Source organism: Notamacropus eugenii, chromosome 2 (assembly GCF_028372415.1).
Source record: "Notamacropus eugenii isolate mMacEug1 chromosome 2, mMacEug1.pri_v2, whole genome shotgun sequence".
Classification (NCBI taxonomy): Eukaryota; Metazoa; Chordata; class Mammalia; order Diprotodontia; family Macropodidae; genus Notamacropus; species Notamacropus eugenii.
This window is the reverse complement of record NC_092873.1, coordinates 188,390,157-189,440,166: the sequence shown is the minus strand read 5'-3', so window position 1 is coordinate 189,440,166 and position 1,050,010 is coordinate 188,390,157. Positions and strand designations below refer to the sequence as shown.

The following is a 1,050,010-nucleotide window of genomic DNA, read 5'->3' as shown; positions in this document are numbered from 1 at the left end:
TAAATTTACACATCTCACTTTCCTCTGAGCCACTTTAATTCTTCTTTGCTCATAGAGCACCCCAACTTCTTCGATGAGGACATGCCATGCTGGGTGGTCCTATGTCAGCATTTCCCATGTCGCACAATCAATTCCAAAGTTTTTAAAAGAGACCTTGAGAGTGTCTTTATATCACTTTTTCTGATCACCATGTGAGCACTTGCCTTGTGTGAGGTCTACATAAAAGTCTTTTAGGCAAGAATGTATTCAGAAGAGGGACCCTATCTTTAAATAAGTATAAAGTCTAAGCTTTATATTTCCCACAGTGTTAATGAATGAATGAATGAAAAAAAATTACTTCCTTTGTAACCCGTTGTGTTTTATTTTATGCATTTAAAAACATTGTTTTGAGAAGGGCTTCATCAGACTTCGATGACACACACAAAAAAGTGAAAAAAACCTAAGTTAGAGCCTCAAAGATAGTAGCATGGTGACATTCCATGTTATTTCTCCCATCTCAAATCATAATTGTAATACAGATTTACAACTTTGCTACAGCTTGCTGCGAAAAACCAGGAGAGGTTTCCTGGTGCACCAAAAAATGGAGGATGGGTAATGGATAATGCTCCTATGATTCGAGAGTTCTGGGCAGCCATAAGCCATAAAGGAATTCTTCCTGATGTCATTGTCATATTAGATGATGCAGAAAGTCAAGGTTGGTAAATATTCATCATTTCAGTGTGAAATAAAATTCCCCATTGCACATTACTGCTGTGTGATAATGGTTTTTGACATTCATTTTTAAAATTTAATTATTTTTGTTACATTTTAAGTTCTAAACTGTCTTCCTCCCTCCCTGCCCTGCACTACAGAAGGCCAGCATTTTACATAGATATATAGATATGTATGTGTGTATACATATTTACATACATATATATTTATATATATCACACTATGCATACTTCTATTACTTCTGTTTATCAGTTCTTTCTCTGTAAGTGGATAGCACTTTTTTTAATTATGGGTCCTTTGGAATTCTCAGATCATTGTCTTGATCAGAGTAGCTAAGGCTTTCACAGTTGATCATTATTATAATATGCTCTTACTGTGTATAGTGTTTTCATGGTTCTACTCACTTTTACTTTGTATCAATTCATATTAGTCTTCCCGGGTTTTTCTGAAACCATCCAGCTCATCATTTCTTATAGCACAATAGTATTCCATTACAGTCATATGCTACAACCTGTTTGGCCATTCCGCAATTGATAGATGTCCCCTCAATTTCCAATTCATTGCTACCACAAAGAAAGCTGCTATAAATATTTTAGAACGTATAAGTTCTTTTCCTTTTTCCCTGATCACCTTGGGAAATAAACCTTGGGTCAAAGAGTATACACAGTTTTATAACTCTTTGGACATATTTCCAGATTGCTCTCCAAAATGGCTAGATCAATTTACAGTTCCACCAACAGTGTATTTGTTGTTTTTGTCGAGTAGTTTTTCAGTCATGTCTGACTCTTCATGAACCCATTTGGGGTTTTCTTGGGAAAGATACTAGAATGGTTTGCCATTTCCCTCTCCAGCTCATTTTACAGATGAGGAAACTAAGGCTAACAGGGTTAAGTGACTTGCCCAGGATCACACAACTAGCAAATGTCTGAGGCCAGATTTGAACTCAAGTCTTCCTGACTCCAGGCCTGGTACTTTATCAGCTGTACCACCTAGCTTCCCAAGAGTGTATTAGTCTCTCAGATTTTCCATATCCCCTCTAACATTTCTCATTTTCCCTTTTATCATTTTAATCAATCTGATAGGTATAAGATGATATCTCAAAATTGTTTTCATTTGTTTTTCTCTAATCAATAATGATTTAGAACATTTTTTAATGTAACTTTGATTTCTTCTTCTGAAAACAGCCTGCTCATATCCTTTGACCATTTATCGATTGGGGAATGACTCATATTCTTATAAATTTGACAGAGTTTTCTATATACTTGACATCTTTATCTGAAAAACTATCCACAAATTTTTTCCCCAATTTTCTGATTTCTCTCTAACATTGGCTACCTTGGTTTTATCTGTACAAAACCTTTTTAATTTAATGTAATCAAAATTATCCATTTTACAGCTAAAAATACTCTCTCTCTCTCTCTTGTTTAGTTAAATTTTTCTTCTTACCCATGAGTCTGATAAGAAGTATATTCCATGTTCTTCTAATTTACTTATGATATCTCTCTTTATATCTAGGTCATGTATCCATTTTGACCTTATTTTGGTAAATGGTGTAAGATTTTGTTCTGTACCTTGTTTCTGCCAGATTGCTTTCTAGTTTTCCCAACAGTCTTTACCAAAGGGTGAATTATTATTCCTACAACTTAAATCTTTACATTTGTCAAACATGAGGCTACTATAATCATTTACTACTGTGTATCATATGTCTACTTCCTTCCACTGATCCATCTTTCTATTTTTTAGCCAGTTCAAGATAGTTTTGATAATTACCATTTTATAATACAGTTTAAGATCTGATAGTGCTAAACCTTTTTCCTTTAAATTTTTTTTCATTAATTCCTTTGGTATTGTTGACCATTTGTTCTTCCATATGATTTTATTAGTTTTTCAAGCTCAATAAATATTTTTGGTTATTTAATTGGGATAGTATAGAATAAGTAGATAGAATTGTCATTTTTATTATATTTTATTATATTGGCTAGACATTCATTTTTTCCAAAGTTGGTCCCTCTCAGCCCTCCCTCACCCACTGAGAAGTCAAGTAATATGATATCATGTGAAGTCATGCCAAACATATTTCCATATTAGCCATGTAAGGGTGAGTAACGCAAGAAAAATACAGAAAAATACAGAAAAAGGTACACTTCCGTCAGTTCTCAGAGTTTATCATTTCAAAATCTCTCTGGAGGTGGATAGCATTTTTCATCATGGGTCTTTTGGAATTGTCTTAGATCATTGTCTTGATCAGAATAGTTAAGTCTTTCACATTTGATCATCTTACAACATTGCTGTTACTGTATACAGTGTTATACTGGTTCTGCTCACTTTGCTTTGTAGCAGTTCATATAAGTCTTCCCAGGTTTTTTGGAAACCATTCTGCTCATCATTTCTTATAGCACATTAGTATTCCATCACAATTATATGCTACAACTTGTTTAGCCATTCCCCAGTTGATGGGCATCCCTCATTTCCAATTCTTTACTACCGCAAAGAGATGGTATAACTGTTTTTGTACAAATGGGTCCTTTTCCCTCTTCTCTGATCTCTTGGATACAGACCTAGTAGTGGTATTGCTGGGTCAAAGAGCATGCACAGTTTTATCACCCTTTGGGCATGATGTTTTTTGGTAAAAAAAAAAAAAAAAGTTGGAAGTGAGTTTCATTACCTAAGTAGTCCCTGTAATTACATCTGGGCCATCCATTAAATAATCTCTTCTTCTCAACTAGGAAGCATGTAAAAGAGCATTTCTAGGTGGGTGAGAAATGACCTAATACTAGTGCCTGCTGTAACATCTGAATGAGCAACATAATGCCCAAGACAGAATCTATATGGTGTTGTCCCTTTTTTAGTCCAAGAAGGAAGACCCTTTAAAATATGAGCAAAGCAAATGTGTTCTCTTTGTAATGTAACTATCAGTTTTGAGTGCAACATATTTAAAGAAAATTTTCCAGAAGAAAAAAAAAATCTTTTAAAAATGCCTTCCATCTCTAAGTCTAGAATTCCATGTTTTTCATAGAAATATAGTACTTCAGTTGCAATAATAAAATATAGATCCTTTTCATAATAACATTTGTAACTGTTATAATAAAGAGATTATAGGTTTCCAGGTGTAAAACTTTTACTTCCAATTTTTAAACTATAAACCAGTATTTTAATAATTATAAAAACAATGTAAATTATTTTTTAAAATTGTATTACAGGAAGATATTTACTACGTAGGCTGTTTTTAGAGAACAAATCTGAACTGGTTGCTAAAATAATGGCAAGAAAAGAGGAAGAAGCAGAAGAAATTAGGGCACTTGAACAATCTCAAAGGTAAACTCTTGGTACTATCCATAATAAACCTATTTTTAATATTAAGAAAGATACTGAATAAACATTTAATGCTATTTGGTTGATGTTGCTAATTCCTGTTGGTGAGATTTTTATAATACAAAATAACTATGCACTAGTTAGCACTAGTACTAATCTTAATTAATTTTTTTTAAAAAATTAACTTTTCCAAATATTTTCCACATCTTTAAGGCAGAAATTATGGCCATACTATCAGTTAGCATCACAGTTATATCTTTCACTCAAGAACCAGCCCACAAGAGGCTCTTGATAGGAGGAATAGTAAGTGGGTTTGTTTGTTTTGGTTTTTTGTTTTGGTTTTTGTTTTTTTTTTTACTAATTTAGCTATCCCTAAAATAACATTGTAAACTAAAGTTTATAGACTAGAAAGACATAAAGTAGAGAGCATCCACATACCTAAGTTTATGTGCATGTACACATATGTCTTCTGGTGGTTCAGCTTACCATGGAGGTGACCCTAGGTTCTCAAAGCTATGCCAGCAAACTGAATACTATGATATGTCCTATCAAACTTAACTTTGGCTTCTAGTATTATTATGAGTTACCCAGACGGTGAAGGTCTGATGATTACTTATGGGCTATTTGTCTAACAGCCCAAAATATGTTTCTCTTTGGGCTAGCATCCAAGTCCCAGCCATTGAGGTTGTACCATGATGTTGGATGCCTAAAAGAATCTCAGAAGTGAAAAAGGAAATGATTACCCATATATAGGAAGGGAGAAGGACTTCCTTCCCTTACAACCTAAATTTTTTTTTCATTTGGGGACAGATGTTACACAGACCATAGGATGATGTTATATGAGCCTAGAGAACTCGAAAAAGAAAATGAGACTTTTTAGAGAGGAAAGGGGACATTAACAGTAACAAAAATAAAAACAATTACATTGTAGGATTATGTATATACTTATATCTGTATATATGTATATGTATATACGTATATACGTATATCTATATCTATCTATGTGTATATATTCTATATCTAACTCTGTGTGTGTGTGTGTGTGTGTGTGTGTGTGTGTAATTCATTGGCTCAACAGACAGTATTTCTGGTTCTAGGAGACATCAGAAAATTAATATCTTAGCCCATGATATAATCAGTCAGTTTCTGGTTCCTCTTGCTAAAGAGGAGGAAAATTCTGTCTGAACTCTAATAATATGAGTGGATGTTAAGATCAGAGGGTTCCTTCTACCCCTATAAGGAATATTCAACATGTTAGCAAGATAGAATGGGTCATTCTAGGTACTCTCTACCTCTCATTCCTCTGCATTCACCTTCCACTCTTATCATGCTAAAACAGGTACAGTGATGTTCAGGAGTATGCTGGTAAATGCTCTTCTTCTCCAAAAAAAAAAAAGTATACCTAACACTTTTAAGTTTAATTTGTATTATTAATATTTTTCCATCATTTTTGTAAGGCTAGACAATCAATAAAATAATAAATGAAGCCTTAATCTGTAACCTATGCAAATTTCCAAGTTGTACACACTCACAATGAAAATTTAACAATCATCTCTCAAGAGTTAGTTTGAATTGGCTCTGTCCCACCACCCCTGACTGTGATGCACAAATGAAGAGCCTCTCCCAGGTTGGAGGATGTATGTAAGGTGAATTTTAGTGTAAGTAAGGTGGGTTTTAGTGTGTGTAAAGTGAATTTTTGTTATAATTTCTCAGTTCCGTTTCCCAGGATCCATAGTTATAACAATCAATAGTTCCCAAGTACTAGATATGAGTTCCCACAGTTATGGTTCGAAATATCTCCACCATGCTTGCACATAGTTATATAATGGTAAGTAATATAAACATCCACTACAGCTGCACATGAGATACAGGAATGGGGTGATGTAAATTTGTGAGGCTATTACCGGCAATATGCCTTCTTTGTCTGTTGGCCTATAAAACAGGTGGCCACTAGATAGTAAATGGGGAACCCTTAGGGTTGAATGTACAAATGGTGTGTGTGCCTCAACTGGCCCCTATTGAGGCTTGGAGGGATCCTTAGAGTTGAGTGCACAAGCTAGAATGCTGTGTGTGCCTTAATCAGCCCCATCAAGGCTTGGGGGCAATCTGTGTTTGCCTCAACTGGCCCCCATTGAGACTTGAGAGGATTCTGGGGAAGCACAAGTTGTGTCTGTCTCGACTGACCCCGTGGAGACATAGGGGTAGTTGCCCCCCCTTCTCACTGGCCCCTGTGAGAAGGATGATTAGGGAATGCTGTAGGAGTTGTGCCCCCATTGTCAGCAATCCTCTTCTGAGAGAACTAGACTAAAATAAAGTAAGATTATTAACCCCTTCTTAGTGTCTTTCCTGTCTGACCAAAGCAAGAGTGAATCTGTGCTACAGCCCTCAAGTGTGCTGCGTTTATCTGTCTTACAGGAGAAAAGAAGATAGGTGGGGGAAACTGTCTCTCTCAACCCCTATGCCAGGCTTTGAGCTCAGGGCCTACTTTAGATCTCTTCTCTCTCTTTACTCCACAAGAATCTTTCCCTCATTCTGCAGGCAGAATCTGCCCAGCCTCAGCTGTACCCCTACTCCACAAATGCTGTCATATCCCTCTACATCTGAACACATTATAGAATCATCAGTTTGGGGGAACTCTCCCATTCTGTAAACATTGTTCAAGCTCCAATTCAGAAACTTCTTTAGAGCTTAAAGTGATAATATTCCTTTCAATAGAACAGGAAACCATTATAGGACATTATTAAACACTGAAGTTTAAATAATCTTGGGTACCGACTACATAAAAGAGTCAAAAGGAAAGAAAGAGATAGCAAGCATTATTTTTTTTAAAGCTCTCTAATTCTGCACAAGTTTGAAGTCAGGAAATTGCAAAGATATTCATTTTGGAAAATTCTCGTTTCAGAAAAACAGATGAACTAACAGTTAAATTTGAAGATGATAGTAAGAAAAAAGAGGCCGAGAAAACTGAAGGCAAGTATAATTCTTCAGTATAGTATGATTTTGTATTATGTCACTTCATATAATTCAAAAGAATTAAAGAAATCTGTGGTTGGTGTCAACCTTTATGGCTCAAACTGCATGCACCTGGTACCTAAAGACACTTCATAGACTGTATCCAGGTAGGTGTGAATCCTGGCTCTTCCACTTAGCAGCTGTGTGATTCTGGACAGATCTCTTCAGTCTCTCTGATCTTGGATTGCCTTATTAATAAAATGGGGCTGATAATACTTGTGCTTCCCACCTTAGGAAACTGCTTGTAGGTAAGGAAATAATGTGTATAAGGCATCTTGTAGATCATAAAAGTTCTATACAAATGTAAGCTATGATTCTTTTCTCAATATAGATAGTAGAACCTTTGGGGTAAGATAGAGTAAACAAATTTGATTAGATCACAAACTAAAGTGAGAGTGAGAACAAGCTGTACTCTTCCAGAACTATCCAAAGATTTAAAAGGCCTTCTTTGCTATCACTCGTTATGGTATCCCTAAGCCAGGTGCTTTAAAAACAATAATATTAACTAGAATTTTTCTAGCACCCACTATGTTCCAGGAACTATACTAAGTACAAATATTATCCCATTTGATCCTCACAATCCCTAGAAGGAAGTTGCTAGTAGGATCCCTGTTTTACAGTTGAAGAAACTGGGATTGACAGAAAGGAATTGCACCATATGACCCCTAAGGTCCTTTCCAGTTCTAAATCTATTATCTTATGGATTTTTTGTTTGTCTTTTTTCTTTTTTTGAGACTAGACCTTCCTATTTTGCCTAGGCTGGAAGTAAAGTGACTACTCACAGTACCAACATTACTGCTAATGGGCGAAGAAGCCTTGACCTGCTCCAATCACCTCTCCTTAGGCAGCCTAGATAACAGACTTCTTTCGAACACTGGGAACTTAGAACTCCTGACCTCAACTCAGCCTCCCCAGTAGCAGGAATTACAAGCATGGGCCACCATCCCAGCCAGATCTTATGACCATAGATGTTAGAATCAGTTTTCAATCACCTGACAGCAAATTAGCTACCAAATTTCACAGCAAATCCTTTCCTCTGTTTCCTTTAATTCAAAGGGAGCCTGCCACACAAGCTGGGAGGTAAATTTAAGATCCCCTTCCAATGCTGAGCCACTAGCCAAGTCAAGTCCTTTTAGACAGAAATACTTTATTACCTTCTTTCCACTAAGAAAGTGTGAGCCAAGTGGGTGGCAAGTTCAAGTGGAGGGAATAATAGTATGCAGTTTAGCTTGGATTGGTGCTTTGCAGTAGTCTGAAACGAAATATTGCCCATCTTTAGACTGAGGTTAGGAGAATAGAGCAGACAGGATAAGGAAACTAGCCACCTCCCAAAAGAAAACAGTTCAGTACTCTCCAGGGCCAACTCACAATTCCACAGCTTAAGGACTAAAAAGGAGACATTCATCCTCTCTCAGCTACTTAGTGGACCAGTAACTTCAGACAAGTCACTGAAATTTTCTGGGTATCTATTTCCTTATCCTTAAAATAAAAGGTCAGATTAAATGAACTCTATTGGTCCTTCCAGCTCTAAAATCTATGAACTCATGAACACTGTCTGTACGCATTAACCTCTGTCACTGTCATTTCTTTGATAATGAAAAGCTGCAACAAAGGAGACACTTTATAACAAAACATTTAGCAAAATAATAAATAAAAACAAGTATCTAAAATGTGTATCATATGATCTTAGATAACTGGGTTTTCTGCTACCAGTCAGAACACCGTGTAACAGCAAATGCTTAACAGAGCAAATACTTGCCATGTATTTTGTTCTTTGGAATTGTACACAATAATGTTTCTTTGTGTGTGTGTGTGTGTGTGTGTGTGTGTGTGTGTGTGTGTGCGTGCGTGTATGTACACATACATATATATTTCATTCTCTGAAACTTACTGAAATTTATCGAAATTTATCTAGGAAGGAAATCAACGGGAAAATCCATCAGGTGGTGTTTTCTGAAGTTTCATGTTTGAGGACAGGTAGAGATTGTACTACATGGCCATTAGTGGCAGCTGGTGGTACAGTGGATAGAGCATTGGGCCTGGAGTCAGGGAGGCCTGAATTCACATTTGGCCTCAGACTTACCAACTGTGTGACTGTGGGCGTGTCATTTAACCTTTGTCTGTCTCAAGTTTCCTTATCTGTAAAAGGAGAATAAATACTTTCCTCTCAGGGTTGTTGTAAGGATCAAGTGAGGTAATATTTATAAAGTCCCTGGCACATAGTAGGTGATTAGTAAATGCTTGTTCCCTTAGCCTTCCCTTCCTCACTCAGAAGTCTCATTCCTGTCCTAGCTTCTGTGACTCTGTGATTTAAAGAGGAGACCTCAGACCTAATTTCTACATACCTTACTGCAATTTCTCATGCTTTTATTTTGCAAAAGGAGCATATCCAAAATAAATTTTATTTTATTTAATTATTTTAACATATTTTTCATCCAGCAGTATTTCCTGCCCTCAAGTTCACTTCACATTCTAAAAGAAGGGGGTGGAGAAAAATATGTATGTGTATGTATATGGACATATATATGTATAGGTATACTTATATATACCCGATATACATATATGCTGATTTGTTTTTCTTCTAATGTTACCTTGTATCTACTGTGTGTATATTTAAATGTATACACATATATACATGTGAACACACACACATAGTAGATACAAGATAACCCTGGAAGAAAGGGTACACCAGCATCTAGGATAAGCAGGGAAAGCCTCCTGTTGAAAATGGTTCTTGACCCAAGTCTTAAAGGAAAACAGGTCTTCCAATAGGTAGAGGTTAAGAGGGAAAGAATTCCAGGCATGGGGGTCAGCCAGTACAAAAGTAGAGAGATGGACATGAAGCAATATCTGTGAGGCAAACAAGTAGACCCCTATGGCTAAACTTCAGAGAACAGGAGAGAGAGTAATATTTAAGGAAACCAGACATGTAGGAAGAGGCCAAAGTGTGAAGGGCTTTAAATGCCTAACAGAGGAGTTTCTCTGTGGTCCTAGAACGGCAAGGGAGCCACTCATTTATATGGTCAGATCTGTGCTTTAGGAAAATTACTTTGGTGGCTATATAGAGGATGCCTTGCAGTGAGGAAAGCCCCAAGTCAGAAGTCTGTTGCAATAATCCATTCAAGCAAGGGGTAATGAGAACTTGAACTAGGATGGTGGATATGAGTGAGAGAAGGGGATGGTTTGGGGAGTGTTGTGCAACACACTGTGTGTGTATGTGTGTGTGTATGTGTGTGTGTGTGTGCGCGTGGCACGCACATACTCATGTACATTTGGCCTGGACCTGTGGTTTCTCCTGTACAGAGAACTCCCAGTATGGAAACTTAATATTTTGTGACATAGCCCAAGATCTTCGTTTTAAATCACAAAATCCCAGAGCTGGTTTACCCTAATGCACACCATCCCTTGCTCCAGGACTTATAGTATCAGAAAGCAGTCGATGGCACTAAGTGAAATGACTTGTCCAGGGACTCAGAGCTGTGCATTAAAAGCAGAACATGAATGTGGTCATATTGAATCTAAGGGTGCCTCCTTATCACTTCTGCCATGCTTTCTTGAAATCTACATATAAATAAGATGAAAATGAAAATGCTAAGAAAAATGACAAACTCCAGAACCCTTTCCCCTAAATTCTGAAGTGGATTAGTTTGAACAAGGCACAGAAGATACTCAAATATAACCCTCTTTCCTCCTTTTTTTTCCCTAAATAATCTTGAACCAGGACCTACACCAGAAACTGAAGCTGCTACGGAGGAGCCTGAAGCAGAAGTAGAAGCTGAGGTGACCGAGGAGCCCGAGGCCACCCTGGAATCTGAGCTCCCAGGACTAGAAGGAGAGGAATCTGAAGTTACTGCGGACCCGGAGGCTGAGACCGAGGCCGAGGCCGAGTTAGGTTAGATTGTATTTCATATTGTTTCGTTACCTTTACCAAACTTTTTAGCCCCTTTCCATTTCGAGTCTCTTAAACCAGATTTACTGTTGGCCCTAGGGCAGTGGGCCCGTAATGCCCACGAATAACCACACACAGCCAGACTGGCTTTCCTCAGAGTCCTTGGGAAGAGCATTTTTTCCAGCGTCGACCTGGATATCCAGGAGGTGACAAGCTCCTGCCAGTAGAAACAGATATCCTCCCCCAAGGAAGCCCAAGCTAGGAAGGGGAGGGAGATGGGGAACACAGCCAAAAGAGAATCAGTTTTTAAGAAATCAGTAAGATGAAATCCTATTCTTTTTGCTTCATTTGGTTGGTTCCCTTTCGGTGACCACTACAGGTTTAGAGAAAAGAGATCCTAGAGGTTAGTGGTCAGTCTGGCTGCTTGTATCTCTAGCAGTGGTCTAGCAATGACAACACCTTGCTTGCTTTTCTTTCTTTTCAGTGGCTGAGCAGGTTAGAATAGTGGGCCTGCCTGGCATCTAATGATGCCTGTAATTCAGGCCTCACTAAGAAACACCTGGAATTACATTTCTGGATGTTGAAATACTGGCATGACCTCAATGACTAAGGGGTAGGGAGGCTTCATGGACATCATCACCATCATGAAAGCTAGGATTGATACAGTGTTTTAAGGTTGGCAAAATCATCTCATTTTATCCTCACACCAACCCTGGGACGCAGTTCTATTATTATGCCTGTTTTACCTGGAATCAGGAAATTATTATTGTTGTTTAGTCCTTTCAGTTATGTCTGATTCCTCATGACCCTATTCTGGGTTTTCTTGGCAAAGATACTAGAGTGATTTGCCCTTTCCTTCTCTGACTCTTTTTACAGATAAGGAAACTGAAGCAAACAGGGTTAAATAACTTACCCAGGGTCACACAACTATTAAGTGCCTGAGGCCAGATTTGAACTCAGAAAGATGAATCTTCCTCATTCCAAGCCCATTTCTCTATCTAGCACAACCTAGTGGTCTTATTAGAGCATAACTGTATGTAATCTCATAAGTTTGCATGGGAAAAGTTTAGCAAGTTTCTTTTTTTCTTGTGATATCTGAAAAAGTCTCTGCTCTTCCACTAACAGCTTCTGTCATCTCATTCTCAGGAAATTTATTAGAATCCAAGCTGTGCAGACTGAGATAACTATCCCCTCCTGATATCACTGACCATCTATCATCTTTAGGCTGACAATAAGAAGTAGCCCATGACTGACTTCTCCCAGACAGTAGGTAGCTACATCAAAGGAAGGTCACTGAAGGAGCTGAAAATGTGCCAATGTCAAGTTGTCTCAAAAACCGGTCATTAGGGGGCAGCTAGGGGGTGCAGTGGATCCTGGAATCAGGAGGACTTGAGTTCAAATGCGGCCTCCAACACTTGCTACTGACCCTGGGCAAGGCACTTAACCCCAATTGCCTCAAAAATAATAATAATGAATGCCAGAAAGACTATTCATGATCTCGTGTGTGTGTGTGTGTGTGTGTGTGTGTGTGTGTGTGTGTGTGTAATTAACACTAATATTTTCAAGAACATCTCAGGAGCAGTATTGAGAACAAATGGGAGGTCAGAGCTTTTTCTCAATGTCACCAAAAACAATTCAGCCCCTAACTATATCACTGCTAATGACCCATACTGTGATCTTCCCACGGATATTGATACTTTTATTGGCTTGAAGAAGGCTGGTTCAGAAATATGCATATCATCTGGAAGCAACTTCCAAGGGAACCTTTGTAGGATTTGCACTTCCTATACTTATTACTCATCCAAGATCAAGCTGGCTATAACTCATCCCCTGAAATTACTCACATCCTTCCATAAATATCCCCAAAATATACATGAGTTATGTGTTGGGTTTGGCTTCCACCTTTTATTAGCATAAAGCTAATGCTTGCCACAGTTATTCACTTGGAAGGCATTTGCTGCTAATATCCGGAATAAGCAAAAGAGCCTTTCCCACCATTGGAATTAGCCCCACAGACCTGGAACAGAACATAACATTGCCTCATATGTACAGTACTATGATCTTAAGAGACTCAGTGAGGTCTTGGCTGCGATCCTTGCCAATCCTCTCTGTTCTTGGGTTGTAATAATAGTGCTTTGAACCTACTGGCACATAGTAGTGCTAAATAAACGCTTATTAACTAACTGATTTGCAATATCACATTGCTGACTCATTGACCTTGAATTGTACTTTAAAAAAAAGTCCTGCTATTTCGCCACATCTGCTTCATCCTGTATTTGTGAAGCTGATTTTTGAACCCCACATTTGGAACTTTACATATGTCTTTCTTATATTTCATTCCATTAGATTCAGCCCATCATTCTGTGTTAAGTATATGTTTTGGTTCCAGACTCTGTCTTCCAATATGTTGGATATCTCTCAGTTTCCTCATCTGTAAAATGATCTAGAGAAGGAAATGACAAACCACTCCACAACCTTTACCAAGAAAACCCCAAGTGGGGTCATGAATAGTCAGACATGACTGAAAAACAACTGAACAAAATAAATTTGACAAGCATATCTTCTAAGGTTTCATCAAATCCACTGATAAAAATCTATTGAACACTACAGGCCAAGGAGAAATCATAAGGACTCTTCATTACAGATTTCTGTTCAAGTTCATATGGCCTATTGATGATTATTCTTTGGGGCTATTTACTCAATGCATTACTGAGTATGGTACATCATGTAACCATATAGTACATACATGTAGCCATACAGTCATCCAACATCTCTTCCTGTCTCCTTGTCAATAAGAATAGTATGGGAGATTTGACTAACATTTAATTGAAATTTAAGTCTATGACATCTATGGAATCCCCTGGCTTACTAATCTGGTTACCTTGTCAAAAAAGAAAATAAGGTTACCCCGACATGACTTGTACTTAAAGAAGCCACATTGGCTTTTAGTGATTTTTGCTTTCTTTGTCTAAATCTTCACAAACAATTCCTATAATAATATGTTTTAGTATTCTGTCAAAAATCAAAGGCAAGATCACTGATCTATAGTTTGCAGACTCTATTGTCATCCCTAAAAGCACTTAGCAGTGATCACTGCCAGTTCTTATGGTGCCCTTGAATGGAGTTTGTCCATGTTCAGTGATTTGAACTCATCAAGGGTATGATTTGTCTTTCCTTGTACATCCCTAGCATTTAGCTCAGTGCCTGGCACGTACATAGTAAGCAATTAATAAATGCCTGTTGTTATTGCTGCCTGGACACTTTGTACTCATCCAGCATTACCTGACTGAGCCAAAAAAACTATGAAGTTTCTTTCCCTTCAGAATACTTAATCAGAGAGTCTTAGGGACGAGGAAGATATCAGACCAGGGACAGTGTGGCTTAGGTGGCCTCCCTGCTCTGGAATTAGACGGGATGAATCACCTAAACCAAGAACACAGGCCAAACCTAGAAGACAAGCTTTGCCATAGACAGTTGTCTAAGCTTCCCCTTCAGAGTGATATTTTCTCCATGTAGAGCTATGTTTTGGGCCTACAGGACGTGAGGACCGCAGTTATCAATTCCTTTCTGCAATGGAGGTTGGAAGTCTGGGAGGAAGGAAGGGTGAAAGAGGAGATGGTAGGGTGGAAAGTGGAAAGTGTTGGTTTGTACTTGATCCAAGGCATACACAGCTCCAGTACATTTATTGGTTCAGCTCTCGAAGATTTCACCATGACCAGCAGAGGTCAGCAGAGGCCTCAATCTGGGCGGCAAAGAAGTACCTGCAAGTTCTAGAGAGCACACAGTCCACAAGCAAGCTACAGACTGATGGGTTCCACCAAACAGGACAGTGAAGGAAATAAAGAAATAGGTCATCATGTTGGTCGAGAGAGCATAGCCAGGACACAAGACATAATTTAAGAGTGGAGGAACTAAGTATAGAGTCAACAAAGCTGAGTAAGAATGATGAGATTATGATGGAAAATGCTATCCACATCTAGAGAAAGAATTAGAGTCTGAATGTAGATCAAAGCATACGATTTGCTCTCTGTCTTTTTTGTTTTGTTTCTTCTTTCTCATGGTTCATTCCATTATAATTCTTCTTTGCAACATGACTGATGTGAAAGTATGTTTAATGTGAATGTGGATGTACAGTCTATATCAGATTGCATGCTGTTTGGGGGAGAGGAAAGGGGAGTAAAAGGGAGAAAATTTGGAACTCAAAAGCTTTTGGAACTGAATGTTGTAAACTAAAAATAAATAAATTTTAAAAGAAAAAGAATGATGAAATTACAGAGCAGAAGACCGAGTACGGGGCATAGAAAAACATCCTGCTACAAAGATGGAGAACCTATATCTAGGTAATAGTCACATCTTTTCTTAAGCACATGCAGCCAGCCAAACCTTTAGGGAACTTGAACTTACCCTTTCTTGTACATTTTATTTGGGTCTGATTTTTCTTCAACTAGTTATGCATAAAACATCTGTGCAAACTGATCGTGGGAATTTTAAGAAAGTAGATTTTAACTGATGCCATCAATTTTTCAACTCAACTTGAATAACTAAATGAAGGGAAAAAGAGGCCATTACCATAAGACTAACTATGGAAATAAATTTAATAAAAATTGGTTCTTTCTTGGTTCCTAGAACAAGAAATTTTTTACTAGGAATACCAGAGGGGCAAAATCATAGCAATCTCATTTCACAGGCTTCTTGGGAGGATCAATTGAAAAAATATAATTTGCAAACCCATAAAGCATCATATTAACATTGGCTACCATCATCATCATCATTATTATTACACCACAACATTTGTGCAAAAGTCATTGTCATACCAATCATAGGAACATCTGTTTCCCTAAACTAAAATGAACTCACATACCCAGAATCTGAATGCAATTAAGTGGGGGACTAACTATGCTCTGAGAAATTACAGATACATTCTGTTGTTTAAAATATTGTTTCTTTTTGTCCCTATAAATGTATCAATACTTTTCCCATCAAGCTTTCACTGATTTTTCCATTCAAAAGTGCTCTCACCTTGAATTCATACAACATTTTTTTTCAGTTCAATAGACTTTCAAGTATCTATTATGTGTGAAACACTGTACTAGATGGGGGGGAGTCATAAAAAATGTCTAATATAGCCCTTGCCTTCAAAGAGATTATATTCTAGTCAGCAAGCATTTATGCATTACTAACACCTACTGTGTGCTATGTAGGGTACAGTATAGAGTGCTAGGCCTGGAGTCAAGAAGACAGGAGTTCAAATCTGGCTTCAGATACTTATTACTGTGTGACCCTGGGCAAGTCACTTCGCCCTGTTTGCCTCAGTTTCCTCATCTGTAAAATGAGCTGGAGAAGGAACTGGCAAACCACTCCAGTATCTTTGCCAAGAAAACCCCAAATGGGGTCATGAAAAGTTGGACATGACTAAAAATGACTGAGGAACAGAAAAACAGCACTATGCTAGGCCTTGTTCTCTTTTTGTATTTAGGTAGTGTGCTTCATTTGCTGCTCTGTAAAATTCCTGTGTCCTTTTTTAAACAGGCTAAGAAATTGTCATCAAGTTGACACCACTCTCTGCAGCAATTTGAATGTAGGCTCTTTCTAGGAGTTTTAAAATGAGAAAAGACTCAGATTATTCCTTCCATCCATTACACTTCCTGTGCTTAGCAGCAAAAAAAAAAAATCTCCCCAAATGAGGGATTATGTGGTAAACCAGCATCTGCTGGAGAGAGGGGAAGAGGTAAAAACCTAGGCACAAGACTGTGATCAATAAGATTTATTATAAAAGGCATCCTTCAATTGATAAATGGCCTTAGGCCAGGAACAGGCAGTATTCAGAGGCAGAAATCCAAACTGCCCCTGGAGGCAATGCGTGGAGCTAGGAGAGACCCTAACACAATCATTCCTCCTGAACTGGGGTAGGGAGAGGGGAGCAGCAGCCAGGTAGTCATGCTGCACCTTTCAGTAATAAATGGTTATGAAACAATTCATTAAGATTACTGTTATTATTGAAATACAAATATAATACAAAGCATTAACAAATAGTTTTCTTTTTTTTTAATAGCTACTTCTTCTGTTTTAAAAGAACCATCACCCTTGACAGAACAGGAAGAGGTTTCGGGAGAGACTGATCCACTAAAAGGTTAGATCAAAGGTCACACTGTAGTTCTTTCTCCTTTTTTTCTTACAAAGAAGCATAGTACATCCTAAATTGTTATCTGTCTTTTAGTTTATTTCTCTAATACCACATGATGTATAATTTTTTCTAACCACCTCCTCTACACACACACACACACACACACACACACACACACACACACACACACATGTTTTGAAATAAATTGTGGATTTCAGTTCCATCAAAATGTTTTATTTTTTTGTCCCTCCCCCCCATTTTGTTAACTGAAAAATGATAATGATATTTCAATTTTTTTAAACCATATTCATATAGAGAAGAGTAAGTTATGAATATGGGCATGAGTCCTGCAGGAAATCATACCTGGGAGTGAGCCATTGTGGTACGACACCAAACCTATTGTACCACACTGCATAGCGTTCCATGATTCTTATTGTTTTCTGCTAGCAAACCTTAAGACTTGGCTTTACCAGGACCTCCATTGCAGATTTCTTGTTATATCCTTCTTTGTTGAAGTCCTAATTTCTGCCACATAGCTTTGTCTACAGGAGAGAACACAGGCCTTGCCAACCCTTATCTTTTGTCTTGCTTCCTGGAAACAACACACATAACCTGATGTCGTCATCATCATCTTTGTCTTTTGTGGCTATAGTGGTAGTTGGAAGAAGGGGATGAGGTTGAAAACAACAGACAAAAGAGAAACTCCTAAGTCGTAGCAGTTAATCATTCTGATATGAAAAAATTACAGAAACTGGGCATTGTTCATTCTTGTTTTCCTTTATCTCAGTCAACCCTTATTTTCTGATCCCTGCCTTGGAGTCAACTTATTCCATCCTATCTGCACTGGAAGCAGTATCGAATTCTGGATTTCTCACTGGTGAAGATTTGGTTTGGAAAGCCTGCTAGGTGTCTCTGTCCTTTAAGAAAAGCAGTTATTTCTGTTCTGGATAGACACCCTGAGGGGTCTTTCCCTCCCAGATTGATTCTTTTGAGAAGGCAAACTAGACCATTTTTTTGCCTCAATTCTTACCTATCCTTTAATCAATGAATGGATATTGCCTCAGACAAACTGAGACCTGGGAAAGACCTTAGCTTAAAAAGGTCTTGGTCTCCCACTGCATCCAGGGCCAGTCTTCCTGACCTGTGTCTTACCACTGGACTCTGAATGACTTTGCAGGAGAGAGTGAGGTTGATGCCTCAGGCACAGTCCTACTTCCCTTCAATCCAATTCACTCGCAAGTCAAGACATCCTCTTCTGATGTCACTGGTCCTCTTTGAGAATGAAAGATGAACGATGACAATCATTTTACTAACTCCTGATTAGGCGCCTCAGCCAAATCTGTTCCAAACAAAGCCTTTCCTACTTTTCCAATCTTCTCTCACTTTCCTCTCCTCCGTACACTTTATGATCTAGCGACATTAGCCTACTCACTGTTCCTAAATGACAATACCCTATCTCTTGTCTCTCTAGTTTTGCAAAGAAAAATATAGTAGCCTGGAATGTTCTCCATCCTTACACCTGCTTCTTAACTTTCCTAGTTCCTTTCAAGACTCAGTTCAACCTATACCTCCTAAAAAAACTGTTAATACCTTCACTCTGAAATGACCTTCCATAAACTCTGTTTATAGCTTATCTGTAAATAGTTACATGTTGTCATCCTTTTTAGAATGTGTTCTTCTTGAACAAGGTTTTTTGTGGAGGTTTTTCTCTTTGCATACTGATTGCTTAGCACAATCTTTATTGGCTGACTCACTGCCCAATTTCTCTAGCTTCCCTTGAACAACATCAGGCGTATAACAGACATACTACTATTGCCTCCTTCACCATAGGCCTACTGGCAATGGGTGTATGGAAATCTTTTCCTTGTCCCCAATAAAGATCTGTGGTTATCTGACTTTTGAAGATTTCTCTTCAGAATTTTATCCTTCCTGAAGTTCTATATGCTACCACCTTGAGAGTCCCAGATCTTATCTAAAGGGAAACTTTCTGCAGTCTCTGCTGTAGCAAGCTGGGGAATAGGGACATGATGGGGACCACCAGTTCTTCTCGTCTTCCCAAAGTATTTTCCTCCATCAGCCTGAAGTGAGGTTAGCCTCTTCCATCTTCTTTCTCAAAGCTGGAAGCCAGAAGTGACTTGAAACTTTAAAAAAGTATCAAAGAAGACTGAAGAAGACTGGGGCTCTCTTACCACCCCCATTCCATCCCTCATGCAGGGCAAGAAATTCATCTCTACCAGTGAGGAAAGAATCCCCACATCAATGGGTTTTCAGACTGGGATTATAACAATTACACTGCCCAGTTAATTGGCAAGCATTTATTTATCTCTTAATCTGTTCCAGACATGTACTAAGCCCTGGAGATACAAAGAAAGGCAAAAACAGTGCCTACCCTCAAGGAGCTCACTTTCTAATTGGGGGAAAGTTGACACATAAATAAATAGGTCCATAAAAAGATATACACAGATTAAATGAAAGAGAAACTTGTGAGGGGAAGGCACTAGCAGCAGAATGGATTGGGAAAGAAGGTGGGATTTGGGCTGAGTCTTGAAGAAAACCTAGGAAATGTAATGGTAGAGGTGAGGAGGCAGGGCATTCAGTGCCTGGGGTCCAGACAGGAGATGAAATTGAAAGCAGACTATCAATACTGGATCATGTCATATGTGTAGACTTGAGCTGTTATCATTTAAATAATTCTATTAAAGTGGCAAAAAAAAAATTTTGTCTTTTTTTTCACTCAGGAATATTGCCTGAATTTTCAGACGATAGTTACCCTGAAATCCCAGAAATGGAGCCAATGAAAGAACTTCTTAGAACTTTCACCAATAATTGGAAAACCTTAGAGGTGTTGATTGCTGACTTACCCTTGGTTCAGATGTTAATCGTGGAGATCGCTGATAAAACTCCAGAGGATTTACTTCAGCAAGTAGCTGAGGCTATGGATAGTAAGTATTGTAATGTTGCTTAAATATCTGTATTTATATTGCAGAAAAAACAATATATGTCCAATGAAACTTTAAGAATGTTTTTAAGATTCACATTTTCCACAAATATTTGTCATTAGCCTTTTTTATCTACAGGGCTCTCTGTTAGATATTAGGAGTGGTCAAACTTTCAATCAGATAAGTCTTCTCCCATGGACCCTACAGTCTATTAAGGGGATAGTTCAGTTCAATTCAATAAACATTTATTAAGGGCTTACTATATGCCAGGCCCTGTGCTAAGTACTAGGGAGGCAAAAGAGGCAAAAGACAGTCCCTGCCCTTAACAAGTTTATAAGCAAATGGGATGGGGGGAGATAGCATGCACACAAATATATACAAAATAAGCAAGATACGGGATAAATACAAAATAACTAACAGAGGGAGGATACCGAAATTAAGGGGAAGGCAGTGGGATTTTAGCTGGGACTTAAAGGAGGCCAGGGAGGTCTCGAATTGGAATGGAAGAAGGAGAGCATTGTGAGCATGGGGGACAGCCAGAGAGAATGCCAGAGTCAAGAGGAGTGCCTCGTTCATGGAACAGCCAGGAGACCAGTGTTGCTGGATTGGAGAGTACATATTGAGGACTAAGGTATGAGAAGTCTCCAAAGGTAGGAGAGGGCTAGGTTATGAAAGGTTTCAGAACAAACAGAGATAACTAGGTGACACAATTGGTAGAGAGATTGCCTAGAATCAGGAAGACTTGAACCTCAGATATTACCCGGCTGTGTGCCCCTGAACAAGTCATTCAACCTGTGCCTGACTCAGTTTCCTCATCTATAAAACAGGGATAACAATAGCACCTACCTCTCCCGGTTGTTGTGAGGATAAAATGACATACATACATATTACATATGTGTGCTAAAAGAAAAGCTCTTATGTTTGAGAAGATTAAATGGCAATTGTTTCTTCATATTTCTAGGACCCTTCAGATATATTGGATGGGAAATGGCTTTGGAAGATTATGATGAAGAAGCAGATGACTTTCAAGCTGAGGCAGAAGCTGAGGAAGAGGTAGAAGAAGATGAACCAGAAGAAGATGAAGAAGATGTAAGAATAATTTTTTAATTACTAATTTTCCTTTGAGATTCCTTCTGGATTCACTTGGCTAAGGGTGGATTTTGAAATCTGAGAATTGCCCAGTATCACTTACATGGAAGATCTCATTCCTTGAAACAAAATGTCAAAGTAGCTAATTCAATATAGATACAGATGCAGATCACTTTGGCAACCATGTGGAAGGACTAGAGTGGGGAGAGACTGGAAGCCATTTCAGTTCACTAGGCAAGAGGACATGAAGGTCTGAGCTAAGTCGACTGTGTGAATAGAGAGAAGGAGTCAGAGGAGAGAAATGTTGTAAAGGCAGAAATGGCAAGACTTGACAACTATTTAGATATATGAGGTGAGAGCCAGAGAGTCATTGGGTATAATGGTGAGGCAACAAACTAGCCTGGGAGACTAGAAGGATGGAGATACTTTCAGAAATAGAAGTTTAAAAAAGAAGAGAACTTTGGCGAGAAAGATAATGAGCTTTGTGCATGGAAACAATCAGCAAAGTATCCGGAAAGACAGTTTTAGATTGATTGTAAAGGAAAACTTCCTAATGATCATAGCTACCCCCAAAGTGGAACGGACTCCTAAGGAGAGAATGAAAGTTTTCTCTTTACTGGAGGTTTTCAAGTGAATGATCACTTGCTGGTATGGGGCCTGGTACAGAGTTAGGCGCATTGTTGTTTAGTCAGATTAGTTATATCTGACTCTGTCCCCCTCCCCCCCACTTTGAGATTTTCTTGGCAAAGTGGAGTGGTTTGCCATTTCCTTTTCCAGCTCATTTTACCGATGACGAAAATAAGGCAAACAGAAGTTAAGTGACTTGCTCAGGGTCACACAGCTAATAAGTGTCTGAGGCCAGATTTGAACTCTTGATTCTAGGACCAGCATTCTATACACTGCTCCACCTAGCTGCCCCGAGAGTTGGCATTTAATGCTTGTTCATTGATTACTTTGTACTGCCTGGATTGCATTTCTTCCTCTCCTCCCCTCATAGAATCCCTCTCTTCCTTCAAGACTCAGCTCAAAAACCTTAATGAATCCTTTCCTAATCCATTTGATTGGTGGTGCCCTTTATCCCTAAATACCTTGTACTGGTTTGTGTTTATTCTCTTTTTATTTATTCTGTGTATAGATCTTGTTTTCTCCCCCATTTGAATAAAAGCCCCTTGATAGCAGGGATTGTTTTATTATTCAGATTTATATCCCCAGCCCTAGCACAGTACCTAGTATGTTGAATGATTGATTGAAGTAGAACAAGGTCTGATTCCTCTTGGACATGATGGCCCTTCAGACACTTGAAGGTGGCCATTGTGTTCCCATCATCAATAAGTCTTTTCCCCTCCATGCTAAACAACCTCAGTCCCTTCTATCGATCTCAGAATGGCATGTTCTCCAGTCACCTCTCAATTCTAGTTGAACCTTTCATTGTTGCTTTTGTGTGGGGTGGGTGTCAGGAGGTAGGGGTACAAAAGGGGCTGCCGACATGTTCTCTGGCTACTTCCAGTGACACTTGGGCTCTCCCCTTTTTTTCTTTTTAGGATGAAGACAGAATTAAAGAGAAACGGAGACATTTGGGAGACTCAAAGAACTTTTGTCCAGTGGCTCTCAAGGAGAACTTTATGCTATTTCCAGGTCCTCCAGAGGATGGAGCTAAGTATCGAGAAAAGGTTTACTATTTTTCAAGTATTGAAGCAAGAGAGAAGTTTTTGGAGACCTCTGAAGACTTTGTCGCTCATGAAGAACCATTAAAGGTAAAACAATAGTAATGACAGCAATAAATGACAGGATTTATCTAGTGTGTGAAGGTTTGGGAAGCACTTTACACACGTTAACTCATTTGCTCCTCAAAACAACCCAGTCAGGTGGTAGTTATTGGTATTCCCTTTTTTACCAAGAGGAAACTTAGACAAAGGGAGGTTAAGTGACTTGACCAGGGTCACACAAAGAATAAGTGCCTGAGATAGGATTCACACTTAGGTGTTCCTGACTCCAAGTCCCACATTCTATCCACTCTATCACCTTAAAGTTTGCAAATCACTTTACAAGTATTCGCTTCTTTTGTTCACATAACAACCCTGGCCAGTAGGTGCAAATTTTTATTCCCCCTTTACAGATGAGGAAACTGAGGCAGGAATAGGTTAAATAATTTGCTCAGGATCTACAGCTAGTGTCAGAGGCATAAGTTAAACCTGTCTTCTGACTCCAATCCCTTCATTCTACCCACTGTCCCCTGCTGCCTGTCTCTCTCTCTCTCTCTCTCTCTCTCTCTCTCTCTCTCTCTCTCTCTCTCTCTCTCTCTCTCTCTCTCTCTCTCCCTCTCTCCCTCTTCCTCTCCCTCTCTCCCTCTCTCTTTCCCTCTCTCTCTCTCTCCCTCTCTCTCTTTCTCTCTTTCCCTCTCTCTCTTTCTCTCTTTCCCTCTCTCCCCCTCTCTGTACTCTCTCTGTGTGTATGTCAGTCTGTCTCTATGTGTCTCTCTCTATCTCTCTTTCTCTGTGCCCCAATCTGTGTCTCTAGTATGTGTGTGTCTCTATCTCTGTGTTCTCTTCTCTGCCTGTCTCTGTCTTTGTGTGTTTGTGTGTCTCTCTATCTCTCTCTGTATCTCTTTCTCCTAAGAGAGCATCACCAGACTTGTGACTTTACTAATATAAGGAACTCCTAAGTGAATAAACTGCCTGTACCAATGGAAGTTGTCACCTTTTCTATAACTTCTAGTCTGAGAGTTGCCTCTAGAGCATGAGAAATTAAAGGACTAGCCCTGGCTCACTCAATCTGTATATCAGACATTGGTCTTCTATCCCGTATACTAGGCTGCCTACATGTCTATACTACTCAGTCTTATCTAAGTCAGAGGCTTAAATAAACTGCTTTAATTACAAAAAGAACTCTTGACAGCAGGGGTTCTCAATGGATTAGAGTGGCAGTAACCACGTTTTCAAACAAAACTTCAGTGGCCCCTTGCAGTGGAGTATTTTTAAATGATTTAATGCCTTTGACAAATGGTGTCAAATAATATAAACCTGGTTTTTAAAATAATTTTACTTTAGGTTCATTTCATAGTAAAATGAACAACATTGCAAAAACTCCTACTTAGTAAGAAGGACCATATGAACTGTTTGCTCTCAATGTGTTTTATAACTGGGAACAATATTGGTTGGGACAGCTCTCCTGGTAAGATGTTTCACAGCAATTTTCATCTCCCTGTGTAATCCACATCACATGTGGGCTTAAAAAATTCAAGAATTTTGTTTTGTGTTTGGTTGACAAATCTCCACATAATGCTTCTAAAATCATGGAAATAAAATTTCAAGCGTGGTTATTAGGTTGTCTTCTGCCATTACAATTTTTTTTTTGAAGAACTCTTTGGATTGCTTCCTGAGGGCTCAGGTTTCTCCAGAACAGTTTGGTAAATGTTATCATAGATTGTTACATCTATAATGAATTGACCATTTTAATATCTTCTCTCAAGGAATGAGATCTTCCACTCGTGTGATATTGGCAGATAACCGAAATTTACCATCCTGTTTTGTTTTCGGAATTTTTTTATATTTTAAAGAAAAATCTCTCTGAAATGTCTAACATCCCTGCCTTCTTAAACAGCATACTAACCACAATTTAATCTTTTTCTTCTGACTTTAGATGACCATTATGAGCATTAATCATTGCATTGTATCATTCTCTGGTAATGCTTTTTACCTTACACTTAACTGGATTCTTAGTCCTCTTCTTTCATAATTTTTCAGTCCACAACCCCTGCTGGGAGCTACGCATTCTTCTTCATGTATCTGAAGGTTTTTAAATTACTGTCTTATTTACTGGCTTCATATGGATGAGGACCTCAGGACTTAATAGTGATTCTAAATCTCTCTTGAAGAAGTACATAAATTTCTGTCAGCTAGTTTTCCCACCATTCAGGGGTCATTGGGTTTCTCCATTCTTCTGGGTTCAAGGCTATATTTCAAGTGTTTTAAATTTCTGGAAATTATGGGATGCTTAGGCCCCAGCCCTAAGATCCTGTCTCTGGAAGCCTTCCAATTTCTTAGTAAGCACCTGTCCTGTGAGAATATTTTCTCTTGTTGCAGAACACATTCTCTTATCAGCACAGAGATAGGGGTGCCTGGCCCAAGGATTTTTGTCCCTGGCTGGTCCAAGGACTCTTCCTCCCACAAGATCCCCAAGGTCAATGCCTCTGACAACTCCCTCAAAGTCTGGTATGCTCCCTACACTTACCCAAGCATAGCTCTCAAAAACACCTGGACCCTTAGATTACCTAATTAGTTCCCTGGCATTCCTTTGCCATGCCCCTCTTCTTTATAAACCCCAGCACCATCCTCAGTCTCTTGCAGGTTCCCATAAGGACCCATGCCCCGTTTTTGCTAAAAGGTTACAATGCCACTTGATTAAGAGAAGGTTTGAATATGGGAATTCATTCCAGGCAACTCTACCTTGACATTCTCAATCCCAGCAACCTAAAATCTCCTCAGAAATATATTTTCTTTGCAAGTATGCCTTATTTCTGAAGCATTTAAAATGTGATCCCATAGTTAATCCAAATAATGTTTGGTGATGAAAAACCCAGTCCTAGAAAAATTCTTGCTATGTCCCATGTTGAAGGAATTCAAGGTTTTTCCTTAAAGCTAACAACTGGTCACACAATAGTTTCATCCTATTTCATTTTGTTTTGTTTTGTTTTTTCAGTGGAGATGGCAAAGAGCTGGTCACCATTTCCTGTGTTTCTTCACGCACTTGAGAATCACTACTGAATTGCTACTCATTTTTCCTAGCCCTTCTCTCCCTCTGTTTCTTCCTTCCTTCCTTTTTTCCTTCATCCCTTCCACAAAAATTTATTGAGTGCCTTTTATCCACAAAGCCTTTGGCTACATACGGTGGGGCTTACAAAGGTGAATAAAAAAATTTCCTGTCTTTAAGAATAATACAGTCCAGTAGGAGAAGTGAGGCAATACATAGCTTATTTTAAGACCAGACACAATGTGTCATGTAACATCAGAGACATGCAAATGCCATGAAAGTTCAGAGGGAAAAGAAATCCCCAAGGTGGCATGTGATATTTGGCCTTGAAGGCTGGATAAGGATTAGACAGGTGGAACTCAAGTAAAAGGGCATTCTTTGAGAAGGGGAAAGTATGAGAAAAGATGCAGAAATAGGAAAGCACACATTATTTGGAGAATGGTAAAAGGTCCCCTGGGTTCTTCAGTCAAACTGAGCTCAATGCCAGTCATCTTTTCTCGTGTATTTTAATTTTTAACATTTTAATTATCTTTACAGTGTTTCTATATACCCATCCTATGTCCTTAACTTATGTCCCTCTTAAAACACAGAAGCTCAGAGCATTATTATCAGCGCCCAATAAATATGAAACAAGAGAACAATTTGTGAAGGAATGTTAATAGAAACATATTATATTTCAAACTTATTTTAATGTTCTTTTTTCCCCAACCCTTTCCTCTTCATCCCTTGCCAGGCTCCTCCACTGAGAGTATGCCTTTTAGGTCCTCATGGAGCTGGCAAGACTGTCTGTGGTCGATGGTTAGCTGAAAAATTTGGCATATTTCACATTCAATTTGAAGAATTTCTGCAGGAAAAAATCATGCTCAAGACTCAGAGGAGAGTTGGACCTGAATATGATGATGAAATTGAGGAAGAAGCAACTGAAAGACAAGAACTAGAAGAAATTGCAGCTCAGGCTAATATTACCCTTGAGAGTGAAAAAAACAAACCGGTATTATAATGCCTAAAGTTTAGAGATAACCTACAAATCTATGATTTTCAAATAACTGTGTTTCCTTGATTTACGTAGAGTGAAAAAAGCACATTAAGTATTTTGTAATAACTTTCCATACAACCAAAAATACAGAAAAATGTTCACCACCAGTCCATTGTCCCCTGCCATTATCTGAGGTAGACACACTGTTCCGAACACTGGATGTTAAATACTGATGTGAACATAATTACAGTAAAAGTTAGCATAATTTATCCTAACCAGTATGGTATTATTTCCCTGCTTTTGTCAGGGAGTGGGAGGGAGGCAATATTATTTCAGCCTTTGTGTCCATAGACTATAAGATCTCTGAGTAATGATATTCTATTAAGCCTTACATAACCTATTTCTGCATGTAGTCAATTGCCATTACAAGATCATTTTTTCAAAACTATGAGCAATATTATTTTAAATTGCCTGTTTTCTATTGGTCCCTGGCAAATAACTATCTATAAAATTTATAATTTCAGTTGGAAAGACAAATTTACATAGACCTCACACTGAAACCTAGGAAGTAGTTAAATCTTAACAGATAAAATTTTAGTGGGCACATAGATGTATAAAGTGATTGAATCATGAGATGAATTATACCAGCCATTTGTGTATAGCATAGAGGTGCAGCTTTGTAACTATTAGTTGTAGTATGTTGTAGATCTTAACCATATTGAATATTGGCACAAAGTGAGCCAAACTTTTCAACATTTTCATAAGCCCCAGTATGACAGTAGTTTGAGAGAAATAGGAACCTTCTTAATCATTTGTGTACTCTTCATTAATGTGTGTTTATTGATATTTTTCTCCTGTTTGTCTGAGTTGGGTTTCAGGGTAAAGAGATAGTGTTCACTGATGAGGAAGAAGCTATTAAAGCAAACCTCGTAGACAATGAAACATTACCACCAGAAATTCTGGATCTCTATCTTTCTGAATGGTTTCTTAAAGAACCAATACGGTAATTTTGACTTTTAATAGTATCTTTTTGCATGTTTTCATTTTATTACTGGGACAGGTAGGTGCTTCCAGTGTTGGGCCTGCAGTCAGGAAGACTCATCTTCATGAATTCAAATCCAGCCATAGACCGTTACTAGCTATGTGACCCTGGGCAAGTCACTTAACCCTGATGGCCTCAATTTCCTCATCTATAAAATGGCAAACCACTCTAGTATCTTTGCAAAGAAAACTGTAAATGAGGTCATGAAGAGTCAGGCACAACTGAAAAATCAAGCAACAATGCTAATTTTAAAAATGGGAAACAGACAACCTTGCTTCACTCCATTGGTTACTGGTAAAGCTCAAGAGCATCATTCATTATCCAGGACCCAGGCAAGCATACCATCACGAAACTGACGTACAATACTTATGAACTTCTCTGAGCAACCACATTTTGCTCTGATTTTCCACAAACCCTCACAACTGACAGTATCAAAGGCCTTGACCAGATTTAAACTGGGTCTTTCTGACTCCAGTAATGTATCCACTGTGCCCACCTAACAGCCTCATCAACACTGTTAATTCTTGCTACATTTATTTTGATGGATTGTTTATCCACCTGTAGACATCTCTCCAGATTTCTTACATGGTTTCTTTATCCTTTTCCAAAGCAGTCAGCAATTTAGCTGATTTGATTGCTTTATAACTTTTTCTTGTACTAATGATCTACTTTGCATTGCTTATTTCTTTGTTTTAATTGATTTGTATCTCCTTGTAAGGCTTTTTTTAGCCATTTTTCTCTTTAGTAATTGTATTGGTTGTTGTTATGAAGATCCTAGCTCTCTTCAATATTCTTATTCTAATATCTTAGATCAGTTTACAGTTTGGCTTCCACAATTTCACCCTTTAAAAGAAAGGTAATAAAAATAATAAACTATAAAAATAAAACTAGATGAAACAAAAGCAGAAATATGTTTTAAAGGATTAAATAAAAGAACCTTGAAAAGTTTTAAAAAGTATTTTTGTGTATATGTTTATATAAAATTGTTATCTTCGTTGTTTATATTTTTTACTTATAAAAGTAATTTCATTTAAAAAGTTGAAAATATTTTAAAATTAATAAAGCAAATTATGGATTTTCTCTTCTAGCTCCACAGGCTTTATCCTAGATGGATTCCCACGAAATGTAGATGAGGTACAATTTCTAGGTGATCGTGGATTTTGCCCAGATATTGTTATTGGTCTCGTAGTTGAAGAACAAGAAATTATAGATCGCCAACTTGCTGAAGCTCTTGCAAAGTGGAAAAATAAACAGGAAAAAAAGGCTGCAAGAACTAAAATGATTAAAGACATGAGGATAAAAATTAGGGTATGTATATCTTGAGAGAAAAATTCAGTAAAATTTTCAAGGGAATAAATTGAAAATAGTAAGGGCAGTGAATTTTTTTTTAACCTTCTTTGTATCCTTATCATTTAGCACAGTGCCTGACCCACAATTAAGTGCTTCATGAATGTTTTTCCAATTGATTGAATTGTTTTCGTCATACTTTTTTTTAATGTAACCTCAGCATATTGCATAGTAAGGAGATGGATTCTTTTATTTGAGAAACAGTAAGGAGACCAGTATCACTGGATTGAAGAATAGTTAGAGGGGGTTGTTGTTTTTTCTTCGTTTCAAGTCATTTCAGTTGTGTCTGACCCTTCATGAGTATTTTTGTGTTTTGGGGTTTTCTTGGCAAGGATACTGGAGTGGTTTGCCATTTCCTTCTCTAGCTGATTTTACACATGAGGTAACAGGGTGAAGTGACTTTCCTAGGGTCACACAACTAGTAAGTGTCTGAGGTTGGATTTGAACTCACAGAGAGAAGTCTTCCTGACTCCAGGCCCAGCACTCTATCCATTGTATCACCTATAAGGGGAGTAAGGTATAAAAAGACTGGAAAGACAGGAAAAGACCAAGTTTTGAAGTGCTTTAAAGGCCAAATTGAGGATTTTATATTTGATCCTGGAGTTTAAAGGGAATCACTTGAGTTTATTGAATAGAAGAGGGGATGTGGTCAAACCTGTGCCTTAGGAAAATCACTCTGATATCTGAGTAGAGGATCAACTGGAGTGGGAAGAGACTTGAGACAGGGAGATGAATGAGAAGAATTTTGAAACAGTTCAGGAGAGAGATGAGGGTTTATACTCAAGTGGTGGCAGTGTCACATAAGTGAGAAACGTTGCAAACGTAGAGTCAACGTGACTTGAGGACAGATTGTGTAAGGAGGCAGTGAGAGAGTAAGGAGTCCAGGATGACCCCTACGTTGTGAGCCTAAGTGAGTGGGAAGATGGTAACACCCTAGAGAGTAATATGGAAGTAAGGAAGAGGGGAGGTATGAGTTGTAGGGGCAGGAGGAGGGAAAGAAGATAATGAGCTTAGTTAGGGGCATTTTGAGTTTAAGTTGTCTATAGGACATCCAGTTCAAGGTAAATACTGAACACCAACTCCAGACCCATTCTTTTGCTTCATACTTGTAGAGATTGTAGTGAATCTGGAATGGGGGAAAGGAAAGGGAAACAAAATCTTCCAGAAGCTGGTTTGTGATACTTTTCAAATCCTCTCTTTTTCATTCTCATTGTCAAAGCACTAATCCAAGTTCTAATTGCCTTATTCTCAAATTACTGTAATAGGTTACTTACTAATCACTCTCCTATTTTCAGGTCCCTCCCTACTCTAGTCCACGTTGTTCTTTGTAAACCAGCACTTTTGATCATTTTCCTCTCCTGTTCAGAAATCTTCAATGGTGCATTACTGTTTGATTTTCAAGGCCCTGCATGTACCATCTCGGCCCTACATGCTTTATCTCCCATTTCTCCCTCAAATGAATTCTCTACTCAAAACTGTTCTTCTCTTGCATAAGGACTTTCTCACCATTATGCATTTATTCATACCATTCCTCACCACTGTTTGCACAGTGTGGAATATCTTCCCCATTTCTTTCTTCCTATACATATCCTATGTAACTATCAAAACCAACTCACTTTCCACCTCCTTAAACACCCTACCCGTTCTTATAGGTCCTCAAGTGCAGTCCTTTGACCTAATCCAAACTTCACAAAACAAATCCCCTTAATAAAAAGATTTGTTCTGTAAAACTTGGACTCAATCAAAAGGCCACACCCAAAGAACTAGAAGGCCACATGTGGCCTCAGGGCCACAGGGTCCCCACCCCTGTGCCCAAACTGATCCCATCATGCCCCTGAACTTCCTGCCTATACTATTCATTTGATTATTAACCATATGCTGAGGAGCTCTCTCTTCTGTTACTATCTTGTTAGTTAAATCTTACAATGTTAGTGTTTCATATATTTATATCTTCTCTGTAATTATACTGTAAGAACTTTAAATACAGCAAACAGATCAGATAGCTCTTACTCCACAGTGCCTTGAACTTTGAGGTTTGATTATGACTTAGTAAGAATTATTTTTTAATAATCATATCAGAACTTAGCAAAGAATTTGAAATAAAGTAGGAGCCCATTGATGGCAGAATGACTGAATAAACTGTGGTATATGAATATAATTAAATGTTATTATGTGGTAAGAATTTATGAATATGAAGAATTCATGGAACTATGGAAAGATTTGTGGGTTTTGATACAGAGTGAAGTAGAGCCTGAAAAACAGTGTATGCATGTTTGTGTACATGTATACACACATAGATGTGTACGAACATACGTATATATTAAAGATAATATCATAAATGAGAAGAATAACAGAAGGATCCAAAACTCTTGAGTTATTGTTATGACCAGTCTTGGTCCTCAAGCACAGATGAAATATCTGGGTAGGGAAATATGGGAACAGAATAATACATATGTTGTCAGACATGGTCACAGTATTGCCTGCTTTTGCTTAGCTTTTTTTTAATAAGGCAAGGATCAATTCTCTGAGCAAGGACAAGGTATCTGAAAATTACTGTGATATAAAAATAAAAAGCATCAGTAAAAAAAAATTTTTAAAACATGCAAGAACTTTTATACCTAAATGAATTATGTACCGTGGCAAATCACCATTTGAGAGTGGATTTTCAGAAACAACAAATAGTTATTCAAAGATAAGTCTAATGAATAAGATGATGTTCAAGGTGAATAATTTGGTGTGTGATTTAGGTAACCACAGACTAGAGTTAACTACAAAGGAATGTGACTGATTTTCTTTTGTGACTCACAAACTGACCCCAAGGGCAATTCTCAGAGAGGAATCCAAAAGTGTTCTAAGCAACAAACATTCCAAAGGTGCTCTAAGTGTTACTGGAACAAGTCCACAATTTCCCAAGCTGCTTAATTTTGAAGGACAACACCCGTTTGAATGTGGGAGTTCTCATATGTGTATTTTTTCAATATCTCATTCTAGAGTCGTGTTGTGTATTTCACAAAATCATAGCATTTCAGAGTTAGAAGAGACTTCAATGACCAGCCCATATTTCAACAAGAATCTCCTCTACGTCTCCAATAAATGGTCATTCAGCCTTTGCTTGAAGACCTCCAATGCGGAAGGAGCCCACCACCTACCAAAAAATCCATTCAACTTTGAGATAACTCTTGATTATTAGAAACTTTTTCCTTATGTCAAGCCTAAATCTCCTTTGTGTGACTTCTAATTCATTGATTGATTGATAGATTTTGTCAAATGAAAAGAGAAAAATTGGAAAAGAGACTCAGCTGAATAAAATAAATGTATAGTCTTATGCATAGGTATATTATAGGTATATTTGGCATGTGTATATTTGTATATGCAGTAGCACTTATTCAATTATGAAAATACAAGAGGATCCTCAAGAAATAAACCTATATTAAATACTAAGTTTTAAAAGATGCATGCACATTTAGAAACTCCACAAAGGCTCCTGGTGTCTCTCAAACTGACTGAACATACTTGATTAATTTGAGTTAGTCAGAACCCCAGGGAGGTTCAGAAACCATTTGCTTCCTTGGACTCAATCTAGACTTGAGTAGATCTGAGTCCATCCTCTAATACTGGTCTGATGTCCTAGGTGAGAACTACTCCAATGTCCAAGGAGGTGAGACAATGGGGTCCCTAACCCCAAAGAGGCTGATTGGTATTCATGTCAAGTTTTAGGATATAACAAATGATCAATTGCCTTTCATTTTGTCCATGTTATCATGAAAAATGAAGGATTATCTAAGCATTCAATGAGACACACCATTTTATCATACCATGGCTGGCCATGGGATACCTGTACAAAACATATCTACTTTTTCACATACAACTGGTACATTTTTAGACTTTCAGAGTGCTTGCCTGTTGTAGCTAGCACTACAGCACTGTTCTTCAAAACTTTCCATCCAATAATCTTTAAGGATTCCCCCATTCCTCCTTCTTCTGTATCACCATTCTCTCACAAAAAAAAAAAAAAAAAAAAAAAAACAACCAAAGGTCCAAAGTGGCTTTTCTGTGAAGGAAAAGAATAAGAATAGGTGGGCCATATTTCTGGGCAGAAAAAGCAGAGCCAAAGTTTCAGTCACCAGGAGAGGAAGAGGATAGAAACAGAGCTACCCCACTGCTTTGAAATTTCCCAAATATATTTGAAACTCTTCCAAGATTTCTAGTGGGTTAGAATTCTCAGTTTTAAAAATATTGAGCTGTATTCATAAATAGAAAGTAATTTTTAATCAATCTTTTTTCTTTATAAAATTAAAGCTGTTCCTTCTTTTACAGAATTTCTTTGTCCCTTAGAAAGTTAAAACTATTCTTTCTTTTACAGGAGGATCAGATTGCTAAAAGAAGGGCTGAACTTATAGCAGAGAGAGAAAAAAGAAAAAAACCAGAGGTAAGAAAATAACTAGAAACTTTAAATGGAGTATAACCCACAATGCTACCAGAAGTCAATTTTTAAGTATTTGTCTGTTGGATTTTAGTTTTGCTTTCAGCTGATATTTCCAGTTGAAGTCACAGAAAGGTCTGTACAAAGTTGATTTTTGTCTACTTATCCAAATGCTTGCCACATCAAACGTGTCACATTAGCTAAATGTATGTCACCTCAAAAATTAAGTGCTTGTAAAATTTCCCTCCAAAAAACATAAAAGACTTAAACTGGTAAATGGCATTACTAAATCAATATACTAAACCACTGGAACCCAATGATACCTGAAAACTTGATAAGATTCTGTTGTTTAGTCTCATCCCTGGTGCTTAGCACAATGCCTCACAATGTTTGTTGACTGACTATATCCCATAGAATGCATGTCTTGTAAACCTGATGTTTTAATGCTCAAATTTTCCCACATATAAGCAGAGTAAGAATGAGTCCCCAAAGTGATATGTACTCTACTCAAGTATTCAAACCTCAAAATAAACATAATCAACATATTTTGTTGTTGAGTCCTTTCAGTCTTATCTGACTTTTTATGACCCCTTTTTTGCAGGTTTTCTTGGCAAAGATATTACAGTGGTTTGCCATTTCCTTCTCCGACTCATTTTACAAATGAAGAAATTGAGGCCAACAGGTTTAAGTGACTTGCCCAGGGTCACAGAGTTACTAAGTATCTGAGGCCAGATTTGAACTCAGGAAGATGAATCTTCCTATTTCCCAGCACAGCCACTCTATCAACCATGCCATCTAGCTTCCAGCAGCAGCCTTCAGGACCCATCAAAGAAGATCTCCTCCATGAAACCTTTTCTGACTATTCTAAACCACAAGGAGCACTCTTTTCTGAAGTCTATAGTATTTATATCACTCCATTCAAACACAATTGTATTCATTCACTTATTCAGTCAGCAAACATTTACTTCTTTTCTTGTTCTGTTCTCTAGTTGTTTCTTGTACTTGAAAATTATCTCCCTTAATAAACAATACGGGCAGGTAGGTGGCACAGTGCATCAGGCCTGGAGTCAGGAAGACCTGAGTTCAAATTCAGCTCTAGACGCTGACTAGCTGTGTGACCCTGGTCAAATCACTTAGCCCTGTTTACCTCAGTTCCCTCATCTGTAAAATGAACTGGAGAAAGACATGGCAAACTACTCCAGTACCTTTGCCAAGCAAACCCCAAATGGGGTCTTGAAGACTCAGATGTAACTGAAAGGACGGAATAGCAACAAATAAATGATATCCTCCTTGAAGGGATAGCTACCTCTCCTGTTTGTTTTGTACCCCATCCCCAGCCCAGGGCTAAGTACAAAGTAAGTGCTTAACACCACGAGTAGAATTGGATTAAATACTGTTACTAAAAATCCCTAAAGCCACTTTGCATTCTTTTAGCATTGGGAATAAATAAGATTTCACTTGTTTAGCTCTTTACTTCTGGATTTTTTTTTTGTAGTGAGAGTTGTTGAACTTTTGTGAGTCAGATTAAGCGGGGTCTGACTGTATCACAAATCATTTTGTGGCATGCATGTCCCAACAAAAATTGAGCGCTTATCACAGAAATTACTTAAAATGATCAATGATGACAAAACAATATACTAAACCAAGTTTAAATTCCCCTCTTCAGTCAAGCAAGGATGAAGATGATCTAAGTGAAGAAGAGGATGAGGAGGAAGAAGAAGATAACATTGATGCTATACTGGAAGAAGAGTTTCCCAAAGACGAGGAAGAAATGAGTGAGGAAGAGGAAGAACAAGAAGAAGAGGCTATTGAGAGAATAAAAACTGAAATGGGAGAGAAGTTTGAAACAGATACAAATAACCTGCAAATGATACAGGTTTTTCTTTTGCCTTTTCTTCTTTTTTCTTTCTTTTCCTTCGTGGTTTACCTTGATTTTTAGGAATACAGTAGTATTTAAGAATGAATCAAAATGGCAAATAATTTTAGGTCAGCTGCATTTTCATCCTTCAAAGATTTATGTTTTAAGCTGTCATTGTTTACTGATTCCAATACTTCAGATGCTTCAAGGGATTCATGATTTCACCAGGGTGGACGCACTCTCCCTGATACAAATTGCAACTTATGTATAGTTTAGGATATCTGTAAGTGGTGGATGAAAAAATAATTATCTGTTGGGTCAAACCTCTGGGGAGGCATCTCTCCAAATTTAGGCAGGCTGGTCTTCAGGAGATAGATACACAAAGGAAGTAACGTGACATAAGTCTGGAAAGGTACGCCAGAGCCAGATTGTAAAGGGCTTGAAATGTCAAGCAGAGAAATTTGTATTTTGTGCTAGATGTAATAACAGAGACCTGCTGAAGGTTCTTTAGAAGAGGAGTGATGTGATCAGTCCTGTGCTTTCAGAAAATTATTTTGGCAACTGTGGAGAAATGGATTAGACAGTAGAAATGCTGAAACACACCAACTAATTAGGAGTCTGTTGCAGTAGTCTGAGTGATGAAAAGGGCCTGAACTAGAGTGATTCATGCCTTGTAAGTGGAAAAAAGGGAAAAGCCCTCCAAAATCTTGCTCCTACTATCCTCCTAGGCATATTTTACTTTGAAATCCATCATGTGTTCTGTGTTCCAGCCAAACTGGTATACTAGTTTTCTAAACTTGATATTTCTACACCTACCTAGTGACATCCCTCGTTCTCTTCAAAGCTTACTCCGGGCGCCATATCCTGTCTTGGCTTCCCAGTCACTTGCACATGGTAGGCATTTTACAAATATTGCTGAACGGATTTGAAGAAAGAAGTATGCGTACCAAAGACGTTTGCCAAAGTCATAGATTCCAAACAGAAGGCAAATTCTCTAGAGATGGGAAGGTCTTCCAGATGTTCCTGTTTGTGAATAGCACTGTATTGATTGCATCAATCTTAGAGTACCCCAAGACCTCTTTAATAAAATTAAATGATTTAATTAATTAAATTTGATGAAATCCAAAGATATTACCCTCACAATCAAACAGAAAAAATGAAGTGGACAAAAAGTGCATGTTATCCAAATTATGAAATACATGAATCAGTGTATGAATATATGTATGTGTGCATGCATATATGTATGCATGGTTATATACATGGGCATGTATGTGGATATGTGTATACATGGGTATATGTATGCACATGTAGATATATATGTGGGTATATATATGGATATGTATGTATATGTGAGTATACATGGGTATATGTGTGTACATGTATATATATAGGGTGTATCTAGGTATATATGAGTATGTGTATATATATGTGTATATGTATATGTGTGCATATATGTGTATATGTGTATGTTTATGAGTATGTAAGGGTGGCCCATTTGTTTTTTTCATACATATTTCTTGGACAGGTACCAGAAATAGACAATGGGCTAGGCTCAGAATTTAATTGGATGAAGAACATAGGCTAAATGACAGAATTATAAAATCTCAGAATTGGAAGGGGGCTCATAGACACCCAGTCCAATGCAAACATGAACAAGTCTCTTCTATAATATGTCTAACAAATGTCAACCCAGGCTTTGTTTTAATACCTCCAGGGAAAGGAAAGTTACACTGAAAAGACAATCCATTCAACTTTTGAATAGCTCTGATTCTTCTTTTTTCCCTTTGTCAATTATCTTTTACTTGATATAAATACCTGATATAAGCACTTAACAAATGTTTATTGGCTGACTACAATTCATTTTATGCATTTAAAAACATTTTTCTGAGAAGATATTCATAGGTTTCAGTCTGCTAAAGAGGTCTATGACCAGAAAAAAAAATTAAGAACCCCTAACTTTAAGGGATGTGGTTCAATTCACATGCACACTTATTTCCTCCAAATCCTATATAAATGAGACACCATTCTACTTCTATTTGGAGGAAAGAAAATGGTCTCTATGCTACTTTCAAATCCAACCTTTGAAATTTAACCTGTTTGAACCTCAGATTCCTCATCTATAAACGGAAGTTATTGGACTCCATGGTCTCTGAAGCCCTTTCCATCTGTAGATCACTGAGAAAATTTTAAAAGTATTATGTTAATGTCAGTATCATCTCTAAAGGACAAATATTTATTAAAATGAGCTGAGAATGTTGACTACCTCACTAAAAAGTGCTGAAATTATTAAGTGCATATGTAAAGAAGGCTAATCAGAAAGGGAATTTTCCTATCACACAGGTAACAGGTTTCCTGTGATATATGGAAGAATGTATATGTGTTCTTGAAGAAGTGTTTTAAAGTGAATGTTTTTATTACCAACTCAATTTTCCCCTTGACTGTGCCCCCCACCACATCCCCCAGTGAAAAATAGTAGGTATGAGAAGATAGTTTAGAAGCACAGAGGTTAGGATGATAACAGTAGCTGGCATTTATATCGTATTTTCAGGATTGCAAGTTGCTTTTTCCATTATATCTACTGTCACAGATAAAGAGAAGGAAGGGAATAATGTCAAAGACTCATTCACTGTCTTCTCCAAAACCCTGTACCTCATTAAAAACATGATCATTCTAGCGAAGGGTTATCTTTACCTTCTTATCACAAGCAGTACTCTCTCTATTAACTGTGAGGTTGGCTGTAATTGCTATACAATGGAAGAAATTTTTGTTAAGAAAGGGAAATTATATTTGACCTTCTTAAGTAGGTATTACTTTTTTGTCTCTACACAACACACCTTCAAAGTAAATGACCATGGTGCACAATTGTATAATGTTTCATTTTTAAAATAACATTATTGCTTAAGAAATATACAAAAATAGAGCTCTTTGGAAGATAGTAACAAGATAGTCCCTCACTTTAGAACATTGAGGTCTGTTTTTTCATGTTTTCATTTTAGGAGGATTTTGAAAAACTATTGATTCCATTTATTAACGTTCTGGGAGGACGGAAGCTTCATATTGTACGTTATCTGTTGCATAAGAGACTGAAGCCTCTGGTGGAAAATCGTGAAAGTATCTTTGAGAAATGTTATTCAATATCACTACCACTTGCTAAGAAAATGCTTAGTCTCACCTACAAATATCCAAGCTCCTTTGGTCAGTGGGACCCTGTAAAGGTAATTTCACCAAATACGTTTGGGGGCCATAAGTGTTGCCTTGCTTAGTATATCAGAAATAAATATGATCATAAATAATGGAGAGGTAACATTACTTAGTGGCAATGAGTTGTAATTTTATTTGAAGCTTAATTTTGTATATTTGGCTTATAAATTGGTTTAAGACAGTTAAGTACAGACATGTTTTGAACAATTGCAACATCTTCCAAATAAATATCTCCCTTCTCACGGTGACCATTTTGAAGAATGACTTTCACATGGGGATCTAAATCTACATCTAGAGAGAGCTGGTCTTAGAGTCAGAAAGATGAGCTCAGGTTCTGCTTCTCATACGTACTGCCTGGGGGCCAGGGGCCTGTTACTTTCTAAGAAAAAAAGTTGCAGAGCAGGAACCAACTGCATTTTTAAAGGGTGTGCCCTCACTGGGAACTTCCCATACCAGGGAAATCATAAATTTGGCTTGTTTTTAAAAGTCAACATTGTATTCTGGGGAGACAGTAAATGAATAATTCCAATGATCATAAAATTCTTCAGCATTTCTAGTAAGGTTATTGTTTCACTTATTTTAAAGCATATTCTCAAGCCCTCCCAAAATTGTCCAGGGAAGTAAAACCAACAAACTTGGCATGGTAATGCAAAATTGTTGCTGCCCTGACCCAAGTTTAATTGCCATCTAAAGGACAAAGCTCTAGGTGTAGGGCAGAACTGAAAGCTGTCATGTGCTAGAGAAGATCACAAATCTGAGAGAAGACTGGTCAGGGCTCAAAGAAGCAGGTTATAAAAAGAGAATCCAAACTGAGAACAAGACTTGGGAGAGTGGAAAGTCCCTGGAGATCCAGACACTCCTATCTACAGGCACAATTCTCTTTGCTCTCAGCTTTGCCCAAGACAGCTTCTCTACTACCATCTAGAATGCTCACCCTTTTGATTAACCCAACATGGCTTTGGCAGGCTCATCTGATGTCTCACTGATTTGGAGAGTTAGAGAGATTTAAACCAAATAAGGGATGCCTCCCCCACTTAGAACAGATGTAATACAGAAAACCAAGTGTATTAACCCAATTTGGAAAGCCTCACAAGCAACAAAAATTTTGACTAGCCCTTCCCATCTTTATCAGCATCCATAATGATCATATGCTGATAGTAAGATGAGATCTGACTAGATAATAATGAACTTTAATTTTAAAATATATATATATATGTATAATTTAGGAAACCACATGAATATCATTCTTCAAAATAATCACTTGGGGAAGGGAGATATTTATTCCAAAGATGTTGCCATTGTTTTTGGAACCGTCTTAAGCCAACTTGTAGGGCAAACACTACAAAAATCAGCTTCAGATATAATTACAACTCATGTTTTTACTGAAAAATCTATTCTGTAGGCTGATAATAATAACAGTAATTATAGCTAGCATTTAGATCAAGCTAAATGCTATACATATCTCATTTGAGACTCACAACAAGCCTGGGAAGTAGGAGTTATTATTATCCTTATTTTACAGATGAGGAAACTGAGACTGGGTGAGGCTAAGTGACTTGTGGCTATTGGGACCACAGAGTCACACAACTAGTAAGTATCTAAGGTGGGATTTGAACTCAAATCCTCCTAAATCCAAGTCCACTACCACCTATAGTTACATCACCCATAAAACTCACCAGACTTTTCTTTGAATGAATGGGTAATTTCTGATCATCAGCACCATGTTCAAAGAATGAAAATCTGCCACCATCAAAAATATTCAAAAGAATATTCTTTCTTCACTACCACCTCAGAAAATCCCTCTCTTCCTTTAAGATACTGCTCAAGTATTATCTTTTTCCCCCAAACCTTTACCCTCCCTTCCTAATTATCATGTATTTAACTACCCTGTCCTTTATTCTGCATATGTTAGAAGTCCCTAACCTGCCCACCCCCAGTCCTTTGGCAGAGAGCTTATTATACAGGTTCATTATTTTTTCCTTTAAAGTCCAGGGCATTTGATCTCATCAGTTCACCTTTTGTCCTTTGTGTATTTCTCTTTCTTCCCTGCATAGTAAGCACTCACAAAAATAAGTAATAAAATAATACTAATAACAATAAACATCAGCTATCTTTAATAAAAATAATAAAAGTCAACTTATCTTTATCCAGAGATAAAACCCATTGTAAAAATTTAGACTTCAAATAAATGAGGTTTAAAGAAAACAGGAACCTCAATGGGTAAGCAACATCATTTACCAGACAGCGATGAGGAGGGAGGAAAAGGAAAGAAAGTGGAGAACAGATATATTTAAAAGGTTCCAGTAGCCACAAAGCCAGCACATTCAGACAAACTTCCAGTTCTGCCCAGGGAAGTGACTGACACCTTAAGTGAATCAGAAAGCCAGCTAAGATTCTAACTTGGTAGCAACAACCTTCACTTGCAATCATCTCATCCCATTCAGCTGAAGGTCCAACACAACCCTTCTCCTCTCCTCTGAGTTTTGAGTTTCCAGTGTTACTTCTTAAGATCATTCCAACTAGTAAAAACTATACTTTGTGGTAACTCATGCTGCTGCTCCAGGTGTACATAGTCTGTATACATTTATAAATGCACACTTGTCTCCCCCAATTTAATGCTTCATTCTTTGCCCTTGCATCCCTAGCATCTATAACAGATCCTGCCATTTAATAAATAGCTTGTCATTTAATATATCCCTAAGTTTGAAGGTAATCCCAAGAGAAGACTTCCAAAAGGTTTTAAGCATTGACAATATCATTGGAACGCAATTTATAGCTTCCCTTGCTTTGCAGAGGACAGTATTTATTTGGCTATTTATTCCTACTTGGATAATACTTAAACTGGAAAAGTTAGAAAATGTTAAGAAAGAGGGAATCGAAGCCCAAGGAAATGGGTAATTTAGCTCACATTGGGACATAGGTAATTAGAACAAGAAGGGACCACGTACAACATGTACTCCAACCCTTTCTTTTTACAGATAAGACTCTAGACATTAACTTACTTGCTCAAAGTCAATCAGTAGTCACTAAGATTAGAAGTCATGTCTTTCTGACTCTATATTCAGGACTCTTTCCAAACAAGCATTCCTAGCTGAATTTTATAGTTATGGAAACTGAGGCACCCAGAGTGGTGAAGTGAATTTCTGAAAGTTGCTTAGATAATAGATGACAAAGAAGAGATATAAATCTAAGTTTCCTGACTCCAAACCAAGACCCTTTCCATTGTAGCATGGCGGTGATAGTCTTATTCATGCTCACTGGGGCCAATATTTTCCTTCCCAAAGCCGACCTTCTAAGTCAATCAATCCTTCCCTGACCAACTCTGGACTTCATTCATTAGCACCAGTGATATCTTTCTTTCTGCCTATCTAGATGCATTGGATAGAGTGCTGGACATGGAGTTGGGAAGACATGAGTTCAAATCCAACTTCAAACATTTACTAGCTGTGTCACCCTGGGAAATTCACCTAATGTCTCTAAGCCTCAGTTTCCAATTGTAAAATAGGGATAATAATAATACCTAACTCTCAGGGTTGTTATGAGAATCAAATGAGATAAGATGTGTACAGAGATTAGCACAGTGCTTGGCCCTTAGATGGCAGATTATAAATGCCTTCCTTCCTGACTGTGGGTGTTTGTCTGTATATCCTTCCCTGCCCTAAAACTTCCCTGCCTTGGACTGGTACTTGGGAGATATAAGGATATAGTAGGAGATTAACTAGCTGCTTTCAATGATTTCAAGTCTCCAGACAGAGTCAAAGTACATCCCAGGGTACTGAATATATTTGAAGAGGTAATTACAAAACCATCATCAGTGATCTTTGAGAAGTCATGGAAACAGGAAAGGTGCTGGATGACTGAGATGAATAAATTACTCAATTTTCAAAATGGGAAAAATGATGGAGTTGGAAAACTAAATATAAAGAGCATGCCATTAATATGTTCTCAACAAATTCTAGAATGGATTATTAAACATGGTCTAGGAGCACTTAGAATATGAAGGTATCATCATTAAGAGTCAGCTTGGGTTCCCTACAAAAACATGTACTTTAGTGGTAAGGAACAATGAGACATGACTGGTGTTTACCTTAAACTGGACCATTACTCCTGCTAAGTTAGAGTGAACAAGCCTGAAGTGATCTAGGTAATCTCTATTTCTTGAAGATAGTACAGCCTCTATGGTCCAGCATCCATGGGTTGCTTGCCATGTTTTTGTGCTTTAATGGCAAACTTTCCATCTGAAAAGGACAGCTCATTGTGTCCCCCAGATGTGTATTAAAGGTCATAGGATTTGGGATTGGAAGAATACCATCTCATTCCACCCTTTCATTTTGCAGATGAGGAAGTGTAGCTCAGTGATGTTATGTAATTTTCAGGTTGCAGATAGCAGATAGAAATTCAGGTCTTCTGACTCCAAATCCAGGGATATTCTTTCCATTATACCATAATGATATGTATTATATAGCCATGCCCATGTTGACAAGAAGCCTAGAACTTCTGACACACAAAACATCAAAAAAAATTAGTCTTAACAATCCATGTACCTTAGGCTTAGCCATTGCTGTTTATCTAATACAACCTTCCAAGACTTTTCCCTTTCAATCAAAGCTGTGTCTATGGCAGAGGTGAGAGACTTTATCAACACTAGAGAAAATCTTTCATAATATCCTTGCAGATAAGATGGAGAAATGTACGCTAAATGATAGTATGGTTAGGCGGACTTAGTATTGATTATCAATCATACCTAAAGAATCTTAATTGGGGGCGGAGCCAAGATGGTGGAGTAGAAAGACGCACATACACGTAGCTCTGAACCCACAACCCATAGAACGGCTACAGGGAAGTAACTCACAGCGAATTCTGCACCCAGAGGCCATGGAACATTGAAGCGAGGGAGATTTCTGTTCCGGGGAGACCTGCAAACCTCTCGCGGGGGGTCCTTCGCACTGCGGACCAGGCTCCGGGACTGGGAGCCGAGTGCAGCCCTACCGCGGTCGCGGCACCGAGAGGAAAAGATCCAAGCGGGCTTCAGGGATGGGATCTCCAGCGGCCACGTGGGTCCCTCCACCCACAGAGGGACCTGCAAACCTCTAGCAAAAGGTCCGTTGCGCTGCAGACGCGGAGCCCAGCCCAGACCTGCCGCGGCTTCGGCACCGAGAGGTACAGATCCGAGCAGGCTTCAGGGACGGGATCTCCAGTGGCCACACAAGTCCCTCCACCCACAGGTGACAGGGGTTGGTGAGAGAGTCTCTTTGGCGGGTCGAGAGGAGAGTGGGGTGCTCCCATAACTCAGGGTCCCCCCGGGAGGTAGAAGCTGAGAGGCAGCTGCAGACCAGGGCTCCCCAAGCAGGCAGGAGCCTGGATCCATTGTGGAAGGTCTCTGCATAAACCCCCTGAGGGAACTGAGCCTGAGAGGCTGCCCTGCCCCGACCTGACCATCTGAACTTAATCTCACACTGAATAGCAGCCCTGCTCCCCCCCAAAAGCCCTAAGGCTGGAAGCAGCATTTGAATCTCAGACCCCAAGCGCTGTCTGGGAGGATCAGGAGGCGAGGTGGGTGTGAGGAGAATATTCAGAGGTCAAGTCACTGGCTGGGAAAATGCCCAGAAAAGGGAAAATAAATAAGACTATAGAAGGTTACTTTCTTGGTGAACAGGCATTTCCTCCCTTCCTTTCTGATGAGGAAGAACAATGCTTACCATCAGGCAAAGACACAGAAATCAAGGATTCTGTGTCCCAGCCCACCCAATGGGCTCAGGCCATGGAAGAGCTCAAAAAGAATTTTGAAAATCAAGTTAGAGAGGTAGAGGAAAAGCTGGGAAGAGAAATGAGAGACATGAAGTCAAAGCATGAACAGCAGATCAGCTCCCTGCTAAAGGAGACCCAAAAAAATGTTGAAGAAAATAACACCTTGAAAACTAGCCTAACTCAATTGGCAAAAGAGGTTCAAAAAGCCAATGAGGAGAAGAATGCTTTCAAAAGCAGAATTAGCCAAGTGGAAAAGGAGATTCAAAAGCTCACTGAAGAAAATAGTTCTTTCAAAATTAGAATGGCACAGATGAAGGCTAAGGACTTTATGAGAAAGCAAGAAATCACAGAACAAAACCAAAAGAATGAAAAAATGGAAGATAATGTGAAATATCTCATTGGAAAAACAACTGACCTGGAAAATAGATCCAGGAGAGACAATTTAAAAATTATGGGACTACCTGAAAGCCATGATCAAAAGAAGAGCCTAGACATCATCTTTCATGAAATTATCAAGGAAAACTGCCCTGAGATTCTAGAACCAGAGGGCAAAATAAATATTCAAGGAATCCACAGAACACCGCCTGAAAGAGATCCAAAAAGAGAAACTCCTAGGAACATTGTGGCCAAATTCCAGAGTTCCCAGGTCAAGGAGAAAATATTGCAAGCAGCTAGAAAGAAACAATTCAAGTATTGTGGAAATACAATCAGGATAACACAAGATCTAGCAGCCTCTACATTAAGGGATCGAAGGGCATGGAATAGAATATTCCAGAAGTCAAAGGAACTAGGACTAAAACCAAGAATCACCTACCCAGCAAAACTGAGCATAATACTTCAGGGGCAAAATTGGTCTTTCAATGAAATAGAGGACTTTCAAGCATTCTTGATGAAAAGACCAGAGCTGAAAAGAAAATTTGACTTTCAAACACAAGAATGAAGAGAACCAGGAAAAGGTGAACAGTAAAGAGAAGTCATAAGGGACTTACTAAAGTTGAACTGTTTACATTCCTACATGGAAAGACAATATTTGTAACTCTCGAAACTTTTCAGTATCTGGGTACTGGGTGGGATTACACACACACACATGCACACACGCACACACACACAGAGACAGAGTGCACAGAGTGAATTGAAGAGGATGGGATCATATCTTAAAAAAAATGAAATCAAGCAGTGAGAGAGAAATATATTGGGAGGAGAAAGGGAGAAATTGAATGGGGCAAATTATCTCTCATAAAAGAGGCAAGCAAAAGACTCATTAGTGGAGGGATAAAGAGGGGAGGTGAGAGAAAAACATGAAGTCTACTCTCATCACATTCCACTAAAGGAAAGAATAAAATGCACACTCATTTTGGTATGAAAACCTATCTTACAATACAGGAAAGTGGGGGATAAGGGGATAAGCAGGGTGGGGGGGATGATAGAAGGGAGAGCATGGGGAGGAGGGTGCAATTTGAGGTCGACACTCATGGGGAGGGATAGGATCAAAAGAGAATAGAAGTAATGGGGGACAGGATAGGATGGAGGGAAATATAGTTAGTCTTATACAACACAAGTATTATGGAAGTCATTTGCAAAACTACACAGATTTGGCCTATATTGAATTGCTTGCCTTCCTAAAGGAAGGGGTGGAGAGGGAGGGAGGTAAAGAAGTTGGAACTCAAAGTGTTAGGATCAACTGTCAAGTAATGTTCTTGCCACTAGGAAACAAGAAATATAGGTAAAAGGGTATAGGAAGCTATCTGGCCCTACAGGACAAAAGAGAAGACGGAGACAAGGGCAGAGAGGGATGATAGAAGAGAGAGCAGATTGGTCATAGGGGCAATTAGAATGCTTGATATTTGGGGGGGGGAGGGGAGAAAAGGGGAGAAAATTTGTAACCCAAAATTTTGTGAAAATGAATGTTAAAAGTTAAATAAATAAATTTAATTAAAAAAAAAAAGAAAATTAATGGATTGATATAAATCTGAAGATAAGCTTCTAGTCACTAGCCATAGAGCTCTCTGCTTGTTCCTAACCTAATCAATATTTTTATCAGACACTTAGTGGAAGACATAGAAGGGAGTGACTCAGGAGAAGAAACAGGAGGTTGGTGGTGGGGATGACCCCTACAAGGTTAGGAAAATCCCCCTTTAAAATGGCTATTTCCCATTCTTTGAACTTTCCTGTCAAAAGAATATGATTCAGCTCCTGCTTTTTGTTGTTGTTATTTCAGTTGTCCAACTCTCTAGGACCCCATCTGGGGTTTCTTGACACATACTGGAGAGGTTTGCCATATCCTTCTCCAGCTCATCTTACAGATGAGGAAACTGAGGCAAACACGGTTAAGTGACTTGCCCAGGGTCACATGCCTAGTAAGTATCTGAGGCTGGATTTGAACTCAAGTTCTCCTGACTTCAGGGCCAGTACTTTATCCACTGTGTCACCTAGCTGCCAGTCAGCTCCTATACCAGAGTGTTAAGTACTGGTGTTTAGATAGAGGTTGTACCTCAAGAATAATGACAGTTGTGTTGTCCATAGTACCAACTGCCTCCTTTCTACCACTTTGCTATTTCTGTTGTGGGAGGAAAACAGTTTATATTGTTGCCCATTTCATGGATTACCATGACCAAAAGTGTTCATTTTCTGATCATGAGGCTCTCTAGTCATCAGATGACAAATACAGTCTTATCATCAGTACTAAATCTGAAGCCTTTCCAATATGGTAGTACTCCATGGAATTCATGTGTTGTTGACATAGGCTTCCGGGACACAGACTGTCATCATGAGGAGCAGAGTAGTGTTTCATTGAAGGACTAGTAATATGTATAAATGACCTTGGTGGCAGAAGAGACCATCTGAACCATAAGCAATATGAAGAGAACTGAAGTTGTTGATTTTAAATTTCATGAAAATTAATAATTAAAAAACAAAAGACATATTGACTACATGCATATGCAAAGCCATCTAAAGTTGCTATAAAACTCTTTGAAAAGAAGCATTTTGAAAATAACAATTTTTTTTCAGGCAGCAAGGTGGCATGAAACTCCAGGCTTGGGGTCAGGAAGACTTCAGTTCACATCTAACCTCCAACACTTACTAGCTGTGTGACCCTGGGCAAGTCATTTAACTGTGATTTGCCTTAGTTTCCCCATCTGTAAAATGAGGATAATAAAAACACCTACCTCCTAGGGTTATTCTGAGGATCAAATGAGAAAATATTGTAAAGCACTTAGCACAGTGCCTAGCACATAGTTAGCACTACATCAATGTTAACTAATTGTTATTATTAAGTTACAGATTCCAAATTAATGAGAATAAAGATACGTTAGAAATAACTGAAGAAATAATTTTATGTTTCAGCTATATGAAGGAGATGCTATCAAACCTATAGTGAATGAAAATAATCCAACCTATCCTGTGATCCATCGACAGTATATTTATTTTTTATCCAACAAAGTAAATAGAGATAAATTTATGAAGAACCCAATCAAATATATCCGTCAGCCCAAACCAAAACCTGCTGTGCCTATTAGGATTGCAATTGTTGGGCCTCCAAAATCAGGGAAAACTACAGGTGAGTCTGTTTATTTCTTCATTTTCTTAAGCAAAGGAGAAGTGCCTGAAGACTGTGATTATGTATTTATCTTACAAATTTAATGGGAATAATCATGAACTAACAGCTTTTGATTAACCTAAGAACATAAACTCCTTGGAGAAGAACTACATACTTTGCTGTTGGGAAACCTAGAAACTCATTTGGTAGAAACAGGTTTTCTTCCCCATCATCATAAACTCTAATGAGAACATGTCACATGGAACATGATGATATTGATAAACACAGAATAGCTTGTGACAAAATACAGCACTCATCAGTGCTAAAAACCATATAAAGCATTGTCATAGAAGAGCTACATTTTATTTTAATAAAAATTGCACATCTAAAATAAAAGATTAGCATTCATTATTTGCAATGAGGAAATGCTAAGAGCTCTCCCAATAGATGTAGAAATAAATCAAAGATGTTCATATTTCTCTCTGTATGTATGTATGCATGCATGCATGTATATGTACACATATGTGTATATGCATGCATATGTGTATACATTAAAAACTAAGGCTATAACCATTTACAAAGAGACAAAACTATCCCTATTTGAGAATTACATGGTGGTTTACTTATAAAACCCTAGACAATCAGCAAAGAAACTAATTGAAACAATAACTTTAGTAAGAGAGAAATACAAAATAAAACCATAAAAATCATCACCATTTCTGTCTCGCAATAACAAATATAGGAGGGAAAAAAATAAAGGGAAATCTCATTCAAAATGGCTTTAAAATTACTAAAATACCTGAGAGTCAACCTATTAAGAAACACTCAAGTACAATTTTTTAAAAATTCTTTCAAGAAAAAAAGAATACCTTAAATACTTGAAGCGATCATTGCTCTTAGTTGGAGACTACACTATAATAAATAGTATCAGATGTAGTTCTATGCTAATCAATCTACAAAGGAAGCACTTTTTTTGGTCATTTTAAGGAGGGGGAAAGGAAATAGGGAGGAAGATGGGGGAGGGGAGACAGGAGGAGAGAGAGAGAGGAGAAAGGAGAGAGGGAGAGAGAGAAGGTGGGGAGAGAGAGAGGGAGAGAAGGATGGTAGGCTGGTTTGGGAATCAAGACTTAGGACTTAGATTCAAATCCTGCCTTACACATATTAGCTATTTGACCATGGATAAAGTCACTCAACTTTTCAGTACCCGAGGCAACTATCTAAGACTACAAGGGATAAGACCAGTTACTGACTTCATTGATGAAGAGAGAAAGCCTTCCCCAGCCCCTCGTAATTCCAGTACTTTCCCTCTAAATTTTTTCCAGTTTTCCTGTACATAACTTGCTTCTTATGTATTTGTTTGCATGCTGTCTCCCCATTACACTATAAGTTCTTAGAGGTCAAGGGCTGTCTTTTGCCGTCTTTCGTATCCCCAGCACTTAGCACAGTGTCTGGCACATAGTAGACCCATAATAAATGCTTATTGAATGAATGAGTTTACATACTAAGAGTCCCGTTTAGGGATTAAAGTCACATATCCAGCCTTCACGTCCCCCCCCACCCTCCCCCCATACACACCAAAATCCAAAGGCTAAATAACTTTAATATCATAAAGTTCACAAACTGGAAAGGACTTTAGTTATCTAGTTCAATCACCTTATCACTTCATCACACAGATAGGAAATAAAGTTCTCAAGAAGGAATGTGATTTGCCCAAGGTCACCCAGTTAGCAAGTAGCAGAATTAGGATCTGAAGCCAAATATTCCAGTATTCTTTGCACTATAATATGCACTTCTAAGATATGTTTGTGTAAATGATAATGATAATAATAAAGATCAACAGACATGACTTCCTCTGCCTGAATTCAACATACAGTTGGACCCCAACTGCCTGACCATAGTTACAGAGAGGGAAGCATGACATCTGGATTCTCAAAGTCAGAGGGCTCCTTAGCGGCTTCCTTGAGTCCTCATCTGGCCAAACACTCTTACAAAAACTAAGCCCTAAAGTAAAACCTCAGCCCCAGAGACTTTATACACTCTTTAGAGCCAGAGGGCATCACATCCCTTGAGAACCAGTGCCTCATTAACAAAAGGTATGGACCTTCTTAAAAATTTTCCCAGGCCTGACAATGGATAGGAAAGATTCTCCTTAGTCATATTCAAATTGAGGCATTATACTTCTTGATTATACTAAAACAAAAACAGCAAAAGAGTCCTATTTTACTTGCCATTACACTTACATGAACAAATGAAGAATGAAATGAGTAGAACCAGAAGAAAAATGTACCCAGTAATAGCAATATTGTGTTATGATCAACTGTGAACGACTTAGCTCTTCTCAGCAATACAAGGATCCAGGACAGTTCTGTGGGATTCATGATGAAAAATGCTATCCATTTCCAAAGAAAGAACTGATGGAGTCTGAATACATATCAAAGTGTACTCTTTTTACTCCTTTTTTCTGGGTTTCTTTGGTCTATGTTTTCTTTCATAACATGACTAATATGTAAAAATGTTTTGCATAATTATACCTGTATAATCTATATCAAATTGCTTACCATCTCAGGGAGGGAAGAGAGGAAGGAGGGAAGGAGAGAATTTGGAACTCAGAATTTTTAAATAACAAATGTTAGTTGTTTTTGCATGCAATTGAGAAAAAATAAAATATTATTTAAAAAAATAAAGAGAAAAGAAGAAAATGTTTAATGTTATTTATGCTTTGCAGTTGCCAAAAAATTTGCACAGGAGTATGGCTTACAGCGTTTGTCAGTAGGAGATGCCATGCGTATGATACTGAACAACAATCCAGAAACAGAATTGGCACTTATGTTAAACTGGCATCTTCATAAAGGATTAACAGCACCTGATGAGCTGGCTATCCAGGCTTTAGAAATTGCTCTGATGGATACTGTGTGCAATACTGCAGGGTAGGCTTCCTAATATTAACATATATAATATTTAAAATGTTGAAAATACATCATGAGAATTTTTACAAGATGGATTGTATTAGATTTTGTATTATATTGTGCTATATTTTGATGAAAGTTGAATCTCCGTTTTTTTTGTTGTGTTTGTCCTTCATTTTTGGAGAGGACCATGACATCAGGGAGACGATGACATGACTTTCAGTTGACTTTGAGTTGAGTGAGGGACACAAAGTCACCAGCCTCACTTTCTCCTCGAGAGCCATCTGGGTCCACTGGCCAGATATTCATCAGGACAGCTAGAGATGGCTCAGGATACAATGGGTCACCCTGGCCCTTTTAGGCTAAGGCCTTTTCAGGTTCTCACTTTGAGTGAGGTAAAGCCCATTCTTTAATAGGAGGCCTCTTTAAGAAGTGAGTCAAGGCAGTAATTAAGGCTGTGGAGAGGTCCAGGAAGAAGACTGAGAAGGAGCTATTAAACTTGGTAATTAAGAGATCATAGACAATCTTGGAGAAATTAGTTTCATTTGAAAGATGTTTGAAAGCCAGAATGCAGATAGTTAAGAATTGAGCTAGAGATGAAGGGAAAAAGGACTGTGGAGATCATGGTGAGGATAAAGGACAGGGTTATGAAGCCTTCATTTTTTTTTTTTTAATAATACTTTCTTTCCCCTGATAACATGTAAATATGATTTTAACATTCATTTTTTAAAAAATTTTGAGTTCCAAATTTTCTCTCTCCCTCCCTTACCTCCCCCCACTCATCCTACTCCTTGCCTCCCTGAGACAGTAAACAACTTGACATAGGTTATACATTTTCAATTACACAAAACATACTACTATATTGGTCATGTTGTGAAGGAAGACACAGATGATGCAAAGGGGAAAAAACAGAAAAAAATGCAGAAAATTTAAAATAGTATGCTTTAATTTACATTCAGATTGATTAACTTACATTCAATATGATCAAATAAAGGAATTTTATAGTTTCTGAACTATGAGTGGAAAAAAAGAAGCGAGTCAAGGATGGCCACTTTAATCAAAAGAAAAAATCATCTTAGGATGGTCCCCCCCTTGGGAGGGGACCAAGATGACACATTTAAAAGGAAAAAAAAAGAAGTTAAGAAGCCCTGGACTGAATCTACATGAGAAAATATAGTAAAAGCTACTGTTATTTGCCCCAAGACATATTCCTTTTCTAACAGACATCTATGGGATAATGAGACATGTAAGGGAAATCCATGAACAGCAGCACTTCAGCAGTGTATCTTAGGTGGAGCAATAGAAACTAATGAAAAGGGGAAAAAAACTACATAATTGGGGGAGGGATATGCTGCTTATGTTTGATGTGTTTTAGGACATGTCCACAATTAAGCCATTTATTTATTTTATTTGCTTAAATGAAGTTGTATTAGTACTTGGTATCTCTTTTCCTCACATAAAAGAAAATATATTAATGATAGATAAGAATAAAACATGGGAAGATTTACTTAGCTAAGTTCCTCTTTAATAGGGTTATAATTGATGGATTTCCTGTCACAAGACATCAAGTGAACCTCCTGGAATCGAGAAGTATCATTCCTGTGATAATTTTTGAGTTACAAGTCCCTACAAAGGAGATTTTTAAACGATCATTACTAGAAAATCAAAACAGTGAAAGGTAAGATGGTCAATAACTTTTTTTAAAGACTGGACCTCCCTATCTTACCCTATCTGCACTTGTAATTGAAGTGGCTACTCATGAACCTGTTTCCACGTGGATAAGCATTACTCCTGGGGGCTCACCAATGCCCAACAATGCAGACACCTGATGGGTCTGGTGCCCTGCAGTTCAGAACTCCAGAGTGCAAGAGATCCACCAGCCTGAGAGCAAGAATTACAGATATGCACTATCATGTGTGACTGCTCAATGAAATCTAGTGAAAAACCGAAAATAGTATTCATAAAGTTTTGTTTTTAGCTCTACAAATATATCAATTGATAATTTTGTGCAAATTCGTATAATAATAATAGCTTTTACTGCTTTAAAGTTTGCAAAGCACTTTACAAATATGATCTCATTTGATCTTCTCAGTAACCCTGAGAGGTAGGGGCTATTGTTACCCCATTTCACAGATGGGGAAACTGAGGCAGACGAGTTTAAGTGACATACCCAGAGTCACACAACTAGTAAATATGTGAAACTGTATTTGAACTCAGGGTTTCCTGACTCTAAGTCCAGCACTCTATTCTCTGTGTTATCTAGCAGCCTCCTAGCGATATAATTGTCATAAATATGAAATTTGTCACCTCTCTCAATGAAAGGGTAAGTCAACAACAGTAGAGCTTTGAGTGTGATAATGGAATAATATAAATACATACTCATAACTAGTGTTTATATTGCACTTTAAGATTTGTGAAATGCTTTACACATATTTTCTTATTTAATCCTCACAAGGACTCTGGGAGGTTGGTGCTATTATTTTCTTTATAGATCAAGGAAACTGAGGCTGTGAAATGTCTTTAAAATGAGAAGGAATGATCCCAACCACTTGTATTCACCCAAATTAAAATGCAGTAGAATTAAAGATGAAAGCTGAAGAAAAATAGTTGCCTGTAAGAGTTGAGTTAGGGGATTAAAAACATATTCTTTGCACCTGCCATGCATTATTTATTAAATAACACTGCATAATCTCATGAAAATATTTCATCCAAAATTGCCTCCCAAAACGTGTGACTTTAGCTATTTAAAAATATTCATCTTCTGCACACATCAGATAAAACCAAACAAATATTTGCTTTGGATGATGATAATACTTAATAGAAATATTCCATGCTGGGGGTGGCTAGAATTGGCCAGTGAGATCCTGGTCTTTGTGAGCATTCCCACTGTGCTTTACCTGACCCATTCCTATATGGTTCAGGCTGGCTTCCCATCTCAGGGAATAAAGGTCTCCTGAGTTTGATGATTTGATGACAATGGAGGTTTGTCCAACTCACATTCATAACCGATGAATCAGGTGCCCTAGAGCAAATATAGCAACACATGAGTTACAAGTTACAGCTCCTCTGGGTTCTAAGGGCACCCCTGAGGGGATTGGGAAGCTGCTGTCTAATATAGGGTCAAGACCCTGTTCTCAATGCCTACCACTCCAGTATCACTTAATCAAGTAACTTCATTAGCTCTTACAAGGGATATTTACTGAGGCGTGGCAAGAACATAAGTTACAAAGCATTCCCTAGCCCCCTCAATACCTGAAGACACATTTTTTATGACATCTGAGTCCTGGGTTCAAATTTGACTTCAGACACTTAATAGCTGAGTGACCCTGGGCAAGTCACTTAACCCTGTCTACCTCAATTTCCTTCTGTAAAATGAGCTGGAGAAGGAAATGGCAACCATGCCAGTATCCTTGCCAAGAAAATCCTAAATAGGATTATGAAGAGTCAAATGTGACTTAAATAACTCAACAATAGAAATTAAGAAAACCGTGTTTTGTGGAAGATGGCATAGTGTCCTTGATTGTTATCCTTCATTCCTGAAGAGGTTCAAAGTGACATCATTGTGTTAGAGTTAAGTTACAGTGTGTTCCACTGTGGCTGATCAGACCAATACAAGCTCAGAATATTCTACCACAGTTCAGGCACAGTCCATGTGAACATTTGGGGTGGATTCTCTAAATTTGCTTGTCTCTGAGCTTCTTCTGAGCTACCTCAGTTCTGTTTTGCTCAGGGAGTACAGCACCTCCTTTGATGAGGACACACTATGCTGGCAGGTCCTGTGCTAGTATCTCCCATGTCATGCAATTCCAAAGTTCTTAAGAGAAACCTTAAGAGTGTCCTTGTATCACTTTTTCTGACCACCATGTGAGCATTTGCCCTGTGTGAGTTCTCCATAAAATAGTGTTTTAAGCAAGCATACGTTTGGCATTTGAACAACGTGGCCAGCCCATCTGAGTTGTGTTCTCTGCAGTAGAGTTTGAATGCTTGGAAGTTTAGTTTGAGAAAGAACCTCAGTGTCTGGTACCTTATCCTGCTATGTGATCTTCAGAATCTTCCTAAGACAATTCAAGTAGCAGAGTCTTAAAGATGCAGTACATGGCAGCTAAAGGCTCAAGAAGTATTATATTTACTTGGCTGTTAAATTAAATTTACAAGGTTTTGAAATAGAAGACAAGCATAGATTATGCTTTCTTCTCTTCAAAACAATTGGTTCATGAAATGAAATGAAAGAGGGAGTAGAATGACTAAATCTAAAATATAGGTTGCTTTTATTTGATCACTAACTGTTAAAATGTATACTTTTTGGAATATATTTTTATGATAAAAATAGAAGAAAAGTCTAATAGGTGGCAAACACTCCTGATAGAAAATATATTTCTAAAGTATTTGAAAACATGCTGCAAAATAAGGAATTTAAATTACAGAATAGTATACTAACATTAAAATCAAGTTCATTTACACAATTGTCTTCCTCAAACTTCTTTTCAGGAAAATATATGCAACAACGCTTTTTTCTCTTTCTTTCTTATCATTCTTTAGTTTACCTTATCCACTACATAACAGCTCACAGATTTTGTCTATCAAGAATTCATGTCTAAACAAGCATAGAGCTGTTATTAAGGAATTCTATGAGGAAGAACATCAGAACTGGTGTGTAATTGATGGATTTCACAGCAGATGGTGGGTGTGGAATGAAGTGCTTGAGAATGTTCAGATGATGAATAAAAGGATCCAGCTGTATTTGGAAAGGATAAGAGCAGGTAAAAAAACCAATGTTGCTGTTAAACTAAATTTCTGCTTCTTACATGTATGTTTTACATATTTATTCCAAGAATGTTAACAAGTCTTTTAAATATATAGCATATTTTAAGCCATGTTGAATTCATAGGCTGTATCTATAATCAATCATACAAAAAGAACTTTACTAAGTCTTAACTGTGTACTTAGCACTTTGTAAAATCTAAAGTACAATATTGTATATTGACAGGATGATTAGCATTGAGAGTCAAGAATTTAAATATTTGTATTATCTGACCCTGAATCCAAACTTCACAGAACAAATCCCCTTAATAAAAGGATCCAACTCTCTGTGACCCCATTTTGGGATTTTCTTGGTAAAAATACTGGAGTGATTTGCCATTTCCTTCACCAGCTCATTTTACAGGTGAGGAAACTAAGGCCAGATTTGAACTCATGAAGATCAGTCTTTCCTAATTCCAAACCCGGTGCTTTATCCACTGGATCACCTAGCTTCCCCTCTTTTCCATTAGTCTAGTTTTTGATGAAGAAATAATCCTTCTCTTACCTGAGTCCATCTCTTTACCCTTTCCTTTCCTTTGTTGTTCCTTTTTTCCCCCGATGATTTCACTGCTATCGTCTTCTTCTCTCTCTTTCTATATCTCTCTTCTCTAGCTCCAGCTCTGGCTCTGTCACATGCAGGGACACACAGACAGACAAACAGACAGACAGACACACACACACACACACACACACACTCCTTTAATTTCCCTCTATCTGCTGACTCCTCTGCTGCCTACAGATGTGCCTGTTTTTCCAATTCTTAAAAATTTTCCCTAGACCCTATCAAATGTCATTTCATGTCACCTTATTTTCCTCCTCCCTTTTTCAGCCAAATTCCTAGAAAAAGCTTCTACATTTATCTCTTCACTTCCTCTCCCCTCACTCATTTGTCAGCCCTTTGTAATCTGGCTTCTGACATCACCCAACTGAAAGTGCTTTCTCTACAGTTACCATGGTTCTCATAATCGCCAAATCTGATGGACTTTTTCTTTATCTTCATCCTTCTTGATCTCTCTGCAGCCTTAGACTGTGAAGCACTTTTTCCTCCAAGAGGTTCTTTCTTATCTGATTGTCACTAGCCTCTTCTGAGTCTCCCACCTATCTGAGTACTTCTTTTTAATTTCCTTTGCCAGATCATCATCCATATCGCATCTTCTGACTGTGGGGGTTCCCCAAAGCTCTATTCTCTCCATCTTCTTTTCTCTCTCAACACTCTCTTACTTGTTTTATCTCTCCACCTACCCTAGTTTTAATTATAATAGTAGATTGATGATTCACAGATCTATACATTTATCCCTATTCATTCTGATTTCCAATCCTGTCGCCATCATTTGGGCGTTTCCAACTACCTCAAATTCAGCATGTCTAAAATAGAACTCATTACGTTTCCTCCCAAACCCAAGTCTCTTCTGAATTTCACTATTTCTGTCAAGATATCACCATCCTTCTAATCTCCCAGATTAACTTCCTTAGTGATATTATTGATTTCTCAATATTTGCCTTACCCCACATACCCAGATCATCAACCCTAAATCTTGTCATTTCAACCTTCAAGCTTATCCATCCACTTCTCTCCATTCATGGAAGTCACCAGCCTAGTTCAGGCTCTTATCAGATCTTGCCCAGACCCTTATAATAGCCAAGCCTCCCTCTAGCCCTTACCCTCTCCATTCTATCATTCACAAAGCTGTCAAAGTAACTTTCCTTATTGTCTGTGTCTCTTCCCCACTGAATAAATCTCCATCAACTCTTTACAACTTCTAGGATTAAATGTAAATTTCCTTGCTTAGCTTTTAAAAGAAGGTGGTTTTGAATAAGGGAAAATTCAAGGCAGGGAGGTCATTTGCAATAGTATGGGGTGAGAGAAGGGTAAAGGTGGCTTGATCTAGGGTATGACTGTGTGAGTGGTGAGGGGAAGGGATAGATGCAAGAGAAATTATGGAGATAGAGACAACAAAAATTGGAAATTGACCAAATATGTGAGATAAGGGAGAGTGAAAATCAAAGATGATACTAAGGTTGTAAACCCTGAAGATTGAAAGGATGGTGGCATCCATAGGGAAGTTCAACAGATTGAGTTTGAGATGGCTATTTCTACATGCATTTGGAAATATCCACCAGGCAGTTGGTGATGCAGAAAAGACTAGAACTGGGTATGTAACTCTGGGAATCCTCTGCACAGAGATAATTGAATTCATGGGAACCGATGAGATCACCAATCACAATAGTATAGAAGAAAAGAAGAGGGCTTAGGACAGACCTTTGGGGGATATCTATGGTTAGTGGGAGTGAACTGGTTGATGACCAATAAAGGTAACTGCAGAACAATCAGACGGGTAAGAGAAAAACCAGTATAGAGTATTGTCACAAAAACCTAGAGAAGAAGGAGTATCCAGAAGAAGAAAGGGATCAATAATGGGAAAGGCTGAAGAGAAGTAAAGAAGGACAAAGTTTGAGAAAGGATTTGGCATTTGACAAATCATTGGTAACTGTGGAAAGAGCAGTCTAAGTTGAGTGATGACTTCAGAAACCAGAGTTCAAAGGGTTGAGATGTGAGAGGGAGGGAAAGTAGTGGCAGTAAGTATAAACAGCTTTTTCTAAGATGTTGACTAAGAAATGTAGGAGAGACACAGGAAGATATTTTGAAGCTTTGGCTGGATCTAGCTAGGTCTTCTTAAGAATTGGGGAGGCTTAGGCAGGTTTAGGCAGCAAGGAAGGAAAAAGGAGTAGGGAGAGATTAGGGAGGAGAGCAATTAGGAGAAATGCATCAATTCTGGAGTCCGAGGGTCTGGGTTAAAATCCTGCCTCTGATGCTTACTACCTGTGTGATCTTAGGCAGTTCACTTCCCATCCTTGAGCCCCAGTTTTCTCACCTTTAAAGTAAAGGAATTAGACTAGATGACCTCTGAGAGACCTCCCAGGTCTTCTAAATCTATTCTCCTGAATGAATGTTGATACCTGGGGTACCCTGAGTTTCTCTGGAAATGGAACTTTAAAAAGGCTAAGCCAAGGATTGAGGACCTGGGTAGGAAGTCCTTTAGTCTAGGACAGAAGTTGGAACCCCAGCCAAGAAGGGTTTATGTTGTATAACTAGAGTACAGAGAAAGAAAATCAGGAAGGGTTGGGAAACAATTTGCAATCAGGGCAGAGGTCCAACTCAATGTAGAAGCCATCTAATATATACTGAAAGCACGTAGTAAACATGCCCGCATGTGCAAACACACACACACACACACACACACACACACACACACACACACACACACACACACACCCCTTTGGGAAGAGGAGATGCCTCATTCAGGACAGAAATACAGCTGCACCTCATGTAAAACCCAAGCTGTCAACTTTAAGTATGACAATAACTAGAAGGTACAATGTAGATTCCATGAAGGTAGAAGAAATATTGCACTTAGAGAACCTATATGTATATAACAAATTCTCCAGCTGTGTTACAAGCTTAGTTGTAACTTCCTAAAGAATAGCACAAAACCTTACTAATGACTAAACTTGAATATTGCTTTGATGGCCCTTGCTCAAGCAGTGTGAACTATTCATGGTTGTATATTTGCCACAGATTGTTGTCATTGTATTCAGTTGTGAAAATTGTGCTCAACTTTTTCAAATGGGCATTTCAGAGGTGCCCTCCCATATGTCAAAGGCACGAAACATTATATTCTTCCTCCAGAGTATCTAACATTGTCATAAAACTACACTGAAAATATCAAAAACTAAAGCTTGTTTAAAACTTATAGGTAACTAAAAATTCTCCAGGGAACATCTGGAAATATTACTAAAAGGATGAACCTAAGCATTCCTATCTATGAAATGGCAGTGTCAGAAATTAATAAGATAGCTGAAGGATAGGGTTTTGAAAAATTTTTGCTGACTTACGTTTTTCGCAACGAATAATTATGCAACTGAGTAATAGCTAATTAGTAGGAATGTTTCTGCATATTTTCATCATTGGCAATATCATCAACATAAAGAAACAGACTTGTACTTAAATATAACTATTTCAATATGGCTCCCCCAAACACAAATATAACAGAACCTATTGAGTAGATTTTAGCACTAAGCCCCCAAAACATGTCATAAAGTGCTTCTGCTCTAATTCTGAATATGCTAGTGTTTTTAACATGTGAAAAAAAAATTATACAGTGTAAAAAAACCACTTTAATTCATTAACAACAGGGAAAGCTGCAAGCATTAACAAGCTATGCATCACTCCCCAAGAGCTGCTTTCTCGACTGGGAGAATTTGGACAGTATTGCCCTGTCAGTCTGGCAGAAAAGGGTGAATTGGTTGACTGCTCCGTTACCAGCTCCCTAGAATTTTCAGCTGAATTCAGAGGACACTATTATAAAATGGCTTCTAAAGTGGAACTTGATGTAAGTATACGCCAAACTCAAGATTTTGACTTGTGTTTTCCTGTTGTATACATGCTTGGTTTGTTTTTGGTTTTGGTCTTAGGGTATTTGGGATTCTTTTAAATGCCTGCTTCATTTCTGGTTTAACAGAACTCAGTTGTGAGGATTTGAGGCTAAATTAGTTCATCATTCCCAGTCAGTCATCTGATACCAAATGGCTCAGTGAAAAAAATAAAAAACCTAGACATTCCAAGTGGGCTCAAGCTCCAGCTCTGCTTCTTAATTACTAGCTTGGACAAGTCACAGCTCCCCTGAACATCAGCTTCCTCATTTGTAAGATGAGAACAATAATGCTTACATTACTTACCTAAAAAGACTATTGTAAACAGAATACTTTGCAAACTGGAAAGCACTATATAAACACGAAAATACCATTATTTTTTTTAATTGACAGCCCAAAAGACATACATTGTAATCTGAAAGGTAATCCAGTATGCCTGAGCTCATTTTTTTTTACATATAAAGTGAATATATAGATATATGTGAATTCTCATGAAGTGGGCTTTATCTTTGTCTTGTTAGTCAGTCATCACTCATTTAAGTGCTTATCAAGTGCTTATTACAGATAATAAGCATTTGTTAAACATCTACTGTGTGCCAGGCTCTGTGCTAAGTCCTGGATCTTGCCTGTTTAAGCGGCAGTCACAGAGTAGGAAAATTGGAAGAGTACCCCCTTCTACTCCCCCATTTTAAAGATGAGGGAACAATAGCTCAGAGAAATTAAATTACTAGCAAAATAAATGAATCACAGCAGAGCCATAATCCAGAACCATGTTCTAGGCTCCAAATCCAGTGTAGTTTCTGCTATTCCATGGAGCCACCTCATTTAATAGGGGAAATAGGCAAAGAAAGATTAAGCTAGGATTAATTAAAGTAGATGCTTCTCAAAGGAAGGCTAATCGAGGTTATTAATTAATTAATTAATTAATTGAGGTTAAATGAATTGCTTGTAGCTTTGGGAAAATTAATTCCTATTGGAAACTAAGAGCAGTAACAAAAGAATCTCAAAGAGATGTTTAACTTATTTGGTCTTTGTTATAAATACTTTCATATCACTGAATTCTTTTACTACAGAAATTCCTGGAAAACCCAGAAATATATGTGGCTCCATTAGCACCTAATCCTCTCCCATCTCCAGAGCTATTACCCAAAAAGCTGACAGTAGCAGAAGTAAAGAACCAGTTCCCTAAAAGTGCAGAACTTCAGGGATATTGTCCAGTCACTTACCTGGATGGGAAACAGAGGTAAAACTATGAATTGTCCTGGCTACTAAATGATATGTTCCCTTAACACAAAAGAATTCTATATAATAATAAACAGCCTTAAGCTATTGATCAAAAATTATTTTTTTAATTAAATTTAATTTTTTTCTGTCATCAAAAGTCAAGGTTTTCTTCTTATTATCTCCTCCCTTTAGAAAAAAAGGAAAGCAACCCCCTGTCACAAACCTGTATATCATGTCCACAAAAATATATGTGTATATGTTTATATATGTACGTGTGTATGTTTATATGTGTATGTATATATGTATGTGTGTATGTACATATGTGTGTATGTGTGTGTATCTTCACTTTGAGTCTGTCGTGTTTCTGTCAGGAGGTGGGGATCATTTTTCATCATGAGTCCTCTGGAGTTATAGTATTGGTCAGAGACATAAAGTATTTCAAAGTTGTTTGTCTTTTCAGTAGTGTTGTTATTGCATAAATTGTTCTCCTGGTTCTGTTTACTTCACTCTGCATCAGTTCATATACGTCTCCCTAGGCTTCTCTAAAACCATCCCTTTTGGCATATCTTATAGCACAATAGTATTTCATCATATTCATACAACCATGACTTTTTCATCTGTTCCCCAGCAAAAAAAAAAAAAATTCTAATTCACTATTTAGGGGAAAAATGTTTCGTTTCCAACCTATAAAGTTACATGGGTAATAAAATAAGACTGGCTGTACCCTAAAGAAATCAAAGAAAGGAAGAAGACCCATGTAGATAAAAATATTTAGAGCAGCTGTTTTTGTCATGGCAAAGTACTAGAAAATAAAAGGGTTGGCATCAATTGGGGAAGGGCTGAACACTTATTTTATATGAATATAGTTAAACATTACTGCTTCATAAGAAATGATGAAAAGGATGGATTCAGAGTAATTTGAAAAGACTTGAAAGAACTGATAGAGAGTGAAGTAAACAGAAATAGAACAATTTATGCAATCAAAACATTATAAAGACAAACAAGTTTGAAAGACTACATAATGACTAAATTGATTAACTGTGATTAATTCAATGACCAACCACTCTTCCAAAGGACTCGTAATAAAGAATGCTAAACACCATCTGATAAAGAGGTGATGGATTGAAAATGCATAATGAGACACAGTGTTTTTATATGGTCAGTGTAGGAATTTGTTTTGGTTGACTATGTATATTTCTTATAAGAATTTTTTTTTCATTGAGGGCGAGGGAAGATGTAGAGAGAAAATAAAGGCTTGTTTATTGAAAGATAACTATGTATATGTTATACATATATTCACTCAGGTGAATGAATATATCTCTCTTATATATACTTTTTCAGATTATTTGATGGAACTTTGAACACCTGTAAATATATGTGTGTGTGACACACACATATCTTTTTTTTTAAATTTATTTATTTATTTAACTTTTAACATTCATTTTCACAGAATTTTGGGGCTCCAAATTTTCTCCCCCCTTGTCCCCTCCCCCCACCCCAAAACACTGAGGATTCCAATTGCCTCCATCACCACTCCGCTCTCTCCTCCATCATTCCTCTCTGCCCTTGTCTCCATCCTCTCCTCTGTCCTGTTGGGCCAAATAACTTCGTATACCCCTTTACCTGTATTTCTTATTTCCTAGCGGCAAGAACAATACTCGATAGTTATTCCTAAAATTTTGAGTTCCAACTTCTTTTCCTCCCTCCCTCCCCACCCCCTCCCTTTGGAAGGTAAGCAATTCAATATAGGCCAAATCTGTGTAGTTTTGCAAATGACTTCCATAATAGTCGTGTTGTATAAGACTAATTATATTTCCCTCCATCCTATCCTGCCTCCAATTACTTCTATTCTCTCTTTTGATCCTGTCCCTCCTCGTGAGTGTCGACCTCAGATTGCACCCTCCTCCCCATGCCCTCCCTTCCATTGTGCCCCCCACCCTGTTTATCCCCTTATCCCCCACTTTCCTGTATTGTAAGATAGGTTTTCATACCAAAATGAGTGGACACACACATATCTTATAAATAAAATATCTTAAAATAAGTTCAGGTCAAAGCTCCCAAATCTCCCCTGAAGAGATTGGGCCCATGAATAGTCTCTGTGCTTCCAGTCTAGGAGAAATAGGGAGACCTAGTCTTTAAAAAATATTACTTTCCAACTAAAATTTTAAAATAAAATAATACACCCATTTAAATACAATGAATTAGGCAACAAAGTGGCACAATGGATGAAGCACCCGTCCGCTGGTCAGATATTGCAGTGAATTTAAATCTGGACTCAAACGCTTATTGTGAGATCCTAGGCAAGTCACTTAACCCCATTTGCCTCAGTTTCTCATCTGCAAAATGAGCTGGAGCAGGACATGACAAGCCACTCCATGCTCTTTGCCAAGAAAACCCCATATGGGGTCATGAAGAGTGAGACACAACAGAAACAAGTCAACATTATACTCAGAGTCATTCTTTTCTACCTCTCAGATATGAAGCCCTAATTCCTGGAAACATTGAATATGCTTTAGAATATCGTGAGCGTATATACTTTTGTGAGAGTGAAGACAAACTGCAGAAATTTTTGAGGTAAGCTGCTGCATTCTTCACTTTTGTGCTTTGCTTTTTTATCTGTGTGTTTATATGTGTGGGTAGACCTATAGACAGACATATGTATGTAGAACATGATTATGTAGACGAGAGAGGGAGAGAGAAGTTACGTATGCAACTGACCTTGAACACTTTATAATTGCAGGTTACCAGAGAAATACTGGGATCAGAGACTTCCAAACAAACTTCCTCCAATTAAGGAGCCAATATCACTTACCAGCCTTCCTTTGCCTGGATACCTGGAACAGGTATATTGTAATTTCTTGCTTTGTTCTGTTTATGTAGAAAGGAATCGGGGCAATAGAAACCTGCAGGTTTCCATTTACTTTTCTTTAAACATCATTTTTCATTCAGTGGGTCATTCAGTTTATTTAATGGATCAATAAACTCATTGCTTTGGGTCCTCCTCCCACTATTGTTGGATGATGTTAGTAGAATGAGCATTGAATTTGGAACTGGATGCTTTAGGTTTGAATCCCAGTTCTTTAACTTCCTGTGTGACTTTAGAAAAGTCCCTTTATCTCTCGGAGCCTCAGCTTACTGCTATGTAAAAAATGAGGGGTTGGAGTGGATTAGCGGTTTATCTTTTTTTTTTTTTTTGCATCATGCATCCCTTTGGCTATTTAGTGAAACCTCTTTCTCAGAGTAATATTTTTAAATGCATTAAATAAAATACGTAGTATTACAAAGGAAATCAATTATATTAAAGTACAGTTGTAAAAATATCTTAAAATAACCAGTTCACAGACCCCAAGTTAAGTCTCTATAGACTAGACAATTTCTAAGGTCCTTCCAGTTTCTTGATCCTTGAGCTTACATTCATTCCCACCATAAAACAAATAAATTAAAATTTGAAACTTAATTCTGAAATGCCTTTTATTTTTGTCACTGAAATCTTAATCCTTGGAAAGCATTAAGTGCTCTGTATAAAGGCTAAAGTTTATCTTTTATTTTATTTTATTTTTTTTGCAAGGCCATTGGAGGTAAGTGACTTTCCCCGGGTCACACAGCTAGTAAACATCAAGTGTTTGAGGTCACATTTGAACTCAGGTCCTCCTGACTCCAGGGCCGGTGCTTTATCCATATCCTTTGTTTCATCAAAGTATTATAATTGTGGCAAACTAACAAGACTTTGGTAAGAGTAGAATTCAAATTACCTCCTGAAAGATACCTAGAGGAGGTAAAGTTTAGTGGGATAAGAAGAATCTGTATAGTCTAAAACCCCACTGACCCTTCTCCATAACAATCTAGAAAATGCACCAGACCAGACTGACTTGGAAAGACAAAAAAAAAAAAAAAAAAAGCCACAGTGAGTCATTTTTCCAGTCACTGGCAGCTTAAGGAGACAGCAAGGCCTATAAACACGAGAGACAGAGTCTAGCCAGAAGCAGTCCAGAGCATTCCAGTAATCAAGGACTGAAAGAGGACCAAGATAGGGCACCAAGGCAAGATGCACCAGGGCAGAAAGAGATGCCAGGGTATTCCTGAACTAGCACTGAGTGCAGGGAAGGGTACAGCCTAACAATTCTGGCTTCCAGTTTCTGGACCACAGTTCCAAGTCACATTTCTAAGGCAGAGAGGACAGTTTCAAGCACAGGCCCCAGTTGTGTACTGAGGAAGGAAAAAGTTCCAGAGAGAAAAGCTGTGTCTCTCATCCCAGGACCAGATCAGAAACTCAGTCTAGCCTTGAACCCCACATATAAGCTTGCAGGAATCCCAGACCAAAGAAGAGCTGGGAGTTCAGTCATTCTGAACCTGCAGAGCCTCCCAGTGGACTACAATGACTGAGTCCAGTCACAATGTACTAAAACTCCCAGCCAAGCTGACAGACCCAAAATGAGGTCAGGAACTTGACGCCCTCAGGATGATGAAAAAACCTCACCCTGGATCACACTTCTTTTAGAAGCACTGAAAGTTTTCAGGCCTCCCAGCCTGAGTTGTGAAAGCAGCAGAAGTCCATAAAAAGACAGAAGCTCAGGTCAGACATCCCCCCAAAAGGGCACAGAGCCCAGCACTTATCTAAAGTCAAAAGGAAGAAGTAGGTCAGAAGAATAGGCAAACAAAAAATCCTACCATAAAATTCATTTTTTTTTCTATTTTCAGTTCCCAGTTCTCTCCTCCCATCACCCATCTGTTGAGAAGACAAGAAAAATAAAATCCATTACAAATATGCATAGTCATGCAAAATAAATTTTCCTCTTATCAATGATCATAAAAAGGAAGGAAAAAAGGGAGGGAGGGAGGAAGGAAGGAAGGAAGGAAGGAAGGAAGGAAGGAAGGAAGGAAAAAACAAAGGAGGAGAGGAAGGAAAGAAAGAAAGAAAAGGGAAGGCAGGAAGAAGGAGAAATGTTTCCACCTGCACTTGAATCCATTAGCTCTCTGTCTGGATGTAGATAACATGTTTCATTATGAGTTCTTGGGAATCTGGTGTGTGATTGTGTTGATCTGAGTCACTTAGTCTTTCCAGGTTGATCATCTTTACAATATTGCTATTAATATATAAATTGTTCTCCTGGTATTGCTCACTTCGCTTTGCCATCTTCCCAGATGCTTCTGAAACGATCCCCTTCATCCCCTTAAACTACAGTAGTATTCTGTCACATTCACATACTGTCATTTGTTCAGACATTCCCCAATGAGTGGGCATCCCCTCCATTTCCAACTCTTTGCTACCACAGAAAGAGCTGCTATAAATATTTTTGTCCATGAGGCCTTTCCCTCTTTCTTTGCTCTCTATAGAGGTATAGTCCCAGTAGCCATTATCTCTGGGCTAAAGGGAATGTACAGTTTGATAGCTTTTGGGGCATAGTTCCAAATTGCTTTCTGGAATGGTTGGACCAATTCATAGTTTCACCGACAATTCATTAAAGTACCTCTTCTGCCTCCAGCATTTGTCATTTGTCATTTTTATTCATCTTAGCCAAAGACTTAATTACTGATCAATACACTGACTAAACACAATTCCTAGGGACTTTTTCTTTATTCTTACTTCCTTTCTCTTTCTTTCTTCTTTTCTTCCTTTTTTCTTTCTCTCTAGCTTTCCTTTTTGGAACATGGGTAATAGGGATAATTTTTTTGCAAATCTACACATCTTTGTAATGGATCTTGTTTTATTTGACTTCTCAGTAGGGAGAGAAGCAGGGGGAGGATAAAGAGAATTCAGAATTGAAAATAAAATAAAATTGAGTTTTAAAAAAATAAAAATAAAAGTTGCAAAAAAGCTGCCTTTCTTCAGTCTTAGAAGTTCCTAAAGGGCAGTTCCCTCCACCAATGAAAATGCAGATTAAAAATAAAAATGCTTACATAAGGATAATGACTTGATCTGTGATTTCATTGATATGGGGAACTCCCAGATGAGGAAGCCTCCTCTACCAATATAAGCAGACACATTCTCTGCAATTTATAGTGTTAAAGAATTGACTAGAGCACTCAGAGGTTAAATGACTTACCCAAGGTTTGGATCAGTATATATTAGAGGGGAGACTTGAATTGAGACTTTCCTGCTCTACAGCCAGCTCTCCATCACCTATACCAGGCCAACACTTAATTAAACATATTTTATGTTTCTATCACAATGGCTTATTAATCTTCCTAATAATGACTCCTACGCTCTGCAAATGCTATTTGATGTAATAGAGAACAGGCGTTTTTTTTCTCATTTAACCATAAAGATAATAAAGAAACTATCTTCAACTACTGAACAATATAGCCATCTCTTCTTCCTCTCTACAGGGTGCAGCAACTTCTCTAATTAAAGCCATGAATGAAGTAGGCTGCTTAAAGCCTAAATTTCCCTTCCAGAGTGTAAAAAGATCTGCCTTACTCTACATAGCATTTCATCTAAAAGGTAAGTATTTATGTTAGAGACCTCAAAATAAAATAAATTACCTACTGCCATTGTGTAGTAGGGTTTCTAAGATTCTCAGAAACATAAAATTTCAGAAATGGCCTCAGGGGTTATCTAGTCCAGCTTCTCCTGGAAAAAGCATTTCGTCCCCCATTCCAACCCCATAGCATCCCCAATAAGCAGTAGTCTAGGCTCCACTTGCACATGCCCCAAGAAGAGGAACTCCCTGCCTCCTGCAGCAGCCCATGCCTCCTGGGAATCATTAGGAAGTTCTCTAAACCTAAATTTGCCTTTTTGCCATTTCCACCCATTGCTCCTAATTCTGGTCCCTCTGGGGTCAAACAGATTAAAACTCATCTCTCTTCTACTTAATTGACCTTCATATTTATTAAGGCAGCCATCATGGCTATAAAACTAGTAAGGTGGAAATCGGAATAGGAACCTGGATCTTCTGATTTGAGGTCCATGGACTTTTCCACCACACCAATTACATTTTGATGTATCTGAGACAACAAGGCAGCCCAGCCAATAGAACACTGGGCCTGGGGTGAGGAAGACCTGAGTTCAATTTCGACCTTAGATACTTACTAGTTATATAACCCAGGCAACTCACTTAACCTCTGTTTGCCTTAGTTTCCTCAGCTGTAAAGGATAATAATAGTACCTCCTTCACGGGGGTGTTGTGAAGATCAAATGAGATAATCCTTAGAAAAAGTGCTTAACATGATACCAGGCACATAGTAGACAGTATAGAAATGCTTATTCTCTCCCCTTTCCCTTGCCTCTCCTTCAACTTTTATATTAAATCCATAACCAAATCTTATTAATTCTACTTCTGAGTTCGTAGTCCACTAAAATCCCCGGATCTTTTTTAGACAAAGTGCCATCTAACCATGTTTCCCCTGTCTTGTACTTATAAAGTTGGTTTCTCAAATCGAAGCATAAGACATTATGTTTATCCCCATTAAATATCATCTTAGCATGTTCAGATCAGTGTTCTAATCTAGCCTGTCAATAGCATTTTGGATTCTGAGCCTATCATTAAATTAAAGCCACTTACTCCAGCAATTGGAATAAGGGCTGAGTTCAAGGTAGATTATTTTCTACCATCCATTTCAATTCCTTCATTTATAAATTCCTCCAAATGAGTAATTATGTGGCAACCCTATGTCCACATAGGGAGGGGGAAAGGAAACCTACACACCAGACCTACTACACAAAAGAGATTTATTAAAGGAACTTCTTTATAACCAGCTTGAGATAGAAGTGGAATGTTATAAGCCTCTAAATCTACATCCAAATTGAGGCAATGGTATGACAGTTTCCCAGACTGGGGTGGTATGGCAGCTTCAAAAATGGTTTCCCAACTACCCTACACATTTTGTGTGTTGTAGATGAGTCTTCCTTTTCAGGGGGTCCAGCACAGTGATTGGTAGAAAATAAATTGTTTTCTTCTACCTCCAGCTCTATGCTTTGTGGCCTTTGAGCATAGTCCCTGGTTGGAGGAGGAGGAACATATAATATTGGAATGTTTCCTGATTTACCCAAGGTTAGCAAATAATGGGAACTTAGAGGATCTTATCTATGATATAAGGTGCTATTTAGTCCATCAGAGCTCAAAGGGAGCCTTTATGAAATTATAATTGGGAAGAGATGGGGAGATCTCTGCTGTTTTTAGGGGTAAATACAACAAATAAGAAAAAACCAATACAAGATACAAGCCAGTTAAGGGGCATCAGTCTTCCCTGTGAGTTCAGCCTGTGGCTGTATTTGAATTGTTCTTATAGACTGGAATTTTTCTTATGAATGCAAGCTCTTATTCCATAGGAGACAGGGAATAAATTGTCAATACTAACAAGAAACTAACAAGGAAGAAAGGCCTCATTTATCAATATAGTTATATTTAAATGTACGTATGTATTTAAGTAATTCTCTAGCAAGCAATATTGATTGATTTATGTTCCTGAGAGTGAGAAGAATGGCACTTAGAGCTGCAAAATTCTGAGAAGCAAAACCATATACACAATAAGAAGGGGGGAATGGTACCATAGAGACTGAACATTGTGGAAAGCATTGCAGCCGCTAAAGTTTTGTCAATTCTACCATAGTCATTCATAGTATTACCTTTCCCTCCTCCCTTGGTACCATCAGCAGATATGATAAGGATGTCGTCTCTGTCTGCTCTTGTAGGTGACTTTCTATGAAGAATTTTAGTTCAAGAAATTCTGTCTATATTTCCTCTGTACCTTTTTAAGTCTGCTCTCCTAAAACTTAGATTGCATATTAGACTGTGTCCAGCTTTCTTTTCCTTCTCCATCAAAATTCTAAGAAGGGGAAAGAATCACTTCCCCTCAAGGTTTGTATCATTTCCTTCTCAGCAACCACTTCTTCTCCTATTTGGTGAGAATCAGATCCAGAATAGAATTTCCCCTTGTCGGTTCCTCCAACTTTTGAAGGATGAAATTATCATGAAGGCAACTTAAAAAGTGACTAGCTGTTCCTCTTTAGAGACTTTCTGGAAGTCTCAGCATCAATTCTTCCTAAGTTGTAATATCTCCCTATATGGTATCTAACTTGGTGTATCCACTAAGATATACACAGTTTTCTCCTTCCCCTGTCCTTCTTAATCTAAAGCAATTTTAGTTTGATTTGCAAAACGCCAAATAAATATATTCTTAATGGTATTTGGTGGGTCTACTCTATCCCCAGCTACTGCTTAGCCATGTTTTAAGCTGTGGTTCAAATATCTAAATCCTATTTTTCAATATCATATTATTAACCAGATGTTTACCCACCAAGTCACCTTCCCTCTTCTCCCTCCCTTGTCTTCAGTGGGCAGCAGTGATAAAGATAACACCAAACCCTTCCCCGCCATTGTCTTCAATTTCTTACATTGCATCAACTCAGTGGTGCTTTCTGGGTTCTTTCTGCCAGTATCAACTGTTGCCATTTGAATCATCAAAAGTAGGCATCCTTTTTGACAGGTTTGGGAAGGTTATTTATTATGCCTTGAATACATGCCCTGGCAAGACAAACTTCTTTGCCATTATTATCAGGTTGGCAGATAGCTCTCTCAGCTCCTCTTAACAGAGAGAACTGTCTAATTTTGGTTTGTTTTTGTTTTGGGGAAGAGTTGTTATAGAGGCATCATGTTTAGGGTGGAGGGAGTAATAAGCAGGTATATAAAAACTACTATGTGTCAGGCACCGGGCTGTGCATTTTTACAAATATCTCATTTGATCCTTATAACAACCCTATGAGGTAGGTGCTATTGCTATTCCTATTTTACAGTTGAGGAAGCTGAGACAAACCGAAGTTAAAGAACTTGCCTAAGGTTACATACTAATAAGTATCTGAAGTCATAATTGAACTCAGGTCTGCCTGACTTGAGGCTCAGAGCTTTTTCCACTATGCCAATAACTGCCTGTATGGAGCACATCAACCTCTTCTGATGGACCAGAAAGAGCAAAGTATGGTACAGAAGAAGAACCATTGGTTAGAAGTCAGGGGAGATCTGAATTAGAATTCTGCCTCTGATACTTATATTTGTTCTTGTAGAATCATTGACAAGTCACTTTAATTCTCTGTTTCTCTATTTCCCTATCTAAAACATAGAGATGATAATATAACAAGACCTGATTCACAAGGTATTGTGAATCAAACAAATGAGATAATGTGCATAATGTTTCTGCAAACTTTGAAGCACTAAATAAATAATACCAATAATTGTTATTATAATAAATCACTATCACTGGTATTGCTGAGTTTTTTAATCTAATATTAAAAACTATATACATTCAACTCTCAATTTTTTTATGCAAATGGGGCAGAGGAAAGGCTCACCAGTACTTTAATAATCTAAAACAGTAGATAGTCTTATTGTTTATATTTGCAATGAATTATGTAGCTACATGTCTCAAACACAAAGTTCTCTTTTCTCTTCAGTAACTTGCATCATCAGCTTCACAGAAGACATTTATGGTTTCTGTTTACTTCCACAGCATTTAATCCTAAAGGTTCTGAATACTCACGGAAAAAATACAAGAAGAAGCTGGAGCAGTTTGTAGAAAGATGTGAACTCATCCCTTACTTAGGTTCTAAGATGACCAGAAAATACAAGGAACCTCAATTTAGAGCTATTGACTTTGACCATAAATTACAGACCTTTATCTCTCTTAAAGATGTGAATCCAGTCACTGGTTAATTTTGTTTGACTATTCACAATGATATATGGTTACATAAAACTTCTGTGGGAAAATCACCAGAATCTGGGATAAGAAAAGAAGATCAAATGCTACCACAATCTCTGTTCACTATTTTTCAAGTTACCTTCTGGATGGCATGACAGAGTATTCAGAAACAGCACCTGTCGGGTGCTGCCATCCATCAGGAAGTAATATCTTACTAAGCATAGGATTTCAAATCAAAGGAAATATCTCTTTTGGGCTGAGATTTGGTGTTTTAACAAAAGAATAGTCATATAATAATATTATTTGCCAAAACATGCTTTAGAATGCTATTAAAAGTAACCATGTTTCTTTGCTTTGTTAGTTTTTGTTTTTTAAAATAGGTTAACCAAGAAATTGAATAGCCTTTTTGATCATTAGAGAAAGATACTCATCAAATATATTGGGCAGCTATAAGCAAAAAGAATATAGATATAAGTGAAATAGGAGTGTTGGATGTATTCTCGATCTATGTGATTGTTTTGTAAGCAGAATGAACATAATGTTACCTTAAATCTTTCCCTACCTACATGTGAATAAATATGGGGTGTTTTATTACAATATAACTGACTGCCTATTTTTTATTTCTGATATATATTTTAATTTATTTGTCTTCAGTTTTCAACAATCACTTCCATAAGTTTTAAATTTTCTCCCTGAGACGGCATGCAATCTTATAAGGGTTCTACACATACATTTTTATTAAGCACATTTTCACATTAGTCATGTTGCATAGAAGAATTAAAACAAATGGGAGAAACCGTGAGAAAAACTAAGCCAAAACAAAACTTAACACAAGAGAAAAGAGTCTGCTTCATTCTGTGTTCTGATTCCATAGTTCTTTCTCTGGACGTGTATGGTATTTTACATCAAGAGTCCTGTGGGAATGTTTTAGGTCCTTGCATTGCTGTGAAGGGCTAAGTCTATCTGATTTTATTTTTATTTTTATTTAAAATTTATTTTTTATTTATTTTTTATTTTTTAAAGTATATTTTATGCAATTTAATTGACACAGAGATAGCAGCCTGTTTTAAAAACTGATGTAATTTGAAGAGGAAAGCATTTGTTCTTCATTCATATGACTAAAGCAGGAAAAAATATGAAACCTGAAGAAATTAGGTTGGAGTTAAAAAAATATCAGACTACAGATACTGGCTGTAAGACCCAAGGCAAAATATTTCATGTATCTAGGACTCAGTTCCTTCATTTGTAAGGTGAGGGAAGTGGACCAAATTATCTTAAGGTCTCTTCTATCTCTGTGGTTCTAATAATTTTAATAGCAATTAGAGACCTGTTGCCAAAGTTAGACAAGGAACCCACAAGTTGGCCAACAGTTTTTCAAGAGGGTGATAACAGAACTGGCTGACTTCTAAATTCTGCATGCATCCCAAACTTAACTCTTTCCCTAATATCCAAAGGTACCAGAAACTCCTAATACCTGCCATTTGTCTTTAGCACATTACAAAGTCCAAATTGCAACCTCTAGTATTCCTTAGGTGGTTAGAAATATCAAATGTGACAAGGACAGTCTTATACATGGGATGATTAGGAAAATTACCAACTTATCTTCAGTAATCAGTAACTCTAATCTAGTAACCTCCAGCAAAGCAATTGATTAAACAATAAGCATTTATTAAAGACCTACCATGTGCCCACTGGCTGACATGACCAATGATCCCAGCACAACAGCTAGGACTCACTACAAAATATCCATTCATATCACCTCCCACCCTTCTGAATGGGAACTGGATCCAGGCACAACAATCCAAAGCTCTTCCCACTGCATAGAGACTTAGCACCATGCCCCTCCTCAGCAACACAGAGAGTCCTGCCCACCCATCAGAATGCCAGCAATTTACCACTTTGGCCACCTAAGCATGAAGTGGGAACCCAATAACCCTCTTTCCCCCTCCCTAGACAAACAGTGCCCACTTGGGAAAACCAACAACCTTTTGACAATTAACTTTGAATACACGCACATTCCTGTAGCAACTTGGACTTCTAGCCCTGATCAAACTGAAAGGACATATGTATTCCCCCTGGTCACTCAGTACTGAGCAGGTACAAAAATCATCAGCAACTGCCCTTTTTGAATTGGCATTGGCTTTATTTTTATGCCCAGTCTGGCAGCCCTGGGAATTTAGGCTGGTACCCCAGAGCTCTGGGATAGGACCTGTGCCTAGAGATTGGCCTTCCAAGGTGATGAACAGTTGCATGCCCCAGACTATGTATTAAACAAGAAGCAATTTGAGAAGCATGCAGCAGCTATGTGACTTAATCTCCAGGGTAGAATAGTGTCTCAGTTCCAGCATTCAGAATAGCAGAATAGCCAAATGAGGAATGCCAGACCAAAGGGGAACCTGTAGTTCTGTCACTCTGAACCAGGACATCTTTCCAAATGGATGATAGTGACCAAATCCAGCAGCAGTCTGCATAAGGCTAAATGGAACAAACCCACAGACTTGCTGCTCAGACCCAAACCCAGGGCAGAAACTTGTAGGATAAGTAGGGTTGTCTTGGCCCAGGATCAGAAGACTTTGGGAACACTGTAAGTTTGCAAATCCTCAAGAATGAACTGTCCCTAAGTTCCTAGAAAAACTCAATACTTGATACCTTTAGAAAGCATTAGTAAGACCATTCCCAACAGAAGTGCTCAGAGCCAAGTTCTAATATAAAGGCCAAAGTCAGGAAGTAGGCTGGAAGAATGAATAAATAAAAAAGATTTCCACCATAATATGCTATTAATGGTGACAGTACTGCACAAGACACAAACTCAGAAGAGAATAATCTTAAAATATCTGTAAGTAAAACCTTGAAGACTAGTACAATTTGGGTACAAGTTGTAGAATTCCAGGATGAGATAAAGCAAGAGTTTAAAAGAAGGCTTAAATTTTTAAAAAAATAGATGAAAGCACTGGAGGAAAAATTGGAAAAGAAATTATAGCTGTGCAAGCAAATTGGAAAGGGAATTAATAGCATGATACAAGAGGTGCAAAAGTTGTCCCAATCAACAATAGCTCTAAAAATTAGAATGCAACAAAAGAAGCTAATGATTCCCTAAGGTGTAATGGTAAGGGAATTTGAAGATCTTCCCTACCCCTTAATAGGCCCATGTGACCTGCTTTGAGCTCTAGGCTAGCCCACAGCTTGAGTCACATGAAATCGATGGAGGGAAGAGCTTACCACACTAGTGGAGAAGGAAGAGAGAGTGAGGTGGAGCTGGGAGAGAGCAAGCAGAGCAGAGCAGCTAGTGTGAGTGAGAAAAGGAATGATTTTGCTTAAGGGAGTTCGTTTGTGGGGATGGCCATGCTCCCTGCACTGATAATGTGTATAGATTTCTTGATGGATTTGGCTTTCTAGTATCTGAATAAATATTTTAGTTTCATCTTTGAGGAAGAGAGTTTATATCTTTGCAAATTTACCCTGGAAATACACATGCATATCCATAGCAGCTGCTGTGGATATCACATTGGTGCTATATAAAGTACCAAGAATTAAAAAAAAGTAAAAAGATTGCAAAAAAATCAAGGAAAATGTAAGGTAGCAAAAACACCGGACTTAGAAAACAGATTGAGGAGACAACAACAGGAAAACAAAGAAAGGAGAAGGGCTAATAAGAAAGAGCGAGTATAGATTAAAGGAAGGCTTGGTTCTAAGCAAAACAGACTCTTAAGGATGTACAAAAATTCTTTTACTATAAGTGACAAAACTTGAAATTGAGGGGTTGCCCATCAATTGAGGAATAGCTGAACAAGTTATGACATATATGATGGAATGCTATCATGCTGGAAGAAGTGATGGGAGTGGGGTGGGCTCAGAGCCAAGGTGGCAGAGAAAAAGCAGGGACTTGCCTGGGCTTTCCCAAATTTACCTCCAAATACCTTTAAATAATGTTTCAATACAAATTCTGGAGTAGCAGAACCCCTAGAAGGAGAGGATGAAGAATTTTACAGCCCAAGACAACTTAGACAGTTGTCAGGAAAGGTTTTATCCTACCAGTGTGAGAGTGGAATGCAGTCTAGTACAAGTCATGCCAGAGCAGATTCAGCCCCAGCAAACCAGATGCAGCCTTGGGTGTGACAAAGTCAGTAGCAGCAGAGACTGCTTCCAAAACTCTCAGGCCACAGATGGTAAGGAGGTTGGACAAATGGTCAGAAGGAGATTATAGGAGTCCCTTTGCTGGCACTAGGAGCGGGACTCTGCTGCGCTACCTATACTTGGATCTGGGTCTCACTCCCTGGTCTCAGTTCCAAGGCAAGGAGGAGTACTAGCACACCAGAGCTTGTGGCTTCAGGAGCCTAGTCACAGTTCTAGGGCAGAAAAAAATGCTTGTGATCACTCACAGACCAAAGCAGAGGCCAGAAGAGAAGTAAACACACCTTTCCTTAGATCATACTACGTTGGAAGAACTGAAAACTTAAAGATCCCTAGAATTATTTCTGAAAACAGCTACACAAAAACCTAAAGTTTGGAAAAGTGAACCATGCACCCCAGAAGCAGAGCCCCACTTTGACAAAGAGTTAAAAGTCAAGAAATAGGCTGGGGGGAAAAATGAGCAAACAACTGAAAAAAATTCTGACTATAGAAAGTTACTATGGTGACAAGACAGATCAAAACTCACACCCAGAAAAAGACCACCAAGTCAAAACTACTATATACAAAGCCTCGATGAATTAGCCTCAAGCCATGAAAAAGCTCAAAGAGGATTTTAAAAATCAAGTAAGAGAGGTAGAGGAAAAATTGAGAAGAGAAATGAGAGTGATATAAAAAAATCACACACAATAAAAAGAATCAACAGCTTGGTAAAGGAAACACATACACACACACACACACACACACACACACACACACAATACTGAAGAAAATAACACCCTAAAAAACAGACTGGTCTAAATGGTAAAAGAGTTACAAAAAGCCTATGAGGAAAAGAATGCCTGGAAAATCAGAATTGGCCAAATGGAGAAGGATATTAAAAAATTCACTGAAGAGAACTCTTCAAAAAGTAGAATTGGCCAAATGGAAAAGGAGGTACAAAAGCTTATTGAAGAAAATAATTCCTTAAAAGTTAGAATTGGACAAGTAGAAGCTAATGATTTTATGAAACATCAAGAAACAATCAAACAAAATAAAAAAGATGAAAAAATAGAAGAAAATGTGAAATATCTCAATGGAAAAACAACTAAAAAGAGACCCAGGAGAGATAATTTAAGAATTATTGGGCTACCTGAAAGTCATGATAAAAAAAAGAACCTAGAAATCACCTTTCAAGAAATTATCAAGGAAAACAGCCCTGATATTCCAGAACCAGAAGGTAAAATCGAAATTGAAAGAATTCACAGATCACCTTCTGAAAGAAATCCCAAAATGAAAACTCCCAGATATATTATAGCCAAATTCCAGAGCTCCCAGGTCAAAGAGAAAATATTGTAAGCCACCAGAAAGAAGCAATTCAAATATCATGAAGCCACAGTCAGAATAGTGCAAGATTTAGCAATTTCTACCTTAAATAATCTGATTACTTAGGGCTTAGAATATGATATTCTAGAAGGCAAAAGAGCTAGGATCACAACCAAGAATCACCTATCCAGCAAATTCAGGGTGGGGGTTAGAGGAGACATTTAATGAAACAGAGGACTTTTAAGCATTCTTGATGAAAAAGATCAGAGCTGAATAGAAAATTTTACTTTCAAATACAAAACTCAAGAGAAGCATAAAAAGGTAAACAGGAAAGAGAAATCATAAGGGTTTCAGTAAAGTTAAACTGTGTACATTCCTACATGGAAAAATGATACTTGTAATTCCTAAAAACTTTCTCATTATTAGGACATTTAAAAAGTATATACATAGACAAAGACCAAGAGTATAGGTTGAATATGATGGAATGATTTAAAAAAATAAAAATATTAAGGAATGAGAAAGAGGAATGCACTGGGAGAAGGGGAAAGGGAGAGGTAAAATGAGTCAAATTATCTCACATAAAAAAAGAAGAGTGGAAGAACTTTTACAGGGGAAGGGAAGATGGAGTAGTAAGTCATCAGAATTGGCTCAAAGGGAGAATAACACACACTCAGTTGGGTATAGAAATCTATCTTACCCTACAGGAAAGTAGGAGAGGAAGGGGAAAAGAGAAGGGGGGGGGGGGGGGTGTTAGAAGGTGGGGTGGATTGAAGTAGGTAAAAGACAGAAGCAAAACACTTCAGAATGGGCAGGGTGAAAGGATAGAGAAAGAAGGATAAAGGGAGGAGAGGATAGGATGAAGTGAAATACACAATTAGAAAATCATAACTGTGAAAAAAATTTTACAGCAAGTCTCTCTGATAAAGACCTCATTTCTTAAATATACAGAGAATTGAGTCAAATTTATAAAAATAAGAGCCATTCCTCAATTGCTACGTGATCAAAGAATATGAACTGGTAGTTTTCAGACAGAATAATCAAAACTATCTATAATCGTAGAAAATATGCTCTAAATCTTAACTATTGTTTAAAGAAATACAAATTAAAATAACTCTGAGCTACCACCTCACATCCATCAGACTGACTAATATGAAAAGGAGAATGACAAATGTTGGAGGGGATGTGGGAAAATTGAGACACTAACGCACTGTTGGTAAAGTTGTATATTGATTCAACCATTCTGTAGAGCAATTTGGAACTATGCTCAAAGGGCTATAAAACCATGCACACCCTTTGACCAAGCAATACCACCAAGAAAATTCCAAAGGACTTATGATGAAAAATATCATCCATCTCCAGAGAAAGAACTGAAGTCTGAATGTAGATTAAAGCATACTTTTCCCTTACTTTATTTTTTCTTGTTTTTTCTATTTTCTTTCACAAGATTAATATATAAATATGTTTTGCATGACTACACAGTATGATCTATATCAAATTACTTGCCTTCACAATGGGGAGGGGACTGTAGGAAGGGTGAGAATTTGGAACTCAAAATTTTTAAAAATGAATGTTAAAAATTGTTTTTACATGTAATTGTGGAAAAATAAAATATTAAATCATTTTTAAAGTGATAAAGGGGTTAATTTTAGAGAAATCTGGGAAGACATCTATGAACCGATGCAGAATTAAAATAAGCAGAACCAGGAGAACAACTTATACAGTAACAAAGAATATTGTAAAGAAAAACTTGGAAAGATTTAGGAACTCTGATCAGCATAATGATTCCAGAAGGTTCATGATTATGCTACCTACCTCATGATATGAAAATACAGAGTGAAGGCTGAGACAGTTGTTTGTTTTGTTTTGTTTCTTAACATGGTCAATGATGGAATTTGTTTTGCTTGAGTGTACATGCTTGTAATGGTTTTATTTTCCTTTCTTTCTCAGTTGGAGATAAGGGAAAGTAGGAAGGAGAAAAGATTGATTTTTGCTGATTAAAAAAATTAATTTGAAAATAGAAGCATGGTATCGATGACTAACAAATTTTTAATATTTTCTGCTCTACAATGGACAGATATCTAAAATATTGTGCTCCTTCTGAACGCCATATTTTAGGAAGGAACTCAAGGGGAAAAGTTTCCTACCTTAGTAGAATTTGTCCCACAGTTACAGGAATTAGAGAATTGCTAGGTTGAAGGCAAGGACCACACTACTGACAGCTCTATCAAAGTATCCTTTAGCATGTATCTATCTTATGTGAGTCTGTCACTTTCAAGACTTGCTAAATTTAGTCACCCTTCCTGGGGTGATGGGTGCCCCCTAGAGGCAAGATCCTCTAATTTAATAGATGAGCAAAATTATGAGCAAAGGGAGGGGGAGGAAAACTGGGAAAAGAGTTGTTCTTTCTGTCCCTTTCCATTCATTTTGATCTGTGATGATTGATCAAAGTATTTTAAATATATTGTGTCATCTGCGTTACAAATATATGTTATGGTTAGAATGAGCTTTCAAAAAATTATTCTAAATTGGTTCATTTTATTTTACATAAGATTTCTATATATTTACTTAAATACATATATAGATATATAAATTTATATATAAAATATTTTTACATTTTATATAATTTATCTGGATAGAGTAATAAGTAAGTTCTTGTAAGTAGATCCATCCACAGTATGTTTCACTACCTTTTGTGAAGGCTTTTTCCTTCAGTTTTCCTATGCTAGGGAAGGGCTCTCCCAGGTCACGGAGACTAATTAACTAATAGAACCCCTGTGGGGGGTTAAGTACTTTGAGCACTTTGGTAGAAAGGTTCTCTACAAACAAAAAGTTGTTGATGTCATTCTTTTTCTCCTTAAATCCATCCAAAGGAGTCTGCTGTGGAAAGAACACTGGTCTTGGGATAAGAAAGAGCTGACTTATTTACTGTGCGTGCAGCAACAAATCACTGAACTTCTCTGTATCTCGGCTGTCTCGACTGTGAGATGATCTGAGTGGCAATCGCAAAGTACTAGATCGGAAGGGAGGGAAGGAGAGGAAGGGGAGGGGGGAATGAGCACTTTATAGCGCTTACTTTGTGCCAAGCACTGTGCTAAGCATTAGGCGTCACGTTAGAATGGTAAAATAGGAGAAACTCTCAAGAAATTCCCATCCTAACGGGGGAGACGATACATATCAAAGTTTCAGGTGCAAGTCAGATGGAAAGCATGCCATGGTCCCTGGATGCGGCGGCAAAACAGATGCCATTTCAGCGGATAAACCCCCTCAGTTTCTGATGCTGAACCATTTGACAGTGCCACGACTTTCCGGGGCAAGAACTTTCCTTTCCGGCTCTTCAGTAACGGTGTCTACACCACCCAGAGGTGCAGTGGCCAGGATGCTCCAGAATTATCGCTCCTCAGGATGACAGCTGAGAGCCGGCAGTAAGGCTGTTTCCAGGGCTTGGGGGTACAGGGTCCTGGGCTGAGAGGAGACAAGGTCAGCGTGGAGATGGTGGGTGGTCGGACACATGCTGCCCCCCGTTCCTCCTTCGGGATATCCCGCTGACTCGGCTACCCTGGCTTGCCTGCCAGGCGCTTAATACACGTATGCTGAATTGAACTGAAACTGAATGAGCTGTGTGTGGTACGTGGGTTCGAGTCCAGTCGGGGCGACCCGAGTCAAGCCACTTAAACTCGCCATGCTTAGGAGGGTCACAGAGATGCCCACCTGCTTGCACAGGCAGAGGGAGTTTCCTCACCTGCAAATATATTAGTGAAGTCACAGGTCTAGTCCCACAACACCTCCAAGTCGACGATGACCTCTAAGAACCCCCGTCACTGCACAGCGACCACACGACACTCAACGCGCTCACCTAGGCCTGCCAGAGTAAACACGCCCAGCAGGGAGTTCACTAGGCTCTCTGCGCAGGCGCCCTGGCAGCCCAGAGCGAGCTCCCGACGCCGGCCCCACCCCTCTCGGAGCGGGAGCCGAGCCTAAGAAACTTGGGCCTTTTTCCGTGGGGGTGGGACACGTGCTCGCGCTGAGGGCGTCATGACGTAGCACGCTCGCTCGAGGGGAGGGGGAGCGCCGCTACTTCCGGAGTTGTGAAGCCGGGACGCTGGTTGTCTGACCGGCTGAAACGGGCAGCTGCTGGGGAGGTGGAGAGCTTGAGGCTGGGGGTGTCCCCGAGTCGGGGTCTGCCCCGACTGCCCTTTGGCCGGGGTCCCTGCCGCGGGGCGGGGAGGGGCGGGCTGCGGCCGGACTAGCCTTCCCCGCCTCACTCTCGGGGAGGCCACGGCCCCCACCCCGGCCTCGGGCCTCGTCCGGGTGATCCGCGGGAGCCCCGCTGCCCCAGCCAAGGTAACCTGCTCACCCCGGCCGCCTCCGCCTCCTCCTCCTCCGTCCCCTTCGGGCCCTGAGTTCCCGCCGCCCCTCCCGGCGACCGGCACCTGCGCCCGGGGCTCGGGAGCTGTCAGCGGGGCCCGGCGCGGTGACGTCAGCCTGACCCCCTCTTTCTTCCCCCTCCCCCATTTTTCTGAGTCTTGTCATTAATGAAAATCCTGGGTTGTCTGTATAAAGTACCAGGCGCCACCGTCAGGTAGTACTCAGATACATTCCTGGGGTCATTATAAAGCCAGAGTTGCGCGGGACGTAAGAGGGCCGTCTCGTTTTATTTAACAAGGAACAAAACGGAGGCCGAGAGAGATTAAGTGCCGCCCCCCCCCCCCCCCAAGCACTGAGGCAGCTTGGCACCCCAGACTTCCGGCTGCTGGGCCCGGCTCTTACCGCTCTGCCAACTCTAAAATTAAGGAATAGTGCTGTTTAACGTACCTGAGGTCCGTGAACTTCACATTTTAATAGCTGCGTTCCGCTAGCATGGGCTTTCTTTGTATTTTATTTTATGCATTTAACAACTATTCTGAGATATCGAGGTAACGTGCAAACTAAGGGAATCCTATAGCACATCACATTGCCAAAAGAGTCCATGATGCCAAAAGACGGTTAAGAACCCTTGTACTAGATGTTCTTTAGAGCGATCCCCAGCTCTTTATATCATGCTTCACAATTTAGCTGTGTAAAAAGAAAGACCTGAATTCAGATTCTGCCTCTGAAGGCTTTGTAACCTTGAGCAAATTGCTTAATGCTCCAGGCAACTCCTAAAAGATCCTAAAGATGTATCTGCTTTGGTAGAGGAAATGCCCCTTCTAGAGGTCTCTAGAGTGAAGAGATCATAGGTCGAGTGAAACTAAACATCCCAATTTTTTTTTTACACATTTGTTTCTGAAGTGAAATTGTGTACCTTTTGAGCTCCTTATCCATGCCCTAGCCGACTGTTATTCTACAAAGAGAATGATTGTCATGCTTTTAATAGGGAACTGAAAAACCAGTTGTATGATCCTTACTCCAGTGATTGATAGAACTAGAAGAGATCTTATTCACCCCTGTGATTTAAGGAAACTGAAGCACAAGGATTAACTTATTTACCCAAAGTCACCTAGCTGAGTTAATGGCAGAGCCAGGACTAGAACAGGACACTACCCTCTGACTTTTGGTGTTCTTTACAAATAGATGTTTTAAAATGAAATATTAATGCTTTTTAAAAATGTTTAGTCTTGCATCTTGCATAAAATGTTTAGTTTGCAAAGCACTTTCCTCACAACAACCCTCTGAGGTAGGTAATTTGTTATCCCTATTTTACGCAAGAAGAAACTAAGATTAAAAGGTTGTGATTGGTCAGTAACTGTGTTGCTAGATAAGAATCTGCAAAAATCCTGATTTCGAATCCAGTTTTCCATCCACTCTGCTATAAACTACCTCTCCTGAGTTAAAGAGTACTGAGTTTAGAGCCAGGATCACCTGGGATCAGATACTACTAATAACTTTTAAAAAATAATCCTGAACTAATCACTTCTGTGTCCTTATGGCAATATCCTTGGATTTACCATTCAGTGATGTAATTCATTATAACATTTAGGAGTTAGGGAGCCTCTTTAGAAACATCAAATTCGTTTCCCTTCCATAGGAATCCAAATCGTTAGGGTAGTAATATAAGGTTGGAGACTTGGTGTCTGTCACCAAATGTCAAGGTTTCTTTGAGAAAAATTGTATTGGTTATTCATGAGGACCTCTGAGTTTTTGCATTCTTTCTGTGGGGTAAAATTGAAGTCTGTCCTGTTTTCATTTTGCTTTGTTACATTGAACTGTTGCACAGGAATGGAAGCCCCTTTTACCTATATCGGTAAAGACTTACAGTTATATTCTGAGGTTCCCAAAAGAAACACAAGATTGGGGGCGACTGAGCCAGAGATTTCTGAGAGGTCTCAGGGCAAAACTTGGTCTGTGCATTAATGGAGGAAGTTTTCACCCTAGGAATTCCTTAGGATGACAAAATAACAGGTTTGCCTGTTCACATAGTTTTGCTTCCTATTGTATAGAGAAATATGATCATTTCGTTTTTACCTTTCTGGTAAATTTACCAAAGCCTATGTTTTATTTTTAAAGTGTTTTTTCCTTCTATAGGTTTAGACGCTTTTGGCTTGGAACAAAAATGGCAGAAGAAATTCCAGTGTCTTCTGAGAAGCTCATTGTACATTCAGAGGCTCACAGTGGTACCATTTTGGCTAATTTTGAGGAACAAAGGAAAAGAGGTTTTCTCTGTGATATCACTCTAATAGTGGAAAACGTACAATTCCGGGCCCACAAAGCTTTACTTGCTGCCAGTAGTGAGTATTTCTCAATGATGTTTGCAGAAGAAGGGGACATAAGCCAGTCAATTTATATGCTGGAAGGTATGTTAGCAGACACATTTGGTATACTGCTGGAATTCATCTATACAGGTTATCTTCATGCCAGTGAAAAAAGTACAGAACAAATATTGGCTACTGCTCAATTTTTAAAAGTGTATGACTTAGTAAATGCTTACGCTGACTATCAAAGCAATCATAGCTCAACAAATCCAAGCTCTTTGGCTACTGGTGGAGCTCCAGTAGTTGTTATTTCTAATAAGAAAAATGACGATCCTCCAAAGCGGAAACGAGGGAGACCAAGGAAAGTCAAAAATTTGCAAGCAGTAAAACCAGAAATGACTTCACTTGAAGAAATCCAGCTCAGAGAAAATAATTCTGTTCAAAATAAACAAAACTCTATGACAAAAACAGTAGAAGGAAGCAATAGTGTAACAAATGAGCAGATCCCAGTAAGAGAAGTGGAGGAATCTGAGCATGCCTGTGGGTCAGGTGCTGTGGAAATTCCAGCAGAAGAAGATGAAAACTGTGATCCTAAGTCCCAGGATGTACCAGGCAGCCAGAGTCGCTACAGCAAGCGCAGAATTCAGAGATCTGTTAAACTTAGAGATTATAAACTTGTTGGGGATGAAGATGATCAATATTCAGCCAAGAGAGTATCTGGAAGAAGAAAACGCCCTGGTTCTGAAGCTCGCTGTAAAGAGTGTGGCAAGGTGTTTAAGTACAATCACTTTTTAGCAATCCATCAGAGAAGTCATACAGGTATAATGCTTTCTTGGTATGTTGAAGTTTTTTGTTTAATTCCTAATACCTGCATTTGACTGATTAGTTGAGAATGTTAGAAACTTTGTTTTTTGCCAAAGCCAACTCCTTTGTCTTGAAGGCTACTTCTGGGACCATGTTGTATCAACTATCTTGTCTCATACCTTTGGTGTCCCTGATACCTTCCCTTATGTAGGCATGTGTCTACATGCTTAGTTCTCTGTATCCTAAAAGATTTATCCTTTGATCTTTAGTAGGATATAAGCTTCTTGAGGGCATAATACCTTACATGTGCTAGACACTTAATAAATTTTTTGTTGAATTTTGTTGTTTCATCCTTCCAACCATTCAAGCTACCACCATCTATCTCTTCCCTTTCACTACTAAGCTTTAGAAAAAAGTTTTCTTTTACTGCTTCTACCACATTACCACCCACCCCATTCCTCAGTCCCTATTTTGTGTAAAGTGTTCTGACAAAAATAATCAGTGAGCCCCAATAAACACTTCTTAGACCCCACCCTTCTCGACCTTTCTACACGGTTTTAATCCTATTAATCACCTTACCCCTGATAGTTTTTTTCCCTTATTCTGTCATGGGGTTTAGTTCCTTCTTAGTCTATATTACTGGTCCCTTGTCTTTTTTCTGTTTCCAAGTGTGGGCTTCTCTGAAGGCTATATACTAAGCCTTCATCTCTGTTGAGGTTGAGAAAGATGGATATAAGAGAACAACCAACCAAAAAGGTGTTATCTCCCTCAACAGTTTTATCAATTTCAGTTATCACTTAGGATCAAAGTAGGATAGGACTTTTGCAATCCAGGGACTTGTAACTGCATCTTTTAATGAACCCTGTTCCCTTCTGACAGCATAATTGATTCCTGCATTGATCAGTTACAAAATCTTTCAAAATTGTTTTCCTTTATGTTACTGTCATCATTAGGAAAAGTGGTTTCTGGTTCTACTCTGCTGTGCATTTGTTCCTCTTGCCCATTCATATGTGCAAGCCTACTGTATTACTAGCTGTTTTCCCATCCTACTTTTTCCTCTCACTGTTCATCATTTCATAACATAACAGCTCCAAATTGAATAATCTTTCCACTACAATGCTGCCTCTCCATCAGAATTGCCAGAAACCAAATGCCCCCCACCCTTTCTTTGACAGTTGCTGTTCTTGTCCTTCAGGGCCCCTCATACCTTCCCAGAGCCCTCAGCTACAAGGGGTCTCTCCTTCCTTCTGTTTCTCTCAATGCTGTTTGACATCTCTTGGCCCCTTCAATCTTTTATATTTGGTATACTTGTGTTTTATCAGCCTTCTAGACTAAGCTCCTTGAGGCTTGGTCTGGGTTTTTTTTTCTTTTTTTGTGTTTTCTTTTTTTCCCCATTTTTGTATTCCCATTGTTTAACAGGATGTCGTGTGCCTGGTGGATACTTAAATACATACTTGGATTTAATTTTTTTATGTTCTTCTATTTTTGGACTTGCTCTAGGGGAACGACCTTTCAAATGTAATGAGTGTGGAAAAGGTTTTGCCCAGAAGCACTCATTGCAAGTTCACACAAGGATGCACACAGGAGAACGGCCATATACCTGTACTGTTTGCAGTAAGGCTTTAACTACAAAACATTCTCTACTGGAGCACATGAGCCTACACACAGGTAACTAACTATACTGAGGATAAATCAAACTGATACCAAAAAATCATCCATTTCTTTAGTTAGGATTAAAACTCCCTGGATTCTCCAACCCCAAGCTTTACCATAATGTTTTGCTGTCTTTTGAAGATGTAATAGTGTCTTTTAGATTGTTTCCCCACTGCCCCCAAAAAGGTTTTCCGTTTTAAGCCTCCATAAATTCTGCCTGACCTTGAGCATGATGGTGTAAATTGAGAGAATCACTTTCCCTATTAGATGAAACGGGCTTTCCCCAGTGGTGAGATTGTATATTTTCCTTTCCCTTCCTGAATTTTATTGCATAGACAAAGTAAATTTTCCTTTTTGTAACTTCCCTCCCTCTTCCCCCACCTCTCCCCTCCCACCCCTACCCAGGACAGAAGTCTTTCACCTGTGATCAGTGTGGAAAGTATTTCAGCCAGAAAAGACAGCTGAAGAGTCATTACCGAGTCCATACAGGTACAAGAATTTTGGGGGAAATCTGGATTGGTGAAATGAGGAAAAAATAACACAGTTCTGGTATCTAAAACAGAATTAAGTAAATTATAAAATAGAGTTGGTATTTGTTTCCAAAGAAATCTGAGTTAACTCCTATAATATTAGGATTCTGTACTGTAGTATGTTATGCTGTTCCTTTTCTACATTTTTAACCCCTTTCAGCTTTAAGGGGTACCATAAACTTGCTCACTACTTAGGACTTCATTGACTTGCCATAGCTTGTGTCTTTTATTAGTTCATCAAAACATATTATCTGGATCATAGGGTGGGGGCAGACAAATAGGAACTTCCAGAGGAATCCCCTGTAGCTCTTAGCCCCTGTTGTTTCTGTCCTTGATTTATTTGTTTCTTATTTCCCACTTGCATTCATCTGCCAACAGCAGAGAAAGCAAAGGGTTGCTTGAGAATGGTAAGGTCATTGGCCTTGGCCCCTCGCAGGTTTCAGAGAGGAAAGGTGGAAGTTCATTTAAGGCAGAGTAAGAGTAAAGGGCAGCTCAGCTTGGAATATTAGTGGATTGCTATTTAATTGAAATAAAGTATGAAGATAAATAGAAATTATTCCAGAAGTAATCGATGAAAACATTGTCTTGTTAAAGTATTATATTAAAGTGGTTATTTTGCAGGGAAGTGCTTTAACACAGATCACTGAAGAAATGCAGGGGAAACATACATGCACTGACACTTTTTTTATTATTGCGACAAGGCCATTCGTTACCGGAATGTAACCACTGTCATCGCAAATTCATGGATGTATCTCAGTTAAAGAAACATCTGAGAACGCACACAGGTAACGTGAACATAGATTTTGTTGGAATAGATGATCAGCCTTGCTTAGTGGATAGGGTGCTGGACTTGGAGTCGAGAAGACTTAGGTTCAGATCTCTCCTCTGATGTAGTCTGACTGGGGCAAACCACTTCATCTTGTTAGTCCCCAGTTTCTCTATCCCCTAAAATAGGCATAATACCTATACACCTATACTACCTAACTTACAGGGTTCAAACATCTAGCCTTGACAAACTGCCAAAATTCTGGCAACATATATGTAGAAAAGGGTGGAATTCTTGTTTGTTTTAATATAATTTTTTTGTAAAATTAGTAGTTCTCTAAGAATATATTTATTTTAATCATTTTATTGAATAGTTTGTTTTAATATACATATTGAGTTTAGACTGCTTTCTTTATGGATTTGTGATTTCACCTGTTTGGGTACTCTAATACTAACAGATTATAACTCCCTTCATCCAGAAAAGTGACTCTTAGTAAGTAGATGACCCTTATTTCCTGCAGTCAAAAAAAATTCATCACCTCATGGCCAGCCTTCTAGTAGATGAGCATGTTTAAATCTAATTAAGCTGGTTCTTTAGGCAGCTAGATATGTTCAAAGACTCGTGTTCAGCGTCTTTTCAGCACCATAAGACCTGCCAGAACTTGTTCTCAGCTCTACAGCCTTTCATAGGCCCATGGTCAAGTTACCTCAACACCTGGATGAGGTGTTAAAAATAGGACTTTAATGGAGGCCTGAAGGCCACAAGATAGTACTAATCATAGCCAAGTCATTGTCCTATGTAGAGTACTTTCCACATTTGACATAGTTACCAAGGTATTTGGGAGAGAAGAGGGAAAATACAGTTGACTATCAAAGTTAGCTTAGGCAGTAAGAATCGCTCAAATAATTTTTCCCCCTAGAAACAACACTTCTTGTTACTCAATAGTTGAGCCCTACCACCTCCAGGAAAGTCAGCTTTGGGCAGCGAAAATGATAAAGGAAACTCAAAACCTTTTATGTTAAGGTAAGCAAAGTAAAAGTGTTGGGCTTCATAACTTTTGGGGCAGGGTAACTCTGTGATGTATTGATACCAGATTTCTAATAGAAAATGTTCTCAATTTGGGATATTGCTCATTTCTAATAATGAATTTTTGTAGTTAGCTTAAATCTGAAAGGTTTTTATTGTTGGACTGATCTTTTAAAAAAAACCAATAGATTTTGGATCTTAATTTGATCCCTAGTCCTGTTGAACCTTTGAAAATGCCTCATGTCCCCATCCTTTCTGTATTCCTACTGCTGCAACTGTAGTACAGACGTATCTCCTCTGAAACTTGTACTATCACAGTAGCCTTCTGTCTTGAATTCTGCTTACAGCCTTTTACTCTCTGGTCCACACCGCATACTGATGTCATATTGATCTTCCTAAGACACTGGGTCTTTTTGTTTGTTTTGGGAGGGGGGGGGGGGGTGTCGGGAGGTGGGGGTATGGTAGGGTATGGAATGGTAAGGACTAAGGGAGCACTGGTCTTTGCTAGATCTTAATTCTAGCTCAAAACACTTACATGACTGTGAAAGTCAGCTCACTGAATCCCCTTCAGTTTCATCATCTTTAAATTGATGAGTTTAGACCAAATGATCTCAAAGCTCCCTTCTAATTCTTATATTTTATAAACTGTGTCACCTGAGGCACACCCAATCCATCCTCTCTGTCTCCTTTTATTAATCTATAAAATAGGGAGAGGTAATCGCAGAATTGTGAATTAAGTGAAAATTTAGTGCTATATAAATGTCATTTGTTATGTCACTCCCTTGCTTAAAAAAATAAAAATAAACTGCCAGTGGTTCCCCATTCCTTATAGGATAAAGTCCAGAGTTAGCATAGAATTCTCAGAATCTGAGTTGGAAGTGATCTCAAGAGTTGTCTACTATAACTAAGACCTGAACAAGAATTTCCTATACAGCCTACTTAATGAGTGACTGTTTATATAAAGCCTAAACTTGTCTCTGCACCTTTAACCCATGAATCCTAGTTTTCCCTTCTAAGTCCATGCCATCTTTCTTCCATGTGACGGACCTTCAAATATTATTTGAGATAATAATCTATAGGATCACAGATCTGAGAAAACTACCCCAAAGTTCATATCTATGTACTAATTTCATCTTTATAATTAGACTTAAATCTCTCCATCCACCTTTATTTCATTATATTCTTTATCTGAAAACTAACTCATCTTTCTGCCTAAAATCTCCTGTCTCCCAAGCTTCCTTATTTCTATCACAGACACCACTATCACTCCAATGTCTCAGGTTCATTATCTTGGCATTTTCTTGGACACTTCACTCTCCCTCCCTCCACATATCCAATCAATTGTGAAATGTTTCCATTTCTACTTTCATAATATCTCTTAAATACAACTCTTTCTCTCCTCATGCATCTACTACCTTACTTCAGGCCCTTATCTATTCTCACCTATATTATTACAGCTGTCTCCTAACTGATCCTTCCACTTCAAGCCTTTCCCTACTCTGGTTTATTCTATATATACTGCTCCCAAAATAATTTTTCTTAAGAATAGATCTGCTCATGTGATTTCCCTATTCACCAAGTTCCAATGGCTTCCTTTCATCTCAGATAAAATATAAATTCCTGTTTAGCTTATAAAGCTTTACACAACTTGGCCCTAACCTATCTTTCCAGCCTCATTAGACATTCATCATCCTCCCACACTGCAATCCAGCCCAACTGGCTTTCTCACTTCTCATAACACTCCATCTCCATGCCTTTGCACTGGCTGCTCTGTCTATAAAATGCACTCTCTCCATATTTCCACCTCATAGAGTCTTTTTCTTCCTTTAAGACATAGCTCAGGCAGCAACTTCTGCATGAAGTCTTTCCTGATTTCTGCTTCCTACCACCTTCCCTCCCAGGCTGCCTTTTGTTTAATTATTTAGTATCTATTTTTATTTATTAACTTTATATTTGTGGTGTACATATTTTTTGTATAACTATTCTCTTCCATTGAAAATATATGCTTATTTTGAGTAAAGATTGTGTTTCATGCTTGATACTAGTATCCCCAGTGCTTAGTACAGTGAGTGGCACATTATAGGCTTTTAATAAACATATGCTGATTGATTGTCACAAACACACCTCCTCCCCCCATGATTCTTCATGTTCCCTTTTACTGTCCTCTAGACCTCATGCTTATTCCCAATGTCAAGTTTTTCTTCTTATTCAAATCCTATTTTCAGTTCACTTTGATTTTTCTTCCTTGAATTCCTATAGTATCTATTTTCTACACCACACATTTTGATTTTGTCATACACTGTCTTGTATTAATACTTAGCTGTTTCATGTGTATGCATCTTCTCTTTCCAACAGAAATGTAGGCTGAAGACCAGAGATCTGGGTTCATTCACAACTCCTCAGCACCCAGTACATATGCACAAAGTAGCTGCCCAGAAATTGCTTGTTAAGTTAATTCACACATCAGTAAATTCAGGACAATATCATTATTGCCCTATTCTCTGAAACAAACTTGTTTAGTGCATTCTGTGTGTAATAGTGTAGGGAAATCCTTCATGAATTTACATGAAAATAGAAGAATTTGGTTTTCATATTTCTCTTTTCTCTTCTCTCTTCCTCATAAGCACCATCTAAAGGACATTTCCCACTACATGACTCAGATGAATGCCATTAGCTGTCAGCCACTGAAGAGAAAAAAAATCAGCTAGTTTTCTTATATTGTGAACATTTTTCCTCTTCTAGTTCCATTGTGTAATAGAAGATTTTCTTCTCACATATTTGTATCCAGATTGACTTGACTAAATAAAGTACATTTAGGAAAGAAGAATATATCTCAAAAACTGAATAGAATTTTTAAATACTTAAAACCATGCCCTGCAAACCATATGAATGGACTAGGGAAAGAGGATGATTGCTTTCTTTATTTAAGAAACTGAGAAAGAATTCAGTCTCATGATCTGCTTGAGGGCCTAGGGAGAAGGAGACTAAAAATCGTGGGTAGCCCCATCTGACATTCAGTTCTGGTCCTTGTGAAACTGAACAGTGAAGGGGGCAGGACCCTAGCATGAACCAAGGGAGTAATGAATTGATATTGTAGATTTCATTGGGAAGAGCCTCCTTTGCCCAGACTACACGGGAAGATGTTTAGCCTGAACCTTCACAGAAATGTATTTTTTTTTATATATAATATTCGTTTATTTTTAGCCTTTTTAGGTTTTTTTAAATTTTGAGTTCCAAATTCTTTTCCGCGCCCATTCAGAAGACAGGCAGTATGATATCAACTATACATGTGAAACCATGTAAAACCACAGAAATGCATTAAGAAGAAAGATTAGCCAGCTGTCCCTGCTTTTCACTTTGACTGAAATTATGTTTAATGTATGTTGTGTTAAGTATTTTATCCCAAATATTTTATTTGCAGCTACTTAAATTTTGTAATTCTATGGATATTTAAGGAAACATCAAAATTGTTTCCTTAAGATCAAAATTCTTAAAGGACAGGAAAAGTCATTGTTTATTGCAGTGTATGAACTGGTATTAATAATGCCTACTAGAGTATAAACTCTGAGAGTGTATATGGTATGTGCTATTTATTATCCCCTTTCCCCTATTCCACCCCCAAGTACCTAGTGCAGTTTTTTGTACACTGTATATACTTGATATATAATTAAATGATTTTCCTCACCCTGGTGATACCATTCGTGTCTATAAAAATTTAGGTTTTGGTTTTGGTCAATGATAACAGTCAATAACTTACTTGATCTCTTATGCCACTAGCAAGATTAAGTAATATTCTGTATGACACTGATAGTTTGTTTTCTCCCCAGTTTTTGTGGCTTTCAGTTGTTTGTTTTTTAAGTAGATTGGGGAGGGGGGAAAGAGGAAAAGAATTTGCAGCTCAATTTTTTAAAAATCAATATTATTAAATTAGCTTTGGTAATTACCAAATTAGCTTGGTAAAACCAATCTATTTTTCTTTCTTCTAAAAGAAATTTGCTTGCTACATTTTGTTTTATGTACCTTAATTTTCCCATTCCTGCCCCCCTTCCTCCCAATCATCACTTTTTAACACAAAATTTTTTAAAAAGAAAGAGGAAAAAGAATATTCTGCAAAACTGATCAATAAATACATTGAAAAATTATGTTACATACAGTGTTCCACACCTGTGTGCCCTACTCCCATTAAATAAGGGAGTAAGAGGAGGTATCTTAACACAGCTCTTCTTTGAAGCCAAACTTGTGCTTTGAAATTCTGCAGCATCAATGTTTTATTATTTTATGGCAGTGATTCTTTCATTTACATTGCTTTATACAATATATGTCTTGTATATTGCTTTCTTGGTTCTGCTTATTTCACTTTGCATCAATTAGCATAAGTCTTTGCTGCTCTGTAGTCATCAGATTCATAATTTTTTACAACATCGTAATATTCCATTACATTCATATATCAAAATGTGTTTAGCCATTTCCGAGTTTTGATGGGCATGTACTTTGTTTCCATTTCTTTGCTAACACAAAGCATGATACTATGAAAATTTTGATGTCTATATGAAGCCTTTCTTTTTAATAACCAGGGTTTTTTTCCTAAGTCATTTATGTTTTTAGGTTTATTGGTCATTGGATGATTGAGTTCCATTATTTCTGATTCTCCCTTATCTAGTCTGTTCCTGATTACCAAAGATGATAAAAGATGAAAATAGCCCACATTGGAGGGGATGTGGAAAGACAAAAACACTAATGCAGTGTTGGTAGAACTGCAAACTGCTCTAGCCATTCTGCAAGGCAATTTGGAATTATACAAATTAAGTGACTAAAATGTCAGTATCAGAGCTACTTGTAGGCCTGAAGGAGGTCAGTGAATCAAAGAAAGACCTCATACTCACCAGAATGTTTACAGCAAGCATTACTTTTTTGTAATAACAATTCAGAACAGAGTAGATGCACATGAGTTTGGTAATAGCTAAACAAGTTATGATATGTGAATGTTATAGAATATTACTACATGGTCACAATATAGAGAAACATGGGAAGACATGAATGGATACCAAGTAAAAGTAAGCAGAACCATGAAAGTGTTATGGAGAGTGATGACAGTAACAAAACACAGCAACAAAACAATTGAACTGAACCGAATTGAACACTGAACATGATGAAACTTTAATGACCAAGTTTGGCACCAAAGGGGAGAAATAATAAGGTACTTTCTTTCCCTACTCCTACCTTATTTGTGCAAGTGGAGGACTGAATGAAGGCTACATATAACGTCAGACTCTTTCAATGTGATAGTTTACTGAACTGCTTTTTTTTTTTTTCTCTTTTTTCTTTGTTATAAAGGATGGCTCTCTGGGAGGGGGGAGGAGAAGGATATACATTGGGAAATATAGGTGATAAAAAACCAAACTATATGAAAATTTGTTTTAAAAAATAAAATATTATGGGGGGGAAAATACATTGCCAATATTAACAAAGCTCATATGAAATAGGATTAACTTTTTGTCTTCCAAAACAGAAGAAATAACAAATGGCACTTTTGATAATACAAGTGGGTAAATATTTCCAGAGTTTGTTGAAGTGTTAGACATGAGATTGTGGATTTCAGATTATCGCTTCTTAGATTTCAATGCCTTCACATCGTCAATGCTATGGTCATTAACAAAAGCACCCTGACAAGGAGGGGAAATATTTTTCCTGCTTGTAATTAAGTGTGAGGAGAGAGATCTGAAAATAGAGGAATCAGATATACTATACAGTTTTAAGCTATTAAACTTAACTACAGTAAGACTTTTGGGACACTATATTTTCATGAGTTGTGTACATATTAGTCTTCAATTAATAGTTTCATAGATAGGAATCATATCTCTGTGTTCTGATTGTCTTGTATCCTCCATAGCACCTACAGTACTTAATGACTATTTTTAATGAATGCTTGTTGAAGCTTGTTTGCCTTCTGCAAAATATTTTTATTTTTGATAATAGAGTTGCTTGGGCTGTAAGTGTATTTCACAGTATTTCTCTCCTTTTTCTTAAAGGTGAAAAACCATTTACTTGTGAAATCTGTGGCAAGTCTTTCACGGCAAAAAGTTCTCTTCAGACACACATCAGAATACATCGGTATGGTTTTTTGGATATTATCATATATAGAAGCTTTCTTGTGAAAATATTACTCCAATAGGCTTATTCATCAGGCATTTTAATATCATATTCTGTTTTTTCAATAATGAAATCCTAAATTTTGTTTGCAGAAATACTTCCAATTAATTCAGAACTTAAACCTACAATAAAAAAATTAAGGGTGCATGGAATATTTTTATTCATTCAAATTAGTCTTAGACTGGATCACTGTCATTTTTTTGAATATACACATTTGGGGATTTCTCAAATGCTGTTTTTTTATAGTAACATTAATCATATTCATACAGTTGTATTGACACATGGATCTTCTCTATGAATTAAGGATGTGATGATGCATTTCCTACAATCTTGACATTTCAGCAGCAAGGAGATAATCTCATCCAACATACTTAGTTTTTGAGAAATGAGGAGCCTTGAGAGAAGTTAAGAGAATTGTCCAAGGTCACACAGTGTCAAAACCAAGATTCGAACCTGTGTCTCCTGCCTTTTAGTCATGTACTGTTGGGGTTACAGCATGTTGCTACCCAAAAAATTCAAACTCAGTTATGAGAAACATTTTTTAAAATGTAAATTTCATGTTGCTTTTTTTTTTTTTTTTTTTTTTTTTTACAGAGGAGAAAAACCATATTCTTGTGGCATATGTGGGAAATCCTTCTCTGATTCCAGTGCTAAGAGGAGACACTGTATATTACATACAGGCAAAAAGCCTTTTTCCTGCCCTGAGTGTAATTTGCAGTTTGCACGCTTAGACAACTTGAAGGCTCACTTAAAAATCCATAGTAAAGAAAAACCCTTTCCAGAAGCTTCTAATGCTCCCAGCAGCAGCAACTCAGAGGAAGTTAGGAATATTCTTCATCTCCAGCAGTATCAACTTTCCACCGCTGGAGAGCAAGAAATCCAACTCCTAGTAACAGACTCAGTCCATAACATTAATTTCATGCCTAGTCATAGTCAAGGAATCAGCATTGTCACAGCGGAGGGCACCCAGAACATGGCAGCTGATCAAGCTGCTGACCTTACAGTGCTCACTCAGCAGCCGGAACACCTGCAGGGTTTGATTCTTTCAGCTCAGCATGACCAAACGGAGCACATCCAGAGTCTCAATATGATGGACAGCCAGATAGAAACCTCACCGACTGAGCAAGTGCATATAATCACCCTGTCCAAGGAAACCCTGGAGCATCTTCATGCTCACTGAGAACTAACTGAGGAGCTTAGAAGTGGCTCCTTCATGCTCAGCTCAGCACATGCAGCAAACCCAGGGATCAAGCTTGACAGGCCAAGAGACACTGTGGCCTAGCCCACACAGCTTAATGAACAGTTCAACAAAAGTGTAATTCTATGAGAGTTACATTTTCTGATGTTTGTCCATAAGGTGATGATGCTGTGATAATGACATTTGAAGTCAGGTTTTTGAATATTGATTGGTTACTTCTGATATACAGTTATTTTCATCCTTTCAGATGCTAGTAAACTAATATTTATGATGCTACATTGAAAGCTGTAAAGTGGCTTGAACTTGGCTGATTTGAACTTATTATGTGACTTGAACTGACCTGTTTGGTAATATTGGTGGACAACTTTCACTTTTATTCCATCTCTTAGGTCTTGGTTTTTCACTCAGGTGCTCTGTTATAATGAAGGCAATGACTTTTATGTAGGAGTTGAAATTTACACCCTTGTGCTATATTTCCAGTCTTCAGGATGACAGTTCTGCTTAAGTGTATTTTGAGTCTTTGATGAACTGCAAAAGTCAGTCATGTGTTAGTTTAAATTTGACATGTTTGTTGGTTTTGCTTCCTTGTTACTGATGAATACAGAATTTCCACTAAAAGCTAAAAAAAATTCTGTGTATGCCAAACCTTCGTAATATGTTAAGGAGTACATTCTTTGATCCTCTGACACCAAAGAATTAGTAACAATCTTGTACTTGAATTATTTCATGATTCTGTAAGTCTACTACATTGTACTTGAGAAGTAAGAATATGTAGTAAACCATTTATTCAGAATCCAACAATCAGAAAACTGAAAGAACATATGTATTAAGTACAGAGGGAACATATTCTGAACTTTACTTACGTGAGAAAAGCAAATGTACTTTACAGATGGGATGCATTTCTTAAAAGTAATATTCAGAGAATGCCATGGGATGAGTGCAGATTTCAGCCTAATATTTTTCATCTTCATTACTCTATAATGATACTTGATATTCTTGAAGGGTCTTCCAAATCATTGGAAAGGTGATATTAAATCCAATGTATGTTGCTATATTCTAATTGTCTGAAATCTAGTTTAGACTAAAGGAAAATTCACACAAAAGTTAGACATAATTTTTTTTAATGGTTTTTAATGATTCAGAGAGCAGATTTCCTTTCTTTGGACCCCTACTAAGCCTTACAGAATTAGTAATCACTTTGTACTTTTAATGAGTCATCATAGAAATATTAAATTATGTTGAGTCTAATTTTTAGTGCTGTGTATTTTGGCTATACTCTTCTGTTGGATTAAGTAAGGGTTCTTGAGAAAATCCAAGGACATAATTTGGTTTTTTTTTGATTCATAAAATTGTGGGACAGGAGAACCAGACACTAAAATATGGGGCATATAGTTCATTCAAGGTGGCTTTTTCATTACTTTCTAGTTTTTAAGTATCCTTGATTTCTAGCCTTCAAATATGTGTTTTGCACATTGAAGTAATAGTGTTCTTCAGGGTTGTTGAAGAATCACAGCTCCTTTTTGCATATTTGATGTGCTGTATTTTTATTATATGGAATTCAATTTCCAAAGTGATCTATTTTACATACAATAATAAGAACAACATTATATAAATTCTAACTAGGCCAAAGGCATAAACTGAAGTTTTATTAACAGAGTTGTAGCCAAAGTAGTATTTTGTGTTCTTCCCTATATAGCTTAACCTTGTGAATAAATATGAAATACTTAACTCATAAACATTTTCAAGCCTTCATTTTCTCCAGAAGTTCTATAAGTAGTAAAATCAGAATTTTGTTTACAACTTCATCTGGCATACTTACTTCTTGTGGGAAAATGAGAAAGTGGTGGTAATTTATAAATCTAGTTTCACAAACTTTATGAAAATGAGAGTCCTTTGTCCTATGTGTAGAAAAGGTATCTTCATTTATTTTTTTGCCTGGAAAACAAGATTTGGGAGGAGACACGCTAGCCATCTTCACAGTTTTAAACCTAAGACCAGTGAGTGGAAGTGCAACAGGTGGAACAATTCTAGCTGTTAAAAATTCTCTGAAAGTGAAATGAACTGAGATAGTGAGTTCCCCACCTAGGGGAGTCTTTTAACTTGAGGCCACAAAACTTTTGTCAGATAGTTGTTGAGCTTTCTGAATGGGTTCATCCCAAATGCCTTCTCATGTTAAAATCTGATGATCATTTGTAATTATGAGACCAGTTACTGTAGGGTAAGAAAGAACCTAATCTTTCTAACCCTGGCTTGCTTTCCTTTTTCCCCTAGACATATTCTATCACTTTTAAATGAAAACCCTTAATGTAGGCATGCCCCCCCTCAAAAAAAAAAGATGAAGTGACCCATCCAGAAGAAGGAAGTGACAACTGATGCAAAATTTCCAATTGTAGGCATGGTAAATTTGATGAAATTTGAGAGGGTGCTGTATACCTCATGGTATAGATTATATAGTATTTCACAGAGACAACTTCAGCCCAAAATTCATTTAGAAATAAGTCTTGAATTTGTGATGAAGTGTATGGTAACAACTTTTTAAAGTATTCTTGAATGTAAATGGTACAAAGGAGCCTTCTTGGGGAGGAGAAGGTCTTAATTTTTTTGTACTTAAGGTACATGGTTGAATCAGTGTGATGTTGCCTTTTGAGAGGAAGTCTACTGGTTTTTATCATTTATAAACTTAGACGAAAATATCTTGAAGTAAAGTGTTAATCATGGAAAGACAAGCTTCTTTAAAAATGACTTAGAAAGGCTTTTGCCTACAAAAAGCCTTTAAGTTCTTCCATTTCTGTTTCCACAGTTATGTTTTTCCAAATGAATCTGGTAAAAAAAAAAAAATCATAGAATTTCAAAGCTAGGTAGAGGACCTTAATATCTAGTCCAGGAGTGGGGAACCTGTAACCTTGAGGGCACATGTGGCCTTCTAGGTCTTTGGGTGCTGCCTTTTGACTAAGACCCAAGTTTTACAGAAACAATGAATGGATGGATCTAGTACATCCTCGTTTTTTGGACAGATAAAGAAACAGAATCCCAAAGAGTTTAAGTGACCTACCTGAAGTCACCTAGAGTTCCTGGCAGAACTGGACCTAGAATCCAGGTCTGTATTCACCACTAAGCTCCGTGGCTTTTGCAAAAGTGAATTAGAAGTGTCTGAAGCCAAGTTATGTGAAACTTTGAGCTATTTTTGGATTTGTAGCTTATTTCTTTCGTTGCATTTTTTTTGTGAAGTAAAAGGTTCTTTCCCTTTTTTATAAAATATAGCTAATAGAAGAAATTTCATTTTCTCTAGGCATTATTTGCCTCAGATGTAAGCATTACCACATAGCCATGTCTGAAAATAAGTACAGTTAGTTGGCCAAAATCTAAATTTGGCAGTATTTTTGTCCATGCTTCTGAATAGGCAATAGGTTGGACATGGGGGCAGCTGGGCACAGGATGCCTCCAATCCTGTTAAAATCAATCAAGTGTTTGAGCACCTAATTAGCACCAGATATTGTTAAGACACTGGGCATACAAGTACAAATGATCCCTGGCCTCAAGGAGCTCTTTTCCTAATGTTGTGCAAAGAGGTCATTGGACTTCAAATGAGAAGACTGAGGCATGGCTCCAACTTACTAGTCAGGTGACCTGGGACAGGGCCTGTTTCAGCTTTTTATTTGTATCATTGGTGTTCAGAACATAGTGTTTATTAAAAACTTGATTGAGGAGCCTTTCTACCTCAGTTTACTCCTTTGGAAAGTGGAGATAATTCAGTACTTCAAGATTTTTGTGTGTAAAGTCCTTGGGAAACTAAAACACAATACTTAAGTGTGAATGGTAGTAGCATTATATGTAAGCTATATTATAAATTAGCTCAGCTTTTATGGACTGACCTTACAGGCAGAAAGAAACCATACCACACTCTACAGGAAAATGCATTCCAAATTACAAAGAGCCTAACTTACAAACTTGGAATACCATCTGTTTGTAGACATTTTGAGGATGGACCTTATAGTCAGGAAGACTCATATGCCCAAGTTCAAATCTGACCTCAGACACCTACTAGCTGTGTGACTCTGGAGAGGTCACTTCACCCCATTTTCCTCAGTCTTCACATCTGTAAAATGAGCTGGAGAAGGAAATGGCAAACTCCAGTATCTTTACCAAGAAAACTCCAAATGGGGTCATGAAGAGTTGGACATAACTGAAAAATGACTGAACACAAATGCTGTCTTAATAGCATTCATAAAGTATTTTCAATTATTTATTTCTGACCTCACCTGAAATGCAAAGTAGTTTTTAATTGCTTAGAAATATTTATTATGCCTTCACAGGATTTTAGTTTTGCCTGTTTTCCTTATCAATGACTAGTCTATAAGATAGCTGAGGAAAATTGCTCATTTTAGTTCCCTTTCACAGATTGAGGTTCTTTTTGCTAATTCTGTATTTAAAAATAAAAATCACTAAGTTTTTTTTATCTGATCACATAGGCAGTTTGTATATAGCTGAAGTTATGTTGCCTCTGTTTATTTATTCCCCCAGTCACAGTGCTAGCAGCATGGAAGCACCTTCACAAACCAGGACTGAGTTAAATAACTCTTTTTTTGTACTGGTAGCATAAAAGAATCCACTCTGAATTCCTTTACTTCCATTTTGGATCCATGGATTCATTATCAAGAAGTGATTCAACTCTGTTTTCAGGGAAGAGTGCTCCATATCAAAAAGGCACCTGTACAAATGATATTTTACTGCATTGTCATGTATGAAAGGTAAGTTTTCCAGAAACTAATCTTGAAAGAGGAAGAGAACCCGTTAGAGGAAAGATACCCAAGAAATGAGAGCCCTAAATTTAATTTGTGATTGATAAATAGAAGAACTCACCAGAAGTGAAACTAAAAAGTTATCTGAAATGTACATAGACCTGTATGCTGATTTCAGTGAACAAAGAGAGGTCATGGGACAGGAACGGCTTTGAGAGAGAGATGGACAGAGAAAGGGTTATTGACTCTCTTCCTGATGGCCCCAGATGTTTAACTTTGGCTGTGGTTGGCATAGGGAAGTATGATATTTCCAGAAGCACCAAAACATGGTGCTTAAATGTGCAAGATACCACATAGACTGTATTTTATTACTTTTATAAATATATTTCTGGTATACAGTGGACAGGCAGCACCCACATTTGATGAAAATTAAGTAGATGTTTACAAATACTAAATGTGCTCATTTTGATTCCTTGCTTGAAAGAGAAATAGATGCCTTTGATTCTTAGATGTGTGAACAACAAGCAGAAAGAAGAGTCATGGAAAGAGTGCTAGATTTGGAGTTAGAGGATCTGAGTTTAGATCTTGGCTCTTGTCACTTAACTACAATACTTGCATGACCTTGACAAGTCATTCTCTCTGGACCTAATTTTTTTTTCCTTTTTTATTTTAACTTGAATATTTACTAAGAAAATAGAGCAAGAATAGGAAGGAGTTCAGACCATTCCCTCCAGCACCCAGGGCCACAGTACTATACCACTTTGGTCTGTAGGGAAAATGAGTTCAAACTTAATGTAGTTTCTGCCGTGCATTTGCTCAACCAAGTTCACTTCTGAATTTAAAATATGCAGTTGGTAAGTTTCTCCTCTTAGTAGAACTAGACATCATAACTTCAGGTGAGTTGGACTGAGTCTTGGTGGTTTCTTGGGACTGCGTTGGTGGGCCAGGCATGGCCGGCCACAAACTCTGGCCTCAACTTTAGTGCTTGGAGATCTAGTGGCTCTCAGTCTTTTGAAGTCCACAGGTCAGTCTATTCCATCTGTAATGCAAATTCATAGGCAATGTGGACCTGAGTGAGAATAGGCCTCTGACATTGGTAGAACCTCTCAGCAGCAACAGGGTCACTCACTAGCAGCCTCATGCCAGCTCTAGCTACCCAGCTGTGAAAGAGAGAGCTAGAGGCTTTCTCTCTCCCTCCTCCCCAGCAATTGTCCCATTCTGGATATGAGGAAAGAAAAAAGGGCTGGTTCTTATTTTCCTCTATAAAATGAAAGGATTGAGCTTGGATGACCCTAAAGGTTCTTTCTGGGGACCTATAGTTCTTTCTGTTAAAAAAAAAAAGTTTTATTGTTTTCAATTAGCATTTACTTTCCCTCCCACTTTCCCATCTCCCATTCAAAAAAGGAAAAAGGGAAAAATATTATGACATACATGTTAGTCAAAACAAATTCCCACATTGGCTATGTCCAAACAAAAATTTCATTTTGTATCCAGTCCATCACCTCTATTAAGATGGTGGTAGCATGCTTCTTCATCAGTTCTCTGCCATCATGGTTGGTCATTGCATTGATCAGAATTCTAAAGTCTTTTATAGACATCTATCTTTAGAAAGTTAACATTTAAAATTTTCTGGATCTTTTTACTTCATTTTGCATCACTTCATACAACTCTTTCCAGGTTTCTCTGAAACCTTCCCTTTCTTCAATTCTTATGATACACTAGTATTCCATTACATTTAAATACTACATTTTATTCAGCTATTGATGGGCACCCAGGGGACCTAAATCTATGATTGGGTATCACACATATTTCCCTGCAGTGTCACATACCAGAAAATGAAACGCACACCCTTAAATGGAGAATAATTTTTTTGAGGATAATTTCTTTTTGTATAACTCTGAAAGAGAACTTAATTTTTATCCTCATGTACAAAATGAGGGATTAGACCAGATAGTCTCTAAGGTTCCATCCAGTTTTAGATTTTTGAACTGAAAGTGCTTTGCAGACTTTTAAGGTCCTGTGTGGGTACCAGTTATACACATTTGTTAAATTAGCTACTTTGGAGATCTTTTACAAATTGGAATATGTAAAACAATGGCTATCATTTATATTGTACCTTAATTGTAAAGTACTGTGCATATGATCTCATTTGATCCTAACAAAACCTCTGTGAAGTAGGTACTGTTACTATTCTCATTTTACAGATGATGAAACTTGCTGAGGGTCACAGCTAGTATCTTGAAAGAGGATTTGAACTCAGGTCTTCCTGACTCCCACACTGTGTCCACTGTGCCACCTGGCACAGGTAGGCAGCCAGCGGCTCTGTGGCTGAAGGACAGAACCAGGAGTCAGGAAGACTTGAGTTCAAATTTGGATGTGTGACCCTGGGAAAGTCACTACCTCCATCTGCATGCTTCCTCCTCTGTGAAATGGTGACAATAATAGCACTTACCATGCAAGGTTGTTGTGAGGATCAAATGAGACAATATTCGCAAAGCACTTACACAGTGCCCAGCACATAGTAGGTGCTATAAAAATACCTATTCCCTCCCCTCCCTCAGATGTGGCTGCCTCAATTTATTCTATCACTCAATCAACAAGCATTTATTAAATCATCTACTATGTGCCAGGAACTAGAGAGAGAAAGACAAAAGCAAGACAAAGCTCCAGGAGCTCCTAGGAAGCTTTCAACGCATTCACCAATTAATATAGTATATATAAAAATAAATATCAGGTGATGTGTGGAGTCACAACTGCGTGGATGTAGTTCTGGAGCTGAACCTCAAAGAGAGCTTAGGGCTCTGGCTCCAAGAGGGAGAGCATTCCAGGCCTGGGGGTATGGCCTGTGCAAAAGGCAGCACAGGGAGATGGGATGTCATGGACAGGAAAGAGCCAATGGGCTAGTTTGGCTAGAGAAGCCTTGAGGGTGTGAGGGGGAATTTAGCATGCAATCAACCTAGAAAGATGGGTTGGAGTCAGACCCACAAAGGTTTGAAATGCCAAATAGAAGACAACTTGGTTTGGTTCGGTTCTCATTTTGTTTTACTGGTCCACAAGGCAGGAAACATGGGGACAACTTGCACATGGTCAAACTGAGTCATGAGCCAAAAACTCTTGTGTTGTTATTTACTTGCCTGCTACCACTGAATAATCAGTTCTGGAAGAGAGATGAGGTGGATAAGACAAAATGGCCAATAAGCCATTCTTAAGATGAGACTTTGGACTTTGTTTTTAAACTGCATTTATATGGGTGTGTCTAACAATCTGGGAATTAATTTCAAACTAAGTTATGAAACTATGAAGGACTAGCTTAGGAGCCAGGAAAGCTGTCCAGTTGTTCCCCACTTGGTCCCCTGCTTAACTCCTCCTTTAATCCCCTCCAGACTGGTAATGGGGTTTTTCCACTCCCTCCCCTCCTCCCCATTCCCTGCTCCCTTCCTTTCCAGACTAAATTAAGCAAAGCTGCCTTCACTTGGCAGAGCAAAGAGTGTGTGCTTTGTGAGAGTCACAAAGCAAGGAACTCCCACGGAGCCCTGGCTCTGAAAGTGTGAGTCATGGTCCCCTGGCCTTGTGATATACATATTTATCATATGACAGTGTCCACACTTAGATAAAGATACAAGAGATTTTATGACCCCAAATGTCAGAATGGAAAGAGCATCAAACTGTGTAGTCAGGAAACCTAAATTTCAGTTCTAGCCCTGCCTTATACTTTAAATAAGATATTGAGCCTTTCTGGGTTTCAGTTTTCCCATCTATAAAATAAAGAGACAGGACTAGATCATTTTTCTCTCAGAAGTAACATCCAAGACTCCAAAACCAAACTCCACCTGACATTCAAAGGTGTTTACTCTGACATCCACCCTACTTGTAAAGATCAGTGTCACTGGTAGATCACTTTAAGGTTTACAAAGCACTTCACATTTGTTATCTTACTTGATTTTCATGATATTACACATGGTAGCATTCTAATTTTACTAACAAGGAAACAAACTCAGGTTGTTAACTTGCCCAAGCTCTATTGGCAAAGGTGGGACTCCATCTTCAAACTCCAAATTGGAGTCTTTTTTCTGTTATTCCCCTGAGGTGGGTGTTTTCTTAAAGCTCACCTTCCATGAAGCAGTGAAGAGAAACTTACTCATTATCTCCCAGAAAGCAGACCCAACTAGGGAACAGCTGTGCCCAAGGCTTCAGGGGATGATTGTCCTTCTTGGCTGAGCCTACCTATAAGGATACAAGAGACCATGAGGAGGCCATACACAGGCTGGGCTAGGGATGGAAAGCTGCCCAAATATCCTGGTAGGAAAAGCCCCCATAATGGTTCAGAGAGAGGAATTGTAATAACTTGCATTTTGCTTTTTTGTGCTTTTTCCTATGAGGTATATAGAGCCATTATTATCACCTTATCATATTATTATCATCTTAAAGGTGATGAAACTGGGATTCAGCTTGGTACTTGTTCAGTTCATACTAAACTTAGTTCATACTAAGATTAAGAGCTAGGGTTGGCAGACACCCAGTGTGCGGCACGCAGATGCCCAGTGTGCCACGTGTGTAACAGGCTTCAGGGCGCCATCAGCAGCAGTTCTCAGATTGCTCAACTCACAAATGCCACAGATAGCTTCAAAGGTCAGTGGGAGGGCCCCTTCACTCAGGAGAGGGGAGCCCAGTCGGGACCTACTGCAGCAGGCACTACAGTAGCAGCTGCCATTTTTGGAGTCCTCCACCCAGAGCCCCTGGGGGAATTGAAGGGCTGATCCAGTCTTACCCCTGAGAGGCAGCCCTGGGAGATCTCTGCCTAAAGCCTCTGGGGAATTGAGCCACTGATCTGATTCTCAGCCCTAAGCTCCACCCAGAGGTGAGGAGGAACACTGATGGTAGAGCAGATTCTGGGCAGAAAAGTTTTTGGTTGCTCTCAGACCAGTGTGCAGGCCAGGAGAGAAGTAAACTCTTCTCCCTTGATTGTGCCACCTTAGAGGAACTGAGAACTTACAGGTCCTTAGAGTATACCCTCCTCTTGACAAAGGACTCAAAAGTCAAGTAACTGGCTGGGAAAATGCCAAAAAAAGGGAGAAAAAATAAGACTATAGAAGGTTACTTTCTTGGTGAACAGGTATTTTCTTCCATCCTTTTGGATGAGGAAGAACAAAGCATAACATCAGAGGAAGTCAAGGCTTCTGCATCCAAAACCTACAAAATAAATATGCAATGGTCTCAGGCCATGGAAGAGCTCAAAAAGGATTTTGAAAATCAAGTAAAAGAGGTATAGGAAAAATTGGGAAGAGAAATGAGAGCAATGCAGGAAAATCATGAAAAGCAAGTCATCAGCTTGCTAAAGGAGACCCAAAAAGATGCTGAAGAAAATAACACCTTTAAAAATTGGCTAACTCAATTGACAAAAGAGGTCCAAAAAGCCAAGGAGGAGAAGAATGCTTTAAAAAGTAGAATTAGCCAAATGGAAAAGGAGGTTCAAAAGCTCACTGAAGAAAATAGTTCTTTAAAAATTAGAATGGAACAGACGGAAGCTAATGACTTTATGAGAAACCAAGAAATTACAAAACAAAACCAAAAGAATGAAAAAATAGAAGATAATGTGAAAAATATCACTGAAAAAAACAACTGACCTGGAAAATAAATCCAGGAAAGGCAATTTAAAAATTATAGGACTACCTGAAAGCCATGATCAAAAAAAGAGCCTAGACATCATCTTTCATGAAATTATCAAGGAAAACTGCCCTGATATTCTAGAACCAGAGGGCAAAATAAATATTGAAAGAATCCACAGATCACCTCCTGAAAGAGATCCGAAAAGAGAAACTCCTAGGAATATTATAATCAAATTCCAGAGTTCCCAGGTCAAGGAGAAAATATTGTAAGCAGCCAGAAAGAAACAGTTTGAGTATTGTGGAAACACAATCAGGATAACACAGGATATGGTAGCTTCTATATTAAGGGATTGAAGGGCTTGGAATATGATTTTCCAGAAGTCAAAGGAACTGGGATTAAAACCAAGAATCACCTACCCAAAACTGAGTATAATACTTCAGGGGAAAAAATGGTCATTCAATGATATAGGGGCTTTTCAAGCATTCTTGATGAAGACAAGAACTGAATAGAAAAATCTAACTTTCAAACGCAAGAATCAAGAGAAGCATGAAAAGGTAAACAGGGAAGAGAAAATATAAAGGACTTTCTAAAGTTGAACTGTTTACATTCCTATATGGAAAGACAATATTTGTAACTCTTGTGACTTTTCTCAGTATTTGAGTAGTTGGAGGGATTATACACACAGACATACACACACACACACACATATAGACAGAGAGCACAGAGTGAGTTAAATAAGAAGAGGTGACACCAAAAAAAAAAACAAAAACTGAGGGGTGAGAGAGGCATATAGTGGGAGGAGAAAGGGAGAAATAGAATGGGGCAAATTATCATAAAGGAGGCAAGAAAAAGCTTTTTTCTGTGGAGAAGAAAAGGGAGGAGGTAAGAGGGAAAAAGGGAAGCTTACTCTCTTCACATTCCACTTAAGGAGGGAATGGCATGCTCACTCAGTTTGGTATGAAAAGCTGTCTTGCACTACAGAAGGGTAGGGGAGAAGGGGACAAGTGGGGAAGGGGGATGATAGAAGGGAAGGCAAATGGGAGGAAGGAGTAACTAGAAGTAAAGACTTTTGGGGAGGGATAAGGTCAAAAGAATAGGATAAATGGGGGGCAGGATAAGATGGAGGGAAATACAGTTAGTCTTACACAACATGACTATTATGGAAGTCTTTTTCAAGACTACACAGATACAGCCCATATTGAATTGCTTGCCTTCTCAGTGGGGATGGGTGAGGAGGGAGGAAGTGAGAGAAGTGGGAATTCAAAGTATTAGGAATGGATGTTGAGAACTGTTTTTGAGTACAACTGGGAAATACGAAATACAGGTAATAGGATATAGAAATCTATCTTGCCCTACAAGACAAAAGAGAAGAAGGAGAAAAGGGAAGGGAGGAGTGTGATAGAAGGGGGGGTAGACTGGGGGAAGGGGTAATCAATGCAGTTATGGGGTGGTTGGAGGGGAGAGATAGGGAGAAAATTTGGAACTCAAAATTTTGTGGAAATGAATGTTGAAGACTAAAAATAAATAAAATAAAAAAATAAAAATGACACTGCTCCAGTCACAATGAAAAGAAAGAGCTAGGGTTAAGACTAAGTTGTTAGTTTAAAACTGCACTGAGATCTTTGGGACACCTAGGGTTTTGTTGCTGTTTTAGTTTTGTTTGGGGGGGATTTTTTGGTATCCTAGTGTGGAAAAGCCTAAGTTCAAATAGCATTTCAAAGGCTTCTTAGTTGTATGACCATGGACAAGTAAGTCACTGAAACTTGGTTTCCTCATCTTCAGAAATGTAATACTTGGACTTATCTCAACACGGTTGTTTGTAAGGAAAGAAAAATGTGAGTTGGTAACAACCTCTCTTCAGCTGAAGGGAACCCTTGAGGGTGGGGTGGGGTGGGAAGGAAGCCGGAGGCCAGGCTGGGACGTCGGGGTCCCCTCCTCCACTCCTTTCCTCCCACTGTCCTTCAGTCATCAGGAGCAACACATTAATATTTGCCCTTCCTACATCACGGGATTTGTGGCGTGGAAAGTTTCTAAGCTAGAAGTAAATGAGAGCTATTCCCTCCGGAGATCCCAGCTCAAAGCCAGCCTCTGCCTTCCCCGCCTTCGGGAGCAGCCACCCCTGCCCGTGCCCTCGCCCACCCCACCCAGCCCCGGCGGCAGCTCGCGTGGAGTGGGGGCGGACCCCGAGCTGGGCCAGCCCCGGCCCTTGTAAGTCCGGAGAAGTTTCGTGCAGGGATAATAAAGGCCATCGCTTCAGGGAGCCACTCCCTGGGCCAGCACCCAGACGGGAGCCCCAGCCCCACACAGCCCTCGGACCGGCTCGGGGCTCGCTGGCTTCCCGGAGCTGCTTCCTCCCTGCTTCCTCCGCCTTTCCCTGCCCTCGGAGCCCCACCTCCCCAACCCCGCCCCGACTCTGGGGCCCCAGCCCCAGCCCCAGCCCCGGCCCCGGCCACAGCCCCGGCCCCAGCAGGAAGCGGCTCCTGCGTCCGGCCCCTCCATCCCGGCTCCAGCTCCAGCGTGGCTCGGCTCGGGTAAGTGCGCCGGCGGTGCCGGACGTGCGCCCGCCCCCGGCCCTCCGCATCTCATCCCTGAGATGACCAAGGGCCCCCAGAGAGGGAGGAGGGCCAGGGGCTCTCGGTACGTGCCCAGCACCGCAGCTGCAACCCCTGGGCAGCTCTGCCTCTGGAGAGGTCCTTGAGTCACCGAGCCCCGGCCGGGGCTGCACGGCTTTGCAGAAACGTACCAGAGCTGTGACCCCAGTGGAAAGGGAGCGTCTGGGGTCTAAGAGGAAACAGGAGTGGGGTGCTTTCTTCAAGAGGGTTGAAGGGGTTCACTTGGCCCATGTCCCCCTCTTTGTTAGGACTCTGTCTGACTACTCTCTCTGAGTTTAGCCTCGTCTCCCCCCAAGCCCACCTATGGCTGGCCACCTTGGAGAGTTCTTGGTGTTTTATACCTCCGTACCTACCTGTATCCGTCCTTCGGCCTCCTTTCTCTCCACCCTCACAGCGACCTTTGGCCTTCCTAGTGACAGCTGGTGAGCCCAGGTGTGCGGAGGCTGGCGTACTTTACCTCCTTCTGCCTACTGCTGGCATTGCTACTGCCCACCCGCTGGGAACACAATTCCCAAGACAGAGAGGAGTAGGTTCCAGAGTTCTTGCACTTGGACTTCCTTCTCCGCCAATTCCCTCAACTACTGGAAGGAATTTGATGCCCCCTAGATAGGATCCGGGACTGTCAGAGCTTGAAGGAACCTAAGAGATCATTTAGTCCAAACTCCTTACAGATGAGGAAATTTATGTCCAAAGAGTCTGATTGGTGGTGCAGCCTGGAAAGAATTGAGGTCTCAGCCCAGTTCTGTTACTGTCTTCTGTCCCCAGCCTTGGCCCAACTAACCTTCCCTCCCTGGAAGCTTTCTCCTTCCCAAGCTACCCGTGGTGGAGAAATAAAGGGAGGTCTTGTGCTGGTGAGATTCCAGAGGTAGGGGTTCAGTGGAGTGCCAGAATGGAGGAGAGGGAGATTGATTTGAAAGGACAGAAGACTTCTATCCCTGCCCTCCTCCAGGGGCCCTCAGCAGAGCCTCAGACTAACAGGAGGGAAGTATGGTGACCACAGTATGTCAGAAAACAGACCCAGGCCTGCGGATAATACTCAGTCACCAACTCAGTCTTCACTTCCTCTGGGCTGCTAGATTTGTGAGGTGGTTTTGGGGGTTGTAGGTGGAGCCTGATGCAGGGAAGTACCAACTACAGAGGCAGTTTAGAACTGGTAGTCTACTGCCCAGCATAGTGCTGGGGTATCTGTGATGCTGTGACGTCTGAGTGCTCTGGAGGTGGGATAAATATGCATAACCTGTAAAGTCGTAATGCGTGGGAATTTGGGGTCCCACTCCTTGGCCTTCATCCCTCTTTTTTCTGCTGTTTTCTCTGCTCTACATGCTTTTACTATCCTCAGAAATGTAAACTGATTTTCCTGAGTCCCCTTATAGAGAAGAACTGAGAGCTCTTACCCCTTAGAATCTACACACATATTTAGGATTGATTGTATTTGTCAGGTCCTTGGGAATCCTTGAGATGGAGTTCTGATCTTGAGGCCTTAGTTGGGGAGTGGGTGTGAAACACAAGCAATGTCTTTTGAGCCTAGGGATGAGTAGTCCCCACTGTACCCAGGACTGCTGATTTTTCATTTCCAAATTTGGCATCCCACTTAGAATCACAGGAAGCTGAGCTCTGTTTCTAGAGATCTGTAAAGTTGTGAGAGGAGGAGAAAGGGAACTGATGATATTGATTGGCTCCATGGGGCCAATCAGGGCTAGGATCAGTCCTCTGTCCCCTCTCCTCTCATTTGGTTTCTCCCCTCCTCCAGAAGAGTGTGTGTGTGTATGTCTCTCTCTCTCTCTCTCTCTCTTTCTCTCTCTCTCTCTCTCTCTCTCTTTCTCTCTCACCAGTTGTTCCCCCTTCCCCTAGGGCCCCTGTTGGCTGACCCCATGGCAGCCGCTGCTTCCCAGAATCCTGCCCATGGACTCTTTGAGAACTTTCTGCAGGCACAGCTGTGCAAGGATGTGCTCAGCAGTTTCCAAGACCTCTGCATGTGTCTGGGCCTGGAGCCTGGTGGGAGGCTGTCCTTCTATCACAAGCTCAAGGCTGAGCTCAACTACTGGAATGCCAAGAGCCTGTGGGCAAAGCTGGATAAGCGGGCCTCCCATCCTGTTTATGAGCAGGGGAAGGCCTGTGCCAACACCAAGGTGGGCAGGTGGGGATAGGGTGGTGGTGGGGCCTGGATCAGGACATGGAAGCTGGGAGATCCACCAAGTTGGGGGAGGAAAGGTGTGGGGTCAGGGAGCAGAAAGTCAGGGTGAGCTCCTGTCCTCACAGTGTTCCCCTCTTCTCCTTCCCCCCGCTTCCTGGTAGTGCCTGGTGGTAGGAGCAGGGCCCTGTGGACTTCGAACAGCTGTGGAACTGGCCCTGCTGGGTGCCCGAGTGGTGCTGGTAGAGAAGCGCACCAAATTCTCCCGCCACAATGTACTCCACCTCTGGCCCTTTACTATCCAGGACCTTCGGGGGCTTGGTGCCAAGAAGTTCTATGGGCGCTTCTGCACAGGCACCCTGGACCACATCAGTGAGTAAGGAGGGCGGAGGACAACATGGGGTCCCTAGTGATGGGGTTGAGGTTTGGAGGTAGCCATGGCTCCTCCCTGGTTGGCACTATAGGGACTGCGCAGGAGGGAGGGCTTCTGCCCACTCCACCCCTCCAGCCCCCTCAATTCAATTTATTTCTACTTTAAAAGCACTTATTGTATACTCCACCCCCTTCCTTTTGTTTTCCAGGTATTCGGCAGCTTCAGCTGCTTCTCCTGAAGGTGGCGTTACTGCTGGGGGTGGAGATTCATTGGGGGGTCACCTTCACAGGCCTCCTGCCCCCATCTCACAAGGGTAAGTACTTCTCTGAACTGTCCTTTTCCCACCCAGGCAGTGGATACCTTGGCCGTGCTCTCAGAGGAGGAAGGGCTCAATCCTGTCTTCTCCCTCTTTTGTTCTCAGCTTTCACTCCCATCCCTTATTTTCTGTCATCTCTCCTCCTCCTGTCCCCCTCAGGGATTGGCTGGAGAGCGCAGCTGCAGCCCAGTCCCCCTGACCAACTGGCCCTGTATGAATTTGATGTTCTCATCTCTGCTGCTGGCAGTAAATTCGTCCCTGAAGGTGAGTAACTCCCTTACCCCAAGTATCTCTTTGGCCAGCCCTTCCCAAGCTCCCAAGCACCTGATTCTGATCTTCACACACGTACCCCACCCCCGACTTTACAGGGTCACTCCATAGGACAGTAGTGAGTAGAGCACCAGCCCTGGAGTCAGGAAGAACTGAGTTCAAGTCTGGCCTCAGATACTTACTAGCTGTGAAACCCTGGGCGAGTGATTTAACCCTGTTTGCCTTGGTTTCCTCATGTGTAATACGAACTGGAGAAGGAAATGGCAAACCACTCCAGTATCTTTGCCAAATTTGCCTCATTTTACCAAATGAGGTCATGAAGAGTCAGATACAACTTAAAAAAAATGACTAAACAGTGACAGCAGGGTCATGCCTATTCATTTTCCTTTGCCCCCATCTCTTCCCATATCTCCACCAATCCCCAGGTTTCTCAGTTAGAGAAATGAGAGGCAAACTGGCCATTGGCATCACGGCCAACTTTGTGAATGGACGGACGGTGGCTGAAACTCAGGTGCCTGAGATCAGTGGTGTGGCTAGAATCTACAATCAGAGCTTCTTCCAGAACCTGTTCAAGGCCACAGGTCAGGGCGCCTTTCATCCATATCTGTGTGTTGCCCAACCCTTCCCTACCCCTCTCGCTCCCAAGTTCTAGCCCATAGCACATGGCCACAAGTGTGGAGTATGAGTGTCTTTATGTTCATGCATATATATGCGCGTGTGTGCTCGTTTTTCTCTGCCTCCCTGGGGACTAGCAATGGTCATTAATTCAGGTAACACAACAGATAGAGCCATAAGCCTGGAATCAGGAAGTCCTGAGTTCTAATCCTGTTTCAGACACATACTAGCTGTGTGACCCTGGGCAGAAGTCTCAGAGTCAGTTTTCTTATCCACAAAATTCAGCATACTAATAGCACTTTCTTCATAGGGGTGTTATGAGAATCAAAGGACACAAAGCATGTAAAACATTTTGCAAACTTCGGTGCTCTAAAAACCCTGACCTATTCTGAAGCCCTTATTGTGGGCCCAGCATAACATCTCTGCTCTTCTGGGACTTACAGTCTAGCTGTTGTGACTAATCTCTCCCCATCTAGTATCTGGTCCCTCTCCCTTTACTGATCTCTCCCTGTCTAGCCACTGAGATAAAACCAAGACATATACCAGATTAATGTTTTTTAAACAAGATAACAGTGTGCAACCTTTTTCAAAATCTGTTTTCCTTTAATTCCATCTGGTTATGAGTTGAGGAAAGATCTGAAGATAGGAAGCCTCAATCCTGAGACTCCCACCACTCAGAAATTGTACTGTTTCCTCCTCTTCTTCCTCCTCATCCACCACAGGCATTGACCTGGAAAACATCGTTTACTACAAGGATGACACCCACTACTTCGTGATGACTGCCAAGAGGCAGAGTCTACTTCGGCTGGGAGTACTTCGTCAGGTAGGAGCCTAAGTGGGAAGAGGGCCTTGGATGTGGTACAGGGGCAGAGGTGGGGAGTGGTTGAGGGATGGAGCTGGGTGTAGGGGCATGCGTGCATGCTGGGATGTTGACACACATGGACTTTTGTTGATACACAAGACTTTTTCTTGTCTTTCCCCACCAAACCCATCAATTCCCCAGGCTTCAAACATTTATTTCAAAACACTTTTTCTTTTAACAATAGCTAGTATTTAGATAATGCTTTAAGGTTCTCAAAGCACTTTACAAATATCTTATTTGGTCCTCACAACAACCTTTTACAATCAATCAGTATTTATTAAGCACCTGCTATATCTTGCTAAGTGAAAAAAGAAAAGAAAGACAGTCTCTGCCTGAAAGGAGCTTCCAATCTACTGGGAAAGACAAAGGAAGCTGCAAAGCTGTGGTGGGGATGGGGTTGGGGGGCAGAGGAAGGAGAGGGAATGGTGGAGAAATCCATGAGAGAAGTTCCACAGTAGTGCAGCCAGATGAGGAACAAGGAGATACGTGAGCTTAAATGGAGGTTTGGAGTTCATGGTGTGAAGGACTAGCGGGGAGTGATGGGGTGCAGCACCAACAATGAGGAGGTTATCTCAATAATGAACTTGCAGGTGGGGCAGGGTGAAAGGGGTGAGAAAAGTTCCAAAGGGCAGCCAGGTGAGAAATGAGGATAACTGAGGTAGACCTGGGCAGCCAGGTGGCCCAGTGAGCACTTAACATTTAGCAAGACTCATCTTCCTGAATTCAAATCCCTGCCTCAAACTCTTGCCAGCTGCTTGACCTTGGGCAAGTCACTTAACCCTGTTTGCCTCAGTTTCTTCAATTGTCTGGAGAAGGAAATGGAAAACCACTCCACTGTCTTTGCCAAAAAACTCCAAAATGCGGTCATGAGAAGTTGGACATGACTGAAACAACTGAAAACATCAACAATAGAGGGAGACAGAGATTAAGTGACTTGTCCAGGGTGTACTCAGGCCTTCCTGACCTCAGTTCCAGCACTGTGACCAGTGTGCTACTCAATTATCTGGTTGTTTTTTTTTATTATGAATTTAATCATCAATAAAAAACATTCTATTATTCCAGAAAGTGCAAAAATAGCTTGTGTACAAAATCATGAACTTTTTAAGTATATTTTTTAAAGTACTTATTAAACTTAATAAGGTATTTGAAAAGTTGTCTTCTGTGTTTAGGTCCCCTTATGAGATTCTCTTAGTTTCTTCTGTGTCTTTGTTTCCTGTTTTACTGATGAGCTTTTCTTTCTTTTTTTTGGTCACCTACTTTTTCTTCATGTATAGAAGCCTCTCCCCTCCCCGAAGTAAATAAAGTAGGCAAAAAACATTGCCCAGCTCTAAAAATGGGTGTATCGTATCTCTCTGGCAGGTCACTAGGGGGCACAGAGTGGATAGAGCACTGGGCCTGGACCTGAATTCAAAGTCTACCTCAGACACTTACTAGCTGTGTGACCCTGGGCAAGTCATCTAGCCTCTGTCTCAGTATCCTCATCTTTAAATGGGGATAATAATAGCCTCTATCTCCCAGGATTGTTGTGAGGATCAAATGAAATAATATTTAGAAAGGGCTTAGTGCAACGTCTGGCACATAGTAACTGCTATATAAATCTTAGCTGTTATTTGTAAAACACTTAGCATAATGTCTGTCCTATAGTAGGCACTTCAAAAATTCATGTTCTATTCTCTGCCCCTACTCTTTCCACTCTTATTTCTTTACCCAAAACAGAAGACATGCTTCATTTAGTAACAGCTGGCATTTATATAGCTCTTGAACCAAAAAGTTTCTGAGGCAGGGTTCAAACTCAGGTCTTCTTAACTCTAAGTCTGCATAGCTGCCTCTGATGGGACAGTGTTCAGCAATCTTTCACGGTGGTTTCCTACCCCACTTCCATGACAAATGCCCATGCATGATTTTTAGCAGGTCACAGTGGTGGTACCTTTGAGGTCCTGAGGTTGGACAGCAAATGTGCAGGAGGCAGGGGTTGCCCCCAGCACAGCAGCTGATGTCATGGAAAGATCCTGAGACTGGTAGACAGACGAGTGGGTTCAGATCCCTGCTTCGCCTCTCCAGTGGCATGATCTCAGAGCTCCCTTCAAGGCTCTGGACCCTAATTCATTTCCATCTGTGCCGAATGAGTAGATCGGCCAAGGTAACTTGGAGGAGTCCTCCCAACTCTAACTTTCTTACTACTTTTCTGGGTCTTTGATTCTGTCCTCGGTGACCTCCAGGACTTTGCAAATACAGAGCAGCTGCTAGGCCATGACAACATAGTACCAGAGGCCCTGCACCGCTTTGCCCGTGCTGCTGCTGACTTTGCCACCCATGGCAAGCTTGGCAATCTGGAGTTTGCCTGTGATGCCCGTGGCCGACCCGACGTGGCTGCCTTCGACTTCACAAGCATGACAAGGGCAGAGAGTGCTGCACGGGTGCAAGAGAAACACGGGGCTCGAATATTGCTGGAGCTGGTGGGCGACTGCCTGGTAGAGGTGAGGGGGAAGTGGGAAGGCTGCCTGGGGGAGGTAAGGGGGAAGTGGAAGGACTGCCTGGTGATTATAAGATAGGGAAGAAGAAAGGGAGAGAGAAGGTTCTCTCTGGTTCTTATGATTTTTAACTCTTTGAACATGGATCTGAGCAGATGGAGGCAATGTGAAGGAATGAAAGCCCCCTTACCCACTCTGTGCTTTGTTATTTCTTGTTACTTTAATGTTCTTCCAGCCCTTTTGGCCCTTGGGCACTGGTGTGGCCCGTGGTTTCTTAGCAGCCTTTGACGCAGCCTGGACAGTGAAGCTGTGGGCAAGAGGTACTCAGCCCCTGGATGTCCTGGCAGAGAGGTGAGCATGGGGCCAAGTGGGAGAGGAGGAGGTGGAGAGGAGATGGAAGACTGATGAAGGAACAGAGATTTAGAGGAGGGGCACTGGGGATGGAGTTTTCTGAATGGAGACTGGTAGGGAGGGAACAGTGGTGATGGGCTCTCCATGATGATGGAAACTCATCAACCTTCTTCATACTCATCATTCTGCTGCTTACCATCCCCTCAACCATTCCCCGACTCCTTTCTTACCCCCCAGGGAGAGCTTGTACCAGCTCTTATCACAGACCTCCCCTGAGAACATGCATCGCAATATAGCCCAGTATACCCTAGACCCAGCTTCTCGATATCCCAACTTGAACCTCCGCTCTGTGACTCCTCAACAGGTCAGTCATCTTCCTCCCCTTCCTATCACCTGCCCCTTTGGTCTCCCAGTACAGATGAAGTAGAGTTCATGATGGGCTGAGCTGTGGACAGAAAGAGATTTAGGTTGACCTGGGTTGCTGGGGGAAGGAGGATCATTTAAATAGACTAAAATTAGCAGAGTCTAATTCTAGGTACGAGATCTTTATGACATAGGGGGCAAGGAATTGGAGCGGAAGAAGAATGACAAGACTGATTCTCCAATGCACCTTACCCCTGGTGAGTGCACCCTGACCTCTCTTATCTATGTCTAATGCCAAGTACTTTGCCCCCAGCTCGACCCCTGTGTGATCCACCCCTATCTTGAAGAATAGTGAGTGGCCCTACAAGACATTGTAGCTCAGATACCATTCCTTGCCCTGCCCCTCTTAAGAAACTACCCCTCCCCATTCTCCAAAAGAAAATATATATATTTATATATATTGCATATATATGTCTATATAAATTTTAAAAATTAAAAAAAAACACAATGAAAAAAATCCCTTTCCTTCTTCAGGCCACATTCCCTCATTCCTTTTCTTTCTGCATCCTGATGCCCTATGTGCCCAACCAAGTCAGCAGTTGCCCCTGATAAGAGCCTGAGTTAAGTTTTCCCTGCCCCTGGCATCTTAGAGAGTCCAGATGGCAAAGGCAGTTCAGAGGGATGGAGATTCTTGCCCTCCTGATACCCTGGTTCTTCTTGTGATGTCAGGAAAGTAGGTCCTTAGCCTGTCTCAGGGAAGAGCTCACACTGACCCATTAAGCAGTGCTTGTCACTGCTAATAATGCTGTTGAGAAGAGACTGTGTAGTGGAATAAAAATACCAGTGAATTTGGAGTCAAAGACCTGATTTTAAATCTAATCTGGGCTATTTTATTAAAATGTGTGAAAATGATGATGATGATAACAAGAGCTAGCATTTTTATGGCGCTTTAGAGTTTGCAAGTCAATGTACATTATCTTGTGTTGATCCTGATAGCAACCCAGTGAAATAGGTGCTGTTATTATCCCCACCTTACAGATGAGGAACTCAGGCTTGGAGGCATTAAGGGTCTTAATGCAGGGTCACCCAGCTAGTAAGTGTCTGAGGACTCAGGTCCTCCCATCTCCAAGGTCAGCGATCTCTCTACCATAGCAGCTGGCTGCCTAGGTATGACTATGAGCATCACTTACCTACTTGGTGCCTCATTTTTGTCATCTGCAAACTGGGAAACAATACCTCATGTAAGAGAACATTTGTAAAACAAAGTGCTGCACAAACATGACTGATTGTGGTGATGTTAGGTGTCCTTTGCACATCTGCTGCCTGCCCTATGCTCAGAGCAATGCCAATGGTTCCTGGTGGTAGGACCCTGTAGAGCCTTGTTGGGTGTGATTTCTATGAGCACCGATGACCTTCCCTCTTCCTTCCAGAACCGGTGGGCACCCAAGAGGAGCTGCTTCTCTGGTGCCAGAAGCAGACAGCTGGGTACCCAGGTGTTCAGGTCACGGACTTCTCATCCTCCTGGACCGACGGCCGGGCACTTTGTGCTTTGGTGCACCGGCTCCGACCCAATCTGCTGTGAGTGACAGGATGAGGGCTGGTTATGGGGGGATAGGATGTAGAGAGGAATTGGTGGGAGTTGCTGTGAACCCCTGGGGAAGGGGGTGGTAGTGATCTTGTTTGATAATTGAGATCCCTCCCACTTAGGTCCCTTTGTGCCCCCTGCTCTATTCTGTTTAATTCTGCCTGGCTCTGATATCCCTAACTCATTTGAGGGCTGCCGGTGGGGGGACCAGACTTCCTCTGCTAACCTCACCCTCCTGTCTTCTCTTCTGTGGACACTCCCCTCCCCCAGCTCCACAGCTGATTGCCTTTCCATATTTCCTTCCCTCTTCCTCCTTTCATTCCCTGGCACCTTGATGACTCCATTCCCTCCCTTTCTGGTTTTTCTTTTTCTCTTGTCCCTAGTGACTTCTCAACCCTGCAAGGGGCTGGAGCTCTGGAGACCACAGCCTTGGCAGTAAAGCTGGCTGAACAAGAGTTGGGCATTGCCCCGGTGATCCCTCCCCAGGTGCTGGTGGCTGGGACTGATCCACTGGGCCTCACTGCCTACCTCACCCACTTCTACAGTGCCTTCGGAAAGACTCCTCATAGCCCAGGTACCTCTGCAGGGCCTGTGGTCATGGCAGTGACCCCACTGAACCTCCATTTGCACATCTGTAAAATGGGGATCATTTGGTAAACCTTAAGTTGCCATTCACATATGAGCTAGTATCACCAACCTCTAAGGCCCTAACTAGTGCTTTCACAGGAACCTGGTAGAACTGATGATGAGGATGATGATGAGGATGATAGCAGTCAGCATTTATATAGGGCGTTAAGGTTTACTTCTGTTATTTCATTGGATCCTCACAACCACCCTGAGAAGTAGATGCTATTATTATCTCTCTTTAATTATCTACTATTATTTACTTTATTAACTGAGGCAGACAGAGGTGAAGCAGGGTCGCACAGCTAGAACCTGTCTGAGATCACAACTGAACTCAAGTCTTCCAGACTTTGAGCCTGCTGCCTTAACCTCTGCACCACCTCGCCACTCTTGTAAAGAAACTGTTAAAATAAAAATGTTGTTGTTGTTCAATCATGTTCAACTCTTTGTGACCCCATTAAGGGTTTTCTTGGCAAGGATACTAGAGTGGTTTGCCATTTACTTCTCTAGCTTATTTTACAGATGAGGAAACTGAGGCAGGCAGGGTTAAGTGAGTTGCCCAAGGTCACACAGCTAATAAGGGTCTGAGGCTGGATTTGAACTTAGGAAGATGAGTCTTCCTGACTTCAGGCCTGGCATTCTCTATCCACTGTGCCCCCTAACTGCCCTTGTGAAGACATGCTTTATTTTAAATGTTTCTAAAGAAACGCTTCCTAGTGACCCTAGAAAGGAGAGTCACAGCACAATGTTAGGAGTGAGTCCTTCTCCAGACTTTTTTAGGGACCAAGGTGAACAGTCCAGACAGTGTGTAGGTTCTCTGTGTGGGTGACCAAAGTGTCTGTCTTCCTTCTCAGATCTTGTCAGCCCCCTGTCTACTGGGACTGCCAGCGCTGTCCTGTTCCTGAGCAAACTGCAGAGGAAGCTGCAGAGGACCCATTCCCAGGTTGGGATTATGGTCTTTGCGATGCTGGGGTAGGGCAGAGTTGAAAAGGGTTGAAGCCCCATACAGTTGCTCTCTACCCCTAGCTCCTAACAAAGGTTCTCTGTGATAGGGAACATCAGTGAGGATAGTTGAAGTGGTTAGAACCTTACAGATCAGGACAACCAAACCCCTCCTTTTGTAAATCAGAACCTGAGGCAGAGAAGAAAAATGACCTGTCCAAGATTGCATGTTTTGGTAGGGGTATTTAGGACAGTGGGGAAGGTAAAGGGACACAAGACACTGGGAATGGAGGAAAGGTAAAGACCAGTCCTAAGTAGGTTGTGAATTTTTCCAGGAGAATGGACAAGACAGCGGTGGCAAGAAGCCTCGTCTAGAGGTAAGTGCTGGCCTAGGACGGTGAGCACCCTCCTCCCCTTTTTCCTCTTTCTTTTTTTTAACTTTATCCTTTCTGTTCACTGTCCCCTCACTCTTCTCATGCCCAGTTCACTCTCCCTTTCACCCCCTAATGTCTGAATGGTCTTTTAGGCTGAGTCCAAGATGCCAAGTCCCATTGAACCCACCCTGGAGCAGCCAGTAACTCCACTGAATCCTCTGCCAGCAGACCAGGAAGTGAGCACTGAAGCTTCTGGACAGGGTTGGAAAGATAAGGAACATCTGTGGTGGCCCACAGTGAATAATGTATGATGTACAGACCTAGTAGGGACAGCCCACCTAGGTGGCTCAGTGGATAGAGTGCTGGGCCTGGGGTCAGGAAGATGTATCTTCCTGAGTACAAATTTGGCCTCACACACTTACTATGGACCTGTGGCAAGTCACTTAACCCTATTTTGTCTCAGTTTCATCACCTGTAAAATGAGCTGAAGATGGAAATGACAAACTATTCCAGTGTCTTAGCCAAGAAAAACCCAAATGAGTTTTCAAAGAGTCAGACATGACTGAACAACAGTAGACACAATGGCTTATGTCACTGGGGCAGATAAGAACCTGAAGCAGGTGTGGGATGGGGGCTGGGAATGAAGAGTCAGAGGAAAGGTGGGGAAAGAACAAGCCTCTAGTTGCTAGGAGAGTCTCTGGGCCAGGTCTGAATCCATACTGCTTTGTCTTCTCTTTGTTCTTATTGCACCTTTGGGAGGTAGGCAGAGGCCGGTGACTTGTGTTCATTATGTGGGGAGCGTCTCTACATCCTGGAGCGAATCTGTGCTGATGGCCGCTTCTTCCACCGAAGCTGCTTCCATTGCCACAGCTGTGAGGCCCCACTGTGGCCAGAAGGCTACCGGCAGCACCCTGGGGATGGTAAGGGCATTGCTGGGGAGATGAAGGAATTGGGGCAGCAGGCCAGGATTCTCTGTTTATTATTTGGAGAAACTGTGGTTCAGAAAGTGGGCATTTCCCAGTTAGGAGCTAAGTCAACACTGTTTCCATCTCATTTTTTTCTCAATACCATCTCTCCACTTCATCCCAAGTTTGGAGGCCTGTAGGTCCCTGACTCCATGGGAATGGTGGGAAACTGGACTGATAGATCCAGACTTCTGTCAGGTCACACCCCATGCCCTTTCTCATCCTCAGGCCATTTCTATTGCCTCCTACACTTCCCTCAGTCTGTCAGCATAAATGTCTGTGATGGAACCCCTGAAGATCAGGTAAGAGTGGCAGGTGCCTCAGGGCAGGGGATGGTTTTGACTGAATGGACGAATGTTTATTTCTTCTCCCAATATATTTTTATTTCGTTAAATATTTCCCAATTACATGTAATAAAAATTTTAACATTCATTTTTTAACGTTTTGAGTTCCTAATTCTTTTCCTCCCACCTCTGCCCCCTCCTTCAGAGGGCAATTTTGTATCAATTATACATTCGAAGTCATGCAAAACATTTCCATATTAACCATGTTACAAAAGAAAACAGATTAGAAAACCCCTGGAAAATTAAGTTAAAAAGTATGTTTCAGCCTTCATTCAGAATTTATCAGTTCTCTGTCTGGAGATGATAGCATTTTGATGAACTTTTTTAAGTGGTGAATATATGACATTTCCAGTAGATTGTCTATCCTAGGGTCTCTGGGATTAATGTTGAGCATCAGGTTAATACCTGAAAAGAGTGAGAGGTGGGTCTTAAGTCAACAGCTACACATCTTGGTTCTTCCAGGAACTCCCCGGCAATAATGAAGAAAAAGAGGCCACAGCAGTGTCCCCCAGGACACCCACAGCTCCTGAGGTGATAGAAGGTCCTCTCAAGCAGCCTTCAAGAAAACTGATCAGACTCTCTAGCCCTGAACGCCGATCGCTATCATCACTTAACCTCCAGCCAGATGATGAGATAGAGGGACCCCCCAAACCTCCCCGAAGTTGTTCTGCTTTGGCCCACCAGGCCCTAGAGGGCAGCTTTACAGGCTGGGGAGTGCCTGACCAGAGGCTGCCACAAACTTTGCTTTCTCCTTCGCCAGGTACCTGGCTAGCCACAGTGGGGCAGGGCTGGAATTCCTACAAGGGGAAGCTGTAAGGTGGGGTTAAAATGAAGTCCCAAGCCCTATCTGCTCTCTCCCGTAGAGCTCCTGAAATTAGTTGCTTCAAGTGTGGAGGAGGAAGATGAGGGTCTGTCTTCTAGTGAGGAAGAGGAAGAAGGAGAGGAAGAAGACCTGGTTTTAACCTCTGATGTAGAACAGGTGAGTGGAGAACAATTATGGGAGTAAAAAAGTGCCTACCCTTGTGCTAATAGGAATGAGACTGACCATCATTGTAGGGACTTGCATATTGGTATCTTCTTTGCAGTTTTGAGTCCTAGAAAGTTAGTGGGGAACAACGAAGTTAGGTAACATGTTTGGGGTCATATCAGTACATGCCAGAAGCAGGACTTGAACCCAGGTCTTTCTGATTTCGAGGCTAGCTATCCTCTAGTCCTAGGGCCTCTGTGACATATTATGGGTCTATAACAAAAGAATGAGGCATGGTTTCACCCTTCAAGGAGCTGACAATCTCAGTGGAGATAGAATATCTTCTTATTCCTTTCCACCCTCAGATTTCCCTACCAAGCCCCAATGCAAAAGTTTTCCCTCTTCCTCTTACCAAGGTCCAGTCTGGATCTTATACCCTCACCATCCCAAACACCATCCTCCTTTTCCCTTAGCCCCTTTTAAGAACCCATTCACTAGGGATATCTAGCATAGATCCCAGGCCTACCCCTGGCTCCATTCCTGACCTGCTTGGCCCTTTCACAGACCCTATTGAACTTTGCCAAGAATTCGGGCACCATGGAGAAGTACCCAACATGGCGGCGGACGTTGCTGCGCAGAGCCAAAGAAGAAGAGATGAAAAGATTCTGCAAGGCCCAGGTGAGACCTACATGGGACAAAGGAGAGTAATGGGGACACAGGGTCCTGAAAGAAATGAGGGAGGGGCAGGAACAAGAATAGAACCAGTTTCTACCCCATTCCTTGGGGCTTAGCCTGGCCTTCCTGTCTCTTTCACATCAGGCTATTCAGCGGCGTCTTGATGAGATCGAAGCTGCACTTCGAGAATTGGAGGAAGAGGGCAAGAGACTGGAGTTAGCTTTGAGGAGCCAGAGCTGTGAGTGGAGGCCAGGGGAGGGGAGAGGGTCCAAGGAGGATTTACTGCATCTTCTGCCTGCCTCTTTCAGGCATGTCCTGTCTCCAGATGAGTCAATGCCCCTCACAGCCCAGTCTATTTCTCCTGAGATAATCATTTGTTATTTCCCACTGTTCTTCATGTCTTCTAACCTCATCTCCCAATCCATAACACAGGCTCCCCAAAACAGGAGAAACTATGGATGGAAAAAATACTCAAACTCATTCAAAAGAAGAACAGTTTGGTGGCAGAAGAAGCTGACCTCATGATCACGTAAGCGCAAACACTGGTGGGCTCTGGGGCTCTGGCTCTGTCCTAGACAATATGTGCATCTGTAGTTCTTTCTCCTCCTCTCTCTCAACCTCCATAGAGTCAAGGAGCTGGGACTGGAAGAGAAGCAGTGGCAGCTGGACCAGGAGCTAAGAAGCTACATGGACAGGGAAGGTGAGGAATGGGCAGGGAGGAGTTCCGTCAAGGGCTTCTTTCTGGTGGATGAAGGAGCCCTAACCATGAGGGTGGCAGTGATTCACGTCAGCCTCCTGTAATATCTCCTCCACCTCCTTCAGAGACCCTGAAGACAGCCAAGGAGAAGCAGGCTGAAGAACAAATGTTGAAACAACTGCTGGATGTGGTGAAACAGAGAGACGCCCTGATCCGCTTCCGTGAAGAGTGTAGGCTTAGTGAGCTGGGACAGGGGGCTGGGGACCAAGGCTGAGTGGGGTCCCTGACGCTGCCTTCACTGCCAAACTTCTCTAAGGTGCCACCTGGGCTCCTGCATACAGCTTAGCTGTGCCCCAGCTCTGGATTCCATGGCACTGGCCATGTTCAAGTGGGCCCCGCAGAGGATGTCCACCCAATGTTAACAATAAAAAAAGTCCATCGAACACAGGATTCAGCCTGGCTGGCTCTGCCTGGGGTAGGACATGGGCTTATAGAAAGAGCCTCCCATTTTACCCTCCTCCCACATCCAGTAAAAAGGGAGAGCCAGAAGTGCAGATAATAACTCTTTATTGTTTTATTTTGATTCTGACTGTATGGAGGTACGTAGAAGAGAAGAGGTGGAGCTGACCTCCACGGATTCAGGGTGAACCTCTTTGGCCATTTCCATGGCCAGCTCTATCTCTGCCTGGGCTTCATACAAGGCCTTACTTTCATGGAGAGATGTGAGATACAGCCCACCCGACCCTAGAAGCACTATTGCTCCCAGAATCATGAAGAGGGCCTCAGCCACCCAGGGTATTTCCTCAAATAACATAGACCCCACTCCCAGAAACAACAGGAGCAGCCCCAGGCTAAATAGGTGACCAGTAGAGTAAACCCACTGGCGGGCTCCAGCCAGGCCCAGCCCCATCTCTGTCCAAGCCTCATGCAGCACACCCATCAATGATGCCTGTGTTTCTGCATCTGAAATAAAGTGGACATCAGTCAAAGATACAAGGAGGGAGAGGGAGAGAGAGAAATCTTTGGTCTAGAGATGTGTCACAGTGGGAATGAACAACCCCAAAGGGACCAAGAGTGACTCACCACGTGTCGGCTCACGATTCTGCTCAGTGAGAACAGGCCTTATAGACAGTGTGGCCATTAGTGCCTCATGATCAGAAAGGGGAATGCTTCGACCAGTTGTGTCACCAGAGGCATTGCCTGTGGTGGTTGTGAGGGTTTCACAAGTGATGCGGAACCCAGAAATAGCCTAGAAAAGTAACAGCCAGAGATAAACCACTCAAAGTCCCCCAACAAATCCATTCACTTGTAGGTTAGTGTCCTTCAGACTCAAGGTAACAGACAAAAAAGAGAACACAGGGTGGTGAGAGATGTTGGGGGGATGGGCCAAAGAGAGGCCTGACCTTGAAGAGGATGTAGTCAATGCGAACTCCTCTGGGGAAACGCTCCATCTCACGAGGGTTGACGAAACAGTTGTTGGGCACCATGGTGCTGCCATCCTCACACCCCTAAAGTAAGAATGTGTTCAGTGCTTATGAACTAGAGGGCGCAGCTGACTCAGGATGGGGAGGAACGAGGAGTACACAGGATATAGCAAGGTGTGGCCAGAAAAAGGATTTGGAATCAAGAGGAAAATGAACATCACAACAAAAGACTTACCTGGAAGTCTTGGGTCTCAAGGTAACAATCTTCCAGGCCTATCCACTCCCTTATGAGACGGTAACCTATGTCTCCTGGGTGTGAATTGAGATCCCCACACAACAGAACCACATCGGCTTTTCTGGAAGTATGGCTAGGAGAACCGGAGCATGGTGAGAAGTAGGAACTTCTCTCCTCTGTAGCTCAGAGCCCCCCAAACATGCTTCAGCCTTCTCAGGTTCTAGACTCGGACACATGGGTGGGAGCTTAATAGGGTCAATAATGAGCACTCCCTGGGACTCCCCATCCCCCCAACTCAGGGTACAGGCAAGCCCATGAGCCCAACCCCCTCTATGCTCCACCCCTGCTTCCCCTATCCTGCTCAGTCCAAGTACCACAGCTCACACACTGGATGAACTGAGCCAGTTCCCAGGCCTGGGCCACACGATGGGCAAGGTAGTAGTCATGTTCTCGATTGTACTCAGCGTGGAGCTGAGGGCCAGAGAGAGAAAGAGAGAGAGAGACAGACAGACCATGTCGAGCTACTCTATGTCCTCTTGGGAGGGAGGGAAATACAGAAAAATAAGTAGCTAGAACCCTTCTCCCTACAAGTTTTCCAAGAAAACCTGTGGGATTCTTTCCTCCCCAGGAGGTTCTGCCACTGAACCTACTACATAGAACCGGAAAAGCATCTGAGAAACAGCATTTTATCTCATTGTTGGCCTTGCCTTGCCCCGCTGCTCTGGGGTTGTTACTCACATGAGTCACATAGACATTGACCAGTATCCCACAGATCTCCAGCACCAGCATGCCAACAGCTTTGCCACAGAACCAGTCTCCATGATGTATCTGGAGGGAGGAGGTGCATAAGAGGGGAATCTGAAATGCAGTATTGTTCCCTCCCCTGCACTCAGCTTCATCTCAGAACCAGTCTCATTTCCCCCAAAATGACACAAGCAGGGGATTAGGATTAGATCTCAAACCTGGAGTCCACACATAGATTTGATAAAGCCTGTCCCTATGATTTCAGGGTTCCTTCTCTGGGGCTCCTTACTGTAGAGATAATTTAATCTCATTTTATAAGGTAGAGAACTAAGGGTGAAAGATCACACAGGGCAGTAAAGGAAGAGTCCACATTTGAACCCAGGCCTTATAACTGAGTCTCCAACCAGTACCCCCTCTCTCAGAACAGGCTGCTTTTACTCCTCATTAAACTTTCCTGTGAGGTCCCCTGGATCCCTGAGTAAAGTGTTCCTTCCTTTTACTGATACTGCCCATAATTACTTCTTCCTAGTGGCATTTTCAAATGATACACCTGTGCTCTCTGGACCAAAGATATTGATCCATTCTTCCAATCCCAAATTCACTGGAAGACAACACTCTCCACAGTTAGATGTAATCAAATAACTAGCTAATCAACTTTTATCCCTCCTACTAAGGGACAAACAAGAAAACACAAAATTGTAAGAACAGTTCCCATCATTAAAAAATTGGGATAATTAAATCCAGGACATAGATTCACCTTTCCCTCCTCTCCCTGCCCCCACCAAGTTGATAGCCTGTTCTTTATATCCCACTATCCCCTGCAGGGGGGAGCAAAATATGGGGTGGGAGTAATATAAGGGGCTTGCCCAAGCCCACACAAACTATCTTAGCCACCCTCCAAGAATCAAATTTGGGAAGAGTGGGAGGGAAAGGCAAAGGGGCTTGCTTACCTTGTAGGGATAGCCATTGAGGCTGTAGGTATGCTGGAAGATTTCCTGGATTGGGTGTTTGGAGAAGACACAGAGGCCACTACCGATGAATCCGCTGAAAGCCACATCCTGCTCAGTGACCAGGGAGAAGGGGCCCCACTCCCATTCCCAACCCTTTCTCCCTCTTGTGCTAGAATATTGTGCCCATCACAACCCCTGGACAAAACTCAAGGCCATGATTGTGTGGGGGTGGTGATAAGACAGCAAAGAGGAGCCACAGCAGGGAACACTCTTCTTTTGTTCCTTTCCCTCTACCTCCTCCCACACCAAATTGTGAGGATGGGAAAAAAGGGGGCAGGAGGGATACCATGAACTCAGGAGATCCCTGGGGGTTTCTTACCTTCGGAAATAGTGGGCCCAAGTGTAGTTGGGCAGCAATTTCTGTCTCAGTGATTCAAAGTCCCGTTCACTCCACACCTGAGGATGACAGGATGGTGGTGGCCCCTAGCATAGAGCAGTTTTCCCCAGACCCTCAGCTTCCCTGACCCCTTCCCTTCAAGCACCTCACACTCACCTCCTGCAACAGGGCGAGGTCAAAGTTTTTCTGGTTCAATAAGTCCCCCAGATGCTGCACCCTGACCTGCCGATGCTTGCTTATGTAGGGAATAGCCCTGGGAAAGATAAGAAAGTGGTTGTGAATAGGGGGGAGGGTGCCTGGAGATGGTGGCTTTTAGACTTCTTCTGCTGTGAAGTGGCCCATTTTCCCAAAAATGACACATGCCAAGAGCAAGCAGTGTATTAGGATTAGATCTCAGACTTGGAGTCTATGGATAGATTTCAGAGTCTCTGAACTTGGATGTGAGAAAAAAAATCACATCTTTATTTTCACTAACCTATAACTGAAATTTGGCTATTTCCTTCAATTATTTAACACTATAGATGGACCAGAATTTAAGAATATCTCCAAAGGATCAAGCTGTTTCAATTGCTCTAGCACAATTCTCTATCCACAGGGCAAAGAAAATAGAGACAGTAGGTTGAAAATGTTTTTATTTCAAAGTAAAATGACAACTTATTGTATTAATCGATGTGCCTGGTCCTTCTAGTGTTAACAATATGATTCTGAGAAGAGATCCCTAAGATTCACCTGGCTATCCAAGAGGTCCAGTAGGTAGTAAAGATCAAATGAATCATGTCTAACAGGCTCTGCAAGCGTTAAATCGCTACACCGGCTGCAGTTATGACCAAAGCTAAGTGTCCCTGCTCGAGATCCTCGCCCAGGTATGAGGGAAGGGGGGAGGGAGGGTGTGTGGAGACAGGACGTCATCCTTGAAAGACATTGCCCCACCTCCAACCACCCGCACAGGTTTTTGCACTGCGCAGAGACAAAGGACATTCACCAGTCAAGTGCCACCCCCGTTTTGCCCCCTCCCTTATCTCACCACCACCCCCCATCCAGGTTTCTGCACCACGAAGACACAAGGAATATTGTCAAGCTTTTCTCAAGCCCTCACCCCCGTCTAACTCCCCCACCCCAATTTAGGGTTCGATACCACAAAGAAACTATACATCTGTCCAGAATACATCTACAAGCTCTCCTCTGTGGCCCTCCTCATTCGGGACTTTGCACCGAGCCAAGACAAAGGGCATACATCCTACCAGGTCTTCCTACGTACCCCACCCCACTGCAGACAAAGGATTTACTTCTGTCAGGTGCTCCTTCCCCCTCTCCTCCCGGGCTTGGCACCGCAGAAACGAAGGCTATACATCTGTCAGTTCCACCCCCCCCCTCCCACACACACATGCCCTCCTCATCCAGGATTTCCACGGAGACAAAGGCTCTACATCTATCAGGTCTTTCTGCGCACCCCCCTTCCATCCAGGCTTTTCGAAGTGACAAAGGATTTACAACCGTCGTGTCTTCCTAGGCACCCCGCAGAGTCAAAGGACATACATCTGTCGGGTCCTCCGATGCCCGCCCCACCCCAGCCCCCTTCCAGGCTTTTGCATCCCGCGTTGTCAAAGGATTTCCCTCGGTCGGGTGCCCCCCCCAGCCAGGCTTTTCCACCCCGTGAAGGGACCAGGGCCGTCTGCCTGCCCATCCCCGGCCCCTCACCAGCAGTTGAGGCTGAAGACCTTGAGGCGCACGGCGGAGCCGGTGACGGGCTCCATGGTTAGCCGACCTGCGCTGCCTCGATCCCCCCGGAGCTCCCTTAGGACGGCGGCTTCGTGCAAGGATCCTGCCAAGCCTGCGGAGGAGGAGGGCGGGAGTAGCACACAGGTGGCCCCCGCCCCCGCCCCCCCAAGGACCGAGGCGCTCCCTCCACAGCCTGATCTCCCCCGAGGAGTGACCTCGGGCAGCTTCTAGACGAGACGCTGCGCGCTGCGAAGGGGGATGGGGCCGAGGGGGATGGGGCCGAGGGGGATGGGGCCGAGGGGGACGGGGCCGAGGGGGACGGGACCGAGGGGGACGGGGCCGAGGGGGACGGGGCGGAGGGCCGGGCCGAACCCCTTCCAGCTGGAGCCCTCGCAGCCTCTTCCTTCCGCGCTGCACCGCACCCGGAGCCTGGTCGGGGCCGCGCCGAGCTGCCGCAGACTTGGGGGGGGGGGGCGTGGAGGAGACGTCGGCGCGCGCGCAGGGGGCGCCCCCAGCCCAGCCCCCGAGAGGGAGGAACCGAGAGCGCGCGCCCCGGGCTCCCCCCGCCCCCACTCCGCTCTTGCGCTCCCCGAACTCTCCTTCCCCCCGGGGGCCCTCGCGCGCTGCCGCCTCGGCCCCGCCCCCTCGCCTGCCCTCGTTACCTAGGCAACCGTCTACGGAACCTTCGCTCCCCAGCTGCCCGAGGCCACGAGTGCGAGTCGCGGCCGGGTGAGGAAACCGATCGGCGGTCAGGCCGGAAGGGAGACCGGCTGAGCAAAATAGGAAGCTGGCGGTGTGAATAAACGCCCCTTGGGGACCTTCCTAAATGTCATGTGAGGGCGCGTGGGCGGGTCGCCTCGGACCGCCGAGGGCTGGCATGGAGGCGGCTGAGAAGAGCTCACAATCCGCCCCCCCGCGGCCGCCGCCGTTGCCATGGGGACGGCCCTCTGTTTGGTGTCTCGGCCCGGAGAGCGAGCGGCCGGCTCCGGGCCTTGGGGAGGCGGGCGGGCAGGCGCGAGAGGGTCATGGAGAGGCGGCCCCCCCGCCAGCCCTCGGCCCCTCACCCCTGCCCCAGTTTGAAGAGTCCGCCAGAGGTGCTGCTCCAGCTGAAGGTGGTGGGGCTGTTCAAGGGTATCCCGTTCCAGGTGGCGAAGTGCACAGCGGAGGTAAAAGAGCCGAGGTTCCGAGGGGGGCACCTGTGGAGGGGGGCGGGGCGAGGGGCAGAGCCCCCGCGAGCCGAACCCCGACTCTAGATCTGTCAGGCGAGGAGCGAGCCCCAGGGAGCGTCCTTCCCCCGTTTTACACTGGCGAGATAACGCCACTCGGGACGTGGGTCGTGACTGTCCTTTTTAGGGTCAAGATTAATGCCGGAGGTACAAGTGTTACTAGAGGGCCACCTGGGCACCTTGCTGCCCCGGGATGATCAGGGGCCGGGCGTGGGCCGAGCGCTTTATCCGTGTGACCCCCCTGGAAGCTCGCACCGACCCCTGTGAAGCGTGGGAATGCTTGCTGTGAAGGTCAGACGTTGTCGTGTTGTAGAGGAGCACAACAGGGTTCTCACCTCCTGGTCCCGGTGGGTTTGGGCTTGAGGTCATGACCCTGTATCTACTTTGAAGCCGAAACTGAAGTACTTGGGCCCCGGGATGAGAAGAGGGAGGGTTGATGTTGGGAAAGAGGGACGGCTGAAGATGACATGCATACATAGTGTCATGGACACGAGGAACATGAACTTGGACAGACAGTGTGAGACAGGAGAGGACAGAAGGGTCCGCCTGCTCTGGTCCTTTGGGTCAAGAAGACTCTGACACAGATGACCTACATTCTTTATATGTTGTTGGCACATAGTTGCTTGCATTAGATGGGGAGCTGCTTGAAGGCAGGCACCGGTTTGGGGTGTCTAAGTTTCCCCGGGACTTAGCTTAGTACCTGCTACACATGGGTGCTTAATAAAAAGGTAGTTGACTTGACTGAAGTCCCTTTCAGTTTTAACACTATGGTGATATTATGAACTTCTCACTGGACACCCGTAGAAAATGCCAACTTTAAGATTTTTTCTTCCCTCACTGCCTCCTGGAGGAGGATTTGGGGAAAGGGTGGCAGCCGGGATTTGAAATCCAAAAGGTAACAGATTTTCTGGGGCCTGTGGGATGATTTTCTGGCTCTTTAACCTTCTTCCTTGGGTTCAGAATGTCCTTAGTGAAGAACAGGAAGGAGCCACTGTGCCAAGCAAACACCCGGGGGCTTTGGTCAGCTTTGGAAGCAGTGACCTGCTAGTTCCTGTCTTGTTAAGAATCATAAAATAAAGTTTGAGTAGCTCAGAAGTGTGCTGGTAGATGTTTAATAGTTCTCCCCCCTCCCACAAAAAAGGTTATATGCACAACACAAGTAAAAGTTTAACCTGAATTATTGACATTTTCTCCATCATTTTCCTAAGTCTGGACAGTCAACAACAATAAATCAAGTCCAGATTTGCAGCTTTTGAGGTGTAAAAATGTCCACCCTGCAAGTTTTATGATCGGCTCCCCAGCTAGTCTGAGCAGGCTCCTGCTCTTTGGAAGTACAGCTTCCAGGAGGCAAGAGGTCAATCGATACACATTTAGTAAGTACTTTCTAGGTGCCAGGCAATGTGCTAATAATGGAGGGGATACAAAAAGAGACAAAAGACCGTTCCTGCCTTCCACAAGCTTAAAATCTGAAGAGAGACGACATACAAACAAACATAGAGAAAGCAAACTATGGACAGGATAAATGAGAGATAATTAACACAAGGAAGGCACTGGAATTAAGGGATTGTGGGGAAGGCTCCCTGAAGGGCTTGGGATTTTATTTGAGATTTAATGGAAGCCAGGGAAGTCAGTACTTGAAGTGGAGGATGGAGTGTTCCAGGCATGGGAGAGAGTGCCAGGATCAGAAAAATGAAACATGTCGAATAGTAAGTGATGGGCAGTGTGATATTCTGGAGAATCTTTTATTTGGAGTCAAAAGATCCAAGTTCTAATCTTACCCCTGCTACTGCTACTTTGTGTGACCATGGGCAAGTCACTTAACTTCTGTGGTAGGAGGAGAGTAGAACTCAAAAGTTCTCCTTTCTAGCCAAATCTAGCTGTAGTGATCCCTAGTATCTTTTTCAGCCCTAAATAATCATTCATTTTATAGATAAAGAAGCAGAACTGGAATTACAAACCCCCTCTCTTCCCACTCCCACTATTGGCAGTCCTTTCCTCTTTCCTCTAGTTAAAAGGAAGGGCTATTAAGATTCAAAAAAGATGGAGGTTAGGAGTGGGAGTGGTAGAAGATTTGGCTTGATTTTAAACCAGGCCCATTTTCCAAAAAAAGATGAAAAAGAAATGTTTAAGGTAAAATATTCATATAGAGATACTTAGCTTTATGCCCCCAAAATAATTTCTAAAAACTGTGATTTTAGGGAACAATTTTATATGAAGTCTCTAGCAATCACTGCCTCTGAATCAAGACATTAACATTTTAGCAAACAAAAAAAAACCAGCTAAAATAAGCTGCTTTTGAGACAAAGCACATTTTCATTCATGAGAGCAGAAGAAAATAAAGTGAAAGACAATTAAGAAACAGACCTCTCTCGGATCCAGGATTCAGAGGCAAAATGTAAGTAAAGATAGTACTGTCCTAAATCTGAATAGATTACAACACACTTAAGATTTGGTATTAGAAAGATGTTTGACATAGGACAGAATACAAAGCAGGCTGAGGATTCTCTCAGATCTTTAAACCCTAATCACCCAGCATCATAAAGGAAACATTTTAATTAACCTGTGGCACCTTCAGAGGGTTGCTATAGGAACCCAATTGGTTTTGACCTTTGAGTGCTTTATAATGCTGTGCATCATATGTTGTGTTATATTACAGTCTCAGGCTTCTCTTACTTCTTTCTTGTTTCAAATTCCTCTGTGTTCTGTGGTGCATGGAGAGGAGTGGGAAGTACTTGTCTGGAAACAGACCAAATCCAGAAGCAGACATGAAAGGTGGTTGTAGTCTGGCAAAGTTGCTGTCTTCAGACATTTGTGAAAAAAAAAATGAAACCTCAAAAGGAGCAGTAAACTGTATCAAATTGCATTAAATAGATGTTCAGTTCAAATATGTATTAAGCACCTGTGTGCAGAGCACGGTTCCAGGTAGGACACTTATGGTGGACCGCACCCTAAAGGTACATAAAGAAAGGCAAGAACGGTTCCTACCGTCAGAGAGATCCTAATCTAATGGGGCAGACGAGATGGAAATAAGTATGAGGCAAATACTCATAGGCTGGAGATAATGTCAGAGGGAAGTCACTAGCAGCAAGAGGAAAGGGAAATTCCAAGGGGTGGGATTTGAGATGAGTCTTAAAGGCAGGAAAAATGGTGCACATTGCTAATAATTAGGGAAATGCAAATTAAAGCAACTCTGGGCTTCTACATCATAGCCGTTATGTTGGCTGGGATGACAAAAAAAGAGTGACAAATGATGGAGGGACTTCAGGATAACAGGGTCGTTGGTATTGGTGGAGCTGTGAATTGGTCCAGGTGTTCTGGAAAGCATTTTGCCATTGAGGTTACAAAGCTATGCTTTCCTTGATACCTGGAACTAGGCCTACCTATACCTCAAAGAGCGGGAAAGGGCACATATAACAGCTAGCATTTACATAAGGTTTTAAGTTTGCAAGCCGCTTCATGCTTATGGTATTATTTGGTCCTCATAACAATTCTATAAGGTATTATCCCCATTTTACAGATGAGAAAACTGAGGCTCACAGAGTTTAAATGACTTGTCTGTGATTACAAAACTAGCATCTGAGGGAGGTTTTGAACAGATTTTTCTGACTCCAAGTCTATCATTCCATCCACTATACCATCTTAAGTGCCTTTGTACCGAATTTATAGTTTTTTTTTTCATGTAGTGGAAGATAAGGGATGTCCATCAGTTGTAGAGCAAATTTATGGTTGATGAATGTTATTGAATACTACTGTGATGTAAGAAATGTCAAAAGAGACAGTTTCAGAGAAACTTGGGAAATTTTTCTGAAGTGATATAGAGTGAAGGAGCAAAGAAGCGAGAGAACAATTTATGCAATAACATCAAAAAGACAAGTTACTTTGAAAGACTTTATATCTTATTAGTGCAGTGGGACAGTGACAAAGCCTGTGACCCACCCTACTGATAGGTGAGGGACTCAGCATATAGAATGAGACAAACATTTTTTAACATGGCCATGTTTTGAGTGAGATGGAATGTAACTCCAAGAGATAGAATTTATAGACCAGAATGGTTTAAGATATTTCCTATATTATTGTGTATCACAGTTATAAATATATTAGAGATATGTGAAAGCCAAGGCACAGTCATTATGAAGGGAGTATTCTTGAATATGTGAGTAAGGTGGATCAAGGAAGGGTATCACAGAGGAGAAGCCATCCTAAAAGGACTTTGAGGATTATAATTCACCTGGTAAAGAGGGCTGTGGGAAGACATTACTGCCACAGGAATCAGCATGAGCATGAGCATTTATGTGGAAAATATAGGGTATATTCAGGGTACAGTTAGGCTACAGTGTAGAGTACATTGGAGGGAAGTAGTATCACTTTAGGCCAGCTGTGACTAATAGGAAGATGCTGAATATTTTTTGAGTAGAATTTCATGATCAGATAAATGTGTAAGCTGCATTAGCCTGATGTGGTTATAAAGGATAGGTGGAGGAACACAGTGGCAGGGAGAATATAGGTAATGAGATCCTAGAGTTATAAATTTAGAGCTCTAAGCACCTTAGGCCATCTAGTCCAACCCTGTTCTTTATAGTCAGGGAAACTGAGTCCCTAGATTGAGAAATTTAGCTAAGATCGGAAGGGTAATAAATGAAAGTCCTCTGATTCTCTTTCCACTGTAGAAAATTGCCTCTCTTTTGAGGCCTATGCTGGTCCTGAGCTGTTATTGCTTTCCCCTCAAAGTTAACTCAAATTTGCATATTTTCTGCACATTTTGGATATGCTTATTTATGTACATATCGCCCCAGATAGAATGGGTGCTTTTTCAGGAAATGGACTGTTTCATGTTTGTCTTTCCTAGCACAGTGCCTGGCACATAGTAGATGCTTCATAAATGCACACTGATTATTAGGAGGCTGTTTTAATAATCCAAATGGGTAAGAGCCCAAACAATAGTGGTAGCAGTGAGAATAGAGGGGCTTAGATGCAGTATCTTATGCAATGGTTATCATTAAGTCTTGATAAGTGATTGAAGGTAGAGGAGAGGGTGGAGCCAAAGAGGCCATTTAAATTTTGGAAATGGGAGAATGGATGCCTCAGGTAGAGGTAGTGAACACAAAGGGAGGAGCAACAGGTTTAGAGAGAAATTCAGTACAATAAACATTAAGGTTTTCTTCCATGCTGTCTGTGCAAGTGAGGGAGAAGCAGATAGTTGGACTCAAGGTAGGATGACCTTGGTCCTACTCCCACCACCCAATCCAGCTGGGTGACCCTGGACAAGTCATTTAACCACTTAGTGCCCCAGGCCTCTATTTTGCCTGAATATTGCAGAGTATTTGTCAGGCTGCAGTGGTAGAGGAAATGTGTTCATTAGAAGTTCTCCGCAGTAATGAAATCACAGTTCTAGGATCCCTGCCTTTCAAAAAAAATGTTCAAGATATTGGAAGTATGACAAAAAGAAAAGTCACTGCTCTCAAGGTACTTACATTCTACTGGGGTAGACGAAGGAACAGCATAGTATGGAGACAGAATCAACAAGATTTTGTCAACCATTTGAATATGAGGTATGAGGGAGAGGTAAGGATCAAAAATGACCAAAGTTATGAGGTTGGCTGACTCGGGAGGATGCTAATGCCCTCAACAAATGTGGAGGTTTCAAAGAAAGGTGATTTAGGGAGAAAAGTGATATCACCATTTTGGATGTTATCTAGGTGGAAATGTCCAGCAGGCAGTTGGTGATTAACTCTTGGTTTTCAGGAGAGAGATTAAAGCTGGACATACAAATTTATGATTCATCTTTGTGGAGGTAATTGAACCCATAAGAACTGTTGAGATCACCAAGAAAAGACCACGAGATTTAGCAATGAAGAGATTATAGGTTGGCCATTTTAAGATCTTGGACTCAGTCCTCAGACCTGGACCAGCGTTAGGCCAGTAGTGTTATCACTCTGACCCCACAGCAGGAACTCAGATCTCAGATGCAGAAAAATAGAAATATTAAACATATCCCTTGCTGACCAAAGTGCAGTAAAAATTCTATTCAATAAAGAGCCATTGAAGAGAGTATTAAACATCAACTGAAGATTAAACAACTTAATCTCAAAAAATTGGTGGATCAAAGAACAAATAATAGAAACAGTAGATAATTTCATTAAAAATAATAACAATAAAACAACATACTGACATTTTTGCAATGTAACCAAAGCTAGAGGAAATTTTACATCTCAAAACACTTTCATTAATAAAAGAGAGAAAATGCATTGGGTATGTAACTATAAAAAAACAGAAAGTCACCAAATTTTTTAAAATTCCGAATAGCCAATCATTAAGTATTTATTAATCAACTACTAGTGCCAGGCACTGTGGTAAGTGCTAGGTATACATCAAAAAGTAAAAGACAATTCTTTCTCTCAAGGAGCTTATGATCTAAATAGAAAATCCTTAAAATCAAAGAAGAATCTTTTAGTAATCTAACAGAATTGAAAGGAAATAAAACCAAGCACTGCTTAAAAAAAACACTACTAGCTAATTTAATTTTTAAAAAGGAAAACCAAATTACCATCATCAGAAATGGAAAAGAATTTATTAAAAATGAAATCAAGAATATTATTAAAAACTATGTTGCTCAATTATAAGTCCCAAGAACTTAAGTGAAATGGATGAATATTTACAAAAATATTAACTATCCAGATTAATGGAACAAGAAATAGAGCATTTAAACAATTTTGTCTCAGAAAAAAATTGAATAAGCCATAAATGAATTCTCAAAACACAAAATCCAGAAAAAGTTGGATTTACATATATATTCTATCAAATATTCAAAGAACAACTCTTTTACACAAATTACAAAAGTAGTAAAGAAAAGATCCTACCAAATTCTAAGATAAAACATTTTATACCTAAACTAGGATAAATGAAAACAGAAATAAAACTATAGATTAATATCCCTAATGAACATTGACACAAAAATTTTAAATAAAATATTAGCCAGGAGGCCACAGTGGTTTAACACAAAGATTATACATGACGGCCAAGTTAAATTTGTACTAAGAATGCAGGGTTGTTTCAGTTTGAGGACAACTATAAACATAATTGGACAGCAAGGTGGTGCAGCGGATAGAGTGCCAGGTCTGGAGTCAGGAAGACCTGAGTTCTCATGTGGCCTCAGACACTTATTGGCTGTGTAACCCTGGGCAAGTCACTTGACCCTGTTTGCCTTGTTTCTTCATCTGTCAAATGAGCTGGAGAAGGAAGTGGGAAACCACTTCAATTTCTTTGCCAAGAAAACTTCAAAAGGCATCACAAAGAGGACTGGAAACAGCCACAATAAACATAATTAACCGTGTTAATAACCATAGCAAATATGTGATTATATCAATAGATATAGAAAAAGGCTTTGACCAAATACAACACCCGTTTTTGTTAAAAACAAAAAACAAACAAAATATAGAAATAAATAGGCCTTCCTTAATATGATAAATGGTATACATCTAAAACCAAGAACTAGCATATGTAACGGCGATAAACTAGTGTCTTTTCCACAGTAACAGTAGGGATAAAGGGAAGATGTCATTGTCACCATCACTGTATTATGATATAGAAAATCTAGCAATAGCAATAACAAGAAAAAGAAGTCAAAGAAATAAGCACAGGCAAAAAAGAAATAAAAATCAATTTTTGCCAATTCTGTGACTGTATACTTAGAAAACCCAAGAGACTCAACCTAGTTGTTGGCCTTCGCTTTTGAATCCAAGCTTGGAATGCTCTACCACAGGTCAGGCACAAACAGGCCATGTGAACATTTGAGGTGGATTCTCTAAATGTGTGCAACTCGAATTTCTTTTGAGCTACCTCAGTTCTGCTTTGCTCATAGAGCACAGCACCTTCTCTGATGTGGCCATGTCATGCTTGGCAGTCCTGTGTCTCCCGTGTCACACAATCGATTCCATAGTTGTTAAGAGAGACCTTGAGAGTGTCTTTGTATTGATTTTTGTGACCATCATATGAGTGCTTGCCCTGTTTGGAACAATTGAAACATTTACTCCAACAAATCCACTTAAATCATCACCAGTTCTGTATATCACCTACAAAACCCAGCAAGAAAAGATAGAGAAATTCCATTATTCTATTAAAATAACTATAAGAGGTAAAAATACATTTGTCATAGAGAACAAAAGGTCATTATATTGTAAGACTCTTGAGAACAAGGACCATCTTTTGCCTCTTTTTTTTATCCCCAGTACCTGGCACATACTAGGAGTATAATACATTGTGATGAATTGATTCAAGGGAAATAATGAAAAAAATGTGAAAGGGGCCTAGCAGTACCATATCTCAAACTGTATAGTAGTAGTAATCATAAAAACGGTTTGGTACAAATTTTAAAAGTAGAGAAGTTGATCAGTGGAATAGATTCTGTACATAATGTACAGAAATCAATAAACTTAGTAGCTTAGTGTTTAGTAAACCCAAAGGTCACAGCTAACAGGTTGAAAACTCACTATTTTACAAAAACTATTCAGAAAAAATGAACTGTAGATTAGCAGAAATTAAATTTATGTAAATATCTTTTACCATACACCAAGATGTTCCAAATAGATACATGCCTTATTGAAAGTTAAGTTCATTCAGTAACCTTGTCACTTGTCAAGTAACTTGTCAAGCAGTGTTGGGGGAGGCTGTGGTGGGGAAGGCGACCCCAAGTCTGCAGCTTTTTGCATTACCTGCTCTTTGCCACCCTGGGTGGGGGCACTGAGATGCCAGGGAACCTCTTACTGAGGGAATTGTCTTTATTTGATTATTAAAGTTACTGACAAAAGCTGATCCCCCACGTTGAAACCACCTCTGATCGCCAGTGATCAGCCCATCAAGGGCTTGCTACCTTGATGTATTTATAATAAACTACTTTTCATTCTCTTTGTCCTGAGTTTTGTCTCCTTAAAGAATAAAAGGCCAGTTAATTACCTAGACACAGAAATTTGCATCATAAACAAATGAGAGGAATGAGGAAGAAATTATCTTTCATATCTATGAATAGAGGAGGAGTTCATGACCAAACAAAAGATAAAGAGAATCATAGGTTTGAATATATACAACATAAAATATTTTTGCACAAATAGATCCAACGCATGTGAGAAGGGTAATAGCAAAGTGGAGAAAACATCTTGCTGTAAGTTTCTCTGATAAAGGTTTCATTTCCAAGATATCTAAGGAACTGATTGAAATTTATAAGAATAAGAGCCATTCCCCTCTTTATTATATCAAAGCCTTTTCTCAGGGAAAGAAATCAGGGTGTTTGTAGCCATATGGAAAAAAATGGACTAAATCACTAACTAGAGAAATGCTAATTAAAGCAGTTCTGAGGTTCTGTCTCATCCCCAATAGACTGGCAAAGTTGATAAAAAGAAAAATGACAAATGTCATGGGAGAAACTGAAAAAAGGAATGCTGATGCACTGTTAGTGGAGCGATTTTAGAAAGCAACTTGGAATTAAGCCTCAAAAGTTACCAACTACTTATATATCCTTTTATACAGCAGTGCCACTATGGGTCTTATACCCCAGAGTGATCAGAGAAAAAGTAAAAAATCCTACAGATAAAACGATTTATTGCAACTCTTTTTGCAGTGACAAAGAACTGAAAACTACCAATCAGTTGGGCAATAGCTAAACAAAATAGTATATGAATGTGAGAGATACTATTGTGCTATAAATAGTGTAGACAGAGAGGTTTAAAGAAAACTTGGAAGACTCCTAGGATCCCCGGTGAAATGAACAGAGAACAATTAATACCTTATATATAGTCAACATTATAAAAATAAAGCACTTTGAAAAACTCAAGACTTCTGTTTAACAAAATGATCAGCCATTATTCCAAAGGACAGATAAGGAATGCTGCCTATCTCCAGATAGAGGCAGAAGAATTTGTAGAATCAGTCACACATTTTTTGCCATGACCAATATGGGTATTTGGTTTACTTAACTCTGCATATTTCTTACAATGGTTTTTGTTTTGTCTTACTTTTCCTGTGGTGGGGAGGTGAGGTTGGGGAGAGGAAAAAAATAAATGCTTGATAATGGGGGGAGGAGCCAGAAGGAGCTCAGAAATGCACAATCCAATTAAATAATCCAAGATTAAATGTGAAAAACAGCCTCTTATTCCTCTTTCCAGCTAGTTTATTAAATTAATAGACACTCCCACATTCAGACACTTTCAGCTCAGAATCAAGGCTCACTAGCTTGGCCACATGCCATCCCACTTATCTCACTTTTTCTGTCTCCTGTATATAACAAATCCTCTCTTCATTCATTCCAAGTTCCCACAAGACACGCCAACTCACAAACTACTAAGCATTCAACACAAAAGCTAGCTTTCTGTTCAGACATTACACCCTCCCACCCTGCATGCCTTCATTACACCCAAGGCACTTTTCTAATATTCAAAAGCAACCAATACTGGCCTCATTGCTACTTCCTGACACTCTTGAATGACTCCAAGAGATAGCAAGTAATCGGCTTTGTGGCCATAAGCCTCTGGCGCACAGCAACTCCTTTGCTATTTGGCCCCAAATCATATGCAGTATCTGATCTCTGCCACTGAGCTATGCCTCAGACTGAAGGTCTGAGTTTAAGAAGGGAGTCGATGTTGGCAGCTTCTCGCTTGCTCCTTGTTGGCCCTGGCTCATGTCCCCATCTAGGGTTCCCTCTGGGAACATCAGAGTCTAGGTCTCTCCAACGAAAGAAAAAGCGTTGGAGGTCAGGTATCCCAACATCAAATAAGACAGGTTTTATTTAACCTGAAAAAGCACACATTACCACAGAAGGAATTCATATCTAAAGCACATAAATGAGTAATCTTCCCTTACTATTCATGTGGGCTTCTGTCTTCCTTAGGGACCTGGAAGAATTCCCTTCTGATGCTACCAATTCTCTACATCTTTATATTTGCTAGAGAACCAAGCAACCCACCCCCTCCAGGTCTCCCTAATTTCTTCTGTAGCTCTTTTTAAAGGCCAACCCCAGAAGTTTATTTAACTCAAATGAATGAAGTAGCACAAGAGCCATCAATCATCATAAGTGGTGTGCTGTAAGTTGGGGCAAATTGGATACAAGAAAAGGCAAGGGATTTGTACAATATCTAGGAGATATCAGCGGTATTAGAATAAGACTTTATGGAGCCATAATAACTTTCCACTTTGGTAATCAATTGACTCAAAACTAAATGGGTAACTGAAACTCAGGACAATACCTTCAACTTCCCAGAATCCTCTTTCCTTTATCAATAAGGTGGTAATAATATCTGTGATACCTAATGGTGGTTGTGATGATCAGATGGAATGGTGTATGTAAAGGGCTCTGTAAGCTTTAAGGTAAATATATGTATCATTTTTAATATTGCTATTCTTCAGTTACTTAAAGGGCCTGTTAGTGTAGGTACTTCCTGCTTTATAACTTAGCTGGTCATCTTAGAGGATGGGTATGTCCAAAAATAATTTATTACCCTTACCACTGAGTGGGATAGGTTTAGTGAAGACTTCTCAGATTGTAATTCTTCTCCCAGGGGTGAGGTAAGACCTAGAGGCTCAAGGTTACAATATTTTTAGAATAGAATAGTTCCATATAAGGATATAAAACTGTGTAGTGTATTAGGGTCTCAATGATTGGATAAAACTTACATAATTCCTTGATGTCTTCATTTCAGAAGGGATTAGTTAGATTTCGTGTCTAGAATGTAAGATCATATTCTCAGCTAATGAGGATAATGGTCAGTGGGGGAGGAGGGACTTGCGTTAGGGTCTATATAAATCACTGCCTTTTCTTTGTCTTTGTCTTTCCTACTCCAGGTGAACTGGTATAGGATTGTCCCGATTCTCAAGAATCTAGTAAATAAACTTTCTCTCATCACTTTGAGAGGCCTCTGAGTAATTAATTTAAGTAGGGACCTGAGCCATTCCACACACCACCAACTTGGTGATGAGCCTCTAGGAACTTACCTATATTCATCCTCAAACAGTAGACATATTAGGCCTTTGTGCTTTTAAGACTTTCTAGCCAAAATTTGCCCTTTGCCACCATAGCCTTTGAAAATCCAGGGTCACCTCTGCACTACAATGAGTCGTGGGATTAGGCCTTTAATGGAGTGCTATAGAGGGATATTTTTATATTATGCATTTGAGAGCCATTTGAATAGAAGTGGTTGTTGAAGTCATGGGAATGAATGCATTTATTAGGGATACAAAAAAAGTAGGAAGAGAGGAGGACCCAGTCAGAAGTTTGGGGAATAGTCACATGAAAAGTTTGTGAAGATGAGGGAAAAACAGAGGAGAGTATGGAGGAATAAGAGGGAAACCAGCAGAGTACAACAATTCTGAAATGAAAAGTGAGAGAGTATCTGTTTAGTAGCAGTGTAGCCATTTTCTAGAGTACTCATTGGCAGTATCTGATAATGCTGAGAAGTCAAAGATGCTGGTAGATTTAGTGTTTAAGGGGGACCATATTTGGTAGATTCAGTTGGATTGAAGTTACTTACTTACAAAGTGGTAACATTGGACTTAGACGACTTTTTAAAGATGGGCAGCGCTGTGTGCGGGTAAGAATGTTACATTTGAAATCTTCAGGATGTGAGTTCGAATTCCAGCTTTGTCATTGAATGGCTATCTAATCCTGAGCAAGTCATGGAACTTCCCAGTCCCTGAGTTGAGAATGGGAAACCAACCAACAGAGAAGACCAACTCATTCACTCCCATGACATCAGGCTAGTGTAATAGTCCAGGTCTGCATCCTGACATTGTCAGAGGAGAGGAGGGGGCATATACAGAAATGTTATGAAAGTAAAATCTGTAGGACTTGACAGCACACTGGATATGGGAAGTGAGAATGAGAAGTCAGGATGACACCTAGGTTGTGGCCCTGGGTGACCTGGAGGATAGTGATATACATGACAATAATAGGGAAATTTGGAGGAGAGGATGGGAGGAAAGATAACGAGTTCAGTTTTGAACATGCTGGACACCCTATGGTTCTTATAAGTGATAAAAGGGAGAAGAGAGATGGATATTTGTAAGCAGATGGGGAGAAGCCAGTGGAGAGGGATTATGGTTCTGCATGTAGTAAAAGGTTGTGTTCATTCAGTTTGGGGTCCCCCCACCCTGACTTTTTTGTTGTTTTCTCAAAGTAAGACTTTTCAGAGCAGCTTGGTGGTGTAGTGCTTAGAGCACCATCCCTGTAGTCAGGAGGACCTGAGTTCAAATGTGACCTCAGACACTTGACACTTACTAGCTGTGTGACCTTGGGCAAGTCACTTATCCCCATTGCTTCTCCTTCCCCTCAATAAAAAATCACAGTAGGACTTTTCTAAAGTTGTTGGACATTGAAGAGGACACTAACTGAAAAGAAGCAATAGCTTTCTTGGCTTCACTATAGTGTTGATTTTTCATATTTTTAAGTTTTCTCCAGGGTATGAAAAACTATTTCCTTGAATTTCATCAGCTTGTACCTCCATTTGTAACAGAAATTAAGATCTGAAAAAAATAAATTCATTTAACAAATGTGTAGTTATCGTCTAAATAAACTAATTTTAATGTCATTCTCTCTTCCCCTTAAGTTGTAAGCTCCTTAAAATCAGGCACTGATTTATTTTAACTTTGTATTTCTAGGGGCTAACATAGTGCCTTAGACATATTACATGCTTCAAAAATGTTTGTTGAATTGACCTATATATATTTATAAGAAGACCAAGTTGCAAATAATAAATTGATGTGTTCCTTAGAATAGCTAAAGTAATTAACATATTTCAATTTCCATCCCCTCCCTTCCAACTAGTATAAAATATAGGTGGAATAATTTTATCTTAAGAGCAAAGTCACTGAAAAAAATATTTCTTTCATTTTAAAATCTAGTGTCTGAAGAGGACTCATCCAAACAAATTTAAAGATCCTATAATGGTTCCTCTTCATGAATTTGCATGGCAAGAATTTCTCCAAGAGAAAAAAAGGGTACTTTTTAAACTTTTTTTCAACAATGAAGTTTTACCTTGATTATTTCTATTTAGAGTTGACTGAAGTCTGAAAGGGTAGCCCTTTTTATACTTGCATGTTATTTGTTAATTCATATACTTTTCAAGTTATTTCCATCAGGTTTATGTGAAGAAGTAAAGTATTTGTAGGCCTTTGTTCTGGGGAGAGCCTGATAAAGGTAAGACTTGACGGCTTTGTGTTTTGTATAGTACTTCTCGACACAGTTATGGAATGTCAGTGTTAACTGGTGATGACGATTATAATTGTTTGCAGTAATAATCATACTGCTTTGATAGGAATTATAGTTAACTTGTTCATTTGTCACTGTCTTTTGTACTCAGAGAGGACCGATATGACCTCATTGTGTTGGGGTCAAGATATAGAGTGTCCTACTGTGGTCAATCAGACCAATACAAGCTTGGAATAACACAGGGAGGGCACAATAGTCCATATGAACATTTGAGATGGTTTCTTTTGAGCTACTGCTAATCTGTTTTGCTCATAGGGAATTTTGGTAGAATCAGGGGTGGGGAACCTGTGGCCTTGAGGCCACATGTGTCCCTCCAGGTCCTCCAGGGAGACCCTTTGACTGAATTGAAACTTCACAGAGCAAATCCTCTTAACAAATGGATTTGTTCTGTAAAACTTGGACTCAGTCAAAAGACCTCACCCAAGGACCTAGAAGACCACATGTGACCTTGAGGCTGCAAGTTCCCCACCCCTGGACTATTGATTATGAGACATGGGAGACACTGGCACAGGACTGTCCAGCACAGTGTGCCCACGTCAAAGAAGTCAAAGTAGTCACTAGCTCCTCTTTGAACACTATCTGGATGTGTGTGGGCTAAGAAGGCCTGGTTCTGGTCTACAGCTTCCATTCAGTCTTAATGCACTCATAAGAATCTCTATAGCCCTTAATTCCATAGTATTTAAGGATGTTAACTGTGCCAGACCCTTGAAATGTTTAATAAATATGGTAGCAAGCCTCCTATGAGTGAGAGTTTACAGTAGTAATCATACTGCTGAGTGAGAAAGGGATTTGGCTAGTATACTACCACAAAGATGAGCTTTCATTTACAGAGGCCTTACCACTGACCCCAACATGTGAGATTTGTCTATTTTATCAGTCAAGCATTTATTAAGTGCCTACTATGTGTAAAACACTGTGCCAAATACAGGAGATATGGTGACAAAAATTAGGCAGTCTCTCCTTTCACAGAATGTCCATTCCATCAGAGGACACAGTTTGCATGACACATACAAGCATTTCCAAAAGAAGTACAAGGTGATTTTAGGCAGGAAGTTGAAGGGAGAGAAGAGAGAAGTACAAGCAGCTGGGGTCATGGGGAGGGGGAATGGGACTGGGAAAGATCTCCTGTAGAAGGTGATTCTTAAGGAGAGTCTTCAAGGAGACTAGAGATTCTAAAAGGTTGAAGAGAGGAAAGAGCACTTCCCTGGCCTGGAATCACCTGGGGAAAAGCATGGAGGAAAAATGGACTCCTTTTTCAAGACTCCCTGACTAGCAAGTACTCTGCACTGGTTACTTTTGGGAGTCACTAGTTTATATCTCGGCTTTCATCATGCCCTTTGTTTTCCATGCTCATGTTCCCTTGCCCCTAGCAGGAGGGAAGCAAAGCACGATTAGGGCACACAAAGTCAGCCTATGCATCTTTCCTCTGTTGCAGGGTTGTAGTGAGGATCCACTTAAACAATATTTATAAAAAGAGCCTAGCACACTGCCTGACACCTAGTAGGCACTCTATAAACGGTTATTCCCTTCCCTTCTCCCACTGGCTTTCCTTCCTGGAAGAACGGGGCCTCATAGAGCCCAAGACCACACAGAGAAAATCCATTCCTCCATGTCTGGTACCTCTTTGCAGCAAGTCTCACTAGCTCCTTTGTTCTCTTTCTCTTCAGTCAGCAAGCATTTATTAGGTGCTTAACTATGTGCCAAAGTGGCTCAGAGGATGGAGTAATAGGCTTGGAGTTCAAATCTGACCTCAGATTGCACTAACTGTGCAAACCTGAGCAAGTCACTTCACTGTTTGCCTTAGTTTCCTCATCTGTAAAATAAGCTAGAGAAGGAAATGGCAAACCACTCCAGTATCTCTGCCAAGAAAACCCCAAATGGGGTCAGGTGAGTTGGACAAGACTGAAACAACTGAACAACAGCAAAAGGTCTGACCATATCACCCCACTTCAGAAAACCCCTATTACCTCTGGGATCAAATAGAAAATCCTCTGTTTGTATTTAAAAACCCTTCATAAGGTGGCCCCTTCCTACCTTTCCAGTCTTCGCCCCTCTATTTCATACCCAGTGATCCAGTGACACCAGGCTCTTTGCTGTTCCACAAACAAGGCTCTTGACTAAGAGTGTTTTTCCTGGCTGGTCCCAGTGCCTGGAACACTCTCCCTCATCTCCACCTTCTGATTTCCAAGTCCAGTTAAAGTTGCATCTTCCACACGAAGCCTTTCTCATTTTCCTTAACCTTAGCGCCTCCCCTGTCAACAGGCAATCATAATGTCGTAAGACATATAAAAACCAGGTTTACTACGAGACAAATGAACATGTATGTGGAACCCAGTGAGTTCACAGTCCTTATAGTGACTTCATTTTGTTCTCATAATAATAAGATGAATAAAATGTAAATAGTTAATATAACAAGAATATTATGCTTGCCTAGATATGCCACTCAAACTTCAGTCTTACACAGCATTACAGAAGGTAATAAAAAGGTCTAGCTATGCTTTAAAATCTTCAGTCCTATCAGGCAAAACTCTTGACAGGGTTTTTCAAAACTACTGCAAGATTAATGGAAGCATATTAAAAACCTCCTTTGTATTTTACCTGAAAATATTAATACTTTTTGTCTGTTCTAAAAACCCTTTCCAGAAGTGGCTCCCTTCTTCCTCTCCTTAGAAAGATAAATATGTCCAGGACAAAAAAAAAAAGAAAGACCTTTCTTATAGAAATAGGTGTTAAGGGTAGAAACTAAACTTTGAAAAAAGAATGTCTGTAGTCTGGTTAAAACCCTAGTCTTCCACTATCCCCCAAAAGGGATTGGGCTATGACTCATCATTTTCCATTAAGAAAAGTCTCTTTCTGAAGTGGCCCTGCAGTCGTTGAGGGGAGCAGACAAAGAAGGAACTGAGTAGTTACCATTCTAGAATGTTAATCCCAAACTGCATTTTAACATAGGGACCTTTTCTTTACTCAAGATTCCTATAAAGTTACCTCAGTTCTTGAAGCAGAGAGAAATGTACAAGGGCATGAATGGGCTATGCCATTTTGGACATTCCCCTAAGCTAGAAATGGCTCTGATTTAGGATTATACAAAATAAAATTGTTTCTGGTAAATGTACCTAAAATGGTCCAGCATATTAAATATTTTTTCTTCACCAGAGCAAAATTTCAAAACATGAAAAAACAAAAGATTTTGTGGATAAGGACTAAATTAAATCAGCCTTCAGCTAATCATAGATTCTAGTTAAAGGATCTAATAGGAATTTTTCAAACTTGAATATTTTTTATTTTTCTTTTCCATTATAGGAACTCAAGGGTGAAACATGGAGATATCCTTCCACAGTGATGTGTTTTGTTAATGATCAGCTTTTGGGCAATGAGGGCTGTCTGCAGAAATGGGCTTATAAGAAATGGGGTTATAAAGATTTTAAACCCATACCACTTTATGAAGCTCTTACTTCGGATTATGTGGCTGAGTATCTGAAAAATTCCAAGGCAGGTTACACTTATTTTTTTTTAAAGAGAATAATGGAATCCTGGATCATTGATATTAATTCATTATTAATGCAGAAATATTTATTGAATGCCTGCTATATGTACATTAACTCTACTAGGTGCACAGTGCTTCTTCAATTGTGGGTTGAGAGTGAAAAAAGTTTAAGAAGCTCTGAAGTAGAGAGTGGAGAAGGACACATTGTTTATATAGCCTCTGCCCTTGAAAAGCTTAAAACTGAGTTGTAAAATAGCTAGGTCATAGATTTAGAAGGAAATTTCAAGATCATCTAATTCAACTTCCCTCCCCTCATTTTGCAGATGAGGAAACTGAGGCAGAAAGAGGTTGCTGACTTTTCCATTAGGCCTGGAGTCAAAAAGATCTGAATTCAAATTTGACTTCAGACACTTACTCACTATGTAACCATGAGCCAGTCTCTTACCTCTGTTTGCCTCAGTTTCTTCCTCTGTAAAATGGGGATAAATAATAGCACCTACCTCCCAGGATTATTGTGAGGATCAAATGAGACAATAATCATAAAGCATTTAGCACAGTGTCTGGCATATGTTAAGTACTATATAAAGGTTAGCTATTATTGTCATTATTAATATTTTTTTTCCAAAGTCACTTTGGCTGACACCACACTGCCTCATCTAGTCTTTCAAAATTGGAGTGTCAAGCTACTGGCTCCAGTTCTTCTGCCTTGTTAGAGGGTGAGTCAGATAAACCAAGGGGTCAGATTAGGCCTATGGACCATTCTAATATGCATTACTTTAAGTAAATTGCTTTCCTCCTAACATTTATCTGAGGTCAAAAGCACTGAGAGAATGGATGATTTATAAAGGCCCTTAATACATATTTATTACATAAGTGACTGTAATTTCTCTGATCACTCTGGGCTATAAGACTCATATTGGCATTGCTATATCTAAGAATATAAGTAGTTGGTAACTTTTGAGGCATATTTCCAAGTTGCTTTCTAAAATCGCTCCACTCACAGTGCAACAAATGCCTTTTTTCACAGTTTCCAATTCGGTTTTTTAAGGTGTTACTGTCTTCAGTATTTTTTTGTGTCTCCTTTACCAAGCTGTTTACTCTTTTTTCATAATTTTCTTGAATCAATGTCATTTTCTTTTCCCAAACTTTCCTCCACTTTTAAAATTGATTTATAAAAGCCTTTTTGAACGTGTCCAGGAGTTCTTTTTGTGCCTGAGACCAATTCATATTCTTCTTTGAGACTGGATATAGCATTTTTGATCTTGTTCTCTTCTTCTAGTTTGTGTTTGGATCTTTACCAGTCACCATTAGTAACTTTCTATGATCAGGATCTTTTTTTTTTGTTTTTTTTTTCTCATTTTTCCAGCCCATTTCTTGACTTTTAGCTTTATGTCAAAGTTGGGCTTTGTTCCTAGGGTGGAGGGGGAACTATCCCAACTTAAGTGTTTTTTGAAGCTGTTTTCAGAGCTAGCTCTGGAGATCTGCAAACTTTTAGCTCTTCCAAGGTGGTATGATCTAAGGAGAGGTGTGTTTTCTACTTTCCTGGCCTGTGCTCTAGTCTGTGAGTGAACACAAGTACTCTTTCCTGCCCTAGAACTGTGACTAGGGTCCCCATTCCCCTGTAACCACAAGCTGTAATGTGCTAGTCCTTCTCTTCACCCTAGGACAGTGACACAGATCCAAGTATAGGTAATAGAACAGAGTCCTGCCCCTGGTGCCAACAAAGGGACCCCTTTCATCTCCTTCAGACCAGTTGTCTGACTCTGTTTCTGTTTGTGGGCTGAGAGTCCCAGAAGCAGCCCCGACAGCCACTGATTCAGTCGCCCCAAGGCCTGCTTCTGGTTTCCTATGGTGTGGCCAGTATTGGCAAAGCCTGCACTGAAATGCACTCCATTCTCCCCCTGGTGTGACAGTCCTTTCCTTCTAAGTTGTCCTTGGTCTGAAAAATTGTTTCACTCTGTCTTTCTGTGGGTTCTGCCACTGCAGAATTTGTTTTGAAGCATGATTAAAAGTTGTTTGGAGGGGAATTTGGAAGAGTTCAGATGAACCTCTGCCTTTTCTCTGCTATCTTGACTCTACTCCTCCAGTTTCAGGGGTTGCGGGAAACTTTCATCATCTTTTTAGAAATCAAAGATGGGCAGCTAGGTGATGCAGTAAGTTGAGCAAGCCCTGGAAGCGGGACAATCTGAGCCTCAGACACTATGTGACCTTGAGCAAGTAACTTAACCCCAATTGCCTTGTATTCCCCCCTCTAAAGAAAAAAAAAGTCAAGGGTGGACTCCAAGAAGGGGGTGGAGTCAGCAGCTTTGCCTTCTGGCAACACTCAGAGCCTCTAGATTTCTTTTCCTGAAGGCATGGATAACCTCCCAGGGTTTGTGGCCCAATGCACAATCTAAATATGTTGCATCTGAGACTCTCCAGAGTACAGACCAAGATTGCCCTTGTTATATTCTATATGACGGAACAGGCTGCTTACTGGGCTGCTTCCACCTCATGGGAAATAGACCCCTGTTGGATGATGTGGAAGGGTTTATATCAGAACTTTATGAACCTCACCCTCTTTGATCTGAAATTGTCCTTGGCCAGATTCACTAGCTCAGGCAGGAGCAAAAGATTGCCATAGATTATAGCAGCTCCTTTCAAGGCTGAAAATATGATTTCTTCTAGAATATCCCAGCTCCAGTGTAGCTTCTTAGATGGTTTAGCTCATATTGATCTAGCAGGTGATATGCTTGAATCAAATCCTGCTTTTAATCTTGTCCAAAGCTATAGCTGTTCCTCTAACATTTTCTAGGTCTGCTTGCTCTAGTATATTTCTTTATGGACTAACAGCCCCTGTCACCCTGGCTCTAAATACTACCCTGGACAGAACCCGTCCATGAATTAGCCTACCCACTACTCTGGGTGAGGGAACTCTATGGAATCTCAGAATTTTACTAAGTAGGCACCTTGGTGGCTGCCTAATTCAACCCATACCCAAGAAGAAATTCCTCACTATACCAAATCCAACAGTTGGACATCCACCTTCCACAAAGAGACCTCCAATGGTATAGCTGATTCTACTTTTGGATAACTCTAATTGTTAAGATGTTTTTCCTTCTATCAGGCTTAAATTTACCTTCTTACAACTTTTACCCATTGATCCTGATTCAGTTCTCTGGGGCCAAATGGAAACAAATCTCATTAATTCTTTTTCCACATGACAGCCCTTTAAATTACTCCCTCCTCACAGTTTCCACTGGTCAGAACTACTATGTGAAGATCATAGAAACTGTTTCTGTAGGAGTTTCTGAAATAGAACCAGCAGAAAAAAAGGTTCATCCAGCTCTCTACATCCCCTACCAGGGCACTTATTCTGTTTAAGAAAAGTGAGGAGGGATAGGTATGTCATCATCATGTAAACCTGAATGCCATTACCATCTGGGACTGGTTTCCTGTATTGTTAATAAACAACCTACTGAACCAACTGTCGTGGAAGGTGGGATTCACTTAATTGGACCCCTAAGGGTCATACAATCTGATGTAGAAATGAGGAGACAAATGGAAGATGGCCTTCAAAGTATATGTCATCTGGCCTAGTCAGGAGACCTGCCTTCAAATTCTAGACCTCCCATTATTAGCTGTGTGACCCTGCATAGGACACTTGATCCATTTGAACCTTTCCCTTTCAACTCTAACATTCTGCCATTTCATTTTGCCTTTCAGTTTATGTAATTATGACCTTTGGTTTATGTAATTTTGCTCCATAATTTTTAAGATTCAAAAACTGGATATATTTAGATTTCCTAATAGATCAAGTAAGAGTACATATATCAGTGTTTTTTAAATATATTCTCAGTTAGTCTTTGGCCCCTATTAAGCATGCTGTCCTGATCTGGACATCCCCTAGTACTTATGTCAACACTGGTCGTTTGTACAGTTGTAGAAATGCCTATTCAAGGAGAAGATGAATTTTTTGAAATACATAATTGGTTAGCAAATAAACATGGATCCATATAAAGTGAAGGCCCTACTAGAGTGAGTCCCCCATCACAGCAAGAGTTTTACAAAAGTTCCTTGGCTTTGTAGAGCACAGTTATAGCATCCCTCAGTGTCCTCCAGGATGCTGGACCTAGAAGATACAATTTTTAATCTTGATATCTGGTTTATTTTAGTATTCATCTTGATCTTTTTGAACCCATGGGAACCAATGCATCCAGTATGCCATGGGAGCTCTTCTTACAGTTTATACTGACCCATGCCATACCCCTGTATATAGAGTCAATCCTCAATTCTGGGGTAAGGGGGGGAGAGGTACAACATTTCTGAAAAATGTGCATAAGTTGAAAAGAAGAATATTGATATTTTGAGCCCATGGGAAATAGGGGTTTAGGTTGCCACAATCATCAAAAACTGTAATCTTTCTTTAGGGATTGCTTAAAATACACTTTTCTACATACAATTCTTCAATAACAAAACATTAATTCTAATAATATGCACTTTTCTTGACACAGTAGCCATGAAATAACCCATAAAATGAAGGAAAGAAGAAAGGTAAAATGGGATAGGGAGGGGCAAGGGCAGTGATATCAGAAGAACCCTGAGGTAAAAAAGAGAAAAGGACAACTTGCCATCTCTAATCTCCTTTTTGGCTCCTGTGGTTGAAGTGTTGCAGGGTCAGGCTACACTTCTCCATGCCGTCCTTACTGGGGCACTCACCCCACTGCATGGGCACTGGTTTACCTTCTTGAGAGGGTAAGGGTGACCATCATCTCATTTACCTTCTAACTTAGCTGCCTTTCCATTTTTTCAATTCCCTCATGGTCACTTGAGAGGTTATTTTAACACTTTCTGGAGCAGATTCACAGACACTTTTGCAAATATTTTCCCCTCCTTTTTTGCATTTATAAACTGTCCGCTTCTCATTTTTTCCTCTGCTGCCCATAGGCACAGATGTACTTGGTTGCCAATATGAAAGTGAAAATGAAGTTACTAAGAAAATCACATTAATGATAAACACACAAGTATTGAGCATTGACTGTATTTCTCTTAATTCAGTTGAATAAACAATGTTTCTCCTATGTACCAGGCACTCCTAGGGAACCAAAGACAAAAATTCAAACACTCTGCCCTCAAAAAGCTTACATTCTTCCCAAAGTACTAGCATTGGGATAGTCACTGGGCCTGGAAGGAGCAAGACCCAAGTTCAAACTGGGCCTCCACCACCTACTGTGACCACCCTGGGCAAGTCATTTCTCCTTTGTTTGCCTCAGTTTCCATATCTGTAAAATGAGAATAATAAAAACACCTACCTCCCAAGGTTATTGCAGGTAGCAAATGAGCTAATCACTGTAAGGTGTTTAGCACAGTGCTTGGCACATAGTAAGCACTATATAAAAATTAGCTGTTATTATAATTAAAATAGCCCTTTTCCTCAAGTAGCTTATTCTTATGATGACACATCAAGTATGAGGCAATAGTAATTACCTGGTTGAAAATGATCAAAATGGAACTGGCTAGCAGATGAAAGGACAGGATCAAAGAAATGTTTTGAAAACATCAACATGGAGGTAACAGGCAAAGCTATGAATACAGAAAAGTTCATCTAGATAAAAAGGGTCAGTGGTTAGGCCTTGAAAATGTACCCATTTTATGGTAGGAGTAGAAAGAAGACTGGTGAAGGAAGAAGTTTCTTCTCTATCTATGGTGAAAGAGTAAAAAAAAAAAGCTGCATAGTGTCCTGTCCTGAAGGCCACTGGGAGATTAATTAACAGGATTGAAGGCAGCATATAATCAAGGAGAATGAATACAAAGCTAACCTTGGGAGAACACCAACCTTCGACCACAGCAGCTGGGAGTACTACAACCTCTCCCCATTCTGTACCCATGCAAATGGTTTGGACTGTGCTCAGTTCTAGGGGGACCCTGCCTCTAATGAGCAGACTTCCATGTGGTCCAGTAGAACTGAGAATAGTGATTCTGAGCATGGGTCATGGGATGCTCCTCAGTACACAAAGAAAACAATTATAATATGTTCAGAGATATTCCTCTGAAAGTATAGGGATAAAGGAAAAAATAAGATAAAGACAGGTCAGGGGTTAGGATGGGGCAAAAGGGCTTGAGATTCCTCACAAACAGAATGGGGAGGGGAGAGTACCTATGCAGGATTCAAAGTGGAGAACAGACCAATGAACCGGGTTAGAATTGTAGAAACCAGGAGAGTGGTAAGGCCCGGTCTGGGCTAACATAAACAACATAATCTCCAGTGTCAGGCAGGGAGGTCTTTTTTCAAAGGAGTTTCTGTGGCAAATGCTTCCTCATACCAGGATGGTCAAAGCTTTTCAGGAAGCCCTGGTCTTTAGCAGAGAGCATTTCATGCCAGCTGATCCTGTTTAGACTAGACTCCAAGAAAACTCATTGTGAAGAAATTTATCATCCTTTGAGTTTTCATCAACCTGGTACTTAACACCTCATTAGAACCCTCAGGATCCCCTGCCCTCTGATTGGAGATCCAAGCAAAGAACTTCCAGAGCCTCCACTTAAATAGCTCCCAAGCCAGCCATCTCTTCATTCTCCACCATTTCCTTTGAATTGGACTTTATAATGCCTCAACTTCATTTTGTATGTTTTCCTGTTAGATTATAAGCTCCTTGAGGGCAGGAGCTGTCTTCCCCAACCTCCCATATTCATATCCCCAGCATCTGACAAGGCACTCTCACATAGTAGGCATTTAATAAATGTCAATTAACTGACTGCCTGAGACCCACTCTACCATACCTGAAGGATAGATTCCTGGCCTCCTCCATTCTTCTTTACCTGTTCTTCACTAAACCTAATCTCTTCTCTACTTTTGATTCCATACCCCTGATGTAAGATCAGAACCTTGCTTCCAGCATCTCCCCTCAGTGTTTTTGTGCTCTTCCATGCATTTTTAATCATTTCTTAATAACTCCTTCCCATTTTAAATATTGTTTCCATCACATTCACTTCCTCATTATTCATATTTTCCTTGGACTCTTAGTTTTTGGCTTCCATCTCCCTTCCGCATCCTTTCCCCCTCCACCCCAATCTACTGTCTTAAAGGTCAGCAGCAGTTGTTTGACTCATTCCTCTCTGGCATCTCTCACCCACTGCGTCGTGGGCCATTGCCAGTCATCTTGACTTATGCCTTGCCACTGCACTTAAATGACTGTGGGAAAGAGAGTGAGGAGGCTGACCTCTTTGCTCAGCTCTGTCTCACTTAAATCTAATTCGTGAGCAAGTCAAGACATCACCCTCCTGATGTCATTGAACCTCTTCAAAAAGAGGGATGAATATCCAATCAAGTCCTGTTGACACAAGTTCACCTGGCCAAGATCCTAGTATATAGGCCCTCATTACCATGAGCAGCATGCAAGCCTCCACCCTTCCCTGCCACTACCAGGTTCATCTTCCTTATGCACTGATTTTGGGACACGTAACTTCCTCTGCTCAAAAATCCCTACACCAGTCAAACTAGACTACTTTTAATCTCCCACATACTGCAATTTCCTGGATCTAAGCCCTTTGCTCAGGCTTGTTCCCTGTGCCTGAAGTGTCCTTTTCCTCATTTTGTTGATTGACTTCCCACCTATTCTTCAAAACTCAACTCAAAAGTCACTGTTTCCCTGAAACTCTTTCTGAGTCTCTAGCAGATTACAACCTCTCCTATCTCACTATCTTGTAATCTCATGTTTTAGTTTTCTGTGTCTTAATCCCTTGCCATTTTATTTGCACCATCAAGTTAGGAACTGCATTTTGCACAAAATTTTCTATCTCATTCCAACCCTGTGCTCTGCATATAGTAGATGCTTAATGTTTATTAAAATGGTCTGAGGATTAAGCTCTTTTAGATAGTGTATTTTTATTATCCTACTCAAGAATCTTCACAGTGGGGATGTGGGAGGGAACAGTGCTATATCCTCTAAGAAGTTAGAAATCTCATTTCATGGTAGGATTTGAGCATCTATAATAGGGTGCTGTATTTGCACAGGGCCTTGACCTCCATAAAAACTAATGACCCTAGACAACTCTCTGTTTTCTAGTTTTTCCAGTCTTTATTGCTCATGTCTCAGTGAGACTTTATAATACCCTATCTACCTTCTTTTGAACTACAGTGTCCACTGTAAATTAGGAAAAACAAAATGTCCCAGGGAAAATAGATAGATGAAGATTGTTAAATCATTAACCTGAAGTAAATGTTCTTAACTTTTTGTGTGTCATGAATTCCCTTAGTAGTCTAATGAAGCTTCCTCTATGGATCCTTTATCAGAATGTTTTTAAAAGCATTAAATAAAATATATAGAATTACCAAGAAAACTGTTGAAATGCAGTTATCAAAATATTTTACAAAACAAGTCCATAGACTCCTGGTTATGAACTCTCATCTATAAGTTTTAAGAAGCTAACTCATTCATATTTCTTCCAATTCATTCATAAAAGACAAAAGACAAAAAGATAAAAATTAATCGATCCTTGCCTTAAAGAATTTATATTTAAGTAGGTGTTTTTCTGACAGCTGTGTCCTGAGTTGGTTTCCTTTTCTGAGAAAATTCAATTATCCTTCAAACTATGTAGTTAACACATATGAAGATGAATAAAATTTGTAAATATAGATGTACATATGCACATATATAGAGTTATAATCAGTGATGCACAGGGAGGTTAAATGATTTGCTCCAGGTCATTTATTTAATTAATAAATTGATTATATAAAGAAAACCCATTTCTCTTTCCTATTCTGTTTACTCCATAATGTTTTCTCTTGAGTGATATCATTACTCTTAAGTTTTATAATTAAAGATTTCTATAAATTCATTTAATCATAATTTGTATTCATATAATTTTCTTTGAAGGCTTTGGGATACTAACAATTAGTATTTTATTTCTAAAAATAAAAATGCATGCCATAAAAATAGTCATTTTCAAACAATTTATGTTTTACTTCATTTTGTGCTAATCAAGGGCAAATAAAGTTATTTTGAAAAATAATGATAACTGATTTGAAATGAATTTGAAATTTAGTAGAACATAAACACCTTGGGGATAGGGCGTGTACTTTATTTTTGGTTTTATATGCTGTATAGAATACTTGGTTCGTTATAAGTCTTTTAAAAATTCTTGTTGATTGAAATGTTCTTTCTTAGGGTCTTTCCTTAATTTAAAAAAAACCCTAAAACTATAGTATTCTTCTGTTTTTGGATGCCCTTCCAAGGGTTCAGACAATTTCCCTCAAATGTGTATGGTCAGCATAAGGGGCAAAAGAAGGTGTCAAATCTAGGTCAAGATGAAGGCAACATATTTAAAGCAATGCTGCCTCAAGAAATGTTTTTGGTTAGAGTATAACCCAATCTTCAGCATCAGGCTGAATTTCCCTTCCAGATAAGTTCAGGATTTATGTTATTTTGTTTGGTCATTATTGTGATTGCCTTATTTGACTTTGATCTTTTTTTTTCTTTATTTCCTAAATTAATAGCGTCCTATGGTCTTCTTGGAAATTACAGTAAATAAACGGCCCATTGGAAGATTGGTATTTGAGGTAAGAGATAATTTTTAAATTACCCTCCACCCTCAAAAATCTGAAATTTGAGAATTTAATTTTGCAAATTATCTTTTCTGTTTTTTAGCTCTATGCTGACCTTTGCCCCAAAACTTGTCACAATTTTCAGACTTTATGCACGGGGAAAGCAGGTTTTTCTCGAAGTGGTTTAAAATTGCATTACAAAAATACCATTTTTCATAGATTAGTAAAAAATGGTTGGCTACAAGGAGGAGGTAAGTTGTCCTTAAATAAAGTTAAGTTGTAAGTTCAAATATTATTATCCAAAATATTATTTTTTGAATTATGTAAAATTAACATTTGAATTGTGTGGTAAAGCATTTTTAAAATTAGTAATGAAAGGGGTTTTCCTTTTTTTGGATTCTTTATTTATCAGTGGGAAACATGTCAAAAGTATACACCAACTCTCTAGGAGAGTGCCTCAGGGACCTGTCCTTGATCCCATGCTGTTCCATGTCTTTATTAATGATTAGGGTGAAAGCATAAATGGCATGCTTAACAAATTTGCAGATGATACAAATCTAACAGACAACATGTTAGATGACAGGATCACAAAAAAAATGTCTTGATAGGTTAATCAGTGGACCAAATCTAATAAAATCTGGAAGAAAAAAATGTAAAATCCTACACATGGGCTTAAAAAAACCCAGCTTTCCAAGTACAAGCCACCATATATGACTACATGAAATGTGACAGTCCATCAAGTACTCAAAGAGGGCTATCACGTTCCCCCTGAATCTTCTTTTCAAGGTTAAACTCCCCCAATTCTTGTAAGGCATGTTCTTGAGGTCCTTCATCACGCTGGTTCCCTTCCTTTGGGTTTTCTCCAGTTGCTGATGTCTGTCCTAAAATGTGCTCTCCACAGATAAACACAATTTTTCAGATGTAGTCTGAGGAAGGCAGAGTACAGCAAGATCACCTCCCTTGTCTGGGGGGATATGATGCCCAACTGATGTAATGTATGATTGTGTTAAGCTTGCTTTCTATTCAACTAAAACCAACACATTTTTGTCACTCACATTTCATGTAGTCCTATATGGTGGCCTGTACTTGGGAAGCTGGTTTTTTTTAAGCCCAAGTGTAGGATTTTACATTTTTTTTCTTTCAGATTTTATTTTATTAGATTTGGTCCACTGTCAAGAATTTATATTCTACTTCTGCCCACTTTACAGCATTATGGAGGAAATGAGACAGTATGGTATTGTAGAGGGAACCCTGGACTTGGATTCAATAGACCCCAGTTTATATTCTAGCACTGCCATTTATTAAGAGATGGGGGTAAAGACATCTCAATTATCTGAATCTCAATTTCCTTACCTGTTAAATGAAGGGCTTGTACCAAATAACATCCCAATCCGTAACATGATAGTCTATGATTCTGTGAAATTACTTTTAAGTGACTTGCCCAGGGTCATACAGCTAGTAAATATCAGAAGTGAAATTTGAACTCAGGTTCTTCTGACTCCAGTGCCAAGTGCTCTATCACGTACTAGTGCAGGCAACTCTCTAAAACTTATAGCTACTGACTCTGCAGGTTGCAGGGCAGATACTGATCTGCATTTGTAAGAGGGCATTTCATCACTGGGAGTTCGCTGTACTAATGAAATCACAAATCTGGTTCAAGAAAGAAATGATAGTGTAATTGATTATTTTAACCTAAGTGCAGTAATTTACCTGGATTCTATTCAATTTCTTATTAGATTCAGGCCTTCATTTAAGTCATTCAGAAGTTTCTTTTTCTCTCGCTCTTGTTACCCTACATATGTAGCTATTTCTCCCTGTTTTGTTTCAGTCTGGAATTTGATAAGCCTACCAGTTATTTCTTACTTTGTAACTGATTCAGTGTTACATAGATACTTACTAGTCATATGACCCTGGGAAAATCACCTACTCTCTGTTTGTCTTAGTTTCTTCATCCTTAAAATGGGGATAATAATAGGATCTAACTCCTAGGGTGTGGTGAGTATCAAATAAGATAATAATCATAAAGTATTTGTAAATAATTTGTACAATATTTGCACAATGCCTGGCATATAATAGGCATTATATAAATGTTAGCAATGATAATGTTGTTATTGTCACAGCCAGAATCCAATTTACAACACACTTCTCATCTGTCATTATTATATTTTGATCTATATAGTGTACATTCATTTTCTGTATCCTAATCTTTTATTTGAGTTTTTATTCTGTATCTTACTCTGTTGTTTGAAAAGAAGCACAATGATAAAAGTGACATAGTGACTCAAGTTTTGGGCTTGGAGTCAAGAAAACCTGGATTCATTGCCAGAGAGTTTAAAATTAGTTGTGTGATCCTTGATGACTTCTCCATGACCTAGCCAAATCCCTAGGACTTAGCTAGTAAGTCACAGATTACCTTGGTGGAGGGAGCTGACATCCCTGCCTGTCAAGCCACACATCCAAGTCAATTGCAGGCTCTTATCATTTACACCTCCATAGGAACTTGTGCATCTACCTCCTTGCCACACCACCCTACTACAGGGCCTTGAAATCACTCCCCTGATCTTTTGAAACAGTTCCCTGATTGGTCTCCCTTCTCCATCTATCTTCCATCCAATTTATCCTCCATACAGCTGTCAAAGTGACAGTATTAAAACATGTTATTCTCATGCTCAGTAAAATCCATGGTGCTCTCCTACTTCTAGGACCAAATACAAACTCCTCTGTCACTGAAAACCCTTTGCAACTCGGCTTCAACCTGCCTTTCCAGGTTTGTTACCCACTCATCCCCTTCAGTCATGACAGTCCAACCATATTGGCCTTTTTAATGTTCATCATACACAATCTTCCACCTCCTAGCTCAGTGTCCTTGCAAACTCTGATTCCCATGCTTACAATGTATCCTCACCTCCAAGTCTTTGGATCCATGCTTTCCTTCAGAATAAATGCCACCTCCTACATGCCTTTCCCAATTCTCTTCTAGCTTCCAGCACCTCCCCTCCTTCCCACCAAAAAAAAAAGTCACCTTGGATTTACTTTGTAAATACTTTTTGTTCTCTTATAAGAGTACATATTGTTTCCACTGATAAAATGTAGGCACAAAATTTGTTTTATTTTTGTCTTTGCATTCTCAGTATTTAGCAAAATGCCTGCTGGAGAGTAGGCATTTAAGAACTGTGATTGACTGATATTCATATAATCTTTATCATTTCCATAATTCAGATATCAACATGGGAAAAGGAGATGGTGGTGAGTCAATTTATGGACCAGTATTTGAAGGTATGTAATGTTTCTTTAAAGCATTACCAGTGTGCTTATCAACCTATATCACCTATTATATTGAAGTTTTGATATTAGCAAAAGTAAATATCAGAAACAATTAGGCCTAAGCCAAACTCATAACCAACAAATGGATGCTATTTTTCTAAAGTCTCTTTATTTTGTATGTAAAAAGAGTCTGTTGTTAGTTGTGTCCAACTCTTGGTGATCTTATTTGGGGTTTCCTTGGCATAGATACTGGAGTGGTATTTACGACTTCCTTCTTCAGTTCATTTTACAGGTAAGGAAACTGAGGTAAACAGAGTTAAGTGATTTGCCCAGGGTCACACAGCTAGCAAGTCTGAGGCTGGATTTGAACTCAGGAAAATGAGTTCTGACCTCAGGCCCAGCACTTTAGGAAATGCCAATTAGTTTTAGTATTTTACATTTTATCAGCAGTTTGTAATTGACCACAGTGGGGTACTTGAGTCCTATATGCTTATATTATAGACCATATACAGAAACTGGTGTATTTTAAATGAATTCATTTGAGACACTTATTAAGTTGGAACGAGAGGAAGTGTGTTGTAGTGGATGGAGAACAGGCCTTAAAGCCCAAAGGACCTGGGTTCAAGTCTTGCCTCTGACATATTAGTTATGTGACTATTTCTAACATATCATTTCTTACAACACAAGAGTATTCCATTACATTTATATGCCGCAGCTTGTTCAGCCATTCCCCAATTGATGGTCATCCCCTCAATTTCTAATATTTCTCTACCTCAAAAAGAGCTACTATAAATATTTTGTACGTGTAAGACCTTTCCCCTTTTTTAGCATCTTAATGTCTAACATTTATTTTATTAAAACAGCAAATCTAAAATCGTTTTTATGATATTTGCCTAGCAGCAGATTTTTTCTTAGCTAGTATAAACAATGTTGTTTTTCAACATGGTAACCAAAACCTTAAAAAGACATGGATATTTCAGATTTAGGTTAGATTACTGATTAGTTTACCCTTATTGATTTGCTAAATATAAATTTATGTTATCACTACTTTAAAAATATTGATATATTTAATCTTTATTATGAGGCAGCTAGTTAGTCCAGTGTCTAGAGTGCAAGGCCTGAAATCAGGAAGACTGATCTTTCCAAATTCAAATCCAGACTCAGACCATTACTATCTGTTTAACTCTCTTAACTCTATTTGCCTCAGTTTCCTCATATGTCAAAAGAGATGAAGAAGGAAATGGTAAACCACTCCAGTATCTTTGCCAAGAAAACCCCAAATGGGGACACAGAACGTCAGACATGACTAAACTAATCTTTATCAAAATGTTTTCTGAACTGGAAACTCAGAGGGATCTGCTAATTTTAGGAGTAGACCCAAAGAATAAAAATAAAGACATTTTTAAAATATTGAAAAGAAAGTTCAAAGAATTGGAAAATTACAAAGTAACTTATGGTAGATCTAGGCCTGGAGAGTTCAGTCTTAATCTGTGGATATTTTAGTGAATATTCTGTGAATTATTAGATCATGTAAAAATATCAGATAACTAATAACAGGGAACAGTATCTGGGAATTGATTTAATAATACCCTTCTGAGAAGTAGTAGGTTAAGGAAATAAAAGTTATGCTTTACATATAGTCATTGCTCAGTTAATGTTTTTTCATTCATGTATTATTAATTTTATGTAACCACATGGAGAAAATTATATAGGAATATCCAAACTGTCTAATTACAATTTTTGTCACCAGATATTCATGGCATTTTGGTTCAGTCAGTCTGCACATGTCTCAGATAAGCATGCAAAGCTCATCAAAATACAGGGATTAAGGAGGGACCTTATGAAAATGAAAAAGTAATTTTTCATCATGTAAAATGAAGGTTTCTGACTGAAGCCAAAAAGGTTACATTTTTTACATAGAGTTGTTGTATGTTAGAAATAGCACCAGTTTTAACCAAAGAGTAATAACTAGCATGGTAAAGTAGCAAATGCTGGCAGAAAGTTATGAATCATAAAAATGTAATAATAAGGTTTTGAATTTCTACCATAGCTTATAAATGTCGAAGTTTCTTTCACTTTTCCCTTTTATTACTTACCCTGAATATAAAATGGAATTATCATTATTGTGCTGATTTATTCCAGTACTTGAATATTCATATTCTACATCTTTACCACAGATTATTTAGCAGATTGAACAATCCAAAGACAATAACACTAAAAAATAGTCATAAGATAGAATTTAGGGAACAATTACCAGAGAATTAACTGTATATTTATTTATAGAAGGGGCTGTCCCTTGAAGCATGCATGGGGATAGGCTGTTTTAAAAAGAAATCATATCTCATGTAGTGTCATTACTAATCCCCTTTCTTGGCATAGTCTGATTACCAAGTATGCTCCATGAAATGTCCCTATAGCATATTATATTGTTATGTAACTTGGGGCTCCTTAGGTTATCTAATCATAGTACCAGAGAAGCAGAAAATTCCTTATTAGACCTGCTTGGTCATTAAGGAATGAAGCCTATGTAGAATGCTCTCATTCTTCATCTCCTCCAACTTCCTTCAAGTCCCAATTAAAATTCCATCTTCAGATCCCAGCAGGAAGCTTCCCAGCCTCTCTTAATGCTAGTGCCTTCCCTCTTTTGATTAATTCCTTTGTATCCTGTATATAGTTTGTTTGTATATATGTGTTTGCGTGTTGTCTCCTCAGTTAGATTGTGAGTTCCTTGAGGACAGGGATAGTCTTTTGCTCTTTTTGTATCCCTAGTGCTTAGCACAGTGTCTGGCACACTGTAAGTGTTTAGAAAATGTTAATTGACTCTTGTTGAAGTATCTCTGCTCCCTGAGTGCAAGTTGTAGTAGGGCTACAAATCAGTGTCATAGCTCTCTAGATGAAGTCTAGGTAACAGACAGAGGAAAGAATTCACTCTTACCCCTCAATGGGCACCTCCTTCTGATTTTGCCATCTATGCCCATGCCACCACTGGGTAACCTGTGTCCTAATGTTGTTGGAAAACTTACTATGTTTCAACTCAATTCAATCAACCTTTATGAATGTTTTTCAAGAAAATAATTGTGAACTATAAAACTGGGTCTTATCTGATCTGTGTCTCCCTCCACCTACTATTTAGCCCAGCACTCTACTATTGGCATTTATTTATAGAATGAATGGAAGAAGGCAGGAAGAACTTCCCACTTCTTGAGAAGTGTAGCTTCTTAGTGTAGACATTTTTGAGGGTGGCTTGCTAGGTTGCGCAATGGATAGAGTATCAGACCTGAATTCAGGAAGACATTTTCTGGAGTTCAAATCTGGCCTCAGACACTGTGTCCCCTGGTCAAGTTACTTTACCCTGTTTGCTTCTGTTTCCTTTTCTGTAAAATGAGCTGGAGAAAGAGATGGCAAACCACTCCAGTGTCTTTGCCAAGAAAACCCAACATGGGGTCAGAGTCAGACAGACTGAACAACTGTGGCCAGGATATCTCCACCCTTGCAGAGTGAGGTGTTGCTGAGGGCCAGGTACCTTCTGCCATGTTATGCCAGTTGAAACCCTGTCTGTCTTATTCCCAGCAATAAGAGGAACAGTTGGCACTGAACCACAAAGGGAGGTTGGACCTCCTAGTCCCTTGAATATACCTCCCGTCATATGATAAGTCATTCATAGAATTTGGAGCTAGGAGAGCCCCTGGAGGTTTTCTAGCTCTATAGCATATTAATTGACTTTTCCCACAGGTAACAGACAGTAAGATAGGGTTGAATAGAGGTGCTTGGTACATGCTTATTGATTGACTTAACATAGGAACTTTTTGATCAGAGTTCTTTAATTCTGCATAATAAAGGATACTTATCTTTAAATTTCAAATAATCATAAATTTGAATTAGTGGTAGGTGGTAGGGACAGTCTAGACCTGGAATTTCTTTAGTATAGGAAACTTCCCAGTGAGGAAACTCCCTCTACTGATGCAGGTTGGCAACTTCTCTACAAATTTATAGTTTTAGAAGGTTGCCCAGGTTAAGTAAGTGACTTACCCAGGGTCAGACACACAGCCATTATGTGTCAAGAGGCTTTGCTGAACCCATCCATGTCTTTCAGCTTCAGGGTCAGCTCTCTATCCAGTGTACTATTTTCATGTAGCATGGAGGCTTTATGGGAAAACTAGTAGGTTGATACACTTGGTGAAGCTGTGATTGGTCTAATCCTCCTGGAAGACAATTGAGAATCATTCCTAAAAGCCACTGTGATGTATTGCCCTCTCTTACATGTGCTTATTATATTGTTCTTCATACTAACATGAAAGATATTGGAAAGGGAAGTAGAATAAGTAGGAGATAAAAAAACATAATATATCCTTCTTTGCTCTCAAGAGACATTTATTTTATCTGAGAAATGTATCCATATACATCTATGGCAAATAAAATATACAGAATAATATAAAATCAGTACAAGAGAGCTTAGGGAGCAACGACACCAGCAATTGGGGAGATCAGAAGAGCTTCCCATAGAAGAAAAAGGAAGGGGTTCTTAGAGGCAGAGGGCAAAGGTCAGGCCCAAAGAACAGCCAGGGCAAAGCTAAAGAAAGAACAGCAAGAATGCCAGTTTGGTCAGACCATAGAACCAAGAAGGGAATTAGAATGAGGCAGGAAAGGTAGGTTGGGGCCATTGTATGAAGGACTATAAAAGCCAAGCAGGAGTTTACATTTTCTTCTGGATGCATTAGGAAGTTTATTGTGTAGGGAAGAGAAATGATCAGATCAGCACTTAAGGAAAATCACTTCAGCAGCTTAGTAATGGGTGTATTGGAATGGGGAAAGACTTGGGCCAGGAAGACCAAAAAGAAAGCTGTTGAAATAGTCCAAGTGAGAGAAGATAAGGTCCTCAGTCAAGATGATGACTATAGGAATAGTAAGAAAGGGATGGATGCAAAAGATTTTGTGGAAATAGATGGCAGATTTGGCAACTGATTGGTTATGTGAGGTAAGGGACAGTAAGGCGTCAGAGACTGTAGTCTGAGGTTGTGAAACTCGAAAGTTGGAAGCATGGTGGTATCCTCAGTAGAAATTGTGAAGTATGAAAGAGGAGTGGGTCTTAGGAGAAAGATTATGAGTTCTGTTTTAGAAATGTTGCGTTGGAGATGTCTGTGAGACATTTAGTTTTAAATGTCCAGTAGGCAGTTAATGTAACAGGCCTAGAACTCAGATGAGTCTGGAGCTGATTATATAGGTAAGAGAGCTTCTATATAAAGACCATAATTAAACCCATGATAGCTGATAAAGTCACCTAATGAGAGGACCCAGAAGAGAGCTTTAGGGCATACCCCCAGTTAAGTTGTGATGGGGATGAGTCTACAGAATAGATTGAAAAGGAGCAGTCGGGTAGAAAAAGAATGAGAAGATAGTATCAGAGAAGAGAGGGTGGTCAACACTGTTAAGAAGTATGAGGACTAAGAAAAGGCCATTAGAATGGCAATTACAAAATCGTTGGTAAGGGAAGGAGAAATAAATTTTTGTTCATTGAAAATAATTATTTTTAAAAAAGAGATCATCAATAACTTTGGAGAGAGCAGTTTCTGATGGTGATGCCTGAAGCCGGATTACAAAGGGTTAAGAAGTGAATGAGCAGAGGAAGTGGAACCAGTGGTTGTAGATAACGTTTTCTAAGATTTTGAGAAAGGGAACAATAGCTTGAGGAGATGGTAGGATCAAATGGGGTATTTTTTAAGGGTAGGAACAATTTGGGTGCATGTTTTAAGCATCTGAAAGTGATAGGAAGATAATAGTAAGATAGTAAGACAAAAGATGATGGAAGTAGATAGGGAGGGACTGGAGATTAAAGAGAAAAAGCATGATTGCTCAATTTCAAGTGGATCCTCTTGCCCTGCAGAACATTGGGTTGTACAAATACTGAGGAATTGGGAGGTGGGGGGAATGAGGAAAGGGTGCTCAGTTCCCACCTGAAGACTTCCCTTTGAAAAGCTCTCAGCAGAGTCTGAGGAATCATAGCAGTGGCTATTAACCCAGTGTACTCAGAGCAGCAGTGAACTCACTATGCATCCTCAAAACTACTGTCTAGGATCAATGACTTTTTGTGTTCAGTCAGTAAAGAAAAGACATAGCTATAGCCAGTCTCCCTGCCTGCCTTGTTGCATTACTCCGTGGACATACGGAGGACACAATTATCAGTCTTCCTGGGGTCAGCCAGTATTGTATAAACATTAGTTGCACTCCATTTGTGGATCTAATACTGTATGATAGTCAGCTTCTAATATGGATGAAAAGAAAGAGTGAGAGATTCTTCCTCACACAGTATTTTTTGTGTTCCCTGTGGCTATGTCCAGTATAAAATTCTACCCAACCTATTTATATCTTTTAGAAATTAATTGATTTTCCTTTTAAATACAATTAAGGAATAGAAAGAAAAATATCATAGGCAGCAAAATTATGAGAAAAGTTTAAATGTTATAATGATTTTTCTTAAACAGAATTGAAGAAAATGATCTTACTGCCTAAGAGCAGTGACAGATACCACTTTTAGATGCTAATATTTACTTTTGGCAGATCTCCATTCACTGCAGTGTTCTGTGAAGTGAATGGAATGTTTTTATATTCTACTGAAATGTCTAGAAATTAACAGTTACGGAAAACCATTTAAACTAAAATGTCATCTTGCAACTCAGATAAAAAAACTTCCAGTAAGAACCCAATGGTCTTTAGTTCTCAAGTCAACATTTAAAAACTACTTTAGTTATAACTGTTAGAGGCAGTTGGTGGCACAGTGAATTGAGGAGCACCTGAATTCAAATCCAACCTCAGATACATACTGACTGTGTGACCCTGGGCAAGTCATTTAACTTCTGTTTGCCTCAGTTTCCTCAAGTGAGGATAATAATAACCCCTACCTCCCAGAGGTGTTGTGAGGTTCAAATGAGATGACAATTGTAATATGCCTGCTCTGTGTTGTCATATCAATGTTCATTCTGTTCCTCCTCCCATCCTTTAAAAAGTTCATTTACTTCATTTTTAGCATAAACTTTAACACATTTAATTAAAACCTTACTGATAATTTCCACAAAGAATTTTAGAGAACTCAATGTTAAATTTGCATTGAACATCAGCTCAATTAACTATGTGGCCTAGTAAATGTGGAATGATAAACACTTTCACATACAGTGATAACTAAATAAGAAAGACATGCCTTTTATTTGTTTTGTACGAGATGCATCATCTAATAGTGGGATAGGGAGCCAGCCTCAAAGTCAGAAAGACTGACCTGTGCATATGATTCCTGGGTAGGTCATTTAACATCTCATTGCTTTAGACCACCTTTCCAAAACTATTACTTGCAGAGAATGTGCCGCCCTGCATTGCTAGAGGATGGTTCTTCCCTGAAGGGTTCCCTATACCAATGAAATCACAAGTCAGGTCCCAGTTCCCTCTCCCCATATTTTGTATGTACTTGATGTATATTTTATCTCCCCCAAAACAGCCTTCTAACTGTAGGTCTTATACTGGAAATAAAGTATTATTTTCATCCATTTAGCTTGTCCTGTGTGGATTACAAGGTGATTTCTTCTGGTGTCTCTTAAATAAACATGAAATTAATTGAAAAGGCTCGGAGTATCCTTTACCTAGGTATGCCATGGACAGTATGGAACTGAAAGCCCCTCTTTGTGTCTCCCAAGAGATATTTCAGTCTAGACTCAGAGTTATAGAAACCACTGAAGCGTAATGAAATAAAAATCAGCACATATCTATCTGGAGTCTAGAGACAAACCCATTATAAAGATATATACAACAAGTAAACAACGTTTAAAAAAACAACAGCAAAAGATGCCCGAGGAGGGCCATTGCCTGTTTGCCAGTCAAAGAGAGAAAGCAGAGAGGGGAGAAATTCCCCAGGGCCCAGTAGCAGCAAGCCAGGGAAACCACAAAATTCTGTCTCGGAAGATCACTTCTTAAGCAGGTTAGTGAGCTAAGCAAGGTTTTATCTTCTCATAATCATATTCAGGTTAGGGTAGCAGTATCCTTCCCTTGAAATCAGTTGGCACATTCACAGAGCCCTACTTCCCATGACCCTTCTGACCTCCCCCCCACTCCTTCTAGCTAAGGAAACCACTTCCCATTTTCACCCTTGCTAATAAGAGGCTACAGAACTTACACTTGCATTTGTATTAGTGAGTATTAAGTATATCTTCTGTGATGTGCTCATGGCAAAAAATACTGCTACTGTGAGCAAAAGAAGCTTGAAATCCACCACTCTGTAATGTCCTGGAGTTTGGTACAATTAGTACAATATCTGTCATTATTGCAATCTATAAGAACTATCTTTTCTATTTGGACCTTGCACAACATATCCTCCATTACAGAGGTAAACACCATTGTTGAGCATATGCTTCTTTACTGTTCTACCTGGTTTAATAATTTTAGGAGACTTAAAATTATCTCTGTAGTTACATTTATCAAGGAATCTCTTAGGGGCTTAACAAAGGCATAAGAGATTCTGTGTTAAAGGTGATTAATTGTGCTTGGAGTGACTGAGTCAAGTGCTCTTTTTGTAATGAGCAAAGTAAGTTTTTTGTAACAAATGAAATTTTTGTAAATCAACAAAATAATTGGGGTGGGATGTTCTCTATCAGTACTTCTCTGTTAATTTTGTGATTACAAAGATGTGATCTGCTAAGGATAATTGATTTTAAAAGCCTCCCTGTTTTCTCCTCATATTTTCATTGGATATTCTTACTTGACAAGTAACAATCATACTCCAAATAATCTCTGACTGAATACAATATAATAAGTAAAGTTTCATTACCAATGACAAACTAATTGGAAAGGGGAAAAAATAAATGTCTACTTGCACTTAAAATTTCTCTGTGATTACAGAATATAATGGTGATTTTTGAAAATGCAGTAAAAACCCTCCTTAAATACTTTTCCTGAGTTACTTTTCATTAACATAATACTTGACAACAACCAAGAAATCTGATATCTTTAGAATGTTATTTCCTTCATTTTTGTTATTTTGTTTCAAAAGTGAGTTTCATCTACTTTACATTTATCACATTAGGATTATCTTTTGAAATCTTCGTTTTATACTTTAAAATTAAATGTGGAAAACCACAGTTATTCTTGACCCAAATATTTTTGTTTTCATCCATTTTTATTTAAAGTAAGCATTTTTATTTCTAATTGCATTTTTAATTGCAGTTTTTAATCTTCCCCTTTTCTAGAGTCTGACTGGCATTTTGTGTATTATTTCTGCCTAGGTCATATCTTCACTTCCCATCTACCCATTTATGACCTTTGCCTCCTCTATTATGTCTGCATTCTCTGCCAGCCTCAGTCTTTTGACAAGAGGCATCCCATATCAGACTGTCTGACTTACTTGCACAGTGGCAATTACCAAGAACATGTTATTACACACAGAAGTATGATGGACACCAGACGTTACTCTACACTTATTTTAACCCACACACCGGAAACATGAGATCTTAGCATGACCATGAGGTTATGATCTTAAAAAAAAAAAAGCCCTAAAAAAATAAGTACTAAAGCATCCTCAGCTAAAGTTCTACTCTACTGCCTCACTGTGGTTTGGAGTTCTTAAAGATAAATCAATGTAGTGCTAGGGTCTGTCAGGCCTCCTAAAGTTTGAAAAGGTTTGAATATGGGTCCAGGAACAGCTAGACTCAGAGACTAACTTAGCTAAGTTCCAAGAGGCTCAGCCCAGAGACTGGCCAGCAAGTTACTGTTAATGTTATTATTAATTTTCCCATTGTTACTTTCTGAAGATTATTGTAATCAATGAAGGAAGTGCCCAAACCAAAAAATTAGTTGATTTGTTGCCATAAATGCTCAGGATCAAAACCACATTCTTAGAAGAATGACTTGTTGGACAGTCCCTAAAAGGTTTTTGGGGTTTTGTTCTAACTGTATGGAAGGATAGTCTGATTTGAAAAAAGCACATATGAATTATGAAACATTCTCCAAGGAAATGAAGTTGTATTTCTTTAAACTACATACAAAAATATTGCCGACAGTAATAAGGGAAGAGAGGAACGAACTATATAAATCTTAGCTTAGCTTGTAAATACTTTCATAGATAAGAATTCTATTTAATCAGCAGGCTGACTGGTTGAATTTAAATAGTGCCACTAAAATGATGGTGGGAAAATGAAGTTTGTTGACCTTCATTCTTAAGTAGCTTAAGCTTTTCTCTTTTCACTATTAACTTGATGATCAAACTTATCGTATTTACCTCTAATACTTGGGTTAACTTCACCTTACATTAGAAATAGTAGAGTCCATATTAATGAGATTTCACATCTATTTTTCTTAGAGGCTATTTGGAAAATGGAAAGTTATATGAATCAAAAGTTAAAAATTTGGCGAGATACTCATAAACGCTTACAAATGAGAATATATACAGTGTTCTTTTTGTTTATTATATGTTACTACCATTTAAGACAATAGAGAATTAATTTTAAAGCAGCATTTATATGACCTACTGATTTTTCCTAGATGAAAACTTTGCAGTGCCACATGATAAAAGAGGGGTTCTTGGCATGGCCAACCAGGGACGGCACACCAATGGCTCACAATTCTATATCACACTACAGAAAGCTCCATATCTGGATCGAAAATATGTGGCTTTTGGGTATGTATAACAGGTTTGTCTATTTACAATTTTAAAATGTAAAGCAAAGGCTTAAAAAGTCAGTGATAACCTGTAAGGTAGATAAAACTGACATTTGCAAAAAAGAAATAAAAAACAAATTTCTAAAGGTATCAGGTTAGAACCATTGGAACCATTTGAGCACTGTATGTGTCTGTGTATCTAAGGCACATTTTAATCTGCCACTGTGAGTAATCCACTCTAAATTACTCTGAAATGCTCTGTAATATCTGTTGTTTAGATTAGAATTACTAAATGCAAAACTTTGTGAAGATAAAGACTTTAGAGTGAAGTCATACTTTTTTCTTTTCAATAGTATTTTATTTTTTTCCAATTACATGTTAAGATAATTTTTAACACTGATTTTTTAAAATAAAATTTTGAGTTCCAAATTTTTGTCTTGCCTCCTCCCTAAAATGGAAAGCAATTTGATATAGGTTGTACATGTGCAATCGTGTAAAACATATTTCCATATTAATCATGTTGTGAAAGAAGAAACAGACCAAAAGGAAAAAAAGTACAAAAAAAAATAAAGTGAAAATAGTTTGCTTTGATCTGCATTCAGACTCCCCAGTTCTTTCTCTGGAAGTGGATAACATTTTCCATCACAAGTCTTTTGGAACTGTGTTGGATCATTGTGTTGCTGAGAAGAGCTAATCTATCATCACTGATCATCACACAGTGCTGTTACTGTGTACCATGGTCCCCTGGTTCTTCTCAGTGGAGTCATTCTTATCGCAGTTCATTAACTTTAATAAAAAGATCGCACTATTTAGGTTACCAGTGATGATAAAAATTGAACTATCTGAAATAACAATTATAGGAAATTCAGTAACGACATACTTATAGGCACTTAGATCTAAAACAGATTTTTAATATATTTTACAGCATTCTGCAGGGTTTTATAAATATATGTATATAGCATACACATACCTTACACATAGTAAAATTTGTCTTGTTCTACCCTTACCCACTTCAGTGCCCTTGCCTTTCTTAGGTGTTACTCCTTCCATAAACCCTCCCCTGATTGCCTCAACCCATAGGGAGATCTTTGTCTGAATTATCATGGCACTTTTCCACCTCCCTATGTAACTTTCAGATTCTAAATTCATGTCATACTTATTTATGTGTATCTTATTTTCTTCCCTGGTTAAATTATCAACCATCTGAGAGGGAAGTTATGATCTTTCTCTTTTTTTGCCTACTTCCTACAATATCTTGAACTTTCTTCTTTCTCCTCAGATTTCAAGCAATGTATTGCTTAGGCTTACCCAAAGATTCAGGTTCTGAAATCCTCAGTATGTTAATTAAACTTTGTTGAGCTTAACAAAATTACTACTGAGGATTTGGCAAAGACCCTGCAATACTTTCTGGACCTCTGGGCTGACACCGTTGATATCTCTAATTCTAATCCCAAAAGCTGATTTGGGTTCAGCAAGTCCATGATAGGTGCCATGTTTTCACACCAGTCTTTTCCGTCAGACTTCACTAATGGACATCTATCCCTTATGGAAGGTGGGCTTTAGCTCCTTCACGGATCACCTTCTATATTTTCTGAAGTTTTTTTTTTTTTAGTAGTCACTTTCTTTACGTGCTTGGCCGTTGGTTCTGCAGAGGCCTTTCATCTTTTCAGAAGGGATTGTGGAGCAGCTGGCAGCTTCCTCGTCCACATCAGCGGTGATTGCAGCCTGAAAAGCACCTTTTAGCTTAATGAATTACTGGGTGTCGGTTATATCTCTGACCTTACCTGCTCTTTAGATATTCCAGATCTTTGAGAATGCATGTCCAGATTGGCCTGTGTGCCCAAACAGCTGTATTAATTAATGCTTTATTATTTTATTTAATTATTAATTAATACTAATACATTCACACTAATAAGCTTCCTAACCTTTTTATGCAAAACTAGCCCTTTTACTTGCCTACTAGTTTCTGGTGTGGTTGGCAAAGCTGGAATCCAGAAGTTGGCAAAATGTTGTGTTTCTATTGTCTTTCAATAGATGCGACCTGCGTAAGCAGCATGCCATGATACAGGTCAGGCAAGGGAAGGGAAGGGAGGGAATAAACCTTTCCATAGTGTCTACTGTGTGCCAGGTACTGTGCTAAGTGCTTTTAGTGAATATCTCATTTAATCCTCATGACAACTCTGGGAGGTAGGTGTGGTTATTATCCTCATTTTACAGTTGAGGAAACTGAGGCAAACAGAGTCACTTGCCCAGTGTCCCATGGCTAATAAGTGTTTGAGGCTATATCTGAACTCAGGTCTTCTTAACTCCAGGTCCAGTGCTCTATCCAATGAGCCAGCAGCTACCTCTTAGGAAAGATCAATGGATGATGAGATGATGGAGGTGTATATGCTCTCTCATTTCATTTACAAAGTAGTACAGTCATGGGGTGGTGGTCTTTCTTCTCTCCTTGTCCCATTCTTAGTCACTGATGTAACTCAGCCTTTAACAGGAACCTCAGAGGGAAAGGGATAGGAGAAAATAAGCAGCCAGTCAGTATTTCCATAGGACAGCAGATTACCTAGCACAATTCACTTTTAGGTTTTGTCTTTATAGCCTAAGCCAGGGGTTTGTTCTGTAAAATTTGAATTCAGTCAAAAGGCCACACTTAAGGACCTAGAAAGCTACATGTGGCCCCATGGCCACAGGTTCCCCACCCCTGGCCTAAGATATTCTAAAAATTTGGCTCTGTTGATCCAGGCAACCTTCATAAATGATGGTCTTTGGCATACTTGGGGATGTGTGAAATCTTTGCAATGGAGAAACTTCAAGTCATTCCCCAAAGATCCCCCAACTCTTTTGAGGTTGAAAGCCAGGCAAATAAGCATCACTTTGATCTTAGAGCTGTGTGACTAATGCTCCCTGGGTTTGGTTTGAGGAATTAGTCTCAGCTATATTGAACTTCAGGCCCACATCATCGATTGCCTGCTAGACACCTCCATTTGGATGTCTCACAGACAAACCAAATTCAACAAGTCCAAAACAGAATTCATTATCCTTTCCTTCAAGTCAATCCTTCTTTCTAAATTCCCTATTCTTACTGAGGGTACTACCATCCTCTTCTGTTCTCTCTTCATATTCTTTCTTGATAACTTCATCAGTTCCCTTGGGTTTAATTATCATTTCTATGCAGATGATTCCCAAATCAATATAGCTAACTTCAGTCTCTTCCCCTGAGTCCCAATTCACAACTGCCTATTGCATATTTCAAACCAGATGTGTCCCAGAGGAACCTCAAATTCATCATGTCAAAAGCAAAATTCATTATCTTTTCTCCAAAATCCACCCATTTGTCAAATTTCCTTTTCCACCCCCCCATTCTTCCAGTTTTCTAGATTCATAACCTTGGTATTATCTTCTACTTCTCTTTCTCCATCTCATGTGGCCTGACATTTTTTTTTTAATTTTGAATTCAACACCAAATAAAACGAGAATTCCCATATACAAAACAGACCAGATAATGTGGATTGTATATATACTGTGAATCTTTATTGCATATACCTTGCTTTCTTTTAAGCATATGATAAATTCAGTGCATTAAATGCCAAACTGCCCTGTTAATCAGTTTCCTTCTAAACTTCCTTCTCCTCCTAATTATGCATTTTAAATACTTCAGTGACCCTGTACACACACACACACACACACACACACACACACACACACACACACACACACATTATTGCTTGCCCCCAAGTTTGTTTTTTTTTTTAAGGAAAGACAAAACCTCTTTTTAAAAAACAAAAACAAAAACAAATTCATGTAATTAAGCAAAACAAACCCCCACGCTGGCCACTTCCAAAAAGGTTTTTCTCATTCTACAAAGTGAGACCATTCCTTGGGTTAAGAGAGTACTCCACATATCAAATCAGCTGCCAGATCTTTCCATCTCTCACATCTAACCTTTTCTCTATTCACATTAGCCACCACCTTAGAACAGTCCCTAAAATCCTCTTGTCAAGACTGTTTTAATGACTTCTAACTAGCCTTCATTTGTATCCTGCTCCTCACTATCCCATTTGGAGTTTTCTTGGCAGAGATACTGAAATGGTTTGCCATTTCTTTCTCAAGCTTATTTTACAGATGAGGGAACTGAGGCAGACAGGGTTAAATACCTTGCCCAGGGTCTCACAGCTAGTAAGTGTCCGAGACCCCATTTGAACTCGGGACGATGAGTTTTCCTGACTCCAAGCCTGGCACTCTATATACTGTACCACCTATCTGTCCACATAGGGGAAGGCCTGTAGTTGGTGTGGTGGATAAACTACCAGCCCCTGAAGTCAGGAGGAACTGAGTTCAAATGTGGCCTCAGACACTCACTAGCTGCATGACCCTGGGCAAGTCACTTAACATTGTTTACCTCAGTTTCCTCATCTGTAAAATGAGCTGGAGAAGAAAAGACAAACCACTCCAGTATCTTTGCCATGAAAACCCCAAAAGGGTTTTCGAACACAAGAATCGAACACAACTGAAAATGACTCAACTATAACCAGTCTTCATACCTCATGTTTCTCCCCACTCCAATTCATCTTTACAAAGTGATTTCCCTTAAACAGTAATCTGACTATGTCATTCCTCTAGTCGTTAAGCTCCGGTGGCTCCCTTCTATCTCCAGAATAAAATAGAAAGGTCTCTTTATGTAAAGCCCCAACCCATCTTTCCAGCTTTTGTGTTTCTGCACACTGTCACCTGCCGAGCGGGCCTTGGCCTTATCTCTGTTCTCACCTACTGCCTTTGCTTCTCCCTCGTGCTTGGAATGTACTCTCTCCCTCTGCATCCCTGGCTTCACATACTCCCTCTTTTCCACCAAAATGAAGCAAGACACCCACTTAATCCTTCTTGTATTCATTTTGCATCTATTCATTATTTACCCACATAGGAATGTATTGTATCTCAAGAAAGAATGTCGGCTCCCTGAGAGTAGAGATTGTTTCATTTTTTTTGTATTTGTATCTGCAGTGCCTAACGCGGGCCTGGCACATAGAAGGCCATGGCATATAGGTGTTCACTGATTGATGGCTCTATCCTCATCACCCAGGGTAGAGACACCCTTACCAAGTTTTGTCAGACCCTACAACATCTGCCACATTCAGCCCCTTCTCTCCACTTACATAATCACTACCTTGGTTTAGGGCTTCATTAACTCTCACTGGACTATTGCAATAACCTCCTAATAAATGGTTCTTGCTTTCCATTTTCTCCTCTCACCAATGCATTCTGCGCACAGTTGCAAATTTGATATAGGATTGCAGATTTACAGCTGGGAGAGGCCTTAATGGTTATCAAATCCCCTTGATTTTACAGATGAGGAAACTAACTTAGCAATGTCACTGCTAGGTTTATTTCCAAAGATGATTAGGGTAAAAGGAAAAGAAACTATATGTTCTAAAATGTTTATAGCAGCTCGCTTTGTGGTGGCAAAGAACTGGAAGCTGCAGGGTTGCTCATCAATTGGAGAATGGCTGAACAAGTTGTGGTATAGGATTGTGACAGAATACTATTGTGCTATAAGAAAGGATGAGCTCAGTGATCTTAGAAAAACATAGAAAGACTTGCACAAAATAATGAGGAGTGAAATGAGCAGAGCCAAAAGAACACTATACAATAACGGCGATATCATTTTAAGACTGACTTTGAGCGAATAAGTCATTTTGACTTATAAATACCCAGGTTAGCTATAAAGAGTATATAAAGATGGTATCTGCATCCAGAGAAAGAACTAATAAATATTAGTGTATATAGAATAACTTCACACTCACACACACACACACACATTTGGGTCTAATGATCGCCATCTCTTAGGTGGAGGAGAAGAAAAGAAAGAAATTTACATGATAACTTTATTATGTATTTAAAAGGAATAGGAAGTTGTACATAGTAGATCTGCAGTTTCATGTGCAGTCATCTTATTTATTATACTGTTATGAAAATGCTTGTTTTATTCCATATATTAAAAATAAAATAAACAAAACAAAACACACACACACACACAACCTTAGGCAGATTAAGTGACTTGCCCATAGTCACACAGGTATGCATGAGAGGTGTGATTTAGACCCTGGTTTTTCTGGCTCCCAAGTTCAGTAAGGTATTCACTATACTCATTCTGTATCTCATAGTACTCAAGCATAGTTAAGATTTTGTCACTCCTCTGCTCAGTAACTTTGCATAGTTCCTTCTTGCTACAAGCTCCTCATTTAAAAATCCCTTCATAGTCCAGTTCCAGCCTACCTTTCCCAGTTAATTTCATACTATTCCCGCTCAAACTAGGGATGATCCATAGACAGATCTTAAAGAAAATCCAGGGTCTGTATTGACAGGGCACTCATCTGCACATTTTCTCATGAGTCTCTGCAGTCTGAGTGTAGTAACAAATGTCTGGGAACCCATTCTCATGTGTATTCTTAGATGGATGACCCTTACTTGTTCTGTCCCTCTCTTCTGTTCTCTTCCCATTTTTTCCCTCCTCCAACTAGGTCTAATATCCATTTTCAACCCTATCTTCTGCTTAAAGAAAAACTTTTATTTATTGGTAAAGACGTAAGCAAAAACTACTCAAGAAATTAAACTTGTATATTTAGCTGATTAAAATATAAATTATCTCAAAATCAAAAACAACTAACCAAACTAAAAAAGGTCCCTTGGTACAACATTCTGTGTCTCTTCTCCTTGTTTTTGTATCAGCTCTGTCTTATCCCTAGAATTCTTTTTTCCTACCTTCTACCTCTTGGGCTCCCAAGCTTCCTTTAAGATTTGCTGTAGTGCCAGCTCTTATACCAGATCTATCCCTTTTAATGCACCACTCTGCACTAGAGAAATTGCTTTTTGTGTTAATTTTGTATACATTTTAAATTTACTTACCTTTGTACATGTTATATCCACTCAAGAGAACATAAACTCCCTAAGAATCAGCCTGTGTTTCTAGCAGTACCTGGCACATGGTGCAAGTACAATGCTAATTGAATCGAACCTAATTAAGTTGAATGGCACAGTAAAGGACCATAAGAGTAAATGAATGGTGACGTTTTGTGGTTTAACTGATTTTTACCATTTTTTTTCTCTACAGGCAACTGATTGAAGGAACAAGAGTTCTTCAAATATTGGAAGTGGTAGATACAGTGAATGAAAGACCAGTGTATGCTTGTAGAATTATCGACTGTGGTAATTTTCGCTGATAACATAAAGACTGACATTTACTATTACTTTTCTTATTATCCTTTGCTAGATTTCAATAAATGATTTTGGAAAAATAAATGAAACTGGGAGCCCAATTTATTTTGTAATCTCAAAATATTCACCCTAAGTAAGGCATTCTGTCATTTGTGTTCATGTTAAGTTTACCTTTATTAAACCTAACTATAATAGGAACATGGCAGTACACAACCATAGGGAAGAAAAGCATTCAGTAAATTGCATCTTTGGTTCTAGGGGAGAGTCTTTGAGTGTTTGCTTATACTTAGAATTAACTCAATTAAAAGGAAGTCTCTAAGCTATCCCTAAAAAGTATGTTATTTATAAAAACTGGTATTTTGTAGTGGTCTCTATAAAAGACAGGTACTCCTGGTATAATTCATCAATGGCAAAAATAACCCCAAAAAACAACTTATCACTGGTGAATGTACCTGACTTTAAACATAGTTTTGTTATTATGAATGGACTAATGAATTCACCCAGATAAAAGGATACTTGAAGCTAATTATTCAGCAGTTTTAATACAATAGCCAGTTACCTCCACTATATCTCATATTCCTTAGTACCATCCCCAATTTTGACTTTTCTTTCTGTATAGAACCTTTAACTGTTGGTTATTAGGAGTGAAAAACAGTTCATATGACCATTGAGAAACACCAGAGTAAAATTTTGGTCTAGTAATGATTTTTCTATGTAATTTGGAGAAATTAGTTTTTTAAAACACAAAATCTTGAATCTAAAGTGTACTTGCCAAAGAATATGTTTTATTGATAGGAAAAATATTCTTATGAGCCCAAGATAACCTCAAATAAAAAGGTCCTATAATTTCCCTAGACCCCCTCCAAATATTTCAGTGTTATTTTCTGGAAAAAAAAAACTGAATATAGAAAAGGATTCTAATGATTTATAAATAATTTCAAGTTTCTCAAATTCTAATTAATATTTTAGTTATTATATTGGGGGCAGGAAAGGAAGAGACTTTTCCCTCGATCATAATGTTATATTGTATACTCCTTTCTGCTGGCTTCCTAGGATAAGTTAGAAGGCTAGAAGGTCTCTAGAGCTAGACAGGATCACAGAGGTTATATAGTCCACCACCCCCATTTTACAGATGAGGAAAATAAGCTGCAAGGAGGCTAAGATCAGAGTTCTCTGACTCAAGGGCAGGTGAGTGCTCTTTCCATTGTACATACATGCTATGTTAATGAAGACTTGTGGCAGCTTAACCGTCACTGAGTTTTTGAGAGGTTATGATAATTCTCAACTAAATGTTTAAAATGCCAGATCAATTTCCCCCTCCATTCTTCAGATTTTACTGCCACCAAGTACAAACTACTTTGTGGCAATGACTGAGCAGTCAGGCAAACGAATGAAAGTTGCGTCCCTTTAGATTCAAAGATTTCTTAACTAAGGTTTTGTAGTCTTTTAACTTCTAAACAACAGGCTATCCTTAACATGTAATGGAATTAAATCACATTTTAACCACCAGGGGGCAATGATGCCCCAATCTGATAATATTCCACATAAGAACCAGGGACCAGGAAGTTCCTTGTGAAATAGAAGTTATGTGCTCCCCCAGAGGGAGCTCTCAGAAAGTGCCAGTCTTTATGATACCCATATCTACCACAGTGCTGAATCCCCTGGTACTGATAACCCCTTCCTTCCAATTTTCCCTCTTTCTGAATGGTGGCACTTGTCTCCACTTACTCCAAGGTAATAGTTCCCAATGTTTTCTCTGTGCCATGAACCCCTTTCAACAATAACAAAAATGTGTTGTGAATCCCAGAGTAATTTAAGGTACCGTTCATAATATTCTTTTAGATTTATACATTAATTTCTTACAATAACTACAACGATAATTTTTGTACACCCAGTTACTCCCAATTGTTGCAGAAGCATCCTATGATGCTTCAGATATGCGTTTGCTGTTTGTCACAGAGAAAAAATATATTTGCAAAGTAGTTAGGCAATTATTTACTGAAGGTGCTGTTAAAGAATTGTTAGCTTGACTCTTGGACCATCATTGTTAACCTCCAAAGGGGTCAAGAACATGAAATGGGAAACACTGCAACAAGGACTCGTTGCCATTGCAGTTTTATCCAATCAGAATAATTCTCAATCCCATCAAAATTTCTAACTCTAAATGCACTCCCTGAATCTGCTGAATTTCACTGAACCTGAATTTCACTGAATCAAGTGATTACACTTGAACAGGGTATAATGAAATCAACCACACAAGAAGCAGAATTACATGCTGCTGAAAATAGTTTTCATTCATAGGCAAAAAAATAAACAAAAGAAACAAAATCTATATAATATCTCCTCTGGGATATTCTGTCCAATTTAGAACTTATGAATTTGCAAATTGGTTCCCCAGCAGGGTGACTATCTCAAAGTTCTACGTGTAATCCCTTGGGTTGATACTTCTAAAACTACACAGTTCATGAATTGATCTCTTTACCACTAATAATTGGCCAGTGCACACAATTAGCTCTTTTTTTTTTTTTTTAGCAAAGGCATTTACTAAATGTTTTAGTAAAATAGGAATTTCTACAACATTCCCTCCATAATCCTGTGGTGTACTCTCTCATAACTACACATAGCATCATGAAAAGAGTGGGCATAGAACAGTGGTAATAAGGCAAAAATATAGTATGTGTGTATGACAAAAGCACCCTACAGCTCTTACTGCAGAGCCTAGAAATCCTTTCTTTCTTCATAGGGTCTTCCCACAGCTTTCCTTAGGTCCAGCGTCTTGACTGTGCAGGCTGCTTCACGGGGTTCCAGAGTCTTGCTCCTCTCCATGGCACAACTCTTGATTGGCAGAGCTAGAGACAACTGGCTCTCTTCTCTGCTTCCAAGTTCCCAGGGTCAGCTTTCTCAAAGCTGCTTACTTCCTCAACTGACTAGCTTCTCTGCATCTTTCTAAACTGTGTATTTTCTCCCTCAGTTGTTCCTTGAACTCTCTCAAACTGACAAATTCTCTAACATCTGGATGATGTGTCTACTTTCTGACAAGTGGATGTTAGATTCTATAACTGATGGGGAAGTAAGAGGAGAAGAAAATTCCATTCTGCAAAAATCTCACTCCACAACCATTCCCAGCCTTTACCTCCATGAAAGCTTACAGGGGGGTGTGGTTAATTCTTGTTTAACCAATCAGTTTCCTTCTCACTCAATCAGAAAAGTGCTCACACCTTGTAAAGGGATAATTAGGAAAGGGAGCGATTTTACAGTTAGTTGGACACCTCTTGTTAAAACCTCATCAGTTGTTTCTAAATCCTGTGACTACATTAGTGGAGGGGAGGGGAGGGATGATTATATTATGTCTGTCTATCACTTTTTTGAATAAGCCTTTATTAAGCAACTAATATGTGTCAGACACTGTGCAAAGTGCTTTACATATATCTCATTTGATCCTCATAAAAACCCTGGGATGTAAGTGCTGTTATCATCATTACCTCTATTTTACAGTTGCAGCAACTGAGATTGTGACTTGCGTAGGGTTACACAGCCATGGTCGCAGGCCAGATTTTGCCCTAGGTCTTCTAAACTGTGGACCTAGCATTCTATCCACGGCACCACCCAGCTGCTCTTCCACTATCCTGGGAGGAAACAAAGGTGTTCATGTAGAACAGTTCCCAAATGCTGTACCTCTCCCAGCCTCCTTTGTACCTGTGTCCTTGAAAACTCACAGCTTCACCAATGCATTTCTATCATTTCTGAGGTTTCAGCTGCCCTCTAGCTCTTTCCTCAGCATCTTCCTTTTGTGTGCACCCCCAGCCTCAGAGACTTTATGAACCAGCATCAGCCAAGGTGGGGAGCCTACCTGTCAAATGGTTAATGTTTGCCTGTTAGAGCAAATGTAGAATATTTATGTGAATAAATGATCTCTCCACTTCTGAGACATCATGCCTCAGGAACCAGCCTAGAATGACTACAATCCCGGTGGTCACCACCCTACCAGAAAAGTATCATCTATGGACATTAACTAAGACCTCCTTCGTCTCCACCCCCCTCCCCCACCATGGTGCTTAGTATGCATATCCTTGTAGAGTGGAAAGTTTCCTAGAGGTGGAGTCAAAGCACTTGGGCTCAAATCCCAGCTTTGCCCCACGAGAACTATGAGACCTTGGAGAAGTCTTTTCAGCTCTCTGACCCTCAGTTTCCCCATCTGTAAAAGGCTATTAACCACTTTACAAAATTCAAGGCTCAAATGAATTAATCTATGTAAAGTTCTCTGTGAAGCACTTTGTAAGCTGTAAACCACTATAGAAATGGGACCTATGCTGGAAATGAGACCTCGGATTAGCTATTTTTGCATTCTTTTTTGTTTCTCTCAGTTAATTCCTCCCTACTTCAGTATTTCAAGGATCTATGATTCGGATAGTGTCAGGGTCCCACTCCTGATTCAGATTATAATCCCTAGTCTTTGAGAGTTATTGTAGCTGAGTCAAATAAACAAGGGTTTAGTAAGCACCTGCTACTCAAGAGGCACTATCCTAAGCCTCAGGGATAAAAAGAAAGGCAAAAGATTGCTTCTCAACACAACCTGTGCCTATCTTTCCTACTGCTGCCTCTCAAAAAATGAGTAGCATTCTATCATGGGAAATCCTTCTGTAGAATTGGCCTATATTTCTGTTATACATTTTAGGCATACATAGCACAATAGCAGTAAAACAAAAAGCTTAAAATTTTTAGAAATTAAAGCATTTTTTTAATTGGAGAATCATGATTGGGGTATTTGTGTCAATTTGAAATTGGCTGACTGGATAGCCAAGAAATTTCAATCATGGGTGAAAATGTCAGGGCAGAGGGAATCAGGAAACACAGAAGCATGAATAAAAATAAAATTAAAAAGGGTTGAGGGTTTTGGGGTTTTTTTGTCTTTTTTAAACTGATAACCTTAGAATTCAGCCAAGGCAGATTGTTTTGTAATGTTGAAAGTTGGGTCCTTCAGGAAGATTTCTGGGTGTGGAGGTAGAAGAAATAGAAACTAATTTGTAGCATGAGAAACTGAAAAAGAGAAGCATGATCAAACTTAAGTCCCCAGAGGGTACAGCCCCCCCCCCCCCCAGAGGAAGGTGGGAAGACAAACACAGAAACATCTAGAATAACTGATGAATCCACTGGTATAATAACTGAGCACCAAAAAATTCTTACCAGCCCACTTGGGCATCTTTGTCTGATTTAATAATTCTTTGTTTATCCTGCTTGATAAATTTCTGAAGGCCCCCAATTCCCCTTCTTTACTATTACATATAAAGCAGAGAGATAGCATGGCTCGCGGAGGGCTGAACCAGCAATCAGGAAGATTCATGCCCAAGACTCATTTCTGATACAAGCCACCTCTGGGTTAACAGGTAAGTCACTTTACAGTGCCCCCAAGCAGCTTTTTAAGATTAGAAGTTATTGCATGTTACACATAATATTATGTATTATATAGATTAGTAGGGTAAATTTGCCCATCTACATTTTCAGCAGCCAGATAACATTGATTAAGCACCTACTGTATACCAGGCACTGTTCTAAGGGATGGAGATACAAAGAAAGGTAAAAAACGGTCCCTGTTCTCAAGGTGCTTGTAGTCTAATAGGGGAGACTGTGAAAACAACTAGATACAACAAAATAAATATAGCTATCATGAGAATGTGCGATCCATGCTATATAAACAAAATATATGATAATCTATTATATGATGTATAGATGAGAGAGAGAGAGAGAGAATTGAGGATAGTCTCATAGAGAAGGCACTAAGATAAAGCAAGGTCTTCCTTGCAGAAGGTGAGACTTTGGCTAACACTTGAAGGAAGCCAGGGAAACTAGAAGGTAGAAATGAAGAGGAAGGGGAGATGAGGGAGAAAAATGTTACAGATATGGGGGACAGCCAATGAAAATGCTCAGAGATAGGAAATGACAGAGGGTTACACGAGAGGAATAGCAAAGAGGCCACTGACGGTAAGCACTGGAGGGGGCTGTGGGGCAGAGAGTAAGGTACAAGATTAGAAAATTAAGGGGTCAGGTTATAAAGGGCAGATGGCACTGGGTGTGGAGTTGGAGCAGACCACAGAGCCTGCCAGGAGGCAAGTAAGCAGTGTGGCTAAGACTTCTGATGATGTGGTGGATTTGGACAAAGCAGTGGGTGTGAAGTTAGAGCAGAAGAAGGGCAGGGAGGGAGGGAGGGAAGAAAGAAGGAAGGAAGGAGGAAGGGAGAGAAGGGAGGGAGATGAAGGAGGAAGAGAAGGAAGGGAGGTAGTTGTGAATTACTCATAGTCACACAGGGAGTATCCGAGGTTAAGTTCTAATCCATGTCTCTCTTTTCTCCCAACATCCCTGTAAGATAGGTCTGGTACTAGCTCAGCTGAAGAAACAAGACTCAGAGAAGTTATAAGTTACCTGTGGTCATATGCCTACTAATAGAACGTAAGCAACTTGAGAGCAAAGACTTTTATTTTTGCCTTTGCTTCTTGCTGCCTAGCACAGTGCCTCGAATGCAGTAAGAACTTACTAAGTATTTTTTGATTGATTGTTGATTAATAATAAATAGTTGAGCCAAATTTGAAATCCACATATTCTGACTCCAAGTCTGGTGTTCTCTCCATCATGCCAAGCTGTGTCTCAATAAGGAGCACCACCTTATTTAAGGCTAACTAGTAAACATTATAGACAAGAACTGGATGCTTATAAGGAGGAAGAAAGATTTCTTTTTCCTTCAAGAGGAGAAAATGATACCCTCTTTATGTGGAAAAAGACTGTCACTAAGGTTCATGCAAAGACACATCTGCTGTGAATATAAGTAAGGTCTCTTTTTCCACAGCTTGCTGCAAATGGAGAAAGCACAGGCACCAGAAGGGACAAGTTTCACAACCTTAGGCCGTAACTAGGGGTGTGTTAGAGACAGCTCAAACCAGTTCCTAAGAGCTGATGATTAAAAATTTTAGGGTGAACATTTATGCCACAGAAATCAGGAAATTCTGATTGTCTAGATTTGGGAAAGTGATGGAGACACTAAAAAAATGCTGCAAGTTAAAGAAATGCAAATTAAAAGAATTCTGAGATACCACCTCACACCTCTCAGATTGCCTAACATGATAGAAAAAGAGATGCTCCAACTCCACTGGCATCCTTAGGTTAATAATCTTCCTAACTTGGCCCCTTCTTAGATCAAGAGATGCTAGAGGGGATGTGGAAAGATAGATACATTAATGCACTGTTCAGGGCAGTTAGGTGGCTCAGTGGATAGAGTAGTGGGCCTGAAGTCAGGAAGACTCATATTCTTGAGTTCAAATATGGCCTTAGATAACTTACTAGCTGTGTGACCCTAAGCAAGTCACTTAACCCTGTTTATCCCTGTTTCCTCATCTGTAAAATAAGTTGGAGAAGGAAATGGCAAAGCACTCCAATATATTTGCCAAGAAAACCCAAAATCATCCAGATCATAAAGAGTCAGATATGACTAAAAATTACTCAACAATAATGCACTGTTGGTGGAATTCTGAACTGGCCCAACCATTCTGGAGAAAAATTTGGAACTATGCCCAAAGGGCTATAAAACTGTGGATATCCTTTGACTCAGCAATACCACTTACTAGGTCTGTATCCCCAAGTGATCATAGAAAAGGGAAAAGAACCTACAGAAACAAAAAAATTTATAGCAGATGTTTTTGTGGAGGTAAAGAAATGGAAATTTAGTGGATGCCCATCAATTAGAGAGTGGCTGAACAAGCTGTGGTATATGATTGTGATGGAATTCAATTGAACTATAAGAAATGATGAGCAGGATAGTTTTAGAAAAACCTAGAAAGACTTACATGAACTGATGCAAAGTTAAGTGAGAAGAACCAGAAGAACATTGTACACGTTGATGGCAATATTGTAACTTTGAAAGATTTAGCTATTCTGATCAAGACAGGGATTTAAGATAATTCCAGAGGACACATGATGAAAAATGCTATCTCCAGAGAGAGAACTAATACCACAAGTGCACTTTTCTTACTTTATTTTTCTTGGAGTGTGTGTGTGTGTGTGTGTGTGTGTGTGTGTGTGTGTTCTTTTCCAACATGACTAACATGGTTAATATGTTTTGCATGACTTCATATATATATATATATAATAGATATATTGTTTGCCTTCTCAAGGGATGGAGGAGAGGAGGGTGAGAAAGAATTTGGAACTCAAAATTTAAAAAAGAAGATTAAAAGTGTTTTAAATTTAATTGGGAAATATTTGATGAAATAAGTAAAATATATTTTAAAAAAGAATGATGAAGAAAATGTTAATACCTACAAGTGTGCTCTACTGTGTTTTTTCCCCTGAAGAACTGGTTGTTAAACATTTACCAGCAACCCCAGCCCTAACCATAGCTTCCCTGGAAATTGTGTGCTCTAATTAAAAGCAAAGAAACTAAGGAAAAAGTCTTCTGAGTGATAAGTAGGTACAACCAACTGCTTTAGTCACTGAAAATAAACTTAATTTCTTTGGAACATCAAAAATCACTTTAAATGAATTTGTTTTGAACTATAGTCCTTGGTCTAGTTTCAGAAAGATATAATTTTGTTTCTGAAGATATTAAATGACCAGACATTGTCTACAACAAGCCAGTGCTAAGGACAACCTGAAGACCAAAGGGAAATATGTAGTTTAGAAACCTCAAAGAAAAAAGAAAGAATAAATACCAATCCTATGCTGCTACTCTGGCATGAATTGCAGTACGCATCTTTTACTCTCCGCTCATAGCTGTATGATCAAACTGTAAGCTACTGGTACTTTCTTCAACTTTTTTAAGGTGGTATTATATAATTGTTTAGACTGTCCATGAGAGGGAGGGAAGGAGTGACCTTCATCCTGGCCATATGACACTAGAGCAGAGAGGACATTAACTAATGATTGAACCTGCCTCTCAGGGCCCCTAAATGCCTTTTTTGCTTAGTTTTCTGTCTCAAGTTTATGATCAAACAGCAGTCTTGAAAAGGATGTATCCACTCTTGGAAACAATGCTTTGAGTCTGAAAGGTCAGAGCTCTTGGGTTCCTCAGTTGATGATGGCTGCACTGTGGAAGGTGTCTCTTAAATCTATTACAGTCTTTCTTGGATGAAAAAAAATTGACCACACACAGGAGGATGAGCTCAAGCACTAGCCTGGCTTGTCAGGATGCAGGGACCTGGAATAAATGATTTAGACAGCGGCAATGCTGAGGAGAAATGTAGAATACTATTTCTGCAGTACTGGAAACAGCATCCTCCTGGAAGAGTATACTATTACTCCGAGACAATAGTTACATTACTTTGTTTGGTTAATTTTTTTGATCAGTGCATGTTTGTGGGTTTTGTGTGTGTTGAGAAAATTAATATCTGCCCTATTCCTGAAAAAAAAATAAGAGGTAGGTTACCACCTCCTGGAAATAATTGCCCCTTATTGACAGTCATGATCATCAATCTAGAAAGGACATCAGAAATAATCTAGTCCCAGCCTTTCCATGTTACAGATGAAGAAACTGAGATGCAATATGGCTAAGTGAATTGTCCAAAATCCCATAGGCAATAAGAATAAAAAAAAGGATTTGAGCTGAGGCCCTCTGACTCTACCAGTCAGTGTTCTTTGCACCAAATCCCACTGCCTCTGAGATAGGTTAGAAAATTGGAGTTAGTGGGGCTAAGAAGAATGGAGCTAGTGGATAAACTAATACACGTGGTAAGTCCAGGAGGACATGAAAGCAAGGCTTTCTTGCTCCTGTGAACAAAAGGTAAGAAGGAGGCTAACATTGCACTTAAAATGACAGACCTGTTTGGGCAAGATGGTTCCAAATAGATGTATACAAATTCCAGATTTTAAAGGTCTCATCTAGAAACTGAGAACAAACTGATGCTTTAAGATGTGAGATACTTTACTTGTTATTTAAGAGACCTGTTATGTTATATTCTAAACTGTTTCCAACAGATGTCAGCTAGATATTTAAGGGATAGTCTCTTATATCAGCAGTCAGATTCTTGATGTCTGTTTTTATTAGCATGTACACTCCTTTTAAGGGTGATCATCCATGGAGTGTTTCCCAAAACACTGCTGTTGGCATTCCATTTTCTTTTTCTAGGAAATGTTTAGTAGAATTCTCTTGCTAAGTAGTCCAAAATATTTCTGAAATTGATTTTTAAGTCATTTTGTATACATTTCAATTTTCATTTATTTAATGGAGCCTAGGATATTACTTGGCATTACCAAGATTCCATTTTGTTCCAGTAAATTCTGAAGTGATTAAATTCTGCCCAACCAATAAACCTAGCAGATTCTTTCCCCATTCTCCAAATGATACATAGCACTGTCCCCAATGAGGTAATAAATTCTGATGAATGCAAATAAATTCTAATCAGTGAAATTAAATTGAAATATGTTTGCTATAATGGTAAAAACCTGAGCAAACACATATTGATTTATTCAAAATGCAGAAAATTCAAAGAAATTGTGATCCTCTAGTCTCTTACATACCTATTATTCTTTAAGGAAATATACTCAAAGTAAAACTGTTTAACTGGCAGTCTAATTTCTTTCTGATCCTTTTCACTAAAAAGTAATGTCATGTATGTATATATCTTTCTACTTGGCTGAAAATTTACAAATAAAAAAGTTGGGTTTTTTTTCCTCATCTTCTGCTTAAGTTCTACAAATCGTAGTATGGCAGTTACCCAGGGTTTTAGAAAGCTTTTCTGGCTCAGTCCAAACTCAGGCAGATTCCTATGAGTCTGAGTTGTTGGCCAACTCTAAGAAAGTCCCTCACAATAGTCACTCCCATCTCCCTCCTGCCTGTCTTTGTCCTCACCCCTTCAGTGGACCTTCTAAAACTTGTGTTCAGGTGGTAAACAAATTATCCTTCTTATTTGTAAGGATTTCAGCAGCCTCCCACCTCTACTAAATGAAAGAAACACCAGGTCCAGGCTCCAGGCTCACTCCTCCAATGGGTGATCCTGCTCAGTTCAGATAAGAACCCTACACAAAACCACTGTGCCTTTACTGGTTGGTGGTACCAGTCTTTGATGACCTGAGCTGTTTCCATCCTTCCTGACCATCCTTCTTATTGTATGTCTCCTAAATAAAGATGATTTGCTTTAACTTTCAGCTGAATCCTATCTCAGCCATGTTCTGTCTGAAGGTGCTCTGACTTTCCTTGGAATATGAAACCACAGACTTCATTAAGACAATAATAAACCTGTATCTTCCCCCCCAATTATTTGTTTATATTTTGTATTTACTTATGTGGGTACATGTTATTTTCTCCAATAGAATGTAAGTTCATTGATGCCAGGGAGTCTTTCATTTTTGTCTTCACAGATTCTGGCTCATATTTGTTGAATTTAATTAAATTGAATATGACCAAGGCGTATTTCCAGCTGAATATTGAAAGGGCTTGAGAATGAATGGGTCTGGTCTTAGATTATATATGGATACATCCCAGGACCAGTGAAGGGTTGGAGATGAAAATTTTGGTTCCCTAAACTCACGGATCTTCTACAAAGGCCTAAAAGAGCTATAAAAACCTGGTGGCAAAAAAGAACCCACAACTATACTACCTGCATCCACTTAGGCAAGTCATTTAAATTTTCTAGGCCTCACTTTCTTTATCTGCAAAATGAGGCATAGACTAGAAAAGTTCTCAAACTTATTTGGTCTCAGGACCTCTTTATACTCTTAAAAATTATTTAGAACCATATCCCTCCAAGATATTTTGTTTATGTGGGTTATATCTACTGATACTTACCATATTAAAGATAAAAATGTCTGGGTATTATTATGAAAATAGTTTTAAACTCACAGATCCCTCTGAAAGGGTCTTAGGGATACCCAGAAGACCCTGAACTACTTTCAGAACCACTGGACTTGAATGATCTCTGAGGTACTCTCCAGCTCTAAATCTTAAGACTCTCATCGTCATCATACTAGTAGCAATCGCAGTCATAGCTGTAGTAATCAGAGTAACAGTAATAATAATAGCATTTATATAGTGTTTAAGGTTTACAAAGAATTTTATAGATATCATTTTGTACTCATGACAATCTTGTGAGGTAGGTGATATTGTTGAAGATGTTAGGGGGTGCTGACATGGTTTAGGGATGCTGGGACCCTAGGAATGCCAAGGCAGAGTTGCCTGGAATGAATTCACACCCTCAAGTCTTCTCTTAGTCAAGTGGGAAGATTTATTGTAACGTCAATGGAAGCGGCAAAGGTTCTTAGGGAAACTGCAATCTTCATTTAGGGATGTTGCTGGGGTTTATATGGTAAAGGACAAGGGAAAGGAATGCCAAGGATGTTAATTAGGTAATCTAGGGGTCCCGGTGTCTTTGGAAGCTATGGATCGGAAAATGCAGGGAGTCTGCAGAGAAAACGTTGTTGATGCCAGACATTGAAGGAGTTGTCAGAAGTATGGACCTTGGGGATCTGGCTTGAGGGAGAGTTCTTGGGCCAGCCAGGGACAAAAATCCTTGGCCCAGGCATCTCTTTGTTCTGGTGGGAGAATGTATTCTGCAGCAAGAGAAATCTTTCTCACAGGGCTCGGGCCTATTGAGAAACTGGAAGGCTTCCAGAAACTTGATTTTAGTGCTAGGGCTCAAGCACCCTGTCATTATGATCATTTTGCCAATGAGGAAACTGAGGTAGACAAAGGTGAAGTGACTTGTCCAGGTCTTTTTGACTCCAGGTCCAGGTCTCCATCTACTGTACCACCCAGCGGCCTATTAGATTCCATGACTCCGGATCATCCCCCTTTTATATCACTCAAATCCTGACTCAGAAATTAACTAGCTGTGTGACCTGAAGCAGACCAGTCACTTAACCTCCGTCTGCCTCACTTTCCTCATGTATAAAATGAAGAGCATAATGGCGTCCACTTCCCAGGGTTATTGTGAGGATCAAATAAAAGTGTTTGGACAGCACTTTGTAAAAAAAATTAAATCATTATATAAATGCTATTATTACTATCATTATTATCATTTATTGCTTCTTTTAAGCTCCAACAGAAGCAGACTAGAGACCAGATTCCTCACCATCACACCAAACAACAGTTGCCCACAGTTAGAGAAGTCTTGACACTCTTGTATTAGCTGCCAAAAGGACAATCATTGATTGCTGAGTGCTGCACCAAGGCAGACTTCCCCTTCTAGCTGTCTGCCTTAGTAGATACAAATGACAGATAACAGATCTGATATTCAGTCTTATTGACCATGGTTGCTTTGTGCAAAAAAAGCAAATTTACCTCTTTTTATGGTAAGTATATCTAATACACTATACCTTATTGTCAGGGTTGGCATAGGTCTGGGCAAGGAGGAGACTGGGGACAAATGTAAGAAGGGATGGGAGTAGCGGAAACAAAAGATACATTTAAAAAATTTTTATCATGAACTTTAAGATCAACAAACTTGAACATTTCAACACATAGAAAAGGGGAAAGGGGGATTGTATATGAAACTTTGAACCATAAGAGTTTTTTAAATAGTAATAGTGAGCACTTATATAACACTTTCAGGTTTATAAAGCATTTTACATATATTATCTCATTTGATCCTCAAATCAGTGCTCTGGGGTTTGAAAATAGGTTTTCCTGACTACAAGGCCACTAACTGCTCTGTTCACTATGCTACCTAGTGTTAAATTTAAAACAATAATATTGAAACTGTCCTACTTGTCTATGTCCTCTCCTGATTTTCCTCCTGCTCCCTTCTGCATTTTAAAAATTTTTAATGATATTCTTTCCTTTTTTGATATCACTATCACTATCCACATACTTCTCCCCAAAACCCTAGCTTGTAATAAATAAACTTAGTTATGGGAAACAAAGGCTCCATTACCAAAGTCTGAAAAAGCAACTTTATGCATCTGCGGTCCAAGACTTCTTTATCAAGGGTTGGAAATGTTTCAGTGTTCTGAGGTCAGTCATTTCATGGATCAGAGTTCTGAAGTCTTTCACAGTTATTTTCCTTTACATTACTCTCTAAATTTTTCTGAATCTGTTCCTTTGGTCCTTTCTTGTGGCACAATAATATTTCAATAGATTCATAATCCATAATTTATTCATTTTTAAATTTCCCAACTACTTTGTTTCCTGTCCTTTGTTACAATAGAAAGTAATGCTGGAAACTTTTTTTTTTGTACATAGGGATCCTTTTCCTTTGTAAAAGATAAGGATTTTTTGAGCAGAATGTTCCAGAAGTTTTCAGGGATAAGTTTCTGAGCATCACTTTCACTGATTTGAGATCTATTGAAATATTATTGTGCCACAAGAAAGGACCAACAGAGCAGATTCAGAGATCTGAGGGAACGTTATAGTAGAAAGAAAAAAAACTAACCTTGTTCAAGAATATTTTGGTCAAGTCAGCCTTTCTGTAAGTAAAGTCTGAATGCAAAATATAAACATTGAAGAAAAAAAGGCAAGACCTTCCCTTCACGCAGAGGTTGAGGACTATGGATTTAACATATTGCTAATATGCCAACTACAGTTAATGTAATGGTTAGTTTTATTGAACTGCTGGGATTCTCAGCTCTTCCTTTTGTGGCAGCACAGGAGACAGGATACATTCAGAAATTAAGTGAAAAGGAAGAGAGCAAGCATTTATTTTATTTTTAAATTTTATTTACTTATTTCCAAATTTATTAATTTTTTTTCACTTTTCAACAATGATATCTATAAGTTCCAAATTTTCTCCTTCTCCCTCCTTCCCCAAGATGGAATGCAATCTTACATGGGTTCTAAACATGCATTCCTACTAAACACATTTTCACATTAGTCATGTTGCATGGAAGAATTAAAACTAATGGGAGAAACCATGAGGAAAAACAAAATATAATGAAGGAGAAAATAGTCTGCTTCATTTTGCTTTCCAACTCCGTGGTTCTTTATCTAGATGTGGATGGCATTTTATATCATGAGTCCTTTGGAAATGCTTTAGGTCCTTGCATTGCTGTGAAGGGCTAAGTCTATCAGAAACAGTTCTCACATACTGTTGCTGTTACTGTGTATAATATTTTTCAGACTCTACTCACTTCATTCAGCATCAGTTCATATAAGTCTTTCCAGGTTTTTCTGAAGTCCACCTGTTCATCATTTCTTGTAGAACAATAGTATTCCATTACATTCATATACCACAACCTGTTCAGCTATTCCCCAGTTGATGGACATTCCTTCAATTTCCAACTGCTATAAATATTTTTGTACATGTGAGTCATTTCTCATTTTTATGATCTCTTTAGGATACAGCCCTAGAAGGGGTATTGCTGGGTCAAAGAGTATGCACATTATTGTAGCCCTTTGGGCATAGTTCCAAATTACTCTCCAGAATGATTGGGTCAGCTCACAGCTCCACCAGAAATGAATTAGTGTTCCAACTCTCCCACATCTTCAACATTTATCATTTTGCTGTTTTGTCATGTTAGTCAATCTGATAGGTATGGTGTGGTATCTTGAAATTTTGATTTGCCTCTCTCTAACCAATAGTGATTTAGAGCATTTTTTTTCATATGACTGTAGAGAGCTTTAATTTTTTCCTCTGAAAACTGCCTGCTCATATCCTTTGACCACTTATCAATTGGGGAATGACTTGTATTCTTGTAAATTTGGTTCAGCTCTCTCCATATTTTAGAAATGAGGCCTTTATCACAGACACTAGTTGTAAAAATTCTTTCCCAAGAGTTTTCTGCTTCCCTCTTAATCTTGGTTGCATTGGGTTTGTTTGTGCAAAAACTTTTCAATTTGATGTAATCAAAGCTATCTATTTTGCATTATTAAATGTTCTCTATCTCTTGTTGGGTCATAAATTCCTCCATTCTCCATAAATATGACAAATAAACTATTTCTTGCTCCCCTAGTTTGTTTATAGTAACAGCCTTTATCCCTACCTACATCATGTACCCATTTGGACTTTATTCTGGTATACAGTGTCAGGCATTGGTCTATGTCCAGTTTCCACCACACTATTTTCCAATTTTCCCAGCAGTTTTTGGCAAACAGTGAGTTCTTATCCCAGAAGCTGGGGTTCTTATTCCAGAAGTTGGGGTTTATCAAATAGTAGACTGCTATACTATTGACTACTGTTGTCTTGTGTACCTAACCTATTCCATTGATCTACCCCCCCAAGTGGTTTTGATGATTGCTGCTGCTTTATAATACAATTTAAGATCTGGTATGGCTAGGCCACTTTTCCTAGAGTTTCTTTTCATTAATTCCCTTGATATTCTGGATCTTTTGTTCTTCCAGATGCATTTTGATATCATTTTTCTAGCTTTATAAAAAAAATTTTTGGTATTTTTATTGGTATGGCACTGAGTCAGTAAATTAATTTAGGCAGAATTGTCATTTTTATTATATTAGTTCAGCTTAGCCATGAGTCACTGATGTTTTTCCAGTTACTTAGATCTGACTTTATATGTGTTAAAAGTGTGTTGTAATGGTGTTCATATAGTCCCTGAGTTTGTTTTGGCAGGTAGACTCCCAGATATTTTATAGTGTCTACAGTAACTTTATATGGGATTTCTCTATCTCTTGCTACTGGGCTTTGTTAGTAACATACAGAAATTCAGATGATTTATGTGGGTATATTTTGTATCCTGCAACTTTGCTAAAGTTGTTTATTATTTCAAGTAGTTTTTTACCTGATTCTCTAAGTATATCATCATATCATCTGCAAAGAGTGATAACTTAGCTTTTTCTTTGCCTATTCCTATTTCCTCTATTTGCCTATTCCTTCTATTTCTTTTTCTTCTCTTATTGCTAAAGCTAACATTTCTAGTACCATATTGAATAACAGTGGTGATAATGGACATCCTTGTTTCATCCCTGATCTTATTGGAAATGCATCTAGCTCATCCCCATTACATATAATACTTGTTGATGGTTTTAGGTAGATACTACTTATTATTTTAAGGAAGGCTTCATTTATTTCTATGCTCTCCAGTGTTTTCAATAGGAATGGGTGTTATATTTTGTCACAAGCTTTTTCTGCATCTGTTGAGATAATCATAAGATTTCTGTTAGTTTTGTTGTTGATGTGATCAATCATGCTGATAGTTTTCCTAATATTGAACCAGTCTGGCATTCCTGGTATAAGTCCTACCCGATCAACATATGTTATTCTTGTGTTATGTTGCTGTAATCTTTTTGCTAATATCTCACTTAAAATTTTCACATCAATATTCATTAGGGAAATTGGTCTGTAATTTTCTTTTTCTGTTTTGACTCTCCTGGTTTAGGTATCAGCACCATATTTGTTTCATAAAAAGAATTCAGTAGAACTCCTTCTTTACCAATTTGCCCAAATAGTTTATATAGTATTGGATTAAATGTTCTTTAAATATTTGATAGAATTCACTTGTAAATCCATCTGGCCCTGGAATCTTTTTCCTAGGGAGTTCACTGATGGCTTGTTCAATTTTTTTTTCTGAGATGGGGTTATTTAAGTATTTTACTTCCTCTTCTGTTAATCTGAGCAATTTATATTTTTATAAATATTCATCTATTTCACTAAGATTGTCAAATTTATGGGCATACAGTTGGGCAAAATAAAAAAAATGTTTTAATTTCCTCTTCATTGGAAATGAATTCACCCTTTTCATTTTTGATACTGGTAATTTAGTTTTCTTCTTTCTTTTTTTAAATCAAATTATCCAAATGTTTATCAATTTTATTGTTTTTTTCATAAAACCAGCTCTTAGTTTTATTTATTAGTTCAATAGGTTTCTTAATTTCAATTTTATTAATCTCTCCTTTGGTTTTCAGTATTTCTAATTTGGTATTTACTTGAGGATTTTCAATTTGTTCTTTTTCTAGCTTTTTCAGTTGCATGACCAATTCATTGATCTCTTCTTTCTCTATTTTATTCATGTAGGGAATAACCATTTATATAAGACCTATGTGCCAGGCACTTTATTATGTATTATACAAACATTACCTCATTTGATAAGAAATGAACGTGAGGCAGCTAGTTGGCACAGTGTGGAAAGACTGCTAGATTTATAGTTAAGAATAACTGAGTTCACCTCCTCCCTCAGACATTTACTACAGTGTTTGACCCTGAGCAGATCATTTAACTTCTCTCAGCCTCAGTTTCCTCATCTGTAAAATGGGGATAAAAATAGCATCTTCCTTGCAGAATTGTGAGGCCCAAATGTGATGACATGTACAAAGAACTTTGCAAGTTTTAAAGACATGCATAAACGCCATTTTAACAATAGTAATAATAATTAAAACAACAAATGGTGTCAGTAAAAAGAAAACAAAATTTTAAAACAACAAAATGCAAAGCCTGATTACCTGAATGAATATGCCAAGTATAACACACATTTCACACACATTTCTCTCAGCTGTGAAGAATCTATATAATTAATAAGAATATGTTTCTTATCAGAAATGGTTTTTTTATTAAAAAATGAAAGAAGGGCCACAAGGTAAAAAACAAAGGTGAAGAATACTTTGAAAAGTCAGAAGAAATACAGAATTATGACAGGAAGCTGAAAGGTAGAAGAATGGGACAAAGAAAAGAGGGAAGAAAGGACACCAAATACTAGAAGCTAAGCCACAAATATACATCCCTTCAGGGCATCTTTACCTAGGGGTCCATGAACTTAGAAAAAATACTTTCATAACTGTTTCATTATAATCTTATTACCTTTGTAATCCTATATATTTTATTCTCGGCATAAAAACATGATTCTGAGGAGGGATTCATAGGCTTTACCAGACTTGTCAAAGGGGTCTATGATGTTAAAAAAAAAAAAAAAGTCCAGAACCCTTGACTCTCTGAATAAGAAGAATCAGTTGCTTGTCCTTCAAGGAATTATGTCATGATCCACAGGTGCTGTCAGGTGACTAGAGGTCAAAGGAAGAAGAACAGACTAGTAGTGGGTGGTTGGTGATGCCCTGTAATGGGTATTGAGGTAGCAGTTAATTGATGTAGAGTTTTTGATGTCTTCCCAGGGCATTTATGAAGGTTGTAACAAAGGACTCTCCAGATCAATTGGAATCTTACAATTACTTTATACTTAGGAAGGGGAGGGTGGGCAAGAAAAGGGAAGGTATATATATATACAGTGTGTGTGTGTGTTTTTATATATATGAAAGAAAAGGGAAGGTATATATGTGTGTGTGTATGCGCATGTGTATACACACGTGCACACACACACACATTAACTGTCAACCTGAAAGTTTGGTCAAAGTGGCAAACAGGCTAAGGGATAATGTAAATTCATATTGTTTATTCCCTTAAAGCTAGCAGATGCATGATCATGGAGCCAAAAGGAAATTTCTGATTATCTGATACAAGAATGACCAGGTTTAAATCTGTTTTAGGACAATCCCAACTCAGGGTCTCTATGTCTCTCAAATTTATGATCTCCATATATGATCAACCATTTTATGAGAAAGGAATTTTCTTAATTGAATAAATTGTAAATACAATAAGATAAGAGAGCTGACAAAGTGTCATTTGAAATTATGACCTAGGATATCTGTGTTTTCTTTATCATTAACAAGCCATAACATAGTATATGTCCATAAAATATTAAGATATGGAAAAAGTCCCATTATTCAAGATAGTGTCTCAGGATAAGAGTCTCGTAAAGAATGCTAAGTCAACCCCATTTGGCTTTGTTGACATAAAACGAGGTATTCTCTGAATTTACTCAGAGAACAAAGAAGCTGTTATGTTCAGGTTCTTCTTCTGGTTGATAAATTCAGACTCTTGCCCTTATTGAGGTTATTAAATTGATATTAAATGATTACTAATACATGTATATGTACATATATATACATACATACAAACATATACACACATATACATATGTATGTTAGAGAACCATTGTATACATTAAGAAGCTAGTCTTGTAAGAAATTTTTGCACTGAGGGATTATCAAAGAGAGTACTGGGGTGAAGATCTTACAGAAACAGAAATGACAATATTATCAAATTATGCTTTAGGCCCTAAGAGCAGAAAGAGGAAACAGAGGAGAATCTGGGAAATAGACGACCAGCCTGGGATGGTGTAATAGAATATTAATAATAAGGGGATAATAAATGCAATAATAAAAGGGGATTTCAATTCATTTGAATTCAGACATCTAACAGAAGCAGAGCAGAAAATAATTTCTCAACTTGCTGATTAATTTCATCCTTTAAAACTGTGGAGGAAAAAAAAAACACTTGTTATTATAATGTGCCATTTGATTCGCTGCAGACTAAACAGCAAAACCTAACTGAGCTGTTCCCCACTCCGGTTCTGCTGTAGACTAGGTAACAAAACCTGGATTAACTACCTATAGATAGATACAGCATTTATTAAGTGTTTCCTATGTACCAGGTACTGTACTAGGCACTAGGAATCTGGAGACAGAAAGAAAAGCTAGCAAGATGGGCCTGCCTCAAGGAGCTGAGATTCTAATGGGGAAAGAAACAAATGAAGGGAAGATGGAAGGGGGCAGGGAGCAGTATCCCACATGGCTTGGAGATAGCTGGCAAAATGTTAGGAAGCCCTGAATCTGATCTGAAGAAGTCCAGAGTTGACCAGGATGATTCCAAGACAGCTCAAGAAAGCCAAAGTAGTGAATGAGCTGAGGCAGACTAGGAATGCTAAGAAGGACAAAAACGGGGTGTATGGAAGTCATGTTTCTAAGGCAGAATTACTGCTGCTGTTGTTTTTACCTATAGAGAACAAGGAGGATTAAAAATCACTAGGGTTACTGTTTAGGATGAATAGGATGATGACAACTAAAGGTGAAGACTTAGTCAGTCAATGATCAACAAGTCTTTATTAAGTGCATACCATGTGCCCAGTGCTGTGCTGATTGCTGGGGAGACAAAGAAAGCCCAAAAACCAGTCCCTGTTTTCAGGAAGCTTACAATCTACCGAGGAGACAGCATGCAAACAACTATATACTAATAAGATATACATGTGTGTATATATACATACATATATAAAGTTAAATTGGAGATAATCCCAAAAGGAAGGCATTAGCATCAAGAGGGATTTGGTAAAGTCTTCTTGCGGAAGGCGTGACCTTAGCTGGGACCAGAAGGAAGCCAAGAAAGCTGAAGGATAGAGACAAAGAGAGAGAGTTGCAGGCATGGGGGAGAGCAGATGAAAATGACCAGTCAGGGGATGGAGTGCCAATGTCAGTAGATCACAAAGTACATGGAGAGGAGTAAGGTGTAAGAAGACTGGAAAGACAGGAAGGGGTAAAGTAATGAAGGGCTTTAAAAACCAAAGAGAAGGCAGCTGGGTGGTACAGTCGACACAGCATCAGCCCTGGAATCAGGAGGACCTCAGTTCAAATCAGGCCTCAGATACTAGCTGTGTGACCCTGGGTAAGCTACTTAACCCCGATTGTCTTATACACCCCCACCAAAAAAAGCCAAATAGAGGATTTTATATTTGGTATTGGAGGTGACCCTGGAGTTTATTGAATAGAGGAGGGGGTGACCTGCATTTTAGGCAGATCAGTTTGGCAACTGAGAGTGGTGGGACTGGGATGGAGAGAAACTTGAGGCAGGTAGACCTGATGGGGTGGTGGGACCTGAATCTCAAAAGCCCCCAGATCATGTCTCTGGAAGCAATCCAGAATCCCACTTTGCCACTTGGCTAGAAGATGGTTTGAGTGTATGAATTCATTCCAGGCAACGCTTCCCTGTATCCTGACATTTGTGGGGTCCTAGCACCCCTAAACTGTGCCACCACCCCTAAACTGCATCAGACCCACCAGCAGGCCATGGCAATAGTCTTGGTATGAGGTGAGCACCTGTATCAGGGTGATGGCACCCGTCAGAAAGGGGTATATATAAGTGATGTTTCTGAGGTAGAATGAAAAGTTCTTGGCCACATTAACTCTTATTTTGTCTCTGTTTTTTCTTCCTGGGAGAATAATCTCTGGACTGAATGGAGCAGAACAAAAATGCCTGATCTGGTGTTGAAACGCCTAGATCTTGAGGTTTAGTGGAACATGAGTCAGTAGTGTCATGTGGTAGGCAAAAAAGTTAATGTGGTCTTGGGCTGAATTAAGAAGAGCATGGCTTCCAGGAACAGGAAGAGGGCAGTCCCACTGTGCTCTGGCTTTGATGGACCTCATCAGTGGTATTGTATTCATTCTGGCTGTCAAGGTTTAAGAACGACACTGATAAACTGGAGGATGTCCAGAGTGGTGAAAGGGCCTAGAATTCATGACAAAACAAGATTGGTTGAAAGAATTGTACATGTTGAACCCAGAGAAAAGAAGGCTCTAGGCAGAAATGAGAAATACCTTCAAGTATCTGAAGGGGCTCCTACATGGAGATTTATTAGGTTTGGTCCCAGAGGGCAGAACCAGAAACAATGGTTGGGAGATATACAGAAACAACATTTTTTTTTCTTTCCAAGGCAATTGGGGTTAAGTGACTCACCCAGGGTCACACAGCTAGTAAATGTCAAGTGTCTGAGGCTCGATTTTAACTCAGGTCCTCCTGATTCCAGGGCTAGTGCACTATCAACTGTGCCACCTAGCTGCCCCTAAAGAGGCAACTTAGTCTTGATATCAGCACGACTTCCCCACAATTAAAACTGTCTAAAAGTTGTCTCCAGAGATAATGTGTCCCCCTTCCTTGGGAGCCATTGAGCAGAGACTGGACCACTGCTTGTTGGGTCTATCCTTTGGTGTACGAGTTAGAATAAAAGGCTGCTAAAGGTCCTTCCAACTCACAAACTCTGTGATTCTGTGACTGCAAGAAGAAAATTAGGAAGAGTAATGATAATAATAACTGATGTTTGGCTAGCACTTTAAGGGATACAAAGCACTACACACACGTCCTCGGGAGATACTTAAAAAACAACCTTAAAAGCTATAGTTATTATTATCCTATTTTTATAGATGAGCAAACTGAGGCCAAGAGAGGCTAAATGATTTGCCTAGGGTCATATATCTAATAAATATCTAAGACAGAATTCAAATCCTGAGCTGTATCCATTGTGTCACTTTCTCTAACAGTACAATAAGAAAGACCAAGCTGTCCTCCCCAGGTCAGACACAATAGCTGGATCATTATTAGCCATCTCTGATAGGTCATCAGGAGATGAGTGCTGCAGAACTGGAGCAAATGTTACAAGCCTGGAACAAATGTTTCCTTTGTCCAAAAAAAAAGGGGGAGTGGAGTGGCTTCTGCAATTAATAGGCTGGGGAGCCTGACTTCACCATCCCATCAAGATCTCAACAAGAACAGGTTGGACCAGACATTCTTCTGTATTATTGGTGGAGCTGGAAAGCGATTTGGAGTTATAATTTTTAAAAAATTTTTTTAAATGTCCATACTATTTGACTCAGTGAGTCCAATGACACTCATATACTCTAGGAAGGTCAAAGACTGAAAGAAAGGTGCCATATACATCAAAAAATTGATAGCAGTATTTTTTGTGGTAATAAAGTGCCAGAAAAAAAAACTAGAAAAAAACAAAAGTAGGTAGAAAACAAATGGTGATAGATGAATTTAATGGAATATTGCTACAATCAATCAATAAGCATTTAACATACACCCACTGTGTGGGTTGGGTGCTGGAAAGGATATGAAGAATTCAGAGAAGAATGGAAAGAGTCATGTGGTTGAGTTATGATAACAGAACTAGGAAAACAATTTGCACAATGCCTACGACAATGTAGGGGCAGCTAGGTGGTGCAGTGGATAGAGCACCAGTGCAGGAGTCAGGAGGACCTGAGTTCAAATCTCACCTCAGACACTTGACACTCACTAGCTGTGTGACCTTGGGTGAGTCACTTAACCCCAATTGCCTCATCCTTGGTCATATCCAGTTATCGTGATGAATACCTGGTCACTGGATTCAGATGGCTCTGGAGGAGAAGTGAGGCTGGTGACCTGCACAGCCCTCCCTCACTCAAAACAAAGTCAAGTGCAAGTCATGTCATCATTTCTCTGATGGCATGATCTTCTTCGGCAATGAAGGATGAACACACACACAACAATGTAAATGGAAAGGACGGCTACAACCCCCAGAAACCAACTGAACAAGGTGTAAGTATAATGACTGAGGTTGACCTTGGAAAAGAAAAGAGGAAATTCATTGCTTATCTTCTTTGCAAAAATAGGGAACTGTGGGTATGGGTTATCGCATACTGCCAGACATGATAAGGGGTTTATATTTTTCTAATTGGCAATTGAAAGCTAATCAAGATCTTTGGACCTAATGTGAAAATGTGTTTAATAGGAACGTATGTGTAGAGCCCATATCGGATTGCATGACATCTTGGGAGGGAGGGGTGAGAAAATGTAAAACTTATGGAAGTGAATGTTAAAAACTGAAAATAAACAAATTAAATATTTAAATAAAAAAATATCTTTGGACAGGGGAATGCTACGTTCAGATAGGATGACATGAAGGCATGTACTTAAGGAGTACATAGGCAGTATATGAAGGATAGAATAGAGGGGGTAAAACTGGAGGAAGGGAAATCAGTTAAGAAGCTACAACAATAGTCTAGGTATAACAAGTGATAAGGGCAAGAACTAAGGGTGCTGGCTATTGGGTGGAAAGAATGGGATAAACATGACGTGTTGTGAAGGTAGAATCAATAAGATATGGCAATTACCTGAATTGTCAATAAGGGAGGAGTAAGATGAGATCTAGGGAGGGGATAGTCCTAGGGAATGATCAATTGTACAAATTCCTATAGGAAAGGAGAGGGGATAGGGTCAAGGATACATGTGGAAGAATTAGCCTTGGCAAGGAAAAGGGTTACTTTATTCTCTGAGACTGAAGGGAGAGAATGAATGAATATGTGGAGAAGTTTTGAAATGTACCAGGGAATTAGGTAGCCTCTCAGTAAAGTAGGAGGTGAGAGCATCTGTTGAGGTGGGGAGCAGGCAGGGAAGGCAGAATCAAAGTTGAAGGAAAGAAAAGATGTGTAATGGATGTAATGTTAAGTGTGATAGGGAGGCAATTTTTTTTAAAATTACTGTGCGAGTCAAATCTCTGTTGAAATTAGGTCATGTGTCTGTAGTGGATCCAATCTCATTGGTTTCAGAACTCTCTCTACTAGCATTAAGCATTTCAGAAACAAGAGTGAAGAAGGTGAGAGGTAGAGATTGGGGGAAGGAATGACTTAAAGTTGAGGATTAGCAGGGTGTAAAGGGGACATTACAGCAAAAGTTTCAAACACAGAAAGCAACGCTTTGTTATTTGTACATAGAGAGAGAGATAAAACCAGAACAGGGATGATGCAGTGAAAGAACAGGGAGGGATAAGGAGGAGAAATCATAATGAAAAGAACAGGCTCTCACTCAAATTGGGAGAGGTGGAAGGACAGAGAATTTTGATGAGAGGTGGGAATTTCAGAGTTCAGAATCTTATAAATGGAACAGTTTGGGGGAATGATGAGGTCTTGTATAGTGGTAGAGAAGAAGATGAGGTTCTGGGAGCTGAAGGGATTAATTAAGTAAGTAGAAAACAACAAACTAGTGTATGCATTCCCTTAAATACAAGTGGAGTCAATCAAAGATCAGTATAGTGAACATCAATTAAGGCAAAGGATAAAGTGGGAGTGAGGAAGACCTGAGTTTGTATCCTACCTGTATCAGAGTACTCTCCAGTGTTGTGGCACATGGCAAGTCCTTTAAATTTCTATGTTTCACTTTTGTTATCTGTAAATGGGGGGGGGGGGGGCGTTATAAAGATCAAATGAGTTAACATGAAAACTGCTTTACACATTTTAAAATTAGCTGTGATTGCTTTTGGTTTCTGGAGCAAGACATAATTGGCCAGATGATTGTTCAGTGTAGGCTAGAGACTCTTCATATAAACTGAGGGGATGACATTATTAAGCTGTTGCTTCATAGAAGAATTTGGTGTGTCTACACTCAATAAATCTGATTTGGTTATAGCAATACCATTATAATGACAATAGCATTTAGGAGATCTATTCAAGGCACCACACTAGGCACTGGGGATACAAAAACAAAAATGGACCAGTTCCTGGTTTCAAGGAGCTCAGGTTCTACAGGTAGAGGGGAAGGGATAGAATGTTTACACTGATAAGGAATAAGATAATTTGAGAAAGGAGCACTGACAACTGAGGGATCAAGAAAGAATTCCTGAATTGGAAATTGAAGGGATGTTCTCAATTGAGGAATGACTAAACAAGCTGTGGTATATGATTGTAATGGAATATTATTGTGATTTAAGAAATGACGAGCAGGATGATTTCAGAAAAACCTTGGAAAGACTTATATGAATTGATGCTGAGTGAAGTGAGAAGAACCAGAATATTGTACACAGTAATAGCAATATTGTTCGATGAACAACTGTGAATGACAGCTATTCTCAGCAACACAATGATCCAAGACTATCCCAAAGAACTAGTGATGAAGCACACAATCTGCCTCCAGAGAAAGAACTGATATTGTTTGAATACAGACTGAAGCATGTTATTTTTCACCTTCTTTCTTTCATTCCTTTTTTATTTGAGACTTCTTGTACAAAATGACTAATATGGAAATGTTTTACATGATTGTGCATGTATAACCTATATCTGCTTACTGTCTCAGGGAGTAGGGAAGGGAGAGAAGGACAAAGGGATAGAATTCAGAACTCAAAACTTAAAAAACGTTAAAATTGTTTTAACACATAATTGGGGGAATATATATTTACATATGTATACAAAATTGAAAGAAAGAATTCTTCTAGAAGGTGATGACTAAGCAAAGTCTTGAAGGAAGTTCAGGATTTTAACAGGAAGAAATGACAAAGTTATTTGAGGCATGGATGACAATTTGTTTAAAGACACAGAGGTGGGAGAAGGAATGCCAAGTTCAGGAAATAGCAAGAAAACCAATTCATCTGGAATTTAAGCATGTCAGAAAGGGAGTAATATGGAATCTTTGAAAGGGCAGACTAGTACCAATTTGTGAATGACTTTAAAAAGTAAGATGTAAGTGGAAAAGCAAGTTTGTATATTAGGCAACATCTAGTCCCTCAAGATTCTCGGGCAGACAATTGATGTGCTTTAGGAAATAAGTGATTTGAGAAAATGATTTTGATAATGATGGGTTGGAGAGGAGAGAAACTGGAAGGAGGGAGACCATCAGAGAGAGAACTGTGTGAATTTCCTGATAAGAGATTACAATCTTTTCCAATAGAGATAATGTAGTTGGCTGCAATTCCAGGGGGCAAATTAGATTCTTTGCAATTCCCTCTATATTTACAGAAGTTGGTTTAAAACACACAAGCAACAAAATCAAAAGCTTTTTTCTATAGCAATTCTTTCATTCGTGTTCCACAGAAAAACTGAGGATGTAAAAAAATATACTTTAATGTTACTGAGTGAAATAGATGGATTAATTGTTAAAGATTCATAGAAGGAAAAGCTACTAATGTTACAGTTATTATCATTACTGAAGAATCTGCCTGTACTGTCCAAACCACTGGCATGACTGTGGCTTCAACCACTGCTAAAATAGAAACTGGTACCACTGGAGCAAAGAGAAGAAAGGTAGGAACCCAAATGACTTGGCAATGTGTAGGAGTCCCAACTCTAGCAACAATAAGTAAGATTTACCCTGTACTGGAAGGTTAGGAGATTACAGTAAATTAGCTCCTGAACCTAAATGTGGGTCCTTTTAAGACCACTAGATGTCTCTTTCTGGGTATAATAATCCATGTTCTCTTCCTTCCCAGAATTAAGGCCACATTGGAGGCTGTAGTGATCTAAATTTACTGAGGTCAACTGAGGCAATTCTCTGAGCAAGATAATATTTATTGACAGAGCATTCTGCCTGCCAATAAATGGCTCACTGGATTCCCTTCATTTATGCCAAAGATCTTGGGTAAAAGGACAGTTCCCCTTATATAGGTTTTGGGGAAGAAAGAACAAAGAATGGAACTGGGTAGATGCCATAATGGGATTGAGGGCAACATGGCTGGTTATAGAACTGAGGTACAGGGAAGAACATGATTAGTTGGAAGTTTGGTAATGTGAGTTAGCAACAACCCCCCTTTCTTTTCTCATGAGACTAAGAAGTGTTCATTATTCAAGTGTAGATGTAAGATCTAGAGGTAACAGATCAGACCTTTTTGGGCAGCAAATCAGACATCCTTGAAGGATAGCTTGGTGGTGTAAAGACAATAGTTTTGACTCCCTTGTGTTCACACATAACCTCCAAGGTCAGCTAAATTCCTTGAGACAGGAATAGATCAGTGATTAGCAGGAGAGCTGGATTTTAAAACTCAACCTATTACAGATCAGCTACATTCTGAACCAAATTCAGAAGCAGAGAACCATGACTTGAGCAATTACAGGACAAAAGCAATTCATTGTAAATAGGATCAATAAGGAAGTGATACAGAATCAATTCAGTCTTCTCAAGGCTTAGAAAACAAATGTGTATAGTGGTTGGATGGCTAAATATTCTTTAACAGTAGTGGCATCAAGTCTTGCAGAAAGGAACCAAAATGGAAATGGTGCTTTTTTTTTTTAATTTAGCATTTCATTTGCCCCCATTTACATGTAAAAAATAATTTTTAACACTTGTGTTTTAAAACTTTGAGTTTCAAATTCTCTCCCTTACTGTCTCCCCCCCCCATTGAAAAGGCAAGCAATTTGATATGTTATACATGTGTAGTCATGCAAAACATGTCCATAATAGTCATGTTGTGAAAGAAAACGCAGACCAAAAAAAAACCCTCAAGCAAAATAAATTAAAAATATGCTTTAATCTGTATTCAGACTCCATCAGTTCTTTCTCTGGGGATGGACAGCATTTTCATCATAAATCTCTTGGAGTTGTCCTGGATCATTGTAAGTCATTCACAGCTGATCATCTTACAATATTACTGTTACTCTGTACACAGTACATTTCACTTTGCATCCGCTCATGTAAGTCTTTCCAGGTTTTTCTGAGAGCATCCTTCTTATCATTTCTTATAGCACATTAGTATTCCATCAGAATCATGTTATAATTTGTTCAGCCATTCCCCAATTGATGGGTATCCCCTCAATTTCCAACTCTTTGCCACCAGAAAAGAGCCACAAGAAGTATTTTTGTACATATAGTTCCTTTCCCTTTGTGTTTTTTATCTCTTTTGGGATACAGACTTAATAGTGGTATTGCTAGGTCAAAGGGTATGCATGGTTTTATATTCCTTTGGGCATAGTTCCAAATTGCTCTACAAAATGGTTGAATCAGTTCATAACTTCATCAACAATGCACTAATGTCCCACTCACGTTGCCTTCAATATTTGTCATTTTTTCCTTTTCTGTCCTCTTAGCCAATCTAATATGTATGAAGCAGTACCTCAGAATTGTTTTAATTTGCATTTCTTCAATCAATAATGAGTTAGAGCATTTTTTCATATGGATATAGATAGCTTTGATTACTTCATCTGAAAACTGTTCATATCTTTTGATCATTTATGAGTTGGGGAATGGCTTCATTTTTATAAATTTCACTCAGTTCTCTATATGTTTGAGAAATGAGGCCTTTATCAGAGAAATCTGCTTCAAAATTTTTTCAGTTACTATTACTAACTGTATTTCCCTCCATCCTATCCCTTCCATTTATTCTATTCTCTCTCTCCTTTTACCCTATCCCTCCTCAAAAGTGTTTTGCTTCTAACTACTCCCTCCTCAAATCTGCCCTCCCTTCTATCACCCCACCTCTTTTCTTATCCCCTTCTACTTTCCTATAGGATAAGATAGATTTCTAAACCCAATTGAACATGTTAGTCCCTCTTTGGGCCAATTCTGATAAGAGGAAGTTCATGCACTACTGCCCACCTCCCCATCTTCACCTCTGCAGTAAAAGCTTTTTCTTGCCTCTTATGTGACATAATTTACCACATTCTACTTCTACTTTTCTCTTTCTCCCCTTAATTTTATTTTTTAGATACCATCCTTCATATTCAACTCACACCTGTGCCCTCTCTATGTGTGTGTGTGTGTGTGTGTGTGTGTGTGTGTGTATACTCCTCCTAACTGCCCTAATAATGAAAAAGTTCTTGTGAGTTACAAGTATCATCATTCCAAGTAGGAATATAAATGGTTTAACCTTGTTAAGCCCCTTATGATTTCCCTTTCCTGTTTACATTTTTATGGTTATCTTGAATCTTGTATTTGAAAGTCACATTTTTCTACTCAGCTCTGGTCTTTTCATCAAGATTGCTTGAAAGTCTTCTATTTCATTGAATGTCCATTCCCCCCCACCCCCCACCTCCCCAAGGATTACATTCAGTTTTGCTGACTAGGTAATTCTTGGTTGTAATCCTAGCTCCTTTGCCCTCTGGAATATGATATTCCAAACCCTCAGATCTTTTAATGCAGAAGCTGCTATATCAATTTTCTTTTCGGATGCTTGCAATATTTTCTCCTTGACCTGGGAGCTTTGGAATTTGGCCATAATATGCCTGGGAGTTTTCATTTTGACATCTGCCTAAAAATGGGGTTCTTGAGTGACTTTTGGACTTGCTGGCTATACAATCAAAGATTTGCATCCCAAATTAGAAAACTTAGTTGTCTTTAAAAAATTCCATGGAACTAGTACATCCTTTATTAGGTGGGTTTATGATGTAACCACTTCAATGAAGAAGCTTGCGTTAAGTGTTTTCTGTGTCAAGCACTATTCTAAGATAAGAAAATACAAATAGAAAATGGAGACGATATCTAGTCTCAAGGAATTCATATTCTAATTGACACAATAGGTAAAAGAAAATTCAGATCCAGGGACCTTTGATCTCACCTTCAAGTAGTCTAGAAAAAGGAAATTCTTCTAAAACTGAGTACAATTATGATACAGTCATCAGTGTGGTTCTTTGTCTCCCCTGAGGAGAGATCATGAACTCTGATTGTCTCTGATCATTTCTGTATAAATTGCAGTAGCCTTCCCTCAAGAAATGGGCTGTCTAAATTCCAAATGACTCATGATGAAAAATGCTATCCATAACCAGAGAAAGAACCAATGGAGTCTGAATGTAGATTGAAGCATATTAGTTTTCATTTTTTTTCATGCTTATTTTTCTTTAGGTTTGTTTCTTCTTTCACAACATGATTAATATGGAAATGTTTTACATAACTGCACATATATAAAATTATATGAAATTGTCTTAGGGAGGGGGAAAGTAAGGGAGGAAGAACATTTGGAACTCAATTTTTAAAAAATGAATGTTAAAAATTGTCTTTACATTTAATTGGAAGAAAATAAATTATTATAAAAAAAAGAAATGGACTGTTTGGTAATATGTGACGTAGTTCAGGGGCTACAAAAGGTTTTAGTTACTAGTTAGAAGTGGGACAAAGGACACCAGCTTCACAAGCTCTACGTGGCCCCCTTTTTATTTCTTCCATTTTTTCTACTGATTTTCACGGTAACCAGAAACATTCTATGGAGGTGGAAAGCATCTCCTCAGTGAAGCTCCATCTAGCTTCTTTGCAGGTTTGCTAAGTGGAGTACCTGTTATTTATTCAATAAACATTTATTAAGCACCTACTATGTGCCAGGCAGTATGACTTAAAAGGAACCCAGGCTCCTGTTCCAGAATATATAATGGGAACAAGTATGCTAATTTGGAATGAGCAACTTCATCTTATTTTAAGCCTCCATTTTGTGATTACGTACTTATTGTGTAGACTTTTGGGTTTATTTCTTCCATAATATGATAAGCTCTTGATTGATAGCATTTGGCAATGACTTGCATGTCCCCCAAATCTGGTAAACAATTACTAATGATATTTTCCCAAACACCAAAAAATATGGCAAACAACTGATAAAAAACGTTGATAGAATTAAAGTTTTGATAGTTTTCTTTATTAGCTTAGGCAACTGATCATCAATTAAAAGTTAGACAGAACTTGTACCATTAGTCAGAACCAGTGGTCTCAGTCATCAGTCTGTTGCTCCTGGGTTAGGACTAAGACAGACTCCTGAACTCTCTAAACTTGGAAATTTGAGTATCCCATGTTCTCTTAAGAGCTTACTGATTGACAGAGACACACTGTCATCTTGGATGGAGACATACGATCACTAGCTGGGCAGAAATGGAACCTTCATGTGAGCACTGGTATGAAACACACTAACCAGGAACTTTAAGAAAACAGGTAAGTGGGTTTTTCCTAAAGGGGTTGATGTTTATATTGTTGAAGAGTCAATAAAATTTGATTGCATGGATTGATGATTACAAGTCTTAGAGTACTGTCAACCCTAATAAGCAAATGTAATAGTAAATTGATTTTACACCTGCACTGTTTATTGAAGAATATAATAGGAGCTAAAAGAAATTCCATCCAGATGATAACTCAGTTAAGACTTTAGCCTGAGGGACCAAGCGAAGTAACAGAAGAAAAGAAATTCAAAGGATAGAATTTAAAATGACTAAGAATCATACTTGGATGCAGCTAGCTGGACCTTCATCACAAAAGAACTCAAGGCAGCTCTAAGGTCTTTCCTGGGGGAAAGAAACTGTTCAGTTGCTTAGGATGCCCAACAAAGAAGGAGTATTGTAAAGAGAAGAGCAAGGGACTTTGGCTCCATGGAGAAAATAGCCACCTAATGACATTAGCAAAAGATATTGGTGCTTCTTCAGCATTGGAGGTGTGAGTTGCCTTGACTATGTGTGTGATCTAGCCATATGTATTCTTCTTCACAGATATTCCCTGGATGCCTATGCCTTCACTAGCATGTTTTCTGATCATATGTTCCCAGCATGTATCCGTTCCTCCCACTGATGGTTTGACAATCTATGGAAAAGTGTTCCCTCCAGTGAATAAGAGAAAGTATTTCTTGTCATTTATTTTGGTAATGCTATTTGATTAAATATCCTTTACTTTGAACTAATATTATCCCTACTTTACAGTTGAGGAAACTGAGGTTAAGTGACTTGTCCAAGATCCCACAGTTAGTAAGCATCTTAGGCTAGATTTCAATTTAGGCTTTCCTCACTCCAGGCCCAAGCACACTATCTACTAGTCCACCCAGCTGTCCCTAGCTAAAGGTTAGTACACTAGTGAGGGCTGAAGGACTATAGTTTTGATTAAATACTGACCCACAAAGTGCTTTAAACCTGAGATAGTGCTTGGGGGACTTTTGTAAGTGGGGAGCTCATAGCGTTATAGTAGCAACAAGCTCAACTCAAGTTTTCACTTTTTGTGGAACATCCCCTGACTACCTACCTAAATTCAAAGTTATCTCCCTTGTCTCTGAAGCCCAATCCTAAGACCAACCATTTGCCACATACCATCAGTTTACAATGAGAGTTTCCCTCTCAAGAGTATCTGTCATACTCCCAAGTAAACTATGCTTCTTGCAGTTAGAAGCCAGTTTTGGCTAAGCTTTTCTAATTTTTAGGATGTCTCAAAAGTTTTAGCACAATTTTAAGCTTTTCTAACTTAAAATTCAAGCTTAATTTTAATAGCCTTAGGTTATTAAAGCTCAAAACCACAGTAAGACTTTTGGAATACCTTGTATTCCATTTATTGGAGGGTGTAAATCCAACAATTATGGTGATTTTAAGTTTCTACTATGTATTATAGATATGACAGTGAATATTTAAGTGCTAATAGTAGAAAGACCAGAGTGAGAACTGCGCTTTTAAAGTTCAGTTAACATAGGGTCCCTGTTTTCAAGGGGTTTACAGTCCAGGAGAGACATAACACCCCAGCACAGACAGCTATACTATACAGTATGACATGATAAACACATTAGAGAGTGACAAAACAAAGTGCTATTCACATTCTCAAAAGTAAGGTCTACCTGAGAAGACACTGACTCATTATTCTGTCAGATAAAGTAATAGCATTGAGGTAACAGAAACTACAGAACAAAATTGAGTACTATTTTATTTCCTTTTCTTATTGGTCTGTGATCGTATGATCCATTTGGCAATAAGTCATCCATGCAACAAACATTCATGAAATCTGTAATGCAGTCTAGTTCCATGTTGATTAAAAAAAAAAAGACAAGAAGACTTTTTTTTTCCTGGTTATGTTTTGATTAGCAGTAACATAAAATAGACAAATGAAGACAGCAATTTAAAAGGTTTAAAATATTTATATCTTCTGTTTTTGTCACTTTCATTTCTGATCTTCATATTCCTCTTCCCTCTCTTCCTCAGCAAGTAATCTCTTATAACAAAGACTTTTTTTTAAGGGGGAGAAAAAGTAGTTCAGCAAAATTAAGCACCTTATCAATATTCCAAATTCCATACCCCTAAACCCCTACCTCTGCAAAGGGAGAGAAGTGCATTTTTTCTTTTCTTCTCCAAGGAAAAGCTTGATCGTTCTAATCACACAGCTCTTAGTTTCATACTTTCATTCTTATATTTACACGGTAGTCACATAAATTGCTTTCTTGATTCTGCTCACTTCACGCTTATAAGTTCACATATCCTCCTGAATTTTCTGAATTCATTCCTGTATCTAGCATGGTATGTTGCCCAGGACATGCACTTAATAAATGAATTCAGACTTGATTAGATGTTGGGTCATATGAGGGACAAGGGGTAAGAGGTCAAATTTATGAATGATCCTGCTCAGTTAAATTTGGAGGAATATAGTTGATGAGCAGCTAGATATGTTTTTACTGTTGAGATGGGGGGTGGAGACTGCATCTACTTGCCGATGATAGGATGATATTCATCCTTTCCATGTTCTGGTTCAGTAAGCCTTTCTTAAATGCCAGTTTATAAGAATCTCATTCTATACCAAACCTGTACTTGAACCAACCTGAGTCAATCTTGACCCACAATAGGCAAGTGATGGACATTCAGTAGCAATAACTATGACTATCAATACCACTAACAAAAGTGTTTCTAATTTCTCTCATGGAAGTGAATAAAAATTCAGGTGGGCACCAGAGAAACGATGATATAATCTGGATGAAACTGAATGCAACTGAAAAGAATTAAAATTCATGGCATTGGAGAACAGTACATTTAGATAATACATTACAAATAGAGCTTATCAAGTGGGACCCAGAAATAATATCGTGTTATTATAAATAGGAAAACAAACTACTGAATATCTAAGTTGTGATAATATTTTCAGGTAATCAATTTTAGAAACAAAACATATCTGATGGACATTGAGACATCAAATATACATATGCTGAAGACTATATTTCATGCAATAAGTCAGCCAACTAACATTGCCAGGCATCGTGCTAAGTGCTAGGGATACAAAAAAAAGGTGGGGGGGAAGGTAGCTGTCCTTAAGTAGCTCACAATCTAATGAGGGAAGACAACATACTAAAAAGGAGCTGAAAAGATGGGAGAGGAAGGAGTGAGAGTATTCAGAATCATGAAGTCCTGCAGCTGATCGGGAAATTATGAAATGGCTGCCCTGGGCACCCTTCTTAAATAGAGGACCTAGGAAGAGCTCTCCAGATGTCTACACTGCACCTTCTCCCATCAGAGAGTAGGGGAGACCCATGGGCAGGAGGTACTAAAGAGGTATAAGAATCTGATTGGACAGACTCTTTCAGCAAGATGAGTTTCTGGAAATAGTGATGAAGTCAAGGAGAGCAGACAAGAGGGAGATGTTGGGCGATTAAAAGGAAGGAGGGATTAAAAGGAAAAACAAAAATGAAAAGCAAAGAATAAGAAGACAGTTGCTTTTGACCTGTTGAATTGGAGATGACTAGAGAACATCCAGTTGGAAATGTACAATATATATTTAGTGATATGAGACTAGGGCTGAAGACACTGAAGTTGAATACACAGATCTAGAAACAGTCTAAAAAAGATGGTAACTAAACCTATGGGAGCTGGTGAGGTACCTTAACATTTAAAGGGAAGAGGGCCTAGGGGAGAGACTTGGGGTACAGCACAATTAGTGAACATGACATGGATGATGACTCAGCAAAGAAGAGTGAGGAGTAGTCAGACAGGTAGGAAGGGAACCAGAGTGTCACAAAAATGCAGAAAAGAGAGTATTCAAGATGAAAAAGTGATGAACAACATCAAATGCTACATAAAAGTAAAGGAGGATAATGAAAGATCATAAATTAGGAGATCACTGGTAATTTTGGAAAAAGCAATTTCAGTTAAACGATGAGGTTAGAAAACAAACTGCATTGTTACGAGAGGAATGAGAACAAAGTAGTGGCATCAAATTTAGATGGCTTTGTCACTGAATTTGAGTTTAAAAAAAAGATTTAGAGTGATAGCAGAGAAAGCAAGACCTGGAGATGGTTTTGGTTTTTTCTTTTTAAGGATGAGGAGACTGTTTGTAGGCAATAGGAGACAAGGAGAGACTGAAGACATCTTCAGTGGCCAAATAGGCTCCATTTGCAGATGACTGATAGGAAATCTGTTAACTGCAGCCAAGTATAAAAGATATTGGAAAAAAGCATTTAGAGTTTGGGGATAAATGGTTGATTCTAACTTCTCTTTGGAGGTAGATGCAACAACCTTTAGAAAGCAAGATGGAGCCACTACTAGTGTAACTTCAGTGCTTTTGTGTCTGTACATTAACCTATAATTTAAAAATTACAACATCATTAATGGAACAAGTACAACTGGTCTGGTCCAGTTGTTGGACCATGACATCCTTACCAGTGAACTTCAGCTGTTTTGGGAAACAGCGGTTACGTAAGGTTCATTATTCAGTCACAGAATCTCAGAGTTCCAAGCCTTAGAGGGACATGTGCAATTGTTCCAACTCTGAAATCCTGTGAAATGTAGTCTAATTTATATTTAAGGAGGAATCCTTTCTACATATCGTACCAGACAGATAAATCATGCCTCTGCTTGAAGACCCGTCTCTCTCTTCTAGTCAGTATTTCTATCAAACTTAGACGAAGACACAAATGTCTTGATTATCAAATTTCTGAAATACCTGAAGCTGGGATACTGATACACTGGATGGTAGAATTAGCATCCAAAAAGACTGGGAGAAGCTGGTGGGTTAAATCTAATATGAGAGGCAGGCAGGCAGTAGGTACATTGGAAAAAGAATATGATTTAGAGTCAAAGTCACTTCAGTCCCATTTGGTTTCATCTTCCTCATTTGTCATTTGAGGATGTTGGCCCGGATGACCTTTCAGGTTCCCTCCAGTTCTAAACCTACGTTCCTAATAGCAATAAAGCTCTACCCTGGAATCTTAACAAATGCACTGCAGAAGTGAGGCGGAAGACAACACAGGCATTCTGGCGGACTTTGGGCTGGACTGGGGTGAATTACCAGTGGTATGGAGAAGCCAAAACCTGAATAGTGTTAGGTTGTGTTTGTGAAGACTAGAGTGATGTGGGGTCCAGGAGGGAAGTGACTTCCTTCTGCCACGATCAAAGCCAACGTGGGTTGTGGTAGCCAAACGCAGGAAGGAAATAGGAAGATTCATTAAAATTGTACGAATATCCATGTAAGTTGTATGTTAACATGGGTACGGTTTCCTTAAAAGCACGGGCAATAAAATTAAGAAGCTAAACTATACTTTTTAAAAGCAGATAAATGAAAGCCAATAATAAGAATTCCAAACTCCAGTAGGAGACTTCTGGAATGTAGGGGCTATAATTCTTGAATACACCAACCAGGAGTGCTGTAAATGGATCAGAACTCAGCCCAAACCGTCCGCCACAAGGCGGTGAGTTTACAACAAACAAGCCGCCCCTTGGCGGTACCGGCTCCTAGAACCCGGCTCTGCTCGACCTCAGGCTCCAAGTCAGGCGGACCGATCCCTTTCAGTGTACAGGTGCAGAAGTGGGGGACTGGGCAGGTCCCGTGGCCAACCATCTCCCATTTCCCACGTGACTCCGCGGCTCCTCTCTCACCTGAGCCTCCGCCCGCAGATCTAGGATAGCGCGATTTGTTTACAGGGCAGTGCTGGGGGGGTCGGGGGGGGGGGGGGCTTTGCCGGAGGGAGGGGTGACGACGCTCAGGTCAAGTCCAGAAGCACTCGTTAAGATACGTGGCACAGGGACGAGGGCTGGCTTTGGAGACCGGGGAGGCCCGAGTTCAAATTAAGTCAGCCCAAAGAAAAGTAAAAAGCGCCTATTACGTGCCAGGAACTAAGAGTTGGGGACGCAACAAGCCCCCTCCTTTAAGAAGCTCGCCCCCCAGGGTGTTTCCTGGAGCACCCTGCACAAGGGAGGGGAGGGGGGGTGAGGGCGCGCCTCGCCAGCCCGGCCTGAACCTGGCGCTGCAGCCGCTCGGCCTGGTGGGGCGCGGTGCGAAGGAGGCCGGCGGGCGGGGGCGCAGGGCACCCGCTTTCTATTTTGGGCTCGGCCTGACTCACACGGTCGGACCAGCCGGCCCCGCGGCGGGCCCTTCCCCCCAGCTGCGTGACTCAGTTTTCCCGCCCGAGGCGAGGGCCCGGGAGGAGATGCTCCGTTCGGCTCTATCGCGGTCCCCGAGCGGCTGGGGGCGTCCGCAGTTAGTCACCAGCTCCACGGCCGCCCCGTGCACGACAAAGTTGGTTCAACTTCGCAGGAGGCGGGGCCTCGAGCGGCCAGGGGGCGGGTCCGAACTGGGAGGGCAAGAACCCCAGAGGTCACGTGGGCTGGCGACACTAGTGCTCAGGTGGGCAGCAGAGGGCCGGACGTGCTCCTCCTTTCCGGGAGGAGGCGTGGCCGCCACGGGGCGAACGTGGAGGGCTGGGGGACTCCGAGGCACGGACTCCCGGCAGTCTCGCTCGCCCCCCGCCAGCTAGCTCCAGCGCGCGCCCGGCCCAGGCTTCCTCTCTCTGGCCCCGCCCCTCCCGGTTCTGGTTGGTCGCCTCACGCCCCGCCCCTCCTCGCGCCGAGGCCGCCCCCACGGCTCCTCACGTGACCCCGGCGTGAGCCAGCGGGAAGTGGAGTCTCGGAGGCGGTGCCGCAGGGGTACGGAGCTTCTTCCGCAGCGGCAGTCCGTGGCTAGAGCACAGCGCCATGAACGGGATGCGGGATCCCTCCCGGCCGCTCTTCTGGGCCGCCGCCGCCTGCCTGGCCGCGCTATGCGTGCTGAGCGCGGCTGAAACCGTAACGCTTGCGGCCAACTTCCACGAGATCTCGGCGGTGCCGCCCACGGTGCTGCCCACCTCCAAGCCTACGCCGGAGCCCTCTCCCAACACCACGGCGGAGCCCTTTCCCAACACCACGGCGCAGCCCTCTACCAAGCCCACGTCGGAACCGCCTCCCAAGCCCACGGCCAAGCCCTCCCCGACTTCGGCACCAGGTGGGGGCGGGGCGGCGGCGGTTTCTCCTGGCGCGCGGGGTCGCGTGCGCTTGTGTGGTCCGCGGTGGGGGGCAGAGAGGGGGAAGGGGGACTAACTCTTCCGGCAACATGGCGGATGGTCCCGGGGCGTGAAAGTCCTGCCAGCTGGGTTTCGGTGACCAGGACATTAAGGGGAGGGGGGGAACGAGCCTGTGAAATATGTATTCGTGGCCTAGGCAGATTGGGCGCCGTGACCCGTTCCTCCCTCCCCATCCAAAGAAAAATCTAACTTTGTCCCGATGGAAACACTAGCCCTGGAGGCCCGGAGGGAGCCGACGTGGCTCCCCCCGGGCCGGCGGGCAGCGCGCCTGTGCCCTGTCCTGGGGGCCCGAGCCCCTTCCCCCACCTCCATTATCTCTCCCCGCCCCAGCCGATCACAGGTGAAGTACTAAGGAAGTCCCTGGTGAACCCGACTTGTCACTACCGTAGATGTGGACTGGGGCGACCCAGCCCCCCGGAAGTGCGATCGGATCCAATAATCGGGGCTACCCCCCCCGGGCGTGGTGGGGCTGTGACCTCAGGGGCTCGGAAACACCCCCAGCTTTTGTTCTGATTCCTGGTGTAGGTGAGGAGACGCCCCCGAGGGAGACGTTTGCAGCTATGGGAGCGGGGAGGTATTTTAAGGGTTCGGTCTAAAGGTGGCTTGGCATTCCCGGCGCACGGCCGCGTTGGAGAAATGCGGCCTGACTGATCCTGAGGAAAGGGCACGGAAAGGTTGGCTACAGTTAGCGTCGAGTGCTGACCCAAGTCCTGGCCCCCGGATTCTAAGTGCACCTGGTGGTGGCCCCGCCGCCCTTGGCTTTCACCGGGTTCTCTGGATTTGCATAGGCAGGAAACGGACGAGCCAAACCCTTAAAATGAGAAAAATGCCAGAAGGCGGTGTGGTCTTCGGGGTGGCTTGTAATTGTTCAGTGATCAATGCTAAAAGTTTAGAAGCACCCAAGTTCATTACCTTCAAAGATGTGAAGTAATGCACGTAACTTGAATATGCCGAGCTTGAGTTCAGTTTCCATTTCTAGAAGCCACTGCTTACTCTGACTAGATGATGTATTCATGACCATAACCGTTCTTATTTCCCCCACTTTTTTCACTTCCTAGCATAGAAACAATGTGCTAAGGCACGGAGCCATCTAAAAGTAGTTAATCCCTAAATATCCGAATCAGAAAGAAGCTTAGAGATAATTCATTTCTGCTCTCTCATCTTAGAGGGAGGCAAGTTGAAACTGAGATGAAATCATTTGCCCAAAGTCACACAACTGTTAAGTAGCAGTTTTGGAATGTGAAGTCTTGTGACTGCAAATCTAGTACCGTGGTAGAATGTTAACTGGACAAAGTGGTGGAAGAATTCTTAATTTGCTATCAGGTGAAATAATAATTCCCAGGCTGACTTAAGAACCTTGATGTTATTATACTCAAAATTTTTAGTGTATTTGTCTTGTTAATAATTTTCCTTAAATTTAAAGTGTGAATGACTTTGAGAATAAAGTAAACTAAGAAAAAGTGCCAAAGATATTCATGAAATCCTCTCTGGGTATTAAAATACTTATTTTTTCATTCCTTTGAAAACTTTAAAGAATACTACCAGGGAAGAAGTGGTACATTGCAATTGAAAGGACACTGGATTTGGCATCAGATGACATATTTCAGACATTTCCGTAAAATTTTATATTACAAACATAAGAACTGTAGTGTGCAGCACCCTTGTCTACATTTATTATAAATAGTCCAAAATTTATCGTCCTATTGTGATGGACGTGGAAACAGCAGGATCTAGGCAACATGGTGAAGTAGCTTAAATTTTTCTTGGTTCCTGTCTCCCATGAAATGCCCAAAGCAGTAAGATTTCTGTTCCAAATAAATCGGTGAAGTAGGTACAGCACCAGTCCTGAAGACCTGAGTTCAAATCTGGCCTCAGAGACTTAACAGCTGTGTGACCCAGTACAAGTAACTTAACCCTGTTTGCTTCAGTTTCCTTACCTCTAAAATGAGCTGGAGAAGAAAATGGCAAACCACTCCAGTTTCTTTGCCAAGAAAACCGCAAGTGGGGTCAGAAAGAGTGGGACTGGGACAGAATTGAAAAAGGACTCATTAAGAACCTTAGTTGAATGCCACTTCCTACCTGAGGCCTTAAGTTACTTGTTTCTGGGCCTCAGTTTCTTCATCTGTAAAATGACAGAGTAGGACTAAGTGATTTCTAAGACATGTATTTGCTCTAAATCTATGACTTTTATTAATACCCTCTTGGAAGGGAGAAACATCAATGATAACAACATTTAAACAGCTGTGTTTTATTATTTTGAGCTGTTACAGGATAGGTGGTAATGTTTACTTTTTTAGTTTTCTAAGTAAATATGCCACCTACAGAGATCCATTTCTGTTTGAGTTTGACGGAATTGTTTTTGTTAACATATGAATTGCTCCTCTGATCTAGTGGAAGGAATTCCCATACTGGGAATTCCATATACAGCTGAAATTGTGTCTTGGTCAAAAGTTAAAGTCATGGTAATAGAATCACATATTTAGGGCTGGAGTCGGGCTCAAAGGCCATTGAGTCCAATTGTCTCTTTTATCTTGTGTTTGTCCTTTGTTGTCAAAGAAGACCATGCCATCAGAGAAATGATGACATGAGTTGCATTTGACTTTATTTTGAGTGAGGGAGGGCTGTGCAGGTCATCAGCCTCACTTTTCCTCCAGAGCCATCTGAGTCCAGTGACCAGATATTCATCAGGTTGACTGGAGATGACCCAGGATGCACTGGGAGACCTTGAGCCCTTTAGGCCAAGGTCTTTGCAGGTACTCACTTAGGGTGAGGCAACGCCCATTCATTAAATAGGGCATGGTTTTCTTCACCCAGAAGGACAAATACACGTGCCTCTTTTATAAAACAGGAACAGAGGTCCAGAGAGAAAGGCCTTGCCCAGGGTCATAGAATTAGTAAACATCTAAGGGAAATTTGAACCTAGGCCTTCCTGACTCCTAAGTCTGGTACCACCAATTAAGCTACCATGATACCATTATTTGCCCAAGACTGTGTTTTCTAGGAATATCTACATTCCACTTGTGGCTTTAAACATTTAACTCTTAATTAATTTTTTCATTTGCTTAGGCAGTGTAATTAAACCATGCATTTGACTTTGACAAACAAGTTATTGATCAAAGGGCCCCCTCCCCCAATAGACTTATCTGTTTTCTAATCTCAAAGGCCTCTGAAACAGGTGAGTCATTAATAAGAAATGAGTCCAGAGTCTTATCCAAGGTCATTTTCAGGATGGTTATTTGGCTTACCCTGTAAAAACGTAAATTACTATTAAAAATTATTGGTCTAACCTTAATCTTTTGAAGTTTTAAAATAATGTATTCATGCCCCAACTCTATAGCAGAGGTGTTAAACACCAAACTGCTATTTAGCCAAATTAAAATGTAATTTGGAAATATTTAATAAAATAAAACATAACGTTAACATATGTTTTTCTAAATTAGTATGTGTAGGGAGAGCTATTTATATGTTTGGTTTAATGGGCCTTATTTCTATTTGACTTTCTTCAGTCTATAGGATAAAACAGAAAGCAGATAACCATGAGCATGGTTTTCTGTCATGAAATGCCTAGAGATGCGTCATAATAACCCTGGGATTTTATGAATCTATTTGAAAATGGTTCCTTTTGGGACAAAAAGATGACTTTATATTGAAAATATTCTAAAATAATATAAATAAAACTTCCAGTCCTTTGCTTTTTTATAGAAGGATCTTATATTTTTAGAGATGACTTGACGAAATCCATTTGACTTCTGTTAAAAATAGTTACAATAAGCTACCTAACCTCATATTACTTATCTTTTGATTTCCCTTCCAGTAGATTCTTGCTATTACAGAATTTTTAGCACCAAGTAAAATGACTTCTTTTGCCTGTCACATGTTTTGGAAAGATAAGCAGAACTAAGTGTACATTAAGAATACAAATTGAGTTGTTGATTTAAACATTTTATTTCAGAAAGCTGTGCTGTACACACTAATTGCAGTTCCTGCGTTGAGAGCAAAAATGGCACGTGCTTTTGGACAGTTTGTCATGGTAAGAATCCCAGCTTATGTCAAATAAACAATATTGTAACAAATATACTGAATACATATCCCACTGAAAGAACATTACTGATAATCAAAAACGAAGTCAGTGTAAAGAGATCACTCTACAGAGTGTTGTTAAATTTTTTTGTGTTGTGGACTCAAATAGTAAAGCCTCTGGATCCTTTAAAATACATAAAATTACAAAGGAAACCATTTATACTGAAATTCAGTTATCAGAATGTTTAAAAAGCAAGTTCATGGGATTAAGACCCTCTTGCTCTAGAGTGTTCTATTTCTTTGGAGACATTGTGTTCCTTTATAGTACCACGTTTGAGGTTTGAAGGATTAACTTCAACTTTCTTTGTTTCTATTTCATGAATTATTCCATTTTAGATAGTCTGTAGGCAAGAGAAATTTTAGTAGAATTAAGGAAATGCTTCTTAACCGTTAGGATTATAAAATTACTAAAATGGGTCTCAGAGAAAAGTTGTGGGGTACATAAAACATTAGAACTGAAAGGAGCATTAAAGGGAAGGAACATTTAGTTATTGATGAGGAAGCAGAGATCCAGAAAGGTGTGAAGTCCTTCCAAATAGCTGTCTTTATAGATAAACAGCTAGGCTATCCAAGGAAGATTAGCATATCTGTAGATTGAGAGCTGGTAGTATCATTTCTGAAGGGCCTTTTAGCTTTCTGATTCCTTAGGGGATAAGATTAGGAAAGTTGAGACCGTCAACTTTTTTCTTCCCTTCTGTGGATTAGGAATTAGAGTTTTAAACCAATGGACAAGTGAGAGAAAACTCAGTAATTAAGTGAAGATTCTGTTAACTTTTAGTTAGCTTCTAAAAGTGAAAAGAAAGCTGCCTTCTGTACTATGTATTAGCTAACTAAATGAAATATAATACTCTCTAAGTACTGCACTTGGTATATAGTGTTGTGTTTAAGATAGAGATGCAACACTTTTTTTTTTTAAGATCTGATTTGGCATAAAATAGGCATGGAGGGTAGTGATTGATTACTAAATGATATAGTTTCTTTGAAGATAGGATTGGGAGTGATATGGCTTCTTTGGCTAGAAATTTATCCACGACTATTTTCTTTTTTATGGTTCCTCTCATTCATTCTGATTCTTCTATACAACATTACTAATGTGAAAATATGTTTAGCATGTGGTTGTTGTGTTTATCCTTTGTTTCCGAAGAAGACAATGACACCAGAGAAATGATAACATGACTTAGGCTTTACTGGCTAGATGTTTAATAGGAATGTATGTGTAAAGCCTATATTGAATTGCATGCCATTTTGGGGAGCAGGGAGGGGGAGAAAATTTAAAACTTATGAAAGTGAATATTGAAAACTAAAAGTAAATTAACTTGCTTTTAAAAAAAAATTTATTTGTTGTTCCTCCAAGACAACATCAAAAGATTATAGTGATGGGGGCTACTGTGCTGATATATAGGATTTAATGTTTCTGATGCTCAGTTCTTAGAAGATACTGGTCCCTTTTTCTCTTTGCCTTGGCCATTATTCATATCTTTTCGCCAGGCATCTGTTTTGTGCAATCATTCTGTTGGATATAACAACATAGAGGCTATGTCTTGGTTTCAGAGTATTTTTTTCAACTTGTTTTTCTTCAGGAGGTAGTAGCTACTGTTCAGAACGTGCAGCAACTCCTAACTGTACTGTTATTAACAACTCCAGCAACTGTTTAGGTAAGTAACTGATTATAACTAAAACTGGTTTTAGTTTGTTAATTGCTGTTGAGAAATAGCAACTGGGGACAGGTGAGTGGGGCTAAGGCCATTACCTCAAATGAAGGCAAGGTTTTTCAAAACCAAACTGATTTTTCTGAATCATCTAGATTGGGACTCAATCCTTTGTCTAGATTATGAATTTAAATTTTGATATGTTACCCTTAGACAGGTCATTTGACTTCAGAATCTGTGTGATATGGAGAATTATCCTACCCAAGAGACATTGTGGAGCAATGGATAGGGTTAGCTTTGGAATCAAGACTTGGGCTCAAATCCTACTTCTGATATGTACTAGCTGTGTGCGATCAAGAGCAATTCACTTAAAGTTTTCAGTGTTTTATACAACTCTAAAAGAATTTAAGTTGTGTATGAATTGCTAATATGCATTAATCCAGGGAACTTTGGTATCGAATACCTTTACTGTAGTGAATTCATAAGTCTGGACCAAGAAGAGAAATCTCTTCTACATATCCCACAAGGTAGTGTGAGGATCAGATGATTTCATGTACTATAAATCACTTTGTAGCTGTAAAGCACTCTGGAAATGAGTTGTATCCTTGTTTTATTGTGAAGTGGCACAGCAAAGTTTCAATAGGTTTTTACTGCCACTTTGATTTCTTAGTAGAACCTCCTATATTCTCTCATTTTGAAACTACTGTAATCTATGATCTCATTTTTATGTAATGGGTTTATAAAATTGCGTTAAAAGGGAATAACTTGTCCTATAGAGCCAGACTAAAGTAATGAGGCAGGCAAATATAACCTTCCTTTTTCACTGAAATTGTTTGCCAACCCTTACAAGTAGACTAAAAGGCCAGGTGCTTATGGAATGAGCAGCCTTGGATAACTATTTTCAGATATTCAGTTATGGCAGTTTTTATTTAGTCCTTAAAACTAAGGGATCTATTAATTTAGATCTTAATATTTTAAATAACTTTTGATATCATTTTGTTGTTGTATGTTTCTGCTTTTGTTTTCAGTGGAACCTACTACCAGTCCATCTCCATCTAATTCTTCTACAGGTAATTTAAGATAACTAGTATGGAGTTTCAAAGTTTTGTCATAACTTTCTTAGGGTAATTTTCTGGCATTTGAATATCTGAGAAATTCTAGATAATGTAAAGAAAAGATTGCTTAGTCATACCTCAACACTTGCAAGTGTCTATGATGTCATTGGTATGGATTATCCTTTCTCCAGTGCACATTACAACCCCTTAGACATTGTACATGAATTACTGTAGCTGACATATTATTAACTGGTGATGAGCTGCAGTGAATTTACCTAGGCTCCTCCACTGTTATTTTTAATAGATGTAGGAACTGTTACGCACTGTGCTCTGCAAGCACAGCCTTTAAGAAATCCAGTTGCACCTGCACTGAACAGTGAGGCATCATAGAGTTGAATGGAAGTAATAATTTGTGTTGGGCACAAGATAATATGCTTCTCAGAGGATAGGAACTATCACTTTTTAATCTTTGATAGCACAGTTAATTGTTATATAGTAGGCATTTAATAAGTGCTTTTTAAAATATATGGTCCTTGCAACATGCTGTATAATATTCTAGCTAAGTTTGGAATGGCTCATTTCTACTTTGCCACAGGGTCATAAATTATTTGGTCACAGACTCTCTTGAAGACATTTCGTGAACTGTAGAGTATCTTTACATCATTGGAGAGAGGAACCACACAGTAAGATCTTGAGTCCTTGAAGTATCTGTGTAGACAAATTTTTGGAAAAAATTTAGTCACTCTCTTGTAACATTTCAGTCTTCCAGCTTCTTAATTACTGGAAAGTCAGAATAAAATGACTTGGTTGTTACAGTTTAATAACTAGAAAATGGAGACTAGGTTTCAGTTTTAAAACCATATGGCTGAGAGGGGAACGAACCCTTCTCCCAAGCAGCAGTGAACTTATGGCTGTGCTATCTAGTACTTCTACCTACCTGAGACTATTCAGGGAACATTTGAGCCAGTTATACTAAGAAGGAATTTATTGTATTAGATGGGGAGGGTATTAGTTAATTTTGAAGAAAGTGTAGTTAGGAAACGTTTGCTATTCAGTATATGATAAAAAACATTGAGGTGGTCTCTAGTCCCTCTGAGCCTTGTCACTGATGTTAGTCACATTTCTCTTAGTCTTTAGTAAGAATATGAGAAACTAAGGGAGAAGAGTAAAAAAGCAATATAAAAAGGAGGATGGAGAGAGAGAGGGAATATGGTCATGTTTTTGAATGATGCTTTGTTTGAAGGATTAAGAAATTCATTACTTTTCTCAAAATGAATCAAAATAAAATTCATTTGCAGGAGTCATCCCTGCCATGCTGTGCTTGAGTACTAGGAACAAACTTAGTGATATTTTTCTCCAAATATTAGCAACTAAAAGCAAAATTAATTGTAGTAGGTGTGGATTAAGTTATTTGATAGTACTATAGTGATTTTTTATTTTTAAAAGTCATTATGGATGTGGTACAAATTTGTAAGTTGCACCATTTATGGATATTAAGAAAACATCTTAACAAGCAATAACAACAAAAAAACAAATATGAAAGGTTAGTTCTAAATACACTTCTTTCAGTGGGTGAACTTTAGAGCAGATTTAGCAAAACCATATTTTAAATAATAAATGGTTATTGATTTGAATGAAACTGTTGTTTGTGGTCTTGTCCAAATCAAATGATCATGGCTTGTTAAAATCCTAAGCAACCTGAGATGGAGAAACCAAGTACTGTAGTTCCAAGTTTGCATATGTCTATCACTTAAACTATTTTCATAAAAGTATCAAGTTCCACTGTTAGAATTCTATACTTGTAGAGAGAGGAGGAGAGATAAGGCAAAACAAATAACCAGGGAGGAAGGTTAATTTTGTCAGAACACTGTATTTTCTTAGCCTTTTCATATGCTCAAGATAATTTAACAGAGTTAAATTATTTAAGGGACCTCCATGGGTAGGAAACGTGACACGGGTAAAGATTCTGGGGAGGAGTTCGAGAAACACATATCAAGAAGGAAGGAGTGACCAACACAGTCAAAAGCTGCAGCAACATGGCACTATTCATCAATATTACCTTGTATTTTTTTCTTGGGTGGTTACATCTCCAATTAGATTGTTGGGTCCTGGAGTCCAGAGGCTGTCTCTTTGTATCCTTGAAAGATGACATAATCTTTCTGTATATAGGAGGCAACAAATATTTCTTAACAGTGATGTGGATTGCCAGTTATATTTAATAATCCTTCTGCGTAGCATCCTTTGACCTTGTTCTTTGTCTTTGTTGTAACCTCCAGCCCTTCTACCCCTCATTTCTTTCCAAAGCCATCACTCCTGCACTGGCTACACTCTCCTCCTTTCCCTATATTGACCCCTTGATTTTAATTCTGCCCTGTTCTCATCTTCTGTCAAGTTCTTGCCCCTTCATATTATTACTAGTTCTTGGGGTCTTGGATTACTCTGGTCATCTGCCTTCACTCCTGTTCATGTGCTGCTGAAGAAAAATAAAACCATGCTGACTGGGTCCAATATAAATTTACATAATAAAACTGGGCCTTCACTGTGGTAAGAAAATCTTTTTACATCTCCCTCATTGATTTGACTATGCCATTTACCACATCTCCTTTTCATACTTTTTTATCCCTCACTAATCATGGCCTTCCCCTACCCTCTCAGTTGAGAACCTTGCTTCATGTATTGCTAAAAAAAAAAAAAAAAATTGAGGCCACTTAAACCTCTCTTTTCTCACTTCCTCACCTCATTGCTACTTTACCACTATCTCAAATGAAGAGTTGGCCATTCTCCTTGCCAAGGCAAATCTTCCTGCAGGCACAAATGATAGCAGTCCCTGCCATCTTCTCCAACATTGTTTCCTCTGTTATCTCTACATTTTCACGTAACTTCAGTTTGTCCCTGTTTGTTAGCTGTCTCCCTAAGGGCCTACAGATATGTCCATGTGTTCCTGATCCTCAGAAATCCCTCAGTTGATCTGTCCATCCCTGCTGGCTATCGTCTTAGGTCTCTCCAACCTTTTGTGACTAAACTTCTCAAGAAGGCTGTCCGGACTAGCTGCCTCCACTTCCTTTTCTCCCAGTCTCTTCTTAACTCTCTGTAGTCTGGCTTCTGCCCTCATTCAAATGAGACTGCTCTCTCTAAAACCAGTGATCTCTTCCTTGCCAAATCTAATAACCTTATCTGTAGTCTCTTTCTTGACATTGCTGCAGCTTTTGACTGTGTTGGTCACTCTTTCCTTCTTGATATGTGTTTCTTGAACTCCTCTCCAGATTTTCATGATAGCATTCTCTCCCTGTTCTCTTTGTATCTAATCCTTCTCAGACTCCTTTGGTGAATCTTTACCCGTGTCATGCTTCCTACCCATGGAGGTCCCTTGAAGTTCTGTCTTGGGACCCTCTTCTCTCTCTCTAATCTTGTTTCATTTAGTAATCTCATCACCTTCCATGGGTTTAGCCATCATTTCTGTTTAGGTGATTCTCAGGTCTAATTTGTCTAGTCCTAATTTCTCTTCTGCCCTTCAATCTTATGTCACCAACTGCCTTTTGGCATTAAACTCAATATGTCCAAAACTGAATTCATTATCTTTCTCCCCAAACCCTCCCCTCTTTAGTTTCCTCTTATAGTTAAGGGTACCACCATCCTCCTAGTCACCCACACTTGCAAACTGTGTGTAATCCTCAACTCACTTCCCATATCCATTTGGGTACCAAGGCCTGTTGATTCTACTTTCACACTATCTTGTGTAAATGCCTCTTTTCCTCTAATATTGTCACCACTTCAGTGCAGGCCTTTATCTCCTCATGCCTAGATTATTGAAATAGCCTTCTGGTTAGTCACACTACTTCACATCTCTCCCCACTCTTGTCCATCCTCAATTCATCTATCAAGTTGATCCTTATAAAAAAGTCAGTTTTGACACTCCCCCTCTTCCCATTCAGCAAAATCCATTGGCACCCTATACCTTCCAGAATCAAATAGAAAATCCTCTTTTTGTGTAATAAAGCCCTTAGCAACCTGACCCTGTCCTACAGTTCCAGTCTTCTTATACTTTATTTTCTTCTTGATATGCTCTGCAATCCAGTGATGCTGGTCTTGCTATTCTGGCATATGAAATTCTGTCTCTTGATTGTGTTTTCACTAGCTGCCTCCCCCTCCCCCCATGCCTGGAACTCTTTCCCTTCTCATCTCTGTTTTCTGGCTTCCTTCAAGTCTAATCTGAAGTCTTAACCATCTGCAAGAAGCCTTTTTATCCGTATTCTGTCATGTTCCTTCCTGTATGAAATTATCACCAGTTTGTCCTGGATAGATCTTGTTTGTACATAGTTGTTTGCATGTTGTATCCTCCTTTAGACTGTGATCTCCTCAAGAACAGGGCCTGGCTTCGGCCTTTCTTTATATCCGTTAGCATAGTGCGTGGCACAGAGTAACCTCATGATAAATGTTTGTTGACTTGACTTGACCATCAAATGATAGTTGAACACCAGCTACTAAACTCAAAAGTCACCATCCACCATAGAATCCTAATAATGCAAAATTCTAGATGTTACATACAAGATAAATGTGAATATACAAACAAAAACAAATACTGACATCATACCGTAATGAAGTAAGATTTGATAGAGGAGGCTGGAATGCTAGTGTTGTCTTTAGTTCTCTACAGAGAGGAAATTTAAATACTGATTATTGCTCTCTGGCCAGAATTTAACAACTAAGCTCTCAATACATGAATACAAGAATTATTTCTCAATTCTTAGCATTTGAGCCAAGGTTGGGTGGTTTTGTGATATTTGGGGGCAGTTAATTTTATGTTTTTTTTTTTCTTTGATCCAGCCAAACCTTCTACAGTCCCAACCGTCCCAGCTGTTACCTCAGTTGTCACATCAGGTAAATTAATTCATTGTTTAAAATGTAAGAATGAGATATGATGAATGACTTTTCCCAAATGTATCTTGGTATGATTGTGAATTGAGAGTCACCTTCCAAATTTTAGGACCAGAGTGAGAGCACTATTAAAAATTTTAATGTAATAGGTTTTGCTACAGAGTTTTGTCTTGTTTTCTAATGTTTAGTCAAAATTGTCAGGCTACACAGTTGAAATAATGAATAATTAAATTGAATCTTTCCCAGAATCATAGTATCATGATAATCCCTTGAATAGAATTTAATAGTTAATGTCTAATTGTGGTAACTTAAAAGTTTCAGTGAGTATTTTTATTTCTGCTCTCATTCTGACCTTTAAAAACTCATTCAGGAATATTTTTTTCTTTCTTAACTGAGATGGTGGGCATTGAGATTAAAAGAAAAAGTGATTATTTTCTTTTTTCTCCATGAGTCAAACTGCAGCACATTAAGGCTGCTACAAAGCCTTTTGTTACTATATAATATTCCCTCTGGGAAACTTTAAAAATATTTGAGGGACATACTTTTACATTCCTAACTAGGTAAGGGCTTTAATCAGATTCTTTATGGCCCCATAGTTTCTTTATTAGACTTTACTTCTGTCTTCACCAAAATTGAATGAAAAGTCATCTTCACCAGAAGGACTTTGAGTATCATGCCATCATTTTAAAATCTAGGTGCTATAATAAAGCAATTACTATTTTTGCCATAGTTTAAAAATTGAAAAAATTGTTTTTAAGATAAAATTTAAATAAAGCAATCTTTGATGTAAGAGCAGCAGTCATAGTGACTGAGGATGGGATCTCTTTTATATGTGGCCTTGTTTTCCAGGTAAAAGTTCTAAGTCTCTGAAAAGGACCTCAAATTACATATTTAAAAACTTTGTTTCATTACTGCTCTCTAGATGTCACCAAATTTTTTGGCAGACCAAGGGTGACAGGTCTTTTGGGTAACGAGGAGTAAAACCTACGAGCACCTAAATTTTATTATCGCATAATATCAGATGTAAATAGAATTTAACAATACTTAAGTTAACATTAGCTACAAACTCTTCCCAAAATTCTAATTCATGAAATAATTGACAATACATTTTAATTCATTTATCTGATAACCCAGTAAAATTTAGTATCATTGAGCCAAATCAATGTAGATATGATTATTTTTTCCTTAGTAACTTAGCTAGTATTTCCTGTCCTTGAATTTTTCCAAGACCTTAGAGTAGCATTTGGTTCCTACTACTATGACATGTAAGTGTTTATTTAATAAATGCTTTTTGAATGAATAAGAAGCAATTAAGATCTAACCTAGTTGCAGAAAAAGTTTTATGAAGCTTCCAGAAGGTCCTCATTTATGTGTAATTTTAATAACCTAAGAAATCTCATTATTTTCTTAAATAAAATATGGTGACACCTGAAAAATCTCTCAGATTAGAAGAAGGTTGAATCATAGAACTTATTTTCTCAGTGTACATATCGTTTTACTTCAGCTACCAGAAAGTTGACCTGATGTGAAATGCTTACAAAGAAGGAGATAGAAGAATTTTTCAGATGGATTTTAATTTTTAGTATCATGTTAATTTGACAGGTTTCTTGAATTAGGCTGCTTTGGGGAGGGAGGTTGAACTAGCTGACTTGATCTGCTGAGGTATCTGTCAGTGCCATAATTCTGTAACGTATTTGGTTAAAAACAAATCATACGATGTTGTAGAGAAAGTTGTGTGATGAAAGACTCAAAATGTCTGACACTTTCCATTAAAGCTATTTATTTCTTTTCTGTCTTATCTAACAGGTACACCAAACGCTACTGTGATTCCCACCCCTTCTACAAGAAAATCTACTTTTGATGCAGCAAGTTTCATTGGAGGAATCGTTCTAGTGCTGAGTGTGCAGGCTGTAGTTTTCTTTCTCTTTAAATTTTGCAAGTCCAAAGAACGAAACTACCATACTCTTTAAGACACAGCATTATAACATGGACTAGTAGTTTATTTGTGTAGTTTATTGAAACCAAAATATTACCTTTTGAGATGTCCTACATGGAAGACAGTGTTTCAAAATCTTTAAATCTCCAAAGGATGCATATAGGATATTTTGGAGCATCTTCGTTGAAGAAAAAGCAGTTCAATCACTTGTACTCAACCAGAATACTTAAAATATTCTGCATGAATCCTTGTGGCTAGCTGTCTTTTATTTTAAATGGCTGCTGCTGTGGGATTTTTTTCCTCTTACCATGACATGCCTAATATAGTTTTTTTGTTTTCTTTCTTTTTTTTTTTTTAATTTGGTGGACTCACTGTCTTGAGCTGACAGTTTCATAACTGCCAGAAGTTTAAATTTAGTAATTTTAAAGCCTGAAAGCTGCATTATTCCCATTTTCACTCAGGATGTAAATTCATAGATTAAATTGTGAGAAGAATGTGCCAAATGATCAGTTGATGAATTTTTGACTATTGGTCCAAAAGTGGAGTTAATTTGTGAGAAAACAATATTCTTACTATATATCCTTGAAGTGGAATTTAGTGCTTGACAAACCTGTATTTTTTTTCTACATTAGAAATATGATGCCATACAGGAAGTTACATTCCAGATTTAATGCAAAGGGTACAAACCAAAATATGTAGCAGGTTATTGTCCATTCTTTAAAAGCACCTTATCATTGGAAAAACAAAGAACAGTGCCTTAAAGACAAGACAAAAACAAGATAAACTGTAACTTTAAATGTTTATGGGACTTGTCATTTTTCATTAAGAAAGGTTACATGGGCTTAACTTTCTGATCAGCAGTAATGTGCACTCAAATTTGGTAGAAACTCAGCAACATACTATTATGTAATTTAAAAGTCTCAGCTACTTAATTTTGAAACTAAAGTATGTTAAAGGAGGTTGAAAGCATTCATAAATTAAATTCTTCAATATTTTTGTGTGTATGTGCTAAAATATTTTTTATGAGATTTTATTTTTAAAGGTACAGGATAATTTTAGGGAAAATACTAGGCATACCTTTACATTTATTTTCTAAAAGTTCTTTGTATGTAGCTGCTGTACCTTTTAAGCATTCCAATTAAGCTTTCATAGAAATTTTTAATTTGCTTTTATAAGGCAAAGAGGAAACGAGTACTAGTTTGAGAATCATTCACAAGTTCATTCCTTATTAAAGAGACAATCAGAGTTTTCAGACAGCAGATATGACCAGTGAAGTTTCAGGAAGTGACAGGTTTTTTTTGTGTGTGTGTTAGGGCAGATTCTTATGTGTCTTAGGATTTTTTCATGGTGATTCCCCTTAAGATGATTTTTTAGAATCCCTGTACCTGAGGGAATACATATGCTTTGGAATACATCTTTCATCAGATACTAGTTTTTCCAGTCTCAGAACAAATAAGTGTTTTTAATAAAGGTTTTCCTTACAGTCTTTTTTCTCCATCGATACTCAATTGGATTTAGCCAACAAGAGGCTTAAAATAGGTTTTATTGTTTCTTGTCTAGTTCATTTTTCATACTTGTCTTTTGGTCCTTGGTGGCTTGTTTCTAGCACTACCTGCAGCAGCAGATGGCATTGCATTGATTTATTTTTTTGGTGGGGGTAGAACAACTGAAAAAACCCTTGCTCCGATTAATTGAATTACATTAAAGTTTTCTAAAATGAAGTTTTACTGTTTTCTGTGTTACTTGCTGGTACAGATAAGTTTGTTTTACTTGCACATTTGTATGCCTAACTTTATCAAGTGCCTTAATTGTTTGAAATCTCTGGCTTCAAAGTTTTTTTTAAAGGTTAGGATGGTTTACCTGACTGAATTGTGGTTTTGTCGTCATGCGTGGAAACAAGTATTTTGGGATAATCTGGGTTTGGGGGTCCGTAAGTGTCAGAATTTTATGTAAGTGCTGTAAGACTTGATAAGAAAATGTGATTCAATTCCATGTTTACACTGGAGAAGGGAGTAAAAACTAGCAGGAACCATCAGTACTTGTTATTTCTAAAACCTCTTAATATTCTTGCCTAAACATTTTGGCTTTGCCACGTAATTTATCACCGCAAAATGTAGCAGCTTAATAAAACTAGCTTGGTTTGAAGGACTTGAACTCTTATTCTGGTTACTGCTTTGATTAGTAAGAAACCATGCAAAAATTAGTTTACAGAATAGCTTAGTACAGCGCTTTGCCTTTCTAAACCCATTTCCCTCTCCATTTAATGGTTCGATATTCTCTTGAGTCATCAAAACTTTGTAATTTTTTTAATTTATAAGATATTCAGTGACCTTTTCAGACTTTGGTTTTGTTCCTAAAGCCAATTCAAATGTTTTCTTTCCTATCAGACCTTGTACTTTAACATTTTGTTTGTTGCATAGGCAGATTGCTGTATTTTGCATTTCAGTTTCATGTTTTTGGTGAAGACAATGCTAAATCAATCTGTAATCATGACCAGACTGACTTATAATAAATTCACATGTTGAATTAATTGGCTTTTATGATTTGATTGTAGAATTAAAAGCAGGCAGAATGGAATGACAAGAAGAGTGCTAGATGTGGAGTCGGAAAGACGTGGGTTCAGATATGTTTGATTTTACCTAATTTGTTTGAGGCTCAGGTTGCTTTTCAGTTATAGACAAAACTCTTAAGAGTTCAAGTGCCAATGAAATCACAGGTCTTTGACATGGTATTTAGTACTGTGTGACTTTCATTTTTGGCTTTTAGATGAGTTGCACATCTCAACTTACAACTATTTTTCACTAATACTAAAACCCTCCTATTGATTTTCTAAACAAGGCTAGTGAAATATTCTCTGGGAAACTAGCTCTGCAATTAGAGGGTCACAATATAAGGATTTCCAAGAATTTTGCTTTTTGGGCATACAAATGTATTTCAGATTAAATGGAACAGCTACCTTTACTAGGCTTATTTCACTTGTGAGGGTAAGATTTAAAAGTGAAATTGGGCTTCCATTTCAGAAAATTGTTTTGGATATAAAATCACCAGGACATACTAATCCTTGGTATAACTTGAACATCTGAAATTTAATAGTTTTTCTCCCCCTTTTGGAGGAAACTAAACTACTAATTTTATGTAAGCCAATTTTCTGTTTAAAAAAATGAAAATGGTCCAACTTTAGTCAAAGAACTCTGAGGGGAAAAAAGAAACTAACTTTGGTTAAGGATCTCCTATTTAAGAAAAGAGACTGTATGCCTGAAATTTTTGGACAAGGATTCGTTTACTTTTGAAATACTGAATTTCAGTTTCCTACTGAGCTTGATTATGGCCAGTTTTCCTAATACTGTACATATCTGTTCTTATATCCCTAAAGAAATGAGATTCTCAAAAAGCATTGCATTCAGAAGATGATTTTGTAGATGAGATGGCTTCAGTATAGGTTTATTGGGGGAGGAAGACATTTTTGGAATGCCATACCTACAAAAGTCACAAGTGCCAGTGGTAGGCTTGTACTGTCCCAGTCTTTGGAAATGAAAGATAAGCCAAGGAGATGGCAAATGTAGTAAATGCTTTGTATCAAATATTTGCAATCGACAGTAGATCAAGAGCTATATACGCTTACCAGGTTGGTATTTTCACCTTTCGTTTAGATTCTGCTGTCTTTTTCATTTCTAGACATTTTCAAATGCCCTAATTAAAGTTCCCAAAATTCAGGGGACAAGTAATATTTTCTTCAAGGTTCAAGTTTACCATCCCAGTAGTCTCTGCACTGTGATCATATTGCTTATATGTTCATAAACATTGTTCCTATGGAACTCATTGCTGCTTGTAATGTATCTTTTGATTGATAGCGGCTTTTAGCAGCTCTGTTAATGGCAGTTGATAGACTGGGTATACCTGTTTGTAGTTTTACCAGGTTACTAGGGAAGAAGTAACTCCACCATATCTTAAATTCTGGTGCCACATACTATTTTGTCTGGTTGTAGGCGGCAGTAATTTAAATAATTTGCTATTTTATAGCAATGGTTCCAACAACACCACCAGACACAGTTGAAGAGTAGTGTTTTACAGCCGTTTTTATTCAATAACTTTGAAGCAGGGGAGTAGTTAGTTCCTCTTAGAAAAACTTGAAGAGTAGCTGTGACTACCAATGTGTAGGCCTGCGCAGGAATGTGGGTTGCTGAGCAGTAGGAATTCGAAACACTGCTTGCTGAACATTATCAGTAACGTTGGGTAAGCAAGAATCTCTTCTTCTGCATTTAGTAGGTACCTATAAATGTTAACTAGGTATTAGTATTTTTCTTGAGGAAGACCATTTTGAAGCTAGCATTATTACAAGCATTGCTAAGAAGTCCAAATTTCAGTTCCTCTGTGGGCCACTTAATTTGGCTTTGGTTTTTAGCTTCAATTATAAATGCATTCACACTGGTCACAATGCTCAGGCAAAGAATGAATGAGAAAGAAAGAGAATCAGGCAATGAACTAATGTACTAAAATAAGCACAACTGCTGGAGAAACTAGTGCCATTTTTGTTATATTTTGAAGACCATGGCAAGAGAAATAGACTATTCTGTTAATGCATTATCTATAATAAATTTTTACTCCTGCTACTCAATCTGCTTTTGAGACATTAGTTGTGTGATGAAATCTATTGCCTCAAAAAAACCCATTCATATTGTATTCCAAAATTGAATATTTTAAGTTGTTAGTTATATTAGCAGAGTTAACAGGTGACTTGTTCCACATTTTAAAAAGACCTTTTTCCCATTTGAGTTAATGTAGCTTTTAAATATTTTCAAAAATCATTTGTACATCATAATAACCAGAAATTCACCAACTCAGACATAATTTGGTTATTTCCTTGCCTTGTGCCCAAACGTAAAGAAATGAGGTTGAATAGGATTTTTTAAAAAGGGGCAAAACAATTCAGCAAAACTTATATGCCTACTATTTGTCTAGGTGCAGGGACAAAGACAAATAACAGAGTTGCTGTCAGGTATCTATTGAATGTCAGGTAGTGCTAAGCACCGAGGATACAAAGAAGATAGCCTCTCCTCTAAAGGAATTCAGTTGCATCAGGGAGATAGCATGAAAACAACTAATGTACAAGCAAGATAGGTTTACCTAAGACAATATGGAGATAACCTCAGAGGGAAGAAGCATTAAGGGGAATACAGAAAAGATGGGAAATTTTCGCTGGGACCTCATGGAAGTCAGGAGGTAGAGATGAGGCGGAACATTCTAGGCATGGGTGAGGGGAGGCCCGTAGGGGTAGAGACAGCCAATGAAAATGGCTCTGATTTGAGAAATGGGAGTGTTGTGTGCCAGGAACAAGGCCAATGGCAATCAGTGGATTGCAGAGTTCATGGAGGACTAAGGTGTAAGAAGACTGGAAAGGTAGAGCAGGGTCAGAGCTCTGAAAGACAAACAGGATTTTCTTAAGGAGATGTAGGGGGACAAGGTCAGACTTGCACATTAGGAGATGAAATTTGATGACTGAGTGAAGATTAGACTGGAGTGGGGAAGAGAAGAGACTTGAGGCAGAGAGACCAACCAGAGGACATGATCCAGGCAAGAGGTGGTGAGGGACTACATATAATAAGGGCAGTGTCAAAGGAGAGAAGGGGGGCATACATAAAAGATGGTGCGGCAGTAGAATTTACAGGCTGTTGCAACTGATTGGCCATGAGTGAGTTAAGGATCTCACCCAGCCTGATAGTAGTACTTCTGACAGTAAATGAAAAGTAAGGAAGAGAGAAGGATTTGGGGAGAAAGATAATTCACTTTTGATTATACTGAGTTTGAAGTGACTATTGGACATCCAGTTCAAGATATCCAATAAGCAGTCAGAAATGTGCAACTGGATGTTGGAAGAGAGGTTAGGGCTGGATTAATGGATCTGAGAATTATTTGCATAGAGGTGATTACTGAATCCATGAGAGCTTTGTGGGCTCACCAAAGGAAGTAGTATGGAGGTCCTTATAGAACTAGGAGAATATACAACATGCTCGCAAATAAGTAGAACATATGGAAAAGTAAAGAGGGAGAGAACTGCAATAGGATGGATCAGGGAGAACTTCATGGAGAAGGTAATACCTGAGCTGTGGAGATGGGGGCTTAATTCCAGGCATCAGGGACACTATGTGAATGCATATAACTGTCAAGGCTGAATAAAAGTAATTCAGTTTGACTGCAATTTAGAATTCCTCAAGCAGAGTGGTATGAAAAAAGACTGAGAATGTAGAGTTTTGAGCAGAGAAATGACATTGTTAGACATTAACATGTAATGACATTAATCTGTGCTTTAGGTTATTTTGTCAGAAGCAGTTGTAGGATGACTTGGAGAGGGAAGCAGAAATATCAAGAGTTTAATAATCCAAGATGAGTGACGAAGGCCTGAACTAGCAAGGTGGCAGCACAAATAGGCAAAGGTTACTTTTGGAAAGGTTCAGACATGTACACAGTAAGAGCAACATTGTGCGATGCTCACTTATGATAGACTTAGCTCTTCTCAGCAATTCAATGATCCAAGACAATTCCAAAAGACTCGTGATGGAAAATGATCTCCACCTTGAGAGAAAGAACTATGGAGTCTGAACATAGCTTGAAGCACACTCTTCTCTTTTTGTTGTTGGTGGGGGTTTTTTCTTTCTTGTGGCTTTTCCCTTTTGTTCCAATTCTTTCAAAACATGATAAATGTGAAAATATGTTTAACATGATTATACCTCTATCAGATTGCTTGCTGTCTCGGAGAGGGAGGAGGAAAGGGAGGGAGGGAGAAAAATCTGGAATCCAAAAATCTTAAAAAATGAATCTGAAAACTTTCTTTACATGGAATTGGAAAAAATAAAATACTATTAAGTACCAAAAAAGGTTCAAACAGAGAATGTGGGCAGTAGTCCCTTAGGTCTCTAGCTAGATCCACTAATATGCAGGCCCATTGCCTAATTTGTTTAGCTTGGCCCTAAGCCTATGGACATACAGGTAATTTCATTATTATGCAAATTTTGTTGACATTAAGTTAAAGAGTGAGTTGAAAAACAATTCATACTGCTTTTATTTTTTTTATTTTCTTTCTATACATTTCCAGGTTCATTACTTACAGTCCTTGGCCTTTGAATCCTTTTTATTTCACTGCTTTTAGGATCAAACTTTAAAAGATATTGCTGAGAGTATCTGCAATCTGGAGTGGACACAGAACTTCGAGTATAGTTAGCCCACGATGTAAGACCTGCAATGTTTAACATGACACAGATTATGAATTGACCTCAGGCTCATATGCATTTATTGGTTTCATACATAGTACATTAATTCATCCGGGTTGGGGTAGGGGATCTTTCCCTTTCCTCCTCCTCATTTTATAGATTAACTAGAGGTTTTAACTTGCCTTGGGGTTCTCCATCAGTCATTAGAATTTACTGATTGCTGGGGATGCAGAATAAAAATGAAACCATCTCTGAACTCAAGGGGTGAAGGTCAACATGCAGAATATATATACAAGGTAGTTGTGAGAGAAAGGAAGTTAGCAGCAGTGGAAATCAGGGAATACTTTCATGTGAAAGGTGCTTGTGCTCATTCTTGAAGGATGAAAGAGATGCTAAAAGGTGTAGGTAAAGGAGGGGGGTGCATTCCATGAATGGGAAATGGGATGTTATGTGAGAGGAGTAGCAAGGAGACCCATTTGTCTAGAGAGTAGAGTGTTGGAAACTAATGTGCAACAGAGGTGTCAAATGTACATGGCCCACAGACAACACTCCCCAGTGTAGCCTGAACCAGATAAAAATGCAGTTAGTAAGTACTAAACAAAATAATTTTAAAAAACAGTAAAGCATACGTGTTAATTTTCAGTTTCCTAAGTCAAAGGCAGCTCACAAGGATCCTTAGGTATATATAGTATTAGTGGCTCCTATTTTTTTTTTTTTGTTGTTGTTGTGTTCATCCTTTGTTTTTTTTTTTTTTTATTAATTTTTTTATTTTTTTAATGTTTAACAATCACTGCCATACAATTGCGATTTTATCCCTCCCCACCCACCCCCCACTACCTCCCTCCCTCCCCACGACTGCATACAATTCTGTATAGATTCTACATATACTTTCCTATTGAGTATATTTTCACTATAGTCATGCTATGTAGTCAGACTAAGATAAATGAAAGAATCCGTATAACAAATCAGAACATGATACACAAACAGATACACATACACAAACATGATCTGCTACATTATGTGAGTGACTTCCATATTTCTCTCTCTGAGTGTGGAAGGCATTTTGCCTTGAGGTCCACCATTGGGATTTTTTTTTTTTTTCAGAAGTTCTTGTGTTATTACAAAAATCTAAGTCTACCAGAAAAAACTCTCACACACTGTGGTTGTTGCTGTCTACCTATTTTTTTTTTTTTAAGTTTTGACACCATAGATGTAGAGGATGTCTCAAAAAGCTTTAATAGTTTTTAGTGTTTAAGTTTTAATAGCTTAAAAGTGCACTAGGACTTTTGGCACACCTTGAATAATGAGGCTGCAAAGGTGTGCTGGGGTCAGATTATGAAGAGCTTTAAATAGCAGAAGAGTTTAAATTTAATCCTGGAAGCACTAGGAAGCCACTGGAGTGTATTGGGTGAGGGAGGGAGGTAACATGGTCAAACCTGTATGTAAGAAAAATCATTTGGAAAGCTGGAAGTGGGGAGAGTCCTGAGACAAGGAGACCATATGGGAGGCTATTGCAGTAACTCAGGTGAAAGATGAGGGTCTGCACTAAGGTGGTGGCTATGTGTTAGAGAAATGAGGACCAATTGTGAGACACAGAGGTAAAAATCTGGCAACTGATTGGATATGTGGGGTAAGGGAGAGTGAGGTCCTGAGGACTATGAACTATGGTTGTGAACCTGGACAACTAGAGTAACAGTGGTGCTCCAAAATAATGAAGTATGGAAGAGGGATGAGTTTAGGGGAAAGGAGAACAAGTAGATACCAAACTGGTTCCTCCAGTTCGAAACGTCCAATAGGCAGTTGGCGATGCATAAGTGGAGGTCAAGAGAGAATAGAGTTGATAGTGAAACTCAGCTTAGCTACAAAACTGGGCACCTTTTACCAATGCTTTAAAGCTGTGGGAGCAAATAAAATCAGAATAATAGTCCTTAATGTTCTTCCTTTGTAACTGTCAGGAACTCAGTAAGATACCAGCACATCCCCTTCATGTCTCCCCACTCCCAGTGCCCCTGAAATTTTCAGTGGCTCTCAGCGTCTCTAGGGTAAAATACAAAATCTCATCCTGACATTTAAAGCCCCACAAAGTTTGGCTTCTACTTGACTTTCCAGGCTTATTTCATATTAATGCCCTCCTCATCTTTCCCTGATAGAATCCTTAGTTTTCTTCAATGTACAGCTCTGGTACTGATGAGGGCTGGAAGGGAGATTCAGGTGGAGGTGAAACCCTTCCAAAGACCTGAGTAACAGGGCAGGTTGTTTGGAATGAATTTGCAGGCTCAAGTATTCTTGAGGTCAAGGTAAAGATTTATTACACTTTTCAGCGGGCAAGAGTTCTTAGGGAACCTGCAACCTTAGAGGGGTACAGGTAAAGTTTATATAGGATATTCTATAGTAAAACGTGCCAAATATGCTAACCAGGTGATTCAGGGCGAGATTAGGGAGTGGTTAAGGAGTGGTTAGTTCTTAAAGGAACATGCACTTTTACTATCTTCTGTTCAGGTATTTTACCCAGAGTTCATCAGGAAATAGCAGGGGGGACCCCTGGGCTTTGTGAAGTTGTGGTTTTAGGCCTGAAACATCACTAAGTCAACTAGTGGTCAGGACTAACCAAGGAACACCAGGTTGCTCTCATCAGTGTCTTGTTAGACAAGATAAATGTAAGGGAGTATACGTATGTCTAAGTCTAGGATACATATGATTGGTCAGTGAGTAGTAAATGTCGTTATGACCCGGTGCACAGCCAGCTCAGCCAGTACGTAGCTGGTTCAGACTAATACGTTCTATAGGTGCAGCTGGCTACTGTATCAGGAAGAGAGATAAGTTGCTGCTGGGGCAGGCTGTCCTTGGGCTGGGGAGAAACTGCCTGGGATAGTGTTTTGAGGCTAGGGAGAAATGTGATTTTTAGAGAGAAATGTCATTTTAGAATTGGGGCCCAAGCACATGCACCTAAGCACTCCATCAGTACCATTTTTCTCAAGAGGCCTTTCTCAATTCCTGCCCCACAATAATTAGCAGTTTCTCCCTTTTGAAATTACTTTGTTTTTACTTATTCATATCTTATATACTCTCTGTACAATGTACACCCCTTGAGAGCCATGATTATTTTGTTTCTGTCTTTGTATCTCCAATACCTAGTGTACGATAGGTTCTTAATAATAATAATTGCTCAACTGAATCCATGTTTTGCTTATTGGGCCAGAGTATGGACCAGCTGGGAACCTTCTGTCAGCCATACCTGTGACTAGTTCTGGAACAAACACCTGCAATGCTTACTTTTCTTTTTGATTATGTGACTCTTTTGAATATATAATGCCAAGAATGGAATAATCCAAAGTGATGACTTCTATAGGGCAGTACCTTTGGCTACTTATCACTTAGCTGGGGAAAAAAGGAAAAAAAGCAAGTCCTTCCCTCAAGTACTGACTACATTCTATGGTGGTAAGGGAGTGATTTCCAATTTTGGAAAAAAAAAAGTCCTGACTTCTATCACAGCTTATACACCTAAACCCTCAAGACCAGGGATTTTTAAAGTTTTTTTGTGTGTGTCATGAACTCTTGTGGAATCTGGTAAAACCCATTGTCAGAATAATTTTTAAAATGCTTAAAATACATAGGAATACAAAAGAAATGAATTACACTGAAATATAGTTATCAAAATATATAACAAAAATATAGTTATAGTTATAGTTTGAAGTTCAAGGATCCCAGGTTTAGAATCCTTCAGAATACAAACCCATTCTGTCTTCCCCTACCATAACCTACTTTTTTTGTTATAAAAGATATTTACGCTGTGTTCATATCTATAATTCTATTTACGCTGTGTTCATATCTATAATTCTTTTCTAACTACTTAAAAATTTCGTAAACAAGGCTCATAATCCACTTTTCTCATGATGAGACGTTAATTAACTTTTGTGCCATTAAATAGTCTAGGTCATGCGAATTGACAGAAAACAGCACTAAGAGCAATGGTTGGTAAGAAAAAAGATGACAAACAGGCAGGTGTTAGGGAAAGGAAAGTCTGAGAAGGCAGTCGTGCTCAGCCAGCCAGTAACAATCCTTTTCTGTCTTGACTGTCAGCAGTGATGGTAATTCCTGGAGGGGGAGAGTAGGTACAAAGGGACTGGGGACTTGGTACAGAATTTGACCTGAATGCACCATGGAAAAGGTACTGAGACAAATTAGGAAGGAACAAACAGCTTTTTACTACTTTCAGGAAGAAGTAAAAGTGAAGGTGCTATAGAGTAGGTATTTAACAAGTGTTTGGATTCAAATGAAAATAACCACATACTATTTCTAACTCATTTTTATCCCTCACAATTGTTTTAGAGATAATTTTATTCTGATTCCTCAGCAGTATTCTCTTGAAAGGCAACATAAGTGTCAAAATTCATCTGGAAGAACAAAAGGTCCAGAATAGCAAGGGGACTAATGAAAAGAAATGCTAGGGAAGTGCTATCAGATCTCAAATTGTATTATAAAGCAGCAATTATCAAACTACTTGGTACTGGCTAAGAAACAGAAGGTGGAAAAGAGGAATAGGCGAGGTACTCAAGACACAGTAGAAAATGAATATAGCAATCTACTGTTTGATAAACCCAAGGACTCCAGCTTCTGGGATAAGAACTCATTGTTCAACAAAAATTGCTGGGAAAACTGGATAAAAGTGTGGCAGAAACTAGTCATAGACCAATGCCTGACACCATATGCAAGAATAAAATCCAAATGGGTACACGATCTAGGTATAAAGATTGATATTATGGACAAATTGGTGGAGCAAGGAATAGTGTATTTATCAGATTTATGGAGAAGGGAAGAATTTTTGAGTAAAGAAGAGATAGAAAACATTATGAAGTGCAAGATGGATAATTTTGATTACATTAAACTGAAAAGTTTTTGCACAAACCCAGTGCAACCAAAATTCAGAGGGATGTAGAAAACTAGGAAAGAATTTTTATAGCTAATGTCAATGATAAAGGCCTCATTTCTAGAATATATAGAGAACTGAGTCAAATGTACAAAACTACAAGTCATTCTCCAACTGATAAATGGTCAAAGGATATGAACAGGCAGTTTTCAGAGGAAGAAATTAAAGATATCTATAGTCATATGAAAAAATGCTCTAAATCACTTTTGATTAGAGAGATGCAAATCAAAACCACTCTGAGGTACCACATCACACCTATCAGATTGGCAAACATGACAGAACAGGAAGATGATAAATGATGGCAAAGATGTGGGAGAGTTGGAACACTAATTCATTGTTGGTGGAGGTGTGAGCTGATCCAGCCATTCTGGAGAGCAATTTGGAACTATGCCCAAAGGGCTACAAAAATGTGCATACCCTTTGACCCAGCAATACTTCTAGGACTGTATCCCCAAGAGATCATAAAAATGGGAAAGGGTCCCACATGTACAAAAATATTTCTAGCAGCACTCTTTGTGGTGGCCAAAAACTGGAAATCAAGGGGATGCCTGTCAACTGGGGAATGGCTGAATAAATTATGGTATATGAATGTAATGGAATACTATTGTGCTATTAGAAATGATGAACTGGAAGACTTCAGAGAGGCCTGGAAAGACTTACATGATCTGATGCTGAGTGAAAGGAGCAGAACCAGGAGAACTTGGTGCACGGCAGCGACCACAGCGTGCGAGAGTTTTTTCTGGTAGACCTGGAACTTCATTGCAATGCATAGACTAAAAAAAATTCCCAATGCTCTTCTAAGGCAAAATGCCTTCTACATCCAGAGAAAGAATGGTGGAATTCAATAGCAGAATGTAGCAGATCATTTGTGTGTGTGTGTGTGTGTGTGTGTGTGTGTGTGTGTGTTGCGTTTTTGTTTGTTAGACGATTTCTCCCACTCATTTGAATTCTTCAACACAGCATGACTATAGTGAAAATGTATTTAATAGGAATGTATGTGTAGAACCTATACAAAATTGTATGCCATCTTGGGGAGGGAAGAAGAAGGTAGTGGGGGCAGGGGGGAGGGAAAAATAATAACCTAAGTTATATGATAGTGATTGTAGAACACTGAAAATAAATAAAATTAACTAATTAAAAAAAAAAGGCAACATAATGGTTCTGCTGTCTGCTCCCTCCCAGTCTATGAAGACCAATGGCACATTCTCCTAAAGAGATATAAATGTTTCAGTATTTTTCTAAGTACACCTAGCAGATCAAAAGGCTATTACTACCGCAGACATTCAGATAGACACTTAAACACAAACCCATGGTCTCCAACCAGCTTTTTTCTCAAACACCCTCAAAGCCTCAATGCAAAATTACTACATGGTTGAATTTCTTTCATTTCCTAAGTTCTAGTGGAAATAAAGATCATAGGAGGAGAGAATACAATTTCCTATTTTCCCTCTGCCCCTTTATCTCTTCACTGAGTGATTCCAGGGTATGTAAACTTGTCCTTGCATCTTAAAATCACACTTGTCAGGCCTGCATATGTTTTAAGAAGTAGAGGAAATGTACACAGATAAAGCACTAAATACATATTTATATAAAATACAGAAGTAAAACTGAACCTGAGCTTTCTCTTTTGAGGGGGGCATAGTGGTCTGTGTCTTATTTCATACATGTAGAGAAACTGTTGGTGGGGGGATTCCTCTTACCAACACAGATCGTCAATGGTTCTACAATTTAGTCTTGTGAGTTACCTCTGGCACTAAGAAGGTAAAGCCCATGTGTCAAAGGCTGGACCTGGACTCAGGTCTACCTAATACCATGGCCAGCTCTCTAGCCACTTAGACCATGACACTTCACCAATGTTCTGTTTTTATCTTTAAAATAAGCATATGCTTATTACATTTATGTAGAATGTTTATAGTCACAGAATATTGGTGCTTAGAATAATAATAGAATACTGTTAATAATTAAGATTTTATAAGAATCCTTTCGATTTTACAGATGAGGTAAATGAGGGCCAGAGAGGTCATAAAATCATAGAATTAAGAAGAGACTTTTATAGATTTTCTAGTACACTCATTCCACTTCATTTTATGAATGAAGTAACAGGACCTGAGTGACCAAATTCCTGGACCACCAGGCAGTGTTCAGTCCAATACGCATTCCCTAGCAGTATTACTAACATATTTGCCTACTTTTTTGATAATCCCTAAAAGTGCTATAACTGCCATTTTGGTTACTGTTTTGACATGGCTGGCATATCACCTCCATGAACCTCATTTTCTCCATCTGTAAAATAAGAGGATTTTTTTTTCAGATATTCTCTGAAGTACCTTACAGTTCTAGATCTATAATTCTATGGTCTCAAATTCAAAAACCTTAATAGATTTGGAAACCAACCTGCCATTAATCAGGTTGATTTAGTCCCTTAGTAGAGCTAGATATTAATTTCATTTACAACTTTCTAAGGATAAAAATTTTATTTTACAGAACCAAATCTTTAAAAATTAATATAATAATACGTAAAATTTCATAGAATAAAATTTTATATAAACCTAAGTAAGGGAACCTAAATAAACAAAAAAAAAGCCAAGTGTGACTGCATAATGAGAAAGCCTTGTATTGAATGTTCCTGCTCAGATGGTTAACTTACTTTAAAATCCCAAAGTCAGGTTTTTCTGGTAGGAAAAAATGCTGTTTCTTACCTCCCAGTGAATTTATTTGGATTGATGCACTTTGTATATCATAAAGCTGATTCTGCAGTTCGTCCACTCGCTGGAATGCATCCAACTTTAAACTTCGTTCTTGGGCAAGTTGGCTTCTTATCTGATCAGAGATAAATCACATATATATGTTTTATGGGAAATAGTGTTCACAGGAATACATGTTTTTTCACTTGCAGTTCTCATTTAGCTAGTAAGCAAGTGTTCATGAAAATTCTTTTGGGGCTGGAATCCACACACGCCTTTCAGTGGGTAAGTTCCTGGGGACATGAAGAGCCTTTCTGAAACAGAGGAAGAATGGAACGTCCTTACAATGCAGTGGTTGGGATGGGTATGCCACAGTTGGAGCGTATACAATAGAATGGATAAAACCACCAGTATCTGCTAATTTCTGTGGTTGCCATTGGCTTTCTATGTGACTGCAGAGAAGATAGGTTTGGGAATTTTTTTAGTGGTACCTCAAAAATGCTTGAACTAGTCGAGACAGTGTTTAAACACCACAATGTTTAGTGATTTCTGTTATATTCTTGGCACCGTAGTAGGTACCCTGTAGCTGGGGACCCAACTTGCCCAATCACAGTCATAGGATTGAAAAGTTCATGACAAGTTAGTGGCCTTTCTCTGGAATAAGTGGAGAACTAGGTCACCTAAAGGATATCTACCAGTGGTTGCTGCTAGCTTCTTCATTTATTCCAAGGACTCTGATATAAGGTTCTCATGTTATTCCCTTTCCTATTTAGCTCCATTAAATAAACAATTCTGATACCAATGGATGTAGTAATGAAGGTGAGAAACAAGTGAAAAGTTAATGAAAATAAGTAATACTTGTCCTTGCAAAGAATGATTGACATTTTCCCTATACCTAATTCTAAGGTCTAGGTATAATTTTACATTCATTATGATGAACTTGACACATCTCTTGAAGACATTTGTCCAGAAGAACAAGGAAGCTCTTTTGTTCAACAACGTAACATTCTACAAGTTTTCAGTTAATATGTAAAGTCAAAGAAAATTATGGTCCAAGACTCTGCACTCTGCTGCAGTAGTAACAACACCATCCTTCCCCGTCCTTTTAACCTCATCTATCTTTTACTTGGTGTAAATCACAGCATTGCCTTTAACGCCCCAAAGTCTCTGTACCTTGTATGGAGCTGCTGTTAAGGGTAAGTCTCCCTGACATAGTAGGAGTTCAGGACTGGGAAGAGATCATCACCTTACTATCTACCAGAATGACCAACCAAGCTGGCTTCTTTTTCACCCACTTTCAAAGCCTTTTTGATATCATTGTTGGTATCAACAATTCCTATGACTGCTCCCATTTTTGTGAGGCACTATTTGAAATGGCTTATTGTTATTTTTAATTTCTGGTTTGATCCTACCTTTTGTCATTTCTGGCCAATGACAGGCTGAGTAGCACTAATTAAATATAGTTGTACCCAACAGGGAGGCATCCTGTGGATATAGTGGCCATAGTGTTTGATGTGTGTGTATGTGTGTGTGTGTGTGTGTGTGTGTGTGTGTGTTTTAATCACGACTCAATGGATTCTGTTGCCAAAATTTATCTGAAAAGATTATTTCTAGATTAGGGTTCGCAACAAGGTCTAGGGGTCAATTAATTTATTTCCTACTATAGCTTTTTTTTTTTTTTTTATATGTTTGTATGTTTTATCTTTTTTTTTTTTTTTTATTTAGCTTTTAACATTCATTTTCACAAAATTTTGGGTTACAAATTTTTCCCCTTTTCTCCCCTCCCCCCCCAAACGCCAAGCATTCTAATTGCCCCTATGACCAATCTGCTCTCTCTTCTATCATCCCTCTCTGCCCTTGTCTCTGTCTTCTCTTTTGTCCTGTAGGGCCAGATAGCTTTCTATACCCCTTTACCTGTATTTCTTATTTCCTAGTGGTAAGAACATTACAGTTGATCCTAACACTTTGAGTTCCAACTTCTTTAGCTCCCTCCCTCTCCACCCCTTCCCTTTGGAAGGCAAGCAATTCAATATAGGCCAAATCTGTGTAGTTTTGCAAATGACTTCCATAATAGTTGTGTTGTATAGGACTAACTATATTTCCCTCCATCCTATCCTGTCCCCCATTACTTCTATTCTCTTTTGATCCTATCCCTCCCCATGAGTGTTGACCTCAAATTGCACTCTCCTCCCCATGCCCTCCCTTCTATCATCCCCCCCCACTCTGCTTATCCCCTTATCCTCCACTTTCCTGTATTGTAAGATAGGTTTTCATACCAAAATGAGTAGGCATTTTATTCTTTCCTTTCTACTATAGCTTTTTTATGTAACCCATTCATAGGCTGAAAGAACCACCGGTTGGTGTTATCTTTTTCCACCTGGATTCTTACTTAGACTTTCACGAAGGCAGAATAACTTGCTCCATCTTTGTTTCTGCCCTCCTTAAGACTTCACTGAGAATCCACCTGCCTATACAGAAATAAAGACACTGCTAATACTTACAATCATGATTTCATTTAGGTACATGCAATAAGGTGAATTGTGTATTTGTCGATATGCTAAATGTTCTTCCATTATCACAAACTATATCATGGGCAAGGTTTGCAGTTAAGCCCAGGAGTAATTCAGTTCAACAAACATTAAGTCACTGACAGATTAGGGGAATTGCCCAGGGTCATACTGTTAGTATTCATAAGAATTTGAATTTTTGTCCATTTTGCCATGCTTATACATTTAATAAATGATCATTGAGTGAATTAATGTAATGTTTGTATGTATTGTAATTTATGCCTGTATTAGGAAAGTAGGTTTGAAAGGTGGGAATTCTTATTAAAAATTTCTGTTTTGCCTGCACTTACTGAGAAATGTTTATCTATTTCATTGTCTAAATAATTTGTCAATATAAACTAGAGAAATCTTTGAAGTTGTCATCACTAGTTTGCCCTCCCTCCTAGGATTCTCACCTCATAGGTATTTCACCTATTAACAAAGACTTTGAGGATCTAGTTCTCAGGCTTTATTATTAATATTATTATTAATGTTTACTGTTATAATATCTTACTTTTCATAAAGCAAATAAGAAAATTCTATTTTTCTTCCTAATATGATTTTTATCAGTGATATATTGTCTTCTATTTTGGTATACCTCTTTTTTAAGCCTTTTTCTTCCTAACTGTTCATTATTTTATTCCTAAAATTGATAATCTTTAATTTTACTTCTATATCTTGATACAGAAATATCTTAATTATTTCTTATCTTTAGCAATATTTTCTTTCTGATCATCTTTATGGGTGCTCTAAAATCACAGCTACTAATTTAATTTTATTGTTCTGTTCCTTTTATGACCCCTCACTTTTTATTTTCTTGTCAGTTCTTTGGTCTCCCTATAGATTCTCCATAAATTGATACCCATGGTCTTCTGTCATATCCTACTGGTCCTAATTTTGCTACCAATTAGCAGCATGATCTTGGACAAATCACTTGAATTCCCCATGCTTGTTTAATTATCTAGTCCAATCCCTTCATTTCTCATGATCAATGATCCTTCCAGATCCCAAAATTGTAAGATCTGTGAGCTTTATATATTTTGTACATCCCAATTCTCTGCTCCCCACTTGTGGCCTTTTCTTTCATTTTTGCCTCTGTATTTCCTATACTCTTATGGGATTTCCCAAACTACTTACTCTGATTCAGCAAGAATCAGAGGATCTGGGTTCATATCTGGGTTCAATTTCTTCAACTGTAGAACCAAATGGATTGAACTAGATGGTTCTCTTAGCCCTAGACCCATGATCAAAAGCTCCCGTGAAATCTTTTTTTAATCATTAAATGTGTCAAGGAACAAAAGAGGATTATGAGAAAAGTCAAAAGAGCAAAGAGAAACATTCTTGATAATGCACCTTAAAGCCCTTTTAGGTGGTCATCTCCTCTGATCTGAGGTTACCTGTTGGATTTCTTTCTTAATTTTCTTTTGCTGGAGTTGGCCCATCTTAGAAGATCTTTCAGCTTCCTCAGTGAGAAGACAGAGCTTTTGTTCTTTCTTCTCTACGTCCTCCAAGAGTTTCTCCATGCTGGATGTTTTTATGACATCCAACTGTTGCCTATTTAGAGTTTCATGGATCATTTTGTATTCAAATTCTTTCAACAACTGTTTCTAAATCAGGGAAATAGAAAGCATGATTGAAAATGGCTGTAAAACAAAGTAACCTTTGCCAACTCTGCAGAAAACCTAGAGCTGGTATATTCCTGCACTTGCTAGTTGGCAGCTGAACAAGGTTACACTGTGGGACCCAAAATTCAAGGTGTTCATTGAAGGAATTTTATCTCTCGGCTTCACAGGATCATAGATCTCCAGTTCACAAATTGTACCTTTCTGTGGTCTTGTCATTTCATTCAGTCATCATCAGGAGGGCAACACAATTATTAATTTTGTTACTCAATAATATAGGCTCTGAATAAGCATTTGATGAAAAACAAAATGAAAATTATGTCACAGCAAACACTTGTTCAGTTGTTTCAGTTGTGTCTGACTCTCTGGGACCCCATTTGGGGTTTTCTTAGCAAAGATACTAGACTAGAGTGATTTGTCATTTCCTTTTCCAGCTCATTTTACAGATGAGAGAACTGAAGGAAACAGGGTTAAATTACTTGGCCAGGAAGTCATTACATCTAGGAAGCATCTGAGACCAGCTTTAAATTTAAAAAGATGAATCTTCCTGATTTCAGGTCCAGCATTCTCTCCACTGCACCACTTAGCTGCCCACCAATCAAACACTACAATAGCAAATATGTAGTATTTAATAAAGTCTAGTCTACCTTTAAAATTCCAGAACTCTATAATGATATCATATGCTTCCATTTTCCATAATCAACAAGCTTTTATTAGGCATTGTGATAGGTATGGGGGATAAAAAGACAAACAAAACAGTCCTTATCCACAGGAAACTTGCATTCTATAGGAGATAACAAGTATACATGTAAGTGCAAAACAAATAGGTACAATGTAACTAGAAGGTAATTTTCAGGGGGGAACAGCTAGGTGTATGAGGAATAACCTCATGCAGCCTTTGAGCTGAACTTCAGCGCAAACTTGGGATCCTAAAAGCAGAGGAGAACAGGGTGTCCAGAGCATGTGTGAGGTTTTGAGAAGTATGCAGGTATGGGATATGTGCAAAAATACAGAAATGGGAAGTAGAATGTCTGTATGAAGAATACAAGAAAGGCTGCTTTGGCTGACCTGAAGAATGCATAAAATGAATAAGAAACTCAATCACAGACAACACGAAGAAGGCAGCATTTTATGGAAATCCTTAGCAGCAGGATAGCATGAAAGACTGGGAGTGTTAATCTTGGCTCTGCTTCTAAGTCTCCCGAATAACTCTGTGTAAGTCAGGTTTTTGCTGTTACGATAAGAATGAAAATCTATCTCTGCAAAATTTCGTGACTGGCAATGCTAAGTACTATGTAGTCAACTCAATTTCCATAGTTAAAGGGATATCCAAAATGTCAGACACAAAAACGATATGTTTTTCTACTGACATTTTAAATATAGTATGCCTAGTGTACCAGGAGGTTGTTGTGTGGTGGTGGTTGTTTGTTTGTTTTATCCTTTATTAGCTCCTATTTATATATTGCCCTTTATGGATTACAAAGTGTTTTCCTCACAATGACGCTGTGAGGTCAGTCTGGTAAGTTATGGTATCATCATTTGACATAGAAGGAAACTGGGACTCAAAGGTCAAGTGACTTGCCCAGAGTCACACAGTTAGTACATGTCAGAGCAAGGATTTAATTATAAATCTCCTGACTTCAAGGGCATCATTCTTTCCATTATTCTACTGTCACTTGAAAGAAAATGTTGAACTCCTTATCTTGTCCCACTCATTGCTTCATGTCCAGGATGGATAGAATCACTTCTCAGATGGAATGCCCAAAATTAATCTACTTTCTTTTACTTCTTGATTATTATTCCTTCCCTGGGCCTTTTTTTTTTTCTTTTTTGTGGGAGGTAGAAGAGAAGGGAAATCCCTGTATGTTATTTCTTTTTGGCCAAATAGTTGAAATAAGGGACAAGTGCCTCACATCCATAATCCCTCTCAGTCAGAAGTAGAAAAGGAAAGAGATGAAGGAATGAGAGTACCTAAGTATTCATCCTCCTTCAGGCTATTTCTCTAATGCTAAATACTGTCTGTCATTGGTCATGTTGTTATAGAACCTTATGGCACTGATTTGGTATGATGCTTTGTGGATAAATCGTAAGTATTCTAAAATGTCAGAATCAGAAGATATCTTAAGAAGTCATTTAATCCAGCCCCAGGCAGAGGCCCAGGGAGGGGGAAGTGACCAAGTCCCAGGTACCTGCTTGTCAAGCTGCTTCTCCATCTTCAAATTCTCTGATTGAGATTTGGCCAGAACCTTCCTTAAAGCCAGTAATTGTTGTTGCAGTAAAATACTCTTGTGTTCAGCCATTATCTTTATTCTCAAATATTTCTTTTTACTTTGGGTAGCTTCCTATGAATCATTAAATAGAAATTTCACTTCAGTATTTTTATATTTCACAAGTTACATAATCTTTTTTTCTTTGTGGGTCTGTAGAAATGACTCATGTATCTAGTTCTCAGTATTTACTCTCAGAACATGTTTCCAGAGAGTGTAAATAATGAGGCAGATAAAAGATCAATGAGAAATGGGTCAAAATAGTAACTGGAAATGATCCCCAAGTCACTATCAATTTTTGTTTGAAATTCAATATCCTTTAGAACACTCTGTTGTTGTCGTTGTAATTTAACGTTCTTCATAAAAGGATGCAGGTAAAACCACTTGAGAAGACATGCATGTGTTGACAGCTTTTTGGACAAATAACCTGCTAAACCACTGCTAAAATCTCTCCATGAATTTCTTCTTTCCTGATCATTTCCATTCAGCCTCTTCACACTCTGATCTCAAACCCTCCCATCTTTTTTTCCTATCATTTCCTGTCTATTGCTCCTTTCCCATTTCTCCAAAGACAATGGCCCTGAGTAGGTTTTGCATCTTCCTTCCATCCATGATTTGAGGCCAGGAAATCACTCCTGCACTCATCAGACTTTCTTCAACAAGACTACTACTAATTTCTACCGAAAAAAAGCCTTGCCTACACTTAGTTGGTAGCATGATACCTATGGCAGTTGTGAACCAAAAAGGCAATTCATCTGTCCTCTGCTGTCATTTTTTTTTAAGCTTTCTGTCTCAGGCTTGCTCACCTTCTCTGCATTTCTTAGCTGTCTCTGGAGCTGCTCTTGCTGTACAGTTAGTTTCCAGTGGCTTATGGTCTTCACCTTGCATACCAGCTCCTCCAGTCGGCTATTTTCCTCCTGTAAGGCCTGAAGCTCCTCCTGCAAATGAAGGGACAAGATCTCTATTTACTTTCAGGAAAAGTCAGGACTTTTAACTTTTAGTAGCAGACACAGACTTTCCCCAAGAGGACAGTCACAGTCATGCATTCAAGACAGAAGGCTGAGTAAATAGCGAATGCCAGGCTTTTGGAGGGAACACAGGGGAAAGGAACCCAAGTGAGACAAACTGAGGGAGCTGCAGAGACAAACAATGGGATGAAATATTCAGATCCTTGCATTAATGAAATCACTTACTTTGGCTAAGTTTTCTTTTAATCCATTAGCAACTTTGCTGAAGCCAATTTTTTTCTTCAAATCAATCATACTGTCAACTCCTTCTCTTCTCACTTCACTGATGAGATCACACACTTTCCGACTCATTTTAAGCTGATGCTCATCCAATTTCTCCTGCCGAGCAGAGAGTAGTTAATAATGTGTTGCAGTTGGAGATTGGGGGGGATGGGATATGTATCTGGCCTTCTCTAGACTGAACTTTAAATGATGATTTCAGCCAAAAGGGATAAATCATAAGGCGTTTCGTATTGCTGTGCATGAGCTAGAGAGCTTGGACCTTTGAAATTTATCAGATTTAGACTGAAAATTGGCAAGTACCTTAAAGACCATCTAATCAAATCCCTGCATTTTGCAGAACAGAGAACCCAGAATCAAAAGTGCCTGAAGTTCCAGAGAGATTAAGTGACAGAGTCAGGATTCAAGTCCCCTAATACTGGATCCAGGGCACTTTTCACTGAACCATTGCAATTTCCCTTTGGCAAAACGTGCCTTCCTGGTTCAGAGGAATCAGTTGAGAAGGCCACTTATGACTACTGAAGGCTGCCTGGTATTTTGAGTCTGCAAGACTGGCAATTTCGCTTTGCACATAGGCTATGTTCACATGCTGAAGTCTGACTCATTCAAAAGCGCTTCTGTGTCCAACTGTGCCAGACTAGACCAAGAGGCAACATACTGAATATTTACAGTGGCCCCCTTAGCAATCAGATAGCAAAAAAAGACACTACTTCATAGAAGATTGGTGGTGTAAACAACATTTTAAAACAACAAAAAATTTAGGGTTTTTTTTTGGTGTTTATATCCCCAATGCCTGGCCCCAAAAGTAGGTGCTTAATAAATATTTATTGATCTAAATAAAGAAAGGGACATAAAAGAAAGCCTTACCAACTACAATGGACCTCAGCAGAATATAAGCTCCTCAAGCGCAAGGACTGTTTCCATTTTGTCTTTATATCCCCAGCCCCTAATTACAGTGCTTAACAAATAGGTTTAGGGGATAGTGTGTTATTAGACCTAAAATTCTATTAATTTAGAACGTCTCACTGTAGATAATTCATCTGAGCACTGAACACCTGGATCAACACAAGGAAACCACTCAAAAATTGTTATTTAGGATCTAAGATATACCTACTTTGATGTGTAAACAGGTTGCAAATAAGGCTCGTACTAAGGCTTCATATTCCTCTTGGACTTCTTTCCTTATCTTTTCCTTGAGGTTGAGACTCTCATCTTCTAGATCCGTGAGTCTGGCTCTGAGAGCAGTGATTTCCAAGATTATATCTTGCACCAGCCCAGCTACCTAGCACAGGACATTTCAAGAAAGGATGATGGCTTAGAAATGCCCAACAGCAGTAACCAAATAGTTTACATAGAGTTGTTTTGTGAACCACAGAAACCAGAGACCTGAGACTAAATGGCCTAATGAAAATCATCTTTTGAACCTTGAATGAACAGGGAGAATTTCCAAGGAGAATTGCGTAAGATGCCAGATAGAGCTAAGATTACATCTACAGGAGACCAAAATAACCAATCAGTTTAGAGATTTTTTTTTTTACTGTTGTATAAACAGTAGCTATGATTTTGTCTTTATTTTTTAGTGTGTGCATCTCTAAACTGTTTTTCAATTCCTCAGGTCAAATATACACTAACCTATGTTGTTAGGAAGCCTGCTATCGATGACCTCCAATGAATGTCATTTGCAAAAGCAAAATATGACCTGCTATGAGGATTTCTCCAAATTTTCTAAGTTACCAAATGCTACTGCATCATTTTCTAGTGGTCACTTGGGAGTCTAATAGTCCAAGGTGGCACAACTCTGCTCAAAAATACCTATTACAGGCCAACCCAGAGAGAAGAGAGATGGAATTGAATGGCATCTAACCAACCTGGTGAATATTTTCTTCAGGTGGACTTTGAGCTGTTCTTACTGCATTTAGTTCCTGGAAACCAAACAACAGTAAACAAGTAAAACATCAGGGCAAGAATGTAAGGGTTGGAAGGGGCCTCAAAGGTCACTGAGTTCAACCATCTGTACGATGAAAAAGTTATAAAATATTGGGTTTGGTCTTAAAAAGTAGTACTTACATAGTGCTTAAGGTTTGAAACGCACCATACAAATAATATCTCATTTTATTTTTTACAATAACCCTGGGAAGTAGGCACTATCTTTGTCCCTGTTCTACAGATGAAGAAACTGAGGCAAGCCCAGATTGAATGACTTGCCCAGGGTCACATAAACAGTACCAGAGGCTGGATTTGAACTAAGGTCTTCTTGACTCCAAGTCCAGGGCTCTATCCACTGTAGTTGCTTCAAGATTTTTCAAAGGCCTCTTCTACCTTCAGATCTATGAGCCTATGAACCTAACCTGAGACCCAGAGAAAGAAAATCAAATAACCAAGACTATACAAGTAGTTAGCAGCAGAGCTAAGACTAGAACTTGTGTCTCCTAACTCCCAAGTTTATTATTATACCAAATAGGTACTTCCCTGTTTTACCAACTACAATGGACCTCAGCAGAATAGAAGCTCCTCTAGGGCAGGGACTGTTTCCATTTTGTCTTTATATCCCCAGTCCCTAATTACAGTGCTTAACAGATAGTGAGCACTTCATAAATGCTCATTGATTGAATTGAAACAAGCAAAGAGGTAACTTTTTCATTCATTCTGGTTGGTTTAAAAAGCCACCAATTCACCCTGCTGACTCCAAGACTCTGCACGATGGCCCTGAAGACTTCAGTCTGTACTTTTTGCCTATTTGGTGTCTAGCATTGCCCAGCAAGGTAGATCATTTTCAATTGTTCTCTCTAGTGGAGGGGAATTATCATGATAATGCAGTGTAGAAGCCATTCCAAAAGTCATTCATGTTTGGCTTTTGTGTGAATCATTTGAACTTTTTTTCTGTTATAGATTCACTTTCCTAATTATTTCTTTTTTTTGAGGGAATATTAAAATTTTACCGGCATTCTCTTGTGAAGCTGTTTGGAACAGATTTGTGTTTGAAATAAAGTGAGCTTTCCTGGAATCCCCCCATTATATGGCAGTCTCATTTAGAAGAGGGCAACTAGGTTTTGAAGTGGATTGAGCACTGGGTTTCAGTTAGGAAGACTCATCTTTCATGAGTTCAAATCCGGGCTCAGATATGTACTAATTGTATAACCCTGGGCAAATCACTTATGTCTGTTTGCCTCAGTTTCCTCATCTGTAAAATAAGCTGGAGAAGGAAATGGTAAACCTTTCCAGTATCTTTGCTAAGAAAGGCTCAAAATAGGGTCAAAGAGAGTTGAACATGACTGAAAAACAACTGAAAAAAAAAAAAGATTTTCAGAGCATAAACTCTGAGAGCAGAGTAATACCAACATTCATAGGATCTTAGCTCTGGATCTGGGAGGGACCTAAGAGGTGATCACAGGTATTAAGGAGTTCAACTGGGACTTCAGCCCAGAACTTGTAGCCCAAATCCAAAACATGGGCATTTATCTGAAGTGCTCAGTACTTCCTGAGGTGGGGCGGGGATACCAATTCTACCTCTTTACATCTGCTATTGTCGCAAGCCATTACTTTCTTCTCACACCCTGTACATTTTTCCATGAGCCTACTCCAAGTTACCCCAATATTAATGGTATGCAGTATTGACTGTGCAGCTTACAGCCCCAGGATTTAAAGAAAACAGATCCGCTAAAAAGCAGTATGGAAATGGGATTCAGCACCAGTCATTTCACTGCAGAAAAGCCATTCAGCTATCTTGGCTTTTGCAAGCTACTATGTGGTACCCTTCTCCAAGCTTCTTTCCAAGACATGGCCCTTCTACCCCCAAGAATATACTTGTTCCTTCTGGTAGAGCATCTGATTGGCATGCTGCAACAAATTTTCATAAAACACAGAATAGGTCTCAAAGTTGCTGCGTTCTCTGGCCATCACATCACAACCCAGAGAAAGGAGACACTTCTCTAAGTGGTCTTTCTTAAAAGTTATCTGTAAAAGAAAGAGATGATAATTAGCATCTATGAACCTAATTCTCAAAAATCTCATCACTGCAGAATATGGCTGATGATACTTACTCTTGGGGCTGCTTCTCATGTTTCCCCTCTAGAAGCTTCTAGACTCAGGTCTGGCCTACCAAGCTTCCCCCCTGCCCTCCAATGCCTACTTTCCCCTTCACTCTCTTTCTCTGTGAGATCTGCAGTGCCTCTGAAAAAGACATTAACGCATAGAGAGAGGGCCAATACTTCAAAAGCGGCTTTAGCTCTTGCCCTGAAGAAAAATGGGAACCACAGTTGGAAAATGGGTCTGAGCTGCCTTGAGCTAGGCTTATTAATGTCTTTTGAATAAACATTTATTAAGGCTTACTATATGTCACACATTTTGCTAAGCTCTTGGAAATCCAAAAGGAAGCAGAAGAGAGTCCCTGCCCTCAAGGAGCTCACAGCCTAATAGGCATATTTATAAGGCCCACCTCTAACTTTTAAAATGTCCTGGGATGGCTGGTAATCTATTTAGCCACAGTTATCTAAGCCAAATACAATATCACTGTCAGTAGCAGCAACAGCTGCTGCTACTATTGTTACTTCTGCCACTCCTGCTACTACTACTACCACCATCACCACCACCACCACCACCACCACCACCACCACTACTACTACTACTACTACTGCTACTACTACTACTACTATTACTACTACTACTACAGAATGTGGTATGATGCAGGCCTCTTTATATTACCCCTAGCAATACAGTCACATAGAATCTTGAGTGGGAAAGTGCATTTCACTTTTTCCTTAAAAATAATCTTTCATTTGGGTCTAAGAATGGAGAGTTGATGAGGGCTGTCTAAGAGTCAGCCATGTCACAGATATTCTATGCATGCATACACAGACTTCTGAGGCTACAGCTTTATTGTTAACCCATTTCTTAAATATAGTCTGCTGGGAATTACCTCTCCATTCTTTAACTTGTCTTCCTTTTCATGCTAGGCCTGCTTTTGTCTTTCATACAACACTGGTTGTATAAGAGGGCAATTTTCTCTCTCACCGATACTTCCTCTCAACTGGATTTACCAACTTCCAGGCAAATATATTTCTACTATCCTCTCCAAGGCATACTTCTTTGTCTGCTAAATACCAAGATCCTTGTATAGTGTGTCCCCTCCCCAAATCTTAGAGCAGTTTTGAGTTTCTTAAAACCACTCTAAGACTTTTGGGGACATCCCATGTTTGAAACTCTAGCCTAGTAATTAAAATTCCATCCTGACATGATCTTCTTAGCCAGAAGTTACTCTCTAAATCTGCCTGAATCCCTTTCCTTCATTTTGCAGCAGTGATGAAAACACTACCTGTGGCCACAAGGTCTTTGGTTTTGCCCGAGACTTAATACATGCAGGTATTATTATTCCCATTTTACAAATGAGAAACTGAGGCTGAGAGAATAAGTGTGGGGTTAGTTACAAAAGCTTGATCAAATCTGAAACTGGACAACATATACCATCAATTTTTACCCATTTTCGAAAGGGTCCCACATGTACAAAAATATTTATAGCAGCACTCTATGTAGTTGCCAAAAACTGGAAGTCAAGGGGATGTCTATCAATTGGGGAATGGCTGAATAAATTATGGTATATGAATGTAATGGAGTACTATTGTGCAATAAGAAATGATGAACAAGAAGACTTCAGAGAGGCCTGGAAGGACTTATATGACCTGATGCTGAGTGAAAGGAGCAGAACCAGGAGAACTTTATGCACAGCAACAACCACAGTGTGTGAGAGTTCTTTCTGGTAGACTTAGATTTTTGTAATAACACAAGAACTTCTTACCAAAAAAAAAAAAAAATCCCAATGGAGGATCTCAAGGCAAAATGCCTGCCACACTCAGAGAGAGAAATATGGAAGTCACTCACATATTGTAGCAGATCATGTTTGTGTATGTGTATGTGTTTGTGTATCATGTTCTGATTTGTTATACGATTTCTTTCATTTATCTTAGTCTGACTACATAGCATGACTATAGTGAAAATATACTCAATAGGAAAGTATATGTAGAATCTATACAGAATTGTATGCAGTCGTGGGGAGGGAGGGGGGTAGTGGGGAGTAGGTGGGGAGGGATAAAATCGCAATTGTATGGCAGTGATTGTTAAACATTACAAAATAAAAATATAAAAAAAAAATTTTTTTACCCATTTTCTTTTGTTAGAAATGGAATATTTAAAACGGAAAAACAAACAAAACTCCCCCGAATGAGGGCCCTTGGATTGTTTTGATACAGACCAATCTCATTATTAATACCGTCATTCTAGGATAAAGCATAATGCTAATTCACATATAGAACTGGAGAAGTGGGGAGGTCACTGTATTTAAAAAGGTTGAACAGAATCTGCTTAAGTGAATACATACCTCCAGCTCACCATCTTGGTAACTTTCCATTAACCTCTGCACAAAATTTTCAACTATTTGTGGCCTTACAATGGACACGTTTTCTTTCATAACTTGGTGTTTCCAAAGCTCTAAGGAGGAAAAATACAACCGCCCCCCCCAAAAAGAAACTCACCATCATTGTCAATAAAAATGAAACAAAGCATTTCTCTGTTAAATAGTAACAATACAGGCACTATCTTCTCAAAGGCAGTAAATGCAGAACACAATGACAAGGTGATTTAGCCTTCCATCTCCCACGTATATCTTGGATATTTTAGGCACTTAAATGTTTGTTGAAATGAACTGGATTTTTTTTTGGGGGGGGGGGAAGATTGGCTTTTAGGAAATAGGCCTTTTGGAAAAATTGGTCAGATGGAAAAGGAGATGCAAAAGTTAACTGAAGAAAACAATACGATGAAGATTAGAATTGGGCAAGTAGAAACTAATGACTCAATGAGGCAACAAGAATCAGTCAAACAAAATCTAAAGAATGAAAAGATAGAAGAAAATGTAAAATATTTAATTGGAAAAACAACTGACCTGGAAAATAGATCCAGGAGAGAAAATTTAAGAATTATTGGCCTGCCAGAAACCCATGATGAAGAAAAGAGTCTGGACAATATCTTCCAGGAAATCATCAAGGAAAACTGCCCAGAAGTACTAGACCCAGAGGGCAAAATAGTCATCGAAAGAATCCACCGTTCTTCTCCTGAAAGGGATCCCAAACTCAAAACCCCAAGAAATATCGTTGCCAAATTCCAGAGCTATCAAGTGAAGGAGAAAATACTACAAGCAGCCAGAAAGAAACAATTCAAATATCAAGGACATACAGTCAGGATCACACAGGACCTTGCAGCTTCTACATTAAAAGATCGAAAGAATTGGAACCCAATATTCCGTAAGGCAAAGGAGTTGGGACTTCATCCAAGGATCAACTACCCAGCAAAGTTCAGCATAACATTTCAGGCAAGGAGAAAGTCATTCAACGAAATAAGGGATTTCCAGAGCTTCCTGACCAAAACACCAGAACTCAATAGACAATTTGATCTTCAAATGCAGGTCTCCAGAGAATCATAAAAAGGTAAACAGAGGGGAAAAAACAAAAACAAAAACTTGCTACTCAATTAGGGCAAACTGTTTACCTCCCTATAAGGGAAGATGATGCCTGTTAATCTTGAGAACTGTGCAGCTATTATGATAAAAGGGATATACGTAGAGGGAACGGGTATAAAGTAAATGATGTCATGTCAAAAATATGATTTAAGTATGAGAAGGGAATGTAATAGGAGGTGTGAAAAGGGGGAAGCAGAAAATGGCAAATTACATCACAGGAAGAAGTACAAAATTATAGTAGAGGGAAGGAGGGGAGGGAGATGAGCATTGCTTGAGAGGTACTCTCATCTGATTTGTTTAAAGGAGGGAGCAATAATCTTAAGTAGATAATCCTAACTAGCTCTATAGGGAGTAGGAGGGGAAGGGGGAAGAAAGGGGAGGGTGGCTAAAAGGGAAGGAAGAAGCAATAAGAGTAAAGGGGAGTAAAAGGGAGGGGGGCTAAAAGAAGGAGGGGAAGGCTGCAGGAGGACGGGGAGAAAAGGAAATAGGCCTTTTATTCCAGCGAAAAATTAGTACCCCCTGGTTCAAAATATGGCTATTGTGAATCATATATATATACTTTTAACTACTTCAGAAGTGAAAGATAATCTGTCCTCATTGTGACAATGGATAGAGTGTTGGACCTGGAAGCTCTGAGTGCAGATTCTGTTTCTGAGACTTAATGTGTGACCAACAAGCACTTAACCTCTCTCCTAAGTTATAGACAGGTTTCAATCTGAGATGTGAAAGTTTCCACGCTGAAGAAACTGCAGATTCTTGATGCACTTATAGATTTGTCCATACACATCTACACTTCTTTGAAACATTATATTGAACCACATAGTTTAGACTGAAATGGGCAACTCTTATTCTTACTCATGGTATCATCTTGGAGACCAAGAGTAAAGAGGTCAAATAATTGAATTTATACAAGAAGGATGGTAAAGAGAATACAAAAGATAAAGTAGGTCATGACCAGTATCTAAGAGTTAGTGACTTTTATCAGTGTAGGATCTTTCTATGCTGACAGAAATGACAATCCTTTTGCATGTAAGTAGAGAGTCTTCATGAGTTTCTGTGGTTAAAACATCTCCCAGTCCTTTGTTGATGAAGCTTTTTTAGCTTGTTGAGGCTAATCCTTAGAGAAGACATTTCATACTTAAAAACTTTCAGCTTGACAAGCCAACTCTGCCAAGCTTAAATTCTACTAACAAAGCTTTAAAGAATTCATGGTCACCTCCTTTTAAGACAGGGTTATGGAACAGGACATTCGTGGAGGAATAGATGATTTTCTAGTTAAAAAGTATACGTTTTATGCTGTCTGAGAAATTCCCCTGAGAAGCAGGGGAATATTTGTATGAAATAATGCAGAGTAAAATAAGAAAACTCATGAAAAAATGTACACAATGAATATAATAAAGTGGAAAGAATATTAAAACAAATTACTCCGAATAATTGTTTTTAAACAGTTTCACTGATCTCTTCTGTGTTAATATTGTTTACATTTCTCCCAGTATCCTTTCTCCAGTCATCTCGCGTAACAAAAGAATTATTTTTAAAGAAAAGCAAAAACAGGAGGAAACCAGCAAAACACACCAATTAGCATTTAGCACAGTGTCTGACATGTAATGGGCTCTTAATAAATGTTTGTGGATTGCCTGACGCCGAAAAAGTCTGCAACTATATGCCGTGTTCCACTTCCTCATGTACTTTCCATCTTTACAAAGGAGTGTGGGGAGGAGGGTGAGTGCCTTCTCTATTTTCTCTTTGGGGTCAAGCTTGTTTTCTAACTCTGAGTGATTGTAACGTCTAATCTTGGCCTCAGAGAACAGGAGGCAGCACCTCCTTCTTTTTGGGTGAGGAATGCTGCACAAGATCAGACATGGTTACTCTGTTAGCTGGGTTGGCTTAACTGTGCTCTTTGTTACATGGGGTATATCATTTGGATGCAAAAGGGTGTCCAGAAAGGACTGCGAGATAGAAGCAAAGATAGCTGTAAAACTTACTTTAAAAGAATTGTGGGTTTTTATTGACAGCCTTTAGACCTTTGTCATGATATACCAATTACTGGGGCTGACTTTCTTTCTCTAGGTCCCAGGGAAGGCCTTGTGAAGGGTCAGTCAATAAACAGGGTTTTATTAAGGATTCACTATCCCAGGCACTGGTATAGGGGCTGGCAGGGGATGAAAAGACAAAAGCAAAACTGTCATATCCTTAAGGACGTTATGTATCAATGGGGGAGACAGAACATATGCATGGCAGTATATAAAGAACACATATAAAGTGGAGACACAGTGGCACTTGGGCTGAGTCTTAAAGTAAACTAGAGATCCCAAGAGGTAGGGAGTGCATGCTAGGCAAGGGGTTCTGCCAGTGCAAAGATAAGGAGATGGGAGATAGAATATTGGATCAAATGAGATGTTACTGTGAAGTGTTCAGTGCAGTGCCTGGTACCTCGGAAATGCTTAATAAATGTTTATTACTTTCTCCCTGTATGTAGGGAATAGCAAATAAAATAGTTTGGCTGAATTGTAGAATTCGTGGAGAGGAATAATGAAAAATAATAAAGCTGGAAAAGCAGAAAGGAGCCAGGTTTTTTAAATCTTTTAATAATAATAATTATATAACACCTACTATGTGCCAGACACCATGCTAAGTGCTTTACAATTATTACATCATTTAATTCTTGCAATAGCCCTGAGAGGTGGGTGTTGTTAGTATCCCCATTTTACAGAGAAGGAAACTGAGGCTAAGTGACTTGCACAGGGTTAGATAGCTAATGAATATCTGAGACTGGATTTGAACTTAACTTGAATTAGGTTGACTCTAGACCCAGTGCTTTTATTACCTCCGCTACCTAGCTGCCTAATGGAGGAGGAAGGCTGGAGGGAAGGAATTGTGCCTCTTACCTGTCAGGCACTGACATGATATGATTACATTTGATCCTCACAACAACTCCTCAAGGTAGGTGCTATTTTTATTCCCATTTTATAGCTGAGGAAACTGAAGCAAATGGAGGTTTTGACTGACCCAGAGTCACACAGTGAACACTGGCCTTACCAGATCCCAAGGAAACGCTAGGATTTACTGAGTAGGGTACTGCCATGATCAGACCTGAGTTTTATGAAAATCACTTTGGCAGTTTTGTGAAGGATGCATTGAGTTTGAAGAGATCAATTAGAAGGCTATCACAATACTCCAGGTTAAAGGGGATGAGGGCTTCCACCAGGGTGATGGTCATAAGTAGAGTGAAGGGGACAGATGCAAGAAGGGTTGGGAGGTAGAAACAATGAGATTTGGCAAGACAACAACAATACAAGTACTAGGATTGACATAGTGCTTTAAGGTTTACAAAGCACTTTACAAATACCTTCTCATTGCACCCTCAGCTACCCTAGGAAGTAGGTGTTATCCCCATTTTACAGATAAGAAAACTGAGGTAACTGGTAGGTAAGTAACTTGTCCAAGTTCACACAGCTAGTAAGTGTCTGAGGATGGATCTGAACTGATGTCTTCCTGACTCTGGATCCAGCACTGTATCCACTACACCACTCTGCTTCCTAGTAAGTAGAATTTTCAGGGTGAGGGAGAGTGAGGAGTTGAGGGTGACTCCTGGGTTGCACATGTGGTTGACTGGAAGGATGATGGTATCCTCACCAGAAAGTTTGGAAGAGGTATAGGTTTTAGGGGTGAGCAGAAGATGATGAGGTTGAGGTGCCTATAGGACATCCAGTTGGAAATGTCTAAGGGGCAGTTGGTAATGTGAGACTGAAGCTCAGGAGAGAAAGAAAAGGAGGGTTTTAAGCATAGTTCTAGGAGTTATCCACATAGAGATGATAAGTGAACACAAAGGAGATGATGTAGTCACCAAAAGTATGTAGAGAGAAGACTTAGGGATTAACCCATTGAGGAGGTATAACAAGTATAACGATGACCCAGCAAAGGAGATGAGGAATCTTAAAAACAGGTGATCAGAGAGCTATAAGAGAGCAGTGTCATAAAAACCCAGTGAGGAAAGAGAATCAAGGTGGAGAAGGCGGTCAACATAAACTTTGCACGCATCTAGAAGGACGAAGATTGAGGAAAGGTGACTAAATCTAGCAATGAAGGTATCACCAGTTAACAGTACCAGTTGAATCATGAGGTTGCAACCAGAGGGTTTAGAAGAGAATAAGAGGACAGAAGAGCTGCCTGTGAGCAGCTAGGTGGTACAAATGGATAGAGGACTGGACTTAGAATCAGGAAGACATCTTCATGAGTTCAAATCCAGTCTCAGACATTTACTAGCTGTATGACCCTGGGCAAGTCACTTAACCCTATTTGCCTTAGTTTCCTCATCTGGAAAATGAGCTGGAAAAGGAAATGGCAAACCACTCTAGTGTCTTTGCCAAGAAAACCCCATGAAGAGTAGGACATGACTGAACAGCGGCAACAGAAGTGGAAGCATCAAGTGTAGACAGCTTTTTCAAGGGGATTATCTAAGAAAGCGAGGAGAGAAAAAGGATGATCACTAGAGGGAATAGTAGGATTAAGTTTTTTTTTAAGCAGGGGGAGACTTGCCCATGTTTATAGGCTTCCTTTCAGTCCCAAGAAAACCCAACCTTCTACAACCTACCACCTCTTCTTCCTAGTGCCTTCTCTCTGTTCATTGTTCTCTATTCATCCTGTATATAGACCGCTTCGTATATATTTGTTTGCATGTTGTCTCCCCATTAGACCAGAAGCTCCTTAAAGGTAGTGACCATCTTTTGCCTCTTTTTTGTATTCCAGTGTTTAGCACAGTACCTGGCATATAACAGGCATTTAATAAATGTTTATTGACTGACTAAGTGACTGACATAGATAGAAAGAGACTGAAAATTATGAATTGAGAAATTCTCCAAGGGTCACAATCATTAGCAGAAGTTAATTCTCCTCCCTTACCCATTCTAACCCCCTTCTTTTCCTGATCGGGGAAAGGAGGAAATCAGGGGATCTTCTATGCAGGAGAAGTAGGCCATAGGCATCAGTGTTTTTGATTTGGAATGACATTTTATAAGATTACATATTCATATATTTTCCAGCAGTGGTTTCACACCCCCCCACCCCCCACCCCCCGCCAGTGGAGAAAGTAGAGCCATCACTTCAGTATAATCTCCTGCCCAACATGGGAAAAACAAGGTATAGTATTCATTAGGTGAACATGCTCTCTGTTCACATAGTGTCAGATAACAAAGCAAAACAAAAACCCAGTGTCTGCACATTATGGTACCTCCCAGTGAAATCCCTTGTTTTTTGTAAACACTTGTCTGCAGCCCTTCAATTCAATCCCATTCGATAAATCAACTCAACAAAGAATTATTGAACACGTGCTACATAAAGACACTGAGTTTCTAAACCAATGGTTAATCTTTACTCTGTGTGTATGTGTTGTTTCCTGATATTTGGATGATTTTCAGTCTTAGACAATACAGCTTTTGAAAGTGGCCAAACTTCTCCATTAAGGAGCTGAGTGCCTTAAACGGGATACATTTTCAGATAGGCTAATGGATACAGAGAGAAGCCTGGCGAGTGAGCAGATCTGCCTACCAGCCACATCTGTTGTCAGTAAGTTATGCTGAATAGAGCCTGGCTGGGGTCCAGCCTAGGTTGACTGTTTAGGGTTTGGCTCTGGGCAAGGTTGGAGGGGATGCAATTGAATGTAGCCCCAGGACTATTTCCCAATATGATGCTCTCTCATCATGACGTAAAGTTCAAAAATCTATCAGCAACTGGAATCAGGGGCCAAAGGGTGGGGTGTTGATCCAACAAAAGCAATTCCTGGCAAAATAGGACTAGTTGTCTGTGTCTCATTATCAGTGTGTGTGGTCATTATTTTTTTGAGATGAAGTATCCATTTTTGGCAGAAGGGGTGACAGACACACTGGTGGGTTGTAGTTGGACTGAGTTTTGCTTCTCCTTCTCTCTGGTTTCTGTGTCTTTCTGTTTTCTGTCAACTGTATGCTTGGAACAGCTTTCTGACTTCCTGAATACAAAACCACCTCTTATCTCTTTTGAAAATGACCCAGGCCCTACCCTCTTCAGGAAGCTTGCTTTGGTTGCTAGCTGACACTTTCCTTCTCTCTCTGCTCTAGCAGTTACATGGCCCAGATCAAGCCAGAATTAAAAACTAAAGAACAAATAAAATTGAACTAAAGTTAATTCTTTAGCTGCTAATCCATGATGACAATGATGATGATGATGATAATTTTGTACTACTGAAAGGCTGAAACAATTTAATTCCTTCTTAATATGTAGTAAAACATGGCCTGGTGCCTAGAATTATTGATCAGAAGTTAACTCTATAGAATAATAGAAGATAAATTCCCATACTACAAATGTAGACTTCAAAAACATTCTTGAGAACTCAGTCAAAAAACTGTACTGGAACCAGAGCATTTTCATAGACTGAGCTGTTGCCCACAGTCATCCAGATATAATATGGAGGACATTATTAATATTGATACTTTACTAAAGCACCTGTTTCAAACGCCTTTATGGATTTTGGAACAAATTGTTCTTATCGGCCCATTCTGTGGGGAGAAGTCTTCACATGCTTCAGACAGACATCCCAAGGGTTTGTGGCCCATTGAGTAACATCAACCTGGTTTAACCTGTCTGCTGAGATGGTTTGCTGAGGTGTGGCCACTCGGCAGCTTCTTTGAGCCACAGAGTTGAGTGCCAGGTGGATGCCAAAGGTGGATGGACAGCCCTGAAAAGGACTTAGCAAGCCCTCATACAAGAGGTGCTAGTCCTCCTTGAGCAGCTCTACATCATTCAGAATAATGAAATTACAGGTTTAGTCTCTCTACCCCCATTTTTTGTGTTTAATTATAAATGTATCTGTTATCTCCCCTGTTAGAATGTTAGTTCCATGAGGATAAAGACAGTGTCATCCTTTGTCTTGATTTCCCCTGTGCCTACCACAGTGCCTGGTACGTATGAAGACACTTGACTACAAAATGCTTATTGACTGAGGTAACAGGTGCTGTAGATGTTGAAGGGGTAAGAGTAACAAGATTTGGTAACTGGTTGAAAATGAGTAATGAGGGAGAGGAAAGAGTGAAAGCTGCAGATAAGAGAGACTTGGTGAATGGTGGGATATGGGAAGACTCAGGGAACGGGTGGTATTACAGGCAGAAAGAGTTATGTCAGAGGAGCAAATGTAGCTCAGTTTCAGACATGTTGAATTTGAGGTGCTGATGGGACCTCAGTGTAGGTGTATACATGGAGCATGGGGACTGGAAATAATAGAGTTGAGAGTTATTTGTATAGAGTTGGCAACTGAAACCATTGGAGCAAATGATGGAGGGAAGAGAATTAAGGGAGATGAATGATAATAACTAATAATAATAACTCATATTTACTGGTTAGGTAGAAAAATATGACCTATTGTTTTCACTGGCAGAGAGAATTCCCAAATGAGGGAGCTTCCTTTACCAATGTAGATTGGCACCTTCTGTGTTACATATGCAGAAATAATACATATAAAATATAATGTGTGTCAGTAATGTATGTAAAATACTTTGTAATTTTTGCAATCTCAAAGTGTTGCCTAGAGCATGAAAGGGTTGAGTGACTTGCCCAGTACCATGCAGTCAGTATATGTCAGAGAGGGACTCAAACCCAGGTCTCCCTGACCTCAAGGCCTAACTCATGCTGCCACTAAACTATTATTTACAGAGTGCTTTATCGTTTGCAAAACATTTTACATCTCCTTTAATCCTCACAACAACCCTGTGAGGTAGGTGCTATTATTATTACAGAGGAGAAAGCTGAGGCTGACAGAAGGTGACTGGTTCAAGATCCCACAGCTAGTAAGTATCTGAGGCAGGCTTTGAACTCAGATTCCAATTTCAGGGTTCTATATACTATGCTCCCAAGGGACATTCACATCAAAGAGTCAGGAAAAGAAGCTATCAGGGGAAACAGAGAAGAAACGATTAGAGAAACAGAAGAAGAACCCAGGAGAGTGTAATGTCTTTGAAGCTAAGGTAGGAAAGGATATTTTCAGAGGGATGTGTTATCTGTATTCATTAGTGTCAAAACTTCAGAGAGGTCACAGAGGATCAGGTCCAAACAAAAGGTTTAGTCATCAGAACCTCTGAGGTAGCAGTTTTAGTAAAACATTGAATCCAGAAGCTAGATTTTGCAAGGATGGACGTTTTGAGACAAATGTAGCAGAGGATCTAGAGTCAGAGGGATTTCAGCATTTCAGTGGGAAAGGCCCCTGGGGGCCATCCAGGCTGACCTGTACCTGAACAAGAATCACCTCTATGCTCTCCCTTACAAGTGGTTACCCAGCCTTAGTATGAAGACCTTTAGTGGGGACTAGGGGGCTGAAGGGTGGGCAATGCAAGGGTTTGGGTGGCCTGTCAGCTCATGATGAGTCAGCAGATGATGCAGAGGCCCAACACAGCAACGCTCTCAGAGCTTGTATAGAAAGAGGTGAAAATTCCACATGGGGAGAGGCGATTGTTCCCTTATGCTCTGCCCAGATCACGCCACATCTAGAGCAATGTGTTTAGTTCTAGGCACATCTTAGCACAGACATTGACAAGGGTCCAAAGGGAGGGAGGACCAGAGAAAAAGCAGGACCAGGAGAACAATGTACACAATGGCAGCTCTATCACAGTGCAAATGAAAACAACATTGATCCGAGTAGCTGAACTAAGATTGAAAAGGGAAAAGAGAAAAGGAAAGAGGCTGTGATTTTGTTAGAATAGGGAACTCTCAGGTGAGGAAGCTCCCTCTACCTATGCAGGCTGGCCAGTTATGGTCTTAGAAAGTTGTCTTGAGTGCACAAAGGTAGGGGGACTTGCCCATGATCCTACAGCCAGGGTGTCAGTGGAGGGATTTGAACAGTCTTCCTAGCTTTGAGGCTGGATCTCTAACCACTATATAATAGAGATTCATACAAGCTTGTTCAGTTGAAACACAACAATAACCAATCTCTAGTGAAGGGGAACCAACCACCTCCCAGCAGTAACTCATTTTGCTTTGGGCCCTCTTTGAAAATGAAAGACAAACAAGTCCATTTACTCCTACATAGCTCTAAATTTTTTATTTTTTTTTTAAACATTAACCCTAAGTAGTTCTCTGCAACTTAAAACTACTGCTTCTATTCCTGCCTCCTGAACAGAGCAAGCAAAAAAAAAATCATAATGTGTCAATCAGGAGAGAGAGAAAAGATGTATTATTGACATATATTTTGAGTATCTACAGAATTATGGAAAATCTGTTACTGATTCAGCCTTCCAACTTTGTGAAAGAGAAGCCAGGCAATATAATCACCCTTGCCATCATCATGATCATCATTAATAAGGATTCTACTTTCATTTTCATCTTTGGTTCTGCTTTATTTTTTGGAACCAGAATCTGTACCAATCACAGATGAACACCCTGAGAAAAATGGTCCCAGTCTCTAGCGGCATAGTGGAGAGACTACAGGACTGAGAAGGGAAGGGAATAAGTGCCCACTATGTGCCAGGTGCTGTGCCAAGTGCTTTACCAATTTTATCTCATGTGATCTTGGAATAAAGAAGACTTGGGTTCCAATACTGCCTCAGATATTTACAAGCTATATGGTCCTGGCTGAATCACTTAATCTCTCTGGGCCTTAGTTACTTTCTCTGCAAAGTGGGGACATTAACACTTATTGGCTCACAGGACTGTTGTGAGAATCAAATGATATAATATAGGTAAAGTATTTTGTAAATTTGGAAGAGCTTTATAAATGTCTACTACAATTACTGCTGCTTTTATTATTTCCTTTAAAAATTCATGAAAAGATAAGCAGTCTCACAAAAGGCACGATCTATGATTATTTAGAAAAGGTGCATCTACAGAGTTCTTGGGCTATCTTCCAAGGCTTCCTCTGGGAAGAGGCAAATCTGCCACCAGCAGCTAATTGCTTTGTCACTTCTTTAATATCCTGTAATGTGAACTCACCCTTACACAACTCTCCAGTGACACTGGAAGCTCAGCCTTTCACTTGAGGGCTTAGAAGAAAGCCCTGGTTACTGAGCTCAGATTCTATGAAAGCTGATCAAACAACAGTGCAGGAAGGGTGAGACCAGTGGTGATTAATTAATCCTAATTAGATCCTATTAATCTTTTAAAAAGCGAAGCTATAATATTTTTTACCCTTCAAAGAGTACAATTAACCTGAAAGGTGGTGGATTATTTTTTTCCAATGAATTATTGTGGGATTGTGGATTCAGGGCTGGTAGGAGTCCCCTAGAGAATATCTGGTCCAATTTTCTCACTGTGTAGATGGGGAATTTGAAGCCCAGAGAGGTGGATCTATGAAATGACAAAATGAACCTTCAAATTTAGGTCTTCTGTCTTCCCATCTAGTACGCATTCTATTATGACAGGAAACCTCTGAAGAATGTCATAGTTCAGTTCTACTCAGGAAAGGAAAATAAGAGTTTTTATACACATATATATGTATTACATATGAATACACATGTGTATATATGGCTTCAGAGATGTATATATAAACATATCTATATGTATACATATTTAAACATATGTGTATAGTTTAAATCTTGCAAAGTATGTATATACCTACTTTACATATACCATTTCATATGAGTCTCACAACTCTGTGAGCTAGGTGTTGTAGATATTATTATCCCCATTATACAGATGATGAAACTGAAGCTCATAGAGATATACATACATAAACAATATCTACATCTACCTATCTAGTTGTTGTTGTTTGTGGTTCAGTCATTCAGACATATCAGACTCCTCATGACCCCATAGACCATAGCATGTCAAACCCTTCTGTCCTCCACTATTTCTCCAAGTCTGTCCATGCTCATTTTCATTGCTTCCATGACACTCTCTGTCCATCTTATTCTCTGCCATCTCCTTCTCCTTTTGCCTTCAATCTTTCCCAACATCAGGATCCTTTTCAATGAGTCCCATCTTCTCATTAGGTAACCAAAGTATTTAAGCGTCAGCTTCAGCATCTGACCTTCCAATGAACAATATGAATTAAATATATACTCACACAAATACACACACATATAAAATACACATAAATTACACATACGTAAATATACACATATACATTACACACATAAATAATATATATTACATATACACAAACACACACATATATATATATATGTATACCCCAAACAAAACATTTGATGTGAATAGAAAGATATTCCTTCTCCATATTAGTCAATAAATACCAGCACTAGAAAATCAGTTGCTTTCATTGCATTTCGGTGGTATCAGCCCCATGTCAGTGGGAAGACTTCTGTCCGATGAAAGGGAAGGACAAGTGGTAGAGGTTACTCGGCATGGAGTATGCATGTATTTATACATACATATATGTATATACACACATGTACTCCTGTACATATATGTGTATAAATGTGTGTTAAAGTCCTACCCAGATACTTATCATATATACCTATACCATACATGGCACACATATATTGCATATATAAATAGGTATATGTTATACATAACACACACACATTATATATACATACATCTGGCTTCTATTTGCCTTTAATTTGTTTATAGACATTTATGTAATACACACTTATGTCAGTTTCTCATATGTCTTGAATAAGGCTAAGAGTTATTGCCCAATAGATATGGGCAAGAGTCACAGATATGAACAGTTTTCAAAAGAAAAAGAATTACAGACTTTTGGCAACCATAAGGAAGAGTGTTCCAAATCATTCATGTATTACAGTGGAAAAGTTCTGGCCTTGAAGCCATAGGGTTTGGATTCTAATCTTGGTTCTGTTGCCTACTAGCTGTGTGGCCTTGAGGTCACTTAAGGTCCTTGGTTTCAGCTTGCCCATATATAAAATGAGAGGATGATATCAGATGACCTTTATGATCCCTTGTAGTTGTAAAACTATGATTCTAAAAAAAGCAACACAAATTAAAAGAACAAGCTCACATCCCTCAAACTAACAAATATGGCAGGAATAGGGAACATGTAGATGAGGAAACTCTCTCCACCCATTAAGGATGGTGCCTCTTCTGCAACTTAAGAGTCTTAGAGAGTTGTCTAGAGTACTAAGAGATTAAGTCACATGCACAAATCACACAGGCAGTACATGTCACAGACAAGATTTGATACCTAGACTACCTGGCTTTAAGGACAGCTTTCTCTCCCTCATGCCAACTTTGCCTCTATCATGTAAAGATAAGTGATGAAAATAATCAATGTTGGAGGCATTACGGGAAGACAGATACACTAATACATTGTTGGTGGACCTGTAAATTGGTTTATTCCCTCTGAGAATAATTTGGAATTATTAATCAGAAATAAATTAGAAAATTAAATCCTTTGATCTAGCATTTCTGCTCAGGGCACATACTCCCAGGCAGTCAAGACATAAAGAAAGACCTTATATATATACCAAAATATTCACAGCAATACTTTATGTGGTAAAAACAAAACAGAGCAGAAAACAAAATGGGCACCCATGAACTGAAGAATGACTGAACAAATTATGGTATGTGAATGGAATGGAATGGAATATTACGGAATTTACAGAAGTTTGGGAAGACTTGTATGAAGCAATACTGCGAATTCAGATGTCCCTTACCTGTAGGGAGCACACAGTCTTCTGTTGCCTTTTCTGATAGAACTAAGGCTATTTCCTTCTTAACTTTTCTTAGCACCTCATGGATCATATGACTTTCAAAATTTTCCAGAAGTTTTTGAAGCTAGAATAAACAGAATTTGAGAGTCAGTCTACATTTTGGGCATATATTTTAGGCCCTCAAAGTACTATTTCCCCTCTCCTGTTACATTTTCTTCTTATCCTCTTGTAAAAGAGGGGTGGGGCTTAAGGCTTCTTATAGCAGACAACAATAGACTCTTGGGCAATAAATACTGAGGTCTAAAGCAAGTAATGGTTTACTGAAAAAAAAAGGAGAGGTGAATGCAGTATGGAGTATTTATAACTTGGGACTATTTCCTTTGGGATCTTAATACAGATAGAAATGTCTGCGCCATTATCCTACAAATAGATCCTGAAGATCTATGCAGATCCTGTCCTATAACATAGATTCTGAAGAAGGATGAGAAATGGACCGAACATTTTCATGATGATTTAAAAATCAATAAGTGGTAATTATAAACTGGGCCGACCATCTCCCCCACAGGGTCAGAGTGAGCAAAGGGAGGGTGTTGTTAGCCTGTGCAGGAACAGACATGGGCTTGGGCTTCGTGAACTTCTAGTTTTCCATGCAGACTTCCTTGGCCTGAAAATTCCCCTCTGGGTTTTAGTTTCCTCAATTTGGTCTCTATCCCTGGACCAGCACTCCTAAGAAACCCTGGTTTCTGACCTCCTTTTTTCCAGCCTCCATTTTACCCTCACTTTGGCTCTTGATTCAAACTCTGTCTTTCCCCAAGAAGGTATTTCCCCCTCAGGTTGGAGGGGACTGTCCTATTTATCAGCACTTACCAGTCCCTTGCCAGGATATACCACCAATAAAAGTAGTGAGGGCCTTACCATCTTTTATTTTCAAAGGTTCAAATTGCTCTTTTATAGTGCTACACATGCCTTATAAAGGAAGTGTTGCTTAGGAGACAAACAATAATATCAGGCTTCACAGGTGCAAGTTATCATTTCAGCTATTGCTAGGCAACCCTGCCTAAAGCCAATGAACGGCCAGATGCTTGGCTTTGCTTACCTGTCAAATAGGGACAGCAAGGCTTGTCCCTCTGGAACAGGGCTGAGGCAGGAAATTACCTAAGGAAGCAAGTTCTGTCTGCTACAGATATGATATTCTCGGGATGGATATATAAACAGTGTGGGACTGTGAGAATATATCAAGACTGTGACAGAACAATTCTAAAACACAACTTTCATTTTTTTCCCTCTCCTGATTTTTGTTTTTACTCTAAGGGGAGGTGGTGAAGGTATTTACATTCTGGCTTTTATATGGAAGGCAGAATCTTCCACTGTTTTTTTTTTGGGGGGGTGGATATTTCTTTATCGCTTTTGGGACGGAAATTGATGTAGCAAGTTTAATTTAAAACTTTAGACTTCCAAAATGGGATAAATTCAAGAGCTGTTATTTGCTTTTTCGAAAGGAAAGCTATAGACTGATTTTAAATAGACAGTTTTCCTAGGACATTAAAATGATTCAGTTTACAGAAATTTGGTTTATACACATTTAATGTACAAAGTGAGCACATTTATCTGAATGTTGAAATACTAAAGACACAAAGTATTTTTTAAAAAAAATTTAAAAAGATAACCTGGCGGGTTTTGATTTCAACTTCTGAAGCTCCTTTGGGAGGGACTATAGACCAACAACTTAGTACAAGTCCTTCAAATTCATCTTCTTTACCCATCTGCCTGGCTATTGTTTTCATGGTAGGATAAAGAATATTAGCTCTGGAAATGGAAAGAGACAGAAATAAACAAACATCTGATCTTTCTCACTAAATTTTCTCGAATATTATTTTCTTTTACAGGTCAAGAGCTTTGGAGAGGTTGTCATCTGTATCTAGTAAAATATAATATCCTTGAGGGAAGGGACTGTTCTCATTTTTTACTTTGTCCTTGCCCTTGCCCCTAGCCTTTAATGATCTTCCACAAATAGTAGACACTTCATAAGTTCTTGATCAATAAATTGAATTTCATTCTCAGAGGGAGGACTTACCACAATGAAATCATCGATCCATTCATGTATTTAGGTGTTTTCTTTTCCTACTCTGAGATTTCCCTTCCTTGTAGATACCCCAACAACACATTCCTATGGTTGTTTCTTTCTCCACTAAAGCCCCACTCTTACTTCACCAGTATTTTGTGACATTTCCCCTGAGAGGAAATTTCAGTCTTTCACTCATTATAATATTGACAGAAGAATTCAGACTTGGTTTGTTTTCTTTTTTTCCCTTCCGATTTTACCACAGGAGAAAAGAATCAAAACAGAATCAACAGTAGAATATTCTGTCTACCCACCTGTCCAGGTTCAGAAATGTCCTTTCCTGTGGGGTCAGTGACAAAGAATGGATTCTTAAAAATGATCATTGTAGGGATAGCATTCTCACTGGCATTACCATTGTACTGATAACATTCTCACAGTATGGCTTTCTTTTCAGCTATTCCTGCCAGGCCCAAAGAGACACGGTCTTGAACAACACTGATTCCATCCTTATGTATATACTATGATAGCCAGTAAACCCAGAGGAAAAAAAGGCAGCTTTTGGGGGAGAAGTAGAAGCAGGAGGAGGAGGAGGAGAGCTGCCAACTGCAAGTCATGTCATCATCTTGATGTCATGGTCCTCTTTGAGAATGAAGGATAAACACAACCCGTGAGTGAGTAGCAGCTCTCCTCCTCCACCCCACCCCCCATTCCCCCAGGGGAAGTTACACACCATGGCCAAAAGCTGCCTTTTTTCCTCTGGGTTTACTGGCTACATTTCTTGCTCAAAGACCAAGCCTTAAACCCAATTCACTCTGGAGTTCATAGACAGGACAACAAGTCTCCATTCACTTAGCACAGGGTAAATGTAATAACTAAATAGTAATTGTTTCTCTTTTACCCAGGAACCCTGAGGGTCTTTTCCTCCCAGTTTGATTTTTTTTTTTTTAATTAAATGGGCCATCCCTTGAGCAACTACTTAAAGAAGCCTATTCATTGAATGGGTGTCTCTCACTCAAAGTGAGAATGCTACAAGACCTTAGCCAGAAAGGGCCAGGGTCCCACAAAGCATCCTGGGCCATTTCCACTTGTCCTGATGGATATCAGGCCACAGGATCCAGATGGCTCAGGAGAAGAAAGTGAGGCTGGTGACCCTGCACAGCCCTCCCTCACTCAATTCAAAGTCAACTGCAAGTCATGTCATCATCTTGATGTCATGGTCTCTTCAAGAACGAAGGACAAACACAACAACAACAATATACTAGGATTGAAATGCACAGAATACATAATCTTCATTATTATCCTGGAAGTATATGGAAGGGGATGGGGGAAATGAAGAGGATCCCCCACAGGGAAGGAAATGAGCAGTTTCCAAGCTCTTCTCTATGCCCACTGATTCTCTATGAAAAGCAGGTGGGTGGAAGGTTCTATATTGAGATTCCCCAGTAACTAAAGACAAAGATTTATCTTCATGAATTCAAATACAGCCTCAGTCACTTACTAGCTGTGTGACTCTGGGGAAGTCACTTAACCCTGTTTGCCTCAGTTCCTTATCTGTAAAATGAACTGGAGAAGAAGATGGCAAACCACTCCAGTATCTTTGCCAAGAAAACCCCAAAAAGGGATCACAAAGAGTGGGGCATGACTGAAACAGCCCAATAGCAGTAACTAAAAAGTCCTGGGACAGATCATTGTAAGATATGTGCATTACTGACCAATAATTACTTATTCAAATCCTTACCATTCCATTCAACTCAAGTCAAGAAACATTTTTAAAGCACTTATGAACAAGGTGTTATACTGGGCACTGGAGATACCAAGACCAGAATTAAATAAGCCCTGCCTTCAAAGAGTTTAAATTTCACTTAGGAATGCAACATGTGTACACACATCAGTAAATAGAAGATAATTTCAGAAAGAAGGGAGGGCTAAGGACTTGGGGGAAGGGGAAAAGGAAGGGAAAGAGTAAGAAAGGCACCTGACGTGAGCTTGGAAGGAAACAAGTCCCAAGAGGCAGAGGTGAAGGGTAAGTGCTTTCCAGGCACAGAAGAATGACCTGTGCAAAAACTAGGAGAGAAGAGATGGAATGTTGGGGTTGGAGAACAGTTAGTTGGTCATTTTGTGTGGAATGAACAGTCTACAAAAAGAATAAGTCTGAAATAAGGTGAATAAAATAATAAATATTAATTTAATTTTAAATAAATTAAAATAATAAAATAATAAACTAAAACAATAAAGGTGAGAGAGAGAGATTGTGGAGGGTTTTAAATGCCAGAATGAGGAATTTGCATTTTATTCCAGGGGCAATAAGAAGCCAATGAAGATTTTTGAGCAGAACATTGATGCAATCACATGGGTATTGTAGGAATATTAATTTGACTGCTTATGAAGAAGAAATTGGGGAGGATATAGTCTGGAAGCATAGAGGTCAATTAGGAAGCTATTGTTGAGGCAAAAAGTGATGAATCTAACTAGAAGAATGTGTGGGCAGAGAGAAAGGGATAGATGTGAGCCATGTCCTGGAAGTGCAAACAAGGCTTGACAACTTATTGGACTGGGGGTGGGGTGGAAGTAAGGAAATAGAAGATTTAAGGGTGATTCCAAGGGTATGAAACTGGTTAACTACAAAGATGGCAGTTCCCTCAACAGAGACAGGGAAGCTTGGAGGGGGGGTATGGGGGAGGGGAAAGTTAATGAATCTGGTTTTTGGGCGTGTTGAGTTTGAGATGCGCTTGGGGACATGCTGTTTGTACAACTCAGCATTTTCATGATAAAGCCCTGATTGTAGAGAGAAGTTGTATAATAACTTCCACTGAATTCAGAGAGAGGTTGTGATTACCGGACAGTACAATAAGTCAATTCTAGCCTAGCAAACAAAAGACAGAGAGAGTCCTGGTGGTCACAAAGAGAGGAGTATTTGTGAGTCTTCCCCAACCCACTGATTTTAACCCAAATATTGTTCTATCAGAAAAACTCACCCATAGAGCTCCAAAAACTGCTTATACAGAGCAACTGTGTTGACGTCTGCCACCCTCAGTTTGAGTCGGCCCCATCGCTCCTTGAGCACTTCAAGCTGCTTCCAAATAATGAGAAAAGATCTCAGGAAAGAATAGGCTGTCAGTGGATCCCTCTGCTTCTCAAGAGTTCTGAAGGTCTTCCCGAGGCCGCATGATGATGGACTTTCATGTAATTCAGCCATTTTTTTCACTTTGGACTGAAATTATAATATAGGAAGGAAAGTCAGTCAATAAAGACTTATTAAATGCCTGCTCTGCGCCAGGCACCATGCTAAGCTCTTTATCAATATTATCTTATTTGATTCTCACAACAACCCTACATAGCAGGTGCTAATATTGTCTTTGTTTTAGAGATAAGAAAATTGAAGCAGACAAGATATAGTGACTTGCCCAGGATCGCACAGCTAGTAAATATCTGAGGATGGAGGTGAAGTCAGATCTTCCTGAATACAGGCCCAGCGACTGTACCACCTAGCTAACTATGCCATAATAGTAATATATATTATATTACATAGTAATAGAATAGAAATATAACAGAATATATTATATATTCTCTCTATACATATATAGTAATATAATAAACATAGAATAAGCAAATAAATAAATGGAATATTACTACATAATAATAATAGTAATAGCTGAGACTTGTTTGTCCTTCGTTTTTGGAAGAAGACCCAGCGATGTCTTGACTGGCATGCAAACTGGATTTAAATCACCAGCCTCACACTCTCTTCCAGAGTCATCAGAGTTCAGCTGCAAGACCAAAGTCAGGAAGACTAGAGATGGCCCAACATGCTACTATACAAGTACACAGATAGTTATAATGGGAGATAAATGTTCCATTAAAAAGTATAAACATTGCAGTGTGGAATCAGAGAAAGGAAAGATTACTTCTAGCTTGTGGTGGAAGAGGAAAATCAGGAGGGTTTTTGAGCTGGCTTTCATATGTACACCATGATATTCTTTGGTGCCTGGATGAGCAGGCACCAAATACTAATACCAGTACTAATGGGATGTGGTTTATATTTGTATTTTGGAGATAAAACCATCTTTTCTGCTCTATATGCTTTTTTATGGACACTTGTAAAAACGATGAGTTCAGTCTCTAACCCATTTGGTTAATATATGTGTTTCTGTTTGCTTGTTTACAGGACAAAGTGCTGTCTATTTTTTTTTTTTTGCTTTAATAATATTTTATTCCCCCCAAATATGTTAAAACAATTTTTAACATTTATTTTTCTTAAGTTTTGAGTTCCAAATTCTATCCCTTCAAATATCTATCCTCTTCCCTGTCAGAGATGATAAGCAATCTGATATAGGTTATATATGTTTTTTTTTCTCTTAGGAGAGGCACCATGCTGAAGGGGAAAGAATACTGGATTGGGAGTCAGAGAACATAGGTTCTACTACTTAGTAATTTTTTTTTGCCACTTAATAATTATGTGACCTTAGGAAAGTCTCTTGTAGGGGTTGGATAAAATGATCTCTGGATTCTCCTCCCTCTCTAGATCTAAGATCCTCCCAGGCAATGTACATTTAAATTATCTTACTTGAGCCTTTGAAAAGGTCAGAACTTCAGTTTAGCCTCTAACGTTAAGGAAAACAAAACACAAATGACCAAACCCCTCAGGGCAACGGGGGGGGGGGGGGTCGTAATTATGACCCAAGGCATCAATCTCCAGCAAGCCTGAGTTGGAGTACAATGCAAAGATCTTAGATATTCTTTCTAGCTCCTCTATTTCTCAGTATCCCTGGAAAAAAAAAGCAGAAGAGGACATATGAGACTGAGCCAAAACTAAAGTGAGGTGACTGGCCCTTTGCCCCAGGGCACCAAATCTTGGAGGGTATTGACAGCATTTGTGCACTTCATAAGTAAATCTGCAATTGCATGTGATAATGTTTAATATAAAATTTTGGAATAATCTCTTTGTTCTCTCTGAAGCAAACTCAGAGAATGCCTCTTCCTATGTCAGCAAAAGCCAGCCAAAGCTGACTCTGCACTCCTTGGGAGATCTTTAACCTATGACATATCTTGAATAATGGGACTTTCCTTTGTATCTTATTATCTATAGACACATACTATGTTATGGCATATTAATGGTAAAGAAAAAATAGGCATCCTGGGTTTCTATTGAACATTGTTTGCCCTTTCCTGTGTCAGTTACCTGTTTGGGGCAGGAAGCCTGCCACTTACTAGTGATGGGATTTCCTTCCTTCCTTACCACCTGAGACATATGTTTACCCAGCTTGGAATCTCAACATTTGACTGACATTGCTTTGTTAATTGTCTTGTCTTACTGAATTTATGATTTGCTTAATTAGGAGAGTTTCCTTCTCATGGCAAAATGTACTTAAGACAGATGTTTTCTGTACTAGGGAGTCAGAGTCACCTCTGACTCCATAGCGCTATGTAACTGTTTTCTTTATGGGGAACTGATCAATTAATTAATTAAATCATAAAATGTATGCATTCAGCCTGTTGCCTTTTCTCTAATTAAGTTTTCAGGTCAACACATGTAAAACTACAATTGTTAAAGTAAATTATGGTTTGGAATAAAAAAAAAAAAACTACTGAGCAATAAATTCAAATTAAGCGAAGTTACCTCTCCAGCAGAAACATCACTTTCCATGACTTTTTTTGGAAAAATACAAGAAGCAGGAGGCAGGATAAAGGAAGGGAGAAACCAAGGACAGGGCAGGGGTAAGGGAAATTAAATATCAGAGGCTTTCGATAGAAACAGGGTAGAGCTGCTGGTGGACCGGTTTATAGGACATGCTACACCTAGTAGCTCTGGCAAAATATCTCATTCTTGTGTTATGTGTTTTAGGTAATATATCTTTTTAATTATGAACTTAACAAACATGGTTAATAAGGGTTGTAAATAGATCAGGTAATATTTCTTGGCAAGGAAACCTTGCTGTTGAGATAGGAAAGCAGCAAGATGGAGACCTTGCCTTGGCATTTACACTGAAAGTGGTCCTGTCAGCCAATCGATAAATAGTATAGTCCCTGTCCTCCAGGAGCTTATAATCTACTAGGGATGGGGCACTTAACAAAAGTTTATGAAGCATTTCCTACATGCAAGGGCTAGGGGCATGCAAAGATTTTTTTTTTAATAGTACTGTCTTGTCTTCAAGAAGCTTACATTCTACAAGGAAATCTTCATGGATGTTACTGTGTTGGCCAAGAAATGAACACAGGTCTCTCTTATTCTGTCAAACCCAATGTTCTCCACATAGGTAGCAGTCAATATTTATTTGTTGCCTGTAGGATTGTAGAGACACTCAGAAGGTCCCCAGCATTATCTTTGAGTTGAGGTCTTGACGAGGTACAAGCCCAAGCCAAGGCCTTTTTGGGAGAGCTTTTGTCCCATTTGTCTAAAGGGCCCCTGGAAAGTCTGGCCTTGGAGGGGGCGGGGTGCTCCTTGGATTCCCCTTCCATCTCTCTCAGCCTGGATACTCCCTATCTGATCATCATTTAGCATTCTCTTCCTTCGATCCTAGCATCCTTTTGATACTCCCGACTACTTAGCACTCTCTAGTAGTCCAAATTGCCCAGTCTGGTTTGTGGATTGTCTGGAGTACCAGCCACTCCCATCAGGATCTTCCCTGGGGTTGAACATCCCTAAGACCCCGAGACTGCCTGGCAACACCTGGATGCTTCCCTGAGTCTTTTTCTGTATTTCAGGTCCATCTTGCCTCTACAAAGGCACTCAGATTCAGTCCAACTCAGACCCTGTCTAGCTGGGATTCTATCTGATCTGCTTGTGAATACAAGCGTTACAAATGCTTAGGCTCCTTAAGAGTCAACCCTCTATGGTGAATCTTTAATAAACTTTGTTTTTCTTTGGCTTTATGAAGGCTTGTGTCGAATTCATTCAAGCAGGATCTAGACTGTCAGTATTTTGGAGTCCCCAACACCCCAAACCTCATCAGTCTGGAGGTCTTTGGGCTAAATTGGATTCCTGACTGTAAGGTGGTAGGGAGAGGTGGGAGAGGAAGAGTTCCTGTATCCCAGGACCGTTGGTGGATGCTTTTACTAAGCACAGCTTATGGGCCATGACAAACATTCCTCTGAATGTCCTGACACCAAAGACTTATATAAAGGCAAGATATTTAACTAAAAGAGGTGGCTCAGAGGGAAGTGGCAATAGTAGCATTACCCTGTAATTTAATATTCCTGAAGAGCAGTGAAGGACATAGGCAGAGAGAAAGACAGAAACAGAACTAGAGTGGCATGATGGGTACTTTGTCTGAAGGCACCAAAACTTGGACAGCACTGACAACACTTAACTCCTTTAGCAGAAAGAAAAATCAGGCTTATTATCTATTTAGCAAGAATAATTAATTAAGCCAGGAAGCTCCCTCTCCTCAGCAGCTGAATACCAGGTGAATTGCTCTCTAGCCTGGCTCTAACTTGCTCCCTTCCCGAGGAAGGACTGTGAAGGACAGCTCTCTGCGAGGGTAGGGTAAGAGGCCCTCTCTCTGCAGTGTCCTGTGGGAGAGACCCTGTAGTCTCTTCTTGAAACATGAGCTCCTCTCTCACCCCATCCTCCAGAATCTTTCATCTCTAGGTCCCAAACTTCCTCCTTATCTCTGGCATCAGAATTACTAGTTATGACTCTAAGAGAAATAAGGAAGTTAACCACGTAAATTCAATGCACTAGTAGCAGAAGATAGGATAGAAGTTAGATCTTAATCTTTGTCTGTAATATCAAATCCAACATGTGTGAAACACAAGACAAAAGAAATAAAATTGAGGGGTTTTGTTTGTTTTGTTTAGGTTTTCAATTTTTTTTATTGATTTCATTCAATACTTCCCAATTGCATGTAAAAATTATTTTTTCCTTTAAAAATTTTTATTAAATATTTTCTTTTGTGTAGTTTTAATGAGCAGTGTAATGGCCAGAGCACAGGACTTGGAGGCAGGAAAACCTCTGGGTTCAAGTACCACATCAGACACTTAGGAATTCTGTGACCCTGGGAAAATCATGTAACCCCTGTATGTCTCAGTTTCCTCCTCAGTGAAATGAGGGGATTGGATTTCAAAGAACTTTTCAGCTCTAAATCTATCACTGGGATCCCCGTGACCTTTCATAATCCTTGTTCATTTAAAAAAAAAATCCAAGTCCCTGACTCTGAGACCTTTTAAGCAAGAGCTAACCCAGGCACAGTGGGGAGAGACCAAGGTGCTGTGGTGGATCAGGCATCCTATGAATTAGCCCAGGGGGACCTAATTACATGAGAATAGGACCACATGCTGGGAGTACCTGCTTGGTTTTCTCTGGTGAGGTGTATAATCCTCGGGGATCTTCCATCATCCTGTCATAGCTACTCAGGAGCACATCCTCCATCAGAAACTGCACGGACACCAGCTCCCCATGGGCCACTTTTCGGTCTTGATCATTCAGTCCACACAGGCATAACTAAAGATAGATAGCCCTAAGAATTAGTGTGCTACAGTGGAAAAAGCATTGGCTTTTTGAGTCAAAGCAACCATGTTAAAGTCTCACTTCTGATACTTACTACCTGGATGACCACATTCTAAGCTTAAGATTCTGCAGATGTTAAACGGTGGGGACTGGACTAGCTGCCCTCTAAAGTACTTTCCAGGTCTATAATGTCAGCTAGCTTGGTGGTATGCAGTGAAGAGAGTGCTGGGACTGCAATCAGGAAGAGCTGAGTTCGAATCCTACCTCAGACACTAGCTACGTGACCCTGGGCAAGTCACTTAACCTTATTTGCCTCAGTTTCTTCATCTGTGAAATGAGGATAATAATAGCATCTACCTCCCAGGATTACTGTGAGGATCAAATGAGGTAACAATTCTAAAGTGCTTAGCACAGCGCCTGCCTAGCACACAGGAAGTCCTGTGTAAATGTTATTGTTGTCATGATCACATATTAGGACCTATTATACCACTTATTATACAGATTCAGATAAAATCTGAAGCCAAATCATGCTCTCCAACCCACCCATCAACATGCTACATGTAAACATGACTGGTATGGAAGTGTCTTTCCTATGACTATACATACATGCATAATCTATATCGAACTGCTTGCTCTCAGGGAGGAGGAAGGGAAGGGCGGGGGAGAGAGAGAATTTAGAACTCAAAATTTTAACAAATGCTAAACATCTTCCATATAATTAGAAAAAAGGATTTTTAGATATTATTTTTAAAAGTGCTGCATGTGGTAGGAACCTCACCTTATGTAGCTGAGACTCTAATTGCAGGCAATATGGCAGGGTTACACTGTGTTGCTTGTGTCAAGAGGTGTTGAGTTTGGGGAGATCTTTGGGTCAGTCATATTTATATTTTTTGCACATCATGCAATTTCTCAGTTGGGTTGCCTTGCCCATCTTAATGCCCTGATCACAGGCTGGAGCTTGAGTCTTCTGACATATTGAACAATGCTTTGGTTGTTTTAACAAGATAAAAAAACTGCTGTTCCCATAAAAAGCATGAGACGTCCAGTGCCAGAGATGACCTTGTGAAAAAGATCACTGTGCTCACCCAATCGTAGCCAGTTCATGACCCAAAAGATAGAATAAATCAAGAGACTCTTGGTGAAGCCTTCCTCACTGTTCAGGGGTCTCCTGTAGATTTCAGCATCCTCTCTGAATTCTCATGAGAGGAAGGGTGGCCATGGTACATGGAGCAGTGGGCTAGAAGTTAAGAAGATTCCCCTATCAGATGCTTCCTGGCTGTGTGTGACTTGGTCAAGTCAGAGTCTTAACTCCTCTGAGCCTCAGTTTTCTCACCTACACAATGAGGGGGATGGATGGATTCAATGGCCTGAAAAATCCCTTCTAGCTCTCAATCTATGACTCTATGATCATATCTATTTTGACACTTCCCCCTAAGCAAAGGCATTTCAAGTCTCTTTTTACTCTTAAACCGAAAACTACTCCAAGGGATATGTGTCCTTTGCAGCTGCTACTACTACAGCCACCCCCACCTCTTCTCCTGGACAGACAGAGAGAACTGGATCACAGTATCTGAGAAATGCAAACACACAAACCATAATTTTGCCAAACAGTGTGCAAAGCATAACAGAACAGGAACAAAGAAGAAATAAGACATGAGACTACTGGTTGACTGGCAAAATTGCTTGAAAACTCCTTCATGAACCCTGAGAGGAGAATTTTCTCAATAGAAATACTTCAAAAATAATGTCTGTGTGGGGAGTCATGTTTGATAGAGTTGCTAACTTTTAAATGTACAGTAGTAGTTAAACCAAACAAACAACAAATCAACAAAATACTCGGGGAGAAAAAACTTAAATTTTCACAGAAGGACAATTTTCAGCCTATTTGAGTGCTTTTAAAGAACTTTTAAAAACCCTACTCTAATAACTGCTGTGCTGCTTTCTCTGTGAAATGACATTCAAGCTATGTGAAGAATTCTAAAGCTGGCTGTCAGAGAAAATCCAGATAAGTCTGAGGCAAGACAGATAGATATCAATGGGAGTGCAGTTCCCATCTATGTTGAACAAACTTGACACTTTGTTTTTATAGAGACTAAAGCTTTGTCGTCAAACATGTGACTTATGGGTGATTCATACTCCATCAGGGACACAGGACCACATCTATGAACCTGACCAAAAGACTTGTCTGGGATGCTGCAGTGATAATCTTGGAGTCCTCACCATGACCTACCTGCATATTATATTCTAGGGGGTCTGGGCTGCTGAGGATAACTGGAAATGGTCCTCCATCTGCTAGGAATACCCTCCAAGGAAACAGCACGAATGCCTAAAAGAACCAAATTCAAAACCTAATGACATAGTTCTGTAACAATAAATCCACACTATGTACATGAATGAATACGCTTGTGTACTCTACATTGATAAGCATATGTTGGGAAATCTAAATATTTTGTGGAGAATTTAGTAGAGATGGGTGTGGTGAAAAGAGGGAGAGACAGAAGGGGTAAAGATAGAAGGAAGAGAGGGGGAGTGAAGGGAGGAAAGGGGGGGGAAGGAGGAGAGAGAAAGGGTAATGAAAAGGGAGAAGAAAAAGGGAAAAGAAGAGGGATGAAAAAAGGGAGAGGAAAGAAGAGGGGAAGACAGGGAGAAGAGAAGGAGAGAGAAGAGGGAAAGGAGGGAGGAAGAGAAGAGAGGTAGGAGGTGGGGAGAATCTCACCATAGTGAAAGTTAGGTAACAACTTTGAAGGTTTCTTACATACATGGAAAGAAAATTCAAAAAAATTTTAAAAAGTTACAGTGTTGTCACTTCATTTGCCCACTTTCTGTAATGAGTGGTAAATGCCCTTTATAAGTGTGCCTCACTCACCTGGTGGCTCTGTGGATCAAGAGGCTGAGGGAGGTAGAGTTGTGAAGCAAACACAGATTTTACAAGATTGTTGCTCATTGGTTGTAACCCATGGAACGTGGAATCTGTGACAGTTTGGTAGGCAGAAATGTTTCCAGCAAGCAGAAATGTTCCTCTATCAAAATATGGACATAATTTGTGAAAATCAATAACTTATAATTTTCCATAGTTCTCAAAAATTCTTCCAAGTCACATTTTAAAGTGATTTCCTATAAGCTACTGTTTTATGGCTTTCTTCTCCTTTTTAGGCTAAGCTCCTTGAGGCCATCTACAATTGGTGCCTACAGTGTTTCTCCTCTCACTCATTTTTAAAACCCTCTGCAATTTGATTTCCATTCTTATTCAAATGGAAATACTGCAAATTTACCAATAGCCTATTAATTGTCAAATCTAAAGGACTTTTCTCAATCCTCATTCTTTTTGACCTCTCTGTAGCCTTTGACAGGTTGATCACCCTTTTTTTTCTCCCAAGTTCTTCTCTGTAGGTTTTCGAAAAGTTGCGCTTTCCTGGCTCTTTTGCCCACTTGATGATTCCTTCTCATTCCCCTTTGCAGAATCTTCCTCTGTGGCAATGCATTAACTGCAGGTGTCTAACAAGACTCTTTCTTGGGGCCTTCTTTTCTTGTCTCTCTACTGTCTTACTTGGTGATCTCATCAGCTCCCAAAGGTTCAATTATTTCTATGCAGATGATTCCCAGATCTATTTATCAAGTCCTAATCTCTCTCCTGAGATTCAGTCTCAAATTACCAATTGCCTTTTAGACCTCTCAAACTGGATCTCACAGGCATCTCAAACTCAAAATAACCAAAACAGAGCTCTTTATCTTCCCTCTCAAGATCTCCCCTCTTCTAAGTTTCTCTGTAACTGTTGAGGACACCATCATCTTCCCAGTTACCTGACCTCAACCTCTTTTTTCATCTTTAACTCATCAATCTTTCATCTTTTATATCCAATTTGTTGCAAAGTCTTGTCCTTTCTACCTTCACAACATCTCTCATATATGACCCCTTTTCTCCACTCACATAGCTACCACCTTGGTGCCACATCACTTCACCTTATTAGCCTGGTCTATTGCAGTAACCTTCTGGTCTCCCTACATCTCTCTCCAGCCCAACCATTCTCCATTCAGCTACCATAATGATCTTGATAAAGTGCAGGCCTGACTGATGGGGATGGGATTCACGCTGGACCCCTAAAAGGAAAAGACCATGTTTTTGGGACTTGGATCCCAAAGCCCCTGAATCCAGATCTCTGGCATTTCCCTGAGGCACCTGGCTCATCCCACTATAATTCTTTAAACTGTCCTTTCATTGTGGCCCTCATTGTCTGCACCTAGCCCCACCCTAGGCCACTTCTTAATGCTATTCAGATCTTCCCACAATCTTCCTGTATATAAAAGGGTACATTTTACCACCATTAAATTGTTCAGATTCTTAAAATTCTGCCTGCTTCTATTGGAGACATAATAAACATTGTCTTTAAAAGAAAACTTGAGAGGTCTAATTCTTTCAAGGCAGACCTGTGCCCTTTTCCCTTGCATTTTGGGGCTCCTAGAACCCATAGGTCATACCATGACCATGTCACCCCCTATACAATAAACTCTAGTGTCCTATCACCTCTAGGAACACATATAAAATCCTATTTTTTTTTAAAGTCCTTCAGAACCTAACCCTTTCCTGCCTTTTCAGTCTTCTTACACTGGACTCCCCTCCAACAACACTGTCCATCTTGCTTCTCATACAACAATCCATCTTCCAGTTCTATGCCTTTTCATTGGTTGCCTCCCATGCCTGGAATGTAATTCCTCCTCAACTCTACCTCTTGGTTTCTCTGGCTCTCTTCAAGTTTGAGCTCAAATTCCATATCCTCTAGGAAACCTTTCCCAGTTCCCCTGTCCCCTCCTTCCTGCTTTCCCTAGTCTCTCTTGGTCTTTCTTCTAAGACTACTTTCCACTTTCATTGTACATATCCTGTATGTACAATTTTTATTGCATGTTGTCTACCCTTTAGAAGTAAGCTCCTTGAGGTCAAGGACCATGTTTTCTGTCTTTGTATCCCCAGTTCTTAGCACATTGCCTGGCAAATAGTAAGTCCTTATAAATGCTTGTTGACTGATTGAACAAATAAGGGGGAAAAAACCTCTCTGAGTTCCTTTTCCAATGATATTACTCAGGTCTTCAAGCTGGGGGCTGAATGATAGCCTGCTGGGAATTCTGAAGAAAGTATTTTCTGTTACAGGAATGGAGGAGTAGCTAGATAAATTTTAGAGCCAACTCAAGTAGTCTATTGAATCTTTGAGTTCTTGATTGAACATGCATTTAGATGTATTATTTCCCAAGAGAGGCACTGTGGTGTAACAGATAGAGATCTGACCTTTGAACCAGGAAAGTCTGGATTTACCTCATGCTTCAGACATTGTTGTGTGACCCTAGCCACTCCACCTAAGTCCCTTCTAGGCAAACTCTAAGACTATAAGGTGGAGAAACAGTGCTGACTTGCATAGGTAGAGGGAGTCTCCTCATCTGGGAGTTCCCTATAATCAATGAAATTACAGGTCCAGGCTCTATTCCCTATCCTATTATTTACTATTCTGTACCACAGTAAAGACTCAGGGCTGGAGGAACCCAGAGGGTATTTGGGTCCAATCACCAATAGGTGATCCAAGTTATACAAGAGGCAATAAAAATTAGCTGACTGGTTCTGCCCTGGTGACCTCATTCACATTTATGACCTATTTTTCTGCCTTTTTTCACACTATTCCCAATGCCTCCTTTTTACAGATGAAGGTGTGATCTCTGATAGTCATATATTCATCCAATCCAAGTCTGTCATTTTACAGATGACAAAGCTGATGTTCTAAAAAGATAGGTGGTTTGTTCAGGGGTTAAATATGTAGTTAAGAGTATGAGTCAAAATTTGAACTCAGGACTCCTGATTTCAAACCCAGAGCTCTTTCCATTATACAACCTTTCTTTTCAATATACCTCTCCCTCTCTCAGCTTAAAAGCATCCTGATGGTAATGTTTTGTCTTATAGTTCTCTCCATATTTCCTCTCCTGCCTGGCACAATTTCTTGCATAAAGGAGATAGTTAATAAATTTTTTAAAATGAATTACTTAATGAAACCAAAGTCTGTGCATCGAATGTATTGTAGTTGAATGTACTCAATTTGGAATTAGGGGTCCTGAGTTTAAATCTATCTGGGTGAACAAAGAGCTAACATCAAAATTAGTAAAAAGCAAAAAAGGAAGAATAATAATAATAAAGAAAATACCTTAAAAATAATGAAAAATGATTACATTAAACTGAAAAGTTTTTGCACAACCAAACCCAATGCAATTAGGAGGGAAGTTGAAAGTTGGGAAAGAATTTTTGCAACCAGTGTCTCTGATAAAGGCCTCATTTCTAAATATATAAAGAATTGAGTCAAATGTACAAGAATACAAGCCATTTCCCAACTGATAAATGGTCAAAGGATATGAACAGGCAGTTTTCAGAGGAAGGAATTAAAGACATCTATAGTCATATGAAAAAATGTTCTAAATCACTATTGATTAGAGAGATGAAAATCAAAACAACTCTGAGATACCACATCACACCAATCAGACTGGCAAACATGACAGAACAGGAAGATGATAAATGTTAGAGAAGATATGGGAGAGTTGAAACACTAATTCATTGTTGGTGGAACTGTGAGCTGATCCAACCATTTCAGAGAGCAATTTGGAATTATGCCTAAAGCGCTCCAAAAATATGCATACCCTTTGACCCAGCAATAGCACTTCTGGGACTGTATCCCCAAGAGATCAAAAAAAATGGGAAAGGGTCTCACATGTACAAAAATATTTATAGCAGAACTCTTTGTGGTGGTCAAAAATTGGAAATCAAGGGGATGTCCATCAATTGGGGATTGGCTGAATAAATTATGTTATATGAATGTAATGGATTATTATTGCGCTATAAAAAATGATGAACTGGAAGACTTCAGAGAGACCTGGAAAGACTTATATGATCTGACACTGAGCAAAAGGAGCAGAACCAGGAGAACTTTGGACACAGCAACAGCCACAGTGTGCGAGGATTTTTTCTGGTAGACTTAGAACTTCATTGCAACACAAAGACTTAAAAAATTCCCAATGGTCTTTTAAGGCAAAATGCCTTTCACATCCAGAGAAAGAATGATGGAATTCAATTGCAGAATGTAGCAGATCATTTTCTTTTGTATTATGTTTTGGTTTGTTATATGATTTCTCCCATTCATTTTAATTCTTCTATACAACATGACTATGGTGAAAATGTATTTAATAGGAATGTATGTGTAGAATCTATATAAAATTGTATGCCGTCTTGGGGAGGGAGGCAGGAGGGAGGGAAAAAAAATCTATGTTATATAGTAGTGATTGTAGAGCACTGAAAATAAATAAAAGAAAAAATAATCAAAAATTATAAAAGTGAAACAATTCAACTATGAACTATATAAACAATCAATCAGTTATTTAGGGTGTGGTTACTATGTGTTGGGTACTGTGCTAAGCAACAGAAATACAAAGACAAAAATGAAATAGTATCTGCCCTCAAGGAGTTTACCTTCTTCTAAAAATATTTATTTTATAAGCACTTCTTATCTCTCCTCACTGCCAGCCTACTGAAAAATGTTTAAAAAAAGGAAAACTATCATAATAAATAATTCCCACGTTGGTCCTGATGTCTCATTGTGCATCACCTCTGCATAAACCCATCACCTCTGTGGTAAAATGTAAGTGGTAGGTATCTCTTTAGACCTCTGGACTCATGGTTAATTATTGCATTGATCATAGTTCTAAAGTCTTTCAAAATTGTTTTTTTCTATAGTGTTGTCATTGTATAAATGCTTATCCTAGTTCTGTTCTTTTTTACCCTCCATCAGTTCATAGAGGACTTTTTAGTTTTCTCTGAAATTATTTAATCATTTCTTAAGGTACATTAATATTCCATTATATTGATACGCCACAATTTATTCATTCATTCCCTACCAGGTGAGTCCTCAATTAGGTTCCAATATGGGGCTACTTCAAAAAGAGCTGCTCTTTTTGTATTTACAGATCTTCTTCCTCTTTTCTAAGGAACTAATCATATAACCAAAAATTGGAACTGGATACCAAAAATGACACTGACACCAATTATAATAATTTATACAAAATTTAACCTATGCAAATTAATTACCAAAACATGGAGACCAAAAGACCCCAGAAAAGACTTTAAAAACATATGACTTACTTGCCAGAGAAAAATGCCTAGGAAAGGCAATTCTAGGTTAGAAAATACACTTGTTTGTAAAATCTTATGAAGAAGGATGATGGATAATTATGAACAGTTTTATCTCACAATGCAGACAGAAGTAATGAAAGGTAAAACCAGTTTAAAGAAAACTTGGCATGACATTTAACTTAGTGAAGATGCCACTCATTTATACATGTAAATCATTCAAAATTTCTTGGAAGAAATAACAGAGAGAACCTGTTCAATAACTCTCTTCCTTCAGGGGCTTCCATTTTGGGGATGGGTCCAGGCTACCCATGCTTTATTCTCTTCCTAGACATGTTTCTTATTCTCCAGATGCCTTCTCACACTGAAACCTTCCTCCATGCCTGGGGTTTCCTCACCCTAGAACACTACCATACTGGTCCCCTTCTCCCATTGCTGAGTTCCTTCCAGGGCCTCCATTTCGAGAACAGGTCTGAGCTGGTCATGCTTCATTCTCCTTCTCAGCTATGCTTCTGACTCTTAGGACTTCTCCACCATATCCCTGCACAGGAAACCAGTGCCTGATTTAGGATAAAAAGAGAATCTCACATTTGGGAGAGGCCTCCAATGTCATCCAGTCTAACCTTCTATTCATGGCAAGATTCTCTTTTATAGGGCCAAATACATAGTCTTGGAAAAATCTCTCCAGGTAGACGTCAAACCATCAACACTTGCTAGCTGTAATTGATCTATAAACACACCTAATAATACAGCGTGGTGGGTAGTGATGGGTTTGAAATCAGGAAGACCTGAGTTCAAATCATGCCTCAGATCTTACTAACTGTATATGTCACAACTTTTCTTCAGAAAAGAAGACTGTTCACCTGTAAAGTGAGAGTAATAATATCACTTACCTCACAAAATTGTGAAGGTCAAAATGAGATAATGTACATAAAGGATTTTGTCATCCTTAACACATTATACAAATGTGAGCTATTATTGTTATTATTACTTCAACGGCTATGTGATTTAACCAGTGTGGGTACTGCCTCCAATGTCTATCATACTCTTTATGGGGGCCATCTCCAGTCATTCTGATTTGTATCTTGCCACTGCACCCAAATGGCTCCAGAGGAGAAAGTGAGGCTGGTGACTTTGCACAACTCTCCCTCACTTAAATTCAATTTCCTTGTAAGTCATGGCATCACCTTCCTGATGTCATGGTCCTCTTCGAGAACAAAGGACAAACAACAATCATGCCCTTTCTAGGCTTTTCATCCCATACCAATCTTGTCCATTGTCCTGTAAATCCTGCAGGTCCATCCCACATTCATGGATCCCTTTGTTGTTTGGTAAAACCGATGGACTCGTTCTCAGAATACGGGTTATAGATCCACAAAATAAAATGCATAGGATTACAGAGAAAACCAATAATACTGAATTACAGTTATCAAATAGTTTATTTTCTTAAGAAATCCACAGACTTCAGATTAAGAACCCCTGTTCTAGATCTTTTGACTTTATGTGGCTACCAGTAGAGCAAACAGAACATCCAAATTATCCTTCCATCTTGCTATATGTCCAGTCCACCTCCTATTATGGTCACACATCTCTCTGATAGACTTTATGATGATTCTGCTGTTGAACTGATTTTTGGTAATATATCACAACTTAATCACAATGATCATGAACTTCCCTATGGCCCTTAGGGAGACCTGCACTTTTAACTGGTTAGAGAGTGTGGTGTTCCATTCTTGTCTTTGTTTTACGGAGAAACCTGGGCGTCACTAAAAGTACTACATCATTTCACAAAAGCAAGTTAACTTGCTCTCTTACTCTCTGATTCTGGATGTTGTATGGTGTCCATCTACTGGATCTGTTCAAGTTTTATGTACTGATAGACCAAGCGCTATAGGTTGTTAAGCGCTGTAAGTTATCCGCTCAATTGTATATCATCATCTTCACAATAAGACAGTCTTTATTCATTTCATTTACATCACATTTTTTCTTCTGTGTTCATAATTAGGTCAAACTCTTTTAGGGATTCTTATTCAGGAGACTCTGCAATGTCCCATGGCTTGATGAAATCAGTACAGTTTTATTTACAAACAGGAACGTTTGTATAAGGCATCTTTCTGACATCTGGATTTTGCATTGTGCATCTTTTATGACAATGGTGAACACCTCTGATGTGCCTACCTATCCTTGCTATGTGCCTTGCTTGATATTAGCAATCAGAAGGTCATTAAGCAAAATGATCTCTGTTATCTTGCCTGCCAAAACCCAATCAACTTCATAATTTTAAATTGTTCAATAAACATTTATTAAGCATCTGCTATGTGCCAGGTGCTATGCTAAGCACTGGGAATACAAAAGGAGGCAAAAGTCAGTCCCTGCACCTAAGGAGCTAACAATCGAATTGGGGAGATAACATGAAAACTTGTTTCTGTACAGGGCATGATCATCCTTCCATTCACACGGGTCCACAACCTCAGAGTCATCCCCAACTCTTTCCTCTGCCTTGTCCCACATATTCAAATAAGATGCCAAGTTGTGTCAATTCTCTCGAGGACTATTTCACCCTCTGGATCAAGGACTTCTGGGCAATTTTCCTTGACGATGTCTTGGAAGATATTGTCCAGGCTCTTTTATTCATCATGGCTTTCTGGTAGATCAATAATTCTTAGATTTTCTCTCCTGGATCTATTTGCCAGGTCAGTTGTTTTTCCAATTAGATATTTTACATTTTCTTCTATCTTTTCATTCTTTAGATTCTGTTTGACTGATTCTTCATATCTCATAGAGTCATTAGCTTCTATTTGCCCAATTCTAATTTTTATCAAATTGTTTTCTTAAGTTACCTTTTGCATCTCCTTTTCTATCTGTCCAATTATTCCTTTTAAGGAATTATTTTCTCCAGTTATTTTTTTTATTTCCCTTTCCATTTGTCCAGTTTTCCCAGTTAGGTTTTTTGCTTCCTTTTCCATTTGTCCAATTTTCCTTTTTAAGGAGCTGTTCTAGTGAATTCTTTTTTCATATTTTTAAAATCATTGGCCAGTTTTTCTTCCATTTCTCTAATTTGGCTTTTAAAATCCTTCTTCAGCTCTTCCAAGAGTGCTCTTTGTGCTTGTGACCAGTTCATATTCCCTTCTGAAGTTTCAGATAGGAGTACAGTCTCCATACAGACTTCTTTGGTATTCGTGTTTTGGCCCTTGTTCTCATAGAAAGATTCTCTGGTCTTTTCTTTTCCGCTTTGCTTCTTACTCATGATGATTACTCTTTTCCTGGCTTTTTTTTTTTTAGAACCTTTTTTTTTTTTAATAGATGGGCAGTTGAAATGGCCAGGGCACATCAAGAGTCCTGTGGGAGGCCAGTGGTGGGTAGAGGGGGCCAGAGGTTTACTTAGAACTGTCTAAGCACCAGCCAGGCCCTTAACAGGTACTGGTGGATCCTAAATGGGCAGAGGTCCCCCCATGCCCATCCCAGCTCCCAGCCTGGCGAGATGTCTGTAATGCCCTAAAGCCCAAGAGAGTGGAGTTGGTTGGACCCATAAAGCTGGGAGGGGCCAGGATTGGGGCCTTTGATGCTGAGGGGGCTGGGAGGAGGGTGTCCAGTCATTCGAAGCCTCTGGTTCAGGAGGTCTCTTCGCTTATTCTTCTGGAGGTGAATCGTGCCTGCCTTGGCTGCTCTCCGCATCACATGGGCTGCTGTGACCAGGGCTCATCCACTCAGGTCAATCATCAGGTTGTCCATGGAAGCCTGGTGCCTCAGGAACATGGGGTGGATCAGGCAATGGTACAGGATCTGGGAACCATTGCAGACTACTGGAAGCATGCACCATAGCAAGAAGGCACACTTCCCTGCATAATTGAAGGGGAACCAGAAAAGGAAGATGTCAGAGAAAAACTCAGCCAGGCCAAACATGCTGTATACCACCTAGTAGGTTAGCTAGATGGTATCATCATTTTTGTTGGGATTTTCAATGGCCTTGATAGAGGCATATGCTGGGTAGATGAATCTGATGAGATTGTAGATTAGGGAAGCCTCACAGCCAAATATGAGACAGAGGGCTAGAAAAGCAATGAAACTTGTAGTCAGATAGTACTTTTTGACACTGGAGACCTCCTCCACCTTGCCCAGGGCATTCGTGACAATGTTTTTCTGCTCCAGAAACCTCTGGAAGCACTGCTTCAAGATACCCATGGCTCCTGGGACCAAGGGGGAAGAGAAGAGATGGAGGATGACTGGACCCAGGTCTGAGGGGTGACCTCCAGGGCTTCCCTGCTGCTCTGCAGTGGTGCTGGTGGCATCTCCCTCTCCAGGCTCCCAGGACCTCCACTCCTCTGGTCCCTTGGTTGCTCCCCTCCTTCTCCTGGCTTTTAAAATAGATCACTGCTTCTAGGGCACAAGGGGCTCTGTCCCACAGTTCTTGTGCCTTGAACTTCAGGCTTTGTGTGTTGTGGCCTCTGATTCTTTCAGCTAGAAGCTAAAATGCTGCAGCTAACTTGGTACTGAGCTGGCTGGTGTGAGAAAGCAGAGACCAGGTTTCTGGATTTCACTGAGTTGTCCTGGAGCTAGCTGTGTTAAGTGTGGGGGAAGGGTGGTCTGGCTACAGCAGGTCTCCTCTGCTGAGCTAGAGCATAGGCAAGCTCAGCTGTTGGTGATCCCATCTGCGCTAGTGTCTTCCCAATTCCCCTGGGGTACTGAGGCACACCTGGGGTCTTGGTATTGGTGGTTGTGGGCTCCACCCTGCTGAGGCTCAGGATCTCCTCCCAGTTTGCTGAGGTGGGGCTGTCTGGGACAGCTCCAGTCTTGCACTGGTCCCCTTCAGCCACAGCAAGAGGAATCCTCCTTAGCTATTTTCCTAGCCTCACATGCTAAGAAACTGTTTGCCCCTTCAACTGATCCCACTGTTCCAGGATTTTTCTGGGGAAATATTTTATGGGTCTTCAAAGGTCAACAAGGGGAGGGGGAGGGGAAGAGCATTTACCAATCACTCTGTCATCTTGGCTCCCGGAAGTTCAAGTAGGTGATTTACACACATTTAATCTGCAGGCTGATAGTCTCAGGAGCTGCCATTGCAGATACCTAGGGCTTCACAATTCTCACTTGCCCAGTTCTGCTGGACTCCCATCCTGGACAGATATGCCTGAGATTCAGCAGTGCAGCCACTGCCTCAGACCGCCCAGGGCCTCCTACTCAGCCCTGCTGCAGTGGGGACATGCTGGTACAGCCTGTGCATTGTGCGCTGTGTACTCCTTCAGCCCTGCATAGTGGATTCTTCCCGTCGACCTTCCAGTCTATCCTGGGCTATGAATATGCCACAGTCTATCTCCTATTGGATTCTGCCACTCCAAAATCCTGTCAGATTTTCTTTTTAAAGTTATCTGAAGGAGTTTGTCTAAGACCTTAGGTGAGTAGTTGCTCTCCCTCTGCCATCTTGGCTCTGCCCCCTGGGGTTTCTGTGCCAATTCTCTCTCCACAATTTTTCTTGTATCCATCCCTTTCTCACTTCTCACAGTGACCACTCTAGTTTAGAGACCTTTGTCACCTCAAGGCTAGACTACTACTTGCCCCTGGTCTCTCCCCTCTTCAATCTATGATGATATTCCTAAAGAACAGGTCTGGCCATGTCACTCTTTTGTTGTGTACAGGGAAGGAGAAGTAAGTCAATACAGCTAGAACATAGTATATCTGGGGGAGGATAATGTTCAATAAACTTGGAAAGATGGTCTTGATATGTCTGTAGATTGTTCTCATGAAGATTTAATAGAGATAGCAAAGTAGACATATGACTACTGTTATTCTCTCAATCATCTTCCTCCCTTTTTTTTTTTTTTGTAATAAAGTCCATGAATCTCTTCCAAGTATTTAGTATCTTCTCCTCTTTCAGATATATTGGAAATTCAACACTTAATACCCTCAGAACTGGATTGCCTCTAGGACTTTTCCCTCTTTATACTTGATCTATTCCACTTGCTCCTCTAGTCATTATTTCTTTAATGTCTCATGTAATAGATAAAGGACCATGGTGTTAGAGCCCAAATGAGGTGGCTCCATGTATATTTCTAGAAAAAAACAGCTTACTATTGAAATATTTATAGATCTCAGTTTTTGTCTGTTTTCTGTTTTCCTTCCAGATCATCAGCACATGCCATTCCAGCTCCAAACCTATGATCCTTAGTTTCTTTAGATCTCCTGACAAACTCTCTGTAAATTTGTTTTTCCCTTCCCTTCCTACTTTTCTCTAAGGTGACCCTGTTCATAATCTTCTAATCTCTTCCTGCAAATAATTTATGAGTTTATATTCTAAATTATTGTTGCCCTTGATGTCATATCTCTCTCTTTAGCCAGGAGGTCAAGCCTCAGGTTAGCTGAGGTAAGTCCTAGGCTCTTTTCAAAGGACTTTGGATTTCAGTCTGAGGGACCTCATTGGCCATCTAGTCCGAGCTGTACCCAAAAAAGAATGTACCTTGTACCACATGCTAAACCAATAGCTTTTAAGGCATTGCTTGAAGACCTCCAATAAGGAAGGGTGAACCCACTACTTCCCAAAGCAATCCATTCTACTCTTCATTAGATCTAGTTGGTAAGATGCTTTCTTCTTAGGTAAGAGGCATAAAAAGTGATGATACTGCCCAAACATGGACTCTGTGTGGAGGCAGCAGATCAAGCCTCTTTGTAACTTTTATCTATTGTTCTTCACTTTGTCCCTTCTTAAGCCAAGAAGAACAAGTATGCTACTGGTCTCACAGGACAACATTTCTAGTACTTGAAGAGAGCAATAATCTGTTTCCTGTCCCTCCTCCCTCCACTGCCTACTATTGTCTGTTCTCCAAGATAAACATCCCTAGTTACTTCAACGAGGGCATGAACTCAAGACCCTTTACCATCTTGGTTGCTCTCCTCTGGGCATCTCTCTCCAATTTAACATTTTTACTAAAATGTGGCTCTGGAAACTAAATTTAATACTTTTTGGTCTTACAAGGGCAGAGCTCAATAGCAGGATGATAGACTTCTTCCTAGACACTATACCTCTCTCAATACAGCCTACAATTGCATTAGCTTTCTTAGCTGCCATATCACACTAGTGTCTCATGTTGAGATTCGCAACCAAAACCTCCAGATCATTTTCTTTAAAAAGTTGTATTACCATATTTTGGTTTAATATCACCTGTGCTTCCTAATGTATTTCTCCAACACAACCTCCAGCCTCACCCCCACTCTCCCACACCTAGGAGCCATCCCTTACAATAAAAAATTTTTAAAAAGGGAAAAAAGTTCACCAAAGCTAACCAACACATCAAAAAAGTCTGCAGTGTTCTATACCTATAGTACTGTAAATGTGCAAAGAAGCAAAGGAAGGTACCTTCTCATGTCTTTTTTTTTTTTTTGGAAGGCGTGACCAATCTTGGTCATAATAATTTCACAGCAAATTTCCATTTGCATTACTGAAGCCATTATGAATATTATTTTCCTTACTTTATTTTGCTGTTTTACTTCAATTCACATAATGTCTTTCCACATATCATTTTCATCATTTTTTTATAGCACAGTAATATTCCTTTACATTTATGTACCACAATATGCTCAGTCATTTGCAATTATGGGCAACTATCTATTCCAAGTTTTCTGTTATCTTTAAAATTATTAGGCATGTTATCTATGTATATTTTAATGTCATTGATGAAATACATTATGCAGAATAAAGCAAAGCTCAGATCCTTGGGATATTCCATCAGAGATGCTTTTCAAAGTTGATATTGAACCAATAATGTTTATTCTTTGGGTCTGGTCATTTAACCAGTTCTGAAACCAGCAAATTGTTCCATAATCTAGTCCACAATTCTCTATCTGACTAGCACGTGATGTTATCAAATCTTCTATTAAAAGTTAGGTAAATTATTTCTACTTTCTAAAAAGTCTGCAGTGTTCTGCACCTATAGTTCCCCATCCCTGCAAAGAAGCAAGGACAGGAACCTTCTTACAGGTCTTTCTTGAGATCAGTCTTGGTTAAAATAATTTCACAGCACTCAGTTCCCATTGTTTGGGCAATTCTCTAATTTGCCAGTTTAGTAAGTCTTCAAAAAAGGAAATAAGGTTAGATTTACATGAAATAACAATAATAACAACATTTATAAAGCATTTACTATGTACCAGGCATTGTGCTAAGACAAGTGATTTATAATTATTATCTCATTTGTTCCTCACAAAAACCCTGTTGAGGTAGGTGCTATTATTATCCCCATTTAAGAGATGAGGGAACTGAGATAAACAGAGGTTAAGTGACTTGCCCAGTGTCACACAGCTAGTATCTAAGACCATATTTTGCACTCTATCCATTACACCATCTAGTGCCTTCCCTTTGTCAATTATCTCCAATTTATTCTGTGTATATTTTGTTTGTATGTAGTTGTTGGCATATTGTCTCATCCATTAGACTTAAGAGTAGGATCTATCTTATGCCTTTCTTCATTTCTCCTCATCTCTCCATATACACAGTGTTTAGTACATAGTAGGTACTTAATAAACATTATTTGATTGACTTATTTGACAAAGTCATATTGGTTCTCTGTGTTCATGACTTTAGTCTCTTTATGAAAATATGTTTTACTTTGGTTAAACTTACCTAGGGAGTAGTCAGAGTCAATGCTGATAGTTAGTTTTTTGTCCATTTCCACCCTTTTGTGTCAATAGCTTGTTTAAACAGGTTTTACAGTCAATCTTACCTTAAAGACTATTCTTATATCAGGAAACACTATCTCCATGGTGTTCCCTCAGTCTACCCACTTAGTAATATATGACTAATATGGCTTTTTCTTAGTGGACAAAGGCTGGCACCTAGTGATGCTAACTTCTCTTCTAAATACTTACAAACTACACTTGCAATCTGTTCAACAATTTTTACACAGGGATTGGTATCAAGTTTACTGATCTATAGCTTTCAGAATCCCATTTTTCTCACTTCTCAAAAATCAGGATAATGTTTTCTCATCTTCAGTTTTCTGTCATCTTCCCTGTCTTCCATGATTTCTGAGGATTGTTGACAGTAGCTCTAAGATTACATTGGCAAGTTTCTTCATAATTTGAGATGTAAATCACCTAGACTTAGAGGCTTGTGTTCCATTCATTCAAAGCCCCTTGGTACAATCATTGTCTTCTCACCTATTTTGGGCTGTCATATCTCCTCTATGTTGTTTGCAGTCCAATAGTTTCAGAAGTAGAGCTGCTTTGGCAAAATTTATCCCTGAAGCATTCTTTCTATCTCAGTGAAAAAACTAGAGACATACAAATGACATTTTTTGACAGATTATTTTTGATGGGAAGACCTCTCTCCTTGGTTTGTTCCTTCAGCCTCATTTCTGCTAACTTTTCCAGTCCCTCTACCCTACTTCTTATCTATTTCTTCTTATCTTTTGTCTTCACATCATGGGTCTTCTTCACCTTGGACTTATTCCATACCATGAAATGTTCTCCCTGTCCTGGCACTTTTAGGCATAAGCCTTAAGCTCACACTAACCCACTGAAAACACATGTCCTGACTATTTCCCTATGCCAGCATAATCTTCATATTATGTTGAGCTCAGAATACCACTGAGGAAGATTCAAATTAAATTCTAAGTCTGAATCCTGAGTGTTATTCAAATCATATGCAAATTACAAAATCAAAGGCTTAGATAATAATAATAGCTAATAATTCCACAGTACTTACTATGTGTCAAGCACTGTGCTCAGCACTTGAAAATTATTTTCTCATTTGATCCTCACAACAACTTTGGAGGGAGGTGCTATTATTATCTCTATTTTGCAGATGAGGAAATTGAGGCAAAAGGAGGCCAAGTGACTTGCCCAGGTTCACACAGTACATGGGTGAGCTGTGATGTGAGCTTTGGTCTTGCTGACTCCATGCTCAGTGTTCTATCTGCTGTGCCACCTAGCTGTTCTAGATGATTTATTTTAATGAAAAGCACAAATAATAGGTTACTTATAACAAATGTTGTTTGTTTGGTGCTTGAAAGTTTGCAAAGCGCTTTACGTAGATTATCTTATTTAAGCCTCAAAATAGCCCTGTAAAATAGGCACTACAGGTATTCTCATTCTCATCCTCATCTTATCATTATCCTAATTACATTGAACCCTGAAATACTGCAAAGCTTCCTAAGTGAAATCCAGGGCAATGTGAAAGAGATTGGCCTTGTTAGACAGACTGGGAAAAGTGAATAAAAATTTCATATCACTCATGTAACTAAGACAGAAAGACAGACACACACACATATACAGAACACAGACATACACACTAAAGCACAGAGTGCCATAACTTCTATGGATGCCTGGTTTTGTGGCTTTTGTTTTATTTTATTTTTACTTAATCGTATTTTATTAGAATTAGAAATTGGACTTTTGAAAGTGCTAAACAATTTAACTTCACAAGGTCCTCTGCTTCATCATAGTGTGGAGTCCTTGAAAGCCATGACCATAAGACATAAGATTTAACAGTTTTTATTTGTTGACACAGCTTAAGAGTTCAGTCCCAGAGATGGATGGAGTCTGCTGTCCAAGAACTAAACAAGCTAAGTTATTAAATAAATAAATCTCATTACCAGGAGATGATGAATTATTTTGGCCATGGCAAAACCCATAGTAATCCATGAAACAAAGGAAAAAAACCAGCCCTGTACAGTCCTGCCCTTCAGTGATAGTAGTTGAATGGTGGAAAGGTGGGCAGATAATAATAAGAATCACAGTTTTTAGACTATCTACAAATATTAACTCAGCCACTATTGTTCTAAAGGTAAGATCTGTGTACAATGATCAGTGAATTGATATAGCCTAGGAAGAACTGAGCTACATCTGTATGAACATTCTGGCAATGAACAAAACTGCTGGATAAAAGAAAGTTGTAGTTAAAGTTTTCCTTGGGGAGATGAACAAGAGTTGGCAGAGTTAGTTTCATTATGCGGGTGCCCAAAGGCAACAAGGAACATCATTTTATGGGACATTTGGTCATTTTGTCTTTCAGCACTTGTGATGAGCTGAAGCTGAGGAAGCATGGCAAAGGTTAGCTGCAGTTCAGATGCCTGTATATGTGGCAGAGGGAGAAGAGCTAGAAAAATATTATGAAGGACGTGATGAGATCCTCCAAACCAAGACAACATATCCCTTGCAAAGGTTGGTACCAGGGAGGATAGTAAAAAGTTGGAATACACACATGGGGATAAGAAATTTAAAAGGCCAGTCAGGCTGAAAGTCTCATGAGTATATGTTATTAATATATTATACATATGTTTGTATGTATACATATATACATATACTCACATACATATATATTTGATTTTTTATTATCAATTTAATCATCAACAATGAACCTCTCAGCATATAAATATGAATAAACAAGGTCCTTGGAAGAAACAATGAACTTCCTGTTACACAGTTTTTGATTTCTTTTTCGTCTTAAGTCTTTAGTTTAGGAGATATAAAATAAGCTCTGTAGCTATGAAGACCTGAATTCAAAACCTGTCTCTGATGTAGACTGCCTGTACCGCTCAGTAACTTTTGTAGTTTCCCTCCCAGCCTAAGGTCTTTCTTTTCCTTGCCTCATTAAAGGGGCTCTGCCCTGCCTATTCAATGAATGGGCATTACCTCACCCTAAGTGAGTACCTACATAGACCTTGGGGGGCCAAGGGTCTCCCAGTGCATCCTGGGTCATCTCCAGTCATTCTGAGGAATATCAGGTCACTGGATTCAGATGGCTCTAGAGGAGAATTCAGGCTTGTGACCTTGCACAGCCCTCCCTCACTCAAAACAAAGTCAAGTGCAAGTCATGTCATCATTTCTCTGATGGCATGGTCTTCTTCGGCAACGAAGGACAAACACAACTGTGTGCTAGACAGTTCTGTCAGCTGAAGATGTTAATTGGTATTTCCTTATCTGGAAGTTCCCTATATTTCTGAAATCATAGGTGCACTTCCTATCCCATATTAAATTTAACACAGTAGTAACAAAATTGTAGTCTTCATGTCCCTTTCCAAACTTTTCATTTTTGTATGTGTATTTTTAAAGTTTATTGATGTTCTTTTCTTTCTTTTTTTGCATTTCTATCACTACCTATTAACTCCTCTCCAATAAAATAGAAATCTTCTCTAATAACAAATAGCATGTTGCATTCTTTCCCCTAGACCTGTGATATCATAGGTGTAGGGAGCCCCTGATAAGGAAATCCTACCAATTTAGATGGGTATCTTCTTTGTAATTTGTGAATAGTTGCATGGGGGGACCAAAGACTTACATGACTTATCTATCAAAGCCAGTAAGTGTCAGAAGTGGGACTTAGACCCACATCTTCTGGACTCCAAGGCCAGCTTTTATCTATCCACGAGGCCACACTGACAACATCACAATATAATCAGGTAAAACACATATTGTCTATGTTTGAAACTTTATGTTTCATTCTGCACACTTCATCCATTGCTTCTCTGCCAAGAGGTAGCCATGGATATATTCTTCTTAAACAGAGCCAGAAGATGACATGACAAGCACCAAACATTACCAAAAAATTTTAACGGGGAAAAAAATGCCTGATTATGTGGAAATAATTTTAGAATTAGCTGTCTCTGTGCATTCAAACCATCAACTAATTAGAACAAGGGCGAAGATGAACAAGTTTGAAGGAAAGATAAACATGAGTAGAAAACACTGTAATATAATAACCTTCAATCTGACCTATTCAAACAAACCATGAATCACAAAAATAAGAAATGGGGGAGGGGAAGAAAAAGATACTTACTGAGTTTAATTTTTATCATTTCTTGCATAAGTTTAATCAACTTAAAAACATCATCTCAGTCAGGAGGTCTGGGCAGAAGAGCCCCCAAACTAGTTATCTTTTCATCAAGCAGAAAGATGTGCCAGTCAAGGGCAACATGGGTTTAGAATACAAACTCATTTATAAAATTCTATTGAGGAGGATGATGGGAGATTATGAACAACACTGCCTTGAAAATATGGAAAAGTGGCAGAGGTGATAGCAATTCTGTTGAATCTGTTCAGAATGTGTTTAGAAAAGGGAAGAGATTAACCGGGAGTGTAAGGGCCAACCATGGGATGGACTGAGTACTGCATTGAGTTTTGTTTTGCCCTTTGAAGCCTCATAGGAAAAAAACAAAACTTGGTTATCTTGCCTTGAAATGCTCACAATACTTCAAGGTATAATAAAAACAACACAAATAATAGTGATAATAATTTATCAAATAAAATATACATTTCTTTGAGGGCAGGAGCTGTTTAATTTTTAATCTTTATATCTTCAACACCTACTACAGTAACTGGCGCATAACAAATGCCTAATACACATTTGTTGATTATGATACATGATTCTGCTTGATTATAATGTTCATAAGCAAGCCAAAAAACATGAAGATAAGTGCAGCTTACATGCTAACATCCATTGCAGAGGAGAAAGTAAATAAATCATCTGAGGTATTTTGACAAGGTTCTCTAAACTAAGTCAGTATACATCCTGACATTCAGTGATTGCAATGCAAAAATAGATACCCGGGAAAATGACAAAAATGATCCCGACAACATGAAATTCAGGATGAAAAAAAAAAAGAGCTCAAAAACTCATAACTACTCAGAAGCCTCACCTCTGTACACCATGAAAGATTTCTTCAAGAAGGAAGTTAGAAAGTGTTGAAAGCATTGGACGTGGTGAGAACTTAACATGAGAGAAAAAAAAGGAAACTGACTCTTAGACAGGAAATCACTGATTACAAGCACAGCTGCCATTTCAGAATCAGCTATTTGTGTGTAGCTGGATTATTGATTGGCTAGAGCAAAGGTCAATGTACATACTGAATTAGCAGAAAGGACAAAGATGAGAAGCAGACACTGGATGCAGTCCTAGGAGCTCAAACCCAACCTGTTTAAACAATCTGTCAACTCCAAAACGTGGGAAATAGACAAAAGTTAAAAAAAATTTAATTTTATCAGTGTTCCTTAGGGAAGTCACAAAACAGCCACCTCATTGAGAAAGTCAAGCAACTGCTTTTTCTAGCAAAGGCTCAATCTTGTCAATCAGAGAGACACACAAGAACCAAAACCAGGTTAGACTATAAGCTCATGTACAAAACATCATGGAACAAGAGGGTAGAAAAAATAAAAGCGATATAGCTTTACAAAACAGTGAATAGTGGGTTAGTTGAAAAAAAAATGTCTGTGAGATTCAGGGAAGCCTGATTATCCTGAGAGCACTTTTAGACGAAACCAGGAGTAGACAGCCTTGAAATAAATCAATGGTACAGGAATCTTTATAGTGATGTTTGTTTCAGTCATGATTAGTGGAACCACCCTACCATCTCTGTAGCTAATATACTTTGTGGGGAAGTGTAATTGGTACTTAAGAGGAAATGGAAAAGAGCACAGATACACAGAATGGGATGTGACACAGTAACAAAGACTTCAGAGACTGATTTCTAGAGATATCTCAGAAGGGGTGAAGATTGCTAAAGAATTAAATAAATCGAAGGCACCATTTGATTCAGCAAAACAAAACGGATCTACTAAGGTTCTTCTTAAACAAGGTGTTATTCATATATATGCATGTAAATATTTATATGTACATACATGTGTGTATATGTACATACATGAACATACAGATATAATACAAACACACACACATATATGTGGGTTCTAATGATTTGGTAGGTTATTCTTTCCAGTTAAATATATTTCCATTTTAAGAGAAGGCTTTAACCAAAATAAGTGGCTTAGATAGTAGAAATTTTGGACTCAATTACTAAATTAGGCAAGATTTTTGGGGGGGGGCAATAGAAGCAAATATGGAAATAACTTTGTTTCCTCATTGGCGGATTATTGATATCAAAAGGGGGACATAAGATTCACCTAAGCTGTTCTTGGTCTACACAAAGTCTAAGCAAAAGAAGATGATGGTGATGTAATCCAAATATTCCTGTGCACAGATGATACTGTCCTAATTATGTTGAACTTTGAAAGACTGCAAAGCTTCCTAAATGAAATTCAGAGCAATGTGAAAGAAATCATCCATTCTAGACAGACTGGAAAAAATGGATAAAAAGTCCCTATCAACCATTCCACTAGATGGTCAGAGCACATACACACTAACGCAAGAGTACCATGATGTCTGTGGATACCTGGTTTGAGGTTTTTATTAATTTTAATATTTTAAAATTAGAAGTTGGGTTTTTGTGTGTATTTATACATATGTTATATACATATATAAGCACATACACAGCGGTGTACTGATAAATGTTTAATAAACTAGTTCTCTCCACCACAAAATGTATGTAGGACACAATTTTAAGTTTAATCTGCATTGCTAACTTCTTCATCACTTTCTTAAATCTAGGAGATTAAAAACGTGATAAATCAGGCCCCAACTAGTAGTACTTACCAGTTCCTGACATTTAAATGCTCACGCTGAAAATGTAACAGCTCTCAAAATCCATTTTGATCTGGTTCTAGCATATCCTTATATGTCTTTGAAAGATACTACATGAAAAAAAATAAGATTTGGAATCTTCAAGGGTGATTTATATTTCCTGGTTCTTTATTTTTCCTTCTGAGTTTTTCTGGTGAGCAAGGACTGTGCTAATTAGGATGATAAAACAGGGAAGTTTGTCCTCTTGCTGCCATTCCTGCCTACTCCCACCTTTTAGGGACCCCTTCTTCTAATTTTGGGATATCCTGCCCCTTCCTTTAGGGGCCCAGTGCATTCCTGTTGTCTCATGGCTGCCCAATTTCCTACTTTGATGCCATAATTTTCCTTTGGTCTTCCTTTTCTGGAATAGAACTCTGTGTTTCTGGCTGTACTAACTTCTACTCCTTTATCAGAATTTATCAGTCCTGTATCCTGTACACACAGGGCCTTTGTTATCTGTTTTCAAAAATAATAGTAAGTATAGCACACTAGGAACACACAGGATTTCGAGTCAGATGACCTAGTCTTGCCACTTAACTACGTGTGTGACCTTGGGCAAATCACATTATCTCACTGGGTCTCATTTTCCATTAACTGTAGAATAAAAGGGTTGTACTAGAAAAAACTTGAAGTTTCCTTCCAATTTATGATCTTATCCTATTTGGATATGCCATATTGCTAATGACTACGAATGGGTTCTAATGATTTGGTAGGTTACCCTTTCCAGTTAAATCCATTTCCATTTTAAAAGGGGGCTTCAACAAAATGAGTAACTTGGATAGTGGTAGATATTTGGGAAACACAGTCTTGCACAGCTTCTAAAATCCCTAATCCCCTTACTGGGGCCAGTCCTGGATTAGCGCACACATTTCCTAGATGTGACCCTGGATAAGTCATTTAACTTATTTAAACATTTACACTAAAAGGATTTATTCTGTGAAGTTTGGAGTCAGTCCAAAGGCCAAACTTGAAGACCTAGAGGGTCACATGTGGCCTCGAGGCCACAGGTTCCCCACCCTTGATTCTGCACACAGGAGTTATTTAATAAATGTTTGTTAAGTGAAATGAATTGGACTGGAGCCCAGGAATAATAAATCCTCTGAAAATGCTGAAGACCCAAAAGGATGAGCAGGAAAGAGCCAAAGCCAACGAAACTTCAATTCAACATGTGTTTATTAAGCATTGCTCTGTGAGAAGCCTTGTGCTAAGAGTTAGAAGATACAAGGATGAATAAGACCCAGCCTCTGCCTGCAAGCTTTACTGTACAGAATTAAGAATCATGGTATCCTATATTTAGAGCTGGTGGGGACCTTAAAGGCCATGGAGCCCAACTCCCTCATTTTTTTCAGATAAGGAAACTGAAACCCAGAGAAATTCAGTGACTTTCCTAAGGTCACACAGCTAAGTGAAATAGCTGGTAAGAAGTCTTGGATTCATGTCTCCCTGACTCCAGGTCTAGCACTCTATGCTGAAAAGAAGATTGAGGCAGAATTTTTTTTTAAATATTGAATAGTTATACAACATTCATTATTATAAAATTTAGTAGTAGTTATATGGATAAATGTAGGTCTGGCCTTACTTAAAAGGTGATAGATAGAATTTCAGTGGGGCCAAGGAGAGGGAAGTATCAGGAAATACTTCATGGCCAGATTGTAGAATCTGAAATTCCAGGCATAAGAGTTTGTGTAATATCGTACATGCAACAGGGAGCTATTGAATGTTTTTAAGCAGGGAGGGTGGCATGACTGCATTTTTGTTTCAGTAAGTTTATTCAGGTTGTATGAAAGACAGATGGCAGAAAGAAGAGACTGGAGGTGGGGGGTGGGGTGGAATGGGGAGGGAGAAGATGGTGCAGTCAGGAAACAATTACCAAGGCCAAGTTTTTAATATCTCTGCTCTAGTCCAAGCTCTTCCTTTTACCAATGAGACAAATGGGGCTCAGAGAGGCATGTAGGATCACAGAATTGGAAAGTATCAGAAGCAAGACCTGAAGTCAGGTCTTCCTAACTCAAGGTCTAGTATTCTAGCCACTAACTGGGCTGCCTCATCATTTCTATTAATATTGGCACCATCAACAAAAATAAAGAAATGGGGGAAGGAGGATACAATAAAGTCAGTTTGGGATGTGATGATTTTGAGATGGTAATGGGACAGGTGAGATGGTGTACAGTGAAGACTTCACCTACATCCTGATTTTTCCTAAGGCTTTACTCAGGTTGGATAGAAGGATAGTCAGCTCAGAAAGATTTCACTAGCAATATTCAAATGAGAGTAAACTATGGGATAAGCAAACATTAATCCTGAGGTTCTGAAGAAGACCCTATGTCTGGACATTGCTTGGCCCATAAGAGGGGAACCAGGTGTAGAACTTCTGCACATTCATGTTCACCTGATCACCCTTTCAATCACAGATCCAGGCTATGAAAACAGTCATTGTGTGTGTCTATGTGTGTGTATTTAGGAGTGGGGTAGAGGTGGGGAAGGATGTTGGTAGAAGGAAGGGAAAAGTCATAGGTGGCAAATTGTTGGTGCCACAGTAGTCACAGCACTGGACCTGGAGTCATGAAGACCTGAGTTCAAATCCCACTTTAGACATATATTAATTGTGTGACCTTGCGCAAGTCATTTACCCTTTTACCTCAATTTCTTCAACTGTAAAATTAGGATAATAACTGCACCTACCTCCTAGGGTTGTTACGAAGATAAAATGATATGATATGTACAGTATGATCTATATAAAGGCTAGCTATTATTATGATTATAATTTATTATTATAATGATCCCTTTTCTGTCTGGAAGCACCTGAGCCAAATCTTAGGGAGATGCTTACAAAGGCAAAATGACCGTTGAGTGTCTACTAGTCCAACCCTCTCCCCTCATTAGGAAAATGAGACCCAAGGAGGTCAACTGACTTGTCCAACGTTTCAAAGGAAGCAAGTGGCAGAGATCCGCTGCCCCCAGGGCTCTTTCCACTGTACTCTAGTGCTACCCTTCTCATCCTGAACCACTTGATAAAATGACTTTTTTTCAAAGACTTTTGTCAATTAAAGGGATGCCAATTATCAACTTAAAAAAAAACTGTTTTCTGTCTTGTTTATATTTTAAGTTCACAGGACTGACCTTTGCCAAGAATGAAAATGTTATAAAAACAACAATTAAATACAACCCAACCCGTCATTCTCGCTGTGGGACCCTGGGTTGACACACTTCTCAGCTGAAGTTAAGAGCACTTCATTCACAGAGCTTGCCCTGGATGGGCATACATGCTGTGGTTAATCAAAGTGAAACAAGATTATTCCAGCAATCTGAGGATAAGAAGAAATCCCCCCAAGCCCCCACCCCCAATCTTTCTCACTCATATTCTGGTTGAAGCTGAAACTCAGTGAGTTGTAATTTAAGTAAAATTTTCTCTTTAAGGCTATGATTACACTAGTCAAATACAATATTCATGAAGTTGTAAGCAAATTGTTTGATTTGTTTGGTGCCTACATAGGCAAAAGTCTCTCTGATTTACATTAAGAAAAAAACTGAACAGCACATTCAGCTGTTTTTGGAAGTACTACTCTCCTTTTTGAAAGTGGAAAAGAAAAAGTAAGAGAAAGGTGAAAGAGGGATTTATCAGAAATTCATGATCTTCACAAGTAGGACACATATCAGAGGTGGCATTTGAAAACAGGAAGCATAACCCACTCCCAGGCTTCTCTTATGTAGTTCCTTCATCTGATTCACAAAGAGCATTTCAAATCCCTTCACCATCTAGCTGTAGCCAACAAGTCAACAGCAATTATTAAGAGCTGACCATAGGCCAGACACTTTGCCAAGCACTGGAGATAGAACCACAAGCGAAAAAACAGAAGCTCATATTCTAATGGTAGAAGGACCAGAAAAGGGGTGGGCATAGAGACATCTGTGCCAAAATCAAAACGAAGCATGGTTGATCTAGGCCCTTCCTCAACATGGAGGCTCCAGGAAGAACTTACCAATAAGAAAAAGGGGCTTCAGAGATGGACAGAGAAGGCAGCTGAAATCACTTCTGTTGCATTAAATAAAGGAAGAATAATTCTTATCATAGGAGAAGAGGAGAAATCAGGGATAGTTCTTGTAAGAGAAAGTATATGGCAGAGGGAATTTTGGGTCAATCTGCTTTAAACACATCTACTTTAAAGTCACACTTTCCCAATCCTGTCAGGAGGGGTCCTTCCTGGATGATCACCCAACAAGACTTTTCCAGAAGCAGAATTCAGCAGAACAGCATTTGCAGTGCTTACCGGATAAGATGTCTCATAGCTGTGTCAAACTGTAGAAACATAACTTCTCTTCGGAGCATTAGTGACTGGGCCACTTGGTTAGGATCCTGGGGGTTCTGCAGGCTGTCAATCATTCTCTGCACATCTCTAAGTTCAGCCCCTGGAGAGTCCACAACACACAAGCATGACTCTCATGTAACTAGTGCTTCATGAACACCTAGAACTTCATGGTTTAAGAACCTCTCTCCCCTCCACCCCCATTCTTCAAAGCCACATTAGGATATATAAGTCCTGGCCTGGCCATTTTACAGAAGAGGGAAAAACAGCTCAGGGAGGTGAGATAACCTGCCTTAGGTCATGGAGCTTATAAACAGAAGGGTCAAGGACTACATTCCAGATCTTCTAACTCTGAAATCTGGGGGCTCTTTGATGAATGCTACTTACTATCTGTGGGCTGACTCAGGTTGCTATAACCTTGCCCCAATGCCTAGTACTAATTTCTCACCAGTCATTTTTTTTCCTCTCAACTGCCTCTCTCCTATTCCTAATTCCAAACTATTTTAGAAACAAACAAACAAAAATTCCCCAAACTTGCATTAATCCCATTTTGTTCCAGGCCAGCAAAACTGTGTATTCTAGAAGCCATAGCCTAATTTCTCTTTTCCTTCCTTCCGCCGCCTGTAAGATAGAAACTTGCTTCCTTCTATGCTACAACAGGAACAGGTTGCAGAGAGAAAATTATAACTGGAGGATTTATGAGACTCTAGCCTTGTACCTGGAGGGGGAAAAGAAAACTAAGGAACTGGTGGTTACAGGCCTCCTTTCTTAAAGCCTCAGGGGACTTTTAATTTATCATCACTCTTGTGTCCTCGGCTTTCTCAGGGTGAGGCCAATAAGAAAATCGAGATCAGAAGCAGCCTTAAGAGTTAGCACTCACTTTTCAGTCCCAGGCCATCCAAATTTTCTGATCCATCCTCTAGGGCCAAAGAAGAAAGACAGGCCCAGGCAAGCAAAGTTCAAAAGAGTATCTCAAAATTGAAAAGCAAAACCATCCTTGCCTCTCTTTCTGGATGACAGCCTGACCATAATAAGGAGCTATTGCAAAAGAGAACCAATTTGTCTACTCTCATCCTGGAGAAATGGCAGGAATAAGCAAGTTTCTGCCAGTAAATTTTGTAAGACCCTTCAGTTAGTTTCCAGATGATAAAGGAGGAAGTGTGATACAATGGAAAGATTACTGACTCGGGGAAGTAGAGAAGCTAAGTGCCAATTCCACATCTAATGCTCATTTTCTCAAGTGACCTTGAGAAAGTCACTTACCTCCCTGGGGAATTTCCTCAGCTGTAAAATGAGGGAGCTGGACTAGGAGACTTCTATGAAGACACTTAGGAGTCTTTCAAGTCTATAAAAGGCCTTGGGAATATGAAAGGTATAGAATAGCCTAACGCAAAGGTTCTTGAGTCTTAAGTCTATGGGAGGTCCATGGATAGATTTCATGAAGTCAAGGAATTCAGACGGGGATATATATATATATATATACAGAGAGAGAGAGAGAGAGAGTCAATCCTCTTTTGCGATTTCAAACATTTGCATGTTTTTATTAGTAACCTCATTTTCACTTTCGTGTTGGCAACTGAACATATTCATGGCTACGTGTAGTAGAGAAAAAAATGAGAGGTACTATAAAAGCCAATTTGTGAAGTCACCTATTAGGTGCTTCACTGGTCTTGTTCATCCTCTGTTGTAAAGAGCTCCCTGTGTATTCATTGCACATTTCATTGTTTGCCTTTAAAACTCAAGTTTTGTTTTGCAATTATGCCCCCAAAGCACAGTCCCAGTCCTTTGGGATCTAAGGTGATGTCAATACCTCACTAGTCTGGGCTTCAGACAGCAGTGACTTAAAGTCCCAGCGACCTCTCCCTTAGTTTTTAGAGGGCAGCTAAGGTAGAGAAGTTTACAGCAGTATAGTATACAGTACAATGCCTTCACACTGCCATCTGACACAGTGGAAAATAAGATTCAGTTTAGAAAATGTTTTAGTTTTAGGAATTTTATTTGCAGAATTCATGTGTTATGAAAAATGAATATTGTCTGAAATCAGTTTTTTTTTTAATTGAGATGTGAGCAGAAAAGGTCACAGAATTCCAGGGAATTGTTAGTGAGAAAAAATGTTTTGCATGTTACCAGTTTTATTTTGTATATTGTATTAGGGAATGTGCCTATAATCAAAATTCATGTTTTGTTATAAAAAATTGCAGGCATGAAAGTATCTTTCAGCAATCTCTAGCAAAAAATTGCAGTTTTTGGTGCTCACAAGAACCTAATCCTCTATTTCTCATAGGTTCAAAACATAAACATTTGCATTTTTGACTTTTGTGCCATTTTCTAGGAATGTTACTTCTGTGAAAGTGGAGGATTGAATATGTATATATCTAAATCTCTAAAATTTAGCATTTTCTTCAGTTTTGAATTAAAAAAACATTATTCTGAGAAAGGGTCCATAGGCTTTACCAGATGTTACCATGGTACAAAACAGAGTTTGGACCTCTTGCCCCAATATCAATTTGATATCTTCATTAAGACAGCTCATTCACCCTGACTATGTTGGAGGAAGAAATGAAGGGAGCAAGTTGTGTTTGTGTCTTTTTTGGGCAATGGCGGGGAGGGAGGGCCAGAAGATGCGCAGAGAGTGTAAAAACTGTGGAAGAAGAAAATGGGGAAGAAATGTATTTGAGTGCTCAGGACAGCGTTGGAGTAATGCTGGGAGAATGCTCTACATTTTCATCAGCTAGTTAAAAGAGAGATTAAAGTCTTCTTAACCTTGTTTCTTGGGAGAGGAAAAGGATTTTGGAAACCAGTTATCACAAGGAGGTCCACAATGCCCTATCCTTCAATGATGGTCCATTCTTTCCTGGGCATCATCCTGGCTTCTATCCTGGGCTTCCTGAAGTCATGACCATATTGTCTCTGCTTTCGGAGGACCAGCACAAATAGGAAGCATGCCAAAACCTGGGTGGTCAACACCAGGATATCTCTTCTTTTGTTCCGTCCTTCCTTTTGGCATAGGTACCCAACATGAATGTAATATTCCATCAGGGCACCATCTTGATTCCAGCTAAATCAGCAGCCAAAACTTAATTTTTTTCCTTACCATTGCAAAATAAGCATTGTTTTCCAAGAGACTCAAAATAATTTGACCACATTCTTACCTTTTCATGACTCTATGATCTCACTAGCTCTTAAGAGATATTTCTACCAAAAGGGGAGTGATATTTGATATACAGGAATGGGGGTGGGAGAAGATGGAAATCCTTTTCATCAAGCAGCTCCATATAAGAAAGCATCTTTACATAGAAAGCCAACACACTCTATGCTTCATTTGTCTTCCAGTGTTCCAAAATCATAAGCATGATGTGTTAGCAGTTTAGGTTTTAATAGCCTCCTGGTTTCTTTAAATGGATATCACATTGCACATGTATAACCTATATCAGATTGGTCACCGTATCAAGATGGGGGGAAGGAAGGGAGGGAGAGAGGGATAGAATTTGGAACTGAAAACTTTGAAAAAAATGTTTAAAATTGTTTTAACATGTAAACAGGGAGAAATAAAATACTATAATTTTTAAAAAAAAATAATAAATGGATATCACATATACACTCTCCTTCCAGAACCCAATTCCATCTTGAGTTGCACCTGGACTTCAAATAAAGCTGTTGACTTAGAGGAAGAGAGAGAATATGGAAGAAGGTTTGTCATTGTAATGTTAATAGAATAGGAAGATCTTCCCTGCCCACTAATAGGCCTAACACATGGAGCCTGTGATCACATGGAGCCTGGGTCACATGAAGCTCCAACTGGGAGGGGCTTGCCCAAGAAGGGGAGAGAGAGAGAGAGAGAGAGAGAGAGAGAGAGAGAGAGAGAGAGAGAGAGAGAGCATGAGCAGAGAGTGAGAGGAGTCAGAGTACAGAGAGAAAAGCAAGCTATGAGTGAGTGGAAGGAGGAATTTGTCTAAGGGAACTTGTTTTTGTGGGGAGGCCTGACAGAAAGAAGGTTTAAGATGTTGGTGCTCCCTGGGTTTGTGATAAGTACCCTGTTAAATCTTACCTCCTGGTATTCTAATGATGTCCTAAATAAATATTTTGGTTTTGCCTTTAAGGAAGAAAGTTATTTATATTTTGTGAATTTACCCTGGAAATACACATACATATTCATAACGGCTGCTATGGGTATCTCATTGGCGTTACAGTTAAGTCTTCTGAGAACTGCTTTGAATTCAACATCAAGCATTTATTAAATGCCAGCTCTGTGCCAGGCACTGTGGAGATACAAAGACAGAAGCAAGAGTTCCATCCCTCAAATAGCTTAATGGATAAGTAAATACAAGGTAATTTAAGGAGGGAGGAAACACCAACAATCAAGGATTGGAGTGGAGGGCAGAGAGTCAAGAAAGACTTCACCAGAGGACAAGGAGCGGTTTCATTTTTTGTCTTTACATCCCCAACCACTAGCCCAAGACCTGGCTAGTCAGATGCTTAGTAAATGCTTGTTGACTGAATGTTTCAAAGCAGTTTTGAAAGAAGATAATGAATTCTGAGAATTCTGAGATGACTTCATGGATGTATGACAGAGAATGCCAAGTTAGCTTTCCAATCTGACTGAAATATAGAACATATAAAGAGGAATAATGTGAAATGAGGCTGGGTAAGGTGATTTGTGACCCAATGACGGAGTTTCTTGAACGCCAGGTTGAAGAATTTGTACACTTTGGTAAAGTAAGTGGGATCTCCGAACTGTAATACTATTGAAGAACACACATTTTTAAAATGTCATTAATTGTGATTATAATAATAACTAATATTTGTGTAGCACTTCATCAGTGACAGAGTACTTTCATCTACATTTTCTAATTTGGTCCTCACAACACCTCTATGAAAAAGGCATATGTTTTATATATAAACTCATTTTACCAATGAGAAAATTGAGGTTTAGGGAGATTAAGTGACTTGCCCATAGTCATTTAAATTGTCAGTAGTAAAGCCTAGTCTGAGATTCAGATATCATAACTCCAAATCCAAGTATTCCTTGTTATGCTGAATTGTACACTATTGGGAAGATAGAAAATTTAATTTCTTTGATTTCAAATAGCTCTAAAGTTGATTCGTAGATTTATATATGGGTTAACATTGCTACTTTCCCATCTTAAGGAATAAAAGGTATTTTATAATCTTGATATGTAATATTTCCTTCCTCCTATATCAGTGTAGAAGTGGAGTCAACATCTTTTTTATTCGATTATCTTGCAATTTGGCATTTTGGGTTCCATTCATTTGCTATCTATTTTCAGGAAAGCTAAGCACACAAAGTTACATCCCTCTTTCTGGGATATAGATTTCTGAGCACCTCTGATAGTAAAGGCATGTACTTCTTCCTCTTTTTTTTTTCTTTTTTTGTGGAGGCAATCGAGATTAAGTGACGTGCTAAGGGTCACACAGCCAGTGTCTGAGGCAGGATTTGAACTCAGGGCCTCCTGACTTCAGGGCCCGTGCTCTATCCACTGCACCACCCATCCCAAGGCATGTACTTCTAATTGCGAATCCAGGAAAACCTGGGCCTTCTGTATCAGAATAGTTTCTAGTTTTTAAAAGTAAATTTTAATTTTGTTTTCATATCACTTACATTTCCCACTTTATTCCTCCTTTCACTCTCTCTTAGAATTTCTAATTATGAGCATACAATGTAGAAGAAATACATTAACTTATTGACATTCAAGCTCCCCCAAAACTCATACCCCTGTATACTTCCATATAAATCCTCCACTCCAGCCAAACTAGGCTACTCATCATTCCCTGAACTTTGCTCATGCTTCTCCTTCCTCTCTACTTATCTCAGTTCTTTCTGTCTTCCAAGGCCTTACTGAGAGACTCTGAGGTCTAGAAAGCTGGACAGTAAAGAGCTAAACAAGGAAGCCAAGAAAGTTTCACACCTGCCTATAGCTGTTAACTATTCTTTAGACTTTAAAAGACCTTCAAGGTGTTTTCTTGACTGGTGATCACTGGCTAGTAGGGTATTACTAGATGTCTTCCCTAGGTCTTTGTGATGGGGTGTGTCAAGGATGTAGTAGAGAACATATGGATAGTTAGAAGTGTGGTCAGAGTGACTAGGTTCATGCAGTGAGAATTGGCAGGGAGGCACTGAGGTGCAGTGGAAAGACAACTTGACTCTATTCAGAGGATCTAATTTCAAAAGCCTTTTTCTGATACTTTCCTCTTATGTGGCCTGGGGCAAGTCTAACTTCCCTGGGTCTCAGTTCCCTCATCTGTAAAATGAGGGAACTGGACTAAGTGGCTTTTATGCAGGGGTGTATTAGAGCCACAAACTGGCTTGCAAGTCTGTGGCTAAATTTTAATTATGTGCTCAATGTATTGTTTTATTGATTGTCTAGAGTCCCTTAAGAAACTGTTAATTATGCAGATTGAACTTGAAAGTGTGTCATGTTTACTTTTTTTTTTTTCCAGAGGGACAGTTGCTAAATATTTACTGTCTTTTACCTCTTTCTTTAAGGTCTCAGTAAAATCTAAATTAAGTTTGGTTGTGGAAAGTTTGTACTTGAGTACTGCTGTGAACTCACTGGGCTGGTTTTATCTTTTGAGTGGATCTTGATTTATATAAGTGTAAAGTATATGACTACTAAAACTGATTGGAGGCTGTCATACATATGGGCTCTGAACTCCTCTGAGAGAACTTGATGTCCTCAATGCAGGGATAGCAGTACATGGGTGATAATGATGAGACAGCCTTAATGTAGGCTCTTCTTGAATGATACAATTCTAAGCCCCTAGGAGTCCTTCTATAGGGAAAGAGAGTCAACAAATTGAGTTTGAAGAGTGAGAGCACTTAGTATATGTGAATAGGCCTGAAATATCAGCTCAGGTTTCATGATTCAGTGGAAAGATCACAGTGGCTCTGGAGTTGAAGGATCTTACTTCAAATATCATCTTGGACATTTACTACCTATGTGACTGAATAAATTAACTTTCCTGTGCTTGAATTTTCTGATCTGTAAAATGTAAGGATGAGACTAGATGACCTCTAAGGTAAGCTGGGGTCCAGAAACTTGTTTTGAAAAGCATTTTGATAGCTGTACTTGAATATAATTGATTTTCTTTGTAATCCTATGTATTTTATTGTACGCATCTAAGAATATTCTGAGAAGGTGGCCCATGGGCTTCGCCAGACTACCAAAAAGGTTCATGACACATAAAAGGTTAAGAACCCCTGGTTTGGATCCATGATATTGCTTCCTTGATGAGCCTTTCCCTCACCATCCTAAGCCCACCATGATCTCTCCATCTCCCAAATTTCTACAGTATTTACTATCTATACAGTTATTTGACTCTTAGCATAGACTATATCTTGTTACATATTTGTCCTGTGCAGTCCCACCCCATTCATATACCCCCAGAGAAAGTGAGGATGAAAGACACACCTGGTTCCCTCCTCACTCAGATTTTTTTCTAGATTTCCACTATTAATCTTCTGTAGTGAGCCTGGACCTGCCTCCAAGACTCTTCCCTTAAATTACCTGCAGTATTACTAGTGGTGTTCCTACTGGCCTTAGCCCATCACTTGAGGTAGACAAGCACAGTAGTCAGTACATACGTACCTTTTTTTTTTTTATCAATCTCTGAGATATTTGAAGTCATACATATTATATTTTTATTTTCAGAAACAGTTTGGTATCATAGGAAGAGCATAGGAAGGGCACTGATAATGTCAGAGTATATCCTACTCTGGGTTTCACAGTGTGGTTCTGTTGGAAAACATGACTCAGAGGGTCTAGGTTCAATTCTTGATTTTCCATTTATTATTTGTGTGACCTTAGGTAAATTACTAAACCTTTTTGAGTGTCAGTGGCAAAGAGTAAGTAATATGAGTGATGTGGGACTGAACAGGACAAATATGCAACAAGATAACCAAAAACCCAAGATAACAAACAGTCGTCAGAATATAAAATTAATAATGGGGAAAAGATATAAAAGCGCACTGAATTTTGGGCTTTTTTTCGTGTTGCAACACAGGAGTATAAGTAGTTTTTTAAAGTTTTTGCCTCTCTACTGATTCTGTTCTGTCTCCTCAATTTACAAAGTTTCCTGGTGTTCCCAATGCCTCCTGCAGACTACAAGGCATCTTCTCCTCCTCCACGTATACTCATGCTCTTGCCTCTCCCCCACATCTGTACTCCCATTTATGACTCCCTACAATGCTAAGTTAGCAGAATACAAGAACTGTATTCTGCAGCCAACTCAGAGTTCTTCCATAAATACAGATTTCATCAATCTTTAGCCAAAGGGGAATAGAAAAAAAAATACATTTAAATTGATCATTGCCTCAATTTAAACACTCCCTTATTTCCTCTAAGCCACCCTGCCTCTCCAACTCCAATTTTATTTCTTTTAAATCCCTGGCTGCTATATAGTAAAAAACTAATTTGGACAACCATCAAGTCAATGTATCCACATAAGAAGGACAGTTAGCAGGGATGGTAGGATCTAGTGAGGGTCTTTTTCTCTTTGGGGTTCTGGGAGAATTGAGGATTTGGGGGCATGTGTGTAAGCAGTAAGGACAGAAACAGTAGATAATTAAGTGAGAACAAATCTGGCTATTTTCCAGAAACTATAAAATGAGGAAACCGAGGCCTGTGGGGGTTGAGTGACTTATTCAAGGTCACAGAGAGCATCAGAAGCAGAGATTGAACCCTGTACCTCTAACTCCAGAGGGAGAATTCTTAGAATGCTACAAAGGTAAGAAGACACAGAACTATTTAATGAATGTTGTTGAACTGAATTTAGTTTGTAAACGATTCCTTTATGAAGCTAGAAGGCAGCCCGTTCTGTGGCCATCACCATGCCTGTAAAAAAAGTAACAATTTTCTCTCTGGTTCCTCCAACGATTAAGAACTTAGGTTACTATTTTCAAAATATTTAAAATAATGAGAGACAGTGCAATGTGGCAGAGAGAGAGCTGATCACTGAGTCAGGAAGACCTGAGTGCAAGTCCTACTGCTGATGTGTACTTGTTTTGTGACTCTAAGCAAGTTAAGTAACCTCCTAGCATTCCCTACAAATTTTCTCTAATGTTCTAATTTGCAGAAAAGGTGCTAAGCTGCCCTGCTAGAAAGAATTTCCTCATCAGAAGCTCCATATACTGTTGAAATCACAAGCATGCTTAACAAACAAAATTAAAGATGATATGTTTACCACTTACCGATGCCTTCAATTCCTCCCCAGTCAGCTTTTGGAGGTTTGGGACTTAGAGGAAAATTGAAACGTTCCTTGCCACTTCCAAGTTTAGCAAAGCTGAAGAGATAGGCGACTATGTCATGCAGGGGTGCTATAATCCTCAGAGTGAGCTTCAGGGCTCTAAAGGCTTCCTACGAGTAAGACCAATACATGGAGAAACATTTTAGGAAGGCTTCGTATCATCTGCAAAAACCTAAACAATTGTGTATGACTAAGAGCAATTGCACACTCCCTAAAAACATTCAGTTAAATATTGATCACAGTATGTATTGGGCAATATCCTCAGGAGAAAACGACTGTCCAATTAATAAAGTAGGATTCTGGATCATTGGAAAAGAAAGTGGACTGGTTATGTGGAGATAGCCCACAGGCCACCTTGGTATCCATACTTAGAGGGAGGCCTCTGAAAAGTTTTGGGTATCCTCAAAGAGGATCCACAGGAGTATTCAGACAAGGGTCCTACAGGAGAATATGCAGAAGGTCTAAACAGGACAGGCAGTCATGGATGGGTTAGTGATCTGTAGCAAGGTGGATAGAGTATGGGATCTGGAATCAGGAAGATCTGAGCTCAAGAAGTACCCTTCAGACACCTACTAACTGCTGGACCTTAAGGAAGTCACTTACCCTCTGTCTACTTCAGTTTTCTCTTCTGTAAAATGGGGATAATACTAGTCCCTACCTAGTAAGGCAATAGTTGTAAAGCACTTACACTATAGCGTCTGACATATAATAAGCACTACATAAACGTCATCATCATCACTTGGAGATAGTATACGCATCGATAAAATCACTGATGGTCAATAAAATCATGGATCTGTCATTTGAAGGTAAGCTCCTTGAGAGCTGGGATGGTTTCACTCTTTGTAATTCTATCTGTAGCACCTTACTAAAATGCTTATTGACTGACTGATACATCAGAGCCTCAGTGCTCTCTTTAGGGTGTCTACTGTCAAGGCTACACATTTGTTGGTTTTTAAGTAAGATGATCTGCCTCAGTTAAGACCACTGTTAGCCATGAGTGTGCTTGAGGTTCCACATGTGTGTTTGAATTTTACACAATTAATATTTCTAGACTTGCACAGGGGTCTGATATACAGACCCAGTAGGGTCAAGGCATAAACTAATTTAGTTTTAAGTATTTCTATATGTATTTACATAACAAATAAACACTAAATATTAGTTTAATGTTAATATTTAAGTGAAGAAAAAGTGAACAAAAAGAACTAATTATAGCACTGTAACAGATGATATTATTGTGTTTCCAATAAACACAATTAAGTCAAATAGACTTCACTCAGAGAAGGGGAAAAGAATATTCTGAAGTCAGCATTTAGAGAAGTACATATTTAACTAAATGGATATCATGTGACAAAAGTTTCTAGTGGGTACAAGGCACCAAGGCACCAGGGACACAAAAACAGCTGTGACACAGATATAATTCTCAAGAAGTTTACAATCTAATGAAGGAGGAAAACATTCATGCAAGTAATTGCGATATGGGAGTGTAATAAGGTACAAAGGAGAGGTCCAGGCAAAGTGACGTGGTAGAAATCAGTTCAAATGGAAGATGGGAGTGAGGTGGTTTCATGGAGAAGACAATGCCTTGGAGAAAGGGAAGAACTTCAGTCCATGGCATTGGTTGGAGGGAGTCCATTCCAGGAATGGAAGACCTTGTGAGCAAAAGTACAAAGAGGAGAGAGTGGAGAATGAGAACAATGAATATTTCTGGCTGATAGGCAGGATAGTGTGAAAAAAAGCCAGAAAGGAGACTCGAACCAGATTGTGGAACATGGCTTTGAATAAGGATAAGGAAAGAAGAGAAGAGAATAAACATTTACATAGCACCTACTATGTACCAGGGACTTTATAAATATTATCTCATCCAATCCTCAAAACAACCATGTGAGCAAGGTGCTCTTATCACCCCCATTTTACAGATGAAGAAACTGAAGCAAATAGCAGCCAAGTGACTTGCCCAGCTAGTAAAGGTCTAAGACTGGATTCAAACTCAGGTCTTCCTGAGTTCAGGTTCAGTGCTCCATTCACTGTACTACCAGCTGCTTCTACTTTATTCTACAGGCAATGGGGAGCCAGTGAACATTGTGGCTTGGATGGCTTTATTTTTCACAAAAGCAGAGTAGTTACATTAAGAAAATTAATTAGATATCTGTGGTAAGGATGAACTGGATAGGAGAGAGATGAGAGGCTGGGAGGTTATTAAAATAATCCAAGTAACAGGCAATAAGGATCTGAAGTTAGAGAGTAGGAGAAGAAAGGGGAAGTCAAATGGGAAAGACACTGTGATAGATGTGGTATCTGACTGGATGTGGGGTACAAGGGAGGACATGCCACAGAGGGTTCTAAGATATTGATCCTGTGTAATTGGGAGAATAGTGATTAATCAATGGAAATTGGGAAGTATGGGGAAAGGTAGGAGAGGAGGGAAGATCAACCAACAAATATTTGTCAGGCACCTACTAAGTATTAGGTACTGTGCTAGATGCTAGGAATACTGATACAATCAAAATATAATGATTTCTGCTCTCAAAGACCTTACATTCTAACAGAGGGAACAAGTACATATATAAGCATATGCAGAATAAACATAAAGAGAATAAATACAAAGTAATGAAATACAAGATAGCCTGGGAGGGAGAACATTAGCACTTGGGGGGGGGGGGGGCAAAGAAAGGTTTCATAACGATAATTAGTTTAGTGTTGCACATTATGAGTTGGAGATGCTGGCCTATCTATGATCCAGCACCGGGTAGTACTTCTATATCTGCATCCATCCTTTTATGGACATCCAATGACAGTTTCTCAAAGACACAGATCAACTTTGCCAAAGTAATATGCAACTGAGCTATGTATGTAGCCTCAGCTCTATGTATCCTCTGGGACTCAAGGGTGGAGCTGGGATTTTCTTTTCTTTTTTTTAAAAAACGATTTGGTAGGAAACCAAGGATTACTCAAGAATGTTGGCAGCCTAAAGAAAGAACATTAATGTCTTGGAAAGAGCAAAAGAAACAAAAAAATAATAATGAGGCATGAGAACTATAATAAAGCGAACACATAATATTTGTGAGAAAATGCCAGTTAATTAGGGGAAAGATGTCATTGGGCATCCATGGTGCTTGTGGTAAATCAGAACTTGACAGAACTGAAGAACGTGGTCTTCTTTTATAGTACAGGTACACTGACTAGTGAGATGAAAATTGTTTTCCTCACAATCTTTTAGAAAATACAAACCTTTTCTGGCAAAGTTTTGAACATGATCAGCACCTCCAAGTGATGGGGTATGAACCATAAATTGAGGAAGGTTCTTCCATCAGGAGACAGTAAGCACCGTGGCCGGAGCTGAAAACTCCTGTAACATTAGAGAGAAATCTCAGCTCTCAAAGCATAGACTATTTAAACAGTAAAAGTGCCTTATAATTGTACAATGATGAGCACAACTAACTCCTTTATAGTCCATTAAGTTCTACAAAATGTTTTCCTTCTAACACTTTTGTAAGGCAGATATTAAAAATTATTCAATAGAAAAAGCACTAAATTTGGTCACAGAGTACTTACTTACTAGGCCCCAATATATTGACTTTACTAGGCCTCAAAGTTTCTTTTCACTATATCTATTTTTACTACTGTACTATAATTTTCACTTTTGCTTTTTTGGATTTGGCTCCACCTCTTAATTTTAAAACAGTATAAATCTTTGTTTTACTTGTATTTCTTGTATACAGCAAATTGTTGGCTTTTGCTTTCTAATCCATTCTGCTGTCCTTTCTTGTTTCATGAGTGTGTTCACTTCATTAAGACTCATGGTTCTGATTATCAAGTTCATTTTTACCCTCTATCAAATATAGTCACAATATTTTTTCTTTAGAAAAGGCACACTATATATCTTTATTTTAAGTTTCCTGGAAAAATCCAGGCTAAGTCTCTTCCACAGATTTTTCTTCCTCTTCCAGCCCAGAAACGAATCATTAGGTCTTCCTCCCCACCCATCTGTTGTTTTTTTAAAAAATCAGCCCTCCATAGTTCCATCAACTTTTGGCCCTTTTTAAAAACTATTCAAACAGGTTGACCTTTTTCTTCAGTGTCTTTTGCATGCTGTGTTTGCATTTTAAAGTCTCTAACTCTTAATGATCATTCTTCTACTATGTTTGCTGCATTTCTTGATGTTTTAGTCACACCTCTCACTTAACCATGTAGTTGCCTTTCCCTTAAGCTCCAGAGTAAGAGATAAGGTCTCCACTGGCCATATTCTCACATCCCCCAACTGCTAATTGGTGGAAGATCCATTTAGAGAAATAGCTACAGCAATGTTCGGAATAGGACAAGGCCTGAATGAAGCACACAAATCTTTCAGCCTTTAGTAAAAGAGGCCATACAGAGGTGCTTCTCATTCCAGTGGATTCAAGGCTATCTCCCAGAGAACCAATTCATGAAGCTTGTACATTTGTATGAAATGTTGAGCCCCACTTATCTTAGCATTTACTAAGTGAGCATGATAGCCAGAAGAAACAGTGTGAGCCTCTCTAGCCCTCAGTTTCCTCATCTAAAGGGTGGGGGTGGACTTGATTATTTTTAAGATCAGATTAAGCGCTAACAGTGTATGGCTCTAAGAAAAGTCCAGGTTGTAAAATAGAAGAGTGGCCACTCAGTATTTGGGCAGCATAGGGGAAGTGGGAATGGGCTAATAGGAAGGATATTACAAGAATTGAAGGAGACTGTGGGCTAAAAGAAAAGGGTGGAGGCTGATGTTATGCAGACATGATCTTACAGTTAAGCATCATAACTGGGAAGAACCATGAAAAAATATGTAAACAGTTGACCCCAGAAACTAGAGGTCCTGTTCCAAAGGGGCTACTGGAAACAATATGGATGAAATGCTTATGTTACTAACAAAGAATAAATAATTAATAATAGGACTTATGGCTACTCATCAACAGGAAGTCCCAAACACCAACCAATTATGTTTCCCCTTTGTTCAAAACCATGAGACTGGAAACAGAGTAACTTCTACTCTACCATTATTTTGCTGACTTTAGGACTTGGGACTTTGACTTTAGGCAGGCAAGCTCTGCCATTGTGAGAATGAGGAAGGGAGTGGGGGCTTTGTTTCTTTCTCTAACAGTCCCAGAACTGGGAAGGCCAAAGGCAGGATTATGTTCTTAGAGGAAGCCATGAAAGGGGAGTGCAATGTAAGCAAATAGATGCACTATAGTAGTATGAGTTATGACTATTGTTGTTACCAGAAGTTGAAGGGGTACATTGCTTACAACAGATAAAGAGGATTTCCCAGGAATTGGAGTAAATCAAGTTTTTTCCATTTTAAAAAAGCAAGCCCAATATTTTAACTGAGAGGCAGCATGGTTTAGTGCAGGGGTGGGGAACCTGTGACCTTGAGGCCACCGGTGACCATCTAGGTTCTCAAGTGTAGCCCTTTGACAGAATCTTCAGGTTTGGATTCCATCAAAGGGCTGTATTTGAGGACGTAGAAAGCGACAGGTGACCTCAAGTTCGCAGGTTCCCCACCCCTAGTTTAGTGGCTAGAGAGAGACAGCTTTGGGGGGAAGAAGACCTAGGTTCATGCCCTACCTCTTTTCATGCACTGACTGGGTGATCTAAGGCAAGTGTCTTGACTTTTCAATGCCCTGGGCAACTTTCTTAGATTGCAAGTTACAGAGAATGTGCCCCTCTCTATTGGTGGAGGGAGCTGCTTCAAGAGGTGTTCCCCAAATCAAAGAAATCACAGACAGAATTCTATCCCTATCTGAATTATCTCATTAGCTGAGGGATGAGAGATGGCAATGCTGAACATGATCCTAAAAGAGAGGATCACAGAGTTAGAGGTAGAAGGGACCTCAGAGGCCATCTAGTCCCTCATTTTATAGATGAGGAAACTGAGGCACAGAGGCTAAGTGATTCACCCAAAGGTAGTAAGTGGTATAGCTAGGCTGTCAATCTAGGACCTCAGATTCCAGATGCAGGATTCTTTCTACTACCCCATGCTGTCTTAAATAATAATTATTCAAAATGATGATACTATTCAAAATAATTTTTAAAATGCTTGTAGTAGATTATTATCATTAGAAGTGGAATTAGTTAAATGAAGTAAGCCAAACCAGGAAAATAATATACACAATGACTGCAGTGATATAAATGGAAACAAGAAGAACAAAACATCCAAAATGAATGATATAAAATTATAAAGATGAAGGTCGACTCCAAAGTGATAGGAGGAGGTACTTCTACCCCCTTCCTCACAGAGGTGTGGCCTATAGGTAGAGTAGACTACATACATTGTCAGATTTTTTCCAATATATTGATTGGTTTTGCAGAGCTGTTTCTTCCCTCTCTTTTTATTTTCATTCTTTATGTAACATACTTGGCCTTCTGATACTCTCCCCTTCCCAGTCTCCCTTAAAGAAGAGAACCCTGGGGATAAGTGTGAAACATAACATACATGGCCATTAGGCAGTAAGCAGTAAAAAAGTGTTACATTTAATAAAAGGCAGCTAGATGGAAGCCCTAGGTTTGAATATAGAGATACTCACTAGCTATGTGAACCCTGGTCAAGTCACTCAACCTTTGTCTGACTCATTTTCCTTATCTGTAAAATGGGGATAATAATAGCACCTACCATCCAGGGGGCTTGAAAGGATAAAATGAGATATTTGTAAAGCGTTGTACAAGTCTTTAAAGCTCTTTATATCGTTGTTGTTATATTCCTTTCTGGGAACTGTGGAAGTCATGGATATATTGGGAAGTGTAGGAGTTATAAAAAAAATCAATATAGATGTATTCTTAGGTGAAATGTATAAGCCTCTAACATTCAAACATCTTCTCCTCTCTCCCCCACACAAGGAAATGCATTGAAACAGGCTTGCTCCAAATATCAGAACATTTACTACTATTCATCCTCCTCTCCTCATCACCTAGGAGGAAAGAGAATTCTATCAGTAAGCCTCTTCTTATATTAGATATCACTGTATCGCTAAAGAGAGAAAGTTTGGCAAGAGGGAGAGAACAACATGGGATGGGCCTCCAGTGGAAGAAACTGTACCAGGGCCCTCCTACATTTATGGCTACCCTGGGAAGCAAACAAGTTTATCCAGAAGTCATATTGCTATATCCAGAAGTTTCTTTATTTAGCAGAAGTAAGAGATACTGGGAAACCCTGTAACATTTACTTCTCTTTTATTTTCAATGTCTGAAGAAAAGCTCTTGGTGGCACAGGCTGGGTCAGCGTGCTGGTGCATACCACCAGCAATGACCACATGCCACACTGATAGCTAGCTTTGTACTGGTTTACTCATTCATTAATACATCAATGGTGTTATTAATAATACCATTGATTATTAGTAGTCAATATAAGATTTAATGATACCATTAATAATTAATATATTATTAATAATTATATGTATGACTATCAATCAAATGCCAACCAATTATGGTTCCTCTTTGTTCAAAACCAGGAGAGCCCTGGAAATAGAACAACTTCTGCCCCGCCACCATTTTGCTGGAAGTTTCATCAGGTAATTTTCAACTCTGACATTCCAGGGAGTTTCAGTTTGATGAGGTTCTCTTCTTAGCTGTCACAGAGTTCCTCTATTCCTGTCCTGTAGCAGACCTAAGCTGGTTTTCTCTAGTCTTGTTCTCAGACTCACGCTGAAGTCGTTGTTTGCTGGGTTCAACTGTAACATGGATAGAGCCCAAGAGAAATAAACTGAATGTCCAAAAAAGCGGAAATATATCCCTTTGGAAGAACAAATGTCTGAGTACAGACAGGCTACAGGATGAGAGAATGACATCTGTGCTCCACTTGCTTTTCTAAACAGTGGATAGAATAAGCTTCTGGCTAATGTCAGGATTGAGGAGCACCAATGCTCCCTGTACAGAGGATATATTTTCAAGTGGTACCATTTGCTTTTTGGCCAATTTAGTTTCCATCTTTTTTTTCCCCCAACCTTGCTCTTGATTTCTGTCTATTCTGGAAGGTCTGGCTATAATGCCTGCTGCCCAGTCCCCAGCAGCCAAGGTCTTTGGAGCAGATGTCAGAATTTACTAAATATTCATAACTCTGGGGGAACCCAAGAGAGCAATCGAGGCTCGGCAGAGACACCCATGCAGCTGCTATTTGGAACAAGTCATATGACTGTTAGGTTCCTGGAGCTGCTTCTGGGGGAGCCCCACAGAATACAAGGATCTAATGGAGGAAGTGGAAACAGGAAGGGGCCTCCTGCCAGAGACAAGGGAAGAATTTTAGTCCTTATCCCACTCCATTCCACATGAGCTACAATCCCAGGAATAACCAGGAATCACAGAATGAGGGCACTTTGAGGGCTGTGGAAGATATCAGTTTCACATGTCAACCTTTAAAAGATAAGAATAATTCACAACTCCTTGGTGTCACAAATGGCTGACAGCCAATGATACCCAAAGGCCAATACCCTATAATAGATAGATAATTCCTTGCAGACTGTGTTATTTAGGATCCTAGGCTCTCCGTGGAAAAAAAAAAAGTTTTCTTTCTGGTTTTGTGGGGCAGGGAGGGGGGAGGGGGACCTACCCTCAAACACCTTTGAACCCACTTGGTAGAACAGGCAGTAAGACAAATACTCCCCATATCGATACTCTTGCTTTCCCTTTGGTGATAGGCAAATAGCTTATCTGAGTAACTATGTAGTCAACACTCCACATTCTATTCTGTCCAATTATTTGAAGGAAACAAAGTATCAACAGCATAGGTCTGCTAATAATAATGATGATAAGAATGCCATTTCTATCTGAACCCCATTAAGAAGATGAGAACAAGATAATAATATTAATAATAATAACACTATTGCCAAATGATTTTCCTTAAGTATACATCTGATCATGTCACTCCCCTATTCAATCAACTTCAGTGGCTCCCTCTTGCCTCTAGGGTTAAGTATAAACCCCTCTGTTTTGCTTTTAAGCCCTTAGCAGTCTGCACCCAAGTTATATTTCCAGCCTCACTGAGCATTACTCCCCCCTCCCACACTCTCTGATTTAGCCAGTCTGGTCTCCTCTGTGTTCCTCACACAAGACGCTCCATCTTCTATCCCCTTGCCTTTGCTCTGGTCGTCTCCCATGCCTAGAATACATTCAGCTCTCCTTCCTAGAATCCCTCTCTCCCTTCAAGATTCAGCTCAAGCACCATCTTCTACAAGAAGCCTTTCCTGATTTCTCCAACTGCTAGTACATTCCATCTCAAATTATCCTGCATTTATCCTTTACATACTTATATATGGATTGGTATCTTTCCCATTAGAGTGTAAGCTTCTCATGTGTAAGGTTTGTTTCATTTCATTCATTTTTGTTGTATCCCCTGTCCCATAGAGCTGGGCACATAAGAAACACAAGATAAGAAACATTAGAAGAGTCAAGCAAATTTTTGTGTTAATGAGCCTGGTCCTTCCAGTATTAATAAATTTGTGTTGATAATGTGGAAGCAAAATGAGGTACATATCATTCCTATTGTCCTATCTGCTGCTAGAGTTGTACTGAAGATGCTTTCGGTGAACCTACAGAGGATAAGCTTAAATCTCAAATTTTTTTTTTTAGGGTAATTACTTTATGATCTTATTTTCTTAAACTTTTTTTTCAATTAAAAAGCATTTATTTTTCTCCCTTCTACTTTCTTTCCCAGTTAAAAACAAAAGCCAAAACTCTTCTAACAAATATGTATGTAGTCACACAAAATAAATTTCCATAATGACCATTGTTAAAAAATGTATTTGTCATTCTTCTTCTGAGGTCCATCACTTCTCCATCAGGAAGTCAGTAGCATTCTTCCTCATAGGTCTCTGGTCACACTGATCACAGCTAAGTCTTCTGACATTGTCTTTATAACACTGTCATCATTGTATAAATTGTTCTCCCAGTTGTGCTCACTTCCTTTTGCATCAATTCATACAAATCTTTCCTGTTTTCTCTGAAACTGTCTCTTTCGTTGTTTTTTTATGGTACAATAGTATTTCCTCACATTCATGTTACCATAATTTGTTCAGTTAACTTACAATCAGCCCTATCTCGGTACTTCTGTTCAACTACAAAAAACGAGTTCCTGTATTCCCCTGTGCAATAGGCTGGAGAATATAATAATAGCAGGATAGTGACTTGTCCTAGGATGATTTTCTATCTGAATAATGAGATAACAACAATAATAATGAAATATTATGAGTGAGATAAATAATAAAGTTATAAATTATAATAATAAAATAATAAAAATAATAATGGAAAGCAAACAAAATTATGTGTGAATGAGATGAAACACACGTCATCTCCTTTTGCTGTTTGCTACTGCTCTTCCTGGAAGCTGCTTTCAGTGAATCTTCTGCAGACAGAGTTCATATGATTCCAGCTCCTCCAGCTGTTCTCATTCTGGACTTTTTTGCCTCCTCCACCAAGCCCCTCCGCCTCACTCCTTCACCCCCAATTTCTTTCCCATATTGTTTTTCTCTATTGGAGTATAAGCTCTTTTAGGGCAGGCGTTGTCTTTGTTTCTCACATTTATATCCCTAGTCCTTAGCACTGAGCCTGGCACATAGCAGGCACTTAATGTTTATCGACTGACTGACTGACATCCCTTCAAGGCTCTTATTTACTCACAAAAAGAAATCATTTTACCTACCTCTCCAGAGAGTTCAACCAACATCAAACATAAAGGAACAACTGTAGGACGTCAGCCTAATATTTCTAAATATTCTGTTGCATAGAAAATGAGAATGAGGAAAACAATGATAATCATGATTCACAGTAGAGGGTTCAGTAGGTGGGGAACTCCTGGGAGGGAAACTCCCTCTACTGTAGAATAGTCCTGTAGAATTGTCTGAGTTATACAAATGTTGTTCTTATTCAGTCATTCAGTCGAGTCCGATTCTTGGTGACCCTATTTGGGGTTTTCTAGACAAAGATACTGAAGAAGTTTGCATTTCCTTCTTCAGCTCATTATACAGAAGAGGAAATGGAGGCCAACAGGGTTAAGTGACTTGCCCAAGGTCACATAGCTAATAAGTGCCTGGCTAGACTTGAGTTCCGGTCTTCCTGACTCTGGGCCCTGTGGTCTACCCACTGCACCACCTGGTTGCCTTCAGGGTATGGTATAGAGGTGAAATGATTTGCGGTGATCACCCAGCCATAATGTACCTAAGGTGGGACTCGAACCCAAGTCTTTCTAATTCCAGGGCTGGCACTCTATCCTTTCTACTACATTACTGCTTGAGTCATAATTCACCTTTATACAGCACTTTAAGGTTTACACAGTGCCTTCCTCACATCAGCTCTGTGAGGCAAAAGGAAGAAGTAGTATTATCCCCATGTTATACATATCTGAGGCTCACACAACTGATGACTGCTGGGAACAAATCCGGGTCTCTTGACCCAATGCTCTTGCTCTAACTGTGCCAGGCTGCTGTTACACCCGTAACTCTCCACCCACTTCAATGAATTATAGGAGGTTCAAATCTGAAAGGTCTAGGACAGGGGTGGGGAACCTGCGTGGCCTCCTAGGTCCTCAGGTGTGGTCTTTGGACTGAGTCTAAGTTTTACAGAACAAAGACTTTTATTAAAGGGATTTGTTCTGTGAAGTTTGGATTCAGTCAAAGGCCTGTGCTTCAGGCCTTTGGGGACCTAGAGGGTCACGTGTGTTCTTGATGCTGCAGATTCCCCCACACTTGCTCTAGGAAGGTGGAAAGAGCAACATCTACTAGTTTCAAGACCAAAGATTGGAAATCTTGCTCTGTCACAGGTTTGCTATGTGGCCTGAACAAGTAATTTATACCCATTGTGACTCATTTTTTTGCCCATCAGAAAATGGGAACAATAATGATAATAATAGTAATAGTCAGCATTTTCTATAGCATTCTAAGATTTGTGAAGCATTTTACAAATAAATCTCCTTTGACCCTCATACCAACCATGGGAGGTAGGTGCTACTATTATCCTCATTTTATAGATGAAGAAATTGGGGCACAAGGTAGTTAAGTGACTTGCCCAGGATCACACAGTATGTGTCTAAGGCCAGATTTGAACATGGGTCTTCCTGACTCCAAGTTCCACACTATGTGCTCTGCCATTTAGCAATGGATAATACCTGCCCTTGCATACAGCTCAGGATATGCATAAGGAACTCTTTAGAAAACATGGAACTACTAGTCATCTAAGGACTACTTTAGATTACCAGAATGTTCAATTTTTTTTTCCTTTGGTCCAATCACACTTAGCCCCGGGCGGACAAGACCAGCAGGGGCTGAACCCATGGCTTCCTCACTCTCAGGCCAACTCTCAATTCATTGTAACATGATGCCTCTCAGGATAGTCATTACTATTTCTAAATACTAATTCCCTTCTACGCCTCCCCCCACCCTTTTTATTCTATCTTGTGGAAGGAAAATTGGGTGACCAGTGGTCAGCCACATCAACTGTATCTGCATCCCACAGGAATCAAATGAGAGAACGTCTACACAGTGCTCAGAGAAGCTTAAAGTGCTGTGTAAATGTTGGCTATTGTTTTTAGTATTGAATGGTAGATGGGCACATTTGACTTGCTGGCTTTAATAATACTGTCCATTGTAGAAGATCTCTTGGCTCACCAGAGGGAAAAGGAAACTGCCTACATTAGAAAAGCAACAAAACTGCCCACAGAAGAAGAAAGCCTTCAGGGCTTGGAACTAAAGAGATACTTTTCCCTTTAAAGCTCTGCCTTTTAGTGGTCCTTCTCCACCAACCACCAAGCAAACAACCAGCAGTTGTGTCTTAAGCCACCAACCGGGGATCAATACTGGACCCAGATGGGGAGGGAAAATCCCTGGCGATCTGATTCTGCAGAGATTCAAAATATATTCTAACTGGAGTCTTACTACCATGGTGAATGGGTCCAGGAAGGAGGATTTTCTGGACAAACTCCAATATGCATCCCATGCTTAAAGACAGAGAAAGTGGGCTGGAAAGAAAGTACCCACCGGCAGTTAGCCTGGACACCTTCCTTGGAGCCCTTCTCTCTCATTCTTTCTTGTGGCTGCCCAATCATGAAGAAAGTATTTCTGATAGTAGGGAAGTCCTCCAACAGGGCTTTCAGGCTGTGGCAGTAAGCAATGATCTGCCCCCGGAGAGAGTATTGGGACATACGATGATTCAGCCTGAGGAGAAAGTTCAAAAGAATAGAATCTGTCTGCTATGAGGGTCAGGGATGCAGAAGAGCTAGAAGGGACCTTAGGAATTGAGTTAAATGTAAATTCCTAAATTTTAGAGTACCTCCAGAAGTGTGATGGAGTTCTAGAAAGAGTTAATTATTAAATTTTCAGTGTGAACATTTATACCTCAGAAACTGGCAAATGCTACAAATTAGGACTTGATTTAAATGTTTTGTTTATTGTCTAGACTTAAGAAGTGATGGAGAAATTGTTAACAATATAGATTAAACTTCAAAGTATCTAAATTGTACATTTTTTTTTGAGAGATGGTTGTTAAAACATTTATCAGAGTATTAATTCCTGCTTGTATCTAACTGAGATCAGTTGCAAGGACAGCACAGGACTCACTGGGGTATTATGTGCTGACCTATCAAATTTCAAACATGGCACTTACTTCTGACAGTATTCTACAATCACTTCTCGCTTGACTTTCCCAATTTCATCCTGTGATAAAAGAAAGTATTTCCTTTATTAGATGGTCAACCGTACTTGTCACCTGCAACTGCCAGTATTCATACACAGACTTAAAAATCTGTCAAGAATGCTGAATTCCTCTTTCCCAAGGCAATGACTGATGCTCCAGGCACTATGCAAAGCAGAAGGATAAACTAGCAAGACAGCACCTGCCCTCAGAGAGGTTTCTTTCTAATGAAGGAACCCAACAAATGAAGACGAAATAGGGTTGAGGGGAGGCAGAATGTGTAAGGCAACATGGCTTGGAAATAGCCAGGAAGTGACATGGGAGCTTGGTAAAGGGCAGGAGTAGGTGGAGTAGAGTAGGTAGAGTCCAGGTAATTCCAGTGGGAGAGGGTTAGACATGGATAGAGATAGTTATACATGTAGATAGACATAGATCAGAGGTTCCCAAACTTATTTGGAGTAAAAAAAATTACTCAGCACCTCCCCCCATCTTCTTTCTGTAACTCTTTAATGATTTTTTAAAAAAATTTGTGTCATTTCAAAAACATGTGAAATATATTTTTAAATGATGCATCTTGAATGTAATGATTTATTGTAAATTTGTGAGATTTTCCCTGCATTAAAATTTTGATCATGCCATATTGCATTATGTAACAATATAGTATCATACTGTAAACAAGTTATCACATGCACATATTGCTGTTGATGCATGCTGAACTTCCCGACAATGCACATCACACTAGCCTGCCAACAACTGTTTGTTAAGGAGACTTGACCACTGATAGGTTATAACTTTCATTTTGTGTGTTTATTTGGAAAATAATGTAATCACTAGGACTTTAAATCCGTTGTTACACAACAGATGAAACATGTATTACTGAAATTTTCTTTTCTTCTTTCCTTATGCTTCCACTGCCCCATATTTTTATTCAACACCCTCTCAGTTGCACCCATGGCTAATACCACTCTTCTGCATCATTCCAACACCCTCCCAGGGGTGGTATCACCCACTTTAGGAATGTAATGACAGTATCTCCTAGTGGCTAGATAGCTGACCCTGAAGCTGGGAAGGCTTGGGTTCAAGGCTAGTCTCTGGCACATACACTTGACACTCACTAGCTGTGTGACCTTGGGCAAGTCACTTAACCCCAATTGCCTCATCCTGGGTCATCTCCAGTCAGCCTGATGAATACCTCGTCACTGGATTCAGATGGCTCTGGAGGAGAAGTGAGGCTGGTGACCTGCATAGCCCTCCCTCACTCAAAACAAAGTCAAGTGTAAGCCAAGTCATCATTTCTCTGATGGCATGGTCTTCTTCGGCAACAAAGGACAAACATACATACACACAGTTGTATGCTGGGTGGCCATAAGGTTTGCAATAAAGACATATACTCACTAGGTAATCCCAGGCAAGTCATTTAACCTTTCAGTGAAGGTCTCAGGCAGCTCTCTGAAGACTCTAAATAGCAAAGTAGGTGCTCATCTACATTGGTACGGGGAGCTTCCTCATTGGGAGCTCCTTACACCAATGAAGGTACAGGTTTTATACACACATATACACACATATGTATGTATAAGAACATATACATAGTGCATATTCATATACACACCTGTATTATTGCATGTCTTTGTGTTTATGTATACATGTGCATGTATATGCATACATTCATATCATATATGTATGTGTGTCTGTGTGTATTCTTCTCCAAAATAAAATGTTCGGTTATTTCTTGTTGGTAAATTAATGTAGATTTCAGTAATTTCCATGTTTTTGTGGCAGTTTTGGAGGGCTGGAAATGATTTCATCTGCGTGGGGGAGTCCCAGTTTGGAAATTCTCTCCAAGATTGTAGATCAAAAATCATTGGACACTTATGTTCCTAGAGAATTGTTTGAAGGACTGAAAAATTAAAGTGACTTGTCCATAGTCATGCAGCTAGTATGTGTCAGAGGGAGGGTTTGAAATCAGTTCTTTCTTGTTCCAAGGCTGTTCCTCTATCTCTTAGGCCATCCTGGCTATTCCACAGTACAATGTGAAAAATAAAGCTAAGAACAAAGTAAGCATCTTAATTATATGGATCACAGAATGTCAGTGCTAAACAGACCTATAACATACACAAAAATGTAGCTCAGCATCCTATCACACTGCCAAAGAGGAAATTACAGAAAAGTATTAAGTGGCCTAAATACTCCAGACCCCCTTCATTTTGCAGATGAAGAAATGGAAGCTCAGAGAGTATAAAGACTACTTAATATCAAACAATTAATGGCAGATTCAGGATTAGAAGTCTGCTTTCCTGACTTCCAGTGAAATGATTATTTTATCAAGGTATGCCATTTTCCTTTTCTTTGCAAGCCATAACATTTAATATTGTTGTTGTTCAGTTGTTTCAGTCACGTTCGACTCTCGGTGACCCCATTTGGGGGTTTTCTTGGCAAAGAGACTGGAGCAGTTTGCCATTTCCTTTTCTAGGTCTGAGGCGAAAAGGGTTAAGTGACTTATCCAGGGTCATATAGCTAGTAAGTGTCTGAGGCTGGATTTGAGTTCATGAAGATAAGTCTTCTTGATTCTAAGTCCAGTGCTCTATTCACTGGGCCACCTACCTGCCCCTATAACATTTATAGGAGTGATCAATATAAAGTCTCTTTAAGCATTTTGTAAAATAGTTTTCTGTAATTGTTGGTAATCAAATCAAATCAAATCAAATTCTTACAATATCCAATATCCTATCTCCTGCTTTAACTTGAATTTATTAGGCATTGTTCAGATTAGATTATTAGATTCATTTCTATGAATATAGATTTTAAATAATTTTGAAATTAAAATTATTTTGATGTTTTTCATTTTACATCACAGTAATTTCCAGATATATTCCCTTCCCCCAGTAAGCCTTCCTTTGTAATTGAAACCAATGAAAACAGGACCCACATTTGGCAGTGCCTGCAACATTCTGCATGTTTAATTCCCCATCACTCCTAAGGAAGGTGGGAGGTGTCTGCCTTCATCTCTTTTCCAAGACTACCGTGGCCATTAGAATTACATAGTATTCACCTCTGGTTTAGTTTATTTGCTTCGTGTTCTTTTTATCAACGTTATTTTAGTCATTTTGTATATTGCTTTCCTCATTCAGCCTACTTTACTCTGCATCAGTTCATGTAAGTTTGCCCATGTCAGTTTCTCTCTAGCCTTCAGACATCTTTTTTTTTAATGGTGTAACAATGTTCTACTTCACTGAGATGCAATTTGTTCATGCTCTCCACATGTTATTAATTTTTGAAGCTCAGTTCTTCCTGTTAAATAGACTTGTAAGAAGCTATATTTCCAGTAATGAGTTCATTAAGTAAACTAACATCATCTGCAAACTGGCTGATAATCTATGAAGCATTATAAATGTTAGGCATCGGTGTCTTCAGGATGAAAGGTGGTAGTTCCGTGGATACAGGGCTAGGCCTAGAGTCAGGAAGATATGAGTTCAATTCTAGCCTCAGATACTTGCTAGCTGTGTCATCCTGTGTTAGTCACATAACCTCTTTCAGCCTCAGTTTCCTCAATTGTAAAATGGGGATAATAATAGCACCTACCTCCCAGGGTTCTTATGAGGCTGAAGTGAGACAATATTTGTAATTAAAAATCCTTAGTAGCCACAGCAGGCACTATATAAATGTTTATTTCCTTACATTCCCAAGAAACAAACCCTCTTTTTATTGTTAAAAGCCCCAAACAAATAAAAGTCCCCCTCCTTTCACTGCAAACTCACAGACTTCTTCACACTCTCGCCTATGATGTCCTTCCTTTGGAGAAAGGTATTCAGCATCATGTCACGTAGTCCCAGCTTTTCCAGTTGAATAGACACAAAAGCTTCTGGAGTCCTATCAAATGAAAGGAAACCTCTGAGCTCTGTGTAGAAAGTAACTGGATACCAGTCAAAAAGCAAATTAGAAACCACTCCAGGAACATGGTAACACCCAGAAACTGGTAATGGGCCAGTCCACAAACAGGTGCTTCTTTCTCCCTGGCTCTGTACTTGCTTCAAGGTCGCTTTGCTTTTTTCAGCATTATCATTCTTTTTTTTAAAAAAACTCCAGAAAGTCCTAGGATCACAGATTTAGACCCAGAATGGATATTTGAGTTCACCTAGTCCGACCCCACCATTTTACAGATGAAGGAGACACATAGGACCACAGGTTTGGAGCTGAAGGTCCCTTAGAAGCCCTGTACTCCAACCCTTTCATCTGTTTTTGAAGCTTAGGGGGTGCCCTAAACTGATTTGACTTCCCAGGACCAGACACGTTGGGCCCAAAGCCCCTGCTCAATTTGGGGCAGTAGGTGGGGAGATGTGTGCAGATGTGTGCCAGGTCCCTAACCTCTTATGATAGGATCATAGGGTCAGAGATCTAGAGCCATTTAGCCCAAACTCCTAATTTTACACATAAGAAAACTGAGGTGCAAGAGGGTTAAATGACTCACTCATGGTTATATAGGTAGTATATAACCGAAGTGGGATTTGAGCAGAAGTCCTTTTACTCCTCCCCCTCATCACTTTTTTCTCCTCCTGTTCCTGCTCCTTCCTGAAGCTCACATACCCTGAACACCCTCCATCTCTCTGTCCCAGAGGGACTTCACTCCAGCCCTCAGAAAATATGGCACAGGCTCATGGATTCTACCCTAGCACCCAAGGTGTTGGGGGAAGGTGGCTCTCATCCCCAGCCAGACCAGTCTTCTTTTCTTTTCTTTTCTTTTTTTTCCCCCAGAACACTGGTCTTCCTACTGTACAATGCTGGCTTCCAGAGAAAATGTTTTTCATTTAATTAAAAGGACTGATAAGGAACATTTTCCATAATTGTGATGTTAATACCTTTTAGGAAGCTGGGCTCCTGGAGAAGGATGGATGAATGAACCTGAACCTTTGAGGGCTGTGGCCAAGGATGTGCTTTCTCTGTCCTTTCCAGTGCTGGCACTTCCATGGGTTGAATCTGCCCCATCATGGCTCCTCAAATAACTTCTTTCCTAGAATATTATAAGGACTAGATTTCATTAGATAGGCTTGTGGGGCTTGGGACCATTAGTCTGTAAAAAAAAAAAAATACAGTTATATCTGCCCTCAAACACCTATTAACATAACTCAGGCAGTGCTTGGTCATGCTACCAAAAATGAGATTAAGACACAAACACTACCCACCCAGCCCCTGAGCTACACAAAGAAGGGAATGGAGGAAATAAGGAAATAAGTTTTTTCCCTGGTAAAGTATGGCTGCACAAAGGTCTCTTTGAGAGACTCAAACATGGTGAATCACTCAGTAAATACTGTTAACTGACTTAGCCATTGTCCAAGAATTGGAAAATATCCTTCATGCATAAGGTGCAAGCAAATGAAAGCAGGCTACACCTGTCCACCATCATGTGCAAGGTAAAATAATGATGATGATAAGAAGAAGAAGGAGGAGGAGGAGGAAGAGGAGACCAGATAACTTTTATATAGAGCTTTATGATTTGTCAAAGCCCTTTACAAATGTTACCTTGATTGATCCTCACAATCACCCCCATTTTCCAGATCAGGAGACCGAGGCTAAGGGAGATGAAGTGATTTACCCACAGCCACACAAATAGTAAGTGTCTAAAGCTGAGTAAAGTGCAATATAGAAAACAACACCTCAACGTTATACACTGAATTGTGGGCTGAAAAGTGCTGAATACAGTCTTTACATTTTTCTAAACTATTGTCAAACAGAGAGGGAACATTGCAGAGTGAAGCCGGAGCTGGAGTTAGAGTCAGGAGAAGATGGGTTCAGATCCTTCCTCTGAAGCTTACCAATTGTGTGACTATGGGGAAATCAGGTAACCTCTCTGTGCTAACTAACTCTAAGATTGTAAATTGCAGATGGCTTGCAATCCTTGATTATGGACATATTTTCTAAAAGGCAAAGTTATCATTTTGAAAGAAAGAAGTGAAATAAGGAATTTAATATTGGTTTAGCAAGTAGAAGGTCTGTGTTCTGTTCCTGGATTGAACATTTATCAGATCATGGAATCAAAGATTTAGAGCTGGAATGAGTAATTGAGGTCATCTGAGTGCAGTTCTCTCCTTTGGCAGATAACAAAACCGGGGCCTAGAGAGATTAAATGACTTGTCTAGGATCCCAAGGTTAATAAATATCTGAGGTGATTCTTTAAAACTACAAAACTGGGAAAGTCTCTCCATGTCTCTGTTTCTGTCTGTCCATCTCTTCCCTCCTCCCCGGGGTCTCATTCACCCAAATCATGGCACCATGCACTAAACTAAGTGAGGAAGGGTCACTTTCCCTTTCCTCTTAGGTCCTGTGATCCTGAGAAATGACCATGGCATTTTGGCTCATTTCATCTGTCCTTTTCCAGTTGTAAGTGTAGAAAATAGAGTCTTGGACCCAGGAGCTCAAGCCATGGCAACCCTGGAGCCCAGGACTCCAGGCTAGATGTTGCAACCAGCCCATGAGGAAAGCTCAAAGAAAGCCACAAGCCTAGAAGGACTTTGGATTTGGGATCTGGTGGAATTAATGCTATATTATAACTAGACTCCACTGTGAACCAAATCCCCTGCCACAGGGACCAAAGAGGGTAAAGAGAGGCTGTGCTTTTAAGGTGGTGCAGGGAATTTTTTTTGTTTGATCTTGCTATCTCTTTGAGACAAATATTCCTTTGTAAAAGGTTATCTGAATGGTAAGAGTTTACATGGAACCAGGGTGAGCCCCTACAAATTAAGGGAACACAATTGGTAGGATTTTGAACCAATGGCAGAGACTAGACTCTACCCCTTTCAACCCCCTAAAAGTATGGGAGAACTCTGGGAGAGGAATGAAATGTAACACACCTGGCCTTCAGGCAGTGGGGGTCCAGGGTAGTCAGTTACACTTATACTATTCACTTTGGTGAGGAAACCCCTTTCCAAATCTCAAAGATCTCTATGTAAAGGAAAGTGCTCCTTCTCATTCTTCACAAAAAGGAAAAGAAAAATTAGTCTGATAGTAAAGGATTGAGTAGGAACTCATGCCAAGAAAACCCAGAGTAAAGGAAAGAAGGTAACCTAAGAGGGAAAATCCTGTTACTGGTTCCCAAACTTATTTCTTCCAAAGACCCTTTGGGCATTTCAATATAATGAAACAAAAAATGCCCTGAAACATAAGATTAGGTCCCCCGAAGAAACTCAGGCAGTGGGCCTTAAAAACAAATTTCCATGCCTAATTCCTTGTTTAGCATTCAAGGTCAACTGTGCTAAAAACAGTTCACCCCCTCTGGGCTGGGGGTGAGCCTGGAGGCTCTTACTGTATAAACAAGGAGTCTATATTCTTTTATTCAAATGAGATGGAAAGAAGCCAAAGAGAAAGGGTGGTGTTGACCAAGGTAGGAGGGATGATTTCTTAGTTAATGAGCTGAACAGAATCCCTGACAGTCTGATGTGTTTCAGTCTATTTGCAAGAATGATTTAAGGAAATCATTTTTATTTTTTTATACCTAGGGTTTAATCCCTTGACATAGGCTTCAGGCAAAGACCCCTTCTTCTTTATGTCCCTTCCAAACCTGCTTATGTCCTTTCCTCTCTCTACAGCATTCCCTTCACTCCACCTTGCTACCAGTAACTCTTGTGTAAGCTATGGTAGGAAAGGTTGGCACTGACCAATCAGGTTACTGTCCTGTGAGGGATCTGACTTCCTTATCACAGTGACCTTACCTTCCTTTGCTTACTAGATAATTCTTTTACAATTCATTCAAGTCTGTCTACATTCTTCTTCAGTGAACTTGCATGAGTTAGAAGTAATAATAGTTTTTGCTTTTCAAGTTTTATGGGCCAGTAGGAAAATTCATCTCCTCAGGCCTAGGTTAATCCTCACATTTTCTTGTGCATTGCTGACATCTGACCAGTCTCCTAAAGTGACCTATAGAAAATAAATCAATAACCAACCCATTAAAGGAGAGATAGAGAAAAAAGAAAAGCAAGAGACATACTAATAATATAGTAAGGGATGTGGTCATAGATTCATGCTTTCTAATAGAGAAAAACCCTGCCACAAATAGCCAAACTCCCCAGATGCAATGATTAGTGACAGCACAGCAGTTCTCTGGCTGACCTGTCTGTCCATGGGGCAGATTGACTGTGGGCTGTGGCAGAACGCGGCCTGCTGGACAGTGACCATCAGAGCATTTTTCTGAGCAGTCTGGCATGCAAGAGTCACTTGCATGTTTTCCACTCCCAAATGGAACAAGAGCTAAAGGAAGAAAGTATGAGAAACACTGGGAAGTTGTTCTCCAATCAAAAAAGAAAAGGTAGGATGATGTATGCCATCTGTTCACTGTGTGAGAAACATTCCCTGACCTTTGGAAATCGTGCTGACCCAGGCCTCCAGCCCCAGGGCTGTATTTAGAGCAAACGGTCTCTCAGGCAGCCTTGAGCACTGATTTCAGTTCATGGCAGTCACCCAGGTCTAATTTTTCCCAAAAGCTGCAAATTTGACTCAGGTTCCTTTGAGGATACTAGACAAATTCTGAAAGATTTATATCCAGAAATAGACTGCCATGCAGAATAAAGCAACCCAGATCATGTTAATGTTTAATCCCTTCTTCCTCCTCCCACTGTCCCCAACAAAAAGCCAAGAAATCTCCTCTGAGGAGCCAGAGAGAAATGAAAACCAGTAAGTTTCTTGTATTCAATTCAATGTAACAAACACTTATTAAGCACCTACTATATGCCAGGCTTAGTAGGAGGTGCTGGGGATGCAGAGAATGAAAATGAAAATCAGAACCTGCTGTCAAAGAGCTTCCATTCTACTGTAAAATTTAATAAACTCTGTTAAAAGTCTCCCAAAGTAAGTGCATTTTTAAAAAGGCAGTTAAAAAAAAGGTATTTGGAAACATATGCCGTATTTGTAATGCCCAACAGGAATTCTTGCCATAGTTATTACAATATGTATGGGAGAAAATTATTCCAAGCTACAAGAAATAAAAAAAACGGTACATAATTACACTTACTGAACTTTTGGGAGCTGTGATTACAAGAGGGAATTAAAATTCTGAGGCTAAAATAATATGAGTCGGATCATGGACAATATGCAAAAGGCTGCTTAGTTTACTCTGATTTCCTTTGGGTGAAAAAAAACCACAACAGTTTACCTGACAAATGCTTTCCTTTTTGTGAAAACTGAATTTTCCAATATGATTATCATCCACCTCAGAGATGGCCAACTGAAGTGTAGAGGGAGCATATCTACAAGAAAAAAAATGTAAACCAATCCCATTGATCTGACATGTCATTAATGGAAAATATATATACATAAGTCAGTCTAACAGGCAGAATAAATGTCTTGACGCCTCTATCTGGAGAACAGTATCATTATCTTTATTTATATATTTATTAGATTTATTACTTATGCTTTTCCCCAAAAGTCTTTAGAGAATTAAAATATATCATATTAGTCCAAATATATGTCATTCCTGAATGTATGTTGGTGTGTTCAATTGTTCGGTCCTGTCCAACTGTTTGTGACCCTGTGGACCATAGCATCCATTGAGTCATCTAGCTGCCTTCAATATATGCTGTTTTGTTTTGTTTAAAATAGAGGTGGGGACTTTTGTTAGCCACTATTTGTAATTCATATTTCCTGGCCTCCACTGCAGCACTTGATGCTTCCACTCCAGGAAAATCCTATCCAAATTAATTGTAGAATTAATAATAATAATAGCTAATATTTATTTATTTATTTGGCTGAAGGTTAAAGAAAATTCCTACACATACATGATCTCATTTTATCCTCATGATAACCCTGTGATGTAGGAGCTTGGTTTTATATCAAGAACTGAGGGACATACTTTGAGAAAGTCTTATTTTGCTAAGGCTTCTCTCTATCTAATGCAGGGTTTTTTAACCTAGTGTTCATGAACCCATGGGATCTGTGAACTTAAAAAGAAAAAAAATCAGCTTAATTTTCATTAGCCTTTGTTTTCCTTTGTAATCCTATGTGTTTTAATTTTATGAATTTAAAAACTTTATTTTGAGGAGGAGTCTGTAGGCTTCACTAGAATGCCAAAGGGAGCCATGATGGAAGAAAGGTTAAGAATCCCTGGTTCTGGGGGATGGAGCCAAGATGGAGGAGTAGAAAGACGTACATACACTAGCTCTTCCCCCACAGCCCATAAAATACCTGTAAAGAAAGACGCTCAACAAATTCTAGAGCAGCAGAAGCCACAGAACAACGGAGTTGAGAAAATTTCCAGCCGAAGGTGACCCGAAAGGCTGACAGGAAAGGTCTGTTGCACCAGATGTGGAGCTGAGCCCAATCCAGCCTTGGCCAAGGCATGGCTCTGGGAGGAGGACCTGAGCAGACCTCAGGGGTGGAATCCCCAGCCACAGTAGCAGAGGTTTGCAGATCCCTCAACCCACAGGTGCCAAAGGTCAGTGAGAGGTTTTTTTCAGATGGCCAAGAAGGGAGGTCTTCCCATAGCTCCAGCCTCAGGTGGTAGCAGAGGCCAAACTGGGCAGCAGCCCGCATCTATCATTGGATGGTAAAACCCCTGGGGGAACTGAACAGTTGATCCTTACCTCAGCCCCTGTGTGGCAGCCCTGCTCCCACCTAATGCTCCTGGCAGAATTGAACAACTGATCTTTATCCCACACTGAATGGCGGCCCTGTCCCCCCTGAAAGCCCCTGGGGGAATTGAGCAGCTTACATGAATCTCATCTCCACCCCCCCCCACCCCTCCACCCACCCCCCCCCCCACCCCCCACCCCCCCCGTGCTGGCTTGAGGGAACTGGAGGCCAGGTGGTTGTGGAGAGAAAACTCTACTACTCATAGATTCTGGGCACAAGAGTTTCTGGTTGCTCCCAGACCAGTATACATGCTTGATTGTGCCACCTTGGAGGAACTGAGATCTTACAGATTCCCAGAGTATACTCTACTCTTGACAAAGAACCCAAAAGTCAAGTAACTGGTTGAGAAAATGCCCAAAAAAAAGGGGAAAAATAAGACTATAGAAGGTTACTTTCTTGGTGAACAGATATCTTCTCCCATCCTTTCAGATAAGGAAGAACAATGTTTACCATCAGGGGAAGACATAAAAGTCAAGGTTTCTGCATCCCAAACATCCAAAATAAATATTCAATAGGCTCAGGCCATGGAAGAGCTCAAAAAGGATTTTGAAAATCAAGTAAGAGAGGTGAAGGAAAAATTGGGAAGAGAAATGAGAGTGATGCAAGAAAATCATGAAAAGCGAGTCAACAACTTGCTAAAGGAGACTCAAAAAATGCTGAAGAAAATAACACCTTTAAAAACAGGCAAAAGAGGTTCAAAAAACCAATGAGGAGAAGAATGCTTTCAAAAGCAGAATCAGCCAAATAGAAAAGGAGGTTCAAAAGCTCACTGAAGAAAATAGTTCTTTAAAAATTATAATGGAACAGATGGAGGCTAATGACTTTATAAGAAACCAAGAAATCACAAAATAAAACCAAAAGAATGAAAAAATAGAAGATAGTGTAAAATGTCTCATTGGAAAAACAACTGACCTGAAAAATAGATCCAGGGGAGACAATTTAAAAATTATGGGACTACCCGAAAGCCATAATCAAAAAAAGAGCCTAGACATCATCTTTCATGAAATTATCAAGGAAAACTGCCCTGACATTCTAGAACCAGGAGGCAAAATAAGTATTCAAGGAATCCACTGATCACCTCCTGAAAGAGATCTAAAAAGAGAAACTCGTAGGAATATTGTGGCCAAATTCCAGAGTTCCCAGGTCAAGGAGAAAATATTGCAAGCAGATAGAAAGAAACAATTCAAGTATTGTGGAAATACAATCAGGATAACACAAGATCTAGCAGCTTCTACGTTAAGGGATTGAAGGGTGTGGAATATGATATTCCAGAAGTCAAAGGAACTAGGACTAAAACCAAAAATCACCTACCCAGAAAAACTGAGTATAATACTTCAGCAGGAAAAAATGGTCTTTCAATGAAATAGAGGACTTTCAAGCATTCTTGATGAAAAGACCAGAGCTGAAAAGAAAATTTGACTTTCAAACACAAGAATCAAGAGAAGCATGAAAAGGTAAACAGCAAAGAGAAGTCATAAGGGACTTACTAAAGTTGAACTGTTTACATTCCTACATGTAAAGACAATATTTGTAACTCTTGAAACTTTTTTCAGTATCTGGGTAATTGGTGGGCTTATACACACATAGAAACACATGCATACACACATATATATATAGAGAGAGACACAGCACAGGGTGAGTTGAATAAGAAGGGATCATATCTAAAAAATGAAATTAAGGGGTGAGAGAGGAATATATTGGGAGGAGAAAGGGAGAAATGGAGTGGGGCAAATTATCTCTCATAAAAGAGGCAAGAAAAAAACTTTTCAATGGAGGGAAAAAGGGGGGAGATGAGAGAGGGAAAATGGGAAGCTTACTCTCATCACATTTGACTCAAGGAAGGAATAAAATGCACACTCATTTTGGTATGAAAACCTATCTCACACTATAGGAAAGTGGGGGAGAAGGGAATAAGCAGAGCGCGGGGGATGATGGAAGGGAGAGCAATAGGAAGAGGGAGCAATTAGAAGTCAACACTCTTGGGGAGGGACAAGATCAAAAGAGAAAATAGAAGAAATGGGGGGCAGGATAGGATGGAGGGAAATATAGTTAGTTTTATACATGACTATTATGGAAGTCATTTGCAAAACTACACATATATAGCCTATATTGAATTGCTTGCCTTCCCAGTGGGGATGGTTGGGAAGGAAGGAAGGAGGAGAAGTTGGAACTCAAAGTTTCAGGAACAGCTGTTGAGTATTGTTCTTGCATACAACTGGGAAACAAGAAATACAGGGTAATGGGGTATAGAACTTTATCTTGCCCTACAGGACAAAAGAGAAGAAGGGGATAAGGGAAGGGAAGGATGTTAGAAGGGAGGGCAGATTGGTGGTAGGGGTAATTAGAATGTTCCGCACTTTGGGGTCGGGGGAGGAGAGAGATGGGGAGAAAATTTGGAAATCAAAATTTTGTGGAAATGAATGTTGAAAACTTAAAATAGATAAATTTAAAAAAATTAAAAAGGACAAAAAAAGAAAAAAAAAGAATTCCTGGTTCTATAAATCCCAGGTGTGATAGCTGTGAAACAGGTGACATGTACTCCTGTCATATTCCTACAGTATCTTCCACTTTTTCTGTTACCTTCATTCCACCATCTCCAGTATGTACTTAGCTGACCCTTCAGTGCTGAAAATAAATGAAATCTTATCCCTTCTCCCAGACACAATCTTTCTCTGCCCCCTACCAGCTTGAACTGGGATCCAGGTTCTCTGGGGACTCTAAGCAATGAGTACCAACTTTCTCCAGCATCCAGAAATATTAAACACCCTCTACTACTATCCCATTTTGAAGAGAGAAAACATTTTGACCCCAAAACTTCAGTAAGCTTTTCAAAGATGAAGTAAAAATAGATCACCTTTACTTCTCTTATCCATTCTTTCCTTTCACTTTGCTTTTGCAAAAGTTTCATTCATATGCAAAACTTGGGAACTTTACTTCTCCTTGGGAGAAGTGCAAACTTAATAAGTAAGTTTTAGTTGACTTACTCTCTTATCTACTTTTCCATTCTATGACAGTAAGTTCTATGGAGACATGTAGCAATTATCTATATGAAATGGAGGTCTGGGATATACTCAGGGTGTCTCTGAAAGCATCTCTAAATGTGAAGAGGGGGAGAAACCTACTTGTGGGAGATTTGTGTTGACATGGAATGGAAGCGTTTTGAAAAGATTGTAGAACATGCACTGACATTCTATAACTGGTACCCATATACTTAGCATGGGTTAGGTGAAGCTTCTTTCAATTGGCTAAGTAGCCAGAACTACAAGTGTCTTCAGAAAGACCTGAGTCAGCCTCATCTCATTGCCTAAATCTCTGGTCTCAGGTAGTGTATCTCTTTCACTGAGAAACTATGCCATCAGGGCCCTTCCCAATGAGGCCAATGTGGGGCCCTGAGAAATGGGCCATGGTCACTGGCTTCTCAGTTCTGTTCTTTTCTACTCTAGGTGAAAGCATTAAAGCCTCAAGTTTTATGAGTCTAGAAATGTCACGGGAGTGAAAATCTGAGCTTCCAGGTGTCTGGGTTATGGATCAGTTCAACATCAGTGCCAAGAGGAGGAAGGAGTGATGTATGGGACCTAGCCAAAGGGGGCCTGAGATGAAGACTCATCTGGCACTCATGTTGTAGGTGGATGTGAACTTGGTGGGTTCAATGTAATGTAAGAACTAAGCCAAGGTAGAGACTCAGGTTCTCAAGAGACTGAGGTACTGGAGTGGGTGTGTGTGTGGGGGACTTTTATAGATTATATATTGCTATAAATATCTCTTTCTAAAAACTGATTGATCTTAAATAGCTAAATAAAACTGGAGTGCTAGTCACTGGCACTTAGTAATGGTGGGAACACAGCTGGTAGGGTCTCTAGATGATGGCAGTAGAAAAAAAACAACCCTCAAATCCTCAGGATACTCCTGGCACCCTGAGGGCAGATGTATCCTGTCTGTCTCTGAGACAGTGGCCCAGAACATACTTGCTACATATCTATAAGTGGGAAGCAGAGCATTAACCTTGGGACAAAGTTCAAACTCTTGGGAAAGGGGAGCTCTTTATTGCTTGCTCCATTCAGATTTTATCAAAGTCATATTTTCAGGTAAAGTATGGTCCATGGCCTGCAGTTCAGTGCTTTAAAATAATATTGATTTCAATGTAATGTAGCCAAATGACCAAATGTCATTTAAATCTACAAATTCCCTTACTGTAATACAGGACTTCCCAACATGACATCACAATCTACCAGGTGATCTGTACTGACTTGCTATATGGGACAGTGGACAGAAGATAAGATCTGGAGTCCAAGGATCTGGATCCAAATCCCCATTCTGACACTTGCTTACTCTCTGATGCCTTGGGCAAATCACCCATACACTGTGGACTTGGATGTAGATGAATTCTGAGTTCTCTTATGATTCTAAATCTATGATCCTTTGATCCATACCTTTGATTTATCCTGCAAGATCCTGTTTTCTTCTCTCTTCTTTCTCTCTTGCTGAGTCTCTCCCCACCCCGCCCATCCCTCATTCTCATGGCAGTAACAAAACTTCAGGGGAAGCAAATCGATAATTTATCAGAAAACCAATTCTAACACTTTACAAAGCCATTATTCCTAGGTTATTATTATTCCTAGGAAGAGTAAGACATATGTGGGTGAAGCAATCTGGTCAAGGTAAATAGTGAATCCAGAACAGATTCAAGTAAAGGGCTCAGGTTTTCTTATTGATGGGTTGAATGCTTTCCATTATATCATAATGATGAATCAGGTTTACTTTCATGTCCCCAAAATCTCTAGGCAAATTTCTAAGATGCTAAGTTGCAGAAAAAGTGCTAACTAGCATTGATAGAGGGAGTTCCCTATATTAATGAAAGTTCCTAGAGCCCACTTCTCTTGGCATCTGGACCAAGTTGAATTTGGGGGAATCCTCAGAATAATTCAATTCTATGGCTGGTATTCTGATCCATCCAGCTATAGCCAGTACAGCTGAATTTGACTTGTTTCTAGCTATCATCTAAGAGTATCTGAGTCAATTCATATGTAAGCAACAAGGTCTTAATAAACATTTTTACATAAAGCACACTACCTCATACTTTTTGTTGTTTTTTTGTATAAAGGTTTATTTTGCATTTTATACATAAAACTCCGAAATCTGCAGCAGGACTCTCAGCAGCTATTCAGAAGTCCACAGAAAGCATGTCCATCTTAACAACTAGGTCCTAGCTACAAGGGATCCACACAAGCATGGGCCAGAATGGAAGGAGGTGATAGGGCATAATGGGAGGAATACATTTCAGTCCTTTCTCTAAACAACAGAACATTCTAAGTCATTGAAAAGCTGTGCAAATGGGACTCTAAACAAATCCTGCTTCAAAGGTAGGACCTTTATAAATAAGTTTAGGTTTTGAGTTTTTTTTTCTTTTGGGTGGGGTTTGCCTGCAAGCCCCATTTAGCAGACAAAGGTAGGTAACACAGTGTACAGCGTACAGGAACTAGAGTCAGGAAGACTCATCTTCCTTAGTTTAAATCTGACCTCAGACATTTACTAATTGTGTTAACCTGGGCAAGTCACTTAACCCTGTTTGCCTCAATTTCCTCATCTCTAAAATGAACTAAAGAAGGAAATGGCAAACCACTCCAGCATCTTTGCCAAGAGAACCCCAAATGGGGTCAAAAAGAGTTGGATATGGCTGAAACAACTGAACAACAACAGCTCATGGCTATCTTTTCTGCATCCCCAAAGTATCAGTCCCCAGTCTCACATATACAAGCTCACAACACATCAACAGGGGGGAGAAGGTGGAGGGGGGTTCCAGTGGCAGGGGTATTTAGAAATTTGTGAAGACAATATATGCATCTTGATCCCTTTCTCTCTTGCTCTGGTTTTTCCCACAGTCTGGGTCTTCTTAGGTCTGGTCCTGACTACCTCTGCTGTGGCCACTTCCGCTCACTACCATAACCTCAGATGAGCTCTCATCCCAGTGTATCTCCTCCTTCTGGCTCCCAGCACTTTTCCTCTCCTCCAACCAGTACGTGGGCCCATGACATCTGTGGAAAGCAAGGCCTTATCCTCTTCCAATCAATGCCTGCTCTCAAGTGATCCCAAACTGGATTAAAATGTATTTGCGAAATATTTAACAAAATAAGTAAAAATACAACAAAATACAGATCATGCTAATATGTGCTTTTCCAAGTCAGTATGCACCCACAGGGATCCCTATATATGATTTAATGGCCCCATTTCTATTTGAGTTAGATACCACTGATGAGGTCACATAGGCAGTTGCTCAAATGCCCTGTGATTATTCACTGGCTAACCCTGGCTTAGCACCTGGGGCATTACAAATAAAAGAATAACATTTGGTGGGTTCAAGTAGGGGTTACTACCTGGACAAGCATTTATTCAATATAGTTCCACTCTCTGGGTTCAGACTGTGGTCACTAAACTGAAAATGATGGAGAGAGACAGAGAGAGACAGTCTCTGTTCAACCTATATTTCCATATAAAGTCTTGTATAAAAATCTACTACAGAAGCCAGTTTCTCCCTGATACAAATGCCCATCTTTTCAATAATAGCACTATTGTAGTTTTGTGATTACCATAGTCTCTGAAGAATTAAAGTTGAGGGTCAACCAAAAGGCAATGGAGAAGCGCATTAGTAGGTGTGAGTAAGCCTCGACATTATAGAATTACACAAGAAAAATGGCACAAAGTATTTTATCAGAGACATTTATGACTGGAAAAGAACGTGGACCAGTCATGTATTAAGAACCAGGGATAAACAATGAATAGTCCATGTGCTCCCCTGGGATCTACGAAATGTTAAGAGAGCTAAAAGTAGGTCCCTAGCATGTGGGGTGGACCCCTTGAAGTGTGTGATTCATGGGAAGATATGGACAACAGTTACACAGGATGGAAGGACACAGACACGTTGAGATCTGCATTATTGAAGGGAATACCCACATCAATGAGATCATAGGTCCCTCAATGTCTCAAAGCAAATGATGGAAGCTATCAGTTTATAGATATTTATAGATATAGATATTTACAGATAATTGCTAGGCATGTGTGTTGTTTTTACCAAAAATCCAATAGATAAAAGATCCAAACTTATAAAACAGCTCACTTAGAGGTCATTTCCTATCATAAAGTATTCCTTATTTTGAAAAAAGATGAAATATGGAGTTCCTTTAATAGCCAGTACCTCTGTGACATTTCAAATGATATTTGAAAATTCAGGGCACCTAACTTCAAGAAACCATCTATTGCATAAAGTATAAAAAATCTAAATTGCTTCCTCTGCAAATTCTTACCCTTTCTAGAGGACGAGTGTCTAGGAAGACTCAGATTTGCTTCGGGATAGCTGCCAACAGGTAAACTAGTCTATTTTGTTGGGGGAGGGGAAGGACCAACAAATGAGATGTACTCATTGCCCTGCTTCTGCATTCTACACTGTTAAAACTTGGAGATTTCCTTGCAGGCTGGTCTTCGCTCTTGTTCTGTTTCATGCTTTCTTCTTGGGCAGCACTGACAGCTCTCTTCTTGTTTGCCTCCTTTTAAAGTCAAAATCAGCCGTGCTTCCTGTACTTGACACTCGCTACTATGCATTGTTCATTTGTTCCTTGATCATTAATAACTTTGTCTAATGGCATAATTAGAAAGTCTGAGCCCTACACCAAAAATTTCTGAGTCTGCCCCTTCAATTCCCACTGTATCTCTTCCATCTTTGCCTTCTTTCTGGGTCAACTCCCTCATGGAAACTCTGTTTTGGTTTTTTTTTCCTTCGGCCAACCCCATCACTTGGCTGGCCTGTACAATTCTGGCTAGACCATACCTACTTTCTTTTGAACTATGACTGCCAAGACCAAGCTTAAGGAGCTTTGGGTAGAATTTCATGTCTTGAGGAGTACAGAACAAGGCCCTCGAGAGCCTTGTCTTACTGACTTCCGTGCTCCGTCCAACTTAAGCCTTACAGCTCATTACCGTGGAAGTCACCTCGAGGCTCCCCGCCACGTATCCTTAGCTCACCCCAAACATTTTGCCACTTCCTTCTCAACATTTTGTTAACTCCTTTGGTTGTCACAGCTATTTCTTCATCCTATCCTACCTCTTTGCCTTAGCTCTTTTATTTCATAGTTACTATGATGGTAATTAATAGAGGACAAGACAGCTGTCAAATTTTTAAAGGGCAGTCATGTGGAAGAGGGATTGCTTTTGTTCTGTAGGAGTCCAAGACAAATGTTTAGACTGTCAGGAAAAACTTCCTCCCAATTAGTGCCTTCCAAAAGTAGACTGGGCAGCCTCAGAAGGCAGCAAGCTCCCTCCCCTTCATTGGCTGAATGACTGCTTGTGAAGTGTGTTATAGTGAGCATTTCTCTCACATATGGCTCAGAGTTGATTGTTGATGAAGTCCACTCCAGCTCTCAAATTCTGTAAATCAGTGTGTTTTATTCTCATTTAAAATTTGTGATGATATATTTCTTATCAGCTATCCCTCGCTCGTTCATTTCTTTTCTCCTAAATTTCAAAATATCAAAGTCTAGATAGGTAACAAAAAAATAATAGCTAATATTTCCATAATGCCTGCTACATGTCAGGCACTGTGCTAAATGATTCACAAACATCATCTCCTCTGAACCTCACAACAACCCTGGGAAATAAATGCTATCATTCATCCAATTTTAGAGCTGAGGAAACGCAGGCAGAGATGAAGTTACTTGTATCAGGCATTTGATCTGAATTCAGATTTTCCTGACTGCAGACCCAGCACTCTAAAGATTGTTTAGCAACATGATTCGATTTGGTTATAAATTATGTTAGAATTTTTTTTTTCTGCTCATGAGATTATTTAGTAGGGGAGCAGAGTATGAGTTATGGTCACATTTCCTCTGCTTTGGTTCCACCCCAAGTAACACAGATAATACATGCTGACTTACCTGTCCACTCGACTATTATCTTCCAGCAGAGCTGTAACGAACACTGGAGGTGGCTGGTCTGCCTTCTCCTTAGGTGAAGCGAATTCAAAGTAGACTGGCCTCAAGTACAAATGGAACTCATCAAAACCCATCTCTTGGGTAAATATCTTATAAAGCCTAAAATTAAAAAAAAATACCACTCCATCTTCTAGTATTTTATTTCTGAATGTCTATTTGTTCTAGACCTAAGAGACATAAAACCAAAATAAGTCAACAAAAATTTGTTTCTTCACAAGGAAAAAAAAGGAGGTGCTGAAAAAAAAATCCCAAGGGCTGAATATGCATGTCAGTAAAAATCAAAGGCAGGAATAAAGCACTAAAGGACTGTGAAGTGAATGAGATGCAAAGATCCCAGCTCCCCTACATGACTGTGGGATGGAGATTTCAGTGGTATAGAGAATTTCTTCCTCCCCCTACCAATGTACATTGGTACCTTCTTGGCCAGTTAGAGCCTTAGACAGATGCTTGGGGCCCTGAGAGGACACATGACATTCCCCCAGGTTCACATGCCAATATATGTGTCAAAGGCAGGTCTTAGACAAAGGTCCTCCTGACCAGAGTCACCTCTCTATCCACTAGGTCATGCTGCCTCTCCCTATATCACTTAATCATTGTGATAAGAGGTGTTGGCATTTTGAAATGTTTGTGTTAGGGAACTATTAGACAAGTTTTCTATCATTTATCACTATTTAAATCATATATAATAGGCTGTGCCCAGCAATGAGAATGGAAATTGTATATTTCAGGAACCTGGACCATTCCTGTATTAATAAACCACTTACATAGTACCAGAGATGGGAAAAACCTGAAATGATTATCAGGTGTTCCCTTTATCACAATTTGCTTCTACTTTTGGCTTTAGCCCTAACTCTTCCTTCCCAGGTGTAGCCAGTAGGAGAACCAGAAGGGAGCCAAAGGGAGAACCATGTATCAAGAAGGAAGGGGTCACCAAGAATGTCAAGTGCTGCAGAGAAGGCAAAGGGACTAAGAACTAAGTAAAGTTCCCTGAACAATACTAAGAAGTTGCTGGTGACTTTGGGGAGAGAGTAGCTTCAGTTGGAAATCAGATTACAAGGGGCTGAAGAATAAGTGGGTAGTCATGTTGGGCTCAATAATAGGTACTCAATAAATTTATTGATTAATCCTCCCAGATGGAAACCATCTTTCCTTGCTCTGATTTGAGAGGGCACTTTGTATTTGTCTTATGCACTTAGTGTATTCTGTTTTTCATTATGGTAATTACGTAATTTTGCACAGTTGTAGATAAGTTAACATGTATCTGCTAGATTGTAAGGCTCATTAGTGCAGACACGGTGTCTTGATGATTTTTATATCATCCGCAGTGCCTGTCATGAGCATATGCCTTTGAGCATAATGGATGATTATTAAAGGGTTGACGGATGAGTGAATGAAACACACAAAATCTACATAATGAGCAAGGATATCTAATCTCCCTAATTTTTTAAAAAAGATCTTTTTTCAATGTTCCAAGTTGCTAATAATAAAGAAAATTAAAACAAATCTGAGGTTTCACTTTATGGCCATCAAACTGGCAAAAGTAATAAAAAGATGGGAAAAAGTTAATTTTAGAGATCTATGGGAAAACAAAAATGCTAACATGTTACTGGTATATTTGATAATTGGCCCAACTATTCTAGATTTTTGTGATAAATTTGTGAGAATGATAGCCTCTGACCCAGCAATCCCCTTAGGAAACATCTACCCCACTTCTTCCTGTACCTCATTCCTCCCAAAATTCTTTCTTGTTCCTACTGTCAGTCCTTCCATCCCCTCAGTACTCTCCCAGAACACCACTCCTGCTTTGGCTTTACTTTTCTCCCTTCCCAATCTTGACCCTATAATTCATAGGATCATAGATCTAAAGCTGAAAGGGAACTCAGAGGTCATCTGGTCCAAATCTTTCACTTTACAGATGAGAAAATTGAGGCCCAGTCTATGTCAGAGGCAAGATTCAAACCACCCTGACTCCACAATTGGTGCTCTTTTTACTCTGTTAGAGCAATTCAATTACATACTATTTTTTATATTTGAAATCTTTTGCCCTCTTGTCCTAATATCCACTCTCATTACTTGCTAAGCTCAACTCTGGTTTGCCCCTATCATCTGCTTCCATTCCTACTTGTGGAATACCCAAAGATGCTGGAGGAAGTCTCTGTGCTAAGTGGGTTCGTTACAAATTTATGTTCTCTAATCTCAGCTGGGCCCTCCATGCAGCAAAGGAATCTTTTTACGTTCCCCTGACTTTCTACTGTTCCTTTCACAGAATGTTCCAAGTCTTCTTGCATTACCTTCCATACTACCATTTTCCCTCCTCTTTTTTCAACAGAGAACTTCTCCTCATGCTTTCCTAGAAATAGAGCATCTTCTCCTCTATTTTACATTGCAAAGCTCCTTGACATAATACTCCATCCTCTTTTTATTTGCTTCAGTCTCTAATGAAGAGGTGACCTTTTCTCATTGTCAAGTACTTTTGCCCTCGATTGCTTTCCTTTCCTTTCCTTCTTATCTCCTCTGGGCTCTTGTTCCCCACCATAAACCAGAAAGAACGTCTCAAACACACAAAATATCCATAGCTGAATTCTTTGTAGCAAAAAAAATTTGGGAGCATCTATCATCCCCACTGTCTCACTAATTTTCAATCTCTCCCTCTCTACTGATTGCTTCCCTATTACCTACAAACATGTCTTTTCTATCATCAGAAACCCTTCACCCGATCCACTCATCACCACCACCCACTGTTCCAAATCTCTCCTCCATTTCATAGCTCAAGTCCTTAAAAAAGCCTTCTACAATTGGCGCTTCCATTTCCTTTCTTTCCATTTCTATTCTCAGTTCTCTGCGGTCTGGCTTCTGACCTCTTCATTAAACCAAAGCAGCTCTCTCCAAAGTGACCTCTTTGCTGTTCTTGTCACAACACACTCCATCTCCCAACTCTGCCTAGAACTCTCTCCCTCCTCATTTCAGATGCTTGGCCTTTGTGATTTTTTTCAAGTCTCAGCTCAAATTCTACTGTCTATAAGAATCTTTTCTCAGCCCCCCCCTTAATATTTGTACCTTCTTTCTGTGATTATCTCCAAAGTATCATATAAATGAATAAATATACATGTAAATACTGACATTTACATATATGGTCTGATACATATACACATATATATTTATATGTGTGTATAAATTTACTATTTGCATATTGTAGATATATAAATAGATAAAACTATATAGTGTGTGTCTGTACATATATATGTATAAATAAGATATACCTACCTTGTTTGTATACAGCATAACGTACATATATACAAACTATTAAACATGTACAAGACATATATATATCTGATTATATATGTGTGTTTCGTATGCACATACATAATATATATCTTGTTTGTATATATGCATAATGTTTGTACATTATGTGTATATATAAAATACACATATAACTAATATATTGTACATATACACACATACATATATATTTCTACATCGTTCGTACATCGTTGTTTACATGTTGTCTCCCCCATTAACCTGTGAAATCCTTGAGAGCAGGGACTGGTTTTTGTTTTGTTTTGTTCTTTTCTTTATATCCTCAGAACTTAGCACAGTGCCTGGTATATAAAAGGTTCTTAGTAAAATACTTTCTGACTTGAACAGAACAGGTGCCCATTGATTGAGGAAAGGCTGAATGTAATAGGTCTCTCTAAGAAATGATGAATATGAAAAATTTGAAAAAATATGGTAAGATGCAAACAGATGCAAAGTGAAGAAAGACTAGCCAAGAAAATAACATGCACATTAACAACACTAAAAGACAGCCAGACTCAGATTAATTGCCATGACTAATCTTGAACTTGGAGGACAGATGATGAAACACTTTTCTCCTCTATGAAGGGAAGCTGGAGGCTTCAGATGAGGAATGTTGCATATACTACCATCTGAGGCCTGGCTGTTGTTTTGCGTTTGCTTAACTATTTTTTTGTTACACAAGAGGGTTGAATGGAGAAGCCAAAATTTTGGGAAGTGACTGTCGCATCAACAAAGCTTAAAAAATAAAAAGAAAATAAAACAATTCTTTCTTCTGGCTGCCTCTCACATAGTCCTAGTGTGAAGCTTCCCCTATTCTTGGAGGACAGATAGGCCACTATACTTACCAGGCTAAGTGTGCACTTTCCACACTTATTTCTATCAGTCGATAGCGGAGAGTCAAGAGTTCCAAAAGTCTAGAGAAGGTCTCCAGAAGAAAAGCTTGGGAATCTCGGCTTTGTTTCTTTCCTTCTCCTGCTGCAGACTCTAGAACCAACATACCTATCTCAATCACAAGAAAAGGATCTCCCATCACTGTATCTGAAAATAACTGTGAAGGGAAAGTGTTTTTAAAAACGTAAGTAATAAAAAAATGAAATTAAAAAAAAGTTTTTGATAGTAAATGTGCTATAAAAATAATCACCTAACATTTTTCTAATACTTTATTGGTTATAAAGCATTTTAACTTCCATTTAATTTCACTAGGTTTTCACAACAACAAAGTATCGTTGCCCTCATTTTACAGATGAGGAAATAGGCTCAGAGAGGATAAGTGACTTGCTCATGGTTACATATCTCTGGAGGCTTGATTCAAGGTCTTCTGGCTTCTAGTTCAGGGCTTTTCCAATTATACTATTAAAGGCTCTGAGAAATAAAAACGGAGAAAAGAGTGTAGGAGCTACAAAAATAAATTTTGTAGGAATATGTTTCTGATATTTTCAAAGGTTCAAGGAAATTTAGCCTTTTAGTGACTGGAAATAATCCTCAGAGCCATAATTAGGACAAGGCAAACTTGGGGTGTGTCCCAGGGCATCAAAATCTAGAGGACACAGATAGTTCTTACAATCCTTCAGCGGCATAGATACAGGTGAACTCAATTTAATTAACAAAAGTACTTAGTTAAAGCAGTCAGGTACCAGATGGTGATGCTTCTTTTTCCTGGTGACTGAACCCTGGGAGGACTCCTTCCCTCCTCCCCTGCTGGGGACATTCCCAGATATACTCTTGAGGTGCCATGGGGCATCCCAGGACCTCTCACCACCTCATCTGTCTTAAAAGACACATTTGATTCGAGTACATTTTGTGAAGCTTTCCATGTCACAGAACTGCTACTTGTGGCTTTGCTTCTACTCAAGGCTTATACTGGGCAAAGCTGTGCAACAGGCCAGATTTCCATTTGGAGTCCCAGTTCTCAAAATCTTCTCTATTCTTCTGAGAATCTATTCTAGGAGACTCACCACCTGTGTGCTGTACTACATGCTTGCCCCATCTAAGTACTGTAACTTCCTTATTTTTCCCAGAAGACCACTTAAGTGTATCTAGCACGATACTTGGCAAAAATAGGCACTTAATAAATGTTGATTGATTATTGTATCTCATCTGTCCATTCTAGGTGGGAGTACCTTTTAAGCTCTGCAAAATAGACATTAAATAATCAGTGTTTATGGGATAAGTTCTCAGGACATTTTGACAGGAGTCTATTAGAAATAATCATTCTCTTCTTCCTTTTTCTACACCTCCCCCCCTTCCCTTGCTGTCTAACCCAGGGGAATAATTCTTATGATTAAAAACTTCAGGCCATTTAGGAAGGGAGAACAGTATTGTGACCAATCAGTAGGAGAGATAATTTGGGGGCAGGCAAGTCCCCCTAATCACACTCAGTAGAAATGTAGCTTCATTGCCTACAGGTTAATCACAGTATTTTCAAACTAGGCATTAAAAATTTATTTTGGGGCAGCGAGATGGTACAGTGAGTAGAGTACCAGCCCTGGAGTCAGGAGGACCTGTATTCAAATATGACCTCAGATACTTGATACACTAACTTTGTGACCTTGGGCAAGTCACTTAACCCCAATTGCCTTGCCCCCTCAAAAAAAAAATTGATTTCAAGCACCTTACTAAAACTAGGTAAATTTCCAAGTCATATCTCACTGCCTTTAACTAAGAAAAATAAAACAACAAATAAAGTAAACACTAGGAGTCCCTTGAGTAGAAAAAAGTATCATTTTTAATTTCAGTCATCAAGAAATATCATAAATCAGAACACAAACTTCTATGCATATATCTAAATATTAACCATTTTATTCAAATCTTGCCTGTGTCCTCTTTGATGACTGGAAGAAATAATCGCAGATAAGGAGAGCACAGTCTAAGATTTTATCATTTCTGTTTTGGATAGGCAAAAGGAAACAATTACAGGAGAGCAAGAGCTCTGAAGCAGTGAGGATCTCATTACTAAGATAATCAGTCATACCACGGATTCCACTTCTGAGGTCAACCTACATCTTTCTGAAGCTGAGCACCGTAGAGAGACTCAGGCTTTCTCACAGACTGCCATGTGTCCAGAGCCAGCTGGAGCACCCGTTTCTCCAGAATGGTGATGCCATGAGCTGTGTGGGGCCTGTAGATGTGGCAAAACTCCTGAAAGAGGTGCTGTAGGGCCGTAGGGATGAGGGAGGCCAGGCCGAGGGAAGGATGGAACTCCAACAGGTAAATGCTTTTTAAAGCTGGGCTTGAAGAAGAAGGCAGATTAATAACAACCCTGGCACACAATTAAGCAACGTACTCACCAAAGAATTTTCATTTCTTGAAAAATAGTCTGGGTTTGCCACTTGAAGCCCCCCTTTGCTAATAGAATCCCGGTAAATAATGTGTTTTTCATTTTGTAGTGAATACTAAGAAGCAGAAAGAATGCACTATAATAACACCCAGAAAGCATGGTCGAGCTAAACAGGAATGGTGTTGCGGCACGTGGAAACCCTCAGTAAATTTCGGTTGACTGATGGAGATATAGTACAAGCTGCGGAATTAACTGCAGTCCTATAAAAACCAGAATCATCTGCATAAAGACAGAGCGGTTGAAAAGAAAAGCAAGAGCACTGTTGGTAATAGTAAATACAACTAGGGAAATAATTTTCCAGACTTGCAGTTATTTAGATTCATCTAAGCCTTTATGGCCTTTTTCAAAGACTAATGGACAAAATTATTTCGTCAAACCCCTAGATAACTGCTGAAATTTTAGAGGCATCTGCTTTAGAGGCAGCTAGGTGATGCAGTGGATAGTAGACGTGGAATCAGAAGACCTGAGTTCAAAAACTGTGTCACTATCCTCCCTATCTCTACACAGAGCTCAAGGACATATATCCTTTTCCCCTTGAAGTCATTAGTCATAAGGCTATTGAGATTGTCTATTGCTAACCTATAGGTGAGGGAGGTAGGTAGATTTGTCCTTTGTGCAACCAAGGGCCCCTCAAAGAGTGTTGCCTGCCCCCAAATTATCTCTTCAACAGATAATTGCAGTTTGGGGCTCACTTATACTCTTAAAAACTAGATTTTTAATCGCTGCTGAGTGCCTTAGACCCAAAAAGAGCATCTCACCAACCAAATGGCATTTGCTCCTCTTTCTAGGCTTAAGGTCCATGGCAAGATCCTTTCTGATAGTCATTTCCTAAAAAAAAAACAGATTCATGCCATGACCAGCTTCTCTCAAAGCTGTTGCCTCAGGCTGGTTGCAGTGAAGGAATCTTTTTATTAGAGATATCTGTGGCATGAAAAATGCAGGCTGCAGTACCTCCTGGACACCTACAGGTGTCCTACCCCCTGGCCTGGGAGGAAATAGAAGAGGAGAACATGGCTGCAGGAATGTGGCTCCAAGTCCCCTATTGGGTGTGTCCTTTCTCCCTGCCTCCAGGAGAGGGGAATGAATAGGAAAGATCAAGCTAAAGAGGATAACACAGAGGGTAACTTGGTTACCTCGTTCTTTGAACGATTCCAGGGAATGCAATTATGTGTCAAAGTGGCAAAACAGAGGGAAATTGGTTTCCTGCCACAGTGAGCTCAAGGAACTCATGGTGTCTGAAATTTGCTGTGGGCAAAGAAGCTGGGTTTTAAAAAGCTATTTTCAGCACGTCCAGCTCTTAATGCGACAATGCCATCTGACACTGGAGAGGCCCATGATTCAACTTCGTAGGTCAGTAGGAGGTGGTGGAGGGTTGGGGGTGGGGACCTGCCCAGAGGCCAGGCAGTGAGGTACACTGCCCCTAAGAAAAGTCTCTAAGTTTCTGGGAAATTACTTGATTAGATGAAATATTGGTTTCTCCTCTTCTCCATAATCCTTGGAAGATCCTGTTGACTTTAAACTCTGACTTACCTATTGTTTCAGCCCCTTCTAGTCTCTCCGGTAATGCAATGAAGGAATGAATGAATGAATGAATGAATGAATGAATGGATGAATGGATGAATGGATGGATGGATGAATGAAAAAGCATTTATTAAGTGATTCCAATGTGCCAAGAATTATGCTAAATCCTGGAGACGTAGCAAACACAGCTTTTTTTGGATAGTGTCTTTCTCTCTTCCCCTGAATACAGCCTCATTTTATTCACCTTTTCCCAAATTGCAGGCTTACATAGGTCCTGCTTCATGCCACAATATGACAGACAGAACCTTGAAAGCAATTCAATTCAACCAGCATTTATTAAGTATTTTCTGTGTGCAAAGACAAAAACAAAACAAGAAGTTCTGTCCTCAAGAAGGCTCCATTTTATTGGGGAGAAGCAATGTATATGTAGCTAATAAATAAAACTACATGTAAATAAATACTGTGCTAAGTAATTTTGGAGAAGTAATGTGTGTGCAGATAAATAAATAAATACTATGTACAAATTGGAAATCACTGCAATTGATGGGACTCAGTAAAAGCCTTTTGCAGATAGACCCTTGAGCAGAACCAAAAGGGTGGCTAACAAGTTCTAAGAGATGGAGGTGAGAAGGAGAGCATTCCAGGTATGGGGGACCATCAATGCAAACACATAGATGCAGAAGATAGAATGTCATGCGTAAGGAACAATCAGCAGGTCAGTTTTTTTGGAATACAGAAAGGTAGACTCCTGGAACTAGATCGTAAAGGGTTTCAAATACCCGATACTGGTGCTTATTTTTGATCCTAGAGGCAATAGGAAGCCACTGGAGCATCTTCAGCAGGGAAGCAACATAGTCAAACCTATCAAAGCCACTTTGTTTTTTAAATAGAACTTCTTAGGAGACTTTAGTCTTCTAGACTCAATGGCATAAATTAAAATTCTAGACCTGCCCCTAAAAAAGTTCAGAGAGAAGGATCTTACTCATTGTTAGTTTTCAAATAAACTAGAATTTGGACAACTGCCCAAAGGGAGCAGGGAGCACTTTCTATAGCTCTTTGGTTGAATTTGTACAAAAATTACAAAATTTTAGGACAGGAAGGGATCTTACAATCCACTTTTACTGATAGGGAAACTAAAGGCTGGAAAGGTTGTCATTACTCAAAGTCACACAGAGATGGGACTCTGGTCAGGTCTTCTGAGTCCTAGTTCAGTGCTCTGTACATGACAGTGTCCCCATAATTTAGGTCAGGTTGGAAAGTATGTCTGTGGTTCAGTTTTTCAGAAGAATTAATTAAATTTATTCCCCTCCCTTGCCCCACCCCCAATCATAAACTCACCAGCTATTGTTAATAGAGATAGGTTGTTTGCAAATTATGTTTGGAGGAAGTCCAAATTCATTGATACTTCCTTTGTTACCACCTCGCCATATTCTTTGGACATATTCCCGTTGTGACTCTATCTAGAAATAAAAACATAATTTTAAAATTAGAAGGAAACAAAAACCTGTCCCACAAACACTGCGCACATAATTTGGTATAAGGATGACAGCGTGCCCTTTGTCTCAGTTCTGCAGTTGGCAAATTTTACATAGATAGATCTCTGAGGATCTGCTCCCACTGGGACTGTGCTGATTCTCAGCCAAGAAAAAACAAGAGTTGCAAATTGAAATCAATTTCAAGAAGCAAAGGAAGAAAATTCCTTCTTTCATATACATGACTAGATGGAAAAGAGTTTCCTATCAAGCTTGTCAAGATAGAGCTATGCTAATCTATGCTAATTCTATAATCTGCCACTGGTTGAGTAATGTTCTCCTGTTCACTCCACGTAGCCACAGATTGTGCCCTGATTAATGTAGAAAGACATGGAAATTTAAAATATGCTGTCCCCAAGTCACAGAAATGACTGATGATGATGATGATGATGATGATTATGGTGAAGACAGCAGCTTGTATGTATGCAGTGACTTAAGATTTGTAAAGTACTTCCCATATGGAATCTCAGAATGAATCCAACTCCCCTGACTGAAAGAGTTCCGATACAATATTCTCAAAAAGCAGTCCTTATACTTTGGCTTGAAGACCATAAAAGTGGTCTCTTTGAGATCTCTGTTGGGCAAATACAATCATCTCAATCCTCTCTCTTCTTAACCTCTTATCTGTAGCTGATATTCCTGATTTGTTTAGCCTTTCTTGGTTCCCTTGACATTGAATTTCTCACTACAGAGTTGTCTGTTGTGAAGCTCTAAAGTGACCATGTATATTCCATCATTATCTTTCATTCACAGTAGGTTTATTTTTATATGGTCTCTTTCCTTACAACAACCCCAGGATGCAGGTGCTATTGTCCTCATACTATAGTTAAATGACTTGTCCATAGCCACATAGGGCAAGATTTGAACCTTGGTTTATCCTGACTCCAAGTCTACAACTCTGTCCACTGAACCTCTCATATACACAGTTGTAGTATAATTTTGCAATCCACATTTTGAAGTGAGTTAGCTTTATTCTTTCCAATGTTACTAATTCCATAAGCTCTGTAGTCTGAATGAAAATGTGAAGGGGCTTACTCTTTGCTTTAAGCATGTGCCAATAAATATACTGAAATTACCCACATTTGAATGAATAAATAAAGATTTATCAAGCTCTTATTATGTGCAAAGATCTGTGTTAAAGTGCTGGGGATACAAATAGAAGAGACAGCACCTGCTGACATTCTAATGGGAAAGGATGACATATATGGAACATTTGGTTTTAAATCCACAGTGCTGCTTGAATTTTTATTATTATTGTTGTTAATTGGCACACTTAGGATTTCATCACTGCTACCAGTGCATATCAGGACTTGCTCTGATTCTCAGAGAATCAGTCAACAGGCAATGACTAATACTGCTTGCCGGATACCATGCTAGGTACATGGAATATAAACATAATAAATGACACAATCCCTACTTGTGAGGAGCCTACATTCTAGTGCTGGAAATGAAGACATACATACATATGTGCAGAACAAACAGAAAGAGAATATATACAAAGTAGTAATACAGAAAGTAGCTTGAGAGGGAGGGTACTAGCAGGGGAGGACATCAGGAATGGCTTCACAAAGAAGGTGGTGATTAAGCTGTATCTTGAGGGAAGGGAGGAATTTTGTGAGGCTGAGGTGAAGAAGCAGAGCATTCCAGGCATGGAGGACTGCAAGGTGCAAAGGCACTAAGATGAGAGGAGTGTTAAATGTGAGGAATTGGGACAGTTTGGCTAGATCAAAGAGGAAGAAGAAAATAATGTTCAATGACGCTGGAAGAGTAGGCTGGGGCAGAGTTGTGAAGGTCTTTCAAAGCTAAACAGAAGAGTCTATGTTTGATTCTAGGGCCAATATGAAGCCTCTGGAGTTTATTAAGTAAGGGACTGATATGATCAGACCAGCTCTTAATGAATATCACTTTGGTAGCAGTGTGTACTAAAGTGAGTAGGTGGGGGAAGGGCAGGAAATGAGTCAGGAAAATCAATTAGAAACTTGTAATAATCTAGGAGAGAGGGAGAAGAGCACTTGGTAGATGTGTGAGTAGAGAAAGGTTTGGATTCAAGAGAGATGCTGTGGAAACAGAAATATCAAGATTTGGCAACTGATTGAATATGTAGGAAGAAAGTGAGGAGTTGAGGATAACACCAAGGTTACAAACCGGGGAGATTTGGAAGAGTGGTGGTATCTTCAATAGACACAGGAAAGCTTGAGAAGAATGACGAATTTTAAGCAAAAGATGATGAGTTCTGTTTTGGACTTGTTGAATTTGAGAGGCCTCCAGATATTCAATTTGAAATCTCCACTACACAATTGGTGATAGGGGATTGAAGCCTCAGAGAGATCCTAGGGTAGATACACAGATCTAGAAATTGTCAGGACAGAGGTGATAATCAAACCCATAAAAGCTGATCAAGTCACAAAGAGAAAGAATATAAACAGAGAAGAGGAGAAGGCCTAGGAGAGAGCCTTGAAAACCATCTATAGTTAGGGGAAAATTGCCTGGGCACTAAGAGGTTAAGTAACTTGCCAGAGTAGGTGTCTGAGGGGCTACTTGAACCCAGGTCTTCCTGACTCCAAGGTCAGCTTTCTATCCACTAAGCCATGATGCTTTTAAGCTTTACAAATAACCACGAAGAATAAGGATAGGGGATTCTCTCTCCTTCTGAGAAATAGATCTAGAGTCATCAATGAGCAGAAAATTCCATTTCCAAAGCCGACTTTCCCTCTTCCTCTGTGTAATGTTTATTAAACTCTACTCACATGTCTGTTGAATATGTCCCTCACCAGCTGCAGATGAAGCCTCAGGCTGATGCACTCATCCCTGTACGTCTTACAGAAATAAGGGTGGCTAAAATCGAATCGGGGGCGGCGGTGCATGATGTCCGTCATCACTTGTGCCAGGGCAGTTCTCTCTTCCTGGTCAAAGACATGTTGATAAGCTTCAAAGTAACTGTCAAGAAGCTGGAAAGAGAAAGTCTTTATTGTGCAGTTGCCCCATGCAGCAGGACTAGAATAGAGATGGGCATTTCAGGACAGAAAAGCAAAGGAAGAACAGGACTCAATTTAATTCAATACAACAGAGATTTATTAAGCACCTACTCTGTGCAAAGCAAGGCAAAAAAGAAAAAATCAGTCCCTGTAAGCTCAAGGAGCTTACAGTCTACAGAAATGTAATTCCAATGCCACAGGTTATATTTATACTGAGAAAGGAATTTCCCACCCTTCCCCCCCCTACACTTCTACCATCACCTGGGCAAAGAAGGTAACAACTGCTTTTGATATGAGCTAGATTTCACTTATAGTAAGTGTTCTAGGGATGAAAGGAATGGAGCATATCCCATACCCCCATACACTCATGCACATGAGATTATCTTTTTCCAGGTCCATAACCCCACCTATTTCACTGTGTATAAGTTGTGGGACCCTCTCAGAGAGAGTGAAAAGGTGGAAACGTCCTGAGTAGGACACTGATACAAATTCTGGTTTAGTCAAGTTCACCCAGGCTCCTAAAAGCCAAGAAGAACAACCAGACATCAGTAATAGAAGAAAACATTTGGGGAGTTTGATGGAAGCCAGAAAAGGTTTCCTTCTTTAATTTGTCACATGAGGTATTTGTCCATTAACTTGAGGATTCCCTATCCTTTTTTAATGCGCTCTAGCATTAAAAGAAACTTTACTTTCATGTTAATTGATTGGTTTTGGTGCTAATTAAAGAAGAGTCCAAGGTTATAGTCACACACAGAAATTCTAGAACAAGATTCTAGAAGTGCAGAAAAAAATTATATTTTCTGGAATCTCTTGTGCCCTCGCTTTTATGCCAATCCAAATCTTATTTATCCTTTAAATCCTAACTTGGTCTTTACCTCCTCAACAAAGCTTTTGTTTTGATTAATCATAGTGATCTTCCACTTATTTTCATACATATGTGTATGTGTATACACACACATATACATATATATGAACTATAATGTGTTACTATGATTTTCATATATGTGGTATATAGTCTTGGAAATGATCTTTAGTTTCTCATTGTATCCATCTATCATCTGTTCATTTGGTCAATAAACATTTATTGGAAAGAATAATCGATCTCAATCAGAATCACAGAATCTCAGAATCAGAACAGATCTGATAGGTCATCTAGTCCAACCTATACCTGACTAGGAATCCTTTCTACAAGATGCCCAATAAATATGCAGCTGATTTCTACTAGAAGATCTCTGATAAAAAGACATCTACTGTCTTTCTGTTGGGGCCCACTCCAATTTAAGAGAGGTGTTAGGAAGGTTTAACTTTACAGAATAAAAATTGACATCTATGGAACTTTCATCTGCTACAGTCCTTCAGATACTCAAGGATAGTTCTCATCTCCATCCCAAATCTCCTCAGTTCCTTCAAATGATCCTCCTACAGCAGAGTGGAGAGAAAATAAATTCCTCCATTCTGGAGGCTTCCTGAAGGCAGGGACTGCTTCATTCTTGTCTTTGTATCCTTAATAATAGCTAGCATTTAGATAGTGCGTTTCAAGTTTGCAAATATTACCTATAATATTATCAATGTTGTCTAATATGGCAAATATCTCATTTTATTCTCACAACACTGGGAAGGAGGAGCTATCCCCATTTTACATATGAAGAGACTGAGGCAGACATCAATTTAACAATAACTAAAAATAATAATAATGATAGCTAACATTTATATAGCACTTACTATGTGCCAGGCACTGTGCTAAGTGCTTTATAATTATGATCTCATTTGATCCTCCATCAATCCTGGATGAAAAACTGAGGCTAATGGAAGTTAAGTGATGTACCCCAGTGTCTGAGGCTAGATTCCACTATACTACCTATCTGCCTTTTAGTGCCTAGCATAATGCCCGTCCTATAATAGGCAGCTCCTCTACCATCTTGGTGGGCCTCTTAGACTACTGGTCTCCAAGGTGGAGGCTGGGTGCCCTGGTTTCTATGGTGTGAACTTTGGTCTAACACAAGGGATACCTGATCAACCAGCGGAGGTGGGGGAGGACAGATTGAGTCCCATTCTCTCCATGGGGGAGACTTGTCTTCAACACACCCACTCACCATTAAACTCTAGCACTATTTCAGATGAACTTCTTATGTTATATAATCAACCACCCCATTCTGAGCTGAGCATCATTCCCTCAGAACAGCAATCACTTAACTATTATCTTGTCAGCCACAGCAGCAACTGTGCAGGTACCATGAAGAATATTCAGACCTCTCCCAGCAGCATGCTTAGTCCCTGTCCCCAGATCACCTTCTGGCTACAGCAGAGCTGAGTTCATGGAGTTGGTGGCAGTGATTGATGAGTTTCATTTTGAGTGAGACAGAGTAAATCCCACAGAATGAGCAGGCCATAGATAGATAGGTTGTGACAGATCACAGATTTCATTAAATTATCTTTCATGCCAAATCCAACTTTCTTCTGAATATCCGTTATTTTGGGCACCATGGCTATCCTTCCAAATCATTTAGTTTCACAACACCTGTGTCATATTCAGTTCTTTCACTCTGTATATCCAATGTGTTGCCACATCTTATCATTTCTACCATACCATTTCTCCCATTTGACCCCCTTCTCTCTAAAGTCACCCACTTGACTTTGGTCCCCTCACCTGGAGTATTGAAATTACCTCCTAACTGGTCTCTCTCTACCTTCAGTCTCCCCCCACTCCAATCCATTATCCACACAGCTTCCAAAGTGACTTCTCCTAAAGTTCAAGTCTGACCATGTGACTCCCCTGCTCAATAAATTCTAGGATCAAATATTATTTTAGCTTTACTTTATTCCTTATAAATATTTATTTTTGTATAGATTTATAATGCTACATAATTACTAGTACAGTTATATATATGTAATCCATATATAAATTGTATGCATATGTCTATATACATATAATTTATAAATAAGTATTGAGGGATGTATAGAAGGACTTTACTGATGGGTACATCATGAACAATATTATGTTAAATTTAGATGTTCTCTGGCTAATCAGACCTGTCCTTGAATCATGGCTCTGACACCTATGGGCTATGGGAAGGTAATCCTGTCTGGATATCAGTTTCCTTATATTTAAAATGGTGACTACTATACCTTGCATTTACCTCTCTTACAGGGTCGCTTTGAAGAAAGGAGTTGTGAACCTTATAGTGCTATATCAATATGAGTTAATGTTATTACTACCTATAGAGTACTGTTTGAGGTAGGGGCTGGGGCAGGAGAGGTAGGGAAAAGATATCATGGCCTTCAAGGCCCTTATAGTCCTTATAGTCTAACATGTCTATATTGTCACAATACGGACTGTTTCTGCCTGACCTCTGGTAGAGCCTTTTGAGCTCATGTTGGTCTGATCAGCCACAGTTGGACACACTGTACCTTGACTCCAATGTTGTGATGTCATTTTGGTCCTCATAGAGAATGAAGGATAACAACTAAACAACCAACCATTGTCACAATAGCTAGATGATAAGCTCTTTCAAAGCAAAGACTGGTGCTAGTTCTTCTATGTCCTTTGTAACACCAAATAAAGTGAGATAATACAGTAAGTGCTTAATGTGTGCTTGTTGAATGTAGAATGAAGGTATTTTTAGCACCCTTAACCATTATGGTGCACTGATATTTCCCTCCCCTTTCCCATCTACCCATCAATAGGTTTTTTTCTTTCTCTCCAGAAGTCTGTCCTGGAACTAGAAGGACCTGAGTTCAAATCTGGCCTCAGATATTTACTAGCTGTGTGACCCTGGGCAAGTCTTAACCTTGCCTTAGTTTCCTCATCTATAAAAGTAGCTGGAGACGGAAATGCAAACCACTCCAGTATCTTTGCTAAGGAAATCCCAAATTAGATCATGAAGAGTTGAACATCTCTGAAAAATGACTGAACAACAAAAACTCTGTCAGATAACACATCCTGGGCACAATAAAGTCAAAAGTTCAAGCTATACATGTTGCTGTACACCAGGTCATGTCAAGTTGTTTGAAATGTTAGAAGGAGCACTGCCTTTAGAGTCAAAGGATCTGTGTCTGAATTCCATCTCTGCCACATACTCAACCCTGTGTGACCAGGTGTATTCTGGAGTTTTGCAGTTGCATGGCTGAGAATTTGACACCTTTGATTTAGAACACAGGTCAGAGTTCAAATTCTGCCTCAGGTACTTACTTAACAGCTTTGTGAGGAAGGAAGGAAGGAAGGAAGGAAGGAAGGAAGGAAGGAAGGAAGGAAGGAAGGAAGGAAGGAAGAGAAAAAAGAAATCTAACCAGTAAACCCCAAATTAACTGGGCAGCTTCTGGCCATCAAATTTTACCTTTCTTTGGAGAGAAGAAGGAGACAAGCTAATTAGGAAATAATTAACAGAGGGGAAGGAAGGCACTGGAATTAAGAGGGGTTGAGAAAAGTTTCCTGTAGAAGTTGGGATTTTACTTGGGATTTAAAAGAAGCCAGGGAGATCAGTAGTTGGAGTGGAGGAGGAAGAATGTCCTAAACATGGGGGACAGCCAGAGAAAATGCCTAAAACCGAGAAATAGAGTATATTGTTCATGGGACATCCAGGAGACCATGGTCACTGGATCTAAAGGCACCATATAAGCATTGGCTAATACTACTTTGATAATTATCCTATCATCCCATTCACAACGTAAGTGTGATGGAAGCCACCCAGGCATCCAATTCAGTGCCTGGACCATGGAATCAGCGAGCTATGTTAACTAACTTGTTACAACTACTCAATTCTTTAATAATCAGCTAATTTCTAAATGTGAGAGCACAAAACAGGAACAGAGGGAGAGAAGGGTGGGATTGGGAAAGAAAGGGTGTCACTCAATATCCCTGGGATGAGATGGAAAGAAGCGCTTCCTCCTTGAATTCAGGATGCTCCAACCTGAACTTTTTTGCTAAAGCCAAAATACTAACGAAGTACAGCCCCAGGAGCTGGTCTTCTCGGCTGCTCAACTTCCTTGACCTCCTTTTGTACAAAAGGCCCCATTGTTCTATTACTCAGAGAGGGGAAATGGTGTTCTGTCCTTGGTGTGAGTGGTCTCTGGACGAGGCTACTTCACCCACTCTTTCTGAGAAGTGAGATACAGCTCTCTGTTTTAAAATGACTTGGGCTTTCTCAATACTTTAATCTCAATTTAAAGAAAGTCTGAGATGGGCCCTTGCACAATCTATTTGTGGATTCTGTCCTGACAGGCTTGAGGTTTTATAAAAGCCACAGGGTACTTCTATTCCAGGGCCTCTATTACATATTTGCAAACTGGAAAGTTTGTTTTTCCCTGTGGTCTGGTATTTGTCTAAGGAGGCTTCACATGTCAAATGTCACCTGTATGTGCAGGCTGCCTGGTCAAGGGCCAGCACTCAGGCAAAATTATCTAGTACAGTACATGCCCAGGGGAGAGTTTGTTAAAGTGAATAGTTCCTTTTTAAAAATATATTTTATTTATATCTTTTTGTTTTTACTTCACCTAGTTTTTCCCTATATCCCTACCTTCTCTTCTGTGAGAGATATGCCTTATAAAAACAATTTTTTTTTCCAAAAAGAAAAAGAGAAAGGAAAAAAATTCAGCAATGCTGAATCACTCAGCACTCAATAAAATGCTCAACACATTAAATGAAAAATAAATCTGATATATGCAATCTGATACTACACATTCATGAACACCCACCTCTGCAAAGGAATGAAGGAGGCATTTTCTCTTATCTTTTGTTTGGGGTCACTCTTGGTCATAATAATTTTGCAACAGAAATCTTCAACTGTTTTGTAGTGCTGAGCTCTTTTCATTTATTTGCATTGTTATAGTCACTATGTATCTTATTTTCTTGGCTTGGTTTGCCTCAGTTTGCATCAGTTCATGTAAATTAAACTGGACATTTTCAAAGCCATTCATATTTCTTTTACAGTAAGTTTCTTAATTTATTGTTTTAAAAGCATCATAAAATAATAACCCAGATCTAAGTGAAGAAAAAACAAAAACCAGAAATAATAAACTTCTAGGCAATGCCCAATCCCTGATCAATATTCAGCTTTCCAAATGGTGAAAAATCTCCCCAATATTACCTTCCTACATTGGTGCTTGTAATTTTCCCCAAAGTGAGGGTCCCTATACATACTCATTTGTGTTTGCTTAAATACAATGATGCAGTCAGGGAGAGTCTAGGGACTTCTCAGAAGCACCAGACTACTCTGAATAAGTAAGTTCTCTGTTTCTACAAGCTGGATTTCTTCAGTTTCAAACCACATTGTCTCTTACCTCATTAGCAGTTACACATGGTCAGATTGTTTTAAGAGAAAATTCAGCAGGCTCAGAGAATTTAAATCTTGTTTATAATTATAATTTACATTAATAAAACACTTTAAAGTTTGCTCCTGTGCTTTACTCACAATAACCTTTTGAGGTAAGTAGTGCCAGTATAATAATCCCCACTTTACAGGTGAGGCAACTGAGGCTTGTGGTTATGTCACTTATCTATAATTGTATAACTAATAAGTATGAGAGCAGGATTCCAATTCAGGTTTTCTGGATTCCAGATCCAGCATTCTTTCCAAAGAAGTACCACTATGACACCATGCTTCTTGGACAAATATCTTTAACAAATACAAATAGGGAAGGTAGGTAGGAGCAGTCCTTTACCTCAATTGACATGAAAGGGTTCATGGGACAGCTAGGTGATAAAGTGGATGAAGTGCCAGTGCTGGAGTCAGAAAGACCTGAGTTCAAATCCGACTCCAGACATTTACTAGCTGTGCGACCCTGGGGAAGTCATTTGACCCTGTTTGCCTCAGTTTCCTCATCTGTAAAACGAGAAGGAAAGGGCAAACCACTCCAGTATCTTAACCAAGAAAACCCCAAATGAGGTCATCAAGAGTCAGACATGACCCAAATGACTGAACAACAACAGAAAGTTCAAATTAGAGCTACAAGGAACCTTGGAGATCATCTAGTCCCATCGTGCAGGTGATGGATGAAAGTGTGCCCTAGATGGGTTCAGATGTACTTTTGGTCCTATAGAATTTTTCTGGACTGGACTTCATGTGTGAGGAAATTCCTCTGTCAGTACAGATTTCCATATTCTTTGCAATTTTACATCTTAAAAAATTTCCCAGGCCACTGAAAGTTTAAATGATTTGCCTAACGCATTGTGGCCAGTTAAAGGTCATAGGTAGGACCTGAATTCTGGTTTTTCTGCTCTCTGGTCATTATAATAGGCTTTCTTTGATATAACTCTGGTTTTGGCTAGTTAAAAGGCTCCTTTAACAAAGTTATTGCTCTCTTATAAGGTTGTGCACTTCTTAAGGTCAGGGACTGTGATTTATTTGTTTCGATGACCTCCTTGAAGGTCTATGACAGTAATCTTTTGTTGTTCAGCCATTTTTTCCATTGTCTACTATTCTCTGTGACCCCTTTTGGATTTCCTTGGCAAAGATACAGGAGTGGTTTATCATTTCCTTCTCCAGCTCATTTTACAGATAAGGAAACTGAGGCAAATAGGATTAAATGACTTCCAAGGGCCACACAGTTAGTAAGTGTCTGAGGCTAGAATTGAACTCTTAAAGATAAGTCTTCCTGATTCCAGGCCCAGTGCTCCATCCATGGCAGCACCTAGAAGTTTATAGATTAATAAATGTATTTGTGTATTAGTAAATGAAGCTCTCACACTTATTAGCTATATAATTATAGACAAGTGACATAACCACAACTATTCGAGAAAGCTAGATTTTACACTTTGGCATATTTTGGCCCAGATTCTGTAGGCAAATTATTCCATAGGTTGGGAGGGTGGTTAGACCCTTTCCATTAGTTTTTCAAATCACTGTAGGGCCAATTAGGACAGAAGTGGATGTTAGGCGGTTGTGGTTCCTTGGGGACCATTGTTAATCCAAGGCAAAGCTGAAGTCAGTAGTTTATTTTTAGTACCCACATATTTCTGATGATAGGCTCTGAATCCAGGGCTTTAGAAGCAGACAGAAAGGCACTAAGAAGGGAGGTAGGAGGACACCAAGGACAAACCAACTGATTGGCATTTTTGCCTAAGGCCAGTCCTAACTCTGTTCTTTAACTGGCATTAATTGGCTCTCAAGTTTTCTGAACTTGGATCAGGTTCCATTTGCATTTTAATAACCCCTTTGTATCTAATCCTTGCCTAGTCTGGCATTTAGCTCTGCTGGTGTAGCCAGGGTCTAGGAAGACCAAGGTTATAGGTTAAATCCTTGGATAAACCAGTTCTAGAAAAACACAGAATCCCCCAGTTTCAAACCTGAATGGGACTTTAGAGGCCATCCAGTCCAACCTATGCCTGAATAAGAACCCCTTCTATCACATGCTAGACAATTGGTCATCCAGGTTTTGTTTAAAGATATCCAGTGGCAGGAAGACCACTGACTCCTGAAGAAGCCTAACCCACATCTTATATTGCTTTAATTATTAGGAAGATTTTCCATGTCCTAAACTTCAAGTTGTCTTTTCAAATTGGAGCTATAAATTGGAAATACATAGTTTATTTTTCACACCCTTTTGTATTTTCATTTCCAAATATTCCTAGTTTTAGAGATGGTTTCATGGAAAGAAACTTAAGAGATCCAACCCCTTCACTTTACAGGCACGAAAACTGAAATCTGGAGAGCTAAAGTGACTTGCCCCAAAGTCACAGAGAGATGCAAAACCATGACTGGAACCCAGGTCCCCTATTTCAAGGGCAGAGCTTTTTCTACTTCATACTGTCTCCTATGCACAGACTATCATCATAAATATGCAGATAAGAAAGTATGTACCTTTCTAAAGTCAAAGATTCTTTTCAACCACCTGTCTTCAAAGCAAGGAAGCTGGGTCACCACGGGAAGAAGGAAGTGGATCGTTTAGTTCAAACAGAACCTTCAGGCCATCAATAGATTTTAAGGGAGCTAGCGCTTTTAGAGTATTTCATTTACTAGAGTGTTTTGAGTCCATTAAGGGATCAATAATACTTCACAATGATGATTTAGTAAACTGTCTTCATTAAATTAAATCATGGCCTAGTGGCTTCATGGACCCAAACTGACCATACCTAGAAAGGAGCTCGGTCCTCCATAGGACATAGATTTTCTTTGTCTCTCTGTCTCCATCTCTGTCTGCTTGTTCTTTTCAACAAGGATGTGATTATTCACTCACTCCGTGTTTCAATGACTGAACATCAGCTGGGCTTGTTTCTCAATGGCTTCTGTGGTCTCTACCACTTCCCCTTTCAGATTTGGCTAACACACTTAGCTGGGATGGTGTTAAGGTTTTTTTCTTAGCTATTCCCTGCCCTTTCTGAAAAAGCACATCTCATTTTGTTTCCTTGAATTAGAACAGGGCTAGGAAACCTATGGCCTCGAGGCCATATGTGGCCTTCTGGATCATCAGGTGTGGCCCTTTGACTGAGTCCAAGTTTTGCAGAACAAATCCTTTTATTAAGGGGATTTGTTCTGGGAAGTTTGGATTCAAGGCCACATGTGGCCTTGAGGCAGCAGGTTCCACACCCCTGAGTTAGACTCTATATTCTTTTTTACCTTTCAGGGAAGAGTGGCAGTGAAGAGAGGCAAAGCCTCTCCTTTGTTTTTCTTTGACCTCCTCAGTTGGGGGCAGACTTTGGTCAATGTCCCCTATGCCTGAAAGGTTCTCCTTCCTCATCTTTGCCTCCCACTTTCTACATGAAGATTCTTCCTTAATTATTTCCTATTTATCCAGTACACATCTCCTTTGTATATATTTATTTGCTTGTTATCTTCCCCATTAGATTGTGAACTCATTGAGGGCAGGGACTGTCTTTTGCCTTTATTTGTAGCAAAGAACCTGACACATAGTAGGAACTTAGTAAATGTTCAATAATAGACTGAGATGTTTCTCTAATTTATGGTGACCATCCAGCACTTTCCCCCAAAACTTCATATCTGCATGCTATTCTTAAAAAGCATTTACTAATTTGTCCAATGATATAAAATAACTCTGAGGTTCAGGGTTCGTCAGTTTTTTAAGCTCTAAGTTTCTTCTTATAAACACATAGCTGGAAAACAAGGTAATGAGATAGTCTAGGTCTTTAGGGACAAATCTACTGTCTCTGCTGGGCCATTTTTTCTTGCCATTTTTCATAGGCTACTTAAAGCCTTACATGGTCTCTACCTATTCTTCTTACCACATATAAACTTGCCAAAATCTCAAAGAGAAACAGCCTTACAACCTATTCTTGAAGTTTTATTGTCTATGACAAATGAAGCCTTAAGAATACAAGCCATGCTGTTCATTTTGCAAATACATACATACATATATGTATATATACATACATACATATATTTCAAAAATGAATAATTTTATACTTTATCTTATAAAGAAGAGCTCCCAGAGACTCATTAGATTTTTTTTGAGGAAAACATCCTAGGTATAACAGTAGATTTGGCAATTTCCTTGTCTTTAGAGAAAAGGGGAAATACCTGGCATTTGTTTTTTAGAAGAGTAGCTTCCCAAGTCCAGATGTCAAACAGTATTGCAAAACGATCCACGCTTGCATGGGCCCATGCCGGGAGGCTGCTGCCCCTGGAGTCACTGCCTCTTTTGTGGCCTATTAGACAAAAGAAGAGAGGTGAGAAGGAGTAGAAAAGTACCAGGGTGGCGATCATTATAGATGAACACCCATCTGCTTCTCAGTTCTGTCTCAGTGACAAAGGGTTTCTATTGTATCAAGAGATAAGAAAACTTAAGATCATAGGATGATAGATTTAGAACAAAGGGAGCTTAAAGATCATTTTGTTCAACTCTCTCATTTTATAAATGAGAAAACTGAGGGCCAAAGAAATAAATTACTTTCTTATGGTCATATTATAAGTAGTAAGACAGGATTTGAACCCAGGTCTTTGTAGTTAAAATGATGCACCAGGTAACAGGGATTCCATAAACACAGTGATGACCATTTATAGAAGAAAAAAGCAACAGACAAATTATTGTTGAGTGGAGTTACTGTTCAGAAATGATGATTGTTGGTTTTTTGTTTTAATTTTAAATTTACTTTCAACAAAATGATCTATCTCGGAGGCCCTTGTTAAGTATTTGTTGTAAGTTTATTGAAATCAAGTTCTTGAAAAACTGATATCCCTTTATTCAAATTTCCCTAAATCCAAGGTTTAAATTAAAAACATATAAGGGAATTAAAAAGTATTTGTTAAGCACTTACTATGTGCCAGAAACTGAGCTAAGCATAGTAAAGACATATACAAAAAGATATATAGTCCCTGCCCTCAAAGATCTTACATTCTCATATTAATGAGTGAGAGAGAAAGTCAGAGAGAGAAAAAGGAGAAAGAAAGAGGGAGAAAGAGGGAGAGAAAGAAATAGGGAGAGAGAAAGAGGGAGAGAGAAAGAGAGGAAGAGAGAGAAAGAGAGAGAGGAAGAGGGAGAAAGAGAGAGAGAGAGAAAGAAAGAAGGAAACAAAGAAAGAAAAATTTAGTAGTAGGAGCAGTTGTGAAAGCCCAGAAGTTCTAAGCACTCAGCATCAGGGCAGATGGCAAGGCCCAAGGATCCCTAGATTATATCAGTAGGTCAAATGATAGTACCCAGAGTCTTCTGGGTGTTTATAGAGGCAGGACAGATACCAAGACCTAGAGGATCTCATGAAGCAATGGCAGAGCAGATGTTAAGGCCTGGGAATTTTTCATCTCAGGAGGAACAGAAATTTTAACTTACATCTCACCCAAACATGTGAGCAGTCAAGCAGTTAGGATGGGTTCTGGATAACCCATACCAACCCAGATCATAACCCAAGCAAAGGGGAAAGGCAAGGGGGAGGACACCTGTTGCCTAGTCATCCTGGATAGCTTTTGAGTAGTCTGGGGCCAAAAGAAGAGCTAAAAGGGTAAGCAGGCATTTCTTGATCAAAAACAGGCCACACATGTGGTTTCAAGACATCCAATTTAAACAGTTCTTTCAGCTGGCCTGGTCAGTATTACTCAGAGGAATTTATAAGATATTACTTAATTGGGAAAAATGACATTAACCAATCTGGTCAGAAATGAAAGCAACATGTGTCTTCCTCAGCTGACATCATTCCTAGTCCTGGCAAAAGGGAACTTGTTGTTGGAGGAAGGACCTCTATACAAGCAAGATCAGTAGAGAGAGACCCAAAGTAAATCAGGGAAGATGTGTGAACCAGTGAACACTAGCTACATCTGAGTGCGAGAAAATCCTTAATTAGTAACTTTTCTGCCTCTGACACACTAGCTGTGTGATCCTGGACAAGTCATTTTAACTGCTCATGTAACTCTCTCAGATTATAATTTGCAGAATGGTTGTCTGAGGTCTGTGATTTGATTGGTGTAGGAGTACCAGTGGAGATCAGCACCTGTTCTGCAATTTGTACTCTTTAAAAGATGACTAAGGCATCAAAAGTTTAAGAAAATTGCCCAGACTCTCATAGCCAAGACACATCTGAGGTAATACTTGAACTCAATTCTTACTTACTCCAAGGGTCACTCTTTATCCACTATGCTAGGTTACCTCTTGAAACCTGCTAAAAATAACAGAATATTATAGCTGAAAGTTAGCTCACAGGTCAACTAGTTTAATCCCCTCGTTTTACAGATGAAGAAAATACAGCCCCCAAAAGTTGTACAACTTGCCCAAGGTTACATGGCTACTCTCATAATGAATTCTTGTCATCATTAAAATGTTATATTAACATTTAACATGAGAGTTGGTGTGGAGTAGTGTTATAAACAAACAAACAGACAACAGTGGTTCAAGTTCCATCTGTGACACATAATGGTTGTGTAACCTTCAACAAGTCATTTAGCCTCTTAGCACCCCAAGCAGCTCTCTAAGGTTAGGAGATGAAAACAAAATACTGATCTGTTTAAGTATTAGGAGTTTTCTCACTGGGAATTCCTTACACCAATGAAATCACTTTTTGAGCTTCATAAAAGAATTTCATATTATGTGTCCAAATTTCATCACTTCATGTTTAAGCCATTCCCCACTATGGACCGAGTGTGTGCAGAGTGCAGAGTGGACCCCCATTTTGAGAGGATGTTTTAGTAACTTCTGTACTTGTTATGCCTTTTCATTAAATTTGTTGTTATTCAGTTGTTTCTTCAGTCATGACTGACCCTTTGTGACCCCATTAGGGTACTAATACTAATTGGTCATTTCCTTCTCCAGTTCATTTTACAGATGAGGAAACTGAGGAAAACAAGATTAAGTGACTTGCTCAGAGTCATATAGCTAGTAAGTATGTAAGGCCAGATTTGAACTCAGGAAAATGAGTTTTCCTGACTCCAGGACCTATTTTCTATCTACTGCACCATGAATTTCTATTAAATTCTAAATTCTAATTGTCCCTAATTTCAGTAAATATGCTTTTGTAAAAGTTAATTGATATTAACTGCTTCATTAATATTGGAGAAGGATCAATTAGTTAAATGATACTGGGATAATTTACCAGATTGGAGCTCATGAGCTATGCTCTTAATCACAAATCTTTTGGATTACCCCTAGAACCACAAGAGAAGTAGTCATTGCCCTCTGGTGACCCTACCTGTCTGTGCAAATAAAGTATGAGTGGATGCTGGGAGAGTGAATCCAGAGGGGGAGCTGCATATATATGTGATAATCATCTCAATAGAGACGGTCATCGAACCTAAGAGAGTTTATGAGAATGCAGAGAGTGAAGAAAAGGGGGTCCTGTACAGAGCCTGAGGGGACAGTCACAAGTGGGGGGCATGGCATGGATTAACTACCAGCCGAGGAGACAAGGAAGAGTAGTTAGGGAGAGAGCAGGGTCGTTAAAAAAAACCCAGAGAGGAGAGAGTAAGCAGTCAGAGGTGAGCAAGTGTCACATGCTGCAAGGATGTCAAGAAGGATGACGACTGCCCAGGAAACATTCTTTGGGCAACATTTTATACCAAGAAGAATCCCATTTGGCATCAGTTTCCTCACTCCTAAAATATGAGGACTAGGCTAGATGATTTTTAAGCTCCTTTCTAGGTTTAAAATTCTCTAAGTAAACTTTCACTAAAAGTCAACACTTATCAGACTTCAGCACCTGCTTACTTAACTGGTACCTACTTGTTCTTTAGCCATTATAATACATGGCATTAAGTCTGGAAACATAAAGTTCTTTCCAACTAGAATCAGGTTGTGTGAGAGGTCATTTCCCCTTCTAAACATTAAAAAAAATTTCTCCTCCCAATATTTTTACCTTTGTGGCATTTCTGAGCCCACTTCCCCTTTCACCCCATGTTCTTGGCCCAATTTGGATAGAGATTAGTTCTCTCCCTTCACCTGCTTCCCCTTTCTTCCTCCTCATTTCCCACCCATTCTTCCCCATTATCTACCATAGCAACTTCTGCATTCAGAGTTTGATCCAAAAATATTTTTTGATTAATTGATAGACCCACTCTAGTTGTGAACCCTCATAGCCTCTACTCTTCTCTTTTGTACTCTTTCTCCTAGTGATGCTATTAATTCCTATAGGATCAATTATCACCTCTATGCAGATGACTCCTACATTTCTATATCCAGTCTATCTCTCTTCTAGACTCTAATCCTTTGTTATCAACTGAATGTTGGACATCACCATCTGTATTCCAGTACTCATCTCAAACATAACATGCTTAAGAAGATAATCACTATCTTTCTCCCACTTCCAGTCCTCACCAAATCCCCTCTATTGGGGGTACCAGCATCCTTCCAGTCACTCAGCTTCATAATAGTGGAGACAGTCTTAGATCTCCCTCTCTCACGTCTAATCAGTTGCTAAGTATTTTTAATTCTACATTCATAACACGGCTCATATTTATCTTTTCCTATCACTCACATAGCCATTGCCCTAGCTGAAGCCCTCATCAGAAGTATTGCTATGGTCTCCTTGCTTCCAGTGGTCCCTCTCTCCAACTCAAACTCCCAAAGCTGACAAAACAGACAGATCTGTGTCAGTACTCAAAAGTCTTCAGTGGCTCCTTATTGCCCCAGCTAAAATGCAAACTCTCCAGCCTCAAATTTATCCCTTTGCAAGGTATCCTTCATCTACCTTTCTAGACTCATTGCATATTATATCTCCAAATGCATTCTATATCCTATCCACAATGGCCTACCAGTTGTTCTGCAAACTCAACATTCTACCCCCCTCACTATCAAATGAGACAGTATTTCCATAAAGCACTTAGTATACAGTGCCTGGCACAATTAGGTGCTTAATAAATGCTTCTTCCCTTCCCTTCCCCTCCTCCCTCACCTCTTTGCCTTTGTATTAACTATCTCCATGTCTAGAATGCACTCTCTCTTCACCTCTGCTTCTAAGCATCCCTAGCTTCATGTGCTACCTTCTAGAGGGGATCTTTTTCTGATCACTCCAGTTGTTGGTGTTCTCTTGAATATCTCCAAATTATTGTGTATATAAAAGCCATCCCAAAAGTCTTAGTGTGGCTTTTATGCTCTTACAACTTTAAAAAAAATATATGTATAACAGGAGGACGGGCCATTGGGAGCCCTGTAAGGACATCTAGAGTTTATATAGGTCCTAATCTGTTGACATGTTGTATTGCACCTAATAGAATGTAAAGAGACCATCTTTCATTTTGTTTTTGTGTACCAACACCTAGTATACTGCCTTACACATGCATTTTGGGTTGGAACTGTGATTTTGCTGGTATAATAACTCCCAGTGTAGAAAGCCCCTTTACCTATATAAATTAGCATCTTTTCTACAATTTATATTCTAAAAGCATTGCTTGGGGTACATAGTAGATACTTAGTAAGTATTTGCTGAGTTGGACTGGATTGGGTTGGAACTGAGCCAGCCCTCTATCCATTCTCTCATTATTAGGAGAATGGAACTTAATAAAATGCTAGAAATCACTGCATCTACTTTAATTGTCTCTCTCTCTCAGATGAGAGCCCTATTATTTGACCTTTGTAGAGACTGCACCAGAGGGGAGATGCAACATCTTTCTCTTTAGGGAAAATGGTGGGTGTTGGTTTTGAGTAGACATCTTACTTTTCTCTCTCTCAATGTAATGGCTCACTAGGAGCAGTAGCTGGTTCTCCAGTTCCTCCAGATCCTGTAAGGCACAGTCGTACATCACATAAGCTCCCTGCTGGTCCTGTACATGGATGTATCCATCTTCCATAGTGTAGAAGTCATCCTGATTCTCCACTTCTGAGAATTCCATGAATTGGGTGCTCTGGACCTGAGGGACAACCAACCCCTGAAGTCATCAGGAAAAGGGTAGCCATATATTTCAAGCTAAGACAGGGTGTCCCGCAGTGGACCTAATGGCAGGACCTTGCCTTCAGCTGACATGTCAGAATGTATTGTCAGCCTCAAAAAGTATCATGTGCAGAAAGTGGGAAGATTTTATATGAATGAGGGAGGAAGTTTGGTATAGTGGAAAGAGTGCTGGATTTGGAATCAGAGGACTTGGGTTTTAATCTCAGTTGTGTCACTTTCTAGCTGTGTGGCATTGTACAAATCACTTTACCTCTCTGGGTCTAATTTCCTAATCTGGAAAGTGAGAAAGTAGGAATAGATGACTTATAGCTCAGAATCTAAGATCTTATGAATGCTTAGGAGTTGGGGTGCAGAACTTAATATTCTAGTTAATCAAGAAAATTATTTTATTTTCAACTTTTATTAAAACATTATCCTAACATGCCCTAGAACACTTTTCTGCTTCAGGAAATATAATATCCTAAGCATATTTGTGTTTTTGTTTGAGCACTGAGGAACATTTCAAATGAAGGTCATTATTTTGAAAGTATTATCATTTCTCTTTTTTGTCAGTTTCTTTTGATTCTTGACTATAATGCAAGTGACTTCATCAGTTATCTCTACATCTCATTCATAATTATTTGCCTGTTGTCTCTCCCATTAGACTGTGAGCTCCTTGAGAGAAGGGTCCAGTTTTTTGCTTTTGCCCTTCTTTGCACAAATGCTGGTTGACTTAAATTCCAGATCTCCCTGTACAGTACTGTAGTTCTGGAGTGGTACAGAACATAAGTATGAATGTTGTTTTTGTTCAGTCATTTCAGTATCATCTGACTCTCTGTGATACCATTTGGGGTTTTGTTGTCAAAGATACTGGAGTGGTTTGCCATTTCCTTTGCCAGCTCATTTTGTAGATGAGGAAACTGAGGCGAAAAGGGTTAACTGACTTGTCCAGGGTCACACAGTTAGTAAATGTCTGAGGCCAGAATTGAACTCAGGAAGATGAGTCTTTCTGACTCTATGACCCAGCACTCTCCACTGCACCAACTAGCTGCCCATACTGACCAGAGGCTTTATCTGTAATGGTTTAAAGGTTTTGGCTAGTTCAGTTTTAGCTAGTTTGGTTGTAATCACATACTTTTTTACCTGCATTTTAGGTTCTTGCATTTTTTAGTGTACTAGAAGGAACACTAAATTTAGAGTCAGAGGGCTTGGATTCAAGGTAGCTGCTATACCTGCATGACTGGTACAAACTGATAAAAAACTCTTTGAGTTTCCACTTCTTTATCTGTTTCATGAAGCAATCAGAACATGATTTAAAGCTGGAAGAGACTTTAGTGATCATCTGGACCAAATTTAACAGATCTCTAAGGTGCCTTACAGCTCTAAATCCTAGGATCTTATGAAGTCTGTCTTTACACAATATATGACATCATATAACATATAGCATTATGTACTACACAAATTTACTTTGCTTTCCATAGGCATCGGGTCTCATTTTTATTAGTTTAGTGCCATGATTTAAAGAAAAACACAAACATTATTTTTGAACAATGACTTGTAATTTAGTTTCTCATGCAATAATTCTTACTACATGGAAAGCTCAGCTAAGTAAAACAAGTATATTGTTTGGATGGAATTCCATTACATCTGAAATTTTAAGCAATCATTATTTTTTTGGATGTGAATGGGCTTGCTGCTTGATTTATGTAAGGAGAATTACATGGCATGGGGCTGTGGAAACTTGTCTAGAAGTCTTAAAAAAAACCCAAAAACACCAAGATGGATTCTTTTCTGTCTGGTATAGTCATGTGGCCTTGCCAAGGAGATGAAGATGAACTCATTCATCTATTCAGGTTTCATCACAGGATGTAGAACTGGGGGGAACTTTAGAAATTATCTACTTCAACCCACTTATTTTACAGATTAGCAAAGTCCCTGAAAGCTTAAGTTACTTAAAACATTCAAGTGGTATACTGGAAGCAGTAAGAGAGCAGATTATTTAAAAAAAAATCTTTTTTTCAACTTGAGCATTTTACACATTAGGAATCAGCAAATGACATTTACCAGTATACCCTGTAGAAATACCCACAGTGACCAAAATCAACACAGGAATTCTCATGGTTGGGACTGTAAGTGATTCTATACATTTACATAGAAAATTAGAAAAGTCGTTCAGTCAAAATTTTCTGTTTCTTTCTCCTATTTATAAACCTTTCTTCTATAAACTTTACAAGTGGAACTTCCATGTAGCAAGTCAGTCCCTGCATGCTTAGAGGTATGATACACACAATGACGACAATAATGATGATAATAACTAGCATTTTCTACAGCACTTTACAAATATAATCCCATTTTATCCTCACAACAACCCTGAGAGGGAAATATTATTATTATCATCATTACTGTTGTTATGACATGTTATAACAACACGTAATTATAGCCCATTAAGGTTTGCAAAGATCTTCACATACATTATTTCATCTGTAAATGTAACGTACATGTAAATACATGGAGACACAACCAGACAGCACGGTGGATAGATTGCTGGTTCTGGATTCAGGAAGGCCTGAGTTCAAATCCTGCCTCTGACACTTATTAGTTGTCTGACCCTAGCCATTTAATCTCTGCTTGCCTTAGTTTCTTTATCTGTAAAATAGGGGTAATAATAGCACTTCTCTCTCAGGGTTGTTGTGAGGATCAAGTGAGAAAACACTTGTAAAGTGCTTAGCAACCCTAGTGCTATAAATATAAACAATAGCTATTATTGTTGTTGTTCATGTTTTTATTCCAATGAAAAATAAATAAACACAAATGAAAACAACACAAAGTCAGCCAAGTTCAGTTTAACTGCAATGACCAACCTCTGTCCCAGAGGACAGAGAGGCAGGATTCTGCACACAGTACTAGTCATGCGGTCAAATATAGCCTTTCTAAAGCCCTTGATTAGAGTAAGATGGGGTCAGAAAGGCAGAAGCCTGGCTGGGATCCTGCGTACACAGTCACTGTCTTTCCTCAACATATCCCAATATTTCCTGCTTCATTTTAAAAGTTGTTCATAAAATTGTTTTAGCCAGCAGACAAAGCTATCTTGGTACAGTGGAAAGAATTTAAGATTTGAAATCACAGGATATGGATCCATATCTAAATCTATTATCTCTACATGATCATGGACAAGTGTGCCTACTATGTGTCAGGCTCTGTGCTAAGCCTTGAGTATACAAAAGAAAGCAAAAGCGGTCCCTGCCCTCAAGGAGCTCATCATTTAATGTGGGGATACAATAGGCAAACAACCATGAATAAATTGGAGATGATCTCAGAGGAAAGGGACAAACATTAGGGGACAGATCTCTTAACCTCTCTAGGCCTCAGTTCCTCCTCTGAAAAATAAGGGGGTAAGAAAAGATGAGCTCTAAAATACTTTCTGGGACAGCCGGGTGGCACACTGGATAGAGTGCCAGGCCTAGAGTCAGGAAGCCCCATCTTTTCTGAGTTCATATCTGGCCTCAGAAACTTACTAGTTGTGTGACCCTGGGCAAGTCACTTCACCCTGTTTGCTTTAATTTCCTCATTTATAAAATGAGTTGGAGAAGGAAATGGCCAACCATGCCAGTATCTTTGCTAAGAAAAACCCAAATGATGTCACAAAGCATTGGACATGACCAAAACAACTGAACAACAAAATATCCTTTCTAATTCTGAATCTATGATCCTATGATATGTCAAAGTTGTGCTACTGTGCTATGTATGCATAGCAATAAAAAAGCAATGACTGAACTTGGCAAGGACTACAGCATAATTTTCTTCTGTTTTATCGCTGGGGCCTCCCAATATCTTTTTCAAAGCAATCATTAACCTATATGACTGTACACAAATTTCTGTGTTCTGACAAGGCTGGCTACTTTAAGAAGAAATAGTTCCCCAGTGGTAGAATTTAGATCTGGAATTAACCAATTGATCAATTAACAAGCATTTACTAAATGCCTATAATGTGAGTTGGTGGCACAACATATAGAATATGGGACTTGGAGTCAAGAGGACTTTAGCTGTTATCAGATTAGCTATCTGATACCGGGAAAGTCCCTTAAGGTTTCTTAGCCTCAGTTTCCTCATTTGTAAAGTGGAAATAATAATACCTATTCTCATAGAGTTGTTATGTGTGTAAAGTGCTTTGCCAGCCTTAAAGTGTTACATATATGCTTTTATTATTGGTGTTATTATTTCATGCCAGGGATTGTGCTAGGTGCTGATGATACAAAGACCAACATGAAATGGCCCTGAACCCTCAAGGAGCTTATACTCTAGTCAGGGGAAATAGCATGTAGATGTAGAGACCACCTCCTTTTTAAAAACAAATAAGGAAACTGAGGACCAGTAAAGTTAAGTGACAAGATTACACAGGTTGTAAATGACAGAATTGGGATTCAAACCCAGGCCTCTCTGAGACTAAATCCTATTTTCTTTTTCTTGTCTCTAATAATAATAAATGATTTAAAACAAGAGGAATCAATCAAAATTTAAAACTAATAAAAATAAAAAACTAAAATTGAAAACTAATACATAAAACTAACTATAAATGATCACAGGGTCATAGATTTAGAAATGGAAAGAACTATGGAGGCTATTGAGTTCAGCCCTCTCATTTTACAGATGAGAAAATTGAGGCATAGAGAGGTTTAGTGATCTGCCCAGCATCACACAACTAGTATGGGTCAGAAATGGGGCTTGAATCTAGGTCTTCCTGACTCTATACCACAATTCCTCTAGAAATTTCCTTCACTTTTTTTGTGTCATAGAACCTTTGGAAATTTGATGAAGCCTATGGACCACTTATGCTGTTTTGTTTTTTAATTCTTAATGAAAGAAAATGCTAAATTTCAGTTAAAGGTCTATGAAAATAAAAATATAAAATTTTTCCCTTCCAAATTTGTAGAATTCCTGCTCTCGATTCTAGTCATTGTCAAATCTTGTGCTTCTTAAGTTTAAGCAAGTTTTTATGGCAATCCATTTCCAAACCATGCCCACTGTTCTCAATCAAAGGCAGGTGTCACTGGACTCCCCTTGCTCAGCAAACATATCTTAGTGGAGCCTTTGAGTGAGAGCTCTTAATTCAAGAGACTCTTTGAATTAGCTTTTGTTTTCCTCTATTTAATTGAAACCATGCCAGGAGTTTTAGGAGTTGTTTTTACCAAAATTTGCTCTGGAACAATACTGAAAAAAAGGTATGCCAAGGTCTTACAGAGCCACATATATAACTTTGAAAGACTTATGAATGCTTGGCCACTTCAAAAATAGTAGTAATAGTGTTGTGCTTGGCAGTGCTGGAGAGGGAGAATCAGGGTGAAAGGCACCTTTGATTTCCATGGCACTTTTCTTCTGAAAAACTAAAATGCGCCTGGTTTTATCCAAAGGACTGAATGATTCATTCGTTCTATTTATTCATTCATTCAACAAATCTTTCAAAGTGTTCTTAAGGTAGGCTGTATTTTGCCAAGCATAATTTCACATGAATGGGGTCATGATGAAGGGAAAAGGACCCTGGAGTCAGAATATCTGGCCTGTGTAAAAGGGGGACAGCAACACCTACAGTATCTGCCCTAAACGACTGCTTGGGAGGCTCAAATGAGAGCGTACTGTAAACCACTTTGCAAATCTTAAAATGCTATGGAACTATCCATCATTCTGCTCTTCTCTTTTCCTTCTTCCTCCTTCCCCTCCTCTTCGTCTCCAAGTTCTGATCCTACGATTCTGAAGCTGGAGAAGCAAAGGAATTGGGTACAATGAAAAGAGAGGTGGATCCAAGTTCAAATCCCAGCTCAGCCAGTTACTAGCTATGTAACCTCAGACGGTTCATATTAATTTCTCCAGGCCTCAGTTTCCTCATCTCTCAACCCCTGGGGTTCTGATTGACTGGTTCCCCTCAGGAACTCCATTCTAAGGGAAACACCATAGGTAGCAACATCTTCATTTCTCTCCAGGCACTACTCTTGACTCTCCAGACGTTCCCTACCATGTCAGGGAAGTCCCCTCACCCTGGGGGTATTTCCCAGGGTTGGATTTCTCACACTAAAAGTGTTCTCTGCCCCTAGAGCTCCTTCCTCAGACTGGCTGATTCTTCCTAGAATCTTCATTTTAAGGAAAAATGTCCAGGCCAACCATGTCTTCATTCCTCTCCTCTAAAGATTGGTAAGTGATGTGGTGAGTAGAGCCTTGGGTCTGAAGTCAGAAAGACCTTAGTTCAAATCTAGCCTCAGACACTTTCTAGTCTAGTTCTATGATCCTGGGCAAATCATTTAACCTCTGCCTCAGTTTCATTATCTATAAAACAGGGATAATGAGAGCACCCACCACCTCTCAGGGTTGTTGTGAGGACCATATGAGATAATAATTGTAAAGTCCTTAGCACAGTATCTGGTGTATAGTAAAAGTTATATAAATATTAGCTGTTATTATTATCACTAGCTGTGTGACCTGGGCTTACCCTCTGTTTGCCCCAGTTTCCTCATCTGTAAATGAGAATACTGATAGCTCCTACCGACCAGGGCTATTATGAGGATCAAATAAACAATATTTGCAAAGCACTTAGCACAGTACCTGAAACAGCAGGTGCTTAATAATGCTTATTTCTTTCCTTCCTTTCTCTCCAGACTCAACTCCTGACTCTCTAGGCTTTCTCTATTCCCACCCCCCAGATATCTTCCTCTCTTTTTTGACTCCCTTTTATATATTGTCTTGTTTTGTTGTTGTTGAGTTGTGTCCAACTTTTTGTGATCCTGTGGATCATATTTTCCATAGGGTATTCTTGGCAAAGATACTGGAGTGGTTTGCCATTTCCTTCTTCAATGTATTAAGGCAAATAGAGGTTGTTAATTGACTTACCCAGGGTCACCCAGCTAGTGAGTATCTGAGACTAGATTTGAACTCATGCTTTCCTGAATCCAGGCCCAGTTCTCTGTCCTCAAAGCTACCTAGTTGTCTCATGGATTGTCTTACCTCATTAGAACATAAGCACCTTGAGGGTAGGGACTGTCCTTTTTGTTTGTATGTATATTTTTCAGCACTTAGCCTAGTGCCCGAAACATAGTAAGCACTTAATAAATGCTTACTTACTTATTGAATCTAAGGTATCTTCCAGTTCCAAATCTATCATCCTATGACCCATACACAGTGTCTGGCACGTATAAGTGCTCAAAAATTTCTTTTTGACTTTACTATGAAACTAGTAACCAAGAAAATGGCCTCAGATATATTTGAACAATTCAGAGAACAAATCTCAAGGCTAGAAAGTCTAAATCAGGACTGTGGTCCCAGTTTTGCTACGGTGAGTAACCCCTGCAAATATTCCTCTTGGCATTGGTTAATTTGTGGCCTTTCGTCTCCACTCCTGGGCAGGTTATTTTCTAACACCAGTGAGCAGCTCTGCTTGCAGTCTTCCTCTCACTTCTCCAAACACAATATTGAAGGAACAACTCTCTAGACCACAGAACCCTCAGAAGGAAGGTCAGAACTGGGTCATTAGCACAAAGTTAAAGTAAAGGAGAATTAAAGAAACCTCATCTGAGTGACTGAGCTGTAGCCCTGCTGGGATACATCTTGGTCCATGAGAGGCAGACTTGCAGAAATAAGCCCCCATTTCAGAGAGGGGTGGAAGGGAAGGTCATGAGGCCTGTCACACAAGCAGACACAGGCCTGAATCTGAGCCCAGGTCCTTTGATTCCAAACTTCCTACTGCACCATTTTGCCATCACCCCTATTGTTGACTCCATGTTTTATTATCACAGGTAGATATTATTAACATATTCATACATGTAGATCTTTACTTGCTTGGAATTCCAGGAGTGATAACTTTGGGTCAAAGGCTAGAGTGGAAAAGGTGTTAGATTTAGAGTTAGGAGACCTGGGTTTGAATCCTAGGTCATTCATTCATTAGTTTTGTGACCGTGGTCATTTGTCCACTTCGCTCCTCCAGGCCTCAATTTCTTCAGTGGACAGAGTGTTGGACTTGGAGTCAGGAAGACCTGAGTTAAAATTCTGCCTCTGACACTTTCCCAATGTGTGACCCCAGGCAAAGTCACTTAACCTATATCTGCCTCTGGTTCCTCATCTATAAAATGGGGAGCATAATAGCATCTTCCTCCCAGGATTGTTGTGAGGTTGAAATAAGGTAATATTGTAAAGTGCTTTGCAAACCTTAAAATGCTATTTAAATGCCAGTTATTGTTATTATTATCTATAAAAAAAAGACAGTACTAGCTAGATGATCTCTATGGTCATTTTCATCCTTAATATCTTCTATTTCTATTGATGTGAGGGAGAGTGTGTGTGTGTGTGTGAGAGAGAGAGAGAGAGAGAGAGAGAAAATATGAATGCATACTTTGAAGTGAATGTCTTATTTCATAGGTAATGGGAATTCCCAAAGCTTCCACTGAGGCAAATCAATGTTTGCTTGGCAACTCATTGCCTTAGAACAATAGTTCTTATCCTCAGGTTCTTTAATTTTTTTTTAAATGTTTTGATAGCTTATTTCAATATCAATTAATTTCCTTTGGAACCCAATGTATTTTCTTTATGAAAACATGAGTCTTAGAAGGGACCCATAAACTTCACCAGACTGCCAAAGGGGTCCATAACACAGAAAAGGTTTGAGTCTGGTCTTAGAAAGTTGTCTGGAGTGCTTAGAGGTCAAATAACTTGCCCGAGGTCCTGCCCTGAATAAGTGCCAGAGGCAGAATTTGAACCCAGGCCTTTCTGGTTCTGAGGTCTATTCCTTAAGCACTATGCCAAGTCTCTAACCAGAGATCGCCCATGATACTGTGCATAAGGAGGTATTGTTGTAAAATAACTCACCTTGTAGTCTGCTGGTGTAGAATGCATATAGTGGTGAGATCCTAGGCCCGGAACAGTACCAGAACCTCCTCCTCTTGCAGTATTTACCCAACAGGCATCTTCAACACTGGAAGCTAGATTTCCTAAATTTGATGTAAGGCCTGAGGTGTGGATTGTTAGGGTTCTCTCAACAGATCTGAAATAATTCAGAATTCCTAAGCAGATATGCTGAAACGAAGACGGGGGAAAAAAGGCAGGTTCAGAAACTATACTATAGACTAATTATATGACCTTGGACAAACCAGTTCTCTTAGACATACTTGGAGCTCTCTGATTCTTAGGTGCCGAAGATACAGGAAGGACAGATAGGCTCCTCTCATCGTGGTAGGATTTTTATCTGCAGTCTCATCACCTTCATCAAATCCCAGCAGTTGGAGGGCTTCCAGGTAATTGTACCTTTTATAGACAAAAGAAATGTAACATTGATTTTTCTTCAAAGTGATCTGGAAATTTCATTAATAAATTAATAAGATTTACATAGTATTTAAAGGTTGTAAAACATCTTGCACATTTTATTTAACTTGATTGAAGCTCCCTTCTAGTTCTAAATTTATGATCTTGGGGCAGCTGGATGGCTCAATGGATAGAGCTCTGGCTCTGGAGTCAGGAGGACCTGAGTTCAAACTTAATCTGAAACACTTACTAGGCTGTGTGAGCCTGGACAAGTCATTTAACCCCAAGTGTCTCCAACCAACACAAAATAAATCTTTGATCCTAGGAAAAGGAGGCTTCTCCCCAACTAGTAGTGCCTCTTCTTCTTGGATTACCTTCTGCCTAGTCTGTACTCTACATACATACTACATACACACATACATACATATCCTTTATTCTACATGTTGTTTCCTCCATCAGAACATAAGATCCTTGAGGCCAGGGATTATTTTTGCCTTCTTTTGTATCTCTAGCATTTAGCACAGTGCCTGGCAAGTAGCAGGTGCTTAATCAATAATCAATTAAGCCCCTGCTATGTGCCAGGCACCCTGCTAAGTGCTTAGTAAATGCTTATTGACTAACAGCTCTGTAAGGTAGGTAAACACTACAGGTATTATCATTCTCATTTTTAAAACTGGGGAAACCGAGGCTCAAAGAGGTGGAGCTTCATCTAGCAAGGGTCAGTGGTAGGATTCAGACCCAGGGCTCTCCTGACTTCAAGCCTAGAACCTTTCTGCTGTAGCACACAGTCTCTAAACTGAAAGATTTATCTTTAATCTAAGGGTTTTTGTAAATTACTTCCCTTGGAAATTTTCACTCGGGGATGATGAAGAATAACAACAGTGCCAATAGAAATTTCTCCTAAGAATTATACTTATTAAGATCACAATTTCTACTTACTGACTTCCATCTTCAACAGATTAGGATTTCCCCCCCTGCATCAAATATTTTTGAGTTAACACGAAAGCCAGATATTAATCAGCATTGTGTGTTTCCAAAAAACATGCATGAAATGATCCAATTTCACCCTGTTTGTTTCTTCTTCCTCCAAGGTTCCCCAGCATACTGGCTGGGACTAATTTGGGGTCCACTGATGTCATTGCCCTCCATGGAAAGATCTTCCTCCTCAGTATTTTCTCCCTGAGGGGATAAGAGGAATAAGAGGAAAGAAAAAGAAATTAAAAAGATTTAATTAGAGTTATAATAATGCCCCAGAGGTGATTATTTTTTTAGTCATGCCTCTTCTACTTGGATTATTACCTCTATCTCCTTCCTACCTGTAACCTGGACTCTGCTCCTGGGTCCCTTAGCTCTGATAGACTAACTTTAGTCTTGCCTTGCCAGGGACTGGGCCTGTGAGAATTATACCCTGCTGCCCTGAGAGTTTCTTCCCAACTTTTCAGCTTCCCTTTATGTACTGCCTTTCCAGTTAGAATGTAAGGTCCTTGAAGGCAGGAGCTGTCATGTTTGCTTGTATTTGTTTCTCCATCATTAAAGCATGGGAAGACTTGAATTATTTACCCTCAGGCTTCAAGGACCTATGAATTCAGCAATTCAGCCATTTTTTTCCAACAATAGAGATCACAACTACTCCATGTGTTAGTCTTTATGAGTATCTGTGGCTAAATCAATTTAGTGACTATGGACCATTTTTCTAATAATGAATCCTTCTGTACTGTTCTCTGGATGACAGATTTGCTGGCACCTGGTCTCTTCTTGAGCCTTTCCAACTTGATAGATCTTGCCAAAATTTGTACTTCGTGTGGGCATAGCTTCTGGCAACTCAAAGTCACCTTCATGGCCCTTGAGGTATCAAAAGAGGACTTTAGTGGGAGTTACTGATGATAACATGACTTTGTTTGCTTGGTTTTCTCTCTCTCTTAATTTTTTTATTGATATTTAAACCCAGAAACAACATCTTATCTGGCAAATGAAGGTAATGTATAATGTATGATGTTCATGAGGGATCACAGAGGTTGTAAATCCTTCCAGAAACTCCCCATCGCTTCCTTTCTCTGGGAACTTAGCCTCTTCCTTGAAAACTCAACAACTTATAGGTCCATGGTGTGTAGTATTCATTCTAAATGCCTTGGTTTCTGTTCACTGAGGAGCACTGAGGAAAATAGATGTGATTTACCAAGAATAAAGACACTGGGTCTTTGTTTATTCGCAGAAGGCTTACTATATAATTTCACTTGGCTTTGTGCTGATTTTTAAAATTATATGTCACATGGAGAGAGTGGGAATTTAAAAATAAAAAGACTCTAATGAAAATAAAATCTTTTCTCTCTGGGTCTCAGTTTCTTTATCAGTGAAATGAGAGGTTGGATTAGAAACCTCTAAAGACTAAGGTCTTTCTCTACTCTAAATCTGTGAATCTATGGGCATTAAAAAAAAAATTTTCAAAAGTCCTTACTCTCTCCTTAGTCCAGCTGTCATTTTTAAATAGATCATAGGATCAAAGCTTTGGAACTCAAAGAGATCTTAGAGGTCATCTAGTCCAATTCCTTCATTTTATAGATGAGAAAATTGATACCAAAGATGCAAAGTGATTTAATCAAAGACATAGAGGTAGTGAGTAGCAGGGCCAGGGATTAAATCCAAGTCTTCAATCTCTAGAGTCCATGTTCTCTCCACAGTACTACTCCACAGATAGGTGGGTTAATTTCCACAGAGACTGGGGCTTGGATTCTAGAAGATCAGATATGGAAATCCAGGCTTTAGATCTTGTATGGAGGACGCTGGTCCAGGTGGTGAGAATCAGGTCAGTTTTGGAAGACAAAGGTTAGATAGCCCTAATGAATGGGAAGTAAAGCTGATGCATAGTCAGGTGCAGGGGAGGGGAACCTGTAGCCTGAAGGCCACATGTGGCCTTTTATGTCCTTGGGTGCGTCCTTTTAATTGAATACAAGTTTTACAGAACAAATCCTTTTATTAAGGGGATTTGTTCTGTGAAGTTTGGAATCAGTCAAAGGGCTGCACTTGAGGACCTAGAGTGCCACAGGTTCCTTACTCTTGGTTTGGTATCTAGGGCCAGTCAATAAATATAGGAAGTTTAGTTGGGCTAATTGGGCATACACTCAGTCACCAATTCATTGCGTGGGAGCTACAAAGATGAATGAATTAACTTCTCCAGGGACTGGGGTGTGTGGATTCTGAATAACAACCCTATGAAACCATTTTCCAGGTTCTACCTTAAGACACTGAGTGATGGGGAACTCACTAGCTGTTGAGGTAGTCCATTCCATTTCTGAACAGTTATGATTTGGGGGAGTCTTTGACTCATATGGGACTATAATCTGCCTCTACTGCACTCACTGACTGCCCTTAGCTCTGTCCCCAGGGCCAAACCAAGTCTAATCTTTCTTCCCCAGGACAGCCCTTCAAATGGTAAAGGCAGCTATCATGTCCTCTCTAAATCTTCTCTACCACCAAACTAAGCATCCATAGTTCCTTCAATTGATTTTCATATGAGATGATTTTGAGTTCATTCACCATCCTGGTCATTCTCTTCTGGACATGTTCCAGTTTGTCAATTTCTTTTCTAAAATGTGGCATCTAGAATTGGAAATGATACTCCAAAGGTGGTCTGATCAGGGAAGCGTGCTGTGGATCTACTACTTTTCTCCTTCTAGACATAACACTCTTCTTAGTGAAAACCAAGGAATGCATTATCTTTTTTTTTTTTTACTGTCTTCTCACACTGTTGATTCATACTGAGTTTGGGGTCCACTAAAACTAAGAGGTAAGTCTTATGTCCAATTAAGTTAGGTCATGTGCTCGGCCTGGAGTCAGGAAGATGTAATTTCAAATACAGCCTCAGACCTTGGGCAAGTTCTTAACCTCTGTTTGCCTCAGGTTCCTAAGTGGAAAGTAGGGGAGCACAATAGTTTCTCAGTCAGGATCTGAACTCAGGTCTTCCTGATTCTATGTCTGGTACTCTCTCTACTATGTCACCTAGTTTGACATTTATATGGCACTTTAAAGTTTACAAAGTATTTATGAAGATCTCATTTGATCCTCATGATGACCTATAAAGGAAGTACAACAGGTACTATTTTCTTCCTTTTATGGTTAAGGAAACTGAGGCTCATGAACACACAACTCATCAGTGTCAAAGGTAGGATTCAAACTGAGATTTCTTCTGACTCCAAGTCCAATGCTCTTTCCACTATTCCACCCTGTTTCTCTGGGTGCACTGAAAAAAACATGGAGTGGGTAGGTGTGAGGGGAAAGGGGAAGAGGTCAGCAAAATATATCATCAGCTCAGTGGCTTGTGGTTCCCTTGGGCTCCTGTCTCAGGGATGGCTGACGTGGTCTCAGAATGAAAGCTATTGGCCATGATCTTTCTCCCATCAGGCAGTAGCCATTTTAGTGGGTCCTAAAATTATAGAGAACCACTTGGAGGTGGAAACATAATGGTGAACTCAGGTTACGATAGAAGATATTTTCATGAAATGACTGGAAAACATGAAAACCCTGCTGGATAGCTAGTTTATGCCAAAAGCAAGGGAGAGGCATCATTTACTGGATATGATGGAAGAAAGGAGAGAGACAGCCTCAGGGGAAAAAGGGTGGAGCACAGCTCACAGAAATAAATTGCACAGGAAAAAAAAAATCAAATGTCTAATCAAATGTTTTATAGATGAGGAGACTTAGAACACTTAGAACCATTTAGAACAATATATAATATAGAAAAGAAGTATTGACTAGAATCTAAAGTAATTATAACAATTGATCTATCTCTATGTACATATGAATCTATATTTTCCTAGGGCCAATGATACGATCTGTAACACCATCACTAGGCAGCACAGTGAACAGAGTGCCGGACCTGGACTCAGGAAGATCCATCTTCATGAGTTTAGATGCAGAGTCAGACACTTACTAGGCATGTGTTTCTCTAGGCAAGTCACTTAATCTTGCTTGCCTCAGTTTCCTCAGTAAAATGAATGGGAGAAGGAAATGATAGACCACTCTGGGTCTCTTTGCCAAAAAACCCCACATGAGATCATTAAGAGCTGGAAATGATGGAAATGACTGAAAAACAGAAAAACCATTTATTTAGCATTGACAATACCAGAAGGTGTGCTAAGCACTTTACACTTATGTCATTTTATCCTCACAACAATCCTGGGAAGTAACTGCTATTATTATTCCCATTTTACAGATGAGAAAACAGAAAACAAGAGATTAAGTGACTTGTCCAAGTCACATAGTTAGTAGGTGTCTGAGGTCAAATTGAATTCGAGTCTTCCTGATTCCAAACCCAGTGCTTTATTTACTGTACCATCTGGCTATCCCCTAGAGAATAAGAGAGAGATGAGCAGAGGGTTAAGCTCCTAACTATGCACACTTTGTTCACAGACAATATTTCCCTGGCATGTTAAATTGGGCATTACAGAATTGATTAATTTTTTTTTTTTGGAGGGGGGAAGGTAAGGCAATTGGGATTAAGTGAATTGCCCAAGGTCACACAGCTAGTAATCGTGTCACGTGTCTGAGGCCCAACTCATGTTCTCCTGACTCCAGATTCAGTACTCTACTCACTGTGCCACCTAGCTGCCCCAGGACTGATTACCTTCAGGGACCATTAGTTCACCTTAGCAAGACAACTACTTTGCACAAAACCAAGGAAGTAGCGCCCAAGCAAGTGTGCACTCGGAAATTTTAGCATTCCAAGTGTAGCAGGCAAAGAACATTTTCATTCACAGAATATTACATGAGATGATAATGCAACTTAGGAGTAAGATGAAGTTTTTAAACATTATTATTATTAGACTAACCTCAATCAAAGAGATTGGTCTAATCACCTATACCCAAAAAACCAAAATGGATGAAAAATGAACGTTGCCCAGACTATGACATTCAGTTAGAGGCGCAGCCTATAGTCCATTGATCTTGGACTATGTAGATGGTGATGGTCTGGGTCCAGAATTGAGTAGGTGAGATTGGGCTGGACCACACTGAGGATACATCTTTTAATAATTCTCAGATGCTTGTTGCCACAAAAGGTTTTTTTTTTAATATCAATATTCTCTTCATGCTGCCATTTGGCTAGGAATCAAGGAACACAACAATCTTGAAAGAATGAAAAATTCGATGCCCCAAAGGGAAAGACAAGGTCAGTATATAAATCAGCTTCAGCATATTACCAGTGCATGCAAGAAATGATGTAAAAAACAGTATTGAGGACTCATAGCAAGGCATGACAGATAATAGAGGTGGGCCTCCAGCTTCCTGGAGCATGGCAAAAAACCACACAGGATGATTTGTATGGTGGAAAAATGTGTGCTAATGAAATCACCCACTCTTTGCATCTATTCATCAACCAAGCAATCAGCAAGCACTTATTAATCACTTCACTATGTGCCAGGCCAGGCCCTGGGAATACAGAGACAGAAATGATACACTCCTTTACTTCAAGGATTTGTGTGAGTGATATAAAGAGAAAAACAAAACAGTCCCTAACCTCTGGAAGCTTACATTCCAACCAAATATCAAAATAGGGTCTTTTATTAGAATATTTACCTAGCCCCTGATTTCTTAGCATGCTAATTTTTTTTTTAGGGACAGTATAGATGGGAAACAGAGGATTAGGAGGAAATCTGAAAAAATTTTTTAGCTCACTCCTTTGCCATCAGCTAAAGAAAAAAGGAGAAGGTGCTCATATGCAAATACAGGTCCAGCTAGCTGTTCCCAATTGGTTCTCCATTAATGCTTCTTGACTAGCTAACAAGGCAAATTTTCCCTTCTAGAATAGTTAGGTTGGCCCAGGGGATAGAGTGCTGGGCCTGGAGTCTTGAGTTCAAATCAGCTCTCAAACCAAAACACTAACTAGCTATGTGACCCTAGGCAAGTAACTTCACCTCTGCTTGCCTCAGTTTTCTCAACTGTAAAACAGGGATTTTACATAGCATTGCTGTGGAGAGATGATATCTGTAAAGCATTTAGAACAGTACAGGCAGGCAGGAGCTTAATAAAGATTTGCTCTTTTCCTTCACATCAGTGTTAACTAGATAAGGATTGCTGCCTGACAACTACAGAACTGTTTCTTTTGACATACCTGAGGTGTATGTGTCAGTATGCAGTTGTTAAAAACCAGTATATAGTTGTTAAAATTCATTCAGGACTTTCCATTCCTACATCAAGCACTTAGTGATAGGATTCATACCCCTGAAACTCCTTGTAGTGGCCAACATTGACCTTGATCTCCATGCCAAAGGCCATGTGTAGGGCTGTTTTCTATTTGTCATGTAGTGGAAAAGGCCTCACTACATGATATAATAACCCCAAGGAAATGACACACTGAAATTCCTATGAAACAGTATATATAGGAGGATCTTATTGTTTGGGCACAATATAAAACTATTTGCAAGTTATGTAGCCACTCCTAAGCATTTCATCTCCTCAGATCATGGGATTCCAGATTTAGGGCTGGACACTCTCCCCTCTTTCAAAGCTTGAGGACCTTGTAAAATGTGAAGATGTTGATTTGCCCCTCAGGACCCTGAGGCAGGAGGGTTCTGAAGACTCCTTAAGGCTTTCTTACTATAAAATGCTTTATGTGTCCAGTATTCAGAGCTGTGTTTTCTCCTTGGCCAGCTCCAAGAACAACATTTGTGAGTCAGTGACGGACGAGAGGAAGTGGTTTTCTTACTTTTTCAGTGTTTGGGCAGTTTTATACAACCCACATTTTTGCAAAAGTTCTCTACATTTCCTTTTGCTAAGGCCAAGCTCTGTTACCTCTGCAAATGCAGGAAAGCAATAGCAGAGATACAGAGAAAATAATGACTAACTTACTTTCCTCCTCAGTGGGCACAACCAATGGAGACCTGGCGAGAGGAGAAGGAACTCCTTCCGAGCTCACTCACTACTGTCTGGAAAGAAAAACCTGAGTATTAATCCTTCCTCTGATACTGACATACTGGCTGTGTGACCCTGGGCAAGTCCCTCAACCTTTCAGCATTCTTAGGCAGATATCGAAGACAATAAGTTACAGGGAAGACACTGCCTTGCTTTGGTAGAAGGAGTTTCCTTGTCCATGGTTTCTCTTTATCAGAGAAATCACAGGTCCAGGTTCTTTCTGCCATATTTTGTACCGAGGCATGTAAGTAGATAATTGTTCGTGGCTTTCCTAGGTGCAAGCTTCTCCTAAGTAAGTTCCATTCTGGGTACAGTTCATTGTTCCTCTGTAGTGTCTGTCCTAGGTATAGATATACAAAGAAGGCTTAACTCTGATACATAAGAGTTACGTAGAAAAGTGGGTAAAGTCCTGTGCCTGGAGTCAGAATGACCTGGGCTCAAATCTGGCCTCAGACACTAGCTGTGGGACTCTGGGCAAGTCTCTTAACCTCTGTTTGCCTCAGTTTCCTCAACTGTAAAATGAGGACAATAACAGCACCTATCATCTCTCCAACTTGTTACAAAGATCAAATGAAATAATACTTGTAAAGCACTTAGCACAATGCCTGGTACATAATGGGCACATAATAAATGTTTATTTCCTTCCTCTCCTCCCTCCCTCCTTCCTTTCTTACTGTGGCTGAAGCATTTAACCCTTCAGTGCCCCAGGGCATGCTCTAACACCATTGGTTGGAGAGGAATTTTTCTGCATTGCTGAAGGAAATTCCTCACTGGGAATCTGTACTCCTGTAAAGCCACATATCCAATAAAAATAAAAATAAACACACACACATATACACATATATACTATATAAATGTACATACAGAAGCTATATGTATATACACATATATATGTGTATATGAGATATATATATGTTTATGTGCGTATGTATACATATAGTTTCCCTTAGAATGCAAACTCCTCAATAGTAGGGTCTATCTCATTTTTATATTTGTATAGGTCCTAACAAGGTTATTGGCACATAGTAACTGTTTTTAAAATGCTCAGTGATTGATTAAAGAAAGAGAAGGATTCCAACACAGAGATATAAGAAGGGAAAAGATGGGGTTTATACAAATACATAGAGACAGGAAAGGATCAGGGAACAATTTGCATCCGTTTGTAGAGTGTGAAAGAGAATAATATGAAATAAGGCTGGCTAAAGAGTTTGTCATATTGTAGAAGTGACAGGGAACTAATGAAGATTGTTGAACAGAGCCATGACATGGCCAGAGCTGTGCTTTAATATGATTATTTTTGGCAGCTATGTGAAGAAGGGACTAAAAAAGGGAGGGATTAAAGGGCAGGGAGCCATTTATGAAGATCAGGTGAGATGCAATAAAAGCCCAAACCAGCACAGTGATTATGTGAATGGAAAGGAAGAACAAGAAGCAAGAGGCACTGTAGAGATAGAATCAAAAGGATGGGGTAGGGTGGGGGGGTAGAGGAAAGGGAGGGGAAAGAGTTGAAGATGACACCACTGTTTAAAGTCTAAGTGACCGGAAGGATGGTAGAGAAATAATGGAATCTGAGGAGTTTTAGGAAGAAGGGGATGAATTTGACATTTCAGCAGGACATCTAGGTGGAGATAATTGGCCAACAGTGGCAATGAAAGACTAGAGCTCAAGAGTGAATAAGGATGACTACATTGTTTTGGAGTCATCTACACAAAGAGGCTTCAATTCTATTGCTACAGCCACTCTCTATTACAGTGGTTCCAGATTCATCCCAATCTTCTCAACCTAATAAAATCATGCTGGAAGGGGCATCAAGCCCAGCATCTTTATTCTTAGAAATGAAATGCAGTAACTTAGCATGGAGATGTCTGAGGCAGAATTTGAACATAGGTCTCCTTGACTCCAAGTCCAGAGTTCTGTCTGCTATACCATACTGCATCCTCAATATGTTAGCTACCCACTGGAGTTGTTTATTCATTCAGTCATGCTCAACTCTTTGTGACCCTCGTGGACCACAGTACCACCCACTGGCATTACCATGCCTTGTCTAACTGCTGCTAATCAAGAGTTGCTCTAGCTCCAGGATTTAAAACTTGGCACTTTTCTCTGACTACAATTTATTTTTCCTCTGCCTCTTCCACTCCCTTTTACTGGCACATAATCTATGTTCCCTTTCATTACTGTCTGTCTTTTAAAACATAGGTCCTTTCTTCCCAAATAGAGTTTAATCTTCTTGAGGGCAAAAGTTTCTTTGCATGCACTGACATCTGTTGGTTCGGTGCTGAACCAATAAGCGTTTCTTGTTTTGGATGAGGTTGGTGATGACCATAGCTCAGTCAGGAAGGGCCACTCAAAAAGCTTTCAGAGCAAAACGTTATCATTGCATATTTCCTACATACACAACCCCAGGAGCTTGCAGTAATTAGTGTACTACCTGGTGAAGGTTGATGCTGTGATAAATTTCCTCCCAGACTCGATCACAGGTGCACTGGTTCAAACTTTGGGGATGAATCACTGAAGCTGACTCTAGGGTGGCTGATGCGTGAGCCTGCAGTGCCTCCATCACTCGCAGGGGGTTGGAAACCTCAATGAGAACACAGAAGAGAGCAAATGGTCAGGAAAAGCACCACACTCTTTCTCCATGGCACGATGTGGATGGCATGATGGCTATTTTAATAAGATTTGTTCTCTCCAGGCCTGGCACTCTATCCACTGTGCCACCTCACTGTCCAGAAGGCATTTTAAACATCATCTAATCCAAGATCCTCATTTTCCAGCAATTTAGCGTAATGAAAAAAGGATTGGCCCTGGAGGACTGGCTACATTTGATCACAATTCCCCTCCTAAATAATTCTTTAATTTAGGGAAAGCCAAGTGATTTCACATTTTCCTTATTTGTGAAGAGAGGGGGTTAGCTTAGATGATCTCTATGGCCCTTTCCCCTCTAACTCCTATGATTATCACAAGATCCAGAGATAATGAATGATTTGTTCAATATCACATAACTAGTTTGTAGGAAATCCAAGACTAAAGAAAGAAGGCAAGTCTTCTGACCCTCCATCCACCTTGCTTTGTACCAGACCACAATTACTTCCTGCAAGACTGAATTTGTCATCATGGTTAGAAATGTCCCTCATGTAAGTCATCATACTCACATTTAAATAATAAAATTCAGATCTCTTGGACATGATTCCAGCAAGATAGATTGAGAATACTTAAATGAACAAATCTCACCTTCAAAAACTTTGTGTGTAGTTGCATCAATGCATCAATTCTGTTTCGCTCTTTTAGTTTGGTCAAAAGCTTCTGCTGCCAAGGATCACGTTTTGGCTTAATCTGTATGACAAGTTCATCATCACCATCATCATCATTATCTTGATGTAACAATAATTCTCAACATTATCCCCCAAACATTCAAATTTCAGACTATAATGGAATGCATGATTGAAGGTAGAGGCTAGGATGAGGAATTTTTGTCAGAGAGCTAAGATACCATGAGAGTAGGGACAGTATAATGAATTCACAGACATCTGGACAAGGACACCACAGCAGTAGCAGCTGCAGTGGTAGCTGGCACTGACCATTGTGGCACACCTCTCACAAATGCTGCGGCTCAGTCTGAGAAAACACAATACTGCAACAATTTTAGTTATGAAGGATATTAAATACATCATGATCAAGTATATGCATGGATAGAAAATGTGATCTGAAGATTCAGGAAAAGTTTCTCTGATCCAAAATATCTCTTTGAAATTCTACCATTAGAAAGCAATCCCTCTAAACTCTACTTAAAAGAATTACTTATTCTTCCAAGATGTAAATGGCCCTGGAAAATTCATACTAGTCTACCTGACAGTGACATATAAGGTTAGTCTAACTACTAGACTTGTGTTAACATACACTGATACAAGTATTAATAATGTATACTGACACTTTTATGTACATACATACACTGAAACATGAATGTAGTGACACGTAGACACATGTATGCAGTGATAAGACATACTGATATATGTATATGTGACATGCTAACAAATACATGGATTAGTGCAGACACATGCACATTATGAGTCATGAATACATAAATCCCAATTCTGATGCTTACTACCTGTGTGACTTTGGGGAAATCCCTTAACTTCTCTGTCTCCTTATCAGTAAAATGAGGAGGTTGAACTAAACAGCCTCTGAGGCCCCTTGCAGCTCTAGATTTATAAGCCTATGAGCCCAAGATGTAAGACTGAGTGCATATCTAGAATCTGGGCTAGATTCTCCCCATGTCCTGCAGGACTCCACTCCCTACAGAGACCTGTTAGCTCTGAAAACTGCTTTAGTAGCATGACATCCTGAAAGTTTCTCTCTCAGCTGCCCTACCACAACCCACAACAAAGAGACAGAAAGAAAACCAAGATCAGGTGGCTATTTTTACCTTTACGAAGGGAATCCAGTTGGCTGTCTTTTTTAAAGCCATGCTAGGTTTTAATAAATCCTGGTTTTCAACTTTAGCCACCTTGACATCATAGGATGGAAATGTTTTCAATCTCTGTTGTTCACAGAAGATGCTCTGAAACTTCTGAACAATCTAAAAGGGACAGGGAAAGGGAGGTGAGAGTCCTAGAGGAAGTATCAGGAATTGGTGATTGAAAAAGTGACCATTGGTTTACCAGGTTCTTGGATAACAGCAAACATTGTATTCTAAAATGCCTTTGAGCTGAGGTGGTTGATTTCCTAGGTAACACCATCATGTCTGCAAATGATATTTTGATTGCTGCATTTCTAAAGTTAATCTTGTTAATATAAGTCCCCTGTCTCATTGCAGTTGATAGAATTTCCTCATATTATATCAAGTAAAAGCAGTGAGAGCAGGAATCCTTAAAAATCCTAATGAGGACTTGGAGGGAATGATGAACAGTGTTATGATATTTTATGTATGAAAATCATTTAAATTTAAATAGTTAAACAAATTTAGTTGTTTGCATTGATGTGTAATGTTTTTAATTAAATATATTTAATCCTGTGTAACGGAGTGATAAAGGAAATCCCCAAAGCTGGAGGACCTCCCAAGTAGTTAGACATGTGCTCTGGCCCCTTTCAAAGAGACATACATCTTGTGGGATGGCACAGGAAATTTTTGATTGGTTCCCATTGACTAGGGCTGTGCTGAAGATGATTGGGAGTGACAGTGTGGGGTGGGGTGGGAGGAATACTTCTTGTTGGAGGAATCTCCCCTTCTGTGGTCTATAAGGACTGTGGAAATAGCTCTCTCTTTGGACCCTCTCAGTGCAGGGCGAGGGATGGGGGGGGGGGGGGAACGGACTCTCTGAGCATTTTCTCTTCTTCAGACTCCACACTTTTCTTTCAGCAACACATGTATTTGGATACAGAGTTTTTCCAAGTACCAGGAAAAAGAGCTCCATCTCATCAGCAGAATTCTTTAGATCCTCTGTGTTGTAACAGATGTTGAAATGAGAGAGGAGGAGTTCTAGATGAGGCTTCAGTTCTACCACTTCTGTTTTATGGCAGGGCAGAATAGAGGTAGCTTCTTTTCTGACTGACCCTATGAAAGAAACCAAAAATCAAATATACTAAAAAGAAATGAGCACATGCCTAAAAGGGGAAATGGAGAAGCTGGTAGAAGCATTGGGTAAAAGCTTCTCCTCCACATCTATGCACTGGTGAGGTGGAAAGAACACTGGATTTGGAATCAGAAAGCCTGGGTTCAAAACTTGCCTCTGACAATTATTATTTGTGTGATCCTGGGTGAATCTGAACCGCTCTAAGACTCAGATGTTTTTTTTTCATATGTAAAATAAGGATCATAATACTTGAAGTACCAGCTTCACAAGGCTATTGCAAGGAAACTGCTCTGTTAAATGTAGATTATTAATATTATTACTTATAATATTTAGGTAAAGACAGACCATTCTCTGCCTCAACTTTTATTAAGCCTTTATCACTGAAGGAGCATTGCATCAGACAAACTAAGACCCGGGAAAGGCCTTAGCTTGAAAAGGCCAATGTCTCCCACTGCATCTGGGACCATCTCTATTTGTCCCGATCTAGATCTAGCCGCTGAACCCAGATGGCTCCAGAGCAGAGAGTGCGGCTGGTGACCTTGCACAGCCCTCCCTCACTTACAATTCACTTGCATGTCATGGCATCACCTCCCTGATGTCACACTCCTCTTCGAGAACGACAGACAAACAGCAGCAACAAACTACTTACAATAATAACGTTACTATTCACTCACCACTCATTTTGACTATTGAGAAACAGAAGAAAAGCTTTTCCCATTGAATTTGCTAGATCTCAGATTTTTTTCTTGCCTGAATTTGGAAGACAAGCCTCCCAAACAAAACTGCTTTTACATATTTGTATCTGCCATAGCAAGGATTTGGTTAGACCATGTTCAGACGGAGGGCTGTGTATTCATCCATTCATCCAATATTTATTTGGAGTCTAGTATGTACAAAGCATTGTGCAAGGCACCAAGGGGGATTCAAAGGTTATTATTAACAAACTCAAATCAATCACTACTCATATTAACAACATTAATTAATAATAATGATGAATTATTCCATGAATATGGATCCTTAGTTCCTTCTATTTCTCTTTCCTAGGAAGCAGATCTCCTGCCTCATTGCCCAAGGTAGCAGATTACAGGGGCCAAATGGGAACTAGAGGAGGGTACGATTCAGGGAGTCAGGCACTTATTACAGAAAGGACCTCAGAGATGCTAAGTAGTCCTCATACCACAGCATCATGTTCCAGAAATTGCTCCAAGTTCAAAGTATGATCTGATTGTTCAATAGAAACAAAGCTATAGAAGAGGGTCACATTTCTGATAAGGAATTGATGATATCAGTCTTTTTAGGGTACACCCATGTTTTAATTGCCTTCAGGTGATATTCACAATGTAGTAGAAAGAACACAGGCTGGAAACCTGGGTTTTCAGATGTGATTCTGATATTATGTGACTATGGGCAAGTCACTTAAATTCTCCGAGTCAGTTTCTTCATTCATTAAATGGGAATAATAATACCTGTCCCAAATCACAGGGTTATTCTGAGGAAAGTACTTTGTAAACAGTAAAGTGCCTTATAACTAGGGGTATGCTGGAGTCATCATGAACTAGCTCACCAATTGATAAATTTTCAGCATGAGCATTTACACCTTGGAAATTGGCAAATACTATTACTGTGTTGTTGATGGAGAAAACTTTAATAATGTGGATTAACCTTCAAAGTGTGTGATGTATACTTTTCCCCCAGACCAGAGACTTTGTCACTAAAGGTTTACCAGCACATCCCTGCCTCTAACTGGTAGTTATTATTATAATATGCGAAGAGAGCACAGCATTTAGCAGAAAGCTTCCTAAATCAATTTTAAAAGGACAATACAGAAGCAAATAAAATAAAATCATATTTCACATGACAAAGAAACAGTCCTACTTCTGACACACATGGTTCATGTGACCCCAGGCTAGGTACTCAACCTCACAGTATTCTAGGCAACTCTAAGGCTGTAAGTTACAGACAAGGCTCTGGACTGCACTGCTAAAGGCAGTCATCTCATTCGGGAGTTTCTGACACCAGTGAAAGTATAGATTTAGTCTCAATCCTTAACCCTATCCCTAAATAACAGTGGCAGAAGAGTCTGAAAAATAACATAGTTCTTCAACTATCTGCAGATATAAGTTTAACTGTTGGAAGTCTTTGTAAAGGTTATCTTTGACCAATGATCCGATTCACTGCTGGAGGGCACTTCTATTGTCATTCTCACTATAAGTGAAACCAGAAAACATAACGAAGCTACAGTGAAAATGGAAGGGTAGCTCTCAGGCTTTCTTCCGAGAAGCATCTGGTTAAGCTGGTTCCTTTAGGTGACAAAAGGCAACAAAAAGGGTGATTTCAGGGACAGTTGGCCTTCTCACCTTATGCTTCTCATAATCCTAAATAAAGAGAGCACCAAGAAGAAGAAGAATTTATATAAAAGACGAAGTCAATTTTATGATTAACCTGATTTCAATGTGAGAGTGGGCCCATGGAGAACAGTGGAAATTATGCTGGAAAATAGAGATATAAAAGAGGCCAAAGATCTGGAGACTTCCTACAAATCTTTCACCTGTGTTCCCTACATGAAAAATAAAGACAGAGGCAATTCTCATAAAGAGTTAATAGAAATATAGGTAGGGTGTATAGGTCAGTAAGTTACTGATTCCTTCTGGTTGCTTTTTTAAACAAAAACACTATCAGAGATCTTTTCCATTCTTTTGAATCTTCTCCTTGAGATATCATGAAATTGATACTTGAGAGCCTTTGAAACTGTGTCAACTCTTGTACAGATTTCTTCATAAAGAGAGTCAGAAAGCAACAATTATGATAAACACTATAAAATTACATTATGAAAGTGAAATTAATTATATCTTAAGTTAGAGAGCAAATGATTACTGATGTGGCAGTTATTTCAGAACTAATTGTCTCCGGACAGACAGACCATCTACTGGTTGGGACAAATTACAAATTTGAAGAAGGCATAAAGGTAAAAAGATAAGACTGATATTGCCTGCCTTCTCAATGAGAGGAGGAGGATCAGGAGGCAGAGAGAGAATTTGGAATTCAAAATTTTAAAAATGAATGTTAGAAAATAAAATAATGCATCTAGAATAAAAAAAAGAAATGACTGTGACTCCAATAGCTCTCATCCAATCTTTTTAAATATACTAATTCTAAGAAACGGGAAGAGAACAAAGATAAAGACATTGACTCTAGCATCATTTCTTAGAGAAGATTAACCAGAGCAAGAGTAAACACCTGGATGCTAAAAGAAATCAAAAACTATTATTATTCTGCAAATATTTGATTTGGAAGGAAATGGCAGCCAGGTTGGAAGGATATAATCTGTATCACCTCACAAAACAGTGACAAACAGATAAGGAGAAAATGAGCTTACAGAGAACTCATTTTCACACCTAAGTCAGATTTTATCAAAAAATATTTGAAGACGAAATCAAAAGGGAAGTAAAAACTATGAAATGGAATAGAGCTGCCAGCTCTGATAAGTGATCAACAGTGATGACACTGGAATAACCACATTTAGATTCTGCCAATTGATATGCTATAGGAAAAATAAGCAATGGCACTTAAAAAGGTAAAAATCAGGGATTGTGATTGAACCTGACCAAATACATGCAAAGGGAATTTGTGTTACAGACAGTATAATTTCAAAGACACCCAAGGATCAATTTCCATGATATCTCAAAGAGGAGAAGATTCCAAAAGAATGGGAAAAGATCACAGAACGTACTTTAATTTATTTTTTTTAAAAAAGTAACCAAGATTAAATCAGTAATTACCAATCCATAAGGCTACTTTCATATATATAAATATATAATTTTTATAAAAATAGTCTATATATCCATCAATAGAGATCTTGATGAAAACCTGAGAAAGGAACAGGCAAGTTTTTGTAGAACATTTTCCATAACATGCCAAATCAATTAGAGTTATACAATTGATTAAGATCTAGAGAATGCAAGATTCCACTGCTACTATGGTGTATTTTTTTAAAAAATAGCACTTGATGAAAGAAATAAAACTCTAAGGGGATAGGGAGTGGGGAGAGGATAAAGAAGGTATCTTCAGAGGGTAAGGTGAGGGAATAGGTTAAAAGTGAGATATAGAAAGGTCTTTAGATTTAGAGGAATGAGAGGATAAGGGAGGGAGTTTTAGAGAGGAGGGGGACAGAACAGGTCAAAGGAGTGTATAAAAGGGTGTTTACATTTAGGGGAATGGGAGGTAAGGGAGGGAATTGCTGGAGTAGGGGTAGATTAAGTAACAAGAGGGCAAGGTAGCAGGTAGAAATAGAGGAGTTAGGAGAGATAGGAAAAAGATATGGACAAACATAAAAACAAGATTAGGAGTAGAATCTCTTAGGGAAAGTATATGTTTCTATTAGTATGTATGTACATATGCATGTGTATATGTGTATACATGTATGTATATATCAATACCTATATATAAATATATCCATTCTCAATTGTAGCCTTGGAATGATGAGTAGTGGGGAGGTAGGGGGGAAAAGCAAAGTAAAAAGTGTACAGCAGAGAACAAAAGAAAACCTACAAGGAAGCAAAGAAAAGATGGACAGCTTTGAACTTAACATACAGTATTTAATATATAGGCTTTCTTAAAATGATAAGTTATTGCTTTATATTCTGAATCCTCTTCTATATTCCGCTGTGCACATGTTTTCTCTTCTTTTTTCTTTTATATTTACATTTGCAATGTTTCTTTTTCTTTTCTTATTATGTATTTAAGTTTTATTTGTTTAAAATTTTTAAAATGTGGAAAGAAAAAAATAGCACTTGATGCATTAACACAAAATATAGCACTGAAGGCTCTCCTTAAACAAGATGTAGTCCATAAACATGAAAAGAAAACATGGAAATCTAGGGCAGGTATGGCTATAGAGATAGCTTTGTTCCATGATGTGCTTAGTATTGACATCAGACTAGGGACATTTATCAACAATCAATTAACTAACACACATTTATTAAGTGTCTATTATGTGTCAGGCATTGTTCTAGGTGCTAGTACTACAAAAATAATAGTAAGACAGTCCCTGCCCTCAGAGTTTTATATTTTATAAGTTTATATATTATATTACATTTTAATATTTTTTACATATTATAAATAACATTTTATATTATACATAGTTTTGCTGGAGAGAGAATATGGTAACATTCTCGGTAAAAACAATATGCATACAAAGTAAAAGTGTAGTGTTTGGGAGGTGGCACTAACAATTTGGGGAAGTAGGAAAGGCCTTTCAAAGGAGATGACATCTGAATTGAGACTTAAAGGGAATCAGGATTTCCAAAAGGCAGAGGTGAGAAGCAAGGGCATTTCATGCATAGGGGACAGTCTGTGCAAAGGTACAGAAAAAAGAAACGTAAAATTATGTATAGGGTACAGAAGTTTGTCTAAGCTATGGAAAATGTCCTGTATGCAATCCAAATAAAAGTATTCATGATCAACAATGAAATTGTCTAAATTCCCAGGTGGCTTTATATTAATTGCATAGAGTTCTAGAGAAACATAAAGCCTTCCTCACCAAAATTTACAGCAATGCTAAAGAGATTGGTCTAAAGACTCACTGGAAAAACATATCTTGCCCAAACTGTGATATGCAGCTAGAAGGGCAGCCTGTAGAATTTTTCATTAATATATTCATCAATCTTGGATGGATATTATGCATTGACCAACTACAGACCTAAACCTAGAACTGACTAGGAGAAGGAGTTTGGGCTGGATCATACTCATTAGATTGTAAGCTCCTTGGGGGCAGGGACTCCCTTTTGCCTCTTCCTGTATCCCAAGCGCTTGGCACACAGTAGGCATTTAGCAAATGTTTACTGACTGAGTTATTATATTTGTATAATTGGATAGGGCTTTCAACAATCCCAACCTTCTTTGTTCCCACGAAAGCCCATCTTCTTATCATTACTGTTTCCTTGATGTAACACTTGTGGATGTTAAAGGTGACCAGGGAGAACCAACTCTACCCTTTTCCCCCATACTGGTTTTGTCTCCCAAGATGTAATCAGTGACACCAAGGTAAAATTAACTGACCTATTTTAGACTTAGGGACAATATAATGGTTTCTCAGCTCCATGGAATAAGCCTTCTCTGCATCTTTAGGGATTTTATATTAGATGAAAATTTAGAAGCTATTTTAGAAATGATTCAGACAATCAGAAAGAAGGTACCGATTTTCTCTAATCACTTTTCGTAATGTCTCCTATCTGATGATTATTGACTGTGAGTGGATGGGAATGTGTCTGATGTTGTCTATATTTCACACGTAAGGGAAGGGAAATGGGATAAACATTTATACAGCACCTACCATGTGTTAGGTACTGTGTTAAGTGTTTTTACAAAATGTTATCTTACATCTTACATTTTCCTAGTAAATTTTGATATTTTAAATCAGAATTATGAATATTTATCTAATTTGTGAAAATGCTTATGATTCTCATGGTAGATATTAGCTTCTGGGGCATCCTGATTAGCCTATTAAGTTCCTATAATTCTAACATAATTGAAATGTAACTTGATAGTACGCAGGACAGGTTCAGCCTTGACTTACCAAAGCAATCCTCATATTTAAAATTATAAACTTTTACATACATACATACAACTCTCCTCCATTTTCAAAGATGTAAGGTGAGTAATTTTTCACCTGAGGTGCTGGTCACTGAAGAAGCTGAATAGTTAGAATTGTGGTTGTCAGCAGACAGAGACTCAGGGTCTGTATGTCCAGCATACATATCTCCATTTTCTTGACCGACCTCAGGGTGTTCCAACCTGTCAGATATGGGCAGGTATTGTAACACCTGTGGATAAAGAACAGAATTGAGAAGGAAAATATTAGAAAGTTCCAGAGTACGGCTTAGAGACATGACTTAGTTTATTTTACACACACACACACACACACACACACACACACACACACACTTGACTTTGTTTATAGTACATACATACATATATACACACATGTACATATGATACAGAATAATGTGAATGAAAAAGGAACTTTAGTAGCCACGCCCAAGATGAAGAATTCTCTTGTTCTTTAGCCTGCTTTTCTCTCACCGTTCATAAATACTTAATGAACAAATATAGCATTAAGCTAAAACTACACTTTATAGCTTTACAAGCTTCCAAATAGTCATTGGAATGAAGTTACATTTACTAGTTCTTCCTGGTTTAATTAGTTCTGATGCTAATAGTTTTGTGGATTTATTTTGTATTCCACTACATTTGTTTCTTTACTGATTCTGTGGGGGTAATTAAGTATACCATCATGTCATGGGCAAATAGGGATAACTTTATTTCTCCTTTGCTGATATTTATACTTTGTATTTTGTTCTCATCTTATTGTTGAGCTGGCAATCTTAGACTATACCAAATGATAGTGAGGAGAGAGCGTTCTTGTTTCATCCCCAGTTTATAATGGCAAAGATTCTAGTGTTTTCTCTGCTGCCAATAATGCTAGCTCTTGGTTTTTTAGATAAATGTTTTTAATCACAGTAAACAAAAGCCTTTTCATACCTATGCCTCCTAGGCATTTATGTTAAAAATGAGTGCAGCATTTTGTCAAAGGCTTTTGATGCATCTAAAGCCAGTAGGCATCTCAAATTCAGCAGCAACTAAATGACTCATTTTTCCCCCCAAACCCTCTCCCCTCTTCCTAACTTCTCTATTATTGTTAAGGGAACCATCATCTTCCCAGTCACCCCGGCTTGAAACTTCAGAGTCATTCTCAGCTCCTGTCTCACACTTACCCACCATCCCAATCCATTTCCAATTCTTGTTTCTATCTTCATTTGTCGTTGTTTAGTTGTTTCACTCAGTCAGATTTTTTGTGACCCCCTTTGAGGCTTTCTTGGCAAAGACACTTGAGTAGTTTGCCATTTCCTTTTCTGGCTCATTTTACAGATGAGGAAACTGAGGCAAACAGAGCTAAGTGACTTGCCCAGAGTCACAGAGCTAGTAAGTGTCTGAGGTCAGATTTAAACTCAGGAAGATGAATCTTCCTGACTCTAAGCCTGGCATTTTACCTACTGTACCATCTAAAATAGCATCTCTGATATACATCTTTCTTTTTCCACTCATACAGCTACCTATGATAGTACCTACCTTCCTCTACCATTCTTAGACACTGATCTATTTGAAGTTCCTCATAAGACACTTACTCTCAGCTTCCAACTCACTATCTCCCCCTCCCAACCATTCTTGGAATGGGCTCTTTCCTAACGAGTTTAGTTGCGTTCATGAGCTTCCTTTAAGACTCGATCTAAATCCTATTTTCTGCAGAAGGCCTTTCCTGGTCCCTCTGAGTGCCAGTTTCTTTCTTTTGAGATTACCTGCCATTCTGTATGGACACAGCTGTCTGCATGTTGTCTCCCCCTATTAGAACGTGAGCTCCTTGGGGGCACAGGTCATCTTTTTTATTTTTTTCTTTTGTATTCCCACCACTGGTCACAATGCCTAACACACGCAAGTGCCTAATAAATATGCAGTGATCAATCTGTGTGAGTTTCGCTATTTTTTGTTTTGTTCATATGACTAACTATACTAATCGTTTTCCTAGTGTTGAAGTATCATTGTATCCTTGCTATGAATCCAATTCAATCATAATGATTTATTCCTGCTATAGTCTCCTTACAATAATTTTATTTAAATTTTTTTCACCAAGTATTAAAGCAAAGTGAAATTGGTCTATAGTTTTTCCTTTCCTTTGTCATGGTTTGGTATCAGGACCATTTTGGTTCATAAATGGAGATGGCAGGTTGCCTTCTTTATTCTTGAGAAGAGTTATTCCATAGGTATTAATTGCTTTTTAAATGCATCAAAGAATTCATTTGTAAAACTACTTGGCCTAGGGTTTGTTTGTTCTGTTTGGTTCTGGCAGTTCATTTATAGCTTATTTGAATTCTCCTTTTGAGTTTAGGTTGTTCAGGATCTCTAGTTCTTGTTTTACTGATTTGGGCATTTTATATTTTTGTAGATACTCATCCACTTTCTTTGAATTCTCAGTTTTACTGACATAATTCTTTAACAGTTTCTTGTAACTCTTATTTCCCTTTTGTATCTTGTGAATTTATCTTGTTCATTTCTCCCCCTGGCAATTTGAATTTCCTCTTTCCTTTTCTTGACTAGGCTAGGTAATAGTTTATCTATCTTGTTAGCCTTATTTAAAAAACAAACAAACAAACAAACCCAGATCTTAGTTTTATCAGTTGTACAGTTTCTTAAAGTCTTTTTTTACTCCTTGTTTTCATTTTAACATAATTGATGTTTTTATTATTTATTCTTAGTTCTATTCATTATTTAGAATTTTGTTACTTAGTCTCTAAGTAGATCTGGTTTTTCTTTTTTTTACCTATATTCCCTTTATTAATTACTATTTGCTATGGTCTTTAAAAGATGTATTTATTATGATTGCTTTTTTACATTTGTTTATGACTCATTCTACAGCACATAATCAGTTTTTTAAAAGGTACCTTGTGTGCTGAGAAATACATAAATCTTTCAACACATTTTTTAATAAATATTTTTAATTCAGAAGATACTTAGGTCAGTCAAATCTAATTTTTCTGCCAATCTAGTCAGCTCAATATTTTTCTTTTTGTCATATTTTTGTTGAATTTATTCCATTCTGAGAAAGGAATATTAAAGTCTTTTCTTATATTACCATTGATACATTTTTGTAATTCTTCTAGTTTTTTTAACTTAGATGATAGACTAACTATATATATATATATATATATATATACACACACACACACACACACACACACACACACACATACACTAAAGCTCAGAGATTAAGTCCCTTGCCCAGGGTCACACAGCTAGTAGCACAGATAGGGGTGTTCTGGGAATACTGCTTTCTCTACCTCCTTACTCCCCTACCCTCCCTATGGTTGTCTAGGATAAATGCTATTAATTAATTAATTATAATTATATAATATAGCATATAGTATTATATGAAAATTATAGCATAATTATATAGTATAATCAATTAATTATAAGTTAAGATATTTTTACATAAAAGTAGTTCAAGAAAGTCTCACATAATCATAGATTTAAAAACAGAAGGGATCATCGAGGTTATTTAGCTGAAATGTCCCATTTAAGAGACAAGAAATCAAGCCCAGAAAAGACAAGGGGCTTGCCTAAGTTTGTAGAGGCAAAAAACAGCAGAGCCAAGATTTAAACCTAGGTTCCCAAGTCCAGAGCTCTCTCCATTGACTAGAGAAACTTAATTCAGCATATATTCATGGAATCCCTTCTACCTCTAAGTATTATGCTATAAGTCAGTTGATTTGGGTCTAGCTTATGGTAGCTAAATAAAGATGATGCAGAGGAATTGTGAATTGTGGAGTAGGCAGAAGAGGGAGCTCAGGGTAGACAGCCTCAGTTTTCTCAGTAAAGTAGGGAAGGGTCTTTGCTGAGAGTAAAGAGAAAGAAAGGAGTGTAGGGAGCTTCAGGAAAGAAAAGGGTGGTAATAGCTGCTATAGGGAGTGTGACAGGGGCTGTCAGATAAGAAAGGGAGCTTTCTGGGCAGCAAGGAGGACTCAGCTGAGAGTGGATAGCATTTATTTGTAGTGGACTCAATCCCCATAGTTGAAATGTATAACTTTCTCTAATACTATTCAGTAGCACGAAATGAAGTAAGTGATGGAGAAGGCAAATGGTAACAGTAAGCCAAGAGAGCAAGGAATTCAAAGGGAGAGGGCAGAGTAATGGGAACCCGTCAATCAGTCAACTAGCATTAATTACCCATCTACACTGTGTGTGTGGTTTGCCCTTTATTCTCAAAGAGGACCATGACACCAGGGAGATGATGACATGACTTCAAACTGACTTTGATTTGAGTGAGAGAGGGCTGTGCAAAGTTACCAGCTTCACTTTTTCCTCCAGAGCCATCTGGGTCCTGTGGCCAGATATCCATCAGGACAACTGGAGATGGCCCAGGATGTAGTTAGAGACCTTGGCCCTTTAAGCTAAGGTCTTTTCAAGTTTTCACTTTGAGTGAGGCAACACTTATCCAGTGAATAGGCCTCTCTAAGAAGTGGGTCAGGGAATGGCCCCTTTAATAAAAAAAAAAAAAATCAAACTGGCAGAAGAAGACCCTCAGGGTTGCTGGCCAAAAGAGAAACAATTACTATTTACATCTGAGCCAGGAGGGCTCCCAAAATAAGCATTAAGTCATGCTTGGGCAGGGACCTATTTTTATCCAATCCAAGAGATTCAGAATGAATTGGGCTTAAGGGGGGTAGTGGAGTGGATAGAGCACCAGGCCTGAAGTCAGGAAGACTCATCTTCTTGAGTTCAAATCTGACCTCAGAAAATATATGACTGTGGGGTTTGCCTCAATTTCCTCATCTGTAAAATGAGCTAGAGAAGGAAACTGCAAACTACTCCAGTATCTTTGCCAAGAAAACCTCAAATAGGGTCACAATGAATTGGACATGAGTGAAATGACTGAATAACAAATGTAGAGGCACTGTACTTAGCACTGAGGATACAAAGAAAGAACGGGGAAAAAAAAAAGTCAGATATTTAAATCTCTAGGAGTTCACAATCTAACTGACCACTGGATCAAAACTGTGGTAGCTGAGAAGTTCAGCCAGCATAGGGCTGAAGAACTTGGAGAAAAGGGAGTAGCGGAGAGATAAATTGTCCCAGTAAGCACTAAGAATAAATTTAGGAGGAGTGAGGCAGAAGTTTAGGGGTTAAGATCAGAGACAGGAATTTCAGTATTTCGTATGGAGGTAGGATGGTTATGGGTGATGGTAACAGGCCAATATGTTATAGTACCTGTGTTACGTTACACATATTATGTTACACATAACCAACTTATGTGTAACTTGGTTTTTAAGATTGAGACATTTAGAGTTTCTGCTTAGTTGTGATTCTTCTAATTGGTGGGGGAAAGAATAAATAACAATAATGCTGAGTGCTTACATGAAGAGCTTTGGAGAAGAAAGACTATTTTTCATTCTTGCTTTGAGAGAGAGGCATATATGCACAAATAATCCCAGACTCTCTTAAAAAAGAGACTTATGGAGAGAGGGAAAGGAAGAAGGGGAGGGAAAGAGACACAGACAGAGAAAGATTGATTTTCAGAAGGAGCAGACATGTAGAGGAGCTAGCACCTCAGTATTTCCCTCATTCCCAGGTTGACTCCATAGAGACTTCAGGGGATTTCCCCTGAGTGAGATGAGGGTCTCTCACAGTTGAACTGAGATATTCCACTCCTATCTAAAGCTTTTCTGGTCCTGTCTAATCGAGCTTAGACATACACCTATTTGAGGAGCCCAGAAGGGGAAAAAAAGATGGTTGGAATTGCTAGAGTGATAAAAGACAGTGAGAATTAGTCTAGAAAGGTTTCATGGAGGAGGTGAGAGGCATGTATTCACTGTCACCTTCCTAAAAAGGATAAATGGAGCAGAGATACATTGTCAAACCAAACTCAAGGGGGTCAGAAGTGATACAAATTTCATAAACCATTTTCATAGGTGTATTACAGTCACACTATGCCTCCAACCTGTATTTCTAGAGAATGAGTTCACATATTCTATATTCTAGCCAAACTTACCTACTTATTCCTTGTATATAACCTACCAGTTTCCACCTCCATCCCTCTGCATGGCTCCTCCCTCTTGGAATCCCTTTTTTCTCTCAGCTCAAGGGCAACTTCCTGCAAGAGGCGACTCTCCCAGTGGTTATTGCCCTGCCCCTGAAATTATTTAATCTATAAATTATTTTTACTTATCTCTGTACAACTTGTTTCCACAAGTAAAATAAGCTTCTTGAGGGCAGGGACCTTTCTGTCTTTTGTATTCCCAGTGCCTGGCTCATAGAAGAAATTTAATAAATGCTTGTTGATTTGCACAAATGGGTATTTCAGGGTCAGCCAGGTGGTCTGGTGGATAGAGCACTGGCCCTGGAGTCAGGAGGACCTGAATTGAAATCCAGCCTCAGACACTTGTTGCTTATTAGCTGTGTGACCCTAGACAAGTCACTTAACCCCAACTATTTTGCAAAAAAAATAATAAAATAAAATAAATGGGTATTTCAGTCACTTCTCTTACCCTCAGGTAGCTGTGAATGTCTCTAAGTGAATGTAGGTGACACACTAGCCACTTGGTATAGATAACCAGATCTTCCTGTGTTACCAAGTGGCCAGGATTGTTCTTTCCTGTGAGTAAGTTTTCTCGGGCAGCAGCCAGCCTCTCAGCTCTCTGAACAGCATCATTGTACTCCTGCATGATGTGCTCAACCTGCTCCTGTTAAAGGGAAAGATAAAGACAGAACTGATCTCTCCACTCTAGTCTATAATTTTCTTTGCAATTTTATGAAATGCACACAAAGAAAGGATCATTTATGTCATTTACATAACACTTTAATGTTTACAGGGAGAACTCCTAGCTGAGTCAGGTATCATGTTTTTATAGATGAAGAAACTGGTTCAGAGAAGTTAACTTGTCCAGGGTTATACTGCTAGTGTCAGCAATAGCCTTTGAACCCCAGCTTTTCTTAAGTTCAGTGCTCTCCCTACAATACCATCACTGTATCAGTGGTTAATAAGGGATTCTTTTTTTCCCCAAAGGTTCTTCCACATTTTATAAGAACCTGGGAAAAGGGAAAAGGTCACATTCTTAACATGGGGGAGGGCGAGAAGAGAACTCCAGGAAAGAGTTAATTTGGGGTACTTTACTCTTCAACTATTGGCTTTGGGAGCAGGAATCTGCTATTGGGTTTACTTTAGCACTGAATGAATTGAGCTCAGCTGAAGAGACAGTTTCTGCAAAGAAAGAGCATTTCCCAGCTTGTTTCATGGGCCACAAATCCCACTCTGAGATGCATTTTTAAAAAGTAAATAGGCAGATTTGCTGCCACATCAGCCAACAGTAGGTTCATCTATAAATTTCTAGCCCTGACTTTGATATTTGACAATGTTCTTTTGGACTTGCCATTTGGATTTCAAAGAGAACCTCACATCCCATGGAATGGCATGCAGGCTCACCTGGTCCTGAGGATTCCTACCTGGTAAAGAGGATAGAGTTGTTCCATGACACTGCTATGCTGGCAGAACCTCTTCCACCTAAGCATGTGTAAGTATTTGCTCTGGACCAACTGGGTAATTCTCTCTGTGTAAAACTTTAAACGACAATCACACATTAACACTGACCCACAGCCTAAGAGCAATGAAAGCAGGTGAAACCATCTTAGTAACTCTAGTGCCTAGCAGTGTCTGGCATACAGTAGATGATTAATAAATACCTATTGATTGTATAATTGATTGATCAGTTCTGAAAACAACAACAGTAACAATAATACCTAATGTTTATATAGGGCTTACTACATAAAACATGTCGAAATTGTTATCTCATTTGATCCTCCCAACAACCCTTGGGAGGTAGGTACCATTCCTATCTTCATTGCACAGATGAGAGAACTGAGGCAGATGGGGGTTAAAGGACATGCCCAGAGTCACACAGCTAAGTAAATATGAGAGGTTGGAGTGATCTGTCTATTAGGCCAACTAATTTTGTACAATGTGAAGATCATAGCATCATAGATTTTGAGATAGAAAAGCCCAATTCCTTAATTTAAGACAAGGAAACTGAGTCCTATGGAGGTTAAGTGATTTGCCCAATGTCACATAAGAGGCAGAGGTGGATTTGAACTCAGGTTCTCTGCCTCTAAATCCAGTATTCTTTCACTATATTTATTTTTTCTCTTATAAAATTAAAACCCAGCTCAAGCTCACTAACCAAGATGCTTTTTTCAAAAGCCAATTAGCACTTTTCATCTCCATGACCTGTTAAAATAACAACAGGGTCATAACTAGGGCAGGGCAAATAGGGTTTTATCATCGAGTACTGATTTTAGAAGATGCTGAAAGCACTTATGGTACTTTAGCGGAATGAAGACCAGACAGTTAAACTTTGTTACAGTGTTCCAGACCTATGATTTCATCAGTTTTAGGAACTACAAGTTTTGAAACTGTTTCCACTGACAGAGAAACCTCTCTGTAACTTGGAATCGTACAGAGTTGCCTGAGAGGTTAAATGACTTGCCCATGGTCACACAGCTGGTAGGTATTAGTGATATCACTTGAACCCAGCTCTCCCTGACACTGAGGATGGCCCTCTCTCCACTAGCCACCTTACTTCTATCGAGTTAGCAGGAAAACTTAGCTAAAGGAGGAGGCTACTAGACAGACCACTTGCTTCATTTAGGGAGCTAAGTGGTTTAGTATATAGAAAGCTGGACCTAGAGTAAGAAAGACCTGGGTTGAATTCTGACCTGATGTTTACTAGCTATGTGACCCTAGGGAAACATTCAACCTCTGTTTGCCTCAGTTTCTTCAGCTGTAAAATGGAGATCATAACTACCTCCTGGGGTTGTTGTGAAGATCAAATGAAGTAATATTTTTAAAGCACTCAGCATGGTACCTGGCACATAGTAGGCACTATGTAAACACTTATTCCTTTCCCACACCATGCTGGTTTGGTCTGTCTGCCTCATTCATGTTGGCCCTTCTCCTCTTCATTTTTCTAGTCTTCCACCCTTCCCTCCTCCCTCTTCCTAAGCTCTTTCTTCTTGTGCTTTGGTATGCTTGTTTGAGGCTGCATTTCATGCTCTTGCAGGGAAAGTTTAGGCTATTCTAAATGCCAAAAGCCCTGTTGTGGCAAATGATTTCCTGTTCCAAAGTTTTATCAATGACTTAAACGTTTGACAAACCCTATAATTAACTTCTGACCTGAAACTTTTCTTTAAAAATGACATTATTATGGGCATTTCACAGGTAAGATTACAGCTGTTAACCTGAGGTCTGTTTTAGTCACATGTGGAAATAGTCATGGTTGACAGCTATGACAGTAAAGGGCACTAAAAGAAAAGGTGCGTACAAACCAGGCTCTCAGATATGACAATCATCTAGGGAAAATTCCTCTCTAGCTTGGAGAGAAACCACCTGTATGGCTTTCAGCAGACTAAAGGTAAAAACCAGGCCTAGCTCTGCAGAAGAGAAGAGACACTTACCTGGTGCAGAAGCAAAGGTAAGTTTTCAACTGTGTATTCTTTCCTTAAACAGGTTTCTAGCTCCCTCTGCAGGACATCTGCTTGAACAACAAGGGGCTTTGATTCAGCCACCTGAACATCAGAGACAAAGGTAACCCATCTCAAACACAACAGCAGACAGATAAAAAGGGAAATAAAATTATCAGTATAACATAATAGGAAAATTTATCTAGCTCATTATTCATTTTCCTTTCTTGTTTCTTTCCCCTCATCCGTATGTGGAGTAACAAATTGGGCTTGCTTCCTTCCTTCCTTCTTTTTCAAACACATTATATTACCATGCAAAAGTTTCCAAATGCCTAACTATAATAACTGAAATTAAGAAACTGTGAAAACATCTCCCAAAAATGTGTTTCCAGGAAAACAAAGACCTACATCAACACAGCAGGACTAGAATTGCTTCATTTTTTCTTTCACTTATTTAGAAGCAAAACAAAATCCTTTGCTTGCCAAAGTCTCTCTTTTTTCTTTACTTTGGAATGTTTATTTTAATACCTTTTTGGTACTGAAAAGGAAAAGTATAATTACAATAAATTACAGAGGACTAAAGCATTGTTGGAATAATGAATGAATTGCATTAGGTTGGCAGCAGATACTGTAACATTCATTTTATAATATAAGATCAAAGTATCTTTCGTTGTTATTTATCCTTTTAAATATCATTTCCTAGCACATGCCATGATTATGTCCTATTGGGGAAGGGTAGATAACACCTTCGTCTTCCTTGAGAAACAAGCTATAAATTTTGCCTAGGTGACCCACACAGCTGGTTGGAGAAGGGAGTAGAATTAGGGGAGTAAGAGTGGAGAAGTAATCTCTTTCTGATCTGAGACACTGACAGATTCAAGTTTGGGAGAGGATGGTCTGTGAAGAGCTCTCAGGTACACATTTTGGTAAAGTTACCTGCTCAGCTCATAGTCATTGCCCTTTATTGCCCCCTGTATCTCTGCATCCCCAGGCACAGGGGACTTGTGCCAACAATTTTTAATAAATAGCTTTCAAAAGCAATGTTCTTCATCCACTCACTTACCTGTAAGCTTTTCCTCAATGCCAGTTCTCTCTCTTTTCTAAAGTAAGAAACATCCTTTGGTAACCTGACAGAGCTGTAGAAAGATTTGTGTAAACCAAGAGTGTTACAGATACTATAATAGCAAGTGGTACTGAAACGAGCCCCTTGTGTTGAATATATATATATGTATATAATATTAGTATTTTATATACATATATATTCGTATATATGTATACACACACACACACACACAAACACACATATACAGCTCTTTGTGAGGATAAGTTGTAACCCCTACCTCTCAGAGCTGTGGTGAGGATCAAATGAGATTATTTATGTAAAGTGCTTTGAAAACCTTAAAGCATATATAAATGTTATCTATCACTATCCTGTTTCCTTAAGTACAATTCACTTTATACAGAAGTTAGTGACAAATTACCTTGCTGAAAAATTATTTATTATTCATTCTTTTCAAACTTATGAGTATCAAGATCCAATCAAATTAAAATACTTTAGAAGAAGACAATAACTTTTCCTAAGGAGCACAATCATTCCAACTTACATTTAAATAACACCTTATAGTTATGAATCATGATCTCATTTGATCTTCCCAGGAACCTTGTGAGGCCCGTAGTAGAAAGATGAATGATGTCCTCATTTTACAGATTAAGACAAGGAAGTTCAGAGATGTTACATGATGTCTAGTTGACCATAAATTTAGAGCTGGAAAGGACCTGCTACTCTTTTCATTTGGCACATGAGGGCAAATGAGGACCATCACAGGGGAATGGCTTGTCCAAGATCACTCAGAGTATTAAGTTGTAGGACTGGGATCTGAACCCAGGTTTTATAATTCCAGATCCAGTACCGTTTCCATTACACCCCACAGAACTAGAATTGGTGGAGCTCCATTTTGGAGATGGTTCCAGGCTGATCATGCTTCATTCTCCTTCTAGCTTGGCTTCTGATTTCCACAACTTTGCTTGCCACCATGACATTCTCACCCTAGAATTTCCCTCAGCACCTAGGACCTTCTCACTGTGGAGCATCCCTCCATCTCTCCAGCCCCCTTGTCCCATTGGTGAGCTCCTTCTGAGATCTCCATTTTGGGGAGAGTGTCCAGGGCAGCCATCCTTCATTCCTGTCTCAGCTCTGCTTCTGATTCACAGGATTTTGCTCTGGTATGGATACCTGCCTTCTATCTCCTTTTTCAGCGCCCTTTTGGGTACTCTTTTCCCTCTTTAGAATATAAACTCCTTAAGGTTAAGGAGGCATCCCCAGCTCTTAAGAAGAGCACCAGGCTCTTAAAGAATGCCTGATAAATGTGTCTTGCCTTGTTTTACCTTGCTTTGAGCTGAAACTTGAACCTGAGGTCTTTTGGTTTTGAGAATAATATTCTTGTTTCTAGGGCATGCCACAGACCTCATCTATGCCTAATGATGGCACAATGATTATACTTAAGAGTCATTTTCCACTTTGGGTAAGACATTACTTGTAGAAAGCAGAACGAAGCAGAATATTTTCTCTTGTTATGTTTTGTTTTGTTTGGGGTTTTCTCATGGTTTTTCCCATTCATTTTAATTCTTTCATGCAACATGACTAATGTGAAAATGCGTTTAATAAGAATGTATGTGTAGAACCTACATAAGATTGCATGCCATCTCAGGAAGGGAAAGAGTGGGGAGGGAGGGAGGGGAGAAAATCTAAGACTTATGGAAGTCATCATACAAAACTGAAAACAAATAAATTTTTTAAAAAAGGTATTACTTGTACCTGTAAGGCCAATGAGGTGATCTCTTAAGAGCTCCATGTTCTTGTATTTTTGTCTTAAGTTCAGTCAACTGAACCTCCAGTTCTTTTTCCAACTGCTGGATCCTCTCTGTAGAAGCAATCTTATAAATTTCGTCCATGCTCTGTGTTTTATCTGTTGACTCTGTTGGGAATGCAGTACAAAGCCGATAGCTAACTCTCTTCCTGGTCACTAATTGTTAGCCCCTATGTAGGAGTCTTTCTATATACTCTTTTAAGAAAAGCCCTCAGATAAGCAGAAATGTGTGCATGACAATTTAAGAAAAGAAACAGACCAGACAATTATAATTCCCCACTCCTCATCTGTGATTTCATTAATGTCAGAAGCTCTAGGAGAACTCCCTCTACCAATGGAGACCACCATTTTCTCTGCAACTTACAATCTGATAGGGTGATAGTGCAATGACCACCTAAATAACTTTGGACCATATAGCCAGGATGTGTCTGAGGCAGATATTGAGACCACATGTTGCTGACTTCAAACTCAGGTTACCTCTGTGTGACTGAAATAACACATGTAAACTCTTTTATAAATGTCAGCTACTGTATGTGGGTATATATGTATATATATATACACAATATAAAATATATATATACACAATAATTGAACATTTATATACAATAGATGAATAAATACATATACATAGGAATTAATTTGTTGTTGAACACTGAAGAAGAGGTGGGAAAATGCAGAACTGAGGGACTTTGGACAAATCTTTAATATTTCTTAACCAATAAACATCCTTTATAATCTGAAGATATATATCCCACCATTGTTATCTTTTCCCCATCTATTTTATCTATATGCCCTTGTATGTCTCATGACTACCAGAGGCTGGAAAATTCCATCTGTGAAAATTTCTCAACAGAAAATGCAGATAATGCAATCCACTCCAATGCCTAAAGGTAAGCTAGGGAACTAGGAAGGAATTTCCTAGAAGTTCATAGATTATACAATACAGAAAGGACTTCAGAGATCTTTGAATTTAATTCTCTCTTTTTAGAGATGTATCATGTCTCTAAGCGCCAGGATGACTCTAAATGCTTCTCCCTCACAGATATAGGTAGATTGTAAGAGTTTGAGATCTGGCACTTCGGGATTTACAGTGAAGGACAAGCACTCCCAAATCTCTTTCATTGCTGAGAATGAAAAGCTTATTCCTCTAAACTACATTCCTAGGATGCCAGGTAGTTTTCAAACTGCTGTTATTATTATCATCATCATTATTACACTTACATATAGAAAAGAGGATGTGATTTCCCTAATACGTTGAACTCCCAATAGGGAAATTTATTCTGCCCAAAGTAGATCCAAAAGCCTTCTATAAGTTTAGTAGATCAAGCAGGGCAGCTAGGTGGTGCAGTGGATAGAGCACCAGTGCAGGAGTCAGGAGGACCTGAGTTCAAATCTCACCTCAGACACTTGACACTCACTAGCTGTGTGACCTTGGGCAAGTCACTTAACCCCAACTGCCTCATCCTGGGTCATCTCCAGTCATCCTGGATTCACTGGATTCAGATGGCTCTAGAGGAGAAGTGAGGCTGATGACCTGGACAGCTCTTCCTCACTCAAAACAAAGTCAAGTGCAAGTCATGTCATTATGTCTCTGATGGCATGGTCCTTCTCCGGCAATGAAGGATGAACACAGATCAAGTAAAGAATTGTTGCTGGAGGCATAAAACAGTGACTTGCCTGAGGTCCTTTAGCTAGGAAGTGTTATAAGTGTGATTTGAACTCAGGTCTTTCCTGACTCTAGGCTCAGTACTATATCTATTATACCAGCTCTCTATTACTATTATTGATAAAAATAATTTATAGTATGCATGACCTGCCATCATAACAAGACTATTAGGACCACCATTAAACATGCCCTGTGCCATTCACTTTCTGAAATAATTGTGTGTTCTAGGGCTTATTTAAAGAAGTTAACTTTTTTCCTCTTAAGACTTCATTAATGTTGAGTCACTTGAGAAGGGTGTCCTTCATCTCAGCTGTGAAAATCAGTTGCTTGCTCAAAACCAAGACCACCTTGTAACCTTCTTCTCTCCAGTTGGAGCTACCACATACTACAGGGTCTTCCACCACACACCTGCGGTGTTTCCTTCTAAACAGTTTCATTTTGGAGGGATGTAGAAGTGTGGCCCGCCTGAGCATGCCCAACATAGGTATAAGTTTAGCTGGAACATGTCCCCTGAACATGGAGTTGGAAGAAAATCACACAGATTCATTCTGATTTGCCTCCTCCTTCATAAGTTCCTACACTTGGCAATTTGTCATTTACTGAAAACAAAAATGCTTGCACCACCAAATTCCCTTCTTGCCACACTGAGCCTTGTTTCTAGGTAAGCAGTTTTGGGGGCCCAGACCTGTACTTTCATTGGTATAGGGAAGACCCAGTGAGGAAACTTCCTCTATCAATGCAGATTAACAACTGCTCCACAATTTAGTTTTATTGAATATGCTGAGCACAGGGAGAGGCTAAATAATCTGCCCAAAGTCACATGACCAGTATGTATCTCAGGCTTGATTTGAACCCAGGTCTTCTTGGCTCTCAGGCCAGTGCTTTACTCTCCTATACCACACTGCCTCCCAAATGAGATGGTTTTGCTAAGCATAATAATGCCAATTCTTTCCTGTGCTCATGCTACTCAACTTTTTCGTACAAATTTCCTCTAGTGATACATTACAGATGAACTTCAATTGTTTTCCACAATTCACCATAAGCTATAGGTAAGATATGATCGCCACTTTTGGAGATAGCTCCCATGCAAGGAAATTACAGATCCTTGTACGGATGTTCTGATATATGAATGAAGAAGGAAGTGATAATCCCTCTGAATAACCAGAAGAGTCTGCCCCTCTCTCCCTGCCTGGTTCTCGTTGCACAGTACTAGTAGTAAAGGCTTAACTCCATGCTAGTTTTTATTAGAACTGGCTAAAACTCCCCCACAAGCTTGCTGATGCAACACAGTTAGAAATCTACCTTTCTCATACCAAGAGGCCTTCTTGGTTTGACACTATTGCCCCATGGGGAACAGAGACAGGACAGCTGCATGTCAGAGCCTTTATCTGAAAACCTGTCTCCTCCTTCCTGCTGTCCATTTGTTCACATCCTGGGTATGTTTAACCCTGAAGAAGAAAAGATTAAGAGGGGACGTGATTGCTATTTACAAATATTGCAAGGTCTGTCACACGGAAGTAGACTTGTTTTCTTTGGCACCAGAGGACAAAACTAGATCAAAGAGGTAGAAGCTATACAGACTTTTAAAAAATTTAGCCTATCAGGAAAAAACAAACAAAAAATCCTCCAAAAGCCAAACTCCTTAACAATTACAGTTGTCCAAAAGTTGAATGGTCTGCCACAGAAAGTGGTGGATTCTTGCTAACTTGTCTTCCAGGAGAGGACAGAAGACAAATGATCAGAGGCATTACAGTAGAGGTTCCTTTAGGGTATGGGTCAGTGGGGATGACTGGTGAGGTTCAATCCAGTTCTAAAATGAATAGTTATAATAGCCAATATTTCTGTACATTAAGGTTTTCAAAGCACTTTATATGAATCATCTCATTCGATTTCCCTACAACCACCCTGTGAGGTGAGTGCTATTATCATTCCTATTTTACAGATGAGGAAACTGAGGGTGGGAGAGGTTAAGTGACTTGCCCAGTGGAGTCACACAACTACTAAATGTCTATGACAGGATTCAAACTCAAGTGTTCATGAGTCTAAGTATAGAATTTAAAAAATTCTGTGATTTTATGACATATGCCTCCCCTCCATAAAGATACACCTCTCCATGATTCCCCTAACAGTCAGGTGATAGAGTCTTTTTTGTCCCAAACATATTTTCTACACTGCTGATGTTATTCCTCAACAAGTAAAGCTGTTCTTGGATAGTTCCATAGAAGTCCTAAATAAATGTTACATAACAAAACAACTTTAAATTCTTTCTTATTATTCCTTTTTCCATATAAAGTTAATTTTCTCAAGTTTGTCTAAGTTCATTTCAAGAAATGTCATAACTATGATTCCCAAATGCTTAAAATGAAAATTAATACACATATGCAGCTTAGATTACTTCCTGAGTAGACAAATGTGCCTAGCAGATGCCTAGGGCACTTCTGGGACCCAATAAATGCTTATTGTTATTGCTACTAGAAGTAAAATATTGTTGAGACCAACATTTGCCACATGGTGCTGTCCTTTTAACTGGGAGAACAGTCAGGCAGCTACCTTAACAGCTGCATTCTAGCAGTCAGACAAAACGAACTGTGGCAAGAGACACTGGTTAATTCGCTTCCTAGAAGACAGTCTGTCTTGGCTTTCTGACCAAATTCTCTCCACATGGATTTCTGAACCCAGAGCTGAGAACATTCAAGCTTCGAGATTGTCTGGTTGTTGCTGTTTAGTTGGAGAATAATACTTAGCGAGATACAGACTTCAGAATAACTAAGGTGAGGAGAGATCAGACCACGACACCTGCTTTCAGAATGGAATCCATCAGAAAGGATCAATGCCTGTCCAGTCTTTCAGTCTTCCTCAGAAAGTTAACATACTGCCTTTCAGAGAGTATATTCTCCAAACAGCTCAGAAATCACTTTGTAGAAAGATGACACAATCATTTTCACTTAAGTGAAAGCCAGAATTTCCAATGGCCAGTGGAAAGGCTTACTGCATTGGAGCCTGACTCTTCTATTCTTGAGACTCTCCAGGGATGGAGACCCCATAGCTTCCGCAGTGACCCATTTGATTGTTTTGTCATGCTGACCTACAAGAAGGTCTGCAATCTCTCTTACTTTAAACCCATGTCCTTCAGCTTGATCCTCTAAGGACATGGGAAACAACTGGTTGGCATCCCAATCACAGAAACCCTTCACATACTTGGAGACAGTTAATCTTAGCTTTCTCTTTTCTAGACTAAACAATCTCTATTGCTTTGACCTCTCTCCATAGGACTTATTTTTCCATTCTTTTAATCACTGGGTACTTTTCTCAGAACCTTTACTGTTTTCTTTAGAAGACTTTTTAAAGTACCCCCTCCAGAATTCTTCTACCATACCCCAGAACCTACTTCATACTGACTGGTCATTCCAGTCTTGGAATTCACACATTGGAAGTAACCTCCACCCCTTCAAGCCTCTCTCCCCTTCTTACTGGATGGCTTCTCCCAGAACTTCCATTTAAGGAGGGCAGCCGAGCCAACCAACGTCTCTAATCTCCTCTAGGCTGCATTCTGGACCTGCTCCATCATGTCCCCCAAGTCAGGTGCCCCTACCTCCCTTTTGAGCTTCCTTTCATGTGTTGTCTTTCTGTAGCAGCAAGCACCCTGACACACATCCAGGATGACCTGCTAGCAAAGGTTCTTAGATCTGCTTTTCTAAAAGGAAAGTAACTTTTGAGGGGTCAACAATCTACTTTAATTACATTCACCAACAGAGAAAATACAAACAGAGAAATAAAGACCAACAGACAGGGCTTCTGTCTGACCATAAGCAATACATACATCACAGATCAACAGACAGACCCAATGTCTGATAATTACATACATACATAGTTACCAAATACAGAAGCATCCAACATCTGGGTTTTCAAAGTTGGTGGTGGTGGGGGTTCTTTAATGGCTACCCAGAGTCTCATCTGGCACATGAACCTTCTTCCAAAGAGTAAATCCCCAAAGCAAAACCTCATCTCAGAGTATATACATACTTTTCAGAGTAGGAGGAGCTAGAGTAGGGCTTCATGATCCTCATGACCCAGTGCTTCATTAAATAACAAAAGGTGTGGGTCTTCCTACAAAAGAAGCCTCTCCAAATCAAGCTTCCCTTAATGGGCTTTACCTGAGGCCTATTAAGGGGGGCGGGGAGAGAGGAGAGCAGAAGATCTTTAACTCGTATTATACTTCCCCCATTAGAATGTAAGTTCCTTGAGGTAGGGACTGTCTTTCTTTGTTCTTATATTTCTTGTACTGTGTACCAGTGCCTGGTACACAATAGGCACTTAATATTGACTGACACAGGGCTGACTCAAGGTTTGTTGGACAATCAGTTTTCCTCTGAGAAACTCACCCACCATTAGGTTCACTCATTCCTTTAGTTCTCCCAAAGGATGCTAAAGGAAGTAATGAATTAATAGCTTAGTAACTATTTAAGTAAACACATCTGTTTAAACCTGTAGTAGCTATGAAAATAAAAGGGAATGCATAAGAAATGAAAATACTATTAGCAAGTTTTGACACTCAAAAAAAAATGTGCTTCCTTTTTAGGTAATCAGTTCTCCATGAATGGAAGTGCTTTAGCAAATGATGATCTGTCAGGATCTTAGAAAAGGAATTCCTTCATCAGATGAGAATTTTAATTAAATGATTCTAAGTTCCTTTGTGAGTCTAAGGTTCCTAAACAGGTTTGGAGGAGAGGGTAACATCTACACTGTAAGGCACTATGGGAAACATTAAAGTTGGATTGGCTTGGTTAGTCTGTACATGAAATTTCAACTTCTGGGTGAGAAGGAATAAAGAAAGGCTAAAAATTATGGAAGGCAAGCCAACTACTTTGCAATTTTTACTCTACTGTGGACCCAACAGGGTTTGGGATAGGGGATAGGACCTGTGATTTCACTGATATAGGGAATTCCCAGGTAAGTAAACTCCCTCTACCAATGCAAGTTGGCAACTCAAGAGCCTCAGAGACCTGGCTAAAAGACTCTGAGGTTAAGCAATTTACCCAGGTCATTTGGGACTTAAGCCCACACCTCTCTAGCTCAATGCATTATGCAACACTGTCTCTCTTGAGTAAGATTCACACTCTTTTATTTAGCACTGGAAGAGACCTGAGAGGTCATTCAGTCCAATCCCTTCTGAAACTAATACTAAATATAGGATCAGAGTTGTAACTAGATATTTTTCCATCAAGGGCAAGCAGCATACTCTGTGATCAAAGCCTGGGGCAATCATATGAATGTTCCCTAGTTAGTTGTTGGATGGAGAGAATCCTCTACAGGGAGAGGCAAAGACCCAAGGATATCACAAAGCTTCTTGGTGGGAAACGTATCTCCTAGGGAAAGTTAAGTGATCTAGCTAGCCGTTAGCTTTCTACTTTATTCTTGACAACTAGATTCTAAGGTTGCCTTTTCTTCCTTGTCAGGGTTGCGGGTTTGAGGCTGGGCTTTCTGCTAGGTGTAAACTCAGGTTCATAGGTTTATGGATTTAGGGTGAAAAGGGACCTTAGAGGTCATCTGTTCCAAACTCTTCATTTTATCAGTCAATAAAATGAGGCTCAGAGAGTTTGAGTGACTTACTCCGTTGTACAGGTAGGTCCCACCAACTATAGCATCTGTTCTGTCTCCCTTCTTCGGGAGATCCCACAAGACACAACATGTCAGTCAAACTGCTTTTCCTCTGCGAAGATCTAGGTCCTGCACTTATCATCCTGTTGTCTCGGCTTCACCTTGCCACAGCTCCCACCTGTCTATGGGCTTTGACCCTATCTCTTCATTTACCACTTAAGGGCAAATTTTTTTGCCTTGGTGAAGAGCCTCCTGGTCCTAGTTCTGGGAAGGATTACTATCATATTCTTGCATTCTGTACAATACCATATCACTCATCATTAAATGAACCCTGCAGTGAGCACATACATTGTTGATGGACTCAAGCAAAGTATACCTCCCGAATTTGAGAACAGTCCAGGAGAAGTTACCCTCTGTAATAGAAATTAATAAAAAAAAACCCCTAAGATATAATGGATTGCATTAGCTAGCTGCAGAGGTGGTCCAACCTATAAGATAATTTGTAAATATGCTACTAGTGAGACCAAGATGTTCTATATTCACTCTCTTGTAAAGCAGGCCATTCCATTTTTATCATTAAAACTTACACTGTGCCTTTCAGGAGATCCAATCTTAGAGCCTCTGGTGTTTGATCCCGGCACCTATCCTCTGGGACTCAAGAATGACATTGTATAATCTATCCTACCGGCAACTATGCTTTCAAGAGTGAATTTTGAGAATGGGTCTGACTGTATCACACCCCCCCCAACTCAGTAAACTCCTGTAGCACCCTATTACCTCCAGAATCAAATACAAATTCCTATGTTCAGCATTTAAAGCCTTTCACAACTTCTTCCCATTCTACCTTTTCAACAACATTACTACTTTCTATTTAAGGTCTTTCTTGGCTCCCCTAGCTGCCAGTGTCTTCCCTTTTATGTACACCTACATATGTTGTTTTTTTCCATCAGAATGTCAATCAATCAACAATAGTAATAGCTAGCAATTACATATCACTTTAAGGTTTAGAAAATGCTTTAAAAATATTACTTCATTTATCCTCACAACAACACTGAGTTAGGTGCTATTATTAAGTGCCATTTTATGGATGAGACAGATAGAGGTTAAATGTCTTGCCCAGGATCACAGCTCTTAAGTGTCTGAGGCTGGATTTGAACTCAGGTCTTTCTGAATCCAGGTCCTGTCCTCTATCCACTGTGCTAGCTACCTGCATGTATTAAGCTTTTACTATGTGCTGGGCACTGTGCCAAGTGCTAGAGGTGCAAAGGAAAGCAAAAAAAAAGGCCTCTGGTCTCAAAGAATGTATATTTTAAGGGAAGAGAAAGCATGCAAATACCTAGGTACATAAAAGATGTTATTGTTGAGTCATCTGTCATGTCCCTTTGTGACCCATTTGCGATTTTCTTGGCAACGATACTGGAGTGGTGTGTCATTTCCTTCTTTAGATCCTTTCACAGATGAAGAAATTGAGGCAAACAGGGTTAAATGACTTGCCCAGGGTCATACAGTCTGAGGCCAGATCTGAACTCAGGAAGATGAGTCTACCTGACTCTAGGGCTAGCACTCTTTCCATTGTGCCACCTACATCATACAGGGTAATCTGGAGAAAGATATTAGCAGCTTGTTTGGCGGTATGAGGATGGAACCATTCCATGGCCTTTCCAGTTCTCCTTCAGAAGGTTTTATTTGAATCTTGAGGGAAGACAGGGAAACCAAGAGGCAGAAGTGAAAGGGCAGAGAATCCTCTGCATAGGGACCAGTGAGTGCAAAGGTACAAAGATAAGTGATAGAGTGTTATGTTGGAGGAACTGCAAGGAGGTTGGTGTAGTTATATGGTAAAGCATGTGGTGAAGAGTAAGGTGGAAAAAGGTTGGAAGAGCTTTAAAGGTCAAACAGAGAAGTTTATGTGTGATTGTTGAGATAATAGGGAGCCACTGGAGCTCCTTGAGCAGAGGGGCCTGATGTCATTACATCCACACTTAGGAAAAATCACCTTAGTGATTGAAGGATGGTTTAGAGGGAGTAGGGAGACACTTTGAGGCAGGGTGACCATGTAGAAAGTAATGGCAATAATAAATCTGAGAGTTTATAAGGGACTGAACTAGTTTGGCTGTAGGAATGGGGAGAAGAGGACATATACCGGAGATTTCTAATGGTAGAAATGACAAAATGCGGCAATGGTATGGATATGTGGGGTGAGAAGAGTAGAAAATGACACTGAGGTTGTGGACCTGTAGGACAGGGGAAAAGAGGGTGATCTTAATAATAACAGGAAGAGAGAACAGTTCTGCGGTGGATATGGGTTTGAAATGGCTATGAGACATCCAGGTAGAGATGTCTGAGAGGCAGTTGGAATTATGAGACAGTATTTCAGCAGAGAGGTAAGGGCTGGATAGATATACATGTGAGCATTTCCCTGCAGGCAGATTTTGAATCTGTCTTTGTATCTTCAGTACTAAGCAAGATGCCTCCTAAAGGCTAGATTAGGATGGTAAAGTCTTACGGTAGGGAATAAACAAACACTCAGGGGATATCTTGTTCAAGGCAGGCCCTTACCTGATAAGAAGAGATAATCTGCTCATTACTCAGGCACACTGTGTAACTCACCTTTTTGTTCCACATTTCCTTGCTTGTGGAAATTCTTAAATATCTTTTAGTTGAATTCAATCAAGTCAACAAGCACTAATTAAGCTCCAATGTGCTAAGTGCTGGGGATACAAAGGCAGGCAAAGAACAGCGTACTCCCTGCCCTCAAGGACCTCACAACATGGTAGACAACCTGCAAGCAACTATGTACAGACAAGACAAGACAAATTGAAGATAATTTCAGAGGGAAGATACTGACGTTAAAGGGATCAAGAATGGCTTCTTGAAGGTGAGATTGTAACTGAAACTTGAAAAAAGCTAGGGAAACCACAGGTGGAGATGAAAAGAGAGAGTGTTCCAGGCATAAGTGACAAATGTCAAGAGTCAGGTGACAGAACATCCTGTTCAAGGAATAGCAAGGTCACTGGACAGTAGATAATATGGAGGGGAGTAAGGTCTGGAAAGGTAGGAGAGAGCCAGGTTATGAAGGGTTTCAAAAGTCAAATACAGATTTTACATTTGACGCTGGATGTCATAGGAGTCATCGGAGTTTACTGAATAGGGACATGACATATTCAGATCTATACTTTAGGAAGATCATTTAAATTTTTCTTTTGGTCATGATATCTGTTGTGTACATACAGAAATGGCACTGTGAAACAGAAAAATCATAAACACAAATATTACTCCAGATGAAAGGTGAGGGGTCCTCCGTGCCAGAGATGCATTTTTTAAATGGCAAAGAGCCCTTTCTAAAACTGTTCTGGAGCCCTAGACTGAAATTATGCCACTGGAAAGAATTAAAGCTGACCACAACAATCTGTGGTGCTGATTAAGCCTTCTTAGCATACAAAGCTCAAAACCCACAGACTTGCAAATAATTATACAGCATATTTTTATAAAGAACAATCTTCTTTTTCTGCACAGAAAGTCAGCAGACTCTAAACCAAACAGTAGCACTTTCATCGGTTCTGACATTGAATATAAGGTCTAACTTTGGCGATTAAACTTCTTTATGGGAAAAATAGGAAGGATAATGCTTTTCTGAAAAGTATTCTATTCAAGAAATTACACCACAGTACAATATTCGTTATTATACAGCATATCCATCCATCCATATATATATATATATATATATATATATATATATATATATATATATATATATGTATAGAGTATGTGTGTGAGTGACATGTCTTTGGAAAACTGAATGTATTTTTAAAAAAGGATATTTGTGGCTATTTTGCAATCCTTGTTCCTTTTGCTCCTGAAAAGTGTTATTATATTTTAAGTTTGCATGAATTTCCTCTGTACCAATGATTTATGTTCACAAACACCACACTTATAAAGTGTAAGGGGACTGGCAGTGAGAAAAACTGAAGTTCTCCACTATTAGGCCAGAAGACTCTGGATGACTGCCCTAGAAACATCAATCCTGCCCCTGCTTTGGAGACAAGAAATAATTCACATTCTGTCCTTGTTCAGTAATAGGCTTTTCCTAGAAACAGACTACAAATCAATGCTGTTCTGGAAAAAGATCACTAACAAAATACCTTCTGAAGCTTGGTAATCTTCATCCAGGTCAGCTGGAGTAAGATCACAAGTGCATACACCTCCAGTAATTCATAAAGATTCAGCTTTCTTTACAATCCTTCTTTTCATGAAGCCTGAGATCTTTTTTTATTCACTTTTAGAGTTTAAAGGGACACAGTGGTTTCACAGGCACTTGCCTAAAAAGTACACGAGTAAGGGGAGCCGAAATTTAATAAATTTTATTTAATAAATACCATTATAATGGCTAGCTCTTTATAACAAGGCTATTTCCATTTTTGGTCATATCCTATATTCTTATTATGATGATATAGCTGGAAAGAATTTCATGGGACAAGAAAGCTCCTATGATAGCTGCATTCACAAATCTGTTCATTATATAGTTAATCTCTTTCATAAAATTTATTTAATCAAATGATCTAGTATAAATTTCTAAAGGGCTTAGCACAGTGCCTGGGACATAGTAGGGGCTTAATAAATGCGTACTCCTTTCTCCTTTAACGAAGATGCCTTTTTGGTAAAGTATTTATATATGGCACTTAACATATTAATGTATATCCCACAAAAGCTCAAAGATAGGGGGAAAAAGCCCCATATTTACCAAAATACTCCAAGTAGCACTTTGAGGGAGAAAAAACTAGAAACAAAATGGTGCCCAATGATTGGGGAATGACTGAAAATTTGTGGTATGTGAATGTAATGGAATAAAAGGATTTGTTCTGTGAAGTTTGGATTCAGTCAAAGGGTCGCATTTGAGAACCTATAGGGCCACATATACTCTTGGGGTTGCAGGTTCCTCATCCCTGGAATAGTTCACTGTGATGAACAACACATCTGATAAGAGGCACAGTGCTATGGTAGAAAGAGCACTGGATTTAGAGTCAGAGAACTTATTTTCAAATCCCAGCTTTGCTACTTATTGCAAAACCTTTAGGAAGTCTCTTAACCCATCTGGTTTTGTTTCCTCACTTTGAAGAATGAGAGGGTTGGACTAAATGAATTTAAAGTTTCTTGTGTATGAGTTTAAAAAATCAAGGGAAGACTAGTATGAAAGGATGCAAAGTGAGTGAAATAATCAGAAACAAAGAATAATATACTCAACTACAAAAAAGGCAAAGGAAAATAACACTAAAAAATAGTCCAACACCTATCACAATGACCAACCTTGGTGCTAGGGAACAGGTATTCTCTCTAGAAGAGAGATGGGGGACTGTGGGCAAGTAATGCTGTATGCAAAATGATTCTGTAGTGTGGAGGGCACAAGCATTGATTAAGCACCTAACCTACTGTGCTTAACCTTTACAATAATCTTGTATGATCCTCATAACAATCTCAGGAAGTAGCTACTTTTACAGTTTTTACAGTTGAGGAAACTGAGGCAGAGGTTAAATGATTTGCCCATGATCACAAAGTGATCACATCTTCCTGACTCCAAGTCCAGCACATCACCGTGCACTGTGACACCTAGTAGGTCCACTTTGCTTAGTTATCTTTCTTACAGATGAGGATTTAACAAGGAGCAAGGATGGATTGGAAAATAGCCATGTTAAAAAAAAAGCACACATAAAACTAAAAAAATTCAAACAATGTTGAATACATATATATATACATATAGTAATGAAAATTTATATTTAGTTATGGGAATTTAAAAATGCATAGAGGTAATATGAATATACACATATAGTTCTTTATTCTGGGGGGAGGTGAGGTATGGAAGGTTTCTTTCATCCCGAAAACTTATACTGTGGCAAAGATGGTGAAGGACAATTACAGGCTGTTTGGGAGACTGTGTGTTGCAAGATGGGAACTTGACTATGGGGCAAGGCTGAGTTAGGAAAAGCAAAGGGTTGAGGCTCCCCTGGGTGGCAGCAAGCAGCGCTAGCCTGTCTTCTGAGGAGGGGAAGAGAGGGGAAGGTCTTCACTGAATTCCCTAGGTGCTCCATTGATATATCCTTTTTATTTGGACAATCTCTAGTCCATTCTAAATTCTATTATAATTCTTTTAAAAGGATATATACAAGTACCAAAAATTGCATTCACATTAAATATCAATGGATACAGATTTAAAAAATAACCATACCCTAACATATTTTAGGGCAATTACACCCTATTTTGACCTTTACATAACAAAAAGAAATCAGATGAGGAAAGTTAGGTGAAAACAGAGCTAAAAGAGTTAAATGAAGTACAGAACTAAAAACACACTTAAAGGCTTTAGAGGAAAAATTGTGTTCTCACTTTTCTGGTTCTTGTGAGTGATAGGCAATTTTATTTTTATTTTCATTATATGCTAATTATATGCTAAAGGTGCTATGGTACTCTTAAAAGCGTTTTTATCTCATACAAACGATTATGCTCCAAAGAAATGGTACTCATCTAGTGTATCATTGTGAATTTGCCATATTAGCTTACCTGCTATTAATCGCCCTTAGATGGTACTTCCTTAGTTACAGCTGAATAGTATTCCTGGAAGACCAATTATAGTATCTACACTGTATTAACATGGCAGCTCGTACATATTGGGCCAAGGAGAGCTCTCCCTAATCTTTCATGGCCATCATGCCTCTTTCTCCCCCAACCTCACTTTGGATTCTTTCAGCACATCAAAAACAAACAAATAAATAACAGCACAGGAACATTTCTTATTTAGCATTTTTAATTTATCAAGGTTTACTACCAAACATTTTTGTCAAATCCCTCTCCAATTAAAATTATATTCTCGAAGTAAGAAAACAGAACTAAAAGATCTCAAAAATAATATCCAAGTCAACCATTCAAATTCAACGAGTTCTGTAAAATTTCTACTCCCTCCCCCATGAGAGGAAAGTGAATAGTTGCCCAAGAACCTCCAACTTTAAGTTCTAAATCAATAAAAAGGATTGAGATTGAAGACTTATTTATAATCCAATTAAAAAAGGGCAATTTTAAAAATCCAAATAGAATATACACTATTACCTGCTGCCTGAAAGACTGGAGTTTTCTTGTCTTAGCAACAAAGATGAGGCTTCCTTAGGCTGACAAGTTCTTTTTTTTTAAATCTGCCTTGGGAAAAAAAAAAGGAAAAAGAAAAAAAACTAAACTCAACCTAGTATTTTATGCAGGTGAATGGAGATTCTGTGAATCCATTCAACTCACCAACTACTTGTGAATTTCCACTGAGCACACAAGACCAGCTGAGAAGTTGCTATAGCAACATTTGTACACTGAACATTTTACTGCTCTTGGGTGGAGAAGGAAATTTGCAACTTAGCCATACGGGTGGAGTCAGAGTTAGTGACAGGTAACTCTCAGATACATAAGGCATTTCCAGAGGTTCACAGAATATTAGAGCTGGAAAAGATCCTAAAGCAACAAGATCCAACATTTCTCTATTTTCCTGGTGAAGAGGATGAATTGTTATAAGTTATCCATAAGTTATTACTAAAAACTTGTAGACCTGCACTTTATGATCAGAACTGTTGTACATTAATCAAATCCATACTGCCACAAGTATATACAGATCATGGAATGTTGCAGTTAGGAGGCATAGTTATTAAGTTCTAGATTCAAATCAGATCTTGCTGCTCCAGAAACATATGGGCTATGGGACACTGTGTCGGTCATACTCTTGCAGCTTCAGTTTTCACCATTTGTAATAATGGGGATAATACTAGCACCTCCCTCACAGGGTAAGTGGGAAGATCAAATGAAATAATGCAAGCACGCACATACACAAACATACTTATATGTGTATATATTTATGTATTAGGACACACAGTCTGATCTTTATTTTTTAAATTTTTATTATTTATTTTTAATTAAAATAACAAATGTAAAGCATTATGAAGATCTTAAAATGCTATATAAATGTTGCCTGCTATTATTACTGTGGTTGGAAGTGACACCTACCTAGTTCAATGCCCTCATTAAAAATAAAGTCCTATGTCCTTCAACTATACCACACTACCAGAAAACAAACAATAAAAACTACCATAAGTATACATGGGTCTATTTGGAGAGGCAGGGCCACACAGTGGAAAAGAACGTTGCATCTGGAATCAGAGGACTAGGATTTAAGCCTTGGCATTACATTTATTTATTATCTTTGACCTCACTTCTCTTATCTATATAAGATAAAGGAGGTTGGACCAGATGACTTCTAAGGTCCCTTCCAGCTCTAAATCCATGAATCTATGAGTAAAGTTTAAACAAAGGCTTGGGACCTTGAAGAAAAAAAGGCAAAAGAGAAGAGAAGTTGCTCTGGTACGGACAATATAAAAATAGGATTCATAAAATGCTAATTATGTGTCAGATACTGTGCTGATACAGTAACAGTGGAGTAGAGGGGTTATAGGATCATAAGATGATTTAGAGATGGAAAGGACTTTAAAGGTCATCAAATGCAATCCCCTCTTTTATAGATGAGGAAACTGAGGCTCGAGAGCTTACGTGACTTGCCTGTTTTTTCCTGACTCTAAGTCCAAAGCACTAGTCATTAAACCATGTTGCCTCTTGGATCTTCCAAGGGTTGTTACCTGTTGGGAGTTATTGTCAAACACAGAAAAACTACCCTATTTATTTCCCTACAGGAAAATATTACCCAGGGCAATTGCATATAATAGATTTCTCTGTTCTCAATTAACTCTCATGACAATGTACAGCAAATTCTTTTGCCATAGCCAGAGTGAATTCTAATTCCTCTTTTCCCTGGATATGACTCATCTTCCTCTTGGGTACATTTCCTTGGGAATCACTTTCCCTAGTCTCTTAGTTCTAACCCTCATATAACTCCAATCAATGTACTTGAGGGATGTGACCCACTAAAAATGAAAATTTTGAAAGAACAGAAAGAAGAGGAACAATGAGTAAAAGGATTATTTTCTTTTTTAAAAAATGTTTATTTATCTTTAGTTTTCAACATTCATTTCAACAAAATTTTGAGTTCCAAATTTTCTCTCCATCTCCCCTCTCCTCCACCCCAAAACACTGTGCATTCTGATTACCCCTTCCACCAATCTGCCTTCCCTTCTAACACCCCTCCCTTCCCTGATCCCCATCTTCTCTCTTGTCTTGTAGAATAAGATAAATTTCTATACACCATTAAATGCATTTCTTATTTCCCAGTTGTATGAAAAAACAATTCTCAACATTCATTCTTTAAACTTTAAGTTCTAACTTCTCCTTCTTCCTCCCTCCCCACTCATCCCCATTGGAAAGCCAAGCAATTCAATATAGGCTATATATGTGTAGTTTTGCAAATGACTTCCATAACAGTTATGTTGTGTAAAACTAACTATATTTCCCTCCATCCTATCCTGCCCAATTTCTTCTATTCTGTCTTTGACCTTGTCCCTCCCCAAAAATGCTTATTTCTAATTGCTCCCTCTTCCCATTTGCCCTCCCATCATCCCCTCCACCCTGCTTATACCCTTCTCCCCTATTTTCCTGTAGTGTAAGATAGGTTTTCATACCAAATTGAATGTGCATGTTATTCCTTCCTTGAGCCAAATGTGATGAAAGTAAGCTTCACTTTTCTCCTGTCACCTCCCCCTTTTCCCCTTCATTGGAAAAGCTTTTTCTTGCCTCTTTTATGAGAAAATTTGCCCCATTTCATTTCTCCCTTTTTCCTCCCAATGTATTCCTTTCACTCTTTAATTTTATTTTTTTTAGCTACGATCCCTTCCTATTCAACTCACCCTATGCTCTCTGTCTATATATGTATATCTATATATGTATGTGTGTGTGTGTGTGTGTAATCCCACCAACAACTCAGATACTGAGAAAAGTTTCAAGAATTATAAATATTATCTTTCCATGTAGGAATGTAAACAGTTCAACTTTAGTAAGTCCCTTATGATTTCTCTTTCCTGTTTACCTTTCCATACTTCTCTTGATTCTTGTGTTTGAAAGTCAAATTTTCTTTTCAGCTCTGGTCTTTTCATCAAGAATGCTTGAAAGTCCTTTATTTCACTGAATGACCATTTTTTCCCCTGAAGTATTATACTCAGTTTTGCTGGGTAGGTGATTCTTGGTTTTAATCCTAGTTCCTTTGACTTCTAGAATATCATATTCCACACTCTTTGATCCCTTAATATACAAGATGCTAGATCTTGTGTTATCCTGATTGTTTCTTTCTAGCTGCCTGTAATATTTTCTCCTTGACCTGGTAACTCTGGAATTTGGCTACAACGTTCCCAGGAGTTTCCCTTTTTGGATCTCTTTCAGGAGGTGATCTGTGGATTCTTTCAATATTTATTTTGCCCTTTGGTTCTAGAATATTAGGGCAGTTTTCCTTGATAATTTCATGAAAGATGATGTCTAGTCTCTTTTTTTGATCATGGCTTTCAGTTAGTCCCATAATTTTTAAATTGTCTCTCCTGGATCTATTTTCCAGGTCAGTTGTTTTTCCAATGAGATATTTCACATTATCTTCCATTTTTCCATTCTTTTGGTTTTCTTTTATAATTTCTTGGTTTCTCATAAAGACATTAGCTTCCATCTGTTCCATTCTAATTTTTTAAAGTTTTATTTATTTTTAGATTTCAATATTATTTCCACAGAATTTTGAGTTCTAATTTTTCTCCCCATCTTGCCCCTCCCCCCACCCCATAACACCTTGCATTCTGATTACCCCTTCCCTCAATGTGCCCTCCCTCCTATCACACCCCACCCTTCCCTTATCCCCATCTTCTCTCTTTTCTTGTAGGACAAAATAAATTTGTATACCCCATTATCTGTATCTCTTATTTCCAAGTTATATGCAACAACAATTCTCAACATTCATTTCTAATACTTTGAATTCCAACTTCTCTCCCTCCCTCCCTCCCCACCCATCCCCACTGAGAAGGCAAGCAATTCAATACAGGCTATACATGTGTCGTTTTGCAAAAGACTTCCATAATAATCATGTTGTGTCCATCCTACCCTGTGTCCCCTTGTTTTCTAATTCTCTCATTTGACCTTGTCCCTTCCCAAAAATGTTTACTTCTTGTTACTCTCTTCTCCCATCTGCCCTCCCTTCTATCATCCCCCTCACCCTACTTGTCCCCTTCTCCCCTACTTTTCTGTAGTGTAAGCCAGATTTTCATACCAAATTGAGTAAGCATGTTATTCCCTCCTTAAGCCATATGTGAAGAAAGCTTCACTTTTCTCCTCTCACCTCCTCCCTTTTCTCCCCCATTGAAAAAGATTTTTCTTATCTCTTTTATGAGTGATAGTCTGCCCCATTCCACTTCTCCTTTTCTCCTCCCAATATATTCTTTTCACCCCTTAATTTTATTTTTTTTAGATATGATCCCTTCCTATTCAACTCACCCTGTGCTCTGTCTATATGTGTGTGTGAGATATTTCACATTGTCTTCCATTTTTTTCATTCTTTTGATTTGGTTTTGTAATTTCTTGGTTTCTCATAAAAGTCATTAACTTTCACCTACTCCATTCTAATTTTTAAAGGACTATTTTCTTCAGTGAGCTTTTGAACTTCCTTTTCCATTTGGCTAATTCTGCTTTTTAAAGCATTCTTCTCCTCATTGGCTTTTGCCAGTTGAGTTAGCCTATTTTTAAAGGTGTTATTTTCTTTAGCATTTTTTGGGGGGTCTCCTTTAGTAAGCTGTTTACTTGCTTTTCATGTTTTTTGCATCACTCTCATTTTTCTTCCCAATTTTTCCTACACCTCTCTTACTTGATTTTCAAAATCCTTGAGCTCTTCCATGGCTTGAGACCACTGCATATTTATTTTGGAGGTTTTGGTAGCCTTGACTTCCTCTGAAGGTATGCACTGTTCTTCCTCATCTGAAAGGATGGGAAGAAAATACCTGTTCTCCAGGAAAGTAACCTTCTATAATCTTATTTTTTCCCCCCTTTTCTGGGCATTTTCCCAGCCAGTTATTTGACTTTTTAGTCCTTTGTCAAAAGGAGAGTATACTCTGGGGACCTGTAAGTTCTCAGTTCCTCCAAGGTGGCACAATCAAGGGAGAGGAGTTTACTCCTCTCCTGGCCTGTGAACTGGTCTGGAAGTAACCAAAAACTTTTTTGCCCAGAATCTGTGAGTAGTAGAATTCCCTCTCCACAACTGCCTTCAGCTTCACCACTCCAGGGCTCCTCCTCACCCCAGGACTGTGCTCAAGGCTAAGATTTAGATCAGCTGCTCAATTCTCCCAGGGGCTTTAGGCTGAGGGACAAATGGATATTGCTGTTGCCTCCACCACTGCCTGGGGCCAGGGTTAGGGGAAGACCCTGCTCCCTTCTCACCCAGTTGAAAAAGATTTCTCACTGACCTTTGAAGCTGTCTTTGGGGTTTGTGGGTTGAGGGATCTGAGAACCTCCGCTGCTACTGGGGATTCCACCTCCAAGGATTGTTCTGGTCCTGTTCCTCCTGGTGCTGTGCGGCCAAGGCTGGGCTGCGCTCTGCTCTGTGCCCCGTGCGTTAGACCTTTCCTGTCAGCCTCCTAGGCTACCTTGGGCTGGAAACCTCTTTCACTCTGTCATTCTGTGGCTTCTGCTGCTCTAGAATTTGTTGATCATTTCTTACAGGTATTTTATGGGCTGTGGGGGAAGAACAAGAGTATGTGTGTCTTTCTACTCTGCCATCTTGCAAGGATTATTTTCACGAAATAATAGGGATAGGGATTAGATTTATGATTTTATAGGGAACTCTTGGATGAGGAAATCGTGAAGCACCTTTTTTGCAACTTACAGTCTTTGAGGTTTGCCTAGCATACTGGGAGGTTAAGTGATTTATCCAGAATGACATAGTCAGAATATGTCAGAGGTGAGACCTGAATCCAGATCTTTCTGGCTTTCTGTTCACTACACAATGCTGTCTCTGCTTTATGGAATGCAAAACAAAAACAAAAAAATCAGAAGCATAAGAAATGGGTACCAAGTACTCCCATATAGGAGGAAAACTATGAGGGACTAGACAAAAAAAAATCCTGATAAAAACTTAGAGGGAATGATTTAAAAATGGATACTTATTATACTGAAATAAATTACAATCAAGTTCATTTGGTTATATTGATGTTCCATCTCAAGTGTTAAAATAAAATATTAATTTAAAGTAGTAAAAGTTGCAGAGGTGGATTAGAAGAAAGATATTTCTAAAGTAGAAACAGAGGTAGAGAAGGGAAGCTTCTATAGTTGAATCATAATACTGTCTCAAGGCTGGACAATTTGGGTTTAGAAATTGTCAATTATTGAAGACACTGGATAGAGTAAGTAGTTTAAGAAGGTACAGACTACAGATTTGGAGCCAGAAGAAACCTCATGGGTTATTTAGCCTCTAGTTTTAGAGATATGGAAAAAGGCTCAAGGACACTAAGTGATTACCCTAAGGTACCTGGGGCAATGGGAGCCAAAAGTGGCAAAAGTTAGATTCAAAGCTCTGAAATGTCTGGGAAAGATTTAATGGAGGAGATGTGATTTGTGTTGGGCTTTGAAGACTGGCTAGGATTTGGACAGTCAGTCAGAGATGAAAGAGGGGCATTTCAAAATCATGGAATAATATAAGCAAAATTAAGGAGGTAGGATGTTATGAGATGAAGCATGTTATGTTGTGAAAACAGTCAACAGACTTGTCAAATAAAGATGTGATCAGTGGTTACTTTTGGAGATTATTACATTTTAATCTAAAATTTCTTCTACAAAATTGATTAATTCATAGACTTAATATGAAGTTGAGGAGAAGCACCAATTTCATTTCCCTCATGATTAGACATTTTAAAATTCCTTATCTCAAATTTTGTGAAGCCTACTCAAGAATTTTGCCAATATTGTTTCTAAAATTTAGTTCTAGACATGTCCGAAAATAAATAATTCTTCTAAAATGTGAGGAAATCACGTCAGGATATTTCAATGAAGAAGAAAAAGAAATCGTTTAGTCTCAGGAACTCCTAGCAAGTCACTCAGCATTAATTTTTAAAAATACTACAATTTAATATGGGCATGAAACATAATTAGAAAATTCTTAAAAGTTACATTAAATTAAAATCATGTCAGACAATTAAAAATTCCCAATGATCTACAAGTTTCATTCAAGTTGAATTTTACACCATTGCCCTATTGTTCCCACTTGACGTCATCTTTCCTCAGAGTCATTCGAATCTTTTGGAAACACTTTTGTGGCATTTGACAGCTGCAGCTTTTCTGTGGAGGCTTAGCCTTATTTGTGCCCTTTCTGGTAACCACCATGACTGGCACATTCTTTGTTCCTTTATGGTTTTCATCTTTGGGCTCAGTGCTGAATACTTCACTCTTCGAGTTTTGACACTTTTGTTGTAGTTTATTTACCTTGGGAGGAAAAAAAAAACCACAAGTTTTTTCAATATTGTAGTTAACAAGAGAGTGAAAAATCTTAAAATAGTGGGATCAGTCTTTTTCTTGCCAAGTGAATATAAAGAATGCATATTATTAGTTTAGCTGAATTAGATAAGTGCCTATTATATTGGCAGTTATCTAGGTTGCAGTAAGTAAGCAGCACTTACTGGGCTGCTATATTGCCTGGTACTGTAAGCTATTAAAAAAAAGGCTGCTGACAATCTCATTAAGGGAGCTGAGATATATAAACATGAAACAAAAAATGCCACAAAATAATATGCAATTGATTATCAACAAATGGCACTCTCCATAACAATTCTATTTAAACGATCAAATTTAGATGTCAACAACCTAGTACCTATGTGAAGTATCTATCTGAAGAAGGGGTAATGGCTCTCTAGCAAAAAATGCATAGAAGAACTTCTTATTGGAGGTGACATGATATTAAGGGCATTTGGAGATCAATATTCAACATATTTCAGAGAGTAATATTCCAAAAGAATGGAAAATATTGTAAGCAAATGCTTTTACAAAAGGCAACAGGGAAGACACCAGCAGCTATTAGACAGCATGCAAGGTTTTGTCATGTCTAAAGAGTCTTTATGAAAATAGTTTATGTATTTTTAAGGGTACTTTGATGAAAACATAACAAGGAATCAGGCAGACTTTCACAGATGATTTTCTAGAGCAGATTATATATCTATGGTTATACAGCTGGGAGGTGATAAGGATTGAAGCTATGGCTATGCATATCATTTATTGCTTTTTCAAAAGCATTTGACTTGGTACAACAAAACACTGACTTAAAAGGTCTTTTCAAATAAGATGTCTCTCATGCAAATGTTAAAATCATACACTTCTGTGAGAAACTTAACTACAGCGATAACTTTGATCAATAATATCTCAAGTATTGACATCAAGTGGAATATAAAACAGGAAAAACAGATATGCTTATGCAAGGTCATGGCTAATCTCACGGAAGAAGTCTTAAGAAAAGAAAGCTTCTCCACTGACCACAAGGATGCCTGAAATAATATTTGCATTGAATACTAGAATACTACAAATCTTTCCACTCCAAGACATCAATCTAATCATCTAGACTGGAAAAGTTAAAGACATGAAAAATGCATATTATCCAGATTTTGACAGAGCTGATTAGGTAATCTAGTTAGTCCATCAATATATGTGCCTTGCATAGGTACTGTGTAGGAGCTGGCACCAGAATTAAGCAGAGAAAGAAGTTTAGAATGTCAACAAACTCTAATAACCAGGTACCCAAAATGCCTATTTCATTAAGACCAATTTCCTCCTGGCGATCCATCTGGCTATAGAACATGATATAAAAAGAATCAAAATTGAGGGGTGGCAGAGTGAGAGCAAGTACTCACCTAAGCTCTAAGACAAACTCCTTCAGATACCTCTAAAAACAGAATCTGAACAAATTTTAGAGTGGCAGAATACAATAGGAGACAGAGCATGGCAGATTTCCAGCCCAGGACAGCTTGGAAGTTCGATGGGAAGGATCTGTTGTACAGGGCTGGAGGAGCACAAAGCGCACAGGTTATATACACCAGCACAGACCCCACCATAGCAAAGCTGGGCAGGAACTACCTGGCAGTCTGAAGCAGTGCAGATTCTCTACACATCAGCCCAGGATGGGAGTCCAGGGGAACTGAATGAGAGAGAAGTGCAGAACCCCAGGTAACAGTAGCAGATACTCCTGAGACTATCAGCCTGCAGATTAAATGTTTGTAAGTCATCTAGTTGAACTTCTGGGATCAAGATGGCAGAGTGGTCAGTAAATGTTATTCCCCTCCCCTTGTTGACCTTGAAAAACTCAGAGAATATTTTCCCAGGAAAAATCCTAGAATAGTGGGATCAGCCAAAGGGTAAACAGTCTCTTAGTCCATGAGGCTAGGAAATTGCAAAGGGGGGTCCTTCTTGCTGTGGCTGAAGGGGACCAGTGCAGAACTGGAGCTGTCCCAGACAGCCCCACCTCAGTGAACTGGGAGGAGGTCCTGAGTCCCAGTGGGGTGGAGCCTGTAATCACCAACACCAGGACCCCAGGCGTACCTCAGCATAGCCAGGGGAATCGGGAAGACACTATCACAGACAGGGTTCACCAACTGCCTGCCTGTGCTCTAGTTCAGGAGAGGAGACTTTCTGCAGTCAGAACACCCCTCCCCTGACACCTCATGCAGCAAACTCCAGGGTAATGCTGGGGAAACTCAGAAAGACTTCATGTGGCCTCTGCTTTGGCACACCAGCGAGCTCAGCACCAGGTAAGCCTCAGTATCTTAGGTTCTAGCTGAAAGAACCAGAGACCACAATATACAAAGCCTCAAGTTCCAAGCACAAGAACGGTGGGACAGGCCCTCTGTGCCCCAGAAGCAGAGATCCACTTTAAAAGCCAGGAAAAGGGTGACCATCATGGGCAAGAAGCAAACCAGAAAAAGAAAAGACCATACTATGGGAACAAAGGCCAAAACATGAATACTGAAGAGATCAGCATTGAGACTGTACTCCCACCTGAAATTTCAGAGAGAATATGAACTATGTCTCAAGCCCAAAGAGCATTCTTGGAGGAGCTCAAGAAGGATTTTAAAAGTCAAATTAGAGAAGCAGAAGAAAAACTGGCCAATGATTTTAAAAATATGAAAAAAGAGAAGATCTCCTTAAAAAGGAAAATTGGACAAATGGAAAAGGAAGTACAAAACATAACTGGAGAAAAAGAATCAAAATTATAAATACTTGAAAGGGTAATATGAAGACATAGACTATAGCATGTTACTAACAGTGACTTAAATGCATAAGAAGTAATGTAAGAGCTACTACCCAGGACATGTATGATAAGAAAGGGAACAAAGATGATAAAAGTATAGAGATAGAGGAATGAGTTCAAGTACACAGATATTTCTAAAATATGGCAGAAAAAAAAAAGAAAGACCTCCAGCATGTATGGTGGATCTCATTCAGAGAATGAGAGCATGGTTAAGAATTGCCTGATGTAAAAAGGCTGTGATCTATATCAGAAAAGGAAGCATCACACCAAAAAAATTATGACTCTATCAAAATGACTAGGTGGCACTATGTGAAGGAGGTAGTAAGCACTATATGAAGTCAATATAGGACAGATTAACTGAGGAATATTTTGTTGAGGAGTACGGGTTTGTATTTGGATAGGCTAGATAGGATTTGGATAAATGGAGAGAAAAAGATTTAACATTTGGGGAAAAAAATAAGTAAAGGTTCAGAAGTGGAAGTGAGTATGCATGTGTCTGGGAGACATTAAGAATATTGAACCACTTGAGAAATGTGTTCCCTTAGATTGAGTAATACAGTTACTGATGGAATTTATTGTGGTTTTTTTTTTTTTTTTTTGCCTAAAAGATGACGGTATTTCTGAATTCTGGTTTTGATAGTATTGGAAAAAATCAGCTTACTTTAAGGAGTTCTCAATTCCCTTTACTGGTCTATTAGGAAATGATAGATGCCAACCTGAAAAACTCTCTAAGCAACCAATCTTCTTCTTAATGATGCCATCTCAACACATATAAATTACGTCCATTACCGTGTTTGATTTATCTTATGGCAAAGGCATTTGGAAAAGTGTTATAATGCATGGCTAATCTAATAACTGCTGAGCACAGAAAGAACTATTTGCTGTTGATAAAGAATAACTAACAAAAGCACAAGTTATAATTAAAATTATATATAATATATATAATAAAAATTATAATTAAAATGTTTGAGATATCTATATTATTGTAAAAAGTGTAGAATATAAATTACAGGATTGCAGAATATATTATAATTAATCTGTTGAAGAAAACTCCAATTTTTCAAATGTTGCAATTCTTCTAACTTCATCCTTTAAATTTCTCCTATGCACCATTACAGAAAATAATTACATAATATGGCCTTGAAAAGACAGACAGCATCAAAAATTTTATTACTGTTCAAATGTTTTTAATCTCTCTTCCCTCCCTGCTGGAAACACAATGGTAACAAAAACCTATATTATTTACTACTTTCCTGACAAACTCTTACCTTTGATTAGTGGTTATTTGCAAGGCTACCATTAGAAGTGTTAATAAATGTAAGGGTCTGTCTACCCATGTGACATAAGGGCCCTGGGAATGCCCAACTGATTTAAAAGTATCTGCCCCTAAAGTGTCTTATGGTTTCTAAAACTCCACCTGTCTCTATTGGTCATGAGGTCATAAATCATTAGAGACAGAAGGGATCTTTGAGATTTCAGTTCAATTTCCTCTGTTTTACAGATAAGGAAATTGAGGCCCAGCAGGATGAAGTAATATTCTGAAGGGTATAGAATAAGTGAGATACCAAGTTGGGACCAGAAGTCAGGTACTCTAGGATTCCCAGTCTAATGTTATTTTCATTGTGTCACTGGAGTCTGTTATCAAAACCAGAATTCAGAAATACTATCATCCTTTAGGCAAAAACTCATGATAAATTCTATCAACAACTGTCACAGTCACATTAATACTCATTTCCATGTCTAAAACTTTACTCATGTTTTTCCCCAAATGTTAAATGTCCTTCTCCCCATTTATCCAAATCCTAGCTAACCTATCCAAACACAAACCCATACTCTTCGATGGCTTAAGGCACACCAGGTGTTGCAGGTGTTTTCTTAAAATACAAATACACCATGAAGTAAAAATGCACAAAGATTTTATTATTTAAGTCCTTAGCAAATATTTGTTAGATTTTTCTTAGAGAAGGGGACATAACTGGAATTTTTTGGTGGTGTTTGGTTTCTAGAAGCAGTGTACCACCCAGGGAGGTAACGCTTGGGTTTAGCCTTATGGTAAGGGAATATAGGTATACAGAAGTTAGATAAATAGGGAAGCAGTAGTGCTGGAAACTTAGAGAAGCAATGAAGTGTGAGAAGAATCCTAAAAGGGAAAGTAGGATGTCCATGAAAATATATTTTTTTGTATCTTGTTATGTGGACTTTATTTTTTTTCTGGGTAATCATTTTTTTCAAAAAATTATTTATTTATTTTTAGTTTTTAACATTCACTTTCATAAGATTTTGAATTCCAAATTTTCTCCCCCTTTTTCCTTTCTCCCCTCACCAAGACAATGTGCGATCTGATATAGGCTCTACATATACGTTCATATTTAACATATTTTCAATTAGTCATGTTGTAAAGAAAAATTTGAACCAATGGGAGGAATCATGAGAAAGTAGGAACAAAAAAGAGAAAGAGGAAATAGTATGCTTTGATCTGCATTCAGACTCCTTAGCTCTTTTTCTGTATGTGGACGGCATTTTCCATCATGAGTCTTTTGGAGTTGTCTTAGATCTTTGCTAAGAACAGATAAGTCTCTCAAAGTTAGCCATAGCTCAATGCAGTTGTTACTGGCATAATGCAGCTGTTACTGTATACCATGTTCTCCTGGGTCTGCTCACTTCATTCAGCATCAGTTCATATAATTCTTTTCAGGTTTTTCTAAAGTCTGTCATCATTTCTTATGGAACAGTGTTACTCCATTACATTCATATACTACAACCTGTTCAGCCATTCCCCAATTGATGGGCATTACCTCAACCTCCAATTCTTGGCCACCACAAAAAGAGTTGCTATAAATATTTTTGTACATGTGGGTCCTTTTCCCATTTTTATGATCTTTTTGGGATATAGATCTAGCAGTGATATTGCAGGGTTAAAGAATATGCACGCTTTTGTAGCCTTTGGGCATAGCACCAAACTGGTCTCTAGAACGGCTGGATCAGTTTACAACTTCACCAACAATGCATTAGTGTTCCAATTTTCTGACATCTTCTCCAGCATTTCTCATTTTTCTGTTTTGTCATGTTAGCCAATCTGATAGGTGTGATGTGGTACCTCAGAGCTGTTTTGATTTGCATCTCTCTAATCAACAGTGATTTAGAGCATTTTTTCATATGACTATAGATAACTTTAATTTCTTCATCTGAAAACTTCCTGTTCATATCTTTTGACCATTTATCAATTGGGGAATGACTTGTGTTCTTATAAATTTGACTCAGTTCTCTATATATTTTAGAAATGAGGCCAAGTATCAGAGACATTAGTTATAAAAATTGTTTCCCAGTTTTCTGTTCATGAAAATAAATTTTATCGTAATATTGCTTCAGTAAAATTGAATACATAATTAAACCTTTCTTGAAAAAAGTTTTAAGTATAATATGAAGAAAGTATAAGTTTTATTTATATCATAAATTTTTATATACAGGGCAAGTATTAAATTCTCATGAAATAAAAAGATGAAGAAAAAGTTGTTTACTTTTCCACTTTCACTACTTGTTGCCACTAAATATTGCAATTAATAAATTCTTATCTAGTAGTCATAATAGCAAATGTCTCCTTTTGCTCGTTTTCTTTAAAGAGTATTATTTGACATTTCCCTTTGATACAGCACTTTAATAGCTAGCACCAGAAATAATACTGAATCTACTAACATAGACTTTTAACTAAAACCATTGAAGGAAAACTTACATGGTCTTGATATTTCTTGAGTTTGAATATTTGCTCCCCTTTCATTTCCATTTTTCTAGCTAAACATTCCAGTTCATATTCTATTTCTTCATTGACTAAAAGCGTTGGACTTTCTTGTACTTGTTTCAAAAGTTCTTGGTGTTCACTAGGAGAGAAAAGTAATTATTAAAAATGTCTATACTCAAGATATATGCTTTTGGTATATTTCTCAAAACATTTTCACAAAAGTTATGTAACTCCAAAAAGTTACATACCGATACTTTAAAAAGTGAAGACTTTCTCTTTAGCAGTGTTGTTTAACACTAATGTACAAAGCTTGGCTTTTGAGGTTTCTGAATTCTACTTCCTTATCAATCTCTGCTCTGCCTTTAAAAAATCCTTTACATTTAAATGTTTCACAAAAAACCTTAGATTAGGAATTCCTGATACAGTGACCATGAAGCTCAACTCTATAACTGTCTGTCTAGGAAAATTCCAGAACACTTTTAACATGTGATCTAAAACGATGACAAAGGGACTAGTTGCAGTTTCTATTTTAAGCTTAAGTGCAGAAGTAAGCTTATGGCTTGTTAGCTCTCAAAAAGCTGTGGGTAGACCAGTTCTGGTAGGATGTCAGTTCTGGACCATTATACAAATTTGTCAGTTATAGCATCTTACATACTCTGGATACTTCTAAGTCTTAAACTCTGATAACAGATGAACCATGGGCTACAACAAGCATGTGCATTTTTGAGTGCCTAATGAAATCACAATTCCAAAAAGGGAAGTTTTCCTTGTAGTGTCTTTTGTGGGATAAGACAAAATATTATAAAGTACCAAAACCTGATGTTTACAAAGAAAATTTTAGTTACTAGTCCAAAAAAAGGGGAAACATGTTAGACTAGCTATGGATATTAATTTAAGAAAAAACAAAATAAATGTTTAGTCATATTCAATATTCAAGTCATATTCAAGTCATAGTCAGCAATATTCAAAGCTACTATAAGTCTAATAAAACATTATTAGATTTTGCGATATAACACCTTTGAAATAACTCTCCAAAATAAGTAATTCTTTAAAGCCAAATAAATTAAGGCCATTAAAGGCAAAGAATGAACAAGAAATCTATAAAGAACTTCATCTCCAAGGAAGCAAAATTATTGAAATATTTTGGCACCTCTCTTTCAGAAAATAAACACCCTAGAAAATACTTACACACTCATTTCGTCCAGTTCATCTTGCATAGCCATCACTAGGTCAGTCAAACTATCACCAATTGAAGAGGATTTACTAGAGTAAGAGGATGTGGATCTGCATCGGACAGTTCTTTTACTGATAGCCCTTCGTTCAGATGCTTCAGGGCATGCCTGAAGGGAAGGTGAGCTGCCATGTTTCATCATGTTCAGGATGGTTTGCACGCTTGCATTCACAAAATGACTCTCGTTGGCAGACTTAAAAGGGAAAACAAAGCTAAAGCCAATTGCAAATAACTGATACTTTAAATAGTATTTATCTGGTTAAATTAGGACAGTCTTCAAAAAAAAAATAGTATCTTCATTTTTTTCTTACCTTTTCAATGGCACCAAACTTTGAATGAGTCTGCTGAAATCCTCTCTTCGAACTTTTTTTTCCCTGAAGAATAACAGTAAAGTATAAATAGGAATTCTTTATTAAAAATACTGCTTATGTATATTGCACTGACCGAACACTGGAACACTGCAAAAGACCATCTCACAAATACCTGTTCCATAATGGAAAGAGAGCAAAGTATGTTCTGATCTTATTTTGTAGCCTTTTAAAGGTTCAAGAACCTCCACAAAATTTCTACTGTGGCGCTTCACTGTGGCATGGTCACCAGTCCATAGGTTCTCCAAAGCCATGTTAGTGGAATGTAAGTTCTGAGAGATTCTTTAATCCTGGAAATACTTCAAGTGTAGTCTCAATGACAAAATGGTATCTGCCCCATGAAGGAAGGTTGAGTAAGATGGATAGGCTCACAAACAGAAATACATATAGTGTAGAGTGCATAGAATTTGGAATCACGAGGATGGGAGTGCAAATGTCATCTCAGATATTTACTAGCAGTGTGACCATGTGAGTTACTTAACTTGTTAGCCTCAATTTACTCATCTGTATTATGGGGATAATAATAGCAACCACTCCACAGTGTTATTGTGAGAAACAAATACGAATATATATAAAACACTCTGCAAAACTTAAAGCACTATATAAATGCCAGTTAGCACTACATAAATGCTAGCTATCAATGACTAATTCTTTGGCCATGATAACCAAGAAAGAAAAAAAAAATGGTCTTCACTCCTGCAAGGTCCTCTCTCTTCAGCAGTAGAAGTGAAGTGGAAAGAACAAAGGATAAGACTCAAAAGAATTTTTAGATGTCTGCAAACATAATTAAATGTGAGATTTTTGACAACAACCAGGGAAACGAACTTGATACTAAAAGAACTGAATTCTATTAATACTGACATTCTTGGGATAAATGAAACCAAGAGAAAAAAGCAGCTGCAGTCAAATGAAATGGTAGCTCACAAATTTTCCTTGGAGAAGAAAATAAAGGAATTGGTGGAGTTGACTTCACTGTATATCCAAAGGCAGTGGGATATCATTTCATGGGTCTGTTGTTAATGATATCTTGCAGGACTCACAAAAGAGCCTAAGCAAAAAGAATACCATAAAGATGATTTCAAGCTTCTGTACCAATATCAGGTGCAGAGGAAGATGAGATAGAGAAATTTTCAAAAGTAGACACAGGAAGGGGAGTAGAAACAATTAGATTTGGTTAAGCATCAAAAAGCAAAGGAGATCAAAAGCTCATAGACTCCTCATTAGCCTCATGCTTATAAATCATAAATAATGTTTTCAAGAACAGAGTCAGAAGATGCTAGATATAACAAGCCCTAAAAAGCATTTTAAAAAGAAAGTGAATGAACTTTAGCATTGGAAAGAACCAGTTACCAATGTGGGAATCATTTCTGAATCATCTAAAATGACTACTGACTTGTTAAGGTAAAGATACAAAACAGGAAACAAAAACTAAAAACCAAACAGCACAAATAATAAAGATGGTGTGAAACTAATGGAACTGGTACCTGATATATTTAAATGAGCTGTTGATGCAAAAAAAAAATGAGTCTAGACTTGCAAGTTAGGAAGACCTGAGTTTGAATCCAATCTAATTTGACTATGAACAAGTCACTTGATTCCTCTTCAGCCAGTGTCCTCATCTAGAAAAGTAGGAATAATAATAACACAGATAATACATATAAAACACTTGTAAATTTTAAGGTGTTACATAAATGCTAGCTATTATCATCAGTATGGACTGTCATAATTTCTTATGGAAGTTTAGCCAATATAAAGTAACTGTAATAACAAGTCAAAAAGCACTGCAGCCAGCAAACATTTAACCTTTTGCCAAGCAGAGACAAAGACAAGGGGAATTCTTATTCAAAAGAGAACTCAGTTTTAAAGACTTATCGAAGAAGATAGAAGCTAATGAACAGTGCTACCTTATAAAAACATGGCCAAATGGGAGGAAGAAAAAGGAATCAGCAGAAAGCTTGGTTCAACGCCCAATTAGGCTAGATTTTTTCAACAGCATTTAAGGATGAAACTGGAAGGACATCAAACAAATTATAAAAGGAGATTTTTACATTATTTCTGAAATGAACTTCTCTACCTGATGACAATGAAACTACATCAGAAATCTAATATATGAAAAATTAGGAACAAGAAATGGCACTAAGGAAAACTTAAGACAAGAAGATCAGCTGCACCAGACAAAGTATGCAAGAAATTCATGCTAGAGGCAACACTATTTGAAGAGGGCAAGGAATCAGTTTTTAATCTGAAAGAGAAATTATTAAACAATTCAAAAAAAGGATGTTATTACAACTATAAAAAGGTGATGAAGAAGGCATGAACCATTATGGGCTTATAAACTGACCTTGTCATTTCTATAAAATCTTACACCACAATCTCTGAGAGGTCCAAAGTATGAATGAAAATATAAAATATAAAAAAAAATAAAAAAATAAAAATAAATATGAACTCTTTCTAGGTTTTAAAGCTCTTTATAATCTATCATCAAACCTATCTTTCCAGGCTCAATGTGTATTATTTCCTCTCCTCCATGCTGATAACCTGCCAAAATGGCCCTTTTGGTGTTCCTTACATCTGACAATCCATCTGCCTCGGGGCCTTTGTGGTGGCTGACCCTCAAGTCTGGAATAAGCTTTCTTTTCACCTTCACTTCATACGATCCTTTTCTTTCTCACATACACATCACAAGTCTCATTTTCTACATGAAGCTTTTCCTTATCTTCTCACCAATCTCTCAAATACCTTGCAGTCCTTTTACACTTATTCTTTATATACATACATATGTACTTACTGTTTCCCCAGTTAGAATGGAAACTCATAGTGGGTTCAGATCACTTCAATTCAGGGTATTTGTATCTTTAGCAACTAGTACATCCAGAACACCCAGAGCAGAGTTTGTGTTTAATCAATATTTGTTGCCTGACTGATGACTCCAAGACTGGTTTTCTAACTACTTTATCATGGTGTTTTTTGCTTTGATCATAGTAGACATATAAAATCCACTGAATGGAAAGAATGCTAAAAGGCAATAAACCTTGGGATGAATAGATAATGTTGACAGCAAATTATTAAAGATAAAGTATATATCCTTACTGTTTAAGTAGTAAACTATAAAAATGGGAAGTAGCATGTATCGTGAATAACATTCACTCTATAGGGTCATTTTGCTTAAGAGTCCTTTGTGAATGTACTTTCAGGAGTTTGAATGTTTGTTGGACTCTATGTCAGAAAAAAAAAATTATCCTAAAATAAGATCAAAAAAGGGAAGAAAATCCAAAAAGGTACTGAACTGTAATTATTTGGGAAAAAAAGTTTCATAATAAGAAAGAAGTCAAGTAAAGAATAAGCAATTATTAATTCACACCAGAGTTGTATACACATCAGACCAAACGAAACTTGTAGAGAGAATACTAATAGAAAAGTAAAATGCCACTGCAAATTCAAATGATAAAAGGAAATTGTACTTTTTCTCTTAACTTCTATTAAGCAGTCAAAAATGACAATTCCATATCAAGTATTCCTTAATTAAACAAAATACGCCATGACTTGAGAACTATAAAGCTATAAGCATAGAAACAACAGAATATTATCAAATACTAGCATGTGGCCAATTACACACCTACATTTTTTAGGTAAATGTTTATACTGTTACCTTTGCAGATTTCTTTTTCTTGGTTTGTTGTGAAGGTAGAACTGAAGACATTAAAATTCTATTGATCTCAAGTCCAGTTTGAAGCTGCATCAATAATCATAATAATGATTTGCTACAAGTTTCTTTAAAAATATTATGAGATCAGATCCTCAATTATATTTATAAAAATGGTTATCATTAAATTGTTTTATCACAGCTTAAGATGATTAAATTGCTTTTAGAAATAGGAATGAAAAGTATGTAAGATACTCTTCATTACTTTAAAAAAGACATTGCATCTCACTAGTTTCTAACATTCTGAGCTTATAAGACAAAACACTATTATTAACATTTATTTGTCGAATAAAATGTAAATTATCTACTGTAAGAGCTGTTCTGGGTAATGTCTTCAATAAAGAATCTGTATTACAATATTCATTCTTTGTTGATTATTTTGTTGTTACACAAACTTATTTTTTAAAGATGAGGAAGAAACAAATATTCTTATTATCTTAAAAATGAAACAGAAAGTATATAATCAAACATATATGTTTGAGGGTCAGAACGTGTAGTTGTTTATTTCACCTGAACAGCGCTATCTTGAATTAGCTTACGTTGATGTTCTTCCTCAATAAGTTTTTGCTCTAAATGTTTAATTTTTTCCTGTAAAAGAAATTGATTGAGTTACACACAAGAATCACATTTTTTTGTTCTTTATTCAAATTAAACTAAATCAATTTCAAGGACATGGGGTCTTTATAATTATAAGTTAAAGCAAATAGTAAGAAAAAGGAATGAAGAGTTGGCAAGATTATTTTTGCTGACTTTCTTCCTGTTGTTCTTGTGCTTCCTTTACCTGTTATTACAAATGATAACAAAGGGCTGAGAGAGACAGACACACTAAAAGACTTGTTTTAACTTACTAATTTCCAGCTACCAACTATAACGCTGAATATATTGGGAGTATTTAAATTATGAATGATTTATCAAGTCTAACTGTCCTACGACCTCACAATTTCAGTCAGGGCTCCAACAAATTGTTATAGTCAACTTATCAGTGTCTGGTATTATGTCAGGCACAGTGGGGGCACAGAAGTATAACATAGAGTCCTTTCCTTTTACTTTGGGAGACAAGATTAAAATACCTGAAAGAGTTCAAGAGCAATGAATAATTAAAATATTAAAAACCAACCACTTGTTAAACTCTTATATTAAAATATGAAGGTACGTATTTGAAGAGATAAAAACCTTAAGACAAAACACGGCCTTTTCCCTTACAGAGCTTATAGTCTAGCAAAGTGGATATGAAACATGTACAAATTACATACAAACTAAATAACACAGCATAAAAATAACAAGTGAGGGACTTCGGAAAGTCTGAGAAGGAGGGAAAGAAAGCTTGGGACAAAGATTTATAAATGAGGTAGTATTTGAGTTGAACTTAAAAGGTAAGTTAAAACTTTTGACTGATGGAGAAGACATACTAATACTGGGAAAAGTAGTGGCAAAGGGAGTTAAATTCAAGATGTAGATAGGGAAAACAGTATATAATGATGAACTATGATACAAATTAAGTATAATAAACATTTTAAAAAGGAAGGAATCACTGAGGGTTAGAGAAGGTCTTCACAGAGGAAAAGTAGGGCCTGACAGTATTCTGAAGGATGGGTAGGATTTGGATAGACGGGGAGAACTGAGTATTATGTTGACAGGTCTGACTTTTCTTCCAGTCAAAAAGAGATAATAAACACTCTTCAGAATTCTTCAATCACATTAGCTATCAAATGGAAACAGATGCCAAAATTAAAATTCCACACTCATGCAATCACAGAGCACAGTGCAGACAGAATTTATGTGCAGATCACCAAGTTTAAAAGGCATTTGATACATTTAATATAATCCTCCCTGCATTTATTTTCAATATCAAACATGCTAAACACCAAGATTTACTCTTCACATTGGCACTTCAAAGAAACAAGCAGAAGCTGACCTCAGCTGTCTTCTGAGTAGTTGTTAGCCTGACACATTCTTTTTCTAAGACTTCGAGTTTTTCAAGTTTTGCATTCAGCTTCATCTGATCCTGACTCTTTTCCCACTGATGCTGAAAAAATAAAAACAAAAACTGAAATTTGCAACTGAAGATCATGGTTCAGGAATTACAATTTTGGGGCAGCCAGAGCACATCAACTGGGGAATGGCTAAATAAACTGTTACATGAACGTAAGAGAATATTCACTACATTGTAAGAAATGATGAATGTGATGAATACAGAGAAGCATAGAAAGAGTTACATGAACTAATCCAGAATGATACAGAACCAAGAAAACAAAGTATATGATGACTATGTAATAGATGTAAATGTAAAGAGATGTAACAATGCAAATAATGTAAATAGAACAATGTAAATAGAAAGAACCACACACACACAAATAAAAAGTGAATGTGGCAAAATTATAAAGATCACATACGACTGAGAAGAGATATGAGAGGAGAACTCCAAACCACCCATTTGTGGAGGTAGAAGGCATATATTCCAATTCCCTATTCTTCACCTCACAGCAAATCAGTTTTCTCTCAGGTCTCATTTTTTCCACTGTGTGATGATTTTGTATTCAGCCCCTATTATCCCTAGTTCAGAGTCTGGCAAATAATGGCCCATGGCCAAACTGCCTGCTTGTTAGCTCAAACTGCCATTGAGCTAAGAATGTGCTTAAAAAAAATTTTTTTTTTTAAACAAAAACAGGTTACTGGCAATATTTGGCCTACATTCATCCACTCATACTAACACCACCCACAAACAATACTTAGAAAATAAGTCAGATCAATTTTTGGAGGGAGGACACTAGTAGCTCGGAGGGTACGTGGGTGATGGTGGTCGGGAAAGTCTTCATGTTCAAGGTGTGGCACAAGCAGAATTTTAAAGGAAACAATGTATTTTAAGAAGGAGTGTGGTGGGAATGTATACCATGCATGGAAGGAAGCCAGTACAATGACACAGAGAGGGAAGACAGTACAAAGTAGTAATCATTAAAATGATTTAGTACTGGTTAAAAAATAGAAAAATTGATTTATGAACAATTTGGAAGCAACTGAACAGCACAGCATTAAAGTTCAAAATACCCAAATATGCCACTTTTATAAAACCTTCTAAGAAGACTGAAAAGCAGTCTGACAGAAATTAGGTTTGGATCAATATCTCATACTCTATACCAAAATAAGCTCCAAATGGATACTTGATATAAAAAATCGTATCATAAACTGAAAGAACAAGGAAGGAAAAATTTTCACAATTATGGGTGAGAGAAGAGTTCACAATCAAGCAAGGGATACAGAGGATTACAGAAGGCAAAATGGACAACCTTAATTACATAAAATCAAAAAGTTATTACACAAAACCAAACACAGTTCAAATTAGGTGGACTCCCAAATATTTCATATATTTTCTAGTTATTTTGAATGGAATTTCTCATTCTACATTTTGCTACTGCGTTTTATTGGTCATACAAAGAAAAGCTGATTACTTATGTGAGTGTATTTTCTGTCCTACTTCTTTGCTGTCTCAAGAAGGGATCTGAGGGAAGAAAATGACTAAGTTCCTTATCTCCTACAAAAAGTGATCATTTTGTTTCAGCTTTGTCTGTTTGCTTCCTCAATTTCTTTTTTCTTGTCTTATTGCTATGAATAGCATTTCTAGCACTGTACCAAATCATACTAGTAATGACAGACATCTTAGCTTTGCCCTTGCTCTGACTGGAAAGGTCTCTACTGTTTTTCCATAACATAAAATGTTGACTTTTGTCTTTTTGATCAATGCAGTTTATCATAATAAGGAAATTTCTTTTTATCCTTATGAATTTTTTTTAGAATTTTTAACCAAAATGGATGCTACATTTGGTCAAAAACTTTTTATGCATATATTGATATAACCATTTGACTTTTGTTTTGTTACTTATTTGGCCTAATATTACCTTTATGGCTTTTCTAATATTGAACCATCTTTGCATTTCTGTTATAAACAAAACTTGATAATAGTACATAATCCTTAATATTTTACTGCAGTCTTTTATAACCTAGCTCCCTCCGCCCCACCTTTCCAGTCTTCTTATGCCCTACTCTCCCCACCATATATTCTTTAATCCGCTGACACTGGCCTCCCGGCTGTTCCATGAACAAGACATTCCATCTCTTGGCTCCGGCCATTTTCTCTGGCTGTTCCCCATACCTGGAATACTCTCCCTCCTCTGCTCTAACTACTGACTTCTCTGGCTATTTTTATTTTTTTAATTTATTTATTTAAGTTTCCAACATTCATTTCCACAGTTTTGAGTTCCAAATTTTCTCCCCATCTTTTTCCCTCCCCCACCCCAAAACGTTGAGCATTCTGATTACCCCTTCCACCAATCTGCCTTCCCTTCTAACATCCCCCCCCCTTCCCTGATCCTCATCTTCTCTCTTGTCTTGTAGGGTAAGATAAACTTCTATACCCCATTACCTGCATTTCTTATTTCCCAGTTGTATGAAAAAATAATTCTCAACATTCATTCTTTAAACTTTGAGTTCCAACTTCTCCTTCTTCCTCCCTCCCCACTCATCCCCATTGGGAAGCCAAGCAATTCAATATAGGCTATATATGTGTAGTTTTGCAAATGACTTCCATGATAGTCATGTTGTGTAAGACTAATTATATTTCCCTCCATCCTATCCTGCCCCTCATTTCTTCTATTCTCTTTTCTGACCTTGTACCTCCCCAAGAGTGTTTATTTCTAATTACTTCCTCTCTCATTTGCCCTCCCTTCCATCATCCCCTCCACCCTGCTTATCCCCTTCTCTCCCACCTTCATGTAGTGTAAGATAGGTTTTTAGGTTTTCATACCAAATTGTGTGTGCATGTTATTCCTTCCTTGAGCCAAATGTGATGAGAGTAAGCTTCACTTTTTCCCTCTCACCTCTCACCTTTCTCCCTCCATTGAAAAGGCTTTTTCTTGCCTCTTTTATGAGAGATAATTTGCCCCATTCCATTTCTTCCTTTCTCCTTCCAATATACTCCTCTCTCACTACTTAATTTTATTTTTTTAGATATGATTCCTTCCTATTCAGTTCACCCTGTGCTCTGTCTCTGTGTGTGTGTGTGTGTGTGTGTGTGTGTGTGTGTATGTATAATCCCACCAATGGATCACATACTGAGAAAAGTTTCAAGAGTTACAAATATTATCTTTCCATGTAGGAATGTAAACAGTTCAACTTTAGTAAGTCCCTTATGATTTCTCTTTCCTGTTTACCTTTTCATGCTTTTCTTGATTCTTGTGTTTGAAAGTCAGATTTTCTTTTCAGCTCTGGTCTTTTCATCAAGAATGCTTGAAAGTCCTCTATTTCATTGAAAGACCATTTATACTCAGTTTTGCTGGGTAGGTGATTCTTGGTTTTAATCCTACTTCCTTTGACTCCTGGAATATCATATTCCACTCTTTGATCCCTTAATGTACAAGACACTAGATCTTGTGTTATCCTGATTGTACTTCCACAATACTGAATTGCTTCTTTCTAGCTGCCTGCAATATTTTCTCCTTGACCTGGTAACTCTGGAATTTGGCTACAATGTTCCTAGGAGTTTCCCTTTTTGGATCTCTTTCAGGAGGTGATCAGTGGATTCTTTCAATATTTATTTTGCCCTCTGGTTCTAGAATATCAGGGTACTTTTCCTTGATAATTTCATGAAAGATGATGTATAGGCTCTTTTTCTGATCATGGCTTTCAGGTAGTCCCATAATTTTAAACAAGTCTCTCCTAGATCTATTTTCCAGGTCAGCTGTTTTTTCAATAAGGTATTTCACATTATCTTCCATTTTTTCATTCTTTTGATTTTGTTTTGTGATTTCTTGGTTTCTCATAAAGTCATTAGCCTCTATCTGTGCCATTCTAATTTTTAAAGGACTATTTTCTTCAGTGAGCTTTTGAACTTCCTTTTCCATTTGGCTAATTCTGCTTTTTAAAGCATTCTTCTCCTCACTGGCTTTTTGAATCTCTTTTGCCAATTGAGTTAGCCTATTTTTAAAGGTGTTATTTTCTTCAGCATTTCTTTGGGTCTCCTTTATCAAGTTGTCACTTTTCATGATTTTCTTGCATCTCTCATTTCTCTTCACAATTTTTCCTTCACCTCTCTTACTTGATTTTCAAAATCCTTTTTGAGCTCTTCCATGGCCTGAGACCACTGAATATTTATTTGGGATGTTTGGGATACAGAAGCCTTGACTTTTATGTCTTTCGCTGGTGGTAAGCATTGTTCTTCCTCATCCAGAAAGAATGGGAGAAGATAACTGTTCAGCAAGAAACAGTCTTATTTTTTTTTTTCCCTTTTTTGGGCATTTTCCCAACCAGTTATTTTACTTTTGGGTTCTTTGTCAAGAGGAGGTATACTCTGGGGACCTGTAAGATCTCAGTTCCTCCAAGGTGGCACAATCAAGCTTGCACACTGATCAAGGAGCAACCAGAAACTTTTGTGCCCAGGATCTGGGAGCAGTAGAATTTCTTCTCCACAACAGCCTCATCTCCAGTTCTGCCATGCCAGCACTCAGGGCTGAGGTTCAGATCAGCTACTCAATTCCTCCAACAGGCTTTAGGCGGGGGCAGGGCCGCCATTCAGTGTGAGATTAAGATCAGCTGCTCAATTCCCCCAGGGGCATTACCATGAGGCCTTCAACAAGGAATGTCACTGCTGCCTGAAAGCTCCCTCTGAGGCCTCTGTTGCCCCTGTTGGGTCCTGAGCTATGGGGGGGACCCTGCGCCCTTCTTGGCCAGCTGAAAAAGCCCTCTCACTGACCTTTGGTGCCTGTGGGTTGAGGGATCTGTAAAACCCCCCTGCTGCTGCTGGGGATTTCACCCCCGAGGCCTGCTCCAGTCCTCTTCCCTACTCAATATCAAGGGTGGGCTGGGCTCCACTCCGTGTCTGGTGCAACAGAACTTTCCCCATCAACCTTCCAGGTCACCCTGGGCTGGAAGTCTCTTCCACTCCATAGTTCTATGGCTTCTGCTGCTCTAGAGTTTGTTGAGAGTCATTCTTTACAGGTATTTAATGGGCTGTGGGGGAAGAGCTAGAGTATATGCATCTTTCTACTCCGCCATCTTGGCACCACCCCACTCTGGCTTTTTTTATGTCCCTATGAAATCTACTAGAAGACTTTCCCAACCTCCTTAACTCTGGTACCTTCCTTTTAATTTTTTTCTTATTTATCTTGTTTATAGCTTTCTTTGTATCTATTTGTTTGCATATTTTCTCTTCCATTAGATTGTAAGCTCTTTGAGGACAGACACTACCTTTTGCCTCTTTTTGTATCCCTAACACACAGTAAAGTGCCCAGTAGATTCTTAATGTTTACTGATTGAGAGTAAGTGTCTGAGGCAGGATTCAAACTAGAGTCATCCTCCAAGTCCAGGCTTTCTCTACTGTACTATTCAGGTGCCTGGATTGTTGTAGTTTGTCTCTCCTTTCTCTAAGCCCTCCTCCTCACAGCAACCAAGGGATTTGTATAAATCTGACCACATCACTCTCAATACTACTCAGTAAACTCCAGTGACTTTCACAATTTGACCCCGACTTGCCTTTCCAACTCTACTGTCCTTTATTTTCCTTCCTGGAAAATTTTCTCTAGTGCAGCCTTCTTTCTGTTCCTCATCCAAGACACTACATCTTCCCTCTCTGTGTCACTGTACTGGCTTCTTTCCATGCATACTAACAGTTACCTAGGAAAACATCTTTGCAGCAAGTTTCTCCGATAAAAGTCTCTATCCAAGATATATAAAAAACCATTTCAAATATATAAAAACAAGAGCCCTTCATAGTAGATATATGATCAGAGGATATGAAGAGGCAGTCATCAAAGGAAGAAATCTAAGCTATAGAGCCATGTAAAAAAATTCTCCAAATCATTAAGACTTAATCAAACTATATACACAAAGTCACTAAAGTACGTATACCCTTTGACCCAGTGATAACACCACTAGATCTATAATCAAAGAGAATTAAAGAGGAAAAAGAGCTAATTTGGTTTTTTAATTAAGTTTTTAGTTTTCAACATTCACTTCCATATGATTCTGAGTTCCACATTTTCTCCCCCACTCCAACACAACTGCAATCTGATAGAGGTTTCAGATACACATTTACATTAAATGTATTTTCACATTAGTCATGCTGCAAAGAAGAATTAGAACCAATGGGAGGAATCATGAGAAAGAAAAAACAAAGAGAGAGAGAGAGAGCGCAAATAGTATTCTTTGATCTGCATTCAGACTCCATAATTCTTTTTCTGGATGTAGAGAGCATTTTCCAACATTAGTCTTTTGGAGTTGTCTTAGATCCTTTCATTGCTAAGAAGAGATAAGTCTATGAAACTTGGTCATCACACAATGTGCCTGTTACTGTATATAATGTTCTCTTAGTTCTGTTCACTTCACTCAGCATCAGTTCATATATGTCCTTCCAGGTTTTTCTCAAGTCCACCTGCTTATCATTTCTTATGGAACAACAGCATGCTGTTACATTCATATTCCAAAACTTGTTCAGCCATTCCCCAATTGATAGGCATCCCTTCAATTTCCAATTCTTGGCCACCACAAAAAGAGCTGCTATAAAAATTTTTGTACATGTGGGTCCTTTTCCCATCTGTCTGATCTCTTTGGGATACAGACAGACCTACAAGTGGGATTGCTGGGTCAAAGGGCATGGACAGTTTTATAGCCCTTTGGGCGTAGTTCCAAATTGCTCTCCAGAATGGCTGGATCAGTTCACAACTCCACCAACAATGCATTAGTGTTCCAATTTTCTGACATCTTCTCCAGTATTTCTCATTTTCCTGTTTTGTCATGTTAGGCAATCTGATAGGTGTGATGTGGTACCTCAGAGTTGTTTTGATTTGCATTTCTCTAATCAATAGTGATTTAGAACATTTTTATATGACTATAGATAGCTTTAAATTCATGTGAAAACTGCCTATTCATATCCTTTGACCATTTGTCAATTGGAGAATGATTTATATTCTTATAAATTTAATTCAGTTCTCTATATATTTTAGAATGAGGTCAAAAAGAACTAATTTGCATAAAAATATTTATACCAGTTCTTTTTGTTGTGGGAAAGAATAGGAAATAAAGCAAGTGCACATCAACTGGGAAATGGCTATAGAAATTGTTGCATATGAATGCAAAATTTACATTTTGGCCAAAAAAAATAATGAAAGTTTGAAACATAAAAAGGTGACTGAACTTAAGAGCACAAAAGGAAATTCAGATGAAAACTCAGACAAGCAGAAAAATTTCAAAATTAACATAGTGAATCTGTCATAAATCTTAACAAAAGCAAGCTGTATATTTTCATATCCATACAAAAACTTTTATATTCTACTGTGAATACCGAAATGCTCTCTTTTCCCCTTTGGTATCTGGAAAACGTAGAGTAAAATAAACATAAAAAACAAGTGGAAAAGATGGAAGGAAGGATCAATAGCACTGAGAACAAGGATGGTTCTATAACAACAGTATTAAGAATATTAAAGCTCAGAATGATCTGAGGCTGGTGATAAGGACAAGAAAAGATTAAACCCAAAAACCTATATTGAGGAATAGTAGATACACGAAGACAAGGGGCTGCTACTTGGGATGGATGTGACAGGGAAACCTGAAAACAATGAAAACACAGAGCTTCTCAAATTTTGTTTTACTTCTGTCTCTTCTGCACCAGATACAAGAGAACAGAAACGGCTATCAGAATGTTTTAGCAAGGATAAAGAGAGCTCCGAGTTACTCTTAATAAATTGAAGACACCTGGTCTCGATGAACTACATCCCTAGGGAAAACTGGCAAATGTGAGTCCTTAGACATTATCAATGCTATCTGAAAGATCACAGGAAATGGGAGAATAGGTGCAGTGGGACAGGAGAAAGGCAAAAGTTCCAAATTCAAAACATGGAAGAAAACAAAGTCCACATAACAAAGAAAGAAGGAACTACAAAGAGCCAGTAAGACTTTTACTACTTCAAGAAGTAGCAGAGTTGGAAACAATATAAATGTATGTTGACTGGAGGGCTCAGGATAAACAAAATGTGGCATATGAATATGATTAATATTATATGCTGTAAGAAACAATGAATGAAGACAAGTATGGGGAGACTTAAATGAATGGAGGCAAAGTGAAATAAGCAGAACCAGGAAAACAATTTGCACAATTATCACAACAATGGAAATGGAAAGAACAACAAAAAAATAAAAACTGAATGCAGTGAAATTATACTGACAACCTTGGCCCCAAAGAAGAGTACCACCTTTCTTTTTTTCGCAGAAGTGGGGAACTAAGGAAGTGAAACACTGTATACATTTATGCCTTCCACACCACAACTTTCCCTACTGTGGTTTCAATAAATCGAAGGCTGGAATAGGAATTTGAATAAAGTTATGCGGAAGCCACAGACGACATATGAAGGCCAGCAGACAGAGAAAAAGTTTAGAAACTCAAAAATGCATAAAATACAAGTGTAGTATTGTGTAATATCAATATATTTTATCTTTTAATATCATAATAATTCAGAATTTTTCTCTGGTATGAAGAGAATGCCAAAAAAATTTATGTGGATTTTCTAGATTGCAGGCGTGCTGCAATCCAAAACCCCCATGATGTGGAAGGGATGACTGCATAATGTAGGATTTTATTAATATTTTGGTTAGTTTTGCTGAACTGGATTTTTTTTCTTTGTAAAAATCTTGGTTATAAGGAATAGTTCTCTGGGAGAGAGAGGAAAGAGGTATATATTGAGAAATGAAGATTATATAAACCCAAAAGAATGTGAATAAAAATGATAGATGAAATGCTAAACTAGCCTTATGGACTTTTTTGATAGGGCAACTAAACTTACAGATAAGAGGAATATTATAGTTTGTTTAGACTTTAGCAAATATTGCCCGGATGTGTCCTTGACCCTGTGGTGTTTAACACTTTTATCAATGACCAGGGTAAAGGAAGGGATGACATACTCATCAAATTTACAGATGTCACAAATCTGGAAGGGGAAGCTAACACATTGGATGACAGGCAGGTATCCAAAAAGATCTTGGCAGGATAGAGCATTAGGCTGAATTTAGTAAGATGTAATCAAAGATGGGGGAGGTATGGTTGGGTTGTCTTCAGAAATAGTGGGTTCCCTTTCATTGGAGTTCTTTGTTTGAGTCTGTGTAGTTCACTTGCAGGAGTATCATAGTGGGGATTCCATTCAGGTATCACTTAGATTAAATGGCCATTAAGATCCCTTATAACTTTTAAATTATGAGACTTTGATAATGTATCAAAATGACATTGGAATGAGGTGTAGTTTTAGGAGTCTGAACTCTTTTCTGCTATCACTGCTTATATAAAATAGATGTACCTGTTGTGGTTGTAGGGTAAAATTCTTTTCCTGTTCTGCATTCAAAACCATTTTCTTTGTGAGTTCCAGTTGTTTTTCTAGAATAGAACAGCGAGTCTGGGTAGCACTGAGCTGTGCACTTATATCTATGAAAAAGAGAAAGAAGCAAATAAGTAGTTGGTACTCCATTCTCACATTTAACTTCAGAGACTTCATCTTTCCTTACAAGTGGAATCATGTGACTATCATTAATTTGCAATTATTTGCAGGTTATTTTACCCCATACCACTTTTGAGCTATACCTACATGACTGCTATAGGCTACTTTTCTAGTCTGTGAAGATGAAATGGATCAAAACTAATTATTCTAAATATGGATAATAACGACTCTGGTGCAAGGACTATGCTTTAACCAAATAAGCTACACAGACACAAAAAAACTATGATGTTACATAACATTTGGCACAATGAAAAGAGTTTTTCAGTCCTCAGTGGCAGTCCTGCCCCTACCCAAAGCCCCTGGGGGAATAGAGCAGCTGATCTGATCTCAGCCCTCAGTGGCAGCCCTGCCCCCACCCAAAGCCCTGTGGGATGGGGAGTGGGGGGAAAGCAGAGAATTGAGCAACTGATTTGAATCTCAGCCTTGTACTGGGAAGAAGAGAAGCACTAGGACCCTCCTCTTGACAAAAGATTCAGAAGTCAAGTAACTGGCAGGGAAAATGCCCCAAAAAGGGGAAAAAAAATAAGACCACAGAAGGTTATTTTCTGAGTGAACAAATGTCTCCTTCCATCTTTTCGGATGAGGAAGAACAAAGCATACTGTCAGAGAAGTCAAGGCCTCTGGCTTCAGTACCCCCAAAATGAATATAAAATGGCCTCAGACCATACAAGAGCTTGAAAAGCATGTCAGTAGCCTGCTAAAGAAGAACCAAAAAAATGCTAAGGAAAATAACACCTTTAAAAAGAGGCTAACTCAATTGGAAAAAGAGGTCCAAAAAGTCAATGCGGAGAAGGAGGTTTTAAAAAGCAGAATTAGCCAAATGGAAAACAAGGTTTAAAAGCTCAGTGAACAAAATAATTCTTTAAAAGGGAGAATTGAGTTCAGGGAAGCTAAAGACTATGAGATAAACCAAGCAGTTAAAAAACAAAACCAAAATTTTGAAAAAATAGAAAATAATGTGACATCTCATAGGAAAAACAACTGACCTGGAAAATAGATCCAGGAGAGACAATTTTAAAATTATGGGACTACCTGAAAGCCAAGATCAAAAAAAGAGCCTAGACATTATCTTCCATGAAATTATCAAGGAAAACTGCCCTGATATTTTAGAACCAGAGGGCAAAATGAATATTGAAAGAATCCACTGATCACGTCCTGAAAGGGATCCAAAAAAGAGAAACTCTCAGGAATACTGTGGCCAAATTTCAGATTTCCCAGGTCAAGGAGAAAATACTGCAAGCAGCTAGAAAGAAACAATTCCAGTATGGTGGAAGTATAATCAGGATAACACAGGATCTGGCAGCTTCTACATTAAGGGATCAAAGAGTGTAGAGTATGATATTCCAGAAGTCAAAGGAACTGAGATTAAAACCAAAAATCACCTACCCAGCAAAACTGAGTATAATACTTCAAGGGAAAAAATGGTCATTCAATGATATAGAGGACTTTCTTGATGAAAAGAACAGAACTGAACAGAAAATTTGACTTTCAAACACAAGAATCAAGAGAAGCATGAAAAGTTAAACAGGAAAGAGAAATCATAAAAGACTTTCTAAAGCTGCACTGTTTACATTCCTACATGGAAAGATAATATTTGTAACTCTTGAGACTTTTCTCAGTATTTGGGTAGGTGGAGGGATCACACTTATACACATACATGCACACACACACAGAGTACAGGTTGAGTTGAATCAGAAATGATATCCATAAAAAAATAATAATAATGAAATAAAAATTAAGGGGTGAGGGAGGAAAATAATGGGGGGAGAAAGGGAGAAATGGAATGGGGCAGGCTATAACTCATAAAAGAGATAAGAAAAATCCTGTTCAGTGGAGGAGAAAAGGGAGATGATGAAAGGGGAAAAGTGAAGCTTACTCTTTTCACATATGGCTTAAGGAGGGAATGACATGCTCACTCAATATGGTATGAAAATCTATCTTACACTACAGGAAAGTAGGGGAGGAAGTGACAAGTGGGGTGAGGTGGATGATAGAAGAGAGGGCAAATGGGAGAAGGGAGTAACTAGAAGTAAACACTTTTGGGAAGGGACAAGGTCAAATGAGAGAAAAAAGGTGGGGGTACAGGGTAGGATAGAGGGCAAAATAGTTAGTATTACACAACATGATTGTTATGGAAGTCTTTTGCAAAACGACACTTATATAGCCTGTATTGAATTGCTTGCCTTCTTAGTGGGGATGGGTAGGGAAGGAAGGAGAGAAGTTCGAATTCAAAATACTAGAAACCAATGTTGAGAATTATTATTGCATATAACTGGGAAATAAAAAACACAGGTAATGGGGTACAGAAATTTATCTTGCCCCACAAGAGAAGAGAGAAGATAGGGATAAAGAAAGGGTGGGGTGTGATAGAAGGGAGGGTACATTGATAGAAGGGAGGGTACATTGAGGGAAGGGGTAATCAGAATGCAAGGTATTATGGGGAGAGGGGAGGGGAGAAATGGTGAGAAAAATTGGAACTCAAAATTTTGAGGAAATGAATGTTGAAATCTAAAAATAAATTAATTAATTTAAAAAAAAAGAAAGAAAAGAGTTTTAGATTCAAGACTCCTAAATTTTGGTTCTTCCTCTACCACTAATTAGCAGTGTGACTTCTGAGCAAGTCACTTACCTGCTATGGGCTACTGTCAATGTTGATAACAGGGGGTAAGACAAAATCAGTGAAACAATAATAACCTTTCTGTTTCTGAAAATTACTGGACAACCTCACCTTTTCTCTGCTTTATCAGTTCTTGGTGTGCCAGGTCTCGCTCATTATTTTCATTAAGCAAAGCTTTTTTATACAACGCAGCTTCTTGGGAAAGGGTATTCAGGTTATCTTCAGCTTGTGTCCTCTCTAATTCTAGTTGATGAATCTTATCCTGAAGAGTTTTCAGAGCCAACAAAATAGCTGTTGGGGGGAAAAAAATTCAATATTACCTATTAACCCTATAAGTGAGGATTTTTAATAGCAGTATTGTGCTAGGAAAAAAAAAAGAGTGGCATACTATTTGTAATTACCAAGTTAACAAAAGATTTCAAATGTTATACTCCCAAAGTTAAAAATATGAACAAGGCTAAACAGGGTGAATTGCTTATTTTTAACAATATATAAAAACCTTATCTCTAAGATCATACATATTAGTCATTTTAAGGCTTACTGTATAATTGCATAAACAAGCAAATTTGGAAAATATGCTATGAATTTCAAGAAGGAAAAAAATGAAACAGGCTTAGAATCTTAGGTTAGAATATACAAACTCAGTTTTCAATCAATCAATCAATGAAAATTTAAGTGGCTGCTATTTGTCAGGCACTGTGCTAACCAACCACTGGGGATAAAAAAGAGGTGAAAGACCATCCCTGCCCTCAAGGAGGCAAAATCTAATGGAGGAGAGAACAAATAACAAACAAATATGTACAAACAAGGTATATATACGATAAATAAGAAATAATTAACAGAGCAAAGACACTAGAATTAAGATATGTTGGAAAAGGTTCCTGTAGAGAACAAGATATTAGTCGGCACTTAAAGGGCGCGAGAGAGAATTCCAGCAATGGGGAACAATAGCAAGGAATTTTTATGCTTTATTCCCAGCCACGTACTCATGATTCAGTGACACTGGCCTCTTACCTGCCTCATGAACAAGATCCTCTATCTCTTGGCTCCAGATATTTTCTCTTGTCCCCCATGCCTGGAATAATCTTCCTTCTTAACTCCACCGACTGACTTACTTAACTTCCTATTTTTTACAAAATGTCTTTCCTAATTCCTCTTACTTCTAGTGCCTTACCCTGCTGTTTCCTACTTATCCTGTATATAACTTGCTTTTCATGTTGTCTCCTCTATTAGACTGTGGGCTCCTTTAGGGTAGGGACTGTCTTTTGCCTCCTTTTGTATCTCCCCGCTCTCAGTACAGTGCCTGGCACTTAAAAAATATTTACTGATTGAAGGAGACCAGTGTCACTAGACCAAAGAATGCATGGTGGGGAATAAGATGAAAGAATGTTGAAAAGGTAGAAGGGGGCTAGGTTATAAAGAACTTTGAATGCCAAAGACAGAATTTTTATATTTGAACCTGGAGACAATAGAAAGCCACTACAGTTTATTAAGTGTATGTATATGTAGTAGGATGACATGGTCAGTTTATTTTAGTGACTGAACGGAGTATGGATTGGAGTGGAAAGAGATTTGAAGCAGGCAGACCCAGAAGCAGGTTACTGCAATAGTCCAGTGGTGAGGTGATGAAGGCCTGCACCAGAGTGATGGCAGCATCAGACAAGAGAAGGGGACACGTGAGAGATGTTACAAAGGTAAAATTGACAGGACTTGGCAAGAGTTTGAATAATTCAAATGTGTTATTTCCCAAGTGCTTGAAGAGACTGTCAACTGTTCAACCAATAAACATTTGTTGAGTACCTAATATGCAAAGTACTTCACTAAATCGTCAGACTTTTGTACAAAAAAGCATTTGTGATATTCTGCCTGCTATAAGAGGTTTACTATACAACTGGCATTTGATGTTAGATTTTGGTTCTTGGGGGGAAAAAAGTGAGAAGTATCATCATATGATTAGAATTAAACTCATGGAGAGCAGGGATTGTATCCTTTTTTATATTTATATTCTCACTGCTTTGCATGGTACCTGGAACATAGTAAATATCTAATAAATGCTTGTTGATGGATTAAAAAGTGATCTCCTTGAGGTAGATATTGTCTTTTTCAGTTCAGGAAAGTTCATAGCTCATAAATACATTATATCATCTTCCAGTAACTACTACTTTATTCTCTGGATCAGAAAATGTCTTTCTCTCTGTAGAACTGAAGGTTTATCTAGAAACATAAAAAGTTGAATTGGAGAAATAGAGGATAGGACCTGGAACTATGATTTCACTGGAATGTAAAATTTCCAGAGGAACTTCCTCTACCAATTCAGATCTGTCCTTTATTTGCAACTTATTGTTTTAAAGAGGTGTCTAGAACACTGAGAAGTTAAGTGACTTGCTTTAAAGGAACACAACCAGAATGTGTCAGAGGTAGAACTTGAATTAAGGTCTTCTTGCCTGCTAGGTCAACTCTCTATTTATCACTCTATGCTGCCTTTGTGAAGAAACATTATATCAAATATATAACAGCTCACATTTCTATGTGACTTTTTAGGTTCCCATTTTACATATATGACTTCATTTTATCCTCACAACCCTTCTTTGAGGGAGATAGTCTAAGAATTATCACCTCCATTTTACAGATGAGGAAACTGAAGCTCAGAACATTCATACAGCTCCTACGACATACTCAGGACTCAATGTTGGGTGTTCTAACACCAAATTCAGTGTTCCTTCCAAGTAATTAGATTGTCTAATTTTTAAATGAAATTTATATAACTCTAACACGTAATATGTCTCAACTCTATAGCTGATTTAGTTGATTAGAGATAGCTGGAATGTAATTTTCCCAAAGAATAGTTTCTAAAAACAAAAACAAAACTACAAGTATAGTCTCCCCTCCAGAACAGTGGTCTCCAAAAGTAGTCTGACCCCAGGGATAAGGTGAACTGACCTAAGAAGGTGTCTGATCAACCAATAAGAGGGTTGGAAGATAGGTTACATCCCACTTTCCTTACAGCAGCCAATTATGGGTCTTGTCTCCAAATGTTCCAAAGGTCAAGTTCAGAAGTACAGGATGAGTAAAATATGATTAGACAACAATTCTTAGGGAAAAGATTTTTTTAAAAAAGCTTAAAAAGGAGTTAGCAATATGACATTGTAGCTTAAAATGCTAATATAAACCTTTTTTTTTTTTGTCTCCAAAACAAGCTCACTGACCATTTTCTTCCAGCACTCTCCCACTCCTCCTTCCTCTGCTAATTCAAAAGCCCCCAATTCTATATCAGGGGGCCCTAAAATTAGCAATTTTGACATGTGACTCTATGTAGTGTTATTAACCTTGTTAGGAAATATGAATGTCATATTATTGCAATACTACCCAATAAGGTTCATTGGTATTTTCCAGCATTTGAATATTCATGACAGACTATGTTTCTTGGTAATTATCATTAAGTTTAATATTTCTTATTTATTAAACTACATTTTAAGATACCCATAATAATAAGCAAAGAGTCTGAAGAATATTGGAAGTATTTTAAAGAAAGATTAATAAAATCAAAGAAAAATGAAAGATTTCAAATCACTGTTAAAATACACTGGTTTATAATAAGCCATGCATTTATACTGCTTTTATATTAAACATCTAAGACTTTGTATATAACCCTATTGCAAGAAATATTGTTTATTATAGTTACTCATTATTATTTTAAAATGCATAAATAAAATGCTAAGAAAAATACAGAATAACATGATTTTGGGAAATTCATACTTAAATGAAATTAAGTATAAATATCTGTTAGGAATTTGGTTTATCACAAGCACATATAATGCTTTATTTCATTCAAGAAATAAGACATTGTAATAATATAAAATGAAGAATTATATTAGCCTTACCATGGCTGTTTGGAGTAGAAAGGGGTTGTAACTTCTTAGGCAGATTAGCTTGAGGTACTGCTTCACAGTATGCAAACGAAGGGTTAGTTATTTTATCTGGAGGCTTAAGATAGCTTCCTATCAGACTGTGCTTAAATTCAGCATACATTATCTAAAAAAAGAATAGAGAAAAATGTTATATATGATCATTCTTAAATGGATAATACTTGAGGATTCAGGTAAGACTTTTTGTTAGTTTTTGATATTACAGGTATGCTATGTAGAATTATCTGGTTTAAAAGGGATTTTTAAATTGGAAACATTTCACTAAGAAATGCTTTTTGACAACCCTTTTCTGGATATTCTCTTGTCTGTGACTTTTTTGGTTTTTTCCCTACTATCTGAGGTCTTCATCTCAATTTCATTTGCTGGATCTTCAACCATATTAAACTACCATTACCTGTGTGTATCCCTCAAAGGCTCTGTCCTAGACGCTCTTCTCTTTTTTCTCTAAAATCTTCCTTGTTCATCTCCTATTCTCTTAAAGCTTCAATTACTATCTCTATAAATGATTTCTAGATCTATACATCCAGTCTAGTGTCTCTCTTAAGTTCCAATCCCACATCACCAACTGCTTATTGGACATTTCAAACCAGATGTCCAATAGGGTAACTTAAAGTCAATCTGTCATACTAAAAACCTTCAGACAAACCATCCCAACAGAATAGTATCCCCTCCTTGAAAGAAAGATTATTTTGTTCCAAGAAAGGAAACCACACAATCACACATCTGATTAGCTGCAACGTATATGCCCATTTCTTTAATGGTGAGTGAAGTTTAAAGCTATAACAAGGATGTAATTACGAATAATTTGGGCTTGTGCTAACTTATTAGAAACAGAGGAAACTATTTTTTTTTTAGTTTCAACAGTTTTCTGAGTAAGAAATGAGTCAAGTTTACAACTCTAACTTTAGATGTTGTTCTCTTGACAACTGACACAAATATTTTAAGTGATATATAATAAATGATCATATAAAATTTCTCATGTAAATAAATGTCTTACTGGATCCAATTATTAAGCATGACAAAGCAATATAAAATAGAAAAAAATTAAGGTCTCATTTTTTTAATAGCAAAATTAAAATGTATTCCCAAATTAGCATTAATTGCTTAGAATATACATGGGATCAGGGGATTTAGGATTAGATGGGACCCTAGAGAGAATTAATATAAGGATTCTTTATCTGGAATACATGAACTTAAATATATACATTTTGATAGCTATAGTTTCCTTTTTAATCCTATATATTTTTATTTTATACATTAAAAACATTATTCTGATAGGGAGGTCACAGCCTTCACCAGACTGCACAAAGTGATTGTGACACACAAAAAAAGTTAATAACCCATCATCTAGTCTAGCTTCTCTTTCTTAAACAGAAGAACAAGATATCCCAAATTATATGTGAAGTACCTTCTTTTGGTAAAAGTAATTTTGTAAATTATTCATTTAAAAAAGCAATGTGAAAAGTCTCAAATAGTTTTCTCCATACCTACATTCTAATTTCATTACTTAAAAGAGTTATTAAATATTTTGTAAGAGATTTTTTTTTTGAGAAGTAGTATGGATTAATGGACAGAAAACTTGTCTTGCAGTCAGGAAAAACTTGCTGTGTGATTACTGGTAAGTGATTTTACCTCTTGATGACCCAAGAACACTCTAAGCTGATAAATAAATTGCTGAGCTGAGACAGGCCCCAATAGGGGGCATTTTCATGGCAGGACTTCCCTTAAATACTCAAATGGAGCTGTGAAATCATCCATTTAAATGTTCTCTCCAACAATGCAGATTACATCCTATTCTTATGAAACTCTTATGCATGTTTTCTCACAAATTTGGTCTCACATTTAGAATGCCAAAAGACAAGTTAAAAATGTACCACTGATTTAAAACCTGCATGATTCTCAACATCCTCTTAGTAGTTTTCCACTACTCTGAAGAATCAGGAGGGGGTCTGGGTAAAGACAGTACATTGTTTTTATTTCACGGGTTGTCATGGTCAAAGAATGCAATCACTGCGAACAGCCTGCTGATGATGAGTTTATCCATATTTTGCTAGGCTGGTCCTCAGAAAGTAGTCCTCAGTTTGTTGATAAGATCATATCCAAAGCCTTTCCAAGATGGTAGAAGCTGATAGAGCTTACTTTCTGCTTTTTTAGCCCAAAAGAACTTAGGAATTGTCTATACCAATGAAGTAGCAGATCTGAATCAAAAAAGTTTTTATTCAGAATTAAGACAATACATTATTTTTATTTTATTTAAATAGAGCAATAACATTCAGGGGTATTTAAAGTAATTTCTTGTTTTTAATTTTTAGTGATATCTTTTGGTGTCACATCACTTCATTTCCCAATATACAGCTCCCAATATAGAGAGAGCCTTTCTAAATGGGGGGGAGGGGAGGGAAGAGAGAAGTACTTCAGCAAAAGTAATCAACACATCAATCAAGTACAACAACTCATAGAGAATTCCATCACAGCCATACGGGCCCATCTCTGCAAAGAATGAAGGGTGGTACATTCTCACATACATCTTTAACTCCATGGCCAAACAATCATAATTATATGGTGCTCGGTTTCCATTTTTTTTTGTAGTTCTTTTACATTTTATTTATATTATAGGTGAATTAATACTCCATTACATTTATGTATCACAATTTGTTTCACCCACTAGTAACTGATAGGCATCTACTCTGTTTCTAGTTTTTTGCTACTACAAAAAGTGCTGCTATAAATATTTTGATGCATATGGGACCTTTCTTTCTCTCTCTGACCTTTCCTGTAGTAAAAGCCTAGAAGTGGATATCTCTGGGTCTAAGGGTATGGACATTTAGTCACTTTCTCACTATAATTCCAAATTGCTTTCCAGAATGGTTAAATTATTTCATAGCTTGACCAACAGATTACTACTGTGCCTGTCTTTTCACAATCCTTCCTATAGCGGGTAGTCCTGTATCTTGTCATTTTTGCTAATTTGCTGGGTCCAACATGAATATTCAGAGTTATTTTGATTTTTATTTAATTATTAGTGATTTTGAACAATCTTCCATATGTCTGTTACTAGTTTGCAAAGAGTCTGCAATAGTTTTTGAAGGATTATTTGTTCACAGTTTATGTTCAGGCCCTTACCTCACCTTGCCTGTGCTGCAGCAAAAGTCTATAAATTTGTATCCCTTTCAAGTATCTTCCTTTTCTAATTCATCCTCCCATATAGTTGCAAAAGTGATATTACTAAAGCACAGGTCTGATTATATATCACGTCCCTGTTCAATAATAAACTCAAATAGCTTCTCCCTGTTACCTCTTAGATCAAATATAAAGCGCTCTGCTCAACATTTAAAGGCCTTCACAAACTGGCTCCCATCTATCATTCCAACTTGATTCCACATTACTGTCTCCATACTATAATCATCAAACTGGCCTTGCTGTACACCTCACAATGACATTGAGAAGGATAATAATCCATCTCCCATCTCTATGTCTTTGCAAAGGCTGTTTTTCCCAATAATTCCAATGCTCTCCCTCCTCCTCCCTGCCTTTCAAAATCCCTTGTTTCTTTCACAGTCCAGCTCAAGTACCAAGTACTTCCTTCCTAATCCTCCCCAACTACTAGTGTCTTAACTCTCTTCCCATTGTTTTTTATAGAAAGGTAGATAGATATAGATATGGCTATATATACAGACATTGATATAGATATATATAGATCTACATATCTCACAGTATCTTATATACATTGAAATATATATAGACACATACATACACACATTGTTTTATATATGTGTGTATTTATACATACTCACACATACATGCATACATGGTTTTTACATTGTCTCTTCCTATAGATTATAAACTCTCTTTGGATAGGGACTGGGGTTTTTTTTTGTCTGTTTCCTCGGTGCCTAGTACTTTTGTTTGATACATAATAGACACCTATTCAATGTTTGTTCATTGACTGATTAATAAATGAAGACTCATCTTTAATAGTCCAATATATATGTAGAAGTTATTATATAAAATGGAATGTTAATGACGAATCAATACATAACATTTGACAGCTTCTGTGAAAAGATTGATATAATCACCTGAAAAAAGTGAAAAAGGAGTAAGACATCCATTTATCTTGCTCCTAAATTATAAAATTGAAGGATTATTCAGTGATAATTAAAATTAGTTTCACAATTAAAAAAAGTTAACTGAGGGAAACATTCTTATCAAATATTTTTACTAATTTTAGGGATTGGGCCTTCATTTATTACATTAATTAATTTTGGGCTTCTTTCAAGACCCAGTTCAAATCTCACTTTCTGTAGGAGGTCTTTTTTGGTCTACTCTCCCCCTCACCCCTCTACTGCTGGTGTCTTCCCCCTGTGAGATTACCTTCCATCTACTCTGTACATATGTTTTCATGTTGCCTCTCTCATTAGAATCTGAGTTCTGTGATGGCAGGCACTATTTTTTTTCCTTTATTTGTGTGCCCCAGAGCTTGTTCGATGGAAATGAAAGCTGAAATTTACTGCATTTACTAAATACTTGTTGACTATTGGGTTTCATATACCATATATGGCACAGTCTCTACCACTCTTGTGAAGAAGTCTCAAGTAATTACTTGGTGAAGGGAAGATGTGCCAGAGAAAGGTGGAAGGAGCTGTAAAACTCTAACATGTTCAGACAATTTTATGGGATCATGGGGAGAGGAGTTAGAAGGATCTCTATTACTAGTCCAATAATCCTAGAAGGAACCAAAAAAAGGGAAAACGGTGTCAATGTATGGGAATAGTGTTTGAAAAGTCTAAGAGATCCATCAGATGAAACTCCAATTTGGTCAATTCCTTGCTGTATAGCAACACCATATATATGAAGAATGACTGATCATTTTAGCTACTGACAGGGTAGAGAAATACATAAACCTAGGTTCAAAATCTGTCTTAGGATGTTTATATTTTAGCACAGACGTAAAAATCTCATTTCTCTTTCTGGCAGAAGATCTTACCTAACCGCCAACAATACTACAGTAATACCAGTGGCTTATATTTACATGACACTATATGGTTACAAAACATTTCACATGAATTATTCATTTTCAGCCCCCATACAACCACATGGTCTAGCTAGTGTGTTATTTCCATTTTCACGATAAGGCAATTAAAGCTATCAAGCTTCCCTAATATCATCTAGAAAGTAAGTAGAAGATCCAGAATTCAAATGCAAGGTCTTTTGGACTCAAGTTCAGTGCTCTTTTCCTCTACTCTGACTGCCTCCCACAGCTCCTACTACAAATAAATGTCTGTGAGTGACTTCAGTGGAGGCTGTAATGGTGCTTGCTATAAAAGCTTTGGATACACATATACTGCATTCACACATAATTAAATGAAAAGCTGATGAACAAAATTTTGGCTTCACAGTGATAGCAGTTTAGACCCCCTTTCTTTCCACACTCTTCCCTTAAGCAACAGTTCCGTCTGACTATAAAGTTTGCTCTTCTTCAGCAAAAGCAAGAACATATTATCTATCTAGTAAGTGATTAACTAACTGGTGAATCCACTGCCAGGGTAGAGATAATAGAGCATCTGTTGAAAAATCTGTAGAGCAAGAGTAAGAAAAAACATCAAACTCTAACAATATCCAAAAAAGCATTTGTACATTAAACTTGAAAAAAAATTAAATGACTTTGTAGGAACTGTCACTGACAATGTAAAATTTTATTAACTTATTTTCAGTGTAACTAAAAAGGAATCTATTGAGTGAAATGTTTTGATTTTTAAAATTTAAATGAACTGATTTAACAATGGTCTAACAGGTTTTTCAAATTCATAATCATCTTTTAAAAAAACTGCAGAATTAAATAGAATTAAATCTTAACAGTGATGTTCTATTATGAAGTTAAAGCAATCTTGTATACATGGATTATTTCTAAACTTTACTCTGAAATAATTTCTTCAAATACTTCAATGGAGCAAGAGATTAGCAGTGCAGACTATAATCCATACATTCCTTCTCATTCCATGTAATTCTTTTCCACATTTTCCCATGGATCTCCCACAAAGAATCTATAAAAATGATGTTCTTCGTTTTGGCATTTTGTGGGTACCAGTGTAATGTATAGAGTCTACCTCTGTGACCTCTCACTCTTAATACAAACTACAAGACCTGAACACCTCCTCTTTTGATCATGTATTTTTGGCAACAAACTCTTACTTCTTGAATGTAATTTTTGGAAATATGTTAGTCTACTTGTGACCACTATGTACTTCAATGACTGTAGGTTACCCACAACTTTGATTCTTTGAGGTTTGTGGTGTTCCATAATTTACAACTGAGTAGCAATCACACTATAGAGTCAGTCAAAAACGATATGCTGGCTAGATGTATCAAGCCCTAAAACATCACAGGCACTCTTTAAGGAAAGCTATGAAACTCAAAAAGGCTAACAACCCACACTGTCAGAAAAACTGAATGAATGAAAAATGCATATTGTCTAGACTAGGGATAAGGAACCTGTGGCCTCAAGGCCACATGAGGCCCTCTAAGTCCTTAGGTGTGGCCCTGTGATTGAATCCAAACTTCACAGAACAAATTCTCTTAATAAAAGGATTTGTTCTATAAAACTTGGACTCAGTCAAAAGGCTGCACCCAAGGACCCAGAAGACCACAAGTTCCTCACCCTTGGATAACAAGCAGTTGGAAAACCCAGGATCTCTGTATTAGTAAATTTGGGGCAGGAATCACAGGCAGAGGATGAGTTGAGTCTAGAATTAATAAAAGAATGAGAATGGATTAGGCTGCATTTTGGAAATTGAGCAATGTTTTTTAATGATCTCCAGATGCTTCCTGTTACCTATTAAGAAAAAAAAATCTTCCTGATAATGCCATATGGTTGAGAATAGTACACAAACAATCAGTTTTAAAATACAGTATAACCCATTCACAATAGTCATGCTGAAATAAAGGACTTAGACCTCAGCTTTACAAGGCAGGAAAGCAGAGCCTCACTAGGGATTCTGGTACCTGGCTCCTTAACATTTTCCTGTAGGATAGGTACTTGGAAATGTAACTACCTGGACCCCAGTGAGATTTTTCTCTCCCCCTACCTCCCCAACCTCAACTTCCCTGGCTTTCTTTTGTATCTAGTAAAAAACACTTCTCTTCTTCCTACTCCCAGATCTTGAGATAGTGAAGACCACGAACATAGCTAGACTATCTTGGGTTATTGCCCCAAAGGGAAAAAACGCCTGCCTTTGGTCATCTCCTTTTGTTAAGTGTCCCCTAGTCACCCTGCTACTAGAAGATCATTTCTCACCTGGCTGTTCACTTGGACATCATCATTGTCTCCAAAATTCATTCTCCCTGAAAAGCCACATCACCTTTGAAACTCATACCTGCTCTGTATCACCCTCCCAATTGGAATCCTACCTCTCTCTGACTAGAGAAGATGGTGGGTGGACCTTGAAGAGCTCTTCCTGGATCCTCCATTTAAGTAGGGAACCCAGGGGAGACACCTCATTGTTTCCCACCTGGCTGCTCACCTGGACTCATTGAGGGGTACCTCACTCCTCCTCTTCCCCAGCTTCTTTTTATGTGTTGTACTCCCTTTTATGATTGTGAGCTCCTTGAGAGCAAGGACTGTCTTTTGTCTTTCTTTGAATCCCCAGAACTTAGCACAGTGCCTGGGACACAGCCGGCACTAAATAAGTGTTTATTAACTGACATATGTCCTAATTGTGTAACAGCCCTTAGGCCAGGAAGATCAGAATAAAGAGGTATTTTTGTTTCCTTCTCTTCTATCTGCAACTAACTCCAGAAGGGTCAAGACATGGGAGGGAGAGGTAGAAAACTGTGGCCCCATAGACATTCTGATGACCTAGATCAGAGACTGTGCTTAGTAAGAATTGGATGAGATGGTGGTGCCTCAGATCCTATAAACAATTTGATGATTCAGTAGAATAGAGGTGCACCTTAAGGGCAGGGACTGGTTTTCATTTCCATTTTTCATTTTCATCTCCAGTGCAATGCATAGCAAATATAGTAGGTGGTTAATGAATGTTTGAATTTGCTGAATAGCCTAATTGCACTATATTTATTCTATGCAGTTCTTGATTTATGGGCTATTCTTTTCTTAGGGGATGCTGTTTGACCTGTAGCTCAACCTGTAGTATATATGGAAATAAGTAAAAATAAGCTATGTCAAAACTGTTCTCCTGTATTAATGATAGAAATTTAAGTTAACCATATATTGTCCAATAGAAACACATGTTACCAGCATTACAGCAATTATATGGATATGTGTGGTTTGGGGCATAACTTTGAAAGCTTTTTGGCTCTTGTAAAATTAACTTTTATAAGCATAGATAAATGGAAAACAAGAAAGTTAAGTCTTGACAGTGCAAGGAATACTATCAAAAAAAAAATCACCTTTTTTTTTTCAGGGATTCAGATACCATATATGGCACTATCAATTTTTTTTCCCTTATCCTTATTTTTCCACTCTTCTCTACTCTGTCAAAAGGTTTCTGAAACCCTCTTACAACCCTAAGCTAACTCTATACACATTTTCTCCTCCCCACTACTTTTTTTTTTTTTAGACTGGGTCTCCCTATCTTGCTCAGGATATAAGTGAAACATATAGGCCAAATCTCAATACTGAGAAGCAGAATTGCTGCTCTATGTGTAGGCAATTTAGTGACTCTCCACTCCTATAAGTCTCCTGCCTACGAAGTCTGCTTTACCATACTGGTGACATTTAATGAGGACAGCTGACTGGTTTTAGCCCTACTGAAACTCAGAGCTCCCAAACTCAGGTAATCCACTAGCCTCCAGCAGCAGGGACTACAAGCCTGTGCCATCATATCTGTCACCACATTAATGCTATTTAACATCACTGTGGAATAACAACATTTTTCCTTTATTAGGCCCAGGAGAAGAGAGGTAGGCTAATCATACAGTACACATTTATTAGGCATTTATGATGTAACAGGAACTGTATGTGGTAAGTGCTAGGAATACAAAGAAAGACAAAAACAGTCTCTGCACTAAAATAGCTCATATTCTAATAGATAGGGGGTGTGCAACCTGGAAAGAATGATGCACATACAAAAAATAGATTATCTCGGATGGTATTAACAATGAGAGGATCAGGAAAGGCCTCCTGTAGAAGGTGGGATTTGAGAAAAGTCTTGAAGAATCTTGAAGGAAATCCAAGAAACAGAGGGGAAGAGGGAGAGCATTCCAAGCATGGGGGGTTTGGGTGGGGGAGGGCAGTCAGTGAAAATACAGAGAGTATGGAGATGCCATGTCTTGTATGATGAACAAGTAGGTCAGTGTAGAATGACTGAACAATGCTTAGAAGGAAGTAATATGTAAGAAGACTGGAAAGGTAGGAAGACCTTTGTCTTCAAAGGAACCCACTGTGATGGGTTTTGAATGCCACACAGAGGACTTACATTTGATCGTGGTAAGAGAGGCACTAGAGTTGGTTGAATGGGAGGTAATACAATCAGATCTTTGCTTAGGGAAACTACTGTGGCAAATGAGTGGAAGATAAACTAGGGTGGGGAAGAAGCTCGAGGGTGGGTGAACAATCAGAAGACTATTGCAATAGCCCTGTAAGGCACGATGAGGGTCTGCACCAGGATGGTGGCCGTGTAAGTGAAGGGAAAGAGATGTGTTTGGGAGATAATAGGAAGAGATACTATGAAAAAACATAATTTAAAAACAGACTGGATATGTGCAGTTAAAGTGAGTAATCAAAGATGAGACTGAGGCTGTAACTCTGAGTAACTAGGAGGATGGTGATACTCTTCTGGAAATAGGAAGTTTGAAAAGAGGAGAGGGGTTTGTAGAGGACTTTGTCTTGACAAGGAAAAGGATCATCTCTTAATGAGACAGGGGTAGAAGATGGTGAGAGAAATCCAACACTGGGATTTGGCAAGCTGTAACCGGCCAATGGACAAGGGGGTAAGGGATTTATGTAGAGGATAAGTAACCCTGAAGTGACTCACCAAGGGATCAAAAAAGAAATGGAAAGAGAGTATAGACAGTACAACAGTGAGAGCCTGAGAAATGGAAGGATTCATATTCAAAGAGTGAAGAACAGGATTTTAAAGAGTCTAAAATATAGAGAAAGATGTAGTGATATGATGATAAAGGAATCTCATGGTTCACAAATATGGAAGTGGAATATTTCCAGGAGATGTTAAAATCAAGGGTATGACTGGTTAGTAGATATGGTAGGGTGGAGGAGGTCATGGAAATTGAGTAGATGGGAAGTGAGGACATTTGAGGCAGTTATCAGTATGTAAAGTCAGTTCTGATAAAACATAACATATGCATTCCTCCACCCCCACCCCAAAACACTATGCTATGGAAAATTACTCAACAAAAACCACAGAGCTTATGAGGAAAATGATGTTAAGAGATTCAATGCTTAAAAATGTCGTCAGTGATACATAAGGGACAAAAACTTGTAAAAATAGTAGCACAGTTTTATACATGTTAAATGGTTAATACAAAAATACTACAATAAAGAACAGCTGCCTCTGCAGGCTACCACTGGGCCTGTGCCTTGGACTGCAAAATTAAGTTGGGAGGCCACAGCAGAAGGCAGGGAAGGGAAGTGCAGACCAAACTTTCTTTAATCGTGGCTCCTATTGCACTAGAAGATATACCACAAAAATGGCATTTTACCCTGAAAAAAACCCTAAATTTTGCTTTTGGAAGTGAGTATTGGAAGAATCTTAGCTTTATGAGTTACTGTGAAGTGGTACAGTATTCTAAGTTCTCTCACTGTTTCCCAGGGAAGAAATAACACAGAAGCAAACTCAAAATTCAAGTTATATCAAAATGTTCCCTTATCAGTTGTACTAGAACAAAACTGTATTTTAAAAATACAAGTTATAATAGAACTGACTATGTTAAATCTCTTAATATGGGTGGAGAGAAAGACTGCGAGCCAGGCACTGAACTCACTGAAGAAAGAAAGAGAACACCTTGAGGAATCTATAGATAACAACTACCAAGAACTGGATTGGGAGACAAATTTGAATAGTGTAAATCCCAAAGCAGCAGAGGTTGCTAAATGACAGTGGTAGAGGGTTTAGAAGTGGCTATGGAGAGTAGAGAGTACACCCAACTCCTTCACCACAATCAGTGATGAGCAGGGGTGGGGGTTGAAGGGTAGGGGAGTCCAATCAGCACAGGAAAAGGGTGGCAATGGATACAATGCCATTAGGAGAGGGCCAGAAAATAGAAGTGAGCACAGAGGAAAGGGTAGGAAGATCTGGAAAAAACCTTTGAGAGGGTGATGGGAGTAAGAGAGTGAGCCCCTTTAAAAAGGGAGAGGCAAGAGGGTTTTTAAAGGGGCTCACTCTTACTCCCATGATGGCTCAGAGGTTCAAAAATCACTAGGACAGAGAGAATATGAGAGGATGGATTATGATAAACATTGAGAAATGAGTACTGCCAGAGTATCTGTGGCTGGAGCAAGGTCAGTTAAGGGAAGCAGGTGATTGGATTGTTCCCCTGTGGTATAACCTCATGGTAGAGGGTGATATTGTACCCTGGGATGTCCACCTCAAGGTAGACAAGAAATGAAGTTTTAAAAAAAAAAGGAAAGAGAAAAAAGATGGCAAGCATTTTGCGTCTAAAGAGGTATCCTTAAAAATCACCTGCTACAAAACTTAATTGACATGAAAGAGGAAAGGCAATGAGGCAGAAACGATTTTTGCTGATAATTCCTACCATTGTGCTTAAATATGTCAAGGATATATAATCTTGAAAGTGTGAGTACTTTCTCCTGTGACTTAGATTGCAACTTCTTTAAATCCTAGTATATAGTCTTAAAGACTTGCTATGGCTGAAAAATTCATCACCCTGAAGCCAACTGGCGAAAGAACCTATCTGAACTTAACTAGAAGTCAGAACACAGATATACAGTATAGCCTGGGTTGCTCCCAAAGATTCTGATGTTTGGTACAGAGAACATGTGAGAGTAATTAAGCTTCACTGACATAATCTTCAATGAGGGGTCACCTTCATGCTATTCTCAATAAATTAATCAATCAGTAATTATTAAGCACCTACCATATGCTAAATACCTAAGTACCATCCTAGGTAGTGAAGATAAATGACAAAAACAAAATAATTCCTACCCTGTGGGAGCTTACATTCAGTTGGGAGAGATAAGCATATAAAATATAAGCATATAAAGCATATGCATAGAAGCATATAAAATACAAAGTAATTTTTGGGAGAGAGGGAGAAGGTAGTACTAGCAGATGGGGGAAGAACCAGAAAAAGTATCATGCAAAAGTTGGCATCTGAGTTGATTTCTTAAGGAAACTAGGATTTTAGGAGGTACAGATGAAGAGAGAATATATTCCAGGAATGGGGAAGAGCTTTATAAAGAAAAAAAAATTGCTGTTAAGAAACATCAAGAAAGCCAGTGTGACTAGACCACAGAGTATATGAAGGAGTATTTAGAAATGTGTGAGAAGTCTCAAAAGACAGACTGAAATAAGGGCATGAAGGGATTTAAATGACAAACGGAAGAGTTTGTACTTGGGTCTAGAGGTAGCAAGAAACCACTGAAGTTTACTGAACAGCTGATTAGTACAGTCAGATCTATTCTTTAGAGAAAAATCACTTTGGTAGCTGTGTGAAGTATGGATTGTAGAGGGAAGATGACGAGGTAGCTGGACAAATTTGGGTGCTACTGAAAAAGACTAGACAATGAAGGATTTGAACAAGAGCCATGGTAATATGAGCTGGGAGAAGAGGGCAAATGGAAGAAACAGTACAGGAAGAGAATCAAAAAAAGTTGGCAACTGATCAGATATGTGGGGTAGAAAGGAGAGTGAGGAGTTGAGGCTGACATACAGGTTGAGAATTTGGGAGTCTGGAAGAATGGTGGTATCCCTAACAGAAATAAAAAGGTTTGGAAGAGGGATGATTTGGGTAGGAAAGATGAGTTCAGTTTTGGACACACTGAGACATTTCTTTCTCCTGGTTCTCCTGTCTGTTCTTCCCTTCTTCCCTTCCTGGATTTTCACCCAAGTCATGCCCATTAACCACAAGCATCCCTCAAGGCTCTGTTTTGGGTCCTCTTTTCTTTTCCATTTATATTATCTCACTTGGTGATCTCATCAGCTTCCGGGGTTTCAGTTATCATCTCTATGCCTATGATGCATAAATTTATATATCTGCATCCAAACTTTCCTTAAGCACAGATATGACTATGTCACTCTAGTTACTATTCAACAAAGTATTCCAAAGTAGTTTGTCTCTAGGTTTAAATATATATTTCTCTTTTTAGCCTTTAAAGTCTGTCACAACCTGGCCTGAATTTATCTTTCCAGTTTCATTGTATATCTTTCCCCCTTTCTATACACTTCGGCTCAAACTAGTTCTCTCTCTGCTCTTTATACAAAGTACTTCATTTCACATTGCTATGCTTTTGCACTGGCTGTCCTGAATGCTTACGATGCATTCCTTCTGCACTCAAGTCTCACAGAATTCCTCTCTTCCTTCAAGATATAGCTTGATCCCGCCCCCCCCAAATGCTAGGGCTCTCCCTCCCTATCTTGTATTGAACTACCTTGTTTTTAATCTGCACACACTTATATTTATACATATTGTTTCCTCCAAAAGAATGTAAGCTTTTTGAGAGTACACTGTTTCATTCTTTGTAAGGGACTTGACCATCTTAGTCCAATCCCTTATTTTAGACATAGGGAACCTAAGACTATGAAATTAAAGGTTCAAGGTTTCATAAATGATACCAATGTAAGGATTAGAGGACAGGATTCCTGACATCTAGCTCAGTGCTCTTCTCACTATAATACACAGCCCATATGGTCATCATCTTATCCTGAGGCTGTTTTCTTCTGAGGTGTGTAACTTATGCTGTTTGTGGCTAACCTATGACAAAAATCAGTACTTTTCTTGGCTCAATTAACATCATGTGCTAAAAGCCTCTAATGAGGTCACTAGCCATTAATTAAATAAACAATTAGATGGAGAACAAAACAATTAATAGGGGTATTATGGTTGGGCGTGAAGAGGAGAGAGAACAAGGCCTGTTGCTAGACAACTACATGTCCCATCATATAGTGCTATAAGTCTTGATACTGCTGAACAAGAATTTTAATTTTTAGCTTTGTGTGTTGCAATTTCCTTTTTTAAAAAAGTATATCATTATGAACTATATGGCAGCCATTTGGCAGACATCTAAGAATAAGGAATTACCTACATATAATGGGAAAAGTGGTAAAAATTATAAAAAAGGTAAAATAATTATAACTGACCATTCTGTGTAAACACACACAAACACACACACACACACACACACACACACACACACACACACACACACATCTGAGGTACCTGAGAAGCCTGGCAAACTTGCTATAGCTTTTAGTGTTACTGTCTGCTGTGGGAGCAACATGGATCTACTCAAATGGATTTAGTGAAACCTCATCCCTGCCCATACAGTGTGACTACATTCTCCAATAAATTTGACACAAGAGATATATTCAATGTGCCAGTGGAATTCCTTACTCCTGATATCCTGCTTGATGAAACTGATATGATGTCATCTGAAAGCAGGAGTGTATCTGGAGGACTTCATCCAAAGGGAAGCCCTTCTTCAACTTTTTCCCCAAACTTTCTCCTACTCCCTCCCCAAGACAGCATGCAATCTTATATGGGCTCTACACATGGTAGTATGTTGTCCTTCGTTCTCAAAAAGGACCAAAATGACATCATCATGATAAAGTCAAGTTTCAATGTGTACAACTGTGGCTGATCAGACCAATACGAGCTTGGAATGCTCTACCACAGACTGGGCAGATAGTCTGTGTGAACATCTGGATACTCCAGATTTGCACATCCTACGAAACATTCTGCTTTGCTCATAGAGCACAGCACTTTTTCTGATATGGGCATGCCATGCTGAACGGTCCTGTGCCAGTGTCTTCTATGTCACACAATCAAATCAAAAGTTCTTGAGAGAGACCTTGAGAATGTCCTTGTATCACTTCTTCTGACCACCATGTGATTGCCTGCCCCATGAAAGCTCTCCATGAAATAGTCTTTTAGGCAAGCATACATTTTGCATTCAAACCACATGGCCAGGCCTTCAGAGTTGCACTCTCTGAAGCATAGTTTGAATGCTTGGCAGTTTAGTTTGAGTAAGGACCTCAGTGCCTGGTACCTTATCCAACCAGGTGATCTTCAGAATCTTCAAATGGAAGTGATTCAGTTTTCTGGCATGGCACTGGTAGACTGTCCATGTTTCACAGGCATACGAGGTCAGCACAACGGCTCGTAGACCTTCAGTTTGGCAGTCAGTCTAATATCTCTTCTCTCCCAAACTTTTATTCGGAATCTCCTAAACACTGAGCCAGCTCTGGCAATGTGTGTGTCAAGCTCATCGTCAAGGTATACATCCCTGGAAAGTACACTACCAAGGTAAGTGAACTTATCCACAGCATTCAAAACTTCTCCATTTGTTGTAACTGATGGTTCCTCATATACATGGAGCACCTGTGTTTTCTTGGTGTTGATTAATTGGGTCAAAATTAGCACAGGCAGCAGAGAATTGATCCATACTTTGTTACATCTCAGTTTCAGAGGCTGCACTGAGTGCACAATCATCTGCAAACAGAAAATCATGCATCAACACTCCCTCCAGTTTGGTCTTGGCTTGCAGCCTTTTCAAACTGAAGAATTTACCATCGGTATAGTAGTTGACCTTGATGCCGTGTTCATCTTCATTGAACAGCATGGCTGAAAATATCATGCTAAAAATTATGGGAGCAAGTACATGGCCCTGTTTCATTACATGGGTGACTGGGAAGGCACAAGAACATTGTCCACTATCCAGAACCTGTTCAAACATCATTATGAAATTAACATATAATGCTGATGAACTTCTCTGGGCAACCAAATTTTCCATAAACCCTCAGGACTAACAGTGTCAAAGGCCTTGGTCAGATCTACAAATGTTAGGTATAGACCTCTGTTCTGCTCCTGGCATTTCTTCTGGAGTTGTTGGGCAACAAATACCATATTAACTGTTCCTCAATATTTGGTTTTTTTATTTATTTGTTTTCAGTTTTCAACAATCACTTCCATAAGTTCCAAATTTTCTCCCCCTCCCTCCCTTATGTGGCTTGTAATCTTATATGGGCTCTACACATACATTCCTATTAAACACATTTTCACATTAATCATGTTGCATAGAATTAAAATGAATGGGAGAAAACATGAGAAAAACAGAACATAACACAACAGAAAATAGTTTGTTTCATTCTGTGTTCTGATTCCATAGCTCTTTCTCTGGATGTGGATGGCATTTTGCATCATGAGTCCTTTGGAAATGCTTTAGGTCCTTGCATTGTTGTGAAGGGCTAAGTCTATCAGAAACAGTCCTCACATACTGTGGCTATTACTGTGTATAATGTTCTCCTGGTTCTGCTCACTTCATTCAGCATCAGTTCATATTAGTCTTTCCAGGCTTCTCTGAAGTCTTCCTGTTCCTCATTACTTATAACACAATAGTATTCCATTACAGTCATATACCACAATTTGTTCAGCCATTCCCCAATGGATGGGCATCCCTTCAATTTCCAGTTCTTGACCACCACAAAAAGAGCTGCTATAAATATTTTTGTACATCTGGGTCCTTTTCTCATTTTTATGGTCTCTTTGGGATATAGCCCTAGAAGTGGTACTGCTGGGTCAAAGGCTATTATGCGCATTTTTATAGCCCTTTGGACATAGTTCCAAATTACTCTCCAGAATGGCTGAATCAGCTCACAGCTCCACCAATAATGATTAGTGTTCCAACTCTCCCATATCTTCTCCAACATTTATCAATTTCCTGTTTTGTCATGTTAATCAATCTGATAGGTGCAAAGTGGTACCTCAGAGTCCATTTGATTTGTATCCTCTCCAACAGATTTAGAGCATTTTTTCTATATGACTACAGATAGCTTTAATTTCTTCCTCTGAAAACTGCCTGTTCATGTCCTTTGATCATTTATCAATTGGGGAAGCCCTTCTTCAACTTGAACTCTGAGTTGGATCTCCTCTGTGACAGAGGAGAACATACATATCTCCTCCCTGATGGACACTTCACTTACATTTATGATCAGAAATACTGTTGAACAAGGTAAGATAATCTCTAAAGTTACATTTGTCAAGAAACTTTGAAAAATTCTCATGCACGACCAGGAGACACTTTATTGCAAGACAGACTTTGTAAGATGTTTCATTCTACTGATTCAATTATTTTTCATAAGCAATAAATAACAAATACAACATAACCTTGCACTTCCTATATCTTTCGGTCAATCGTGTAATGTATCCCACTAACAGATAAGAACTACATGTCACTTAAACATGAATAATTCTCTGCATTATCACTTGCAGAAACCTGCATGTTTCCTTCTACTATTGCCATAAAGGAAACCACCAATGTATATATAGATTTATAGACATTTTCCAGAGTCAAACTCTAAAGCCTCTTTGTGGTATTGAAGGTAATCCTAGGTTCTTGAAGGGAATGGCAGGAAAACACAAGTTCTAGTTTTCTGTGCTGGAAAGACTTTGAGTAATCTGTAGTGGAATAATTCTACATTTGAATTTAGATCTGTATTGCCTGCTTACAGAATTCTGCTCTTCCTTCAAGTTGTAGCTCAAGTACCACTTTCTACATAAAACCATTCTTGCCTTCCCCTACTGCTAGTGTTCTTCCTCCTAAAGTGCCTTTAAACTGCTTTGTATTTATGTCTATTTTCTCTCTTTACATTTAGCCTATAGATACTCTCTTTTTAGATGCGAATTGTTTCATTCTTTATATTAGTATCCTTAAAGCCTAGCACAGTGCAGACACATATAAGTACTTCATGGTGCTGACTAGCTGAACAGAAACTTATTGAACCTAGGAGGTATCACCGCCTAACCTGAAAACTACAATCTATCAACAAAATTCATTAAATGATTACTATGTACCAGGCATTGTGCTAGGCCAGATACAAAGAAAAAGCAAATATAGAACCTAACCTTTAGGAGCTTATATTCTAATTGATACAAATGTTTTCCTTCCAGAAGAAATTAGGGCTGTCTGTTATTGCTTGGCTTGGCTTATACTTAAAAAAAAACAACGCTTTGTAATTTGCCAACCCTGCAAAATCACAGGAGTCAAATGTGTTCCAAGACAACCATGTGCTTTAAAAGCCACTTTGCTGTCTCTTAAGTGACCTCCAGATGGATCCCACTAATAGATAAGAACTACATGTCACCTAAACATGAATAATTCTCTCCCTTATTTGCTCTCTTGCATAATCACAAATTCATCTCTAAGGGGGTGATATTCCTAGATACATAACTATATGCAATAACTCTGAACAACCTACCTGCTAAGCAGAATGGGGTCTTTTGCATGCCATGACAACAGTACTGACAACAAATTTAGTCTGCTCTCTCAGGACCAGCAGTAAAACTGGTCACTTAGTGATGAATTCTCTGGCCATAGCAACTCATAAAATACAGAAAAATACAAAATGATCCTCATTCCCTTACGTTCCCCATCTTTCCCTGCCTTCTACCTCTGCAATGATGATAGCAAAGTGGCAGAAAAGGAATTTCAGGATGCTACAACTCACTTAAATTTCATATCAACTTTAACAGAAGTTGTGGCTGGTACTCAATAAGTCACGCACCAATATTTGTTGCAGAGGATGAAACGATAGAAACATTCAACAAAGTTCATTAAGACTCTCCAAATTAAACAGAAATATATTTTTATATTTGGTGACTTTGAAGTAAAAATAGGAATAAGTAAGTACAGCAAAAAATGTAATACATTTTTTATATGGATCAGAAATGAAAGAAGCCAAAGACTTGTAGGCTACACAGAAACATCATTTTGATAGCATATGAATACTTTGAGGAAGAACTGGCAAGTGCTAGACTTGATGAGTGCTGAATAACACTGAAAAAAAATTATATTTTGACAGAGAAAATGAGTTGTTACTGATGCATGAACTATTCCTGAATCAGTGTCTGTATAGTCAGGCACTGAATTGTTAGAACAAATATCAAAGTTAGTACAAATCTAAAAGAAAGAATAAAAATGAGAAATATAGTGTACAACTGAAATATAATTCAATCCTGATTTAAAGAAATTACTGATGATTTAAAATAATAACTATGGATAGAAGAAGAGACATAAACATAGACTATAGTAATTTCATGAAGATGTTTTAACTGATACAAATCAATTGCTGCAATGAGACCAAGAACATAAAAAGCACTGGAGGCAGCAAAGATCTAATCTGTTAAGAGAAAGATGGCAACCAAAGTCATTGGTTTAGAATATAAACCAGTTCAGAAAATCTTAAAGAGAAAGATAATGAAGCAGCATTTCTTCAAAAGATAAACACTGGCAAAATTAATTTTAAAAAAGTTTAAGCAAAGTCATCACGAGGGGACAAAAAACAGAAAAATTGAAAAAAATATGCAAATATTTTTATAACTAATTTATTGTACCATAGAACAATATAGTCACCACACCTGGACCTTAACACAATAGTCCTGACTGCACCTATAAAGAAGGTAGAAATGGTACTAAAGAGAACAATGATGGGAAAAGCAGTCAGATTTGATCAAACATAGATTGAGGAGATCCATGATGGAGATAATACAACTGTGAGGGCACAGGGGGAGCTCTGTATAATTATTAATACCCAAAATAGTAATAAAATATTAACATCATCTCACTTTCCTACCGATATGAAATATTTACGAGAGAAGTATGGATGAATCACTATAAATATACCAGTATTACTGGAAAAAATAATTAAAGGTTCATGCTCTATTTAGAGTTTTAAGATAAATCTTTTCCCCCAAGGGAGCAATTTAATATTTTACTACTCTCCCAAAGATAAGAAGTGTCATTTTGATAGCATAAAGTCAGTACCCTATATTACTATTTAAGAGGCATGAGGGATATCACTTGGGAAAGATATAATTAGAAAAGAAGATGAGCTCTTCATATATTAAGTTAGGAATACAGAGAGATTGCTGCATTGTAGTGCTATATGCAGGGGACTTGAAAAGATGCTACCTATGCAACATCTCTTGCATAATGCCCCTTCTCTTCTCCGACAATGCAACCTCCCTGGTATAGGTCCTCATCACCTTATGTGTGGATTATTGTTGTTGTTGTTCAGTTGTTTCAGTCATGTCTGACTCTTTGTGACCCCATTTAGGGTTTTGTGGGGGGACAAAGATACTGGAGGGGTTTGCCATTTCCTTCTCCAGCTCATTTTACAGATGAGAAAACTGAGGCAAACAGAGTTAAGTGACTATAATGTTAATGAGAGTTAAAGATCTTTCTCCACACATTAATGGGCCTGCCCATTAAAGGAAGCTTAATTAGGGGAGATTTGTTTTGTAGGAAGGCCCACACCTTTTGTTAATTTCTAATGAGGTACTGGTTCTCAAGGGTCATGATGCTCTCTGGCTCTGAAAAGTGTATATATACTGAGATGAGGTATTGTTGTGGGGATTATTCAATGGGAGAGTTTGCTTGGCCAGATGAGACTCTGGGTTGCTGCTATGGAGTCCCTTGGCTTTGAAAACCCAGATGTTGGTGCTTCTCTCTCTGGTAACAATGTATGTGGGGTCAGACAGTTGGCTCTGTCTATTGATCTGTGACGTATTGCTTACGGTCAGACAGTGGGAAGCCCTGTTGGTCTTTATTTCTCTGTTTATATTTTCTCTGAAGTTGAGAGTGCTGACTTTTTCCTCTGAACTATGTGAATGATAGATGTGCTTGATTAAAGTAGATTGTTGACCCCTCAAAAGTTGCCTTTTTCCCCTGAACTGGCTGGTTGTTGTCCTCCATTCTTGAAGAGGACTAAAATGACACCACCATGATAAAGTCAAATTTCAGTGTGTATGACTGTGGCTGATCAGACCAATACGAGCTTGGAATGCTCTACCACAGATTGGGCACAGGTAGTCCGTGTGAACATTTGGATACTCCAAATTTGCACATTCCACATTTCCTTTATTTTGCTTCAATTCTTCTTTGCCCATAGAGCACAGCACCTTTTCTGATATGGGCATGCCATGCTGAATGGTCCTGTGCCAGTGTCTTCTATGTCACACAATCAAATCAAAAGTTCTTGAGAGAGACCTTGAGAATGTCCTTGTATCACTTCTTCTGACCACCATGTGATTGCCTGCCCCATGAAAGCTCTCCATGAAATAGTCTTTTAGGCAAGCATACATTTTGCATTCAAACCACATGGCCAGGCCTTCAGAGTTGCACTCTCTGAAGCATAGTTTGAATGCTTGGCAGTTTAGTTTGAGTAAAGACCTCAGTGCCTGGTACCTTATCCAACCAGGTGATCTTCAGAATCTTCAAATGGAAGTGATTCAGTTTTCTGGCATGGCACTGGTAGACTGTCCATGTTTCACAGGCATACAATGAGGTCAGCACAACGGCTCTGTAGACCTTCAGTTTGGCAGTCAGTCTAATATCTCTTCTCTCCCAAACTTTTATTCGGAATCTCCTAAACACTGAGCCAGCTCTGGCAATGCATGTGTCAAGCTCATCGTCAAGGTATACATCCCTGGAAAGTACACTACCAAGGTAAGTGAACTTATCCACAGCATTCAAAACTTCTCCATTTGTTGTAACTGATGGTTCCTCATATGAATGAAGCACCTGTGTTTTCTTGGTGCTGATTGATTAGGCCAAAATTAGCACAGGCAGCAGAGAATTGATCCATACTTTGTTACATCTCAGTTTCAGAGGCTGCACTGAGTGCACAATCATCTGCAAACAGAAAATCATGCACCAGCACTCCCTCCACTTTGGCTTGCAGCCTTTTCAAACTGAAGAACTTACCATCAGTATGGTAGTTGACCTTGATGCTGTGTTCATCCTCATTGAAACTATTTGACAACATGGCTGAAAACATCATGCTAAAAATCATGGGAGCAAGCACATTGCCCTGTTTCACTCCATGGGTGACTGGGAAGGCATGAGATCATTGTTCACTATCCAGAACCTGAGTAAACATGCCATTATGAAATAGATGTCAATACTGATGAACTCTGGGCAACCAAATTTTGACAATTTTCCATAAGCTCTCAAGACTAACAGTGTCAAAGGCATTGGTCAGATCTACAAATGTTGTATATAAATCTCTGTTCTGTTCCTGGCATTTCTCCTGGAGTTTTCAGGCAGCAAATACCATATCAACTGTTCCTTGGCCTTTTCTGAAGCCACACGGGCTCTCAAGTATATGACTATCTTCCAGGTGAAGGATCAGCCTATTAAGGAGGACTCTAGCAAAAATCTTGCAAGCAATGACTAAGAGAGACTTCCCTGTGATTGTCGTAGGACAATCTATTCCCTTCACCTTTATAGAGATGGACAACAGAGGCATCCTTGAACTCCTGGGGGATAACCTCATCTTGCCATATAACCTGGAAAACTTCAGTCATGAACAATGGTCCCTCTACCTTGTAAATCTCAGCTGAAATAGAATCAGCAGCAGGTGCTTTGCCACAGGAAAGGAGCCTAATGGTCCTCAAAATCTCTTCTTCAGTTGGAATTTCAGCTAAGGAAGGACTGACTTCAACCTGAGGTAAACAGTCAATGGCCTCAGCATTGATTGATTGATGATGGTCTGTTGAGAACACTATGGAAATGTTCAGCCCATCTCCCTAGGATCATGTTCTTATCACTAATCAATGTGGCTCCATCAGCACTGGGTAGTTGTGATGTATCATAGGTTTTTGATCCATAAGTAGCTCTCAGGGAATCATAAAGATACTGGTACTCTATGAACACACCCTACACCCCTCCCCTGAACTAAATGAATGAAATGTGTTTGATTAAAGTAGATTGCTGATCCCTCAAAAGTTGCCTTTTCTTTTAGAAAAGCAGATCTAAGAACCTGCACAGCAGGCCCTCCTGTGTATGCTAGGGTCCTTGCTGTTACAGTGACTTGCCCAGGGTCACACAGGTAGTAAATTTCTGAGGCCAGATTTGGACTCAGGAAAATGAGTCTTTTTGACTCTAGGGTGCTTCTACCACTGTGCCACCTAGCATTACTACAATAGCTTGGATTATTACTATAGCTCTATGGTTGATCTCCGTCTCAATTCTCGATCTCAATCTTTCTCTCTCTGTAAACAATTTTATTTAAAGTTTTGAGTTCCAAGTTCTATTCCTCCCTCTCTCCCTTCTCCCCTCCCTGAGACAGTAAGCAGTCAAATACAGATTATACATACACAATTCTGTGAAATATTTCCATATTAGTCATTTTGTAAAAGAAGACTCAAAAAAAAAAAAAGAAAGTGAAAAATAGCATGCTTCCGTCCATATTAAAACAATATCAGTTCTCTCTGGGGGATAATATGCTTCCTAATTAGTCCTTTGATTCTGTGTTAGATCATCGTATTGCTGATAAAAGCTAAGTCACTCACAGTTCTTCATGAAACCATATTGCTATCACTGTGTACACTGTTCTTCTGGTTCTGTTCACTTAAATATGCATCAGTTCATGCAAATTCAAGTCTCTTTTACAATTCAATCAATCTTCCATTCAGTTTTCAAAGTGATCTTTTTAAACCTCAGGTTTGACCATGTCATCATGCCTTCCTCCTTCCCTCAACTCCTACACCTTTAAAACTCCAGTGGTTTCCTATTACCACCAGGATCAAATATAAAATCTTCTCTTTGGCTTTTAAAGCCCTTCACAATCTTGCCCCTTCCTACATTCTTACTCTTCTTAAAATTTTTACTCTCATTAATACACTATAATTTATCTACTTTATCCTTCTTGTTAACCTTACACAAAATATACTCTGTATTCTATCCCTTTTCACCACTGTTTGTCTCCCATACCTGGAATGTTCTCTTTCCTAATCTCTGCCTCCTGAATTCTCTGGTTTCCTTCAAGACTCAACTAAAATCCCACCTTCTCCAAGAGGCCTTTCCTTGTATCCTTAGAGCTTGGCATAGTGCCTGGCACATAGTAAGCACTTAGTAAATACTTGATGACTTGTTGATTACGGAAAGGCCTCCAACATTTTGGGGAGATTCCCTACAGAAGACAGATGAGAAAGAAGATTAGAATCTCAGAGGCTGAAAAAAACATGGATATGTTAGGCTGAAGTAAGGACTCATATGATGACATCACTAATCCAGTCAAGTTATAGAGTATGCTTTTTTTTGCTGATCCCTGCATTTAATATGCAACTTCCCAAAACATGTTTTATCCTTTTCTGCCTTCTTAAACAAAATATACTGTGATAATTTATTGGCCATCACTATGAACTTCATTTACTATATCTATCACTGATTAATACATTGATGGAGTCAGCATCCATGACATTGAGTAGGATTATTTGACTCTATACTAAGTGCTATGCTCTTTGAGTACTTGCATATACATTTCTGTGGGTTTTCTCTCTCTTTCATCACTGCTGTCAATGTGTTTATCTGTTAGCCTACCCTCATTCAGTAATTCACCAAGGTTGAGAAAATCACTTAGTCATGCTTATTATGACTCTTAGTAAAGTAAGAAAGGAATAGGTTGAGGAAGGGCCTCAGAGACTTCTCACAAAACTCAATATAGCCCACGAGTAATTGTGCAGATATAGTAAGTGAAGAACAAATTCTTTTCTAGCCAAGGATGATAACCTATAAACACAGTTTCAAGTCAAGTGCTGGTATATAGATCTTTCTGATAATAGGCAACAACCCCAACCTCACATTTCCCTTACATTTCAGGTATTCCTGGAGCCTTCAAAAACTCCATAGTCAGACATCAAAATTCTAGCCCACCAATTACTTATAACTATATGCTACTTTTTAAAATTCTTGGGTCTTCCACCTACATTAAATCAAATATAATAGCAAAACAAACCCTGAGAAACTAAAGATTTTTAATAATCCTCAGAGAGGTTCTCTCTCTCACTCTCAGGCACACACACACACACACACACACACACACGTACATGCATATGGGCATACACATTCTGGGCATGTGTTCAAATTATTCACAGATTCTTTTTTTTTGAGTTAAACACTGCACAAATTCTTCAATTCACTTTTCATACATACAAATATGTGTATATATATAGATATAAATATACACACATATATGTATAAAACTGCAGCACACAAACTCCAAACACTGTCAGAATTCAAGAATATATTTTAGAATAAATTTGGCCATCAGTTCACAAACAGAAAAAGTTTCTGACATATGTACATTTGACTTCTGAATGCTGCCAATATGAGAATGAGTACTGCAGAATTAATTATGCTTTTAGCAAACTCAAAAAAACCAAAAGTTACAACCATGGTCTCAGACAAATCTTGGTAAAAATATAGTTAACAAGCAAAAAAGGTAATCACATTATTCTTAAAGAAGCCAGAGTCAATGAAATTATATCATCATTTTATATAAATATACCGAAGACCACAGCACCTAAGTGCTCAAAAAAGACATTAGAGACCTAAATAGAATTTTTGAACATAATTACTGTTTTATAGCATTGTTTCTATAGGAAAATGTGTTTTAAAATTCAAACAACTTCAAAAGAAATCTCGAAACTCATTTTTAGTTTGAAAACTGTCTTCATACTTTTAGATGCATGTCCATTCTGGTGAGCCAAATACACTCTTAATGAACTGACACAATTCCCTTGCTCTCTTAACTAATTCTTACTAAAAAGAGAAAAGTACTAAATTCTTGTGCTCTAGGGAAAAGTAGCAGTCAGAACACCTCATTTATAGCTCTGCCATTTGGTCAGGTTCAGTTATTTTTTTCTGATTTCATATTATCATCATGTCATTTCTACTTCCCACATAGAACATAGATCAGATATTAAAGATACCAATGTAGTCATTACATTGTCCTAGGCAATAAGTAGCTATGGGCATACTGGCAGATCTGTTCCATCTTATATCTATTTGTTGTTTTCCTTCCAATTCACACCAAGCTCTCCATAGGCATATTTTCTACTCCAATGCCTTTTGCTGTTTTGTGAGGCAGTATTGGGGTAAGAGGAAAGGAATAAGCATTTACATGGGACCTACTATGTGCCAAACACTGAGCTAAGCACTTTTTACAAATGTTATCTCATTTTATCCAAGACAATTCTGAAGGACTTATGATGAAAAAAATGCTATCCACCTTCAGAGAAAAAACTGAAGGAGTCTGAATGCAGACTGAAGCATACTTTCTAAAATCTTATTTTTCTTGGTTTTTTTTTCTGGTTTGTGTTTCTTTTGTAACATGGTTAATTTAGAAATATGTTTTGCATGACGTTCTCAAGGCAGGAAGCAAAGGGAGGGAGAGGGGGAATTTGGAACTCAAAATTTAAAAAAAGTAATGTTAAAAAATTTACATGTAATTGAGAAAAATACATAAAATATTATCTCATTTTACCCTCAAAACAACTCTAAGAGGTAGGTGGTATTATTACTTCCATTTTACAGTTGAGGAAACTGAAAGAATCAGAGGTTAAGTGACCTGCCCAGGGTCATACAACTAAGGCCACATTTGAACTCCAGGCCCAGAATTCTATCCACTGTATCACCAGCTGCCTCAAAATTACTTCCAATCTTCCATTTCTTCTTCCATAATATTGTACAAATAAGCTTGTATTCTAAATCATTGTTGCCCTAGGTTTCCATGTCTCTCCTCTTGGCAAGAAGCATCAGTAAGGCATCTTTTAGGCTCTTTTGGTCTTCTTATTGTAGCAATTGTTTCTTCAACTTCTCCAAGAAATAATGATCAACAGAGTTGGTGCCTTTATCAATTTTGCATTTTTTTCAGAGCTAACACTTGGTTGTAATAGCCTAGGTTATAATTCTATTCACTATCTTTTTAACTTTGTTCTTCTAGTTTGGTTTCAATTTTAACCTCTATTCTAACCAGTGATCTTACTACGTACTGACAGATGGATAAGAAATGACCCCAAAATAAATCATTATTTCCCAACTGCTAATATTTTCATTTGTTACATTTTTTTGGTTCTGGCACACTGAATTACATATCATATTTGTGACATAACAAGAATAAAACTTATTAGTGACTTTTTGATCTTTTTCATTTTTTGATACTGAACCAGTTTCCAATGTTTCACATTTTTTACCAGCTTCCATTGTGTCCACTTTCTCAATGAAGTCACCACATATATGCTACCTTACTTTAGAGGGGGGGTTGGACAGTTCTTGATGTAATTTTTCTACTTCTTCATCCTTTAAAGCACATCAAAGAATGCTTGTTGTCTCATGAGTAGGTCTGAATTCCAACTTCAGTGTATATACCAAATCTCTCCTAAAAGCTGTGCAAGCCAGATGCAGAAATTGTTGGAATTTCCCAGCATATCCTTGCTAGATGAGATGCAACCAAGAGTGAACAATTCAGTTTTATTATTTACAAGACTTTTTTCCTACCTATTTCGTTACTTCCTGGCAGTGGTCTAAGACTATACTTGCTGCACACACCTCATTCCCCATAGTCAACAAATTAAGACTCTAGATTTTGAAAAGGGACCTTCAGCTCCCTGTATTAACTAGGACTAGGCTTCCAATACTAGTATCACTGAAGCAATAAATCAAACTCACTAGATTTCCAAGCAGCCCAGTTAAGACCTCAGAGTGGAAAAGGGACATTACATCACATCAGATCCTACCCTTTAGTAGAGATCCATGGCATTCCCAACAAGTGATCCTTTTGATCCAACATTTCCTTGAAGACCTTATGTGATAAGAAAATTATTTCCTAAGGGAGTCCATTCTGTTTTTAGGATAATTCTAACCATCAGGTAATTCTTTATGCTCAGCTAAAATCTCCTTTCCAATAACTTTTATCTCTTAGTTCCAATTCTGCCTGCTGTAATCAAATAAAATCACCCTAAATCCCCTTTTGACATAACCACCCTTCAAACCGTTGAAGATAGAGATCATGTTCCCTGCTAAATAACCCCACCTTCCAAATGAATCTGAAATGATGAGAATTTGAGTCTCTTCACCATATTGGCCACCCTTATCTCAATGAGCTTTAGCCGTAAATAACCTTCCTACAATAAAAAATCCTGAAAGGAATATAATATGGCATAGGTGGTCTGATCTTGGCAGTGTAGATATGGCTCATGTTTCCCTTGTTCTGGACACAATGCTTCTATTAACAGAGACTTACACTATTTAGGTTTCCATGTCACACTATTGTCTTAGATTGGATATATACGTTCACTTAAATTTCCATGTCTTTTTCACATGAAAATACCATGCAGTTTTCTTCAACTTTGTGTTTATATATTTGATTTTCTTTTAACTTAAGTAGAGAACTTTATATTTATCCATATAAAATTGTGGGTTGTGAGATCAAATGAGATAATATACAAAAAGCACTTTGCAAACTTTAAAGTGATGTATAAATTTTAGTTATTACTAGATTTGATTTACTTAGACCCAATCATATCATTCCAGGTACTAAAACAATTGCTGACATTTCCATAGCACTTAAAAGTTTATAAATAATTTATAATGCATTACCTCATCGGATCCCCACATCTACGTCAAGACTGATGATGGTCCATTAAGTCTTCTTTGGGCTAGATATTTCAATAAATTCAGGCTCTATGCATCATTCAGCCTATATGTCCACAATCTGTTCACAAGGATTTTGTAGGATAACTTGTTACATGTTTTGATGAAATTCATGTATAGTAATGTTTATTATACATTCCTGATCTACTTGTGTAATATATGTTGTCTTTTGATGATTACTACTTTATTTTTCTTTTTTTTTTTTAATTTAACTTTTAACATTTATTTTCACACAATTTTGGGTTACAAATTTTCTCCCCTTTTATCCCCTCCCCCCTCAAACCCAAGCTTTCTAATTGCCCCTGTGACCTATCTGCTCTCTCCTCTATCCTCCCTACCTGCCCTTGTCTCCGTCTTCTCTTTTGTCCTGTAGGGCCAGATAGCTTTCTTGACCCCTTAACCTGTATTTCTTGTTACCCAGTGGTAAGAACATTACATTTGGTCCTAACACTTTGACTTCCAACTTCTTTAGCTCCCTCCCTCTCCACCCCTTCCCCTTGGAAGACAAGCAATTCAATATAGGCCAAATCTGTTTAGTTTTGCAAATGATTTCCATACTAGTTGTGTTGTATAGGACTAACTATATTTCCCTCCATCCTATCCTGTCCCCCATTACTTCTATTTTCTTATGGTCCTTTCCCTCCCCATGAGTGTCGACCTCGGATTGCATTCTCCTCCCCATGCCCTCCCCTCCATCCTCCCCCCCACCCTGCTTGTGCCCCTGTCCCCCACTCTCCTGTATTATGAGATAGGTTTTCCTATCAAAATGAGTGTGCATTATATTCTTTCCTTTAGTGGAATGTGATGAGAGTAGACCTCATGTTTTTCTCTTGCCTCCCCTCTTTATCCCACCACTAATAAGTCTTTTGCTTGCCTCTTTTATGAGAGATAATTTGCCCCATATAACTTCTCCCTTTCTCCTCCCAATATTTCTCTCTCACTGCTTGATTTCATTTTTTTTTTAAGATATGATCCCATCCTCTTCAATTCACTCTGTGCATTCTGTCTCTATGTATGTGTGCATGTGTGCATGTGTGTGTGTGTGTACTCCCACCCAATACCCAGATACTGAAATGTTTCAAGAGTTACAAATATTGTCTTTCCATGTAGGAATGTAAACAGTTCAACTTTAGTAAGTCCCTTATGACTTCTCTTTGCTGTTCACCTTTTCATGGTTCTCTTCATGCTTGTGTTAGAAAGTCAAATTTTCTTTCCAGCTCTGGTCTTTTCATCAGGAAAATTTGAAAGTCCTCTATTTCATTGAAAGACCATTTTTTCTCCTGAAGTATTATAGTCACTTTTGCTGGGTAGGTGATTCTTGGCTTCAGTCCTAGTCCCTTTGACTTCTGGAATATCCTATTCCATTCCCTTCTATCCCTCAATGTAGAGGGTGCCAGATCTTGTGCTATCCTGATTGTATTTCCACAATACTTGAATTGTTTCTTTCTAGCTGCTTGAAATATTTTCTCTTTCACCTGGGAATTCTGTAATTTGGCCACAATGCTCCTAGGAGTTTCTCTTTTTGGATCTCTTTCATGCGGTGTTCTGCGGATTCCTTGAATATTTATTTTGCCTTCTGGTTCTAGAATCTCAGGGCAGTTTTCCTTGATAATTTCATGGAAGATGATATCTAGGCTCTTCTTTTGATCATGGTTTTCAGGTAGTCCCAGAATTTTTACATTGTCTCTCTTGATTCTATTTTCCAGGTCAGTTGTTTTTCCAATAAGATATTTCACATTATCTTCCATTTTTCGAATCTGCATGCTATGTTCTGAGATATCTGTCTTTCTCATAAAGTCCTTAGCGTCCATCTGTACCATTCCAGTTTTGAAAGATCTATTTTCTTCAGTGAGCTTTTGAATCTCCTTTTCCATTTGGTTTATTCTGCTTTTGAAAGCATTCTTCTCTTCATTGGCCCCTTGCACCTCCCTTGCCAACTGAGTTAGGCTAGTTCTCAAGGTGCCAATTTCTTCATGATTTTTTTGGTTCTCCTTTAGGAGGGAGCTGATCTGCTTTTCATGCTTCTCCCTCATCCCTCTCATTTCCCTTCCCAGTCTTTCCTCCACCTCTCTAACTTGATTTTCAAAATTCCTCTTGAGCTCTTCCATGGCCCGAGCCCATTGGGTGGGCTGGGACACAGAATCCTCGATTTCTGTGTCTTTGCCTGATGGCAAGCATTGTTCCTCCCCATCAGCAAGGAAGGGAGGAAGTGTCTTTTCTCCGAGAAAGTACCCTTCAATCGTTTTGTTTCTTTTCCCTTTTTTGGGCATTCTCCCCAACCAGTGACCTGACCTCTGAATGTTCTCCTCACACCCACCTCGCCTCCTGGTCCTCCCAGCCAGCGTTTGGGGACTGAGATTCAAATGCTGCTTCCTGCCTTAGGGTTTTTGGCGGGGGCAGGGCTGCTATTCAGTGTGAGAATTAAGTTCAGGTGGTCAGGGGCAGGGCCGCCTCTCTGGCTCAGTTCCCTCAGGGGGTTTATGCACAGACCTTCCACAATGGATCCAGGCTCCCGCCCGTTTGGGGAGCCCCTGTCTGTAGCTGCCTCTCAGCTTCTATCTCCTGGGGGAACCCGAGCCATGGGGGCACCCCACTCCCCTCTCAACCCGCCAAAGAGACTCTCTTACCTACCCCCGTCAGTCACCTGTTGGTGGGGGGGCTTGTGCCGCCGCTGGAGATCCCGTCTCTGGAGCCTTCTCAGATCTGTGCCTCTCGGAGCCGCAGACGCCACAGGTCCGGGCTGGACTCTGTGTCTGCAGTGCGACGGACCTTTTGCGAGAGAGGTTTGCAGGTCCCTCTGTGGGTGGGGGGACCCGTGTGGCCGCTGGAGATCCCGTCCCTGTAGCCCTCTCGGATCTTTTCCTCACGGTGTCGTGGTCGTGGTAGGGCTGCCCTCTGCTTCCCGTCCCAGCGCCCAGTCCACGGCGCGAAGGACCCCCTGCGAGAGGTTTGCAGGTCTCTCTGGAACAGAAATCTCCCTCGCTCCAATATTCCGTGGTCTCTGGGTGCAGAATTCGCCCTGGGTTGGTCCCCTCTAGCCGTTCTGTGGTTTGTGGGTTCGGAGCTATGTGTATGTGCGTCTTTCTACTTCGCCATCTTGGCTCCGCCCCCTTCTACTTTATTTTTCAAAGTGTCACAAGACTTAAGTTTAATAATCTAGAATTTTACTAAGGATTAATGTCAAGTTGTCCAACTTAAATGTGCAATCTACCGTCTTCCTCGTTTTTCAAAATGGAGACATTTGCCCTATTTGCAGTTTTGTGGCATAGCTTCTCTTCTCCACCATTCCTTTTAGGTCACCAGTTTATCACAAATTAGCTCTTGATTCTTTGATTCTTTCAAATGAACTCTTTTCAGTTACAAAAGAATTATTCCAATTGGCTACTACCCCACCACCAACCCGCAGCTGCATAAAGAACTTACAACATCTGTAAGTTTAATTGCTCTTATTCTAAAGTATAAGCTAGAATTAGCATCTCCTTATATGAAATGCACACTCCCACAATTTTTCATAGTCTACCCACTAGATGTGTCTGATATTTTACTGGTATAGTCAAGAGAAAGGTCCAGAAGGACATCTGAAGGAACTTGCCTTTACAGAGGGAGAAAATAAGGGCTTTCTACATCCTAAACCAGTCCACAATATTCATTCATTTTTCTGTAAAGTTCATTAGTTTCATACATACAAGAATTTCTTCTAGTTACCTCTTAACTGGAACATTATCACAATCAAGACTTGAGGGGAGAAATAAGAAGCAGAAACACCATTCAGATGAAGAGAATAAGCATTATCATCAGTGCATTATCACTACTAACATAATGATTTCCAAAACATTAGAAAGGAGTTCTCTCTTAGAGGAAATCTCAATCATTTTTTACTAAACTATTAAATAAAAATCAAATTAATTTAACTCTCAATCTGCTAAAATGTCAGACAAGGATATGTATATATGTGTATGTGTGTGTGTGTGTATGTGTATAAAAAAGTTAACATATGGAAGAATAGGGTAGAAAATGACTCTTTAGAAATGTTTACACCAACAGATGATTTTATAATTAAAAATAATCTTCCCAAAGATTTAATTGTAAGAGTTACAACTGCTCATCCGAAGTGCCTAGAGACATAGTTTCAGAAATATCTCCCTCCAAATTTTGATTCTAAAAAACAAAGTTGGGTTCATAAACCATATTCAATTGAAATCAAAACATCAGTCATCTGCCATTAAAAGTTCAAGAAGAATTTGCCAAGTTATTAAGTGATACAAGTTTAAAAATTGGGTTTCCTTAAAAAAAAAAATTAAATGAATTTTGACTCGGGATTAAGGCAGAATTTCCAGCAATTTCTGAAATGTCCCTAAACATACTTCTGCCACTTGGTACTACATATTTAGGTGTAAATCTCAGCATAGACAATTATAAAGTCAAAATATCAATCAACTCTGAAAAAATGTTGAAGATACTCTACATCCGACATTATCAAATATTCCACCAAGATTTAATTCTTTATGTAAAAATAAGCACATCATTTCATTAGCATACAAATCTGCTTTCATCTTTAATAAATGATTAAATTACACGTATACCAAAGAAATATTTTAAAATATTTTGCCCTTAAATTATAGAACAAGGAGGCAAAGTAGAAATAGAAAAAAAATCTACTGATCACCTCCTGAAAGAAATCTCAGGAGGAAAACTTACAAGGATATCATAGCCCAGTTTCAAAGTTTCCAGATTAAGGAGAAAATATTGCAAGCAACAAGTAAAAAATAATTTAAATATGATGGAGCTACAATAAGGATTACATAAGATCTAGCAGCTACTATACTGAAGGACCATAGGTCTTGGAATGCTATATTTCATAGAGCAAAAGAGCTAAGGTTATGACCAAGGGTAATTTACCCAGCAAAGTTAAGTGTAATCCTGAATGAAAAAAAAAAGGACATTTAATGAATTGAAAGACTTTCAATTATTTGTAACACAAATAGCATAACAATGGAAAATCTGACATATAAGATTCAGGAGGTAGACATTAAAGACCAATTATAAGGGATTCAATACGGTCAAAATGTTTACTTCTTATATGTGAAAATGTTATTAGTACTCTTATGACTGCCATCATTATTTTGGTAGTTTGAAAGAAAGACCTGGCCTGAGCTGTATATGATGGGGTGATTCTAAACAAAACTGTGCAGGAAGAGATAAAAAAGATTAATCTCATACAAATAGGACACTAAATATTATAGATTTTATGTCATAATAAAAAATTCAGTATAGTACCTTCATGATTCACCAATTTTCTCAAGATAATTCTTCTATTTATTTATTTTTTGAGGCAGCTAGGTGGTGAAGTAGATAAAACTGGTGGGCCTAGAGACAGGAAGAATTGAGTTCAAAGCCTGCCTCAAATTACTTAATCTCTGTTTGCCTCAATTTCCTCAACTGTAAAAATGGGGATAATAATAACCCTCCCAGGGTTGTGGTGAGGATCAAATGAGATTATATTTGTAAAGTGTTTAGCACAGTGCCTGACACATAGTTGGTACTATATAAAGGCTAGCTGTTATTAATATACATTTTTCATCTTGTACAATGTCTTGGCACATAAGTTGAATCAATGGAGTAACATTAGTAGCTGGGAAGATGGCAAAAATATGACCAGATTTCAATTTTGTTTCATGATAGTGAGATACAACTGGCAACAAAGCAGCTGTTTTCTCTCTGTTAGTCAATTTCATGGGCAATATGGAATTGTAGAAGTTTACACACACACACACACACAACTTACATGTATGTATATACATGCATGTATATGTACACATATATGTATTACAAATAAAAGTTTATTGCTGGGAAGATGGCAAAAATATGACCAGATAGCAATTTTGTTTCATGATAGTGAGATACAATTGTTTGGCAACAAAACAGCTCTGTTTTCTTTCTGTTAGTCAATTTCATGGGCAACCCCATCCTCTTGACCCACTCCCTATGCCTGAGTGTACCTCAGGGCTTGGTCCTGGGGACTCTTTTCTCTGTACACTCTCCTTTGGTTCTTTCATCAGCTTCCTTAGGTTCAACTATCATTTCTACACAAAAGAATCCTGACCCTCCATATCCATCCCTCACTTTTCTTCTGTGCTCCAGGCCTACATTTGCAATTGTCCTCTGGACATTTCAGAGGGATCACAAACTCAACATATCCCAAAGTTGCCAAAGTACTCAGTATTACCAAAGCACAGATTAAACAATCCCTACTTAAGAAGCTTTAGAAATTCCTTATGGCCCCAGTATACTCCAGCCATTCCCCATGCATCTCTTGTGCCTCACAAAACTCTTAACTACTTTCAGGGCTCAACTCAAGACAGTAAGAATGGTAAAGTTTCCATGTGTTAATAGCTGTGTATTCCAAACTCCCCAGCAGAATGTAAGCTATTAGAGGGCAGGAACTGTCTCATTTTTATCTTTCTATCTTCAGCCCCCAGCACACTGCTTGACACATAATAGATGCCTAATAAATGCTCAATGAATTCAACTTCTAACATCACAATAAAATGTGAAACCCAAAAGCCAACTATCAGGAAATGCATATGAATGGCTCACTCGCTAACCTATATTTATAAAAATCTTTAGCTTTCTAACAAGAACCTAGGCCAAAGACATAAGTACCTTCTGATCATTTTAGCAAAAAACATTTAAATTTATGCATGTATAAAGGATATTGTTGCTCAACAACTCTATTTGACTCTGAACTAATAAAGAATTGGAGCAACTGTCCTTTTCAAATCTTTATGTCACATAGCATCAATGAGTCAACATCGTATCTTGCATCAGAACACTTGTGTATAATGAGTTGGTTAGATTTGTTGGCCTCTAAGGTCACTTACAGCTCCAAATTTACCTTCCTATGCCAAGGATCTATGTTCTATTTTAATTTCACAATGACTCATAATTTTCATTGCTTTTGCTGGTATTCTCGATGATGGTCATAATGGTAGACTGTCACCAATATTTTACAAAAAGCAGGGGAAAATATGCAGAGTAATTAATTACTAAATGACCCAACCCAATGGCTGATACAAACAGAAAGCTGTTCTCAGCTAGCATCATCCCATTCTAAATGTTCTTACAAATATCTATGTTGACCACTGGCATCTTCTGAATTTTCTGAAAGACCAGACATTCCTTGGCATTCACTTCACTGTTATAAAAATTGGTCATGTGCTATGGCATAAAGGAATTATAAAGAAATGTTAAAAGGCAATTAATTATAGTAAACATCTTTTATAGACTAAAATGCATAAAAATGATACAGGAAACAAGTAAGATCTATATCTAAAAGTAAACTAGGTGATGATATCTTTAATGACTGTGTCAAAGAACGAATTACATAAATAGTATATATATATATATATATATATATATATATATATAAATAATGTTCAAGAGAATAAGAATGAAGCAAAATGCAAAAACTCATGGGATATCAGTAAAGGAGGAATTCTGGTTAATACAGTTCTCTGAAGAGATATTAACAAAATAAAAAAAGAATAGATTAATGAACTGAATATGTAATAAATAAGGTTAGGAAATACAGTAACAAAACTACAGCAAATATAAGAGAAAAAAATCTTAAAAATTAGAGAAGAGAAACCTTTTCTTAAAAAAAATCAAATAAACAAGACTAAGCTAAGTATAAGACAAGCAAAAATCAAACAATAGCCACATACTCAAGAAAAACATAGGAAGATCAAGTTATCTAAATAAAAATATGAACAAGATGATTCCACAGCAAAAAGAATATAGATTTATTAGGAATTACTATATATAACCATATGTCTGAAAAGTAGAGAATTCCAAGGAAATGGATGAGTATCTACAAAAATAAACTTCTAAAGTAAGCAAACAAGATACAGATGTTAACCAAATCTCAAAAAAAAAAAAAATAACTGAGCAAGCCATAAATAAAATATCAAAGGAGTTGAGAAACTGGACTAAACAGATTTATAAGTAAATTCTACCAAACTTTAAAGGGGAATAAATATTGAAGCTACAAAAATTATTTTCAGAAATACAGGCAGAAGACACTCTACAAACTCCTTTTATGACATGAATATGATCCTAATTCTCAAAACAGATAAAACTATATACCAATTTCATAAATGCATATATATGTAAGATTTTAAATAAAATTCCTAAAATGAGATTATAGCAATAAATTTAGAAAAAACAAAATAATTCACTATCATTAAGTTGTATTTAAACCATGATACAAGGATGGTTCAACATCATGAAATCACCTTCCCAACCCACACCTGGACTAATGATACTGGGCTGGTGGGTCTATCTGCTTCAAGTCTTTTTCCCCTCCACACCATCCACCATTTTTCTGCCAAGGTGATTTTGCTAAACAAAAGGTCCATCCATGTTGCCCTCTCTACTCAATATACTCTAGTGACTCCCCATCCCCTCCAGGATCAAATACAAAATCCTCTGCTTGACATTCAAAGTCTTTTATAACCTAGGTACCCCCTTCTACCTTTCCAGTCTTCTCACATCTTACTCTCCATCATGTACTCTTCAATCTGGGGACACTGGCTTCCTTGTTCTTTCACTAATAAGACCCTCCATCTCTTGGTTCCAAGAATTGCCTCTGCTGTCCCCCATTCCTGGAACGTACTCCCTTGTCATCTTTGTCTCCTGGCTTCAACGAAATTCCCAAGTAAAATATCCAACCCTTCTTAATTCTAGTGTCTTCTCTCTGATAATTATCTCTTATTTTATTTTGTATTTAGCTTGTCTCTGCATATTGATGTATGTTATCTATTCCATTACAGTATAAGTACGTGGAAGGCAGGGTCTGTCTTTTGCCTCTTTTTGTATCCCTAGCTTTTAGCACAGTGCCTGGCACATAACAGATGCTTAAGAAATGCTTAACGACTATGAGAATATAAAATTATCCCTAGTTGGAGATAGTGGTCTATTTAGAAAACCCTAGAGAAACAGTAAAGTAAGATAGTTCCTGACTTGAATATCCTGCAGTTACCTAAAACTCAACATGTCCAAAACAAAACTCATTTTTCCTTAAAAAACCAGTAATTCTTCCAAACTTTTCTATTTCTACTGAGAGTACCATTATTCTTTTCAATCATCTCTTAACCTGTAGATCTCAACTATATGGGATCACAACCCACAGTGTGAGAAGAGTTGAAAGGGTTGCAAGTGGAAAAAGTTTAAGAAGCCCTGATCTAGGGCTACAAATTTGGAGTCATTCTCAGCTTCTCTTTCTTCATCTCATCCCAAAGGGCCAACCAGTAGCTCTACTGTTGAATTGCCACTGCCCCAACATCTCTTGCATCAGTTCACTTTTCTCCATTTATTCCATAAATATCCTAATGCAGGTTTTTATCACCTTTTTACCTTTTAATCATTTTACCTGCCTCCAATCCCTCCTCTCTCTACCCTCCACGTAACTGTCAAAGTGATTATTAAAGCATACATCTAGACATGTCACTTTTCTGTTCAATAATCTCATTACTTCTAGAATCAAATGAAATTTCCTCTCTTTGGCATTAAAAGCCCTTTACAACCTGGCAACCATTTCGCTTTTGAGAAATATTGCATATTACCTGCCTTCATGAACTCTACGATCTCCAGCTAAACTGATCTTGCTCTTTCTTCACAGAACACTCCATTGCCTATCTCTGTACCCTTGCATAAGTTATCCCCTCATGACTGGAATGCAATTTTTTTTCACATCTACCTCTTAGAATTCAAATCTTTTCTTCAAACCTCAGTCAAAACATGGCTATTCTGAGGTCTCTCCTGATCCTTTACGAGCTTGCTAAGGCTTCTCTTCTAAATTATCTTGCATTTATGTTATATCTAGCTTACATACACTCATCTGTGTACGTGCTATTTCCCTGTTAGAATATAAAATTCTCGAGGGTAAATTTTTTTTCTTTTTTGTTTTATCCCTAGCACCAAGGACGATGGTTGACATGTATTAAGGCCTTGATAAATGTTTGATTGATTCATGGTTTCAGGAAAGTAGCAGGCCACAAAATTAGTCCACAAGAAGTTATCAGCATTTCTGCGTAATAAAAGTAGGGAAGAAATGATCAAAAAAATCATTTAAAATAACTACAAAATGCAGGATTATTTGGTAAACTACCAACACACTCATGATATTTACATAGGCTGTCACAAAATTAGGCTCTTAAAGTTTAAAACTGCACCAAAACTTTTGAGACACCCTGTATCACCACAACTACAAAACATTAAAAAAAAGGTAAGTAACTAGAGAAACAGTCCTGCCATGGATAGGCTATGACAATGAAAATATCATCAAAATTAGAGATTTAGTGCTACCCAGAAACAGAACTAGGCAAAAAAATTAAAAAATTCATTTGTAGGGGGGAAAAAAAGGTTTAGAATATCAAGGGATATAACATAAAAAAGGAATGAAGAGGGGCACAGCATAACTAGACCTCACTATCATAAAACAGTAGACATCAGGCCTGGTTAAAAAACATAAAAGTAGATCAGTTGAAGAGATTTGAAAAGCAAATAGAAGCAACTAACAAATAGCAATCTGGCATTTAATGCAGCCAAAAATTGAAATTAATTCAAAGACTCTCTTTTCAGCAAAAACTGCTGGGACAATGAGAAAGTAGTCTGATAGAAATTACATTTGGACTAGAATTTATACCATACACCATAATAAGTATAAATGGACAGACAACTTGATTGTTTAAGATTCTATCCTTAGAAAAAATTCAGAAAAGAAAAAAATGAGTATGGCTCATAAGTATGGTCTGGATGGAGAATTCTTTAGGCAAGCAGGAGGTAGAGATCACAAAAACAGTATTTTTGATTATATAAAGCAATTTTGATTATATAAAATTTTAAAGTGTTATATGGATAAAATAAACAGATACAATAAACAGCAGAACTGTTAATTGGGAATATATGTGCATCAGACATCAATGACAAAAATCTAATATCTAAAATATACAGGAAACTGAAATAAATCTCTAACACCAAGGGTCACTACCTGATAAATAAGTGATCAAAAAATAAGAATGAAGTTTCAAAAGAACTGCAAGCTATAGTTATTTGAAAATATTTTCCAAATTATTGCTCATAAAAGAAATACAAATTAAAACAATTAAGGTTTTTATCTTACATTGTGCAAATAGAGAAAGGTGATTAAAAAAAATGGTAATTATTAACATTGTGGGCAGCTAGGTGGTGAAACCTGGGCCTGAAGTCAAGACCACTCCTCTTCCAGAGTTCAAATCAGGCCTCAGACACTTACTAGCTGTATGATCCTAGGTAACTCACTCAACCCTATTTGCTTCATTTTCCTCATCTGTAAAATGAACTGGAGAAGGAAATGCCAAACCACTTCCATATCTTCGCCAAAAAAATCTCAAATGGGGTCAGGAAGAATAAGACAGGACTAAATAACAACAGTCAGTGTTGAAGGGGCTATGGAAAGATACATTGACTTACTACTCTAGGTAAACTGAATTGGCTTATCCATTCTGGTTTTCAAAATAAAATTTAGCAAGAAAAGTACTTGTCCCATACTGTTTGAGTCACCAAGCCCACTGTTCTTGGGAATATATTCAAACAGACACAAAGGTCCCAGGTATCCTCAGACATTCACAGCAATCTTTTGTGGTACCAAAGAACTGGAAACAAAATGGACGAACATTTATTGGAGGTTTGATAAATAATGGTACATAATGGAACATTAATTATTGTGTAGTAAAAAATAACCATTATGATACATTTAGAGAAGTATAGCTAGATTTCTATGAATGGGTGCAGAGTGAGATTAGCAGAACCAAAAAAAAGATATATATAATGATTTGTTTTTTGTCACGTTCATTAGTTTGGCATGTCCAATAGTTCATCGCTATATGGGATCAATGAGAAAATGTGTACTAAGGCAGATCTGAGTTAGAGTTGAGAGGTTAAATCACTTGCCTAGGTGTGAGAAAGTCAATAAATATCAGCAGTAGCACTCCCAAGTCTTCCAGATTCTTGGGTAGACTACCTAGTCAATACTCTGAGTTACTCCTCCTTCATTATGGTTACGACAAAATGAAAAGATCACCATAAGAATGGCAAACTGAGTATATGAAAAAACCAAAGATCATCCTGAGGAACAGATGTATATATTTTAAAAGAATACTAAGATCCTGAACACTTTTGGCACCAATTATGTTTAGAATTACTCAATAAGTTAGGGAATATTAAAAATATCACTCAGGTTCCTAGATTTTTCTGATTAGTAATATGCTAAATATTAGTTTCATTAAGTATTTTTTTTACTTGTTTTCCATTAGGTTGTGAGCTCCTTGACTGTAGGAACTTTCTTGCTACTTTTTGATCCACTGAGATATTTGTAAAGAAAGCATTTGGCCATGCCTAGACCTCAGTAGTTGCTACATAAATGCGAGCCATTATTGTTGTGTCCTCATGCTGCTTAGCAGTGTTTGGCATTAAGCAGGGCAAAGGAATAAATCGAATAAAAAGTATAATTATACACTATATAGGTATTTAACATATGAATATGTCATGTGTACACATATTAAATAATATGGTTACAATATCTATGAAATAGTACAAATAGATACATGTTTCCCCTTCAACAGTAAGCAAGCGTTAAGTGCACGTATTATGTATAATGTGCATAACAAATCTGTACTATCGATGTGTACATAGATGTAAATGTATTTCTGTGTATATATACACACATATTTTAAAAGACAGTTTTCTTTCGAACTAAAATTTTGAGATACAGTATGTAAGGGCTCGTTCGGGATAATGCTTTTATTTCCTGAAGGCCTACTGTTTTTTTCTTGAGAAACTTGAATTCGATTTTACAAGTCCACTTCACACCCGCCCAGGATCTTTCGATAGCAATCAAGGGAGTCCTAAGTAGAGGTCGGGGGGTGCGAGTGAGGCATGGGGGGGGGGCGGTAGTGAGCGAGGAAGGTTAGAGAGAGTTAGAGATCCCGAGACCGTCCAACAGGAGACACCCGAGCTGAGAGCCAGCGTCCCGGACGTCGTCTCTCTCCCTTCTCCTTCCTAGCGAGGAGGGTTTCCAGCACGTCCTCGACTGGAGCCCTCCCAGCCGGATGGGGTCTCGCTGCTGTCTGCACTCTGTTCCCTTTTCTCTCCCCCACATCCAGCTCCCTCAGCTGGGGCCATCTCCATTCCTTGGACAACTACCGAGAAGCGCTGCCGTAGCCCAGGTCGCCCCCAACTCCCTCATAAACGGGTCCGGCGAAGCCTCTCAAAGCTCACCTGGTTCCGCGCCGCCAACCAGTCTTCGCTGCCGTAGAGCCGTTGGAACGCTAGGCAGTCGGCCTCCTAGGCAACGCCGCGCTTCCTTCTGGAGGATGTAGTTCCGGTCGCGTCAGAAAACCCTGTCGTAGTTTCACGAGGACTACACTTCCCAGAAGTCATTACGAGGGAGCCTGCTCAGAAGGCTAGTTATATTTAAAAATTGAACGCCAGTCTGTGTGTAGGAATTATCCTAGGGTCCCCCTTCTTTTTGGCATTGCCTTAGCCTGTGTTCTGCCAAACGCAGACTAGATACTTCTCTTTTTTTTTTTTTTTCTAAGTTCAGGCACCGCTAACACCAGGATAGGTCCTCGGAGGCGGGAAAAGTCTAGGAGCTTAGTACGCATGCGTTCCTCTTCTTCTCTTTCAAGACCGTCCATGCGCGATAGCTCGCTTCAGTTGGCGGCCGCGTGGGCTCAGGGGCGTCTAGTCCGCGGCGGCTGGAAGGCGGGGCCTTCTCCAATGGCTTTTCCCCGGCGGGTCCGGTCCGCCGGGGCGGGGAAGAGCGAGCTGGGCCGTAGGGGCGGCTCCCAGTTTGTGCCGGGCGGAGAAAGGGGAGGGACTGGACCGTCGCGGAGGACCCCCTTCTACTCCCCTCCCCACTCCCGCCTTCTGGGCCGGTCCCCGACGATGGGGCAGGGCGAGGGGGCGGGCCTTGCGCCTCGGGCCCAGCTGCAACTCCGGCTCCCTAGGCCCTGTCGGGGTTTCCCGGGGCCTCCTGGGGCCGCGGCCCTTTGGCTCAGTGCTCGTCGGGGGGGCAGGGTAGGTGAGAATTAGGCGATTCGGGGGAGGGAGGGAGGTACCCCCACCGTGCCAGCCGCAGCACCGCTTCGGGCGGAGCGACAAGATCGAGAGAGGCGGGCCGCGGCTCCCTACCCCCTCGTCCAGGCAGCTGCTTTTTCTGCTTCTCTAGGATTCAGACCAGGAGGCCGGATCAGAGGGACGCGAACACCGTTGTCCCTCGCACCCTCCTCGGCCCGCCGGCCCTCCGCTCTTCCCCAGTCCGGGAGCGGGAGGGAGGAGCTGCGAGAAGGCGGGGCCGAGGGAGAAGGCGGGGCCTGCCGAAAGGGCTGAAGAGCGAGGGCTGCGGGTGGAAGAGAATTCCCTCCGCCCCCCTCGCCGAGAGAAAAAACACCCTGCAACTCCCAACTGACAGGCGAGCGGTCCTCGCTGGCCACGCTCCGGGGCGAGCACGGATTTGACAGCTCGGCGGCGTGAGGACGGCCGCTGACCCGCGGGGCCGGAGAGCGACCCAGGCGACGTATGCAGTGCTGCGGCCGGTGCCCTTTGCCGGTGACATTTTTAACCCTCTTCAGAAAAAAGACCTTCCTTCCAAGGCTGCTTCTTGTTGGAGTGAACTTTGTATAGTACAGACCCCTCCCTCCCCACCCCGCCTGATTTTTCCGGTGTTCCCACAAGGCCAGTCTGCAATGGGCGATTGAAATCCTATGGTTGACCCCAAACTTAAGCCCAAGCCAAAACTCATTTCATCTCTGGGTGCAGCTCTCAAAGTGTCTTTGGTGACATGGTGAAAAGACACTGAAGATTGAAAGGGGGTGGGGTGGGGTGGGGTGGAGAAACCCAGGAACGCGATGGCTGAGGGGGAGAATGAAGTTAGGTGGGATGGGTTGTGTAGCAGAGACTCAGCTGCCAGAGACACAGCGCTGGAAAACATTAAACAAGCGATCTTGAGGAAAGCCGAGCCTCTTCGTTCCGTGAAAGAGCCGCCTTATCGTTCACCAGAACAGCTTTTAAATGCTGCCTCTTGGGATGAGTTCAATAAAATCCTTGCTCGTCTGCTCATGCTTTCCAAGCGATGTCCCTTTAAAGATGTAAGAGAGAAAAGTCAATCTGTTTTGAAGTGTGTCCAGGTAAGAAAGAGCACATTCGTGCCATTATTTTTCCACTGGTAACTGGGGAGAAAGGGGGAAGCTACTGTTTCTGTTAAATCCATACCCCAATTTTCGTTTAGGGGCAGGAGTTTCTTAGTTTAACCTGTCCATAAACTTGTTTTAAAAACTATTTAGATGATTATTCAATAGAACTGGTTTCCTTTGTATTAATTACTATATATTTCCTAGTGCATTTAAAAACATTCAGAGAAAGGATCCATAAACCTTCATCAGATTGCCAACTGGGTCTGTGACACTCAAAAAGGTTAAGAACCCTTGGTTTGAGAGAATATTCTGTGAAACAAAAAAATCCTGTGGTTGTATTTCCCGGATTAAAATAGAAAACGGCTATTCTGAACTCATTACATATGTGTGTATATAAACACATACTAGTGAATTTTTTTTCCAATTATGTAAAAGTTACTTGTTGGTAATTACAAGTAAATACATGCTTTCACCTTATATTCATTTCAAATTTATATTCCACCTTTGTTATCAAACCTATCAAATCTGTTTTTAACGTTACTGAATACTGTAACCTCTCTTTTAAAAACCTATAAAATAATAAAAATTCACCCTTTCCCAATTCACTTTTTTTTACTTAAACAGTAGATGAAATAGTACTATTTTTTGTTCTACTCTCAAAGGAAATTCATTTTCCTCTAAATTAAAGATTTCTTTTTTCTCCCCAAAAATTAAAAAAAAATATTCATTATGATAAAGGGGCTCAAATTTTTAACTATATAAAACTGAATTATTGACTTCTGAATACTATGTTTTGTGCTGTTCTTTCTTTTTCACATAATATACTTTGTTGTTAAATTAATTGAAAGTTCAGTAGATTAATGTTATTTTCTATCCAAAAATGTGATTGGTTTTCCTCCTTTTTGGAGAAAGTGCTTAAAAGGCTATTTTCTATTCAGAATGCATAGTAGCTCGTATATAATGAGTGTGTGTATATACATACATACATACATACATGCATGCATATATGTCTGCTAGTCATTTGCAATCAAGAGTATTTTGTAAACAATTGTATGCAATAACCCATGTATATAGTATACATATACTTAACATATAGTTAAGGAAAAGTGAGTTTTCTAGATAAAGTAATATTAAGCTTTTATGTAGATAGTACTTTAAGGTTTCACAAGTGCTTGACAAATATTAACTGATTATGTTCTCACTACATCCCGAAGTGGTAAATACTGTTACTGACATTTCTTGTTTTACTTAAGTTCTCATTATGCAAATTCTATTTTGCATAAAGAATTCTAAAAGAAATCTCCATTCCAAATAAACCCTTTACTTTATTGTATTGTGCTCTCTCCTCCCCCTCACCAAAACAAACAAGCAAACAAACCCAAAGAAATCCCAACCCACCAAGTGAAAGGACCTCCACAAGGAAAGAATGTCACCACTGAATGGGGGCTTGGCTTGCCACCTCCCACTGAAAGAGGAGACCTTTGCCCTGCTATGCCCAAGAGTCTGTCTTCCATCCCGTTTTCTGTCTTTCAGCACTTAGATACACATCTGCCCTCTTCTGTCTCATGTCCTGCCCCCATGTGTCTGCGGAACCCACCCCCCCACTGCCACCCCACCCTTCATAGGTTGTGTATTTGTCCTCTCCCTTCCCTGTCCCAAGCCCCCATGTTGTTTTTGAACCAAGTACTGACCCCCTCCCTACTCCAGTGACCCCTCCCTTCCTCCCTCTATCTCTTCCTTCTCCACATCTGAAGGCTATGGTAAAGGGAGGACTGTCTGTATTATTCCCATTTCATAGATGAGGAAACTGAGGTAGACAGAGGCTGTGTGTCCTGCCTAGGATAACACAGCTAGTGTCTGAGGTCACATTGGAACTCTAGTCTTCTTGACTCCAAGTCAGTATATCCACTGTGCCACCTAGCTGCCTCAAATGTATCATCTTAATTGTTTTTGTGGAAATCTTTCTAACAAGTCTTCTGAGAGAACATTGAACAAAATGATCACTTTACAAGTTAGGAATATCTTTATGAACAACACAAGGCAAAGTAATTGCACTGTCATATGATGCCTTAGGGACTGTTTGCCCCATTGTTAAATATTGTGATGCAGCCAGGAATTATTATCTGCTTTTCAATTATTTTCCTTTTTTTCCTTCAGTTTTAATTATTGCTGTCAATTTATGCCTTTATCATTCTCTTCTTTTCTCTTCTGATTTGGTAGTGGATTGAGCCCTGGTCTGAGAATCTGGAAGACTTCTTTAGAGGTCAAATCTGGCCTCCAACACTTACTAGCAGTTTGACCCTGGGCAAGTCAGTTTACCCTGTTTGCCTCATTTCTTCATCTGTAAAATGAGCTGCAGAAGGAATGTCAAACCATTCCATTATCTTTGTCCGGAAAACCCCAAATGAAGAGTCAGACCTGACTGAACAACAAAAATTTCTTGTAGGCCGAGAAATCAGATAAGGAAGTTTGAGAGGCTCTCCTACAAATTACTTGCAGAAGAGCTTTACTGTGTGGGGTTTGTGATATATTTTGATCACCCAGAAGCCTATATTTTGGTCCTGACCTGTTCTTTCATTAGTGTATGGATCTTATTTATCCAACAGCGACAACAATAATAATGATTCATGCTTATATAGTACTTTAAGATTTGTAAATCAATTTACACAAGTCTCCTTTGTTCCACCTCTGAACACATCTCTATAAGGTGCTGTTATTGTTTTCTTTTCACCTTATATAAGGAAACTAAAGTTCAGAAAGCTTAAGTGACTTGCCCAGGGTCACACAACTACTGAGTGTCCAAGGCAGGATTTTAGCCTAGATCTTCCTGACCTCAATCCTCATTTTCTTTCCACCACAGCACCCTTCCCCCAATGAGCATTTATTAAGTACCTACTATCTTTTAGGCATTGAACTAGCTACTGGGGATCCAACACAAAAAACCAGTTCCTGCTCTCTAGGAACTTACATTCAGTCAGGGGAAGCAGCTTATATAGAGATAAATCAGTACAATTTACAGCAAATGGAAAGTAATTTCAAGAGGGAGGAGCAACTTGGAAAATCCTAAGATAGTAGATTTAAAGCTGGAAAGGACCCTAGCAATCATTTTTTGTTATCCTCTCATTTCATAGATGCGGAGTCGGAAGCTCAAAGGGATAAAATGAGGACAGGCTTTACGTAGGCAGTAGAATTCAGGGTGAGCCTGGAAGGCTTCTAAGAGACAGAGGTCAGGTGAGAGTACATTCTAGTCACAGGGCCCAAAGTCGTGGAGATCTGTACCAGGCACAGCAAAGTATGTCCACTTGATTGGAAAGTAGCGTAGGTAGTGAGGAGTGATGTGAAATAAGCATCAAAACAAGAAGAGCAGCAACTCATGGATTTTTGTGTATTTCAAAGTACTTGTCAGAAGATACTATAAAGTAAGTAGAGCAAGTAATCATTAGTATAAATTTACAGATGGGAAGCCATCTAGTCCGACTTACATTTGATCAAAATTTTCGTCTGAAACATCTCTGACAAGTAGTCACTATTTCCATTTGAACATCTCCCATGAAGGGGAACCTACCACTTCCCAAGGCAGCAAATTCCACTTTGGTACAGCTCTAATTCTTAGTCTGATCTTCCTCCCAGTTTAAGTCTTCCTCTCTGCAACTTTCACATGTTAATATCATACATAGAAACTCCCTCTATAGATATAGATGGTAACTTCTCTAGAATTCATAGTCTCAAGAGTTGCCTGAGATAAAGTGATTTGCTGGTATGTGCAAGAGGTTAGGCTGGGATTCCAGGTCTCCTGAGTCCAAGTTAACATTACCTCTAGGCAGTATAATTCAGAGAAAAGGTAAAATTTATTTTAGAATATTTGTCTGCAGATAAAGAGATAGAAAGCTTCCCTTCTTGCTATACATCTATTTAAATTTCTGTGTATAGTTCACACTTCTATTCAGAGCTACATTTTACCAGTCTTTAGGTATCCAAGCAGTTCTCCACAATAAATCACCCTCTCCTCTCCTCAATCCTAACCAACTCTCCTTAAGTCTTTTTAGTAATGAACACTGCATCCAGACATTAGGTGAAGCCAGGAGGTATTTCTCTTCTGATGCTTCTTCTCTGTTCTTCTCAGTTTCCTTTGCTGGATCTTCATCCAAGACATGCCCACTAACCAGGGCTATTCTCCAAAACTCTGAGAAGTCAATTAAACAAGGATTTATTAAATCTCACTACATGCCAGACACTGTTTTAAGACTTGGGAATACAAATACAACCAGAAAGACAGTTTCTGCCCTAAAAGAGCTTACATTCTAATGGGGGAGGATAACAAAGGAAACTGAAAAGGGTGTTGGGAGAAAAGGGATGATAAAGAATGTCAGGAGAATTAGGAATGGAACCTGGAGAGTATTTTCCTTAAAATGGAAGTACTGGAGAGAACTAGCCAATCAGAGGAAAGGGCTACAGAGGCCTCTTCCAGTGTAAAAAGTATAGGAGTGGAATGAACTTTTGGAGAGAAGAGACTTCTGTGACATAGTAAAGACCAGAAAATTCTGGGTTCTCTTTTTTTCCTTCTGTACTATCTTCCTTATTGATCTCATTAGCTCCCAATTATCATCATCCCAATTATCTATACAGATGATTCCTGAATTTATATATCTAGCCTTCAGACATGACCTATTTGCCTTTTGTTCATCTCAAACTCAACATGTCTTCCCTGACATTGCCACCCCACCCAAAAGTACTGATCCTCTCTTCCAAACCTCTCTATTAATGTAAAAGGCACCACTATGTGACAAAACCTTACAACCCTGGTACCGTTTTCTACTTCTCACATATCCAGTCCATTGACAAATCTTGTCATTTCCACCTTCACAACATCTTGTACAAATCCCCTTCTCTCCATTTTACTTAGCTATCATCTTAGCTCAGTTCCTCATGACTTTTTATCTGAATTGCTGCAATAACCTAATTGATTTCTCTGCCTCTACAACTCTTTCCTCACTCTATAATATATTTTTTATGCAGATGCCAAGGTGATTTTTCTAGTGTAGCTCTGACTATATCATCCCTATACTCACTAAACTCTAGTGACTTTCTCTTTTTTTACTGCCAGGATCAAATATAAAGTTGTCTGTTTGGCATTTAAAGATCTTCGCAATTTAGCTTCTTCTAGTCTTTCCAGGCTTTTGTGTTTTACTTCTGTTCCTAAAGCAAGACACCCCATCCCCACTCCCCATGCCTTTGAATTGGGTGTCCCCATGGCTGAAATAGTCTCCTCATCTGAAAACATCTTGACTTTGCTGGATTCTGTCAAGTCTTTGGCTCAAAATCCCATCCTCAAAGAAAAACTTTCCTAGTCCCCTTCACTACTAGTTTGTTGCCCTCTGAAATTACTTTCTATCTATTCTGTAGATATCTTGTACTTACCCAGTTAGTTACTTGCTGTATGCCCCATTAAAATGTGAGTTCCTTCAGGGCAGTAACTTTTTATTTTTCTTAGTATCCCCAGAATTCAGCTTAGTGCTTGGCACATGGTAAGGAAGCTCTTAATAACAGAATTTTTTTTTTAAGTCCATCAGTTATAATCAACTAAAGCCAGTAAATGAGCTGCATATTTAGTATTTTGTGACTCTCTACATTTTTTATTCTCAACCTAATTATTCAAGCCACCCATTCATTAGCATAAAGTACTTTACTTATATCACTAATTAACATAGAATGCAACTCTGGTAAGTTGTTTTTCTCATTTTAAAAGTTAGGGAAACAGACTCAGAGAGGTACTGACCTGCCCAAAGTCACACAGCTAGGATATGGCAAAATTTGTACCCTCGTCCCAGCTTTTTAACTACTTTGAACTAGTCACTTAAGCTCTCGGCCTCATTTTGTTTAACTGTAAAGTAAAAGGTTAGAATACCACTAAGATCCCTGCCAACTTTAAAATTCTGTGATTCTAATTGACTTTAACATTGTCTGAAAGTGATTTCATTTTAGACAGGGAGTCTTATGTAACAAAGTGCTTATCAATAGGTTTTTTTTAAATGTTTTCATATCTCCCTATGCCCCTAAGAAAATTGCAAATTCAGCTTATTCAAGTGTAGTCACCTGTCAGATTGTTAAATCTGCAGCTGTAAAATCCCATTGGGTCATGTAACTTTGTTCTTAATATCTTAATAAGCAGGCTTCAGCACATTAGAAGCAGATCTCATAAACTATATTGTACACTGTAAAAATACCGTGTTGCAAATTAGAGATATTTTGGGCAAAAGTTCAGACTTCCCTTAAACTGGTATTTTTTTTATATCTCCACTGGTTTTGGTGAGGCAAAGGTCATATTTGAGTTACTTCTTAAATTCACTGCAAAGGATTCCTTGGTGATCACTAACTGAGAGTTTCATTAGATTTTCAAACCAAGATTTTCTATGTACTTTCATACATGTTAGCCAGTGTTTTTCAGTTTTCTCTTTATGCTTCTCTTTAGTCTTTTACGGTGTGATACACAAATAACCATTAGCATCAGTCTTCTTTTTACTTATCTAGACTTAAATATCCTTTCTTATGCCTTCCTGTCTTTGATCCTTCCTTCATTTTTTGACTTTTTTGGGCCTCAGGGGAAAACCCTACTTACATTTTTTTTTTAGGTAGGTCATGCTTTGAAGAAGAAGAAAAAGAAAATGGAAGGAATTTTAATTTTTCAAAAATAGTTGAAGAAAAAAGTTTTTTTGTAAACCCAAAAAACTTTAGGATGCACTTATTAACTATTTTTGGCAGTTCTTTTCTGCCAAGCTAAGGGTCACAACTTATTAGATAAAAGGTTTTAAGATTCAAAAGGGCATTATCTCCTTTCTCCCATTCTGTTCCTTATAGGAGATATTGAAACATACTTCACAAATCACTAGATCATAGAAATAGAATCAAAAAGGAAATTAGAGATCATCTGGTCTTCATTTTATAGATGAAAAAATGAGGCCCACAGAGTCTGTGATTTGCCCAATATCACATAGGTAGGAAATAGTGGAGCTGGCAACTGAATGTAGGTCCCCTTGACTCTAGGTTCAGTGCTTTCCCCGCTTAAGCTGTGCTTTCTTAAGTTTCTGATATTTCATTCCTTTTATGGTACACATGAATATTTGGAATGGCATTGACAATACTATGGATATTGGGAGTGATATACATTTATTATTAGTTTAAGTATTCTGACTTTATTTCATGTTGCTTCTGCCAAGGATGAGTGGTTATGGATGAAAGTTACAATTTAAAAACTTGGTTTCCAAGTTCTAATTATATGCCATTGTTCCAATTGATACATATGTTCTTTTGCTATAGTCTGTAGGGAATAGTTAAGTTTTTATTTAAATTCTTTTCTGATCTTGAAAATGCTTTATACCAGTTGTCTCTTGATTACTAAAAGGATTAAATAAAAAATTTTCCACGTTGCTCAATTGTGTTTTCCCGCTTTTCAAGTGAGATCTATTCTCTGTGCTTAATCACTAGAAATTTGTAAGTTATTTCTTGATCATTGTGAAGGTAATATGCAAACAACTTTCTATCATAACTGCCTCTATTACAAACCAACATTAATCAGCCCTACCACAAAGTAGTGCCCAGATCCTGAAACTGTAAAGCTATTAAAGATTTTAGACAGTATTAGACAAAGTATAATGCAGCATCCTATTAGATGTAAAGCCCAATGAGATAAAATAGATGAAGGTTTTAGAAGCTAATGTTTTCCTTTTCATACTTGTTAAATTCTAGGTGCACAGTCCCACCTGTAAACTACTTTTTAAATTATTTCAAATGTTGACAGATTAAAGTGAATTTGAAAGGGCATATGAAATTGCTGTAGAAAACATGATGCCAGTAGAATAAAGATATGCTTAGGTGTTATACTTCAAATTTGCTGCCTTTTTAGTAGTAAAATAAAAGGGAGAAACATTTTTATTAGATTAACTGTAACTAACTGATTATTTGGATAATAAAATTGTCTCTTTAAAAAAATCCAAAGCCTTATACTTTTACCTGCATTAGAGGAAATCTTAAATTTGTGTCATGAATTATGCTACCTAAACCACAGTTCATATTGTAGATATTATTTTGTTAATGTCTTTTATTTTCATATCACCTTCATCTGTACCATCTTTTCTAACAAAAATATAAAGTATTCCATTTTGCATTTTCTCATCTTTTCTTCAGGGCCAAGTTTGATTATTGACATTCCAGTTTAGTTTTTGTTTTTTCCATTTGCATTGTTGTCATGCATATTGTTTCATTGATCTGTTTATTTCCTTTTGCATCAGTTCAAATAGTCATCCTATGATTCTTTATATTCTTCATAGTCATTGTTTTTTATGAATTAATAACACTTTAATTCATTGCCTACCACATTCCCCAATTAATGCACATATACTTTGTTTCCAGTTTTGTATAAAAGTGCTACATATAGCTTATTATCTTAAACGAGAGTTTAGAAACATTTGTAAATTTACTGTTTCACATTAGGATTCTTTTTTTTAAATGTCTTCACTTCTAACTCCTTTGATCCATTAGGTTAAGGTAATTTTAATAGTATAATATTCAATAAATCCTAATTAGTCTATTATTTTATTTAAACACTTGTTTTTATTTTATATTCTATAAGTATTATATACAAGGATTTTAATTTTACAAATGATTTCAGTTTCTGGCACGTTGGCAGATGTTAGCTATCTAAAATTGTAACTGAGTAACTTTTAAATACTACTCATAGCCTAAACATAGAAAGACATTCTTCCTATCATGTGAACATGAAGAAGTTTAAGGCAAGCAGAGTAGATTGGGGGCAGGTGGGGGTGGAGTGTACAAAGGGGTAGATGAGACATGTACTAAACAGAAATATTTAATAATTTTAAAGTGTCTTAGTAGGAAAATGTTTCATCTCAGCAAGCAGGAGCCAAAGTTTTTGATTCTGACTAAACTGACAAAAGTATTCCCTTGTATATTTTATTTTAATGTGTAAGTGCACTAGTTTTGGCTCACAGAATTAGAGTTGGAGGAGACTTTAGAGTTAAACCTCATTTTACAGACAATGAAACCATGGTCCAGAAAGGGTTAGTAGTGTCTTAACTAAAGTTACATAGGTAATATGTGGTAGAAGCAGGATTTCAACCCAAATTCTCTGGACTCAAATCAATATTCTTTCCACTGTTAACCATCCTTAAATTCTAAAATAAACCCTAAATTTATTTATACTGGTGACAAAAAAGTTATAAATAAAAACTAACTAAAATTTCTCCCTGTGCATACATTGGTTTTGGTTCACCAAGCAAAAGGCTGTTAGTCTCACTTTCTTTTAATGAGAAATCCAGTAAAAGAAAGGCTTTTAAAGTTTATCTTTTTAAAAAACAATCTATATTCTATTAACCAATTAATTAGAGCTATTTGAATGAATTTGAAGAGTATTCTAACTTACATCATCAGTTAGTCTAGGTGGTCATTGGCTCTTCTGGCTTTAACTTGGCTGAATATGTTTGCAAAAACTAATACTTCTCACATTAAGTGTTAGCTTAATTTTTAAGGGTTTTAAATGTCAGAATTTTATGAAGTCTCAAAATGGATTAAATATTGATCTTTTGGTGAAAAAAAATTTGTTAATATTTCATGATTATCTAATTTACAACTGAAAACAATATTTATGCCTATAAATATAGTTGCTTTTTACTATTTTCAAGTTCTCACAAGAAAAGGATGCAAAATAAATGAGTATATAGGATACACTGGATAAATTTGAGTTAATCAGAAGTTTATTTCCATTTTATGAAATTCCAGCTTTTAAATGAAATTATCGACCAATACCTTCAATAATTTTCTTCTGTCAAACTTGTAATTGTATCAAGCTGTCACTAATTTTCAAGTTCTGTTTAAGTGATCTTATCACCTCAGTTGTATTCATGTTTCTATTTGGGGTACTATTAATAGAAACTTCCTTCAGATGAGTATAGTTTCCAGAAAAGATGTGTGTGCATGTTTGTATGTATGCATGTATACATATATGTACATATTTTCTCTAGGCCAAAAAAGTGTCAATATTATAGAATTTTAGTTTCATAGCAAAATTTTGTTCTTTTAGCATCCTAAGCTATTATTGGGAGCTAAGTTTAAGGGATTTGAGAAATAAATTCTTTCAGGCAACTAGGGGAATAATAATTGGTGAAATTATAGCTCGAATCATTTGAAAGCGTTCGTTCGTTTTAAGTGCCTAATCTGTGCTCAAGGGAGTAGTTTACTGACAAGACCTGTTTTATAAGGAGAAGAACAAGCTCCGTCATCCTGAGCACTCAAATTATTTTTTTATTTAGTGGACTATATGAAAGGTAGCATGGTGTACCAGTCAAGTAGTTTAGTGTAGTGTAACAGTCATAGGCATAATAGAACTAGGAGCCAGATGTCCTGGTTTCAAATTGTTGCTCAGCTGTTCAAAAGTGCAGTGATAGTAGGTGTTTGACATCTCTGAGAAGTGCAGAAAATATTACCTGCCCTGCTTTCCTTACAGGGTTTTGTTTTGTTTTTTTTCATGATCAAATGAGAGTTTCTTTGAAAATTATTGTTGTGTAGACGTTTCAGTCATGTCCAGCTCTTTGGGACCCCATTTAGGGTTTTCTTGGCAGAGATACTAGAGTGGTTTGCCATTTATTTCTCCAGTTGTTTTACAGATGAGGAAACTGAGACAAATAAGGTTAAGTGACTTTCTAAGAGTAGCATAGCTAGTAAGTATCTATGGCCAGATTTGAACTGAGGAAAGATGAGTCTTCTTGACTTGAGGCCCGTCATTCTATCCACTGTGCCACCTAGCTTTGAAAATTGTAATGTCCTATATCCACCTAACTTTGAAAATTATAATGTCCTATATTTGTAGGTCAAATATGTACACATCCTTATGTGAAAATGAAACTACTCATTCTCTGTACTGTCTTCCTCATAGCCTCTGCACCATTTTCAAGAAATGTTTTCATCTTTTCTTTATGTATCCATGAAATGATTTGAGATAGCCAAGCACTTGACCTGTTGTGTCCACTAGCTCCATCTTCCTATTTGTGTATGAATTTTTTTTTAACCGAGAAGGATAAAGAGTGAGGCTGAAGCAGTGGTGGTCCAATAGATATGTGTAGTGTTTAATTATTTTTGTTTTTAGTCATTTGCTTTCCAGGTGCAAGAGTATTCATCTCCCAAGGATAAGAAGACTGGGTAGCTTCACTTTTTACTAAATAGGTCAGTCTCAATTTGGATCAAAAAGGTGTACTGTTGCAGTGAATAACAGATGGCCATTTTGGACACTGAGGGAAAAGTTCCTTTTGCTTAAGGCAGGCATCCACTGCAGAGGCCAGTGTGCTTAATTAGAAATATTATTTGAGTGGAGAAGATGCATGAAAATCCACTTGCCTACTGGTAGGTACTGTGATACTACTTTTTATATTTGGGGCAATGCCATATTAGTTGAAGATTTAGGGAAAACCAGTGAAAATGAGGTTTAACTTACTTAGATAGTAACACAGAAGCATTCATGGCATATGCATTGAGGTATTTTATACTCCTCTGTTTCGTGTGTTAGGATTAGGACTGTCTGCTTTCCAAGAACTTGCCTAGCTAAATAGAGGTTCATTACTTTGGGATTAATTCTTTGGTCATGGCAAAGTATGAAACAAAGAAAAATGCAAAACAGCCCTCAATCCCATATGGCTCCCTTCTGCTTCTTCCGTGATGGGTGGCAAAGTGATAGAAAATAGCATATAGGGTGCAAAGAATCACTCAGTTTTTAGAATATCTATAAACAAAACTTAGTTGTTAGTACTCAGCTCCAGATATGAGATCCATCTGATGACCCTTGAGTAGATATCTTCATTGCAGAATTAAGTCACAATAATCTTGACATGTTTGCTAGCTACAAATCTAGACAATAAAAGAATATTTTAGGTTGGTGAAGGGAAAGATGGCTTACAGATTTTCCTTGTAGAGGTGAATAAAGAAGTGGGTGGAGTTGATTTTATTGTGTATCCAGAGGAAATAAGAATGCTGTGTAGTCACCTTGTATTGGAGGGCTTATGGTAAGTATTTGGAGGGAAAAAAAACATCATCTGTTATAGAGGATAAAATAGAGAAATTCTATAAATAACTTGTAAAGACCCTCCAAATTAAATCAAAATATTCTTTGCTAATAGGAAATAACTTGTTACTGATAGGCATTTCTAAATCTGCCTTCCATATATAAAAAAAAAAGACAAAAACTACTATAAAGGTAGAAGAAAGAATAACAATAACAAAAGGGTGTGCAATTAAAACAATTACTGTTTTACCTATTTCAGTGAGTTATTGATAGTGAAAAATGGTAACTGAGTAGAGGAAAAAGCTACAACATTCATTATTAAAATTTCATAAAGAAGTTTAACCACTGAAAATCAGTTGCCATAACAGGGACACTAAGAGACTCAGCATAAAAAACTATTGTAGTCCATAAATACTTGACGTGATTGCTAAACAAAGTGATCTGGTAGCCAAGAGCAGTACTCACTTAGAATATAAATTTGTCTGTAAAATCATAGAGAGGAGAAAGGTGGAACATTATAAGAAATATTGCCTCATAAATCAGTAAGAAGCAGTGAAGAAAATTTGGCAAGACAACCACTTAAAATGTGGAGCTGTCCAGAGAACACTTAAGGATGAAAGGAGAACAACAAACAAATCAAAGATGATAACGATCTACAAAGATTTTTACCATTCACCTTTTCAATGACAGTGGTACCATACCACTTGCATATCCCAATCATGGATGTTATGTTTCTATAAAAAGTTGAAATAGCACTGAAAAAAAACTAAGAGGAGAAAAGCAGTAGAACTAGACCAGCTGTATGCAGAATAAGTCCACACAGGAAGCGACACAATTTTGAGGGTGATGTTGTATCTGTTCTCAGGTTAGCTGAAGGAGAGGTTGATACCAAAGGTGTGGAAAATCTTGAACATTATTAAAATTAAAAAATACAGAGTAGCAGTAGCTACCTACACATATGCCTACATTCCCATCACTATAAAATTTTGAGAATTTTCTGTACAGGAGAGCATACAGTGTTAAAAGGGAATATGAAGACTTTACATAATAGATCACATCTTTACTATCACACAATTGAAAATATGTAAAGAACACAAAATCCCATCAGTATTGTTGGTTATGTGAGCACTACTCTTGGAATCACAAGACATGGATTTGAATCTTCCTGCAGCCATTTACTAGCTCTAGGACTTTGGGCAAATCACTTATCCTCCCTATGCTCAGTTTTTTTGTTTGTAAAATGGAGATAATGGTATCACCTGTCTTGTGAGGAATGGGATAATATATATAAAATATATCTTCAAATGAGAATGTATATAAAACACTTGGCAAACCTTAAAGTGATTGATAAATATTAGCAATTACTATTTTATAAAACCATTTGATTTGATGAAGTAAAATTCTACCTTAAAGATTCTATTTCAGTAGAATGTCTCTCCTACATATATCAGAATTATACAAGGTTCCTTGAAAAATAGAATAATTGCATGATTCCCTGATCATTAATATCAGATGAGGCATAAAACAGGGAAATGCATATTCACCAAAGGTGTTGATCATTATCTAGGTGGAAACTATTTAAAACAAAGTTCAAATTGAAGAGAAATTCTCTATAATGAAGTCTTCCAGATTTTATTGCTTGCAAATATTTACTGATTATCAACCTTTGAAACACTTCAGATCCATAGCCATTCTGGCTAACCTATCTACCCAGGAAAAATTATGTGAATAATAAATTCTTATTGTTTAAACCATGATTTTCAGCTGGGTAGGCCAGCATTTCTTCAACTATGGATCACAACTCCATATGGCAATAGTAAAAAGATTTCTGAATGTGCAGTGACCAAAAATTAATTAAAAATCAAATGCACAATGAATCCTAGGTGTTTCTGACAGTGCTTGACCATGTTGTATCTGCAGCCTTGGTTCTGAACACAAAGCATGCACGCTTTGCACTGCACATGCCCTTAGGCCATGCAGTGCCAATGAACTTGCTGCTGAAACCTGAAAAGGGGTGGACCACCTGTGGAGCTAGCTTTTTCCCAGTATATCTTTTTCACTGCCTACTTCTTATGGAGTTGGGTTCTGTATAGAGCAGAAGGAGAAAAGTACGTTGGATTGCTTTTTACTTATGGATTGTATAGTTCTTTTAATCACTCTAAGCTTCTCTTTGAAGTAAAGAACCATTTCTTTAACAGCAGTATTTTTCTCATGCTCTTGTATGGTGGTGAGGCATGGAATACTATAGTCTCCAAAGAACTGAAATTGATGATTATCCAAAGGGCAATGGAAAGGTATATGGCAGTCAGAACACATTGCAAACAGGGAATTATAGTGGAGAGTGGTATAAAATTGCCTCTCACCTTGCCAACTTGCTGGTTATTAAGGAGATGTCTGATCAAAAATGTTGTGTTGTTTTGTTGGTGAGACAGAGAAATAACTAATGGACAGTCTTTGAACTCCATTGGTATACTCATGATGTCAAAAAAATATAGAGAAGGCCCTAAGACCCTCATCATATTGGGTAGATTCCTTTTTTTACAAATTGATGGGATATTGTAGCCAGTAGTCTTAGGGGTAAGAAAGATGTGAGTGGGTTGTGATTGTTTTTTTAATCAATGAGTTTGCAAATTCTTTGAAGTTCACTTTCTGCTTTTGCTATTGAAATATGACTAGTATTTTTGCAGGGATTTCTTATGAACCCATGCCCCTTCCAGGCCCCCTCCAACTTATCCCTATGTTATCCAGATCTGATAAAAGTTTTGGTGGCTACAATATCTTTATGTGCATGTTTTCTGCCTTTCTCATTTGTGGGATGTAAGTTGACTGAATAGAGTTTTTTAATTCTAAGGAAGGTACTTGAGAATAAAAGTATACTGGCTCCTTATCTGCTTATTTCCTCCTTATTTAGAGACTTAAGTTCTTTTAGTGCCTATTAAGAGAAACCTAGATTCTCAGATGTTAATAAATTACGTATCAAATCCATATTTAAGGTTGGATCATTTCCTAGTAGTGTTTGAACTTGAGCAGGAAAGATAAAGTCTTTTGTTATGGAGTTATAATATTTGAATTATAATTATGTTGTCTTTGCCTAAATTAAAGCTAACCAAACTGGAAGCTGGAGTTTGTGTAATAAGACCTACCTTTGAATGCAGTTACTCTCAAGTTTAATTTCTTTATTATGGTGCGTTGCTTAGATTAGCATTTTAGCATATGAGTAAAACTCTCAAGAAAAACTCTTAAGTTTTTGGGTTTTTTTTTAAAAAAGAACATGCCCCATTATTTCATTGTTACCATGACAATTCTGGCAGCAAGAGTGTTGTAGTAACTTTTTGTAGTGAACTTATTTTTAGTCCCTACTGTTTGCAGTGAATTGAGAATGGCTCATGTCCCCTTCCCTGCCTCCCCCTCTCCACCCCCATCCCCCAGTGACTCTAATGGACAAATACTGGTGGTTCTGACTTTATAACGGAAGGATTGTACCATTGTAGGCTAAAAAAAATTAGTGTAGGATTATTGAGTATTTTTCTTATGGATCTTGAATGTTCAGAATTTCTCAAAATATGGTATTGCATCACATATCTAGCAATTGGTTTGTAGCAAAAAAGAAATAGACTTTCAGCTCTATTTTCATAAATTAAGCCAGACATGGATGTTATAATTTCCTGAATTGAGCTATTATAGAAAGTAAATGCCTTTGAAAATATATTTCTTCTAATAATACAGTCTAAATTCTTTTATTCAATTATATAGTATACTATTGTATCCACATTACATTTTGGATTTAATAATGTAGAAGAACCACTTTTTTCTCATTCTTTTCCTAATTTAACAGAAATGTGCTTTCCCTTGTTCAATGGACCCTTTGTAGCCAGATCCTGCAAATTCTGGATTTGTGATTTTGTTTTAGGCAATTAAATTAATATGGCATGACAATTTTGGCATTTTTAACTTTCCTAGATGATATACTCTAAAGGAAAACCCCACTTTTACTTTCTACTTTCCTGTCCTATAAATGGACCTGATAATGCTCTTATGTCTGAGGCCCTGAGCCTTGAGCTAAATTTACAGAAGCTCATGAAATTGTTTGCTGAAGGATAATGACTTTATCAACCAAAGCAGCTCATGAAGACCACTTACTAAACTGAAGAAGGGCTTTGATCTTCCCTGATTAGGGGAGTACCTCTACTGATGAAATTATGAATTCTTGAAAATAATTAATGTCCTGTTGTTAGAAACAATGTGAAGCACTCAGTATATTCAGTCACTGTTAATATTTAGTGCAGGCCTGCACACAGCCTGCAGCAGGTAGGCTGCTTAAGGCTTGAACTGCTTGCAGAACCCCAAAAAATTTCGGGCAGTCGTGAAAAATGTAGAGGAAAACATCCTTTGTATATAGAGGAAATCTTTTGGCAGGTCACAGGTTGTACAGGCTTGAGGTAGTGTCATTAGTACAATTTTTCATGCTATTTGATGGGTCAAGGTTTGATATTAAAGATACATACATATATGTATGTGTTATATATGTATGTATATATATAGTATGTCACTAGAATCTGTTATAGCATGATGAAGAAGAATACCTGGAAATCAACCTTGTAGAAATTTGTTTCTGTGTACTCTGTGGTGCAGTTACATTCTTCTCCTTGCTGTTCCCCTCACAAGAAACAATCTCTGGACTCTGTGTAGTTTTATGGGCTATTCCCCATGTCTTGGATCCTTTTTCATCTCCCTTTCCCTAGTTTGCCTGACTTTCTTCTGGTCCCAGGTAGAATCCCATCTTCTATAAGAATCCTTTCCTTATCTCCATTAAGGCTAGTGCTTTTCTGTATTGATAATGCCTCTTTGCTTATTGTTAATATAATTTTGCTTCTTAATGGGAAAATCTTCCCCACCCATTAATGGGCCTGCCCATTAATGGGAGTTCAGTTAGGGAAGATTTGTAGGAAGGCCCACACCTTTTGTTAATTTTCTTTCTTTTCTTTTTAGATTTATTTTTAACATAGTTTATAACAGATGAAGCGATTCAAACTTTTGGTTAAGTGATACATCTTTTTAAAGCGTTTACAATATGGACCACAAAAGAATTTTTTTTTTAAACATTAACTAACTGAGACACAGATAATATTTATGTTGCTAACTTCACAAGCTCTTGACCAAATTGTCTCCACAGTATTACTAAGAATTAAAGGACCCTAACTTAATGTTGTTAGTCTAAAGTCCTATGCCTAATAGCGTAATTTTAGACAACCTTGGATGTTCCCCTACCCATAATCTATAATTGAATAGATCTAGTATTAAGCTTACAAACCTTTTGACTATAGGAAATTGCCACCAATAGTAAGGACATTGCAGGGATACAGTATCTCCCCAACTTCATGTCAACCCCAGGCAGGATTAGACTATCCACTTGCATTCAGTCAGGCTTAAAGTCTGCCAGGTATCTGTGGAGAAATTGAGTCAGAAGAATCCCACCTCAGCCCATGCTGAACAGCTGCTCTCCCACCCTGCTCTTGAGATCACCTATGCAGTTCATACCAGCATCTCATCAGCTTACTGGCATCCTGGATTGGAGGCTCAGATTGCCTTTCTTGCTACCCATACCTGGAGTTAGACTCAGAAGAATAGTCACTTAATAGTCCCATAGCATCTAAAAATGGCAAGTTCCAATAACCAGGTTTCATATACGATTATAGTTTCACTTTGGCTAAGGAATATCTTTTGAGGCAAGTCTTAAGTGGCTTACATGTCTTTCTATACATGTTCTAGTTCCTGATTAAATGGCAATCATAAAATCTAATTTACTATTACCCGAGGTTACCTTCCTCTTGGAAATTTAGACTGAAATTCTTTTCTCCAAACTAAAGATGTCATTGATTTATTCTCAATAATTAATTCAGTCTATTGTTTTAATACTAATTGCTTTTACCTCACTTTGTAACATGTCCAATTTTTCTCCCCATCACTCCCCTCCCCCCGCTTCCTAAAACCTTGCATTCTGATTACTCCTTCCCTCAATGTACCCTCCCCTCCATCACACCCCACCCCTCTCCTATCCCCCTCTTCTCTCTTTTCTTGCAGGGCAAGATGAATTTCCATACCCCTATCCCTGTAGTTCTTATTTCCTGATTATATGCAATAAAAATTCTCAACATTCATTTCTAATACTTTGGATTCCAACTCCTCTCCCTCCCCCCCTCCTTCCCCAGCCCCACTGAGAAGGGAAGCAATTCAATACAGACTAAATGTGTTGTTTTGTGGAAGACTTCCATAGTAATTATATTGTGTAATACTAATTATATTGCCCTCAGACCTACCTTATTCCCCCTTATTTTTCCCCACTACAATTGACCTTGTCCCTTCTTAAAAGTGTTTATTTCTAGTGACTCCTTTCTCCCATTTGCCCTCCCTTCTAACATTCCCCTCGCTCCACTTGTCACCTCCTCTCTTACTTTCCTGTGGTGTATATAAATTTTCATATCAGATTTAGTGAGCATGTTATTCCCTCCTTCAGCCACACATGGGGAGAGTAGCTTTATTTTCCCCTGCCTCCCCTTCTCCCTTATCTCCTCCATTGAATAAGATTTTTCTTATCTCTTTTGTGAGTTATAGCCTGCCCCATTCCATTTCTCCCTTTCTCTTCCTGAAATTTTCCTCCTTCACCCCTTTTTATTTTATTTTATTTTTTGTGTGTTGTGTGTATATGTGGATATCGTCTCTTCTGATATAACACACCCTGTACTCTCTTATCTATGTGTATATGTGTGTGTGTGTATGTACAATCTCTTTAACTACCCAAATACTGAGAAAAGATTTGAGTTAAAAATATTTTCTTTCCATGTAGTAATGTAAACAGTTCAGCTTTAGAGACTCTTTTATGATTTTTCTTTTCTGTTTACCTTTTCATGCTTCTCTTGATTCTTGTGTTTGAAAGTCAAATTTTTATTCAGTTCTGGTCTTTTCATCATGAATACTTTAAAGTCCTCTATATCATTGAATGACCATTTCTTCCTTTGAAGTTTTATATTCAGATTTGCTGGGTAGGTGTTTCTTGGTTTCAATCCCAGTTCTTTTAACTTCTGAAATATCCCACTCCAAGCCCTTTGATCGCTTAATGTTGAAGCTGCCAGATCCTGTGTTATCCTGATTGTATTTCCACAGTACTTAAATTGTCTCTTTCTAGCTGCTTGCAGTATTTTCTCCTTGATCTGGGAACTCTGAAATTTGGCCACAATATTCCTAGGAGTTTCTCTGTTCGGGTTTCTTTCAGGAGGTGAATGATGAATTCTTTCAATATCCATTTTGCCCTCTGATTCTATAACATCAGGGCAGTTTTCCTTGATAATTTCATGGAAGATAATGTCTAGGCTTTCAGACATTATGGCTTTCAGATAGTCCAATAATTTTTAAATTATTTCTCCTGGATCTATTTTCCAGGTCAGTTGTTTTTCCAGTGAGTTGTTTCACCTTCTGTTTTTTCAAATTTTTGGTTTTGTTTACTAACTTCTTGGTTTAACTCATAGTCATTCGTTTCCCTGGACTCAATTTTCTCTTTCAACGAATTATTTTGTTCAGTGAGCTTTTGAACCTTCTCCTCCATTTGGCTAATTCTGCTTTTTAAAACCTCCTCCTCATTGGCTTTTTGGACCTCTTTTTCCAATTGAATTAGCCTCTTTTTAAAGCTGTTATTTTCCTCAGCATTTTTTTTTGTTCTCCTTTAGTAATGTGCTAACTTGTTTTTTAAGGTCTTCTATTGCCTGAGCCTAGTTTAAGTTCCCTTTGGAGGCCCTGGAGGCAGAGGCCTTGACTTCCTCTGACAGTATGCCTTGTTCTTCCTCATCCAAAAGGATGGGGGGAGACACCTGTTCCCCTAGAAAGTAACCTTCTATGGTCTTATTTTTTTTCCCTTTTCTGGGCATTTTCCCAGCCAGTTACTTGACTTCTGAGTTTCCTCTCCACAACCACCTCACCTCCAGTTCCTCCCAGCCAGCACTTGGGGGCTGAGATTCAAATGCTGCTCCCAAGCCTTAGGGGCTTTTGGCAGGGGTGGGGCTGCTATTCAGTGTGAAATTAAGTTCAGCTGCTCAGGTGGGAGCAGGGGTGCTACATGGGGCTTAACCCTCAGGGGGGTTACCTGGAGACCTTCAATAATGGATTGGGGCTTTTACCTGTTTTGGGAGCCCCTGTCTGCTGCTGCCTCCCAAGGGGGCCTGAGTTATGGGGACACCCCACTCTCCTCTCAGCCAGCCGAAAAGACCCTCTCACTGACCTTTGGTGCCTGTGGGTTGAGGCACCTGTGCTGCCACTGGAGATTCTATGCCTGAAGCCTGCTTGGATCTGCTCCCTTTGGTGCCGCGTGGCCAAGGCAGGGCTGGGCTCTGCTCCGAGTCCTGTGCGCGACAGACCTTTGGTGTTGGTTTTTCAGGTCTCTCTGGAACAGAAATCTCCTCCACTCCATTGTTCTGTGACTTCTGCTGCTCTAGAATTTGTTGAGAGTTCTTCTTTACAGGTGTTTTATGAGCTATGGGGTAAGAGCTAAGCGACTGTGTATCTTTCTATTCCGCCATCTTGACTCCTCCCACTTTTGTTAATTTTCTAATGAGACCCTGGTGCATGAGGAGTTGTAGCCTCTGTAATGGCAAGTAAAATAGGATCTTTTGTTGTTTTTATTTTACTAAAAGTATCTCTGATTGAATAATGTGATTGGGGAGGAGCTTTCCCAACTATTGATGGACCTGCTCATTATGGTAAGCTTGATTAGGGGAGTTGTTTTGTAGGAGGGTGCCAAGTACCTTTTGTTTTTTCTGGGTCAGAGGGTTATGCCCTCTGGCTCAAAAAAGTGTATAAATACTCTGAGGGTGAGGTTTTATTTTGGTGTTTAGTTTTTGTAATAAGGTTTGAGTGCCAGATGAGAACTCTGGGAAGCCACTAAAGGAGCACACCCACCCCCACCCCACCCCCATCTTTGAAAACCCAGAAGTTGTGCTTCCCTCTCTGGTAGTGGTGGTCAGACAGCTGTACCTGTCTGTTGAATTATGGTCAGACAGAGGAAGCCATGTTTGTTGATTACTTTAGGATTCAGGGTGTTCACTCCCATGAACTCAGTGAATGATATATGTGCTTGACTAAAGGATTGATACATGTGCTTGATTAAAGTGATTGTTAACTCCTCAAAAGTTGCCTTTCCTTTTATGAATGCAGATCTAAGAATCTGTGATAGCAGGTTCTCCTGTGTATATTGGGGTGCTTACTTTTAGGTTTTGCTTTGGGGCTTAGTTTTGGAAGAAGGTTTGTGTGCCAGATGAGACTCTAGGAAGCAGCTTAGCAGCCCCTGACTTTGAAAACCCAGATGTTTGTGTTTCCCTCTCTGGTAACTATATATGTGTGTAATGGTCAGACCATTGGAAACCTGTCTGTTGGTTTTTACTTCTTTTCTTGTATTTTTCTCTATTGGTGAATGATATATGTGCTTGATTAAAGGAGATTGTTAACCCCTCAAAAGTTGCCTTTCCTTTTAAAAAGCAGATCAAAGAGCCTGTGACAGCAGGTCCTCCTGTGTATGTTGGGGTTCTTACTGTTACCCTTCCCTTTAAGATTCTCTTTAATTCATTCTGTATATATTTTGTTTGTACATAATTGTTTGCATGTGGTGTCTTACATTAGACAGTGAGCCCCTTGAGAACAGGCACTATTTTATGCTTTTATATCTATCCTCAACACTTAGGAAAGTGTCCCACACATAGTAAGCACTTTATAATATTTCTTGTTTTGATTGGACTAAAATCTGCATATTATGTATTTTGTTAGTGACAACTGCTAAAATACAGTGTATATTATAACATATTCTACTTAGTGGTAGATTGAGTTAAAACTCTTCATCTTTAGTTTTGGAAGGAGGCAGATTCTAAAAGTGTCATTTCTTGTGTCTTGCACTGGATGTTGAAATACAGAAAAAGACCAGTAAGTATCATTAATAAAAATAGTTTCTAAGCATAATTTTTACTTTGCAGGCTCTTCCCTCTCTTGTTTCTGGTAACTTCACTCTAAGCAATAGTAATTTAATGAGGAAACTTGAAGTCTTTTTTCATTTTTACATTTTAGTAATAGTAGTCCAGAAACCTTCTAACCTGTACTGACCTTATGTTGGGCTCTTAAGCTTGTGTTTTCTTAAACATGTCTATTGTATACTAAATGTGTGTATTGTGTAGTAAGAAATCATTTGGATTTATTTATTTAACTTTGTATTGAAATGACAATCTTTCAACTGAATAACAAAAGTGTCATCTGTTTTATTGTCTTAAAAGCAATTTTAAACAAAAGTTTGGAATGAAAATGAATTGTTATTTGTTCTTTTTCTTTTGTCAGTATACTTTGGAAGAGACCATCTCAATGTGGTGTAATCAAAAAAAACCTCTCAGTTGGTGGTCAGGAAATCCTAATCTTAGCCCTCTGTCCCTAACTCTCTGTGTAAACTGGGATAAATCATTTCACTTTTCTGGGCCTCCCTTTCTTTACTTTTAACATGATGATTAGTTGATTAAGATTACATTAAATGATTTTTTTAATATCCCTTTCATTTGTGAAATTCTATTAGTTGTGCATAAATTGTTATTGTAAGACATGTTTGAAGTGGTTTTTACTTGCATTTTTTTTACTTTAGTCAAACTCCTTAAAGCACTAATGATTAGTATTTAAAAAGCTCTTCATTTTGATTCAGTAATCAAAAACTATAAGAATTTTTATCAGAAATCACTTTACCACGTGGTGAAAACATGACAAATAATTGTATTTTAGCCTCTATGATTGTGTTTTCCCAGAAGTTGTTGAACGCTTCTTTATGTGATCTTTCCTTCCATCTGTAGGCTGGAATGGTTATTTGACTATGCAACAAGTATTTATTTAGTGCCTTCTTCTCTGCCTGGCACTGTGGAGAACACACACACACCCACACACATACACACACACACACACACACACACATCTTCACTGTGGAGAAATCTTATAATTTAATTGTTAAGACATGATTTACATATAGTACATAAAATACTTTGAAGGATCTGTGCCTTCTTTGGTTTGAGCTCTCATAGCTCTCTTCCTTCTCACTCTGTAGTTTTTGATTCTGTCTTTCCATAAAGCCACCATAGGGCGTCCCCCAAACATGATGAAAGACCTTCTCTTCTTAAGGTCTTGGGGTTACCAGTGTACCACTTGGTCTGACCATCTGTTATCTTTCTTATATCAAGGCTAGCCCACCTCCTTCAATACAGGTCTCCAATTATGTCTTTTGTGGCATGGCTTATTGGGGTTCCCCCCATTAGCCTTGCCAACATACTATAGCCTATTTGTGCTTATTATGGGTTTTTCATATGTGAAAAAACTAAAGAATAAATCAAGATATAGTATGTAATCAAATAAAACATTGTGTAGTATACTTCATAAGAAATTTGGGAAGAATATCAAAATAGGTTTTAGATAGTAAGGAAAATTACTGTGGAGATGTGGAGATTAATTAACTATTCCTTTCAACTCACATCTTTTCTTTTATAGAAATATCGAGTGCCTGTATCCTTAACACATTCTCAGATTAAAAACATTTGGTGAATGTTTGGGAAAGATAAATAGGCAGTTGTGCTTTTCTGCAGTGTAGCTTTTGGGCGCATTTTTGTTGTCTCTTGTGGGCCCCTTCTATCTTCCTTGCTCCATCTGTTTGTGCTTGCATGAGCCTGCTGATTCAGCTTTGACAAAAGTGATAAGTGCCACAGTGCTAAGTGTTATTGAAATAATAAAGTTCTAGCTTTGTAATTTCCATGCACTAATCACATAATTTAAAGATTGAGAAGTTAGGTCAAAAACATTCATGTAATTAAAAATTTTTATACTAAATTAACACTAAGATATCCTTAGACTGGACCATCAAAAATTGGAATTATTTAAACCGAATTTTGATTGGTTGATCTTAAAGCATACATTAAGAAATTTTGTTAAAGTTGGAATACTCTCTAAATTAGTACAGTATAGTCAACAACCTTGTGTTTTAGTTTCTTTATCATGTCTCGATGATCTAACTACTAGTATTTCCAGTGTGTTGTAAGGACCAATAAAGTTTGTAAAGCATTTTCTTTTACATTTTTCTAGAAGAGTCATTAAAATCTGTTTAATTGAAGCATGTCTTTATCATCTTCAGAAAGGTTAAAAGAAATTCTTGAAGAAATGCTATTTTTTGTGTTTTAAAAATAAAATTCTCTTGTAACTTGTAGTGTTTAGGTTTTACAATTAGCTTTCTAGCTTGTATCTGTATTTGATGGTTTGTATACTTGCCTTTTGTAATCTGTTCAGCTATTTTACATCATATATAAATCTTATGGGGTGTTGGTTTGTGGTGGTTCAGTATCAGAGTGATGAAGGACTTCCCAGTCTTGTAGCTTAGCCATTCCAAAGTGCCAAGTTGCAGTTTATGACTTTTTAAATATTATATACCATATCTTCTTCAGGCTTTATGGTCCTCTTTTCTTTTCCCAGGACATTTTTGGGATTTGTACTTATTTTTGTTTCGTCTTATTTCAAGGCATTATTTCTAAAATTTGTTAAGAAATTTTCTTCTATAAATGAACAACAAAACCTATGGTCACAAGAGATAGCAGGAAACTTGCTTCACACTCTGATAACCAGTTTAGGGCTCTGAGCTCAAATAACCAGCAGTACCTTAACCTTGCAACAAAGAGTAGAACAACAATAACCAGGAAAATATTCATAAAGATTTTAAAGTGAATAATAAATAAGAATAATGAAGAACTTGACAAAATCAAAGTGTTATCAGATAGTCCAAGTTTAGGATTGATCATTTTCTATTATTTGTCTCTCTTTATCTGGTAGGAAAAAGATGAAATAAAACCATCTTGGCCTTTTTATTTTCAAAGTTCAATTTCTTATGGATCTTTATTGCTTCTGTACTTTGACATATAAAGATAGAATTTACTTTAGTGGTTTGTGCTTTTCTCACTCCTTCCACAAATGCACATTTCAAGTCCTCCACAACAACAGAGACTCTTCAAGAGTTTTTTCTGCCAAAGCAGTTATTACCTTATGGCCAATTTGATGCAGAGCCTTTCCATAGATGTCTTTACAACTTGGTATGACTGCCAAGAACTTATAGTGTAGGCTTTGGGAACCCAGGGTTATACTTTCAACATATCAGTGACCTCTGATTTTATTACTGTGAGAACTAATACATAGCAGCCAGTCCATAATTTAGTCTTGGAAGTGTTGCCTGAGAATGAGAGAAGCAAGTTTGTTGTCATGTAGTTAGCAAGTATCAGAGGAAGTGTTTGAACCCAGGTAGCCTGAGTCCACCTATTACACAATAACAAGCAATATTAAAGTTAAATATATAAATAGATAAAATGTTAAGATCAGGAAAATTGGAATGTTTTCATCTATAGAGACTTCTCTAATTATGCTTAGCATAAAAATTAATCCATTCTAATTAAAATTTATTTAGGTTTCTTTTTGGTGTCAACCTCCCAATTTATAAAAGGAAACCAGTAGGATAAAGCTCATTTTCTCACATATGTTTATCATAGCTTTATGGATTATATAGAAACAAATCCAAAACTCTCAAAGCTGGTCTTGTACTGTTTTAAACCTTATCATTTTAAAACATTTCTATCCATTAGAAATACCATGATTCTATTTCATCTATGGTGACCATTTTGTCAATAGAAAGAAAATACATACTGCAAACTAGAATGATTTTTAGAAATAAAAGAGTTCATTATTGTAGTAGTTGAAAGTAATCCACTAGGGGTTCTAAGTCTGAATAGATAATAGAGAGATTATCTAGGTTCAGCTCATCTTATTTGTTGTTCTTTATAGCTTCCTGAGTGAAATATTTCTCAATTCATGATCCTTTTTTGTTTTGGGGGGTTTTTTGGTGACTAATAATAGCATTCATTTATTTTCTGATTTCTTGTTTCAGGTACTTGGTTACTGAAGCCTGAGATTTTTAAAAATAATTTTATATTTGTATTTTATTGAACTATTTTCATTTTCTTAGAGGATAGATGACGGATGACAGGGCTATTCACCAAGAATATTTAGCTTGTAATAATACAATGAACACTGGATGTCACTATTGCTCAGTAGAAATAAAATTTAGAGACCATATTTTGGTTCAGTGGGGATTAGATGATTGACTGTGAATGGACAGTTTAGAATATTAATATTTTTTGAGGGTGTGTCTTCATGTAAGAATTTCCAAGTAATTCTTGGAAGTGTAATTGGCATATTTGGTGTGCATACTAAGTAAACTGAATACCATAACTTATCCCATTTTAATTAAGATTTATTGTCTTAGTGTTTTCAAATCTTTTGAATTTAAAAATGTTTTCTTTGTGTGTTGGGGTGAGAGAAGGGCAGAAAATTGTATAAACACAATTCATGTGATGTGGTTGATTCTGCAGTCAACTATCTTGTCAACTTTTAGCTTGCTTGCCTTTTAAGGTTACATTAAGTTGATATTGATTAAGCCATAAATAAGAATGGCTATCTTCACTAAAATATGCTTTTAAGTTTTACCTTATTCATTTTAAAATTCACTGTATTGGACCTAATTATTTAATAACATTATTTAGATGAACATATTGAGAGCTATCCTACAATCAAGATGTTGTCATTTTTGTAATTGTACAAGCAGGAATCTTAAGTACCAGTGTTAACGTTTGCTTGAAAGTAGTCTTTCCTTAACATAACTTTTGTATTAAAATTACCATATTTAGGACTTCTTGATATATGCATATGTATATATGTTATCTGCACCAATGTAGGGGAACAGTGGTACTCAGATCCCCCCAATTATGTCATTTCTATTTAACTTAGGAATATATGACATGACTTTTTCCAGATTTATGTACTTTTTTAGAGAACAGCTTTGACACTTTAATTTTAAGATCTATTTACATTCTTTCTTCTCTCTTTTTTTTTTTTTTTTTGGAGGCATTTGGGGTTGGGTGGCTTACCTAGGGTCACACATTTAGTAAGTGTCTGAGACTGGATTTGAACTGAGGTCCTCTTGATTCCAGGACCAGTGTTCTATTGACTGCACCATCTAGCTGCCCCCTTCTTACAGACTTAAAGAGCACTGTATTTAATGTGAGAAGAAAACTAGCTGTTATCCACTCATTTATGAATAATTCATACACAGATAATTTTGAGATGGCAATATTCAACTTGTTGGAACTGACTTTGCTGTTGTTTGTCAGTTATAACTGACTTTTTAAAAAATAATGCCATTAGTTTAATAAATTGTGCTTACTCCATCCATGATGTAAGACTATATGATGTCATATCATTTCAAATACATATAGTTTTTATAAGGTTCAGAGTAAGTACTTTTTTCATTTCAGAGTTGAAGAAACTGAGTCACAGGTTGTGATTGATCTAGACCTCATCATTAGTTAACCAAATTATTTTACTGTGGTTGTCGTCCTTCATCTTCAAAGAGGACCAAAATGACATGACCATAACGAAGTGAAATTTCAGTGTGTCCGACTGTGGCTGATCAGACCAATACGAGCTTGGAATGCTCTTCCACAGGTTGGGCACAGATAGTCCAGTTGAATATTTGAGGTGGATATCCCAAATTTGAGCATCCTGTACTTACTTTGTGCTGTCTCAACTCTGCTTCACTTAAAGAGCACAGCACCCTTTTTGTGGACATGCCATGCTGAGCAGTCTTGTACCAGTGTCTCCCATGTCACACAGTCAAATCTAAAATTCTTGAGAGAGACTTTGAGAGTGTCTTTGTATTGCTTCTTCTGGCCACCATGTGATCACCTCCCTCATTAAAGTTCTCCATAAATAGTCTTTTTGGCAAGCGTGCATTTTACATTCGAAAAGTGTGGCCAGCCCATCGGAGTTGCGCTCTCTGAAGCATAGTTTGAATGCTTGGAAGTTCAGCTCGAGCAAAGATTTCAGTGTCTGGTACCTTATCCTGCCAGGTGATCCTCAGAATCTTCCTAAGACAGTTCAAATGGAAGTGTTTCAGTTTCTTGGCATGGTGCTGGTAGACTGTCTCCAGGCATATAACAATGAGATCAGCACAACAACTCTGTAGGCCTTCAGTTTGGTAGTCAGTCTAATACCTCTTCTCTCCCAAATTTTTCTTCGGAGCCCCCCAAACACTGAGCTAACTCTGACAGTGCATGTGTCAACCTCATTGTCAATGTGTACATCTTTGGAAAGTACATGACCAAGGTAAGTGAGCTTATCCACAGCATTCAAATTTCTCCATTTGTTGTAACTGATGGTTCCACATATGGATGGTATGGTGGTGGCTGATGGAGCACTTGTGTTTTCTTGGCCATAATTATCATTATTAGGCCAAAATTAGCACAGGCAGCAGAGAATTGACCCATACTTTGTTACATCTCAGTTTCAGAGTCTGCATTGAGTGCACAATCATCTGCAAACAGAATATCATGCACCAACACTCCTCCACTTTGGTCTTGGCTTATAGCCTTTTTAAATTGAAGAACTTACCATCAGTACGGTGGTTGACCTTGATACCTTGTTTGTCCTCATTGAAAGCATTTGTCAACACAGCTGAAAACATGCTAAAAAGCATGGGAGCAAGCACACAGCCCTGTTTCACTCCATTGGTGACTAGGAAGGCACGAGAACTTTGTCCATTATCTAGAACCTGGGGAAACATGCCATCATGAAATTGACATACAATATTGATGAACTTCCCGGGCAACTAAATTTTGACATAATTTTCCATAAGCCCTCACTCATGACTAACTGTGTCAAAGGCCTTGATCAGATCTACAAACATTGTGTACAGACCTCTGTTCTGCTCCTGGAATTTCTCTTGGAGTTGTTGGGCAGCAAACACCATAGCAACTGTTCCTCAGCCCTTTCTAAAGCCACACTGGCTGTCAGGTATATGACCATCCTCCAGACTCTAGCAAGAATTTTGCCAGCAGTGACTAAGAGAGAGATCCCCTTGTGATTGTTGCAGGACAATCTAATCCTTTTACCTTTACAGAGATGGACAGTGGAGGCATCCTTGAACTCCTGGGGGGATAACATTCTCTAGCCATATCACCTGGAAAATTTCAATCAGCTTTTCTATGAGCAATGGTCCCCCTACCTTGTAAATCTCAGCTGGAATAGAGTCAGCACCAGGTGCTTTACCACATGAAAGGAGCCTAATGGCCCTCGAAACTTATTCTTCAGTTGGAAGTTCAGCTAAGGAGGGATTGACTTCAACCTGAGATAAATAGTGAATGGCCTCAGCATTGATTGATGATGATCTGTTGAGAACATTATGAAAGGGTTCAGCCCATCTCTCTAGGATCATGTCCTTATCACTAATCAATGTGGCTCTATCAGCACTGAGTAGTTGTGATGGACCATAGGTTTCTGATCCATAAATAGCTTTCAGGGAATCATAAATGTGCTTTGGATTGTTACTATCAGCATAAAACTGAATTTCATCTGCCTTCTTCCTGAGCTAGGGATCCTACATCTCTCTAAGCTTTGCTTGTACTTTGCTTTTGGTGGAATTAAATATTGCCTTCTTAGAGGTAGATGAACTATCCTGCTGGTAAATCCTGTGGAGTTCTCATTTTTTGTTTAGCATCTTCTGAATTTCCCCATCATTTTTATCAAACCAGGCTTGGTGTTTGCGAGTGTTCTGACCCAGATGAGCAAATGCAGTGCTGTACACCAAATCTCTGAAACCTGCCCACTCCTTTTCTTCTCCACTGTTGCCAACTCTGTGTTGGTTCAACTTTCCCTCCAAGTTGGCAACAAACTGTTTATGCTCAAAGAACTCTAATTTGTTGATATCAATTCTTCTGGTAGTCATTTTGCCTTGGGGGTGGTGCTTTTGATGAATGCGAATATTTAGCTTGGAAAAGATAAGTCTATGATCAGTCCAGTATACTGCACTACACATTGCCTTTGTCATGCTTACATCTTGTCTGTCTCTTCTCCTTAAAATCACATAGTTGATTAGATGCCAGTGTTTGCTGCAATGTTTGCATACATCCATGAAGTTTTATTGCGTTTAGGTAAATAGAAGACAGTGTTGGTGATAAGAAGGTCATATGGATACACAAGTCTTCACCAGTAAACGACCATTGCTATTGCTGTTTCCAACTCCATTCCTCCCTAGGACTCCCTGCCAAGTCTGGTAGTCTGAGCCTGCTCTAGCATTAAGTCACCCAGAATTATAAGCTTGTCCTCTTTTGGCACATTGACGATAAGGATCTCTAGGTCTTCATAAAATTTTTCTTTGACTTCATCAGGTCATGGTGGGAGCATAGGCACCGATGATGGTGGCAGGACGTTTTCCTGCAAGTGGCAATGGCATTGTCATGAGTCTGTCATTCACTCCTTTTGGTAGACATACCAGCTTGCTGAGTAGATTAGTTTTGATTGCAAAACCCATGCCAGCTTCACAGCGCTGCCCTTCACTGCACCCACTCCAGAAAAAGGTATATCCAGCTCCAACTTCAGTAAGCGGCCTTCATTTGCCAACCTTGTTTTACTCAGGGCTGTTGAGTTCTCTTACAACAAGAGCAGTTCTTTCAGGTCTGCTGGATTATGTGTTGTCTATTAGTGTGTGCACATTCCATGTGCTGATGGTGAGTGGAATCATCTTTGCAGATATTTTCATATATCTTGTACATTTTTTTGTGTTTTGACCACATAGTGGGATTAACCGCCTGCCGCAGTAACCAGGCCAGGGTTCGGTAAGCAGACAATGTTTAAGGCACCTTTTCTAGCCCCCTTCCTCACACCAGGACGTGAGCAGTGTGATCCTTAAAAGGCTGCTCAGACACCCAGGAGGCTGTCAAGTCCCACTGCTGCTTCCAGTGAGAAATGAATCTATGATCTGGGCCGCCTGTGTGCAAGGTTGTGACTACAGCTCCCAGTGAATCCACACCTGCTGTTTCATCACTTGCCTGTTGCCACAGAACTTTGAGGCATAATGGTAAAATGGTATAGGTGATGTCTTTTGATTCATATGTAAATGGGATTTAAGTGAGGCAGAGTTGCGAAGTTGTCAGCCTCACTCTCTTCTCCAGAGTCATCATAGTCCAGTGGCAAGACCTAGAGTCAAGACAGCTGGCAATGACTCAGGATGCAGTGGATGACCTTGGTATCTTCCGTGTCTAACCAAGCTCTAAGTGCTCCACATCGCCTATTTCATCTGCCTTCATGGCCGTTGGAACAAACTGTTCTCATCCACCCATTCTGCCAGAGGAAATCTTCACATGCTTGGGATAGACACCCCCCTAACTCATCAATGGGTTTGGGAAACCTTGGTTACCCTCGACCTGGTTTGGCCCATCTGCCAAAATGGTTTACTGGGGTGTGGCCACCGTACATGCTTCCACTTCTTGGAGCCACAGGTGAGAGGTGGAACAGGTGGACACTAAAGATGGAAAGAGCCCTGAAAAGGGCTCGGCAAACATCACACCAAAGGTATTGGTCCTCCCTGAACACACCCTACACTCCTATTCCCTATATGAAGGAGGAAAAGACAATTCATGGACATACAATTTCTGTAAAATGAAGCACTTTGCTCTCCTGTGATAAACTGTTTCTGTGTATTCATCCTTCATTGCCGAAGAAGACCAGGCCATCACAGAAGTAATGACATGCCTTGCACTTGACTTTGTTTTGAGGGAGGGCTGTGTAAGTCATCAGCCTCACTTCTCTTCCAAAGCCATCTGAATCCAGTGACCATATATTCATCAGGATGACTGGAGATGAGCCAGGATGAGGCATTTGGGGTTAAGTGACTTGCCCAAGGTCACACAGCTAGTGAGTGTCAAGTGTCTGAGGTGAGATTTGAACTCAGGTCTTTCTGACTCCTGCACTGGTGCTCTATCCATTATACTACCTAGCTGCCCGATAAACTGTTTAGAATTCTGACAAATTCTGCTATTTGTTATTTATGCCAGTCATTCTATTATTATGATAAAGATAATTGTGCTTCAGTTTCCCAAGCTATAAAATTAATTTTTTAGACTACATGCCTTCAAAGGTATTGCCTAGCTCTAAAATCTATGATTTTAAGAATCATATATATAAATAAAGTGGCCAGCTTAGCAATAATATCATCTCAACTTGTAGGTCCATGAACTTACAATTTCTATAAAATGAAGCACTTTGCTCTCCTATGAGTCCCTTCAATGTTGAAAGATACATTTTGCTACTCATTTACCAATCCTCTAGCATAGTGGTATTTGTGCTAGCTTTCACATTTTGGCCAGCTGTTAAAAAGTATTTTTTCTCAAATCTCTAAGATGGATGCCATGTATTCCCAGTGATTTATCTATATTAATTTTGTTAGTCTATCTCAGACTATCCTGAATGTTAACCACTATTTAATTCATTTAGAAAATTTAGTGTATCAGGGAAGTATCCTTGAACTAGGGAGTTGGGAGTTTTGGATTCCGTCCCAGCTCAACTATTAACTAACTGTATGACTATCATATATGCTCTCCAAGTCTCAGTTTTCTCATTTCTAATGGACTAGATAAAATCTAAGGTGTTTTTTTCCAACTCTGATGTGCTGTAAAATCATAGAAGACCCTCTATGTGTTTGACTTTTAATTTCCCATTTTTCTTTTTAGCTCTTTTAAAACTTTTGACTTTGTTGGATTGAAATATCTTTTTTTTCCTCCACAATACTGAATGAATAGTAGGTACTGAATGCTTTTTGAATTTAGGAAATTGAGATTAAGAAACCTTCCTAACACATCTAATACATCTAAGCATTAGATGTATTTGGTTTCTTTCTTGCCCTTTCCCAGGGTAATACAATGGAAAAAGCTCTGAACTTAGAGGCACAGGACTAGTTTCCCCTCTTACTTCATGTGTAACTTACTTCATGTGTAAGACATTTAACCTCTTTTTTCCTTCATCTCTAAAATGAGGGGTTGGTTGGACATGTCTGTTATGGCCTTTTCTAGTTCTATGACCCTTTGAACTCATTTATACATATAAGCCTAGTCAGTATTCCTTTTTAGCTATAGGATGCCTAACTTGTTCGATTTTATTTTATTTTTTTCCACAGAACTACCAGATAGCTTATGGTTGGCCATTAAACTCTTAGAATCCATTTCATTCTTTATAGAATGGCTGATCATGTCACTCCCCTTCTCAAGAAACTAGTGGCTTCCTGTTGTCTCCACGAACAAATACAAAATGCTTTGTTTTGCATTCAAAGCCTTTCATAACCAAACCCAGGCTTCCCCAATATGTACTCTTTGATTCAGTGACCCTGGCCTCCCAGCTGTTCCATGGGCAAGAACTCCATCTCTTAAGCACCTGACATTCTTTCTGGCTGTCCTCCTCACGCCTGAAATGCTCTCCCTACTGCACTTCAACTACTGACCTTCCTGATTTCCTTTAAGTCCCAACTAAAATCCCATCTCTTACAGGAAGCCAACGCCTTTTAATTCCAGTGTCTTTCTTTTGTTAATTATTTCCTATTTATCTTGTAGATAGCTTGCTTTTTATATATTTCTTTGCATGTTGTCCTCCCAATAGATTGTAAACTTCTTGGGAGTAGAGATTAATTTTTGCTTCTTTTTTTTAAATCCCTGGTATTTAGCACAGTGCTTAACACATACAGTAAGTTCTTAATATTTTTTTTAATGTATTCATTTTCTTAATTCCAAAAGATTCATGATGGAAAATGTAATCCATATACAGAGAAAGAACTATAGAGTCTGAATGCAGATCGAAGTATACTGTTTTCTACTCTCTTTTTTTGTTTTTTTTTTCTTTTTCATGGTTTTTCCCTTTTGTTCTGATTCTTCTTTCGCAACATGACTAAGGTGGAAATATGTTTAATGTGATTGTACATGTACAACCTATATCAGATTGCATGCTGTCTTGGGGAGAGGGGGAAATTTGGAACTCAAAATCTTATAGAAGTGAATATTGAAAACTAAAACTAAATATACTTTTAAGAAATATGTTCGTTTGGGCATATATGTGGCTTATGAGGGCCCCAGGCCTAGATCATAAGATTTAGAGTTGGGAAACACCTTAAAGATTAACTTGTCAGAAGATTAATCAGGAAAAAGACTAAGTGACTTGCCCAGTATCATACAGATAATAAGTAGTGTAAGTCAAGAATCAAACCCAGGATCTCTATCTTCAGATTGAGTGCTGCTTCCATTATTCCACTGTAGGTTTTCACATGCCATGGATATAATGCTTGTAAAGTGAGTTAACCTTTTTGAAAGGAAAATATTAGAAAAGAAAATAAAAGCAACAAAATAATAATAAATATAATATTTTTTAAAAGATATAGAAAGAAAGAAATGAAGAGGAAAAATATTATCCTAACTAGTTTTAGGAAACCATCTTCTTGCAAAGGGGTTTAAAAAACTACTACTCTGTGAAGTTGTTTTTATCCTAGGGTAATAGCATTCTTTTATAAATTTTAAAGTTCTAGATTTTGTAGTCCTCATTACACTGAAATTCTATTTTTAAAAAATCCTCTAAATTGGATGCAAGAGACAGCAAAACTTTTCATTCTCATTTCTGTAAGCTAGGTAGATAGAAACTCCCTTTAAGTCACAAACATGCCTTATTAAGCTTGTCTAGTGAGGTGTTGTTGGGGCTAGAGAAGAAAAACCCTTCCTGAGGGCAATTAGTTCCCTAAGTTTCATCGACTGAAACTTAATGTTGAAAGAAACTTCTCTCCTCCCTGAACAGGAATCCCCTGTACCATTGCCAAACAAGTGGCCATCCAGCCTTGCTTCAAGACCTCCATTAATACAAACCCATTACCACCCAAAGGCAGCCCTTGGACTAGGTAGTTTCTAAAGTTAGTTAAATTCTCAGACTGTGCCACCAACATCTATTGTAAGAAATTGAACTTTTCGGTTTGGAACTATTCCCAAAGGGCTACAAAAATGTACATACCCTTTGACCCAGTAATATCGCTTCTAGGACTGTATCCCTAAGAGATCATAAAAATGGGAAAGGGTCCCACATGTACAAAAATATTTATAGCAGCACTCTTTGCAGTGGCCAAAAACTGGAAATCAAGGGGAATTGAGGAATGGCTCAATAAATTATGGTATATGAATGTAATGGAGTACTATTGCGCCATAAGAAACAATGAACAAGAAGACTTCAGAGAGGCCTGAAAAGACTTATATGATCTGATGCTGAGTGAAAGTAGCAGAACCAGGAGAACTTTGTGCACAGCAACAACCACAGTGTGCGAGAATTTTTTCTGGTAGACTTGGATCTCCATAGCAATGCAAGGACATAAAAAAAAAAATTCCCAATGGCCTTCTAAGGCAAAATGCCTTCCACATTCAGAGAAAGAACTATGGAATTCAATCACAGAATGTAGCAGATCATTTTTGTGTGTGTATGTGTATTATGTTTTGATTTGTTATATGATTTCTCCCATTTATTTTAGTTCATTTACACAGCATGACTACAGTGATAATGTATTCAATAGGAATGTATGTGTAGATCCTACATAGAATTGGGGAGGGAGGGGGATGATGGGGGTAGGTCAGGGGAAAAAAATCTAAGTTTTATGGTAGTGACTGTAGAACATTAAAAATAAAAAAAATTTTCAACAAATAAATAAAAAGAATTTGAACTTTTATAGGTTAACCAGAAAGTTCTGACACCAATTAAAATATTGTTTCTGTGAAAAAATTGATTTGATGTTATGTATAGTCAGTCAGCCCAAAACTTTAGGGGAAGATATAATCTGTTCTTAATTTGGAAACTTCTGTTATTTGACTTTTTTTATCCTAAACTTATGATCCTATGTAGAGGGTTAGAAAAATATTTTAATTAGCTTATGTTTATTATAATAAAGATATAATAATAGGTCCTCAAAATAAGTAAATTATTTGAATATAAATCACTGATAATCCTTTTTTTTTTTTTTTGAGGTATTGAAATGAAAGAATTCAATTTGGACCTTGTTTTTTCTTGTGTATTTGTTTACTCAGACTAAGATTTCAGGACAGCCTGAACCATATGAACCATAATATTGACCTTTGGAAGTTCAAAGTAATTTAAGAACATTGGAATCAATATTCTAGTAGGTTATGACCCGTATTCTTCTTTGACAGAAGACTTATTGTGGGAGGAACATCATGATTTTCCTTCTCTGTGTCAACTTCAGAGCTTAGTGACATAAATACTTCCAAACTTTGTTAATTTATTAGCCAATTGTGGGTCATTTGTTTATGTAATTATTTTAAAAATCCTAGTAGGTTAGCATGATCATAATAGAAGGAACTTTAGATCCTTTAATTCCACCTCCTTATTTTATATGTGAGGGAATTTAGACTCAGAGAGGTTAAGGGTAATAGAATCATAGAGTTAGAGCTCAGAGTACACAGAAGTCATTTAGTTAAGGAATCATTTTACTAATGAGGAAACTGAGACCCAGAGAGGTTCATGATTTACTGAAAGTCACACATTAAGTAGCAGAGCTATGCCTGATTTGTCTCCTTATCTTGATTTCTTATATACATGTATGTATAGGAGTTCCCTTGTGTAAAATGATACAGAGTAGCGTAGTGCCTCTGACGTTCACTTTTTGATCATGGGTGATTCACTTAGCCCAAAGTTACAAACTAGGTAGCATACCTGTTTCCTACTTTCAGCCTTTCTCACTTGGTAGAGATCTACCAAAGCTTGCCTTCTGTAAGCATAACATTAGAGAACCCAAGGTCACTTTATATTGCATTGAAACATCAGATATATTTTAGGGTAAGAAATTTGTGCTGTGGCAGAAAAAAAGTTACTACCCTGCTTCTAAGAAAGTAAACTTAATTTTTAGGTTTCTTTTTAAAAGAATCTTCTCCTGGTCATTTGACTTTACTTAGTATTTGAAGGTAACTGCTAAGAATGTTCTTCTCACTGTGTCTGCAGAGACTGGTGTATGATGAGCCATAATCTTTTCTAAACCTGAATGTAGTTTATTCTTTGGCTCATCACTATTAAAAACTTGATCCCTTTTTTTTTCAACCTCTTTTCCTCACCCTACCCTTGAGACTCTTAAGAAGTCTTGAACCTTTCTCTGCTAGAGGTGTAGTAATTTAGAATCACTAAATCCTTTATCTTCCATTTTGGTTAAAAAAAAACCTGTCAGAACAGCTAAATTATATTTTATTTAAATTTAGATGGCAGTTTAGAGTTAGTAAAGCAGAGCAGATTACTTTCCTTTAGAACTGAAAAGAAATGGAAAATGAGGGAAAAATGAATCAAGACAAGGAAATTGAAAAGGGATAGATTCAGATTTATTCTATAAGTATTCAAATTCAATTATATACTTTAAAAGATTTTATCATTATTTTGGATGGGTTCATGAAAAAGTTAATGCTACTCAAACATGACTATTACTAAGAAAGTTCTGGGCTTCCCCTGGAGTGGTGTTTGTAGAAGGACTTCATCAAAGGAAAAAAAATGTAAGACAGATGTGATATTGGTTAGGCAAAGCCTGAAGAAGAAAGTTGTTAATAGTTTTAATAGCATGCATATAGTACTTTAAGTTTGCAAAATACTTTACGTATATTATTTCATTTGATTCTCACAACAGTCCTGTGAAGTAGGTGCTATTATCCCAGTTTTCAGATGAAGAAAAAGGGTAGATGATCCATGCCCACAAGGAACTTATATTCCAATAGGGGAAGACCACATGGAGAGTGGTAGTCAGAGAAAAATGTTTTGGTCTGAGAATTCACAAGGGTGGCTCTTTCTGAGAATGGGTAGTGTTAATTTGATCCCAGAGCAAGAGGAGAAAGTAATTGGAAAGGGAAGTGTGAAGGAACAGTTTTTCATTTTTGTGTTTGTATCTCCAATGTCTAGCAGAGTGTTTGGCACATAGTAGGTTCTTAACAAATGATTGATTTATTGATTCTCGATTACAAGCTTTCAAGTATATCTATGTATGTGATAGTGGGATGGAGCTTCATCTCCTAAGTCTGAGTTTCCTCAATTGTAAAATGAAACTAGTAATACTTGAACTACCTGTATCACTCTTGGTTGTAAGAAATGTACTTTGTAAATTTTAAAGTTAAATTTGAATTATTATCCACAAGGAACATGTTATTTTGATTCATTCATTCAAAAGCATTAACCACTAGGGATACATGTAGATAGTGATGAGAACAGAAAGAAATGTTGGGGACAGATCACTTTTAATAGAGATTTGGTTCAGACATAAAGATTTGCTATATTGAAGCCATATCATCTAATATATCGATAAAAGCTGGAGGTACAATGTTTGATTTCTTCTTTAAGTGTTCTAAAATTGCAACATTTTGCGTGGAAATCAAAACTTCATTCAATTGACATATTTGTTGTTGTTGTCATTTCACTCGTACTCAAATCTTTGTGACCCCTTCTGGGGTTTTTTTGGGAAGGGTACTGGAGTAGTTTGTTGTTTTCCTCTCCAGCTCATTTTACAGATGAAGAAACTGAGGCAAATAGGATTAAGTGACTTCCCCAGGGTCACACAGTTAATGTTTGAGGCCAGATTTGAACTTGGGAAGATGAGGTTTCCTGAGTTCCAGCCTGGCACTCTATCCATTCTGCCAACTAGTTGTCCTAACTGGTGTATTACAGTTGCAAAATAATGGAGTTTGAGAGAGTGAGATAGGAAAGAAAGGAGAGAGAAAGAGAGAGAGGAAAAAAATTAATGAGAATGAAAATATGAGAATCTACTCTGTATGTTTTCCCTACTCATTTCTCTGCCTCTTAGAATGGCTGGCTTCTCCGCAGCTCAAACTACATCTTCTGCAGGAGTCTTTTCCCAATCTCTCTCCCTATCTCCCATACACACCCTAGCTGCAAGAGCCACCTTTTCTCTTCTATCTAACCCATATGTAGCTTGTATGTACCTACTTATTTATCTGTTGTCTTACCCATTAGAATGTTCCTTGAGGACAGGGACAGTTTTTATCTTTCTTTGTTTTTCCAGTGTTTAGCATAGTACCTTTCAAACAGTAAGAAGGAAGGAAGGAAATACATTTATTAAGCCATTATTAATAATAACATTATTATTTATTTAGCTATTTGTCAGATACTGTGCTAATAATTAATTCAGATCACTAAATGTAAAACTGTTCTCTGATGATTGCAGCTATGGGGTTTTTGTTTTTGTTGTTTTTTTATAGTAAGTCAGTATTTGCATTTTAATGTATTTTTACTTACTATTATCTTGGATTTGATTTATTTTGATATATAGGCTATATTTATGAAGAAATTATTGTAAAAAAGATTTATAACATTTACAGAAGATAAAGCATGGACAAGTTTGTAACAAAATTACTATATATACATTGTTAATATTTTGGAGTCATTGCTTCCTAATATAAATTATGTTTATCTGATCAGTTTGGTTTGTTTTTTTTTTTTTTTAGTTAAGAGTCTTGATTTGTGCATTTTCATTTCCACAATACTTCATTTCATTCCATGAAGGTACTTTCACCAGTATTAATACTTAACATACTCATATATATATATATACATATACATGTATTCATATGAATAAATAAAATGTGATTTCTCCACTTTTCCCCCCCTCCTCCAGTGTATAGAATAGTAGTACCTTGGCCATAGGAAAAGGCTAAAAATGATTGCTGTGTGAAAAAATTAATATAATAAGCTCCAGCATGCTTTTATTCTTAACTTGCTTATGGTTTCTATATGCCAACTCACCATTAGAACTTCACATATTTTTTTCACTTTATTCCTTCACATATATTTAGCCCCAACTGAGTTTTTCTCCACCCTTTGTCCCCACAGCCTTTTAATGAGTATTTTTATGGGTGCTGCTTGTGTTTATGTAACAGTAATTTCAGAGGGGAAAATTTTCCTTTGAAAAAAATTAGGCAAAAAATGTGGTACAGTGACCTTATCTAACAGTTTATACAACATTCTTTCCTAATAGAACCCCCCCCCCCCTGCCATGTAGAGGAGGACATCTTTTATGATCTCTTCTCTAGGACCATCTGGGTTTTTTTTTAGTTATCCAGAGTTTACCTTCTTTTTAGGGATTTTTTCAATTACATTGTTGTAATTATTGTGGTTCCTTTATTTCTTTCTTGCTGTTGTTGTTATATTTAAATTTCACTTAGTGTCAGTTCATATAATCTTCCCATTTTTTTTGAATTTCTTGTTATTTCTTATTGCATAGTAATAGTCCTTTACATTCATATATCTTGATTTTTTTTCAGCTATTCCCCCAATAGCCAAGCAGATTTCGAGAACAAGAATGGTGCTGGTAGACTACAGATGGGCAAATGGTGTCTTAATTTTCAAAAAAGAGAAGAGAAAGAAGTCTGTATTATAGGTCACTGAGCTTGACTTCACTTCCTGGCAACATTCTAGAACATTATTAAAGGAATGACTAATGAACCTGGTCTCGATTCCAGTGTGCTTTTCACTATAATACCATATTTGTTTTGATATTTTTGACACATTTCCTGTCGTTAATTTAGTGAAGCAGCATTGTATTATAAGTTCAATTTTATTCATTTTATTTTATCTGGAAGTTTAAGAAACCTGTAAGATGGTATTAAGTATGATAGCCTAAAAATAGTCTTTTGGTTCTTTCTTTTGTCAGTGCAAATACATTTATTGTATTCAACCAGTCCATGATTCAGCTTTATTTCAGAGTGAAATAGATATGGTCTAGTATGTTTGCAATTGAGCCATTACTATACTATTTTAAAGTTGTTTTGTTAGTGGTAGCTTATAATCAGGTACCACATTTAAGAGTTTGAAGGCAGTTCAAGTTGTTTATGTCTATGTATCTTTAACCATGTGCTTGAAGATAAACTTTATTTATATCCCCCTTCAAAATTAACACCATGTAATGTAAAAATACTATAGTATTGAAAGTTTTTAAGCCCTAAAAGAAAATTTAAAGATAATTTTGACCAAAAAAAAGTTTAGCTTTGTAGAGCTCAGTTATGATATTCTTAAGCATTCTAGTTTAAAATATAAATGTTTATGGTTATAGATAGTATGGTACAGTTTTAAGCTATTAAAGTTAACATTTAAACTATTAAAGCTTAATTCTGTACTGACTTTTGGGACAACTTATATTTTGGCTAGGAACTGAGTAGATTATCAGAACCTGCCTTCATTTGAGATTATGGATAGAGAAAGGGGCAGAGGCATGTGTGTGTGTGTGTGTGTGTGTGTTAGTGTAGGTGTTTGTGTACATATATATGTACCTGTTTGTATATGTGTTGGCATGAGTATGTACTGTTTAAGGAATATTTCTAATTGTAAACCTGAGTTCTGCTAAATTGTTCCTTGGGGAAGAGTCCTTTGCTCAATGTTTGGCTTAGAATAGGGATTTAGCTGGAGCCAACAGCTGAGCCTGAAACAATTGCCCATTGTTCATTGATCCCTGGATGGAAAGAAGAGGTGGGAAAGCTGGGAGTGGAGACGCACAGACTGAGAAGAAAGAGAACTCATCTTTGAAGTAGCTCTCTTGCTAAAGCATCATGGAAACAAATGCAAACCCAGGGAGGGCAAGATGGAAGACTTGGGCTTATTAACTATATGGCCTAGGAAGAAAAGGACATCAGTATGCTAGTTCAGGTATTAGCTTAGATGTAGGAGTAGAGCTGGCCATTGGAATTTAGCTAGGAAATTTTCTTCACATCAAGCCCTGGGATGGAGAGAACATATTAAGAATTGTAGAAAGTCTCCAACAAGGGAGCAAGCATCAAGATCATGAGGAAGTTGACAAAGCCATTGCCATTTCAGGTAGAAGACCTGAATCTTGGGGGCACCAGTGGGGATAGACTGGGGAGGCTAAATGTGGAAGCACCTTTCTAGTACATTGAACCATGGATATTGCTTCCTTGTGTCCATCCATGTCCAGAGAATCTAGGAGAAAGGAGGTAACAAAAATTCCAGAGAGAGAACTTGTCTTGGGAGACTCTAGGGGAATATATCTGCCATACATCACATATTTACATATCTAAAGCTATCTGTATTGGTGAAGCAGATTTTAGGATAAAGCTAGCAGTTGCCTTCCCAAATTCACTAGAAACCTAGAACTCAGCCTAGGCTAGTAGATTCTGAAAGACAAAACCTATCAGAAAAGTGTTCAGCTAGGAAGGAAGGCGAGATTAATAACTAGGCTTGATTCCTTAAGATCCATGACATGTAAACTTTCCCCTTTGATTTTTTATTGTAACCCAGAAATGTTTTGTGCTTTTTTCAGGGGAAGGAAGAAAGAAAGGATTTGCATCCTCTTCCATTAGCTGCCAGGTGAATAGTATGTTAGTCCAATGGCAAGATGTGGCCATGAAGATTTAATAGGGAGCGTCAGTGATCCAAGTCTTTAGGTGCTTGGTAATGGAGGAAGAAGAGTTGGTTCCTAATGTGTCCATGGAATGACACAGAGAAGTCACTGATTAAAACTCTTTAAAATCTGAAAACTGTCATGTATTCCATGAGGTTAGCTAGTTCTTCCAATTATCTTTGTACCTAAAATTAGATAGGTGAATACATATTCTTACAGACACTCATGGAAGAAGCTTCTTTTGCAAGCAGTTTCAGTTGTTGGTTTGCATCAGTTGGAAGATTTGTTTTATATCTCTCTTCTATGTTGGAGGAGCCGAGGTAGATTTTCTGAATGTGAGTTACAAACAGATGAGAGCTGAATGAGTCTTTTAGTGTGAAAATTTTAAAAATCCTAACTTTTTGTTCTCTGAATTTATATAACTCCCTTGAGGTAACAAGAATTGATGCTTGAATGTCTTTCCACAAAAATCTTCTTTATATATTTGGTCAGATTTAGCCACTTTTCCTGATTCCATTTAAATGATTACGTGGTCTTCTCCCCCATCCCCAACTCTTCTATCCCTGGTTCCTAGCAAAGTGCCTTGTGCTCAGAAATAATTGTAATAAATGTTGTTGTCAAAAAGAAAAATCCTATTTATTGTGTTTACTAGCCATATAATTTTAGACAAATAACATAATCTCTATGGTTCTCACTTTCTTCACCTGTAAAGTGAGGATTTGGATTAGATTATTTCAGAAGGCTTTTCTAACTCTAAAGCTATGTTTATAACTAATGGGTTCTTCTATAATCTTGCACAGTCATCTTTGAGAGACTATATAGTGCTTTCAGTTATCTAAAGCAAGAAGCTCATTTTTTATGCCAGTATTCCAAAGTGACAAAATCTTTTAAGCAAAGAAAACTTATCTCAAAAGAATATAAATTGTAGGTAGCCCAAAGGTAACAGGATCTACTCATGGTGAGGGTGTGAGTAGGTTACATGCATACTAATAATAAGAAAATATCTAGGACTTGAAAAAATAGATCTTTTCCAAATTGTTCATAAACAGACAACTACATGATTCAGCATACCAAAGTTCAAATCTTGACTTAAGAAACAGTTAACTTTTATTTTTTAAAATAGTGCTTTTCATATTTTATAAGAAAATAATTTAAAATTCAAAAATAATTTTTATTAAACTGTTTTTGGAGAAAATATTTGGTATTTATAAATGGTTTTTATGAAATAAAACATTTTAAAATAAATTTTTGTTTGGTGATTATTGTCTAACACATAAATATATTTCTAACATCTAGGGTTAGGTTGATGACTTAGGACTGGTTCACAACTATATGACCCATAGTAATTAGTTAGGTTTGATAAATAAATAACCAAATTACCTTACATTTTCTCTAATACAGCTTTAAAGTCTATTAGAAAAAAAGTTAATTTACTGATTTGAGCACATGCAGTATATAAATTCAAAAAATGAAAAATGCACATTTCAGATTTTAAAAGGATATGTTAGTTAAGCCAAAGAAGAATATTTTAGCTTCAAATTCTTATTTAATATTTAATTTTTCCTAATTAAATATAAAAACAATTTTAACATGCTTTTGTTTCAGATTTTGAGTTGCAAATTCTCTCCCTCTCTCTCCTCCCTGCCTTGTTGAGAAGGCAAGCAGTTTGACAGGTTATACACATGTAGTCATGGAAAACACATTTCCATGTAAGTCATTCTGTGAAAGAAAACAGACCAAAAAAAATCCATGACAAATGAAGAAAAAGTATCTTTGATCAACATTCAGGCTCTACCAGTTCTTTCTCAGGAAATGGACAGTACCTTTCATCATGAGTCCTACAGAATTGTCTTGGATCATTGTATTGTTGAGAATAGCTAAATTATTCATAGAACATCATTGTGCAATATTGCTCTTACTGCATATAGTGTTCTCCTGGTTCTGCTCATTTCAGTTTGTTCATGTAAGTCTAGATTTTTCTGAGATCATCCTGCTTATCATTTCTTGTTCCATCATAATCATATGCAACAACTTGTTCAGCCATTCCCCAAATATTGGACATCCCCTCATTTTCAGTTCTTTGCCACCACTAAAAGAACTGCTACAAATATTTTTGTACACATAGGTCCTTTTCCTTTTTTTTTTTTTTTTTAATTCTTTGGGATCAGACTTGGTAATGGTATTACTTGGTCAAAGGGTACGCATGCTTTTGTAGTCTTTTGGACATAGTTCCAAATTGCTCTCCAGAATGGTTGAATCAGTATACAACTTTGCCAATAATACATTAGTGGGGTTTTTTTTTTTCCCACATCCCCTCCAACATTTGTCATTTTCTACTTATATCATATTTGCCAATCTGACAGGTGTGAGGTAGTAGCTCAGAGCTGTTTTAATTTGTATGTATATGGTGATTTGGAGCGTTTGTTTAATATGACTATTGATTACTTTGTCTGAAAACTGCCTGTTCATATCTTTTGACCATTTATCAATTGAGGAATGGCTTTTATTTCTATAAATTTGACTCAATTTTTTGCATATTTGAGAAATTAAATCTTTATCAGAGCAACTTGGTATGAAAATCTTTTTTCATAGTAATGATTACCAACTGTTACCCTCCATTCTATTTTTTCCTTAATTATCCCACTCTCTCCTTTTACCCTGTCCATTCTCAAAAGTGTTTTGCTTCTGACTTTTACCTCCCCCAAACTGCCCCCCCTTTTATCAGCTTCCTCCACCCCCTTTCTCTTATCTCCTTCCTTTCCTACTTTCCTGTATGGTAAGATAGATTTCTATACCCAATGGAGTATATATATTATTATTCCCTCTTTAAGTCAATTCTGATGAGAATAAGGTTCATGTGCTCCTCTCCCTGCTTCCCATTTTCCTCTCCACTGTAAAATCTCTTTCAGGCCACTTTTTTGTCAGATAATTTATCCCATTCTGCCTCCCCCTTTTCCCTTCTCCCAGTGCATTCTTCTTTCTATCCTTTAATTTTATTTTTTAAGATACTCATACCATCACATTCAACTCATACCCTCTGCTTTCTGTCTATGTATATTCCTTCTAACTGCCCTAACAATGAGAGAGTTTTTAGGAGTTATAAATATCATCTTTTCACATAGGAATATAAACAGTTCAACCTTATTGAATCTCTTATGATTTCTCTTTCCTGTTTACTTTTTTATGCTTCTTGTATTTGAAACTCCTATTTTCTATTCAGCTCTTATCTTTTCATCCCCTGAAAGATTATACTAAGTTTCATTGGGTAGATGATTCCTGGTTGTAATTCTAGTTATTTTGCCCTCCAGAATCTCATATTCCAAGCCCTCTTTTCCTTTAACATAGAAGCTACTCAATCTTGTGTTACCCTGACTGTGTGACTTCATGATATTTGAATCATTTCTTTTAGGCTTCTTGCAGTATTTTCTCCTTAATCTGGGAATTCTGGAATTTGACTATAATATTCCCAGGAGTTTTCATTTTGGGATCTCTTTCAGGAGGTGATTGGTGGTTGTTTTCAGCTTTTATTTTGCCTTCTTATTCTAGAAAATCACTGTAGTTTTCCTTTGATAATTTCCTGAAAGATTACATATAGGCTCTTTTTTTTTATCATGACTTTCAGGTAGTCCAATAATTCTTTAGTTATCTCTCCTGGGTCTCTTTTTCCAGGTTAGTTTTCTCAGCAAAATATTTCACATTTTCTTCTATTTTTTCATTCTCTTGATTTTGTTTAATTGTTTCTTGATGTCTCAGAAAGTCATTAAATTCTACTTGCCCGATTCTAACTTTTAAGGAATTATTTTCTTCAGTGAGCTTTTGTACCTCTTTTTTCATTTGGCCAATTCTGCTTTCCAAGGCATTTTTCTCTTCATTGGATTTTTGTGCCTCTTTTACCATTTGGTCTGTTTTGTTTTTTAAGGTGTTAATTTCTTCAGGTTTTGGTTTGTTTTGGTTTTTGTGCCTCCTTTACCAAACTGTTGACTTTTTTTCATGATTTTCTTGCATCACTCTCATTTCTCTTCCCAATTTACCCTCTACCTCTCTTACTTGACTTTTAAAATCCTTTTTGAGTCCTTCTATGACCTAAGACCAATTCATATTTTTCTGTGAGTCTTTGAATGCAGGAATTTTGACTTTGTTGTTTTCTTCAGAGTATGTGTTTTGATTTTCCTTGTCATGTGTAATGCCATTGCATAGTAGTTGCTATAAATGTACATGTGTATTTTCAGAGTAAATTTGCAAAATATGAGTAACTCTCTTCCTCAAAGATGAAACCAAGATATTTATTCAGATACTTGAAAGTCAGATCCAACATAGTAAACAAAGAAGTTCATACACATCACCAATCCAGGGAGCACCAACATCCCCAAACCTTCCCTCTGTTAAGCCTCTCCAGAAACAACCTCCCCTAGGCAAAATTCCTCCCTCTGTCACTCACACTCACTTCTCAGCTCTCTCTCAGCTCTGTCCATTTGACAAACCCATCCCACCATGTGCTCTATGTGACTCAAGCTGTGGGCTGGATCAAAGCTCAAAGCAGGTCACATGGGCCTATTAAGGGGAGCGGAAGATCTTCAAATTCCCTTAACATTAAATCATCATAGTAACTTTCTATATTCAAAATTTTTGTCTGCTGTTTACTTATTTTCCAGCCTATTTCTTGACTTTTAACTCTATGTTAAAATGGGGCTCTGCCTCCCAAGGGGAGGGAGCACTATACCAATCGTCAGGTTGTTTTCAGAGGCAGTTCTGGGGACCTATAAGTTTTTGTCTCTTCCAAGGTGGTATGATCTAAGGAGAAGTGTGTTTACTACTCTCCTGTTGTGTGCACTGGTTTCTGAATGACCAGAAACACTCTTTTCAACTCTGAAACTGCAACCAAGGGTCCCTGCTTACCTGTGGATGCAAGCTCTGCTGGGTTAATGCTCCTTTCACCTTGGGATTTCCACCCAGGACTGTAACCCAGATCCAAGTATAGGCAATGCAAGAGTCTTGCTCCTGGTGTCAGCAAAGAGATCCCTGTAAATCTTCTGACTCATTGTCCAACCCCCTTACCATCTGTAGGCTGAGGGGTCTAGAAACCACCACTACTGCCACTGATTCAGTCACCCCGAGATCTGTCCCTGGTTTGCTGGATCCCAGTCTGTGCTGGACTGCACTCCTCTCTCACTGTGGTGCAACAGATCTTTCCTGGTGACCCTCTAAGTTGTTTTGGGCTAGAAAATTGTTTCATTCTGTCTTCTTGTGGGTTCTGCCACTCTAGAATCTTTTTTCAGAGTCATTATTTAAAGTTATTGGAGGGGTTTGGGAGAAAACTCAGATGAGTCCTTATCTTTACTCTGCCATCCTGTCTCTGCCTCCTCAAGAATACTTTAACATATATGTGTGTGTGTGTGTGTGTGTGTGTGTGTGTATACACATAGACATATTTATATATATATATATGTATATAATACAGAGAAGCATATGAGGAAACAAATCATTATTTTAAATGTATATTATTTAAGTTAAATCCACCTCAATGGTAAGATTGGGATAGAACTATCAAAACATTTATTAAGCAACTACATGTGTTAGGTGTGAAGTATCCAAAAACAAAAATTAAACAGTCCATGACTTCATGAAACTTTAGTTCTTTGGGGACAAATACAACTATATAAACAAACACAAAATGTATATAAAACAGATAGGGTGTAGGAGGAGTACTGGATGTAGGAGGGGTATTAATAAGTGAAAGGAATCAGAAAAACTACATGAAATGGTCCTTGAATTAAGCTTTGAGAGAAACTTAGAAATTCCAAGAAGCTAAAATTAAAAGTGCATTCCAGACCTAGAAGGCCACCTAGACGAAGCCATGGAAACTGAAAATAGAATGTTGTAGTCAGAGTAAAGCAAATAGGCTGATTTGAGTAGAATGGAAAGGGAACATTGGTATATGGAAGATAGATTAGAGTGGAGACAGGGGGATCAATTAGGTGTTTTTTTTTAGTAGTGTGGAGAAAGTATTGAAGACCTAAACTAGCATGTTAACTCATTTAATTTAGCAAGAAGGGAATGGATGGAGAGATGTCTTAGAAGATGAATTCATAAAACTAGGCCATGTATTAGATACTCACAAAGGAGAGGGAAGATTGGAATATGACTTCAAGGTTGCAAACCTGTGTGACTGGATGGATATTGGTCCCCTTTAACAAAAGTAGAGAGGAAAGAGGGGTAAGTTTTTGGGAAAAGGTCATGATTTCTGAACATGTCTTCTTGGGACAATTGAAAGTATTTGGGGAAAATTTAACAAGTCAGACAACAGGAAATTCAGATTTTGATTTCTTTACCTCTTGGCTTCCAATCATAAACTGGTCAATGTATTTTTTTTAAAACTATAGTATTGGATATATGATGCTATGTGACCTGTATTCTTTCTTAATCTTAGTCTGGCTAAGAATGAATGTTCCATAGTGAGCTAAAATGAACTAACATTCTGCACACTGTAGATTCCCTAGCCCAGTTGTATTCATTAATGTCCTACTTTTTTTGACCTAAAAAGGTAAATTAGGAAGGGAATTATTTTTACCTTTTAGGGGATTTTCTCTGAAGAAGAGATTAGTTCACTGTCACTATTGAAATTTTTATATTAAATTCTTCTATACTCTAAAAAAGTGGCTACACCATATTAATGAACAAGAAACATAATAACTCAGAGTAAGATTTATTCTTCTCCCGAAGGAAAAAGGCTTATGGATCAGAGCTCCCTTTCTGCCCAAAGTGGGAGTAAAGTGATTAATTTCATTAGTAGCTTGTTCAGCAATAGACTACAAAGACTTAGACCTTCAAAATCATATTTTATGTATCAATCAGAATATGAATATATGTGTGCATATTGAGATATTTAATTCAGCTCAACAGTTTTTTTTGAAACTATAAATATCCTTGTCAAAAAGATTGACTTTACTCTTTGTTTTGAAATGGTACTCTTTTGTATATTCAAGTATACACACACATATATGTCTACATGTGTATACATACATATGTTATAAGCTATTTCATTTGTTTCTTGACATAACATCTTAGTAAGGTTTTGACCTTGCTTTCAGATTCAGAAGTAATAGGTTAGATTGTAGAGAATCAAAGTAGGTCAAAGTAGCAAAGGGGAAATCCCTTAGTTTGACATACATTTTCTTGATTCTAGCAGAGTTCACTTTCATTGTTATGATCTGTACTTGCCTTCCTGTGAACTATCAAATTATAGAAATTGCAGAAAAGGTCTTAAGTATATCAGCAAGTGTCTTACACAAAATTTTAATGATTACTTTTACTTCTAGAAGAGTGGTCATAAAATAGAATGAGAGAATTGAAATTATGATTGATTTTTTTAATTCATAGAAAAAATATGCCAGCTTCTCTAGATACAAGAAATAATGTTTTGTGGCTTTTACTTAACTGTTTCCTAGTAAAGTAGTCTGTGAGATGTTTGGGAAGTTTCTGTTGCGTCAAAACAAAATATATCAGTTTTAAAAATAGCATTGTGTAAAGTTAAAGGAGTAGAAAATTTAATCTCACAACTTCCAGGAGCCAAGATAGTGGAATAAGCAGGAGATGACTTTAACTCTCCCATATTCACCTCTAAAAAACTATAAAATAGTGCCCAAAAATGAATTCTGGGAGATTAGAACCAGCAAATAGACAGGGTGAAACAATTTTTCTAGTCCAAGAAACTTAGAAATTTAGCAGAAAAAATCTGTCTCACTTGATTAAAAGGGAAGTGCAGTCCAGGACAGGAAGTATCCCAGCAAGCCCCACCTCAGCAAGTGAGCAGAAGATCCTGAGCTCCAGTATTACAATGTCGGTGAACAGTAAGACCAGGAGCCCCCATGTGCCTCAGCATAGCCAGGTAAACGGGCAGACACCAGTGCTGGGACCTGCCACATACCTCAGCACATGGGTACACATCAACTCTGAGACCTTGCATGTGCCTCAGCAAACAGGTAGATGCCTGCTCTGTGCCTACCCCTCCTTATGCCCAATGGGGACCTCTCCAAGTGCCTCAGTGTAGTCTCAGGCAAACAGGCAGATGCCAGCACAGGGACCCACCACACATCTCAGCACATGGGCAGATGCTAGTTCCAGGACCCCTGCATGCTTCAGCTCAGCACCAGGTGAACTACCAGACCCCTACAGCCTCTAGCAGTGCCAGCCACCCACCTCCCCCTGCTTAGCTCAGCACCAGAAATGAGAGTCCCCCATGGACCTCAGGGTCACACTGCTGCAGCACCAAACAAAAATCCAATACCTGCAGCCTCCAGCATGAGGATCTTGGGACAGTGCCCCTCCTACCACAGGAGCAGAATTCAAATTTAAAAGGAAAAAGGCTGGAAAAGATGAGCAAAATTTTAAAAAAGAAATAATCTGATCATAGAAAGTTATTATGGTGACAGGGAAGATCAAGACACAAACTCAGAAGAGGATAACAATGTCAAAACACCCATGGGAAAAGCCCCAAAGAAAAGTGGGAATTGGTCTCCAACCCAAAAAGAACTCATGGAAAAGCTCAAAAAGGAGTTTAAAAATCACGTTAAAGAGGTGGAAGAAAAATTGGGAAAAGAAATGAGAATGATGCAAGAGAATCATGAAAACAGAGTCAGTAGCTTGGAAAAAGAAAATAGCTCCTTAAAAAGCAAAATTGGCTAGATGGAAAAGGAGGTACAAAAACTGAGGAAAATAATTCCTTAAAAATTACAATTGGGCAAGTGAAAGCTAATGATTCTATGAAACATCAAGAATCAATCAAAACCAAAAGAATAAAAAAATAGAAGAAAATGTAAAATACCTGATTGGAAAAAACAACTGACCTGGAAAATAGATCCAGGAGAGATAATTTAAGAATCAGTGGACTAAAAGATTCTGGGAAGATGGTAGAGAAGGTCAGAAAAATTTCAGCTCTCCAAATTTCCTCCACAAAAAGAGAATATTACCTCAGAGCAGCAGAAATAAACATGGGGTAAAGCAGTTGTCTTCCTAACGACAGTTCAGGAAGATCTCAGGAAAGACTGGACCTCCAGGGGCAGAGGTTTGACCTAGGTGAAGTGCAAACATCTCCAGGCCCACTCTGCAGAATTAACAAACAACAAGCTTTATGGCAGCTGGGTTGATAGGCATCCTGAATCTCTGAAACCTTCATTTTGCAAACAATGTGCTGAGGAGATGATTGAAGGGCTTTCCATTGATGGATGCTAAGCACAGCTGTGCTGACCAGATTCATTCCTGGCTGAGGCTGTGGAGAAGGAGTTAGTGCACACTTGATAACTGCTGTAGCAAGGGACAGAGTCACTGGTGGTTGTGGGTACTTATAGGACAGCAGAGTTCCTGGTTTCAGTTCCAGGAGGAGAGAACAGCTCTAGTTTGCAGCCACCTGAGGGACGGTAGGGAGCAAGATCATTTGCAGGATGGTGTGACTGGGGCCCTCGCTATGGCTTAGGAGTGGAGAGCCCAAGGTTGGGTTCTGAGACAGACCTCAGAAAATAACTATAAGAAGGAACTGAGGTTGTTGGGCATCATTCCCCATAACTTGGGACTAGAACTTGTTTACTCTAATAGATGCTAAAAACAAAACAAAAAATAAAAATGAGTGATCAAAGAAGAAAAAACCCAACCATAGATAGTTAGAGAAAATTTAGGTTCATATTCAGAGGAATATAGTGGAGCTAAAAAAGCTACTTCCTTTTCAATGAGAAATGTCAAATGGTACCAGGTACAAAAAGAGTTATTGGAGAAACTTTAAAAGTATTTTAAAAATCAAATAAGAGCAATCAAGGAAAAATTAGAAAAAAAATAACAATGCAAGAAAATCAAGAAAACTGTGAAAAGGAAGTCAACCAACTGGAGATAGAGAATCAAAAACTTAAGGAAGAAAATAATTCCTTGAAAACTAGAACTGGGCAAAGAGAAGCTAATAACATTCTAAGACACCAAGAAATAAAAGAAAAATGAAAAAAATAGAAGAGAAAGTGAAACATCTCAACAGAAAAACAGCTGATATGGAGAACATCTTGAGGAGACATAAGAATATTCAGACTACCTGAAAATTATGACCAAAAAAAGAATCTCGATATAATATCATAAGAAATTATCAAGGAAAATTGCCCTTAAGTTCTAGAACAAGAAGGCAAAGTAGAAATAGAAAAAAAAAATCCACAGGTCATTACCTGAAAGAGATACCAAGAGGAAGACTTGCAGTAATATCCTAGCCAAGCTTCAAACCTCCCAGTTTAAGGAGAAAATATTGGAAGCAACAAGGGGAAAACCAATTTAAATCATGGAGCTACAATAAGAATTACACAAGACCTAGCAGCTACTATGTTGAAGGACTGTAGAGCAAAAGTGCTAGGATTACAACCAAGCATAACTTACCCAGCAAAGTTAAGTATAATTCCGAATGAAAAAAACATTTAGTGAACTTAAAGACTTTCAGGTTTTTGTGATTAAAAGCCCCAAAACTTAAGGGAAAATTCAACATATAACATCCAGGAGAAATATAAGGTAAACACTAAAGACCAATTATAAGGGACTCAACAAGTTAAGTTGTTTATTTCGTATATGTGAAAATATTAGCAGCACTCTTATGATTGTCATCATTATATGGGTAATTTGAAAAAAAGGTATGGGCTGAGCTGAGTATGATGGGGTGATTCTAAAAAATAAAACTGCTTAGGGAGAGATAAAAGGGAGTGATTTTCTCATACAAATGAGGCAGAAAAGGAAAAACTGATACAGAAGATAGTTAGCAGCGGGGAGGGCAAGTAGTACTGCAATCTTACTCTCATTGGGTATGGGTTAAAAGGGGAACAACACACACACATATCTGGAAGGGTATAAAAGTCTTCTAAATTTAGAAAGAAATAGGAGGATAAGGGGATAGAGTGGGGTGAGAGGATAAGGGAGGGACTCCTAGACAAATGGGTAGGGTAAGGAATAGAGCAAGGTAGGGAGTAGAAGTAAAGTAGAGGAGTGAGGAGGAATAAGGTAAAGGACTAGAAGAATAGTGAGAAAAAATAGGAAAAAGGAAAATAACAACAGGTAGTTGTAGCTTAGAATGAGAATGGTACAAATTTATTCATAAAATGGAAATGGAGAGCAGATTAAAATTTTGAATTCAACAATATATTGCTTTCAGGAAACATAAAAATGAGAGATACAAAGATAAAATAAAGCTCAGGAATAGAATTTAGTGTGTATAAAAAAAGCAGGGATAATAATTGTGATCTCAGGCAAAGTTAAAGTTAAAATAGATTTAATCAAGAATGAAAAATAGAGAAATTACATGTCAGCAATATTATTCAGTATTGTTTTAGACTACTTAAAATAACTAGACAGTATAAAATACTTGAACTTATATCTGCCAAAACAGACACAGGAACTATATGAACATAAACATAAAATACCTTTTATACAGATAAACTTAGATCTAAGTAACTGAAGTACTATTTATTGTTCATAGGCAGATAAAGTGAATGTAATTTTTACAATGACAGTTTTACATAACTAATGTCATTCCAATTAAATTATGAAAACTTTATTTTACTGAGTTAGAAAAAATAGTAACAAAATTGATTTGGAAGAGCAGAAGGTCAGGGACTTCAAAGAAACCAGGGAAAAAAAGATGTAAAGGAAATAGATTCAGCGATAGCAAACCTTAAAGTATATTACAAGGTGAGAGCAGTGTTGAAGTATAAAAGGATAATTTTTATAATTTTGAATTAAAATTTTCTTGTATAAACAAAGATTGCAGAAAATTGGGGAAAAAACTTTCATAGACAGTCTCTCAGATAGGATGTGATTGGGCTGCAATATTGCTATGGTGTAGGAAATGATGAGCTGGTTGGTTTAAAAATGTGGACAGACTTGGATTTATGAAGGATGATACTATCCACTTTCGGAGAAACATGATAGGAGTCTTACATATATGTGTGAATATCTGTGTGTGTTTATATGTGTATGTTTATAGATGTTTGCACATATTTATATGTTTCCATGCTTATTTATAGCCTTCTCTAAGGAAGTGGGAGGAGAAGGGGAAAATAAAGTAAAAAAGTACACAGCAGAGAACAGAAGGAGGAAAACAAACAAAAAAAAAGGAAACAAAGCTGGGCAGCTTTGAAAACAATGTGTAGTATTTATTATATAGATTTTCTTGCAATGGAAATTTATTGCTTTATATTGAATTCTCTCTTATGGTTTACTATGTATATGGCAGTGTTTGGGGTTTTTTGTCCTCATTTTGTATTTAAGTTTTTTTTCAAAAAAAAAAAAAAAGAATCACAGTACTACTTGGAAGCCATAATCAAACAGAGGACCTGAGAATCATACTCCAAGAAATTATAAAAGAAAACTGCCTTGATATTCTAAAACCAGAAGGCAAAACAGATATTGAAAGAATCTACCAATTACCTCTGGAAGAAGATCTCAAAATGAAAATTCCAGAGAACACTACAGTCAAATTTCAGAAGTACCAGGTCAAGGAAAAAATATTGCAAGCAGCAAAAAAATAGTTCAAATATCAGGGAGCCACAATCAGGATTACACAGGACTTAGTAGCTACAACATTAAAGGATCAGAGGTCATGGAACATATTTTGGAAGGCAAAGGAACTAGGACTACAACTAAGAATCACCTACCTAGTGAAATTGAGCATAATCCTTCAAGGGAAAAAAGGTCATTCAATGAATTAGAAGGATTTTAAACTTTCATAATAGGAAGACCAGAGCTGAACAAAAGAATTTAATTTCCAATATCAAGACTCAAGAGAAGCATAAAAAGGTAAAAAGGAAAGAAAAACATAGGGGATTTAGGGCTAAATTGTTTACATCTCTATGTGGGAAGATGATACTTATAATTCTTAAGAACTGTATCAATAATAGTGCAGTTAGAAGGAACTAGATGGGGTATGGATATAATGTGAATTTATGGAATAACAAAAAAAATTAAGGGATGAAAAAGAGGATTACATTGGAAACAGAAGGAAGGGAAAGGTAGAACAGGGTAAATTAATTTACAGGAGTAACAGGAAGAGAGAACAAAAGTATCCTGGTGGGGTATTTAAACTATCCCCTCTCAGAACTTGATAAATCCAACCAAAACATAAACAAGAAATAAACTAAGAAGGTGAATAGAAAAAAGTTTGATATGATGGACTTTTGGAGAAAATTGAATGGAAATAGAAAAGAACATACCTCTTTCTTGGCAGTACATGGCACTTACACAAAAATTGACCATGTATTAGAACATAAAAGCCTCAAAATCAAATGGAGAAAAGCAGAAATATTAAATGCATCCTTTTCAGGTCATAAACCTCGAGGCCACATATGGCCTTCTAGATCCTCAGGTGTGACCTTTTGACTGAGTCCAAGTTTTATAGAACAAATGCTTTTATTAAGGGGATTTGTTCTGTGAAATTTGGATTCAGTCAAAGGGCTATACTTGAGGACCTAGAAGGCCACATGTGACCTTGAGGCTGCAGGTTCCCCACCCCTGATGTAATGCTATAAAAATTACATTCATCAAAGGGCCATGGAAACATAGTTTAAAAATTAATTTGAAACTAAATAATATAATCCTAAAGAACAAATGGGTCAAAGAACATATCATAGGAACAATCGGTAATTTCATTAAATAGAATAACAATGAGACAAAATGCCAAAATTTATGAGATTGCAGCCAAAATAGTATTAATACAAAAATTTATTACTCTAAATTCTTAGATCAATTTAAAAAAGAGAGCAAAACAGTGAATTGGGCATGCAACTAAAAATTCTAAAAAAAGAACAAATTGAAAATGTCCAATTAAGCACCAGATTGGAAATCCTGAAAATCAAAGGTGAGATTAATAAAATTGAAAGTGAGAAAACTATTAAACTAATAAATAAAACTAGGAGTTGGTTTTATGTGGAAAAAAACCCCAAATAAACCATTGGTTATTTTGATCATAAAAAAGAAAACCAAATTATCATTATCAAAAATGAAACAGGTGAACTAGTCACCAATGAAGAAAAAATTAAAACAATCATTAGGAGCTATTTTGCCCAATTATATGCCAGTCAATCTGATAAGAGAATGAATATTTGTATTGAATATTTATATTTAGGTGAATATTTATAAAAATATAAATTGCCTGGATTAACAAAAAAAGGTAATAAAATACCTAAATAATCCCATTTTAAGAAAATAAATTGAACACGTTACCAATGAACTCCTTAGGAAAAAATCCCCAGGGCTAGATGGGTTCACGAGGAAATTTTTCCAAACATTTAAAGTATGGTTAATTCTGATACTATAGAAACTATTTGGAAAAATAGACAAAGAAGGAGTCCTACCAAATTCCTTTTGTGATAAAAATATGATACTGACACCTAAACCAGGAAGAGTTAAAAGAGAAAGAAAACTATAGACCAATCTCCCTAATGAATATTGATGCAAGAATTTTGAATAACAGCAAGGAGATTACAGCAGTATATCATAGGGATCATATGCTATGACCAGGTGGAACCAAGAATGCAGGGTTGGTTCGATTATTAGGAAAACTATCAACATAATGGATCATATCAATAACAAAAACAACAGAAATGATATGATTATCTTAACAGGTATCAGAAAAGCTTTTGACAAACTACAGCACCCATTCTTTTTAAAAACACTAGAGAGCACAGGAATAAAGGGATCATTTCTTAAATTGATAAGCAGCATATCTCTAAAACCACCAGTTAAGTATTATCTGTAATGAAGATTAGCTAGAAACCTTCCCAGTAAGATCATGAGTGAAACAAGGATACTATTATCACCACTGTTATTCAATACCATACTAGAAATGTTAGCTATAGCAATAAGAGATGAAAAAGAAATTGAAGAAATTAGAATAGGCAGTGAGGAAACAGTTTATCACTCTTTGCAGATGTTATAATGGTATACTTAGTGAATCCTAGAGAGTCAACTTTGAAGTAATTGACAACTTCAGTAAAGTTGTAGGATATAAAATAAACTCACATAAATCATCAGCATTTCTACGTATTATTAACAAAGCCCAGGAGCAAGAAATAGAAAGAGAACTTCCATTTAAAGTAACTCTAAACCATATAAAGTACTTGGGAGTCTACCTGCCAAGATAAACCCAGGAACTCTATGAACAAATTCCAAAATACTTTTCACACAAAGTCAGATCTAAACAATTAGAAAAATATCAATTGCTTATGGGTTGGCCAAGCCAATATAATAAAAATGACAACTCTACCCAAGCTACTTTTCTTATTCACTGCCATACCAAGCAAACTGCCACAAATTATTTGATATATGTAGAAAAAATAACAATTCATCTGGAAGAACAAAAGGCCAAGAATATTCAGGGAATTAATGAAAAAAAGTACAAAGTTAGGTGGCCTAGGAATACCAGATCTCAAACTATATCATAAAGTAGTAATCATCAAAACTATCTGATACTGGCTAAGAAATAGAGTGGTGGACCAGTGAAATAGATTAGGTACACAAGATGCAATAGTTAGTGATCATAGTAAGCTAGTGTTTGATAAATAAATCCAAAGACCTCAGCCTCTGGGATAAAAACTCAGCATTTGATGAAAACTGCTGGGAAAACTAGAAAACAATATGGCAGAAACTAGGTCTTACACTGTATACTAAGAAAAAAGTCAAAATGGGTACAGGATTTAGATATCAAAGGTAATACTATAAGCAAATTAAAAGTGTGAGAAAAGTCTGCCTGTCAGATCTATGGAGAAGGGCAGAATTTACGATCAAACGAGATTTGATAAGAACCAGAACAGTGTGTGCAATAGTAGCATCATTGCGTGATGATCCAACTATGAAGAACTTAGCCTCTCCGTAATGTAGTGATCCAAGACCAAAGGTCTCACGATGGAAGATGCTCTCCACATTCAGAGAAAGAACAAATGGACACTGAATGTAGATCAAAACTTACTATTTTCACTTTCTCTACTTTTTTGTGTGTTTTTTTTTCATTTGGTCTGTTTCTTTTTTCACATCATGACTAATATAGAAATATGTTTTACACGATTGCACATATGTAACCTATATTGAATTGCTTACTGTTTTAGGAAAAGGGGCGGGAAAGGAAAAAAATTTGAAATTCAAAATTTTGTAAAAATGAATGAAAACTACTAAAAGAAAATTTAACTTTAAAGATTGTGAACTAGCTATACCGCCTTTTAAAAAAATTTTTAAACAAACTTTTGCTGAAATGCATATGTTATCTGTTTGCTGAAGAGCCAGTTTGATAGTAGAATGAGCTACTTGGAAGACATGATGACTACAACTCCTCCCTCTGACAGCACTGAATGGACAAGTCAGTTAACTTCTCTGGACCTTAGTTTCCTCATTTGCAAAGTGAGAATAATACCTGTTAGTACCTGTCTTGAAGTGTGGATATGAATATCAAGTAAAGTAATATATCTTTATCAGGAACCTGTGCCAGGCTAAACAGTTTGTTTCGTTGAACCGGACTGTCTCTAATTAAACGTTAGAACAAAAAAAGGGCATCTATAAATCATTGAAATATTAAATGTTTGCCTTTTAAACACTCTTTTCTGACTTTTTAGCTCTTAGAATGGGTTAGTGTTAGAAACCAATCTTTCCTCAAAATGCCCTAGACCATATTTTCTGTCTCTCCCCTCATAATGTTTAGTTATTTTAATAAATGATTATCCTAGGTTGGCTGGTTGTTTTTAGAGAATTGGTTATGTCTAAATTTGATATATATATTTCAAGGTATTATCTCTTCTATCAATGTTTTCTTCTACATTGGTTTTTTTTTTCTCTTTTGTGGGGTGATATTCAAAAACTCTGTGATGTCATTGATTTGGAAGTTTCCTACAACAGTGCAGATTATAATTTATCCATGCTTGTCTATGCCAGATGACTTTGGCATCCTCCCAAAAGTCCACCCAACTTACTGGGGTGGACTTCCACCCAACTTCCTTGATCTCTTCTTATGTGACAAGGATCCTATTGGAATACTTAGGTCACCTACCTGTCATTTCCCACACTTTTAATATGATTAACCCATCTTCTCTTTTTATCACATGGTTCCTTAATGCCATACTTCTTTGAATTCCCTAGTTATATAGTGTATCCTGCTCACACCCATAGTGTACCTTTTTATTGCCCTCTGTGTGATGCTTATCTTTAGCTCTTCAGAGGCATTGTTGTTCAGGTCTCTTGGTCATGAAGCAACACAAGTAAAATATTTTTATTGAAAACCTGGGCTGTTCTGGTTTGGGAAGTTTGGGATCAATAAAAATGCTTCTCAATTTCCTGAAAGCAATCCAGCCTACTCACCTCCTCCTTTTCATCTCTGGGCCCAGTTTATTGTATATATGTTTTGTCTGTCCTTCGAGAAACAAAAGACTGGGTGCCCAGGAAGGAAACCATAGAGCAGAAGGAGATCCCTGAACTATAGTTGCAGTGACAGGAACAAGGGCCATTAGGTAGCACCATCTCCCATTATCCAGTTCCAGGCCAGACTGATTGTGGTAAGGGAATCCTCACATAGGGATGATGGAAGAGTAGTTGCTAACACGCCTTGGCTGTGAACTGAGCAAAGAACAAGTTTGGAAGCAAACAGTAGGTGTGTGACTGATCCCAGGAGTAGAGCAGGGACTTGGTCTTACCCTCCAGTCCAGGGTGGAAGCCTGCAGTGAAATAACCAGGGCAGGAGTTTCAGACTGAAGGGGAGCCTTCAGTTCAGTCAGTTTAAGCCTGAAGAGGCTCCCAATAGGTTACTACTGGCTGTGTAACAGCAGGGTACTGAAATTCCCAACCAGCAATAAGCTGATAGATCCAGATCTAGGTCAGGAACTTGCAGAGCTCAGTCTAGGAAGGCAGTGAGCAGACTAGTTTAATTCTATCCCTGTGAGATCATTGAAAATTTACAGAGCCCCTTCCTGAACTGTTAAAGCAGCAGAAGGATGTAAGAGAACAGAAATATAGTCCAGAACTTCCACCCAGAAAGCATGCAGAGTCCTACACTAACATAAAGCCTGAAGTAAAGGTTTAGGAAACTGGAAGAATGAGCAAACAAAAAAGAATCCCACCACAAAAAGATATGGTGATAAGGAAACTGAAGATACAAACTTAAGAATAGAATGATAAAAATATCTACAGACAGAGCCTCAGAAGAAAAATACAGCTTGGACACAAGTCCAACTAGAATTCCTAAAAGAGGTAGAGCAAGAGTTAAAAAAAGAGCTAAAGATGTTTTAAAAAATCAAGTGAGAAATAATGGAAAAGAAATAAACTCTGTGGAAGAAAGAGATGAAAGGAGAATTAACAGCTTATAATAATAGATACAAAACCTGACCCAAGAAAATAATCTCAAAGGGGAAGATGTTGGGGGTAAGGGAGACTTGAAGGAAATCAGAGAAACTCAGACCAAATGAGGGGTCAGAGCATTCCAAGCATGGGACAAAGGCACAGGGATGGAAGATGTGGTGACCTGTGTGAGAAAGTGTAAATAGGCCAGTGTACTTGGATCACAGAGTATGCAGAAGAGAGTAACATTTAAGCAGACTGGAAGGATAGGAAGGGGCCAAGCTATAAAAAGCTTTAAATGCCAAATAGGGAATTTATATCTGATCCTGGAAGTAGTATGGAGTCACTGGAGCTCAGTGAGTTGAGTGGTAATTTATTTAGATCTATGTTTCAGAAAAATCACCTTAGCAGCTGAATATGGAGGAAGGATTGGAGTGGGAGATACTTGAGGCAAGGAGAAGAGTTAGAAAACTATTTCAGTAGTTCAGGTAAGAGGTGATAAAGGCCTGTAATTTGGGTTGTTGCTATGTGAGTATAGAGGAGTATGATGTAAGGAGGAGTATGATGATAGAAATTACAATATTGACAACAGATTGGATATTGGGGTGAGTTAGAGTGAAAAATAGGCTTCCAGGCTGGATAACTGGGAGGATAATGTTGCCTTTGACATTAATAGAGAAGTTTAAGAAAGGGGAAAATTTGGAGAGAAAGATAAGTTCTGCTTTGAACATGTTGAATTTGAGATAGTTCAGCAGAAAATCTAGAGTTGGGTATGTAGATCTAGGAACCATCTAGAGAGAGATAATAATTGAACCCATGTAAGCTGATAGAATTACCAAATGAAGCAGTTAAGAGCAACAACGGGACCCAGAGAGAGGCTTGGGGAACACCCGCAGTTTGTGGGCACAGAACCAGCAAAGGAGACTGAGAAGATGAATTTGGACAGATAAGGAGAATTAGGAGATTTTTAGTGTCATGAAAAACTAGAGAGACTATTCAGGAGGAGGAAGTGATCAAAATTATTAACTGCCACAGAGAGGTCAAGAAGAATGAGGATTGATATTAAGGCCATCAGATTTACAATCAAGAGATCATAGCATACAAAACAGGTCATAATACTGCATTTGTAGTCTGATGTGCATAGTGTACAATAGGAATATTGTCTCCTTTCATCTGGATTTTCCCTATTTTTGAATGAAGTTTAATGTTGCATGTTGCCTCATGTTAGCATTCATCTTTAATTGAATTATGAAAGGCTTTGAGAATTCAGCACACTACAAAGTATCATAGTTTTCCATGATTACAAGTGCAAAAAGCTTATAAATTTCTTTACCTCTGTGTTGTTGCAATATATTTTAAAATGCAATTTTAAAGCACTGTAAATTTAGATAGTTTGATCAGAGATTGAACAAGACTTCATATAATAAACACATTTTGTAGATGAGACAACGGAGGCTCAAAGGAGCCAAATGACTTGCCTAATATCAAACAGCTAGTTGGCAAAACAAATGCTAGGAGTCAAGATACTTGTTTTCCTAATTTGTTGTTGCTTCCACCATAGACATTCTCACTACAGAATATTTTTTCAACTGGGTAGCACTTTCTCTTGTTCTAAACCAGGAATTTTTTTAATTATAATTTTTTAAATATTAAAGACAATGTGAATGCTTTTATTATAATATCATATGATAAAATTGGAAACGCTCTGCAGTTGTAGGCAGGGACTTTATACTGCTTTCTCTTTTTTTAAGTTCCATTTTATTTTCAATTCCAAAATCTCCTGTTCCCCTTTCCCCATGAGAAGACGAGGAAAACAAAACCCATTTATTTTCTCATAAAAAAAAATGCAAAAGAGAAGAAAAGGTGCTTCAATTTGCATTCTGAGTCCATCCACTCTTTCTGGAGGTGGATACTCTATACCGTCATTGGTCCTTTGGAACTGTGAGTGTTTATTGTATTGATCGGAGTTACTAAGTCTTTCAAAGTGGATTATCTTTTTTTTTTTTTTTGATGTTTCATATTGCTTTGGTGTTTTTAAAAATTATTTTTAGTTTTCAACATTCACTTCCATAAGATTATGGGTTTCATTTTTTCTCCCAAGATGGTGTAATATGTAAAGAAGAATTAGAAACAGTTGGAGAAACTACGAGAAAGAAGAAACAAAAAAAAGAGAGAAAGAGAACATATCCTTTGATCTGCATTCAGACTCCAAAGTTCTTTTTCTGGATGTGGACAACACTTTCCATCATGAATCTTTTGGAGTTGTTTTAGATCCTTGCATTGCTAAGAAGAGATGTCTATCAAAGTTAGTCATTGCACACTGTGGCTGTTACTGTGTATAATATTCTCCTGGTTCTGGTCACTTCACTCAGGATCATTTTAGGTTTTTCTGAAATCTGCCTACTAATCATTTCTTATAGCATAATAGTATTCCATTACATTCATCTACCACAACTTGTTCAGCCATTCCCTAGCTGATGGGCATCCCCTAAATTTCCAATTCTTTGCCACCACAAAAAGAGCTGCTATAAATATTTTTGTACATGTGGGTCCTTTTCCCATTTGTATGATCCCTTCAGAATACAGAGCTAGAAGTGCCATTTTGCTGGGTCAAAGGGTATGCACATTTTTATAGCCTTTTGGGCATAGTTCCAAATTGTTCTCCAGAGTGGTTGGATCAGTTCACAATTTCACCAACAATGTGTTAGTGTTCTAATTTTCCTACATCTTCTTCAGCATTTATCATTTTCCTATTTTGTCATGTTAGTCAATCTGATAGGTATGATGTGCTATCTCAAAGTTGTTTTGATTTGTATTTCTCTAATCAATAGTGATTTCATATAACTATAGATAGCTTTAATTTCTTCATCTGAAAACTGTTCATATCCTTTGACCATTTTTCAATATAGTTTAGAAATGAGGCATTTATCAGAAACACAGGTTGTAAAAATTCTTTCCCAGTTTTCTACTTCCCTCCTAATTTTGGTTGCATTGGTTTTGTTTGTGTAAAATCTTTCCAATTTAGTGTAATCAAAATTATCTATTTTGTATTACATAATGTTTTCTATCTCTTGTTTGGTGATAAATTCTTCCATTCTCCATAAATCTGACAGGTAAACTATTCCTTGCTCTTTCATTTTGTTTATAGTATCAGGCTTTATATCTAAATCGTGTACCCATTTTGACTTTATTTTGGTATATGGTATAAGATGTTGGTCTATGCCTAGTTTCTGCCATACTCTTCCAGTTTTCCTAGTGGTTTTTGTCACTTCTGTCAAATAATGAGTTCTTGTCTCAAGCTGGAGTCTTTGGGTTTATCAAACAGTAAATCACTATAGTCATTGACTACTGTATCTTGTGTACCTAACTTATTCCTCTGGTCCACTACTCTATTTCTTAGATTTTGATGATTACTGTTTTATAATACAATTTAAGAACTGTTATGCCTAGCCCACCTTCCCTTGTATTTGTTTTCATTAATTCCCTTGATATTCTGGACCTTTTGTTCTTCCAGATAAATTTTGTTATTATTTTTTCTAGCTCAATAAAATAATTTTTTGGTAGTTTGGTATGGCACTGAATAAGTAAGTTAATTTGGGTCAAATTGTCATTTTTATTTTATTAGCTCAGCCTACCCACGAGCGACTGATGTTCTTCCAATTATTTAGATCTGACTTTATTTGGGTAAAAATAAATAGTTCCTAGGTTTATTTTGGCAGTTAGACTCCCAAATATTTTATAATGTCTACTATAACTTTAAATGAAATTTCCCTTTCTATCTCTTGCTGTTGGGCTTTAATATATATAATATATAGAAATGCTGATGATTTATATGGGTCAAAGTTGATTATCTTCACAGTATTGTTATCAGATAAATTGTTCTCTTGGTTTTGCTTCCTTCATTTTGTCTCAGTTCGTACAAATTTTCTCAGACTTTTCTGAAACCTTCCCCTTTCTCATTTCTTGTAACACAATAATATTCTATCACATCCATATACTGTAACCTGTTCAGGCATTCCTCAATTGATTAGCATTCCCTCAATTTCCAATTCTATGCTACCACAGAAAAAAAGAGCAATTACAAATATTTTTGTTCATATGGGTATTTTTTCTCTTTCTTTGCTCTCTTTAGAGTATAGACCTACTAGCAGTATCTCTGGATCAGATGATATACACAATTTAATAGCTTTTTAGGAATAGTTTCAAATTGCTTTCTAAAATATAAAACCAGGAATTCTTAACCTTGGGTCCACGAACTTTTAAAAGTATATTTTGATCACTGTATTTCAATATATTTGGTTTCTTTTGTAATCTTGAGTATTTTATGTATTTAAAACTTTATTCAGAAAAGGTGGTCTTTAGATTTCACCAGACTGCCAAAGCTTTATGACATGCAAAAAAAGTTAAAAATCCCCTTTTCAAACAGCACTGACAGCTCTAAGAAAGAGAACAAGAAAGAACAAATGAGACAAGAAAAACCAAGAAAGAAAAAAATTGAGAAATGGCGAACAATTTATGCCATATGAATGTAATGGCATAGTGTTGTTCTGTGAGAAATTTTCATAATTTCATGATAAGAGACATTGTGGGAGAAATCTGGTAAGATTTGGATGAACTGATTCAGAATGAAGTGAACCAAGCCAAGAGAACAGTTTATGCAGTAACATTCTTGTGAAGACAAGTAACTTTGAAAGTCTTAAGAATTCTGGTCAGTGTACTGAGCACCCACAATTCCTAAGACCCAATGATCAGGCATGCTACCTATCTCCTGACAGAGAGGTAATGGATTTAAAATGTAAAATTAGACATATTTTTGGACATTGAGGGAATTTGTTTTGCTTAACTATGCCTATTTGTTACCAGGGCTTTTTTTCTTTTTCTTTTCCCAATTTGGAATGAAAAGGAAAGAGAGAAAATAAATTTTTGTTAATAAAAATATATTTTTTAAAAAGGAGTAAGGAGAATTGGACCCAGCTATTGATACTGTTTTTAATTTATTTCATGACCATTAACAAGTGACAATCTTTAGGTCCCTAAATCTTCCTTTATAAAATTGATTCACTGGCCAAGCAGCATGGTATAGTCTAAATAGTACAGGCTTTAGAATCCACATCTGAATTTAAATTCTGTCTCTGGTACTTGGTCAAGTCACTCAACCCTCCATACTTCAGTTTCATCATCTAATCCAACCTCATTTTAAAGATAATTTCTAATGATCCTTCCCACCTTAAAGTCTAACATCTGGGAGCTTTTTATTATTGCTGTATCCTTTGTATAAGTATACAAATTATCTCTTCCACATCATGGGAGTTAGGGGTGTGGTACCTCTGTGATCTGAAAAATCCACATAAAATTTTTTTGCCCCCCCTTTTGTCCCAGCGAAGTCTGAGTTTTTTTCTTTTTCTTTTATGAGGTATTTACAGTACCTTATTGTAAAAGTTGGTTAAGTATTTGTTCATAGGCTATATATCATCTACTAGTCTTTGTGTGTTGTCTGCAGCTTTGTTTCTGCAAAACTCCCCCAGAATTCCCATTTAATTTCCTATGCTGATCTGCAATATATCAAAACTACAGTGGGGAAAGTTGTGAGGTAGAAGGGATAACTATATTACAAGTCTCTTTCCCACCCCACCCCTTTCCATTTTTTCTCTTTCAGATATGCCAAACTACTTGATGTTCTTTCACACTCCTTCTCAAAATAACTTTTTGAACTCTGTTCACTTGATGTGCTTTAAAGAGAGGAAGAGGGCTGTGGGAAAGGTCTGTACAACAAAGAAAAATGTTCTCAATAATCTGATAGTGCTTTTTAGTAGACTTTTCCTCAGATTTTCATTTACCTGTTGGATTTCTTCCACTGAATTTGGCCCATTTTCCATCTGCTTTTTCTGTTAGGATATGCTATCTTTGTTCTTGTTATATGCCAGGAGTTTCTTCATGCTGGATGTTTCTGTTACATTCATTTGCTGCTTATTTAGAATTTCATTGGTTATTCTCTCTTTGAGTACTTTCAACATACTTTTTAACGCAGGAAAATACAGCCAATCCTCAGTGTTTGCTAGTTTAACTTTTGTGAGCTCAAGCATTCCCGTGGTTTTATTAGTAACCTCATTTTCATTTTCAAGTTGGCAATCTGCACATTCTTGGCTCTGCATAGTAGAGGAAAAATATGAGAGGCCCACATCACCCTCTTTCTGGCCTGAGCAATCATCCCACCTCTGAGCTCCAACCTAGCCCAGGATTCACCCTGAGGCATGTGCTTTTCATCTGGGAAAAGTTCAGTCAAGGAATGGAAAGGGAAATTAGAGATAGCAGGTTACCTTTTTCTCTTTTCTGACCCTGCACCTCCTGTGTTACCTCTCCTCTCCACTGCATTTTATGAATTACTTCATGGATACTGTCTTAGGAAATGTGCATATTATCAGAATCAGTGTTTTGTTATAAAGAGTTATGTACAGAAAAGTGTATTTTCAGCAATCTCTAGCAAAAGACTATAGTTTTTGATGGTGGCAGGAGCCTAATCCCCTATTTCTTAGAGGTTCAACGTATCTACATTCACATCTTTTACTTCTGTGCCATTTTCTGGGAACATTACCCCTGCAAAAGTTGAGGATTGACTGTAGCAAATATGATTGAAAATAACTAAAAAAAAAAAACCCAACGCCTTTGCCTACTCTGCAGAAACAGGTAGGAAGAAGATGTGTATCTACGTATGCTAGCTGATATGTTCATAGTCACACATCCTTGAATTCAGTATTTAAGATGCAATTTAAGAAATTTTACCTTTTATTCTACTTATTTATTCTTTTCTGTTTTCTGATATTTTGATCAACCATTACAATAGCACAATTTAATATAGTCTGCTTTCATTTGCATAAACTCATTAGGTAATAATAGAAATAAAATCAAAAGTTACAATAGAATGATAGAATCACTATAATTCACCTCAGTAGAAGTCTTCAGTTGGAGCATATAGCATCACTTGCAAGAGATATTGTAAAAAATTATTATTATGCAGGTTTTCGTTGTCCTAAATGACTTTTGAGTTCCCTTCCAACTCTGTAATTCTTCATTGTACAGAACTGGTTATACCTGGTGCTATATTCTTACATAAAAATATTAAGCAGGATTTATGGAGAGAAAAACAAAACATTCCTGTATGAGTAGAATGAGCTTGTTCATAAAATGGACTAGAAAACAAAAGCATATAATTTGTTGTCTATAAGAAACAGAGTTGAAACATAAAGATTCATACAGAGTTAGAATGTGAGGTTGCAAGAGAATTTATTACACCATACTAGAAGCCAGAAAAGCTACAGTGGCAATCACAGTCTCAGCAGGGAAACTATATTTACAGTTACTATATATAATGAAACAATATCAATTTTGTATGTGCCATCTCCTCTCAGGGATACTCACCAATCTCCCTTGTTAGTTGAGTCCATAGAGGGAGTGGCTACTACTTTTGTTTTTCATAAAAGTTTATATAAGGTTGTTTTTATTTAGAGGGGTGGGGAGTCATGTAAAGGTCCCCATATATAAATCCATGTGGACATAATAGACTTAGATTTGCATGTAGGGTGATTTGTCTATGTGTAATACATAATATTAGGTTTATGGGGCAGCTCCATGGCATAATGGATAGAGAGTTAGGCCTGGAGTCAGTTCATATGTGGTTGCAGACACTAGCTGTGTGACCCTGGACAAGTACTTAACCCTGCCTCAGTTTCTTCATTTATAAAATGAGCTGGAGAAGGAAATGGCAAACCACTCCACTATCTTTACCAAGAAAACCTCAAATGTGCTCATGAAGACATGACTAAAAAAGACTGAAGAACAAAATTAGGTTTATATGTGTTAGGTTAGTGGAGGTCACTACATGTGAAGATTATAAGGGCAAGTAAGAGAGGTATCTACCTTTGTTGCCTTTTATCAAAGGATATATGCCTGAGTTGTAAGGAAGAGGCTTTACATGTAAACATCAATAAAAGAATCAGCGATACATACAAGACACATTCCCTTCATACACCTCCACTTGGGTATAGATCTCTTGTGATTAGACTGCTCCGTTGGGTCCCAGGCACTGCTCCTTTCTTAAGTCTGTAGTTAGCACTTTTATCCCTTATAAGGGGTCCCCCTCCAGGAAGCTGCCTCCTTCCTCAGGTTACTATCTTCTTGCATCCACATTTGTTCTTGGTGTGTCTCTGTACTCCCTGGCATGTACCACCACCTGTATGCTTCCCCTGCTGTCAGCTCCTGCTACTTTGGCATGATTGCAGCTCCCTTCTCATAAGTCTCCTCAGACCTTTGGACCTTTGAGAATTCTAGAAGCCAATAGATAGGGAATGTTTGAAGATTAGAGGGTGTGAGGATCATAAAGGGGAAAATCTCCTGGAAAATGTGGCATGGGATTATGATACATGTCTAGGGGCTTGCCTTGACAAACCTTTTCACAAGAGATATGGATGAAGAAGATAGGGAAAGTGGCAGAGTGATATGAGAAGGGAAGAAAAGGGAACTCTTGACAAATGGCCTCAAATTTTTTTAGTTTCATGTGAGGGAAGGTCGCCAGCATGGAGGATGGGGGAAAGGGGTTCTGTGGGATGCTTAAGGAAGGATAAAAGTTTTAGAATAACTGATGTGAATGAGAAAGCCACTTGATTAGGGAGATCTAAGTGCCTTGATATAGTAAGGGCCCAGTTGAGATGGTACAACATAAAGTTGTAGTGGACACAATGAGTATAGTTCTGTGCTTTTCTCTAGCTCTGCTCAGCGTCACATAAATAGGAATGAAGGAAGGAGCAATCTAGGGTCAGGGTTTGGCAAGGTGTGATTGGCCACAAAGTTGAAGAAATTTAATGAAGTGAGAGAAGACGTCAGAAAACTAATCCAGAGCGCATTGAAAAAGAAAAACAAAAAATAACTACAATATAAGTGGAAAGAACAACAGCAACACTGGTGTGTAATTAGAGTGGCCAAACTCGGACCTGAAGGAGAAAGAACATACACCTTCCTTCTTCACAGAGGTGTGAGGTGGGGCATCTGCTGTTTGATCTGATGTTTGCATTGGTTTTGCTGAGGTTTTTTTTGTTTGTTTCTTTTTTCTGGTGCAAGCAGGGGCCCTCTGAGGAAAGGAGAGTAGGAATGTATTTGGAAGTGAAGGTTATATGAAAACAAAAGATGTTTTTAAAAAAAATTTTAAGCTACTACTATTCTCCAAAATCAAATGCATTTTTATAATCAAGAAACAGCAAGCACAGTGAAATCTTGTATTTTCTGCATCTTCTCATCAATTGTATAATTTTTTGTAAAAAAAATATTGTTTGCAAAAAATCTACGTATTCCCTACTCATACCTTCATTAGGCATTCAGGCATATGTTTGATATGTTTGTTTATCATTATCATAAGAGTTTTGTAGAAATGGAAAAGTAGGCACGTGTAGATCAGCATTTTTGGTGTTTACAATCTCTTTTTTTCTGATAATAATAAGTTCTCATATTTCTTCCAAATTTTTGATATTGTTTCTTCAGGTGGCTTAAGAATAGACCCAAAATGTTGTTTCTTCTCCTCTATGTATACTTTTTATACTCTATCCACCTCTCTCATGTTTGTTTTCTTTAGGGTCATTTTGGTTTCCTCAAATATATTGTTAAGAATCCATAGGTAGTGGCTCCACTGGTACTTATGGTGAAAAAAAGTTTGTTATAAACTATATATTCATATTTATGTGCATATGTATATATATATAAATTATAAAGTTGAGTTTTTTCCTTCATTTTTTTATTTTATGCTATCTGACTTCTAGTTTCATTCTTAAATACCCTTGGAATGATTTTTGCTTACATGGATTTCTAGCAAAGCTTTCTATAAACTTGCTATGCCTTTCTTTGTTTCTTACTGTTTTGTGAGGCAGTATTAAGCACAATCATCTACCATCTTCTTTGTTATTTTACTAATTATTTTATATTTAAACCAGTGGAGAGATACACCAAAGACAAATGTGGATGCAGAAAGATTCCTCTCTTACATGCCCTCCGCCATGATTGTCACAGAACAACCTATTTCCCTTTTCTTTGTAGGATGGACAGTGCAGGCATCCTTGAATTTCTGGGGGATAACCTCCTCTTGCCATATAATCTGGAAAATTTCCATCAGCATTTGTATGAGCATTGGACCCCTTACCTTGTAAATCTCAGCTGGTCTAGAATTAGCACCAGGCACTTTGCCAAACAAGAAGTGTAATGGTATTCAAAACCTCTTCTTTAGCTGGAAGGTAATAAGAGCCCGAACTAGGGTCATTGTTATTAGGGAGAAAGAGAAGAATGAGGATTACTCCTAGGTTGCAAACATGGCTTACTGAAAAGATGATGCCCTTGACAGAAATAGGAAAAGTAGGAGAGGGAAGAGTTTCAGGAAAAGATAGTAAATAAGTCTAGTTGTGGCATATTAAGTTTGAGGTGTTTTGGAGTTCCACAGGCAATTGAAGATGTGAGAATAGAACTAAGGACATATGTATATTTGGAATTTATTTATATAGAGATGATAGTTGAAACCTTCTTATTCTTAAATTATTTAATGCTACACTGGACCTGGAATCAGGAAGATCTGAGTTCAAATTCAGCCTTATATTTACTATCTCTGTAAGTAACTTAACTGCCTTAATCTTTTATTTTATAAAATGTGAACATTAATAATAATAATAGCATCTATCTCCCAAGATTGTTGTGAGGATAATATTTATAAAGTACTTTGCAAATCTTAAATTTATTTATTTTTAAATTTCTATTTTATATTTTTCTTAAATTTCTATTTATTTTTAACATTGGTTTTGTTGAATTTTGAGTTCCAAATTCTCTCTTTCCCTAAACTCCCCTACAAATACATCATGTGATGTATTCCATCACAATAATAAATCACAATTTGCACTTGATTGGCATCCCCCCAATTTCCAATTCTTTGCCACTACAGAAAGAGCTGCTATAAGTATTTCTGTATATATAAGTTCTTTTCCCTTCCCTGTGTTCTATGATCTCCTTGGGATACAGACCTAGTAGTGGCATTGCTGGGTCACAGGTTATGCACAGTTTTACAGCTCTTTGGGCATAGTTCCAAATTGTTGTCTAGAGTGGTTGAACCAGTTCATAACTCCAACTACAGTGCATTAAGGTCCTTTTTTTAACACATCCTCTCTAGCATTTGTCATTTTCCTTTTCTGTTATGTTAGCTGATCAGAGAGGTGTGAGGTAGTACTGTATATTCATTTTAATTTGCCATTTCTCTAATTGATAGTGATTTAGAGCATTTTATCATGTGACTGTAGATAGCATTGATTTCTTCTTCTGAAAACTTTCTGTTCTTATCTTTTGACCATTTATCAGTTGGGGGATGGCTCTTATATTTTATAAATTAAACTTAGTTCCCTATGTATCTGAGAAATGCACCCTGTATTAAAGAAATTTATTGTAAAATCCACCCCCCAAATCTCGTGCTTTCCTTCTGCATTGTTTTTGTTTGTGCTAAAATTTTTTAATTTCATGTAATCAAAATTATACATTTTACTTTCCCAAATCATGACTGTCTCATTTGATCACAAACTCTTATCCATAGATCTAACAAATAATTATTTTTCTGTGTTCTCCTAATTTACTTATGATATCACTTTTATGTCTAAATCATTTACCCATTTTGACCTTATTTTGATTTGTAGTGTGAAACGTTGGTCTATAATTAATTTCTGCCACACTACTTTACAATTTTCTCAGGAATTTTTCTCAAATGGTGAGGTTTTACCTCAAAAGCTTGTATCTTTGAGTTTATTGAAAATTGGGTTACTATAGTAATTTACTATTGTGTATTGTGTACCTAATCTATTCCACTGATCCACCGCTCTATGTTTTAGCGAGTACCACATAGTTTTGGTGATCGCCACTTTGTAATATAGATAGCAAGCCGGTACTGGTAGGCCACTTTCCTATGTATTGTTTTTCATACATTCTCTTGATTTTTCTTGATCTGTTATTCTTAAAGAGGAATTTTGTGATTATTTTTTCTAGCTCTATAAAATAATTTTTTGATAGTTTGATGTGGCACTGAACATGTAAATTAATTTAGGTATAATTGTCATTTTTATTATATTGGTTCAGACTACCCATGAGCAATTAATACTTCTCCATTTGTTTAAATATGACTGTGAAAAATATTTCATAATTGTGTTCAACATAGTTCCTGGGTTTATCTTAGCAGGTAGACGCTCAAGTATTTTATATTGCTTACAGTTTTTTAAAAATGGAATTTCTTTTTGTCCTGCTGGACTTTATAAGTAATATATAGAAATGTTGATGATTTATGTGTTTATATCCTGCAATTTTGCTGAAGTTAGTTATTTCAGCTAGTTTTTTAGTTAATTTTCTAAGTATACTATCATATCATCAGCCAAGACTGATAGTTTTGTTTCCTTATTGCTTATTCTAATTCCTTTAATCTCTTTTTTCTTTTCTAATTAGTATAGCTAGCAGTTCTAGTACATTATTCAATATTAGTGCTAATAATGGGCATCGGCTTCTGGCCTATCCTTCTTAGAGATAATGCTTGCTGATGGTTTTAGATAGATGTTACGTATTTTAAGGAAAACTCCACTTATTCCTATGCTTTCCATTGGTTTTTTTTTTTTTTTAACAGAAATGAGTGTTGTATTTCATCAAAAGCTTTTTCTGCATTTATTGAGATAATCATATAAGTTTTGGGGTTTTTTTTGGTTATCTATGTGGTCAATTATGCTGATGGTTTTCTTAATAGTTGAACTGGCTCTGCATTCCTGGTATAAATCTCCCCTGGTCATAGTATATAAACCTTATGATATATTGCTGTAATCTCCTTGCTAGTATTATATAGAAATTCTTTTCATCAATATCCTTTCGGGAGATTGGTCTATAGTTTTCTTTCTCTGTTTTTGCTTTTTGTGGTTTCAGTGTCAGGACCATATTTGTGTTGTAAAAGGAAATTGTATGGTACTCCTTTGCCTATTTTTCCAAATAATTTATGTAGAATTGAAATTAATTGTTTTTTAAATGTTTGGTAGAATTTACTTGAGAACCCATCTGGCTCTGAGAATTTTTTCTTAGAAAGCTTATTGATGGCTTATTCAATTTCTCTTTCTAAGTAGGGTTATTTAAGTATTCTATTTTCCTCTTTTGTTAATCTGGGCAATTTATATCTTTGTAAATATTCATCCATTTCACTCAACTTGTTACATTTATTGGCATATAATTGGGCAAAATAGTTCCTAATGATTAATTTCTTCTTCAATGATGGTGAATTCATCATTTTCATTTTTGATAATGATAATTTGGTTTTTCTCTTTTTAAAATCAAATTAACCAATGATTTATCAATTATATTGTTTTTTTCCCCATAAAACCAGCTTCTAGTTTTATTCATTAGTTCAATGGTTTTCTTACTTTTAATTCTATTAATTTCACCTTTAGTTTTCAGTATTTCCAATTTGGTGTTCAATTGGAGATTTTTAATTTGTTCTTTTTCTAGAATTTTTAGTTGCATGCCCAATTCACTTATCTGCTCTTTCTCAATTTTATTGATGTTAGGGTCTAGAGGTATAAAATTTCTCCTACAGTACTGCTTTGGCTGCATCCCATAAATTTTGCTATGTTCTCTAATTGTTTTTATTTTCTTTAGTGAAATTATTGATTGTTTCTGTAATTTTTTCTTTGACTCACTTATTCTTTCGAATTAGATTATTTAGTTTCCAATGAATTTTTAATCTATCTTTCCATAGCCCTTTACCAAGTGTAATTTTTATTGCATTATGTTCAGAAAACGGATGCATTTAATATTTCTGGGGTAGCGGGTTTGCATTTGGTTATGAGGTTTTTATGGTATTATGACCTTAATACATGGTCAGTTTTTGTGTAGGTGGTATATATCACTGAGAAAAAGGTATATTCCTTTCTATTCCCATTCAATTTTCTGTAGAGATCTATCTAAGTTTTCTAAAATTCTGTTTATCTCATTAACTTCTTTCTTGTTAATTTTTGGCTATATAGCTCTGAGAGAGGAAAGTTGAGACCCCCCCACTAGAATAGTTTTGCTCTCTTGTTTCTCTCTGTAACTCATTTAAATTTTCCTATAAGAATTTGGATGCTATACCATCTGGTTTTTGTGTTTTTAATATTGATATTACTTCATTGTTTCCCTGCTTTTCAGATGAATCTATTTTTTTTGCTTTGTTTGAGATCATGTTTGTTACAACCTTGCTCTTTTTTTTTTTTTTTTTTACATCAGCTGAAGCATGATAGATTCTACTCCAGTCTCTTTTTACTCTATGTGTGTCTCTCTGTTTCAAGTATGTTTCTTGTAAACAACACAGAGTTAGATTCTGGTTTTTAATCCATTTTGCTATCCACTTCTATTTCGTGGGTAAGTTCATCCACGATTACTTACTGTGTATTTCCTTCCATCCTATTTTCTCCTTTTTATCCTTTTTTCTTTCTTGTTTTTAACCTGTTCCTCCTCAAAAGTCTGTTTTGCTTCTGACCACCACTTTCCTCAATCCTCCCTCCCTTTTGTTATCCCCTCTTTTCTTTTATTCTCCCTCCCCTCCTACTTCCCTGAAGGGCAAGAAAAATTTCTATGCTCAAATAAGTGGGTATGTTATTCCCTCTTTGAGCTAATTGTGATGAGCGTTAGGTTCAAGTATTACTCATCTTCTCTTCCCTTATAAAAGATCTTCCTCTTATGCTTCATTTATATGAGACAGTTTAGTTCAATTTAGCCCTCTCAGTGCATCCCTTTTTCTCATCCTTTAATTTTATTTTTTTAAAAATCATCCCACCATAGTCAACTCACACCTGTTTCTTCTGTATATGTGTTTTCTTAACTGTCATAATAAGGTTCTTCAGAGTTACATGTATCATCTTCCCATATGGAATATAAAGTTTTATTTTATTGAATACCTTATGGTTTCTCTTTCATGTTTACCTTTTTATGCTGCTTTGAGTCTTGTATTTGTCAGTTTTTTTATTCAGCTGTTTTCTTTAATCAGGAATGTTTGAAAGTTGTCTATTTCATTGACTGTCGTTTTTTCCCCTGAAGGATTGTACTGAGTTTTTCTAGGAAGGTTATTCTTGCTTGTAATCCCAGCTCCTTTGCCCTCCAGAATATCACATTGCAAGCCCTCAGATTCTTTAATGTGGAAAAGCTACTAAATTTTGTGTAATCCTGAATGTGACTCCATAATATTTGAATTATTTCTTTCTGACTGCTTGCAGTATTTTCTCTTTGACTGGGAAACTCTGGAATTTGGTTATTATGTTCCTAGTTTTCATCTTCAGATCTCTTTAAGAAAGTGATTGGTGTATTCTTTCAATTTTTATTTTATCCTTTGGTTCTAGGATGTCAAGGCTGTTTTCTTTGATAATTTCTTTCTTTGATAATTTCTAGGTTCTTTTTTGATTGTGGCTTTTATGTAGTCCAATAATTCTTAAATTGTTTTCCAAGTCATTTGTTTCTCCAATGAGATATTTCACATTTTTTTCATTCATTTGACTTTGTTTTATTGGTTTTTGATGTCCAGTTGCCCAATTCTGATTTCTGAGGAATTATTTTTTCAGTTAGTTTTTGTACCTTCTTTTCCATTTGGCTGATTGTACTTTTTAAGGAATTTTTTATTCAATTAATTTTGGTACCTCTTTTTTGAATTTGGCTAAATCTGTTTTTTAAGGAATTCTCTTCAGTGTATTTTTGTGTTTCTGCTACCATTTGACCAGTTTTTTTTTCTCTCTGTGTTGTGTGTGTGTGTCTTTCACTGAGCTGTTGCCTCTTTTTTTCATAATTTTCTTGTACCACTCTCATTTCTTTTTCCAATTTTTCCTCTATCACTCTTACTTGTTTTGAAAAACCCTTTTTTTAGCTCTTCCAGGAATTCTCTTATCAGCCTGTGATCAATTCACATTTTTCTTTGAACCTTTGCGTATATGTATTTTTACGTCATTGCCTCCTTCTGAGTTTGTGACTTCAGCTTCCCTTTCACTACAGTAACTTTTATGGTCAGATTCTTCTTTTGTTATTTGTTCATTTTTCTAGCCTATTTCCTGACTTACAACTTTATATTAAAGTTCAGCTTTGCTCCCAGGGTGGAGGGAACACTTTGCCAAGCTTCAGGTTTTTAGTATTATTATTTTCAGAGCTATTTCGGCAGGGAGGGGAGGGGGAAGGTCCTGTAAGTTTTCAGTTCTTTCAACATGGGAAGAGCTGAAGTGAGGTGTGGTCACTGTTCTTCTGGCTTGTGTTTTGGTCTGTGAACAACCACAAACACTCTATCCATTCTAGAATTGTGACCAGGGCCCCAGAACCCCTGTGGCCACAAGTAGCTAGTATTCCTTTTAACTCTGGGACTGCAAATCAGAACTATGTATAGGCAATGTGAGAGTCCTGCACCCAGTGCCAACAGTGAGTTCCCTGTAATCTCCTTCTGACCATTTGTTTGACTCTCTCACTGTCTGTGGTAATATGAGATAATATATGATAATTCATGAAACACCTGCTGCCACTGATGAATTGCCTTGAAGGCCTGCTTCTGGCATCCTTGGCAGCCTGCACTTTTCCGTTGACACTAGGCTTCAGGTCTGATCGCCATCTGGATGAGATAAACCTTTGTTGTCAACCTCCTCAGGTTATCCTTGCCTGGAAAATTTTTTGCCCTCATCTTTTATTGGTTCTGCTGTTCAGGAGTGAAATTTGGGAGAGCTGAAGTGATTCCCTGTCTATAATCAGCCATCTTGGTTCCATCTCCCTGAGTCTGTGAAATTAAAAAAATTTGTATAGTTTTTTTTATGCATTTAAAAACCTTATTTGGAGAAGGGGTCCTTCATCAGACTTCATCAGACTATTAAAAGTATCCATGGCATAAAACTGGTTAAGAATCCATAGTCTAGAGGGAGGAAATAGTATCCTTCGTGTTTTGCTTTAAATAATTAGGCAAGAATGCAACTGTACACAATGGTTTGAAAGAATTAGTACATTTTCATTAAAACTAAAGAAGACATTTTGCAGTAGCAAAGTTCCTTGAAGAGATTAGTAAAATGAGATAATTTTTTTTTGAATTAAGGACCCATTACAAGAAAAGAGGGAAAGATGTTTTTTCCTCCAACTTAAAATACTTTAATGCTGATATTCTTATACTAAGGATGAGAAGCAGGAATTCTTAAAAGAAACAGATCAGTTTGACTAGAGTTTCTTGGCTCAAGTACTGAATCATAGACAAATCAAGAAAACTTATTAAAATCACTGCACAGTGGGAGGCAGTAGAGAGGTGTCATGAAAAGAGCATTAGATTTAGAGTTCTCATTCCAGTTCTGCTATTGCCTTTCATTCTGCTGTAAACAAGACCCTCTCTGAGCCTGCTTCTTTATCTCTAAAATTAGCATAGTATAGATAAATTGCTTTATAAAGCATAAGGAATGCTGTAAAGACAAGCTATTATTCCTAGGATTTTCTATGATATATAATTAGTTATACCGTTAACTTAATTCTTATCTCTAAATTGGATTTCTAGATTTTTTAAACATTTTTTACAAGTTAGAAAAAAATCCACAAATTAATATAAGAAGTTTAAAAAAAAAAACTGTAACAGTGATAGTTCAACTGGAAACAGAAAAGCTAAAATTGGGCCTTGTAGCACTTCCTTTATGTTTTTTGGTTCAGCCTTAGCCAGTATTGTCTGAAAGTTCACCGGAAAAGAAACTGGTTTCTGATGTGTTAAAACCACAACCTGAGAAAAATTGTGCATAAGGCCATATTATAATGATTTGAGAACTAAATACCACAGCCTCTTTCTTACTTTAAACAAAAAATAAAGCACATTAAATTTGTCCTATTCCTTTGTCCCTTTATTCCCTAATTTTTTTAAAACTTAAATCCTATGCAATAGGGAAAATATTTGCTGGTTTTGTTTTTCCTGCAGAGTATTGTGCTGGACCTAGAAGCAGGTGAGAAATGAATTAATGGATTAATTCAAACATATCTCAATCCCCTGATATCACTAGATATGTGACCACCAGCCATTTAACTTCTGTGTATTCACTTGTAAAATGTGATTAATATTGCCTATGGCACCTCCTTTCCAAGGTTTGTCTGAGGATCAAATGGGACAATATAGGCATAGAGCTTTGCAAATATTGAAATATATATACATTATAGTTACTCTTGTTGTGAGGATCTAATGTATATAAAGTGCTTTGTGAACTTTGAAGGACTATATAAGTATCAGAGGCAGCTAGGTGGTGCTGTGGATAGAGTGCCAGGCCTGGAGTCAGACTTATCTTCCTGAGTTCAAATCTGGCCTTAGGTACTTACTAGCTGTGTAACTCTGCACAAATCACTTAACCCTATTTGCCTCAGTTTCCTCATCTGTAAAATGAGCTGAAGAAGGAAACGATAAAACATTCCAATATCTTTGCCAAGAAAACCCCAAATGGGATCATAAAGTCAGACATGACTCAGAATAACTCAACAACTTCACCATTCAAAAACTGTAGGGTTCCTTCTGGCTGCAAAGCTATGATATTACAAATAGATTGTGTTCCTAAAGTTCATTTATAGGTCATTTGTTTGTAACTCAGAATGCATTTTCCCATAGAAATGTTTAAAACATAGAGTTTGGTTTCGTTGGCTAGCACACAAAAATTTGTTCAACCTATAATATAGCTGAACTAATCATATCATAGCATCTAACTACCACTTATAATTTTGTTTCTATGGTCAAATGCTTCCCTGGGGATGATAGCATGCATGACTCCCTCTCATAGACCTCAGTCTCAGTAATAAGATCAAAGTCCCTCTCTCCCTCTGCCTTCTTGTTCCCCATACTTACACTGGCCATACTCAGTGTGGAGCTTCCTGAGAGTTAGGGGCAATATAGGCTCTCATAGCATAAAGTGCTTAGGGCAGGAATTGAATTCCATGTAACTTAGGGACAGGAGCTTTATTAAAGAGTGATGGAGTCCTGGAGGAAGAGTATTTCTGTAGTAACTATACTGCATGGGTCTCTGGCATAGGCAAGGGGGAGAGAGAAAGAGAGCCCTTTTTATTAATCATTTACTATAAGGCACTGTGTTAAGTGCTGGGAATATACAAAGAATATAATTCCTACCCTCAAGGAGTTTACATTCTAATGGGGGAAGACAACAAAGAAAGGGGAACTGGAAATGAGCTGGGGGACAAATAAGAGGGACTAGCCTGCTGGTGAGGAGATGAAGAAGTCCAAAAAGTAAGTTGAGCTAGGAGTGAAGTGAGTATGATTGGGCAGCTCATTAAGTGATATTCTGGGATCAGGAGAGTGGGCCTCAGGGCAGAGGTGTTTGCAAGGTGGGAAGGCTGCTGAGCAAGAGGTCAGATCCAGAGAGTGATTTGAGCCAATAGTAAAATGGGGTCCCTCATGAAGTGGATGAGGATTTAGATAGCAGAGGTGCCTGCTTCAGTTTCTTTGACAGCATTGACTATGCCTTCTTTGGGCAGGTAAGGATAGTAGCCACTAGTTAGTTTTTGTAAGGTGAGTGTTTCTATGTAGGTGACTGTCTTTTGTTTTAGTGTGTTGATGGTTGTTTAAAAGGGGAAAGTGGCGAGAGACTGGAAACAACATAGAGACCAAGCTGAAATCTATTGCTGTAGTCCAGGCATAAGATGATGAGAGTCTGTGCTAGGGTGGTGGCAGTATGAGAGAAGAGAAGGGGGCATATTGGAGAGATGTTGCAAAAGCAGAATTGACAGGACTTGGCAAGAGATTGGATTGTGATGAGAGGTAGGGAAGAGAGAGGACAGTGAGAAGTTGAGGATGATATCTAGGTTGTGAGACTGGGGATGACTAGATTAGTGGTGCCCTCTGCAGTAGTAGGGAAACTCAGAAGAAGGGAGGGTTTGGAGAAAAGAGGAAGAGATGGGAATAAGTGATATATAGTACCTACTGTGTGCCCGGCACTGCACTAATTCTTTTACAAATATTTCATTTAATCCTCACAACAACTCTATGAGATAGGCAACATTATCAGCATTTTACAGTTAAGGAGACTGACGCGTACAGAGTTTCAATGACTTAGCCAGGGCCACACAGCTATTAAGTGTCTGAGGCTGCCTAATAAGTGTCGGGTCTTCCTCACTCTGCACCCAGGCTGTATTCTCTGCACCAGTTACCTCTAATGTGGAAAACATCATGAGTTCAGTTTTGGATATGCTAAGTTTTAAAGATATCTACAGGACACCCTGTTCAAGATGTTCAAAGGGCAATTGGTGATAGAAGATAGAAGATCAGGAGAGGAATTAGGGCTGGATTAATAGAGCTGAGAATCATTTACATAGAGATGATAATTGAATTCATGGGAGTCGATGAGATCACCTAAGGAAATAGTATAGAAATCCTCAAAGAGCTGAGAGAGAAATACAGCATGCTTACAAATAAGTATAGTATATGAAAAATGACAGAGGGAGAGAATAGAAACAATTGGAAAGATCAGGGAATATTTCATGGAGGAGGTGATTACTGAGCTGCTGAGCCTTGAAAGATGACCAAGAGTCAGTGAAGTCAAGATGACAACTTGATTCCAGCCATTAGATACACTTTCTCTGAATGCACGGAAGTGGAAAGTGGATTCAGGTTTGGACAAGAGCTAGGAGTCCAGTTTGACTGCAGCCTAGAATTCTTTAAGTAAAATAGTATAATTAAGGATGGAAATAATAGATTTTGAGCTGGGAAGTGACAGATCAGACCTGTGCCTTAGAAGATTATTTTGTCAGATGCATGAGAATGACTGGCCCAGGAACTTTCTCAAGTGAAAGTTGCAGGCAGGAACTTGCCAATGGATGAAGGTGCAGGGGCAGAGGCATCTTCAGGAGCAGATTGCTAGGACAGAAGTTGAAGATTCTAGAGAATCAGAAGGGGAGCCTGGAGAGAGCCAATTCAAACTGACTCAGAGATGTAGAGGAAATCCTCCTGTGCTTATGTGGTGACTGTAAAAAAGCACTTGCTTTGGAAGAGCTAAATGCCACATTGATGGCTGTTTTCCAAAGAGGTGTTTCTAATACATACATACATACATACATACATACATACATACATACATACATATATATATATATATATATATATATATCTCAAAGTTATATAAGATTCTTTTAAAAATTTAACAGCAGAGAGGACCTAGTTTGTTTATTTTTTAAAGCATAAAATGGATACAAGTAGAGGTGTTTGTCACTATCGTGGAGAAAGTTTACCTTTATAGACAGTAAAGTTTTTTATGTGCTCCTTTTCGCAAACCCTATTGTGTTCATAGTTTCTAGTCCTAGAATACTGTGGGATCAACATGAGATCCTTTCTCAAAAAAAAATTCAGCTTAATGATCTATACAGGAAAAAACAAGTGTATGATACACAGTTAGATGGACATTCTATAGAATTAGACCATCAGTTTATATAGCTTGTGCTATATAAATAGCACAAATAGCATATATAAATATAGCATTTATAAATAACATAAATAGACCCACTGCAACTTGAGCCTTTAAATGTACAGGAGGAAGAATTTAAACTGGATTGGTTTTGGAAAATTGTACAGAGCTTTTAATGATCTCCAAGCTTCTCCTTGAAACAAAGTCCCAGGTTTTGTTTTTTTTTAAACACCAGTATTCTAATAATATTGTATGGATATGATTTAGCTATCTGTTTATATATCTGTCCATCCATGCATCTATCTGCTAGGCATTATGCTTGACAATGAAGATATAAATACAAAAATTGGTGTAAGGTCTGCAGTGTTTAATTTCACACTAATTGTTCATTGATCTTGTGCCTATAAAGATTCATTCACTAGTTTCATAGAATGCACACTTAGTTCAATCCCCTCTACCTTAGTCCCTCATCATTTTACAGATGAACTGGAAGTTTTGACTTGCCCATCCATATCTGTTAGGACAAAGGACAAAGTGAAAATAGATAAGATCTTTCTCCTGGAAAAAACAAAACAAATTGAAAACTCCCAGGAGTTCTAGAGCTTATAAAGTAAAAGAATAAAATGCTACATGCAGCCAGAAAGATATCAGCTACCAAGGCACTGTTGTTCGTATCACACAAGATTTAGCAACAAGTACTGTAGAGAAAAGAAATTCTTGCTATAGATGATAAATAAAGGCTTATTGCCAAGAGTAACTAGTTGTTACACTGTTTTCCCCTTTTAATCCACCCTTTGTGATCTGCTCTCTAAAACTGCTTTGCTTGTGACTATTTCATTCCTTAATTCTACTCTCCCTCTTTAATCCTACCTCCCTGTATGCTTACCAATATGTTTCCCATTAAGTTTAATGCTTTTATGCATCAAATTTCTGTGTATATGTGTTCAGCCCTTCTTTGTTTAGTTCAGTTAAGTGTGGTTTATGTGATGGTCACTCTCTCATACCTTCTTCCATTTGTGTACATTCTTCTTATGCACCCTATTTATGAGGTATAGTAAATTTTATCACCTTCCTCATTTCTTCCCCTTTTCTCTACCTTTTCTTTCCTCTCTTAAGACCATCAAAACAGAACACAACTACCTGCAGTTTTTTCTGTCTTACCTAGTGAAGATATTAGGATTTAAAAACTCCTTTTTCACTTACAGCGTTCCTGCATATCTTTTGTTTTATGGCAAAACATGAAACAAAGGACTATGAGAGAATTAATTACATGCTGTCTTATACCTTAAATGTTTCACTTTTGTCAACCTTGTTTCTTAATTAACTTAAAAATTCATTGAAGACTGAAGCTGTGTCTTATACATGTATACACCTAGCTTAGTGCTAGGGAAATAGATGCCCAGTAACATGAGTATTTGGTGGAGAACTTTTTTACTTCTTCCCCGACCTTAGGTTCAGAGTTGAGAAAAAACCATTGTCAGGAAAAAACTGGGAATTTAGTTAATTGAAGGGTGGGGATGTGGATCACAGAGTTGGAAGGGACCTAACAGGCTATCTAGTCTATCTTGCAGTAGAGTAATGTCCAGAAGTGATAATTCAGCTTTTATTTCATTGAGATGTAGTGAAAGGGGAGTGTTAGATTAGGAATCAGAGAACTTGAGTTTGAGTCCCAGGTCTCTCCTTGTTGCCTTTGTGACCTTAAGCAAGCCACTTAACCTCAGTTTCTTCTGTAAAATTAGGAGGGGTTAACTAGGTCAGAGGTGTCACACATACATCCTACTGGCATATAGGAGGTTTGCAAGAACACTGCTAAACCAAATTAAAATGTAGTATTAAATTTTAAAACCAAGTCGGGATGCTGATTCAAAGGGTCCTTGTGGACAGATTAGTGGTCCTATTCTAAATTAGTGGTCCAAATTCGAGTTCAACACCATTGAACTAGATGACCTCTGTATTCCCTTCCAAATCTAAATCTGTAATCCAGAAAAGGTAACCTGCCATACTTCTTAAGGCAGCCCAATCTACTTTTAGTTATCATGAATTGTTAAAAAGTTTTTCTTTTCATTGAGTTAAAAGCTACCTCCTAGCAATTTATACTCCCTATTTCTCTTTCTGTCTCTGAATAATCATCTTACTGTTAATAATTTCTGGGACCAATGAGTGCCCCTTTATCCTTCTTCCTGGTGATATTCAGCTACTTTGAAGATAGTTATCTCTTATCATGAACTTATTGTTTTTTCTTTGTCAGTCCCTAAATATCAATTTTCTTCAAAGAATTCTCTTTTGGCATCATTGTCACCATCCTGGTTGCCCTCCTATGGATCCTTTCTAGCATATCAATGTCCTTCATAAAATTTGGTGCCCAGAACTGTATACAATATTCCAGATCTCATCTGATCTAGATAGAATTCAGTGGGATCATCACTTTCCTGATTCTGGACAACATTCCTCTTAATACAACTTAAGTGTATAATAAAGTTTTTGGTTTCCATATCATACTGTTGACTTTTATTGAGCTTACAATTCACTAAAACTAGCAAGATTTTTATCAGATGAACTGCTATCCATCCATACTTTCTCTTTCTTATACTTGTAAAACATATCTTAACCCAAATGTAAGACTGTATTTCCCTGTGTTATTAATAAGTATTTTTCCCAGCTTTGTATTATCTGAAAATTTGATAATCATCCTCTCTATGCCTTTGTCTAAGTAATTTATAAAAACGTTAAATGACACAAGGCCAAGGATGGATCCCTGGCATCCCACTAAAGACTCCCATCTTCCAAGATTACATTAAGCCATTAATGACTTTTTTGTGTATGTAGTCATTCAACCATTTCCAAATCCTCCTAACTGTACTATTATCTAGCCCACTTCTCTCTACCTGGTCCACAATAATAGCATGAGACACTTTGCCAGATACTTTGCTCAAATCAAGATAAATGGTTTCTACAACATTCTACTGTTCTACCCGTCTAATTACCTTTTTAAAAGCAGTGGAAATAAATTTAGTCTGGCATGACCTGTTGTTAATGACTCCACTTTCTCTTTGTGATCACCATTTTCTTTTCTAGATATTTTCTAGTTCTTTAATACATTCAAGAATTTTGCCAGGAAATGAAGGAAATGAAATTCAGTCCTATACTTAGCACATTTCACTGCCATCTCTTTTTTGAATAACTTGACAATATTTTCTGATTTGTAGTCTCGTAGCACCTCTCCTGTTCTTCATGTTATTTTAAAAATTCTCAACAGTGGCTTAGCAGTCACATTTATCAGTTCCAGATATGCTGGGTATATTTCCCATTCCCTTTTTATTATTTGTTTTGCATGTGCAGAAATTCCTGTAAGGTTCATTCTGTGCTTGTGTTGGGGACAGATCATGTTTTATGCCCTTTTGGACCTTGTATTGAGATTGTAACCTTAGTTTCTCTGACAATAAAGTCTCTCTTACTTTGTTCCTTCTCTCCACCACGGATCCCAGATTGTAGCTTTGCAGCTAAGGTTCAGGATTAGGGCACTAGAGAGAGGAAGCATTTGGAGTCAGATCATTACATGTATAACCTTGGGCAAACTCCCTGAGAAATGAGCATTTATTAAGCACTTACAATATGCCAGGCTCTCTATTAAGTGCCAGGAATAAAAAATGAGTCAAAAAAGAGAGTCCCTCCCCTCAAGGAGCTTACATTCTAGTGGAGGAAACAGGACACAAAATAGGATTTAAAAGCAGGAGTGGGAGAAAGAGAAGAGAGAAGATGGAGGTAGGGAGAAGATACCTGCAGATGTGAACGACTGCAAAATCGAGAAACTGAAGAGAAGCGAATGTTACTCCTCAAATGGATGCTTCTGCCAGAAATTTAAAAATCTAAGGAGGGTGACACAGAGATGGAAATAGATCCTTAGAAAGAAGGCAGGTAGAGTGGAGGTTACAATATTCTGGGTGTCTAGATTACAGCCAGGAGAGAAATGAGCATGGCTAGCATGGGCAGAGCTCACCAATCAAAGGAGGGAACTTCAGGGGTGGAATTACCTAAGGGTAAGAAGACAACTGTATTTGGCAGCTTAAAATATTCTGTGCATTACCTTATTTTGTTAGAGTAGCTAAATGGCATAGTGGATAGAGTGCCAGGCCAAGAATCAGGAAGACCAGAATTCAAATCCATCCTCAGACACTAACTATATGATCCTAGGCAAGTCATTTAACCTCTGCCTTAGTTTTCTCATCTGCAAAATGGAGATAGTAATAGCACCTACCTCTCAGGGTTGGTTTGAGGATCAAATGAGACAAAAATTGTAAAACACTTAGCATAGTACCTGGAATATGGTAAGTGCTTTACTAATGGGATGATGATGCTAATGATGATGATAAGCTAGGTGGAGAAGTGGTTGGAAGTCAGAAAGTCCTGAGTTCAAATTCAGTCTCAGACACTTACTAGCTTTGTGACTCTAGGCAAATCACTTAATAGCTGTTTGGCACAGTTTCCTCAGTTGTAAAATGGAGATAATAAAGAGCATCGACTTCACAGGGTTCTGAAGATCAAAGAAACAAAGTGCTTGACACAGTGTCCGGTACATCGTGGGAGTTATGTAAATGATTATTCCCTTCTTCCCTCTCTTTTATATAAGAAAGTGTTCACATTTTCTAATATGCAGGTGGTAATGATGTTCAACAATTATTGTTTTTGAAGTGGAAAAAAATGTTGCAAGGGTGCTGCTTTTCATAACACTGAATTTAATCCTATTCACTTTTTTTGTATGTTTCTATTCTGTAATGAAACACATTTAACTTTGCTTTAAAAAAATTATTTTTGGCCAATTTATACTAACATCTGGATAGCATCATAAATTGCCATATTTAGTGACTAGTAAATATCTGCTCTACTTTCTAATATCCTTCAAGTCACTAAATGATTTCAATTTCTAGTGATCCAATACTAATTTTGTTCTTTAGAGAGTATTATATTTTTCTTTTAATCACAAAATGTCAGGTTTTGTTAAAGCTGACAAGATATAATTTTAGTTGACTCATTACCATTGTTCTTGTTGACTCAAATGTATTGCCATCTGTTTGATGTTCTGTGCAAATTTGGTTTTTCATAATCAAATGCTATTTTTACATATCCATCTGTGGCGAGGTACTAAGCTCAGTGTAATTCAAAGCAATTAAGGCACAGTTCTACCTTCTAGGCACTTGTAATCTAAAACAGACTTCCATACAGTCAATATGGATCAAGAATGAGGTGAAAAGCATAGAGACTATACCATAAAAATGAAAGTACAATAGAGCCATACAAATAATGAACTTACTGTGCATAAAACACTATGTTCTTGGTGTTTCTGCCTTTGTGTAGGTATGTATTGGGAGGGGATAGGAGAGTTGAAATAATGGCTTTGTGCAAAAGACAAAATATTTAGCAGATCCATTTAGAAGGAAGAAACTATATATACCCATTAAAGGTGAGAGGGCAATTAGTACATTTGGTTGCAGCAGGCAACAAATTGAATAGGTGAAAAGCAAAGCCTGAATGGCCAAACAGAAGAGAAGAAGTAAGCTAAGGGACTGGGGATTAGGTGTATAGGGTCCTTAAAAGGGTAACAGTCCTGCACTGACCAGATTGTAGGGAAACTTAATAAGTATCTTGGGAAGTCGGCAAGAAGAATTTATGGTCATTCGCCCTCGGTTTTAATGAAGCTGTCCTCATTAGAATTTTAATATTGAAAATAAAATCCAAATAATTAGTTCTAAAAGTAGTACCTTGTGAATGTGAAGGAAGATCCTTTGTTACATTACACTTACAGTTATGCAGAAAATCATTCTGTATATGACTGAAAGTACATTATTATGAGGAGGATTAATTCACCTTTTTGAAGCAATTTGCTTTGACTTTCCTTATTTGTGAGCATCTGTGTCATAAGAATGTCACAGTGTCATGAACCCAGTTTCTAGAATATGTTAATTCTTATGACATAATATAAAGTAATTTGTGGCTAGAGTTAAAACTGTGTTGACAGTAGAAAGCTGGCCTTTCTTATGCTATTATTTATTTCTGTCTTCATTTTAACATCTTTTCTTAATACCCTAAAGTGACTTCCTTTTTGAATGAAATATCCCCTTAATCATTGGCTTTAAAGTTTTCCAACATTGTTTCTCCCTTACCAAACTTCCTTTATCCCCTACAATGCATCAGACTCTCAGCTCCATTCCCTTAAAACTATCTGATGCACCTGTTTGACTTACCTTTGAGCCCTCACATCAATTAATCTTTTAATCAACCAGCATTTCTTAAATGCTTACTATACATCCTCTGCCAAGAAGGAATTTACATTCTAACTGGGGAGACAACCCATACATTTTTATGTATCTATTTGGGTACATAGAAAGGGTGTGTGTGTGTCTGTATGTTCCCCACAGTGCCAGGCAGGAAAGGCCACCTGCAGGAACTGCATCTTGAAGAAAGCCTAGGAAAGTGTCCTCCCCCTATTATGTCCACAAAATAGTACTGCATTCCAAGGGATTTGTTATGCAAAAGAAAAATATAAACAATCCAATAAGAGAGATATAGTAAACGTGTACAAAGAAAGACTTGTGAATATAACAGAAATACATACAGTTATAGCCCCTACCCCCATGGGGGTGGGGGAGGCTGTCTTTTACAACTTTATATCATCTCTTGAATACACATATGCTGTCCCTTCCTCTCCTCTGGCACTGCCATGGCCCTGGTATAGGCTTTCATCACCTGAACTATTGCAGTAGTCTTAGAGTTGATCTTCCTCCCATAAATCTCCTTTCTCTAGTCTATCTTCCACCTACATGTCAAAGTGATCTTCTTAAAGAGCTGGTCTGTTCAAGTCACCTCCTCACCCTCCTACTCAGTAAATTCCAGTGGCTCCCTATAACCCAGAGGACCAAATATAAAATCCTTTGTTTTGTGTCTAGAGCCCTTCATAACTTGCTCTCCCTTCCACCTTTCCATTCTTCTTATGCCTTACACCTTATTCCTCTCTATGTAGTCTATGATCCAGAGACACCAGCCTTCCTGTTCCTGTTCTTCAAACAAGACACTCCATCTCCTGACTCCAGGCATTTTAACTTGTTGTCTCCCATATCTGGAATAATCTCTCTCCTCATCTTTGCTTTCTGACTTCCTTTAAGTCCCACCTAAAATCTCACCTTCAACAGGAATCCTTTCTTGATCCCTCTTAATTCTCATGCATTCCCTCTGTTGATTATTTCTGATTTATCGTACATATAGGTTGTCTGTACATAGTCATTTGTATGTTGTCTTCCCCATTAAATTATGAGCTTCTTGAGTGAGGACTATTTCTTTCCCCTTTATTTGTCTCCTCAGCATTTAGCACAGTACCTGGCATGCAGTAGGTGCTTAATTAATGTTTATTGACTTACTGTGCAGATGTAAACCTGTGTGTGTGTATTCATCCTTCCTTGCTGAAGAAGGCCATGCCATCAGAGAAATAATGACATGACTTGCACTTGACTTTGTTTTGAGTGAGTGGGGGCTGTGCAGGTTACCAGCCTCACTTCTCCTCCAGAGCCATCTGAGTCCCGTGACCAGATATTCATCAGGATGACTGGAGATGACCCAGGATGAGGCAGTTGGGGGTTAAGTGACTTGCCCAAGGTCACACAGCTAGTGAGTGTCAAGTGTCTGAGGTGAGATTTGAACTCAGGTCCTCCTGACTTCTGCACTGGTGCTCTACCCACTGCACCACCTGGCTGCCCCTAGATGCAAACCTACAGGAAGATTGGAGAGATTAAAGTTTCTAATAAGTTTGGAGTGGGCCCTAATGGCAGCATAGTGAAATGGGGTTTATGTGGCTAAGAGTAATGATCATTCTTTCAGAATTTTAAAAATGATTAAGAAATGGTCTGATAGTAAGAAATGATAAGGTTAAGGCTTAGTAGCTTAGGGAAAATATGGGCATTACATACATTGGTGTACTTTTTGTCTCTGTTCCAAATTTAAGTAAAAATTGCCCGTTTCCATTTTTTAAAGCCAATAGTCTAAATCCTAGTTATTTGTGGCAGTAAGAACCAAGGGAGGGGAGGAAATGAGGCAAGGATAAATTGAAGAAATGAAATCCTGAAATCATTCATCAACAAAGTTTATTTTGTACAACTAATTTCCTTTCTTTCCATACCTTGTCAGTGGAAGTGGCATGCCATGAAATGATAAAAGATATAATACTCTTCATGGAAAATCTTCAGATACATTTTAGCAAATCATTGATGTACATGACTTTTATAATGACATATGATGTTGAGTTCGGTAGGTGGTTTGACTACAATGACAAGTCAAGATGTTCCACTTAAAATAATTTTTTAAGGAACCAAAACCAGTGGTTAAGGCAGGACTACAGAGAAAGAAAAAAGATCGCTTATAAAGTCTTAACTGAAAATATTGGAAATTGTCCTTTAAAAATAATTTTTAACTAGTAACAAAATGAAGGCAACTGTTAACAGTGCTTGGCTAGCATTTTATCCAACTACGTAGCAAATCACAGTTTGACATCTTTATTAAATGAATATGACAGTATTTATGATGTTCCACCACTCTTCTAAAAGCCTTATCCAAATCCTTAGGTCTTGACACCAAACTACTGAATTGTTGCCCTTTACAAAGAAGGGAATGTATATAAAATAATGACTGAAACAAAAAAGCAGAAGCTACTTAAAATAGTACCTAGTTGTTTGGTATTTGACCAAAGGAAAAAATTGGGAGTTTCAAATAGAACATTTTGTTTGGTCAAGGGGATTTTTAGGGGTATGACCAAAAAAAAAAAAAAAAAAGCAGATGCTATTAAGGATTTAGGGAATTAAGATTTAAAGATTTCTGACTTGTGTAAAATTGAAAAGAAAAAAAGAGTAGTAAAAACACTAACTGAAGAGAAGAAAATCATGTAATTCGTGAAAGTCAGATTAATCTGAAGCCAGCAACAGGTCATTCTTGGACCAGTCTTAATTTGTACTTCCTTCTCTTCTTTCCTGCACTTCCACCATCTCTTTGTCCCTTCTGAGTCCACAAATAAAAAGAGAAAATACCCATTATTGGGTATTCATTGTTTTCATTTAAAAGACACACATTTTAAAGGTAGTTTTAATCTGTGTGAGTTCCCAGCACAGGAAAGATGAAAATAGAAGTATCACTATATCTTTTTCAAATTCTGATCTATTTTGTTAAAGGTTAGTGAAGATTGTATCTTTCTGAATTACTTTTAACCCAGTACAGTATATCCTGTTTTAAAACTTGCCCTGTTCTGTTTTGACACTGTATAATTAGAAAACACACATAAGGTTGGACTTCATTGGTATCTGGAGTGGTTGAGTCTTGTACCTGTTTGTCTGATCTGTGATTGGTTGAAGCTGTTGCTAAGCTTGTTTCTTTGTTCTTGGGCAAAGTTAAAAGTTGAGTGTGACCTATTTGAAGTGCCTCCTGCTTAGTCTTGGCTGTGCTCTGCTGTATCTCATCTATATACTATAATTCTTTTCAATTGTATTTCATATAGTTTCAATATATCTTTTAAAAAATCATTAGTTTGTGAATTTATTTTGCAGTGGCTTTCAGTTTTAGTTTGTGTGTCGTGTATGTGTGTGTACCCACATACACTTTGCAGTATTGCACAGTTACATGTTTTGATTTTACCTGATGAATGTTTATAAGCCTTTGAATCTATTGACATAAAGTAAGCTTAAATTGTCAGCACAACACATTTGAAAAGCTTGGCTTATAAATTAAGTTCTGAAGATGACAGATTCTTTACTAATAATTTTTGAAACCCTTCTATATTTGGATTTTTTGTTTTTCATTGTCTGCAGGTGTTTATTTGCTTGTCAGATGATTGCAATATGAGATGTTTTTCACACAGTTATACCCTGGCACATTTCATGTCTCTTGGTGATTACATGTTGTTCCTTGTTAGTTTTGCGTAGGAGTAGGACACAGGCTGAGAAAGTGTGAGTTCTGCTGAAAAACTTCATTGGTTTGTAGTCTGTAGGATCCTTCAAGGAGTGTTAGAGGTCCAAAAATAATACCCCCTGGGAACTGCATCATCTTCTTAATTTTATTTAAGGCAGCTAGGTGTCAGCCATGAAAACCTGAGTTCAAATTTGGACTCAGATACTAAATGTGTGAATGTGGACAGGGCAATTTAACCTCTCTGAGCTTCAGTTTCCTGATCTATAAAGTGGGGATAATATGGGTTAGTTGTTAGGATCAAATGAGATAATATTTGTAAAGCACTTTGCAAACCTAGCCATTTATAGATGCTAGCTATTATTGTTGTTATATTTCTTGTTCAGTCCAAAGGAAGAAAAGAGTTTTATTTGGAAAAAATTCTCTCAAGAATCTCTCGAAACCATTTGAATCTTCCACCGCTCAGGTGTTCTCTGGGCCTCTAAGTCTGGTTTAAATCCAAAGTAGATCAGCCACAGATTGGAGTGATTCCTCCAAGTCTGCCCAGAATACTTAGGTTTGAAATCCTAGAAGTCATTGTGAAATTATAAGATTTGGTTCATAAAGGGGCAGATATTAGAAAGAAGACTAGAATGAAATTAGGATACCTGGGTGATAGTACTGGTTCTGCCAGTCACTGTGTCTCTTAAACCCTTAGAGCCTCTTTTCTCAATGTCAGAGAATTATTTGCATTAGTATCTCACCGGGTTTTTCTGAGCACTGAAGAAAGCGTTTTGTACATCATAAAGGATTATATAAACGTGAGTTATTGTGGTTCTGTTTTCATTTACAGGGGAAATATCAATCTTAGTACAGTGCAGTTCTAGTAAGATGATTGGTCATTAAGTAATGTTTCATCTTTAGAGTACCTACAGCTAGACTAATATTTATAAAAGGGTATAAAAACTGTGATTCTGAGCATTCCCTGAACCCTTTTCTACCATGCTGCCTGCAGAAGCGTAAGGGTTCTGAGAACTATTTCGTACTTTTCTTTAGTTTATAGGTTGCCAAACCGAAAACATTATCTTCTAGAGGCCTGCCTATTGATGCTGAGCTTCTCTGTGCTTAGCTAGACTGAACCTTGGCTAGCAGACGCAGTCGGCTGTCACCATACTTGAAATCTCTTCAGCATGATAGGGTCTAGGACAGCTTTCTCAAAGCTGGTAGAGCCTGTGCGATTGCTGGTCACCCCCAAGTGAAGATGAGGCGTCATAGCAAAAGATGTAAATACAGATAAGACATGTTCCCCATCATCCATGATTTGTTCGTTCAGCCTTTTACTGGGCAGATGGTAAACCCTTAATAAACAACAAATTGACTTGATGGACCTTTTCCCAATAGGAGGCCTTTGTTATTAGTTATATTGTTAAAAGCAAAGTTAAAAAAAAAAGGATGGCCAAAAAAACCAGGTGGCCTAAAAGACCTCTAGAAGTCGTGAATACCCACATGAGAGATAAGACAGTCTTTGAAATAACTGGATTTTTTTTTTAGGGAAGAACCTTACTCAGGAATTCATTTTCATATGTAACAAACCTCATTGTGGAAAAATTCTCTATTACTTAAATTCCTCTTATTACTGATTGAGCTTGTTCTTTTTTGTTTCATGGAAATAAAGAATAAGATCTTAGAATTCATTATAGTGCTATTAAAATTATACTTCACCCACAGGATTAAGTGGCTTTTTGTGAACTAGCCTGAGACTCTTAACCATTTATAACATGATTACTATGAGAAAAAAGCATTCTGAACTTCCAAACAAATGACACTGAAATTTGGAACACAAGTTTGGGAGATTTCCTATATTTCTAAAGATCTGTTACAGAAATTTTTAAATGCTATATGCTATATGTTTGTGAACTAAGAAAGAAAACATAAGCAATGAACAGAAGACATTTCAACTTATCACGAGTGCTAATTTGCTCAATAACAAATGTAAAGGAAACAATAAAAAACAAAAAAGGGTAGTGACTGAGAGAACAATATTAAACTAAGGTCAAAGTGCTGAAGGATCAAAATGTACCAAGAATTTAATGCTGAAAATGGAAAAAGTGCTTAGCAGCAAGCTATATATGTAAAAACAGGAAGATAGGAGTGGAGGAAGAAAAATCTGTGCAAAATTAGTAAGCAGAAGTCATCTTATGAGCCAGCATTAATGTTAAATTTAATATTTTATGTGGCAGCAGAGAATTTCTCCAAGAAATGCTAAGTACCACATAAATCTTAACAATTTCAACTCCCAGTTACTCTTAAAATCTTAAAGGAGTTTTGTTTAATTTAAAGATACTTCTCTGTTTGTTTTCCATACATTATTGAACATAACATTGAACTAGATTAACTTATCTCCAGGTATGCCGTGTTTCAGTATGAACATTCCTTTGGGAAAGTTTTGAGAGAGCCCAGCATCTTCTAGAAGTTCATGTAATCATAGTAGTTGTGGAACTGATCATAAAGCGTTCAGCCAAGTCTCTCATTAATAAGAACAAGAAGATAAATGTTCTTACCCTCATAAGTCTTTATAGATCAAGACCTCTCTCTTTCCAAGAAATGACAGGCCTCAATAAATATTTTATGTATTTCCCTACATGTTAGTACTGTTATAGATGCTATGTGGAGAATGGTATGTGTATGGTATAAGATATATGGTCCTTTCCCTTAAGTAGAAGGAACTAGATATAATGGAAAGAGCACTGGATTTGGAATTAAAGGGATCTGGGTTCAGTCACAGTTCTGCTGCTCACTGTCATTGCCTGTGGGAATGAGGACAGGTAACAACCTTTCTGAACCTCAGTTGTAAGAGGAGGAGTTGGACTAGATGACTTCTGGGGCTCCTTGAAGGTCTAAATCTAAATCAAGGGGTTCTTTGGTCCACTGAGCCTCTACAAATGCTGACCTTTGCCATTCAGAGAATACCAATTCCTTCTTTCTTCACCAGTGAGGTATTATGCCAAATAATTTGTGTACTCTTGAATTCTCCAGCATGACATGATTGCTTACATACAAACCTACAGTAAATAGGGAATTCTAATAGGGGTCACTGAGTTTGACAAATATCATTGTCTAGGTTTCCCAAATGACATATTTGGTCCAAGACAACTGCTGAATTTTGGAGTCAGTATCTGAGTTCAGAGTTTCTAGCTCTGATAGTCACTACCTATATGACCTTGGGAAGGTCATTAAACTTCCCTGTGTCTCAGTTCCCTTATTAGTAAAATGAAGGGATTGAGCCCTCTTCCAGCTTTAAATCTTCCAGTAGCAGACATGATATCAAGCATGTATACCTCATCCTATTCCCACATGATTTTGATCTCCTCCGTTAGGTCTATATGTTTTAAAAGCTTTTGTTTCAAGTAACTTGGAAAATATAATTGTTTACTATAGTGATATATACATAAAACATTGTTCTTAAGTTTTTAGGAAATAATGTTATGTCTGGGTCATAGTAGACAACAAGTTTGGTCTATGAAATGGACTGGTTCCTGTACAGCTTGTTGGTTAAGTTCTCCAAGATATTTTAAGGTATACATTTATATTATGAGGACTTGTCTTGCTAGGTATTCTCTGTTTTATAGTGATGTCCATTTCCTTGCATAATTTACTTTGATCTCCAAATCTGGACTTCTTAAAGCTAACTTTTCTGTAATACCCAATGTCAGTGACATGGTTGTAAATTGGCATCGTAAACCCTTCTATTTCCTACAAATACATCTGTATAACACAGCCATTTGTTCAATACTTTTGTGTCTAAGTACTTTTGGCTGAGAATTTGGAGGGCCCTTTGATTCCATTATTGAATCTCATCCCTTTCATAGACTACTGAGGTAATCAGTGTTTGATTATATTTGGCAAATCCAATTATACCTATCTCTGTCAGCCTTTAGTATTGTAGAGTAAAATGACATCTCCTCATTCCATTATTTCTTTGGGTTATTTAGCTGCTTAACATGAGCCCTAAGAATGTCCACCAATCTTCTGCTTCCTTTTTGCTCAAGAATTATTAACATTTCTGTAGCTGCCTTCAGGTGATAGGGCCTTAAGTATCATTGGTTCTGAATGAGTTTTTACTATATTACTTTGCAGATCTTTTTCAGTCTTTTTCAGTACTGAAAATATATATTTAAGACTGATAATGTATAGGTGTGAATTGCTTAAAAGTATTTTTTCCCTTGATTTTAGGATTTCAATGCTTTATTGTTTTCTGCAAAAGCTTTTTTAAAAAAATATCTTTATACTTAACAAGTCTTACATAGAGGAACCTAAGGTATTTGTACATATTACCTCCATCTGAACCTTTTCATCCTTCTTCAAACCTTCCATGACTCTGCCTTTCTCTACCCTTTCAGCTGAGAACTTTGCCTCATATTTTATAGAAAACATTGAGGCAATTAGCTCCCTCTTATCCATCTCCTGTCACTCAGGTGCCTTCTGCCACTGTTTCCTCTTTTACCCCTATTTCACATGATGAAATGGCCTTACTTCTTTCCAAGGCTAACCTCCTCTACCTACTCAAATCCTGTTCCATCCTGTCTTCAATAGATTGCCTCCTCTGTTATCTGCATTTTATCACTCATTTTCAATTTCTGTCTATCTACTGGTACCATCCCAACTATCTATAAATATACTCATGTTTCCCCTATCCTCAAAAAACCTTCACTTGATCCTTCCATCTGCACTATTATCATATATTTTTTTCTGCCTTTTGTAACTAAACTTGAAAAGCCCACCTACAATCCGTGCCTCCACTTTCTTCCCTTTTATTCTCTGCTTAACCCTTTACAATCTGGTTTCTGACCATATCATCCCCAAAAAACTTCTCTCTCCAGAGTTAGTAATGGTCTTTTAGATGCCAATTACAGGGGCCTTTTCACAGTTCCTCATTCTCCTTGACCTCTTTGAAGCCTTTGACAATATTGACAGCCCTCTCTTCCTTGATCCTCTCTTCTCTCAAATTTTTCAGGAAAACACTCTTTCCTGGATCTTCTCCTATCTATCTGACCACTCCTCAGTTTCTTTGCTGAATCCTTATCCAGATCACACCCACAGGTTCTGCCCTGCATCTTCTTCTCTTTTCCATACTTGGTCATCTCATCAGCTCCTCTGGATTTAATTACCATTTCTATATTAATGATTTTCATCTATCTATCCTGCTCCATCATCTCTGTTAACTTCCAATTTCCAATGTATTTCCTCTTTCCCTTAAGACATCTCAAACTGGAAGTCCAGTAGACATCTTAAACTAAAAAAGTCCAAAACAGAACTTATTATCTTTCCTCATAAACCCTTCCCACCTCCTACCTTGCCTACTCTAGAGGAAAATGCCATCCTCACAGTGTCTCAGGCTCTCAATCTAGGATTCATCCTGTATCCCAACTATCTCTTACCCACCAATATCTAGTCTGTGACCAAGGACTATCAGTATTACCTTTGCAACATCTTTCATATAAGCTCCCTTCTCTCCTCTGATACTGGCACCACCCTGGTGAGGCTGGTGGGTCTGCCTGCCTCAAGTCTTCCCACACTCCAGCCCATCCTCCATTCAACAACTACATTTATGCCTTCAGCATGGCAGGCATTAGGGGGTGTGATGCCCCCTGTAAACTAGAAAATTTGCTCCCTTCATACTAGAGAAGGTTGATTTTTTCTTTTTCTTTTTATGGGTGTTTAGTATCTTATTGTAAAATCTGAGTTGACATTATATATATATTTTATGCATTTCTGAGTTTCTGGCCTTCATGTGTCATCTGTAGCTTCTACAAAACTCCCCTCAAATTCTCATTTAACTTCTTATGCCAACCTGCCATATATCCAACCTTAATGGGGAAAGTTGTGATGTGGAAGGGATAACTGTAATTTGATTTTCCCAAAGCATACATGTGATCATGTCTCACATGTTCCCCTCATCACCACCCAAACTCCAGTATTAAATACAACATCCTCAGTTTGACATTCAAAGATCTTCATAACCTAGCTTCCTCCTATTTCTCCAGTTTTCTTATACCTTACTCCCAGAAAAAAAAAAAGTACTCTTTGATCCAGTGGCATCTGGCCTCCTAGTTATTACACACATAAGTCATTCCTTCTCTCTTGGTTTCCAGTATTTTCTCTATGTGTCCCCCATGCCTAGAATGTTCTCCCTTCTCCTTTCCACTTACTGATTTCCCTGGCTTCCTTTAAGTCACCATTAAAATCCCATCTTCTGTTGAAAGCCTTTCCTAACCCTCTTAATTCTAGTGTCTTTCCTCCTTTAGTTATTTCCCTTGTATGCCACACATAGCTTGTTAGTAGGTATTTGTTTGCTTATTGTCTCCCCCATTTAAATGTAAACTCCTTGAGGACAGCTACTGTCTTTTACCTCTTTTTGTATTCCTAGCACTTAGTACAGTGCTTACAAATAGTAGGTGCTTAATAATTGTTTATTGATTGATTTATCTATTGTTTTAAGATGATGGACAGATCTCAAAAAGGGAGAGCTTGGTGGCATAGTGGACTTGGAATCAGGAAGACTCATCTTCATGAGTTCACATCCAGGCTCAGATACTTTCTAGCTGTATGACCATGTTCAGATCACTTAATCCTGTTTGCCTCAGTTTCCTCATTTGTAAAATGAGCTAGAGAAGGAGACAGCAAATTACTCCATTATCACTGCCACTGGAAACCCCAAATGGGGTCATAAGTCAGACATGATGAAATGACTGAGCAAACAAATCTCAAAGCCTTCAATCTCTATATTTCATTGGTGTACCTTAAGAGTTTTAAACTTGCCAAGTCAAAAAGATATTTTTATATCATTGGTGAAAAATTCCAGCAGATGAAGGATATGTTTAATGTTTTTTTTTCTCCCAATGGAGTCACACAGCTTGATGTCATCCATGTACTTGAATGGATAAGTAAGATATTTTGGTTTGACTTCTTTAATTTAAAGTTTTATTTAGCTCTACTTAGGAGATACAATGATGAATTTAAGGCTAGACAAAATTGTAATGGGCTTAATCTGTCTACTTGAAAAATGCCAGGTTTTATAGAAATGATTCTTGACATTATGAGCACATCAATATAACCATTGTTCCTAGAAGGGGCATGTCATTCTATTCCTCTAGTCCCCTCTCATCATCCCTGTAACTTTACACCCTTTTTATGTTGTTTCCTTGTTTAGAATGTGTCTTGAGAGTAGGAACTGTCTTTGCTTTTTTGTTTGTATCGTTAGAACATTCATTTTTTATTTTGGTCAATAGGAGGAGGGAGTCTGTGCCAGCTTGCCTGGTCCTTTAGAAGGCCCTATGCTTTGTATTACCTTGCTCATCATACACATACAAAATTATTAAGATAAAATAACAGATGCACTGTACAACAATAATTATAAACAACTTACATAACCAAGGAAATGTTACCATATATATGTGATACATTATATTGAAGAAAGGAAACAAACATTTATTAAGCACCTATTATATGTCAGGCACTGTACTAAGCAATCTAAGTGTCTGAGGCCAGATCTGAACTCACAGTTTCCTGACTCCAGGCTCAGCACTCAGGCTGAGCCACATGGGCAAACAGAAGTTAAGTGACTTGCCCAAGATCACACACAATTGTCTGAGCCTAGATTTGAATTCATGTCTTCCTGATTCCAACTCTCGTCCTTTCTCCACTGAACCACCTAGACTAGGCACCTCAAATACTATCTTTGAAACTTTGGAAATAGTAAATTTGGATTTGGATAAATACTGCTTTGTTTTCTATTCCTTCCAAGGAAAAGGGCTAGATCTGCAAGGAGGCAGATTTCAGCTCAATGTAAGGAACTGTTGAGAGTCATCTTATTTTAGAGCAGCTGACCCAGTCTGACACATGTTGTATGACTTTGGACAAGTCACTTGAACTCTTGGTGCCCTCAAAATCACTAAAAGTCTCAATGTTCTCAAAACTATTTTGATAATACATCCCTATTAGTAAAAATAAAAGAACTGTTTAATAAATTATATGCATGTACTACTCTATGTTATATTTTAAAACCCCCCCAAAATTTATTAATGGTACAAAATCCCTTTTGCTCCTACTAAAATATTAATTTTAAAAATCTTTATTGATATTAGGAGCTTACTTCATATTCTGAGCAGTTGACTGCTTTTGATGTCTTATATTTGCTTCCTAGAATTTCTGATCTATCCGCAGTGGCTGCTTAAAAGTTCTGAGTGCATTACCTAAATTCTTAATAATTTAAAAAGTGGGTGGCAAATTTTTCAAATTTATTTCTAAAATATATTTAGTAATGTAATTCTGTAGTTATAATAAACTTACATTTAAAAATTCTCCCATCTAAGGAAGAGGACAGATTGACAGCACATGTGCTCATGTGTGTTCATAATATTGTGTTGGAGGATGTCTTCTGTCACATAATGTTAAGTTAGAGACTGGATAGTTTATGTATAGACCAGAACATTTTAATTTTGTGTTTTACATATTTGTACTTATTTAAACTGTTGTAAAAATATTGCCAAAAAGTGTGGTATAATTTTCAATATGAAAATATTGTTATAAAATTCTATCAATTAAAGTGCAAGCTCCATTTGAGTTCACTTTCTTAAATTATAATTTTAATATATTTTGAATACAAATTTCAAGAAAGTTATTGTTTCTGATGTTTCAAAAAGAAGGGCACTATGAAATCTTAAAGCAGTACCAATATACCAACATGGTTTATTTTTACTGCCAAGACAACAGATATTTTAAAATAACTATTTAAACCTTAATGTGAGATACCACAAAAATTATCTTTAAAGTTGTCTATTTTGAGAAAATGAATATCATTATCATAGTTTTCTACGAAGGGCTTTTTTTCTTATGAGACATGTGGAAACAGTTCTGATCTACAATAAAGTTTTTATTCACCATTTTATTCTTTGACATACACTCTTGCAAGAGGGCAGTACTTTCAGCTTTTCTTGGAATGTATATTATTGGAGAGAGACAGCTTCCCAGTATATTCTAACTTCTGGATATCAACTACAGAATGGGGTTGAAAATCCTGTCTATTAATGATGTTATCAATATTTGTGAAATTTGGAGGGATCATGGGCAGCATAAGAGTAAGGTGAGATTTCACCATCCATTGTCCTGTAATATCTGTTGAAGAGTGTTTCAAACAACTAGGAGATCGGGGTGGAAGGAATGACTCTAGCTGTCAGTAGTCTAGCACTACTGTTAAGAATTATAATGTTAGTAGTCTTGTGAACCAAATTTAGACAGTAGTCATTTTGGCCTTTCTAATTCAGTGTTTTAAATCACAATACCTCCTCTGAAAAAATAAACGCTGCAAACTAATTTTTTCTAACTCTTTATCAATAAACCAGAATACCTCACATGACCCCATGAATTTTATAATTCATTTTTTAATCAAATTGTTTATAAAGACAGGTGACCAGCCAAAACTATTTGATTGGATCCCTGAACACCCTGGGATAGTCCTGGTAGTAGTGGTATGTTTTAGACTGAGAGCAGTTTTCTATATGGATTTCCTATGCTCTAGCATTGTCACTGTACAGGATGGCCCCAAACACTTTTGGCTCACTCTGTACTTGGTTCTTAAAAATTTGTAGGATGTAAATAAGCCACTAATGTTGGGTCAGGGCTTTGGAATAATCAGTAAAAGAAGTATACACATCCTGATGCTTTGAGGAAACTTGTTCAATAACTTTCAAATTGATAATAAGTTGCTTTTTACTCCTAAGACTTTTTGGCACACCATTTTTGTTTCTCAGTCAAAATATTTGTTTTCTTGTTGGTGTATATAGATCTTCTTAGGGACATGTACTTTGAAATTCTTTGTATAAAGTATATCCACATGTAATTGGCCTTCAGTTGGGGAGGAGTTGCAATCCCTTCTATAAAGAAAGGTGAAATCAGCCTTACAGATAGCTGAAATGATAATTGCCTCACTAGTAATCCATGCATATACTGTTTTGAAGCTTTTGAGCTGAGAATTATGAATTAGTTCTGTCCTGCCTCCTCATTTCACAGAAAAGTCATGTCAACTTTCTTGACGAAAGTGTTTTTCATTTTATTTAGAGCACAGAAACTTTTTTTCCTCATCTGATCCAACTTGTATTCATGAAGACATAAAAAACAAGAAATTCTGTACGTTGTCTTTTTTTGTGGGTTCTGTCTGATTTGTTTTTCAATCCTCTATAGTAAACTTTCTGACTGATGTTCAGTTGTATATTTTTTTCTTTGTGCTGCTTGCCTCCAAGTATTGCTTTTACTTTTTGACTTTTCCTTTAGAACATTTTTGTTTTCTGCTTTCCTTCCTTTCTTTTTCTTTTTTGTTGCCTTAGTTGGATAGTGTGTCAATTCACATTTTCTACTGCCCACACTAGTTAGATGTTGATATAATCTTTCAGTACCTTTTTGCATATCCTCTTTAGTTTTCTTAAGTCATTTTGACCATGGTGGTATCTAAAACCTGGCCTTATGGGAATTCCTTGATAGTTTTGTGGTTCTGGAAACAGAACCAGCATATACTGGTAGCAGTTGCTGTTGTGATCTTAGGTTCTTCTATTTTTCCTTCTTCGATTTTAGTAACTGCTTAAATCTACTTCTTATCTTGGCTATCCTAATCTAGGTTTAAGGATGGAGTTATTTTTCCATGATTGCTCCGAATTGGTTTGCATCGAAAACCAATGTTGTATAACATGCATGCAGCTAGAAGTGCTGTTGACAAAAAAAGCTATATGAAGGCTTTGGTTATCAAGATTGTTTCTAGTTTTATTATGATTTAGTACTGGCACATAATGAAAGTATTCATGTCTTCAATCCATTTCACACCTACTCATAATTTCCTAATTTAATAGTCAGCATCTCCTGTACTAAAGCATTTCCAGCAGGTGGAGTATAGGTATTTCTGATTTGATGTGCTATATTTTGCCTTCTTTTGTTCCCAGAATATAAAGGAGTATCCCTTGATCTGCTATACTATATCAAGCTAATCATCTTGATGCTTTAGAACATGCAATCCTATGATGCCTGATCTTTTTCTTTGCCTCTTAGAAGCAGTTGAAGGACACTGTGACTAGGGTACTAACTGATCAGGGAAATGGCAAGAGCCCAGTTCATCAGAATATTAGGGTTCCTGTCAGGCTTTCATAACTACTACCGTAGTCACCTCACAGCACATGATGTGCCTGGTACTCTGCTGTTCCCCTACATTGATATTCCCTTCTCTTGCCTCCCGTGGCGTAGACAATGCTTTGAGGGAGCTATTGTTATTTATTAGTTGGAAAAATGTATATTACTATATTTTGTCTTGTGCCTAGACTGGTGAATTTTCATTGTTAAGGGGAACTTCTCCAGTGCAGATCCACTCTTCCTCAGCAATGTACACTCTTAGAAAATTGCCTAGTTGTTGAGACGTTAAGTGACTTGCCCAAGGTCAAAGTCAGCCTGTCTGTTAATAAACATTATATTAAGCACCTGCTGTATGCCAGGCATTATGCTGAATACTGGGGATACAAAGAAAGGCAAAAGACAATCTCTGTTCTCCAGGAGCTTGGAATCTAATGAGGGAGACTACCAGCAAACAAACACATACAAACAAGTTATGTGTAGGATAAACAGGAAATCATTAATAGAGGGAAAGCACTGAAATTAGGGAGGATTGGGAAAGACTTTCTATGGAAAGTGAGATTTTAGTTGGGACTTAAAGGAAGCCAGTAGCCACATAGAGGATGGAGAGCATTCTATCCATGAGAGACAGTCAGATAAAATGCCAGGAGCAGAGCTGGAGTGTCATCTTTGTGAAACAGCCAGTATCACTGGATCAAAGAATATATGAAGGTAAGTAAGATGTAAGAGAACTAGAAAGATGAGGGAAGGGGGAAGGGGAGAGCAGTTTGGTTATGAAGGGCTTGGAACAGCAAACAAATAAGGAGCCATTGGAGTTTATTGAGTATAGAGGTGACATGCTTGGCCCCGTGTTTTAAGAAAATCACTTTGACAGCTGAATTGAGGATAGACTTGAATGGGTAGATTTTTGGCAGGAATTCAAATTAGTAGGCTATCACAGTTGTCCAGGTGTTAGCTGACAAGGGCCTGCATCTGTGTGGTAGCCAGAGTAATAGAAAAGAGAAGGGGGCATGTTCAAGAGATTTCACAAAGGCAAAGTCAGCAGAACTTGGCCATAAATTGACTTGAGGTGGGGGGCAGCGGTGAGGGGGAGAAGATGAGAGTAGTGAGAAGTGAAGGATGATACCTAGGTTATGAGCCTGGGGAACTGAAAGGATGATGGTACCATATGCCATAATAGAGCCATTTTGTGACAAGGGCAAGCCTTTGTCAAGGTCTTCATCAAGGGGAGTTATTTACTATGCTATTAAATCCTAGGTCTGGGGTCCCATAAAAAAAAACTAGTCTAGATCATAATGATTATAGGTCAAAATTATGTTTTCTGTTTCTTCTTTATCCTCCGTAAGTCCTAGCATAACACTAGCAAACCAAATAAATACTTTTTAGCTTGGTAGTGGTCATTTCCAGGGATTCCTGTCTGTTACTTATGTTTATTAAAAAATTTGAGGAAAAATCTGGAAGAAAATCAGTCTCTTTATCTGATATTTTAACATAGATACAATATGGAATGCATTTATCTTTGTCTTATATGTGTTTATATATGCACACTTTTTTTAAACATGGAAATGTAAGTAAGGTCAAAGATAAGGTATAAACTAGAGGTAATAAAGATGGCAAATAAAGTTCTGGTCCTTCCATTCCTAATATGTAGTTTTTTTAAGAAAGTCCTCTAAATAAGACCGAAAAGTATATGAAGCATAGATCTTCTCTTGGCAATTTAGGACAAAGTAAAAGAAGATGATGAACAAAACATAAAACAAACCTGTCACCACAGCTTCTACGAGACTCCTTTTCACTTTGTCTCTAATGAACATTCTTAGGATTAGGTGAATTGATGGATACGTGTTATAACATCCTAATCAGAGAGGTTAGAATTTGTAAGAAGAAGCAATTCACTTGTTTTATTCTACATCTTTTAGGTTAGATTCCATGGGCAGTCATATTTTTAGCTCTGCCCTAAGAAATGGGTATTTATATGGTTTCCCATTCCTCCAGAAAATGAGATTCTTTTGTGTCTTCTCTATGCGTATATTCACACATACTCTTGGGTGAGAATTTTAGTATCTTTTCCTCCATTCTGCCAATTCTGCCATAGCCTGTAAATGTTAATTTGTGGATGTTTCCTTGTCAACTTCACAATAATAAATTTAACTTTAAAAGATTAAAAATTTCTAAAGGAAAAAATAACAAATATTGACAGAGTATTATTGACATACTGTCATTCTATCTTTATTCTGTGAATAATTATTGAATGACTGTTATGTACCCTCTCAGTGCCCACAATAGTATATGACATACTAAGTAACACAGAATTTTAAAGCAGAAGCAATTTTTAAATCTTATATATGTGGTATATTCATTTAGAGAAAAATACATAGACAAAATGAAATACACTGGAAATGTATTTGAGTTGGCTACTTCATTTATAATGTGCCTTCATTTTGACAAACAAAAAGAAATAGCCATGTTTTCACCTATTCCTTTAAAGCATAGAGAGAGAGTTTACAAATTCCTAAAGGGCTGAATGAATTACTTACTTAGTCTGTTTCTTAGTGAGAGAGACATTAAAACTAACACTTGCTTGGCCTAAAACAAATTCACATTTTGAGTCCTTCTACCATTTTGTTCCTTAACTTCCTTACCTTGTGCTACTCTTTTAAACTGTTTTTTCTTCTCCAAAACTGTAATACTTTACACCCACTTTTCACCTGACCATGTAAGTATTGAAAACAGTGACTTCTGAAATACCTACTAAACAAAAACTACCTTAAAAGTTTATCTTCATATTTCTTTATTTTTGTCAATGTAGTCCTCTGTAACTTGGTAGATAGTCGTTAACTGTTTAGGCTGAACAAAAATATCATTCATCTTTGGCTAACTTGGTGATGATTTTGCCAGAACTGAACTAGTCTGATTCCTCCTGGCCCTTGCTTTTAATTTTTTTCAGCTTGACAGAACCTCCTCCACTGGCAGAGCATTTGAGATCGACCCCATTGCAGCAGTAGTATAGCGGAGGAAAGGAACCAAAATATTTGGGTTCCGGATTAAACAATTTCAGTGACTTGCTCTAGAAAATATATATCCCTTCCTAAATTCATCATAGAAGTACTTCCTTATTATAAATTAGAGATCTTGTTAATCATTCGTGAAGCTTTGTGTCCACTTGGAAGACCAGAGAATTCAGAGATCTGCAAATGCCCATCATCTCTTAGGGAAGACTATATTAATAGTTGCTTCGTCGCCTGCCAAAAATAAATTTTAAGTGGAATTTAGGCCATCCTGTACCCCACTTTTTCCTGTATTCACTGGCTCACATGTCAATTCTGCTGAAGTGGTAAAGAAGGGAAATTTCTGATTTGTGAAAAGAAATTGAAAATGATTCATCCGTGGCATTTGAGGGTCGGGTCAGATCAGATGTATACCGAGGCGTAGGGTTTTGCTCCACTAAAGAAAGTGCAAGAGTGGGCTGGGATGAAGAGAAGGGGGTTGGGGGTGGGTTCATTCAGTAGCTCGAGCTACCGCACTACCCTTCAGTTTGACTGTGCACGTTCCCTGGACGGGAGAATCTGCTCCCTTGTCTCTGCTTCCCGTCCCTCCCTCCCGACTTGTTTTTGCCCTGGTGGTGTCAGACACTCCTCGACCAGCCAGCCCCTCTTTGCACCAGGGGGCGGGGCGCCCCAGCAGCCGCCCCTGCATTGGAGAATGGGGCTGTCAGCGCCCGGAGACAGAGGCGGGGGCTGCTCGTCTTGTTTGTTCCCGGCCGCTGGATGCCAGGCCCCGCCCCCACGCCTGGCTCTGGTGAATCGTCTGTGCGGACTCGGGCGGCCGATGCCCAGAGATCTGTAGGCTAGGTGGCGGTGCGAGCCCCGGAGCAAGCCGACCGGCGGCCGCGCTGCCTGCCGCACGCCCTCGCCCGCTGCTGCCATTTGCAGGTTGGGTTCGCGGGAGCCTCTTCTACGCGGACCGCAGCCGAGGAGCGAAGATGCGCCTGGCCACGGCAGCGAACGCGGCGTACTCGGCCAGCCTGGCGGTCACCGAGCTGCTGGGCTGCCAGCAGTGCAACGGCGGCGGAGCCGGCGAGGTACCTGGCTGAGCCGAGCGGACCGGGCGGGCGGTGCGGACGCGAGGGGCTGGGGTGTTTGCGGAGCCGAGTTCTCTGCTGGGAGTCACGCCAGGGCCCCTCAGTCCTGGCTGTGTTAAAACCTACACGACTGCCTAAGCGCATCTAACCCCGGAGCTCCCAAAGCGGCCGGAGGAGGAGCGGGCTGGCCGGCCAGCGAGCCCCTGGGCGACCCGGCCCGCGTCCCTCCTCTGGACCAGCGGCACAGCTGGCTTTCTTGTGGGACCTGGCCCACCGGTCCAGGAAAGAGCTTTTTACCCGAGGTGTGATCATATATTTATGCCCTCCTCCAGCAAAAATTAATCGAGGCTGGAAAATAATGCTGCTGAAGTGTAGTTAATCAAAGCCAGCCTCCTTAAACTTACCTTCGAGGCTGTCGAACAAGACCCCACAAGTCAGAAGTCCGAAAACCCTTGATCTTAGTAAAACACTATGGGTTTTTTGCCTCGTCCTTTAGTAGTGTTTGCTCTTCCATTGCATTTTTCCTTCTATTTATGGTAGGTTTTTCCTGTTAATGCCTTTGAACTACTTGTTTGAATAATGAACTGTCAGTTTGGCAATCACTTGTTTTATCTAAACTCTCTCCTGTGCCGAGGTGGTGTTTAAAATAGTCTGGCAAATTCAGAAATTCTGTTTCGGCCTAAAGTGGTTACACATGAAACTAGGGTGGGTGTATTGGTTAATACTGTTTGGAAGTAACCACATAACAGAAGCTATATCACCATTGCCAGACTTGAAGAGAGAGGAGAGAGAGATTCAACTGGGGGAAAACTGCACTTAGAAATTTGGGTTGAAATCAGAATGCTTTTTTGTTCTCAATCCTTGCCCTACCCAATCTAAGAAAACTTTCAATAAATCTTTTTTATGAAACTTCGTCAGATAAAGGGACATAATTTGAAAGTAAATACCTATATTTATAAGATTGTGTATCCATTGAAGTATTTGCTTAAATGGAGAGTACTAAACACTTACATAAGTATTAAAATATTTTTGTTTTCTCTGAGGACTATAGTATTGAATACTTTCACACAGATCTTTATAAATACATGACCAAACATGCCTTTTGTTAGAAAGCAGAACAACTTTAAAACGTTTTTTGAGGTGCTCAAGTTTTAGAAGTTTTTCCAAAGAGCAGAAACAATTTCAGAAGTATTGCATTAATATTTCCAGCTTCTGATTAAGGGTATCATAATAGAGTTTATCATTTGAAAAGAAGGTGAGCCCTCATGGAGCCCAGTTAGATCTTGGTTTTCATTTTAGTGTTGTTTGTGTATGGAATAATGAATAATCTACCTAACTAAAAGTTTTCTTAATTTAACCTAATAAACTAGAAGCCAAAAGGAGAAATTTTGGATTCGAACTTGATTAGCATGCCCATGGAATTATGTTTTAAGAAAACAAGGGCTCTTTTCCAGGTGTACATCATTGTAAGCAGAGCTCAATGTTACGGGAACCTGAGTTTATATTAAAAATTATAGGTTCATAGTTTTAAAAACAGGAGATGCCCATAGTCAGCTGGTGCTACCCCCTCATTTTACATTGAAGAAACCAAGTTGGGGGGAGATTAAGTGAGTTATTATAAGTGACAGCCAGGATTCAAACCCAGGTCCTCTGACAAATTAGGTGGTGATGATTTTTGGTTTATAATAAGCTTTCCTGATTTATTTAAGAATTAACAATTAAATTATTTTAAGCTTCCTTGATGTATTTGGAATATGAATTTATTTTAATAGAGCATTTATGAAGATCTTACTGTGTGCCAAGAACAATGCCAAGCATTTACACCATCTTTCAGGAACATACTTGTTTATAAAATGACACACACAGGAATTCCTATCCATGAATTTTTCCTGCCTCCATGGTTTCAGAGTGATAACTAATTCATATTCCCTTATATGTTCTTAGAATTAGAAGGCATCCAGGTGAAATGACTTGTCCAGGGTCACGTAGCTGGTTAGTGGCAGAGCCTGTTTTTTAGAGCCCAGATCTCAAGACCCCCTAATTTAGACTTTTCATTATACCATGCTACAGTGTTTTGAAATCAGTGAGGTTCTCCTGAATGAAGCCTTAATAAAAAAGAGAGTGAAGTATTATTAAACAGTTAAGCATAGTTTCATTATTTCTAAATAATATACTAATAGTGTGAATGAATCAGTTCTAAAGGGAACATTAACACATTTTATTATGGAAGAAGACATTCTTTTAAATCAGTACTAATTCCATTGATTGTATTTTAAATTATTTTCAAATGCTGAGGAACCTGCATGAATTATTATGACTCTACTGGGGCCAAAACTTTTTGGCAAGTCATTGGTAAAAAATCAAAATTGTTAAGTTTGTTGGATTACAAAAAATATTTACCAACTACTTCTGGCATGATGTAAACGTTTTTAAGAATCACGTCTCCTGGCATTTATTATAACATGATCAGTTTTTAATTTTAAAATATCTATGTAACTTGATAGATAAATCTTTTAACAAACTCAAAAACATCTGATTAGAACAGAATTTTGAGGAATCAGTGACAGGGCAGTATGACAGGGGAGTTTGACAGGGCAGTTTGTACACTATATTGTCATCATTTATTAAGAATTTACATTCTTGATTACGAAAGTTAGATTCTCTACCAGGTTGTGGAGGGGCTGCCTCTGTATAGGGAGAGGGAATATACATAATGATGAAAGCATAGTTCCTCAAATTCAGTGTCGGAAAGGTCTATTAATCCTTCCCCAATTCCCTCTTTTTATCCATACTTGAACAGTGAGAACATGTGTAATTTACATTCCTATTACCAGCTATTGCTCTTTTAAAGTCCTGTCCTTTTAAGCACACAATGCATTTTAGAGTTGTTTGCTTAATAGTTAAAAGATACAAGACTTCATCAGTACTTTGTCTCCCCAGGGCTGCTCATCCTTTTCTGAGACTTGGTGTTCTCTTCATGTGACCAAAATAATTGATCATTTGTGGAGCCAGCCCTCTGGTGATGGGACATCTTTGTGAACTTGGCTGAGGGAAGCCCTCAGCCTCCCAACCTGCAGCTTGGCACTAGGCCTGTACATGAAACTTTTCTGGCTTAGTGTAGGACCAGCCATAGCTTGTGCTCTACTGGCCATTCCTTTGAGGACCCAGGGTTTCCTTCACGCAGTTTTGAGGCATTGGTAGGACCTTAGTGGTGGTGTTTGCCACCTTTATGAGACTGAAGGGAGAAAGTATTCAATGTAAGTGAATTAACAGCCAAAGTTCACCTTTAGTCATGTATACTTGTTATATTGTAACTGGCTTTGATGGAAATCTTTCTACTATGTGTTTTTCTTTGCTTTCTTAAATGGCATAATGAATATAATTTAACCTTTTTATGACTCAAAGTTACTATTACTATTGTAAAGAAATTACTGGTAATAGCAGGTGAGTCTTAGAAAACCATTGTGGTATGGAAAATCCATTGTCATTATACTAATTGTCCTTAGACCACTGGGTGGTTTTGGTTATTGTGTCTGCTTTTTATAGCTTTTCTCTCTTCGCCTCCTGTCAGCCCCTCTATCCCCGCTCTTCATGTGCCTGTCTGTAGCAGCATCTTCTCTTCCCTTTGCTTTGCTTTCGTCTTCCCAGCTGTTAAAGAGGGAATGATAATGACCAGACTAACCAGCTCTCAGGTTATGGGAAAGCGATTTTACAAAGCTCGAAATGCTCTCGGGGAATACCAGGCGGCAGCCAGAGTTGTCAGTGTTGTGTTAGGACTTTGTGACATCTAGTACAGCTGGTTGCTTCAAAGTGTTTTTCTCCTTCCCCTCTGATTCTGAGCTGGACTCTGTAAGTAGTGAAGTTGTGGGCTGAATGACATTTTTCTGTACTTCTACTTAGTACACACTAAGGGGTCTTTGTCAGCAGTGAGGGGTTTGGGCTGCAGCTCTCATGTCTGTCTATGCATTTCCAAAAGCTTTTAACAATACTATTGTTCCTCCAACTTCTGTTACATTGCTGCCAGCCTGAATAAGAAATAAGAGATACCGTAGTTATCTCCAGTTATACTGCCTTGTACTTTGGACTACACATGAAACTTTCAGAAGTCTCACTTAATGCGAAAATGACTTGATCCTTACTTAGGGCAGTTGCTTTTAACATCAGTTTTCTAATTTTACCTCACACTACATGTCTTATTTGAGGAGTTGAGTTTTTGTTAGCCCCTCAAACATTGGTTTTCTGTACTACCAAAATAATTAAAATCTGTTGGCATTCCTTCAGGGTCAAATAAATACTATGGTTTGTCTATTATGGAACAAGTGCAACCAGTGTGTCTCATCTAGCTAGTATTAAGGCAAAATAGTGAGAAAAGTATTCAGTAGGGAATCAGGAAAAAAGGATCCTGGACTAGGTATGCCAACAACTAGACTTGTTACCTTGGCTTCATTTCTCTTGGGCTTCAGATTCTTCAATTATGAAATAAGTGGTAGGCTAATAATTCCTTTTTTTTTTCAGTGAAGTGGAAACCTGTAACAGATTTTTACCAATCTGTAAAATCTTTACAACCAAATGCCCTTCCTTAAAACTTATAATTATCAGCATCTAGATGGTGATTTTAAGGTTTACAAAACACTTATTATCTCATTTAAACTTTACAACACTCTAAGAAGGTACTAGATGTATCTCCATGTTGTAAACTTTAAAATTGACTGTTTATGCAGAACAGCTTTAAAAATAACATGTTGAATTTATTATTTGTTTAGTTTTTTTCAGTAGTGTCCAACTTTTCAGGACTTCTTTTGGGGTTTTCTTGGCACAGATATTGTAGTAGTTTGCCATTTTTTTCTCCAGTTCATTTTATAGATGAAGAAACTGAGGCAAATAGGGTTAAGTGACTTGCCTAGAGTCATATAGCTAGTAAGTTGTGTTAAGACCAGATGTGAACTCAGGAAAAGATGAATCTTCCTGACTTCAGGCTCAGCACTCTATCCACTGTGCCACCTAGCTGCCCCTGAATTTATTATATACTTTTTTAAAAAAAACAACTATATAATAGAAATCTTTGGTTTCATATATAGTTCTTTTTATGTTTGCATATGGTAATGTTCATGTTTGGTGTTAAGAATAACAAAATTTGTGTCTATATATTTTGTAAAATAAAAATATAAATGTTTATGTACACATATAGATACACACACATACACATATACTGATTTGACAGAGAAAGAATGAATTACAGCCTAACTTACTAGGGGCAATTTGAAAAAGCTTTAAACTCAGTTCCTTGGATGGAAAGTCACAGCAACCAGGCAATCAGAAAGGAGGGGAGCATGTTGTATCTTTGTGAATGCCATAACTAAATCTGTTGCTAGCATTCTCTAACCAGCCAGTGGTGGGAGATGTTCATTTTTAGAGACCTAATTCAGTTATAATAGTCTTTCATTGTGATTTTTTTTTTGTCTAGTTGATCAATAGGGTTCTTTTGGTGACAGCCTGTTATTTTATTAATTATGTTAAATGAGATAGAAGGTTAATTTTAAAGTTGAGAACATAATATAGTGGATATTGCTTTGTTTTCTTCTTACAAATTGAATCAAGAATCAAGTACTGCCTACAGAGAAGAGTAGAAAGGAAGCAGAACTTGATATTCTGCCTGAAAAGAAGAAAGATTAAGTTTTGCCTGGAGGTATAATGTCAGTTATTTTAAAATTGGGTTCCTTGTTTTGTGGCCCAAAAGAGTTCACCAAGAATGCATTTTGTCATTTGTGCAGTATCTGAAACTATTTCTTTACCTTTTAGTTAGTAACAAGGAAAAAATCTCTTTTTTTTCTATTTCAAATGTTTGTCATTTGGGATTATTCAGTACCTAAGTTTACTTTAATTTTTAAGGTATGTAACAGCATTTTAAGTAGCTTGCCCAAAGCTTAGAAGCCCTAACAGGTGTGATTCTAGATAAACATTTGTCATACTCCCATTGCTTTAGCAAAGGACCGAGTATTGAGAAGGTGATGGAGGGGGAAAAAAAGACCCTTTCTTTTCCCCTTTTTTTTCTTCGTTTCTGCCTTTCCTTCTTGGTTTTGTACTACTAAAAAATACTTCACATGCTTTTGGTTTAGTAGGAAGCTAACCTTGATCTGGCTTGATATTGGGGGAGGGAAGTGAAACCAGGAAGCCAGGGTAGCTGATTGTGTGGGCCCAAAGCTTGCCCTGAGCAGATTTTTGAAGTAGGTGGAACTGGTCTTAATTAGTCTCTATTTTTCCTATCTTTTCTCAGATCCCCCTTCCTCCAAATTTTCACTATCCCGTTGCTTTCTAGGGGGAAAATGTTATGCTTCACACGAAGGCAGCTAGGTGGAGCACTAGATATACCATGGGAGTTGGAGTCAGTAAGATAGGAGTTTCAGTGCTGCCTCAGACATTGTCTGGACAAGTCACTTGACCTGTCTGTGCCTCAGTTCCCTCATCTTTTAAAATGAAGAGGAGAATAGAACCTGTCTCACTAGGGTTGTGAGAATCAGCTGAGTTAACCTATGGAAAGGACTTTTCCAACCTTAAAGTGCTATATTTAAATGCTAGTTATTATTATTATTATTATTATTATTATCATAGTAAAGTAATAGGTTAATCACCTCCTGGCAGTATCTGAATTTAACTCAAAGGAATGCCAGATGGTGAAATTCCAGGTGTTACAGAAACCAGGTCATGAGGAATTGTTGGTACAGCCTCAGAAAATAGGATTGTAGCTTGATAACTAAGTAATTGGCTTGATAACACTTGGCTACCAACATTTGACAGGACGGATAAAAATAGGAGACTTGAGAATCTCGTGGAATTCTTAGTAGAGATACCCATTGGAATAAGCTAAATTACTGATTCTCAGCCTTTTTAGAATGCAACACTCTATTGTTTGTTATTTTTGTGACATCCCCTCATCTTGCTTTCCTAAGAATGATCTCTGACATATGTTTCCTTTAAGAATTACGGTGAATTAATTCTAACTTCTCAATGGGAGGAGATAAGTAAATTTCAGAACAACATTTGAAATAATGGGTAATAAATACAGTGGCCAGGGGCATAACAAAAAAGAGAGTTGGGAATTATTCCTTGTTAAATATTTAAGTTAACTTTTGGTCTGTAAATATATAATATGTACCTTTTAAAATCAGAGTAAAAAGAAAAGGGATATTCTCTTTAAGGCAGCCCACCCTGAAAAAAAAATCCTAGGCTTAAGCGAATAACCAAGATGGTTGTGAAAGATTAAAGACAAATCATCTAGTCTGCCACCTTCATTTTACTGGTAGGGAGACTGAGTCCAAGGGAGGCTAAATGTCATGGCCAAGGGAATTCTAAAGAAGGTTCTCTAACTCCATATCAGCTTCCTGTTTGTTACACCAAGACTAGTACCCTAGAGCCTTTACTCTTAAATATAGAGGGTAAATATTCCTAGGGAAAATATGGGCCCACCAGTTTGTGAAAGAAAAATTTTTCAGCCAACAGGCATTTACAAAATTCTGAGCCCTGTGCTGAGTTAGAAGAAAGAGGTGGGGCATACCTGGACAGAGAAAGACAGAAAAAAATAAATAATTCTTGACTTCAGAAGAGTTCTAAATCTTCTGAGGTAAAGTTCACACTCAACAGGATTGGGGGATAGTTTGGGAGCCAGAAAGCGCCTTAGAGATTATCAAGCCCAACCTCTTCGTTGTACAGTTAAAAGACACTAAGGCCTAAGTAGGTTAAATAACTTGCCTGTCACTGAATAAGGGGCAGAGCTGGGATTTGAACTCAGGTCCTTTGACAGACATTTGCTCTTTTGTTTGGCATCAGGCTGCTTCCCTACTAATACAGTACTACTGTAAAGGCTGAATGAGAAAAGCGGAGCTGAAACTATGTGCTCTATATATTGCTCTTCCTCATTTTGCATTTCATGGGTTTCATCATTTGTGGAAATTACTGCATTCTTGTGAGAATGATGTTTTGAGTTTAAGGAATATCTTTTCTCTGACAGTTTGTTGTGGGAAATGGTAAAATTGAGATTCAAAATTGTGACAAGGTTTGAACTGCAGATGATATTTTGGGCATGTACCACCAAGGGTTGACATTAGGACATACTAGTTTCTTAGGCTATCCCTGGCAGGAAAATCAATTCTCCCTTTCTTAATTTAGATTTGAAGTTATATTTTCATTTATTTTAGACTTATTTGGCACATGTGAACTCTATGTGTGAATATGTTGACCTGCTCTAAAAAAAATGCTCATTTCTTTCCTATGTGCCCTATTTTAAAAAATCTTCAGTAGTAAGCTTTCACTAACTTGGACCAATTTTTTTGGATTGTAGCCAAGTTTTTCTTCTTTCTTTTTTAAAAGGAAAACATCTGGTTTGAATCACAAAGAACATTTGAAAGCACAGGGGAGAGGGTGGAGATTATATTTTATGTAATTATGTAAGCAAGGGTTAATGTTTAGCCTTGCAATCTCTAAAATTTTTAGTTTTGTCTTGAAAGAAATGAGACTGGGTTGGTTGGACAAGAGACGTCAAATCTCTAATATTGGGGTCTTAAGAATACATTACATGGAAAAGGGGTTCCTGTTCTTCATGTCTTGACAGCTTTTGTCAACTCCAGTAGACTGGTCATGATAAAAGGCAAATACAATAATTCTTCAACTATAAATATGTAATGGAAGCATTACCTCCTGACACAGGAAAGAATAAGGAACAACAGTGTAAACTGAAAAACTCTGCAAGTGAAAGTTTCTCTAAATTTGTTTTCTTGGATCCTGTAGAAAACATCTGTGGATCTTTTTTCTTATTAAATAACCAGGTTGTATCATCTTTTTTTTTCTTAAGCTTTCCCCTTCAGTTATAAAGTATTGTTACAAGTGTCATCTGTCAGTTCCCTTAAAAACTTTCTGGTTTTTAATATATCTAAGTTAAAGTTACAGTTTTATTATTTTCAGAAAGGATTTCTAAGGATTCACATGTTGATTCTGAATGTGCAAATACATGCGTCTTATTTTGTATCACTGACAATCCACACGGTTGACTGCTGTGTGCTGAACGTTTTGTTCTAGACTCTCTGCCAACTAAGTACCTTATGCAAAACTACAGTTTTAGTAAAACAGGTTTTCTTGTTTTTAGTCAGAATGGTACTGTGATCTGCGGTTAGCTTTGAGATGCAAACAGAAAAATGCAGAGTGTGGATCTAGGCATGAATACCAGCTCACTGCCCAAACAAGTCTGCCTCTGTCTGACTGGGTGGCTGGTTTTTCCATTCCCAGAGCTCAAGTTCATGTTGTTTACTGCTCAAGATCTGAGATGGTGTAATTTTCTTTTCTAGGAACTTGGAATTAGAATTCCTCGACCACTAGGACATGGACCAAGCAGATTCATCCCAGAGAAGGAGGTATGTTATTTGTAAAGGTACATAGTGAACTGTGTACTTTTAAAGAAAGATTTTTCAGGACCTATTTTTTGGGCATCAGAGCAAGTGTTGGTCAACAAAATGTTTTATACAGAGCTCACCACAATTTGTCATCATATTTTGGCAGTAAATCTATAGAACTATAAGGCTGGGTTTTATACTACTTTGTGACTCTTTTTAGCATTCACATAGAGAAAACCAAGACTTGTTTTTCAGTAATGATACTCCACCCCTTCATATTCAGACAATGGCTAACTTTTCCCATGCTTTTAGTTACTTAACAGTGGCAGGGTATGCAGTAATAATCTGTGCTATCCCTGTACCAGATCATTGGTACCCAAAAACAATTGTACCTAATTTTCTCTAAAAATGTTTTATTGTTTTTTTTTTTTTACATTACTATCACTTTTCAATGACACCCCCCCTTTCCTCTTCCCCAGCTTTGTCTGACAGTGTCTTAGCCCCTACCTGTAGTCTGCCACCTTTCTCATGTAAGATGTGTGAGGTGATGCTATACTGTCAGACTGCTGAAATCATGGTTGGTCACTTGTGCCTAATTTCCCACAAGGGTAATTTGTGAGACTCAAATGACTTAATGCTCATAAAGTAATCTGCAAAACTTGAGGTGCTTTTACAAACGTCAGTTACCATCAGGATGATTTATCTAATGACTTTGGTATGATGGTATAGCAGAAAGAACCTAGGAGCTGGGATTCACCACATGGACTGTGTGGGCAGTGTGTTGCCATGTATTGGGCATGTCCCTTTACTTCTCTAGGCCTCAGTTTCCTCATCTGTAAAATGAAGGGGTTCATTGCTAAGATCCCTTCCAGCTATTAACAATCATTAATCTCACCTTCACTGGATGGAAGGAGGAATTGTGGGCTATGAGAGATTTCAGGAAGGCATCTGTGAGGTTTTGTTTCCAAGATGTTTCCTAAATTTAATTGTCTATGCAAATTACCACCAAATTTGTAAACCATCTTATCTAGATGAACTTTAATTTTTTTCCTTTTAGTATCAACAGATAATTTTGTGGTTAGAGGGAGTTTAGATAGTTTCTGGAGCTACAGTATGGTACTTAATTGCTTCTTAGTAACTGGAGTTAAGATCAAGAAGTAGAGCTTTTAAAATGTGTATTAACACTTTGCAAAACTGATATTTTTCCCCATCTGATTTATACAGATTCTTCAAGTGGGTAATGAAGATGCCCAGATGCACACTTTGTTTGCAGATTCTTTTGCTGCTTTGGGTCGTTTGGATAATATTACCTTAGTGATGGTTTTTCATCCACAGTATCTAGAAAGTTTCTTAAAAACGCAACACTATCTACTACAGATGGATGGGCCACTCCCCCTTCATTACCGACACTACATTGGAATAATGGTGTGTAAAGGTTTAATGATAATTAAGTTATGCCATCTCCTTTATAGGGAATGTTAATGCCTTAAAAAGTGACATACTTTTATATTTGGACTTTTAACTGGATTTCTATTGGAGATAATATCTACATTTTTATTATTATAACCCCTAAACAAAAACTGATGGTATATAAGTAGTTGTTTCATTCACTGAAAAATATAAGTATTTTCCATTAAATTAAGAGAATAAAATGTAATACAGCCTTTCTTGTTAATTAAAATTTCAAAATTATTTTGTGCATTAGAAATTCTTGTTTTATTGAAATTGTCATTGTATTGGACTTTGATGCTCTGCAGATGTGTCAACTCTTAAGAGACTCAAGTACTACTGATCCTTTTCACATATGTATATGTGTATGTTTATTTGTGATTCCATAAATATTTTTAACTTAGTACTTCACTTGAAATCTCTTTTGATTCTGAGAAGGAAAAATAAGTTTCAGATTCAATATAGGTGGTTATTCCAATGTTCAAATGTTGTTGGCCTTAAGTGTTTTTTTAATGTTCAAGTTATTTCCACCAGTTATGTTATACAGAAATTTTTTTCTTAAATTCTTAACGTAAGAGTAACTTTATTTGCTGTTTTGATACGGTCTATGAATATATTTGTACAGTGTTTTGTATGAGTGTAATTTTTCTAGTAATTTAGAATAGTGTTCTTTCTCTCAAGGCTGCAGCAAGACACCAGTGCTCCTACCTAGTGAACCTCCATGTAAATGATTTTCTTCATGTTGGAGGAGATCCCAAATGGCTCAATGGTCTAGAGAATGCACCTCAAAAACTACAAAATTTGGGAGAACTAAACAAAGTGTTAGCCCATAGGCCTTGGCTTATTACCAAAGAACATATTGAGGTAAGTCATTGAGCATATACCATCTCAGTTTTAGCATTGTTAATGAATAAGCGTCAAGTGAGTGTGAATTGTGATATTCTCTATAGATTGAGTATGTAAAGAGAGCTACTGTAAAGGAGAGATTATGGTGTGTCGATTAGTGATATTTTTTCTGTCCTGCAAAACACTTTAATGTATATGACTTTAGAGCCGACAAAGTTAAAGCAACAAAAAATATAAGATAGGAATCTATTCTGCAATATAATTTGCAGTATTGCTGAAGTAAACAGGAATATGAGAATAGATAAAGGAGTCGTGTGTGTGACATATCTCCATGTCCAAGCTCTTGTCATTACCATTTTGGAAATGCCTCCCTCAAAAGAAATAACTGATTTGATGTTATTGACAAGTTCTAAACAACCTATAGGCACACCTTATTCAGTAGTATAAAAGTTTCCTATAATAGTTTTCAGAGCTCTTGAGTATGTAATATGGGCAAACCGCTCATAATGCAGCATTCTGAAATACTGCAGCCCTATAAGACATGTTGACATACTGATAGCTACGTTCAACCTTTTCCAGTATCCAGCAGCATTCCTTACATTTAGAGTAGCATAACACCTACCAAGTTATGTTAAGCCATATTTCTAAAGACTATATCAATAAACTCTGAATTCTTAGTTTTTTGTCATCCTACAACTATAGATGTTATGTAGTATCTGGCCCTGCTTTTGATGCATTGGGTGGGTGTTGCTGTGAATGAGTCCTTTTCATCAGTGTAACAGCCTGTTCCATCTTAATTCTTTAGCAACTTTTGAAGGCTGAAGAGCATAGTTGGTCCCTTGCTGAATTGGTACATGCAGTAGTTCTGCTCACACACTATCATTCTCTTGCCTCTTTCACGTTTGGCTGTGGAATCAGTCCAGAAATACATTGTGATGGTGGCCACACCTTTCGACCTCCTTCTGTCAGTAACTACTGCATCTGTGACATTACAAATGGCAATCACAGTATGGAGGAGATGCATGTTGCAGGAAGTGTTTCAGTAAGTATCAATTATGTGTTATGGAGTCAAAATAAAAAATAATCTCACAGTAACAGCCATTTTGTTTCTTTAGTTTATTCCTTTAGTTCATTATATTTTCATTTTGAACTACAGGAAAGTATTTTAGAAATTTGATTTGGCATCTCAGATATAAGAAATCCTCAGAATCATAACAAAAAGCAAAGCTAGTCACTGAGGCTCTTTTTGCATTTAACTGAATGACTAATTATATAGCAGGCACTTGAAAATGTCTGGAAGACAGTCATAGTCATTGCCTTCGAGGAAGTGAGGCCCTAGAAACTCCTATGATATGTGACAAAGGACATGGCTTCAAAGTCTGGCTCTGCTGCATAGTACCTTTGTCACCTTGGGTCCTCAGTTTCCTTATCTGGAGGGTTAGACAATTTATAAAATCCAGCCCTAAATCTGTGCTCCTATGAGTGAGACTTCTACATTAAAAAAAAAAAATCACCCAGCTATTGCTACCTACTTTAGAATTAACTGGTTTTTCATATACATTTTCTAAGTTACTATTTCACATATTATTTCCCTAAAATAAATTGGGGCAAGTTAATATTGGTGCCTTCTTGCAAGTCATAAAACTTTGAATAAGACTGTGTTAATGAAACCCAAAGTCATGGGTATAGGTTCAAGCCTCTGTTGGGTCTTAACACCAGCCAGCTATTTTGCTCATCTGTTCTGGTTAAAAGGGAGACCAGGTATGTATGTGTGGATAAACTAAGATACTTGGAATAAATTTCTTTCCTTATCACTGACAGTGCTGTATGGTATATGACCAAGAAAAAATTACTGAAGCCTCCAGTCACCTTTGTGTAAAATAGGAGCATAATGGGCAATTGTTAATGAACCAAGCAAGCTTCCCCCAATACATAATAGTTGTTTGGCATTCTTGGAATGTGAAGCAGGCCACCATTTGATAAATTATGTTTTCAATGTAATAGATAAGCAGTTTGGGTAGAAATTCATACCAAGATGACTAACTAGTTGTTAACAAAAAAAAAAATGAAGAATGTGAATTTTTTCCTAATAATACTGTGCATCTAAAATTCCAAGAAATAATGCCGTTAGGTTTTCATGCTTCCATTTTGTTTCATTATTCCAATTGGCATGTTTGTTTAAGAAAATATGAACTTAAGTATCAGGGCAGAAGTGTAAAACTGAAACAGACTCTTTTATTTTTTAAAATATTAATTATTTCACTTATGGCCTCTCTTGTTTTTAAGCAAAGTAGGGAAACATCACCAATACCATTAAAGGCAGCATGGGCCATCTAGCCCCAGCAAACAGTGCTGCTTGTCCCTGAGCCAATGTGAATTCCTAACCAACCTAATTTTTCATACATGCATGTCAGTTTTATGGTAATGTGATCAGCAGCAGTTCTTTGAGCCTCATCAATGAGTTGCTCTCCTTGATGATATTATTATAGTAAATATATAACATTATTTTGGCACCATCTATTAAGATCATATTAAAGTGTGTCCCACGGAATGTTTTTGCAGACTATAGGTGTCTGATTATGCTGATATATGATAAGAGGCTTTTCATTCTTAAGGAGCTGCTGAAGAAGGGAGTCAGTTGGTCATGTTTAACCCTGACTTCAGTTAACTGTAAGGTTCCCTACTTCATTAGTTTGATAAGATAGAAATTCCAAATATCTGACTCAGCTGGCTGCTTGGTGAGGACTAAGCAGGTGACAAGTGTGAGATCCCTCTTCCGGGGCTCAGTTGGCACAGATCCACTTCCTTAAATATCATGGGTTAAACCCCCTCCACACCCCTACCACCTCGAAGTAGAGTTGAAACGATTGGTTCCTTGCTATGGCAGTCATGGCTGGCTGCCACTGTTTAGTCCCCCTTGCAGAATTAAAATATGGAAAATGGACAGCAAGCACTAGCCTTCCCAAAACAGTTCTCTGAAATAGCAACATAGTGTTTGATGTACAGAGTTTTGGTTGGCAGCCAAATTTCATTGAACTGCATGTTTCATATAACAACAAAAGGTATTATAATAGTCTATACACAGGGTAATAAGGACCTCATCTTAAGTGGTTGGAGGGGACAGTTAATGTTGTGGAGATAAAAACAGTGGACTTGGCATGGATTTGGATGTGGAAGGGAAGAGTCAAAGAAAATTTGCAAGTTTCAGGTTTGGAAATTGATGATGCCATAAGTAGTCAGAAGGAATTTGACATGGAAAGGTTTAGGGATAAGATGATTTGAGTACTGGATGTGTTGAGTTTGAGGTATACTTGGTATAGAGAGATATGCAGCAAACAAAAATAATGGTCTGGAGCATGGGGAGGTGTTGGGAGGTAGTTGCTTGACATTGATAATTGAAATCATGAGAATGAATAGAAATTTTAAAAGAAAAGAGTTTAAATATTCATTCAGTCTTGTAAACAAAATATATTGGCCGATCTCTGAACTCATTTATTCAGTACCCTTCAGTAGCAAAAACAAAAATAATAATTCCATGACACTTTATAAAATAAAAAGAATTAAGAGTTCCAATTTTAACTTTAAATTCCTGAATAATCTCTACTTATGTGACATGTTTAGCACTAATTATGTATTATTTTCAGATAAGTGATTCTTTTTGTGAGGTGGAAGCCCTCATGGAGAAAATGAAACAGTTACAGGAGTGTCGTGATGAAGAAGAAGCAAGTCAGGAAGAGATGGCTTCACGTTTTGAGATTGAAAAAAGAGAGAGCATGTTTGTTTTTTCATCAGGTAAATAATTTTTATATAGTCAGAATAGTTTCTTTTAAAACTAGTTTCATTTGGAGAAAGTTTATAAACTAGCTAGACAAATGTTGAGAAGCATACTATTTTAGATAGATATCCTTATTATAAGGAAACAGTATTTGAAAGTGAACTTTAGTGTAATTTATAAATAGGATGCTATATTCAATAATTCAACCGGACAAGCATTTATTAAGCACCTACTATATATTAGATGCCAAAAAAAAAAAAATATAAAGCCTTTGCACTCAAGGAACTTATATCCTATTGGGAGAGGGGTGAGATAGAAAAAAATATAAAGATAATTGGGGGGTTGGGGAAAAAACACAGCTAGCAAAAGATGCAGAAATAAGGAAGAGGGTATATCTAGGCATAGAGGACAGCCATGTCTTGTGCACACAGACAGAGGTGGGAATTTCAGTGCGGAGTTTGGAAAATGGCATAGGTTAGTTTGGCTGTAATGATGAAGGTGGGGAGATGTTAGTGTGATGTGTCTGAAAAGGTATCTGAAGGTACCTGTTATCCAAATGAAATAGTTAAAAGTTTTCAGATTTCCTCAGTGTTTTAGAAAGTAAGCTCCACTGTTGCATTAGCCAACATCTGAAAGCACTTTTTAAAAATGAAATTTCTTTATTTTTATTTTGAGTTCCAAATTCTTTTCCCTTTATCCCCTCTCCCACCCTTTTAGAATGCAAGAAATATAATGCCTATTATACATACAAAGGCAGACAAGACATATTTCCACATTAGCCATATGGGGGGGGGTATGTTGGGGGCTCTTGAGTCTAGCATGCTTCCTCATTAGTCTTTTGGAGTTATGGTGGGTTATTGTGTTGGGCACTGAGTCTCTGTGATAGCACTTTATAAAGATCTACACAGATGCAAGATGGTGATGTGGCATTAACAAAATAGAAGTGGAAAACTAACAGTGAACCAGATAAAACCATGGAAAAAGACATGGCAATGTCAAGGTGATTTGGGCCCATTTCTGTCTCCCTTCCCTTTGCTATAAAAGAAGAGAAGTAGTTGAGTGCATTTAGAAGTGCCTCCAGCTTGGGCACTTCCTGTTGGGTCTCACCATACTACTTACTCTTTTACTCAGAAACCATCAGTGTCTCTTTTCTTTAGGATAATGTAGAAAATTCTCAACATGGTATTTGAAGTTCTTCACAATACGGCTTTAAGCTAATTTCCTATTCTTACTTCATAGTTCTCTTTCACATACTTTCCATAATTGCTACCATAATTGACACTCACCGCCCTCAACTCTGCCTCTTAGAATCCCTGGTTCCCTTCCAAGGACAGTTCAGCAGTCCTGCATAGGACTTCCCTGTTTTCCCATTGTGTGCTCTCTTCCTCTTGAAATTCTTTTGTGTTATTTCTTCTGTGTTGTATCTCTAGCCACTCTATTCCTATCCTACCACCTACCCCAGAGTATGTAATACAAGAATTTTTTTATTGACAGTCTGCTTTTGCACTTCTCCATGTACTCCTTTCTCCTCCCTCCCTAAAGAGACATTCCTTTTAACAAAGAATCACAATAATGTATTCAATAGGAAAGTATATGTAGATCCTATATAGAATTGTATGCTGTCTTGGGGAGGGAGGGGGATAGTGGGGGTAGGTGTGGGGGGGTTAAAATCTAAATTTTGTGGTAGTGATTATAGAACATTAAAAAATAAATAAAATTAAAAAACAAAACAAAAAAACAAAGAATCACAAGAGGGAAAAATAGAAAGTCAGCAAACGTGACCAGTGTATTGAGCAAGCCTGACATCAGGTGTTTCTCAGCTGTCCCCACCTCAGCAAAAAAAGGGAAGGGAGGTATATTTTCATATCTCCACTTTGGAGTCAAGCTGGTTCATAATTTTACAGCATTGCACTTCAGTTGTTAAATTTTCCTCTTTGTATTCTTGGGGATAATAGAAGATTCATAATTATCTGTTGATATGAATTGAATTGTGAATCCATGAAAGATTTTTTATTTTATCTTATCCTTTTGTAGCTTTTACTTTATTCTAGCCAGATAATTCGGGCTATAAACTACAGATACTTGATAGAAATGTTTTACAAAATACTTTTAAAAGTGTATTTTGATAATAGGAAAGCAAAAATGTCTTAACTTTAAAGGTTTTAATAATTTTTTTAAAGACTAGAGCAAAATCAAGAGTGATGTCTTTAAGTAACTTTTTTTCTTAAGATGTATTATAATTTTGTTTTCCCTCATGCCTGAAATTATCAGGAAAGAATCACTTTGGATTATTTTGTCAGGTCTTAAAATCTAATGCTTCATGATGATTCTCCGTGTAAAAAATGAAGTCACTGCAGCAGGAAGTAGTAGTGGTAACTCATACAGTATTTTTTCCTTCACCCACTCTTCTAAAATAGTGCTTAGGACCACTAGATTATTTTGACTGTGTGACTATACATTGTACATTTTCACTTAGACATTAATTCTCAGATTACACCACAAACTATGTAATTATTAAGTAACATTTTATAGCATGGTACCACAGTTAGATATTTAATCCATGTTTTTATCTTCAGGTATTCACCACAAGTGTTTCCAAACTTGTATGAAAATCATGCTTCTAAAATATTTCCTCTTTTAAAAAAATTATGGGAAACAAGTCAGAAAATATTTAAAAAATTATGTGCCTGAGAATGTCTTTGGAAATGCTACCTTCAGTGCATTTCCACTCATTAGTGGAATCTAACCTACTTTTCCAGGATACCACATTAGGATTTTATTTGAATTACTTGAAGAGAAGGAAATCCATGTGGATAAAATATTATTATAGACCCTTATTAAAAAGCCAATAACATCATTTTCCTTACTGCAGATGATGAAGAAACTGCACCAGCAAGAGATGTCTCACGCCACTTTGAGGACACTAGCTATGGCTATAAAGACTTCTCTAGACATGGGATGCATGTGCCAACATTGCGAGTTCAGGTGAAACTGAAATATATATTTTACATACTCTATGTAAAAAGCCATGTTGTAGCTTGAGAGGGACCTGGTTTCAAGAACTCTAAAAACTGGTAAAGGGAAATTAATTTTGTAGTTCCCAAATAAGGCGTGGATCTTATTCTGAAAGTTTGTAAGGTTATTGTTTGGAGCTCAGAATATATCTTCTCATTCAAGCCTTTTATAAAAATTTTCACAATAGCCAATGAAAACTGATATTTAACTAAGAATATAGATGAAGTATGATGATGGTGATAGTATTTCAGTCTGGTTACCCTTTATAGCATTGTTTCTCTGTAAAAAGTTAGATTCCAACTTGGAATGTCAAGAATACATTTCCTCTCTTGCAGCACCAACAATGGGAAAGAGAACTCAACTTCACCTCAGCAGGTATTTTTCCAAGACTTCATAGGTATCAGAGAATCCTAGGAGTCTTTGGTATCAGTGGAAGACATAAGGAATTGGAATAGCTGGATTGAGGGCAGGGGGGAATGGCATCCATAAATCAGAGGGCTGACTAGATAAAGGCACTATTTTTAGCCTTACATTTGTTTTTAAAAAATTGGTACCCTACTACCCTCTCTCTTGCTTGCTGTACTAAATTATTGCAAGAAAGGAAATGTACATTTTAGATGTCAATTACCTGAATTCCTTTTAAGATTGAAATATTCCCTGAATTTAACTGAAAGCAGTGCCATTCTCTTTATAGATTTCAGATTTAACTTTGACTTTTGTAAAGTTATTCTTTAGTGTTATGAGTAAATAAATGAAAATAATGATATCAGATTATTGACTGTAATATACAGTAAAACTTGAATTAACTCTGCAAATTTAGAATTTATTGTAATTAGGACCACCATGGTCCTCTAGGCTTCTGTTTCTGTAGGCGATAAGAATAGCAGTGGTCCCAGTTGAGAAGCTGGGATCAGTCAGTAAACATTATTAAGCATCTGCTCTGTGCCAGGCACTGTTGCTAGGGGAAAATAAGGAAAAAAGAATTCCTGTGCTCTTATTTATTAGCTTTTATTTTACTGAAAAAGAAAAACGCACCCAAGATAGATAGACATCAATAGGTAAGTCTACATATATATCCCTATCGAGGTTACATATAGACTAATATTAGGAGATTAGGGGTGTATTCACACTTATACTACACATACTATATATAATCAGTAAATGCAAGATAATTTGAAAAGAGTACTGATAACTAGGGGAAAAAGAAAAGAAAAATCAGAGGTTTCTCCTCAGCGTGGCATTGAAAAGTCAAGGATTCTAAGAGGGAGATGTGAGGAGGAAGTATATTATTCCCGACATGGGAGGCCACTTGAGCCTAAAAGCACAGCAATGGGAAGCTGAACATCAACCTGAGGAAGAAGGAGTTGACCAGTTTGGTCAGAATATAAGAGCCCTGGAAGGGGAATGATGTGAAGTAAATTTGGGCAGGGAGGACCAAAGTATGCTTCATAAATCTGTTATGTCATTTGTTCAGCTACAGTATCACTGAAACTTGTCGAATCTTTCAACAATGATTTATAATTGTTTTAAATGAATTTACTAAATATTCTAGGTTCATGTATTTCATTAGTTAAAGTGGATTTTCTTCCTATCCTCTACCCCTTATTTTACAAAGTGATATTTTATTATTGTGTGTCATTCAATCAGCCAAGTTTTTTTTGAGCATTGACCATTGCTAGCACTTTAGTTAGTTCTACAAGGACACAAAAGAAGTGGGAATCACAATTTCCAACCCCCTTGGGGAACACAGAGACTGTCTGGTGGGAGAGGACTCATGCATAGAATGTTGGATAACTTGTGGCCAAGACCACCAAGTTTTGTTGCAGTAGTCCAAGCAAGGGAGGATTTAGGTAGTACAAAGAAGAATAAACAAAATGAAAACTTCCCTGGAGGAGAGAATTAGCTTTCTGGAGATAAGGTGGTCCGGTAGAAAAATGGAACAGTATGAAGAATAGATTTTAATAGAAGCAAAAAGTCCCTGTTGAGTAGCTGTGAGAAACCAGAGCAGTGCCACATTAGGCAGAGCTTTGGGTGGTAAGCAGAGGACTTTAGAATTTAGTACAGCAAGCAAGAGAGGGTATAGTTTCTTATACATGATAGAAGAGGAATTTGGGGAGAATTAAGCCACTTTTCTGATGCCTCATTTTGATTTAAAAGTGAGCATGGATTCTCAAAACTACACCATCAGAATACAAGCTCTGGCAGTTTCTACCAGGCTAAGAAATCTTTATGTATAGTCTTGACAAGGGCAGCTAAGAGGTACAGTGGATAGAGTGCTGCACCTAGAGACATGAAGATCTGAATTCAAATCTGGCCTCAAGACACTTACTAGCTGTGTGACCCTGGACAAGGTACTTAATTCTGTTGGCCTCAGTTTCCTCCTCTGTCATATGAGCTGGAGAAGGAAATGGTAAATCACTCCAGTATCTTTGCCAAGAAAACCCCAAATGGAGTCACGAAGAGTAGAACGTGACTGAACAATAATATTCCTGACAGTACTGAGAGTGCTCTCAGTGACCAACCTAGTGAAGGGAAGAAAGACTGATCAATAGAAGATGAATTTTTTGGCCTTGGCAGCCATGACTCTTGACATTGATGTGTGAAAGGAGTAGGGAGATTAGATGCAGAAACACCAGTTAGTAGATGTTTAAAGAAATTTCAGTGTAATATGATGAGAAGCAAGATTTGGGTAGTGGTAGGAAAGATAAAGAAGGATGGAGCGAATCTGAGAGCTATTATGTGAATAAAATAAGCTATTATGTAAATCAGATATAGGGACAGAGAGAGATGACTCAAAGGTTCCTAGCCTGGAAGACTGGAGCTCTGAAAGGAAGTTAGGAATGATAGCTGGTTTTAATGCATATAATGATTATCAGTTCAGTCTGTAACATGCTGATTTTTAGGCTGAGGTACAATATACAATAGGGTTCTGCCTCACAAGTGAAAGATCAGACCTGGACATGGGGATTTCAAAATCAGCTACATAAAGACAATTGGATTCTACTAATGATTTTGTTAATAAAAATACTATGTTCTGATTTAAACTGGTAATGTAAAACTAGAATCACAGACTTTGTAATAATGTTCTTGTCCAAATTTTCATCTTTCACATACATGATACATCTTCTGCTGTATATAGGACTATTGCTGGGAAGACCATGGCTACTCTCTGGTTAATCGTCTTTATCCAGATGTGGGACAATTGATTGATGAAAAATTTCACATTGCTTACAATCTGACATATAATACAATGGCAATGCATAAAGATGTAGATACATCAATGCTTAGGCGTGCAATTTGGAACTATATTCACTGCATGTTTGGAATAAGGTTAGTCTCTTAAAATGTTCTTCGTTTTTAAAAAGAAAGTTGTTATCACGTGGACTATCCTTCCCTCTAAGTTGCCTTAAATACCTCCTTTCACAGTATTTTTAGCCCATATTTAAATATAAGGTTACACATTCTTAAATATCGCTGACCTAAATGTCTCTTAAAACAAAATTTTCCCTTGAATTTTATTGAAAGTCACATGGGTGTCTTAATTTTTTTCCAACTATGGTATTTCATAGAAGTAAAAAATTACTTTCTACAGATTAACATTTCAGTCTTAGAGGAAATGAGGTTATAACAATACAATGGTTTGTCATCATTCAAGTGAAAATAAGTTTTCACAGTAATAAATTATACCTTTATAGCATAAAGTACAATGTCACCACTTTTAACTTCTTCTGAGTTCCTTTGATTGCATATATAGTAGCCATGCTAACCCCTTAAGTTGGCCATCAAGCCTTCCATCAGAATAAAATCTATCAAAGTCTTGCTCCAATCTCATCAAACAGTGATGTTAGTGGTGCACAGTCAAGAACAAACTGTCAGGTCCTACCAGACTAGAAAGATTTATAGTCTGTGCCAGGCAATGGTTTGTGCCCATAATCTGAGAACTCCAGGCAGAGAAAGGCAGGAACCAGGACCAGACAAGAGTTTCAACTTCAGAGAGGGGAAGACCTCAGGCAAAATTTCCAAATAAGTGGAGATTTTCTATGGTACCTTCAATTTTTGTACTATTTCTACTTTCTGGTACTCCCTCTTCTCTAGTCGCAGGAAGTCAGTACCCATGCCGTGTCCTTGCTGTAATAGAAGCTTGCAGAAAATATAGCCCTCCATCCAAGCCTGCCTTAAATCCAATGTGTCCAGTATTCCAAAATTGTTTTTCCTTTCTGCTGCTCACAAATAAAAATCCATGTAGTGGCAAGAAACTCATAATGATATAATTTTTTAAAGGGAAAATATAGGCACTAAATGTTAACTGACTGAATATACAATGGAGAATGCCACTTTAACACCTTTTTTTCCCATTTGAAACAGATATGATGACTATGACTATGGTGAAATTAATCAGCTTTTGGATCGTAGCTTTAAAGTTTATATCAAAACTGTAGTCTGCACTCCTGAGAAGGCTACAAAAAGAATGTATGATAGCTTCTGGAGGCAATTCAAGCACTCCGAGAAGGTATGTGTGCATTTTTATCTTGTTCTATTGACAGATTCTAAATTATTTTCACTCATTATCTCAAAGCCCTTCAAATTCTCTAGTACTTATTACCCTTCTACCTAACCAAAAGAAAAGGTGACAGGGGTACTAGTACACATGTTCCTTAGGAAAGAGCATATTAGGGCCAGAGAGTGGTTCAGGGGTGATGGCAGTGAGTTGAGTAGGCTGTGGCCTGCTTAGGAGAGGTGACTGCAGAACTAGAGACAGAAGGGTGAGGGGTTAGTGCTAGTGTGATTTTACATTGCAGTAGCTTAGGAGGCAGGAAGAGTGTTAGTATAAAATAGTCTTTACTTTGAGGGAAGTAAGCAGGAACAGAGATGGGGCAAGGGTGAAGATCCTGCCACTCTTAAAATTGTCTTAATGGAAATTGCAGAACATCGTCTTTACATTGAATGCTGGTATTTAATAAAGCATTGTGTAGTTGCATCCAAAGTTGTGTTCTATCTCTAAGTATTTTATTAAACACAAATTGAAGTTCAGAAAAGCTTTCCAAAAAGAATACTAGCCATAACTTTTTTGATTAGTTCTCTAGGAGAATACTACTTTATTTCATTTGGTAGCCTGGACTTAAGTTAAGCATCGTGTTCACTTATAAAAATAGTGAAACAAACATAAGTATCCAGATATCCAAGCTGTTAATGTGGTATTTTTTTCCATATTCAGGTTCATGTTAATTTGCTTCTTATAGAAGCTCGGATGCAAGCTGAACTACTTTATGCTCTGAGAGCCATTACCCGCTATATGACCTGAAGTCTTTACTCAGTTCAAAAAGTTGATGGAATGATCAGAAGATGGTGTCTACAAGGGGGGGAGGAATGGAGCCCCAGGACCACGGGCAGATCCAGCATTCACACCTCCATTGTGCCATGATTCCTTTAGTTTCTGCTCTCTTACTGTGGGCATGAGTAGGCAGTGCTTGGCTCCTCCTCCAAGGTGAGAGCTGGGGTTCACAGGCTTCTGCTTTATTACAGTTTAAGAAGCTGTGTGACTCTCCGAGTTCCATTGCTTTTTGATAAGATAACCCGAGCTGGAGTGCACAGCGATGGGACTCGATAATGACTAAAGCTTAGTGATGCGTAAGGAATTTCAGAAGATTTTGGTGCTGCTCTTTCCGCCGGTAGAGAGAGAACGGGACTGGCTGCCCCAGTTAAGCTATTAGAGATACAGTGAGCACTGCTACCGTCTGAGCCTCTGTGATTTGTGTGGTTTAAAGCAAAATCTGCATATGTGTTCATTTTGAATTTAAAATTTAAAAATCTAGACAAGCCTCCCATCTCAACAATGACCGTTTTCAAAGTTAACAATTTTTTTCTTCACTATAGTTTGCTTTTGAAAATACTATATAGGACAGGTTTTATTTTAAACATTTACTTACTGTATGACACCAATTAATGCTGGCCTTCCTAAGAAGATTGAGTCCTTCACAGTGCAATCTTCCAGGACAGTGCATAAGCTACAAGCACTGCTGACAGCCACATGATATGTTTCCTTGGGTAGTTTCTGACACTGGCGGGCAGGCAGTGTCATGCTGGATTTTTTTCTAGCACCTCAACTGTGAGCAGTTCTAGGGGTATTACACCCATCGCCCCCATGTTGACAGTAGTGCAGCTACTTAGATAATAAAGCTGTAGAACTTGTAGTATTGCAAAACAAATTTCATTTACAAAAAAAAAATGCTAACTTTGAAATGCAAACTGGTTTGAAAAATGTATTGAAAACTTTGTATTATGGAAGCATGAACTGCTTTTAAGTCTGTCAGTATTATTGGTCTTATTAAATAAAGGATAATTTTTTTCTCCATTTTTTATCTCACTTTATTCATTCGTTCAACAGAAATGTATTAAATGCCCATGGTGTGCCAGAGCACTTTGCTAGGGAAAGATACAGAGTTAAGACATAGTCCCTGCTCTCTTGGAGCTCACAGCCTGATACCAGGATAAGCACAAACACATAACTTACTATACATAATATCATATAAGTGCATCAACGAGTTGCAAAACAAAGTGCTCTAGAAGTCTAAAGGGAATGAATGTGAATTTTAAAGGAAGAGTGGGAATGCAGCAGGTGAAAAGGAATGGAGGGGCAGGGAATTGGAGCCCATCTGAGCTGGTGCCATCTGGAGGACCTTGAATGCCAGGCAAAGGAGTTTGAGAAATACTTGGTAGACAATGGGCACTGATTTTTATTTTTCACATTTCATTTCCTTAAAACCATTGTTTTGAGTCTTTCAATATTCATATGGTAAACAAGACTACTGTTTTGGGTACCGTGCACACCTCCATTAAACAGCCATTTGCAGATGAATTTTTCCTTTCTGATAGTAGTAAACCAGGCCCAGAATAAAAAGCTGCAGCATTCTAGTGAAATCAGGGATGTGCACACCTTTATGATGATGTCAAAATTCTTTTCTTTGGGAATTATTCTTGGGTTGTCTGAAATGAACCTTTGCTTGCTATATATTTTTAAAAGCTAAAAATAAAACTGTTAGGAACAAAAATAAAGCCAACATCAATCAGATCTGTACAGGAGAGTTCAATTTCAGTTATGTTGTAGCCCTCCATCAAGAAACAACAATTTCACATTCAGAGAGTGCCCATATAGGAAGGCAGCATATGTTCTGGGGCAGATGTCCATGCCCTCAGTGGGGCTTACAGCAAGATAACTGATGACACAAAATGTAAAAACAAAACAAAATACACAAGTACATTATCAGAGAATTCGGTTTTAAGATTTAAGTGTAGAGATCATCTTTTTACATTTATCAGCAGAAAGATCCTTGTGTGTTTCCAGATAAGCCTATTTTCAGTAGGACCTGCCCATTTAACCTTCCTGCAGTTGGCTACTGCAAGTAAAATATCTGTGGAGAGACAAACTAGCTAGTTTGTTTCTCCAGTTTTTATATTCCCTGCCTCGTCCCTTACCCCCAGAAGATTACTAGTGAAGAGCCAAAACATTTTTGAGCCTTAGCTTATGCAACAAAAGAACACAAGGCTGAATAATGGAGGGTCAACTGCTTCGTCCACTTTGCTTTAAGCAACTTATTTGAAAATTTGACTTAATATCTGAATTTCTCTCTCTTACCATTAATCTCAAACGTATTCATTACCTGAACAGTATGTGCAGTATGAAATAAAAAATATATATACATATCACAGGTGCTTCCTGTTACACAGTAATAGTTTTCCCCAAACTAAACATAGGATTTCTAATGTTACTATAATCTAATAGTAACCAGACAAAACTGGGAGAGGGAAAAACAGCTTTCAGCCCAAGGGAATATCCTAAACATAAAAAAGGTTTTTCTTCCAATTTAATCATGGAAAGACCATTTCTGAGGTTTTTTTGGGAAAAAAGATAAGTAAAATCTCTCAATTTTCCATTTGTCATAATGTCAAAGCCAGGTGAGTGACTAAGTTAAATTTTTCAATGTAAAGGGCAATGATAATCCTTGTTTTAACCTGAGCCAATTATTAAATTCCAAGGGAATTTAATTCTTCTAGTTGTTTAGACATTACAGGAAGGTTACTAAAAATAATCAGACTAGTAAATAGAAATGCTTTCCTACATCATCATGGTTCTTGTCAAAGTCTGTCTACACATGGCACAAGGGAAAAGGGTCAGTGGAGGGCAAAAATTGGCTCTTCACACTTGGTCCTTTTTTCTTACTGTGTTTCTCAAGCCTGGCCCAACACTCACATGAATTTAATAGTTTTTCCCTTGAGATTTATGAACCTAGGAAGAAATTCTTAGCAGTAAAATAATGATTATGTAAAAATATTAAATATTACCATTTGGGAAAAAAAATTTGAACATTGTATGCCATTTTAAGAGTTCTCCTTTGTTAAAGGAGACTTCCTCATGTGAAGACTGGTCTCTGGAATGTTTTGGAAGGGACAAACGCAAACTCTGGCCAAATTATTTGACTAGAGTACAGTAAGGCTCAAAAACAGCTATCTATGTTACACCGAGTAGAACATCAGAGTCATAGAGGTGGAGGGATCTTCAAAATAATCTAGTCTAACCTCCCCCCACCATACACACACATCCTTTTTTTAAACAGATAATGAAACTAAGACCCAGAGGATAACATGACCTGTCCAACATCACCCAGATTGTTGGTAGAGCCATGACTGCCAAATTAGGTTAGACACAGACTAAATATTCTTGCGTTAAGTTCTACCATAATAAGACCAATACACTTCCAAAACTCTTTACAGCCCCTCTCCACACTCCACAGAAGCCCATTCAGTCCCTGGGATCCACGTCTGGTACCTGATCTATCTAGAGGAACCTTGGAGCTGGAGTTCCTTCTAACAGTCCTCACGTTCCAGTTTAGTCTATAATAGGATATCCCCACACAAACCTGAGTTTGTCAACCAGGCCACTGCTCTGATGATCTCTTAGGGACAGGCAGAACTGCGGATGAAACAACTAATAAAAGGAAGCTAGAATCAAACTTCATTTTCAAAGTAGTTTGACAAAAATGACTTCCTCTTTCTAGGACCTTTTCATGACTAGTATTTTAAAGAGAGGGAAAAATAATATTAGTCTTGGTGGTTCTTCTGATTTTAGCATTTAGCAAAAGAGCATTTAGCAAAAAAAAAAGAAAAAGAAAAAGAAAAATCCCCTACACTTCACACAAAGCAGCATGTGAGTACACAAAGTAACCCAAAGGAAAGGCACTAGGCTTTGTTCAACTAGCCTCATTATGGATATTCAGTGATTTAGACCCGGCCAGAGCAAAACCAAAGCCTCCTTTTGTTATGGATCTTGTTTATCCCTGACATGATCCCAACCTGCCTCCTCCTTATCTCCACACCCCCCACAAAAGCCACCGTATCAGAAAATGGATTCACTGCAGATAAAATATGAATTAGCTAACTTGTTCATTTTAAAACGTACTGCCATTTTAGAACTTCATTCAGATTTAAAGGGTTTCATCTACAATGCACATCTCATTTAGTAATGGACAAATTAAACTGTCAAGAATTTAGATTCCAGAATGTGTGCTGCAGAAGAATTTTGAAAGACTGAAACTATTAAATCTTTAACAGAAGAATCATTTCATTAGAAAAATAATGAAAGTATTTTATCTCAAATTTCTTAGAGTAGAAAGTTTATAACAATTTACACATTCACTTTTTATAATATACTGATTACAATGGGAACTATTCATTGCATTTAAGTCTACTCTCTAAAAATCAGTACCTGAGGATAAATGAATTGTTCCATATTTATTCATGAAAAAGTGTTTGAATTTATTACTTTTTTATGAAAAGACCCAACTTGAATTCATCTTTATATTGTTAATCACCTACCAGACTTTTACCATATTAAAAAGAAGGAATAGGTAGAGGTTCAAGGAAGGTGTGGTGGCTCTGAATACGTTTAAGAAGTTGCTGTGCCACAGGCTTGAATTCTGTTTCCCAATAAAGTTTGTGATAGTCTCTTAAGTCTCTGTCAAAACTATAATCCAATGCTAGTTCTTCATCTGCAAACAGAAAAAAAAAGTAGTAGCCATGACAAGTTCATGTCGAATTATGACTTGCTTTGGGAATCTAAAACAATCAATCATACATTGCTTTTGTCCAAGTTTTCATGTTTGGAATTAAAAATGAAGAATTGACTATCCCCTTCTTTTCCTACGTGCTTCTGACTTTTATTTGTTAAGGACCCATCTAAAAAACTTCAGGCAAGAAGAAGGAGACTTGGAGGGCATCAAGGCATATTACTTACTTACCAAATCACATAATAATAAGAGGGGCTGAGATTTGTAGAGGCTAAGGTTTATAAAGCACTTTGAATACATAATATTATTCAATCCTCACAACTCAACCAGTTAGGTACTTAACTATGTGCATGATTAGAGAAGGAAATGGCAAACAAGAAAACCCCAAAAAGGGTGATGAAGAGTCCGACTTAACAACCCATTAAATGTGCACCATCATCTTGGGTTACTCCTATGTACTATCTTGAACTTCACAGATGAGCAAAGAGTCTCAAAGAGGGTAAGTGAGCTGGTGATCCAACCAGTGAATGTGGGCAGGTATCACCTGACTAACAAATCCAACATATATTCTACACTCCCACACTGCTTCCTCAATAAAGAAGATGGTACCTTTACAACAGACAAACAGAAGAAACAGCTCAAATTTGACTGTATTCTCTGAAACCAAACCTTTTCCGGGTTGTACCTAATAAGGCTTCCACACAAAGACAACTCTACACTGAATGAAATTCTGGGGTGTGATTGAGATAAAATCGAATCCACACATTATATAGAAAAATAATCATTTTTAAAGTGCCAGCGTATACCTTTGCTTACTTAATCTAGGATCAAGGAACGCTGAAAGCTTAAAACACTCAAGTAGTAATGAAAAGATAAATGTGACTGCTCAGACAAGGTTATCTGAAGCATTTCTTGGCTCACTTTGAAGACTAGCATTAGCATTTCCACCTGCTTAAATGAAACATCTTCTCTCTATTTTTGAAGACATGAGAAAAATTCTTTAAATTTTTTTTAAAATTTTCATTTCCTGGGGCAGTGACTTCAAATCAATATAGTAACAGTTTACTAATACAGGCTAGGTAGCTTGGTGGATAGACCTATGGGCCTGAGGTCAGGAAGACCTGAGTTCAAATTCAGTTTTAGATATATTAACTGTGTGACCCTGGGCAAGTCACTTAACTCTGCTTGCCTCAGATTCAGCATCTGTAAAATGAGCTGGAGAAGGAAATGGCAAACCACTCCAGTATCTTTGCCAAGAAAACCCCACGGACAGTATGATCCATAGGGTCACAAAGAATCAAAAAACAATCAAGTGAACAACAATAAAAGAGGCTGAATAGAAATTCAGTCTTAATGAAATTTCTGTAATTCTTTTTGTCTGTCCTCCCTTCTGCCCATCTAAATCTTACCTCTCCTGCTTGGGACTTTGGCTAACACTCATCTCTTTCTCCTTTGAATTCCTATTGCACCAATTTCCTACTGTTCAAGACCTTAAATCTTCTCTAATTGTCATATATGTTAGTTCTGTCTCTTCTTTCCTGGAGGATATGAGTAGCAATCTGTCTTTCCAGACCACATCACATCACTTAAAAAAAAAACAGTCCTGGTTTTCATGACTTGTCTTCTAAAGTATATGTGTAAAGGATTTTAAAAGTCAAAATGCATTTTCTCATAGAAATAACATTAAATGGCACTTAGACTTTTTTGGCCAGCTCATTTAACAATTTACTTAAAGCACAATAATGTATTAATACTTAGTACTACAGAAACTAACCAAATGTAAAAGACTGTATGTGTGAAACAATGTAACATTTCTAAGGGAAAATACATTCAGACTCTAATTTGGAATGCCAGTAATATATGACCCCACCTCTGTCTTTAAATTCCAGGTTAACTAAAGTGGGATGGGGTGGAGACAGAGAAGGAAGGAGAAGGTTTGATTGGTTGCTTTGGGGAATGAGGAGTTATCAGATGAGTGTCTTCTCCCAGTGTAAATCCTTGGGATACTTCAACCTAGATTAAAGAGTAATTCACTTTAGATTTCACAAGACTAAGCAATTTCAAATATTCCTAAGGACTTTGGAGAATTGTTTTTTCATTTAACCAAAGGCAACAAGAAACATCACTTCTTCTTGCCCTGAAATACTCAAGATGGGAAAGAGTAACCAGACCTTTATTAAGATAATTACAATGATATCCAGTGGATATATAGACTGCTAGATTTTTGTTGTTGTTCAGTTGTATCTAATTCTTTGTCATACTGTGGATCATACTGTCCATGGAGTTTTCTTGGCAAAGATACTGGAGTGGCTTGCCATGTCCTTCTCCAGTGAAAGAAGCTAAAAGTTTGTTGATGACTCAGATGTCTCACTCTGGCTTTCTTCAAAAAACATTATTAGAGGGGCGGAGCCAAGATGGCGAAGTAGAAAGACGCACATACACACAGCTCCGAACCCACAAACCACAGAACGGCTAGAGGGGACCAACCCAGGGCGAATTCTGCACCCAGAGACCACGGAATATTGGAGCGAGGGAGATTTCTGTTCCAGAGAGACCTGCAAACCTCTCGCAGGGGGTCCTTCGCGCCGTGGACTGGGCACCAGGACGGGGAGCAGAGGGTAGCCCTGCCGCGGCAGCGACACCGTGAGGAAAAGATCTGAGCAGGCTACGGGGACGGGATCTCCAGCGGCCACGCGGGTCCCTCCACCCACAGAGGGACCTGCAAACCTCTCGCAAAAGGTCCATCGCGCTGCAGACGCGGAGCCCAGCCCGGACCTGCGGCAGCGGCGGCGGCCACGGCTCCGAGAGGTACAGATCCGAGAAGGCTCCAGAGACGGGATCTCCAGCAGCGGCACAAGCCCCCCCACCAACAGGTGACTGACGGGGGTAGGTAAGAGAGTGTCTTTGGCGGGTCGAGAGGGGAGTGGGGTGCCCCCATGGCTCGGGCCCCCCCAGGAGATAGAAGCTGAGAGGCGGCTACAGACAGGGGCTCCCCAAACGGGCGGGAGCCTGGATCCATTGTGGAAGGTCTGTGCATAAACCCCCAGAGGGAACTATGCTTGAGAGGCGGCCCTGCCCCTGACCACCTGAACTTAATTCTCACACTGAATAGCAGCCCTGCCCCTGCCAAAAATCCTAAGGCGGGAAGCAGCATTTGAATCTCAGTTCCCAAACGCTGGCTGGGAGGACCACGAGGCGAGAAGGGTGTGAGGAGAACATTCAGAGGTCAGGTCACTGGCTGGGGAGAATGCCCAGAAAAGGGAAAAGAGATAAAACTATTGAAGGGTACTTTCTCGGAGAAAAGACACTTCCTCCCTTCCTTTCTGATGGGGAGGAACAATGCTTGCCATCAGGCAAAGACACAGAAATCGAGGATTCTGTGTCCCAGCCCACCCAATGGGCTCGGGCCATGGAAGAACTCAAGAGGAATTTTGAAAATCAAGTTAGAGAGGTGGAGGAAAGACTGGGAAGAGAAATGAGAGGGATGAGGGAGAAGCATGAAAAGCAGATCAGCTCCCTGCTAAAGGAGAACCAAAAAAATCTTGAAGAAATTGGCACCTTGAGAACTAGCCTAACTCAGTTGGCAAGGGAGGTGCAAGGGGCCAATGAGGAGAAGAATGCTTTCAAAAGCAGAATTAACCAAATGGAAAAGGAGATTCAAAAGCTCACTGAAGAAAATAGATCTTTCAAAACTGGAATGGTACAGATGGACGCTAAGGACTTTATGAGAAAGACATATCACAGAACATAGCGTGCAGATTCGAAAAATGGAAGATAATGTGAAATATCTTATTGGAAAAACAACTGACCTGGAAAATAGAATCAGGAGAGACAATGTAAAAATTCTGGGACTACCTGAAAACCATGATCAAAAGAAGAGCCTAGATATCATCTTCCATGAAATTATCAAGGAAAACTGCCCTGAGATTCTAGAACCAGAGGGCAAAATAAATATTCAAGGAATCCGCAGAACACTGCATGAAAGAGATCCAAAAAGAGAAACTCCTAGGAGCATTGTGGCCAAATTCCAGAATTCCCAGGTGAAAGAGAAAATATTGCAAGCAGCTAGAAAGAAACAATTCAAGTATTATGGAAATACAATCAGGATAACACAAGATCCAGCTCCCTCTACATTAAGGGATCGAAGGTATTGGAACAGGATATTCCAGAAGTCAAAGGAACTAGGACTAAAACCAAGAATCACCTACCCAGCAAAACTGAGTATAATACTTCAGGAGAAAAAATGGTCTTTCAATGAAATAGAGGATTTTCAAATTTTCCTGATGAAAAGACCAGAGCTGGAAAGAAAATTTGACTTTCTAACACAAGAATGAAGAGAACCATGAAAAGGTGAACAGCAAAGAGAAGTCATAAGGGACTTACTAAAGTTGAACTGTTTACATTCCTACATGGAAAGACAATATTTGTAACTCTTGAAACATTTCAGTATCTGGGTATTGGGTGGGAGTACACACACACACACATGCACACATGCACACATACATAGAGACAGAATGCACAGAGTGAATTGAAGAGGATGGGATCATATCTTAAAAAAAAAAATGAAATCAAGCAGTGAGAGAGAAATATTGGGAGGAGAAAGGGAGAAGTTATATGGGGCAAATTATCTCTCATAAAAGAGGCAAGCAAAAGACTTATTAGTGGTGGGATAAAGAGGGGAGGCAAGAGAAAAACATGAGGTCTACTCTCATCACATTCCACTAAAGGAAAGAATATAATGCACACTCATTTTGATAGGAAAACCTATCTCATAATACAGGAGAGTGGGGGACAGGGGCACAAGCAGGGTGGGGGGGAGGATGGAGGGGAGGGCATGGGGAGGAGAATGCAATCCGAGGTCGACACTCATGGGGAGGGAAAGGACCATAAGAAAATAGAAGTAATGGGGGACAGGATAGGATGGAGGGAAATATAGTTAGTCCTATACAACACAACTAGTATGGAAATCATTTGCAAAACTAAACAGATTTGGCCTATATTGAATTGCTTGTCTTCCAAGGGGAAGGGGTGGAGAGGGAGGGAGCTAAAGAAGTTGGAAGTCAAAGTGTTAGGACCAAATGTAATGTTCTTACCACTGGGTAACAAGAAATACAGGTTAAGGGGTCAAGAAAGCTATCTGGCCCTACAGGACAAAAGAGAAGACGGAGACATGGACAGGGAGAGAGGATAGAGGAGAGAGCAGATAGGTCACAGGGGCAATTAGAATGCTTGGGTTTGGGGGGGGGGAGGGGATAAAAGGGGAGAAAATTTGTAACCCAAAATTTTGTGAAAATAAATGTTAAAAGTTAAATAAAAAAAAAAACATTATTAGAAGATGAAGTAGAGATAGCCAGAATTAAATGACATTATTTTAAAAAACTCTAAAAATGACTACAGATCAGCATTATCTTCAGAATAAGCTCTCTTAAGGTAATCAGATCTTCAATGGGTTAGGGTCAAGGGCAAAGTAAATACCAAATTTTAAGGAAGATTAAAGACCAGAAGACAATGATGAGACTACAGAAGGTCTAATTTGACATGTTTGAATAAGCTGTCAATTCTGAAAAATGGGAAATGGAAACATGTAAAGGCATTTATTCTATCACTATCTCTAAGATAAATTTAACCAACATAAAAACTGTAGTTACAATAAGGAAGCTGCAACAGGCTAAAAGCCATCTCAGCAAATACATACACAGGCAGGCAGACAGATATCTAATCAACATGATAAAAAAAAGGGAGGGGGGAAGGTCAAACCAATCTGGAATAGAAATTAGGTAAAACACCATGGATGAGAATTAAACGTTCCAAGTAGTATCACCTCATAAAATGGGGGAGAGAACTTGAAGAAAAGAGGAGCCTCTAGAAAGATTAACATGGGATCTACCTCAGCCAGGTTATCCTGCAAGCATTTACAGATGAAATCAGGACAAAAAAAAAATGCGAAATTAAATAGGATTACCAGTTTTTCCATATATTTCTCCCTCTTCTCCACCATTCTACATCTCAAAATCATTACTGTGTCATTCCTTATTCTTTCCTCTGCTAATTTCTGAAAAAAAAAAAAGCCAACTCTCCTCCTAAGCCTCCTTATCAAGGCCAACAGCCCTACTTGTGAAGTCCTTGATCTCCCTATTCCCCTCCCATCTCCTCTGGCAGCTTTTGTCTTCAATCACTACCCTCAGCCATCCGCCATCTTTAATATCATTGTTTCTACTGTCCCTTTTTCTACTGCCAACAAAAATATCTACAATTCTTCCATTTTCAATAAAATTATCCCTTTATGCTTTCCTTCTATATTTCTCCTTTCAGTGCCAAATTCCTTGGAAAAATCTTCCACCTTCACTGCCTCTACCCCTTCACACCCTGTTCATTTCTATTAGTTTTTTTCCTTTGTATTTTGAACTGAAACATCCAAAGAAAATGAGCACTCAATGTATATGGCAGGATGCTAGGCATGAAAACAGCAAGTCTTCATTCTGTAGAGTGTGCTTTCCTTTTTAAGCAAATGACAAATTTATAGTTTCAAAGCTGTCCTGCTTATCATCTGTGATTCTTGATTGCTTCTGGCTTTCTGTCTAGTCTGATTGTTTTTCCCCTTTTCTTGTAAGTGATAGAGGAAAAATCCTATCCCTATTCTCCCTCTTCCTATGAACTCTTTCCTTTTCTCCAGTGAAAAGAAAAACAACCTCTCCCCCAAAATTTTCATGGTCAAGGACAATAAATTCTTATATTGGTCATATTCAAAAACTTCTGTCTCATTCTGCATCTTGAGTCTATCTCCCTATCAGAGATGAGCAGCATGCTCCACCATCAGTTCTCTGGAATCATGGTTGCTCATTGCATCAGTACAAGTTCTCAAGTCTTTAAAAGTTGTTTGTCTTTACAATGTTGTTTTTATAAACTTGCTCTCCAGGTTCCACCCACTTTACTCAGCATCAGATCGTGTAATTCTTCCTAGGTTTTTCTGAAACCATCCCCTTCATTTGTTCTGGTGTAATATTCCATTACTCTCATATACCATAATTTATTTAGCCATTACCCAACTTATAAGACACCTCCTTCATTTTCAATTCTTTGTCACTACAAAAAGAGCTGTTGTATTTTCATAATTAAGGATCCTTTTTCCCTTCCTCCAGTTATGTTGGGGCATAGGCCTAGTAGTAATAGTATTTCTGGGTTAAAGAGCATGCACAATATGGTAATTTGGGGAGAAATTGTTTTCCAGAATGGCTGAACCAATTCACAGTTCTATCAACAATGCATCATGTTTCTGGAAGCCTCTCCAACTCTAGTCAGTTTTCTTTTTTCTCACTCAGCTTTGCCAATCTGATAAGCATGAGGTGGCTGTTTGTTTAACTGGCATTTCTTTATTAGTGATTAGTGATTTTTCATAAGTTTGTTGAAGGCTTGAGTTTTTCTTCCTTTGAAAATTACCTGTTAATATTCTCTGACCAATTATTAATTATGGAATTGCCCTTGTTCTTGAAAATTCAAATCTATTAAATATCTGGAAATGAGACTTTTATCAGAGTAACCTGCTTCAATGATTTTCCCCCCAATTAAATGTTTCCTTTCTAATTTTAAGTGCACTGCTTTGTGCAAAAATTTTAAATTTTAGGTAATCAAAACTGTCCATTTTATCTTCTGTAGTTCTCTAAATTCTCACTATTCTTTGTTTGATTATGACTTCTTCCCTTATCAATAAACTTATAAAGTAATTTCTTTCTTATTCCTTACTTCCTAATTTGCTTATTATGTGATTTCTTATCTCTAAATCATGATTAATTTAGAGCTTATCTTGGTATATGGTATGAGATGACAGTCTATACCCAGATTTCTTCCAGACTGCTTCCCAATTTTCCCTATAGTGTAATCTTTAGGCTTATGAGACACTATACTACAAGGTCCACAACCTCTCTATATCCTACTCACTTCTCAACTCCCTGCATAATGGAATTTCTCTCTGCAAAGTTACCAACACTCATTTAATTGCTAAAGGCAACTGTCTTTTCTCAAACTTCATCCTTTCTGATCATTCTGCAGTATTGGATACAACTGCTCCCTCCTCCTGGATCCTTTTTTCTTCATGGATCTTCTTAGTTCACCTTCTACCTGGCTGGCTGTTCCTTCTTAATTTTCCTTGGTGGATCATCATCAATGATGAACCTTTATCTGTGGGTACTCCTTGGACTTCTGTCCTGAGCCCTCTTCTCTCTGCATTCTTTCTCATGGTAATTTCACCAATTCTCAAGCAGATAACACCCAGAACTATATATAGAGCCATTTCCTCTCCTTTGAACTCCAGTCTCAATTACCTCATTAGATATTTCCAAGTAATTGTTCTATAAGCATATCACAGGGACAGCGAGGTGGCTCAGTGGATAGAGTGCTAGGCCTGAAGTCAGGAAGACTCATCTTCCTGAGTTCAAATGTGGCCACAGAAACGTACCAATTGTATGACCCCTGGCAAGTCACTTAACCCTGTTTGCCTCAGTTTCTTCATTTGTAAAATGAAATGGAAAAAGAAACAACCACTCTAGGATCTTTGCTAAGAAAGTCCCAAAAAGGGTCATGAAGAATTGGATAAAACTGAGCAATGAAAACTCACTAAAAACATATCACTCATGTCCAAACTAGGGCTCTTTACTTCCTCCTTTCTCAATTCACCTATCTCCCCAGTTTTCCCATGTCAATCAAAGACCAGAGGGTCAAATACTGAAGATGAAGCTTCACTATTTTAGTTACATAATGAAAAGACAGGATCCACTGGAAAAGACCTTGATGTTGGAAAAGGCTCTGATGTTGGAAAAGATTGAAGGCAAAAAGAAAAGGGGATGGCAGAGGATGAGATGAACAGAAAATGTCATGAAAGCAATGAATATGAGCTTGAACAGACTTCAAGAGACAGTGGAGGATAGAACAGCCTGGCATACTATGGTCTATGGAGTCAAAGAGTTGGACTGAACAACACCAAAGTACCATCTTCCTTCTAATCACAAAGATCACAATGGTGTCATTCTCAATTCCTCTCTCCATTATTCCACCAAACCTTATTAGTTACCAAATCTTGCCAATTCTACTTCCACATTTTCTTGCATTTATCCTCTTTAGTCACACAGCCATCAGTCAAAGAAGGCCCTCATCCATCACCTCTCACTGAAACAGCCTCATTATTGATCCCCCTGCTTCCAATTTCTCAAGAATCACAACCTTTAGAGTTAGAAAGCACTGCTCTCAGCCATGTAGTTTGTTCCTCACTACAATAAGCCTGACAATCCAGCCTCTTCTAGAAGCCCTCCAATGAGAGAAAATGCAAGGCAGATCATTCCACTTTGAAACAGCTCTAATTGTTGTGAAGTTTTACTAACATCAAGACTAAATTTCCTCTTTGCAATGTCCACTTTTTGCTTCTGGTTCTGCCTCCTGGGACCAAATAGACCAAGTCTGATCCTTCTTCCACTCAACAGCATGTCAGGATATTTGAAAAAGAGCATTATGTCATCTCTACGCGTCATCTTCTACATGCCAAGCATCCCTAATTCCTTCAACTCAAGGCCCAACACCATCTTGGTCACTCTTCTCTGGATCCTTATGATCCCACTGATTTCCTTCCTACCTGTGGTACCCAGAACTAAGCAGAACAATCCTGTTGTGATTGTCCACAGCAGAGTCCAGAGGGACTATCACCTCTCCATTCTTGGAAGCTGTGCTTTTCTTAATACAGTCCAAGGTGCATTGTTTGGACTGCCATATTGTCATGTAGACTCAAACTGAAGGTGCAGTCCATTAAAACCCCCAGATCTTTTTCAAACAAGACTTTTCTAACCATACCTCCTCTATCATTTCCTTATAAAGCTAATTTCTGTATCCAAGTATAAGATTATATTTATCCCTATTGAATTTGCTGTTTTTAGATTCAGGCCAATGTTCTAGCCTGTAAAGATATTTTTGGTTCCTGTCATATTCTCTCCAATCTGACATCTACAAAACTGCCAAACTGATTATTACCAAAGTAGAAGTATGACTGCCATTCATGCTCAAGAAACTCCAGAGGCTTCCACTGACTTTAGGATAAAATACAAGTTCTTTGGTGTGGCATTAAAAGATCCACACAATCTGGTTCTTTTCTAGGATTTTTACACATTACTCCTTTTCAAAAACTATATTCCAGGCAAACCATCCTTGCAAATAATAATTCATGTATGGTTTTTGTACATGCCCACCACACCTGGAATGCATTCCTCACTTTCACTTCCAACAATTCTACATCTCTTAAAGGCTCAGTTCAGGTGTCACACACTATTAGAGGCTTCTCTTGCTCTACCCACTTTAGTTCAGGATGCCTCCCCTCCCAATATTATTTTATATTTATTTATCCATGTTCATATTTTTCACTACAGTAGAATGTAAGCTCCTTGAAGTCAGGGCTATTTATTTGCTGAATAAAACAAGGAATGAATATTAGACAAATTAATCTAATTTTAGTTCAAAATGGGAAAACAGAAAATTGGAACAGACTAGACAGGAAGAATCAGAAATAACTGAACTCAATAACTCAGTGTATAATAATAAACCACAAACATAAATTACCTGGTGAATCTTACCTATTTGGAAAGAATCGCTGGGAAAACTGAAAAGTAGTTTAATAGAAATTAGGTTTAGACCAATATATACAATATACCACAATAAACTGAAAATGGAACAGTGATATGAATATTGAATATCATTAAATACAAGTGTATTAAAATATAAACATATTAAATACATATTAAAGGCTATACCATTAAAAAATAGAGTACAATCAAATCAGTACCTTTCACATCTATGGCTTAGAGGATAAAAGACAAAGGATAGAGTCAGTTTTTCAAAATATAACAGAAAATTTTGATTTCATAAAACTGAAAATCTTGTACAAATACAATTAATGAAACGAGAATAAAAAGTGACACAATATACTAGGGGGGAAATCTTCATACCAAATATGTCTAAGATTCTGATACAAGTCTGAGACTCAAGGTATAAAGGCAACTAACAGAAACAGATAAGACCAAAGGCCATTCCTCAAAAGTGATATAAAAAAAGATATGAAAAAACATTTCTCAAAATAAAAATTGCAAACCATTAGCAACTACATTAAACATTACTCCAAATAACTAATAATGATAATCAAAGCAATTCTCGAAATTTCACCCCATAGTCAGCAAATTGACAAAGTGCAAAAAAAAAAAAAAAAAAGAAAACCACCTAGAAATTGTCAGTGTTGGAAGGTTTTTGGAAAGAGGTATGCCAATTCACTTTTGGTGGAGTTGTGAACAGGCAAAACCCCTCTAGAAGGGAATCTAAAATTATATGAAGAAGGCAACTAAAATATCCATACTTTTTGACCCAAAGGTTCTACCATTAGGCACATGCCTGAAGAAGATGATTTAAAAAAAAAAAAAGTGGGGAGGAGAACTGGGTCTTGTAGACACCAAAATATTTTATGGCAGCATTTTTTGCTTAGTAAAGAACAAGAAACAAAAGTGCTGCTATTAAGTTTTCTGGTGACTACAAATGTCTAGAAAACAGAGACACAAATATAAAACTGAGACTGTCCCTACCTTGAAGAGCCACCATTTTAGGTAGGCTCAACACAGTCAGTAGAACGGTGGCCAGAAAAGGGAGTTTTGGTTTGAGGAGGCACAGAGATAGTGAGCTGAGTGATGGTGTAGTTAAATTTTAAAGAAAATTCCAGTAGCAATGACAGTATTCATTTGATTACTGTTTATAGAACAACAAGTAGAAAGCAGGATTTGGGGGAAATGGATGGAAAGGCAGATAGTAAGACTCCTAGATTGGTCCTGGTTAGTGGTTGGATGGGATTTGTAGAGCCCTAAGTATAGGGGAAGGATAGGTTGGGGAGATCTTCTTAGCATTCCAACAGTTTAAAAATTATCTTGACATCTTTTTCCTGGATACAGTAAGCTTAATACTGATCTTACAAATGCGATCTTCCAAATCAATTCCAGTTTTTAGTCTATTTTGTTAAAAGTTCTGGTTGGACAATATTAATATACATACTACTCCAAGGAAGTAACATAAAGCACCCAGATCAAAAAGAATCAAACCACATATACACGAGCAGACAGAGAAGATACAAAAATATATCTTATACTTTAAATGTGGTGAAAAAATTACTTAAGAATGTAGAAATATTTCTTAAGAAACAATTGAAAAACCTTTAAAAAAAAAACTACACACTGTGCCATCATCCTTTTCTCTAACACAAGAATACAAATCTGGTCTACTTAGAGCAAAAGTGAAAACAGAACTGGATAAAGACACCCTGGTATTACAAAATTAGTTTGTAATCTTGGCTAGTTACTTCAGATAAGTATTATAAGAACATCTACAAAGAAGTATAAACAGGAGATACTGACTCGAAACTGCACGATCTGAATTATATGAACTGAGTCCCAACTCTGCCACTAACTGTTTGGCTTTAGAAAAACTGCTTAACCTCAAGAGATCAAGAAGAATCTTCTCATCTGTCAAATGGATGTAATGACTATCTATCCTAGAGACCTCAGAGCTGTGCAGATCAAATAAAAATAATGTATGTGGAGCCACTTTGAAAACTATACAATAGCATATAAATGCAAAGTTATGGCAATACTATGCTAATGTTTCAAACGTCCTTTCATTCTCATAGAAACACATTTGTACACCTTACACACCTCATTTCACATGCCACAGTGTGTCAGAGATCATTTTTCAACATGAGTACACAGAAACTTTTGGCTCATTTGTTGTAAAATCCTTACCTAAAAATGATGACAATAAGACTAAGAGTGCGTTTGTGTCCTCATCTCCAAAACACGACGAAGGATTTGGGACATTTTCACTATAATTCCATAATGTTTTACAAACCAAGCAGGCCAGCTGCCAATCTGTGGGGCCAAAGTCTCTTAAACAATCCACTAACCTGGTAAAAGAAACAGGATTCAATTCAGTTCCATTCAACAACAATATGCCACATGCTGAGTACACTAATGGACACACAGACCTTCCTTATCAGGAAACTTGAGACATAAAGATGACGCGGCAGGAGTAGGGGTAAAATATGTAGAGTGATTGGGGCAGGGACCATTGAAAAATTCTGCATTTTTAAAAATGGTCATATTTATCTTTTGGTTGCATTTCAAACATATATAATTCAAGTCACATTTACCATATTCTACTGAATAATCAGTTCACTTCTAAAACAACAATTATAATCTTTGTCTAGGAGCAAATTCTTCCGGAGATTTTGAAAGAGTAAATGGAACAACAGTTCTTTTATGTGTGAGTAAATATGTATCCTCCCACTCCCCTCGCCCTGCCTCAAAGAGTTCCCCAAAAGGGTCTGGGCAATTGGGCACTGGACCCTGAAGTTTGACTTTGATTGATCTTCATTTGGGTTCCTCTGAACATACTCAGCAACTGACTCCAAAACAACACACACACACACACACACACACACACACACACACACACACACACACACACCTCACACCATTACTCTTTTTTCCCTGTTCCCACCAAGGCATGAGACATAGAGAAATCATTAACAGCACTTCCTCATGTAGAAATTGGGATCTTTCAATCTAGAATTAGCTTCTTTTAATTAAAAATGATAAAAACTGCCACCGCTTCCCTAAATGCAAAGCCCCCTATATCTTAGAAACATTAGATACCTAATATGTTTTGAACAGTGTCTTTTAACTCACTTTTTAATTCCGCCCCCTTCTTTTAGGATTACTCGCTTATCTTTGTCGACAGTGAGGTTTAGGAGAACTCCACAGGCAGAAAAGCAAACATCTTGGTGCTTAGCATCCAGCAATGCAATCATAAATTTGTAGACTGAGCAGGAAAAATAAAGGGTAGAGCAAAGAGAAGAAAAACACAATAGTGAAATCTCAAGAGGACACACAGTCTCATTTTTTCAAAAAGGACAGTGGGAAGGAGAAATGCCTTGCTTAGAAGTCAGTGATGGAGCAAAACACAGAACCCAAGCCTACTGACTTAAGACATTCTTCCTAATGGGGCAATAATAAAAGCAATTAATGATAATAACAACAAAGACCACTTACATTTGCATAGCACATTGTGGTATAAAGCACTTTATATATATGGTCTTCTAACCGCATACTTGTAGGTGGACAAATAGTATGAATTAGTAAAAAGAACTTGGAATCAGCAGGTAGACAAGGAGAGATTGAAGATAAATGAAAGGGGGACATAACAATGGAGGACAATCTGTTAGAGAGGACTAGATGGCATGAAGTCACTTGTGCCTATGGATGGGTTGGCTCTGGCAAGGAGAAAGGCCACCTCTTCATGTGAGACAGGAGTAAAAGAGATGGTGGCAGAAGGCATCTGAGTGATGAGAGATGGAGACTGTAGAAGGGGGAGCTCTCGATGAATGACCTTAATTTTTTCAGTAAAATATGAGGCAAGGTTCTTACTTGAGAAGGGAGGAGGAGGGGAAAGAAGAAATGGAGCCACAGGAAATTTGTGGAGAAATAAAAAGGTTTGAAAGAACCATTGTGATGAGTGGCATAGTGATTTAATTAGGGAGGTATATAAAAGGACTGCTTCACCACAGTGACAGCTTAGTTGAAGTTATGTAATAAATCTGTAGTGGACCCAGGCAACAGAACCTGATGATTTTCTCCACCTCTGTTCATCCACATGTATACTCAGAACCTTCAAAGGCAGCAGATGTTAGGAATGTTCCAAGGCCAAGACTTGGCAGGACAGAATAACGCAAAAGAGACTCAAGAGAATAGTGTAGAATTGAACTAGTTCACCAATGGGTCACAAGGGGGACAGAGGTGATGGGCTGGTAGAGAACTGAAATATCCAGTACTGGAAGTCATGAGGTGCAGACAAATAGCAGCATTTGGAGTGAAGGCAAATGGGGAGTTAGTAATATAGAATGCTATATTGTGATCAGATAAGGGAATCTCATAGTTAATTAACATGTCAGTGGTACATTTGTAAGTGATGGCAAGATCGAGAATCTGACCATCTTTGTGGCTGAGTTTGGACTACAATACTAGGTCTTATGAAATAAGTAAGCCAAGACATGTAAAGTTAGGGTATTTGAAGAAATATCAACATACATATTGAAGTCCCCCAGCATGAAAGGCAGGAGAAAAGTACTATAAATAAGGCACTTAACTGATTGAGAAAAGAAGGGGAGTATCTAGGAGGTTGGCAGATCTATACTTACCATAAATATAGACTGAAGGAAGAGAGGTTCCTGAGTGGTGGAGATAGAGGACTAGCCTAGAAGTGGAATGGGGAGCAAGGAATATTACAACTAATTCACCTCCGACAGAAAGTCAGGGGGGATGAGTGAAAATGCAGGTAGCACTGGAAAGGGTAGTATAAAAGACTTTATCATTAGGAGGAAGTCAAGTCTCAGTGTAAGCCAGAAGACAGAAAGAATAAGAAAGGAAACAATTTAAGATGAAAGCAATTTTATTGCCTATGGAGCGAGCAGGCCAGAGAAAACAATGGAAGGGGTGGGCAGTTTTGGAGTTGGGACACTGGGGTTGGAGATGAGAGGGTTCTAAGGCATAAGGAATCAGGAGGTGGCAAAGGGAAATGGGGTTTGGATAATGACTGAAAAGGGTCTAGAATCACTGTGAGAGGAAGGATATAATGCGCGGTGTTGTTAATCATTAAGGGAATATTTTCATAGATTTTCAATGTCCACAGGGTTTTGGAGTATCCACCCCAAATATACACATGGACTATCTGTGCCCAACCTGTGGTAGAGCATTCTGAGCTTGTATTCATCTGATCAGCCACAGTCAGACTCAATGAAACTTCACTTTATCATGGTGATATCATTTTGGTTCTCTTTGAAAATAAAGGATAACAACCAACAACCAACAGAAAATAAAGAGGAAATTCTTAAACAAATATTCATAGTCCAGCAAAATAAATTCCCACACAGACCATGTAAAAAACCATGTATCTAATTCTTCATTTTCAATCTATTACCTCTCTTGCAGGAGGCAGATGGCCTGTTTCATTCCTCTGGACTCATGATTTGTCATTGCATTCAGGAGAGTTCTAAAGTCTTTCAGTCATTTTTCCTTTGAAAGAGACCTCATTCTTCAGGGTATTGTAGCTCTGTGGACCAATATGGTGCCTAATATGGCAACCCTTGAACCCCATATCAATTTGGGTTGTTGTAAGGAAACTATTTCTGCAAACTTTACGGTGCTACATAAATGTAAGCTATTATCACTGTTATTATTACTGTACACAAACACCCCATGTTGGAGCATCTTCTGTGCTCCCACCTGCCAATATATTTCAGGTCTGAGCTGAAACTCCACATTGGAGAGAAATAGTGTAAAGGAATGGAGGAAAGAAATCTTTGGGCCTGAGATGTCCAGCCTAGAGCTAGAAAAGGGAGAGGGGGGAGTTCTTACTGCTACTCTGGAAGTCTTACCACTGCTCTGCCCTTCTGTATGTTTGACCCTCATCCCATCCACACCTCATAAGGGAAAGAAGAAGCCTCTTTGTCTAGCAGGAGGACAGGAAAATACGGATTTCAGAAAAGGCTGATGTCTCTGCAACTCCTCCCCTCTAAGAATTTTGCCCTGACCACAGCTTGATTTTCAAGGGTCAGAAGAGAATCTCTAGCTCAAGCCCTAGGCGGTTTCAGTGAAGGTCTCAGCAAGAATGGGCCAAGCTCTGACCTAATCCCTGAAAAATCAACTCTAGAGATGAAAGAAGCATGATAACTCTTAGTAAAAGGAATGCACTCAGAACCCAGTTTGGACTCGGGCAAAATAAAGAGACCAGCAGTCAGCCAGTTGATAAACATTTATCAAGCTCCTTCTATGTGCCATGCACTTGTGCTAAGTGCTGCAGATACAAAGAAAGGTAAAAGGCAGACAGCCTCTGCTCTCAAGGAGGTCCTAATCTACCAGAGAAGATAACATACAAACAACGATGTACAAACAAGTTATAAACAGCAGAAATTAGATCTATTGAGTAGAAGGAAAACACTAGAGCTAATAGGAAGTGGGACAGGCTTCAGTAGAAGCTGGGATTTTTTTTACCTGGAACTTGAAGGAAACCAGAGAAGCCAGAAAGCAGAGATGAAGAGGAAGAGCATTCCAGGCATAGGGGTCAGTCACTGAAAAATGCCTGGGAGATGGAGTGCCTTGTTTGAGGAACAGCAGAGACCACTATCACTAGATCAAAGAGAATGCGGAGCTGGGTGTAGAGTATAAGAAGACTGGAAAGGTTCAGGTTATGAAGAGCATTTAGTGTCCAACAGAGGATTTAATATCTGATCCTGGACTTAACAGGGAGCATCCACTGGAGTTTGTGTTGGGGGAAGAGAGGGTAAAGAGGAGGTGATATGGTCAGACCTGCCGAGCCCTCACTGCTAGGAAGTTAGCCATAAAGCTTTGAACTTAAAAGAAAAAGTATGATCATAGCATGCTAAATCTCACCCAGAAACCACCTGACTAAAGGAAAAGTCAAAGCTAAATCAGCAAGACATATTTGCTAATGAATGTGTGCCATGCGCTCACCGTTTTTCTGAACAATGAAGTCACAAATCTCATCATATTGGGAAAGATTGCCAAAGACTCGCACGGCCTCCAGGATTCCATCCATGTTGCTGCTCATTAGAAGCTTTAAGAGCACTGATGTTGATTGTTTTAGAAAATAAAGTAGAGGGAGTTAAGAAATGCTTCACTTCTGTAGCCCTTAAAACACCAATATCATACTAAATGCAAGTAACTGAAAAGTCCAAAATGATATTAATACCATTAATACCAAATTAAAACCAAATAGTGAATTACTATGGCAAGTGGATTTTTAGTTTTGCTCTTAGGAATGAATTAGGCTCTTTTTTTGCATGTTAAATGCAAAAAAATACTAATGGCTTATGTCTAAATAATGGAATCAAAATGTTAAAGAAGAACTAATTAACCCCAAGTGACCCAGAACTTCACATTCAGCGATGCGCAGTTTTCGGTCCTGAATGATGGAATTCTTCACTTGGTAGAAAGACAAATTGTTGATGGTTGCTGTAGCATTAATTACCAATTCCTCACATTCGTCAATTGATTTATATTCTGAAAAGAAAAAAACTCACTTATGAAACCACTCACCACAGCCAGAGTATAGAGCACATCACAACTTCAATGTCAGCCATAATCTGCACTTTGACAGTTTTATTTAGGCTCTATTTTCTAAGGCTAGAATCAATCAACAGGTGTGGTGTTTTTTTTTAATTGTCTATTTTGTGCCAAAGCACCATTTTCGGCACTAGGAAAGATAACATTTAAAAAACAATAAAGATATTAATAATAATTCTTCACATTTGCATAGAGCTTTATGGGATTTCTCATATGATCCTTAACACTAATCCTGTGAGATAGGTTGGATGAGTATTATTATTTTTCAGCTCCAAAATTTTATGCCACTATCATCTAATGATCCTCCATTTTAAAGACGAGGAATTAGGGCTCAGAAAGATTCATATTATCAAAGGTTCTTTAGATCTTGAGCTAGAAGAAAGTACCTCTGAAGTCATTTAGTGTAAACTCTGTCATTCTACAGATGAGGAAACTGAGACCCCGAACGAGTGACTTGACCAAGACCATGAAGAAAGTCAATGGCAGGTGGCAGGTGCAGACTCTGAACACAGGTCCTTACCACAACGCAGTATTTTTTTCACTTAACCTTCCTTTGCCTGAGATGCCTGGCTTCTGAGATCTCTTCCACCTTTCAGGCCTGCAGCTCACTATCAGCATATGGAAAATAATTTTTCTCCCAGGGCATAAGTTAACTATCTCTTTCTTCCCTAAGCTAGTTTGCTTATACACTTCTTTACTGGAAGTGTTAAAAAAAGTAATGAAATGGTAATAATAGAAAAAAGCAGCAGAAATGTAATTCTCATTTGAGCACCATGTTAAGCTTGAGAAACACAAAAGGGCTGCATTTATTAGACCACTTATTCTGATGTAAATTTGTACTCTCAAATTGGCTTGTGAAATCAAATTCTAAAGGGAAGTTTAGCAAGGCTTTTATTTATTTCTTGTTCATTCCATATGAAATTCTCTGCAAAAGCTATTCCAACCCCATCACAGTCACCCTCCCTTCCTACCTTGCTGAGATTGAGGCATTCCATTAAGAACTCTCTCACCCTCCCTATTCTCCATCTTAAAAAAAAAAAAAATTCTGTCTTCACTCTACTCTTCCTTCCCTCATCTCTGAGGAAGCATGCCTGCTCCTTGTCAGGCTAGCATAGTCCTCTTGATTCTGTCCTTTCCTGCCTCCTCCAGGACCTTGTGCCATCAAGTAGAGGGTCACCAATCTAAAACTGGAAGGTACCTCAGAGGTCATTCTAGTTCAACCTCATTTTTACAGATGAGAGAATGAGCTTCAGAGAGGTTAAGCTTTGCACAAGGTCACTTGGGTACTAAGTATAAAAGGTATTATGGTTCTTGACCATCAGAGCCAGGATACTTTCCACTATACCCCAAGTTTTCAATCTCTTTTGCCCGTTGACTCCTTTCCATTTATCTATATACATAAGTCAGACCTCCACCAGCCTTATAAAATGTTCCATTGATTACGCTTCAATAATAGTTCCCACCATTATAGTCCTTTAAGGTCCACAATAGCATTTCTTCACAATGACCCTAATGGTGGTGGAAATATCATCCCCATTTTTACATGTAAAGGATAGCTGAACAAATTATAGTTTACTCTTTTTAAGGAAGGATGGAAGGGATGGTTTCAGAGAAATTTGATTACCTAGACTGGATCAGAATCGGTGAATTCTGAAGTACCTTCCAACTCTAAGATCTGTGACCTTATCATCCTGTGTACTAATGGGAGGCAGGAATAACTAAACTAAATTGAACTAAACTAACTTAACAGATGATCTGCAAATTGCATTTTAGCTTCCTTCCAATCACTTAAACATAATCTTTTATTGAGGCTGACAGTAATAGCCAAACTAAGTATGGATTTTACTTCTTTTAAACCTAGAAGAGGCTGGGCGGGACACTGGTAGAGGCATTGGAAACATAGTTGAGAGCCAAATGCTGGCATCTCAGACCTAACACTTACCCGCAGAGTGACCATGAGCAAGTCCCTTAACATTCCTAAGCCTCAGTTTCTATGTATGTAAAATAGGTATAATGAGAGTATGACATGTCACAGGACTGTTGAGTGCAAAGGGCTTTGTAAACCTTAAAGCCCTATGGAAATTTGAGCTCTCTTTGTTATCATGTTCTTCATATGCCTGAGGGTACAGATTAGGATAAACAGTGATGTGAGTATTTACTTATATGTAACATATAACTGAGACAGTACATATAAAAACACTGAAAACAAAGTGATACATGTTAGCTATTGATTTAGGTAGAGCAATATAAATTAAAATTAAATGGTATATCTAAGAACATTACTTTTGTTTGACAAATTTTAACCATGTGGAATTCAGAGGACAAGGCTGAACTTTCACACTTTGTGTTTAATTTGGCTAGTTGCTGATTCCTATCATGGTATTTATGAAACTGTCCTGCAGTCTGAAGAAGGCTGGGGTGTGTCCTTTGAAAACAGAGGCCCACAGACAGAGCTGCATTAAAAGGGACTGTTAGTCCTAATCAGGGTCCACCACACCCATGCCTCTAAAACATGAATCATGCTGGAACCAGAAGATGCTCTCACCACCAGCAGACATTCCAACCTGCCTAAAGATTGAATAAAGATAACGGAAAGAAAGCCTGTTAGAAGGACGTCTCTTACCCAGTGTTGTGACAAGCAATGCCACTACTTGCTGGTTCGCAGCCAAAGCTGCCCCTATACTGGGGTGAATGGATATGTTGGCCAGTACTCGGATCACCTTTATAAGGACATCTTCCACCTCAGAAGGCTGTTTGCGTTTCTTGTTCTTTTCTTCTTCATCATCCATCCTTTTCATAGAATTCAAATCCATTTCATAGTAAGTACTGAATAATGATAAGAGGGTTTTGATGCAATCTTTCTCCTTAGAAAACTGTTCCCGGGCTTGATTATTTTTCGCAGTTAGGTTGCCAAGAATGAAAACAATACGAACAACTAAATCCTATAAGAAAAACAAATAATAAGAATTATATAGGTAGAAAAAAGATTGGAAAATTTATCAGGAAAAATTACAGTATTTTCCTGATTTCTCAATGTAAAACAGAACAAATCTAGATTCTTCGGATGGTATTTGATCCTCAAAGTTGGGGGTCAACTGACAGAAGAGATAAAAAGCAACTGACAAGCTGTGAAAAAGAACAAACTAACGCTATTAAAAATTCAAGGAAAGACTAGTCAAACTGGAAAAAAAATCACCAACTATCTTCCTTTTCTCTCAGAAAACAGCGAGATGAACAGGATTTGGTTATCAATAGTCATGTAATTAGGTATTTAGATTCTAAACTCATCTCTAACATATTTCTTTAATATTTAAGTGCCTATATGTCCAAAGGGCTATAAAAATGCGCATACCCTTTGACCCAGCAATATTGCTTAAGACCCACATGTACAAAAAATATTTATAGCAGCTCTCTTTGTGGTGGCCAAGAACTGGAAATCAAGGGAATGCTCATCAATTGGGGAATGGTTGAACAAGTTGTGGTATATGAATGTGAGAGAATTATTGTGCTGTATGAAATTATGAGGGGGTCAGTTTCAGGAGAACATTATACAAAGTAACAGTCACAGTGTATGAGGACTGTTTCTGATAGATTTTGCCCTTCATTAGAAATGCAATGACCTAAAGCATTTCCAAAGGACTCTTGATGCAAGATGCCATCCACATAAGTTGTTCACTTAAAATTCACTTAAATTGATTTAAAATGATCTAAACCTAAATGACTATTTCTCTAGTCTAATCTAAATTATCTGCAATCTGATAATAGTTCAGATGCTGATCCAGATTATCTTCATGTATATGACAGTTATTAATTGACAAATCTCAATGTTCCCCTAGGGAACATCCATTTGCTCAGGTCCTTCTGTGAGCAGTTGATAGTACCACCTAAAGAATGCCAGGGGACTCTTTTCATGCTTTGTTTAAGCTCACCATCATGGGCAGCACTGGGGTATTCTCAAAGGTTGCTGGTGGTAGTTTACACCCAAAATACACCCTGGAACTCCTCTCTAAGTATAATATAAGACCAGTGGTAGTGCAAAACTACCATGAGTTCTTTAAGGAGCTGCAAATGACATGGATTTTTGCCAGTGTAGCTCACCCTTGAACCTTTTTTGAAGTACACTGTGCTTGCTTTATATGTGGTATCAGTAAAGTGATCTTAGTTAAACTAGGTAATGGCTGAATCTGTCTCACCTCTAGCCAGGTGGCAGCTATGTCTATTTCCTCTCTTGTACGAATTTGTACCAAGAATGTTCTGATCATAAGACTAAGTGGTTACCCAATGGCCAAATCTAACAGAGAGATATAGTATAGATGCAAGTCCCACAGATCAACAAACCAGAACTCTTTCAGACTATGCTCCTCTGAAAGAAAAGACTATTTTCAAATTCCCAGTCTTGGAGACTAGGATTGATAGGGCCATATAAGTAAACAAGGAAGTAAATATGTGTATATATGTGTTTACATGTGTATAGGCACACATAGGTATGTATTACACATATACTTACATGTACAAGATACCCATTTATATACATGCATGTAAGATATGCATGATTATGTATCATTACCCTGTAACTCCATTAAGTATAAGACTAATAGCAGTACAAACTACCTTGGTCTCCTCTAAGAAACTACTGGTGGCATGGAATCTTGCTCATGCTAGAGGTGCATATTAACATTTATATACATATATACATACATACATGTATACATACCTTTATAAATATGCATTTCTACAATCTGAAATTAAAATCAGCTCTGTGAAATGCATCTGAAAACTTTATACATGCATGTATACATACATAACATTTATTCATCTACTCATCTATCACCCTATTTATTTATGTAATTGATTATTTTAGGCTGTACTGAGTACAGAACTTAAATGTACAAATAACCTATGTGGTCAATACCTGATTCTGCTTCAATGGGACCTTCTTCCAGGTAGTCCCAAACATTATAGGCTGAATGAAATGTGGACCATCAGATGATTTGTCAATTAAAAAAGTAAAATTGATACTGAACTGTCTGGACTGTATATGAGACATATGCTCTAAAAACACTAATATGTACACTTAGCAATTCTCTCAGGAAAGGGAGAGAAATAAGTTAAATGAAGACAACTTCCTGTCCACTCTCCTCTCATGAGGAGCCTCTACCCAAGTACACTGGAAAGGAAAATGATGCACTGTGATGCCATATCATCATAAAAGCCAAAATATCGATGTGCATACCTGTGATACCACATCACCAATTTACCTATTTTTATCAAAATCCTAAAGCCTTCCCATTAGTCAGTGAACATTTGTTGAGGACCTACCTACGTGCCAGGCACTGTGCTAAGCAATGGGGAATACAGATAAAGGCAAAAAATAGTCCATGCCCTCAAGGAGTTCACAGAGTAATGGAGAAGACAACATGCAAACATATACAAACAAGCTATATGCTAGATAAATTGGAAATAATCAACAGAGTGAAGGAGGTACTTGAATGACTTCCTGTAGAAGGTGGGATTTTAGTTGTTATCTTGAAAGCAGAGATGAGGAGGAAGAGAACTGTAGGCACGAGGGGCAGCCAAGGAAAATGCCCAGCGTCTGGCAATGGAGAATCTTGTGTGAGGAATAGCAAGGAAGCCAGCGTCATGGACCACAGACAAGCTGGGGCTAAATAAGGTATCAAAAGACTGGGAAAGATGGGGAAGGAAGAAGATGGAGCAGGTTAGGAAGGTACAGTGGTGACATGATCAGACCTAAAATTCAGGAAAATCAGAATGGAATGGGGGAGAGACTTGTGGTAGGCAGACCAACTCCAGGCTACTGCAATAGTCCAGCCATGAGATGATGAGGGCCTGAACCAGGGTGGTGGCAGTGCCAGAGGAGAGAAGATTGCATATATGAGATATGTTAAGAAGGTAAAATTGACCTGCCTTGGCGACAGATTAGACATGGGAGTAGGGATAAGAGAGAGTGAGGAGTCAAGAATGATTTCTAGGTTCTGAGCCTGGATGACTGGACGGATAGTAGTGAAGTTAGGAAAGAGGGAATGTAGGGGGGAGGGGAAGAGGACTTCAGTTTCAGACAGGCTGAATTTAAGATATCTGCCTGGTTGCTGTCCTTCATAATCGAAGAGGACCAAAAATGACAGCACTATGTGGGGGGTCAATGTACAGTGTATCTGACTTTAGCTGATCAGACCCATAGGAGCTCAGAAAAGTTCTACCACAGGTTGGCACAAATAGTCCACATGAACATTGGAAGTGGGGATGATTCTAAATTGGTGCATCTCAAGTTTCTTTGGAGCTACTACTAATTCTGCTCAACAGCAGGCAGGAAAATTCAGTTTGAGATGTACAACAGGCAGTTAAAGATGCAAGACTGAAGGTCAACAGAGAGGTTGGGCTGGGTGATCATGGACATAAAGATGATAACTAAATCCATGGGAGCTGATGAGATTAAAAATTCACATTATTTCTTTCTATTTAGTGCCATGGTTGTTAAGTGAGAAGAGAAAAAGTCTTTTCTTTTTCTACAAAAGAACTTTGGGCATATCATCATTTAAGCACTCTGGGCCTTCATATGGGAAAGTAAATAAATAAGAAGGTCTCTAAGGAGGGGCAGTCCATTAACTCCACATTTTATGAGGCCCTAGTTCTTTGATGATTTCAGCTTCCTCTTGGGCCTAAGCAAGGCCCAGATCACCAGACAAAGTACAAAGGGGAAGACAAGCTCAAGTGTACTAGAAGCTAAGACAGTCTGAGGGCCAACTTCAGATAAAAAAAGACCACTGTATGATGAGCCATACTACAGATAGGTAACAGGCAGTTGCCTAGAGCACAGCAAGGGACATCTTAAAAATGTTACTTTCTACAAATACACGTGTGTGTGTGTGTTCAGAAAATTCTATTTTCCAGAAAGATTATAGCATTATAGGATCTAGAGTGGGAAAGAACTTCAGAGAACATTAATGTTATCTTTTCCAACACTGAGCAGACATCACTGCCTTAACCAAATATGTTTAATGATTTCTTACTGCCTGCTGAGTATCATCCAAGGGGCTCAAAATATAGCTCTTTGATGATTTCAGCATCACATTCAAGGGGTTCAAAATCTGGCTAAATGCTATTTTTTTAAACCTTATCTCATATTACTTCCCTTGGTGTCATCTCCAGAGCACATCCCAGATTTCTCACCTCCAGGCTTTTGCTCACATCATTCTCTACCCCAACAACATCCCAGAAACTTTCCTTGATTGCCCCAGAGGTAATGATCTCTTCCCCATCTGATTTCCTCATCTGTATCACATTATTTAAGTACTTATCACATTTTAATATGTATTAGTCATTTATGTACCTTTATCTCTCATAAAAGATTGTAATTTCCTCAGGAGTAGGGATTTGTCTTAAGGACCCCCTTACTACTCCCCTGCCCTTGTCTTCAGAACTTCACCTCAGACCTCTCCATTACCATAAATTTCTAAGCCTGAATTCTTAAATTCCTTTCTCTGATCATAATCTCTTCTCTTTCCATCTTTTCTTTTTACACTGCAATGTCTTATTGAATTTTTATTAAAAATGGATGAATGAATTCAACAGAATCCTACAAAATCCCATTTAGATTTTGTCTTCCTCTAAGCAAGAACCCTGCCAAAGGTAAGAATGATTCTCACCAGGACCATCAGTGCCACACCCAAAACAATTAAAGTTGCTTCTTTCATCCTTTATGAAAAAATAGACTACAAATTCTATAACTTTTCCTTAAATTTTTTTCAAATTACTTGCACAAGTCAATGCACAAATTTCACAAGGATCTCAAAATTAAATCAAATCTAGAACAAACATTGAAACAACAAAATGCCAATGAATCCTGGGGAGAGAAGGGTAAAATGCAGATAGTCTAGTCTAACCAGTTTATATTGACTTTGCAATTTGGGTTAAAACAGTATCAGCCTAGCAACAGCCATAGCCAGTCAGAGCTTAGGCAAACAGCCTGACCTCAACTGTGTATTCCAGTTACAGTCTATCAGATATTCTCTTTAGTTAAGCATATGCTGTGTTGTTAATGAGCAAACACGTTACTCAATATGACCAGGCACTAACAGGCTTTAAAAAATATTATTGAAGTGGCACAAAACAAGTGATGACTCACTGTAAGACCTTGGTTAAGTCCTTTAAAGTCCTTCGGGCATGAGGTTCTGCGTCTGGACTGGGAGGGGCTGGGCAAGATAATCTCTGGGAGCCCCTTCAGCTCTAAGATTTTTCAGAATATAAAAAGCTCTTCTTAAGAGAATGACAAGTTCACTGTTCTGTTTTGTTTTTTCGCCAAAATGGTTTGTGGTCCCAAGAGCCTGGAACAAAAAGGCTCAGTTTTTCCGATTGCCCAGGATGGACAGAGGGTCCTCACAACTGTTCCCAGGAGATGCACTCTCAAAGAATGAGGCAAGCAGATCAATTGTGGAAGATTCTAAAGTCAGTCTGGTCAGACAGGCTTTGCCTAAACACACAGGGCTGTGGCAGCTAGATGGTGTAATGTGGATAGTGTCCCAGGCTTGGAGTCTTTCTGACTTCTTGACTTCAAAGCTGGCCTCAGACACTCACTAGCTGTGTGACCTTGAGCAAGTAACTTACCCCTATTTGCCTCAGTTTCCTCATCTATACAATGAGCTGGAGAAGGAAATGGCAAACTACTCCTGGATCTTTGCCAAGAGAACCCCAAATGGGGTTTCAAAGGGTTGGACATGACTGAAGCAAATGAACAGCGACATACAGGGACTAAAGGATCTGGGAGAAGAGAGGTTCAGAAACAAAACACATTTTCTAAAAAGCAGATAGAGTGGGGTTAACCAGAGGAAACTCTACCTGGAGGTTTTGTTTGTTTGTTTGTGCATCCTGTTTATGACAGAATATGCCAAGCCAACATCAGGGAGCTTCACACTACCTACCTAATACAACCCCCTGCAGATCCTTGCTCTATAATGCACAAGCCTCTAGGTCATTCTCCTTCCTTTCTCAAGGAGTTCAGTACATCCTATACCTGATTAACAATTCTTCCTTTTCATTCCCACCTGTGTCCTCCACCACAGGGATTTCAATATCCACACTGATGTTCTCTCAGAAATCTTAAGTCTCTCAGTTTATCAATCACTTTAACTGTCATAACCCACATCTTTACTGACCTTTGGCCGCCCAAAGGGATAGTTACACCTTAGAACTCACCTCGTCACTGGAGACTCATTAACTTGAACTCTTACATTCTACTCTCTGATCATAATCTTCTGTCCTATTTCTCCTCTAACCATGATCTTCAGTCTCTTCATCTCTTCTGAGTCTTCCATTACCTTTGTCTCAGCCTCTTTTGCTGCCCTTGACAGTCTTGATCCCATGTTAAATCCGTTCAACTAGACATTGTCCTTCACTCTTGGAGCCTTTGCTTCTTGTCCTGCTGCTGTCAACAACCTGCCAATCCTCAACAGTGGATCATCCCCAAAAGCTAACCGTGGCTACTGGGACTACTACACACTCATGTTACTTAATCTTGACTGGGCTCTCACTAATGTACAGTAACTGTCGGATTCCCATTCCAAACTCCATCTTCAAGCCCCCAGTGCCACCCCCTCCATAACTCTTTTTCAGAAGATGACTCTGCTTCCTACTTTACTGAGAAAATTCCATTCTGACTTCTCTACAAGACATCCCCCTTTATTATCTTCACCTTCTCATTTATCTTCAATCTTGTCCTGTCTGCAAGCTGCTTCCCTGCTTCTATAAACCTGCCCATGTCTCTTTCATTCACAAAAAAACCCCTCATTATATCTCTTCATGTCTCTGGCCATCTGTCCAATTCTCTTCCTCTCTTTTGGGACTAAATTCCTTGAGGGAGCTAGCTACAATCCAAGTGCCCACTTCCCTTCTTCACTCTGTGCAGGCTGATTTCTGATCACATTCCACTGAAACTGCTCTCTTTCTTAATGGCCAAATCGAATGGTCTCTTCTGAATCCTCATCACACTTCTTGACCTCTCTTCAGCCTTTAATATTATAGATCACTCTCTTCTCTCTAAATAACCTCATATCTGCATGTAAGCAATATATCTTTGTTTATTAAATCCCTTATAATTGTTCCTTCACGTTTTTATGTTTCTCTTCGCTCCAATGTTTAAACTTCAAAGTTTCTCTGCACCTCTGGTCTTTTCATCAGGGAGACTTGGAAGTCCTCTATTTTATTAAAAATCCATTCTCCCTCCCCATAGTATTATACTCAGTTTTACTGGGTAATTTATTCTTAGCTGTAAGCTCTTGTCTTTTGTCTTCTGAATATCATATTCCAAGCTTTCTGCTCCTAAAGAATGATGGCTGCTAAATTACGTGTGATCCTGACTGTGACTCTTTGGTATTTTAATTCTTTCTTTCCAGCTGATTGCAGCATTTTTTTCTTTGATTTGGAAAAACTGGATTTTGACTATGAGAGTTTTCATTTTGGAGTTTCTTTTAGGAAGTGATCAGTAAGGTTCCATTTCCACTCTGCCATCTGGTTCTAAGAGATCTGGGTAGTTTTCTCTTAAGATGCAGGAGGCCTAGATTCTTTTTTGGTCATGGCCAATAATTCTTAAATTTTTTTCTCCTTGATCTATGCTCCAGGGGAGTTGGTTACATCCTCTATTTTTTTTTTCAGCCTTTTGACTTTAATATTTTTGTTACTTTATGGAGTCACTGGCTTTAATTTGGTCCATTCTAATTTTCAGGGAGTTTATTACTTAGTAAAGTTTTATACATCTTCTTCTAAGCTGTTAATTCCCTTTTCAGTTCCCTTTTGCAGAGTTCTCATTTCTTTTCCATTTTCCCCCTCAAGAGTCCTAATTCAATTTGTAGAAGAAAAACAAACTCTTGCTATCAATTGGGGAATGGCTGAACAAATCATGGAATACTATTGTGCCATAAGAAGTGATGAACAGGAAGACTTCAGAGAGGCCTGGAAGGACTTACAGGAACTCATGCTGAGTGAAAGGAGCAGAACTAGGAGATCACTGCACACAGTAAGAACCACAGTGTGCAAAGAATTTTTCTGGTAAACTTAGTCCTTCACAGCAATGCAAGGACCTAAAACATTTCCAAAGGACTCGAGGCAAAATGCCATACACATCCAGAGAAAGGACTATGGAACTGGAACACAGAATGAAGCAGAATATTTTCTCTTGTGTTATGTGTTGTTTTCTTTGGGTTTTTCTCATGGTTTCTCCCATTCATTTTAATTCTTCTATGCAACATGACTAATGTGAAAATGTGTTTAATACGAATGTATGTATAGCACCCATGTAAAATTGCATGCCGTCTTGGGGAGGGAGAGGGAAGGGATGGAGGGGGAGAAAATCTAAGACTCATGGAAGTGATTGTAGAAAACTGAAAACAAATAAATTAATAATTTAAAAAAATCTCTTGCTTCATCTCTTCCAGAAATTCTAATAGAGTATATGCCCAATCTGTGCACTCTGAGGAGTTGCTTGTAGATATTTTGGAGTCATTCTCCTCAGCCGTATTTGTCTCTTGAGCATCCCTGACACAACCATAGCTCATTATGGTGGGGTTCTTTTTGTTTTGTTTGTTTTTCCATTCTTCCAGCCTACTTCCTGACTTCAGACTTGAGGTTAGGGCTGGGCTTAGCCTTACTTCTGGAGGGAAGGTCTGGGCTGGTCCTGTTGTTGGTTTCTTAAGATACTGAGTGTGGCTACTCTGGGATCTTGGGGGACAGGACAAGGATCTGAAAGCTTCAGTGCACACAAAGTGGTGTGAGCCAAGGTAAAATTTGACTACTGTTCCTCTGGTCTGAGTTCTGCCAGTTCCTGACGTTGAGTGTGGGTCTGAGCAAAGATAAACTATTTCTGGAGTCAGCCTTATCAGCCAAGTGCTGGTTCACAGTGGCAGAATTGTAGGCTCCCTTTTGGTCTGAAAAGTCCTGCCTTGGCTATTCCTCTGCAGGCTGAGCTAGATGCTGGCAGTAACACCTCACTCTGATTTTGGGGTCTGAGACACATTGCTCCTGTTGACTTTTGAACTTCCCCCTTTCTCAGAATGCTACCTAGGACTGCTATCTGGGAATATCTCTTTCTTGTACTTCTCACTCCATCTGGGATCTATAACCCAGAATTGGGTAGTGGGAGAGAAAGTCATCATTTAACAATTATCCCCTTAGCAATGCTCTGGTCCAGACTGGGACCCCCTCTTGCCCTGGTGTACAGCTTCTCCCTAGGTACTATAGCACTCCATGCACTGTGTGTTCCTGACCCACCCCCAGGTCTCTCTAGGCTAATCTAGGCTAAAGGGCTCATCATGCCTTTTTTTCTGGATTTTCACATCCAGATGCAACCTGGTACATTTTTCTAGATCTGATTGGAAGAGTTTGTGAATAGGAACTCCTATTCACATGACCTCCTACCACTCTGTCAACTGGCCTCCCCTCATTCTTTTTCTCCATTCTCCGAACAAGAGACAAACCTTCCTCTTTTAATGGCTAACGTCTCTCCTTGTGTCCTTGATTCCACATAACTCCATACTTTTCTTCTCCTATATGAATTTCACAAATCATTCTTATTCTGTCTGTGTATTTGTCTGTCTGTCTCTTTATCAGTCTCTCAGATACACACACATACATACTGTCAATTTATTTCCCCCTTTCTAGGTTCTTCCATGAAGCTTCCAAACATGCACAGGTCTCCTCATTCGTAAAACAACTTGTTTCACTCTAATCTACTCATTCTCCTGTATCTTTCCTCCCTTTCACTACCAAATTCCTAGACTATACTATGCTAATTTTCTTATCACCCATTCATTTCTCAACCTTTGCAATACAACTTCTCACCCCACCATTCTACAGAAACCAACTTCTCCCAGGTTATTGGTTATCCCTTAATGGCTAAATTCAATGATCTTTTCTTAATTCTCAGAATCCCTGACCTACATTCAGCAAGTGAAACTGTTGGCCAACCCTTCTTCCTGGATCCTCTCCCTTCCTTCTACTCCTACACTCTTGGCTGAGCTTATGCTACCTCCCACTTATCCATTTAGTCCTTTGCTAAATCATCAGGTTATTTCCCCCCTCCAAAACAGAAGTGTTTGTCAAGGCTTTGTATTGGGCCTTTTTCTCTGCTCCATTTTCTTTCTCATGGTGATGTCATCTGTTCCTGTGGATTTAGTTATCATCCCTCTGCAAATAATTTCCAAATCTAAATATTTAAACCTAATGTTTTACTGGAACTCTAGTCTCACATCACTGGCTGCCTGCTATACACTTCTATACTGATGTCTCCTCAGTTTCTTAAACTCCACATGTCCAAAATGGAACTCCTCATCTGACCCTCTAAGCCTTCCCTTTTTCCAAATATTTCTATTTCAGGCACCTTTGCTGTTGAAGCAGTATTCTATGGTGAAAAGGCTGCTGGACGTGGGGTCAGCACAGACCTGTCTTCAAATCTTGTTTCAAATATTACCTAGCTGTATGACCCAGGAAAAGTACCTCTAAGAACTGTTGCCTGACTCTAAAATTGCAGTATTAACTGTACTACCTGCAACTTACAGACTTGTCATGAGGAACACATTTTGTAAACTTTTGAGATTTATATAAATCAAGGTATTACTGTTATAATAATAATAATAACAATATTATTGTTATTAGGCATGAGAAAGGTGTGATCCCTTCTAAGTAGTCAGGGAAAGTAGATTAAGTTTTGTCTTCTATATTTACTAGAGCAGAAAGGTAGAATATATTTGAGAATACTTTCAAGAGTAAAGACTAAAACTGTAAGATTTGTAGTGTTTAAAAGACAGATATTTGCATGTGCGCATGCACACACAGACACACAGACACACACAGACACACACACACTCCATTTAACCTGAAAATCCAGTTCCTCAGAATACCTTGTTAATAAATATTAATTAATGAATATTAAGAAATGTGTTGTGTAGTTTGAAGTTGTGAATTGAGAATCAAGATTTGATTTGTAGCCCTTTATCCCACTCTATAAAATACATCTAAACTACAAATGTCCTCAGCAAGGTGTTGCTATCCAGTTGTTTTTCAGTCCTGTCAACTCTATTCGGGTATTCTTGGCAAAAATACCAGAAAAGGTTGCCATTTCCTTCTCCAGTTCATTTTACAGATGAGGAAGCTGAGGCAAACAGTTAAGTGACTTACTCAGGGTAACACAGCTATTAAGTGTCTAAAGCCAGAAGTGAACTCAGAAAGATGAGTTTTCTTGACTCCAGGCCTGGCACTCTATCCACTTTGTTACTTTACAGCAGTGTTCGTAAATGGAGGCATAACTGATTTAGAAAAAAATAATGTACTCCATTATGAAATAATCAAATTAATCCTTCTTTTATGGATAATGGATCAATAAGAACATACATATTTAGTTATACCAACTGGAAATATGGGAGATACCTTACCCTTCTACAACCAGTCTGGCCCCCATAACTCTCCTGATCCCTGCCTTAACCTTCAGGCAGGACTGGAAACGGTACATTTACTCTGTCTTCCCCCCACCCCTAGCACCCCCTTTCACATCCTTCTCAGGAATTGATAATCAATTCAACATTATCTCTTATCAGGGGCATGACAGTCTACTGGCTCTATGGCTCCCATTCAGAATCCCTGTGATTCAGAGTAATAGACATTCAGGTCAAAATCATTTTTAAAAAATCAGTTAAGCACCAAATAATGCCAAAGAATACAGAAGCATTGGCAGAAAACTCTGAAGACCTTTCTTATTTAAGCAGTTTGTCCCCAGTGTCTCTGCATTTAATATCACTACCACACCTTTTGTTTTGCAAAAAGATGGTGGTGGAGGGGATGCAGTTCTACAAAGTTCAACCAGTGGCTGCTTTCAAAAAGCCAGCAGTAATACTCAGAGTTAGGGGGTGGGGTGGGGAGGGAGAAGAAACCAAGAACTGCAGACTGTTCTGCAAAAGGAGTAAAACTGAAAGAAAAAAGAACACCAAAGCAGGGGCCCTAATGAGGAAGCAAAGAATTCAGCCAAGCAGAAGCATCTATCAACCAACCAGGTAGGAGCCTGAGAGAAAAAAAAAGTCATTATTTTTTCTGCTAGGCAAAAAGGAGAGAAGGAAAAAGAGACGCGACTACTCTACAAAGGTTCTAAAGAAGGAACAAAAAAACCCTCCTAAACAGTATTCATTAGATCTAAAGAACATGAGGAAAATCAAGGTCCTTACCACGGTTAGGCTTTATAACCTTGTTGCTCTCCCTTCCACCTATTTACGTGTTTATCTTTACCTTCTATCTGTCTATACGCATATATGTTTATGTATACACAGACACACAGGGAAGGAAGGATGAAGGGAGGGCAAAAGAGAACTTGGGGAAGTGGGGGAGAGCCACACATACATATGTACTGTTTCTACCCAACAGATTGTAGACTCATTGAAGGGAAAGACTATTGGTGCCTAGCACAGTATCCACCACATGGGAGCCACTAATTAAATGCCTGTTAACTGACAGATGTCATTAAGGAAGGATCAGCTAGCTAGACTAAAAAAGTAGTTTCTGTTCCTTTCAGTTCACGTGCTTTTCAGATATCCCACTATACATTTTCAAATCAGCACAATTTCTATCCACAAATCCTTAACCAGAACATTCCAGTTAATCTAGGTTTTACAAAGGTTTCACAAGGTTAATCAAAGTATATAATAGAGGACTGCAGAAAGATGATTATCTTAGAAGGAGTCCCACCTAGAATTAGTTAAATATGACCTCCAAAGTTGGACTTGAGAACACAAGCCCAAAGTTTGAGAAGGATTTTGATATGGCAACAGTTCTAAAATGAAAACAAAAGATAGAATTTTAAAACAAGCTAAATAAACTATCACCTGTCATACCAAGTTGTTAATTAAGACTCAAAAATAAAGTACATCTTATGATATCTTAACTCTCCACAGAGAGAACAGGAAGAGCTCTACAGTGGAAGTCTGGATTTAAAGACAAAATAACAGAATCTCCAGATTGCCAGGGACCTTAGAACAGTCACCCAATACAAACCACACTTGTACATGAATCACCTCTATTAACACCACTGACAAATAGACCTTCACCTTCTGTTTGAAGATATCCAGTGAAGAGGTACCTTATATTACTGGGGCAGCCCATTTCATCTCTTTACATGTTATAAAGTCTCTCCTTATATTAAGGGTAAATCTGTTTCTCTATAGCTCCCCACCCCCCCAAAAATTATTCCTAATTATGCCATCTAAGGTCAAATAGAACAAATCTATTTACTCTTCCACATGACAACCCTTCAGATATTTAAAGACAACTGATGTCATCTCTTCCAAATCTTATCTTTTCTGACTCAACACCTCCAATACACATACTCAGTTCCCTTAACTGAAGGTCATAAGATAAAATCTCAAGTCCCTTACTGTTGCCAACACTCTGGTCTGATCATTTGCTATCTGGTCAGCTTCTTTCCTAAAATGTGACTCTGAGAACCAAATAATTAAGATGTAGTCTAACCAGGGCATGTCAAGTCAAGTCAGCCAGCATTTATTAAGCATTTAACATGTGCTAGATTCTGTGATTTAAGCAGATGAGATTACAAGTAAGGGCAAAACCAATCTTTGAAAGCAGCACAGAGACTACTGCCTCCTATGACTGAAACCTTACAAAATGCACATTAGTGATGCTGATAACTGACTTTATATTGTATTTTTTTACATCTTATAAAGCACTTTATATAGTCTACTTGATCCTTACAACAACTCTTTCAAATAATATGCCTCCATTATGGTATTAAAACAGCAAGACGCCCAAATACATCTAAAGTATGATTTGATTTACAAATAAAACAAAACACTCAGTTTTTCAGAACCATTATAGAAATTATTCCCCTCAGCAAAAACAAAAACATTCCTCTGTCCCACATCCTCACTCCTCCCTATGTCCTCTGCAAATCTGCATTTTACAGATTCCCAAATACACATTTTACAGATTAGAAAACTAGGGCACTTAGAAGTGATTAGACCAAGGTAAAAAGTGGCAGAACTGGACGGGAACCCCAGATCTTCTGATTTCACATTCAAACTTCATAACATGAAGGTGATCTAGGGAGCATAACATAATTTCAGAAAATCAGATAAGATATATATAATCAATCACCTTCACATTTTGGTTTGCAACTTTTTAAAAACCAAATGACCAGTTTTAAAAAATATTCATTTGACACATTTTACTCAAATGCTTTTTTATAGTAGTGAGTACTCATAAAAGGGGGGAAACAATTCCAGAAATGAATCAAGTTTACAGGTGCAACATATATGCTATGTGCAGAAATGCTGATGTCATAGCCAATTGCCAGGAGTCAAAAGTAACAGCTCTGATTCTGCTCATCCCAGAAGTTATTAAGCCTGTCTGTAAGTATATCTGTGTCTACAGCAATTGCACACTTAGATCACAGAAATCAAGCAATATATTCATATTTGTAAATGAAAGGGATCTAGTCTACCACATTGCATTTAATTCACTGTTTGTCAAGACATTTGACCAAATGCTAAATTTTAGTTCTGAAATAAACACTTTTAATGAAGCCAGATGCAATAATGAGCTTAGTCTTTTCTAATAATTTTACATACACTGCACTTCTTAAATGTGTCCTGGATTTTGGTCAAAATGAAGTAAAAGAAAAGAGTGAGAGAAAAGTCTGACATGGTTACTAATGTGAATCTCTTTTTAGAGGAGCTGGAGGAAGGTTCCTATGTATATAAAATTCAATTCCAATGTGTAAAGGGCTGATATGCAAATCTCTATGGTAAAATGGTGATATACAGAGGGAAAACAGCACGGTCCCCATCCCATCAAGGAGCATATGGTCTAAAGAATGGGGTGGAAATAGAGAGACAAAACCATTTATACAAGAAGTAATGATATAACTTAGAATGTAATAAATATATTGGAGAGGATACAGAGTGGGAGGGGAGAGATTGGGGGATAGAATATCATGTTTCTTGCTGAGGGGAATCATTTCTACCTGGAGATCAAAAAAGGCTATTTGAAAAACACATGCCTCTGAAAAGTTGACTAGGTTTTCTGTTTTACTGATAAATCCAATCATACTTTAAATGTACTTGGGGGTATGGCTGTTTAAAGGAGACTAAAGGAATACTACGATGAAGGCAACTCAACAGGACTTCATCCCAAGACAGCAACATGGAGGACATTTCCTTCTGCCATTTTCATGCACCCAATGCCTCGCTGTCCCCTGCTGTATACTGCGACTCCAATTCTTTGCCCAGCACCAGGCTGCTACCCCCAAGGTCTTGTCACTGTAGCAGTCCTATCCTGGGCTTCCTCCTCTGCCCAACAACAATGACAACTACCAAAAAGGCACGGAATGGACTCTCTGAAGGATGGATCACCTCCTTTCACAACACAACAGTACCATGGTTAGCCCACCCTCTGAGGCACCACTGTGACCAACCCTACATGCCATGCTCTGTCCAATGACTAGTGCATTGATATACTATTGGAAGAAATGAACCACATCAATACTGATATTCTTGTGATAAAAAGAAATCATTCAACAAAATGAAGCTGCGGCAAAATGGCAGGATGGTTCAAAGAGTTTTCTTGGACAAACAAACAGGAGTTAGAAGAAGTGGTTTCATATGTCTAAAGGAAATAACAAATTTCATTTCCTAGAACATCTTATATTACAATGATTGTGATAAACAGGAACAAAAAACCACTACAAAGTTAACTACAGCATGTGCTCCAACGTGTATTGTAGAGGATGAACTATTGAAGCCCCAAACTGGTGAGTGGCAGAAGACAGACACCACGTTTAATTACCATCAAGTCCTTCAAAAGTTTAACCAGTATAAAACAGTGGCCACAACACAGAGGTCAAAGGAGCCCAGAAACTGCCTGGGCCCAAAACCAATGATCTCCTTGCCTATTAGAGATATATGGCAGTCCAGGGCAAGATTGGATTGTCAACTATGTATAATATACCATGAGCAGTTTCACCTTTTACAAGTTTGTTTGTTGTTTTTCTTAAAGGCATGGAAACTAAAATATTTAAAAGGCTAGGCATAAGACCTAAAAAAAAGTCACATCACCCAAAGAGCATGCACAGATGAAACTGGTAGGAGAATAACAAATACATTAATCTGTCATCACTTCCATATTGATTTATTCTCAGCTACAGTACAGTGATTGCCTCATTTGGACCTGAAAACCTTAATCTCTAAGTACTCTAGGAAAAAGTAAAGATGGCACAGTTTGGAAGACTAGCATGACCAAATCAATGGTACAGCAAGGGAATCAGTGCCAGAGGTTACACAGCCTTCAAAGCACTGGAGGAGGCCTTGAAGAGTTTCTCAGGAAGGTGAACAATACTCAGAAAGGCAGCCCTCAGGAATACTTTTTAAAAATGACCAATCCCTAAGCCTTCGCTTACTTTGTCATCTCTGTAAAATCTTCATGAGAAGGATCTCCTTCTGGGTTAGGAGAATTGCTATTGGAAACATGAGGAGGAAACCAGCAATCTTTTCACAAATGCTTCTCTGCAGCAGACCACATATAATCACATAATTGACTAAAATGTACAGAGAAAAAAGAATCTCAACTGCATTTGGAAATAACCACAAAAAATTGCATTTGATTCAGTGAAATAAGACACATACTTCAAGGCTCTCTTCCAAAAAGGAGTCTCTTTATCCACATATGTCAGATTATACAAAATAAATACAAGGAGAGAGATAACTGCGTGTCAATGACTATGATTAACAGGAAGAGAAGTATAAAACCAGGAGCCGCGTGCTCAGCAGAGGGGCTGCCATAGTCACGTAGGGCCTCTCACCAAGAATACAAACCAAATACAAGTACTCCTCACAGATAAGGAGACCCTCTGAGACGTTCCTACTTACACGGGCTTGCTATTACCTCAAAATGACATAGAAACTCTGTTTAGCTTTTAAAGGTCTTTACAACTGAGCCCAAACCATCTTTCCAGTCCCAATACATACATAAATATAACTTCCTCTTCACATTCTGTGATCTAAGTGGATTGTCCTTTTCCCTGTTCCTCACAAACAGCATGCCATTCTCACATCACTGAGCCTTTCCACTTGCTCTGCACTGAGCATTCATTCTTTCTCATCTCCACCTATCAGAATCTCTTTTTTCTTCCAAGATGCAGCTCAAGCACTGCTTCCTATGTGAAGCTTTTTCTGATTTTCTCAAGTACTAGGGCCCTCACTTCCACACTATCTTATTTTAACTATGTATCTATTCTATTTTATTCTTATTTATTTACATTTTCATTATTTATTCTCTTTATTCTATTTTAGCTATGTATTTATTCTATTTTATTACTATTTATTCTCTTTTTTCTGTTTTAATTATGTATTTATGTATGCCCTCATCTCCTTCACTGAAATGTGAGTTTCAAAGAGGGGATTGTTTCATTCTTTATTATTTGTATTGCCAAGACCTGGCATAGTGCCTGACACACTATAGGCACTTAATCCTTAATTAAGTCTCAGAATAAGTCCTTTCTCAATGAGGAATAGCTAGATAGAGGATGGATTGGGATCTGGAAAGACTTGAGACAGAGAGAAAAATTAAGAGACTATTTAAACAGCCCTAGTGAGAGGTGATAAGGGGCTGAACTAGGGTGGTGGCTGTTTGACTGGAGAGAAAGGGAGGTGTATTTTAGAGTGTAATGGAGGTATATTAGAAACAACAAATTTTGACAACTGATTGGATACATGGGAGCAAGTGAGAGTGAAGAGTCAAAAATAATTGTCATTGAGAATCTGGGTAACTAAGAGGGTGGTGGGGCTAGGAGCATAAATAAGGAAGCTCATAAGAGGGGTGAGTTTGGGGGAGAGATAATAAGTAATTTTGTTTCAGACATGTTGCCTTTGAGTTTGAAATACTCAATAGGGTGCCAGTGATGTAGGACTGGAACAAGAGAGAATAGGGCTAGACAGATAGTTCTGGGAGTCATCTGTATAGAGGTGATAATTAAAGCCATGAGATCTGATGAAGTCACCAAATGAGAGAGAGTATAGAGAGGAGAGTGCTTATGTTTGGGACAGGCAAAGGAGATGGACCATGTGTTGGATCCAGAACTAAGCAGGAGGAAGAGAGGAGACAGGATTACATCTGTGAAACTATGCAATGCTTTTAATGATCTCAAGCTGTTCCCTGAAACAATGACCCATCTTCTCCACACAAACTGTCTCCCAGAAATGCTGTGTGTGTGTACATTTGGAACAACCCAATCTGAGAAATCACTTAGGGATGATCCAAAAAACAATGGAGAGACGCGTTGCATACATGCGGCTGCAGAACATTTCTAAAAATGGTCAGTGAGTGATATAAAGGTTACCTATCTCAAAAAAAGGAGACCCTTCATGAGGAAAATGCATGGGATAACAGGTTGAGGGTCTGAGTAGACTCATGCTCATAGGGTGTAAAAAAAAAAAAAACAGCCTAGATGAAGTCCCTCAGGAGGTTGGGGGTGGGGTCTGTGGAGGCTCTCTGGGGGAATAAGAATTGCACATATTGAGAAGGTATAGAGAAGTAACCATTTTCACTAATGCAGGAATACCCTCCCTTTTGATGAGAACACAGATCAGAAACTAAAGAAACTTTAAGAGTTTACATTTTTATGTACTGGATTTTCTTAAAACAAATTATACCTGTGGAGGGACCTTTCTCATAAAGGTCTCAGTAACAAAAAACATTCTAAAAGGGGAAAAAAAAGGAACATAGTGACTACATGAGCTTGGCTAGCTAATTCATGTGTAACATGCCTCACAGAACACAGGAAACCCAGAGCTGAAGATTTCTACCCAAAGGTAAATGGGGACTACTAGTACTGCAGGTACAGATCATGGAGAAGGAAATCACCTTGATTCAGGTTAAATGGTATTTTGTTCTGTTTTGTTTTTTAAATGGAGTATCACTACTCAAGTGTGGAGCAGCTGTATCAGACTTGCATTGGCTACAGAAAGGCTTGCTATGACACCATTCTGGCATAAGAAGTAGGTGATAGTCTAACATAATCCCTTTATATTTTCCCCCAGGGAGGATTGGTTATTAGGCTTAAGTCCTTTTGGGAAACAGTATGCATCATGGAGCTCAATGAGCTCAGGACCTGTTTGTTAAAATTATATGCAAAGACCTTTTCCCAAACATCTGGAAATTCTTGATAATTTGGTTCATACATTTTGTCAGACTTTTCAACCACTCTAGATAAAGACTGACCCTGTGTGGCTGACTTAGTTAATCACTCACAAAATCCCTTGAGATTGTCCAGATTTTCCACAAAATCTAGTGTCGTGGCAGGAGAAAAATTAAATACTTTCAGTCACCCAGTCAATAAGCACTTACTAAATGCCTACTATGCACCAGGCACTGTGCTAAGCACTGAGGTTACAAAGAAAGGTAAAAATCAGTCCTTGCCATCGCAGAGCTCACACACTAAGGGAGGAGAAAAGAAGAGAACAATGATATGCAATCTACATGCAGAATAAATAGGAAATAATTAACAGAGGGAAGGCACCAAGATTAAGAGGTATTGGGAAAGTCTTCCTGTAGAAGGTGGGATCTGGGTTGAGACTTGAAGAAAGCCAGGAGGCAGAGAGGAGAAGAGAAAGCTTTCTAGATCTGGCAGGGAGTCAGTGAAAAGGACCAGAGCAAAGATGGAGCTCATAGAGCAGTAGCAAGGGCAGCATCACTGGATCTAAGAGTATTTGGGGGGTTGTAAAGTGCTAAGAAGACCTGAAAGGTAGGCAAGGGGAACTAGGTTATGAAGGTCTCTGAATGTCAAAAAGAGGTGATAGGGAGCCACTGGAATTTGTTGAGTGGGATGGGGCGTTTGGTGATATGGTCAGAGCTGAGTTTTAGGTAAATCACTTTGGTAGCTGAATGGAGGATGGACTGGGGTGGAGAGAGACAGGCCTACCAGCAAGCTAGCTATTGCAATAGTTCAGGCATGAGTTGACAAGGACCTGCACCCAGAGTAATGCCTATGTCAAAGAAGAGAAGGGGGAATATTTAAGAAGGGTTGCAAAGGCAAAATCAATCAATAGGCCCTAAGAGAGACTGGATATGGAGGAGCAAGAGGTAGTGAGGAGTCCAACCGAAGTTGTGAGCCTGGGAAGATGGTGGTATCCACAACAGTAATAGAGAAGTTTGGAAATGGGGAGGACTTGGGGGAAAGATACTGAGCTCAGTTTTGGAAATGTTGAGTTTAAAATGTCTCCCGGACATTCAGTTCAAGATATCTGAAAGACAGTTGTAGATGTAAGACTGGAAATCAGCAGGGAAATTAGGGCAGATTTGACGATCATAAGCGTAGAGATGGTAATTAAATTCATGGAAGCTAATGAGATCCCCAAGTGAAATAGTACAGACAGAGAACAGAAAGCGTCCCAGGTCAGAGCCCTATGGGACACTCAGAGTTAGAGGGCATGACCTGAATGAGGATCCAGCAAAGGAGAATGGGAAAGGATTGGTCAGAGAGAAAGGAAGAGAACTGTGAGACCGTGATGTCCTGAAAACTCAGACAGAGGAGAGTATCAAGGAGAAGAGAGTGACTGACAGTGCCAAAAGGCTGTAGAGAGGTCAAGAAAAATGAGGACTGGCAAAATGTCTTTGGATGTGGCAATTAGGAGATGACTGGTAACTTTGGAGAGAGCAGTTTCAGCTCTCCCAAAACTCTTTTACTATATTAGGACTCAGGAATACATCTTCAAGTTCTTAGTATCTTGTCAATTATTGTATGAATTTCAATATACCGATTTTAGATCTGTTTGAGGTTTTAGTATTAAATATGCATAGAATAATGGAATCATTACTATTATGGCAGGGTTGATGGCAGCAGTCAACTTATTTTACTGAATCTAGATTTCTTTGAATTGTACTTTGTCATTATTTCTAGGCAAGGGGAGGAAGAGGTAAGGAGTAAAAGATAAATGGAAAAGACTTTTCCCAAGTCTAAAAGACTCAATGGGGTATGCTGTTTTCCCCATCTACACCTTGAAGTAAGGAATAGGTGACTGCAATTCAGTTGCCCTAAGTTGCTAAAATTAAGAACTGGGCACCATCAGTTGGCAACAAGTTGGGAGTTTTTCAGAGCTTCCCAATGATCCCCTCTTGTAATAGCTGGGAATGGATATGGCCTTAACTAAAGATGTATAAATATGTTAACTAGACCAAAGACTTACTAGCCCTGGCTATCTCATTTTAAGAGCGTGAAGGGGACAAAAAATCTGTAAACAACTTTAAATGAAAATATTAAGAAGAAAAAAGAATCTCACTCAGTATTCTCTCTAAAGGTGACTGCTGTCTGAACACAATCCAAAGTATCAACACTTACTTATCTACATATTGACCATAACTTTGATTTATTTGATTTGTTATCAACCCTAAATTCCTTTCCCACATCAAGGAGCCTCCAGACACTATAAGTTTGGAGCGGCTCTTAAGGTACCACCAGGGAAAGTTTTGTTGATTATGAAATCAAATACAAGTCCTATTTATGTTATAATACACTTGTCCTGTGTTCTTTGAAAGCACAATGTCTGGCACATAGTAAGTACTTAAAAATGTTTATTGACTAATTATTGTTTAAATGCTTATCAATTGAGCTAGATTAGGAAAATAGGACCAAAACACTATTAGTTATTGATAAGTTTCGAAGATCAAATCCAAGCTGTGTGCATTGAAAGCTTCAATTCTGGGATCAACAGACTCACATTTACATAGTGTTTCCCAGTTAAACCCAAAATTACTGCTGGTGGCAGCAACCACTGGACAACCCTTTCTCTTCCCAATTTACTCTTCACAGCCATCAGAAAGGGAAGTAACTCCCGTGGAAAAGAAGGCAGCCATTCCCACCAACTACAAACCAACTGCCAAACATAAGACAATCTAGCTGAAGTAGTGTGAGCCCCTAAGACAGAGACAGAAGGCAACAGTATGTGCCAGGTAACTCAAACTATCATGTCAGCTGAGATAGTGACTCAAATAGGGAAAGCCCAAGGCCCTGAACCCAAGAACCCTGGGAACACAGACATTAAATAATGACATTTTCAAAAGAGGCACAAACATTTGTTTTGCCACTGCACCCTGAGGCTCATGTTTTTTCATCTGTATTGCAGCCCAAACCTTCCAGAACACTGATGTCATCAGCATACAGGAACAACTAAAATACCTCATTATCTATTGGGGATCCTTCTTGGATTGGAATTCTGAGCAGGATATCCAACATGATGGTTACAAACACCACTGGCAAGCATGTATTTCCCTATTTTATGTCTCATACTGATAATTAGAGGATCAGTAAACAAAATTATGTCTAGAGTTATATCTTTCAAGGAATCTTGTATGATTTAACTACTATATTTTGCTTATATAATTCCTCACAATTCCAACAACAGCAAACTCTGGTAATGCTGCCTCTAAGATATCACCTGGCCCCTGGTGGCCTACTATACTCTTCAAATAGGCCTCTGAAGGTCTTGTAAAATAAGAGAAGCGCTCTGTGCATTTGCTACTGAAGTACTTTGCCCCAAAGTTTCTCTTGTTTTTTTCTCCATGTACATTTCCCAAAATACCAGAATGTGAAGCAGGATGTTATCCAAAGGGAAAAACAATGATGAAGCAGGATATTATCCAATGGGAAACACAATCAGAATAAATTAAATAATGCTGGTTCCAAACATGATCTTACATAAGGTAATGAGGTAACTCTATTCTCTCAAAGAATAAAGTGAAATCAATTCAACAGCTTCTAAATGTCAAGAAAACTTCTTAGTGAGAGGTATGTAAATTGAAAAGCACAGCTAAAGTTTAGAAACAAATGTCTAAAACTCTAAAACATTCCTTTCAGATGTATATAATCTTTTAAATTCCATGATTAAAAGGGCATCCCAAAAATAAATCTCTAAGGCTGAAAATGAGGTAAACAAGATAGCAAACATTATTCCTGTAACTAATCCTGAGGCAGTACAGGAAAGGTTAGTGCTGTTGACATAAGTTTCTGCAGAACAAATGATCGTTTCCAAGGGCAATGATAACTAAAGCTTTTGTCTCAGAACCCAAGTGAAAAGCAGAGGATAACAAAAGCAATTTACCTTATATTAACACATTCATATTCTGCTTTATGGTTTTTTAAAAAACTGATTTCATTTCTGCAGAAAAGAGAAATACTATTTTCAGGTGCTTGTGGTATTAATGTGGTCTCAGAAAAAAAAACACAGAGGGGTCACTTTAAGTCTTTGATTTGCCTCCTGCCGATGACAGTCAGCCCATCAAAGAGAAAATCATATAAAGAAAAAAATTGCATCTCCTTCTCAGAAGTATGAGGGTGAATGGGGTAGAGGAGAAATATTTGAAGAAGTAAACAATAAATACGGTGAATGCTCCTTAGTAGCATACAATATCTTCATGCTATTAAATGCCAGTTTGATTTCACAGAGAAAAAGAGAAATGATTTGTTCTCTCTTTTAAGAAAAATGTCAAATGTGACCTGAAAGTTAAAAAAAAAAAAAAAGGTTTACCAAACTATTTCTATCTCACTCCTTTAACTGATCCATGATCTCATGCATGAAGGCATTCCTTACACTGATGCACAAACTGCAATCTATCCACACCTTTGGAATATACGAATTCTCGTCCATATCTTCTGATATAATGGAAGCCAGAGATCATTTTCTGAGTCTCTTGACAACACCTGGGTGGTGCGACAGCAACAATCAGTCTATCTCCTTCTCTCAGAAAATCCAGCTCCTTTCCCAACCACAATTTCTCTCAACAGTGCCCCTAGTGCCACTTCTTGAACTCGAATCATCATTGATAATATGCTGAAGCCTATTTATGCTGCTCCCATACCTCTCCATTCCATGTTGGTGACCCTTAATTTTGAGTCTTTCAAGATTGGATTCCATTACTCACATCTTACTGATATTAAGGAGATGGTTTCAGGAAGAACCTTGAGGACATTAAAAGCACAGTACAACTTCCCAAAGGCAACCCAGTCTACTTCCTTCTGTTCAACTTGGAGCCTGGTTCAGTGTTCATCAGCACTATGTGTCCAAGACATAGGTACTGACAGTCCAGTCCTATGGGCTAGGTGTAATAATAAGCTCTTTGATGATGGAGATAGTCTTATTTCTGTACCAGTAGGTGGAGAACCTATTACAATGCCTGGTTCAATAAGCAACGATTAATCAGTGCTTGTTGACTGACAGTCTGGGCCACAGGAATAATTCTTTTAGTTCTTCCTCTGTGGATAATACAATAAAACTCTTTTGTTTGATAATGAAAGCTCTGCAAAGTTCTATAATATAGTCAACACAATATCAACCACAAACAGGACTTCTTAGAGAACTTCACTATCTACATTATCTCTTCTATTTGGATACTGTGCTAAACATTTTGCACGCCTAGGGCAAATACACAGGGGACCACTCATCTCTCTGTTTTATGCATTACTTGATATTAATAACCAAAGGATCTTCAAACAAAATTGTCCCTATTGATTTGTTTTTCAAGAAATCTTCTAACGTTCTGTCACGCATCTTGCTGAAGGAAAGTTCTACCAAATGTAAATGCTTTTTAATCATCCAAAACAATAATCACGGTGGGATCTTGTGTCCTCTGCATCTGTAAGTCATTCGTGTGACTGTAAAAATGAGATCTGCACCAAATCCCAGAACACTCTAGAGTCTATTAAGTGATTCTCACACTCTCACTCTCACATGGTCACTCAAAAGAGGTAAGTTTAGAAATCTACACCAGAAAAACCAAATGGATGCTGAATGTATATTGCCCAGATAATGCCATCCACTGAGTTAGGAATTGCATACAGACAGTGATCTGAGTCTAGAACTGAAAAGGAGGAAGAGAACATAATGGATAGCATTAGAGAGACTATGCCATGCATGCACCCAATGATCTCAAGCTTCTCCCTGAAAAAAAAAGGCTATTTCATTAAAAAGACTTTAAGTGGTGTTATATGGCTGAAAACCATGAAATATCAGAGGCTCTGAGGACTTGAAATCACAGGAGACCTAATAAAGGGCAATGGAAAGATGCCCTATGGATATAATTAGCTTATGAGAAATTAGCAATGATTTACAAGAAGTGGAAATAACCCTGAGATGTAGCCATCTCCATTATACAGATAAGAAAATTGAGACAGAGAGAGGTTAAGTGACTTGCCTACAGTGATATAGCTAATAAGTGTCTAAGGCAGGATTTGAACCTAACTCTTCCTGATTCCAGATCCAATGCTTTATTCGTTGAGCCACTGAGCTTTATAGAAACCACATTGAAGGATTCTAACAGAACTGCTTAACTGGAATGGACACAAAAAGAAAGTTCTCAGCTCAGAAAAGTCTCTGATTTGTTCTTAAATGCAAAGGTATCACTAATTGGTGATCCTTAACTATTAGTAATTCATTAGGTTAAACAGTGAATACCTTGCTCATTAAGAAAAACAGCTGTAGTGTTAATTGCACCAGCTATACCTGGCCAGAAAACAACGTCACCAGTCTTTTGATTCTCATATGTCTCATGCTGGCAAATTAATAAGATATTTTTCTGTTTAATTAAAATGTCTATCATCATTTACAAGTATCAGAGAGCCTACACAGTCCTTGAGTTAAGTCTATAAACAACAGCTTAACTTGACAGTCCAACAGAGTTAGGTATGGAAGTTGGTTAGACTGCATTGTTTTTTAAAAAATCCATAGGGGGAAGAGTCAAGATGGCAGAGTAGGGAGATGCACCTACTCTAGCTCTTCCCCCACAGCCCATAAAATACCTATAAAAATGACTCTCAACAAATTCTAGAGCAGCAGAAGTCATAAAAAGACAGAGTGAAAGAGATTTCCAGCCAAGGCAGCCTTGAAGGCCAACAGGAAAGGTCTACTGCACTAGGCACAAATGGAGCACAGCTTAGCCTTGGACATGCAGCTTAGCACGGACAGGACCCGAGCAGCCTCAGGGGGTGGAAGCCCTGGCAGCAGCTGTGGTTCCCAGATCTCTCAACCCACAAATGCAGAAGACAGCTTCAAAGGTCAGTGAGAAAGCTTTTTCACCTGGATGAGAAGGGAACAGGGTCCTTCCCTAGCCCTGGCCCCAAGCATTGGAAAAACAACTGGCATGGAAAATACACCCAGGAGACACAATTTAAAAACTATGGGACTACTTCAAAATCATGATCAAAAAAAGCCTAGGCATCATCTTTCATGAAATTATCAAAGAAAACTGCCCTGATATACTGGAACCAGGGGGTAAAATAAATATTGAAAGAATTCACCAATCACCTCCTGAAAGAGATAAGAAAATTTCCTAGGAATATTATAGCCAAATTCCAGAGTTCCTATGTCAAGGAGAAAATATTGCAAGCAGCAGAAAGAAACAATTCAAATATTGTGGAAATATAATCAGAATAACACAGGATCTAGCAGCTTCTACATTAAGGGATCACAGGGCTTGGCATATGATATTCTAGAAGTCAAAGGAGCTATGATTAAAACCAAGAATCACCTACCCAGCAAACTGAGTATAATACTTCAGGGGAAGAAATGGTCATTCTACGAAATAGAGGACTTTCAAGCATTCTTGATGAAAAGACCAAAGCTGAATAGAAAATTTGACTTTCAAACACAAGAATCAAGAGAAGCATGAAAAGGTAAACAGGAAAGAGAAATCATAAGGGACTTACTAAAGTTGAACTATTTACATTCCTACATGGAAAGATAATATTTGTAACTCTTGAAACTTTCTCAGTATTTGGGTAGTTGGAGGGATTATACATATGTATACGTATATATGTAAATATATACGTATACATACATGGAGAGATAGATAGATGGACTGATAAATAGACAGAGGGCACAGGGTGAGTTGAATAGGAAGGGATCATACCTAAAAAAATAAAATTAAGGTGTGAGAGAGGAATATTTTGGGAGAAGAAAGGGAGAAACAGAATGGAGCAAATTATCTCTCATAAAAGAGGCAAAAAAAAGCTTTTTCAATGGAGGGGAAAAGGAGAGAGCTGAGAGAGAAAAAGTGAAGTTTACTTCCATCACATTTGGCTTAAGGAGGGAATAACATGCACACTCAATTTGGTATGAAAATCTATCTTACACTACAGGAAAGTAGGGGACAAGAGGATAAGTGGGGTTGGGGGATGGTAGAAGGGAGAGCAAATGGGAGGAGGGAGTAATAAGAAGTAATCACTCCAGGGGAGGGACAAGGTCTAAAGAGAGAACAGAATAAAGAGGGGGCAGGATAGGATGGGAGGAAATATAATCAGTCTTTGACAACATGACTATTATGGAAGTCTTTAGCAAAACTACACATATATAGCTTATATTGAATTGCTTGCCTTCTCAGTGGGGATGGTGCGGAGGGAGGAAAGGAGAGAAGTTGGAACTCAAAGTTTAAAGAATGAATGTTGAGAATTGTTTTTTGCATGAACTGGAAAATAAGAAATACAGGTAATGGGGTATAGAAATCTATCTTGCCCTAAAAGAGAGAAGATGGGGATAAAGGAAGGAAAGGATGTGATAGAAGGGAGAGCAGACTGGGGAAAAGGATAATTAGAATGCAGGTGTTTCGAGGTGGGGAAGGAGAGAGACAGGGAGAAAATTTGGAACCCAAAATCTTGTGGAAATGAATGTTGAAAACTAAAAATAAATGAATAAATTAAAATTTTAAAAAATCCATAATTACAAATTTTTATGGATCAAAGACAGAGATAAATTTTGTTTTGAAACAAACGACAAAACAGGTTTTGCTTTGAATCCTAAGGCAAATCATATGAAGTAAACCTCTGCTATAATACCTATGATTGAAATATCATGGCACAAAAACAACCAAAAAGTAAAAATTTATAACTATCTCTCATCTCCCCCATAAATCAGGAAAAAGAAGTGAATTACATAGTCTTGTATAACACCAAAAAAAGGCCATAAATATTTAAATTGATCCTTGGGTAAACAGAAGGACTTGGAGGTTTGAAGGCTTATTCAACATATTCACCCTTCATCTTCTTAGACAAGTTTTTCTCTACGAGAAACTTTCAGTCTTTAAAGCAATGTCAGTGAACAGCTCAAGTGTCCCAAGTATAATGGTAAATTAATGTAACTACAATAAATACCAAAGATGTGGCTGAGTGGTTGTTGAAAAATGTAAGAGCACTTGAAAACTGATCAGGGGAACATTTATAAATTATGTTTTTAAGTATAGTAAAAGAAATATTATTTCAATGTGTGACCAAATTATCAAGAAGCATACACTCACCTTAAATATTTATAAAAACTTTCTTCATTTTACCATTACATACACACACACACACACACACACACACACATCAGAGAGGAAATAAGTGTGATTTTAACTGTGAACTCTCATGTTTACAGGGTGTGAATTTTCATTTCTTAATGCGTGTGTGATAAATACTAATGTTTTTTCTTTTATTACGGTGGGTAAAAGTAATTTATACATTTTCATCTGATGGCAAATATGGACTGAGTTTAGTTACACCCATCCCATAGCCAATAAAAGCAAATGCTCTCACGTTTTTGAATCACCATACATATATCTATGACTTTCAACTTGTAAGGAAATATCTTAACCATCTTATTGAGTAGTAAAATTTTAGCTCAAGGGAAGCTTACCAGGACAATTTTATTGTCAGTCTATTATTTGTTTGATCCTCTCCCACTGAACTAAAATTTTTCTTAAAACTACCATCAAAAACTATTATCAAAACTACCATTAATATTTTCTTGCATGTTCACAAAAGAAGGTCACTCCAAATGGGCTTATAAACTTACACATAAATACAAAGACACATCATGGAATACGGAAAAGTCAGAAGTAACAAACTAACCTGCTTCTTCTCATATTGGTTTATCAGGCGCAAAAATAAGGCATAACATCTGGAATAGTCAGCCAAGGCTGCACAGCAGTCGTGACAGGAAGAAAGTTTGCTGCATACACATCAAATGGGGAAATAAAAATGAAAAAAAAATTTATTCTTCTACAAAACTCAAATTTGTATTCTGCCCACTGAGAAACTTAGATTCTAAAAGATTCACTTTCAGAGTTAAAAAATCACCTAGTGTAGCTCCCCACATGTAACATTCTATAGCATATACCCCACAAGGTCACATGGAAACATTTAAAGACTATTATATAAAAGATAACTATGAAAAAGATGTGTACCCATATCTGTCTAGCAAAATTGATACTGTAAAAGGTCAAATTTAAATGTAACATAATGTAACTTTAATGTAGCACTATGAAAACACTGGCTCTACACCTCCTTTCAAAAAAAAATTATTCAAGTCAAAGGAATTTTTAGATTTTTTTTTTTTGGTCAATGATAAGGAGATTTGACTCATAAAGTATTTTATCCCACAAACACTATACAATTAAACAGGAATTAAGAGCATTTTTCTTTACTGTTTCTAATTTGTATACCCAAAATATCTTTGCAGGTCAGACAGAGGCCTTTGGAGGAAACCTTCACAGCTGCAGAGGAAAGCATGACAGGTAGCCACATAAGACATAATGGGCAGGGGATGCAACAAGGAACACTTTCTAATATTTTTTTGAAACACACATATTTTAATGACAGAATATTCCAATCTGATACGAAGATATAACACTGACCAGAAGGAAGAGTTGGGGTTCCTATGACAGTAGCAGCCCCAGCTCTTCCTTGAGTCAGGGGGACAGTGGCAGAAACAATGTGGGGAAGGGAAGTAGAGATTTGAAAGTAAACATCTTTTAAAAGTCAGGTTCCATAAGTCCACATTGGGGTAATATTTTTCCGTCTTTTGACAAATAAGCCATTACAGTTTTATTACAATAGATTTTACCTTCTGTCACCAAACCACAACTCAAACGTTATTTGTGACCATAACATTTTTAGGGCTGGAGAAGGCGGCAAACAACTGTATCATTTAAGAGTTGTATTCATGTAGATAAGAGAGGATAATAATATCTGTGGTTATCAGTTCAAGATCCAGGTCCCTGAGTAAAAAGTTACTCACATGTCTTCGTACTCTTGCCACATATGCATAATATGTTTGATGTAGCTGTGCTACACTGGGCCAATCAGCATCTTTCTCTGGCACCATAAGGTCCAAATAAGTGTTAGAATTTTATGTCAGCTTGAGGACTGCTCCTCTAAGTCAGAAAGAATTTCTTTTTTATCTTTGTGTGCCAAGTGCCTAGCTACCATACTTTGCATACAAGATGTATTGAGCAAATATCTGTTCCACTGATCTGGGATTTGAAGTTAAAAGATGCTGGATACCACTGTCTAGACTGTACCTAAATCAAGGTCAATGGAACCAAGCAACTAGCTCACTATCTAAGGGAGGGAATGTTTTTGAGCTTCTCAATCATTTTGAGAAAGGTGAGAAATTTATAAAATTAAAAAGTTACCATCACAAATCAATAAAGGTATTATTTTTAGACATTTCATTGGTGTGGAACAGAGGACAGTAGGGAAAGCACTGGTCCTAGAGACAGAAAACCTACATTAATATCCAGGATCCTATATTAACTAGTTGGGTGACTATGACTAAACCATTTGACCTTTTTAAAATGCCATTTAATCATCTGCAAAGAAAGTGATACTTACACTACTTGATTCACAGGGGTGCTGTAAAAGAAAGTGCTTTGTAAATCTTAAAGAGCTATGGCAATTTGTATTACATCATAACCCAAACCACTGCTGATAATTAATTAGCAACAGGCAGAGGGCCTTTAGGTACACAAAAGAAACTAAAAGAACTTGAAGTTTGATGGAAATTGCCTTTTTTACAGTGAACTTGAACATGCATGAATGCAAGTCCTACATGCCAATCTAAAATCACAAGCAGCAGAGGAAGAATACTGCAGTATCATACATACTCACAAAAAATCAGATCCTCAAAAAGGAATAGATTCATTCAACCAACTTTAACTTTGAGCCTGGGATGAGATGTCATTACCTGGGACGGCAATGAGATGTCACTGAATCACTTAAAACTACCAGTAATCATGTCAACTTTCAAGTATTTACAAGCAGACTATCCAAATTTCTGTTTATTTGGGGCATATCTGGCTTTCACCAAGTCCCTATTGATAAAAACAAATATAAGAGTGGGGGCAAATAAAGGCAATTAATCACACCTCATTTAGCCCTGATACCTCTATCAAGCAAGAACACCTCCAATTAGTCAACAAATCAGAAGCATAAAGAAGGCCCAGAAACCTCTGTTTAATCAATCCAAGGCTTCAGATGAGGTACTGTAAGTCCTTTATCAGTCTTGAAGTTCTTCAGAGTCACTGAATAAAACAGAGTAACAATGAACAGAAAATATATTCAGATTGGCTGAGAAGACTTCATCATGCCCTGCAGGTTTTATATAAAAGAGCAAACTAATCCAGAAGCCAAGGATTCAAGCTCCTACCAGTAGAGATAAGAGAGATGTTCTAGCCAAGCCCTTAAGAAGGAATCATTGGGGTATGGGTGTAAAGTGAAGAGAAAAGCCAGGCATTGGCCTCAATCTGAGCCTTAGTCTTGGTATCCTCTCCCTCTTCCCTACCTTTGGCTAAAAGGAAAAACAAACAAACAAACTTGGGAGCTTTGAAGGTTTCAAAGGATTTTGGATTTCCCACTGGCATCCTAGTAGCAAACCCAGAACATCTGACAGCAGTATATGCATTGTGAACTGAGGACTAGACACACTGAGCAAAGAGAGCTTCAAGACTCTGTATGAAGCTGATCTGAAAGCTACAACGTGCCTAAGAGAAACTTCATGTGAACTCCATGAAGGACTCCCTGAAAAATGGCTTCTAGCATCTATCATCCCACTTTGCCACATATACCACAAGCATCAGCATACTTTCCCCTGAACTCTTTGTGTACTTATTGGAGGGTGTGCCCCCTGTATGGGGTGGAGGGAAGTTTCTATACCACTGCAGCTATTTCAAAAAAAACGAATTAAGTTTGGCTCTCTAATTGATACAGACTGATAATCATGAGGAGAAGTGCATTGATGGAGGGTCAAGAGCTACACAGCATTAGAAAAAATAGCCTAAAGTCCCTCAGGGATACCCTTTGACCCTGAGGGGAGATAGAGCAGCCAGCCTCTGGGGCACAAAGCCTGATAATCAGAATAGAGTTTGGGGAAAATAGCTCCAGAGTCTCCATGTAGTACACAAACACTACTATGTAATGAGGAGTGAGGGTAAAAAGTAATGTTCTAGGAACCAGAAAATCTGTGTTTGAGTCGCAGCTCTGCACTCAGTAACTGTACTTCAATAGGTAGGTAAGTAACAATCTCTTGGGAGTCTCCATTAGACCAAGCTCCTTGAGAGCAGGGACTGTCTTTTGCCTCTTTTTGTATCCCTGGCACTTAGCCCAGTGCCTGAAAATCCAAGGGAGTCAACCTTGAGCAGCATTCTAGCTCTTACAGCAACTGATCATCTTTCCAGGACTTTGTTACTCTCCTTGAAGGACTGTGAATTTCCAGAACTTCAAGCATAGCCATATCTCAGTATGGTTGAAAAAAAAAATCATTTGTAAACTGTGGATATCCTATTAGAGAGCTATCTCCTCTAATTCTCCTCCATGTGTACAACTAATCAAAGGAACATTTTAGACATTTATTTATTCATTCATTCACTCATTACCTGCTGAGAAAGATATAATATAATGCCACTGGCTAATTTACTTTTCTGTTGCAAAATCATCACTAGTGACTAAAAATGTACACAATGGTGGTTATGAACATAAAGCACTTGAAAAGAATGACTTTGTTCATGTCAGTTAATATCACCTCCCTTCTGGGATTACCAATTCTGCAAAAGCAATGGTCACAACATTCACCATTGAATGGAAATCATGATTTTTAAAAGGTTAGGAAAAAACATACGTAAATAGCTCCAAAGTTAAAGATTTACTAAGATTTTGAGAAAAATAAATTATATGTACGAATCTAGGAAATATTTTAAGAATATAACATTATTTCAGTACCAGGTAATGGAACCTAATATATAACTTTAAACGGACTGAAATAATCTTTCCAACAGGAAGATAATAGAGTTCTGACTCATAAAGAAGAAACATATTAAGATATAATAAAACAAATGTAAAACTGAAAAAACCACAATGCTTTAATTAAAAACACTAGAATAGAAAAACATCTTCTATTCAGAAAACTGAATTTCAGAAGGACAGTCACTCCATAAAGTAAGCAATTCAGAAATACCATGGCAATAGTTTAAAAGAGTAACTTTAAACCTGCCCTAGTTTCCAAGAGAACAAAGTCAGTACTAATAGGAATCACCAAAAACGACACTTCAAAACAGTTACCATCATGATGTGATACATACATTGATCTCATTCCCCAAGGAGTGGTCTAAACTAAAATCTACAGTTTCAAGAAAGGTGTAGCTAAATCAGTAGATCCAAGTTGAAAGCATTTAAGAAAAATAAGAGATGTTGGAAATCTATTTCATAACCTATAAAGATAATGTTTTGGAAGACAACTACTACATTCTCCCACAGAGCCATTACTGAAGACAGACCAAATCAGGGGTAGGGAAGCTGGGGCCTCGAGGCCACATGTGGCCCTCTAGTTCCTCAGGTGCGGTCTTTTGACTGAGTCCAGGTTTTACAGAACAAATCCTTTTATTAAGGGCATTTGTTTTGTGAAGTTTGGATGCAGTCAAAGGACTGCACTTAAGGACCTAGAGAGCCACATGTGGCCTCGAGACCATAGGTTCCCCACCCCTTGACTAAATTGTCCATGGGTTTGAATCATGGCTCTGTCATACCATACAAATAATTTCTTGCACTTGTTATGTATCTTATGCAGCACAAGAGGCCACATTTAATGTACCTTTTTGACATCTGTCAAGAAGCATCCTGACCATGTCATTTATAGTCAAAACACAAGCCCTCTGCCTATTGTGACATTTAGAAAGATTAGAGAGAGAATTTCTAGGTTAATTTAATCATTTTATTAATAAGGCCAGTACATTTACTAATAAAAGGATGGTCATTTGGCCATCTCTCTTAGACCAAAGACCTCCATAGCAGTGGGCTCATAGTCTATATGCTCTTGGAAGAGTAGGTGTTCCTCGGTGTAGAAATCAACTCTGATTGGTCAACAATCAATGAGAAAAAGAATATTACAATGAGAGGTTGGGCTATATTATAATGAGACTTTTGGAGCACATGACTTGGGTCACGCAAGTCTTAGTCAAAAGAACTTACCAATTTCCATATCACTTGTCTGACAAAAGGGAAAATTAATACTTTCCAGACATATCTGAGCAAACATAAGGAGGAACGTGCCCATTAACCCATTTCTTTTATTGTCTGATTAGATCTTGGCCTGGGTATATCTTTGAGAGAGATTTCCCACACTGATTTCTGGATGAGGAAGTAGAAAAGGGGAAAATCTTGGTACTAGTATAATAATTAGTTGTTAAATACAAGATAAAAATAACTATATCTCTATTTAACACAGAATCATAAAAATTCCACCAGGTGTTACTAGATTTAAGATTGTGCCCAATGGAATCGTTAATTTTGTTTATTAAATATGCTTTTCAAATCTCCTTATTTATTTTATCAGGATTATTTATCTGATTTTTTTGGAAGGTGTGTAAATATATTAAGTGCTTTCTTAAGAATCCTTAACCACTTTGGGATCTGGGGTATTATCCTTGGAATATTTCTCAGGAAGGCTACCCAAAGAAGGCTGGTGTTACCCTGAACTTATGCTGTGTGCCTTTTCCCAGAGTTTTCCTTTTTTGTTGTTGTTTAAACATTTGACTCCAGTGTTTCCCACAATGGCTCAAACCTGGTCATTATCCAACACAGCAAAAGAATGTATTTGGTCTACGGGAACCTGGTCATTGGCTCGATGCAAGTTTCCTTGAAATAACATAAGGAATATTCACCAAGAGAAAAGACAGCATTATAAATGCAACCCAGGTCCATTGAGAGTTTTGAAAATTAAAAGAGGCAAAATCTGAACAAGCTAACATTGAGGAACAGGTTTCAAATATCACACGTCTATAAAGACTTCATTTCTAAACTCACATTTTGAAAGATATTCATGACATCTGGGAAGATACACTGAGAGAAATAATAGGATTTCTTTCAACCACAGTGACATTCAGAAATGTGCACAAGGATGCAGCATGAAGTCTAAAAGAAAAAACACAGAACTGGGTCTTCAAAAGACTTGTGCTTCAGGCCTGGCTCTGCTCCCGACTTCGGAGAACTCATTTAAACTTCTGTAATTCTGTGTCTCCTCTGTAAAATGGCATTAGTTAGATCTCTTTCAGAGGGGAACTTTTAACATATTTGCAGAATATGCTGAGATCCTCTGAAAAACACTTTATGAACCCAAACTACCATCTGTAAGATAAATACTAGTTATTAGTAGTGTGGGTGCTAGAAATAGGAATTGTTAGGAAATCTCTGAACTATTGGAAGACAGTATCATAAAAATAACAAAAAACGACTTTTTTCAGACATGTAAAAAATATAAAGTAACACAATATCCTAAGATTAACATTCATATATGGTATTTTTTCCCTTAAATGCTACCTTAATGTAATAACAATATAATACCTTAATATTCTAGCAATATTGGTGCAGACATCCTTATCATTTGCATACTGTTCCATCACTCCACAGAGATCTGGAAGGGCACTGTTGCTCAACAATTTACACCTTGCCTGTGGTAGATCAACCAAATTTCTCATGGTAGCAGTCATCTGTGACAAAAAAAATCAGAGCACATCTGTGAGTTGTTTTTTAAGTAAGTAAATACTACACAAATCCTATTATAAAGCATTTCACAATTCCATGAAGGTCAAATTTAGCTCCACCCATATGATATATAGCTTTCCAAATGGCACAAAATAAATACCAGAATATTAAAATATACAGAATATAAAATAAGAGAAAATGAATGGTGCTAGGTTTTCAATGTTAGATTATATTGTTATAGAAAATATGAGAAACAAGATTAGTGAATGAAGATGAACTGAAGTATTCATAACACAAAGAAGAAAATCTCAAAGATGAAAGAAATGATATATTTGTATATGAAAGAAAACAGAATGAGACAAATCATTGCCCAGCATAGCTTATGAATAATCATAATAGCTTTAATTGGATCTGTCAAACAACATGAGCTGACAGAGATGAGAAGGCTCACTTTCATAAGCTTATAAACAACAATGAAATAATGATTTGGAAATTAGTATTTGAGACTTCTCTTAATTCTCTTGTAAGGCAGGCACTGAGCTGCTGGGTTCACAAAAGCACTATTGCTAAAACCAACTTCATCATCAGAGGACCATCATAGATTCAGAGTTGGAAAGGACAATGGCTGGAAAATGTTTAACAACTAGTTCTTGAGAAAGAAAAATGTACCCACCACATAATTTTAAGTTTAATCTTTGTTATTATCATTTCTTTTGTTGTTGCTGTTTTTCTTAAGTCTAAACAATCAACAAAATAATAAATCAAATCCTGATTTTATATAGCATCTGCTGATTTCCAAAGTGTAAATGTTCACACTGAGAACTGAACAATTGGTCTTCATGAGCCAGAATGAGCTGACTCTAGTACAGCCCTGACCTTGGGGATCATCTTGTCAAATTCCTTTATTTTAGAGACGAAGAAACCCAAACCTAAAAATATTAAGTAACTCACTGAAGGCCAAACAGAAATTAAGTGGCAAGATTTGAACCCTGGTCTTCTGATTCCAAATTTCATGCTCTTAATAACATGCTTAAATTTCATGTATTTGATAATGAGGAAACACAGAAAGGCTCCTATCTGCCTTAGTTCACAAAAAGAACTCAGACTAAAAACAATTTTGTAAACCATAAACCAATTTTTTTCAGCATCAACAGTTTGTTTAAACAGGGGAAGCTGAATTGTTTTGTTGATCACATCTGTTTTTTCACTTTTATTTGTTCCAGTTATGTATCAGTTTTTATCTTTGTTCTAACAAGGAGGTGATCTGACCCTACAGGACAGCTGATTCAGGAATGACTCCCTTATCAGATGGTAACGTTGGAATTTTGCTCTCATCTGGGTTGAAGAGGAAACAAAGTGTACATCTAAAAAAGTTTAGAAGTTTTCTGAGCTTCTGGAGAGGTGAGAAAACTGGGGAACAGGGTGGGAGAGGGACTTTTAAAAGATTAATAAGATTAGCACAGTGAGGGGAAAGGAGAGGGGAAGGAATTTTAGAGGGGTGGGTAAAATAAGGAATAACAAGGGGCAAAGATAAAGTAGTAGGGATAAGGAAAAAGAGAGGCTGAGAAGGAAAATGGTAAAATAAGAGCGAGGGAAATTCACAAATCATAATTAGAAATTTGTCAAATTTATAAGAATCCAAATCATTTTCCAATTGATAAATGGTCAAAGGATACTTTTACAATGAAGAAATCTACACAATTTCTAGTCATATAAAAATGTTTTAAATCATTATTGATTAGAAAAATGCAGATCAAAACAACCTTAAGATATCATTTTATACCTACCAGATTGGCTAAAATGATAGAAGGGAAAAGTTACAAATGCTGGAGAGAATATGGGAAAATTAGGACATTAATTCATTGTTTAGGGAATTGTGAAATGATCCAACTGTTCTAGATTTGTGCCCAAAGAGTTTTAAACTACTTACAATTTTTGACTCAGCAACAGCATTACTTGGTCTATTTCCAAATATGATTACAGAAAAAGGAAAAGAACGTGTATGTTCTAAAATGTTTATAACAACTCTTTTTGTGGTAGCAAAGAAGTGGAAATTTCAGGGATGCCCATCAATTGAGGAATGGATGAACAAGCTGCGGTATACAATTGTGATGGAATACTACTATTCTATAAAAAATAATGAGGTCAATGATTTTAGAAAAACATGGAAAGACTTGCATGAAATAATGAAGAGTGAAATTAGCAGAACCAAGAGAACATTGTATACAGTAACAGCAATATTGTTTTAAGAATGACTTGGAGAGAGTAAGTTATTTTGCCTATTACAAATACCAAATTAACTCTAAAGGACATATGAAGACACTATCTGCATCTAGAGAAAGAACTGATAAATGTTGAGAATAATTTTGCATATAAATACAGTTATTTGTGTCTAATGGTACTCATCTTTAGGGTGGGGTAGAGGAGAGGAAGGAAAAAAAGAAATTTACATGATAATTTTGCTGTATATTTGAAAGGAATAGCAAGTTGTGCATAGCAGATTAAGTTTCATGTGCAATCATTTTTCTATTGTACTATGTTATGAAAATGCTTGTTCTATTCCATGAATTAAAAATGAATTTTTTTAAAAAATGAATAACATTAAGTAACACTTTGGATCACAAGGAGTAAGCACTCTCCTCATTTTTCCCATCCTAACTAGAAAGAAGTGGAGTCAAAATTTGTACAGACCACACCTGCTGGGCTGGCGTTTGGGTGGGGCTTTCTCTGCCAGTCCCCATCCCCTTTAGGCGAACAGACTGAGTTTTGTTTCTAGGACCAGTGCTCTCACACTTAGAGACACTATCACTCCAATCAGCTCATTCTTTTAGGGAAATCTTAGTGAACCCTGAGTTCTACTTTTAGAGTTTTGCTTAGGAAAGTTATAGGATTGCCTTAAAAATTAGAATTGAGCAAATGGAAGTTAATGACTTTATGAGAAATCAAGAAACAACAAAGTAAAACCAAAAGAATGAAAAAAATAGAAGACAATGTAAAATATCTCACAGGAAAAACAAATGGCCTGGAAATCCAGAAAAGGTTATTTACTGGACTACCTGAAAGCCATGATGAAAAAAAAAAAAGAGCACAGATCTCATCTTTCAAGAAATTATTAAGGAAAACTGCCTCAATACTCTAGAACCAGAGGATAAAACAAAAATTCAAAGAATCTACCCATCACCTCCAGAAAGATCCCAAAATGAAAACTCCCAGGAATATTAGAGCCAAATTCCAGAATTCTCAGGTCAAGTAGCCAGAAACAATTCAAGTATTGTGGAGCAGCAGTCAGGATAACAGAAGATTTAGCAGCTTCTACACTGGATTATGGAATATGACATTCCAGAGAGCAAAGGAGCAAGGATAATCCTTCAGGGGGTAGGGGTGGGGTGGGAATAGAAGACTTTCAAGTATCCTTAATGAAAACACCAGAGCTGAATAGAAAATTGACTTTCAAATATAAGATTCAAGAGAAGCATAAAAAGGTAAAACAGGAAAGGGAAATCAAAAGGGACTTAATAAGGTTAAACTATTTACATTCCTACATGGGAAGATGATTCTTGTAACTCATAAGAACTTTCTCATGATAAAGGCATATAGAAGGGCACAGGTGTGAGTTAAATATGAAGGGATGATATCTAAAAAAAATAAAGAGGTGAGAGAAGAACATAGTGGGAGACAGGGAGAGGTAGAATGCAGTAAATTATCTCACCTAAAAGAGGCAAGAAAAAGTTTTACATTGGAGGGGAAGAGACGGGGAATGAGAGAATCTTACTCTCATCAGAATTGGCTCAAACATTCAGTTGGATCTAGAAATCTATCTTTCCCTACAGGAAAGTAGAAGGGAGAGGGGATAAGAGAAGGGGAGGAGTGTGATAGCAGGGAGGGAAGATTGGGGGAAGATTTGAGAGAAGCAAAACATTTTTGAGGAGGGACAGGAAGGAGCAAAATAGAACAAACGAGGATTTGGGGGATAGGATGGAGGGAAATACACAGTTAATAAAAGTAATTGAAGCAAGTTTCTCTGATAAAGGCCTCATTTCTCAAACATATAGAGAATCTAGTCAAATTTATACAAATAAGAGCCATTCCCCAACTTGTAAATGATCAAAAGATATGAACAGTTTTTAGATGAAGCTATCTGTAACCAAATGAAAAAATGTTCTCACTATTGACTGGAGAGATGCAAGTTAAAACAATTCTGAGGTACTATCTATTAAACTGGCTAATAGGACAGAAAAGGTAAATGACAAATGGTGAAGGGGATGTGGGAAAAATGAGACATTAATGCATCGTTGGTAGAGTTGTGAACTGATTTAGTCATTCTGTAGAGCAATTGGAACTATACCCAAAGGTCTATAAAGCCATGCATACCTAATGACCTAGCAACATCACTACTAGGTCTGTATCCCAAAAGAGATTAGAAACAAAAAGGAAAATGACCTATATGTACAAAAATGTTTATAACAGCTCTTTTCTGGTGGCAAAGAATTGGAAATTGAGGGTATGCTCATCAATTGGGGTATGGCTGAACAAACTGTGCTATGAGTGTAATGGAATATTAACTACTGAACTATAAGAAATGATGAGCAAGATACTCTCAGAAAAACCTGGAAAGACTTAAATGAGTTAATGCAAAATGAAATGTACTGTATACAAAGTAACAGCAATGTAAGATGATCAGCTGTGAATGACTTCGCTATTCTCAGCGATACAATGATCCAAGACAACACGGGAGAACTTACGATGAAAAATGCTATCCATTCCCAGAGAAAGAACTGATGGTGTCTGAATACAGACTGAAGCATACTTTTCAAAACTGTATTTTTCTAGAGGTGTTGTTTTGGGGTTTCCTTTCACATCATGACTAATATGGAATGTTTTACATGATTACACACGTATAACCTCTATTGAACTGCTTGCTTTCTCAATGGGGGGCAATATAGAGAGGGAAGAATGAATAGAATTTGGAACTCAAAGTTTTAAAAACAAATGCTAACAATTATTTTTACATGTAACTGGAGAAAAATAAAATACTAAATAAATTTTTTAAAAAAGAAAATTATAGGGCCATTCATAATACTAAACCACAACTCAATAGCCCCAAAGAAGGGCTTTTAGTCTCCCAGACCAGAACTACAGGATCCTGGCTTAGAAAGTCTGTAAAATACAAAATCCCTGAGGATTATCTCCTTCTGCCTGAGTCCCCTCTCCCATCCTCATGCTTATAGACATTCTGATTTCAACAGACCAATGCTCACTGACAATGGAATGAACTAAAAAGAGACTCAGGCTTACATACTACCTTCAGCCATGGGAGATAGAATAACAGGGCAGTACTGGGCCTTTTTTCAGATCAACCTAAATAGAATGGAGGGAAGACAAAGAGTCCACCTTTCAACTCAAGAAGCTGGGGTCAGTGACTTTGTCTTTATAAATAAGAGAGGAGACCAGCAGGGCTACAAGGCAAGTACATTCAGGCAAATGACAAATTTTAATAGAGACAGATCACTTCGTAAGCAGATGATTGAGGAAGACAGATTCTAACTGTTCACAATAACTGATACTATGGTTCATATGCGGTAGCAGAACCCTTCACCTGCAATTAGCTCCCACCATAGTCACAAATCCACATACTCAATCTCTCTTTGGCAAAACTTCCTAGGATTTTGATCCAACCCTCTCATGAAGCTTCTATTTCTCCCTTCAAGTAGAAAAACTGTTTCCCAGTGATCCTTGCTGCCAATATGTGGCTATATCAATACTGAGTTATTTCATGTCTGTTAATATAAAATTTATTTAATCATTTGTTATACTTTTGGTGTTTACTGTGTCCACTATTTTCAGATTCTTTACTCAAAAAAAGTTTTCAGAATATATAGGCAAGAGATCATCTATGTTTTCTATAAGCCTTTGACTCTAATGTGTCTTACTCCTGAGTTTATTTTTTCAACATCTTTTTTGGTCATCTTCCCTTAATTCATCTTTGCATTTCAGTCACCACAAATCAAATAATATGTTAATTAATTTAGAGGGTCTTATTGAGTAGTTCATTAAATTTCCTTACCTCTTTGTCCTCTGAAACAGATGTTGGTTCAGAAGGTACAAATACTTCATGATGGTTTTTTTTACAAAGATACCATGTATCCTATAATATGACTAAATAGTACACACTTTGGATGTACCAACTCCTTTATCTGCCTCTCCAAGAGGTTAACTATGAACCATCCTTCCATTTAGCTGCAAAAGTCTTTTTTCTTCTGTTTCCATTTATAGCAAGAATGTCAATGTGTCCATTCATAATTTGACAAGAATCTCACACTTATGTGTACCAAGAAGTTAAGTCAATGTTCGCAGACACTTTAAAAAACAATTTATTTTGTTCCCTTTTCTGCAGTTTCTGCCATTATTATTACAGAAATGGAAAATGGTCCCACAGGAACAATAGTTATTTTGTATTTTTTATTTGCTGGAAAGACTGTCATGGTCAAAGACTTCTTTGCTAAATGATGAGACTACTGATAAATCTCAGTACTTAGACAGGCTGGTCCTAAGTGTGGTATGTGGATCCCTGGGAGTTCCAGAAACCAGTTTAGCGGTCTTTGAGGTCAAAACTATTTCCATAATAATACTATGATGTTATTTACCTATTAAAATAGTTCTCCCTTTTCCAACTAAATATCTGTGTGAGGCTAGATTTTCTTCATATACTTCAACCAAAACAATATATTGCAACATAACAAATGCAGAAATAGGCGAAGATTCATCTGTGTTCTATTAAGTCAAGCATTAAAACAATTTGCAAAAATATGTAAGACAATGCTACTATTTTCATGAAATCTTGTTTCAGAAAAGTTATTTTTCATAAAAAATATGTAATATTAACATACAATGGGTTTATTATTTTAAAAAATGAATTAACATATATTAAGTCAACAATTAAAATTTAGCAGTTTTAATTTCTATACAGTAAATTTCTAGTAATTCATAATATAATAAATATTGATAGCTATGAAAGACATAAACAAAAAGGTCTTTTAGGGACTCAATTTTTCATAGTGTAAAGGGGGCCTGAGACCAAAAAGTTTGAGAACCTTTGGTCTTTTGCCAGGACAGTCCTCAATGCCCTTTTGGCATGGTAGAACCTTTTAGAGCTTGAATTCTTCTGACAATGGCCTTTGAGACATCTGGGTCATCTCCATATCATAAGATATAACAATAGGAATTTGTGGAAATTGATAGACAAGTAATCTTGTCTATCATGACATTTATCTTAATGGCATATACCTTAACTATTTCCTAAAGAAGTTTTACCAATATGAACTAGCTTTCATAATAAGGAGACTGAAGTAATCTGGAAATCACTAATCCAAAAGCAATGCCAGTCTGGAACAAGATGGTGGAAGATAAGGAGTATCATCATAAAACAGAGAGAAGCAATGAAAGGAAAGTATATAAGACCTGATTAATCAACATCATCTTGAGCAGATGAAAAGAGGTGGCACAGTGAATAAAGCACCAGGCTTGGACTCAGGAGGAATCTTCTTCCTGAGTTCAAATCTGGCCCAAGACACTTACTAGCTTTGTGACCCTGGGCAAGTCACTTAACTTTGTATGCCTCAGTTGCATTATCTGTAAAATGAGCTGGAGAAGGAGATGGCAAACCACTCCTGTATCTTCGCCAAGAAAACCCCAAATGGGATCACAAAGAGTCAGACACGACTGAAATGGATGAATAAAAGGATAAAACCAGAAAGATAACAAATGGATGAAAAACAGAAAGGATCTATAAAGACAGTTTCCATGTAACATTTCTCCTTCAAAGACAGTACACTGGGCCCCTAGATTTTAGACTGTAAAACGATAGTCTCATCTGTGTTATGGGTGTGTGAGTGTGTTTGTCCTTTGTTACCTAAGAAGACCACGCCATCAGAGAAATAATGAAATGACTTGCCCTTGACTTTGTTTTGAGTGAGGGAGGGCTGTGCAGGTCACCAGCCTCACTTCTCCTCCAGAGTCATCTGAATCCAGTGACCAAATATTCATCAGGATGAGATGAATATTTGACCCAGGATGAGGCAACTGGAGTTAAGTGACTTGCCCAAGGTCACACAGCTAGTGAGTATCAAGTGTCTGAGGTGAGATTTGAACTCAGGTCCTCCTGACTCCTGCACTGGTGCTCTATACACTGCACTTCTGTGCTACATCAGTAAGAGGAAATGACATTGAAGGAAAAAGAAATAGGAAGAAAGGCAGATGGACTAGAACAAATACACACCGACAAGGTCCATGGTGGACCATGGTGGAGGCCATTCAATTCTGAGGGTACTGAGGGATCAGTTCTCAAGTTAAGTGCAAGAAGAAAGGGTACTGTAGCCAAGGAGGGAGAAAACAAATCTCACTGTCAAAAAAAAGACAATCAAGAGAATATTGAAAATGGCTGACCTATATGTCGACTCTTCCACCCTTATAAAATCTACTAAATCTAAGAATAGTCTATATCAAAAGAAAGGAACAAGAAGGCCTCCGTAAGTCCCATTCTACAGCAGACCACATCCTCACATTTATGCCCCTGTCTTTCTATTACACAACTGATCGAATGGTAAAGAGAATGTAAGATCCTGCCATGCTTACTGTTCACTGACTATGAAAACGTCATGACATCTGATTTGGCTTTAGCAGAACAAAGGACACTTTAAAGTCTTTCCTCCTACAAGATGTCTCCCATACATGTCAAAATCATACATGATTCCCTTGAAAGATAAAACAGATAATATTACTCTATATTAGCTATCAATATTAAGTGATGCATAAAACAGGGAGATCATGTGCTCATCAAAGGTCTTTGCCACTACCATAGACGATGTCCAGGGCAACATACAAATTGAAGACGTATTCCCTACAGAAGAAGAGGTCTTCCAGATATTCCTCTTTCTGGATGACACTGGCCTGAAACCCTGTAAACCCTTTAAATGAGATCAATAATCATTCATAAGAGTTTCATCCAACTATAAACATAGGAAAAATCAAGAGGATGAAGCATGCCTATTGTGTAGACTAGAGGTGTGAAGCCTGTGGCCTTGAGGCTGCATATGGCCCTCTAGGTCCTCAAATGCAGCCCTCTGACTGAATCCACACTTCACAGAACAAATCCTCTTAATAAAAAGATTTCTTCTGTAAAACTTAGATTCAGTCAAAAGGCTACGTCCAAGGATCTAGAAGGCCTTAAGGCCATAGGTTTTCCTCTTCTGGTGTAAACTATGCAGGTAGAGGGACAACCCATACATTCATCTTGCAAATGGACACTGAGCTGGCCTGGAATTCACTAGGAGAAAGAGATCAGGCTGAACTGCTTCAGGGATAATTTATGTACTTTTTGTGAACTAAATTCTCTCTGAAACAAAGGTTCATCTTTGAACTGAAACTGAGAAATACCAAAATGGCATGGTGAGTCTGGGCAGGCTGTGACACATTACTATTGAGGAATTATGCTAAGAGAGTTCACGTGAAGGATGTCATAAGGGAAATGTAGAAATGGGGGGGGGGGGACAGGGAGAAAAGGCCTGGTGACATAGCAAAAGACAAACAGCGGACAGTCAGCATGCACCACTGGTATCTAGACAATGCCAAGAGGAAGACAGGGTGGAACCCTTATGGTAGGTTTACAAGGATTAGAGGCACACAAAGGACAAGCACTGATGGATTACAACCTGCATCACTGGAGTGTACCCCTGCATCAATGAGATCACACCCAGTAGAAGGCAGAAGTACACATCACAAACCCTACTAACACATTTCTAATCTGATAACCTCCACATGCATTATGATGGCCTTTGTGCTCAGAAATATCAGCTATTTAGCAAAGTAAGAACATACAGATATATCACATAAACCAAAGTGACATCAGATATGATGCTTTTATAGGTGTTCACTACTTCAACTGCTTTTTTAAAAAATAGTTTCAAATATATCTGGCTTGCTTTAAATTCTAGTAAAACTAGGCTGGCATCCAGAGTTGGGGGAGGGAGGGTGCCCTACACTTACAAAAATGCCATACAGGCAGGAAAATAAAAAGCAGCTCTTAGCAAAGACTAACATGCCATCCAATGTATTCCAGGTTATTGCTTTTTCTAAAATGGAAAATTTGCATCATCTGACACTCCTTTAGCTTATACCCTTTCTGCAGAGACATGGGACAGGCAGGCAAGTGCTACTGGATTATATCAGCATCAGTAAATGACTCATATACTTCCTGAGCTTTAAGAGAACACATCTACCCATATAAATCCAATTCTCCCATTAAAAACTAAAATCTGGATTCTGTTGGGATAGAAATTAAACCCTGATATCTCACCTTAAGTAAGACTACATGCAGGCATTCTCAAAAAAAAAATAGAATCTCAAATTCCATTATGAATTTTGGTACAAAAAACTTTATTGTTAGTCTCTCTATAGTCTTAAAATTTTGTGGATGGAACAAGCTATATGCTATTTTACCTTCTATTATAGTGGCTCCCTAGTCCTGAACACTGCAGTAATAACATGGATGCCCACAAAACCTTTTTTCAGGTAGTAAGAGTTTTTGGTGGTGGGGGGTGGAAGGAGCTTTGGTACACTTCCTTCCTGCAAATACCTTGAGGACTGAACCTTCAGTGCCCTCAAAATTGTATTGCTTCCAACACAGAATCAATATCATTTCTTTTAAATTATTTTTTAAAGTATGAGCTTAATAAATATCAATCAACACAAATACTGAAACGATGCAAATGAAAAACAAAGAGTATTGTATATGACTGTAAACTTCTGCCACCTACAGTTTTCCTTGACACTATGTACATTTTAGGGTGGTGATGTCTCACTTTTATTTTTTTTTTAATTCAAATTTAACCTGGTAGTTCTAACATTGATTTTATTTCAATTCTTATCTACCATACTCTTCCCCAGGCCCAATCGAGTATATTTTACACATCTTCTGGAGCTGTTACTTTGTCAATAAATTTCCCTGTATACTTGAACTTTTCTACCAATATGCTTTCCACCTGCTTACTTTCACAGTCATCTTTCCCCAGAGGATAACATATCCCTTTCAAGCCTCTGTACAGAAGAACACTCCTCTCACTTCTCTAGATTCACAGGCTCAGGGGATGATGAGATAGATGATACCACTACCATTATGACCTTTCCCCTTTTGAGGTGAACCTATAGACTACCACCCTCTTCCCCATCTTTGGGCAGTGAAATGGTAAAGGGGTAAGAGTGCTGAGCCTGGAATCAGGAAGACCTGAGTTCACATTCAGCCTCAGACACTTACTAGCTGTGTAGACTAATGACTCTGGGCATGTCACTTAACTTCAGTTCTCTCATCTGTAAAATGGGGATCATAATAACACCTACTTCCCAGGTTTGTTGTGAGGATCAAAAGAGATGATAACTGTAAAGTGTGTAGTATGATGTCTGACATATAGTAAGTGCTATATAAATATTAGCAATTATTACTCATAGATCTCTAAGTCATTTTCTCAACGACTTCAGTATGCTCTCACTGTCTTCCCTTCTATCATTATTCTCAAAGACTTCTATATTCATAATAAAGATCTCTCTTCCCTCTCAGTTCCTCACCTCAGCTCCAACTGCCTCCTCTTAAACCCATTTTAGCTACACACTAGTAAGATCACATATAAGGCTTTACAACTCTCAGATTATTCCTCCTCCAAATCCAGAATTTGAAATTCTTGAAAAACTGAAATTTTTTGAAAATCTCTCACAAATCCTCCCACGTCTCTCACCTATACAAATCTGCTCTGGACACTTTTCGTAACCTCCAATTGCTATCATTTTTCTCTCAGTCTGGTTTCCAATCTCCATTCTGGCTTCACTATTTCTTCCCATCATGAACCCAACATTAGCCACTATAATGTTTAACTTTAGTAACATCTATTCCAACCCCCCAACCCCAATCTCTACCCTTTTTTGGATTATGTTTATGTATATATTACATTTGTCAAGGAAGTAACAAAATCACTTTGTTTTTGTGCTTCCTCTGTGTGTTTTTAAATCTTTTATCAATCCCCTCCCCTAACTTAAAACAAATGACCCAGCCCCTTGCTTCACTGAAACTGATGCTGTCCAGTTAGAACTCTCTCAGAGCCCTCTTTCGTTCCTCATAACTTCTCAGGATCATTACATACTTTCTCCACCTTCCTTCTCACCCAAGAATTATCCATTCTTACTCTTCATTAAAGCTAAACCATTCCCTCTACCCAAACCTTTAATCCTATTCCTTGCTCCTTGAGCCCTCACCAGTCTCTACCTGAAAATCCTAATCTCTAAGTAACTCCCAGAAATGATTTCTCAATTTCTGCTCTAGGACTGTGGAACGCTGTTTTAAAAACAAACCAAGAACCATGAAATGGAGTTAGCTTTACTGCATATTTATTTTATATCACCTCAGTTGGGTTCATGTTGTTGCTCATTAAACCACTTCATCCTTACTGACCCTTTTATTCCCCACCTGTTTCTTTTCTCCAACCTAATGTCCATTTTCCTGTCCCACACTTCGGGGAAACCCAGCCTCTTAATTCAGTGATGACGGCCATCGAATCAGAGCTCACTTAACCACCTTCATTCTTCAAATTTTCTCAGTTCCAATCAGGTACTTTTTCCTTCTTCTATCTTAATGTCTCATTAAGGCTAATGGATAATGGAGAGAGTGCTGGGCCTGGAGTCAAAACCCAAGTTCAAATTCAGCCTCAGACACTTACTAGCTCTGTAACCCTGGGCAAGTCACTTAACCTCTGTTTGTCTTAATCCACTGGAAAAGGAAATGGCAAACCACTCCAGTAACTTTGTCAAGAAAGTCCCATATGGTATCACAAAGGGTCAGACACAACTGACTGAACAACAAGACTAATTAATTCCTCTGCCTAATTAATGCCCTCTCTATCTTTAATACCATTCCCCATTGACTCTTCTCCAGGTACTTTCTCAAGAAGTAATTCTGTTTTCTCACATCTATCTTCAATAAATGTCTTTCCTTTTCTCTGCCTACTGAATTCTTACCTTTTGGGGTCCAACTCAAATATTTCTCCATTAACCCTCCCTAATTCTCCAGGAAGGGTAAGAACTATCCCCCTCAGAAGTCACATAGGATTCTGTTTTGCAACTTTCACCTATTTACTATGTGATACCGTGTGAGTAGTTATGTTTGTTGGTTTCTATCCCCTTGCTAGACTGTACGCTCTATGGGGCAGGAACTAGATTTTACCTAAGTTTGGACACCCCACCCAGCACAATGTTCTAGGTACAAATAACAGATATAGGGATAGGAACAGAAATTGAACTTGTGATTTTATTGGGATAGGGATTTCCCAGATGAATCTCCTCAAATCTCCCTCTACCAATGTAGACTAGCATCTTCTAGGCAAAGATATTCTTAGAAAGTTGGCTAGAACACTGAGAGGTTAAGTGATTTGCCTAGGGTGGCACAGCCAGTATGTGTCAGAGTCAAGGGCTTCATATGCAATAGGTACCTAATATGGTTGAAGTGAAATGATAACCTTTAACCCCTCAAATTTTAGACAGAACTTTTATACTTTATCTTGTAGAACAAATATTTCTGTGTATGTATGGTGTCCTCACAAGGTTCCATCTGGGGCACTCTTCTCTTCTGTCGCCTGCCTTGGCAACATGCATGGCTTGAATTACCACTAATATTCTAATGATAAACACATACATACACATGCATGTATATGTGTGTATATACACACACCTATATAAACACACATGTACATGTGTGTTATATGTGTGTAAGTATACTTACACTCTCCTGAGCTCCCGCTTCATTTCCCCAACTGTTTGCTAGACATCTCCTCACTGTTATGGAAGGGACTCAAATTCAGCATACCCCAAATGGAACTCATCATATTTTCTCCAAAATGTATACTTTTCCCTAACCTCTATTTCTATAAAAGTGCAAGACAGCCATTCTTCTAAGTCACAAGATTGTAGGATCATAGATTTAGAGCTGGAAGGGATCTTAGAAGATTATCTAGTCACACCTTCTCATTTTACAGATGAGGAAACTGAGTCCTCAGAGGTCTAAATGATTTTGCTAAGTGGCAAATCTAAGCTCAAAACCTAAGAATCATCTTTGACTCCTCTTTCTCACCCTCCCCTTTCCCTCTCTCTTTCCCTCTCTCTCTCCCTGTCCCTATGCCTCTCCCATATATAACCAGTTCTCCACTACTGTGAACTCTAAGGCCAAAACATTTCTTGCATTAGTCTTCTTTCCACTCCTAGTTCAAGTCCTTATTATTACCACTGGCCTGGATTATTTTAATAGCTTCTTAACTTTATGCTTCCAGTACCTCTCCTGTCTAATTCAGTCTTAGCATATCTATCAAATTATACTTTACGAAAGAATAGGTCTGACATCCCTCCCTCAAACTTTCAAGGATCCCTAATAAAAATACAAATACCTTACTATGATTTGATTTGCCATTTAAGGCCTTCCATAATTTGATTTCCATCTACCCTTCCAATACTACTTCAAACCACTCCCACTCATGTATTCTACTGAGACAGGAACAGGGATTTCATTAGTACAGAGGACTCCCAGGTGAGGAAATTCCCTCTATCATAGCTGGTTGGAACTTCCTTTGCCAACTTCCAGTTTTAGAGAGTTGTCTACAGCACTGAGAGATTGTGACTTGCCCAAGGTCACACAGCTAGTATGTTGCAGAGGTGACATCTTCACCAATGTCCTCCTAGCTTCAAGACCAGCTCTCTTTTCACCATACCATAATGACTCTCTGTATTCTACAATCTAGCCAAACTAGATCACTAATCATCCAATTTCTTACTGCACTTTCCTGCTTTCATGCCTGTGCAATATCACCCACACCTGCAAAGTACTCACTTCCACATTTCTACATGAAGAAATTCTACCTTTTAGGATGGAGAAGACGCCCTGGAGGCCCCCAGCTTAACTTGGTCTATCTCTCTCCAAATCTTCTTATAGGATTTTGTCTGTATTGGACAAAGTGATGGACAAAGATATTCTACTTCATATCAAACCTATGTGACCTTAAGCCTCCTACTTCACTGGAGAGCAAGAGACTTGCTTTTCATCTCTGTATTCTCTATACCTACCACAGTGCCTTCCCTGCACACAGGAACTTCAAATGTTTGGTAAATTGAATGTGCTGAATGTAATTATGCATATGTCATAGCCCCCTACTAAAATGAATTCTCCATTGGAATGGGGTACCTTATCTATACTGTGTATCTCTCTCAGGAGCTAGGATAACATTTTGAACATTACAGTCACTTAATGAACTGCTGCACTGCTGAACTGAATTAAATCCCCTAACTCCCCTACCCTTGCCACCATTAAACTCCATTTAAGTCAGTCATTACAACTTTGGCAGCGCTAGTTGTAAATGAAATTGATAAAGAATTCAAAAACTTCATTTTTGTCAATGATCTCAACAGTTTTTCTCCCATCCATCTATCAAACTTGCTAAATGTGAAGAAAAGACTATTAAGTTACATATTCAATAAATCTTCTGTTGTGGTTTTTCATATTTTCTTAAGCTCTAGCCCTTTTAGAAAGGTTTTGGCAAGAAACTATAGATGACCAGAAAAGGCTGGGTTATAAAATGGAGATGAAACCTTTGATTAGAGAAAGATCCTGGGGAAGTCATCCTGCAAATGCAGACATGAAATGCCTCATTTTGAGGACCTGTGCTGTGAGCCACAAGAGAGATTACAGGAAGGGAGGGAAGGAGGGAGGAAGAAAACTAAAGAAGGGAAGAATATGAGGGAAGTTGCAGAGTTGGGATCAGCAAGATTTTTAATGGAACAACCAACGAATAAGCATTTATTAAGCCCCTGACAGAGGCAAGAGTGAAGAGTTGAGAATCTTAGTTTGGGTATCTAAGTGACCGGAAACATACTTTAGTGCCCTTGACAGAAAAAGAGAAATCTGTTTTGGAGGCACTGAGTTTGTGATGCCTCTGAGACATCTAGATCAAGATGTCCAGAGGGCACTTGGAGATGCAGGACTGGAGCACAGAAGAGAACGGGCGAGGTTGGATACAGAGGTTTAGGAGTCTTCTGTGTAGAAGAGCTGATGAGAGAAGCTACAGAGAGAAGAGGCCCCAGGACCGAGCCCTGAGGTACAGTGAGGAATAGGAGGAGACTGAGAAGGATCAATTATACAGGTAAAAAGAGAATGTCAAATTGAGGCAGGAGAGAGTCTCCAAACCAGCAAAAACTAGCTAATTGTAAAGCTGCAGAAAAATAGCTATTGTGAATTTTTCAAAAAATTATTTCCTGAGTATAACATCTCCATTGAATAAACTTTTACCTGTAATACACATCTGTACATACATATATATATTATATATCTATGATACCATATTGTCCATTAAATTGACAAACAGGAAGAAGACAAAGTTATTTTGCTGCCAAACAATTGTAGCACTCACTATCATGAAATGAAACTAATATTTGGTAATATTTTTGCCATCTTCCCAGTTACTAATGCTACTCCATTGATTTAACTTATGTGCCAAGGCACCGTACAAGTTATAAAATATTAATGATAACAAAAATAATAATAATGATAGTGAGCATTTATATAGAGCCTACTATATATGCTAGGCTTTGTGCTAATAAGTCCTTTACAAATGTGATCTCATTTGATCATTACAACAATTCTGAGTATGTTATTTTTATCCTCATTTTATAGTTGAGGAAACTGAGACAAAGAGAGATTAAAGTGACTCGCTCACGGTGAAACAACTAGTAAGTGGTCTTGAGTCAGGCTTTGGACTCAAGTTTTTCTGACTCCAGGCTCAGTGCTCTATTTAACACACCATCTATTTACCTCTAAATTAAAAAACAAAACAAATAAAGAGTATTTTGAGAAAGTTCTTGAATTGTGAAGAGATTATGCTGGAGCTTGTCTTGTTACAACGTAAGATCTACAACATTTAATGTTGCTTTTGCCCAGAGTTCTGTTAGAATTGAAATGTTAAGGCAAGCTTGGAGAACTTGTCGTTGCCATGAACTGACCAAAGAACAATTTCACCTGGGAGGCCTTTAAAAGTTGAGCCTGCTAGCTCTGCAGACAGTAGAGGTAAGAGACAGCTGTGAGTATGGGCCTTGATAGCAGGAGGAGGAAGAAGGAAGAGGGGGAAGGGGAGGGGAAGAAAGAACAGAAGAGAGGGAGGAGAAAGAATTGAGCTCAAGAGGAGACTACTGTTTGTTTGTTTGTTTTTATATGCCTTTACTAGAAAAGAGAAAGAAGGGCCTTCTCTCTTCTCCCTAAACCCTACTGGCCCTGGCATTCTGAAACACAGGTTCATGCTTTGTAGGAGACACTGAATCCAGCAGGGAGTAGGCCAAAAAGGTCAGTGGGTGAGCCTCTAACGAACTCAATGCCAACAGCAGAAAACAAAGAGAACCCAGCCTGGTGGCTGGGAGTCCAGCTCTGATGCAGAATTCACAACTTCCCCATTCATCCCTACCAACACAGTTACAGAAACTACCCAGAAACCAATTCTCTCAGAACCAGGCTCAGAGATCCTCAAAAAGGTTTGGGACTAATGGTCGAAGCCTGGGTGGGGAACATGTAGCCTTAAGATCCCCCTAATAAAAGGATTTGTTCTGTAAAACTGGGACTCAGTCAAAAGGTCACATCCAAGAATTTAGAAAGCCACATCTGGCTTTGAGGCTGCAGTTTGCCCAAACCTGAAGCTTATGGCTCAGAAGGGCTCAGGCTTTTCTTAGCACTTTCTAGTCCCAGTGTTTGGGGCTAAATAGGCTTTTATGGGCTGGCCTAAGAATTTAATTATCACTTTTAATATAACATTATTTCTATGGAAAAACTGCCACTCATGTTCACTTACAATTTACAAATGAATTTTTGGAGCATAACACATTTGTCCATTGGTTACTGCCTGTATCAAATTAACACAAATATTTGAAAATTCATTACCTTACTTCTCCCTCTTTCTAAAAGAAAAGGCAAAAAAGTAATTTTATAATAAAGAGTCAAATGCATTTAAAGACAGGATCCTAGTTAAGTAATCATTAAAAGATTATTATCATCAACACTGATGATGATGAGGATGATGATAAAGATGAAGATGATGAAGAAGATGGAAGTTTCAGAAACATCAAGTGATCTCACACTACATTAAAAATACTGGTTCTATTTATCAATCAGCTGAAGAATCCATAACCACATTCCCTAGTTTTTTACTGCCAACTGCAAAGTGCTTTACTTCCTCCTGATGATATGAAAAAATAAACACAACTGCAAGAGACCACAAACAGTGGAGTGTCAAAAGACTGAAAGATGAAAGCCACATCGTTTTTCAGCCTCAGCAAAGTCATCTCTTTCTATTCACAAAAGCATATGTGTATTTGGACCAGTGCCCAACTGAGACCATGTACATGCCAAATCAGAGACCTATGTGGCAACCCAAAGGAGTTTCATAATGTCTGACATAATTAGCACAATTCTGGCTGACAAAACTGAAAGAGATGACAAGATCCCACTATATGTATGAAACCCATATTGTTATCATTTACTAAGCAGCTTATTAGAGTACTGATAGACAGTAAAGGCAAATAAAAAGTATGCACGCATCCAACACTTTATGGCTGAGCAATACAAGTCTAGGCCAGGTACCTAACTTGAGTTACCAATCTGTTCTACTTTCAATTTTACTTCACTTAAAACCTGCTGTCCTTTGTCATCTCTGAACCTTAAATGCTTATTACTTTAGAAGGCCAAATGTACTGCACGGAGATCATCTTTAATCTTGACCTACATTCAGCACTATTTCTGTGTTTTCTGCTTTCACATTGTTTGCATCAGTGAAACATTTCTCTCAGGGATTTCCCAAGTGGTGATTCTGGAGACAGTGGTAGGCATATGGAAGAGCAATGTAATCTGCAAAGCCAATTCAACAAAATATGGTGAGTGAATAAGACATGATGGATTCCAAAGATGATGCAATGTAAGTGAAACCAGCATCAACCTCCCATGGTTATTGGGAGGATCACAAGTGATAATATGGAAAGCGCTTTGCATTATACATGTACTACTGTTGCTGTTACTGTTATAAAGTAATGAGATAGATTCTCCAAAACACATGGATGAAATGATCTTTTTATATTTTAAGAATTACAGATGATCCATTAAAGGGAGAAGCATAAAAAAAGAGATAATATAAATACAGAAATGTTTCTCATATTAGAGCCAATAAGTTTTAAGTCATTAATTCATAGTCAGATGTTATATTTTAATATGTAACCTGAAAGAATACCATAAATACATGTAATACAGCCCTCAGTAATATTTGTTGTTAAATGAATACAGCCTTAAAAACTTAGCAACCACACTGGTCAACAGTATTTCCAGTGATGCTGAGAAAAAACTCATTTCTTCCTCTCTCTAATTCTAAAGGAGTAAAATAAAACTAGTTAAATTCACTTTTATTTAAGTGAGTAAAACACAGTCTTCAATAAAATAGAGCTTTATTTTTAGGATCTATTTTAGTTCAAATCAAATGGCTCAAGTTAGAGCATAAACGAAATGTCATCCACAACCAGATCAAAAGTCCATTTGCTCAAACTTTAAGTTCAGTCCTGGGACTGTAGTACTTCAGAGGAGGAAGACTGGAATGCTAAAAATCTAATCAAAAAAGCTTTAAATAGAAAGGGAAGGGGGAGGGAGAAAATTGAGTGCTTGTGTATGTGTGTGTATTCGGGGTGGAGAACCTGCAGCCTCAAGGCCACATGTGGCCCTCTAGGTCCTCAAGTGTAGCCTTTTGACACAATCCAAATTCCACAGAACAAGGGTTTGTGCTATAAAACTTGGACTCAGTCAAAAGGTTGCACCCAAGGACCTAGAAGATCACATGCGGTCTCAAGGCCCCAGGTTCCCCACACCTGGTCTAGCTATGTTGAGTAACTATCTGTAAGAGGAACAATGTAGGAGGTAATAAGGATACTCAGGTGTTAAGAGGAGGCAAAATCCAGGAACGAGGTCAATAATTAAAAACTACAGGCTCAGAGAGTCATATAAAAATTGACATGACAATCAAGAACTAGAGGTTCTACTGGAAAGATGTGAATTTGACCTCAAAGTTATTGAGTTATATTCTGTGGCTGTAATAGAATTTGAAGAAGACATACCTTATTCAACAGAAATAGGAAAGGTAAAAAGAGAGATAAAATAACACTATATATTAAGACACTAAACTCATGGAATCATAGTACAATACATTTGGCACAGATCAACAGAATCAGTCACTAGGATATATACCACCTGGCTAGAAAGGGGGAAACATGAGTTCAGGATACACACCAGAAGCCTGGCACAGATTCATGCTAGAGAAGAGATTTGTTGCTTCTTGTTTAATTGTTTTCAGTAGTGTCCAACTCTTCATGATCCCTTTTGGGGTTTTCTTGGCAAAGGTACTGGGGTGGTTTGACATTTCCTCATTTTACAGATGAGGAAACGTAGGCTGACAGGGTTAAGTGTCTTGCCAGGTTCACACAGCTAGTAAGTGTCTGAGGCCAAATTTGAACTCAGGTCTTCCTGACTCCAGACCCAGCATTCTATTCACTGTACCACCTAGCTACCCATAGGGTAGAGGGTAGGAGATTTTAATTATCTAGGTATCAACTGAAATCTTCCTCAAAGACAAAAACAAAAGAGTTTAATGCTATCTGTATTGGACTTAGTGATAAATTTACTTCAAAGGGTGAAGGAAACAAGAACTTCTATTCTACATCTGATCTTGCTGGGGTGAAAATAACCACTCAACTCAGAAATGATGATAGAGAAGGGGAAAATAAAGTTAGGCATGATATGACATACACATTAGTTTTATGGAAAAAAGATTTCAAAAGCTTCAGGGATGGGTAGAATCCCAAGGCCTAAAATTCTAAACAAGGCAACCCAGGAAAGGGGAGAAACTTTCAAGGAACTTTCAACTGTGGCAAGAAGGGAAAAAAAGGCACTGTGAAAAGAGACTGATGTAGATATACAGGAAAATCACCAACCAACTTCAACCAATATGTAAAAAGACAAGAAACAGACGATTAGAAATCACAGTACAGTTCTATCAGAATAGTGTCAGGACGATAAAGTCTCAAGATGAGATGACAGGCTGGCAAAGAAATCTGAGGACCTCTCAAAAAGTTAATAATAATAATAATAAGGGGGTTAGTCACACTGGAAAAAAGAAGAGACTCAGAGATAGGACTGTGGCTAGAGATAGATGAGATGTTTTCCTACCTGCCTTGAAGATGAGTACAAGTCACCACCAGGTCCATATAAACTCTATCAGGGACTAAAAAACTGGCAGATATGACTCCTGAACTACTGTCAATAGTCTTTTAAGGATTATGTATAATGAGGTACTACAGGACTTGAGAAAGGCAAGTGATGTACATTAAAAAAAAACAATCATGCAGCCCAAAAACTGTAAGTCAGTGAAAGTAATGAGTTTGGTTCCTGGCAAAATTCTAAAATGTATTTATTAAGAGGATGGTTAGTTAACACAAACAGAAGGAAGGAAACAGTCATCTACAAGATTCAGCATATCTTCATCAACAACAGGTTTTGCTAGACTAACATTTCCTTTTTTGACAGATTACTAGGCTGGTAGATCAGGTAAATCCGGTAGAGTTTACCTAGATTTTACTTCATTTTAAAAAAAACAAACATTTTGTTGAAGCTTTTTTTCATTACATCACAGTCAATTCCGTCCACCCCCATTCAAGAAGGAATCTTCCTTTGTAACAACAAAGAAAAAAATTAAGCAAAAAACATCTGAAGAGACTGACAATTTTATACAATATCCCTCCTGGTAGCCCTCTATCTCTCTGCCATGAGGGAGAAGGGTGGTTTCATTATGTTTTCTCTGGGACTTTTTTTCCTCCAGTTCTTAGAGTTCAATTTCCTTTTTGTGATCTTTTCACTGACACTGTTTCCACTGTGCATATTATTCTCTCGATTTTGTATATTTCAATATATATCAATTCAAACAAATGTTCTCATGTTTCATTTCTTCATATTCAACATTTCTTATTGAATTTTACACACACACACACACATACACACACACACAGAGTTTCATCCATTTCCCAAGAAACAGGCACCCATTCTGTTCCCAATTCTTTGTTATCACAAAGAATCTTGCTATAATATTGCGGTATATATTGGACTGTAGTTTCTGCATTTGACTATTTTATGGTATATGCCACTAGTGGGATTGTTAGGTCCAAGGGTAAGGGCAGATCAGTCACCTTTCTTCCACAATTCCAAACTGAAATTCAGAACAACAGGACTACTTCATGATTCTACCAAAAGGGCATCAGTATTCTTGCCTTTCTACACAGCTCCTCCGTCATTGATTGCTTCCATCTTTTTTTCCATCTTTGACAGCTTGCATGGAGTAAAGTGAAAACATTAGAGTTGTTTTAATTGAAATTTCACTTCCTATTCATGACTTGGAGCATGTTTCCTTGTGGCCATTCACAGTTTGCTAATCTTTTGAAAACTTTTTCTATCTTTAACCAGTTACTTATCTGGGAATGGCTCCTACTGTTACAGATTTTCATCAGTTATCTGCATATTTTGGATAACAACTTTTGCTGATGATATTTGATGTATTTTCCCACTCCACTATTTTTCTTTTACTTTTCTCTTTAGTGATTTTAATTATGAAAAAGCTTTCTAATTCTACATTGTCAAAGTTGTCCATGATCTCTATCCTGTTAAGTTGGTTAAGAATTCTAGTATTGTGAGGAAAAGTACTTGTTCTTATCTCAAAATTTTCATGGTGTGATCTTTTACTTTCAGATCTTATTATGATACACATACACATATACACATATACATACACACACATATGGTTTAAGGTAGTGACAAACTTGATTTCTGTCACAATGCTTTCTAGTTTTCCTAGCAGCCATTTCCCCAATAATTTACATTCTTAATTTTATCAAGCACTGCTGTTTGGTTTTTTTAAAGATTTAACTTTTAAAGATTTAATAGTCTTTTCTATTGATCTACTTTTGTGTTTTTAACTAACACCTTTCTACCCAAAATCATCTCTAGTAATAAAAAATTAAGATGTGAAAAATAACAGTTCAACAAAACTAAAAACAATAAAATCTGATAACATATGCAATATTCCACAACCACAGTCCTTCACCTCTGCAAAGGAGGTGATGCATTTTCTCATCTCTTCTCTGGGGCCATGGCTGGTTATTATAATCACATAGAATTCAGTTTCAATTTTTTGTAGGGAATTTCAATACTCTAAGCAATGGTGTGTGTGAGTGTGTGTGTGTGTGTGTGTATATCATCAAAATTATTTATTGTGCGTATATTTGTTTATTGTGTACAGACTGTTTTATCCTATTAAATGTGAGCTCATTGAAGGAGGGGAATTTCTCATTTTTGCTGCTCCCTTTCCAAGAACACAGTGGAAATACAGTGATAAAGACTTAATAAATGTTACATAATTCACACGTATTCCAAGATTCCTTCTATGTGGTTATAAATTATTTTGTACACTAAATGATTAAATGAGGATATGATCTACTGAGAAAAAGCCTAAGAAGTGAGTAGGGAACATGGTGATGGGTTATGGTCCCATGGTCATAGTCAGAAGAGAAGAAACTCCCTTATTGATTTTTGTTTTTATATTGTAAGAATAAGTATGTGTGTCAGGGGTGCTCGGGAGGAATATGGTGATTGGCTGATCACCCGTAAAGCTCACACTGGCTTACCTTTGGGAACTCCTAATCTAAATAATAATGTATTAATCATTAAGACAAACCTTCTCTAAAACAAAGAATAGAAGGCTGGAATTGGACAGAGTACTCTAGTAACTACCATGAAGCTGAAAAAAGTTATATTTTTAAAATTAATAATAATTATTATGCTTAATATACTTTATTGTAAAAAATTATATGTTCACCGTTCCTGTTTTAGAAGTTAAAACACTTACTTGGACTAACAAGTGTCCTGAGTTGGAGGAACATGTCCCAGATTTCCTCATGTTCTCATTTATCTGCTTCATCAAATGTAGCAGTATTTCAACAGCACCTTTGCTGATCATTTCATTAAGAAATCTTGGATTTCCAGAAATGAATTTAATAGCCCCCATGCAGTACAAAAAAGCTTCATTGTTAGCATGAAGGTCTTCTACTCGTAGCACCTCCAACAGTGAATCTGGGGGGGGCGGGGTAAGAAGGTGTTATTAGAAGGAATGTGATTCATTTTCTATTATTCAAATTTGTTTTAACAAATTCCAAATTCTGAAAAAATATAACTACTTTCAAGCACATGGACGTACTTTTGCATATGCACACTAAAAATAAACTTATTAGTGATGAGTCAGAGTCCACAGGCAAATGGTCTTGACTGTGTTATTCATCCAGTGCAAAAGGAAAACCTATTTCTACCTGCCCAATGAAACTTATTTCAAGCTAGTAACATGTTCAGGAAAAAAGCTGACCCCATTAACCCATGTATTTAAAAAAGGGGTTATTAAACACCATTCTTAATGATTTATCCAAAATTCATTTAGTTACAGAAATTTGGGGTTATAGAGAATAACAAACATCAAAAGGAATTTCAGAATTATAATTCAATCTCTTCTTTAAAAAATGTATGTGTTACTGAGCAGAAATCCTTCGAGGCACAAGATCAGAGTCAAAAAGAGAAACAGGCCAATAAATATAAAAATGGAGGGAGGATTTGGACCATTTTTCAGAATGGGGATAGGTACCAGGATTTATACTAGAACTCATTCCAGATGAATGAAGAAGAATTATTTAGTCAGGAGCAGGATTTGACAAACGGTAAACCAAATCCTATTTGCATTTGGTCAAATTGGTCCAGCTTTAAGTGCAGGGAAAAATTTCTTTGGACCATGAGTATTTTTCATGAGCAAGTGGGCACTACTCAACAAGGTGAGCCCTAACATGCACAAAGGACAGATGGAGAAGATATTAATTCTATGAAAAGAAAAGCTTCAACTGCCTCGTAATCCCCAACTGGTCATGAGCGGCAAAATGGAGGCCACTGTTAGAAATCCAAATCTAGGAACACAAGTTCTATCAACCACAGACCCAGGATCTAAAGAAAGAAACATCACTTAAAACATGAGGCCCCTCCAACCTCCTCCACCCTCAACCCTCAAATAACCTTGCATTTCTTCCGTATGTGCTTTGAACTATTTCTTTTGAATGGATATTGTACCGCTTTGTCTCCTTCAACAGCCTAAGTTCCTTAAAGGCAGAAGGTGTTTTATTATTTTTGTATCCCCAATACCTAGAGCAGCACCTGCCACCTAGTGGGTGCTTAATAAACGCTGGCTGATTGAGGAGATAAAAGGATTTCAAGATAGATGAGGATTTTCTTGAACTATGGATTAAAGTAAGTAGAACTTTGTTTCTAATTCAAGGCAGCAAAGGCCAGGAACATAGTATGAAATGATAAGAAAGAATGGTATGGTAGGGTCAGCTACTACAATTGTGAATCTGCACTGCTCCTTTCTAAATTCTGAGTGTCTAGAAATGCTCTTCCACTCCAGTCTCTCCTCAAGGAAGTCCTGCTCTAGAAATCTCTCTGGGGTAAGAAAAACTGAGGTTCACCACTTTGAGTAACTAGATGAGGATACTGGATTCCAAAAGTCAACCTCAAGTTCCTAAAGTCATTGCCAAAGGGAGCAAATCACTCCTCAGCTGAGCTGAGTGCAGGAGGGCATCAGGGAAAAGAATGACCTTGGTCAAGTAGTAAACTGAGTGGCTTATGACCTGAGAAAGGCAAGGTAACGATAGGCTAAAGCAGGAAATAATTAAGTCTAGCTGAGGGACAAGATGATGAAAAGACATTTTTTAAAAAGCAATATTGTACTGGGTTCAAGCTTCAGTCCTTCTACCAATTCTTCATCATGGAAGAGAGACAGTCCCATGCTCTTCAAAACTAGGCAGGTCCTTCCTTCCAAACACCACAGGTACAGGACCAGTGATATGTGTGGGAGCACAAAGGAGTCTGAATCCCAGCACGGTGACACCCTGCCTATGAGGAGTTGGACAAATTGCTTAAACTCAATGTAGAAAATTACGGATTGGACTAGGTCCCCACTGAAGTCCCTTTCAGCTCTACCTCTATGATCCTGTAACTGTAGAAAACTAGATTTTTGGGAACAAAGCTCACAATAAAATAACTTTTAATTTCATACTTTGTTTAAAGTCACTCTTAACTGTTCCAAAATTTCTACTACCACATTCTCAATTAATTAAAATTTAGATATTTCTTATTTTTATATGTCCACTAATGGAGAAAAGATATACTTTCTTCTTTTCAAAAGAGATCTTCAAATTGTTTTCCATTTTCTTGAGCTATTCCAACATAGTTTACATTAACCCAATTCATAAAATGACCACAAAAGCTGCAACTTAATTACTTGGGAAGAGGGGCATCATTTCAAGAACTTTCTTTTCTCTAATTGCTCCAAAGAGATTTTTAAAGCAGATAATAATCTTTTGATCACTTTCTCCATGTCTGCCAAAAACATCGTAAAATACACTCTGAAACTAAGAGGTTCCATAACTTTTTAAACTGCTACCATCTATTTTTCTATCATTTCTGGTATGATACAAAAAAGATTTATGATTCAAGGACTCATGGTCTCAAAGTAAATTGATAAAGTTTTTTTTTAATTAATGTTTATAAATGTATACATTTCTATGATCCCAAATAGTCCCCATAAACACCTAAATGCTGTAGTGCCCTCTGACAGAAATTCAGCAAAGGAAATTTTAAGCTGAATGTGCCAAAGGAGACAACAAAGCAAATAATACACATAATATATCTGTTTCATTCTATCAACCACTAATCATAACTTTCTCCCTTTTTCCCCAAAAGAAGTTCAACACTTAGTTAAGAAAAGTATATTCACTTACCAAGAATACTATCATTTTGGATAAGAGAATCATTCTTCTCACTCCTGCTAATTTTAAATATAAGTTTGCAGACATTGAGAAGATTCTTTCCACTTACTTTAAGCTGCAGAGGAAAAAAAATTTTACACGTCTATTTTGGTTGGAAAATTAAAACATGTTATACTTTTAAAGAAAAACAATAGAGAAACAGCTATTAAAGATAGTCTTGGGAAAGTTATTTTTAAAGTTGAAGTTGAGAGTTCAGAAAATTAATCCTCCACCCTTCAAAATTTTAAGAGGCAATTTTGATAAACAGAGGGTTGACAATTTTTGAGGAAGAAACCTTAGATACCATATACAATTTAAACCCCTCTCCTCAATGCACAAGTGCTCAGAACTATTTAAATGAACATCTAAGCCAGGGTTGGGGACCCTGAGGCCTCAAGGTCACATGTGGTCCCCTAGCTCCTCAAGTGTGGCTCTTCAACTGAATAAAAGGTTCACGTACATACTGAAAGATGACTTTTATTGAGTTTTCCAACCCTAAGATTCGGATTCTCTTTGATTGAATAAAGGGCCGCACTTGAGGACCTAGAGGGCTACATATCTCCTTGAGGCCACAGGTTCCCCACTTCTACAGCAGAATTAATAATGACTTCATATTCTGAGGATCTCAGGTTTGAATCCTGGCTCTGACACCCTCTCTGTAACCTTGCACTATCTGTAACAAGTTATTCACTCCTCCAGGCCAGTTTTTCCTGAAAATGAAGGTATCCGATTGGATGACCTCCAAGTTCCCTTCCATTTTTAAATCTATGATCTACAATATCAAAAGGCACCCAATTTCTTTTTTTTTTTTAACAGTTCAAATTGTTGAAAAGTTCTTTATATTAAGCCCAAATCCAACATCCCTGTAACTTCTACCTAGAAGAACCACACGAGATAACCTGAATCTGTTCTGGGAGCAATATTTTAAGAAAAACACTGACAAGATTGAGCACATTCTGAGAAGACGTGAGCAGAATAGGGAGGCAACTAAAAACCATGTCACACAAACCTTAGCTGAAGAAAGTAGGGATAAGACTTAGAGGAACGTATGATCACTGTTATCAAATAACTGAAAACCTCTCTATATAAAAGCAATTAGATCCCTTCTGTTTGGCCTCACAGGACAAAATTAGGATTCCTCGGTGGAAATTAGGAAATTATTTTTGACTCAGAGGGAAGAACTCCTTAACAATGACAGCTATGTAAGTCAATGAAATGGGTTGTCTTGAGGGGGAAAGAATTCCCTCCCTGCCACTGGAGGTCGTCAAGCTGAGGCTCAATGAGATTGCTTATTAGGGGAATGGTAGAAAAGGTCAGGGTTAATGATAGAAAAGATGACAGACTGATAGATGACTTTTGTTGACCTTTCCAACACTAAGACTCTGGTTCTCTTCCATGTGACAGACCTAAAAATACTTGAAGATGACTTTCACATTCTCTACTTTCTACTCAAGTCTTCTCTCAAGACTATGCATCCCCAGTTTCTTTAACCAGTCCCTATATGACATGGTGTTCAGATTCTCCACTGCTCTGTACTCTAGAGAGACACCAGCTTGCCAATGCCGCTCTTAAAATGTGGTGCCCCAAACTGAACACTGCTCTGAAGGTGGTCTAGCTAGTACAGAACAGACAGGACACATTAAAGATATTATTCTATTAAGTAGCCTCTGGTACATAGTAGGAATTTAGTAAATACAGATTGGTTAAGAGAGGCAATATGACATGGAACAATGAGAGGGAGCTGGACTTGGAGTCAAGACCTGGATTCAAGTTCTGCTTTGACATATACTACATGTGTGGCCATAGGCAAATCACTTAACCTTGCAAAAGCTTGGTGAACTGAAAATATGTATCTGTGAAGGTAGTTTCCATATTAGGTATTTTCTATAGTAATGAAAGTCACAGGCCAAACACTGCCAAACATTTCCCACTCCCTTCACCCCCATCAAAAAAAATAGCTCTCTTGGCATATTATTAACTTATATTGAGCTTTGTGGTTGATCAGTTGTTAAAGTCATGTCTGAAGCTTCATGACCCCACCTGGGGTTTTCTTGGCTAGAGTGGTTTGCCATTTCCTTCTCCAATTCATTTTATAAATGAGGAAACTGAGGCAAACAGGGTGAACTGACTTGCTCAGAGTCACACATTTACCTTTCAGAAGGCAAACAGTATGGACTTAATTTTATAAGTAAATTTTAGAGGAATTACATTTTAAATTATCTGTATTTAAAACGTTCAACCTTCCTTTGGTTGTATGCTCCTCGAATCAGGAAGACCTCTCTTCTGGAGTTCAAAGCTGGCCTCAGTCACTTACTAGCTGTGTGACCTCGAGCAAATCACTTAACTCTGTTTGTCTCAGTATCCTCATCTGTAAAATAAGCTGGAAAAGGAAATGGTAAACCAATCCAATATTTTTGCCAAAGAAAATCCTGAATGTGGCCTATTTGAGGCCAGATTTGAACTCAGAAAGATGAATCTTCCTGACTCCAGTACCAGAAGTCTATTCACTACACCACCTAGCTACCATTTTGACTTTGCACTAATGTTTTTCTTTTCATTTACAAAGGAGGAACTCCATCTAGAAGTGAGGCATCTTGTCTCTTCAGAGGCGTACATAATTAGTTAAGATACAAATTAATGCTTCTAAGTTTGGTTGAAAACCAAACCAGTTCAGCTCAGTATGCTAACTAAAGTAATAGGAATAACTGAAATGCACCAACAAAAGCTCAGCTAAAATGCCAGGGGACAGGGCATTCTAGTTCATTGCATTTTCTGACTGTAAGTGATGGTTAATCATAAAATCCCTTTTCTTGAAAATCATTTGAAAGTGTGTTATCTTGCTTTCTTCAAATGTAATTTAATGGTTCAGGATTTTTCAATATCTCAGGGTCATTAATAGGAACCTAATTTTCATTGCAAGTAGTATATTTGATGTAGACTTAAATCAATTAACAAACATTGTAGAAGCTATAGGACACTGGATTGATCATATACTGCCTTCCAGGGAATACATGATGGTAGATGTTTTTTTTGACTTTGGGTGTGTTTTGTTTCTTTGTTTTGTTTTTTTTTTTTTTTTTACTAAATTTCCAATTCTACCTTATTTTCTTATATTTTGATACTTATAGTTTAAAGTGAGAGTAAGGTGAAAAGGTTCCTCTTAGGGAGTCCAAGTACACTGTTTCCAATTAATCAGGAATATACTATTATGATTTTTAATTACACTTTATTTTTCAAACTATTAAGAGATACAAACAGTTTTTATGAGCATCCTACAAACCATTATATTCTAGAACAAGAGTTTTTAACCTTTTGTGTGCCATGAACCCCTTTGGCAATCTGGTGAAACCTACAGACCTTTTTCTTAGAATGTTTTTAAATGCATAAAATAGGCAGGATTACAAAGGAAACCAATTATATTGAAATATAGCTAAAAAAATATCTTTAGAAATCAAGTTCACAAGACCCCCCCCCCCAAGCTAAAAACTCCTACTCCAGAATATTTTGATTTCATTGATATGATTTTTTTTTATTTTGTAATGTTTAACAATCACTGCCATACAATTGAGATTTTATCCCTCCCCACCTACTCCCCACTACCCCCCTCCCTCCCCACGACTGCATACACTTCTGTATAGATTCTACATATACTTTCCTATTGAGTATATTTTCACTATAGTCATGCTATGTAGTCAGACTAAGATAAATGAATCATTGATATAATTTTGTTTGTTGTTGTGGTTTATCATTTCCTGAACAGGGTTAAGTGACTTGCCCAGGGTCACACAGCTAGTAAGTGTCTGAAGCCAGATTTGAACTTAAGAAGAACTTCCAGGCAGCATACAACCAAAGGAAGGTTAAATATTTTAAATATAATTCCACTAAAACTTACTTATAAAATTAAGATCAGACTATTTGCCTTATAAAAACTTTCATTCAAAGATAAAAATGTTTTTCAAAAATGCTTTTTAATCTTTTAAGAACTGCCCCCTCATCTTTTCTCATATTCATAACAAAAAGATAAAGAACATGATGAAGTAAACAAACATCTCTTTCCCATGTTACATATCTTTTTTTGCATCAAATTGAAACTTGCTATACATTCTAGGTTAGAATATTAAGTGTAGCATCAAAAATTAAAGAAGAAACATGTAGCACCTACAGCTTCCAATTAAGATAATGTAAAATAGATGAGATGGATGGGATATGTTGGTATTCATTTTAATAACTATAGTAACAATCACTTTCTGTATATGCTCAGATGTTACAATGATGTTTAGAGTCCTAACAATAAAGTTCCTTATAGGTGAATACAACTCTGTCCATTTGTTTTAACGATTCTTTCAAAAGGCTTGCTGATAACTACATCACCTTTTGATCAAACTGCTTATGCTTAGAATATAGTGTTTCTTTTTTTATTTGTATCATTTTATTCAAGCTAGGGTTTCTATCCTGATGCCTCTCTTTCCCTTCTATTTACAAATCGTCCTAGTATCTAGGTACCTTACAAAACCAGAATGGAATTTACATTTTCAAGTTCACACATGTCTATTGTCACTGTTTTACAACTATATCATAAAGAAAGTTGCTGTTATTTCTTCCTGGAAATCTTAATTCACTGATGAAATCACAAGACAGAATACTTTCTACTGAGTCTTACTATCTGATATGATCAAAACAGACTAGAGATCAGAATAGTATAAGAATATAATACTAATTAGATTGTTCCAGAATGGGTAATTAAACTTAAATCATGTGTTTAGTTTTAAAATTTTTATGTCTTTAGCCTTAGATTTCCACTATACCTGTAGAAGTCACTCTAGTATCTATTTATTTCATACTCTAAATTCAATTATAACTAACTCTGTGGCATTTGTAAATATACCTCTTTTTAAAGCATCCTAATAATTCACAAGAAAAAAAACTTACAGCTAGAATAATTTTCGCAAGTTTTAGGCTGAGCAAATCCGAACCAACATCAACTAGTTTATATAAGGTTTTCAGAAGTACACTCCTTCTCTTAAATCTCTTTCCAAGCATGCTTCCTTCCTCCAAAGCTTGATGAAGCTGGGTGCAGGCGGCACAAAAATTTTCAATACTGTCTTCTGTGATGAGAGCAAAGAGAAGAAAGCACACATATCATTAAAGATCAATCTTTTCAACCTGTCAACACAAACAGTACAGTAAAAACCCCACATGAGGTCCACAAAACTTTGGGTTTTGCCATCCCCCTACCACTTCCTCAAACTATTTGGATTTTATGTTTTTAACGGTTTGATTTATCCTTCCACAACTTTGCAGACGAATCATATTAACTGATTAAGAAATAAGATAGTTCTCATTTGAAATCTGTCAAAATTTACAGGGAAAATATACGAATGGAAGATATATTTTATTACAGTCTATTATTTTTATTATTTATTATTATCCTCTTTACATCTAATAACCTACAAACACCACTTTAGCCATATTTTCTTCTTATTGTCTGTCTCCAAGTCACTACAAAAATAATATTTCTTCCCTTCATGTATCTATCTTTATTTTATGTGATGAGTCCCCAACTCCTTTTATAAAAACATTCTTAAATCCCAATTTTTCAACAAAACATTCCACATCTACCCTAATACTCATCCAACTCTTAAAGCATTTGTTATCTACAGGATTAGTGTATCATGTACTATTTTGCATTGTTATTCATCCTTGGTCCTATCTCCACAACTAGATGGTAAGCCTCCAAGAGTAGAAGTCCTCTATTACATTTCTTAATCACCAGTCCCTTGGACATAATAAGCATTCAATAAATGCTCACTGGAGGAACTTATCTTCCATTCCTGGAAAAATTCTAGGATATATTATTTTGAGTGTTTAAGCCAAGTTTGTTTGAGCTTTGAGTCTTTAGAAAGGGAAGCAGCAATAGCTAGGAGCTAATATGGCATTATCAAGAGGAGGTAATGCTAAGCTAACTTCTTTTCCTTTTATTGACAGGTATACCACACTGGCAGACATAAGGCAACACTGCCAACATATCATATTGAGATTTCATCAAAGAATTTTACAAAGTCTCTTATGCTATCCTTTTGAACAAGGAGAGATGCTAGCTTAATGACAGCAAAGTTAATATGATTAGGTGAACAAAAAATTAGCTGACTTATCAACAAAACAGCAATTAATAAACTAATGTCAACCTTAAAGGTCTCTTGGGAAGTAACTCAGGGATCTTGTCCATGGATATACTGCCATTTAATATTTTTCTAAATGGCTTAGATAAAAGCATATGCTATATGTTTATCAAATTCACTGGTGGCATAATAGTCTGAGAACCTCAAAATTTTCATGGAATTTAGAGACCATTCTGCCCTACTTGTATCTGACCAAGAATCATTTCTAGGACTCACTCATCAAGTGATCATCTAGTTTTTTCTAGAAGTCTTCCTCACCTCTAGAGAGAGAATCTTCCACTTCTTGCCAGAGGCTGTTCTACTTTTGCCTAGCTTTAGTCAAGTTTTTTTTTTTTTCAAAATCTAGACACTACCTCTCTTAATACAGCTTAAAATCACACTGACTTTTGAAAAAAAATACCGTATCACACTATTCTACTAGGAAAAAAGACTCATCACCTGGGAGAAACAGGGTTTTAAACAGAACAAGATCTCAAAGTATTCTCACACCAATGATGAGTCCTAACTTACCTAATGTAATAACATTTGTGGATGGGGAGTGAGATAGGATAAATGAGGATCAAAAAAAAAAAATACTCTGGCTGACAGGACAACTAAGAAGAGTAGTTACTTTACTATTAGAATCTTCAGGAAGTACAATTTTCAAAAGTGGTATCTTTGCTGGTAAGTAATAAAAAAAAAAGGAGTACATAAACTGAACCCAAGAGTAATGTAAAAGAGCCAAAGCATGAGATCTTCAGTTGTAAATAAATTGCATTACTAATAGATCTCATCATTAAATTAAAAAGTAAGAAACCAATCTAAAATAAATATAATGTGCCCTTAAAAGCCCACATAAAGGAAGCATGCAACTGCAAAAGGAAATGACTCAGTCCATTTTTAGCTCTTTTCAACAATAACATCTAAGAAAAAAAATTTAAACCTCAATAGCTAAGTAACCTTCAATGCCTAACAGTTATGTACTTAAATAAAAGAATTGATGGGAAATGGCTGAGACTAAATTTAAAGGGGGAAAATAATTGAATTCTATTATGAGAAATGTTTTTGTTATTTGATTCTTCTGTGATAGGCAATTTCTCCTGAAACCCTACATATCAGCCTACTATGGGTTGTCTTCAGTAGGTTTTTCCCCAAATATATAGATTTTTTTGGTTTATTACCTTGAAAGAATCATTATTTTACCCAAAGGAAAAAAGTATGTCCTTAAGAGTCAATTTTTAAACTATTGTAAAAAAAAAATCCTTAAACTATCAGGGTATATGCCTCCCACCTCCAACTGCAATGTTCATCATATCAGAGAATCCAAGAGTAAATAGGAATCTAAGACATCATCTAACCCATTCCCTGCCTCTAAATGGTGGCTACTCAAGATATTTATGTGAGTAAATACAACATTCTCCATCAGAATATTTTTCTACTGTTTAATACCCCTTATTTGTCAGGAGGTTTTCCCTTGTGTAAAAATCTCAATTTCTCTTGTTAGATTTAAAGCCCTTCTCCTCTTGGATTATCCTTCATGGAGTCAAAGAACTGCTAATGCCTATCTGTCCCAGTTCACTGCAGCAAATTTGGGGATTTAAGAGGATTTCAAAGAAAAGGCAAATGGACCAGTGACGCTAAAAAAGCAATACCTCTTTAACATGGGCATGTTTTAACTCAACAAGGAAAGGCATATAAAGCCCAAAATGAGATTCCCCCAAGGTATGGGGATGAGGAATGGAAAAGAAGGTCAGGCCAAAGGATACAACTTGATCTCAGTCATCCTTTTCTCAGTCAACAGAAGAATACTGCTGGGCTTTGGGTATAATGAACTTCTTGCCACAGTAGGAGAAGGAAGGGACTGATCTAGCAAAAGGTTACCCTCCTGCCCTGCCTGGCACACTCAGATTACAGCCAGGTACCTGTCATTTTTCCTAGTTCAGTATAACCATCCATCATACATCAGGGTAGCTCAGCAACATATATATGTATGTGTCTGTGTGTATGCATATGTATATGCATGTGCATACATACACATGTATAGGATACCCTGAGCAATTTGAATGCTACTTCTTGAAATGCCTAAACCACTGGAGTAGAGTAAATAAGAATGATTAAGAGTAATTAATTATAAATATCTTGTTTGCTTGTTTTTTTAAACACAAAAATATTTCATTTTTTCCTGATTAAAAAGAGACCTACAACAAAAATATTAGATAGACACTTATGACTCCCACCAAATGAGTCATTTTTACATAAGCAAAAAACAAAGTTTTTCCTCCTTCTCACTGACTGATCAAGGTTATACTATTTTCAAATGAATATCTACTGAGAGATTAGTTATGCATTTGATAAAGTATCGTATCTGGTTAAAAATAAAAACAAAACTTAGCTAAGAACTGTTATGTGCATGAGCTATACATATACTCAAGATTCTCCCAAAATTCATTAACTGACACTCTCTAAAGAACAAGATAGATGGAAAGTCATAGTAACTTTTTAATACCTTGTGTAGATCATTCTACATCTTTGTAACATTTTTAACAAAATGTTGTCTTCAGCTAGTACAATGCCTGGTACGCAGCTGTTAACAGATCAATCAATATGTGTTTGCTTGTTTTTTAAAAAAACACTTTAACTCCTTTCACTATTTGATATATAATTTTATTTTTTTAAAATTAAATTCAAAGAGCATAGAGCTAAATATATTTGAATGCCCTTTTATAATATGGAATGTGGCAGTGTGAGGCATCACAGCATGACCAACTATATGAAAATTTAAAATATGAAAAATCTTAATTCACAAAAGCAACAAATTAAAGGATTATTATTCACAGTGGGAAAGGGTTATGTGCTTTTTACAAAATGATTCACCACAGGAATCATTTAAATAGCAGGCCCTCTTAGTATAATTAAAGTAAGCTTTTATTTACCAAGAATTTAATTTATATGCAACTTAAAGGAACAAAGCTATTAAAATGAAGTTAGTCCCTATATGTGTTTGGACATGTCTGCTGAAGTTTCTGATGGGTATTTACTTCTCAGGATCTCTGATTTTGCTCATGGTGGCAATTTCTCTTCAATGATACTTTTCCCAACCTTCTATAACATAGCAGAAGGTCCTCAATAGCTTCCCTAGCTGAAAATTTCATCAATCTGAAGCCAACATACTAATCTGACATTAGGCCTCTCAGAACTGGTTCTTAGAAGAAGAAAAAAATGAAATCTGTTAACAAGTCCATACTCATAGCATTTCCAGTTTGATTGGACCTTTGAGAACTTTTGCTGGAATACATTTTGAAAATGTGGGATCACCTCGACACTATAGTAAGGTATCAAAGTTAGGCACAAGTATAGGTTGATGGGCATAGTGTATTTAAAAAAATATAACGGCAATGGGAAGGGTACAAACAATTTTCTTTGCTGAGATCCCTTTGACAAATATGGTACATAACAAAAAAATTAAATGTTCCTACCCTTCTCTAATTCATGTAAGACTGGTAAGATCCTTGTACTCCAAAAGGCTTCTTCTTCTTCTGTTTCTGTTTCAGCATCAGTTTCTTCCAAGCTCCTCTGAACTTCTGAAATATCAAAAAAAATCAGGGAGAAAAAAACATAGATATCAGTTTTAACTACAGTTTTAGTAATCACAAATATTTTATGGTCAGAACTAAGCTTCATAAATGGAACTAATTACCTTTTCCCATCGTCCCCATATTTTTCATGGTTACCGGTATAACTGAAAAGAGTACACTTTTAAAAACACAAAGTGTAAACAGCAATAGATGCAGAAAATGTCTTTGATAAAATCCAATCTCCATTTATTACAAAAAAAATTCCAAAGAAAAGGAATGGTGAATATAACAGCATATTATTACACTATAAGAAATGATGAAAGGGACAGATTCAGAGAAACCTGGGACAATTTTATGAACTGGAGAGAGAAGTGAATGGAACCAGAAGAACATAAACAACGACTACAGTGTTGTAAAGGAAAAACCATTCCGAAAACTGAAGAACTCTGACCAGTGAAAGGACCATTCCTCCAGAAGAACAAAGACAGAGGCGACAGACTAGGGATACAGAATGAGAGGGATGTCGAGCTTAGCTACACTTATTTGTTATAAAGGAAGGCCTTCTTGGAAGGCAATGACGGGGGCAAGTGGGGAGTTGGCAGGCCAATAAAATGTTTAAAATATGTACGGAATAGTTCAGAGGATGAATAAAATTTAATATATACTTTGTAGTATATATAATATGTATTTTAATATATATGATATATTATACATAATATATACTTTAAAATATGTAAATAATATATACTTTAAAAACACAAGCTATACATAACAGATTCATGGCTCAATATACAATCCTTTTCCTGTTCTTTGTAAATATAAGTGTTTATTTTTGTTAATATTTATCAAGTTCTTAATAAAAAAGGACAATTAAAAAAGAGGCAACCAAGGTCCAAAAAAGCATGCTTCCTCAATACAATGAAGTGTTTCTTCTTGAAACCAAGGCTCAATATTAAATACTATGAAAAGACATTAAACACATTTTAACCAAAAAAAAGGGAGGAAACAAAGGTGCCTCCTTTCAACACATCATTTCTCATAGTATAGGAAACGTTAGCAACAAATCATGACACAAGATGATTAATATGTTAAACAGAGATCAAAATGTCTTTATTTAGAAATGTAGGCAATACTGCACCTAGGAGACTCAATGGCCCTTGGTTTTAGATAGTTACTGTTCATCATACTTAATATATTAAGGAAAGATCCATTTATTTCCCATGCTTTCATATGTGTGTGTGTGTGTGTGTGTGTGTGTGTTTAAACAGGAATGGATATTCTATCTCGTCAAAAGATTTTTCCGCCTCTATGATTTAATCATATTACTTTTGTTCATCTACTATATTTATAGTTTTCCTAATATTTAACCAACCCTGCATTCTTGTTTTAATTCAACCTGGTCATAGTGTCTCAAGTTGAGATTTGTATCAGAAAATCAGTAGGAACCCTACTCTTCTATTTTTTTCAAACAGTTTTATGTACAATTTGAATCAATTGTGCTTTAAATAGTTTGTAGAATTTACTTGTAAATCTAACTGATCCTAGGTTGTCTTCCCTTTGGGAGTTCACTTACACCTTGTTCAATTTCTTTTTCTAATAAGTGATTATGTAAGTCCTGTATTTCTTGTTCTGTTAATGTAGGCCTTTTACATATGTGTTACTATTTGACCATTTTATTTAAATTATTGGTGTTATTGGAATATAACTGGACAAAATAGTTCAAAATATTTTCTTTTATTTCTTCACTGGCTGTGAATTCACATTTTTCATTTTTTTATATACTGGCAATTTGCTTTGCACTCTTTTTTGGTTTTTGTTTTCCATTTAATAGTGTTTTACTTTTTCCAATTAAACGTAAAAACAGTTTTCAACATTCACTTTTATAAGATTTTAAGTTCTAAATTTTTTTCCCTCCCTTTTTCCCTTCTCCCTTCCCTAAGATGGTAAGCAATCCACAGGCTACATATGTACAATCCACAATAGTCATGTTGTGAAAGAAGAATCAGAACAAAAGGGAAAAACCATGAGAAAGAAAAAAAAAGAAAGAGAAAATAGTATGCTTCAATCTGCATTCAGACTCCATAGTTCTTTCTCTGGATATGGATAGCATTTTCCATCATGAATCTTTTGGAATTGTCTTAGATTATTACATTGCTGAGAAGAGCTAAGTCTATCAAAGCTGATCAACAAACAATGTTGTTGTTCCGTTGTACTCTTTTTGAAAATCTAGTTAATGGTTTATCTGTTTCATTTCCCACCTCCTCCTCGAAAAAGAGCTTCCAGTTTTACTAAATCAATGGGATTTTTGCTTTCACATTTGTTAATCTTTCCTTTAAGAGGATTTTTTTTTTTTGGTGTTTAATGGGGGGGATAGAGGAGGGAAGTTTATTTGTTAATGGGAATATTAATTTGTTCATTTTCCAGATTTCTTAAAGTGCCATGCTTTTTTAACCTGCTTTTTCTCTTATTAATGAAAGTATTTAAAGATATGTTTTCTTTTCATTGCATCCCCAAAATGTTTCTACTTTCACTGTCATTGTCTTTAATGAAATTATCTATTGCTTCTAAGATCTGTTCTTTGCCCACATTCTTTAGCATTAAATTCTTTAATCTCCAATTAATTTTAAGTTGTTTCTTTAGTATGTTCCTTTGCTGAATTTTTACCACATTGTGGTCCATAAAAGATGTGCTTAATATTTCCACTTTTCTGCCTTCGTGAAGTTTTTTTATGGCTTAATACGTGGTCGATTTTTCTGAAGGTACCATGAACATTTAAAACATATATGCCCCTTTCTATTTTCCTTCAATAATTAACAGAGGATTATCTAATTTTACTAAAATATTATTTGCATCCTTCATTTTTTTTAATCCTTTGATTAAATTTTTCTAAGTCTGAGAGGGGGAAATTGAGGCCCCCCGCTATTATAGTTTTTACTGTCTTCTCCCTGTAATATTTCATATTTCCTTTAAATATTTATTTTATGCCATTAGGTACATATAGTTTTAGTATTAATTCACTGTTTTTGGAACTTTTCAGCAAAAGGTAGTTTTCCCTATTCATCTTGTTTCTCTTCTTGCTGTCACTTTGTCTGAGATCTTAATTGCTACCTCTGCCTCCTTTACTTCAGCTACAGCATAAAAGATTCTGCTTCAGCCCCTTGTTTTATCTGTGTCCACATTTCCATTTAAAACATTTCTTATAAAGAACACATTGTTAGATTCTGCTTTCTAATCCTTTCTGCTATCCTCTTTCTGCTATCCTTGAATCTGAGTCACAGTCCTGGGTGGCAGTCCCAGGTGAGGAGGAGTACTAGCATAGCAGAGCTTGCAGTAACAGTGGAGGGGGGACCCTCCTCACAGTTCCAAATGAAAGTTCCCTTTCATTTGTGGGTGAGTTCATTCTATCTACATTCATAGGTATGATTACTGATTGTATATGTCCTTCCATCATATTCTCTTACACTCTATAATCTCCATCTCCAGCTTCAGAAGGAGGAATGTGATGAGATGGAAGGGGTGAGCTCAGAACCAGTGCTCCAGGTTTGATATAATCTACTGTTCTCCTACCCTTCTATTTCCATTATTCAGAATCCTCACTTTCTTTTCTTTTAAACCCCTCTTTGAAATCTACACTCCTTAAAGAGTTCATTTCATTTTTAAAAGTAATCCTTCCCTTACTTTGGAGATGCTTGATTCTCATTTTTATCTGAGCTGGTCAGAAGAATACACTCACACAGAGCTGGCGAAAGAAATACATTTCACTCAATTGGGAAACAGGACCCTTACTGGATCCAGATGGCTAAGGAGGAGAAAGGAAAGCTGATGACCCTGCACAGCCCTCCCTCACTCAAAAGAAAGTCAAGTGCAAATCATGTCATCATTTCTTTGATATCATGGTCTTCGAAAATAAAGGACGAACATAACTTGTGAGTCGACTAAGCTGCTTGAGTGGAGCCCCAGCTAGCTGGGTAATCCAGCTCATCTTCTCCCTTCTGTCTCTCTCTCCCCGTCCTTTGACTGGCTATGTTTCTCTCTCTCTCTCTACCTCCCTCCCTCCTTCCTTCCTTTCCCAAAACTTTAAACCCAGTGCACTCTGTACCCATAGGTTGGACAGCAAGAGGTCTCTGTCCAAGCTCCATTTACTGGTTGGCTTAGAGTGATTGTCAATAGTAACAGTTTCTCTTTCCCTCTCAGTTTGATTTATTTTTTTCTTTTGCTTTTTAAAAAGGCCATTCCCTGACTACTTCTTGAAGTGGCCTAGTCACTCAATGGGTGAGTGACATACTCGAAGTGAGTACATCAAAAGGCCTAGCCTAAAAAGACCAAAGTCTCCCAGTGCATCCTGGGCCATCCCCAGTAATCCTGATGAATATCTGGTCACTGGATCCAGATGGCTCAGGGGAAGTGAGGCTGGTGACCTGCTCACAGCCCTTCCTCACTCAAAACAAAGTCAAGTGCAAGTCGTATCATCACTTGTCTTATGTCACGGTCTTCTTCTAAAACAAAGGACACACACAACAACAAATCCCTCCCTTAATCTACTCTGCCTCTTATACCCCTATTCTTTCTTTCTTTCTCTCCTGTTTCCCAATTGAATGAAATGCATTTCTTTCCCCAGCTCTGTGAGTGTATTCTTCTGACCAGCTCAGATAAAAATGAGAATCAAGAGTCTCCAGTTCTCCCCACCTTCTCCATTCCCTCCCTGTTTGTAGAGACTTCTATTTGCTTACTGACAACTATGGAGATAATTTTCTTACCTTTCTTTAATTTTTTCCATTCTTACTTTAAGATTATCAAACAAAAGAACTACTCCCAGCCTCTCTAATTAGACTCCCTCTATGATCCCTGATGGTAATAAAGCTATGAGAGGTACACATATAATCCCATATTTGAATATAAACAGTTCAGTTTTTTTGGTTCCCTATGACGACTTGCTCTTGCATACTTTTACTCTTGTGTTTATATTTCAAAGTTTCTACTCAGCTCTGATCTTTCAATCAAGAATGCTTGGAAATATCCTTTATGTCATTAAAAATCTAACTCCTCCCCCTAGAGAATCATACTTAATTTTGCTAATTATTCTTGACTATAAACCTACATCTTTTGCCTTCTGGAATATGGTATTCCAAACTCACTCTTCTTTTTACAGTGAGTAGCTACTAAATTATGTGTGATTCTGACTATAGCTCCCTGGTTCTTGAGCTTTTTCACTATGGATGCTTGGAATATTTTTATTTTGACTTGGAAGCTCTTGATTTTGGCTAAAATGTCCCTGGGAGTTTTCATTGGGGGCTTCTTTCAGGACCTTGCCCCTGATTCTAGGCATTTTTCTCTTGTGATTTCTTGGAATACTACATCTAGGTTCTTTTTTGCTCATGGTTTTCTGACTCTGTGCTAAGTGCTTTACAAATACCATCTCATTTTATCCACACAATAATCCTAGGAGGTAGATACTATTATTATACTCATTTTACAATTCAGAAAACCAAAATAAACAGAGATTAAGTGACTTGCCCAAAGTCACACAAAGCTACTAAGTATCTGAGACTGAATTTGAACTTAAGCCCTCCTGATTTTCTCCATTACTTATGCTTATCAAATATGCATATGGCACAAACTAGGGAAGATAGGTAAGGGGTAGGATGATTTTAAAAAGTACACTGTCATAGTCTCACAGCATGAAGTTACCTAGTCAGCACACATTTGCAGTTTTTTATTTATCCTATCCCCTGCAAACTTGAATAGAATATTGGAGGTAGAAGTAACACCATGAGGTAGAAAGATACTTGTATCTGTAGTTCGAGGATGTGAGATTCAAATCCTATATGACTAGTAAGTCATATAATTTTAAAGTAAGACATTTAACTCCTCTGGGCCTCAGTTTACTCATAAGGGAGCTAAATATAAAGATATCAAAGGTCCTTTCCAACTCTGACTCAATTACCCTATAACCTTAAAGTCTTTCGCAGGTATCTTTGGTTCATAATCTCAGACATGGTTTCCCTTGAGCACAGAGAATTTGACTCATTTTACTCTCTCTAAAAAGGGTCCTCAGCTTCCCAGCAAACATTAAGGCTAATGAGACAAAGAATATATAACAAGTTTTGTTTGACCTAAGAGCAAACTATTGAAATAGTTAGGAAAACTCTAGTTATGTTTTCAGAAGGTGTTAAACACTCCCTCGATGGCTCCCAAATTCCTACCTGGACACCACCCTTTTTCCTTAGCCTGTGTTCCTAGATATGCTTATGGCAGATATGGTACATGTCTTTAAGTAACATGAGGTACTGGAGATCATCAGTACATACGGTTTCTTGTAAAGGTGTAGATTCAGAGAGTTGTGTCTGAGAGAGAAGATAACCAATTTTTCCTCTATGTGTCTATGTTTTTCCTCTCTCTACATCTGTTTTCACACTGTTCCTTCATCTTCTATCTGGCACACTTCCTCACAACACCTCTCCCTTGAAAACGCCTTTCTTTGCTAATCTCTTCTAGGGTCTCCAACACCTGCATGTCTTGATCTAAGCAACCCACTAGCATAGCTACTTTTTAAAGGCCAATTCCAAGTTCCAGGAAGGTTGTGTGTGAATTCTAGCATTCCTGAGGTGTCAATTTGGAGATCCTCTTCTGATGCTACAAAATTTGGTCATTGTCAGAACAAAGGCATCATCAATAAGCAATAAGCACAGAGGATAAGGAGAATTCACTTTATATCTAGCAAATTTACACCTTGTCCAGGAGATGGAAGAAATGCCTGCTATATTCTTCCCCCATACATACTATATTAGAAATTTTTTAAAATCACATAATTATATGAACAGATGCAAAAAAAGCTCTTGACAAAATACAACATCCATTTATATTAAAATATTAAAAAGCACAAGAACAAGTGGACTTTTCCTTAATATTTCCTTCTACTATCTGTCTAAAAACAAGAAGTAGCATTATATGTAAAGAAGAAATGCTAGAGGTCTTTCTGATAAGACTGGGCTGAAGCACTCTGAAGTACAAACATTCTGTTTATCATCACTGTTATTCAAAAGAGTTCTTTAAATGCTAGCTATGTCAGTAGTACAAGAAAAGCAATTGAGGGAATAAGCATAGGTAAAGAGGAAATGAAGATCACTTTTTGTAGATTATGATAGTTTAAAAAATTTGAGAGATTAAAATAAAGATTAATTAAAATAAGCAATACTTTGGTAAAATAGCAAGATAGCAAATCTATTAAATATTATCAACTTTTATGGATATTACCAATAAAATCTAGCATAATGACAAGGAAATCCCATGTGATAAGATTAGTTTTTAAAAAATGCTTTCTACAGTGCTTATTCCCTCCCCCTTTTCTTTTCCCCATTTAAAGTTACCACAGAATTTGGAAACAATCTGGGAGTTCATTTACTAATACATATAAATGTTATATGAATATAACTATAAAAATTTTTCAGAAATAAAGTAAAACTATTAGAGATATATTAGTTGTTCCAGATTGAGCCTTGCTATGGTAAAGTTACCTAATTTAATTTACAGATTCAGTGTCACATCAAAGTACCAAGGATTACTTGACAGAACTGGATAAAATATAAAATCACACAGAAGAACGAAAGGTCAAGAAAGGGAAATGAAAAAAAAATTTTAAAGACAGGAATGAAAGGGAGGGGGCTAGGATAGAGATTTGTTCTATGAAATTTGGGTTCAGTCAAAGGGCTGCACTTGAGGACCTAGAGGGTCACATGTAGCCTCAAGGTCATAGATCCCCCAACCCCTGGACTAGGATTATCAAATTTCAAACTATAATATAAATCTATAAGAATCAAAATGATTTGGTACTGACTACAAGAAGTAGGAAAGTTGATTAATGGATCAGATAAGATACACAAAACAGAAAATAATCAAACATAATAGCATATAGTTCAATAAATATGAGAACTAATAAGGAAAGGACTATTCTATAATAACTACTCAGAAAATTAGAAAAACACTGAGAAAAAATAGGCTTAGCTCAATATCTCACACAATAAACCACATACTAATAATAGCTAGCATTTATTGAGTGTTTTAAGGTTTGCAAAGCACTTTACAAATGTTATTTCATTTAATCTTCACAACCACCTTAGACTGTAGGTTCTATTATTATCCCCATTTTACAAGTGAGGAAACTTGAGGTAGAAAGAGGTTATGTGGATCACAGGTCTAGTAAGTGTCTAAGGACAATTCAAACAAGTCTCTGATTCCAGGCTTGAATTCGAAAGTGGATACAGAACCTATATATAAAAGATCATATCATAAACTCATGAGAAAAGGTAAATAGATGTCTTTCATAAAAATGGGTAAGGAGAGAGTATTTAATCAAACAGGGACAGACATAATGAAAAAACCAAATAAAACATTTGTATTATAAAAAATTCAAAAGTTTTTGCACAATCAATGCAGTTAGATTTTAAAGGAAACAGTGAGCCGGGAAGAATCTTTAAAACGAATTTCTCTGAATAAGGAAGACATCCACAATACATAGGGAATGGATACAAAAGAACAAAAACCATTTCCCAAGAGATAAATGGTTCAAGGATACAAATATACCTCAATGGCAATCCATGAGCAGACATATGAAAAAAAAGCTATAGAACATATACATATGACATATGAAATATACAGCATACATACATATGACATATACAGCTGACATATGACAAAATGCTCCCAAACACTAATAATAAAGAGAAATGAAAATTAAAATGCAAATTCCACATGACACTGTTGACGGGACTTTGGGAGAGAAGGCACACTAATGCACTGTTAATGAAGCTGTGAATCACTCTAGCCACCCTGAAAAGCAAAGTACACCAAAAGTCACTAAACTATGCATATACCCTCTAACCCATGATAACACTACTAGACATATACCCCAAGGAAATTAAAGGGAGGGGAAAAATTCCCCAAGTATAAAAATATTTTTAGCAGCATTTTTTTGTTATAGGAAATAACTGGAAACATAATAGGTGCCCATCAATTGTGGTATGTGAATACAATGGAATATTTTTTGCATCATAAGAAACGATGAAAGAGAGAGATGCAATGAGACCTGGAAAAGATTTCTAGGAACTGATGTGCAGTGAAGAGAACAAGAGAAAAGTGTACATAATAATGACAATCCTGTAAAGAAAAATAACTTAGAAAGACTGAAGAACTCTGGTTAATACAGGAATTAGTCATGATTGCAGAGGAGTAAAGATGAAGCATCCCACCTCTTGTAAGAGAAACATTTGATAGAGAGGGTGTGTGTGTGTGTGTGTGTGTGTGTGTGTGTGTGTGTGTGTGTGTGTGTGTGTGTGTGTGTGTGTGTGTGTGTGTTATATTCATATAATTCCTCTATGTGTACTGGTAACTGGCCTCCCAGATACTGAGCTAGCTCTGGCAACGCGTGCATCAACCTCATTGTCAATGTCTCCATCCCTGGAAAGTACACTACCAAGGTAACTGAACTTCTACACAGCATTCAAAGCTTCTCCATTTGTTGTAACCAATGGTTCCACGGATGGATGGTGTGGTGGTGGCTGATGGAGCCTGTGTTTTTTTGGTGTTAATTATTAGGTCAAAATTAGCATAGCCAGCAGAGAATTGATCCATACTTTTGTTACATCTCAGCTTCAGAGCTGCATTGAGTGTACAGTCATCTGCAAACAGAAAATCATGCACCAACACTCCCTCCACTCTGGTCTTGGCTTGTAGCCTTTTCAAACTGAAGAACTTACCATCAGTACAGTAGCTGATCTTGATGCTGTGTTCATCCTCACTGAAAGTATTTGACAATAATTTCACTTACCTTGGTAGTGTACTTTCCAGGGATGTACACATTGACAATGAGGCTGATGCATACATTGCCAGAGCTAGTTCAGTGTTTGGGAGACTCCGAAGAAAAGTTTGGGAGAGAAGAGGTATTAGACTGACTACCAAACTGAAGGTCTACAGAGCCGTTGTGCTGACCTCATTGTTATATGCTTGTGAAACATAGACAGTCTACTAGCACCATGCCAGGAAACTGAATTGCTTCCATTTGAACCGTCTTAGGAAGATTCTGAAGATCCCCTAGCAGGATAAGGTACCAGCCACTGAGGTCCTTACTCGAACTGAACTGTCAAGTATTCAAACTATGCTTCAGAGAGTACAACTCCAATTATTTGAATGCAAAATGTATGCTTGCCAAGAAGACTATTTTATGGAGAGCTTGCAAGGGGCAGGCAATCACATGGTGGTCAGAAGAAGCGATACAAGGACACTCTCAAGTCCTCTCTCAAGAACTTTGGATCTGATTGTGTGACATGGGAGACACTGGCATAGGACTGCTCAGCATGGCATGCCCACATCAGAAAGGGTGCTGTGCTCTAGGAGCAAAGCAGAATTGAAACAGCACAAAGGAAACATAAGATGAGCAAATTTGGAGAATCCACCCCAAATGTTCACACACACTATCTGTGCCCGATCTGTGGTAGAGCCTTCTGAGCTCATATTGGTCTGATCAGCCACAGTTGGACACACTGAAACTTGACTTTATCATGGTGATGTCATTTCCATCCTCTCTGAAAACAAAAGATAACAACCAACATTCTATAATGATTTTGAATGGACTTTCCTTATCTACATTTTTCTGCTGGGTTTTCTTGGCAATATTCAGAAAGGTGATGATTTGGGGAGGAAGGGGTTATTTAATATCCTATTTTCTGAAGTTAACAGATAATTACAGTTTCATGTATAAGCTTCTTTCTCTGTTTTTTGTCTTTTTTTTGCATATGGAATATGTTTGTTCATGTTTGCTGTTGACTGTTAAGTTAATAAAAAATTTTTTAAGTAAATAACAGTGGTATGGACTACTTCAGAGGGTAGTAGGTTCTCTTTCACTAGCGGTTTTCAAGAAAAGGTTGGATAATTACATTGGACATCTACATCAATACATTATAGAAGTGATTTTTGTTTATTTATGGGTGGAAATAAATTCTTTCCAATTCTGAGATGTTGTGCAAAGCATTATAAAAATGAACAGTTGGTATTCAGGAGTCTGGGTTGGGTTTTTTGTTTTTATTTTTTGTGGACTTGTGGTTTCATTTGTATAGGGAATTTTCAGACAGGGAACTCCCTCTACCAATACAGATCAGCAGCCGTCCTATATAGATCATCTACTCTCTTCCCCTTTCTCCAACAAAGAGGCAGTCCCTTCTCCTTCCCAAGGTGACCCTTTTGAGATATGTGCATGATATCATCATCTCCCATTTTCTGCATTCCCAATCATCTTCCCCCCCCTCAAATATTCAGGTTTTCACTGTCTATTGACTCCCTACTGCCTTCAATAATGTACAAGTCTTCCCCATCATTAAAAGGCCTTCACTACACCTTACCATGTCCTCAAGCTTGTATCTCCCCTGCCTTCTCAGTTAAACTCCTAGAAAAAGCCATCCATACTTACTGTCTCCACTTTCTTTGACACACTACTTGACTCTCTGCATCCTGACTTCCAACCTCATAACTCATTTGAACCTGCTCTCTCCAAAATTATCATTAATGTTTTAATTGCCAAATCTGATGGTCTTTTCTCAAGAAGGATAGTTATTCTTCTTGACCTTTCTGCTGCATTTGATGGAGATGCCTGTCTCCTCCTAGAGGCTCTCACCCCTTTAGATTTTTATATCGCTCCTCTCTCCTAATTCTCTTGACTTTTACTTCTCAGTCTCCTTTTCTGGCTCACACATATCATATCTCCTAAAAGTGATTGTTCCCCAGTGTTCTATCTCTCTGTAACAGAGATTCTGAACTCTGGGGTCTGTAAACTTGTTTTTTAAAAAACATTTACTATTTCAATATGGGCAGTTAGGTGGTAGTGTCAGTCCTGGAGTCAGGAAGACCTGGGCTCAAATCTGGCCTCAGAAATTTGCTAGCTGTGTAACCCTGGGCAAGTCATTTAACCTTGTTTGCCTCAGTTTCCTCATCTGTAAAATGAACCAGAGAAGGAAATGGCAAACCTCTCTAGTATCTTTGTCAAGAAAACCCTAAATGGGGTCATAAAGAGTTGGACACAACTGAAATCACTGAACAACATTTCAATTGTGTGTGTACACAGAGAAAGAAGAGAGAGAAACAGAGTATCTTTTAATGAAAGACTGGTCAAATCTCACTGCTAACAATTCCAAAAAATTTTCCATGAGATCAATGATTCACATAATATTGTTGTGCTAAGCTGGTTATAATGACTTATTTCTTTTACACAAACAATTAAATCAGTCAACCCTTAATCAGCTGCAATGGAACTATGTTATGAATAACCCAAAACGGCATCTTTATGAAAATTCATTTGAATTGTAATTTTATACTTACATTTGAATATGGTAGGGTCTAGTTTTTTTTTAGGAATTCACTTCAAAAAATAAAAATAAAAAACCTCTTTAAACTGTTATCACTTTACTCAGAGGGAGCCAAAAAGCTCAACAAATGACCCATCCTGCCCTATTGCTTCCCACTGACCACCATCCTAACTTCTTTCTCCATGACACAGAAAACAGACTTAAACTTTCTCAAACCTCAGTAGCAGGGAAAGTTATTAAATAATTGGGCTTCAAAGAGTATTTATCCAAAAAAATAAACAGGAGTAGAGCTGTCAAAAAGTAGCACTTAAATAATTTAGGTGACTTCCATGCCCTGAAGAGCAAGAATTCAGTTAATAAATCCCATGAAGTTAAACTATAAAACACTAGGCTGAAGTTGCCTTCAGGGGGAAATCTCATATTGGTTTGGAAGCTTTTTTTTTTTTTAAAGTTGCTTAATGATGTTCTATCTGCTTATTTTCTACATCATAATGCATACTATATCTTAACCTTTATGAATATTGTAAGTAGATTTTAAATGGAGTCAGAGGAAATGTAAAAATCCAAGCTTTACAAAACACCTGGCTGTTCACTTTGACAGATCAGTGTCACTTTCAAAATCCCTTCTACTTAAAAAGTAAAACCAAGCCAACACACAGCAAAACAGCTGAAAAGCCTGAGAAGCATTTTAATGGAGCAAAATATAAGAGATGCTATACTTAAATTCATCAGAAATATAGATTTTTAAGACCAAAAAAGTCAGTTAGCTTTTTCACCTTCCATGTAAATGAAGCTTTCCAAACGCTCAATGATGCCAAGTAAAACTGGGATAAATCAACTGTTCATCAAGGAAAACTAAATAAACAAAATGCCATGGAATGACCTAACTCCTTTGGCACCCCCAGGGTTTACACTGAGTAGTTATTCTTTAAATACTAAAAATAATACTAATTTTATATAGGTGAGGAAGGGATTAGAAAGCAGTTTCTTATTGGAGTGGGATTAGATCTTTTACTGAGCACTCCCCCAGATATTGCTGAAATATTTGTCTTCTTGGCCTGAATATTAATGTATTCTAGTAAAATGCTTAATTTCAACTCTCCCAAGGATTCCTTTGTGTCCCACTTATGCCTCCCTACTATTCTGCAAATTCCTTCCCTTTCCAATAGGGTTCAATACAATAACCTTTCATTTGGAATAGTGGCTCTAAGACTGAAATACACAAATATTAGAATTTTTAAAACCTAACAAAAATGAAATCTTTGTTTCAGTCTTGGGGAAGAACCTAGTACTTTAGAAAATACTTTCATCTTGGTACAGAGTTCTCTAAATATAACAATTATGATTCAACAGGAAACTGGTTAAGTCAAGCAAAAAGTTCAGCATGTTTTTCAAGATTTTGCTGTCTCAGTGGTTACAGTTTTAAACCACAATTCTGCATCTTGGACACAAAAACTTGACACTACGCTTATTGGCTGATGTTTTTAGCATGCAAATGCAATAAACCTTAGCAACAATGGGACTTGAGAAAGCAGATCAACCCTAACTCATTCTCCTAGATGTTTCGTGAAATTTCTGTTAATCATAAAAATGGAGCTCTTCTCCAAAGAAAGACAAGTTTAAAGATATTTAATTTAATGTTATTTTGATTTAACATAGTTTCTAGCCTGTGATTCATGTTATTAATGACATTATTCTCTCAATTAACATTGTATCCAGTAGCCATAATTCAGCTGGCCCTTTAATTACTGTACTCCATTCATTTTAGGCATATATCTGAGTTATAGCGTTAGAGGGAATTAGTGAAATGAATTAAGTCTAACCCTCTCATTTTATGGATTAGACAACTGGGACCTTAAACCTACAGCATTTCTTTCAAAGTCATTTTTTTGTCTTAAGAAAACTTCGATGACTCCAACTGCAGGGGCAAGTGAGTGAATGGCAAGTGAGAAAGCAACGATAAATTTTCTGGAATACAAGCTACCTACCTTTGTTTGATTCCAATGTGTTCTTGTTACTACTGACCAGACACGATGAAGCTCTGGCACGTCTTTTCGTCAGATCACTAAGAAGAAGAGGCACACACACAAGAAAAAAAAGACTCAGGGACAAAAACCAAAAAAAAATGATCTTTCTTTAAAATGCAGATGCTCTGGTATATGAAGCATCTGAAGAAAGAATATGAAAGTCACTCGTAAAGTATGACACATTTCTCCACACAATACTGCAACTAAACAGTACCTTCCCATAGTTTTTAATATTTGATTTCAAACTATATTTTTTGAATCATGAAAAGCAACAGGTCAAAACTACATATAGTAGTAGGAAGCTATTAAATATAAAACCAAATTTCACAACTCAGAGATTAGAATCTTCCCCACAAGAGGTCACTATTATGGTACTGAAAGAATTCTGACTCTCTTAGAAGCATAGGCTTTTTTTTTTTTTTTAAGAGCTCCCAGTGATCTTTAGCATCACACAGTCCAGCGGTTCTTAAGTTAGAGTCTGTGAATCCCTGGTGATCCCTGAACTTTTTCAGAGAGTCCTTGAAGTCAAAATCATTTTCATTATAATACTAAGACATTATCTGACTATTAAGATACTCTTCCCTTTCCAGTTACATATCTGCATAGGGCAAAATTTTCTTCATATTCTTTAACCAAAACAACACATCACAATAGATTATGCAAAAGCAGATATGAGAATCCAGCTGTCTAGATTTACCCGGAGATTTGCAAATATGTATGGGTGTGTACATGTGTACATGTGCACATGTATGTATATGTGTGTATAAACTCAATTTGGGGGGAAATAGTTATCTTGAATAAAAATATATTAACATGTAATGAGTTTATAATTCTAAATATTTATTTACAATTTAAAATAAATTTAACTTTAAAACAAATATTAAAATATTTAAAATCAAAGTATTTTAAATAAAATTTAAACATTTTAATGAATCCATTTTAATTTTTAATATGATGAATATTGATATCACACACCAAAAACTCTCTGGGGTCCTCCATAATTGTTAAGTATTTAAAGGGGTCTTGAGATCAAAAAGTTTAAGAGCCACTGCTGTAGTCCAACTTCCCTCATTTTAAAAACATGAAGCTCACAGAGGTTGTGGTTTGTTCAAGATCACACAATTAGATACCAGCAAAGCTGGGTCTCCTGAGTCCTGGGCCTGTATTTTTTCCACCGGACCCCACTGTTTCCCTGTTTTGATAAGAAAAACCCCAAATCAATGAAGTTGATGTCCTAAAAAAGCACATTTTTATGTTTATAAATGTCAAAAAAATATTACCAGAATGCATGCAAACACTGGTGGTTGGTTATCACCTTATAAATGGTCTTGTTGTATTCCAAAAGTGCACTTGTAAGTAAATTGTTTAGAACTCAGAACAAACTTTCCCATTTTTCCAAGGAGACAACATTTATCAAAAACAGATTGGCTGGGGTGAGCCTGCTCCTGCAGTTTCCAAGGAAGCAGTCCTTGAATGCTCCTCAATCCTTCCTGAGACTGACTCTGAGAGAAATCCTAATGTGCAGTGATTATTCTCTGTGAATATGGGCCATTGTAAATAAGGGTTCTGAAGTAGTAGGTTTCTTTTGCAGCATCCAAAACCTACATCCGCGAGGGCAGGGACTGCTATTCTGTCTTTCTTCATATCCCAGCACTCAGCACAGGGCCTGCCACAAAGTATTCAATCAAGGTTCATTGACTACTAAAATTATGGGAAAATGTGGTAGGTGGGTATGGAATAGGGAACTAGACCTATGATTGCACTGGGTTAGGGAGCTCCTGGATCAAGGCATTGCTTCTATGAACACAGGCTTGTACCTTCTCGACAGCTTATAGTCTTAAAAGCTAATTACAAAACTGAAAGACGCAGTGAGTGACTTGTCCAGAGTCACACAGCATGTGTCAGAGGAAGGACTTGAACTTGGGTCTTTCGGGCTTTGAGACCAGCCCTCCCTTCCACAGATGCAAATATGAAATGGGAAAAATAAAAAATAAGAGAATATGCTTTGAAGGTTTTTTTGTTATAAAATTTATTTGTGCTATGAAATTCATTAACCCAAATGGCGTAACATTTATTCATATGTATTCCCTCCTATACTGCCAGTCAAATCCAGCCACACGTGTTATGTGTGTATATATGCAAAAATATCATATATATTTATATATACATATATGTATACACTCACAAACATAAACTCCCTCCCCAACACTTACAGCATCTTGTCCTCTATCCCTACCTCTAATAAAATCAACACTACTAGACCATTAGGTGGTGCAGTGGATAGAGCAGTGGGTCTGAAGTCAGAAAAAGCTGAGTTCAAATCCAGCCTTAGACTTACTAGCATGTGTGACCTGGGCAAGTCACTTATCTCTGTTTGCCTCAATTTCCTCAACTGTAAAATAGAGTTAATAATAGTACCTACCTCATAGGGTTATAACGATCAAACTGAGATAATATTTAAAAAATGCTTATTAGCACAATGCACCATACATAGTATATACCTAATAAATGTTGGTTCCCTTCCCCCAACTATATTCCTAGGAATTGCTCCAGTTTTTGGATCATCTCCAGATAGTCCCTGGCTATCAGAGGCCTCTTCCTCAATTTCTGTCTGCAGTGCTGTCCCTCCAAACCCCAGGCTTTCTATAAAAACAGACATACCCTCATTTCCTACTTCATTTTGCCTTTTTAGAAAGGGACAAAAAAGACTAAGCTAAATTCAAAAAGAAATGTTTTGGCTTTGTAATGCTCTGGAATAATGACCTTATTTTAACATGTAAATTAAAACGCAGATCTGGTGGCAGAAAGCTATTGGTTTAGGAGAAATGCCAATCAAAATCCCAGGATACAGGGTGTTGTGTGATCATCAGTGAGAACTGGGATTCACTCTTCCAGAAGGCAAAAAGAAATCAGCTACATGGGGAGCAAAATCAACAATCAGGGTCTATCTCATAATGGCCTCGTGCAAAGGAGGCTCTGGTAATTAGTAAACCAGAAAAAAAGGAAAAGATATAAAAACATAGGGGAAAGGAAGCACCTATGAACCCATGGTAAATCCTCTAACTAGGTTTAAATATGAGGGAATGGGACACTGGAAGGCACAGTACTGGAAAGGAGGTCTCCCTATTTATCACCAAGTCAAAGTTCTTTATCCTGACCTACTTTGCAAAAAATTCAGGAACACTAATATTACTACTTTAGAAAATATATATTTTCTAAATATATCATGCTCCTCTAGCACGCCCAAAGTATCTCCTTCCCTTCCACCTAATAAAAGCAAAGCTCTGCAATGACACCTTCCTTAATGTCTTAAATTCATCTTCTAGAATAGTTCAGCACAAGTGACTTCACCATCTAGTACAACCACTCACTACATGAAGGAGTCCCTTATACAACACCCCTGATGTATAATCATCCAGCTTCTGCTTGAATGGATAACCTCACCTTATTATGTCAGAAGGCAGTCTATTCTTTTAATAGCCCAGTTAAAAACTTTCCCCCCTTATAATCTGCTGAAATTTAAAGCTACAAATTATTAGAGCTGAAAGTATCCTTAGCAGTCCTCTAGTCCTGTACCTCCTTATAATACACCCAGTGGTTCAAGTTTTACCCTCTAGAGCTACAGTGAATAAGTTTAATCACATGAGCTATCGATTCCAACATCTGAAAATCTGATAATCATGGCTTCTAATCAACCCATTAATAAAGACACCAAATAGGACAGGAATAGTCATATATCACACTAAAGACCTCTCTCTCTCTCTGGGGTTCAAAGCAATCCAATTAGTTAAATGAGAAATCAAACATGAATTTCTAAGTCCAATGCCCTGAACCAGACACTGGAGATACAAAGGTGTTAACTTAGAAAGAAATTTATTTCGAGAGGCACAGCAACTCTACCCAGACAAACTGGATAGTGTAATTCAGGGCACTAAATGACTTAAGACAAATACTCAAATCCCTAAAACTGTTTTTCCAATTTTCTTAACTACTCATTATTACCAGATAGTGCCAGCTAAGAAAATTACCATCAAAGCAAGTCTTACTGTATTAGAAAATTAAGGTACTCTCTGAGAACAGAGAGGAAGTGATTCACTGCTGTCATGTGAAAAGATTGATATAGTATTTTAATGCTTGAAGAATACTTTCCTCACAACAAACTAGTGAGGGAGTTACTATAGAGAAATTACTTGCCCATGGTCAGTCATATGGCTAGTATGTATTCATGAATTCTAACAGAAGTCTCAAGGTTGCAAATACAATAGTCTTTCCACAATTCTATACTGCCTCCTAGACTCTGAATTAGTCTGAATAGTAAGATTTTACTCTGTTAACACAAGCACTACTATAAAATAATGTAAATAAGGAAAGGGTAAAGTGAATAAAAGAGATCATTTAGCATTAGATGGAAGAAATGTAGAAAATGCTGGCCAAAACTTTCTACTGCCCCAGAAAACAGACACTTCATTTATTAGAACTAAATTCAATTTGTGGCATTGATTAACATAATAACATCTTGTTTTTAAAGCGAATGCTTAAGCTAAGTTACAAAATACAAATTACAATTGCTGCACTTAAATTTAACCAACTGACAATATTTTCCTAAAGAAGAGTGTCTATTAAAACACTTATTTTACACAAACATCAAAAATAAAATTAAGCTACATAAATGATATCCTCAATTTTACTTACAATAAAGAAATCTGAAACAGACCTAATTATTCAAGATCTCAAAATGGATATATGTACACATACATATGTATACTTTAAAGTTTTTCTGTGTTAGATGATCAACTAATATTCTTAATAACTCCTAGCTTTGCCACTGAACAGACTCTAGGAAGCCACTTCAGGCCTGTTTCTTCAAATGTAAAGTGAGGGAGTTGGACTAAGAGGCATCTCCTAATGTTCAATTTTTCAGGTTCTCTTATTTTCTCCTTTAACTTATTCCTTCAGCCTTACTATACATGATCAAAACTCACTAATTCAAACTAAATGAAAGGCAGCTCAGTCTAAATTGGTGTCAATTTTGAATTACTGTCATTTTGGAGATTTAAATTTATAAGCTGTTATTCAAAAGGCTATTTCTTTAAGTTATTTTGCTGACAGTAAGACTATTCAAACACCAAGAGAGAGGTAGCACCTTTGTTCTGCCAGGCTTGGGATGTAAATGTGAAGAGAGGTAGCAGAACTATTTTTTCCAAAATTATCTTTAGCTATAAAAATGGAATTAATCAAAACCGTTAGCAATAAAAACACTAGGTACACTGTACTTTTAAGATGTCTGTAGAAGACTTTATAGTTAACATCCAAGCAACAACATCCATTAATAAAAACTTCATATTCACATAGTTATGGTAACAATATTTTCCAACCCCAAAACAGTCATATTGTTAATTAATTTGCCTTCCTTCCATAATCACTTGGGCTTTTATATTTTATATGTAGTAAAGTTATCTGTAAGCTTTATTAGGGAAATTCTCCAGCCAATCACTACTTTCGCTCTGCTGGCATATTCCATGTTATCATACATACAAGTAAACACACTGCATATATAGCTACAGACATATAATATTACTAGCAGGCAATCAAGTCATCTTCAAGTAAATTGGCAATGTTTCGCCAGCCTACGATTATTCATTTCTTATGATTCCTTACTTTTTTGATTTGCGTTTATTTTTACTACAATGGTTATCATCTAGATTCATTCAATTACCCTTTAGTAAAATACTGGTATTTCTGGCATAGTTTGATAATTCATGGGGACAACATGACAGAATGTTTAAATCGAGACAAAGTCACACACATGGCAAAAGCCAATCTCAATGACTATCCTTTCCAATTAAAAGAACCTTTATTTTGCTAGTTTTTTGCAACCTTTTTTTCAACCTTTTAAGACAGCTTTATTCCCACTAATGGAAGATTTTGTTTAAGATGGAGATATAACTCCATTTGGCAATCAATATTTGCTTCTGATACAGACTGGTTCTTACTTCTGAAACCCAATCAAAACTTGCATCAGAAACTCCTCCCAAAAGGGCCAGGATCTCTGCCGGACCATTACATTTTGAAGAACATTTAAAGAAAATGTTTACAAGGTTTTTAAGTATGTGTGGACTTGTGTGTATTTATGTATAATGCACACAATATAGTAAAGATTACTGTATTTATATAACACAAATATAAGGTTTACAAATGTGTGAAATAGAATATATATTTAAAAAATAATGTTTTAGTGCTTTCGAGTACATGTGGTAATATTAAAGACTGATGAAATTCTACCAAATAGGGGTCCTTCACTTTAAATTTAACACATCCAGAGACTACTCATATTTTCGCCTTAAATCATCCATCCCCCAAATTTCCTTATTTCTGTCAAGAGCACCCCCATTTTTCTCATTACCTGGGTTCCTAGGAAGTCGTCTTTTTTTTTTTCTTCTTCTTCCTTGCTCCACCTGAAACTTATCAGTTGCAGGTGGTGATTGATTCCATTTCCACTACATCTCTTACACCTGTTTGCTTTTCTTTACTCTCAGTCTCAGATTCTCATCTCCTCTCACCTAAATATTGCAAATAATCTAATTTGTTCTCCCCTGCTTCCAATCTCTCCTCTCTCCAAAATGTCCTCTAAGTAGGTGCAAATTGATATTCCTAAAACATAGACCTGACTACATCACTCCTCTCCTCAGAAATAATCAGTGGCTCCCTACTGCCTCTAGATTAAAATACAAAATCCTCATCTTCACATTTAAAACCCCCCACAAACTAGATCCCACCTGTCTTTCTAAGGTCATGTCATTATTATTTCCCTTCCAAGTAGCCTGTGTTGTAGCTATATTGACTTGCCACAGTTGTTCCTCATACACAACATTAGTGGTATGTGAATTCCTTGGAACAAAGTAAGTAAACTTCTTGATTTATTCAATAAACTTTGCAACTTTTTGCATCTTTTAAAAAAATTTAAATATGCAAAGTTTGCTCCTTCTCTTGCACTTGTTTTACCCAATTTGGCACTGCATTCACAAGCCTTTGACATGTATCAATTCTTCACCACAAAACCACTTATCACATCAGGTATGGTGTTCTTTTGAAGAATCTAGTCTTACAACTCATTGGTTTTTAGTGGAGTTTAAACCATAGAAGCACGTTTACTTCCATCTCTTTGATTTCTTAATCTTTCAAGACACGTGGCATGGTGCAAGGTCATCTTGCAGGATTCCATCTCGATCTGAGAATTTCTGTGATTCTAAAATGATTCTGCTTTCTCAATAGATTTATCAGCATTCATCATTCTTCATAGGGGACAAGCCTTTAAGACACAGGAAATAAAACATCCTCTACATATTTTCCTCAAGTGATTGTTTTATAGTGTGATAGAGTTGCCCATTATCTTACTCAGGCTCACCTAGTCTTCTGACAATGGTTCTAGTAAAGCCTTCAATGAAAAAAATTTCATCAATAAAAATTACCTTTCTATAATCTTCAGGACCCCAGTATTTTACTGTCTTTCCAATGACAAACATTTTTTTCTTCAAACAATAGTTGGCAGCTTTTTTGTCTCCTTGCTGTTTTTCCAGCTTTTGGAAGTATATATCTCACCCCCCCCTAGCTGCCAGGTCCCTCTGAAGATCTCTGCTTGTTTTTTGAAGTTTAATTAGGTAGTTTGATAGCAATGATTTGGCAGTTCTTGTTTCTGCTTCTGACTATACTTTCTTAGCTTCGGTGTGATTGATTCTATTTCATTATGAATGATCCTTAAAACACTTGACTATCTCATACCAAAGAAGTCCTGCAATATCTCTATGTCACTGAAGGGTTTTTCTGAAGGCTCGCTATTTAAGAGCTACAATGTTTACATATTTTTTGAAGTAATATCCATGCTTAAAAATCAAAGAATTAAAAACACAAGAGGGCAACAAAACACATATATGGCACAGAATCTAGCATTCAACTGACAGAAAACTAACTAAAAATAGATGAACCAGCTGAATCTGGCTTCATCTGGTCAAGGTCAGATGTTTTGCATTAGCCTAATGTGAGCAAAACCACATATAGTTGTCAAAGAATGAAACCATATCAAAGTTACAGTTTGTCCCAAGTAATTCTCACACCACTATATGTCTTACCTCCATGTCTTTCAATAGGTGATCCACCATGTTTGGAATGCACTCCCTTCTTCCTTACCTTTGCCTTTTAGAATTCCTAAATTACTTCAAAACACAGGTCAGGTGCCAACTCCTACACAAAATCCTTCTAGATCTTTCAGATTATTGCTCTATCCCTCTTAAAATTACTTAGCATAATTCTGTATATATTATTTCAAATTTACTTATTTGTGTGCATACTGTTGCATACCCAGCAGAATGTAAGTTCCCTAACACAGGATTTATTTAATTTTTGTCTTCGTTATCACCAGTGCCTAACATGGACCATAGCATTACTGGATCTTTAATGCTTATTGAACAGAGCTGAATTCCAGACCTACTTTAATGAATAAAGTCTTTGAAATTAGTATAATATTTTTACATGAAAATGATACTATGTTTAAGTTTCCTCTCTTTAAGTAGGTTAAAAATCAAATCCTACTTACATTATTAACTTGTTTGGGGGATAGGGAATATGAAATCTAAATTATCAGATAACTCCAAATTAAAGAGCCATTTTTTTTTCTGCAAATGGAATTTTTTAATACAACTATTATTTTTACCTATTTGAGAAGCCTACCCTACTACTTATCACAAACCTGTACTTCTAAATATCTTATTTTCTACCTTCTGCCTGCTCCCCTTACTAATTCAAAATTTCCTTCCCTACCTTATGTCCACTTGCTTGGACACTCCAACAAAATGCTCTTTTTTACCCATTAATGTTCTAAAAGTGAAAATATGTTAAATGATGGTAGAAATTTATTTTTACAGCTGGGAATATTACATTATATAGCAATGTTTGTTTCTTGAAATTGCTCACTTAAGCATTTAAAATAAACCATTATCATATATTCTTATATGCTTCTAATTCATAAATGTTAAGATTTGCTACTATGGTCCATTGTTTGTTTTCATTATAATGAATATGTTTTGCCATCTCTTCTACAAATCTCCAATCCAAAAATCAAACTGATGAAACAAAAAATATCTTACTGAAAGTAAAATTTGCCAATGTATATATACCAAATCTAATCAATATATAATACAAAAAATGCTAATAAATAGAAAATATTTATTACAATTGTTAACATCTTATAATATTGCATATCATAAATAAGCTCTTCTATTCTTTGATTTGTTCTTTTTGGCTCAACATAAAAAATTGTAAACTAAGATGCTGTTGGCAGTTTCGATTTTAGGAAACATAAGGAATACTGGCTTGCCAAAATGGCTCTTTAGAAACAAAGTATCCTAAAATCCAGAATGACTCCTGTTTAGAATTTGATAGACAATTCTAACTTTTTACATGGATGGGGACAGCAACATAATTTTCTTTCGTTACAACACTGAAAGGAAAATAAGTGTTTCTACTACTTTTATAACTCTACTACTTTTTTAACTCTGATATCTAAAGACTTCATTTGCAAATGGAAAGACATTTACCCAAAATGACCAGTTTGATGCTTTACAATGAACTCCCCAAATCCCAGTTTGAAGTACTTTCTCTTACAAATCCCCTTTGCTTTTAATCTAAAAATGTTATAAATGAAAAATAACATGAAGAGGGCTACCTGTGCTACTATAAATTTTGTGTGTGACCATACTAACAAAGGTTGGAACAGTATGCAAAATCAGTTCAAACAAAATGACAATTAGCCAATCAATTAAGTCAAAAGACTTAAACCATCTGTGTGTGTGTGTGCGTGTGCGTGTGCGTGTGTGTGTGTGTGTGTGTGTGTGTGTGTGTATGGGTACACATAGCCAAAATCAGATCAAGAAGTTTAAAGAAAACTCAACACATGCTTGGTCTTAAAATGGCCAATGAAATTTAATTTTGTTAGGCAAATTCAAACAAAGCAGTTGTTCATCAATGACCCGTTGGAAAACCCTTCAAAAGTGTCTTTAATCAACACTATGTAGTCCAGAACCTGAATACAGTAGTTCTGTATGCCTTAGTATGACAATGGCTGAGACTGAAGAGCACAAGGACCCCTTTTTATTTTTTCAATTAAAGGCTGTTTCAGTATGTAGTCCCCAAATTTAACTTCTCTTCTGTCCTTCAGATGTTTAATGTAGATAGAAGTGTTGCTTCTGAAGGGTGCCCTACCTAGAAAGATGGTATAAAATACAAGGAGCTCTCAATTATTCATTTTAATAAGGGATGGCATAGATAACTGAAATCCAAAGAATTTTCCAAATCTCAAGCCAATTCTCAAACTCCCAAATCTTTAGCCAATAGTTTAAAACTTTCCATAATTATAATTTGGTTTATACAGAAGTTCTTTTTCAAAATGAAATTCAGTAATTAAAGTAGCAGCCTCTTCTCCCTGCCCCTGCCCAATCTTTTGTGGCACTGCCAACAAAAAGAGAATTGCTCAAAGGGGAGATAGCAGGAGATAAAAGGAGGTACAGCAGGAGTCCTGGATAAACTATAAACTATATGACCAATCAGCACTCCACAGGTAGTCAGGACTATAACTAAAATAAATGACTTCATCTGATACTCCTAAATGAGTTATTTTGGTATGTGTGAATAAAAGTTTTACTGAGAATAAATATGAAATAATGTAAATCGAGCACATCTACCCAAGGACTAAACAAGAGTAGGAAATCCCACATTCTCTTATAAATCATTATCTTAGCATTTGTTGGCATAAAAGGGGGGGAGATGCAGAGACTAATCAATCAACTAATTAATAAACTAACATAGGACAAATGATTAAATTTAAGAAGATAATGGTTAAAAGCAAAGTGGTAATACTGAAAGACTACAAATAGAAAAGTTAATACTAACCCTCCACTTCTGAGATGGGCTGCTGCTGTTGTCGCTTTCCCTTTCAAAACAGACTGTTCATTGGTTTCATTTAGGTCTCCATCATGTGTCAACTGAGGATTATGACTGTTAAAATGACCAATGGAATTTAATTCTGTCAGGCAAATTCCATTTATTTTATTCGAAGAATCCCCTATGATAATGGTGTCCTCAGATTTCAGTCTCTTCTTTGCTGTAAATAACAAACAATTTTTTTTTTTTTACAAAATTTACTAAAATGACCTTATAATGCTAGTACATTAACCAGTAACCTTTTTTTTGTTCTAAAAATGTACAGGTCCTAAATCTCTTGTTGCATATGAGATGTCTGGAATTACAGTCAAAAACCTATTTGGGTGGAGCCAAGATGGCGGAGTGAGAGCAACGACTCACCTAAGCTCCTGGACAAACACCTTTGGATACCTCTGAAAGGAGAATCTGACTAAATTTTGGAGGTGCAAAATCCAGTGGGTAACAGACTGCAGCAGATTGGGAGCCCAGGTTAGACTGGAAGGTCCATGGGAAGGATCTGTTCCGCGGGGGTGAGCCCCCAGCGCACAGTGCAGCATGGTCAGCACAGCGGAGCAGAAGGGACCTGAGAAGTCTGAGAGCGGCGGGCGGAACCGGCAGAGTGGGAGATAAGCCAAACCCAGCCAATGAGAGCTGCTGAGCGCCAGATATCAGCACAGCAGCTCCTGAGACCTTCAGCCTGAAGATTAAACTTCGGTAAGTCACCTACTTGAACTTCTGGAAGCCAGGATGGCAGAGTGATCAGTAAATGCTCTCTCCTCCCCCACTAATGACTGTGAAAGAACCATAAAATATTTCCCCAGAAAAATCCTGGATCAGCGGGAACAGCAGAAGGGGCCAATAGTCTCATAAGACCTGAGGCTAGGAAAATAGCTAAGGGGGATTCCTCCTACTGTGGTGGAGGCGAACCAGAAGGACAGAGGACCCAGGGCAGAGAAAACTCGCACTAAGACCCAGGCAAGCCTCAGTGCCAGGAGAGGAGCCAGGAGGGGTGGGAACACGCATTAGCATCTAGGCGTGCCTCAGCCCTCCAGGGGAAAAGGGAAGACTATAGGGAAGCTGGGATCACCATCCCCTGGGCTTGCCTTTGCCTCAGTTCAGCTGAGGAGATCTCCTGTGACCAGACCACGCCTCCCACACACTTAACAAGCTAACCCCAGGGTTGATCCGGGAAACAAAAAACAAAAACCTGCTTTTAGCTTTTTCACACATCAGCTCAACACACTGAAAGAACCAGAAGCTACAACACTCAGTCAACATCATGAACAGGAAAAGGCAGACGAAGGGTGAAAAAAACCATAGAATCTTTCTATGGGGATAAGGACCAAAACACAAACACCAAAGATGTCAGAGCTGAGACTGTACTTCCATCTGAAACTTCAGAAGGGACTATGAACTTCTCTCAAGTACAAGCAGCTCCCCTGGAACAGCTGAAGAAGGAAATAGAAGAAAAACTGGCCAATGATTTTAAAATCATAAAAAAAGAATTCACTGATGAGAACATCACTCTGAAAAGGAAAATTGAACAAATGGAAAAGAAGTTCAAAAATTAACTGGAGAAAATAATTCCCTAAAAGGAAGAGTTGATCAAACGGAAAAGGAAACCCAAAACCTAACTGGGAAAATTGGTCAAATGGAAAAGGAAACACAAAAACCTAACTGGGAAAATTGGTCAAATGGAAAAGGAAACACAAAAATTAACTGGAGAAAATAGCTCCTTAAAGGGAAAAATTGGTCAGATGGAAAAGGAGATGCAAAAAAGTTAACTGAAGAAAACAATATGATAAAGATTAGAATTGGGCAAGTAGAAACTAATGACACAATGAGGCAGCAAGAATCAGTCAAACAAAATCTAAAGAATGAAAACATAGACGAAAATGTAAAATATTTAATTGGAAAAACAACTGACCTGGAAAATAGATTCAGGAGAGAAAATTTAAGAATTATTGGCCGGCCAGAAACCCATGATGAAGAAAAGAGTCTGGACAATATCTTCCAGGAAATCATCAAGGAAAACTGCCCAGAAGTGCTAGATTCAGAGGGCAAAATAGTCATCAAAAGAATCCACTGTTCCCCTCCCGAAAGGGATCCCAAACTCAAAACCCCAAGAATTATCGTTGCCAAATTCCAGAGCTATCAAGTGAAGGAGAAAATACTACAGGCAGCCGGAAAGAAACAATTCAAATATCAAGGACATACAGTCAGGATCACACAGGACCTTGCAGCTTCTACATTAAAAGACTGAAAGAATTGGAACCCAATATTCCATAAGGCAAAGGAGTTGGGACTTCAACCAAGGATCAACTACCCAGCAAAGTTCAGCATAACATTTCAGGCAAGGAGAAAGTCATTCAATGATATGAGGTATTTCCAGAGCTTCCTGACCAAAACGCCAGAACTCAATAGACAATTCGATCTTCAAATGCAGGTCTCAAGAGAATCATAAAAAGGTAAACAGGGGAGAAAAAACAAAAACAAAAACTTGTTACTCAATTAGGGCAAACTGTTTACCTCCCTATAAGGGAAGATGATACCTGTTAATCTTGGGAACTGTGCAGCTATTATGATAAAAGGGATATACATAGAGGGAACGGGTATAAAGTAAATGATGTCACGTCAAAAATATGATTTAAGTATGAGAAGGGATTGTAATAGGAGGTGTGAAAAGGAGGAAGCAGAAAATGGCAAATTACATCACAGGAAGAAGTACAAAATTATAGTAGAGGGAAGAAGGGGAGGGAGATGAGCATTGCTTGAGAGGTACTCTCATCTGATTTGTTTAAAGGAGGGAACAATAAACTTAAGTAGATAATCCTAACTAGCTCTATAGGTAGTAGGAGGGGAAGGGAGAAGAAAGGGGAGGGAGGCTAAAAGAGAGGGAAGAAGCAACAAGAGTAAAGGGGAGTAAAAGGTAGGGGGGCTATAAGAAGGAGGGGAAGCCGGCAGGAGGAGGGGGTGAAAAGTGAATACTATTGAGGAGGGGAAGGGAGAGGGGAGAGCTAAAAGCACAAATGGTGGGAAAGAGGATGGAGGGAAATACACAGATTGTAATCATAACTGTGAATGTGAATGGAATGAATTCTCCCATAAAACGGAGACGGATAGCAGAATGGATTAAAAGCCATAATCCAACAATATGCTGCTTACAAGAAACACATTTGAAATGGGAGGATACACATAGGATAAAGGTCAAAGGATGGAGCAGAATATATTGTGCTTCAGCTCATATAAGAAAGGCAGGAGTAGCAATCCTAATCTCAGACAAAGCAAAAGCAGAAATAGATCTAATCAAAAGGGATAAGGATGGAAACTATATCCTGCTAAAAGGCACCATAGACAATGAACCAATATCATTACTAAACATGTTTGCTCCAAGTGGGATAGCATCCAGATTCTTAGAGGAGAGGTTGGGGGAGCTGAAGGAAGAAATTGACAGCAAAACTATACTAGTGGGGGACCTCAACCTCCCCCTCTCTGAACTCGATAAATCTAACCTCAAAATAAACAAGAAAGAGGTTAAGGAGGTAAATAAAACTCTGGATAAGATAGATATGATAGATCTTTGGAGAAAATTGAATGGGAATAGAAAGGAATATACCTTTTTCTCAGCGGTACATGGAACATTTACAAAAATTGACTGTGTACTAGGACATAAAAATCTCACAATCCAGTGCAGAAAGGCAGAGATAATTAATGCATCCTTCTCAGATCATAATGTAATAAAAATTACATGTAATAAAAGGCCATGGAAAGAGAAACCAAAAATCAATTGGAAACTAAATAATCTAATCCTAAAGAAGGAATGGGTTAAAGAAGAAATCATAGAAACAATCAACAATTTCATTCAAGAGAATGACAATAATGAGACAACATACCAAATCTTATGGGATACTGCAAAAGCAGTTCTTAGGGGAAGTTTTATAACTTTGAATGCCTACATAAATAAAACAGAGAAAGAGGAGATCAATGACTTGGGCTTGCAGCTGAAAAAGCTAGAAAAAGAACAAATTGAAAATCCCCAAGTAAATACCAAATTAGAAATACTGAAAACCAAAGGAGAGATTAATAAAATTGAAATTAAGAAAACTATTGAATTAATAAATAAAACCAATAGTTGGTTTCATGAAAAAACTAATACAATTGATAAACCTTTGGTCAATTTGATTAAAAAAAGAAGAAAATCAAATTACTAATATTAAAAATGAAAGAGGTGAACTCACCTCCAATGAGGAGGAAATTAAAACAATAATTAGAAACTACTTTGCCCAACTTTATGCCCACAAATTCGATAATCTAAGTGAGATGGATGAATATTTTAAAAAATATAAATTGTCCAGATTAACAGAGGAGGAAGTCGAATACTTAAACAACCCCATCTCAGAAAAAGAAATTGAACAAGCCATCAATGAACTCCCTAGGAAAAAATCTCCAGGGCCAGATGGATTCACAAGTGAATTCTATCAAACATTTAAAGAACAGTTAATTCCAATACTACATAGACTATTTTTGAAAATTGGGGAAGAAGGAGTCCTCCCAAATTCTTTCTATGATACAAATATGGTTTTGATACCCAAACCAGGAAGAGACAAAACAGAGAAAGAAAATTATAGACCAATTTCCCTAATGAATATAGATGCAAAAATTTTAAATAAGATTTTAGCAAAACGAATACAGCATCTTATCATGAGATTAATACATTATGATCAGGTAGGATTCATACCAGGAATGCAGGGCTGGTTCAATATTAGGAAAACTATTAGCATTATCGATCACATCAACAACAAAGCTAACAAAAACCACATGATTATCTCAATAGATGCAGAAAAAGCTTTTGACAAAATACAACACCCATTCCTATTAAAAACACTGGAGAACATAGGAATAAAGGGAACTTTCCATAAAATAATAAGCAGTATCTATCTAAAACCTTCAGCAAGCATTATATGCAATGGGGATAAGCTAGATGCATTCCCAATAAGATCAGGGGTGAAACAAGGATGTCCATTATCACCTCTATTATTCAATATGGTACTAGAAATGTTAGCTGTAGCAATTAGACAAGATAAAGATATTGAAGGAATAAGAATAGCCAAAGAAGAAACTAAGTTATCACTCTTTGCAGATGATATGATGATTTACTTAGAGAAACCCAGAGATTCAAGTAAAAAACTACTTGAAATAATAAACAACTTTGGCAAAGTTGCAGGTTACAAAATAAACCCACACAAATCTTCTGCATTCCTATATATAAGCAACGAAGTCCAACAGCAAGAGATAGAAAGAGAAATCCCATTTAAAGCTAGGATAGACACTATAAAATGCTTAGGAGTTTACCTGCCAAAACAAACCCAGGGATTATATGAACACAATTACAAGACACTTTTTCCACAAATAAAGTCAGATTTAAGTAAGTGGAAAAACATCAGTTGCTCATGGGTAGGCCGTGCTAATATAATAAAAATGACAATTTTACCTAAATTAATTTACCTATTTAGTGCCATACCAATTAAACTATCAGATAATTACTTTCTAGAGCTGGATAAAATAATATCAAAATTCATTTGGAAGAACAAAAGGTCCAGAATATCAAAAGGACTAATGAAAAGAAATGCTTGGGAAGGTGGCCTAGCGCTACCAGACCTCAAATTGTACTATAAAGCAGCAATTATCAAAACTACTTGGTATTGGCTAAGAAACAGAGAGGTAGACAAGTGGAATAGACGTGGCACTCAAGACACAGTAGGCAAGGAATATAACAACCGCCTGTTTGATAAACCCAAGGACCCCAGCTTCTGGGATAAGAACTCACTGTTTGACAAAAATTGCTGGGAAAACTGGATAACAGTGTGGCAGAAATTAGGCAGAGACCCATACCTGACACCATACACAAGAATAAAGTTCAAATGGGTACATGATTTAGGTATAAAGATTGATACCATGAATAAACTGGAGAAGCAAGGAATAGTGTATTTATCAGATTTATGGAGAAGGGAAGAATTTTTGAGTAAAGAAGAGATAGAAAGCATTATGAAATGCAAAATGGATAATTTTGATTACATTAAACTGAGAAGTTTTTGCACAACCAAACCCAATGCAACCAAAATCCGGAGGGATGTAGTAAATTGGGAAAGAATTTTTACATCTAAGCTCGGGGATAAAGGCCTCATTTCTAGAATATATAGAGAACTGACTCAAATGTATAATCATACAAGTCATTCCCCAATTGATAAATGGTCAAAGGATATGAACAGGTAATTTTCGGAAGAAGAAATTAAAGATATCTATGATCATATGAAAAAATGCTCTAAATCACTTTTGATTAGAGAGCTGCAAATCAAAACAACTCTGAGGTACCACATCACACCTATAAGATTGGCAAATATGACAGAACAAGAAAATGATAAATGCTGGAGAGGATGTGGGAAAGTTGGAACACTAATTCATTGTTGGTGGAGCTGTGAGCTCATCCAACCATTCTGGAGAGCAATTTGGAACTATGCCCAAAGGGCTACAAAAATGTGCTTACCCTTTGACCCAGCAATATCACTACTAGGACTGTATCCCCAAGAGATCATAAAAATGGGAAAGGGTCCCACATGTACAAAAATATTTATAGCAGCACTCTTTGTAGTTGCCAAAAACTGGAAGTCAAGGGGATGCCCATCAATTGGGGAATGGCTGAATAAATTATGGTATATGAATGTAATAGAGTACTATTGTGCCATAAGAAATGATGAACAAGAAGACTTCAGGGAGGCCTGGAAGGACTTATATGATCTGATGCTGAGTGAAAGGAGCAGAACCAGGAGAACTTTGTGCACAGCAACGACCACAGTGTGTGAGAGTTTTTTCTGGTAGATTTGGAATTTCGTAATAATGCAAGAACTTATTAAAAAAAAAAAATCCCAATGGTGTATTTCTAAGGCAAAATGCCTTCCACACTCAGAGAAAGAAATATGGAAGTTATTCGCAGAATGTAGCAGATCATGTTTGTGTGTATGTGTGTTTTTGTGTATCATGTTTTGATTTGTTATATGATTTCTTCCATTTATTTTAGTTCGACTACATAGCATGACTATAGTGAAAATGTATTCAAAAGGAAAGTATACGTAGAACCTATACAGAATTGTATGCGGTCATGGGGGGGCGGGGATTGGGGGGGATAAAATCTTAATTTTATGGCAGCAATTGTAAACCATTAAAAATAATAATTAAAAAAAAAGAAAAAAAACCTAACTGAACATGTGTGAAAAACTTCACTATTATTTTAAAGCATATCATCATTCTACCAAATAGAAATGTGCTACTTGTCTTTTCTTTAGTTTATAGCCTACTTGAAGGCAGCTACGGCAACTCTGTCACATACCTGGTATATTAAGTTACCAGCATTTAAATGTCAACTAACAGTTGCTAATAAATCTTGAAAGCAGTCATAGGTTATGAAATTAAAGAAAAGACACAGTGGGCATTAAAGTATTTATTCTGAAAATATTTCTCCAAATATTTATAAAGGAGATTTGACAAATAGAGTTCAAATCAACAAAGGAAAAAAGTCTGATTCTTAAGTGTGCTTTAATAAAAATAACACTGGACTGAGAACCAAGAGAGCTAGATATGAACTCTGATCCTGCCACCTGTTACCTCCTCAACCTTGAGTAAATCCTGGACCTCTCTAGGTATTATCTGCCTCCTCTATGTAATAAGAAAGAAAAGGATCAGAGACTTAGAGATGTGGGAACCTTAGATTATCTAGTCCAACATTTTGTTTTACAGTTTGAATTTAGGTATTCCTAATCCAAAATCCAGTATTTTAGTCACTATGCTACTACCTAGCTGCCTCCCTCTTCAGAAAGCCTCAAGTTTGTTTTTTGTTTGTTGTTAATAAAACACCTGACACAGAACTTCACCCAAAACTATTTTAACATCAAATTCTAGGGCTGGAGAAAAAAAACCTTTTAATTCCTTTATTCCATTTAAACTAATTTATTCCATCATGATGTAAGTCAGGAAACAGAATTTAAATGATTTACCCAAGGTAATGAAAGAAGGAGGCTTACAACCAAGTGAGCTGACTGTTAAATTTTCAGTGTGAGCATTTACACCTTGATAATCAGCAAAGGCTATAGATCTGGGCTTGACTTAACTGTTTTGCTGATTCCTAAGACTTACAGTGACAGAGAATATGTAAACAATGCAGATTAAATTTAAAAGTCTGTCCAGCTCCTCCTCCTCCCCACCCTCAGCCCCACACCAACTGTAAAACCTTTTACCAGCACGCCCCTGACAAGGACTACAAACAACCCAGATTTCCTGGCTTTTGTGCCAGGGCCTCTTCCATCACACTAGGCTGTTTTCAAGCCATTTAACTGAGGAAAGGCAAACTATGCATTGGAACAATCAAAGAACCCCAAAGCTATACTGTATTTGGATGTTGCATTCTACCACAACAGGAGTTTCACTTCCTACAAAAGAGGAGAAACCTGCTCATCAGTATCCATCTTATTCTTGAGGGATTTGAGCCCTCAGATTGAACAGTAATAGCTATATCTTTGATCTCAGAAGTACCACATCAGCAAATTTCTTTCAATGTTGCTGATTAAATTTTTTTAAGTTCCTGGTGAAACTTGAAAATAATAATTAGGAGCACAGCAGTTGAAGAACAATCTATTATGCATGTTTCTTTTTGGCAACTTAAAACCAACTAACAGCCAACAAAAATATTTGAAAACAAAGACATTAAGCAGCTGTCCCTACTTTCATTAGTGCTGTCTGCAAACCTATTTTTCTAATCCAGGGGTTTCATCAAACCTGCCATCCCCCCACACACCCACCCCCAACCATGGTCATGCCTGCAGGGTGGCACAAGGAAAAAGTAAGTCTAGTGCAGAAGAGGGAAAAGGAAGGAAGAAGAGAGAGGAAAGAGGAAGGGGGGAAGGAAGAGGAAAGAAAGAGAACACGGAGTCTTGTGCTCTTGTTACATAATCAAAAGATTACGCTCACAAAAATCACAATTCCTTTTCAATCCTATTATTTCTTTACTGAGTGCTGACACACTCCAGGCCACCACAGAAGCTGTGGATACAGAGAGCAAAGGCAAAGGAGGGGATAAAAGAAAGGTCCTGACAACATGCTTCTATACAACTTCAAGACACGAAGCAGAGGGAGTTTCAAGGGCTGTGAGATCATAGCAACAAACAGACCAGCCTGGAGTATAGCCAACAACGGTGTCTCAAAATAGGACGTGAAGGACCAGAGCTGCCCAAAACAACAGGCCTTTCCAACAGAGTCACTAACTGGAGAACAAATTACTTCCTGTAAAAAAAAAGTCTATTAGGAACACACGTGCCTTTTCAGTCAAACTCGGACAAAGTGCACTATCACCTGGAGCATTTCTGGGTACAGGAGATAAACACTTTCAACAACGCTATCTCAAGAGGTCAAAGATAACAAAAAGCCAAGTAATCTTCACACTAGTCTTGTAAGGGGAACGCCAAAAACTGTCAACCCTATTTTTTAAAAAGTACACTAAGACATCAGCATAAAGAGAAATCCTCCATTATTACATCAGTTCCTAGAGCACATTTAATAAAGTCTTGCATTTCTATGGAATGAGACCTGTGATTTCATTGATCTAGGGAACTCCCAATGAGGAAACTGCTTTTAGCAATGCAAATGGGCAGTTTCTCTGCAACTTCTAATCTTCAGTCCCTAGAACAGAGAGGTTAATTAAGTAACTTGTCCAGGGTCACAAAGTGAGTATGTCAGAAGGGTGACTTGAATCCGTGTGTCTTCCTAGTTCCTAGGTCTGCTAGCTTTATTGACAGTGCTCTTCTGCCTCATTTTATTAAAACCTTATAATTCAAAAGGTACTTCTACATCCTTTCTCGGGGGGTGGGGGGTGGGGGTGGTACAGTTTACTAGGTAGCATGGAGACTTCCTCCAACTATGGAAAAGGGAACAAAGTAGAATTGAGGAAAAGAACCATATCTACCAGAGGATGGGATCTGTGCAATAAGTCTCCTGGAACAGACAGTGTATATGTATGTATGTATGTGTGTGAATGCATTTGGGCACTTTTCAATGACCCGGGAGCAGGGAGATGCTCCATTTCTTTCTTACTCTCAAGAGGGAGGCTCTCTAAGGCTGCAATAAGATGAAAGCCTGGCACCAAGCCCATGCTCTTCTATCATTCCACCTTTTCAGAAATGACGTCAAAGCAAGTCACTGATCATTTCCACAACAGCACTATGACAGGTGGGGCAGTCATGATATGCATTTTACAAGTGAGAAAATTGAGGCGGAAAAGTCAAGCAGTTTGCTCAGAATTATACAATCTTATAAGTGGAACTAAAGTTTCAACTTGTTCCAAATGCAAGTCTTAATTCTTGGGCTACGTTCTTAGACTAACAGAATTCTAGGCACTGGAGCTAAAAAGGGGCCTTTAGAGCTATCTAGTCCAGCCTCTCACTTTACAGATGAGGAAACCCAGAAAAGTCAAAATAACCTGCCCAAAGTCACAGAGATATTAGGTGCCAGAATTCCTTTTTTTACCACAATATTAATTCAATATTATTATTATTATACCTCTTATTCAAAGGTGAATATCTCTAATAAATGCAGAACAGGCATGGGTTTAATGAAATTTGCCATATTTAGACAGCCAAAGCAATTGTGAGTTAGTTGGGGCCCAGAAATTTTTTATTATAATCAGTGCCTATTTTTCTGATGTTTCACATTTCAATACTGGTCCATTAAATACAACCAAATAAACACCTTCCCTTCTTGGTAACTTTACCATGTCATTCTGATACTGGCAATTAATGTTTTCAAACATCCCCAAGTAAAAGAAGACACTCAGTTTGCTCCACTAGGATCCTTCTTATATTACTCCACAAATGCACTGGTTCTTTAAAATGGGCTTGCCTTTAATACAGAACTGAGAGTTATGCATTTTTCCCCCTTTTTCTTCCTTCATTCCTTTTCATTCTTATTTCTTCCTCTTCATTTGTTGTTTTTTCTCCTTTTCTGACATATTTTGCTCTTATTTACATCTTCTCTCTGCCTATTAGAATCTACCCTCCCTGCTTAATTATTTCTTACCCTTCATTCTATCCTCAGAGATTCTTTTTTTCTTTTTTCTTTTATTTATTTTCAGTGTTCTACAATCACTGCCATATAACGTAAGATTTTTTCTCCCTCCCTCTCCCTCCTTCCCCCAACCTTCCCCTTCCCTTCTCGAGACAGCATACAATTTTATACAGGTTCTACACCTACATTCCCATTAAATACATTTTCACCATAGTCATGTTGCACAGAAGAATTAAAATGAATGGGAGAAATCATATAACAAACCAAAACATAATACAAAAGAAAATGATCTGCTACATTCTGCGATTGAATTCCATAGTTCTTTTTCTGGGTGTGGAAGGCATTTTGCCTTGAAAGATCATTGGGAATTTTTTAAGTCCTTGCATTGCAATGAAGTTCTAAGTCTACCAGAAAAAATCCTCACACACTGTGGTTGTTGCTGTGTACAAAGTTCTCCTGGTTCTGCTCCTTTCACTCAGCATCAGATTATGTAAGTCTTTCCAGGCCTCTCTGAAATCTTCCTCTTCATCATTTCTTATAGCACAATAGTATTCCATTACATTCATATACTACAATTTATTCAGCCATTCCCTAATTGATGGGCATTCCCTTGACTTCCAGTTTTTGGCCACCACAAAGAGTGCTGCTATAAATATTTTTGTACATGTGGGACCCTTTCCCATTTTTATGATCTCTTGGGGATACAGTCCTAGAAATGATATTGCTGGGTCAAAGGGTATATACATTTTTGTAGCCTCTTGGGCATAGTTCCAAATTGCTCTCCAGAATGGTTGGATTAGCTCACAGCTCCACCAACAATGAATTAGTGTTCCAACTCTCCCACATCTTCTCCAACATTTATCATTTTCCTGTTTGTCATGTAAGCCAATCTGATAGGTGTGATGTGATACCTCAGAGTTGTTTTGATTTGCATCTCTCTAATCAAGTGATTTAGAACATTTTTTCATATGACTATAGATATCTTTAATTTCTTCCTCTGAAAACTGCCTGTTCATATCCTTTGACCATTTATCAATTGGGAAATGACTTGTATTCTTGTACATTTGACTCGGTTCTCTATATATTTTAGAAATGAGGCCTTTATCACAGACACTAGTTGCAAAAATTCTTTCCCAGTTTTCTGCTTCCCTCCTAATCTTGGTCACATTGGGTTTGGTTGTGCAAACACTTTTCAGTTTAACGTAATCAAAATTACCCATTTTGCATTTCATAATGCTTTCTATCTCTTGTTTAGTCAAAAATTCTTCCCTTCTCCATAAATCTGATAAATGCACTATTGCTTGCTCCACTAATGTGTTTATAGTATCAATCTTTATACCTAGATCATGTACCCATTTGGACTTTATTCTTATATACGGTATCAGGCATTGGTCTATGCCTAGCTTCTGCCACACTGTTATCCCGTTTTCCCAGCAATTTTTGTCCAACAGTGAGTTCTTATCCCAGAAGCTGGGGTCCTTGGGTTTATCAAACAGTAGATTGCTATATTCGGTAACTACTGTGTCTTGAGTACCTAGACTATTCCACTGGTCTACCCTTCTGTTTCTTAGCCAGTACCAAGTGGTTTTGATAATTGCTGCTTTATAATACAATTTGAGATCTGATAGAGCTAGGCCACCTTCCCTAGCATTTCTTTCCTTTAGTTCCCTTGATATTCTGGACCTTTTGTTCTTCCAGATGAATTTTGATATTATTTTTTCCACCTCTAGAAAATAATTACCTGATAGTCTGATTGGTATGGCACTAAATAAGCAAATTAATTTAGGTAGAATTGTCATTTTTATTATATTGGCTCGGCCTACCCACGAGCAACTGATATTTTTCCACTTACTTAGATCTGACTCTATTTGTGCAAAAAATATTTTGTAATTGTGTTCACATAGTCCCTGGATTTGTTTTGGCAGGTAGACTCCTAAATATTTTACAGTGTCTACCCTAGCTTTAAATGGGATTTCTCTTTCTATCTCTTGCTGTTGGGCCTTGTTAGTAATATATAGAAATGCAGAAGATTTGTGTGGTTTATTTTGTAACCTGAAACTTTGCCAAAGTTGTTTATTATTTCAAGTAGTTTTTTACTTGATTCTCTGGGATTCTCTAAGTATATCATCATATCATCTGCAAAGAGTGATAACTTAGTTTCTTCTTTGCCTATTCTAATTCTTTCAGTTTCTTTTTCTTCTCATTGCTACATTTAACATTTCTAGTACTATATTGAATAATAGTGGTGATAATAGACATCCTTGTTTCACTCCTGATCTTATTGGAAATGCATCTAGCTTATCTCCATTGCATATAATGCTTGCTGAAGGTTTTAGGTAGCTACTGCTCGTTATTTTATAGAAAGTTCTATTTCTTCCTATGCTCTCCAGTGTTTTTAATAGGAATGGGTGCTGTATTTTGTCAAAAGCTTTTTCTACATCTATTGAGATAGTCATGTGGTTTCTGTTATATCCTCAGAGATTCTTAAAAGTAGAAATTGTTTATCTGATAAAGCCCTCAAATCAAATTTTGGAATGGCAGAGGCAACAAAGGGTCAAAGTCAGACATTTGTCTGGCCTAGTAAAACTCAGAAGTTCAGCAAAAGATGTTTGTGAAAACAGGGTGGAAACCTGTCTGAAGCCAACATATATGGTGGTGGTGGCAGCGACAGCTTTGGGGGCTGTTAGTCCAGAGACAGAAAGGGGGTTAGGCAACTCATCTGAAAGAAAGTACAGGAGACAATTTGTGGGCACTGTGTAAAACTAGCACTGACTGGCAACCCTATTGCCCATATGCAATTCTGGGTCACAGTTTCAAGGCAAAAAGAGAACAGTGTTTATAGGTGCTGGGGACCAGGGCCAACCCCTCATGGGTAAACACCACAGCACAGACCAGGACATCAGTGTCCATACCTCTCCCAGGATTACACTACCCTGGAAGCACCTAAAACTTGCAGATCCCTAGAATGAGCTCTGAAAAGAGCAGCAAGAAAAAAATCTTACACTAGGGACAGTGCCTTCCTATCCCCAGGTAAGCAAAGCCTAACTTTAAGATAAAGCTCCAAGTCAAAAAATGGCTGCAAAAATGAGCAAACAATGAAAACAACAAAAAGTAATTTAAAACTACTACAAAGAAGACCAATAAATTCAAAAGAATGTGAAAACAGCTACAAACAAAGCCTCAAAGAAAAATGCTAGTTGGATACAAGCCCAACAAAAATTCCCGGAAAAGTTCAAGGAGGAGATGAGTGGTAGAGGAAAATATTTGGCAAAGAAATGAGAGTGATGCAAGGAAATTATGAAAAGAGAATTAATGGCTAGGTAAAAGAGGAACAAAAAAAAAATACTGAAGAAAATAACACCTTAAAAAACAGAACTGGCTTAATGGTTTAAAAAAAGGCACAAAAATTCACTGAAGAAAAGAACTCCTTAGAAAGACCATGATGTTGGGAAAGACTGAAGGTAAAAAAGAGAAAAAGAAGACAAGAGAAAATGAGATACATAGATAGATAGGTAGATAGATAGACAGATAAAAAATGATAGAGATATAGAGATATAGATAAATAGATAGATAGACAGACAGACAGACAGAGTCATGGAATCAATGAACATGAACTTGGACAGACTTTGAGAGATGGGGGAGGACAGAAGGACCTGGAGCACTATGGTCCATGGGTTCATGAAGAGTCAAGACTAAATGACTGAACAAGAACAAAAAAAATCATCCAAATAGAAAAAGTACAAAATCTCACTGAAGAAAGTAATTCTTTCAAAATTAGAATTGGGTAAGTGGAAGCTAATGACTCCATTAGAAATCAAAAAAACAATAAAACAAAATCAGGAGAATGAAAAAAAATTAGATAATGTGAAATATCTCATCAGAAAAACAATGGACCTAGAAAATGGAATGAGGAGATATAATTTAAGTGTTATTGGACTACCTGAAAGCCATGATCAAAGAAAGAACCTAGACATATATTTTCATAAAATTATCACGGAAAACTGTCTTGATAGCTTAGACCCATACAGTAAAACAGAAATCGAAAGAATCTACCAATTACTTATTGAAAAAGATCTCAAAATGAAAATTCTCAAGAATATTATAGACAAATTTCAGAGCTTCCAGGTCAAAGAGAAAATACTTAAAGGTGCCTGAAAGAAAATATTCAAATATTCATGGAGTCACAGTCAGGATCATACAAGATTTAGCAGCTACCACATTAAAGAAGAGGAATGCTTGAAATATGATATTCTGGAAGGCAAAAGAGCTAGCCTTAGAACCAAGAATAACCTACATAGCAAAACTGAGTATAATCCTTCAGGGGGAAAATAGACATTTAATGAATAAGAGAACTTTCAAGCATACATGATGAAAAGGCCAGAATTGAATAGATAGTGTGATATTTAAACATAAATTCAAAAGAAGTATAAAAAAGTAATCATAAGGGCCTCAATAAAGTTAAACTGTTTACATTCGGAGGAGATAATATATGTAAATCCTAAGAACTTTACCATTATTAGGGCAGTTAAAGGGAGTTTACACAGACAGAGGGCATGGATGTGAGTAGATTATGTTAGAATGATCTCCAAAAAAAAAAATGAAGGGGTAAGAAGAGAGGTGTACTAGGAAAAAGTGAGAGAGGTAGAAAGGAGAAAATTTTCTCACATAAAAGAGGCACCCAAGGAAGAGCTTTTACAGTGAAGGTGGAAATGGGAAGGTGGGCAATGTTTGAATCTCATTCTCATTGGAATTGGTCCAAAGAGTGAAGACTATATACGCACACTTAGTTGTGTACAGAAATGTAACTTACCCAACAGGAAAATAGGAGGGGAAGGAGATAAAAAAAAAGGGACATGTGGGATGGTAAAAGGGTGAGCAGATTAAGGGAGGCAATGGTTAGAAACAAAATAAGACTTTTAAGAAGGGACAAGATAAAAACGGAGAAAGAAAGATCAACAGAAGAAAACAGAATGGAGGGAAATACATAGTAATAGTAACTGTGACGGTGAATGATATGAGCTCATTTATAATACTGAAGCAGACAGCAGAACAAACTAGAAACTAGAATGTAACTATGTTTATATAAAACACACTTGAAACAGAAACACACACATAGCACTAAAATAAAGGACTGGAGCAGAATTTATTATGCTTTAGCTGAAGTAAAAAAGGCAAGGGTAGCAATCATGACCTCAGACAAAGCAAAAGTAAAAATAGACCTAATTAAAAGGGATAATTAGAAAAACTGCATTTTGCTAAAAGGTACCATAGACAATGAAGTGATATAAAAAATTTTTACAGTAAGTTTATCTGATAAAGGCCTCATTTCTCAAATATATACTGAGTCAAATTTATAAAAATAAGAGCCATTCCCCAACTGATAAATGGTCAAAGGATAGAAACAGGCAGTTTTCAAAAGAGGAAATCAAAACTACCTATAATCATGGGAAAAAAAATGCTCTCAACCACTACTGATTAGAGAAAGGCATATTAAAACAGCTCTCAGATTCCACCTCACACCCATCAGAAATGAAAATACCAGAAGGGATGAGGAAAAAATAGGTATACTAATAAACTGTTAGTAGAGTAGTGAACTAATCCAACTAATCTAGAAAAAGCAACTGTGCTTACCATTTGATCCAGCAATACCACTACTAGGTCTGTATCCCAAAGAGATGAAAAATAAGGAAAAGACCCACATATAACAAAATATTTATAGTAGCTTTTTTATTGTGGTAGCAAAGAATTAGAAATCAAGGGAATGCCCATCAGCTGTGGAATGGCTAGTTGTGGCACATGATCATAATGGAGTACTATTGTGCTATCGGAAATGACAAATGAGACAGTTTCAGAAAAACACAGCAAGACATAAGGCAAACTGCAATGAGAAGAACTGGGAGATCATTGTGCACAGGAACAGCAATGTAGTAATGATGATCAACTGTGAAAAACCTGGCAACTCTGGTCAATAGAAAGATTCAAGACAATTCCAAAGGACTCATAATGAAAAAAAAATGCTACCCACCTCCATAGAGAGAAATGAGGAACTCTTGAGTACAAACTGAAGTATAATTTTCTCATGTTATTTTTCTTGTTTTTTAAAAAAATATGGAAATATGTTTTGCATGATTTCACACATATAATTGATAACATATTGCCTAACTTCTCGGTGGGTAAGGAAGGTGGTGGGTGGGAGGGAGAGAATTTGGAAATCAAAATTTAAAAAGAAAAGAATGTTAAAAATGATCCTTTTTTTTAAAAGAACTGTAATCAATACAATGATCAAACATAATTCCAAAGGAGCAGTAACAAACTCATGTCTTGATAGAGAAGTGAGACTCATGAGGCAGAATGAGCCATACATTTTGGGACATGCTAATGAGGGAAATTGTTTTCTTAAAACTGTACATTTGTTTCAAGTAGTTTTTTTCCTTTTTTTTTTAATTTGAGGGATGGAGGTAGCCAGAAGGGATAACATAATACAAGCAAGACAACTTTATACGTTGCATATTGATTTTTTAATTCACTTAAACAAGAAAAACATGCTCTGCATCATAGGGAGTTGCAATTTTAATGTACAAGCCTCCTTTTCTCTTTCACACTGTATATGGAAATGCTATTTAGTATTAATTAATTTCATAATAAATAGAGAAAATGGAAAAAAATTTTAAAGGAAATTTGGGCAATTAGCATTCTTCATCCACTCTTTCTCCTTAAATGAATTAAGTAAAACCCCTTTAAGAGATTATAGATCTCTTATAGGAAACTCTGCAATGTCCAAGGATTTCACACAATCAGCATGATGTCATCCTCAAACGGGGTGTCAAGAGATCCTCATTATTCACAAGGAAACCCTCTTTAATCAGGAGTTCATGCTGGATCTCCTCCATCAAAGAAAATATTTTTTTTTTGTTAAACATATGTTTTCCTGTTTTATGCCATTTCTGATATTTATTATTAAACATGATTATTTCTGCTATTATGTAGTCTAAGAAATGTTAAATGATTCTGATGTAAAAATGGGAGACATCTTGTTGCAGGGTGACACTCTGATCAACCAAACCAAATGTTTCTTTATGATCAACAAATAAGCATAAGAGGATCTCATATAATCTTAACATCTTTCACTTAATTGTGAAATGCTAATGATGTAGCCACTGATGAAAATCACTCATGAAAGTCTGTTTCCTACTAATATTCTCACCAAGGAAGTCCTCAATTCATGTATAGAGATCTCTCATAAAGATTTTATAAAGATGGGAAAGTAAGTATAAGTCAGTAGTCATTGATATTTTCCTATAGTTGTCTTTTTTCAGTATCAATTAGGTCCAAGATTTTTTCCATATCTTTGCTATCTCCTCTTCCTCCACATATCCTATACGGCAAGCACTCAATGCCCTTGTTATTGAGTTACCTCCTTTTAGCTTAGTTGGATTATTTTGCTAAGCTTTTTAAAAATCAGTTTTATGCTCCATTGTTTCTCCGTGTTCATAATCAACCATCACTTCTATTTTAAAATTTACATATGTATTTATATTCTAACCTGGTGCTGCCTTTGGCAGTGATCTCTCTCCATTTGGCAGGTAAGCTAGATATTTGCTGACTAAGGTGTTTTCTGCGCTCTTTTATTGTAGCAACTAATTTGCATTGATTAAATTGCTGGATAAAATTATGGTTGGTTATTTCTCTTGTCCAGTTCCCATTTTTTACTACTTTTATAAATAATTCAGGTTTTTTCAACTGCATGCCTTATCTTTTTTTTACTCATTACTATTCTTTCTTCTTCTTCTCCTTCTCCTTCTTTTTATTTAACTAATCCTGAAGTTAATTCTGACAGGTTGATGCTATGAATGTACAAAGACAGCTGACTTAGAAATAACTCTCATATCCATAGCAAGTCTCTTGCTGTTTGTTAAAATGTAATCTATTTTGTTGCTTATGTGCTGTTTACTTGGCAAACAACCAACCCTACCAATTCTTTTCTTGAAGAAAGTATCCATGCTATAGAGGCAGGAGGCTTCCATGTAATCTACAGATCTTTAGCCTCTCTCATTCCTTCCTGGACCATGTTTTTCTATATATTTCCTTCACCTTTTCCCATCTTTACACAAAGTCACAAAGGACTAAACAGTAATGATAATGGTTGACATTTACATTTACAAAATCTTATATTTCACATCAGTCCCTTTCATACACATTACATACTAAGTCAATCTATTTACTGTGCACCAAACCTAGAATCTCCTTTCACATCTTTGTGCCTTTTCCTTGTTCCTCATCCCTAAAATGCACTCTCACTTCTCCTTAGCCTCTTAAAATCCTTAGTTTTCTTTCAGGACTTAAATATAGCACCACCAGCTGTGGACAAGCCTTTCTTCATCTCCCTAAGTTGTTAATGCTCTCCTCTTCCTTAAATTATCATGTGCTTATTTATCTGTAAATAATATGCAGTATTATACTGTATAGTGAGCTTAGGACAGTGCTCTGCACATAGTAGGTGCTTAACAGAAGCTACTGAATGATCTGATTTGATCTTATAACAATGTTGTGTGTTGGTATCTGAGGGTTAGGTTAATTAGCCCCCTTTGAGATATAAGGTAATGGGGTATAGAAATTTATTTTGTCCTACAGGACAAAAGAGAAGATGGGGATAAAGGAAGGGAGGAATGTTAGAAGGGAGGGCAGATTGGTGGTAGGGGTAATTAGAATGCTTGGCGTTTGGGGGTTGGGGAAGGGGAGAGACTGGGAAAAAATTTGGTACTCAAAATTTTGTGGAAATGATTGTTGATAACTTAAAATAATTAAATTTAAAACAACAACAACAAAAATAGGAAGGACTCAGACTCATGTAGTAGGGTGTTTAGACTTTCTATCCAAAGGGCAGAAAGAGAATCAATGTGGGGCAATTACAGAAAAGTAGAAATCAAGCTCAACAGAAGGAAAAATTTCTATTAATTAGAATCGTCTATAAATGGCTGACTCTGACATGTTCCAAGTCCCCTTTCACTAGAGATCTTCACGCAGAGTCTAAATGACTACTTGTAAAGAAGCATTTTGGTTGAGATTCATGATTTTTGGAAGAGGTTATTATTAGATGACCCTTGAGAGTTCTTCCAATTCTTAAGTTTCCATAATTCTATATGATTTCAGTGCCAAACTCAGTTATGAAAAATACATAGATAAATAAAAGCACAAGTTCATATCATGTAAATAGGATCTGAGATTCCTACACCATTTAGGACTAGGAAAATGATCATTTTAAAAACAGCTTCCATGTACATTTTAAGAAAGAGTTCTATCCTTAAGTTTGTAGGAACATTTAGATATTCTTACACTCATCAAGATGAAATATTTTGTCTGGAAGGAGATTTCCCTGAGAGGAGGCCTTGAATAAACGTGCACGGGCACTGCTTACTCTTCTCATCTTCACGGGGTCCACTGGAGGTTTAGGAAAGGAAATAGGAGCTTCATCTTCTTTAGATAAGGATGCAAGAACTTTAGGTTTCTAGAAGATTAAAAAAAAAAAGACTCAAGTCTTTCTGTTCAAAATACAAGTCACAACCCTGTAGCCAAAAACCGTCGTACCTCTACAAGCACAAACTCTTCCTCGTTTAGCATAAAGAGCTCATTTCTTGGATTTAAACATACTGAATATTTTATTTTTTATTGAACTGTTTTGTCAACCTTTAGTTATAGACCAAATTGAATAATTATACACCAAATACAGACATAGTACATATCTGAAAACACAATTGGCTTTTCATGAAAACTTACTGAATTACATACTTTTGTTGAATCTACATTTCATATTTATCTAACATTATCTCAGTTTTAGGCTTAAAAGAATTCAAAGGAATTTAATCAAAGTCACTATGCATGGCTTAATTCTCAAATCAGTCTTTGTCCTTCCTGACCTTTCAGTAGCTTTTTAACACTGATGACCACATACACCTTTTACCTGGATCCCTTCCTCTGGGATTTTGTGACACTGTTCTGTCCTGATGTTCCTACTTGTCTAACTGCTCATTCTCAGTTGCCTTTTCTGATTCTATACCTATCCTAAGGGTGGGTGATTCCCCCAAGGCTCTCAAATCTATGTATCCAGCCCAATCCCACAGCACCAACTACCTGCTGAACATCTCCAACTGTCACCTCAAATTCAACGTGTCTAAGAAAGAACACAATACTTTCCCTCCCCAAACCCTCCTCCAAATTTGCCTAATTTTGTTGAGGAAACCACCATCTCTCCAGTTACTGGGATTCAGTCATCTTCAATACTCCTTCACCCTCCAATATTCAATCAACTGAACACCAAGTCTTGTTCCTTCTACCTTCACAAGACATCTCATATCCATCCATCAATTTTCTTCTACATCAATAGCTTCCAGTCTAAATTCACATGCTCATTACTGCTCCGCTGGACTAATACAGAATTCAGTCCCCATCCTACCTTAGCCTCTGGGAATCTTTAGTTTCCTTTAAGGCTCAGTGCATGTACTCTACCATCCTACTAAAAGCCTTTCCTGATCTCCCTGGTTAGTAGTATCCCCTCCCTCTTCAAATGATCTTTTCCTAATTTACCTGTATAAATGCTGTATCTCCCTTCCTACCCCTACAGCCTATAAGCTCCTTAAGCTCAAGGCATGACTTATCATTTGGTTTTTATATCCCTAGCACTTAGCAAAGTTCATTGTACATATAGTGGGTGCTTAATGAATGCCTGTTAGACTGGAAGAAGTGGTTCCATTAACTAGCATCTCAGTCTTAACCAAACTGCTTCACGCAGCATTTTTCTAGGTCTCTGAAGTTCTATGCTTGCCAGTTTTGGAAGGGCAACACTGTTAGCAAAATATCAAATCAGTAAACAGCCTCTAACCCTTGGAAAGAAGTAAAAGATAGCTGCATCCAGAAACAACAACAACAAAAGGTACAGCCCTCAGGCAGGTTCCACAGCCCAGAACACAGCAGCACAAGGATGGATGGTGACAATCCCTTCACTTCATCTTTTTCTTTCCCTTTTTCTCTACACTTCAGTCCACTATTTGAACTAGTACTAGCGGATAATACAGAAAGCAAGTATTTAGAGGAATTTTTGTCTAATATTTAATGCAATAATTATTATAGCTATAGATCACAAACTGAGGTCTAAGAACAGTATTAGAAATAATTACAAAACAGTGAACAAACAGAAAGTACTGAAACAATACTTGTTTTCACTGTTCCTTCTTCAAACAATCCAAGCAAAACTGACATATCCAAGTGAACTGAAGGTGATGAACTTAATCTAATCAGTGCTCCCATTACTCAAAACATTTCTGGTCTCTTCTTTTAGAATGGCCTTCACATTAGGCCTGTTCTCATTACTTCAGCTGTATCTTATTTTTGACTCTAAAATTCAGTTTCATCATCCACCTTGGTCACCCACATTATTCACCAAACTTGGCTCTGAACCGATCATTTCCAAAAAAAGCAAATCTATTCTCACAGGACTGAAATTCTGTACCACTGAGGATATTTAAAAAGATGTGCTGTCATGTATAATCTATATTAAATTGCTTGCCTTCTCAAGGAAGAGGAGAGGAAGGGAGAGAATTTAGTACCCAGAGTTTTTTAAAATGAGTGTTTAAAAATGTCTGTTTGTATGTAATTGAGAAAAAATTAAAATAATCAACATATGTACTAAAAATAAAACAAAATAATATGCTGTTAGCTTTAAAGACAATAATAAAAAAAGAATTTTTAAAATTTTAGAAAAACAAAAACATTATTCTATTAAGTGTATAGCCTTTTCCCCTCACCCCACAAATATGCCCCAAATGTCTACTTTGATGGGGTCAAGACTCATTTGGATATATTTATGGAATAGTTTGTTTTTAAAAAAATCAATCCTATTATTTTAACTCCTTAAAATGTGAGGTAATGTACACAAAAATGTGACTTAGACCCTGAAGTAACTGGTTAAAAAAAACCTAAGGAAAATAGCTTCAATATATAATTATGAAGACAATATTAATACTCTATATATCACAGATGTAATGTCATGGAGGCATTAGTAGTAATCCTTATACATACAGTGGGTGCTTAATAAATGCTTGTTAGATTGGAAGAAGTGGTTCAATTAGCTAACATCTCAGTCTTCTCTGTGACAGAACAGAAAGAATAATGAATTGTCAGGTGTCACTTACAAGCTGTGTAACTTTGAGCAAGTCCTTTGCTGACTCTGATCCTCTTTTTACTTCAGCGCCTTATCATAAGTAAGACATTTTATAAACTTTAAATTGCTATATGAACAATGTCGATGGTATAGTCCAGTTCCACAACTGCTCTAACCTACCCTTTAAGAATTATTTCAAGTTACTCCCTTCCATACTATCTTTGTTCTGATCAACTTGTAGTTTTCAGACTTGACATTCCACCTCTGCCTTCACTGTCTTTAATAGGTTCTTCCCCTATATGTGACTCCACCCCTCCTCATTTCCACCTCTTGGGAGGGATTTTATTTTGCTGGTCTTATCTTTATATTCCCAGTGCCTACTAGTGTGACTTTCACCAAGTAAAAAGTTTAAAATATTCTAATGGTAGAGAGTAGACTTGCAATGCAAATAGCTAATTTTCTACAATTTTTTTCTACATACTTAACAACAAAAAAGGAGACTGAATTTCTATGAAATAATAGTACTGAATAAAATCGTCACTTTTTGAAGATGCATTTATTTATTAACTACAAAAACACATTTTAACATGCGCGTGTGTACATGCGTGCACGCACGCGCACACGCGCACACACACACACGATGTACTGAATGAAGACTTTTACTACATATAACCTTAATAAGATCAAAGATTTAGAGCTGGAAAGAACGTAAGAGATCATCTAGCCCAATCCCATCATTTTAGAGATAAGGAAACTTAGTGAAAGGCTTTGCCCAATATCACACTGGTGCCAGAGTCAGAATTCTAACCCACATCCTCGGGCTCCAAATCCAATACTCTTTCTACAAATCCATGATGCTTCTTATAACTCTCTAAAAACAGGGCAGTTGAGTCACTTCTGAACGTCAAGATAAGGTCTCAGGAGTTAACTTTGAATAAGCATGTATACTAGAGCAGTATGATCTAGCTAGAAAATTGTTAAAACTGTGAGAAGCCCAGTAGGAACTTATCTTAACTATCCTTACCACTGTATTATTCTGAGACCCCTGTTGGCAAATGACTGACACTCTTTCAACCTTAGTTTAGTAGTTTAATAATCAATCAATGAGTATTTGTGAAGTGCCTACTATGTGCCAGGAACTGTCCCAAGCACTTCATAACAAAGAAAAAGAAGCCATTTATTTATCTCTAAAGGCAATTTTAAGTATGCAGGAAAATGCATTTATTTTGAATTCTCCCAGGGAAAGGATCTATTTAAGACATCATAATAAATATCACAATGGTCCTATAAAATCCTCTGTCTTTAAAGCACAAGACTGATTTTATTAGCAGTTTCCCCCAAATTTGGCTAACAGATTCAGTATTTATTTTTCTTATGGAAGTCAACTTTATTTTAGAACTCAGGCAAAGCAAGAAAAGAAAAAGCATATTAAATGTTTAACTTAAAAAACTTATTTCTCTTGTGTTTTATCAGTCAGTAAGTATTAAGCACCTGCTACATGCAAAGCCTGGAGTAAACGAGGGCACAGAAAGAAAATCAAGATAGTCCGTGGCCTTTCCATCTGTCATGAACTGATGATCATGAACATAAGAGCCTCCTTTATCTGTTCTTTCCCTCATTAAGAATGTGAGCTCCCTGACAAGGATTATAACTGATTTGGTTTGTATTCCCTGCTCTTAGTAAGTGTTCAGTACATAGTACATACATAGTAACATTTTTCCCTTCCATTCCTAGGAGCTTACATTTTTACTAAATCCTAGCTAATAATGTCAAATAAAGTAATCAAGCTTTAGAAAGGCAGACTTCCCTTCTAGACTAAAGGATTATTTTCATGGAACAACCTAAAAAAAGGTGCAGCATTTCACAGTAGATCTTTTGAATGACACTCCCTACACCAGTGACATCATAGATTCAATCTCTTTCCCTATATGGATCTGAGAGTCAACTACACAGAGATGATAATGGGGCAGTTAGGTGGTGCAGTGGATAGAGCACCAGTGCAGGAGTCAGGAGGACCTGAGTTCAAATGTTACCTCAGACACTTGACACTTACTAGCTGTGTGACCTTGGGTAAGTCACTTAACCCCAATTGCCTCATCCTGGGTCATCTCCAGTCATCCTGATGAATATCTGGTCACTGGATTCAGATGGCTCTGGAGGAGAAGTGAGGCTGGTGACCTGCACTCACTCCACTCAAAACAAAGTCAAGTGCAAGTCATGTCTTCATTTCTCTGATGGCACGGTCTTCTTTGGCAACGAAGGACACACACACACAAAACCAAATGCATTTATCCTAACACTAGATAATGGCAAATGTGCATTACTCAAGACTAAGAAGCCTTAGATGGGCAACTATACTATAAGGCAATGATCCTCTCTCTAATTTAATGTAACTGACAATAATTTGAAAAAGAAAATCAATATTTCCCATTAAAAAGGGATCATAATCATTCATGAATTTATGAATTTTGTAAAACTATTTGACATTAATAAGACATAAGCAACCTCATGGAGGTCAGAAATCAAAGCATTTTCTCCTAAACATAAAACCTTGAAATCCTGCCATTCTCTGCATTCTCATTATTATGATTTGCTCCATGTGTAACGTGCGGCTTTGGTGCTCTCGGTATATAATGCACTGCCATGGAGATATTAATTCATTTCAATAACAATTAAAATAAAAGTAATTTACTTTAAAAAAGGTTAAGTAACTCTGTGGGCTAAAGAGTAGGGTGCCAATATTTTAATTACAAGCAGAAAATATTTCCTTTTTAATTCCCAGATGCTCCCATTCTCTATACCCTAATATTTAAAATATTTTTTCACCTTGAAAAGTGCCCACAGTTTAATATAATTAGGTTCTGTGAGCACAAGAGGAATAAGTAGAATTCAGTTTAGACAAAAACAAACTGAGACACTAGATAAGATGCCACATTTATTCATATAACGATCAGGCTCTTTTGGTTGGTTTTCCCAGTCTAAAAGTAGGGATGCAGCTACCCTATTTGCATAATAACACCCACTTAAAACAAACATCACCAACAAATATTATTTGTTGTCATTATAAAATGAAAACAAGCATAACTATCTCCGGAGCACATCACACATTTTGGGTTGGTGAGGGACCAGGAAAAGATCCCCAGGAACAGTGTTAATGGAGGGGATATAAAAGTATAAAGGAGGTGGGCTCAGGGAAGGAGCAGTTTAGAAGCACAGTGCTCCACTGCCCAGTCTGAAAAGTTACCACGTTTACAACGCACCTAACTTTCCAGATCATTGTCTAGTCCCAGACCATGATCAGCAAAGCAGCCCATCACCTCATCACATTTCCAGTCCTACAGAAGGCCTAGAAGTTCAAGAAGTTCATCACTATATGAGCTATCCCTTGAGAAATGAGGTATATACTTCAGAGTATAGGGCCTCGAAAGAGTAACACCCATAGAAAAGAGAAAGGGCTTGGGTGATCTGCTAATTCTTCAGTCAGAAATGGGTCACCCCAGTTTGGGAAGGATGTCAGAATAAAAAGGCTGCAAGGGGACCATTTTTCCCTCAAAAAATAACAATAGAGGGATCAAAAAGAAAGAAAATTATAAAATCCACACAAGTAAATGAAAACCCCCCCTCAACAACAGGAAAACTAAAGGTGATCAAGGATCTAATTTTTAAAATATATTAAAAAGTGAGAAAAAGCAAAGGGAAAATAATGAGGAAAGAATGCATACTTAAAAGAGAAACAATACAAGAAATTTCAAGAGAGACACAAATAGGTAAGTAACATTCAAAAGAATTTAATAAGAATCCAAATGGGAAAGAAAATCATAAGTAGAATTAAAAGAGAAATTCAACCCAGCTGGAAAATATGTTTGTGTATCTACATATATACACACATACATAAATAAATATAAAATATGTATATATTATATATATTTATACATATATATTTTTATAAAAGAGGAACTAAATTCAAGACTGAATGAGATTTTTAAAAATCTCAGGATCTAAATAATAAAAGTCTCCAAAACCTAAGAGTGTAAAAGAAAACCTGAAAATAATAATGAATGAAAGTAAGGACAAGTCTAAAATAAGTAAATATAAAATGGTAGACAATATAATGAAAGTCAAAAAAAAAACAGAAAAATTACTAGAAAGAGATTCCAAAACAATGCAACTGAAAATTATGGATTTATTGGCTAAGCCATGGAGACATAACCTTCCAATTATTGGGGTCTTAGAAAAAAACAAAAGACAAAACATTCTGATTGCTAGATTTTGACAAACTGATCAAAGAAATTTCCTGCAATTATTAAGAACAAATAAAACATGAGAAATAGAATGAATCCATAGAACTTCAAGAAGAAAGACCTTAAAATTCAAGTCACCTTGGCAAATTATCATGAAATTTCAAAACCATTCTACTGTAACTATACAGAAAAAAATTCCTGATTGACAGAAAGAAGACGCTACTTTTTAAAAAGAGTCAACCAGGCTCTCACTAAATGACCAAAAAAGTTGCAATATAAACATAAAATTGAAAAACACTGGCCACAAGTCCAGAATCTGAATTTATTTTCTGGCAAATCTAAAGATGCTAATCTAAAAAAAAACATAAGATACATATTTTAAAGTTTAAAAAACTATAAAGAATTCATAGAACAAAACAGATATTTCATAATAGCCTTTGGAAAAGTACAAAAGATGCACTGATGCTGAAGAGCTAAGTACTTAGAACAAGATATTCCTTTAACTGAGGTTAACTTGCTATTATCTAAACACATTTCATAAGGAGAAAAATAACTACAATATTCTACTGGCTAAAATTACTCAATATTACAGAAGGATGTTGCAAACAAAGATAAAAAAGGAAAAGAAAGGTGAGAGAGGGTGATGTCAACCCTGGTTAATTTAAATACCAACAAAAAGCTTCCATTTTTGTCAAAGGCAGGGTCCAAAGTTAAACATACTTATATAATGTAGTCACTTAAAATATAAGAATTTTTTAAGCACTGTTTTAAAACTGTTTTGGTAATTTATTTGTAACTTCTATTATTTAAGAGCTGTAAATTTTAGGAGCTAGCAATTTCACATATATAGGGAATTCCAGGTCTAGAAACTCCCCACCTCCCATCCATGCTGATCCGCACCTTTTCACCTGTATTCTTAATGACTTGATGGGGAAACAGAGAGGTGAGGTGTGACATGCCCACGAAAAAATAGCCAATATGTGTCAGAAATTCCATAGATCAAAAGTAAAATGGTTTAATTACAATCTACTTTCAATCTTCTAATATTTTCACTTGAGAATAAAAGTACTGACAATCATACAAGAGAAGCAATGTTAGCTAAAGTTTCTGGATCATGTCAATTTAAGTGATGGATCGCTTTTGCTGAGTGAAGTTAACACTATAACTGGTCTAGCCCGGCTTGTCGACTGGGAGACTAGGATGTCCATTAGCAGCTTGTCAGCTGTCCACCAGCAGCCTAGGTATTGGCAGTAGCTTCAGTGAAGTACCAGGTAAAACTATACTAGTACCACACCCCCTTTTCTGCTGCATCATTATCTTTCTTCAAGGTATTATGGCTTTAGAGAGTATGCTATGAAGTCAGCAGGCACTTATTAATTACCTTCCAGAGAACTAGGCCATGTGCTAGGCACTGGAGATACTAAAAGTTCTTTGTTTAATCTTAGCTCTTACCTAGAAGAAGCTTACACTCTATCACACATTCTATGTTTGTTTGTTTGTTTTTAAACTTATGTCTGCCACATGTACTGGACTTATTTTTTATTTTAAAGAGAAGGATAGGAATAAAACAGACACACAGTTCAATTTGTAATTATTCTCCTAACCAGCAGAAATTCTGCAGTACCAACTTGTCCCCTACCATATAATTAATCTTTGAATTTGCACTATGAGAAAGGAGTCTTTTCCCCTCGATTTCAACCTGGTTTCTCCAGTGGCTCATTAGGAAAGCATAACCATAATTGACAAGGAAAATTCAGTGAGCCAAATTATAAGCCAAGTAAGGGTGAGAGCATTTTTTTTTTTAAAACAAAAACAACCCAGATACTCTAGCAGAAGAAATAGCAGCTAGGACCTAGTGTCTGAAGGAGGATGCAGAGTTGCATGAGCATAGTAGTAAGTGGGATTTAAGCAATTTTTTCCTATATATCTGCCCCAATTCTTGTTTTCTGAGACAGCCATCATTTGCTATTTGTGGATTAATATCAAGTTGAGTTCAATGACACGGATTTTTTTTGTTACAGTTGATCTCTATATGTAACTCTGGAGTTGTGGAGACTAACTTCTTTTTGTTGCTTCTAGATATAAACTAACAGCAAAGGCAAACAGTTTTAATAAACCACACACAAGAAGCCCAGTTGATACTACTGAAAGAACTAGAATACAACCATTTTTTCATTCTCACTATAAATGAAGATGGAACATATTTAAAAAATTATGGCTAAATAAAAATATGACTCACAGGTTCACCTCAGAAAAGCAAATAAAGGAGTTGATGGAGTCTGTTTCAATTTAATTTACCAAGTGCCTTCTTCTATATGAAAAGTAAAACAGTCCCTTCCCTCAGGAAGCTTTTATCTTACCAGGAGATACAACATGTACTCAGGTAAGTAAAACAGAATTCCAAGAGGGAGAAAGAGCTAAGCAAAGGCTCAGCTTCTACATACAAAATCCATGGAAACAGAAGATGGATTTTTGACTATGAGGAACTTCTAGTACACAAATTTGGCTGGAATCTTTAGGGAAGAAAAGGAAGTAATGTAAAATCGGCTGAAAAGGTAAGTGGTAACCACATTATAGGAGCAGGTAGGTGGTCTGGTGGTTACAGACCTGTGTAAAATTTGGCCTCACAAACTTCCTAGTTTAGTTAACCATGGGCAAGTCTGCCTCAGTTTCCTCAACTGTAAAATGGGGATAACAATAGTACCTACCACCTTCCAGGGTTGCTGTAAGGGTCAAAGAAGATAGTATTTGTAAAGAGTTTTACTTGCCACAGTGGCTGGCACTTTGTAAATGTTCTATGGTAAGTAATATTATTATCATTATTACAGATGGCTTTAAAATCAAGCTGAAGAGTGTATAACTTATCCTATAAACAATGAATGGAGAGCAAGGGGGAAAGAAAATTAAGGGTTTTTTAGCACAGTTATGTCATGACCAGATCTATGCCTTAGGACGATTACTTCAGCAGTTGCGTGAAGGATAATCAGAGGGAGGAAGCAAATTAGCAAGGAAAGGCAAACTAGAAGGCATTTACAAAGGTCTAGGTGAAAGGTGATGAAAGCTTACACTATATGGCTGGAAATAATGGAATATATGATGTTAGAGATAGAATTATTAAGACTTGGAAGCTAACTGGATGGGAATTGAGGGAAAGGGAAAAGTCAAGTATTACTATTAGGTTATAAACTCAGGTGACAAGAAAGAAAGATCACAGGCTAGTTTTCAGGAAGGTTGGTTTAGGGCAGGGGTAGGGAATCTATGGCCTCAAGGCCACATGTGGCCCTCTAGGTCTTTGTGTGTCCTTTTGACTGAATCCAGGCTTCACAGAACAAATCTCCTTAATAAATAAATAAGTGTGCATATGTATGTATGTGTATATATATATGTAATATAAAAATAAATATATTACCACCGAAATAATTCCATTAATAAAAGGATTTGTTTTGTGAATTTTGGACTCAGTCAAAGGGCCAAACTTGAAAAGCTAGAGGGTCACATGTGGCCACGAGGCTGCAGGTTCCCCACCCCTGGTTTAGGAGAAGAAAACAATCAGTTCTATTTTGGCATGTTGAGTTTAAGATGATAATAGGACAAAGTGGAGAACCGAGTTCAAATTCTGCTCTTGACACTTACTAGCTGTGTGATCTTGAGCAAGTTATTTATTCTACTTCAGCCTTGGTTTCCTTATATGTAAAATAGGGATAATAACAGCCCCTACCTCCCAGGGTCGCTGAGGATCAAATAAGATATGTATGTCTATATAAACACTCTGCAAACCTTAACGTGTCATACAGACATTAGTTATTACTGCTTTTGACACTGTTATTACTGTTATGGCTAAACAAACAGGGCTCAGGACAGAATATGGAGGACATCTGTGTCAAGGTGGTTAGAGATGAATAATGATACAGCAAAGGAGAAGAGACACAGAAGGAGGCTGGCAGAAAGAGAATCAGGAAAAGGCAGTCTAGTGTACCAGAAGAAAGTATATTGAAAGAAAGGGTGGTTAACACTGTAAAAAGGTACAGAAAGGTCAGAGAGGATGAGAACTGAAAAAAAAAGCCATTTAGCAACTAGAAATCATTGATGACCTTTGAGAAATGGATTTTAGGAAGTGAGTGGGTGGTGAGGAAGTAGAGTCGAATGTAAAAAAAATATCTATTTCTAGGCTTTTGCTAGTGACTGGATTAAGACATAGGAAAATAACCTTAATAGAAAGCAGGGTCAAGTGAAGGTTTTTCTCTGACAAAGAAGACCTGAGGTAGCAGAGTCAAAAAGGTAGAAAGAGAATGAAGATATGAGAGAAAAGAGATCAAAAATCAATGGTGAGGGAGTGGGATTAAGGACTTGGCAGTGGCAGCCCCTTACCTGATTCCTTAGATGGAAAAATCAGTCAATTAGTCAATAAGTGTTTATTAAGCCACCAGGTACTGTGCAAAACACTGGGGATACCAGGAAAGGCACATTTTATACCATACACAACATTCCACACCCATGCTTTCTACCATAATCTCTTACTAAGAGGAAGAAAATGTACTTCCACCATCAATCTCCCTAAAATCATGATCTGTCATTTCTGCCAACACCTCTATAATGATCTCTCCTCATTAACAATAACAGTAGAGCCAATGCATTTGGCCTTTACCACTCCAATTTTGAATGTGTTTTTGTGAATAAATAGAAACAGCACTTAAGAAATGGAGAAAAGTATCCGAACCTGACCAAATATACAAAAAAGAAGATCTACAGAGGGAAAATAGGGAAGTTAAGAAGAAGGGTGGACTTAGAGGGGAAGAGAATAAATTCTGGTTTGGACATGATGAATTTGATATTCCCATAGAACATCCAAGTGAAGATATATGTGAAACTAGAGCTAAGGAAAGAGGCAAGGACTGAATACATAGATTTAGAAGTAATCTATGCAGAGATGATAACTGAAACCACAAAAACTAATAAAATTACCAAGATATTAGAAAGAGAGAAAAGAGAGCTTGGAATAGATCACTGGAGTACACCCACACGTAGGTGATGGGACATGGAAGATGACTCAATAAAGAAGGCTACGAAGGAGCAGTGGACAGTTCTCCAGGGGGAGAATATATTTAGGAATGGGGTGTGGGCAAGGGGAGGGGTTTTTGGGCAATGTCAAAAAGCCAAAAAATCAAAGAAGATGAGGATTCAGAAAATTCCATTAGATTGAGCAATTTAGAGAGCCTTAGTAGCCTTGGAAAAAAACTATTTCCATCAAGTAGTAGAGTCACAAGCCAGATTTAAAGGCAGGTAAGAGAGGGAAAACTGAAGGTGAAGCATATATTTGAGTATAGATGAGTTTCTTTTTTAAAAAATTTTACTGTCACTCTCCACATACTATTGCTTTTTGCAGAAGTTTGGCCATTACTCTGTTAATGCCATCTTCCCAGGAACCCAGGGTTCTCAAAGGGGGAGTCACATCTGCCTTTACATCATCTCTTGTACATTTCCCCTTCTCTCTCCACTCACAGAGTAACCATTTTAGCACAGGCTCTCACCACCTCTCACGTGAACTACCACCAACAGCCCTCTATCTGGTCTCCCTACTTCAAGTCATTTTCTATTCAACTACCAAAGAGAATTTTTTTTTCCCAAGTGCAGGTCTGCCCAGTCATCCTCTACCTCCACAAACTCCAGTCACTCCCTATTATCTTCAACATCAAATATAAAGTCTTCACAATCTGGTTCCCTCCTACCTTTCTGGTCTTCCTATACTTTACTCCATATCCCCTACAATACCACTGCATTGGTCCATTTACTGTTCCTCAAATACGATACTCCATCTCCCAATGTCTTTGCCTGTGCACTGCCTATTCTCAAAGCCTGAAATGTACTTTCTCACTTACTAAATTTTCAAGACTTAGCTCAAATCCCACTTTCTGCAAAAGGTCTTTCTCATTCGTTCCCTGCGCCTTCCCATCTGAGATCTTCTCTCCCTCCTTCCCTCCCCAAATAGATATATACATAATCATGAATATACCTAGTTATGGACATTTTGGCTTCCTCATTAGAACATGGACTCCTGGAAGGTAGAACTGTTTTTGCCTTTATATCTCCAATATTTAGCAAAGCACCTGGAACTTAGTAAGTACTTAAAAAATGCTTGTTTACTGAGATAACCTTAACAGCTTGAAAGGATGGAAGGTTCAAGTGATTACTTTGGAAAGGATAAGGATAATCTTGGATATATTTATAGGTACTAGGTAGGGAATCAAGAGATAAGGAGAGACTGTAAGTTAGAGAAGAGGGAATTATCAAAGGGAAAAATTCCTAGAAGAGATGAGAGGATGAGGTATCAAAGGGATAACTAGAGGGCACTAAATTGGTTAAAAAAAAAAAAGGGGGTGTCTCATTCTTAGAGACTGAAGCAAAGGAGTCTGTTAGACCCAAGTTCAAATCCTGCCTCCTACCAGTGTGACCCTGGTTGGGCAAATCACTTTACCTCTCCCTGCTTAAATCTCCTCCACTGTAAAATGAGGATAATAGCACCTGCCTCCAAGGGTTGTTGTAAGGATTAAATGAGATGCTATTTGGAAAGGATCTAGCACAGTGCCTAGCTCACAGTAGGCATTTAATAAATGCTTGTCTCCTTCCTTCCTCTATCCACCATGCCAAGAACTATGCTAGATGTCAGGGACACAAAGTCAAAAGAGAAAACAGTCCCTACCCTCAAAAGGAACTTGCATTTAACAGGGAAAACAATAGAGATGGTAGTGAGAAAGTCCAGCAGACTCAATAAAAAATGTGATCTTAGCTTTGTATCAGAATAAAAATGGACCCGTAGATGTCATCTGCATGTCTCTATATTACATACAAAATCAGGAAAAACTGACAGAAAGAAAACCAATTGTACAAAAACATGATTTGTTCAACAAAGGGCAGTACCCACAAGATAAAAAGGAACAGATGGAAAATATGTGCAATAAATGTAATTAAATATTTATACTTTGAGGGACCTGGGATCTAATCAATAAGTATAATAATTATGCCTTTCAAGAGGACAGATCAAGATGCATCCAAGCTTTCTCTTACTATGTCATTTCTGTGTGTGTCCTCCCAGGAATCCTCCATAAACATTTTATTCAATCAATGTGCTAGAAGCATCATGTAGAGCTGTTAGCCTCAGGCTCCTTGTCCATAATCTTTCCCTTCCATGATATGACCCGCTCACCTCCTTTTCTGATTTTTCACCATATGATCCTCCTTATGCCACTTTTTTGCATTCTGGTCATCAGTAGCAACTTGTTGCAAACTACTTACAACCACGTTTCCACTGAGCTTTAGGTCCACTCCCAACTCTGATTCCTTCTGAGATTGTCATGTTTCAAGATTTAAGGTCATAATGGCATCACTGGGAGAGTTTTAGTGTATTTTACTTAAGGGATTTCTGTGTCTGAGAGCAGTTTAGGATCAATGACTACAGTCTCCCTACTGAGAAAACGGTGTGAACCAAACCAACTCCATCTTGTAAAACTGACTCCATTTTGAGACTTAAGTTTCATTTTTCTGTAAATTCCCCCTACTTGCGAATTGTGGGAATTGAGTGACATCCTGTTTCACCTCTGGGAAAGTCCAGTTGCTGGGTCTCCCCACCTCCCAATTCCCAAAACTCCCTCATCCCCTCCCCAATTCTGAAAGTCCCTAATCTTTCCCCCAATTAGAAATCAGATTACCTAATCTTGTATCCTGGTTTATATCCTGTTAATTGTTTGCTTTTAATGCATAAAAATCTATCTCCTCCTGTACTCAGGGTCCAGTGCCAGCTGAAGTGGCCTGGTCCCGATTTGTTATGCAATTGGCAGTCACATATCTTCGTAACACAACTGTGTAAAAAAGGCAAAGAATATAGCATATTTACTGGGTTTATTTTTTATGGTAATTATTTTTGGTCTATACAGTAAGCAACTCACAGCATGGAAACTCCTAAAAATACAAATCAACAACTTTCTTAGACACCTACCCAGAGCAGGGCTTCTTAAACTTCTTCCACTCCCTACCCCTGTTTTGCTTCTCTTTTCAGCAGCAGTCCTTGGCTTTGAGTGACCTGAGAGCGTGAACGTGTGAGCAGTGCAAAGTATACATGCTTTGTGTTCAGAACCAAGGCTGCAGATGATGCAGCACACATAAGCACTTCAGATTCATTACACATTTGATTTTTAATTAACTTTTGGTCGCTGCAAATTCAGAAACCTTTTACTGTTACCAAATTTCTCATGACCCCATATGGGATCTCCACCCACAGTTTAATAAGTGCTAGCCCAGAGCACTGAGAGTTTAAGCAGTATATGCCAAAACTTGAATTCAGGTCTTCCTGATTCCAACACTGCATTTCTATGAATTCTATGAATTTTCTATGACTTTCTATAAATCTGATCAGAAATTTGACACTCAGACTCTACACAGATCGAATATAAGATCCCATTCTCTAATGGGAAAAAAGCTAAAGAACATAGGCAGATATTTTTCAAAAAGAAAATGAAAATTGTTTAACAGTTGTATGAAAAGTTGTTCAAATTCTCTAATACTCAGAAGAATTCTAATTAAAATGACCTTAAAATGCCACTTTTCATCAATCAAATTTACAAATAAAACTAAAGTAGTTAAATTACAATGTTTGTAAGACTGTGGGCAACAAGTATTCTGTCACATTTCCAATGGGACTACGGAGGGCCATAAGTTGTTGAAACATCAATGGTAATAACAATGAGAGTAGCAACATTTATTATACCTTTGCACCAGTGATCATTCTATAACCTAAAAATGTTATTAAAAGGAAAAGGGACCTAGCTGTACAAAAAATAACATAACCACTATACATTGCAACTAGGTGATGCAATGTATGGAGTGCAGGGTCTGAAGTCAAGAAGACTCTTCTTGAGTTCAAATCTGGCCTCAGGCACTTAATAGCTGTGCAAACCTGGGCAAGTTATTTAACCCTGGTTTGCCTCAGTTTTCTCATATGTCAAATGAGCTGGAGAAGGAAATAGCAAACCAGTTAGGTATCTTTGCCAAGAGAACCCCAAATGGGGTCATGAAGAGTCAGACACAACTGAAACAACTGAACAACAACTTTATTTGTAATTGAAAAAATGGAAACAAATCTAAATGCCCAAGAACTGGAAATAATGATAAATGAGAAGAATACAAAGCAATATGGAAGTGAGGACATCACAATTTGGAGAAAAAGAAAAACATGCATACAAACTAAGATTAACACCACATGCATACACTCATATCTCTACACATACTGTCCACACCTATAATTTCATTAGTGTGGAACTCCCAGTGTGGAAACTGCCTCCAGCCAATGCCAAATCTGAAACTCTGTGTAATCTACACTCTTAAAACGAGTCACCTGAGACATAAAGAGATTAAATGACTTGCTCTAAGTTAGTATATATAAGAGACAGGCCTTGAATCCCTATCTTTCTGAACCCAAAGCTGGCCCTCAATTGCATTACTCTATGTTACTTTTCATATTTTATTACCATTGCTACCTTAAAAAAAAAATCTAAAAAATTTCAGATATTAAGGTAAAGTATTTTTTGGACAGTGTGGTGATGGAAGAAAGGCAGGGAAAAAGGAGGAAACTTTTGCTTGGATCCCCAAAATGTTGTGACCTACCACAAATGAGATCTGTCATTTTAGGGGGGAAAAACCCAGGATATTTACAGAACTCACTGTAATATATCATTCAAAGTTCCTTTGAAGTTCACTCTACTAAAACTTCTTACCCTTCTATAGGTCATTTTGGCTGCTATCTCCAAGCCCGTTTCCTTATTCAAAGAGTTCAGCACCAGACTCACCATCTTCCTCTCATTCATCACTCATGTTAATGGTAGCTCAAAAACTCTAAGCTCCCAGTTCCTCAATCTTCGAAAGTCTCATCTACACATCTGGTCCTACCAAAGATTAAACCACTATCCTATATCTGTCCTCCATTTCTCAGCCAAAAACCCTGAAAAAGTTGTCTTACCTTTATTTTCTGCACTCCCTCTCATTTATCTTCTGCTTTTGCAATCTGGCTTCCGACCCCATCACTCAAGCAGTCAACAGAAAGTACTCATTCATTCTTTCTCACACACACACACACAGACATACACACAGACATACACACACACAGACACACACACACACACACACACACTCACACACACACACACCTCCTTCATCCACCCAATGATCTCTTAATTGATAAAACCAACATTCTTTTCTTAGCAGTCACCCTCCTACACCTCTCTGCTGCACGTTAACTCTGCTGACCACCACCATTTCCTCCAGAATATTATATCCTCTATGGATTTTCCTGATACTGCTCTCTCTCCTCCTTCTCCTCCCTGTAAGCACACACCTTCTTAGTGTGCTTTGCTGGTTCATTATCTATCCCCGTCATACTCCCTGTGAGCATTCCCCAAGGATCTGTTCTAAGCCCAGTTCTCTTCTCTCTTTACACTTTATCACTAGGTGACCTCTTTGATTCCTAGGGGTTTAATTATCATCTCTATGCAGGTGGCTTCCAAAGATACATATCCAGCCTACACTCTTAGATCTTCGTCATAAAGTAAGGTCCTTGAGAGTACAGGATTGTTCCATTCTTTGTCAATGCTTGGCATTTAGTAGTGGCTTAAACAGTGATTATCGACTGAGTGATTGCTACAATTAGATCTCCCCTGGCCTACACAGTCTAGAGCAAAGCATATTCATTAAGTTCACCTTAGTTAAGACTCTTATGCTGTAGCTGGTCCAAAGCCAATGTGACCCTGAGGGTTAGGGAATTCTTACGATTCATTACCAAAAACTTGCCTATATTTATTACATGTCTGCTTATATTTAATCTCTTAGCTTCTTAGTATTCTCATAAGTTGATATTTTCACAACTCTAATCTTCCTTGCAGGGTTACTGTTATGATGAACCTAGATAATTACAGACAACTTTTTTTTCAAATTTTTTTCTTTACTATCTATCACATTATAAGAACATTATTATGGAACTGTCTTGTCACTGCCTGAATGTCCTATTGGAATTAATGCAATGTAACCTATATAAATAAAATTATAATTAGGTCATGTCTACCTCTTTACCAGTCCTCTTAACACAGAGAGAATTACTCAGTATTTCATGTTAATGCTATATACACACTATAATAAAAGATACTCACAAGCTCTAGTGGACTGAGACGTGTACCAGAAATTGGTCTTGAATCAGATGATTCAAAGCTGGAAGCATGAAGGCTAGCATAAGAAACATTGAAAATATATTAGCTTCTGCATACTTAACTATCTTATTTCTAGGATATGTTTTACTTTCAGCTAATAAAGGCTAACTTCTTGTAAACATTATAAAAAATGTGTACTTAGGATTTTAAATTTTAGGGATAAAGGTAATTTTAAAATAGAAAAATTAAGAACATTTAATAATAAACTCCTTTTCACAATTTTCAGGTAAGGTAAAGGGCCTCTATAGCATAAAAATTAAAATTTGGAACATTCAATTAAGAACATTTATTGATGAACTCCTTTTCATAATTTTCAGGGGAGACAAAGCACATTGATTAAAGAAATGATATATCCGTAGTATAAAAATTATTTTGTGCCATTCTCTATAAATATGACTTATAAACCACTACTATCAGTTTTAAAGCACACGACTTTCCTAGTCACAAAGGATTACTAAGAGATGGTAAGGAATTTGCCAGCAGTAGTCAAATTCATAAACACCTACCCTTAAATAGAATAGGAAAAAGGTCACTTGGTTTCATGAACTTTTAAAACTACACACAAACAAAAACGTCAGGTACCTAAAAGAAGAAGGCGGTCTGTTATCTGCTGTTCTGGAAGATGCAGGTCCAAAAAGTTTTCTTTGATCTTCACGTGGTGTAAATGGTCTTTCAGTTCTAACTGTCCTTAATGCATTTCGTGCTTCATTGATGATCTCTGCACTGGTCTTCTGCTTGGATAATGAACGTCTATAAAATGGGTCCAGTTTTTCTAACTTTTTATCATGTGAAGAATGCATCTTTCTTTTTTGAGGCAAAGTACCCTTCGGGAAGCACACCACACACTGCAGATAGATAGCAGCACATCAATTGTTTGTTAGTAACATACAATTAAAGAATTCACAGTGAATGCTTAAATAATCTATATTACATTTTGCTATACTACACTTTCAAATGCTAAATGTTAATGAATATTTAAAATCATGACAAACATTTCAAGGAAGACATCATTTTTCAAATGAATACTTATTACTTTTAAAAACCAAAACTATAACTATCTATATCCTCAAATGTTACCATTACAAAAGTAGAAAAGAATGAACTGTCCCACATCCCCACACTATTTGCATAACAAGCATAGCAGAAACCCTTGGCCCCCCTTCCATAAGATAAGATATGTTAGGATTTAAGTAATACAACTTAAAATAAGAACAGTGAAGAATAAATGTCTAGCTTAATCTGTAGGTAATCCATTATTTTATATCAACTATTTTTCTCCATCCCTCCATAACTCTACTACGTCCACTGGATGTAGATAATTCAGATATGACAGTAACTTGTCTTAAGGAAATAAAAGTAGAAATTACAGTATAATAAGCTACATAAGAAAGAAAATATTTTATCTTCCCTCTTCATTTTTACCATTTATTCATTTTTTATTTGTCATTCATTTGTTTATTTTAATGAACGCTGGTTTCCAAAACTATAAAGGCTCTTCCAACCTTCAAGGCAATCTGAGTCCTGCTAAAGAGTTAACCAACATTTTCTTTCCACCTCATTACCTATATCCTACCTGTACTGCAAATTATAAGAACAGTGACTAATATAAACAAAAGGGATAGAAATTTTTCCCAAAATATGGATTTTTTCCAACAAACTTAAGAGCAAGGTCCAGCTGAATAAACTGTCTATAATATGCTTAAACTAAATTGTTATAAATCATATTTAGCTCTAGAAGTCTGTTCCAGGAAATGTGTATCAAATTTCAACAGGCAATTATAAATACTGTTAGAAGACCACTGAAAACTCATCTATAAAATAAAGGGGTTGTCCTAGACAATTTCTATGATTCCTTTCAATTCTAATCTGCTATGATTTTCAATAGACAGCTCTTTGGCAAGAGCTCCTAAAGAATAATGCTTAATATATCAGGTCATGACCATGCAGAGTCTTAATATACTTCTACTTTTTTATCACTGCATAGGTAAGATGCCATAGGCAAGTTTGCTATATACTTTAAAAATTAAATCTTTTAAGCTTTAAAATTAACCATTAATTTATAAAATATAGAAAAACTGTTTGCTCATTGAAAAAATTAACCTCCAAACTAAAATATATGCACACAACTTGAGAAGTTATTTTTGCTGCTGATGTTTTCCTTGTTGATTTATCTGCTTACGCTCAAGGTCCGAGTTTTCTTCAGCCTGTGATCTTTGGTCATTTCAGTCTGTTTTGTCCTCTTCTTTTTCCCTATGTTCATTTTCTGACACTCTCTCCTTTCTGATGGTGGTTGTCCTTGGCACTGGATCTCAAAGCATCTTAGTCTCCTCCCACACTGGGCAACTCATAGTTCACCAGCTTAGGTCTCTGCCTCAAATGAGACTGGCTGGGGGCAGAGTTGGCTCCAGGGGAATTCTGGATGTTTTCCCTAAGAGTGCTGCATAGCCCCTCTACCCAGTCTGGTGTCCTGTCCCCTCATCTCTTCCCACTCTCTTTTACTAAAACCACATAAGCTAATTGGTGTTTGTTTTTTTTTTTTAATCTTAAGGAAAACACTTGTAAACAAAAATGAATGGTTCATGAGGTATGTGTGTGTGCATGCATGAGTATATTACTATATTCCCTTAGGGAGCAGATATCAATGGATAGTGCTCTACGGAAGCAAAGAAGGACTTTCTACAATATGATTCCAAATATGTGTTGCCTAAAACATCCAGAACATATGGTTTTTAATTCCCATCAGGTCCCATTTTCTAATTTGCATGTCAGATGGAAAAAGAATCATATGAAAAATACAATCAAAATGTTCTTTTCATATGGAAAAGATGAGTATTTTGGAGACAGACAAGACATCCATGAGACACATCTCAGTGTGTGTTCGTCCTTCATTACTGAAGACGACCATGCCATCAGAGAAATAATGACATGACTTGTACTTGACTTTGTTTTTTGAGTGAGGGAGGGCTGTGCAGGTCACCAGCCTCACTTCTCCTCCAGAGCCATCTGAATCCAGTGACCAGATATTCATCAGGATGATGGAAAATGACCCAGGATGAGGCAATTGGGGTTAAGTCACACCAGCTCCTAATACCTCTTCCCTACCCTACCAAATTACCTTGAATCTATTTTGTATATATTTCTATAATCTTATGTTAATCATTCAATTAACAAACATTCAGTAAGCACCTACCACATGCCAGGTATTTTGCTTTGTTATAGAAATACAAAATAAAAAATTTAAACAGTCCATGCCCTTAAAGAGTTTATATTCTATCAGGGAGATAGCATATACAGGAAGTACATGCAGAATATGTAATTACCTCTATCAATGAAGGTCAGCATCTTCTCCAAAACTTAATAATCTTAAGAGAGTTATCTATTACGCTATAAGAAATGATGAGGGGGATGTTTTCAGAAGAACCTGGAAAGACTTATGTGAACTGATGCAAAGTGAGCAGAACCAGAACATTGCACACAGTAACAGCTGTACTGCAACAATAATCAGCTGTGAAAGACTTAGCAATTCTGTTCAAGAAATTCTCTCCCTTCCACCCTCCCCACCCATCAACACTGAGAAGGCAAGCAATTCAATATAGGTTATATATGTATAGTTAGGCAAACACTTCCATAACAGCCATATTGTGAAAGACTAACTATATTTCCCTCCATCCTATTCCACCCTCCCCTCCATTTATTCTTTTCTCTCCTTTCACCTGTCCCTCTTCACAAGCATTTGCTTATGATTACCACCTCCCCAAATCTGTCCTCCCTTCTGCTTTTTTAAGGCATTCTTCTCCTCATTGGCTTTTTGGACCTCTTTTGCCATTTGGTCTAGTCTATTTTTAAGGTGTTATTTTCTTAGTATTTTAGGGGGTCTCCTTTACCAAGCTGTTGGCTTGTTTTTCTTGCATCACTCTCATTTCTCTTCTCAATTTTTCCTCTACTTCTCTTTCTTGATTTTCCAAATCCTTTTTGAGTTTTTCCATGACATGAGACCAATTTATATTTTTCTTGGAGGTTTTGGATGTAGGAGCTTTGACTTTGTTATCTTATTCTGAGTATATATTTTGCTCTTCCTTGTTACCAAAATCAGTCTGAGTTTTTTTTCCATTGTTCGTTCATTTTCCCAGTCAATTACTTGACTTTTTAATTCTTTGTTAAGGTAATATTCTGCTTCCAGTGTGGAAAGTGTACTATTCCAAGTTTCAGGAGTTTTGTACAGCTGTTTTCAGAGATACTTTTAGGGACCTGTAAGTTTTCAGTTCTTCCAAGGTAGTATTTACTTCTCTCCTGGCCTGTGCTCTGGTCTTTGAGTGACCACAAGCACTCTTTTCTGTCCTGGGAACTGTGAGGACAGCTCCCTCTCTGCTGCTGCACAAGTTCTGCTATGCCAGGGCTCCTCCTCACACCAGATTCAAATATGGGCAAAGCAACAGAGTCCTACCTCAAGTGCCAGCAGAGAGACCCCTGTAATCTCCTTCTGACCAGCTGTTCGATCCCTTTACCATCTGTGGGCTGAGAGCACCGGAAGAAGCAGCCAAAGCAGCCACTACTGCCACCGCCACTGCTGATTCAGTCTCTCCCAAGGCCAGTTCTTGGTTTGTTGGGGCCAGGGCTAGATGGCACTCCTCTCTCACCCATGTCCAACAGACCTTTCTTGCTGTACTTCTAGGTTGTCTTTGGTGTTTATAGGTTGATCAGTCTGCAAATTGCCATAGCTGCCAGTGATTCAGTTCCCCAGACCTGCTCCTGGTTGCTGAGGTCCAGTCTGTGCTGGTGAAGCCTCTGCAGGACTGCATTTCTCTCTCAGCCTGGTGCAACAAACCTTTCCCATCAACCTTCCAGGTTGTCTTAGGCTGGAAATTTGTTTCACTCTGTCTTTTTGTGGGTTCTACTGCTCTACAATTTTAGAGTCATTTTTTACAAGTACTTGGAGGGGTGTGGGTGAGAGCTCAGGCACATCCTTGCTTTGACTCCACCATCTTGGCTCCCCCCCACTCCAATAAATAAGTTTTTAAAAAGAGAGAGGAAAGTTATCTAGGGCAATAAGAGGTCAAGTGACTGGTCCTGGGTAAAATAGCCAGAGGTAGATCTTAAACCCTGGTCTTTCTGGGTCTGAGGTTAGCTCCCTATCCAACACATCTAATATTTTTTTTAAAAAAAGATACAAGGTAGATTGATTTGAGGGGAAGACAGCAACTTTGGAAGAAAGGAACACTTGGACATGAAGGGATTCTTGAATCCTTTAATAAGGATTGTTTCTAGTGGAGCAAGGATTGATTCTTTTCTGTCTTTCTGTACCTTACAAAGTCTCTGTACCTTACAAAGCAATAAATGCTTGTTGGTTGATTGGTCTTGCATTTGCCAAGCTAAGTTGTTTAAGCAAAGTTAGATCTTTTCAGCCAATTGCACCATATACCTCTAATAAATATCACTGCCAACTGTTCTAACATGTCTGGTTCTTTCTAGACACTAAATCCATCATTCAACTATTAAGTGTCACTTACAAATTTGAAATGCATGCCATGTACTCCTCCTTCTTCCAAGTCTTTGATAAAAACTGTTGAATTCCCAAGGCCCAAGAAGAAACTCTTTCCCTGAGAAACTCAGCTAGAGATTTACTCCAAGCCCTTTACTCCAAGATAACATCAATCCATCAACAACTCTTTGGATTCATTCAGTTTGGATCCATCCTAATTGTACTTCCATCTGGCCACATATTTCCATCTTGGGCAGAAGGATAGCATCAGAGGTTTTGTTAAATGCCTTGTTGAAATCTAGCCACCTCATCCACTTGATCTACTAGCAGTTGTACAAGAACTGAACAATAATCACACAGCCAGTCCAATTTTTAAGGAGAGAATAGGTTCAAAGACTTAGAGCTACAGGGACTTTCAGTGACACTTTCATTTTAAAAATGAAGAAACTAATAAGGCTCAAAGATAAATTTAACCTGCCCAAGGTCACATGAGTACTAAACATCAGGGATAAGATTTGAACTGGGATCTTATAACTTCAAATTCAATTCAATAAACATTAATTAAGAACCTACTATGTGCCAGGTATGGTGCACTGGAATTGCTTTAGAACATGAATTTGCACAGATTATACATAGGTCAGGTGGGGCATATACATTAATAGTGACACACAAACAAGACAGTAGTGAACCTTTGGGATATAAGCTGAGGCACATGATAGATTTGTTTTTGTTCAAGGTACACTGCTTTTTTGGCCTTATACCAAACCTTAAAAAAAAAACATTCAAACTGTTCTCTAAGACCTTGCACATTTCCTGGAAAGTACATCTCTAATATAAGATGACATAATGACTGAAATTTTAAACCTTCCAAAAACTCTCCTGCCAAATGCAGCAAATGCTATATGCTGGGTAACATTAGTCATAATAGCAAAATATTCCCTATTGGTGTCTGGAAGAAATTCAAAGTGTTAATTTATAATCTTATATAACTCAGGTTCCAACTACTTAAAAATTTGTTTCTCTTAATTCTAAACATAGATGTTCAGAGCAAAGCACTCTTGCTAATGCTGTTCTACAAATTTATGCTTTTAGCAATAAAGAAGCTGAACAGTTCCACAGAAGGCCTGAGTCTATGAAATTCCCTTCTATTTAATGAAATTATTTTACCTTTCAATTTAAGGGCTAGTAAGGTACCATATTCTTTATTTCTATTTGAAATAAGTGCCTAAAAGCTATAATGACAGTAAGCAACTTTACATTTTTAAGGAGTACAAATCAATTATCCACATAAAAAGTAAAAAAGCATTAGTTATTAAAATTGCTGATGTATATGAAAAAAATATCACCTTATCACCTTTCCTTAAAGAAATAGAAAAGTTAGGGAAAATGTTGCTATTTTGTTCAGAATGGTTTTAATGGATCTGTTTCATATGATTTTAACTTTGTGTTTTCATGCAGCAAGAGAATTTTTATCAAGTATTATGGGGACCATCAGTAATGCTCTATTAGAGAATGGACCCGACCTAATGTAGTTTAATAAAAAAAAGTAGCTGATCAGATGGGGCAGGAAAGGTGGGAGGGAAGATTTGAAAAGCAAACAGGACAAACTTTGTCTGACTAGCTTTTACACATTTTATATATTTTTATTTTTAAAAGTCTACATCAGTAAGGATGAGAGATGTACTCCAACTGGACAAATCACTTACACTCCCTAGGCTTCAGTGTCTTCACCTTTAAAACGCAAACCATAGGAACAGCAAATCCCCCAAAATGTTGACAGGAGGAACAAACGAGATGCTACATGTAAAGTGCTTTGCAAATCTTAAACCACGCCACAACAGTGAGTTATGACGAATCACTTGTAACAGCAGTATCGCCTTTTGATGAATTACAATACCACATGCTAACATCCTGATTTCTTCGTCTGTTACTAAAGAGCCTTATAAAAGCAGGTGGGGGAGAGCTGGTTACAATCTTTCCCTACTTCTGCTACTGTTTCCTCCGCCTCCTCTGCCTAGGACTAGAGGCGAGGCCAACGCATCACTCCAGGCCCATGTCCCTCTCGCCTCAGTCTCCCCGGGTGTTTCTTGTCTGTGTTCTCTGAGAAGGGGGAGAGAGGCAGGGGAAGAGGGGAGAAGACCCCCGGGGACTCCAGCCCCGTCTAACGAGCCCCAGACAGCCTCCATGTAGAGAGAAGCAAAGATGCGATCAAGAAGCCCCTGGGGTCGTCCCCAGCACACCAGGGCGGCAGGTTTTGCTCAAGCGGCTCGGCGCTTTACACCGACCACAACCTAGGGGGGCCCCCCAGGCCCGCGCTCCGCGGTTCAGGGGCGCCCAGGCCCGGCCAGCGGCAGGCAGCACGCAGCCCTCCCGCCCGCAGCTGCAGCCGCCAGGCCGGCCCTCCGTCTCCAAGGCAACCGTACACAAACTGCCTCCTCCCGCCCGCCCCGCCTTCCAGGCCCCTCTTCGCCGTCTCCGGAGCCCGCGGCCCCCCAGGTCCACGGCGGCGACGGCCCGAGCGAAGGGAAGGGACGCCGGGGAGGGGGGCTCTAGTCTGACCAGAAGCACCTGTAGTCAGCGCTGGAAACGTCGGCGACTGAGGCTCAGCTCATTTTTCCAGCCTCTCGGAGGCGGCGACAGCGGAGGTGAAGGGAGCAGCCGAAGCCAGGGCACAGGCGGGGCCAGGGAAGCCTGGAGAGAGCGGAGTTGGGAAGACCTCTAGAGCGCCGCCAGACAACTGGGCATGCGCAGACGGCCCGACGCATGCGTATACGCGAGCTCTACGGGAGACGGGGTAGTGGGGAAGAGGAGGAGGGAGGAGGGAGGAGGGGGGAGGGAGGAGGGAGGAGGGGGGAGGGAGGAGGGAGGAGGGAGGCGGGAAGACGGACCAAGTGCTTATCTCTGTCGGGACACCTAGGTAAGCCGTAAGGGTGGATCGAGGCGGCGTGGGACGGAATGGGATGGCCTAGGGTAGAAGTCTGTATTTGTTTGGCGTTCCTTTTGTGCTATCTATAGACACAGATGGTATTGACAGATATTGTTTCTCCCTATAGAATGTAAGCTTGAGGGCAGGAACGTTTCCTCTTCCCCTCTTTGTACCCCCATGCACTTGGGCTCATAGTAGGCATTTAATAAATGCTCATTAAATTAAACCGTATTAAATACCATACTCGTTATAATTTCTTCATCATCCTCCCTTACCAAGAGCCCGCTGAGAGATCTCAAGAACCCAGTGAACACTAACTCAGTCAAAGCTATTCTGGTTAAAGAAAACAGAAACATTCCTCTCATCATACCTAGCCAACGCAGAAACAGCTTTTTAGTGTTAAACATAACTGAAACCATAAATACTACCACCTGACTGAGTGTTAGACCCCACTAACACTGGCCGGGGGAGGGGGAGGGTAGAGAGATGTGGAGTCACTATTCCAATCACTTATCTGTTTGGAGAAACAAGGCATTTAAGAAAAGAAGTAGGGATTTCAGCATAAGTTTAAGTCAGAAAGCAATACATTATTAATTAGCAGATAGGGACATTAATAACTCCCTCAAAGAATGAAAGAAAAACTAAAACATGACGAAAATTGATGCTGAAGATTTTAACCACAAAATCTTCCTAAATTGTTCCATTAAGCTAGTACTTTGGTAACTTGGGTTCTCCATATGAGTAGGAATTACAGTTACTAGTATAATAAGCCTTTCCTCTCCAACACTAGAACAAACTGATAGATCCTCTTTGGCAGATTTATGGGAAAACATGGAAAAGAAAAACAGACTGAAGAGATATGATGACTTTACAATATCTGCTGATGAAGGAAGTACCCCACAAGGAAGAAACCCTAGATCACTATATCTACACCTGTTAAAAACCTTAGAGACCACCTTGTCTAATGGCTTCATTTTAAAGTTGCAGCATCTGAATCCAAGTGGTGCTAAATGACTTGCCACATCAAAACATCAGCGCAAATCATTTTGGAATGCTAAGGAAAAAGAAATTTAGCTAGCACCCCAAAGGAGCACATCATTTGTCCCCAAAAACAATTTTTTAACTTTGCCATTTTTCAGCAACATCTTAAATCATTAGATTATATCTAGCTTAATGCTTTGTACAAACCGGGTACTAAAAAGTTATTGATTTAATGTTCGGTTTCAAAAGCTTGCCCAAAAACTGTTTCCAAATGAATAGTCTCTGAAAACTTTACATCTCTACTGGCAGTAGTTATACTGAAATCACTGAGGAATCAATCTTGTATTTATAACACATTTCTTATATAATATCAGGAACTTATGGCATTCTATTAGAAAATTCATTTGTCTTCATCGTGTTCTGATGGTAACACTTTTGATATATGCCATGATGTATATATTACTATTTTATCATAAAAACCATTGACCTGCTAACACTGCAGCAACAGTTGTTAGAAAACAACAGATCTTGGCATGTGATCTTTGGTGGATTCAATCATTAACTGCCTATCCATGTAAATCCTATTTATTTCCTTTAGGGAACTGAGCCCTAAATCCACCCCACCCTTAGACCAAGAGTACTTAAATTACGTCAGCTTTACCCAAAGAAATTTGATTGCCTATGTTTACTTATTTTTTTTGTCCTGTGGCTGTGACAGACCTTCCTTTTGCCATGATTTACAAAGATATAGTCACTAGCTAAATGCTTTATTAATTACCTTATGTACAGTCTGATTTTGCCACTGAACAGAATGGACACAAAGTCCTTTTGCAATGATAATATGTTCTATTTCATGCTTATATGGATGGTCTTATCTTCCCAAAACCTCTTTAAGAACAGTGACATTCTTTTAACTCCACAGAACACACAGTTAGAAGCACATAACGTATAACAAATGACTAATTGAACTAAGCTCTTAACATGTTAGCTGACTTAGGAAAACCTTTACCTTACACCCTAATTAATTATCACATGCTGTCAAGTCTACAGTTCGTGGTGGCCCTGCTTATATCATTACGTCCTTCTGCAATCAGCCCACAAACATGAAAATATTCTCAAATTCCAAGAGTACAAAAAATCAGTCCCAGATTCCTACGAACCTGTTAGGTAAATACATGATTACTGGAAACCTTATGTAGCCAACAATTCTGAATGCAATATCAGGAAAGTTCAAACAATTGAAAAGTATGAGAAAGGTGGAGTGACAGAAAACATTTGAAGAGATTAAATTACCCCATCTATCTCAATGGGGTGCACAGTGTGGGGAAATAATTAGGGCATAACAGCAAAAGGGAATTATACTGACCTACTGTACCTCTTCCTCCATGGTTACCAGAGGACTAAACAAACAGAATGCCATTGTCTTTATTGTTATGCTCTGTTAGCGGCAACATTTCTGACACAGAATTTCTGTGTTATGATTGATATGCTATAGGTCAGACAAGAAGAGATCTATGTGGAAGATTTTGTAACCAAAATTTGACTTGACCTATATCACTAGTACTACAATTCCCCAGGATATTGATACCAATAGATAAAGTTTGGGGGTTTTTTTGTTTGGTTGGTTTTTTATCAGTTGCCTCACTTGGGAATTATGTTTCTAGAGGATCTAAGAACATTAATATTCATTTGAAGGTTCTTTCTACAACTCCTGGTGTGTAGGCAGGACAGAACCTATGGGTAGATAGACTGCTAAAAAAAAAAAACAACAAAAAAACTCAGGCTTATTAAGTGCAAAAAAATGCAACTTATCAGTTCACAAAGAATCTTCTCAGCTCCTTCTACCCGTAGACTACAGTTTGTGCAAGCCACATCACATAAATTTAGTGTTCAATAATTATAGCTTGCCTTAGTTTATGTATTCGCAAAAGATTATGTAAATTATTATGTTAAAGTGAGTATCTGTATATCATATATTTCCCCAATGTGATTCCACGGGGGGGAAAACACTGATTCAAACATGGAATTATTTTAAAATAACAATTCAAATACATCAAGATGCATTTGGCTTTTGCTAATGTGCAGTCCAGGTGCATCTAAATCTTCTAATCATCCCACATAAGAAAGTAGTTTTAAAATAATCAGATCACATTATCTTTGCATTACTAATTTTAAAGCATAAAGTATAACCAGTGTGTTGACTGAAGTATTTCAGACCAGATTCAATCTTGTATACTTCTCCATAATTAGACAACTATACGGGTCGTGTCTTAGTCTCACCTAGAGGGTCTCTGTGTTTTGACTTTGGGAATCTCTGAATCTAGCTAACTGCTATGTCGTTTAAGTCAATTCACCTATTGACCAAGGCAACCAATGAAGCATTTTGAACATACATTTTTTTAAAAATCAGGCCCAAGAGATAGGTCATTCTTGTGGGAAAATCCAAGTGAGAAAATTTCTCTATCATTGGAGACTGACAACCACTGCACTATTGTTAACCTTAGAGAATCACCTGGGCACTGGGAGGTTAGGTGACCTTCCTAAAGTCACACAGCCGGGATGTGTCAGAGGCAAGATTCACCACACTTCTTTTCTTAGGCTAATAATAATAGTACTGGTAATAGCAGCTAACATTTATATAGTGCCCATTATGTGCCAGGCACTGTGTTAAAAGTGCTTTACAGATACACAAGAAGCCTAGAAGAAAAGTGCTATGATAATCCCCATTTTTCAGTTGAGGAAACTGAGGCAAGCAGAAGTTAAAATACATTAATGTATTCTTTCTATAACACATATGGCTCAGGCCAGAATCTTTATAGCAACACTAATAAGGAAATCCACACAGTATGGGTAGAGTTAGAACTGTTTCTATACACCCAATCTGTATCCATTTTCCCATTGCTGATTTGCACAGCCCAGCTAGGGTACCACAGTTCTCACAGTCTGCTTTAGCTCAAGCACCAACCCAACAGCCCATATCTAGCTCTGACCAAATATTTCTACATCCTTGGATGTCTCCTCTCTACTCACATAACAGTGCTGTTTGCCTTTTTCTCCCATCAGTTTCCATTCTCCGAGCAATACCTGCTGATGTTACAGGTTTTTTCCCCTGGAACTTCAGCCCATGTCATTGTGGGAGTCATAGTCTTTATTTTCCTTCAATCAGCTGAAGGCAGCCAGGTGGCACAATGGCTAGAGTGCCTGGCTGGAAGGCAGGAAGATTTATCTTCCTGAGTTCAAATCTGGCCTCAGACAGTTAGTAGTAGCTATGTGACCCTGGGCAAGTCATGTCAAACTGTTTGCCTCAGTTTCCTCATCTGTAAAATGAGCTGGAGAAGGCAATGGCTAAACCACTCTCTAGTATCTCTGCCAAGAACTCCAAATGGGGTCACAAAGAGTCATTCATGACTAAAAACAACTCCTGAATCCTGCCTCAAGGTTGAAGAAATGATAAAAGGAGTGATAGCTGCCTGCTACATAGAAATATACTGAACTACAATGACTATAGAGTACGTTCCTTTTATTCCATTGTGAATGTTTACTAACCCCACAAGCCTTGATTATTTAAGCTGTATCTCTCAAACTATCGAACTATTCCAAGTGCTTAGCACAGTTCACAAACTGAAAAGGTCACATGAAGATACCTTTTTCAGACAGAATTCAAAGGATAAAATTAGTCCCTGGTTTACAGTCTCATTTAATGATATTACAGAGCCTTTAAATGTGATAGCCCTCATGTTTCCATTGCCCAAGGTGCCTTGCACTCTCACACGATAGGTGAATGCCCAATAAATGTTTGTTGATGATCATAATGGTGTATACTTGTTCATAACTAGTAGACAAAAAAAGTTATTTTAAAAATCTAATTCCTTATTAAGGGAACCTTTCTCAGTTTTCCAATATGAGAGTTTTTACAGATGTTATACTTGCATCATTTTTAGCAACAAACAAGAAAGATTAAGTATCCAGAAAGAGAGAATGGTCGGTCAGTAGTATCAAAAACTAAGAGAAGGATGAGGTCTGAAAAGAAAGGCCATCAGATTTGGCAATTAAGAGATCACTGGTAACTTTGAAAAAGCAGTTTCGTTTGAGCTGCCTCTGCCACTAAGCCACAGGTGTCTGTCAGCATCAAGGTAAGCTAGGCTGTGCCACCAACTTCAGCTCTGTCCCCATCTGGATATTTGGAAATGACAGGTCCTCCAGCAGCAGAAGTGAGGCTGGTGCTGCATGCAGAGTCCATCAAAGTACAGCCCAGGTTGAAGGCGGTCTTTGCCCTCTTCTTCAATAAGGAAGTACCAAGTTTTAAGTTTCTTTGTGGGCAGAGAAATAAACTCAAATTCTTGCATCTGCTTTGCCTTCTGCCTTTGCAGGTTAAATCTACTAACAAAGAGTTTGCAATGTCTGGGCCAAAGTTTAGAGAAAAATTACTTTTAAGCTCAGATTTATCTTAGATTCTGAAGAAATTGAAGGTCCATGAACCATTATGCACTTTACACAGTACTGTAGCATGGTTGGCTTTATTTCTGGGATAAACTAAGGCAAACAAGACACTAGTCCTAGTTATCATCACCACTTAATAATACTCTTAAAATAAGATTTATCAGTTTCTTAAAGAGGTATAAAATTACTAGATAGTCAAATCTCAGATAATGTTCAGTTCTTAAACATAAGTTAACAGAATGAAAGTTCTAGCTGATCCCCTAAGCTAGAAAGACATCCAGGGATGGTCTTGCTATGGACCCTGTGCCTCTTGTCCAAGGACCAACTCTAACCAAGTTTAAAGCTATCTATGTGTTCATCGCCAGGTTGGTTGTTACCAATTTTTTAGTCTCAGCAGCTCTCATAAATCATTGAATAAGTCAGAGAGGGAATACAGTCTGTTGTTTTCAAAAAGTACCAATGACATCATGGGATGATATCTTAACTTTGAGTGATTGCACTTAAGTGAAACATACTTGCACAAAATCATCAACCTCACTCTCTCCCAAAGTCATCAAAGTCCAGTGGCATGACAAAAGTCAGGATGACTGGAACTGATCCAGGAAGCATCTTGGTGTCTTTGATGTTTGACCAAGCTCCAAGTACTCCACAGGGCTTGCTTCATCCACCTTCATGGCCACTGGAACAAATTGTTCTCATCTGCTCATTCCACCAGGAGAAGTCTTCACATGCTTATGGTAGACATCCTCCTAATCACTGACAGGTTTGAGGCCTCTCGGTGACCCTCTGCCTTATTTAGCCCATCTGCTGAGACCATTGTATTGGGATGTGGCCACTGTGAATACTATAGCTTCTCAGAACCACAGATTAAAGTTGGGTGACAGGTGGACATCAAAGGTAGATGAACAACCCTGAAAGGGGCTTGGCAAGCCCTCACACCAGAGGTACTAGTCCTCCCTGGACATCCCATACATCCCAACAACCTGTATTGATGTAAGGAATGCCTGTGTTGGTAAAAATCACCTGTCTTTGAAGTGTTGATGTAAAAGCACAAAATCACAGTCAAGTTACTGCTCACGTTGGTGGGCAAGAGAAGCAAGATTAAACAGCCTTCTTAAAGTAGAACCAGCCAATTTTCAAGTGCCATGGCACAGGGCAGAATTTCAACCATTCAGGCTTTTGAAGAGTGATTTCAAGATGATTGGGCATAGTCCTCTTTCTCACCAACTTTCTGCCCTACCCAATTATCTTCACTCTTGCCTCCCCCTACCCAGTCTCATACTTTTCCATTCTGTGCACAGATGTGCACAGAGAATAATTATTTTCAGTATTTTTCCTTTTTAAAAATATTCAAGTCAAGTACAAATGCTTCATTTCCCATCACCGCAGCTTCCTCTGAGAAATGCTATTCTCTCATTCCAAAGTAGTACATATTTGCCAAATATGTGCTTTATTTTAATAACTAATAATAATTTTCTTTTAAAAACTGCTTACTTTAAAGTAGTTCGGGTTAAAGTAGTAAGGCAGAAGTGAGAGAAGAGAGGAAAACAATTGCAACCTTACTTTCCAGAAGGGATGTTACTAAGAACCAGAGCAGTGTCATTAATCTATTTCAGATTTTTCAACTGCCAAAAATACAGTTTATATTTACTGCTCCAAGTTCAGTGGACAGTCATTTTTCATTATGCACTAGACTGAGAATGTAAAATTAAATGTTCAACAACATTTGTACAAATGAAGAAGCCACCAACTTTATCCTTTGACATAACTAGGACAATCTAATGTAATAACCCTCTAAAAGGATTAACAGCCTCAGACCAGGTCCTGCAGGAAAAACATATGGCACCATATTTATCTAAAAGGTTCTTGATAATATGTACATCTTTATTACATTTCAAGCATATGACCCTAATTCTGTTCATTGATCATTTATAATGCTTAATAAGAGATTCTGTCAGTATAAAAATCATGTGGAAGCTACCTTAGCTTTTACTTATTTTGAGTTTTTTTTTAATCAAACATGTCTAGCATTTCACTGTTCACAGTGTGATTTTATGTTTTATGCCTCACTTGGATAGCCAGGTCTGTGATTCCTTCTGTGAACAGTCAAACTATCATTAAGAAATAATTTCATGATATCAAACTATTTGATTCAATTCAGTTTAATTTAGCTCAGCAAACATTTATTAATAGGTTGCTACGTACAAGACAATGTGCTGAGTGCTAGAACTTTCAAAAGGATAGAAGATGGAGGAACTGGGCTTCCTTCTAGTGTTTGATGACGCCTCTCAAGTCATTACAAGGAAGATAGGTTAAGGGCAGAATAGAAGCATAGTTTGGCGAGGATGAGTCAGTTAAACAATATTTATTAAGCACTTACTATGTGTCCACCTCTGTTACAGCCTCATTCCATTACTCCAATACATATGGACATTCCCTTCAGGAAAATATAAACTCCTTGAGGGCAGGAGCTGTTTCATTTTTTTTCTTTGTATCCGCAGAACCTAGCACAGTGTTGTGACACGTGGCATGTGCTTAATGCTTATTGAATTGAATTGAATAAAACAATGCATATAGCAACTCATCCCATGCCTATTTTATGCAGCAATCATTTAGGCCCTCCCAGAAATTCACTACTCAGATTCTACCCAAAATAGTGGAAATCTTTTCTTACATTCTCTTGCTATTACTTGGGTACCAGTAAAACAATTTGTCCATTGGCTATCCCCTACTCTTGATACATGTTTGGCCTATTGCAGGGGTGGGGAATCTGTGGCCCTAAGGTCACATGTGGCCTCCAAATCCAAATTTTATTATAAATCCAAATTTGTTCTATAAAATTTGAATTCAGTCAGAAGGCCACACTTAAGGATCTAGAAGGCCACAGGTTCCCCTGGCCTATTGTTTTTTCCAGCCATATAGTTATCTGATTATATTTTTTACACTACTTTTGCATAATTCCTCAAATGTAATGTATTACAAGCTGTTCGTAGCCCCTATATATCTCTACATTGTTTCTCCTGAGATCTTCAATGGCATTATTTGGGGGATTCTGGTATTGAATGACTCAAAGCCAAGAGACTTTTGGAATTAAAAAAAAAATAGGCCTTTGCTCTAAAGAGAAACTTGGGTAATTAAAAGAAATTGGCAGTTTCGCAGAGGCAACCCAACCTGCTCTCCTCCCTCTATTTATTTCTTGCCCTAGCTTATTTTCCATATGCAGAGTCTGTCAAAGGTATAGACACTGATGAGTCATCTCTGTGTTATCAGTTCAACCAGATATCATAGTTTGAGGAACAGGCATTCTTCATGCACTTGGTTTTTCCAGTGTAGGTAGTTAGACCAAACTTTTTTTTTCGAGTGATGAGGGACCCCATTTAGGAGGTTCTCTAATATTTTAGAACTTGATACAATCAGCTCAATGACTCTGCCTAGACCTCTTACATCTTTATTTTATTCTTTCTTCAAATTAATGCCAAGTAAATTTGTCCTCATTGTCAACCAGCGCCTTACATAGAGCCGGACACGTAGCAAATGCTTGTTGTTTAACTGACATATTTCAAGGAATTTTTTGTGACTCTGGGATACACATGTATAATGACTACTCGATCCCAGGGACACTGAGTATCAACACAGTCTGGCCTCCTTTTCAGGCAGCAGGTTGTCATTCACCCATTAGCTCCATCCCCTATATGGGCTGCACCTGCAGTTCTGACATCTGTATTTAGAACATGTCATTCTACCAATCAAATCATTAGACACTAGCACCTCATTTGCTAGCCCCTCCCCTTCTATACTGTTGCACTGTGTCTCACTGAAGCCCTTTTTATCAAGGTCATCATTTCTAGAACGTGTTTAAACAAAAGATAATAACAATACCATATTAATATCCCATAACTTAGTGAGGGCTCCCCTGGCCCCCACTCATTGAGTGCTCTCTTCAAGAAGCAAGCAAGAAGGGCAAAACCTTGTAAATTCATTTCTTGAGTGCTTCCAGCCGAGAGCTGATCAACTGAATTTCCACTTAGATCAGTTTGGCCACTCAGACTGTGCTGAAAAATGCAGAAACCATCGGGCATCTGCTGGGTCTTAGGCACTGCTGGTGCTATCATGAATAAGCAGGCTGTCAAGACTGCCAGAAGCATTTACATTTTCCTGACGTCATCCTCAGTTTTACCTTTCCTCAGCTCCTGCTCAGGACTCTTCCTCACTTGAGAGCAGACCTATATATTAAGCAATCCCTTTTTCTCCTCAGTACCGGAACAAACTCTGTTGGGTTTCTCCACAAGGAGGTAGCATTGTCCCAGGTAACAGAGGCCCTTCCACATGCAAACAGCATGAGGGGGATGAGCAGGCTGGCTCGGCCTAATCAATGTTAATACTCCCGTAATCTCAGAGTTCTTTGCCAGTACTCCTCTTTCAGGCTCTGCCTCTTTCCTTTTAAATCAACCACAGTGACCTCTGCCCCCCATGCATCTCACCAATCCCACCATCTAGGTAATGCCACAAGTACTAGATTTGAGAAGAGAGCATTCAAAAAAGGTATTTGATTCTCAAAAAGCAAATGCGTTTTTTTAAAAAAAATGAATATCTACATCAGTGAGCTGTGATCTATGGAGGCAATACAGTAGAAATCCATTTACTAGGAGTCAGAAAAAAAACCCAACCTAGATTTAAATTTTATCTCTGACATTTATTAGCCATATGGACTTGGGCAAATCAGTTATCCTGTCTCATTCTTCTCATTTGTAAAATAGGGATAAAAGCCTATCTCCTCAGCTTGTATCAAATGAGATAATGTATATAAAAGTATATGGTAAAGGTTGGAGCTCTTTATTAATGCCAACGATCTATGGTAAAAACAAGTAGGTTGGAGTCCACAGTACATGTAACTCAATAAAGAGAATAAATAACTTAAAGTTTTTAAAAATAACGAACAACCAGTAAGCACAGTGGAATCTTGTATTCACTGCATTTCTGTGTTGCGTGGCCATAAAGATACGACTAAATAACCACTTGTGAAAGCTTGCACCATCCTGTCTAATAATACCTTCATCAAGGATGCCCTTGATATATGTAGATTAATGCAGATCATGCTTATAAAATTGTTTTATAAATCTGAAAGTAAGCACATGGGTTAATAATTACTGGTATTTTCTCTGCCCCCTTTCTGGCAACATTAAGGACCAAGAAACAGGTAGGTGGCAAAGTAGATAGAATGCTATGCCTAGAGTCAGGAAAACCTGAGTTCCAATCTAGCCCCATGGACAAGTCATTTAACCTGACTACCTCAGTTTCCTCAACTATAAAATGGAGATAATAATAGCACCTACCTCCCCAGGTTGTTGTCAGATGAGGTAATATTTAACTTAATAAATATTTGTTAATAAATTCTTGTTCCCTTCACTTTCTCCTCCCCTCAACTTTTGGTATTTATTTTCCTTTTTTTATATTGTTTGAGAATCAAGCTTTCAGAGCCTTCAAGTTGTGCCACCTGCAACATAGATCTGCTCTGTATGGTCTGGTCCAGCTGCTTTCCCCATTTTTGTTTTTTTCAGTGCTGTTTTCTGTTTCCTTATATAACACAGTAGGATGTTATTGTTAGAGATGAAATGCGTGGCTCCACTGTTCTTAATGGTAGAAAAAGTGTGTTAGAAAAAACTTTATAGATCTTTTCCATTTTTCATCTGTTTGTTTTCCTTCTAGTTTCATCCTCAAATGCCCTCATGGTGGCTTTGCTTATTTGGGTTAGTTGCCAAGCTTAAAAATTTTTTTATTTTATTTTCCCTCCACTGCTTCTCAAAGGAGCCAGGAACACCTATCTGTATCCAGCAGACACTAGGCCAAACCCTGACCCAGATCTGACTGCTATCACCCTCTGCCCACTGTCCCGCTATGCCTCATGCCCCTCCACTAGCCACAAAGATAAAAGACCAGGTTTGTGGCCTCAAGGCCACATGTGGTCTTCTAGGTGCTTGGGTGCAACCTTTTGACTGAGTCCAAGTTTTACAGAATAAATTCTTTTGTTAAGGGGATTTGTTCTGTGAAGTTTGGATTCAGTCAAAGGGCTACACTTGGGGATCTAAGAGGGCTACATGTGGCCTTGAGGCTGCAAGTTCCTCACTCCTGACCCAGACCTAGCACGGTTCTCTCTTCAATTCCCCACAGAGACCATGGACTTCCCTGCCCATATGCCGCTCACTATTAGGGCTTTTCCTGTTTTTCTCTCTATCCCAGTCATAATTAATCATCAACCAGTTAAGAGAAAACTGTCCCCAGCCCCCTCTAGATCTCACCATCATCTCTCTCAACTCGACTCCACCCACATCCCAATCTAACTTCATCCACTATTTTTCTCTGTGGTCTCTGGAATTCAGTTTATCTGCATAAAATCTTTTCTGACCTATACCTCCCCCGCATCCAACAGTTAGTGCCCTCCTACTCAAATTACTTGTAGTGAATTACATTGTGTATGTGTATAAATACACATAGAATGTAAATATGTATTTAACTTTGCATTTATCCTATGGATATCTTTGCCTATGGATTCATTGCCTCCCCATTAGAACATAAGCTCATTGCAAGTAGGGATTGTTTCATACTGGGTGCATTCCTCAGCACTTCACACAGTGCCTGGCACGTTGTTCAGCTACGTCCAACTCTTCATGACTCCATTTGGGGTTTTCTTGGCAAGATACTGGAGTGTTTTGCCATTTTCTTCTCCAGCTTATTTTAAGGAACTGAGGCAAACAGGGCTAAGTGACTTGTTTAGAGTCACACAGCTTAGCTAGTATCTAAGGCTGGATTTGAACTCATCAAGATGAATCTTCCTCATTACAAGCTCAGTGCTCTACCCACTGCACCACCCAGCTTCCACCTGGCATATAGTAGGTGCTTGCACCACCCAGCTGCCAGCTGGCATATAGTAGGTGCTTAATAAATATTTGTTGAATGATTTATTGATTTTAAGGTTTACCAAATGAGTTTTTATTATAGACTGCTATTGCCCTCAGCTGCCAGATCTCTTTTCTTGGCAAAGGGACCAAATAAATGCTGTCCAAGGTTGTTTCTAGGTTTTTTAGTCTCCTTGTTTTAGTAGTTGATTTTTACCAGTTAAACTTTTCTGTTGTTGTTATTTAGTCATTTCAGTCATGTCCAACCTCATTTGGGTTTTTATTGGTGGAGGTACTAGAGTGCTTTGCCATTTCCTTCTCCAACTAATTTTATAGATGAGGAAACTGAGGCAAAGAGGGTTAAGTGACTTGCCCAGGGTCACATAGCTTGTAAGTGTTTGAGGACAGATTTGAACTCAGGAAGGTAAGTCTTCTTGACTCCAGGTGAGGCACTCTATCCACTGTGCCACCTAGCTGCCCTTTTATAATTTGGTAACAATATTGGGTCCCTAGTGTAATGGTTGCAAAATAGGCTGTTTAATTAAGACAGTCCACTGGGTTGCAGGAAGAAAATATTAGAAAAATGCATATATGTATATGTACACATATATAATCTTTAATAAGAAATAAATTAAGTTTTACTAATATTTAATATGCAGGTGGACATCATTCAGTCCATATATCAGATGGCCACAATTGGGGACTAACGAGGTGGATTTAGAGTGTAGGGGATAATAGTGGAATAGTCATTAACAGTGGAGGGTAGCAAATAAAAAATTCAGGAAACAAATTTTGAACCAGAGTTCAGCCTAAGGTATGTTTTTGCTTTTGGCCTCATTGTTGTGATATGTCATGGAACTTGTCTTTTACAAACATTTGGAGTCACTTCTTTCCCCATACATGCGAATGCAGGTAAGAGTTTTGCCTAATGGAGAAAGAAGGTGCTCAAGGCAAGCAGCATTTATTAAGGACCAAAGAATTAAGTTCTCGGCACTGTGCCTACCTGTCTTCAGGAAGCTTACATTTCCCAGAAGGAAAAACAACATGTACACAGATAAGTAAATATGAAATAAGAATGTAACTAGTGATTCAGATGTAAAGCTATAAAACATAACTGTGGGAATTCGAGGAATTTCAGTTCCTGACTCCAGTGCTATTTTCTCTCTGTCCTTGGAAAAGGGCTTCTTACAGGAGTTGGTACATGGACATACTGGGGTTGGGAGGAGGCTGGGCTTGAAAGTTCAGTGAGAGTTGAGTTTTATAGAGCACGGAGTTTGGAGACAGGAGTGGTTGGCTGGGGAGATAGAGGGGAAAACCCCCACAGGGATTTTGCAATGCACTTGAGCTCAGAGACGTGAGTCTGGGCATTTTGCAGGCTTCTCTGCTGGTTAGAAAAATAACTCTGTCGGGGGTAACTGCAGTGGACTGAGGCTGCTGGCAGTCGTCATTCCTTTGAGATCATCGAAAGGACCTTTAAAGATTTAACTCTCCTCCCCCTGACCCTTTTATGTGTGCAGCTGGAAGACACTTTCTGTTTCTTTAAGCTGTTTCTAACTCCTCATTTGTTTCATATAAAACTATGATGGATCACAATTTCTTTGTGACTCATGGCTGTTAATTAATTGCATAAGGAGAAAAATGGAAACAGAAGGGTTGCAAGGGAGGAGCCAGTGAAGGGCTAGAGGACAAACGTTGTCTGAACGCCAGAAGTGGCAGGCAAAAGCATTTTTTTCTTCCCTCTCTTAACTGTAGCGGAGAGGGTGGTATAAACCAATTGAGAAAGAATCTTATGGTTTTGATTTTATTAACAGCCTTTATTAGCTCCTAAATAACAGAGATAGATGAACTACATGACCCAGGGTCATTGCCCCATAGGTTACTGAATTATTCATAAGCCAATTTCAGGCTTATTTCAGGTGGCTTAGAGCATCAGACATTTCAGGGAAGTTTTTGGTCCCTGGAATGAGTATCGTAGACCAAGGGAAGGTCATACCAATAGAGGGAAGAAAGTGTACTCTGGGAAAAGTGGTCATACACTGCGGTAAATCTCCACATTTTAAAGGACTGGATTTTCTCCCTCACCTATACAGCCAAACCCAGCTAAACAGCATAAGATTGTCAATTCAGTCATTTCCCAGTCATCATGGCCCTCTTTGAGTTGCTTTGGCAAAGATACTAGAATGACCTGCCAATTTCCTTCTCCAGGTCATTTTACAGACGAGGAAACTGAGGCAAACAGGGTTAAATAATTTACCCAGGGTCATTCAGCTGGTAAATGTCTGAGGCCAGATTTGAACTTCTAGACTCCAGGAGCAGACCCCCCCCCCCCCCCCCCCCATCCACTGCACCACCTAGCTGCCCACAAAATAACTACAAGGCCCAAGTACTAACAACTAGGAGATTCTGAAAAGCTTTCTTTTGGGATATGGCACTTCTAGATACTAAGGGCAATTTTTTTTAAGTTATGATTTTTTTTCAAGGTTAGGAAATAAATCTCAAGGTAATGAGATGAAGAGTTAAAATAATAAATATTAATGTATTAATTAATGATATATTATATATTTCATACAATATTATTTATAATTAAAATAATAAGTTTTTGCCTACCAACCATTCTATTGGGGGGCAAAGGGAAGGGGAAGGGAATAAGCATTTATATAGTGCCTACCATGTGCCAGGCACTGTGTTTAGCATTTTATAAATAATTGTCTCAGTTGATCCTCACAACTACCCTGGTAGACAGGTACCATTATTATCACCCCAATTTTACATTTGAGGAAATAGAGGTTAAATGACTTGTCCCAAGATCATACAAATAATCTCCGAGGCTAGATTTTAACTCAAGTCTTCCTAATTCCAGGCCCAACACTCTTAGCTGTCCATACACCACTAGCTGCCTCTATTGCCTTAAAAAAATGGCATTTCCATAACCTACAAAATCTATAAATTCTTTGCATTTCAGCTGTGACAAATTTGAAGCAAATAATAAAATAACTTAGGACTTCAAATTTTACCACATCATTAAGCAATACAACAATTTTTAAAAAATAATTCATAATTAATTATAACTACTTAATCACATCACTTCCTTTAAAGATAATTCTTGATAGTATTTTGGCTAAAGAAAAGTTTATGTATAAAAAATAAATAAAAATATTGTTTATTTCATCCTTAGCTCATCCTTTCAAATTTATCTTTTGTGGATGTTTTATAATATATTTATTCTGTTAGTTTGGTGGTACATGTATATAATTTATAAATTCATATACATAACTATGAGGGGGACTGGCCCCACATTTTTACTGATAGTTAGGCGATCAATAAGTTTGGAGGCCATCACACACACTAGAGGATGTTTGTCTGACTTTGAACAGCTTGCAATATAATCAGGGAAATAAAAATGCCATCTTGAAATGTTTAGAGAACTACACAGAGCTAAACTGTATAGTAGCATCCATAAGTGTGGTTCAGAGAAGGAGTGGGGGCCAAAATAATTGGTATGAGATTCCATTATTCTGTTCTGCTTCTTCCTGTTCCATTCGGGACTCCTGAGTCTTCAGTGACTGATCGCCATACCCAGAATCAACCTCCCTCCTGACCTGCAGGCTTCCTTCTAGACTCAAATCCCACCTTTGACCAGAGGTTTTTCCTAGCTGTTCCTCGCTCTTCATGTCCTCTCTTCTACCATCACCCGTGTCCAGTGTCTTGCTTTTGAGATAATATGTGTACTCTGTGTATACGCACACACACATATGTACTATATATGGCATTGTATATGGTATAGTATTGTATAATGCATAGTGTAGATATAATACAGTATAGTTTGGATATAGTATGTATGTATGTATTATATGTAGTGTAATATAGGTATAGCATAGTGTAGTATAATTGAGCGTGTATAGAGTACAGTGGGTACATATATAGCATTGTGCATAGCATAGTATATGTGTGATATAATATAGTACGTATAGTATATAGTAGTTGGTCATGTAAAATATGTGCAGTACGGTATACTATGTAGTATAGTACATGTCTAGTACAGTATATATAGTGCTGTATATAGTCTATAGTATAGTGTATATAGTATACCATATAGATAGCATGTATATAGTGTTGTATATAATGTAGCACATATATATGGTATTGAGATTACCTTCCATCTACTCTGTATATACATATATACATACCTACCTACCTACATGCATACATACATGTTATACATAGCGGTTTTTGTCTAGTCTCTCCCATTAGATAATGAGTTTCTTGGGGGCAAGGACTGTGCTTTTGCTTTTTGTTGTATCCCCAACACTTAGCACAGTGCCTGACTTTTAATAAATGCTTTTTGATTGACTGAACGACTACCTCTGTCATGGAGGAAGGAAAGTCTAACTTAGCCTTGAAGCGTAGGAAGAATTTACTATGAAGAGAGAAAGGAAGGAGAAAGAAGATTTGGCATATTGAGAAGCAGGGAGTCAATATATGGAACAAAAAACAAGGCTCTTGGGGATAAAACAAAAATTCTTGCCCTCGCAGAGATTATGATCTAATGAGATGATGTAGCTGATACACTGCTAGCTAATTAGGAATTAATTTTGCCTTACATGCTTGTTGAATCATTTCAGTCATGTCCAACTACTCATGACCGCCATTTGGGGTTTTCTTGGAAAAGACACTGGTGTCGTTTGCCAATTTCTTCTTCAGCTCATTTTACAGATGAGGAAACTGAGGCAAACAGGATTAAGAGACTTGCCTAGGGCCACACAGCTAGTAAGTGCCTGAGGTCAGATTTGAACTCAGGAAGGTGAGTCTTTCTGACTCTAGATCTGGCACCCAATTCACTGCATCACCTAGCTGAACAAATAGGTAGAGTAGTACTGCCAGATTGTGGAGGATCTTGAAAGCCATGAGAAGGATTTTTGCCATGGTTCACTGAAACTTCTATAAGTAAATGCATTTCTTTTGGAGTAAATGAAGACTGAAAGGGAGCTTGAGAAGTCATCATTAGCAACATGGGTATCTGTGTTGTTTTCAAAAATAAATAAATGTTTTCCCCATGGAACTTGACTGTTCCAAAAGACATCTCTAGAAATGCCATAGAATGCCATATCTTCATAACAGTGGACACATTTGCCTTGTATGTCTGAACCATTATGCCTAGACCTTACCCCAGTATTACACCAGAGTATGGCAGAAGCAAGTGGAAGGGTTCCAGAACACCAACATTTGGAAAATCTGTCCACCTGCCTTGCCTTCTGAAGACCCACATCTAAACTATTCCAGACACATGAGGATCTGTTCCATTTCAAAAGATACCCTCCCCTAAGAGAAAGCTCTGTTACAACTTCCACTTCCACAATCCCAGGAAGAATCCTGGCTGAAGGGGCTGTGTTTGTAAATCTGAAGGCAACCCAAATTAAAACCTTGGGAAAATCCATTTCTACCATTCCCTCTCTTACTCCAAAGATCCGCTCAGTGACTTTTCACTCAGGTCTTCTGCAGATGGAATGTCGTTTTTTCCACCTCTTGCCCCCAGATAAAGGAGTTTTTAAAAATTCTAATTCCAAGGAACTGAAACAAGACAAGATGATTAAATTAAACAAAAGAGATGTTGATTAAGGAATCTAATGTTCTTGAGGCTTGTGTTCATGGCTGAACAGTTTTGTATATTTTAGAGGAATATAATGGCTCTACAGATACTTGCTTTTTAAGAGCTTGAGAAAGGTGGGATTTCTTTTAACAATAATTTTCAAATGTGTATATTGTTTCTCTGAACTATAATAATGGGTACCCTGTGACTTTGCAGGGTAAAGTAGGGAAAGAGATGAACACTGGTGGAAACTTTTTGTTGTTTCATTTAAAAAGAAAAGAAAGACACCCTAATATGTTTTCAGGGTGCACTTATCCCCTAATAAAACAGCAGAGTGGAGATAATTTGCCCTCCTTGAAAATACTAGGATTCATTTTTGAAATAGTTATTTTTTCATGTAAAATTTAGCAACAAACCTCTATGTAGCCATCCTGTGTTGGTGGAATTCCACAAATAGCAATAAAAGCATTTAAATTTTGAGGTGGATGTTCCATGCAGGTCCTAGGCATCCTTAAATTGGGACACTGCCTCCACATGCTCCCTTCTGGTTACACCTCTGTTGAGAAGGCTGTCCTTCTAAGCAAAGATTTAACAGCAGAGTCTTGCATTGAGAGGATGTGTTACATTGCTTATCGCTAGTCTATTATTAAATGTGGCAATAAATGAAAACTACACTTAACAAATGATCAGAAATGTATTTAAAGATAGATTCTCTACAATTTCCTTTCCCATACCCTAATTTTTAACCTCCTGCTATTTCAAAATACTAAGTAATATGCAATGGGGTTTGCTGTTGTCAAAAGGAATTTATTTTTATTTTTATTATTGTTCTCATTATTGTGTGCGTGCGTGTGTGCATTTATTATATTGGACTTTTCCTCTGAGTCACCCAGAAGCTGTGTATATATCTGGAAGCTAACTGTGGAACAGACTAAAGCAAGGCCTGGGCCCTAATCCAAAGAAACCTACAGATGTATTGATGGTGTTGTTTTGCACATAGCAATGCTTTGTACAAAGCAGGCCGTAAATATTTGCGGAACTGAATTGACTTGAGTCATTGTGACTAACTGTGCTCCAAAAGGCAAGGTGAAGGAGACAGCTGTTTCAAAACCTTCCAACAGCCTTGGCAGTGGGTACTGGATGATCATTAGACACTGTTAGCATTAGCTTACATTTTATATAGTGCTTTAAGTTTTATTAAGTATATCATTGCTTACATTATTTCTTTTTATTCTTACAACATTACTGAGAGGTAGATAGTAAAAAGGACTGTTATCCACAATTTTCAGATGAGCAGGCAGTGGTTCAATGTGGGGTAATGAAAAGGCCATTAGAGTGAGGTTAGAACACGTAGGTTTGAGTCCTATCTCAGAAACTTTATTGACTGTGGAATTGAGGGTAAATAATAGTTATAGCTATCCTTTCTATATTACTTTATGGTTTGCAAAAACACTTCACATGTGTTAAATCCTCACAACTACCCTTGAAGTAGGTGCTATTATCCCTATTTTACAGGTGGGGAAACTGAGGCTGAGAGAGGTAAGGTCACTTACCCCCAGGGTTACAGAGCTTGTAAGTATCTGAAACAGGATTTCAACTCTGGTCTTCCTGATTCCAAGTGCCACACTGTGGGCAAGTCACTTAGCTTTTCTGAGCCTCAGTTTCTTTACTTGTAAAATGAGGATGACTTACATAACCTATCCGGAAGGGTTGTTGTGAGCACTACAGAATAGTGAGTTATCATATTCTTAAGTGACTTTGGTCAAGGAGACATTGCTGGCCAGCTCCAGATCCAGAGCTGGAGCCCAACTCTCTAATCTCCAAGCCCAGTGTTCTTTCTTTCTACCACACCAGTCTCTCAATACATTTCCTGTGTCACTGCCTGCCTCAAAGCATTATTTTAGTCCTTGTTCTATGAAACCATGATATGATGGAAAGAGAGCCAGACTGGTTATCAAAAATTCTGGCTGTGTTATTTACATGGGGTCTTGGACAGTTGAGTAGATGGGAAGTGACTCATAATTGGAATATGATTATGGAAGAGAATGAGGCAGCTGGATAGCAAAGGGATAAAATGCCAGGCCTGGAATCAGGAAGATTTGTCTTCATGAGTTCAAATCTGGTCTCCGACACTTAGTAGCTGTGTGACCCTGGGCAAGTCACTTTACCCTGTTTCCCTCAGTTTCCTTATCTGTAAAATGAACTGGAGAAGGAAATGTCAAACTCCTCTAGTATCTTTGCTTAGAAAACCCTAAATGGGGTCACAGAGAGTCGGATGGTAACAATGTGGAAGAGTGCACTTGATTCAAACAGATTAGTTAAAGAGATATAGAGTAGCATTTATTTCAGAGATAAACTCATGAAGAGATGCAAAAACCACAGGAAGGAAACATAAATGCAAAGCCTTTGGCTGGAGATCAATATAAAGAGTGGCAATAGCAATCCTAAAGACCACCTGACCAGAAAGAGGAAACGAATAATGAGTCTGAGAAATAAACGCTGTGCTTTTTTACTCATCTTTTTTTAAATTAAGAAGCATTTATTTTCTCTTCTTCTCACCTCCCCTCTCACTACTAGAGAGAGAGAAAGAGAGACGTGCGCAAAGAAAGAGACAGAGAGAGGGGGAGAAAGAGAGGAGAGAGAGAGAGAGAGAGAGAGAGAGAGAGAGAGAGAGAGAGAGAGAGAGAGAGAGAGAGAGAGAGAAACAAAATCCTCAGGCAAAACAAATTATCTACATTGGCTATATCCAAAATTTCCCCATCTGCAATGTAATTCTGCATATTAAGAAATGGAAGACAGAACGTGATATAGTAGTGATGGGAATACTTCAGCTACCTAGACATCTGCTGGAGCTTCCTCTCTGATAAAAACAGAACAATTTATTAATCTTTTAGGTGCCTTATTCATAATTTCATTCTTCAGAAGGTGGTTGTTGAGTTGCTTCAGTCGTGTCTAGCTTTCTGTGACCCCATTTGGAATTTTCTTGGAAAAGATACTGGAGTAGTTTGTCATTTTTTTTCTCCAGCTCAGGCAAACAGGGTTAAGTGACTTGCCCAGGGTCACACAGCTAGTAAGTGTCAGAGGTCAGATTTGAACTCATAAAGATGAGTCTTCCTGATTTGAAGTCTGTCACTATGTCCACTGCACCACCTAGCTGCTCTTCTCGTATAAATAATATAAATTATTTTTACTATGAAAGGTAGTAGTGAGAATCACCAACAGTTTTTCTAACTCTAGCTGGAACTAGAAAAAATAAGTTAAAATTTTCATAAAATCTCACTTTAGTTTTACATTAAAAAATTAATTTTTTTTTTTTGCCTAAAAGCAATTAAACATTGGAAAAGGCTTTGAAATTCCTGCCTTTTGAAAAAAAAAAAGTTTACACAATGGATGAGTCTCTTGAATCATTTGGGTGTGGTCTGCCTATAATGATATCCTTCTTATAAGAAAATGTCTCCTCTGACCCCCACCATCTGTAGGTAGTAAGTGTTCTTTCAGGGGTTTTTTCTATAGTGGAGAAAAAAAATGTTTTACTTTATTAGTCACACTCAAATGCCCTGCTCCTTTGTATGTATGCATGTATATGTATTAAGTACTATAGTTTTAAAAATAAATTTTGTTGGTATCTTTTATTCCTGTATCACCTATATTTCCCAATATATCTAACCAGCACACTAAAAGAAAATCTAACATATGCAGCATTCTAGTACCTCACCTCTGCCAAGTAGTAGGAGTGGGTGATGCGGAGAGGGAGAGAATTTTTTGTGGGTTTTCATATTAATTGATTACTATAATTTCTCAGCATTCAAGTTTTATTTTTCTTCTTTCCCTTTCCATTGTTGGGGTCGTTCTGTATTTTGCTGCCCTACCTTTATGATCAAGGGCATGACTGTGAGATAGCTGACCATATTTCAGAATTTGTTCTCTTATCTATATGAACCAAAACTATGTTGATGGCCTAGCAACAAGGTTATAGACTACTTGACTCTTAGAATTCTACTCTGTGATTCCACAGTAGGTGTTACATCAAGTAATGTCAACATCGCATTAGCAAAATTGGGTATCTAACTCCAGCAAAGAGAAGCAATAGTTTAAAAAAAGTTAAAAAAAACCCCATCAATAGCATCATACAATTAATTTACTTCTGGGAGAAAACAGTGTTGTTTTTGGAAGAATTTTTTTTCCTCCAAAATTGAAATAGTCATGGGGTTCCAAAATGAATTATATTCCTAGAATACTCCTAACAATGAATATGGCTATTCCTGATGTCTTATGATCTTGTCTCATTCTATATGTCACATAAACAACTTATGTGCAGCAGATAAATAGGCAGAAATCAAATGTCACAGACAGAAGAGCTAAGAAGGATGACCTTTCTCCTTTTGACATGTGATGCCTGTGTACATCTCCAGGAATGGCACTGACATTTTAGTATTGTTACACAATAAGCTTTCTTTTTATGTTTGTTTACCAAATCTTCCCTCTGATTTGTTGCTTTCTAGACCATATAGTATTCTTTCTCAGGGATAGCTTTGAAATTGTTTTCATAATTTCCTCACTACTTAAAAGTTAGGAAGAAAAAACCAGTAATTTCTAGTTTCTCTTTCTAGGCCTCACAGTTAAGATGAACTATTTGCTCCATTCTTATCATTTATATTACAGTTCATATCTGCAAAGAATTTAGTATGGTTTTGTTTTTTCCTAAAGCAGTGTTTCCCAAATTTTTCCTTGGGATAATTCTGGGTTTGAAATATATTAATGGAACCCTTTAAATGCTACTCTGGAGTTATGGGAAAACTATGGGAAGAAGAGGAAAAGAAGCAAAACAGAAGAAATGTAGCCTATTTTATCTTTTTTAAAAAAAATAACGATTTACAATAAGTACTTTGGGGAGAGGAAGATCTAGTGTAGACCTATAATTTCATCAGTGTGAGAAGCTTTTAGTGTAGAAACTCTCTTATTGGACACATTTACAGAAGTGTTTGCTCAGTTATTTTAGTCATGACTGACTCTTATAACCCCATTTGGGGTTTACTTGGAAAAGATACTAAAATGGTTTGCCATTTCCTTCTCCAACCCATGTTACAGATTAGGAAGCTGAGGCAAACAGGATTAAGTGACTTGCCCAGGGTCACACAACTCAGACACGACTAGTAAGTGTCTGAGACTGGATTTGAATTCAGGTCTTCCTTACTGTAGGCTAGAGGCTCTATCTACTACACCACCTAATTAACTGCCTATATTAAGAAGTAACCCTTCTGTAAATTTATAGTTTTACAAAATTGCCTGGCCAGGGTCATATAGCCAGCATGTATCAGAGGCAGGACTTAGATCCCAGGTCTACCCTCTGTCCCCTGTTTCATTCAGCTTCTCTTAAGTACACACACACAATATATATGCACATGTGTTTACATATGTGTATGTATAATGTCTATGTGTAATATGTAAAGTGTATAATATATACATATTGGTTTTATATTTATCATTTTCAAGGGAAAATATCACTAGTATTGATCTTTTCTCTTGGAACCTCTATCAGGGGTATGTTGGAGCCAACTTCCACTGATTCCCAAGAGCTGATTGTTAAATTTCCAACACTGGCATATACATCTCAGAAATCTGCAAACACTACAAATCACAGCTTGATTTATTGTTTTGTCGATTGTCTAGTCTTAAGAAAATAATGGAAAAATATTAATAGTGCATATTAAACTTAAAACTATGTGGGGGGTGCTGGTTGTTAAACATTTATCGTTGCATTCTTGCCCCTATTTATGTCATGGAGTGTTCTACAAAATGGTATGATTGAAGAGCTGCACTATAGTAATAATACCTCTGTTAATGAAGAACAGTTAGCAATATAATATAGGAGGCACAGGGATGTGTATGTTTCTAGGAATATCAATTACCATAGGAAAAGTGACTAAATGCTAACTAAAATAATACCCACTGCATCAAATAATAATAATGATGAGGATGAGGATGAGGATGAGAATGGAGACAATGTGGTGTAGTAGATAGAGCACTGGCCTTGGAGTCAGAATGACCTGAGTTCAAATTCTGCCTTAGATCCACATCAACTGACCTTAGACAACCTCATCTCTCTGGCCTCAGTTTCCTCATCTAAAAAGGAAGAACTGGAACCCAATGTCCTCTGAGATCCCTTCCATCTCTAAATCTAGAGTCCTGTTTATCTAGGCATCTTGGAAGAGAAAGAAAAAGGTAAAGTTTAATTTCAAGTTAGACTATCATATTATAGTTAGGCAAGAAAAGGAAGTGTAGAGACACCTCTAAATACAACCAGTACTGGTCTGGTGTTTGTTCTCGAAGAGGACCAAAATGACATCACTATTCTAGAGTCAAGTTTCAGTATATCCGACTGTGGTTGATCAGACCAATACAACCTAGGAATGCTCTACCACAGGTCGGGCACAGATAGTCCATGTGAACATTTGGGTTGGATTCTCTAAATCTGCACATCCTGCAGTTCCTTTGAGCTATTTCAATTCTGCTTTGCTCATAGAGCACAGCACCTTCTCTGATGTGGGCATGCCATGCTTGGAAGGTCCTATGCCAGTGTGTCCCATGTCATATAATCAATTCCAAAGTTCTTAAGAGAGATCTTGAGAGTGTCCTTATATCATTTCTTCTGACCACCATGTGAATGCTTGCCCTGTGTGAGTTTTCCATAAAATAATCTTTTTGGCAAGCATACATTTTGCATTTGAACAATATGGCCAGCCCATCGAAGTTATAATGCTTGTACTAGGCTTTTAGCTTCAGGCAATTGTTCCAGTTCAGAGGTGTGGAACCTGTGGCCTCAATGCCACATATGGCTTTCTAGTCCTTGGATGTGACCTTTTGACTGAGTCCAAGCTTTACAGAACAAATCCTTTTAGTAAGGGTATTTCTTCTGTGAAGTTTCGATTCAGTCAAAGGGCTGAACTTGAGGATCTAGAGGACCACATGTGGCCTCAAGGCCTCAGGTCCCCACCCATGCTCCAATGCCTCAAGTCAGAGTCAATTGAATATGCTGCTAAGTTTTCTCCTCCCTTTCCCCACCTCCTTGATGGAAAAAGGGAGAAAGAAATAAAAGACCAGCTTGCTGATTCCTGAAGTTCTTGTAAGGGCAGAATAAAAAAGGGTTTTCCCTAGACTAGAGGTAAAATTTTAGTGTTAGTTAAAATGTAATCAGTCTATAAACACATAAAGAACTGATTATCAACTCCTTTGCTTTCTGGAGAGTGCATACAGAAAAGAGCAGAGCTTGTGCATCTTGAGATGGTAGCAGGAGTTTCCAGTGAATGAGGAAAGAAAACAGAACAAAAAAGGAGACTGAGGCTGGAGGACCAACTTGGAATAAATACCTTTCTTCTTTGCTAGGACTGTTGCCCCTGTTTACCTTCAACTGAAACAGAATTAAGGGCCAGTTAGGTGGAGCCAGGCCTGGAATCCAGGATCCTTGTCTTCTTGAGTTCAAATCTGACTCAAGACACTGACTAGTTATTCAACTTTGGGCACATCACTTTACCCTATTTGCTTCAGTTTTCTCATCTGTAAAATGAGCTGGAGAAGTGATTTACACTTTAATATCTTTGCCAAGAAAACCCCAAATGGGGTCATGACTGGACGGACTCAACAACAACCAACCTGGATAAATGTAAGTAGTCCACAGAATTTTTTTTTTTGTCATGCAGCTGCAAAGTAAGGAGTTCAGTTCTATATGACTTTGTTTTGTAGCTGGTAGTGGTAAAGGTAGTGTTTTGTTTTTAAACTCTGATGAGGTCTCATTAAAAGAGTTTCATTCTGAGTCTGACAGTTCTTAAAATGATACCGTCTCCTCATCTAGATCATATTTCAATCCATCTTAGACATGAGTAAGTTGATGCCCAGAGAGAATGGGGTTATACGATTGTCACGATGGCAGAGAAAGGTAGAAGGCAGGTCAGGAGTAGAATTCCTAGCCTAGCTAGTAAGTTCAGTTTATTGATAAGCTCACTAAGAGGTGCTGTTATTCCTTTGATTTTTTTTTTAAATCAAACCTAGCTCACTTTATTCTTGTTCATATAAAAACATTTGTGTGGAAGCCATAGCAATTGCCTGGATTCCCTGGACAGATAGTCAGGTGTGAGACTTTACAATATCATTACTGATTTCCTGATAGGGAGGTGATGAACACAGTCTCTTTCCACAGATCGGGAGTTAGGCAACTGTAGGTTTTAGAGGTGGCATCAAATGTAGCTTCAGCAAAGTTGCCCAGACTGGCAATATAGTCCCTAGAAGACATGTAGTAGGCATCAGTTCTGAGCATCAGTAGCTTCACAGACACAAGAGCTGAGACAATACCAATATCCCTAGGTCAGGGGTTATTAACCTGGTGTAACTATTAAAAAGGTCCAAGAGCCAAAGTTTCTGGGTAATTTAATAATTTTATTAATAAGGCCAGCATGTTATTAATAAAAGGATGGTCATTTGACCATCTCTCAGACCAAAGACCATCATGACAGGCGGGCTAAAGGTTTATATGTTCTTTTGGAAGAGTGGCTATCAGCTCTGATTCGTTAACACAATGTGAGGTAGGCTATATTAAAAGTGAGGGGCTGAGAGTGACATCTTGTTACCCTTGGACAAAGAAAACATCTTTATACTCAGACCACCCCCAACCTTTATCTATCTAGACAAAAGGCTCTGTTTCCACTCAAGTTTGATGGAATGGCATTCGCCTGAGACATGAAATTCCTTGTAAGACTGGATTGAATAGAGAAGTTTAACTTGGTCTTGAAGATAGACAGAAAAGTGAAAACCCTGAATTTCTCCAAATCATTAGTTATTAATAATCATTTCTCTCACTGGGGCCCATGGACCTCCAAGGAGTCTATGGATAGATTTCAGGAGGCTGTGAACATGGATAGAAAAAACTCTATTTTACTTTCAATATGATTGGTTTCCTGTAATCCTATGTATTTTATTTAATGCCTTTAAGAACCTTTTTGAAAGAAGATCTCCACAGACTTCACTAGACTGCCAAAGATTATTGAACACCAAAAAGGTTAAGAATTCCTGATCTAAAAGTAGGATCACTGGCACACCAGAACCAATCTCCAATTCCAGCAACATTACATGGCACTCTGTGGGGTTCATCAGTCTTCATCATCTACTAGTAGCCATGATGGATAGCTTGGCCAGGAAGGTAGCACCACAGATAGATGTCGCCATTTTTCTAGTGCACTTGACACCCAGGCCAGCCTGACCATTGTAGTGGCCAGTGACCCAAAAAGTCCTGGACTGTTTCTGAACAATAATAATGTGACTGTTGTTGAGTCATTTCAGTCATGTCTGACTCTTTGTGACCCCATTGGGGTTTTCATGGCAAAGATACTAGAGTATTTTGCCATTTCCTTCCCCGGCTCATTTTACAGAGGAGGAAACTGAAGCAAACAGGGTTAAGTGACTTGCCTGAGGTGTCTGAGAATGGATTTCAACTCAGATCTTCCTGACAGCACTTCAGTGTTTGCAAAGTACATCTCATTTTATCATTGTCACCATCATCATCATCATCATCATCATCATCATCATCATCATCATCATCATCATCATCACTAATACTTATATAGCACTTACTATGTGTTAGGCACTTTGCAATTATCTCATTTGGTCCTCACAAAAAAAAAAAAAACAAAACCCTGGGAGTTCAGTACTATTATTACCATCCCCATTTTACAGATGAAAAAACTGAGGCAAACTGAAGTTAAATGACCTATTATGTGCCAGGCCACTTTCCTAAACATTAGGGATAAAAAGTAAAGCAAAAGACAGCTCCAGCTATCAAGGAAATCACAATCTAACGGAGACAACATGCTAACAACTATTTGAAAGCAAAATAAATGTAGACAGAGGATACTAGAACTTTACTAAGCACCTCCTCATCTCGAAATGTGTTTGTTTTGTGTCCATGGATATGCTGATAAATATTTAACAACTATCTTGCCAGAAAAATTAAAGTGTACATGACAACCTTTTAAGTTTAATTTGTGTTATTAACATTTTCTCCATCATTTATGTTTAGGGGAAATAATCTCCTAGGGAGAAGAAGATGATGCACAGGGGCTCTGTGCCTGGAGGAACAACGAAGGACTGAGCCACAATAGTGGGGAATAAGACTTCTAGACCTTGCCCTTTGCTACTACCGTAAGATGGATGGTTCAAGTCTATTGGGAACATAGAATCATAGGGACCTCAGTGGTGTTCTAGTCCTATCCTCTCATTTTACAGCTGAGATAAATGAGGTAGCCCAGTTTGTAAAGGCCCAGCCTTTACAGTTGAGGTAAATGAGATGGTTCAGACTCAACCAAGATCACTAGGATTTGGACTTGGGATTCTGGGGCTGTACAGTCAGCACTCTGTTCACTGCTATATACTGGCTGCCCCAGTAGCAACTCCAAGCTTCTTTTCCTTAGGGGTAGTGGGGTGTGTGTGTGTGTGTGTGTGTGTGTGTGTGTGTGTGTGTGTGTGTGTGTGTGTGTGTGTGTGTGTGTGTGGTGTGTGTGTGTGTGTGTGTGTGTGTGTGTGTGTGTGTGTGTAGGGGAGGGGGTAGTGGTGTGTATGTAAAATTGCTAGCAAACCCAAGTCCATTTCTCTTTCAAGGACAGTCCAAACCACAGGGTGGTACTATGAGTCAGAAAGACTGTATAGGACCCTGAAGGGAAGCTGGAACTCATTTGAGAGGAAGGAGAATAATTTATGAGTTTCTGTGAGTTTTATGTAATTTTGCATGGTCCATAGGGTGAAAGAAAAGTTCAGTAGGAATTGTTACTTGAGTTCTTACCATAAAATCTGGGGTTCTTTGACTAACATCTATGGCAATCTAGAAGACATGAGCTATATTCTTAGATTTCCCAGAGAAAACTCAGAGTGGGGAGAAACTAGCCAAATAATTATGATTTTGAGGGGCTAGCCCTCAAAGCTATTAACCCCAGAGCTTGAGGTTCTGGGTTTCTGTTTACATAACTAATGAACTCATCTCAATAAAATAGGGAAACTGTTTCTTCACTTATTATTTATAACAGCAGATCAAATGAATTGCTTTTAAAAGTAAACACCATGTACAAATAGCATAATAATTTTTTTGTTCCTTACAGATTTGGGGGTCAAGACAGCACTGGAAGTTTGTGACATGTATGAGCTGGCCTTATTTGAGTCTCAGGGCTAAACTTAGTCTTCCCAGTTGGATATTTCTCCATCTAAATGTGGGCATACCCAGCTGTATTTTAGGCCAAGCACCAAACTTCCCTCTGCTTGGTCGTATTTTAGTTAGATTTGGGTTTAACTACCAGAAATAAAGATGCATTTTAAAATAAGTAAGTTCACTCAGAAGGCACAAAAACAGTCCATTTGCAGACGTAGAAATCCATGCTTTAAAGAAACCTGTCCAAACAGGGAAAGAACATACCTTCTAGCCGCTTTTCATTATCTCTAATCAGTTCATCTCTAATTTAATATTTTACCCACATTAATTAGTACATGTTCAGGGAGATTCATAACAGGAAGCATATTAAAAATTTTCAAAATTCTCCAGATTTAAAAAATGTATCATTGATATACAGTATATTCTAAATTAACAGGTAAATGCATCAGTTACAAATGGCATGTGAAAATGACACTAGGGGCAGGATGGTATATAGTAAGTAGTAAGCTTCATATTTGAAGTAAGAGGTCCTGGGTTCAAATCCTGGCTCTGCCACTTACTATCTACATAGTCATTGGCAAATCCTCTGGGCCTTAGTTTCCTCATCTGTAAAATGAGAGGGTTGAACTAGATGGCCTCTCAAGTCCCTTCCAATAAATCTATGGTTCTATAAACGTGCTAACAACATGGTTACATTTAATTTTTATTTGATCATCTACTTGTCACCGATCATTCAATTTAGGAAGCAGAGTATGATAGCTTTGAAAACGTATACCCTTGATTTCATATTTTTTCCCACAGAAAATTAGATCAAGAAAAGTTAGAATCAGGAAGAAGGCACTTGAGCTAAACATTAAGGAATGGAAGAATTTTATTTTATTTTTCAGGCAATCAGGGTTAAGTGACTTTCCCAGCACCACATGGCTAGGAAGTGTCTAGGATCACATTTGAACTCAGGTCCTCCTGACTCCAGGACCTGTGCTCTAGCCTCTGCACCACCTAGTTGCACCTTGAAAGGAAGAATTTTATTTCATTTTTTAACGTCTTTTTTTTTTTTTTTTAGTTTGGAGTTCCAAATTCTTCTTCTTTCCCCTCTCCCCTCAGATGGTAAACAATCAGATATAGGTTATACATGAGCAATTATGTAAAACATTTTCATATTAGTCATTTTCTACAAGAAGACTTGATCCTCTGTTAGTTTAGGTTTGGTACTGGAATAAAACAAAAACGCTTATAGGTCATTCAGCAGTTAGCAAAAGGAGGTTTGCTTAGCAATTACATGGAAAGGATATTCAACAAAGATTCTGTAGTACTTAGTCCTCATGTCAATAGAGAAACACGTTTGGTCAGCAGGGTAGCATGCAGTGCCTCCCTGAACCTTGGGACATTTGCCAAATCTGAAGGGCTGTGACTCCATGTGGGTGTCCTTTTTATGTCCTTAAGAAATTAGGTCAATGTGCAGATATTTGGCTTTGAGTTTTAGCACCCTGGGTCACTCAAAACTTGGGAATAGCTTCCTTGTGTTTTAGGGAAAGAACTCCCGAACTTATATGAGGGAATGGGGGACCCTGGTAGATAGTGATCAATTATGGAAGCCAAAGGATTAGAGATTGTTAAGTAGAGCATTCCAAACTGGTCAAGACTGAGGGAAGGTCATTGTCCATAACAACTGAAAAAGGTCTTCTATTGGTCCTCTTTGAGAACAAAGGACAACGAAACAAACTCTAGTGGCTCCCTATTGCCTGTAGGCTAAAAAGGATGAGGAATTGGGGGGGAGCCAGCTGATTTGGCAAATAATAACTGTGTGTTGATTGGTTGATGAGTTCTGGATAAATACATTTGGGGGTCATCTGCATGGAACTGATAATTGAAGTCATGATAATGGATGAAATTGTCAAGGAAAAAGTATATAAAGAGAAAAGAACTGAAGACAGAGTTTGGTAGCTCCCCACTCTTGGGGGGTGAGGTAGGAATAAGATGAATCAGCGAAGGAAAGGTCAGACAGGCAGAAAAAGGAGAAGAAAAGAACTATGTGATTGACTGAGTGAATGACCAATCTCTGACCAAACTGACCAACAGGTATTTAATAAATACTTAAAAATAGAAATGACCTTCACTGAAGCCCTATCCCAATGCCTCGCTTTTGGCATGAAGGAGACCCTAAGTTCTCAAAGGGTGTACCAGGGAATCACAAGCTCCAGTAGGTCCTACCAAACTAGAGATGTTTCAAAAATGAATACATTTCTGCAGATCAGCTTAGCTAAATTTGGAGAGGCTCACCACCATTGACCATAGGATGACAGGTTTTTCGGCCACAACTCTCAAAGACAACATACTAAAGTTATAGAAGGTTTGAGGTTTGTGTTAGTGGAGGAGAATAACCACACTGTTAAATGACAGATCTTCAATATGTAGAAATAGTGAGCTAGAATGACCATGCATGGGGAAGAATATAGCCCTTAAAATCCACAGTCATTCCCCCAGGCAATGGCATTAGTTGACCCAGGTTTCAGTTGAGCTCAAAGAGGATTGTAATTTGATATGATAGAACGTGCTACCTCTGGATGTTGTGCCCAGGAGTGTGGTACCAGGAAGACTGGTCTGAGCTAGTTTGGCTCCAGTACTTGCTTTGAAAATGTCTTGATGATATATACCTCACTTTTGGGCACAATAGAGTTCTCCTGCTTGCTGTCTCTGAGTGTATTTCACATCCCTCCTTAGTTCAGCTCATTTATCTTACTGAAATATGGTGACCACATTAAGATCCATGTCAGATTAATTTCTTGGGGAGAGACTCATTCAAATGCCCACCACCATAAGGCAAATGAACATTAATTCCACCCTTCCTTCCTACCTCTTAGAGGGCAATGTTGGAAGAAAAACAAATGAGGTGGCAAATTTATTTTAAAACTGTATCATCATTGAGATTGTTTCCTTCTTTTCCCCATGAAAGTCACTAAATAAATAAAGGGTAGCTCATCTTTTTAAAAAAAATGCAGCTGTCAGATTGATGCCAGTGGTTAAAGTATGAAATATGCGGTTGGTGCCTGGAGCACTTGCTAATTATCTTAGAGAAGGACTTTCTATCCATACTTCACACACATAAAATACTCTCAGTATTTTATTGAAAAGCTCCATTGTATCTGCATAGAAGGTTTTTAATGTTTAACCTAATTTTTAAAGAGACCAAGTGAAAATCTACAAAAGGACTGATGAGTCCACATTGTCAGGAAAATCCTTCCTTGGTTGGTATGATCTTTTAGATGACTAACAGTTTGCATTTGTTCTTTTGTAGTCTTGGAATTTTTAATAGATTGAGCACTTTGCGTCAATCAATCCATCAATGAGCATTTATTAAGCACCTACTAGATATGGAGTCTTAAGCTTTGTGGCCTCTACATACATTATCTCATTCAGACTTCATTACTACCCTGTGAGAAACACAGTCCTCAGATTATTTTCCCCAGTTTACACATGAGGAAATTGAGGCAGAGATGCTAATGACTTGTCCAAGTTCACATAGCTAATAAGTGGTAGAACTGGGCTCAAATCCAGGTTGCTTGGCTGCAAGTCCAGTACAAAGTGGTGTACAGAAAAATGTGTCTGGCTAGAACATCCTAGGAGAAGATGTTCAGGGCAGTGCAAATGGAGTCAGAGGACCTGGGTTCAATTCCCAGCTCTGTCATTTACCAGCTGTGTGACCTTGGGCAAATCAATTTCTCTGGGCCTCAGTTTCCTCACCTGTAAAATTAGGGGACTGGAGTAAGAGGCTTCTGAAGTCTCTTCCAGCTCTAAAGCTATGATCTGTCAACTGGACTCAGGTCATATTTATTAAATGGGTGACAGTAATCATATGACTGACTTCCATACTCAGCACTCCAAAGTCTCACCTTCTTTGTTCCCCAGTAAGTGAGATCACTCAAGTGACTACAGGCAAGTCACTTAAACTTTTTGTGCCTCAGTGAAACAATCCATGTAAACCCTTTGCAGACATTAACATGCTTCATAAATATCAGTTATTATTATTGATAGTGGAAAAATTCTCCTTGGGGGGGTATATATGTTTGAATGTGTGTGTGTGTGTGAGTCCTTGCTATTCAAAATGGTATACTTTGAAGCAAGATTTTATGTATTGCTTGTAAAATCATCATTGTTTCCATCATTTTATTTTTATTGAGCATCTGTGTGTATGAGCCATTGATCTAAGAACTATGCAGAATTAAACACACACACACATATACAACCCTTGACCTTCAATATCTAGCATTCTTGAAAACCTAAAACTGATACATGTAATATAATACACATAGACATATATGTATGTGTACCTATACAGATATATACATACATGCACACACACTCAAACATGCATGTATGAGCATGTTCCAGTATGAAAAGGTGAAAACTCTGGAACTTAAGAACCTGATACTTTGACCAGTGCTTAACATAGTGCCTGATACCTTATAATACATATGAAGTAGGCACTTAATAAAAGTGAACTGAATTGAACTGAATTACTACCCATTCAGGGTAATAACTGTCCATTGAAGCCAACCAGATCTGTTAACCATGAGACATTTGTCTGAATGGTATCTTCTAAAAATTGTATGCTTTGTTGTTATTGACCACATCGACTGTACCTGAAAAGAGTTTTTGAAGAAATACAGGAAACATGGGCTCCTCTGCAGGTTTAAATTTTTTCTTTTTTTAAATAGTGAAGTAATCTTACCAGTGTAACCTTTTCTCCAACTTGTCTACCTCATGTTCTCTATCAAAAGTGGATCTAAGGCTATGGGCACAATTTAATGGAGGTGCAAAATTTTAATACTGATTTGTGTTTTGGTTTTTTTTTTTTTGGTAAATGCACATATTTTTAATTGCAGAAAATTCTTCTCTCTCAAAGTTGCATGTATTGTGACTGGGAAGAAAAGAAGGGAAAAGGAATTTATTAAGAACCTACTGTGTTCAGGCACTGTACTAAGCACTTTATAGATATTGTCTCATTTGAACAACAAGGGTTCCAAAATGCTGGTGAAAACACAAAAGACTTTGTTTTCAGACTTTGCCTAGGCTGTCTACATGCTGAGGTCTATCTATCTCTGCTCCACCTCACCAAGAAATTTAGCAGTTGTTAAAGTCTTCTTCCCACCTACACCAAGATGAACTGGGTGCTCATTTGCCTTCCCCAAGTCAGTTCTTTTCTATGGTAGGAGAACATTCAGTATGGTGCAAGGAAAAAATCTCTGATCTGGCAACAGAGGATCTGAGATGAAATTCCAGACTCTGCCACTTAGGTTACTTAGGTCTCTTATGTGACCTTGGGCAGGTCAGTTCCTTATCTGTAAAATGAAAGAATGGAACTAGATGACCTCTAAGATCTCTTTCAGCTCAGATCTACCATCCTCTGAGTCTCTCCAGACCACTATTTATCATCCTGCTTCTAACAATTCAGGGCGTCCCCAAAATCTTGGTGAAATTTTAAGCTATTAATAACTACTTGATTATTAATGGTGTTATTTTTACTGAGTATACCATTAGAGTTACTTTATTCAGCCTGAGAATATGTCATTATTATAGAAGTGGTTCCGAGCTTTTGTTTCTTTTGGCAAATTTCAGCTAATATTTCTAAAGCAATAAATAGAGTCAAGGGAAAATGCAAGTCTCTTACCTTATGGTATAGTGGATGGATTGATTGGAGTTTGGAAAATTGGAGTATAAATTTGGTTTTGAAAAAATGACCTTAGGCAAGTCACTGAACATCCCAGCTTGATTCAGTATCTATAAAAATAAGCATAATAATGACAGTTATTTCCTAGGGTTGTTTTAAATGGGTAATGATCATCTCTATGTCAATAACTCCAAAGTGTCTCTCTCTCTCTCTCTCTCTCTCTCTCTCTCTCTCTCTCTCTCTCTCTCTCTCTTTCTCTCTTTCTCTCTCTCTGCCTATCTATAGATAGATAGATCTTTTGTGTGTGTTAAGTTTGAGTTATCCCTGGGACAACTAGTTTGATATGTCCAATAGACAATTGGTGATGAAAGTCTGATGCTCAGAGCAGGGATTGGGGCTAGATATAGTTATATTTTGTGTTGTTCAGTTGTTTCAATCATGCCTGAGAGAAGATAGATATTTCTCTATACAAATCTCTCTCTATAGATCTTTATGTATAAATATAGATACATATTGAGGCTGGATATATATATATGTATCTATAGATATATAGAGGCTATATAGAGATAGATACATAGATATATGTGTAAATATAAAGATATATATAGATATGTATGAAAATACAGATATAGCTTAAGACAGAGAGGTAGCTATTGAGAGAGAAAGATTATATAGAGAGATCTATCTCTATCTCTGTCTCTGTCTATCTAGCAGCAGTATCTGCTCTGAACATCAAACCTTCATCACCAATTGCCTATTGAAAGTGTCAAACAGGCTGTCTCAGAGAGATCTCAAACTCGACATGTACAAAACAGAACTCATTTTCTCTCTCCCACAACCACTCCACTTCCAAACTTTCTCTTGAAGGCAGATACCTTTCCTCTCCTAATCTTCCAGATTGGTAATCTTCACATTATTCTCAACTTCTCATCCTCCCTTATCCAGTAAATTGCCAATCTTGCCATTTTTACCTACATTTCTGCCATTTCAACCCTACAACATCTCTGACATCTGACCATTTTTCTTCCCTCACACAAACACCACCTTAGCTTAGACCTTTTGTCTAGATTGTTGTAATAGACTCCTAATAGGTTTCCCTGCCTCAAGTTTTCCCCCACTTTAGATCATTCTCTATATTGCTGCCAAAATTATGTTCCTTAAGCACAGATCTGATCATGTTATTCCCTTAGTCGCTAGACTCCAGTGTTTCCTGTTAACTCAGGAATCAAATTAATACCCCTGTATTAAAGCCCTTCTCAGTCTTGCTGCAACCTAACTTCCCAGCATCATTGTAAATTATTTTCCTTCCTACACTCAATCATCCAGTCAAATTGACCTTGCTGTTCCTCACACATAACACATTTCCTCTCTCTTGCACCTTTGCATTGATAAGTCCCCATGCCTAGAATGCACTCTCTCCTGTCTTATATCTCAGAAAATCCTTTTTTTCCTTAAAGACATAGTTCCAATTACTACATGCTACCATCTTTCCTGAGTCCTCAAGTACCAGTGGTCTCCCACTCAAACTACCTTGTATTTAATCTTTTTTCTTTGTATTTATTATCTTTGTATTTATCCTGTATGTACTTATATAGCAACTAGTGGCTGAATGGATAGAGAACTGGGCCTGGAGTCAGGAAGACCTGAGTTCAAATGTGGCTTCAGACACTTACTAGCAATGTGACCCTGGGCAAGTCACTTAACCTGTTTGCCTCAGTTTCCTCATCTGTCAGATGAGCTGGAGAAGAAAATGGCAAACCATTTCAGTATCTTTCCCAAGAAAACCCTAAACAGGGTCATAAAAAGTCGTACTCAACTGAACCACAGCCACAACTCATACAGCTACTTAGTGTCTCTCTCCTTAGAGTATAAGCTCAGTGCAAATAAGGATTGTTTTATTCATTGTATTTGTGACCCAGTTCCTAGCACATAGTTGGTGCTTGATAAATACTTGCTAATTGATTAAAATTATGTGAAGCACTTTGCAAACCTTAAAGTACAATGAAAATATTTTGATAATGAGATATAATTATTATATCACAAATATTTTATAATATATAATTATATGTGAAAGGCTGCCCAGTTTTCAGTTAAAATCCTAACTCTGAAAAAAGCAGAGCAGGTTTCTGTTTAATCTGGCATTACAAGAAACCTGACCCTCCTATTAAAGAAATTCTATTTTAAAAAAACAAAACATTGCTTCATTATTTGAGAACATTGTGCAGTCTTTCATTTCTTTCCCCCTTCTGGACAGAAGGAGGCAGTCTTCAAACTTTAATATTTTAGATCAGACTCCAGGTATGATGGGTCACTTGGATTTTTCTCCTCTTGGATTCAGCCCAACATACTGTAAATAATTCAGCCTGACAAGATTTTTCCTTTCCGTTTGCCTTATTACTAACCTTTCTCTGTCCCGTTCCTCCCCACCCCCCTTTTCCTCAAGCTTGGTTCCAGCAGCCACCCTTGCTTACATCATTCTGGTTGGATTTAAATAGCTATCTATGCCATGTTTCTCCTAGATACAAACCACCTGATTGGCCATTGCATCAGCTAGCCTCTACCTACCAAAAGGAAGAAATTCGTTCTTTTCACCCAATGGATGCAAGGGCTCCGATGTTGCTGGAGTCCAACGGCTTCTCTGTCACTAAGGGAGGGAAATACATAGAGGCATAAAAGGTCTGTCATGTGTATGGTAATATTTGCACGCCCGGGCAGTGAATTATTTTATGCTAATCTTGCTAGGTTTTTGGCACCAACTGAAAAGATAGTAGAAATTCTTTGTTCTTTCCTTTTCACTTCCCAAGACTCTTATAAAACTGAACCCAGGAACTCCGAAGGAAGAAAATAAAAGATTTATAGTAAATCTGTTGAAACTGCAGCCTTTCCCTTTCATTTTTAAGGATACTGCAGCTACATCCTTGGGGCAGTGAAATGTTGCATAAAGATCAAACTGAGTTTAACTCCACTGTGCTCCTTCAACAAGGGTTTTTAATTATTTGGGTCCATTTTTTTTTTTTGATGGATGCCTTGTGGGTTAAACAGTTTGCTAAGACAGATTCATTTTCAAAAGGAAATCTCTAGCAAAGAAAATGGCAATGAGGAAAAATGACTGGCAAGAAGAGGAAAGAGGAAAATGAACATACTCATTAACCCATTGGAATCACAGCATCCCAGGATTTTAATTAAGTAAATTTGACAGCATTGGAGAGTCATCTCAACATGTAACAGGAGGGAAGTTGCTACAGGGCTGTTGTCGGGATGTCTTTCAGTATCTAGAGGAAAAGGTGAAACCCATATATTAGCTACCTGCAAAGACCCAGGGTGCAGTAGTGGAGGAAAGGAGAAAACAGGAGTGGCCTTACCATTTCCTGTCGGAAAGAATTAGCCTCAAAATGATGTTTTCCATTGAAAGCCTTGGAAAGAAGCTGCCTGTAGTTTGCTTCTTTCTCAAAAACTGCTTTACAAAGGCATTCCTCTAAAAATAAATTCAAGAAATAAGTGCAAATGAGAAAGCACATTTTTTTAATGAAATTTCCTTTAAAATCTAATGCACATGGCGTCAGTGATAAGGAGGACTGATCACAGTAGAGAACAGCCCAGGCATTGTCAGCCTGGGAACTTAAAAACATCTCCTGCCATGGCCCACAGACCTGTCTTTCATGACTACCGTGGCCCTCCCAGAGACACTCAGTCATACTAGAGAACTGTACTCCTTACCTCATAGGGTTGTTGGGAAAGAAGGTACTTTGCAAATGTTAAAGTGCTATAAAACTATAAGTTTTTAATTATCAAATAACATGTTTATGGGACAGGGGTAAAATAGATTCAGAATAGGGGAGAGGACACAAGATATATTTCACTTATAATCAGAGATACATTCAACTATATATAGGGCTTTGCATCTTCAAAACACAATTAGGAAATCTTGCTCCTGTCACAGATTGGTCTGGGGCATTTGGCCTTACCGATCTTGAGTGGCCTCTTAGGAACTCCAGGTTCCTCTTCAAACACAATCCAGGGGACCTTGTCCTTTATCCCAGAACTCTCTGTTTTCATTACTCTCTAAGCCTCCCTGATTTCTTCATTATAACTGTAATTATTGAGTTTCCTACATCCTTGGCTCTTCAGTCTCTTATAGCTCTGCACTTTGGAGTTCTCCTAATACCTAACCCTTTTGTAGCCTCTCTCCTTCCTGCCTTGGCCACTGTAATAAGATTCCCAATTCAGGAATCCACTCTCTTTTTCCCTTTTGCTTCACATTCTAGGCCATAAGAATAGTTCTCCCTCTCCCCCAGACCTATGATTTCATGTTCATTGGTTGTTAGTACTAATGCACCTTTTCTTTAACTTATAGCTTGGAACAGTAAGAGATTAAGTGGCTCACCCAGAATCACCTAGCTGTAGCCAGTATGAAGCAGAGGTAGGGGCTTAACCCCAGGCCTTCTTTGACTCTGAAGTCACCGTCCTACTCACTATACCATGCTGCCTGCCTCTCAAGAGTGCATGTCCTAGGATGTAATTACACAGGAAAAAAGAATATGCAAACTCAGAAATAATTTAGCATATTAAGGAGAGCAATATAGCAAAGTGAACTGTCCTCTAAGCCCAGAAGACTTTGACACATACTGGCTATGTGACCCTGGGTAAGTCACTTAATCTTTGAATGTTCTAGTTAGTCTCTTAAGACTAAAAGATACAGAGAAGGTACGAACCTGCTTTAGTAAAGTGAGTTACCTCACCTAGGAATCCCTATGCCAATGTGAAACCCAAGCCCCCCAAACTTACTGGTATGGGACTCTCTCCTCATTGGTGGAGATCAATGCCCTATACCTGTATGAGGGTAGGGTTGGCAAGGGTAGGAGAGAAGAGAGATCTGCTCTGTTTAGTCTCTTTATGTTCTTATGGCTTCCAGCTTCAAGGGAGAAAGAGTTCAATCCTGAGCTCTCTTCAGGTTGCAGAAGGGAGAGACTCTGGGAAGAAGCCAATGTGAAAAAAGCTGGCAGTCTCCATCATGTTCTTATCCCTAACTTGTTACACTAGAAACTTAAATGGATTTTCCTTTTTGTGTGAAATCTGGGTCCCTCTTTCTTGGTTGAACTGAAGCTACCTCACTCCCAGTGGAAGAACCTCTTCAGTCTTTATAATCTGTTATATTTTCTCCTGTGTATTCTTTTCCTGATTTCTGTTTCACTATAGACAAAAAATGAGTGTCTTTGCTATTTGCTATGTGTATGTTCGTTGTGGAATTGGCATGTTTATATAAAGTTTGGTGGCCTCCTTTGTCCTTTTAGAATAGTGATCAGGAGTTTAGCTTGAATGTTAAAGTTACTTCCTCTAGACTAATAATATTTAAGGGAACAGATAGATATAATGCTAGTTGGGTACCTCCTGTCTCTAAGCATGGAGGGGCCAGCTTGTGACTTCAACCTGCTGTTTTCCCTCCTGGTGAGAATTAGTTTGTCTTGAAAAAGGGTGGGAAGACTTTGGAACTCAAATTTTTTTTAATATCTAAATTTATTTATTTATTTTTAGTTTCAACATTCATTTCCACAAGATTTTGAGTTCCAAAATTTCTCCCCATCTTTCCTCTCCCCCCACACCAAGATGGCATCATTCTGATGATCCTTTCCCTCAGTCTACCCTCCCTTTTATCATCACTCCCTCTTATCCCCTTCCCCTTTACTTTCCTGAAGGGCAAGATAGATTTCTATATCCCATTGCCTATATATCTTATTTCCCAGTTGCATGTAAAAACAATTTTTAAACATTTGTTTTTAAAACTTTGAGTTCCAAATTCTCTTCCTTCTTTTCTACCCACCCACTCCCATTGAGAAGGCAAGCAATTCAATATAGGTTATACTTGTGTAGTTATGCAAATGCCTCCATAATAGTCAGGTTGTGAAAGACTATATTTCCCTCCATCCTATCCCACCCCCCAATTATTCTATTTTCTCCTTTGACCTTGTCCCTTTTCTAAAGTGTTTGCTTCTGACTACCCCCTCCCCAAATCTGTCCTCCCTTCTGTCATATTCCCTTTTTCTCTTCCCCCCTACTTTCCTGTAGGGTACAATACCCAATTGAGTGTGTATGTTATTTCCTCCTTAAGCCAAATCCCATGAGAGTAAGGTTCACTCATTCCTTCTTACCTCCCCCCTCTTTCCCTCCATTGTGAAACCTTTTTTTTTGCCTCTTATGTGAGATAATTTACCCCATCCTATGCCTCCCTTTCTCCTCCCAATATATTCCTTTCTCACCCCTTACTTTTATTTTTTAAATATCATCCCTTCATATTCAACTCACCCTGTGACCTCTGTCTATCTGTTTGTCTGTCTGTCTGTCTATCTATTTCCTCCAACTACCCTAATACTGAGAAAGATCTCATGAGTTACAAATATCCTCTTTCCATGTAGGAATGTAGACAGCTCAACTTTAATAAGTCTTATATGATTTCTCTTTCCTGTTTACCTTTTCATGCTTCTCTTGATTCTTGTATTTGAAAGTCATATTTTCCATTCAGCTTTGGTCTTTTCATCAAGAATGCTTGAAAGTCCTCTATTTAATTTTTTCCCTGAAGAATTATATTCAGTTTTGCTGGGTAGGTGATTCTTGGTTTTAATCCTAGCTCCTTTGACCTCTGGAATATCATATTCTAAGACCCTCAATCCCTTAATATAGAAGCTACTAGATCTTGTATTATCCTGATTATATTTCCACAATACTCAAATTGTTTCTTTCTGGCTGCTTGCAATATTTTCTCCTTGACCTGGGAACTCTGGAATTTGGCTACTGTATTCCTAGGAGTTTTCCTTTTAGTATCTCTTTCCAGAAGTGATTGGTGGATTCTTTCAATTTCTATTTTACTCTCTGGTCCTAGAATATCAGGAGAATTTTCCTCAATAATTTCTCAAAAGATGATGTCTAGACTTTTTTTATCATTGCTTTAAGGTAGCCCAATAATTTTAAAATTCTTTCCTGGATCTGTTTTCCAAGTCAATGGTTTTTCCAATGAGGCATTTCACACTATCCTCTATTTTTTCATCCTTTTGGTTTTGTTTTATAATTTCCTGATTTCTCATAGTCATCAGCTTCCATTTGTTCCATTCTAATTTTTAAGGAGTTATTTTCTTCAGTAAGCTTTTGGACCTCCTTTTCCATTTGGTCAATTCTGCTTTATAAGGCATTTTTCCCCTCATTGGCTTCTTGGACTTCTTTTGCCATTTGGGTTAATCTATTTTTTAAGGTGTCATTTTCTTCAGTATTTTTCTGGGTCTTCTCTAGCAAACTGTTGACTCATTTTTCATGATTTTCTTGCATCACTCTTATTTCTCTTCCCAATTTTTCCTCTACTTCTCTTACTTGATTTTCAAAATCCTTTTTGAGGTCTTTCATGGCCTGAGACCAATTCATATTCTTCTTGGAGACTTTTGATGTAGGAGTTTTGATTCTGCTGTCCTCCTCCGGAGGAGCTGTATGCCCTGATCTTCCTTGTCAGCAAAGTAAGATTCTATAGTTTGAGTTCTTTTATGATATTTACTCATCTTCCCAGGCAAACACTTGACTTTCTAACTCTTTGTCAAGGTAGGACTCTGCTTCCAGTGGGGGTGGGTGTATTGTCCCAGGCTTCAGGGATTTTGTATCGGCTGCTCGATCCCCCACCGTCTGTGGGCCCAGAGCTCTGGAAGCAGTCTCTAGTGCTGCCACCACCACCACCACCACCACCATTGCCACTGCCACCCTATTTTAGATTATGGAAATTAGAAATGTGAATGTGAAAACTTCCCAGGCTGAGTGGTACTTAAGCTTTCCAGAGTACTTTTTAATTAAAATCCCCAGGGCCTAACCTAGCTTTCATGAATATATATAACCCAAATATATAACCTATGATTTCTGTTTCCACAAAAAAGAGAATGGCATCTTCTTCATGCCCCTAGGCCAACTTATGGATCTTGCTCTATACTTTTCTACAGTCTCAGACTCACCTTCAGTCAAACAATTAGCCTCCTGATTGCATTCACAGTCCTACAAAATCTCTGGATTTCTAATTTTCCACTCTTTCCTCCTCAGTGAAGTGAGATAAGCATAGAATCACAGAATCACAATTTCAGAGCAAGAAGGGATCTTAGAAATCATGGAGTCCATAATTGTCCATTTTACTGATGAGAAAACTGAGACCTGCAACAGTTAATCAAGTTACAATGTTGGGATTCAAAGCTAGGTCCTCTGAACTCCAAATCCAGAGCATGGAACTCTGTCTCCTCTCAAGTAAATAGAGATAGGTAAAGACAGAGTTCTCAACATTTTGGAAAAAAAGGACTCCACGTGCCCAGAGAGCATGCAAAGACAAAGCCATTGGTCACAGCTTCCCACTGCCCAAAATGGCCTGTTCTGTTGATTATTTTTGCACTTCCAAATACTTCATAAATGAAATGCCTTGATTTATTGTGTTTTTCTATGTGAACCATCTGTTCTCCTGATTGCTCTGATGTTCTATCTTATTTCCTATCAACAAAGGGAAATAAATTAAAAGATCTAGGGACATTATCCCTCTAAACAACAAAGAAAGGTTTAAGGGTATCCTAAGATCAGTCTGGAAATAGGAATTTTAGGGATCTCCTTCCCCACCTAATTGAGAATGTCATTAATTCACCTATCGGTGAGGGGATGTCGTCTAAGAGCATGTGAAGACTTCCCCAGGCAGAATGAGAGGATGAGAACAACTTGTTCCAATGGCCACATAGGTGGCTAAAGCAGGCACTGTGGTGTGCTTAGAGTTTGGTCAGACATTGAAGACGCCAAGGCCATCCGTTGCATCTGAGGTCATCGCCACAGGACTTCCATAACTCTGGAAGAGACAGTGAGGCTAATGACTATGTGCAATCCTGCCTCACTTCAATCCAATTCATGCACAAGTCAAGACATCACCCCATGATGTCACTGGTGCGCTTCCAAACAAATGATGAACAAGGTCAATAAGATAGCAGAGAGTTTGCTAACACTTTCAAGTTTTCTGAAATAATTTCTTTCTAGACACTACAGCTCTTCAGTTAAAGCCACAACCTTGCAGGAGATGATGCTTACTTTTGTAAATATAAATAGTAAAGAAATAAATAGTGGAAGGAAATAAACCACATACAGTCTGCTTAGAGAAAGTTCAAAAGGCAATAACGAATATAAAAAAATGAGGATGAGAGACATATTTCTTAACAGAAATCTTTCTAAAAGCTCCTACATTTGAAGTAGGGAAAAGGGGAAGGGTGGTTACTTAGAGAAGAAGGGTCTATTTAATTTTCAATTAGCAAAAACAAGGAGGAAAGAGGCATTTTATACTTGTGTCCAAAATTTCTTTTCCTGTTAAGAATTAAACTGTAGAACAAACTTGACTGAACACTGACTTTTCCTCTGGAACTTAAGAACTAGAATCCCTACTTATCATAAGTGGTTCAAATTCCATGATATCGGCTTAATCAGTAGACTTTGGCCCCTTTTTAAACTCCTTAAGGAGTACCATGGCATGGTCAGAATGACGGGTGGAGAGAGTAAATTTGATAGGAGCAATATGAATCAGTCACAAAGGAAGGAAGAAGTTGATGAAATTAAAATGCTTACATTTGAGCTTTCCAAAATGTCATCATGCATCTGGTTATAACTGTCAGGTCATATATATGGCACACACTAGGCACTTAATGTTTGTTAACTGACTGTTAACTAAGAGGTAACTTTATAGCCCCAAATAGGGCAATACCCTGTCTGCCCCCAGTTTAGTTACAGCTCTGTCCACATTACACAATAATACTTATAAATACTTGTCGATCTGACCTACTTAACAGCACCCCAGGCTGTGAAGCCACTGTCTATCCTAAAGTGTGACTTGGTTTTGAAAGCAAATATATGAGTAAAAATCAAGATCAGATTTTCTAAACTATATTTCCAGTCTCTTATAGTGTATTTCAGAGTTAGAGCATTAGACTAGGAACTAAGAAACATACATCCTTTCCCTTGTCTTTACTACTAACCTACTACTGTCACTGGGAAGGTTAGACTCACAGAATCATAGAACTTTTTAGAATTAGAAGGGTCCTAAGTAGTCATGTGGGCAGCAGCTAGGAGGCGAAATGGATAGAGTGCCCAGCCTGCAATCAGGAAGACTCATCTTTGCACGTTCAAATCCAGCCTCAGACACTTATTAGCTGTGTGATCCCAGGCAAGTCACTTAACCCTGTGGGCCTCAGTTCCTCATCTGTAAAATGAGTTGGAGAAGGAAATAGCAAGCTACTGCAGTATCTTTGCCAAGAAAACCCCAAATGGGATCACAAAGAATTGTACACAAACAACAATAAATATAGACACTTGAGAACATAAATTTTGCTACTGGTTCCTCTTGGGTAGCAAGGTTAAGGGGATGTTGTAGTAACTGAGGCAGTTCAACTACTCCTAACCGTCCCTTTCCCTACTACTGACTTATTTCTCAGGTTTCCTGATGTTAACACTCCTGGTTCACTCTAGGAGGGACTGTCAAAGGATCTGTCATTATCCTTTGTTAGCTCCAAACCCCCAGCCAGAGATAGAACTTCTGGTAAAACATTTCTCCATTAATTCTTTCTCTCTCTCCTCTGGGGATCTTTCTCCCCTCAGTGGCCTAATGTATTTCCAATAATTATACTTGACTGGCAAATTGTTGTTGGATAACATTGTTTACAAAGACAAAGTAAACATTTAAAACAAGGAAAAGTAAACAGATTTTCCTTATGTCTAAAGGAAAAGGCTTCAAGCTTCCATGAAAGAGCTCAAGGGGAGAATGGAGAGACAGAATTGCTGCTTTTGGATCTAGAGTCCAGGGAGGGTTAAAGAAGTACAGCTTCTTTTGGAACATACTTCATGCCCAATTGGCCAGGGTCTCAGGGTCCTGGCCCCCTTGTCTGTAGCAGAGGACTCTCTGCCTGAGCTTCTTCTCTCTCACCTCTATAGGTTCTTAACAACTTCCCATTCTTGAGCTCCATGTGTTTTCTACTCATCCTTTCAAAAGCTGGGTTCCTCCTCAAGTCAATTGACTGAACTCAGAGAATTGACTTTTAAAGATCTCATGGTGGCATCTCCTATCATTTTTTATTCTATTGAGTTGTTTCCTTTCTGAATCACTCGTGACTAATTTGTATCTCAAAAAGGGATTCTGGACTTGGCTAAATTTTTACAAGGGGGCTCAAGCCCTCCCTGCTGCTTTCTGATTATCTACATATATAGCTGCCATGGGCATACTTTCACCCTTTCCATCACTTCTTTATGTGTTGTCTTCTTCATTAAAATGTAAGTTTCATGAGGGCAGAGACTGACTTCCATGCTTATATTTGTATCCTCAGTGCTTGGAGCAGATAGGTGGTGCAATGGATAGAGCACCAGTGCAGGAGTCAAGAGGACCTGAGTTCAAATCTCACCTCAGACACTTGACACTCACTAGCTGTGTGACCTTGGGCAAGTCACTTAATCCCAGTTGCCTCATCCTGGGTCATCTCCAGTCATCCTGATGAATATCTGGTCACTGGATTCAGGTGGTTCTGGAGGAGAAGTGAGGCTGGTGACCTGCCCAGTGCTCCCTCATCCAAAACAAAGTCAAGTGCAAGTCGTGTCATTATCTCTCTGATGGTATGGTCTTCTTCTGCAAAGAAGGATGAACACACACATCCTCAGTGCTTAGCACCGTGCCTGGCACAAACTAACCACTTGATAAATGTTCTATGCCTATCTACATTCTAACTATTTATATATCTATTATCTCGCCATCCATCCACATATCTCATCTATCTAAAAATCAATCACTCTATCTATCTATCTATCTATCTATCTATCTATCTATCTATCTATCTATCTATCTATATCTATCATCATTATCCAGACCCTTTTCTATGACTTGATCTGTGGAAAAAAACAACTTCCTTATACTTGAACTTTGTTCCCTGTGAATTTCTAGCCATCTCAATTGATATTCTTCTTTCTATACTGTAGTGTAGAAAGATACTACGGTATCTTTCTTGGTGAATATATATATATTATATACACACATGCATGTATGTATATTTGTTTATTATATTTGATTAGACCAAGCAAATGCTTTCTAATCGGGATTTGTTAATTGTCCTCTCCCCCTGACCAGAAATCTTTCATTCCCGTATTTTGAGCCATAGTCCAGAAATCCCATTCTCTGATACCATTCTTCTCAGTTGACTTTTCACTTCCCAAATCAATTTTTTCTCATCTTCATCTTTCACTTTCTTTTTAAAAAATCTAATTCCTGAACTTAACACCACGTAAAATGAGCATTTCTATATATAAACTAGAACAACAACAACAACAAAAAGATTGTACCTAAACCTGTGAATCTCTGTTACATACAGTTTATTTTTCCTCTTAAATATATAATAAACTCAACATGTAACTTTCACATTTGTCCTATGTGTCTAGGTTTCCTTCTGGCCTTTCTTCTATTCTCTTCTGTGCATTTAAAAAAATGCTTCAGTGGCTCTCTTTTCTTTTGGCAACCCTACCACCGATCCTTCCCCGTTATCTCCCTCCCCATTGAAAACAAGATGAACAAAACTCTGGTAGCAAATATGCATAGTGAAACAAAACAAATTTCTACATTGTCTATGTGTAAAAATGCATGTCTCATTCTTTACTGACTTTTGCTTTTAGAGCAAAGCAATGAAAAAAATTCAGTCTATGTTTCTATGATCTTCATAAGATTTTGTGCTATTATGCAGTATTTTTTTCGGTTCTTTCTGAGAGAATTTTATGCAGAAGTGAGTGCTGGTCATCCATTTTGACAAGTCTTAGAGCTTCTCCCCTATGTCTTAGATATATTCCCCTAGAAGACAATAGATTATTACTGAGAAATAGCTGCCTCAGTCCACCTGAGAAGAGAGTCACCAACCACCATTATAGACTAAAATTCTCAGTTTTGGTTTGGTTGTATGTGGTTTTTGTGTTGCTGTTTTAGCTACTTGTGGGTGTTTATACCTCATTTCCTAGATATCCCATTAAGACCTTTATAACCTAATCACTTTTTAACATCTCCACAGCCACAACTTAGCTTCCTTTCCTTCCTTTGACTTTAGGGGCCATACCCTACTTTGTGTCCTTTCTTTCATTAGTCTTTTATTTGTTTCAACAGTTTGTTTTCCTTTCTAATTTGATTTCCTTGCCTTTCCTTATTTAACTTGCTTTGCCAACTACTTTCTCCTTCAGGTCCTTACTCTTCAAATCTTCTTTCTTTCCTTTCTTTTCTTCTTTCTTGAGCCTCTTTTTAAGTTCAAGTCATTCTCCTTGTGTTCTTCCTCAAGTTCCCCCAAATATCTCCTCCCCCAAATTCAATCTACTGCCATCTTTATGAACCTAAACCTTCAAATTCACCTTGGCAATTTCTTTCCTTTTTGTTCAACTTAAGATCTTGTCTCCACTTCTGCTCTTCCTTCTGCAAACTTCTCACACTGAAGCTAGAGGTAGGATCTGGACCGTGTGCTTGTTTTCTTTCTACTTTTCCTCAGTTTCTCTCAAATCTAATCTTCAGTCTTCTTCACAGTCCCAGACTTCTCCATATCATACTCACAGTCTCCTTTTTCTTTCATTCAAGTGCTTCAAATTGTTTAATCTAGAAGGCATGGTCCCTCTGTATCATGCTGTCCTTTGTTCTCCAAGAGGACCAATGACCTCATGAAGGTGATCTCTTGACTTGCATCTTGAATTGGATATTTGAGGCAGAACTGTGCAAAGTGTCAGCCTCTCTCTCCTCCAAAGTCATCACAGTCCAGGGGCAAGACAAAGGCCAAGGTAACTGGTGATGGTCTGGGATGTAGTGGATAACTTTGGCCTTTTAAAATTAAGATCTTTTCCTAGGTCTCAATTTGTCTTGCAGTATTCATAAATTCAGGATAATGCGTGTTTCATGCTAGTCTTAGAAGGGCAATATCATTACCTAATATTTTTTAGTTCACATATCTAAAATTAACTACTGGAAGGGGGTTTTCCTCCCTTAAGGATATGCAAACACATCTCAGCTCCGGCAAACCCTAACTGTCCTGCATGTATTTAACAACCCTAAACCTTTCTCAGAACATAAGTACAAGTCTATTTAAAGGGCTTTCTGCACAGGTTTAGACAAAACACATACAAAACAGATACAAAAAAAACTTGTCAGTCAAGGCACTGCAGTAGGGAGGGTAGGATGTGGGGGATGAAAGATGGGAAGGGGAACCTGGAAGGCCTCGTGCAGAAGGTGACACTTAATTTAAGTCTTGAAGGAAACCAAGGATTCCCAGAGACATAGATGTGGAGGGAGTGCATTCAGAGCATGGGAGACAATGCAAAGGGACAGGAATGAGAGACAAAGTATTATGTTATTTCTATAGTATACACATATATGTGTCATCTTGTATTGTGTGCTCTTGAAGAGGATGATTTTTCTTGAATACTTCATAGCATCCATAGAGTTTTGGGCACTCCTTAAACCCTTGATAAATGTTTTGCTCATAGAGATGGCCATTTATTCAGCATTCGTGATATCAGGTTAAGTAAGTACACCTGAAGAAAAGTACTGTGTGAACTCCACGTAAACATACCCTAGTTACTGAAATGTATTGTCACTGGAAAACACACCCTTTCCCTTTATAATTACTGAAGGAGAAAATTTTATCAAGACAACTTAAAGAAGTATGTAGGTTTTGAGGGGAAGGGCTCCAAACAGGAAATCTTGGAAAGCCCCAATTAAAGGGCTCTTAATTCCTGCATCAGAATTATACACCGTTCTTTGTTTCTACTAATGCCATTATAGTAGTGCCATGCCTTCAATGATAATTCATTTTAGAAGGATCCATTGATCAGAATGAAATATATTAGTTGGGAAATGTCCAAGCAAAATGTGTTCATAACATATCAGTTTTGATCCAATTTCTTTCAAAAAGAGATTTTTGTTTTCATATATCCGAGAATTAGCTCTGAATTCCTCTCATTACCCACTCCCTTATTTAAAAAAAAAAACCTTTTTAAAAAATAAAAAATAAAGAGGAAAGGGAGAAAATCAGCAAAACTAATCAACACATTGAAAAGATTAGACATTACATACCATATTCCATACCCGTGAAACTTCTAGAGGAAATCAAGCTTATTCTTTATAATTCAGCAACATTCATTGTTGATTGGTTTGTGATGGTTATTTCCATTTGCATTGATGTAGTCTATGTATACATTGTTTTCCTCACCCTGCTTGCTTCACTTTGTATCAATTTAAATAAGTGTTTCTATGCTTCTCCATATTCATCATACTTGTCATTTCTTATTGTGCTGTAATTGACATTTATGTATCACAATTCCTTTAGCCTTTCTTCAATACTTAGTTACCTACCTACTTTGTTTCCAGTTCTTTGCTGAATCAATAAACATTTTTCAAGCAGTTATGTGCCAGGCACTGTACTAAACAACTGGGGATACACAAAGAAGCAAAAGGCAGTTCTTGGCCTCAAGGATCTTACAATCTAATGGGAGAGACAACATGCAAACTAATATAACATGCTTACAAAGCAAGCTACATACAGGATAAATGGGAAATAATTAACAGAGGAAAGGCAGAGGTTGGGGAAGGGTGTGTGTGTGTGTGCGTGCATGTGCATGCGTGCATGTATGTTTAGTTATTTTTAGTTATATCTGACTCTTCATGATCCCATTTGGGGTTTTCTTGGCAAAAATACTGGAGTGGTTTGCCATTCCCTACTCCAGCTCATTTTTCAGATGAAGAAACTGAGACAAACAGGGTTAAGTGACTTGCCCAGAGTCACACAGCTAGTAAGCAAAGTAAAGTAAAAGGTAGGCAATTATAAAAATTGCTGCTACTTTGACGACCTAAAGGGTGTTACGTGGTTTTAATAAAATTGTATATGTTTTTTAAGTGCTGTTGCAAATATTTTGTTTTTAGTGTCATTCTTTAGACCCAATAACTTTAAAAAATATCTTTACCTGTCAAGCACTTCAAAAACTTTTAGGGAATGAAACTCAGGGAAATTTGACAATCCATGAAATTTTGGGCTTATTGTGTTATGGGTCTATTAATTCAGCCTTTAGGTAAGTATTCAAGGTTACTCCTTAAGAGACTGTGATGGTATTAGCTCAGCATGGACAAACACTGCTACAGGGAATTGTTCTCAGTTTTACCTGGACTGATGATCAGATTTATTTGGATTAATTAGGAGTCACTCTCTAACACGAAAACATTCCCTAGGCAGATCAGATTCAGAAGCCAAAGTTGAGACAGGACACAACTGACAGAGCTCTCAAATAATAAATGAGGATGACACCCAAGATGACTGGTATCAGTTCTGATTGAGATTTTTGTACAAGAAGGGTTTAGAAAAGATAGAAATGGGCTGTTAGGTAAGAAAAAAATGTGATAAAAGTGTGAAATTCTGTATCTTTTCTCATCATTTTTAGAAATGTTTCTTTAGTAATATTCATTTATTCAACAAATATGTATGTCAAAAACAATGGAATTCTCTCAGCAGACCTACAACCAATTATGTATTTTTAAAGAAAACATGGTTAAAGGTCTGAAGGAGAAAGAGAGAAAGAGAAAGAGAGAGAGAGAGAAACCTTTCATCTAAAACTTTATTTTTACCCTTTCTGGCAAACCTAGGCCTTCATTTTGTTTTGTTTTAATATTTTATTTTCCTTCTTAAGAGAGTCCCCTTCTTCCTCTTCTTCCTGCTCATCACAAAATCCAGTGTTTATAATGAACATATCTTTGCATTAGTGTGTCACATTTCCATAACTTCATTTTTAAAAGTCCCTCCCACAAAGTTCCTGTGGGGGCTAACACATCTTATTAAGACTCCCATTTTTTCGCAATATGCAACAAAGCTATGGCTTACCTATTTCTCTCATTTGTTAACTTAAGCCCTAAGTCATCTCATATGAACTCTCACCAGAATCAAGTACCAAGTACCTCATGAACAACCCCTCTGTCATTTCAATTGGTCTTTCAGTCATTTCTTTTCCTGTGGGTTTGCTGAGAATGAATATCATCAGTAGCCAAATTAGAAAAATTGGCACTTGCTTTTTTTTGTTCCTATACTAGATGCTATTTGAAATTCAAAAGTAAGACAAAGATTTCCATGACAACATTAAATGTAAAAATTGCAAAATGTTAGGGCCATGATTTAGTCTAAAACCATTTCTAGTAATGGAAAGGCTATTTCATTTTGTAGAAAAATGTACCAAAAAAATTGAAATTTAAGTTGACAGTATAATGTAGTGAGACCCCTGAACCTGGTCAAGGGTCAAGAAACAAGCATCAACAGCCCTGAGGGAGAGATAGGAGGTAGCATATGTCAGGCAAGTCCAACCACCACTACCAACACCATTTTGACCACTATCTTCCCTCAGATCCCAATGGAGAGAGCCTAGGACCCTGAACCCAAGAGCCTTGGGAATAGTAATCCCTCTTCCCTCAGACCATCAAATCTGCTTCCACCTCCTCCCCCAGAACCATCATTAAGGGGAAAAATCATTGTGAAGAGGAGCCCCACCTTCCTCATCAGCACCAGCAAAAACTACTGACCAATTGCTACCAGTAGGTATATAAGCACAAGAGCCCTGGAAGTGGCAGCACTCCCCTGACCATCAGTTAGTCCTCTGTCTCTCTAGTCCTCCCTTCCAGTCTATTCCTTGGTTTATAATCCAGGGAAGTGACTCCAGTAGAGAAGGAGCCAACCATCCCTATCCATGGCCAACAATTGCCACCCATACATCTAGCAAGCCATCCTAACTGAATCAGTAAAGCACTGTGGAGGAGAGATAGGAGGCCACATGTGCCAGATAAGCCAAACCATCATGATCACCATTCTCCTTCAGAGCCTGCATACTAACCCAAGAATCTTGGGAATAGGGATTTTTCCAGCCCAGTGTCCTCAGCCATCATCCTAGGACATAAAACGCATGGAGGTACTGCTTGGCCATTGCTCCTGAAAGTACTAGGGCCTTAGCTACTGAAACTCCAGAAAGCAAAGTTCTTGTCACCAAAGTCTTTACCATTTTCAGGTGCTTCAAACATCTGAAGTTGATATGATTTTATCTGTAGAAATGACATTAAAGTAAAGGCATTGCCATCTGCTTTGGTGTTGCATCCTAAATAAGGATCATGGGACGTTTCCATCTGACTTGTAACTGAAACCTTCCAGATGTGTTGTCTCCCCCATCAGGATATGAACTCCTTAAGAATGGGCACTATATTTCTTTTGTATTTGTGTCTCCAACACTTAAGATGGTGCTGTGCACACAGCAAGCATTTAATAAATGCTTTTGCATTCATTCAAATTACGTTGTATTGTACTATGTAATTTTGTTGTTGTTATTTAGTCCTGTCTGACTCTTCTCAACCCCTTTTTGGGGTTTTCTTGGCAGAGATATTCGAGTGATTTGCCATTTCCTTCTCCAGCTTATTTTACAGATGAGGAAAATGAAGCAAACAGGGTTAAGTGACTTGATCTGTATGCTGTTGTGTTTTGCCCATATTGGTGTGTCCACATGGGTCTGTCTAGATGTGGCTTGCATAGGGTCAAGATTAGATATCTCTAGAGTCTCTTCCCCCAACCCTTATCCAAGGGATACTTGGATTGCTGCCAGGAAGGAGTCAGTGTCTGGCATAAATTGAGGAAGCTGAAACCAAAGAGATAAGAGGCTTGACCAACATCACACAGATAGTAGAATTGTAATTGTAGTCAAGGCTGCCTGACTCTATAAATTCTTTTTGTTTTTTAATTTTTAAATATTTATTTATTTATTTTTAACATTTCATTTCCACAAGATTTTGAGTTCCAAATTTTCTCCCCATCTCCACCCTCCCCCCACCCAAGACACTGTGCATTCTGATTACCCCTTCCCCCAATTTGTCCTCCCTTCTCTCACACCCCTCCCTTTTCTTATTCCCATCTCCTCTGTTTTCTTGTAGGGAAAGATAGATTTCTATACCCCATTATCTTATTTCCCAATTGCATGTAAAAGCAATTTTTAACATTCATTTTTAAAACTTTGAGTTCCAACTTCTCTGCCTCCCTCCCTCCCCATCTATCCCCACTGAGAAGGCAGGCAACTCAATATGTTATACATGTGTAGTTATGCAAAAGACTTCCACAAAAGTGGAAGACTATATTTCCCTCCATCCTGTCCTGCCCCCCCATTTATTCTATTCTTTCTTTTGACCTTGTCCCTCCCCAAAAGTATTTACTTCTAATTATTCCCTTCTTTCATTTGCCTTCCCTTCTATCATCCCCCCACACCCCACTTACCCCTTTCTCCCCTACTTTCCTGTAGTGTAAGATAGGTTTTCATACCAAATTGAGTGTGCACATTATTCCCTTCTTATGCCAAATGTGATGAGAATAAGCTTCACTTTTCCCTCCCACCTCCCCCCTTTTCCCTTCCATTGAAAAAGCTTTTTCTTGCCTCTTTTATGAGAGAGAATTTGTCCCATTACATTTCTCTCTTTCTCCTCCCAATATATTCTTCTCTTACCCCTTAATTTTATTTTATTTTAGATATCATCCCTTCCTATTCAACTCACCCTGTGCTCTCTGTCTATATGTATATAATCCCTCCAACCACCCAAATACTGAGAAAAGTCTCAAGAGTTAAAAACATTATCTTTCCATGTAGGAATATAAACAGTCCAACTTTAGTAAGTCCCTTATGATTTCTCTTTCCTGTTTACCTTTTCATGTTTCTTTTGATTCTTGTGTTTGAAAGTCAAATTTTTTATTCAGCTCTGATCTTTTCATCAAGAATGCTTGAAAGTCCTTTATTTCATTGAATGATTATTTTTCCCCTGAAGTATTATACTCGGTTTTGCTGGGTAGGTGATTCTTGATTTTAATCATAGTTCCTTTGACTTCTGGTATATCATATTCTAAGCCCTTTGATCCCTTAACATAGAAGCTGCTACATCTTGTGTTATCCTGATTGTATTTCCACAATATTCCAATTGTTTCTTTCTGGCTGCTTGTAATATTTTCTCTTTGACCTCAGAACTCTGGAATTTGGCTACAATATTCCTAGGAGTTTTTCTTTTCAGATCTCTTTCAGGAGATAATTGGTGGATTCTTTCAATATTTATTTTACCCTCTGATTCTAGAATATCAGGGCAGTTTTCCTTGATAGTTTCTTGAAAGATGATGTCTAGGCTCTTTTTTTTGATCATAGCTTTTAGGCAGTCTCATAATTTTTAAATTTTCTCTCCTAGATCTATTTTCTAGGTCAGTTGTCTTTCCAATGAGATATTTCACATTGTCTGCTACTTTTTCATTCTTTTGGTTTTGTTTTATAATTTCTTGATTTTTCATAAAGTCATTAGCTTCCATCTGCTCCATGCTAATCTTTGAGGAATTATCTTCTTCAATGAGCTTTTGAATCTCTTTTTCCATCTAGTCAATTTTGCTTTTTAAGGAATTTTTCTCCTCATTGGCTCTTTTGCCATTTGGGTTAGTCTATTTTTTTTAAAGTATTATTTTCTTCAGCATTTTTTTGAGTTTCCTTTAGCAAGCAACTGACTTGTTTTTCATAATTTCCTTGCATCACTCTCATTTCTCTTCCCAGTTTTTGCTCTACTTCTCTTACTTGATTTTCAAAATCCTTTTCTGAGCCCTTCCATGACCTGAGACCAATTCATATTTTTCTTGGAGGCTTTGGGTGGAGGAGCTTTGACTTTGTTGTCTTCTGTTTACATGTTTTGGTCTTCCTTGTGATCAAAGTAAGATTTTATAGTCTGATTCTTTTTTTTTTTTTTTGCTCATTTCCGCAACCATTTACTTGACTTTTAAGCTCTATGTCATAGTAATTCTCTGCTTCCAGTAGGGGTGGGGGCTGCACTGTCAGCCACTTGATCCCCCCACAATCTATGGGCGTAGAGCTCCAGAAACAGTGACTGCAGCTACCCCTGCTGCTGCTGTGACTACCTTGGGTTCCTCTACCCCCCCCCCCTTCTGCCTTCGGACTGGGGCTGGACCACTCCACTCTCCCACACTGGTCCTACAGGCTTTTCCCACTGACTTTCCAATTTGTCCTTGGTGTTTTGGGGTCCTGAAGTCTGGAAACTGCCACAGATGGAAGAGATTCAGTCTCCCCAAGGCCTAGTCAGGTCCTATCTGTGCCTGCATGGCCCATGCTGGACTGCACCCTGCCCCTGTGGCATGATATACACTTCTTGGCAACCTTCCAGGCTGTCTTGGGCTGGAGATTTGATTCACTCCATCATTCTGTGGGTTCTGCACCTCCAGAATTCCTTTAGAGTAGTTTTTTACAGGTATTTTGCTGGTCTTGGTGGGAGCACTCTAGAAAATCCATGTTGTTAGTCTGCCATCTTGGCTCTGCCCCCAACTGTATAAATTCTAGTGGACTATGTCCACTATGATGAATTACTTACATCTCTTATCTATATACACTTTAAAATTCACCAGTAAAAGCGTGGAGTGTTCTCCCTCCTCATCTCTTCTTCCTGGCTTTCCTGGCTTCCTCCAAGTCCCAGCTAAAATCCTACCTTCTACAGGAAGACTTTCCTGATCCCTTTTAATTTTGGTACCTTCACTCTGTGATTATTTCCTGTTTATTCAGTATGTAGCTTGTTTATACACAGTGATTTGCACATTATCTCCCCCATTAGATTGTAAGTTCCTTGAAGTCAGGAGCTGTCTTTTACCTTTCGTAGTTGTTGTTTTTAAGAATGTTTTTATTTTATTGTCTTCTCAGTTACAAGTCCACACATTCTTAACCTTTTTTTAAATATCATGGACTTCTTTGGCAGTCTGGTGAAACCTATACATCTCTTCTCAGAATTACATTTTTAAAATTCATAAAATAAAATATGTAGTCTACAAAGGAAACCAATTATTTTAAATACATCAAAAATGTTTTTTAAATTCATTCCCCTGGGTTTAAAAACCTCTACATAGTAATTAGCTCACTGGGTTGTTTTGAAGCCTGAATGAGTTAATCCATAAAAAGTGCTTTGCAGATTTTAAAGAACTACCTAAATATCTACTATTCTTATTAGATGATCTGTGTCTGAGGTTCCTTCCAACAGATACTCTATGATTCTGATGGATTGGTTTTTACACCATTAACTGATATTTACAAGTGCCCATAAAATATTAGGTAATGTTCAGAATAGGGTAAACTCACAAAATCCAACTGGTAGAATTCAATGCCATCCCCTACGTGAAAAGAGAAAGAGGAGCTCTTTCTGCAGAGGATAGATTCTCCTCTGTCCTGAATGATTTTTAAAGTGACACTGCCTGAAGGCAAGGGGATGAACTAGATAATATCTCAAAGTTTCTCAGGTTTTCGATTCTCTGACCGTTATCACTGAATACAATCTCAAACAAGAAAGAAATGCAACCATGGTCCCTGTTTGCTTGTTAATGCAGACTCTCATCCATAGGTGGCAGTCTCCTTTCACTGTTACCGAAACTCACAGCTCCAAGACTAAGAGGTCCCTGTCATTTTTTTTTTTTTTGGGGGGGGGGGGGAGGTGATCAGCGCAAGATCGTTTTGTCCTTTCTTTCTTTGGCCGTGTCTTCAGTCTCCTCCCACCCCCAAGGGTTTTTCAAGGTTGAACAACCATAGCCGAGCAACCAGTCAAAGAAACTTCTGGTACGGGATGAAATCTAGAGAATTAACATTTTAAGGAGAAATACACTGTTATATCTATGTTAATCAATTAACATTTATTAAGTACCTACTATGTGTCAGCCACTGCGCTAAACACCATGACAAAAGACAGTCTCTGACCTCAAGGAGCTCACAATCTAATGGGGGAGAAAAATAGGTCCAAAGCAAGATGTGATACAGGATAAATAGAAAATAATTAACAGAGGGAAGGCATTGGAATTAAGAGGGGTTGGGGAAGGTTTCCCGTGGGAGGGGACGTTCTGGTTGAGACTTAAAGGAAGCCAGGGAGGTCAGTAGTCTGGGAGAAGGGAGAATGCTTCAAGCATGGGGAACAGTCAGAGAGAATGAATGTCCAGACCATCGTCCCTAGTCCGCAAAGACGAAGATAGTGTCTTGTCCATGGAACAGTCAGGAGGCCAGTGCATGTTGGGGAGTAATATGTAAGAAGACTGGAGAGACAGGAGGGAACTAAGGCTGTAAAGGGCTTTGGATGCCAGAGTATTGTCTCTGTGCGATTATGTGGAAAGTTTAGTAAAACTAGCCTGTAAAATCGTTACATTAAAGTGAGATGCTTTCACCTAGACCATCAGCTTGGACGTAACAGGTGCTAAATAAACATTTGTTGAAAAACAAAATTTTTTCAAAGTTTTGTGTATTTTTTTTTTTAAAGAAAAAGACCTCATACCAACACAGGCTTATACAAGTCTTCCCTCTCCTTACTTTACCCTTCTCCCCTCAAAAGCACACTATATTCATCTTTGGGGATTGGGGAGGTGATCATAACTAGGATGGGTAGACAGGGGCTTTGCCCCAGGATCTAGACAAGGGGGAAGCACACTCTTTCCAAAAGAGAAATGCACCAACAGCCATTCTGGCACCCCCATTATACTACTCCTTGCCTTTTCCTTGCGCGCCTTTCCCCTAAAACTAGGTGGAGACTCTCTGGATTTGCTTTATCCCCAACCTGTGGTCAGAATGTCTGCTTGGCAGCTGCCCTGCCCCCTCCCCCTCCCCATCCTCTACCCTACCCCTACTGAATTTTTAAAATTCTCCGAAGCTGCTTTGCTTTCTGTGTAATGGATAGTTATGAGGAAATGATTCAAATGTATAAGAATAGATATTGTCAATTGATAAATGGTCAAAGGATATGAACAGGCAGCTCTCAAGGAAAGAAAACCAAGCTATCTATAGGTATATGAAAAAAATGCTCTAAATCATAAATAAGGAAACATAAATGAAAACAACTCTGAGATTCCATTACATACCCATCAGTCTGACAAAGTTGACAAAACAGGAAAATGACATGTTAGAAGAACTTCAGGAAAACAAGCACATTAATGTACTGTTGGTGGAGCTGTGAATCAGTCCAGCAGTTCTGGAAAACAATTTGGAGCTATGCCCAAAAAGTTACTGAAATGTCCATATCCTTTGACCTGGTAATACCACTATTAGGCCTATACCCCGAGGAGATCAAAGAAAGGGGGAAAGGTCCTATTTGGACCTTTTTTAAAACAGATACATTTTGAATTTTTTTTAATTTTTATTTTATAAATAGTTTAAAAATTATTTTAAAAATAAATATCTTTATATCAATTCTTTTTGTGATGATAAAAGAGTAGAAACCAAAGCAGTGTCCATCAGTTGTGGAACAGCCAAACAAATTGTGGAATATGGATGTAATGGAATATTACTGTGATGTAAGAAATGAAAGAAGAGGCAGCTTCAGAGAAATCCAGGTAGACTTGTGTGAAGAGATAAAGAGTAACGTAAACCTAAAAAATGAAGAATTTTGAAAGAATGTAATGATTGACTGTCATTGCATAGGACTGACGATAAAGAATTCTACCTGTCTCCTGACAGAAGGGTGATGTACTAATATGCAAAATGGCCTATTTTTGGACACGGACCATGTGGGAATCTGTTTTGTTTGACTAGGCTTAGTTGTTAGAAGAGTTTTGTTTTTCTTTATGTTTCCAGTGAGGAGAAAAAAAATTACATGACTAAAATCAAAAAGAATAAATTTCAATTTACAAAATAAAATCTAAGTAGATTGGTTAAGAAAAAAATTCTAAGAATGTAATGGATGGTTACTCTTGTGGGGACCTTACAATAATTATTACAATAATAATAATAATAACCCAGACACCTTAGTCACCTCATTGCCACTCTTCCATTATACACCAGGCTCCTTTCAGGAGCTGGAGAAAAGGAAGAAAGATAGGACGAAGGTACTACAGCTGGAAAAGTCATCCTGCCCTGCCCCACCTCCCCAGCCCCAGGAGATAGCCCTCTAGGGTGGCTTTTTAATAAACCAGAGCTATGCATCTGGGCCTCCTACTGTTTATGAAGGCAGAGGGAGTTTAAATTTATTAGCAAGTGTCAAAAATGCCTGAGGATTTGTGCTCTGTTCCAAAACCCCAAACTAGGAGGTCATTAGTATTCAAGAAAACCATCTCCACTGAAGTCTTTCCACCAATCAATGTTCTTATTTTATTTATTTTACTTTTATTTACTCCACTGGGATTACCAGGAGAACAGTTGTCCTCTTTCAGCTCTAAAGGGATGACTGACTGGTAAAAAAAAAAAAAAAAAAAAAGCATTCTAGTTCAACCCTGTCTGTGAAGAAAAGGAGGCGCATCCTGGTTCCAGGCTTTCACCTCTGCAAGCTGGATACATGAGAGTCCTTCAGCTCCAAGATTAAGGAAATGCCTCCCCTGGAGTACCTAGACTTTAAGAAAAAGGACTAAAAGTTACCCTAAGTTATTTCTCAGTTTTTTTGTACCCCATCAACAAAAGCCAAATGAGAGTGAAAGGGAGGGAGGAAGGGAGAGAGAGAGAGAGACAGAGAAAGGGGAGGAAGAGGACAGGAAGGGGGAGAGAAAGGAGGGAGGGGAGAGAGACATCCAATATGTGCTTAGTTGCTTACTTACAAATTGGGAGGAAAGATTGCCTAATGGATGGAGAGTTGGTCTTTGAGCCAGAAAGACCTGGGTTTAAGTCCCACCTGCGACTGTATGATTCTGGGCAAAATCACTTAAGATTTCTCCACTCTGATCAAGGTATCAGATATCACAGGCTGGCTGCATGCTACCCCCTACACTCCCAAGTGGCCCCAAGCGGATTAAAATGTAATTGGGAAATATTTAACAAAATAAATAAAAGTACAATAAAATACAGATAATGTGATATTCGATAATGTGATGCAGATATGTGATTTTCGAAGTAGATATGTGGCATGCTTCTTAGGTGTGGGATAATGACCCCTTTTCTACTTGAGTTTGACACCACTGCTCTAGCCAAGTTGCTAAAATTGCAAATTTCAAAGAAAGTTCCCATCTGCACTGGTAGAAAGTTTGCTTCTCTGAGAGTTCACTGAACTAATGAAATCATAGGTCCAGTCCCTATCCCTTACCCATAATAACTATGTTCATTATGAAACTTAGAAAAGAGTAGTTTTTTTTAAAGGAATGAGATATTGATGAAATAATATTTGTTCCTAAAGTCAAGAGGGAATGACTAAAGTTTGGTGAGCAGGGGAGGGACATCCCCAGACCTACACTTTAGGAAAATTACTTTGGCAGATGTGTAGAGGAGAATGGATGAGAGAAGTGAGAGACTAAAAGAAAGGGAGAAAAACATAGGTGTGCCACTGTAGTGGTACAGTTTGTTGTTCAGATGCATCTGGCTCTCCATGACCCCATTTGGGGTTTTCTTGGCAGATACTGGAGTGGCTTGCCATTTCCTTCTCTAGTTCATTTTACAGATGAGGAAACTGAGGCAAACAAGATTAAGTGACTTAATAAGAAGCACATAGCTAGTAAGTGTCTGAGGTCAGATTTGAACTCTTCTTCCTGTTTCCCAGAACAGTGGTCTCTAACCGCTGTACCACCACCAGAGTCCAGGTTATAGGTGATGAAAACCTAAGCTAGGCAACCCATTGTAGGTGTGGATGTGAGTCAAGGGAGAAAGAGAAGCAAAAAATGACACAGATTGGGAGAACCTATGACAATAAGAGGGAAGTTTGGAAGATAGGTAAGTTTGGTGGGGAAGGAGACTGTAATTACATCTTTAATGAAGAACATAATCCATCTATACCTATTCATTCTGCACTATTCACTCTGTCCTGTCCAAAAGGAAAATGTGGGGGAGAATTGGGGCTCTAGCTCACTGGTCACTGCCTCCAAGGGCAGAGCGTGCCTTCCTAGATATATCTGCCACTGACATAGGATGATGTGAGAGACAAGGGGTAGGGGCAGAAGTAACTGTTTTGGGGTAGAGATTAGTTTAGATTATAATTGTCCTGAAGGGTTGAGGAAAGGTTTGGAACTGGAGGAAGGGTTAGGGGATAAGACCACGTGTCATTGTGTTGTAGACAAGCCCCACATTTGACTACAACTGCAAGCTCTCTTCCTACCCCTCTGGTTGCACATCCCTGGGGTTGATGCGAGGACTCTCCAGGGACCCTTATCCTTCACTTTGGAGACCATGATCTAAGTGACCTCTTCCCCTAGAACCAAATTCCTCAAAGTATGAAGCATGGTCTAAGCATATGTAGGAGTCCCCAAGTCTCTTTCAGGGGGTCTTCTAGGTCAAAACTATTTTTATAATAATACTAAGACATTTTAAATTCTAGTATAGTAAATATTGGCATATATAAGACACTCTTTGGGGGATCCTCAAAAATTTTTTATAGTGTATAAAGTACTGCTATGATATAAGAAATGATGAGCTAGTTGATTTAGAAAAACATGAAAATCTATGGATTTTGAATCCATGACAGAAGTTGCTATACACCTCCAAACACAGAACTGACAAATAAGAATGTGCATAGTATGGTCTTATATATGTGTGTATGTTTATAGATAAGTATATATGTATGTGCATTCTCATTTAATTGTAGCCTTCTGGGGGAGGGAGAACAAATAAAATAAAAAGTGTACAGCAGAGAACAAAATAAAATCTAGAAGGAAGCACAGAAGAACTGGGTTGCTTTAAAAATGACACGTAGGTTTTCAAGAAATGAAAATTCATTGTTTTATATTGAATCCTCTCTTATTTGCTGCTGTGTGTTCTTTAACAAAAATGTTCTTTCTTTTCTCATTTTGTAATTTAAGTTTAAAATGAATACATTTTTTAAAAAGGAGTGTAAAGGGGTCCTGAGACCAAAAAATTTGAGAACCACTGTCCTATGGGGAATCAAATTTGTACTTGAAGGTCTTGTATTAGTGAGAGATTAGGAGATTTGTTTAACAATTCCATTCGACAAGCATTTATTAACTACCTTCTATATGCCAAGCTCTGAACTAAATCAACAGTCCCTGCCTTCACATAATTTACATGAGGAGGAGAGGGCACGTTAAAAAAACTTGCAAAATGTATGCAAGGGGATGGAAAGAGATCAAACACAAATCCCCTGCAAGACAGAACTTTGACAATTAAGTCATGGCATCCCATGAAGAGCTCTGAACCCACAGAGGGCTCCAACTAAGGTGGTCAGGCATCCCTAAAGATAGTTAGAATTCTGTATTATCTGTCTTCTTTGAACATTAGCATTTCTCCCTAAAAGGTATAGGTATCTAATGGTACTTGCCCAGCAGTCCCTGAAAAACTCAGAGTAGGCCTGGAAGTGTGCTGTTATACTTCAGAACAGAGAAATATTTCCCAGCCCTTAGCTGAACTTTTAATATCCTTGATTCCCACTCTACTCTCGGGTTCTTAAATTAGCAGCTGGAGACCATAGAATAATATTAATAACCCCATAAGTCTTCTCCCCTTCCATGACAGGAACATCACACCCCAAAAGATATCTAAGGAGGGTGAGGTTGCTGAAATTACCAGATGTCCAGAAAAAACTAATGAGGTCCAGTCACTTCATCCAGAGAGAATCCACAGAGACATCCCACTGGGCAAGGGCCTTCTGTCTGTCTAGGTCTGACCTATTCTATTTGATTAGACTTTAAGGGGAATAATTAAAACCAAGGATATTGTAGATAATAGACTCGTTTAAAGAAAATGTCATGCAAAAGAACATGATCTGAAGTGAAATTTCTTTTATCTGAATTATATACTAGTCTATTAAAGTTCCACATTTTTCCTTCCTACATCTGCAGTTTTTCTCTTGACCTCAACAGTAGAAAAAGTGCACATTGAAAATGCATAGAATGACCCCAAAAGGTATGAGCATCGAAGAATTGCCTTTTCTTTCACGCTGGACTTCCAGCCTTTCAAAAGCTGTGCAATATACTCCTAACAGGTTGAATAATAGATACTTTCAGGTGCTTTCTTTACTTAAGCTAGAGAAGCATGATTTGGTGACTTGAAATGCCTCCTTTCTTGTATCAGGAAAGAAATCACTCCACCACAGATCTGTCAATTCGATAACTTTTTATGAGGCACCAACTAAAGTACTGTGCTAAGCACTGGGAATAATATTTGGTGCGTTGTTCTCTCCCCCTCGAAATGACTTTATATGACTTGTACTTTAAGGGAGAAGGGGAAGAAAACAATATATTTATAGAACACCTACTATGTGTCAGGCTTTACAAGTATTATCTCATGTGATCCTCACAACAATCCTTAAGGTAGATTTTGTGATTATTCTCATTTTATAGTTGAGGATACTGAGACAATCAGGGAGGTTTTTTTCCTTTTTTATTATGAAATTTCATCATCAAGAAACATGAACATTTCAACATATATAGAGAACATATATGAGAAGTATATGTGAGCCTGAACATTAACATGTAGCTTGTTTTTAAAATTTATATGTATGTAAAATATACATATATAAGTTTCAGATGTTGCTCCCCATTTAGGCTCTGGACTCACTCCCCCAGCTCACAAGTTGAGGTTCCCAAAATAGGGAAGCTATTATAGATACTCTCAGGTTTCTAGGGATAACCTGTAAGTGTATACTCCTACTGTGGCTCCTGAGTGTTTCTCCTCCCACTTCTCACTTTCCTCCCTAGTGTGCTTCCCATTAATAAATCAGCCAACTGACTTAGCTAATTTTAAACAAAACATTTACTAAAAAGGCAAAACAGGGACAATAATTATACAATCTTTTACTCATAAGCCTGAAGCCTGCTCTCTCACCAATGCACACAGTGACTATGGGTTACTAAAGCACATGTCTGGTAGGGAAAACATTTGGCAGGGGCATCTTCAAACTCTGGGACTTTTTCTTTTTTGAGGACTGACTTCATAAAGTTCCTTGATGGGTGTGGCATCTGTGTTGGCTCTTCTACTAGACAGGCCAATCCTCTCCTGGGTCCATTTTCTTCATTACTCAGCTCTTTCAGAAAAGGCAGAGAGAGACCCTTCAAATAGAGTTACAGAAGTTTCTACAGTTTTGTTCCCTTGGCTGAGTTCTGGGGGATTTCCATTTCTTTGACAGCTGCTAAATAGTCCAGAGAGATATGTTCTCTCTTCCACTCTACTCTGAGTTCTTTTCTTAAGCCAAACCTTCCTTTTTCTCAGCAATGTCCTTACAATGAGAAACCTCATTCTAGCTTATGATCATTAACTAGTACATTATTAAATCCTCATCTTTGCTGGCTAAGCAAAAGCGGGCAATGTCCAACAAAACCCTGAGGTCTAGGGTTCCTCAGTTATTAATTTCAGATTTTTTTCTATCAGCCATATGCAAAGGAGCCTCTAGAACACAAAGCACCAAGACCAGTCTTTGCCCTGGATAAATATATTGTCTCTGTGGAAGGCTTCCTTAGTGCTTTTCATTCTTTTGTATTTGTCCCTTAAAATCCACAAATTTGACAAGGTTGACAGTATTATAACCCTATATATTTACTAAATTTAACAGAATAATAGCAACTCTCTCCTACTTATCTGTGTCCCTTTCAAAGAGAACAGAAGGATCTGTCTTCATCTGCATATTGTTTTTAAATGTCTGAATGATGCTCTTTTTCTCTATTTTCATCTTTTTGGTATCATTACTACTCACAAACTCACCTCTCTATACTTCTCAAGTCGCAATACCAATCTCAACATGTACTTTTAAAACGGTAAGAACAGACAACAATGAATTTAGTTGATTTCTGAACAGAGCCTGTAAAACAGCTAAGGTCCAGAAGTAGATTCAAAAGGTCCTTCCTGGGTGACATCCACTTGAACTTGAACAACAACTACATTGACAAAGAAACATCAAACAAATGACTGTGTCATGTGGATTTGTTTATAAAAACAGAGGGGGTTATGATAGCCATTCAGACCTAGGTCATTGTTAGCAGAAATAACCAAAAGGTTATTCTTAAGGAAACTGGAATTATTAATCAATTCATATTACTAAAGGAAAGTCTAGCACATAATATTGTAAGTTACAAAAATCTAGTATCTACATAATACCTAGAAATATTTGATCAAGTAGCTAGAATTACATATCAGAAATTCACCATCCTGTGTAAACTAACAAATGACAAATCTCTACATTCCAAATACAAAGTATCCTTGAGAATTCATATTGGAATCTTAGAGCATTATTAGAGAAAAAACTGCTGCTCTGAACCACATATTCATAACAATGATCCATAAATATTTAAGAACAAAGTCTTTCATAGATTTCAAAAAGAGCAATAGAAAAAGAAACAATCCTTTCAAAAAGAACAATTGTTCAAAAGAACATTAATAGATGCTCAAAAGAACAATGTATTTAATAAATGTTTTTCAGTCCCATTCTTCATATGACCCCATTTGGGGCTTTCTTGGCAAAGACACTGGAATGATTTGCCACTTCCTTCTCCAGCTCATTTTACAGATGAAAAAACTGAGGCAAACAGGGTTAGGTGACTTGCCCAGGGTCACACAGCTAGCAAATGTCTGAGGTCAGATTTGAACTCATGGAGATGAGTCTTCCTGATTCCAGGTCCAGCACTCTATCCCCTTAGCTACCCCATTTAATATACATTCTCATTCCAAATACTCATACTCTCCAAACCACGTAGAGTGAAAGGGTTTCAAAATATAGCGACCTGGAGAAGAAACCAAAACAATATGAAAACAGAATGAGGTATACATAGTTCTGAAGTATACATCGTTCCATCTGAATGATTTTCCCAAAATGTTTACTCCTGGGACAAATTGTTTGGGGTATAAACTTACTCAGAGGGGCGGAGCCAAGATGGTGGAGTAGAAAGACGCACATACGCTACCTCCGAACCCACTGCCCATAAAATATCTGTAAAAAAAGAACCACCGGCGAATTCTGGAGCAGTAGAAGCCACAGAACAACGGAAAGGATGAGATTTCTGCTCCACAGAGCCTGAAAACCTCTCGCAAAAGGTCCCTTGCACCCTGGACAGGAGCAGAGCCCAACCCTGTCTCGGCGGCGCTGCTCGGAAAGGAGCAGATCTGAGCAGGCTTCAGGGACAGAATCTTCAGTGGCTGCACGGGTCCCCCACCCACAGGTGACAAGGGTCGGTGAGAGGGTCTCTTCGGCGGGTCAAGAGGGGTGTGGGGTGCCCCCATAACTCAGGCCCCCTTGGGAGGCAGCAGCAGACCAGGGCTTCCCAAGCAGGCAGGAGCCTGGATCCATTGTTGAAGGTCTCTGCATAAACCCCCTGAGGGAACTGAGCCTGTGAGGTGGCCCTGCCCTGACCTGAGGACCTGAACTTGATCTCACACTGAATAGCAGCCCCACCCCTGCCCAAAGCCCTGAGGCTGGGAAGCAGCATTTGAATCTCAGACCCCAAGTGCTGGCTGGGCAGATCTGGAGGCGAGGTGGGGGTGGAGAAGACACTCAGAAGTCAAGTCACAGGCTGGGAAAATGCCTAGAAAAGGGGAAAAAAAATAAGACTATAGAAGGTTACTTTCTTGGTGAAGAGGCATTTCCTCCCTTCCTTTCTGATGAGGAAGAACAATGCTTACCATCAGGGAAAGACACGGAAGTCAAGGCTTCTGTATCCCAGCCCACTCAATGGGCTCAGGCCATGGAAGAGCTCAAAAAGGATTTTGAAAATCAAGTTAGAGAGGTGAAGGAAAAACTGGGAAGAGAAATGAGTGACATGCAAGCAAAGCATGAAAAACAAGTAAACACCCTGCTAAAGGAGACCCCAAAAAAATGCTGAAGAAAATAATACCTTGAAAAATAGGCTAACTCAATTGGCAAAAGAGGTTCAAAAAGCCAATGAGGAGAAGAATGCTTTCAAAAGCAGAATTAGCCAGATGGAAAAGGAGATTCAAAAGCTCACTGAAGAAAATAATTCTTTAAAAATTAGAATGGAACAGATGGAGACTAATGACTTTATGAGAAACCAAGAAATCACAAAACAAAACCAAAAGAATGAAAAAATGGAAGATAATGTGAAATATCTCATTGGAAAAACAACTGACCTGGAGAATAGATCCAGGAGAGACAATTTAAAAATTATGGGACTACCTGAAAGCCATGATCAAAAAAAGAGCCTAGACATCATCTTTCATGAAATTATCAAGGAAAACTGCCCTGAAATTCTAGAACCAGAGGGCAAAATAAGTATTCAAGGAATCCACAGATCACCACCTGAAAGAGATCCAAAAAGAGAAACTCCTAGGAACATTGTGGTCAAATTCCAGAGTTCCCAGGTCAAGGAGAAAATATTGCAAGCAGCTAGAAAGAAACAATTCAAGTATTGTGGAAATACAATCAGGATAACACAAGATCTAGCAGCTTCTACATTAAGGGACTGAAGGGTGTGGAATAGGATATTCCAGAAGTCAAAGGAACTAGGACTAAAACCAAGAATCACCTACCCAGCAAAACTGAGTATAATACTTCAGGGGGAAAAATGGTCTTTCAATGAAATAGAGGACTTTCAAGCATTCTTGATGAAAAGACCAGAGCTGAAAAGAAAATTTGATTTTCAAACACAAGAATGAAGAGAAGCATGAAAAAGTAAATAGCAAAGAGAAGTCATAAGGGACTTTACTAAAGTTGAACTGTTTACATTCCTACATGGAAAGACAATATTAGTAACTCTTGAAACTATCCAGTATGTGGGTACTGGGTGGGATTACACACACACACATGCAGACATGCACACACACATAGAGACAGAGTGCACAGAGTGAATTGAAGAGGATGGGATCACATCTTAAAAAAAATGAAATCAAGCAGTGAGAGAGAAATATATTGGGAGGAGAAAGGGAGAAATGGAATGGGGCAAATTATCTCTCATAAAAGAGGCAAGCAAAAGACTTATTAGTGGAGGGAAAAAGAGGGGAGGTGAGAGAGAAACAGGAAGTTTACTCTCATCACATTCCACTAAAGGAAGGAATAAAATGCACACTCATTTTGGTATAAAAACCTATCTTACAATACAGGAAAGTGGGGGAGAAGAGGATAAGCAGGGTGGGGGGGATAATGGAAGGGAGGGCATGGGGAGGAAGGAGCAATTTGAGGTCAACACTCATGGGGAGGGACAAGATCAAAAGAGAGAACAGAAGTAATGGGGGTCAGGATAGGATGGAGGGAAATATAATTAGTTCTTACACAACACTACTATTATGGAAGTCATTTGCAAAACTACACAGATTTGGCCTATATGGAATTGCTTGCCTTCCAAAGGGAAGGGGTGGGGAGGGAGGGAGGAAGAGAAGTTGGAACTCAAAGTTTTAGGAACAACTGTCGAGTACTGTTCTTGCCACTAGGAGATAAGAAATACAGGTAAAGGGGTATAGGATGGAGACAAGGGCAGAGAGGGATGATAGAAGACAGGGCAGATTGGTGATAGGGGCAATTAGAATGTTTGGTGTTTTGGGGTGGGGGGAGGGGACATAACGGGAGAAAATTTGGAACCCAAAATTTTGTGAAAATGAATGTTAAAAGTTAAATAAATAAATACAGGGGAAAAAAAAGAAACTTACTCAATTACAAAAGGTAGTTATTTAAACACCTGTACAATAGTTTACAGAACACTGAATATTAAAAGATAATAGGAAGAAAGTGATTTGTCCTAGGAATGTTTACATCTGAGCACTAGGTAAAAAGGATGAGAACTAGTTATTGTGGTCATTTATATAGCGCCTTAGGGTTTTCATAATACTTTACATAAACTGTCTCATTTGAACCTCATGACAACTTTGTGAAGTACTAGAAGCATCATTATCCACATTTTACAAAAGAGAAAACTGAGGCCCCAGGTGATTAAGTGACTTGCCCCTAGTCACACAACTAATATATTAGAGGTATTATAAAAAGTGTCAGAGGTGAAATTAAAACCCGTTCAGTTTAATTTCCCCATCAGAAGTGGTATGAAATATACTTTTGGCATGCTGCTGAACAGAGGTTTGCTAGTCAATGTTTAACAACCAACTCTCCAAAAATGTACTTTAAGTTTAATTTGCATTATTAACATTTCTTTCATCACTTTCTTAAGTGTAGATAATCAACAAATCAGTCCCTGGTTTGTAGTGTTTGCTGATTCCTGAGGTGGAAATGCTTTCACTGAAATTTTAACAATTGGCTGCCTGAAAGGAAGTGAAATAGACATAATCACCACCCTCATAGTATTTAATTTTGGATAGAAATAACAAAGGAAGTAAAAGTATTTTTAAAACAATAACTCCAATCACATTTTTGATAGCACTTTATGGTTTAGAAAGTGCTTTCCGTAGAACAACTTTGTGAAGTAAGTGGAGTGAATTTTATTTTCCTCATTTTAGGAAACCAAGACTCAATGAGATTAAATGATTTGACCAGCGTCATAAAGCTGTTAAGTAAGTGATAGGAGTCCTGGTTCTGTTTTCTTTCTACTATATCACATTTCCAGATACCCAGTGATTTCAGGATGGAAACCAAATTAAGCTCTATTAAGAAACTCATTTGTTGATCCGAGAAAGACCACAGAAGACAGTCTTGGATTGTCGTATAATTCATTATTCAGGGATGACTGCTACACTTGCCTTTAGCTCAGTGTCCTAGTGACCTCAAACTTTGCCCAGCTTCAATTATAACTTGTAACTAGGCAACACCCAAACATAGCTGGCCAACCTTGACTTTTTCCCAACCATGCAAATTCCAATATTACTCATTCCATAAGACATCTCTAACTAGATGTATAACCTCCAAGATCAAGAGGTTAAAACCAAAACACCCCTCTTTTTATCCAAAACGTTCCTGCTCAATCTCCAGATCTCATGCTGAAAGATGTTTTGACATTTCTTGCCTATCTTAGAAGGAAGAAACCTCAGAATCATCTTTGAATCGTAATTTATAATTCCCTCCTGGTATGTACTTGAGCAAATTACTTCACTCTCTGAACCTCAGTTTTCTTATTTGTGATAATAACCCAAATTCAAATAGCTTGTTAGAATTTTCAAAGTAGTTTTCTTCACAACAATACTGTGAGATACAGTAGCTTTTATAAACGCTATCACCATTTTACAGGTGAAAGCAGTGGGACTATGAGAGATTAAGTGACTTTCCCAAGGTCACACAGCTATTAAGTGTCTGAGGTAGTATTCAAACCCAGATTTCTTGAGTCTGTGCCTAAGTTCAACATTTTATCAATTACACCAAGCTGCCTCTTGATATGATCAATAGATATAGAGCTGAAAGGGACCCTAGAAACCATGTAGTCCACTTTCCTCATTTCATAGCTGAGGAAACTTGGGCACAGGAAAATTAAGGTCTGGGGTCACAAAGGCACTGTCAGAAGTAAGATCTGAACCCAAGTTCTCTGAACCCCAAATCTGGTGCAGTTTTCACTGTACCAAACAACTGAAAATGAGAATACTGGCCTAAATTAGGAGTTCTTTTTTATACTTTATTTAAACATTAATTTTGTAAAATTTTGAGTTCTAAATTCTCTCCTTCCCTCCAGCCCCTTCCCCTCATTGAGAAGGCAAGTGATATGATATCACTTATACATATGAAGTCATGCAAAACATATTTCCATATTATCTATGTTTGGAAAAAAGCAAGAAAAAAATAAAGTGAAAAAATATGCTTCAGGCAGCACTCAGAACTCATCAGATTTCTCTCTGGACAGGTGGATAGCATTTTTTCATCATGAGTCCTTTGAATTGTCTTAGATCATTGTCTTGATCTGAATAGCTAGGTCTTTCACAGTTGATCATCATTACAATATTGTTGTTACTGTGTATAATGGTTCTGCTTGCTTCACTTTGCATCAGTTCATAAAAATATCAGGGGTTTTTAATTATTTTTGGTCATAGACCGTTTTAGCAGTCTGACAAAGCTTTGAACCCCTTTTCAGAATGATGTTTTTAAATGTCTAAAAAAAAGCTTACTAAGGAAACCAATTATATTGAAAAAGTAATTATCAAATTCTTTTTTTAAAAGTTTATAGAACTTAGGTTAAGAATCTTTGTCCTAAATGACCTCTAAGATCCCTTTCATCTATAAATCCTATGTCTTAGAAATCATATTTCATATATAAGGAAGTCAGATTATGACATTTCATATATAAGGAAGTCACATTATGACATATTTCATATGTCATAAATCCTGACATTTCTTCCTTCTCTTTGCCACTCATCTTTATCTGTTACAACAGGAATGACCCAGTTGCCTCCCCCTTGACTAAGATTAAGAGTATCATAGAATGTGAACTGAAAGGGAAGCCACACCTTCATTTTACAGGTGGGAAACAGAGACAAAGTCATAGAGTTAGTAAGTGGTGATGCAGGATCTAAACTCAGGTCTTCTGACTCTGGGCCAAAGGCTCTTTCTAGCACACCACATGCCTCCCTAGGTCAGCTTCCTCTTCAGGATCCCAACCCCTCACCTCCATCACTAGCTTCCCTGTAATTTTTTCTTTCTGTGTATTTCCAGTACATAGAATTCAGCTAACTCTGAGGTCATCATCATCCACCATGACACTCACAAGTATTGCCTTTTCCCTTATATTCCTGAAGAAGTCTCTAATTATCCTGGGGCCAAGACTTTGCCTTTTACCACAGGCTGCCCTATAGTCATTTAGCATTTTTTCCTCTCTTAGTCCCCTAGACTGGGCTTTCTTACTTTCATGCTAGCATTCCAACTGCTTCTTTCACCATATTTTCTCACTTATAAATTCAGTCAAAAAACATTCTTAAATTCCTGTTAGACATTATAATAGTTAAAATTACTGTAGATTGAGGCACAATTTTCCAAGCATGATTAATTTATTAGTAAAGCATGAATTTACCAATAAATAGGATCTCATTTTCTTCAGCAAAGCTAAGGCCCCCAAATAAGGGGGACAACTCTTTTATAGTTTTGGGTAGTAGAGAACAAAGAACAGGACTTCATAGGCAGAGAACAAGTTATGATTCGTTAAAAGAGCTCAACATCATGAATGGGAAAATCAACAGGACTCGTTACAAAGCTGAGGTGTGGGACAATATAACTGGGTGAAAATTGAGAATGAGGAGCAAGGAACAATTCCCACTTTTCCTCGGCTAAGAAATATTTGTTGAGTCTACCTGGAAGGTTAGAGACCTTTGGGTAGCAAATCAGATATTTTTGAAGGATAGCTTGGTGGTGTAAAGATACTAGACCAGACTCCCCTGTGTCTACCAGCATTTCTCAAAGATAACTGTTCTCTTTGAGGTAAGAATAGAACGGTGATTAGCAAGAGAACTGGATTACTAAACTTAACTTATTAATTAAATATCTGTTAAATATTAATTAATTAAATACCAGTTAAATATCTGAACTAAGTTCAGAGACAAAGAAAGTTAGGTAGTTACAGGACAAAATCAATTAACTGTAAATAGGATCAATTATAAGAAGATACAATCAATCTGATCATTTTAACATCTAGCAATGTGCTAGCCTCCCTGGGGCAAGGTATGATCCCTGTCCTCAAGTTCCTTGACTTACAATCCAACTGGGAAAAAGAAGACATGTACCTTTAACATGTTAAAAAGCTGAAGTCAAGAGAATTGGGACCAAGGAAATCTTGACAGGTCAGATCAGTGGGCTGCACCCGACACAATGGAATTTAATAAAAGTAAGTAAGAAGTCTTATACTTGAGGCAGCTAGTGACCTCAAACCTTGCTTAGCTTCAGTTGTAACTTGTAAACAGGCAATGCCCACTGAATGCTGGGCCTGGACTTAGGAATACCTGAGTTCAAATTTAGCTTTAGACACTTACCAGCTGTGTGACCGTAAACAAAGTTATCTAACTCCTATTTATAAAAGAGGGATAACAATAACCCCTGAGGTTGTAATGAGGACCAAATGAGATAATACTTTCAAAGTTCCTGGCACAGAGTAGTCACTTAATAAATGATTTCTCCCTTCCCATGACTTCCCTTCCCTTAATAAAAAAATGGGAAATCAAGCACACAAACCCAGATTGGAAACATTGCCAAAAAGAAGCCAAAAAGAAACTCATGTAAAAAGAACCTAGGACTCAGCAGGCTGATGTGACAGCCAAAACATGGTAATGATAGTCACCATTATCATAATAGTAAACATTTGCTTAGCACTTTCAGACTTGCAAAGCATTTTACCCATATTATGTCACTGGATATCCACAAAAACCGTTCAAGGCAGAGGCTATTAATATCCCTGTTTTACAGATGAGGAGACTAAAGCTCAGAGAAAGTCTCCGAGGAGATCTAGAGTATTGTGTTCAGGTTGTATCATCACATATCATGAAGACATTGATGAACAGATGAGATTCCACATGAAGGAGCTTGACGTCATATGAAGTAAAGTGTTCTTCTGCCTGGTTTGCAAGACTCTGTATAGTCTAACCCCACCACAGCTATTCAGCTTGATCTCCCAGGACTTCCCAATATGATATATTGGGGGCTGAAGTATATCCAGTGCATGCTGAGATTGCAACCTGACCTCCTAGGGGAGAATAGCTGAGTCGAAGGACTTGGATGTTTTGGAATGATAAAGCAATCCCTTTATTGGCAAGATCCTAGATGTCATCACCATTGTGGAACTTGATGCCTTTCAAGCACCAAGCTATTTTCAAAGTAGCCAGGACTCAGGCTCACCACTCCCTGAGGAATACTCCAATTAAGCCATCATATACTCAGTTCTCCACTTCAGGTTGGTTGCTCTTTTTTCCCTTCCCTAAACAAACCTTGCTCCTTCCTACTTCTACAATCAAGAACTGGAAGTACTTGAGAGAAGACTATGAGGGCATATGATATTTATCTTCAAATATGTAGCAGATCATTATGCGACTGAGAAATTTGACTTATTCCTATTGGGCCAAGAAAGCAGCACCCAGAGCAATGGGTAGAAGTTCTGGAGAAGCAGATATAGGAAAAACTGCAAGTTAAAAAAGAACTTTAAAAATAAATAGTTGTACCAAAATGGAATGGACGGAGGCAGGAAGATGAATAGTAGTGACATCCTCATTACTGGAAATTTTTAAGTAGCAGCTTGTTCAGTAATTTCAGTAGTGTCTGACTCTTTGTGACCCCATTTGGGGTTTTCTTGGAAAAGATACTGGAGAGTTTGCATTTTCTTTTCCAGCTCATTTATGGATGAGAAAACTGAGACAAATAGGTTTAAGTGACTTGCTCAGGGTCACACAGCTACTAAGTATCTATGGTGGGATTTGAACTGAGGAGTCTATCCACTGTACCACCTAGCTGCCCCAAGCAGGTTATCACTGGTCAAGGATATTACAGAAAGGATTCATGATTTGGTTAGAGGTTATTCAAATCAGGTGTTCTTCACCTGGGATGCATGAACTCTCAAGGGATAGTATATGTATAGATTTCAGGTAGTTGATGACTTTGAATGGGAAAAAAATTTTATCTTTATTTTCATTACTTAACCTAAATTTATCATTTTACTCAAGTATTTAAAAACATTATTCTTTTAAAATATATTTTATTTTTCCCAATTATGTATTAAAATAGCTTTTTACCATTTGGGTTTTTTCTTAAGTTTTTCATTCCAAATTCTGTCCCTCCCTTCTTCCTCTCCATAGGCTTCACCAGACTTTCAAAGGAGTCCATGCCACAAAGAAAGATTAGGAACCTCTGGTCTAGACTACATTGCTTCTAAGGTCCCTTCTAAGGTCCTTGATCCTATGATTTTACAGTCTGGAATTAAAAAGGATTAAGACTCCTGTGTATGAGAATGAGAAATTCAACCAATGGAGAGTTCACGTTGTGAAATACTGGTAGATAAGGTTGAATAGTTGGGTTGGAGCCAGTTTGTGAAGGGTCTTTTAATCCAAGTTGAAGGATCTGGATTTTATCCTATAGGCCAGGAAAGACATTGACAATCTTTGTTGATAAGTGGCATATAAGATGATTTTGAGCAGCACTGCTCAAAATCGTTCAGGTGTCAGGAATTTATCTTTGATGTCCTCTTCTAACAACATAGATAATGGGAAGGGGGATTTCCTTTCTATCATCCTTCCTCCAAAACTGACCTACCCATACAGCATTTTCTCCTAGCCTTAAACAGACTGTCAATCCCTTGCTAAGATGTGTTCTGATAACTAAAGTGTTAGCTGATAATGGCTTAACGTCACCCTCCTGTATCAAGAATGCTTATATTTTAAAGAGGGGAGCACTTGAAGACAGAAAAGTCCTCACAGTCCAAAGGAATGAAGGGGAACAAGAGGCGGGGTTGATATTTCAGCAGAGGTCACTTAACTCTAGCTTTTCCTAAGATCAGCATTGGGCACATTGCCCAGGGGCATAGTGTACAATAGTATAGCATGAACTGTGTCAACAAATGGATGAAGCACAGTGTTTGAAAGGACCAATCAGGCACTGCCCCCATCCTCCAGGAGAGCTATACAAATTTAGTTCCCCAGTGGCCCAGTGAAAGCTCTTCACCCAGAGGGTCATTGACCTATGTGATGACTGGTCTTGAATCCAAATAGTGCAAAGCTGACTGTGCCTGCAGAGACAGACAAGCTGGAGTCCAGGAAACTACATGGAATCCCAGCTGGGGTTATCAGAGGGAATACCAGCTCAGAGACAAAAAGACCCGCCTAACCGTGTGCCAGACGAGCTGAATTCTACATTCCACGTTAGCTTTTTGGCACCAAATAAAAACTATGTGGCTTTTCTATGACACAGATGGTAGTCTTACTGTATCATAGCCGATCCTTATTCTCCACAGAGTTTTCCAATGCCCAGTGAGCAATATTTGGTGGGTGCGGGGGAGGGCACAACAGGAATTAGACCTGTGATTCCATTGATGTAGAGAAGCAACCTGGTATGTAGTAAGTACAGTACTGGATTTGGAATCAGGAAAACCTGAGTTCAGATGTTACTTAGGACTCTTACTAATCATGTGAACCCGAGCAAATCACTTAAATTCTTTGAGTCTCAGTTGCTTCATTTGTAAAAATTAAGGACATGTGTTGGATGCAAGCATATGTGTATGCATGAGATATATGTGTTATAGGTATACATATGCCTCTCTATACATATATGTAAATATACATATACAGAGTATCTCAAAAGTCTTAGTGCCATTTCAAGCTTAACTATACTAAGACTTTAGTCTATATGCATATGTACATATGTATGTAGCTAGATATATATACACATATACATATATATTATACATAGCCATGCATCACACAGAGTCTGAAAGTGAACCCACTTTTTTCTTTCCAAATCAGAAAACTAAAAAGTTAATGAACTCAGATAACAAAGAAGACCTTGGAAAGAAGCCCAGGATTTTGCTTTGTCTTGTCACTTATTATTGACATTGTTGTGTCATTTGGTTGTTTTTCAATCATGTCTGACTCTTCATGACCCCATTTGGGATTTTCTTGGCAAAGATACTGGAATAGTTTGCCAGTTTTTTTCTCCAACTCATTTTACAGATGAAGCAATTGAGGTAAAACAGGGTTAAGTGACTTGCCCAGGATAACATAGCTAGGAAGTATCTGAGGCTGGATTCAAACTCAGGTCTTCCTAACTTCAGACTAGCAGAATGCTAGTCCTTTTATTGATGACTAACATACAATATCAGCTGGTGAAGTAGAAAATGTGCTGGATTTGGAATTAGGGAACCTGGTTTCAACTCCTAGCTCTGCCGTCCACTATCTGTGGAGACCCTGGGCAAGTCATCCCACCTTTCCTAGCTTTAGTTTCTTGAAATTTAAAATGAGACGCAGAGGTGTGTTGGTAAACATTTAACAAGCAGCTCCCCAAACACATGACATACTTTTAAGTTTAATCTGCATTGTTAGTATTTTCCCCATCACTTTCCTGCTCTAGATAATCAACAAATTGCTTCATCAAGCCCTGGTGTGTAGCTTGCCAATTCCTGTGGGGTAAATGCTCACACTGAAAATTTAATGACTGCTTCTTTTTCTGCATTGGAACTAGCTCCAGAACACCCCCAGACTACTCTCAAGAATGAAAAGAACCACTACAACAAGACCAAAGGCAAATGTTGCAAAATTACAAACAAACACGGTCCTCTGAGAAGAGAGATGAGAAAACACTCCTTCAATTTTTCTTAGAGATATAAGGTCAGTGGCTATGGTCCATCACACCTGTTTCCAGATTTTTATTTGTTTTGTATTGATCAGTTTGGCTGATTTTTCTCGAATTTTCACATTTTTCTTTCAAAATGGTATTTGTTATACTGGATGGCTTTGGAGGGAAGAGGGATACTGGGAGAAATTTTGGTGGAATAAAAAAGATATCAATAAAAATTTAATTTTTTAAAAGAAGAAAGTAAATGTTGCAAAATTGCCACACAAAAAAAATAACCACAGCTCCAAAGAAGAAATATGAGAAAACATCTTCCCCAATTCCCTTGTAGAGGTGGGAGGTCCACAGGTGTGCAACGTTGCATAGATTTTCAGATTTTTGTCCAATGTATTGATATGTTTTGTTGATTATTGTTTCTTAAAAATATTCATTGTTATATGAGATGGTTCTTGAGAGAGGAAGAAGAAACAAAAGGGGGGAAATTTGGGCAATATAAAAAAGAAAAGATATCAATAAAAATTTATTTTAAAGATGAAGGCTTTTAGAATGATTTCACCAGCGTCTTTGCTAAGTCAGTCCTGAGGAAATGAGCTGAGAAAGAGTAAACTGTTAATGATCAGGATTCAAATGGATCTGTATTATAGATTTCTCTCACAGAGAACAAGCTTCTGCAAAACTGCCTGAGATATATGCCCCATGATGGTAAAAAAAAAAAAAAAAGGAAAAAGGAAAAACAAACCAAAATCCATAAATCTGGTCAGGGAAGACATATATGCTTTGTACTGGCAAATTTCCTTGTCCTTCTGTTAGAGAAATATAGGTCTGGTACAAACATCTATAGAGGGTAGCCATATCACAAACATACAAATATGAAAGTCAAGCATATTCCAGTTTGGAGACACAATCTTCCGATTTTATTTGAAATATATAATTTTTAACTGAAAAAAGTCTTATATTCTATATTATATCTTTATATATTACATATTTATATTTTACATGTTATATTTTAATATATTATATTACATATTTATATAATATACTTATACCTTATCTATATTACATATTTCATATAATATATTCTTATATATCACATATATGTGTATATGTATATACACATAAACATATATATACATACATATATATATGTTTTTTAAACTTTGGTCAGGACCTAAGCTTTATTCTTGTAGGAAACTTCAGACCCTCATCCGTCACTTAGAGTCTTAGAGAGTTGAGTGACCTGGGGACACTGAAAGGGACACACATTCAGAGGCAGGACCTTGGCACGTACATTTCTTCTTGATTCTGAAGCTGGCCGTCTGTCCACTATACAGTGCTGCCTCTTGGATTTTGCACATTAAAAAAATGGTACTATTAATTTATATTTACTGTGACTTCAAATGCAGCCTCTCTTGCTAGCTGTGTGACTCCGGGTAAGGCACTTAAACTCTATCTATCTGATTTTCTTCCACTGTAAAATGGGGCTAATAACAGCACCTACTTCCCAGGGTTGTCGTGAGGATCAAATGAGATAACAGTATTTGTGAAGCTCTTGACACAATGCCTGGCACCTCACAGGTGTTTAATACAGACTTGTTACCTTCCTTTCCACCACAAGACCTGAGTTTGACCCAGCTATGCTACTTACTACTCCTATGACCTTGAGCACATCACTTAAACTCTCTATACCTCCGTTTTCTCATCTTTAAAAGGAGAGCGATGGACAAGATGACTTCTAAGTTTCCTTCCAACTCTAGATCTATGAACTTAACATCTTGAAAGATTTTGTGACTTTCAGACACTCAGGAGCAAGCACTATCATCACTAAGGTTTAAAAACACTCCAGTAGCAAAGATGATCCAATTTTAGAACCAGAAGTATGGTTTTTATAGAAACACATTTTTGAGGATAGAAATATGCTGATCCTAAAACACTTCCTGTCACCAACACCTCAACTAGTACATGTCACTTGATGTCTGTGGTTGCAATTTTTCTTCTAGGAAATAAATAAAGAGGCCCTCCCTCCCCAAATCCCATTTTATAGGAGCATCTACCCCATTCTGCTTCCCCTCCCCCAGATCAGGGAATCATTCCTCTTCCAGAAGCACCAGGTTCAGAGTCCCATTATCCTTAAAGTGTCCTTGACCTTGACACAATTGAAGAGCTACCTCACAATTAAACAGGGTCTTGAGAGGATGTGCCTGATGGTGGTTCACACATATATGCACACACACACACACACACACACACACACACACACACACACACACACATTTCTATCTCAAGTAGCAAAGGAGTGCCTCCACATCTTTCTGTTATCTGATCCTTCAGTTTAAGACTAAGTGACAAAATAAAAGAACCTTTGGCATACTACTTTGAAAAGGTTGTCAGTACCTGCTATAGGCAACAGGGAACCATTAAAATGTGGTGGATTTTCTTTTTTGTGGGGTGAGGACCTGAAAGAAGATGTTTTAGAACAGTTATTCTTACCATAGTATTCAAGGATTGGAGGTAGCTAGAAAATAGGGCCAGGAAATCAATTAAGAAGCTACTGTAGAAGGGGACCCAAATAAACTAATTCTGTTGTTTAACTCCACATATGTGGTTACATGTATAATACAAATGTATATTTCTTTCCTAAAAAACTACCTATAACAGAAGTTTGCAATTTCTTACACAATTCTCTTTTCTTTTTTTGTCTCTTGAAATGTTTTATGTTTGGTGATGATTTTTAAGTTCACAATGAAAAAACAAAATTAAAAATTTATTTTAAACACTTTTAAAAAAGAGAAAATTGTAGTAATTTGAGTTCAAGATGATGAATTCCTGGATTAAGTGGTAGCAGTGGGGATGGAAAGGAATGAATAGATTCAAGAGATGTTAGAAAGAAGGAATTGATGGGAATGAGTAATGAGTTCCAAAGGGGCGATGTGGAAGAAGTAATATTGGTTCCACAAAGGCTAGGCTAGTTTTTCCCTTAAAGGCACTGAAACCACCCTTAAAGATGCAGGGAAATCAAACTTGAATCACCCATGTAGCTTCTTGGTCTCCTCAGTATAAAAGCCTAATGAAAGAGAAGAAAGGGGTTCCTGAAGCTTGACATCTCATGCCAACTAGGGGTAGCACAGTGGCAAATGGGGAGGTTTGGGAGCTATTCCCAGTGGAATCTCTGCTGTATCTTTGCTGAATATCCTTTCCAAGTGTGGTAAAAGCAATATTCTAAGTCTTCTCTGCCCCATGTATGTTTGGCTAGTTTTTCCATAAAAGATATTGAGAGCTTCATTGAGACTTGGTTAACTCAGGGGACAAAGCACTTAGACTGCTGAAGTTACTTCCTCATCTACCTGAGTCTCCATAAGGAGTTCTGGGAGCACTCTGATATTTGGCTGATGGATCACAATGGGTAACTTAGGTGTCAGGATCCCTATGCCAAGACTACATCTCTCTTTTTACTATTAGAAGACACCCTATTTTCCTTGGTGCCCTGAGCTTGGCATTCCAACAATCCTTTGCACTCACCCACTAGATAAAAATCTCAGAATTGTTTCACACTGGCTCCAGGTGGTCCCTGGGCTTAGACAAGCACCTGCTTGTCCAGACCACATACTAGTCATGAATCCCTATTGCGAATCAAATTTGCCTCATTGTTACTATTACCCCCTTTGCCATCCATACAGCTCACTGTGTAGCAACTAATTTATACATATATGTATATATACATACATATATCAAAGCTCAGCCTTACTGAGTCAGAGCAGATTCTAACACGTGTGTCTAGTTTCCCTCCTCTGATGGAACAAAGAACACTTTTTGCTTATAACCCCTGTCAGTGCTTTGGTTTTATTTCATTTTGTTTTTCAGAGTTAACAGTTGGGGTATTACCTCTGTGAGCTCTTTAGCATTTTTCAAGAGTTAACAGCAGTTGCATAACCTCTGTGACTCTTCAATCATTTGTTCTCAAGGTTTGACATAGGTAATTTAGCTGCAGGATAAATGAACTATGAGTATCTCATTTTGTTCCTGCGTTGAACCTAAACTACCAGACGAATAACTACCCTGAAAGAGAACTTTCTGGGCCCAGCCCAGAACCCTACCCTATTGTTAAATAAACTTTTTGTTAAATATTACTTAGTCTACAAAGGTTTCGTTTCATTCCCATCTCATCCCAGAATTGCTAGACTGGCTTGAGGCAGATCTGGTGTAGAAGAGAGATCAAGAGGGAGGGAAGGATGTATGAAATGATGCCAAGTGAAGCCACAAATATGTCCCTTTCTGTCCTCGAACACCACCCCACTCTAGTACAGACCCTCTTTACCTCATTCTTGGGCTACTGCAATAGCTTGCTGGTGGGTCTGCCTGCCCCAAGTCTCCCCACTCCAATCCATCTTCCCTTCAGCCCCTAAAATTATTTTCCTTTAACTCAAGTCTGATTATGTCACTCCCCCTACTCAATAAACTCCAGTGGCTTCCTCTTGCCTTCAGGCTCAAATACAAAATACTCTGTTTGGAATTCAAAACCCTTCAGAGCCTAATTCCCTCCTACCTTTCCAGGCTTCTTACACCTTAATCCCTACCTTATACTCTTCAATCCATTGACACTGGCTTCCAGGCTATTCCATGATTAAGACATTCCATCTCGCCACTCTGACTATCCCCCATACCTGGAATCCCTTCCCTCCTTGTCTCTACCTCCCGACTTCCGTGATTCCTTCAAGCCCCAGCTAAAATTCTACCTGCTACAAGATGCCCTTTCTGATCCCCCTTAATGTTAGTGCCTTCCGTCAGTGATTATCTGTGGTATCTTCATAGTACAAAATTATTTACGTGTTATCTCCCTCATTAGAATGTGAGCTCTTTTGAGGCAGGGCATGTTTTTGCCTTTTCTTGGTTATCTTGATCACTTAGTAACGTGCCTGACAAATAATGGTTGTTTGTCTACCTTTTTCAAAGAGGATCAATTGCATCACAGGGTTACGTCTTGACTCATGCATGAGTTGGATTTAAGTGAGGCAGAGTTGCACAAAGTCCAAACCTCACTCTCTTTTTCAGTCATTGAAGTTCAGTGGCAAGGCAAAAGTCATAATAACTGGCAGTGGTCCAGGATGCAGTGGGTGACCTTGGCATCTTCAATGTCTGACCAACCCTAATTATTCCATAATACTTACTTCATGGCTGTTGAAGCAAATTATTCTTATCCACCTATTTTGTTGGGGAAAGTCTTTACATGCTTGGGGTGGACCTAACTCACTGATAGGTTTGAGGCCCAACCATTATCCTCAACCTGGTTTAGTCCATCTTTGAGATGGTTTTACCAGGGAGTGGCCACTGTTCTTGGTACAGCTTCTTGGAGCCATAAGTGAATATCAGACTACAAAAGTGGATGAGCAGCCCTGGAAAGGTTGACAAGCCTCCACACCAGAGGTACTAGTCCTCCCTGAACATCCCATATACCCCGCCCCCCTGGCAAAGAGTACATGCTTAATAATTGCTTGTTGACTTGACTTATGAGCAACAAGTTGGACTCTGACAATGGTCTAATTCCATTTTCTTAGTTAAGTTTTCCAGAATATTTTGAAGTCTGTATTTGTAGTGTAGGGCTTTGTCACCTGTCAGTTCATGAAAGATGATGAGCTTCAGATATATGATCCTAGCCATTATTATGGCATAGTGAATAGAGAACCAGCTTCAAAGCCAGGAAGATATGGCTTCAAGTGCCTCCTCTGATACATACTAGCTGTGCGACTCTGGATAAACCACCCCATCTCTTAGCGCTCTAGACCTTTGGTGTCAAACACAGTGGGCTGGCCAAATTGTCAGCAACACTCTAGAGTGGCCAGACCAGACTAAAATATAATTGGGAAATACTTAACAAGATAAATAAAAATTCAATAAAATGAATGTAACTCCAGTCCCAGAGCCTATTGGTATGGGACCATCTCCTCATTTTTGGAGATGAAGGTCTTGCCCTGCAGGAGGGGATGGAGTAGGGGTGGGGGGGACAAAAATTGCCCAGAGTGGGAGAGACATTTGGCTTTTCTAGTCTTCTTCAGGCTCTTCAAACTTCAAATCACTTTGTGGCTCTGCAGCTGTTTTGGGTTGTTGTGTTCATCCTTTGTTTTCAAAGAAGACCATGACATCAGAGAAATGATGACATGACTTGCACTTGACTTTGTTTTGACTGAAGAAAGGCTGTGCAAGGTCACCAGCCTCACTTTCTCCTCCTGAACCATCTATATCCAGTGACCAGATATTCATCAGGATGACTGGAGATGGCTCAGGATGCAATGGGAGACCTTTGCATTTTGAGATTCAGGCCTATTCAGGGACTCACTTAGAGTGAGGTAACTTCCATTCAATGAATAGGCCTCTTTAAGAAGTAGTCAGGAAATTGCCCTTTTAATGAGCAAAAAAAAAGAAATGTAACTAAATCAGTCTGGGAGGGAAAAAGCAACAGTTACTACTGAGAATCACTCTTAAGCCAAGAGGGTCTGGAAAACTTCCATTAGGTGGAGTTTGGGTGGGGAGCTATTGTGCAATCTATGGGTTTTAGAGTGCACTGGGTTTAAGGTTTTGGGAAAGAAAGAAAGAGAGAGAGAGAGAGAGAAAGAGAGAGAGAGAGAGAGAGAGAGAGAGAGAGAGAGAGAGAGAGAGAGAGAGAGAAAGGAAGGAAGGAAGAAAGAAAGAAAGAGAGAGAGAGAAAGGAAGGAAGAAAGAAATCTAGCCAGTAAACCCCAAGTTAACTGGGCATCCTCTGGCCATCCAAATTTACCTTCCTTTGGAGAGGAAAAGGAAGGGGAGGTGGAGACAGAAGGTGAGAGGATGAGCTGAGTTACCCTGCTAGCTGGGTCCCCATTGCTATGACCCTAACCAAGAAATCCCATTCCATAAAAGATTTGATGGACATTGTAAAAGTTACCCCCCAAACAAACCAAAAAGTTACTCACTGTCCCCAACTCTTAGGAAGAGAATGTCTTTCATATCATGAAGAAGCATTATTTATGAAAAATTGAATTAAAAAATACATAGTTTAGGTCTCAATTACCAAAAGAGGAAAAAAAATCTTTTAGATACAAAAACTAGGGAAGTATTTTTTTTTACATAACAAGATTTTCAACAGGGGAGATGGAAGAAGCCAACCCTACTTGAGGGTGCTGAATAAAAAGAATCCAGGAAGTCATGAGAGGAACTGGCAGTCTCTTATCATGTCCCTATCCCAATTGCTACAGTAGAGACTGGCGAATTTCCCCTTGGTTGAGATCTAAGACTCTCTCACTCCTGATGGGAGACCTCCTTCACTCTATATATTCTCTATGTGTACTTTTTCTGATTTGTTTGGCTATGATTTGGATAAATGTACTTCTTTGCTATTCACTATGTGTATTTATTGTAGAATTGTTTTTTGGTGGGAGGGAGTCAAGCCTGGGATATAAAACATGAGGTCCTCCTTGTCTCCTAATAATGACACAGTAATCAGAAGTTAGATTAAACTTTTTTATAGCCCCTAGACTAAAAATATCTAAGGGAGTAGATAGATATAATTCTAGCCTGAGACTTCCTTTCTTTCACACAGCTAGTAAGTGTCGAAGGCTAGTTTTGAACTCAGCTCTTCCTGACTCCATCCACGGTGCCACTTATCTGCCCTTACTGGTTTCATTTCTCTGAGGAGAACTGAGCATCCTCCAGCCTCAACCTCCTGTTTCCCCTCCTGGCAGGGATTGAAGCCATGCTTGGAGAAGGATAGAGAGAAAAGAGACTAGAGCTGTCCATTCTGCCTCTCTTTGAGCCACATGCTACACATCAGTCAGCCCTCATAATACATATGGTCCTTGCTACCCATAGATAACTTAATATTTTATAACTAAGCCAATATGTGACTGCAGGGATCCTTATATACAGATTGGTGGTCCTCTTTTCTATTTGAGTTTGACACCACTATTCTAGACAACTCTTAGACTATAAATTGCAGAAAATGTGCCAGCCTAAAATAGTAGAGGGAGTTTTTACCTGGGAATTCCCTGTGCCAATGAAATCAAGTCCAATCCCTATCTCTGTCACTGTTGTATGGTTGCTACTGCTACTAACTGTTGCTGTTAGTTTTCCTGTTACAGCATGACACAATTAGCTGTATCTCCATGCATTCCCAAACTTTTAATTATAAGGCAAAAATCATAGTGGGTACTGTTTCTATAAAAAGCAGTGCCTAAAGGAGTTTCTCCAAATTCTTTATAGCACTTTGTCTAGATCAATGGTTCCCAACTTGTGGGTGGGCGATGGACGCTGGAGGGGTGGCAGGGGGTGTTGCAGAATTATAGCAAGGGGTCTGATAACTCACATGGGCACCAAACCTTGTCATTTTGATCTTTATTTAGTTCCTGCAAAATATGCAGCGCAATTCAGTGTAAATTATACGTCTAGCTCACATATTTTTAGCTTTTTTTCTCCTCAAATACATGGAGAGACTGTGGTGATTAATAAAATACAAATTCATTTAAAATCATGACTGAATTCATGATAGTTTGGGGGGCATTATTTATTTTCTCAGTCAGTAGAAGGAATGAATGATGTGACTGCTATGTTGTAGCTTCAGTGAATTTTTTTTTTCTTTTTTAATGCTAACAAGAGTCCTTGGTTTATAGAAATGTGGCAAGATTGGTACAAATAAATACAGCGTGAAATAAGCAAGAGTAGAGGAGAATATGCACAATGGCTATAAGAATGTGAATGAAGAAATCTCTAAAAGGAATCCTAAATCTGATTAAGTGAAAAATCAGTAAGAGTCCTGGAGAACCAATAATGAAATACATTAGGGCAGAATGCAGTATACACCATCAGAAAAGTTAGCTATGTTGGGTGTCAGTGTCTAACTGGTTTTCTTTGCTTACATAACAAAGTTCAGTTTCTGTTCTTACTGTTCAGGGGCTAGATGGAGATAGTGCTATTTCCATATATTCTTTGCTATAAAAACTAAAGACATCAATATGACTTTAAAATATATTAAACATAAATAAAAGTGGGTCCTCATACTCGAAAAGGCTTGGAACCATTTCTTTGTCCTTATTATATTCTACTTTTCATCATAATTATTTGGATAAATGTTATAAATTCCTTCAGGTTAGGTATGGTAGTGCCATCTGGCACAATTCCTTAACAGAGACCTTGGGTAATTTCTAAATATTTTATTAAGAAGAAAGAAAGATGAGGCCAACATACAAACTATCTTAAATATTATATAATTAAAAGTCACAATTCCCAGCCTGGCCCAAGATTATAACTTTCAGCTTTAACATATTTATTGTTATTGCTGTTGAGTCATTTCATTTGTGTCTAACTTTGTGACTCCATTTGAGGTTTTCTTGGCTGAGATACTGCAGTGGTTTGCCATTTCCTTGTCTAGTTCATTTTACAGATGAGGAAACTGAGGTAAACAGGGTTAAATGACTTGCCCAGGGTCACACAGCTACTAAGTAGCTAAGGCCAGATTTAAACTCAGGAAGATAAGTCTTCCTGACTTCTGGGCCAGTGATCTATCCACTGTGCCACCTAGCTCTCTTTTAATAGAGCTGATTTCTTTAAAAAATCAATGAAAATTTAAATTGTTATATGAATGCTCAAAGTAGCTGGGATTTCTGAAACACAGGGAGCTCCCAGTGTAGGGAACTTCCTCCAACACTAGAAATCTTGGATCAAAACCTACTTGTGACTTAGGAGATCATACGGTCATAAATTTTAGAATGGGAAGAGAGGCCAGGAAATTCTCATTTTACAGATGAGAAAACTGAGGCACAGAGACCTGAAGTAATTTTCCCAAGGTCACACAGGTAGTAAGTTGTAGAAATTGGATTCAAACCAAGGTCCTCTCTTTCCAAATCTCAAGTCCTCTTCAGTTGCTTATTGGAAGTTATTTAAGTTGCCCAAATCTATTTATGAAATCAAACTTCTAGATCACTGCTTTTGCTCATTGTTTTCCCTACTAAGGCAAAATTATTTTATAATAAATTCTAAAACCTTCCAAATTGTGATTTTATTAAAAAAAAAAATACAGTGCTTGAAATCACATTCCCCATCTGTTGTTATCAGGTAAAAAGAAGTACTTTTGAACTCAGTAGGGGAAGGAAGGAAATGTCATGTAAACATCCCCTCCCCACCTCCCTCATCTTGCCTCCTTCAATCTCCTGAATTGGTTAAGTGGGGTTTTGTTTCAGTGATCAGTTTAAGAGGTTCAGTGGGTGGAGTGTTTGAGGTGGGAAGGAGAAAAGGAAGCTGACTGAAAGGAAGGTATTTTTTCTTTTACTTCATGACAAGACAAAAGAAATGCAAAAAACCTGGTCACAGAGAGCTCAATTCTTCTTCCTCCTGCATGCAGGACAGACAGCATACCTAGGGTCAGTTATGGGTCTTTCCACATCATGAATGTTACCAACGCAAGAAAAAGACAAAAAGTTGCTGAGAGCCCAGGATTTCTTCAAGACAAAACATGGTTCCATCCACGGGGCAGGGAAATAGCTTTATTATACAGGACACTCCTTTGTAATTTTGTCAGAAAGCTCTCCTTTAGTTGGTCCCATCCAATCAATGCCCTACCACCATATACTCCAACCAAGTGTGACACCAACTCAAGTTTACTTCTCCAACCCTACTCACAGAGGCAGGATGAGTCCTCAGATGACAACTGACTTACTGTTGTCCTTCAAGGATCTTGGAGTGATGTGGAGAGGCGGTAGTTTCTAAGACTATGGCTCATAAGCCCCCAGCCAGAATACTCTCTAGAATATTAATTGGTTTTTACCGGGAAGGCATAGCAAGGACAAAAGCACAAAAACATTCCAGTCTACCTAAAATGGGGGCATACTCTTTCCTCTCAACATACTTAGTCCCTAGGAAGAGGAAACTCAAACCTAAAGTATAAAAAATAGAGTTATTCATGTAAGAGGAGCAGCTAGGTGGTCAGATAGATAGAGAGCAGGGCCTGGAATCAGGAAAACTCATTTTCATGAGTTCAAATCTGGCCTCAGATTCTTACTAGCTGTGTGACCCTGGGCAAATCATCTGACCCTGTTTGTCCTCAGTTTCTTCATCTGTAAAATGAACTGGAGAAGGAAATGACAAACCACTCCAGTATCTTTTCTAAGAAAACCCCAGGTGGGGTCAGAAAGAGGTGGACATGACTGAAAACAACTGACAACAATGAAGTTCATGTAGGAATACATATGGCTGAGGGGCAACTTCCTGGCCTTAGCAGTTCCTTTACTCCCTTCATGAAGTAAACTCATTACATTCCCTTCTAGGCATGACATAGCCAATGGATGAATTATAGTACCTGCTTCATAGAGTTGTTGTCAGAATCAAATGAGGTAATGTGAGAAAGACCTTCGTTAAACTTAATTACCAAGTTTATTAGAATAATTGATAAATTGATGGTTTAAAATTAACTAATTCACAATTCAGGTTAATTTTTATCCTCAATCAATTTAATAAATAAATAAAAAGAAACATTAACAAATGTTTGCCAGTATCTTTTTAAAATGCTTTTTTTGGTGCTTTTTGTCTTAATATCAAAGTAATTTGCAATCTCCCCATCCAGACTGAAACTTCCCTTGTAAACAAGAAAAATAATGAAGCAAAAACATCTAATATAGAAACCTCATCAGCAGTGTATACACTGGTATGTCCTAATAGTTCACCTCTCTTCTAGAAAGGAATTTCCTCTTTTAAAGTTCAAAGTAGGAATACATTTTCACCAGATTAAATCCATCCACTCTAGCACAATCCCAGAGCTATGCTTTCCTCTTGTAATAAACGTACTTAGGTAAACATACTTCACTTTATGTGTATATATACATGTGAGAGAATGAGGAAGAGAAAGTCAGAAAGTCTGCAAGAGAGAGTGCAAGAATGGGTGAGAGAGAGTAAGAAAAAACCAATGAGAGAAAAAGAAAGAAAAAGGGGTAAAGGGAGATAAGTACACTAAACCTGGAGTCCAAATACCTGGTTTCCAGTAACTAGCCATGCAACTACTGTGCTTCATACATACTTTCTGGGTGCTTCTAAAAATATTTCTACAAAAGCATTTGATTCCCCTAGTTATAGGTATTTTCCTCCCCAAAATGGACTACTATTCATCACCATAAAGATTATGCCTTCCCCCCTCTTCCAGTAGAATACACTTTCCTTGAAAGCAAGGACTATCTTACATATTGTCTTTGTGTGACCCTTTTGGAGTGCCTAGTTTAAGCACATAATAAGTGCTTAATTAATACTTCAGTGAAGGAAGAAATGAAGGAATTGTTGATTCTCTAAGGTCTGCTTGAGTGGCTGAGTTTTGTAAAGCAGGAGTGAATGCCCAATACTTAAAGTAACTAATAGAGGTTTCCACACAAAACAGAAAATTCAAGGCAAGTTACAAGGGCATGAGAAACTCCGGCATGTGGGTTTTGCTGTGTTGTGTGTGTGTGTGTGTGTGTGTGTGTGTGTGTATGGAAAGTAGACACTAGAAGGAACTTGGTTTTAAGCCTCTGATATAACAGATAGATGTTTGTCAAGTCTCTCTTAGCTTGTTAGACTCCCAACGTTCAGTATATTCTTTGGGAAACGACAGAGTACCAGAGAAGGGTGAGCTCTCCCAATCAAAGAACCAGCATTTATTGAGTAACAATTATATACCAGTCATTGGCCATACAAAGACAAAAAAAAAAGAAGAAAGGATGGAAGAAACACTTCTTGCTTATTGGGATAACAATGCAGATGTATATAAATAAATAGAAAATAAATAAAAAGCACGAAGTAATTGTGGTTGGTTGGTTTGTTTGTTGTTTTGGGGGGCAATGGAACTTGGAAGAAAGCTAGACAGCCTAAGAACCAAAGGGGAAAAGGACATGAAACATAGGCATGGAGGCCAACCATACAAAGACACAAGAGATAGGCGATGGCTTGATACTTGATGGACAAAGCCAGTTGGGCTGGAGCAAAGAGTATGGCAAGAGGAATAATGTGTAAGAAGGCTGGAAGAGTAGACTGGGACTAGACTCGGACTGGTTTTGAATGATAAAGGAGTTAGTGCTTGTTCCTAGAGGCACATATTCCATTCAAGTCCAGTAGTGTCTGACTCTTCATGGCTCCATTTTGGGATTTTCTTGCAAAGATATGGGCTGGTTTGCTATTTCCTTCTCCAGGCCATTTTACAGATGAGGAAAGTAAGGCAAACAGTTTTTCCATTTGTGAAATGGGAGTAACGATGCCTGCTTTGTAGTCATTATGAGGATCAAATGTAATGTCTATGGAGATACTTTTGAAGATGTTATCCAAAAGTAATGAATTGTCATTACTAAGAGTAGTTCTGTGAACAAATATTGTGGGCAAAGCATGTGAAAAACTTAAAGCACTATACAGATATACTATTATTATTATCATTATCTCGTATGAATCATCCTTTTACCTATTGCTGACTTTAACTCTTAAATAGCTCATTAAGGTTTGAAAAGTACTGAACAAATATCCCATTCTTTGAAATAATACTTGCTAATATTTGATGTAATGACTTCTCATGTCATTGTAGAGAAATCCTCTATATATCACTATCCTCAACTCTAAAATATGTGTGTAATTCATCAGATTTGGAAAGCTTAGTACAAAGGGATCCTAATTTTAAGGGGTTTTCCCCATCTGTTCTTTTTTCTCAGTCTCATCAAGTGGTATCTGAATATTTTCAGAAAGCCAAGTAAGAATAAAGAGGCTAAATCTCAAAGGACAATAAGTAGGCAAAGAAGGGAACCTTTAGGCATGGAAAATGAGAAAGGGGATGAACCAGATGGATGGGCCTGGGGAGCCTTTCTACACAATCAGTAATATTGTGTGCCTTCTCTGTTGTCAAACACTAGGAATACAAAGGAAAAAATGAAACAGATCCTTACCCCCAAGGAAATTCTATTTTAACAAGAGAAAATATTATAAATATATATGTATATATGTATGTAGATATAGGTTTCTATGTGTAAATGTGTATATATATACATATGTGTATATAAATGTACATATATATTCAGAATAAATAAATAATATATAGGTTTAAAATAAATAAGGTAATTTTTTATCAGTGGGATAAAGTGCTGGGCCTGGAGTCAGGAAGATATGAGTTCAAATCATTCCTCAGATACTTACTAGCTATGACCCTGGGCAAGTTAATTAACCTCTCTTTACTTCAATTTACTGGAGAAGAAAGTGGCAAACCACTCTAGTATCTTTACTAAGAAAACCCTATGGACAGTACTGGCTCTACTCAAACAGAGTCAGCCATGAAGGAACAACTGAAAAACAATTTTTTTAAATCTTTGGTGGGGGAAAATAAGAGGGAGAAAAAAAAATGGTCTAATATAGATGGTATTGCTTGAGCTATGGGTTAAAGGAAATTAGAGACTGTAAGAGGCTGAGGTGAGGAGAGGAGTGTATTCCAGCAATGGGGGACAGTTAGTGTGAAGGCATGAAGGCTTGAGGTAGAGTGTGAGAGAAATAGTAGAAAAGAGGGCCCAAAGGGGTGTATTGTATAATTAGGGTGGAAAGGTAGTTTGGGGCCAGGTTGTAAAAGGCTTTAAATGATTGAAGAATTTGTATTTGATCCTAAGGATAATAGGGAGCAGGTGAAGGTTTTTGGTGTGGAGTGTCATTTTCAATTTTACTGACGTCTTTTGTTTTTTCATTACAAATACTTAAAAATGACTCCTACTTCATGAGAAGTCTCTTGTAGCAAGCTAAAAGTTAAGTTAAACTAATAATATAGTGACCTCAACTGAAAGTGTATGCATTTACCCTCACCCTACTGAACTCACTCTCTCTTACACTCTGTCTCTCCCTGAATGTATGTATGTATGTGTGTGTGTGTGTGTGTGTGTGTGTGTGTGTACACACAGCAACTATGGTTAGGTGACTTGCCCAGGGTCACAAAGCTAGCAAGTACCTGAGGGCAGATTTGAACTCAGGTCCTCTTGACTTCAGGGCCCATGCTCTGTTCACTGTGCCACCTAGCTGCCCTAAACAATATGTTTTTTTTAAATGAACTGAAATCTATTTCTTCTCCATTCTACCCCTGCCCCCCAAAACATGTATATTCAAGCAAAAAGTATGTGCATATATTCATATATGTATCTCATTATGCACCCTAAATCCATCACTTCTGTAATGGATAGCCTGTTTCATCATTGGTCCTCTGGAATCATGCATGTTCACTGTATTGACATCACTTGACTCACATCTCCTCAGATTCTCCTCATTTTCCAAATGTATTCCAAGTGTTGTCAGACCAGAACAGAATACAGTGAATGAGGACCATTAGCTCTCCTATTATGAACACTATATTTCTATCAAAGAAACTTAAGTTTGTAATGGAGCCAAATGTTCTTGAGTCCTTACACTGTTGGGTATTAGCTTTTTTTCCTGACTTCTTATCAATTAAATATTAATTATGACTTCTATGCTTCTGCATCTGATACTTTTTTCAAATCAAGAATAGGATTTTACATTTATTCTTTTCTACCTTCATCTTGTTCATTTGAAACACATTGCCATCTTTCTGTCCTAACAGTATTTTAAAAAATTCAGGCTGAGTCATCTAATTTTGCTGTTTCTACAAGTTTTAAAGGCATTGTGTATAGTGGAAAAAATCCTAGAGTTAGAGTCAGGAAAGACCAGGATTTGAATTATGCCCTCCATACTGTCTAGCTGTGTGACAAAGGGCAACTCATTGAGCCTCAGGGTTTTTTATCTGTAAAGTAGGGATAATATACTTGTAATGGCAAATACATATACATACATACATATATCTATATTTATCTATACACACACCTGCAGTACGTCCCTCACAGAACTGTGAGGATCAAATGAGACAATGTGTATAAAGTATTTGTTAGAGTTCAAAGTGCTATATGAGCATCAGTTATTATTATTTTATGCCATCTGCAAATTTAATGTGTGCATTCTATTTTCACATAAATCACTGATAAAAAAAAAATTTGGTCCCACAACAACCTTGTGAGTTAGGCAAGACAGAGAGATCAATATCTAACTTCTCATTCCATATCTCCTTTAAGATTCAACTCAAAGTCCATTTCCTTCTTGAAGTCTTCCTTGATTTCTCCCCCTTCCCACTCCTTGAGTTGGATATAACTATTTTTACTCTTTGCACATAGGGCTTTGCAATGGGGTTCAAGAACTCTGGGTTCTAGTTTTGGTTCTATCACCTAGTGGATCCATGGCCGTTAGCAGGACTTTCCTCATCTGAAAATGAAAATAGTAGCAATTCTCTTTAAGAGTTATTGGGGCTATTGCAGATAAGACACATTTAGGCTAGGATATGAACTTCTAAGTATCTTTCCAACTGTAATATCTATGATTTTTCCATGAGGTTTTTAAAATGAATGTAACTGGTGGTCACATGATCAGCAAAATGGTAGAGTAGTTTCCTTAAAACTCACCAATATAACAGGCTCAAAAGAAGGAAATCTACATTAAGCCTACAATAATTAAAGCTGTATCCAAAAGATCAGAAGATTAAAATAATGTACAAGTTAAAAGACTTATGGAATAATATTGGAGAACTGAAATACTTAAATTTCTAACTCATCCCACCCAGGTCCAGATAGTATAAATAATTTTCAGGGTGAGGTGGAGGTGGATCCTGCCTGGTCCCCACCGTGGAGAGAAGGTAGGAAGGATGAATGAATTTATGAAGTACTTACATATATTATCTTATTTGATCCTCACAACAACCCTGGGAAATAGATGCTGTTATTATTATCCTCTTTTTACAGCTGAAGACACTGAGGTACACAAAGATTAAGTCACTTGCCAAGGGTCACACAGCACGTATCTGAGGCTGGATTTGAATATGGGTCGTACTGATTCCAGCATAGCACTCCATCCGCTATGCCAGCTAGCTGCTTACCATGGCAGTGACTCAATCTGAACCCCCACCCAGTAAAAGGCAGGAAATATTCTACTCCATCATAACAAGAATGGGAGTGAGGAGTGGGGTAGTAATGGTAGGGATGGCCAGCATGGAGTGGACTAGAAGGGAAGAAGCTTTTTCTGTGTTCAAGGGAAAGGGATTCAAAACTTACTTAAGATCATTTCTCTCCCTATAGAACTTACTCTAGGCAGTTTAATCCATCTAGATTCTCCAATCTAAATTCTCCAATTTAAAGAAGATAAGGGGGGCGGAGCCAAGATGGCGTAGTAGAAAGACGCACATACACATAGCTCCGAACCCACAACCCATAGAACAACTACAAAGAAGTAACTCACGGCGAATTCTGCACCCAGAGGCCACAGAACATTGGAGCGAGGGAGATTTCTGTTCCGGAGAGACCTGCAAACCTCTCGTAAAAGGTCCTTCGTGCTGCGGACTGGGCGCCGGGACTGGGAGCTGAGTACAGCCCTGCCGTGGCCGCGGCACCGAGAGGAACAGATCCGAGCGGGCTTCAGGGACGGGATCTCCAGCGGCCGCACAAGTACCTCCACCCACAGGTGACAGGGGTCGGTGAGAGAGTCCCTTTGGCGGGTCGAGGGGGGAGTGGGGTGCCCCCATGGCTCGGGCCCCCTCGGGAGACAGAAGCTGAGGGGCAGCGGCGGACCAGGGCTCCCCAAGCAGGCAGGAGCCTGGATCCATTGTTGAAGGTCTGTGCATAAACTCCCTGAGGGAACTGAGCCTGAGAGGCAGCCCTGCCCTCACCTGAGCATCTGAATTTAATCTCACACTGAATAGCAGCCCTGCCCCCGCCCAAAGCCCTGAGGCTGGAAGCAGCATTTGAATCTCAGACCCCAAACACTGGCTGGGAGGATCAGGAGGTGAGGTGGGTGTGAGGAAAATATTCAGAGGTCAAGTCACTGGCTGGGAAAATGCCCAGAAAAGGGAAAAGAAATAAGACTATAGAAGGTTACTTTCTTGGTGAATAGGCATTTCCTCCCTTCCTTTCTGATGAGGAAGAACAATGCTTACCATCAGGCAAAGACACAGAAATCAAGGCTTCTGTGTCTCAGCCCACTCAATGGGCTCAGGCCATGGAAGAGCTCAAAAAGAATTTTGAAAATCAAGTTAGAGAGGTGGAGGAAAAGCTGGGAAGAGAAATGAGAGACATGAAGTCAAAGCATGAACAGCAAATCAGCTCCCTGCTAAAGGAGACCCAAAAAAATGTTGAAGAAAATAACACCTTGAAAACTAGCCTAACTCAATTGGCAAAAGAGGTTCAAAAAGCCAATGAGGAGAAGAATGCTTTCAAAAGCAGAATTAGCCAAATGGAAAAGGAGATTCAAAAGCTCACTGAAGAAAATAGTTCTTTCAAAATCAGAATGGCACAGATGGAGGCTAAGGACTATATGAGAAAGCAAGAAATCACAGAACAAAGCCAGAGGAATGGAAAAATGGAAGATAATGTGAAATATCTCATTGGAAAAACAACTGACCTTGAAAATAGATCCAGGAGAGACAATTTAAAAATTATGGGCCTACCTGAAAGCCATGATCAAAAGAAGAGCCTAGACATCATTTTTCATGAAATTATCAATGAAAACTGCCCTGAGATTCTAGAACCAGAGGGCAAAATAAATATTCAAGGAATCCACAGAACACCACCTGAAAGAGATCCAAAAAGAGAAACTCCTAGGAACATTGTGGCCAAATTCCAGAACTCCCAGGTGAAAGAGAAAATATTGCAAGCAGCTAGAAAGAAACAATTCAAGTATTGTGGAAATACAATCAGGATAACACAAGATCTAGCAGCTTCTACATTAAGGGATCGAAGGGCATGGAATAGGATATTCCAGAAGTCAAAGGAACTAGGACTAAAACCAAGAATCACCTACCCAGCAAAACTCACTATAATACTTCAGGGGAAAAATTGGTCTTTCAATGAAATAGAGGATTTTCAAGCATTCTTGATGAAAAGACCAGAGCTGAAAAGAAAATTTGACTTCCAAACACAAGAATGAAGAGAACCATGAAAAGGTGAACAGCAAAGAGAAGTCATAAGGGACTTACAAAAGTTGAACTGTTTACATTCCTACATGGAAAGACAATATTTGTAACTCTTGAAACATTTCAGTATCTGGGTACTGGGTGGAATTACACACACACACATGCACACACGCACACACACATAGAGACAGAGTGCACAGAGTGAATTGAAGAGGATGGGATCATATCTTTAAAAAAAATGAAATCAAGCAGTGAGAGAGAAATATATTGGGAGGAGAAAGGGAGAAATTGAATGGGGCAAATTATCTCTCATAAAAGAGGCAAGCAAAAGACTCATTAGTGGAGGGATAAAGAGGGGAGGTGAGAGAAAAACATGAAGTCTACTCTCATCACATTCCACTAAAGGAAAGAATAAAATGCCTACTCATTTTGGTATGAAAACCTATCTTACAACACAGGAAAGTGGAGGATAAGGGGATAAGCAGAGTGGGGGGGGTGATAGAAGGGAGGGCATGGGGAGGAGAGTGCAATTTGAGGTCAACACTCATGGGGAGGGATAGGATCAAAAGAGAATAGAAGTAATGGGGGACAGGATAGGATGGAGGGAAATATAGTTAGTCCTATACAACACAACTATTATGGAAGTCATTTGCAAAACTACACAGATTTGGCCTATATTGAATTGCTTGCCTTCCAAAGGGAAGGGGTGGAGAGGGAGGGAGCTAAAGAAGTGGGAACTCAAAGTGTTAGGATCAACTGTAATGTTCTTACCACTAGGAAATAAGAAATACAGGTAAAGGGGTATAGAAAGCTATCTGGCCCTACAGGACAAAAGAGAAGACAGAGACAAGGGCAGAGAGGGATGATAGAAGAGAGAGCAGATTGGCCAAAGGGGCAATTAGAATGCTTGGGTTTGGGGGGGGAGGGGAGAAAAGGGGAGAAAATTTGTAACCCAAAATTTTGTGAAAATGAATGTTAAAAGCTAAATAAATAAAAAAAAAAAAAAAAAAAAGAAGAAGATAAGGGTGCCTACTACCATAAGTCACAGCAGAGAAGGAGAAGCCAAAGAGTAAGGAAAACAGACAAGCTACTGGGAGTACACAAACAAGGTTGAAAGACAAAAATGTTCAAGAGAAAGAGGTCCAGCTCCCATAAAGATATAGAGATATTTTCTAAATTAATATTTTTAAAAGCCATAAAATTTTAAATAAACATTATATCATGAAAGAAAACAAACCCCAAATCCCCAGTGAAAAAGAGTATTCAATGGTTTCCTCAGAGAAAAACAGAAACTCCAGAGTAGTTCAAAATAAAAATAAAATTTTTAAAAGAAGATATTAGGATGGAATAATTTCTAACTTCAAGTTAAAAACAAGAGCTCTCAAAATGAAAATAACAAAGACAAAAACAGAGTGGACAGCTTAGAACTATGAAGAATCTTCAAAGTAGTTAAGACTGAAAAAGAAAAGGAAGATAGATATGGACCTCGAATATATGGAAGTGAAAGAAAATTTATCAGAAGAGAAGCAAAAAACAACTCTGAAATAAATCAGAAATTCTATACAAACTGAAGTAATTGGACTTGAAGAAAAAAATGTGAAGAGATGGTTCATTCCAGTGCCTTCCTTTTGTTATTTACTATTTAACTTGCATGAAACTTGCTTTATGTGTATTTGTTTGTATGTAGTCTCCTTCCTTAGATGATAAGCCCCTTGAGGACAGGGACTGCGTATTAACTCTTTTTGTGTTCCCAGCACTTAGCACAGTGCCTGGCATATAGGAAGCACTTAAAAAATGCTGGTTGATTGATGTTAGGCTAGCCATAAGGGAAAATCTTATGACTGAGGTTAGGCAGTAGAGACATCAGTAGGGTGCTACAGTGTTATCATTAAGTCAACCACACTTGTCTGTTGGAGTCCTCTGTACTGGTCCACCAGACATGTGTGATCCTCCCTTTCTCCTCCAAATTCATCTTTGTTTTGAAATACCATGAGAAATCTTCAAAAGGACAAACCACCCAAATTCCTCAGAGCCAAAGCAGCTATTCCCTTCCATTCAGCCCACAGATTTTCTGAGTATGGCTGCCTTTCTCAAATAAAGAAAAAGAAATCTTCTCTGAACATCTCATGTCTGAATACTCTAAATATTTTTTGTCATGCTTGTGATAGTCTAACATTTCCCCCTCTTCTTTACCATACTGGCTCTGGCCTCCAGGTTAAACCTTCTTATTCTGAATCAATGTGTCATCTGTAAAAGAGTCTTAGTCTCTCTCTCTTTCTCTCTCTCTCTCTTTCTCTCTCTCTCTCTCTCTGTCTCTTCATCTAAATATCTCTAAGCACGCAACAGCAAAAAGTTTTAGTTTATATTGATTAAGAATTTTAGTCTCAGAGGAAAGTTCAAAGTTTAAAGTGAGCAAATTACCAAGAACATATGTATTCATCTACCCATGAAAGAGTAGAGAAAGGAAGAGAAAAGAATGTCATCATCTCACTTCCTGGCCTAGCCTTGGTCAACAATGCAGATTTTGCTCAGGTCTTAGGTAAATGCTCCAATTGTCCCTATTAACCTAGATCATGAATGACCACAATCACTCATCCTTGGCTCAACATCTGCCATGTGTTCTCCATAGCTCCTTTTTCACATCTGCTTTGTGCTTACGAAGACTTCCACCTGCTCCTTACTTGTACTTCTCCAGATCTCTTGAATCCTATTAAAAGCAAACTGACTATGCCAAGTTTAAGGAATAAGATATAATACCCACCTAGGAGAGTGGGGAAGGGCAGAAAACAAGGAAGACTTCAAGGAGAAAGTGGGTTTTGAGTAGAGTCTTAGAGTTTGTAAAATTGGGAGGTGGGGAGTTATGATACCCTGCCTAACTCCCAGGTTTGTTATGGAATCAATTTAAGCTCCCATTAATCCTCAAAGGCAGAATCAGGGGTCAGTACAGAGAGCCTGAGTCACTACCTGTCTAACAGACTAGTTCCCTCCCTCTTGAGTCTCTCTGATCCTATGGGAATAGCCAATAATGGGATATGTTGAAATCACCGGTCTCCCAGAAGATTATGATAAATTTAAAAACCTCAGTGCCCCATTTCAGAAAATAATATAAGAAAACTGAAAAAAATATAAGAAAAAGCATAGGAAAATAAAATGAAAAAGTATGAATTGATAGAATTCATGGATTGTCTATAGAGAAAAAAACTGTGACCAAAACAGTATAAGGCATGAATTCTTTAAATTTCAGATCTTCAGTGCAAAAAAACTCCAACTTTTTCAAATGGTCAAAAGAAAGATCATAAATTATGAAGGAATATTTATTCAAATAACCTTGGATTACTCTGCAGCCACCAAAAAAAGACCAAAGGAAAAAAATAGTGTATTCCGAAAAGCAGAGGAGCACAACATAAAAGTCAAAGTAGCAGAGCCTACTTATTCGTCAATGAGCCCATATTCAACAAAAGAGAGGCATTTAACTTACAAAAACTCCAAAAAAGAGGAACATAGGAAAGGTAAATAAGTACAATGAGCGGAATGAAAATAAGTGATGAAATAAATTATCTTATGTTTCTAGATTATTACTTAAAAGCACATAAAAAAATTGAATTGAGGGGTAAAAGAAAAAGATGAATCATCAAGCAATAAAAAGGACCTAAGTTATTCATGATTTATTTATTGTTGTTCAGTCATTTCCAATTCTTCATGACCTTATTTGGGGTTTTCTTGGCAAAGATACTGAAGTGGCTTGCTATTTCCTTTTCCAGCTCATTTTACAGATGAGCAAACTTAGGCAAACAGGGTTAAGTGACTTGCCCAGGGTCACAAAGCTAGTAAGTGTCAGAGGCCAGATTTGAATTTGAAAAGATGAGTCTGTCTGGGTCCCAGCCACCTAGCTGTCCACTCATGTTTTAAAGCAACCTTAAAAAATCAGGAGATAGGAAGGAGGAAGAACTGGATTAGTATTTCATGGATTGCCCCATGAGTTGATCAGTATCTTTTGGGGGAGGGAATGATAACACATTGTCAAGTCAATTGAGTGGGGAGATGGAACACAAGGAGAAGAAAGAGGAAGATGCATCCCTAGTCATCCTGGAAGTAAACTGAGAAAGAACCTTAATTTCTTCAGTCTCTAAACAAATGTGAAATAGTATATTAAGAGCAGTACAGAGGAAGGATTGGGGCAAAGAGAATGACAGGGAATGAAATGTGAATATTAAAGAATATTGACGAAGTCAACAGTAGAGGTGGATGGGGAAGATGAATGGTGACAGACAAGAGTCCTAAAAAAGATTTCATCTGGAGGCAATGGATGTGGTAGGAGATCACTTTCTCTGAGAAAGTGTTGTCTCCTTCTCCCCCACGAGATAGAATGTATAAATTGCTAGGGGCAAAGATCCAGAGATAAGATAAACTAGCTTTATAAAGGGTAAGTGATCATGGAAAGGGCATGACTAGAACTAGGCTTCACAACTCAGAATTCAGAGTAACTCACAAGAAATGTCAGTTTCCTTTCATGAACTGATACCTCTAGGAGAGAAGCATTGCAAAAGTAGGATCCAACAAAACAAAATAAACAATGGGGTGGGAAGATGAGATGAGATCTGCAAATGTACAAATACAGAAATAAAATAGAGGAGAGAATTCTAATTTGGTATTCCAGAAATTCTAATTCCCAAAAGGGACACAGGAAGAAAAAAAGAAGGAACACTTAAAGGTGTAGACCAGAATGGGAAAATAGAAATCAAACTAGCAGGGGATAGAAATAAGTATGTGACCAAAGTAAACAAAAACTTCTTGGGAAAGGGTACCACAAAGTAAGCTCAAGGACTGGATGAAATGGGAGGGGGAAGGAGGAACTCATGATTTAAGGCAACCTTAAAAGCCGCCTGCTTCTCTTGTCAGGGAAAGGAAAGGGTCAAAAAGGAGGATGGGGAATAAGTAAATAAGTAAGCAAATAAATTAAAATGAAAATTTTAAATACATTCAAGGAAATTGGATTAGGGCAGGAATGTATGAATGGGGTGGAATAGAGTGAAAGCTTGTGGGAATATTCTAATTAGTGCAAATAAAACTAATCACAAAGTTCTGACTTAAAAGAGAAAGGTGATTAAAAAAATGCAAAAAATACAAAAAGAGAAAAACACAAACTTATCATAATTTTAATGTAAATGGATTAGATTATTGAATTTAATGAAAGAATAAGAGAACAGAGAAGAGAAAAAACAATAATTTACTGCATGCAATGAAACATCTAAAAAATACATATATGTGATGAAAATGAGAGTCTAGAATAAAATTTACAATTTGTCAGGTGATTCCAGAAAAGCAGTATTTGCTATGTTATCAGACAATTATAAGTTATGATTTACTGTTATGTTATTATGTTATCGTTTGTCTTATCAGACATATTTGTTATCCCCTGGGAGAACATATCCCAAATTTTCACTGGTAATCACAAGATTATAATCTCCAAAAGGCAGCTCACTACTACTTTCTCCACTCAGGATTCCAACCCTAAGAGGTCACAGGATTTTCCAAAACTGTAGGACATGAGCCCTTACCATTACTCCTCACTGATAATCAGTCAGTCAGAGTTAATTTACTTTTAGAAAGATTATTTACTAGGAAGATGTACATGTAGAAAGGACAGTTTTATAGAAACATTGCCTCGAATCAAGGACATACTCTCCCCTTGCGTATACAAGGTCCACGGAGAGAGTGAGCTCAAACTCAGAAAACAGATGTGTCTAAGAGTAAGCTCACAGCTCCTAACTACTGGAAACAAAGTGAAATCTGATTGTTTGAAAAAGTAAGCAAATTTTGGTAGTCTGATCCAGAGAGAGAGAAAAAAAAGGGGGGGGAAGGAGGAGAAAATCAAATTGCCAAAATTTTTAACAAATGAACAAGTGATTTTACAACAAAGAGAACTGACAACTATAAACTAGAATTTATAAGAATAATTTATAGAGTGACTAGGAAACTAGGGAATTAAAAAAATAGATGATTATATTAAAAATGTATCAAAATTAACCAAAAATAGCCATCTTAAACTATCCACACTTAAGAAGTGAAATTGAACAAGCCATGTTGTAATGTATGTAATACCTATGTTACACAAATTATTCTCATTAATTAAGAAAGAGAACATTAACTCTGGCTCCTTTTATGAGATCCAAATATAGTCCCTTAAGTTCTGAGGACCTCAGTTTCCTTATCTGTAAAGTGAGAGGTTTGGATTAGATAGCTTCTGAGGTCCCTATGAGCTCTAGTTCTATGATCCTAATACCCAAACCAGAGAAGGATAAAGCAGAAGAAAACACAGATGTAAAAATTTGAAATAAAATCCTGGCAAAAAAGACTACAGAAATATATTTTTTTAATTTAAGTGTGACCAAGTTAGATTTATACCAGAGATATAATAATGGTATTAGGAAAACAATCTGCATACTTAATCATATCAAAACAACCAAACCATGTGATTATAGTAGTAGAAGCAGAAAAGCCTCTGACAAAGTACAGAATTCACTTATACTAAAAACCATATAGACATTGAGGATCCATTTTTAATAAACATGTATGTGTATGCATATATATGTGTGCATGTGTGTATGTGTGTATGCATGCATGTATGCGCACACACACATATCTTAAACCAAAAACTAGCATTATTTACAATGGAGAAGTGCAAGAAAATTTCCCAAGCAATATAGGAGTAAATCATGATTGCTCACTCTTCCCACTATTATTTGACATAGCTTTGGAAATGGTAACAGTATAGCACAGATTAATTGGAAGACCAGGGTTAAAATTCCAGATCTGTAACCCACTATTTATGAAGCAAGTCTCTCTCTAAGTTATAGTTTCTTCAATTATAAATTATTGGGTTATATGAAAAAATCCCTAATGTCTCATTCAATTCTAAATCAATTATCTATTAGGTTAGAATCCTAATAGTAATGACTGTCTTCACAATATTGAGAATTTACACACTCCTATTGAAAGATGTTCATTCTTAAAAGTGTTGCATTGAGTAAATAGAAATATATGATTCAGTACTAGACATTATGCAAAATGATTTATCTAAAAATTGGTAATTTTTCAAATTTTAAAATAAATTTTGAATTCTTTCCAATGTTAAAAAAAAAGAAATGGTAACAACATCAGTAAGACAAGAGAAATAAATTAAAATCATAAATGCCAACAAAAAGAAGACAATGTTTTTCCTACTTGCAGAAAACAAACTGGCTGACTTCAAAATCCCAAGCGATCTACAAACTACTTGAAACAAGAGCATCAATGTAGCAGAAGGGTACAAAATGAATCCACAAAAATAATCGACATGGGGGGGGCGGAGCCAAGATGGCGAAGTAGAAAGACGCACATACACATAGCTCCGAACACACAAACCACAGAACGGCTAGAGGGGACCAAGCCAGGGCGAATTCTGTACCCAGAGACCACGGAGTATTGGAGCGAGGGAGATTCCTGCTCCGGAGAGACCTGCAGACCTCTCGCGGGGGGTCCTTTGCGCCGCGGACTGGGTGCCAGGACGGGGAGCGGAGTGCGGCCCTGCCGTGGCCGCGACACTGAGGGGAGGAGATCCTAGAGGGCTACGGGGACGGGATCTCCAGCGGCCACGCGGGTCCCCCCACCCACAGAGGGACCTGCAAACCTCTCGCAAAAGGTCCGTCGTGCTGCAGACGCGGAGCCCAGCCTGGACCTGCGGCGGCGGCAGCCACAGCTCCGAGAGGCACAGATCTGAGAGGGTTCCAGAGGCGGGATCTTCAGCGGCAGCACGGGCCCCCCCCACCAACAGGTGACTGATGGGGGTGGGTGAGAGAGTCTCTTTGGTGGGTTGAGAGGGGAGTGGGGTGCCCCCATGGCTTGGGCCCCCCTGGGAGGTGGGGGCTGAGAGGCAGCTGGGGACGGGGGCTCCCCAAACAGGCAGGAGCCTGGATCCATTGTGGAAGGTCTGTGCATAAACCCCCAGAGGGAACTATGCTTGAGAGGCGGCCCTGCCCCTGACCACCTGAACTTAATTCTCACACTGAATAGCAGCCCTGCCCCCGCCAAAAATCCTAAGGCGGGAAGCAGCATTTGAATCTCAGTTCCCAAACGCTGGCTGGGAGGACCAGGAGGCGAGATGCGTGTGAGGAGAACATTCAGAGGTCAGGCCACTGGTTGGAGAAAATGCCAAGAAAAGGGAAAAGAAATAAAACTATTGAAGGGTACTTTACCGGAGAAAAGACACTTCCTCCCTTCCTTTCTGATGGGGAGGAACAATACTTGCCATCAGGCAAAGACACAGAAATCGAGGATTCTGTGTCCCAGCCCACCCAATGGGCTCGGGCCATGGAAGAGCTCAAGAGGAATTTTGAAAATCAAGTTAGAGAGGTGGAGGAAAGACTGGGAAGGGAAATGAGAGGGATGAGGGAGAAGCATGAAAAGCAGATCAGCTCCCTGCTAAAGGAGAACCAAAAAAATCTTGAAGAAATTGGCACCTTGAGAACTAGCCTAACTCAGCTGGCAAGGGAGGTGCAAGGGGCCAATGAGGAGAAGAATGCTTTCAAAAGCAGAATTAACCAAATGGAAAAGGAGATTCAAAAGCTCACTAAAGAAAATAGATCTTTCAAAACTGGAATGGTACGGATGGACGCTAAGGACTTTTTGAGAAAGACAGATATCTCAGAACGTACCGCGCAGATTCGAAAAATGGAAGATAATGTGAAATATCTTAATGGAAAAACAACTGACCTGGAAAATAGAATCAGGAGAGACAATGTAAAAATTCTGGGACTACCTGAAAACCATGATCAAAAGAAGAGCCTAGACATCATCTTCCATGAAATTATCAAGGAAAACTGCCCTGAGATTCTAGAACCAGAAGGCAAAATAAATATTCAAGGAATCCGCAGAACACCGCATGAAAGAGATCCAAAAAGAGAAACTCCTAGGAGCATTGTGGCCAAATTACAGAATTCCCAGGTGAAAGAGAAAATACTGCAAGCAGCTAGAAAGAAACAATTCAAGTATTGTGGAAATACAATCAGGATAGCACAAGATCTGGCACCCTCTACATTGAGGGATAGAAGGGAATGGAATAGGATATTCCAGAAGTCAAAGGAACTAGGACTGAAGCCAAGAATCACCTACCCAGCAAAACTGAGTATAATACTTCAGGAGAAAAAATGGTCTTTCAATGAAATAGAAGACTTTCAAATTTTCCTGATGAAAAGACCAGAGCTGGAAAGAAAATTTGACTTTCTAACACAAGCATGAAGAGAACCATGAAAAGGTGAACAGCAAAGAGAAATCATAAGGGACTTACTAAAGTTGAACTGTTTACATTCCTACATGGAAAGACAATATTTATAACTCTTGAAACATTTCAGTATCTGGGCACTGGGTGGGAGTACACACACACACACATGCACACACACACACATACATAGAGACAGAGTGCACAGAGTGAATTGAAGAGGATGGGATCATATCTTAAAAAAAAAAATGAAATCAAGCAGTGAGAGAGAAATATTGGGAGGAGAAAGGGAGAAGTTATATGGGGCAAATTATCTGTCATAAAAGAGACAAGCAAAAGACTTATTAGTGGTGGGATAAAGAGGGGAGGCAAGAGAAAAACATGAGGTCTACTCTCATCACATTCCACTAAAGGAAAGAATATAATGCACACTCATTTTGATAGGAAAACCTATCTCATAATACAGGAGAGTGGGGGACAGGGGCACAAGCAGGGTCGGGGGGAGGATGGAGGGGAGGGCATGGGGAGGAGAATGCAATCCAAGGTCGACACTCATGGGGAGGGAAAGGACCATAAGAAAATAGAAGTAATGGGGGACAGGATAGGATGGAGGGAAATATAATTAGTCCTATTCAACACAACTAGTATGGAAATCATTTGCAAAACTAAACAGATATGGCCTATATTGAATTGCCTGTCTTTCAAGGGGAAGGAGTGGAGAGGGAGGGAGCTAAGGAGGTTAGAACTCAAAGTGTTAGGACCAAATGTAATGTTTTTACCACTGGGTAACAAGAAATACAGGTTAAGGGGTCAAGAAAGCTATCTGGTCCTACGGGACAAAAGAGAAGACGGAGACAAGGGCAGGGAGGGAAGATAGAGGAGAGAGCAGATAGGTCACAGGAGCAATTAGAAAGCTCGGGTCTGGGGGGGGGAGGGGATAAAAGGGGAGAAAATTTGTAACCCCAAATTGTGTGAAAATAAATGTTAAAAATTAATAAAAAAAAAAAAAGAAAAAGAAAACCACAGACCTGAAAGTGCCAAAAAAAAAAAATAATAATCAACATTTCTGTATAAATGAAAACAAAAAGAGGAAAGAGTATAAAAACAGATATTATTCAAATTGTCTTTAAAATATGCAAAATATCCGCAAGTCAATTTACCAAGACACATTCCAAACTTATATAACTCTCTTTACAGACAATAAAGTAAAACTTAAATAATAGGAGGAATATTCACTTCTCATGGTTGGTCTCCAATAAAATAAAAATGGCAATACTATTTAAATTAACTTATAAATTTAGCACTATAGTGATCAAACTATCAGTGTGTTACTTGGTAGATTTTAACAAAACAAAATTCATTTGAAAGAGTGAAAGATCTAGAATCTCAAAGGAAACAATAGAAAAAGTATGAATCTAAATTCCAACTATATATGAAGATGTAGTCTTTAAAATTATTGATGGAAGTCATTTGCAAAACTACACAGATATGGCCTATATTGAATTGCTTGCCTTCCAAAGGAAAGGGGTGGGGAGGGAGGGAGGAAGAGAAGTTGAAACTCAAAGTTTAGGAACAACTGTTGAGTACTGTTCTTGCCACTAGGAAATAAGAAATACAGGTAAAGGGGTATAGAAAGTTATCTGGCCCTACAGGACAAAAGAGAAGATGGGGACAAGGGAAGGGAGGGATGATAGAAGAGAGGGCAGATTGGTGATTGGGGCAATTAGAATGCTTGGTGTTTTGGGGTGAGGGGAGGGGACAAATGGGGAGAAAATTTGGAACCCAAAATTTTGTGGAAATGAATGTTAAAAGTTAAATAAATTAATTTAAAAAATAAAATAAAATAATATTATTTGGTATTGCTTAAGAAATGTAAAAGTATATCAATGGAACAGACTGAGATAAGCAAGACTCAGAAGTAATCAAATTCAATGGCACAAGAACATAACTTAGTGAAAGGTTGTTTAAATAATAAGAATTGTTTGGAAAACAGAAAAATACATTGTCAAAAAATAAGTTTAGACCAGCAATTCACACCATATACCACAATAAGTTCCAGTGCAAATTAGACCTAAATATAAAAGCTAACATCATTAAAGAAGAGAGAGAGAAAAATGGAAATAGATGCCTTTTACAACTATGACTAAGGAGAAAAATGTTTAAATATAATATATATAGAGGAGACCACCCAAAAAAGACAATTTTAATTACAGGAAATAAAAAAGTTTTAATACAAGCAAAGTCAATGAAGATAGGACTAGAAAAAAAAACTGAATTGAGGTAAAAATTTTAAATCAAAATCTCTGATAAAACACTAATATATAAGAGATATGGAAAACCAACACAAATATACTAGATTAAGAATCATTTCCCAATACATTATGAATTTTTGTGAAAAAAAAAGTGATCAAATGCCCTTACCCTCTGACCTCAAGAGATCTCACTGCTAGGATGCTCTGCATGTGTGTGCATGTATGCGTGTGTGTGTGTGTGTATCAGGGACAGAAAGAATGGTCATACGTACACCAAAATATTCAGAGTAGTCTTTTTTATAGTGGCAAAGCACCAGAAAAAAACTGGGTACAAGTCAATTGGAGAATGACAAGATAAATTATGAAATATGAATGTAATGAATACTATTGCATCATAATAAACAATGAATATGAGAAATTCAAAGCAATAAGGGAAAACTTCTTTGAATTGAACAATTTGCACAATGACCGTGACAATATAAATGAGAAAAACAAAACAAAACTGAATGATGCATAATTATAACGACTAAAATTGGCACTGGAAAAGAAACAAGGACATGTTCCTCCCTCCTTCTTATGTAAACATGGGAGACTATGGCTGTAGAATATTAAATATTCTGCCAGATATAGATGATGTGTCCATTGGTTTTGCTTAATTATTTTATTTTTCTTAGTTACAAGGGAAGGCTCGTTGGGAGAAGAAAGGGAGTGAGGCACATGAGGAAATGACAATGATACAAAAGCTAAAGATATGAATAAAGTTTTAAAAATAAAATGAATGCAACTCCACGATTGTTAAGAGTACCAAGTGAGATAATGTATATAAAACGACTTGCATTTCTAGAGCACTTTAAGGTTCACAAAGTAGTTTTCTCTTAACCCAGTGAGGAAATATTATTAGCTTTATTTCACAGAAGAGGAAACTGAGGCTCTGAGAAGTAAAAATGATTTGCCGATGGTCACATAGTCATCAAATATCCCAGATTGGACTAGATCCCATGTCTCTTGAATACGTATCCAATACTCTTTCCCCACACTCCTTCCCCAAAACCACAGTGCCTCTTTGAAAGGAGTCAGGTGCTTTACTGAGAAGCAGTGGGGAAAGCATAGGTCATGGAGACCTCAATTCACACCCCTGGTCTGCCATTCAAGAGTTGTGAGCTCTTGGAGAACCTCCTTAAACTCTCTGGTCTTGTTTCCTCCTCCATAAAATGTGGGGGTTGGATAAGATAACCTCTAAGGTCCCTTCCACTTCTATATCATACAAATGTAAGTGATGATTCTTGTTGCAGACAGGATCTGGAGAACCCCAGATTGTTATTCTTAACTTTGTAAGTCAGTCCCCGTTAGGCTGAGCAGTTTAGTTTGTCTCTTGATTTTTCTTTTCCCCCAGCCTTAGGTAAAAACCTACTTAAAAAAAAAGAATATTTAAAATGTCTGCAGGGGGAGCATTGAATACAAATGAGCCAGGTTTTTAGATACAGATTACAGTGTCTTGTGCACAGGGAACACTTACTCAGCTGATAACCCCGAGCTGGCAGTGACCTTGGCACCATTACAGGGGCAATATTTACAAAAGGATGAACTATTCGTGAACAATGTCCCCAATGTGCGAGGAACAAACGGGCTTTTCTTCAATACCAGGCATGCATGTCTTCTGGGTCCAACAATTTTTTCCCAGTGAAAATGTATTAGTTATGGACAATGCTTTCCTCCACTCCCTCCTCCTCTTTTTGTCCCCGTTAAGAACATCAGAGACCAGGGATGAATTAGAAACTTTTCATCGAACCCTTGCCCATTTGTATTAAACTCCTAAAACTTCGTTGCAATAATAACTTTTCTATGGCTCTTTCCAGGTTAAAAAAGTGCTTTCCTTCTAACAACCCTGTATAGCAAGTATAATCATCCCCATTTTACAGGCAAGGAAATTAAGGCCCAAAAAGGGATTATAGCACCTTGTTCATAGGCATATGACTAGATGGTGGCAGACTCAGAATTTGAACCCAGGTCTTCTGACTCCAAGTCCAATTTGCTTCCCACTGATGACATCTATAGAATGATTAGCAAAGCCTAAAATTCTCACAGCCACTCTATTAGGTAAGTTCAATTATTTTTTTATTAATTTTTTTATAGTACCCTCATTTCTGAATATATTTTCCCAACCTCGTTATCCAGGAGGCTGTTTCTTAAAATAAAGGGAGAAGGGGAGAAGAGACAAGAGAGAAGAGAAGAAGTTCATTTTACAGATAAGAAAACTGAAGCTGGGAAAGGTTAAGTGATATTTCCAATACCATACTAGTTAGTGTCTGAACTGGATTTGAACTAAGGCTTTTTTTTTTTTTTTGGCATGGCTGGGTTTGGAGTGAGAAAACCTGAGTTCAGATCTTGGATCTGTGACTTACTGCCTGTGTGACCTTTGGCAATTCACATAGTTTCTCTGTGCCTCAGTTTCCTTATCTGTTAAAAAGAGAGAGTTGGACCATCTGACCTCTGAAATCCCTTTCAGCCCTATATTCCTGATAGTGACTTGGAGTTCTGCATTCTAATCACTCCACTGTGATGCCTCTACACTATCCTATGTTTTCCATCCATTCAGTGGATATTCAGGATATTCAGTGGACCTCCCCCACCTCAAGTCAACATTTATTAGGCACTGAACTATGTGCCAGGCCCTGTGCTGCACCTGCACTCCAAATACCAGTAATCCTGTCTTTTCAAAGCATCATGATTTACTTTCCTTATCATTGCAAAGGAAAAGCTCAAACCTGCCCCTTGTTTCCTCTGCCCAGGGCTTGAGAATGTTCCTGCCAGGGGAGGATGTAGGAGCAAGAAGCCATTAGTTCATGTACAATGGAGCACCTGGCAATGAGGAATGAATCGATTGTGTAGAGAGAACTCTCCCACACTCATGTAGGAAGCTAGTCAGCCCATGGCCAACACCTCACTCATAAAAGACTACCTCTTTTCTCTTGGACAAGTTCCCCAGTAGGGTCCAAAAGAGGATGAATGGGAGGCTTTGAAGGAAGGACCCTCACACAGAAATCTATTGGGAATAGCAAAGAGGATTCTGTCTTGCTCAGAAGAGAAGGGAATCCCCAGAAATAAAGCCTGAACACAGGACTCATCTGACAAGACTAACTTCCTCCCCAGGGTGAAGAGACAGAGACTAGCCCATTCAGATCTTGTTCTCACACCCTCTTTACTGAGCCTAGTGTGGGACTGAGGAGCACTAAAGTTTAAATTCTAGGTCACCAGGCAAAAATGTCCCCCCAAATGCCTTTTTCCAGTTTTCATAAAACAAAATAAAAAAACACATACACACTCTTCTTCAATAAAAGCTGCCACAGGCAGCCTGTCTGTATCAGAGACTGGTAACTTTAAAAATATCTGATTTTGAAAGAATAAAATTTCCCATTCCTGTTTTTATCAGCTGTTTTCTCCTGTTCCATTCAAAGGATGCAGGGTAATAATAAAATGCCGGAAAACTTCTGTTACGAGTCATCAGTGGTCATAATCGTATGACCACTCTAGTGTATTCCTGATTTCATAATCTAAATCTGGAAGAAACCACAGGGACTATCAGATTCACCCCCTCCTTCATTTTACATCTAAGGAAACTGAGGCCTCAAGATCAGTTATTTAGCGACCAAACTAGGCTGGGACAAGTGTCCCAACTCCCAAGCGTTCCCTATTCCACTCTAGTTGCCTGTCCTCCCTCCTTCATCTATGGTGATTCATTTATTAGCAAACTGTATATGAAGCAGTGAATTGCTTTTATAGAACATTTGTAGATTTTAATTTTAGCTAGTATGCCCAAGCAGAGGAATGACTAAATATAAGATAGAGCTAACAAATACTAAATGAAATGCCTAAGGGGCATCAGCAGTATGAAATGAAGGAGTTGTACAGAGCTTTAGATCAGGTAAATGACTAGTCCCCAAGCTAAACACAGAGTATCTTGTGTGAACCACCACTCAGAGTGTTCTATGGGGCTATACTGAGAACAAAAAAATATTAACTTCAATAAAACACTTGAAATGAAACAAACAGCTCCACTTGGTGCCATAGTGAGGCTAAAGATTATAAACATAAGGAGGCAATAGGATGCAGTGCCCTGGGAATCAGAGGACCTGGACTCAAAGGCTTTGTAGCCTGTGTGATATTGGCAACTCCTCTAGGTCCCCTTTTCTTCAACTCTAAAATGACAGTGCTAGAGTAAGTAACCTCTAAACTTCCTTCCTGCTGTCAAACTAGGATCCTAGGTCCTGAAAACTGGAAAAAAAACAAAATAGAAGGGGTGGGAGGGAGATTGGCAGGGTGCTGGCATTGTGGCATGTTGTTTTTCCTTTATTTCAAAGAGGATCAATGACATCATTGGTGATGTCTTGACTCACGTATGAATTGGACTTAAGTGAGGCAGAGATGCACAAAGTTGCCAGCCTTGGTCTCTTCCAGAGTCATCAGAGTCCAGTGGCAAGACAAAAGGGAATGGCCCAGGATACAGTAGATGACCTTGGCATCTTTGATGCTAACCAAGCTCTAAGAACTCCACAATGCCCACTTCAGATGCCTTCATGACCATGGGAACATATTGTTCTCACTCACCCATTCTACCATGGAAAGTCTTCAGTTTTGGGGTAGACATTCCCCTCATTCACTGACAGGTTTGAGGCCTGTCACCCTCAACCTGGTTTACCCCATCTTCTGAGATGATTTGCCAGAGTATGGCTATTGTCATGCTATAGCTTGTTGGAGCCACAAGTGAGAGTTGAATGCCAGCTGGCCACCAAAGGTGGATGAATGGCTCTGAAAAGTGCTCAGCAAGCCATCACGCTAGGGATGCTAGTCCTCCCTGAACACCCCATACACAGTGGACTTAGAAAGATGTAGGTTCTAAACCTGCCTCAAACACTTGTTAGCTATTTAATCTGCGGCAAGTCCCAACCCTCTCAGGCTCATTTTCCTCATCTGTAAAACAGGGATAATAAATTCAAGACTTGTTATCAGGCTCAGATTCTGATATCAGCATTTTATTGAAATTTCTCTCTCCAAAGTTACCAGTGGTCTCTTAATTCACTTTGTCAAACCTATTAGACTTGTTTCAATTCTCATTCTTGGCTTCTCTGTTTTGTTTCACACTGTTGATAATTGTCTCCTGGATATATTCTTCTCTAGTTTTTACTTTCTCCTGGGTCTTCTACTACTTGTCTCACTCCTCCTTCTCATTTTCCTTAGATGGTGCTTCATCCACGTCACACTCACTAATCCTGGATGTCCCCCACATATCTATCCCTTACATTCTTTTCTTTTCCCCCTATGCTATCTCACTTAGTGATCTTGCTAGCTCGCATTGGTTCAATTATCATCTCTGCAGGATGATTCGCAGATCTGTCCCTACTATCTCTCCTGAACTTCACTCTGCCCAGTTGGACATCTCAGATTGGATATCTTGTAGATATCTCATATTTAACATGTCCATAACAGAATTCATTATCTACACACACACACACACACACACACACACACACACACACACACACACACACACACACACACCCCTCCCCTCTTCCAAATTTCATTATTATTATTGAAGGCACTGCCATCTTCCAGTCACATGGATTGTAATCTCAGTAGCATCCTTGACTTTTCACTGTCACTCACCCTCGGTATCTAGTCAGCTGCCAAACTTTGTCATTTTTACCTTCACAGCATCTCTCCTATAAACATCTCTTCTCTCCATTCATAGTTTCCATCTCTGCCTTTTCAGCATCTTTTTCCCATTCCTATGAGCTCCAAGATCTAGTATAAAATCTTCTGTCATTTCAAGTACTTTATAACCTAATGCCTTCCTACTTTTTTAGTATTCTTACATTTTGTGACCTTTCATACAATCTAAGATCCTTGCTGCTCGTTATACTAGAAACTCTACCTCCCTTCCTTATCCCTTTTCAGCGTCTGGCTCCTATCCACTTCTAAATCTAGTTCCTGTGATTCTATGAGCTCATACAGAGGGAGACTGAAGTCTTAAAACAAAACATCTGGAAACAGGAATATGGGAGATCATAGCGGGAAAAGGGTATGGGGCAAGGCTAACCATAGACTGTCAGTTGTCACCAGAAGGGTCAGTCTCAAACATGATGGTTTGAATGGGAGGAGAGGAGTCAGCAATGTTTCTTCCAAGGGGCCACTTTGGACTTGGCAAACCAAGGTCTGACAAGTTCTCCATTACTCCTTTCCAGTGAAAGGGAATATATAGACTGCACTCACACTGATATGAGTAGTAGAGTGCAGGACCTGGTGTCAGGAAGACTCATTTGCCCAAGTTCAAATCTGACCTCAGACACTTTCCAGCTGTGTGACCCTAGACAAGTCACTTAACCCTCTTTGCCTCAGTTTCCTCATCTGTAAAATGAACTGGAGAAGGAAATGACAAATCATTTTAGTATGTCTGACAAAAAAACCCCAAATGGGGTCATGAATAGTCGGACACCACTGAAAATGACTGAATAACAAAACTTACACTGGCACATTTCACTAAGGCAGCTGAAGTGCATGAGATTTATAGGGATGCTTCTCTTTCAGGCACATCTACCAGGTATTTTAGTTTCCAGTTTCTAGTGTTACAAACCAGGTATTGGTAGAGTGAAATCCAGCTGAATCAAATGGGGAATATGAGTACAAGGTATGGAAGTCCCTGGAAAATGACAGGGCAAAAGAATTAGCAGTAAGAAGTAGCATATGCAGTGTCCATGACAAAGACAGTCTAGTGCAAATAAGCAAGTATCAGAGAGGTCCACAAGTTCCATGTATTTTGGACACTCACAAGGATATTTGCTCTGTCTAGAAACCTACCTTCTATAGGAATAATGATGATGGTGGTGGTGGTGGCAGTGGTGGTGGCAGTGGTGGTGGCAGCATTGATGTCATCTATCCATACCCTCAAGGTCTCCCCAAAACTCTGAGCTCACACAGACTCACATCTAATCTTGGGAGCCTGAACCAAACGGATACATTTCTTTCTTTGGCTCATTATGCCCCCCAACACAGAGAAAAACTCTAAAGAAATATCTAAAACTTAGATATGTCTTGTATGGGTTTCCCTTAATGTGAGTGGCAGGTTCCCCTGCCACTTAGGCTCTTAATGTATGTAATATGGGCATCAGGTATGGAACAGCTTTTATTTCAGCTGTCACAAAAAATTGTATAAGATGCAAAGTTATCCCAGGTACCCATAAACAAAATAGAAACTTAAAATCTCAAATGGCATATTTTACTCATTAGATTTCCCTCCTGTCACTCCAGAAAGTAAGGATCCTTTGTGTGATTGATGAATGAACAAATATTTCCTACTTACTTCAGATCTGCATCATCCAAGCCACTTACATCAATATTATGAAAGATTATCATGATCTAGACTTCTTGGCCCTTCATAACTCCACTGTAGGGCAGTGCTGTTGGTGGTCCTCTTTCCCTTGAAGTATAATTTAAAAAAAATAAATTTGTGTTGATATCCTTTTTCATACCACCTACACTTCCCCATGTATTTTTACCCTTTCCCTTACCAGAGAGCCATCTCTTGTAACAAAGAACAATTTCGAAAATGACAAATGTTCAGGGAAACAAGTCAACATATTATAAAAGTCTAAAGCTAGAAGTCTGCATAGCAGAGGGAGAGAAGAGCGTTCAAGGATTAGGAAATACATGCTTATATTGGAGACAAATCCTACAATAGGTTATTCACCACCAGGGCACACTACTAATCCATTTTCCTACATTTCCGCCAGTTGATAATATAACCCTTAGGGTCACAGCCGTCACAGGCCCCATTTTAGAGACCACTGAACTGGGTAATTGGGATGACAACATGGAAACAATCTCATTCTTCAAAGAGTTTGCATTCTATTGGGGAGCGAGAGAGAAATGAGGCGGAAATAGATAATACAAAATATATACAAACTAACGGAGAGGGGTAATAATTGGACCTTTGATTTCATTGATATGGATAGGGAAGTCCCAGGCAAGGAAATTCTCTTGACCAATGCAGGTTGGGCCCCTTGTCTGCAACCTAGAGAACTGTCTAGAACACTGAATAGTTAAGTGATTTGCTCAGGGTCACTGAGATAGGATGTGTCAGAGATAGACCTGGAACCCAGGTCTTCCTGACTTTGAGATTGCTTTATCCACTACATTACATCAAATAATTAGGTGTTGATAAGTTAGGGAGTAACAGCTAGGGTGATCCAGAAAGGGTTCTCTTCATCTATATCTTTTAAAAATTTGAGTTCCTCTTTGAATATCATCTTGTATAATCACAAGGAGAGAAGGGAAAGGTTGGGAACACTTACAAGCAGGTGATGACTTCCTACCAGGCTTAGATGATCCCTTAAAGACTCTTTTAGCCTATAGTCACATAAGACTGGCCTATCTCATATTGATAGCTCTTGGGGAGCAAATTTACTTTGCTAATGAATGACTTAATAGCATTATTCTTATTTCCTCTGCATCTTAGAAACTGATCCCCTAGAATACTTCGGGGGTGGTTATTTTTTGTTAGATTAGTGCTGGGAGATATTAAATATATAGATTGTCCCACTGAATGCCAAAGAAGGCTTGACCTTATTAGAGTGAACCACATGTTTGCAGTTTGGAGGTGCATCAATAGATTCAAAGATCTTGGGGATTGCCCAAGAGTACAAGCAACCTATTAAGGAGCGCAGCCCCAGGCAAAATTGTTCAATAAGTGAAACTGTCTCTGGTGCCATTCTTTCATGTTTTCCTTTCCTTTTTTAGCAGAAGGGAAATTCTACTTCTTTTCAGTGCTATCTTCACCCCCTACTAGAAGCTCAGGGTCTTTAAGACTCATCCTCCCTAGGAAGTAGCCCTATTTCTGGACCTCTTCCTCTCATTTCTCTCCCCCTACCAAAACTTAGTTCTCCTCTGTCCTACATCTTTAGGGATAGATAGGTATTCTGATAGGTAATGCAACTGTTGAACTCATTTACAGGCTAAAATGATGAGAGCTTACTATGCCAATCCTGCCAGATAATGCTTGTATTTGAAATAGGAACATCCTAAAGGAAACAATTGTGAGAATTTCCAGCTATTTGGGGCCTTCCTTTCCCAACAGATAAATGGCCAAAGGTATGTATGTGGTATGTATAATGGAATATTATCGTGCTGTAAGAAACTGAGAAAGGATATCAGAAAGATCTGGGAAAATTTGTATGAACTGATTCAGAGTGAAGTAAGTAGAACAAGAACAATTTATGCAACATCAATACTGTAAAAATGAATAATCACGAAAACCTTAAGAATTCTAATAAATTCAATGACCAATGATTCCAAAGGACCAATGATGAAGAAGGCTAGCTAGCTCCCAACACAGAGGGTGATGAACTAAAGATACAGAAGAAGAAATACATTTTTGGACTTGGTCAATGATGAAATATGTTTTGCTGGACTATGCAAATATTTTCAAAAGTTTCTTTTCCTTCTTTTTCTTTCTCAGTTAGCGAGGAGGGGAAGGAGAAAAAATAAATACTTATTAACTGAAACAATAAAAAATTAACTTCAAAAAGGCAAACTCCTGTATTTGGTTCTCAAAGTCCTTTATAATACATCTTCAGTCTACCTTCCCAGGTTTGTTTTACATTATTTTACTTCATACGTGCTATGCTCCAGCCAAAATTGACAGCTTGATTTTCCTTGTACGTGACATCCTATCTCTGTGCCCTTACATAGCGTATCTACCATTCCTGGAATGTACTTCCTTCTCACTTGCCTCTCACAGTATACTTAGTTTCCTTCAAGTGGAAGCTAAAATGTAGTCCCCTACAGGAAAGCTATTGTTATCCTCCCATCTTGCTCCCTGAAATTGTTGTTTAGTTGTCTCAGTTATGTCCTATTTTTCATGACCCCATTTGGGGTTTTTCACTTCCTTCTCCAGCTCACTTTACAGATGAGAAAACTGAGGCAAACAGGGTGAAGTGACTTGACCAGGATCACACAGCTAGTAAATGTCTGAGGCCAAATTTGAATTCAGGAAAATGAGTTAACCACCAATTGGGAAATGGCCAAGAGTTTTGGTATGTGGGTGTGATGGAATGCTGTTGTGCTGTAAGAAATGATGAAAGTATAGTTTCAGAAAAACCTGGGAAGACTTGTATGAATGGATACAGAGCAGTGAATAAAACCAGGAGAATACTTTTTACAGAGAGCAATATTGTAAAGATAAATACTATAGACAGACTTAGAAATTCTCACCACCTTAGTAACCAACCATGATTCCAGAGGACTAATGTTGAAATATGCTACTCATTTCCTGACAGGTGATATATTCAGAGTACAGAATAAGATATATATATATACGCACACACACATATATACATACATGTATACACACATATATGTACATATATGTATGGGGAGCCAGGTGACTCACTGGATAGGGCACTGGGCCTGGAGTCAGGAGCACCTGACTTCAAATTTGACCTCAGATACTTACTAGCTGTATAATCCTGTTTGCCTCAGTTTCCTCATCTGCAAAAAGAGCTGGAGAAGGGAATGACAAATCATTCCAGTATCTTTGCCAACAAAACCCCAAATGGGGTCATGAAGAGTTGGATGCAACTGAAACAACTAAACATTTTATATTATATATGTATGTATGTATGTATGTATATACACATACATGTTCTTTGCCTTTCATGACCATTTCATGGCCAATGTGGAGATGTGTTTTGCTTGACTTATGTTTTTTCTTTGATTCTCAGTTGAATAGTATGAGAGGGGAGTGGAGCAAGCGAAAATTTTGGCTGACTGAAAAAACTCAATTTATTTTTAAAGCATCAGAGCAGTCCAGACAGTGAAAATGGTAGGATCATAGATGGAGAGTTGAAAGGCATCTCTGAGATTTTGTAGTTCAACATCTTCATTTTACCAAAGAGTAAACTGAGGTAATAAGGTAATAAGTAACCAGGCTTGGATGTTAAATCATTTTCTCTACCTTTAGAGCCAGCACTCTCCCCAGAGCATCATGGGATCTTTGGGAGAAGGGGAATTTGGGGGAGGGTAGGATGCAGATGCTTTTTGACATTCCAAAAATCCCATGGTTCTAAGGCTGGCTCTATCGCCAAGTATTTAAATATTCTGACTTCTCACTGAATTGACCAAGAAGCTGTCCAACTCAGTTTTTCAGAAAAGAACACTTTGGGGGAAATTGATAGAAATATGAAAGTGAATTATTTTAGGATTTCACATCATCTATTTCTATTCTTTGCTCTGATGGAAACTAAGGGACAGGAGGATGGTACATATCCTATAGTATTATTTTGAGTTTCCTTTTACAATTTATACAGTCCTACCAAGAGAGAACACATTAAATATTTCCTTAATAGCTTAATCACTAAGCTGCTGATAGAATTCACAGAACCTTAAGTGTATTGACCCCAAAAATGTTACTAGTTTACTTGAGACAAGCAAGTCTGTAGCAGGTAGCAGGAGTTCTGAGGAAACACACAGGACAATGGGCAGATAAGTTTGATTACCAATGGAACTGAATGGAAGGTACCACCATGGGGATGGGAGGGAGATGGGGCTTTATTGACCAAAGCTAAGGAAAAGGTAGGAGATCACCAATAGGGAACAGAAGACTCCATGAGCTCCCTTCCGCTTCCCCATTGGGGGATGAGATGCATAGGGTGGGGGGGGGGGGGGGGGAGGAAGGGGGGTAGTGGAGTGTAGAATATGAAAAAAGCCCCAAAGACATTTCTCACCCACTTCACAGTTTTGCCTGGTACTAGTCCTGCTTATGGAGATGATCCCTCCTCACATTTTCATTTGACCTGTAACTTACACATGGAATGCAAAGTCCTAAGACAGGCTTTAGCCTGGAGTTGGACAGGAGGAACAGAACGACTTAGGGGAGAAGGATGTTATGTACAGTGTATGGGATTAAGAGACCTGGTTTCAAATACTTGGCTCTGACACTTTTGTAAATCACCTAATCTCTGAGTTTCAGTTGCCTTATTTGTAAAATAGGTATAGTGACACTTAAATAGGTGCTATGCAAATGTGAGCTATTATTATTTCCATCTCTATGACTTTAATTGTTCTTTTCATATAAGAATGTCTATATATTTAATAAGTATGTACCCACAGAGCTTGGATGCATATTTGGAAGACATTCTGAAAAGAGGGTAGGAGGAAGGAGAGGAATTAAGTGAGGGAAGGGACAGTTAAGAGCCAGACCCAGCTCCTCAGTCGGGTTTTCTCCATTTTTTGAAGCACCCAAATGAGAAACCATTTTCAACATTGTAGTAAGACACAATAGGGCCCATCTTTAAGCAGCTACGGTCTGACCACGTCACTTGCTTCAAATACTACTCATTGCCTCTGGGATAAAATACAAACTCTTCTGTTTGGCATTGAAAGCTGGTTTCTGCCTACCTTTCCATTATGATTATATATTATTCTACCTCATACTAGCTACATTCTAGTCCAGGCAAAAGAGAGATGGAGAGTAAAATACAGAGAGAAAAGAGAGAAAGGAAAGAGGGGAGACAAATGGAGGAAAAGAGAAACAAAGACAGAGAAAAAAAGAAAAGAAAGAGGAGGGAGAGAGAAGGGAGAGAGGGGAAAGGAAAAAGAGAGGATAAAAGAGAGGGGAGATAGATAAAGCAAAGAAGGGATAGAAATAGAGGGAGGGAAACAGAGAGAAATGCTCACAGCTGCTGCAAAGGTAAAGGAGGAACCCAAACTAATGTTTAAGATGCTAAATTGGGAATATTTGAACACTTAGTTTTTCTTTCTTTCTTTCTCTTGAAGATAGCAAGAGGTTGCCCAGCTGACAGGTGTTGAGGGAGACTTGAATATTTTTCTTTAGCTCATTCCCATAATATCAGCAGCAGTGGGTACAAGTGACCAGGTTTCAAAGGAAAACAATGAATTGCTTTCCAGAAGCTGCTCTTAGGCAGGGAACTGAGCAGTTTTCATATTTTAATTCAACTTAAGAACTTAAATTTAGGAAAGTTCAAAAGATCCCTATTTAACGTGGAAAAAATCCCTCAGGACTGGCCTATCAAGGGCAGAGTGGTTGCTGAGCTGACCTGCATGGCTTTACCCTGAAATCTATTCCCTGGGATTCCTCCAGGTAACTTTATTGAACTGCCCATACATTGGGCTGAAACTCAGCAACCCAGGTCCTCATCTCCTTGACTGGCTAAAGCTTTCCAATAGAGTGGTGGTCCATCTTCAGAGAGTCATAGGGACGTTTAGAGTGGAAGGGACCTCAAAGGTCATTTCATCCAACCCCTTCACTTTGTAGATGTAGAAACTGAGGTATAGAGGAATTGAATGATTTTCCCAAGGTTACACAAATAGAGGAAGGTAAGGTCAGGATTTGAACCAAGATCTCCAGATCCAGCTTTATTTCTACTGTATCATACTTACTTAGCATTCACTTACTTGTGTACATGTTGTTTCTCCTCAATAGAATATTAGCTACTTGAGGCCAGGCACTGGTTCATTCTTTTTTCTTTGTCTCATTAACAATGATATACCAGATACTAGATCTCTAATTAATGTCAAATTGAATTGAAAGCATTGCCCTCCCCAAGCAAGAAATTATATGACCAGGGCATAGGGAACCTCATTCTCAGACATTCTGTGGGTGTGACAGAGGCATCCTCTTCTCCAGCAATGCACCCTGATGTGCTGGGGAATCTACCCATGTCTATAGCAACTACGGGTTTAGGAACTAGCTTGAGCATGAGATGCAGAAGAAAGAATTTGGAGATACTTGTCTCTTAATTCACCCAACTCTCAGAAGAAGCCTTTGTATTGACCATCTAAGGACCCCCATTCCTCAACAAAAAGTAATCAAGTTTACTCAGGGAAATGAAATTGTACACAGGCCAATAGAAACTCTTCAAGATCAAGTCTGAATGCCACCTATTCCATGAAACCTTCCCTGATCTGCCCAGTCAAAAATATTTTTCCTGCCAGGAGAACTTTGTACATAGCAACAACTGCAGTGTGTGAGGAATTTTTCTGCTAGACATAGTCCTTCATAGCAATGCAAGGACCTAAAACATTCCCAATGGACTCTTGAGACAAAACGCCTTCTACATCCAGAGAAAGAACTATGGAATTGGATGGCAGAATGAAGCAGACCATTTTTTCTTGTGTTATGTTTTGTTTTGTTTTATGGTTTCTCCTGTTCATTTTAATACTTCTATGCAACATGACTAAGATGAAAATGTATTTAATAAGAATGGATGTGTAGAACCTATATAAGGTTGCACACCATCTTGGGGAGGGAGTGGGAAGGGAGGGGGAAGAAATCTAAGATATGTGGAAGTTATTGTAGAAAACTGAAAACAAATAAAATAATTTTAAAAAATAAATAAAATAAAATACTATTGAAAAATATTTTTTCTGTTCTGAATTACAGTAGACAAGTTCTATTTTGTATTAGAATTGAATATGTGTTCCATCTCCTACTAGACTGTAAGTTTCAAGAGGGCAAGAATCATGCAGAATATTCTTAGCATTTAGAGCAGGGACCACAGAAATTATGTAGTCTAGGAGTTCTTTACCTAGTGATAACTGTATTTCAATATAATTGATTTCTTTTGTAATCCTGTGTATTTTATGCATTTAAAAAAGTTATTCTGAGAAGGGTCCATAGTCTTCAGCAGATTGCCAAAGGGGGGCCATGACACACAAAAAGTTAAGAACCCCTGATTTCTAGTCCAAGGCTCTTATTTTACAGATAAGAGAATTGAAGCTCAGAGAAGTAAAGTCCCAAATCCCATGAGCAGGATGTAGCAGAACAGAATTTAGATCTAAGTTTTCTAATTCCAAATCCAGTGTTCTTTTCTGTAACACACTTCATAGTTGGAATTGCCACAGCACCTAACACAGTGCTTTGCACATCACAGATACTTAACAATTGTTTAACTGAATTATACAGATAGAGTTGGGCAGCTAGGTGGCACAGTAAATAGAGCACTGAGCTTGGAACCAAGAAGACTCATCTTCCTGAGTTCAAATCTGGCGTCAGATACTTAACAGCTGTGTGACCCTAGGTAAGCTACCTAATTCTGTTTGCCTCCATTTCCTCATCTGTAGATGAGTAAAAAGGAAATGGTAAACCACTCCAGGTTCTTTGCCAAGAAAACCCCAAAATGGGGTCACAAAGAGTTGGACACGACTGAAACAACTCAACAACAATAGAGCTGATTAAAATACTATATCTGAGAACAGAAATACTAACTTCTGATAATTAATTGAAAAGATGCCCTTCTCTTTTTGTGGTGGCAGAGAATCAGAAACAGAGAGAGTGCTCATCAACTGGGGAATGGCCGAACAAGTTATGGTATATGAATGTGATGGAATTGTTGTACTGTATGAACTTATGAGGAGGACAGTTTCAGAAAAACTTGGGAACACTCATATGAACTGACACAGGGTAAGGTGGGCAGAACCAGAATAATTTATACAATAACAATATTTTAAAGACAAACTATTTTGAATGACTTGGGAACTCTCATCAACATAATTTGTTATTGTTCAGTCTTTTTAGTCATGTCTGACTCCTTGGGACTTCCTTTGGGGTTTTCTTGGCAAAGATACTGAACTGGTTTTCCATTTCCTTCTTTGGCCCATTTTACAGATAAGGAAATTGAGGCAAACAGGGTTAAGTGACTTGCCCAAGATCACATAACTAGTAAGTATCTGAGGATTTGATTAGAACTCAGTAAGATTCACCTTTCTGCTTCCAGGCCTGACACTTTAGCCCCTGGGCCACCTAGCTGCCACACCAGCCCCCATCAACTACAATTCCAGAGGACTTATGATGTAACATGCTGCCCAACTCCTGATAGAGAGATGATGGATTTAGATATACATATATATTTTTGAACATGGCAACATGACAATTTATTTTACTTAACTATTGACATATTTATAAAAAGGATTTTATTTTTCTTACTTTCTTCATAGGGGAGAGGGGAAGTGGCAGGGAGAGAAGGTGGATCTTTTTCTGAAAATAAAATAAAATTTAATTTAAAAAGAGAGACTTGCTTTGAAAGGTTTATAGCACTTTCAGTTAATCCCCAGCTTTCACAAGTGCTATCCTTTAATACTAATATTCTCTTTGTGGTATGATATTCAATTTATAGGATCACAGATTTAAAGTTAGAGTCCAAACACCATAATTTTGCAAACAGAAGAGAAAACTAAAACACAGAGAGATTAGTAGATAAATTGTGAGGGCCCTTCTGGCTCTAGATTTATTATCCCATGATCCTTGAGAGTTGTCCAGGAAGTTGACCTTCCCTAGTTCATACAACTAGTATGGTATTTAAAAAGGGTTGAGAGATAATTTCTGGGCAATTTAACGCCAGAATTTTAATAAAAGGATGGTCATTTGTCCATCTCTCTCTAGAATTAAAATAGGTTAAACATCTTCAGGGCACAGATAGGTTTTTAGTGGCTCACTTTCCAAGTAAAGGTATAAGTAATGATTAAACTATTTCTGAAAAACATTTTTTAAATCAGGTCATAATCCAGAGATTGCAATCAGCAAACACTTCTTTATGAAGTTACCTTCAGTAAAAGACTTCCTAGAAGTAGCAATTTCTTTAGAAATCTGAAAACTAACCTTAGTAACCACCTCATTTTCTGAATTTACTTTCTTGAAAAACCATTGCTCCCCACTGAGATTTTTCAGTAATTTGGACACTTTATTTTTCATTGTGTCCAATTTGCTTAAGTCAGGATACTGTGATTTGAAATGGCGACGAAGATTGCCTTCCTTCAGAAAGGCTATTACTTCTCAGCAAACATGGCACAATATTTTGTCTCTTATGTAAATAATCAAGTACCTATTTGTCCACTCTGGATTGAATACTCTGTGTTCTGATTAGACCTTCTGTGTCTTTTTATCACCCATTTTACAATCTCCCCATAAACTTTATTGTTAGAACCAAAACATCCCCACAGCAACTACTTACATACAATGAAATGTTGAACTGAGTGTCTGACCTTGAAGAGTGTATCAGAGGCTCATATAACTTGGAGGATGGCCACACAGTGAGGGAGAGGAAGAAGCCCTCATGCTGTTGCCACTCATTGCATAGCAGGCATCAGCTGTCCTGGTACATTTCCGTACTCACTTTGTCCCTGTTCAACACCAGTAATGACTGAAAACACAGTGAAAAAGATATGACTTTACCTCCTTTCAGACTAGAGATGGATGATGATGGTTGGTTGCCACAAGTGACATAACAAACAGGAGAGAGTAACCCACCAAATTACATGATGGGTACAATAGTGACTAGGGGAAGGCAGGTTAAGTGGGGCATAGACAAAGAGCTCACCACATCTTTACTTTCTTTTACATCCTCTACATTTTTCACAGGCTGCAAGTGACTCCTGGGCTGTATGTTGTGCAGGCCTGTTCTAAACCAAAGGCAATCAAGATGGCAGACTCATGTACACCCTTGGAAGAGTAGATTTCCCCAGTGTGGGAATCAACCTTGATTGGCTCACAAGTAATGAGAGAATGAATAATACAATGAGGGACAGAACCAAAACTTTGATAAAGTCATTTACTTCTTAAACTAACCCCAGACTTGGGTAATCTAAAGAATTTATGCCCCACCCAACCCTGAGTAGAACACAATAGCTACAAGAAAGTTAGTCCAGTCTCATTATCAACAATATCCTTCAAGGGACTAAACTTTTAAAAGCCAGACTTTAGAAAAAGAGGGAGAGTCTGGATTTCCCTAAATCATTGGTTATTAATAATCATATCTCTCACTCCCCCATTTGATTCTATTGAGAGGCACAGCCTTCTCAGTGAACTGATATGAGAAACACTTCATCAAGAATTTTTAAGTATGGGACTAATGAGGCAAGACAATGTGAGGGGGAAAAGGAAAGAAGGGAAGGCACTTTGACAAAAATCAAGAAGGGAATCCCCTTTGATAATATTTTTATAAAATCAAAGGGAAAAATCCTCTTTGGTAAGTAGATCTCACAGATAACAGGTGAAATGGGAGGAAGTACAACAGCAAAATAAAAGTCTCATCCCCCTGGATCTTTGGAAATATCTGATGTAGCTCTGGTTCACGTGTGGTCTCAGAGCAATTCTTCTTTGTTTCAGGCCACTTACAGAAATCCTTTTCTCTGCTAATAATTTCCTCCAAAATTGATCTTAACACAATTTTAAATTTACTTTGCAAATAAATAGGTCAATTAAAGTTAGCTCAAACCTTATGTTTCTATTACTAGAAAATCAAATTTGGAATCTTTCAGACCAGGGAATTTGCAATTTTAGGTTGGCCAGTTGTAATGTTGATACACACACATACGTGCATGTGTGCACACACGTGTGTGTGTGTGTGTGTGTGTGTGTGTGTGTGTGTAAGAAACTTAGATACAAACAAAATTAGAACCCAATTTTTTTCTTGGCATTATTCATTCCCTCTTTAGGAGGATGAGATTACACCAAGGAATTAATAACAAAACACTTTTTATAAGAAGATGGACTCTAATACAAAAATGAATTCTTTTAAAAGTTGCCAGATTAACTTCAATTGTAACAAAAGGCTCCAGGATAGCATATATATAAATATATAAGTAATCAATTTCAAAACAGTGCATATCAAATATATTGCCATAAATTGCTCTTCTCTAAGGAAACTGCACCAAAACTCTTTTCTTCAAATAAAACTGAAGATGTTTCTGATCTAGTGTTAATAATTAATAGAATACAGCTTGGTCCCATAAATTGCTGAATCAACGCCCAATCATACTTACATATTTTGAAACATTTAAGGGCACATTATATACATACACATATATGTACATATATATATACATATATGTATATATATGTATGCATACAACTAGTAACAACAGGTTAGATACTTATTCACTTAGCTGTTCAGAATATAGAAAGTACTAAAATTCTAGGCCAAATAGCTCAAATCTTATACCTGCCTCTTATAATAGTAACTCAGATGTGCTCCAGTATTAGCTTATAAGATCAAGATTTAATATTGTGTTCATACTGATCATCCGACATAATTATAGAAATTTGTCATAAAAGAACAAAGACATAAGAGAAAATGTTCCCTTATGTTGATGTCAGTTATAGGCATAAGTTATATATAGATAGCCAGTTGCATTGAGCTAGGCAGGATATTTTCCATTAAAGAGGAAATGTCAAACTAGAGAATTTAGTCAGGAGACAACTACCTCAGCCCATGCTAAGAGTCATTCTCCCAGCCTTTCCCATGAGAACGCCATCTGTATTCCATAGATGTAAAACCCCATAGCCTTGCTATCATTATCAATTCATTGGCTTAGTAGCATGACTCGGAAAAATATCACAGTCCCATAAAGTCTTAAATAGCAAGTTCTAATAATCAGAGTTTTAGAGATTGATAAAGTAAGAGATTCATCACAGAAAAATCACAACTTATCTTGGTATAATTAGTACTCATGTAAGTAGATTTTTTTCATCCCTAAATTCAACATTGTACAAATGATTCTGCTTTAAAATGATTAATTACAAAGAAACAAAAAAAAGACTTGGGATGGGATGTGTAAATATAATAATCCCAAACTGTATTCAGAGAACATATTATATGAAAAGTTGTCTATAGCAAAACATATTCAATTATTAATCATATTCAAATGGGTATAAACATAAACTGCTGCTTTAAACAATCCCTTTAAACAATGGGAGCATCTTTAAGGTTAATCTTAAGTAGTTTGCCTGCATTTCTACATATGCTCTAATCTCAGGTTAAATAACAAACATAAGTAAAATCATATTTCCCATTAAGGTGACACAAAAGAAGCTCCTAAGTTACTACTTTTCATTAATATAACTGACTATACTGAAATCCTACGCCTTAAAAACAAAAGAGGTTTCTGACTTTAACCTCACAATTTAATAGATTTACATTTCTGTTTCATAAGCTTCTCTACCTTTGTCTAATTATACTCATTGTGTTTGTACTTCACTGCCGAAGAAGATCATGCTGGGTGGGAAACAGCAACAGATACTATTGATAATCACTCTAAAGCTAGGGTGGTCCTGGAGCCCTTGGCAAGGGCCCCTTGAAGTCCCAGTTTCAGAGTGTAATAGGTTTAAGGTTTTGGGAGAGGACAGGGGACAGGACGGGAAGGCAAAGGAGAGGAAAGAAAAGGAGAGGAAAGGAGAGGGAAGGAGAAGGAAGGGAAGGGAAGGGAAGGGAAGGGAAGGGAAGGGAAGGGAAGGGAAGGGAAGGGAAGGGAAGGGAAGGGAAGGGAAGGGAAGGGAAGGGAAGGGAAGGGAAGGGAAGGGAAGGGAAGGGAAGGGAAGGGAAGGGAAGGGAAGGATATAGCCTTATCACAATAACAAAGTTTACTAGGTCTTTAAAATTTTTCTCAGTCCTTTTCTTACCTTTTGTTTTCTCCTAGAGTATAAATTCAGCCTGGATATATCGCTAGAAATTTTTTTTTAATTACATTCTAGAATCCCACATAGATAGTGAATGTGATAGCTCACTTAGCCCTCTAGAAAAACACTGGCTAATTTGGTGTGAAATGCAAATCAACTTACACTCACACATACACAGAAGCACAATCTTAGATGAAATGCGGTCTACATCATAAGGAAGCTTGAAAATTATACCCCCATTTTGTACAGTAGGAGTTCCACAATACAGAAAACTCTTGGACATTCTTGGTAAGAATTTGTGACTAGATAGTTCCAAGGATCCTTGTAAGTTTAAAAGGAGATTTTATAAGGTCTTTTCTTTGTATAATTACCAATTTTCCTTTTGAGAATACCCATATAAATACTTTATAGGTTTTAACATTATGACAATAACTCCAAATAACTTAGTTAACAATCTCATAATTTTCATTAGTGATAGCCAAATAACTTTAGATGAACCTTCCTCTTAAATATAGGTGGAGCTTGGAAGTTTATGTTCTTAATTAACAGAACTTCAAAATATTACAGCATAGTCAGCAGGACTGACAAAATAACATAACATTTTCCTATCCCATTTCTTCTTTTTTTTCTTTTAACAGCACAATTCTTAATTTAACAACATTTAGATTATAAAAGAAGTTGCTAATAATTTACCAGATTACACAATATAAGAAAATTTAGAAATATAACAGTACTATAAACAATATCATATATTTAAAACTTGAAACAAAACCCATTACAATTGGATGGCCTCAATTCAGGTAAGTGCTTCCAAATTATCTTACGTAGAAAATCATTTCTTTATCACTACTGGCACTGTATACTGATCACATCTTTAAAAACTCATATGAAGTTATCAAGTATGAAGAAATTACATCTAATTAAACAGATAATAAAACCAGTTAACATGCACATGGCATTTGCCCTGTGCCAAGCACTGCACTAAGCTCTCTATAATCATGTGATGCTGACAATGACCCTGGGAGGAGAGTGCTATTATTATACCCTTACAGAACAGTAAACTGAGGTAAACAGACATAAGGTAACTTGCTTGAGGTCACACAGCCAATTTCTTAATGTCTTTTGTGTTCGGTTCCAATTTGCCATCATTATCCCATTGAGAGAGCACACTCAGACCCCATTCTTATTTCCTATTCTTCAGGACAGATTTTTGGCTTAAATCAAATCCATATTTATAATCAATAATGGTAACATTTTAATTTCGAGGGCCTAGCAGTCTTAGCACTTAAAAAGAAAAAAAATTATTCATAAATTCACATATTTCCCTTTTTAAAAAAAGACATGTGGTGACAGTTCCCAGTTCCTTATTATAATCAGTCTTTTCCTCTAATCCCTTAAAGAGCTGGATCAATTACAAACAGTTTGAAATCACACCTGCTATCATCAGATTAGCTTAAAGCATACTGGGCTAAAATATTCTAAGATTCTAAGTTGAATTGCTGCTTTTGGCCCAGGCAAAGAGACCTAAGGAATTTGATTTAATGCTGGCAGGTCCTGGCCAGTTTCCCCAGGCAGAAACCTTCAAGAGCTTTCACAGAGGGAGCCAATTAGTTAAAATGAATAATAATTGAATAATTGAACAGTAGGGAGACATTTAAGATTTTATATAATAATCATGGATCTCAATAACAAATATTTTTACTATATCCAATATTTGTACGGTGGTAGATTTAATACGGGCTTCCTACACATTTATCCTGAAAGATGGATGGACATGATTAACCAGATGATTATTTAACCTTACTTACACCTTGAGAACACTGAGCAAGAGGGGCTTAGAACACATGTTGTCCTCCATTTGGCTGCTTTTATCCCCCTATAACAGAATGTCACAAAAGACTTGAACAAAAGAAGCAGTTTTCCAAATTCCAAATTCCAAGTCATACCCTCCTTTTTGTCCTCTTTTAGAATCTGAAGAACAATTAATAATTTGCAAATCAAGAGAGTTATATTTCTCTCACACCTTTGACCAACATTACTTATAAAAAACAGCTTTTATAATGTTAGTATACATACTAAACAAATTACTGAAATCCTACAGTGATAACATTTCAGGCTATGATGGACAAGCCCTGATCAAAGTGTCTTACAAAACAGAAAACTTATTTTTGCAATTTTAAACACATTGCCCTAATGACAGATATATTGGGGGAGGGAAAGAAACAGTTCTCTAGATTTAGTTTAAACATAACATACAAACTTTAGCTTTGGAATCTAATTAAACCTGAATTCTTCTAACTTGGGGGTAACAAAAAAAAAATCCCCTTTGCCAAGCAGTTTCTTAACTTAGCTTTCCCTCATCAGCCCTTGTTATCTTTGGACTGCTGGGTGTAGATCTTTATCAGCTGCTAAATCCAAAGGGGGAGGAAAAACTTGGTGTTTTTTACTGAGAGATTCCCTTCTCTGATTCCACTTTCCAAACTGTAAACTTCTGAGTCTCACCCTGCTTTTTCAGTTCTCCCTACCTAGCGAATATAGGCCATAGCCTAAAGAAAAAGAAAAAGGTGAATTTGAGGGAATGACATAAAATAATAATTCAGGGATAAGGAAGAGGAGTACTCTAGATGCAGAAGAAAGGGAAGTATGGGGTAAATTACTTCATATGAAGAGGTGTGAAAAACCTATTACAATGGAGGGAAAGATGGGAGGGTGGGAGATGGGCATTGCTTGAACCTTACTTTCCTCAGTATTGGCTCAAAGAGAGTATAACATACACAATCAGTTGAATATAGAAATCTTTCTCACCCAACAGGAAAGTAGGAGGGGGGAGACTAAGTGAAAGGTGGGGGGGGGGGGGAAGAGAAACTGACAGAAGAGAGTGCAAACTGGGAGAAGTGCTTGACAAAAGTAAAATACTATTGAGGAGGAAAAGGATGAAAGGAGAGAGAGGACAAACAGGAGGAAAAATAGGATGGTGGGAAATACACAGTTACTAATCACAACTGTGAATGTAAATTGGGATGAACTTTCCTATAAAACAGAAGCAGTCAGCAGATTGGATCAAAAACTAGAATCCTACAATATGATGTTTGCAAGAAACACACCTGAAGCAATGAGACAAACACACAGAGTAAAGGTAAGGGGCTGGAGCAGAATCTACTATGCTTCAGCTGAAATTAAAAAACAAAAGAAGCAAGGGTAGCTATCCTTATCTCAGACAAAGCAAAAGTAAAAGTAGACCTAATTAAAAGAAATAAGGAAGGAAACTACATCTTGCTAAAAGGTACCATAGACAAATGAAATAATATCAATACTAAACATATACGTACCAAGTGGTATAGCATCCAAATTTTTTAAGTTAAGTGAGTTACAGGTTCATGACCAAACAAGAGGTAGAGAGCATTATGAAAGGTAAGAGAGATCATTTTGATTATATTAAGTTAAAAGGTTTTTGCACAAACAAACCCAATGCAACCAAGATGTGAAGGAAAGCAAAAGTCTGGGAAACAATATTTACAGCAAGTATCTCTAATAAGACCCCATTTGTCAAATATATAGGGAACTGAATTTATAAGAATATGTCATTCCCACAATTGATAAACAGTCAAAGGATATGAACAGGCAGTTTTCAGATAAAGAAATCGAAGCTATCTACAGGCATATGAAAAAGAGCTCAAAAACACTTTTGATTAAAGAAATGCAAATTAAAACAACTCTGAGGTACTACTTCATACCTATCAGATTGGCTAAGATGATAAAAAAAGGAAAATGATAAATGTTGAAGAGGATGTGAGAAAATTGAAACACTAATGCACTGTTGGTGGAGTTGTGAACTGATCCAACCATTCTAGGGAGCAAATTGAAACTGTGCCCAAAGGGCAAAACTATGCATACTGTTTGATCCAGCAATACCATTACTAGGTCTGTATCCCAAAGAGATCACAAAAAAGGAAAAAAAGGACTTACATGTGCAAAAATATTTATAAAAGCCCTTTTTGTGGTGGTAAAATATTGGGAATTGAGGGGATATCCAGCAATTGGGAGATGGCTAAACAAGCTGTGGTATATGAATGTAATGGAATACTATTTATGCAATAAAAAATGATGAGCAGGCTGATTTCAGAAAAACATAGAAAGACATGTGCAAACTGATACAAACTGAAATAAGCAGAACCAGGAAAACATTATGCACAATATCAACAAAATTGTGTGATCAACTATGAATGACTCAGCTTTTCTCAGCAACACAATGGTCTGGTGGTGGTGGTGGTTGTCCTTCATCTTTGAAGAGGACCAAAATGACATCACCATGATAAAGTGAAATTTCAGCGTGTCCTACTGTGGCTAATCAGACCAATATGAGCTTGGAATGCTCTGCCACAGGTTAGGCACAGATAGTCCATGTGAATATTTGGGTTGGATATTCCAAATTTGCACATCCTCTGTTTACTTTGTGCTGTCTCAATTCTGCTTTGTTCAAAGAACACAGCGCCCTTTCTGATGTGGGTACACCATGCTGAGAGGTCCTGTGCCACGTTGCACAGTCAAATTCAAAGTTCTTGAGAGAGACCTTAAGAGTGTCCTAGTATTGCTTCTTTTGGCCACCATGTGATTGCTTGCCCCATGTGAGTTCTCCATAAAATAGTCTTTTTGGCAAGTGTACATTTTGCATTCAAACAACATGGCATGAAGCAAACTGCTATCCAGATCCAAATAAAGAATTGATGGACTATGAACGCTAACTGAAGAGCACTTTTTTCATTTACTTTATTCTTTTTCATATATTTTTTTCCTTTTGATCTCTTCCTTCTTTCACAACTGTGACTAATAGGGAAATATGTTTTTCATGCTAGCACATGTATAACCTATATCAAATTGCCTACCAGTTTAGGAAGAGTGGAGAGGAAGGAAAGGAAGGAGGGAGAAAAACTTGGAACAAATAATTTTATAAAAATGAATGCTAAAAATTTTTTTGATATATAATTGGGGAAAAATAAAACATTTTATAAAAGAAAAGGAAAAAAATTGCATACAAAATTCAAGACTTTCTGCAAAATTGCTCCCCTTATGTCATTCTAGGACCCCAAACCACAAATAAGTGCTCAGTGCATTTCTATTGCTTTTCATTTCCGTAGGAAACACAGAGCAGAAGATGCCTCTGACCACAACTGTCTCCTGATGGCTAGAGCTACTAGTTCTCTCTGCCTTATTTAAAATATTTGTTTTTTGAACCTGTTTCAGTAAAGTACAAACAGAATTCAGTAAAACATAAGGATCCAGTGGAAGCAAAAAATAAAAATTTTAATTTCTACCCTGTGCCATATACTTTAAAAAAAGTTAGATTAAAAAAATTTCAGATTCTATCAATTCACTCTTTTTAAAGTTATTTCTGAAAGCAGCTTTCAGTGCAAATCAAAAGCAATTCCTCAGTAACTGCAGTAAATAGTGTCTTTTAAATATATGTATATATATATATGTGTGTATATATATATATATATATATATATATAGATATTCAATTCAGCTCATTTTGGTTCTGCCTTAATTTACCTCCCAGTTTTCAAGTTTAACCATAGCTCCTTTCACTCGAGAATGTACAAATTCAGTAGCATCACCTCCTAAATCCAGTGGCTACAGATGTCCTTGCAGCAGCATCTGGGTGATGCTCAAGCTGCACAGGTTCCCACAACTACTACAAAGTGTATCCCAGGGATCAAAGAGTGCAATGCCCAGGACTCCTTTCCACCTTCTTCAGCAAGCATCAGGACTGCCATATCTGGAGATAAATGAATTTGTGCTTAAATATTGTCTCCAAATTTTTTCTTGAAATAGGCAGAGCTTAGTAGCTTGGAATTGTTCCAAATTACTCTCCATCTTCACTACCTTTTCTTCCAGGAATGGTGTGTTAACTGGAAAATAGGACCAGAAATGCCTCAGCAGCTCCCCATGGCCACATAATGAGTGTCTGAGTTCTGACTGAATGTCATTTAGCACCATCTGGTTTACAGTGTGCTGTGGTCCTCTCTCCATAAGAGCTCCTCCAGAGGATAGGGCTGTGATGGTATTACTTGCAGCCCCATTTGAAAGAACCTGAGTTAATTTGGATGTGTAAGTTTCTATTTCTTGCTTAATACTCTGAAGATAATTGAAATTATCCTGACTTGTTGCATATTGGAAGAACTGAATTGGAGTTGGGCCATGATAACACCTATCTGATTTCTTCAGGCTTAGTGCAGCTGTTTTTATGCTATTATTTTCCCCCATGTCTTCATATTCAATGGATTCCTGCAACTTCACCCTTTTGACTGGTGGCTGAAAGAAGTCTGAATCCCAAGAGTTCCCATCTTTGCTGCTGTTTTCACTGTTGTGATCATTTTGTGTTTCATGTTTCCTGAGACCCGCTGCCCAAAGCATAGCACTATGATGGTAAATTTCTTGATGATCACAGCACTGCTATTCTCCCTTGAGGATTTTGAAGAGTTGGAAGTAGATGGCACAGAAGAAACCCCATAGCCCTCATCTAATGATTTGTCCTCCAGTGCTGTCAAATCTATCAGTGGGTTTTTCACTCCTAGTGATACCATTGTTTTTAACCCTTTTCATCCATTTTGGCACACAAAGAGATCTATGACCTTGTGTTATAAAATATAAAAATAATGGCATTGAAAAAAATCATATCCAGAACTCTTTTTCCATCATGTTATTGTGGCATGTTTTCTGCATACTTCGTTTTTACTGCTGGGTCAGTCCCAAATATGGACTCAATGATATCAGAAATTAAGTTATATTTTAGGTCATTACAGCCATCTGTTTGAGGGAGGACATCAGTGAGAAATGCTGTAGAATTGCCCACATCCTGCTTGTGATTGGATGCTGCAAGGTTATCCGCAGCATAGATGCTTAAACAACTAATCCAGAAGTCCTCAGCACCAATCACCTGACCCACAACCATAAAGCTGAAAAAAATCAGGATCTACTTGCAGTGTTCTGCTTTTCTCTTTCTGTTCTACCCTCTTGAATTTGAGGAGCAACTGCGGAAGAAAGTGTTTCATAACACCTCTTTATAGTTGTGTTTTCACTGGAAAAAGGGAAGTTGGTTGTGCCTCCTGCATGTAGGACCATTTAGCTTTTCCTTCTGAATTGATTTTCTGGCTGATTATAAACCTTTCTTTCCCTTCAGGTGCGCTTTCTTGCCATGAGATACAGGATCCCATCCTGCTTCTTCTGACACACTTCCTTTACAATCAGTAAAACTTCTTATGAAGATGCCATGCTGACTAGAAGGTCTGTGACAGAGGCCAGGCCAGGCCCGGAGGGAGGGTTGGTGGGACAAACTTCTTTCAGCTCCTCTCTTCACTTTAAAGTCAGCATTTTAACACCATTTGGCCAATCTCTTTCTTAGAAGACAAACTTGGAAGCAGGCTCACAGTTTATATACTCTTCAGAAAAGAAGGCGTTCCCCCTAGTTAACCCTGACTGGTTAACAATTAATGAGAGAATGGATATAAGTCATTTACTTCTTAAATTAAGCCCAGCCTTGGGAAATCTATTCAAATAATTTATGCCTCACCCAACCCTGAACAGAACACAATAGCTACCGTATCTGGGTGAGAAGTGAACAAGAAAGTCCAGTCTCATCAGCATTGTCCTTTAAGAGAATAAACTTTTAAAATCAGGACTCTAGAAAAAGGGGGTAACTCTGGATCTCCCCAAATCATTGGTTATTAATAATCATTTCTCTCACTAATAAACCTTAGAGGTAGGATTGAGGATGTGTAGGCCAGTCAAGGACTGAAAGTAAGGGGCACCAGGTAGGCAGCCCTGAGGCCATACTGACGTGCATAAAAATATTGAAGAAAGAGAAGATGTCATCTAGCATATTAGATAGATTCTCTATGGAAGATTTATAGAAAGACATTGAGAGATCTGGTCATGTTGCCTTAGTCCAACCAGCCCATAGTGTGGATCAAGCTCATCAATGAGAATACGGATGGTGTTGGCAATATCTAGTTCCATTTACATCACATCTGCACCGTGCTCATTATAGCCATAGACTAGGTCCAAATCAATGCCATATTGTCAGTACGGAATGATGTATTCATTGCTCAAAGGCTCTGATTAATAATCCTTCTCACTCAATAATGCTGTAGATAAAGTACAGTACTCCAAGGACTGTATATATGAAGGATTCTGCCCTGAATACTCAAGAGTTTACATCTGATGTTTGCAGCAGTGAAGACCAGACTCACCATGTCATATCTTAGGATCTTATCATATTTTTGGTGATGTCTCAGAGTGGAGACAATAACCTCAGCACCTACATGGAATACTATGACATTCTCATCATGAAATTCCAGAAGGGGTTAGAACTCAGACCACAAGCCTATGCCAAGAAGGGCTTTGTCTTTGAATATGAACCTGACAATTCCCTGAGGTATTCAGTGTACCCAAGTCAGAAGAATGGCCAAAATTAAGTATTCTGAGATTGATAAAGATGAAACCTAGGTTCCCTACGATGCCAGTGGTACATTAGAGAGGTGCTTTTACAACAGGGAGTCATGTGGCTCTCAACATTGGGAAACGATCATTCTCTCTGCTTTATCAGGTCAAAAGATGCTCAGTAACCTCCAGACCCAGGTAAGCCATAAGATCCAGAGTGATGCCTTAACTATAAACTAGCCACAGTCATTTTTACCAGATATGAGGAATCCTGGATTTCTGGTCTAAGTTTCTCCTTGTTGCTAGAAAAAGGACTAAAATACTTGTTCAAATTGCTGGCTAAGCAGGTGCACCTTTAAAGCGCACTGCCATTCTAGAGTGTTGTTAACCTAGTTGTGGGAAATGGCCAGGGGTGGGAGAGGACTTCCCTCCCATTCCCAAGGTCTCATCCAGTTCCTTAAATTGATCTGTTCCCTTAGAATGAATAGTAAACAAAAAAATCTTTTCTGAGTGTAAATCAGCAAAGGTTTGGGGGGAGCTGATGAGTATGCATGTCTTTATTAAGTCAGAGAGACTGACTTAGTCTCTCTCTCTCTCTCTCTCTCTCCACACACATGTATATATGTATACGTATATATTTCAAACACATATTTTAGAGAGACTCATATGCTCATCTTTATTAAGTCTATCTATGTGTGTATATGTGTGTTTATATGTGTATATAAATACACACACATATATTTTTTAAACTCCTTATAGATTGGACCTTTAATACATCTGTACTGTGTTGTCAGTAAAGAAAATCCCTTCCCCAGGTTGCAGACACAATCTGAGTTACTTTATATCACTGTGGCCTTTCCACTTTCTAGAGGTGAGCCTTTGTTGGATATGACGCTTTCTCTTGCTTCCAGGGAGCTAACTTCTCTGCTGTACTTTGAAGCGTCCCTATGTACCTTACAGGTCCATAGACCCCTGCAGTCACAGTCATAAACTATTATTGATGCCAGCTAGAGTTTAGTTACTTAGTTGGGGAAAGAAAGCAAGTATTTCTCAATAATTTCTTGATGAAGGTGTATTGGTCCTTGTGCTAGGAACAATATCCTAAACTCTTCCCCCATGCAAGTTAGAATGCTTTTTCCTCAAAAGGTATTGGCAGTGTCCTCAAGAATTGGTTGACTCAGGGGACTGAGACAACTGACTAACTTTCTTATCACTTGAGTACAAAGTGCCACAAGGAACTCTGATGCTTGGTGGGTGAATCATGCTGGGTCAGGTAGAGGAGCTTTGTTCAGTTGAATGAATTCAAAAGGTCCTCAGTGACTATCTTTGCTGAATATCCTTCTCCTGCAATGGCTAAATAAATCTCTTTTTGTTAACTCTTAAATGATCTATGAGTGTCTCATTTTATTCCTATATCGGACCTGAACTACCAGTCTTGAATCAGGCCCAGAGCTTAACAATTCTGACCTTACTTTATTGACTCTGGGAGGAAGGATGACAGCAGAGGACAGTTATGGAACCTAGTTAGATGATAAAGCATAAAAGCAAATCAGACAGTAAAGGATATTTATTGAAAAGTTGCTTTTTTAAAAATCTTGCTGCTTACGAAAAGCAGCACATAACTTACTTTGTAAAGAACAAATGGAAGAGGGGTGAGAAGGAGGGGGAGAGAAAGAGAGGAGAAGGAGAAGAAGGAGAGATCTAGACAAAAACAACATGTCAGAAGATATTTGTGATCTGCAGTGCTGTTGGGCACACCCACAAGGATGAGTGTCCAGAGATGGTAGATACCAGGGTCAGGAGGGTTTTAGACACTTTAGAAGGAAGACAATCAGGTTCATCTACATTGGGTCTGGGGGACAAAAGCCCGATAGAAGAGCTAAGACTGTCTGAGTCAATTAGTTGGGATTGGGCATATTCTTCCCCCCACTCTTTTGTGTGTGTGTGTGTGTATGTGTTTCTCAAATTCCTTTGCCCTGCTATATTACTTTTGAATGTGCAACTTTTCATTAACTTTGTGATTAAACCTTAGGGGAAAAAAAGAAAGAAATGGGGTTGGAACTCAGGTCATCTGACTCTAGAGACAGTGTTCTCACTGCTGCTTTCTATGATCCCGCATTGTTTACTGCCTGATTTGTGAGGCCAAATGACAGAGCAGGTAGAATTCAGGACGTGGAAGATCTGGACTCAGATCCTGCCTCTGATACTTACTGAGGCTGTAATCCTGGGTGATCACTCAACCTCCTCAAGCACTACTCTTTACATGAAGCCTCTCCTGCTCCTCCAGGTTCCCTAACTGTTAGTCCCCCATATCCATAACTACTTTGTATTTATTTTTCTATTTATTCTTATATGTCTACACATTGTCTTTCTCCTTAGAAAGCAAGCTCAAGGAGGGTAGGGACTGTTATATTTTTGTCTTTGTAATAAATGTTTTTTTCCTCCCTCCATTCTTTCTCTATTTTTTGTATCCCTCCCTCCTCTTTCTTTTTTTCCTTTCTTCCTTCTTCACTCTGCTTCCTCCCTTCCTTTCTTCCCTCTTTCTTTCCTTCCTTCCTACCTTCCTTCCTTCCTTCCTTCCTTCCTTCCTTCCTTCCTTCCTTCCTTCCTTCCTTCCTTCCTTCCTTCCCTCCTTTCTATCTGCAGGGCTCTGCCACAGTGTCTGCTGAAGTACATTACTGATTGATCAAAATTTTCCATTTTAAAACCTAGAGTAGAAAGAACCTAGATCAGGAGTAGGGAACCTGGGCCCAGGTGAAGAGGGCAAGTATTTGCTGCAGTTGGGACAACTTCCTGACTATTCTGAAAAAGAAATGTGGAACAGCAAACTCTCTGCTCCCTCTACCTACTTTTAGTGATGGGTTTAATTCCCTTATCTCATGAGGATCCATCTTCATTGCTACATATAGGGTGACCATCATCATCTTTACATATGTACTTTGCATCTATTCTTTAAGTACATTATATTTCTTTCCAGCAGAATGTTGGCTCCTTGAGGACAGGACTGTTCTCATTTTTATCTTTGTAGGCTCCACGTTTAGTTCAGTGTCTGGCCTATAAGGGGTGCATAATAAATGCTTTTTAAAATTAAACTGAATTGGATTAGGAGTGTAAGGGAGGAAGGTGGAGAGAGGAATAAAGGAAAAGAGATGTTTCTATACCCTCCATAGCAACTAAAACACTATCTTCCCCTGGGGTGTGTTGGATTGGATTAAATATTTTGTTTCAAGGCTCCAGGAGATAGTATTGTGCCACTGCCAGATTCACATACCCAGAATCCCAGTAATGGGCAAGACATCTGCCCATTTTGGCCAACAAGACATTTCCATTTGCTAAATCATGGACAAGAGAGACAGCAACCTGGGGAGGTAGAGGAGTGCAGGTTTTTTTAAGGTCCCCTACATTTTTGATGATTTTTCCATGCTCCCAGTAGTTAACATCTGTTCACAGACTTTGACATTGCTGCACACTTCTAGATGTGCCTTAAGTCACACCTCTGCTCTTTTCCCAAAACACCCAGGTGGAGCTCCTGGCTGAATAATGAATGCACAAATAAAGGTTATGGTTCCATCTTTAATTTCAGTGATAAGAACAAACCATGTATTCTTTACTCTGGTGGTTGATAATATTCCCAGAAAAAATCACCAGACTTGTCCTCTTACTATATTACTTGTCCTCTTACTATATTGAATCTCAAGGAAGTCATGGAATGTTCTTGGCTCCAAAGTTCACTTCTCCTATGGCTGGATTTTTAAAATATCCCTGCTCTGTAATTATACAGCTTAACCATGTGAATTGTAGTAAGTCTCTCTGTAGCAAAATCTGATCATTTTCTTCTTTTCCTCAGCAAGTATGCATTCAGTTTGTATCTCATACCTGCTTAAGTGTTCAAGCTTTCAAGGTAACATGGTGCAGTGAAGAGGCACTAAAAAGAAAAAACAGCATGTTGGATCTGACATCAGAGGCTCTTGGTTCAAATCCTAGCTCTGCCACTTACTATCTATTGTGACCTTGGACAAATCAGTTGACCTCCCTCTGGAGCTCAATTTCCTCTTCTGTAAAGCTAGAGGGTTGGATCAGATGACCTTTAGAGAACATTGCAGCTCTAAATCAATGATCCCATGGTTTGATATAAAAGAAGCTGGTTTTGGATCCTGGCTCCAAAGCTAGTAAAGCTGTGTAACTGGTAGAGTCTTAGTTTTGCCATCTGTCAAATGGAGATAATAATAATTAATACTGCCTATTTGATGGGGTATAGGCTTTGGGAGCCCCCTTGAACTCTCCTGAAATCTTCCCACTTGATCTGGCGTTTGCCTGAGGCCATAAACTTTTCATTATCACTATGTCCTGGAGTCCCCTCTAGTTACCCCAGTCTACAGACCACTCCCATCAAGACCCTCCCTAAACTCCTCCTCTAGTTACCCCAGACTATCTGGCCAACCCTAGATCACTCCCATAATCTTTTTTGTATATAAGATTCATTTTGCTTTCATGAAAATGCTCAGATTCAATGTATTTCAGATTCTATCTGGTCCAATTGTCAATACAAACACCATAAATACTCAGATTCCTTAAGAATCTACCCAATATTGCGAATCTTAAATAAACTTTGTTTTTCTTTGGCTGAAAGAAGGCTTGAGTTGAATTCATTCAGGCAGGACCCGATGTGTCAGTATTTTGGGGTCCCAAGCACTCTAAAGTATTTAATTTTATTTTTTCCATTGTGGGGAGCTCCACTTATTACAGCTATAATCTTGGACAAGTCACTTAAACCTTATTGGGTTTTACTCACCTCTAAAATTAGAATGTTGTACTGATGTCTCTTTCTGCTCTGAATTTATGATCCTATGATCAGTAAGGAAGTTCCCCCTACTAATGGAGATCAGGAATTCTTCTGCAAATTCTCAGAGAATTTCCTGGAGCTCTGAGAAGTTGTGATTTGTTCTGAATCACACAGTCAGAATATGTCAGAGAAAGGACTTGAATCCAGATGGTCCTAACTCAGAGGCATAAGGCATCTCAGTTCTAGACCAAGCTATTGTTATTATTTTGTTTATCTGACTAGATCTCCTTCAGGTCACAGACTTGTGTCTACTAATGATAGACAGCATCATAAAGTTCAGGATCAGAGATTCAGAACCAAAGCAACCTCCAAGGTCACTTAATCTAAGCCCTTCACCTTACAGATGAGGAAACTGTTGTTTAGAGTAGTAGTTGAATGACTTACTCAAGGTCACCCTGCTGGTAAAGTATCTGAGGCACTTCAGGTCTTCCTCATTCCAAGTCCCCCACTCTATCCACTGAGCAACCTACCTAGCTGCCACCATATGTCCTACAGAGGAGGCTTGATCCTGCCCATATACCAAAATTTACCAAAAAGGAATCAAAACTGCTTGCCTTTCCCCTAGATTATTTATAGAACCAGTCACAAAGGGTAGAATAGAATAGCCAATTAGAGACCACAGATAATCAAAACAAACACAAATAAGCAACCACTTTTAATTTGAATTTCACATCTTCCCACATCACCCTGATTTGCCCAGAGAGCTAAGAGCAAAATCAACCAACTTTCATTTCCTCTCTGTCCTACTGGAAAGATCAGCAGTGAAATGGCCCCAAGGCAAACAGCATGATGGAGAAAGGACTGCAAAGGACCTGGATAACCAACCCCAGAATAATCAGGAGTTGATTGTCTGTGTTCAGAGACATACTTTTTTCAGTGATTACCTACAATGTCTACAAACATTGGCATAAATGTTCATGATTTTAGCAATTACAAAAAGCAAGTAACATTGACCACTGTACTAGCTGAGGTATTTGATTTGCCAAAGGGGCCTAGTCTTTAGTAGAAGTACCATCATAATTTAAAATTTTAGAAAGTACTCTATTTCAAAGCAGTTGGGTGGTGAGTTGTAGACAGGGCAAACAAGTCAGGAAGACCTGAATTTGAATTTTGCCCCTGACACTTTCTAGATGTGTGACCTTAGAAAAGTCATGTAACTGCTCAGTGCCTCAGCTTTCTCATCTATAAAATGGGTGGGTCAACTCAGTGACCTCAGGTTCCCTTCTAGCTTTGAATTTATGACACTTTGCATACAACATGAGCTTGGAGACAGGGAACCAAAGGATAAAGATTAAAACATACAACAAAGGAGCAAAGTTCTTGTAGAACAGTAGTAGAAAAGCTAAGATCCAGATTGTGCTGAGGTTAGCCATGAATGCTAAGGAAAACAAAAGGCAGGGAGGGGGAGGATATGTCTGTTCTTTCTTATTTGTCTTTTATTTTTTAGCTAGGTTAGGAACAAAGGGTGGATCAAAGGCACATCTGCTGCTAGAGATGGATGAGAATGATGAGGGTGGTGAGAAGGCTAATTTACTGAACTTTTATGTTCTTCTTGCTTCTCTTTTAAGAAGATTAATCTTCAGACTAGCAAGGAGAGAACAAAAATGACTAACAGAGTTAAAACTGAAGATTAGAGAAAACAAGTCTGCATCCTTTCCTTTACCTCTTACAATCCATAGCTTTCTTCAAGGCTCAGCTCAGGTGCCAACTCCTATAGAAAGCCCTCCTGATTCCCCTCTTTTGTTAAAACTCTCTCCATCTTCAAAGTATATTCTATTTATTGCTTCAAATGTTGTATCTTCTAATCAAATATAAGCTCCCTGAAGACAGCTCCCTGTTGTCTTCTATGCCCAGTATAGAATGTTTTTGCACAAAGAAGGTATTTAATAAATTCCTGTTGAAGGAATGAATGAAGGAAAAGCAAGAAGGAAGCAGAACCAAGATGGCAGAATAGCAAGGGTGTGGTGAGTGGTAGGAGAAATACAGCTTAACTCTCCAAGAAAACACCTCCATAAAGGTTTACAAAACATACTAGACTGAGTTTTGATTGGGAAATCTAAGAAAAAAAAATTAGTGAATCATTTTTCTGAGCCAAGTGTATTGGTAATACATTTTTGCTTACTGTTAATATAATTTTGCTTCTTAATGAGATCTTCCCCACCCATTAATGGAGCCTTCCTATTAAGGAAGACTGCCCATTAAAGGGAGTTTGATTAGGGAAGAGTTGTAGGAAGGCCCACACCTTTTGTTAATTTTCTAATGAGGCACTGGTTCTGAAAAATGTATAAGTATTCGGAGGTGAGGTTTTACTACTCATTGGAAATGTTTTGTTTGGCCAAATGAGACTCTGGGCAGCCACTAAGGAGCCTCTCTCTCCCCTTCCCTCCCACCCCCCAAACTTTGAAAATCCAGATGTTATATGGACATACAGTTATCCGTATGTATGTATGGCCAGACAGTTATCTGTCTATTTATCTGTGATATATGTATTGCTTATGTCAGGCAGCTGGAAGCACTATCTGTTGATCTGTATTTCTTTGTATTTTCTCTGAAGTTCAGGGTACTGACTTTTCCTCCTGAACTAAGTGAATGATTTATATGTGCTTGATTACAGTGATTGTTGACCCCCCAAAAGTTGATTTCCTTTTAGAAAAGCAGGTCTAAGAACCTGTGATAGCAGGCCCTCCTGTGTATGTTGGGGTACTTGTTTTTACCCCATGTCAGCATAGGAAGACAAAGAAGTATGCAGCACTGGGGATGTGGGACATTTCAATACATAGAAACTAAGAGGACTGAAGCTGTGTAACAGAGCAAGAAGAGGTCCTATAGTCATACAAGAGGACCCTGACCTTGTATATAGGATGTAGGAACAGGTACCAACTGGCATCTCTCTGATTTACTACATAGTTCCAGGTCATAGATACAGGGAAGATTCTGGAGGTAGACATAGGAGGGGACTTGTACCTATGGGTAACTGTCTAGTGTGACAGTTATGGGTCATAAGAGATCTACTAAGAGAAGAACAAGTTCAGGAAAAAAAAAATAGCAGCTGTGTGGTTCATCCCCCAAAAGAAAAGCAAAGCCTGCAACAGAATAAATCAGGGTAAGAATCCCAGATCAAAGAGGACTCTGGAGTTCTGTTACTCTGAACCTGTAAAACTTTCCAGCTGACTGACAGTAGAGTCTAGCAGCAGTATACTGGAACTTCTAACCAGAGACAAACTCATATAAGTGTTGTACAACTTTCAAAGCTGAGACCAGAAAGGCAATAATCAGATTTTGCCCTGAATCAGACCACTTTAGGAACTCTGGAAAGTTGCAGGTCCCAAGCTGAGCCATCTCTCATAGCAAGTAATAACACAATGCTTGATACTCCAAGGAAACAACAGGACACAAGACAAAGATTTAGACTAGCCGCCTAGAAATGTGCAGACACTAAAAACAAATTCCTACATAAACTCCTAGGAAGTTGGAAGAATGAGTAAATTTTTAAAATCCCATCATAAAAAAGTTATTATGGTGACAGGTATACTCAAAAAGCAACCCAGAAGAAGGAAATGACTCCAAAACATCTACAAACAAAACCTCAAAGAAAAACTCAGCTTGTGGACAAATTCAACCAGAATTCCTAAAAGAGATGATGTAAGAGTTTTTTAAAAAAGTTTAAAAATGGAGGGGCAGAGCCAAGATGGTGAAGTAGAAAGACACATATATGCAGGCTCTCCCCACACAGCCCATAAAATACTTGTAGAGAGGGACTCTCAACAAATTTTGTAGCAGCAGAAGTGGAGAACAACAGAGTGGAGGAGATTTCCAGTCCAGGGTGACGTGAAAGACGTCTGTTGCACAGAGCAGAGCCCAGCCCAGGCTTGGCCATGCGGCAGGGCTCAGGAACAGCCCTTGGGGGCAGAATCTCCAGCAGCGGAATCTCCATTCATGGAATCCCCAGTCCCAGTAGCAGCGGTTCGCAGATCCCTCAACCCACAGGTGCCAAAGGTGAGTGACGGGGTTTTTTTAGCTGGCTGGGAAGGGAGAAGGGGTTTCCCATAGCTCCGGCCTCAGGCAGCACCCACAGAGGCCACACTGGGCAGGCAGCAGCAGTTCCCACCACAGCCCCTACAGCAGCCCGCATCCATTGTTGGATGGTAAAAACTCTGGGGGCACTGAGGAGCTGAGTCTTACCTCAGCCCTGTGTAGAGGCCCTGAGGGAGCAGATCTTTATCTTACACTGAATGGCAGCCCTGACCCCAGTGCTGGCTTGGCAGAACTGGAGGACAGGTGGCTGTGAAGAGGAAACTGCTAAGATTCTGGGCACAAAAATCTCTTCCTACTCCCAGACCAATGTACACACTTGATTGTGCCACCTTGGAGAAACTGAGATCTTACAGATTCCCAGAGTATACCCTACTCTTGATAAAGGACCCAAAAGTTAAGTAACTGGTTGGGAAAATCCCCCAAAAAGGGGAAAAAAATAAGACGATAGAAAGTTACTTTCTTGGTGAACAGATATCTTCTCCCATCCTTTCCAATGAGGAAGAACAATGCTTACCATCAGGGAAAGACATCAAAGTCAATGCTTCTGTATCCCAAACATCCAAAATAAATATTCAATGGGCTCAGGCCATGGAAGAGCTCAAAAAGGATTTTGAAAATCAAGTAAGAGAAGTGGAGGAAAAACTGGGAAGAGAAATGAGAGATGAAAGAAAGGCATGCAAAGCAGGTCAACACCTTGCTAAAGGAGACCCAAAAAAATGCTGAAGAAAATAACACCTTGAAAAATAGGCTAACTCAATTGGAAAAAGAGGTTCAAAAAGCCAATGAGGAGAAGAATGCTTTCAAAAGCAGAATTAGCCAAATGGAAAAGGAGGTTCAAAAGCTCACTGAAGAAAATAGTTCTTTAAAAATTAGAATGGAACAGATGGAGGCTAATGACTTTATGAGAAAGGAAGAAATCACAAAACAATACCAAAAGAATGAAAAAATAGAAGAGAATGTGAAATATCTCATTGGAAAAACAACTGACCTGGAAAATAGATCCAGGAGAGACAATTTAAAAATTATGGGACTATCTGAAAGCCATGATCAAAAAAAGAGCCTAGATATCATCTTTCATGAAATTATCAAGGACAACTGCCCTGAGATTCTAGAACCAGAGGGCAAAATAAGTATTCAAGGAATCCACTGATCACTACCTGAAACAGATCCCAAAAGAGAAACTCCTAGGAACATTGTGGCCAAATTCCAGAGTTCCCTGGTCAAGGAGAAAATATTGCAAGCAGCTAGAAAGAAACAATTCAAGTATTGTGGAAATATAATCAGGATAACACAAGATCTAGCAGCTTCTACATTAAGGGATCAAAGGGCATGGAATAGGATATTCCAGAAGTCAAAGGAACTAGGACTAAAACCAAGAATCACCTACCCAGAAAAACTGAGTATAATACTTCAGGGGAAAAAATGGTCTTTCAATGAAATTGGGGACTGTCAAGCATTCTTGATGAAAAGACCAGAGCTGAAAAGAAAATTTGACTTTCAAACACAAGAATGAAGAGAAGCATGAAAAGGTAAACAGCAAAAGGAAGTCATAAGGGACTTACTAAAGTTGAACTGTTTACATTCCTACGTGGAAAGACAATATTTGTAACTCTTGAAACTTTTCAGTATCTGGATAGTGGGTGGGATTACACACACACACACGAACACACACAGAGAGACAGAGAGCACAGAGTGAACTGAATAGGATGGGATCATATCTTTAAAAAATGAAATTAAGGGGTGAGAGAGAAATATATTGGGAGGAGAAAGGGAGAAATGGAGTGGGGCAAATTATCTCTCATAAAAGAGGCAAGCAAAAGACTTTTTAGTGGAGGGAAAAAGAAGGGAGGTGAGAGAAAAACATGGTTTACTCTCATCACATTCCACTAAAGGAAGGAATAAAATGCACACTCATTTTGGTATGAAAACCTATCTTACAATACAGGAAAGTGGGGGAGAAGGGGATAAGCAGGGTGGGGGGGATGATGGAAAGGAGGGCAATGGGAAGAGGGAGCACTCTTGGGGAGGGATAGGATCAAAAGAGAGAATAGAAGCAATGGGGGGCAGGATAGGATGGAGGGAAATATAGTTAGTCTTACACAACACGACTATTATGGAAGTCATTTGCAAAACTACACAGATATGGCCTATATTGAATTGCTTGCCCTCCAAAGGGAAGGGGTGGGGAGGGAGGGATGAAGAGAAGTTGGAACTCAAAGTATTAGGAACATCTGTCAAGTACTGTTCTTGCTACTAGGAAATAAGAAATACAGGTAAAGGGGTATAGAAAGTTATCTGGCCCTACAGGACAAAAGAGAAGATGGAGACAAGGGAAGGGAGGGATGATAGAAGACAGGGCAGATTGGTGATAGGGGCAATTAGAATGTTTGGTGTTTTGGGGTGGGGAGAGGGGACAAAAGGGGAGAAAATTTGGAACCCAAAATTTTGTGAAAATGAATGTTAAAAGTTAAGTAAATTAATAAAAAAATGATAATTTCTTAAAAATTAGAATTGAGCAAATGGAAACTAGTGACTGTGGGGCATCAAAAAACAATTAAAACCAAAAGAAGGAAAACGTAAAAGAGAATGTGAAATATCTCATTAGAAAAACAACTGACCTGGAAAATAGATCCAGGAAACATAATTTAAAAATTATTGGACTTTCTGAAAGTCATGATCACAAAAAGAGCCTTGACATCATCTTTCAAGAAATTATCAAGGAAAATTGCTCTGGTGTTCTAGAATCAAAAGGTAAAATAGAAATTGAAAAAGTACACCAATAAAACCTTCTGGAAGAGATCTCAGAATGAAAACTCCCAGGAATATTATAGTCAAATTGCAGAGTTTCCAAGTCAAGAAAAAAATATTACAAGCAGTCAGAAATAAAAAATTCAAATACCATGGAGCCACAGTTAGGATAACACAGGATTTAGCAGCTTCTACGTTAAAGAATTAGAGGGCTTGGAATGTGATATTCCAGAGGACAAAGGAGTTAGGATTACAACCAAGAATCACCTACCCAGTAAAACTGAGTATAATCTTTCAGAGGAAAAAAATAAACATTCAATGAAATAGAGAACTTTGAAACATTCCTGATGAAAAGACCAGAGCTAAATAGACATTTAACTCAAATACAAGATTCAAGAGAAGCATAAAATGGTAAACAGGAAAGGAAAATCATAAAGAACTTAGTAAGATTAAACTGTTTACATCCCTATATGGGAAGAGGATACTTGTAACTCAGAAGAAAATTTCTCATTATTAGGGCAGTTAGAAGTATATATAGACAGAAGGCACAGGTATGAGTTGAATATGATAGGATGGTATCTTTAAAAATAAAATTAAGAGATGATAAAGAGGAATGCACTGGGAGAAAGGGAAAAGGAGATGTAGAATTGGGTAAAGTATCTCTCATAAAAGGGGCAAGAAAGAGCTTTTACGGTGAAAGGGAAGATGGAAGAGGTGACAGGGATGCTTGAACCTTACTCTCATCAGAATTGGCTCAAAGATGGAAAAACATACACACTCAAATGGGCATAGAAATCTATCTTACCCTACAGTAGAGTAGGAGAGGAAAGAGATAACAGAAGGGAAGGATATTCATAAAAAGGAGGGTGAATTTGAAGAGGTTGTAGTCAGAAACAAAACACTTTTGAGGATGGACAGGGTGAAAAACTAGAACAGAATAAATGGAGATGAATGGGGAATGTAATAAGATGGAAGGAAATACAGTTAGTAATCATAACTGTGAAAAAAACTGTGGAGTGTTATCACTTGGGAAGGGATATTCAGAGGGGAAAATAGTCCTATAATACAACCAGAAGGAATACTACTTTCTAAGAAACAACATAATTCTTCTATACTTCCCTGGGTTTGGGTCAGCTTAAACTGACTCTGGGTCAGATGATGCTTATCTAGATCTTCAAACCTATTACTTAGGGGAAAGGTGGTATGAAGCTCCTGCTTGTCACAACAACCCTGTTAGAGCTTGTCTTGCAATCTTGAGAGACCTAGGATTTTAGGTATGAGGTCCATGAAAGCTGACAGCCCAATTTCAGGGCAGTACTACAGGACATGTTCAGAGTCTGGGTTTCCAGGCGTTGTGCATCATCATCCACATATTCCACTTGATCCACATCTCAAATAGTACCTTATGGTAATTCTGCCAATCCTCAGAACATTGTTTGTTTTGGTAAGTCCCTTCAGTTGCTTCATAGTGCTGGTACAAGAGTTCTCTGATGTCATACTTGGCAGCTCTGATATTTTCTTTTTTATGCTTCATACTTTATTTTTTTTAATTTAGTATTTCATTTTTCAACATTGTTTTAAATCGAGTTCCAAATTCTCTCTCTCCCATCCCACCCCCCTCATTGAGAAGGCAGGCAATTTGATATAGGTTATAAATGTGTAGTCATGTAAAGCATAATAGTTCCATATTAATCATGTTGCAAAAGAAAACATAGACAAAAATGAAACTCCAAGAAAAACAAAGACAGTTTTTAAAAGTGTGCTTTGATCTGTATTTAGACATCATTAGTTCTTTCTCTGGGGATGGATAGCATTTTTCATCATTAGACTTTCAGAGTTATCTTGGATCATTGTATTGCTGAGAATAGTCAAGTCATTCACAACTGATCATCTTACAATATTGCTGTTACTGTGTACAATAATCTCCTGTTTTTACTCATTTCTTTGCATCAGTTCATGTAAGTCTTACCAGGTTTTTCTGAGAGCATCTAGCTTATAATTTTTTATAGCACAATAATATTCAATCACAATCATATACTACAAATTGTTCAGCCATTCATCAGTTGATGGACATTCCCTTGATTTCCAATTCTTTGCCTCCAGAAAAGAGCTGCTATAAATATTTGGGCATAGTTCCAAATTTCTCTCCAAAATGGTTGAATCAGTTCACAATTCCACCAACAGTGCATTAATGTCTCTATTTCCCCATACCCCCTTCAACATTCGTCATTTTCCTTTTCTGTCCAATTTGCCAATCTAGTAGGTGTAAGGTTGTACCTCAGTATTGCTTTAATTTTCATTTCTACAATTAATGGTGATTTAGAGCATTTTTCATATGGCTATAGATAGCTACCTCCACATAAACTGAACACTTCTGCTAGCCTAAAATTACTTTTGATACAGCATCTCACACTACTGACTCATAATGAGTTTAGGGCCACCTAAAATCCTAGTCTTTCTTCCCTGAACAGCTGTCAAAGCCAGTGGTAATTTTGAAATGGAAATGCTAAATTTCAAATTTGTCTCTGTTAATTTCATTTTTGTTGGTTTCAGCCCATGTTCCAGCCCATCAAGGTAATTTAAAATCTTGAGTCTATCATCTACCATTTTAGATATCCCTTCCATTGGGTCATCCAAAAATTTGATTAAATCTTTTAATCTTTTAAATCTTCACCTAGGTCATGAACAAAAATGGTAAACAAGTTGAAGCTAATTCATGCTTCTAGAATGCAGTCTCCAGGCTGATGTTAGTCTGTTCATCAGCATTCTATGAGTGAGGTTGTCTAATCAGCTAGCTATCAGTCCAATTAGCTGTAAACCCAGAACATATTCTTTACATGTTAATCATGTTAAGGGTCTTTTCTACTGCCCTAGAGTCCTTCTTCTATCCCAATACCTTACCCCCTAATCCATAGAGTGTCTCAGATTCCTTGCTCTCTTTGAAATAAATACTCTTTTCAAAGGCATGTATTTTTTTAAATTTTATTTATTTAATTTTCGTTTTCAACATTCACTTCCATAATATTTTGAGTTCCAAATTTTCTCCCCACCTCTCCCTTCCCTCCCAAGATGACATGTAATTTGATATAGTCTGTGCATATACATTCATAGTGAATCTATTTTCACATTAGTCATATTGTAAAGAAGAATCAGAACCAATGGGAGAAACCATGAAAAAGAACAAACAAACAAACCAAAAGGAGAAGAGATAATATGTTTTGATCTGCATTCAGACTCCTCAATTCTTTTTCTGATTGTGGACAGCATTTTCCATCATGAGTTGTTTGGAGTTGCCTTAGATCCTTGCATTGCTAAGAAGAGATAAATCTATCAAAGTCAGTCTTCGCATGAAGTGGCTGTTACTGTGTACAATGTTCTCCTCTTTCTGCTCACTTCACTAAGCATCAGTTCATATAGATCATTCCAGGTTTTCCTGAAGTCTGCCTGCTTATCATTTCTTATAGCACAATAGTATTCCATTACATTAATATACCACAGCTTGTTCAGCCATTCCCCAGTTAATGGGCATCCCCTCGATTTCCAGTTTTTTGACACAACAAAAAAGAGCTGCTATAAATATTTTTGTACATGTGGGTCCTTTTCCCATTTTTATGATCTCTCTTGAAGATAGCCTTGAAGTGGTATTGCTAGGTCAAAAGGTATGGACATTTTTATAGCCCTTTGGGCATAGTTCCAAATTGCTCTCCAGAATGGTTAGATCAGTTCCCAACTCCACCAACAATGTATTAATGTTCCACATTGTCTCTAGCATTTATCATTTTCCTGTTTTGTCATGTTAGCCAATATGATAGGTGTGATGTAGTACTTTGAAGTTGTTTTGATTGGCATTTCTCTAATCAATAGTGATTTAGAGCATTTGACTCTATTATCTATATGACTAGAGAGAACTTTAATTTCTTCTTCTGAAAACTGCCTGTTGATATCCTTTGACCATTTATCAATTGGGAAATAACTTGTATTTGTATAAATTTTAGTTTCTATATATTTTAGAAATTAGATCTTTATCAGAGACACTGGTTCTAAAAATTCTTTTCCAGTTTTCTGCTTCCTTCCTAATCTTGGTTGCATTGACTTTGTGCAAAAACTTTTCAATTTAATGTAATCAAAATTTTCCATTTTGCATTTCATAATGTTCTCTATCTCTTATTTGGTCATAAATTTCTTCATTCTCCTTAAATCTGACAAATAAACTATTCCTTGCTCTCCCAGTTTGCTTATAGTATCAGTCTTTATATCTAAATCATGTACCCATTTTAACTTTACTTTTGGTATGTGGTGTAAGATGTTGGTCTATGCCTAGTTTGCCAAATAGTGAGTTCTTATCCGAGAAATTGAAGTCTTGGAGTGTATCAAACAGTAGATTACTATAGTCATTGACTACTGTGTCTTGTGTACCTAACCTGTTCTACTAATCCACCACTCTATTTCTTAGCCAATACCAAGTAGTTTAGATGATTGCTGCTTTATAATACAATTTAAGATCTGGTATGGCTGGACCACCTTCCCTAGTATTTCTTTCCATTAATTCCCTTGATATTCTGGACCTTTTATTCTTCCAGATGAATTTTGTTATTTTTTATAATTCTATAAAAAAAAATTTTGGTAGAAAGGCATGTATTTTCAGGGGAGTAAGACATTAAACAGATACTAACTAGGGTATCTGGGATTAAGGGGGTAGATCTCTTTCCTTTTGTTGGGGCACAGTGAGATCCATAAGCATTTGGCGGGGATGGAGATTTATGGATAATCTTAATTTTCTCAGTAAAGTAGCAGATAAAATAATCTACAGGAGGATTGGGTTGGGCAGCATGGTGACACTATCTAGAGAAAACATAGGACCATGCTTAAGTATCTTGTTCCATCCCTGTGGTGCTGGAAAATGTCCCTTTGAAGAAACCCAACGTAATTCCTATTCTGAGGAAAGGAAAAGGGGTGGAGAAGAGAGAGTTAATGATTTCTGCAGATTCATAACAACTTAATGAGAGATCTGAGAACAGTGGCCTTGAGTCCTCCATTTTCAACCCAGTATGTTCAGACTGTACATCTCTTTTTGCGCTGAATGGGTTTGTTAGACTGAATAAATCCCAAATTTTGTCTCTGCCAAAATGCATACTATTTGGATGCTATTATCACCACTCATCCTAAATGTGAGCAATCAATAGCAAATGCTCCTTTTTAGGCTTTTCCTGCCATTAAGCATTCTGTTCTGACAGCTAAAGCAGAGAAGGAGAAAGACACACAGAGAGAGAAAGAGAGAAGAGAGGAAGAAAAAAGGTAAAAAAAAAAAAAAGTCTACTGCTTGTGAAATGGCTTTTCTTTAATCCTGAATGAGAACATGCTGTTGCTAGGTGCCTATTTTTCCGCTTTTCAGATATAAAGTGACTAATAGGATACATTCCCTAATACATCTGCAAGTATAGTAGTTATACTTCAGTGCCCTTTAAAATATTATTATCTAGCAACACTTGGACTCTGTGCTGGTATGCAAATTAGACATAATAAAGAAGGAAAAGGGTTTTTTGCTCCTGGATAATCACATTTATAAGGTTAACGAGATTTATATATTACATCAGGGAGCTGAGGTTAGAAAGGAAGGGTTGGGTTTTTTTTTTAATATAATAGTTGGCAACAATGAAGATTGCCTGGTGCTTTTCCCTAAATGAGATCAAAGTTTCTCATCTACACTGTCAGTTTAATTAGGTGAACAAAAAAAAAAATCCTCACAAAACCAAAATGCTTCGAAACTGACTTCAGAAAGAAGTCAGAAAGATCCTAAATTGAATCTATTTTAACTATCAGAGCCAGGAACAGGAATGGTATCAAGAGAAAAAAAGAAATGTACAGTGTTTCCCATTAAAGTTAACATCAAAAGAGAATATGCTTGGGTTGAATGTTAGAAATTTAAGCCAGAAGAAATGGTAGTTTTCATGCTTTCCTTCTTTGGAAGAAGGGCAAAAGACTGAGAAATCCCACCTAATAAACTGGAAGACAATGCACCTCCAAATTCTCCCAGTTATAAGTAGTGCTTAAGAGTTCACATTTCCATAATGTGAATGCTTTGCTTACATTAGGAAGGAAGATTTTTGAAGTTCTCACAATTGCTAGCCAAGACTTGACTCTAGATCTGGTCTTCCCAATACAAGATCACAGCTCTAATTAAAGAGACCTCCTAGGTCTTCAAGTCTAAAACCCTCACTCAATTCAATTCACTTCTAAAAATAGTTATTAAGCACTGCCTACATGTCCTGTACCAAGCTAGATCTGAGGATACAAAATAAATCTGCCCTCACCCTCAAGAAGCATCCATTTAATGGGAGGGGAAGCATGAAACAGCATGTGTACATGAGGAAATACAAAACATATCATTTCTAAGGGGGAAACTAGAGGCCAGTTGGTTAACAAAAGAAACTAGGATTCAAAGAATGGAAGTATTTTGACTAGGGACACATGATGAGTTAATACCAAGTCCAAGTCTCCCAACTCCCAGGTCTATGCTTTTTTAACCATAGTACTTTACTTCTTAGGAAATGAAGTCACATATTCAGTTAAAAATGGTGGTTATAGAGTGTTACCCTTCTCTACTAAAGTCCTACTTCAATGACTCCTTATAGGACAGAGGCAACAAAGGCTCCCAAAAGCTATTCTAGTGGTACATGAGCTCTGGCAGATTCTAGCCTAGGATGCTAGGTGGTAAAATGAACAGAGTGATGGACTTGGAATCAGGAAGACTTGAGTTCAGATCCTGTCTCAGGCACTTTGTAGCTATGTGACCCTGGGCGAGATAATTAACCTTTCTCAACCTCATCAGTTTCCTCACACGTAAAATAGGGATAATAATAGTACCTTCCTCTTGGGTTTTCTATGAGAGTCAGATGGGATATTTTTAAAGTGCATTTATAAAGCATTTTGTAAACTTTTGAAAAATTGGAATAAATGTTGGCTATCAGCTAGAAAGGCTGTGAGTATGAGCAATAGATATGAGCAATATAGACTGATTGTTTTTGGCAACAGCAACTCATGAACAAGTTGTAATCTGCATCATGGAGCATCTACCCACTTTAATAAAATCACAGATATTTCAAGGTTTTCAAGCAAAAGGGAGGTGCCACATATAACAAAGATTTTACATACATACATACAAATACACACACCCATATAGATACACATACACATACTTAGTATTAAAATGTAATTGTCTGTACTCTCCAGATATTTAGAATGCAATAAAATAAGTTCAGCATTGAACCTATACTGAAGATAGTTGAATTGTTAATGGTTTAAAAGTTACTTGGATCTTACAACATCATTAGGTTGTCATTATGAACATCAATCCAGTAACAAGAATTTATTAAATGTGTCCATCCTATGGGTCAGGCACTGTGAGATTTTATTTGTGTGTGTATATGTATGTATATGTGTGTATGTATATACACACATGCAACATGTAGCATGATTGTATATTATAGGATTTAGAGCTGTTAGTTTAGCCTCTTAATTTGGGGCCAGAGGGATAAACTAACTGGCCCAATATTACCTGGGTAGGAAATTGCAGAGTCGGCATTCAAACCCAGTTCTCTTCCCTCTATTCTCAGCATCTTTCCCATTGTAGCATTCTTCCTTCTCATGTGGAAGCATCATAACACATCCATCCAGTTCTCAGATAAACCAACTTTGACAATCCTCAAAAGACTAAGCCAAGGGACCAGTACCTAGCTGACCCACTGGTACATCTAGTACATTTTGTATAGCAAAAGTCAGAGAGGTAAATACAAGAAAGCACCAGACCTGCGACCAGAAAGAACTGAATTCAAATCCTGACTCAGATACTTCCTAGCTGTGTGACCCTAAGTAAGTCACTTAAACTCTTTCAGTCTCAGTTTCCTCATCTAGAACATGGGGGTGATAATAGAACTTACTTCACAAGGTTGTTAGGATAATCAACTAAGATTATATATGTAAAATATCTTGCAAACCTTACAGTGTTATATAAACATCAGCTGTCAATGTTATTATTATTTCTCTGTTTTGTGCCTCTGAAGCAGGAGCTCAATAAGTACATCTCTAGAGCTTGATCACTATCACATCTTCAGGCCATGGATAAGTAAGAGCCCAAGATTAGGAGGCCTGCATAAGGCTGACCCATAGCTACTCTTGGCTTATAGCAGGGATAGTGGGTATATCAATTGTTCACTACCTTCTCACCCAATATTGTAAATGCTGATGGTAACCTATTAGAGATGGTGTCCATTGACATAGAAAGTGAGATACCTAGAAGTAATATCCACTTAGTGTAGGAATAAGAAAGCTGATTCCATAAGGTATAAAATAGCCCAGATGATTGTAAATATTAAATATACTCTGCCTAAATAAGCTGATCACCAAGTAATGATTTTTTTGACAGTAACAATTCATGAAGGGTCATGAATCATAAAATGGATACTTTCAAATTCATGGCCTGGCATGTTACTCCATTACTCCAGAGTGGAACAATGTTGAATGATTTCTGGCTGAAATTGCCTATTCCAAAGTGAGTACAGTATTTATATCTCAGTAGAGGTAACAGGGAGTTAAAGACCAGTGCTAACATTTTATGACTACATTGACAACTTCTTCCAATAATAGCATGTTAATATAATAGGCCAATGGATGTGTCATCTAAGCAATGAAGTTACTGCTTCCAAGAATGAAGACTGCAATCCATCTATACCAGTCCATTCTGGCCTCTTTTCCATATACTCTCATAAACCTGCCATAGAAGGATCCACCTAATGTTCTAAGGTCCTTCCTCATCTTCTATGGGAATTGCGTGGATACTAATGGAGTACACAGGCTCCATTGGTAACAATAACATTATTACATACAAATCACACTTCAGTATCAGAACATCAGTCTTTTTTTTTCTCCCTGAAGAGTTCCTCATTGTTCACACATCTATCTTTTCCCGTGAACTGATAAAATTCATCTGAGGCAGGTAGAGGCATATCTGATTAATCGTACAGAACATAAATAAGAGGAGAGAGAGATTAAATCAGTTGCACAAGGTCCTACCATGACTCAATGGCATAGCCAAGTCCAGAACCTGGCTGGGCTTCTGACTCCCATCTTTGTTTCTGCATTACATGACATTTGTCTGAAATTTAACTATGAAATAAGCAAAAGAAAGTTAGGGTTTTTGGGGGAGAGGAGAGAAAATGGAACACAGCAAAAGGGAAAGGATGAAGCATTCACATAATACTTGCTATTGTGATGTTTGTTACCGAAGAAGACCATGCCATCAGAAAAATGATGACCTGACTTGCACTTGACTTTGTTTTTTGAGTGAGGGAGGGCTGTGCAGGTCACCAGCCTCACTTCTCCTCCAGAGCCATCTGAATCCAGTGACCAGATATTCATCAGGATGACTGGAGATGACCCAGGATGAGGCAATTGAGGTTAAGTGACTTGCCCAAGGTCCCACAGCTAGTGAATATCAAGTGTCTGAGGTGAGATTTGAACTCAGGTCCTCCTGATTCCTGCATTGGTGTGCTATCCACTGCACCACCTAGCTGCCTTGTGATGTATGAAAAAAGTTTGAAAGACATAATTTCTGGGAAATTAATCCTTTTATTAATGATGCTCCCAGATAATAAAAAGAGTCAGTGGCATCCTCAAATGCTACAGACCCCTCATGGAATCCACTCCATACTTACATGTCCTTGGCATAGTGGGTGTTCCTGAGGGTGAAAATCAACTCTGATTGATTAACAAGTTAGGAGAGAATGAATATTATAATGAGAGATGAGTCTATTCTAATGAGGGTCAGGAGAAAGTGACTAATCACTCAGACTTGCTTGACTAGAACACAATAAGCCCCAATTTCACTCAGATTAGTTTTTCTTCATAAGGTTTTGCTAGTTGTATGGGGCACCAACTGGAGGAGGAGGAGAAAGGGGAGGAAGATAGCAGTTAGAATTTATATAACATCTACTACATGCCAGGTGTTGTGCTAAATGATTTACGAATGACACCTCATCTGATCCTTGCAACAGTGCTGTGAGGTACATGCTATTAGGATTATCTCTATTTTACAAGTTGAGGAAACCGAGGCAGACATAGTTTAAGTGACTTGTCCAGGGTTAAACATCTACCGAGTGTCAAAGGTTGGATTTAAATTCAAGTCTTCTTGATTCTGGCCTGGCACTCTATCCACTGAGCCACCAGCTGACTCCATAGTTTTGAAAAATATGGTGGGAAGGAAAGTGTTGGCTTGGTAGCCAGAGGACCTCGGCTTCAATCTCATCTCTGCTAATTACTATCTGTGTGAGTTTAGGTAAGCCAATGAACGCCTTTGAGACTCATTTACCTTATCTATGAAATAAGAGCATTGTACTCTAAGGTCCATTCTATTTCTAAGTTATTTTCTTATAGTTTTAAATGACCTCTATTTCCATATCATAAACACCAAATAGCCCAGTACCACCAAAGCAGGAAAGCATATTCTCCTACCATGGACCCTACAACACAAAGCCCTGATTCCTGTCAACAGGCTTAATTCAGGAGAACAATAACCTTTTTTAATTTATTTATTTTTAATTTTCAACTATTTTCATAATTTCATAATTTCCATTTCAACATTTCCATAAGTTTTTAATTTTTGATCCCTCCTTCCCTTCCCCTCTCCTGAGACGGCATGCAGTCTGATATAGGTTCTACATATACTTTCCTATAAAACATATTTTCACATTAGTTATGTTATATAGAAGAATTAGAATGAATGGAAGGAAGCATGAGAAAAAAACAGAACAAAATAAGAAAAAAAAGAAAATAGCCTACTTTGCTCTGTATTCAGACTCCAACAATACAACTTGGTTCAGATTAGCATGAATACTGAATCCTCTGAAGTGGTTGCATGTATTCAAATTTGCACTATTCAAAGTTATAATGATAGAAAGTACAGTCACTGGTTCTAGTACAATAGAAATATGCAGTACAAATTCAAAAAATGCTAGTGCTTTAAAGAATTTGCACTAATTAAAACCTAGCTGTAGCTTCAGTGTGTGTGGAATTTTTCCTCTACTTATTAATCCTCAATACAGTAGTACTCAAACTTCCTTTTTCTCTCAACACAATATTGTTGTTAACTGTTCAAGGAATATCAGCATGCTGCAAAGGAGTTAGGAGACTTGGTTATACGTTGAAAGTGGGAGGTTTATACAATTTGCAGCATACCTATCAGAAACTCAAGGTGCACCTTTTAAGACCCATTGCCTTAATATCTAAAAAATGGCTTGGCCTCCTTTTCTGTGTTCATAAGGTCTTTTTATAAAAAATAACAATCATCATAATAATTTATGTGGAGCTTTAAGTTTTACACAGCTTAGGTGGTACAATGGATAATATCCTGGGCCTGGAGACAGGAAGACTTGTCTTCATCAGTTCAAATCCAGCCTCCGACACTGACTAACTGTGTGATCCTGGACAAATCACTTACCCCTGTTTGCCTCAGTTTCCTCATCTGTAAAATGAGCTGGAGAAGGAAATGGCAAACCACTCCAGCATCTTTACCAAGAAAACCCCAAATGGGGTCACAAAAACTCAGACATGACTGAAAAAATGATTCAAACAAAAAGCAAATGTACATATGTTATATCATTTGAACTTTACAATAATCCTGTGAGGTAGATGCCACTATTATCTCCATTTTACAGAAAGGTAAACTGAGGCTAAGATAGATCATTTATCTAGCAAGTACAGTAGAGCCTCAGCTTATGAATTTAATTCATTCCAAGATTCTGTTCTCTTGTGATTTGTTCCTATTGCAAAGTGAATTTTCCCATAGGAAATAATGTAAAGCTGGATGATCGGGACCATATCCCCAAAAATATTCATATAAAATAATTAATTATAATTTTAAGTAAGTTTTTGCCCCTAATGTGCCTGAAATACAATAGCAGTAATTAGCGCACAATATAAACTAAAAATAAAATAAATGAACCTGCACTTTACCTTTGAGAAGAGTCAAGGCTGGTGTGAGCGAGGAGAAGAAGGAGAAAGGGTTATTGCTTGGAAGGAGAATCTCCTTCTATGAGAACATCGGAGATTTTTTAGCTTTGGGAGTGTTCTCTCTTATGCTACTTTCACTAAAAATAAGATCAATATTACCGCCTTCACTTATTTTTCATTTTTTAAAATCCCTTTCATGTTTTGACTCACTGATTTTTTTTTTCTTTACGTTCACTTCTGACTAAGAATCCAAACTCAGTGAGTCAAGACACCAAATGAGGCGATTAGGTGGTATACCGACCTGAGGTTCTTTGTTTGACATATGAAAGCAAAAAAAGACAAAAACAAAACATTGCGCTAGTTGAGCGTCATCCCTTCAAGAGCCTTTCAAGTGCAAACATGATGTTTGTACAGCAAATTGTTGTTCATCCTGCAAGACAAATTTTGAGAAAATTTTTTCCTCATTCTACGTAAACCAGGCTACTCTGAAACCGAGATTCCATTGTATCTGAGGCAGGATTTGAACTCAGACCTTCCTGACTCCAAGGACAGACCCCTATTCACTATGCCACCTAACTGACCCATTATTTATTTGTTTGTTTGTTTGTTTTGTGCGGAGAAGATGATGTCGCAACTTTTATTTGACACAGGTAGAAGTCCAAGTCTCCAATCTTCCCCCTAGAGCTATGTTAGAAAAACACTGGGTAGCCAATTTGAGACCGTTCTCCTGAATGTGCTCCTCGTAGCAAAGGGACCAATTCTCATTTGCCCTTGTTTCTTTGCGACTGGCTCCCATTAAAAAAAAAAAAAAGCCATTCTAGGTCTCCCCCTTTTATGTGCATTCTTGAATTACACCAATATTCCAAGGGATATGTTGAGGAGTAAACCCCACTTTACTTGTTTTACTCTTTAAGAAGCTACAACCAAAGCCTGATTCCAAGTGCTCCCCTTCCTTTCGCTTCTGGTTCTTGGGACATTGAGATGCCTTCAGAACTCCTCCTCCTAGGAGCACTAGCTCCTATAAGAGATCCACTCCAGTTCCTTCAGTTAGGTCTTCTTTTCTCCCCCCTCCTCATATTACTTAGTATTTATCTTGTATTTGCTTCGTTGTGCATGTTTTCTTTCCCCAGTTAAATCTAGGCTCCATGAGGGCAAGCAACGCTCATTTTTCAGAAAATCTTTGTACCTCTCAGTGCCTAGCAAAATGCCTAACACACATAGGGAATTCAACAAATGTTTGCTTATTGTGCCATTCCTGAACAAAGACAGATTGTTTGGGCCAGAAAAAGATTTGAAGAAAGCTCACTTGCCATATGGAATCGGTAGCCATGCCAGCTTTGTCATTTGGTCCCCCAGAATACTAGGCAAGAAGCCCATCGTCAACCTCCCCTCTTTGTGCTCAGGGCGGCCGTGCTTTTGTTTCCACTGGCAACCTCCTGTGTATTTCCTTCTCTTTGGTAAATGCTCTCAGCACAAAGCACTAAGAGCTTCCAAAATCTGGCATATTCCGGGGTCCTGTTTCCAAAGTCGGGATGAGAAGACAGAATGTCTTTCAAGGTTTTGTTCAGAATATCACAAAGGATGCCAAAGGATGTCTTTTTTGTGTTCTGTGGGCTTCATCTCTTAATGCTATTTCAGACTTACAGTGGAAAGCTATTGAAAGGCTATATGGCAGTCAGGTCCTGGGTTGTTGTTGTCAATCTTGTTTTGTTTTGTTTCTTGGATTTATTTATTTTTTTTAATAAATTGAGAGGGAGGTCTTAAAATCCTTTTCATGACAAAGCTAGTTTTGATTGACATTAAGTTTGGAAAAATGGCACAAAAAATTTCATCTTCCCCAAGTTTTTCCTCAAAGCAAAGGGAAACGTCAAAAGCTAAAAAAGAAAGGAAGGAAGCAAGGAAGGAAGGAAGGAAGGAAGGAGAACGAAGGAAGGAAGGAAAAGAAAGAAAGAAAGAAAGAAAGAAAGGAAAGAAAGAAACAAAGAAAGAAACAAAGAAAGAAAGAAAGGAAGGAAGGAAGCAAGGAAGGAAGGAAGGAAGGAAGGAAGGAAGGAAGGAAGGAAGGAAGGAAAAGAAAAGAAATTCTACTCAGATTCAAGTGACTTCCAAGGAAAATGACTGCATACTTGATGGGTAATTGAGGCTCCAGGACACAGTCAGAACTTTCTGAATGGCAACACTATTTTCTGAGAGTGCTTTCACAAATGCCAAAGCAAAAATATGAACAAGGTTGAAATTGTTGGGGGGGCGGAGTAATGAGCTTACTGGAGAGGAGAAAAGGGCAAGTAGAGTCAAAAACCCCAGACTAGATTTGGGTTTTATGGACAAATAGAAATGATGCCAATGAAGTTTTGTTTCTCATGTATCCTTGCCTGGCACAGAGGAAGTGCTAATTAACTGCTTGTTGGATTCAAATGAAACGTTCAAATTCTCTACATAAAAATGCAACATGAAAAACTGTATTTAAAGTCACAATGATGAAAAAAATTAATAGAAGCTGTTCCAGATTTCCTTTTAACCTCCCATCTGCCCCCTTTGGTTTTCTAGTGCCCTTTGAAGGACTACGCGATTCAATAAGCATTTATCTAGCGACTACTATGTGCCAGGCATTGTTCTAGACTGGGGATACAAAGACAAGAAGGAAGCAATCTCCTTTTCACTGGAGGGGGAGGCAGTTGGGATTATCTAAATAAATCCAAAGTAGTTGGGGGTGGGGAGTTAGGACAGTAACAACTGGGGAACAGGAAAGGTCTCTTGTGGGAGGTGAAACTTTATCTGGGCTTTGAATAGAGGAAGGAGAAGAGTTCTTAATCTGAGATCTATAAACCCCAAAGGAATCCATGAATAACTATTCGGTCATTTCAGTCATATCTGACTCTTCCTGACCCCATTTGGGGTTTTCTTGGCAAAGTTACTGGAGTGGTTTGCCTTTCCTTCTCCAGCTCATTTTACAGATGAGGAAACTGAGGTAAGCAGAGTTAAGTGACTTGTAAGTCACTTCACACAACTTGTAAGTGTCTGAAGCTGGATTTGAATTCAAGTCTTCCAGAAACCAGACCCAGAGCTCTATCTACTGCATTACCTAACTGCCTCTTCCTTGAATAGACTTCATGGATCCCTGTACTTGGAAGGGAAAGAAATTACCTCTTTATTTTCACTAATAACTAATTACAATTTTGCATTTCTTCCCATTATGAAGGTAAGCAACAATCCACTGTATTTAAAAAAATATATTTTATCTCAGCCAGCAAAAGTCCGCCTTCTTACCTTCCCCTTCCAATTGAAAACAAAAGAAAAACAAAATCCATTAAAAATATGCACAATTGTTCAAACAAATTTCCACACTGACCATATGCAAAAAAATAATTTATCTAATTCCGCACTCTAAGTCCTTCACTTCTCTATCAGGAAATGAGTAGCATGTTTCATCATTTGTCCTCTGGAGTCATGAAAACCATAGTATTCTCACCAGTACCTGTGATGGACAAAGGAGTCCAGGATACAAAAAAAAAAAAAAAAAAAAGTTTAACAACTCCAGAACTAGGGATTCCAAGAGGTGAGGATAAGGAAAGAAAGCTGTACAGGGAAAGCCTTTGCAAAAGTGAGAGGTGGAATGTCACATGTGAGGACAAAACAAGTATCTTTCTTCTGAATGGCTTCTCTTACACTGAATAGGGTTTGTTTGCTTGCTGGCACTCCCAGGAGATTTTCATATTTTCAAAGATGCCACAGCCCTCTTCTAAGAAGGACTTTGTCTTTTATTCCCAGTCAATTAAATTCAAAAACCATTTATTAAGTTCCTATTAGGTACCAGAAACTGTACATACAAAGATAAGACAGAAACAGTTCCCACCCTTAAGAAACCTATATTCTGTTGAGTAGATACAAAGATCTTATCTCCTTGTCTACACAGATAAGTAGGTAATTACAAAATCAATTGTTAGATAGGGATGCTAAGGCCCTGGGCCAAGTCCTTTTCATATTTCTCTGGAAGATAAGAGGTCTGTCCCACACACTAACCAGGAGTGGGGAACCTGCAGCCTCAAGACCGCATGTGGCCCTCTAGGTCCTCAAATGCATTTCACAGAACAAATCCCCAATAAAAGGAATTTATTTTATTTTATTGCTAACCTCCTGAGGAAGAAGCGCCAGAGGGGAAATAGCCACCAGATGGATGGTTAAAATAGTAAAGGAGCCTAGCTCTCACAAACAAATTACCCCAGCAAAAAAAAGTCAAATAACAATAAAGGTAATCTGTCCCCTTCAGTAAAGAACGGAACAGAGACAGCCAGAAACTATCCAGGAAAGAGTTCTCCCCAGGGGAAGGCAGCTCAAGGTAAACAGACCTGAAGCCTTTGAATGCTATTAAAAAAAAAAAAAAAAAAGACCACACCAAACACAATGAATAAATAGACCTAGAGTTAAAAAGAATCTCAGAGACTATCCATTTTATAGATGAGGAAACTGAGGCCCAGGAAAGTGAAATGGTTGCCTAAGGTCAGATAGAGACAAGGTATCCTTTGACTCCTTTGACTTAATAAATGCTTGTTGACTTGACCTTGACTCCAGAGCCAGTACTCTCTCCACCACACAATGTTGATTAAGTAAAACCCAGGAGGTAATCCTTGATGAAAAGAGAACTTCCACAAAAGCATCCGCAGCGCTATTGAGAAAAAAGAATGGGTTGACCAAGAGCACTATAAGAATGGCTCAAAGGAATGAAGTAAGAGGTAAAAAAATGAAGTGGGAATTAAAATACCAACTCCATGGGGGGAGAAGTAGAAGGAAAATAACTTAGAGTCTACTTAGAGTGGCTCTCTGATGGAATGGGAGTAAAAGGGCCTAACAACTTCATACACAAATGTAGAAAAGCAGAAATATTATCTTTTACTACTAGAATGCCATAAAATCGTGTCAATAAAAAGTGTTTCACAAAATAATTCAAACTCTAAATCTATGAACTTTTATCCTAAAATTAGTTTATCCTAAATAATTGATGAATCAAAAAAAAAAACAAAACCCCAACAGATTATAGAAACAGTATGGAAATGACAATAGTGAGATAACATAAAAATTAGGTGAGCAACGCTTGGTGGAAAATTTTTATTTCTAAACCTTTTCATCCACAAAAGAAAGAAAGAACGCACAGAAGAAATTGGCAAGGGACGAAAACTACTAACAAAGCGACAAATCTTTCTTTATAAATCCTCCTTTATGATCTACTTTCCAAAGCTAAGGTTTGTTTTGCTCAGCACTGTTCCTTCTCTGGTTTGACCCTCCCTCATAAACCATCTTCTCTCCTTTTCCTGTCTCTGCTTATTTCATTGTTAAGTGTAATGTATTTCTGTATCAAGCTCTGTGTGTGTATGTGTGTGTGTGTGTGTGTGCGTGAGAGAGAGAGAGAGAGAGAGAGAGAGAGAGAGAGAGAGAGAGAGAGAGAGATCCACCTATGTGAGATTCAGACATGATCCTCACTCATCTTTTGATTTTATTCTACTATTTCTTATTTTCTTCCTGAAGTCACTGACTTCTTGCTCCATTCTATTTTTCAAAGTGTATATTACTTGGATAGGGGGATTTTAGTTGACCATGGTTGTCTTGTCAATATGATAAAAATGATAATATTATCTAAATTAATTTATTCAGGGATATAAAAATCAAACTATTAAGGTATCTACTTATTAGAAGTTTTTTTTTAAAAAACCATTAAAATTCCTATGAGAAAACAAAGTTTCAATGGGAAATCATGAAAAAAGTAGAAAATGAGGGAGTTTAGCAACACCAGATCTTAAATTATCCTCAGTTTAATCGTTTCAGTTGTGTCTGACTCTTCATGACCCCATTTGGTGTTTTCTTGACAAAGATATTAGGGTAGTTTGCCATTTCCTTCTGCAGCTCATTTTGCAGATGAGGAACTGAGGCAAACAGAGCTAAGTGACTTTTCCAGGGCCACACAGCTAGTAAGTGTCTGAGGCTGGATTTGAACTCATGAAGATTGTTTTCCTAACTCCAAGCTCAGGGCTCTATGCCATTTAACTGTCCTAAACTAAAGGCAAAAAACTAAACAAAGCAGCAATTATCAAAGCCATTTTAATACTAGTTGAAAAATGGGGGAAAACAATGATTGGTAGAACAGATCCACTTCACAAGATCCAGAAATAAATGGATATAGTAGAATAGTGTTCAATAAACCCAAACTCCCCAAGTATTGGGATATAGATTCAGTACTTCACAAAAACTGCTGGGAAAATTGGAAAGTAGCAAAACTGGCAGAAATTAGGTTTAGGTCAACATCTCACACAATATACCACAATAAAGTCCAAATGGATACTAGACCAAGATATAAAGGGTTATATAATAAACAAGTTAGAACAACAAAGAAGGAAGTGTCTTTTCCAACTATAGATAGTGGAAGAGTTCTTGATCTAAGGTGGCACAATAGACCTGGAGTCAGAAAGTCCTGAGTTCAGATCCAGCCTCAGATATTTACTAGCTGCATGATCCTGGACAAGTCACTTAATCTTTATCTGCTGAAGTTTTCTCATCTGTAAAATGGAATAATAATAGCACTTAGCTCCCAGAATTGTTGTGAGAATAAAATAAAATAATACAAAATGTTTTACAAATATTAAAGTGCTATATGAATGCTAAACATTATTAGTTTATTAATAATTACAAGTGATAAAATGGATAGTTACGATGACATAAAATTAAAGTTTTTGTGCAAACAAAATCAGTACTGTTAAAGTTAGAAAGAAAATCATTAACTGGAGAAAATATTTGTAGCAAGTTTCTCTTAAAAATATCTGATATTCAAGATATAGAGAGAACTGAATGAAGTAAATTAGAACAAGAGCTATTCCACAATAGATACATGATCAGAGGAGATGAACAGGCAGCTCTTAAAAGAAAAAAAAAGCAAACTATACAGCTAAATGAAAAAATGTCCCAAATCACTAAAGATAAGAGAAATTCACATGAAAACAAAGCTGGGGTTCCATATTACCCTGGTCAGAAAAGAGAACCAAAAAGGAAAATGACAATTGTTGGGAAGGATGAGGGAGGATAGGCATGATAAAGTGATGGTGGTAGAGCTCTGAACTGGTCTAACTACACTAGAAAGCTCTTTGGAATCCCTTAAGTTTCTAAACTTTTCATACTTTTCGATTCAGTGATACTAACACTAGGCTATTAGCACCAAAAGATCAAAGAATGAAGAAACGGACTCATATGAACAAAAATGTTTATAGTCATATTTTTTGTTGTATCCGGTAACTGGAAACCAGGGAGGAGCCTATCAATTGGATTATGGTTAAGGAAATTATGGTATATGAACATGATGGAACATTATTATACTATAAGAAGTGTTGAAAGGGATGGATACAGAGAAAGCTAGGAACACATGAACTGATGTAGAGGGAAGTAAATAGAGGCAGGAAAACAATTTATACAATGACTATTGTATAAAGAAAACAACTTTATGAGGCAGGAATTCTCATCCATAAAATGAACAGCTAGAAAATGGATGCTAAACCATATTTCCCCCTTTTTGACTGAGAAGTAATGTATAAAACATAAATTTTCTGAAGTGGTCAATGTGTGAGTTTTACTTGACTATGCGTAGTTTAGAAGGGAGGCAGCTAGGTAGAGCAGTGGATGTGGCTGGGTTTGGAGTTTAAAATCTAGCCCAAGATATTAACTGTATGACTCTGGGCAAGTCTTAACTTAACCTCTGTCTGCCTCTGTTTCTTTTTCTGTAAAATGGGAATAATAGCATCTACCTAAAATATTGTTGTTAAGGATAAGATAAGAAGTTCTATGAAAATGCTAAGTAGTATTATAAAGGGATCATATCTTTTTTCTGTTGGGGGCGGATTTGAGAGGGAAAGGAGTGGTAATGCCCCTCCCCCTAAAAAAAAGGAAAGTAGGCTCAATGAAACAATTATAAAATATGCAAAAGAGAGCAGAAGGGTGTTCAGAAAGGAACACAAACAAGCAGAACAGTATTGAAATTAACTACATTAAATTTACCATATACTTTTCAAAAAGCTACAAGTAATAGAAATTCACATATATGGTGTGCATACCATAATATATTTTGGAGGCTATTTTTTGTATGTAGAAAAGATTATGTTTGTTAATGTCTATCAAGTTCATACAATGACATAAAGACATAGGATCTAACCCCAACCCTAAGGCAGAAAGGACCCTTTTCTCCAGCAGTTAAGAATCTACAGAACAAAGAATCTCTTTTAGTCTATTCAACCTTAAGATAATCGACCTTAGCTACTAAATGCCGAGATCAGGATCAGAAAGGATTAGAAAAAGATTTTTTTTGTTACCAACTCAATAGAGGCCTATCTTTAAGACTAACCAACAAAGCATAGACTCTCTAATAAAGAAGTTACACTATATTACCAACAAAACCCTGCAAGAAGAGATAGTAAATAACACCTCATTTATAATAACTGTAGATGGCATAAAATTTCTGGGAGAATATCTGCCAAGACCAACCCAGAAACTATATGAACATAATTATAAAATATATGTGTGCTTCTTTATCACCTCATTTCAGTTGTTAGTTCTTTAGACGTTTTTCAGTCATGATCCATTTGGGCTTTTCTTGGTGAAGATACTGGAGTGGTTTGCCATTTCCTTCTCCAGCTCATTTTACAGATGAAAAAACTGAGGCAAACGGGGTTAAGTGACTTACTCAGGGTTATACAGGTAGTTTGTGTCCAAGGCCGGATTTGAACTTAGGAAGATGAGTTTTCCTGACTCTAGGCATGGCACTCTATCCACTGGGCCACCTAGCTGCCTTTTACTTCACTGTCAAATACAAATTCCTATGCCTGTCATTTAAAGTCCCTTACAATTTGACTCTAGTTTATCCTTCTGGTCTTAATATATGCGACTGTTCTCATTTCAGCCAAACTGAACCATTTACTGTTCATCACACATAACATTTCATTCTCCTATCTTTGTACAAACTATCTGCAGTCCCTGAAACATACTCCCTTGTCATCTTTCACTCTTAGAATCCCAGATTTCTGTCACAGCTCTGTTCAAGTGCCATTTTCCCCATAGAGCTTTTCTGATCCCCCTGTTTCTAGTGCCCCTCCTCCAGTTACATTGTGCAGTATTTATTTTGCATATACTCTATGTAACCAGGGACTCAAGGCTCATTTACATAAAACTCTCCTCATTGGTGGAAATTGATTACTCCCTGTATGAAGGGTATAATTAGTGAGAGTTTGAGAGATAGCTGGTACTTTTAGCTTCTAGCTTAAAGAAAAGATTAAGTTAGTTTCAGATTCTATCCCTGGAGAAAAGACTCTGAAAAGAAGTCAACCTGTAGAGGAGGCAGCACCTCAATCATGTCCTTATCCCCAGCTTACTAGAGACTTTGGGGAATTTTCCCTTGGGTGTGAGATCTGTGATTCTCCCTCTCAGTTAAGCTGAGACATCTCCCTTTTCGTGGGAGAGCTCATTCACTTTGTATTGTTGGGCAGAATCTCATCTGTTAACCTGCTGACTTCTGTTTACTACAATCTTTGATAAATGGGTTTATTTGCTGCTTGCTAGTGTGGTCTCTGTGTAAATGATATTGGGTGGGAAGAAAGTCAGACCTTGGAAATAGAGTTTGGAACAATCATTTTCCACTACGAAATAGCAGTCAGAAGTGTAACTTGAATCTAAGAATTTCCCCTGGACTAACAATATTTACAGCAGCAGACAGACATAACCCTATCCTAGTATCCCCTCCCTGAGGAGAACAGAGCAAGTCAGCATCATGAGTAGGCAGATTCTGGACTTGGAGTTAGGAAAAACCTGAGTTCAAATTCTGCCATACCCACTAGTTTTATGACCTTAGATGAATCACTTAACCTCTGTCCTCAGCCTTAGTTTTCTCATCTGTGCTATGGTGGTAATAGTAGTACCTGGCGCACAGAAGATGCTTACGAAATGCTTATTGGTTGATTGAGAGAAATATAGACATTAATGTCCAAAAATAGTGAAAATGGTTGCCATTTCAAATGATACAACTCAACTAGTACCTTAGAAAGGGAAGAAGGCTTCTCCTGACCCTTCCCTCTGCTCCTTTTCAAATTACTTTGTATTTACTTACTTGTGGACACATGTCTTATCAGCAGACTGTCAACTCCCTGGAGACTGAGACAGTTCTATTTTTATAATTGTATCCCCATACGGTTTAGCCTATGTAGACCCTAAAACATGGAGCACTAAATAATTGTTTGTTGAGTTAAATTGAATTGAATGAGACCTTGTACACACATACATAGTAAATGCTTTATAAATGTTTATTGAATTGAATTGCTGGATATACCATATTTTTACAAGTGAGAAAAATCTAAGGTTCAATTCAAGTAATTCGCTTCAGGTCACACAGATTAGTATATGGCAGAGATGTCCTGGCATTGGGTTTGGAAGGCACACATTGAGTCATAACAAGGCCACCATGCTAACATAAAAACATATGTCCTTTTTCTGTCCTAGAACATGTCTTCTTGTAGCTTCTCTTGTAAATATACAACATTTGTATGCTGTGTGAAGGCCTCAGGGTGGAACAGTGGTAAGAGTGCTGGGTTTGGAAACCTGGGTTCGAAGTTTGGTTTTGCTGTTTACCACTAGTGAGACTCTGAGCATGCCGCCTTTTTCTCCAGTGACATTGCCACCACCATGGGGCAGGCCCTCATCACCTTTATACCCAAGCTATTATAATAGCCTGCTGGCTTCCCTGCCTTAAGTCTCTCCTCCAGTCCATCTTCCTCTGAATTCAAAAATGAGCTTCCTAAACCACAGATCTCACCTAAGAACACTGCTGCTCTTTCCCCCACAGTGACTTCCTATCACCTTTGGGATCAAATATAAAATCCTCCATTTGACATTCAAATCCCTTCATAACCTGTCCCCTTCCTACCCTACCAGTCTTCTTATATTTACTTCTCCTCTCTACCTCCCTACTCTTCCATCCAATGACATTGGAATCCTTGTCATTCCATGAACAAGCCACTCCATCTCTCAGCTTTTCCCAATGCCTGCAATAATATTCCTCATCTACAACTCCTAATTTAGCTCAGGTCCCACCTAAATTCCCATCTTCGACAAGAAGTCTTTTTTGATCCCCATTAATGGTCATGCCTTCCCTCAGTTGATTATCTCCAATGGATCCTGTATATCTTGTTTATAAGTCGTTGTTTTCACGATGTCTTTCCCATTATACTGTGAGTTCCTTGAGAGTAGGGCCTGTCTTTTACCTTTCTTTATATCTCCAGAACTTAGCACACTGTCTGGCACATAGTAGTCACCTAATAAAAATGCTTACTGATTGGTTGGCCAGTCTCCCCAAACCTCATATAAAATGCAGGTAAATGAGCCCTAAGGTTTCTTCAAACTCTAAAATCTATGATCATAGGAAAGGCAAAATTCGGTTAGGGAGAATTGTTTCCGAAAGAGAATTCGATTCCAAAGAGTAAAATATAAGCCCACTGAGGGCAGGAACTGTATCATATTTGTTTGTGCCTAACACATAGGAGGAACTTGATGAGTGTTTGTTGAATTGAATTCAAAATAGACAACATAGCCCGTGGATAGAACTAGAAGTCACAGAATCTCAGAATTTAAAGAGATGATTGTTTCTGGCACTTAACAGATGCTTAATACAGGGTTACTGATTGTTAAGGCCCAGTAAATGAAGTTATCCTTTCCCACATCTCAGTTTTCTTCATCCAGGTTTCAATATATCACAGGTTCACATGAGAAATTAAATGGGAATTTGGGGGGAGTCTTACAGAGGCCACAGTCACAGGCAAAGACCAACAGACACCAAAAATATTTAGAAACTCAAAAATACATAAAATCTACGTATAGTATTGTGTAATATAGCCTATGACCAACTACTTAACCAAATTTTATAATAGGGTATTGTAAATACTTCCTAAAAGAAAAAAATTGCTGACTTCTCTAATAGGAAAGAAGGGCCAAAAATTTTTACTCAAATTTTCCAGATGGGGTGTGCCACACCCCTAATCCCCGTGGTTTGAAGGGACAACTGTAAAAGTGGCAAGCCTTTACCTGCTCCAGCTGAGGTTTCCAAAATTCAAACTACGAATAAATGGGTATAATCATAGAATTTTGGAGTTAAGAAGGCCTTCCCCCTCACCTGACAGGCAAGGAAACTTGAGGTCCAGACTTGACTCAAGTCACAGAACTATTAAATATCAGAGCAGCCATTTGATCCCATATCTTTTGCGTCCAAACTTGGGGCTCATTACACTCCACCATGCTGCCTCCCCATACATCAGTAAAAGGGAATTAGTTTACCAGTGTGGTCAAATACCAGTTAATTTCCGTTCAGTGTACAACCCCAAACTCAGAAACACAGTGCCTGGCACACAGTAGCTACTTATGAAATGCTTGTTGACTCATTTTATCATCAAAGTTCCCTAAACAGCAGCTGGGCTAAAAAAGCTGCCAAATGTGCAAACCGTGGTTGGCTCCTGTGGCAGGGCCCAGCACCACACAGCTCTAACCATTTTCTTCTGAAACATCCCTTCCCACCTCCTTTAGCACCTGTAGTTTTGGAGGGATTAAAATCCCCAAGGCTTTATTTTGATGGCAGTCAATTCAGCAGGCTTCACCTCGGCCTGCTCCCAACTCCCTTCCTTAGAATTCAGACCTCAGGAAAGAACACATTTACCTTTCACCCTAAGGGCCTCACTCTTCTAGAAATCTTTACTTTGGGATGAAGCCTTTTGTTCTCTTAATTTGCAGAAGCTACGTACGTGCGGGAGTTAAGTGCCAAAGTGGGCAGGAACACTTCTTACCCTCCCCACTCACACACTCGTGGTTAATTTTCCCTATTTCACTGCAAAGGTTAACCATTGTTGCAAGCAACATTCAGTTGCTAATTAGAATCCCTGGCTCTGATCACTGGGAAGGGAGGATGCTTTAGAAGCTGGGTTTTAAAAGGTCGAACTTTTCGTTTCTTCGTCTTTAAAACCCATTTTAGAGTCAGTTGGAAGAGGGCCACCCTCTTCCTAGGCTCTGACTAATTGGGTAAAAGTAGGGGTTGAAAATGCTAACCACTGTGCAGAATGAGACATATTTTTTAGACAGGGCCACTCTGGGAATTTGTTTTGCTTGACTCTGCATGTCTGTTAAAAGGGTTTTCTTTTCCTTTTTGGGGGGTGGGAGAGAAAAAATAAATGGTTGCTAATTGAAAAAACAAGTTTTGAGCAAAACTACTAGCCACTGACTATTCAAAAATTGTGGGCCAAACTTTGAGTTCTGACGATCTCAAGGGCATCCAGGAACACTTTCAGTATCCAGTGAAGGGTAGGGGAAGGCTTTGGTCGCAGGTCTTGCAAAATAACAAATTCAAACTTGACATTTTTATTAAAAATACATAAATTTAACAAAATCACAACTCACATATTCTATATATCTCTTTATGATCTTTTTCACCTCCATTTAAATTTTATTCAACAATCATTTATTTTTTATCATGCCTATGTCCTCCAAACAGTCCCACTCCAAAGACTTATTCTAGCACAGAAATGACCTTGGCTTCTCCAATGTTGCATCAACAGAGTACCACTGTGGCTTCAATGAAGCTTGGCCTCTTCCTTTTTTTTTTTTTGTTCAGTCCTTTCAGTTATGTCAAAACTCTTCCTGACCCCATTTGGGATTTTCTGAGCAAAACTGCTGGAGTGGTTTGCTATTTCCTCATCTAGCTCATTTTAAAGATGAGGAAACTGAGGCAAAAAGGGTTAAGTGACTTGCCTGGGGTCACACAGCTAATATCTAAGGCCAATTTTGGACTCATGAAGATGAGTCTTCCTGACTCATTCTTTCCATTTTAAAGCCTAAAGTATCATAGATAATAGATTTAAACCTAAAAGAAACTTAAGAGGTCATAAACATGCAAACTTAATAGCCAAGACAACAAATATGAACAAAAGGCAAAATGAAAAATGAAATGCAATATTTTGGGGAGTGGAGGGCAAGAAGGCCACTTGGCCTGGGGTTTCATCAGCTAAAGGAACTCCTGGTGAGGAATCTCCCTCCATCAATATAGATCCCTATATGGTCTGTAATCTATAGTTTTGTAGAATTGCCTGAGACATTATGAAGTTAGTTGACTTGCCTTGAACTATGCAGCCAGTATTTGCCAAAAGTAAAGCTTAATTCTAACTCTTCTTTACTTGGAGGCCTGCTCTCTATCCACTACAGCACCTAGATCTCTGAAATTCAATACAAAATAATAAAATTCAAATTGTATTTTTATTTTAAAATATGTGAACTTAACATAATCATACCTTATTCACTCTGTCACTACATAGGATCTCTTCGTCTCTGTTTAAAATTCCAGCCAGTAAGCATTTATTTAAAGCCTAGTATGTGCAAAGTCTTCCACATGGTCCTGCTCCAATGACTCATCCTAATATGGAAGTGACCCTGAGTTCTCCTAGGTTGCATCAGCAAAATGCAAGCCCCAGCATGTGCTGCTATGCTGGAAAGGCTTCAAGTACAGTTAGGGCAACAGCCTGTGTCTTCTTTCTGAGGAAGAACATAGTTAAGCAAAGAAAGGCTAATCACCAGTAGGCAGGCCATTGGCAACCCATGAGACAAACAAAAAATAGCTTTCAGTCCTGAGTGGCCTCCTATTTCACCACCCAAGATGGTGACAGAGGAAAGTAGGTGAGAGGATACTAAGAAATTGCCTATCAATATTAATGTAAATACCATCAATTAAGATGAGAGATCCATGTCCAATGACCAACAAGGAGACATTCTACTGGAGGAACTGAAATATATCAATTTTGTTGTTCTTGCCATAAAACTAGAAGACAGAAGGAAGTTGGGGGTAAATGGAAGAATGGACCACAGGTTCTCCTCAGGAAAGCAAATACCAGAATTTGAGTGATCATATGTTCAAAAGGCAATAAGAACCATCATTCCAGGTGTGGAATTTGGTCATCTTTTATTGCAGTGTTCATGACAAGTGTTTACAAAAATTGTCTCCATGAAAATAATTATAGTCTGTATGCCCATATCTGTTGTGGAGAATGAAGAAATAGAGAAATCCTTTGAAAAATTTTATGACTCTTGATAAAACTTTTTGATAAAAAGAAAAAAAAGTACAAAATTAGAAGAATAAAAATAAGAAAAAATAAAATATAGTGTGTAATATTAAAATAACTCCAATTTAACTTATATAAATGGTTTTTTGTGCTGGAAAATGAGATGTGGATGAAAGAGAGGACATTGACACTGATTATAATAATTTTATACAGATTTTTAGCTAATGTAAATCAAATGCTATGAGTACCCCGAAACCCTTAGTAATTAAACACCTGACTTGTCAAAAGGAGCTATATTGCAACCAAGAGTAAATCTGTACACTCAAAATCTATTTAGACTTACCTACCTTTAGAAAGGATGGTGTAGCAATGCAAGGATTGAAGACAACTCCAAAAGATTCATGATGAAAAATGCTATCCACATCCAGAAAAAGATCTATGGAGTCTGAATGCAGATCGAAGCACACTATGTGCTCCCTCTTTTTTTCTGTTTCTTCTTTCTCGTTGTTCCTCCCATTTGGTTCTATTTCTTCTTTATAACATGACTAATGTGAAAATATATTTAATATGAATGTCCATGTAGAGCCTTTATCAGATTGCACGTAGTCTTGGGGTGGGATGGGAGGAGAGGAAGGAAGGGGAGAAAATTTGCAACTCAAAATCTTATGGAAGTGAATTTTGAAAACTAAAAATTAATTCATATTTTAAAATAAATAAATAAAGAGGATGGTAAAAGATTGCTAGTAATACTGACTTACAAAGCAGTAGAGAGTAAAAACAGTTCAAAGAAAACTTTTCAAGAAACTCAACTAAGTCAAGTCATTCTAATGGCATTGCAATACTAGAAATCATGGTGTAATTTATTATTTTGCTGATTTCTAGACTTAAGAAAGTGATGGATAATGTAAATTAAGCTTAAAAGTGTGTTTTGGGTGCATTTTTCCCCCTGTGAGCCAATTAAACATTTATCTGGATAGTAGTGACTTCAACAGAAATAGGGACAATAGGAAGAGATGGATCTGGATTTTTTAAAGGGAAAGCACCTGTTAACACTACTCTATCAGTTCAGGTCTGATCCTGGGATGGAATAAGGCACTAGCAAGTCATTGATCAGTTAACAAAAGAAGATTTACTTTGCTCTGACACAACAAGGATGTGAAATAAAGATATGTAGGTATTTTGGCTCTTTAGATTTGCTCCCCCACCCTGCCACCCTATTCTGTATCCCTTGATTCAGCTTTCTGGTCACTTAAGGGCATAAAAAGTTCCACCAGATAGAGATGTCTCCTCCCACTTGGTGGATTTCTAAAAACCACATGAGTCACCATATCCTACTGCCCAGATGTATTTCTGTATGGATGCCAAACGGGAGGGGAGGAGGGAGGGGGCGAGGGAGGGAGGGAGAGAGAGAGAGAGAGACAAAGACAGAGAGATAGAGACAGAGACAAAGACAGAGAGAGAGTGCTGAAGGCCCTTGCCTTGAATTTCTAAGACCTACAGCAAAGGTCCTGATCCCCCTTACAGGAGAATGGGACTTTCTTTGTATTTAGAAAATGGAGGTGAACTCATCATTCTGTCTCCATGAATGGAAAGAAGCTAAAGAGACCCTACCAATCAAAAGTCCAGTACTACATTATTATAGGGGATGCTTCTGTGGCTGGAGAAGCAAACCTTTCATTGTGGCTTTGACATTTTCAAAGTTATATGGACATGCTGACTATAAAATTCAGTTTCTATTTCTTTGCCACTCATACAACTGAGAAGCAATATCTGTCCCTAAAACTCATTAATATGCAAGAAGAGGAAATCAATTTCCATATCCTCAACAAAAACATGTCTTTTAATAGAGCTCTTTCTTCCACGATTTCTTAGTGATATGCTGCTTTTCCAGTGTCCCAGGAACTTTTCTTCCCTCTTCCTCCCTGAGTTCAGTAATTTGATGAACCTTCTTGTTCCTTTTACTTTTCCCAGTCTAATTAGGAAGGAAACAAGCATTTATTAAGCATCTACTGTATGCCAGGCATTGTGCTAAGAGGTAATAGATTAAACATGTAGAATAGGGCACATATTTTTAGTCACTGGAATTTATTTTGCTCTACTATGCCTTGTTACATGAGTTTGGGTTTTGATTTTTTTTCTTTCTCCAGGGCATGGGAGGAAATTAAGAGGGAGAGAAAATCAAAGCTTGCTAATTAAAAAAAAAAAATTAACTAAAAATAAAAACTAATGGGGTTGAGCTAGATGTTCTTTAGGGTACCTTTGTAACCCCACCCTTTTATGATCACTTAGCTCCTATTATATTTTTCAGGTATCTTATATTCTCCCTGACCTCCTCCCCCATATCCACCAAACAGAATGTAATATTTATGAGGGCAGAGACTGAATCTTATCTAAACTATGTGTCTCCATCAGTACCTCATGGACTGCTCTGAATATAGATGTTTAATAAAAGTTGATTAAAATGAATAAAATTGAATCCAAATCTAGTCTTCCAAACAGAGGAGGACTGAGCCCCCTGAAAGGAAGCCTTTTCATCACACACCATATTCTTTTTCCATCACATCTGACTCTTTGTGCCCCAATTTGGGGTTTTCTTGGCAGAGATACTGGAGTGATTTGCCATTTCCTTCTTCAACTTATTTTACAGATGAGGAAACTAAGGCAAGCAGAGTTAAGTGACTTGCCCAGGGACACAGAGATAGTAAATATCTGAGGCCAGATTTGAACTCAGAAAGATGAGTCTTCCTGACTCCAGCCTTGGTACTTTATCTACTGTGTCACCTAGCTGCACCATACAACATTCTACTATGTGTCATTTTATACGGGACAGTGTTTAGTGTCTAAGTCTTCTGATCATCTCCTTATCCCAGAAGCAATGTTCACTTTCACTGGCAGAACCATAACTAGTGCCTCTCCTCTCTAGAACAGCAAAAGTGGAATGAAACATGCTTTCAGTCTACGGCACCAACCACTGTGGGTGGAGACCCCAGGTAAAATATCTGGTTGTGGACTCCTCATCCAGGTTGGGGAGGAACTTACCCTGGAATGTGGCCAGATGCCAGGGGGTGGGAGAAGAGCTGCATTCTGGTAGCTGGTAACTGTTTTAACTCACTCTTGCTAACTAGCTGATAGATTCTGTTGTTTTCTCTGCTGAAGGAAGGCAAACTTCCTTAAAAGTCCCAACTAAAATCTCATCTTTTCCTGGAAGCCTTTCCCAATCACTCTTAATTCTAGTGCCTTGCCTATGATAATTATTTCCTATTTATCCTCTATGTAGTTTGCTTTGTATAAACTTGTTTGGGTATTGTCTCCCCCAGATTATAAAGTCCTTAAGTAAAGGAACTGTCTTTGCCTCTTTTATATTGTCAGTGCCTGGCACTTAATAAATGTAGGCATTTAATAAATATTTATTGATTAATTTTCTTTGTGCTCCAAATTCAGTGGCTTGGGGCAAAGTCCTGATAACCCTGTGTTAATTTCAGCTCTGCTCACAATCTCCTTTCAGGAAAGCTGTTTTTGGCTTCAGGAGGACTGTTAGACTAAGCTCCATAAGGGCAAGGACTATATTTTATCAATTCAATTTCTTCTCCTTTTAATACCTAGTAATGTTTTCTGCACAGAGTAGGAGCTTAGTAAATGTCTGTTGACTTGACCAGACATTTTTCAGGCTATTTTTCCATTTGTGCCCAGAGAAATGCTGGTTCAGGAATGCAATGAACTTTGCTTTGGAGAAATTCTTATATCTACAGGGAAAGCTTCCTTACTCCCAGAGATGTAGTAGATATATTGAGCCCAAGGGGTATTTGGCAGTCTGTGATCAGATTCTGTGAAAGTACTACTCTACTCTCCTGTGGGGACTTGTTTCCCCAAATGACTTCCCATCCTTCAGGCTGCACAGTAACACAGTAGTCTCACCTCTGGCTGCCAGTCACTATCAATTGACTAAAGAGAGAGGTAGGGTTGTTTAGTGGAAAGTGGCAGACTTCAAGCCGGGGTTTAAATTCTACTTTAGACATTTATTAGATGTGAGATCACATGCAACCCACTTAATACAATCTCAGTAGGGAATAATGGAAGGCTTGCTAGAAAAGGTAGCCATTGCAGCTGTTTCTGAGGATGACTAGAAGATCAGTGGTCAAGAAAGGTTCAAGGGTCTACAGCATGACACAATTATTGGAATGAATAAGGCAAATCTCCCCAAAAGCTAAGAACAACCTCTGTGGAAAGTTGCTGAATCTGGAGAACTCTTCTGGTAAAAAAAAAATCTCTTTTACAACAGCCCAACCATGACCTGGTAGCTTTGACAGTCATATATTGACTAGGTTTTATCAGCTGAGCAAAAGGCCTGGTCAGGGAAGTAATTAACAGATTAGACAAAATCCATCCTATGGGCAGTGCCTGACAGACAGCATTTGTCTCTGGTCAAATGCCCCCAGAAGAATCTGGCTCCACCTTGATTTTTATCTATCTCTCAAAGGGTTGTATGTTCTTGGAATGTTCTCCTGGAGATGACTCAGAGCCCTACAGAGAATGGCCCAGAGCAAGCATCCTTGTAATAAAGAGTGGGTCAGATTCCTTTGAGTTTAGTAAGGACACTCCTGGAGGGCTCTCTTTTGTCATCCAAGGTGCATAGTTCATCTCTAATAAGCAGAAAGCCCCACCTCTCCCCAGCAGCTGAGTGGCACAACCAGTTACTACCAAGCTTTTTGTACCAACCTTTTGTTTCCACCCTTGGCAGCTGCAAACACGTGAGTTTCCTCCTGTTGAAAATGGGTTGAGATGGGCTCCAGGCCCAGTGAAGGAGGGAGCAAAAGACAGGACATGGCCAAGGGAGTCAGGAGAAGGGCTTACCACCTGCTCTTCCTCTGTCCCTCCCTCTTATGCTCTGGAAGCAATCACAGCAGAAGTACAGAAATATGGAACCCAGCAGTCTGGGTGTTGTGTCTAGGACAATTTTATAGGAACTCTAATGAGGTTGTAAATAGGAAAGCAAGATTGCCAGGCCAACCAAGCTTCTTTCTACTCACTCTTCTTGAGCCAGAGCCCTGTGGAAGAAGTTCTACCCTAGACATAAAGGAAAGCAAAAAGTTAGAACTCCTCCCTTTTCCCAAATCTGGAAAACAATAGTAGGTCAAAAACAAAATCTGTAAGACTTCTGCTGATTCCACCTTTACAAAAACTTATACTAAGATCCCCTTCTCTCTACTCACACTGCCACCACCTTTTACTCTACTATATTGCTGTTCACTTGTGTCTGACTCTTTGTGATCCCATTTGGGGTTTTCTTGGCAAAGATACTGGAGTGGTTTGCCACTTCCTTCTCATTTTACAGATGAGAAAACTGAGGCAAACAGGGTCACACAACTAGTAAGTGTCTGAGGCCAGATTTAGAAATTGAGTCTTCCTGACTTCAGGCCAAACTCTCTATCCGCTGCACCATCTAGCTGCCCCTTAATAAATGCTTACTGACCATACATTTGTCCTTCCATCACAACCCTTCTTGGACTGTGAGTTCTCAGAGGGCTGGAACCGTGGCATTTTTTTTTCCAAATTTAGATTTTCATCAGAATTGAATGAAAAGAAGAACATAGGCTAGCTTATATTTGGTACATAGCCACAGCACTTTCAATGACCTTAACTCCTCAATATAAAAAAACTCCAACTTTTTATCTTTTAAAAATAAACTTTCATTGAGATATTTTTTCTTTATTGACCTAGATTTCTCCTGTATTCCTCCCTCATGCCTTTCGCAGAAAACTTCATTATAAAGGATTTTTAAAACCCATTTTTTTTAGCACTAACATCCTCCATTGCCTCTCTTCCAGACCAATGTGATATAGTGCAACTGGACATTATGGCATAGTGAATACAAAGTTAGCCTTAGAGTCAGAACAGCCTGGGAGGAAGTCCTGTGGGACCCTTGGCAAGTCACCTAACCTCTTAGGCAACTTAGTAAGTATGGAAAAAGTACCAGTGTGCATTAGTAGAGAGGGTTTCTTCACTGGAAATCCTTATACTAGTAAAACTGCAGGTCCCAACCAAAGGAAAAAGAAACTCTTCCAGTTATGCTACTTCACTATAGATTATGGAACAAGGTAATTTCCGAGGAATCAAGAATATGGCTGCATATCATCCAAAGGCTAATAGGAACTATGAACATAAATAGGCCACAGGGGGATCATAAAATCATAGATTTAAATGTACAGAGTTTTGTTTTCCCCCTTTTAAAATACAGCCCTCCATCCTCCCCCCCCAAACCCCAACAGATAGATATAATAAAGTCAAGAATGGGTGCTAGGTAAATGAAGACTGGTGATCTTGTCTCCTTAGTTTTCTGGGTCATGGTTCAAATTCATTTACAAGTCTGGGAAACTTGAGTCATCTAATTCCAATTCTGATAGTTGTCTGGAACAGTGGACTTTGATCTCTGCCAAGTCAAAGGCATCTAAAAGGAAAAAAAACCCATAATATTGGACTAAAGGCATATTGACTGTTTTTGTTAGCTATAGCTAAAGAGCTATTATTCTGGAACTAGATGACCATATGATCAGGAAGCAACACGGTACAGACAAAAGAATTCTGGCTCCAAGGTCAGAGGACCTAGGTTCAACTAATACCTCTTCTACTTACTATGTGACCCTGGGCAAGTCATTCCTCCTCTCTGGACCTCTAAGGTCCCTTTCAGTTCTAAATCAATGATCTCTGAGGTTCCTCCCAACCTTTGACATTCTATGATTCCATAAACCTTTCTCCCCAATTTGACCCTAAACCTCAGCTGTCAGTTATATGCCATTGTTTGAAGAGATAGAATGATAATAGTAACTTCTTGGACATTGTAGCTGTTTTTTTAGGAGACGTACAAAAGAGAAGGGAATGGATAGTCTCCAAATTCCTCACGGGAAAGCTGCTGCCTGACTTCCCTTGTGACTAGTCCAACCATGAGCAGTGAGGACTGGAGGTGAAAACCTAAACAAAAGGGTTCTGGTGTCTAAATGGCAACTGATTTGGGCTAGCCATCCCAAGTGTGAATGAGGGGATCTTAGGGCAGCTGGAAATGATGCCCATTCAATAGATTTAGGAGCTAAGAGGAAGCTTACAACATTCAAACAAAACAGTCCTAAACTGATTTTCCTGCTCTTTAAAAATAATCAAAAAAAAATTTAAAAATAAAAATAAAAATAATCATAGGATAATACAATTTCAGAACTGGACAGCCCCTTGGTGCTACCCTATCATGTCCAACTCATTTCCAAAAGAGAACCCTCACTAGACCAAAACAGACAAGTAAGCATACAGCTCCTGCTTGAAGACTGCCACTGAGGCAGTGAGGGGTAAAACCCATGCTCCCAGCAACTCCCCTGCTACTTTGGGGCTGCTCTCATTGTAAGACAGTCTTTCTTGATATCAAGGCTAAACTATCTCCTCTGAACTCTCTGCCTGTGTTGCTGGTCCCATTCAAAGGCAAAACAGAAGCCAAATGTCAGTTCTACATACAGCCCTTCAAATACTTGTCTTCCCTATTCCTTATTATTTATGAATAATAAAGTATTGTCCTGAGTTCAAATCTAATCTCAGACACTGACTAGCTATGTGACCCTGGGCAAATCACTTAAACCTGTTTGTCAAGGTTCCTCATCTGTAAATGAGAAGGAAATGGCAAACCACTCCAGTATCTTTGTCAAGAAAATTTTAAATGAGGTCACAAAGAGTCAAGGTATGACTGAAACAACTGAACAACAAACATAAGATCTTGTGAATATTTAAGGAGAGGCAGTATAGAATAGTGAATTGAGAGATAGTACTCAAATGCTCACCTCTGAAACATACTGGTTGTAAGCCTGAGTAAGTCAAATGAACCTCAATGACCAAGAAGCTGTCTAATGTTGACCTGACAAAGGGCAACTAGATGGCACAACTGATAGAGCACCAACTCTGGATTCAGGAGGATCTGAGTTCAAATCAGCCCCAGACACTATCTTTGTGACTCTGGGCAAGTCACTTAACCCTAGTTGCCTAACAAAAAAATAAAAATAAAAAAAATTGGTCTGAGGGAGATGCCTCATTGAGAGCATTCTATACCAATGAAATTATGGACCAGGTTTGACAAAAGAGATCTGTGTAAGTTGCATATGCATTTTTGGTGAACTTGAACCACACAGTTTGGACCCTCTGCTTTATGCTTAGAGAAAGTCGTTAAGATTTCATTTTTTCTTCAATACAGCCAAGTTAGATTTCCTGACAGTTCTGTGCCCACCTCTGGAGATGAAGTCAACAGCAGCTGGGAATGCATAACTGAGGGCAGAAGTCAGCCCAGTATGAGGTGAATTGGACTAAATTAAAGCTATCAGAATTTAACAGATTCTGTCAGAGTTTTCCAGTGGACAGCCTTTAAGTGGATTTCCTCTCAACAACTTAAAAGTGTTTGAAAGAGACATTGCTTTGGAGAACGTAAGTAATATTTGAACTAGATAAAGCACACCACTCCCCACACTGCGTAAAAGTAAATGCCACCTAATTTTTTTTTTTTAAATAGCAGCTTAACAAGGTGCTGTTCATACCAGAGATATCACACCATCCCTCCCCAACACCTCCTTCCTAATCACTGGGATCAACATCCCAGGTATCACAGCCTTCTTGGAATGGATCCAGGAAACCTATGGCAGTTTTAGAATGGAGAGTTTCTATACCATCCTCTTTCTACAAGTGGATTATCCCCAGGAGTTTAGAAAATTATAAAGGGAAAATAAATGAGACAACTGGCCTGACTGATTTGGATAAGATTTTTGAAATAATAATATTAAAAATAAGAACAGCTTTTCAATAGTAACTGCTCTACAGCAGACACTGTGCTAAGTGCTTTCCAAATATTATCTCGTCTGATCCTTACAACAGCCCTGGAAGGTAGGTGCTATTATCATCTTCATTTTGCAGATGAGGAAATCAGCATTTAAGGCCCTTCGTGGTCTGGATCCAACTTTCCAGCCTGATTTTGCATTATTCTCCTCCATGCACATTCTACATTCTAGCCAGATTGGCCTAACTTCTTGTTACCAGGGCAAGGAACTCCACCTCTTGCCTCTGTCTTATCCCCCAAGCTGGAAAACTCTCTTCACCTTTGACTTGGAGAATTCTTAGCTTCCTTCAAGGCTCAGTTCAAATGTTGCCTTCCTTGTATGAGACCTTTCCATTCCTCTGGGAGAAATTGGGGTTAGATTTACAGAGAATTTACATACCTCCCTGCTCTTCCAGGGACTCATCCTGATAGAATGTCATGAAGAATCAGTTTTTTAAATGAGTGAATTCATCACTACCTTGACCTCCTTTCTCAAAAAGAACCCAGCCCAAGTAACAGACAGATGCAGTCTAATCCTTTATAACATCAGTAAGGTAGATGAAGCCTAGGTAAGAAGACTTAGACTCACAGCATATTAGAATGGGAAAGGACCTTAGAAATCATCTAAGTTTAAGGTTACAGTACTAGCTGATGGCAGAGTCAAGATCAGAACCCCGCTCTCCTGACTCTCCATCCAGGGCTTTTGTTCACCAAGATATAGACAAATTTGAACGTTATTTTTCTGTTAAACTCAATTTAGATGCTGACATACAACTGTATTTTAGTGTTTCATAGGCAACTAGGTGATAGAGTGGATAGAGTAATGGGCCTGGAGCCATGAGTTCAAAACCAGCCTCAGATATGTACTATGTGATCCTGGGCAAGTCACTTAACCTCTGCCTGCCTCAGTTTCCTTAACTGTAAAATGGGATTTGTAATAGCATCTACCTCCTAGAGTTGTTGTGAAGATCCAATGAGATGATATTGCGGAATACTTAACACCATGCATGGCACAAAGTAGGTACTTAATGCTTATTCCATTCTATCATACATTTAAATCTGGAAAGGATGCCATGAACTATCTATTCCAACTACCTCATTTTACGGATAAGGAAACTGAAGCTCAAAGAAATTACATAACCTGTCCCAAGTTATATAGGGAGTAAGTGGTAGAGCAAGGATTTGAACTCACTTCCTCTGACACCAGCTGTCTTTCCCCTGTATGTACCATGTTGTTGAAAATCAACACAACGGTAATAAGAGATGACTTTATATAGTGCTTACTGTGTGACAGATACTGGACAAAGCATTACAATTGTCTTCTCATTTGGTTCTCACAACAACCTTGGGAGGTTAAGTGCTATTATTATCCCCATTTTACAGATGCAGAAACTGAGGCAAATAACAGTTAAGTGACTTACTCAAGGTCACACAGCTAGCAAATGTCTGAGGTCACACAGGAACTCAGGTCCCTGACTCCAGCCGCCAAGGCTCTATCCACCTAACTGCTAGATGCTAAATAGATGAACATTAATCAAAAAGGTACAAAACTTAGAAAATGTAGACACAATGACTCAATCTGCATTGTGAAATGCCCTCATTTTGGAATTGAGGTTCTTTTTTTAATCCTTTTTAAAGACCCCCACAAGTCATGCCAAGTCAACAAGTTTTTTATTAAGGGCCTCTTATGTGCCCAGAAATGCAAATGGAAATACAAAGAAAGGCAAAAAAACCAATCTCAGCCCTCAAAGATCTCACAGTTTAATGGGGTAGTTAGCATGTAAATCACTAGGTACAAACAAGCTACACAGGTGAAATTGCAGATAATTTTAGAGGGGAGGCACTAACACTGAGGAGAAGGAAAACTTCCTGCAGAAAGTGGGATTTTAGCTGAGATTTAAAAAAATTCAGTGAAGCCAAGGGAGCAGTGATAAGGAGGAAGAGCATTCCAGATGTGGGGGACAGGTAAAAATGTCTGGAGTCTGGGGATGGAGCAAAGAACAGTAAGACTGGTATCACTGAATCACAGAGCATACAATATGGTGGCAGGAGAGGAATAAGGTGAAGGTGTGGGTAGGTTAGAGGGGGTCAGGTTGTGAAATGTCAAACAGAGGGCTTGATTCTGGAAGTGACAGAGAGCCACTGGAGTTCTTTGAATAGGTTCCTATGATCAAACTTGTGCTTTCAGAAGATTACCATGATAGATGAGGGAGGATAGGTGAGGCAGGGATTCTTACCAGAAGACCATTGTGATGAAGGTTTGTACCAGGGTAGCAGCAGTGTCATAGGAAAGAAAGGGGTGAAGAGGGGAAATATTGTGAGCTTTCAGTAACAACATCATACCATGATCAACTTTGATAGACTTATCTCTTGTCATCAATATGATGATCTAAGACAATTCCAAAAGACTCATGATGGAAAATGCTATCCATATCCAGAGAAAGAACTATGGAGTCTGGATACAGATTGAAGCATGCTATTTTCTCTCTTTTTTTCTTTCTATGGTTTTTCCCTTCTGTTCTCATTCTTCTTTCACACCCTCCCTCATTCAAATCAAAGTCAAACTGCAAGTCATGTCATCATCTCCCTGATGTCATGGTCCTCTTCAAAAGCAAAGGACAAAAACAACACCACAATGTGGAAATTTGTTTAATATGATTGTACATGTATAGCCCATATCAGATTGCTTGCCATCTTGGGGAAGGGGGAGGGCAGGCAGGGAGAGAGAAAAAATTTGGAACTGAAAAATCTTATAAAAGAGAATTTTGAAAACTAAAAATAAATTTTAAAAAAGAAGAAATGTGAGTTTTACATGTTTTTTCCCTTTTGTTATGATTCTTCTTTCACAATATGACTAATGTGGAAATAAGTTTTAATATGGTTGTACATGTACAACCTATATCAGATAGCCTACCATCTTGGGGAGAGTGGAAGGAAAGAAAAGAGGGGAAAAAATTTGGAACTCAAAAATCTTATTAAAAAATGAATATTAAAAATTGTCTTTATATATAATTGGAAAAAATAACATATTATTCACATTTTTAATAAAAGAAATAGTGTGTATATTGACAAGACTTGGCATGGGGTAATATGGAGTAAGAGAAGGTGAGAAATTGAGGATGGCATCTAGCCTGGGAAACTGGGAGGATAATAACATCTTTGATGATAATAAGGAAATTCAAAACAAGGAAGAATTGGGGGTGAGGGAGAAAAAAATAAATACAATTCAGGATATATGGAATTTAAGATGTCTCTGGGACATCTTGTTCAAGATGATGGCAATGAGAGACTGGAGGCTGAGAGAGGTTAGGACTTGATAAATAGATTTAAGAATCATCTGCATAAAGATGATAATTGAATTGCTGGGAACTGATGTGACTGCCAAATGGAACAGCATAGAGGTAGAAAAGGCGAGGGCCCAGGACAGAGCCTTGTGAGACACCTATAATTAGTGGGTGTGACTTTTTGAAGATCCATCAAAGGATGCTTTGATGAGAAGGAACAGTCAGACAGGTAGAAGAACCAGGAGAGGGCAGAATCACTGAGAATATCTAGAGACAAGGTCCAGAGAGAAGAAAGTATCTTAGAAGATGGTCAGTGGTATCAAAAATTGCAAGAAGTCTAGAAGAATGAGAACTGAGAAAAGGATGCATCATCAATAACTGTGAAGAGGATACTGTTACTTGAATGAAGTGCTGAAAGCCAGACTGCAGGGAGTTAAGAGATAAAGTTGTAGGTGGCCTTCCCAAGGAGTTTAGCCATGAAAGTGAAGAGACATGTAGGACAATATTTAGTAGGGATGGATAGTTCAAGTAAGGTTATTTTGAGGATTGGGGAAGACATGGGCATGTTTGTAGATAGTAGAGAAATAGCTAACATGCTGGGACATCAATGGGGGAAATTGGGCAAGATAGAGGGGACAGTTTGTTTGAGAAGACAGGCTAGGATCTTCTTGGCAAGGAGAAGGGTCCAATCTTCATGTGAGACAGGAATAAAGGGGGAGATAGTGAGTAAAGACATCTGAGTGGTGTCAGATACAGAGGAGGAGAGAAAAGGTAGCTCTTAGCAAATACCTTCAATTTTTTCAATGAAATAGGAGGTAAGGTTCTCAGCTGTGGAGAGAGTGGAACATGGAGTCATACGAGGTTTGAGGAGCTTTCTTTAGGTTGGTTACTTCACTGGTGTTTTCCAGCCATTAGGATACTGTCCTAGGAGCCAATAGATTTGGGTCAGCATCTTAGTTCTGCCCTGGTCTTTCTGTGTCTTCTGAAACAGACCATGCAAGAACTCTGTGCCTCATTCTTTCTCTTCCTCTCTCTTCTCTTCCACCGCATCTAATCAGCTCAGAGAACACTTGGAGAGGCTGAGATTTAGAGAACCAAGGAATGCTTACTCTGCACTTTAAGTTTCTGGAAAAATGCACTAGAAATGGAGAATATGAGCCTAATTGTCCGAAGTCCTTCTTGTCTGATAGAAGGCTAGGAACTTAGGAAGGTGGCTTAATCCCTTCATCTTTCACCCATGCTGCAACTTATTACTAGCAAAATAAACACATCCACCTAGAGACAGAAGACCATCAGTGGCAAACAGAAGGAGAGATGCAGGTGCAGGGTTCTCCAAAAAGGCCAGCAAGGAACAGGTGCAGGTGAGTCACACCTAGAGTAGCCAATCTGCCTCCCTTGCAGTTAGGAGAAAGGGAATTAATGAGTAAACTTTAAAAGACCTTTGAGTTCCCTGGACAAAGGTGCTTTGTTTTCTGGGGATACTGGAGATTTTCAGGAGGCCCCCAGGGCTTTGAAGCTATCACTCTGTGTCCACAAACGTATGCCGGAACCCTTGATGATCAAATACAAATTTCAAGTTAGATTCAAGAAAAGTACAACCCTAGAAACTGAGAACATTAATAAGTGAACAGGAAGGGGAAAATGGAAACCTGACAGTGCCAGATTAAAACTACTCTTCCATGTGGTTGGTTCCTCCGTTGTGTTTACTGGAACTTAAGTGCTGGCATGTAGGGAAGGAGAGATTTTCATCCTGGAGACAAAAATATAGTTTAACAACCCTACCAAAAAATGATACAGTAATGGCCTCTAATATTTGGAAGACGGACTTCAAACATTGTTGTTCGTCCTTTGTTCTCCAAGAGGACCGATGACATCAGGGAGGTGATGTCTTGACTTGCAAGCAAATTGGAATTAAGTGAGGCAGAGCTGTAAAGAGTTTCATTGTCTCCTCCCAAGCCATATGAGTCCAGTGGCAAGATCTAGGCAAGGATGACTGGTGATGGCCCTCACTTCAAACATTATCTGGGTGACGAGAAAGGATTTCTTTAATTTCCCTAGAGATCTTTGAGACAACGAAGCCCTCCTACTCATAACTTCCAAGAGTTCAGTCTTAATTTCATATGAAGGGATGAAAAAATCAGTTTAGTATGTATTGGCATGGTCAAAGAACAAAATCAGAGTTTTTATTTCCTATACTTCTAGGGTTCCAGAGAGCATTGCTGGGAGAAATTCCAAAACCTACATTACCCAAGCCAATAGTGTAAGTCTTTGAAGACAAGTCACTCAACCTTTCTGGTTCTCAGTTTCTTCATCTATAAAATTGTGGAGAGAGGTTGAAATAGATGAAGCTGGAAGCTGGATGATGCAGTGGATAGGCCACTGGGCCTAGAGTAAGATAGATCTAAGTTCAAATTCAGCCTCAAATACTTACTTACCTGTTTGACCTTGGGCAAGTTACTTCTGTTTTGCCTTTCTTTCCTCCAAAATGGGGATAATAATAGTACTTACCTCCCGGGTTACTGTGAAGATCAAATGAGATATTATTTACAAAAAAACCAACTTTTATCACAGTGTCTGGCCCATAGTAGGTCCTTTATAAATGCTTGTCTTCTCCTTTTCCTCCCCCTCCCCAAACCTCCAACCCTGAATCTAAGCTATTAATGTCCTGTGAAGTACTTAGAAACTGAAAAGTTGAGTTGGGTTGGGGGGAGGGAGGATGGTTTCCAGGTAGTCCTCACTCACAGATGAAACAATGCCTTCCTTCTCCTTCTGAAAGAAAACAGGGCATATTATAAAGAAAGCAATGAGACAGCCTTAAACACAGGAGGAAAGGGAAGGCACTCTGTAGCCCTTAAGCGTGGAAATTCAAACATCTCTATTTAACCTATTGGAAGCTCACTTCCTGAAACCTTCAGATTCTACCGCATCAGTTCAAAACAAGAGATACCCTTGAGACACTTAACAAAAATAACAATAGATAGCTAGCATTTTTATAGCACCTATAATGTGACAAGCACTAAGCACTAGTCAGATATCTCATTTCATCCCCTTAACTTCCCTGAAAGATAGGTGCTATAATGATTCTCATTTTACATTGATGTAAATAGAGGTTAAGAGACTTGGTCAAGGTCACACAACTACTAAGTAGTCTGAGGCAGGATTTAAACTTAGGTCTCCCTGACTCTGGGGGTAGTTTGGTGACATAGTGGATAGAGTGCTGGTCTTGGAATGAGGAAGACTCATCTTTCTGAGTTCAAATCTGACCTCAGACACTTACTAGCTGTGTGACCCTGGACAAGTCTCTTGACCCTGTTTGCCTCAGTTTCCTCATCTGTAAAATGAGCCAGAAAAAGAAATGGCAAACCACTCCAGTATCTTTACCAAGAAAACCCCAAATTGACAAGTGAAGGACACCACTGAAAATGACTGACCAGTAACAAGAATGACTTCCTAGCCCTGGGTCTTGGGCTCTGTCAACTGTGCCACCTACATGCAAACTGGTCTTCTGCTTCCTAGGTTTACATGTTGCCTCTACCACAGAAAGGTCCCCATAAATCATAGATGCAGAAGGGACCTCGTGGGCTTGTAACAGGAATACCATTTAGCAGGACCCCCCACCACCACGTTATTTATGTGGGTTAGGTTAGTTCTTTCCCTAAAAGGTAAGGAAACTGTCCCCATGACTTGATTGTCCAGGGCACCAAGGCTCAACAAATTCCATCTCCCTTGATGCAGCATCCTTCCTGGTCACCTAAGGACATAAAATGGCCCACCCACTTGGAGTTGGCCCAAGTTGGTCCAAGGCTATGTGAGCCAATCACTGCACCCTACTCTGCCAACCAGACAGTTTTCCATATGGAGGTGAGGAGTGTGTGGTTTCCCCCGGCGAAAGTGCTACAGTATCCTTGTTGAATATTCTTTCTGTGATACGGCTAAGTAAATCTCCTTGTGTTTACTATTAAATGACCTATGAGGATATTTCTTCACTCCAATTTCAAACCTAAACTACTAGGGGCCAGGTCTTCACGTTAAATCTCTCATTTTGTAGATGGGGAAACTGAGTCCTAGTGAAATTAAGTGGATGACTCCAGGTCACACAAGTAGTAAGCATCAGAGAGGGCATTTAATTCCTTATGTTCTGTCTCCTGACCAATATTCTTTCTACTTTACCACATCGTTATTTTCTGTCCTCTTTAGTTCCTAATTAGTTAGGTGGCTCGGTGGATAGAGACCTGGTCTGGAGTCAGAAAGCCCTGAGTTCAAATACACTCTTAGACACTAGCTATCTGATGCTGGACATCTCTGTTTGCACTTATCTCTCAGGGTTGTTGTGAGGGTCAAATAAGATAACATCTGTAAAGCATTTAGAATAATACCTGGCACATAATATGCACTTAATAAATGCCTCCTCCCTTCCCTCCTCTTCTGGTTCATCTGATATATAAACTAGAAGCCAGAGGAAAACCTTTCAGATAGGTAATAGACAGATACTAATATATACATACATGTATATAGACACATACGCATCCACCCACACGCACATATGTGTATATGCACACACATATGTACATACATGCATATATGTGTGTATATGATATTACACACACAAACATATACATATATACATACAAAGGTTTAAAGTAGCCGAGAAGGAAGATTCTCATTGATGGTAACTGGATCAATTTTTTACATTTTTTAAAATCCAGAAGACAGTTTCAGCCTAACTCCTGAATCTCACTTTTAGAAAATGGTAAACAATCTTGGTCAGATTTCCATTAAGCTTGACCATTTAAATCTCTTTTAAGTAGAATGAATGACAATATGGTGAGCTCCATGAGAATTCTGTCAACTCCAGTTTTCTAGAAATGTTTTAAATGAAAGCCAGACTGCCTTAATTCCTCATTAAGATCAGTTCTACCAGTCAACAGGTAGGCAGTATTATGGTGATTTGAAGAATGCCAAAGGAAAAGTCAGCAAGGAGTAGTGATTAGAATATTATATTTTTGAATCAGGAAGATCTAAGTTCAAATCCCATCTCTTTTGAGGCTGTGTGACTGTGGGCAAGTCACTTAATCCTGATTGCCTCAGTTTCCCCATCTGTAAAATGAACTGGAGAAGGAAATGGCAAACCACTCCATCATCTTTACCAAGAAAACCCCAAATGGGGCCACAAAGTGTCAGACACTACTGAACGACAAGAACAACGACACCACCTCTGCACTCCATAAAAGTGACACTGCTCCCATTAAAGTAGGATGATCCCAAACTCCCATCTTTCATGGAACTGAAGAATCCCAGAGTTAAAAGGGACCTCGGAGACCATCTAGTTCGACTTGTACTCAGACAAAAATTCCCTCTTCAATACATTGGCCTTTGCTTGAACATAGGCAGGTGGCATGTCACAAGAGGAGGGAAACTGACTCAAGTCTAAGCTCTGGGTTCAAATCCTTCTTTAGGCTATTAAGAAAAAAATAAAACAATTTCTATTTCTGACATTTACTCTCTGTGTTTGATTTTGGTCAAGTCTTTTAATCTCCCTGGGCCTCAATCTATAAATGAAGAAGATGAATCGAATGGTTTCTGAGTCCCCTTCTAATGTTAAACCTATGTACCTCCAATGAAGGGGAAGAAAGGGAGGGAGGGAGGAAGAAAGGAAAGAAAGAAGGAAGGAAGGAAGAAAAGAAGGAAAGAAAGCAAACAGTGCCAAGCAGTGTGCTATGTGCTTTACAAATATTATCTTATTTGAACCTTAGATATTATATTATTTGATCCTTACAACCACCCTGGGAGGTAGGCCCTATTATTATCCCCATTCTACAGATGAGGAAACTGAGGCAGACAGAAGTTACCCTTGACCAGGGTCACACAGCTAATAAATGTCTGAGATTGGATTTGAACTCAAGTTTTCTTGACTCCAGACCCAGCACTCTATCCACTGTGTCACCTAGATGCTAGAAACCATGACTTCCTGAACCAACCCATTCTTCTTTAGGAGTAGCTCTAATTGCAAGAAAAGAGGGGACAATGAAGGGTTCAGAATAGAGGGCAGTGGATAGGAAAGGCAGGCCTGAGTGGGAGTTTGAGGTTCCAGCATCAGGGCCCTAAGAGGGGGTGTCTAGGTGCTACAGGGTCATAATGAAAAATCACTATAAGATTTAGTGATTAAAAGGTCTGGGTCTGAAGTCCACATTACCTTACAAAGTAACAAGTGAAATGTCCAGAAGCAATCTGAGTGTTTGGCTATGTCTTCAATATATATCAAGGCAACCTGGGTGAGAGACAGGAAGCACCTTGTGTGAGGCAGGTCAAAGCAACACTACTACTACTTTGACTGCCATTTCCATTCAGACTTTGATGGAGACAGCACAGCCCTCTGACCCCAATAGCCTTCGGAATAACAAAGCTTTCAGCCCAGGATCCTATAGTCCAACATCAAAAACCAATAGGATTTTATCAGGACAAATCAATGACATTAAAGAGGGACTGCCACTTGTTTTGCTGCTGTCCTTTAAGGAGTGTGAGTCCTTAGTATATGACTTGCAATTGACACTCTCCAAACGTGTTGTCTCTTTCTCATAATGTGAGGTCCTTGAGAGAAGGGACTATCTTACTTTTCTATATATTAGTATTCTGTCATAGAATTACTCTCCTATTAACTTAATACAGTACTTCCCACATAATAAACATTTAACAAAGGTTTCATTCATTCGAATATTCATTTATTCTGCTGCTGCCCCAGTGTCTCAGAAACATCTTAATCACAAACTGCTATCTGGGACCAACTTCTTGGATGGAGTCAATGCAAGGGTAGGAGAGGAGGGGGACATTTTAAACACTTTTCCATATTCCTACATCCACTGTCACTGGTTGGTGAAACTATCAGTTAACATCAGAACAGCCAGATACTGCACAATAAGCAATGAAAATTCTATCTGGCTGACCCATTGATTGATAGTTCAACTAACCAATGATATTGGTGCACTCATAACAGTTTCTGAGGCTCCACTATCATAACATTGCTTTCTTAAGGTCTTGAGGGGTGACAAAATCAAATTGTTAATTTTACCAGAACCAGCTCCCTATTCTAACTTTTTTATATCCTAGATCAGTAGTCCCCAAACTTTTTTGATTGAATACCTTTATCAGTAAAAACAATTTTAAATCTATACCCCTATATATAAAAGTTTATTTATTTTAAAAATTATGTATATATCATTATAGTCATAATTGTGTACATTATAAAACTTTTACAAAAAATATAAATTTAAAAAGAACAAAGATTAAATAATGTTTGTTCATAAAGTCAATAGGAAGCTTTGATGTTTATTAAGGAAAGGACTGACATGGACAGAACTACACTGTAAGAAAATCACTTTGGCAATTCTGTAGAGGAAAGATGGAAAAAGAAAAACTTGAGTTAGGGGGACCAAATGGAAGGCTTTGCAAGTGTCCAGGCAAGAGATCATAGGATCATAGATGTAGAGCTCAAGGGAAGCATGGGGGCCATGGGATCTGAACCCCTCATTTTACAAATGAGGAAACTAAGTCTAAGAGAAAGTCATACAATTAGGGTGGTGGCCATGTGAGCTGAGAGAAAGATAGATGTGAGACATGTTGAGGTAGAAATGACAAGATGTGGCCACAGATTGGATGGGAGCAAGGGGAGTAAGAAGCCAAAGATGACATTTAGATTGTGTGCCTGGGTGACTGGAAGTATAGTGTTGCCCTCAGCAGAGATAGGAGTGTTTGGAAGAAAAGTAGATGCTGGAAGAAGGACGGTGTTATAATATTTAAAATGCAAATCCCAGCTCATTCACGACTACTCATCCTCTGAGATTCATTTCGTTCCACCAAAAACAAAAAGAAGGGAACACAGAGTCATGTCTCTGACTTCTCATGGTGCCATCAGGTGATCTGGGGAACAGGAAGTTGGTGGATATGTACTTCGGAGTTGGGGAGGAATTTTCCCAGTGGCATCTATGAAACTACTGCCCTGAGGGGCCAATGTCTGTCTCAGAAGAGGGAAGGTTGGGAGCTTGAACAGTGGAGAGCTAGGGCTGGAGTATGGGAATGTTGGAGAACATAACACAGATAGGCATGGTTGTGTTGGAGGTATGCCCCAAGATGGGTTACTGTGGGAAGAGTAGGATATGAAGCATCTTATTGGCCGCCCAATAGCTGATTACATCGCCTTCTCCTCCCTCCACTTCAGACTGGGCTATTGCTTGTCACTTTGAAGACCATTGCCTTACATAATGCTCCAACATAATGTAACCTCTGTAAAGGCAGGGAATGTTCTGTTTTTGTTTCCCCAGCATCTAGCACAGTGCCTGGAATCTGGTAGAAGTGTTACAAATGTTTATTGAACCAAATTAAGTTGAATTAGATGTTAAAATAAATTTACTGCTATACTACTTCAAAAAAGTCTTACTCTGAGAGAGCAGCACAGAAGAAAGAAGGTTGGCTTTGGAATCAGAGAAGAGAACCAAAGAATCTGAGATGTCAGTGGCATCTGGTCTATTTTAAACTTGAAAGGAATTCTGACTATCACATACCTGGCAAGTGCTCACCCAACCTTGGCTTGGAAACCTCTGACTACAGGGAAACAAGCACCTCTTGAGCTAACCCACTCCACTTGCGGACAGCTCTAATTTTTAGAAAGTTTTTTCACTGATGTCAACCTTAAATTGTTTCTTTACAACTTTCACACATTGTTCCTAGTTTGGTCCTCTGAGATCAAACAGAATAGACTCCACATGACATCCTTTAAAATACTTGGAATTTGCATGTTGCCAAATCTTCTCCAGGCTAGTCACCATTTTTTCAACAGATCCTTTTATGATATGGATTCAAGGTTCTTCAGTGTCCTGGTTGTTCTCCTTTGGACATTCACCAAATTATCAATTAATCAATCAATGAATATTTGTTTGTTTTTCAGTAGTGTAACTCATATTTAATTTTTAAAATATTCTATTTCTCCATTACATGTATAAACAATTTTCACATTCATTTTTTTGTTTTGAATTGCAAAGTCTATCCCTTTCTCCCTCCCCCCTCCCTGAAAGAGTAACTAATCTGATATACATATGCAGTCATGCAAAATATTTCCATATTAGTTGTTTTGTGGAAGAAAATGTGGAAGGAAGGAAGGAAGGAAAGGAAAAGAAAAAGAGAAAAATAGTATGCTTTGGTCTGTATTCAGATACCATTAGTTCTTTCTCTAGAGGAAATAACATTTTTCATGTGTTCTTTGAAACTGTCTTAGATCTTCATTATATTGCTGGGAATGGCTAAGTCATTCACAGTTGTTCATCTTTCAGTGTTGCTATTACTATGTATAATGTTCTCCTGGTTCTGCATCAGTTAATATAAGTCCTTCCAGGTTTTTCTGAAATCATCTTTTCTTAAAGCACAATAATATTCTATTACAATCATATGCTACAACTTGTTCACACATTTTCCAATTGATGGGCATCCCCTCAATTTCCAACCAATAATTATTAAGCACCTTCTTGTACCAAGCTGGGGATACAGAGGCAAAAGACAATTCTTTCAAAGAACTCACAATCTAATGGAGGAAATAACAAATATCACTTCTTGAACTGTGGCATCTAGAACTAAATACAATGATCCGGATGAGATTTGATGAGGACTTCTCTTTTCCTGGAAACTATGTCCCTCTTAATGAAGGCCAAACTCATGTGGCCCTTTTCTTAGCTGTTACATCACACACTGTTGATTCATCAAGCTTTCAATTCACTAAAACACCCAGGTTTATCTTAGCAAAATTGCTTTCCATCCATGTGTTTCCTCCATTCCCCCTGCCCCAGACAACTCTCATCTTATACCTATGAAGATGATTTTTCTGTACCCAAGTGCAAGATTTTGGTTTTATTTCTATCAAGTTTCATCATAATAGATTCCTCCCAATGTTCCAGCCTGCCAAGATTCTTTTGGATTCTGATTCTACTATCTTGTTTTAGCTATCCTTCACTGCTTCGTGTCATGAGAAAATTTGATAAGCATGCCATGTGTATCTTTGCCTGAGTCATTGATAAGAATGGCAAATATCAAAGGTTCAAGTAAAGATGCCTGGGGTTTTCCACTAGAGACCCTTTGCCACACTGAAAACAATCAATTCTGAACACATCTGATTGTATTATCATCTAATTCATACCACTTCATCTTTTCCTCAAGAATAATATGAAATACCTCATCAAAAGTTTTGCTAAAATGTAGGCAGACCATATCTCCCCTGTTCTCCTCATCTAGTTTAGTTATCTTGTCAAGAAAGGAAATGAGGTCAGTCTGTTCTTGATGAAACTATACTAGCCCTTCATAATCACTGCTTTCCTTTCTAAATTAAATGTTCACTCATCATCCCTCTAACGATTTTTTCCCTAGAATTTTCCCAAGCTCACTGGCTTTAATTCCTGGTTCTACACCTTCTACCAGTGTGATTTTGGAGTCAGAGTACTGGACTTGGATTCACAAAGATGTGGATTCAGATTCTAATTCAGATACTTATTCTCTGGGTCTCATTTTCCTTATCTGTAAAATGAAAGGGTTGAATCTGATGACCTCTAAACTCTCCTCTAGCTCTAAATCTATGATCCTAGGTCTCTGTGGCCAATAATCCTGATGTCACTTTGTGCCAATACTTGCAATGATTTATGAAAATTATAGAAACTCGTCTGGAGGAGAAGGATTTTTAGTGTTGGATTGGGAACTGGAATATTGTCTGTGCAGGGAACTTAGGGAGAAATACTGAACAATTTACAGATGGGGAGATAAACCTTTGTAAAGAAAACCCATATGGAAATGACCCTGAGTTCTCAAAGTCTAAGAAAGTAGAATAAAAGCAGGTTCTCATGTATATTCCCAGTGACAAACCATGTTTGCTAAGGATTCATGTACCTAAATACGGAGAGCTCATCCCCAGCTGTCTGAGCATATCAACCAGTAAAACAGGATATGACACTCTGATGCTGGTGCATCACTAGCAAAGGAACTAATTGCCAGAAACTTTGTGGTGGGCCAAGGAGAGCTCCTGGGATCAAGACTGAGTCAATGGGCAGGCCAACAGGTGGCTCTAAGTAATTAGGCTCTCTGGTCCTTACTAGTCTCAATGGGTGTGGGTCACGTTGGAAGTGTCAGATTGAAGAACCTGCTGAACCTGTTTAGAAATAACCTCCAGCTCGCTGGTATGTGCCAATAATATGGAAGTATCCCTGTGCAACACACGGTTTCATACAGGGAAGGCTTAGTGGAGAGTGTGACCAGAAGCACCAATGAGGGCTTTGGGTTTTCAGTTCCCCACCTGGTCAGCTCTCAGTAATCAGCATGTGGACTGTGCAAAGCTATTTTTACTCTTTTGTTGGCTCACTCCTCCAGTTAGCAAACACCTGGGCCAACCAACTCCCACCACCAGGCCAGAGTGTGCTAAGAGAATGCAAATTTAATTAGCTTAAGTGAGATATAATTAGGAAGGCAAGTCAGCTGTAGTGTCATCATAAGACTTTTTTTCCATGATTCACTTCATTCAAACTTCCAAAGCCCAAGAAAAATTACTTAGTCTGGTATTTTATGTCCCTTTACAATATGACTCCAACTTGGGCTTTTCAGCTGTGTGTGTGTTTGTGTGTGTGTTCTATCAAACCTGCATAGGGTTCTCCCTGTAAGGAATTTCCTTTATCAATGCAGATTGCAACTTATAGTCTTAAAAAGTCAATCTGGGGCACTGAGAGGTTAAAGTGACTTGCCTAGAGCCACTGACCCAATAGGTTTCAAAGGCTGGACTAGAATCCAAGACTTCCTAACTCCTGAGGTCAGCTCTCTGCCCACTTCACCCTACCGCTTCTCTTTCCAGACTTATTTCACATTATTCCCCTCCATGAATTCTACACTAGCCAATGGGGTTACTTGGTGTTCCCCTACCTCTTGCTTCATGCATTTGCCTGGATTGTCTGTACTCTGGAACACACCCACTCCTCATCTCTGTGGTCCAAAAACCTCTTCCATTAAGGTCAGTGGTGTTTCCTCCAAGAAGTATTTCCCTCCCACCCCCAATTACACCAGCAAAAAGCATTCTTTTCTTTATCCAGTTTTCCTAGCGCAGCTCTCTCTTGCCCCTAGCATGTCTGTGTATGTGCAGTATCTTCCATTTCCTCCCCTGAATACACTGTACACTCTCCCTAAGAACAGAGATTGCACCATGTTTTATGCTTTGTATTACTAGCACTTAGAATAATACCTTCCATAGAGAAGGCACTTAATAAATGCTTATTGAATTAAATCAAAGTGTTCTTTCCCCATCATGGTTTCAATATATCACACGTTGGCTTAAGAAATTAAATAGGATTTGGGGGGAGTCTTGTGGATGACACAAGAAGGCCAACAGTGACACAGAACTTATGACCAAATGACCCAAATTTTACAATAACATACTATAAACCCCCCATAGAAGAAAAAGAAAAAAAATTCAGGTTTCTTCTCTGGAACACAGGGAGGGCTAAAAACTTTTTACCCAGATTTTCCAGATTGTGTGGGTGCTGCACCTCTCACCCCCAGGATATGGAAGGGATAATTATATTAACTTTCTGCCTTTCATTGGTACAGCTCATCCAGTCTGTTGAAATATACATGAACATGTATTTATGAATATAAACACACATAAATGATACAATTTGTTTATTGCATGTAATTTATATGTTATATATAATGTATATATTACATATAATTAATAAATTACATGTATATCTATAGCTAAGTGGCACAATGGATAGAGTTCAGGGCTCAGAGTCAAGAAGACCAGTTCAAATCTGGCATCTGACACATACTAGCTGTGTGACCCTGGGAAAGTCATTTAACTTCTGTCTACCTGAGTTTCCTCATCTGTAAAATGGGAATATTAATAGCACCTACCTCCCAAGTGGGTTGTTGTGATGTTCAAAAGTGAGAAATTTATAAAGCTTTTTTGCAAATCTTAAGGTGTTATAGAAATACTAGTTACTGCTACTACTACTACTACTACTACTACTACTACTACTACTACTACTACTACTACTACTACTACTACTACTACTACTTCTGCTTCTACTACTTGAAGGATTTTTTAATTTTATGCCCTTCCCATATCCTTGGCTAACCTTGAGATGGTCGATAATGGTTGCTGAGTTCTAAAAATTCACAAGAAGACTGACAATTAACCTTGATGAACACAATTAGTTAGACTGACCCTCAGACCAGAGATGTACAGATCATCACCAAGCCCACATTCAAAGTTGTGTCAATGTCATAGAACCTACCAGAGCTCCTGCTACGCAAGCGCTGCTTTTAAACATCAAGGGTCACCTCCATGCTAAATGAGGTATCAGGGAAGGACTAGTGAATGAATAATTCATTTGCTAAATGAAAATAACATGAAAAGGCAATTGTACTCTGACTAATTGGGATGACCAATATCTCCCCAGAGAGCTGATGATGCAGCATACATTTCCCTATTCTCTGTAGGGTAAGAAGGCAGAAAGGTAAATGCTGTCAGTCAAGACTTCAGAATTGGTGGATTTCCTCAACTTTTTCCCCCTTTGTTACGAGGAAGGGTCCAATGATAATGGTGAGGTGCAAAAAACATCAATAAAATTTAAAATAAAAGATTGCTGCAGGGATTATTTGTTGTTCATTCATTCTCAAAGAAGACCAATGACATCACAAGGGTGATGTCTTGACTTGTGAGTGAATTGGATTTCAGTGAGGCAGAGCTGTACAAAGTCATCAGCCTCCTCTCTCTTCCAGTCATGAGAGTCCAATGGAAAGACGCATGTCAAAACAACTGGTGATGGCCCAGCTGGAGGAATTATTGCTACTAGTAAAATCATATATCCTTTAAAATATCAATAAGACAACAATAGAGGCAAGTAAGTAGTACAGTGGATAAAGTTCTTGGCCTAGAGTCAGAAAGACCTATCTTCCAATTCAGCCTCAAGCACTTACTAACTGAATGACCCTGGGCAAATCACTTAAGTTCTGTCTGCCTCAGTTTCAGAACCTGCCATCCAAGGTTGTTGTAATATTTGTAAAGTACTTAACACATCTATCATGAGTGCTTAATAAATGCTTTTCCTTCTTAGTAACAATGATGATGATTATAAATGCTTGGCTTTCTAAATTCTAAGCTGAGAACGATAAGCAAAAACAAACCTTCAAATGAACAAACAATAAAAAGATGCTATATAAAACCATAAACTCTAATTTTGTATAATTTGTCATAATACATACACATATCTATATCTTACTAAATAATAACAAAAATACCTAGTTTACGGAAACAAAGTAGATGCCCATTCACTGGGGAATGGCTAAATAAATTGTAGTACATGAAGACAGTGGAATATTACCGTGCTGTAAGATTTGATGAAATTTGAAGAATACAGAGAAGTATAGGAAGCTTTCAATGAACTGACACAGAGTGATGTAAATAGAATCAGAAAAACAACAGCTACCATAATGTAAGTAGAAAGCACAATGAAACCAAAGTGAATGGTGTACAATTATAACAGCCACGCTTGGCTCTTGAGAAGAAATGAGAAGATGCATTTCTCTCCCTTCCTAGCAGAAGAGAGGGACCGTAGGTATAGAATATTACATCTATGGTTAGATAGTTGATTTGTTAATTTTGTTCCACTGATGTTTTTTTCTCTTCTAAAAAAATCCTTTTTACAAGAAAGATCTCAATGGATGAAGGAGAGGAAGAGGATATATTTGGAAATGAAGGTAAAGTTAAAAATATGTTTTTAAAAAAATTTTAAAAATCAAGTTTACTTTTCTGTTCCCTTCTAATAGCTTTTTACAAAGCACTTTTCCTCATAACAACCCTGGGTCATACATGGTAAAAGCATTAAAATTCTCATTTTATAGAATGCAAATTCTATAAATTCAGGAAACAAGCTAAGAAAGTTTATGTAACTTAAGCAAAGTGATACTTTGGTATGTACAGGAGCCAAGATCTGAAGCCAGGTCTTCTAGATTCCAAGTCTAGAGCTCACTCCACTGTACCATGACTGCCTCTTTGCAAATTAAAAAATATTTTTATCTTATATCAGCTCCTACGGAAACTAGACTGTATGGATTCTTAGCAATAGCTTCATCATTATAGGTCAGTTATAGGCTAGATTGCTTGAAGGAAAGATTTCTCAGTGGAAGAGAAATTTCCTCCATAGGCATAAAGAGCCACAGGCTTCCCTCCTAATTGTGCATGTCACCCCCAGTCCTAGAGAAATATAAGCATGGACTTCCTTTAAGACAACATCAAATAGCTCCTTATTTTTATTTTTTATGTTGATGAGTGGGAAGAAAAGAGAGGAGGCTGAATGAATTGCCTTAATTGACCATAGAAATAGCACTTTAGATATCCCTGGTCACTCATGGTGCTGGGCTTCCATCTCTAAGAGCAAATACACAATTCAGATCTTGTTACACCAAAATTCTCCATATAACAAAATGATTCCCAAACAGAAGATACCAGCTCACTGATTTCCAGCAAGTCATATGATCGAGCACAAGATGAATCCTATCCATACTCTTTTGCCATAGCAATATTTGATTTATAGTGATATAGATATAAAGGTAGGAAGGCACCTATAAGTGGATGCCATGTAAGCTTAAAGTACAAGGTAAAAATAAAGCAAGGAAGTTACCCAGGTTAAATGAGAGCTGTTTAGCAAGTCTGGAGATCAGAGAGGATTTTGCAATAAACTAGAGAGTATGATACTGGTATTTTTGCCATGGCCAAATGGCTCTTGGCTATGCAAATTGGTTTCTTTTCTAGAAGAATGTCTCTTGAAGAGAAGGGAAAAACACCTCTCTGTTCTCCATTATCAGAAAGAATTCAGTGTTTTCAAAATTAGAACAAAGGTCTGAATGTGAAAAGAAAATCAACTAGTGAACAAGCATTTATTAAACTCTTCTATGTGCCAGGAACTTTACTCAGCACTGGGAATATAAAAAGGGAAAAACCAATCCCTACCCTCAAAGAGTTCATAGTTGAATGGGGGAGAAAACATGCAAACAGCTATGTACATATATGATATATACAACATAAAAGGAAGTTATTTTCATAGCAGTGGAGAACCTAGAAAGACGACCTACAGAAGGTGGAATTTGAGTTGAGACTTAAGGGAAGCCAGGAGGTGAAGATGGGGAGGGAGAGAGGGTTCCAACCAATGGAAAGAAATGGAGACAGAAGATGGAATGTCATGTGGGTGGAATAACTTATAGGGTCACAGTAGCTCTATGGGAGGGCACCCAGTAAGTAGTTTGAAAGGTGGGAAAGGCTTTAAATGGCAAACAAAGCATTTTATCTTGGAAGTAAAAAGGAGCCAGTGGAGTTTAGTAGGGTGGCTACTTGGTCAGGCTTGAACTTCAGAAAAATTCCTTTGGCAGTTAAGGAGGATCGATTGCAGTGGGGTGATACTTGAGTCAGAAAGATCAACCAGAAGGCAATGGTCCAGGTATGAGCTAATAAGAGCCTGCTCTGTGGTGGTTGTGAGTGGAGAGATGGAGTCATATATAGGAGATGTTGAGGAGGAAGAAATGACAAGACTTGGCAACAGATTGAATATATGGGAAAAGCGTGAGTGAGGAATTGAGAATAACACTGGGATTGGGAGCCTACATGCCAGGGAGGATGGTGGTGCCCTCAACAGGAATTGGGAAGGGATGAGGGCTCAGAAGGGAAAAGATGATGAACTTTGTTTTGAACATGTTGAATTTTTCTCCTATCAGAAGAGGAAAAGTATCCATAGGAGAAGAAGGGAATCTTCACCTGTTTCAACAGATTAGAAGACAGAAAGAGCAGCTAGGTGATGAAGTGGATAGAACATTTGGCTTGGAATCAGGAAAATTTATCTTCATGAATTTAAATCTGATCTCATACACTTACTAGCTATGTGACTCTGGGCAAGTCATTTAACCCTGTTTGCCTCAGTTTCCTCATCTGTAAAATGAGCTGGAGAAATAAATGACAAACCACTCCTGTATCTTTGCCAAGAAAACCCCAAAGTGGGGTCACAAAGAGTCAGACAGTGCTGAACAACAATAAGATAGAAGAATGTGACACCAGAAGCATTTGGAGTTAAGTGACAGATATGAAGATCTCCCCAAAGAAATAAGAAGCCAACCTTCCGAGGAGGTAACAACTCCTTATTCTCAAAAAAACCCTCAAAACATTACTGTAAATCCCCAGGTGCTATCAGGTGAGAGATCAACCAGTAAAGGTCAGAGGAAGGAATGAAGAATGGTGGTGGCTGATGACCCTCTGAGGAACTCTGAAGAGGTATCTATTGATTGTCTTAATAACTAACAACAATAGTGATGTCTGCTGTCTTCCCCAAGGCACAGATCCAGGAAATGACACAGAATCTCCCAAGACTTGTCAAACCAGATGATTACCACCCACTCCTGGTTATTCAGATGGGCACAAATGATACTGCCAGAAGGAACAGAGAAAGCATTGCTAAAGATACAGAATCTTGGGCAGCAAACAAAAAAAACCTTTGAGACAAGGGTATTGGGTTTTTTTTTCTTTAATCATTGCATTTAATTGAAGATAAGAGTTTCAGAAAAGAAAAGCGAATTTGGGGGGTGGACAACTTGTTAAGAAGGAGGTTTCTGAGAAAAAGGATTTGGCTTTCTGCATCGCAAATCAAAATATAGATATGAGAGGCTACAAGCCAGGGATGGAGCATACCTAATGAGGGCTAGCATGAATATATTTGCTTGGAGATTTGCAAACTAGTCAAAGGGATTTTATATTGAAAAGGAAGAAGAATAAAAAACTGCCAACACATATCCACCAAGTGATACAGGGTATCCCAAAAGTCTTAGTGCTGCTTTAAACTTTAATAGTTTATAACTGCTTAAACTACACTAAGACTTTTAGTACATCCTGTTCATATGCCATAGAGCAAGGGTTCTTAACTTTTTTATTCTGCAGATTCCTTTGACAGTCTGATAAAGCCTACAGACCCTGTCTCAGAATAATGTTGTTAAATGCATAAAATGAAACACAGAGGCTTACAAAGGAAGGTAATTATATTGAAATACAATTATAAAAATATACATATTTTTCAAAATAAGTTCATGGACCCTAGATTCAGACCTGACTGCCATAGAAAGTATCTGGAGCACAAAGAGAGTAATATTTAAGATACCTAGAAATTCATGGGAGACAATATACTAGATACATTGTGAAACTTAACAAGCCAAATTCAGGGGAGACAAAATGCTAGAAAGAACACAATAATAAAACCCATGGCCTCAGATGTCCACACACAAATGCGCAAGGGCTATAGAGCACAAGCAGCATGAAGACAGAGGCAAATTTGACCTTGTAAGTCAGCAACCTAGGCAGGATGAGACCCTTATCTGGAGAATTGCTCTGGAAGGGTATACCCTATTTAAATAATAATATAAAAAGGACAGGTAAAAGCAGGGTGAGGTATAGTCAAACCATTGTATATTAAAAAGATATACTCATGAGAAAATTCAGGAAATGGAGGAAGGCACCATGGTGCACACTTAATGAATTATCTATCAGTTGGAGATGGAAAGCATTTGAGTGAGGATCAACAGGCAGAGACAGAAATAACTGGAAAACATTACAATGAATCCAGACAGAAGAAGGAAGGCAACTGACCATATTTGCTGTTGTCTTTACAGAACAATATGGACTATGAGGGCAAAAGACTGGGCAAGATGACTTAGCAAAAAAATAAAATATAAAATGTTTTTATGCTCACAATCATGGATAGATTTGTGGTCAGTGTGGTAAGACATACATAAGGTTTTTCTCCAGTTCTGGAGAACCTAATTTTTAGCCTGGCTGTTCATTCTGTTTGTCCAGTACTAAGTGGAATTTATCAAAGGAAGCAGCTTTAGCCTAGTAGCCTAGGATCTATTTCTTATTTAGGATGGGACTCAACTCAGATTGGGATTGCTTGGAAATGCTCAGACAAGACTGATCTGAAACAATTTGTAAAGAGTAATTTTAGTGTCAGAAGGGTCTGACACTGACCATCTGATCTGTTGATGGTGGTGGTGGCCCTTGATTTCTTTAAGAGAACCAGTGACATCACCATGTGATGTCTTGACTTGTGTGTGAATTGGATTTAAGTGAGGCATCTAGTCTAACCCATACTGGAAGGGGATCCCTGCTACAACATACCTGCAAGCTGTCACTGAGCTTCTACTTGAAAACCTTCAGCGACAAGGAACTCACTATCTTCTGAGTCAACCCACTTCTCTTGTGGATAGCTCCAACTGTTAGGAAGTTTTTCCTGAAGTCAACCCTAAATTTGCCTCCTGCTATTGTATCTGTTTTCTGGGGTGAAACTTAACAAGCTAAATTCCCATCTTCCACATGACAGTTCTTCAAATATTTGAAGACAATCATCATGCCCCCCTGAATTTCTCTTCTGCAGCCTAAACATCTCCAATTCCTTCAACTGATTCCTAAGTGACCTAGACGCAAGTCTCTTCACTTGCTCTCTTCTGAATATTCTCCAGTTTATCAATGTTTTTAAACTATTATCTGACCAAGGCAAAATAACTCTCAACTAACTCTCAACTCCTTATCCTTAGAGGCTCTGTTTTTCTTGATTTGGCTCATGATTGCATTAGCAGTTTTTACACTGCTAACTCGCACTGAGATTGAAATCCACTGAATTCCCTAGATCATTTTTAGACAAATAGCTATGTGATCATACTTTTTCAGTCTTTTATTTGTGAAGATGATTTTGTTTTTGTTGCCCAGTAGAGAATTTGCTTTGATAAATATTTGTGTGTGTACATATATATATACATATATATATATACATACATATATATATATATATATATATATATATATATATATATATATATATATATATATACACATGTAGCTGATGTTTTGATTTAATGTTTATCCCTATTGAATTTCATCTCATTGGATTCAGTATGTGTTCTAGCCCGGTGGTGTCAAACCTGCATATTTATTTAGAAAACCACAAATTAACATTATTTGTGTTTTATTGTATTTTTATCTATTTTGTCAAATATTTCCCAATTATATTTTGATCTTGTTTGGCCACATTAAGAGTTTTATAGGTCATATACCAGGCTGTGAGTTGGACACCTCTGAGAGCCTTCCAAGATCTTTTTTGGATTCTGTCACTTGTCATCTTTGCGTCATTTGCAAATTTGAAGCCATTTATGTCTTTATGCAAGTCACTGTCCACACTGGGAAAAATTTTCTATTAGACCCATCCAGAAGTGGACAGGACTGCCTCAAGAGGTAGTGGGTACACCTTGATTAGATTTTTTTGAACAGAGACTAGATGGCCTCTTGTTGGAGATACCACACTCACTCTGGGGTAATACTCTAATTCCTATTCATGAGAATGAAATGATCATGATCCCCAAAGGATAGCTGCCTCCTCAACTCAGAGGTCTGGAAAATAACACAAGCGTAGCTGAAGTTTCTAGTATTGTTTCTAACAAGTCCTCATCCTATGTGCTCTCCATTATCAATCAACCAGTAAAATTTAGTTAGCTTTTAGAAAAGGTATTTACTGAGAAGGAATAGCAATCACAGTAGTTACAAACACTGTCTCCCTAAACTGGGGAATGTTCTTTCTCCTTGCACATAGATGAGGTCTCTGGGAATGGTGCACTCAAACACAAAGATAGTGGTCGTGATCCCTGAAATTGCTGTAGGCAGATAGGTGGTATAGTGAATAGAGCACTGAACCTAGAGTCAAGAAGACCTGTGTTCTAATACAGCCTCAGATACCTTTTAGTTGTGTCTCCCTGGGCAAGTAACTCAACCTTTGTTTGCCTCAGTTTCCTCAATTGTAAAATAATACCACCTACTTCCCAGGATTCTCATAAGGATCAAATGAGGTAATATTGGTATGCATTTAGCACAGTGCCTGGCAGATAGCTGGCTCTTCACAAATATTTGTGCCTTTCTTTTTCTTCCCTTACCCTTACTATGCTTGGGTGACTGCCTTTCTACCTTCATATGCATGGGCTTTCTCTACCACTGGCCCCTGCAATCACCTCTGGTGGACTCTGCTACCAACTCTGGTAGCCAGTGTGACCTCTCATAGTCCTTATAACTTTTTGGAGTTCTCTTTCTTTTTAATTCCATCTCTGGAAACTCACAGTCCTATCACTGTTGTTATTCTGTTGTATCCATATGACCTCTTTGGGGATTTTCTTGGCAAAGATACTAAAGTGGTCTACCATTTTCTTCTCTAGCTCATGTTACAGATGAGAGAACTGAGGAAACAGGCTGAAATGACTTGCCCAGGGTCATATAGCTAGTAAGCATCTGAAGCCACATTTGAACTCAGGTCTTCTGACTCTAGAGCCGGCATTCTATCCACTGCACCATCTAGCTGCCCCCTAAGATCAGGTGAGAAGAAACACAAAAGAAACAAGATACTATATGCTTATGGACACATCATGGCTAGGAAGGAAAAAAGAAAATCATCCCTTTTCTCCAACCAGTACCTTACAGCAGTTTTTGCCTCATGCAATGACAGCAAAAAGTGAGACAGAGAGGGCATTCAGGAGGAGGAGGTAGTCAGCACTGTGAAAAGCATAGACAAGTCAAGGAAGACAAGCCCTGGGAATATGTCATTGAGTTTAAGACATCATACGTGAAAATGTTTCTGAGAATATTTCTTTTGGCTTGATAGAGTCAGAATTCCGGCTGAGGAGTGAACAAATGGAGATACTGAGCGTACAGCATTCCTTTTTGCAGTTTAATGGGAAATAGGAACGGTGTAGTCACAAATAGTCACCCTATTTTGAAAATGGGAGAACCTGAAAATATTTATAGGTAACAGATTAAATTGAAGATGAGAGAGAGAGGGAATGGTCAATGGAACAAGCTCTTGGAGGAAACAGGAGAGAATGAGATGAAGGGGGAAATGAGAGAGATTAGTCTTAGAAAGAAAGAGCATTAAATCAGTGACAAAAAGGAACGTGTGAGAAGCCTGGTACACAATGCTACACAATGACTGGTTGAAGGAACTGGGAATATTTAGCCAGGAGAAGAGAAGACTTCCAGAGAATCTGATGGCTATCTTCAAATATTTGAATGGCTGCCATGTGAAAGAGAGGTTTGCCTTGTTCTTGGTTCTATAAGGCAACACTAAACCATGGGTAAAAATACGCTTCAGAGAAGCTGATTTCACTTTGATATATAAGGAAAAAGTTTTTTTGAGCAATTAGATCTTTCCAAATATGTAGTTCATTGACTTTGGAGGTATTGAATTTGCCCTTATTAGATGTTGTCAAGTAAAAGCAAAATGATGGCCATATTGTAGAGCATAGTTTCCCAAAGTGGATGATACTGTTCCCCTGTAAGGTGCTAGAACAATAGGGAAGGGTAGAGAAGGGGTAGTAGTAACCTCAGGTGCAATTGGGGGTGTTGAATAAAAACATGGGGGAGATGAAAGCATAAGGAAAGAAAAGAAGATAAGAAAATTTTGAAAAACTGTTCATACATGCTTCGTCTGTTGTGTAACAGAGTTAAAGTCATAGTGATTAAACAGACAAAATGCAAGTTGTAACTGATCAATGGTCAAGTCCGCCAGCATGTCTTAACAAGCAAGTGTCGGCAGGCAAGCATGTTGTGCATCGTTGGGAAGATCAACATGAACTGGCAGGAATGTTCGCATGTAATGACTTATTTATAATACTATGCCATATGGTTACATGATGCAATATTGTGTCATCAAAATTTCAATGCAAGAAAAACCCCACAAATTTATAATAAATTATTAAATTAAAGATGCATCATTTTAAAAAATATATATTTTATATTTTTTGAAAATATGCAAAGAAATTGTTAATAGGTTAAGGAAAGCAGATTTCTAGGTGGGTGCTGAGTAATTTTTTTTAAATAGGGTGGTAGGCCAAATAAGTTTGGGAACCTCTGTTGTAGGGATTTTTACTTATGTCCTTTAGATTAGATGATTTCTAAATTCCCTTTAAACTCTGAGCTTCTGTGGTTCTGATTCTGAAGAGAAGGTGCTGGTGAGCCACAGAGTGAGGCACAAGATGACAGATGGAATATGTAAATATTAGAGGGGAAATGACTGTGAGGATTGTGAATCTAGAGGTCACCTCACTGTGAGCCCTATCCAGGACATGACCGTTAGTGACTAAAGTTGTCTAGGTTTCTGGAGGAGCACTGTTCATAGACGGGTATTATTATTTCTCTGAACTCCATTGTGATTGCTTTTGTTCCCTCTGACATGCTCATAAACTTGTTCATTCTTTGAGCATTGTGAATTATGTGCTTGTGAGGAGAGCTAATGTCAACACGCTAGATATACACATAGGTATGATGTTTCCAGATTTTCTAGATGGAAGCACTAAGCAAAAAGAAGCAATGAGCAGGGCATTCCCCTGAAGGGTTAGACACAGGATTACATGTAAAATGAAGGAATTAGACCAGCTAATCTCAAAGGTCCCTTGCAGTTTTAAATCCTATGATCTTATGTAAGGCCAGCTGTTGAATGGTCTTTGGGTAAATTTTATTGATGGAATGCCAGCTAATAATCTCACTGCTTCTGCTTGTGGCTTCCTCTCTCCTCCTTGGCTCGACATATTCATATCGACATCATAGATTAAAAATCTACTTCAAAAGAAGGAAAGCTAATATAACTTTGACTGCTTGCCTTTCCCCCTTCTTTCCTAGTCAAGTTTAGTCTCACTGGAACCAAGTCAAGTTGTTATTTTCACCAGACCTCCCCACATGGCAAAAATACTCTACAACTTTGTCTAAATGTTCACTGTCAACTTCTAAATATACTGGTGAGAACTTTACCCAATTTTCTTCTAAAGCTTGTGGGTGAGTATAATTTAGCTGCATGAGGTAGGGCAGCCTAATTCAGTGCCAAGAAAACCATAGCTTTTCCTTTTTGTTCTGTAAATACCAAAGACACAGGATTAGGATTTCATGGTGGCAAAAGAACAAAGACACTGCCTTCTTTGGGTTCTCCTTCTCAGGGGTTTAGCCTGGGGCCAAGGATCAGGGCCTTGCTTGAGTAAATGTTGCTTCATTTATATAATATGTTAAGGATTTTGAAAAACACTTTGCATACATTATTATATACATTACCTGATTCACTCTTCACAGGAACCTAATGAAGTAAGGCGGCATTATTCTGCCTGTTTTACAGATGAGTAGATTGAAGCTTAGAGAGGGTAAGTAACTCCTTCATGACCACACACATATTAAGTGCTAGAGTTAGATTTAAACCCAGGTCTCTCCTGACTCCAGGGATTGTACAGGTTTCACAATACCACATTGTCTCTCTCACAGACAATATTAACATAGACTTCACGGGGTCTCGGAATTGAAAGAGACTTATGTAGCCAGCTTAGTTCAACTTTTTAGCCTAGGAAGGAACACTTTGTACTCTATCTTCAGTCAATTAACCATTTATTAAGTGCCTACTACTGGGTGCCTATGGAATACAAAAAGAGGTAAGTCCCTGACCTCAAGGAGCTTATAGTCTAACGGGGGAAACTATTGTCTAGAATCTGCTTGAAGACAGTCATGAAGGTAGTCTAGTACCTCATTAGTAAGTTGTTTTTAGGTGGTACAGAAGACTGGACTAGGAGTCAGGAGTACTTGGGTTTGAATCCTGCCTCAGACATTTGTGTTACCCTGAGCAAATCACTCAACCTCTCTCTGCCTCAGTTTCCTCATTTGCAAAATGGAGATAATAATAGAGCCTACTTCCCAGTGTCTTTGTGAGAACCAACTGAGTGCTTTGTAACTCTTAAAAGGTGCTATAAATGTTGGCTGTTATTATTAGGAAGATAGTTCTAAATGTTTAAAAAGTGTTTCCTTGGAACAGGCAAAAATCTGTCTCTCTGCAGTTTCTACCTGTGGCCTCTAGTTCTGACCCTTTGAGCCCCATGGAATAAATCTAATCCATTATTTCATGTGACACCCTTTCAAATTCTCAAAAACAACCCTCCTAGATTCCCTGAGTTTTCTCCAGGCTAAACATCTCCCTTTCAGAGAGGCATTTTGGTACAGAACATTGCTTCCAGGGTCAAAGGACTGAGGTGCAAATCTTGCACTATCATTTACTGCTTATGTGCTCTTTGACAAGTTTGGACAACCTCCCTGGGTCTCAGTTTGTTCTGCTAGGAAATAATGGGGATTGGACTGCATGGTCTCTAAGGTACCTTTAATATTGAGATCTAAGATCTTATGATGCTTCAAGCAATCCTTACTTCTAGCTCTGGAACTAGGAATGTTATCAGCTGGAGAAGAGGATGGTGCAAGGATGAGTCTGATGGGCTTGAGAGAGGGGGTGGAAATGCATTTGCACAGGAAGAGAGGGTAGAATCCATTTACAAATACTATTTATACCACCGTGCTGTGGGACCTTCACAAAACCATAATCAGCATGGGGGCAACCAAAGGTTGTATCCAAGGGTGCCTACTTGGTGTAACGTGCTTCTTCTCCACCATGGTTGGGAGATATTGGAAATATTGCGTTGACTGAGGACCCTGGGTTCAAGTGTACTGGATTCAGGTATCTCATGATCTCCATTTCCACTCACACCATCATACTGGGCAGGCATTACCCAACCAAGAATTACATGTCACCTAGCCTGAGGAGCTCTTGCCTAAGGAAGCAAGGTGGCACAGTACAAAACCTGGAGTCAGGAAGACTTGAATTCAAATCTAGCCTCAGACTAGCCATGTGGCCCTGGGCAAGTCACTTAACCTCTGTTTGCTCCAGTTTCCTCATCTGTAAAATAGGAATAATAATAGAACCTCCCTGCCAGGATTGTTGTGAGAATCAAACATAATGATAATTATAAAGAGCTTATCATAGTGCCTGGCACATAATAGGCACTATATAACTATCAGCTGTTATTATTAGCTCAGAGTCTCTGTATGTCTCCCCATCTCCTTCCTCTGTCTCCAATTTCCTCAATTTAATTTGCTCTAGGTATTAGAATTCTTGGGTATGGCTCTAGGCCATCATACCCAAGTCTATATTGGTGTTTACCTTAGACTTGGAGCTCTTGATGGGCAGGAAATCAGTTAATGGAAGCCTCTGGGCTGGCTAAGTGGTATAGTGAATTGGGCCTGGAGTCAGAAAGATCTGAGTTCAAATTTGACCCTGGTAAGTCATTTAACTCCTATTTGCCTCAACTCCTCATCTATAAAATGGGGACACACTGGAATGGACAAACCATTCTAGCATCTTTGCCAAGAAAACCTCAAATGGGGTCATAAAGAGTTAGACATGGGGGGCAGAGTGAAGAGGGGGTAACCAAGCCCAACCAAATACTTATAAATAATGGCTCTAAACAAATTCTGGAGCTGCAGAACCCACAGAATGACAGAGTGAAGGAAATCTCCAACCCAAGACAGTCTGGAAGGTTGCCAGGAAGTACCATGCAAGGGGCAGGGTGCAGTCCAATGTGGGCTTCACCAGCACAGACAGGACCTGAGCAGGCCTTGGGGAGACTGAATCTCTCACACCTGTGGCAGTTTCCAGACTTCAGGACCCCAAGATGCTAAGGGCAAATTGGAAGGTCAGTGAGAAAAGTCTGTGGGACCAGTGTGGGAGAGTGGGGTAATTTGGTCCCAGTCCCAGGGCAGCATAGGGGGGAGGGGGCAGAGGAACCTGAAGCAGCCACAACAGCAGCAGGGGCAGCTGCAGCTACTGTTTCTGGAGCCCTAGGCCCACAGATTGTGGGGGGATTGAGCAGTCGACAGTATTACACCCCCCCCCTCACTGGAAACAGAGAACTACTTTGACAAAGAGCTCAAAAGCAGGTAAATGGCTGGGGAAATGAGCAAAAATGGGAAAAAGAATCAGACTATAGAATCTTACTTGGGTGCCAAGGAAGACCAAAGCAGGCAAACAAAGAAAATAAAGCCAAAGCTCCTCTATCCAAGGCCTCCAAGAAAAATATGAACTGGTCTCAGGCCATGGAAGAGCTCAAAAAGGATTTTGAAAATCAAGTAAGAGAAGTAGAGCAAAAATTGGGAAGAGAAATGAGAATGATGCAAGAAAATCATGAAAAACAAGTCAATTGCTTGCTAAAGGAGACCCAAAAAATGCTGAAGAAAATAACACTTTAAAAAATAGACTAAACCAAATGATAAAAGAGATCCAAAAAGCCAATGAGGAGAAGAATGGCCTAAAAAGCAGATGGAAAAGGAGATCTAAAAGCTCACTGAAGAAAATAGTTCCTTAAAGATGAGAATGGAGCAGATGAAAGCTAATGGCTTTATGAAAAATCAAGAAGTTATAAAACAAAACCAAAAGAATGAAAAAATAGCAGACAACGTGAAACATCTCATTGGAAAAACAACTAACCTGGAAAATAGATCCAGGAGACACAATTTAAAAATTATGGGACTACCTGAAAGCCATGATCAAGAAAAAAGAGCTTAGATATCATCTTCCAAGAAATTACCAAGGAAAACTGCCCTGATATTCTAGAAGCAGAGGGTAAAATAAATACTGACGGAATCCACCAATCATCTCCTGAAAGAGATATGAAAAAATAGACTCCTAGGAATATTGTAGCCAAATTCAAGAGTTCCTAAGTCAAGGAGAAAATATTGCAAGCAGCCAGAAAGAAACAATTTGAGTATTGTGGAAATACAATCAAGATAACATAAGATCTAGCAGCTTCTGCATTAAAGGATCAAAGGGCTTAAAATATGACATTCCAGAAGTCAAAGGAGCTAGGATTAAAACCAAGAATCACCTACCTGGCAAAACTGAGTATAATACTTCAGAGGAAAAAATGGTCATTCAATGAAATAGAGGACTTTCAAGCATTCTTGATGAAAAGACCAGAGCTGAATAGAAAATTTGACTTTCAAATACAAGAATCAAGAGAAGTATAAAAAGATAAACAGGAAAGAGAAATCATAAGGGACTTACTAAAGTTGAACTGTTTACATGGAAAGATAATATTTGTAACTCTTGAGGCTTTTCTCAGTATTTGGGTGGTTGGAGGGATTATATACATATAGACAGAGGGCACAGGGTGAGTTGAATAGGAAGGGATGATATCTAAAAAAACATAATTAAGGGGTGAGAGAGGAATATAGTGGGAGGAGAAAAGGAGAAATGGAATGGGGCAAATTATCTTTCATAAAAGAGGAAAGAGAAAGCTTTTTCAATGAAGAGGAAAAGGAGGGAGGTGAGAGGGAAAAAGTGAAGCTTATTCTCATCACATATGGCTTAAGGAGGGAATAACATGCACACTCAATTTGGTATGAAAATCTATCTTACACTACAGGAAAGTAGGGGAGAATGGAATAAGTGGGATGTGGGGGGGAAGAAAGCAGGGCAAATGGGAGGAGGGGGTAATTAAAAGCAAACACTTTTGAGGAGGGTCAAGGTCAAAAGAGAGTATAGAATAAGTGGGGGGGGACAGGATAAGATGGAGGGAAATACAGTCTTTCACAACATGACTTTTATGGAGGTCTTTTGCATAGCTACACATGTATAACCTAAATTGAATTGCTTGCCTTCTCAGTGGGGATGGGTGGGGAAGGAGGAAGGAAGAGAAGTTAGAACTTAAAGTTTTAAAAACAAATATTAAAAATTGTTTTTACATGTAACTGAGAAATAAGAAATATAGATAATGGCATATAGTAATCTATCTTGTCCAACAAGAAAATAGAGGAGATAGGGATAAGGGAAGGGTGGGGTGTGATAGAAAGGAGGGCAGATTGGGGGAAATGATAATCAGAATGCACAGTGTCTTAGGGTGGGGGAAGGGGAGAGATGGAGAGAAAATTTGGAACTCAAAATCTTGTGGAAATGAATGTTGAAGACTAAAAATAAATATATAAAATTTTTAAAAAAGAGTTAGACATGGCTGAACAATAACTTGATGCACTTAGGTATACAATAAGTGCCTTTCTATGATGAGAAGAGATAATGTGAACTCATAGAAAGAGAGAATTCTGTGTAGTGTCCATCCAGTGTAGTGTCTCAGATCTTCTTCTGTGTCCTATATCAGAACAGCAAGCCAAACCTTGCTCAGTCTAGACCAGGGGTGGGGAATCTGTGGCCTCAAGGCCACACGTGGCCTTCTAGGTCCTCAAGTGACAGCCTTTGACTAAATCCAAACTTCACAGAATAAATTCCCTTAATAAAAGGATTTGTCATAGGCCCTGTACCATATTCTACTTTTCAGAGGTCTCTGACACACTTGAACAGTGAAGGTCAAAGAAGACAATCATCATCTGTAACACACTAAAGTTTTAGGTCAGTGAACACATTGACCATGAGCTGATATTCCATCTCATTCCCCATCAGCCCAGAGGGGATCATGCAGAATTGGTGTGAGGTCTGTGTTCTCCATCCAGAATCCTAGAAGCAAGATAAATATCATAAATACGTAAGCGAACATGACCTCATGCTCAGGGTAGTGGTTTCTCATGTTTTTATTGTTATACTTTTTTTTAACAGTACCTTCATTTCTGAAAATATTCTCCCAACCCCATCACACAAGAAGTTTTTTCTCACAACAAAATAAAGGGAAGAAGGAAGAGGAAAGAAGAGAAAGTAGTTTAGGAAAACTAATCCACACATATCAGCTTAGCTGGACAGTATATACATATGCAGTGTTCCACACCATAGACCATGATCTCTTCAATAAAGGGAAGGAGATACATTTTCTCATTTCTTCTTCAAGGACAAGAGTGGTCATTATAATAGCACATGCTTTGGTTTGGAGAAGTGTTTTCAATGAAATAATAGCCATTCACAAAGTGCTTTCTTCACAATGGCCCTAGGCAGGAATTATTTTTCTGTTTTAGAGGTGAGAAAACTTAGACTTTTCTGGGAACATATAGGCAGATGAAAATAATTTGTTCCAACGGCCATGAAGGTGGCTGAAGCAGTTGGTATGGAGCACTTAAAACTTGGTCAGATATCAAAGATGCCAAGGTCACCCACCACATCCTGGGCGATCACCAGTCATCCTGACTCTTGTCCTACCACTGGACTTTGATAACTCTGGAAGAGAGAAGGATGCTGATTTTATGTAACTCTGCCTCACTTAAATCCAATTCACTTACAAGTGAAGACATCACCAGGGATGTCATTGATCCTCTTTGAAAACAAAGGACAACATACAGGCTAGATGGCCAACTGAGCTCCCTTCTGACATTAGAATTCTGTAATCTGTGAAGACACTCCTAGCAAATGGTAGAATTGGGGACATGCACTTGGATCTTTGGACCTATATACCTTGATATATATCTAATAATAGCACTCTGCAAAACATTTTACTTATATTCTCTTGGATAATTCTCACAAAAACTTTTAAGGTGGGGATAACAATAATTACAACTGATGTGTATGTCACACTTCAAGGTTTGCAAGGTGCTTTATTTATATGGATCACTCTATTTGATCCTCAAACCCACCTCATGAACTAAGTTCTAGAAATATGCCTATTTTACAGATAAGGAATTGAGACTTAGAAAGATTGCACAGCTAAGAGCTGTCAAAGTCCGGATTTGAACCCAGGTCTTCTGACTTCAAATCCAGTGCTCTATCTATCTCATGTCTGGCTGAAGTCAAACTATGGGCAAGAGTCAATGGATCCCAAGACAGTTCTGAAGAACTTATGATGAAAGGTGCTGTCCATCTTCAGAGAAAGAAGTTTCTTTATTTTTCTTGGGTTTTTTGGTTTGTGTTTTCTTTCACAGCATGCCTTATATGGAAATGTGTTTTGTATGAATACACATATGTAACCTATGTCAAATTGCTAGGCTTCTCAATGGGGGGGGAATGAATTTGGAGCTAAAAATTTCAAAAAAATATTAAAATTGTTTTTACATGTAATTGGGGGAAAATAAATTATTAAAAAAGAGTCAATGATCCTTTTTTAAAAAACTTCAAAATACAGATTCCCTTTTTTATTATGAATTTAACAACTATCAGCAAATACAAACAATTTGATATACTGTCAAATATGGAGGGACTTTCATAGGAAGCCATGAACTTTTGGTAGTTTAAGAAGTGTGTATCTGTGTGTGTGTGTGTGTGTGTGTGTGTATATGTGTGTATGTGTGTGTGTGTGTGTGTGTGTATGTAAAGAGTGCTGGATCTGGAGTCAGGAACACTCACCTTCATGAGTTCAAATCTGACCTCAGATACTTCCTAGCTGTGTGACACTGGCAAGTCACTTAACTCTATTTGCCTCAATTTCCTCATTTGTAAAATGAGCTGGAGAAGGAAGAGGCAAACCACACCAGTATCTCTTCCAAGAAAATCCCAAATGGGGTCACAAAGAGTCAAACATGACTATATAACAACAAAATATGGACACACAGTCATATATGCGGATACACATGTATAGCATATATATTTAATATTTAACAAGGCAGTAAAAAGTTGCTCTATTAATTTTTGTCCTTTTGGATGTTTTTTTGCATTTAAAAATGTTTCATTGATGCTTTTTTCCCCTCTATTTCTCGCAGATAACCAAAGGTTACAACCTAATCTGTCACTCCCAGCATCTTTGCCTATAGCTAAATTTGAAATTGCTCTATAAATGCTAGCTATTATTGTCTTTTATCATTATTATCGTTAGTGGACCCATGTTACTGATAGAAATCTCGACAAACATTTATTAAGCACTTACTACATGCTTTAGTTAAGTTAGCATGTCGTCTCCCCACCACAAATGATGGCTCTGTCCAAGCACTCATCCCTGAACTGCCAGGGAGGAGGAGGGAGATGATGGATAACAGCATCTAGAAACCTTCCATAGAAGAGAAAAATTTGGATTGCCCTCCAATGTACCAGGCACTATACTAAGTCTTGGGGATTCAAAAAAAGTTTTTAAAAATTATGTGTATATAATATATACACTTACACACATACATATATATGTACATATGTATATATGTATGTGTGTATATATATATGTGTGTGTGTGTGTGTGTGTGTGTATATATATATAGTCCCTGTCCTCAAGTTGCTCACATTCTAGTGAGAAAATCAATATGTGAAAAAGTGCATAAGATATGTGCCAAGATAAGTAGAGGAAAATCCAGATTTTTCTCTTCTCTAGATAGTATCTAGATCCTGTCATGCATTATTTCCCTCCTCCCTGGTTGTTCTCACAGCTCTAGATGAGTACTTTGACAGAGCCACCATTTGTGGTGTAGAGACAGGATGCTGATTTTGCCAAAGGGCATCTGTCCTTTGGGTTGATTTATTTTTTTTTTTAGGAGTACCAGTTCTTGAGATCTCCCTTGTCTTTTCTGAGCCCAATTAGCCATAGCAAATCTAATCCTTCACCCCTAGCTTCAGAGTAGAGGGGAGAGTTGAAGCAATGCTCCAAGGAATGCCAGAGGAAGAGAAAGCAGAGGGCTCACCTGGGTATTTGTCCCAATTCTCTGCTTGGTTTGTGGGGACACAGCCCAGTGAAGCAAAAACATCCCATCCCAGGCTGGAAAATCCCATCTTCTACCCAAGCCAGACAACTGGCCAAGAACCAACATCAGCCCTGCTCTGCGTTGTGCCACACAAGGGGTGGCAAGAGATTTAATGGATTTTCTGTGGACGTTACTGGTGCCAGGGCTGGAAAGCCACGTTCAAGTAAGAGATCAAAGTTCCTCTCTGGAGCATAAAATCCAAACCAAAGTTGTAAATAAGAAAAACAACATTCCCTTCCCATTTCCTTCAGTAACACACCATCCTAACAGCCCCACCTTACAGCTGCCCATTGCCTTCTCCTGACTGGTCCACCTTTGGTACTGATGATCCCAAGTTGTGCCAGCAACCACAGCCACATTAACCTCCTATTTCCCTAGGCATCTTGATAGAAAATAATAATAGTTATTATTATTGTAAGAAGGCATTAAGGCAGTGGAGTGGAGTGGATAGAGAGTCAGCCTCAGAATCAAGACCTGGATTCAAGTCCTGACTGACACATATTGTCTGTATGACCCTAGGCAAGTCACTTCTCTCAGCGCTCTAAGCAACTCTCTAGAGCAAGAGTTCTTAACCAGGGTTTCATGGATATTTCAAGGGGTTCATGAATTTTAATATATATTTTATTTCCTCTCCAATTATATGTTAAAACAATTTTTAAGCATTTTTTTAGAGTTTTGGGTTCCAAATTCTATCCCTCCCTCCCTTCTCCCCTCCCTGAGATAATAAACAATCAGATATAGGTTATACATGTACAATCATGTGTAACATTTCCATATTAGTCGTTTTGAACAAAATCTCAAATAAAGAAAAAGAATGAAAGTGAAAAATAGAAAAGGAAAAAGAAAGAATGTGAAAAATAGCATGCTTCAGTCTGTATTCAGTCAATATCAGTTCTTTCTCTGGAGGTGGATAGTATGCTTCATGATTATTGGGCTTGTCTTGGTTTATTGTATTACAGAGAATAAGTAAGTCATTCACAGTGTTTCATTGAGCAATATTGCTATTACTGTGTACAATGTTCTCCTGGTTCTGTTCACTTCACTTTGCATCAATTCATGTAAGCCTTTCCAGGTTTTTCCGAATTCATTCTATTTGTCACTTCTTTTTCCTTTTTTTGGAGAGGCAATTGGGGTTAAGTGACTTGCCTAAGGTCATACAGCTAGTAAGTGTCAAGTGTCTAAGACCAAATCTGACTGAGGTTCTCCTGACTCCAGGGCTGGTGCTCTGTTCACTGCACCACCTAACTGCCCCTTGGCTTGTCATTTCTTATAGCATAATAATAGTCCATTACAGTCATATAACAACTTGTTCAATCCTTTCCCAGTTGATGGATATCCCCTTAATTTCCAATTCTTGGCCACCACAAAAAGAGATGCTATAAATATTTTTGTACAAATACGTTTGTACCTCACTTTTTTGATGTCTTTGGGGTCCACGAATTTTGATAGAGAAAAATTGCATTTTTATTTTTTAGTTTTGTATTTTGTGCATTTTTATTATATATGTGTGAATTTTATTTTATGGATTTTGAAACATTATTCTGAGAAGGGGCTCCATAGGTTTCCATAGGGGTCCATGACACAAAAATTGTTAAGAAACTCTACTCTAAAACATTGGCTCTGGAATCAAATAATGTGGGTTCAAATCCCTGCTTCTGAAGCTTGTTATCCATGTGACCCAGGACAAGTCACTTAAACTACTTAACCCTGTGCCTCAGTTTCCTTACCTGTAAAATAAGGAGGTTGTAACAGGCAGCTTCTGAGGTCCCTTTTGGTTCCAGATCTATGACTCCCCTAGACAGCTAGGTTATTATTGTTGTTGGTGGTGGTGACAGTCCTTTGTTCTTAAAAAGGACCAACGATGGCATGAGGTTGAGATTGCCTTGTGCAGTTAGATGACAGAGTGGGACAGATAGCATGCTAGCCTTGGAATCAGCAAGACCTGAATCCTAAACTGACCTCAGTGTTTACTAGCTATTTGACCCTGGGCAAGTCAGTTAATCTCTCTCTGCCTCAGTTTCCTCATCTGTAAGAAAGAGAATTAGACTCAGCCTCTAAAGTTGCTCCAAAATGCCCTCTTTAAGAGGTAACTCCACCGTGGATCCCACCTTCCCATTGCTCTGGTTGCCATACTTAAGATGGCATTGAAATGATTTGGTTCACACTTACTGCAGGCCTTTTCCTTCCCATCTTCTAAGAGGCAGTGTGCAACTTTAAAAATGGTTCAGAAGAAACTTGTGGGTCCCCGTGTTCCCAGAGTGTACAATTTTCTTTGGCAAAAAAGTGAGGCTCTGAGGTAATATGCATGACAAGGATCCACGTCTGGAGAAGATAACTAAATGCCCTGCAGTCAGGCCCTGGAACGTCCAGACAGGTGGCTCCTGCTTAGGAAGCATAGGCAAGGCTGGTCTCCTCCCACTGCGAACCAGAAAGGACCCTGCAAGACAGTTTTACCTCTCCCTGCACATCCCATTTTGAAAATAGAATTTTGTGGGAAAAGTTCTAATCTGGTAAACCAGTGAACTCATTGTGGGGGTAGTAAAGGTTTACGTCATCTCCGCAACTCCCTCAGTCACTCCCCACGCATGGCACAAACACCCTCCGTATCCCCACCTCTGTGTTTAGAGTCCTTCAATTTCCAGTTCTTGGCCACCACAAAAAGAGCTGCTATAAATATTTTTGTACATGTGAGTCCTTCAATTTTTATGATTTCTTTGGGATACAGCCCTAGAAGTGGTATTGCTGGGTCAAAGGGTATGCACATTTTTATAGCCCTTTGGGCATAGTTCCAAATTGCTCTCCAGAATGGTTGGATCAGCTCACAACTCCACTAACAATGAATTAGTGTTTCAACTCTCCTACATCTTCTCCAACATTCATCATTTTCCTGTTTTGTCGCATTAGCCAATCTGATAGGTATGATGTGGTACCTCAGATTAACTCTCTTTCTTTCAATCCCTCACTTCCTAGTCTATAACATAGTTCAGAGGCTAAATCCTACAGGAGCCCTTTATAGATCCCAGACCCAGAGATTCCCCCAGAACCCCACAGCCAAAGATCTCCCAGAGAGTGTTAACACAAACTCTCCCTCCCTTTTGAAATTACTTCATACTATTTTGTACTTACTTATCTATAGTCATCTTTTGTTTCTTGTTCAGTAGAATATAAGTTCCTTGAAGGCAGAGATGATTTTTGTTTTTGTATCCCTAGTGCCTAGCATAGTACTTAGTACAAAGTAGGTACTTTAAAATATCTCTAGAATTGAGCAAACCTGTGAAATAGGTAAAATAAGTGTTAATATTACTTCCACTTCACAAATGAGATGATTGAGAAAGGACATGAGTTGACCAAGGTCAGACAACTGGCTGGGATTCAAACTCAGTTCTTTCCTGGAATCTAGGGCTAACTTTTTTTTAATTTTAAGTTTTTACAAATATACATATTTTATTTTTTTTAACATTTATTTTTTAAAATTTTGAGTTTCAAATTCTGTCTCTCCCTCCCACAACTCCTCCCCTCCTTGGGAAGGCTAGTGTTATGTTATCAATTACACATGTGAAGTCAGGCAAAACATATTTTCATATTAGCCATGTTGTAAAAGAAAATACACACACACACACACACACACACACACACACACACAAGAAAAATAAAGTAAAAAAAGTAGGCTTCAATCTGTACTCAGAGTGGATTAGGTCTTTCTCTGGAGGTGGATAAGTTTTCTTTGTGGGTCTTTTGGAGGTATTTTGGAACATTGTCTTGACAAGAACAGCTAAGTCGTTCACAATTGGAAAATATGTATTTATTGAGAAGATATAACAAGCACAGAAGAACAAAAGAAAAAATCCCCTCTCCACAGCAGGGGACACATTCTTCCCTACGACTTTGGTCTCTTTGGAGATTGGGCTCAAACTGCTACAACCTCACCCCCAAATGTTGGCATCTCTTGTTGGACAGATCCCTCCTCTGTTAAGGAACCTCTGGTTTGGTTCTCTGCTGGGCTGGGTTAAGCAGAGTTTTGATGGCACCTTGTCCCTGGCCAATCACAATAGTTTCTGCCATTACTCCCTTCAAGCCTCCCCAATTCTCACAAGGTTCAGTTTCTAAGTCGGTAAGGCCTGGGTTCTGGTCTCCTCTGATACATTCTGACTTCAGGATGCTGGGCTCCTCCCTTAACTGCTCAATGCTCTAAGACTCTTGCAGAAAAGATGCCAAACTTTCATAGGGGAAATTTTCTCCCTGGTAGTTATATGCACTAATGAAATCACAAGGTGCCTGACACCCTGGAAGGTTGTGACTTTCTCCAAGTCACATAATCGGTATATGTCTGAGGGGTACTTGAACTCAGGTCTCCCTGGCTCCAATACCTGCCCACTATCCCATCAGTAAAATGTTATTGATAAGAAGTTTATCTTTCTAAAAGATGAAGTCCAAAGACCTGTAACTTTAGCTTACCTCTCTTCTGAACCCCCTCTTCCTTTTTCCCTTCTCTTTTCCCTTCCATCTCAGCAAAGGGTAGGAGGACAGCTGTCCTTGAGGCTTGGCAGAGGGTATAGCATGGGCAGATGGAAATGATGGAGAAAAGCTGAAAAGCAAAAGGAGGCGCCCAGTTTTGCTGGGAAGCCAAACCTGGTCACCTGTGAACAGTGGGACGTTTCTAGATCCTATGGAGAGTGTAAATTGTGAAGCTCTCTCTCTCTTCCTTTCTGTTTGTACCATCTGGGGGTTTCATGTCGGTGTGTGTGTGTGTGTGTGTGTGTGTGTGTATGTGTGTGTGTGTGTGTGTGTGTGTGTGTGTAGGAGATGTGCGGGAGAGGGTAATGTAGCACACCAGGCCTCATCCCTCAAGCAAGCGTGGACACCTTCCATCTTGGTCAGCTGAGCTGGGAAGAGGCACTCTCTGGGTTTGCTGAAGGTAGTTCTTCCCATTCTTTAGGCTTGTGAGGAGAACTTATATGGGTCCAGTTTTCAGTAGATTCAAGGCTTTGTCCATTTGAGGTTTAGACACCCACTAAAGCCTTTTGAGTTTCAAGCCTGTTTATTTTTTGCAACTAACTGGTAGCTTCCCGGCTGTGCCTGGAAAGGGTTTAAGAGGGTTCCCTTGACATAGAAATTGTCTTACTCAACAAGCATTATGATGGGTGGAGTATAAACGAACGAGGACTAGATGTACCAAATTCCTTCAAAGGGCAAACAAGTAGAATTTGAAAATTATGGAAAAGATTGGCAAAGCACCCTGAAAAACATTTTAACAGGGTATCCAGACTTTGTCTGGCAGTCTCCCTTACTGTGTATATTTGGGTGTCTGAGGGCACAGCAACCCCACCCCCCAAAAGAGATCCTCTCTCAGCCCATGTCCCAGAATTTGCAGGATCATTTAAGGGTGATGACATGAACCTCCTCAGGTGGAAAGTGGAAGGGTATGGATGAACTTGGACAGGCAAATAATCAGTAGCTTAGCCTCAGAGCTGGAAAGGACCTCAGAGGCCAGCCAGCAAGCTCAGCTCTCTCATTTTCAGATCTATCAATTTACCAGTCTAACCTCCATGGCACTGAATTGCTCTGCCTCTTCAACTCATCATCATTACCTTCCTTGGTCTAATCTATTTCCCTCAAACATTAAACTGGATCACAGACAGAGTGGGAATTTTATCAAGAAAAACTCAGTCTGAGGACAAAATGGCTTTTCATGAGGGGATTCTAGATTCACTTACAGAGCCTCAAGGCAGTTATTCCCCCAAAAGATTCAAGGGTTGAACATCCCTGAGTAGTTGGAGGGAATGGGGGCATGAAGGGATGAGAGAAAGATGCCCCTTCCCCTCCCCCATCCACAC

The 1,050,010-nt window shown here is 38.3% G+C and overlaps 11 protein-coding genes, 3 long non-coding RNA genes and 3 pseudogenes across 46 annotated transcripts in view; 9 read left to right on the top strand and 8 right to left on the bottom strand.

Annotated features, from left to right (window-relative positions):
* AK9 (adenylate kinase 9) overlaps positions 1–72,553 on the top strand; it is a 129,243-nt gene extending 56,690 nt beyond the window's left edge. The window contains exons 17-40 of the mRNA XM_072638085.1: positions 519–694; positions 3,912–4,026; positions 6,926–6,993; positions 10,757–10,927; positions 16,977–17,054; positions 19,787–19,990; positions 20,949–21,076; positions 22,618–22,830; positions 26,559–26,816; positions 27,680–27,804; positions 28,932–29,151; positions 33,554–33,619; positions 35,280–35,489; positions 38,468–38,686; positions 47,766–47,979; positions 50,684–50,885; positions 52,396–52,542; positions 55,404–55,624; positions 59,859–60,055; positions 61,169–61,338; positions 63,795–63,893; positions 64,060–64,162; positions 67,647–67,761; positions 71,763–72,553. Of these exons, the coding sequence (XP_072494186.1) occupies positions 519–694; positions 3,912–4,026; positions 6,926–6,993; positions 10,757–10,927; positions 16,977–17,054; positions 19,787–19,990; positions 20,949–21,076; positions 22,618–22,830; positions 26,559–26,816; positions 27,680–27,804; positions 28,932–29,151; positions 33,554–33,619; positions 35,280–35,489; positions 38,468–38,686; positions 47,766–47,979; positions 50,684–50,885; positions 52,396–52,542; positions 55,404–55,624; positions 59,859–60,055; positions 61,169–61,338; positions 63,795–63,893; positions 64,060–64,162; positions 67,647–67,761; positions 71,763–71,965 (3,922 nt within the window). The 3' untranslated portion in view covers positions 71,966–72,553. The remainder of the gene's footprint in view (positions 1–518; positions 695–3,911; positions 4,027–6,925; positions 6,994–10,756; positions 10,928–16,976; positions 17,055–19,786; positions 19,991–20,948; positions 21,077–22,617; positions 22,831–26,558; positions 26,817–27,679; positions 27,805–28,931; positions 29,152–33,553; positions 33,620–35,279; positions 35,490–38,467; positions 38,687–47,765; positions 47,980–50,683; positions 50,886–52,395; positions 52,543–55,403; positions 55,625–59,858; positions 60,056–61,168; positions 61,339–63,794; positions 63,894–64,059; positions 64,163–67,646; positions 67,762–71,762) is intronic.
* A 9,034-nt stretch (positions 72,554–81,587) lies between these two features.
* Positions 81,588–97,915, top strand: ZBTB24 (zinc finger and BTB domain containing 24). 7 transcript variants are annotated; one of them, XR_011974456.1, is made up of 8 exons: positions 81,588–81,725; positions 83,886–84,871; positions 86,357–86,524; positions 86,915–86,998; positions 87,741–87,824; positions 88,751–88,828; positions 94,861–94,942; positions 95,576–95,609. XR_011974456.1 is itself a non-coding variant. In XM_072643024.1 (7 exons), the coding sequence occupies exons 2-7, from the start codon at positions 83,914–83,916 to the stop codon at positions 96,159–96,161; spliced, it is 1,962 nt and encodes a 653-aa protein (XP_072499125.1). In that variant the 5' UTR covers positions 81,588–81,725; positions 83,886–83,913; the 3' UTR covers positions 96,162–97,915. The 7 variants fall into 7 exon arrangements, 4 of the variants coding, with proteins under 4 accessions (XP_072499125.1, XP_072499126.1, XP_072499127.1 ...); XM_072643024.1 differs by lacking the exon at positions 88,751–88,828 and having other exon boundaries at positions 95,576–97,915; XM_072643025.1 differs by lacking the exons at positions 94,861–94,942; positions 95,576–95,609 and having other exon boundaries at positions 88,725–88,828.
* A 3,366-nt stretch (positions 97,916–101,281) lies between these two features.
* LOC140526642 (uncharacterized) lies at positions 101,282–109,956 on the bottom strand. 2 transcript variants are annotated; one of them, XR_011974462.1, is made up of 3 exons: positions 109,491–109,956; positions 105,057–105,142; positions 101,282–101,957 (listed from the first exon to the last, which is right to left on the bottom strand). It is a non-coding gene; the product is annotated as an uncharacterized lncRNA (long non-coding RNA). The 2 variants fall into 2 exon arrangements; XR_011974461.1 differs by having other exon boundaries at positions 101,568–101,957; positions 105,028–105,142; positions 109,491–109,655.
* On the top strand, positions 108,936–124,510 carry MICAL1 (microtubule associated monooxygenase, calponin and LIM domain containing 1). 4 transcript variants are annotated; one of them, XM_072643023.1, is made up of 25 exons: positions 108,936–109,056; positions 110,989–111,266; positions 111,433–111,640; positions 111,850–111,954; positions 112,117–112,221; positions 112,653–112,808; positions 113,565–113,665; positions 115,924–116,181; positions 116,411–116,526; positions 116,764–116,890; positions 117,062–117,146; positions 118,320–118,467; positions 118,858–119,048; positions 119,953–120,041; positions 120,376–120,417; positions 120,567–120,719; positions 121,178–121,334; positions 121,608–121,681; positions 122,186–122,483; positions 122,587–122,702; positions 123,255–123,368; positions 123,510–123,603; positions 123,798–123,894; positions 123,992–124,065; positions 124,188–124,510. In XM_072643023.1, exons 2-25 carry the CDS (start codon positions 111,009–111,011, stop codon positions 124,334–124,336), a joined length of 3,315 nt encoding a protein of 1,104 aa, XP_072499124.1. In that variant the 5' UTR covers positions 108,936–109,056; positions 110,989–111,008; the 3' UTR covers positions 124,337–124,510. The 4 variants fall into 4 exon arrangements, with proteins under 4 accessions (XP_072499124.1, XP_072499123.1, XP_072499121.1 ...); XM_072643022.1 differs by having other exon boundaries at positions 108,957–109,056; positions 120,379–120,417; positions 120,567–120,650; XM_072643020.1 differs by having other exon boundaries at positions 108,957–109,056; positions 120,379–120,417.
* Positions 124,511–124,612: 102 nt separating this feature from the next.
* SMPD2 (sphingomyelin phosphodiesterase 2) lies at positions 124,613–130,276 on the bottom strand. Of its 2 annotated transcripts, none has more exons than XM_072643029.1 (11): positions 130,194–130,276; positions 129,511–129,643; positions 127,969–128,065; positions 127,795–127,871; positions 127,416–127,509; positions 126,460–126,549; positions 126,110–126,192; positions 125,722–125,854; positions 125,466–125,570; positions 125,146–125,311; positions 124,613–125,025 (listed from the first exon to the last, which is right to left on the bottom strand). In XM_072643029.1, exons 2-11 carry the CDS (start codon positions 129,564–129,566, stop codon positions 124,637–124,639), a joined length of 1,290 nt encoding a protein of 429 aa, XP_072499130.1. In that variant the 5' UTR covers positions 129,567–129,643; positions 130,194–130,276; the 3' UTR covers positions 124,613–124,636. The 2 variants fall into 2 exon arrangements, with proteins under 2 accessions (XP_072499130.1, XP_072499129.1); XM_072643028.1 differs by lacking the exon at positions 130,194–130,276 and adding an exon at positions 129,904–129,984.
* On the top strand, positions 130,185–179,195 carry PPIL6 (peptidylprolyl isomerase like 6). Of its 5 annotated transcripts, none has more exons than XM_072643033.1 (8): positions 130,185–130,260; positions 144,639–144,734; positions 148,306–148,494; positions 157,962–158,024; positions 158,113–158,260; positions 161,229–161,285; positions 171,789–171,924; positions 179,008–179,195. In XM_072643033.1, exons 2-8 carry the CDS (start codon positions 144,681–144,683, stop codon positions 179,114–179,116), a joined length of 756 nt encoding a protein of 251 aa, XP_072499134.1. In that variant the 5' UTR covers positions 130,185–130,260; positions 144,639–144,680; the 3' UTR covers positions 179,117–179,195. The 5 variants fall into 5 exon arrangements, with proteins under 5 accessions (XP_072499134.1, XP_072499131.1, XP_072499133.1 ...); XM_072643030.1 differs by lacking the exon at positions 130,185–130,260 and adding an exon at positions 130,462–130,697; XM_072643032.1 differs by lacking the exons at positions 130,185–130,260; positions 158,113–158,260 and adding an exon at positions 130,462–130,697 and having other exon boundaries at positions 171,789–171,937.
* Positions 179,196–217,819: 38,624 nt separating this feature from the next.
* On the top strand, positions 217,820–234,467 carry CD164 (CD164 molecule). Its single transcript, XM_072643018.1, has 6 exons — positions 217,820–218,263; positions 222,295–222,372; positions 224,003–224,077; positions 225,100–225,141; positions 229,951–230,004; positions 231,808–234,467. The coding sequence occupies exons 1-6, from the start codon at positions 217,978–217,980 to the stop codon at positions 231,969–231,971; spliced, it is 699 nt and encodes a 232-aa protein (XP_072499119.1). The 5' UTR covers positions 217,820–217,977; the 3' UTR covers positions 231,972–234,467.
* LOC140526627 (uncharacterized) lies at positions 233,793–446,849 on the bottom strand. Of its 5 annotated transcripts, none has more exons than XM_072642999.1 (49): positions 445,629–446,849; positions 440,329–440,411; positions 425,921–426,080; positions 424,169–424,241; positions 423,100–423,210; positions 421,096–421,209; positions 420,141–420,335; positions 413,714–413,867; positions 406,870–407,027; positions 405,900–406,052; positions 404,708–404,809; positions 403,908–404,057; positions 394,638–394,750; positions 393,439–393,574; positions 393,140–393,346; positions 384,083–384,275; positions 378,531–378,658; positions 367,834–368,034; positions 364,893–365,014; positions 361,697–361,925; positions 359,542–359,744; positions 355,343–355,498; positions 344,947–345,040; positions 343,908–344,045; positions 340,664–340,815; positions 339,566–339,677; positions 335,784–335,833; positions 335,159–335,335; positions 325,416–325,533; positions 322,132–322,297; positions 312,888–313,026; positions 287,901–288,054; positions 287,265–287,360; positions 284,873–285,028; positions 279,564–279,799; positions 276,194–276,332; positions 274,530–274,650; positions 260,806–260,915; positions 258,240–258,389; positions 256,304–256,357; positions 255,550–255,717; positions 254,382–254,534; positions 253,995–254,126; positions 253,111–253,263; positions 250,697–250,906; positions 246,769–246,889; positions 239,041–239,168; positions 238,428–238,616; positions 233,793–236,207 (listed from the first exon to the last, which is right to left on the bottom strand). In XM_072642999.1, exons 3-48 carry the CDS (start codon positions 426,055–426,057, stop codon positions 238,449–238,451), a joined length of 6,630 nt encoding a protein of 2,209 aa, XP_072499100.1. In that variant the 5' UTR covers positions 426,058–426,080; positions 440,329–440,411; positions 445,629–446,849; the 3' UTR covers positions 233,793–236,207; positions 238,428–238,448. The 5 variants fall into 5 exon arrangements, with proteins under 5 accessions (XP_072499100.1, XP_072499101.1, XP_072499102.1 ...); XM_072643000.1 differs by lacking the exon at positions 445,629–446,849 and adding an exon at positions 440,509–441,142; XM_072643001.1 differs by lacking the exon at positions 445,629–446,849 and adding an exon at positions 437,376–437,552 and having other exon boundaries at positions 440,329–440,496.
* On the bottom strand, positions 288,063–312,880 carry LOC140526635 (receptor expression-enhancing protein 6 pseudogene; annotated as a pseudogene).
* On the top strand, positions 420,251–423,294 carry LOC140526636 (uncharacterized). Its single transcript, XR_011974454.1, has 2 exons — positions 420,251–421,163; positions 423,152–423,294. It is a non-coding gene; the product is annotated as an uncharacterized lncRNA (long non-coding RNA).
* A 101-nt stretch (positions 446,850–446,950) lies between the features above and the next one.
* Positions 446,951–519,658, bottom strand: CEP57L1 (centrosomal protein 57 like 1). Of its 10 annotated transcripts, XR_011974452.1 has the most exons (12): positions 506,149–506,378; positions 477,513–477,663; positions 473,743–473,922; positions 470,817–470,941; positions 461,402–461,512; positions 459,997–460,074; positions 459,433–459,516; positions 455,727–455,789; positions 455,373–455,608; positions 454,179–454,323; positions 449,055–449,203; positions 446,951–447,639 (listed from the first exon to the last, which is right to left on the bottom strand). XR_011974452.1 is itself a non-coding variant. In XM_072643010.1 (11 exons), exons 2-11 carry the CDS (start codon positions 477,658–477,660, stop codon positions 447,409–447,411), a joined length of 1,401 nt encoding a protein of 466 aa, XP_072499111.1. In that variant the 5' UTR covers positions 477,661–477,663; positions 519,520–519,658; the 3' UTR covers positions 447,261–447,408. The 10 variants fall into 10 exon arrangements, 9 of the variants coding, with proteins under 9 accessions (XP_072499111.1, XP_072499110.1, XP_072499113.1 ...); XM_072643010.1 differs by lacking the exons at positions 449,055–449,203; positions 506,149–506,378 and adding an exon at positions 519,520–519,658 and having other exon boundaries at positions 447,261–447,639; XM_072643009.1 differs by lacking the exon at positions 449,055–449,203 and having other exon boundaries at positions 447,261–447,639; positions 506,149–506,362.
* Positions 519,659–519,903: 245 nt separating this feature from the next.
* Positions 519,904–520,711, top strand: LOC140526633 (uncharacterized). Its single transcript, XM_072643019.1, has 2 exons — positions 519,904–520,320; positions 520,472–520,711. Exons 1-2 carry the CDS (start codon positions 519,904–519,906, stop codon positions 520,709–520,711), a joined length of 657 nt encoding a protein of 218 aa, XP_072499120.1.
* A 439-nt stretch (positions 520,712–521,150) lies between these two features.
* Positions 521,151–653,597, top strand: SESN1 (sestrin 1). 2 transcript variants are annotated; one of them, XM_072643007.1, is made up of 10 exons: positions 521,151–521,429; positions 638,116–638,181; positions 639,385–639,585; positions 640,291–640,473; positions 641,261–641,497; positions 644,100–644,247; positions 647,103–647,215; positions 650,385–650,575; positions 651,611–651,755; positions 652,461–653,597. In XM_072643007.1, the coding sequence occupies exons 1-10, from the start codon at positions 521,151–521,153 to the stop codon at positions 652,545–652,547; spliced, it is 1,650 nt and encodes a 549-aa protein (XP_072499108.1). In that variant the 3' UTR covers positions 652,548–653,597. The 2 variants fall into 2 exon arrangements, with proteins under 2 accessions (XP_072499108.1, XP_072499109.1); XM_072643008.1 differs by lacking the exon at positions 521,151–521,429 and adding an exon at positions 628,237–628,780.
* Positions 653,598–657,030: 3,433 nt separating this feature from the next.
* ARMC2 (armadillo repeat containing 2) lies at positions 657,031–825,985 on the bottom strand. 4 transcript variants are annotated; one of them, XM_072643004.1, is made up of 18 exons: positions 825,953–825,985; positions 815,783–816,045; positions 815,144–815,216; positions 796,893–797,064; positions 776,424–776,634; positions 765,444–765,520; positions 751,007–751,111; positions 746,302–746,477; positions 741,346–741,448; positions 738,381–738,604; positions 714,196–714,341; positions 707,434–707,533; positions 678,133–678,451; positions 675,324–675,446; positions 674,898–675,011; positions 671,058–671,190; positions 670,113–670,273; positions 657,031–657,288 (listed from the first exon to the last, which is right to left on the bottom strand). In XM_072643004.1, the coding sequence occupies exons 2-18, from the start codon at positions 815,998–816,000 to the stop codon at positions 657,131–657,133; spliced, it is 2,613 nt and encodes an 870-aa protein (XP_072499105.1). In that variant the 5' UTR covers positions 816,001–816,045; positions 825,953–825,985; the 3' UTR covers positions 657,031–657,130. The 4 variants fall into 4 exon arrangements, with proteins under 4 accessions (XP_072499105.1, XP_072499104.1, XP_072499106.1 ...); XM_072643003.1 differs by lacking the exon at positions 825,953–825,985 and adding an exon at positions 823,248–823,490; XM_072643005.1 differs by lacking the exons at positions 670,113–670,273; positions 825,953–825,985 and adding an exon at positions 823,248–823,490 and having other exon boundaries at positions 657,201–657,288.
* Positions 825,986–857,534: 31,549 nt separating this feature from the next.
* On the bottom strand, positions 857,535–861,830 carry LOC140523773 (uncharacterized). Its single transcript, XR_011973466.1, has 5 exons — positions 861,722–861,830; positions 861,503–861,631; positions 860,925–861,003; positions 858,360–858,469; positions 857,535–857,609 (listed from the first exon to the last, which is right to left on the bottom strand). It is a non-coding gene; the product is annotated as an uncharacterized lncRNA (long non-coding RNA).
* Positions 861,831–957,896: 96,066 nt separating this feature from the next.
* Positions 957,897–959,635, bottom strand: LOC140523772 (general transcription factor IIH subunit 1 pseudogene; annotated as a pseudogene).
* On the top strand, positions 959,634–961,042 carry LOC140522898 (DNA-directed RNA polymerase II subunit RPB3 pseudogene; annotated as a pseudogene).
* The last annotated feature ends 88,968 nt before the right edge of the window (positions 961,043–1,050,010 follow it).

Coding starts and splice junctions, on each gene's coding strand:
- LOC140526633 (XM_072643019.1), top strand. CDS start 519,904: ATGCGTTCCTCTTCTTCTCTTTCAAGACCGTCCATGCGCGATAGCTCG. Junction 520,321..520,471: donor GTGCTCGTCGGGGGGGCAGG/GTAGGTGAGAAT, acceptor CTGCTTCTCTAG/GATTCAGACCAGGAGGCCGG.
- CEP57L1 (XM_072643009.1), bottom strand. Junction 459,517..459,996: donor TTCAAGATAGCGCTGTTCAG/GTGAAATAAACA, acceptor TTATTGATGCAG/CTTCAAACTGGACTTGAGAT. Junction 454,324..455,372: donor GAACTGGACGAAATGAGTGT/GTAAGTATTTTC, acceptor TTTCTCTCCTAG/TGAACACCAAGAACTTTTGA.
- ZBTB24 (XM_072643024.1), top strand. CDS start 83,914: ATGGCAGAAGAAATTCCAGTGTCTTCTGAGAAGCTCATTGTACATTCA. Junction 86,525..86,914: donor GCACATGAGCCTACACACAG/GTAACTAACTAT, acceptor ACCCCTACCCAG/GACAGAAGTCTTTCACCTGT. Junction 94,943..95,575: donor ACACACATCAGAATACATCG/GTATGGTTTTTT, acceptor TTTTTTTTACAG/AGGAGAAAAACCATATTCTT.
- LOC140526627 (XM_072642997.1), bottom strand. CDS start 431,643: ATGAGGTTTTGCTTTGGGGATTTACTCTTTGGAAGAAGGTTCATGTGC. Junction 378,659..384,082: donor TTACATTGAGAGAGAGAAAA/GTAAGATGTCTA, acceptor TTTGTCTAATAG/GCCACAAAAGAGGCAGTGAC. Junction 345,041..355,342: donor GATAATAGTCGAGTGGACAG/GTAAGTCAGCAT, acceptor TTTTTCTTGTAG/ATATGCTCCCTCTACACTTC.
- SMPD2 (XM_072643029.1), bottom strand. CDS start 129,566: ATGGAGCCCGTCACCGGCTCCGCCGTGCGCCTCAAGGTCTTCAGCCTC. Junction 125,571..125,721: donor TTGAGACCCAAGACTTCCAG/GTAAGTCTTTTG, acceptor TTCTTACTTTAG/GGGTGTGAGGATGGCAGCAC. Junction 125,312..125,465: donor TTGACTACATCCTCTTCAAG/GTCAGGCCTCTC, acceptor TTACTTTTCTAG/GCTATTTCTGGGTTCCGCAT.
- SESN1 (XM_072643007.1), top strand. CDS start 521,151: ATGGCTGAGGGGGAGAATGAAGTTAGGTGGGATGGGTTGTGTAGCAGA. Junction 640,474..641,260: donor TTACCAAAGAACATATTGAG/GTAAGTCATTGA, acceptor TTAATTCTTTAG/CAACTTTTGAAGGCTGAAGA. Junction 641,498..644,099: donor ATGTTGCAGGAAGTGTTTCA/GTAAGTATCAAT, acceptor TATTATTTTCAG/ATAAGTGATTCTTTTTGTGA.
- CD164 (XM_072643018.1), top strand. CDS start 217,978: ATGAACGGGATGCGGGATCCCTCCCGGCCGCTCTTCTGGGCCGCCGCC. Junction 225,142..229,950: donor TCCATCTAATTCTTCTACAG/GTAATTTAAGAT, acceptor TCTTTGATCCAG/CCAAACCTTCTACAGTCCCA. Junction 230,005..231,807: donor TACCTCAGTTGTCACATCAG/GTAAATTAATTC, acceptor CTTATCTAACAG/GTACACCAAACGCTACTGTG.
- ARMC2 (XM_072643004.1), bottom strand. CDS start 816,000: ATGCATTCTTCACATGATAAAAAGTTAGAAAAACTGGACCCATTTTAT. Junction 765,521..776,423: donor GCCCATCTCAGAAGTGGAGG/GTTAGTATTAAC, acceptor TCTTCTTCTTAG/TGATCTGACGAAAAGACGTG. Junction 678,452..707,433: donor ACCAATATGAGAAGAAGCAG/GTTAGTTTGTTA, acceptor TTTTTCTTATAG/GATTTAGTTGTTCGTATTGT.
- PPIL6 (XM_072643030.1), top strand. CDS start 130,557: ATGGAGAGGCGGCCCCCCCGCCAGCCCTCGGCCCCTCACCCCTGCCCC. Junction 144,735..148,305: donor TTCTCCAAGAGAAAAAAAGG/GTACTTTTTAAA, acceptor TTTCCATTATAG/GAACTCAAGGGTGAAACATG. Junction 171,925..179,007: donor CGAAAATATGTGGCTTTTGG/GTATGTATAACA, acceptor TTTTCTCTACAG/GCAACTGATTGAAGGAACAA.
- MICAL1 (XM_072643023.1), top strand. CDS start 111,009: ATGGCAGCCGCTGCTTCCCAGAATCCTGCCCATGGACTCTTTGAGAAC. Junction 117,147..118,319: donor TCCAATGCACCTTACCCCTG/GTGAGTGCACCC, acceptor TCTTCCTTCCAG/AACCGGTGGGCACCCAAGAG. Junction 121,682..122,185: donor ATGGAACCCCTGAAGATCAG/GTAAGAGTGGCA, acceptor TGGTTCTTCCAG/GAACTCCCCGGCAATAATGA.